This window comes from Manis javanica, chromosome 13, assembly GCF_040802235.1.
Source record: "Manis javanica isolate MJ-LG chromosome 13, MJ_LKY, whole genome shotgun sequence".
Classification (NCBI taxonomy): domain Eukaryota; kingdom Metazoa; phylum Chordata; class Mammalia; order Pholidota; family Manidae; genus Manis; species Manis javanica.
The window spans coordinates 43,176,804-44,073,857 of NC_133168.1; the positions used below are offsets into that span (position 1 = coordinate 43,176,804).

The window sequence follows — 897,054 nt, forward strand, 5'->3', positions numbered from 1 at the left end:
CCACAGAGACAATTATTGTGTTGTTATGAGGATGCAACATATAAAGAATGCAAATTCACTTTGCAAACCTCAAATAGAAAGGCACATTTTAGAAAGCCTTAAACATGTAAGCACCAAATATATGTGTTAAATGGAAGAACGAGTATGTAAAAAATGAAAAAAAAAGGTTGTATGAAAAGTATAAAGTTGAGTCGTTTCACCAAATGTTTTGCTTAACTAATATGAAGCAGGTAGCTATTCAGAAATAGCAATTGAATATATATATAGTATATATAAAATATACCTTTAGATCATTTGACATTTTAGTCTTTGGTCAATAAAACACCATAAAATTGACAGACATTTTATTTTCATATTTCATTTAGATGCTTTATTATTGTGTGGTAGTAGCAAAAAGAAAATATGCTGTTTTTCACACTACTGCTTATGCAAAATGTCATATCTTTGCATCTAGTTTACAACTATGTGTTTAGAGCATATCGCTGCCTTACCTGATGCCTAAATGAATCTTCTTATATGGACTTTTGATGGTCATTGTTTGTTTGTGGTGACCATAGTGATTATTTGCAAGAAATCATGTTTTTCCCTAAATGTTTTTTTTTTCTCTTTTTTAAAGTAACTCTATTTTGGACTGGTTAAATTAAATTCAATTTTATTAGACAAAAAATGATTAAGGTTCTTCTGTTTCGAGAGTACCCGTTTTGTGGCTGTGAGGGATGCAAAGATGAAAAAGCCTCAAGCACTGCCTTTTAACAGCTTGCAATGCTGTCACAGAGAGAAACATGAAGAAAGGTCTGCTTGGCAGGACAAGATGTACTTTAATAGAGGTACAAGTAAATGAGGATAAAGGAAGGCACGATTAAATCTGAGGAAGAGGAGAGTCGGAAAGAAATAAAATGTTGGAGTACTGGGTTGCAATTTGTATCCAGAGCCTGAAAAAAAAATCAAATATAGGGTAATATATTTTCTTACCCTGAGAGATGGCTAAAAAAAAAAATGCATGAAACAAGTATGAAGTGTAAATAAATCAATGTAAGTTTGTCTTTTCTTCTTTATATCTACAAGCTCAAAGGAAGGCTGATAATATATAGAGTACTTGTAATTGACAAGAGAAATAAATAGAATAAAAATAAGAAAAAAGAGAGTGATAATCAGCAGTTTTTCTGAATGTGCTTTATAGCATTGTAGAATTAAATAGTTTCTGTGGGAAAAAGAATGGTACAGAACTAAATAGTGTGCTTTTTAGTCAAAGCAGCTGCTCTCACGACTGGTATAAGGTGCACTGAATTCACACTGCCCAGGGAGCTTTCTCAGTCACCACGGTGGTTGCTCGTTTCCTCACACCGCAATACTCAATTGTCTGTATAAACCATAAAAGGTTTACAAGATCTAATAAACTGAGCTGATGAGATTTAAAACCTTTGCTCTCACCATTCTAGGGTTATGTAACAATCTGTGCAGACCCTGAGAATTTATTTTTTCCATTTTAAAAATGCTTTTGGGGAAACTTTGAATGTGTCACAGCAGTATTAAGAGGGCATGCTGTGACATTCCCACTGCTGTGAGGGATGTTGGGGGTGCATCTGGACCCAACCCTTTAGAAGCATGTGCTTTATGTTTCTGCCCTGAGGAATGTGCACCCCTCACCCCAACCTCAGCTATAGTGGAAGAAGGAGCCTCTTATGGCCCTCACCCAGTTGCTCCTCTTCTTCTTCCAAGGAGAAGCCCTGGATCTCCCTGGGGCCAGTGAGGCCCAGAGATCCCTCTACAGTTCCCTCTTCAGGCCAGCTGGCAGCTGTGTGGAGTGCAGCACGCATCTGTTTTTCCCTTAGCCACACACCCTCTGCGGCCATCCTCAGCTTTTCCAAACACCAACACAGTACTGAATGACATACAGGGAACATCTCTGTCCCCAGCCATCCCATAGCTCCTTTCTTCTAGACTGTTGGGGGGAGATCATGCTCATTATCCAGATAGAGTCAACTGATTTCCATTCAGTGTGAGTCATGTTTGCTTTAATTGGTACATAATCAATGCCCATTCTACTAAGACAGTCAGGATGCTCTTTTGATGAATTGCTTTTAATTTTGCTTTGACAGTTTGTGGATATATTCTCAAAGGTGGTACTACCTTGTCATCTAAAACTGGAAATTCTAGATTTATAGCCACATGGTAATGTACTGACATTAAATCATACACATTTGAAGAAATATAATAGTAATGTTTTGAATTCTCCATGCAAGCTTCTTTATTGCTCTAATCAAAGATGGTGATGCATGAAAAGGTAGTAATAAAACATACAGTCAGAAAAACATTCAGTCGATATGTGAATTTCTATCTAAAGTTGAATCATAGTGATTACAATTGAATTACTAAGAATAAATTTAAGAGTGGGTTTCAAGACACCATTTACAGTTGAGAAAAACTGTTTTCTACTTCAGTTTTATTTAAGAATTAAGTTTTCCATTCAGTAACAAAGTCACTAAAACAAACTTACAGGGAGAGTGTAAAAGATATTTAGCCAAACCATGACAGCTTATAAATGTTTTCCATGACTCCCAATTTACACAACTGAATAGAAGTAAACAAACTATACTGCTACTTAAATAGTCTGGGTAGCATTTGCACTTGACATAGATTTTACCTACATTAAATGTTATTATCTGAGTAAAGGATTTTTAAACATGAAAGAAATGTTAGAAATCATCTAACTGAACAGCCTTACTTTACAAGTGAAGCAAAGTAATCTTAAATAACCTAATCTAATAACACAGCAAGTAAAAGAGATAATTAATATCTGGTCTCTTGACTCTTACTAATGTAATTTCTACCATGTAATTCATAAAGCTATTTCTTATCTGTTTTAAATTACTGCTATTATATTTTATTTGATATATTTATTTGAACTTTTGAATTCCCTGAGAAATCTAATACATTCTTTAAATCAGAAAACAAATGATGTTATTCACTAACTCAACATATATTTGTCACATCCCTACAAGACAAAGCCCAGACTTTATAGAACTTGTGTACATTAGGGAACAAGGTAAAGAAGGAGGAAGCAGGCAATTACACAGGAGCATGACATGTGATACAATAAGGCTATCACAGTGTTAGGAGCACAGATCAGTCTTGGATAGAGGTGGGTGCGTCATATAATGAGGCTGATTTCAAGTTGAGTCCTGAATGATTAGTAGTTGTTACCACCACAGTGAAGGAAGATGGAGAAGTATGTCCCAGGATTCAGGAAAAGAGTGTGGAACAGTGTGCAAAGGCTCAGAAGCAAGACTGTGACATCCTTTTGCTTTCAAAGATGCATTAGGATATTGATTTTGCTGAAGCTGAGTGAATGACAAGAAAAATGAGCTAAAAATTAATCAAGGTTCAGATAATACTTGGACTTTAAACTGATGGTAGAGATATCTTGAAGAGTCTTAAGGGAGAGATGCAGAGTTTACTCTGACAGAAAGGCAGGTACTGGTACCACTGTGGCTAAGGCAATTATCTTACTGTGTGGCTCTCTTGCTTCCAATCATGCAATGGCTGACATTCTCCTTGGGACAGAATCTAACTAATCTCCTTAAAACATTTACCAGGATCCGCCTCTGTTTCCTCCACCTTGACGCCAAATTAAAGCTACACTGGAACAGAATGTTTTATGCTAAGAAGACTGGTTTCTGGGTGCAACTCTTGGGGGGAAATCCTGGGCCAAAATGCCTTTGAAACTGAATCAGTCAAAGAGAGAAATAAAGTTGGAGAAACTGTTTATTACTTACAAGAAGTCATCCGCTTCTGCTCTCCCATGTCTCTCACAACCTGGCTGCAGAAAAAGGGAACCCACCCAACCTCTCCAGTCCAGATATACCCTCAATTGCCCTTGTAACTACCTATTGATATAGAGATGAACTACTTCTCTCCACCCCTTGGAAACATCTATTGATGTGGAGATGCTTTAAAGCCAGGAGAGAGATTCTGGAGATACTGCAATTTTACGCACAGCCCATCCCTCCAAAAATTTTGCTTTACAATTTACTCATTCCCCCTCTTCTACAATGGTCCCTGTATGAGAAAACTAGAGCATTGTAACCAGACTAATAACATACAATAGCACAGCAATAAAATCATGATAATCCTCAAACTGGAGGATTCAACTAGGTTCAAAATGCTATGCAGATTAAATCCATAGCTCACCCATCCCGCAGGCAGTCAGTAGCAGAACAGGTAGGGAGTTCAGAGCAATCATCACATGGCAGCTGCAGCCAGGGGGCGCATCCAGGCCACAGGGACTGTAGAAGAAAATAACCTTAAGGGAGATAAGATACTTTTTAATGACACCAGCATAGGCAAGATAGGCATGACACCAGCATAGGCAAGATAGGCAAGTCTTGTCCATCATGTAGGATACATGCAAGAGAGTGGTCCTGTGAAGGGCAGTGACAGGAATGGGACCTCGTCCTGGTCTGGTACACCAGATTTTCACTCCCTCCCTGTGGGAGTTAAGGATGGGTCAATATATGGGGATATGGAAGATACATGCACTGACCATAAAAATTAAAAAAAAAACCTTCCCTGTAGGAAGCTCTTATCTCCTGGATGTTTTCGGTACACTACCATGATCTTTAGGGACTACTGTGTTGTTAATCCAGGAACACATAGGCCTTTACCCCAAGGTGCCAGCTTCTAGGCCTTTTTCCCAAGGTGCCAGAAGGGCCAGTCATCACAGGTCCATGTGTCGAAATGTCCAGGGCCATGTCCACTCAACAGGGTCTCCAGGGCTCAATGCAGTTGGGGCTGGCAGCAGGATGTTGCTCTGCTGGCCATATCCTGGCTTCAATAAGTCCTCTTTGGTTTTCACATAAAGTTGTATGGGAGAGGCAGCAGTGTATGTTAGCATATTCACGGAACTCAAGGCTCCTTTTCAGAGCTTCTCATTCAAATTCCATAGCACTGTCCATAAACGAACTGACCAGCAGCTTAGACTTCAGGCCAGATTTCAACAAACCATTGTACCTCTGTATCATGCCTGCCTCAGGAGGGTTATATGGTACATGAAATTACCACTTTATTACCAACTGCTGCACCCATTCTAGTAATGCATGTCCAGTAAAGCAGGTGCCTTGATCTCTCTCAATCACCTGCAGCTGGTCATAAGATACAGAGATGCTCTAGAACCCTTTTGATGGTTTGCTGGTTTGCTGATCTGCACGATGTGCAGGAAAAGCAACCAACAGGCCAGTCGCTGTGTCCACACAAGTCATGGCATACTGGTATCTTTTGGACATGGGGGGAGGCCCAATATCATCTATCTGCCACCTGACAAGGTGTATCGGCCCCTTTACTATTGTCCCATGTTGCTGCGGGACTTGGTGTAAGTTCCTCTTGGAGCACACAAAGCACTCCTTCTGGGCTTTGCTGACTTCTTCAAAGGTCAATGTCAAGAACCACCTATGGGCTACAGCCAGCATTGTCTTTTGCCATGCATGCAAAAACACTGATGGAACCATTGGGCTACATCAGAGGCAGGCTTTCTTTCTAGCCAACACACCTGGGCCAATGTGCCTGCTTCATAATTCCCTGGGATGCCAAAGGCAAAAGGCCAGTCACATGATATATAGTAACTGTGTTAGTCTGACCAGAAGCCTATAGGTCTTGCCACAACTCTTATCCGCAAAGAGACCGGTGACCAGTCATCCAGTTGGCATGGTACCATGTCAGTAGCCACAGGGTCAAGCCCTGGTAGACAGCCCAGCTGTCAGTGCAGACAGCTAGAGGGGAGGCCTCCTGGGTGATCATGAGCCATACTGCCCACAACTCAGCCCATTGGCTGCTCTTTCACTCTCCCTCCACCATCCATATTGTCTCAGTCTTAGAATGGAAGCCACAGTCTTCCACTTCAGTGACTGCTCACAACTGGAGATGTCTGTATACCAAGCATATTCAGGTATAGGGGCTTTTACCTCCTGATAAGGACTCTTGGCTACCAATGGCTCAAAAGCAAGTTCTTCCTGCTTTCCACTGGTATAGGTCACTGCCCCCAATAAGCATTGGAGTTCTCCATTTAAGGGGCTAGTAAAGAGGGCGCTGCACTTCTGTAAATATGTACCCCATTTAAGCAGTATAGGAATCTGTGCCATGCCACTCTGTGGCCTCTTGGTACAGTCTCGTACCCACCCTGGATGGGATAGGTGGTTCCGGCAATGGGTTCCACAGCCAGCAAGGCATGGTACACAGCAACCAGTTGCTTCTCTATCAAGGTGTACCAGATGTCTGCTTCTTTCCATAGTTGTAACCAGAATCCAATAGGTTAGCATGTCCATTCAAGCTGCTGCCAAAGACCCCATCCATAACCATCTTTGGTTACATGAACATCCAGCTCACAGGGCCTTGATAAATCCATTACACTCAAGTCTGCATGACCTTGACTGCTCACTTGGCAGCAGTAAAGGCAGCTGCAAGTCTCATCCCAGTCCCACCTGATGCCCTTTTGTATCAACTGATACAAGGGCTTCAGAATTTGTGCCAAGTGCAGGATAACACTCTGCAGTAGCCCAAAAGACCCCAAAACTCTTGTAATACTGCCACAGTGGTAGGGGTGGGGAAAGCTTGGACCTTGTCTATGACTGCTTCAGAAATAACAATTTTACCCAACCAGACAACCCCCAAGAATTTTACAACAAGCTAGGTCCCTGAACCTTGGTGCTGTTCACAGCCTATCCTTTTTCCTGTAGATGTTGCAACAGTCTAGGAACTGCACCTTCTAAATCTGAAAGAGAATCAGATGCAAGCTTATCATCAATGCAATGATACAACCGCACCATTTGCGGTTTCTTCCATGTAGCCAAGTCCTGGGCTACAGGTCTGTGACAGATGGTGGACTGTGGAGGTGCCTGTGGAAGGACAGGGAATGTCCACTGCCAGCCTTTCCACATGAAGGCAAACTGTTCCTGGCTTTCCTGTGCTATGTCAATAGAGAAGAAAGCATTAGCAAGGTCCCAGCTCATGGCTGAGGGTGTCCAGAATGACTGATATACCAGGAGCCATCTGGCTATTTCACCGGCCACACTGGGGAATTAAAAAGACTATGAGTAGTCTTTATAATGCTCACCTTCTCCAACTCCTGTAGAGTTTCTCCAATTTTCTTGTGCCCCAGGCAATTTATACTGTTTAGTATTTGTCACCCACTGAGGTACAGGCAGAGTTACAAGTGGGTGCTTAGCATGTCCCCTCAGAACTGCCTTTACCACATGTACCCTCAGTCTGAACTCACTTGCAGTGTTTTGTAACCACAGGCCCTGCAGGATATCTACCCCCAAAATATATTCATGGATGGGAGAAATGTACACAGTATACTCCTTTGTGAGTAAATGCCCTATCCCCAATGGGATTTGGGCTTCCTTCACTCTAATTGCCTTACCCCATAGCCATCTATCACAGCAGGGGTCCCGGGAAAATGCTCAGGGTTGCCATAAATCAGAGAACACTCAGCTCCTGTGTCCACCAGTGCCGGGACAAGTTGTACATTCACAGGGGACCAATGAATTGCTAATTCTACATGTGGCATCTGGTCCCCACCAGGTCCCCCTTGACCACCCCACCTGTCTAACTGCGATGCCCAATCGTCCTCCTGTGGTCGTAAGAGCTCAGACAAATCCTGAGTACTGTCCCCTAGGAAATTTTGCAGGAACACAGGTCAGGCATGAGGCCTTGACTCTGGTTTCTATGTCCTGAACCTCAGTGGCTGGAACTGCTGCTCTGGTTTTAATTGGTGCCACAGTTCTAACAAGATCTGATTGGGCTGCCCATCAAGTTCTTCTTTTAGTACCTCAGCCTTTATCAAATCAAGTTCTCGAGACCTTCATGGGGCCTTTTACAAATGTTGTAGACTGTACTTCCTTCCATGCCCTTATTGTTTTAACCTCCCCCAGATCTGCTAAGTAGCCTCATGTATGGGTTGCCCAATGTTGGGGACAAGAATAGTCACTAGAGATCCAAAGAGAGATGGGAAGCTGTATGGAGCACCAGATTTCTCATTCATATCGTGAACAACTACTCAATGGGTCCTGGGGGTCCTTGTTATAGATGATTTTTTTTTGGAAGACCTGATTGGCTTTATTAAGCAATTCATTAATTGGGCCACATCACCTCCAGCAAGCAGAGAGATGCTCTGAAGAGTTGGGCAAAATGGAAGGTTTTTATAGACAAGAGGGTGGGGGAAAAGTTATTAGCAATATAAAAGAAGGGGTTGTTTCAGGCAAGATCACTTCTCTCAAGGGGAAAAGCAGGGCTCTTACAGTGCAGATTACCTTATCTTCTTTTAGGGAAGATGGAGAAGGCTCATGGGACAGATTATCTTATCAATGATGCTGATCAGAAAATTCCTGACTGCCTATGTTTCTGGGAGAGGTTGAAACTGTAATTGGGTTAAAGTATTAGGCCCTGATTTGGGGACTTGGCTAAGCAGAAGTGACACCTTTTTGGGCCTGTTGTCTTTCTTTTTTTTTTTTTTTTTGAGAGGGCATCTCTCATATTTATTGATCAAATGGTTGTTAACAATAAAATTCAATAGAGGGGGGTTAGTGCTCAATGTACAATCATTAATCCATCTCAAGCCTAACTCTCGTCAGTCTCCAATCTTCTGAAGCTTAATGAACAAGTTCTTACATGGTGAATGAATTCTTACATAGTGAATAAATTCTTACATGGTGAACAGTACAAGGGCATTAATCACAGAAACTTTCGGTTTTGATCACGCATTGTGAACTATAAACAATCAGGTCAAATATGAATATTCGTTTGATTTTTATACTTGATTTATATGTTGATCCTACATTTCTCCCTTTATTATTATTCTTATTTTTATTTTTAATAAAATGCTGAAGTGGTAGGTAGATGCAAGATAAAGGTAGAAAACATAGTTTAGTGTTGTAAGAGAGCAATTGTAGATGATCAGGTGTGTGCCTGTAGACTATGTGTTAATCCAAGCTAGACAAGGGCAGTAAAACATCCATGGAAGCAGAAGATTTCTCTCAAAGCAGGGGGGATGAGGTTCTGAGCCTCACCTCTGTTGATCCCCAATTTCTCACCTGATGGCACCCCTGAGACTGTGCCTATCTTAGGTGGTTCCTCCCTTGAGGAATCTTACCCGTCTCTGGCTAACCAGTCATCTTCCGGGACCATACAGGGAAATGTAAAGTTGGTAAGTGAGAGAGAAGCCATATTGTTTGAAAAGGTTAGCTTTTTACTTCTTTGCAGATTTATGCCCTGTGGCTTCTATGCCCAGCACTTGTCTCGAGGTATCTTCACCACCTGGAGGAATTATGATACTCGGAAACTTTGATATGAGGCATGAATTCGATTTAAGGGTTGTAATTAGGAAGGAAGAAGAAAAGCTATAGAGGTAGCATATGGAAGAAAACATGGGGGGATTGATTATTTCTTTGACATATCTTCTTGTAGAGTACCTTAAGTATGTATAGGCTTTAAACTGCTAACTAATTTGTACACACATATAAACATAATAGGAATACGGTGACATAAACAAAGCAAATCTATAATTCCCATCCATCTCCAGTGAAGCCAAGAAAACCATTTAGGCACCCTAAGCATTTGTGAAAATTTGTCTATGATATGATGGATATTGTCCAACTGTTCTTGAACAGTCTGAGAAAAATCAGACAAATTACAGCAGCCCATTTCTGGGATCTGTTCACCTCCCATATGTTCTTTTAACTGTAGATAGTCTATAGTCATAAGATTTTGGAGTGCTACAATTTGCACCTCTCCCAACTCCTGGTTGAATTCCAACAGTACAGATCCGGTCAAATTCATTGTCTCACTGTATGCACATGCCAGCCTAGACATCTCCCTCCTCATTCCAATGGCAAGTCCAGGAAAAGGTGGGGTGGACACAGCCACAACCGCAGCATCGCCCGGATACCTGTGGAGGCTTTTTGATGATCATCCCCTGGCACGAGTCTTCCAGAGAGTGCTGATGCCAGGAGCTCCTCCTCATATCATATCTTAGTTCATTTTCGGGGTATCCAAGCTAGGCCTTGATCTTCTGCATAGAAACAAACAGACCCTTTGCCCACACTTTGACATGCCCTCTATACCACTGTGTAGAACTCATTGGAGGTCAGCACACAGGAACTGCTTTTTTTTTTTTTTTTATTAAGAGAAAGGCATATTATCAGAAAAGAGTACCTCCATAGCTGATCATCTGACACCCTTTAAGTGATCAACATTAAGGATATTTAAAGCATGCATTGATCTTTGATTTACCAATAGTTTTATTCTATCAAGGAGTAATCCCCCTTTTCTTTCTTTCTTTCTTTTTTATTTTTAATCTTTAATCTACACTTATATGAAGAGTACTATGTTTACTATGCTCTCCCCTATATCAGGTCCCCCCTAACAACCACATTACGGTTACTGTCCATCAGCTTAGCAAAATGTTGTAGAATCCCTACTTGTCCTCTCTGTGTTGGGTAGCACACCATCCCCTCTCTCCCTACCCTGCCATGCATGCTAATCTTAATACCCCCCTTCTTCTTCCCCCCCTTATCCCTCCCTGCCCACCCATCCTCCCCAGTTCCTTTCCCTTTGGTACCTGTTAGTCCATTTTTGGGTTCTGTAATTCCGCTGCTGTTTTGTTCCTTCAGTTTTTCCTTTGTTCTTATAGTCCTCAGATGAGTGAAATCATTTGGTATTTCTCTTTCTCCGCTTGGCTTATTTCACTGAGCATAATACTCTCCAGCTCCATCCATGTTGCTGCAAATAGTTGGATTATTCCACTTCTTATGGCTGAGTAGTATTCCATTGTGTATATGTACCACATCTTCTTTATCCATTCATCTACCGATGGACATTTAGGTTGCTTTCAATTCTTGGCTATTGTAAATAGTGCTGCGATAAACATAGGGGCGCATCTGTCTTTCTCAAACTTGATTGCTGCGTTCTTAGGGTAAATTCCTAGGAGTGGAATTCCTGGGTCAAATGGTAGGTCTGTTTTGAGCGTTTTGATGAACCTCCATACTGATTTCCACAATGGTTGAACTAATTTACATTCCCACCAGCAGTGTAAGAGGGTTCCCCTTTCTCCACAGCCTCGCCAACATTTGTTGTTGTTTGTCTTTTGGATGGCAGCTATCCTTACTGGTGTGAGGTGATACCTCATTGTAGTTTTAATTTGCATTTCTCTGATAATTAGCGATGTGGAGCATCTTTTCATGTGTCTCTTGGCCATCTGTATTTCTTTTTTAGAGAACTGTCTGTTCAGTTCCTCTGCCCATTTTTTAATTGGGTTATTTGGTTTTTGTTTGTTCAGGCGTGTGAGCTCTTTATATATTCTGGACGTCAAGCCTTTATCGGATCTGTCATTTTCAAATATATTCTCCCATACTGTAGGGTTCCTTTTTGTTCTATTGATGGTGTCTTTCGCTGTACAGAAGCTTTTCAGCTTAATGTAGCCCCACTTGCTTATTTTTGCTGTTGTTTTCCTTGCCCAGGGAGATATGTTCAAGAAGTGGTCACTCATGTTTCTGTCTAAGAGGTTTTTGCCTATGTTTTTTTCCAAGAGTTTAATGGTTTCATGACTTACATTCAGGTCTTTGATCCATCTTGAGTTTACCTTTGTATATGGGGTTAGACAATGGTCCAGTTTCATTCTCCTACATGTAGCTGTCCAGTTTTGCCAATACCATCTGCTGAAGAGGCTGTCATTTTGCCATTGTATGTCCATGGCTCCTTTATCAAATATTAATTGACCATATTTGTGTGGGTTAATGTCTGGAGTCTCTAATCTGTTCCACTGGTCTGTGGCTCTGTTCTTGTGCCAGTACCAAATTGTCTTGATTACTATGGCTTTGTAGTAGAGCTTGAAGTTGGGGAGTGAGATACCCCCTACTTTATTCTTCTTTTTCAGGATTGCTTTGGCTGTTTGGGGTCTTTGGTGTTTACATATGAATTTTTGAATTATTTATTCCAATACATTGAAGAATGTTGCTGGTAATTTGAGAGGGATTGCATCAAATCTGTATATTGCTTTGGGCAGGATGGCCATTTTGACAATATTAATTCTTCCTAGCCATGAGCATGGGATGAGTTTCCATTTGTTAGTGTCCCCTTTAATTTCTCTTAAGAGTGACTTGTAGTTTTCAGAGTATAAGTCTTTCACTTCTTTGGTTAGGTTTATTCCTAGGTATTTTCTTCTTTTTGATGCAATGGTGAATGGAATTGTTTTCCTGATTTCTCTTTCTATTGATTCATTGTTAGTGTATAGGAAAGCTACAGATTTCTGTGTGTTAATTTTGTATCCTGCAACTTTGCTGTATTCCGATATCAGTTCTAGTAGTTTTGGAGTGGAGTCTTTAGGGTTTTTTATGTACAGTATCATATCATCTGCAAATAGTGATGGTTTAACTTCTTCTTTACGAATCTGGATTCCTTGTATTTCTTTGTTTTGTCTGATTGCCGTGGCTAGGACCTCCAGTACTATGTTAAATAACAGTGGGGAGAGTGGGCATCCCTGTCTAGTTCCCGATCTCAGAGGAAATGCTTTCAGCTTCTCGCTGTTCAGTATAATGCTGGCTGTGGGTTTATCATATATGGCATTTTTTATGTTGAGGTACTTGCCCTCTATTCCCATTTTGCTGAGAGTTTTTATCATGAATGGATGTTGAATTTTGTCAAATGCTTTTTCAGCATCTATGGAGATGATCATGTGGTTTTTGTGTTTCTTTTTGTTGATGTGGTGGATGATGTTGATGGATTTTCGAATGTTGTAACATCCTTGCATCCCTGGGATGAATCCAACTTGGTCATGGTGTATGATCCTTTTGATATACTGTTGAATTCGGTTTGCTAATAATTTATTGAGTATTTTTGCATCTACATTCATCAGGGATATTGGTCTGTAATTTTCTTTTTTGGTGGGGTTTTTGTCCAATTTTGGTATAAGGGTGATGTTGGCTTCATAGAATGAGTTTGGGAGTATTCCTTCTTCTTCTATTTTTTGGAACACTTTGAGGAGAATGGGTATTATGTCTTCTCTGCGTGTCTGATAAAATTCCGAGGTAAATCCATCCGGCGCCGGGGTTTTGTTCTTGGGTAGTTTTTTGATTACCGTTTCAATTTCTTTGCTCATAATTGGTTTGTTTAACTTTTGTGTTTCTTCCTTGGTCAGTCTTGGGAGGTTGTATTTTTCTAGGAAGTTGTCCATTTCTTCTAGGTTTTCCAGCTTGTTGGCATATAGGTTTTCATAGTAGTCTTTAAAAATTCTTTGTATGTCTGTGGAGTCTGTCGTGATTTTTCCATTTTCATTTCTGATTATGTTGATTTGTGTTGATTCTCTTTTTCTCTTAATAAGTTTGGCTAGAGGCTTATCTATTTTGTTTATTTTCTCAAAGAACCAGCTCTTGGTTTCATTGATTTTTGCTATTGTTTTATTCATCTCAATTTTGTTTATTTCTTCTCTGATCTTTATTATATCCCTCCTTCTGCTGACTTTAGGCCTCATTTGCTCTTCTTTTTCCAGTTTCGATAATTGTGATGTTAGACTATTCATTTGGGATTGTTCTTACTTCTTCAAGTGTGCCTGGATTGCTATATACTTTCCTCTTAAGACTGCTTTCGCTGCATCCCACAGAAGTTGGGGCTTTGTGTTGTTGTTGTCATTTGTTTCTATATATTCCTTGATCTCTATTTTGATTTGTTCATTGATCCATTGATTATTTAGGAGCATGTTGTTAAGCCTCCATGTGTTTGTGAGCCTTTTTGTTTTCTTTGTAGAATTTATTTCTAGTTTTATACCTTTGTGGTCTGAAAAATTGGTTGGTAGAATTTCAATATTTTGGAATTTACTGAGGCTCTTTTTGTGAGCTAGTATGTGGTCTATTCTGGAGAATGTTCCATGTGCACTTGAGAAGAATGTATATCCTGTTGCTTTTGGATGTAGAGTTCTATAGATGTCTATTAGGTCCATCTGTTCTAGAGTGTTGTTCAGTGCCTGTGTGTCCTTACTTATTTTCTGCCCAGTGGATCTATCCTTTGGGGTGAGTGGTGTGTTGAAGTCTCCTACAATGAATGCATTGCAGTCTATTTCCCTCTTTAGTTCTGTTAGTATTTGCTTCACATATGCTGGTGCTCCTGTATTGGGTGCATATATATTTAGAATGGTTATATCCTCTTGTTGGACTGAGCCCTTTATCATTATGTAGTATCCTTCTTTATCTCTTGTTACTTTCTTTGTTTTGAAGTCTATTTTGTCTGATATTAGTACTGCAACCCCTGCTTTCTTCTCACTGTTGTTTGCCTGAAATATGTTTTTCCATCCCTTGACTTTTAGTCTATGCTTGTCTTGGGTTTAAGGTGAGTTTCTTGTAAGCAGCATATAGATGGGTCTTGCTTTTTTATCCATTCTATTACTCTATGTCTTTTGATTGGTGCATTAAGTCCATTTACATTTAGGGTGACTATTGAGAGATATGTACTTATTGCCATTGCATGCTTTAGATTCGTGGTTACCAAAAGTTCAAGGTTAGCTTCTTTAGTATCTTACTGCCTAACTTAGGTCGCTTATTGAGCTGTTATATACACTTTCTGGAGATTCTTTTCTTCTCTCCCTTCTTATTCCTCCTCCTCCATTCTTCATATGTTGTGTGTTTTGTTCTGTGCTCTTTTTAGGAGTGCTCCCATCTAGAGCAGTCCCTTTAGGATGCCCTGTAGATGTGATTTGTGGGAAGCAAAATCCCTCAGTTTTTGCTTGTCTGGTAATTGTTTAATCCCGCCATCATATTTAAATGATAGTCGTGCTGGATACAGTATCCTTGGTTCAAGGCCCTTCTGTTTCATTGCATTAAGTATATCATGCCATTCTCTTCAGGCCTGTAGGGTTTCTGTCGAGAAGTCTGATGTTAGCCTGATGGGTTTTCCTTTATAGGTGACCTTTTTCTCTCTACCTGCCTTTACAACTCTTTCCTTGTCCTTGATCCCTGCCACTTTAATTACTATGTGTCTTGGTGTTGTCCTCCTTGGATCCTTTCTGTTGGGGATTCTATGTATTTCTGTGGTCTGTTCGATTATTTCCTCCCCCAGTTTGGGGAAGTTTTCAGCAATTATTTCTTCAAAGAGACTTTCTATCCCTTTTCCTCTTTCTTCTTCTTCTGGTACCCCTATAATACGAATATTATTCCTTTTGGTTTGGTCACATAGTTCTCTTAGTGTTGTTTCATTCCTGGAGATCCTTTTATCTCTCTCTATGTCAGCTTCTATACGTTCCTGTTCTCTGGCTTCTATTCCTTCAATGGCCTCTTGCATCTTATCCATTCTGCTTATAAATCCTTCCAGGGATTGTTTCACTTCTGTGATCTCCTTCCTGTCATCTGTGATCTCCCTCCAGACTTCATCCCATTGCTCTTGCATTTTTCTCTGCATGTCTGTCAGCATGTTCATGATTTTTATTTTGAATTTTTTTTCAGGAGGACTGCTTAGGTCTGTCTCCTTCTCAGGTGTTGTCTCTGTGATCTTTGTCTGCCTGTAGTTTTGCCTTTTCATGGTGATAGAGATAGTTTGCAGAGCTGGTATGTGTGACCACTGGAAGAGCTTCCTTTCTTGTTGGATTGTGGCCTTCCTCTCCTGGGAGAATAGCGACCTCTAGTGGCTTATGCTTGTCAGCTGTGCGCAGACAGGGCTTCTGCTACCTGCCCGTTTGCTATGGAGTTTATCTCCGCTGTTGCTCTGGGCATGGCCTGGCTGGGGTGCTCCTCCAAAGTGGTGGAGCCCCGTTGGAGTGGGAGCAACCGGGCGGCTATTTATCTCTGTAAGGGGCCACTGTGCTCCCTGTTGCCCAGGAGGTTAGAGTGCCCAGAGACCCCCAGATTCCCTGACTCTGGTCTAAGTGTCCTGTTCTGCCCCTTTAAGACTTCCAAAAAGCACTCTCCAAACCAAAACAACAACAGCAACAATGAGAGAGGGAACAGAAATAAAAAAAAGAAAAAAAAGGAAAAAACACGCAATTTTTTTTTTTCCCTCAGGCGCCGGTCCCAGGCATCCGCTCACTGGTCCTGCTGCCCTGCCTCCCTAGCACTGGGGTCCCTGTCCCTTCAAGGTTTCCAAAAAACACCCGACCACCGGTCCCGCAGGGAAAAACGTGCGATATTCTTTGTCTTCAGGTGCCGGTTCCAGGCACCCGCTCACCGGTCCTGCTGCTCTGCCTCCCTAGCACCGGGGTCCCTGTCCCTTTAAGGCTTCCAAAAAGCACTCACCAAAAAGAGAAAAAAAAAGGGGTAAAACGTGCGATTTCCTCCGTCCTCAGGCTCCAGTCTCAGGCACCCGCCAACCGGTCCTGCAGGAAAAGACGCACGATATTCTTTGTCCTCAGGTGCCGATCCCAGGCACCCACTCACCGGTTCTGCTGCTCTGCCTCCCTAGCACCAGGGTCCCTGTCCCTTTAAGGCTTCCAAAAAGCACTCACCAAAAAGAGGAAAAAAAAGGGGGAAAACGTGCGATTTCCTCCGTCCTCAGGCGCCCATCTCAGGCACCCACCTTCCGGTCCTGCAGGGAAAAACACGGGATAGTCTTTGTCCTCAGGCGCCAATCCCAGGCACCTGCTCACCAGTCCCGCAGCCCTGCCTCCCTAGCACCGGAGTCCCTGTCCCTTTAAGGCTTCCAAAAAGCACTCACCAAAAAGAGAAAAAAAAAGGGGAAAAGCGCGTGATTTCCTCCATCCTCAGGTGCCGATCTCAGGCACCCGCCCACTAGTCCCATAGGGAAAAACGCGTGATAATCTTTGTCCTCAGGCGCCAGTCCCAGGCACCCCCTCACTGGTCCCGCTGCCCTGCCTCCCTATTAATGGGGTCGCTGTCTCTTTAAGGCTTCCAAAAAGCACTCGCCAAAAAAAAAAAACCGCTCCGGTTTCTTTCCACCCGCCAGGAGCTGGGGGGAGGGGCACTCGGGTCCCGCCGGGTTGGGGCTTGTATCTCACCCCCTTCGCAAGGCACTGGGTTCTTGCATGTGTGGATGTGGTCTGGATGTTGTCCTGTGTCCTCTGGTCTCTATTTTAGGAAGAGTTTTCTTTGTTATATTTTCATAGCTCTATGTGTTTTTGGGAGGAGATTTCCACTGCTCTACTCATGCCGCCATCCTGGCTCCGCCCCCCTCTATAGATGATATTTTTAATGCCCAATTCCTGAAACACCTGCTGGAGCTCTGCATACATTTTTACAGCCAGTGGGTAAGTATGGTCAATCACCCTGATTAGGCCACACTGCTCTGATGGATGCTGTCAGCCAATCCAGAAGTGCCTGATTCCCTGAGGTGTGATGGGCACTTTGCAACCACTGCCAGAGGGAAGGGTGAGTCATCAGGGAAGCCAATCTACCCATTTCAGAACCGGACATAACAATGTTTTCCACCCCCATATCCCAGAGACACAAAAGCCATGTAGACAGGTGTTCTGATGGCTTCTGCCAAAGCCAGACACTCATTTCCACGAGCTCATCCTGGGTATAGGGGTGGAGCATGGAGTGTTCCACAACCTGGGGAGGGGGCGGCTCCTCCCCTTTAGGATCCTGCAGTTGTTGCATTCTTAATCACAACTGGGAAGGGTCTTAATACAGAAATGGCTGGTGTCTCAGGTGGTGGCCTCAGCAACAGATCAGCCCTCAGCCCCACCCCCTCATCTTCTCTCAACTTGTCCTCTACTATGTCTGGGGCAGAAGGCACTGCTATTTCCTCCCCCTCCCCCATGGCCTCCAACAATGCAGATTCTCCTGATATCTCCTCCCTCACTGCTGCTAAGGAATCTTCCAGGAGCATGACCTGTCTTCTCAATAATGTCTCTCTTTCTAAGGGCATCCCTTATAGCATCACCCAATTCCTCCAAGCGATGCTGAAGTGTGCCTCCTTCCTGCCTGAGTCTCTCTCTCTCCTTGATAACCCTCTCTTTCTCTTTGATAATACTTTTCACTGTCTTGAGGAAAAGACATCACCAAATTCCAGCTGAAACATGGCTACTCAGGGCCTCTAAGAAGTCTTCTATTTCATGAAGGGTTAATTCCACAGTTTCTGGTGTCTTCACCCTTCCCCTATTCTGCGGAAGGCCCCTCCTTTCTAGGAGGTGCTTTACCCTCGACCAATTTCCCACTAAGGGCTCCCAAATTGGAAGCCCCACAGATAGGGGGTTCCTGGTTGAAGCTGCACCCTCTATTGCTGCAGCCACTAGCATCTCCCTACTATCCACATGAGGGATTCCAGGCATCTTCCCATCATCTCTAGGGGAAGTCCACCCAAGGGTCTGACCCATGTAGACAGATTTTGGATTCAGAGGTCCTGCTGACGTTTGCCTGATTGCTTGCTCTTTTAATTACCTAATGCTATGGAGATGGACTAAGGCCAAGTGAGAGATCCTGGAAACATTGCAATTTTACCCACACTGGGACACCAAAAATGGTGCTTCTTATCTGGGACACTTTTTACCTTTGTCCAGGCAGCACCTATTCTACTTTAGGCTTCCTGAAATCAGTCCCACTCTAAGCCAGTTTTCATCTACTCTGTATCTTTAAGACTAACTGCACTATTCCTATCATATCATTGTCATTCTATAATATGATTGCATTAAGATGTTTGTGTTGTTAAAAAAAATTGAATGTGAATAATATGCATGTGACAGTATATGAAATAAGAATAATAAAGCTAACAGTGATGGAAACAGACATTTGTACAATGTTGATCTGTTATCGGACACTGTAAGAAATGCTAAATTTTGAAAAAGTTTAAAAAATATTGTTATATAAGTAGTCAAATGAACTTTAGAAGGTGATTTAAGCCATAACAGTGAAGCTAATTTTTATGTAAACAAGACAGTCTGAGCATTGCAGTAAAAGATAAAGCTTATGAAGTAAGCTAAAGCTTTTGCTTTGACTACTGCTCCTAATTTCATGCGATTTCCTTATTCTTATGGTGTCTAATATAATATTTTTTGCTCAAAATATTTTTTCCCTGGTTAAGCCTCTTAGGCTAAAGCAACAGTCTTCCTTGTGCATAACAGTTCATTTGGTGGAAAAGATGTACTGTTTGAGGCTAGTGGTGTGAGATGAGAGGAGGATACATGGGACATTATTCCAGAGGCACATCACGAGATAGTAATCAAGCTCACTGCTGCTCCACGTGGTACTCCTCAGCCACACAATAATTTAAATACTGGTCACATTAAAATCACTCTGTCAGCAGAGTATAGCTAACCATTTCCTATAAGACAGGAGTGTTTGGTCTCGCACAGAGATAGCTTCAGCAGTTTTTTGTGTTCAAAGTGAAGGATTTCAACTTTACATCAATAAAGAAATGCAATTATTTTTACCAGATTACTTGTTTCACTCTTCTAAAAAGTCTCAATTACATTTTTATTTATTGACCATTTTTGAAACAAATATAAAGTTCCTGATGCTCTGAAAAGCCCATTTTTTTCCTTTGGAGAAAAATGATTTTTAGTTTCATAATCACAAAAGATCAAACCAACATAAATGTAGTGACTCCTTTAAGACAGGCTTGTGTCAGATGTTAGGAAGTCAGTATAAATAAGATTAAGCCTTTTCTTCTAGAAACCCAAGGTTCTCCTTGTGGAGAATATGAATAGACACAGACCTGCTATTTCCAGATCCTTCAAACCAGAGCACATTTCAAAGGCTGTGATTGCATTCAAAGACATATTTAACTCAAACATCCACTGGGTTTCTCTGAACTACCCTGTCAACTCTCCAACCCCTTGGTTCCCTTGGGTGAGACAACAGAGCAATGTCATGGAGTCTCTGCCCTGCCTCCAAGAGTCAAGGAAACCATGGACAATAGATCTGTTGACAAACGGCTGGGTCTCACAGGCTGCAGATGCTCTTAGTTCTTTTGAAAATTTCCTTCCAAACCCCCTGCTCAGGTTCCCCATCCCTGCGCCTCCTAGTCCTGCAGCCCGCCTCCTGCAACCAGCCCTGACATATGCAGGGACATCCCTGTGAGGCTGTTCTTGCTCACCAGGTCCTTCCCCTGTTTCTTCCCTACTGGGATTTCAAGTAGTTTCAGTATTGACAAAATACTGTTTTTTACTGTTCAAGTTTCTTTCTTCTCCTCTGCAGGCAACAGACTTTCCAAGTAGGCCTTCCAGATAAAACATGTCTAGTTAGATTTGAATTTAATTAAACAGAATTTTAGTATGACTCAAGTATTTCCTGGGACTCAGTAATAGTAGCAGTGTTTATTTCTTGTTTATCTGAGGTTCAAATTTATCTCAGCATCTTGTGTTTTTGTTTTTGTTTTTCCTAAATCAGGCAACCCTATTTTCAACAGGCATTGGATAGCCCAGGCAGCAAGTGACCACTGGGCTTATGGACCCTGGATGTTAGTCGAGCTCTAGCAAGTTTGTAGCTCTCTCTACTGGAAGGCCAGACCACATCTTTGACTTGAGCTCGGTTCTGTGGTCACAAGCAGAGAGAATTGGCAGGGGGTTGTGGGGGAATGTGTCTAATGACTATAGGGGGGTAGTAAATAAATCCATTTGCATGAAACAGAGTTACTTTTAAGATTTGGGCTTTAAATTGTTTTTTTCCCTCAGTTGTCTTATGTTACAGGAATTCATAGTCTTAGGAAATCACTTATTCTTTGATTAATTTTAAAATCATGACATTAGTATAAATACACACCACAATGAAGTTACATCAAACTCTTGATAATCCCTTGTAGCCTGAATCCCAGAAAGCTTGCAACTATTTAGAACCCTAAATTTTGTAGCTTTTAGAACATTATAGGATCAGAAGGTAGAAATGGGTTATTATTTTCAGAGATTAGTATTCTAGCAATAGACAATTTGAAATTTTGTGAGAGTTGTTCAAATCTTTTCCTATAGTAACTTGATAGGCAAATGAGGAAGTACTCATTGTAAATATGTCTCTTAACCTTTGCAACCAAGCCATGTGAAAATGGACAGCTAATGACTGAGTCAACTGCTACTTTTACAGGGCAGAGTACTCTGGCCTGTATATTATGGATGCCTTTCCATCTAGTGGTCAACATGAAGCTCCCCATCATTTCTTGAAATGTGAGGAGATATTTGCATAACCAGAGAGTGGAAAACTGAAGGTTTGTTCTGGGCTATTCAAGGTATATGCTCACTTGAATTGGTGAACCCAGGAACAGTGTTGGTTAGATATAAGAAGCAAAATGAAGCCAGAAAAATATGTTCTCTGAGATGCTTCTGGGCTCCAGATGTTTTTCTGGAGGGGTCTGTATCTTTCCCACATGGGGATGGAGGAGAGATATGCTCTTAGCTGTGATTCTGGAAGTCATAGGTCCTGGGGCCTGGCTTCATGTTCAGGTAGTCGAGGTGTGGCTGCAGCCCTTAGACTGGTGAGAGAATGTAGAAGTCAGAGAGTTTATGGTCACATTTTGGAGAAATTGTCTACTGATGACTGGTGCCTGGTTTCAGATACAAGACAATGCTCCAGTCAGAGGAGAGCAATCAGAACAAACAGCAGAATGCCAGAGAGCCAGTCAGTACGTAAGGGTCTGGACATGCTTCATAGTGCAATCCTGTGGACTGGGTCTGACTGTGGCTCAAGTAAACGAGTTCTGAGGTGCTGTGATGTAGGGAGTATATAGATGCTGGCTGAGGCCCGCTTCTGACATGCCGTAACCTGGAGAGCATGGCAGCTGAAGTGACTGGGGTGGGGGAGGACAGTGGGACAGTACAGGGGGAGTATCCTGAAGCTGCAGTGGTCCCCAAAGTCTCAGCTTTGAAGCCTGATGGAAGAATAGCTCAGACAGAAAAGGATGTTAAGCATTGCGAACTGGTGGCCCAGCAGGTGCTTTGGGGACCTGCACAGTGTGAAAGTAAATCAGGAAGTTACCCCTGGGAGCTGCATAGGCTCCCCGTGGCCTTACACAGTTCTGCTTCACATTGTAAGGTACCCTCCTTTGGGGTCCCTAAAAACATTTGAATTTGGAGCTTCTGGTTGACACTGTACTTTTGTTTTGATTATCTGGGAAGCTGAGCAGGGCCAGAATCTCCAGAAGTGCCAACATTGGACTCAGCTGTGAGGAGCTGAGTCCATCAGAGGCAGAGAACACAAGGTAGTTGCTGACATCACTAAAGAGAAAACTGCCCTTGAAAGAATTGTTTTCAAAGATGTCTAATTATTCAGATACAGAAACTAGTTAAGCTTCATGTCAGTTGCTGACATCAAGGCCAGTAGCCCTTAATTACAGGGAGCCAATAGCCACACTGTGCAGTGATCAGGTGTGAGGTTTACCACATCACATGGTTACCACTAAAGACTTAAAGTACTGACTTTTTGGGAATTAATTACCTTCGCACATGTAACTGAGAGTAGGACTCCTGGCTGTATGTGTCCTTGTGACTCACTCTTCCTTTCTGATGTACTTTTTCGATTGGAAGAATATACTGAGAAAGCAGGCAGCATGATTTCCAGGGATTGCTCAAAACCCAAATGCCTACCTTATCTATAAATACATGAGATGGTATCTAAAACAGGTTGAGAGAACTTGTTTTGGGTGGTTGAGAAAAACTGACATGCTCTCAAAGGGATGCTAAAAGGAGACCCTTCTGGTTACAGCATTAATTTGAAATGCCACAGTGTCACATGCCCATTATATTGAAGGATTCCATTTTAATTTACAGATTTATGTTCACCATGAACTAAAAACATGACCTTAGCAATATAACCCAAAGGTGAAGGCTTTAGAAAAATAAATCTCTAAACATTCAGGTATTTATCTACAATATGTTCTACAGCGGTGAGCTGAAAATGAAGCACAGAGTTGCCTAGCATTGAGCCTACATCATAATTGGTACTGAATACATATGTGGTGAAAAAACAAATGAATTAGTAAAGGACTTAAATTCCATTTGCATTTTTATGCCACATTTTCTTCAAACTTCATGGGTCTGGAGAGGATGCCATTCATTTAAGAATGACAACTTTGGAAAATTCACCAAAATAATAGTTTTCCACATGTTTATCTATTGAAGTATCTTCTCACTGACAGACTCTTTAGGGCTACTAATTGGGGGACTCATTTTAGGAGATTTAGTGTTGCTCACCAAACTGCTGCCTAGGGAGCGAGCAAGCCCATGACATGCTAATGGCATAAAAAAATAACTGAGGCTCATATACATCCATTCAGACCTTCATCATTCTTTACACACACACAGACACACACACACCCTCTCAAATCTCTTATGGCGTGTTGTTCTCTGAGGTGGTCTTTAGTATTATATTAATCTAATTTCACCTGTACAACTATATTGGAACTATTGACACATGCATTTAAGTGATCGAGGCAAAGATTCTCCTTTTGGGAAAGCCTTCATTAAAAGTAGAAAGCAACTTTACAAAATAAAATAAAATAGCTAAAAATTAATTTAATATATCTTTGATATGAAATATTAATATAGTTATATTTAATATGTATTATAATTTTTAATGAAATACCTTTGATCAATAACATTTAATATAATCATCTCATTAACTACATTTACTTTCAGGAAGAAAGGAGAACAATACAGTCACCTCCACTGTGTTTAACAGGGTCTCTGGGAAGCATTTGTATCACCAGGGGAAGACCTGGATAGATTTCCTATTACCAGTGTCTGTGAAGGTGTGATATCAGTGGTAACACAGCACTAAGATAAAATGAGAATTTGTCAGCTACATCTGTTCCCCTAGTCAATGTAATGCTTTTAAGGACAATAACCTTATTTTAACTTTTAACTTATCTGTAGCACCACGTAGATACGACAAAAAAGAAAGAAAAAATATTGGAATAAACCTCTGGAGAGAAGAATTTTGACTGTTAACTACCACAATGGAGATTGTGAACTATTATTGTGACAATGGAGATTGTCAAGATATTATTTCAATGATGTTCTCTTAATGATCCCTGTGGTGGGGACACTACTGGTTAACTTCTAATTATGGAGGGAAGAAAATTATCAAGTCTTTGTGCATTTAAATGTATTATGGGTATTGGTCTTTGGGGTCTAAGGGCTTAAGTAGTTAATAGAAGTGGGTGTGATTATAAAAGGGCAATAGGAGAAATCCTTGTGGTGGTTGAAATATCTGTATTTTGACTGTATCAGTATCAACATCTTGATTGTGATATGTTACTATTGGGAGAAATGGGAATAAAGATGCATGAGATCTTTCTGTATTATTTCATAAAACCACATATTAACCTATAATTTTCTCAAAATAGAAAATTAAATAAAAATCCCCAGTTTAAAATTTTAATTTAAATTTTAAGTCTATAAATATTTTCCTATACTTTCTCATGACTAACATGAGAGTGAAACTTAGAGATGATGAAATAAGCACTTGAGAAATAAATACTGAAGGGAAATTTAGAAATGTGTTCTAACATTTAAGTAAATTTTTGTTTATTTTTAAAAACGTGAGCTTTTTGTAGTGACTTAATATAATGCATAGTTTCTGCTATTAAGATAGCTTCATACCTCTTAATTTTACATTATAGATATAGATATAAAATTGTGATTTTCAATATTTAAAAAATTGTGTATCAGTAAAAAGAAAATTTGGAAACTGGTTTAAATAATTCCACAGAGCCTTAAGAAAAAGGACTCAGTTTAGGTATTTTGGAAGGTAAAATGTCCCCTGCTTAGGACATCTACAAGTAGATAACAGGATCAGAGGGAAGTAAGAGGAGCTAAGTCCAGTATTTGGGCCAGCTTTTACGAGTGTTGAGAGAGGAACTTAAGAATTGGAGAGGTTGACCAGTATTTTGTCTAAAGTCTAGGGAATAGGCATTTGAGTCCAAGGCCCACCAAAGGGAAGTATATGAGAAATATACTTCCTATTATAGAGAATGAAGCCCAATTGCAAGTAATTCCATTCCCTGAAATAGGATTAAATTGACTTGCAGTTCTAGTGCCCAATTGTACATGAGTATTCTCAGGTGACTGATAGAAGTCATAGTAAAAACTCTTTGGAGTAAGATAATATCATTCTAGGCCTTAATTTATTCCTATAAGTAATTTTATAAGGTAATGACTAGAATAATTTTTTTAAAAGGCAGAAACTCAAAGAGATACTACAATAAAAATGAAAATTAGCAGAAACAATAGATAAAATAATAGATAATAGAGCAAATTCACTGGGAACCTAAATGCTGAAATTATCAAAGACTTTAAATTACTATATTTACTATGTTCAAGGAGATAAAAACTGAGATTTATAATTACAACATAACTGACATATGGGTGGATATGTGTCTGTATGTGAGTTAAGTAGAAATCCTAGAACTAGAAATTACAAAATTAAAAATTCAATGAGGAGACAGTCAAGAGATAGAACAGCAGATTAACTTGAGTTGAAGAGTGAGTCAATGAATCAGGTTAGACAGAAAACTCCCAAAAAGAAAGATGAAAAGAAAATCTGTGGAAAATACAGAAGATACATTAAGAGACATAGAGAAAATAGTGAGGAGATATAAGTTGTGTGACTGGAATTCCAGAAGCAGAGGAGAAAGGAAATGGATCAGAGGCAATATTTGAAGATACTGTGATTTAGATCATTCCAAAACAGAAGAGAGCCATCAATATAGAGACAAGAAGCCCTTTAAACCCCAGGTAGGAATTTTTTAAATGTAAAGTAATACAAGAATAAAAGAGTGGTTAAAGAGCATAGTGATAAAAAGAGTAAAATTGCTGAAAATGGAAGAAAGAAAGAAAAATTAAAGTCAACTAGATAAAAGTAGACCTTACTTTCAAAGGAATAATGAAAAGATTGATAGCTAAGTTAAAAAAGAAGCCAGAAAAAAATGGATGAAAATATTTAAAGTGCTGAAGGAAATATCTACAAATATAGAATCTTATACCTAGCAAAAATGTTCATCAAGAATGAAAGTAAGATAAAGTGATTTTCAGGCAAACAAAAACTAGTAATTTCCAACTCTCATATCTGTACTAAAGGACTTATTAAATGATGTTCTACAGATAGAAGAAAACAATTCTTTATGGAAACTCAGAGACACAAGAAAGAATAAGGAACTATGAAAAGGATATCTATGCATGTAAGCTTAGAGCAACAATTCTCAAAGTTTAGCATAAATTAGAAGTGCCTGAAAGGCTGGCCAGACAATATGGTGAGAGTCACAACACAATTTTCATTCAGCATATCAAAGGTGGGAATTTAAAACATTTCTAACAAGTTATCAGATAATGACAATGTTGTTGGTCTGGGGCTCACACTTTCAGAACCATTAAGAAATACTAGTTTATAAAACAATGATGTCTTGTGGGGTTTAAACTTTATATTGAATTAAATCTAACCATATATGGGCAATTAGTTTGTGACAATGGTAGGTTAGTAGGAAAAAAGATAGCATTTTCAATAAATGGAGCGAAGTCCATTAGATATTCATATAGGGAAAAATAATCCATCTTTTTCTCACATCCTAGGCTAAATTCAGTCTCAGGTGTATTACAGGTCTAAATGTGAAAGGCAAAACCAACCAAACTTCTAGCAGGCAATATCAGAGAATATCTGGGTGACCTTGAGGTATTCTTTAACAGGACCCAGCACTATTAATAGGGGAAAAATTGAACTATGTTAAAAATTTAAGCTTTGTTGATCAAAAGGCACTCTTAAGAGAGTGAAAAGGCAAGTCATAGACTGGAAGAAGATATTTGCAATATATATAACTGACCAAGGGCTCACATTCAAAATATAAGAACTCCTACAAGTCAATAGCAAAAGAATAAATAACCTACTCTAAAGATGTCAATTCCTGAAATAACACTTCACACAAAAGATTATGCAAATAGCCAAAAAAAAAAAAAGAAAGAAAACTTGCCCAACCTCTTTAGCAATCATGGAAATGCATACCTAAACCACCATGCAATACATTTGCTCAAAATCAGAAGGAATAAAGTTAAAATGATGGACAATAATAAAATATGTAAGAATGTGGCACAGTAAGAAATCTTATACACTTCTTGGGGGAGGGTGAAATGGCACACTCATTTAGGAAATAGTTTGACATCATTCACTAAATTTGAAGATGCACATCCCATATGACCCAGCAAGTTCATTCCTAAGTAGTCACGTGCCCTAAGAAACATATATCAGAATGTTCATACACCAAGATTCATAATAGCCCCAAATAGAAAACAACTCAAATTTCCATCAGCAGTAGAATGGATAAGGATATTGTTTATCAAATGCAATTCTATCCACCATAATTGAACATGGATGAGCTAACTACATGTAACAACATGGGAAAAAAGTCTTTCCTACAAAACATCATATTGATGAAAGTGGCTGATCACAAAATTATAACAAATGATTATGCTCATTTAAGTTAAAATGATAGGAAAACCTAAATTACAGTGAAGAGTTACTTTTATCAAATTTTAAAGAAAAATAAGGAAATGATTACTTTCAAAATAAAGATTGTGTGGCTTCCTTTGTTGGGGAAGTGAGGCAAGTAGTTAGGAGTGGTGGGGAGTGGGGGTCTTGTACTGCAATGTTCTATTCCTTAACTTGGGTGGATGTTTACAAAGGCGTTTGCTTTGTAATATCATTAAACTGTACATCTTGTTTTGTTACCCTTTCTGTGCATATATTTTATTTAACAGTAAATGGGATTAATGTTTTAAAGCATAACTTACTCTAACCATTCTAAATACAGCAGCAAATCAAACTGTCCTTTCAGGTTGTTGAAGACAGCTAAAGTCCTAGATTTAATTATTTTACCAATAATGCCTTAATTCATCCTTTTGTTTAGTTAGTTGATTCCCATATTCTAATCTTACATTACTTTGCATTAATTTGGCAAAGTAAATTAATATTGAATGAGAATCAAATGCTCTGGTGTCATCTGATTAACACTTTATTAATTCTTTGATGGCTTTGACTGTTTATTATGATCTCAGAACTGATTTCAAATGTAATAGCACAGTCATTGGAGTAAGGACTAAATAGTTTGTAAATATAATGAAAATATTCTTACATATACCTATTGTATTTACTCCAACAAATTTAGTGCATGGTAGAGGCTATTCATATCATATATTGATATATTAAAATGAACCTTATTTGAAGCAATTCTATTATTGATAAATAATAAAAGTGAAATCACTAAATATATGTCACACCACATCAAGGACCAAAATAAATTTCATTTTATTTTATAAATTCCTTTCTAAAAATATGGTCTAATACTTGCATCTCAGAGAACAAAAATAAGTAAACTTGACCTTTGAACAATGCAGAGCTTAGAAGCGTCAACCCCTACAAAGTTGAAAATTCATGTATAAATTTGACTCTCCCAAAACTTAACTATTAGCCTACTGTTGACTAACATAGCTGAAGGCTTACCAGGTATGTTAATGGTTCACTGACAGGTATTTTGTATGTTATATGCATTCTATACTGTATTTTTATAATAAAGTTAGACAAAAGAAAAGGTTTTACTCAAACTGTCACAAATATCCAAGACATTTTCCAGTATATTTATTGAAAAAAAAATCTATGTATAAGTGGACCCACGCTCTTCAAGACTGTGTTATTCAAAGATCTACTGTAACTGGTTTTCAAGTACTTTGAAGAATTTGAGATTTAATCCTACTTGCAACCTAAGAAGTTAGCTGGCCGGAGTTTTATGTATGCTGGTAGAAATTGCAAAACCCCTGAGTTAGAGATGAAGGACTTTATTGCTTAGGCACAGCAAACAGTCTGAACACCAGATTATTCTGCATTGGTTTCCTGAGCCCTAATTCCCATAAGCCTAGGAGAAGAGGGTCAGGTGATATTTGCACACAGTGTGTGGCACTACAAGGGAGCAGCTTTGAGTTCAGGGAACACAAATAAGCCTCTCTGCTCTTTGCTCAGGAGTGAGACACTACTTCTATTTCCCAATGCTCTAAGCAAACCTACCTTTTGTTCAGACAGACATACTATCTCTAGCTTGCAATGCTCTTCCAAAGCTGCACACTATAAACACAGCCTTGAAAAGACAGTATAGAAAAAAGGGCCGTTAGTGCTTTGCTCATGAGAAATGCAGAAACATGAGATCCATGAACTGTCAATATTGGTACTTTGTACAGTTGATATGACACAAATGTTCTTCAGCTTCTAGAATATTGGCCAACAATGAATTTTTCAAAATTTTTTGAAATGTGAACTAAATTATGTAACAGTTCATCTTGCATTTAGAATACTTTGAGTCATAATTATATATATATATATATATATATGTGATAGACACACACATCTATATAGTCTATTTTCTGCCTTCTCCAATAAAAATGTGAATTCCTTGGGAATAATAACTATATATGTGAATGTATATATAATGTATATAAATATATATGTAATTTATTCTCTTATTCTGGTTCTTACATTATTTTGCATTAGTATAATTAATAAAGTGCTACTGCCATCCCTCTTATTTCTCTCGTTTTCTCAACAACATAGCTATGAGAACAACGAAACCGGTGGGCCTGTAATGTCAGGGCTCTAACAGTTATCAAGGATGATGATCTTATCTTCAAGGCCACCTGTCCATAGAATCCAAGGCAGTATTCCACACACAGTGGAGCTCAGTAAATATTTGTTTGATTGAATTGACTTGAACTCAGGACTCCATTCTCCAGTTTGTAAGCCAAAAGTTGTTCTTAGCTCCATGCTCAGTAATACATGCTGCACATTGAACATGGAAAACATTACTTTTCCTCAAGCCGGTAGACAGTCATCTGAGGCTCAAACATTCCTGTTCATGTATGACTCTAGTATGCAGATGTATAAATTTGAGGGAAACGACCATATGTCTCTCCAGAAATACATGCTTTATTGTGAGATGAGAAATGAGTCAAGGAGTGCCTGGTTTTCCTTCCTCTGAGAACCTTTCTTTTGTTTTTATTTATTTATTTATTATTTAATTTGCTCCGGTACTAATTGCCATCTTCTTCAGGGGGAATTTAGCAGCCAGAGTTTATTCTTGAAATACTATTCATGTAAGGTTCTCCAGAGGCTTAATCATCAACACGATGCTTTGGAACCACTCTGGTTTCTTGTAAATTAAATATTTCTGTCCACAAGAAATATTGAAAGTACTGAATGTTTCCGTCCTCTTTGCACGTCAAAATGACTCCTACAGAAACTGGAAAATGTGTGTCGATGTGCATTACCATTTACAACAGCTTCTCGCGGCCGCTCCGGGGTCTTGCACACAAAGGGTGAGAGAGGGGCGTGGGGAGGGAGGCTGCCCGGAGTCGCTGCCCCGCCCGGCCCGGCGAAGCCCGCCAGAGCAGCCGGCGGGGGAGCGGCGACAGCGAGCAGCCTAAACTTGGGGCTCGGGATATTTGAACGCCTGGGCAATTGCCGTCCTAGCTAAACGAGTCCAGGAGAGGAGCGGAGTGCGTGCGCGAGCTGAGGGAGTGCTTACGTCGCAGCGAGATCTGTGCTGGGGTAAGTAGAGACGAGTTGGGCTGAGCCGAGTCCTCTTTGGGCAGCGGCAGCCGGAGCCGGAGCCGGAGCCGCAGCCGCAGCCGCAGCCGCAGCCGCCGCAGCCCGGGGGACGCCCGACTCCCGTCGCCCCGGCGCGCCCAGAGAGGCCCGCGCCCCGCAGCAGCCGCCCCGCTGCGCCCACGGCCCGGGGGCTCCGGGCGCACAAAGGCGGCGGCCGCCCGCGTGGCCTTCTCCACCCAGGCGTTCGAATCCCGTTCCCTCCTTCTCTCCCCAAGGCGAGAAAGGCAGGGCCGGGGGAGGACCTGGGACAGCGGTGGCGCTTGCGCTGCATCCCCATCACTCCCGCTGGAAGAGGCAGCGGGCTGCTGGCGGACGATGTGGCCACGGCTGCTCCCCGGAGCATCTTCCGCCCGGGTCGCCGCTGCCGCCCCCCTGCTCCGCCCGCTCTATCTCACCGGGAGGAGTTGATGCCGCCGTAGCCGCCGCCGCCGCCGAAGCCGGGGCTGATGGATGCCAGGGAGTGCCGCATTGCTTAGCGTCCCCGCCTCCGGGTTTGCTGGTAGGAGCCGGCTGCTCTTTCTTCTCTCTTGCTCTGGGGTTTTAAAGAACAGGTAGACACATTTTAATTTGATTCTCCACTCTTCTCCACCCTCAGCCCCCACCCGGCGTCTGAAATGTAGTCTCCTGGAGAGACTTCCCCCTCCCCCGCTGCGAGTCGGTAGAAATAAAGGGTAGGGGAAGGCAGAAGTTGGGGGTGGGGGTGGGGGAGCCCACACTGGTGCCAACGCCACCAAAAACCCTTCTGGTGCCTTATGAGATCACGGTTTACTTAGGAGGGGAAGGGGAAAGGTACGCTCTCTGCAGTCTCCAACTAACTGGATCATAATAATTTTAAATAAAAGCCCACAAAGTCTTTTAAAAATAGCATCTTTGAATAAGCAGAAGGAGAAATCAGCTCCTTTCCCCTTTCTTTCTTTTTCTCTCTTTTCCTCTCTGGCAAAGACGCTCTCTCCCCGCCCTGGAGCTCAGCGCTGAAGAGCCACCTTATTATTAATCAGAATTCCCACCGTTATCCCTGGCAGGCGCATCCTTCAGTAGAGACCGCAGAAGCATCACAGAGCTGGGGCTGAGATGCGCGTGGGGGTTGTTTTTGTTACATCTTGGAAGAGGAGAGGACAGTACCAAGAGTAGCACCAGCCGCGCTGGCTGCTATTAGGGGTGTTTTGTTCGGAGAAAGGACAGGAAGAGGGGTGGCGGGCCACCAGAGGTCCACATCTCTTTAAACGAAAGGGAAGAGGGAAACAAAGTGGGGTGTTGTTTTTAGTGGATGGGGAAAGAAGTTTATATCCCCCACAGAAAAGCTGCGGGAAAGGAGGAGCAACAGGGGACTGACTGAACACCAGAGACAATTTCCTGTGAAGAAGAGGAAGCAGGCAGCATCGAGGTGTGGAGGCTGGAGTGCGGTGGTGGTGGCAAGGGCCAGGTGTGTTGTGGGACAGTCAGCAAGGGGAAGGGAAGGCTCAGGAACCAGCGGAACAATGACTCATTTACAAGCTGGTCTCTCTCCTGAGACCCTAGAGAAAGCTCGCCTGGAGCTCAACGAGAACCCAGATACACTGCATCAGGACATCCAGGAGGTGAGGGATATGGTCATCACTAGGCCGGACATTGGCTTCCTGCGCACGGATGATGCCTTCATTTTACGCTTCTTGCGGGCGAGGAAGTTTCACCACTTTGAGGCCTTCCGCCTCCTGGCCCAATACTTTGAGTACCGGCAGCAGAACCTGGATATGTTCAAAAGCTTCAAGGCCACTGACCCCGGCATCAAGCAGGCGCTGAAGGATGGCTTCCCTGGGGGCCTGGCCAATCTGGACCATTACGGCAGGAAGATTCTAGTCCTTTTTGCTGCCAACTGGGATCAGAGCAGGTAAATCCTAAATCCAAATATGTATTAAGGATTGTTTTACTCTCCCATTTTCCAGAATTTACCCTCAGTAGTCTCATAGTTTTACAGCTTTGATATTTTTGTTTATTTGGCTGCAGAAAAGAGAAACTGGAACTAAAAAAAATGAGTTTTTGGTGGGAACCGGGAATGGGAGGAAGGCTTTTATTTTTACCTTTGACACTCTTACTTCACTAGCAGCCAGTTTCTACTGCCTCTTTCAGTGTTCCTGAACCATATTATTGTGCTATCATTTAAATCATTCAACTGCTACATAAAGCTGCTGTATTTTCACCTCTTAAATAAGTTTCTCCACACTGTCCTGTGGAGAAATGACTATAAGAATGCAGACAACTCTTCCTCTTTCCTCCCAAAGAAATTATTAAACTAGATTCTCCTTCATTTTCATCATCACCGTCAGCAGCAGCATCTCTTTCCTTAGTACTGGGGTTCTGTTTTTTAAGAATAGCCTGGTGTTCAACCAAGATCAAGTAGTTTCATTGCTTGGGAACTTCTCTGCTTGGTGATGTGTAGATGAAGGAGTAATATGATGTGTGTCACTTCAGTGAGAGGGAAGAGTTGTACCCTCTGTCGCTGAGCATGCCTACCAACCCTGAAAATAAAGGCTGACTGGAGTGCTGGTTCTGCACCTGTCACTAATCTAAAGAACGTGTTTCCTGTCTGATGTGATTTTTCATCTCTTGGAAGGAAGTGGAAAATGTTCAGATAAGACAGTTGGTAGGCCTTTTGAGCTCTCTTGCTTTTTAACAAAGGGGATATAATAGTCATTCATCTACATTATGATAGAAAAATGGAGTGACTTCTATTTCCTCAATCAGAATTATTTTAATTAGGCTAAGAAATTAAAAGCTCTTGTGTAAGGTAGTCTCAAGTAAGTTCAAAGTTAAATGTATTTCATGGAACTTAAAAATGTTACCAAAACTATGAATCATTAGAAGCTAGTTGTTAAAACACTGGTGTATTTTTAGTTCTGTGAATGGTGATTTTGATGTATCTGGTTAGTTTAAAGCATACCTGGAACAACTGTAAAAGACTTACAGCTACTGAGAAATCTTATAGCTTTGAGAGATCTCTAGATAGGCATCTCAGAGTCTTGGGGTCTTAGCATGTAAATTAATACTCCTAACAGGTTTTTACCCTTTAATTGGTCAACTTTTCCCTGTAATTCTAACTGGGAAACTATTCTGATTATTTTTTAGATAAGTACAAATAAAACTGCTACCTGAAGAATCAGAAAGCTAAGAAACTCGTAGGGAGAGTTAGCCATTAAGTGGGAATGGAGTTCCATGACTTACTTTGATTGGTTATAGAGATCTTACATTTCTTTTATCAGGTAGGAAAGTTTAAAGAACCATGAAATGTCATCCTTTAACTACAGTTTCTCTTTAGAAAGGTTTCTGTTTTTTTCATCTGAGAAGTACACTGAGGGGTCATGCAAATTAATTATTGTATATTCCAAAATTTTAAAAAAATTATTCAAGATAGAACCTAAATGATATTCCATATGTCAGGTAGATTGGAACTTTGTTTATTGAGCTACAGTGAAATGGAAACTGTGGAAATTTTATTTTTAAATAAGTCTGAGAGTCTGTTGAAGATATCATTAGGGAAGGGAGGCAGTTTGCATTCAGATAGACATGCATATACATTCGACCTATTTTCATTTACTTCTCTAAGTGAACTAATAGTCACACTGATTTATAAACCTAATTAAGATGAAAGAGTTGTCATGTATATGGGAAGTTGATTATTCTGAATTTACAAAGGACCTATGTTTTAGCTGTCTATCTCACTCTTTCATATAGAGGATAGGTTATTGTTAATCAAAAACCTATCTCTCTGGAAATCTACAATAGGATGGGATTTATTTATTAATTGGTATATGGAACTGTTTTTGATAAATCTACACCACAACATATTAAAATTTTGTACATGTGAAATGAAAATACTCTAATTATTTTAGACTAATAATTGTAAATTCTATTTCTATAGTTAGAAGTAGAAAGATGTAATCAAGAAGTTTTAGTACATCAAGGTTGAAATGTATACAAGTTATTTAGAGTTCATCCAAAATTCAGTGGAGTTTCCTCCTGTATTTAAAAAAAAGTCATTCCCTCCTGTTCCCTGCCTTCCTTCCATCCCTATATATATATATATATATCAGGGCTATCCTCTTGGCATCCTCTGTAAACCTTTATCATTGAGATATAGGTGTAAAAACTGCTCCAAAACCTGAAGGACAGTAGTTTTTGACAGTATCTTTCTGACACTACTATGGTTTCACCAACCCTTCTTCTGCCTTTGGCCTGACTCTCCGTACTTCCTAAAATCTTACCTGACTTGACACCTGCAGAAGTCTCTGCCACCTTCCTTATATGCTTACCTTACTATTGCTCTCTTACATGGATATACCATGTGCCACATTGTCTTTTTCCTCATCCCTCCCATTCTGTGAGTCTGATGTTCTCACCTCCCTGCTCTGGTCCTATCGGTCCAAACAACTGGGGCTCTTGAGGGGTCTGCACATCTGAACATAGCTCAAACCGCCTTCCTTGTGTTGTCCAGTGAATTACCTGGCTTTCAACAACTTCTTAAAAGTAGCATTGTTTTAAATAAATAAAATAGCATTGTTTTACAGAAACAATAAGTGGGAATGTCCAGGATTTTATAGAGAAATTCCAGATATTTTCCTATAAAAAGAAAATGCCCCCCTTCAATTGGAAAACAGGTTACTTCGAATTTCCCAAACCAAGCTTTTCAAATGAATTTTAAAATCTTTGTAAAGATCTCTGAAATAACTGATGTGCTCAACAAAATACATTGAACCTTATGTTATTATAATAGCACCTGAACTAGAGTTAATGCTCAATAAGTATTTGTTGAGTTGATTTGAGTTACTCATTTAAAAAAATTATAAATAGGGTGTTATCTGATAAATACTTTCTCCTCTATTAAATTTGTAGGAGACTTTTCTATGCTTCTCAGGAGATTGGAAATAGCAAATGTGTATGAGATGGTGACTATAAATAAAATAGTGTCTCTTTCTACTGTAATGTAGTGCAGGTCACTTTCAGGTTATTGCAAAGCATTGGACCATTTCCAAAGCTTTTACAAGAGATGTGAAATCTTCAGGAAGATGAAAATAAAATAATATTTACAGTGTATCCACCTTCTAATAAATCTAAAAAAACTGAAGTACTGAAATGTCAGGATGATTTTCAGTGTGGTCTGTTTTCTTTGTAAAAGTAATAGAACAGGCTCAGATGATTTATTACATTTATTGAGCAAGCTACACCGTGGAAAAGATTCATACAATTTTATCTCTTTTCTTTCAGATTGTCTAATATAATTTCTGAATATAAGAGTAAGTTCTGCAAAATTAAAAACAACTGGATTGCTACAGCACATCCCTAAGATGCAGTAACCTTCCCTGCATTATATGCTGTAATTCTTTTCTGTGTGATAATGGCCTGCTTAGGACTCAGCAGATACCTTCACACTGTCCACCTGATTTTAACAACAGAATGCGAGGATAATGTACCATGAAGCTAAAAGAGATAACACTACCCTATATCAAGGAAGTTTGGGATGAAAGTAGATCTACATTGTGGTTTAGACTCTAGGGCATAAGAGCAGGTGTCTGAGAAATCAACTGGCACATAATTCTTGGAATATTCATCAGTAAATCTGAAACATAATGATGACATGCATTCTAATAGTTGGTTTGTAAGTTGTCAGTTAGCCTGCAAGTGGTATTTTATGTCATTTGACATAGCACTCTATGTGTTTTTATAGCAAATAACTATTCATCTGGAATCTGGTTAGTAACCATTAGAAAACATTAAGTACAACTAAGCTAAACTTATTCATAATGCAGTGGCAATTCAGAAAACACTGAGTATCTTTTACCATGTTTGGTTTGTTATAATGGACATTGATTATCATTTACAGGATTGAATCTCTGGAAGGGGTGGAAGACTGGTCAGACATTGCAGTGATCTTCTCATTTATCCTGAAATTTGCCTAGAAAAAAGTACTGTTGTCAGTTTATTTGTTCCTATTGTGTTGCTTTTTTATAAAAAGGAGAATACTGTACAAATGGTCAGCTATTTGCACTTCAGATTGAATTATGATTATGCTCTCATTTATTAAAATAGTGTGGCCAAGCACCAAATTGGAAGAAGGTTATGATGGTGAGAGATTAAATTTTTAAAAACAGCCATAGTCTAAACAGATTTGTTTTGATCCCAGCCAGGAAGTTTTCTTCTTCTCTGGAAATATACTAAAATAAAATAAAACAAAACAAAATAAAAATGACTGGGAATAGTCACAGGCAATAAATTAGATAATTAGGGAGAAAAACTCATGCTCAGTAATCTTAAAAGAAAAAAAAAAGATGCTTAATGTTTTGGCCTAATTTTTCAAGACTTCTTGTCTCAGTTTATTAAAGCATTTAAACATTTCTTGACTTTTTGCTTCACAGTGTTTTATATGGTCACAGGCTCAGAGTTTCAGACCTTTGAAATTCTAGAGGCATTGTTGTGCTGTGTTATGGGTGGATTTTGCGGTTAAGTCAAAACTAAAAATGACCAGTGTGGATTCCATGGGACTTTCATCCCAGCAAGACTTCTTTCTATAGTGCTTTCTTGTAGGGAGGCTCTTTTAACATGAGCCGAGTTTGTAAATTAATAAATTATCCTTGGAAAATTAAAACATTTCTTCTGCGTTGGGGTAAAGACTGAGTGAGCTCTTTTACATCACTTTCAGGATTCTGGAAACAGCAGCTTATTCCAAACTATGCCATTGGCTTATACCATGGAAAATGGGAGAGAAAAAAAGTTGTCCTGAGAAATGTTAGCTGAATATTAGAACAAATCACTAAAAAAATAGGACAGTCTCTAAAAATCAGGGCAATTTTGCAGAATTTAGTGAAATAATTCTGAAATCACAATGAAGAACAAGAGTGCCAACATTTAGTAGTATGTTGATTGCATCTGGCCAGAATCAGACTTTCATATTTCAAATATGCAACTTTGAACAAAGTTGAAGAGAGGCAAAGGATCTGGGGTTACTGCTGTGCACTGAAAGAATGTCTCAAAAGAAATATTTAAAGATATTTTAAAATATGAGCCAACAGTTAGTAAATTGATAAATTATCCTTAGTAAATTAACGTATTTCTTCTATTTTAGGAAAAACACTGAGCTCTTTTTTTCACATCACTGAGGGCGGATACATATAGTTCAATAACATAATAAGTGGCATGACATGAAGGAAAGGATGTGCCTGTAGGGTCCTTATAACCTAAATTAACAATTTGAGCTAACAGCACTCAATTTTTAAATCTTTTTTTTGTTTTTTAAAGAGCACTTTAGTTAGGCATTTGCTACATACATAGAAACTCAGTAGATGCTGGGGCAAATAAAGACCTGTAACACATTAACACATTCTTTGTATCACCAGGGGACCTACAACCTCCCTGGGAACTAAAAAACAGGCAAAGCTAAATAACTAGCAGAGGTTGTAAGAGCTTAGTAAGGGTGCTGATTGCCAGAGGGGCAGCTGTGGGCTCCTCGGTGTAGGGTAGAGACAACATCACTTTCTTGGCCAACTGAATTCAACTTCTGATTGTTCTGTTCTAATGAATTAATCACGTCATTCATTTAAAACACTTTTATAGCATGTGTGATGTGCCAGGCACTCTTCTAAGCACTTTACAAGTATTAATTTATTCAATCTTTGTCATAATCATACAACCAGTTCCTGTTAATATCCACTTTTAGGCATGAGGAAAATAAAGCACAGAGTGGTTAAGTATTTCACTTACCCACAAAAGCACAACTAGTAATGAATTGGTCAGACTTTCTTCTCTGTGCACAGTTGCCAACATAAATCTAGGGAAAAGCAATTACATATAATTATATTAATAATCAAGCTTTTATAACTAAAAAAATCTTACCTATGGTTTAGAACATCTTGACCAAACATCAGAATATAGACAATTAGGAACAAAAAGTCAAGTTGAGAGAATAAATCTGAAGACAATACTGTACTAAGCAGATACTTGCTTAGAGTATTCTGTCCTGAAAAGAAAAGTTGACTTTTTGATGTGTTTGTGTTTTTTTCCAGCACATCTGTTTTATTTTGTGTTGTTTATTTTATTGGCAGTAGGTGCATTTTTTGTTTGTTTTTTCTTCAAAGAAAAACACTTTCCTCCAGATGTTTCATTTCCAGTGATTCTCTTTTTCTCATTCACCTACATCCCCACAGCAGCAAATTTAAAGCAAGGCTCAGATACCTAATCTGTGCTCAGTGATACAAGCCAGACAGATGACCACTTCAGAGTCCTCCAGGCTTTGAAGATTTCACCTCTTTCCATCCCTACTCTTATAAATGCCTTGTTGCTTTTCTTCCTCCAAATCCTCTGCTGGAGCCAGGCTGGAGTGTGTGACTGCCTACCTAGCATTGCACCATATTAGTGCTGACTTATTGGTTTGTATTCTAACTACATTACACCACTGAGACATGAAACAAGCAGAATAGCTACTCACCAAACTCTTTTTTAGGTCTGAGCCACCATAGGAAGTGGAGAGAACTGTGAGGTCAGAAAGACCTGGTTTCTCAGCTAGGTTTCCTGCTTTACAATTACAGTGATTCTGGGCAAACTGTTTCAATTCTCTGAGACCCTGTGTCTTCATCCCTAAACGTTATCTGTGTCCTCATCTCCAAAATAATAGGTATAAAACCAACACAGAAAATGTGGGCTTGTTTTGAGATTGAGATAAGGCGTTTGGAATTGCTTTGGAAATCTGGGATCATCACACAGACAGTTATTGTTATTACTACCACTCAGTAAAATGAAACACTGGGTGGTTTCAGCACCCAACTTTAGCTTTAATGATACTCCGAGGCACTAATAAAAGTAATTCTCCACCTGTGTATCTCCTCCTAGCATCTTCCTAAAAGGAAGTGCTTGAGTAGAAACGTGCCTTAGAAAACATGGGCAGGGACAGCCTTAACGAAGAATTTAATAATGGCTGATTGATTTAGTGACAAAGGGCAATCGCTTGCTATTCGGCTGCTCAGTGTGATGCCAAGATGCCAGTGCTTCCCTGTAAGGCTGCAAAAGGGGTTTGAAGACTAAGAAGGAAACAACCTGTCTGTGATTTAAGCTTTCTGCTGATTGTAGGTTGTGGTGCAGGATGAAGTGCTGTGAACCTCAGGAGAGAAGCACAGGCCAGGTGGCCTCCAAAAGCCTTACATGGTCAGAGGCAGGAGAAGCAGCTCCATCACTCTTGATTGTAAAGGTAGTAAGATACAGGTGTCAAACTCTTCTCCATATAGTTTTCACATTATCATAGCAGCTTTAATTTCTTTCAAGAGCAATGGTTTCAACAGTCTGGTGTCCCACTTGTAAAATTCCTTACTGGTGTTATTATTTCTTCTCACTACTACATGCTATTCATCGTGCTCTCCAAACTGATTTCAGATTCAGGCTTTACTTAATGCTATTTTGGAAAGCGAATCAGGAGTCATGAGCTGCATTAATGTGCTAATTTGTTATTTATGGCCTTCTTCCAACCTGCAAGGGAAGACTAGCAATGGTGGGGCTCCTACAATTGTGGAATACATGAATATGTGAAATACTTATTAGAGCGACCTTAACTTGTAAGGAATCACAGTTAAAAATAATTTCAAAGAGAAAAGTGAAGGTAGGATTCCTGAAAATATAAAATTCATAAAGTCCTTCAATTCTTTGGAAGATATTTTATAGAGTTTGGCAAGATCTCATCTAATAATGTCCTACTTCAGAAGAGCCTGCTGAACTGCTAATGGTGCTAATGTGACATGTTTGGCAACAGATGACTGGAATGGCAAGGGTGGTTTTGACCTGCCCTCTGAATGCAGTTAGCTAGGATGTTTTAATTCTTCTCTTCTGAAATTTACAGATTAACATGATTTATATAAAGGTCATTTAATTCTCTTTTAAGAGCAAGATATTAAATTGAAAAACTTGATTAGATGACTCTTGAAAACTTTTTCAAAGCTGCTTTTCTTCATTGCTGATCCCAGGATTTATCTTATTTTAATTCCTTTGGAATAATGATTTGTATATGATTTGGATGCAGTTTTGGAAAACCACACTTAGAGTGTGTGACTTAAAAACAAATTGCCTCTTGGTTTCAGTTCTTACTGGTGCCGAGGTTTATTCATATTACATACAATGCATCATCCTTCCAAAGCTTATTTCAGATTCCAATTTTACTGGTTATTTTGTTATCAGTGCTATTTGGTGTTTGTATAGGTAACAGAAGAGTGATCCTATGGGGGGAACGTTCTAAGTTGGACTTTTCTAATTTTTAATTTTCTTTACCATAATATTGTTATGAATTTCAGAAGTAAAAATGAATATTTTTTTAGAGGTGGGGAGTCTAAATTATAACCAGAAATATAGCCTTCCTACTCCAACTCTCTAGTCTGTGCAGGTTTATAGGCTTTTGGTCATTACACTGTATTACATTTGAGAAGGAGATAGGCCAGCCGTGATGTGACAGATAAGGTATTCAGCCATATGTATTTAACAGATTTAAAGACAAATAAATGATACAGCTTTACAAAAATGTTTTATTATCATTTATTCAGGAAGTATTTGAGGATGCTCTGTCCTTAGGTCTAAAAATAGCCTGTATACTTCCCAAAGATTTAAAAATAATCTCTTGATTCTTGCCTTTACAATAGGAATAAGCTATCCAAAGATCATCACTAATTTTTAAGTAAAATATATGAACAAATAATCTTCAGTTTCTGTTATACCCTACCTAGTACCCTATGGCTGTGATTACTGTTGCAATAAGAAGTATGCTATGCCTGTATTCCAACCAACATTTACTGAAAGCCTGCTGTATACCTAGCATTGTGGAAATGCTTTCACCTGGATCAGGTGAGAAGTCTTTGCTCCAACTCTGCCACTGCCAGTGAGATACAGTGAGATAATCACTGGTACTTCCATTTTTTCTCATAAGAGAACTGAGTCTCAGAATTATAAATCAATGACATGTCTAGGGCCACACAGCTAATGAGGAACAGGGAAGAGATTCCAACTTGAAGGCTTCTGATACATGCCCTTTGCTTGATGACTGCTGGGGTCCTAAAGAGATTCCAAATTACTGATTTTATAAATGAGGAAATAAGGGTCAGAGAGTGAGAAATTGCCTGAAATTTCACTGTTCATTTTTCCTTCCTTTCTGAACTACTCCGCCCTCACCATTCACATCCAAATGTTAGAAGTAAAAAGCTAACCACTCCCTCATCTGTACTCACTGTCTCATACCGTCTTCCTGGTGAGCCCATTACTTCCACTAAATGACAGGGATTTCCAATCCTAATCCACCATGCTCCCCTCCCGCCTCTTCCCTAAGGTCAAGGTTCTTTCTCTAGTTTTTCCTGGACATTTCCTCCTGAATGTCTGAGGAGAAAAAAAACGTGAAAAGCAGGTTATTCAAACACTGAAATTTTACATCGTCCGTAAATTCGCTGATTCCTCTTAAAATGCTGGGATTCCCTTTTTAGGATAATTATCTGATTTTCCTCCCAGCTCCGACTGCATTATCTCCTTCACTTCCTTGAATTTAGGATGTGTATACCTTTAATTCTGGAATTTTCAACCTTGAGCTATTCTGAGTTTAGGATCTACTTTTTCACATGTCTACTTGACATATCTTTCTGGGTGTACTGTGTGTTTCTCAAATACAGTGGGTTCAATTTCATACTCTACATTTCCGTCCATCCTCTGCTGTACCCTCTTTTTGCATGATGGATTCTGATTATAGAATTTACCTTTGACTCAGGCTCTGAAGCTAGGATCTGTGTGTACCCTTTTACTCTTCCCTCAAACTCAGTCCCCATACCTAATTAAGTGTCAAACTTTAACAAGTTCACCTCTAAAATACTTTTCAAATATGGCTCCTTTTCTTTGTTCTTTCCTCCACTGCCTTCCCCAAGGCAGTGCCTTAAGTTACAACTTGTGTCTTTGCTCTCTAGTTACATTTTACAGGAACTCAAAGAACATTCATTGGGTTTCTGCAGTGCGCCAAGAATTGTGCTAAGGTGCACAGCAGAAAAAACTAAAGCTTGAACCCCTAAATACGGATGGCCAGCATTATAATAGATAGGTAAATTTTCCCTTTTGTTTTCATTAATCTCCTTTTCTGTCTGTCCCACCTTTCCTTCTTTGTGACATAAACTCAATACAAGTAATTAAAATTTGTTGACACTTCTAGCCATAGCTGCTCACATACTGTTCTTTTTTATTGATGAAACTCCTTCAAATCCCATTCTCAGATTTTCCAAGTGTGAAGATACAAAATGTCAGTATTACCAAGAGCATTCTTGAGCTGTTTAAAGGTCCCCCATGCCTAGTTTTTAGGGTAGTGGAAATGAGATTTTAGAAGATAGGAGGAAGGCTTGGAGTTAAAGGATATGGTTGTAAAATATAAACAAAACTGTAGTATTTTCAAAAGCATTGTAGTTTGTTTTGGTAGAACATGTGTTAAATTTAATTATCTCCCTTGAATGCGCTAAATTAATTTCCTCTTATAGAAGATTTTTAAATACAGTGATCTACTTTAAAATTCCTGGGATATTTTAAAGGGAATTTTTTATGCGCTAGAAACTTTCTATAGTTTGTTCAAAAATGGTTGTCAGACTTAATGCAATATTTTCTATTGCTGATAGGTACACGCTGGTGGATATTTTGCGTGCCATCTTACTTTCTTTAGAAGCCATGATTGAAGATCCTGAACTTCAGGTAAATGGATTTGTTTTGATCATAGACTGGAGTAACTTCACCTTCAAGCAAGCCTCTAAACTTACGCCAAGCATGCTGCGATTGGCTATTGAAGGCCTTCAGGTAAAGATTTACAAGTTACCCGGTTTTTCAGTCTCCCATGCTTGACTTCTCTTATCTAACAGTGACAATATATCCTTCTTAAAGAATAGTAAAAACAAAATGTTTAGATAGTTTTCAAGCACAAACATTGAAACACTAACTGGACAAAGGATTATAGAAGAAAAGATGAAAGATATGGGCCTTTTAATAATAATGGAGTCTTGTGATGCTTGGCATAGCCCTCACCATGTCTAAACAGAAATATGGGTGCTGACCTGAGATTTTTTTCTTGTAATCAGAAGAAGCAAAATCTTTTGGATTTTAATGATTAGCTATTTAGCTGTGACTCTTTTGGTTCTCTTCCCTTTTCTGTATATATATTGGTTAATTAGCTAACTATTTGCTTCATTAGTCCATTGAACCTGGTGGAATTGGGATATGCTCAGCAATATCTTCATGTTGCCCAAAACACTGCTGGGAAGAGAATCAGTCAATATGTTTTAGGTATCTATGATATGGAATCATCATTTTGAATTATTTCTCTAGATTTAATTGTGGTTTTTATCTTTTTTTTTTTTGGTGGAAAGACTGTTACACGAAATTTCTATAGGAATGGTGCATCTTCTAGTGAGTGATGTTTACTGGTTGGGAATTATAAAGTGGAAGATCATTTATTCTTTAGTGGCACGTCATAAACCTACTGATGACAATTTCCTTTTAACTTTAAGATGTCCCTCTTTTGCTCTCTCTCTCTATTTGATTCACACTACTTTATATAGAAAAGCTTTAGAAAAAATTTTAAATTCTTAAAAAGATTTGCAAATTGACTCTTGAATGATGTTACTTGGTACTCATTCTCTGTATGTTCAGTATGCATATTAGAAGTTTGTAAGTCAATAATTTTTATAAATTTTACCACTGAAAATATCACTTAGTTTTAAATAACCAAATGTATCATTGTCATTTGTTAGGCCAGGATGTTAGACATTTTTGGAGTAAAATAGCCAAAATTATCTAATCTTAGGTCCATAGTAATTTCTGACTGTGTCTAAAGACACTTAAATTGATAGTTGATGACCCTCTACAAATGGGCCATTTCTCCAGGTAACAGGATAGCTTAAGCAAATTAAGTTCACAGTTTGGGTTTTGGGTCTGGACTAAGACACACTGATCCCTTTTCTCTGCATAGGTTTCCCTGGTGCAGGTTCCCTGACTTGCTCCTGATGAGTCAGCCTTGCTCCTATCTTATCTTGAGCAATACCTTTTTTTTTAGTTAATAGAGATAGAGATATTAGTATGGACTGGGAGAGGGCACAGTGTAAGACGTTTGAAAATGTGTACCCCATGTAGAATCAGTCCGAATTCTGCTCTATTACCAGCTGTGTATAAAGTGTTTTAGACTTTGGAAAGAAAATTGGTTGCCACAAATAATGTTACTTAAACAGAGATTGGTAACCTTGCCTTTTATAATTGTTTTCCCTACTTAACACATGTCTTCTTTTTGCAGAAAGGGTAGGCTAAGCCTTCAGCTACATGAAGGAATGGAGAACTTATATTACTTCCAAGAAACTGGGAAAACCACCTCATGGATAGACTCAGTACCTTTTATAAATAGTCTTATAATAGTAATGTGATAAGTCATTGTAGGAGAAACTGATAACTTGGACATTTGGGGTAACTTCCCCAGTAGCCATGGCCACTATCAGACTTCTTTAAATGCTGAGTATCATCAGCATGACAGGAACTATAGTAAGATTAACCTCTGTGGTTGTGTTAGAAAGAGAAATGATGCCCCCACCTGCAGGGACTTGTGCTGTTGGCACCTAGGGAACTGTCTTATCTCTACTCCCCAGAAGTGTCTCACGGTTGATTTCTCCTCGTTGCCAATTGGAGAATCACTTGAAAGAAGGGAGCTCTTCCTGGGAGTAAATTTGACAAGTTGCTAACCTTTAAACACAATTTTTCTCCAGTTCAAATCGACTTTTTAAATGCTGTATATCTACATCTGTTATCTGTGTCTATGTCTACATCTGTATCTAAAAACATAATTCTGAATAGAAATACAATATGTACTAAAAAATATTTCATTGTAGCATGTAGGTTTCATATTTAGTAGTATACTTAAGTAACATTTTCTGACTTTTCTAATCAAGACTGTTTTACTTTGCATCTACTATGTGAGAAATATTATGTATTCATATATGTTTCATGCACAGCACAAATAACCTTTTTTTCTGAGATTAACATAAAACCATAAAAATGTGTAAAGTAAAGATGTGTACACACTTCTGGGTTGCCAAGCACAACTGCTACCATCACCAAGATCACCAACACCACAGTAATAATAAACCCCTTCCAATTAAGCTAGAGAAATTAAGAGGTGAGAATATTATTAATAACTCAGGGATAATTTATATCATGTCATAATTCTGCTATAATATGTTACTTTTATTTAGTCAAAAGCAAAAGAATATTTTAGGGAGATGAACCAAAAATAAGAAAGGCTACCAATGGGTCTAGTGCCAGAGAAGACACTTTACTTTAATGTTGCGTGTTATTAATGGGATGTTACTGTGTTCTGAAGAGGTCCCATCTCTTTTCCTTTTAAGGTGGCTATATAACCTTTCTTTCTACACACGACAAGCCTCTTTTCCTCAAGCAAAAGAGTATTTTGAGTGAGTGGCTAGAAAGAGCACCTGATACCTTGGGTAAAGACATGCAGACCATTGCTGTAAGATCCACCTGTGATCATAGTACAAGGCCAATGGAGAAACGGTGTGGAAGGGTGGAAATAAAATGAGCTTTAGAGGCTGACAGACCTGGGTTTGGATGACAACCCTGCCACATATCAAATACTCAGACAAATTACTTCCTTATTTGAATTTCAGTCTATTCATTTATAACAATTTTAAACATTATATTAGAAATGATACATCTTGTACCTAGCAGGTGATAGCAATGATCAAAGTAATTGATGTGGATAAGCTCATTTTTCAGGTGGCATATTTTTCTGCATTTGTGCTGGTTTCTTCACAATTCAGTAACTGACTGGACTGTGAGGGCTTAAATTAATTGACTTTGGGAATCTGAATAATAACGTATTTTGCTTTAAGGGCTCAGATGTAAATACACAGATTGCATTTTTTTAAGTCACTTCACTGTGTGGTTAAATAGCATCTAGATAATTCCATGTTAGATGCCAAATACAGTATTTTATTATGCTGGAAGCCAAACAAACAAACACCTGGTGAAAATTAATCTTTGTTTCTTTTGGGAGAAGTTCCAGGCACCATTGGAAAGGTGGTGATTGTGGAGATATACTTGGCCTTGAGGGACAGCAAGAGGCTGTTATGTGGACAGAGCATTTTGGACAGGGAAACTTAAGGGAGGTGCTTTGAACAAACACACAGCTGTAGGGGCTTGAAAGTATGTGATAAATCTGTTTTGATGTGGCTAGAATGAGGAATGAATTGAAGCAAATGACCAGAGATGATCCAGAAAACTCTGTCGGAGATCAGACTCTATGGGATGGGGGATGGCAGGCTATATGGTTTGACCTGTGTTCTCCAGACATGGGTAGGTTTGTGACAGAAAAATGACCTGGTCACTTCTCTGCTTTGGAAAGACCTTTTGGGTAGAAGGAAGTACTTGGATCAAAGGAGGGAGGGGTTAGATCTAGAGAAACCCCAAACTACCCTCAAGGTAATTATATTGATCCCATTTTGTAGGACAGGAAATGAAACTTCAGGGACTTCAAACACTCAGCTTTTTTCGACTTGGTATATCAAGGCTTGAGCCCAGGTTGTCTGGCTCCAGAGACCAAGGTCTTTCCTGAATCTTGTTGTTTCTCTTGTTTCCAGGGCTGTGCCTAAGAAAAAGTGTGTAGGTTCAGATTAAGATTACCTTCCCTCCTCCCCCTGAGCCAGAATCTTCACACTTTTCTACAAGTGAATTTATTTATTGGGATAGACAGTCCAATTCTAACTAAAGAAGTTACAAATAGCTGGCTGGTGGCCTTGCATTTTTTGCACACCAGGAGGCAGGGCTGTTTTCTTCTTCCCAGTGAGTGTAGTCTGTGAGTGACTGTCAGCCTCCCAGTTCCCTGTGATGGAGGCCAAGGGAAAGGCACTTTTCTGAGAGCCAAAGAGAACTTTTATCAACACAACTACAAATGGATAAGCTACTCATGATATTGACTAGGTCCAAGGTAATTCTGTAGGCTTTCTCAGTGCAGAATCTTCTTTTTTTTTTTTTAAGTGAAAGGCACCAAACATATTTACCACCGTTACAGTTCTTGATAAATAAGAGGAAACATCAGATATTTTCGTGGAAATAAAGTATTCAGGCTTTCATTGGAAAGTCGAAAGAAGAAAAATTGCCTTGCTACTTACAAGAAGTTAATTGATTAGGGTAGTTATAGTAGTAGGAAGCATATTGGAAAAATCAATACAAGACTAAATGGATGTGACTTGTAGATATCTGCCTGGGAAGATTATTAAGCCGATTAAAACATGAAAGGTTTGGAAATACCTAGAACAGCTTAGACTGTTTGAATTAATAGTGAAGTGATGTGCTTTTAATATATTTTGGTCCATGTTGCTCTATTTCAATGTTTTTTCTTTGTAAAATAGTACCATTTCTGAAACTCTTTACTAATGGCAAACTCAAATTCTCTTAATGAATCCGGAAGTTTTTACTTCTGATTTTTTAAAACTTATCCTAACCTGACCTGTGTGGTTCATTGCTCTTTGGATGTGTGTTGATCTGTTATTCTCCCGCAGCTCAGTCCTGCAGTGCATCTAGCTTTTGCTTTCACGATTTCACAGGAATCCCCAACTCCATCTGTTGAAAAGTACATAGTGTAGTCAAGATGCAGCTTACTGGCAAGGGGTTTGGGTGTAACAAGGAGCTGAATAGCTCTTTGTATTGCTACGTTAAAACTCAGATGAAGAGCCATCAGTGAGTGCCTAAATCAGTGCCAGATAGTGTAAGAGCCCTTAATAAATAAGACTTGTGAAAGAATAAAGAATATGTAATCAATTCACAGCGCCGAATGCCAGCCCTTTCTTTTGACTCAAAAGGTCCAGTGTTATGAGCAGACACCCATCTGCTAGCTGCAGGATCTCCAGTCGTTCATGTGGAAGGCAGAAAGTGCTGCTCCTGTGAGTTCTGGCTCTGACTGTTTGGAAGCCCAGACTTGTCTAGGGGATCTTGCCAAAAACGGAGGACATGCTAATGACATGGAACATCACTAGCCAAGGCTAGTGGGTGAGGAGCTCCGTTAATTTCAGTCTAGGATTAGATAATTCTGTCCTCCAAATTCTACACTCAATTTCTGGCTTTGAAATGTGTGTGTGTGTTTGTAGGATGGTGAAGGGAGAATATTAAAAAGGAACTCGATGAGATGTTGAGTAAATTAGGGAATCCTAATGAAACAAAAGGACTCAGTGCTTTGCAACAGTGTTCTTTGAAATGCTAACCTGCCAGTAGTTTTCAGGCTTAAAATGCTTTGCACAAATAACAGAAACCTCTTTCATACAAGCTACCTTGTAAACTTAAGGCAGCATTATTGTGAATTGATGGGAGGGGGCTGAAATATTGCCTATTTTTTTGAAAATGAAGGCACAGACTCAATGAACTGGATTCATTCAGACAGGCTGGTGGGTGGGAACATTTACTTCCACATTTTTAATGCACAGGCAGAGCATATTGAGAAACAGTGACAAGGGCAGTGTGTAAAAAAAAGTGACATTTTGTCACATGCATAGCTGTCTGAACTAAGTGTGCTTCCGTTCAGTTCTTACTTAACTTAAAACAAAATGAGTGAAAACCCTAAAGTTGCTTTATTTTGTGGTGTGAGAACATGGTGGTTTGGCTGAGAGGCTTAGTCCCCGAAGTAGGACGCTGGAAGTCTTTTTAACATCTGACAATAGGCATGTAAAAGCTATAAATAATACTCAGTTCAGCAAGGCTGAGGATTATATAACCTTTGATAATGGGTTAGGTTAATACTGTGTATGTGTATATATATTTATACACATACACACACACACAAGGACATATATATAAATGTATAACTATTTTTCTTATATTAAAATTGCTGTTCATTTCCTTTGATTAACAGCTAAATCTGTTTGAAATATCTAGTTGAAGGAAGTAGGTGTCAGTGTCAACCTTGACACAAAATGATGAGTGCGCTAGAATTACTTAACACATATTTAGTGGCTTAAAATAGAGTATCTGTAATTATCAATAAAATCTAATATCTCCATACTTTCAAGCATTGAAAGAGAGACTAGTTACCATTTTTGCTTCAAATAGCCAAATAACTGAAGCAATAAAAGGGAAAGAAGCAAAAAACAATCTTCTGCTCTGAGTCTGAGATGATAAATGGACAGACAATAATTATAATGAAAAACTGAATGAACCCTAGGAGCCATCACGCATTTCATTTTATTGGCTATGTTTAGACCTGTCCATAACTAGAGAACAAAAAGGATAAGTAACAGAAAATTCTTTTTAGTTACAATCTAAATCTATCTAGATATATCCTTCCCTCCCAGCAGAACTTTATTTTACCATTCTCTTCTAATTCAACTTTAAAATGTGAACATTTATTCTTTAAAAAATTTGGTTTAGCTACAATGAAATACTATTCAGTCTTTAAAAAGAGAGAAATCCTGCCACTTGGGAGAATATGTATAAACCGGGAAGACATTCTGCTATGTCAGGTAAGTCAGGCACAGAAAGACAAATGCTGCGTGATTTCATTTATATGTGGAATCTCAAAGAGTTGCACTTATAGTATCAAGGAGTAGAATATGGTTACCAGGGGCTGGGAGGTGGGGGAAATGGGGAGATGCTGGTCAGATGGTACAAACTTCCAGTTATAAGTAAGATGAGTAAGTTCTGGAGCTCTAATGTGCAGGTGACTATAGGTAAAAATAATATACACTTGAAATTTGCTGAGTAGCCCTCAAATGTTTTTAACCACATGTACACCTATAAAAGTAATTATGTGAGGTGGTAGATATGTTAGTTAACTTAACTGCTGTAGTCATTTACATTTTATAGGTATACCAAAACATCGTGCTCTGTACCTTAAATATATACACCTTTTATTTGTGTGATCATATTTTAATAAATTTGGAATAAATTAATTTAAGGCCCCAGTGCCATCAGACTTTCCTACAGATGTTGATAAAATTGGCATGTTTACCTTTCACATGTTTAGTCATTTCACCTTCATAAATGTAAACTTATGGACATCTAAATCAAAATCTTTGAAATCTCAAATTAAGGTGTCATTTTTGTTCTCTTAAAACTTTAAAATTCTGGCATGTATCACTCTTGTAAGTGAGTGAATCTTTTGCCTTATCCATGGGTAACACTCTTGTTATATTCTTTTAAGATTTATCTGGAGATGAAACACTCCTTATACTTCAGTGTAACTATTCTGAGGATCTGTTTTTAATGGGTTTAGTTCTTCACATGTGTCATTGGAGAAGCTATGATAAACTCATAAGAGGACTGTCTCCTTGGATTTATCCTGAGCTGCTCTCTGATGCACAGTTAATAACAGTGTGTTTCTATGGCTTATAATAAACTTCATTTTGAAAGGCCTTAATTAAGCTTAGAATTTTAAGATGTTGTTGACTATGAGATAGTCACATAAGGTAATGAGAGCTGTGGTAACAAATAAACAAAAATGTGTACATTGGTTTCAACTATTTTACCATGAAGTTCAATAGGGTGCTTTTGATCAGTGTACGGTAATTCTCTGAATGAGTCAGTGACCTAGGTTCTTTCCACCTTTTTGCCCTGCCATTTTCTATGTGTGGTTTCCAACTTTGCTCAGTTCCATGCCACTTCCCCATATAAGGTGAAAGAGCTTGGAGGGTTTGTTGCATGTGATATATTTCTATAGCCCAGACCTGAAAGTAGGGCACATTGTTTGCTTTTGAATTCTACTGGCTGGAAAACTTAGTCAACTGACACTCATAACTAAGGGGGCAAAGAAATGTAGTCTTACTTTCATCCTAGGAAGAAGAGGAAGGTTGGACACACCTCTTTTTCATAAAACTGATACCCTAAAATAACTTTGATGACTCTTCAATCTGATCTTTATAGCATGTTTGCTAATGTTCTCTGAAAAGAAGAGGTGATAATTAGTGTTCCAAGGGACTTTAATTCCTGCATTCAAGCACAAAGAAATAAATGCATCTTTCCTACGGTTCGTTGTATGTACTGACTGCAGTCTCTGTACCTGATTACTTTTGCATAGGTAAGGGCGCTGATAATTTCTATGCACCTTGGTCGCTATAGTTATATTCTTATAACAAAGGTAACACAGCTGTGATTCCATCAGTTCAACTTCCTTAAGATGAGTGTTTCCAAAGGTCTTCAATTTAAAAGGAGAAAAAGGTAAATCATTCCTCTATAGTCTTAAGATTGTGGGATGCACAGTTAGTGAACTGTTGCTTTTCCTTAAAGATAGACATCCACTGAATTTGGGATTTAATTTTCTTAAAATAAGAATAGTATTTTTGTCTGAGATGGCCTAACTTGAAAAACTCCCAGAAAAGAATGTTAGCTGCTAAAACACTGAAAAGATTTCACGATAAAGTCTTGTTGCATGGACTTAGAGAGTAGAATCTCTGTCAAACTTTAGAATATTAGAGTCCACAGCATTCACTATTTTGTCAATATTTATCAAGTGCATTGAAAACCAGTTGGAATTTTAGTTACTGTTCAGTCATAAAGTGAAAACACGCCGAAGTCAATATAGTTTTAGACAGCATAGAAATTAATAAAGTAAAAGTTACACTATCAAGTGCCTACTTTTCAACCATTTGGTGCACTAAAAGGAATCCACTTCCTCTCGAATGTATTCTAAGAGATCTCTATTTTATGTTATGATTTTTTACCTCTTGCTTTTTAGGCCTATTGTTAGAGTGTCATCCTAGAAAACTTTATTTTCCTTCCTTTGGTATATTAGCTGTTTTGTGGATCACATTTCCTTAATTCCTTGAATTCTTTTCTGTTTTCTTTTCGAGACATGTTATTTTCTTCACCTGAAAGAGTACAAGGGAGGTGAAATTGCAGAGTATTTGCATTCTCTAAAATATGTTTATTCTGTTTTCACTTTGCTTGGTAGTTTGTTAGATATAAAAATATGGATTCAAGATATTTTTCCCTTAGTACTTTGAAATCATTATTTCATAGTTGTTAGTCATCCATTATTTCTGATAAGAAGCCTGGCTTCAGATAAATCCTTGTTACTTTGTAGGTACCCATGTTTTGCAAAATAATTTGAGATCTTTCTTCATCTTTGGCCTTTACAAGCATGCATTTGGGAGCAAATCTTTCTAACAAACCCTTCCATTAGAAAAAGGAACACTTTTATTAATCTTTCCTCTCAATTTTTATCTGCTTCCTTTTCTGGTACTCCTATAGCATAGACTTTGTATCTATGGTCTTAATCCTCTGTGTATAGTAATATTTCATGATTACATGTCTTTTTTTTATTAAACTTAATTTTTATTTTTAAATCATTGTGGATTTATGTGCAGCTGTAAGAACTAGTACAAAGACATCTCATATGTGTTTCTCTCAATAGCAACATCTTGTAAAAATATTGTATAATCTCACAACTAGGATATCAGCATTGATATAACAGGGATGAAAGTCCTGGCCACCCACTCAGCCTTCTCTGACACCATTCCGATGTGGGGTGGGGTGCTGCATCACAACCTGGTGAATTTGCAACCCTAGGCTTCCCTTCACCTTTCCCTGGTGGGGGTGGGGGTTGACGTCACATGTTTTCTTATTCACCACTGTGGTGTTTGGCTGGAGTGAAGTAGTTATTGCCTAAAAGTTTTGAATGTTGCTGGTATGCACCTTTCTTTGTCCTTTGGTCCGTGATTACAAGCTTTTGTTAGGACTTTTTTTATCTGTGCCCATTGGAATTTCCTGATATATAAGATAAAATCAAGTCCAGTGAATTTAGTAGCATGTTATTCTTTGGATCCCAAGGACCCTAGCTGGTTTGATTTCTTTTCACCTTTCTCAGTCTTATTTGTTTTATATATAATAGCCAATTTTTTCAGTTGTACTTAATGGCAAGAATAGGGAAAATATGACTAACCCCTTTTTCTGAAAGTGGAAGTCAGAACCACTGTTTTATCAAATTTTATCAAATACGATTTAATTATGTTACTTTGCCTCATTTAGTTTTCAATAGTGTAAAAATTTATTATAATTTTTATTATTTACTGTCATTTAAATTTGTGGAGGAAGGTGAATAAGCACAATAAATTGTGTTTATTCAGTCTGCCATATTGACTTTGAGGCTCCTAAAGACTTAGAGCCAGTTATTATCTAGTTTATGATCACAGGATGATAAAAATGAAAGTCACAAGCCATCATTTTCACCTTTACATAGGGTCCAGGAGAGAAATTATTATTCTCCTATGTGGTAATTGTGTTTTGTTATTATGTCCTTTAATATATACCTCCAGAAATATTTTTTTGTGGGGTGAAATATGGAATAAATTTATTTCCAAAAATCAAAATCCCAAGGGATGTACTTATAATTCTTTGAAAATCAGTATGGGAAGACCTGAGCTAAGACTCCAAAGCTCAGAAAACCAGGTTTATTTACAACTGGTTAGTGATTCAGGCAGATAGGCAAGTTTCCTCCGGTTTCAGAAGATCTCAAAGAGGTTTCTCCAGCGAACCCATTATCTCCCCTAAGATGACTCAGGAAAACACATTCTGTCCCACACAGGACAATGATGGGTAGCAACAGAGCTGGTAAACCAACTACATTTAGTGGTAACTGAGGCCTGCTGTCTCAACATGGTAGAAAATCAGCATATTATTGTGGGTTCCTGTTAAATGTTAAACTTAGAGATATAATTTAGTCAGTGTAAGGAGAGTAAAAGCACTCTGCTGTAAACCACAAGAAGCTGTTTTCTAGTTTCATAAATATTTATATCGAGAAAGTGCCTTAACTGAAAGAAGAGTTAACATAATTTTAAGAGCTGCATAGAAACCATCCAAGGAGGTCTGGGCCGTAGTGAGCAGGACCATGGAAAGCTCCCGGACATTCATGGCCGGGGTTTGTCCTTTGCACTTTGCACTTCTGGTTTTCTCTTATCATCAGTGCCTCTAAAGTAAGCCCCTCTTAATTCTTAGGATAGGCCACAATCCTTTCAGAAGTAGAAGGGATTTTATTTTTCCTAAGTCTTATATTTTATGTTTCAGTCAAGGATACATTTGTTATGTGGCCCAATGTTCTCCTTTTTAGACTTCCCTTCCTATATTATTTAGTTCCTGTTTTTGCGATTGTTTACTGGAACCCATGTATCAGCACTGGAATTAGAACTATCCCCTACCTTTCCTTTTCTCTTGGAGGCTTCCAATATGTTATTTATAAACTAATTGTAAAAACACAAGTCATTCTTAAATCGGATATGGGCGAGAGAAGTGTGTGATTTGTGTTTGTCATGAACCCATGTAAGGAAGAAAAAGATCGTCTCCATTCACCCAAACATCTGCGTGGAAAGTCATGTTTTGGTTATCTGCTTTCTTTATAAAAGTTGTTTGGAGAACAATATATAGGACATAGTTGATAGCAAAATTGTCTCTCCTCCTGATAATTTCTAGACTAAGTCCAACTTTAGAAAAGCATTCCTGAGCTTAAATCTTACCTCTGCCACATCCAGATTCCAATTTTAGATAGACTACTTAACTGATCCCAGTCTTTGTTATCACGTATAAAAAATGGGATTAATACCTTCTACATGGTATTATGATGAGGATTAAACAAGATAACATATATGAAAGAGATTAGCAATGATACCTAGTCAGAAAAGGTACTTGGTTAAAGTCAATTCTGCCCATACACTTCTTCTGTGCCCTGTACCGAAGAAGAGAATCTAAGTAAACTTCTGTAATAAGATTTCTCATTGAGACCAAAGTGTGATTATTACAACTTAATTAGTCAACCTAACCTGACTGATGAGACAAAATTCACCAACTGCAGTTATGTGGGGAAAAAAGAGCTTCCTCCACCCCATTTTCTCCAAATGATGTACCTTTTAAGAAACAGTAGGCACTTTTCTCTTGGAAGATTATAGTCCCTGCCTTTGTCTTCCAAATTGCAAGATAATGATTAATATGATTATAAGTATTTGTGCTTTATAACATATGGAACTCATTGGTTTATTCCTTGGATTTAAGATCCTTAGGATTCTTACTCTTGAGAATATCACAAATATTTTCTGTTGAAACCACATTCGGAGAATTGTATGGACATGATCAACATACATATCTTTACTAGATGATGAGTTCCTCAAAGACAAGAGTAACATTCAGTTCAATTAAATAACTCACCAGTTGGCTGACAAGGAGGATTCTATCACAGGTTCTGGGTAGACTAAAGGCATATTGTAGAACTACCATTCTTAAAACTTTCATATGGGTGAAATAACATGATATACTCTTGAGAGAGCATACAGTGGAGGGTTCAGTATCTCAGGCATTTGAGAGAGTCAGGGGAAGTAGTAATCAAAAAGACTATAGGAAAGAGTGCTGATATATTAGAGAAAGTCAGTGAGAGGACTTCCTGATCAGTGGGGATGATAGGATTCAGAAAAAATACTGCCCAGTTGATTTTAGACATTTAAACATTCTGGAATTTAAACATCAGAAGTGTGTTGGATGCAATTACTACAATGAGTGGCGAGTTTGAAATGCAGCCGTAAGGGCCTAGTTCTCAAGGGAGCTGCGGATATGGTTACTGAACATGGTGTTCCTATGGGAAAAATAGATGGGGAGATAATAAATACTGCTTAAAATATTCAATCAAAAGAAATGAAAAGGAATGAAGGAAGCTATCCCCCTCTAAAACTGGAGTACCATGCGTAATTTCCTGATCTGAGCCAGTTCTCAGACTTAGGATCCATGAACTGAAGGGAACATAGATCCCTATGAAGGAAGACCCTGCAGTGCCAAGTTGCTCCTTTGATGGATGGTCTCTCAATTGTTAGGAGGAATGTTGGCACAAATTTTTAATAATATGGGCAATGCTTATATATAATGTTAAATGAATTATGTGTGATACAGATGAATGTGAAATATGATCACATTTATGTTAATATGAAGAGGAAAAAATGCATTGGGATGTAATCAAAGATTGTATGAGAGTGATAGGACTATGGTGAAATTTTGTTTTTTCTTTTTGTGTTTTACATTGGGAACACAGTATTTTTATCATAAGAAACTTTATTTCAAGAAGCCATAATATACAGAGGAAAATAAAGCAAATTATTTAACAAATAAATATACAATGTGACACATTAAAAAGGTTAGCTTCTATTTTAAAACAATATTAACATAGTTTGATGAGTAAATTAATAGAATCAGGCAGCTGCAGCTGCTCATCTTTGGAAAATTATACAGTGCTAACACATATAGCTGTAATGGGTCACATTTGGGGAAATTTACAGTAAGACCCAGAGAATCACAGGCAGTAGAAATGTAAATTTACTTTGGAGTAAATATCAGGCATGCTTAAAAGTCATGTTTTATGAAGCCTCTAGCTGATATGTAATCCAAAATATTATGCTAATATACCCGGCATGTACTAACCAGTTTTTACTAGGAGAAAGGAAGTTGAATTCAGTCAAACAGCCAGCAATAAGCTTATTTTAAAAATATTTTTATGCAAATCTGAATAAGATTGACATGGATGAATTAAGTAAAAAGCAAAAAGTGGACATAAATTACACCTAAAGACAATCATGCTTTCAAACAATGTATGTTAATTCTGCCTGTCAGTTATATCCTTATGTTATTGAAATCAGTTCAACAAATGGCAAAATAAGTTTTACAGAAGAAATCTTTTAATAGTTCAGAGGAGGTGTGTGGACTGAAATGTTAGAAAGGTCTTATGATAGAGTTGAAAATTGAGCTAGATCTTCAAGGATGACATAGTATGGTTCTATAGAGAGATGCAGGGAGAAAGTAGCAGAGCTAAGGTGTAGAGGTGAAAATTCATATGTCGCATTTTGTATATGTAATAAGTCTAGACAGTTTGACGTGAAGGGTTAACCTAAGGTAGGCAAGAAAGACAATCTGAAGAAATCTGATAGGTTGGGGTCAAAATGGGATGGACCAGGAATTTAAACTACATTTTATGAGGAATGGAGAATCACTGAGCATTTTGAATAGGAGAACAAACCATGAAAAATGGCCAATAGAAAAATTACTGTGGCATCATTCATCTGTTCATGATTTTTTTCTACAAACATCTATTGAGTGGGATAATTTTATAGAAATTTATAAATGTAAAAAGTAGAAGATTTTTATAGCAATCCAGTCCAGAGGTAATGAAAATCCACATTAGAACAGGCCAAGTAATAATGAAAAAAAAGGGAGGGGTACTTTTTGTTTCTATGTCCTTTCTCATCCACATTTTTTTCCCCATCCTCATTTAAAGTTCTGTTGCTCTCACCTTGGCTATCAAAAGACAGATCAGTAGCCCTGCCTTCAACTGGCCCTGTCTAGTCCCTCCTCGACATGGTCACCACAGTTGTCCCTCTAACACACAATCTTGTCACATTGTGCCCTTTGCACAGACAAGAAACAAGGGCACTGTCATGCCATGTAGACCTGGAGCTCATCAGGCTTACCTTAAATAAACCAGAGGTTTTGGCAAGGCAACAGTTTGGGACTTAAATTAGAATGACATTTTTAAGAGACTCTTGAAAAAATTAAAGTTGTTATGTATGGTAAAATCCCTTGTGGAGAAGATTTTCTGATAGGGCTTAAATCTCATTTGCTTAAGATCTAATGATAAATTGTATTTATGATGTCAGTGTACTGCTCATTTATGGAGAAGTGCATTCTACTTTATATGACTTTTAATGAAATTAATTGTCTTCTAAAATCTGGTCAAGTGTTGGTAAATATAAACTACTGTCTGAGGGTTATGGATTCACGATTGGATTCTTTTTCCTGTAGACATCACAGACTAATAACTAAGCACAAGGGAATGGAAGACTGAGTATTAAATATCAGAGAGCATCATAAGAGATTTTTCTTATCTAATAGGGATGCTATTTCTTGGCATTTTATGTGATTCTGTATTGGGCAGTTGTCCATTTTATACAGAGCTAAATCAGTTTCAGCAAGTGCACAACAGAGAAGTGCATGCCACATTAAACGCTATAATGGAAAGCTTAGGGTAGACATGCCTAGAATCTTTGAGTCTTTGTATTTGAAGAAAACTTAGAAGTTACGCAAGCCATCTTATCTAAGAATTACCTCTACGGTAATCTTAACAGATAATTGGGCACCTCCTCTTTATGTGCATTCAGACTCTGCTAGTGCAGCACCTCACATGGCAGTCCTTTTCATTTTTGAGTGTTTGGCAACAAAGCTTCTTGAATTTAGCTGAAATCTGCCTCTGAATCTTGTACCCATTTGTCCTTATACCAACTCTTGAAAAGGGTACTAATGCCACTTCACCTATTAAGTGTCTTTGGCGTAACAGTATTTCAGAAACAGAATGTGTGCTCCTTTGAACATTTGAAGCTATCTGATCTTTTTCATTTTATAATTGTCTTCTCCAAATACATATGGCCTGTTCCTCCATTCCTTTCTCACATGACATAGTTTCTAAATAGTGTATCATACTGGTTACCTTCTTCTAAATTCAAAACCTTTTGTCAGTTTTATTTTGTAAACTAATTACTCCACATGTGTAATGATGTATGGCAAATATAAAATTTGATTTTGTGTGGCAAATATTTCCTATTATTAGAAAAGTATTACTGAATCATCAAAGGTGATGTTAACTTAAAATCTCATATGCTCTGTAAAAGCACAATAACATACCAAAGGGGAAGAAAGGACAGAGCAATTATATCTTACTTAGGGAAAGAATTAAGAAAAAAGACATCCATAGAAGGTGTTAGAAAGATTTTTTGAAAGAAGGGAAATGCATTGTTAGGAACATTATAGGCTGAGAACAGTTGAGGGGAAAAAACAGAGAAGAACATGCACATGATACTTTGGATATTGGCAAGTAGGTTAATTTAGTATCTTAACATTCATGAAAAAGTGAAGGAGGGAATAAAGTTGCAGAAGTTAGTTGATAGCCAGTAGTAGAAGGTCATGAATGCTCTAAGGTTTGAATTTTGTCTGTAGGTGATCAGTCAAGTTTTGACTTGACAAGATAAGTGTATTTTAATAGATATATCCAGTGGTCCTGTGATAAAGATGGATGAAACAGAGCAGAACTTAGTAGCACTTACAACAGGCTGTTGTTTCATTTTAAGAATGTCACCAACCGTATTTCTAACAAATACTGCCTGTTGAAGGAACCTGTATATTAAAACACAGATCGATGAGGCAATTTTTGTCAAAAGCACTATGTAATAGTTCTCATGAATTATCATAGATGGAGAATGCTGTTAGACCGGAAGATGCATCACCCTCACTTAGTGAAATGCTCATATCTACACCCTGGACATTTAGCAAACTGTACAGACAGCCGAGCTCTGTTGAAGCTCTGCAAATGCCAACTGTCAAAAAAGGCAGGACATTACCATTTATCACCATCACAGTGTTGCCTTATAATATCCCAGTGCCTCCTTTTATATATATTTTTTCTTATTTCTTTGATGTGGGCTTTCAAATAGGGTGTTAATAAAAGTGTGTAAATTTAGTTCTTTTCTTGTTCAATTCTATCTGTGCCTGATCTTTGATCTCAATCTCTGGTCCCAGGGAGCCATTATAAAAGAAAGATAAGAGACTGAATTCTCGAATTCATTGTGTAATGTTTGATCTTCAGTGGAGTCCCAGTTATCTAAGAAGCCTACCTCATATTCTGTTTTAATGGTCTCAAAGCTCTAGCAGTGAGAAGCAGGAATGAGTCATTTTGAGTCGAGCAAACTATATGTTGTTTAGACGCATATATGAATGCTTGGAGAATTACTCACTCCCTGCTGGCTGAGCATAAAGGTCAGCTCTGTCTTCAGTAACATTTTCTCCAGGGATGCTCCCCTTTGTCTCTTCCCATAGCTCTAAACTGGACTTTGCTGTCCAGGTAATATTGGAATGAAGCCAAGCTGTGCAGATCCAAATGACAGCACATGCTTTCTTCTTCATATGATCTGAGACTAAAACTAGCTCTGCTAAACCATATGAAGTGAGTTCTTGGCTTTAAATGCTGCTTTCTTTGCTTTTTTTTAGGATGGAGTAATTTTGTAAAGAGAATTTTAATCCTCCCTGAAAGACTATCGTTCAGTTCATCACAGAGAAAAGGACAAATTTCTGTCTTAAGTATCTCTGTTAGGCCACTTCTGTTTTCACAGCAGACACCGGTCCTAACTCCAGCTCATATATCTGCCAAAGAATCTATTTCCAGAAGATAGCCAGGGAGTACAACTCCAATTCTGCTGCTGTAACACCCAGGGACGTATGCAGCCTACAAGTAGTACATGTTTTATTCATTAGTCTTGTCTTGGTTTTATTTTTCCTCTTGGTCTTGTTTTCTTTCTTTTAGTCTTAACTTCATTTAAAAATACCATATCAAGTTAGATGTTTACCTCTTCATTACAAAGTAAAATATAACAACTTATCACTAAAAGATCTTTTCTTACTATTCACTGCCAATATGTATAGTTTTCTTTTCATAGTATTTACTTATAAAATTATTTCTATTCTTTAAAACATTATTCTTTTAGCCAAGTCACCTTCTCTTCTAAGTTGTCTAATTACTTTTTAGTCTTGCTGTATGGCTATCATCCTGGAGTGATTTTCACTGAACTTCTGATATAAATCTACCATTTCTTACTCAATATATCTACTTCCCTCCCCCAGTCCTCCTTCTCACACCTACATAGCCTCTCTTTTACCCATCAGACTTCTGTCTCCTTCTCCTATTCTAAAGATGCTTTCAAATAATGTATGCGGTGAAGCTTTTCCCTCCACTTCTCTATTTATGGCTTTATTTTCTTTTAAAAAATATTTCCCATCATTTTTAATGAAGCTCAAGAGTAAGGAAGATAAATACATATGCTCAGATTGTCATTTTACCCTAGAAAATACTCATCTACTTGAAAATAGTTTCATTTATCATTGTAAGCCACTGAAATGCTCTTTGGTAAAACAGAGAGAATAAAAATTCTATTTCGATTAAATGGCAAAATCCCTGGATGGCAGGGATGATGTTTACACATCATCACATCACTAGAAGAATGGCAAAATATGGGGCTTATCAAATGTGTCTTAAGTGGATGTATTATCAAGAAAATGTGATTTTCTTTGTCCTAAACCAAGAAAATTATTAAGTAGATTTTGGGTGTGATTGAAGCAGTGTCACTTCTGGGAGAATTTGTGAATATTTTCTTAAGATGATACCTAGCTATGGTTTAATGCTCAAATTTTTATCATCTCACTTACTAATGAATAAGAACAATTATAGCAGAGTGGACTAAGAAGCAGATTTGAAACCATGGTAGGATCCATGCTTAGTTTGAGTAACAATGGCTTGATTAGAGTTTTAACCCTTTAAATCTTTAAACTTTCAGTGCCTCAGTTTTCTGTTATAAAATTAAGATTATGTGATGATAGACTTGTCCAAGAGGCTGTGGGCATTTTGTAAATCATAAATTCCAAAGGTTTATTTGTTGTCTATTATTTCCTAATCTAAGTCGGGTTTTTATTTTTATTTAAATTATTTCTTAGTTGTATTTTTTCCTACTAATTTTTCTTACTCCTTAGAGATGAATCACTGACTCAGGATTGTGGTTTACTTTTTTCATGTTGGCATATTAATCTTTTGTTTTAAAGGAAACACTTCAAATTGTTATTTGGCTCATGAAATTGAAATATTTAAAGTGAGAAGCTAATTTGTCAGCTTTTTCTGGGTAAGGAATTGTTTCCCTATTAATCAGCTTTTACTTATCTTTCAGAGAACAGCATAAGGTTATATTCAGAAAATATTTTTAATTCACATTGTTAAAAGAAGTAGATTTTACTCTTGTTTTGTGTCAAATCTGTACAGCAGCAATAATATTAGAGAGATAGGTATTAGAAAGTATTAGAAAGTTGATTAGAGGGATACCAATGTGGATCAATGGAACAGAGTATAGAACCCAGGAACAGTCTTACACAAATATGCCTAAATGATTTTTGACAAAAGTGTAAACATTCAGTGAAGGAAATGTCATTTTTTCAACAAATGATACTGGAAGTAATTAGACATCTATCTATAAGCCAAAAAAATGAACCCCAAGTTAAACCTCAAACCTTATGCAAAAAATTAACTCAAAATGGACTTTGGAGTTAAATGTAAGATACAAAACTATAAAGCTTTTAGAAAAAAAAACAGAAGAAAATATTTAGGATCTAGGGCTAAGCAAAGATTTCTTAGACTTGATGCCAAAAGCACAATCTGTAAAAGAAAAAAATTAATAAATAAACCCTATCAAAATTTAAAAACTTTTGTTCTGTGAAACACCCTGTTTAAAGGCTGAAAAGACAAGCTACACACTGGGAGAAAATATTTGCAAACCGCATAACTGAGAAAGAACTTTTATCTAGGAAACATATATATGAAGAAAAATACCTCTAGAGTGAAAAACATCCAATAAGAAAATGAGTAAAATACATGAACAGATGTTTCACTGAAGAGGATATATATAGATGGCAAAGAAGCACATAAAAGATGTTCAACATTTTTGCCTTAGGGGAATGCAATTAAAACCACAATAAGATATTATTACATACCTGTCAAAATGGCTAAAACAGTGAAAAAACTAAATGACAGCAAAGTTGTGTAAAAACTGGATCACTTCTACACTGTTGGTGGACATGTAAAGTGATACACCCACTCAGAAAAACAGTTGGCATTTTTTCTATGAAATTAAACATCCAACCACATGACCCGGTATTATACTCTGGAGCATGTGTCAAAGAGAAATGAACACTGATGTTCCTACAAAAACCTATACACAAATATTCTTAGCATAACAGCCACAAACTGGAAACAACTCAAATATCCTAAAATGGGCGAAGGGTTAAAAATATGTTATAGCCTTACCATGGCATCCCACTTAATAAAACAAAGTGGAAAAAACAGCCATTGATACACACAATGATTTTGATGTACATCAAGGTTGTTATCCTAATGAGAAAAAACAGTCTCAAAAGGTTATATACTGTATGATTTTACTTACATAAAATTTTCAAAATAACAAAATTATAGAGATGGTGAACAGACTAATGGATACCGGAGGTTAGGGGCTGGTGTCAAGTGGATTGTGTGGGACTCTGAAGGGGGTAGAATGAGGGAGCCCCATGATGATAGGACATTTTGTATCTTGAATGTGGTATGTTTACATAAAGCTACACAGGTGATAAAATTGCATAGAGGTACATACATACAGATTCACAAGTAAGTGTAAAACTGGGGCCATCTGAATAGTCTCTGGGGACTGTACCATTATCAATTTCCTGGTTTTAATGTATTTTTTTCCTAGTAAAGTATACCTTTGGGAGAGGCTGGGGGAAGGCTGCATGTGATCTCCCTGTTCAGTTCAGCAATCATCTGTGAGTCTGTTTATTTCAAAATCAAAAAATCAACAAGTCAAACTCAATAGATACATACAGGTACCTTTTGAAGGGTAAAAAATGTGAAAATATCAGTCTGAATCCCACCACCAGCATCATGCCAACATATAATAGAAACAATAAGTATTTGTTGAATGAGAAAAAATCCTTTTATTCTCTCTTTTGAAGAACAGCAAAGGATAATATTCAGAAAAGCATTTTTGTTTCATACTATTAAAAGAAGCAGGATATTTTCTGCTATTCTGTTTTGGTTTTGACCATATCTATATGACAGAATACTAGATAAAAGCAAAACTCTTTAAAGTAACCACCTCTTTGTTAACATTTACATGTAAAGGGTGTTTTTGATGACTTTACACAAACATAGGGATTATTTTTTCCGAGTTAATACATAAACTTTCAAATGGGATTTCCGTTTTATACACATGAACACAGGTAAGACCCATGTTGAAGGAATGGGAAGCAGATGGTAGACGAAAGGGAGTATCATTAAGACCTGATCCAAAGGTAGTATCATTAAGACTACACGGATGGGTGGGAGAGCATAGAAGGTTAAAAATGATGAAGGAAAGTATAGTTCTCAGTGTTTTATTCCCCAAATCTCTATAATCCACCTAAATTGTAACTCATAGTTCAGCCACTGTCTATTCCAAAAAGTAGAATGAGTTTTTTACATTACATAGATCAAAATAACAGCCTAAATATGTCATATGTTTCAGTGTTTTAAATGATATGTATTGCCCCAGGGAGATTCACATATTATATAAAACAGGTATCTACCATCTCTGTCACTAGTTCAGCATTGTTCTGTCCACTTAGGTTTCGATAGTGGGTGAAAGGCAAGTCATACAGTCTCCTTATACTTCTATTCATGAATTGCAAGGAAGAATTTGAAGCTAGGGAGCTTTTTTAACTACACCAACACATCCATACACACAGCAATAGTTGGAAATGAATTTGTGCTTCCTTGAGAATTTCATGCAACTTTATGTGGCTGGGCTGAAATTTCTTGGTTTTTATTTACATGGGAATAAGAGCATGGAAAGAGATTGTTGATGCATTTGGGTGCCCTTCTATGAATGCTTGAACAAATAGAGGTGCTTGCATGTCATGTTCATGCAGATTGGCAGACCGAAGACTAATATGAACTCTCCAATTCTTTTGTAAGATTCAAGAGTGAATGGAGGCCTTGAGTGTGCAGTGATGCTCTGGGGAGGCAGGAAGTGCTAATCACTGACATCTCCATTCCAGTGAAGTGCACCATTGTTCAGCAACTTATTGAATGTTACTTTCTAAGGAACTTAGTTTGTAGGATGGCTTGGTAACAATATTGTGGAAATCTTCTAAGGAGTAGCTTTGGATGATTATCACTTACCAATAGTCACAGAAGGTAAAGCAAAAGGAAGAAGTAGCTTACTCAAGCTACATGAATTTCCTGGTAGTTTAATTACAATCTTTTCAAATTAACCAAAATTGATAAGTATCCATAAGAATTTGTAACAAACAGGAGAAAAACACAGCAAAATCTTTGAAGCATTGAATCAGAAGTTCTTTTTGTATTGAAAGCTATGCTCATTAAGTGTTTGGGGATTCCGGAGAGGGGGTGATGATCACAGGCTGACCCTTGCTTTCTTCTTATTGTAAAACTAACATGTAAGAGAAAGTAAATATTTCCAGATTAACTAAAATGAGGCATCATCTTCCTTACCCTTAGCCTTGCAGAAGATTATCAGAGACTGAATGGGAGTTCCTCAATAGCAGTATCAGGCAGAGGGGGCTGCCTATGCCCTGAGCCTCAGTCATGCTTTTGTTCATGTGGGCTTCCTGAAAGGACACGTGCCTGGAGCCTCTTAGGCCCTCTCAAGCTATCTTTATCATCCACTGCCTCACAATCCATATGGACACCACACAGTCTTGGAAGGAGGAGAAAAATCTAAAAACGTTCTGGCACATGATTGGAAAACATCACTCTGGCTTCACTAACATCTTCTTTCCAAGTCCTTAGTCAAGCCAGACCCATGATTTTGGTCAAGAACTTAAATTAGGGAGAAAACTGTATTATTATTATTTTAATAATATACAAATCACTGTAGTATTTTTAAATCCCTTTAAATGTATTCATGAATCTTAATTTTTTGGCTCTGTTTCTGCTTTTTTATATCTCTGTCTCTAGTCTAGTGTGAGCTATCCAAGCTTAAAAACATTCCACATGTATGGTCTTACACTTGAAACTCAACATATCACACCTCCCTTCAGATATGATCCTTTTATTATTTAGTTTCTAGTACAATTAGTAGCCAACTAACCAAGATTAAAATGTAGCAACTTGCTTTCAGCAGTTCTCTGAAATGTCCATCTGCTTCCAATCATTTAATTGCATAGCTTTTTTTTTCATTTATTTATTTTTATTTATTTATTTTTATTTTGTTGAAGAACATTATGTTTACTAGGCTCTCCCCTACCCCAAGTCCCCCCCACAAACCCCATTATAGTCACTGTCCATCAGCATACTAAGATGTTGTAGAATCACTACTTGTCTTCTCTGTGTTGCAAAGCCCTCCCCTTTCCTCCACCCCCCACATTATACATGCTAATCATAACACGCCCTTTCTTCTTCCCTGCCTTTATCCCTCCCTACCTTCCCATTCTCCCCAGTCTCTTTCCCTTTGGTAACTGTTAGTCCATTCTTGGGTTCTGTGATTCTGCTGCTGTTTTGATCCTTCAGTTTTTCTCTTGTTCTTATACTCCACAGATGAGTGAAATCATTTGGTATTTGTCTTTCTCCACTTGGCTTATTTCACTGAGCATAATACCCTCCAGCTCCATCCATGTTGCTGCAAATGGTAGGATTTGTTTCCTTCTTATGGCTGAATAATATTCCATTGTGTATATGTACCACATCTTCTTTATCCATTCATCTTACTGATGGACACTTAGGTTGCTTCCATTTCTTGGCTAATGTAAATAGTGCTGCGATAAACATAGGGGTGCATCTGTCTTTTTCAAACTGGAATGCTGCATTCTTAGGATAAATTCCTAGAAGTGGAATTCCTGGATCAAATGGTAAGTCTATTCTGAGCATTTTGAGGAATCTCCATATTGCTTTCCACAATAGTTGAACTAATTTACATTCCCACCAGCAGTGTAGGAGGCTTCCCTTTTCTCCGCAACCTCGCCAACATTTGTTGTTGTTGTCTTTTCGATGATGGCGATCCTTACTGGTGTGAGGTGATATCTCATTGTAGTTTTAATTTGCATTTCTCTGATGACTAGTGATGTGGAGCATCTTTTCATGTGTCTGTTGGCCATCTGAATTTCCTCTTTAGAGAACTATCTGTTCAGCTCCTCTGCCCATTTTTTAATTGGATTATTTGCTTTATGTTTGTTGAGGAGCGTGAGCTCTTTATATATTTTGGATGTCAAGCCTTTATCAGATCTGTCATTTACGAAAATATTCTCCCATACTGTAGGGTACCTTTTTCTTCTATTGATGGTGTCCTTTGCTGTACAGAAGCTTTTCAGCTTGATATAGTCCCACTTGTTCATTTTTGCCTTTGTTTTCCTTGCTCGGGGAGATATATTCATGAAGAAGTCGTTAATGTTCACATCCAAGAGATTTTTGCCTATGTTTTTTTCTAAAAGTTTTATGGTTTCATGACTTACATTCAGGTCTTTGATCCATTTTGAATTTACTTTTGTGTATGGGGTTAGACAGTGATCCAGTTTCATTCTCTTACATGTAGCTGTCCAGTTCTGCCAGCACCATCTGTTGAAGAGACTGTCATTTCCCCATTGTATGTCCATGGCTCCTTTATAGAATATTCATTGACCATATATGTTTGGGTTAATCTCTGGAGTCTCTAATCTGTTCTACTGGTCTGTGGCTCTGTTCTTGTGCCAGTACCAAATTGTCTTGATTACTATGCCTTTGTAGTAGAGCTTAAAGTTGGGGAGTGAGATCCCCGCCACTTTATTCTTCTTTCTCAGGATTGCTTTTGCTTTTTGGGGTCTTTGGTATTTCCATATGAATTTTTGAACTATTTGTTCCAGTTCGTTGAAGAATGTTTTTGGTAATTTGATAGGGATTGCATCAAATCTGTATATTGCTTTGGGCAGGATGGCCATTTTGACAATATTAATTCTTCCTAGCCAGGAGCATGGGATGAGTTTCCAGTTGTTAGTGTCCTCTTTAACTTCTCTTAAGAGTGTCTTATAGTTTCCGGATATAGGTCTTTCACTTCTTTGGTTAGGTTTATTCCTAGGTATTTTATTCTTTTTGATGCAATTATGAATGGAATTGTTTTCCTGATTTCTCTTTCTATTGGTTCATTGTTAGTGTATAGGAAAGCCACAGATTTCTGTGTGTTAATTTTGTATCCTGCAACTTTGCTGTATTCCGATATTGGTTCTAGTAGTTTTGGAGTGGAGTCTTCAGGGTTTTTTATGTACAATATCATGTCATCTGCAAATAGTGACAGTTTCACTTCTTCTTTACCAATCTGGATTCCTTGTATTTCTTTGTTTTGTCTAATTACCATGGCTAGGACCTCCAGTACTATGTTAAATAACAGTGGGGAGAGTGGGCACCCCTGTCTTGTTTCCGATCTCAGAGGAAAAAAGCTTTCAGCTTCTCACTGTTAAATATGATGTTGGCCGTGGGTTTATCATATATGGCCTTTATTATGTTGAGGTACTTGCCCTCTATACCCATTTTGCTGAGAGTTTTTATCATGAATGGATGTTGAATTTTGTCGAATGCTTTTTCAGCATCTATTGAGATGATCACATGGTTTTTGTCTTTGTTTTTGTTGATGGTGTGGATGGATTTTCGAATGTTGTACCATCCTTGCATCCCTGGGATGAATCCCACTTGGTCATGGTTTATGATCCTCTTGATATATTTTTGAATTCAGTTTGCTAATATTTTATTGAGAATTTTTGCATCTACTTTCATCACGGATATTGGTATGTAATTTTCTGTTTTGGTTAGGTCTTTGCCTGGTTTTGGTATTAGGGTGATGTTGGCTTCATAGAATGAGTTTGGGAGTATTCCCTCCTCTTCTATTTTTTGGAAAACTTTAAGGAGAATGTGTATAAGATCTTCTCTGTATGTCTGATAAAATTCTGAGGTAAATCCATCTGGCCCAGGGGTTTTTTTCTTGGGTAGTTTTTTGTTTACCACTTCAATTTCTTTGCTGGTAATTGGTTTGTTTAGATTTTGTGTTTCATCCTTGGTCAGTCTTGGAAGGTTGTATTTTTCTAGGAAGTTGTCCATTTCTTCTAGGTTTTCCAGCTTCTTAGCATATAGGTTTTCATAGTAGTCTCTAATAATTCATTGTATGTCTGTTGGATCTGCCGTGATGGTTCCTTTCTCATTTCTGATTCTGTTGATGTGTGTTGATTCTATTTTTCTCTTAATAAGTCTAGCTAGAGGCTTATCTATTTTATTTATTTTCTCAAAGAACCAGCTCTTGGTTTCACTGAATTTTTTCTATTGTTTTATTCTTCTCAATTTTGTTTATTTTTTTCTTTGATCTTTATTACGTCCCTCCTTCTGCTGACTTTAGGCCTCATTTGTTCTTCTTTTTGTAATTTTGATAACTGTGATGTTAGACTATTCATTTGGGTTTGTTCTTCTTTCTTTAAATATGCCTGGATTGCTATATACTTTCCTCTTAAGACTGCTTTCGCTGTGTCCCATAGAAGTTGGGGCTTTGTGTTGTTTTTGTCATTTATTTCCATATATTGCTGGGTCTCCATTTTAATTTGGTCATTGATCCATTGACTATTTAGAAGTGTGTTGTTAGCCTCCATGTGTTTGTGAGCCTTTTTGCTTTCATGGTACAATTTATTTCTAGTTTTATACCTTTGTGATCTGAAAAGTTGGCTGGTAGGATTTCAATCTTTTTGAATTTACTGAGGCTCTTTTTGTGGGCTAGTATGTGGTCTATTCTGGAGAATGTTCCATGTGCACTTGAGAAGAATGTGTGTCCTGTTGCTTTTGGGTGTAGAGTTCTATAGATATCTATTAGGTCCATCTGTTCTAGTGTGTTGTTCAGTGCCTCCGTCTCCTTACTTATTTTCTGTCTGGTGGATCTGTCCTTTGGGGTGAGTGGCATGTTGAAGTCTCCTAAAATGAATGCATTGCATTCCATTTCCTCCTTTAGTTCTGTTAGTATTTGTTTCACATATGCTGGTACTCCTGTGTTGGGTGCATATATATTTATAATGGTTATATCCTCCTGTTGGACTGAGCCCTTTATCTTTATGTAATGTCCTTCTTTATCTCTTTTTACTTTCTTTGTTTTGAAGTGTATTTTGTATGATAGTAGTACTGCAACACCTGCTTTTTTCTCCTTATTGTTTGCATGAAATATCTTTTTCCATCCCTTGACTTTTAGTCTGTGCATATCTTTGGGTTTGAGATGAGTCTCTTGTAAGCAGCATATACATGGGTCTTGTTTTTTTATCCATTCTATTACTCTATGTCTTTTGATTGGTGCATTCAATCCATTTACATTTAGGGTGATTATCGATAGGTATGTACTTATTGCCATTTCAGGCTTTAGATTCATGGTTACCAAAGGTTCTAGGTTACTTTCCTTACTATCTAAGAGTCTATCTTAACTCAGTATGCTTTCACAAACACAATCTCAAGGTTCTTTTCTATTTCTCCTTCTATTTCTCCTCCTTTTCTTCCTCCTTCATTTTGTATATATTAGGTATCAAATTCTGTACTTTTTCTCTATCCCTTGATTGGCTTTGGGGATAGTCAATTTAATTTTGCATTTGCCTTGCAATCAGCTGCTCCACCCTCCCTACTGTGGATTTATTACCTCTGGTGACAGCTATCCAACCCTAGGAACACTTCCATTTATAGCAATCCCTCCAAAATAGACTGCAGAGATGGTTTGTGGGAGGTAAACTCTCTCAGCTTTTGCTTATCCGGAAATTGTTTAATCCCTCCTTCAAATTTAAATGATAATCTTACTAGATAAAGTAATCTTGGTTTCAGGCCCTTCTTCTTCATGGCATTAAATACATCACGCCACTGCCTTCTGGCCTGTAAGGTTTCTGCTGAGAAGTCTGATGTTAGCCTGATGGGCTTTCCTTTGTATGTGATCTTATTTTTGCCTCTGGCTACTTTTAACAGTCTGTCCTTATCCTTGATCTTTCCCATTTTAATTACTATGTGTCTTGGTGTTGTCTTCCTTGGGTCCCTGTGTTCGGAGATCTGTGGATCTCCATGGCCTGAAAGACTATCTCCTTCCCCAGATTGGGGCAGTTTTCAGCAACTACCTCCTCAAAGACACTTTCTATCCCTTTCTCTCTCTCTCTTCTTCTGGTATCCCTATAATGCGAATATTGTTCCACTTGGATTGGTCACACAGATCTCTCAATATTCTTTCACTTTTAGATTTCTTTTTTCTCTCTGTGCCTCAGCTTCTTTGTATTCCTCTGCTCTAGTTTCTATTTCATTTATTGTCTCCTCCACCATATTCAACCTGCTTTTAATACCCTCCATCGTGCTCTTCAACAATTGGATCTCTGACCTGAATTCATTCCTGAGTTCTTGGATGTCTTTCTGTACCTCCATTAGAATGTTGGTGATTTTTATTTTGAACTCCCTTTCAGGAAGAGTCACAAGGTCCATATCATTTAAATCTTTCTCTAGAGTTGTATTAACAATTTTACTCTGGACAAAGTTCCTTTGGTGTTTCATGTTTGTATATGGCTCCCTCTAGTGTCCAGAAGCTCTATTCTGGAGCTGCTCAGCCCCTGACGCAATGTAAGGAGTCACAGGGGAGCGGTACTGGGGGGAGGAAAGAGCTGTTCCCCGCCTCCTGGCTTCTGTGCCTGTCTCCACTGCCTGAGCCAGTGGGCCGGGCACACAGGTATGTTTTTGTCCCAGATCAGCCAGATATGGATCCCTGCTTTCCACAAGCAGCTAGAATCCCAGTCTCTCCAGGAACTCTGCCTGTATTAACTTTCCAACCTGGTAGTCATGTGAGTCTCATGAAAGCACCATGAAATGTAGGTTGTTCTCCCAGAGCAGATCTCTGGAGCTATGTATTCAGCAATCCCAGGCCTTCCACTCCCGCCCTGCTCTGTATCTCTTCCACCCGTGAGCTGGGGTGGGGGAGGGGCTCGGTTCCCACGGAGCCACACCTCTGGTATGTTACCCAGTTCGCTGAGGTCTGCTTTTTTCTCCAGGTGTGTGCAGTCTGACGCAGTCCTCTTTCCTGTTGCTGTCTCAGGATTAGTTGCGCCAATTATGTTTTCTAATTGTATCCAGTTTTAGGAGGAAGCCTCTTTCTCCTCTCACGCTGCCATCTTTAATCTCCAACAATGAGATGCTTTTTAATATTTTACCCGGTTCGCTGAGGTCTGCTCTTTTCTCCAGGTGTGTGCAGTCTGATGCCGTCCTCTTTCCTGTTGCTCTCTCAGGATTAGTTGTGCCAATTAAATTTTCTAAGTGTATCCAGTTTTAGGAGGAAGCCTCTGTCTCTCCTCTCACACTGCCATCTTTAATCCCATCTAGTTTTATAGCTCTTATCTTCCCATATTTTCATTTTGTGTACCTTGTTTTCCTTTTATAGTTAACACCTTGCTGTAACTCAAATTTAGTATCTAGTTACCTGCATGGTAACTAGTAGCTTTGACCTCATGTCTCCAACTTCATTTTTTCCACACTTCAAATCAAGTAAAGTAGGACATTTTGTAAAGATTTATCAAAGAAACTGGGTAGGTGAAAGCATAAAATCATTGTTTCTAAGTTTGAGAAATGTGCACCAGAGACACCCACAACCCTTATTCCACCCTATTTCCATCTGTTCCCAAGTTTCCAAGTTTACTCCAGTGCTATCCTATCCCTAACCCTCACCAGCCCATCCCTCCCTGCTGCCCAGTGGTAAGTGGTCATGACTGGAGGACCTGGTAGATGATATGTCTCATATTCCTTGGTCATTTAAAAAAGTTACTAAACTAAAAATCTTATTAAAATGTCAGATTTCCATTAGAAACTACACACCCCTGGTACATTAATGTTCCTTACAGCACAACTGCAATGTGCCTCTCTCTTCTCAAGAATACCAGGTAAGACAACCTAGACAGTCCAAGCAGACTCCAAAATCACCTTCTCAGCCACCCTGACAATACTTCCTCACACTTAACTTCAACTCCTGACAAACGGTCCTGGCAGCTGTACACTGCAGGAGGGCCCAGTCTTCCCATCTCTGGTTCTACCACTCCTCCCTGGGACACCATCTTCTCCTGATACCACTGCCTCACCCACCACCAGCAGGTGCTCACTGATACCCCAATATCTGAGCACTGCCTCTTTGGGAAGTTCTTTCCTCCTCATTCCAATTTTTCTCTTCAATCTGTCATTCTTTCTCTCCTTCGAACCTCATAACACCATGTGGAAATTGTCTTTCCTTGTTTTATGTTATTCTCTTTACCAGAAAATAAATCCCTTCAAGGTAAGGACTCTGCCTCTTTCACATTCCCCTTAACATTCCCTCAGCTTGAGTAGTTTTCAGTACATATTTGTCAAAATTAATCAATGGTTAGAGCACTTTATTGTTGTCTTTGTGTTAATTTTTTAAAAGTATATGATATTTTTACTATTATATATATTTATAAGTTTGTGTATACATGTACATGAATGGGTGTATGGTACATGGTCATTTTAGAACACTGGAAAAATATAAAATAGACAAATAATAAATTTCATGTGTTATTCTATTATACAGTATTAACAGCCTAATATTTTGATGTATTTTTCTAAGTCTTTTATATTCCTTTTTAGAATAATTTTTTCCTAATTTATTGACCTAATATATTTTGATAATTTTCTGTCATTAAGAATTATATGAAGATGCTACTGTAGTGGCTCTTTAATATTATATTCACTGTTTTGTTGAAATAAACTTAAAACGATTCCAGTGTTTTCCTCAATATGTACCATACACTGTTGCACATAAACTTTTGCCCCAATTAATGAGAATTTCCCTACAATTGATTTCTAGATCCAGTAATAGGGGACAGAGGAGTATGTTTTGAGGTTTCTTTTAGGACTGTTCCTAATTTATATTCCCTCAGGAGAAAATGACGGGTCATGTCTTGCCAAGTTCCATCACTAGAAACAATTGTAGCTAGTTTCACATGCCTGATGTAGGCATGTGTCCTGAAATATCCACTTAAGGACTTCTGCCTAATTCTTTTAATGATTGGCTCTTCTCAGTTCCTCTAGATGAAGTTCTGCTGCTTAACTCCCCTTTGGCCATTGTGAATATGGGAACATCAGCTCTTCTGAGTGTGTGTCACTAAAGTAGTTTACAGGTCAAGTGGGACACCTAATCCATTATTGATACACTGGCTGGGGTAATAGTGAGACCTTCTTGCTGCAGCTGATGTAGAGATTGGAGCTACAAGTGGGAACATAGAGGCCATAAAAAGTTACTATATGTTTTATTTTGATTAGAAATCCACCATTATTTGTTACCATTCCTGTGCATTCAGTTTTAATAAAAGAGACTAAGAAAGATGGTGATGTAACATTTTTATCAGGCAGCAGTTTTTACTTAACGTTCTCTCCTGCTGTTATACTTGATTGAAGTTGGTATTTCACGGATTATGAAGAGGTGTCAGGATGGCTTTGGTCATGTTCTCCAGGCTGTCTCACCCCTTGAACGTACCAGGCACACTTCAGCAGCAACTAATTTAAATAAGCTTTGTGCCTTCATGTTAAGACTGTTGCTGTGATTTGCTTCAATCTGTTACCAACCTTCTTTGACAGGAAAAGTAGCTGGGAAGAGCACCACACTTATTTTGCTCACAAAAAAGAGATCTTGCCCATTCAGTTACATGATAGCTAAGCATGTTTCAAATTAGTTTTCAGTGTTGGTTTCCCTTTAAGAATTATTTTTAGCTAGATATATTTTATATAATATCCCACTAAGTTGTCTATATTTGGCTGTACTCAAGACTCAGACATTCCCCTCCATATGCAAGATTGATGCCACTGAGTCACCAGTGCAATCTGAGAGTCTTCTCCTAGGGATTTATCTATACTAACATGCCAATGCTGTGTTCCAGGGTCCTTCACAGTGTAAGGTGGGTTGTATTTGAAGCAAAGTTAGCCAGCCCCAAGTGATCAACTGTAGGCTCAGGAAAACAGTGACAGAATAATGATTTGTCTAGAATTAGAGCTCTATCTAGCTAAAAATAATTGGAATTAGAGTATGCCTGGGATTTGAGCTAGGTTAGGCACTTGTAGCCCACAAATCCCAGAAGCCCTTAGTCACATAGTCATAGTGTATGTACTCTATGGGCTTTCTCTCCATACCAGTTCCCTTTGGTCCCTTAGTAATTCTGTGTTTGTGGCTGACAGAAGGACAGTGACAGGGATGTTTTTGCTGAGAGAGACAAGTTTCTCTAGAGGTAAGTGGACTTATCACTGGAAGCTAAAAGCCAGAAGAGTTATGGATTACTTCAATACATGTGTGAAAACATAGCAGAAGAATTAAAAAATGGAATAGAATTGTGTTTTTTTCAGTGGAATCAGTATTTAACCATTATTTGCAAGTGATCATTTACTGGTGAAAGAGGAGGTGAGGTTATTCATTGTAGATTTAGACAAGCCAAATATATTGTTATTTAAGATTTAGAAACAAAATTTAAATTTGGAACTGATGGTCTCCATTAAGATTACAATGATAAGCAAGAACATCACCAACTGCCGTTTTCATGTGAGCAGACGATAATCACGTGTCACCTTGGACGAGGCCAGGGTACTTCTTTGCCTTTCCCTGGTCTTCATATACTGGAGCAGCCCTTGATTGTGTTTTCAGTGACCTGAGAAGATGCCTCCTAATCCTCTGAGTGGCGGTTGAAAGACTTTCAGTTAAAATAATAAATGCTGATTGGAAAATCACCAGAACAATGCAGTCAAATCCCTCTGTCTTCAAAATGTTGGTGTGAGACCTGCTCTCCCTATAGCATATATCCTCTCATAATTTAAAGGACATAATTATTTGACACTGTATAATTGTATGTCAGGTTTTCTAGTAATTTGCTTTGAGAAGAGATAGGCCTCCAGTAACTCCCTCTAAGCTTTTGTTTATGTGCTTTGTAAGGAAAGTATCAGGCAACATCTTTTTACTTGGGTGTCATTTCTAATTAACTTAAAAATAAAACCAGAGGGCACCCTCAGACAAAAGTGAAAAAGAGCAAAGTTTGCACATATCTATAACGAGAACTGAATTTCATAAAAGGAGGATGACAGGGCAAAAGAGAAAATTCTTTGGAGTCGCGTTGTCATGTAGTCTGCTTTAATCAAATATTGATGGATATAGGATGGGGGAAAATGGCAATTTTTTAAATAGAAATGCCAGACATATATTTGCCATTGGGTAAAGCACATTCTGAGGACCACCCTTAATAGAATACATGTTGACACATTGATCTATGATAGACAACTTAAACAATAGCTGACACATTGACAAAGGTCTTAAAAAAGAGACACTGCAAAATATGCAAATGCAACTCTAAGAACATCAATTTTCAAATTTAAAAATTTAACCTAAAAAGTTATTTATATTTTAATGAATATTTGGATTTAGAATTTTGACATTTGGGTGGGCAAACTCATTTCAAAATATGTTATATCTAAAAATCTTGAATTCTAAAAAATTTACCTATAATGGCACATATTAATGGGAAATTTTTATACAGTGTAATCACTCTTAAATGATCCATCATGGTTAATCCATGTTTCTTAAAACACTTATTGAAATTAAGACACTATTTTCTTGAGGAATCTTGACAACTAAAATCCACAATTTATGTGCTTTTTGTTTCAGGGATTGCTTATTAAATAGAAAGCTTTAAGTGCTTATTTTGAAATACAATGTTATATATCTTTGAAGGTTGATTTATTCCTGTAACAGGAATTGACTAGTCATTACTTCAATCATTTAATGATATTTTTCCTCTTTTTTCTGATAACAAGCTCTCAGTGTTAAATAAACTGATTGCAAAAATGTTAGTCATTATTGTTTCCCTATATAGCAGAGCAATTACTCTTTTTGGTGAAATTTTGCTTCTATACAATTCTTTGCATCTAACTAACTTCCTTTATTATGCCTACCTGGATAGCATGAGGCTTTAATTCGCAGTTAGAAGTTAAGAGGATGGAGGGGAAGCCTCCTCCTCATGTGTACAATCCCAACTTAAACTCATTTCTCTGTACTGCAGTCAAGATCCTTTGTTTTCAATCTGTTACTTGCCTTCATTTACATATGGCTCATTACCAGTTATGAGACAGGCACAGAAAAAGACAGCCCAATTAACTGGTAATTAAATAGCTTTCTGGCTGTCTCCTCTCAGTTTGGCAGAAGACACTAGTTAGAATGTTTTGGTAAAAATCTTAGTTTCCCTCATGAAAACAATTGAATGACTTGGGCTGATGTGTCTGTCCACTGTTGATGAGACTAAATATATGGGATCACAACTACAGGTCCAGTGTTGCAGTTATAGATACTGCACAGGATGTTAGTGGCAGGGAATGCGAGGAGGGCTTTGGAAGGAGGGCAAACATGACTTCCTTCAGGAATCTTAACCTTCTAGAAGACAGTAGGGCATGGATACAAATAGCTAATACAGCATTCTGAAAGATGGGTCTGAGGTATACAAATAATATACTCTCTAGGAAGGATACCCTCAAAAGATACTTAGGAAAAGACGGTGTGGTTAGCATGCCAAAGCAGACCAGTTTTAATAAGTCTAAACGCATCTGAAGGGAACTTAATTTTGGTGCTACCTTAGGAACAAATAGTACCAGCTGCTACAATAGTCACCTACTTTTCATACTTAGGCACACTTTTAGAGAGGCTGGTATTGTATGTGTTATACACCTATGAACCATTATTAAAAACTGTTACCATAATTCCAGACTGTTAGAAGTTCATGTCATCTATAGAAAACTTAACTGAAAATATTGGAAGCACACCCCCAGATGTTTGAAGTATTGCTTTTGTCTCTGGTTGGTAAGGTTATGAGTGACTTGTTGTTACTATACTTTATTTTGCGTTCAAAATTTCTACAGTAAGTGTGCTCTGTATTTATACTGAAAGCATCATAAAAGAATAGCGTAATATTTTTTATCCTGGTATTATTTTAGGGAAAGATTTATGGAATTAAAGGTGTAATTTCTAAGTGCTGGGTGCTACAACTTACCACTATATACACTGCTATAATGTGTATAGTAATTTAAACTAGATGCTTCAAAAAAGTGCAGGAAAGGGAGAAGCAAAAAAAAAAGACATTAAAAAACTTAGATTTAATTGTGAATTAAACAGGGTTACACATGTAATCTTTGCTTATGTTTATACTTAGGACAATTTTAAACATGGTTGATAGGTTTAGGAACCCTCAACAGTCTTGTGAAACAAGACTAAAGCTGTACATTTAATAATCATAGAAAAGTTCATTTTGCTCATATTCAAGAACACAAACTATACCTTGTTTGCGCCAGAAATTATACTGATTTATGTTTTCTCAAATCTGACAAGTTTCTTGTAATAGTATTATGGCAACACACGATTTTTATATTTCATCAAAATCAACTAAAAATTTTGAATAATTGTTAATAGTTCCAATTCTCCAATTTTTCTTCCTGAATAGGTAGACATTTGCTGCAAACATATTTTTGCTAGAAATGTATGCATAATTCACCTGTGTATATTTGAATTAGCATGTATGTATTATGTATAGTTAGCATTATGTATATGTATAATTAGCACTATATATATTAAGTATATATTCTGCATATCAGATATTCATATAAATATACTTACCTCTCTATATAGTGCCTATAGTACTGATGTCTCTGTTGTCTATACTGTTTATATACCAATGAGGAGAAGTTAGAGGCTTTATTTTAATTGACCTTATTTTGCAATTGTTCACAACAGCCATCAAATCTTGGAAAACTCATATATTGCATGCTGGGGGTACTTACAAATCCATCTTCTCCAAAAAGAATATACTTATTTGTGTAAATGGTCAACAGAGGCTTGGAGAAATGCTGAATTCCTCTAGAGCTTTGGTGAGCCGCGGTTCCATTAACTGAAGCATTCAGGCAAGTCAGTGTCAGTGCGCATCAAGCACAGTGCTCCGCTCAAGGAAAAAGGAATGGAAGCAGGTGAACTGGCAACTTTTGGAAGGAAAAAATTCTACTAACTTTCTTTAGCTCACCTCGGCTGTGCTCTCACAAATTGCAAGGCATTTTTTTATTTCATTATCTCCCATGAAGAGCAGTGTGGCCAGCAGAGCCTATTGTATGGTGGTGTTATTTTGATTATTATCTTGTACTATGTAGTGTTAATTAGGGCCACACAACTACCTGCTAAACTGAATTATTAAATTGCCTCCATTGTCATTTCCACATGTGTAAATTGGGGGTTCATAGTTAATGTGATAGATCAATATCTAGGTGGTGTGCTCAGTGAAAAACCACTATGGTTAGCCATTAGCAGTTTTATTAAATATTGCTCCCATTTTGCAGACAAGGCAATTGTGGCTCAGAGAAGATAGTTTACTTAAATAGTAAAATAGAATCTATTCCATTCAGTAAACATTCATCTAACTTTGATCTGGGACACACACATTTTCAAAATACTGGAATATAAAGATGAATCAGGCATAGTCTGGATCAGAATTCATCACACAAAATAGAAATCTCTCTGGATAATTCAAGGACAAATGAATTTAAATACTGGAAGCTGGTGCTTAAAACCTCATTGGAAGAATAGGAGGAATTAAAGTTAGGGGAGGACTGTGACCCGTCTCTTGGTTTTGAGATGCCAACCCTGAAGATGTGTCCCAGGGGTCAAGAAACTGCTGTCTCCACCCTCTCACTGCTGCCATCCCAGCAGCCTCTCAGCTTCAGAGTGGCCCCTAGAAAGCAGAAGGTGGGGTCCAGACACTGCTGTAGACAATTTTCCCTCTAAAGCTTGCCTTTGAGAGGCTTATTAGTAGACTGGACATGACTAAGGAAAGAATCTTTGAGGTTCAGAATGTATCAATAGAAACCTCCAAAACTTAAAGGCAAAGAGAACATAGACTGAAAAAACAAATCCATATCAGAGTATCTGAGGACTGTGGTACAACTACAAAAAGTGTGGCACACATGTAACTGTAATACCACAAAGAGAAGAAAGAAAACAAAGTGGGTATTACAGTGAGGAAAAGGAAAGAATCAAGGATTATGTCCTTGTTTTGGACTTGGATACCTGATGGAACACAGGTGGCAGTATGTCAGAATTTTTATCTAGATTAATTTGATGGCGAAGTCGCTGATTTCCCTTCTATTAATCCTGTCTCAACTGTGATTTGGTACTGATCAAGCATTCTGTGTCTAACAGTGTATCCAAGAAACCCCATGAAATCATGTGTAAGATATGTTTATATGTGGGCATATCCATTTGTCAGGATTGAAGAAGTATGTCCTTCATATGATTCTCAAAGTTTAAAAATCACTTAGCTAGGATGTTTGGCTTAATAATTTAAAAGCTGGTGCTCATTCAGTCTTGTTTTAGAGATCAAATGCTCATCCAGGAGTATATTTGAAAGTGTACTAAGTGGTTCTGCTTCAGGTAGGCAACAGATTAAAAATTTTTGAAGATCTTCCAGCCATGAAACACCAAGATGTTGGATAAATCACAACAAAAATATTTCCAGATGCTGTGTTGAACTCTGGGGAACATGAGACAGATACTCTCAGAGCTAAACTCTTAAAGTCTGCTGGGGACAGACAAACAGGAGAATAAGCAAAGCCTGAGTAGTTCTGAAGACAAGTGTTAATGCAGGAACCTAGAGCTTTAGACAATAATGATTGCCCGGGGTGAGGAGGTAGGCAGGAGCAGAGACTAGCTTGCACACATTGATGTGAGGTCCTGCATTCCTCCAGGTGTTATACTCCTGGGATAAGTTTGTACTGGGAAAATCCCTGCTGGCCAGGAAACCTTTAAGTGAACCTCTCTGTCTCTTCCATATCCAGGTGAAAAAATAATAATATTAGCATTAATAATGAGGATAATAGTCTTCCCTGATAATCTGAGACCATCATATAGCTCTGAGATTTGAATATACACTGCATAGAGAAACTCCAAAATGGGAAAATAAATTAAAGCCAAACCAGGTTGATAGCAACTAGTAGGAGCTGTAGAGATCTTGTCTGGGAGAGTGCATTCTTAAGGCAACTCCTGTAGGATTCTCAGTGATTAATATCAGCCAATATGAGCTCACCATAAACCAGGTACTACAAACAAGATCAGCAGAAATAGCAAATTCACATCCTCAAAGATGCAGAAACAAAAGATCTAAGTGTAAAATTATTCTGTTATTAAACAATGTTATTAACGATGGGATTAAACAAATGGAGCAAATGCAAAGGAACTAGTAAATCAAAGTTACATGGAAATCTATTTTATACCCAGTATATTGGTAAAAATTAGAAAGATTGACAATACCAAGTGTGGTATGTGGAACACCTCAGACTTTCTGCATTACTGGGGGAAGGAGGGTTATAAATTGGTACAATTGCTGTTACCAATGTTGTAAAGTTGAATTACATGCAGTCTATTACTCAACATTAACACTTTAGGTATATACCCTGCATATACACTTACGCACATATGCACAGGAAACATCCAAGAATTAAGTGTGCAGAGCAGCAGTGTTGGTAATGGCAAAACAAAATATTTGGAAAGCACTGTGCATTGACAGGAGAAAATTAATTATGGTATACCACACAATGGTACCATGACAGTGTGCTACTGCTGTGCATAACACGTATGAATCTCAGACACAGTGAACCTCAAGAGCAATGTTATGTGACAACGGAATATATCCACTATGTGACATTTGTGTAAAATTTATGTACTTAATAAACTTAATGGTATATTTTAGGGGTACATAAATATGTAGGAAAAATATAAAGTATAAAAATAAATAAAATACACAAAAAATAAATAGGCAAAATATATAACATTTATAAAATGTAAGGAAAGGAGTTATACAAAATTTTTTAATGTGGGGGGAGGGTGAAAGAATATGAATACAGTGAACTTCCAGGTTACGAACTATGTGCTATTTCTTAAGCTAAGTGGAGAACACATGGATGTTTATCTTAGTATTCTCTTTATTGTAGACACATTATTTATCTTCTTTTTATGTGTAAAAGTACCATAACTCAAAAACATACTATATCTGAATGTCAGCGTGATTTATTTCTTATTGTAATGATCTCTTCTGACAGTGTTATAGAAGAAAACTACATATTTATGAAAGAAGTAAGACACAACATAAAAGGAGACATTTTTTTACCTTTACCCATTCTAGTGTTTTTTAAGTACTGTTGTTTTTCCATTGTGTGTTATTCTGAGACATAGGTACTGTTTTGCAAAAAAAAGTTCATCATCTCTGAAAAACAATACACAAAATCATAAATTAAATATTTATGCTCATAAGTATCCCCTCCAAAGCCAAAATATTTAAATGGTCATACGCTGTGCATGTTTTTCACCAGAGAATCTTCCTCAAGGAAAAATTTAAATTTAAAAAATACATATGCTATTATTTTAGTTCCTTTTCTTTTGTTCTTGTTCATGCTCTAAGTAGAACCCAGAAGAATGTCAGTTTATTATGATGCCATTTCATAGACATCTCTAGTGGTATGGTTTTTTTAAAGAAGATTTTAGTAGTTAGTTCAGTGTGGAGTTTTGAAATAGTAAATGGCAAGAATCAGGTTTCATTTATCTGGAATCCACAGCATATTCAAGTGCATTGTCAAAGGTTGCAATTCACTGGGCTTAAGGATTCTTTCATATTATGGTGTGGGATGCAGTATTTAGCTATAGATGGCAAGGAAACACCTCTATACATCACTTCAAATCTTACACAGCTGAGTTCTTGCTGAGGAGGATGGCTTTACGACAGCCCCGTTTTCCTCCAAATGAGTAAAATGCATCTCCAGACTTCTTAAACCATGACTCTAGGTTTTCCTTTTGCTAAAGTAGGTTTTCTATTTATTTTATGGTTGAAATAAGGAAAGGAAAATGTTTATAATAGAGTTGATGAAATAATAAGATAAAGAGAGTGAGTTTTGATATCTGACAGTGCTCACATTGTACATGACTACAGTGAAACTTAATAAAACATTTTAATTTAAATACTTCAATATAAGTAATTTAAGTAAACAGTTATCAAACACAGACTCATTATTTGACAAATCTCTAATGCCTTTTATTTCTGTTTCTTGGCCTATAATGATTTTGTAGTTATAAGTTTAAAATATGGCACTCCTAAAAAGCTGAAATTCTTATTAATAACCAATTTTTGAGAAAGACTTGCTTTATTGCATATTGCTTCAGTTAATATATGAAAGCTATAATGTTTAATGCAGTAAGTTTCTCCTCTGTAACTGTGCAGATAATCTTATTTAAGTGTTTTAAGTGTTAAAGAATAACAAACATATCATGTGACCTCCCTTAAGCATTCTCAATATATGAAAGTATGTTTTGATTTTTCTCCCTCCATGTTACTCTAGGATAGTTTCCCAGCACGATTTGGAGGAATTCATTTTGTCAATCAACCATGGTATATCCATGCCCTGTATACAGTGATCCGGCCTTTCCTAAAGGAGAAGACTCGGAAAAGGGTACTTGTTTGTTTCTTAGTTTTAATGTCTTTTCTTCTCCCCATTCAATGAATTATGATGTTCTGTGTATAGTATTGACTATGGTAAAATGTACTTCTATATTGCATATAAATATTCAGCATACAAAACATTTAAAAAATTCTTAAAACCTTATGATTAATCCTGAACAGTGTACCTGTGAGAGAAATATTTAAAAGCTATCTCTCCTATTTTCCCACAAATGGGGAGCATATTTTACTACATGTATTGTGTATTAAAACCTCTGTTTAAAAATTTTAAAAAGGGTGTTATGTTCCTAGATTATTATTGGTACACTTAATTTCAAGTAAGGTCTAGACAAAAGTTATAATTTTATAAGGTGAGAAATGGGTGTTAATTATTTCACAATAAGTGTAGCATTGAATTAGTGAATTTTATGATATCTAATATCATTGAACAGTGATTGTCATGATCAATCACTTATTTCAGAAAGAATACTAATGTGTAGAAATGTTATTATTTCTTTAAACTACAAGCTACTGGAATTCTAAGATTTAGTTTCATTTAACAATGAGGATATTCAAAGTACTTACAAGAAAATAATAATTTTTCTGAGAATAAGATAATTTATATAGCACAGTTCATGGTGGATAGTGAATGTTGAACACATTTATCATTATTATTAATAATGTAGGTTTGAAAAATGCATTATTCCATTTTATCCTCCAAGCAGCTTTGAAAAGTCAATTTAGTAAGCATTATCCACTATTTCAGAGCTGGGGAAAGTAAGTCTTAGGATGTTTAAGTAACTTCTTCACCCATTTACACAGCTGTAAAGTTGTAGAGCTCATATATGAATCCAAATAACTCCACATTTAGAGTGATTTTTACTGCTGTGCTGTGGTCAGTTTTCAAAGATTAGTTGCACAGTAAATTATACTTAACCTCTCAATCTATAGTGAAGATAATTTTCCATATATCACAATGAATGAGAAGGTTTACTGTGAGTGTGAAAGTGAAGAAATTGTTAAATGTGTGTTTGCATCAAACATTAGTGAACAGAGGGTTTTCTGTACATGCATTTATTGAACGTGTTTTAGTCTTTTAGGGAGAAGAATTCTGTAAATAATTAGAGTTTATATCAGGAATTGTTTCTACCACTCAGAATCAAACTAACTTACATTTTAGAATTCACAAAGATATATTGATGTGCCTTACAAATAACACTTTGGAACTTTGCTTTTTAAATGGATGATCAGGTGATCCTGAACACCTGCTGGGGTCTTTAGTACAAATTGTACTAGTGTAAGTTTCTGTAGTATTTACTCTATGTCCCATGCTGTTCTAAGTACTTTACATTTGATAACTAACTTAACCCTACAGCAAGGCTTTAGGTTAAGCATTGTCATTTTTCTACCTTTATAAATGGGATAATGAGGCACAGAGTTTTAAGCAATTTGCTCTAAATCACAGCAAGGAGTGTGTAGAACTGATTATGGATTTACTGGGGAGAGCGTCCAGGCAGAGGATATGGCAAAGACAAAGGTCCTAAGGTAGAAATACTCCTGGTGTATTTGGCAAAGAGCAAGGAGGCTAGAACAGCTGAAATAGCATCAGCTACTGGGTAGGGTCATAGGGACAGGATGGGAGGAATATGGTATGCCTGCTCAAAGAGGGTCTTGTGTTCATTTCAAGGATCTGTGCTTTCAGTCAGAGTGAAATGAGAAATATTTGAAAGACTTGTTCTGGGCACAGTGTTCAGCTCTGTTGAAAAAAGAGTGAAGAGGGTAAAATCTAGAAAACAAACAGAACTCCAGGTTTAGGGTTATTTGATTGAGTTTGACAATTTGACAATGCCTAAAATGCATTGCTAGTATTATTTCAGATGAAAGTGAGGTGTCTGAACTTTACCATTTTAATTTAAACTATATGACTTGTAACTTTTCATATGGGAAAATAATTATAGTTTAAAGCTTCTTAAATGTCTACTTTTATAGTCAATGCACATTGCAAAGCTATTACATTCTTTACTGGTATTCCAAGTGATTCAGCATCACAGTGTTACTCAAACACCTTATAACTCAAATGCTATAAATCTAAGTTCTGAAAAACTGGTAAAAGAACAACTAAGGATTAGTTGTGAATCTTCTTTCACAAACCAAAAAAGCACCTAGTTATGCATTTTCTTAAATTAAAACTGACTTTGAGTTTCCAACATGTTGGGCTAATGGGAACATCAACCTTAGGTGTTATAGGGACACTTCTTCTCAAAATCTTACCAATATCTGGAATCTTTCATACAGAACTGAACATCCCATCCATCACGGCCACTTCAGATATACTCATTGTTCAAGCCAGTATTAGTTTCTTAAATTAAGGTCTCCTGCTCCCAAATTGTTTGTGAGGAAAGAGCATCTTTGAAGGAACCAGAACCCAGTGGCTAGGCTTCAACCACTACCCAAGTCACTCTTCAGCTCGTACCTGGTTCTGGTCTTGGCACTCCTCAGGAACTGGGAGGAAACAGTTTTCCCTACCGACTAGGGAAATTCTGCCTTTTCCTCAGTATGGCAGACTCTCTCTTCTACTCCTTGCCGAATCTCTAAAGTATTTCACCCTCCTCCTTTCCACACAGGCCACCTAGTATAATCTCTTTAATGGCATAGTTTAGGAAAATAAAATAAAACAATGGAAGTATTATTCAGGCCTAAATCTTAGAATTCTAACTCTAAGGCAAAGTTGCCCACAAGGACAGGAATTCTTGCATAAAGTAGAGAAAGAGCAAAATGGTAAGGAGAAAAAATTATAAAACTTTAATAAAGTGATGAGGCCACACAGAACTAGTTAAAACAAAAAACTATGATCAAAAATAAAATACTGGGAAAATGGCAGTGCTTCCTACCGCCCAGCCCAGAGGTACATTCACACTGAAGAGTTCTAAAAGAGAATCTTCAGATAATACATATTTTTCAATAAATCTTGGGTTTGGAAAAATGACAGTATTATATTTTATGAATCATCAAGAGTATATGCATAATCTAACTAAGTACATTATTTAGTATGTTAGTAAGTTAGAAAAGCTGTAAAGAAACATGATATAGGGAAAGTGAACAGGGCCTTCCAAGTTGGGTAAGGTTACAGTATTAAAAGGCTCCCAAGGAAGGCCTTCCTGAAAAAGACTTTCAAGAAAAGACTTGCAGAATGCTGGAGAAAAAAGCCATGGGGACACTTAAAAGCAGAAATTATCAGAGAGAAGAATACCCATTGCAAAAGTCTTGAGACAAATGCGTACATGGCGTGTTTCGGCAAAGAGTAAATAGTAGGAGATGTGTTCAAAGGAGTGCATGCAGGGCTTTACAGCATTTTCTCTGAGAAAGGGGAGAAGCTAGTGGGTAATTGTGAGCAGATTAATGATCTTACTGATGTTTTGACATGGTTGTTTTGATTGCTATGTTGAGAATAGAGAGTCTGTGACAAGAGTGCAAGTAGAGCACTTTGAAGGCTGGTGCAGTAATGTAGCATGAAGGCTGAAGGTGGCTTGAGTTAGGGTTGTAAGGGTGGAGTTGGTCGGACATTTGTATTTAGGATATATTTAGCACCAAAAGGATTTACTGACAACTTAGAGTATGAGAGGAATTAAGGATGAGTAGAAGGTTTTGGCCTGAGGAACTAGAAACATACTCATATCATCAACTGATGTTGAAAATAGGAAGGAACTGATTAGGAGGAGAAAATTGTGAGTGCATGTCAAGTTTGAGATGCCCAATGACTGTTTAAGTGGGGATGGCCAGTAGAGACTGGAAATACAAATAAGGAGTTCAAAGGAGAGGTCTGGATTCAATATAATTTTCAATGTATAGATAATGTTTAAAGCCACAAACTGAATGAGATCACCAAAGAGTATGTACTGTTAGAGAAGAGAATAACTCAAAGAACTGAAGCCCAGAACTCTCTGACACTAACGTGTTGAGGCAATGAGGAATAATCAGAAAAGAGACCAAAAACAAGCATCCCTCAAGGAAGGAGAAAACCAAAAGATACTGGGAGTAAAAGTTCCAACGAGGGAAATCATCTGCTCTCGCGAGTGCTGCTGAGAGCTGAAGAATATCAAGGTTTGAGAATTGGACACAAAGTTCAGCAACAAGCAAGAACTTGACAAGAACTGTTTTCATGCTATGGTGGGAAGCAAAGCCTATTTTGATTAGATTCAAGGAAAATGGGACTAGAGTTTTTGGACAATGAATTAAGACAGCTCCTTTGAAGAGTTTGGCAGTGAAGGAGAGAAATAGGATAACAACTGGGGGTAGAAGTCATGCCAAGAGGGGTTTATGTGTCTGTATGGAGGGGACGGAAGTGTAGAGTTGGCATGTTTGTTCTCTTCTGGGAAAGCTTCACCAGGAAGAGTAAATGTAATGATGTGAGAGAGACATGAGAGGATTGCTTGAAAAATATAACTGAGTAGAGGGAGGAGGATGAGTTCTAGTGCACAGGTGGGGAGGTTGGCCTTCGTAGAGTTTATCCTTCCATTGTGCTCAGAGGGAAGGCGAAGCATATGGACACAGATGCTGGTGGGTGGGCCTCATCTGGTTGCCCTGCTTTTTCAGTGGAAGAGGAAACAAGGCCAAAGCTGAAAGTGATGGCGAGGGAGGAGGTAACAGTGTTAGTGAAGAGAGAGGAAGTATAGTGCGAGGATTACATTTACTGCTCTAAGGATTTATTTCCGTAACTTTTTCATGACATCAAAGAGAAGGTTTCTTACATGAAGAAGCACATCAGATAAAAGAAAGGTTGTGTAACTAATGAAATGGAAGTTTCAGGTGCTAGAACTTAACTTGCCCAGGAAAATACTTTCATTTCTATAAGAACCTAGAGAGAGAAAGAGAGAGAGAGAGAGAGTTTTCTAGACATTGTTTTCTGTAAATAGGAGTGGAAAGATGTAAAATTGACAATTAACCTAATGTACTTTGAGGCAGATGGCATCTTCTACCTGTGCATCGCATATTCCAGGTAGATCCCATCTACCACCCCACATTATGTAGTCCAGGCAACTGTTTGCTCTGCCTGTTTTGGCCAGAGACCTGTTCTCATCTGCATTTACTTTTCCATAATTTATTGAAACTTCTCATTGATTAGTCATAGCCATCCCTTCTACTTATAATTGATGATATAGACTAATCTTTCTTTGTTTTTCTATATATTTACTTCAATGGACACTAAAGGTATGGAAAGCAAAGATGAATACGTTAGCCTGTTCATTGTGAACTGAAGTACGAAATTATTTCTAAGTCACTTATCGACAATGACCCTTAAATAAATATTATATAAATTCACATGAGGTGACAACACTGCTTTATCACAGAAAACTGATTTGCAGTTTTGAGACTGAAATGAAAGAAGAGGAGAGTAGCAGTTTATGGAGAAAGAAGTCTTGAGCATGTAGCTAGAATAATCTCTAGTTTATAAAAAAGCTCTCTGTGAACAGTAATACCAATAATTAATGTATGCATACAGCTTTGCATTTTTCAATCCATTATTCCATTTTCTATTTGAGCAATAAGCATGGCAATCTCAGAAAAGATGCTGGCAACATTACAGAATGTAAGTCCTTTGGGACATGAACCTTCACTCACCCTTTCATGATGATGATGCTAATCTATTTTTATTTACATCACACACTTTGTATTATAAATCAGTAATTCAGTGGCTACAGTATTCTTATTGTATTGATGATAAAGCCATACCGGTGACAGCTTTTGGGCTTAATAACTTGGATGGACTATGTTGCTGATGAGTCCCCTATGAGAAGGGTCTAACAGCATTCATTATGCACATCATCAGCTTTGCACAGCTAACCCTGGGATCATGCACAGATCAATATGCACATCAGATTCTGCTCATGTCCCCAACTATGAATCAAGAAACCAAATTTCTGATTCCAGCTTTTTAATCCAGTAACTGTCATTGACCTTCTACAAACTGCTTAAAATCCCTGAGCCTCAGGACTTCTTATGAGGTATAGGATAAAAATACCAGCCCTGCCTGTTTCACAGAGTGGATGAAGGACTTAAATGTTTTAGCAGACATGGAGAACACTTGTTTTTGCTCCTCCTATTCCGACCCCCTTCCCCTATTTAGTATTGGGATGGTATTTATTTTCCAGTGTTTTTCCCACCCTTCTTTTGGCACCTGTAGATATTTCTGCATGGTAACAACCTAAACAGCCTCCACCAACTCATTCACCCCGAGATCCTGCCCTCTGAGTTTGGAGGAATGCTGCCCCCTTACGACATGGGGACGTGGGCGAGAACGCTGCTGGACCACGAGTATGATGACGACAGTGAATACAGTGTGGACTCCTACAGCATGCCTGTGAAGGAGGTGGAGAAGGAGCTCTCCCCCAAGTCCATGAAGAGGTACTCGGGGCCAGGGAGGTGGGCCAGGGCTGGGGCAGAGTGCTCCAAGTCTAACCCAGGTTTTGTGCTTTTCTGAAGTAGATATTTGGTGGGATTTTAAGGTCTGTTGGGCCCTTGTTATTGGATATCTAGGAATTTTGAGTAAAAAATAGTCATTTAAGGTAGTCTTTGCTCAAAGTTGTTTCAAATTCACAATCTAGCAGGCCCTTAGATGTTACCAAATCCAGTGGTTTTTCAAACTATACCCTCAGCGTTCAAGTGGAGTGCCTTAGGCCAAGCAGGTTGGGTGGGAACAGTCCCTATTTCCACTGAAATGAAAATGACAGTCCTTCTATCTAAGCAATTCACTGGATTTTTGTGTAAGATTTCATTTGAAGAAAGAGATCCATAGCAAACACACACACACACACTTTAAACAGAACATTCAAAGCTTATGTTCTCTTTTTAGTATCTCTGCCATGTTTCTGTTTAAAGGTCCAACCCTTCCTAGGACAAAGCATCCTATCTCCCCACAGCTTTAGTTTTTATAAAGTCCATTGTTGAGTCAGATTCTGACTCCCTATTTTGACCCTCACTATATTTTTATGCCTATTTTCTTTCAACCAATGCATATTTATTGAATACATGGTCTCCAACTGGCACCTTCCTAAGTGTTTGGGATCCAGTGTGGATAAAACATATGCCCAGCCATACTCTGGTGGAGACGGGGTGGGAGAGGTGCCAGACATGCCCCAATGCATAACTGCCTTTGGTTTGCCTTCTGCAACAAACCAGAAGACATCTCTCAGTTTCCCCAGCCACACCAGCCCAGGACTCACTTGGATAATAGTAACAAATATTAATGTTGGGTTCATTTACCATCACAGAAATATAGGAAGACAGCTAGTGCAAGCCTCTCCTCACCTGACCTGGGGAGAACCCCAGACATCTCTCATGTCATCCCTGCACTGCCTTGTGTCCTTCTCTGATGAGAGCCTCTGGTCCTTTGCTCATGAGTCTGTCTCATGCAGCGGCAGTGGCAGCCTGTGCTCGGAGGCTGGCCGCTTGTTGGTGGTATTGCTGTTGCTGGGTGTCATGTCTTCCCCTCCGTGTTATTTATCCACAACTCCTGGAAGAGAATGGAAAGGCCAGAGACATCTCCAGCTGTAATTTCTCCACTAATCAGCAAGTCTATATTTACACCAAATTTGGGATTCTCAACTCCCTTCTCTTAAAATAGGGCTTCTTAATGTGAGTTCTGTGCTCTCCTAACCAAAGGGGTTCATAGATGAGCTAGCTCTCAAAGGGGTCTATCAATTGTTCATAGTTGTATTCAATGTGTATGACTATGTGTGTGTGTGTGTAGTCCATTTTTCTGGGGAGAAGGCATATATTTCACCAAATTCTCAAAAAAGTTTTCTAAAACAAAAATGTTTAAAAGACAATTGCTTAAGAATAACGTCCTTCTAATAAAAATAGTAATCTGAATAGCAATCATTGTCATAAATACCAGTTACAAAGGTATTTATCATAGTTGGGCCCTTACTAGGCTTTTTTGTGGGGTAACATTAATTTAATTTTCACATCAACACTGTTAAACAGATTTTGTATCCCCAAACTCACAGCCTGTATCTGGGGAATAGGATTCTCAACGAGGAAGTATAGAGTCTTTTATGCTATTGACATAAACCTTGTCTACTCCTCCTCGACAGCATGACACAGCACCCTGTCAGCCTGGGTCTGAGCTATATGAGGATTTGGAGACAGTCGTCGTAGGTGTTCCCTAGTCCTTTCCTTTACCATCAAACAATGCTCCTTTCCTTCAGCTGCCCCTTCTGTGATACATTCACTATTGGGGTCCCCTCCTCTGAGTACATTTCTCTCCATGTCTTCAAGACTCTGAGTCGTACCCCCATCACCTGCGCTCCCCCCAGAGCCTCTTGCCTGAGGTCTGTGCTTCTACCTTTACCCTCCTCCCTTACCCACGCTTTATTTTCTGTGTGACAGTTTAGAAGACCTTTTTAAAATGTAAATCAGATCATTTCACTTTGCTGCATTAAATATTTAAATATTTAGTGACTGCTGAGTATACAGTGAATAAAATCAGTTCTGTATCGTGGTTTACAAGGTGCTTTCTGATCTGATCCTGCCTCCCTCTCTAAGTTTCCCCCACCTTCTCTCTCCTCCCTGCCCTTTCAGACATGTTATCTTTCTTACTGCTCCTGCAGCCCCTCCCGCCTGTTCACTGCTGCATGCAATGCTCTTTCCCCGCATCTTCCAAAGGCTGGCTCCAACGAAGATCACCTACTCAAGAGTCTTTCGGTCTTTTTCAACCGCTGATACTAATCAACTCTACTTCTGCCTTGTTCCAGCTATCAATCACTTCCTTTATTTTCTTCATACCACCTAAATCTGTCAAATGACTTGATTTTATTTAATTTTATATCCCTTCTACCCCAAAATGTGAGTTTCATGGAGACGTTAGCGGCTTTGTCAATCCTGTTCTCTGAATCCCCAGGGCCTGGAGTAGGGCCTGGCACACAGGCTGTTCGCGAGGTGTCAGTAGGATGAATGAAGGGCTGCTTTGCTGTCAGTGGCCCCTTTTAAGTTCAGTTTTCAGAATTGATTAGGTGACATCTGACACGGTATTACTGGCATTGGGTTCCAGAATTGTGGCGTCGCAGAAAGGCCCTCACCGGCTCCCTCTTCCCATGGTTGTCTCTGTCTCTGCGGCTCAGGCCGACAAAGCTGCTGGCTCCTACTGAGCCCCCGACACTAGTAAGTCAGTCTCTTTACTTGTATATCCATCTCCTCTTAATTCTGTTTCCGTGTTTGGCTTTTTTTCCCCACCACATCATTTTAATTGATCAACTCCATCTTGTTAGACAATAAACTCACCTTTTGAAGTCTTTCTGGATCCTGATTTTCTTCTCCACTTAATTAGGCTGTTTTGTCCCCTGAAGACTTGGCTCACAGCACATTGATCTCCTGAGCCCTGAATTTCTTGCTTCTGATGCGGGATGATTAGAATTTCAGATATCCTTTGTTTGGTGTAGACTTTTGTATGATATGAAGCTTTTATGGCTTTATTTGAAAACTTCTGAAGAATGAGATTAAGAAAGTTGTTTCACTTGAGTCTCATTTTCTCTATGTCAGGGGATGTCGGTTCCCCATCAAGGACAGGAGAAAATTGTTCCTAGGTTTCACCCTGCTCTCTCCTCCATTTCCATTTCCAATTTTATATCACCTTTAGATTGAGAGGGGGGAAAAAATCATTCTTACACCAAAGAGTTGTAGATAATTCTTCCTTTGGGTGAATTTAGCTGGATGTATAGGTAGAAGACTTCATTCCCTGTGTAAATTTATAGAGTTAGAATAGTCACTAGAAGGTACAAAGTTCACTACATTGAGGCAGAGTCTTTATATCTCTAGTACCTAGACTAATGTTCGACATGTAACAGTTGTAGTGAGCAACAATACTAATAACACTGGCAAGGTAATATAAACTTTGACTTTACTGAATAATATTCAACATCTATTGTTCCTACATGCCAAACCCTGTCTTATGCTTGATATATATTGATACCTTTGTTTCCCAAAATAGCTAATAAGGTAGTTCAGTCTCCATCTTACTGATGAGGAGACCCAGATACCGAGAAGATAAGGAACTTCCACATTAGCACTTCTAATATTAGAACACAGGCAATAGTATTCCATACGTCATTTCCTTAATGACTACCATTTGTTATCTGTCCATATTTGTGCTGGGTTTTCTGCATGCATTATTGCATTTGATCCTCAATGCAACTGTTTGATGTAGGTATTATCTCCATTTTACAGATAAAGGAACAAAATCTTCTGAAGTTTAAATAGCCTTCCATGTTCACAGAGCTAATTAATAGCAGAACTAGAATTAGACTCCACTTCTGTCCAAAATCTATATACCTTTTAAACACTAAGGTATATAGCACGATATTGTAGATGCAGAATAAATGAACGAATGATGCCTGGATAATTAAATTTAAATTATTGGTTTTTATGGGAAAAAATAAGTTATTCATTGCATGGACAAGTAGAGGCTGCATGGGTATTGCCGAGATGTACTATGAGTTAATGTTAGGTAATTCACTGTATTGGAGCTGAAACAGACCAATTCATTAACAATTTGATCCTGCACAAAAATCTCTGTTTTGTATACAAGAATAATTTTTTAAAAAAGATCTGTACTAAAATAACAGTATATCTGGGCAATTAAATACACCAAAAAAAATCTTTATCAGAAATTATTTCTGCCTGGTTTACTTTATTGAAGAATTGTTTTACATACGGAGCCTGCACTCATCACCCAGCGATTCTGATTATCTGTAGTGTGTGATAAAAGCAGACCAGAAACTTAGTCCCAGCTTGAATAATGACTGTAATTTTGACTGTACTTTTTAAAACGTCTCGTTGTAATTACCATATCCTCTAATAATTTAAAAAACGTAGTCAAGGAATGTAAGGATTTTAAAGAATTATATATATGTCTGTGTTTAAAGAGAACATTATGGCAAATGCTTAACTTGTGTATCTTTGTTGTCTGAAGAGCTTTGGTGTGTACTTATTGAATATTAATAGGATATTCCTCAACATTTATAAAATTCATTTAAGTTTATGAGAATTTTAAAATATATTTTCTTTCAAGAATTTCTTTTTCCACAGGATAAACTGCTTTATCTTCATTACTTTTCATTCTGAAGGTTTATAATACCAAGCTTCTTTCAGTATGGAAACTACTTTGGGGATAGAAGTGAAGACATTGAGATCCTGCTGTGTAACAGCCTCTGTGATACACATTGTGTTCACAGTAAGGAAAGAAACTGATAAAGTCCCAGTTCATGGAACTTTTAGTCTAGTGGGTACCAGTTGTCAAGTTAACAGTTCACTGCAGAGTATTACATGAACCTTTGTTTTTGCATGGATTCATTTCGGGAAAGCATTTTTTTTTTAGTTGAGGCTAAGAAAAACAACATCAAAAGTCTAATTACTAAATGTTTTGTACAATCACCCTCTGGGTTAAAATGTCTTTGTGTATTTTTTCCTAAGATAAATTATCATTGCATCTAAGAGTGATGCAGAATCTCTCCTCTCTCTCTCTCCTCTTCCTCCTCCTCCTTCCCCTTCCTCCTCTTTTTTTTCTTCTCCCTTTCTGTGTACACATTTGTTCAAATTTAGCTAATTTCCTTTCTGATATTGGTAAATCATACCTATTACTCAGATAAAATAGTTTAGGAAACAAAACCTCTCTGTTTTAATGTTCTCATCTTCCTTCATTTCCCTCCTTAGAAACGAAGTTAGGTTTATTTAAATGAATGAGTCAATTTATCACTTAATCTTGTAATTATTTTTGCTTTAATAATTAGTTCCATTGCTGTTCTTTTCCATTAGCATGTGCAGTTGTATTTTAGCTTATAGTCTTTCTTTTTGAAAGTTAATGAGGTCTGCTAAGAGGCATATTGCCACAGCAATAGCCAATTGGCTGGAATGCAACAGCAGGGGAAAAATTCGTTACCGAGGAGAATTGTAAAAGGGCAGCTGCTTCTTTAATGCCATAGCTATTAAGATTGCAGCTTCCTGCCATAAAGAGTAGCATGTTTCATTGACTTTCCTCCTTCCCAGTTTCATGTTGTTTCCTAATGATGAATTGAGATATAATTTCCACCTACTATCAAAGGCATATGTAAAGCGTTCTCAAATTATTTCTTTCCTAATCAAAAAGTACTGCTGCCTAAACAAGAGAGGTTTTCTTTTTTTTCTTTTTAAAGTCTTAAAACAGTACAGTAATTTTCAAGAGTAAGACTGATTTTATTTGGATGTTCTAGTGGGAAATTTAACAAAACCCATATTTAAATTTTGATTTAAATTTTGAAGGGAAGTAGAGGAGGAGGGAGAGGGAGAGTTGAGAGATTTTGCACCACTTTTAGACACAGTGAAAATGATGGTTAAAAAAATGCATAGTCATGTTGAATTTTTTTCATAAAGCCCTTTAAGACAGAAATCGAGGCTGCTGTCATTTCTGTTTCATTTCTCATAACAATTTCAACTGGAATAATTTCCCATTTAGAGATCTTCTATGACAATACATCTTTCCTATAGTAGAAATTCTCAGTCTCAAAGAAAAGACACTTGCTCGATCATGAATAGAATAATTTAATCCTATTATTGTATACTTAGCATCCTTTGCTTCTCGTTATTCTGTTTAGAGGCCAGAAGGGATGGTTTCCTAACTCTGATGCAAAACACCACCATAAGCATGTCTCTCTCTAAATGTGCAATATTCTCAGTTCATGAATATCTTAATGTAGAGGAAGAAAATCCGCCTTCATGGGAGAGGTAATGGAGAAAGACAGAGAAGAGACTGTGATTATTTGGTGATAACTCACTGACACTGGCTTTGTCTTTTTCAGATCCCAGTCAGTAGTGGATCCTACGGTACTAAAACGCATGGATCAAAATGAGGAAGAAAACATGCAACCTCTGCTCTCTCTGGACTGATAACTTCTCTACACCCTCCATGGATTTGAAATGAAAGGTACCTGTTTTCAACAACAGGGCCAGCACTGTGGAGGAATTACCAGCTGGAAACTTATGTGTTCATGTTAATGTAGCATAATATACATGGCAACAGGCTTTCCCATTTGCCTGAACCATGGGTGCCCTGGTCTGGATTTAAAATAAAAGTCAATAATTTATTCTGTAAGTGCCAAGTTCTCTGTAAATACAATGTAATGTTCATTGTTTAACATTTGTAAATGTTACAAATTAAACTGATAGTTTAATTTTGGTAGTAACTTAAATTGGAAAAGGTTGGCTCTTGAGTCCATGCCAGTGACGGGAACTATTAACAAAAACCAGAAAAGACACACAATCAAAGCTGATTAAATGTAGCCCTGTTTCCTATGAAGCCATATTTCATCTATCATAGTGATTGTTTCATTGTTTTTTTCTGAAACTCTATCACATTCAAATGTACTTCTAATGAACATAGGTAAAAAAATGACTTTAGGAAATTATTATGATAAATGTATTTCCTGTCTAGTGATTTTCATTTCACAGAAAATGTGTCCTAGTGACTACCATTGGCCTTGCATTTTGGAGGCAAGGGATGGCAGATGAGCTGGTAAACTGAACACTTCAACTCTTCTATGTTGTTTAAGTCCTGTAGTCTTGTGAAAAGATGTTAGCCAAACTAAGATGTGGAATTCTGAAAGAGAGTGGATTCTTTTAAACTGCTGTCTTCACAAACTGTCCTTTATTCAAGACCCATTGTATCCCTGTCTGATGTACTTTAAAGACATTTTCCCCAAAAATCTCTTTAACCAAGAGAAAGAGAACTCATATGTGAATAAGCGTTTGACAGCTAATTTTAAACATAAAAGTTGTCACACATGGATAGAGGGCTAATTTCTATGTATTCACACACATATATATTTTTACTGAGCTCTAGGTAATAAATTATTGATGTGATAGGCTTATAGAATAAATCCTACATATCCAAAGGTCTTAGAGATATTATAGATTATTACATGAGATGCCAACTCTGGAAAACCACTTCCACTAAGTTGATGAAAATGAGGTATAGTGAAACAAACTTTCAGGGAATTAAGGTCATTCCAGTTTAATTTGTAATGCAATCTTGAATCTGTGCCATTTTAGTGAAATTTATTTTTCCTTCAAAAAAAAAATACAACAGATTCTCAACATAGTATAGGCAGAATCAGGTGAAATGATCCTATAAGTACCCATTTTCTTCCCAGAGAAGATTGAAAGGACATATTACATCCAGGAGACATAGTGAAACCATCTGAGGGCATCTGAGATAGCATATTACAGTTCAAATTTAGATTTGGAATCCTTATGTTATTTAAATTTTTATTTCATAAAAATTCTGCAATTATAGCACACTTAAAAAATCTACTTTAAATTTCAAATTCCAGTGTGAAAAAACAAGATTTTTACCACCTTTCAAAGTGGTAGTTTTTGAGATTGAGAATTTACCACTAAAATATTCTTCTGAAAGAAAAATATCTCAAGGAACTTTTGGAAACCAACAGAAATAAGGGCTTGTAGCAGTCTTTATATGCCTTTTAGCCAAAAGCTTCAAAAATTCCAGTTATAATTCTACAGCCACAAATCTTAAGATCAGTACATCAGTCTGCAGTATCACCAATGGACTATCTAGCATTTGCAAAAAAAAATATGCAAATATACATAAATAATATGAATGAAAGATACTTTAAAAGTACAACCACCAATCAAGTGCAGAAGAATAATGGCTGTCAGGTACTCTGCTCTACCCACAGATGTTACGGAGATTGAAATGAATGGGGGATAAAAAGCTACAGCGATTCTTACCTTTGTAAGAACCCTAATCATTGATGTTATGTTTTTGTCTACCTGAAATACATTTTATAGCCTTGAGCTTTGTATACTAAAAGAGCAAGTATTAGGCAATATGATGCAATGGAATAAAATAGATACTAAGTACAGAAGGTCAGTCAACTTTCTGCTCTCATGAGTTTCTCTTAGGATGCACCATTTATTGTCAATTTTCAGGATTCTACCAGCTTCATATGTCAGCCAATACAGTCAGCTTCTTTCCCATATCATTAGGCTAGGGTCATATATAAAAATAACTAAAAAGACATATTCGATGTGACAACTATCTAATTAGAAGTATCTGCACTATCTTCCTACCCAACATTTGGAAACTTTGTATCAGTAGTGCTGCTCATCTGCTCTTCTTCAAATGAGCAATTGAGAGTTGGCTGGATTGTATAACATATTTTTAAATGAATGAACAAATTACAACAATGATGCCTTTTCAAACTGCTATATGTAGTTCAGTCTGTGAGTAAGCTCATTCTCTAGGAATGTTTCTGAAGCTACTTAGTCAAGGGACATTTGTAATATCATACATTTTCATTTTCTCCTCAGCATTACCTAGGTAGCACCGTTTAGGAATTTTTCCCTCAAGTGATGTTTTGTTTCATGTAGTTGGTCTGTTGTCACATAATTTAGTAATAAGCACCCCTATATTCTTTCAACTGAATTGTGGTAGCAGCCACCACTGACACACACACACACACACACACACACACAGCATGAGGTGGTGCGCCCTCCTGAACTGCCTTTCTAGTTTGAGAGCTTTGTTTCGCTCTTTTAGTTGTCTTGCTACTGAACAGGCACAGACATTAAAGAATGACCGCATTTGATTTGGAAGAGGCCCGTAGTCCTCTTACTTCTTTCACCCCACCTGTTCCATTTCCTATTTTTAAATATCTTTTCTTTCTTCCATGGTTTCAGGGCAGCTGCTTCCAATGCTCGTTTAAAAATAAATAACTTATGTTGTCAGTGATATTTACACACATTTTGGACTGATATTTAAAAGGGAAGAGAGTATCATGAAAATGCTCTAAGAACTATGAAGTGCCTCTTTAAGATTGGTATAAAGCAGTGATACTAGGATAGAGATTCTATTTGTACTCTCTTCCAAAACGTAAATATACACACTTAGAAGGGTGAAATATAGATATCGCTTTGGAGAAGAGTATTTGAGGCCTTGCTTTGAGCATTCCTATAGAGTGTTATGTCTTTTTTGGGCAAAGCTCAAAACCTTAACTGGAACACTGGTTATCTACAAACCTGGAATGATGCTAAAACAATATACAACTATTAGATAGAGGTTTGCAAGCAAGTTTTTGAAGTGGGCATGCATGGTTTCTTTTATTTCAATAATAGTTTGCATAAGTGTAGGCAGAGGCATTCCTTAAGTCTTTTCATATAAAATGCTTGTTTATAGTACTGCAAATCATACCTTTACAAGCAGGAAAGCCAAGCGACTAGGCTCTCTATAATACTGTTAATAGGTTACATTGTTTTGAACATTTGAAGTTTCTGTAATATTCCTGAGGGAACACAGGTCTTCTAATGCATTAAGAAAATGGAGAGTTTTGTAGACATCAGGGAACATGTTTATCACTCTTCACAAAAAAAAAACCCTTACAACCATTTTGCAGTGGGTCTTTGGGAACAGACATCCTTTCCTTCTTCAAACAATGTAAAGATTTATGGACATATCTGTGGCCCTTTAGAAAAAGTATAGCAAGAAAACCTGCTAAGAGGCTGTACATTCTTCTGTGTACACTCTTCTGTTGTTTTATCCAAATATCTAACCAGTCTGGTTAGTTAATAATAATCTCTTTTGCTTCTTATTGTGTGTCTATTTATTAGTGATTACTTGAAAAGTTGCCATCAGCCATGAGGACATTTCAGAATGCTTTTCAACACACAAAATACAATGAGCAGAGTTCTGGCATGATATTTGAACTCTTAGACATGGTATTTACATTTTTATATTAATAAGCTATAAAAGCGTATATTCCATTTTAAATGTGCCATATAAATATATAGCCTAAAAACAGTGGTGCATTTTAAATTTAGGAGGCCATTAGATCATATAAAGAATCAGCAGGTTATGTAAAATTTATTGAAAAAAACGTAGACAATTCGCCAAATAATCCAGGATGTATAATTACCTTCAGTGGTGAGAAGGGTTTTTTTTTTTTTCTTGTTTGTTTTGGTTGAAAAACTGCTTTCCAATATGCTATTGGAACTAGTTAGCACTATTTACTAGCTTGTAAGGGGACAAAAAAGTAAAAACACTAAAGGAAACTTGGCTTTGAGACATTATTATATCATGATCATAATGGCTTAGAGAATATAATTTTTTTTCATGAATTCAAGTTTTTATTTGGTAATTATCCACACATGGAAATAATATTATGAAGTATACTCTGTGCTAAGTGTAGAACTTTTTTCCCCTGGACTGTAGGAAAAATATAGCAATTCTGTGAATTTAAACACCCCAATAGTACTATTTTTTAAAGGAGAATGAGTACAAATGCTACTGTTAAAAAAAAAGGTATTTAGAAACCAAGTAAGCATAAACTTAAATACAGTAAATGCACTTATACAGTAAATAGTGGACATTGTTATAATTTAGGAAGTGTTTGTTCAGTGTTTGACTTAGTTTCAAGTTTCCATGCAAGTATTTTTGTCCTTAATAATATTTATGTATTTATTCTGTCAAAATTATTTTTTTGTGGTGAATGAAAAGGATCGATGAAATCTGAAATAAATTTTAACAAACTTTTAAAAACCAACCCTCAACTATTTTGAAAAATTGCAATGGGCTATAATTGGTTTACATGCAACAGATGTTCAAAGCATCGTCTTTATAATCCAGTTTTTCAGTTTTCATATTTGTTTAAAAGATGAATACAACTCCAAAACTGAAGTAGTTTTTGTTTTTAAAACTGTCCAAAAACAACCAAAATGTCTGAAGTAATTATGCAAGTCTTTGATAAGACTGCTAAGCAAACTAATTACTGTTTGGCTCAAATACCTTTTGAGGGAGTTATTTGTTCCAATACAATATTATAAATGGTATAACATAATTTTTTAGTATGCATTTCTGTTTTTAAAAAGTATTTATTTTGCACATGGCGAATTTTGAATTTGATAGTACGGGATCTGTTGCATCTGTGAAATGCTTGATTTCTAAATAGTCATCTACAATTGGACAATAATAGTTTTACTTGGAGAGAAATTATAATTAGCTATTTAGGTTAGGATACCTGAAATCTTTTGATATTTGTGTTTGGGATTTAAAGGAGAAAACACATAATTCAGTTCATCAAAATGACATTTTCAGTGTTCTATAACTTCTAGACCAGGTTTCAAAGGATCGTTTGAATGAAGGAGTAAGTTAATTGTTAAATTGCATATTGCATAGGGAACGATCACTAAATAAAATAACAGTCACATTTTTATGTAAATTTATTGAACTAGACAAGGTAGACAAGGGACTAAATTCAGAAATTTGAATTATAAAAAAGCACTATTTAAAAAAAATACTAATTATAAATAATCCCAGTTCCAAATATTAAGTAAAATAAAAATATTCAGCCTGACTTGAAAAAAATGCTTACTCAATAAATACCCATTTTGATCTTCTGTGAGTTTCCCTCATTCATCCTACCTATAGATGAAAAATTATCTGAGGGAAAAGAGCTATTTACCTAGAACCCTCTATGATGGACTTCATGAGTCTCTTTGGCTCCATGCAGATGGTTTTCCAGTACACAGCTTTTGAGGTTATCAAGAATCATTTTGCCACCTCTTCCTGAAGGCTTGTCTGGATCCCAAGTTTCTAGCAGCAACGGAAGAAGCGTCCTGTGTGGGATAAGCCCAGCGTGACCAGAGAACGCACGGAAAGCCAGAGATGAGGTCTCTACTTCTCATCACTGAAAAGTGCATTGAAGTGTATTTTTAATTATAAATACAGAAAACTATTTCAAAAGAGTAAGGATTTCTGATATCAAGAGTTAAATACTTAGCCAGTGTAAAAAGGCCATGCAGACATGAGGGTTAGTGCTCTGACATGTAGTCTGTCTTCACACAGCAACAACCTCTAAAGCCTTATCTCTTATGTATTATTTCTCTCTAAACACAGAACTAAGTATGCTCTCTTCTGCCCCTTTTCTAATTGGAGTCATAAAAGTATCAGTTAGAGATCATAAACACTTTGTTGCCTTTTAAGGGAAAAAAATGTTACACTATACACTTACAAACACAATTCACTCAATTGCATAGGATTGAAATATTTGCATGCTTATAAATTCTTAGTGAAAAGTTTTTAAAAATATGTAAGAATATTTTAGTGCTAGAAAATTATTAAGTGTGTTTTATATCTGGGATTCATGGAGAAGACTGATAATATCCTTTCCTTTGAATTCATATATCTGAACATTTTTATTTAGAGGTCTCATGGACAGCTCACAGCTAACATTTACAAAACTAAACTTCTCTTCCTTCACCCGGAACCTGTTTCCCCTTTAGCTTGCTTCCATCTAAGTATCAACTCTACCTCCCACTTTCTAGGGCTTAAAATTTTAGTCATTCTGTCACCTCTCTTTCTCCCCAAAGCACATCAATCAGCAAGCTCATATTGTGAGCTCTTCTTCAAAATATGATTCTCACACTCTGACCACTTCTCTAACCATCGTCATCATTGCCTTAATTCAAGACTTCAACATTTTCCACCTGAAATATTTTAATAATCTGAAAACTAGTCTCCTTGCTTCTACCCTTGGCCTCTGGGGTCAATTTGCAACACATTAGCAAGAGTGAGCTCGAATCATTTCACTTTTCTCAAATCCCTCTGCAAGTGTGAAAAGCAACATCCTTAAAATGGAGTATGAGGAGGATTGACATGAAGTTTGTAAGCACCAGTATAGTAGAAAAGCATTTTTTCTGATTGGGTTGGCATTTCTGCTCAAGTAAATGCAGAACTAATTGTTAAATATTTTTAGATTCTTGCTTCTAAAGTCCTACACAGTATATCCTATCACCTCAGACCTTGACTTTTCTTAGATCATCTCTGAGAATGTTTCCTCTACACCTTATTCTCTTGCCAAATACTCATCCTTGCTGTTCTAGGAACTTGCCAAGCATTCTTCCACCTCAGAACTTTTGTACTTCTTACAATATATGCATGTAATTTGTTTCCTTATATATGCCTCTTTCCCCCAGATATCCACATAGTTTATTCCCTCATTTCCTCAGATCTTTGCTCAAATGTCACCTTCTCATAGAGAACTCTCTAAATTTCCCTGTTTAAAATTACATGGCCCTATAGATCTTAATGTTTTTCTTTCCTGCTCTATGTCTATCTTCGCCATAGTTTTATCATCTTATAATACACCATATATCTTATTATTGTATTTATTTTACATTTTCCCCTAATAGAATATGAACACACAGGTATAGATCTTTGTCTATCTTGCTTACTGGTGCATTACCAGTAATTAAATAGTGCTGGAATTTAGTAGCAAATCCAAAAAATTGCATGAAGATATTAATTTATTACAGCAAACCATATTGTTTATATACTATATGTGAGATGTATAATATACATTATATACTAGTATGCATTTAAGGAGAGAGCCCTTTTTTTTAAAAAAAGAAAGAAACATCTTTCTGTTGCTCATTTTCAAAAGGGTAATTTTTCCCTCTCTGATGATGATGGAATCATTAACCAAGCATAAAGCATAGTGTTTCCATCTCCCTCAAGTCTAGCCTCTACCCCGGGACTTAAGGTTTATGTCAGTGTTTGAGCTTTATCTTTGGAAGTTACTCTAAGTTCATTGGGCTCTTAATCTATCATGTGAATGGTTTACACTAACTCTTGGAAACACTGCAAGATATCGCAGATGAAAGATCATTCTGAGCTCAAAACCGTAGTAAATGATTCTTCATTGATTATAATAGTTAAATCCAATTTAAACATTTCAGAAAGTTAAAAGACCATTATTCCCCCTATATTGGAAGCCAGATTAAGAGCCTATGTAGTTGCCTTAACTGGAAAGGATAGGAAAAAAGAAGGAAGGGGGAAAGAAATTAGGATCACTTCTTCTTTGAAACAAGTATAAGATGAATGAGGAAATTTTTGTTTTTTTCTGAGACTTCCCATGATCTAGAAATCTACAATTACAACCATGTAGTCTATGAAACTTAGTAACAGAAGTCATATCAATTGGTTCTTATATTTAAAATCTTTACCTAGTTTTTAGTACCCCAGTATCTCATATATTGGTTCTTGGTATAATGGGTTTTTTATTTTTATCCTTTGTAGTTAATCTTTTCATTCTTATCCAACTTGTTACTGTATTTCCTCCACTACACTGATGTGCCTTTCCCTATACTGTAACAATTCAAGCCTCCACTTTATGATTTCCTACCAGGACTTCTGTGAGAAGACACAGCAAATAAAGGATTGGCAGGCAGTGTTAAGGAAGGAACTATAACCTTAAGAATAAGAATAAATGATTAAAAACGTTTTTGAAGACAATCAGTGTTTTAGTTACTTTGTGATAGGTACTATGTAGCATATTGGTAATCAATATGGATCATTTTTCTTGTCTGTTACAAAAATATAGGCAATCAGGGTTCATGGATAATTTGGAAAACCTATAGAGAAAACACTAAATGGCTCTTGCTCAAGAAAAAAAGGCAGAATTTACTTGTGTTTCTTACTTTTTAATCCTTGAGAGGCTGTACAATGGAAAAGTCATTCGCCTCCGTGATATTCTTTCCTTGCCAATCTTCAAGGATGTGTTTAGCATCACCCCAGAAGTAAAGGGTTCAAGCTCAAGTATATATACAGTACATGGAAGATACTGTTACAAGTTCATTTTATCTTCTACTGAATTATTTTTATGATTTATTATGAATTACCTTTATGATTGAATTATAAATTGTCTTTTCATGAATTAGTTTTATGATTGAATTCTAGAAATATGTTCCTTGGTAAATTTTATTAATTCCACTTATTAATGGACATTGGAATTTTACAGTTTCTTAAAACCATATTAATGTTTAACCATATTCATGCCTAGCTTATTTCATGTCTTTGTTGATTTCTATTAAATAAAATGCCACTAAATGAAATTTCAGATTCAGAAATGTGGATGTACGTATATGCCCTCTTTACCATAACTCAATCTTTTAACCATAAACTAAATTCCTGTAAATTTAAAAAACATCAAATATGTTTGTCATTAAATATAGATACATGTGAAATTGGTGTTAGTATTTGGAAGTATAAAAAGCATTTAAATGGACTTTGAATGTGTGAACATATTGTAATGCTACTTTGAATTTATTGTTGATTCAATTGAATATATTTGATAAAATTGATATAAACTCCAAATCACTAGAAAGTCACTTCTTGACCTGTAGAATGATAGTGGGGATACAAGCCAGCATCACTTATAAAGTCTACCTCTTGATGAAATGAAGCACACTGGATGTGATTTCAGTTTATTTCATTTTTAACATTAACAAATATTTATCGAGCATTTTACTTAGCACTTTCTAGGTTCTTGTTTCCAAGAACTAAATAAACTGTTTTGTTTAACAGGAGACAAAACAAAGCCCCTGTCCTTCTGAAAGTCACATTCTAGTGGGGAAGGCATACAAAAAGCAGATAGGCAAAGTTATAGTCTGTCAGGTGGCATTTTTAAGTGTGAAAAAGACTTACTAGTTCAGTTATGTGACCTTTGACACTGTTTCCTCATTGGTGAAATGGGGCAATAACTGTACCAAAAATATGAGTTATATTCTGATAATCTGGAGCCTTTTCATGGAAAAATGCAATATAATCTCTTCATATCCTGCTGTTTGGGGTATGGATATCAGGGTTGTTTGGTTTCTTCCTTTTTGCTCAGCACTGGCCCTTGTTTTCCGGACTACTGATGCTCCTGGGGCAATGCATCTCACCGTCTGCCTTTCACAGTCATCCAGAGGTGCCAGCTCTTCTCCAATTTTGTCTCCTTTAGTAAATTTCTTACTACTTTAATGCATTCTAACTGAAAAATAAATATTGATTTTTGTCAGAAAGGAAGACAAAAAGGAACCAAAGATAAACAAGTTCTGAGAAATTGCACAATTTAATCTTTTCATTTAATCTGTTATTTTTTCTTATCCACAGGCTGGTTTTCCTCAGTAAGTCTATGTACCACAGTTAAAGAGAGCTCTGACCATTGTGGTTTCAGAGGTGCGAATTTAGGTTAGGAAAAAATATTATTTCCTGCTGGTTCCTGAGATATAGTGAGAAGCTTTACTTTTTATAAAGTAGTCATATAATGAAACACTTTGAGAATCTTCTCATGGAAAATCTCAAAGTATGGGTAGGGGACACCATGAATATTAACTATAGCTCATCTAGGAAGAGCCATGAGTAAATAAATGTTTATTTTTTGAAATAAATATCAAATGATTTCCATCTTAAGGAAACATGGAGCTTTTTGATACCTGTTTACATAGAAAATCACTAAAGGGAAATATTTATGTTGGCACAGGTTGGATGTCTTGTTAATTAATGAACAGAAAAATTGAGTCTTCTTTTACATACTGACTTTCATAAAGGAATATTTAAGACCATTATCATTTGAGTCACTAAATTTATGAAAAAATAGATAGCCTATTATGGTCATAATAAGCATCCGTTTCCTAGAAGCAGGGAAGTATAAACACCCTTTAGATTGCCTATTTTTTATGAACTTATTTGTTTTTGAGGTCTTTATAAATATATTTCACCCATTTTTCAGGATTTTAATCAGTCTTGAGAAAAAAATAGTGATTTTTACAAAATTTATTTAATAACAGGTATTTAAAGCATTTTTCTATAACAAAGAACAAAACTTTTACTATAGTTGATCTTTTGTCATTTAATGGCATTATAAACATGTTTTCATGAAATTTTCTGAAGAGCAGTGAAACAAACTATATGCATAATTCAAAACTTTTTTAAAAAACAGAAATATGTAAGCATACATATTTCTAATTTGGAATAATTATGAGGATATTTGGCAGTTATTCAATATATTTGAGAAATGGAGACTTTACAAACAGATAATTATTAACACAAATAAAAAAAACAGAAGTTTTATTACCCCTGAGGCATGGTGGTCCCCTCACTGCAATTAAAAACTCTCTCTTTGTTGGGGAAGGTCCTGACTTCTAGCTGATCTGTGGGCTGGCCCCCAGAAATTGGAAGTTCCTGCTCTCTTTCTTATCCTTTGCATGTGGGTTTTTCCTGTCTTCCCTTCTCCCAGAGGCTCAAAGACATAGCCTTGAGATAGTGATGTGGAGACCATCTGGACTATATACATGACTGAACCAGGTAAATCTTCTATACACCTTTTAAGATATGGCAGGTGAATGTGAAGATCTGCTCGTCCTCTGGGGGCTCAATGCAAAATTCATATGTAAGTTCCCTTGCTTATTAAACCTGCCACCTACCAACCTGGAGTGGCCTGCCCCTTTTCTTTAGTCTCTCCCTACACATAAGACAGGGTTTCAGATTATAACCTACAAAGCTCCCAAGGAGCTTGTAGAACAACGCTCTTTTGCTTTCCTTGAGAATGATAGATACCAGAGCTGAAAGATTCTTTAGGGATTAATAATTCAAATTCTTCATTTTATTAGTATATAAATGGAGACCTATAAAATTAGTCACACAACTAATTTAGGAAAATGCTGGTACTAGAACCAAGGTGTAATCAGTTCAATGCTATTGTTTCTTTTAATGTCTCTCTTGCTCTCCTAACCCTTTTTCCATTGAAAATGCCATTTCATTTTCTCCATACCATTTATTATATTTGGAATTCTCCACTAGTATTTTATTAGATAAACATTTACTAATGCATAAAGGGCAATATTCAAGGATACTCAAATCAGAAACATTGCACACATCTGTTTTCCAAGTCGTTCCGTATTTTAGCAGTCAATAACTTGTGGGATGAGACCAATGTGGTGGGAAGATGAAACTTTATCAGGCCCATGTCTAAATGAAGCAATAGTCACTCAATGAAGTCAACTATTTTGTGTTAGAAACATGTGTTCCTTGATTTCAAAAAGAAAAATGGGGTAGGGAGCAGTTCAATGACAGCTATTTACCTTTGCTCTTGACTATCTTCTCTACATTTGTCAATGATATAAGACAAGTAGAAGGCCAGAATTTAAACTTTTCTTGCCAGTTTAACATTATGAAAATAGTATTTTTAATATAGCATTTCTACTTGTTTTGTAGAGGGAAATTTTGCTGTGGTGGCTGCCAAACAACCATGTGATATGTAGGAGAGCTGTGGTACTGTTTGGGTGAGACCTTCCAAGATTGATTCTGGCATTCTTTTATCTACTATATTTTTCTTTTATATTAACTTATTACTTGCTTTTCTCATACAATTTACTAAGGAATTTTATAGGCTGGAATCTTTTAACAGATTAGATTTTCTCAAATCTAAAAAAAAAACTTTGAGAGAAGTATGGATCTTAACAATTTGTTATTCTAAGCATACAAAAATTTTATTCACTTCACTAAAAGGGAATATAAAGGCTGTGCATCAGATTTTACCTGAAATTATTTCAGCATTGCTATTATTGAGTTTGGAAAAGGGTGGCTTTGGAGTAGCTTGGCCATTATCATTTTACCTTGATTTTTCAACTGCATTTTTATTGCCTTAAAAAAATTTCCAAAACATTCTCTCAGATCCATACTGAGAATATAAGTGTATTCTTAGTTGAAAGCAATCCACTTCAAATATGATTCCTCTTTGGGAAAAGAAATTATGATTATAACTCCATACATCATACCATATATTATGATAAATTTCAAATGCATTAAAACATTTCAAATAAGAAAAGGAAAACATATAAATATCAATAGAAAGTATGAAAGAATGCCTTTATAATCTTGGAGAAGAGGTCTTTATATCTATGATTCAAATTTTAAAAAAATGCATTCAACTAAATGAAATCTAAAAATTTCTGCATGGAAAAATATTCATAGCAAAGAAGGGAAAATTAACTCATATCACAGACATAGAACCAAGTTCCCTAATATAGTAAAAGGGTTCTAGAAATTGATAAGGAAATGAAAACCCAATAGAAAAATGGCCAGCTGATATGAACAGATGGTTCACAGAAATGAAAATACAGTGCCTCTAAAAATGTGAAAGATACTATACCACACTGAAAATGAGAGAAATAGAAATTCAAAGTATTGAGTTGTTTGATAGGACACTGTTTCTTGTGTAGGCTATGAGGAAATAAACTCTCTCTTATACATTACTTTTAGGATGGATGACAGTTTGGTAGTATCTATTAAAACAGCAAAGGGAAGTATACTTTGACCCAGCCACTACAATTTGGGAATTTGTCTTTCAAACATACATGTGCATATGAGAGTATCTCATAGGATGTATTCAAATATATTTCTGAGGATACAATTGCTTGCAAGAACAAAAGTTGGAAGAAAAAAATGTTAAAAAATATATGGCATAGCCACAGAAAGGATTCTATACAGATCTGATATAACTTACTGAAATAAACCAGAATATTATACAAATCTAAAAATATGAGGGAACACTTTATGTACTGAAATGGAAAGATCTCTAAGATATATTGTTCAGAAAAACAGCAAAGTACAAAATGTTGTACAAAATATGTGTAATGTAAAAAAAGTGGGGAGGGGAATAAAAATAAATGTTCATATTTGCTTGTATAATTAAAAAAAAACGCACAACATAAAAGGCTTCATACCATTGACTGGCTGTTGGGACTGGGAAATTGAGTGGATTGAGACAAAGGTGGAAAGTAAATTTTCACTTTTGATCATTCTACATTTTTATTGTTGAACTTTGTGAGTATATTATTTATTGAAAAATCAAATAAAATAGCATAATTTTTTATTGCTTTAAACCATTTTGACATTAATACTTAAAGAGTTTGTAGTACAGATTTAGAATTACAAAAATACTCATGTATCTGCCACTTAGCCTAAAGAATAGACAATTACCAATAGTTTTAAATCCTCATTCATGTCTCTACATAATCCTCTCTGATTTCTTCTTAAAGGTAACTATCCTAAATTATGTTGATTATTATTTTGATTTCCGCTACAGATTTAGCATGTATGTGCATATCTCCAAAAATATATAGCTTTTCAAAGAGCCCACGTGAGATTGTATTATCTCTTTGAATGTTTGGCAGAACTCAGTTAAAATTATCTGAGGCCAATATTGTTCTTATATAAATATTTAAACTCTTAATCCCACATCCTCAATGATTTTAGGACTATTAGAATTTTCAGTTTTTAGATGAGTAAGTTTGGGTTATTATATTTCTTCTGAGATTTGACCACTTTCCATGATGTTTTGAAATTCATTCGCACAAATTGCATAATAATCTTACTTTTAAAAAAATACTTAGGCTGCATTTGTTTTCATCTCCCTTTTATGCTCCTCATATAATTCCCTGTCTTATTTATTAGTATTGCCGTAGGACTTCTTTATATAGCTTAGTTGAAACTGTTGTACCTTTGCTTCCATTTCACTATATTCTTTTTTATTTCCCTCTTCCTTTGTGTTGTTTTGTGGATCGTTTTTTTTTTAATAAATTCCTAATTTGGGTTCTAAACTATTAATTTTAAATCTTTCTTATTTTCTAATATTAAAAATTTTAAAGCTATGGTTATTTCCTTTAGGAAGTGATTTCTGTCTTCTATTTTTCCAAAATGTTTTACATTTTCGCTTCTCATGTTTAATGCTCGACCTCTGTGGAGTTGATGTTTGTATGCAGTGAATGATGGAGATCAACTATTGCCTCCCCTGATCAAGCATCTAACCTTAGTCTTAGGTAGTTCTGTTCATTTACTGATGTGTGTTTTAAATGCTCTAGCCTTGTACAAGACCGCTGCTTTATCTTGTACCTTCAGTATCTGTTCCAACCAAAACTAAGTGAACCAGGATCTGCAAAAGATCCCAGGTCAGTGGCTGTCATCAATCTTCGATATCCTTCCTTGGTTCTCACATCTGTCTTGTACATGTCATCTGAGGATTTCTGTGATTTTCTTGCCAGTTTAACATTATTTAAATAGTATTTGTAATATAGCATTTCTACTTGTTTTATAGAGGGAGGAAATGTCAGAATATTTTCATATTAATAGTACAAGAAGTCTTTTAAATTGCCCCTTAAAGAACATCTTTGAACTTTAACAGAATAAAATCATTGGAATAATAAGCCTAGTTTAGTTTTTAGGAAATGTATGTTATAGGAACTTTGCTAAGCCCTTTGTGATGTGTTTTTTATCACCAACACTTTTGACATGTGCCTCAATACAATGTGTTCTAATACTGTAATTTAAAAGAAACAACAGTGTGGGCGTAGGAAGCTAAATATGTGATTTAAGAATCAATGTTCTAGAATTGTTGATGTACATTAAGATATTCCATATTGGTTGGAATGACAGTAAGTTTTCTTGGAATCACAATTACTTAGTCATTTATTTTTCTCTTGCAGATAATTTATATATTGGTTTAGGCAAAAAGTTCTCAGATTTCATTTGCTGCCTATGTACCATATTATTAGACACGATTTTTTGCCGTCATGGATATACAGAAAGTGCTCAAGAAGGGGTCTATTATTTCTCCAGGATTTCCTCTCTTTAAATAATTGCAGAGATGAAATTACTCCATGCACCAAGAAGGATTATAGGAGGCAATGTTATGGTAACTAAAATACTCAAGTGGATTCTTTCTCTCTAAATTTCATTAGTGTTCAGAACCTCCAGGTAATCTATAAAATATTTTCTTAACAAAATCAATTTATACCTTTTAAAATGTGTGGTTGAGAATCAGGGGTGGAATCTCACAAGTTTCATCTTTTGTGGAGAACATCTGTAAAAGGAAGTCTGAAACTTGGACCGAAACTGGCTCCAAATTCCTCCTTCTTTTATATTTATATGTGTAGTAACCCTCTCCCAAGTCTTGGAACCTCATTTTAAGAAAGAGGAAACTATTATAGTGCTTTTGATCAGTATCTCCTGCCTTATAGACCATTCATCCCTTTGTGCTCTTAAGTATCAGAATGTAGCTGACCAAGGACAAATGGGAATTGGATAGTAACAGTGTCATGAAAATGGACTAGAAGCCAGAAGAGACAGAGGCCTTTCAGTTTGAGTATGCTTAAGCAACATTAAAAATTATGCCAATGGAAAGCCTCAAAATACTGATTGATGAGTGTTGAAATACTACTGGTCGTTACGTTTGCCATCAATATTGCCAGCAGCATAGACAATGAAATGATTAATGATCAGTTACTAAAGTCACTGAAGACACTGAGTCATATCACTTTATTATTATTTAATATGTACCTTATTCTATTTTCTCAATGTCCTTAATAAACATGGAAGAAGAGATAATGTATTATGGGCCAAGTACTCTTTTAATGAAAAGAAGTTATTTTCAACTCATACTTCATTTTGATGAAAGTAAAGACTTGGGGAAAATGAATTCAGAGTAATAAGTAGAAGCAAAAATTTTAAACATGGTTATCAAATATTCAAGTTATTTTAACTCCTGCTATATAAGGATATCTTCACATTACCAGAAATTAGTTTAATCAGTATATTCTGCTTTTAAAGAGTTCTAATTAATACAGAATTTGCAGCATACCATAGTTATATTATAGAGCATATCAGGCATGTCATATACACCAGGTATTATGTAATCCAAACAATTTGACTGTTAAACTGCTATTGAAGTTGATTTTGTCACTTTATAGTTATTAAAAAAACCCTCTCTGTTATGTTATTTAGTGCAATGCAATTTTCATCAACACACAGATCTCATAAAACAGCAGTATCTGATGTAAGAATATAGTAATTTATCCTCCATTTACCCCATGGTCCTAAGCACATAATCCAGTGAGAATTATGCCTGGGCTTGCCTGGGGCTTGACTGGGTTTACCCCGCCTTATCTCTAAACATCCAGACCCTCCCCCAAGGCAACAGGCCAAGCAGATCCGCCACAATAAAAGGCACCACACTGCTGCCCTCTCTCTCTCACTGTCTCTCTGCTGCCCTCTCTCTCTTTGTCTCTGTCTCTCTCTGTCCCCCTGCTCTCCCTGCTCTCTCTCTCCCCACCCCCCTGTGGGGCAGCCACTCTCTCCTTCAGATAATAAAATCTCTTGCGTGGGCCCATGTCTCCTGAGTCATTCTGGGTAAGGAGGGTCACGGCGAGATACCCTTTCATTGTTGCCGTGACTTCGGATGAGGCTCTTCCATTGACTTTGCTCTTCCTCCGGGAACCTGAGCTGCTCTGGGAACCCTCACTGCATGATCCTCCTCCTCGGGCTCACCATCCACTTCCACAGTAGCTCGTCTTCTCACCCAACACCTTCGATTTGGTGAGTCTCCCCTTCATGGTCGACTTAAATGTCCCTTTAGAACCTGGGAAGTGACCGTTGAGTGTCCAGCACCCCCAAGGGCTCCTCTGGGACAGGGGCACCCCCAACCACGACTTTCAGAGTCACAGTTGATCTCCATAGTCGACCCTTCTCTGCCTCCCCATGGTGAGAATCCTCATCCACTGAGGCCCCGTATCCCTTTATCTAGGTTTCTACTCAACTCAAAAACTCCTGGTACCAGGTACCGAGCCTCCCCGGCGTTTTCGCCTCGACCCCACAGTTAGAGGTGGTGATGACCCCCTAACCTTGCCTGGTCTTCTCTTTGACCTTCTCAATTGCACAGGGACTCCTCAGCAACTTCTGAATGGTCTCGTTCTCACCATGAGATCTGGTCCCTCCATTCCTGCAGATTCACCACTAGGGTGCTTAGTCAATAATCTAAAGTCCCTCCACCTCACTCCAGACCTCAAACCTGTTTGCTACTATAATGAGATCTGGCCACAGTATCCCTTAGACAATCAGTCTAAATGGCCTCCAAATGGCTCTTTAGATCCTAAAATTCTCCGTCACTTATACAACTTCTGTGAGTGTATGGGAAAATGGAAAGAGATCCCATATATCCAGGCTTTCTCCTACCTCTGAACCAAGCTCTCTCTCTGTCTCTCCTGCAATCTTAAACACCTACTACTTGCCTTAAAGTCCATACCCCTAAGCTTTTTTCATGTTCCCAAATATCCTCAACTGCCTATAAAACTCCTAGGCAATGCACCACCATGGGCTCTCTTGTCTCCTCCTGGCTCATGCTAGGAGCTCTGTCTGTCCTTTCATTGTATCATTACATCTCAATCTGTATGTTTGTGTCTAAGTGTGTAAACAAAAAATATTTTTCTACCTCCAGACAGTATTAAAGTTGATTTAAAGACAAGCGCTTGTAAAAATTGGGGCATTCTAAAATTTCAGAAAATTCTAATAGAAGATATTAAGCATTAATGCTAATTTAAGTTCAACTGAATAGACATGTCCTTATGATTATCAGCTGCCTAAGTTTACCTAAAGTCATTTAAGTGATGCTATCTGTTAAATCTTTCAAAGAAAAATGCTTAAAGTGAAGTGTAGCTTTGTCTAATGTAAGTAACTATTTAAGTGCCTTAAAACTTTTAACAGTGTCCCAGAATCAAATTCAAAAAGGTGCTTTTTACCTCTAGTGCACTCTGATATTTTCCAGACGGCCCCTGGAACATGTCAGAGGAAATTTTTCTCATTGGAGAAAGTATTTGGCCAATTTGGCTTATTTACCTGCTTAATTACATAGAAGGCACTGTCACAGGGAATTATTCTAAACTTTGTTACTGAATGTTTTATGTTACAGAAAGATCCATATTTCCCTATAACAACTGTCTTACAGTAAGCTCTCATAAGATATTTAACCATTGTCATTTGTAAGTCTTTTGTCATCTATATTCACTGTTTTATTACTCCTAAACTAGTAAAAAACTAGATTTCAGCAGAACAGGTATTAGTTACATAGGATTAAGTAAATTAAAGAAGATGATTTGGTGGCTTTTAGTTTCAAATGTTGTTGATAAAGTGTTTTAAGCTTTTTCTCTTAAGCTGACAACAGTTTAGTAAATGACTGCCTTTATAAGCAGAATTGAAACTTTATCTTTCTCTCTACCTAATCCTTCCAGAATTTAAAAACTCTCAGTGACTGTTTTTATATTTCATGGCATATTTGCATAAGTTCAATAAGAACCTGCTTTCCTTGTAAGAGGACCAATTAAAAATACAAGTTATATTACCAAGGCTTTAACTGGAATGTCATACCTGAGAGACATGTGCATAAACTCGGATATGAACAGCTTTAAGGAACTAAGTTTGACTTTATAAAGCCAACAAAGCCCCTTGGAGGAACTGGCCTGGTACCTTGCTTACAGAGTTCCCAGCAGCCTTACAGGTGAATAAGGAAGGTCACTTCCTGGCAGGTGCAGGAACCTCAAAATATCTTGGGGACCTCGAGAAGAGAGAAATTCACCCAAATCTACAGGTACTGCAGGCAAAACGTGATGGCAAGTCTGGCTTAGCTGTTTGGCCTCAAGAAGCCTTTAAAAGTTCAGTCTGAAATTCCTTATAAAAAGTTCCAGCAAAGCATATTTAAAAGAGCCTATGTAATCAACTACTCTTCTTGCTGCACTTATGCAAATAAGTGAGCTAACTGTGAATTATTTTCTTAATCTGGCTACTTCTAATAAAAATGAGGGTGATTTTAGAGAAAAGTATTGTTTCAATAATGCAGTCTTATCTATACTAAATCCTAATAGTAGTCATTGAGATGTAAACTTGATCCAGAATTCTAGTTTCCCCATGCTACCCGGCTATAATTTTCAATTAGACTTTTCATATTTCTAGTTCTCATATTTAGCCATGCATTCTTAATCTCGTCAAGTTTGTCCTTCCAGAATGGAAAATCCAACTCCAGATGTTGCTACTTAACCTAATAACAAGTTGTTCTATCTTGCCTAAAAGCCACAAAACTGCAAATAGTGATAGAAATGAAACCCAGAATAGAAGCGCCAACCTTCCGAGGCCCTCTCAAGTGACCAGTGATGGAGACCTAGCTGCACCCTTTACTGCGCCCTCTCTCAGCATGAAGCAGCCAGAGCGGTCATCGCCCCTTTTTCCCTAGCAGCAGCTAGGGTCTCTCTATCTGTAGAGGGGGGAATGAGATAGGGACCATAGGCTTTAGAATAAGGTGAGAGCCTCTGGAGAAAGCAAGTCAGGATATTTGCAGTCAGAGTAATGTAACTACATGCTAGGAAACCGCCCCCCCCCTACTAAAACTGTTGAACATTCTTCAGTGAAATCAGTTAATGTTCCCCAGATAAAGAAGAGTAGCACATGTTTTATTATGCTAATCATTTGTAATTGTGTATAAGATTCACTTTAGCACACTTAAAGGCCCAGGCCTATGTGCTGTCTTTCCTCCTTCAGATCTGAGGAGGTAATTTTGCAAACTGAGCAACTAACTTAGCATGCAGACCCAGCTGTAGACGACATGGTAAAAGTCAGGATTCTTTAGCAAATAGACAATACCTCAGCCCACCTAAGGAGCTGAGCAGGCAGTCTTTTGATATGCTCCCAGACAAAGACGCCAGTATTCCAGAGAAAAATCAAGGCAGGAAATTCCTTATGTTAATTATTAATATTCAGAGAACACTTAACAAGTCCTTCCCTAAGGCTTTAGAGATAGTCCCCACCTTTTTGGACAGGCTCTAGCACAAGACCCCAAATCCCTTACTCTCTCAAGCTCCACCGTCCTTCAATATGTAGATGACTCCTCCCGATGACTCCTCCCATGCAGTCCCTCCCTACAAACCTCTCAACAGGATACTATTCTCCTTTTAAACTTTCAGAACACAGCTATGGAGTTTCACCCTCCAAAGATCAGCTGTCTGCTGCTCAGGTCACATACCTGGGAGTTCAGCTCTCCCCATGCTACAAAGCCATTACATAGACAGGAAAAAACTCCAAACCATGCCCATTCCAAACAAAAACACCATCCCTAACTCCCAAATGGCAAGGACCATACACAGTAATCCTTTCCATGCCAACTGCAGTTAAACTCCAGGGTCTTCCCCATTGGATACACAACTCCCACATTAAGCCATTTGTCTCACCTTATTCCTCTCCCACCAAATCTCCCACAGGTTCCTACTCCACCCTGATGGGACCTCTTACTCTCCACATTTTACACTGCTCATCTCCACTTCCACCCATCACTGAAGAAGTTTCTGCCAGCACAGAGTCCTAAGACCGCCCTTACAACCGCCATGCATCATGCTTCAGAATAATTAACGCTGGTCTCAACACTTACTCTCTCACCAGACCTATCTTCCCAACACCAGCCCTTTCTTCTCTGTCAGACTGTCCAAAAGATTGCACCATCAAGGATTCCCTTTGCCCTACAGGTTGCTTTGCTGCCTACACATAGGTCCCCCCCAAAAATGCTATAAATTCAGCCACCCTATGTAAACATAGCAATCAGCCCAAATGCAAAAAATTTCTAACCAAACCTTTAACCAGCTTATATTATAGGATTACCAACCCCTCTCCAAAGACGATGATCCTTATTGAACCTGGAAAATGCCATGGCCACTGCAGACCAAGGGCTCATCTGAGGATCGCCCCTAATCAGCAGGAAGCAGTTACTGAAGACTAACCTTCACCCCTTCCCAAATCCTCCACCACTGATAAAACAAAAAAGGGAGGAATGTAAGAATATAGTAATTTATCCTCCATTTGCCCCGTGGCCCCAAGCACATAAGCCAGTGAGAATTATGCCTGAGCTTGCCTGGGGTTTGACTGAGTTTACCCCACCTTATCTCTAAACATCCCAAACCTCCCCCAAGGTAACAGGCCAAGCGGATCCACCACTAAAGGCACCACGCTGCTGCCCCCTCTCTCTCTGTCTCTCTGCTGCCCTATCTTTGTCTCTGTCTCTCTGTCCCTCTGCTCTCCCTCTCTCTCTCTCTCTCTCTCTCTCTCTGCATCCCACTGCTCTCTCTGCTGCTCCCTCTCTCCCCATCCCCCTCTGGGGCAGCCACTCTCTCCTTCAGATAATAAAGTCTCTTGCGTGGGCCCGTGTCTCCTGAGTCATTCTGGATAAGGAGGGTCATCACAATATACCCTTTCACCTGGGTATGTTGATTTACTTGTAGTGCAATGTGGAGAGTCAAGCGGCACTCAGAGGTCTTGGAGTGTTGAGGCTTTATTTCACAACGGCAGGCTCAGAGGGGAGTGAAGGGTCCACACCAGTAAGTTGGCAAACTTCCGGCTTCTCTTCGGGGTCCTCAGTTCCCGCCGGTGCCACCTGAAGCCCAATCACCTCTCGCCCCCCTCCCAATCCCAGCACCTAGCCAACAGCCACCAGCCCCATAGAAGTAACACCACAATCATCCTATGCCCCTTCCTATATAACCCAGCACCTTTCCCTAATAAAGCAGAATTCTCCGGTGAATTGCTGCTGTGTGTCGCTCCTTTCCTTTCACTGGAGCCGAAACCCAGGAGACGGAACACCCCAACTGGGCCCCGTCTTCCCCCCGACACCAGCAGCAGCTTGCCCTCGTCCTCTTTTTCCAGCACTGGCTCATCACACTCACCACTCCTCTCTGGCCTTTAGGTAAGTTTTCCCCCGGAGTGGGCCACTCTTACCCGAGCTATCGCAGTGCCATTGACCATGATCATCCGGCAAGGCCCTGACACTCGGGGACGAGGAGGGAACTCTCCCCGCCTCAAGCCTTCACGGCTGCAGCGGACCCTCAGGCCCCTCCTCCGACAGTCATAAATCCCCGCCTCAGGCCTTCACGGCTGCGGCAGACCCTCAGGCCCCTCCGCCAGCAGCCATAAACGAGGTGACTCCTTTGCAGATGAGAATGCTCCCTTCCCCCCCCTCCTCCTTCTGTTCCATCCGCCAAAATCTGTTCTGTCTGCCGAAAATTCCTAGCGCTAGGTACCTTATGACTCCGGCAAACTGCCTTCTTAGGGAAGTCTGGGTGACGACCCACACGTCCTAAGAAATTCCGACTCGTATACGAGTTTCCGCAGACCACCAAGAATCATCGGAGATGCCCTTTGTCTCCTTGCGGTCTGCTTCCAGTCCAAGGATCTCCGTTCGTCCTCCCCTGTTTGTCTCCTTCTCTGTCCTTTAGCCATGGGAGCCTCCTCATCCCTCCCTGAAAGTTCACCTCTTGAATGCCTGCTTAAGCATCTGGCTACCTTCTCCCTGACACCTGATACAAAACCAAAACTTCTCCGTAAATATTGCTCCCAAGATTGGCCAACACACCCCCTAGACAATAACAACCAATGGCCTACAAGGGGAACTCTTGATCCTAATATCACTCACGATCTTTTTAACTACTGCCAGCGCCTGAAAAAATGGAAGGAGATTCCCTATATTGAAGCTTTCCGCCTCCTGCTCCCCCCGCCCCTTCTCAAGTTCTCCTAGCCTGCAAGCCGTCTCCCTCCCCTCCCCACAATCCCAGTCCCTCTTCGATTACCTTTGACCCGGCCGATGAGCCTCTGCCATACAGGTTTCCCCCTTTGGCCCCTCCCCCTCCTACAACCCCACCACCCTCCACCGCTCTGCGGCTGCCTCTTTCCCCGTGGAAGCCTAACATCCTCTCGCTTTCCCTTCTTCTCCTACAAAAGCCCCTCCCCCTTCCTCTCCCGCCACCGCTGCCACTGCCTCTTTCCCCGCAGAAGCCTCCTGTTCTCTCCCTTTCCTCTCCTCCCCCACCTCCCCCCCCCCTCCTCCATTCCCCTCACCTCCCCCCCTCCCACAGATTGAGCCTGAGCCTTTCAGCCCCCCTCTAACTAAGTTCCAGGAGCCTCCTCCATCTTTGCCCCCTCAGACTCGGTCCTGAGGGCCTCCCAAAATTATCATGGCTTTGTCCCCATCACCAGTTTCCCCCGCACAGACTGAGCCAGAACCCTTCAGTCCCCCTCAGACCCGGTCCCGAGGGCCTCCCAAAATTATCACCCCCCTCCAGGAAGTAGCAGGATCCGAAGGCATCATGCGCATTCACGTCCCTTTCTCCTTAGGAGATTTAGCCCAACTAGAGAAACGCCTAGGTTCCTTTTCCACTGATCACATGACATACATCAGGGAGTTTCAATGGACCCTCCAGTCTTACAGCCTCACGCATCATGACATTTTCATGCTCCTGGCCAATACTCAACTCCCTGAAGAGCGTAGACGAGTTTAGAACTTCGCCCAAATGCATGCTACCGAAACCAACAGGACTGACCCCACCTATTCCCCTGGCCCCACTGCTGTCCCCGAACAAGACCCACACTGGGATCATAACACCGCCGTGGGTCTCCACTCTTGAGGTATTTTTGCCTCCTTCTTAATAGCAGGTCTGAAAAAGGCAGCTCGTAAAGTAGTCAATTTTCAAAAGCTCCAAGACATAATTCAAAACAGAGATGAAACCCCCTCCGAGTTCTTAGACAGACTCACTCAAGCCCTATTACAGTATACCAGCCTGGACCCAGAAACACCTGAAGGAAGACATGTCCTTATGACATACTTTCTAGCTCAAAGCTACCCCGACATTAAAGCTAAACTCAAAAAGTTAGAACAGGGCCCCGCTACCCCACAGACTGAGATCCTAACAGTGGCCTTTAAAGTCTTCCATAACTGGGAGGAGGAGAAAGAACGCCATAAACAAAAGGCTGATCAGGCCAATTTCCAGATGTTGGCCCAGCTGATAAAACCACAACCTGGGCGCCCCTCTACAAATAAGCCCCCCCCAGGAGCTTGTTTCAAGTGCGGAAAAGAGGGACATTGGTCAAGGGTGTGCCCCTCCCCCAGATCTTCTACCACCCCATGCCCCAGATGCCACAAAAAGGGCCACTGGGGGTCTGATTGCCCAACCACCCGAAGGGGAGGCTGGATGAACAACCCCCATCCTAAGCCCGCCATAGTGGGACTGGCAGAAGAAGATTGACGGGGCCTGGGGGCTTCTCGCCTGACCATTTCCATCACCAAACAGGAGCCCAGGGTTACTTTAACAGTAGATGATCGCCCCATCTCCTTCCTTCTAGATATAGGAGCCACCTTCTCAGTCTTGCGAGAATACTGGGGCCCTACCACGCCAGCCATTACTCCTATAGTCTGGGTAGGAGGTAAACAGATTTTCCCATTAACCCCCCCCCCTTTTATGCACAATCCTAGACAATCCCATACCTTTCTCCCACTCCTTCCTAGTTATGCCCCAGTGTCCCATCCCTTTACTAGGACGAGACATCCTTTCCCTCCACGTTTCTATAACTATATCCACTCCCACAGCCCCCAGTACTCCCTTTCTGATGGCCCTCATAGCTGACAACCCCCCTCTACCCAATGAAAGCTCCGGTTCCACCCTCATACACCCTGTAAATCCCAAAGTTTGGGACATTACAAGCCCCTCTGTGGCCCTATGTCCCCCTGCCTCTATCAAATTACATGATCCCTCTCAGTATATCTGTCAGGCCCAATACCCCCTAACCACTTCAGCCCTCATAGACCTCCAACCCATCATTCAAAATCTCTTAAACAAAAATTACCTCAGACCCACTCACTCCCCATTTAATACCCCCATATTAGCTGTCAAAAAAACCAACGGATCTTTCTGCCTTGTCCAAGAACTTTGCCTTATCAACATAGCCGTTGTGCCTATCCATCGCTTAGTTCCAAATCCATACACCCTTTTATCGCAGATCCCTGCCTCCGCATCCCACTTCTCAGTCCTAGATCTCAAGGACGCATTTTTTTTCTATCCCTCTAGACCCCTCCTCCCAAGATTTTTTCACCTTCACCTGGACAGACCCATACACCAGACATTCTGAACAACTTACTTAGACAGTTTTGCCACAAGGCTTCTGAGATAGTCCCCAGATTTTTGGACAAGTCCTAGCTCAAGACCTCAAACAGTTTTATCATGATCACCCCGAGTCCACTTTGTTACAATATGTAGATGATCTTCTACTCTGCAGTCCCTCGTGAGAACAGTCTCAACTTGACACTGCGTCTCTACTTAACCTTCTAGCTTCCAGAGGTTACCAGGTATCCCCCGTCAAAGCTCAAATCTCTTCCCCTTCTGTCACTTACCTTGGATTCCTTCTGTCTCAACAAAGGAAGTCCATTACCTTAGACAGAAAATGACTCCTCTCTGACCTGCCCGTTCCCAAAACCAAGACAGAAATCCTTTCCTTTCTAGGCCTGGCTGGATATTTTAGAGCGTAGATCCCTAACTTCTCCCTGTTGGCAAGACCCCTATACGACCTCAGCAAGGGCCCCCCGGAAGAACCATTATCATCCTTACCCTGAAACTCCTTCATTAAGTTCCGTCAAGCCCTTGTGGAAGCTCCAGCTCTCCATCTCCCTGATTTGTCGAAACCCTTCTCATTATACATTCATGAGAGGTCCAGTCAAGCTCTAGGAGTCCTAGACCAATATTATGGCCCATCCTTTGCCCCAGTAGCTTATCTCTCCAAGCAATTAGACCCCACAGTTCGGGGATGGGCCCCCTGCCTACGAGCATTAGCCACTAGACAGCTCTTGCAGAAAGAAGATCATAAACTGACATTCAGGTCACCCCTTACCATTCTGTCTCCACATCACCTAAAAGATCTCTTAACCTACAAAAGTTTACAGACACTCCCTCCCTCCAGACTCCTGACTTTACTATCCTCTTTCCTCCAAAATCCAAACATCTCTTTCCTCCCCTGCCAGCCCCTGAATCCAGCCACTCTTCTTCCTCTACCCTACTCTCCTCATACTCCCTTGCATGATTGCCTAGAAGCCCTTCACAACTTCCTTCCGTGCCACTCCACGATCTCCGAAGGAGCCCTCTCACACTCTGACCTCATCTGGTTTACTGATGGGTCCTCCTTTAAACATGAGGGCACCCACTACTCAGGATACACAGTAGTGTCCCTTGAAGATGTCATTAAGGCACGAGCCCTACCTCCCAGTACAACCAATCAACAGGCCGAACTCATTGCAGCCACCAGAGCTTGCACTCTGGCCCGGGACACATCTCTCACATTGTACACTGACTCCAAGTACGTATTCCACATTCTCTTGTCTCATGCGGCAGTATGGAAAGAACGAGGCCTCCTCACCACAAAAGGAAATTCCGTAACTAATTCAGCCTTAATTACTAAACTTTTAGAGGCTTCACAACTCCCACACCGACTAGGCATAGTCCACTGCAAATCACATCAAAAGGATGACTCCCCCATTGCAAGAGGTAACAACAAAGCTGACAGAGTAGCCTGGTCAGTTGCCCTATCAAAAGACACACCAGACAACAATCCATCTGCCCTTGCAGTTTTAGCCTTATCACAAGACACCCTCTGCTCCCAGGACAAAGAGTCTCTCTTCCGCCTCTTACATGATCTATTCCATCCCAGCCCCCAATCCTTGATCCATTTTTTACAGTCTTTTTTTCCACTCTCTCCTGAAGACAAAACCCTACTTAACCAAATCACCTGCAAGTGCACCATCTGCCAACGCACTAACCCTAATACCCCCCTCAAGGCCTGACCCTTCCCGGCTCATCAAGCAAGGGGTAATGTCCCCGCTGCAGATTGGCAAATAGACTTCACTAACATGCCCCCTGTACAGCGTACCAGATACCTACTCGTGTTAGTAGATACATTTTCAGGATGGGTCGAAGCTTTCCCCACCACTAACAAACCAGCGTCCGTGGTTGCCTCTATCCTCCTCACCCAAATCTTTCCTAGGTTCGGGATGGCCACTTCCCTCCAATCAGATAACGGCCCTGAGTTCACTGCCCAAATTATACAGAACCTCTCCAAGTCGCTCTCGCTCCCCTGGCATTTACATTGTCCTTCGACCACAAGCTTCGGGAAAAGTAGAAAGAGCCAATAGGACTCTAAAAGACATCCTGACCAAACTATCTCTAGAATTACACTTTAACTGGGTTCACTTACTTCCCTTAGCTCTACTCCGCATTCGAGCCCTCCCAAAGAAATCTTCCTTCTTGTCGCCCTTTGAGATCATGTACGGCTGCCCTATTCTACCCCTGGGGCTCCCTTCCCACAAAGGACCAATTCCTCCCAATATGGCCCTTCCACTACTCTCTCTCCTCTGCACTGAATTGTGGAAATATCAGGATTGGCTCCTCCCTGATCCATCCGCCTCCCAAAATCCTCCTGTCTTATAGCCCGGCCAACTAGTGTTTTATAAGCCACCAGAGGATCGGCCCTCTCTCACCCTGAAATGGGAAGGTCCACACCCAGTTATTCTCTGCACCCCCTCAGCCGCCAAGCTCTCACTGCCTGATAACTCTTGTCACCCCTTGGATTCATATCTCCAGGTTGAAACCAAATACCCAAGACCCACCTTCTCTGGACATCCAAGACCCATCAGTCACAATCCAGAGTCCTTCGGATATAGCCCAAGACGCTGTCTACTCTACCACGCCTCATCCCTCTGATCCCTTGAAGCTCCGCATCTCCCATGCACCCCCTCTGCCATCCATACCCGAATCATGACTTTTTCCTCCTTTACTGCTCTCTCGCTTTTTTTCCTCATTCCTATTGTCTTCCCTGCCACCCCACCCTCCTTTGTATGGCGATTCAAAGTCAGACAGACTTACACACAGCATCAAACAAAAGTTACTGCCCTCATTGCCACATCAGACTGCCCTCTGAAAGGCTGCTCTGAGCCTTTGTACCTCCACTTTCCTCCCTCCACCAAAGTGTTCACTTACAGCTACCTTTATTCTCCCTACCTCTGCTTCCTCTATGACCAAAGACAAGCCTATTGCAAGCAATGGCAAGACACCAATGGGGGATGTCCCTACTGGTCTTGCGCCATTCACTACATGGGTGACTTCCAGGACCCACAGTATTACTCCTCCAACCGTTTCATGAAATATCCCAACGGCTCATTCTCCTTATAAATCCCAGATCCCTGGGACTCTCAATGGGCTGTCGGAGTCACAGCCTCAGTTTACTACGGGGGGTCCTCGACACCCCACGGTACCCTTCATATCTCTCGAGAGTATGTTCCCTCTCACTCCCAGATCTCTCAAGTTGCATCAGATATCAGACATTCTGAAAAAGTCATTATCCAAACTCTTCATGGTGCCTCTTCATCTTCTTATTCCTCCTACTCTTGGTTACAGCTCATTCAAGACACCACCATCTTTCTCAACCACACCCTCAACACCGCCAATTGTTTCTTGTGTGCATCACTACAGTGCCCACTGCTGGCCGCCGTGCCCCTTAATATTTCCAACTACTCCTTCCATGCAGAAGGACAACCCCTCTGCCCCCTGGCAGACATACCCCTATGGGAACCAGAATACGCAGATAATCTCACCATCCACCACTGTGTAGGCCCAACTCCACCCCCCTCCAGCGCACTTCACTGCTTCTCTATCTACACCCCTACTTCCGGCTCTAAGACTTTTACACAACTGGGACACTTCTTTTGGTGTAATGGCAGTCTTTTCAACTCACTGCCTCTCAACTCTGATACACCCTGCATTCTCGTCACCCTAATCCCACAGCTTACACTTTACAGCATGACAGAATTCCTTGAGCTCCAACCTCCCTTACCCTCGTGCAAAAAAGGGCTGCTTTCCTTCCCATCATGGTCGGTATCTCTTTGATCACCTCAGCCATTGGGGTGGGGTTTTCGGGAGGAGCCTTGGGTCACTCTCTATGGGCAGTTAGAGATCTCAACGCCAAACTTGAGGGAGCCCTGACATCCACTGCCGATTCCCTAGCCTCTCTCCAAAGACAGGTCACTTCGCTAGCTACGGTCACCCTTCAAAACCAGCAGGCCCTAGATCTGCTTACAGCCGAGAAGGGCAGCACCTGCGTCTTCCTCCGGGAAGAGTGCTGCTATTACATCAACAAATCCGGCATTGTAGAAACTGACATCACCAAACTCACCGACCTTGCCTCCAGTCTCCACTCTGCTTCCAATTCCAACCCATTCTCTTCAATACTAACAAACCCCCTCCTTACCTGGGTCTGGCCCATTGCAGGCCCCATAATAGTCATTCTTCTCGTCTGTCTCTTCTTACCCTGTATAATAAAGTTCATCAAATCCCAAGTCGGAAAAATCTCTAATCAAGCTTTCAACCAGCTTTTACTCAGGAACTACCAGCTTCTGGCCACAGAAGATCCCTCACCCTCACGTGACCTCCTCACCACACGCTGAGATGGACCTCTCTCTCCACTGGAAACTGTTCCCCTAAACAATGGCCGCAGATGCCTGGCTCATGACACCCATATTCTCTTGGCACCATTGGAATCAACAGGTCCTCGACCTATGGTTACAGGGAACCTTCATTGATTTCCAACCTGAAGAAGTCCACATCTACTCATCCTTACTGTGGGGAATCCTATTAACCCTTTCTTCCCAATCCTCAAACTCTCACTCCCTTCTCCACCCCTGTACAGCAAGAAGCAGTCAGAGAGAAAGCAACGTCCACAACCCCATAGAGGAGAAAGGGAGGAATGAAGGGTCCCCACCAGTAAGATGGCAAACTTCCGGCTTCTCTTCAGGGTCCTCGGTTCCTGCTGGCGCCACCTGAAGCCCAATCACCTCTCGCCCCCCTCCCAATCCCAGCATCTAGCCAGCAGCCACCAGCCCCATAGAAGTAACACCACAATCACCCTATGCCCCTTCCTATATAACCCAGCACCTTTCCCTAATAAAGCGAAATTCTCCGTGAATTGCTGCTGTGTCGCTCCTTTCCTTTCAGGGAGTAATCTCCCAAAAATCTGAGTCCAGAACAAAGGCAAAGGGAGCAATTTATATCTTTCTGCTTCCTTATCTGTAACATTCCTACATGAACAGCAAGTGAGCAGGCAAGGGCGAGTGAGTTTAGGGAGTGAACCTAGGGAGTGGGTGCTCTGCAGAGCGGGAAGTGAAGGGGAGGGGGAAGTTAAGGGAGTTTTTTGTTGTCTTTGCTAAGAAGAGCAGCAGAAAGGAGCCACCTGGACGAGACTGCTGTCCTTGTAAGTTTTTCCCTATCACTCCCCCCTCTGCTGCCCCTTCAAACACTTCGTTTTAGGGGGCATCATCTCCTTGGTTTATGATAGGGTCAAAAGGGCTCTGCATATACATGAGCTGTATGGAGGAAATGCGTTCTCTGAGAAAGTTAATGAGCTAGTTAAAGTTGCAGGGTTTCAGTAATAGTTCAAGGAATCACAGAACCGCTGGCCCAGTAAGGCCAGTTAAAAGAGTCATTAGCCATGGATTCTATTTTAAATTTGCAGCTCAGAAGGCGCAGATGTCAGGGGGCGGGGGCGGGTGTGCAATTGGAGGGGATGGGCACCTTTTTCAAGGGCCGATTAAAATTAGAAAGGAGCAGGAGGGGCATGTGCACCTAGCCCCCTGTACCCCACCCCAGTCCTCCTTGGCGCATTTCTTTAGCACAGCTCTCTACCAACTTTGTGCAGTGGGATTTGAGGACACTCAAGGGACTGAAGGCAGATGCCGTAGTAATCCTAAATTGCTTAATCTGTTATGGAAAAACTTGAGAGGTCAATATTTTACAGTAAACTGGCTGTTTAGTTAGTGCCTTTAGGGCCTGCTTGACCTTTTCATCCCTGTCCCTTCATGCTTGGTTCTGGACTCCCCCCATCAGACATTCTAATGTGGGTGAGGCAGGTCCAGCAGACAGTAGATCTCTTTCTTCCCCTAATTGCATAAGCTGAGTCTCATTTAGTTATTGTTCCAGTCCAGTACCTTTTCCAATCTTTAAGGTAAAGGGTGGCCCTATTTTTATCATAATATGTAGCAGGCCATAACATATAGGTATAGGTACTGAATCCAGTCCTCCATTTGTCTGACTTTATGCAACCATACTGAAGTTCCCCGGAAGTGAGGGGGAGAAAGAGAAGGGAAAGAAGGTATAAAAATAACATTACAGAGTGGTAGTGGGGAGATGCAGACTGAGGCTTGAGTATAATTAGGAGAAACATGTAAACACAGCAAAAAAAAACTTACAACTACCCAATAGACAATAAAAAGGGCAGCTTTTTGAGGAATAGTCCAGTCCAGGGAGGGGACAACAGCAGAGAGTTCAATGCCCAGTGTTAAAGATACAACTCTAGCGAGGACCAGGATTCACAGCACACAGATGTGTATTAGTCAGAGGGTAATTGTCGGATAAGGAGGCAGAGAGGATTTTGGAGGTCTGCCTGTGCCTTCTACTAAAGTATATTTTTTGTCTGGATTATGGACCCTTTTCACTCTGGAATGAGGGACCCATGGAGTGATGCCTGTAACTTTGAGGGCAGTAGGAGTGGTTAGAGCAACAATGTGGGGGCCAGTCCACTGAGGTTTGAGGGGGTCCCTTTTTTAATCTTTCACACGGACTGAGTCCCCAGTCTGGAAGGTCCCTAAGGAGATCAGGGCTCTTTCTATAGTATATTGTTGCAGCTTATTTAGGGTGACTCCCAAGGCTTGGAGCTGTTCTCTTACTCCCTTTTTTCCTATCTGGTGAAGGTTCCCTGGGAGGCTTCCGAGACACAGGTGAGGGTGTCCATACACTAATTCAAAAGGGGAAAAGCCTTGAGCCCCAGGTGTGCAGTGAGCATGTAGGAGTGCTGGGGGCAGTAGGTCCGGCCACGGGAGGCCAGTTTCTTGGCAAAACTTAGCTAGGGTTCCCTTGAGGGTATGATTCATCCACTTTACTTTCCCTGAACTTTGTGGCCTGTAAGCAGTGTGGAGTTCTCAGGTAATGTTTAGAGACTTACTGCATCTGCTACAAATGCAGATCTATTGTCACTGTGAATTGTAAACGGTAGGCTAAACTGGGGCACTATTTTTCTCATGAGGACTTTGGCTGCCTCCCGGCTTCACTCTGTCCTGGTTGGGAAGGCTTTGACCCACCCAGAGTATGTGCATGCATTACTAGGCGATATCTGAGCCTTCTCCTTGGCTGGACATCTGTGAAGTCTATCTCAAGGTCTTCAAGGGGGGTAACTCCTGCTTTTTGGACACTGGGCAGGGGTCGTGGTGCAGATCAAGGATTATTTCTGGCACAAGTCATGCACTGCTCACTTATTGCTTGGCATAATGCTGGCAACTGGCTGATATAGTATTGCTTTTTAAAAATTTTTTTTAGTTAGGGTAGCTCTTTCACCTATGGCTCAGTCTTTTTTTTTTTTTTTTCTTAGTGTGCTTGGATGGAGGGGCCTCCACTGGGGGTGTTCCAGCCATAGTGAGAGAAAGAGCTTTATCTGTTTTTTATTGGCCGCTCTTTTAGCAGCTTTATCTGCTAGCTGGTTCCCCTGTGCTACAAGGTTGTTTTCCTTTTGATATTCTTTGCCATGTAGAATTGCTACTTTTTCATGTATGAAGAGATTGAAAGGCTTTGTTTTATATCTGGCAGGTCCAGGGCTGGTGCTTGTTCTGAAGCAGCTTTTATTTCAAGGAAGAGGGCTCTTGCCTCTTTGTCCAGAAAGGGGGCCTTCAGTCTGGCACCCCCAGGAGGCTGCAGAGGGGCCTTGCCATTGCTGAGAATCCAGGAATCCAGATTTTTACAGAACCTGGCAGCCTCTAGGAATTATCGCATGCCCCCCCTCGTCTAGGGCTGGAGCAAGGAGTCAATGACCTTTTCTCCTGTTGCCCTAGTGCCCTTTCTCCCTGGGTGAGAAGGAAGCACAAGTACTGGACTCACTGCTGGTAGAATTTCTTTTTATGAGGCTGGGTATCCTGAGTCTGACAGGAGTTGCAGGAGGGCCTTTGTGCCTTCTGCACAACTTTCCTGGGTGTCACTGGCAAGGAGGAGGTCATCTACATACTGCAGGAGGATGCAGCACATGGCATCCCTTGGAAAGCTGGCAAGGTCTGCAGCCAATGCCTCTCCAAAGAGAGTGGGTGAGTTCTTGAACTCTTGTGGAAGCCGCATCCATGTTAACTGCATCTGCTGCCCCGTATCCAGTTCAGTCTATTCAAAGGCAAACAAGAGCTGGCTTTGGGGGCCAGCCAGAGGCAGAGAAAGGCATCTTTAAGTCTAGGAAAGTGAGCCATTTGGCAGACCCCGGGATCTGGCTGATGAGGTTGTGCAGGTTTGGAACCACCGGGTGTAAAGAAACAGTCCCTTTGTTAATAGCTCACAGGTCTTGAACAGGCCTGTACTCTCCTCCTGGCCTTTTGACTGGTAGAAGCAGGTTCTTCCAGGATGACTGACACTCAGTTAGACTTCCTGCCTCTCTGAGTCTGATCAGGTGTTCTTGGATGCCTGTTCTCGCCTCTTGTGAGAGGGGATACTGTCGCTGTCATTGTGGCTCCAAGAATAGTTGAAGTCTTTTTCACTGAAGGGGGCTACAGGGAGGGTGACTACAGAGTGTTCTGCCCCTGTGTGGACCATAAAATTCATGTGTTTTCCCCTCACTTTCATTTTGACCATGGGCTCATGGGGGCTGAGAGTGAGAGAGCCCATGACACCAATCTGAGTCTGTTCCTGCCAGGCCAGTGAGCCTTTCCCTGTGGGGCTCCTCCAGGTAGCCACTGGGCCTCAGGGCTTTGCCTTGGTTGGGGCATTTGTTATTCTAATGCCCTTTCTCTTTACCATAAGCATACTGGTCCCTGGCTGCGGAGGTCCCAGGCCTCCCCCCTCTTGGTGGTCAGCTTTTGTCTGCCTTTTGGTCATCTCTCTTTCTTTTAGGGCAGCTGCCAGGAGGCTGGCTTTTTTCCTTCATTTCTCTTTCAGCCTCTGTCAGCCTGAACTTCTCTTTTTAGATATACTTTGTTGGCAATTTTAATCAGCTAAGTGATACTCATCCTGGCAAAGCCTTCAAGTTTTTGGAGCTTTCATCTGATGTCTGGGGCAGCTTGGGCCACGAATGAGGTGTTTACCATCTGTTGGCTCCCTGGTGACTCAGGGTCAAAAGGGGTATAGATGTGATAAGCTTCACACAGTCTTTCGTAATAGTCCCCAGGAGACATTCCTGGTTGTTGAGTGACTGAAGAAACTTTGGTCATGTTCATCGGCTTTTTGGACCCAGCTTTGATCCCCTGGAAGAGGGTATCCTGATATCGGTGGATCTGGTGCTGTCCCTCAGGGGTGGTGAAGTCCCACTTGGGGTGCTCCTCGGGGACAGCAATTTCATCCCATGCATCCCGACCAAGGATCTCAGCTGCCTCCTCTCTTCCATTATGAACAGAATGCGGAGAAACTGTTAACAGTTTTTTTAGGTTGGCTGATGGATTTGCAAGAGAGATTCTGAGATCAACCAGGCTTGTGGCTTTTCTGACAGGATTGATAGTAAAACATGGACTGGCTGAGCTGGATGGTCTCATATTTATTATGTTTTTCAGACTCCCGCATATCTTTCACTGGCATCTGAAGGGTGCCTGCTCACAGCCGAAGGTGCAGTCTGGTTGCTGGTTTGGGGGAGAGTGGGTTCACTGGCTATGGAGTTGGCAGGGAGGCTGACAGAGGTGGGGTATCAGGGACCCAAGGCTGGGTGCTGATGGCCTTGGGGGCATATAAGGTGGGGGCAATATTAGTTCTTTGTCACCAGCAAAACTCTGTAGAGGTGCAGGCTTCTTTGCAGGCTTCTTTGTTGAGGCAACGAAGACCCTACCCCATCCCTGCCTGTTGCAAGTGAATTGCACCCAAGGGAGAAGAGTCTGGGCAACTTCTAACCAGGAGTCAATGTATGGGAACTGGTCAGGATGACCTGGATTTCCAGTGATGACCCGCCAGAGATGGCGGATGCTGGGACATCTAGAGTCCCTTCTGGAGGCCACCCTACACTGAAGGTGGGCTATTCAGGTTCACACAAGGCTCTCAATCTACCAGAAGTTAATTTGACTCCATTGTCTTCTGAAAATCCCTTCCTGAAATTCTTGATCATAGTGTCAAAGACTGTGGGTTTACTATGCCCTGACCCCATAACGTGTCTGTGGACAGTGCCATGACCACAGATAAGGGAGGGGTGCCTCCTCTAGAGAGGAGACCAGTCAGATGCCCATCCATTTGTGCTCCTCTCCGAGACTTTGGCCAGCCTTGACTTAGGTGCACCTGTATAAGAACCGGGCCAGGTCAGCCAAAGCTGAATCATTGTTATGTCATGGCAGCTGACCATGAATGCAGTGAAGGGCCTGCTCAGATTCTGTTGTGCAGGCCGTGGAACTACAGATTCAGGGCAGGTTGAATGACTTCAGCCACCCTGCACACTTACTCACATGCTCAGACCAGAGTTTAAACATTACCCCCCTGGGAATGTCTACCTGTGAGACTTCTAAGAAGTCTCCTGGAGGTGAGCAGGCTCCCGTTCCACCCCAACGGGTGGGACTGGCTGGGTCAGGGGCTCCCGGGGCCTTATCGGATTTGACATCCAAAACAGGTCCTCACCTGCCAAGCCTCCTTGAGTCTGGCGGGAACAGCAGAGCAGTGCCTTCCCAGGGTGACTGGGCGGGAGACTGCCAAAAAATCAGGCAGGGCACACCTTCTCCATTGCGATCTGCTCTTCTATCACTGCCCTGCTGTTGCCCCAAACCGGTGGCAACAAGGGCCAGTGCAATTGGGTTTCCCAGTCAGGGAACCAAATGTTATGAAAAGTACTGAAAAAACCTGGACTGGATCACTGACAGAAGAACCAAGTGGCACTCGGAGGTCTTGGAGTGCTGAGGCTTTATTTCACAATGGTGGGCTCAGAGGGGAGTAATCTCCCCAAAATCTGAGCCCAGAACAAAGGCAAAGGGTGCAATATATATCTTTCTGCTTCTGTATCTGTAACATTCCTACATGCACAGCAAGCGAACAGGCAAGGGGGAATGAGTTTCAGGAGTAAACCTAGGGAGCAGGTGCTTGGCAGAGTGGGGAGTGAAGGGGAGGGGGAAGTTAAGGTAGTTTCTGTTGTCTTTGCTAAGAAGAGCAGCAGAAGGGGGCTACCTGGACTAGACTGCTGTCCTTGTAAGTTTTTCCCTATCAATGCTGTAAGATAAGTTTTAGCCAAAATAAGCAGGCGAAGAGAGGCAATAAAGGACCAGGTAGTTTATTTCAGTGCAACTCCCAGGTGATGTTCCGTGGTCTGGGTATTAGGGGGGAAGTCACACCCGGTCAAGGAGGTGGGGGCTTATAAGGGATTAGGAGGGGGAGTAGTGGGCAAGGTATCCTAGGGGGTGTGGAGAGGTATGATTGGTTAAAGGTAACATAATAGACAACTAGAAACTTTTTTCCTTCCAAGAGGGAGGAGGCTGACATCCTGGTCTTAGTTGGCACATCAGAAGGATGGAATTCAGGAAGAGCTGTCCCCTTTCCATATAGGGCACAGACCTTGGGGTCTGGTCTATTCTCCCCCTATGGCATCTCTCTGTTCTCTTTGCACGTCCTTGTTTTTCCTTCCTCCAGCCTAACATTCCAGCCTTTTGGTCATAATGGGCGATGACTTGATCTGGCTATTTCCGGCTGACAAGGGGCTTCATGGGGGTTTAAGGCTGGTATTAGGCCAAAGAAGGGGGTTCAGTGGGAAGAGATGCATAACAGTGAAGTAACATCTGGTTGGTGGCAACCTGGGTCATCTGGGTTAGCCACTGTTGGAGGAACAAATGACAATGGTTAAAGATCTGGTGAGAGCTTACTGTAAGACAGTTGACATAAGGAAATTCAGATATTTCTTTTTGAATTTGATTTTGGGAAGTTGTCAGAAGAAAGTTTCTTTGGCACTTGCTTAAATAGGATTAAAGGTTGCCATGAAGCAGTACTTATCTATTTAACTAGAATGACAACAAAATACCTCAAAGGCAAATAAAGAAGGTTACACAGTTGTTAGCAAACTGTAGCTTTTAGTCTTTTTAGTATTAAGATCTTATTTTCTTAAATACTCCAACAACTCATTGAGACTTTAAGCATGAGAAACTGCTTTGATAAAACAATTAGAGAACTTTTTGCAGTCTTTCAATATTAAGAGCAGACTAACAGTTAAGAAAACTGTATTTTTAACTGAAAACAAAATTCTAATTTTTTTGTGTACTTGATACTGAGACTCATTTGCTTTAGTTTTATATAGCATGACCATATTAAATTCTCCCACAAACTTTCTATAACCTTTTTATATTTAGATTTCTCTTTCTAAATAAACAGCTGTTTATTTAGAATAAAGTTACTTTCTTTTATAAAAAGACACATTCTTTAGTATGCAGAAATGTTTTCCTTATTACTTTAAGTAGTTTTAATTAGAACTTAAAACCATTAGGTACCTTAATTTTTAGTGAACACTGAGAAGCAGGCTATTGTAAACTGTTACACTAGCATTCTTTAGATTGACAAATTTATGAACATTTCATAATTTCTGTAACTATGAGCTTTACAGCACAATCTCTCACTAAATATAAAGTATATCTTCTTAACTTAGCAAAACTTTAAGATTTTAGGTTACCACAAAGATTCTCAGGCTGCAGGTAGGTATACACACTGTAACACACAATTAAAAAGGTGTTCACTTGCCACACTTATTTAGTTCACTCATTCATAACAACTATGCTAGATTACTTACAAGACCTTTACTGAATATTAGACAAAGCCAAGCCTTTAAGCATTTTATTCTTAAAAGATTTAGCAGATACCATTGACTTAAATGACCTTAGTAAACTTAGGCAGCTGATAACCACAAGGACATGCCCGCCTCAGCCAAACCCAAATTAGCATTAATGCTTAACATTTTTTATCAGATTTTCTGGAAGTTTTAGAATGCCCAATTTTCACAAGCGCTTGTTTTTAAATCAATTTTTATTAATACTATCTGGAGGTAGGAAAATGTCTTTCATCCATATACCTAGACACACAAACATACAAACTGAGACACAACGACTACAGTCAGCAACACTTCCCACACAAAAACATATACACAGATAGACAAACCGATATCAAGACTTGCGTCACTGATATCCAGTTGCCTTCCCTCTCTTCATCTTCTTGTCTGTGGCTTCTGGAACCAGAGGGTGAGAGGAGCATATTCTGGTTGGGGAAGAGGGCAGTGAAGGTGGAAGGAGAGTTGGAGGGGGTGGTGCAGCCACCGGAAGAGGAGAGCAGGACAACGGCATGGTTGGGAATGTAGGACTTTAAGATGGCAGCGACACATGTGAAGACAAAGGACTTAAAGATGGTGGTGGAGAGAGGGGGAGGGGATCTCGAGCTGAGGGAAGTGGGCAACTGAGGTCTTCTGGTGGATCTGAAAAGGAAGAAGGATTAGGCAGAGTAAGAGGCTGACAATCTTCAGCTGGAGATCAGGCCAGGAGAACCTGAGTCATTAAACACAACATAAAGGTCTGGGCGGGCGTGCAAAGTCCAAAAAGCCTGCACATATAGGATTTCACTCTACTCTTCACTCCAGTGGCAATAATTAATCAAGGTGGTGAGGAGGCTAAAATTGAAAGTTCCCTCAGGGGGCCAGCGAGATTGATTGTCCAAGGGATACTGAGGCCCGGCCTCAGAGCAAAGAAAGATGAGCTTGTATTTGCTAACTTCCTGGGACAAATATAGAGTAGCCAAATTAGAAATGAGACACCACAGTGGGGTCTGAGCCTCTGCTTTTGAGGGCTGGTTCCCCATGTCTGCGCCACTTCCCAACTAATCCTGCTGAGAGGAGCACCCAGCATCCCAAGCACACCAAGTCAGGGGAGACGTCCTGGGAGCCTGGGTGAGGGATGTCTCCCCCACTGCAGAGCCAGGGGCAGGCTGGATGCCCACAGAGGGTGGGCCAAATGCCCAGGGGCTGGATGCTCTACTTGGACGGACGGATGAATTCTAACGGACCAGGTGAAAAGGAGTTAGGAAGGGAAACAGACCGGGGGAAACTGAGGGACTCACTGGAAAATAGTCCACACAGCAGAGAGCAGGCTGAGGTTCTGGGTCAGGGAAGTAGGGGGAGGGGCCACCGGTGGCTGGTCAGGGCCCCATGCTCACTCCCCTTCCCGGGATTTTGGCACCAAATGTAAGATAAATTTTAGCCGAAATAAGCAGGTGAAGAGGCAACAAATTGCCAGGTAGTTTATTTGAGTGCAACTCCCAGGTGATGTTCCGTGGTCTGGGTATTACAGGCCGGGGAAGTCACACCCGGTCAGGGAGGTGGGGGCTTATAAAGGATTAGGAGGGGGAGGAGTGGGCAAGCTATCCTAGGGGGTGTGGAGAGGTATGATTGGCTAAAGGTGACATAATAGACAACTAGAAACTTTTTCCTTCCAAGAGGGAGGAGGCTGACATCCGGGTCTTAGTTGGCACATCAGAAGGATGGAATTCAGGGAGAGCTGTCCCCTTTCCATATAAGGCACAGACCTTGGGGTTTGGTCTGTTCTCCCCCTATGGCATCTCTCTGTTCTGTTTGCACGTCCTTGTTTTTCCTTCCTCCAGCCTAACAAAAGCTACTTAGAAATAACCAAGAAACAGCTTCTAATGTTTCTGATAACTGAGAAAAAGTGTGGCATGTACTATGTGTGTTAGAACTCTTTAGAGATATGTTTTTCAGCAAAATCATTTTATAAAAGAAGAAAGATGTGAAGAACCTATTCTCTGAGGACTTAATACTCTTCATGAACAGGTGAGTTTGCACAAGCTCCATGTGATCTCCATTTACTGGAAGGGTCTCCTGCTCTCTTCTTTCACAGGATGGGTTTATCAAATGAAAAGGAAGACATAGCGTGAGTACTGCTTATATGCTTATTTGTATCCTTATCTCCTATAATTTTAGAAAATCTCTAACATGGGGTCTATTTCTCTGATTCTACTATATTACTCATTCCTTGAGATGATTTAGTAAAACAATGTTGAACAGATTTTTGGGAACACTAACAACTGAAGCTAACTTTTACTTTGTTGATGATATTAACCATATGGCATCTGCCAGTTTCCTAGGAGCAAATGGGAGTAAGGGATTTCAAAAAAAAAGCAGCAAAAATTGATGAGATATTGTGGATAAAATTGCAATTATTTCTAGAATCACTTGCCTGGCCTTAGTCCATCTCCATATCAATCGGTGTTTACAAGAGGTGGAGGGAACCTGTTTTCTCCTTAGCCATTTTCTTATCAATAGGTGTTTACAAGGGGTGGGTGGAGAGGTGAGCAAGTGCCTGGAGGGAGAGAAATGGGAGAAAAATGCCAGAGCAAGAGTGGCGGCCAGGAGGTAGACCAATGGAGACAGGCCTCCAAATAATGTATTTTTCTCTTTGACTGATTTCTGTATCACAGGTTTATTTGCTCCAGGCTGGGAACATGCTTCTGCCCATCCCCACCCTATAGATATGAAAAACGGATTTTGGTTGATTTTTAAATTTTTTCCTGAATGGTCTCTCTGAAATGAGAAGTGAGAAGTTACATAAACTGAACATTTGATTTTTGTCTATAGATAGATAAGTGGTATTTGAAGTAGATCAGCTGGTAAATTGCCTAAAGAGATGTTACTATAGGGGACACTGAAAGGGTATCTCGTGGCAACCCTCCTTACTCCAGAATGACTCAGGAGACATGGGCCCACACAAGAGATTTTATTATCTGAAAGAGAAAGTGGCTGCCCGAGGAGAAAGGGAGCAGCAGTGAGGAGCAGAGCTTTGTGCTTTTACTGTGGTGGAGTACCGCTTGGCTTGTTGCTTTGGGGGAGGGTCAGAATGTTTAGAAATAAGGTGGGGCAAGCCCAGGCAAGCCCCAGGCAAGTCCAGGCATAATTCTCACTGGCTTATGTGCTTGGGACTATGGGGTTAATGGAGGATAAATTACTCTACTCTTATAGACACTAAAACATTGACAAAACTTGGAAAAATTCAAATTGCCCTGCTCCCAGTCACACATGGTAGAGAAGGGGAACATTCCATTCCTGCTAGCACAGTATCTCATTTGTGTTGGGAGGTGGGGGATGAAGGGTCCCCACCAGTAAGATGGCAAACTTCCAGCTTCTGTTCGGGGTCCTCAGTTCCCGCTGGGGCCACCTGAAGCCCAATCACCTCTCGCCCCCCTCCCAATCCCAGCACCTAGCCAACAGCCAACAGCCCCGTAGAAGTGACACCTCAATCAATTCATGCCCCTTCCTATATAAACCAGCACCTTTCCCTAATAAAGCAGAATTCTCTGGTGAATTGCTGCTATGTGTCGCTCCTTTCCTTTCATTGGTGCCGAAACCCAGGAGACGGGACACCCCAACTGGGCCCCGTCTTCCCCCCGACACCAGCAGCAGCTTGCCCTCGTCCTCTTTTTCCGGCGCTGGCTCATCACACTCACCACTCCTCTCTGGCCTTTAGGTAAGTTTTCCCCCTGGAGTGGGCCACTCTTCTCCGAGCTATCGCAGTGCCATTGACCGTGATCGTCCGGCAAGACCCTGACGCTCGGGGATGAGGAGGGAACGCTCCCCGCCTCAGGCCTTCACGGCTGTGGTGGACCCTCAGGCCCCTCCTCCAACAGCCATAAATCCCCGCCTCAAGCCTTTACGGATGCGGCGGATGCTCAGGCCCCTCCTCCGACAGTCATAAACACATTCACCGTCCCTTCCATCAGTGCTGAAAGTTTTTAAGCAAAATTTCCCTGGGGTGAGCCACTCTTCCCCGAGCTATCGTAGTGCCATTGACCATGATCGTCCAGCAAGGCCCTGACGCTCGGGGATGAGGAGGGAACTCTCCCCACCTCAGGCCTTCACAGCTGCGGTGGACCCTCAGGCCCCTCCTCCAACAGCCATAAATCCCCCCTCAAGCCTTTATGGCTGTGGCGGACGCTCAGGCCCCTCCTCTGACAGTCATAAATCCCCGCCTCAGGCCTTCACGGCTGCTGCTGACTCTCAGGCACCCCCCTCCAAACAGCCATAAACGAGGTGACTCCTTTGTAGATGAGAACGCTCCCTTTTCGTCCCCTCCTCCTTCTGCTCCGTCTGCCGAAAACGCCTAGCGCTAGGTACCTCGTGACTCCCGCTCTCTGCCTTCTTAGGGAAGTCTGGGTGACGACCCACACTTCCTAAGAAATTCCGACTCCTATACGAGTTTCCGCAGACCACCAAGGATCATCAGGGATGCCCTTTGTCTCCTTGTGGTCTGCTTCCAGTCTGAGGATCTCCGTTCATCTTCCCCTCTTTGTCTCCTTCTCTGTCCTTTAGCCATGGGAGCCTCCTCATCCCTCCCTGAAAGTTCACCTCTTGAATGCCTGCTTAAGGATCTGGCTACCCTCTCCCTGACGCCTGATATAAAACCAAAACTCCTCCATAAATATTGCTCCCAAGATTGGCCGACATACCCCCTAGACAATAACAACCAATGGCCCGCAGGGGGAACTCTTGATCCTAACATCACTCGCGATCTTTTTAACTACTGCCAGCGCCTGAAAAAATGGAAGGAGATTCCCTATATCGAAGCTTTCCGCCTCCTCCTCTCCCTCTCCCCGCCCCCTCCCAAGTTCTCCTAGCCTGCAAGCAGCCGCCCCCGCAGAAGCCTCCCATTCACTCCCTTCCCCTTCTTCTCCTACAACAGCCCTTCTCCCTTCCTCCCCAACTATCTTCTCCCCCATCTCACCTCCTCCACCATCATTCCCTGCAGATTAAGCCTGAGCCTTTCAGCCCCCCTTTAACTAGGTCCCAGGGGCCTCCTCCATCTTTGCCCTCATCACCTGTTTCTCCCCTGTTAGGGACCACCTTTGTCTTCTCACATGTTTGTAGGGAGAATGGGAAAGCACCTTCCCCCATGTCTGAACGCAGCATGGGAAAGCACAAGCTAGAGAACAACCAGTGCAGTGCTTAGAAGTTATCTGTCCACAAAAACATATCTTGCCAAGACTCCTCACTCTGAAAATAGGGAGACCTTGAAGATGTGTAGAAACACCGCCCCTGCTTCTAAATATGCCCTTCCCCCACTTGCAGATGTGGCAGGAATGGAGAACAAAGAACATTCTGTTTATGCATTCCATAAGCAATTAACTAGAGCCCTGCTGCAGCTCAGTTAGTAGAGCATGGGACTCTTAATTCAGAGTCATGAGTTCAAGCCCAACTAGAGCGGCAGAAGTAAGCAGCTGAGCCGCTAGCTGGCGACATGTGGGTCCAATTCTATCTTTCTTTATTTTCTTTGCCCCCCTTCTGCACTTCAGGACCTGCTCGACTAAGCATGGCTAGACCGCGTCACTCCCCCACAGACTGAGCCAGAACCCTTCAGTCCCCCTTATACTCAGTCCCGAGAGCCTCCCAAAATTATCACCCCCCTCCAGGAGATAGCAGGATCCGAGAGCATCGTGCATGTTCACGTCCCTTTCTCCTTAAGAGATTTAGCCCAACTAGAGAAACACCTAAGTTCCTTTTCCACTGATCCCATGACATACATCACGGAGTTTCAATAGACCCTCCAGTCTTACAGCCTCACACATCATGACATTTTCATGCTCCTGGCCAATACTCTCCTCCCTGAAGAGCGTAGATGAGTTTGAGACTTTGCCCAAATGCAGGCTACCGAAACCCACAGGACTGACCCCACCTATCCCCCTGGCCCCACTGCTGTCCCCGAACAAGACCCACACTGAGATTATAACACCGCCATGAGACTCCACTCTCGAGATATTTTTGCCTCCTGCTTAATAGCAGGTCTGAAAAAGGCAGCTTGTAAAGTAGTCAATTTTCAAAAGCTCCAAGACATAATTCAAAAGAGAGATGAAACCTCCTCCGAGTTCTTAGACTCACTCAAGCCCTATTACAGCATACCAGCCTGGACCCAGAAACACCTGAAAGAAGACATGTCCTTATGACATACTTCCTAGCTCAAAGCTACCCCAACATTAAAGCTAAACTCAAAAAGTTAGAACAGGGCCCCACTACCCCACAGACTGAGATCCTAACAGTGGCCTTTAAAGTCTTCCATAACTGGGAGGAGGAGAAAGAACGCCATAAACAAAAGGCTGATCAGGCCAATTTCCAAATGTTGGCCCAGCTGATAAAACCACAACCTGGGCGCCCCTCTACAAACAAGCCCCCACCAAGAGCTTGTTTCAAGTGTAGAAAAGAGGGACATTGGTCAAGGGCATGCCCTTCCCCCAGATCTCCTACCATCCCATGCCCCAGATGCCACAAAAAGGGCCACTGGGGGTCTGATTGCCCAACCACCCGAAGGGGAGGCTGGATGAACAACCCCCATCCTAAGCCCGCCATAGTGGGGCTGGCAGAAGAAGATTGACGGGGCCTGGGGGCTTCTCGCCTGACCATTTCCATCACCAAACAGGAGCCCAGGGTTACTTTAACAGTAGACGATCGCCCCATCTCCTTCCTCCTAGATGCAAGAGCCACCTTCTCAGTCTTGCGAGAATACCGGGGCCCTACCATGCCAGCCATTACTCCTATAGTCAGGGTAGGAGGTAAACAGATTTTCCCATTAAAACCCCCCCTTTTATGCACAATCCTAGACAGTCCCATACCTTTCTCCCACTCCTTCCTAGTTATGCCCCAGTGTCCCTTCACTAAGACGAGACATCCTTTCCCTCCTCCACGTTTCCATAACTATATCCACTCCCACAGCCCCCAGTACTCCCTTTCTGATGGCCCTCATAGCCGACAACCCCCCTCTACCCAATGAAAGCTCCAGTTCCACCCTCACACACCCTGTAAATCCCAAAGTTTGGGACATTACAAGCCCCTCCGTGGCCCTATGTCCCCCTGCCTCTATCAAATTATGTGACCCCTCTCAGTATATGTGTCAGGCCCAAAACCCCCTAACCACTTCAGCCCTCATAGGCCTCCAACCCATCATTCAAGCAGAGCTACTCACTCCCCATTTAATACCCCCATATTAGCTGTTAAAAAAACCAATGGATCTTTCCACCTTGTCCAAAACCTTTGCCTCATCAACATAGCCATTGTCCCTATCCATCCCTTAGTTCCAAATCCATACAGCCTCAGCATCCCACTTCTCAGTCCTAGATCTCAAGGACCCATTTTTCTATCCCTCTAGACCCCTGCTCCCAAGATTTTTTCATCTTCACCTGGATGGACCCATACACAAGACATTCTGAACAACTCACTTAGACAGTTTTGCCACAAAGCTTCCGAGATAGTCCCCATATTTTTAGACAGGTCCTAGCTCAAGACCTCAAACAGTTTCATCATGATCACTCCAAGTCCACCTTATTATAATATATAGACAATCTTCTACTCTGCAGTCTCTCGTGAGAACAGTCTCAACTTGACACTGCCTCCCTACTTAACCTTCTAGCTTCCAGAAGTTACCGAGTATCCCCCGTCAAAGCTCAAATTTCTTCCCCTCCTGTCACTTACCTCAGATTCCTTCTATCTCAACAAAGAAAGTCCATTACCTTGGAAAGAAAATGGCTCCTCTCTGACCTGCCCATTCCCAAAACCAAGACAGAAATCCTTTCCTTTCTAGGCCCTTTCTAAGCCTGGCTAAATATTTTAGAACATAGATCCCTAACTTCTCCCTGCTCCCTGTTGGCAAGACCCCTATATGACCTCAGCAAGAGCCCCCCCTAAAAAACCATTATCCTCCTCACCCCAACACTCCTTCATTAACCTCTGTCAAGCCCTTGTGGAAGCCCCAGCTCTCCATCTTCCTGATTTGTCGAAGCCCTTCTCATTATACATTCATGAGAGGTCCAGTAAAGCTCTAAGAGTCCTAGGCCAATATTATTGCCCATCCTTTGCCCCAGTAGCTTATCTCTCCAAGCAATTAGACCCCACAGTTCGGGGATGAGCCCCCTGCCTACGAGCATTAGTCGCTAGACAGCTCTTGCAGAAAGAAGCTCATAAACTGACATTCAGGGCGCCCCTTACCATTCTGTCCCCACAACATCTAAAAGATCTCTTAACCTACAAAAGTTTACAGACCCTCCCTCCAGACTCCTGACCTTACTGTCCTCTTTCCTCCAAAATCCTGTTCACCCCCATTGCCATCCATACCCGAATCATGACTCTTCCTCCTTTACTGCGCTCTTGCTTTTTTTTCCTCATTCTTATTGTCTTCCCCACCACCCCAGCCTCCTTTGTATGGCAATTCAAAGTCAGACAGACTTACACACAGCATCAAACAAAAGTTACTGCCCTCATTGCCACACCAGACTGCCCTCTGAAATGCTGCTCTGAGCCTTTATACCTCCACTTTCCTCCCTCCACCGAAGTGTTCACTAGCAGCTACCCTTATTCTCCCTACCTCTGCTTCCTCTATGACCAAAAATCAAGCCTATTGCAGGCGATAGCCAGACACCTACAAGAGATGTCCCTACTGGTCTTGTGCAATTCACTACATGAGTAACTTCCAGTACCCACAGTATTACTCCTCCAACCGTTTCATGAAATATCCCAACGGCTCATTCTCCTTATCAATCCCAGATCCCTGGGACTCTCAATGGGCTGCCAGAGTCACAGCGTCAGTTTACTATGGGGGGGGGGGGGTCCTCGACCCCCCACGGTACCCTTCACATCTCTCAAAAGTATGTTCCCTCTCATTCCCAGATCTCTCAAGTTGCATCAGATAGCAGACATTCCGAAAAAGTCATTATCCAAACTCTTGACGGCGCCTCTTCATCTTCTTATCCCCGCCCCTCTTCCCATTTCTCCTACTCTTCATTACAGCTCATTCAGGACACCACCATCTTTCTCAACCACACCCTTAACACAGCCAATTGTTTCTTGTGTGCATCACTACAGCACCTACTGCTGGCCGCCATGCCCGTTAATATTTCCAACTACTCCTTCCATGCAGAAGGACAACCCCTCTGCCCCCTGGCAGACATACCCCTATGGGAAACAGAATACGCAGATAATCTCACCATCCACCACTGTGTAGGCCCAACTCCACCCCCCTCCAGTGCACTTCACTGCCTCTCTATCTACACCCCTACCTCCGTCTCTAAGACTCTGGCTCGGGACACTTCTTTTGGTGTAATGGCAGTCTTTTCAACTCAGTGCCTCTCAACTGCGATACACCCTGCATTCTCATCACCCTAATCCCACGGTTAACACTTTATAGCATGGCAGAATTCCTTGAGCTCCAACCTCCCTTGCCCTCGTGCACAAAAAGAGCTGCTTTCCTTCCCATTATGGTCAGTAGCTCTTTGATCACCTCAGCCATTGGGGCAGGGTTTTCGGGAGAAGCCTTGAGTCACTCTCTATAGGCAGTTAGAGATCTCAATGCCAAACTTGAGAGAGCCCTGATATCCACTGCCGATTCCCTAGCCTCTCTCCAAAGACAGGTCACTTCGCTAGCTAAAGTCACCCTTCAAAACCGGCGGGCCCTAGATCTGCTTACAGCCGAGAAGGGCAGCACCTGCGTCTTCCTCTGGGAAGAGTGCTGCTATTACATCAACGAATCCGGCATTGTAGAAACTGACATTACCAAACTCACTGACCTTGCCTCCAGCCTCCACTCTGCTTCCAATTCCAACCCATTCTCTTCAACACTAACAAACCCCCTCCTCACCTTGCTCTGGCCCATTGCAGGCCCCATAATAATCATTCTTCTTGCCTGTCTCTTCTTACCCTGTATAATAAAGTTCATCAAATCCCAAGTCAGAAAAATCTCTAATCAAGCTTTCAACCAGCTTTTACTCAAGAACTACCAGCTTCTGGCCACAGAAGATCCCTCACCCTCACGTGACCTCCTCACCACACGCTGAGATGGACCTCTCTCTTCACTAGAAACTGTTCCTGGAAACTGGCCGCAGACGCCTGGCTCCTGACACCCATATCCTCTTGGCACCATTGGAATCAACAAGTCCTCAACCTATAGTTACAGGGAACCTTCATTAATTTCCAAACGTGAAGAAGTCCACATCTACTCATCCTTACTGCGGGGAGTCCTATCAACCCTTTCCTCCCAATCCTCAAGCCCTCACTCCCTTCTCTGCCCCTGTTCAGCAGGAATCAGCCAGAGAGAAAGCAACGTCCACAAACCCATAGAGGAGAAAGGGGGGAATGAAGGGTCCCCACCAGTAAGATGGCAAACTTCCGGCTTCTCCTTGGGGTCCTCAGTTCCCGCCGGCGCCACCTGAAGCCCAATCACCTCTCGCCCCCCTCCCAATCCCAGCACCTAGCCAACAGCCACCAGCCCCATAGAAGTGACACCTCAATCAATTCATGCCCCTTCCTATATAACCCAGCACCTTTCCCTAATAAAGCGGAACTCTCCGGTGAATTGCTGCTATGTGTTGCTCCTTTCCTTTCAGGGGACATTGTGTATTTTCCTTGGTTCTTGTTCCTGCCGCAACAAAGAATTGAAGGGCAGAGACACAGTAGTGAAGCAGAGTAAAAGTTTTATTTAAAGTTACTTACTTAAAGAGAGAAAATGTGCAGGTGACCTCAGGGAGGAGTGGCACTTTGAAAGTTTTAAGTTTTATTTAAAGAAGGAAGTACATACTCAGAGAAAAGGGAGTGTGGGGTACCTCAGAGAAGAGGTGCACTGAAAGATTGGGAAAAAATTAAAGTTACACAGTTAGGAAGTGCCAGCAACCTCAGAGAGAGGAGGGCACTGGTTAGGGACTCCCCCTTTTAAGGGTATTTTTCAGGTATGTGACCAAGGGCTAGGGGTGTGGACTTGTTAAGTGGTCTCAATATGTTTATCTTTGATGAGACATTAAATTTCTTACCAGTTCTCCAGATAATTCTGCAAAATTAGTTTAACCCAAGAAATTTACCCTGGTTCCCTCCCAGGATAGCAGCTTCCTGGTCTGGGAGCATATCAATCAAGATTGCCTGCCCTGCCTCCAAGGTGGGCTGAGTTATCTGTTTGCTAAAGAGTATGTTAAGAGTCTTAACTTCTTGGATTTTGAAATGCAATTTTAGCTTTAAGATGGAAACTTCCTGTCTTTATTATGCTGTTTATAGGTGGGCCTTTTATCAGGCTAGAGTAAATCTTATAATGGCATGATCTAATTGCCACAATGAAGACATGGGCTGTGTTTGGATTCTTTTCTTTATCTGGGGAATATTCAAACATTCAAGGCCAAATTGCTCCTGACCTTTTGAGCTTTAACTGATTAACTCATTAACTCTGAGTCCTTTCTGACTTTCTAGTTTTAACTGGTTAACTCTGAGTCCTTTCTAGTGGCCTTTCTGACCTTATTCTCTTTCCAACCCACTCATCTATTTTTCTGCCTAACATTTGGGTTAGATTTATTTATTTATTTATTTATTTATTCATTCATTCATTCATTCATTCATTCATTTATTTATTTATTTATTTATTACAATTTGAATGATAGCAGAAATTTGGCAGGCAGTCACAGTCAGTTGAAATTCTGAAAATAAATAATTCATGATGCCATGTTGTTTATGGGAAATTAATTTGGAATATAAACCCATTCTTTACCTCCCAAGTGATTTTTGAATAGAAACAAATGCATAAAAATGCTGTAAGGAAAATAGAAACTATAGAACAATTATTTATTAATTGTTTCAGAATACAAATCCTGATTTACCCAATTAAAGTGAATCAGTGAGGGAATTTAGTTGACATACAATATTTATAAATAGAAAGAAGGATCTCCATTTATAGCAACACTTAATCACAACAAAACAACTAGAATGAACACAATGTTTTTTAATCTTTTTAAATGCAGCCGAGCAAGCAAGAAAACCAAGGAAACATTCAAGATAAGAAAGTAAAAGTATTGAAGCACTTGAATTATACTGGATTGTGGGCTGATGGAATGGAGGGGTGTAAGTTGATGGAGGTGGTTGCTATTTTACTTCACTCAGGTTTTAAAAATTTAATGAGGATTTGGGTCTAAGAAAGGGGTGGCTTATCAGAAATAAGATACTGTACTATGCTAGGCCCCCAAAAGGTCAACCTTCTCATTAAGAGTAGAATAGCTACTCCACTAGGGGAACCCACACTCATAAAAAAGCCTGTAGGTATTTGTCTGAGCCCTGATAGAAAAAAAATAAGCATTTCCCTGAGAACTCATAACCACGTGGATATGGGGTCCCAATTTACACCACAAGAGTTGTCCAGGAAACTGTAATCAGAAACACCATTTTAAAAAAGTCATTGATAATGGTACCCAGAATGCCTGGCAGAAGCAAAAGCACAATCATTCCAGAGGTACAAGCCAAACCCATGTCTCCTCGTGTGGGGAAGGACTTCAGTTCTGAGATGCAGGGAAGTCAGAGCACAAGGTGAGGACGGAATTCATTAAAGCAAGAGTAGCAGGAAACAGCAACTGCCTTGCAGGTGGCAGGGTGAGAAAGGAAGTTTGTTGAACTGCTGGTTGGCATGGGGCACATCCCCGGCCAACTCCTAAAGCCATTGTCACTTGGCATCCAGTGTCCACTTGGATTTGCACACAGTGGGAACTGAGTCCCTACCAGGATTTGGGGGAGCCACAAGCACTGAATGGTGTGAGATTATGTTCTAAGAACTTCCCAGAGGCAAAGAAAGGAGACTTTCAGGCAAGCTAGTGAAGAGCATGATTGTAGAGCTGCAGTTCTGTCCAGGTCCCTCAGGTCATGGGAACTTGCAAGCCCAAATCAGAGCTCTCAGAAGCCCCTCTGTACTTACCTGCTATAAGACAGAGACAGAGCAAAGACTTGAGCTTAAGTATGGAGGATAGAATAAAATAGCACAGTAAGATGCTTACAACTGGAAGAGTGCAGAGACAAAACATTATAACTTGAGCAGTGAGAAGTGTATTTAAGGTAAAAATGGGCACACTAGAAGAAAGGAGAGTGTGGGCAACCTCAGAGAAGAGTCACCTCTAAGGGTTTAGGGTCTGGGGTTTTATAGGGCTTTTTGGTAGAAGCAGCATAAGGCATGATATATAGAGGAGATTTATAATTCCTTTGGTGTTTTGTCTTAAGAATAGGGTTATTTAGGTGACTATGTTGGTTCAGATCCTTACATTCTTTGTTCACATAGGTTTATTTACACTTCTGAGGTCTGTCTCCTGCAGTGAGGGTTGCAGAGTTACTTGATTAAGAGGCAAGAAGAAAAGGAAAAAACAGCATATAGGTTAAGGTAAAGAATAAACTGGGCCTTTTAGCAGTACATCTTATAATGTCATAATCTTTGATAGAATGAAGACATGGGCTGCACTCCAATATTTTTCTTTACCTGGAGAATATCTGTACATTCCAAGTTACTCCTGGCCTTTGGAACTTCAATGGATTAACTCATTAACTCTGTGAGTCTTTTCTGGCTCACTAGTTTTATCTGGTTAACTCTTTGTATCCCTTTTAGTGGGCTTTACTGCCTTTATTCTCCCTCTACCCACTCATATATATTTTTCTGCCTAACAGTAACTTTCACATACAAAGGAATCTTGAAACTAAGTTCATAATATAACATTTTCAATCCATGAAAAACATATTTACCAGAAACAAAAATCACCAGTACAACAAATAGTAGAAAGGATATTATCTCCTTTAAATTTTCAGACTTTACAACTACCAAATAAAAATTATAATTATGTATGCCTACCAATGTATGTATTCAGTGTTCTTAGTAGATTCACCCACCTTTTTGAAAAAAAATTTGCATTCAATGGATTAAGAATTTAAGTGTGAAAATAACCTTTAAAATTTCAGGAGAAATATAGGTGAATAACTTGATGCTAGGATAGGGAAGGATTTCTTAACTCCCTCCCACAAAAATTTTAAAGTAAAAGAGAGAAACATTTGATATTAAAATTAAAATTCTCTGTATAGCAAGAAATAAACTTATGTAACCACTATTTTATTTGTGATGGGGTAGAGACTAGCAAAATTTATTTGTCAGTGAATATATCCAACAAAAGATTTGAATCTAGTGTGTATACATTACTCCTGAAAAATCATTAAGAAAATATAGATAATGCCACAGGAAAATAAGGTAAGGGTTCAAAAGAAAAATAAGAAACCTGAATTGTCAATAAATATACAAGATGCCCACCAGAGATCAGGGAAATTTGAATTAAATGACATGATACTAATATCACATACCCAATGATTGTGGATAGTGAAAACATTTTATAATACCACATTTTGTTGGGTTTTGGGGGAATATTTTAAGTGCCACCATTTTGGAGAGCAATATGGCCATATTTCATAAAGTTAGAGATATGAAATCCCTTTACTTTTAGGGACATGTTATTGATGGGGTTCAGGACACTGTACTCCAAAATATGGCACTTTGGTGTATTGACTATTTTAAGCTGATGGAGTTTGAGAAAATGGCATAAGCAGAATCACTCTTTCCCCTTCCCCTTTTCTGAAACAGTTCAAAAACCTTCATGTGAGAGGTGCTCTGCTCTCCACATACCTGGAGGGAAGGAGCAACCTTATCTCTGAAGACAAAAGAACATCTAGAAGAATCCAAACAGGACTTGCTAAATTTTCCCCATTTACTAAACTTACCTCATACACTTTGACTTACTATATTTCTCCATGACTGTTCATGTTTATTAAACCCAAAATATAAAAACTTGTAAGAATGGGAATAAGTTAGCATAAGAGTAGCCATCTTAAGGGCCGAGAAGCCATTTTCTGAGTATGTGACTTAAAAAAAGAACTGAAACTGGGTAAGGCTTGAAAAATGAGTTAATCGTGAACACCGGGTTGTGGGCAGCTGTGACCCTTGGTCAGCTAATCATACATACCAAGCTTATTGTGCGGAACCACCCTAACAATTGAGGAGTGGTCTTATCTTGCTCTTGCTTAACCCCAGGATGTATGACTTGCAAAAATAATGTGTAGCTGTGGAAAATTACTATGAGTTAAGTGCCTTGAAAATGCTATATAAACCCTTGGCTTTGAGTGCTCAGGGTCCTTGTTGAAACCCGCTGTGTCGGGCAGACACTTGGACCCCAGCTAGCTGGAATAATAAACCTCTTGCTTGTTGCGTCGATCTGCCGTGGCCCTCGTTTTCTCACCGGGGTGAAACGCTGACCAGAATAAGGCTGGTAGGTCTTACATTTGGGGGCTCATCCGGGATCACGTGCCCCTCCTGGAGGAATGACAAGCCAAGGATCTGAGGCTTGCCCCAGCCAGGTATTACTGTGTTTGTATCCATGTGTCTCTTGTCAAACCTGTAATAACGTTTTGTGTTTAATCAGAAAGTGCCTTGCTGGCTGGTGAGCGCACTCAGTGTTTTTGTTGGCGAACAAGCCTGTATAAGCCTGTAGGAGCTCCAATCTGTATCTGGGTTGGCATTGACTTAGGTGGACGTGCTGGCAGGTCACCGACCAGGGGTCTTGGGAGATGTCCCTTGCCCCCATCTGGAGGACGAGGTCCTCATCTGTGAGGAAAGTCGGCTGCCGCTGCAGTCCAACAGGCCCTCAACTTAGTTTCAGTTTTGCCTCCACGGCCACAGTAGATTCTTCTCTGTAAGTGTCTGTTTGTTAGCTATTGTGTTTATCTTAGTTTTGTTGTTGACAGAAAAAATGGGACAGATGCAGACAACTCCTTTAGACTTGACTTTAAGGCATTGGGGAGACGTAAAGAGTAGAGCACATAATATGTCTGTTCTTGTTAAAAAGGATAAATGGAACACTCTGGCCTCAGCCGATTGGCCAGTTTTTCAGGTTGGCTGGCCTCCTGGGGGATCTTTCTCTCTTCCCCTTATACAGGCAGTCAAGAAGAAAGTTTTCAGTACCGGATCCCACACATACCAAGACCAGATTCCTTACATTCTTGTCTGGGAAAACTTAGTCACAGAACCCCCCTCTTGGGTTCAGCCCTTCTTACCCCACCCATCTTCACAGGTTTTTGTGCTCTGCAGCGACCCGAAAGAACCTAAGAAAGTTCTGCCTTCACCCCCCGATGCGGATCTCCCCCTCCTCGATTTTCCCCCTCCATACCCTCCTACCGCTCCCACCCAACCTGCCGCCCCCCCGGTCCCTATTCCTTTCCCCCCTCCCTCTCCTGTTCCTCCTGTCCCTCCTGTTCCTGTCATTCCCCCACATCCTCCAACCCCTCAGGCCAGCAGAGGGTAGAACGTTGGCCCAGCCAGAGGAACAAGGAGCCGCCAGGACCCCTCACCAGGGGCCACTGTGGCACTTCCCCTTTGAGCCCTCAGCCCCCCATCCAAGGATGGCCAGCAACTCCTACAGTATTGGTCTTTCTCTTCCTCAGACCTCTACAACTGGAAGACCCAAAATCCCCCTTTTTCAGAAAAATCCCAGCAGGTTGACCAGTCTGATTGAATCTTTACTTTTCACCCATCAGCCCACTTGGGATGACTGCAACCAGTTGTTACACATCCTGTTTACAACAGAAGAAAAAGACCGGATCCTCCTAGAGACCTGGAAGAATGTACTGGGAGCCGATGGGAGACCCACTCAGAACCCAGCCATTATCAAGGAAGGGTTCCCTCTGACCAGACCTGATTGGGACTTCAACACCCCAGAAGGTAAGAAGCACCTGAAAGTCTTCCGCCAGGCTCTGATGGCAGGTCTCCAGGGAGAGGCAAGGAGCCCCACCAATTTGGCTAAGGTAAGGGGAGTCCTTCAAGGACCCGATGAATCCCCCTCAGCATTTTTAGAAAGACTCATGGAGGTTTTTTGGCAGTACACTCCATATGATCCAGTCAGTGAAGAACATAAAGCCACAGTTACTGTAGCTTTTATAGATCAGTCTAGTAAAGATATCAGGAGGAAATTGCAAAAGCTAGAAGGACTGCAGGACAAAACCCTGCGAGACTTAGTACAGGTGGCAGAGAAAGTGTATCATAATAGAGAAACAGAAGAAGAAAAAGAGGGTAGGAAGCTGCGAGAGACTGAAGAAAGAGAGCTGAGGAAAGAAAGATGGCAAGAATGCAACCTCCATAAAATCCTCACCACTGTTGTGAGAGAGACCAGAGAACCTAAACCAGGGCCAGGCGGCAGGAGACAACAGCTAGATAAAGATCAGTGTGCATACTGTAAAGAGAAGGGACATTGGGCCAGAGAATGCCCAAACAAGAAAAAGAAACCTCAGCAGTGGGAAAAACCCATTGCCCACCCCAAAATTCTAACCATGCACGAAGACAGTGATTAGGGGGGACGGGGTTTGGAGCCCCTCCCTGAACCTAGGGTAACCTTAACTGTGGAGGGGAAGCCTACTCAATTCCTAGTAGACACCAGGGCACAGCATTCAGTATTGCAACAAGCTGATGGACTGTTCTCAAATCGGAAATCATGGGTCCAGGGAGCCACAGGAAATAAATTGTATTCTTGGACCACCACATGGACGGTAGACCTGGGAACAGGATTAGTGTCCCATTCTTTCCTCGTGATCCCAGATTGCCCATATCCTTTATTAGGAAGAGACTTGCTCACAAAAATGAAAGCCCAAATACATTTCCTGCCAGAGGGGCTGCAGCTTAAAAGGCCCTCAGAGGACCCCATCCAGATATTGACTGTGATGTTAGAAGATGAGTATAGACTCTTTGAATTTGAAAAAAAGAACCCAGGCTCAGGAGACCTCAGCCTGTGGCTAAGAAAGTTCCCTCAGGCATGGGCAGAGATGGCGGGAATTGGGAAGGCTAAACATAGGTCGCCTGTCTATGTTGAACTAAAATCACAAGCCACCCCTGTAGCAGTTCACCAGTACCCTATGCCGAGAGAAGCCAGAGAAGGAATCTGGCCCCATATCACCCGATTCCTCCAGTTGGGGATATTGCGCAGATGTCAATCTGCTTGGAACACCCCACTCCTTCCTGTCAGGAAGCCAGGCACAAATGAATACCGTCCAGTCCAGGACCTGCGAGAAGTTAACAAGCAGGTAATAGACATTCATCCCACAGTTCCTAATCCTTATAGTCTTTTAAGTTCCTTGTCACCTCTCTGAGGCTGGTATACCATTTTAGATTTAAAAGATGCCTTCTTCTGCCTCCAACTTGCGCCGAAGAGTGAAGAGCTTTTTGCCTTTGAGTGGAGAGACCCAGACGGAGGGGTGATGGGGCAACTCACGTGGACTCGGCTCCCGCAAGGATTCAAAAATTCCCCCACCATCTTTGATGAAGCTCTCAACCAATGCCTGGTGCTATATCGAGAAGCTAACCCCCAGGTCACCTTGCTGCAATATGTTGATGATCTTCTGCTTGCAGCTGAAACAGAAGAAGATTGTCTGAAAGGGATGGAGAGACTTCTGGCAGAATTAGGAACTCTAGGACATTGGGCATCAGCCAAGAAAGCACAAATCTGCAAATGACAGGTAAGCTACCTGGGCTATGTGTTACGAGAAGGGAAGAGGTGGCTGTCAGATGCAAGGAAAGAGACTGTTCTCCATATCCCTCCACCTGAGACTCCTAAGCAAGTCAGAGAATTCCTGGGGACAGTGGGATTTTGCAGGCTATGGATTCCCAGTTTCTCAGAGATGGCAGCCCCCCTTTACCCTCTCACCAAAGCCGGACCATTCTCTTGGGGAGAGAAAGAACAGGTGTTTAATGCCATTAAGCTAGCATTGATGTCTGCCCCAGCTCTGGGGCTCCCTGATGTGACAAAACCTTTCCACCTGTTTGTGGCAGATAACAGGGGGATAGCCAAAGGAGTGCTGACTCAGAAGCTCAGACCATGGTAATGGCCCATAGCATACCTGTCTAAGAAACTAGATCCAGTAGCCGCCGGCTGGCCTGCATGTTTAAAAATAATCGCTGCAGCAGCAGTGCTAGTCAAAGATACAGACAAATTGACTCTAGGGCAAAATCTAACCGTGACTGCTCTGCATGTGCTAGAAAGCATAAACCAGCAGCCCCCGCATTGGTGGCTTACAAATGCCCAGATAGCCCACTACCAGGCCCTGTTACTCAGCTCTGACTGGGTGACATTCTCTCCGCCGACCAGTCTCAATCCAGCCACTTTGCTGCCAGACCCCAATCTTGAACCCCTGCTGCATGACTGTCAGCAAGTATTAGCCAAAGCCCATGGGTGGCGTAAAGACTTGACTGACCTGCCTTTACCAGATGCTGAAGCCACCTGGTTCACAGATGGAAGCAGCTACCTAGACCAAGGAAAGCGTAAGGCAGGAGCAGCAGTGGTAGATGGAGAAAAAATAGTGTGGGCTCAGCCCCTCCCCGAGGGAAGCTCTGCGCAGAAAGCTGAGCTCATTGCTCTTATGAGAGTGCTAGAACTGGGAGCCAGGAAGAAAATTAACATCTATACAGATGGTAAGTACGCCTTTGTGATGGCACATGTGCATGGAGCCATTTACTGACAAAGAGGACTCCTCACCTCCGAAGGAAGAAATAAAAAACAAGCCAGAAATCACGGCACTCTTAGAAGCTCTGCACAAACCAGCCGAAGTAAGTGTAATTTATTGCCTCGGTCACCAACACGGGAAGTCCCACATCACCATAGGCAATAATATGGCTGATCAGGCTGCCTGAGAAGCGGCCTTAAAGACAGTAGAAATCTTCCTCTCTGAAGCCCCGCCTGAGCCAAGCCTGCCACCCTAACAATATAGCCCAGCAGATCTAGAACTAATCTCCAAAGACCATACTCACTATTTTGATGAACAGAAGAGAGACTGGTGCACCCAAGATGAAAAAATCATCCTACCCCAAGCAACTACCAAAGCCATAATCAAACAGATGCATCAGTGGACACACTTAGGAGCACACAAACTTACTCAGACTGTCTTAAACTCCAGGTGGTATGTGCCGAACCTGCAGCAGATAGCTGAATCAGTAGTTAAGCCGTGCATTCCTTGTCAAGAAACAAACTTGCCTGGGAAGAAGAAATGGACTAGAAAATGGGCAAGGGGGAACTGGCCTGGACAGTTTTGGGAAATAGACTTTACTGAAATTAAACCAGGAAAGTATAAATTTAAGTATCTTCTAGTGTTTGTAGATACGTTTTCAGGATGGGTCGAAGCCTTTCCAACAAGGCAGGAAATGGCTGCAGTAGTAACAAAGAAAATACTAGAAGTAATATTTCCTCGATTCGGGATACCTAAGATAATAGGATCTGACAACGGACCCGCTTTCATTGCCCGGGTAAGTCAGGGGGTCACTAAGTATTTGGGGACTGATTGGAAATTACATTGCATGTACAGACCCCAGAGTTCAGGGCAAGTAGAAAGAATGAATCAAACCCTAAAAGAGACCTTAACTAAATTGACCATAGAGACTGGCCCAGACTGGGTGGTGCTCCTTCCCCTAGCTTTGTTCCAAGCTCAGAATACCCCTACCCATCTCAATCTAACCCCCTTTGAAATCTTGTACAGCTTCTCTGCCCCGCTTACTTGCCTGCATGACCCCTTCCCCATTACCCAGACTGACAACCACGATTTATATAATAGGTTGAAAGCTCTCCAGGCAGTCCAAAGGGAAGTGTGGACCCAACTAAAAGCAGTCTACGAGCCTGGCACTTCAGAAGCAGCCCACCCATTCCAAGTTGGAGACTTTGTGTTTGTAAGGTGACACTGAGCGCAGACCCTTGAGCCACGGTGGAAAGGACCCTACTTAGTGTTGCTGACCACCCCAACAGCAGTCAAAGTTGACGGGATTGCCACCTGGATCCACGCATCTCATGTGAAACCCGTTGTCTCAGCCGAGACAGCTGACGACCATCTCGCGTGGAGAGCCCAATCTACTGAGAATCCTCTCTGGCTTAAAATCATCAGAAGTGACCAGGTGCATGTCCAGAGACACCAACGCCATTTAGCTGACCCACGCACCATTCTCAAAAACTCTATTCCAAGATGACCACATCAGCTGGACAAAGACAATCCTCAAAAGCTAAGACTGTGCCATTCATATTATATATATTGTGCCTTTCCCCTATTGCACTCAGTGACCCTAACCCCCATATTCCCTATCAGCTCACCTGGGAAATGGAGAACTGGGAAACTCATGAAATATACAACAGCACTTCCCACACGACCCCCTTGGGCACGTGGTTCCCTGACCTGTACTTTAACCTAGACAGAGTAGCAGGCTTAGAAAAGAGGGGTGGAAAGGGCAGGAGTCAGCATTCAGGCCCCCCTCTTCCCTGAGTCCCCCCGCTCTGTCCTGTTGGAATGGGAGGGGGAGACTGGCGAGAAAAACAGCACCCAGTCTCTGTGAGTCGAAATGGGTTTTATGCATGCCCGGGGTTTCGAACAGGGCCAGAGAAGCAGCAGTGCGGAGGAGCTGAGTCCCGATACTGTGCACGCTGGAATTGTGTTACCACCAATGACGGAGAGTGGAAGTGGCAAGTAACTCCCCAGCTCATCACTCTCTCATTTGTTAAACTGTGCACCCAAACCAGGTACAACCCAGACTGTAATCTGCTCAGGCTCCAGTTCACAGAACAAGGAAAAAAAGCTAACATGGCAGTCAGGGTTAACCTGGGACCTATATCTCTATCAGAGCCCTCCTTTTGGAACCCTTATCCGAGTCAAATTAAAAGTTGAGCCAATGGTCGAGATAGCCTTAGGTCCAAATAAATTATTGAAACCCGAAGCACCCAAAACCCCTAGACAGCCCCTCAAGGCGACACAGCGCCCTAAGTCCCTTCCCCAGAGCCCAGCTTGGACACCAGCGCCCGCTATAGAAAGCCAGCAATCCCGGCTCCTTAGTTTAATCAGAGGCACTTTCCAAGTTATCAACAATTCCCGTCCTGAGCTAACTCACTCCTACTGGTTATGCTATGATGTTGCTCCCCCTTACTACGAAGGTATAGCATTTGTTAATGCACTCAACCAGTCTTCTGACCCCTCCCAGTGTAGATGGCAGCAGAAAAGACCAAGACTCACTTTATCCTCTGTAAGTGGGCAAGGAACCTGCATTGAGAAAGTTCCTAAAACTTACACCTTTCTCTGCAACAGGACAGAAGTAATAAGCACCACTCCAACTTATTATATTCCCCCACCTAACGGGTGGTGGGCCTGCCAAACCGGAGTCACTCCATGTGTTCATTCCCAGAAGTTAGATTAAAGTTCTGACTTTTGTATTCTAGTACAATTAATACCCCACCTCATTTACCGTCCTTATGACGAAGTCCTGTCCCAACTAGGCCAGTCTCCGCCTCGAGTCAAACAAGAACCCGTGAGTCTGACTATCTCCCTCTTACTAGGCCTCGGCCTAGGGGCGGCAAGGGTAGCCACAGGGGCATCCACACTAGTTTTCCAAAACCAGCATTACCACAGTCTCAGAGAAGCCATAGATGCAGACTTGGAAGAGATAGAAAAATCCATATCCACCCTGCAAGACTCTTTAACTTCTTTGTCAGAAGTAGTCCTACAAAATAGAAGAGGTTTAGACATGTTATTCCTACAAGGCAGACTGTGCGCTGCCCTTAAAGAAGAATGTTGCTTCTACGTAGATCATTCAGGAGTAGTAAAAGACTCCATGACCAAAGTTAGAGAAGGGTTAGCTAAAAGAAAAAGAGAAAGAGAACAAAACCAAGGGTGGTTTGGGTCCTGGTTCAACTCTTCGCCATGGTTCACTACCCTCATCTCTACTCTAGTAGGGCCACTAATAATCTTAATATTAATTCTAACCTTTGGCCCCTGCATCCTAAACCGCCTAGTTACCTTCATCAAAGAACGCATTAGCACCGTGCAAATTATGATGTTGAGACAGAACTATCAGAGTATTGACCAAGCAGATGACCTCTAGTTTCATGATTGAAATAGATACAAGAAGAAGAGGGGAATGTAAGAATGGGAATAAGTTAGCATAAGAGTAGCCTTCTTAAGGGCTGAGAAGCCATTTTCTGAGTATGTGACTTAAAAAAAGAACTGAAACTGGGTAAGGCTTGAAAAATGAGTTAATCATGAACACTGGGTTGTGGGCAGCTGTGACCCTTGGTCAGCTAACCTTGGTCAGCTAATCTTACATACCAAGCTTATCGTGCGGAACCACCCTAACAATTGAGGAGTGGTCTTATCTTGCTCTTGGTTAACCCCAGGATGTATGACTTGCAAAAATAATGTGTAGCTATGGAAAATTACTATGAGTTAAGTGCCTTGAAAATGCTATATAAACCCTTGGCTTTGAGTGCTCAGGGTCCTTGTTGAAACCCGCTGTGTTGGGCAGACACTTGGACCCCAGCTAGCTGGAATAATAAACCTCTTGCTTGTTTCGTCCATCTGCTGTGGCCCTCGTTTTCTCACCGGGGTGAAACGCTGACCAGAATAAGGCCGGTAGGTCTTACAAACTCAAATTTAACCATTTCCTTGGTCTTTATTTCCTATGAAGGCTCCTATGTCATATAAAACTTAAATAAATGTGTATGCTTTCCTCTTGTTATTTTGTCATTGTCAGTTTGATTTTCAGACTTAGCCAGGAACCCTGATAGTGTAGAGCAAAATTTTTTTCTCCCCTAGAGTTTCTAGAGAAACTTTTGAACATGCATGCAATGAGACTAAGTACAAAATCCCTCCTTGCAGTGTTGTTTGTAATAGTCAACAAATTGAAAACAATCTAAATGTCCATCAAGAAAATGAATAGTTACATTAGGATATAGTCTACCTTGAAATGTTATACAATAATTAAAGTAGCTGAAGTTACATGTATAAAAGGAAATTTGGGATTGATACCTATATTATGATGCCAATTATGTGAGACTTAGTAATAAGAAAAACAATAGTCTACTCCTATGATGCAAAAGTACTAAAACATCATACCTGGGAGGTGAAAATCACCAAATTCAAAATAATGATTCTCTGTGGGAAAGGAAAGAAAGAAATATGAACAAACAGAGATTCACAAGGGATTCAAATATATCTGTAGAAGTGTATTTGAAAAGAATATTAAAAGAATTTCAAGTTCTGATTAAGTTGGATGAATACATAAGTATTCATTTTATTATTCTTTAAATTTTCCTTTATCTTTGAAATATTTCAGTATAAAAATGTTTTTTCATCCCACTCACTAAGTATTGGTGTGAAAATTAAATAATTTTGGTGAAAAAGTGCCATTTTATTAATCTGCCCAAAGGGTCAACATCTCTGAGTGCTTCTCAGGTCCTATATAATTTGATAACAATAGAGCCAGGTCCCACCCTTGAGATAAACATTATACTTCATGGAAGCAACCTACAGAATAACATCCAGCTCTTCCAGTGTTCCATTAAACAGGGTCAGGGAGGTTGGTCCTCATCCAATGATTAGTCTGCAAGACTGTTGTGAACTGAACCGTGTTCCTCCAAGTTTTGTATATGAAAGCACTAACCCCTAATATAATTCTGTGTAGACAGAGGACCATTAAAGAAGCAGTTAAAGTTAATATGAGCATAAGCATGGAGCTCTGCTCCAATAGGAGTGGGATCCTTATAATATGAGGAAAGTGTGTCAGAGAAAAGGCCAAATGAAGACGTAGCTAGGAGGCTGTTTGTAATACAAGAAGAGGGGCTGCAGGAGAGATCAAACCTACCAACACCTTGATCTTGGACTTCCAGCCTCGATAACTATGAGAAAATTAATTTATTTGTTTAAGTCTTCCAATGTGTGGCATTTTGTTATGGAAGCCCTAGAAAACTAATACAACTGTTGTAGCATTGAAAGAAATAGATCAAATGGAAACCCAGCAACAGATCAAAGACCAGAAGCAGAAAAGGTAGCCAATCTATGAGCCTGAAAGGGCCACAGGAGCAGCAAATAGCCATGCCGGCAAAATTGTTAGCAGTACTAGATTGGTTAAGACAGGGATTGCTCATGGGCACCAAAGCCGGCACTTGCCTTATTCAAACATCAGGTGATTTTCAATCTGGCTGAATACCCAGCATAAATTCCATACATAGGTAGAAATAGATTTTGTTTCAGCTGTTGCATGAATAGGGGCTTTCTTTGCTTTAAGCCTTACACTATATTTGTATTATTTCTAACCTGACACCCTATGAATTCTGGCATATTAGCAAAAAATACAGTTTTAGTCCCCAACTACCTAATTCATAGTTTTAGAAATCGCAAACAAGGGCAAAAGATAAACACCACACGTATATCTGTTAAGGTTCAAATTCATTCTCTTTGGTTCTTGTCCCCCCTCCTCCCCTCCAAACAAAGAATTGAAAGGCAGAGACCCAATGGGGAGGGAGGGCAGGGAGCAAAACCTCCTGATTTTATTTTAATGGGATTAGGATGAGGTGCAGTTTGGTGATTCTTAGCTTTGTCTGATTGCACCTGTATTGGGAACTGGTTGGGACCACTTTGGCCTGGTCCTTATAACTTGCAAGGAAGTTATTTCCCTGCAAAGCCTTTGTTGTCTTCAAGTGGGACCCCCTAACTAAGAGGTTTTTTCCTTGAACTTTATGTTGCCATTCTCCAGCTGCCAATGTCTATCTTTCCACCTAACATGTCTTAGGTTCAATTAATTTCAAATAAGTTAGTGTTTGAGCTTTTAAAGTAATATAGGTGCTACCCATTACTGCCTCTTCTCAGATATGGGTACATTTTGCCTTTATTATTTTTGGATGAAAGTATTGTTTTGAGCTGAAAGGGAAGATGTGATATGAAGAGCTGTGCTGAGGAGAGTTAAGACAAAGGAACAACCAAATGAAAATAAACAAATGTGGTACTGACCACCAAATAAACATTAGATTTTTATGGAAACAAACAATGAATATAATACCTTTTCTAATATCTATCAGTTTTTGAACCCTTATTCAGCACTTGGTTTCATGTTCTGCCTTTTATATGCTGTATTCCATTCAATCCTTAAAACCACACTATATGGTAGATACTAAGATTAGCCAAAATTGTCATATGAGGAAACTATGATTTTAGTGACATCAATTAATCTGCCCAAGGACACATAGCTAATAAGTATTAGGATCCAAACCTAGTTCTGTCTGATATTTAAACCTGGGTCTTTAACTATCATAACACACTGAAGCAACAAAGGATATATGTTACTTTTAAGAATTGTAAAGGTTAATGTGAAGCTTTGCATTCTAATTCTCATGTGCATCGTCAGCCATCAGAAAAGAATGAAACTAAAAAGTGACTCTGTTTTGCCCTGCATCGTTTCAGGACACTCTGTGCTCTGACTCATGTTTGCTGATGACTCTGAGCAGCTGACATCTCTGTAACACACCAATTGGAGCAGAACAGCAAGGCTCTCATCAAGCTGAAGTTGGCCCTTAAGGTAGTGTGCAGACCTATCCTCAGAGGACTCCATAATCAGATTTGGGAAGTCTGGAAGGAGGCCAGACTTTCTATTCAATAGGAGTGGGCTGAAATTCAGATGTAAATAGAAGAGAAAGTCTGCTGTGCCAGTGGAAAATAACTATGTAGCCTTGGATTTTCCATTTAGCATAAATGCTGCAATGATTCATCCCAGAGTTGATAAACATGTTTTCCAAAGTGAAAGGCAGACAGACAAGGTGCAGTTCCCAGCTAGAAGGGCTTTATTACTGAAAGGATTGCACCTCCACCATGCTGGAAATGGATTGGTACTAGGGGCACAGTTTTTCCTTTCAATGAAAGGCAGACAAGGGAAACTCTAGCAGTTTATTACGGAACAGTTTGAGATGGGTCCTTAGCATTGCTTTTCTTGTAGCTTATATTGATAGGGAAAAATTTACAAGGACACAATCCAGTCCAGGTGGCTCCCTTTTGCTTCTCTTCTTAGCAAAGACAACAGAAACTCCCCCTCCCCTTCACTTCCCACTCTGCCAGGCACTCACTCCCTACACTTACATGCCCTTGCTTGCTCCTTTGCTGTGCACGTAGAAATGCTGCAGATACGGAAGCAGAAAGATATATATTGCTCCCCTTGCCTTTGTTCAGGGCTCAGACCTTGGTGATTACTCCCCTCTGAGCCCACTGTTGTAAAAGTAAAACCTCAACACTCCAAGACCTCTGAGTACCGCTTGGTTCTTTCATCAGCGATCCATTCCAGGTTTTTCTGTAACAATATGGCAATGGATCTCTAGTGTCATATTCAGGATTCACACTGATAACAGGTATGCAAGAAATGTTCCTTGTCTCACTGACAGGATCACTAATGTATTCCCAATCCTCACAGGAATAAAGAGGACCACAGACTCAAACTTCAAAAATGTGACTGTCATTGTTTACCCAGGATCTACATGCAGAAAGAAATTAAGCACATAGCCACTAGGTACATGCAGGGGAACTACCATACCTCAGTTATTAACAAGCCAAGCTTGCTTCAAGGTTCTCTTTTAGATGTAGCTCACCACCATTACCACCCCCAGGCTTTCAAGAATTCCAATTCAGAAGAGAAAGAAACTTGTGCTCACAAGTAAACTTCCAAAGTCTCCTTGGAAGGGAATACTGGTAATATATATTTGAAGGGAGGTCAGTTGCATTTGACAATAGTGAAAAGTGGAGTATTTTCCAGAAGAAAGTGTAGTATACAGTGAAGAACTCTGCAGGGGGCCTGATGGTAGTTCAGGAAAATAAAACAATATTAAGAATATTTTGTTCATGGTGTTTTTAACTTTTCAAATTTGTGACATGAAATTCTTTTGGTTCTGCATGAATGAATTGCTTTTTCATTACCTAACAGTGTTACGCAGATTGAAGGGGAATTGTTAAGTTCATGAACTAAACACACAATTTTATTGTGAAATAGCCAAGTGGTGCATCATTTAGGTATTTGGCTATAGGTCTGAGGCTTAGAAGAGAGGTCAAGATAAAAATATAAATTTGATTTATATTCATGACTTAAAATAGGAGGAAATATTAATGCCTAAGAAATGTGTATAAATCTAATTATGTAGATGGCCTATATTTGAGCCTTATAAAATTCTAATATTTAAAGGTCTGATATAGAGAAGGAGCTGACAAGTGGCACTAGAAAGGGCCGCCTAAGAAATAAGAAGATACTGTTACAGTAGGTAGATAACTAGCCATAAGCAGGGAGAGGGAGGGGGACTTTGTTAGAACACTTGCCTGCTTACATTTTACACATTCTGTACAAGCTGTTCCCAAGGGATGGGGAGTGGGAGTATAGATAATAGACTGGCCCACACTGGCTGGTTCCATCATGGAGTAGGAGCTGACCCTGATTTCACCTCCAAATACACTATACATTCATTAACATAGTAAAATTCATACCCCTCCATCATTAACATAGTAAAAATCATGCCTCCCTGTGCCATGACAGTTCTGAGAAACACCAAATATAGCTAAAAAACTTCCCCTCCTGTGTGAGAGTGGAGTAAGCATGAACACCAGGGAGACTCTGCCTGTTCCCTTTGAAACCTAAATCTCATTAGTGAATATTCACCTTCCCTCATATACAAAAGCTCTGTATCATTTCCTGTGCAGTCCCCCCACTAGGCCTGCCCACATTCAAACATCTCCAGCAGCAGGTGAGGGAGGGTGCAACAAACACAGGCTTAAATCTTAATATCTTTTTCTCAGGTTCAGGTTCCTTATCTTAAAGTTAGAAAAAAAATTAAGCTATGGAATATCTATGTTTTTGTGTATGTATACATATACATTTGCATACACACACAGATATATATACATATATAACCTTACACAGCTTGTGATAAATATGGAACAAATATAGGCCCTATTTTAATAAGGTGTTATTCAGAGGTGTTATTCAAATTATTTAACAATAAGAGTGAGGCAGAGGGAGAGAGTTTGCCTGACCAATGAGAATAAATATTGGTCAGTGTAAGAATGAGTTAGCATGAGAATGGCCATCTTAAGGGCCAAAAAGCCATTTTCTGAGTGCGTGACTCAGGAAAGGAGGAACTGGGAAAGGCTTAATAAACAGGTTTTGAAGAACAAGTTAATCATGGACACGGGGTTGTGGGCGGCTGCGACCCTTGGTCAGCTAATCATGGACACCAGGTTGTGGGCGGTTGTGACTCTGGTCAGTTTATCTTGCTGAACCACCCTAACATTTGAGGAGTGGTCTTATCTTGCTTTTGCTTAACCCCCAGGATGTTGCACAAGCCAAAAATTATGGAAAATTGCTGTGAGTAAGTGCTTTTTGAAAATGCCATATAAACCTCTGGCTTTGAGTGCTCTGGGTCCTTGTTGAAACCCACTGCATCGGCAGACACTTGGACCCCAGCTAGCTGGAAATAAACCTCGCTGTGTGACTTGCATTATTGTGAGTGTCTTCTGTCTATTTGAGAGGTAGTCGACTCCAGACCCTAACATTTTGGGGGCTTGTCCGGGATCGCTAGAACCCTCCTCAGGGAGACAGATGACCCCTGATACCAAGGTTTGCTCAGAAGCTGCGGAAGGAGGTTTGGCCACCTCCAAGAGGGGAGGGCATCCTCGACTGGAGAGACTGAAACTGATCTCTGCCTGATCCTAAAAGGGGAGGACTGAAACAGGTCCTTGACTGGAGAGACTGAAACAGGTCTCTGCCTGGTCTCAATTGAAAATTCTCATGGAAAGGAAGGAATGGGTTATGACCCTGGAAGTCTCCATTACTGAAAGTCACGGGAGACGTCCCCGATGAGGCGGTGCCCGAACGACGTCTGCAGTGGACGCCGTTTGGACAGCTAGTTAAGGATCCTGAGCATTGTGTGATTGAGATGGCACCTGTGGATGTGGTGTGGCTGACCGGCCAGTGGGTGTTTGAAAACTCAGTTCGAATTTGTATGTTTGCTTGCTTTGTGTCCCTTGTCTTTTCCTGGCTTCTTTTGTAATAATAATGGGACAGGCTCAAGTAACACCTTCTAACTTCATCAATCTCATGGAACCTGATGCTCACCGCTGCAAGGTAAGAGACCTACACTTAGCTCTTATTCCTGACTAAATGCTGCACTTTTTATCTCATAAAAATGTATCTGGGCACCCGTTAGCCACTTAAAAGACAATTAGCATCAGCTACCAGTCTTAAGTCTCGAGTGAAAGGTTTCCCGGTGTCTGCCGCTCCTTGATCCCCCGCCTCTAGACAGACAGGAATGTCGGGGAGTAGTTGAGTCGATTTCCTACTTTCTTCCTCCAAATGTTAAAAGGAAGCAATTTATACCTTTCTGCTTCTTTATTTGTAACATTCTTACATGCACAGCAAGCGACCAGGCAAGGGGGAGTTTTGGGAGTGAACCTTGGGAACTGGTGCTCAGCAGAGCAGGGAAACCAAGGGAGTGTTTTTATTTGTTTGTTTGTTTGGGTTGGAGAGGGGGGCGAGGCAGAGGGGAGCCACTTCGTAAATTACTGTCCTTGTAGTGTTGTTTATCTTAAGGAGGGAGGGGTGCGAGACAGAGTGGAGCCACCCGCTAGGTTGCTGTCCTTGTAAATTTTCCCTATCATTCCCGCGGACTCCAAGGGCAGAGCAGACTAGTAGACAGTGGTCCTGAGATCTCAGCTCTGGCTGATTGATCCGATAGCGCTGAGTGAACCTCCAGCTAGGTTGCTGCCTATGCGGGAGTTGCAGATGACCCCCAACCTCTTGTCTCAGTGATCAGATTTGTTATAGTGGGTGATTGGTGAGATAATTTCCAGGCAGTGGCAGAAACTGGTGTTTGAAAAGTATAGGCTCCCCCCCCCACACACTAAATGTCTGTGGCAGCCCCTGAATTTTATTTCTGGCCTTAGCAAAAATTTCCTTGCTCTCCATTCAAAGCAGTCCTCTTAGGCCTGCACCACTTTCTCCTGTATAATGTAAATGAAGTCTGTAAAGTAAACAAGCTGAAACCTGACACCAACATTTAAATGACTATTCTGTTGATTTCCTTTCCTTAGAGGCACTCGTCCTGGGGCTGGGCATTTCCTTTTCTGCAGCCCTGGGAAAGCAAAACAGGCTTGTGACATAGATCAGGGCTCGGGCAGCAAGAAGTCACACAGTCCCTGCACTTATCAGACAGGCAGGGGGCTTTCAAGGAAAGCTCATGCAGAGAAAACTAGGGAAACTCCCAAAAGGCATAAGTAAGAGCACACTAGTAAGGTCCCACTAAATCCAGAGCTCCGAGGTGACTCTTGTTGAGTGAGAAGGCAAGAGGGGAATCAAGGCAAGGTGCAGGCCGCACTAGTAAGGAGTGGTTAAGTCCAGTAGGCCTGGCAGAGGAGGTGATTGACCACTATCACCTAAGCTCCAAAGCGAGGGGACGCCCTCACAGAGAGAGGCTGACCAGGTGCTGGACACCTGTCTTTCTCTCTCTTTCAGATGGGAGCATCCTCTTCAAGGTTAAAGCCAGACATGCCTCTGGCATGCATTCTGAGGAACTGAGAGCAATTTTGATTCCCAGACCCTGAAAAAGAAGAAAGGTCTTATCTTCTGCACACAAGCCTGGCCTCAATACAAACTCTCTGATGGAGAGGCTTGGCCCCTGAGAGAAGTATGCAATATAATAAAGTTATGCAGCTAAATTGATTTTAATGCAAGGAAGGAAAATAGTCAACAGTCCCGTAGACTACAATGTAGAACTAGTTTTGCAAATTATTTTAGTGGAAATCTATTTTACTTATTGGGTTCATTATCTTCAAAAACTGAAAGGTTTTTTTTAACTAGACACCCTGAAACAAAAGAAATGTATCTTCTGTAATACAGCCTGGCTTTAAATGACTGATGCTAGAATTGTACTTGCATTTCATTTCCAGCCCCCTGGACACACACACAAGTCTCTATCAGTTCAGAGCCTTCATCAGCCCCATTGTATAGGGCCATCTAAACCTTAACCCAGTTATATAAACTGCTCGCCCGTAGAGTATATTCTTGAAAACTAAGATACTTTTAGTCAAATAAGCTAAAAGGAAAGGCAATTAAATATCAAAACTCAAGTCTCTGTGTCAGTTTATCTGTCTGTGTATATGTTCTTTTTATGAAGAGCGCTGCTAACTGTAGTCATTATGTCTCAGTCCGTATGTTTGTGTGTCTAAGCAAAGATTTTTTCTACCTCCAGATGAATGAAATTGATTTATGATAATGAAATTGATTTAAAGAAAAGCATTTGTAAAAATTAGGCATTGTAAAACTTCCAGAGAATTCTAATAGAAAATATTAAGCATTAATGCTAATTTAAGTTAAACTGAAATAGACATGTCCTTATGGTTCTCGACTGCCTAAGTTTATCTAAAGTCATTTGAGTTGATGATATCTGTTAAATCTTTCAAGAAATGATGCTTAAAGAGAGGCTGCACTTTGTTTAATGTTTGGTTGAAGTTTTGTGAGTAATCTAGCATAGTTGTTGGAAATGAGTAAACTAAGCATAGCAAGTGAACATCTTAATAATAGTGAGTTACAGTGTGTATACTTACAGGTAGTCTGAGAATCTTTATAGCAACCTAAAACCTTAAGATTTTGCTAAGTTAAGTAAACATTTTGTGCGTAGTGAGAGACTGTGCTGTAAAGCACATGATTCCAGAAATTATAGAATATGCTCATAAATTTATCAATCCAAAGAATGCTAGCATAACAGTTCACAATAGCCTACTTCTCAGTGTTCACTAAAAATTAAGGCACCTAATAATGGTTTTAAGTTCTAATTAAAACTGCTTAAAGTAATAGAAGGTATAAAGAATAGAAATTCATTTTATTGAAAGTAAAAGAAGGCCACTGTTCTAAAGTAAAACTGTTTATTTAAAGAAAAAGAACGCTAAATGTAAAAAGAAAGTTGTAGAAAGTTTATAGAAGAATTTAATATAGTCATGCTATATAGAATTAAAGCAAATGAGTCTTGGTATCAAGTACACAGCAAAATTAGAATTTTGTTTTCTTTTCTTAACTGTTAGTTTGCTCTTAATATTGAAAGATTGCAAAGTGTTCTCTGTTTTATCAAAGCAGTTTCTCATGCTTAAAGTTTCAATGAGCTGTCAGAGTATTTAAGAGAATAAGATCTTACTATTAAAAGATTAAAAGCTAAACTTTACTAACAACTATGTAACCTTTTGCATTTGCCTTTGAGGTGTTTTGTTGTCATTCTGGTTAAATAGATAAGTATTGCTTCATGGCAACCTATAATCTTATCTAAAGAAGTGCCAAAAAGGGGGAGTGGAGCCAAGATGGTGGCATGAGTAGGACAGTGGGAATCTCCTCCCAGAAACATATATATTTTTACAAATACAACAAATACAACTAATCCTAAAAGAGAGACCAGAAGACACAGGACAACAACCAGACTACATCCACACCTGCAAGAACCCAGTGCCTGGTGAAAGGGGTAAGATACAAGCCTTGGCCTGGCGGGACCCGAGCACCCCTCAGCCCAGCTCCTGGCAGGATGAGAGGAGTCAGAGCAGGAAGGGAGAGGGAGCCCAGGACTGCTAATCACCCAGCCCTAGCCATACGCACCAGAGCACAGACACTGCATGTGTGGGGTGCTGGAAACTAGGGAAACAGGGCAGCAAGATCTTTGAGCAGGTCCCGAAGCTGGCACCCATGTGACAAAGAAAAGCGAGTGCTTTTTGAAAGTCTTAAAGGGACAGGGACACAATCGCTGGAAGGAAGAATTATGGGTCACAGTCCAGCAACTGGAAATTCCAGGTAACTCTGGGCACACTAACCCCCTGGGCAACAACTCTGAGACCCCTCATGGAGGTAAACAGCCAAACAGCCCCCATCCATTACCCCTCCAGGCCCCGCCATAGCAGAGGAGCAGCTGGAGCTGGACACACCCACAGCAAAAGAGCTTCCTCCATACAGGCCAGGCAAGATATAGAGACCCAATCTACATGCAATTGCCCAACACAAGCCACTAGGGGTCACAGTAGTCCCAGTAAAGAAAGGCCAGGAGCAAGTGGAAAGAGTCTTGACTCTCCCAGCTGACAGATGAGTCAATAGCATACCACTGCACCTATCAACATGAAAAGGCAAAAAAATTTGATCCAGACAAGACTAACCCAGACAGCTTTGACATCTACATCTTCCCCTGAGAAGCAACCTGGGGAGATAGATTTAACCAATCTTCCTAAAAAAGAATTCAAAACAAAACTCATAGCCATGCTGATGGACTTGCAGAGAAATATGCAAGAAATAAGGAGGGAGAATACAGAAATAAAACAATCTCTGGAAGGACTTCAAAGAAGAATGGACGAACGCAAGAGACCATTAAAGGACTAGAAAACAGAACAGGAATGCAGAGAAGCTGTGGAGAGAGAGATAAAAGGATCTCCAGGAATGAAAAAATTTTGAGAGAACTGAGTGACCAGTCATAACAGAACAATATCTGCATTATAGGGGTACCAGAAGAAGAAGAGAGGGGGAAAAAGGAATAGAAAGTGTCTTTGAAGAAATAATTGCTGAAAACTTCCCCAAACTAGGGGAGGAAATGGTCTCTCAGACCACAGAAGTACACAGAACTCCCATGAAAAGGGATCCAAGGAAGGCAACACCAAGACACATAATAATTAAAATGGCAAAGATCAAAGACAAGGACAAAGTATTAAAAGCAGCCAAAGAGAAAAAAAGGTCACCTACAAAGGAAAACCCACCAGGCTATCATCAGAATTCTCAACAGAAACCGTACAGGCCAGAAGAGAATGGCATGATATACTTAATGCAATGAAACAGAAGGGCCTCGAACTAAGATTACTGTATCCAGCACGATTATCACTTAAATATGAAGGAGGGATTAAATGATTCCCAGACAAGCAAAAGTTGAGGGAATTTGCCTTCCACAAACCACCTCTACAGGGCATCTTACAGAGACTGCTCTAGATGGGAGCACTCCTAAAAAGAGCACAGAACAAAACACCCAACATATGAAGAAGGGAGGAGGAGGAATAAGAAGGGAGAGAAAAAAAGAATCATCAGACCGTGTTTATAATAGCTCAATAAGTGAGTTAAATTAGACAGTAAGATAGTAAAGAAGCTAACCTTGAACCTTTGGTAACCACAAACTTAAAGCCTGCAATGGCAATAAGAACATACCTTTCAATAATCACCCTAAATGTAAATGGACTGAATGCACCAATCAAAAGACACAGAGTAAAAGAATGGATAAAAAAGCAAGACCCATCCATATGCTGCTTACAAGAGACTCACCTCAAACCCAAAGACATGCACAGACTTAATGTTAAGGGATGGAAAAAGATATTTCATGCAAACAACAGAGAGAAAAAAGCAGGTGTTACAATACTAGTATCAGACAAAATAGACTTCAAAATAAAGAAAGTAACAAAAGATAAAGAAAGTCATTACATAATGATAAAGCACCCAAAATGATATATGCACCCAATACAGGAGCACAAACATATGTGAAACAAATACTAACAGAATTAAAGGAGGAAATAGAATGCAATGCATTTATTCTGGGAGACTTTAACACACCACTCACTCCAAAGGATAGATCCACCAGACAGAAAATAAGTAAGGACACAGAGGCACTGAACAACACACTAGAACAGATGGACCTAATAGACATCTATAGAACTCTACATACAAAAGCAATGGGATATACATTCTTCTCAAGTGCACATGGAACATTCTCCAGAATAGAGCACATACTAGGCCACAAAAAGAGCCTCAGTAAATTCCAAAAGATTGAAATCCTACCAACCAACTTTTCAGACCACAAAGGCATAAAACTAGAAATAAATTGTACAAAGGAAGCAAAAAGGCCCACAAGCACATGGAGGCTTAACAATATGCTCCTAAATAATCAATGAATCAATGACCAAATTAAAATGGAGATCCAGCAATATATGGAAACAAATGACAACAACAACACAAAGCCCCAACTTCTGTGGGATGCAGCAAAAGCGGTCTTAAGAGGAAAGTATACAGCAATCCAGGCATATTTAAAGAAGGAAGAACAATCCCAAATGAATAGTCTAATGTCACAATTATCAAAATTGGAAAAAGAAGAACAAATGAGGCCTAAAGCCAGCAGACAGAGAAACATAATAAAGATCAGAGAAGAAATAAATAAAATTGAGAAGAATAGAAAAAATCAATGAAACCAAGAGCTGGTTCTTCAAGAAAATACACAAAATAGATAAGCCTCTAGTCAGACTTACCAAGAATAAAAGAGTCAACACACATCAACAGAATCAGAAACGAGAAAGGAAAAATCATGACAGACTCCACACAAAGAATTATTAGGAAATAATATGAAAACCTATATGCTAACAAGCTGGAAAACCTAGGAGAAATGGACAATTTCCTAGAAAAATACAACCTTCCAAGAGTGACCCAGAAAGAAACAGAAAATCTAAACAGACCAATTAACAGCAACGAAATTGAAGCAGTAATCAAAAAACTACCCAAGAACAAAATCCCTGGGCCAGATGGATTTACTTCAGAATTTTATCAGACATACAGAGGAGACATAATACCCATTCTGCTTAAAGTTTTCCAAAAAATAGAAGAGGAGGGAATACTCCCAAACTCATTCTATGAAGCCAACATCACCCTAATACCAAAACCAGGCAAAGACCCCACCAAAAAAGAAAATTACAGACCAATATCCCTGATGAATGTAGATGCAAAAATACTCAACAAAATATTAGCAAACTGAATTCAAAAATATATCAAAAGGATCATACACCATGACCAAGTGGGTTTCATTCCAGGGATGCAAGGATGGTACAACATTCAAAAGTCCATCAACATCATCCACCACATCAACAAAAAGAAGGACAAAAACCACATGATCATCTCCATAGATGCTGAAAAAGCATTCAACAAAATTCAACATCCATTCATGATAAAAACTCTCAGCAAAATGGGAATAGAGGGCAAGTACCTCAACATAATAAAGGCCATATATGATAAACCCACAGCTAACATCATTTCAGCGAGAGGCTGAAAGCTTTTCCTCTGAGATCAGGAACAAGACAGGGATGCCCACTCTCCCCACTGATATTCAACGTAGTACTGGAGGTCCTAGCCACGGCTATCAGACAAAACCAAGAAATACAAGGAATCCAAATTGGTAAAGAAGAAGTCAAACTGTCACTCTTTGCAGATGACATGATATTGTACATAAGAAACCCTAAAGACTCCACTCCAAAACTACTAGAGCTAATATTGGAATTCAGCAAAGTTGCAGGATACAAAATTAACACACAGAAATCTGTGGCTTTCCTATATACTAACAATAAACTAAAAGAAGGAGAAATCAGAAAGACAATTCCATTCACAATAGCATCAAAAAGAATAAAATACCTAGGAATAAACCTAACCACAGAAGTGAAAGACCTACTCTGAAAACTATAAGACACTCCTAAGAGAAACTAAAGAGGTCACTAACAAATGGAAACTCATCCCATCCTCCTGGCTAGGAAGAATTAATATCGTCAAAATGGCCATCCTGCCCAATATACAGATTCGATGCAATCCCTATAGAACTACCAACAGCATTCTTCAATGAACTGGAACAAATAGTTCAAAAATTCATATGGAAACACCAAAGACCCCGAATAGCTAAAATAATCCTGAGAAGGAAAAATAAAGTTGGGGGGGATCTCACTCCCCAACTTCAAGCTCTACTACAAAGCCACAGTAATCAAGACAATTTGGTACTGGCACAAGAGCAGAGCCACAGACCAATGGAACAGAATAGAGACTCCAAACATTAACTCAAACATATATGGTCAGCTAATATTCGATAAAGGGGCCATGTACATACAATGGGAAAATGACAGTCCCTTCAACAGATGGTACTGGTAAAACTGGACAGGTACATGTAAGAGAATGAAACTGGATCACTGTCTAACCCCATACACAGACGTAAATTTGAAATGGATCAAAGACTTGAATGTAAGTCACGAAACCATAAAACTCTTAGAAAAAAACATGGGCAAAAATCTCTTAGACAAACATGAGTGACCTCTTCTTGAATGTATCTCCCCGGGCAAGGGAAAGAAATGCAAAAATGAACAAATGGGACTATATCAAGCTGAAAAGCTTCTGTATAGCAAAGGACCCCATCAACAGAACAAAAAGGTATCTTACATTATGGGAGAATATATTCATAAATGACAGATCTGATAAAGGCTTGACATCCAAATTATATAAAGAGCTCACACACCTCAACAAACAAAAAGCAAATAATCCAATTAAAAAATTGGCAGAGGAACTGAATAGACAGTTCTGTAAAGAAGAAATTCAGATGGCCAACAGACACATGAAAAGGTGCTCCACATTGCTTGTCATCAGAGAAATGCTAATTAAAACCACAATGAGATACCACCTCACACCAGTAAGGATGGCTACCATCCAAAAGACAAACAACAACAAATGTTGGTGGGGTTGTGGAGAAAGGGGAACCCTCCTACACTGCTGGTGGGAATGTAAATTAGTTCAACCATTGTGGAAAGCAGTATGGAGGTTCCTCAAAATGCTCAAAATGGAAATACCATTTGACCCAGGATTTCCACTTCTAGGAATTTACCCCCAGAATGCAGAACTCCAGTTTGAAAAAAACAGATGCACCCCTATGTTTATCGCTGCACTATTTACAAAAGTCAAAATATGGAAGCAACCTAAATGTCCATCAGTAGATGAATGGATAAATCAGAAGTGGTACATATACACAATGGAATATTAGGCATCCATAAGAAAAAACAGATCCTACCATTCGCAACAACATGGATGGAGCTAGAGGGTATTATGTTCAGTGAACTAAGCCAGGCAGAGAAAGACTAGTACCAAATGATTTCACTCCTCTGTGGAGTATAAGAACAAAAGAAAACTGAAGGAACAAAAGAGCAGCAGAAGCACAGAACCCAAGAATGGACTAACAGTTACCAAAGGGAAAGAGACTGGGGAGGACAGGTGGGAATGGAGGGATAAGGGCTGGAAAAAAAGAAAGGGGGCATTATGATTAGCATGTATATTGTAGGGGTGGCACGGGGAGGGCTGTGCAACACAGAGAAGACAAGTAGTGATTTTACAGCATCTTACTATGTTGATGGACAGTGACTGTGAATGGGGATGTGGGGGGGACTTGGTGAAAGAGGGAGCCTAGTAAACTTAATGTCCTTCATGTAATTGTATATTAATGATAGCAAAATAAAAATTAAAAAAAAAGAATTCTAATTAAGCTCCCAAACCCTCCTGATTCTCTTTTTCTCCAAAGAAGTTGTCAACCATTAGTATCTTCGTACCATACCCCAAAAGACTGAATGTGAATAGAAATGAACTTTGCATAAAATAAAGAGTTGAAAATCCAAACTGTATATGGTGATTTGTATTAAATGTTCAAGAAAACATGTGCTTCCTGCCTCTATGGAAAATATTTTTATGATCTCTATTGAGGTCACAGAAAATAAGAAACAAGACCCAACAAAACTTATATCTATATTTCTCACTGCCCTTCTTAGCAGAGGTACAGAAAAGAAAATAGGAACTCATGAAACATAAAATCAAATGACTGTCCAGAATATTTAGACAATAAACCTCTTCTGTTCACATTGGGAAAAATCACAATTTTTCTAGATAATTCTCTTTTTTCTCAACTATCATCATCTTAGCAATTCTAAAACTTTTCCAAACAAACAAGAGATAGGAGATAATATTAAACCCCTTGGAAATGGTAACATCCTCATCACCCTTCCCATCTTCATCATCATATCAGGGATATAGCTTTATATAGCTTGTGACGGCTAGTGGATCACTTTACTCTCCATTGGCAAAGCTCTGCCCCAGCTCTCCAAATTTCCAAATATTGCATACTGATTATGGACAATTTCTCAAAGAATGAACAAAGAAGTGCCAAAAAATCTTTCTGACAATTTCCCAAAATCAAATTCAAAATGGTGTTTTTACTTCTAGTTAACTGATATTTTCCAGAAGGCCCCTGGAATGTGTCAGAGGAACTTTTTCTCATTGGAGAAAGTATTTGGCTAATTTGGCTTATTTATCTAATATATAATTACCTGCATAATTGTCTGGGAAGCACTGTCAAGAGGAATGATGCTAAACTTTGTTACTAAATGTTTTGTGTTACAAAAATGTCAAAATTTCCATATGTCAGCTGTCTTATAGTAAGCTCTCATCAGATCTTTAACCATTGCCATTTGTAATTCTTTTGTCATTTATAGTCACTGTTTTATTTCTCCTAAACTAGTAAAGAACTAGATTTCAGCAGAACAGGTATTGGTTACAAAAGATTAAGTAAACTAAGGAAGATGATTTTGTGGCTTTTTGCTTCAAGTGTTGCTGATAAAATATCTAAAGTTTTTTCTCTTAAGCTGACTGACAACTGTTTTGTAAATGACAATACCTTTATAAGCAGAATTGAAACATTTATCTTTCTCTCTACCTGACCCTCAAGAATTTAAAAGCTTTCAGTATTTTTATATTTCATGGCAGTATGTTTATTTGCATAAGTTCAATAAGAACCTGCTTTCCTTGTAAGAGGACCAATTAAAAATACAAGTTATATTACCAAGGCTTTAACCGGAATGTCATACCTGAGAGACACATGCATAAACTCGGATATGAACAGCTTTAAGGAACTAAGGTTGACTTTATAAAGCCAACAAAGCCCCTTGGAGGATCTGGCCTGGTACCTTGCTTACAGAGTTCCCAGCAGCCTTACAGGTGAGTAAGGAAGGTCACTTCCTGGCAGGTGCAGGAACCTCAAGATGTCTTGGGGACCTCGAGAAGAGAGGAACTCACCCAAATCTACAGGTACTGCAGGCAAAACCTGATGGCAAGTCTGGCTTGACTGTCTGGCTGCAAGTGGCCTTTAAAAGTTCGATCTGAAATTCCTTGGAAAAAGTTCTAGCAAAGCACATTTAAAAGAGCCTGTGTAATCAATTGCTCTTCTTGCTGCACTTATGCAAATAATAGAACCAAGTGTTGATTATTTTCTTAATCTGGTTACTTTTAGTGAGAATGAGGGTGATTTTAGAGAGTGATATTGTTTCAATGGTGCAGCCTTGTCCATGCTGGGTCCTAGTACTGGTCATTGGGACATGGACTAGATCCAGAGTTCAGGCTTCTTCAAAATATCTGGCTATGATTTTCCAAATGTTTTTGTTTTCTCTTATCATTACAATTACAGTTTTGCTGTTCTTAGCTCTCATATTCAACCATGCATTCTTGGTCTCATCAGATTTGTCCTTCCAGAGTAGGGGGGTCCAACTCCAGATATTGCTACTTAACTTAATGGCATAATTTGTTCTGTCTTGCCTAGAAGCCAGAAAACTGCAAATAGTAGTGGAAATGGAACCTGGAATGAAGGCACCAATCTTCTAAGGCCCTCTCAACTGGCCAGTGATAGAGACCTGGCTGCACCCCTTACTGTGCCCCCTCTCAGCATGAAGCAGCCAGAGCAGTCATCGCCCCTTTCCCTAGCAGCAGCTAGGGTCTCTATCTGTAGAGGGGAGAATGAAACAGGGACCGTGGGCTGAGACAGAGTAGAGTGAGGGCCTCTGGAGGGGGCAGAGTGAGATATTTGCAGTCGGAGCAGTGTAGCTACATGCAAAGAAACCCCCCTGCTGAAACTCTATGTTAAACATTGAGTTCTGGAATTATTCTTCAGTGAAATCAATTTGTGTTCCCCAGATAAAGAAGAGTAGCATATGTTTTGTTATGCTAATCATTTGTAACCATGTGGAAGATTCACTTTAGCATGCTGAAAGGCCCGGGCCTGTGTGCTGTCTTTCCTCCTTCAGACCTGACAGGGTAATTTTGCAAAACTGAGCAACTAGCTTAGCATGCAGACCCAGCTACAGATGACATGGTAAAGGGAGGGGAGAATTCCATCTTGGAGATGAGATTGCATTTTAACACCGAGGAAGTTCAAGAGGCAAGATTCTTTAGCAAGTAGACAATACCTCAGCCCACCTTGGGGGCTGAGCAGGCAGCCTTTTAATGTGCTCCCAGACCAAGGCATGGGTGTCCCGGAGAGAAATCAAGTCAGAAAATTCTTTATGTTAAGTTAATTTTTAATATTCAGAGATCACTTAACAAGTCCACACCCCTAAGTTTTTTCATGTTCTCAAAAAATCTCTTACCTCCCTATCCGAAGTCATACTCCAAAATAGAAGCTGATCATACAAGAGTAGTAAAAGTAAGAGAAAGAGAAAAAGAGAAGCACAACAAAACTAGGTTGAGACAAATTTATTAATTTTGTAAAAGACCGTGTTAATACCACACAACTCGTGTTTTTGAGACAACAGTATGAAAAATTGCCCCCTCCTGAGAGCCCCTACGACTACCCTACCAATGAACAAGATTCCTCATTGTAACAAAAACCAAAAAAAAGGGGGGAATGTAAGAATGAGTTAGCATGAGAATGGCCATCTTAAGGACCAAAAAGCCATTTTCTGAGTGCAAGACTCAGGAAAGGACGAAATGGGTAAGGCTTAATAAACAGGTTTTGAAGAACAAGTGAATCATGGACACCAGGTTGTGAGCGGCTGCGACCCTTGGTCAGCTAATCATGGACACCAGGTTGTGGGCGGTTGTAACTCTGGTCAGCTTATCTTGCTGAACCACCCTAACATTTGAGGAGTGGTCTTATCTTGCTTTTGCTTAACCCCCAGGATGTAGCACAAGCCAAAAATTATGGAAAATTACTGTAAGTGCTTTTTGAAAATCCCATATAAACCCCTGGCTTTGAGTGCTCTGGGTCCTTGTTGAAACTCGCTGCATCGGGCAGACACTTGGACCCCAGCTAGCTGGAAATAAACCTCGCTGTGTGACTTGCATCATCGTGAGTATCTTCTGTCTATTTGAGAGGTGGTCGACTCCGGACCCTGTCAGTTTGTGGTATTAAAGTGTACTGAGATGAATATTGGTTCTGATGTTAAGGACATTGAAAAAGCAAGAGCAGCAGACAGCAGTGCATTCTATCATGGGCATGTGGTCTTGTGACTTTATTCGCAATGAAGAGGCTCCTCATTTTCACTCACTGAATTAGTACTGACATAAAATGACATAATGACAAAAATAGGCAATTTCCCCTACTGAAAATTAGGATCATTATTTCACATATGTATCATAGTAGTATTTAAACAGATTTCCAACCTGTTCTTTTTAGGTAAAGAAAGACTATTTCACCTTCTATTAACAAGTTAGAATTGCTTAAAATAAGCAATCTCTAAAAGCAATTGCTTCCTGATGTCTTTTTGGAGCAGTCAGTATTTTGATGGTGTTGTAACATTTACTCTGCTAAGATCTCACTTAAAAATATGTTCATTTCAGTTTACAACAACTTAGATTTTTTAAATGATGAGTCAGCATTTGAACAGTGGGTCTGTCAGACTACTGGGTTATTAGACTAAGGAGAGAAGATAGTCCTTTTTCAAAATTCAAATTTTATTGGGTTATGTTGCATTTATGTTATATATTAAAATAAGGAACTCAGATACATTTTTAAAAAAACTAGGTCTTCCTTGTGCTCCAAGTCCTATCACACCCAGGGGGAAAAAACTAGAAAATAGAATCTGTAGGGAACAATGGCAGACTTCCCCTAAAAGTGCCATTGTGACAGATGAGCTGAAAATAATCATTAAAAGACTCAGAAAGACAGTTTGAGCTTCTCCCCTGCCACCATCCCAATTGCATAGAAAAGAATTTAGATGAAGGAATTTCTCCAGAAGAGCTATCACCATAGATAACTATATTATAATGTAAGCTAGGTGTGGTAGACAGGGAGCCATCTGTGTCTAAATCTGTTACAATTCCTCTTTGTGCCCCACTGTTTCTGTATCACCCATCAAGCAGTTGTTTACCAAACATTTACTCTTTCAAATTTCTGTGAATTGTTTCCCATTTCCTTTGAAGTCTCAGACCCCTACCTTCTTCTTGACCAGGCTGACATATATACCTCATTTGCCCTGATTGTCTTTCAATCTATGTCTATGGATTTTCCGTTAGTAATTAAAGTTTGTTTTTTTTTTTCCTGGTAATATGTCTTATGTCAATTTGATTCTTAGACCAGCTAGAAGAACCTTGAGGGGTAGAGGAAATTTCTTCCTCCCATACAAATCCAAAGTTAAGATTTAGACTTGGTTAAATTGGTTCTCCATAGCAATTTGAGGTATGGAAGCAACATGTGTCTATATCATCCCGGGAGTTATTGGAAGGCTTTGAAAGGGTTTCTTTCCAGGTTTTGATAAAAATGTATTGACTTACTCAAGGCATTATTTAACCACAGCTCTTGGGGAGAATTTTTTCTCTACACTCCATATCTTCGAATGGCAAAATTTGCTTCCCTATATAGCAAGATTTTCATTTACATTGTTTAAGTAAATATTTGTTAGGAATGCCATAGAGGGATATGTTTGTCCTTTTTCAATCCTTATAGTTCATGATCCTTAACCTTGAAACATAGGAAATTTTTGTTCCCCCTGTTAGGCTGTAGGAAGATTTAACCACAGCTCTTGGGGAGAATTTTTTCTCTAAATGCCATAGAGGGATATGTTTGTCCTTTTTCAATCCTTATAGTTCATGATCCTTAACCTTGAAACATAGGAAATTTTTGTTCCCCCTGTTAGGCTGTAGGAAGGAAAAACAAGGACATGCAAACAGAACAGAGAGATACCATAAAAGAAGAACAGACCAGACCCCAAGCTCCATGCCTTATATGGGAAGGGGACAGCTCTTCCTGAATTCCATCCTTCTGACATGCCAACTAAGACCCAGATGTCAGCCTCCTCCCTCTTAGAAGGAAAAAAAGTTTCTAGTTGTCTATCATGTCACCTTTAGCCAATCATACCCCTCCATGCCCCTAGGATAGCTTACCCACTCCTCCCTCTCCTAATCCCTTATAAGCCCTCACCTCCCTGACCAGGTGTGACTTCCCCTGCCTGTAATACCCAGACTGTGGATCATCACCCGGGAGTTGCACTCAAATAAACTACCTGGCCCTTTGTTGCCTCTCGTTGCCTGCTTATTTTGGTTAGAATTTATCTTACATTCTAGAATTTATCTTACACCTCCCAATATAAAAAAGTATTTATTTTTTCTGTAGTCTAGGATGTCACTCTATGTTTTGAATGAAAACCATTTTTGTTTTATAATTCTACAAAAATTTTGCATATGGCATAATAAAATTGTTTCTTTGCTGATATCAGGTTACTTAAAATAATTGGTACCATTGAGATAAGGAAGCAGTAAGGAATAACCCCTGCCCAGTTGGAGTAGAGTGTGGGCCCTGGAAAAGGACAAAGTCTACTAAGACTTCAGGAATGTAAAGAAAAAAGCAGGGTGCTTGAGTTTGGAACAATGTACAGTGTGTAGAGGAGTGCACCCTCACCCCACCTGGGGACTCAATGATATGGAACAGCTTGCTGACCATAGTCACATAGGCACATTAGTTTAAAATAAGGTAACCTTTAATGAGATTGGTTAAAACAAAACTAGCATTCTAGTTGAACCTGCAGAAAACAAACAACTCCCACTGCAACAGACAAAGACCCTAGACACCAAGACCCCAGGTGGCAGCCTTAGCCTCCCTGCACCTGGGGGGAGTTCCATACTTTCTCTTTTCCTGAATAAAGCTTTCTCTGGAAATCTCCTGCCTTGCTTGTTCATGAAGTTCATTCTACAACTCTGCAAGCAAGAACCCTGGCATCACCATGATTGAAATCTGGTCCAGGGGAAATTAAGGAGATTAGGGTCAGTGCCTCAGCTATTATAAATATGTATTCAATAAATATTGAATGAAAAAATAGATTTTAGCAATAATTGCATCATTAATATTTTTAAATTTTTATTCATTTGTATTGATAAGGAAAAATTCTGACATGTCCTAAAATTAAGTGACATAAGGCCAGAGAATGAAGGAGAGACAAGGAAAAGTAATTAATCAATAGCCATGGACAGTAGCTAATCAGAAACTCCATGTTTCTGGATGAAGTCATTTCAACAATTATCTGGAATCACTACATCCCTCTTGTATGTGAACAGTGTCCGACCATCATCCACAACCAGTCCACGAGTCTTCCCTATGGACTAACCACCTATCCCTAGACTTTCTCCTATTCAAGTAGCCCACTTTCCTTATCTGTAGCCAGTGTAAATTTAAAAAACTTTCTTTCCTTGAGACCATTTATAAACAACCCCTGTTTCTTGAGTCTGGCAGATAAGTTGTTTTTGTTAAACTGTCCCTGCTACTGGTGAAGCAGAAACTTCCTCTCTCAGGAATCAGTCCTTTTTCTGGGTAGCATCTGAAAAGGCTCAATAAATTCTCTTATTTCAGAGAGCTTTCGGTCTCTGGAGTTTTTGATTTGTCAGTATGTACCCTTTTAAAAAAAGTCATTTTATCCAAATTATAGGGAAATCACAATACTAAGTATGTACAACCAAACTAATCTAGGTAACTTGAATATCCTCTCTGCTCTTGCTCTTGTCTAAAATTACTATAGGGCTGACCTCCTTTGGCCTCGTTTGTGATTCTTAAAAATTATTGAATGCATGACTGAATGCTCTGTTGATTATCTAAATAAAATGGTTGGGTATGGAGAACCTAACTCACTGTTTCCTCTGTGACAAGCTCATTTCAATTCACCCAGCCAATATGTACTGGACATCTAATACTGGGTGGGCCCCATCTAGTTACTAGAATAGGAATATGAATTGAAAACTTTTTATCCTGGAGAGCATCACAACCCGGGAGACACACATACAAGTGTGTGTCATGCAGGATGAAAAGTGGTAGAGTTTTAAACTAAAATAGGGTAAGTGAGGGAGCTATTTTTTTCTGGATAAGATTACATGGCTGAGAGTAGTCAGAGAATTACAGAAAGCTGCAAATAGGAAGTAATGTTTGTGTTAGTTCTTGAAGCCTGAGAAAGTCACTTTCCAGGTAAATGAGTGGAAAAAGACATTCTAGACTTAGGGAAAAGGACAGTCAAAGTCATGAACAGAGGGCCTGTGTGTGATACATTTTAGCAGTAGTGACCCACCAGCAATGGCTATAGAGTGAGGTTTTGTGGCAGTGTGTGAAGGCAAGACTAGAAAGGCAAACTGATCAGGTTGTGGGGTTGATAGAGCAGGGAATGGGTGGGGGTGGGGTGGGGAGGTGGGGAGTAGTGGTGTTACTCTACGTGCTATGGCAAGTTGGAAGAAAGCAGAGGCTTTTAAACCCAAAGCTGATAGTTATTTGGGTTCAGATGCAGATAAACCCTCTTAATCTATTTATTCTTCCTGTCATTAAATTATTTTGCATTTTCCTCTTAGAGGGAACCTGATTTTCATAAGGCTGTATTTTAATCAGAAGAGCATTTATCTGGCAATACTTCCAAAGTAGAAGACGAAACAGGAGAATGGAAAATCAGGAGAGCAATTTATAAAACCAGAAGTTAAAATGAACATTGAAAGATGATTGTTCTGTCCTCTGCTTCTTGAAGCTGGCAAATCTAGACACAACAGTCAGAGCTGACACTTTTTTAAGCTTTAATGGTAATAAGATCAAGATTCTTTCACAGCACATAATGCTTCTCATCGTTTGTGCCCTGATGTTCAGACAAGTCCTACATACAGACCCTTCACTTCTGAGACCTGGAATTCACTATGTGTTCTTCCTTCTGTTAGGCAGGAAAATAGATACGCACGGGGTGGAAAGAGAAAAAGGCCAGAAAGTCCACTAAAAAGACCCAAAATTAATCAGTCAAAGCTCAAAAAGCCAAGAGCAACTTGACTTGGAATGTCTGAATATTTCCCAGATGAAGGAAGGTACCTCAGCATAGCACCTGTCTTTATTGTGCTAATCATGCAGGCCAAGCTTACTTTCTCTCTTTTAATTTTTAAAAATTTTTTATTAGGGGTACTATTGATATACACTCTTATGAAGGTTTCACATGAAAAAACAATGTGGTTGCTACATTTACCCATATTATCAAGTCCCACCCATACTCCAGTGCAGTCATTGTCCATCAGTGCAGCAAGATGCCACAGATTCACTATTTGCCTTCTCTGTGCTACACTGTTTCCCCGTGATCCCCCACACCATGCCCCTCCATCCTCTTCTCCCTCCCTCCCCACCGGCCCTCTGACACCATTACTCCCTTCTTAGAGTCTCTGTGTCTGCTGCTATTTTGTTCCATCCGTTTTGCTTCATTGTTATACTCCACATATGAGGGAAATCATTTGGTATTTGTCTTTCTCTGCCTGGCTTATTTCACTGAGCATAATATCCTCCAGTTCCATCCATGTTGTTGCAAATGGTAGGACTTGTTTATTTCTTATGACTGAATAGTATTCCATTGTGTATATGTACCACCTCTTCTTTATCCATTCATCTACAGATAGACACATAGGTTGCTTCCATATCTTGGCTATTGTAAAATAGCGCTGTGATAAACATAGGGGTGCATATGTCTTTTTGAGTTGAGAAGTTGTATTCTTTGGGTAAATTCCAAGGAGTGGGATTCCCAGTTCAAATAGTATTTCTATTTTTAGTTTCCTGAGGAACCTCCATATTGCTTTCCACAATGGTTGAACTAGCTTACATTCCCACCAGCAGTGCAGGAGGGTTCCCCTTTCTCCGCATCCTCACCAGCATTTGATGTTCTTAGTCTTTTTGATGATGGCCATATGCACTGGAGTGATGTGATATCTCATTGTGGTTTTAATTTGCATTTCCCTGATGATTAGTGGTGATGAGCATCTTTTCATGTGTCTGTTGGCCATCTGAATTTCTTCTTTGGAGAATTGTCTCTTCATATCCTCTGCCCATTTTTTGATTGGGTTATTTGCTTTTTGGGTGTTGAGGCATGTGAATTCTTTATATATTTTGGATATTAACCCCTTGTCAAATATGTCATTTACAAATATATTCTCTCATACTGTAGGATGCCTTATTGTTCTGTTGATGGTGTCCTTTGTGGTATAGAAACTTTTTAGTTTGATGTAGTCCCATGACTTTTGCTTTTGTTTCCCTTTCTTGAGGAGATTCATTCAGGTAGAAGTTGCTCATGCTTATATTCAGGAGATTTTTGCCTATGTTGTCTTCTAAGAGTTTTATGGTTTCATGACTTACATTCAGGGCTTTGATCCATTTTTAATTTACTTTTGTGTACTGGGTTAGACTATAATCCAGTTTCATGGTCTTGCATGTAGCTGTCCAGTTTTTCCAACACCAGTTGAAGAGGCTGTCATTTCCCTTTTGTACATCCATGGCTCCTTTATTGTATATTAATTGACAATATATGGTTGGGTTTATGTCTGGACTCTCTAGTCTATTCCATTGGTGTATGGTTCTGTTCTTGTGCCAGTACCAAGTTTTCTTGATTACTGTGGCTTTGTAGTAGAGCTTGAAGTTGGGAAGCAAGGTCCTGGACCCCTGCTTTATTCTTCCTTCTCAGGACTGCATTGGCTATTGGGGGTCTTTTGTGGTTCCATATGAATTTTAGAATGATTTTCTCTAGTTCATTGAAGAATGCTGTTGGTATTTTGATAGGAATCACATTGAATCTGTAGATTGCTTTAGGCAGGATGGCCATTTTGACAATAGTAATTCTTCCCATCCATGAATACAGGATGTGTTTCCATTTTTTTGGTATCTTCTTTAATTTCTCTCATGAGTGTCTTGTAGTTTTCAGGGTATACGTTTTTTCACTTCCTTGGTTAGGTTTATACCTAGGTATTTTATTCTTTTTGATGCAACTGTGAACGGAATTGTTTTCCTGATTTCTCTTTTTGCTAGTTCATTGTTAGTGTATAGGGAGGCCACAGATTTCTGTGTATTGATTTTGTATCCTGCAACTGTGCTGAATTCAATTATTAGATCTAATAGTTTTGGAGTGGCTTCTTTAGGGTCTTTTATGTACAATATCATGTCATCTCCAAACAGGGACAGTTTGACTTCTTCCTTGCCAATCTGGGTGCGTTTTATTTATTTGTATTGTCTGGTTGCTGTGGTGAGAACCTCCAGTACTATGTTGAGTAGAAGTGGGGAGAGTGAGCATCCTTGTCTTGTTTCCGATCTTAAAGGAAAGGCTGCCAGCTTTTTGCTGTTCAGTATGATGTTGGCTGTGGGTTTGTTATGTATGGCCTTTATTACATTGAGGTTCTTGCCCTGTATACCCATTTTGTTGAGAGTTTTTATCATGAATGGATGTTGAATTTTGTCAAGTGCTTTTTCAGCATCTATGGAGATGATCATATGTTCTTTGTTCTTTCTGTTGATGTGGTGGATGATGTTGATGGATTTTCAAATGTTGTGCCATCCTTGCATCCCTGGAACAAATTCTGCTTGATCATGATGGATGATCTTTTTGATGAATTTTTGAATTCAGTTTGCTAATATTTTGTTGAGTATTTTTGCATCTATGTTCATCAGGGATATTGGTCTGTAATTTTCTTTTTTTGTGGTATCTTTGCCTGGTTTTGGTACTAGAGTGATGCGGGCCTCGTAGAATGAGTTTGGAAGTACTCCCTCTTCTTATAATTTCTGAAAAACATTAAGGAGGATAGTATTAGGTCTTCACTAAATGTTTGATGAAATTCAGTGGTGAAGCCATCTTGTCCAGGGTTTTGTTCTTAGGTAGGTTTTTGATTAGCAGTTCAATGTCATTGCTGGTAACTGGTCTGTTCAGATTTTCTGTTTCTTTCTGGGTCAGCCTTTGAAGGTTGTATTTTTCTAGAAAGTTGTCCATTTTGTCTTGGTTATCCAGTTTGTTAGCATATAATTTTTCATAGTATTCTCTAAAAATTCTTTGTATTTCTGTGGTGTCCATAGTGATTCTTCCTTTCTCATTTCTGATTCTGTTTATGTGAGTAGACTCTCTTTTTTTCTTGATAAGTCTGGCTAGGGGTTTATTTATTTTGTTTATTTTCTCAAAAACCAGCTCCTGCTTTCATTGATTCCATCTATTGTTTTCTTCTTCTCATTTTTATTTATTTATGGTCTAATATTTATTATGTCCCTCCTCCTAGTGAATTTTGGCCTTATTTGTATTTCGTTTCCTAGTTTCATTAATTGTGTGTTTAGACTATTCATATGGGGTTGTTCTTCTTTCCTGAGACAGTCCTGTATTGCAATATACTTCCCTCTTAGCATGGCTTTTGCTGCATCCCACAGATTTTGTGGTGTTGAATTATTGTTGTTATTTGTCTCCACATATTGCATGTTCTCTGTTTTTATTTGGTCATTGATTCATTGGTTATTTAGGAGCATATTGTTAAGCCTCCATATGTTTGTGGAATTTTCCATTTTCTTTGTGTTATTTATTTCTATTTTCTTACCTTTGTGGTCTGAGAAGCTGGTTGGTACAATTGGTACAATTTCAGTCTTTTTTGATTTACTGAGGCTCTTTCTGTGGCCTAGTATATGATCTATTCTTGAAACTGTTACATGCGAACTTGAGAAGAATGTGTATCATGCCCCTTTTGGGTGTAGAGTTCTATAGATGTCTGTTAGGTTCATCTGTTCTGATGTGTTGTTCAGTGCCTCTGTCTCCTTACTTATTTTCTGTATGGTTGCTCTGTCCTTTGGAGTGAGTGAAGTTTTGAAGTCTCTTAGAATGGATGCATTTCATTCTATTTCCCCTTTTAATTCTGTTAGTATTGTTTGATATATGTAGGTGCTCCAGTGTTGGGTGCATAGATATTTATGATGGTTATATCCTCTTGTTGGACTGACCCCTTTATTATTATGTAATGTCCTCCTTTGTCTTTTGTGACTTTCTTTATTTTGATGTCTATTTTGTCTGATACAAGTACTGCAACTCCTGCTTTTTTCTCCTTATTAGTTGCATGAAATATCTTTGCCATATCTTCACTTTTAGTCTGTGTATGTCTTTGGGTTTGAAGTGAGTTTAGGGAGCATATAGTTGGGTATTGTTTTTTATCTGTTCAGTGACTCTGTGTCTTTTGATTGATGCATTCAGACCATTTACATTTAGGGTGATTATTGATAGGTATGTACTTATTGCCATGGCAGGCTTTAATTTAGATTGAGGTTACCAAAGGTTCAAGGTTAACTTCCTTATATCTAAGAGTCTAACTTAACTCACTTAGTATTCTATTACAAACACAATCTAAAGGTTCTCTTTCTTTTTTTTTCCCTCCTCCTTTTTCTTCCTCCTCCATTCTTTATATATTAGGTATCACATTCTGTATTCTTTGTCTATCCCTTGACTGACTTTGTGGGTAGTTAATTTAATTTTGCATTTGCTTAGTAATGAATTGTTCTACTTTCTTTACTGTGGTTTTATTACCTCTAGTGACAGCTATTTAGCCTTAAGAATACCTCCATCTATAGCAGTCCCTCCAAAATACACTGTAGAGTTGGTTTGTGGGAGGTAAATTCTCTCAGCTTTTGCTTCTGGAAATTTAGTCCCTCTTTCAAATTTAAATGATAATCTTCCCCAGTAGAGTATTCTTGGTTCAAGGCCCCTCTGCATCATTGCATTAAATATAACATGCCACTCCCTTCTGGTCTGTAAGGTTTCTACTGAGAAGTCTCATGATAGCCTGATGGGTTTCCCTTTGTATGTGATCTTTTTTCTTTCTCTAGCTGGTTTTAGTCATCTGTCCTTATCCTTGATCTTTGACATTTTAATTATTATATGTCTTGGTGTTGTCTTCCTTGGGTCCCTTGTGTTGGGAGATCTGTGCACGCCATGGCTTGAGAGACTATCTCCTTCCCCAGATTGGGGAGTTTTCAACAATAACCTCCTCAAAGACACTTTCTATCCATTTTCCTCTCTTCTTCTTCTGATACCCCTATAATATGAATGTTGTTCCATTTGTATTGGTCACACAGTTCTTTCAATATTGTTTTATTCCTAGAGATTCTTTTATCTCTCTGTGCCTCTCTCTGTAGTCCTCTTATCTAATTTCTTTTCATTTATTATCTCCTCCACCATATCTAATCTGCTTTTAAAACCTTCCACTGTATTCTGTAATGATTGGATTTTTGACAGAATTCATTCCTAAGTTCTTGAATATTTTTCAGTACCTCTATGTGCATGTTTATGATTTTTATTTTGAAATCTCTTTCAGGAAGATTGACAAGGTCAGTTTCACTTGATTCTTTTTCAGGTGTTTGGAGCATTTTTATTTGAAACAGGTTCTTTTGACGTTTCATATTTGTATGTGGTGCCGATTAGTGCCCAGAAGCTTTACTCTCTGGACTTGCTTGGCCCCTGGAGTGATGTAGGGGGTCACAGGAGAGTGGTGCTCATGCCTGAGGGGAGGAAAGAGCTATTTCCTACTTCCCAGCTCTTATACCTGTCACCACTGCCAGAACCAGTGGGCCAAACACATAGGTGTAAGCCTCTATGCTTTGCGTTTGTAGTTGCCATAGGTGGGGCTTCCATCTGGCTGGCCTGACGCCAGGGCAGGGGCTGCCAGTTTGCTAGCCAGGTGTTGGCTGGCTGGGAGGAAGGTGCAGCAGACTGCATTTCACGGTGTGGGGCCTTGGAGCTGTGTATTCAGCCAGGGAGATGGAGCACCTTTATCTCCTGAAAATTCCCAACCTACTAGGCAGAGTGAGTGAGGGTGGACAATTTTGTCTACCTGTCCTTTCTCCTGAGCAGTAAGCTCTTTGTAATCCTTGCCCCTTTAGCAGCCTTCTCACTGTTAGGAAGTCTCTCAGACTGACCACCTTTCTTTTGTCCCAGAGCAGCCAGTGTGGATCCCTGTTTTCCACAGTGGCTCAAATCCCAGTTTCTCCAGGTATTCTGCCTGTCTTTGCTTTCCAACCCCACTAATTGACAGAGCAACATGTAATGTAGGTTCATGCTCCCAGAGCAGATCTCCAGGGTTAGGTGTTCAGCAGTCCCAGGCCTCCACTCCCTCCCCACTCTGTTTCTCTTTCTCTTGCTCTGGGTCCATGAGGTCTGTTCTTTCTTCAGGTATATGCAGTCTGGTGCAGCCTTCTTTCCTGTTGCTCTTTTGGGATTTGTTGTATTAATTTTATTTTCATATAGTCTGTTTCTGTTTTGTTTTGTTTATTTCTTTCTGTTTTTTGAATTTCATATAAGTGAAATCAAATAGTATGTATCTTTACCTAGGTTAAGACCTTGACCAGCTGGGCAGCTTGATCTTTGACAAATTGCTTAACATTGCTGGTTTTAATTTCATTATTTGTAAAATGGGCTTATTCATAACTACAGTTGTGAAAACTAGAATAACAAATTTAACGTGCTTGGCACAGAGGGTACCAACTGTAAGATGGTTTTTTACTCCTTATGGATGGCTCCTAGATGTAAGAACCAAATACTTTTGTATAGTTTCTATGTTTATAATGGTGCATGAATTTGAACAAATTCAAATGTTATATAGAAAGCTTTTTTATTTCATTATACATTCATGTAAGACACACATATATATGAATAATATGTATATATGTATGTGTATATATTTAAATATGTATGTGATTTTTATATGTGTATGTATACACACACACACACACACACACACATATATATATACCCAGTACACATATATACATGTGTATATATATGGAGGATAATGGAAGAGAAATGGAAAAGTATATTTTTGCATCCTTGGCAGGGAGAGCAGGTAGTAGTGAATGGTATTTTGCCACAAGGAGATTAAGGGCAGAATAATATTCTATGCAGAGCCCCTTTTCTGTCTCCCACTCAAAAAGTATGGAAAAGGAGTTGTTCCCTATTAACAATAAAACTTTTAAAAGGAAATGAAACCCAATTCATTTCTAAGTGTTTATTCCACAAATGATAACAGGAAGGGAAATTCTTATTTACATGGTGGATGAATTAAATTTTGGATTTTATTATTATGTTTTTTCCAGGAATAGTTACAAACATTACATATGAGTGGACAATTATAGATAGCTTATAAGTCATTATTACATGATGATAAAATGAAGGTATGAAATAGAAAACCTATGTCCTCCTTTAAGATAATGAATGCTGTCTGTAAAATAATCAGATAAACCCACATTAGCAAAGAAACAAAAAGCTACAAGAAGCAGCCCTGCAGAACGATCATTCCAGCAGTTTATAAATACCCAGTGTTATTGTCCTTATTTCATTTTTAAGCTTCTATTATGTCTGCAATGAAAGTCATTTTATTTTGTTGTACATCAGGAGATGGAATGTGCTTAAGGGAATTTGATCCAATTACTATCACATTGCTGACCTTTAGTAAAGAACATACCAAGTGAATTCAAGAGTAGGATTGAAATAGAGAGCTTATACATTGTATATATTATAAAGGTTCAAAAGTGTAAAAAAAACTTTACTTTGTGATTATAAGCAAGTGCATTATAAATTTTATAATCTGAATTTTTCATAACTGGAGGACATTGCTTCAATGAACTATTCTTAGGGGAGAAATACAGTCAAATGAAGCAGAACCATGTAACAAAATTAACAATATGCATTTGGTAAACTATTTCCTTCTAAGCATGTTAATATCATGAATGTTGATCTCTCCTACTATCTGCAGAAGCAGTTAAAAATCTAGAGGAGTAAATTACTTCCGCAATTGTCCAATTTGTGTTATTACAAAATTTGAAAAATTATTTTATAAATTACCTCATAAGACACATCTTATAGTTATTAAAATTGTTACATTGCTATCTGGTGTATTTTTTAAAAATTAAATTTTAAGTGTTGATGTAAGCAAAAAAAAGAAAAGAAAAAATCTAGCTGCAAAATAGAGCCACACAAATTTCTGCTTTTTATTTTTCTCAGGGTCATAACAATTCAGTTTTTACCACTGGGAGTACTGCACTAGAACTAGGCCATGAAGAGTAATTTTGAGTATATAAAATAGGGCAGATTTGGAATTAAGAGATGCAACATTTAACACAGGTGGATCTTACTTCACATAGTAAATGTGTTTCCAAAATTATATACTCATGTAGACTGAAGTAGGGAATGATTTATGCATACAAATTGGTAGCTGAACTTTTGTAAATGAATAATATTGCACAGGGAATATCCCTATCCATCCTAGCTTCAACAAGGTGTCCAAATTTATCCTCTAATCAGTGTAAGAAGTATCTGCACTTGCCCTTGTTTCATTCACCATGGGGTTTAGAAAATACCTTTGGCTCTTTTAAACCATGCACTATTTTGAAATCAAATTCAAGAGTTAAGTTTTTGAAGTTATTTCTGTGGGGTAGCCTATCTGAGCCTAATTTCTGCCCCAGTGGCTTGAAAATCTGGCACTTACTCCCTCCCTGGTGTCTTTGGACACGCTTTTAACATCCCTCCATGCGTGCTGTAGATCCTGGCAACTATTGCCCTACTCAAGGACTTCACTTCAGCTGTTTTCCCTTCTCATTTTTTCATCATTATCGTTTCCTCTTTATTGGATCACTCACATCAGCAAAAATATATGCTGCAATTTTCCCAATTTTTAAAACAAAACAAGCAAAAATCCTGCCTTGACTTCATGGTCTCTTCCAGCTACTGCCCAGTTCTTTGCTCTCCTCTCTATATAGCAAGTCTTTGTAAATTTCCTTTAAAGTGCTCTTTGTGGGACTATCTGTAGAACTAATTGCAGTTTTTTATCTCCACTTCTTTACAAAATATGCTGTTATCAAGGTCACCAATTACCTCCATGGTAATAAATCCAAATTCCAGTCTTCATATTTCTAGACTATTCATTAACAGTTAAAGCAGTCTCTGTTTCTAAGCATTGTCTTGGGAATAGCATTCCTGTTTACTTTCTTTACCTGGAACTGGTTCACCTTCCCCACTGCTAAATTTGGCAAGTACCAGGAACACTTCTCAGTTATATGCTTTTCTATTAACTGCATTTACTCTTCTTCATTCTTAGGATCTTAATGTCATTTATATGCTGATGTCCCCCACATTTATATCTTCAGCCCTGATTCCTCTCCTAAACTACATATTTGCATTTCCAAACTGCAAATCGATATCTCTTTTAAAATATAAAATAATTATCCCAAATTAGCATATCTTAAGGAATCTTTTTGGCAATTCCCTTTTGAATCTATTCCTTCTTTATTCTAAAATAGACTGGTTCTCAATTAGGGATACTTTTGTCCCCAAGGGGCCATTTGGCAAAGTCTAGACACATTTTGACATTTTGGGGTGTCACAACTAGGGTATGTATGCTACAGGCATCAACAGTTCTCTAAATAGTCTCCTGCAACAAATAGTTATCCAGCTCAAAATAGCAACAACTTTCATTCTTCTGTCCCTCTCTTCTTCATATCCAACCCATCAGCTTATCTTGGCAACTCTTCTTTCAAAACATGTCTGAAATATCTCCTTGGCTCCAGTGCTACTTCTCAGCTCTGTGCCACCACCACCTCTCACCCAGACTAACCTCTTGTCCCAGCTCATCTCTCCTTTTCTACTACACAGACAAAAATTCTACACATTAGCCACAGTGATCCTTTAAAAATAGTTATAGGTCTCCAGAGACTTCTTATACAGCAGAATAAAATTCAAGCTTCTGCTTGTATTCATAGCTTATTTAGTATTTGTTTCTTATTTGTTTGTCTAATGCTGCTAAAATACAAGCTCTAAGAGAGGAGTGAACCTGTCCTGTTTCTTGGAGTATTCCACAGCCTAGTAGAGTATTGCATACCATAATAGGTGCATAATACACACTTATGGATTAAATGAATGAGCACACGGTTAATCTTGCCTGATGACGCAATCAGTAAGGATATTTCAAGTAGCACTAGGTGGACAATATCAACTGCAGAGCAGGTCATGAGATTATATCAGAACATCTTCTTTAAATGTGCTTTCTTAGCCAAATAGAATGTTGGTGTCCAATGTTCGTTCTTTCTTTAAAAAAATTATGAGTAGCTTATGAAATCAAATTCTGGAGATCCTATGACCAATGTATGGATTACCTGGATTTACCATTTCCACTTCTCTTTCTCAGACTCTAAGTTAGGGCCAAATTGTTTTCTGTCTAAACTACTATAAGATCCTCCTGACCTAGTAGCCATAAGCTTCCATCTCTTCTTATTCAAATTCACCCTTCCCTGCATAAAAAGTTTTGGAAGATTAACTCATTGCTTGCCAAGTTAAGGAAAAGTTTCTTTTTGATATTGATTTATTGACAGTATGCATTCAAATGATTTTCCAGTTTTAGTTTTAACCATTCCTTCATACGGATTCTAAATTTCAGGTACTAAACAATTCTATGCTAGCTTTAAAGTCTGGGTTTCTCTCCTTGCTTTCACATGCCCTGTTCTAGATGGAATAACGAAATTCCTCACTCATTCACATCTTACATATCGATATTCTCCTCAATCCTTGAGGTTAATCTTAAATGGCATTCTCCCTTATAAACTCTCCCTATCAACCCTGAGTAGTAATTTCTCCCTCTCTTGAGCTCAAAGAGCCCTACCAGTAGGACCTCTTTCATCTTCTTCTTCCAGGTGTTAAAATTATATATTTGTACTTTATCTCCTCTTAGATGACAAATGCTTAAGCTTTAAAAGTTTTTTTTTCATTTTTAACACTTTTGCAAAACTTACCAATCAATTTGAATTAATATAATCATATATAATGTGTGTAAGTTTTGTATTTTCAATAGCATTATAAGTTCCTTAAAGCCTACAACTGTCAGATCTTTTTGCATTATATAAATACATTTTGAATACCATCTTTCCTAGATCCATAATAAAAGCTCATTGAATAATAATTGAAAAGATTCCATCTAAGATTTTGAATTCATGATTAAAATAACTGTACTACAAATATATGTGTTTATATCTATGCTGAAGTAAATTTTGTTTTATTTTTAAAAAACATACAAAATTTGAGCTTTTGTTTTTATATGTGAAAACAACTTAAACTTGCATTGTTATTTTGATGGTATTGGTTTTCCTTTTCATACAGCTAAACAAAACTCCTTCCTGGACTCAAAAGTTATCATTATCCTGATGAGTTTATATGTATTTCATCCTTCCCCTATCTCCCATTCTTCTCACCCTAATGAGATAACTTCTACATGTTTTTAAGAACCATTTAAAATGTTTCCTGTAGGAAGACTTCCCTGACCCTTCCAATGTAATTCTGATAGAAGACTCTCCCTACCTGTATTCAAGTAATTATAAAATGCTATGAATTCTTATTTTTCTTTGTATCAGATCTTCATTGACATTCTTATGTAGTGAACAAAGTTAACATATTATGAAACCAGCACAAGTCTCTGCTTAAATATATTTTATGTTTCAAACATTAAAACTGTATATTTGAGCTACAAAAAAGTGTGATTTTCTGTTAATAAATGAACTAACTTCCACAGATATCTCAGTTTCAGTGTGCCTGAAGGGTCTAGCCCCAATTAGCATACCTTTACTCTTATGCATCAGTATTTCTCTTTGGAATATTCCCCCTAGGACACACACACACACACACACACACACACACACACACACACACACACACATATATATATGTATGTATATATATGTGTATGCCAAGTGTCTCCTATCCCAGTGAACACATCACTCTTATATTTGCTTTTTACTGTGCTTATTCCTGCTTGTTTTCTCCTTCCTTTATAGCCAAGCTTTCTGAAAGAAGAGTTAAAACCATATGTTCTACTTTCCCAATATTCCTACTGAAACAAGACATTCTGACTTTGGTCCCTGTGATGGTTAATTTTATTTGCCAATTTGGCTAGGCCATAGGATGAGATACTTGATCAAACATTAGATATTTCTATGAAGGGAATTTTTAGGTAAGACTAATGGTTAAATCAGTAGACATTGATTAAAACAGATTATCCTCCATAATGTGGCTGTACCTCATCCAATCAGATGAAGATTTATTAGAAAAAAGGGAATTCTGCTAACAGACTGCCTTCAGACTCAAATTGCAGTTCTTTCCTGGGTCTCCATCCTGCCAGCTTACCCCGCAGATTTTGGATTTGCCTGCTTACAAAATTGCATGAGCTAATACCTTAAAATAAATCTCTTTAGACAGATTGATGACTGATAGATAGATGAGTAGGTAGGTAGCTAGGCACAGATGATATGAATATATACATATAGACAGATACAGATATGGATATATACACACACATATCTTATTTGTTTTGTTTCTCTGGAAAACCCTAATATAGTCCAACATTATTTCTCAAATTGTTGTATTATGTCCACCAATGACCTTCTCTACTTACTCCTTTCAGACTATTTTAAATTTCTCCTACCCTTTAGGTACTGTCTAGACCCTGCTATCTTTTTACTTTACGCATTTCCTTTCTTGTTCCATAACGCCAACTGCCACACACATACGGATAGTTCCAAGAACCATCTTAGATCTCTTTCCTCAAAAGTATTTATCTATTCATATGCCTTCGTGTCAAAACTGAGCTCTTAATCTTTTCCCTATTCTTGCCCTTTCTACTTCAAGAAATACTCTCGCCATCCACTCTAAAATTAATGTAAACATGTTAGACACCCATAGTTCTTCATTAAATTCCACCTCCAGATAACTAACTGACTCAACTTTATTAGTGTGTGTGTGTGTGTGTGTGTGTGTGTGTGTGTGTGTGTGTGTGTGTGTGTTTGTCTGCTCAGGGTGGAAAGTAAGCTAAATATATGAAAAATTATAGCATTAGTCTTGGCATGTACTAGTTGGTATATAATATCTGTATTGTAGGATTTCAGTTATACTGAAAGTTTCTCTGCCCAAAGGTATGTACATAAGCCCTCATGAGAATGCTAACTTGCACTTCTATAAATGTTTTTTCCTTTGGAAATTGAGTATTCTTTTGGTCAGCAAGAATCTTTATAATACTGGGAAATGTTACTATTAAACAGCTGATATTTTAAAGGGAATTGTCTTGCTTTCTCAATTAGCAACAGTTAAAGAGAGCCTGCTCTACTGGGACCAGAAAGAAATATGCCTCAGGTGGAGTAGAATTATTAGGAAGGAGGGGAAAGTGGCTATGACGACCTGATCTACTTCACAATTTTGCTTAGGGCTGGCTCAGAAAAATGGTCTATTATTGACACTCTGTAATTCTTGAACCTTACAGTGTTAGAGGGAAGATGATCATACATCCAAGAAGGCATCATTCCTGTGTTTACATGGCAGAGATGGAGGCAGGTCCTGTCCTTTCTTCTGTAAGGACTTAGAGCCTATCTTCCCCAACACTTCAGCTCCCATATTCCTCATGCTTCTCACAAAAGGGTAAAGGGCTATGCTGCCAAGAACCTTGCCATAATTTCTGTACATTTTGGTAAGAAAAGGGGATAAATACTAAAGTGTTTGAGATACTCAACAGTCTCCTTGAACTTGGTAATTACAACCAGTACTGTAATTTACTTAATATTTTTCTCTGTTTTTCTTAAATTGCCTCAGTGTACATGGTCACACCAAGAAGTAAGTCTTAAGTAATTTCTATAACATTGTTAATGTGCTAAGCCATATATAATAATATATAACTGGAAACAATAAAACACAAAATATGTAAACTAAGAAATGTTCTCCTATGAAACCACAGAATGTTTCATACTGTTAGGAAGGAAAGGACTGGGCTTAATGTCGCAGGGAAGTCAGATACAGTGAGATGAGGGACCAAAGTCAAGAAAGCAGTCAGTTGTAATGCACTCTGCACAGAGTCACAGAGCAAGCCTGCGTAAGGCAAGACAGGCAGGCGTGGATGCTCATTCTGAGGCTTCTGTAGTTTTGGCAGGGCAGAGAGGGCCTTGATTGGCAGCTGTCAGCTCTCTAAGATTGTTCTGATTGGTGAAATGAGGACAGGGGCTGTTTTGTGCCTGTGCCTCTGATATTTCTTATCTGGGGGGACCCTGGACATTTCCTGAGTCACTGTTGGACCCTGTGGCTTCATCTGATTAACTCTCTGAGTCATTTCTGGCTTTGTGGCTCTATTTGATCAATTCCCTGAGTCATCTTTGGGGGGGGCCCTTTCTCCTTTTCATCCCACTCATTTCTGTCTTTCTGCCTAACAATACTGCCCTTTAGCAAATATTGTGCTACAATATAATACATTTAAGATATTTTGACATAAAAAACCCTAAAGACTCCACTCCAAAACTACTAGAACTAATATCGGAATTCAGCAAAGTTGCAGGATAAAACTTTAACACACAGAAATCTGTGGCTTTCCTATACACTAACAATGAACTAATAGAAAGAGAAATCAGGAAAACAGTTCCATTCACAGTAGCATCAAAAAGAATAAAATACCTAGAAATAAACCTAACCAAAGAAGTGAAAGACCTATACCCTGAAAAGTATAAGACACTCTTAAGAGAAATTAAAGGGGTCACTAGCAAATGGAAACTCATCCCGTGCTCCTGGCTAGGAAGAATTAATATTGTCAAAATGGCCATCCTGCCTAAAACAATATACAGATTTGATGTAATCCCTATCAAATTACCAACAGCATTCTTCAATGAACTGGAACAAATAGTTCAAAAACTCATTTGGAAACACCAAAGACCCTGAATAGCTAAAGCAATCCTGAGAAGGAAGAATAAAGTGGGGGAGGATCTCACTCCCCAAATTCAAGCTCTACTACAAAGCCACAGTAATCAAGACAATGGCACAAGAACAGAGCCACAGACCAGTGGAACAGAATAGAGACTCCAGACATTAACCCAGACATATATGGTCAGCTAATATTCGATAAAGGAGCCATGGACATACAATGGCAAAATGACAGTCTCTTCTACAAATGGTGCTGGCAAAACTGGGCAGCTACATGTAAGAGAATGAAACTGGATCACTGTCTAACCCCATACACAAAAGTAAATTCAAAATGGATCAAAGACCGGAATGTAGGTCATGAAACAATAAAACTCTTGGAGAAAAACATAGGCAAAAATCTCTTAGACATAAACATGAGTGATCTCTTCTTGAACATATCTCCCTGGGCAAGGGAAACAAAAGCAAAAATGAACAAGTGGGACTATATCAAGCTGAAAAGCTTCTGTACAGCAAAGAACACCATCAATACAACAAAAAGGTATCCTACAGTATGAGAGAATATATTCATAAATGACAGATCCAATAAAGGGTTGATATCGAAGATATATAAAGAGCTCACACACCTCAACAAACTAAAAGCAAATAATTCAATTAAAAAATGGGCAGAGGAGTTGAATAGGCAGTTCTCTAAAGAAGAAATTCAGATGACCAACAGACACATGAAAAGATACTTCACATTGCTTATCATCAGAGAAATGCAAATTAAAACCGCAATGAGATATCACCTTACACCAGTAAGGATGACTACCATCCAAAACACAAACAACAACAAATGTTAGCAAGGTTGTGGAGAAAGGGGAACCCTCCTACACTGCTGGTGGGAATGTAAATTAGTTCAACCATTGTGGAAAGCATTATGGAGGTTCTTCAAAATGCTCAAAATAGAAATACCATTTGACCCAGGAATTCCACTTCTAGGAAGTTACCCTAAGAATGCAGCAGCCCAGTTTGAAAAAGACAGATGCACCCCTATGTTTATCACAGCACTATTTACAATAGCCAAAATATGGAAGCAACCTAAGTGTCCATCAGTAGATGAATGGATAAAGAAGATGTGGTACATATACACAATGGAATATTATTCAGCCATAAGAAGAAAACAGATCCTACCATTTGCAACAGCATGGATGGAGCTAGAGGGTATTATGCTCAGTGAAATAATCCAGGCAGAGAAAGACAAGTAACAAATGATTTCACTCCTCTGTGGAGTATAAGAACAAAAGAAAACTGAAGGAACAAAACAGCAGCAGAATCATAGAACCCAAGAATGGACTTACAGTTACCAAAGGGAAAGGGACTGGGGATGATGGGTGGAAGGAAGGGATAAGGGCAGGGAAAAAGTAAGGGGGCATTATGATTAGCATGTATAGTGTTGTGGCAGGGTATGGGGAGGGCTGTATAACACAGATAAGACAGGTGGTGATTATACAGCATCTTACTATGCTGATGGACAGTGACTGTAGTGGGATGTGTGTGGAGGACTTGGTGAGTGGGGGGAGCCTGGTAAACATAGTGTTCTTCATGTAATTGCAGATTAATGATAGGAAAAATTAAAAAATAAAATAAATAAAAATATAAAAAAGAAAATGCATACACTGAAAAAAAGATATTTTGAACTTTTTCATACTTAAAAGTTTTTAGGAGATCAACATTGTCTTTACAATCTGTGTTGCCTTTTACTGCTATTTATGGGTTATTTAGCTAAACATTAATTAGCAATTGAAGAAGTACACGCAAACAACTGGAGTTGCTGGATGCGACCATGGTCAACCTCCACGACCATGGTTTCTAGCATTACTTAGCACAGGGAGCTACACACTGTGCCAAATACTTTAAACACTGTACTGACATTTAATCTGGTAGTGACCCTAAGGGATAGGTCATATGTCACCTAGTTTAGACAAGGATGATGAGGCCCAGGGAATTTAAATTAATTGCCTAAGTCACACAGACAATCAGAAGCAGAGCTAAATTTCTAACCTAGATTGTCTAATTCCAAACTCATGCTCTTAACTACATTATTCTTTACTCTGTATTACTTAAATGAATAACAAATAATTCCTTTGCTTTTGTACTAGTGAGGAGTCTTCTTTGGATCACAGAGAATAATTTCAAAACAATATGAAAAGTCTCCTCTCACAACCATAAAGGGATGGCAAGACATTATTAAAATATATTTTCTTGACCAGAAATTTGGTTTGGCAGAGTGAGCTAACCGTCACCTTTATTCACTTAGGAAAATAAAAGTGAGTGAAGTAGAAAGTAAATTTGTAAAGCAATATTTCCACCAGCAAGGGTGTTCTCCTTTTTCTTCTCTTTAGCACATTTCATTATTTTTACCTCCTTTTACTGAGGGAAGTAATTTCATGAATTTAATACTCTATAATTAATGGCCAACATTTTTCTCAAGGTGTTAATTTTCCATTAATGAGCAACTGCTCTGGTTGATTTGCTTTATAAACTGAAATGTATATTTTTTAATTAGCTAAAATATCTAACTGCATTCCTAGCAGAAGGTAACATTAGACACTTATTGACATGATCCATAATTTTTTGTACTCAACAAAATTGCATGGCTCACAGATGGCTTCTTTGTTAAGTGCTCTCTTTGCAAATTAATAGGTTTTTTCAATGTGGAGTTTAATGTAATGAGTCTGATTCTTATGTGCTCTTACATACTGAAGACTATTTTAGGTGATTTTTTGAAAACATTTCTACATAAGAATCAAGATTTGAAAAGTATAAACCAGAGCTGCTATTAGAACACAAAGCAAAGGTTAATTTCCTGATTAAGTTTTTTTTTCAAGATGGAGCTATAGTACTACCTGTCGTCAACATTTCCATTTTGTATGACTGAAATTCATAATGACCAATTCAGAATCCTAAAGATTACAGGAATCTCAAGTTCATACTCCTGCCTCTCAGCTGAAATATGATTAATTCTCTTCTGACCTAAGTGCCTCTCAATGTGATGGTGTTCAATTCTCAAAGGTTTTTTCTCCCCATACATGACTGAAGACTGTAATGAAACATTATAGGTGCAGCTCCTCTTATGCAATGTTGGAATGGAATAGGGATTGGTGTTCAGGATCTTTTTTTGGGCATTGGGAGGTGGGAAATTTCTTATTATGAGCTTCTCTACATTTAAAGGATCTCTGGTATTTTGCCTGTGAATCACTAACTCCTCTTCTTTTAATATTACATCATTTACTTGACATTTGTTGGGTGGGGTGGAGTTGTTTACAACCTTCTCCACTTGAGAGGTGAACACAGGCCAGGCCTAGAAAACAGATTCTCAGCAGACAAGCCCACATTTAGAGGATTCCCATTTGGAGGATTCCACATCTTACACCTTGACTACTGCCTACCCCAGTTAGTCACATGCCATCTTCAGGCTATTTCCAACAATGAAAAACTAGCTGAACTGCAATTTACTTAGCTTTTTTTAAAATTTGACTTTGTTAACTAAATTTTTTATAAATTATTTTATATTCACATGCATTACTAAGAAAAAATAAAGAGATCCTATGTACCCTTTACCCCCAATAGTACCAATTCCCCACAATAACAACATTGTAATACAGCACAGTCTCACAATGAGGATACCAACATTGATATAATCTATCAATCTCATTCAGATTTCCTTAATTTAATTTATATTCATTTGTATGTACATGTGTGTTTAGTTCTATGCAATTTAATCACATGTATAAGTTTATGTATCTACCACCACAGTCTCACTTTTTCAATAAGTATGCTTATTCTTTCTATTTTTTTGCAGGTACTTTCTATTTCTTATATTACAATGAATTATTTATAAAAATGAATAGTATTGCATTTTATTCACTTTTACTGCATTATCTTTTCCCCTGTTATGGAGATAAACATATCCTTTTTATATCTGTTGATTTATTTGATTACACAAATAGATTAAAAAAACTATTAAAATAGATTTTAAAATGCTAGTTAAATTGTGGTTTTTGTTGCAGTGAGTCTTATCCTGGTTCTTTAATTCCACTGTATGGATTTCCTGTGAAATCCCTGGAGTTTATCTTATCTGGGCCACCAGTTGACTCAAAGCTAAACTGTGGTCCATATGAAGTTGACTAGTTATTTTTTAACAGATTAGGTACAGCCTTGGGTTGATAAATTAATCTCTAAAATTATTCTTAATTTAATGTTCCAAATTTTTCCTTTAAAAGAAATGAAGCTCATGATTTATATTCTTATTTCTTTCTCTCTCTTGTTTTGTTAGGTTTTCGTACATATAATACTTCTCTTATACAATATACATTTTGATTTCCAGAAAAAAGAAAAAAATATTAAAAATGCTTTGCTTGTAAGTAGTTAGGTAATGTCAGTATTAAATTAATTGGAAAGAACATATACATTTTTAATGGTGTCTAATTAATATGGATAGGAAAAAATACTTAAATTCAAATAGAAAGTAAACTTTTTCAGTTTAAATGCTATGTTGCAAAATTTGCCTATTGATGGAGATTATTATGAAGAGACTTACTGAACTGCTCCTATCTCATAGAAATTACTTAACAACAATATTTTGTTAAACATTTGTTTAAACTTTCATCTTTACACACAGCCCCTTATATCTTCCTTTGTGTTTTTATAGATAAATTTTGTTATATTTTTATTTAATGCAAAATTTTGTGATAATTACCAAATTACATGTACTCTATTACCCTTAGTACTGACGTCTTTGGTTACCATTGCTGTCATACACATCACTTTCTCCTGGAGTCATTTCTCTCACTGAGGTTAATCTTTTCATTAAGGGCTTTGAGAGAGTAAACTCTCTCAGAACTTATTTGTCTGGAATTGTCTTTAAGGGGGTGTAGATATTAACCTGGGGTTGCTTTGTTTCAGCTCTTTAAGATAACATTCCAAAGTCTACTGTCTTAAGTTGCTGATTAGAAGTCTACCTGTTGCTATAACTGTTCTCCCTTTGTAGATTAGTCTTTTATTTACTTTTGCCCTAAAAGCTTTTAAGACTTTCTCTTTATGATATTCTCTAATTCCAATGACATGTACTGTGACACGAAATCATTTGTTTGCTTTTTTTGTGGTTTCTGTGTGTTTTAATTAACATTGAAAAGCTCTCACCTGATTTTTCATATGTATTGATTTTATTACATTCTTTCTGTTCTTATCTCCTGGCACATCTCAATCAGTTTTCAATGATTATTAACTTATTTTTCCATGTTTTCCTCTCTTTTTCTCTTTTCTGTGTTTATATTTATTTCCCAAACATTAACTTTGTTTCCAGCTATTTTTATTTTATGTTTGATGTCATTGTCTACATTTTACTTCAATAAAAATTTGTGATATTATATTTAGAATTTCAGATTGATTTTTACCCTAATATGCATGTTCTTGTTTAAAATTATTTTCCCATGTTCTGTGCTAGTATATCAGAAGTGAATTTCATGATCCTTTATAATTCAGTGGATTGATTTCCTTGTTGTTGAATTTTCTCATGTGCTATACAATTTTTGTCTGTGAGTTAATCTTCACCCAGTGCTTTCTTCTGTTGTCTGCCCACTGTGGAAACTTCCCTTTGAAAGGATACTAATGGGTTTATGAGTTTAAAAACAGTTTTATAATACTTTATATGTTTAGGATTTGTATAGTTTGGGATAAATGCAAATTTGGACTCAATGCCCTAATGATGTTTTATGCTCAGTTTTAGGAAATATTATAAATGTCGGTTTCTAGCTATGATAATGCTTCTCAGTCAGCCTGAATAAATGATTTATCATCCCTACCTACTAATAGACCTGAAACTTCAATTTTTATTCCTACATTAATATTAAAAACTCATAGCATTTGTCAAATCCAGGTAACAAGTGGCACGAGTATCATGTCTATTTCACTGCTATTCGTTCCCTATTTATTTTGTTGTATTTGGTGGTACTTTTTTCTTGCCCAGACCTAGGCAACTGATAGTTTTAAAATATTTCCTTGCTCCTTTGTTTAAATATGCATTAATAGCAGGAATCATTGTGTGGATGGAGTGAATTCTCACATTTTCTGATAAACAGAATTACTTTGCTTATCTTATTCATCAATCTTTTAAAAACACGTTCTGTGATAGGCCCTGAGACTGATGAAACATTTCCCAGGCTGCAGCTCATACCAGTGAACAAGAAAATAAAAATAACCACAAAAATACAAGTCGTAGGTGTGATGACAGAGGATGGCAAAGTTTTCTATGTAGCAGGGCTGCCTGGATAACACTGAAGAGTACGACAGCACTGACTTCCTAGAAGTAAACCAATCAAGTTTTGAATTGAGAATAGTGATGCCATTTTCCAGGGAACAGAGAAATTGGAGAAAGTTTGAGATAGAAAATAAATAGGTTCCTTTTTGGGTGTGTTACACTTGAGGCTTTTCCTATGTTTTACTGTTCTTTTAAAATCATGTTTAATTTTAATTATTATTTCTTCCCAGTGGTACATATACATTATAAATAGTTTATTGGAAAGTAAGTAACATGCAGAGAAAAAAAATTAGTCACCTATAATCAGAACATGCAGGAATATTATATAAAAATATTATATAAAGGAATATTCTTTATAACTGTATCCTTACTTCCTGAGACTCCTTGTAATTTTACAAGCATGGCTAATCATAAGACTGTCCCATTAAATAATATTTCCCCTTAATTTTACAAGAAATAATTTGTGGGATTTACCCCCTCAAGATTCTGATCTAATAAATAAATTTGGTGTTAGGGCTTGAGAGTCTGTCTGTTTACATATCTATAGGTGGGTCTGATGTACAGTCAGTTGGGGCCATAACTTCTTGGAAGGTTTCATATTATAGTTTTAAAAATACATTACATGAATTTCCAGGAGCATTCTTTTTCTAAGTGGTCTTTTGGGTCAATGGCTCTCTGGGATACAGTCATTCAATTAGTATGTATATATTGCATCTCTGTGTGGCAAAGGATTCACAGGTGAGAAATACAAATAATGGTCATTGTATTCATGCAGCTTATGCATACACATGGTCACATATTGTGATAAAGACTATAATGAAAATGCATAGTATTGTGCAGAGAACAGAAAACTTACTGAAGAGCTTGAGTCAGAAAGTATTAGGGGCAAGTCTATCATCCACTTGTGATCAGAAAGTATCCACCCTTTTGCCTGGTCAGTTTCTTCCTCCACACCCTTGAGAATTTTGACTTCACAGACTGCTTCTCAGTGTTTCCATGGACAAACTGATAAAATGGAGAGATGATGACAAAATGAGAGAGGCAAGTGAAAAAAGGAGGAACTAAAACCTAAAAGCTCAATTGATTTACATAATAGAATGTGAGTGACGTAGGAAAGAGAGGGAGTGATCCACACAGGTGGAATGATAAGAGTTTTCCAATGTCTTTGAGCAAAGATCTGGAAGGCAGCCATAAGATGTGCAGAAAATAGATAAAATACAAAAGGAAACATGCATTATGTATTTGGATCCCCTTTCATATTTTCTGAGCCATGTGAATAATAAATTAGACTCCTTTAAATTAGATTTTCTTGGTTGAATATGCATCTTGAATATAACATTCTTAGATACAAAGTCTCTGACTCAAAAGAGTTATATTTTGAGGGGCTTATATAGTTAGACTTTTCTGGAATTCTGGACTTCATATAATCAGTTTACTTCTGATTAAAATAATCTTTCCTGCTAAGATCACATTTTCATTTGCTCAGCTGAATCTGGAAGAAATGGTGCAATGGGGCAGAGGTTAATTAAACTTGATCAATGATAGTCACTGAAATGTGTATGGTGATTTAAACAGACATTGTGAAAATGACTCTAAGGCCTGAAAATTGTTAGTTCTAGGAAAATGCACTGTTCAGGGCTAGATGTATTATCAGAAGGGTCACATCTGTGCAGTACTGGTAAGTTTACTAAATTTAATAAGACCAAAATGCTTCCTTCTAACATGAGGAGCTGAAAATTAATTTCATCCTTCCTGTATTCAGCCAACTTCCAAATATTGATATTCCTTGAGATATTTCAGTCCTTTTTGCACAGAGAGAGAAAGTTTATGTCTGATTTGATTGGGAGAATCTTAAATTTTTACTCAGATTTATAGGCCACTGCCAACTCAGTATTTGGCTCTGCTGTGCAATTCACAATTAATGTGGCTTCAGAATCACAGGACATTACTAACTTCAACAATATCCTGGAATCCTTTAAAAAAATCCTGTACCTAATTCTCTATATAAGAGTGTTACTTAGGCCTAGGGTGTGTCACATTATTGCTGGTGTAAGGACAGATAAACTTCAATTCAGAGAAATATCCGTATTTATATGTGACTTTGCAAGTAAGTACGTGGTCTCAGAGTTATTATTGGAATTGAAGGCAAAGAAATAGACATCACTGCCCACAGCAGGGCAATCAATGACTGCAACCTGGGTGTTAAATCCTTACCCTAGTCAGCAGCCTAAGGGACCATGCTCAGTTTCAACAGGCTGTCTGCTGAAAGACAGAAAAGAGACTTGAAGATTCATAAGTAGTTAAATCAAAATTGTGTCTGGACACTTCTCCATCAACAAAATAAGCACTGACTATACCAGTAGCACTAGGAGGTCCTTAAAAAACAAAATGAAGGGGCGGAGCCAGGATGGCGGCGTGAGTAGAGCAGTGGAAATCTCCTCCCAAAAACACATAGATCTATGAAAATATAACAAAGAAAAGTCTTCCTAAAATAGAGACCAGAGGACACAGGACAACATCCAGACCACATTCACACCTGCAAGAACCCAGCGCCTTGGGAAGGGGGTAAGATACAAGCCCCGGCCTGGCGGGACCCGAGTGCCCCTCCCCCTGGCTTCCGGCAGGTGGAAAAAAACCAGAGCGGTTTTTTTTTTTTTTGCGAGTGCTTTTTGGAAGCCTTAAAGGGACAGGGACCCCAGTGCTAGGGAGGCAGGGCAGTGGGACCTATGGGCGGGTGCCTGAGAAAGGCGCCTGAGGACGGAGGAAATTGAGCATTTTTCACCTTTTTTTTTCTCTTTCTGGGGAGTGCTTTTTGGAAGCCTTAAAGGGACAGGGACCCCGGTGCTAGGGAGGCAGAGCAGCAGGACCGGTGAGCGGGTGCCTGGGACCGGCGCCTGAGGACAAAGAATATCGAGTGTTTTTCCCTGCGGTACCGGTGGGCGGGGGCCTGAGACCGGCGCCTGAGGATGGAGGAAATCGCATGTTTTTCTCCTTTTTTTTTTCTCTTTTTGGCGATTGCTTTTTGGAAGCCTTAAAGGGACAGGGACCCCAATACCAGCAAAACAGGGCAGCAAGACTGGTGAGCAGGTGCCTGAGACCGGCGCCTGGGGACAAAGAATATCGCACATTTTTTTCAATACTAGGGAGGCAGGGTGGCGGGACCAGTGGACGGGGGCCTGGGGCCGACGCCTGAGGACAAAGAAAATCTCGCATTTTTCCCTTTTTTTTTTTTTTTTGGCGAGAGCTTTTTGGAAGCCTTGGAGGGATGGAGACCCCAATACCAGAGAGGCAGGGCAGCAAGACTGGTGGGCGGGTGCCTGGGACCGGTGCCTGAGGACAAAGAAAATCACGTGATTCTCCCGTTTTTTTCTTTTTGGCAAGTGCTTTTTGGAGGCCTTAGAGGGACAGGGACCCCAGTGCCAGGGAGGCAGGGCGGCAGGGCAGCAGGGCTGGTCAGCAGGTGCCTGGGACGGGTGCCTGGGGATGGAGAGGGTCGCGCGTTTCTCCCTTTTTTTTTGGCGAGTGTTTTTTGGAGGCCTTGGAGGTACGGGGACCTCAGTGATAAGGAGGCAGGGTGGCAGGACCGGTGGGCGGGTGCTTTTTGGAAGCCTTGAAGGGACATGGACCCTGGTGCTAGGGAGGCAGGGCAGCAGGACCAGTGAGCGGGTGCCTGGGACTGGCACCTGAGGACAAAAAAAATCGCGTGTTTTTCCTTTTTTTTTTTTTTTTCTGTTTCCTATCTCATTGTTGCTGTTGTTGTTTTGGTTTGGAGAGTGATTTTTGGAAGTCTTAAAGGGGCAGGACAGGACACTTAACCGAGAGGCAGGGAATCTGGGGGTCTCTGGGCACTCTAGCTCCCTGGGCAGCAGGGAGCACAGAAGCCCCTTACAGAGATAAATAGCCTCCCGGCTGCTCCCCCTCCAACGGGGCTCCAGCATTCTGGAGGAGCAGCCCCAGCCAGGCCATGCCCACAGCAACAGCGGAGATAAACTCCATAGCAAACGTGCAGGTAGCAGAAGCCCTGTCTGCGCACAGCTGACAAGCATAAGCCACTAGAGGTCGCTATTCTCCCAGGAGAGGAAGGCCACAAACCAAAAAGAAGGGAAGCTCTTTCAGCGGTCACTCGTACCAACTCTGCAAACTATCTCTATTACCATGAAAAGGCAAAACTACAGGCAGACAAAGATCACAGAGACAACACCTGAGAAGGAGACAGACCTAACCAGTCCTCCTGAAAAATGATTCAAAATAAAAATCATGAACATGCTGACAGAGATGCAGAGAAAAATGCAAGAGCAATGGGATGAGATGCAGAGAAAAATGCAAGAGGAATGGGATGAAGTCCAGAGGGAGATCACAGATGTCAGAAAAGAGAACACAGAAGTGAAACAAACCCTGGAAGGATTTCTAAGAGGAATGGATAAGATGCAAGAGGCCATTGAAGGAATAGAAGCCAGAGAACAGGAATGTATAGAAGCTGACATACAGAGAGACAAAAGGATCTCCAGGAATGAAACAAAACTAAGAGAACTATGTGACCAATCCAAAAGGAATAATATTCATATTACAGTGGTACCAGAAGAAGAAGAAAGACGAAAAGGGATAGAAAGTCTCTTTGAAGAAATAATTGCTGAAAACTTTCCCAAACTGGGGGAGGAAATAATCGAACAGAGCACGGAAATACACAGAACCCCCAACAGAAAGGATCCCAGGAGGACAACACCAAGACACATAGTAATTAAAATGGCAAGTATCAAGGACAAGGAAAGAGTTGTAAAGGCAGCTAGAGAGAAAAAGGTCACCTATAAAGGAAAACCCATCAGGCTAACATCAGACTTCTTGACAGAAACCCTACAGGCCAGAAGAGAATGGCATGATATATTTAGTGCAATGAAACAGAAAGGCCTTGAACCAAAGATACTGTATCCAGCACGACTATCATTTAAATATGATGGCGGGATTAAACAATTCTCAGACAAGCAAAAGCTGAGGGAATTTGCTTCCCACAAACCACCTCTACAGGGCATCCTACAGGGACTGCTCTAGATGGGAGCACTCCTAAAAAGAGCATGGAACAAAACACACAACATATGAAGAATGGAAGAGGAGGAAAAAGAACGGAGAGAAGAAAAGAATCTCCAGACAGTATATATAACAGCTCAATAAGCGAGCTAAGTTAGGCAGTAAGATACTAAAGAAGCTAACCTTGAACCTTTGGTAACCACAAATCTAAAGCCTGCAATGGCAATAAGTACATATTTCTCAATAGTCACCCTAAATGTAAATGGACTGAATGCACCAATCAAAAGACACAGAGCAATAGAATGGATAAAAAAGCAAGACCCATCTATATGCTGCTTACAAGAAACTCACCTTAAACCCAAAGACAAGCACAGACTAAAAGTCAAGGGATGGAAAAACATATTTCAGGCAAACAACAGTGAGAAGAAAGCAGGGGTTGCAGTACTAATATCAGACAAAATAGACTTCAAAACAAAGAAAGTAACAAGAGATAAAGAAGGACACTACATAATGATAAAGGGCTCAGTCCAACAAGAGGATATAACCATTCTAAATATATATGCACCCAACACAGGAGCACCAGCATATGTGAAACAAATACTAACAGAACTAAAGGGGGAAATAGACTGCAATGCATTCATTTTAGGAGACGTCAACACACCACTCACCCCAAAGGATAGATCCACCGGGCAGAAAATAAGTAAGGACACACAGGCACTGAACAACACTCTAAAACAGATGGACCTAATAGACATCTATAGAACTCTACATCCAAAAGCAACAGAATATACATTCTTCTCAAGTGCACATGGAGCATTCTCCAGAATAGACCACATACTAGCTCACAAAAAGAGCCTCAGTAAATTCCAAAAGATTGAAATTCTACCAACCAATTTTTCAGACCACAAAGGTATAAAACTAGAAATAAATTCTACAAAGAAAACAAAAAGGCTCACAAACACATGGAGGCTTAACAACATGCTCCTAAATAATCAATGGATCAATGAACAAATCAAAATAGAGATCAAGGAATATATAGAAACAAATGACAACAACAAAACAAAGCCCCAACTTCTGTGGGATGCAGAGAAAGCAGTCTTAAGAGGAAAGTATATAGCAATCAAGGCATACTTGAAGAAGGAAGAACAATCCCAAATGAATAGTCTAACATCACAATTATTGAAACTGGAAAAAGAAGAACAAATGAGGCCTAAAGTCAGCAGAAGGAGGGACATAATAAAGATCAGAGAAGAAATAAACAAAATTGAGAAGAATAAAACAACAGCAAAAATCAATGAAACCAAGAGCTGGTTCTTTGAGAAAATAAACAAAATAGATAAGCCTCTAGCCAAACTTATTAAGAGAAAAAGAGAATCAACACAAATCAACATAATCAGAAATGAGAATGGAAAAATCGCAACAGACTCCACAGAAATACAAAGAATTATTAAAGACTACTATGAAAACCTATATGCCAACAAGCTGGAAAACCTAGAAGAAATGGACAACTTCCTAGAAAAATACAACCTCCCAAGACTGACCAAGGAAGAAACACAAAAGTTAAACAAACCAATAACAAGCAAAGAAATTGAAAAGGTAATCAAAAAACTGCCCAAGAATAAAACCCTGGGGCCAGACGGATTTACCTCGGAATTTTATCAGACACACAGAGAAGACATAATACCCATTCTCCTTAAAGTGTTCAAAAAATAGAAGAAGAGGGAATACTCCCAAACTCATTCTATGAAGCCAACATCACCCTAATACCAAAACCAGGAAAAGACCCCACCAAAAAAGAAAATTACAGACCAATATCCCTGATGAATGTAGATGCAAAAATACTCAATAAAATATTAGCAAACAGAATTCAACAGTATATCAAAAGGATCATACACCATGACCAAGTGGGATTCATCCCAGGGATGCAAGGATGGTACAACATTCGAAAATCCATCAACATCATCCACCACATCAACAAAAAGAAAGACAAAAACCACACAATCATCTCCATAGATGCTGAAAAAGCATTTGACAAAATTCAACATCCATTCATGATAAAAACTCTCAGCAAAATGGGAATAGAGGGCAAGTACCTCAACATAATAAAGGCCATATATGATAAACCCACGGCTAGCATTATACTGAACAGCGAGAAGCTGAAAGCATTTCCTCTGAGATCGGGAACTAGACAGGGATGCCCACTCTCCACACTGTTATTTATCATAGTACTGGAGGTCCTAGCCATGGCAATCAGACAAAACAAAGAAATATAAGGAATCCAGATTGGTAAACTGTCACTATTTGCAGATAATATGATACTGTACATGAAAAACCCTAAAGACTCCACTCCAAAACTACTAGAACTGATATTGGAATACAGCAAAGTTGCAGGATACAAAATTAACACACATAAATCTGTAGCTTTCCTATACACTAACAATGAACCAGTAGAAAGAGAAATCAGGAAAACAATTCCATTCACCATTGCATCAAAATGAATAAAATACCTAGGAATAAACCTAACCAAAGAAGTGAAAGACTTATACTCTGAAAACTACAAGTCACTCTTAAGAGAAATTAAAGGGGACACTAATAAATGGAAACTCATCCCATGCTCATGGCTAGGAAGAATTAATATCATCAAAATGGCTATCCTGCCCAAAGCAATATAGAGATTTGATGCAATCCCTCTCAAATTACCAGCAACATTCATCAATGAATTGGAACAAAGAAATCAAAAATTCATATGGAAACACCAAAGACCCCGAATAGCCAAAGCAATCCTGAAAAAGAAGAATAAAGTAGGGGGGATCTCACTCCCCAACTTCAAGCTCTATTAGAAAGCCATAGTAATCAAGACAATTTGGTACTGGCACAAGAACACAGCCACAGACCAGTGGAACAGATTAGAGACCCCAGACATTAACCCAAACATATATGGTCAATTAATATTTGATAAAGGAGCCATGGACATACAATGGCAAAATGACAGTCTCTTCAACAGATGGTGCTGGCAAAACTGGACAGCTACATGTAGGAGAATGAAACTGGACCATTGTCTAACCCCATATACAAAGGTAAACTCAAAATGGATCAAAGACCTGAATGTAAGTCATGAAACCATTAAACTCTTGGAAAAAAACATAGGCAAAAACCTCTTAGACATAAACATGAATGACCTCTTCTTGAACATATCTCCCCTGGCAAGGAAAACAACAGCAAAAATGAGCAAGTGGCATTAAGCTGAAAAGCTTCTGTACAGCTAAAGTCACCATCAATAGAACAAAAAGGAACCCTACAGTATGGGAGAATATATTTGAAAATGACAGATCCAATAAAGGCTTGACGTCCAGTATATATAAAGAGCTCACACGCCTCAACAAACAAAAAACAAATAACCCTATTAAAAAATGGGCAGAGGAACTGAATAGACAGTTCTCTAAAAAAGAAATACAGATGGCCAACAGACACATGAAAAGATTCTCCACATTGCTAATTATCAGAGAAATGCAGATTAAAACTACAATGAGGTATCACCTCACACCAGTAAGGATAGCTGCCATCCAAAAGACAAACAACAACAAATGTTGGCGAGGTTGTGGAGAAAGGGGAACCCTCCTACACTGCTGGTGGGAATGTAAATTAGTTCAACCATTGTGGAAATCAGTATGGAGGTTCATCAAAACGCTCAAAACAGACCTACCATTTGACCCAGGAATTCCACTCCTAGGAATTTACCCTAAGAACGCAGCAATCAAGTTTGAGAAAGACAGATGCACCCCTATGTTTATCGCAGCACTATTTACAATAGCCAAGAATTGGAAGCAACCTAAATGTCCATCGGTAGATGAATGGATAAAGAAGATGTGTTACATATACACAATGGAATACTACTCAGCCATAAGAAGTGGAACAATCCAACTATTTGCAGCAACATGGATGGAGCTGGAGAGTATTATGCTCAGTGAAATAAGCCAAGCGGAGAAAGAGAAATACCAAATGATTTCACTCATGTGAGGAGTATAGGAACAAAGGAAAAACTGAAGGAACAAAACAGCAGCGGAATTACAGAACCCAAAAATGGACTAACAGAAAATCAAGTCCTAGCTTGGATACCCAGAAAATGAACTAAGATAAGTTATGAGGAGAAGCTTCCAGCATCAGCACTCTCTGGAGGACTTGTGCCAGGGGATGATCATCAAAAAGCCTCCACAGGTATCCGGACGATGTTGCGGTTGTGGCTGCATCCAGCCCACCGTCTCCTGGACTTGCCATAGGAATGAGGAGGGAGATGTCTAGGCTGGCATGTGCATACAGTGAGACAATGAATTTGACCAGATCTGTACTGTTGGAACTCAACCAGGAGTTGGGAGGGGTGCAAGGTGTAGCACTCCAAAATCTTATGACTACAGACTATCTATGGTTAAAATAACATATGGAATGTGAACAGATCCCAGAAATGGGCTGCTTTAATTTGTCTGATTTCTCTCAGACTTTTCAAGTACAGTTGGACAATATCCATCATATCATAGACAAATTTTCACAAATGCCTAGGGTGCCTAAATGGTTTTCTTGGCTTCACTGGAGATGGATGGTAATTATAGATTTGCTTTGTTTATGTCACCGTATTCCTATTATGTTAATATGTGTGTGCAAATTAGTTAGTAGTTTAAAACCTATACATACTTAAGGTACTCTACAAAAAGATATGTCAAAGAAATAATCAATCCTCCCATGTTTCCTTCCATATGCTACATCTGTAGCTTTTCTTCTTTCTTCCTAATTACAACCCTTAAATAGAATTCGTGCCTCATATCGAATTTACCGAGTATCATAATTCCTCCAGGTGGTAAAGATACCTCGAGACAAGTGCTGGGCATAGAAGCCACAGGGCATAAATCTGCAAAGAAGTAAAAAGTTAACCTTTTCAAACAATATGGCTTCTCTCTCACTTACCAACTTTACATTTCCCTGTATGGCCCCGGAAGATGACTGGTTAGCCAGAGACGGGTAAGATTCCTCAAGGGAGGAACAACCTAAGACAGGCACAGTCACAGGGGGGCCTTCAGGTGAGAATTTGGGGATCAACAGAGGTGAGGCCCAGAACCTCACCCCCCCTGCTTTGAGAGAAATCTTCTGCATCCGTGGATGTTTTGCTGCCCTTGTCTAGCCTGGATTAATGCTTAGTCCATAGGCACATACCTGATCATCTGATCATCTACATTTGCCCTCTTACAACACTAAACTATGTTTTCTACCTTTATCTTGCATCTACCTACCACTTCAGCATTTTATTAAAAATAAAAATAATAATAATAATAAAGGGAGAAATGTGGGATCAACATATAAATCAAGTACAAAAATCAAAGGAATATTCATATTTGACCTGATTGTTTATAGGTCATAATGCGTGATCAAAACCGAAAGTTTCTGTGATGACTGCCCTTGTACTGTTCACCATGTAAGAATTTATTCACTATGTAAGAATTCGTTCACCATGTAAGAACTTGTTCGTTATGCTTCAGAAGATTGGAGACTGATGAGAATTAGACTTGAGATGGATTAATGATTGTACATTGAGCATTGACCCCCCTATACTGAATTTTATTGTTGTTAACAACCATTTGATCAATAAATATGAGAGATGCCCTCTCAAAAAAAAAAATGAAGATTTTCAGGGTTTAGGAATATGAGGTGGTATTATCAGCTGTTGAGTAATAGGATCCCTTCATAACGTGTAGGCCTCAGATGGACTCAGAAAGCAGCAATCAACTCATGACTTCCCCTTAATGATCCCAGTTAGGTGACAGGTGATCTCTTAGTTGGAGGAGAGCCAGGTTGGAAACATGACTAGAGACTTCTCTGCAAAATCTCTCCCCAGTGGCGCAGGGTAGGTGTGGGGCTGCCAAAAAGTAACTTTACCAGAGAGAGTAAAAGAGGGCTGTACAAGGAGCTGGAGACGACCTAGTGCTTCTTTTAGGTGTGGTAAAGGCGGTGGTGACTGATACTACTCGTTTTGTCTTGAAAGGGGAAAGGGGGCAGCCTTGAGTGGGGACGTATTTGTTCCCAGAAAAATTTTCCCTCTCTCTGTATAAGCCAAAGTGGATCTGAACTCTGATTACTCCATTTATTCTCCCTCCCTCCCTTCCCGCTTCTGAGTATGACAATGTTTGCTACTTTAGCTAGATTCCTTGGTTCTTATAAAGTCGCAAATTGAAAAAAAAAAGGTGTAGAAAAGGGTTCATAAATTTAAAGAGTACAGAAAATTGAGAATGATTTCAGGGTAGAGGTTGAAATGATCTACATGATAAAATTCTAAGGAAGAGAAAAGTAATTAGGAGAAAAAGAGGAAGTCAGGCCAACCAGTGGGAACCCAGAGAACTCTTTTCTGATGAATATGGTGGTGGAGTAACTGAAGGATCTGCGGGCAATAGTTGGGGAAGAAAGAGAGTATCATCTAATTGTGGCAAGTCACATTTTCTGAAAATGTTTACAAATTGTCACTTCTCACGTACTTTTCTAAATGGTGAACTTGACATTTCCCCACTAAGAGGGGGAACAAATGGACTCCTCTGGAACTTGAACAGGCTATGACTGCTGTCTGACTATTAGAGTACAATGGGAGGGATGCCCAGTCATGTCTGAGCCTCCGTCAGGAAAGACTAGGCAGCGTCCACCTGTTTCTTTTCGAACAGCTGCTCAGAACCCAACTGCTCTGTCAGTACATGGCTGTTGAATTATGAGAAGTACACAGAGAGGTAGCAACTTGGTGCCCCTGTCAGCAATCTCAGCTAGGCCCAGACTTCAAGTCATTCCAACCCAGGGATCAGATATGAGAATAAAGAAGCTTCTAGTCCAAAGCCAGCCGAGGACAAAGTCACTGGAGCAGACAAAAGATAGTTCAGCCCATCTGAATTCCTAACCCATGAACATGTGAGCATAATAAAATGAGTGTTTTTTTATGCCATGGATCTTGAGATGCTTTATTATGCAATAATAGATAACAGGAACAGTAATGCTGTACATTTGTATTCCTCTAATGATCTTGATGAGATTTAGTAAAAATGGAATTATTCTTTAATTACATTTGGCTGTGTAACAGGGCTTATTGAAAGTTTTGTAGCTTGGAGGCTGAACCACACAGACTGGATATTAACATAGTGAACTTGATTTTTAGTTCATTTCAGCAAACATTTAAAAAGATAAGCATGGAAGGGCACTCTCCAAGCACTCCAAACTTGGTATTATCATCTGCATAAAGTGCAAGACTCTAACCAAGGAATGTTAATCACATAATCGTTCTTAAAGGGCCACCTTTCAGCTTTAAAAAAATTAATTTATAGGAAAAAAATGCTTTATAATGATAAAGATGTCCTTCTGATGGAAACTCTTTATCAAATCCTGTGGCATAATATTGGTGCAAGAATCATAGTAAACATGTCTCAAAAAACTTTAACAACTTTGGACCTCATTATGCATGGCAATGTAATTTGCAAAAATTCAAGTTAATATATCAAGCAGCCCCTGCATTTAAATGTGAGTGCTCAGCTTTTATTGAAATATATTTGTGACATTGTAGTATATTAGTTCCTTGATTTTTACCAGCACATGCGTTTTCTTCCACAAATTGCTGTTCATATCTTTTAGCAGTTGGTCTGCTGTTACCCAGTAAGCCTTCAGAGGAAGGCCTTCATTGTCTGCTGTAAGAAGGTTGTCATCTGTGTCTAATGGAACTGTGACTGAGGAAGTTTCTACAGATCATAAGCCTAAATTGGACTTTATTCTTCCAGAAACTCAGAGGGCCCTTAACACGTCACAGTGAATTCTGAAAGTCTTGCTAAACCCCAGGGACTCATAAATAAAAATTTCCAGTAGTATGCTCAAAGAATAAATGGTGTATTACTACATTTTAATATATCCCAATAGGCATGTCAAGAACTAAATATGAAATCTCTCTATTTTGCTCGAGAACATCAAGACGAATCAGCAACCAGTCTTATTTGACCTTGGAGCTTGTTTAAGAAAGTTCTCTCTTCAAATGAAAACACATATATTATCTAGATGTCAAAGTCAAATAAATTTCCTATGGAATATAAGCTTCTTTCAGATCAGAGTCAGAAAAGCAAAAAACTCTTTTGTCAAGCAAATTTAGTTATTTCCTTCAAAGTTTGTGTATAGCAAGATAAAACAACTCTTTGAAAGCAGGATTCGTGCCATTGCTTTAATGTAACTCAAAATCTTGCCCCTCCTCGACACATAGTAGGCATCAGATGATTTTTACCTTGAAATAAACTGAATTTCACATAGAACTAAATCCTGAGGTCCACACATATCCCAATATAACAACATATTAACTAATACAGGAGCCAAGATGGCCCCCTGCTCAATAAAAGAAAAAAGAATAAATCCCTCTTCCACAGGAACTTGTCAAACTATAAACACCTGGCTAAGTGCCCTTCAGTTTGCAGATAGTAATCTACTTACACTGGAGTGAGAATCTGGAAGAGTCCTAAAATCTCACTGTTTATATAACTAAGCCGGAGAAGAGAAAGGAGAGCTTTTCAGGCTCACAGAAACCTGTTTCAGACCAGCCTGATATAAGTATGGCCCAACAGAAAGTCATGAGAGTGACACTGAAAACTCTGGAAAATGGGACTAACCAGAGGAATACCCAGGGTCACCTATGCATTCATTTATTCACAAATATTTCTTGAACACTTACTATGTCTCTGTGTTGTATGTACTGGGTAGAATGAATTGTGTTGGAGACATGGGCCTCTTCTTTATGAGCTTGAAATCACAATCATGGTCTAGTGGGGCAACAGATACCCTGCAAACAAAGCAGCAGCTAAATACAATGCTAAGGTGATAAAGACCTATTTTTAGGAAGGAGCATAAGAAAAACTTCTATGATAAAGGATAATAAGTAGCTGGTCATGGAGAGTACTTAAAAATACACTTGAAAAAAGATTTAAGGATTTGCAAAACCATTTCATAATACAAGTTTTAAAGCAGGGTTAAAAACTAACATATTTATATATACAATTATATAAACTATTGTATACTGTATAAAAAAGAGTTTATATTACAATATAGTCTCTTAATTCTTTCTACACTTTTATTTCCCCTTGTGAGAGATCTCACACTTGATTTTTAACATTTTCTTATTCACTACTCAAAGTTTTTATTATTATTCTTAGGCAATCTCTTCTTCTCATGTTACTCCCACACATGGGATCATCAAATGCCACTGAGCCAGAAGACCCTAGTGAGGTACGTGGACTTCTTTCACTGTCCTCTTTTAAGAAGATCTCCAAAATTTCTTTACTTTTTATAGGTATCTGTGATGTGCCCAATGAGGAGTGGGGTTGAAGCAGGCTGCTACTTCCTACTTGAGTGGACTTGAGCAAGTTTCTTAAACTCCTTCTACTTTTGTAAAACATCTGTGGTTCAGTGTAGGATCTGCCCGTAACTGCTGCTGGGAAGTAAGGAGGAAGTTAACAACTCAGTTTAACAAGCAGTGGAGAAGTGAAGTCATACACTAGATTCTCGGCAAGCCCAGCTGAGCATGTAGCTGTGGGCTAGGATACTATAGACAATATACAGTACTAGTATGGCCTCCCACTCAGGTGGAGATTTTCACCTTTTGTAATGTGTTAGAATGGGGGAGAGGGGCTAGTTTCATGACTGGATGAATCTGGAAGAATTTCAGTGGATGGAATTGGATACATCCAGTGGACACTGAAATGGGAAAAATCTATTAACAATTATTTAGTCTAATTTTGAGGGCTGTTGCAGAAACTGGCTCAACAAACCAGCTGAACGTGAGAGGAGTGGATGGCAGATTAAGAAAAACACAGAGAACAATACAAGAAAGACAGGGAAATCAAAGCTGGGCTCAGGAGGTTCACTGACTGCTGGTGGTGGACAAGTGACACAGTTTTATTTCCGAGCACAGCTTATATACACAGGCTCATAATGATGCTATTTCTGGGCTGATCTTTTATCTGCTGTTGTCACTTCCAGTTCTGGTGATGTCATTTCCGTTGGTCTCACTTTTGGTGATATCACTTCCTGGTGACCAGATCCCATGATCTCACTTCCCACCCTTCACAGGCTGTAATCTCCAATATGTGTGACATTCCAATAGAATGCAGCATTGGAAATGTCTTCTCGGCATATTTCATTCTATGAAAAACTTTAAAGTGTCAGACAGTAATTTAATTTTATTTAACCTATTAGAAGCTACATAGGTTCTGGGAATTGCTTATATTAAGTATCTATAAAGTTAACAAAATCATGTGTGCAAATGTGCTTTAATCTGTTCTTTTGTATTGTGAGTTAGTTTTTACAGAGTATGGTCAATATTGGAAATAAATGAATTAACAGCATTTGTTTTGTGTAACTGTGCATAAAATTGCAATATTTCCAGAATATCTTGCCAGGCCTCAGTTCATCTCCATATCAATAGGTGTTTCTAAGGGGTGGAGAAAAGTAGTTAATCTCCTTGTCAGTAGGTGGTTACAAGGGGGAGTGAGGGTATATCTGGACCAGAGAGGTTGGGTGGGGTTCCTTTTTGCAGCCAGGTCACAAGAGACATGGGTGAGCAGAAGTGGACAACTGCTTCTTGGCAATAAATGGGTTTTTCCCACTTTATTTCTCCCCTTGACTGATTTTGGTTTCAAAGGTATTTAGTCCCTGGTAGGGAAGATATTTTTCCCTTGAAGTTACATTTGATATTTGTTGGCAGGACCTTTGAACCCAAAATCTATCTTCGTGGGTGCGACCCTTGTGCGGACTGCCCCTAGAGATGGTGGGGAGATACCTGGAACCACCCCCTGTGGGTGGTGGGGAGGCCCCAGTGGCTGCAGTGGTTTAGGGTGCAACTTAACCTTGGAGCCCCCATTTGTGGGGCTTCCAATTGGAGAGCCACTAGTGGAGAACTGGTCTAGGGAAAAGCAAGTCCTAGAGGGGTAGGGCCTCCCCCAGAATTGGGGAAGGGTGGAGACACGAGAAGCTGTGGAATTTAGTCCTCTGAGAAACAGAAGATTGCTTAGAGGTGCTGAGTGGCCATGTAGCAGCCAGGGTCGTGGGATGTCTGTTTTTCAGATAGTAGAAAAGGTTATCAAGGAGAGAGAAAGACTTTGGCATGAGAGAGTCACACTTCAGCATTGCTTGGAGGAGCTGGGCAATGAGCTATGGGATGCCCTGAAGAAATAGAGACAGCTATTGCGAAGACAGTTTGCACTCCTGGAAGATACGTTAGCAGCAAGGGAAGAGGCAGCCGGAGAATCCACGTTGCAGGAGGCCATAGGGGCAGGGGTGGAAAGAGCAGTGCCTTCAGCCCCAGAGATGGTAGAGAAGATGTTGGGAAAGGATGAGGGAGTGGGGCCAAGGGATGATCTGTTGCTGAGGCCACCTCTCGAGACACCAGCTTCTCCTGTGTTAAAGGCTCACCAGATTGTAATTAAGAAAATAAAAACGCAACAGCTACAGGATCCTTGGGGAGAAGCCACCCCCTCCCCAGGCTGTGGAGCACTCCATGCTCTGCCCCGATGCCCAGGATAAGCTGGTAGACATCAGCGTCCATCTTTGGCAGAAGCCATTAGAACATCTGTCTACATGGCTTTGCGTCTCTGGGACATGGGGGTGGAAAACATTGTTATGTCGGGTTCTGAAATGGGTAGACTGGCTTCCCTAATGACTCACTCTTCCCTCTGGCAGAAGTTACAATGTGCCCAGCACACCTCAGGGAATCAGGTGCTTCTAGATAAGCTGACAGCAGCCATCAGGGCAGTTTGTCCTAGACAGTCCTAAGTATTACCATACTTACTCACTAGCTGGAAAACATATGCAGAGATTCAGCAGGTGTTATGGGAGTTTGGCATGAAAAATATCATCTATAATATGGACCCCAGGACCCTAGTGATTAGTTGTTGACCTTAGGAGTGAAACATCTGGTGCTCCATACAGCTCCCCCATCTCTTTTTTGGATTCCTAGTGACTATTCTTGCCTCCCACATAGGGCAACCCATGAGTTAGGCTACTCATATTTTAGTAGATAGGGGTGAGGTTGAAACAATAAGAACTCAGAAGGAAGTACACCCAAATCCTGAAAGAAGAGATGCAAAGGGCCCCATGAAGGTCTCTAGGACCCAGTTTTGGGTTGATTTGATAAAGGCTGGAGTAGTGAAAGAAAAACTTGATGGGCAGCCCAATAGGATCTTGTTAGAACTGTGGCACCAATTAAAGCCAGAGCAGCAGTTCCAGCCCTTAAGTTTCAGGACATGGAAGCTAGAGGCAAAACCCCATATCTGGCCTGTGCCCCTGCATGACTTTCTGGGGGACAGTACTCAGGTTCCACATGGACCCTCACTCTGAAAGGAGGATGACTGGGCTTTGTGGTTTGACAGAAGCAGGGGATCAAGGCCCCCAACTTGGGGGACAGTGTGGGGACCAGAGGCCACATGTCGAATTAGCAATTCATTGGTCCCCTGTGAATGTACAATGTGTCCTGGCACTGGTGGACACAGGAGCTCAGTGTTTTCTGATTTATGGCAACCATGAGCATTTTCCTGGGCCCCCTGATGTGATAGATGGCAATGGGGATAAGGTAATTAGAGTGAAGAAAGCCCTAAATCCACTGGGCATAGGGCATTTACCCCCAAAGGAGTATACTGTGTACATTTTTCCCATCCCTGAATATATTTTGGGGATAGATATCCTGCAGGGTCTGTGGTTACAGACCACTGCAGGTGAGTTCAGACTGAGGGTACATGTGGTAAAGGAAGTTCTGAGGGGACATGCTAAGCAACCACCTGTAGCTCTGCATGTAGCTTGGCAGGTGACAAATACTAAGCAGTATAAATTGCCTGGGGGGGGGAACCAGGAAATTGGAGAAACTGCAGGAGTTGAAGAATGTGGGCATTATAAAGCCCACTCATAGTCCTTTTAATCCCAGGTGTGGCCCGTGAAAGAGCCAGACAGCTCCTGGCATATGACCATAGACTATAGGGAATTGAATAAAGTCACACCCCACTTGCCTGCTGTTCTCCTCTCTATAGCAGCCCTTATGGACACCCTCAGTCATGAACTAGGAATGTATCATTATGTTGTGGATCTTGCTAATGCTTTCTTCTCTACTGACATAGCACAGGAAAGTCAGTAACCATTTGCCTTCATGTGAGAAGGCCAGCAGTGGACATTCAGTGTCCTTCTACAGGGATACCTCTACAGTCCCACCAGTTATCATGGACTTGTAGCACAGGACTTGGCCACATGGATGTCATCAGAGCCCAAAAGGAGTGCTCTAAGAGGGACTTACACTGAGTCCCACAGCAACATGGGACAACAGTAAAGGGCCAATACCCCTTGCCAGGTGGCAGATAAACTATACTGGGCCTCTGCCCATATCAGAAGGATATCGGTATGCCATGACTTGTGTGGACACAGCTACTAGACTATTGGTTTCTTTACCTGCACATCATGCAGATCAGCAAATACCCAAAGGGGTCTAATGCATCTCTTTGTAGCCTATGGCTGTCCACAGATGACTGAGAGCAAACAGGGCACCCACTTTATATGACATGTATTACAAGAATGGGTGCAGCAATTCAGAATAAAGTGGAAGTTTCATGAGCAAAATAACCCTACTGGGGAAGGCATGACAGAAAGGTACAATGGTTTGTTGAAATCTGGCCTGAAGTCAGACACTAATTTTCTACAGGTCAGTTTGCTTATGGACAGTGATACGGTATTTGAATGAGAAGCCCCAGAAAGGAGCTTTGAGCCCTGTGGACAAGTTAACACACATTGCTGCCTCTCCAATGCAACTGTATGTGCAAACCAAAGAGGACTTATTGAAGTCATGATACGGCCAGCAGAGCAACTTCCTCCTGCCAAACCAACTGCCTTAAACCCTGGAGACTCTGTTGGGTGGATGTGTCCCAGGACATTTTGACACATGGACCAGTGATGGCTGGCCCTTCTGGCACCTTGTGGACAAGGTCTGGAAGATGGCATCTTGGGGAAAAGCCTGTGTATTCCTGAAGTAACAGTAGTGCGGCCCTCAAAGATCATGGTAGTGTACCCAAAACATTTGGGAGGTAAGAGCATTCTATGGGAAGTTTTGTTTTATCTTTATGGCCAGTGCATGTACCTACTCCCATAAACCTATATATTGACCCATCTGTAATTCCCACAGGGAGTGGGTTGAAAGTCTGGTATACTAGACCAGGATGAAATCCAATTCCTGCCATTATCCTATTATAGGACCACTCTCTTACATGCATACTACCTGATGGGTAAGATTTGCCTATGCTGGTGTCATTAAAACATGTATCTTATCAACCTTAAGGTTATTTTCTTCTACAGTCTCTGTGGTTTGGACCTGCCTCCTGGCTGCAGCGGCCATGTGATGATTGTTTGAACTCCCTACCTATTCAGCTTCTATTCTGCCTGTGGAATGGGTGAGCTATGGACTTGATCTGCATAAGACTTTGAACCTAGCTGAATCCTCCAGCTTGAGGATTACCATGATTTTAATGCTGTTATTGTATGTTATTAGTCTGGTTACAGTGCTCCAGTTTTCCTACACAGGGGTCATTGTGGAAGATGAGGAGTGGTTAGATTGTGAGGAGAGATTTCTGGAGGGGTGGGCTGTGGGGAAAACTGCAATATTTTCAGAATCTGTTGCATGGCCTTAGTTCATCTCCATATCAATAGGTGTTTCCAAGGGGTGGAGAGAAATAATCCATCTCCATATCAATAGGTAATTATAAAGGGGAGTGAGGACCAGAGAGGTTGGGTGGGGTCCCTTTTTGCAGCCAAGTTGAGAGAGACAAGGGCAAGCAGAAGTGGACAACTGTTTGTAAGCAATAAATGGGTTTCTCCCACTTCATTTCTCTCTTTGACTGATTTTGGTTCCAAAGGTATTTTGCCCCAGGCTGGGAAAATATTTACCCCTTGGAGTTATAGTAACTCACTCAGTGGAGATTTTCAGATTATACTATATGGTACTATCCATATACAAATGTATATATATATATTTATAATTTTTGATATTTAAATATATTTTGTGATACTTTTGAATAGTTTGTCTCTCAAGCAATAACAAAGAAAGAAATACATGCCTATATTAAAGGGAGTTCAGAACCAAATCACCTGCAACAAAATAGAACAATGGTACTAGCTAATGCCATAAGCAAAGGAAAATTATAAAAACTAAATTAACTTAAATAGTGGGACTGGATTACACAAAGCTACACTGGAATTTCAAACAAAACCTTAGAAGTCAATGCTGGCTATAGGGTAAGTAGAGGCTGTGTTTATGTGTGTATGTGTGAGACCACAGACATTTGGTGGTGTTCTTAGGTGATATGGATGACAAAGATCATCAGGACTGTATAATTTTTAATTGTTTCCAGAAATCTGAGAAAAGAGAGAAAAAAATCAATGAAAATTGTTTCCTATTGAATTTAACAACATGATTTAGTGTAACAGTATATAGTATATTCAGTCATAGACTGTTAGTCCTAACCAGAAAGATTATTTTAAAAAATTTTTTATTACATCAAGTAAAAAAAGAATTCTTAAAAGTAAAGGTCAAATGGAAACATCAACATGAACTCATGACCTTTACAATAAAAAGAGATTTCCCGCTTCGTTAATAAAGTGATTTAAGTATTTCCTCTTTTAAGGTCACTTGCCTAACATCGAGATTTATGCTTACAGTGCCTAGAAGTGAATCTTTAACACTGTCTCTTGACAGCCACTTGGAGAATAATTGGTCCCATGTCTTGGCACATGAGAAATAAATATCACACTGGAACATTTTGTTTTCAGAAACTGGGAGACTGAGTAATTTCTCGGTTGTAAAATGGACAATTTTGTCAACCTGAAAAGAAAACTTTTAGTGGATAAGTTTTGACAATTTAGAACATCAAGAAAAAACGATTAGCATTAATTGAAACATTCCCAGTATATAAATATGCCACAGTGTTGAAACAGAACTGTGTATTTTCACTTAAGGTATATGCTATAAATCAGTTATTTTGCTTCCCTGAATTTCTAATATTGTACTTGAAACGACCAATACAAATCATATGAAACGAAGAGTGGAGTTGTGGTTAACCTCCTAGACACATACGATTGTTAGAAATGGGGTTCCCATGGCCAGAATACTTGCCTGACCCTCACCTACTTGCCCACGCGGCACTGCACCATATTGTCTCATGGTTCCTCAGTGCATACGCGTCATGACCTCATTCCTTTCTACTGAGCATGTGCAGGCTTGGGTAATTGTCCGCAGAGGGTTACTGTTGTCTGTATTTCTATGTAAGGACCTCTGCCTTTTGCCCTACTGTGCATTGTGGATCGCAGACTTGCTGCCTGTAGATGCAGCAGGTGTAATCTAAGCAATTGACTAGCCACCACAGTAATGAAAGCTGGGTGTGAATCCTATAACCTTGTCGTTTTTCAGTCTCACCAAATCCAGTATGAACCTGCCAGGAACAGAGCTCCTGCACTAAAATATTTAAAAGTAGGTTTTTAGTACAGCAAAATAAGAGATTTAATAGGTATGTAGATGGTGATGTTGTGTAGTATATCCTGCTTTGTTGTGGCTTCTCTGCAGAAGCTTTAGCGGTCCAGCTTGACTATTTGTGGACTACGTAGACCTTGAAGTTCTCAGTGCTGGGTGGGAAGTCATGAATCACAGACTGAATCGTCTGTGATAAAGTAAAGAGAAGAAGGAAGGAAGAGAAGGAGGAAGGAAGGGGAAAGAAGGGAAGGAAAGGAAAGGAAGAAACAAAATTGAGGAGGGGAGAAGAGGAGGGAGGTGGGTGGCAAAAGGAAGGAAGGAAGAAGAAAGAAAAAAGAGAAAAAACCTGGGGTGGGATCAATTTTAGGAAACTGAACACAAACCACACTATATTGCACAGTGGGGTAATATATGCAGAGTCTGGCTTTTCTTCGATGGAATTTGAGGCAGGATAGGCACTGAGGTAGAAGTGCTGCTCCAGGCTGTGTGGACACAAGCTAACATGGATTTTAATTATAATGTGATATGGAACTGACTTCATAGGGATTTAACTCCGAAGGACAGAGAACTATGCATGAAATAGATACTCTCATAGCTTGGATAGAACATATGGAGAGGGGAAGAAGTTTGAGCAATTTGATTTGGGAAATGCATTGTCAAAGAATCCAATAGTTTTTAGGTTTCCTAAAATATGGTGATTCATTGACAATTCAGTCCATAATTGAATTCCTAAAATGTTATAGTGACAACTGGGCCTAAGTGGAGGAGGGTCAAGATGCTACGCAGTTTGGAGGACATTATTAGGGCTGGAAATCTGTAATAAAATTTTTGTTAGGCTAGAGAGAAATTCTTCCATTATATCATCTATGAAGTGGGATATACACCCTAAATAGATTTTAAGTGATTTCAGAAAGGAATCAGCATTCTTGAAAAAAAATCCATCATTGAAGCCCCTTGGTTTGAGCAGATGTATAAAATAAGCTGCTTTGTTCTGTAATGCTTTGGATATAAACTATGTTTTAAGGGAAGAAATGGGTAACAGATTTTTAAAAAATATCATTGCGCTGATAGCATAAACTAAATATGTTTATGCAGGACACTAAGTGTGCACATCACAAATTATGACTAATATATACAACATTAAATTTAAAATTAATGCCCAAAATGAATAAAGACTTCTTCAAATCAACAACTAAACCATAGAAACCCCAATGTTAAAAGGGAAGGATAAAAATACAAATTTGTGGAAGAACTACAAATGCCTAATAAAACATGAAAGGTAATCAGGAAATGCAAATTAAAGTGAGATTGTTTTTTCTCTTATATTAAGAAAAATAAGAGCTAGTTTACATCTATTGATGGTTACGATAAGAGAAAATGGGTACCCACAAAAATTGTGGGTAGGAATTAGTGTAGCTTTATTTGTGGTCAATTGGTAGTATTATAATTGAAATGTATCTATTACAATGGAAATGTATCCATCTTTCAACACAACATTTAACTTTAAGATACAGATCTCAAAGAAATACCTGAGGACATAAAGAAACAGTACAAGGATGTGCCCTGCTAGAGAGAATATAAATTTTTAATATAGTCTCACCCTCCTGGAGTTTATTTGACTTGGAAGTTAAGACTTGTGTCCAAGAAAAATATAAAGCCAGAATATTCAAATGTTCTAATTCAAACAATGTATAAATGTTTAGAAGGAAAGAGATAAATATGATCCAGGTTTCTCAAGAAAGATTTTATAGAGAAGGTAAAATTTCTATAAAATTGTCTACTTAGTTATTACTAAAAAGTGAGTATTTATTAATTAGAACATAAATTCTATGAAGGCAGCTTTAATTGCTGTTCCCCAACATCTAGAACAATTCATAGCGTAAAGTGGTCAATGAGTATATGTTTGTTAAAGAAATTACATAAAACCATTTAAAATAGTGCAAACTTTTGAATAGGGAAGTTTCTGTATGTAAAGCTGAACAAAATGACAATAGAAAGTAGAAGAAAATAAAAAACAAAAAATGATAGCCTCATTAATCCCATTATATTATAGGCAGTCTGTAACAATACCAGCTGAATAATAACAGTGTAAAATTTTATTCTCTGTGAAGTACGCCCCTCAAATAATTTAAAATGACAGAATTTTATCATTTTATAAACAAACTCAAAGCAATCCTTCAGGGAGAACTAAAGGCAGTATGTCTATGCATTAAAATAATGTTTATCCTTCCACATTCTAAATTAAGTTAATTGTTTTCTCTTTACATAAATAGCATTTGTCTAAGCCGCCAGTTTACTGATTGAAACACTTCATCATTCTGAGAATATTCAAAAATGAAACTTTGCTGGGAAGTTTAAGTCCATTTCTGCTCTATTAAAAGAAGTGGTTGAGATTTCTTTTCTGTATTTGTAAAAGTATAAATCAAAGATGTGTTAGCATTTGCTAAATAGAAAGGAAATTATCCAGGTCTATTATGGAAGTCCTTAAAGATTGTCTACTCTTACCACTTTTACTTATCTTATAAATGGGGAAGCTGAGGGCTGGAAAGATTGACTCACAGAGACTTTAAAATCAGAGACTTGTATATGAATCAGTTCTGAACATTAATTGTGGCACCCTGAGGAAGTTTACAATCTCTCTGGGCCTCAGTTTTTCCCATCTATAAATTGGGCATAATAATATTTTCTTCTCAGTTTGTGATCAAATGAGGTAATATATGTAGCATACTTAGCACTTGGACATTTAATCCCTAAGTAAATGATAACTGTTATACACAGTGGTAACATTAGTAACTATTGGTGGTAGCAATAATGCTCAAAGTGACTCACCATATGTTGAGTGACTGATATATTGGAGGTTGAGCCTGAGTTAACAGCTCAGCAACACTTTGTCTATTCATTTTTCATTGATTAAGTCATAACAAAGTGTTTATAAGCAGGATAAATGATAGTGTATATTAAACTAAAACAAAACATTTAAGTTACTATATAACACATATTTCTAGGGGAAATAATAACATTTTAGTATTAGGTACTTTAATTTTGAATGTGAGTCATGCATCTAACTCTCCATATTGGAAAAATGCTTTGCTTGTGCTTGTCGTGCTTGTCCCAGCATAATTCATTTTTTAATGTTTTTTTACTGAAGTACCAGCACAATTATTAACAAGGTTAATTATTAATAATAGCCTCCTACTACTCTCAGAAGGTTCAAGATTAAACAATACATTATGTAGTCATCCTAGGCTTAAAACAGATACAGGCTCTCTGACACAGAAGACATGTTTTGTTTTATTTTTGTGTTTGTTTTTATTTTGTTTTTTTTTTCTAATCAGAGTCATGTCACAAGGAAGAAAGTACATTAATATGGTCTTATGATAAGATATCAAGTTGTATCTCTTATGTTAGCTCCTTTCAGAGACCAAATCTCCACTGAGTAGTAAAGTTTAAGAAAGAAAAAGTAACAAGTTATGTATAGGAAGTCATGGGAGTATTATTAATGACAGAACAGCCTGAACCATCAAAACTTAAGTGATAACACCCTTGCATAAAAAGAAATCTCCAAAATCAGATGGTTCATTGGGCTGTAGGCATCGTGAGCCCAAATGTCAACTGAATAAAGATTTTTATCTCCTTTTAAAATATGAGTTTATTGGTTTTATATTAATATCTGCTGAAAGCTATAGAATCTACCTAAACATTCCTTAGCCATATAAACTATTAAATGAGGTGCTGCCAAACCAGGTTAGCCTACCTGTCATTACAAGTTGGCTTTCCTAAATACTGTATTGCTTTTGATAAGTCAGTGGTAAGATAGATAAAGCTATTTTTCTAAGAGATTAGAGCTCTGTGTCCCAGTGTCAAGTGCATTATCAGCAAAGAACTTTTTCATAATTTTAAACAAGTTTCCATTTTTGTGTATGGAAAAGTGAATACATATTTGTAGAAGGGTATTGGAGGAATTTTGTGCTAATCACTATTCTGTTAGATGTCTAGATTTCTTAAGTCATCTTACAACAAAATTTCACCATTATCCTTCAAACAACCCTTTTCAAAAGCCACTTTGTTCTTTTAGGTTTTTTTCTTTTTCATTTTCAAGTTCACGTTCTGATATGCAAGGTAATGAATAAGGATATACATGGAAGTCAAAAGAAAAATGAAGACAGACAGAGGTTTAAAATTGTCCACAAATTACATCCCTGTGAAATTAGGTGGTAATAGAATAAGTAATAGATGGAACTATTTCACATCCAGGAAAAAATCAAGAGAAGTAGCCCAAGGAATAGATAGGTGATTTTTTCTTTCTTTCACTTCCAACAAGAGTGCAAATTTCAATGTTATGTATTTAAGAATAACAACTATTATAATCACAACAAGGTACTGGAATAACATTGTATTATTGTATAGGCCTCCATAGTCAGTAGTCATTTCTCATAAAATCTTAAGCAGTAGGTTAGCATTCATAATTTAATTTTCTAGCAGAATCTAGAGCTCACTGGCACAGAGCAATAAAGGTGCAGATTAACATCATAACTCTTAATCCTATACTGGGCTCATTGGATATCCTCAGTGAAGGTCTTCCCTTATTCTCTTTCTGACACCAACTAGAGTAAGCCTATTTTGTTGCACATAAGAATTGTGCAGCTAAATTTCCAACCTCTTTGTGAAATGTCAAAGTTTTCTGTGGCTCTAAGTTTCCTAGTCACCTTTGTTTATTTAGGTTTCTATGCCTCCCAGCAGAGCTGTCAGAAGAAGCTAGTTTTAAAAGATTACACAGAAATGGTAAAGCAAGAAGTCAGAACAATCAAATTACCATCATTTTTTATTCAACCATGTGAGGAAGTGATACTGTTAAGCATCTTAGAATATGTTGCCTAGAAAAACAGAAATGCATTAGATTCTGCTGAATAGCTATAAAAAAGACATTGTCCCTTCTTCCAACTAAGGGATTCATCTACATTTATTTTTATAACTAAAATTTGTCTTTCAATGAGATTTTTTTAATGGAATTGACAAATTTTTATTTTTAACCTCATCTTCAGTGTCATTTCCTTAAGATCAGGCTTTCCCTGATCGTCTAGAAAGATCAAACACTATTTCTATGAACTCCAGTGCCACTTCTATTACTACTTAGCCCTGTGTAACACACATCACATTTCTATAATTTGAGAAATGGTACCATGTTGCATGACCCCTGGGTATTGTATTTGTCTTATTTTTAGTATACCTAGTCCCTAATCCAGTGCAAGCATGTAATGGGTTCTCATATTTTATTTGTTAAAATCAACTGAATCATTAACCAGAAATTAATCTCCTCTGACTTTTGAGTAAGTGGTCCATTCTGACACTAGATTATCATCAAATAGTAGTAATTGTAGGACTAATGTGTGAATCTTCAACAAAAACTGCAGTTCCTTGCATTCACATTCCCTTGCCATTCCATTCCATTGCCATCCTGATTGAACAGTGCAATTACATAGAGTGTTAATTGTTTGCTAATAGGAGGAATAATGATAAAATTGCATAGTACATTCATGTAATAACACTCAAATTACTGTTTTAGTTTCCTTCCCAATTTATAACCAAGTTCAGTGATGCTGATCCAATTTTCACAAGCACATTAGCAAATAGTGTTGGTTCAAAATACTGTATTCAAATTCTGAATTTAAAATATATGTTGGAATTCAGCGAAGTGTTAGGATACAAGGTCAACACACAAAAATCAGTTGCTATAGCAAGCAGTTCAAGATGGCAGCATATGAAGATACTGAACTTGCTTCCTTCCTCAGGCACAATAAATTTACAGCTACATATGAAATAATTTTCTTTTAAAAAGACCTGAAAACCATCTGAACATCTCCTCCACAGCAAAGGATAAAAGGTCCACATTGAGAAGGAGAAGAGAGGCAGAGATGAGGTCTTGTAAATGATCCCACCCTCATACCCTGGTGTGGCACCCCACAATTGAGATGGATCTAACAAATATGGAGTCTCTCTCTGAGGAACTGGGGGTTGTGCCTCACCTCAGACACATTGATGCTTGAGACCTGACCCAGAAAGACAAGCCCCCCAAATATCTGGGGATGGAGATGTTGCTGAGTGTGATTTTTACAATCTCCCTCTAACCTGCTAGTGTCAATGGGTGTACCCCACCCCTGTACCATCCCCACAGCCCTGCCATAGCACCACCCCTGGCCCCACCAAAGCTGATAGGCATGTGCAGCTCACACGGGACACTCCATAAACATCTGGGTCTGGTGGCCAGGGAGTATTGTGTTTCTCACCCCCATGGATCTGAAACAATCAAAGAGACATATTGGCAAGTGGCCATTCCCAGATCCCTGCATGGAGACAAGACTGAAATACATCCCCAGTCTTCCTGTTTAAACAAGCCTGTTGACTTGTCCTAGTGCTTCAGCCTAAGTGGCACAATTTAGGATTACCACACATCTAGAGGCTACAGAAGTGCTGTCAGGGAACATAGGCTGGGGGACACCACCTTTTCTCTCTCCCTTGACCTCATTACAGCTTACTAATACCTCCCAGAAAGGAGCTCATACACTCATCTAGAGCCCCTACTTTGCAGCTGTAATCAAGGAAGTACCCAGATTGCCCTGTATGGAGGCGCAAGAGTTTACAATTGTAGTCCCACAGGACTGTATGTATCTGCATTCCTTAAAAGCTGCTCTCTGATGATGTACCTTCTAATCAGCCTGAAACTAGGGACTGACTGAAATCCCGCCCTCCGGAACACTCACAAGACTTGGCATCCTTTAACAATGGAGAGTCATCAAGAAAACTCAAGCAGCTTAGACAATCACGAAGGTAGGATAGACAGCCGATAGCTAGGGCAAGCTTAAACAGTAAGGTTCATTTCCATACAAGGTTACTTCTGGGACTGGGAGAGATAGCTGTTTCACCTAACTCATAGTAAAAAAAAAAAAAAATACAGAGAGTCAAACAAAATGAGGAGACAGAGGGGTATCTTCCAACAAGATAAAGCCCCCCCCCACCCAAATTCTTAATGAAACAGAGAAAAGTGATTTACCTTAAAGTGGTCAAAACAATAGTCATAAAAGTGCTCACCAAACTCACAAGAATTGATGAACACAGCAAGAACTTCAACAAAGAGAAAATACAAGAAAGTACCAAACAGAAGTCACAGAGATGAACAATACACTTCCTGAACTGAGAAATATACTAGAAGGGTCAACATCATATTTGTCTGGTTTATTTCACTTAGCATAATATCTACAAGGTCCACCCATGTTTCAGAATTTTCTTTCATTTTCTTCCTTTCTAAAGGCACACTTTAGGTAGTGAAAGATAGCATGGTCATTTACACATTTATTCTAGGCAGATTTGACCAGGCAGTGGAAAACACCATAAGTTCTTTGGAATCTGCCATCTCAGAATAAGTCTTACATTTAACTCTTTTTCTTACAGTAACCATTTTTATGTGGTACAGATTTCCTCCCAAACTCTTGTCTAAGTCTTTCCCTATGGTAGATTTAAGTAGAGCACATATGACTCCACTTTTGATATCTATTTATTTTTGTGCATTTTCCTCTCATTATAATTCCATTATGATAATGTGGGAGCACCTTTGAAGGAATAAACTTGAAAGGTTTGTGTTATTTTCACCTTCAGTAAAAGCCTACCCAAGTTTGCTGAAAATCCCAGTGTGTTCTTGATTTACCTCACTTCCCCCATTGTACTGATAGTAGCTAACCCAGGTAACTTCCCCTCCAGCCTATCTTGATCATTCAACATCATTACCATAAACCAATCTACTCAGAGATCATCTATTATAGAAAGTGCTGCCAGGGAGCTCTTATCATTGTATTGCCTGAACCTTGAGAGTCCATCTGAACATGTAAAGTCATGAAAATACCTTTCTCCAAGGTTCAGAGACTCAATATTTTAGCCCCACTTCTGTCTCATACCTACTATATGACTTTTATGAGGTCTTCTGATTGAGTTCTTCATCTTTAAATACTGCTAAGGTTGATTGGACACTGAATGAGATAATGTGAAAACACTTTTAAACTCCAAAATACTATCAAAAGTTAAGTGGTTGTCACAAGTAAAAAGAGAAATGAAACAAGCAGGCCTACTGATTGCAGATGTGCCCAAAGATTTATTATAAAGAGTTGAAAGTAAATTAAGGAAAACCATTTTTTTTTTCACTTACCAACTTTATTTCCAAACCTCAAATATTTGGATGTTTTATTTCAACTGCTAAATGATACCAACTTTTCAAACACCACATACTTTTGGAGGTTATCCTGCTGCTGTTTTTGAATTTTGCAAGTTCTGCTTTGGCAAACTCACTAATAAAGTCAACATAAAAAATGAATATAAAGGGAAATGAAATGCAAGAAAAAATGTTGAAATATTAAAGAAAACATATGTTTGCCTGAGGACAGAAAAACTCAATATGTAAAATCTAAGCCTGCTCTAAAGCTCAAATATATTTTGTAGCATCACAAATCAATACTTTCGTGAAGCAAAAGTAATTCATCATTTATTTACAGTAAAATATTATATCTAATAGTAAGAGACTTTGTGAGGTCATCCAGCCCCTCTAATTTCTGGCAGAAAATGCCTAAGTATACTCAAACTACAATTATTTATTGACTTACTGGTGTTTCCATTCCTAATTGAGAATAATTCCTCAGGTGTGCATTCCACAGTCTTCCTCTGTAACTTATCTCAACTTCTGAGATCATTGAAATGGTAAAGGTGGGGGAAAGGGGAGAAGAAATAGCAGAGAAAGAAAGCAAGGCAAAACCCTCCTCCCACACACCAAGGAAGCAACTACAGCAAGCACAAGTAACCCTGAAAGTGACCTGAAGACTGCAGAACAGACCACCTACACCTGGTGAAGAAGAGAAGACCACACACAGAAGGGTGAAAGGTCAGAGCAAAGATCAATTGGGATCCAGCCCTTCCCACATCCCATCCCTAAAGCAGAGGAAGAGGAATAGAGTGGGGTGGGAAGACATGCTCAGGAACTCTGCCCCCTGGGCACAGAAGATATGATCTGGGAATATGAGTCCATGTTGCTAGATACCAGGGAGAGTAGGAGCACTCTGGGAGGCTCCCTGACTCTCATGGAAGACAGGCATGCTCTGGCGGTCCTGCTGAGACTCAAAACAGATGCAGCAGTTTTAAGGATTTACCAGCAGCAGGAATGGTGCTAAAGGGGTGAAGACTGGATAGAGCTCAGAAGAAAGGGCAGGTGGATGAGAATTCCCGACCTTCCCTTAGCTCAACAGATTGGGTGCTCAAGGAGCCCCAAACACTCTATCACCCCACTGGTGGTTCAGCCACAAAGCACTTCCCTGCACGTTGCCTGTCAGTCTAACCTGCTTGGCCCAGCAACATCAGACTTCGCGTCCTGGCAGGCAGAGGGAGGCTTTCCCAGCTTTCTCTTCCCCATCTCAGCCCAACTGGGGAGGCACCTGTAGGAGCTGGCTCCAAGCATACCTCCCTCCTCCCAGCATCCAAGCCCATTGCTGCACATGCATGCCCTGGTTATGTGGCCCCTGTACCCTTGTTCCATGGCTATGCTTGTGACCCAACTTTGGGTGCCTGGTGCATGCTGCACAACCTCCCCATCTACCCCATTAGTCCAGTAGTTCTGCCATCAATGGAGGAAGAAACACAGAAGCCCTGAAATAAATGAGTAGGCAGAAGAATTTGTTCTAAACAAAAGACAGGATAATGCACCAGAAAGAGGGCTATATGAAATGGAGATCACAACTCATTTTGATAAAGATTTCAAAGTAACAGTCATAAATATGCTCACTGATCTGAGAAAAAGTATTGACGATTCCAGGGAGGACTTCAACAAAGAGAAGAGCTGAAAAGAGCCATTCAGAGCTGAAGAATACAGTAACTGAACTGAAATGAAATATGCAATGGAAGGAAAATACTACAGATTGCTGCAAGAAGGAGACAATCAATGAGATGGAAATTAGAAAACAGGAACACAACAAAGCTGAGGAACAGAGTAAAAAAAAAGAGAATCTCTAGAAATGAGAGGATGCTAAGAGAGCAGTGGGAAAACTCCAAATAAAACAATATTCACATCATAGGGATACCAGAAGGAAAAGAGAGAGAAAATGGGGTAGAAAGTCTCTTTGAAGAAATAATTGCTGAAAACTTTCCCAATCTGGGAAAGTAGAAAGACACTCAGGTCATGGAAACACAGAGAGCCCCTAATAAGAGGAACCCTAGGAAGACAACACCAAGACATAATAATTAAAATTACAAAGACTAAAGGTAAAGAGAAGGTATTGAAAGTAGCCAGAGAGAAAAAAAATACATAAAAAATTAAAAAGAGAAATCCAATCACCATACTAAAGAAAACCATCATATAATGAGAGTATAAGAGAGGAAGAGGGAATAGAAAGGAACTACAAAAACAACTAAAACACAATTAATAAAATAGCAATAAGTACATACTTACCAATAACTACCTTAAATATAAATGGACTGAATGCCCCAATCAAAAGACACAGGCTGGAAGAATGTATAAAGAACAAAAACCCATCTATATGCTGCCTACAAGAGACTCATTTCAGACCTAGAGACATGTACGGACTGAAAGTGAGGTATGGAAAAAGATATTTCATGCAAATAATAGGGAGAAAAAAGCAGGAGTAGCAGTACTTAGACAAAATTGACTTTGAAACAATGAAAGTAACAAAAGACAAAGAAAGACATTATGTAAAGGGATCAATCCAACAAGAGGATATAACCATTATAAATATCTATGTACCTAACATAGGAGTACCTACACATGTAAAACAAATACTAACAGAACTAACAGGGGAAAGAGATTGCAACTCATTCACATTAGGGGACTTTAACACACCACTCACATCAATGGACAAATAAACCAGACAGAAAATAAACAAGGAAACATAGGCACTGAACAACACATTAGAACAGAAGGACTTAACAGATATCTACAGAACATTCCACTCAAAAGCAGCAGGATATACATTTTCCTCAAATGCACATGGAACATTCCCCAGAATCAATCACATACTAGACCACGAAAAGAAACCTCAATACATTAAAAAAGATTGAAATTGTATCAAGCAACTTCTCAGAGCACAATGGTATGAAACTAGAAATAAGTTACATGAAGAAAGCAAAAAACCTACAAATACATGGAAGCTAAACAAACACTTTAAATAACTAATGGATCAATGAAAAAATCAAAACAGAAATCAAGCAATACATGGAGACAAATGAAATCAAAAATAAAACGTTCAAAATTCACAGGACACTGCAAAAGCATTTCTAAGAGGGAAGTACATAGCAATACAGGGCTACCTCAAGAAACAAGAACAATCCCTAATAAACATTCTATATTGACAACTAAAGAAACTAGAAAAAGAAGAATGAAACCCAAAGCTAGTAGAAGGAAGGACATAATAAAGATCAGAGCAGAAATAAATAAAACAGAGAAAAATAAAACAATTGGAAAAAAAAATGAAACAAAGAGCTGGTTCTTTGAGAAGATAAAATAGACAAACCCCTAGCCAGACTTACCAAGAAAAAAAGAAGAGAGAATACACACACACACACAAAAGAGAAATGAAAAAAGAACAGTCAGAACAGATATCACAGAAATGCAAAGAATTATTAGAGAATTCTTTGAAAATTATATGCCAATAAAGTGGACAACCTAGAAGAAATGGACAAATTCTTAGAAAAAAAACAACATTCTAAGACTGACCCAGGAAGAAACAAAATCTGAACAGACCAATTAAAAGTAAAGAAATTGAATTGGTAGTCAAAAAATTCCCAAGAAACAAAAATATCAGGACCAGTTGGCTTAATAGCTTAATTCTAGCAAACATTTAAAGAAGAGCTAATATCCATCCTTTTTAAATTATTCCAAAAAGTAGAAGAGGAGGGAATATTTTCACACTCAGTCTATGAGGCCAACATCACTCTAATACTGAAACCAGAGACACAACAAAATAGAAAATTATAACCAATATCCCTGATGAACACAGATGCAAAAATTCTCAACAAAACGGTAGCAAACAAAATTCAAAAATACATCAAAAAGATCATCCATCACAAACAAGTGGGATTTACTCCAGGGATGCAAGGATGGTACAATTTTCTTAAATCAATCAAAGTCATATACCACATTAACAGAAAGAAAGATAAAAACTATATGATCATCTAAACAGTTGCTACAAAAGCATTTGACAAAATTCAACATCCACTCATGATAAAAACTCAACAAAATAGGTATAGAGGGTATGTACAGCAACATAATAAAGGCGATATACAACAAACCCACAGCTAACATCATAGTCAATGGTGAAAAGCTGAAAGCTTTTCCTCTATAATCAGGAAGAAGACAAGGGTATCTACTCTCACCACTTCTACTCAGCAAAGTACTGGAAGTCTTAGCCGTGGCCATATCAGAAAAGATAAAAAGATAAACATCCAAACTGGTAAGGAACAAGTTAAATTGTCATTATTTGCCAATAACATGGTAGTATGTATAAGAAATCCTAAAGATTCCACAAAAAACTATTACATCTAATAACTGGATTCAGCAAAGCTGCAGGATACAAAATTAATACACAGAAATCTGTTGTGCTTCTATAAACTAATAATGAACTAGTGGAAAGAGAAATCAGGAAAATAATTCTATTTGTAATTATATCAAAAAGAATAAAGTATCTAGGAATAAACCTAACCAAAGCAGTGAAAGACCTGTACTCTGAAAACTATAAGACATTCATAAAATAAAAGAAGACACAAATCAATGGAAATCTATCCCATGCACATGGATAGGAAGAATTGATATAGTCAAAATGACCACCGAGGCCAAAGCAGTTTACAGAATCATTGCAATCCTTATCAAAATACCAACAGTATTTTTCAATGAACTAGAGCAAATAATCCTAAAATTCATGTGGAATGACTAAAGACCACAATTAGCCAAAGCAATCCTGAAAAGGAACAACAAAGCTGGGGGTATTATATTCCCTTACTTTAGGCTATACTATAAAGCTACCATAAACAAAACAATATGTTACTGGCACAAGAACAGACACATAGATCAATGAAACAGAATAGAGAGCCCAGACATAAACCCATGCATGTGTGGTCAATTAGTATGATAATGGAGCCATGAATATACAATGGCAAAAGATAGTTTCTTCAATAACTGGTGTTGGGAAAATTGGACAGCTACATGCTAGAGAATGAAACTGGTTCATTGTCTAACTCTATACACAAAAGTAAACTCAAAATGGATTAAAGACCTAAATATAAAACATAAAACCATAAAACTCTTAGAATAAAACATAGAGAAAAATCTCTTGAACATAAGCATGAGCAATTTTTCCTGGACACATCTTCTTGGGCAAGGGAAACAAAATAAAAACTGAATAAGTGGAACTCCATCAAACTAAAAAGCTTATGTACAGTAAAGAACACCATCAACAGAACAAAAAGGCAGCCTACAGTATGTAAGAATATACCCATAATGATTTTTTCAATAAGGGGTTAACATCCAAAATATAAAAAGAACTCATTAGACTTAACACCTAAAGATAAAACAAATGACTCATTTAAAAAATGCACAGAGTACCTAAACAGATATTTTTCCAGAGAAGAAATACAGATAGCCACCAGGCACATGAAAAGACATTGCATATTGTCAATCATCAGGTAAATGCAAATCAAAACCTCAATGAGTTATCACCACACACAGTTAGAATGGCCTCTCTCCAAAAGACAAGAAATAACAAGTGTTGGCAGGAAGTGGAGAAAAGGAAACCCTCCTACAGTGTTGGTGGGAATATAAATTGGTACAGCCACTGTGGAAAGCAGTATGAAGATTCCTCAAAAAACTTAAAATTGAAATACTGTATGATCCAGTAATTCTACTTGTAGGAAGTTACCCAAAGAAAGAATTGGAAAAGGTATATGCACCCCTATATTTATTGTGGCATTATTTACAATAGCCAAGACATAGAAGCAACCTAAGTGTCCATCAATAGATGAATGGATCAATAAGTGGTACATATACACAACGGAATATTATTTAGCCATAAAAGAAAGAAATCTTGCCATTTGCAACAACATGGATGGACCTAGAGGGCATTATGCTAAGTGAAATAAGCCAGATGGGGAAAGAGGAATGCCATATGATCTCACTTATTTGTGGAATCTAAAAACAAAACAAAATAAGTAAAATAGTAGTAGACTCACAGACACTTGAGAAGTGACTGGTGGTTACCACGGGGGGTGGGGTTAGGATGGGTTTGTGGTGATGGTGAGGGGTGTAAAATTCTCAGTCATAATGTAAGTTAGTCACAGGGATGGTCTACAGCATGGAGGATATAACCAATGATTCTGTAATACTTTCTTATGTTGACAGACAGTAATTGTCCTAGTTGGGTGAGGATTTAATAAAATGGGTAACTGTTGAACCATTGTGTTGTATACTTGAAACCAATGTAAGATTGTGTATCAACTATACTATAATTAACAATAAATATAAGGGCTTACCTTGATTATTTTCATTTTCTTTACTTGAATTTATACTTGTGATTGTTAACAATTTGGTAAGTTAGTATAAAAGCAACTGAATTTGCTTCATTTCTTCACATATTTACCAATGATTTTGTGATACATTATATAATTAACATTTATAGGGTGTATTTTTTATGCTTGAAATTACATAGTATATAGTCAAATTTAAATGCCATCAAGATAGTATAAAAGGCAATAAATAATCATAAAATGTTCTCATTTGAAATCAGTTTGATTAAAGATTATTTAAATAAAAGACAATGCTTAATTCTTATATTTAATACTTATTTTTTGTTATACAGCCACCAGCACTCTAAGCTTTATTAATATCTGTCACTGTAACCAGATTGTGATTCTCTCAAAGTTGGAGGCTGCCTTAGTCATTTTAGTATTTTTTTCTGCTAAGCCATGTTTGGCACATACCAAGTGCCATATGAGTATATGTTGAATGAATGAATGAAGGAAGGAATCTAAAATGTTGTAGTAGATCTTCCTACACAATATGCATTACAATCAGAACATAATCTTTCTGAGTGCCAGTTTTTACCTGTGTTTGATCTAAATGAAATATGGCAAAAGATTAATCTTTTGGTATTGATTGTCTTAGGAATGAATTTATAACCCAGTTGCAGTTAGTAAGTTATAACAGAGACTCCGCTGGTATTCTTTTGGGGAAGACTTTCTTGCCTAATGAAAGAGCTAGCCATCCCAGAGGAATGCTGCTTGCTACACTTGGTCTCTTCTTTGTGCTTGGGAAAATGGCATGAAAATGTGAAATTTAAAACTATGGTAGCCCTGAGGCAAGACCTCCCAGATACTCTGAGGATGACAGAGCAGCAAGGGCGAAGGGTCAGGGAGCTGGGAGACAATGCTCCATGAATATTTTCACCTTTCTGCACAGGCTGAGCTTTATGGTCAAATCTCAAAGAAACCAGAGATTGTGAATTGCTCCAGAGAGATTTAGAGAATGTCTCCCTTGGACTCATTTGCTCACACATCAGGGATAATAAAACCTAGGGACACTTCCCTCCCTTTTCCAGAGAGGATTTGTTTACATTACGAGTAAAAGATAAGGCTCCTCTGTCTCCAGAGAGGAGGAGGGCCAAATGCACTACTGTCTTATAGAAGCTTTAGGACTTAATCTGCACTGTGGTGCAAACTCTCACTGTATGCACAGTAGCAGCAGGTCTTATTGCATTGCCTTATGAAGAACTGGGGCATGGAGAACTCATGAAAGATGCACTGTGAGTAGGCAGTGTGTTTTCTGATCTACAGCCCTCGTATTTCCTGTCAGGATTGATTCATATATATAGATATAGAATACCTAATGCCAGTCTTTTAGAATATTGGGTCTGTATACCAATCTTGGAGCCTCTTGTTATGTGTGCAATTAGATGTCTCTGTTTTTAAAGACATTTTTAGATAGATGTTCTATTACTTCCACTTAAAGACATCCTAACAGAAACAGAATGAATCTACTTCTCATTCACAGTCATATGGTATAGCAGTTTTCCTGACTTCTTTCTGTGATTAAAAGGACCTCTCATAGTTAGGAAATCCAAAATATTTAGATAAATTGTACCCTCTACGCCATCAATAGCATAATATTTAAAACTAGAAGGTTTGTATTCAGAAAGATACAGGCTTTCATTTTAATTCTAGAATTTAATGGCTGTGTTATTTAATCTCTGTCCTAAACTTAAGTGTCAGCATTGTAAAATGAGCAAAACAATAATTACATTGTAGGGATTTATAAGGATTAAATGAGATAATTTGTATAAAGTGCTTAGCAGAATGTTTGGCATAGAGTAAGCACTTAAGACAGAAAATCTCAATGACTGAAGTAGAAACTACACCACTGTTACAATCACTAAGAACCATGTGTCATTGTATAAACTAGTTGCATTTTTCAAACTGTAAGTGCTTAGCCCCAATCCCAATTACTCCCACAAGTGGAGATTCTAAATTAATCCTTCAGATGACACTCCCTACCAGCAGAAGTCTCTGTTACAGATGGAAGTGTGTCATATAGTTCAAGTATGCTGGAGGAAAAGAAAAGGGAAAGAATTATGGCATTAGTAAATCTACTTATTATTTCTAGATTCTTTTGAACATGATGACCTTTAGATATGTGGTGACAAACATACACTCACGAGGTCATTTTGGTCATATTTCTTCTACCCACATATTTCCCATTTGGTTTCTAAACTCTTTTTCCTCCTGTCCCTTAACTGTGGATGCATTCTAGTTAATATCATTTTGAAATACAGTACAGAGAACTAAAACCAATAATTCCTCTCTAAGTAACATAAATAGTTAAGATCATGAAACCTTGTATTTTTCTCCGTCTGAATCTTATGTTTCTGAAAATATGCCTACAACTTTTAGGCACTCTTGACACTGCTGTAATAAATACCATTGGCTCATACTTGCTTGTTTGTATCCAAGTTTTTTTCTACATACCTTCTTTAAGCCAAGATCTCATAATGCCCATTAGGAATAAATGTTGGAATTTACCTTTATTTTCATTATGATTAATCTTACTGGCTTTAATTAACTGTACCATGTTAATGACATAGGTTGTTTATGTTTATTAATTTTAAAAAATTCTGATTATATTAATAATGCTGTGTATTGTGGGAAATTTGAATATAGTAAATGTTAAACATTTTTTTTTCATCAAACTAAAACACGTCTACACAGCAAACCACCAAAAAAATGAAAAGGCAACCTACTGTGTGGGGGAATATATATGCAAATGATATATTTGATAAGGGATTAACATAAAGAACTCATACAAAGCAACACCAGAAAAACCCCCAAATAATCCAGTTAAAAATGGGCAGAGGACCTAAAAGACATTTTTCCAAAGAAAACATACAGATGATGCATGTGAGATTTCAACATCACTAATTACCAGGGAAATGCAAGTCACAACCACAATGAGATGCCACTTTGCACCAGCCAGATGGCTAAAATCAACAAGACAAGAAATAACAAGTGTTGGTGGGGATGTAGAGTAAAGGGAACCTTCATACTCTGCTGGTGGGATTGTAAATTGGTGTAGCCACTATCGAAGGCAGTTTGGAGTTCTCTCAAAAATCTAAAAATGGAAATACCATTTGACCCAGCAATTCTACTTCAGGGAATTTACCCAAAGAAATAAAAAAATTACTAATTTGAAAAGGCATATGCGCTCATATGTTTATTGCAGCATTATTTACAATAGTCAAAATATGGAAGCAATGTAAATATCCATTGATAGGTGAATGGATAAAGTTGTGGTATATATATGCAATGGAATATTACTCAGCCATAAAAATAATGAAATCATAAATGGACCTGGAGGGTTTTATGCTAAGTGAAATAAATCAGAGACAAATACTGTATGATTTCACTTATATGTTGAATATAAGAAAACAGAACAAAGAAAAAAAACAGAAACAGACTCCCAGACACAGAGAACAGCCTGATGGTTGCCATAGGTGAGGGTGACATATGTAAACTGGGAAAATATTAGTGAGGTTGTTTTATATATTGATCTGGGTAGTGGTACATAAGTGTCATGGTACATGCATATCAAAACTAATTTTTCTGTAAGCTAAATTCACACCTTACATTGTATGTATCTCAAAGACTGTTTTTCTTAAAACACATTGATTAAACATTGCTTGCTTGTACATCCTTCCATGTTTTTATGCTCATATATTTATGCCATTGGCTTAATCCTTACATACTTTAATTACCTTCTTTCTAATATAACTGTTTTGAAATATTTTTGATACTAAGTATGGTAAGACCCCAGCTTTGTGTTGTAATCAGCCCTTGCTTTAAAGGCAAATCATTCTTAATTTATTAAATTCAAAGATAAGAAATATTAAGAGAACAAAATCAAATATAGTGACTTGTAACATACATCAGGGCCCTCTCTTGCCAGTAGACATCACTCTATTAATCAACATTGCTCAAACACAGATGTGCTTTCACATAATTCAGCTATTTTTCACCATGTACATCTACATTATGTCTATAAGAAAGGTTTTCCTTCAATCACTTATTCATTGATTAAATTAGTTGATCAAAATGGAACTTGAGAAAAGTCCATGTATTATATCAAATGATGCACTGAGGTCCACAGATACAAATTGAATAAAAAACATTCTATACCTTGAAAATACTCATAGTCCGCTGGGAAAGAGGGATATTTAAATGAACATCTCTGTATATGCTAAATGCTGAATGTACAAAAAGTTATGGGAGTTAAGAGGAAAGAAAATTATTACTCCTGAGGTGATTAGGAATATGCATTTGAGATATTTTGATCAAACTTCAGACTGAATTCTGGATATAGCTTGAGAGCAGAAGACTGCAGAGTAAATTGTTTTATACTGTTATTATCTTTGAAGTCTGTAGAAAGCAGAAAGAAAATGAAATATAAGGACTAAAAAATGCATCTTTATTATAAGCCTAACCCTAACCCTAACTGTTGAAGAATAGCTACCAAAAAAATCCAATTTGGATGAAATTGAGGATACTGAAATCTGCATATATCTGATTATATTGGTCAATAGGTAGACTTCTCCAAAATCAAATAGCAAGCCTTAGGTGGCCAGATCAAGGATGACTGACTTAGAATGTCAAAGTCTAGGGTATAGGTAGGCTAAAAAAAATATCCGACCTCCTTCAGCTAATCAGGCAAGGCTGAATAGCAACATGAAGATACCATTTTGCAAAATGTGGGCTTTTGTTTTCTCATGGTGAAGTTTTTATGGGGTTGCTAATCACCTCTGCCGATGTTGATGGCTGTGAATGGAAGATAAGTTTGAGCTAATTTATGCAGAACTCTATTACAAATCTAGTAGAATTTCTGATACCCTGGAGGTGAGATATACCTGCAAGTAAGAAGTTTGTTAAGGAGGTTCTGAGACAAAACAGACATAGGCAAGCTCATACAATTCTTTCTTACCCCACAGTTTTAGCAATAGATTGTCTCAAAAGAATTGCCTTCATTCAAAAATAATTATAAGAAAGTAGATACTATAGGTATTTTACAAATGTGTTTCAAGAAAAAGAGGTAGAAATTAACTTTAAACCCAGAGCAAAAGGTACATGAGGCAACTTCCAGGAGGCATAGAAACGTTTTGAAACTTGTTTGTAGTTGGGGTGGCCTTGGATGGGTGTACATCTATCAAAATTCACTTTCTATCTGCAGAGTATCAGAGTCAGTCAGTTTTTAGTTTTTTTTTTGAGAGGGCATCTCTCATATTGATTGATCAAATGGTTGTTAACAACAATAAAATTCTGTATAGGGGAGTCAATGCTCAATGTACAATCATTAATCTACCCCCAGCCCTAGCCTATGCTTCTGAAGCATAACAAACAAGTTCTTACATGGTGAAACAATTCTTACATAGTGAATAAGTTCTTACACGGTGAATAGTACAAGGGCAGTCATCACAAAAACTTTCGGTTTTGATCACTCATTATGAACTATAAACAACCAGGTCAAATATGAATATTCATTTGATTTTTATACTTGATTTATATGTGAATCCCACATTTCTCCCTTTATTATTATTATTATTATTATTATTATTATTATTATTATTATTTTTAATAAAATGCTGAAGTGGTAGGTAGATACAAGATAAAGGTAGAAAACATAGTTTAGTGTTGTAAGAGAGCAAATTTAGATGATCAGGTGTGTGCCTGTAGACTAAGTGTTAATCCAAGCTAGACAAGGGCAATAAAACATCCACGGATGCAGAAGATTTCTCTCAAAACAGGGGGGTGAGGTTCTAAGCCTCACCTTTTTTGATCCCCAATTTCTCACCTAATGGCCCCCCTGCAACTGTGCCTGTCTTAGGTTGTTCCTTCCTTGAGGAATCTTACCCATTTCTGGCTAACCAGTCATCTTCCGGGGCCATACAGGGAAATGTAAAGTTGGTAAGTGAGAGAGAAGCCATATTGTTTGAAAAGGTTAGCTTTTTTACTTCTTTGCAGATTTATGCCCTGTGGCTTCTATGCCCAGCATTTGTCTCGAGGTATCTTTACCACTTGGAGGAATTATGATACGCGGTGAATTCGATATGAGGCACGAATTCTATTTAAGGGTTGTAATTAGGAAGGAAGAGAAAAGCTATAGAGGTAGCATATGGAAGACATATCTTATTTGTAGAGTAACTTAAGCATGTATAGGTTTTAAACTACTAATTAAATTGTGCACACACATTAACATAATAGGAATACAGTTACATAACCAAAGCAGATCTATAATTACCAGCCATCTCCAGTGAAGCCAATAAAACAAGTTAGGCACCCTAGGCATTTGTGAAACTATGATATAATGGATATTGTCCAACTGTACTTGAACAGTCTGAGAAAAATCAGACAAATTTAAACAACCCATTCCTGGGAACAGTTCACATCCCATATGTTCTTTTAACAGTAGATAGTCTGTAGTTGTAAGATTTTGGAGCGCTACAACTTGCACTTCTCCTAATTCTTGGTTGAGTTCCAACAGTATAGATCCAGTCTAATTTGTTGTTTTACTGTATGCACAGGCCAGCTTCGATATCTCCTTCTTCATTCCAATGGCAAGTCCAGGAACTGGTGGGATGAATGCAGCTACAACTGCAGCATCACCTGGATCTTTGTTGAGGTTTTTTTGATGATCATCTTCTGGTATGACTCTTCCAAAAATGCTGAAGTTGGAAGTTCTTCTTCATATCATATCTTAGTTCATTTTCTGGGTAGCCAAATTAGGCTTTCATCCTCTGTATAAACACAAACAGACCCTTTGCCCACATTTTGATATGCCCTTTATACCTTTGTGTAGAACTCATTGGAGGTCACCATATAGGAACTGCTTTTTTTTTTAAGAGAAAGGAATATTATCAGAAAAATGTACCTAGATAGCCAATCATCTGACACCCTTTAAGTGATCAAACTTAAGGATATTTAAAGCATGCATTAATTGTTGATTTATAGTTAGTTTTACCCTATCAGGGAGTAATTACCCTTCTCTTTCATTCTTTTTTTTTTCTTATTGTTAATTTAATCTACACTTACATGAAGAATATTATGTTTTCTAGGCTCTCCCCTATACCAGGTCCCCCTTATAAACCCGTTTACAGTCACTGTCCATCAGCATAGCAAAATGTTGTAGAATCACTACTTGTCTTCTCTGTCTTGTACAGCCACCCCATTCTCCCACCCCCCCTATACATGCTAATCTTAATACCCCACTTCTTCCCCCCCCCTTATTCCTCCCTACCCACCCAAACTCCACAGTCCCTTTCCCCTTGGTACCTGTTAGTTCATTCTTGGGTTCTGTGATTATGCTGCTTTTTTGTTCCTTCAGTTTTTCCTTTGTTCTTATACTCCACAGATGAGTGAAGTCATCTGGTATTTCTCTTTCTCTGCTTGGCTTATTTCACTGAGCATAATACCCTCCAGGTCCATCCATGTTGCTGCAAAAGGTAGGATTTTCCCTCTTCTTATGACTGAGTAGTATTCCATTGTGTATATGTACCACATCTTCTTTATCCATTCATCTACCAATGGACATTTAGGTTGCTTCCAATTCTTGGCTATTGTAAATAGTGCTGCAATAAACATAGGGGTGCATCTGTCTTTCTCAAACTTGATTGCTGCGTTCTTAGGGTAAATTCCTGGAGTGGAATTCCTGGGTCAAATGGGAAGTCTGTTTTTAGCATTTTGATGAACCTCCATAGTGCTTTCCACAATGGTTGAACTAATTTACATTCCCACCAGCAGTGTAGGAGGGTTCCCCTTTCTCCACAGCCTCACCAACATTTGTTGTTATTTGTCTTTTGGATGGCAGCCATCGTTAATGGTGTGAGGTGATACCTCATTGTAGTTTTAATTTGCATTTCTCTGATAATTAGTGATGTGGAGCATCTTTGCATGTGTTTGTTGGCCATCTGTATTTCTTTTTTGGAGAACTGTCTGTTCAGTTCCTCTGCCCATTTTTTAATTGGATTATTTGATTATTGTTTGTTAAGGCATGTGAGCTCTTTATATATTTTGGACTTCAAGCCTTTATCGGATCTGTCATTTACAAATATTTTCTCCCATACTGTAGGGTTCCTTTTTGTTCTGTTTATGGTGTCTTTTGCTGTACAGAACCTTTTTAGCTTAATATAGTCCCACTTGTTCATTTTTGCTGTTGTTTTCCTTGCCCGGGGAGATATGTTCAAGAAGAGGTCACTCATGTTTATATCTAAGAGGTTTTTGCCTATGTTTTTTCCAAGAGTTTAATGGTTTCATGACTTACATTCAGGTCTTTGATCTATTTTGAATTTACTTTTGTATATGGGGTTAGACAATGGTCCAGTTTCATTCTCCTACATGTAGCTGTCCAGTTTTGCCAGAACCATCTGTTGAAGAGACTGTCATTTCACCATTGTATGTCCATGGCTTCTTTATCAAATATTAATTGACCATATATGTTTAGGTTAATGTCTGGAGTCTCTAGTCTGTTCCACTGGTCTGTGGCTCTGTTCTTGTGCCAGTACCAAATTGTCTTGATTACTATGGCTTTATAGTAGAGCTTGAAGTTGGGATGTGACATCCCCCCTACTTTATTCTTCTTATTCAGGATTGCTTTGGCTATTAGGGGTCTTTGGTGTTTCCATATGAATTTTTGAATTATTTGTTCCAGTTCATTGAAGAATGTTGCTGGTAATTTGATAGGGATTGCTTCAAATCTGTATTTTGCTTTGAGCAGGATGGCCATTTTGATGATATTGATTCTTCCTAGCCACAAGCATGGGATGAGTTTCCATTTATTAGTGTCCCCTTTAATTTCTCTTAAGAGTGATTTGTAGTTTTCAGAGTATAGGTGATTTACTTCTTTGGTTAGATTTATTCCTAGGTATTTTATACTTTTTTTTTTTCCTAAATATTGACTTTTTAATATCCAGCAAGGGGAAAATCTCACTTTATGCTAAAAAGTTGTGTGAATATGTATATATACACACAGTTATGAAAACAAAATGGTCTGGCCCAGTGAGGAATTTGGAAGAATCTCATGGTTAATATTTTTGCAAGAATAATTCATTCATAGAGCAAATAAGAAGCCTCAATGTGATGGAACTTTTAAAAATATTGTTGCTGAGAATCCTATATGAGAAACTTTGACCAGATGTTCCTTCATTTCCATTTAGGAAAACTTCTAAGCAAACATGCTCTTAAACTACTTTTTTTTTTTTGAGTATTTTATATTTTATATTTTTTTATATTTTTTATATTTTATTTATTTATTTATTTTTTGACAGGGCATCTCTCATATTTATTGATCACATGGTTGTTAACAACAATAAAATTCTGTATAGAGGGGTCAATGCTCAATGCACAATCATTAATCCATCTCAAGCCTAATTCTCTTCAGTCTCCAATCTTCTGAAGCATAATAAACAAGTTCTTACATGGTGAACGAATTCTTACATAGTGAATAAGTTCTTACATGGTGAACAGTACAAGGACATTCATCACAGAAACTTTCGGTTTTGATCACGCATTATGAACTATAAACAATCAGGTCAAATATGAATATTCATTTGATTTTTATACTTGATTTATATGTGGATCCCACATTTCTCCTTTTATGATTACTATTATTTTTATTTTTAATAAAATGCTGAAGTGGTATGTAGATGAGAGATAAAGTTAGAAAACATAGTTTAGTATTGTAAGAGAGCAATTGTAGATGATCAGGTGTGTGCCTGTAGACTATGTGCTCATCCGAGCTAGACAAGGGCAATAAAACATCCATGGATGCAGAAGATTTCTCTCAAAACAGGGGTGGGGGTGAGGATCTAGGCTTCACCACTATTGTTCCCCGATTTCTCACCTGATGGCCCCCCTGTGACTGTGCCTGTCTTAGGTTGTTCCTCCCTTGAGGAATCTTACCCATCTCTGGCTAACCAGTCATCTTCCAGGGCCATACAGGGAAATGTAAAGTTGGTAAGTGAGAGAGAAGCCATATTGTTTGAAAAGGTTAGCTTTTTACTTCTTTGCAGATTTATGCTCTGTGGCTTCTATGCCCAGCACTTGTCTCGAGCTTTACCACCTGGAGGAATTATGATACTCGGTAAATTCGATATGAGGCACGAATTCTATTTAAGGGTTGTAATTAGGAAGGAAGAAGAAAAGCTGTAGAGGTAGCGTATGGAAGAAAACATGGGAGGATTGATTATTTCTTTGACATATCTTCTTGTCGAGTACCTTAAGCATGTATAGGTTTTAAACTACTAACTAACTTGCGCACACATATTAACATAATAGGAATACGGTAACATAAACAAAGCAAATCTATAATTACCAGCCATCTCCAGTGAAGCCAAGAAAACCATTTAGGCACCCTAGGCATTTGTGAAAATTTGTCTATGATATGATGGATATTGTCCAACGGTACTTGAACAGTCTGAGAGAAATCAGACAATTTAAAGCAACCCATTTCTGGAATCTGTTCACATCCCATATGTTCTTTTAACCGTAGATAGTCTATAGTCATAAGATTCTGGAGCGCTACAACTTGCACCCCTCCCAACTCCTGGTTGAGTTCCAACAGTACAGATCCGGTCAAATTCGTTGTCTCACTGTATGCACATGCCAGCCTAGACATCTTCCTCTTCATTCCTATGGCAAGTCCAGGAAATGGTGGGGTGGACGCAGCCACAACCGCAGCATCACCCGGATCCCTGTGGAGGCTTTTTGATGATCATCCCCCGGCACGAGTCCTCCAGAGAGTGCTGATGCCGGAAGCTCCTCCTCATATCGTATCTTAGTTCATTTTCTGGGTAGCCAAGCTAGGCCTTGATCTTCTGCACAGAAACAAACAGACCCTTTGCCCACACTTTGACATGCCCTCTATACCACTGTGCAGAACTCATTGGAGGTCAGCACACAGGAACTGCTTTTTTTTTTTTTTTTATTAAGAGAAAGGCATATTATCAGAAAAGAGTACCTCCATACCTGATCATCTGACACCCTTTAAGTGATCAACATTAAGGATAATTAAAGCATGTGTTAATCTTTGATTTACCGATAGCTTTATCCTATCAAGGAGTAATCCCCCTTTTCTTTCTTTCTTTCTTTTCTTTTTTAATCTTTAATCTACACTTACATGAAGAATACTATGTTTACTATGCTCTCCCATATATCAGGTCCCCCCTAACAACCACATTACGGTTACTGTCCATCAGCTTAGCAAAATGTTGTAGAATCACTACTTGTCCTCTCTGTGTTGTACAGCCCACCCTCCCCTTTCTCCCTCCACCCACAGTTAGTGTATAGGAAAGCTACAGATTTCTCTGTGTTAATTTTGTATCCGGCAACTTTGCTGTATTCCAATATCAGTTCTAGTAGTTTTGGAGTGGAGTCTTTAGGGTTTTTTATGTACAGTATCATATCATCTGCAAATAGTGACAGTTTAACTTCTTCTTTACCAATCTGGATTCCTTGTATTTCTTTGTTTTGTCTGATTGCCATGGCTAGGACCTCCAGTACTATGTTAAATAACAGTGGGGAGAGTGGGCATCCCTGTCTGGTTCCCGATCTCTGAGGAAATGCTTTCAGCTTCTCGCTGTTCAGTATAATGCTGGCTGTGGTTTTATCATATATGGCCTTTATTATGTTGAGGTACTTGCCCTCTATTCCCATTTTGCTGAGAGTTTTTATCATGAATGGATGTTGAATTTTGTCAAATGCTTTTTCAGCATCTATGGAGATGATCGTGTGGTTTTTGTCTTTCTTTTTGTTGATGTGGTGGATGATGTTGATGGATTTTCAAATGTTGTACCATCCTTGCATCCCTGGGATGAATCCCACTTTGTCATGGTGTATGATCCTTTTGATATGCTTTTGAATTCGGTTTGCTAATATTTTATTAAGTATTTTTGAATCTACATTCATCAGTGATATTGGTCTGTAATTTTCTTTTTTGGTGGGGTCTTTGCCTGGTTTTATTAGGGTGATGTTGGCTTCATAGAATGAGTTTGGGAATATTCCCTCCTCTTCTATTTTTTTGAAAACTTTAAGAAGAATGGTTATTATGTCTTCTCTGTGTGCTGATAAAATTCCGAGGTAGATCCGTCTAGCCCGGGTGCTTTGTTCTTGGGTAGTTTTTTTATTACCGTTTTAATTTCTTTGCTCGTAATTGGTTTGTTTAACAATTGTGTTTCTTCCTTGGTCAGTCTTGGAAGGTTGTATTTTTCTAGGAAGTTGTCCATTTCTTCTAGGTTTTCCAGCTTGTTGGCATATAGGTTTTCATAGTAGTCTTTAATAATTCTATGTATTTCTGTGGAGTCTGTCGTGATTTTTCCATTCTCATTTCTGATTCTGTTGATTTGTGTTGATTCTCTTTTTCTCTTAATAAGTTTGGCTAGAGGTTTATCTATTTTGTTTATTTTCTCAAAGAACCAGGTCTTGGTTTCATTGATTTTTCCTATTGTTTTATTCTTCTCAATTTTGTTTATTTCTTCTCTGATCTTTATTATGTCCCTCCTTCTGCTGATTAGGCCTCATTTGTTATTCTTTTTCCAGTTTCGATAATTGTGGTGTTAGACTATTCATTTGGGATTGTTCTTCCTTCTTCAAGTGTGCCTGGATTGCTATATACCTTCCTCTTAAGACTGCTTTTGCTGCATCCCACAGAAGTTGGGGCTTTGTGTTGTTGTCGTCATTTGTTTCTATATATTGCTTGATCTCTATTTTAATTTGTTCGTTGATCCATTGATTATTTAGGATCATGTTGTTAAGCCTCCATGTGTTTGTGAGCCTTTTTGTTTTCTTCATAGTATTTATTTCTACTTTTATGCCTTTGTGGTCTGAAAAATTGGTTGGTAGAATTTCAATATTTCGGATTTTGCTGAGGCTCTTTTTGTGGGCTAGTATGTGATCTATTCTGGAGAATGTTCCATATGCACTTGAGAAGAATGTATATCCTGTTGCTTCTGGATGTAGAGTTCTAAAGATGTCTATTAGGTCCATCTGCTCTACTGTGTTGTTCAGTGCTTCCATGTCCTTACTTATTTTCTGCCCGGTGGATCTATCCTTTGGGGTGAGTGGTGTGTTGAAGTGTCCTAAAATGAATGCATTGCAGTCTATTTCCCCCTTTAATTCTGTTAGTATTTCTTTCACATATGATGGTGCTCCTATGTTGCGTGCATATATATTTAGAATGGTTATATCCTCTTGTTGGACTGAGCCCTTTATTATTATGTAGTGTCCTTCTTTATCTCTTGTTACTTTCTTCGTTTTGAAGTCTATTTTGTCTCATATTAGTACTGCAACCCCTGCTTTCTTCTCACTGTTGTTTGCCTGAAATATGTTTTTCCATCCCTTGACTTTTAGTCTGTGCATGTCTTTGGGTTTGAGGTGAGTTTCTTGTAAGCAGCATATAGATGGGTCTTGCTTTTTATCCATTCTATTACTCTGTGTCTTTTGATTGGGGCATTTAGTCCATTTACATTTAGGGTGACTATTGAAAGATATGTAGTTATTGCCATTGCTGGCTTTAAATTCGTGGTTACCAAAGGTACAAGGTTAGCCTCTTTAGTATCTTACTGCCTAACTTAGCTCACTTATTGAGCTGTTATATACACTGTCTGGAGATTCTTATCTTCTCTCCCTTCTTATTCCTCCTCCTCCATTCTTCATATGTTGTGTGTTTTTTCTGTGCTCTTTCTAGGAGTGCTCCCATCTAGAGCAGTCCCTGTAAGATGCTTTGTAGAGGTGGTTTGTGGGAAGCAAATTCTCTCAGCTTCTGCTTGTCTGGGAATTGTTTAATCCCGCCATCATATTTAAATGATAGTCGTGCTGGATACAGTATCCTTGGTTCAAGGCCCTTCTGTTTCATAGCATTAAGTATATCATGCCATTCTCTTCTGGCCTGTAGTGTTTCTGTCAAGAAGTCTGATGTTAGCCTGATGGGTTTTCCTTTATAGGTGACCTTTTTCTCTCTAGCTGCCTTTAAAATTCTTTCCTTGTCCTTGATTTTTGCCATTTTAATTATTATGTGTCTTGGTATTGTCCTCCTTGTATCCTTTCTGTTGGGGATTCTATGTATTTCTGTGGTCTGTTCGATTATTTCCTCCCCCAGTTTGGGGAAGTTTTCAGCAATTATTTCTTCCAAGATACTTTCCTTCCCTTTTCCTCTCTCTATATACAGATATTGTTCCTTTTGGATTGGTCACACAGTTCTCTTAATATTGTTTCATTTCTGGAGATCCTTTTATCTCTCTCTGTGTCAGCGATGTGTTCCTGTTCTCTGGTTTCAATTCCATCAATGGCCTCTTGCATCTTACCCATTCTGCTTATAAATCCTTCCAGAGTTTGTTTCATTTGTGTAATCTCCTTTCTGTCATCTGTGATCTCCCTCCAGACTTCATCCCATTTCTCTTGCATATTTCTCTGCATTTCTGTCAGCATGTTTATGATTTTTATTTTGAATTCTTTGTCAGGAAGACTGGTTAGGTCTGTCTCCTTCTGTGGTGTCTCTGTGATCTTGGTTTGCCTGTAATTTTGTCTTTTCATGGTGAAAGGAATAGTTTGCAGAGCTGGGACTGGTGACGGCTGGAAGAACTTCCCTTCTTGTTGGTTTGTGGCCTTCCTCTCTTGGGAGAAGAGCCACCTCTAGTGTCTTGTCCTGGGTAGTGGCGCACAGACAGGGCTTCTGCTTCCTGCCTGGCTGCTATGGAGTTTATCTCCACTGTTGCTGTGGGTGTGACCTGGCTCGGGCTGCCCCTTTGAGAGGTGCTGGTTTCTCACAGGTGTTGATGTGGTCTGGATGTTGTTCTGTGTCCTCTGGTCTCTATTTTTGGAAAAGTTGTCTTTGTTGTATTTCCATAGATATATGTGGTTTTGGGAGGAGATTTCTGCTGCTCTATTCATGCCGCCATCTTGGTTCCGCGGTCCAGAGTCAGTCAGTTTTAAGAGCATAACATTTCCTCATTTCCTGAGCTCACAGCCCTGGGGCATGTACACAACCCTAAGCCTGTTTCTTTAACCATAGAAACAAAACCAGAAACATAACCAGTATGAACAGAATTTTTACCAATCCCTACGTTTAGTGATTCATTTACATTATTTTATATGATTCTCATTATAGCACAATACAGTAGATGAAAATGGAAACTTCCTACTGAGAAAACTAACATGTACATTTATGAAGTTTCTTGCCCATTGCCACACAGCTAAAAAGAGACATTTGGAATTTAAAGCCAGCTTTTATGATGATGGCAAATACCTCCTATGCATAATACGCAATCACCCTGTGGTTCTCAATGGTCACATTATATATAACTAACGAAGATTTACACTCCCTGAGGAAAGAGACAATCTAAGCATTGGTCATACCTATTTTGTGTTCTGTTATGACAAAAAATATTTATACATTTATTTTCTCTGATATTATATTTGAGAACTTGTATGTAGATTAATTCTTCATTTTATTCATAGGGGCTTTAGGCTGTTTAGAATTTTTAAAAAAATAATCTTTGTCAATAGATTTTCTAGAAGCCTGGGAGTCATATATAATATGTTTGTCATTTCTAGATCCTTCACCACTTGGTCATTCTCTGCTAAAATATTTGCAGCTCAGATGTAATTCCAAATGGTCTTTTAGGCAAACAGAGCCTACTGAATGTCACCATAAATCTCACTGTTTGCACTGTCATGTGGACTGAGGGATATATGAAGATTTTTAAATATATTTATTTAAAGAGAATGCTTGATCTTTGATCAATTGCTGTAGGAACAGAAGAGAAAAATAACAGTGTTTAAAAACAGAAAGAGTTGTAATCCTCTCCTTTGGGAAAAATGACTAAGCTGGTTGTGGGGAGGAGGTGATAGACTGGGGATCCCAGAGGAAAACAATTTCTTTTAACATGCAGTCTTTTGGGCAGTGGTGACAGCAGACCACCTTGCAGACAAAATAATTGAATTTAGATCATGTTTCCTGTGACATGACTAGGTCAAATAGGTAACAACAAATATCAGACTTCTCTGTAGGGAGGGAGCCCCTTGGTGTCTCAACAAGCAGGACACTCAGCACTGGCAGACTGAGTTCAAACCAAGTTCTGTATTACCAGACTCGTGAACTTGAAAAAGTGGCATACACTGTGAGCCTCAGTGTGAACATCTGTACAACGACTACATAAATGTTAATTGTTAATATATTTAAGATGGGTATCTGTGCTGGATGATAATATATTTCTAGTTCTCTCATTGCTCTAACACATGTGCATTAGATGTTGGATTCCAGACCAGTATCTAAATTTATAAGCTGGAAGCCAGACTTTATTCTTTAATTACTTTTTAAATTCCATTTATAATTTCATAAAATCATATCAAATGTCTCTGTATTTTATATGACAAAACTAGAGGGTTTTTTCCTACTCATTATTACAAGTAAATCAGAACTTGCTTATGACCATTGGATGCTGTGTGGAGAAGGACACTGACAACCAGACAAAAGTCAGCTCTGTTGTGCGGTGAAATTCAGCTCTCATTGCAGCTCCAACAAATGTCATCTTTGGGAATTTAAAAATGTGTGACAGCATTTCTAAAACTGGTGTGTGTACCTATAAATTGAGGGTGACAAAGCTAATTCTCCTACCTCAAAGAAATTCATGTACCACATGTAAGAATAAGTCACAAACAAGAGCCTTGACTGAAACTCAGAGCTATTCTCCCATTTTTTGGGAACATTTACTAATTGTTTACTCTGAAAGAGTTCCTGGACTTTTTCTTGATTAAAAAGTTTGGCTTCATTGATGGTCACTAATATATTTCACAATTAGTTTTCTTTTCCCTCAGGAATTGGAAGGCTCATAAACTTTATGTGGAATTCGAAGTACAAAGTTGTACCAAATTTAGTCTGTAAAATAGCACTAAAAAACAAATTTCTGCACCTTTGGGTCTTACCTCTTGATCTGTTGTTATCAGAGATAATAATCATAATAAAACTAATAAATAACATCTAATTATAGCTTTTAGGAACATACGAATTCATTAAAATATACAAAATAGTGCTATATAAATTGTGATATTAAATCTTATTGTATTCATACTGAGATTACATTTGTCTTCTATCAAGATAGATGAAAAGGAAAAGTCAGTGCTTTGGGTAAGTTTTGTTGATAGCAGTAAGCCCAACAGGACTTCTCCCGGCTGATGGCCAATTGGATTGTCAACAGATTCAACAGATACTGAGAAACACTAACCCCGGTCAGGCTCTCCTTGAGATACCACATGCAAAAAGGAACCTGGTGGCCTGGTGGAAAAGGTGCTTTCCCTATGGACTTTCCATTCTAGAAGGATAAGGCAGACAGACAGTAAACTAACACCAGCCATTTATTTCAATTATTCAGTAAAATCAGCCAGTTTGAGGTGGGGGTGTAGGCAATTATCATATGCAAACAACATGTTTTCCTGCCTGGAAATTTCTCAGCAGTATATAAATTTGAAAGTTCCTTTCTGTTCAATTTTTCCTTATTTTTCTGCTTTTTTGGTTTCTCTCCCACCACATCTTCCTCTTCATTGTTCAGAATACCTAAAAGATGTTTACTACATCTGCAGTATGAAAAGGACAAATAACTTGCTCAAGGACACACAAACACATCTGTGTTCCCATATCTTAGCCTTCTTTATACCTATGTATGAACCGGTGTTCTAATGTCCGGTTGGTGTAAACCTGAGCTAGTGACCAGAGAGATTTGTGTGGAGTAGGAGAGGAATGCTTTCCTCCTACATGGGGAGCCCTCAGCGCTCCATAGTCATGGGGCCCAGGTAATGCACTCACTAGTGCCTTGATGAAGGAGAGGCAATAAATGGATCAGCATGGAATGAACAGACCTACAGCAAGAAAAAAATAAGTAAATCACCATATAAATTTTAAGAAAATAATTAACTCACTGAATTACAGGAACACTGAGACATGTGGTAAGTCTCCACTTTAATTGCAGAATGTTTTCTGAGATTGCTCTATGCAATGATGGTAAATACAGAAAACCGGATTGGCTTTATTGCTACAGTGGCAACGGCCTAGGAGGAACCAGAGCTTCCTTTGCTGTGTGGCCCTGGTAAACTCTCAGGTGACAGACTGTCAAAGACATCAAGCCTAGATAGCTCCTAGCAATGATGTTCCTAATGAATACATTGTCCCATTTTGAAAGGAGATTGTAATTGAGATTCCATAAACCCATTTGTTCTCTGAGCCTTGTGTATAATGACACAGGCTCCATGATTTCAGTTATAATGGCTAGAACCTATACATCTATGGTCTAACTCAGCTCTTTGATTCTCTGATAATCAAGTTCAAAAGTGTGCCTTGCTATGCCTTATACATGCACACACACACACACACACAGAATATATATGTTTTCCATGTGTATGATCTAAATTATATTATAGTCAATGGGAATGAATGAAGCAGCCTGTATCTATAAAAAGATGAAATATTGGTTTATGGATAATAGTTGTGGTATTATTAGTTCCAGCAACAAGAACATTTCTTCGAACTAAGAACATCCTGAATCAGACAGATATGTAGTAGCAAATGATAATTATTTCTTCGCAATTTACTCTGCTGACCCAAAAACTTTAAATACATGTAATAGCAAATATTTGTTTCAAATTTTAGCAATATTAATGCCTATGTACATGCAGTGCCAAAATTAAAAATGTCATTGAAGAAGCATTCAAAATATGCAATAAGGACTAAAACTAAAATTAATTTAAAACTGTAGAATATTACAGGTTTGCATGAGATTGTGTAGTTAACTCACTGGGCCATGAGCAAAAAGTATGCTCAGCAGATGGCTCTGATTCTGGCCTGGAATTTAGGGTATGGTAGTTCAAGGGTACTGTAGTAGTGTCCTCAGTAGAAAGAAGAACGACAACCTTTTTAATGAATTAGCCTTGGCTGTAATAAAAAAATACATCTAAACTTTATTGATTGATCATTTTACTCTGTTCCAGCACTATGCATTTTCTAATTTAATCCCAACAACTCTATAAAATAGCTTTTATTATTATCCACATGTTCAGATGAGGAAATTGAGAAGGAAGTTAAACATCTTAATTTTGGTTATGCAGCTGGTATGTGGTGCAACCTAGCTCCTGATCTTATGCCCTCACCACTGCCAACCTACTCTATCAGTCAGCACATTGATTATCTCCAATGGCAGGCAACTTATTCATATATATGTAGTCCTGTTATATATTTTTTAAATGGTATACTTTATTTTTAAAAACAAAATTTGAATCTGCTTTGTGTCCTATCTCTAATGTATGTCTACTTTTCCTGTAGCTAATGTGACTGAAGGGCAGCATCCAGCAAGCTTCTTTGTGTAAAACTTTTTTCCCTACATTTGGAATGAATGGCTCAGTAGTGTTTTTCTTCAAGAAACCTTTGTTGAGAGCCTATTATGTGTTTGGAAATATAAGGTGAAAACATGAACGAGATACAGATGAGCCTGGCAGAATCTTTAATGCAATAATTTAGATATCACAAATATGAAATAATTTAGAAAACAAGCATAAAAGGGAAGTATGAATAAAATGCTATAGGATTTTAGAAGAGGAAGAGATTACTTTCATAGGAGGAGTTCATGAAGAAAGAGGGCATCTGAGTTTAAGCTTAATAATGGACTAGATTTAGAGAGGCAAAGATGGAAGCACCCTTCTCTGTAAGAGTATCATAGTAAAAGTGTAAAGGCTGAAAAATAGGACTGTTATGGGTTTATCCATGTTAACAGTAGCATCACTCACTGAGTACTTTTGGGACATAGACTTTTCTGCATTGTACTTTCATTGCTTCTCAACCCCACAATAACCTTGCAAGATAAATATTAAAGGTGTGGAAATTAGAGCTCAGGGAGCTTAAGAGACTTTCCCCAAGGCAATAGCTTCTCCTAGAAGTCTGGATTCCACCCCACCTCTGACTGGCTTGCTACACCACAGTGTTTTCCAAAAACTACAAAAAAGTAATTTCACTATTGGGAATAGAATAGTTGAAGGGACATGAAGACACATTTTTGAAAAAGTAAATTGAGTCCCAAGAATAATATTAAACATATTTATATGTAAAGGATTATTATGAGTTCCTTCTTCATTTAATACAGCAACTCTATGAAGTAGATATTTTGACTAAATCTCATTTCCAGATGAGAAATGTGAGGCATAGAGAGAGTACATAAATTTCCCAAGGTTTCAAAACCAGGATTCAAACCCAGGGGTTTAGCATCATAGTTTGACTCTTTACCACTAGCTGCTACTCAGATGATGGAGGATTGAGAATGCTGAAAGGCTAATAAGAAAGTTTTCCTTCTGAAATACCAAGAAGCCAGTGATGACATTTGACCCAAAATAACAAAATAAAAGCTTATGCTTCAGAAAAATTATCTCAAGGGCAATATGTGCTTTAGATCAGAAAACAGGGAGCCAATGAAGAGATAATTTTTCTTTCTAGGAAATTAGATTGGCAATCAAGGTAAGAAGCATGTTACTATATAGGGGAACAAATACTTGGGTGAGGGATATTTTGAAAATGGAGAAAAGCAGATGTTACAACTCATTAGAAGATGCAAGAACCAAGAAAGAGCTAGGAGACATATCTATTTAGAACGACAAGTAGAGTGATGGCAGTATTTTTAAATAGCTTAGCCAGATTGATTTCTGTTATTTAAGTAGGGTTGTATATGAAGCTTAAAAAAAAATTCAAGATCCTCTATATCAGCATCTTTAGTGGTATATCTTGTTTGCTCAAGAATAATGGGGAGTTACATTAAGTAACTTGAGTATTACTCTAAGACTTTAATGCATAATTGCTGTAGCAAATATACAGTTACTATCAGTACTGTAGCTCCCTGTCAATTAATAACCTGTAAATAATAAAAAAGAATCAGATTGTCTATCATAACAGAAGTTTGAAGTATAACTAGGAGCATTACTATAGCCATTTTAAAGAAATGTAAAAATTACTTAATTTTTCACCTAGACTGATTGTCTAAATTAATGGGGATTCCTGGGCCAGGAGCCTATATGCCCTGTCATAGTAGATGTCTGGAATGTGCCTCATACTTCCTTGTATTTTCCAAATGATAAAATCCAGTAGAGTTCATCAGACCTGATTCTGAAGAAAGCCTTTTTGTGTAGTGATTCTTATATGTAGTATATAGAACATGAACAAGATAAAGACAACTACCGTTTGGATTAATAGCATGTATTCCATTATTGTATTCTTTCTTGAGAGAGAGCTCATGCTGATGGCTAGTATCCTTAAATTCTTGAGATAGTTTCTCCTCTGGATTCCTCCAGGACATCCAGTTGAAAACTATTCAATTTGGGGTCCCATAATTTTGAGTGATTTTATCGGCTTGTATAAAATCTATCTTGAAAGCTTTTAAACAATAGCAAGTCTAGGATATGCAGTAACAAAAGGCTCAGGGAATCTGAAGTAGATATTTCTTTTTCATATAGGTGGACAAATGAATGCCTGCATAGGTATTGCATACTTACTGATAATCAGCTTTTACCAACCCTGGGTATGACTGAGATATATAAAGACTTTTTGCTGTGCCAGAAATCAAATAACTAGTTTGAAAGAAAACCACTGATTTTAGATAAGAGTGCTGATCTTGTATTATATTAACAATGAATTTTTGGATTCCACCAACTCTCACTTTTCAGTTGACTTTAGAATACCATAATCAGTGTCATGCCAAACAATTAAAAATGGTTGATGACATGTAGAAATTGTATTTTTCTGGTACGCATTTCCATGAGCCTGGATGTTGCCATCATCACCACTCCAAATGGAATCAAAGACTAGTCTTAATAGGGAAGATGTAATTAGTAATTACCTGCTTTTCCCCAAGAGGCCATCAGGAACAATGCCACCTTGCCTTACGTGACTCTTGACTGCAGGCTCCTTTACCTATCCTCACCAGAATTTATCCACATAAACTCCTGCACATTTTCTAATCTCCTTCTCTCTGGTCTCCTATGCCCAGTTTGTCATCCTCTAGAACTCTCATCCACCCTCCAAGAATCCCCATAAATTTCCCACTTTTCTTCAGTCTTTCACTGAGACCATCTGCTACATGCCCACTAACCATTCTGGTTGTACAGAAGCCTTTCAAGTGTGTCTATTTTTTCACCTACATTCTGTGATCCACAGATTCTAAGAATGGTACAAGTGTCCTGCTTAATTATCCTTGCTCCCTCAAAGCCCTCATATATTTTGATGTGTGGCCACCAGAAGACATTATCTGCTACCACCTCTCCACCTGTCCCCCTGACACTCCCTCTTATTAATTGAAAATTTGGTCATCTGGGTCACTGTCTTCTTATTGCACCATTTCTCCTGTCATCATTCTTGATGAATTAAAAAACATGGTGGATATTACATACATAATATTATATTCTCTCTATAATATATAGAATATTAACATATGAATATATTTGTACATTTGTGTGTATCTACATATACCTTGACATTCCATTTCAGTTCCTTCTCTCATGTTATTACCAATAACTGCTGTACCACTTTCAAACCTGTGATTTTAAGCATCTCACACTCAGACTTCCACTGAGCTTTTCAGTTACTTTTCTCTAGTGCCCACTTTGACAACCCTTCATTCCCATCAAGATGTCCCGGACATTCATGGCTGTTGCCAATGTCTGACTCTCTACCACCACAGTGTTTTCACTTGTCTCCACTTCTTTGGCTTAGATTCTATTCACTCAATCACTCAACAATTATATAAGGAGTGTGTGAAATGTGCCTGATACTTCCCGGCAGTGAATAACTGAGGTAAAATACATGACCTCCTGAAGCCAATGTTTTAGTGATAATAGTCCGTCACTGGGATCATTCATCTTCCTCTATTTATTCCTTTCTTTCTCCATTACACTCTTCTGGGAAAATCTTAGCTATGCTTTTATCCAATTATTTGCTGGAGCAGCTGACTATGATTGAAAAGAACAACAAACCCTAATCAACTGTTTTCAATTTAAATGTATAACCACAGATTTCAAGTAGTTCTTGGCACTGGAATTCTACATTTTCTTCAATTCATCTTTCTGCTTTCTGAGAAAACAATGTCACCCTTTCTCCTCTAACCTCCAACATCCTGTTCTCCCTCATCATGAAGTTGGTGATCTCACCTTAGCTCCAAGGGAAAATAGAAGCAACAATGACACAAATGTTACTTTATCCCCAAATTCTCCAATGCATATTCTTATCCCCAAATTCTCCAATGCACATTCTTATTCCCTATTTCACGGGATAAAGCCTTTCTGAGCCTTTGTACACCTACTCCTCTACTTGGCCCTAGATCCCACTCCCCTCACTCATTTAAAGACATTACTTCTGCAATTTTATTCTCTTTTTTTTTCTCCCTATGAAATATTTCCATAAGCATATTAATAATCCAAAATCTCTCTTAAGTAACGTGAAAACACACACACATATAGATTTATCTATCTTTTTATCTCTGTCTTTGGCTGTCTCTGTCACTCTCTTTCTCCCTATGTGCGTGTGTATACCAAATGATTGAATGTTGAATCAGAATGGAGTTTTTTTGCCTAGAAAGAAAGTAATTTGAGGGACTAAAGTAATCAGTGTATAAACATCTAGCTAGCTATCTAGCTGTCAAAAATATAAGGTAATTGTGAAACATGTGACCTTAAAACCCTGAAATTTCACAGCTGAGACAGATTATTCCATGATGACTGCAGCAATGCCAGCACAGATCCTTTTTATATATGGTATATCTATACATGTGATATATATCACAATGTATCTATCTATCTGAGAGAGAGACTTAATCCAAACAGGATCTAGGGAAATATCGCATCTGCTACTATTGTTACATTTCCACATTGCTATTTTGTTACCTACTAAAAACTAGATGCCACAAATAAGTCAAAATAAAAATAGCATTCACTGTGAGGTAAAATCATATTCAATAACAATATAACAATTATAAATTAGTTTGGTTTAACAGAATAACATGGAACATTTTAGAAATAAGAATAGAATTTGCAGTAACCCAGAATAAGAATTCTTAATAATGATGGTACAAGTGATAAATTTGCATTTCACTCACCTTCACTCCTTCAGTTTCTTGGAGAAAATATTTTTCATTGGCTATAAGTTTTTGTATTGTGTGAGCATCACGGCTGTAACTGAGGCCATGGCTTTTTTTCTTCTTTAAAGATGAAGATCTCCTTGTGTCTTCTTTATTAAGCCTCAAATCCATTTGATAAATTTGGAGTTAAAGGGACTGTAAACCAGATGACAAATGGGGCAGAGGTCAATATTAATAGAAAATAATTTCTCTAAAACTAATGAAAAGAGGAGGAAAAACAGCATAACATTTTCAGAACTACTGGGGAGAGAATTCCATAATTTACCAAGAGGCAACATGAAATATCTGTCCTGAATTTTGAAAAGTTCACCCATAATTTCATTCATTTTTCACCATATTTGCTAATATATATACTAAATATATGCATTAAGCTTCCTGGATAATGCATAAGCAACATGTTTCAGTAAGATCTAAATAACTATTTCAGAGTGAAGTTAATAACTGAAATAAGGAGTTAATAACTGGAATAGGGAAAGTAAGACAAAATAACTATAACTAGATTATAGGACAAAAAATGATTATAGACAGAAGGTGAAGGCTGGACAAAATGAATAAGACCAAGGTTAGACATCTACACATTATCTTAGAGAGGCTGAGTGACGGTTTAAATGGCTTGTAGGTAAGTGATGAAACAAGAGCAAAAGCTGGCTGTTCCAATGTTATGCCAACAGACTGCGTGTGCCCAGTGAAAGCAGAAGAGAGCTCTCATGGCTTCAAATTGTTTTAAATCATTTTCTCCTTATGGGCAAGTCTCCCAGGCCATTCAAAGGTAAACACCTATTTACAAACAAGTAATTTTCTGCAGATATTTTTTACTTAGATGAGTGACAACTAGAAACTCATTGTGTATCATATTTAGCTCTCTGAACAAAAGCCTTAGTTTCTAGCTTCATGCTTCTCTCCTAAACCTGGAGTTTGGGAACCCACTGGAAACTTCTCAAACCATCTCAGAAGTCCAGAAATGCAGCATTACCACTCCAAGTTAGATATATCCCATGGCAAAAAGGTTTTGTAATATTTACAAAGAGTTATTTCATTATCAAGGCTGATATTTGGCATGATTGCAGGGGCAGAGAGGAAGCTACTTTGTATAATACTGTTAACTATCCTCAATCCTTACTGGATTTTTTAAAAAGCTTTTATGATAGATTTATTTTAAATGTAAGTCTAAATGATGAAGGTAGCACTTTTATCTCTTATCAGTTATGTATTTCTGCAAATAAAGATTAAGAGTTTATGTAAAGGGATGTTTCCTGGGGGACGGGAAGAGAGAAGCATTGAGAGTGGATAAAATCACCTTTATTTTCGTGAAGGTCAAAGAGCTCTCAGAGCAGAGGCTTGTATTTAATTTAGACCAAAATATCCAGATGAAAAGTAAAATGTTCAATTAGTTCTGCAATTGGTTGTTAGCATCACAATCACATAGGCCATATAGGATTAGAGGGGAAAGTAACGAGTATTTAACTTTTCTTCTAGATTTTTGTCAGTATACAATCATTTTTACCACAGAAGCTGAAACATGTCAGTGTTGTTAATTCAAGTTTCGGAAATATAGAAATCATATTAAGATAAAAGTTATATTATACTTGCAGGTTAGAAGCACATTGATGATATACATCTAGTAAGTCCAATGTCCCCATTAAACTTAGAAATCCTTTAAGCATTTTTCTGTTTAATATATTAAGTCATGAATAGAGAGGAAACACAGTAAGACTTTCAGAAGCTACAACACAGATGAAGGAGGAAAGATGAATTCTAAAAACTGAGAAGACAAATCCTAAGAATGCAGAAGCGAAAGCTCGAAGTCAATATAATTCTTTCTTTCTCTAAAATATTTTTGAAAGCATCAGGAAATTCCTCCAGAAATTAGAGAAGGAGGGACACTAATGAAAGGAAGACTTGGGTGAAAGCTGTTTGAGTAAATGTTAGATCTTTTAATGCCTCCGAGACTCCATGCCTGGGGATTATGGCTTCCTTCCCTCCAATGCTAGTAGAATAATGGAATGTTGTTTTCTAAGTAGAAGAGAAGGTAAAATGTTTGTCTTGAGAATCTATGGAAGTAGTTAAAGCCATGAATTTCCTATTAAAAATAGGGTCATTAGTGCTTTCACACATACTCAATGCTGCATTTTAGCTTTCTACTCCCTTTTCAAAGTGCAGAATGCTGGTAGCCAGAACTTTATCCTCTAGACAATAGGTGAAAGAATAGTCTCTGGAAAAACTGATAGTCTCAGAGGAAATACTTAAGATACTGACCTGGGCACTCCCCTACAAATATTTTTAGACATACAAGTTTCAAGAAGTATATCACTTTGTGCCCTTTGCTTACAAGGTACCAGAAGATATCCTTCAACAAAATAAGGTGGTAAACGAAGAGAGAGTGGGCCACAAAATACAGACAAGGAGATCCAACAGAACAGAGTAGTAAATGGGTAACAAAGAAAAGGAAAGCACAAGATGCTATGTACCAGGTGTGAAGGGTGACCAGTCCATTGGAGTGACTCGAAGGACATGCATGCTGAAGGCTATCATCACCAGGCCTTTTGCTCTTGTGTCATTTTCCAATCTGACAAAATTATCTATGTACATGATCCAGTAAAACCAGAGAATAAGTGAAGAAAGGAAAAGGAACCAAGAAAGCCAACCTAGAGGAAAGGCGAAGAGAATTGCAAGGATGAAGTAAAGGACATTCCGTGCTGGCAAGTGGGCAGCAGATAGAAAAGTAGATGTCTCCAGGCAGAACACAGGCAACAAAACATGACAACTTATGGATGGCCTGATAAGACTGACATTGTTGACAATTGTACTAAGAGGTTACTGTAAGGTATGGGATGTATTAGCAACAGATACGAACAGAACTAAGAAGGAAAAAAAGTAAACAATGTTATATAGTTACAGTAAAACACAATATTCATCATGAATATAATGATATTGACGGTAAATAATGATTTAACAAAAAATATTGATTGAATGGAGAAATGATAGCTTAAAGAATGGCAATGCTTACAAAACATATAGCCAAAAAACAGTCACTTAAGTATCTTTCCTATTACTTTGATTTGTCACTATTGTTAATATTAGTATTATTTTCTTTCTAGGGGAATTTAAATCATGTGTTTAATGCCTTTACAATCAGCCTCATTATATCTGGCAATAGGAAAAGAAGACACAGCAGTATGTTGAAATGCTTTGGTATGCATCTGACTTAATATTAATGGACCAATATATTCAAAGATTAACAGTGCAATCATAAATGTATTTATTTATTTAACACATGTTAATTGTGTGCCTACTATGTGCTGGGCCTTGCTCTAGATACTAGACAAGAAAGAAAACAATTATCTTGGTCTCATGAAAATTAAAAAAATGAATAATAACATAAGTTGACTGCTCATAACTGTTACAAAGAGCAAAAAGAGGACAAAGATAAACCAGAATTACAGAGGATGCGGAGTATCACATTACACCAAAAGTAAACACACATAGTCTGATGAAGTCATTGATCACCACAAAATTACCAGTAGAGAATAAGTGTACAGAATGTCTTACAATAAGAAGATTTGGCAGGTAAGTGCTTTCTTTATAATACATGATATTCAAAAATAAGATGAACTTTTAAAGGTAAGAGGCCCTTTCTCTGTTGGTTCAATTCCACCAAGACTCATGTCATTCAAAAACAAACCAAAGTAGATGGTTTATTTTGAATCTTAGGCTAGGCATCTGTATGGTTTGCTAAAGCTAAAATACCACACATTAGGTGGCTTAAATAACAGAAATTTATTGTCTAACAGTTCTGGAAGCTAGAAGCCTAAAATCAAGGTACTGGTAGGGTTGGCTTCTTCTGGAGCTGAGAGGGGAGATCTGCTCCAGCCTGCTCTCCTTGGCCACATTCTCCTGTGTGTGTGAATATCTCTTTACATTGTCTGGCCTCCGTGTGTGTCTGTCTGTGTCCAAATTTCCCATTATATAAGGATGCCAGATATAGTGGATCAGGACCCATCCAAATGATTTCGTCCTCTGTAAAGTCCTTATCTGAGTCATAGGCATTTAAGACTTCAACATATCTTTTTTTTTGGGAAACACAATTTAACCATAACAGCATTTTAGACTATCAACTGCTTAGACCTGAATTATTGTCATTGTTCCAGGCCTATGAAACCTCAGGTTTTGTCTCACACCCATTCTCTAACAGTTGTTCCACACCAGTACATTCCACATACTTCTGTGATAGGAGACCCTCAGGAGAACCAGTCCAGTTAGGATAAAACCCAGCGCTACTCCTGGCATTCAGCACCCCCTCTCTAGGGACCTGGATCCCATTTCCTATATCAGTGAAATGGACTAGAACCCTTCAGGGAAGGAATTTAGTTCTCAGGCAAATGACTTCCCAATGCCAGTTACCTCCAGTCACCAGGATTTCTACCACCACATCCCTCCTAGCCAAATGGGTTGTCATAGAAACTGGTTACTCAAAATCCTCAAGCAGTCTTTTGACATGGACATAGGTACTTAGTATTCTATCCTTACCATGACTTGATTTCAAACTCACTCCCAAATAGCTTAGAAAGTTGAGCTCCATCAGCACCTTAGGCCTGAGTCCATGCCTGTATAATGGAGTGCAGTGCAAAATGCTGCACAGAGATTCTAGATGATATTTATTTTAAATCACTTTTTAAAATCCAGTTTTGAAAAAAGTAATTGATTTGTAGATATACAAAATCTATATACAAATATCTATACATACTATCTGTTAGGGTATAATAATAATTATACCAAATATGGAGAAAAAGAAAATAAAAATCAAGTGAGGAAACTCACCTAAAAATAATCTTATCTAATAATTCAAACAAGGCTGGAATTTCCTTTGCGGTATATGGAAATGCCCAAGTCATTCTGATTTTCTCTCTATCCACACCAAAGAAAGCATAGTATTGTACATATGTGGAGAGGTTACATATTTACTTGTATTGAACAGATATTATGTTTAAGGTATCTCATCCTCAGGAATTTCTGAAAAGGGGATTTTATTACCCTTGTTCTCTAATTTCATTTCCTACCACTTATGGGCAGATTTGTGTTTCCTCAAAGTTCATTTTGAAGTCCTAATCCTTGGCACCTTTGCTTATGACTGTGATTGTGATTTGGAGGTAGGACTGTTAAGGAGATAATTAAGGCTAAATGACTGTCATAAGAATGGGGCCTTAATCCAATCTGACTGGTGTCTTTATAGGAAGAGGAAGATGCACCAGGGATGTGTGTACGCAGAAGAAAGGCCATGAGAGGACACAGTGAGAAGGAGACTATCAGCGAGCCAAGGAGACAGGCCTCAGGAGCAACCAAGCTGCCAGCCCCTTCACCTTAGACTTCAAGCCTTCCGTCTTGTGAGAAAATAAGTGTCTGTTGCTTAAGCCACCCAGTCCGTGGCATTTTGTTGTGGTGGCCCTAGCACACAAATATACCACCCAAAGGCCATTTATAAAAATAAAAGCAAAAAGACCTTACTAAGTAATATCATTTGGGTTTTAATGTTTTCCAACTTTAAAATTGCATTCTGTGTATGAAGAAATGAGCTGTACATTGTCCTGGTCACAGTCTCTATTCTCACATCTCATTACTCAAATAATGAAATATGTTTGTGGATGATTCAAGACATGAGTAGGAGTTCTTGCTGTAGACCTCAGTGAATATTATTTCAGTACTGCAGCTTTAGTTCTTCTTTTCTTGTCTTTTCCTGTGTCTCCTTTTGCTCCATCTCTGGAAGCTTTCCCAGTCTTCTGCAGTATTAAATGGACACCTAAATTCATGTGGCTTAAGGTTTTTCATAATGTGATGGAGTCCCTACTGCTGTGAGATGAAGATGATCCGAGATGGGACAGATAGAAAAACATCCTTTTAACAAGTCAGTTTGGAAGACCCAGTCCAAAGCAGTCACCGAGGGCAAATCCTTCGGTCTGTGCTTCTCAAAGGGGATCTCTGTTAAAATGCCGTCAACTTTAGTAGGTTTGGGATGGGTCTGAGATTCTGCACTTCTAACAAGTTTCCTGATTATGTCAGTGCTGCTAGTTCGTAAACCACACTTTGAGAAGTAAGAGGATAGGCATTCCTGGAGCCACAGCCTCTCCTTCACATCTGTGAGCTCCAGTGAGTAAACTGCTAAGGCCTAAGGGTGGCCTGATGACTTGGCAGAATTAGTGCAGCCTTTCTAAGTGAACAGGTTGCAGGTAGAATGCAACAGATCCTTGACAGGATGTGGTGCCACCATCTTTCCCATCTGACAAAAACTGAGATTAGTCAGTTGGGACTATAAGAGAATTCTCTCTCTACTTCCCAACTGCAAATTAAAATTAAGAGTTTGGGATGGTGTGGTTGTCCACAGGCTTTCAATTTATGTAACTATTAACAAAACTTACAGTGAAGAAAGATTTCTTATTTTTTCATAAAGTTCTAAACTTCAAAGGCAGCACATAAGCCTAGAATAGAAATTATGGGAATTGGTGATGCAGGAGAAAAAGATCAGGCGAAGGGTGGAGATTTGAACTTAAGTCAGGCTAGAAAGAGAGATGAACCTGGTTTCCCAAAAGAGGAAATCACATTTATCACAACTGAAAATAAAGGCTAATGGCTCAGAAGGCATGAGAGAGCAATAGGAGTAACTCAGGGCAGCAAAGGGCTGTGATGACTTTGTCAAAGTTTTATATATTTGAGAGATGAAATAATTTTGAAAACTGCTGGGCCTGGTATTTCTTTACCTAAAAATCTTTCTCAAACTCCACCCCCTGCCACCAAATCATGATATGCTGGGAAAACCTGTCTTTACCGAGACAAGAGCCATAAGGAAGAATTTTGGGGTTGTATCTGTGTGTATAAGATGACTACTGTGCCCAAAACCACTAGTTGAAGGTGATTAACAGTCAGTTGTTTCAAGACTGGATACACCTATATTTTGGGGCCATGATATATAAGTCACTAGGGTAGGTGCTGGGGATAAGCTTTTATGAATCAGATATAGTCCTAGTCCCCCAAAATTCACAGTGCAGTGGGAGCACGATATCCAGGGAGCTAAGTGCTATAGGTCGCTGTAGAACTGACTATACTGGGGATTCAATTTACTCATTTTGGTGAATAGGGAAGGTTTCTTTGAGCATTTAACTATGAAACTGCTTCCTAAAGGATAAGTAGGAGTTAAACAAGGGAAGACCTGGGAAGAATATTACAGGTTGAGAGGTCAGGGTATGGTGGTGGAAGCATGGGGAACTCTAGGCTTTGTAAAAACACAAAGTAAGTGGGAATGGCTACAGGAAGCTGTAGCAGATGATTCTGGAGAGAAAAGCTGAACATGGACAGTGAAGGGTGATGTATTCCATGATGAGTTTAGACTATATGCTAGTAGTATTTGGCAGGCATCAGTTGGAAGTAACAGAATGATGTAACTAGACTTTTAAGTGAAAGATTTACTTTGATGACAGTATGGGAAATGGATTGAAAAGACAAGACTGGAGAGGAGAAACCACTTAGAACACTGCTAGAGTCAACAGGTGATAAAGGTAGGTGATCTAGTTAATAAGCAAATAGAAGTGGAGGTGGACAGAGTGGATGGACACTGGGAAGATAGGAATTTCAAAACTTAGTGTGGGAAGTTGTGGCTCAGTGGAAGAGGGAGGGTGATACGGAAGAACATGTGGACACATACAGATTCCTGGCTTGAGAAGCAATATCTGTGTAAACAGTTTTCTTTTCAAAACTTAGTTTGAAATATATTAAACTAGATAATGGAAAACTCATGATTTTGAGCCATTCAGCTAAGAAATAGTAAATAACCTGTGATATAATGAGTTATAAGAAATATGTATAAATACATATTTCCCAGGTGTATTTGGTCTTCATTCACAGTTTCTTAAAACACTGCAGAGTTTTAAAGGTGAAACAGTGTATGGTCATGTTAATGAGAAACTTTTGTATCCCCACCCAAGGGCAGAGGCTGTGGTCTGAAACAGCCAATGGCCAATAATTTAGTCAATCATGGCTATGCAATGAAGCCCTCACAAAAGCCCTTGAGAAGAGCTTTTTGCTCCCTCTCTGCTCCACCTGCTCTGCTCAGCTGAATCCTACTTTGTGTTCAGAGAGTTTCTATGCTTGGGGAGCCAGAATGCTTCCATGTGCCACCGAGCCAGGCCCCAAGCCCCATGAGGATAGAAGCTCCTTTAATCAGAATCTTGCCCTGTGTCTCTCTTCATCTGGCTGTTAACTTGTATCCTTTAGGATATCCTTTTTTAAATTGGTCGAAGTAAGTGTTTTCCTCAGTTCTGTGAGCCGCTCTAACAAATTAGTTGAACCTAAGGGGGAGGTCATGGGAACCTCAAATCTGTGTAGCCAGCTAGTAAGTCAGAAGCACAGGTAACTGCCTGGGGCTCGTGACCAGCGTCTGGAGTGGGAGATGGAGGGCTGTCTTGTAGGATGGAGCCCTTTACTTGGGATCAGGTGCTGTCTCTGGGAAGATAGCATCAGAATTGAGTTGCATTCTCCAACACCCTGGTGTTTGAGAATTGCTTGATGTAAGTATGTGTGGGAAGACCCCCTCCCACATATTTAAACACATTGGAATTGGGTCTGGGTACCCGAATGAAGTTATACTATTATTACTGTTGTGTATAATATTGTTACTGTTATACATTTATGTAGGGAAAAAATACACCATTGCTTTTGGTGTTGGATGAAAATAAATCACATAGCCCAACAGTGTAAGATAAAAGCATTGCCAAATTAGTACAGTCCATAAATATGTTTGTGAAGCTAGCATTTACATAAATTTCATCTTAGTGGGGTGGCTTTTATTCATTTTTCTAAGTCATTTCAGCTCTGGTTGGAAGGATAGGAAAATGTTAACAGCCCCAGGACAATTTCATTTGAAAGAAATAATTGAGATATAGTTATCTGCAATAATCAAGAATTATGGAAGGAAACATCAGCTAAAATAAAAAATAACTAAACTGCATCTGCTTCAGGAGATCAAAGTGTGATGTTAGCTCTCATTTCTTAAATTTAGGTTCTCAGTTTGGGTAATCAGGCAATAGATACCACTGATTCTTTGGTTAAATATTCTGAATGATATTACATAGTATTTTCCTGAAATTTAGATGACAATATTTTTTCTATCATGAATTTCACACTTAATCAGCAAAGCACCTTTGTACCATCGTTGATTATCTACTTCAGCTCATTTCCTCACTCCTCACCATATACTTCAGTGTAGTGCTTCTTGCTGTTTCTGAAAAATGCCAGCAAATTACACATTTTCACAACCCTGGGCCTTTGCTGCTACGTTTCTCTTTCTCCAGAATTGCTTTCTATTGCTTTGCCTTCCACCTTACCACCATCAGGTCTCCTTTTAAATGTTCTCAGTCCTTCCTCTTAGACCACACAGGTGAGCACTGAGCGCATCCTCACCAGGCTCCCACAACAAAGTGAATGTGACTATTTTACAGGCTTCATATCATTGTTTTACATTTGTTTACAGATCTGTCTCTCATTCTTGACTTAAGATGCATGAGAACAGGAACTACAGCTAATTCCCTGAGGTATCTTCAGCCCTAGCAACTGGGCTTTGGTTCTGACATAAAACTTATGTTTATCAAATGTTTATAAAATGAATTGGTATGAGATTGTTGTCTAGGACTCTTATGAAGACCAACACTACAATGTATAATCTCTGAATTTTATTCTCTGGACAATTTAAAATTAACAGAAGAAATGCGTAATGGTGTATGGGGCAGTTGGGGTTCCTATGGCCAGGATCCTCACTGAACTTAAACCACCTGATGATGTAACTGGCCTGTTGCTAGGCTACCGCTTCCACACCTGTAGGCAATAAGCTATTATTACGCTATATAGAGAGCTTGGCCCAGTGCTCTGGGCGGAGGTAGAGATGCTAGTGCTCGACCTACCGCCAGGAGAACAAGCTGGATAATAAACCCTTTCACCTCAAAGAATGTTTGCTGTCCATTTCTTTGATCACATTGAATCCATAGCAAACTTGCTGGGAGCTGAAACCCACTGGCTAGACAACTGGCGAAAGTCAGCAGAGTTCATTGTTGACCAAGGAAAAAGACAGGCAGCCCTTATGGGAGGGGTGCTTCAGCAGGCAGCCCCTGTGAATGGGGAGACAGTGAATTGTCCCCCAATGGGTATGTGGTCTGAGGTGGCTTGCCTCCTAGATGACTGGGCCCCACCCCAGGACTGGAGGCAAGTGGAGGTGACACCTGAGGCTGTACGTGTGGCCCTTGGTATAGTAAGAAGGTCTTTTGAGAGACAGAGTGCCCATGAGGCAGCAGGGACTGTGGGTTGGCTGCTTCTCACAGTATTAAAAAAGTCTACAGAAGAGAAGGACATGCTCCTGAAAAAGGTCCAAGAAATGGTGGCACAAGAACGTGAGCTGCAAACTTCTGTGGATTCCCTGAAGAAGGAAATGGCATTGATGTGAGAGGAGGCAGCACGAGAATGCTAGCAGCAAGGTGCCATTGAAGAGGTAAAAAATTCCTTACAGAATGAGAGGCAGCACTGCCAGGTGCTCTGAAGAAGGAAAAGGCCATCAAGGAAACAGATGAACTCCTGAGGAAAACACAGGCAGAGGTGGCATGAGAATGCCAGCTGCGAAGCATTGAGATAAAGGTAAGAGAGCTGCTGAAGACTGAGCTAGCATTGCTGCGAGGCACAGTAGAAAAGGTAAAGGTTGTAGCAGAGGAGGCACTCGGGGGAAGGGAGAGAAAGGTGCCATCAGCCCCAGAAATGGAGGAGCTGGGGAGGGATGAAGGGGTGGTGCTGGAGGCACTGGCACCTCCTGTATTGAAAACACACCCAGTGGTTGTAAAGAAAATAAAGACCCAGCAGCTGAAAGTACCCCAAGGAGAGGAGCAGCCCTCTCCCCAGGTCGTGGAGCACTCTATGCTCCGCCCCTTTACTCAGGCTGAGCTGGTGGATTTGGGCTCCCAGTTTAAGCAGAAGCCCTCTGAGTCAATATCAGCTTGGCTCCTGCGTCTGTGGGACTTAGGGGTGGATGAAATTGTTCTGTAGGGATCACAGCTGGGAAAGCTGGCTTCCCTGACAGTGCAGCCCACCTTGAGGCAGTGATTGCAAAATGCACATCAGACTCCAGGGAGTCACTCTCTCCTTGATTGGCATATGGCTGCACTTCATGCTGTGTGGCCCAATCAGGGTGATCTACCATCCTCTCCTGTTAGATGGCAGATGTATGCTGAGCTCCAACAGGTGTTACAAGAGCTAGGCATAATAAATGCCATCTATAGTCCAGAGAATTTTGACCCAGATGAAGAGATTTTTCACTACTGGGATGAGAAATATTGTGTTTCAAATGGCTCCCACATCCCTCTTTGGGTTCTAGTGGCCATTCTTTCACCTCACTTAGGGCATCCCATAAGCGGGGCAAAAGACAATGTGGGCTGTAACCTGTCAGTGGGGCTTGCCTTTGACCTTTGAAGAAGTTAGTAGAGCCTGTCAGGAGTGTGTTGTGTGCTCCAGAAGCAACTTACACCAAGTTCCACAGCAACCTGGGGCAACAACTGAGGGGCCTATACCCCTCGTCAGGTGGCAGATAGACTATATTGGGCCTCTACCTGTGTCAAAAGGATATCGGTATGCTATGACTTGTGTGGACACAGCTACTGGACTTCTGGTTGCTTTTCCTACCCATTGTGCAGACCAGCAGACAACCAAAAAAGGCCTGGAGCGTCTCTTTGCTGCCTATGGCCAATCACAGGTAGAGAGTGATCAGGGCACCCATTTTATTGGGCATACACTGCAAGAGTGGGTGCAACAGCTAGGAATCAAATGGAAGTTTCATGTGCCATACAATCCTACCACAGCAGGCATGATAGAGAGGCACATGGCTTGTTAAAATCCGGAGTAAAGTCAGATACCAATAGTCTGTGGGGATGGTCAGTCCACTTATGGACTGTGCTGTGGCGTTTGAATGAGAGACCCCGAAAGGGAGCCCTGAGCCCTGTAGACATGTTAACACATATGGCTGCCTCCCCTATACAACTGCAAGTACAGGGGAAGGAAGAATCTCTGAAGCTGAGGTTTGGCCACCAGAATAATATCTTGCTGCCAGCACCAACTGCACTGAACCCTGGAGACTCCATTGGGTGGAAGTGGCCATGGATGTTTCGACACATGGACCAATGATGGCTGGCTCTCCTGGCACCTTGGGGACAAGGCCTGGAAGCTGGCCTCCTGTGTATTCTGGAATAACAGCAGAGTGGCCCCCAAACGTCACAGTAGTATATCCTGAACGGCCAGAAGGTAAGAGCATCTTACTGGGGAGTTCTGTTTTATCATTATGGCCAGTGCATGCACCTTCAGTAGCACTATATATAGACCCTTCAGTAACCCCCATGGAGAAAGGAGTCAAAGTATGGTATACTAGACCTGGTAGGGACCCACTTCCTTCTACAGTCCTATCACAGGACCACTCTCTTGCATGCATCCTACCTGATGGACAAAATTTACCTATGTTGGTGTCATTAAAACGTGTGTTTTATCACCCCTAAAGTCTTTGTGGATTCGGAACTTCCTCTGGCTTGAGGATTATTATAATTTCTCTTACCTGTATCAAAATCTTGTTGTATCTTAATTTTTGTTATTATCTCTAAGTGGTTGTTATCCTCTGTTCTTATTGTGGAATCTGGTTACAGTGCTCCAGCTTTCTTACACAGGGACCATTGCAGAAGATTTAAAGCATGTAGATTGTAAGGCGAGAATCCTGGAGGGGTGGAGTGTGGGGAAGTTGGGGTTCCTATGGCCAGGATCCTCACTGAACTTAAACCAACTGATGATGTAACTGGTCTGTTGCTAGGCAACCACTTCCACACCTTTAGGCAATAAGCTATTAATGCATTATGTAGAGAGCTGGGCCCAGTGCTCTGGGTAGAAGCAGAGACACTAGTGCTCGACCTACCACCAGGAGAACAAGCTGAATAATAAACACTTTCACCCCAAAGAACGTTTTGCTGTCCATTGAATCCATAGCAAACTTGCCCAAGGCTGAAACCCATTGGCAAGACATGGTACCTTTAAAAAGAGACATTGTTCAGCTGCAGATAAATGCAATAGGGTAGCTATTTAGGGACATAATTCTCATAGTTAAAGCCACCAACCAGGGTTATAACTTTATAGGCCTCTAATTGAGAGACAGACAAATCATAAACTCTCTTTTTATAAAAAGCCAGCTTTCAATTTAGGAAAGATGATGAACCATTAATCCTTTTGATGGAAACTTTTTTGGCACAGATGAAGTTTGCTTCAAGGAAGGGTAAAACAACAACAACAAAAACAAGCACAGGCTTTATCTCTTCTGTGCTGAAAATGATCTTTCTTGTCAAGTTCAGAATGGTTGCAGAGTAATTGGCTGTGTTTGCTAATTTGATTTAAGAAAACCACTTATCTGCCTCATCATTAGCATAATAGAGTTTCCACACAGCTCTGTAGAAATTGAACTAAATGGGGGGGAAAAGGTGTTTTGAGGAGATGGCATCAGAGGCAATGAATTGTAAGGAAGCAGAAAATTACACATGCTGATTAAATTACCTTTTCTTGAAAGAAACCAACCCCATCAGTAGGAAATGCTTCACTAGTGGCACCTAATTCCTAGGGCAGCTGACAAGAGTATGTAGCATCTATAGAAGTTAAAAGAAAAAAAGGAAAGTTAAGGTACAATACAGACTCTTAAGATTGAAAGGTTGTTATGGGAAATGGAGTGGTTCTCTCAGGGAGCTGTTGAGCAGACTGGGAGTACTGACTCTATGGCTGGTTACTATGTGTTGTGATGAAAGCTTAAGTCCAATCAGAGAAGCATTAGAGAAAGACTTTTTGTGCTACTTAATCTGTGGAATACAATCTATAAGGCCCACTGTAGGGAAAATGGAAGTTCCAAGGCCAGGATTCTTACCTAATCTAATTTACTCACTGTGTATGTGCAATGATGTAATACTTAGCCTACTGTACAGGTACATTCTTGCATACCTGTTGGTGATAAGCCATTATCGCGTGTGTTGCTATAAAAAGAGCTTGGCCTGGTGTTGAGGCAGAGATGAGAAGAGCCTGGAGTGGAGGCTGAACCTAGAGCACAGGAAGCACCTGAGACAGACTTGCTATTAGAAGATTGCCCTAGAGGAGGAAGGCATTCTAGTGCTTGACTTACTACCAAGAGTATAAAGCTTGGCATGAGCCCCTTTTTAACCCCAAAGTTTTGCTGTCATTTTTTGGTCCCACTGAACCTAGAGTGAACTTGCCTGGGGCTACACCTGATAAAGAAAATATTCAACACAGCCAACAAGGTTGGCAGAAAACCTTCGGCCCCTCTGCTTTTCTCTCCTTCCTCTGAACTCTTCATTGGCAAGGTCAGCAGCACACTTCCAGCCCCCCTCCCCTCACTCCTCTGGGCTCTTACTCTTCCGGGCTCCTCTTTTGCTCTTCTTGCTGCACATGCCGAAATGATAAATCACTCCCCTTGCTTGTGCTTGGGGCTCAGACCTTTAGAGATCACTTTCCTCTGAGCCCGCCAGTGTAAAATAAACCTCTACCCTCCGAGACCTCCGAGTCTTGGTTTTTCTGTCCACACTCACTAAGGATGTGTTTTTCCTGCTTCCTCTTCACATCCCTTTGGTCTTTCTCATCAGGTGTTCCTATCTTCTGCTAAAGCTTACACTCTCTTGAGCTCCATATTGGGAAGACTCCATGACCTGCTTTCTTGTGACAAGGTGCTTCAGGAGGAAGTGAGTAATGACTGCCTAGGTAACATTATTTCTGAAACATAGGTAAACTGTCTTCATTAAAATAATTTATTCTTCCTGGGCTTGGTTCTTGGCAGAGCTCTTAATTTATCAGCTCTAGGAAAAAGATACAAAAAAATCTCTAAGAGGAAATATCCTTACTATTTTCCTTCTTTAAAGTCCACCCAAGTCAAAACAATAACTGCAGAGGACAGAAGCAGGAAAGGGAGGTGGGCTTGGAAGCATGAAGATGAAGCTGTGAGGGTGGGGGTGTGGGCAGGCATAAGCATTGGCCAGTTCCCAAGGAAACCTGAAAGGTGATTTTATATGTTGGGAGTCTCATGACCATCTAAAGTCAGAGTGCTCATCGAATCATGTAGATAAAGAATATCAGTGGATCAAATAGCAACTGATGGACTTAGACGCTGAAAAAAAGGCAGGTGGGCACGTGTTTTGTGCTGCTCTCAGCCTATCAATAACCAGTGTTATATTGAACCTGCCCTGGTGGTTATTGCTATGGTTGCAAGATGCCCTTCAGCAACAACCATCAGTAAACTGAAAAAATAGAGGTTTATTACTTGTAAGACCTGGGCTCACACAGTACACCTGGGCCCACACCGCAAGTTCACAGGTGGGGAAGGAGAGAGTGTGCCATGTGCAAGGGCCAGTGGCTCTGTGTTTATTGGGATTGAGAGTCAGGGCCTAGGGTTTTGTGGACTTGCTCTTTATTGGTGAATTTAAAACATATGAGCACAAATTTAAAGAGCAGGAAGAAAAAAGACAAGTAGCACAAATGGTTACTTAATAAAATCAAGCAAGATCCCTAAAAGAAAGGAAGCTCAAACAGGGAACTTCACCTGGATCTTTAGTCCAGTGGCCAGCAATGTGTTTATTCAACATAGCCATCTTTGAAGTGGATGTCTCTTTCAAATGATTGTCTTGGAGTAAAGCTTAAGTCAGGTATTTGCATTGCAAAACAGGAAAAAAGAAAACACTTTACATTACTGCAGGGAATTAAGGCCAATGAGAAGAAATGAAGTGTAGGGATAAAGGAAAGTAGCCTTTCTGGAATACCTATAATGAGCCATACATGGTTTTTCTCATTTAATCTTCCCTGTAACTCAGTGGGGTATAAATATAATTAACATCTGTTGTGTATAAGGACACTGTTTTTCAAAGAGATTAAGTAAATTTCTCAAAGTCAGAAGGCTAATAAGATTCAGAAACAGAATTCAGACTTTGAAGACTGCCTGACTTTAAAGTCAAGTGATTTCTATTATAAGCTTTTCTGAGGAAATCGGGGATATATATTTACAAGTGAAGAAAAATGCCAGTGCTGGAGCATGGTCCAACTCAGGCCTGCAAGTACAAATGGTTACATCCACTAGAGGAAAAGAAAGGAGTAAGAGTTGATATAACAACTGCATCCTCAGTGTGAATTTATGATACATCAGTTTATATGATCAGATGTTAAAAATCATAAAGAGGGCGGAGCCAAGATGGCGGTGTGAGTAGGACAGTGGGAATCTCCTCCAAAAAACATATATATTTTTGAAAATACAACAAATACAACTATCCCTAAAAAAGAGACTGGAAGACACAAGACAACAGCCAGACTACATCCACACCTGCGAGAACCCAGCATCTGGTGAAAGGGGTAAGATACAAGCCGCAACCCGACGGGACCCAAGGTCCCTCACCCCAGCTCCTGGCAGGAGGATAGGAGTCAGAGTGGGGAGGGAGAGGGAGCCTAGGAATGCTAAACACCCAGCCCTAGCCATCCGCGCCAGAGTGCAGACACACAGTGCATGCACGGGGTGCTGGAAACTAGGGAAGCAGGACAGTAAGACCTGTGAGAGGGACCCGAAGCTGGCACCTGTGTGACAAAGAAACGCAAGTGCTTTTTGAAAGTCTTAAAGGGACAGGGACCCCATAACTGGATGGAAGCATCCCAGGTCACAGTCTAGCAGCTGGAAATTCCAGGGAACTCTGGGCCCACTAACCCCCTGGGCAACAGCTCTGAGACCCCTCACAGAGGTAAACAGCCAAGCAGCCCCCTGTCCATTACCCCACTGGGGCCCCACCATAGCAGAGCAGCAGCCTGAGGCTGGCCATGCCCACAGCAAAGGAGCTTCCTCCATACTGGCCAGACAAGATACAGAGACCCAATCTACATGCAATTGACCAACACAAGCCACTAGAGGTCACAGTTGTCCCAGTAAAGAAAGGCCAGGAGCCAAGTGGAAAGAGTCTTGACTCTCCCGGCTGACAGACGAGTCAATAGCATACCACTGCACCTATCAACATGAAAAGGTAAAAAAATTTGATCCAGGCAAGACTAACCCAGACAGCTTTGACATCTTCTACATCTTCCCTTGACAAGGAACCTGGGGAGATAGATTTAACCAATCTTCCTGAAAAATAATTCAAAACAAAAGTCATAACCATGCAGATGGACTTGCAGAGAAATATGCAAGAAATAAGGAGGGAGAATACAGAAATAAAACACTCTCTGGAAGGACTTCAAAGCAGAATGGACGAGATGCAAGAGACCATTAATGGACTAGAAAACAGAGAACAGGAAAGCAGAGAAGCTGATGCAGAGAGAGATAAAAGGATCTCCAGGAATGAAAGAATTTTAAGAGAACTGTGTGACCGATTGAAACAGAACAATATCCTCATTATAGGGGTACCAGAAGAAGAAGAGAGAGGAAAAGGGATAGAAAGTGTCTTTGAAGAAATAATTGCTGAAAAATTCCCCAAACTAGGGTATGAAATAGTTGCTCAGACTATGGAAGTACACAGAACTCCCAACAGAAAGGACCCAAACAGAACAACACCAAGACACATAATAATTAAAATGGCAAAGATCAAGGACAAGGAAAGAGTTTTAAAGTCAGCTAGAGAGAAAAAGGTCACCTATAAAGGAAAACCCATCAGGCTAACATCAGACTTCTCGACAGAAACCCTACAGGCCAGAAGAGAAGAGAATGGCATGATATATTTAATGCAATAAAACAGAAGGGCCTTGAACCAAGGATACTGTATCCAGCACGAGTATCATTTAAATATGATGGTGGGATTAAACAATTCCCAGACAAGTAAAAGCTGAGGGAATTTGCTTCCCACAAACCACCTCTACAGGGCATCTTACAGGGACTGCTCTAGATGGGAGCACTCCTAGAAAGAGCACAGAACAAAAGACCCAACATATGAAGAAGGGAGGAGGAGGAATAAGAAGGGAGAGAAATAAAGACTCATCAGTCCATGTTTATAATAGCTCAATAATCAAGTTAAGTTAGACAGTAAGACAGTAAAAAAGCTACCCTTGAACCTTTGGTAACCACAAACTTAAAGCCTGCAATGGCAATAAGTACATACCTTTTAATAATCACCCTAAATGTAAATGGACTGAATGCACCAATCAAAAGACACAGAGTAATAGAATGGATAAAAAAGCAAGACCCATCCATATGCTGCTTATAAGAAACTCACATCAAACCCAAAGACATGCACAGACTTAAAGTCAAGGGATGGAAAAAGATATTTCATGCAAACAACAGGGAGAAAAAAGCAGGTGTTGCAATACTAGTATCAAACAAAATAGACTTCAAAATAAAGAAAGTAACAAAAGATAAAGAAGGACATTACATAATGATAAAGGTCTCAGTCCAAGAAGAGTATATAACCATTATAAACATATATGCACCCAATACAGGAGCACCAACATATGTAAAACAAATACTAACAGAATTAAAGGAGGAAATAGAATGCAATGCATTTATTCTGGGAGACTTTAACACACCACTCACTCCAAAAGGATAGATCCACCAGACAGAAAATAAGTAAGGACACAGAGGCACTGAACAACACACTAGAACAGATGGACCTAATAGACATCTATAGAACTCTACATACAAAAGCAACAGGATATACATTCTTCTCAAGTGCACATGAAACATTCTCCAGAATAGAGCACATACTAGGCCACAAAAAGAGCCTCAGTAAATTCCAAAACATTGAAATCCTACCAACCAACTTTTCAGACCACAAAGGCATAAAACTAGAAATAAATTGTACAAAGAAAGCAAAAAGGCTCACAAACACATGGAGGCTTAACCACATGCTCCTAAATAATCAATTGATCAATGACCAAATTAAAATGGAGATCCAGCAATATATGGAAACAAACAACAACAACACAAAGCCCAAACTACTGCAGGATACAGCAAAACCAGTCTTAAGAGAAAAGTATATAGCAATCCAGGCATATTTAAAGAAGGAAGAATAATCCCAAGTGAATAGTCTAATGTCACAATTATCGAAATTGGAAAAAGAACAGCAAATGAGGCCTAAGGTCAACAGAGGAGGGACATAATAAAGATCAGAGAAGAAATAAATAAAATTGAGAAGAATAAAACAATAGAAAAAAATCAATGAAACTGAAGAGCTGGTTTTTCAAGAAAATAAACAAAATAGATAAGCCTCTAGCCAGACTTATTAAGAGGAAAAGAGAGTCAATACACATCAACAGAATCATAAACGAGAAAGGAAAAATCACGACGGACCACACAGAAATACAAAGAATTATTAGAGAGTACTATGAAAATCTATATGCTAACAAGGTGGGAAACCTAGGAGAAATGGACAACTTCCCAGAAAAATACAACCTTCCAAGACTGACCCATAAAGAAACAGAAAATCTAAATAGACCAATTACCAGCAACGAAATTGAATCAGTAATAAAAAAACTACCCAAGAACAAAACCCCGGGGACAGATGGATTTACCTCGGAATTTTATCAGACACACAGAGAAGACATAATACCCATTCTCCTTTAAGTTTTCCAAAAAATAGAAGAGGAGGGAATACTCCCAAACTCATTCTATGAAGCCAACATCACCCTAATATCAAAACCAGGCAAAGATACCACCAAAAAAGAAAACTACAGACCAATATTCCTGATGAATGTAGATGAAAAAATACTTAATAAAATATTAGCAAACAAAATTCAACAGTATATCAAAAGGATCATACACCATGACCAAGTGGGATTCATCCCAGGGATGCAAGGATGGTACAACATTCGAAAATCCATCAACATCATCCACCACATCAACAAAAAGAAAGATAAAAACCACACGATCATCTCCATAGATGCTGAAAAAGCATTTGACAATATTCAACATCCAGTCATGATAGAAACTCTCAACAAAATGGGCATAGAGGGAAAGTACCTCAACATATTAAAGGTCATACATGATAAACCCACAGTCAACATCATACTGAACAGCGAGAAGCTGAAAGCTTTTCCTCTGTGATCGGGAACAAGACAGGGATGCCACTCTCCCACTTCAACATAGTACTGGAGGTCCTAGCCACGGCAATCAGACAAAACAAAGAAATACAAGGAATCCAGATTGGTAAAGAAGAAGTTAAACTGTCACTATTTGCAGATGATATGATACTGTACATAAAAAACCCTAAAGACTCCACTCCAAAACTACTAGAACTGATATCGAAATACAGCAAAGTTGCAGGATACAATATTAACACACAGAAATCTGTGGTTTTTCTATACACTAACAATAAACTAATAGAAAGAGAAATCAGGAAGGCAAAATTACATTCACAATAGCATCAAAAAGAATAAAATACCTAGGAATAAACCTAACCAGGGAAGTGAAAGACCTATACCCTGAAAACTGTAAGACATTCTTAAGAGAAATTAAAGAGGTCACTAACAAATGGAATCTCATACCATGCTCCTGGCTAGGAAGAATTAATATCATCAAAATGGCCATCCTGCCCAAAGCAATAAACAGATTCGATGCAATCCCTATCAAACTACCAACAGCATTCTTCAATGAACTGGAACAAATAGTTCAAAAATTCATATGGAAACACGAAAGACCCTGAATAGCTAAAGCAATCCTGAGAAGGAAAAATAAAGTCGGGGGGATCTCACTCCCCAACTTCAAGCTCTACTACAAAGCCACAGTAATCAAGACAATTTGGTACTGGCACAAGAACAGAGCCACAGACCAATGGAACAGAAAGAGACTCGAAACATTAACCCAAACATATATGGTCAGCTAATATTCAATAAAGGGGCCATGTACATACAATGGGGAAATGACAGTCTCTTCAACAGATGGTGCTGGCAAAACTGGACAGCTACATGTAAGAGAATGAAACTGGATCACTGTCTAACCCCATACACAAAAGTAAATTCGAAATGCATCAAAGACTTGAATGTAAGTCATGAAACCATAAAACTCTTAGAAAAAAACATAGGCAAAAATCTCTTAGACATAAACATGAGTGACCTCTTCTTGAACGTATCTCCCCACGCAAGGGTAACAAATGCAGAAATGAACAAATGGGACTATATCAAAATCGAAAAGCTTCTGTACAGCAAAGGACACCATCAATAGAACAAAAAGGTATCATACGGTATGGGGGAATATATTCATAAATGACAGATCTGATAAAGGGTTGACATCCAAAATATATAAAGAGCTCACACACCTCAACAAACAAAAAGCAAATAATCCAATTAAAAAATGGGCAGAGGAGATGAATAGACAGTTCTCTAAAGAAGAAATTCAGATGGCCAGCAGACACATGAAAAGGTGCTCCACATCGCTTGTCATCAGAGAAATGCAAATTAAAACCACAATGAGATATCATCTCACACCAGTAAGAATGGCTACCATCCAAAAGACAAACAACAACAAATGTTGGCGAGGTTGTGGAGAAAGGGGTGCCCTCCTACACTGCTGGTGGGAATGTAAATTTGTTCAACCATTGTAGATAGCAGTATGAAGGTTCCTCAAAATGTTCCAAATAGGAATACCATTTGACCCATGAATTCCACTTCTAGGATTTTACCCTAGGAATGCAGCACTCCAGTTTGAAAAAGACAGATGCACCCCTATGTTTATCGCTGCACTATTTACAATAGCCAAGATATGGAAACAACCTAAATGTCCATCAGTAGATGAATGGATAAATAAGAAGTGGTACATATACACAATGGAATATTTCCCAGCTATAAGAAAAAAATAGATCCTACCATTTGCAACAACATGGATGGAGCTCGAGGGTATTATGCTCAGTGAAATAAGCCAGGCAGAGAAAGACAAGCACCAAATGATTTCACTCCTCTGTGGAGTATAAGAACAAAAGAAAACTGAAGGAACAAAACAGCAGCAGAAGCACAGAACCCAAGAATGGACTAACAGTTACCAAAGGGAAAGGGACTGAGGAGAACAGGTGGGAAGGGGGAATAAGGATGGGAAAAAAGAAAGGGGGCATTATGATTAACATGTATAGTGTTGGGTGGGGTCATGTGGAGGGCTGTGCAACACAGAGAAGACAAGTAGTGATTTTACAGCATCTTACTATGTTGATGGACCGTGACTGTGAACAGGTATGTGTGGGGGACTTGGTGAAGGGGGGAGCCTAGTAAACATAATGTCCTTCATGTAATTGTAGATTAATGATACCAAACTAAAATTAATAAAAGAAAAGCATAAAGACACTGACCCTATGAGATAGAAATCATATAAAACACACATATACACACAGACACACATACACAAGCTACTTTGAAGTAAATCACCCACTTTTCCCCAAAAATGATTGTAAAATTAGGATGGACTAGAGCTTTATTCTAGATAAAAAATATAGAGATATGTCAAATATAAATATAGGAAGCTATGCATTTAATATTTAATTAAATAAATTAGGGATACCTTTAGAATAAAAATGTGTTCTGTGACTCAGGGAAGAGTAACCTTATAAAGTTGGATTTTGTTCAGTATTCATCAATAAGTAGTTGAACTAACACAGACAGTGATAGGGCCTGGACTGGTCAAGGTACTGGTGGGGCACTCTATTGCTCTCCTATTGGCTAAGAACCACACCTCTGTTTTTCTTCAGGAAGCTCAGAGTAGTATTGAATCATAACCCAGTGTGATATTAGCTGTTTCCTTCACATGCTCCAGAAGGTCCTGTGGACTCACAGCCTTCTGTTGCCTGGAGATACTTTTGGTCTATTGTCATGTTTTCATTCTGATCCAACAAACACTTCTGGAGAGATGACCAAACATTGTTTCCCCTAGGCACATTTGTCTAGTATGCAGCCATAAAAGTGTTTTATTACTTATTACCTCAGAGTTAAAATTGTAGTGAATGCATTGAAATATAGCACCACTTAGAAAGTTTTTCCACAAAATTTCATATTTAGGCTAATTACTTTAAATTTCTATTACACATTAAATTATAATAAAAGTCATTATACTTTTTTTCAGCATTCTAATTTCCATAAGCTCTTGCTAATTAGGCTATTCCCATTAAGTGAATATGCTTTTAATGAACAATAAATTCATTTCAGGGTAGGACAGTTATCCCCAAGTGACTTGATTTCTTTTTCTTTCTTTATAAAATATGTTTACTTTAATTTTTGCTTCTAGTCCCACTTGTATCAAACTCTAAAACCTTGAGGTATTGTGTGAATGAGAATCCATTTTTACTTGTTAGTTCTCTCTTATAACTTAGTGATTTGCATAGGCTTAGCTTGAAAAGGGGTAACTTGGCTACTTCCCTGGCCAACATGTCTTGTTATATTTCTTTTTGGGACCCAGTTAACCAACGCATTTCTCCCCTGAGATGATTTCATATGGTTATGACCAAAGAAATTTAGCCTAAAGAAGCTGGTGGTCCTGACAACATTCTATAAAAAATGTAAATGGTTTTTTGGGATTTATGTTTCCAAACATAGTAGAGTAGCTGGTATCATACTTGCTCTTGCACAATAAACAACTAGAAAACTGATAAAAATATATGACCTGTCTTTGAAAATTGGAGAACAAGATGAGCGGAACACTGATTCATGAAAGAATGGATCAAAGGATATAAGAAAGATGATCACCACCTTCTTCTGTCTGGAGATACTTTTCAAACAATGATTCATGGAAGGGGAACCCAAGAGGAACATGACAGGCTTGTTGAACTAAGGAGAAATCAGGTTCAGATAGACTGAACTTACAAGATTTACACAATAGAGTATCAGAGAGGAGGAAGTCCAATGAAGAAGAGTTTTAATAAATATGCATGGGGTCAGTTGATGAATACTAATCTATGCTTACCTAGAGTGGAATTCCATGATACAAGACAATAAAAACTGGAGCATCATAATCTGAGCAAGTCTCTGAGCATTATCAGTGCATTCTGACCAGCTACAGTGCTGACTCTTCACTGAACACTCAGGACATGTAGTGGATACTACAGAGGGTAGAAGACAATAATTATGGCTAATGCAGGCTAAGAATAAGCTTGAAAGGAAGTAGTTAATCCATAAATAACATGATAGACTTCCAGAAAAATAACTTCAAGAGAAGATAAAAGTTCCAGCATTCAACAGTATAAAAAAGTCCAGCATTAATGAAATATTACTAGACATACAAAGAAACAGAAAAATGTGTCTCATATCAGAAGACCAGTCAATAGTAACTGATTAGCAGAAAAGGACTTTAAAAAACCATTATAGATATGCTAAAGGATTTTTAAACCATGAGCATAATGAGAATGAAAATATGAAGGATAAAAAAATAACAACAAAGAACACTTAGAGAATAATAAAACATCTGAAATAAAAAAATTCAGTTGGTGTGCTTATCATTAGATTACATATTATAGAAGGAAAGATCAATGAAGTTGTAGGCACAGCAGGAGAAAATTTCCAAATGGAAGCACAGTGAGAAAAAAGACCTAAAAGTTATTAGTAGAGATGCAATAATGTGTGAGACAACATTAAATGTTCTACATACCTGTAACTGGAGTCCCAGAGGGATGAAGGGCAGTAAAGTATTTGAAAAAGTAATGACCACATTTTATAATTTGACCAAACCATGAATCCACAGATAAATGTCTTCAACAAAAGTGAAGCATAATGGAAACAAAGCTACCATACCGAGGTATATAAAATCAAATTGCTGAAACAAATGATAGCAAAATATCTTAAAGGCAGACAGAAAATGCACATTGCATATGAAAAACGAAGATAAGAGAGTCTGAAGATTTTTCATCTGTTATAAGCAAAAGAACAACAGAATAACATATTTAAAATGCTTGAATGCCAAACTAGAATTCTATATTCAGTGACTAAATCCTTTATAAATTGAGGCAAAGCAAAGACGTTAAAACAAATGAAATCTGAGAAAGTCCATCACAGCAGACCAGCTCTTAAATAAAATTCTTCAGATACAGGAAAAATAAAGGGGGGAAACTAATTGGCTGTTTTTTATAAAGATAAATCACACTTTACATATGACTCATAAATTCCACTTCTAAGTGTTTAATGAAGAGAAATGAAAACATGTCCACACAAAGATTTGCACATGTTCTGAACATCTTTATTCAAAACATCTATCTAAACACTTTAAACAACCCAAATGTACCTCAAAAGGGAATACATAAACAAATTGCACTATATTTAAACAATGATATATTACAATAAAAAGGAATGGACTGCTAATAAAATATTGTGGAAGAATGTTAAAAACTAAACATTACCAGACTTAATTTTTGTGCTACAGAGCCTGTAGCATCTGTCATTTTTTCATGGCCATTAAGTGAAAAATAAATAATTGTTTGATTATATATTTAGGTGGAAAGTATGTGTAAGTATACATGTACTAACAATATAGAAGTTGTTTGAAAATCAAAATACATTAATTGAAAGAAAGATAATATTTTTATTTCATTTTTTAGAAAGCTATAATTATTTACTAATTAGATTCATGCACCTGTTAGGCACTGCCTAAATTCTCATGATAGAATCGTATTGGAGACCACCACTCTCATTTCCTCTTCCATATTGATTTTTATGCAGTACTTAGTATTTATTACTAAAAACCCAGCTCACAAAAATTTGGTACCATCAAAGAGTATGTAACAAAACTTAATGTTGAAATTGTGTAATACTTCAAGCTAGTAATCCACATAGCTTTTGGTAGATGTCACAATATTTCTTTCAAAAATCTAAAATGTGTTAAGCCCCTGTGAATTCTCCACAGTGTCCTGTGTGCTTCTGCATAATTTTTGAACTCTGATCAAACAATTGTATCAAATAAAGGAATACTATACATGTATGCAATGTATGATTCCATGCATATGTATTTCTAGAAAAGGGAAATCTCAAACTATAGTCACAGAAAGGAGCACAGTGTTTGCTAGGAGCCAAAGATAGGCAGAGATTTTATAACAAAGAAGCTTGAAGGACATTTTGGATAATGTTGATGTTCCTTATCTTTATTATGGTGGTGGTTACTCTAGTATATACATTTGAGCTATTCTTTCAAAATGGGTATGTTCTATTGTATGTGTAGTATATCTCAAAAAAGGTGATTTAATAAAAACCAAAGGGAGCTTTTTTTTTGAAAGGGCATCTCTCATATTTATTGATCATATGGTTGTTAACAACAATAAAATTCTGTATAGGGGACTCAATGCACAATCATTAATCAACCCCAAGCCTAACTCTCAACAGTCTTCGATCTTCTGAAGCATAATGAACAAGTTCTTACATGGTGAACAAGTTCTTACATAGTGAATAAGTTCTTACATGGTGAACAGTGCAAGGGCAGTCATCACAGAAACTTTCAGTTTTGATCACACATCATGAACTATAAACAATCAGGTCAATCATGATTATTCGTTTGATTTTTATACTTGATTTATATGTGAATCCCACATTTCTCCCTTATTATTATTGTTATTATTATTATTATTATTATTATTATTATTATTATTATTTTTAATAAAATGCTGAAGTTGTGGGTAGATGCAAGATAAAGGTAGAAAACATAGTTTAGTGTTGTAAGAGAGCAAATGTAGATGATCAGGTGTGTGCCTATAGACTAAATATTAATCCAAGCTAGACAAGGGCAACAAAACATCCATGGATGCACAAGATTTCCAAAGGGAGCTTTTTTGAGAAAATATATAAAATGTCCATTGGAGAACACTTCCTTTTAGAATAGCCAAGGATAGATATTAGAAATCAGGATGACAGATTAAAAATGAAGAACAAATATATGATTTTTTTAAGAAAATGAGAGGGAAAGAAGAATAAAACTAAGACAATTGGAAAGGAAGTTAGAGAAATTCATAATAGCAAGACCCTAAATTTTTTGTAGGACCAGATAGTCATAAACTCAGTTAGAGAGCAGTATGTTTACCAAAAAGTTAGTGTATTTTCTACCAGAATACAAAGGACATTTTTTCAAAAATTTGAAAGACATTGCTTTGGAAATTACAAATTGTTTATCAAGGAGTTGGCTAAAATTATTTGTTCTGATGACATTGGACAAAAAAGTAGCATATGAAAGTCACAGGACAGGAGAAGAGGGGAAAAAGATGACAGCATAAGAAGTGAGGCAGAAAGCTCCTCCCCAAAACCACATAGAACATGAAAATATGGCAAATATAACTAATCCTGAAAGAGTGACCTAAAGACTGCACTACATCTGGGGAAAAGAGAAGACTTCACAGAAAAGGGTAAGGTAGCAAAGCCATAATCTGGTGGGACCCACGCCCTCCCCCTACCCCAGCTCACAGGTGGGAGGAAGAGAAATGGAGTGGGGAGGAAGTAGAAGCCAAGGACTGCTGAACACCCACCCTGGAGATCTGCTCTAGGACCATGAACCCGCTTTACATGGTACTCTGGAGATTAGTGAGGTTAGAGGCAAAGAAAGGCAGAATACTCAGAGACTGGGATTCCAGCTGCTTGGGGAGAACAACTATCCATAACCTGATGCTCCTGGACAAAAGAAAGGCAGACACTTTGAAAGAGTTCCCAACAGTGAGGGATTGCTAAAGGGGCAAGGATTACACAGATCTTGCTGATTTGGAGAAAGGACAGGTGCACAAAATCATCCCAGCACACTCAGCCCAGCAGGCTGGGAACTTTCAGGAGCTTCAGATGGTCCATCCCCCTGGCTTGCAATGCAGCATCAAGATGCCCCACTGCTGTATGCAGCCTGTTACTCTTTCCTCCTGGCAGGCACTAGCCTGCACACCTGCTGCCCCTGCCATTGCAGCAGGTCAGCTGGAGGGTGGCAGTGCCTATGGCAGTTACAGGGGTGTAATACGGAGGCTCCCCCCTGTATGCTTGGCCCACTGGACCTGGCAGTGGAGGCAAGCACTGCATCCAGGAAGCAGCAAAAGGCTCTTTCCTCCCAGCAGGGACCTGTGCTGCACAACTGCAACCCCAGACATTGCTCCAGGTTCTGGGCTGCTCCAGAGAATAGAGCTTCTGGTCACTAGAGGGTGCCACCTACACAAAATTATCATTCCATAGGAATCACTAGAAATATGAAATGGCAAAAAAATTTTGTACAAAAATCCAGCAGACACCAGAAAGAGGGCTAAGTGAAACCAAAATCACCAATCTTCTAGACAAAGATTTCAAAATAAAAACCATAAACATGCTCATGGAGCTACAGAAAAATATTCAAGATCTCTAGGAGGACTTCAAGAAAGAGATAGAAACATTGAAAAAATACAGTATCTGAAATGAAACATACAATGGAGGGATTTAAAAGTAAATTAGATGACATAGAGGAGACAGTAAATGAAATACAAATTAAATAACAGGTAAACAAAGAAGCTGAGGCACTCAGAGAAAAAAGGATCTCTAGGAATGAAAGACTATTAAGAGAACTGTGTTACCAATTGAAATGGAACAATATTCTCATACTAAAGGTAGCAGAAGAAGAAGAGAGGGGAAAAAAATGATAAAAAGCCTTTTTGAAGAAATAGTTCCTGAAAACTTCCCCAGTGTGGGGAAGGAAATAGTCTCTTTGGCTATGGAAGTGCACAGATCTCCCAAAGCAAGGCACCCAATGAAGACAACACCAAGACATATAATAATTAAAGTGGCAAAGATCAAGGACAGGATAGAGTATTAAAAGCAGCCAGAGAGAGAAAAAAGATCACACACAAAGGAAAACCCATCAAGCTATCATCAGAAATAGATGACTTTCTAGAAAAATACAACCTTCTAAGATGTAACCAGGAAGAAACAGAAAATCTGAACAGACCAATTACCAGCAATGAAATTGAACTGGTAAACAAAAAACTACCTAAGAACAAAACTCCTGGACTAGATGGCTTCACCACTGAATTTTATCAAGCATTTAGAAAGGGCCTAATACCCATTCTCCTTAAAGTTTCCAAAAAGTAGAAGAGGAAGCACTACTTCCAAACTCATTCTATGAGGCCAGCATCACTCTAATACCAAAACCAGGCAAAGACACCACAAAAAAAGAAAATTACAGACCAAGAACCCTGAAGAACATAGATGCAAAAATCACCAACAAAATATTAGCAAACTGAATGCAAAAATACATCAAAAAGATCATGCATCATGATCAAGTGGGACTTATTAAAGGGATGCAAGAATGGTACAATATTCAAAAATCCATCAACAGCATACACTAACCACATCAACAAAAAAAGAACAAAAGTCTCATGATATCTCAATACATGCTGAAAAAGCATTTTACAAAATTCAGCATTCATTCATGATAAAAACTCTCAACAAAATGGGTATAGAGGGCAAGTACCTCAACATAATGGAGGCCATATACAACAAACCCACAGCCAATATCATAGTTAGTGGCAGAAAGCTCAATGCTTTTCCTCTAAGATCAGAAACAAGACAAGGAGGCCCACTCTCCCCACATCTTTTCAATATAGTACTGGAGGTCCTAGTATGTCAATCAGACAACACAAGAAATAAAAGGCATCCAGTTTGATAAGGAAGAAGTGAAACTGTCATTGTTTACAGATGACATGATATTGTACATAAAAAACCCTAAATAATCCACCCAAAAACTACTGGAACTAATAACTGAATTCAGCAAAGTTGTATGATACAAAATTAATACACAGAAATCTGTTGCATTCCTATATACTAACAATGAACTAGCAGAAAGAGAAATCAGGAAAGCAACTCCATTTATAATTATATCAAAAGGCATAAAATACCTAGAAATAAAACTAACCAAGGAGGTGAAAGACCTATGTCCTGAAAACTACAACACACTCATGAGAGAAATTAAAGAAGACCAATAAATGGAAATACATCCTGTGCTCATAGATAGAAAGAATTAATATTTTCAAAATGGCCATCTGGCCAAAACAATCTACAGATTCAATGCAATCCCTATCAAAATACTAATAGCATTCTTCAACAAACTAGGACAAATAGTTTTAAAATTCATATGGAACCACAAAAGACCCCAAATAGCCAAAGCAATCCTCAGATGGAAGAACAAAGCTGGGGAGATTACACTCCCCAACTTCAAGCTCTACCACAATACTACGGTAATCAAACATTTTGATACAGGCACAAGAACAGACCCATAGATCAATAGAACAGAATAGAGAGCCCAGATATAAACCCACATATATATGGCCAATTAATATACAGTAAAGGAGACATGAATATACAATGAGGAAATGACACCATCTTCAACAACTGGTGTTGGCTAAATTGGACAGTTACATCTAAGAGAATGAAATTGGATTCTTGTCTAACTCCATACACAAGGGTAAACTTAAAATAGATCAAAGACCTGAATGTAAGTCATGAAACCATAAAACTCTTAGAGGAAAATATAAGCAAAAATCTCTTGAATATAAATATGAGCAATATTTTTCTGAACCCATCTCCTTGGGGAAGGGAAACAAAAGCAAAAATGAACAAATGGAACTACTTCAAACTAAAAAGCTTCTGTACAGCAAAGGACACCATCAGTAGAACAGAAAGGCATCCTACAGTATGGGAGAATATGTTCATAAATGACGTATCCAACAAAGGGTTAACATCCAAAATATATAAAGAACTCACATGCCTCAACACCCAAAAAGTAAATAACCCTATTAAAAAATGGGTGGAGGATATGAACAGATACTTCTCCAAAGAAGAAATTCAGATGGCCAACAGGCACATGAAAAGATGCTCCACATCACTAATTACCAGGGAAGTGCAAATTAACATGACAATGCTATATCACCTCATACCAGTCAGGATGGCCAGCATCGAAAAGGGAAGAAACAACAAATGCTGGCGAGGATGTGGAGAAAGAGGAACCCTTCTACACTGTTGGTGGAAATTTAAATTAGTTCAGCCATTGTGGAAAGCAATATGGAGGTTCCTCAAGCAACTAAAAATAGAAGTACCATTTGATCCTGGAATTCCACTCCTAGGCATTTGCCCAAAGAAAGGAGATCCCTGATTCAAAAAGACATATGCACCCTTATGTTTTTCACAGCACTATTTACAATAGCCAAGATATGGAAGCAACCTAAGTGTCCATCAGTAGATGAATGGATAAAGAAGTGGTACGTATACACAATGGAATATCATTCAACAATAAGAAAAAAACAACCCCTACCATTTGCAACAACATGGGTGGAGCTAGAGGGTATTGTGCTCAGTGAAATAAGCCAGGCAGAGAAAGACAAGTACCAAATGATTTCACTCATTTGTAGAGTATAACACCAAAGCAAAACTGAAGGAACAAAACAGCAGCAGACTCAGAGACTCCAAGAAGGAACTAGCTGTTAACAAAGTGAAGGGGATGGGATGGGGGCGTGGGGAGGGAGGGAGAAGGGGATTAAGGGGCATTATAATTAGCCCACACAATATAGGTAGGTCATGGGGAAGGCAGTACCGCAAGGAGAAGACAAATAATGACTGTATAGCATCTTCCTATGCTGATGAACAGTGATTTTAATTGGGGGGGACTTGATAGTATGGGTGAGTGTTGAAACCACCATGTTGCTAATGTGAAACCTTCATAAGATTGTATATCAATGATACCTTCATTTTTTAAAAAAGTCACATGACAATAATCTTGTGGCTGGATCTACAGACTATATATAACAACACAAAATAGTATTTACTGAGCACTTTTTAATGCTAGGTACTTACTATGTTTTTATAAGATCGTCATTTAAATCCCATAACCACTTCATGTGATAGGTACTATTATTACCATCTCCATTTTACACACGATGCAAATGAGATACAGTGAGTTTAAATAACTTGTTAGCAATAAAATAATATCTGAATTAAACCCAGGTAATCTGATCTGAAGGCTCATTCTACCTATCACTATACACAAAGCCTAGCCATCCTAAGAAAGTGAAATGGCATCCTAAAAAAATCTCAATTATGAATTAAAAAACTGTGTCATCATAATGTGAGGCTTGAAACTTCATCTGAGATGGTGGTCACAGACTAATCAATATCACCTTTAATCAGAGCATTCAAGTGGAGATGTACTGCTAATGACCTGTGATCCCAACTGCTTCAGACAAAGTAAAAGAATGATTTTTTTCAGGGTTGCTTGCGAGCATAAGGAAAAGAGTGGCACCTCGGGGGTTTGTCCATGTTGGCAGAAGACTTGATTCTTTCTAAGCATGGGTTGGGTTGGAGCACGTGTGGATTTGATATCTAACAGCAGATAATCTGAAACCCTTGGTATCTTTATTTTCTAAGATGTATAGAAAATAAAGAATTTTTCCTTTCACAATTTCTTCTTAGAACTCTGCCTTTATTGTATGATCTTGGCAAAGGACAATAAATGCATAGAAGTATAAAGCTTATAATATTTCTTAAAAGCAGGGCATATTCTTTACCAAAGCATTGAACATCTACTTTAAGTAATCTCCAAATGTAAAGTTATTAAAACATCTTTTTCAAAGATCATTTGAAGAGCTACATAAATTCAGGTAGAGGATGATAATTTTTGAAGAAGAGGAAAAGTAGCAGAACAAATAATCAATGACAAAGGCAAAAGAGGCACATAAAGTCTGTTTTATGGTATCATTGTATTGCAGAAAACAAAATTTTTTCCTGGATTACCATTACCAAATAAAGAAATGTGAGAAAAAGATAGTTATTTGAAAAAGATTTTTTAAAAAGGGAATACTTTAACAGGCAATGAAAATAGGGGTTACACATGCAATTAGAACTTGAGTTATTTTTTTTAAAACCCAAATTCATTTTCTAGCATATTTATTTCATACATAGTTACACAAATATGTGTCTAGAGAAAAGGTTACACTTATTTAAGAAGAGTTGTAATGAGAATGAACTACTTTTCTTCTTGTGAGATGTGATAATTAGGATCTAGATATGACTTGATCCACTTAGTTGACTGACTTTTTTTTTTTTAAGAAATAAAGAGTGAAAAAAGTAAAGTTAAGAAACTGAAAGTGTCTAATCTTGAAATTTTAATTTTTTTCAGGGATATTTATTGAAAGTGTACTTATCTGATTTGAAAAATAAGAACTTTTGGATCATTTAACTCAACATTCCTGAAAGTATGCATTAATGGTTAAGCGATTCCAAGTGTACTCTATTACCATGTAAAAGACCTTAAAATCTGTTTTCAGAGAAGTTGACTTATTTTCTTCTAAGGTATAACCTGGGCTAGCAATTATGTAAAGAAAACACGAAAATTTTTTTCATGTTGCTTTAAAATGTACAAAGCTAGGAAGAATGTTGCTCCCATTTTAACAAGAAAAGGCCAGTAAATTCATGGAATCATAACTTCTCGAGCCCATCAGAGAACTGTGGTTGACCTGTAAACACTAGATGCAATTTAAGAAAAGTAGTAAGACACCTCCAAATAGAAATGAGATATAGGCTCTGCCTCACTAGGGCTTCAAGAGGAATATAAGGCCTCTATATTAGAGAGAAAAAAACCAGCAAAAATTATAATGAATTACTACCATGAATGAATAAATATGGGCTATCATGAAAGTATATAAGATCTAGTAGCCACAAACACAAAGGGAGTTCACACCCCCTCACAGCTCTTATTCATGGATCTCACCTGATCCTCTTGAGAACAACTGGGGCAAGACAGGAGACTGGAAAAAGCTGCTCTCAGTGGTGCAGTCCTGGAGGAGGGAAGATAGGGAAGGCATAGGGACCCAGCTGGTCTTTTCATCTTTAAGAATAAAAGGCTTTAAGGCATTGCAGGAAAGACAGAAAGCAATGTCTTTCCCAGAATAAAGATGAAGACAGACTGTGGTTGGGGAATGTAAAAGAAAAAACAATTCTACCCTTGAAGGAGGGGTGAGATTACCGAGAAAGCCCCACAGTGAGGCCCAGGAAAACAGCTGAGTCAGGAAGTGAAAACCCTGTGTCCTTCTACCTCCATGCAGACCAGGAGCACAAGTAGCAAGCTACAGATGTCTCCTGGTGGGAGAAGAGCAGGGGCATAGAAAGAACGCAGACATGTGGGGAAAACCTAAACATAAAGGTATGGCATGAACATCAAGATAAACCTTTTGAAAACCAATCCCTTCATTAAGCAAAAACACACCAAGGAATTTGAAACTGATGTTATACACTGAAACTAACTACAGGAAAAACAAAACCCAAATCTAGTCCTTTTGTTGACTAGGATGACTTAGTTCCTCATGCTAACAGTATCAAAATAAGAGAATGCCTGTTTCTAGTCAAAATCACTATTATCTTAACGTTTTATACTCTATATATTATGTTGACAATCCATTAAAAAAATCAGAAGACACACAAGAAAACAAGGAGAAAAAAAAATAACTGTTAAGAGTCAACAGGTGCATAAAAAGATGCTCAATCTCACTTAGCATTAGAGAAATGAAGATCAGAACTACAGTGAGCTATTACCTCAAACCTGTTAGAATGTCTATCATCAAAAAAAGACAAGGTAAAATAAATGATGGTGAGGATGTAAAGGAAAGGGGTCCTTACACAGTGTTGGTGGGAATGTAAACTAATATAGCAGTATAGAAAGCAGTATGGAGATCTCTCAGGAAATTAAAAATAGAACTACCATATGAACCAGGAGTCCTACTTTTGGTTATATATGCAAAGGAAACTAAATCATTATCTCAAAGAAATCTGCTCTCCACGTTCTTTGCAGTGTTACTTGCAATAGCCAAGATATGGAAACAGCCTGAGGGGCTGTCAATAGATGAATGGATGAAAAGGAAATGTGATATTTATATGCAAACATATCTCTATAAATCTACAAATTTATGTCACACAACAGAATATTATTTTTTAAAATTGGAATAGAGTTGATATACAATATTATATTGGTTTGAGATGTACAAGATGGTGATTTGATAATTATATACAGTACTAAATGCTCACCATGGTAAGTGTAGTTAACCCCGGCCACCATAACAAGATATTACAATATTATTAGTTATATTCTTTATGCTGTACTTCCATTTCTGTGATTAATTCATTTTAAATTTGAAGTTTGTACCTCTTTATCCCCTTCACCTATCCTGCCCATCTTTCCACACACACGTCTACCCCCATGGTAGCCAAGAGTCTGTCTCAGAATTTATGGGTCTATTTCCTTTTTGTTTGTTTTGCTTTTCAGATTTCACATATAAGTGAAATCATGGTATTTGTCTTTCTGTGCTGATTTCATTTAGTGTGATATCCTCTAGGTACACCCATGTTGTCACACATAGCAAGATTTCCTTCTTTTTTATGGCTAATAAGAAATAATCATTTTTTTTAAAAGAAGGATATCCTTTGCATATGATGCATCTGTAAGAGTCTATAAATGTGATACTGTAGGAAATAAAAGAGTGGATGGGGAACTGAGGCCAGAAGAATGGGGTGAGACAACACTTTCAGTGTAGATCTATACTACCATTGTGACATTAAACAAAGCTAATATATTCCCAATTTTAAAATAATATATATGAAATATTTTACAGTATATATGAATATTATAAAATTTAATGTATATAAATACAAAATAACATATAAATATAAATATTTTTATACATTAAATATTCCAAAGATGAAAATAATTTATTTGCTATATTGTTCCTCAAAATTGGTGGAATTCAGAGTTATCTTTCTTTTCTATAAAACATCCTCTCCTTTTTGTTTTTGCTTTTAAGAGCTAAAATTTATTTAATTGCAAGCATGTGAACTGCACTAGATCTGTTGTATATACCATTATTTCATTTAATGTAAGTCACAATGGATTATATGATGCTGCTCCTCCATGGAATGCTTGATGCTACACTATTTTATGCCCCAATAAGAATTTTTTAAAATACTGCCAATTATAGCTGTCAGACGTTATGAATTATAAATTGCATTCCAATGTCAGAGACATTAAAATGTGAGAAAATGAGAATCTTAAGGGGGGTGGAGCCAGGATGGCGGCGTGAGTAGAGCAGCGGAAATCTCTTCCCAAAATCACATATATCTATGAAAATATAACAAAGACAACTCTTCCTAAAATAGAGATGAGAGGACACAGGACAACATCCAGACCACATCCACACCTATGAGAACCCAGCACCTTGCAAAGGGGGTAAGATACAAGCCCCAGTCCAGCGGGTCCCGAGTGCCCCTCCCCACAGCTCCCGACAGTAGGAGAGAGGATTGAGTGGGAGGGAGAAGGAGCCCAGGAGTGCTGAACACCGAGCCCCAGGCATCCTGACCAGAGCGCAGACACAGTGCATGCGCGGGGCCCTGGTTACTAGGTAAAGAGGGCAGCAAGAACGGTGAGTGGGTACCGGAGGCTGGTGCTGGAGAACAAAAGAAAAGCGAGCGGCCATCTTTTTTTTTTCTTTTTTTTTTTTTGTTGCTGTTGTTTTCTTGTGGTGAGTGCTTTTTGGAAGTCTTAAAGGGACAGGGACCCCAATACTAGGGAAACAGGGCAGCAAGACCGGCGAGCGGGTATCGGAGACCGGTGCCAGAGAACAAAAGAAACGCAAGCAGCCACCTTTTTTTCTTTTTTCCTTTTTTCTTTTTTTGTTCTTGATTTGGCAAGCACTATTTGGAAGTCTTAAAGGGATAGGGACCCCAATACTAGGGAAACAGGGCAGCAAGTTCAGTGAGCGGGTGCCCGAGGCTGGCACCAGAGAATAAAGACAAACGAGCAGCCATTTTTTTTTTTGTGGTCGTTGTTTTGGTGGGTGCTTTATGAAAGTTTTAAAGGGGAAGGGCGGGACACTTAGTCCAGAGGTAGGGAATCCCAGGACCTCTGGGCACTCTAATCCCATGGGCTGCAGGGAGCACAGGGGCCCCTTACGGAGATAGATAGCCTCCCAGTCGCTCCCCCTCCAATGCAACTCCACCATGTTGGAGCAGCAGCCCGAGCCAGGCCATGCCAACAGCAACAGCGGAGATAAACTCCATAGCAGCTGGGCAGAAAGCAGAAGCCCTATCTGAATGCAGCTAAGCACAAGCAACTAGAGGTCGCTATTCTCCCAGGAGAGGAAGGATACAAACCAACAAGAAGGGAAGTTCTACCAGCTGTCACTAGTCAAAGCTCTGCAAACTATTCCTATCACCATGAAAAGACAAAATTTCAGGCAAAACAAGATCACAGAGACACCAGAGAAAGAGACAGACCTAACTAGTCTTCCTGACAAAGAATTCAAAATAAAAATCATAAACATGTTGAAAGAGATGCAGAGAAATATGCAAGAGAAATGGGATGAAGTCCAGAGGGAGATCACAGATGCCAGAAAGGAGATCACAGAAATGAAACAAACTCTGGAAGGATTTTTAAGTAGAATGGATAAGATGCAAGAGCCCATTCATGGAATTGAAACCAGAGAAGGAACACATAGAAGCTGACATAGAGATAAAAGGATCTCCAGGAATGAAACAATATTAAGAGAACTATATGACCAATCCAAAAGGAATAATATTCGTATTAAAGGGGTACCAGAAGAAGAAGAGAGAGGAAAAGGGAAGGAAAGTATATGGGAAGAAATAATTGCTGAAAACTTCCCCAAACTAGGAGAGGAAATAATCAAACAGACCACAGAAATACACAGAACCCCTGACAGAAAGGATCCAAGGAGGACAACACCAAGACACATAATAATTAAAATGGCAAAGATCAAGGACATGGAAAGAGTTTTAAAGGCAGCTAGAGAGAAAAAGGTCACCTATAAAGGAAAACCCATCAGGCTAACATCAGACTTCTCAAGAGAAACCCTACAGGCCAGAAGAGAATGGCATGATATATTTAATTCAATGAAACAGAAGGGCCTTGAACCAAGGGTAATGTATCCAGCACGACTATCATTTAAATATGATGGCAGGATTAAACAATTCCCAGACAAGCAAAAGCTGAGGGAATTTGCTTCCCACAAACCACCTCTACAGGGCATCTTACAGGGACTGCTCTACATCGGAGCACTCCTAGAAAGAGCACAGAAAAAAAACACACAACATATGAAGAATGGAGGAGGAGGAATAAGAAGGGAGAGAAGAAAAGAATCTCCAGACAGTGTATATAACAGCTCAATAAGTGAGCTAAGTTAGGCAGTAAGATACTAAAGAGGCTAACCTTGAACCTTTGGTAACCACGAATTTAAAGCGTACAATGGCAATAAGTACACATCTTTCATTAGTGGCCCTAAATGTAAATGGATTGAATGTACCAATCAAAAGACACAAAGTAATAGAATGGATAAAAAAGCAAGACCCATCTATATGCTGATTACAAGAAACCTCAAACCCAAAGACATGTACAGACTAAAAGTCAAGGGATGGAAAAACATATTTCAGGCAAAAAACAGCGAGAAGAAAGCAGGGGTTGCAGTACTAATATCGGACAAAATAGACTTCAAAACAAAGAAAATAACAAGAGATAAAGAAATACACTACATAATGACAAAGGGCTCAGACCAACAAGAGGATATAACCATTCTAAATATATATGCACCCAACACAGGAGCACCAGCATATGTGAAACAAATACTAACAGAACTAAGGGGGGGAAATAGACTGCAATGCATTCATTTTAGGAGACTTCAACACACTACTCCCCTAAAAGATAGATCCACTGGGCAGAAAATAAGTAAGGACGTGGAAGCACTGAACAACACAGTAGAACAGATGGACCTAACAGACATCTATAGAACTCTACATCCAAAAGAAACAGGATACACATTCTTCTCAAGTGCACATGGAACATTCTCCAGAATAGACCACATACTAGCCCACAAAAAGAGCCTCACCAAAATCCAAAATATTGAAATTCTACCCACCAATTTTTCAGACCACAAAGGTATAAAACTAGAAATAAATTCTACAAAGAAGACAAAAAGGCTCACGAACACATGGAGGCTTAACAACATGCTCCTAAATAATCAATGGATCAATGAACAAATTAAAATAGAGATCAAGTAATATATGGAAGCAAATGACAACAACAACACAAAGCCCCAACTTCTGTGGGACGCAGTGAAAGAAGTCCTAAGAGGAAAGTATATAGCAATCCAGGCACACTTGAAAAAGGAAGAACAATCCCAAATGAATAGTCTAACATCACAATTATCGAAACTGGAAAAAGAAGAACAAATGAGGCCTAAAGTCAGCAGAAGGAGGGACATAATAAAGATCAGAGAAGAAATAAACAAAATTGAGAAGAATAAAGCAATAGCAAAAATCAACGAAACCAAGACCTGGTTCTTTGAGAAAATAAACAAAATAGATAAGCCTCTAGCCAAACTCATTAAGAGAAAAAGAGGATCAACACAAATCAACATAATCAGAAATGAGAATGGAAAAATCACGACAGACTCCACAGAAATACAAAGAATTATTAAAGACTACTATGAAAACCTATATGCCAACAAGCTGGAAAACCTAGAAGAAATGGACAACTTCCTAGAAAAATACAACCTCCCAAGACTGACCAAGGAAGAAACACAAAAGTTAAACAAACCAATTACGAGCAAAGAAGTTGAAACGGTAATAAAAAAACTACCCAAGAACAAAACCCCGGGGCCAGACAGATTTACCTCGGAATTTTATCAGACACACAGAGAAGACATAATACCCATTCTCCTTTAAGTGTTCCAAAAAATAGAGGAGGAGGGAATACTCCCAAACTCATTCTATGAAGCCAACATCACCCTAATACCAAAACCAGGCAAAGACCCCACCAAAAAAGAAAATTACAGACCAATATCCCTGATGAATGTAGATGCAAAAATACTTAATAAAATATTAGCAAACCGAATTCAAAAGCATATCAAAAGCATCATTCACCATGACCAAGTGGGATTCATCCCAGGGATGCAAGGATGGTACAGCATTCGAAAATCCATCAACACCATCCACTACATCAACAGAAAGAAAGACAAAAACCACACGATCATCTCCATAGATGCTGAAAAAGCATTTGACAAAATTCAACATCCATTCATGATAAAAACTCTCAGCAAAATGGACATAGAGGGCAAGTACCTCAACATAATAAAGGCCATACATGAGAAACCCACAGCCAAATTCATACTGAACAGCAAGAAGCTGAAAGCTTTTCCTCTGAGATTGGGAACCAGACAGGGATGCCCACTCTCCCCACAGCTATTTAACATATTACTGGAGGTCCTAGCCAGGGCAATCAGACAAAACAAAGAAATATAAGGAATCCAGATTGGTGAAGAAGAAGTTAAACTGTCACTATTTGCAGATGACATGATATTGTACATAAAAAACCCTAAAGACTCCACCCCAAAACTACTAGAACTGATATCAAAATACAGCAAAGTTGCAGGTTCAAAATTAACACACAGAAATCTGTAGCTTTCCTATACACTAACAATGAACCAATAGAAAGAGAAATCAGGAAAACAATTCCATTAACAATAGCATCAAAAAGAATAAAATACCTAGGAATAAATATAACCAAAGAAGTGAATGACCTATACTCTGAAAAACTACAAGTCACTCTTAAGAGATATTAAAGGGGACACTAACAAAAGGAAACTCATTGCATGCTCGTGGATAGGAAGAATCAATATTGTCAAAATGGCCACCCAGCCCAAAGCAGTATACAAATTTGATGCAATCCCTACCAAATTACCAGCAACATTCTTCAATGAACTGGATCAAATTATTCAAAAATTCATATGGAAACACCAAAGACCCTGAATAGCCAAAGCAGTACTGAAAAGAAGAATAAAGTAGGGGGGATCTCACTCCCCAACTTCAAGCTCTACTATAAAGCCATAGTAATCAAGACAATTTTGTACTGGCACATGAACAGAGCCACAAACCAGTGGAACAGATTAGAGACTCCAGACATTAACCCAAACATATATGGTCAACTAATATTAGATAAAGGAGCCATGGACATACAATGGTGAAATGACAGTCTCTTCAACAGATGGTGCTGGCAAAACTGGACAGCTACATGTAGGAGAATGAAACTGGACCATTGTCTAACCCCATATACAAAAGTAAATTCAAAATGGATCAAAGACCTGAATGTAAGTCATGAAACCATTAAACTCGTGGAAAAAAAACATAGGCAAAATCCTCTTAGTCATAAACATGAGTGACCTCTTCTTGAACATATCTCCCCAGGCAAGGAAAACAACAGCAAAAATGAACAAGTGGGACTATATTAAGCTGAAAAGCTTCTGTACAGCAAAAGACACCATCAATTGAACAAAAGGAACCCTACAGTATGGGAGAATATATTTGTAAATGACACATCCAATAAAGGCTTGATGTCTATAAATAGCTCACATGCCTCAACAAAAAAAAAATCAAATAATCCAATTAAAAAATGGGCAGAGGAACTGAACAGATGGTTCTACAAAAAAGAAATACAGATGGCCAACAGACACATGAAAAGATGCTCCACATCACTAATTATCAGAGAAATGCAAATTAAAACTACAATGAGGTATCACATCACACCAGTAAGGATAACTGCCATCCAAAAGACAAACAACAACAAATGTTGGCGAGGCTGTGGAGAAAGGGGAACCCTCCTACACTGCTGATGGGAATGTAAATTAGTTCAACCTTTGTGGAAAGCAGTATGGAGGTTCATCAAAATGGTCAAAACAGACTTACCATTTGACCCAGAATTCCAGTCCTAGGAATTTACCCTAAGAACGCAGCAATCAAGTTTGACAAAGACAGATGTACCCCTATGTTTATCGCAGCACTATTTATAATAGCCAAGAATTGGAAGCAACCTAAATGTCCATCGGTAGGTGAATGGATAAAGAAGATGTGGTACATATACACAATGGAATACTACTCAGCCATAAGAAGCGGGCAAATCCTACCATTTGCAGCAACATGGATGGATCTGGAGGATATTATTCTCAGTGAAATAAGCCATGGGGAGAAAGAGAAATACCAAATGATTTCACTCATCTGTGGAGTATCAGAACAAAGGAAAAACTGAAGGAACAAAACAGCAGCGGAATCACAGAACCCAAGAATGTACTAACAGGTACCAAAGGGAAAGGGACTGGGGAGGATGGGTGGGTAGGGAGGGTTAACAGGGGGGAAGAAGAAGAGGGGTATTAAGATTAGCATGCATGTGGGGGGGAGAATAGGGGGGGCTGTACAAGACAGAGAGGACAAGTAGTGATTCTACTACATTTTTGTATGCTGATGGACAGTGACTGTAAATGGATTTATAGGTGGGACCTGGTATAGGGGAGAGCCTAGTAAACATAATATTCTTCATATAAGTGTAGATTAAATTAATAAAAAGAAAAAAAAGAATGAAAGAGTAGGATAATTACTCCCTGATAGGATAAAACTAACTGTAAATCAACGATTAATGCATGCTTTAAATATCCTTAATTTTGATCACTTAAAGGGTGTCAGATGATCAGCTGTGGATGTACACTTTTCTGATAATATTCCTTTCTCTACACAATGGTATAAAGGGCATATCAAAGTGTGGCAAAGGGTCTGTTTGTGTTTATAAAGAGGATCAAAGCCTAATTTGGCTACCCAGAAAATGAACTAAGATACAATATGAAGAAGAACTTCCAACTTCAGCACTCTCTGGAAGAGACATACCAGAAGGTGATCATCAAAAAACCTCAACAAAGATCCAGGCGATGTGCAGTTGTAGCTGCATTCATCCCACCGGTTCCTGGACTTGCCATTGGAATGAAGAAGGAGATATCTAGGCTGGCCTGTACTTTCAGTAAAATAACAAATTTGACTGGATCTATACTGTTGGAACTCACCCAAGAATTAGGAGAAATGCAAGTTGTAGCGCTCCAAAATCTTACAACTACAGACTATCTACTGTTAAAAGAATATATGGGATGTGAACAGTTCCCAGGAATGGGTTGTTTTAATTTGTCTGATTTCTCCCATACTTTTCAAGTACAGTTGGACAATATCCATTATATCATAGACAAATTTTCACAAATGCCTAGGGTGCCTAACTGGTTTTCTTGGCTTCACTGGAGATAGCTGGTAATTATAGATCTGCTTTGGTTATGTAACTGTATTCCTATTATGTTAATGTGTGTTCACAAGTTAGTTAGTAGTTTAAAACCTATACTTGCCTAAGTTACTCTACAAGAAGATATGTCAAAGAAATAATCACTCTTCCCATGTTTTCTTCCATTTGCTACCTCAATAGCTTTTCTTCTTCCTTCCTAATTACAACCCTTAAATAGAATTCGGGCCTCACATCGAATTCACCGAGTATCATAATTCCTCCAAGTGGTAAAGATACCTCAAGACATGTACTGGGCATAGAAGCCACAGGGCATAGATCTGCAAAGAAGTAAAAAGCTCAGCTTTTCAAACAATATGGCTTCTCTCTCACTTACCAACTTTACATTTCCCTGTATGGCCCCAGAAGATGACTGGTTAGTCAGAGACGGGTAAGATTCCTCAAGGGAGGAACAACCTAAGACAGGCACAGTCACAGGGGGGCCATCAGGTGAGAAATTGGGGATCAACAGAGGTGAGGCTTAGAACCTCATCCCCCCCTGTTTTGAGAGAAATCTTCTGCATTCGTGGATGTATTATTGCGCTTGTCTAGCTTGGATTATCACATAGTCTACAGGCACACACCTGATCATCTACATTTGCTCTCTTTCAACACTAAACTATGTTTTCTACCTTTATCTTACATCTACCTACCACTTCAGCATTTTATTAAAAATAAAAATAAAAAAAATAATAATAATAAAGGGAGAAATGTGGGATTCACATATAAATCAAGCATAAAAATCAAACGAATATTCATATTTGACCTGATTGTTTATAGTTTATAATGACTGATCAAAACCGAAAGTTTTTGTGATGACTGCCCTTGTACTCTTCACCATGTAAGAACTGATTCACTATGTAAGAATTTGTTCACCATGTAAGAACTTGTTCATTATGCTTCAAAAGATTGGAGACTGACGAGAATTACGCTGGGTGTGGATTAATGATTGTGCATTGAGCATTTGACTCCCCTATACAGAATTTTATTGTTGTTAACAACCATTTGATCAATAAATATGAGAGATGTCCTCTCAGATAAAAAAATTACAATAAAAAAAAGTTGGGATTTCCAAATTGTGCTCAGGATTTGAAGCTCTGTAGTTAAATATTGACTCCAAAATGTGTTCCCTTTCAGTTTCAAATGAAAGAATTTTTGGCATTCTATATGTGTTTTTGACAATCCAATATTTATTATCATCTGATTCTGCTCCTTCAGACCATAGCCAGCCACCAGAATGCAATGATTCAAGTTTTTACTACTGCAATGTGGACCATAATAAATGCCTCGAAGTAATGGTGAAAAAAAAAATGAGAATCTTAAAATCATTAAAACACAGTGTTCTCTTGAATCCTTAATATATATCTGCAAAGTAGGTGTAATTATATCATCTTACTTAATTGAAATAATTGTCTTTGTAAAGTAGTTAGTAATGGTAACAATTATAATAATATAGCAATTGCTAACCTGCTATTTGTACTACAACTGCTCTAATAACTCAGCATAGATTCTCACTTAAGCATAACAGTAGTGTCCTCTGAGATAACTTACTTTTATCCCCATTTTGTTGATGAGGAAATTAAGCCATAGAAAGGCTAAGTGATTACTAAAGTAGGATTCAAACTCAAGGTGAGCTGAATCCCAAAGTCATGCTCTTTCTCTTTTATTTTTAATTGAAATATTGTTGATATACAATCTTATATTGGCTTCAGATGTACAACAGAGTGGTTCAACAGTTACCCATACTATTAAATCTTCACCCCTCTAGTGTGGTTACTATCTATCATTTAGAAAGATGTTACAGAATCACTGACCGTATTTTCCATGTGTACTACTGTCCCTGTGATTGCTAATCATTGTGCTCCTTTATTCCCCTCACCCTCCCCAACACCCCATCAACATTGCCTCTCCTTTTTTTTTTTTGAGAGGGCATCTCTCATATTTATAGATCACATGGTTGTTAACAACAATAAAATTCTGTATAGGGGGGTCAATGCTCAATGCACAATCATTAATGCATCTCAAGCCTAATTCTTGTCAGTCTCCAATCTTCTGAAGCATAACAAACAAGTTCTTACATGGTGAACAAATTCTTACATAGTGAATAAGTTCTTACATGGTGAACAGTACAAGGGCATTCATCACAGAAACTTTCGGTTTTGATGACACATTATGAACTATAAACAATCAGGTCAAATATGAATATTCATTTGATTTTTATACTTGATTTATATGTGGATCCCACATTTCTCCCTTTATTATTATTATTATTTTTATTTTTAATAAAATGCTGAAGTGGTAGGTAGATGTAAGATAAAGGTTGAAAACATAGTTTAGTGCTGTAAGAGGGCAAATGTAGATGATCGGGTGTGTGCCTATGGACTAAGTATTAATCCAAGCTAGACAAGGGCAGCAAAACATCCACGGATGCAGAAGATTTCTCTCAAAACAGGGGGGAGGGGTGAGGTTCTAAGCTTCACCACTATTGTTCCCCGATTTCTCACCTGTGACTGTGCCTGTCTTAGATTGTTCCTCCCTTGAGGAATCTTACCCGTCTCTGGTTAACCAGTCATCTTCCTGTGCCATACAGGGAAATGTAAAGTTGGTAAGTGAGAGAGAAGCCATATTGTTTGAAAAGGTTAGCTTTTTACTTCTTTGCAGATTTATGTCCTGTGGCTTCTATGCCCAGCACTTGTGTCGAGCTTTACCACCTGGAGGAATTATGATACTCGGTAAATTCTATATGAGGCACGAATTCTATTTAAGGGTTGTAATTAGGAAGGAAGAAGAAAAGCTGTAGAGGTAGCATATGGAAGAAAACATGGGAGGATTGATTATTTCTTTGACATATATGTATAGGTTTTAAACTACTAACTAACTTGCGCTCACATATTAACATAATAGGAATACGGTGACATAAACAAAGCAAATCTATAATTCCCATCCATCTCCAGTGAAGCCAAGAAAACCAGTTAGGCACCCTAGGCATTTGTGAAAATTTGTTTATGATATGATGGATATTGTCCAACTGTACTTGAACAGTCTGAGAGAAATCAGACAAATTAAAGCAACCCATTTCTGGGATCTGTTCACATCCCATATGTTCTTTTAACCGTAGATAGTCTATAGTCATAAGATTTTGGAGTGCTACAACTTGCACCCCTCCCAACCCCTGGTTGAGTTCCAACAGTACAGATCCGGTCAAATTCGTTGTCTCACTGCATGCACATGCCAGTCTAGACATCTCCCTCCTCATTCCTATGGCAAGTCCAGGAAACGGTGGGGTGGACGCAGCCACAACCGCAGCATCGCCCGGATCCCTGTGGAGGCTTTTTGATGATCATCCCCTGGCACGAGTCCTCCAGAGAGTGCTGATGCTGGAAGCTTCTCCTCATATCGTATCTGAGTTCATTTTCTGGGTATCCAAGCTAGGCCTTGATCTTCTGCATAGAAACAAACAGACCCTTTGCCCACACTTTGACATGCCCTCTATACCACTGTGTAGAACTCATTGGAGGTCAGCACACAGGAACTGCTTTTTTTTTTTATTAAGAGAAAGGTATATTATGAGAAAAGAGTACCTCCATAGCTGATCATCTGACACCCTTAAAGTGATCAACATTAAGGATATTTAAAGCATGCATTAATCTTCGATTTACCAATAGTTTTATCCTATCAAGGTGTAATCCCCCTTTTCTTTCTTTCTTTCTTTTTTTTTAAATCTTTAATCTACACTTACATGAAGAATACTATGTTTACTATGCTCTCCCCTATATCAGGTCCCCCCTAAAAACCACATTACAGTTACTGTCCATCAGCTTATCAAAATGTTGTAGAATCACTACTTGTCCTCTCTGTGTTGTACAGCTCACCCTCCCCTTTCTCTCTCCCCACCCATGCATGCTAATCTTAATATCCCCCTTCTTCTTCACCCCACTTATCCCTCCCTGCCCACCCCTCCTCCCCAGTTCCTTTCCCTTTGGTACCTGTTAGTCCATTTTTGGGTTCTGTAATTCCTCTGCTGTTTTGTTCCTTCAGTTTTTACTTTGTTCTTATACTCCTCAGATGAGTGAAATCATTTGGTATTTCTCTTGCTCCGCTTGGCTTATTTCACTGAGCATAATACTCTCCAGCTCCATCCATGTTGCTGCAAATGGTTGGATTTTTCCACTTCTTATGGCTGAGTAGTATTCCATTGTGTATATGTACCACATCTTCTTTATCCATTCATCTACCAATGGACATTTAGGTTGCTTCCAATTCTTGGCTATTGTAAATAGTGCTGCGATAAACATAGGGGTGCATCTGTCTTTCTCAAACTTGATTGCTGTGTTCTTAGGGTAAATTCTTAGAAGTGGAATTCCTGGGTCAAATGGTCTGTCTGTTTTGAGTATTTTGATGAACCTCCATACAGTTTTCCATGATTTACATTCCCACCAGCAGTGTAGGAGGGTTCCCCTTTCTCCACAGCCTTGCCAACATTTGTTGTTGTTTGTCTTTTGGATGGCAGCTATCCTTACTGGTGTGAGGTGATACCTCATTGTAGTTTTAATTTGCATTTTCTCTGATAATTAGTGATGTGGAGCATCTTTTCATGTGTCTGTTGGCCATCTGTATTTCTTTTTTAGAGAACTGTCTGTTCAGTTCCTATGCCCATTTTTTAATTGGATTATTTGTTTTTTGTTTGTTGAGGCGTGTGAACTCTTTATATATTCTGGACGTCAAGCCTTTATCGGATCTGTCATTTTCAAATATATTCTCCCATACTGTAGGATTCCATTTTGTTCTATTGATGGTCTCTTTCTCTGTACAGAAGCTTTTCAGCTTAATGTAGTCCCACGTGCTCATTTTTGCTATTGTTTTCCTTGCCCGGGGAGATATGTTCAAGAAGAGGTCACTCATGTTTATGTCTAAGAGGTTTTTGCCTGTTTTTTTCCAAGAGTTTAATGGTTTCATGACTTACATTCAGGTCTTTGATCCATTTTGAGTTTACCTTTGTATATGGGGTTAGACAATGGTCCAGTTTCATTCTCCTACATGTAGCTGTCCAGTTTTGCCAGCACCATCTGTTGAAGAGACTGTCATTTTGCCATTCTATGTCCATGGCTCCTTTATCAAATATTAATTGACCATATATGTTTGGGTTAATTTCTGGATTCTCTAATCTGTTCCACTGGTCTGTGGCTGTGTTCTTGTGCCAGTACCAAATTGTCTTGATTACTATGGCTTTGTAGTAGAGCTTGAAGTTGGGGAGTGAGATCCCCCCTACTTTATTCTTCTTTTTCAGGATTGCTTTGGCTATTCGGGGTCTTTGGTGTTTCTATATGAATTTTTGAATTATTTGTTCCAATTCATTGAAGAATGTTGCTGGTAATTTGAGAGGGATTGCATCAAATCTGTATATTGCTTTGGGCAGGATGGCCATTTTGATGATATTAATTCTTCCTAGCCATGAGCATGGGATGAGTTTCCATTTATTAGTGTCCCCTTTAATTTCTCTTAAGAGTGACTTGTAGTTTTCAGAGTATAAGTCTTTCACTTCTTTGGTTAGGTTTATTCCTAGGTATTTTATACTTTTTGATGCAATGGTGAATGGAATTGTTCTCCTGATTTCTCTTCCTATTGGTTCATTGTTAGTGTATAGGATAGCTACAGATTTCTGTGTGTTAATTTTGTATCCTACAACTTTGCTGTATTCTGATATCAGTTCTAGTAGTTTTGGAGTGGAGTCTTTAGGGTTTTTTATGTACAGTATCATATCATCTGCAAATAGTGACAGTTTAACTTCTTCTTTACCAATCTGGATTCCTTGATTTTCTTTGTTTTGTCTAAGTGCCATGGCTAGGACCTCCAGTACTATGTTGAATAACAGTGGGGAGAGTGGGCATCTCTGTCTTGTTCCCGATCACAGAGGAAAAGCTTTCAGCTTCTCGCTGTTCAGTATGATGTTGACTGTGGGTTTATCGTGTATGACCTTTATTATGTTGAGGTAGATTCCCTCTATGCCAATTTTGTTGAGAGTTTCTATCATGAATGGATGTTGAATTTTGTCAAATGCTTTTTCAGCATCTATGGAGATGATCGTGTGGTTTTTGTCTTTCTTTTTGTTGATGTGGTGGATGATATTGATGGATTTTCGAATGTTGTACCATCCTTGCATCCCTGGGATGAATCCCACTTGGTCATGGTGTATGATCCTTTTTATATACTGTTGAATTTGGTTTGATAATATTTTGTTGAGTATTTTTGCATCTACATTCATCAGGGATATTGGTCTGTAATTTTCTTTTTTGGTGGGGTCTTTGCCTGGTTTTGGTATTAGGGTGATGTTAGCTTCATAGAATGAGTTTGGGAGTATTCCCTCTTCTTCTATTTTTTGGAACACTTAAAGGAGAATGGGTATTATGTCTTCACTGTGTGTCTGATAAAATTCCCAGGTAAATCCGTCTGTCCCCGGGGTTTTGTTCTTGGGTAGTTTTTTTATTACCGTTTCAACTTCTTTGCTCGTTATTGGTTTGTTTAACTTTTGTGTTTCTTCCTTGGTCAGTCTTGGGAGGTTGTATTTTTCTAGGAAGTTGTCCATTTCTTCTAGGTTTTCCAGCTTGTTAGCATATAGGTTTTCATAGTAGTCTTTAATAATTCTTTGTATTTCTGTGGAGTCTGTCGTGATTTTTCCATTCTCATTTCTGATTATGTTGATTTGTGTTGATTCTCTTTTTCTCTTAATGAGTTTGGCTAGAGGCTTATCTATTTTGTTTATTTTCTCAAAGAACCAGGTCTTGGTTTCGTTGATTTTTGCTATTGCTTTATTCTTCTCAATTTTGTTTATTTCTTCTCTGATCTTTATTATGTCCCTCCTTCTGCTGACTTTAGGCCTCATTTGTTCTTTTTCCAGTTTCGATAATTGTGATGTTAGACTATTCATTTGGGATTGTTCTTCCTTCTTCAAGTGTGCCTGGATTGCTATATACTTTCCACTTAAAACTGCTTTCTGTGCATCCCACAGAAGTTGGGGCTTTGTATTGTTGTTTTCATTAGTTTCTATATATTCCTTGATCTCTATTTTGATTTGTTCATTGATCCATTGATTATTTAGAAGCATGCTGTTAAGCATCCATGTGTTTGTGAGCCTTTTTGTTTTCTTTGTAGAATTTATTTCTAGTTTTATACCTTTGTGGTCTGAAAAATTGGTGGGTAGCATTTCTATATTTTGGAATTTACTTAGGCTCTTTTTGTGAGCTAGTATGTGGTCTATTCTGGAGAATGTTCCATGTGCACTTGAGAAGAATGTGTATCCTGTTTCTTTTGGATGTAGAGTTCTATAGATGTCTATTAGGTCCATCTGTTGTAGTGTGTTGTTCAGTGCCTCTGTGTCCTTACTTATTTTCTGTCTGGTTGATCTATCCTTTGGGGTGAGTGGTGTGTTAATGTCTCCTAAAATGAATGCATTGCAGTCTATTTCCCTCTTTAGTTCTGGTAGTATTTGTTTCACATATGCTGGTGCTTCTGTATTGTGTGCATATATATTTACAATGGTTATATCCTCTTGTTGGACTGAGCCCTTTATCATTATGTAGTGTCCTTCTTTATCTCTTTTTACATTCTTTGTTTTGACGTGTATTTTGTCTGATACTATTACTGCAACCCCTGCTTTCTACTCACTGTTGTTTGCCTGAAATATGTTTTTCCATCCCTTGACTTTTAGTCTGTGCTGTCTTTGGGTTTGAGGTGAGTTTCTTGTAAGCAGTATATGGATGAGTTTTGCTTTTTTATCCATTCTATTACTCTGTGTCTTTTCATTGGTACATTTACATTTAGGGTGACTATTGAGAGATATGTACTTATTGCCATTGCAGGCTTTAGATTTGTGGTTACCAAAGGTTCAAGGTTAGCTTCTTTAGTATCTTACAGCCTGACTTAGCTCGCTTATTGAGCTGTTTTATATTGAGCTGTCTGGAGATTCTTTTCTTCTCTCCCTTCTTATTCCTCCTCCTCCCTTCTTCATATGTTGGGTGTTTTGTTCTGTGCTCTTTCTAGGAGTGCTCCCATCTAGAGCAGATCCCTGTAAGATGCCCTGTAGAGGTGGTTTGTGGGAAGCAAATTCCCTCAGCTTTTGCTTGTTTGGGAATTGTTTAATCCCGCCATCATATTTAAATGATAGTCGTGCTGGATACAGTATCCTTGGTTCAAGGCCCTTCTGTTTCATTGCATTAAATATATCATGCCATTCTCTTCTGGCCTGTAGGGTTTCTGTTGAGAAGTCTGATGTTAGCCTGATGGGTTTTCCTTTATAGGTGACCTTTTTCTCTCTAGCTGCATTTAAAACTCTTTTCTTGTCCTTGATCTTTGCCATTTTAATTACTATGTGTCTTGTTGTTGTCCTCCTGGTATCCTTTCTGTTGGGGGTTCTGTGTATTTCCGTGGTCTGTTCGGTTATTTCCTCCCCCAGTTTGGGGAAGTTTTCAGCAATTATTTCTTCAAAGAGACTTTCTATCCCTTTTCCTCTTTCTTCTTCTTCTGGTACCCCTATAATACCAATATTATTCCTTTCTGATTGGTCACATAGTTCTCTTAGTGTTGTTTCATTCCTGGAGATCCTTTTGTCTCTATGTCAGCTTCTATACTTTCCTGTTCTCTGGTTTCTATTCCTTCAATGGCCTCTTGCATCTTATCCATTCTGCTTATAAATCCTTCCAGGGATTGATTCACTTTTGTGATTTCCTTCCTGACATCTGTGATCTCCCTGCAGACTTCATCCCATTGCTCTTGCATTTTTCTCTGCATCTCTGTCAGCATGCTCATGATTTTTATTTTGAATTCTATTTCAGGAGGGCTGGTTAGGTCTGTCTCCTTCTCAGGTGTTGTCTCTGTGATCTTTGTCTGCCTGTAGTTTTGCCTTTTCATGGTGATAGAGATAGTTTGCAGAGCTTGTACAAGTGGCCGCTGGAAGAGCTTTCTTTCTTGTTGGTTTGTGGCCTTCCTCTCCTGGGAGAATAGTGACCTCTAGTGGCTTATGCTTGCCAGCTGTGCACAGTCAGGGCTTCTGCTACCTGCCCATTTGCTATGGAGTTTATCTCCACTGTTGCTGTGGGTTTGGCCTGGCTGGGGCTGCTCCTCCAAAATGGTGGATTCCCTTTGGAGGGGGAGCGGCCGGGATTCTATTTATCTCTGTAATGGGCCTCTGTGCTCCCTGTTGCCCAGGGGGTTAGAGTGCCCAGAGATCCCCAGATTAACTGCCTCTGGTCTAAGTTTTCTATCCTGCCCCTTTAAGACTTCCAAAAAGCACTCTCTAAACCAAAACAATAGCAACAACAAAAGAGGAAAAAGAGAAAAAAAAAATAGGAAAAAACGCACGATTTTAATTGTCCTCAGGCGCCAGTCCCAGTCACCCGCTCACCAGTCCTGCAGCCCTGCCTCCCTAGCACCAGGGTCCCTGTCCTTTCAAGGCTTCCAAAAAGCACCCACCAAAAAAAAAAAAAGGGAAAAATGCACAATATTGTTTGTCCTCAGGCTCCAGTCCCAGGCACCCACCCACCGGTCCTGCCTCCCTGCCTCCCTAGCACTGGGGTCCCCGTCCCTCCAAGGCCTCCAAAAAGCACTCACCAAAAAAAAACTGGAAAAATGCGCGACCCTCTCCGTTCCCAGGCACCGGTCCCAGGCACCCGACCGCCGGCCCTGCCGCCCTGCCTCCCTGGTACTGGGGTCCCTGTCCCCCTAAGGCCTCCAAAAAGCACTCGCCAAAAAAAAAAAAGGAGAAATGCGCAATTTTCTTTGTCCTCAGGCGCCAGTCCCAGGCACCCGCCCACCGGTCTTGCTGCCCTGCCTCCCTGGTATTGGGGTCCCCATCCCTCCAAGGCTTCCAAAAAGCACTCGCCAAAAAAAAAAAGGGAAAAATGCGCAATTTTCTTTGTCCTCAGTCGCCAGTCCCAGGCACCCGCTCACCAGTCCTGCCGCCCCGCCTCCCTCGCATTGGGGTCCCTGTCACTTTAAGGCTTCCAAAAAGCACTCTGTCCTCAGGTGCCAGCCACAGGCACCTGCCCTCTGGTCTCGCTGCCCTGCCTCCCTAGTATTGGGAAAAATGCGCGATTTTCTTTGTACTCAGGCGCCGTTCTCAGGCACCCGCTCACCAGTCTTGCTGCCCTGTTTCCCTGGTATTGGGGTCCCTGTCCCTTTAAGGTTTCCAAAAAGCACTCGCCAAAAAAACAACCGCTCCGGTTTCTTTCCACCCATCAGAACCGGGGGGAGGGGTGCTTGGGTCCTGCCAGGCTGGGACTTGTATCTTACCCCCTTCGCGAGGCGCTGGGTTCTTGCAGGTGTGGATGTGGTCTGGATGTTGTCCTGTGTCCTCTGGTCTCTATTTTAGGAAGAGTTTTCTTTGTTATATTTTCATAGATCTATGTGGTTTTGGGAGGACATTTCCACTGCTCTACTCACGCCGCCATCCTGGCTCTGCCCCCCACCTCTCCTTTTTAAAGAATGTGCCTGCCCATCAGATCCCATCTGTCCATGATGTCATCACATATATACAAATGTACATTTGTGTTTGTGATCGAATCCTGATCATGAGAGAGAGATGGTTTTCTCTAAGCAAAGGTGTATGTTAAATGTTTTGATATGATACAATGTATCTATTTTAACACTACCTTCATTAACTTGCTGAAATTCCTTCAGACCTTTCAATGACTATTCACTTCCACTAGCAGTGTCTTGGGTGGGGCTCATGAAACACTTGATATTCCATCTCAGCCTTCTATTAAGAGTACCACCTTCTATAGACATCTTACAACCTCTGTTTGTTCTGATTTGGTGGTTTGAAGCCTATTCTGATGTCACTGATTTACAGCAACTCCCTGAAAATAACACAAAGTAATAGATTTTTTTGTGAAGCAATATTATTTTTGCCAGTGGTAATGTTCTCATTTTTGTGTTTGGCTCATGTGGGTCTGACTTTCATTTGCTGCTTTGGTTCATGCCACTTAGCAGCATGAGGCCTTCAGCACAGGTCATATCTGGACTGTTTAGTCACAAATATGTAGGAGAATTTGAAAGGTCTTTCCAATAACATCACCTTGCAAGGTACTTTCCCATAACTTTTCTCACCAAAGATTGTCTTTTTGAGTAGGAGTTTTATGTCCACTTAGAGATGAAAAACTGAAGAACAGAGGAGATAAGTGACCAGAATTACTCCTAGAATTAGAACCTGATGTTGTGTTTTAGGGTCCCTAGTTTACTGGGCTCCTGACCACAGCACACTTTTTTCTGAAAACACATCTGGCCTCACAACTGTACCTAGAGAATAGAGTATACACCTTATCTCCTATTAAGATACTTAAGAGAGTTTTGGATGTGTTGGGAAAAAAATAAAATAGCACTAATTACTTGATGTAAGAAATTAGTTCTTGTCAAAAGTTCAACATGGACCATAGACATAGGAATTGATGAGCCTGTGGAGGGCAAGTGGCTGGGGCTGAACATGGCAAATATTTGGGGTCTCTCTGACTTATGACATTTTTTAGTTAAATGGTATTGGAGAATACAGTTATTTTTATATACAAAGAAAAGCATCTACAGGGATATCTAAATGTTTTATGAACATACATGATTAAGGAGGGGGAAAAGACAGGGTAGAAGTAGTATGGGCCTGAAAGGATTAGAGCAAATAAGGTCATTAGGAGGCCCGTCCTGGAAAGTTGTGTTTACTTTGCATGTCTTAATGAATTTGCCTATTATAGAGAGAAGCATAATTACATTCGGGGAGATACTGTATAGAGTCACTCAGGGTGGGATGTATGCAGTGTATTAGAAAACAGAAGATATGAGTTCTCAGTCTCGTTTGGCTAACAACTGGTAATGACCCTGGACATTTCACCTAACCTCTTTGAAGTTCATTTTCTTTATCTCTAAAGCAAGTGAATGCAACTCACTCTTAATTTAAGACCTTTACAGCTCTCGTGTAGAAAAAAGCACGACTTTCTACAGAAGGTTACATTTCTAACATTGATTATAATTAAAAAAATGGATTTTGAAATGCTGGATAAATTAGCCAAGGTTTGTAGTAATGCCCTGGGGACAGAGTTAAGGGCATTTGGGAGCTGGCAGACCAAGGTTCTGCTTTGATACAAGCAGTAACTTTGGGCAAATTTATCATTTCTCTAGGGATTAGTTTCATTTTCTGTGTATGCCAGTTGGACTAGATGGTTCCTGAGTTTTATTTCAGTAATGATGTTCATTATTCCCTTTGTCTTTTTCTAGTAAAATAACTCAAGAAAATAATCTGGGTCCTTAAACAAACCTTCATTTTCAAAATATTTCTGAGTTATGACAAGGCTATATCTGAATGAATCAATATACAGGGACGTCCCATGGGAATTATTCCTCGAAAGCTTTGCTCCCATCTGAATGATGATTTATCAGGTTTTATGAAAATTAACCATAAATAAAAAGCCTTAGGTAGTTTCTATTGATTTATTTTCTATAGATCTTCATCTATGAAAGGGAGTGTAGTGTGGAGGGGAGTGAAGGGTTAGGATGGGTAGCTCATACCAACTGGACCAAGATAATTATTAAATATTTACATGTTCATCATCAACATGACATGAATTATGAGTGAACTAGTTAAGACAAAGGCTTTTAACCAACCATTTATCTTTTTTCCTTTTAAAGTATAAAGCACAAACTTGAAAGAACTAGGAATAATTTATTTGGTGGAATTGTACAAACAGATGAAAGTTCAGTTAATATTTTTCAAGTGCTATCATCATTGTAACTTCAAACAAATAAACCTTAACAATTATTATTAATGTTGTTTACATCATAATTGATTTGTTAAAATCCTAATTATAATATATAATAATTTACCTTTTATCACATAGTTTCCATAAAGAGAGTGAAACAATGATACAATGTACAAAAGCACCCAGAGGGAAAATTAGCATCACATTCAAAAGTATTATTTCAGAAATTTATTTTGGTGTCATAACCTCATTAGGATATTTTGTCAGTCTCCACAGTACATCTGTGAAGTGTTAGGTTGTTTGCCCTGAAATTGCTATTTTATACATGGGGAAATAATTATAGCATGTTTAGTAAATTTTTCAAGGCTTATTGTGTCAGGATAGCACTGGGAGTAGATTTCTCTCTGACATTTTTCTTAAACAGTTCAGTGCCTAACACAGTGCCCTGGAAAGAGTAAGTGCTCAATTTATAGCCACTGAATGGAAGAATTAATGGACAAGCCACTCTGCTCTCTGAAATCTAAAAACCTATCATATTTATTCTGTATTATTTTCCTCCTCAATTAGACAAGCTGGAGGAGAAGTTGAGCAATAAACTTTATCTACTGTCCTACCCACTAATTTTCATTGCTACATGAAGGGGCTTTACAAGATGGCACCATGTGGTCAATACTGAAGGCACACACTTCCAGCCTTCTTGCCCCCCCATAAGAAGTGTCATTAATCTTGGTTCATTATAGCATTGCCTTCTGTGGTGTAAGTTAGGTCCACCGGCCAGCATGTGGCTGAGACCAACTTCTCTCACCAAAGTCACTAAAAATCCATTATTAATAATGAATATGTTACTGATGTCCTAGCCAGATGATATTTGAATAAAACAGTGTTCTAAATCTTGGACTTAAAGAATTTAGTTAGTTGCAGTCCTTGAAAATAAATCACTTGGCCAGTATTGATTCTGTCTACCTCACCAGAAGGTGATTATAATACCAGAAAGAATAACTCAATTTATTTTCTGAGTCAAGTTGTCATACATTGAGTTTTGCAACTGTAAACATGATAAAGTCACAGTAGCATGACTTGTAGAGTTAATAGAAAAATGTAGTAAAGAATATAAGTGTTTATATCACTGGGAGACAAAAAGGTGACAAAACCATAATAGTCATTCCCAATGATGCATTTTCAGGTACATGAAAGATTGTCAATGCATTTCATCAGCACTGATAACCAATGACCTATAAAACAAGTAAGACATCTCATGAAATACTTATGGTTAAAACATGTTCCTTCAACTTTGATGACATTCATATTTTTCCATTTTTAGAAAGAAAACCCATTTACTCCATAGAATGATCCTATTCAAGTGAAATGAAAATTCTTTTGCAGATGTCACACAAATGTAGTGATTGATCTAAAATTTCATCAAGGTGACATTTTCATTAGGACACAGTCTGGAGAAATATGAAAATACTACATCTCATTTGCTTATATTTTAAACAAATGATTTAAAAGACCTGTCAATTGGATGGTGTATTTCCAATGGAGTGAATGACCTAGTTGTAATTCAAGACAAATCTCAGAGATAAGATTTATCAAAAGATTTCTACTCCATGTCTAAAGTTCAGAGATATTTTGAGCTAGAAGAACATCATGAAGAACTTACAACACTCTTGGGTGCAGCTGTTACCCATTCTTAGAGCATAGCCGCAACTAAATTGGAAATAGACATAAATAAAACAATTAAACATCAATTTACTGAGTAAATTGAGTTTAGATACCCATATGAAGCAAAAGAGTAGCATTTATGTAAGTGCCTATACCCTTTAAACTCGAAACATAGTCTGTGTTTTCCTTTAAAAATAAATATCTAACTGAAGTCAGGAATTTCATTTTGTAATTGTGTCACTTACATTTAAAATACCGTATTTAGTACGCGTTAAATTATGAACAACCCTATAGTGAGTAGAAATAAAAACATAGAAGTACCCATGCCTGGTAACAAATACAAATAACAGATTCTTGAGCTCCAGATCCTTCAACATGTCTGCTTATTGCTTTGCTCATGTTTTCTCTCTACACCAGGCAGAAGAGTACAATATTTTCAAAGAAATTCCCCAGATTACGTGATTTCAGTTGCCTATGCCATTGTGAACAAAAAGAAGATTCTGTTTTCAAGGTTTTTAAAGCATTTGTAAGGGTTGTACAGATGTGTCTATTGTTCTTGTTGCTCCTGTCCTGGAGAACTGGGTTGGTCAGAGTTTTCTGCAGGGCGTTGTGCAGGAGTGACAGGAAACTGAAATCCATAGCCATTGTATTCATTCAAGTAGACACATTGGAAGAAACTGATGGGGCCTAATAAGTAGAACATGATATTTTGTTAGAACAGAGGAATATGAGCAGAAACAGAGGTAAAGCTCAGCAAAGGCAATATAGTACAATGCATGTGAACATGCGGCCTTCAGCAGGTAGCCTTGGCAATGACCGGAAAGTTACTAAGCATTCTTGGCTCTTGGATTCCTTGTCTGTAAAGTCAAGACCACAGCAAGAACCTCACAGAAATGTTCTGGAGTTAAATAAGTTAATACATGTGAACCATTTGTGTTTATGTAACAGATAAATTGGGAAATTGCTGTATAAACTGGAAACATGCCCAGATTGACTTTATGGATTTTGCAACAATATCTTACAGCATTGTTAAGACTGCTTTTTCCCTATATTTCTTACAACCTGATTATATGAAGGTTTATAATGAGTATCTCTCTTATCTGCTGCATCTGTCCCAGCATTTGAAGCAGGGCTTGGAACATAACAGGCACTTATCTTTGTTCAATGAATCAAGTATTAATATAGAGTGGGAGGCATTTGCTATTACAGACAGCATTTTAGTAATTTCCTTCAGAAATACATTTAAGAAGTATTGTAGAATCTAGAGAACATTACATCATTTCCTCAGATAAATGTCTACTCTTCATATTAAAAGCATTATATAAAACAAACTTCTCTTATACCTGTTTCAAATATTGCTTCCTTTAGTCTGTCTAACAATGACTTTAATGTATATGCAAATCCAAAATGTACTGCTTTACCATCTGAAGAAAAATGCCTAATTTGGTATTACTGGGAAAATGAGAATCTTGGACATTGAATTTTGTAGCTGCATATGAATATTGATTTTATTATAAAATCAGAAGTCCCAAAGATCGAACATTAAGAACCTGTCACATATCTAGAAAACTCAAAAAGAATTCTCAGTCTTAGAAGTGTTTTTAAGCAATTGAATTGCTGAGACCTATTATACATTTTTCTCTTTTCTATATAAAGAAGTTCAGCATATCACTTTAGCTGTCTTATTATAAAGCCGACAGTACCACACATCTAAGCACAGATTCAGTCATAGTGCTGAGGATCAGAGCTGTGCTGAATGGTTTGTGATAAATGCCACTTCAGTCATTACTTTGTAATTCCTCCAAATACATGCTTCTTTCCTGACACAAAAAGTTGAGAACTTCTCTTTGAAATATAAATGACCTACTTTAATGTTATTCTTCATGTGTGCACTGAAAATTGTTTCTTCTAATCCTGGTCTTAAGATTCTAAAGCTCCAATTTACGTGTGTTATTTTTTAATGTAGAATGACTTAATAGTTTTAATCTAATTATAAACTTACTTTTTTGCTTCTTTGTGGAAGACACATCTTCAGCTTCTTCTAGTGGACACAAACATGAAAGTAAATAACTTGTACATTCACAGCTATTATACAAATATGTAGGAGACTGAAAATGTCTAAGCAGGTACACAATATGAAAGAAACAGGAGCTACTTGCTCTCCCTATAATGCATAGTAGGTTCTTTTTTAGATGCTCTTCAGTCTTTCACTGTGAAATCGAACAGGTAAGAGCCAGTGCTAGGAGTAGAACCAACAAAAGAAAAGAATGCGGCATGTGGCGTGCTACAGTGATTGCTCAAATAGGAAATGCATCCTGATGTGTTGGGTGTTGAAGGATGAGAGCTAGCTGACACACATTTCTTTCTTAGAAGAGCTCTTCAATGCTCAGAGTTATAATATGGTAAAAATGAGATCTGGCTCTATGAACACTTCCAGTCGAAATAATTCTAAATCTGTGAAGGACATAAGTATTTAGTGGTCATCCTTGTCATGGAAGAATAGCGGCAGAATGGTATCCTGTATCCTTTGTTTTTCTCATCTGACTCCAGGACATTTTGTGTTGTAGTGAAATGAACCAGGTGCTTATTTAATGAAGGGTAATTTGAAGCTATCCATTTGAACTCCTTTCTACAGTCAGAAATTCTTAACTGGTGTCCATAGATGGGTTTTCCGGGGGATTCAATAAAACCATAAAATGTTGAGAAGATGTGAGTGTATGTGTGTTCATGCATGATGTGTGTATGTGTGCCTTCCACTGAAAGCTGGTTTTGGATTTCATCAAATGTTAAATGATTTCAAGAACATTTCTTCTCAAAGTCTGGTCTACCTACCAGTAGTTTTAGCATCACTAGGGAGACTGATATAACTGCAGTTCTTATGCCCCAACTCAAATTTATTTCATTCTAACAAGATTTCCAGGTGATTCATATTCAAAACAGTTTGAGAAGCAATGGTGTAGAAGTCAAAAACACATTAATACTTCTTTTTAATAATTCAAATTTTAAAAAGTTCTAAAAACTCAGTATTCAAAAGCATCTGTTAAACAAATATAAATCATTTCATAAGAATCAGTTATCCATTCCTTTGTGTCTTTTCTCTAAGCACCATTTTCCATATTGTTAATCAATTCTGCAAATTGCCATAGAACTTATATTTTGATAGCAAGAGAAACTTGTAGGCAAACTCTTGTTGTCCATAGGCAAGTTTGGAAGTAGAATAGAAAATATTTATTTTATAACAAGCCAAACTAGGAAGCCAGGAAATCCATCAGGAAAACATCACACACACACACACACACACACACGTGCGCGCGCGCACACACACACACACACGTGCGCGTGCGCGCACACACACACACACACCAAATTACCCCCCTTACAATACAGGTTACATGTCCTTACAATACAGATGAAGAAATTTAGTCCTAGAAGGACTTGTTCAATATCATGTATCTGGTTGTAGCAGATTTCTCTGAGGTTTGAGGCTTCCTTCCCTCCCTCTCTCCCTCCCTCCCTTCCTTCCTTCCTTCCTTCCTTCCTTCCTTCCTTCCTTCCTTCCTTCCTTCCTTCCTTCCTTCCTTCCTTCCTTCCTTCCTTCCTTCCTTCCTTCCTTCCTTCCATGCTACTGCTGCTAGTATAGGTGAGTTATCTCAATTTTTAATAATAAAAAATATGTCAGCTTCATGTTTCAACATTTACATCATCCTCTGGCTGTCAAATAACATCCCCATAATCCTTGGTGAAACAGTAATTTTGAAATACGACTCTTATAAGCAAATTGGCCAATCAATGCACCTAAATAATTACATGTAAATAAATCAGTGTCCATCTAGTGTATTCAATCTGTGAAGATAAATATATTATTTTCCAAATAATGTAAAAAAACAATTTGTTTAGAAAATTAGTCTACTATTTTAACATGAATTAGGAAAAGCTGAGGACTAGATCAAAAATAGAACACTATCACCATGAAAGAAAACTAATAAATGAACTGACGATAACAAGCTCACCTTTAACTTTCTTTGAAGCTGGTACATCTTCAAAATCCTCTGCTAGAGAGTAAAGAGAAGACATCAATTCATGGTCCATTTGCCAGATTTTCCAAAGAAGAAATATTGTATTTAGAGGTTTTGAAGAGTCATGGGATCTCTTAATTGATGAACTTAGCATCTGATGTCTCTACAAACAAGAATTTTCTGACAAATAAGGCAACTTCTTTGATGAGAGAGAATGGATGTAGCCAGGCTGGCCAAAGCTGGCAAAGGAGAGAAGGGCCTGTAGTCACTCTCCCAAACATGCCTCTCCTCTCTGACACCTAAAATTCCTTCACAAAACCACCATGACTTTTGGAATTTGGGAAATTTGACAAAAGCAGATTCACATTTGCAAAATATATCCAAAGAAAAAATATCCACTCTCATATTTTATTAACAGACTGATTAGATTTTTAGCCTTTTGAAAATTACAAAGGCAATTAAGATCTTCAGATTGGAAGCAAAGCTCAAATACATAAACAATGACTCTTAAGGTACAAATTGCTCCATCTTTTGTGTATTCAATTTACAGGCGCATGTGGAATAATTTGTAGGAAATTTTAAGTCACAGATAATTCTGATATACTATAATTAAATGAGCTTGAAATTTTCCTATCAACTTTTTAGCAGTTGTAATGATCTGTAAGAGGGTCAGTTTTGTATTATTCATTCAGATTTTGCATACCAGCTGCTCAATAATAAACAGAAATGGAGTAAAATAGGTCAGTATGCAAATTTTCTTTAATAGGAAAGAAATGAGACCTTTAGGAAGAAATGTTATTATGTAAAAAAAACAAACTGGGGAAAAGAAATGAAATTACTAGAAATTATTTCCAGATTTTTTTAAAAGTATTTATTTGAAAATTTATTCTTTAATTAGCAATGCTGGGGGAAAAAAATCGTATCAGAACTCAGTCAAAGGCAGAGATCCCCAAACAGCTGTTTACTTCTTGTCAGGCTGGAACAGAGTTTAAACCAGAGACGATCCACTCCAGCTCTGACCGCAGCCAACTCTCTACATCCTGATCTCAGCTGTGTTGGTTGCAAAATGGCTTCATTCCAGGTCTTAGAAGGCATTCAGGATTTCCTCAAGTTTAAGCAACCCCTGCCCCTATCCCCCGTGGTGCTACTTGGCATGGACTAAGGCAATCACTTCATTGGGAGCAGTGAATTATTGAAATTTCAACCTGATTAATTCAAAAAACATTTAAATACAGGCTTAACTCAATTAAATTCTGGATGAAATGACCATGGTCTTAAACTGACCAATCAACAGCTATAAATAAAGTATAAATGGTTATATGATATTTTGGAATAACAATATTTAAAAATTATCAGAGTTCTTAAAAGAATAAAATAATAACTATATTTAATTGTGCAGTAAGAATCTGCTAATTTCTATGGAGGTCTTTACAAAAATAGAATGATGTGAGGTCCTTGCACACAAGACATGCACATTTAATTTTTGTAGATTATACCACAGTTTCAACTAAGACAGTTTTTTTCTGGATCCATTTGTTATCCCTGTAGAAATAAATAAGGGAAGCGTGAAAGACTTAGCTTCTTCTCTTTCCCAAATTCTGTTTTCTGACCCCGGGTAAACTAAGTCTAAGTGATAAAAGTGTTCCAATGGTGGAGACTAAGCAGGAGAACAGAAGCTCAAGAAGGTAAACTGCAAGCCTTGGGCAGTTGCTATAGAGATGCAATCTCTGTAAGCAATTTAACAGCAACAGAAATTTACTCAACTAAGGTCATTGCCACTGCTCAGAATACAAAAAGGAATAACACACTTATAATCCATTTACCTATATAACTCATGCATTGATTGGGTGAGCGGTGGTTTGAATAAAACAAAAACTTGACTTTTAAAAGGTACAGTCATTACCATAAAAGAAGTGTCAACATGTGACAATGGAATTTCAAAGAGAGACTTGTTTTTTTTTAGGAGGAGCAGTTGGAAAAATAGTGTTTGAAGGAAGTCAGATTTGAAATGGGTTCTGCAATAAAGAGAGGGTATTATCTGTAACATATAGGGAGATGGTAAGTTTAAAGTGAAGGCAACTACATGAAGAAAGATGAGATACAACAAAGGACAGAAGATATTCAAAGATTGCAGGATTTTGAGGGAAGCCTGAGAACTGTATCTAGAAAGGTTGGATAAAACTATCATGTGGAAGGTCTTCTAAGTCAGGCTGAGTAGTCTCTACTTAATGTCATAGCCAATGAAGGTTGTTTCAGAGGGAAATAATATTCTGGATTTACTTTGTGAAAACAACACTAGAATATGAGAGAATGGATTCAGTGAAAGAAATTGGGGACACATTTTAACAGTCAACATAGAAACAATGTTTTCTGCAACCAGTAATCATTTGAAGGAGGTAAGTATAAACAAGGCTTTGTAGGCTGAGTTAAATATAATTGAATAATTTCTGGTGTAAGAGATTAACAGAATACAGGATAGCACAATGCATTCTTTGAGTTTGGAGGAAGAGAGTGGTGACAGTCCCAAGGAAATCCTAGGAGGAGCTCTTTAGCTGGGGACGTGTAACATTTAGTGTTTCTAGGAGTCCGACTGTGTCAGCCAGTCTTGAAATTGCAAAGATCTAGTAGGAAGCAAGACAGAGAAGGCAAGATGTCTGGGAAAGTTTAGAAGTGATATGCATTTGGTTAATGGGCAAAACAGAGTAAACTGAGAGATCAATTTTAACTACTACTAAAATTAAAATTTCCTACCACTTGCTATGCCCTATTAGGTTATCTCATATGTTTTGACACATTCAATCCTGACAACCCCTTAGTAAATAGGTGTTTTTTATTTTAAATGTCCTGTACAGATGGAGGAGAGAGGGTTTAAGTGCTATTCAAAGTCATAGAAAAGTGGCAGGGCTAGAGCATGGACCCCAGCATGTCTAGATCAGAGCCACGTCAATGAGGATTTATATTTATTTCACAAAAAGCACACCTGCTATGTGTCAGTCACCTTTAAGAGTACTTTACAAATAGTAACATATTTCACCTCATTAGCAAATCTGGGAAGAGGGTACTAAAACAATTCCCACTTTACAGGTAGAATAATCAAAGGGTATATTCAAGATATTCAAGACCCCCAAATTAGTTAGTGGGGAAATGGAAATTCAGACTCAAGCATTCTGGTTCCACAGATTGTTTTTAAAGTCTTGGCACAGTCAAGTCATGCATGAGCCAGGCACTTGTGCAGAGCAGAGATGAAGTGTCCCTCTAGGTGTGTCCCTCTGCTCCTCAAATGATCTGTTCTTCTTCAGTGGGGATGAATAGAAAAATTACTTTCTTGTCTTTGAAAATGATAATGACAGTGAAGAGGAACACACAGTATGTGTTCTGTTTGCTTAACCATTGTAGATAATTTAATCATATTCCAAACACCAAAGAATTAAAAGGTTTTATCTTGATTTTCAAACTGTAGACTCCATCCTTCACTACTATATAAACTTAGATTCCAAAAGAACCACATATGAATTCATTCTCCCACAGAGAGCAAACATGTCTACCACAACAGAGTTATGAATGCATGGGAGGTCTTGTCTGTTACTATTTCAATGTTTTAAACATGTTGACATCAAGGTCTAACTTTTATACAACTCTTTTATACTTATTGGAGTTACAGACACAGGGGTTCTTAAATAGCTATTAGTTTAAGAAAACAATAAAATGATCATAGTAGAGTGGCTTAGATTTTGTATTTTCAAGTAGTATTTATATCTAATTAACTGAGGGAATTTCTCCTTTCTCCCAATTCTACAGTCTGCCTCATCTCACTTAAGTGTCTGTTCCAACACTTGAGAGTACATAGATAGGTGTGTTATTTTGTGACCAAGTGTAATGCCCTGAAAAAATCCGAAATTCTCTTTGACCTTTGCTGATAGTTTTTCCTGAGCTACAAGCCTGTTCTCCAGCCATGGATCAAAAAGAAAGTCAGAGCAGGAGGGGAACCTTCAGAAGTTTCAGGGGATAAGTCAAATGCAGAGAGTCTAGGGAAGCCTTGGTTCTGTAAGGGTGGAAATAGATGCAACTAAAACAGCCAATGTGTTGACATTAAGTAGATTGAATATATACCATCAATATGGACACTAATTAAATTTTGGCTGAGAGGAATTCCAAGGATATGAACAAATGTAGAGTCTAGCCTCTCTGTCAATGATAGGTATGGTGTACAATTACATGTAGTTTAAATATATGGACTTGGTATATCAATTAGTAGATTTTACACCAACAAAATACAGATCTATCATTCTCAACAAGTGAGCTTATCTTGTTTCCATTTCTTATGCTCTGTAATAATGGTTCTCAAATTTATTCACAGAATCCCTTTATAAACTTAAAAATTTGTTATGTGAACAGTATTTATTACTAATCAATGTAATAGAAACTAAATTAGACATTTTTTTAAAAACAAGAATCTTGAAGCACACTTTCCCTTGGTCATATGAGCTATGATGTTCTCAGATGTCATTTAGCTTCTGGAACATTCCACTGTACACTCATGAAAAAATGAGAGTGAAAGAGGTAAATGGTGGCTCAGTATTACTTTGTAAAGTGTTTCAGATCACCTGAAAGGATTTTTGGAGATGCCAGAGATCTGCAGACTATACACTAAGAAATACTACTCCAAATGAAGAATTCTATTTTTATGAAATAGCCAACATATTACAGAAGGAAATAGCTAAAGACAAACCTGTAAAAAAGAAAGGTAATTATTTAAAAAATAAGTTCACTAGGCATATAAATCAATAGCATTTCAAACAAATATATGTTACCTCTTGAGAGGAAGCACCTTGTTTCTCTGACACAGAAATATATAAGTAAAACGATGCAAGCACACGAAGCAAAACTAGATTCTTCAAAATAAGAACTATTACAAAGGAAAACCTTAGCTATATTTCCATTTGACCTTACACATTTTGAGGAAAAATTATTCCATACCATATCAAACTTTGCCAATGAATTAATGCTAATTTTGCATTAAAAGAAAAAATTTAACATCATTAAAGTATACAATGAATGTGAACTCTTTGGATATTAGGGTTAGATATTAGTATCTCCCTTTTCCTCCCTCCCTCCTGTGCTTCCCTTTCCTTCCTTCCTTCCTTCCTTCCTTCCTTCCTTCCTTCCTTCCTTCCTTCTCTTTTCTCTTTCTTTCTTTCTTTCTTCCTTCCTTCCTTCCTTCCTTCCTTCCTTCTCTTTTCTCTTTCTTTCTTCCTTCCTTCCTTCTCTTTTGTCTTTCTTTCTTTCTTTCTTTCTTTCTTTCTTTCTTTCTTTCTTTCTTTCTTTCTTTCTTTCTTTCTTTCTTTCTTTCTTTCCTTTCTTTCTTTCTTTCTTTCTTTTTTTCTTTTTTTTCTTTCTTCTCTCTCTACTATATTAATATCATCCTAAGTTTGGACAATGGAATAGACTTAAACCACTATCATATATATATACAAATTATTTAACTAGAAACTTATAGTCACAGTGTTTTTCAAAGCAGGTGGAACATTAGTTTATCCTTCATAGAAAGGGTATAATTCATCATGTGTATTTTGTGATGTATCCTGTGTATTGATAATATAAAAATATCAAAAATTATAACCCATTAAAATAAGTCAGTCTAGTTTTATAGTCAACATGAAGATTATCTTGAAGTTTTCATGTAATTTATTCATTTAAGAAATAGTTACTCTTTCAGCAATAATAAAAATAACTGCAATGGGCTCATTTTATGTTCAGGATGTCTACTAGCTACCTTACATACATTTTCACTTAAGTCCCACAATACACTTACAAAATAAGTAGAAAATACTCATCCTTTACAAGGAATATTGAGTTTTTAAAAAGGGGCAGGATGCAGGAATATTAGAAACCAGGTAAGTTGAACTGGATTGGAATCTGTGATAGGTATAGACAATGATTATAGAAAAAAGATTTAAAATGTAGTTTAAGATGGATCATAGAGGCTTTAGATCCTTGGGCCAAGAAGTGTAGAATGTATTCTAAATTTGCCATGAAGAAGTACTGAACATTTATTATATAAGTGACCTAATCAATTTGAAGTTTTGGAAAACCTAATCTACTATTAAGTATGCAAAAGGAAGAATTACAGTAATCAGAAAGGGGTCAGTTGAAGACTGTGACAGTTCATAGGAGAAAAGATAAAAGCCAACTTGACAACTGAATTAGAGCCAGGGACAAAGAATCCTGATTAGTTGAAGTAGAATTTGAAGTTTCATGTCTAAGTAACTAAAGAGTAGAGATCATGTGGCAATTTCCTTTGAGTTTTGCTGTGGGTAGAAAGATAAGTGAAGGGAAGAGGGGTTACATAGGAAGGTCAGTTGTAAACTTGTGCAGACAAAAGGTGAAGTTAGGAGTTGCAAACGTGGGGCCAGAGCTGAGAAGATAGGTAAGGCTTCAGAACAATTTTAGGTTTTATCCACAAAGAGGTAGATAGCAAGGTTGGAGGAACCCACTGGGGAAGAGAAGAGCAGAGTTGGAAATAGAGCTGAGGATGGAAAAACTCAAAGTCTGGAGAAAAGCAGCAGAAGCCCAGTACTGAGAAAATAAACCCAGGCTGAAAAAAGCTGATGTTATGAAAGGCAAAAGAGGAAAACATCAGAAAAAAAAAAAAGGGAGAGTGACAATAACTCTGACTGAATCAAAGAGGTTGAGAATTAGGGAGAAGTGGCTAGAGGTAATTCAGCTTTGCAATGTGGAGGTCCGCATTTGAGGAAAGCATCAGGGTTAATACTCAGGTTTCATGGAGTTAAAGCTTGAAGACCCAGTGGGACACTTATTTCAGACATAAGGTTGTAAATGAGAGCAAAACAAAGGTACAACAACTCCAAGAAGCAGAAAGAGGAAGGGAAGTTTTGTAGGAAGGAACAGTTGGAGGATATTGTAGACAAAGAGAAGAGGATTTCTTAGAGTGAGAACTCAGGGTGTATGATTAGGGAGTAAGGATGAAGAGAGGGAAGAAGAGAGGGAGTCAAGGAGGAAAACGATCTTGGGAAAAGCACTGCTTCCTCATCTGAGCATGGGAGGGTGGGGGTGGGTAAAACAGAAAGATTAAAAGAGAATGTGATTTGGAGAGAAGCCCAATTGTAAAGAATCCACATTGATGGCATAGACTGTTCAGGGTATTTTTCTTGTTTTGTGAAGATAAAATTTCCTGTAGTGCTCAGTCTGCTCTGCATGCTCTTAGGAAACATAATAAATAAATAAAAACTACCTAAATAACGCATGTGTGTGTACCAGCAGTTACTGCATATTTATTTCTACTAGAACTCTATTCTGATTTGTGAAGAGCTTCAAGAAATACTCATAGGTAAACATCTGGGATCCTAAGGCACAGACACAACTATCATGGATTTTTGTATTTTTCCCTACTCTTCTTACTTTATCTAATTCACGGCATCACTTTGTGTCAGAAAAATGCCAAACGCTCCAAATTATTTTCTCAATTGATTCGCTGAATTATGTGTAAACAGTTTGATGGAATACTACATTCTAAAAGTTTACACTTTTTCAAGGTATCCTAAGAAACCACAGTAGTTCGAGACCACAGTTGACAGTTTATGTTGGCTCTCAGGTGTGAAAGTCTCCTTTTATACATGGTGTTATTTAAAATGATCAAGAGTTTTAAAGAAAATTAACTGCTACACTGAATAATATCCACGGAATCTTGATATCGACCCCAGGGGGTAATAAAGCATGCAGAGACAGTTTACATTTGGAATTTTGTGCACAGTGAAGCCAAAGGTGTTCAATAAACATATGCAATCCTTTCTGAGTGTCTGTCCTGTCACTATGAGAGTAAGACATGCCTGTCTGGCGGGCAATATCAGAACAACTTAACATCAAATCAATGAATGAGGCCACATTGCTGGTACCGAAACTCTAAAAATGAATAGTGACAAACATTCTACCAAATGCCTTATACACGGACTTTCTCTGGGGTTTGGCAAACAAAGTTGATCAGATGGAGTGAGTGCAGCAACTGGTACCTACTTAGAAGGCTTCAGCCAAAAGTCGTTCCTCCATTTCTCTTCTGAAAGAAAATTTCTGTGAATTTAGCCACCCTTGTTCTAAAAAGTGGAATTGTTTAAAATCTGTCCCAAAATAAGTGAGATGTTCTGTCTTATTATGATTTTATCTCAGTGTTTTATTTGTTTTGACACAAAGGCTTAATAAAAGAAACTTGCCCCTAACTAGGGAAGTAACTGTGACCACATCATAATCCTCACGATCACCATGATCATCACCACCATCCTCATGGATAACAATTCATAGTTGTTTATGCACCAGTCATTATATACACACCCTATTTTTTTTCCTTTTGGTATCATTAATATACAATTACATGAGCAACATTGTGGTTACTAGACTCCCCCATTAATTCCCCACCACATACCCCATTACAGTGTCCATCAGCATAGTAAGATGCTATAGAATCACTACTTGTCTTATCTGTAAACATCCTATTTTATCTTACTTAATTTTCCCAAAATTTCTATGAGGTAATAGGATGATTGCAATCCATATTTTAAAAATAAGGCTACTTGAACACAGAGATGTTGAATCATTTGCCCAAGTTTACGCAGTGTTTAAGCAGGTTTCCATCAACAGCCACTACACTACAACTTTTGTATTTCTACCATAAATTTGAGGCTAATTTGTTTTTAACAAAAACTACATTGATGTTAGTATTCATCAACATCTGTTCCAGCAAGCCATTGCCAACAATACTACATCCCAGCAAGGGACTTCCAAAAAAAACAAAAAGGTCAGTAGTTTTATAAAGTGATTATTTTTAGGAAAAAAATATTATATATATATATACATATATATATATATATATATACACACACATACACACACATACATAGCTACAGTGAAATATGCTTTAATATGCATAATACTCAAAGGCATATTTTTCTTTTTCAAAGGTTTTTGCATATGTGTATTAACTGAGAATGGTTTTGTTTTAAAGAAGATTAAATTCAAGTGTGATAAAGACTAAAGTTTTAATAAAAATTTCATTTTATACAATGCCTGAAACTGGGTCATCAGATTTTTTACTGTTTAGTTTAGACAAGTAAGGCATGAATCTTGGTTCAAACAAGATTTGTGATAACATTACCAAAAAAACCATTGAATTCTAATACTTCTGATCATGTCATAACTACCACCAGCAGAACTATACATTTGTTGCAGTCTGGGTTCAGAGGAGGTAAAGGGACCCTCTGGAATCCTGCCTTGGGAGGGGAAAAAAATAAACCTTTCTGATACATGAAAGAACTCATCCTGTGGACAGTGCTTACATTAAAACAGAAACTCAAAAACTACGCATACAAGGAGCAAAGTGGGGATGCAGAGACCGAGCTAGAGATCTTGTTATGTCAGGGGCAATGGGATGAAAACGTAACTGTTCCAGGGGCTTCTGATAGTAGCAATATAGCATTTAAGTCTCTCGCAAATCCCCTTCCCCCAAAACAAAGAGCAAATTAGCAAATCCCTGGGCAACATTTATAATGAAATTAAATGAACCCTTAAATACATGTGGACTGGGACAAACACAAAGTCAAAAATCTACCAAGTTTCAGTGTCTGTAGATAAAAAAGCAGAGAAGCAATGGGGAGTCTGAGAGACCTGAAGCCTGGCACCGCCAAAAAGCCAACAGGTATTTTCTAAGAAATGAGTAAGGACCACTCGAGATCACCAGCTGAAACCCGGAAGGACTTTAGCCTCACCAGTCCAGTAGCAGTGGAGCGTTAACGGCTCACCATCGGATCGGAACGCTGGTGCTGTTACGTACCCTATGATCTGGGGAAACTGGTGAGCCAGGGCAGGACCCCACAAATGGTGAGAAACTGCTAAGAGTAGAATAAAAGTGGAACAGGATAGGATAGCAGAGAAAGAAAGCTAAGGGAAAGGATAAAAAGACCTCACAAAGTTCAAACAGTCAGAAAAACACCATCATGAGTGAGAGTCTGAAGATACAACAAGCAGGTTTATACCCCAAAGCACTTCTGATATTAAAATTTTCATACTTAAGCTTTAACATATAGATGAAATGTTTTAAGAAATAAAAAAACCAACTCAGAAGGGCACGCAACAAGAGATTATGAAAATAATTAGATCTGAAAAATAACTATCATAATAAAAAATGTGGCATAAAAGCTAATTGGATGAGTTAAATAACTATGTAAAACTGAAGAAATAATGAGTGAATGTTAAAACTGATGAAATTACACTAGAGTATAGAGAAACAAGGGGATGAAAAATTTGAAAGCGATGTTGACAGCAGAAAGAATGTGTGTACCTAACGTATTCCTAATCAGCAGAAGGAAAATGAAGAAGAGACAACATTTGAAGAAATACTGTCTGTGAATCCCCTGAGTGGTAAAAGGAAAAAAGTGAATCCATGTATCCTGGAAACATTTCATAATAAAAATAAGCTCTCACTCCAATAAACTATAGTGTAAGTGCAGTAGATCAAAGGCAAAGTGAAAATATTTAAAGCCAGAAAGAAAAGATAGATCGCATAGGAAGCAATGACAATTTAGCTGAAAACATATTTCCCCCACCTCAAACAGGAATAATGTGTTGAAAGTGCTCAAAGTGCCTAACCGGTAACCTAGATTAGGTGTCCAGGAAAAAGGTTTTAGGAATGAAGATGATTTAAGGACATGGGAAAATAAATAAAAACAGAACATTTCCCATCAATAGGTCTTTGTTCAAGGCACTTCTGAAGAAGGTGCTATTGGAAGAAGTTTGATGGCAAAATAAAGTCAGCACAGCAAAGAAATGGTAAGCTAGGAAACTAGTAAGCATGTAGGTAAAGATAGACACTTATTGATTGAAAGAATAAATATAATAAAATCTGAAATTCAGATTCTTTTAAAGGTTAGACCTAAAAATATTGAATAAAATTAGCATTTAAATCAGGATGAGCTGCAATGAAATTTAAATGCTTTAACATCCTTCTCTTATTTAGAAGAGGGTGTTTTATAGTAATATTATTCTTTGTTAAGTATGCATTATAAAATTTCAGTGGTAATCACTAAGATAAGAAAAATAGAGTACTCTTTTCCACTCACATATATGCGATCAATACAGGCTGGAAAACAGAATAATGAAACACATTCACAAGGAAAAAATCCATCAATTTGTAAAAGACAAGAAAGAATATAAAGAAGCGTTGAGAATGCCTGGGAAATATAAAGCAATAAGATGGTAAGAAATAGACCTAAAATATTAATAATCACAACAAATATAAATAGTATAAAATACTAAAAGGTCACTGTACTAGATAAAGTAAAAAATGAATTTTAAGTTTGTTATTTATTAACGATGTATCTAAAATATAATGTCACGTAAACGTTTGTAAAAACATTTTTAGTAAAATACTAACCAAAGAAAGCTGAGATAATTACAATATTTGACATGCTACTTAAAGATAATTATATGAAATATAGAAGTTATATAAAGATGAATGCTCAATTCAGCAGAAAGATATAATTAAACTTGCATAAAATGTATAAAACAGCTTATAAAAATGCTGATACAACTACAGGGCTAAGGTGATAATTCTCCCTCAGAGTAGGTGATTTCAATATAGTTTATTCAATTATTGATACATTAAATATTCAAAAAAATCATAAAGATACAGGGTAATTGAAAACACGATTAAGCTTTTCAGTGGATATAGATTTCTACTTCCAACCACTAGAAAAATGCACATTATTCTCAAGATATATGGAAATCTACTAAAACTAATATTAGTTCTTAAAACAGAACTCAACACATTTCAAAGAGTAGATCATTTTCTCTGACTGTTGCACAAACTAGAGGTTGGCTAAAAGAGGGTAATCATGATTCCAGTAGGTTTGGAAATTTTTGAATAAGTACTAAAATTTCCATGTTGTATGCTAGTTAAATAATTTATTATAGTGGAATTAAGGTATACTTACAATTGAATGGTAATGAAAATACTACATGTAAAGGTTTGTGGGATGCTGCTGGATTACAGGAAAATTGATTGCCATGTATGCATAATTAGGAAAGTAGAAAGAGCAGAGATTAATAAAATAATCACACATATTATGATATTTGAAAATGAACAGAAAAATCTTAAATCAGAAGCAAAGGAAATATCTATCAATAGTAGAATAGATTGAATGTATATATTTACAATGTAATATACTAAATAGCAATGAAAATGAGTGAATACTACAACTACACAAAAATATGATGTATCTGAGAAGCATGACATTAAGTGAAAAATCTCAGAATGTGTCCTACAATATGATATATATGAGAGATCAATATGTGATAGAAATAGAAAAAATTAAAAATATATATAAAAATGAAATTTTGTGTATTAATTATCTCTAGTAGGAGTCAAAGGATGGGATGGGGAGTCCAAAAGCATAAGCTATGTTATTTATAGTATCTAGTTTTTACATATATATACGTCTTATGTTATTTTGTTTATATCAAATTTTATATAATAAAGTCTTTTTAAAGATCAAAAACATGGACAAATTTTTATTTATGGAGAAGAAAAGGAAATCCAATTTCTAATTAATTTGTATACAAAGAAAAGTTTCAGAAAAGATCTCTCACTAAATCTTCATTTCCTGAGGAGCTATTTTAGAAAAGGTAAGTCCTTTTTTTCTCTTTGTGATTTTATGTACATAATCAATCTCACAGGTTTAAACAATGAAAAAGGCAATCACAAAAATATTATATATTTAAAGCAATGGAAATGGCTTTTTTAAAATGGTCACAGTATTTGAACAGACTATGGAGAGAAATTTAATAATCATTTAAGTTTCTGCAATTTAGTTTATTTTAAGGGGAACATTTTGATCAAAATTAGCTAAATGAATTCAATATATAGCTGGCATGAATAACACCAAACTCATTCTGTGAAATTAATCAAGTTATTAATGTTTCAAGACTTTTTCTGTAACCTCTTCCTAATCAGGCTATTAAGTTTTCTTGTACGGAACTAGAAAATGTGATTGGCATATGTTGTGTAGTGACAAAATAGATCAATTTATTTAAAAGTTAAGGTGTGGGTGTGCCACCATTAATTAATTACATATTATTTTTTATTAACAACTTAATTAATCTTAGATAACAATTTGATTTAAAGATGGACTATTAGGTGACTTTTAAGTTGTATTTGATCACTTTGGAAAAGATCACTAATTTAATTGTTTATTAAAGAGAATTATAGATAATATTAACAATATTTGTACTTCAGAAAAAAAAGTTCTTTTGCCTGTATATACATATGATACATGTATATATATATATGTCATATGTATATATAGAATTTTACAATTCACTGACTCATTAATAGTACCATGATTGTCTGAAAAAGTCATGGTCTTTCAAATGGAATTACATACATATTGGGAAATTCTGACTTTCTGAAATTCTTGAAAATTTTCAATATAGGGACAGATAATCAGTAAAAAGATACCTTATGTTTTTATTATTACAAATATTATACTTTACTTATGTTTAAGTATGCTCTCCTAAATAAGTCTTTAGCCTAAGATATACCAAACATGTAAGTTGTCAAAATAATGGAAATCCTGGTGAGCCCACTGTTGAACTTGTTTGAAGTTTCATTAAAAAGTAATTAACTTCTATAAAAGATTAAATTTTATCAGTATAGCCTTAAAAAGTTAAATTCATTATATTTGATATCAAAATTAGACTTTAGAGACTTTATAATGATCCCAAACCTATGTGGATAATTTTGGTAAGATATTAATGGCAAAATGTTATTTATAAACAGAGAAAAATGTTATAGAAAAAGGCAACAAAGTTAAATTTCCACATAGCACCATCTTGAGAAAGACTCTTCCTACACTCCTTTTAAAATACTCATTTTGAAGGGAAAGCCAGCCTAGCTTTACTTATATGTTGACTACCAGACAATAAGAACAAAAGAACTATGAGTTCCTATAAATGCATTTTCCTTGTTGCCCCGACACCCGTTGTTGTAAATATAATGTCAGTGTCTCAGCTATGTCAAGCCTTGCAAGTCTTCCCTCGGCACCATTTGCTTTTTAATAATGTATTTGTTCATTCTTTTATTTTATTTCATGTTTTGCCCTTGGGAAAATTCCCGGGGAATAATGTTTTAGGATGTACAGATACTTTTTTTCAGAAAAAAGATTTCAAGATACTTAAAATAGTATTAGGAAGACAGGGTTGCACCATTAATGTTCAAGAATGTGCTTGTTTTTAATTTTTAAGATAATAGATCTTAAATATAAAACAATCTAACAATTTTTTATGTCTTCCTCCAAACTCCAAGAAAAGCAAATTATTGATTGTATATTTACCTTAGTTACAAAGAAAAAAGATAAAGAATAAAAATCAAATGAACATATAGAAATTAGAAAGCCACGTCCTTTAAAAAATAAACCCACAAAAACAAGCATCGATTAAAGCCTAATTGTCTACAGATGATGGGAAATTTGATTTTGCAATGTTTCTTTCACTGAATCAGTAGAAAGATGTTGGCATAGTGCTGATTCTATCAGTATCTTCTTTATCCCTACAATAAAACCCCAGAAATTTGAGAATCTATTCCTTTGGGGTGGTTTCAAGCATCTCAATTGGAGTGAACTAGTAGAATTCAGGAAGAGATACCTCCCCTCTGTTTTACATCAGCCCTCTTCCTCATATTTCCACTTCTTCTTCTGGACCAAAATATCTGGGAATGAAGGATGATCTAGGCAGAAAAAGATGGCCTCGCAGAGATAGAGAGGCTGGTCCATCCAGAACAGAGATACAGGCAGGAGAGTAAAGTTAGAGAATGTGGGTGAAGGGAGCAATGTGCTCAAAGCAGGAGCTTTTTGTGAACCTCATTTAGTGAAAGACAAATAAATGACTGAAAAATAAATAAGAAGTTAGAACAAAAGTAAATACATACAACATAATGTTGAAAACAGGGTTCACAAAAAGAACAATGATTCTTTAGTTAAATTATCTCCAGTATGTTCTATTTGATAAATAGCTGAGGCAGTTTGATGATTGTCTCTAAAAAGGCATGATAAAAAGTAATATGTGCTACACAGGATATGATCTTCATATACTCAGAAACCAACTTATTATCATATATCACTCCATGATGTCTCTAGACATCTATATCATATGATCCATAAGAGACAGTTTTTTTCCTTATACCTTTCTCTCCTGAGTTACTACTCTTAGTGTGATTTTTATTACTTCTACTACTACTACTATTCATGTTTTATTCCTTTATATAAATAAATCACAGATTTCCATGTAAGTCAGCCTAAATTCTTTGGTCAGTTTTTTACCTCCATGTCACATTGCATGTCCTTGCCTCCCCCTGCTTTCTAACACTAGCCATCAAACCCAGCCAACCCTTCTTTTGATTGCCTCTATATATCCTGCTTTCTTGGTCAACTTTGAAATAACAGAAAACACAAATTTTGGTCTCTGTTCCTGGTTCCTGGAAGAGTTCCTAAATCCCTTGGAATTCTTTGATGATAGGAGAGCTTTGTTCCAATGAGGCAATAGTTGGGCTCTTGCACTTGGTTACCAAAAAGAACAAGCTCTGATATGAAACTGGGAACTTGTAGCCCCAGCTCTCATTTTCCAAGAAGTGGAAAAGGACTAGAGACTGAGATAATGATCAATCATGCCTATATAATGACGTCTTCATAAAAATCTTGTAGGTATGGGATTCAAATAACTCTGGGCTACCTCCCTGGAGGGTGGCAACCCTCACTCCACAAGGACAGAAGTTCCTGCACTTGGGACCCTTCCAGACCCTGTGTATTTCTTCCTCTGGCCACTCATCTGTATCCTTTATCATATCCTCTTTCATATCCTTATTTCATAGTAAACTGGTGAATGTGTTTTCCTGAGTTCCATGTGTGCTCTAGCTAGCAAATAATTGAATCCAAGGGAGGGAGTCACAAGAATATCAATCTGTAGCTGAGTTCTACAGAAGTTGTGAGTAACCTGGGGGAAATATTACTTGCAATTGGCATCTGAAGTGGGGAACCGTCTTGCGGGACAAGACCCTCAATCTATGGGGTAGGTTAACTCCAGTTAGTGTCCGAACTGACTGGAACTGGTGTTACAGAGAATTGCTTTGTATGGAAAAAACTCAAAACATCTGGAGTTGGAAGTGTTAGGAGTGTGGTAGCATGTGAGAGTAAGGAAAAAACATACAGGATAAGTGAATTTTTCATTTACACGCACTTCTGTTTATTTCCAGTTATCCAATTCTAATGATTCTTTAAGGAATTGCCCCCTTTATGAAGTCTCCCTTACTATCTTTGGCTATAGGTGAAGGGTGTGGAGTGCAATAGTTTCAGAGGGTTTTCCTCAGGATCACTGTAAGTTTGCCTTCATGTCAGGGAGATAATTCTGTACCCTTATGATTATTTTCTTTTTTAAAATTATTGAATCAAATCCATGTGTAGTTCTATTAAGTCAGAGAGCTTTGAATGAGATACGTGACAGGTGCCACATTAATGACTGCCTTGTATTGTCCTCAATACTTACTATGTGCCAGATACAGTGAAAGTACACAATAAATACTGAGATCTGCTCTGTCCAACCAGTAGCTCCTAACCATATAGGGCTTTGGGGAATTGAAATGTGATTAGTATAAATTGAAATGTGCCGTAAGTATAAAATGCACACATAATTTCAAAGGCTCAATACAAAAAAAAGTAAATTATCAATACATTTCTATATTGATTACATATTGAAATACTATTTGTATATAGGTTAAAGAAATATTATTAAAAATATTTTCATCTGTTCTTTTACCCTTTTAATGTGTCTACTAGAAAATTAAAAATTACATGTGTGGCTGGCAAGATTGTATTAGACAGCACTGATTTAAATGATTTATTTTTATTAAATCAGGAAACATGGGAAGGAAAATTGCTATTTCCCAGAATTTTAGGAAGTTATAAGAGAATTTAGAATTGTGTTCGGTGTATTTAGAAGCCTATTTATACCTAGCTCTTGATACTTTAGAGAGTGATTTCTGAGAGCTTTATGTTTTGCTATACAATATTAATATATTCCTAATTATGTTATACTTCTGAAATATACAATTACATTTAATTTAATGAACATTAGAAAACAACAAGAAATAAAACACCCTTGCTCAGTCATATATGCTCTACAACAAATTTTTAGTGATTGAGGGTTTCAGGCAAAAATAGGTTTATTTTGTTCCATTCTACTTTAATCCCTGAAAAGATTTCTGTATTTGAGCAAGACACTTTAATTTTCAGGCTGGAGAAGATATTTTTGTTACAAGTTATTTCAAATAACGTATTTGATTAGAAGTTAACAAATTCCTGTCAAAGGGTTTAGTATAAAATGATTTGATCTCTGAATACATGAAAAATATTTTATGAATTGCAGCTTGAAATTTATACTGTGTGTCAAAGAGAATTTATCACCAATACAAGCAGTACTTACCTGCAACTCTTGTAGGTTTTTCTGCTATAAAAAAGAAAACAAGTTTTGCTTGACTCACATTAAATACAAAGAAATTATCCATTGATAGACTAAATAATGTAATGTCTTTTATTCTCTTCCTTTTTCCTTAATAGTTAATGAAGAAATAAAGTTCTCTATTGCCTGAGAACATGAGTCTTTGAATATATTAATCACTTTTATCTGAGATATTAAAAAAGCTGTTAATCATTGTTTCACAACTTAGTCATATTTTTTATTATTATTTTTTTATTAAAGTATCATTGATATACACTCTTCTGAAGGTTTCACATGAAAAACAATGTGTTTACGACATTCACCATATTATCGAGTCCCCCCCATATCCCACTGAAGTCACTGTCTAACAGTGTTGTAAGATGCCACAGAGTCACTACTTGTCTTCTTTGTGCTACAATAGTCATACTTTTCAGCCTACTAAAATCAGCATAATCTTTGTTAAATTAAGTGTTTTGTTTCAACTGTAATTATACCATACTTGAGTAAAATTACTTTGTATAATGCAATTAATCTAAATATTTGCTTTAAAGTTTCCAAATTCCATAAATATATAATTGAGAATTATTTTCTTTTCAAAGAAGAATAAAGATAAATCACTAAGTCTTAAATAGCAACATGCAGATCCAGCTTAATTTTTCACAATCATTTAATCACAGTTTCAATGATAGATTATAATTTTCAAAGTAAAGTTTTTCCACTAAAGTGTATGTATGTAGGACAAATATAGTAAAGTAAGTGATTGCCCCAAATACAATAACAGACATGATAACTTCTAGAAAAAGAAGAGGATTGGTAACATTGTCATTCCACCAACATTAGTCTAATTTAAAGTGCCAACCTTGAAGATATAATTTTTTTAATGACCCTCCATTACACAATTTATTGTGAGATTTGGCAAAGTATAAATCTAAGAATTACAGATTAACAAAAAATTGGGTTAATGCCAATATAAAGTTTTAAAAACATTTTCACTTGGGATATTTATGTTCTTAGTGATATTATAGCAGCATACCTCATGTAAAAAACTGCAGAACAAACAAAATAATTCAGATATAGACTTCAGTAAGGCTGTGTTATTATTTTTCCTGTAAAGGTACTAGACAGGATACTAAAAAGACAGGAACTTAGTAATAAAGTAAACATTTATTAATGTTAACTTCAACAGTGAGCTATCTGCTGAAGGAAGAAGTGAGTAAGAATGTGCCTATACTCTCAACTAGCTCAGGGTTGGACTTGTGATTTCGTATATAATAATTTTTTCTTACTGTGTATTCACAATATAAAATAATGGACTCATGGAATGGAGTGAGAAAGGATTATCCATTCACTGTCTGTATCCCTTATTCTGCTCTCTGCAGAGATAATGACCCCAATTAGGGTCATATCCCTAATTGACCACTGCCTTGGAGACCAAGTGGGGTACATTTTACCTTTGGGCTGTTCTGGTTGCTAGAAAGCTTTCCCTTCTATTTGTCACAATGTTATAGGAGAGTGAAATGTTATTGAATGGGCTCAACTGTTAAGTCGTTGGCATGATACCCATTTGGAGCCAAGTCCTGTCTCTACCATGTAAACCATCTGAGATGTTTGTCTTACCTCATCTTTAAATTGGACGTAGTAATTGGGCCGGTATTAAGGAGTAAATGAACTAATAATAGGAAAGGATTTAGTTAGGAGTTTTCTCTCTAATTGTTTTCAATCTACTGGTTGGTTATCTTAAGAGATATTTTGCACTGAGCATAATACCCTCTAGCTCCATCCATGTTGTTGCAAATGATAGGGAAAGTTTTAATATATAAATTATGCCTCTGCGATTTTATACACATTTGGTTTGCTCTCTTATTCTAAATTTTAGCCTTTAATATTGCTGAGACTTATATGTCTAAATTAGTAATAATTACATATCTAGATACATCCTGCCATTTTGGGCATGCATAATACAAGAAGCAGAAAGAGGGAACCAGCAAAAAACGAGACACACTGGTAATCTATGCATTTATTGTGAAGTAAAGCACTTGCTCAGTTATGGCATATTTACTTAGCACCTTATAATCTAAAGCCTTTACATCCTATTACACCTTGAATTAACAGGATTTGCTTAAAATCATATCACTCATAATTTTAACTACATAATTCAGTTATAACCTTCATTTATAGTTTTATGATGATCAATATCATAAAAATAGGTCATTCTTATTTCAGATAAAGGCTGTCTACCTGCCATGTGTTTACTGGCATTTGCCCTCTACCACCCCCTTTGCATCTAGGTTGAATCAATTCAAAGGGCCAATTTTAAATAACAAAAATCATTCATACTATTGGCTATATTTTATGTAATCACAGATAAAATAAATCTCAGCTCTCTTTTTTACAACTATATCACTTTAACCTTACTCATGTTATTAAAGTATTTTGTAATAGAGAAATCTGTCTCCTGGTGCATACTGGAATATTTTGTTGAATGCTTATGTTGTTAATAGTTCCAATTTCTCCACATTTCCTACCTGTCCATTTCCACTGCTATTAACAGAAGTGTACACTTGCTAGACTTCCTTGATTTAAAAAAATTAGTGTTAATATTAAGTGCTCCATACAAATATAGCATTTAAATATTTACAGTCAAAGATTACCTTTTGTCTCATTGTCTGATTGAAGACTTTCTTCTCTTGTTGGAACTGTTTATAAGGAAAGTATAAATTAAAATATGAATTTTTAAAGCATTGCATAAAAAATTTGGCTCACTCTAAGATTTAGAAACATGGGAATAATTAAAGTATTCTCAACATTTTCCCTGGGTGATTTTAAAAAACTGTCTTCTAATAACATCTAAAAAAAGTAAATGTTAGCAGTAGAAATTGTTTTGTTTTCATAAATAGAGATATAACATGAATGCAACGATTATATGAAATTTAAATTAACTAGTATCCATGGATAATAGGTCATTCTGATTAACTGAATCTGAAGATAAAACAGAAAAAAGTGTCTCCTTTTATTATTATTAATCTTTTAGATATGCCTAAGAATGATTTCCTCTTAATTCAATAGAACATAGCTTTGATGATTAAGGCCTTTGTAAGTTTTTTAGATAACCACATTAAATATTATATTGTGTAGTTTACTGAATAAATAAATCCAACATAAAGAAAAAGCAACATTGCAATATGATTTTTCCCTTGTCTCTCACCCGTGGTACAACATATGGACATATTTTTGTGGGGATTGGCCTGCCATGCATTGCTCCTCTGACATTGACATTATCACATATCTACTATCCATTTACCACATTTCTTCTTTTAATCTAATTTTAAAATGGTATAAATAAATTCTAAGTTAAAATATTTGAGTTTCAAGGCTTTGTGTTCTGCTTTTCAATCTTTTAAAAAATTACCTTTTTCTTCTTTAAGATGTTTCATTTCTGTTTTTTCTGCAGAGAAAAAAATGATAATTTAGAGCCATATATCATATTTATTCATACATCTTCCTAAGGTTGGAATTAAATTGTGTGGTCAATATTCACAATTCAGGATTTATGTGAAAAGAATCCTATGCTGTTAATAGAATAACAGGTTGGGCTTGCTTTAAAATCTAAATTCCTATTCCCTTTAGATGTCTAATAATAATAATGTGATACCTACATCTTTTACGTGGATAACCCTACAATGAACTGCAGTTCTGATAAATGTTTAAAATCAGTGTCTGTATTTTCACGAACTGCTTTAAATTATATAATTTGTGTAATTTTTTTTATTCTTCTGTTTTTATTTCTAATTTGTTGTACGTGTCTTTAAGTGGATTTTTTACCTTTACTTTCCTTTTTGGAATTTTCAATTTTCTTCTTCCCTAGGTGGGAAAAGATAACAAGAAATCATCACCTTTAAAAATATAACTTTCTTACCTAATCTTGGGGCAAACAGTTGGAGATGAGACTTAATTCCATTAAGTGGAGGCAGGTGAAGGCTTTGCTTTTTCAGGATGGGAAGGAAAAGTCTCCCTCTCATGTGTGAGAACAAATATATTATTGTTATGCTTGATTACTTGGCTTCTATTCAATTATCTGCATGGCAGAGCCCCTCTTTTTTGTTTTTGTTTTTGCATGCTTTGAAGGAAAGCTAGAATATGCCATGCATGTCTAAACTACTAACAACAGGAAGAACATCTAAAATTTTAAGTATTATCTGTAGGAAATGAGGATTTGACTGGTGCTATGGATGCTCAATATATAAACTACTGAAAACAAATAATAAAAGAGTCTTAAAATATCTCCAACTAAAATGTGGACACATGATTTTCAAAACAGAGTTTTGATTGCTTGATGATTTTCAACTATATTTATCAGACAAGATTGAGAAGGAAACCATATTTAATGAGTGACAACCAATTATGCAGGGGGAATATTGCATATGCTATTTCATTTAATGAGATATAATGAGCCTTTTGGGAAGTCATTATGCCTGTTTTATAGATGACAAAACCAGGAATGTGAATGGTTAAAGTATTCTCCCAAATGTTATATAGCTAAACAGAGTCTCAAATTTACATACTGTTTCCACAGATCCATGCTACTCCTCTGGGAAAGTAAATATTTACCTGATTCTATAGCCCCTGATGTTTCCTCTTTAGAAAAAAAAAAGAAGAAAAATGAAAGAATTATTTTTGTATAGCATTTTGAATTGTATTTCAGTAGCAGGCAATTGAGCTTCATCTTCAGTATTTCTTCTGAAATTCCAGTAGTAGTAACAATAGACTCATTTACTCCAAAATGACAAAGAAACATACTGATAACTAATATTTCTGAAAACTGACTAGAAATCTACTCTAAAAACAGATTCACTTTACAAACTAATAAATGGCCTATTCATATATGGTTGAATTAATTAATTAAATCCAAATCCTTTGGTTGGTTTTCTTAATTACAAATTATAAATATATCCACTACATAAACTTTTCATCTTCATTCATGCACGCATCCCCTGAATATTTGTAAAGCAACTTCATGTACAAAATGTTGTAGTAAGTGCAATGGGTAGGATTGTGGGATAAGATTGAAAATGTCACAGAAATAAACTCAATTTATGGTGACTACAGTTAAGAATAGTGAGACAAGATATAAAATGTTATCTGTCTTTAGTCTATGATAATGTAGAACCAGCCTTTCTTTTTGTTCCTTCAGTAAATTCATAGACCAATAACATTCTAAAATATGACATGGCAGGTTTTAAAAAAATCTTTCCTTGCAAATCAATTCAAGTGCTAACATTTTCTATAAGAATGATATATTTAATTATCAGTCTTCTATACCCTTTTTGGAAGCTGTTATAAATTTATGAAAATGATTACAATATTTAATAATAATGAAGATAGAAATTAATCATGTTTCATAAACAAAATGGCATTTGTAAACAATTATGGTTACATTTTCTATTAGCATTCTAGTTTTGATTTTCACCCTTTAATTTTTGTAATACTTTCTCCATTAGCAGCAATAATACAAACTAAATATACTAGAGATTTTCTCCAAAGGAAGCATTTAATGGTTTAACCTTGGCATCAATCCATTCAGAAGAAAATTGTATCTCATTTGTAAGGAATCTATGATCACTCAAGGAACTTGGTTAGTTCTTGGCATTAAAAGCTTTAGATACAACTTGTAGATATACACTTGATTGAAACATATATACTTTTGCCCCAGGATAAAGTTTGGGTCATAGTTTAATGGTATTAAATGATAATTTCATCTTTATGTAATTGCTTAAAATGTAATAAATTCTCAAATATCTCATAAATGGATGCATTTTTATTATAGTTTGAAATGTCAAAAGGGAACAGTAATACTGAAATACTAAAAACAACTTACCTTCAGGCTTTGATAAAAATAAGGTAATAAAAAGCTAATGTTTAAATTAAATAATTGAAGACAGGTATTATGCGTTCTGAATTTTTCTTAACCCAGCAGTAACTATTAAACAGACCTCTAATGTGTTTAAATCTAACAAACAACTGAAAGTATATAAAAGAGATATATAACCACTTTTTTTCACACAGATGTTACTTATTTTGGTGCATATGTTATTACACCAGTATGACAACAGAAAACATTTTAGGCATTTCCTCACATAACTTGTTCCAATACTATATATACAATAGGAGTTCAATAAATAGATATTCAAGTGTTGATGAATACAAGACACCCAATATTCTTCATCAATCAGAATCATTTATACAGGAAATGGAATGATGATATTGTATTAATAAAACATACTGTACTTTTATTGTATGTGAAATTCAAAGAACTTATTAAATTAAAATAATTAAACAGCAAATTCTTAAAATTCTAAAAAAGTGCACTTACTTGAAATTGGTTTTGGTTTGTCTAAAAAGTAAAAAAGACAAGAGAAGAAAATCAGTGATAATTTTTAATCTGTAGGTAAAATATCAGCCCTTTCTGTTTCCTATTTCTGCTTACTTGAGTTAAAATAGGAATAGACTAAGCTTACATTAAAATGAACAATAGTAATGCATTGTGGGTAATTTTTAAGTAATATTCTCTATGAATTTCCTATAGCAGAAATTATAGAGCTTTAAAATACAGACTGTCTCTTTTATATCTCTGTAAAACTGCATCTTTGATTTAATGCAATATGAATGCTCACAATAATCTGGATTTCTTACTGTTTCTGAATGACATGAAGTGAATTTTCTGCCAGTATCCTTTCAGAATACAGATTAATTAATGACAGCTATTTAAACTCTCCTAATCCAGTATTTTGAATGAAGTTGACTTTATAAAACCTCAGGGAGAATAAATGAGTGGTAGGTGAAAAACACAAAACTATATAATCTAAAAGCATTGTCTGCTTTCAATATTCCTTGTCTTCTGAAACTATTAACTAAAAAAATTAATTATGCAAGCTTACAACTAAAGAACCACTTATTCATAAAAAACAGATACATATGGTCAGGACTGTGAATAATTTGAATCATCCAAAATTAGGTCAACTATCTATAAAATATCTACAAAAATTGCATCGAATATATCTTTTCACTAAAAAGTTTTACTTTAAGAAATTTTACCCCAAAGATAAATTCGCAAAACTAGACGGGTAAATATACTTATTATTGTACATCATTTTAAGAAGCTTGTTAGACAACTTTAAACATTTGTCAGTCAGAGACTAGTTAAATAAACTGTGTGAAACTATACAATAGGATACTATAATGAGGAAATTCTTAATGTACTGTTACAAACAATCTTTAAAATACATTATTGAATAGAAAAATCTATGGACAGGGCTATTTATAGTATGTCATGGTTTGTGTAAAAAAGAAAAGTGAGGACCACATATTTATTTGTATATATATATATATATATGTATGTGTGATACATTAAGAAATAATAGTGATTATTGGATATTATCGGGTATTATGGACAGGAACTGGTAGAATGGAAAAAAAGAGAGGAGAAGAGGGAGAGATATTTTCAGTTAGCCTCCTATATGTCTTTTGTTTGAACCATGCCAAGTATGACATATCTTAAAAACTGAATAATGTTTTTAAGAGAAGCTCACAGTTGTAGATTGAGATATATTTTATTTTAAGAAAATATATCAAGTTGAAATTCATTATTAGTCTTAAGTGAAATAAACATCCAATTTCATAGTATATTTTACAATCTATCAATAGTGAACCAACTTTATCAGTATGGTAAATTATATTAATATTGACAACTGTGAAACACAAATATTTTGAAAGGGTCTTGTGAATCATGAAAGTAAATACTATTTTATTAATATGACTATATTATAATAGTATGCTTGGCAATCCATATACTTTGGTTATATTAGGAAAATATTTTATTTTGGACAATAAAACAGCCCTTATAATCAGATTAACTAGATTTTACTACAAAACCACAAGACTAAACATTACGATGAGATAAAATGAAAATCACATTTATGCTTTATTTAATTTTCAAATTTAATTAAACTAGTGAGTTAAGACAGAATGTAAACCAAAAAAGCAAAAACACCTGTTTTTGTAGGTGGAGATTCTGTTTCTTGATGTTCAGCTTTTTCTAGAGAGAGAAATGAAAATTAACTGGCACTCTGTGGGGTGTTTGTGTAGCAAGCAATTCTTATTTATATATTGGCAGGCAATCCTCAATTTATATGGGAAGCATGCCCCCAAAGTAATTTGCATATAACTTGGAACACAGAAAGCTATCACCATAGAAACGCACTATAAACAAGGTCAGGTTCATTCTCAGGGCATCCTGTAAGATGTGCAAAAGTACTGTCCCTCATGAGGCCATGTGTATAAGAAGGGAGGATAAAATATGACCGAGTAGAATCATTAAGAGGATATCTCGTTTTTGCCAAAGGTTAAGTCATTCTTTGAGAATATTTTAAAGCAAGTAACATTTGCCTTTGTCACTTCACAAGCTCCCCTTTTACCTCTCTGACTTCTTGCAATTCCCTTTTTGCTGGGTCTGAAGCAGTTTTGAGCTGGACATTAATTTATTGTTAAAAATTTCACCAAGACTTGCTTTATTCCAGAAAGTACCACATTTTATGTTTTCATTTTCCTAAAGCACATTGTCTTTCCAGGCCCAGTTAGAACACTTACAGATGAATCCCAACTAAGTCTAGGACATGACAAATGGAATCAAAATATGTAATTGACATCCTGCTTAGCCCTCTGAAAAATATTTGAATTAAGATAATTAGATTTCTGTTTTTAATCAAAAGTGGAATTTAAAATGAAGACATATAGAGTAGGATATTTTAAATAGAGTTGAGGATATTTGGAAATGTAGCATATCACTCACAAGTGTTAGCTCTTTCTAATCATCTTCAGGTTTAGTTCTCCTGAGCTCGTACTGATGTTTGTCCTTTCCTTCCCTCATTCCTGTATTGGAGAGTCTCTAAAAGTACTACTATGTTTCCCCAAATTGTGCACCAACAGTGAAGTAGGTGGGGAGAATGTGAGACCCATGTTGTCATAAGACTAAATTGGATATTTGAAAATTAGGGATAGACAGCATTACACAATGAACATTCATGAACTCAATTTGCATGAATGTTAATATTAAGAAAGCAAAATAAAAGGAAATTAAGAAGCTAATATTCAAGTCATTAAACTGTCATAATAACATCACTGCAAAAGCAAAATAAAATATAGTAATTATAATAATAACATAAAATACAACTTCAAAAACCATGCAACAGGTTCTAGGATGTGAATCTGTTCTATTTAGGCTCATATATTTGCTCTATATCTCCTGAACCACTTACATGAACTCCTAACTTTTAAATTCATCTTTGGATCTTGTTAACAAAGTATTTATTCAGAGCCAGAGAATATTTGACTAACAGCCACTCATGTTTTTGTCTAAACTTGCATTTCACAAATACACCTCCTTCAAGGACCAACATCACAATTCCAGCACAATTTTGGACATATTTACTAATTGTGTGACAATGAACCAATGTTCATGCCTTCTTGTGCCAAACTGTCACCTTTTAAACTATCACTGAAATCTCTGTTACATTCCTGAACAGTAAAATGGATGATCTTTTAAGCCACACTCATGAGAAAATTCCATGATTTTAATAAACAAATGGCCAAATTTTTATAATTACATGGATTTCTAAATACCTACCTACAGTATAATTAATGCTACCTAAGGCAATCACATTAAAAACAGTACGTGGTTCATAACACTGTTAATTATATATCACTTCACCTTCCTTTGTTATTCATTATGTATATTTAAAAGATTGCCCAACTACTCTAAATTTCTTAGTGGTATTTCATAGCCTATATGAACTCAGTCTTTGAATATTAATAATAGCGATACAACTTCCAGAGATTTCTTCTGTGTAATTATAATGGACTATTAATTAGTAGTGAAAAACAAGGATGTCAAATCAAAGCTATAGTGATAACATCAATTTATCATGTCTACACGTGTTTGGACTTAACACTAAAAATAACAACAAAAAAAGCCCAAGCAAGTTGTTAAAGTTGAAATAGCCAAGCAATACTTTACAGATTTTATTCTTTTCATCTCTTACTTGCTGATTTGGGCTTGACTTTGGAGAATGGGGGAAAGTAAATGGCATATTGATGAGTATAAACCATTAAAAGAAAAACCTCTTTAGCATATGTATATATTTCTTTTTAGTTTAAGATTATTTTATTGTATTAAACTAAATCCATTCTCTCTCAGAACTATTATTTCACTGTAAGCAAATAATCAATTGCACTGCTTATTGATAATTTAAGACAAATATAATGTATGTAAAATTTAAAACAATCAATATATTTGGCACACAAATGCATTGAGCTAGCTTTCTCATAATTCCCGAATACCCATATAATGAAATGAGATACTCAGGGGCCATATTAGCACCTTACAGGGCAAATTAGAGAAATATTACCTGAAATTATGAGATTTGGCAATGGATAGAATACAGTACAATGGTGATATGAGGCAATGTAAAAATGGTCTTACAAGTTTTCTTTCTCATGTGATAATACGCTGTAATTTCTATCAACAAATTAGTTCTTCCTTGAATTGTATTATATTTTCCTCTGAGGAACTATTAAATCCTGATTATTATGATTATTTTAGTTAATAGAAAGAAATTTCTTCATAGGATTTTTCTTTCATAATGATTTTTAGCATAAAATGGGACTCTATTCATTGCCAAGGTGGATAGTAGTACTGCCTTGGAATCAAATGGAGGAGGTGCAGTGGTTCAAGATGTTAGTTAAGACGTAGACTCAGTTTCAGTCATCCCTATAGGAAAGAACTCCAGAATTACAAGAATGTGTGCACCTTTCTTTCCTACTCGGAAATAATGAGATGGATTGTTTTTGCTTTAATATTACATATTCTGCTGATCATTATTTAAGGCAGATTAAAAAAGTTATACAACCACATAATGCCGTGCAGAGTTCTCACGAAAGGAAATTATTCCATCTAATACATAAACAGCAGGTAGTGTCAGATTTACGTGATTTTAAAATTTGAGAAAATGTGGTTATAAAATAAGATAAAGCCTTAATAGTATATGATAATTGGTACACTACATGGATTTCCTCAAGAATTATATGTAAGCTTAGGGCAATAACACTTTTAAAAAATAAAGTTATAACACTCTAAGTTTCTACTATTATTTTTACCCATTATATCTTTTAGTTATTTACAAGAATTCACAACCTTAGAGTTTATGGCACTATAAGTCCACACACTTTAGTGAAGATGTGTGTGTGTGTACCCACATACCATAAAACTGATACATAGAAGAATAATATGAAATATCTTACTTACCTGTTTTTTCTATTGTGGTAGCTTTTACCTGAGTGAGAACTTTTTCTTCTGTGATAGGAAAAAAATTAACACAAGTAGAAAATTTAAATGTATCAGTACAAAACTGTGACATATTTCAACCTTGATATTTTGTACTTTCTTTGAAATAACACCAAATACTGAGAAAAACTTAGCTGTTTCTTCAGTAAAACAGCAAGTGATATCTTCTGTTTAAATTGGGTAGGAGCACAAAGAAAATCTAAGACAGTCACGTTTGAATAAGCCATTTTGACTTATACATCTTCTAAGGGTGTCTTGTCCCAGATGAACAGAACAAAACAAAATATACAGCCCCTTCACCTGAGTCCTGGTGTGGATAGTCTTTGTGCTGTGTCTGATAGGAAGGGATGACTAGCTGTCTTGTTACACCGACAAGTTAAGTTTCAGTACAAAAGCACTGTGAAAATTGGAGATGTTTGTAGCTGGATGACTTAACACATGAATCATTCCTAATAACTTCAGATTTGACTCTAAGCTCTTCATCCTGCTATAGTTAGAATAGTGAGAGGCTATTTCACACAGTAAGTACCACCTGCGCAATACCTGGTTTACCATGAGAAACAGTCTTGTCTGGTTTCACTATGTCTTGTTCTGAAAATAATAAAAAGAAAATATTTTCAAATATTTATGAGCTTTATAAATTAATATATGGTGAATTTTCTTGGTGACATAGGTAGTGATTTGTTAAGCAGAAAATAACAGATTTTAATGAATGTGACCATGAAATAAAAACTGTTCCTAAATTTCATGTCATCCTAGTTTATACTGAAAACTCAAAAGTTTTGATTTTACAGCAATAATTCATAAAAAATTCTTTACATTTAAACACTTATGATTTCCAAAGCATAGGCTATAATAAAGCATAAATACTGAAGTATATATTACCAATATATACTATTGAAAATATTTACTATTTTCTTGTAAAAACTTCTACATAAGTATTATAGATGAAATTAATATACATACTGTATATTTTAGTTTTTTCAGATGAAGCTAAAAAGGAAACATATTTATTAAAAAACATTCAATTAAGTCACCTGAAAATTATAGTATTTAGCAATAATAAAAGTTTTAAATGGTACTAGGCCTAACTAGAAGTTTTAAATTTATTGGGATTCTGGTAAAAAAAAAAAAAAAAGAGGTGGGGGAGTGCAAAATATTTCTACCTGGTACATACACTCACCTGTAGCAAATAAGAACAGTCAGGAAAATAAATCATAAGACAGTAGTTAGATATTTATATGCCTTGGTATGTTAAAATATATTATTTATAATGACTAGACTCAAGCTTATGATCAGTTGCTAGGTAAGCTCAGGTAAGGGGTAAGATAGAACTGTATACACATATAAACTTGTTGAATTTGTTGATATTTAAGAATCCTGCTATGCAATTTCTTATGCAGAGACATAGCTCCCATAAAACCTGAGGTTTTTTTTTTAACTTACTTAGGTCAGTAGCTAGCTGGTACCAGAGTTAAGACTTAAACACTAAGTAGCAATGTAAACTTGGAAAGGTCACCCCAATCTTAGGTCACTGTTACCTCTTAATAAAACAATTGTTAGTCTGAGACAATTTCTTAATGGGAGTTTTGAGTAAACCAGACATGGGCAGAATCCTAGCTCCAACATTTATTATCTAAAAATTTTTGGAAAAATAGCTTACTTTCTGAACTGAGTCTATTGAACTGTTTCCACATGTATTAAATACAGATAATGATTGTGACATTGCAAGTCTCTCATAGTGATAGGATGAAAATAAAAATCCTATCCTATTCCTTAGCTCACAGCAGATACTTAGTAAGTTCTTGTCCTCTTTTCCTTCAAATCCCAGTGGCCTATAATTTGTGAGTGTGTAAGTCTAGTGTATTTTCAGAAGTAAACCCGCAAATTAAAAATAATCATACTAGCTTTTGAAGATTCCCCCAGAAATGTCTCCTGAAAACTGGAGTCTCTGCTGAGGTCCATTTAAAGCCACATTCTAGATGTTTTTGCCTATGGAATAACCCCATTGTCACCTAACCCAGCATTGTAAAGCTATATTGAGCAATGAGGTAGAAATACTGAGGATCTGGGGGAGACTGTGTAAATCTAGGCTGGTGGGTGGTAACAGAGGCAATATCAGCTCAGCATCTATTTAAGAATAAAAATAAAAACACTGATACCTGGTTTTGCTTCCTTCTTAACTTGTGACTCTGAGGGGAAACAAAAGGCCCAAATTTTAAAAGCTAAGAAACACTGAAGCATAAATTCATGTTTGGAAATTATTTTATTTACTTCATTTTACTTTACCATAACTGAAAAAGTAGAATTTTACTAAAACTTATTCTAGTTTCTTGCTGGCTTGTCAGTCCTAATCTATTAAATATACAGTAGTTAAAATCATGCCATGTACATGTCTATCATTCAGTTGTTCCTACTGCTAATTGATTTTAACATGAATTTTCTATGTTTTTTTTCAAAAAGGTTATTGTGGAGAATAGTTCCAATGTCAAAATAAGGGAGATGATTTGATGAAAAAGTTGTCAGAGTCTCTTTGAAATTTATCTAATTGGGCACTTATGTGATTTAGAAATTTATACAAATAGTGCTATAGCTTGAATTGTGTCCCTGCAAAAGATAAAAGATATGTTGAAGTTCTAAACCTCCATACCTCAGAATGTGACCTTATTTGGAAATTGGATTTTTGCAGATGTGATAAGGTAAGATGATGTCCTACTGGAGTAGGGTGGGTCCTTAATCCAATCTGACTCTGTCCTTATAAGAAGTAGAGAAGAGACACAGAGCTAGAGACACACAGGCAGAAGATGGCCACGGAATGATGGAAGCAGAGACTGGAGGGATGAATCCGTCAGCCAAGGGACACCAGGGGTTGCTGGCAACCAGAAGCCAGAGGAGACAAAGAAAAATTCTTCTCTACTGCTTTCGAAGGGAGGCATAGCTCTGCTGACATCTTGCCTCAGGACTTTCATCTCCAGAATTGTGAGAGAATATCTTTTTGTTGTTTAACAAGCACATTTTAAAGCTACCCAGTTTGTGGAACTTCATTCCCGAAAACCAAGGAAGTGAATAGTGTTGTTGCTGGAAAGCTGGGTGATGCTCTACCACATACATATAAATGTGGAAGTGCTTTGGGATTAGGTAATGGGTAAAGGCTGGAAGAAAATTGAGGCACTTGATTAAAAAATGCCTAGACTTCCCTGAAAAAACTATTGGCAGAAATAATGACATTGAAGTCTATTCTGCTGAGGACTCAGAAAGAATAGAAGAGAGCTACCAAGCAAGCTTCTGTCATCTTAGAGAATACATGTATTATCATGAGCAAGTTGCTAGAAATAGGAATGTTAAATGTGCTTTTGGTGACGTCTCAGAGGAAAATGTGGAACATAGTATTGGATACTGGAGGAAGGGCAGTCTTTCATAAAGTGGCAGAGAACTTGACTGAATTGTTTTCTTCTGTTGGGTGGAAGGTATAATTTGATAATTAGTAAGTGAAAAACATGGATATTTAGTTGAGTAAAGTTCTAAGTGTGGAAGGTGCAGCCTGGTTTCTCCTTGCTACTTAATAAAATATGAAAAGAAAGATAAATTCAGGAATGAACTGTTAAACAAAAGGAACCAGCACTTGACGATTTGGAAAATCCTTAACCTATCTAGCATGCCGGAGGCAGGGTTAAAGGCGGGGCTGGATAAACTCATGGATCCAATATACCACCTCAGCAGAAGGCAAGAATAGACATGTTTTCCAGGACAGGTCTGTAGAGAACCCCCTTGTCCAATGGGTTGGACCGTCAAGAATTGAAGGCAAGACTGGTTATGTTTTTGCGAAGTTTATACAAGCACAAAGCGCTGGCCTGGACATAAATGGAAAGAGACAGGATTAAATAAAACAATGACAATTCTAAGGGCAGAGCCATGAATTCTAATTACTTGGGTGATGGCAAACATCCCAGGTAGAGAGGTCAGGGCTGCCACCCAGGTGGGCCTAAGTGTAGAGCCACCACGCTAACAGGTCCAGAGGACATAACTGTGAGCCAAAGAAGATACTTGACATGTAATAACATTTTCCCCTGCTGTTTTGGATTTACTTGGGACAGCAACCTCTTTATTTCCTTCCAGTTTCTCCCTTTTGGAGTGGCAATCTATCTTAGCCTGTAACACTAATTTTAGAAGCAAATAATTTGTTTTCTTGTTTCATAGGTTCACAGATGGAGAAAAATTTTCTTCAAGACTCATAGCCCAAGTGTCACTCATAACTGACTTAGATAGGATTTGGGACTTTGAACTGATGACATTTTGGACTTAGTTGATGCTAAAATGATTGAGACTCTTAGGACTATTGGAATTGAGTGATTGTGTTTTGTTACATGGACATGAATTTTGGGGGGCCAGAGGGCAGACCTTTATGGGTGGAATTGTGTCCTCCTAAAAGATATGCTGAAGAGCAAACCCCCAGTACCTCACAATGTGATCATATTTGGAAACAGGATCATTGCAATTGTCCTTAGTTAAGATGTTTTTATGTGAGAGTAGACTGAGTTCCTATTCTAAAATTATTGATGTCCTTATAAAAAGGGGAGATGGGTTAAAGACACAATGGGAGATTTTCTCATATGATGACAGAGGCTGAGACTGGAGTGATGTATCTTCAAGCCAAAGAACACCAAGGACTGTTCATGAAAAAACAGAAGCCAGAAGAGGCAAGGAAGAATTCTTACTTACAGGGGGTTCAAGGGAAACATAGACCTGCTGACACCTTGTTTTCAGAGTTCTAGCTTCCAGAATTGTGAGAGAATAAATTTCTGTTGTTTTGATTTTACCTTGTTTGTGTTATTGTATTATAGCCATCCTATGCTAACACAGCTGGGAAATATGAATCAAAGTTTTAACTGTTTGGAAAATGAGATTGCCGTGTGTTCTGTTGCCTACTGCAATCCTCAGAAATGTTCACTGACTCAGGAGCCCCCAGAAATAGAAGAGTGAGAGCAGCTGTTTTTCTGGAGGGATGTCTGTGCCCTATACTAATCGGTAAAAATACAATTTCATAAGTTTCAACTCAATTAGTCAATTGTTTCTGCTACCATATAAATTTATCAGTGGTTTCACCTTTGTAAATTTTTCTAGAAACAGGTAATTTAGATAAATACATATTATGTTTGTTTTTTTTAAAGTTGGTTAAGGATAAAATATTTGCACCAGGATATAACATTTGTGAAGAGGTATGCTATTCATTCTAAATACGGAATGAAAATCTATACATAAAATATACGTACCTGGCTTCTCTTCCTTTTTCACTTGTGTTTCTAAAAATAAAGGTAAACATTAGTAATATGATTATATAAAGATATTTATTTCCTGTACTCATTTTTCTTTTAAATATTATTCATTGTCTTTTAATCTTCCATATTAATTTTCTTCTTTTTATGATTGCAGCAAATTAATACAAACAGACAAGGAAAGATTCCTCTATCAATCTTATTTGTGATAAGAATTATTTTGAAAAAAAATGGAAATGGGAACGATGATTTTTAATGAGTACTTAATGGAAGGTACTGGTTTGTACCTCCAGTGAAAAAAGGATGAGGGAAATATCAGCATGGCATATTCTCAGAAATACACTTACAATAATAGGCACATTGTTTACACAAAGTAGTTAAGACTTTGACTTTAAGCAAAATATTCAGCAGTGGAATCAAAGGGTGAATAAAAAGCATGCATTTAAGATTTATTTATTTTTTTGGCATGCACATAACATACGTGGAGGCTTAGGCTTGACTTCTTTGTCTAGAAAATTTTAAAAATTATTAAACTTAAAATGAAAAAATCAGTAAAAATTATTAAAGACTGTCATTTGGTTGTTTTTGAATTGACATTTAAAATGATAGAATATTATATATTTGAAAATTAAAAAAAATATAGAGCCCATCTATCATTCTTTATTGAAATTCTACAAGAGATGTAAATGTCTACTCCAAGTTACTAATTAATACAACCATTTAAAATAATAAAACTCTTAGTTTAATTTCATTGAACCATTTAAAAGTAATTTGCTCACAAACTCTTGCGTGCAATGTTAACTTTTTAATCTAATATTGATGGCCCATATAATTTTATTTTGTGAAATTACTTTCAATCCTTCATTATCCAACATGAAAAATCCAAGGTTTGCTTTAATTTCTGTTAACATTATTGATATGTTATCTGTCCCAGTGTAATAGGTTAACAAATGATTGCTGCTGAATTTGGAACTCTCGATGACTAGAAATATATGCTTCTACTGCATATTGGATTTGTAGTGCAAAGATTGACAAATTTTCTATGCAAGGTCAGAAAGTATATATTTATGACTTTCAGGCCATGTGATCTCTGGCACAGCTGTTCAACTCTGCTGAAGCACAGAAGCAGCCATGAACAATATGTAAATGATAGGACTGACTGTGTTCCAATAAACCTTTATTTACAGAAACTTGTGGCTCATCTATAGGCCATTGTTTCCCATCCTCTGCCCTGTCCACAGTCAGTTTTAATTTTCTTTTATCATCTCAACAAAGATTTGAAGTAAACAAAAACACCTTCCTTTGATTGTGTATTCCCTTATAAATGCCATTTGATACCTTTCCATCACTGCTCAACTCAGCTTCTTAAGAATGCCATCTTTATTAGCTTTTTCTTCTTCTTGACTCCCATTTAATCGGTTCACTTTAATCTAGCTTCTATTCCCACCATTTCATTTATCAGGCCTCTCAGGTTACCAATTCTCCTTTGTCTGCCAACACCAAAGGATATATCCAACTATGTTGATCACTTCCCCCTTAAGTCCCTGTTCACTTAGCTTCTTGGAAAGGTGCACCTAACATACTCTACTGTAATGGGATAAATATTAATACTGCCCTTATTTATTCTCAAAAGTTTCTTAGTGAGTTCTGCTTCTCCAAGATAAAATAGGAGGGCCCTGTTTATTCCTCACACTTAAAACTATAGAAAAGAGACAAAATATACAAAATGATGGCTTCAAAGATATTGGACATCAGACAATAAAGGACAGTGATCCTTAAGCGATGGGAAACGAATGTGGTGTGCCCTATGATTGTCCCAGCTTAATGCCTTGAGAAAGTTACAAGGCCATAATGCAGAAATGGCGCTGTTGATGAGATGGAGCTGGGAGTCTGGAAAGGCCAAGAGAGCTACTAGAAATCACAGATCAGAGTGATGTAAAGCACAGAGCTGCAGAAAGAAGGTGAAAGAGAGAAAAAGAGGTAAAATTCTTCAGAGGAACACTGATCAGCCTATGCACACAAGATACTACTTGAGGCCCAGGGAGAGAAACACTGGAAATAATACTGTAGATCTTCATGGTAGACACTGAGGTTGGGTAGTGTCGGTCCTCCAACCTTGTTCTTTTTCTTCAGTACTTTCTTGGCTATTCCAGGCATTTTTCCATTCTAAGTAAACTTTAGAATCAGTTTGTTAATATCTACAAAATAACTAGCTGGGGTTTTGATAGATGTTGCATTGAATCTATAGATCAAGTTGGGAAGAACTGACATCTCAATATTGAATCTTCTACTTCACTAGCATGAATTCTCACCATTTATATAGAGATTGTGATTTTTTTTTTATCAGAGTTTTGTCCCTTTTACTTTTTATTTGGCTAACTCTTATGTAAGGCTCAACTCAGATATCTCTCCGTCAGAAATCCCGTCTAATGTAGTTTGACTGCCTTCCCTCTTTATGTGCCAACATTAGTTTTTAAATGTCTCAGTCACTATTAATTGCAATTAACCATGAATATTTACTTAAGTGAACACCTTTCCATTTAGACTGTGAGATATTTTATAACGGAGATTGTGTGTATCCGTCACTGAATCCAGTGAAATGGTATACTACCCAATACATGGTTACATGGTGGACATTCAATTACTATTTGTTCATTAGGTAAACAAAATAGTTAATGAAAACAAGGAAATGTAAATGGAGGAAGTGAGCCAAGAAAAAATACATAAATAAGAATTATATTACAACATAAAATGCATGTTGAAGTTACTGTATACTTTGTTGACTTTTCATGACAGTTCCCCTTAGCTTTCAGGTGCTCAGGTAAGGATAAAAAGTGAAACCAGTTATACAACTCACAATGTTTTAAGATATAAGCAAATCAGTTTCTTTAAGAGAAGCACAGCAATTCCTGGTAGTGTTACCTAAGATATATTTGTCTATGGGTTCTCAGAAAAAAAAAAAGTATAATGTAGTAAATAACATCTTCAACAGTATCCCTACCCTAAATGTATAACCAATTTGCAGATATGACCAATTTAAGGTCTCTTTTGCCTATGGGTTGCCTTACAAGTTGATCTCCCTGTCTAGAATTCTTCTTCATCATGTGACTAAATTCCATTTATTATTCAGATACTACCCACCAAATAAGTTCCTATAGGTAGCTTTCCAGATCTGAGTTAGGTGCACCTTTCAATTCCCAATAGTATTTTCTCCTTATACTTATCTTAGAGCTAAAAATACTGTATTGAAATGTTTGTTTACTTGGTTATTTCCTCCAATATTCTATAACTACCATGTAAACAGATGGTTCCTGCCATATTAGAATTTATCAACAAATATATGTTGACTGAATTAAATGAATATCTACTGTGCAAGAATTCCATGCCAGCAACTGAGTGCAAAGTGAGATTGTAAGCTTCTCACTAGAAGCTGCTGGGTAAATACCTCACTATAAGGCCATGAGACACTTCTGCCAAAGGCCAGAAGTTGATCTAAGGAACCACCATTATTCTGCACAAGTAAATAGATATATTAATAACTAAGGGAAAAAAGTCAGACATCTTAGCACTGATACCTTAAATTCGAAAAAAAAAAAATGTTTGCGGATATAACCAAATCTTCAGTCCATAAAATCAGTATAAGCATAATTGTTAACCTCAAAGAATATATCGCTCTGATATCCTCTTCAAGATTAACTTGTTGTTTTTTAATGATTGAGTTCACTGCAATAAATGCTGTATACTGTAAACCTATTAAATATTGAATTGGATTTTATTAAGTCATAAGTCATTCCTGCAACAATTCTATAACAGTTCCAATTACCTCTAATATCTAGTTCCAGTTCATGACCCTGGAACTATGTGATCTTCATTAGTAACTTAAGTTTTCTGTGTTTTCCACAATGAAGAACAAGCATGCTTCACTCAACTGGTATCTGTTCTTTAAGATACAGGCAAAAATAAATAAATAAATAAATAAATACAAACAAACAAAGGAGAGCAATATATGCCAGTGTTATGCCAGTGGATATTTTATTTTCTGATGTGCCTAGTTATTATCTGATCTGATAATAAATTATCTTTGTTACAGTAATAATTATCTAGAATTCATTGATAATAATTTATACATTTTTGACTATCAAAGTAATATTAACTTTCAGGTTTTATTTATGCACTAATATCCAGGGGTAAACACTGAATGTAGATCTATATAGCTTAGCCTAGTAACAGTCTTGGCTTGGGAAATCATTAAAGTGAGTTATGTGTCAATAAAGGCTTTTAAATAATCTTCCTCATAACAAATTTCTTTCTAATGTAATTAATTGGTTAACACTGGTCAATGGTGGAATCATTTAATTTAATGATCTTTCTGATTCACATGTCTACAAATAGTTTTACTGTATTTTAAATATATTTTTCAATTACTATATTAATTCCCTAATGAAGTAACTTTATCTGTGCTATATTTATCCTACACTTCCTAACTACCTCTAAAATATGATAGATGTGGTCAGAAACCAAACAAGAGCTCCCTAAGGACTACTCATTATGAGGTTGTTTAGACTTTGAATTTTAAAACTAGGAAAAGTAAAATTCACAAGTAGAAGTAAGAAACTGAACTTTCATAAAATTAGGCAAAAAAAAATCATAATTTGGTTAATACCACAGAAACTGATTCATTACTGGGTCTAATGAGCAAATCAATTCTCTAATAAAGATTTATTACACTTTAGTTTTTTCAAGACAATTTAGAGGATTATCATAAAATTTGAATTTTGTAAAATTCATAAATGTAACATTATTTTATGCATATAATGCATACAAAGATCTTAGAAAAAAGTTAATTAGATAGTCAGATAGCATCATTAATAAAACCATTAAATTTTAATACAAAATAAGAATTTGATATAACAGTAAGACCTTATATATTTTCTAACATATAAGAGAGAATTTTAAATTCTTGGAAATCATCTAGAATACTTTCTGTTTTCCAAAATAAACACATGAGGCTTCACAAACCATCTCGGGTGTATGCGTGTGTGTGTCTGTGTTTTCGCTCTGAGATGCCTTTGTCAGTCAGGTCCCGGAGCAGCAGAAGACTTGGAAAGTTGCTTGAAACATGCAAATTCTTGAGCTTCACCCCAATACCTACTGTATCAGAAACTTTGGGTGTGAGGCCCAGAAATTGGCCTTATAATAGCTTTCTCATGTGTTTCTGATGCCCGCTTAAGTGTGAGAACTATTATTGTAGAGGGATAAAAACATTTGCCAGTATACAGTGCATATAAGGTTGGCTTTTTTAATGACCTGTTAACAATCAATGGGTTAGAAGCACAGAGAGAGGAGTGCTAAGAAGTCCTGATAATGAAATCTCACCAGTAATATCTATAGGAACAAGCCTGGTGCTTGGGTCCCTGGGGGCCAACCAGTGCCTCTGGGATGAGCCTGGTGCCTGGGTCCTGGAGGCTGGCCCTGTGCTGGCACAGTTTGGAAGCCTGGTTTCCTGGAAGCCAGCCTAGAAGCTGGGCCATGGGGTTTAGGGCTAGGGCTAGGCCAGGAGCTTGGGTCTATGGGAGCCAGCAGGGCCTCAGGCTACAGGGATTGGTCTGGAGGTGGGGTCTGTGGAGGCCAGCCTGGCGTTAAGGCATCCAGGAGCCTGAATGGGAGCAAGCCTAAGACCTGGGACCTCAGAAGGCCAACCAGGCCCACCCTGTACTAGGGTAGGCCAGGAGCCTGGGTTCATGGGAGGCCACTTGGAGGCTAGGACCACTGGGGCCAGTCTGGCTCTGGGTCAGGCTGGGAGTCTCTGGGAGCCTCCTGGAACCTGAGGCTACAGGTGCTAGCCTGGTGCTAGGGTAGAGGAGCTTGATTGAGTTCTGTAGCAGACTGCTGGTGCCGGGATGTGCCAGGAGTTTGGGAGAACCTGCTAGGAATCTGGTGCCCTAGTTGCTGCCCTGAGGCTGTGGGAGCCGGTTGGTGTCAGGGTGGGCCCTGGGCTCACAGGAGTGCCCTGGGAGCCTGGTACCATGGGAGACACCTTCAGCCTTGGGATTCACCCTCGTGCTGAGACAGACCAGCACTGCAGTGAAGGTGTCCTTTTCTGCACAGGGCTCACCAGGCTTGCAGCGGAGGGGTGGGGATAATGGGAATCTATATCTTTTGCCTTACTCTGTTTTCTCTTAGTTCTGTTCTTCACCCAGGTATTGTATCCCCTCACCTGGAATCCTTAGCTCTCATGAAAAACTTTTCAGACACAGCTAGTTGTTCAAACTGATGCTTCTGGGAGGGGATGGACACTAGGAATTCCTGTATAACCATCTCCTAATGTCACTCCTAAATATTCTTCAGCTCTTTTGGATTCCCAGTTTCATTATCTCACTCATTCAGTTATGAAAGGATATTGTAACAGTTTAAAATCTTATGAAACTTCATAAGCAAACACATCTCCAGAAATATGAATGAATAAAGTGCATAAATGTGTCTGTCTTTACATGGTCTGAGCCTATATATTCTCTAACAACCACATCTAAGCATCAATAAGCGTAAGGACAAATGTAAATTGTTGGAGAATTCTGGAAAGCAGTGGTTCTCAGACAATAGCATCACCTGGAAACTTACTAGAAATGTAAATTCTCAGCTCTACCCATGACTTTCAGAATCATAAACTCTAGAGGCAGACCCAGCTCTCCAAGTGCAACTGACACATGTTGAAGTTTAAGAGCTACTGTTTGATAACCATGGTTACTTTTGTTAAAACATCCATTTAACAAAAAGCTATGGCTATTTTTCACAATTCTGAGTTCTAGCTAATTGTGTGTCATATTTCAGCAAAAAAGGCTCAATTAGAATCAGAGAGAAAGCTTTCAATCTACTGAGACATAAATGGATAAAGCTAAAAACAGAACATGCTTGTGTTGATTATAGTGTGTCAAGTTTTCAATGTAGACGACAGTAGTATTCTTTTCAGATGATTGCGACTGAGATTTGTAAAGGATGTGATGTGGAATCAAATTCATATAATGTTAGCATTTTTTAGTTCTACAAAGGGAACAAAATCATGGCAATTTTGATATTCTCATGGAGGTAGTAATAGGCTCCATATCACAGAGTACCTTTCAAGTAGTTAATATTGATATAGCAAGTACATACATACATACATATATTTGTTTACATTATTATATAAGGATTTTATTTTTGTGTATTTTTATTATAGAATTCATATTTTCTGTATTTTCTAAATTTCTGTAATTGTATGAAAATCAAGTGAAATATCAATGTAGTATTTCACTTTTCTACCTCTACTATACAAAGACTTTTTTAAAAATGGTAATACTCAATTAATAAATGAGAGGTAAAAGAAAAAAAATGAGTCAAAATACTCCAAAATATTAGATATATGAATGATGAAAAATATAAAAATGATAAATGGTTTTATATAAAAGAATAAAGAGCCTGTTTACATCTATATATATTAAGGATGATTGGGTTCTGACACTCATTTGATATGGAAATTTCACAAGGCCATTTTATTTGCTTCTCTTCCAAAAAAAAAGAAGTGGAAGAAGTTAGATAAGATGATTCCTAAAATATTGAGGTCTAAAATGATATATTTATGTCAAATATTAATCTAAACTAAATAATAAATCATCTACAAAGGAGACACAGTTTAGATAACCTGACATGTTGCAACATTAAGTCCTCGTGGGCTTATTGAACATTAGCTAGTCTGTTTACTCAATTCCTGATAGGTTTTCCTGCTATGGGAACATGTTTAATTCTAAGGGCCAAATAACAAACCTTGTTTTAAAACCAGTAAGTCTCTTCCAGATATTATATGTCTATTTACACAGTTATTTAGTACAGAGGAGAAGCTGGCTCTGCTGTAGATTTACATCTGTGCCAGAAAGAACTATATGGCAGTCACTTTACCTTTTAAATCGACTTGAAGATTAATGCCTAAACTGTGTATCATATATATTGAATAAGTCATTTGAAGGAAGCAAGAAAATATCTTAAGGACTTTTATGAGATGTTTGAACCAGTTCAGAAATCTTATTACATTTTACCAGAAGCTATTATTACTCAACTACATGTTTTATGAAGTTTTCTAACCTTTTAATTATCAAAATTAAAATGGAAGAAGTGTAAACATTAAATATATAAAATATAAAACTCGAAAAGGGAACTGATTTGTGTATGAATTTGAGTTAATAAACATTCTTTTTCCTTCTTTTTCCTATAGGGGCACTTGCAGACAGAAGCAGTCTCATTTATTAAACATACTGGGTAAAGTTACTTGATTGAACCAATAATATACCATCATTCATCTAATATTCACAAATATATTTTTACAGACTTCATGGAAAATTATGTGAGAATTAGCACTATTTATGTAGTGCTCTGGAAATTTGGGAAAGAAATTAAAAGTAGTGCCTTCAACTTGCTCTCTAGTTTCCTAACAGCTATTCGGTGAGCCAGAATTGTCTCTGACAACTGGAAATAAATTTCAGGAAGAATTTTTCTTTCATGTTAGGATTGATAGAAATGCAGTCTGAAAGATAAGTAAAAATATTGTTTACTATGTCCTTTAATTTTAAAAGCAGCAATAGTTAGCAGTATACTGAGAGAGTGTTCAGAAAGTTCTTTAAAGTCTACTGTTTTGCAGTCTGTGGTTATATGGCCTTCTGGATACATGAATCCGGTGAAATGTGTGCACTGAAATGACTTTTTCATCCTATTTCTTTGCATCATGCTAAGTTTTCTATGCACTCATTATTTTGTTAAATTTCTTGAAGCTGTACTACAATAGATTTCTTTGGAATGTTTTTGGTTATTCAGGCATCCTACTTTCTCACATTCCCTTTTAGACGGTTATCTTGTATTTTGTCTCAGATGAGTATGGAGGGATTCTTTGGACCCTACTCCTTGATGTTCTAAGTGGTTTAAGGTGATGTCGATCAAACTGCTTAGCAGCAAGTGATCTGTGTGCACCATGATCAAATATGAGATTCGAGGAAGTTACTAGGGAACAAATGGAAGATAGAGGAGATAAATCAGAACCATTACTTCTTTGAAGCCTTTTAAAAAACATACGGAACTTAATATAGCTCTGTTATCACAACATGACTATTCAGTTATTAAATCATTCATTCAGCAAGCATTGACTCAGCATTTAATACATGCTATGGACTTCAGTTTGCCAAGAATACTTAGGCCATGAATAAGGTTTACTAATTAAATGAATTCTTATGGATGAGTTTAATTCTGGTAACAGTTATAGAAATTAGATTTGGTTGAAATGCTGTGTGAGGTACCTCTCTTTCAAAGGGCATAGGAAAAGATATCAATTCCAGATTTCACACACATCTTTTGAAAAATTGGGGAAAAATAGAATATAAAGGGCTAAATGGGCTTGCTATACTAATGACCCACATATTTAACTTCCTAAGGGAAAATGTACATACCACTGGAAATTCAGATTTAATAAACTCAAACTCATGACTTACTCTTGTCTCCTCCAAACACATCCCCTATATTGGTAAGTGATACTACACTCCACCTACCATTCCAATCAGTAGGCTGAAAGTCATCCAAAATTCTTCTCCATGCTTTGCCATCCTTATTCAGTCATTCAGAGCCCCATTGATTCCATGTCCTAAATATATCTTGAGTGTACTTCCACTTGTTCATTTCCACCTCAGTTTCTGCTGCTATTATAGCCTCAAATACATCATTTTCATCCCCTCATTTCTTTTCTCACCTGATTTCACCACCCCCACCTGCTTGCCATCTTTTACCATATTGGGCTCATTTAAGACTCAGCTCAGCTGCTGTCTCCCGTTGGCAGTCTTTCTCAACCTCTTTCCAGGATGGGTTAGATGCCCCCTCATCTGTACTCTCTGCATCAATCATCCTTGTACATTGTAATTATTTGCAATACTTTGTATTTATTTACTCATTGGTCTTCCCCAAATAAATTGTGAAATTCACTACACAGGGGCTGCAACTATAAGCTTTATATTCTTAGCACTTGTTCCTTGTCTCACACATAGCCAACAATGGTTGTCTTTAATGAACAATTGACAACTCCATATACATGGAGGGTTGCTCTACTGAGTAATGCACACATTATACATACTCCCACTAATGTCTCATCAAAGAGGCTGCTAAAATATCTGGGAAGGGGCTGCAAAAAAAGAGTTTTTGTTTTTACTCTGTGGCCCTTCCCAGAAATATATCATCAGAATAAATCTTCCATTTTTTACTCCACATAGGAAAGTTTTCAAAATTCTGTTGTGATCACCTTGCTTTGTGATATGTGAAAGTAAAGCATGTAGAAGTTTGTGTATGGGATTACTCATTAATGTTGGTTGTGGTATTTCACCTAAGAAAAGAGAAAATTATACCATGTATATGTGTGACTATTGAGTAGTTTGGGTCTGGACTATAAAATGCACTGGAGATCATTTTCAATTGATTAGCACAACCTGGAACAAGTATGTTTGAGTTATTAAGATTTACAGAACTACATTACACTAAACACCTCTCCATCACATACTGATCCTTTAACTGGGTAGTAGGAAAAAATGAGACAATAAGAAATGAGTCCCTCCTACAATGTAAGCCCAGTGAGATTCAATCCTTATTTTAAAGGTCAAGGCACTGGTTAAAGCATGGGGTAGGGATGGAGAGTTTGTGAGAAGGAGAGCACAGTGAAATGTTTGAACCTGGATGGTTTTGTCTAAAGTAGTCAGGCATGGCCGCAAAGGAGCCATTGTTTCAACCATGTTTGTTATTGGTCCCATCAATCTCAGCTCCTGAGTTTAGGAATATTCTGTTCTGAAACCAGGGATGTGAGACTAGAAGACATGCTAATTAATATTACTTATCTTTTCTATTATACCCAAATAAATAGAACCATTTCCTGTCTTAAGATGTTTTGTGCTGTTGAGAGTTAAATTTGAACAGTATATAAAAGAAAAGGAAAGATTCCTCATGTTTGTTCGTAAGAGGTATCTGAAACATTTTCCTCTGGAATATGATTCAATTATTAAATATCAACCCTCTGCTAAACATCTCACAAGTGTGAAACACTTCATCATAGGTTTGAGAAATATTTCCATATATGAGTATCATTGTGTTGATCCACTAAATTGAAAAATAAAAAAGAATATTTGATCTAAGAGCATTGTTTTAAAAACTGGATGACATATTTAACATTACAAATAATATAAAAGCCTAGTTAGTCATGGAAGGAAGAAAAAAGGAGACTGAGAATAGGTTCAAATAATTAAGGAAACTAGCATATTTCAGAATAGCAACAAACATATAAACTAAGCAGTATGTTAACATGGGCAAAATCTGGATTCTTGTTAATTGTGTAATATTTTATCAGAGTAACTCACAAATTAGCCTGGAAATAGAAACCCATCTAATAGAGTTGACTTCTTAACTGGCAAGTGTCTGAAAAGCTTTTTCAGTTTTGCTTTTAATTTAGAAGAGCTAGATCATCAGCTTCCTCTGTGGCAAGTAATAAAGCCTTCTCTAGGGAATTGCTTTTGCCACCCTGAAAGATCTCAGTTCCAACCTCATTACTACCACCTTCCTAGGTTAGGTTTTAGATCAGGTTGAAGTTGGGAAGGAGGATTTTCAATGAACATTTTATACAATGGGAGAAAAGGAACATTTTTTTGATTCCTATGAACTACAAAGAGAAGAAAATCACTCTGAGGAAAACACAAAAACTAAAAATTATTACTTTTGGAGGAATCTAAAACATATACTATAGAGGAAATTCTTAAAGAAAATGAAATGTCTAAATAGTGGCTAATAAATCTGTTTACACTAACACATAAGTAGAGTTTAGTAATTTCAAATGAACTATTTTTATTTTTTCGTTTTCTCTTAAGAGAGAGGACTTCTATAGGATTCTCCTTTCAACCAGCTAGGAGAAATTGTACCTGTCACAGACTGATTCAGACACTACTAATGGGACTCTGCCTGATTGATTAAATTGGCTAAGGAATATTTCATTTCCCAATCTCTAGAATAATTTAGTTAGAAAAAATTTGAGATCACAGTATTCAAGTCACCGTGAAAAATAAGAAGAGATTTTAGTGCAAAAGTGGTTAACATTCAAAGGTTAAGCATGAAAAAGGTAATATCTTTTTTCCAAAAAATAAAAATTGCTTTCATTTCTGTAAGTCAAATGGCCAATGATTGTGTCTCTCTCAGATTTTGAAAGACTGTACTGAATTTTAAATCTGGAAAGTTGTTGTCTCATGTGCTTATTAGCATAATTCATAGCTAACATAGTAGATGCTTGTTTTGTGCCCAGAACCATGCTAAGTATTTTAAATGAATTACTTTAACATTTATAGTAATCCTCGTGAGGTGTATTTCTCCATTTAACAAATTAGGGAACAGGCTTCCAGGTCCATGACTATATAACTAAATTCTTGATACATTTGTTCTTCAAAAACCATTTGCTATGATTCTACTATGTGCCAGAAATTCTTTTAGGTACAGGAAAGACACAAAATAAGCCAACAAAAATCCCTGCCCCAAGTGACATATTGCCTACTGCTATGCTTTTTTATTAATATTATATCATCTAGATTTGTTGTCTAAGGATTACTTTGTCTTCCAATTCAAAACAGGTATACCACCACTCCAACTTTTTTTGTTCCCTACTTCCCCCTGAACCCATCATCTCTATATTATTCTGAGAACAGAATAGTAATAGTACATTTGAGGTTCTAAATTTGGCAGTAAACTATATCCAGGATATGTTAGCAAAGGGAAGGTATATTACATTTTAGGTTACTTTGAAGTCAAAGAGGACAGCTTGTGATCTTCTCTCTCTGCATTGGAAATCAAGATGAATATGTGAGTGACGTCTTTGATATGTCAAAATAATCCAGGTCATCCTCTCTGAATTTTGTAAACTGGGGATTCATTTGATCGCTATGTCAGCGTCCCTACCTGTAACTTGGGCAGAATAATGGAACCTAAATCACAAGAACCTTATGAGATCGAATTATGTTATGTATATATGTGAATAAATCCTCTTGATTCACTGATTAATTGCTCTACTAATAATAGTTAATTTTTCATTTTCCAGGATTTGGATTAGTAGGCATTCAATAAATGTCCTCAAACACACACAATAAAAATCATTATAATTTTTTTCATTTATTGTTAAGTTCTCTTGTTGTAATAAACCCTCTCAGCATATTATAATGACACATACTTGGTGGCTACTCAATAAACATTAGTCAAAGATAGCAGTGGTGGTTGACCTGCTGCTTCATAGATTTACATGACTGCTTGTAGGGATATATACGAAGTATTTATCACCATTGTGGCCTGCTAGCAGTTACTCAATTTTCCATGTCACCATGATTAATATATATACATATATTTCTTTTATCCTAAAAGAAAATGAACACCTCCTCCCCTCAGGAACTTAGAGTAAAATTTTATGTGTTCCTGGTTATGGAAAGAAAGAAATAAAATTTAGAACTAGCCATGTTTACATATCCATTTATCATACATGTTAGCATATCTTCATTGGTCTAATTGCAACACAACTGATTCTTTCCAATAATTCTCATTTAGTTTTCTTCTTTCATAAAAAATATGCTATCACTATTTTCTTAAAAAAATTCTTACCTTTGCACTATGTTTCCCCAAATCTTTTAGCTAAGTAAGTGTAAGACATAATTCCTAATAGTGTGTTCAGCTGAACACTGCTGTTATACTACAGAAAAGATACTATGGTTGAATAAATTTGAGGAACATTGGGTGAAGACAAGTTCAGCTAGTTTCTTTGCTATCAGAGTTCCTTAGTGTGCTCATATATATGTATATACATAAAATGAACTCCAAGCAAGGACTTTCCCCAGACTTACTTAACCTCAAAACTCTTTCATGTATCAATAATTACAACTAATCTTCTGTGCAAAACACTTTGCAAAATACAAATGCAAGAAATAGCTTACTTTATATATGGTATTTTTCTCCCTTTACAGCTGGAAAAAAAATTCTATAGCAATATTATTATTGATTGATATTCTTAGCTGAACAGTATAAAATGATGTCGTTTCTAAAGAAAGAAGGACTTAGTTCAAGGTTTTAAAATTAAAAGTGGTATCATATGAACCACTGAGGAAGTATTACATAAGTACACTTAAGTAACAAATGATTGGATCTCTATTGGAAGGGAAATGGTTTGATCTCAGTGGAAATTAAGCAAAATGAAATACTTCTAGGTGTTATAAACATAAATCCCTTATCTCTTAGGTCTTAAAAATGGAATTTGTGTTTGCCTTAATTGTTAGCATTTTTCCATGTATTATTGCCTTTTATAGATATTGTAGCTCTGTAAAGTTGTAAAGACAGCTGCTGTTACAACTCTGTTTCATAGATTAGGAACAATTTAAATTAAATTTCTCTGATGCCATAGCTTCCTCTCTTTTTACTCTGCTCTGTTATTTTCCCAGTGAAATAGCATAATAATTCCCAACTAATTCCTTTTTGTTTTTCATACAAGATTATTAAATATTAGCCTACAATGTGTACAAGTATTCAATGTATAATTTTCTGGCCTCAATTCCTGTCCTTCTAGTAAATACTTCAAAGCATAATAACTTGGTTTTCCTCCTATTTAACTCCATTGACACTGTTCAGAAGATCGCTAACGACTTCATATTATACATTCCAAATAATACTTTTTAGTCTTTACTTACTGTAAATTGCTGCTACATCAGACAGCATCTCCTCCTTGAAATTCTTTCTTCCCTGGTTTCTGAGACACCATTTCTAACTTCTAACAGAATTCCCCCTTGATTTTCTTTTAACTCCTGGGTCTCCTCCTCTGTCCACTCTTCAAATATTAACATTCTTCTTGGTTTGTGTCCTCAGGCCTTGATCCTTGTCCTTTATCACATTCTACCTGGTAGATGTCAACAACTTTCATTGTTTAAACCAGCACTTCTAGGCTGGGAACTTCCAAATCTACTCTGTTTTCTCTCCAGATGCCTGATAAACATATCTAATTATGTATCCATAAGTACCTCTAATTCAACATTTCTCTCTCCTACCCTTACCTCACTTAGCTTATAAGATCTAGAAGGACAGGAACTTGAATGTGTTTACCAATGTATGTTTGCACTTACTATATATATCCTAGCATATAGTAACTGCTCAATAAACACTTGTCTAAGAAATAAGTTAAAATTCACATAATAAATATAGCTTCTTTTTTCTAAATCTGCCACTTCTTTTGGAAGTTTTAAGCATAGTAAATGAAATTACTGTCTGCATACTATTCCAATATAAAAACCTGGAAATTATCCTGGATTTTTCTCACCCCCACAAATTATGGGAATTTTACTTCCTGAGTACTTTGATAATAGCTCCCTTCTTTTCCTTCCTGGCAATGCTCTATAAAGATCTTCTAATAATTGTAGAAGTATCAGTGATCTAAGTTCATCCCCCAGAGAACTGCTTTCCTGAAGCAGTTGGCATCCTTTCATGCTCAATCTCTGTGATTAGCTGGAATGAGCAATTTGAAATTCTGTTTTAAGCTGTATCTCATTTTGCTTGAAGAGTTTTAATTGTTCCCAATTTCCTTTAGGAAAAAGGACACAACCCTCACTCAGAAGCCATGGCTTTCTGTTGCTGTTCTTCCCTAGCTTCACCTACTCCTACCCTCTGCTCGGAAGTGAAGGTGAAATCCTTGTAGCTCTCAGGGCTCTCTGCCCTTCCCCACCTCTACAGTGTCTTGTATTAATTTCTCTGTTAGGAACACACAGGCTTTCCTCACCTAGCTGATCTTTACTCATTCTGTGAGCTACTGCTGTATCCTTTCCTTTGGGCATTTTTCCCTGAACCAATAGGCTGGAGAAATATAACTTTTCTCTGTGCTCATAAAGCACACACTGCACAACTTATTCTGTTTGTTGACTGAAGTTATTTATCCCTTTTTTATTAATAGTAGCTCTTCATTTAATGGTCTATGCCACGAGACAATGTATTTCCTGAGAGTTTGTTATTCACCTTTATATCCCTAAAACCTAACAAAATATTCAATACATGGTTGGAACTCAATAATTACTTATTGAACTAAACTTAGCCACTCATTTCACAATAACTTAGTTCAGTTCATGAAATTGAGATTTAGTTATTTCTATAATTTATAGAAGCCCTGCATATTTAATGTTTTCTGGTTAACTTAAAGATGTAATTAAAGTATTTAAGTATAAGTGTGTGTGTGTGTGTGTGTGTGTGTGTGTGTGTGTGTGAGAAAGAGAAAAAGAAGGGAAGGATACATGGTATACATTTTCTTTCTTCTATCTCTCTCTCTGTATCTGTCTATGTATGTATTTATCTATTCTACAGAAATATCCAGTTAAAGTTTATATGTATTTCTCTTGCAGAATTACTATGATAACTTTTAAAAAGACATTGCACTGTGTTTATTTTACCTGATGACAGACATAAATTGAATGGAGTATCTAATTAGAAGTAAGTTAAAGTGACATGAGCCAAAGATAGCTGATGACTGATAGGTATGAGTACATACCGTTCTTCTTTGGCTAAGTAATTCACCTGTTGTGTCAAGATCTTAGCCAGCTGGTAAAATATACAGACAGTTTACCCTTAATATACATGTTCTTCTAGCAAAATATGGATTTATTTATTCCTTTTATTCACTTTATATGAATGAATGGACAGGCATGCCCAGTGCCTGCATGCTATGATATGTAAGGAGAAAGGAATGGCTGTTTTCTCAGTCATTTCTCAGATGGCCATCTCTCAGAAGTCCATAAATCACCCATCAAGTGAGACAGTGGATGGATAGTGCCATCCAGTGCTCAGTAAGTGTGAGGTCCTTACTGATAGGAAGTACCCCTTTGAAAACCTATGTCCACCTTAAATACATTCATGATAAGAGAGAAGCCTGATGTTTTTCTTCCCTGGAAATAAAGGCAGTAATAAATGTCAGTGAATTCTATCCAGTACTTCTCAGATTTTAATGTGAATATGCATGACTTAGGCATCTCGTTAAAATCCAAACTCTTATTCAGCAGTTATTGGTGGGACCTAAGGTTCTTTATTCCAAACAAGCAGCCAGATGGTGCTGATGTTGTTTGTGGGCCACACTCGCAATAGCAAGGGTGTAGATGATAATCTTTTATACTTTTCTGTTTACATAGCTCCTTGAAAACACTTTAACATATATTATATCACAAGATTCTCACAATAAGTCTGTTGGATTGACATGGAATGTGTTGTTGGTGGTAACCCTATTTTATAGGTAAAGAAACAGAAACTCAGAACTTAAATAATGTAACTCACTCCATATCTATTATCCTAAAGCTTCTTGCTCTATACCTCTTTGCCTTCATTGGTCTTTTACATTTAAAAAACTGCCTCTACGTGTGTTTTATCACAAAGCCAAGACACTCGTCAAAAATAAATTTAAAAAATTATTAACAAATGCCTTCCTTTACATAAGAATAATCTTGTCAACCAGTTGTTGCTGTGGTGGCTTTTGAGTGATTTTTCTGTCTCAGAAATTAGAGAAGACTGTACATCTCATGGGAGAGAGAGTATAGAAACTTAGAAACAAAGTTAAAAATAACCCATTCAAAAAATATGTGCTTGTGGAAACAGAGGAAGACATGTACAAACAGATGAAGACTGGAGTCATGACCGTGTGTTTATAGATAGAGAGCGGGGGTGGGTGGGAAAGTAAGCTGTCAAAACTGGAGGTGAGGTGAAATAGGTAAGGTGCTTTTGATGTGGGTCTGACATGAAAAGAAAATTCAAGACACTGACTAGACAAAAATGCATAGAACTGGTGATCTTTTTAAAATGTCTATATAGGGGGAGGTGAGGTGGGGTGGGAGATTGGACAAATGGAAACGACATCAAGAAATATGTTAGGGAACTAGTACTGCAGTGCAATGACTGTCGCACTGTTCCCTGCAGTATCCATTTAGAAAAGACACTAGCACTGGCTTCTGGTGGCTCTTCTAAGAGGAGATGAAAACAAAATGATTAGATCTCGGGTTTGTATACTTATCCAAGCAAGAGATGATAAGTACTAGAAATAGAGTCTTACCAAAAGAGATAAAAATGGAGGAAACAAATTTAGGAAACACATAACTTGGAACCTACTTGGATACTGGGTTTTGAAAAGGAAGAAGAAGCCATCAATGACTCAGAAGTTTAAGGCAATGAAACTGAACAATGAATCATGAGCTCCATTTCCTTAGATAAGGAACAAGAGAAAAAGATGCTGAGTTCAGTTTTAAATAAATTGAGGTGCAGGCAGAATAACTATGTGAAAATATTCATTAGGCAGTTAGAAATGCAGTTATAGAACTCTAAAGATTTTGTTTATGAATATTAATTTTCCTGATAAACGAGAAAAATAAATTATTGCTTATTATTTAAGTAAGTCTTTTTTGTTGTTTCTAATTATGTTACTACTTATAATTAATGTCCATAGCTTCCAGGAAAGAACACTTGGCTGTTCTCCAATTACCTAATGACATACATGTCCTGTTTGCCATCATATTTATTGAGGGGGAAAACACAAAGGGACTTAGTGGCTAATAATATGCTGTCAAAAATAAATACTTGTTATAATGTTGTTCCATTATTTAAAAATGTAGTCATGTTTTGTCTTTTTATTTTTTATTATTAACAGTCTGGGTTAAATGGCTTAGTCTTGCCAAAGAAAGGTGTTTTGTTCATTTGTTTGTTTTCTGAGAAATAAGAGATGGTGTGCACAGTCAAATATTGTGTAGAGGTCATCACAACATGAAGCAAGAAAACCATCCCCAGGGTTTGGCAGCAAACAAGGCAGTGATCAACTTCACAGAAGAGATTTTAATTTTAAAGATCACTCAGCAAAAATGTCTTCACGAACACTCAATTTTAATTTATCCTTTCATTATTCTCTCAAAGCTCATGGGAAATTGTTTCTGTCTCATAATTAAGTTAATTCCCTGCACCTATAGTGCACATCCCAACACTTCTATGTGCAATGGCTCTCTCCTAATTAACACATCCCTCTAGATTTCTTGCTCCCCCTTTCTGTGGAACTCCAGCCCACCACAAATGTGGGAACAACAAGCATGTTTCATTGATTCCACCTGCTAGAATATACTATTTTTCTCCCTTTACCAACAAACTACTGAAACAAGTAGTTTGTGCTCTACCTCCACTTATGATAAATTTCCTTGTTAATTCCTATAAACTAGTTTCTACTTCCATTGCTCTATTAAAAATACTCTCCAAGGTCACAAAATGACAGGTTTTATCAATTATAATGGCCTTTTCTCAATCATCATGTCCCTTGACCCTTCTGAGACATCGACACTGCTGACTTTTCCACTTTTCCTTTGAAGTGTCCCACTCTGGGATGCTGATACACTGTATTTCCTGATCTCCCAGGAAACTCTCTTCCTTTCTCTTTATCCATTCTTTTTCATTTTCACGAAGTTGCCCTTCATTCTCTTCTCTTTTCTCTCCATGTTCTTTTATCTTGAAGTATTCCTTCTCTTCTTTGGCTTCTAACTCTGAACTTCTAAACTCATGGATACAAAACCTTGTCTAAGACTTCAGATGAACATCCCCAGTTTCCAGGTGCCTCTAGGCTATCTGCATGGACGCTCCACTGGCACCCTACCTGCGTTTCCTTTGCAACTTATACATTTGGTCTCCTTCTCCATCCTTCCGCGCCTGAGACCTTGTAGTTAATGTCAACAGTGTCTATTCTTTTCCTATGAAACAGCTTGACAATTACAGAAGCAGTGTAGATAGTACGATTGGGTCTTTAAAGTATTCATATACTTGAAAGAATATATAACAAGATGTTATTATTTTTCAATGGGTTGCTGGATTCTGTGATTTTTAAAACTGAATTCCTAATAATTACATGTTGAATTTAAGTCATGGCTATAAAGAATCTTGAAAGCAAACAAAATTCACTTTCTCATTTTTTCTTCTTTACTGATTTCTCTCACCTCTATTTTACAATTCCCTGATGACTATTAAAAGCTCTTGGGTCAAACCTCAGATTCAAAATCTCTTTGCTACCATCTCACTCTGCATGCCATTATAAGACCTAGGGTGCCATTTTTTTCTTCTCATTCACTTTCTAAGAATTCTAATACTGCCTTTGGCCTCCTGAGCCCCCTTGCTCGGGTCCCCAAACCACCCTCACACAGCTCCACTGAGGCAGGCTTGCCATCTTCTGTCCCTCATGTGGCCCCTGGGACCCCAGTTGGCCCTTGGTAACCTCTTCACTGTCTCCTGCTTACCTCATGCTCATCCCTGCCTCTGAGTTAACTCCTAAACAGAGCTATCATTTATTGAAGCTGAACCAAATGGCAAGCATCAGATCCACATCTTATAACAACCCTGCCAGGTGAGCATGATGGTCTTCATTCAATAGAGCAGGAAACTGAAGCAAGCAACTTTAAGAAATGTAAGTAAAGTCACATCCCTAACAAGTGACACAGAGTCAAATTCATGTATGTTATAAAGCTAGCACTGCTTCCAACATGCTTTATAATCATCTCCCTGTCTCAGTTGCTCTTGCATATTCCTAAAATCCCAGCTTAAATCCAACACCTCCATTAAATTTTCATAGATTGATACAGACTATAGGAGTGGCTCTTCTCTCTAGACTCCGAGAGTACCATTCACTAACAATTGTTTTGTAGCCATCTTTCAATAGTTCATGTCTGCATCCTTGATTATACTCTCTTGGGCTAGAAACAATATCATATTACTTGTTTGTAAATTTTGTATCACCAAGCACAATTCTGGACAGTTAGCAGTAATGTTAACATAGTATATGTTTTCAATAAATTGTTGACTGATTATATTTTATAATAACATTTGCCATTAATGCTGATTTCTCTTTCCTTTTAGAAACTGAGAAATAAATATAACACAAAAATAGATATAAATATTTAATGTAAATTAATAATTATGAAAGTCATAGTGTATATATTACTTTTTAAATTATATGCCAACAGTAAAATCATAAAATACAATGTTATTCTTAAAAGAAGGGACAACATTATGCACCTTTTATCCAATCAATAGTCTTTCATTGATATTAGCAGAAGAACTAACAATAGAGCAATTTTCATATGCAGCTTTTCCTTTTTTTATAGATATTTCTAAAGCTCAATTCTACCTTTTGATGTTAAAGACTCAATATATCATTTAATCTCCATTATGCATTTTTCTTACTGTTTAAAATTGCTTATTTTCCATTTAGTGTCCAGACAATACATGCTTTCACTTAAAATGGTCATGTTTAGTCACTACAAGTAAGAAAACACATAATTTTTTTTGATATGTTGGCAGTACTTTCAAGAGAAATGACAGAAATTCAAGTTAATATTAGCATATACATAGAAGGTGAAACAAGAATTTCTTAAATATAGGTTAAAATTTTTAAAAATGAGTACATATAAAAATTTTAAGACATGATATGAATGCATGTATATAATAACAATTTCACTGTGTGGAGAGGTATAAGTATAAATATAACCTTCTTTTGAGTATATAGCTAGAGAAACACAAATAACTATATGGATATAAAATATTTGGAATAGAGTTATCTCAAGAAATAGTGTCATTAATTGGAATTTTCCTTGGGATTTTTAGTCTTTGTCTGCATTTTCCTCTATCCTAGGATGGTTCTTCCAACTTTTAACATCTGTCTTAAGAGTAACCAGCTAATCTCATGTTTCTCTCTAAGAATCTGTTTTCTGATTCCATTTTAAAAGTATACCAATTTTCACACGAGTGGCCAAGAAGGCAATGGATTACTATTCCAAATAACATTTGCATATTTAATTAGTAGGAAAGAAAATGGTTGAATTTGTTAGGTTGAACTATAAGAAACTACTGTTTTTTGATGTAAAAAAATAGTTGAATATAGGTGATTTCAAAGGGTTCAGCTAATTACGAGAATAGGTTTAGGCATTTGTCACCACCTAGCTGAAACCTCTGAAATTCAAATTGGCCCCTTCACACAACAGTGCTCAGTTGCTCGATAGATAAACATGGAGCAGCATATACTAACAGTCCCAGAGCTTTGATGAATATATCCAAACTCTGCTACCAGGAAACATAGCATCTATTTAATTTTAGCATACCTTCAAGTTTATTGCTTATTACATTTAAAGTATGGGGAGGGGAGTGCACCAGTATTTTTTTCAACATTTTCAGCATTTCAAGGGTTAACCCAGCCTTGTTCATAACTAACAGATAATGTACTTATAAGTACATTTTACAAACTGTCCTTACCTGCTTTGGACATCTTTTGATCTTTTTTACTTTCAGGTTCTGGGGTAAAACATACACACACAAACACATAACAGAGGGAAAAAATAAACATTTAAAAAATGGGCGCTAAGTGGATTCATTGCAAGATTTAATAGATTTTTTTTCTCATCTGTTCTTAACTTACATTATAGTTACATACTTTTATTAATGTACACTGGAACGTGTATTCTCAGTAAGTTATAAAGTAACAAGCAAAGGGACTTGACATTAAAAATCTGTTTTCTCAAGTTTCATACTAATCAAGTAATTCGGTATTTTGTCTTTAATAAGAGCTCATATATTAGAATTCATAAGGTCTCTAAGTATTGCAGATAAGGAAACTAATAAAAACTGCAGGAAATGATCATCTACATTTGCTCTCTTACAACACTAAACTATGTTTTCTACCTTTATCTTGCATTTACCTACTACTTCAGCATTTTATTAAAAATAATAATAATAATAATAATAAGGGAGAAATGTGGGATTCACATATAAATCAAGTATAAAAATCAAACGAATATTCATATTTGACCTGATTGTTTATAGTTCATAATGCGTGATCAAAACCGAAAGTTTCTGTGATGACTGCCCTTGTACTGTTCACCATGTAAGAACTTATTCACTATGTAAGAATTCGTTCACCATGTAAGAGCTTGTTCGTTATGCTTCAGAAGATTGGAGACTGACGAGAATTAGGCTTGGGGCGTATTAATGATTGTGCATTGAGCATTGAGTCCCCTATACAGAATTTTATTGTTGTTAACAACCATTTGATCAATAAATATGAGAGATGCCCTCTCAAAAAAAAAAAAAAAACTGCAGGAAAAAGGTATTGTAATTTTTCCCAGTTTGACCAATTCAAGCAATATTAAATTTTTGACTACAGACGCTTAGTTCGTGGAGCGCCATCTGGTGGTTGATTTAATAATTTCAAACTAGTATAATTGTTTTAATTTTATAAAATAATTTGGCTTAAATTCAGTATAATAATATAAACATTTATTAAAATAAAGGTTAAATATAGGTTAAAATTGTTAAAAATGAGTACATATAAATCTTTTAAGACATAATATGAATGCATGTATATAGTAAAAATTTCACTGTGTGGAGAGGTATAAGTATAGATATAACCTTCTTTCACATGTATAGAGACACACAAATAACTATATGGATATAAAATATTTGGACTGCAGGAAAGCAATATGTTTTATTAAGAGAAAACATATTGCTTTCTTATTGTCTTCGGACAGTGGCTTTTATCTAGACTCTGCATTCTAACTTAATATCAGTAGAGGATGAATACAGTTTTATAAACTTTTCTTTATGACACCATCCCAACTGATGTGATAGTTGACTATATTTTCATGTTCGCAGTCCTTCCTATTACTTAAACAGTTTTTCCTAGGCCTTATAATTCTCTCTTTTGGCATTAAGTCTTGTTTGAGACTAATGGAAGAGTTCCTGTACATTACAAATTTTCCTTCCTTCTAAAAGAAAAACTTCTAAAGGTTGGGGTACTTCTTGAGTACAAACTGTGTCAGGGATAGTGTTAGCCAGTTTTATGTGGGTTTTAGCCCAATAATGTCTTATTTCTATAGTTATAATTTTTTTAAAGAAACCTTAGGTTTAACTGCAGAATTTTATATAATAGAGAATTCCACAGTCACTCACACCCTACTTCCTATAACACCTGAATGCATTTGCTGTAAAAAGTTATATCAGTGCTATTTTTGCACTTTGACCGTCTCTTGCACATATTCCTTTCATCTTAGTTAACACATTCACTTAACTGGGTAGGATGTATGCTATTTTAATGTTTTCTATGTACCTTAATGTTTTCTATACAATTTAGTTGCATAATTTTTATTTAATTTTTGTTTACTGTCTGTATCCCATTTTTGGATTTTAAGCTCCAGAAGGAAAAGAACTATGTCTTGTTTACTATGCAAATATCAGCATTTGGTCAAATGTCTGACATAGGATATATGATCAATAATATTGTGTTTAAATAAATGAGTGAACAGAATGTAGAATATAGAAATATCAAATGCTCCCTCTTGTGTATCTTTAGTCCTAGAAGAAATTGATTCATTTCGTGCTTTTAGAACTAGAGATAAAAATTCAGTACCCTAGGATGGGACTTACTCTTCAAGTAATCTGTGTATTTGGAAGAACCTTCTTTCTCACTGTACACATGATTCTCTCCCCTGTCAACAACATTACCATTATAATATTGAAATGGAATCATCTGAGCCTTAATATTTGTCAAAAGATCTTTTGAAAAGCATAAAAGTTGTGGAGAATACCTTCATCAGTACAATACAGTTTTTCTGAGTACAATGTAACCAGAACTAATTTCTATCACGTATACAGAATTTTATTAGCACATATGTGGACATGAACATTCACTATCCAATATGCATTATGGCTATGAACCCTCTCATTATGATAGAAATATTGACTTTGAGTATTATATAAACAATGCTAGTACAATGACCTCACAATCACGTGTTCTTGGGAAGTGTGCAAAGGAGGCTTTGGGGTCATGTAACCTGACTTTAAAAGCAAGCTCCATTGCTAAGTCTTGTGACCTTGGGCATTACTTAAAACCTCAAGTTTCAATTTTGTCATCACTACAATGGAGAAAACAATGCTGTAAAATTAATGAGAAAATTACAAGTGATGTATAGAAAGAGCTTAATTATTTTAAACTTATGCTCATAAATTTAAATTGCATGATCTCTCAAGGTAACTTTTGTTTTTTTTCTTACTGAATTGGGACTTTATCCTTGAATAGGCAAAGCAGGAAATGATTTGTGAGAAACTGACAATGGATTTCTAAGGTGAGCATCTGTTTTATTAGGTACTGCTCTTCAGAACCCAGTGGCCTCATTTTATAGATGGCATTTCTACTAAAGATTAAGTCTTTAATTTTTGAGTTATATATGAATGCCTTTTTCTAGTCATATAAAAATAACAACATACATATTTAAGTTTAGTCAAACAGATTTATTGAGAAGCTTCAGGAAACTAAGGACAAGGAATTTTTTTTTTTTCCAAGGGTTTCCAGTGAGTGGCCAAGCCAGGGTCAAACTTTGTTTATTCATTTTTTTTCCCATCCACATTCTATTTTTATTTATTTATTTATTATACAAATTTTTTATTAAGGTATTATTGATATACACTCTTATGAAGGTTTCACATGAAAAACAATGTGGTTACTACATTCACCCACATTATAGAGTTCCTCCCCATACCCCATTGCAGTCACTGTCCATCAGTGTAGTAAGATGCCACAGAGGATAATGACTTTTTAATGCTACAAATTGGGACCTGTAGGCCAGAAAGAGGGAATGGGGACTTTTTTGCCATCTTTACTGTTTAAATTATTTTTACCACTGATTATCATATAATAATAAAATATCTGATTTCCATAAACATTTGCCACTTGAGTCCTTCTTTTTGGGCTATGTATATAAGCATTGCAGAAACATGAAATCAAGAAATCCCCACGCTGAATCGTTGAGGCAGACAGCTTGCCATTTCATATGCAGTCTTTTGAAACTGACTTTTCCAGGCTGTTGATTTCATTTATGAAATGTAAATTGCTGAGGGGCCTGGGAGAGGAGCTTCATTAATGATTTTTCAATGTCATCAACACTGTGTTCTCAAGTAAAGCAGGCCAACCAGAACTTCAGCATGCATGTCTTGAGTCAGAGGACAGCAGCGGAGAGCAACTGGGTTTAGGAGTCCCTGCTTCATCTTCATAAAAAGAAAGACATCTGCACGATATATAAATCCTAAGAATCTGTATTCCTCTAAGAATGTCTCAGTAGAACTTGAATACTACTGATTTTTGTTTTCCTACTGTATTTTATCATTACCACATTTGCTTTTGCCGCACATAGAGGTCTCATATGTGTAATTAATTACTACAATAACAATAGTTGTTTTTGCAACCAATGGTATTTTGTACTTGCTACATGGTACTTGCTAAGGGAGAGTGTTATATGCATTACCTATATTTTATTTATATAATATTAACTATTCATGTGTTTATTAGCTTTTTAGTCCCAATGGAATATAAACTTCATGCGTCCTGAGGTGAGTTTTATTTTCAGTGTTTTATGATAGTGCCTAAATCAGTGCTTTGCAAAGACTAGAGATCCATGAATACTTGTTGCACAAATGGACAGGTCATCTCAAATGATCCTCACATACCACTCCTACAAGCTAAATAGTATTATAATATCCACCTTACAAATAACAATACTGAGGCTTAAAAATTTGTCTAAGTACAAACTCCCTAGTAAGTGGAAAAACTGGAAATGAATACTGTTTTTTTTTCCCAACTCTAAAACATTAAACACTCCTATGAACTAAGCACACTTCTATAACTACTGTTGCTACAGAAAGAATGAAAAGCTTTTAAATATTTCATGCATGAAAACTATTTAATAAGTTGCATTCTACATCTTGTAAGCAGGCTGTATTTATCTAGGTTATATTACCTAGACAAATTACAAACAAAGTCATTAAGATTGTTACTGGCATGAACAGTATAGTTGCTGATGTTTCTATTTTTTCAGCCAGTCACTAAATCATGAATCACATTAATTAGCTTCCTCAATTAAGCTGATTAAACTAAATAAATAGACTGAGCATTGATAGGAAATTGATAGCTGTCTCATACACTTCTGGAGTAGTATTCAATATTTAATGGCATGGGGAGATACTATATTTAAAAGCAGGTCACCAGTCTATTTTTGTGAAATACACAAAGAAACTGCAGCAGCCAGTTGTATATGAGTTTTGGTCTGAGGGAATCTAGGAAGTATGGTGGCTAAGGACACTACCAGGCATGTGTCCCAAATCCACCTTAGATGCCTGTGTGGCCTGGGCAGGTCACTGTCAGTGCTTCGATTTTCACATAAACAGAAGGACTGCTGTGAAATGAAACGTGAAGCACTTAGAGCAGCATCAGATACACAGCTAACAGTGCAGGTTAGTCTCCTTATTGGCATTTTCAATTATTTTTCTTACATTTTTCTGCCATAATACTAAATAAAACACATTTTAGGTAAAATATATTTTTTAAAATAAAATAATTAAAGTTATGTTTACTAAAAAATAACAAATTTATTCTAAACCCATGATTTTTACATTTGAGTATAATCTGCATATTTTGGTGAAAATCTGCCACTACTACTGTTATATACACGTTTGTATTTGCACAGCTTTACTTTGGTACTCATTATGTTATTTTAAAACAAATGATATGCAACATACACACACACTCTTTCACATTTTGTTTTTGGAATGAGGTTTTTTTGGATAAGAGAGAACTACTGTCACTCCCAGTAGCTTAATTCAAGACTTAGGATTCAGGAGAACCCTCACTGAACTCATGTTTTTTCTTAAATATGTCTTAAGAGGAATTGTTTTGCAAATACTTGGGCTGCTTTAACAGTTAGCAGTTGATTTCATTTGCTGTGGAGACATTGCTTTGTGGTCCAGAAAAATACACCTCTGAGAAAAGACAAGATCTGACTACTTTTAAGTGCGATTTGGAACTTTTTCATTCATAGACTTCCAAAAGAAAACTGTCCTAATTTTGGGTGATGTCACACAGAGAACCAACCTGTGACATCCTCTGCTCTGCAGCTTTTCATCTTATCTGTGTCTATATTTCTTTACTTCAATATTTTATGGACTATTTACTATTTTCTTTTCTCTTTTTTAATCACATCTATCTGATTTTGAAACTTCATGCATTCTTCAAGCTCCCATTTTTCCTACTTGAGTTTTTAAATCAGTATCAACTTTGTTTATAGCTTGAAGAATCCCTCCATACATAATAAAGGCACAAGGTTATGGTGTTCTCAAGTCATTAGCCACCCTCAAACCAAGTACCTGCAGAGATTATTTCTGTACAGTTGGAGAAAAACAGTCAGATAGGAACTGACCAAAAAAAAAAAAATCAAGTTTGAAAATTATTGCCTTTATTTACTAACCAAATTATCTAAGGTGAGGCATATAAATCTAATTTTCAATTTTCTTGCCTTATGAAATGGGAACAGTGATAATTAGCCAACATATCTGTAGCTAAGATTAGACTGAATACTTTAACAACTATAACAACTATTTCCTGAGTGTGTATACACTGACATCTAGCCGATAGGTATCCACTGATCGGATAAAAAATCTGGTATGCCTCGTGTAAGGCCACACTGGAGGCCCCTTCACTTTTCCTTCTTCCTGGTTCTCTTTTTCAAGTATTGTGAGATTTTTGAGGACAGGGATTTTCTCTTGCTCTTCCTTCACAGTACCTGAAGCATCCCCAGAATATGACACCAACATGCAAATACTGTCATTGGCACAAAACAATGTAAAATGTGCTTTCAAAATGCCAGGAAAATCAAATTCATAAGCTGCACTTCTAGGCAGTTTAGAACAAAATATGAAGTGAAATCTCAGTCCCGTTAACTAAAATCTTACACAGGTAGGAAAGCCCATTGGAATGGACCCTCCAGACATTCAACACTGCTGTGCATTATCTTCAGACTTTCATATTTAATTTGCCCATTAGTTACAAGTAGCCAGAGTGGCTGAGCGGATTAGTTAGTTTATAGCTGGCTATTTTAGAGTTGAAGTTAGAGCCTCAAGCTACTGAGCATGGTTCTTTTTTTCTGCAACACATATGCCGACACATCCACCCCCAACCCACAGTCTCTCTTTGTGTCTTTGTCTGTGTCCCTCTCACTTCTCAATCCCACTAGGTCAACAAGAAAAAACAACTATGCTTTATGAGCTTCTCTAGATGTAGTTCTAAAAGGCTCTAGTTCGTAATGCAAGAGCTTTAATGCATGAGTCAATGCTTCATGCCTAAATCCTGATTCTGTGATCCTTCCTTGGCATGATTCCCTTGAGAGTTTGATGCTCACAGACACCTTGCTGAGTGGACACCAAATACCAAAATTGAGCCGGAGGGCATTCTCTCTACAGAATACAGAATAAACACATACATTTTTCCTACCTCATTCTGTCACCCTTTCATTTTCATGATCCTTTGTCTTCCGCATGTACTAAACACAATGTATGAGGTTTCTGATGCTCCACATTTATCTAGTCTATCCTTTATTTCTTGCAACATGTGCCTCATTAGTCTTTCCTTCCCTGAAACTTCCCGTTGTGAAGACTATGCATTGAAAAAAATAAGAAATAATTGGAGGAGGCTGTATATACTGTAGGTTGTACAAAGAACAGTCAGTCAGAACAAGGCCACATGATTTCTGAAGATGGCAGGATAGCTAGTCAGATATCTTTCAGGGCATGAGCCAGTTGATTTTAAACTTTTCAGAAAGCTGTGCATAAGTACTTGCCAAGGCTACTATGCAGATAGTCTTCGATCTCTCTTATCAAGGGAGGGTCACTCTTTAGCTAGGCTCTCCCTGTTTCTCTGGGCACCAGCATTCATTTTCTTTAACTTAAAGTGAGAATAATGTTAAATTAATAAAAGGGTTAAGTATAGATCATCTTATATCTGATTCAATTATGTAAAAACAATAGATGACCTTACATGAAAAATAACATTAATTTTTAAAGTGAACAGGAAAAATAAAAAGCCGTATTAACGACATTTAAAACAAATTTCGCCTTAAAGAGAGAAGCATATTAGCACATTCACATAAGGTAACTTGGAGTGACAAGAAAAGTAGATGTGCAGAGGGATAGTGACTCATTCTCTCATTCTAACTCTACCGCTATTCGTGACGGCTTAAATGGAAAGAATATCAGGCAAGGAATATGAGAGCTTTACATTTATAGATGCCTATATATTTCACGTACATATATTATTGCTATACATTAATTTTTTGGAGGAAGAACATAAGTGCTTGGATATAGTCACTTTGTAAAGCCAATGGTTATAAAGAAGATTCTAGCCACCTCAGCTGCTTTTCTTACCAGCACATCACCCCGTTCCATTCCATCAACTTGCGTTTTGGCATCATGGGCACAAGAAAAGGGCTAAGCTCTAGGTTACTGCTTTGAGTGGCTATATTACTGTGATTGGCACAATTTTCACTTAAACGCTTCTTTGGGAAATGACTAATCATGGATTTATGAAAGTATGTGCTGATATTTTATGCTTTGAATCCTGATTGGTCTCTTTTTCGTCAAATTATCTGTACCCTTCCTCCATTCCTACCAAGTACAATACAATTATTATGGAAAAAAATAACAAATATGATACAACATCAGTGTAAGTCTTACTGATATATTCTAATACTGAAGAAAAAAGGAAAGTAAGATTATTTTTAGGTGCATTTAAGTCTGAAACTAAGTACCTGATCCAGCATAGAAACCTTAGATAATCATTTAAGCTTTGTGTATTAATTTCTTCAACTATTAACACGGTAGCCATATTTACTCCTTAAAATACCTCAAAGCAGAATTTAATTATGCCAACAAATATTTAAATCAGAAAAAGGGCACACAAAAATTACACAAAAATTAAAACACTACTGATTATTAAATCAAGTATCTTAGATCAATATTAGATTTCAAGAAAATATTTCAGCAAGTCTTAATATTTCTTAGAGTATGACAATGTCATAAGCAAATATGGTATTTGTGAACTGCAATATTATTAGAAAAATTTTAGAAATTCAGAATGGTGAATCAAATATCTAGGTTAATTGAGTTGGTTCATTAGAATGATCAGTTACAAAAAGACAAAGTACATCCCTACAATATCAGCTCAGAGAACTAGAACACCAACTAACACTAAAATTGGAATTTTTCAGAAGAAACCTTGATTCTTTCTATTTCAGTGACTGGGCATCAGCATATTAGTGGTGACTAGATGTAGCAGTACAGGAACTTCAGTTAAGTTCAGGCTGTCTTACATTGAGTTAAATTATTCAGAAATGTGCTATTTGTAATAAATCTCTGTGACCAAGAGTTTTTGATTTCTTCTCATAAAAGTGGACTGTGCAATATATATTCTTTGAATAAACTATTGAGATTTTCCCTGAAGATGTGTGTCTAGATAACTCAGGATTTAAGTAGTGTTTATAGAGCTAACACTGGAACCTTCACAATAAGACCCAAAAACTAGTGACAACTGAAAATGAATAAATGCCAACTTCTAGAAAAAAAACCAGAATAGACAGATTACTAGTATTGGCCCTTGAGATGCCTGGTTGTGTTCATGCTAAAAGAATATTCTGGGTTCCTCAAGTTTCAGTCCTAAATGTACTCTTTCTTAACTTTCCTAAAGTTTACTCTTCTCCGCCTTAACTCTTCCCATAGAAAAATCCATGCATGCACATCTAACACCTTTAAATTCTATGCACTGGCTGGGGCGGAGCCAGGATGGTGGCGTGAGTAGAGCAGTGGAAATCTCCCAAAAACACATTGAGCTATGAAAATATAACAAAGAAAAATCTTCCTAAAATAGAGACCACAGGACACAGGACAACATCCAGACCACATCCACACCTGCAAGAACCCAGCGCCTTGCAAAGGGGGTAAAATACAAGCCCCGTCCTGGCGGGACCCGAGCGCCCCTACCCCCGGCTCCCGGCGGCTGGAAAGAAACCAGAGCGGTTTTTTTTTGGCGAGTGCTTTTTGGAAGCCTTAAAGGGACGGGCCCCCATTGCTAGGGAGGCAGGGTGGCGGGACCGGTGAGCAGGTGCCTGGGACCGGCACCTGAGGATGGAGGAAATCGCGCGTTTTTCCCCTTTTTTTTTTCTCTTTTTTGCGAGTGCTTTTTGGAAGCCTAAAAGGGACAGGGACCCCGGTGCTAGGGAGGCAGGGCAGCGGGACTGGTTAGTGGGTGCCTGGGACCAGCGCCTGAGGACAAAGAATATCGCGCGTTTTTTCCCTGTGGGACCGGTGGGCGGATGCCTGGGACCGGCACCTGAGGACGGAGGAAATCGCGCGTTTTTCCCCTTTTTTCTCTATTTTTGGCGAGTGCTTTTTGGAAGCCTTAAAGGGACAGGGACCCCGGTGCTAGGGAGGCAGGGCGGCGGGACTGGTGAGCGGGTGCCTGGGACCAGTGCCTGAGGAAAAAGAATATTGAGCATTCCTTCCCTGCGGGACCGGTGAGTGGGTGCTTTTTGGAAGCCTTGAAAAGACAGGGACCCTGGTGCTAGGGAGACAGGGCAGCAGGACCAGTGAGCGGGTGCCTGGGACCGGCACCTGAGGACAAAAAAATTTTTAAAAATCGCGTGTTTTTTCCTTTTTTTTTCTTTCTGTTCCCTCTCTCATTGTTGCTGTTGTTGTTTTGGTTTGGAGAGTGCTTTTTGGAAGTCTTAAAGGGGCAGGACAGGTCACTTAGACCAGAGGCAGGGAATCTGGGGATCTCTGGGCACTCTAACCCTCTGGGCAGCAGGGAGCACAGAGGCCCCTTACGGAGATAAATAGCCCCCCGGCCGCTCCCCCTCAACGGGGCTCCACCATTTTGGAGGAACAGCCCCAGCCAGGCCAAGCCCACAGCAACAGTGAAGATAAACCACAAAGCAACTGGGCAGGAAGCAGAAGCCCTGTCTGCACACAGCTGCCAAGCACAAGCCACTAGAGGTCACTATTCTCCCAGGAAAAGGCCACAAACCAACAAGAAGGGAAGCTCTTCCAGCGGTCACTTGTACCAGCTCTGCAAACTATCTCTATCACGATGAAAAGGCAAAACTACAGGCAGACAAAGATCACAGAGACAACACCTGAGAGGGAGACAGACCTAACTAGTCCTCCTGAAAAAGAATTCAAAATAAAAATCATGAACATGCTGACAGAGATGCAGAGAAAAATGCAAGAGCAATGGGATGAGATGCAGAGAAAAATGCAAGAGCAAAGGGATGAGATGCAGAGAAAAATGCAAGAGCAGTGGGATAAAGTCCGGAAGGAGATCACAGAGGTCAGGAAGGAGATCACAGAAGTGAAACAATCCCTGGAAGGATTTATAAGCAGAATGGATAAGATGCAAGAGGCCATTGAAGGACTAGAAGTCAGAGAACAGGAATGTATAGAAGCTGACATAGAGAGAGATAAAAGGATCTCCAGGAATGAAACAACACTAAGAGAAATATGTAACCAATACAAAAGGAATAATATTTGTATTATAGGGATACCAGAAGAAGAAGAAAGAGGAAAAGGGATAGAAAGTCTCTTTGAAGAAATAATTGCTGAAAACCTCCCCAAACTGGGGGAGGAAATAATCGAACAGACCATGGAATTACACAGAACTCCCAACAGAAAGGATCCAAGGAGGACAACACCAAGACACATAGTAATTAAAATGGCAAGGATCAATGACAAGGAAAGAGTTTTAAAGGCAGCTAGAGAGAAAAAGGTCACCTATAAAGGAAAATCCATCAGGCTAACATCAGACTTCTCGACAGAAACCCTACAGGCCAGAAGAGAATGGCATGATATACTTAATGCAATGAAACAGAAGGGCCTTGAACCAAGGATACTGTATCCAGCACGACTATCATTTAAATATGATGGCGGGATTAAACAATTCCCAGACAAACAAAAGCTGAGGGAATTTGCTTCCCACAAACCACCTCTACAGGGCATCCTACAGGGACTGCTCTAGATGGGAGCACCCCTAAAAAGAGCACAGAACAAAACACACAACATATGAAGAATGGAGGAGGAGGAATAAGAAGGGAGAGAAGATAAGAATCTCCAGACAGTGTATATAACAGCTCAATAAGCGAGCTAAGTTAGGCAGTAAGATACTAAAGAAGCTAACCTTGAACCTTTGGTAACCACGAATCTAAAGCTTGCAATGGCAATAAGTACATATCTCTCAATAGTCACCCTAAATGTAAATGGACTTAATGCACCAATCAAAAGACATAGAGTAATAGAATGGATAAAAAAGCAAGACCCATCTATATGCTGCTTACAAGAAACTCACCTTAAACCCAAAGATAAGCATAGACTAAAAGCCAAGGGATGGAAAAACATATTTCAGGCAAACAACAGTGAGAAGAAAGCAGGGGTTGCAGTACTAATATCAGACAAAATAGACTTCAAAACAAAGAAAGTAACAAGAGATAAAGAAGGATACTACATAATGATAAAGGGCTCAGTCCAACAAGAGGATATAACCATTCTAAATATATATGCACCCAATACAGGAGCACCAGCATATGTGAAGCAAATACTAACAGAACTAAAGAGGGAAATAGACTGCAATGCATTCATTTTAGGTGACTTCAACACACCACTCACCCCAAAGGATAGATCCACCGGGCAGAAAATAAGTAAAGATACACAGGCACTGAACAACACACTAGAACAGATGGACCTAATAGACATCTATAGAACTCTACATCCAAAAGCAACAGGATATACATTCTTCTCAAGTGCACATGGAACATTCTCCAGAATAGACCACATACTAGCTCACAAAAAGAGCCTCAGTAAATTCCAAAATATTGAAATTCTACCAACCAATTTTTCAGACCACAAAGGTATAAAAGTAGAAATAAATTCTACAAAGAAAACAAAAAGGCTCACAAACACATGGAGGCTTAACAACATGCTACTAAATAATCAATGGATCAATGAACAAATCAAAATAGAGATCAAGGAATATATAGAAACAAATGACAACAACAACACTAAGCCCCAACTTCTGTGGGATGCAGCGAAAGCAGTCTTAAGAGGAAAGTACATAGCAATCCAGGCACACTTGAAGAAGGAAGAACAATCCCAAATGAATAGTCTAACATCACAATTATTAAAACTGGAAAAAGAAGAACAAATGAGGCCTAAATTCAGCAGAAGGAGGGACATAATAAAGATCAGAGAAGAAATAAACAAAATTGAGAAGAATAAAACAATAGCAAAAATCAATGAAACCAAGAGCTGGTTCTTTGAGAAAATAAACAAAATAGATAAGCCTCTAGCCCAACTTATTAAGAGAAAAAGAGAGTCAACACAAATCAATATAATCAGAAATGAGAATGGAAAAATCATGACAGACTCCACAGAAATACAAAGAATTATTAATGACTACTATGAAAACCTATATGCCAACAAGCTGGAAAACCTAGAAGAAATGGACAACTTCCTAGAAAAATACAACCTCCCAAGACTGACCAAGGAAGAAACACAAAAGTTAAACAAACCAATTACAAGCAAAGAAATTGAAACAGTAATCAAAAAACTACCCAAGAACAAAACCCCGGGGCCGGACGGATTTACCTCGGAATTTTATCAGACACACAGAGAAGACATAATACCCATTCTCCTTAAAGTGTTCCACAAAATACAAGAAGAGGAAATACTCCCAAACTCATTCTATGAGGCCAATATCACCCTAATAACAAAACCAGGCAAAGACCCCACCAAAAAAGAAAATTACAGACCAATATCCCTGATGAATGTAGATGCAAAAATACTCAATAAAATATTAGCAAACAGAATTCAACAGTATATCAAAAGGATCATACACCATGACGAAGTGGGGTTCATCCCAGGGATGCAAGGATGATACAACATTCGAAAATCCATCAACATCATCCACCACATCAACAAAAAGAAAGACAAAAACCACATGATCATCTCCATAGATTCTGAAAAAGCATTTGACAAAATTCAACATCCATTCATGATAAAAACTCCAGCAAAATGGGAATAGAGGACAAGTACCTCAACATAATAAAGGCCATATATGATAAACCCACAGCCAGCATTATACTGAACAGCGAGAAGCTGAAAGCATTTCCTCTGCGATCGGGAACCAGACAGGGATGCCCACTCTCCCCACTGTTATTTAACATAGTACTGGAGGTCCTAGCCATGGCAATCAGACAAAACGAAGAAATACAAGGAATCCAGATTCGTAAAGAAGAAGTTAAACTGTCACTATTTGCAGATGATATGATACTGTACATAAAAAACCCTAAAGACTCCACTCCAAAACTACTAGAACTGATATCAGAATACAGCAAAGTTGCAGGATACAAAATTAACACACAGAAATCTGTAGCTTTCCTATACACTAACAACGAATCAATAGAAAGAGAAATCAGGAAAACAATTCCATTCACCATTGCATCAAAAAGAATAAAATACCTAGGAATAAACCTAACCAATGAAGTGAAAGACTTATACTCTGAAAACTACAAGTCACTCTTAAGAGAAATTAAAGGGGACACTAATAAATGGAAACTCATCCCATGCTCATGGCTAGGAAGAATTAATATCGTCAAAATGGCCATCCTGCCCAAAGCAATATACAGATTTGATGCAATCCCTCTCAAATTACCAGCAACATTCTTCAATGAATTGGAACAAATAATTCAAAAATTCATATGGAAACACCAAAGACCCCGAATAGCCAAAGCAATTCTGAAAAAGAAGAATAAAGTAGGGGGGATCTCACTCCCCAACTTCAAGCTCTACTACAAAGCCATAGTAATCAAGACAATTTGGTACTGGCACAAGAACAGAGCCACAGACCAGTGGAACAGATTAGAGACCCCAGAAATTAACCCAAACATATATGGTCAATTAATATTTGATAAAGGAGCCATGGACATACAATGGCAAAATGACAGTCTCTTCAACAGATGGTGCTGGCAAAACTGGACAGCTACATGTAGGAGAATGAAACTGGACCATTGTCTAACCCCATATACAAAGGTAAACTCAAAATGGATCAAAGACCTGAATGTAAGTCATGAAACCATTAAACTCTTGGAAAAAAACATAGGCAAAAACCTCTTAGACATAAACATGAGTGATCTCTTCTTGAACATATCTCCCCGGGCAAGGAAAACAACAGCAAAAATGAGCAAGTGGACTACATTAAGCTGAAAAGCTTCTGTACAGCGAAAGACACCATCAATAGAACAAAAAGGAACCCTACAGTATGGGAGAATATATTTGAAAATGACAGATCCGATAAAGGCTTGACGTCCAGAATATAAAAATAGCTCACATGCCTCAACAAACAAAAAACAAATAACCCAATTAAAAAATGGGCAGAGGAACTGAACAGACAGTTCTCCAAAAAAGAAATACAGATGGCCAACAGACACATGAAAAGATGCTCCACATCGCTAATTATCAGAGAAATGCAAATTAAAACTACAATGAGGTATCACCTCACACCAGTAAGGATAGCTGCCATCCAAAAGACAAACAACAACAAATGTTGGTGAGGCTGTGGAGAAAGGGGAACCCTCCTACACTGCTGATGGGAATGTAAATTAGTTCAGCCATTGTGGAAAGCAGTATGGAGGTGCATCGAAATGCTCAAAACAGACCTACCATTTGACCCAGGAATTCCACTCCTAGGAATTTACCCTAAGAACGCAGCAATCAAGTTTGAGAAAGACAGATGCACTCCTATGTTTATCACAGCACTATTTACAATAGCCAAGAATTAGAAGGAACCTAAATGTCCATCGGTAGATGAATGGATAAAGAAGATGTGGTACATATACACAATGGAATACTACTCAGCCATAAGAAGTGGAAAAAACCAACCATTTGCAGCAACATGGATGGAGCTGGAGAGTATTATGCTCAGTGAAATAAGCCAAGCGGAGAAAGAGAAATACCAAATGATTTCACTCATCTGAGGAGTATAGGAACAAAGGAAAAACTGAAGGAACAAAACAGCAGTGGAATTACAGAACCCAAAAATGGACTAACAGGTACCAAAGGGAAAGGAACTGGGGAGGATGGGTGGGCAGGGAGGGATAAGGGGGGGAAGAAGAAGGTCGGTATTAAGATTAGCATGCATGGGGGGAGGGAGAAAGGGGAGGGTGGGCTGCACAACACAGAGAGGACAAGTAGTGACTCTACAACATTTTGCTAAGCTGATGGACAGTAACCGTAATGTGGTTGATAGGGGGGACCTGATATAGGGGAGAGCATAGTAAACATAGTATTCTTCATGTAAGTGTAGATTAAAAATTAAAAAAAAAAAGAAAGAAAGAAAGAAAGAAAGAAAAGGGGGATTACTCCTTAACAGGATAAAACTATTGGTAAATCAAAGATCAACTCATGCTTTAAATACCCTTAATGTTGATCACTTAAAGGGTGTCAGATGATCAGCTATGGAGGTACTCTTTTCTGATAATATTCCTTTCTCTTAATTAAAAAAAAAAAAAAAAAAGCAGTTACTGTGTGCTGACCTCCAATGAGTTCTGCACAGTGGTATAGAGGGCATGTCAAAGTGTGGGCAAAGGGTCTGTTTGTTTCTATGCAGAAGATCAAGGCCTAGCTTGGATACCCAGAAAATGAACTAAGATACGATATGAGGAGGAGCTTCCGGCATCAGCACTCTCTGGAGGACTTGTGCCGGGGGATGATCATCAAAAAGCCTCCACAGGGATCCGGGCGATGCTGCGGTTGTGGCTGCATCCAGCCCACCGTCTCCTGGACTTGCCATAGGAATGAGGAGGGAGATGTCTAGGCTGGCATGTGCATACAGTGAGACAACGAATTTGACCGGATCTGTACTGTTGGAACTCAACCAGGAGTTGGGAGGGGTGCAAGTTGTAGCACTCCAAAATCTCATGACTTTAGACTATCTATGGTTAAAAGAACATATGGGATGTGAACAGATCCCAGAAATGGGCTGCTTTAATTTGTCTGATGGTTCAAGTACAGTTGGACAATATCCATCATATCATAGATAAATTTTCACAAATGCCTAGGGTGCCTAAATGGTTTTCTTGGCTTCACTGGAGATGGATGGTAATTATAGATTTGCTTTGTTTATGTCACCGTATTCCTATTATGTTAATATGTGTGTGCAAATTAGTTAGTAGTTTAAAACCTATACATACTTAAGGTACTATACAAGAAGACATGTCAAAGAAATAATCAATCCTCCCATGTTTCCTTCATATGTTACATCTATAGCTTTTCTTCTTCCTTCCTAATTACAACCCTTAAATAGAATTCGTGCCTCATATCGAATTTTCCGAGTATCATAATTCCTCCAGGTGGTAAAGATACCTCGAGACAAGTGCTGGGCATAGAAGCCACAGGGCATAAATCTGCAAAGAAGTAAAAAGCTAACCTTTGCAAACAATACGGCTTCTCTCTCACTTACCAACTTTACATTTCCCTGTATGGCCCCGGAAGATGACTGGTTAGCCAGAGACGGGTAAGATTCCTCAAGGGAGGAACAACCTAAGACAGGCACAGTCGCAGGGGGGCCATCAGGTGAGAATTTGGGGATCAACAGAGGTGAGGCTCAGAACCTCACCCCCCCTGCTTTGAGAGAAATCTTCTGCATCCGTGGATGTCTTGCTGCCCTTGTCTAGCCTGGATTAATACTCAGTCCATAGGCACACACCTGATCATCTGATCATCTACATTTGCCTTCTTACAGCACTAAACTATGTTTTCTACCTTTATCTTGCATCTACCTACCACTTCAGCATTTTATTAAAAATAAAAATAATAATAATAATAGGAGAAATGTGGGATCAACATATAAATCAAGTACAAAAATCAAACGAATATTCATATTTGACCTGATTGTTTATAGGTCATAATGCATGATCAAAACCGAAAGTTTCTGTGATGAATGCCCTTGTACTGTTCACCATGTAAGAATTTATTCACTCTGTAAGAATTCGTTCACCATGTAAGAACTTGTTCGTTATGCTTCAGAAGATTGGAGACTGACGAGAATTAGGCTTGGGGCGGATTAATGATTGTGCATTGAGCATTGAGTCCCCTATACAGAATTTTATTGTTGTTAACAACCATTTGATCAATAAATATGAGAGATGCCCTCTCAAAAAAAAAACAAAAAAAAAACAAAAAAAAAATTCTATGCACTGGCCAATATATCCCACACGTGTAACTTTAACCCAAGTCTCTTTTCTGAACCTCACACTTACATAAATGACTGACAACTTGACATTTCTACTTGGAGGTCCTATAAGCACCTAAAACTCAACATGTAAACCAGACTATGATCTTATATCCTAAGTTTCTCTCCCATTCTAAGTTTCTTCACTGGCTAAAATTCCTACTTATCCAACAAACCTCAGATCAAATGTTGATCCTCTGGGGCACTTTCCTAAGCCAAAGTCATATCCTTCTTTACTTACACCCTTAACACTGTGTGCCTTTCCACCAAAGCATTCCTCTCAGTTTTATAGGTATTCATGTATTTGTGTGTTTTTTTTCCCTTTAATATTCATCATCATGTGTTAGACTTCTGTGAAATCTGAAAAGCAATTTTGGCTTGCCATTTTATTTTTTGTGAAATAATATGAAAAAATTTAAGATAGATTCTCAAATGAAAAAAAATTACACAACCATCTTGGCAGTATATACAGGGGAGTCTAATTTTATTATGTTCATATATTTTAAAAACAGACTGTATTCGTATATTGCCTGTTGAGCCTGATAATGTAGACTGATTTACTCAACACCTATTGTCAGGTTTTTCCCTTTCCTTCTTCTACTATAAAGGCTGGAAAGTGAAATTTAAGAATTCCCAAATCCTCCTGAAGCTGAATTGGCCAATGTGAAGCAGTTTGGGCCACAAAGGTATGGATAGAATCCCATAACTGGGATAAGCTTGTCTTCACAAGGAGACAAAGCCTTGAGACTATGCAGCTTTGAATTTCTGTCTTACTCCTGGTGAGAATACATACAAGTTTTCTGGAGGGTGTACAGCTAATTTGCCACCTTTAGGATGACAGACACAGCCAATGATGGCACAGCTGTAAGGGAGAAGGAGCCTGGATTCTTGATGACATCAGTAAGTAGTTTTGTATCCTAGTCTTTCTCCCCTCAGTCATCTTGTTGCCCCAAACAAACTCGTTTTTTGTTAAAATCACTAATCATATCTTCAAGTACTTAAAGAGGGAAACACACATACATAAAGAGCTACCTATGAAACTAAAATTCATAGAATTTGTAGAATATAGTGGCAGAGTTTGATTAATGAGAAACTGGCATCATTACCTTGTGTCATAAGACTAGTATGAATAACTACCCCAAAATTAAAACATTACAATTAAAATTAAGACAACCTTATACCATACAGCTGTTTTAGCATACAATTAAGTTGACTGCTCTGTCCTTAATTCCATTATATACAGTACATTATCATTTGCATATATTGTTTTTTGACTTTTAAACAAAATTACAGGTGTCCTGAAGGGGAAGACTATATGAAAGAATGTAGCACTTTTTACATGTTGATATTCCACTGTATCTCTATTTAAATATGAGAGGTACATTATTTGTTTTAAAGCGATATTTTCTCTATAGTTTTATAGCATTGGGTACATAATTATTTCAGTCATCCCCACTGGGTTTATTTTGTATAATTTTTATTTCAGCTTTACTGAAGTTATAGACATATAAAATTGGAAAACACTTAAAGTGTACATTCTGGTGATTTGGTATATTGTGAAAGGATTTGTGATTTAATACATTGTGAAAGGATTTCCCTCAACTGGATTTCATTTTTTATTTATGTATCTTCAATTTTTTTATTTTTATAAATTAATTAATCTATAAACAGATTTTATTAATTTAATTTAATTTTTATAAATTAAAAAATTACTATATGTCTTTACTTTTATTTATATGTCTTTCTCTAAGTTAATTCTGTAATTGGAGACTTGCATCATTTAGAATTTGCAGCACCAAGCACAGTGCCTAACAACCACTAGCCAAATAGTCAATCAACCAACCAGTCTGCTAAATACAATAGGGACTCAAAAAATGTTTTCAGCAATATTTTGAAAAAATAGTTAAGGAAAAACCCAAAGAAAAGTACAGATGAAAGTAAGTTGTCTGAAGTATTTCCCTCACTGTTCTACTCTATTATAAGAAATGACAAAAATTTAGCAACAAAGAAATTAAGGCTTAAAGCCTTCTTTGGTAGGTTATACTGGACTCATTTCTTTAATTTTACTTTTTCTTCCACTAAGTTGCAAGAACGACTGAGAAAGCATTTGCTAAAGCAGCAGTGACAACAAATGTTAAACCTACTTTAGGTATCTGCACACATTAAACACCAATTTAAAAATTTTAGTAAAGTTAATATACAAATGTTGACTCAGAATGAAGATATTCTTGCTACTATAGTGATTCCTATGATTCAATTAAAGTCATGGCAGAATAAAATCTAGCCAAAGGTTTGTAATTTCTGTTGATCTTTCCAAAAAACAATTGTTGGTTTCATTGATCCTTCTATTATTTTTCTATTCTCTCTTTAGTTTGTTTCTGCTTTCATCTTTACTTTCTCCTTCTGCTAAGGTTAGTTTGTTCTTCTTCTAGTTCTTTGAAGTATACAGTTAGGTTGCTTATTTGAAATCTTCCTTCTTTTTGTGTCCCATATATTTTCGTATGCTTTGTTTCTAAAGACATTTTCTAAAGATATCTTTAGATATCTAAAGCTATTTTCTAATTTCCTTTTTATTTTTTTTGACACATTTGGATTTTCAAGAATGTGTTAATTTCTGCATGTTTGAGAATTTCCCATTTAAGTGTGTATGATGGTATTACTGTCTGATGCTCCTTTATAGACATTCAATGAAACCTTTTTAAGAATCTTTCTATTTACTAAAAGATGTTTGAAACTTTTAACATAACAAAATTTCTTTTAAAATTGATTTCTCTTTTAGTAGGCGCTTATTTGAATTGTGACTGTTCTGATACATGTGAGATGACAGTGACCCCTTTTAAAGAAAGAAAACCTAGTGTGACATCACCCCTCACAGGTGAAAATGAAAGTCACTTTGCATATTATGATTATACTTTTTATCAAAATGAGTACTGTCATTCACATTCAACCCCAGAGGCCTGAATTTTGGTTGTTTGGAAAAAAAGGATGAAATTCAATGCATAAAATTTCAAAGCACTGATAATATTCTAGCATATTACTATGAGAGATCATTATTACTTTACAATAAAATAAAAAAGGCTCAATTTCTTCATGCAGTTATCTGAGTCTTCAATTTCTAAAAGATCTTATAGAACGATATTTAAATAATAGTTCTGGTGAATATGCTTAACTGACTTTTTATGCAAACCCTTGTCACTAAAAAATAGGAAAAAAACAGTGCAATAAAAATTCAGTATTGGTGAAATGAGAATATAACTTTAAAAAATATATCTTTTTCATAATGTTCCCTTCCCCACTATTATTATCTATCACCATGAACTGGCTGGTGCTGGATAACCATCTGTGGGATAAATTGCAGAATTTCCAGAATCTCCTGCCTAGCCTTACCGTTTACATATCAATAGGTGTTTACTGCTGCAACCTCCCACAGCCTCCAGGGAAAGGGGTGGAGAGATAACAGCTATTCTCTTCTTCCCTCCATTCCTGGTTCGTAATTGGTCTGGCAACTGCCAATCACTAAAGACCCACCAATGAAGTTCCTCCTGGAAGGGGCAGAGGGAAGTAGAGAGTACACTGAGGTGGCAGAGTGCTAGCAGTGGCCGGAGGAGATGTATGGGGTGCCTAGCTAGCAAGTTTGAGCAAGCTCTGAGCAATAAAAAATAATTACTCCAAACCTATACTTTCCCTTGACTTATTTTGGTTTCACCAGTTTCATTAGAAATTTGCCCCATGTCAGGAACACCCTTCTCCCTGGAGCTATACCATCCAATGTGGGGATGATGATAAAAGGATTATATGGAAGGGTGGAAGAAGGGAAGGAAACTCTAAAGTAGGTATTTCCAGGTATTGAAGACTAAAATGAACACCCAGTGATTTCAGTGGAAACATGAATTATTTTTCATTCACATATATATTTCACATGCACTTCTTTTGAAATAAGAACATTTTAACTGAAATTCTTTAATAAAAAATGTGGAAATTTATAGTATTTCTGTCAGTTCCTCATTTTTTATATTTTTGTCTTAGATTGGCAAAGAAATTATAGCATCATCGAATGATTAAATTACTTAATGGCATCAAATCATTTCAACTTAGTTTGTTATGTAAACATCTACTCAAATCAACAATCATATCATGTTCAAGCAGTTCAGATTCCTTAAAATCATTAATGTCTAGGTTATCCCAGAGGAATTCACAATTAATTATTTCTTTGAATAACACAATGTAGCAATATTTTACTGTTTATTAAACGTATAACAGTAATTCTTTTCCAAGGATAATTATCCTAATTTACATATCCTATCAGAATAATATAAAATTGAATATAGTACCAAAATAATTTCTATCATAGGAGATGATAAATACAAAGCTTTAGACATGATAATACATTTCTAAAGTGAACCATAAATACCTAAGTAGGTTTGGAGTCCACGCTGCTTTAAATACTTTTTAAAAAGTCAACTACATATGTGGGCTGAGAAAAAAATATATCATGTTCTTCTGTTCCATTAAATTACAATTTTGTTTTATTTAAAATTAATTGAAAACTTAGGAAAGTATGACTTGAGGCTATGGCTTTTATACATTGCTTCACTGACTAACAGAGACTCTCGACGCACCCTTCATTTACTTGACCGATTCGTCTGTCATCTTTACCCTCCCACTGCTCTCCCACAGGTTTTCCAACTCCAACATATGTTTGTACAAGTTCATCTGAACTCTTTTTCTTTTTAATAAGATATTGCCTGTAAGTGGGAATTTTTACCACTATGTACATTGGCCAATAGTTCAGGCAGATTTTATCTTCAGGTAAATGTAGAAATGGGTTCTACTTCTAACATTCAATATAATCAGTATATTTTGTGATTTCACTGAATTACTATTATGTTCATTTTGACAATAAGAAATTCAAGACAATTCTGAGTATGATACCATGCCTGTAGAATGTACTGAAATTAATTAGGAACTATATGTATTACATTGTACTTAGCATATTTACTTATGTTTTAGGGGACATAACTTGATGTAAGGTATATCAGAATCCATATTACTGTAAGCCCAGTACAAGTGGGACCAGAGGTGCAATGAAGCTTGATTTAGGATATTGGAGTTTTAATGCTGGCTCTACTGCAAAGTACAGTAACTTGAAAAGTTCTTGACTATTCCAGTTTTATTTATCTGTAAGATAAAGATAGTTGACTATAGTTTATCTTTTAGTTCCTGTTAGCTATAAAATTTACTTAGGATTTTACTGTATCTGAACTTACAGAATGAAAGCTATCACTGAGAAATTTTCAGTATCAACTTTTTTATCTTTAATCTTTGGTTTCCATAGCTATTCATAATAAGATTCACCTTAGGATGTTTATGAAATGTGGATTTTCCACTACAGACTTGTGGAATCAGTATAGCACATGCAATTTAAAAAACTTTTACAGTATTTCTGACATAGCTCTTCTTGCCTTTGTTGTTTCATAGAACAATTTGGAATTTTATGATAAGAAATAATCCTTTTTCACTTTGTTCAAAAACATACAATGGCAAATTAAAGTTATAGTTTTGAAGTCCTGAAAAAGAAATGATGTATTACTCTGTTGCAAATAACTGAATATGCAATAGGCAGATCCATGTGTTTCCACATTTAATTATATGATATTACCTTTTTCCTTCCGGGAAGTTGGAACCTTCACTTGCTTCCCCTTAATAGGCTCTGGAAAGAGACATTGAGCATTTATTTGAAGCCATATTAAGAAGATTTGAGAACATACCTGCAATGATATTAATAAGCTACAGTGAGATATTAATAAGCTGATGGAAATGATATGATGCTTTATTTTAAGAACAATTTCAGTCATACAGAGACAAAGAAACAACAGCAAGCAGCTCAACAAGCCATCCTCTGAATACTTTCATTTAAAATAAATATAAATTGTTGAATGAGTTATGGTCGATTTTTTCATTAATGGGATGGGTATTTGGATGGATAAGAACTTATTTATCTGTAATTTTAAAAGAATACAGATTTAACATCTAGAAATCTCCCAAAATGGTTGTAATCAGCAGTAACTTAGTTTATTTCTTGCAGGCTATGTTTTTTTCAAACAATAAACAATCAAATGGAAAACCTTGCATATATCATGCGAATGTGTTCTTTTAGGTATCAAACTCAAGCCAAACTAATTTCAAGAATAAGACTAAAATTAAATATGATAATGTCATCTTTGAACTCCTAACATCTTAAAACTGAGGTCCTTAATTAAAAGAAATTAATTTATTCTAATAAGTTCAAATATGAAGTGATTCTCATCATATTGTATGTTCCAGACATAAGTGTGGTCAATGTCTTGGTGATATTATTGTTCCTCAACAGCCTATATTAAAGATAAATCAGTTTTTTGCCTCCTCTGCAACATTAATTTTAGTATCCATTTTACTGACCAAACAATAAAATATTACTTTTAATGGAGTAAGGAAAGAAGAAATAAAAGAAATCTATCCTTCCCACCCTTTTTTCTATTCCCACCTTATGGTGTGGGGTGGGAATGCAGAAAATATGATGTTAACGCCATGGTATATGGTATAAATAGATATGCCACTCAAGCCATTACTTAGAATTAACTGAGTCCAGGTGACTTTGGATGGTGCTAAGAATGGACTTAGGGAAGCTATCGAAAAGGCTGTGAGTCTCTGGGTAGTTAAGATACACTCCTAAGCATCCGTATGCTTGCAAGATTTTGTAAAATGGCTTTGGTAGCAAAGAAATGTCTAAGTATAAATTGGGCTGGTTCTTTTCTATATTTCATCATGTGAAGATGAAATCAAAAGCCATGGATTGAACAAACACATTCAGAGGCTTCATTAACTTTTTTTCCCAGCTGATGCGGGTAATTTACTGCTCATGTATTTCCTGGCCAAACTGAAAGAATTAATGTGTTGTGAAATGAGAAGTGGTGGTGGGGACAGATTCCCAGGGGGTTGGGAGAGCACAATGCCTGGAAATTCAGAATTCAAGATTCAGCATGTTGACTTAAACGGACAAGTGTATATACTTGTGTGAGATTAAAGTAGTTATGAAACACAGAGCATAGGAAGAGGACACATATTTGCTTTGACTTTGATGAAGAAAGAAGGAAATAACAAATACACTTTTATAGGGAATTTGAAGGTCATAAAACCATCACTTTAGATTTGGAGAAATTTCTCAGAAAATAGAAGTGACTTTTATTTCCAAGTTTACAAACGGGAAAATGTCTTCTGCTCCCAAGCTTGGTAATCCTCTGCACTGACTTTCCTGCAGCTCATTTCCTCTCAGTGTCCTGACTGCAAGGAGTCTGGACATGAGTTAGGGAGCTCACCAGCTGGTCTCAGCAATCCCTGACTACCCAAGGAAATGAGTGGGATAGCAAACATGACAAAGATGTAGCGTGTTATATGGAAATTCTGCTCTTCCTTATTAGCAAGCATAGATAAATGATTGGTTGGGGTCAACTATTAAGGCATTTTCAACTCATCTGTGTTGTTTGTCAGAAACAAAGCATTGGAAAGTCCTTTTTTGTGTTTTGTTTTTATAAGTAAGGTATTTTCTTTGTATTTGACCAAGAGCCAATGGGAAGCCTTATGAATCTTGATTATCAGGATCTAGATACATATTTAAAGGTGCTGTGATATAAATTGGAACTCTCAAAGTAGTCTGGACTAGGAGGTAGGAGGTTGTGATGGATAAAAAATTCACAAAGTATTAAGATATTTTCAGGTTTTCCACTCCCATACATTGCCCCAGAAAAAGGGAGTAAGTAATAAACTAGGGTCAGTGTTCATGATGAAGTAGATTGATGAGGATCAGTTTCAAAATCCTCAGACAACTTACCCCATCTTTAGCTCTAGCATTTGTTTAATGAGTGGCAATGGCTGAGAGAAACCATGTTGAAGACGAGTAGAAGTTGGGGGATCATCGGGTACATGGTCCTGAGTGTCAGAATATAAAGGAATAAGGGCTCTGCTGAGGATCCTTTGGCATTAGATCCACAGATACACATGCCTGGGTCACGAAACTAGTCAATAATTCTAACATCTACCATACTACTCCAATACTAGAGGAAGCCAATGGTGCTACTATTATATTCTCAGTAGAGGAGAAATTAATGAATCTCTTTGTGGCTTTGGGTTCAGTCTACAGTTCTTCAGTCAATGGGTGAATCTTGCATGCTCAGGGTTGTAAGTCAAATTATGAGTCAGACCAGGGGTCAAAGACAAGTGGCAATAGAATAGGAGTGGATGCCACAAAGAATATAACCAAGTATGAAATGACTGTCAGCATTGTCTGATTTCTGGGTGTTCAAGGCCACATAAACAGTGCTCTGCTCTGGTAGGTTTGAGTGTTGAGAAGACTTAGGTGGCTCTACTAGCTAAGGAAAGTCAGCAGCTGAGCCAGCAGCAAAAGCCAGCAGAAGTGTCTTTCTCCTGCTCTTTTTCTTCTGGAACAATCACTTCCCTGGTTTTAGAATTGTAGTATTGTTTCAATATGGGTTCTGATGTGTACATGCAAGTGGATTCTGTGAGAGTTTGGTAAGTGGAGGCAACATCTTTACTGCTTAATATAAATAATTTGTAAAATACAAGGACTCCAATGCAGTAAGTGGTTTTCTGGCAAGTGGAATTGCTGCATTCTGATTCTGCCACAGGTCAGCAATAGGCTTCAAAGAGTTTCTCCAGAAAGAATAACACTACAGAGGTTTTCTGAAATCATACAGTTAACAGTGCAATTTTTTTCTTTGATTTTTTTAGTAGTAATAAATTATAGTCAGTAAATCAAGGAAAGATGGCAATGAAATTCTCCTAAAACATTATCCAACTTATATATATACAACAATGACATTCAAGGTCATTAGCACAGCTTGGATTTTTAAAAAGGTGCATTTTAAATAGTTCTAAACCAGTAATCATAAGCAGTAATATATATTACATAATTTTCTAGTGACCATGGAGATATTTTGCGAATGTAGAGGATTTAACTTTGAAGAAAAGGTCTCACTAGGAAATTTCCTGCAATTATACATTTGTAACAACAACAATAATAGAAATTACAGGAGCCTACTTAGTGAAGGGATCAGTGTAAATTTAAATCCCCTAGATAATGTTTTTCAGGACAGGACTTTACAATTACCATTTCCAACTAGATTAGGACTTGGCACAAATGAAATCTTTAATAGTTTAATTTTTTGATAATCATCATTGCCTAAAGGGTAGTTTTGGAGGTAAGCCTCAACATTTCTTCTGAGCTGCTTTTACAGTAAACAGCAATATGTGGTCCAAATATTCCTGTGACATAAATGCAGACCAAAATAAATGAATTTCAGACCACATTGAAAGGAGGGATAGTTTAGATTTTTCCAGTTGTGATTTGCAAATCATATATTTTCCTGGTAGTATGTTTCAATGACACTTTTTGTTTTCACACAATCTAAGACAATATTTTTGTTAATTGTCAGATAAAATTAAAGTAGAGGATGAGAAGGAGTTCTCTCCCAAAGTACAGGTAATCACTGGAGAAAAATAGACTAAACACCTCTGTGGGAATTAATGAGAGTCAAACAACAGCAAAAGAACTAAGAATATTTTTCCCATACTGCATAGCCAATGTGTCTATGTCAAATAGATTTTTCAAGCTTAGGTAATGAGTTCTACACTCAAAGCAAGGTGCTTTGAAGCATACAATTGCAAAAACCCTATTTTAAGGAGCAAGTAGTGTCTGTGTTAAAATGAAAAGATGCATTTTAAAGTCTGATGACTTGACTTTGATTATCGCATTTGCCTCTCACACACAATCTAACATTGAGTAGCTTACATTACCTATACCTCAGCTTCCTTGTCTATGAAAATTGAGATATTCATCACAACTTGCTGAAACAAAATGTGTAAAGTAGGGGTATCAATGTTCCTGGCAAAGAGCAGATGCCCTGCTTCTGTACTTCTCCTAAATAATCCTCACTTCTTTGCCTGGCTAACTCTCTATCCTCTGACATGAATTTAATATAACTTCTTCAGGAAAGCCTTCTCTGATTCCCCATGCTTGTTTAGGATAACCATTTACACTCTCTTATAGCACCCTGTATATGTCCTCTATGATTCTTAGGTTCAATTAATTATGTAATAATTTATATTGTAAGTTTCATGAGGGCATAGACCTATTCCTAGAGTCTAGTGAGTGCATGTTCTGATTACTGTATAGCAAATGCACAAAAAGTAATTATTAAATCTTTGTTTCTCCAATGATTAGCAAATGCTTGAAAGGCTTATACAATAAATATATATTTTATGAATGGATAGCATGCACGAAAGTTAGACCTTTATATATATATATTCACATATGTGTGTGTGTGTGTGTGTGTGTGTGTGTGTGTGTGTGTGTGTGTGTGTGTGTATACCCTTTTCATTCTTTAAGGAAACCCTTTTTCTATTTTTCTTCTTTTGGAAATTATAATCAGAGCACTTTTTAGGTTACAATAAACTGGAAGAAAGAATTTCAGTGAAAAATAAATATTTTCTTTCTAGTAAGTTTTCAAAAATATGAGTGTGACCTGTGCAATTTTGACCAATACTCCCACAAAGTGAATGACTCTAATGTACTATGGACTCATTCTGATATGTTTGCTGTAAGTTAAATTGACTCTATTACCTTTATCCTTCAGAACAGGAGAAGTCTTCCCAGATATTTCTTTTCTAATTTCTGCAAGAGGAATCATGGAGAGAAAAGGTTATAAGTAATCATACAGAAAAACTGCAAGTTTCTTCATGTGCTATGTCATGAGGCTTAAAAACCCAAAGGGGATTGGAGTTGATATTCAAGGCACAAATATCTACTGAGATAAATTGCCTGTAAGGAATTGAGCTAAATGTGCAGAAGATACAAAACAAGCTTACAAATAATTATCATTATCACAGGGACAAACTATAATAGACAAAAACGTACATATAAAATGCAATGGGTTTTGGAGAAGGATATGATGACAATAATAACTAACATTATCTACTTAACTATGTGTCACAGTCTATGTTCTCTATTGCTTTGCCATTTCAATGTTCACAACAACCCTATAAGTTAGGTAGATCCTGTCATTATTCCTGCTTTTCACATAAAGGTATAAATAGCTTCCTCCAAGGTCATGTAGTTCATGATAGGAGCCTTGGGATTTGAACTAATGTCTCTTTCAACTCAACCACAAAGATACGGGCTCTGGTAGCTGAATAATGGGATCAGGAAGGCTTTGGCACGTGGTACTGAGGAAGATCTTGAAAGATGGAAATGAATTAGACCAACAGAGATGAAACAGAAATACACATTTTAAAAGAACAGAAGAGCCAATGGGAGGCCTGTGTGGGGCAGTTTGTCAGTTCGGCTGTGTTCATCACTTGTAGCCAATAGAACAGGGTGAAAGCGATGGTATGTGACTTCCTAGGCTCTATCAGGAAATGTCATGCAGGTTCCACCTGCTTCTCAACGGACACAAACTCTGGGGAAGCCTACTGCCACGTAAGTACTCCAACCAACACCAGTCGAGTCAACAGCCCCAGCTGAATTCCTAGCCAACAGCTGCCAGCCATCTAAGTGAGCTATCTTGAACATCCAGGAATCTGCTACTTTTGATGGCTATAGTCCAAGCCTATCTCTGACTGCAATCACATGAAAAAGCAGTGAAAACTGCCTAGTCTATCCTTCCTGAATTACTGTTCCCCTAAATATTGAGCAAAGTAAAATCACTTGTTTTACACCACTAAGTTTTGGAGTTGTCTGTACACAGAAACAGTATTTGGAATAGCTGATAAACAGCAAAATATTGCACCATGTGATGTTCTTCAGTGGTGCTGTAGAGATGAGCACAATTATATATAAAGAGAAAAAAATTAATTTTTTCTACTTTAAAAATTGGGGAAGGTTTTCCCTGGGGAGAAGCCAATTTGGTTAAGTGTCCTAAGTAGGATTTCACTGGTCAGGAAACACCAATTTAACAGTATAACTGAAAGTAGGATGTAAATTAGATTTTTTAAAAAGCTAATGATGGCTCCTAGAACTCTTACATTTTTCACAGAAGTATAACTTGCTATGAATTGAGATATGAAATGTGGGGAAAAGAAAATGTCTAGCAAGCAGTTGGAAATATGTCAAGTACAGATTACACTCAAGTTTTGCAGAAGTAAAGCAACATGCAGTCTGATTTATAAATGGAACCTAACAATGCAACCAGTAACATGATTTTTTAAATGTCCCAAACAAATCTTATTTGCTTTGCTCACACGTTAACTTGACTTCATGAGTAAACTGAGTATACAAAAGCAAATCAAACCTGAAAGTTTTAAATTGTGTTCTTTATAATACCTGCAAATTAAAAAAAGACCTGTTGTCCTTGGTAATAATGTTTTACTTTCATGTTTCAAATCCAATCCCATATAATTTGCCTACATTGTTCATACATTGGTAGTAATACATTTAATTTTATACATTTGATTAGCAATTTCCAGATGTTAAAAAATGAACACACAGATTGTGATCAAAATACCTATGTAAGTTTTAAATAATTTACTATATAAAATTTATTCAAGATAAATATATTCAATTTCAAAAAATTCAGGAATTTTTTAAAATTCTGAATATATTTAACAAAGAAAAATAGAAAATGATATCTGCTTCTTTTTCTCACATCTGTAGAAGATAAAACACATATATAGTAATAGTGTTTCCTTCTGTAGGAATTTTTTAAAGAGACCCACAAAACACAAAAGACTAAAATAATTTGCAAGCTTGCAAAAGAGGAAATCAGCACCAGAGTTCTTCCCCAGCATGAACTTAAATATTTTGGACCCTAAAAATAGTAGATTTTTATAAAAATAGTAGTAAGTAATAATATCTTCGATTTAACTATTATTTACTATTTGTTGCTCTGAATGATCAAGCTCAATATCAGTTTAAGATTAGTGACTAATTAGAGTATTAGGAAAAGTATTTCTGTTGGAGCATCCTGGCTTGATGTCAATGTGAAGTACAGCTAGACTGAAAAAGAAACAGATTGGAAGGTTTAAAAAATACATCCTAATAGAATCATCGGGCAATTTAGGCCTTCTGGCTCTATAAAACACCAATCTCAAAATTCTTAATGTTTCTCAACCAGCAAGCTCTAGTGAAGTGCTAAGAAAAATTATTTCAAATGCTGTATCTTTTACCTCTTTTGTAGATATAAGATGCCTGCTGATTTGAGATATATTTTACATGAGTATAATGAATAAGATCTTTGTACTAAACTTTTTGTATTTTTCTTCTGATACAAAAAACAAAGAGCCATGTGGTGGACTCTATCCATAAATTCAGTGATACCTGGTAATTTCACAGAATATGACTATGAATGTACATCACATAACATTAAAAATATTAAAATTATCTCATAATGTCTCTATTGCTTCCAAAAGTGCTACTGCATTGTCCCTCAAGTGATTTAGTTGTGATTAGTTGTGGGATTTTTAAATTTTGGATATGCAAATGCCCTACCTGCATCTATCATTGTTTTATGTTCATTTCATCATAATGTTTGTCAATCAGGAGTATTTTAGAAGAGATATATTGTAGCATTTTTATATCTCTTCCAAACTCCAAAATATAAATTTCACAAGTACAGATAAAAGCATTTTCAAGTTGTCCAAGTGTTTTTAAATATTGTACTTGTAATTCTCATGAGGAAAACATAATATAGTGATGTTTCATATAATTCTAATTCTGAATGCTCCTGAAGGATGTTGTCAGAGATTAATTTTGCTCAGGACACTGTCCATTAACTTTGTAATTAAGTATGACTTGGTGGGGAAGCATCTTTAACTTTCTCTATGTCTTAATGATACATTTAATCATCCCCTTTTCTATGGACTAAAGAACTTGACACACATATTTTTTACATTTTAAGGTGTTTTTCTCTAAACATCTGTTTAAAAATTCTTAATCTAAAATATTTGTTATTAAACCATATGTTGGTGTCTAGTTTTTAAAACCTTGGAACCTTCATTGTATTTATTTCTTAGCCTTTCTGTTTTATTAAAAAATAATATAATTTTATAAACCTATATTATCATCTATCTCTAATTGTACAGACTAGTTTAAAAGCATAACAATATAAAATCTGTTTGAGTGACATCTGACAATGTTGTCAGGACTTGGAGACTATGGTGAGGTATCCCTCAAGAAATTGTAAATGAGGGAAATTAGACTGTTTTCTGAAAGTTAAGCTAAAGAATCATTAGTTCTGAAGGCACCAACTGTACAACACTGTAAATATACCTCTGAAGAGCTTTGCAGTCACCACAGAGGAGGAAGTCTTGTCCGGTGAACTCAGTATTCTAGTCCTTTTGACAAGCTCTTCCTTATAGTATATAGTTCTTCAAATTGTCTTACTGGGAGACTCTCCTGAAATCATCTAAATGCCCCCTCTCCTTAACTAAATTCTGATTGAACTGTATAATTATGATAACTTCAGACTGTGTAGCACAGCTACAAGGAGAGGACCCCTAACACAAGTTTTTATACTCTGGTTCTCATTACATGTTAATAATCAGAATACTAACCAGAATTCTAGAGTGTACTTCAGTGGGGCACAGTTGGACACATTGTAGTTAATCTGACCCCAGCTCTTTCAGAAAGAGCGGCACTGTGCAATGATTTACAAAAATAAGATGAGCATACCTTTCATATTTGGGGACTAAAATGAACTATGACATCCAGGGCACAGAATTACTGAGCCTGAATTCTCCTACAAAAGTCTTCATTTTTTAAAGAAAACTTTATTAGTCATGAAATTTTCCTTGTGTAATTATGTCCAACTGAAGATGTCAAAGTTCCCATGTTTGTTTCAAGAAAAGATTTTACTAAAAAACTGTAATTTCCCTGAGGGTAGGCAAAGCTAGGTCTTGGTCATTCCTGCCTTCACATATAATGACAAAGTGTTATTCTGTATAGTTAGACATGTTTACATAAGATCTTGAACAAATAACTTGTCCAAAGTCACAGCTATTAAATAGCGATGGGAAATGTGAACCAAACCATTTGACTACAAAATTAGAGCTAAACTACTACATTATGCGCTGGGAGCATAGTGAATTATGAAGTAGATGGCACCTCAGGTGGCCCCTACGAGAGAAGAGTGAGCACATATACATCATTACGTCACGTCATTCTTCATAACCGCCAGACTACCAGAGCCTCCAAACAGTTCTTCTGAGGCAGAGACCATGTCGTCTGGCACATACTAGGAACTCAATAGTTATTTGTTAAATAAATTAATAAACTTGCCAAATTTTGCACTGATCACATTTTATTAGGAAACTTGCTTTTTAATCTTTACTCAAAAACCTAATAATTATTATAAACATCTATCATAGTTATTTCCCAAATTGGCAATCCCAACCCAGTAAGGTGTGAAAATAAAATAAAATTGCTAATATATAACATTTTTCATAGGCAAAAAAATAAAATTATGTGTATTGCCATATAATATTTACATATCATTTTGCTTTTTGTTATCTAAGAAGTTTTTGTTATCTAAGAATTTCAAATGTTGAATAATCTCACACACCTATATTTCTATTTATTTCATTCAATTCTTAAAAATAATCTCAATCATCTATTCGTTTTAAATAGTCTTTTTCACTACAATCATGTCGATTATAAATATTCTATATTGTTTTTGAACTTCCTTACTTAATTAGAAATCTTCATCTACAAACACATATATGTGAGATCATGGGAATTAGTCTCATTATAGTACAACTGTTCAAACATGAAACATTTTACGAGATGATACATGTAGAAAATTTGAAGAAATATATTGAATATAAAAAAAGGTTAACTTAAAAGTTATTAATATAAGAAAAAATAAATAGGGATTTTTAATAAATCCATTATTCATGTTATGTAATCTAAAAAAAATAGTTCAATTTGAAATTCACTTTGTGGACTAGTTCTTTGAGATTTCTATATACATTTTTAAATTAATGAACTTTAATAGTTTTTAGAGCCTATTAAAGTTTATAGCAAAACTGAACTGAAAGTACTGAGGGCTCCCACATATGTCCTCTCCTAACACACACAGCTTGCCCCATCATCAATACCCCTGATTGGTGTGGTACATTTGTTACAACAGATGAACAGATATTCATACATCATTGTCAACCAAAATCCCCAGTTTACATTAAGATTAAGATTAGTTTTGTTCATTCTATGGATTTTATCAAATGTGTAATGACATATATCTATCATTATAGTATGATACAAAATAGTTTCACTGTTCTAAAAATTCCCTATACTCCACCTATTCATGCCTCATTCCCTGCCAAACCAGGCAGTAAACGTGATACTATTTTCAGTTTTCCTTTTCCAGGTCATGTAGCTGGAGTTATCCAATAGGAAACTTTTTTTAAATGGCTTCTTTCACCTAGAAATAAAAATTAAATTTCTTTTATGTCTTTTTGTGGTCTGATAACTGATGCATTTTTAACACTGTATGGATGTGTACCAGTTTATTTACCTAATCACCTATTGAACATATTTGTGAGTTCCAAATTTTAGCAACTGTAAATAAAGTTGGTATAAATATTTGTGCTCAGGTTTTTGTATGGACATGTTTTTAACTCATTTAGGTAAATACTGAGCAGTGTGATTGCTGCATTGTATGGTAAGAGTATATTTAATTCTGTAAGAAATCACTAAACGATCTTCCAAAGTGGCTGTTTTGCATTCTCTCCAGCAGTCAATGAGAGTTCCTGTTGCTCTACATCTTCTCCAACATTTGATATTATCCGTGTTTTGGATTTTAGCTATTCTAAGTTATAAAATGGCATCTCATAGCTTTAATTTGCAATTTTCTAATGATGTATGAGGCTGAGTATCTTTTTCAAAGGCTTATTTGTCATGTTATATATATATATATTTTTGGTGAGGTATCTATTCAGATATTTTGCCAATTTTTGAAAAGGATTGTCCATTTACTTATTGTTGAGTTTTAAAAGTTCTTTGTGATATTGGATAATAGTCTTTTATCAAATATATATTTTACAAATATTTTCTCCCATTTTGTGTCATGTCTTCAAATTCTCTAGACAATATCTTTTGCAGAGCATATGTATTCAATTATAATGAAGTCCAACTTTTCTATTTTTCATTTATGAATTGTACCTTTTGTGTTGTATCTAAAAAGTCACTGCCAAACCCAAGATCATCTACATCTTCTCTTATGTTGTCTTCTAGAAGTTTTATAGTCCATATTTTACATTAGGTCTATGATCCACTTTCAGTTGACTCTCTGAGAAGGATGTAGAATCTGTGTGTAGATTTCTTTTTCTTACAGATGTCCAATTGTTCCAGCACCACTTGTTGAGAAAACAATTATTTCCCCATAGAATTACTTTCGCTTTTTTGTCAAATATCAGTTGATTATTTTTTGTGGGTCTATTCTGTTACATTGATCTATTTGTCTCTTCTTTCATGAATATCACACTGTATTGTCTACTATAGCTTTATAAGAAGCCTTGAAGACCAATAGTGTCAGTCTTCCAACTTCGTTCCTCTCCTTTAATATTCTTTTGGCTATCCTGAATCTTTTCTTTTTCCACATAAACTTTAGAATTAGTTAGTTGATATCCACAATATCTGTTTCTCAATATTCACTGGGATTTTTATTGATTGTATTGAATCTATCAATCAATTTGGGAAGAACTGACAACTTAACAATGTAGAATCTCCCCATTCATAACCACAGAATATCTCAATTATTTGGTTCTTTCATCAGTAATTTTTCTCATATAGAACTCATACTGACCTTACAAATATTTTAGATTTATATCTAAGCAATTCCTTTTTTGGTGTTAATGTAAATGGTGTTGCATTTTTAATTTTGTTTTCTGCTGGTATATAAGAGAGCAATTAACTTTTATATGTTTACTAATCTTATATCTTGCAACCTTGATATAATCACTGATTAGTCCCAAGAGGTTTTTCTTGATTCTTTGGCATTTTCTACATAGGCAATCACATCATATGTGAAGATTGACAACTTTATTTCTTCCTTCCCAATTAGTAAACCTTTTATTTCTTTTTCTTATCTTATTTCATTAACTAGCACTTCCAGTACAATGTTGAATAAGTATGGTGAGAGGGGACATCTTTGCCTTGTTCCTTATTTTTGTGGATAAAAGCTTGTAGTTTCTCACTATTAAGTATATTAGCTGTAGATTTTCTATAGATGTTCTTTATCATGTTGAGGAAATGCCTTTCTACTAGTTTCCTGGGAGTTTTTATCATGAATGGGTGTTAGATTTTGTCAAATGACTTTCTGTATCTATTGATATGATCATGTATTTCTTCTTTAGCTTTTTAATGTGGATTACATTAATTGATTTTCAAATGTTGAAGACTTGCATACCTGGAATAAACTCCAGCTGGTCATGGTGTATAAATATTTTTATACATTGTTTGATTTGATATGCTAATATTTTAGATTTTCATGAATTTTTTTGAAACCTCCATTCTACCAGTACTTTAAACTTAATGATAGATATGTATATACAAAAGAAAGCTGAGGTCTGAGACTCTCCAAGAGAGCTTGGTTGGAGTAAAACAAAAGATAATGCCACTTTAACACATTAGAAATTGTCCTTCCTATAATGCTCATGTGACAGAAAAATCTCCCTGTAGAATAAGAAGCCTTGCTTTGTTTAAGCTCCTTCACTGGGATACAATATTTTAAAAGAAGAATGTATTTTTGTATTTTAAAAGGATAAAATTCATCTATTTGGTAAACATTTATTCAGTGTCTCTTTTGTACTGAGAACTAGAAAAGCAAGAATAGGTGTGTAGAATTCAGTCAAAGCTAGAACACATGCACATAGATTTAGTATCATGATATAAATACATGTGCAGGACTCTGGGTGTATATTGAAAGACTGACAAACTCTACCTGATGGAATGAGAAAAGACCTCACAGAAGCACTGGCATTTGTGGTGGATATCAACTTTGGATATATAAACTGGATATAAAGTTTGTCATCAAAGAAGAGTTTGAAAGGCATCTCCAACATAAGGAACAACATAACCAAATCATGGAGTGTGAAAATTCATATAGCTGGATCACTGGATATAAAAAATGGGGGAGAAAAGGTAAAGCAAAGTAGGAAATTCACACTGAAGATTGGTGGGGAAGGCATCTGCAGTATCCTACAAAAGAATTTAAATTTATATGCTTCCAGCGATGAGCAGTCTATAAAGATGCTAAATCCAAACATTTTTTCTGTCATTGTGTCAATGTAATGAACAGTTTTGCTCGAAAGAGAATATGATACATACTGAACTGACAATACATAGAAAGTCATTGTCATTTTGTTTGGTAATAGTCTAAAACTGAAGCCATCAGTCACCCATAGTTGTGTTCTTCAAATTCTCCTGTCTCCAGAGACAATATCTTCTTCTCTTTCATTTTTAGTTTCTTGTGTGTATGTGTGTGTGATATGTGCATAATCTCTACTTTCTGTATGCTATTATTACTGATTCTTATGCTTTAATTCACAATTAGAGAATCTTCATGTCATTCTGATTGGACATCCAATGGCATACTTTGCTCCAGAGATATATTTTATTGAAAGTTAAGTGTGTACATTTTGAAATTTAAGTGAAGTAAATACTTTAAATATCATAACTCTGTTTAGTAGATTTATACAATATTTTAAAGAGCTTTCATTTTAGAATCTGAATCTGACTTTCCTGTATATTCTATGGATTGTACTTGCAATTAGAAAAATAAGTCTATTCTTCAGCACTTGGGCTAAGTGAAAATGGGCATAGAAGACACTTCTTACAAATGAGAATTAGACAATATTAGGACTGTAAGGTCCTCTAGAGATTGCTTAGTGAAATCATCTTGACGTATAAGAGGCTACACAAGATAGGTAACTAGCTTAATGTCACAGAGTAAATTATTGAAAGGGCCAGACCAAACCTTATTTGTTATTTTCTGACAGCTCTGTAGTTTAACATTCAAGCAGGTTAATATTATTTCTAATCATCATTGGTTTTCATCTGTTATTTCTTTTTCAAGGGCCAAATACAAGTGCTAACTTCAAATTAATAATTGTTTACCATAATTTTTATTGCCAAGACTTTTAATGAGAGTATAGATGCTGTGTATGGGTTATCTAACTAGCACTCCTCTTTTCTTGAACAAAAATCAAGTGAAATAAAGCCCAAAGGTTGCAAGTTATAATGATGGAGAAATTTCTAACTTATATTTTGACATTTCAGAATTCCAAAGGAAGATGACTTTTTAAAGGACTGCTTTTCAATTAGCTTATACTACACTATCATTCTACGAAAAATTGGGACAGTAATAGTCAATAAAGTACAAGTAAATTTTATATAGAATGTTGATAAAATGTTCATGTTCATTCTTGAAATTATTTGACCTAAAATGTGTAAGTTAATTTCCAATGAGAAGCAATGTATTTTTATGTGATGCTGATAATTTCAGATGATATCTGCAATTTGATTTCTAATGGAGCTTAAACTCCATTAATTTGTTCCAGGATGTTCCCTAACAATTGGTTTTACACAATTTTATACAAGATAGTACTTGTTAATTTTTTTTAACTTAAAGAGGCCTTTGGTAGAAAATTGATATATAAATGGAAAAAAAAAGTCAATAAAAGGAAAAAAATATATCAGGAAACCATCTTTTTCCTGATTTTTAGCTTTGTAACATAAGCATTTTATACTATCTACTGAAGCTTCCTAAGGGGAAAAAAGCTCCAATCCATATGTATCTTCAGGATAAGAACAGGAGAGGAAGTAAATATTCATAGAAAAAGACATAATTAGAAATTTAATGTTTTTGAGCTTATAAGGAGGTGTTTTATTGGTGTTGTATGGTAAATACTACAATGTGTTTCCATGGTCTTTTATTAAATCTAGCCTAGGACGTCAAAGGAACAAACAGTGTTGATTTTTCACCCTTGAAAACAAAATTTTCATATTCAAGTATCTATACTAAATAATTAAAATTTGTTTTTACATGCCAATTTTTGATGGTTATCAAAATTCTGTATGAGGAAAAAAAAAAGATTTGTAAGAGAATTTTCATTATGAATAGAATGAAAATTGCCTATTATAGATTTAAGGATGTCTTGAAGAACCATCAACCTAGTATTAAAATGTAGACAATGATCAAGAATACATGCTCTATATTGTTTTAAAATAATTAAATTATATTGAATACTGTCAAAAGAAATCTGAAGTGCATTGTCATTAAATTCAGAGATCATATAACAACTTTCTTCTTATTCACAATTAAATTTGGCTGGACTTAAAGAAAATGGTTTGTAATTGCATTCTATTACTTTTACATGAAGAAGGTTGGGAGATAAGCCAAACAAAGTTTAGAAATTATGATAGATGAAGCAAAACACACATGTAATGTAAATTTTTGTTGCTTTTTAGTACCTAAAAGAATGATAACATTTCCATTTAGAAACTACTTTGATAAATCACAGAAGAGGGAAAGTGAAGGTAGAATAGGGGTGACATTCTGCTCTTAGGCATTTTGGCTACTCTGGTATTAGCAGGTAACTCAGCCCCTCGGCCTGCCTGTCCTGCTGACCTGACAATCAGTAGGGTTACTTGGTGATCCCAGTATGAAGTTCCAGGATTGGTTTCTAGAGAAATCTTATAGTTTAGTGTGCTTCTTCATACAATGCCCAGAGTATCTAAGAAAACGAAGGGAAAAGATGGACCCAGAAGGCACAATAGGCAGAGAAGTGATTCATTTTCATGGTAACTGAAAGACAGAATATTTGCAAGGAAACAGGATTGTGGGCAATGATCTTTCTGTTGTGACTGCTACTTGCTCATAGAATATCCTGCATAAAATAATCAAGTTACATATTATCTTACTGGAGAAAATGGATCATTAATAACAACTTTTAACTTTTGAGAGAAAGGCAGAGCATGAACACATTTCACATAGCGTCACCTCTGAATCTCCTCATTGGTACACATTGCTCAGTAGTGGGGATGAAATTCTCCTCAACATTGAATGGCATTCTTACCAATAAATATTTGAATCACAGGAACCAAATGTTGCACAGCAGAAGGTGGCATCCTGTGGCAGATGATTGTACCGATACAAATTTCTTTTGACTAAGTGTTGTTCTGTAGTGTAGGTAATGTTTAGAGCTGTCTATTAAAGGGATGAGAAAACTGAGGGAAACAGTGAGGAAGGGACTAGAAAGGAACTTTCCATATGTGAGATAAACTAATTGTGAAAACATTCTAAAATTATTAAATAAAATAGGGGTAAGAAGTGAAATGTGTTACATGAGCAGTGGAGAATTGCTAAAAGTTATCTTGAAAATATGTAAGATATCTAAATAAACAGAATATACAATTTTCATGTATGTTGTATGGCTCTGTACATAAGCCATCTTCTCTCCAAAGCCCACTCAGTGCTCCTCACACCTGTTCCCCAGCGCCTAGACTGTTGTGGGCGCTCAATAAATATTAAATAACCAAAGCACAAATTATTCTCAAAAAATTTGGAATTCACAGGAATCAATAATATTGTTATTATCATTTAACATTTATTGAGGGTCAACAGCATGACTTAGTCCACATGTGCAAATAGGTAATTTTTTAATCACATATCAAGCAAATAATTAAATACAAGTTGCATTAACTAAACTTTCACTTTTACTCCATTGATTTTAAATGTAAAATCATTACTTTCTTTTTCTAATAATGTTGACATGCCATGAAATAGAAGCATTCATTATTTAAATAAATAACATTTCTCAAAGGGAGATCATTACTCTTGAATGTTAACATTCACTTGAAGTATGGGATAAATCTATAGTAAGTACACATCACATATTCTAAATAGACCAGTACATGTACAATAATCCAAAAAAGTGAATGAGGACAGTGACAAATACACAAAGCATGTAATGGCCCTTGGGTTTCACCTACTGTTGTGACAACTTAAAACACTAATACAATTTTGTAGAGTACCACTGTTTACAAAATAGCGTTAAAGGCAAAAAAGACAGAAACTCTTCAGGTGGACACAAATTAGTGTGTTTATGAATTTAGTAACATTTCTTAATTGAAGGCAGGATAGAATTTTTTATTACAGGAAATGAACTGCGTTTGACACATTTATGATCCACACGCTCAAATCTGACCCTTAATAAAATGACTACTAATTGTGTTCAAATTTATTCTTGTGGTTAATAGGCACTCAAATTCTGTTTAATCTTTTTTCATGAATATTTTTCTGTGACATTTCTACTTAACTGGATCTTGAAGTGATTTTCAATTGTTATGAGGATGGAAAACTATACTTAATATTTATGCAGTGAAATTTTCAGTTTAATTTTAGGATACTGCAGTATCCATAAGTATTCAAGTTTATAAAGTGTGTTTTCCCTTAGCATTTGAATCTAAGTTTTATAGAAACCTATAAATGAAAGCCTCTTCAGACCAACCTTCCACTAAAGAAGTAAAGACTCTATACTCTGATGTAAGGAACATTCACTTTAAAACTTTGTTGAACAAAAATGTTTTACATTTGGAAGGAGCATGAGATCATCCAATTCAGCTCCATAATTGTACAAATAAGAAAAGTGAGGATAAGGCCTAATATTTCTATATTTAGATTCATACATTGGTTTAATTGGGAAAATGTTTAATTTTCTATTTCAAGTTTTTTTTAAATTCACAACAGTTGCAACTACTAAAATTTAATTTTTCAAATTTAAGCTCAATGAAATGTTATGAACTTTTTCTAGATGTAACATACAAATGTATAAAGATGAATCCTTACACAGTAGCACGGGTAATGTTTTATCTTTGGCATTCCTTGACTCTCACCATAATAGTAACATTTATTATAGAAAATATTTGTGTGTCCTGATGCTTCTAGGTAATTGCTTTCTAAACAAGGAGGAATAGTGTGTGTGTGTGTGTGTGTGTGTGTGTGTGTGCGAGCATGTGTGTGTGCTTTTACAGTGGAAGAATTTATGAAATGTTTCTTAATACTCAAAATATAGTTAAGCCAATATAAAATTTTTATAAGAATAACTGAGAAACACATGAATTAACATGAATTAGAGATAAAATAGAGTTACATTTTTGGACTTCTGCAGAAGTTAGATTAACTAAATTTCTACTTCTTACAAAATATGAGACCTAGTTTAATTTACATTAACATAAAATTCAGTCCACCTTTCACTATAGGAGTTTCTCAAAACATAAAGTGTAGCTTAAGCAATCTTCCCGAAGCACAATTATAATGCAGAGTAAGCCAGAGATTCAATATACACAGTTTTATATAAATCACCAAAAATATTTTAAATCTTATAAGAATTATGAAAATCATGTTTTTCCCCCTACAAGTTCACCAGTTCAAACTTGAATGAAAGAAAACAACTCCTTAAAATCTATTTAACTGTATTTCATTGCATTACAAACTAGTTTTAGACTACTTATACTTTTAAAGACAACTAAAACTGCATAAGGAAGGTAAGTACACAATAGTCTTAAAACATCATCTTATGAATAAATATCAGAATATTAGGATGAAATCTGTAGAATGCCACTGATTTATTCCCATATAAACTTCCTGCATTATTAAAATCACAAAATACATATTTTTCATATTGATTATTAGTCGTAGATATACCATCACAAAAATATGCAAGTTCTCCACTCTATTTCTTATTTTTTTATAGTTGAAAACTATGAGGTCATTACTTTCTAGTATTTAAAACTGAAATGATTAAGTCAACATAAAAAGAGCCATTGAAAGGACCTCTTTTCTCTTTCTTTTTTTTTACAGAAACCAAGAATCTAAGCTTTCATAAGATAATAGGTATTTTTAATTAAAAAATAAATTATAGATTCATCTGAGGAGCAAGTTCACATCTGTGAAGCCATTTCTAGTCTCCTATTTGAGGAAACATTACAGTGTTACAGAAAACCAGAAAGCTTGGACTGGATCCCTGACGGAAGAACCAAGCGTCACTTGGAGGTCTTGGAGGGTGGAGGTTTATTTTACACTGGTGGCCTCAGAGGACAGTGATCTCCAAAGGTCTGAACCCCCAGTACAGCAGGGCCATGTCTTTTATACATTTACTGCAAAGCTAGGGGGGAGTCAGCACCCAGGAAATGTTGCAGTGGGAGCTACTAGTTCACTATAGGTGTATTCAGGATGCTAGTTATATTTTAATCCATTTCTGTAAAGGTTACCCAGGTACGGTGTTATAAACTAATGGGCTTCCATGGCTATGATCAACAAACTGTTCCATACCACTGAGTCCCGGTCAGGGGGGAATACAATGCTACATTGTTTCAATCCCAAGCACCCAGGAACCTTGTGATTCCTCTGTATTTCTGAAGCCTCAATAGAAACCCTGTTTCCTAAGCTTCCCTGGCTTCTCACCACACCTGCCAAGAGGGGGAGGGATTTGAGAGCTTTCTGAATATTTCCTCATCAATAGAATTACTGAAAGTGATGCCAACATGCAAGTCAGAAGAAATAATCCATGTTTCAATCAGTTATCTGTTAGGTACTGTGATTAGTGTGGGCATTTTATATTCTAGTCAATTTTCTCTTAATATGCTGTGGCTATGAAAGCAATCTAGGAATGCCCTAAGATGAGTAATCAACACCTTTTATATTGGAGAGGGAAAAATACTATGAATCTTAGTGAAATTAAAGTAGTTAAATAGTTTATCTCATCTGTTTTGAAACTGATTTTACAAGGAAAAATGTCTGAGTAAACACTATAGACTTATCTGGAATTTATGATTTTTCATATCCTTTCTTTTCATATATGTTTTCTTGTTTGAACTTCATATCTTATTGGATAGTCAGGTCAGATATAATTAGTTCCATTTTGAAAGGAAATTTAGGCCCATAGCCTTGCCTAAGTGAACAAGTTAAAACTGGGAGGCAGAGCTCCTCCTCCTCTGCTTTGTATTTCAGAGGCTAAAGTACCTACTTCAGAAAGTACATACAAACATTCCTTTGAATTCCAAAATTTCAGGTAGTCCCAGAAGCCAAAATGAATTTGAAAAGTGTTTCAGTGTGATTGTAATGTGATTTTATTTTGAAAAGCCCAAGGAAATGAATACTCAACCAATCTTTTAACTTAATTCAATTCTTACTCTTAATTTACTTCTCTGAAATGAGAGGGATTAAAGGATTTTCTTGATAGATTTATATCAAAAATTCTAAATTTCTGATGTTAGAAATTTAACTGCATTATAAATTCAAAGGGAAATTATTTTGATTTCCTTCTTGACAAAATTATTACTAGTTCTGATTTTATTATAATAAGTAAGAAATATTATATTACAATAAATAAAAAGCCAAAGAGTTGGGTGAGCCATAATTAAAATTATCAGTACTATGAACTCTAATAGAGAGACCAACATCACTTTAAAACTTTTAAATCTGTGCTTCCACATTTTTCTTGAGCATATTCTGGAGTGATATATTTATTATGTAGCTGCATAAATAAAAACAAAATGCATTATTTATAGCATGGTTTTTTAACATTGAAATTTCAGACTTCTTGAGAGGATTGATTACTGAAGTCATAAAAAAAACTGAAATAACTTCCTTTCATTGCTGTGTTTTCCTTTAAGTTGCACATACTATTCTTTTAAGCAATAGAAATTATTTGTGCATACATAGAATGGTGTCACTTTATTTCTTTAAACTATTAGGAGGTGTTCAAACCACAAATCAAACAGAAAAATGTCTACTAGTTGACCCACCCAGATCATTTCCCTGTTCCTAATCATCTTTAGCATTTTTCCTGATGTAATTAAGCAGTCTGTGGAGTTTTCTTGTTCTAAATTTATACTCAAAGTTTAGTTATACAAAAGAACAAAAGCCCAGATTGCCACCTCACATTCTCCCTGGCACAGAAAAGCAAGCAAGGACAGTGATAGAGAGCAACAGATGTAAAGGTTACTGTCTTCCTCCTGTCTCATTTCAGAGCTTTCCTCCTCATGCTGTTGTCTTTCTAAAGAAGATAATGTCAGCCTCCTTCATTTTTTTTTACCTTGCTCCACTGTCTTCGTTGTTTTCTCTTCCTTCTTTCCAGGTACAACTGCAAAGCAGAGACAAGGTTTAAATAAAAGTTCCAGGGGGAAATGCTGCTTCTGGGCAAAAATTAAAGAATTTTGTGACTCATTCAATGCCAAATATTTCTTCTTAACATTTTTTTTAAAAGCTTTTCAACATGTCTTATTTCTCTGTAATCCAATTAAAACCTATTTTAAATGTAGTCTTAATGAATTAGAGAAAAAATAATCCCTTGCCTCTTTCTGGCTCATTTTGCCACCACTTCTCTGTTTTATTCTTTTATGCTCTGCTTTGATAAACAAACTCTACAAAGAATTTCACTTGACAGGACTATGATTAATCGACTTACATTCCAGGTTATTACTAGAGTCATTTAGTGTCTTGAAAATGTCAACTAGATGCTCCTTTAAATTTAAGTTTAACACAGCTTAATGATCTGAAAGGACAGTGTAGTCATGCCTGAGATTAATTTAAATATGAAATGAAGTCATCCCATCACAAATACTAAAAAAGAAAGATCGTCTTTGAGGTGCTGCTTTCCCTGAAGTGTTTTCTCTCTAAGATTTATTGCTGTTAGTGGAGTGTTCACTGTTTACCTATTTAAACATCAAAACCATAGAAAGTATTCATAGGAAATCAGTATATTCCACTCAAGAAATTGATTCAAATGAGAATCTTCAGAGGACACTAGCAGCCATTAGAAAGATGAATGGGGAACTAAATATTGCCATCACTCCACAGAGTTGCAAGGGGAACAATACAACTTTGAAATGAAGAAATGTGGTTGTCACCACTTAACTCATTGTTGAAACTTAGAACCATTCATTCTTAGTGGCACAGCCAGACATCTTGTGTTTCCTAATTACATGCAGTATGATATATACACTATCATCTCTGAAGTATTCTTGCCAAAGCATCCAACTATCCAGTTGGCATCCAGTTAAGCCAAAGATTTAGCTTTTGTTTAGCCAAATACAGGTATAAAAGCATTTTAAATAATAGTCTGAAGCACCAATAATAGCAATCAAAATGTGTACAGTGTACCTGGTCATATCTTTTCAAGAAAGTCAATGTCATGAGCCAGAAAGAGAGAGAGGAAGAGAGAAAGAGAAGTTGGGAGAGAGGAGGAAGGAAAGAATAACTTTTTTACAGAAAACTTGGTAAATTAGCTTACTACTTAAAATACTTCATCTGCAGATGCTTTTGATATTTTTCAAATGGATAATCATTTCATCTATGAATAAAGAGTTTTATTTCTTGCTTTTTAATTCTTGTACCTATTATTTCTCTCACCTGGTTAGGGAACCCAGTACAGTGTGTAATACAAGTGTTGACAGCAGACAACCTTATCTTATTTCAATTCTCAGAAAGAAATCCTCCAATTTTTCTCCATTTGAGTATATTTGCTAATGGTTTTCATATAAAATTGATTATATTAAGAGTTTTTACTCTAGTGATTAATTATATCTAATGCATCTAGTATGATTAATATGATTTCCCTTCATTCTATTATTCTGGTTAATTATATTCATTTTTTTGAAATTTCATTTCTGAAATAAAATCAACTTCTTTACATTTTACCTTTAACATATATTTTCAGATTTGATCTGCTAATTTGTTTAGGTCTAGGCCTCTATGTCCACAAGATAAGTCAGCCTGAATGCTTCCTTTCTTTTCCATTCTTGTTAGGTTTTGTTATCAAGGTTATTACAACTCCATAAAATGAGTGAATGTTTCCTCTTTTTAAATTTTTGGGAGTTTTGGTGTAAGATTGGGGTTAGTTTTTCCTTAAATGTCTGAAAGAATTGATTAGTGAAGCCATCTAGCTAGAATTTTCTTTGGGGAAACATTATAATTATGGATTCAAAATATGTATTTATTAATTTTTTTAAATGTATTGGAAAATGTGTTTATCTTTATCTGTTGGATCTGTAATGATAGCCCTTTTACCTTTCTGATATTGATGTTTTGTGCCTTCTCTATTTTGTTCTTAGTAAGTTTTCATAAGAGTGTATCAATTTTATCAGTTTCAATATAGAATCTAACTTTGAGTTTGTTGCTTTCTCTATTGTGCAATTTAATTTCTATTTCATTAGTGTCTCATCTTTCATTTTTTAAACTCTTCCTTCAACTTACTTTCTTTGTGTTTAATTTTCAGCACTAAAAAATTATTGTCTTCCTAGATATTTGATTTTCAATCTTTCTTCTTTACTAATGAATGCTTTTAAAGAGTATAAATTTCACTCTAAACACTGATTAGCTTCATTCCAAGTTTCAATTTAATGTTTTCATCATCAGCTAGATCAAAATATTTCCAAAACTCCACTTAATTTTTCTTTGACACATGGGATATTTAGAAATGTATTGCATACATTTATCATAACACCAAGCATTGTTTATGACAATAAGTGGTCGATATATTTTTGCTTGGTGATCAAATGTATTATTTAACAAATGGTATGTTTTGATAAGAAAGAAAAGAGATAAGCTTTGGTGTTAGTGGTTTCCCTGGTAAAGGGGAGATTTTTAAGTGTAGCCAATAAATTGTGAAAAAAGGCAAAGGAGTAGGAAAGACTTAGTTGTGCCTAGAAGAAGGTTAACAAGTTTAGCTGAAGCAGAGCGTTTCACAGAGAAGATATGGGATAATCTAAATATAGAAGATGAAGCCAACTGATTAGAAAATGAATCCTTGAATTCCAAACTAAAGAGTTACGTATAGGCAAACTTTAAGGAGCTAGTAAGATGCATGTACATTAGTCTCCTTTATGAATATTCTCTCTCAAATCAATATGGAAATAAAACTCTCATAATCTGTAATTATAATACAGCCTATGGGTACATAATCTTATTCATAATAATTTTATTCAGAAAACTCATTATAACTACAGGGTAGAAAATATGTATTTTTCAATTATTTTATTTTAATCCTCTAAAGAGTAAATGTCTCTCAGCAAACAACTGGAATACAATTTACACATAAAGAACAAGTTTTCTTTTAAATGATGGGTTCATACTTCCTTGCATTCATATCAAGTAGACGAAAATAGTTCCCTAAAGCACTGTTTTGTTGTTACTCAGAAAAGGTTATTGAAAATGCCAATAATCTACACAGAAAAGAAGACATTTTACATGAAATGATGATCCTTTCATTTCTGGTTCTGATGTAAAATTCAACAATCCTGATTCTATGGAGAGTAAATTTGAGGAATGTTCACCTAAGTTAAATAGATTTTCTAACTGTATGGAATCAAAAGAATACCTTAATCAATTTATCTTTCTATACTACAGGATATCTGAAACCTCTTTAGGTGAGGAGATAAATTCTCTTTGTTCTACATTGGAGGGATTTGTTTAGGAAGGAAAACAAAGTAGATTTGTATAGCACTACTTCAGAGTTCCCAACTAATATAAAGGAAACAAAGCAACACTTTTAGAAAGTAATGCCTGGATTAGGGATAGTTCTGAGCTAAACTGTTAAGGTGGAGAAGTTTGTTTTTTGTAGGCCCGGGATTTTATTTCATTGTTCTTCCCTTCACTTTTCTCCAGGGACTCAAATCCCTAATACAATTCCACCATTTCTTTCTTGCCCTTTCTAGCTCTGAAGGCTCTGATGTATACCCATTAGCAGCAGGGCTTGTGCCTGGGCAGTGAGGCTTATGTGGGATATATGAGAACCCTGGTAAAGAATTTACAAATGGTAGGAAAGCATTGTATGGTTTGAAATGTCCCTCATAAGACATTTATACATTACTTCTGGGATGTGGACCTACAGCCTTAGCATGAAAAACTATTATTTCCAAGATATAAGAATATAATGTTACTTGCCAAGAATTATTAAGACTTTAAAGGTATTGCCTGGAAATGTCAATAACTGAAAAATGGAATAAATCATTAATTGTGGAAGATTAAGGCCTTACATCTTGGATGTATGTTATGGTGGAGAGACAGGAAAAAGGCTTCTTATCACTTCTCAGATGATCTAACTACTCAATCTCTTCACAAGACCAACCCTTCTTGCTACCACCTTTCCTGAATTTTACTTCTCATATATTTGAAATTATGAGCAATAAGTGAATATATTCAATTATAAGCATTAAAAATAGGGCATGACTTGAAGATGAAGTTGGAAAGGAATATAGGAGCCAGATATTTGGGGACTCACATTATTTTGACAAGCTTGGTAAAAAGGACACTTGGTAAAAAGGGAGTTTTAAATTAAAAGTGGTTTATTCAGTTTTATGACTTTGATAACTTACTATGACAGTTGGAGACTTCTGGTAAGGTGAATATTAATGAATAAAAATAAAGACATAAAAACAGTGGAAATATCATTACAGTGGTTCAAGCATAAGATAAGGAAGGCTTGAAATAAACCAGAAGTAATGGCTATTAATAGGAAGAAATATATTCAAGAAATATCTAGGGGGTAAAATCAGAAGAACTTTAGGATTCTTTGAATAATCAAGTAAAGAAGAGAAAGAGAAAAGAGTCAAGGATCAGTCCCAGATATTTAGTGAGGAGAAGGATGGATTGTGATTTCACAAGTGATAATGAAAAAGCAAATTAGGAAGAGGTAATGAGGAGTTTAGGTTAAGACAGGTTGAGTTTGATGGTGATTATTGGACATTTGAACATATAAAACTGAAATTTTCAGGAAAAAGACTTCTCATGTCATGGAGAAGTCTTGAAATGGTGACATGGAATTGGTATCTTCAGGATACAGGGCAGAGATTCACTCACAAGAGATGACATAGAATGAGAAGTTCAGATGATTAATAATTCAGAGGATTAATAAAGGAATCTGGGGAACACCAGTAATTAAGGGCAGCAAAAAAAAAAAAACCACAAAGAAATCAGATGTAAAGTTCAGAGAATATGGCAAGAACCAGAAAACTATGTTGTCATGATAACTTCACACTAGAGAACAAAGTGTAAATTCAACTGGGAAGTGTAGAGCTGGAGAACTGAAATGGTTCCATTTGTTTTGTGATGATAATATCATTATCAGCCAGATAATCCTGGCATGGCAGACACAGAAGCCTCATCTTTGTGAGAGATGAGAAGTGGTGTTAGCACTCCAGCATCCAGGAAACTGTCTGAGATGTGGAGGAGACAAAATGGTAGGAAGAGAGATGGTGACCAAGAAAAAGTGCTTTTGAAGCTGAGAATAATATTTCTAAAGTGAGGAACAAAGCCAATAATGAGAAGGAGGATGGTGCCACAGAACAGCATGGATGTCTGACTGAAGAGGACACGTTTGGAGAAGCCAATCTTAAAAAGGAGAATAAACACATTACCTCTGTGATTGAAATAGATGGCTACAGAATAAACAAGAATACTAAGATACCACCCCATTTCTTCGTTTATTCCAAGCCAATTTTCATCAACATCATTGCCTGTTTCATCCACTTCCTCTTCCCTCAGTTTGTCAAACTGCAGCTTTCACTTGTGCCATTTCACTGAAAATATTCTTTTGAAAATCATTAATAATTATCTAGTAGTCAAATTCAATGTCTTGGTAACCAACACCTTGTCAATGAAGTGATTTCTTTTCCTGTGGTTACTGGCATAAACAATTTCTAGTCACTTTTTCTCACTGACTCTCTGCTCTTCTTCCTCCAAATGTAAATGTCCCCTAGCATTCCACCTAAGTCCTAGTCTCTCTCTAGGCGATCTTTTCATGATAAGCTCATCAATTTTTACTGATTCTATCATTAACACCTTGCAGTGGGCACCTAACTATGTATTTTCAGTCTTGCTACTGTCTAGAGCTCTAGTTTTACATTTAGAGCCACCTATGAGATGTCACTTGCATGTGCCACTAGCACTTTAACTTAAATATGTCTAAAAGTAATCTTGTCTTCCTTTCCCAAACCACTTCATTTTTCTTCTGAATTTTTAGTAAAAATATCAACAATATTCTTCTAGAACCCAGTCTGAAAACTTGTTAGTCATCAAATCAATTCTCTCCCTTCCCCTTGAAAAGCTGGTCAGTTGTCAAATTTCATTGAATGTACTTCTGTAATAGTGCTCATATAATATCCCTCCTTTCCAATCCTCCAACTAATATCAGGTCCTAATACATGTTGCCTATGCTATCACACAAGCTTCTTAACTAGCCTGCCTCTTCCAAAAGCAAATGTCAGTATGTTTTTACTACACCTACAATTTTTCACTGACTCTCTATTGCCATTGAAATAGAGTCCAACTTTAAAATCAAGCCCCTTTATCATTAACAGCATTATTAGCCTAGATTGTATTAATTCATAACATGTTCTTAAGACTCTTGCTGTTACTCATGCACATCCTACAATTTCCCAACACTTTGCCTTGCTCCAATACCTATGCCTAAGATATCCTTCCAACTATTACATAACAAAATCATATATATTGTTCAAGGCTTAACTCTAAAGTCACCTTCAATGATAAAGCTTTTGTTTTTCCTTAGGTAAGAATAATTTTTAAATTCCTATGTAATTTGATCTGTATTTATCTCTACCCTGCTGGCTTTCAACTGTGAAGTATGATTATATGGAAAACTTTTAGTTACTACCAAAAATTAAGGTTCAAAAACCTTAGTGACCAAATGAAGATTAAAATTTTTCAGCTTTTTAACTTGTTCAGGAACAAAATTGACATCTAAAATTTTCTTAATTTTGTGCATAGTATGTGAACCACAAATATATGTTAAATGAAAATAAAAGTGATTTGAAAGCTATAAATCAAATATATATTAGGAAGATAATATATTGATGACAAAATACTACATATCCCCAAAGAAAATATGACTTAAAAGCAGGCTTAAGATCAATTTATACTAGATATATAAATTGGCACATAGCAATTAATTTAAAGTATTAAACTGTTCTTTAGCTTTGAAAGTTTTAAATATTCACAAAATCAGTACTGTCTGCTTAACATTGTACACACTGTTCCTAGTTCAAACTTCAATGTAGAAGAACGATTTCCAATGTTTTAAAAAGACAAATAACCCCCAAATCACTTTCTTATTCTAGTTATATAGAAAGACTGGAAGGTAGACATCTTGTAAAGTATATCAAGTTTTGTGGAGATTAGGGGCTGGCTATTAAATACATGATGAAATAGTTATCTATTTTCATGTTTGATCGATTGTCAATGAGAAGGTAAGGAACAGGAAAACTACATGACGAATGACAAAAAGTCTCCTTTACATTTTGATTTGTAACTTATCAAATTGGTAAAGCCCTACCTGAATTTCAAGATATTTATGATATATTTGGAAAGAACACTTGGTTCTGTTCATGTTGTAGTTTTAGGCAAACCCAATATGCATAATCATATTTAAATAAAGAATTGAGGTATGAGATCTAAGATTAACTAGAGGCAAAATTGCTGGTGCAAATAGTTTATCTTCATAAACAAATTATTTATTTTATTTTATTTCACTCTAAGCTGAGCCATCAGATCTACTTAGCCCCATACAAAATGTTTGGCCTACTCTAAACTCAGAGACTACTCTTGGTTGAAGATCCCAGTGAGTTTACAAGAGCGATGGTTCAATCTCAATTCAGTATCTCTGCTCACTCCAGTTTGACCTGATTGGGTACCAACCTATGTGTGTTTGTATTTCTACCTTAAATGTTTAGGCTTCAGGTGATTTCCAGTCAGTGCATGAATCAGCTACCAGTAGCTGAGTCTACTTCTTAACACTGTCTCCAGAACATCTTCCACAATCAAGAATGCCATAAGGCTGAGCATCTGACATCTCATTCCAGATGAAACCCATGCAGTGTTATGTGTACACTACACTGGTCTCATTCTTGGCTATAGATTTTGAAATACAATTTTCCTTCACTTTTGTTCTAGCTTTTAACACATATCAATATCCTGGCCTTTTATTCACTTACTGGGCCCATGTACACTTGTACCCTTCCCTAGATTAATGATTTTATCTAAATCTATATTTAGACTTTTAGCCTTTTGATACTACCATGGTACTATGCATTCTGAAGAAACCATGTTTTCTCCCATTCTGCTTGCTACCAGCTAGCAAAATTGATTTCAAGATAAGATACCAAAAAAGAATAAGATACATTAATATGGACTACTGATGAATTTATGGCCCTGGCACTTACGCTACATTGAAACCTAGCAAAAGATGCCAGTGAACCAAGAATTGTGATCACTTACATCACAAATAATTGGTTATTAGGAAAAGAACTGATGAAAAACAGATTTTATTCCTGTTTACTATAAAATCAGAATAATAATAGAGCTGTGTTTGAAAAAGGACACCCATTAATTTCAATAACAGTAGTAGCTTCTAGTTATTATCTTACAGGACAGTCTATAATTTCCTATAAGTATGCTTGTCTAATTTTTGCCTTCCTCTAAACATATGTGTATACTAATTTATACATTAACTTATATATTAATTAATATTAATATTTACTACAATTTATTAATGTATAAATTTATATTATATTAATTTATAGTCATGTATTCATTTACATTCATATATAAATTGCTTTGGATTAGGCATGAGTCATGTATATTCAGTGTCTCCCTACAGTCTTGATATATGATTGTTTATAGAACAAATACAATAAGACAGTTTTTAATTTATTTTTAATTTATTAAGTTTTTATTGAAGTATAGTTAATATACAATCTTATGTTGGGTTCAAGTATACAACAGTTACCCACATTATTATACCCTCATCCCCACAACTGCAGTTACTATCAGTCAAATCAGATGTCACACAATCCATGTTGTACAACCATCCCCAAGACCAACTTATATTATGAATGAGAATTTTTGTGCCCCTTTAAACCACTCACCCACCTCAATCCCTCCCCAATGGTAACTACCAGTCACTTCTCAGTGTCTACGAATCTACTGCTATTTTGTTAATTTTCTTTTGTTTCCTTTTTAGAATTCACAAATACGTGAAATCATAAGATATTTGTCTTTCTCTGCCTGGTTTATTTAATAATACCCTCTAGGTCCATCCATGGTGCTGCAGATGGCAGAATTTATTTCTTTTTTATGCCTGAATAATATCCCATTGTATTTATGTACCACACTTCTTTGTACATTAATCTATTGACGGACCGCTTCCATACCTTGTCTATTATAAATAATGTGACAATAAACAAAGGGATGCATATATCTTCTCGAATCAGAGATTTTGCTTTCTTCATGCAAATTCCTAAGAAGGGGATTATGGGCCATATGGTATTTCTATTTTTGATATTTTGAGGAACCTCTATACTGCTTTCCACAGTGGCTGTACCAGTTTACATCACCACCAGCAGTGTAGCAAGGATCCCTTTTCACAACACCCTCAGCAACACTTGTTATTTCTTGTCTTTTGTATATTGGCCATTCTAACTGGTGTGAGGTAATAGTTCATTGTGATTTGCATTTGCATTTCCCTGATGATGAGTGATGTGGAGCATCTTTCCATGTGCCTGTGGGTTATCTGTATTTCTTCTTTGAAAAAATATCTGTTCAGGTCCTCCACCCATTTTTTAATTGGGTTATTTGTTTTTTTAGTGTTGAGTCACATGAGTGATTTATATATTTTGGATGAAAACCCCTCACTGGATAAATAATTTATGAATATATTCTACCAGGTTGCCTTTTTGTTTTGGTTGTAGGTTGCCTTTTTGTTTTGCTGATGCTGCCTTTGTTATACAGAATATTTTTAATTTGATGGAGTCCCACTTTGCTTAGGTTTCCCTTGCCCAAAGAGATGTGTCCAGGAAAAAATAGCTCATGCTTATGTACAAGAGATTTTTCCCTGTTTTCTTCTAAGAGTTTGATGTTCCATGTCTTAAAGTTAGGTCTTTGATCCATTTCAAGTTTACTTTTGTGTATGGAATTAGACAGTTATCCAGTTTCATTCTTTTACATGTAGTTGTCCAGTTTTCCCAACACTGGTTAATGAAAAGGCTGTCTTTCCCCACTGTATATTCATGGCCCCTTTATTGTATATTAATTGACCATATATGTGTGGATTTATATCTGGGCTCTCTATTCTTTGATCTATGGGTCTGTTCTTGGGCCAGTACCATAGTGTTTTGATTACTATAGCTTTGTTATATAGCTTAAGGTCAGGGAACATAATAACCCAACTTTCTTATTCTTTCTCAGGATTTCTTTGGCTATTTGGGGTCTTTTGAGGTTCCATATGAATTTTAGGATACTTTGCTCTAGTTCATTGAAAAAATGCTGTTGGCATTTTGATAGGTATTACATTGAATCTGTAAACTCCTTTGGGCATGATGGCCATTTTGACAATATTAATTCTTCCTACCCATTAGCAGGAGATTCATTTCCATTTATTTGTGTCTTCTTTAATTTCTTTTATGAGTGTCTTACAGTTTTCAGAGTATAGGTCTATCTTGGTTAAGTTTATTCCTAAGTATCTTATTCTTTTGGATGCAATTGTGAATGGAATTGCTTTCCTGATTTTTCTTTCTGCTGCCTCATTGTTAGTGTATAGGAATGCAACAGATTTCTGTGTATTAATTTTTTACCCTATAACTTTGCTGAATCCAGTTACTAGTTCTAATAGTTTTTTGAGGGAATGTTCAGGTTTTTCTATGTATAATATCATATCATCTACAAATAGAGACAGTCTTATTTCTTCCTTACCAATTTGGATGCCTTTTATCTCTTTATCTTGCCTTATTGCCATGGCTAGGACCTCTAGTGCTATGTTGAATAAAATCAGTGAGTGGACATCCCTGTCTTGTTCCTGATCTTAGAGGAAAAGTTTTCAGTATTTCACTGCTGAGTATGATCTTAGCTGTGGGTTTTTCATATATGGCCTGTATTATGTTGAAATATATACCCTCTATACCCATTTTTTTGAGAGTTTTCATCATGAATGGATGTTGAATTTTGTCAAATGCTTTTTCAGCATCTACTGAAATGATTATTTTATCTTTTTTCTGTTAATGTGGCATATGACTATGATATATAAATATTGTACCATCCATTCTTCTCTGGAATACATCCCACTTGGTCATGATGGGTGATTATTTTGATGTATTTTTGAATTTGGTTTGCTAATACTTTATTGAGGGTTTTTGCATCTATGTTCATTGGGATATTGGCCTAAATTTTCCTTTTTTTTTCTACTGTGTCTGATTTTGGTCTAAAAATGATGATGGCTTCATAGAATGTATTTGAAAGTATTCCCTACTGTTCTACTTTTCATATACTTTAAGAAAAAATAGCATTAGCTCTTCTTTAACTGTTTGGCAAAATTCATCTGTGAAGCTATCTGATACTGGAACTTTTGTTTTTTGGGAGTTTTCTTATTACAAATTCAATTTTGTTGCTGTTAATTGGTCTGCTCAGATGTTCTTCTTCTTGTTGGGTTAGTCTTGGAAGGTTTACATTTCTAGGAATTTGTCTAATCTTCTAGGTTGTTCCATTTATTAGCATATAATTTTTCATAAAATCCTCAAATAATTTGTATTCTGTGGTGTCAGCTGTAACTATTACTTTTTCATTTCTTATTTTGTTTATTTGTGTCCTCTCTCTTTTTTTCTTGATCAGTGTGTTTAGGAGTTTGTCTGTTTTATTTTCTCGAAGAATAGGCTCTTGGTTTCATTGAATTTTTTCTATTCATTTTTTCTTCTGTAATTTATTTATTTCTGTTTTGATACTTATTATGTCCCTCCTTCTACATACTTTGGTTTTTTTTCTTTCTATAGTGTCTATCATTGTGAGTTTAGAGTGCTTGTTTGGGATTGTCCTTGTTTCTTCAGGTAGGCCTGTATTGCTACTTCCTTCTTAGAACCGCTTTTGTGGCTTCCCACAAATTTCAGATTGTTATATTTTTGTTTTCATTTGTCTCCATGTAGTGCTTGAATTGTTTTGATTTGCTCATTGATCCATTAATTGTTTAGAAGCATGTTTAGCTTCCATGTGTTTGGGAGTTGATTTTTTTCTTTGTATTAATTTTTACTTTTACAATTTTGTGATCTGAGAAGTGCTTGACACAATTTCAATTTTTTTTAGTTTATTTAGGTTCTTTCTCTAGCCCAATATGTGATCTATTCTGAAGAATGTTTTATATACACTTGAGAAAAATGTGTATACTGCCGCTTTTGTGTGGAATGTTCTGTAGATAGTTACGTCCATCTGATATACTGTGTTGTTCAGTTCCTTTGTTTCCCTATTTATTTTCTGTCTAGTTGATCTGTCCATTGATGAAGTGGTGTGTTAAGGTCCCCTAAATAAGAATGACTAGCAGTCTATTTCCCCATTTTATTCAGTATTTGTTTACTTGTTTAGGTTCTCCTGTGTTGGTTTCATAAATGTTTACAATGGTCATAACCTGTTGTTGGACTTTATCATTATGTAATGTCCTTCTTTGTCTCTTGTTACTTTTTTTGTTTTGAAATCTGTGTTTTCTGATATAAGTACTGCTATCCTGTTTTTTTCTCCTTATTATTTGCATTAAATATTTTTCCACCCCTGCACTTTCAGTCTTTGTATATCTTTAGGTCTCCAATGAGTCTCTTGTAGGCCCTATATATATGGGTATTGCTTCTTTACCTATTCAGTCAACCTATGTCTTTTGATTGGTGCTATTCAGTCCACTTATATTTAATGTAATTATTGATAGGTATGTACTTGTTCCTATTTAGTTTATTGTTTTCTGCTTTTTGTACTTCCTCTCTATCCTTTCTTCCACTCTTGCACTCTTCTATTGTTATTTGATGGTGTTCTTTAGTGTAGTGATTGGATTTTTCTTTACTTTTGTATATTATAGGGTTTAGGTTTGTGGCTACCATAAGGTCCTTTTCTATTTATAATCTATATTAAGTTGATGATCTCTGTTTCAGACACAATCTAAAAGTATTTCTTTTTTCTTCTTTCTCTATATTTTATGTATTAGATGTCATAATCTGCATTTTTTTGTTTATACCTTGACTGATTTTGTGTATAGTTCAATTTACTACTTTTGTTTCATTTTTAAATTTCATACTTCCTTCGTAAGTAATTGCTCTACTACATTTACTGTAAGTTTCTTTTCACAGGTGAAAACTATTGAGACTTCAGAACATTTCCATGCACAGCAGTTTCTTTAACATATCCTGTAATGCCAGGAAATTTAGTCATGGTAAATTTAGAATGGCAGTCCCTTCAACCTTTGTTTATCCAGGAAATGTTTGATCTCTCCTTCAAATTTGTATGATATCTTGCTAGCTTGGTTGATTATTCTTTGTTGAAGGTTTTTCTCTTTCAATATATTAAATATTTCATGTCACTCCCTTCTGGCCTGTAAAGTCTCTTGCTGAGAATTCTGTTGATAGCCTGACAGGGTTTCCTTTATTTTTTTCTCTTTGGCTGTTTTCAATACCCACTCCTTATTCTTAATATCTGTCATTTTTATTATTCATATCCTCATGTTGTCTTCCTGTGGTTCCTCTTGTTAGGGGCTCTCTGTGCTTCTATAACCTGAGTGTCTATTTCCTTCCCCAGAATGGTGAAGTTTTCAGCAATTATTTCTTTAAAGAGACTTTCTACCCCATTTTCTCTCTCCTCTCCCTCTGGTATCCCTGTTATGTGAATGTTATCATTTGGAGTTTTCCCACAGTTTTCTTAGCATCCTCTCATTTCTAGAGATTTTTTTTTCTCCCTATTCCTCAGCTTTGTTGCATTCCTGTTCTCTTGTTTCCATTTCATTGATGGTCCCCTCTACTTATAGCAATTTATTTATTTATTCATTCCCTTCATTGTATATTTCTCTTCAGTTACTGTATTCTTCAGCTCTGAGGGTCTCTTTTTCAACTCTTCTACCTCTTTGTTGAAGTCCTCCATGAAACCGTGAATACTTTCCCACAGGAAACTTCTCCACAGATCAGCAAGCATATTTATGACTGTTACTTTGAAATCTTCATTAAGAAGATTGGTGATCTCTGTTTCATTTAGCCCTCTTTCCACGGTCTTATCCTATAGCTTTGTTTGGACCATATTCCTCTGTCTCCTCATTTTGCCAGGGTTTCTGTGTTTCTTAGATAGATTCAGCATGCCCCCGGGTCTATGGAGTAATGGCTTTACGAAGAAGGCAGCTTGCGATGTCCAGAAGCCCCAGACTCTTTACTGTCCAGTGTCTGGTTCTCCTTTGTGGTGAAGCCTCATTTGTTGGTGAGCTAAGGGTGGGGCCACCTCCTGTCTGTCTTCTGGCAGTGGTCTATCTCAGGCAGCTGCAGATGGCAGCTCACCTCAGATGGCCCTTGTGAGCCGAGCAGCTGTGCTTCTGCTCGGATCATTGTGGGTGGGGATTCCCTCTGCCTTCCCTGCAGAGATGGTGGCACTGCTGGGCTAATAGGGTGAGTGAGGTCAGCGCCACAGATCTTTGATGGGAAAATGTTTATGAGGCATGTAGAGGCTGGCATGTGGGTGTACAGTGCCTGTTTGACCCTCGTGAAAGGAGAGAAGAGAGCATGGAGTTGGCTCCCACAGGCACCTCCCCAGGGGGGACCTAGAAAGCTGGGAAAGCCTCCCTCTGCTTACCAGGCAGGAAAGTCTGATGCTCCTGGGCTAAGCAGCTGGTCAGGGGGGCAGACATGCAGGTAAGAACCTCAAGGTTGAGCTACCAATGAGGGGAATGAAGCTTTGGGGCTCCTAGGAGAACCTGACTAGTTGGGCTGTGTGAGGACTGCAGATGTGTGATTCCTGGCTATTTCTCCTGCAGACGGAGCTCTGTCCAACCCTTGCTCCTCTCGCACCCTTCCTGACGCTGGTAAGTCTTTAACTGATGCCTCTGTGTTGGGTCTCAGTGGGACCAATAGAGTGTGCTTGTCCTCCACAAGTGGCAGGAGTCTGTCTCCCAGAGTGCTCCAATTCTCCCTGGTGTCCAGCCCCATTAATCACCAAAGCCCAGTGCAATGTGGACTTATGTTTCCAGAGTAGATCTCCGGGGTCAGACGTGCAGAGTTTCTGAGTGCTTACCCTCTCCCTGCCCCTGCACTGTTCCTCTCCCTCCCACTTGTGAACTGGGATGAGGAAAGGGCTGGGGTTCTGACAGTGGCTCTGCCACTCTACCTTTCTCTATGTGGTGTCCTATTCTCACTAGGTATAGGTGGTCTGTACTGTAGTCTTCAGGTCATTTTCAGAGTTAGCTGTATTTTCTGTAGTTGCTTCCTTGGTGTGTGTATGTACAAGGAGGTTTCTGCCTCGCCTTTCTACTCCACCATCTTTTTTTCCCCAAAATTCAATAAGAATGTTTTTAAAGAGAAATGCTATGTTGTTTTAGTGGAGTACATGTGAATGGGTGTGTGTATAGGTTTGTGTGTCTTTGTGTTTGTGAGCATATGGTAAGTACAGGGTTGTTAAATTGTCTACTGAGGTACTTACAATGACATTGGATACATTACTGAATCATTTATGTCTCCTTGTAAAACAGAATCACCAATTTCAGAATTGTTCCAGTTTACTTTGAGTTGAGAATATGTAAAACTTTTCATCATGATGATTGTTTTTAATGTATATTAATGTTCTTAAAATATTCTTAAAAATGTCACCTAAAAGGAGTCAGTAGTCACATAAGTAGTTTCTTCTGATTAAACATGACAAAAGTAACAGCTTTGAAAACTTAAATTCCAAACTTCCCAATGTGTTTCTTTGAGCAAATGTCTATAGTTGAGCACTTCAAGGAACACATTTTTTTCTAATTTGATATTATTCATACTCAAAATGAATATTGTTCATGTAACTTCTTCTAGGTAAAGTTTCCTTTATTCAAACCCTAACTTTCTAAGGCAGTCTATTAAATTTAAATGCTCTCCAGATAATTGAAATGCTCTCCAGATAATTGCTCTCCAGGAATCCTATTGAATAAATAGCTACAGTTCTTCAATTTTTTTAAAAAAACTGACTTGTAATTGGACTTTAATTGCTAGTTTTAATTTATGGCCCTAAAGAAATGAATCTGACTGGCATCAGAACACTGAACACAAAGCCTTGTTAACATATATACTAGGAATATTGTACAAAGTGGTTTCTTTCTGTATCAAAGAAAGAGTAAAATTAATAAACTGAGCTCCTCTGAAAGCTCTGAACAGTACAATTAAGTTAGAAACTTTAGCAAAAATAAGCTATAGTCATGACATATTTTTCTTTAAGCTGTACTTACCTTTTTTAGTTGAGGCAGCACCAGTCTCTTCTTTGGCTTGTTCAGTTTCTGCAAATTCAGATGTTAAAGGATGATTAATGAATATCAGAAATGCCAGGTCAATATCTTATAGGATTGTAAGCCAGATAAGACTATAATTTCCTAAAAGATAAAGTGTCTGTGGCACCTGATTGCAAAGCAAGCAGCAGAGAAAGCCATGCTATAAAGTGTTTTTTTCCAACTAATGAACTTTTTAAAATAACAATACAGAAACTCTCTTCCAAGATATGACTCTATAGTATTAAAATGTATTACCTATGTAAGCAGTGACCGTAAAAGAAGGTGACTTTTTCCAAAAACTACCTGTAGTACTAATTAATTCATGTATATTCAAATCTAAAATGTATGAGTTGTGGAGAGGACATGGAAAAAAATTTTTGTTTGCGTAGCCTTTAATTACAGAGGTGGCAAAAAAGTATTTGACTTCAATTAGTTAGCTTTACATTATAACATATTGGTCATAATATAGAAAATTTTATTTGAATATTGCTTGGAGAGAGAGAAAGAAGAAATAAAAAATAATTTAAAAAGCCCAAATGACTTCTTGGAATTTCTCTAAGTGTCTAATTTGGAAGATAAGAAATCTGCCCTTCAGACATGATCTGAAAGGCTGGCCCAAGCACAAAATATTGGACTTCACTGCAGGCTAACTAAAGTTGAGGTTTTCTCTAGTCCATAGGAAAATATGAAAAATAACAATGAGCTGAGGAATTTTTACAAATTGTTATTTACTCGATGTATTAATTTTTAAAATTTTTTCTGAGACTATCCTCCTTGGCCATCTGGCTTTTTATTTTTACTCATTAGTATGGATACATATCTCCCTCACTCTTATACACCTAGCAGCTGAGGCTCTGGGAACAACCCAGCAACAGGAGTCTCCATGCCTTTCCTGGTTCTCCTTGGGCCCTAGGCCTCGGGCTGTGAGAAAGATCAGATGTCAGCAGAAGTCCATGCCACACTCCAGGTTTTAATTCCACAATGTTAGGTACCACATGCTTCACAATTTAAGCCCAGAAAAGGAGCCATATGAATATCCTCTTCTCCAGGCTGTCTCAAGACCTGGAGCTCCAGGACTCAGCAGACCCCTGGCTGTCCGTCCAGGTGAAGATTTTACATGAGTGGTTCTCAAAACCTTAGCTGCATCAGTCAGGGAGTAGGGCTGTTTAGATACGGAGCCCAGAGGGTTTGGTTCAGAGATCTGGGGCATATCCAGGGGATCTGCATTTCTAATCGGTCCCCAGATGATGCTATTCTCCTGTTTCAGACCAAACTTCCCCCAAGAGATGATCAGGAGCAATCTGCCTCTGGTCTCCATACCCATTTACCTCAGTTTCTACCAAGAATCTAGGCTTCCGGCAAAAAAGAGTGTGCAAGGCTTCATCTTTCTTTCAAAACAGACCCATGTCCAAAGTACTCCCACTGTGCCATCTCTCCATCACAGTGCATGCCCCTGTGTACTCAGCCTTTTCTCAGAACGTGTGCTTTGCTTCCTCTTGTAACGAAACCCTTGCTCCCTGAAGAGACTGCACTCCCTGCATGCAGTCTGCTAAAATGGAAAATGCTGTTTGAGCAGTTTTTCCACCCCTTACATACCAAAGAGCCTGAACCTCTTTACTTCTCTTATCTTCTGTATTATTTCTCAAACATTCTGAACTCCTCACTTCTTCCAAATCCTAGTTCTTTTAAAGTACACATTACCAGCTTGAGAGGCTCTATCCCCCTTTTTTGTTGTCATTATCCAAACATGCCTTTGTCTCATCATTCAGTGAATGTTTTTGCCCATAGTTATCATCCCATCCTCTACCACTACTGTGAGATTTCATTAAGAACCCCTTTCAATCATGCTGTTCATTAGAATAAGATGGGGAATTAAATTTTAAGTCAATGAGATTCAGATGTAGTAGGCCTGGGACATGATACAGAGTCTTATAAGATTGAGATTCTGAGTAAATGAGTCTGGGATGATCAGTTCCTTTCCCTATTTGATACCAATACATCCATTTTTGCCCTGAATCACATCTCCTTTTCCTGGTCAAGGCCTTTGTTCTTACAAGTATCACTTCTCTCTGCTACCTTATCAGTTTTTCACTTCAATGATGCTTTCACATCAGCTCAGAAATACAGTATGTCACTCTTTGTAACCGCAGACAACTACATCCTTCATGTCTATGTGTCCCCCACTCACCTGAACTACCTCATCTCTCTGTGGTCCATCACAGCCTCCAGAGAGCTCTACACTTAATGTCAACACTTCTGTCTTCTCATTCTCTATTTTTTAAAACTTGCCTAATTACAAAATATATAACTTAGTGAAAGGAATAAAGGCATGTAACTTATGTGTCCATTTTAATGAATAGCAATAAAAATGTACATCTTTACCATATTGCTGGTCAGACATACATGTAGAATACATGATTGAAGTCTCATGGTCTTGAGGTATGAAGTGACATATGGCAGTGCTCCAGTCTTGAGGAGCACTGGTCCTTCCAGTGTTCTTTGAACAAAAAGGGGGTGATGTGCTCAAGTACATTTGCTAAGTATCTACTACATTCCCTCTTGAAGATTCACCAAAGAGAGTGTTAACAATAAGAAATGACCTAGAATCTAAAAATCTATTTGTTGCTCTTCTTCTGTTTGGAAATGACTAATCAGATTGTCAGCCCATATTTTATGTTTGGGGAGGCTGGCAAAGTGGACAGCAGGGAGCTGAATTGGGTGTGTCGAGATATTTTTGTATGTGCTAGGAGGAAAGAATGTCTGCTGATGCACAAATTATAAACCTAGATTTGACATCACTCCTTGGCCCAAGGAGCTCTTCCTCCAGCCACATAACTATATGTGGTGGTATAAGTGGCCTTCAGTAGTGCTACATCACTGAGCCTGAAAGGTGTTGCTTTGCTTCAATTTTTTTGATACCCTGAGAATCTTCACCCTGAGTTGGTACAGTTTCCAATCTTGTCTGTATCCTCCAGTGATTTTCCTACAGGGATTTTGGTTTCCTCAAGACCTAGAGTGAACAGTTCCACACTACAAACTCAATGTATATTCTAGTTATACCCTTTAATTAAGCGCTAATGACAAATTATCTTTTCCTTTTCCATGGACTTGCTCTAACTCTGTGAATCTCAGCCATCTTTTAAAATTCAGTACCATGGGATTGTATCACATACTTATTTATATTAATTAAATTATACATCTCACCCTCTCATAATAACAGTTTACTTAAAAACACAATAAGATACTATTTTACACACACCAGATTGACCAAAACTGGGGGAAAATGAGCATTTTGGTGATGGTGATAATAAACAATAGAAACTATCACATACACTATTGGTGTTAATTCAAAATTTGGGGGAAAATGTGGTATTTATTTGGAAAAGTTAGACATAAACAAATGCTATGACCCATTTATTTCAATTCTGAGAAAATTCTTGCACTTATGTATCAGGAGACATATATGGGAATATTCATAGCAGGATTATTTATAAAAGCACAAAATTGAACATAATCTAGTGTCCATTGTCAGGACAATGGATATATAAGGTGTAGAATACACACACACACTCACACAAACAGTGGAATACTATACAGCAGTAAAATTAATCAACTATAGCTACTCATACCAGCATGGCTTCTGTAAAGAGTTAAACTGAATTTATTTGCTCTCATAATTTAAGATAATGTAAAATTGGATCCTGAATGTTCAGGTTATATATACAATACTATGTGTTCCACATTATATGGGTGATTAAAGGAATTTTCAAGAGTATTTGTAATGATATGCAATTTTCACTTTAGGCATTAACTTTACAAATAGCCCACTGTACATAGGAGCTATGTTAAAGTTCTTCTGTTCTGTTGTATGGTTTCAAAACAAAAACAAAAAACGAAAAACAGTTCTTAGTTGGATAAGTGGATGGTAACATTGTTAATAAAAAAAATTAATAATTTATGCACCATCTCTAATTAAATTTGGTAGTAAGGGATAAAGAGCAAGTAAAGTCCAAATCTCTTTACCATGTAGGAAGTTGAATATTAATTCTTTTGGAACTTCTATATTGGGCCTAATTTGCTGATTTGGCAACCTAATTTGCTAGTTTCCTGCAAAAGACACTGATCTTTACAGAACTTGATTAGATAGTGTGTTTTTTATAGATAGAAGAACTTACAGGGCTTTTTAAAATTGCAAATCAACACTTTTATCTACCTGTTGCATTTTTCTAGGAAGAATATGATCATTTTCAGAGTTATCTTCAATCTAAAGTTCTCTATCAGTACTACAAAATTATCAATTTTGTCTTATATATTTTCTTGACTATGCATTTCTACCAAGTATTAGCATACTGAAGACTCCATAATATAGAGATCCAATCAACTTTACATTCAACTAAAAATTTTCATAGAAATACAAATGGAATTTTAGGTTCACCTTACAACTCTCAATCAACATCTACAAAGTCTATGAACACTTCCAATTGCAATTTTTCTTTAGCAAAAGACATTCCCACCAAATTGTTCAATGTTCTATTTTCCAATTTTCTCCAATACAATGACCAGTGATATACTCTTGTCTTAAAAATCTACTGCTAAATAAAACATGCATTTGTTTTATGTATTAATACCATCATTATAAACATATTTACATCATGTATGCAGCTGAGGTTGGACCAGCTCATGGTCATAGACCAGCAGGACCATGTTCATAATCCTGCTATGAACATGCCCATATATGTATATTCCATATTCAAAGCTTGAGAACCTAAAAGTATATTTTTTTGTAAAATCAAATACATGCTATGTGCCTCAAATAATCTCATTAGTGATAATGTTTTAGATACTCATTGAATTGAGGAACACCAACAAACAAATCATCATTTCTCCCTCAGCATAGTATCAAAGCTACTAGTGATGCAAATGCCCAGTACATTACAGTCATCAATCAGTGTTCATAATCTGAAGATATAAATGTTGAAAGGAAATTATGACATTACAAAACAGTTAATAAAATTGTTGGAGGTGCATTTCATTAAAGGCACAATGACTTTCACCGGTGGCCAAACTATGTTACCTAATAGTTTGAAGAAGTGATTAATCATAAGGAAAATTAAATCTGATGTGTTTAAGGAACTGAACAGACCACTTATCATTCTGCAAAATGGGAAACAAAAATACAAATTTCAAAAAGGGGTTATAATCTGAACAAGTTATCATTTACAAATGAAAATATCTGTATGAAATTTAATAAGAATGAATTCACACAAAAGAGCAGGTTGAATAATTGCACATATTATTTCAACACAATAAATAATCATAGCAAGAAACATTTAGTGAACCAGGGTCAGAAATTAGCATTAGCATTAGCATTGCCAATAGCAGAAAACTTAAATAAGTTACTGAAAGATGCTTTTAGTTTTTTTAAGTTTTATTCAACATACTTGCTTTTACTTGTTTGTCACTTGGAGCTGTTAAGGACGAAAAATTATAAGGTCTAAATTAATTCTGTCTATTCATCTCTCTCTGAAATAGTTTTAAGGCTTTTAAAAATTTTTTAAAGACTGTATTATAAACTTGAAAACTAAAAAATAAGTACATCTGAGAAATAAAATACAACACTGTGCTGCTTTCTTTGATATCCTATAAATGTATGCCACAAACCATAGACATTTTTTACATGCATACACATTTCCCAACACAGAATGCTCATTGATTTTGTTTTCCATTTTAAATTATGTAAGAATTTAATAGTTTTAATATGTAAGCCAATGCTTTTTCCTTAAATTCTATAAAATGGTATGAAAATAATGCAGTGAATTAACAAATTACCCAATAGTTTCAATTTTAAAACCACAGTTAATTATTACAAAGTTGCTATACTTTAATATACCCCAAAATGAACAGATAATGATTTCAACCAATTTAAGTTATTGTATGTTGTCAGGTTCAGTGTTAGACCATAATGCTTAGTCACTAAAACTCTTAAAACTGATAATACCTGTAGTCATTCTGTATGTTTCTCCAGGTTTATGTTTCTATGATGGATCCTCTATTTTAGCTTTCTGCTTTTGTGCATAAGTGAAAGTATGTATAATGGCCCACTTGGGGGAATGTTACCTTGAATGGTCTGTATTCTTTAAGGTAGATGACACATTCCTTCCCAAAGGATAATATGAAATGGTGAAATATGTGATCATTTCATCTTGTAATTCATTTGAAAGTCATTCATCTTTAAAATTTTTTAAAAATGTGATTGTTCTCTTTGCATCCAATTATCAGGTGCCTACTGTGTGCCTAGCATTATAATAGGTACTTTGGGAATAAAGATTTTAAAAAAAGCAAAACTATTTTATCCTTTAATTTCTGACTACTTAAAGTATAAAAAAAGAAAAGGTAATATGATTATAACAGTATATTAAGTGCCTTATAAAGAAAAGAGGATGGTGCCATGGGAACTAGTTGGAAAGAGAATAAATAGATATGGTTGTCTAAGGAAGCTGTACAAACTTAGAAGAATAAGAAATGTGACTTTGAACTTTGTGCTTTGCTGTTATTCGTGGCAGAGATAAGAGTACAGTTGGACTGTATTTGCATGGTAATTTACCTAATATTGAGTAATGCCATTTCCATTTAAATACAATAAAATGGAAGGAGCAACTAATGGACATTATATGAGGGTACAACTGCTTACACACACACACACACACACACACACACACACACACGTAGTGAATTTCCTTGAGTAGGTGTTTGCCAGGCAAAATCAACATAATGTTTTAAAATAAATTAAATAAAAAAGTTTCAGAAGCTTGAATTTTTCATTTGAAACTAATAGACAGGTTAAATACTAGAATCCTTTAAGAAAACCATTTGGTATCTACACCAACTTAACTTTTAGTTTTGTTTGTATGTGTGTCTTTCTGACTTGTCTGATTCTCAACTCTATTTTCCCCGCAAAAGATAATACATTGAGGGCAAAAATCTACCTCATCTCATTACAACTCCCTGGAGTACTCAAGAAATGTCATTAGTAACATTATGAATAAGGAGAGAATCTTTGCTGTAATTGAATATTTGCAATATTAGATGCATTTACAGAAAATGTTTTTTTCTTGTTTTGTTTTGGATTTTTTACACTAAATGGTAAAGCAGTGCTTCTCAAACACTGGTCTGACAACTCCACTGGGAAGCTGCAGATTCCAATTCAGTAGATCTGGCATGGGGCCAGAGATAATGCATTTCCAACAACCTCTCTGGGGATCCTGATGCTGCTGAGTCGTAGAACATATATTGAGTAGCATGAGTGTGAATATGCTTTGACTTCCATTTTCTAAAACTGCATTAGTGCTAACTCTATGTCAAGAACTTGGAAAAAAGACTGTGAGATGGAAGGATTTCTAGTCCTTTCTTGTCAAACCCCTTACCACCTGTCTAAGGATGTAGCATTAATAAACATTGAGCATAATGCAGAAAGAACCCTGCACTCCCGGTCTGACTCACCTGAATGTTCCTTTTTTGGTGACTTTGCTGCATCAAATAAGAAAAGAAAAAACATCAATGTTTCATGCCATTCTATTGCAATTCAGTCCTCAATTGTAAATTAAATAATAATATAAAATTAAGAGGATAGAAGTAATTAAAAAGTTACCTGGTTCCACATGTTTTTCTTTCTTTTCCTGTTCTGAAACATATTATTAATTTTGTGTCACAACTTGTTTTAACACAAAGAAACATATATGTGTTAATGCTATGTTGTAGAAACTAACAACATCCATGAAAAGACTATGATTGTATACTTAAAATAAATTTTTCCTTCTATTTCCCTTCAGAGTTCCTTTACAGAACAGCATGAAAGTACTCTGAATAGTAAAGGAATTAAAAATGTTTATGGATAATAAACTAGAAAGATAAAATAGGGTCTATAAAGGATAGAAAAACTTTAAATTTGTTATCACATTCAATCAACATGAAATAAATTTGGGATAAAAATGAATATAAAGGATAATTACTGCAGCTGTCTTAAAATAATTCTCAGATGAAGATAAATTTCATACGGACTTGCTCTTCTAAGGTGAAATTGTCTTACATTGAAGAGCTATTTGTTTAGCTAAGACAAAACCTTCGCTGAGGCTGATTTAAGGCACTAAAATAGGCTAAGAATTTTCTGGAGAAAGTACAACACACTTCCCTTGTTATAGGACAAATACTCTTTATAGAGATCTTTTTAGGTACTATTTCTTTTTAAGAACCCACTTTTGTCAATATTGTTTGAGATAAAGCATTACTCTAGCCTCACGATTAAGCTGACATTTATATTATGATAAGCACTTGTTTTATATGAAGTGTTATTATCAACATTCCTATTCTTATTTATTTTGCTTGAAAAGCTTTTCAAATTAATTTAAAAGAAGATTTCAAGAAATGCTTTAACATAGACATTATAAACTGATTTTTCAAAGAAAAGGAACAGGGATATTTTGTAAAGTTTCATTTAATGAGTTCATTTTGGAGACTATATGTTTAGGATGAGAGAATTCTAAGAACTATATTTTAGAAGCATAAAGTGTCATCAAATCTTCAATGGTCCTTGCATCAATCTCTCAAGTGCACTATTTTGTTTATTAGGCATGTAGCTGTGTAGGCATAATGAACAATGTATCCACTCCCAAGAAAGCATGCCAGCAGTGAAGCAAATAAAATGAATGACTTGACTGTTTAAAGTCAAAAGGACGACACTTAGGTCACTTAGCTAAACTTAAAGGCAAAAGTTAGCTAAAATTAACCCCAAAGTTGTCTGGAAAACTTGAATTCAATGTATTGTTTAATTTATGCTGAACCAAAGCAGAAAGTTCTAAGAAATTTGTAAAATGATGATAATAAAGAAAAAATACTGAGAGTAGATTACGGTATGCATCTAAATCAAACATCAGCTATATGTGAGATTTCAAAGTTTAAAAAAGAGCCTTCTAATTACATCAGAAAGCCATCATATAAGGAGAAAAATACCTGTAGTAATTTGAAACAATATGCAGGAAAAGGCTGGCAAGAATATTTATTATATGGAATAATTCAGAAAGTAATTATTAAATGACTCCTAATAACCAGAAGTTAATTTACCCATTATTCCATGGGACTGTCAAATTATGCATGTGATAGATTTTTTTTCTTTAGTTTTTTTTTTTTTTTTCACATTTTAACTTGAAAATATTTTGATCACAAGAATTCGCAAAAGTATGTGCAGGAAAGTCCCATGTACTCTTCATCTTGTTTCCCAACACTGATTTTTTAAAAATTGAAGTAAAGGTAACTAGAAAAATAGAAGCAAAATAAGAATATAGGGCTGGAGAGTGAATGAAACCATCTTAAAGACAAAAAACTAAAACAAATTCAAAGATGCAGTAAATAATAATAAAAGCAAATCTAGATGATAAACCAGAGAAATGATTTAATTTGAAGATAATGAATAGATGTTTAGAGGAAAACTCTTTCTTTTTCCTATTACTGCCCAAGTCACCATCCATAAAACAGCCTAATGAGGGCAGGAGTTGGGATGTAAATGAATGCCTGGGAAAGCATTTTTTAAAAAATTAAATATATCAGTTCCCTGAAGATTGTCAAGGAGTTGCAGTCTGTCTGAAGCACAAACTTTTCAGTTATGTAGACTGTGATAAATTGAGGGCCATGAGTTTATACATATATGTATATGTGTGCATTGTATATATATATATGCATATATATATGTATATCATGTATATATACATACATATTATATGACACCATTTTTTAAATCTTCAGATGTTCTCCTTTTTCCTAGCACAGTGGTTTCTGTATCAGCGTGCCAGAGTTCAACAACAGCTGTGTACGCACATAAATCTGGGACTTAAGGAACACATGCTTCTCTATAGATAGACTGCTCCCCCTGGCTGAGCTGCTCTATAATTTCACGATTCATTCCACATGACATTTTAGAATATTTTTATGACATAGAGTGTGTCAGTATCCTAACCTTTTGTAGGACCAAAACATACATAATATTTTTTTAAATTGATGTGTATTTTAAAGCAGATATGTTTAATATCACAGGGATCTTTAAAAACTCAGCATTTCTGGGAATGTGATTACTTTTAATGGCTAATCAAACAGGGTTAAGTTATATGGGTTAAGATTTTTTTGTTTGTTCTCATTTGTTCAATATATCCTAATTTCTTCAGAGAACATGTGTTTACAAAGACACAATTTCAAGAAATCAAGCTTTACTGAACCGTTTGCAAACAGCTTTACTATTTTGTGTTAAAGCAACAGTGGATGCTGCCAAAGGGATGGATTCTAAGCAGTGCTATTACACAAAGAGTACAGGGCAGAAATAATGTAATGGGCAAAATGTCATATATCAGGTGAACATGACAAAATATTTATGGATGACAAGAAGAAAGATAATGAAAAAGAGGTTATAAAGTTAAACTGAAAAAGAGCCTCTATTCAGTCTTCTCTAAGGACTGAAAACAAAACAGGTCACAGAGACTAAATTTCCACTAACGTAGATGGTCTTGGTTAATAGAATGCAGTTGGGTTTTGGTTACGAGGCTGTGGATAATATTATTAGGTGATTGGATGAATTTGAAACAGGACTTTAAGAATAACCACCATGTTTTTGAGTCCACTCTGCCCCTCAGATCTGACAAAAATATGAAGTAGAGTTCACATGCATAAATGAAGAAAAGGGTCATTGAAAATTGCAAATCTAACTAAATCAGCAGGTTAATAATAGTAGTAAACAGAAAATATATATACATAAAAACACTTTGCATGCACTTCCTTACTTTTTCCCTTGAGTTGTTCTGTTGAAAGAAATATAAACAGGAAACAATTGCTAGAAAAAATTTACTCAACCAACATAATTGATTAGCCCCCCCTTCCTCCATTATCTCCCCTTAAATTTCACTGTGAGTGTTGTTCTGCAGTTATAACTATTTTCATAATTTGAAGGGAAAACGTTGAGAATGAATTAACCTTGAATTATATTGTTTCATCACTTAAGATTATGTGTTTCATCACTTCACAGTCTTCTTGAGTGCAGGTGAACACATAAACACGTACGAACAAATACAGAAGCAACAGGTGTCCTTGCCAGATGAGTTATGGTTCAAGACTTAAACGAACAATTCAGTTCCTAGTTGATGCTGACGTAACCAAGATTAATTGAATTTATGCTTTCTAGTAAAATAAATACTGAACACTGTGTAATTTCTTGTCAAGCAAACATTTCTTTGAAAACAATTACTGTGAAAGGTAAATACATACAGTGTTTTTTTTATTACTGTCAAATATTTCCTGTAGTGATGTTGTCAGAAAGAATTGACTCTCATTGTCTTTCCCAATCTCTCTCCACTATCCCATATATAGTTTTTCTTCTATGTTAATCTCTTAAGAAAAAATATTATTTGGGGTTCATTGAATATAAGACAGAAAAAGGAAGTATCTCCAATACCTTCTGCAAGTGTTTTTGTTTTCTTGAAATCTGAAAACACAAAGATAAATTATTGCTAAAGCAGATATGATAAATAAAAATTGATTAGCTTACAATAAAATGTCTAAACACTTGAAACAATTTTCAACAATTGGAGTGGTTGCATGACATATTTCTAGAATATAGGGCTTAAACAGAAATTATTCTTTTTGAAAGGATGAGTATTAAAGTAAGGCAGCAAGTAAAGAAGTCTTTAAAGAAGAAAAAATATGAAAAAAATGCAAAGGAAAATATCCATATAAAATTTGCATAGAGATTATACTGTGACTATCAAAACTAATAACCTTTAAATAGAAAGTCAAACTGAGCAATCATATGTCTGTTTCCATAAAGATGAGTTGTAATCCATAAATTTAATTTTCATTTTCCTCATTTGTTCATTCTAAAGCCATCAGGTGAATCTCTTTAAATAATCAGTACATTTCCAATATGTTCTATTATTCCTATTATAATGGGAAACAGATTGATGTCAGCTCACAAGTTACAGATGAATGCATCATATATTTACTAGCTGCTATATATATAATGTGCATTCAGTGGTCAACAGACATCTATTTTATTTTTAGTCTTTTGGGTGTTCAGCCTAAATTTGAGAAATTTATTATTTTTCAGTATTTAGGCCATCTGACTGTTCCTACCACTTTAAAATAAAAACAAGAGGTTTTGCCTTCATTTAGTTTAGGATAGAGGCAACTTAAATCTTTGCTTAGAATATTTTATTTTGTATCTTCTGTATTTTTTACTCTATTCAATAACACAATTTTGAAATTCTCTGAATATTACTGAAATTATAATTATAATAATGAACTATTAATTGATATTTGCAAAAGGCAGATAAACTGTTTTCTGACTGACAATTACATGGTTTAGAACCTAGAACAGTAGACATTCATCAACAGTTTGCAAGTTAATGGATTTGTGGGCCTTACAGTGATGTGATTGGTACCATGGCTTTACTTCCACAATGAAGTAATAGACCTAAAATGTTTGAATGACACTGAGTAGGAGTCTACTCACCAGAAGCAATTAGATGGTCAACTGAGTTGTTTTATGAAAAAATAACAAATGAAAGTTGGTGGGAGTAACAACCATTTTCCATGAAAGTGATAAAATGGAAACACATTTTAGGAATGCAATTTGGGAAAGAATCTAGAAAGTCATGGCAATGAGAAAGCTTTTTGATGTAGTATTTCCACTTCTAGAAATCCAAAGAGAAAATACATAAAATTATTGTAAACATTTTTTTAGGAAGATACTTCTTTCTCTTTTTTCATATAGGAAGATTTTTGTTTTTATGTACTAAATAATGGGAATATGAAACAGTGCTCTCTGTTTAATAGTTTTACATACTAAATATTTTTACGTACTAATGATGGGGATATTAAACAGTACTCTCTGAAAAGTAGGGGAACTATTAAGGAAATCATAGCATTTCCACACAGCAGGAAAATACAGTTATTAAAATGATGTTTTTGTGACTTCTTTCTGTATTTCTATTTTTTTCTGTAATAGGGCATGTTTCATGTCTACAGGAAACAGAAACAAACCTGATTTTTAAAAATAATAGGTGCTTGGAATAAAACATTTACTTAATTCTGTAAACATTTATAAAACACTATTACATCCAGCATAGCACAGCAAAAATAAGTTTCATACTAGATTTTTCTTAATATTCTGTCCTGCCAAAAAAACCCAATCTTTTTCTAATATTCATTTTCTCATCTGGAACTGGAACTGAGTAGGCTAAACTTGAAATCTAAAACATATGCTTTATAAGCAGTTTCTCATTCATTTCCTTCATGAGTAATTATCCTAATCAGATAAGCAAGAAATTTAAATATATAGAAAAACATTATATATAAAAATTTCATATAAGAACATGACTAATATCATCTTACACATATGTCTATTTATTAGTAATATGCATACATAGATTTTTATAGCACAAGAACTAAAAGTATGAAGTGCATCATTCAATGGCCACTTGAGTTATTAGTATACTGAAATAGAATTCTACCTGTCCAAAGGTTATGTGATTCTCAGTGAGCAGTTTTCTGAGCCTAGCATAGCCAATATGGAAAACACAGGAGCACACCTCAGGGTTATTCAGGAATACAACGGAAGATAAAAGTTGGGAAGAATGGTGGAACAGAGGATAATATGTGGCACATTAGGAGATTATTTTCCACCCTCTGTTCTCTGCCTAGATGCTGGCAAGGGTGTATCTGTGGAACGTCTGTTGTTTTTAATAGTTTTCCTTCTCTCCAGTGGTATGAATTGATAATATAATGTATTAGATATCAATTGTACTAAAATGGAAGAATAAAAATCAATATGAAGTCTAGGATCAAGCAAGCATAGAACTTACTGAGATAAAGTAAAATATTTCATGAAGTAGAAATGTAAAAAATAATAAACCATGATCTAACCAAGTACATTTTTAAAAAGTCCAATATATTTCCTGTAAGAACTGGGAGCTGTAGTGAACGGTACTTAAATACTCTCATAAAATCATGTCTTTTGATGAGGTGTCAACAGAGCAGCAAACTTGTCCAAGTAAAATATCTAAGCAACCAAAAAAATCATAATGCTTGAAATTACAAAAGCTTACTCGGTGAATACACTTCCCTACAGACTATTTGCCAAATAATCTGAACAGGTCTTTTAATAGGAACACCAAGGCCCTCAGCAGCTGTGACTTAAAAGCTGATGTGTTTACAATCTGCTCAATTCATCAATCACCATCTTTAGCAATGCGTGGTAGTCCCCCCTTATCCACAGGGGATACTATCCAAGACCCCCAGTGGATGCCCAAAACCTTGGATAATACTGAACCCTATATTTACTATAGTTTTCCTATACACATACCCATGACAAAGTTGAAATTATACATTACATACAGGAAGAGATTAACAATAACTCATAATAAAATAGAACAATAATATACTGTAATAAAGTTATGTGACTATGATGTCTCTCTCTCAAAATATCTTGTACTGCATTCATCGTTCTTATGATTATGTGAGATGATAAAATGCCTACATTATGAAATGAAGTGAGGTGAGTGACTGGGAATGCTATGTAGTATTTAGTGACTGTTGAACCCTCTGAAAATTAGTCAGAGGGAGAATCATCTGTTTTCAGACTGTGGCTGGCTGTGGTAACTGACACTGTGGAACACAAATCTTCTGATGAGATTTGGTTATGGTAAACAATAAATTTAATCTGGCTAGTTCTCAATGGAGCTTCAGAAGATAACCTGTATCCTTCAGAAGATGACCTGTATTGGAATACTCACAGGCTTTCCAGCCCCTAGGATTCATAAATATTTTCTTCCAAAATATTTAGAGATAACACTGTAAGCAGGATAATTATTTCGTCAAAATTCTCAAACTTTTTCATCTCAAGACTCCTTTAAGTTCTTAACAATTTTAAAGGACCCCCAAAATTTTTATCTATGTAGCTCTTTTAATGTTTATAATTTTAATAATTAAAGCTGAAAAAATTTTGAAGTATATATTTATGCATTAAAAAAATAAACCTGTTACATGTTAACATAAATAATATATTTTACATGACAAATACATTTTCCAGTACAAAAATAAAATGGTGATTTGTTTTACACTTTTGTGAATGCCTGGCTAAATGAGAAGACAGTTGAATTTGCCTATCTGCCTAAGAATTCAATCTGTTGCAATATCACACACTATCATAGCCTCTGGAAAACTCTAGTGAATCCTCAAGGAAGGATGGGAGTGAAAAAGGCAAATGATAAGTTCATATATTATAAAAATAGTTTTGGTTTGCAGAACCACTGAAAGGTTCTCAGGGACCTCCAGGTGACCTTGATTATATTTCAAGAACCTCAGATTTTGGAGATCATTGTGTTAGTTTGCATGAGACATTAGTAAGACCAATGTGAGGTCATGCATGGCAATGTAAGTTCACAACTAAATGGGCAGCTTTTCTAATTATTTTGGGAAGTATTAAACAAGAGAGAGTTCAGCTAAATTAAAAATTCTTGAGGACTAAATGTAGGGGCAAAGGAAAAACAGAAGCTGAAGCTTACTCCAGAATTTTAGTCTTGATGTCTACAAGGAGACTGGGGTGATTACATAAGTAGAGAATAAGTACATTGTATAGAGAAAAATACAATTTGATTGGGATTTTGACTCTGAGAACTTCATGGGAAGTACAGGGGGATGTGTGTTAATAGATTACAAGGAAAGTGCCTGTAGGAAGGGAAAGAGTGGTATACAGAGGAAACTTTAGTAGAAAAAGCTTGTCAAAAATGATCTAAGTTGAATATTTATTCAAAAACGCCACTACACTTAGGCTAACATATGGTTACTCTGATGTCAAAACTCCTAATAGAACAGTAAAATTGGTGGGCAAAACTCAATGGAGCCAAGGGTCACTCTTGTTAAGTTTTCTCAAAGAGACTTGATGAAACATGCAGGATTAAGATTACATTATGAAAAACACATCTTCAGAGTTTACTACTGCAAGAAGTCTTGCCCTGGTAAACAGATCATCTTTGATAGTAAGGAAATTGTTATGCACTTTTGTGTTTTATTTTAAAATTCACTAACAAAAGATCTCAAGAATTCTAAGTTCCCAAACCCTCCTGATTCTCTTTTTCTCCAAAGTTGTCAACCATTAGTATATTTGTACCATACCCCAAAAGACTGAATGTGAGTAGAAATAACTTTGCACAAAATAAAGGGTTGAAAATCCAAACTGTACATGGTGATTTGTATTAAATGTTCAAAGAAACATGTGCTTCCTGCCTCTCCATATGGAAAAGATTTTTATGATCTTTATTGAGGTCTTATGTCTATATTTCTCACTGCCCTGTTTAACAGGAGGTACAGAAAAGGAAGTAGGAACTCATGAAACATAAAATCAAATGACTGCCTATATTATTTAGACAATAAACCTATTCTGTTACGCATTGGGAAAAATGACAATTTTTCTAGATAGCTCTCTTTTTTCTCAACTGTCATCATCTTAGCAATTCTAAAACTTTTCCAAACAAACAAGAGATAAGAGATAATATTAAACCCCTTGGAAATGGTAACATCCTCATCACCCTCCCCATCTTCATCATCATATCAGGGATATAGCTTTATATAGCTTGTGACGGCTAGTGGATCACTTTACTCTCCATTGGCAAACCCCAGCTCTCCAAACTTTTCCAAATATTGTATACTGATTATGGACAGTTTCTCAAAGAATGAACAATGAAATGAGGCATATAATCCAGGAAAAAATAGAACAAAAAACCCTGGAAACATAGCAATGAAGGAAAAAAAACAGATACAAAGCTAAAAGCTATGCAATTGTAATTTGAATATTGTCCATATACTTAGAAGTCTAATATACTTTGGCTTGGATGCCAATGAAGGGGAAAAAACTGTTTATATCATTCCTTTACCAAAGTCAAATGGAAAATTATTTTTAATTCCTAAAAAGGAATAGTGGGGGAAAGAGTAACATTTCTGAGGACTTTTTGTCTATCAAAAACTGTGCCAGAAACTTACTACCTCTTTTTATTATAATATCTCTGTATACTAACCATAATATTAATCATATAAATGATATAATTTCCAAAATACACTGAAATACTCTGCTATGTATATATGGGGAATTAATACTGGTTTCAATATCTTGAAAATAAGCACTATGGTGTCTTAGTTAACTTTATTATGGTACTATGGGTTTTCTTTCTCTGAACAAATAATGACCAGCTAAAATAATTTTACTTTTTATATCTATTGACTCTTAGGTCTCTGTTTAACAGAGGCAGAATGTGATTCACAAACTATCATGATTATGTGAAATTCTGACTAAATATAAAATATAACACTATTTTTCTGAGGTTATATGAACACTAATTAGAATATAACTGTCATTTTCCAAGTTAGAAGTGATTGCTTAGATCCTCGTGCTAGTTTTACTGAGAGAATAAGCCTAGATTAATAAACTGGTGATATCTAGAGATCTTGTCTAAATGTTGTCAGGGTGCATTAGAAACATCTCTAAGTAAAATCACAGTGACTGAGACTAAACCCTCAGCTTGACTAGGCTTTAATAGCTTTCTTCTTGGCTATAGGCCTCTTACCTCCCTTTCATTGAAGCATTTACTTTAGAAAACTTGCAATTGTAAATACTTTCTCTGCCCCTTTGAAATATAAATCAACAACCAGAAATCTTTCTAAAGACCTGTGAGGCATTCCTTTGAAATGTAATCATCGAAGGAAATAGCTCCCCATATCCCACTGTCTGTGAAAGGGTGGGGGCCTAACTTCAGTAAGGAACGATTAGCAAAAACAGACAGCCTGATCACGCTGGCCACACCCCCACGGCAGCCGCATCCTCTAGTCCTTTCCACTAGCTCACCTCAGAGCTGAGAACCTCTCAGGCCTTTTGTTCCCGTGGAGTTAAGCGCTCATTTTTTCATGTTGGAATTGACTTGACCCCACTGCAGTAGTCTTGAATGAAATTTTCCTTGCCTGTTTAATTCCATCAAATGCAATTTTTCTTTGACAGCAAGGAATATTTCACTCCATATCAGGGTGTTCTGATAAAGGGAGGTTGTGTGCAGGAGAAGGACTGACTTATTTGCAAATTAATGAACCAAGTAATATCAGTTGCTTGTCAGTGTCAGAAATATAAGTAGTTAATATAGGTGAATGGGTCTACATTATGCATATTTTTGAAATTTGAGAAAACTGCTAATAGAATAAGCCAATAGGAGTACTGGGAATTAGAGAGGTTATGTTTCATCCCTAATATCTTGAGAAAGATTAGATTTAAATTACTTTTGAGGGGGCGGAGCCAAGATGGCGGCGTGAGTAGAGCAGTGGAAATCTCCTCCCAAAAACACATAGAGCTATGAAAATATAACAAAGAAAAATCTTCCTAAAATAGAGACCACAGGACACAGGACAACATCCAGACCACATCCACACCTGCAAGAACCCAGCGCCTTGTGAAGGGGGTAAGATACAAGCCCCAGCCCGGCGGGACCCGAGCGCCCCTCCCCCCGGCTCCCGGCGGGTGGAGAGAAACCGGAGCGGTTTTTTTTTTTTTTTTTTTTTGGCGAGCGCTTTTTGGAAGCCTTAGAGGGACGGGCCCCCGTTGCTGGGGAGGCAGGGTGGCGGGACCGGTGAGGAGGTGCCTGGGAACGGCGCCGGAGGACAAAGAATATCCCGCGTTTCTCCCTGCGAGACCTGGGGGCGGGTGCCTGAGACCGGTGCCTGAGGACGGAGGAGGTCGCGCGTTTTTCCCCTTTTTTTTTTTTCTCTTTTTGGCGAGCGCTTTTTGGAAGCCTTGAAGGGACGGGGACCCCAGTGCTAGGGAGGCACGGTGGCGGGACTGGTGAGCGGGTGGCTGGGACCGGCGCCTGAGGACAAAGAATATCCCCCGTTTTTCCCTGCGGGACCGGTGGGCGGGTGCCTGAGACCGGCACTTGAGGGCAGAGGAAATCGCGCGTTTTTCCCCTTTTTTTTTTCTCTTTTCTGCGAGTGCTTTTTGGAAGCCTAAAAGGGACAGGGACCCCGGTGCTAGGGAGGCAGGGCGGCGGGACTGGTGAGCGGGTGCCTGGGACCGGCACCTGAGGACAAAGAATATCCCGCATTTTTCCCTGTGGGACCGGTGGGTGGGTGCCTGAGACCAGCACCTGAGGACGGAAGAAATCGCGCGTTTTTCCTCTTTTTTTTCTCTCTTTTTGCCGAGTGCTTTTTGGAAGCCTTGAAGGGACAGGGACCCCGGTGCTAGGGAGGCAGGGCGGCGGGACTGGTGAGCGGGTGCATGGGATCAGTGCCTGAGGACAAAGAATATTGAGCGTTCCTTCCCTGCGGGACCGGTGGGTGGGTGCTTTTTGGAAGCCTTGAAAGGACAGGGACCCTGGTGCTAGGGAGACAGGGCAGCAGGACCAGTGAGCGGGTGCCTGGGACAGGCACCTGAGGACAAAAAAAAAAAAAAAAAAAAATCGCTTGTTTTTTCCTTTTTTTTCCTTTTTTTTTTCTCTTTGTTTCTGTTCCCTCTCTCATTGTTGCTGCTGTTGTTTTGGTTTGGAGAGTGCTTTTTGGAAATCTTAAAGGGGCAGGACAGGTCACTTAGACCAGAAGCAGGGAATCTGGGGATCTCTGGGCACTCTAACCCCCTGGGCAGCAGGGAGCACAGAGGCCCCTTACGGAGATAAATAGTCTCCTGGCTGCTCCCCCTCCAACGGGGCTCCACCATTTTGGAGGAACAGCCCCAGCCAGGCCAAGCCCACAGCAACAGCGGAGATAAACCCCAAAGCAACTGGGCAGGAAGCAGAAGCCCTGTCTGCGCACAGCTGCCCAGCACAAGCCACTAGAGGTCGCTATTCTCCCAGGAAAAGGCTACAAAACAACAAGAAGGGAAGCTCTTCCAGCGGTCACTTGTACCAGCTCTGCAAACTATCTCTATCACCATGAAAAGGCAAAACTACAGGCAGACAAAGATCACAGAGACAACACCTGAGAAGGAGACAGACCTAACTAGTCTTCCTGAAAAAGAATTCAAAATAAAAATCATGAACATGCTGACAGAGATGCAGAAAAAAATGCAAGAGCAATGGGATGAGATGCAGAGAAAAATGCAAGAGCAGTGGGATGAAGTCCGGAAGGAGATCACAGATGTCAGGAAAGAGATCACAGAAGTGAAACAATCCCTGGAAGGATTTATAAGCAGAATGGATAAGATGCAAGAGGCCATTGAAGGAATAGAAGCCAGAGAACAGGAACGTATAGAAGCTGACATAGAGAGAGATAAAAGGATCTCCAGGAATGAAACAACACTAAGAGAAATATGTGACCAATACAAAAGGAAAAACATTCGTATTATAGGGATACCAGAAGAGGAAGAAAGAGGAAAAGGGATAGAAAGTGTCTTTGAAGAAATAATTGCTGAAAACTTCCCCAAACTGGGGGAGGAAATAATCGAACAGACCATGGAATTATACAGAACCCCCAACAGAAAGGATCCAAGGAGGACAACACCAAGACACATAATAATTAAAATGGCAAGGATCAAGGACAAGGAAAGAGTTTTAAAGGCAGCTAGAGAGAAAAAGGTCACCTATAAAGGAAAACCAATCAGGCTAACATCAGACTTCTCAACAGAAACCCTACAGGCCAGAAGAGAATGGCATGATATACTTAATGCAATGAAACAGAAGGGCCTTGAACCAAGGATACTGTATCCAGCACGACTATCATTTAAATATGATGGTGGGATCAAACAATTCCCAGACAAGCAAAAGCTGAGGGAATTTGCTTCCCACAAACCACCTCTACAGGGCATCCTACAGGGACTGCTCTAGATGGGAGCACCCCTAAAAAGAGCACAGAACAAAACACACAACATATGAAGAATGGAGGAGGAGGAATAAGAAGGGAGAGAAGAAAAGACTCTCCAGACAGTGTATATAACAGCTCAATAAGCGAGCTAAGTTAGGCAGTAAGATACTAAAGAAGCTAACCTTGAACCTTTGGTAACCACGAATCTAAAGCCTGCAATGGCAATAAGTACATATCTTTCAATAGTCACCCTAAATGTAAATGGACTTAATGCACCAATCAAAAGACATAGAGTAATAGAATGGATAAAAATGCAAGACCCATCTATATGCTGCTTACAAGAAACTCACCTTAAACCCAAAGATAAGCATAGACTAAAAGTCAAGGGATGGAAAAACATATTTCAGGCAAACAACAGTGAGAAGAAAGCAGGGGTTGCAGTACTAATATCAGACAAAATAGACTTCAAAACAAAGAAAGTAACAAGAGATAAAGAAGGCCACTACATAATGATAAAGGGCTTAGTCCAACAAGAGGATATAACCATTCTAAATATATATGCACCCAATACAGGAGCACCAGCATATGTGAAGCAAATACTAACAGAACTAAAGAGGGAAATAGACTGCAATGCATTCATTGTAGGAGACTTCAACACACCACTCACCCCAAAGGATAGATCCACCGGGCAGAAAATAAGTAAAGACACACAGGCACTGAACAACACACTAGAACAGATGGACCTAATAGACATCTATAGAACTTTACATCCAAAAGCAACAGGATATACATTCTTCTCAAGTGCACATGGAACATTCTCCAGAATAGACCACATACTAGCTCACAAAAAGAGCCTCAGTAAATTCCACAATATTGAAATTCTACCAACCAATTTTTCAGACCACAAAGGTATGAAAGTAGAAATAAATTCTACAAAGAAAACAAAAAGGCTCACAAACACATGGAGGCTTAACAACATGCTACTAAATAATCAATGGATCAATGAACAAATCAAAATAGAGATCAAGGAATATATAGAAACAAATGACAACAACAACACTAAGCCCCAACTTCTGTGGGATGCAGCGAAAGCAGTCTTAAGAGGAAAGTATATAGCAATCCAGGCACACTTGAAGAAGGAAGAACAATCCCAAATGAATAGTCTAACATCACAACTATTAAAACTGGAAAAAGAAGAACAAATAAGGCCTAAAATCAGCAGAAGGAGGGACATAATAAAGATCAGAGAAGAAATAAACAAAATTGAGAAGAATAAAACAATAGCAAAAATCAACGAAACCAAGAGCTGGTACTTTGAGAAAATAAACAAAATAGATAAGCCTCTAGCCCAACTTAAGAGAAAAAGAGAGTCAACACAAATCAACATAATCAGAAATGAGAATGGAAAAATCACGACAGACTCCACAGAAATACAAAGAATTATTAAAGACTACTATGAAAACCTATATGCCAACAAGCTGAAAAACCTAGAAGAAATGGACAACTTCCTAGAAAAATACAACCTCCCAAGACTGACCAAGGAAGAAACACAAAAGTTAAACAAACCAATTACAAGCAAAGAAATTGAAACAGTAATCAAAAAACTACCCAAGAACAAAACCCCGGGGCCGGACGGATTTACCTCGGAATTTTATCAGACACACAGAGAAGACATAATACCCATTCTCCTTAAAGTGTTCCACAAAATAGAAGAAGAGGGAATACTCCCAAACTCATTCTATGAAGCCAACATCACCCTAATACCAAAACCAGGAAAAGACCCCACCAAAAAAGAAAATTACAGACCAATATCCCTGATGAATGTAGATGCAAAAATACTCAATAAAATATTAGCAAACAGAATTCAACAATATATCAAAAGGATCATACACCATGACCAAGTGGGGTTCATCCCAGGGATGCAAGGATGGTACAACATTCGAAAATCCATCAACATCATCCACCACATCAACAAAAAGAAAGACAAAAACCACATGATCATCTCCATAGATGCTGAAAAAGCATTTGACAAAATTCAACATCCATTCATGATAAAAACTCTCAGCAAAATGGGAATAGAGGGCAAGTACCTCAACATAATAAAGGCCATATATGATAAACCCACAGCCAGCATTATACTGAACAGCGAGAAGCTGAAAGCTTTTCCACTGAGATCGGGAACCAGACAGGGATGCCCACTCTCCCCACTGTTATTTAACATAGTACTGGAGGTCCTAGCCACGGCAATCAGACAAAACAAAGAAATACAAGGAATCCAGATTCGTAAAGAAGAAGTTAAACTGTCACTATTTGCAGATGATATGATACTGTACATAAAAAACCCTAAAGACTCCACTCCAAAACTACTAGAACTGATATCGGAATACAGCAAAGTTGCAGGATACAAAATCAACACACAGAAATCTGTAGCTTTCCTATACATTAACAACGAATCAATAGAAAGAGAAATCAGGAAAACAATTCCATTCACCATTGCATCAAAAAGAATAAAATACCTAGGAATAAACCTAACCAAGGAAGTGAAAGACTTATACTCTGAAAACTACAAGTCACTCTTAAGAGAAATTAAAGGGGACACTAATAAATGGAAACTCATCCCATGCTCATGGCTAGGAAGAATTAATATCGTCAAAATGGCCATCCTGCCGAAAGCAATATACAAATTTGATGCAATCCCTCTCAAATTACCAGCAACATTCTTCAATGAATTGGAACAAATAATTCAAAAATTCATATGGAAACACCAAAGACCCCGAATAGCCAAAGCAATCCTGAAAAAGAAGAATAAAGTAGGGGGGATCTCACTCCCCAACTTCAAGCTCTACTACAAAGCCATAGTAATCAAGACAATTTGGTACTGGCACAAGAACAGAGCCACAGACCAGTGGAACAGATTAGAGACCCCAGAAATTAACCCAAACATATATGGTCAATTAATATTTGATAAAGGAGCCATGGACATACAATGGCAAAATGACAGTCTCTTCAACAGATGGTGCTGGCAAAACTGGACAGCTACATGTAGGAGAATGAAACTGGACCATTGTCTAACCCCATATACAAAGGTAAACTCAAAATGGATCAAAGACCTGAACGTAAGTCACGAAACCATTAAACTCTTGGAAAAAAACATAGGCAAAAACCTCTTAGATATAAACATGAGTGATCTCTTCTTGAACATATCTCCCCGGGCAAGGAAAACAACAGCAAAAATGAGCAAGTGGGACTACATTAAGCTGAAAAGCTTCTGTACAGCGAAAGACACCATCAATAGAACAAAAAGGAACCCTACAGTATGGGAGAATATATTTGAAAATGACAGATCTGATAAAGGCTTGACGTCCAGAATATATAAAGAGCTCACACGCCTCAACAAACAAAAAACAAATAACCCAATTAAAACATGGGCAGAGGAACTGAACAGACAGTTCTCCAAAAAAGAAATACAGATGGCCAAGAGACACATGAAAAGATGCTCCACATCGCTAATTATCAGAGAAATGCAAATTAAAACTACAATGAGGTATCACCTCACACCAGTAAGGATAGCTGCCATCCAAAAGACAAACAACAACAAATGTTGGCGAGGCTGTGGAGAAAGGGGAACCCTCCTACACTGCTGGTGGGAATGTAAATTAGTTCAACCATTGTGGAAAGCAGTATGGAGGTGCATCAAAATGCTCAAAACAGACCTACCATTTGACCCAGGAATTCCACTCCTAGGAATTTACCCTAAGAACGCAGCAATCAAGTTTGAGAAAGACAGATGCACTCCTATGTTTATCGCAGCACTATTTACAATAGCCAAGAATTGGAAGCAACCTAAATGTCCATCGGTAGATGAATGGATAAAGAAGATGTGGTACATATACACAATGGAATACTACTCAGCCATAAGAAGTGGAAAAATCCAACCATTTGCAGCAACATGGATGGAGCTGGAGAGTATTATGCTCAGTGAAATAAGCCAAGCGGAGAAAGAGAAATACCAAATGATTTCACTCATCTGAGGAGTATAGGAACAAAGGAAAAACTGAAGGAAAAAAACAGCAGCAGAATTACAGAACACAAAAATGGACTAACAGGTACCAAAGGGAAAGGAACTGGGGATGATGGGTGGGCAGGGAGGGATAAGGGGGGGGAAGAAGAAGGGGGGTATTAAGATTAGCATGCATGCGGGGGAGGGAGAAAGGGGAGGGTGGGCTGCACAACACAGAGAGGACAAGTAGTGACTCTACCACATTTTGCTAAGCTGATGGACAGTAACCGTAATGTGGTTGTTAGGGGGGACCTGATATAGGGGAGAGCATAGTAAACATAGTATTCTTCAGGTAAGTGTAGATTAAAAATTTAAAAAAAAAAAAGAAAGAAAGAAAGAAAAGGGGGATTACTCCTTAACAGGATAAAACTATTGGTAAATCAAAGATCAACGCATGCTTTAAATATCCTTAATGTTGATCACTTAAAGGGTGTCAGATGATCAGCTATGGAGGTACTCTTTTCTGATAATATTCCTTTCTCTTAATTAAAAAAAAAAAAGAAAGCAGTTACTGTGTGCTGACCTCCAATGAGTTCTGCACAGTGGTATAGAGGGCATGTCAAAGTGTGGGCAAAGGGTCTGTTTGTTTCTACGCAGAAGATCAAGGCCTAGCTTGGATACCCAGAAAATGAACTAAGATACTATATGAGGAGGAGCTTCCGGCATCAGCACTCTCTGGAGGACTCGTGCCAGGGGATGATCATCAAAAAGCCTCCACAGGGATCCGGACGATGCTGCGGTTGTGGCTGCATCCAGCCCACCGTCTCCTGGACTTGCCATAAGAAGGAGGAGGGAGATGTCTAGGCTGGCATGTGCATACAGTGAGACAACGAATTTGACTGGATCTGTACTGTTGGAACTCAACCAGGAGTTGGGAGGGGTGCAAGTTGTAGCACCCCAAAATCTCATGACTATAGACTATCTATGGTTAAAAGAACTTATGGGATGTGAACATATCCCAGAAATGGGCTGCTTTAATTTGTCTGATGGTTCAAGTACAGTTGGACAATATCCATCATATCATAGATAAATTTTCACAAATGCCTAGGGTGCCTAAATGGTTTTCTTGGCTTCACTGGAGATGGATGGTAATTATAGATTTGCTTTGTTTATGTCACCGTATTCCTATTATGTTAATATGTGTGTGCAAATTAGTTAGTAGTTTAAAACCTATACATACTTAAGGTACTATACAAGAAGATATGTCAAAGAAATAATCAATCCTCCCAAGTTTCCTTCATATGCTACATCTATAGCTTTTCTTCTTCCTTCCTAATTACAAACCTTAAATAGAATTCGTGCCTCATATCGAATTTACCGAGTATCATAATTCCTCCAGGTGGTAAAGATACCTCGAGACAAGTGCTGGGCATAGAAGCCACAGGGCATAAATCTGCAAAGAAGTAAAAAGCTAACCTTTGCAAACAATATGGCTTCTCTCTCACTTACCAACTTTACATTTCCCTGTATGGCCCCGGAAGATGACTGGTTAGCCAGAGACGGGTAAGATTCCTCAAGGGAGGAACAACCTAAGACAGGCACAGTCGCAGGGGGGCCATCAGGTGAGAATTTGGGGATCAACAGAGGTGAGGCTCAGAACCTCACCCCCCCTGCTTTGAGAGAAATCTTCTGCATCCGTGGATGTCTTGCTGCCCTTGTCTAGCCTGGATTAATACTTAGTCCATAGGCACACACCTGATCATCTGATCATCTATATTTGCCTTCTTACAGCACTAAACTATGTTTTCTACCTTTATCTTGCATCTACCTACCACTTCAGCATTTTATTAAAAATAAAAATAATAATAATAATAGGAGAAATGTGGGATCAACATATAAATCAAGTACAAAAATCAAATGAATATTCATATTTGACCTGATGGTTTATAGGTCATATTGCATGATCAAAACCGAAAGTTTCTGTGATGAATGCCCTTGTACTGTTCACCATGTAAGAATTTATTCACTCTGTAAGAATTCGTTCACCATGTAAGAACTTGTTCGTTATGCTTCAGAAGATTGGAGACTGACGAGAATTAGGCTTGAGATGGATTAATGATTGTACATTGAGCATTGACCCCCCTATACTGAATTTTATTGTTGTTAACAACCATTTGATCAATAAATATGAGAGATGCCCTCTCAGAAAAAAAAAAAAAAAAAAAATGGTTAAGTTGGGCACTAAACTATGTTTTCTACCTTTATCTTGCATCTACCTACCACTTCAGCATTTTATTAAAAATAATAATAATAATAATAATAAGGGAGAAATGTGGGATTCACATATGTATCAAGTATAAAAATCAAACGAATAATCATATTTGACCTGATTGTTTATAGTTCATGATGCGTGATCAAAACCAAAAGTTTCTGTGATGAATGCCCTTGTACTGTTCACTATGTAAGAACTTGTTCACCATGTAAGAACTTGTTCGTTATGCTTCAGAAGATTGGAGACTGTTGAGAATTAGGCTTGGGGTTGATTAATGATCGTGCATTGAGTCCCCTATACAGAATTTTATTGTTGTTAACAACCATATGATCAATAAATATGAGAGATACCCTCTCAAAAAAAAAAAAATTACTTTTGAAAAAGTGGTCAACTCTTTTATGTGAGGTGAAGTAGAAGAAAACATATAGCTGTCAAAACCCAACTCTGAATACTGGTGAATTGTTCACACAAAAAGACATAGTGGAATTTTGCATAAAACATACCTTCCTTCTTTTCATCTTTTTTAGTTGCTGCTGAAACAAGACAAAGGAAATCATGTTAAAACATATTAAATGACCATTCCTCAGAATCCTCCTGGGAATATGAGAATGTATTCCATGAATTCATAATTTCAGTGGTTATCTATGAACAAACTAATCCATGCAAATCTGCAATGAGAGAATAAACTGAAAATTTCAAAGAGTTTTTTTAAATTCAGGTATAGACATAAAGACAAAAAATAATTTAAAAATATTGTTCCATAGAAAAGAAGTCAAACTAATAATTATGTGTTTAGTGTAAGTTAATTTTAGGTTTGAAATTGCTATACCTGAGAAAATCACTTCTAGAAGAATAGGACTAAATGTATGCAAAAAAACCCACAGAAACAGTAGAGGTCATATTCCATAAATTATATGTGCCTAGCTACCAAGGAATTATATTTTAGTTTATTACTTATGTTTATAATAATAGTACATAAAATGTCCCATTAGCAAGGGGTAAGGAAAATCCCACCCTCCTTTTAGCAAACGCATGACATCTTTTTGAGCAGAGAAAAGGTATAGCATGCTTCAACCACCTTTGAATTCTGACTTCCTCTCTAGTGGAATTCATCTAACTCTGGATAGTGAATCTAAATCTGTATCCAGGTTATAGTTTATGTGTGCTACTGGAAGTCTTAGGGGGATGTAGTCACATTGGGATTACTACAAGCAAGATGGCCCTGGTTTTGTGTAAAGTTCACTGAGAACCAAACCCATTCAGAGCAGTGTTCTGCCACATTAGATGACTCAGAGGTTGTGTGCATCCCTTTAGAGTAATCCCATCTGAGTGACTTAGAATCTGGGGGACCACTTTGAACCAACATCTAGGACTACCTTGGGTGTTTACTCTGTGCTGCAATTGCCACAGCACTTTCATGTGCATTATCTCATTCAGTGTTCACAACAGACTTTTAATAAAGGCAGCGAAGAAATTATGTCGTAAGAGACATCAAAAGATTTCTACATGCTTGTGGAGAAAGTAGAAGAGTTGGATCTAAAGGTCAAGAACAAAAGACTAAGAAAGAATATATTTAAATGTATTATTTTAATTTATTACATGTGAATTTTTTCCCTAATTTATAAATGTCATTAATATTACTAAGTGTTACTCTCAATGTATTAATATTCTGAATGTTATTAGTTACTTTTGTAATAAAAAAGTAAATTTACAAACTAATTAATTCTACTTTGTGACATCTTTCTTTTAATGGAGTTTTAACTAATGCAAAATGTATAAGGGATCCATATTTATAATTATAAAAAGGAATTTTTAACTTCAAATTTAAAAATTTGTCTTTTCCAATGATGTAATGAAGATAGTAATAAAGATAACTAAAATGAGTTAAAGAATATGGATATTGCCTGATAGATTTTAAAGCTGTGAGGCATAATTTAAGTAAGCCCTGCACGTCTGACTCAAATAAACTTATTTTTATCAATGCTTTACTTTACAAATAAGAATCTTCTTCAAGAATTTTAAAAATCATCCAACAAGTATACATTTTGATTCTGGAACTCACTTGAATTTTCTCATTTTGCCAAGAGTGTGTACAATAAGCAAAACAAATGAAATGCTGCTGTCCTTTTAGATATTGTAAAAGAGGTTGTTGTTTTACTTTGCTCGTAAAATTATCTCCGCAACATTTCCCATAATTTAAGTCATAACCTCTCTCAAGTTGTTTCAAGGGATTTGGGTGGAGAGCTCTTTAAAGAAAAACAAAATAAGACAAAATCAAAAAAATCAAAAATTGCTCTGCTTCCCTCCTAGGATCCCTGTGAGGGTCCCTGGCAAGGGAGTGTACCTGAACTTCATCAGTTAGACAAGAAAGCCCCTCTTCCTGAAGGGCAACCAATGCCAGAAAGAGGACCGAGAACATGGGTAGATTTTGAAAAAAACATTTTCTTTTATGAATGGTGAATGGCTACAGAGAAGAAAAACTCTGGAACTTAAAGTCCTCCAAGAATTGTCAAAATCTTTTGTAGCTATATCACATTTTTTAAAATTCCTAAAACAGTCCAAGGAGAATACTGTTTACACATCCGTGTGCAGGTGCAGGCATGTGAGCGTATATATAGTACACATTTTCCACTTCCCCATTCTTATATTCTTCAGTAGTTTTAGTTTTCAATTTCCCAGCAATAGCAGAGAAAAGTGGAATGAAGGAGTTTGACCCATTCCTTTGTCACTTAACAGCAGCTTTGCTACTTGCTCTGTGTCTCTTAAAGGTGGGTGGCTTTTATTCACTGCTATCTGGAAAGCTGTGTGATTTGTCAAACTGGCTTCCATGTCCAGAGGCAATCAAAACCAAGATTTCGGGGTCCAGCTGTGTCCAGGATGGTTTTGTAACTTTTGTTCTGTGTCCCTCTGTAGCCCCTCAATTTAATTTGCCTGACTCTAATTACTAACTGGATTATATGGGTGGATGCCTGCTAAATTTACTCAGGAGACATGATTCTGAATTACTGGGGCTCTTGGTTTTTGCATCTTAATGAGACTGCAATGGCTGATATTTCAGTTGTTTTGTTCTCTTCCTATCTTCTATGTATAATAAATATATAAGATGTTTAATATTTGCTTTAGGAGTCCAAAAGAAAAAAAAGCCTCTGGTAATTTACTAATACAGTTGCATACAGATCCATCTTTTAAGGTGAGTTCCACTATGGTTTCTGTCCTTAGGCATTTCATTCTCAATTCATTCAATTTTATTCCAACCATTGCACCTGATTAAAAAATAATTCCTTATTTCTCTCCTTCCTTTCCCATTTTAATCTATATTCCTTTCTTCAACACAATTCATGAACTAGATTGATCCCCCCCTTTAAGTTGTAACTGGTGGGTCAACGACTGCCTGGATGACCCTCCATCTGTTCAATGTAAACCTGTCCAAAAGTGAGTCATCATCTCTTCTTTTAAGCTAGTTCTTTTCCCTGGGACTTATTTATGACAATTATAATCATCCTGTTTCTTATTTGCATTTTTCTTATGTCGTTGGTACCATTATAGTTGAGGCATCATTTCATGTCTTGATAATGACAACTGCATGTCATAATTACTACGAACTCTTTTTATTTACTTAAGTCATCTTCCCACTAACAATGCATTTTCCTTCTGCTAATTTAGGTTTTAGTCATGCTCCAAGTCCAAGTTAATGAGGAACCCCTCGACCCCCGGCCCTTAATGATAATCACTTTGTCTTAACTCATATGGTATTTATTACTCTGCAATTCATTTCAGTACTGCATGATCCTCTAATTGTTATATTTAAAATTTTCTTGCATCTCAATATTGTAGTCTCCTCTAGCATACAGACATTTATTTCAGTCTCCTCAATGCCTCAAAATTCTGCTACTTTAAAAAAAAAAACACTTGCAAGCAATGCATGCTAAATCTTCATAACAATTATAATTAAATATGCATATTTTACACACAATTTATATGAAACTGGATTTTAAATTTCATTTGTTATAAAAGTAAAAATAAATAAATAAATGAACAGATATACTCTAACCTTTTACCACACCACCAACATCATTATCGATTTTGCCTCTGCTATCGCAACATTGCCAGTTGTGTTTAAGCTCTGTCTCCGCATGAAGCACTTACAGATATCGCTTATTTGTAGGCATAATTCAATTATGTATCTATGGGGGGTATAAAATTTGTCTAAGAAAGATCTGTGGAGAATGTACACAACACCAGTGACATTTGTCCCTGTGTGGTGTGTCCCCACTGATGTGTCATTGCCATTTTAGTAAACAGATCCCAACTCCTGCTTTGTACACTGTATGTAATCAACACTTTCATCTAATTTCCTTAGAAGTGTAGCACTGACAAGCCTTTGAAACTCAAGGATATTATTATTCACTCAACAACAAATCTTTTACTCCAAAGGCATGATTTCTGAGACTGCTTTGTTCAGTGTGGTTGGAATGTAAAAATGAAGAGCCCAGGGCCCAATGTTCAAAGCTGAAGCAGTTTCCAGATAGTTCTTCAATTTCATTCCCTCGAATACGAGACAGGAGTAACATTAAATTTCTGCCTTAAGTCATAGTTCCACATCCACGTAGCCCACAGAAGCCTCATTCTAAACAAGGTGTCTTAAGGCAATTGTGTTTTTTTTATGAGAACATGTATACATTACCGTAATGATTCCTTGAACTGGTACACATTCGAGGGATTCACTCTGAGTTGCGTTTTTATGAATAAAAACCAAAAGTGATGATAGCATTTGCCCTGCCTTTCTACCTTCTGTAATATTTATTACACTTCCTATTAGAACTCTCCAAAAGAGGAATCCATTTTCTTGAACAATCTGATGATCAAATGAAGACTAAAAACATATCTTAGCTTTTAATCATTCTAGTACATATTACTCATAAACAACATCATTGGGTCAAGTGAAATTTAGCCAGCCCATTTTACCAATATTTACTGTCTGCAAATAGTTGGGTCCAGGATTAATTATAACAGAAAACTTTGGTCAGATACAATCATGCCTTATGCTGAGGAGTCTGCTACAAGGGCTTTCTGTCCAGAAACAAATATACCACCACCTAAATATATCTCCTTTATTGCTCACTATTGAATAATGTAGCATAAAAGAGCAAGTAAAGATTTTTTCCACTAAATATTTTACCCTTTTTTTCCCCAAGTGTGTTCTGTAAAGTTTTCATACATGACAAAGGCAGAACACTTGTGCTCTTCCCTAATGATTTCATCAAATTACTCCTCATGATTTGAGAATAAAGGTCATGCAACTCATACTCCATTCTGTTGACTGGGGGCACAGTGGAGTTTAGAATAGCTTTCTTAGATGATGTGATTACAGATGATGCTTAAGAAATAAATTTATAAGAAAATTATTTAAAAAATATATTCCCAAAACTTGAAGAATTAATATTTTTCTGGGGTCTCTTAAAGAAAACTACTTTTGATGCTCCAAAGATACTAGTAAGTGATAAAACTGATTTTCTCAGATGCTCATAGAAGCTATGGTGATTACTTTATAGTCATAGCTGGAACCTGATTTTTGCAGTCATGGTGTAGATGAGGTAATACTAACTTAACATTCTCACTGGTTTTTCTAATATGACACAAATTACAAGGTGTAACTGAATACACTGGAAAATCTGAATATTATTTTATATCTCTATCAATTGATCTATGGTTTAGTTTTGGAAACATAAGTAAAAAGTCAATAACTGAAGTTTGGAGTCAAGATCTAGTTCTCGGGTCCTTCTGTGGTTCCTCTGCAAATTCGACATTTTTAGTTGTGCTTTCCTCAATGACTGTATAAATTATAGAAATGTTTATTTTAATGCAATATAATATTTTCTATAATAACCCAGCAGATGGTGCTATTCTGCAATAAATGGCTTTTGCTTTTGTCAATAAAATGCTGTGTACTTAAAAAATATATACTGGAATTTATCAAGTGTTTTATTACTTACCTTGTGCTGCAGCTTTTATAGTTCCTTGTTTGACTTCAGGAGTTTTCCCTGGTTCTTATAAAAAGAAAAAGATAAGTAATTACTATGAAGTATCATTTCAGAAAGACAGAAAACAAAAAAAGGGAAAATTTTCAGAATCAAAACAAAAAAACACTGCCCTTGGTGCTCAGTATTTCTGTTAAGAAATGACCACCATATATGGAGAATCACTGAGAATTAGGCTTATTGAGATGAAAAAATGAACCAAAACAATATAAAAGGAAACTTTCCAGAACTATTTGCGTCACTGTTCACTGTCTATGGAACGTGTTGCATTTGCTTAGCGCCTGCATTTCAATATTTCAGAATTCTTTGTAAATTATTTCTGTTTTATCGGCCCTTTGAAAAAGATTAAGACATAAAGAGTTTCATTGAAGGTCATGGAGTAACGAGCACGAGTATAAAGCTTAGAACAACTAATTTTCAGCTGCAGTCTTTGACTTAGGATGCCATTCCCATACCGCGGCGGTGCCTCTGGTCAAACACTGCCGTGCGACCCTGGCAACAGCGTGCCTTGGGGAGAATGGGCAAGTTTCATTTGGAATCTTTCTTCCCTCTTGTCTTAGGTTTTTGTTTTCTTATTTTCGTTTGTTCAGAATTTTCTTTTTAAAGAAGCAGGATACCAAAAAAAAAAAAACAAAAAACATATGATGAACACAAGTACATTATTTACTAAATTAGCATGAAAAACAAAGAGGAAATCAAGATTTTGAAAGACAATGGCTCATTTCATATTTCACTAAGTAATCGTTCATGACTATCTTCACTAAGTTTTCAAAAATTAAATTATAGTTTAACGGTATGGGAAGGAAGACCCTGGTCATGTGCTTTTGATAGTGACCTTCATTCATTCATTACAAATTTATTTAGGACCTATTATGTATATGCACTAAGCTAGGTATAAATGTAGTAATTGACACAAATACATATTCAATCTTTCATTTAGTTACCATAAAATGTTACCTACAGCTTGCTTAATATTATAATTCTAGTTAGAGTTATAAAATAATAAGAAAGAATCATAATAACTTGTCAAAGGATCATAAAATTTCCATGATTTTTTTGGGCAAACAAAAGAGGCTCAATTTCTAATTCATGTTTTACCTCTGGTTTGGTGAGTTATTCATTTATAGCATAATCGTAATTATGAAAATGCAAGTTTTTCATCCTGTTTTTATGTAAAAACAGCATTGTTTGATTTTTATATATGATTTTCATTATTACCATATTTAATTCTTCAGACCAATTATCTTTTGCTGAAATTAAATTGAGTCTATTCTACTGTGATCTCTTTATTATAAATTTTCATTTTTTTCTGGAGGAAAACCCCATGAAAATTCATGTTAGTGTTACCTTTGTCATGCCTAGAATAGATGTCAATTAATAATTAGCCAAGATTTACTTATAGATATCAAATTCTTAACTAATATATTTCTAACTATTGCTCTAACTCTACCTTTGTAAGTAGCATTTAGTAGGCAGTTAATAAATAACTGGTACATGAAAGGATGAAAGAATAGATCTAAAAGATCACCAAAAGTGCCCCAGACTGCTCAGGTGTTTTATTCCTCCAAGATCTCAACATATTAGAGAATTGTAGTTTTTGATTTTTAAAAACGAAGATGTTAAAATCATAGCCAGTGAAGTAAGTACCTTAGAATTTTTACAGCTAATTTTCCAATCATCTCTTTCTCCTTTATATCCTCTTAAATCACTGATCCTAAAATGATCCCTGCACACCAAGATTCTGTTGGGCCACCCAGTACAATCCATGAATTCTGGAAAACTTTTCTTAGGGCCCTATTACTTTTCCTACGGGTCATTCAGTTTCTCGGTCAGCTGCTTTCTTCCTCAGTGGTCAGGAGCAGATCATGCGCTTGACTGTTCAACATTCCCCGTTTGAGTATTTGGACAGGCGATAGACAGTTCATCTCTCAACAGAGTCATTTATTCACTAATCTTATCCTGTATCTATTTGGGTGTGTGCACATTGAGCGGGCATGTTTTAAGATCTCATAACCTAGGGACTCTTTTTCCTACCATATCATAGCTTCTTCTCCACCCCACCCCCTCAAAATAATCCCATCAATCCACTAATGGACAGCAATTCATGAGAGGTACTGTGCCCAGATAGAAAGTGTTAATTGTAAAGGGGTTGTTCTACACTGTCTTTCCACAATAGAAAAACTGTTATAGATTGAACTCTCAGTGTCATAGCACTAATATACTGTTTGCCTCTCACAATTCCACCTATTCTTTCTCTGATTTCAAACTTTGAAATTTATCTATATCAATTCAGAAATGATTATGTGAACTGTATCTTAGTAGAAATTAATAGTTTAACACCAAATGCTTTTCAACAAGTCTGCCAATTTCCATCTGTCCAACATCAGCCTCAAATCTATCTGGGGCACATGCAGAAGCAATCAGATTGAACATCTGCTTGTGTACAGCATTTCAATTTTCAAAACCACAAGGCTTTAAGGAGAGAGTCAATTCTGAGACCATAAATGTACATTAAGAAGGCCACACCAAAAGCTGAGTGAAAACACATCCAATCCAAGTTTTCACTATAAATAATTTTTCTGTCTCCATTTTATTCCTGCCAGCTGCAAAAGAAACTAACTTTTCATTTCAAAAATATACACAGATAAAGAAGAAAGTATGAGTGTCATGTTCTCGGCACCATTCAACAATCATCAAGTGATGGTCAGTCTTCCTTCCTCTGTATTACTCACCACCTCCACTGCACATATACCACATGAAAATTTTACTATATAAAATGTTATCTCTCCTAAGTTTTTATCGGATAATTTTTATAGTTATATTTTCTAAATAAAATATGGTGATGTAAATAAAAACAGAATAATAAAATTCAATTGTAGATTATTATAATTATGAAATTGATAAATAATATCATGGACTACAAAATTAGAGACAAGATAGACCTAGGTTAAAGTGTCAGCAGAAGCCACTTGGGGATATGCTGGCAGGAAATTATGAGAGAAGTTAGTATTCTCAGGTTCATGGTGAATTTATATAAGCAAATTGTCATGAATCAGATAAGTCAAATATTTCTCTCTTCTGATTCCATAGCCATGGAACAATCTGATTTACAAAATTCAAAAAGTATTTTGAGTCTGTAATATTTTGTTAAGGAATCAATTTTTGCATACAGGTTTGAATATTAGTCTAATATCATGAACTTTTCATTTATAGAGCTCTGTTTATACTGACTTCTTCAAATGTGAAATGTAAATCCACTGAGTTTTCAAATATAGGTTCACATAACTGTGATAACAAATGCTCTACCATGCTGTCAGTCCAGAATTGGTCTTTGACTAATGGGCAGGAGATAAGGAATATCAGTATTATGGAAATCATACTTAAGTTTTAAATATTTTCTAAACAATCCCCAGTTGAGAGAGAATATTTACTTTTTCAAAGTTTGCAATGAACAATCCCTAAAGAACATATAAATCCCTTCACTTCATCAAATAACAGCAAAATAAATAAGAAAGATGACCCCTTATTCCACCCCAGCTGAAGGAAAGCACCTGTCTGTTGGATAGAAGAGTAATCTGACAGGGGCAGGAGAATGAGTGGCAACAGGTGGTAAAATAGGTAATGAGTTCTGATGGCACAGTCTTCATCCTGCTCATTTTGCAATGTCCAGCTCACTGCACTCAGCAGTACAGACTTATATTCCAATGTGTGAATGTATTTTAATTATCTACTTATGCCTCCTTACTAATCTACAAATTCCCCAAGATCAGTGACTGTTATTTATTTAACTTCATAACCTAAACATCTGGCATTATGCTGGGAAAAAGGTAATAAACATGTAAGGAACTGATTACATAAAAAGTCAAATTGTAAAAAAAAAATCCAATTGATCAGAAACTGGATTATTGTCTAACTCCATACACAAAAGTAAACTCAAAATGGATCAAAGATCTGAATGTAAGTCATGTAACCATAAAACTCTTAGAGGAAAACATAGAGAAAAAAATCTGTTGAACATAAGTAGACGTAATTTTTTCCTGGACAGATCTCCTCAGGCAAGGGAAGCAAAATTAAAAATTAACAAGTGGGACTATATCAAACTAAAAAGTTTCTGTATAGAAAAGGACATCAGCAGCAGAACAAAAAGGCCTCCTACAGTTATGGGGAAATATATATTCATAAATGACTAATCTCATAAGGGGTTAACCTCCAAAATATATAAAGAACTAATATGTCTCAACATTGAAAAAACAAATAACCTAATTAGAAAATGGGTGGAGGACCTGAACAGACATTCTCCAAAGAAGAAATACAAATGGCCAACAGGCACATGAAAACGTACTTCACATTGCTAATTATCAGGGAAATGCAAATCAAAACCACAATGAGGTATCACCCCACACAAGTTAGAATGGCCAACATCCAAAAGACAAGAAACAACAAGTGTTGGTGAGGATGCGGAGAAAAGGGAACCCGCCTTTACTGTAGGTGGGAATATGAATTGGTGCAACTGCTGTGGAAAGCAGTATGGAGGTTCCTCAAAAAATGAAAAATACAAATACTATTTGATCCAGTAATTCCACTTTTAGATTTACCCCAAGAAAACAAAATCTGTCATTTGAAAAGATATATGCATCCCTATGTTTACGGCCACACTATTTACAATAGTCAAGATATGGAAGCAATGTCAGTGTTGTTCAATAAATGAATGGATATAGAGGAGGTGGTAAATATACACGGTGGAAAATTATTCAGCCGTAAAAAGAAAAAAAATCCTGCCATTTTACAACATGAATGGATCTAGAGGATATTACGCTCAGTGAAATAAGCCAGGCAGAGAAAGATAAATACCATATGATTTCACTCATTGGTGGAATATAAAAACAAAGCAAAATGAAAGAGCAAAGCAGCAGTAGATTCACAGACACTGAGAAGTGACTAGGGGTTACCAAGAAGGGGTTGGGGCAGGTGGTGGGATAGGGTGAAGGGGATAAAGGGGAAAAATAATTTGCAATCACAAAATAAGTTGGTCATGGGGATGGTAGCACAGCATGGAGAATATAGTCAGTGTTTCTGTAATATCTTTCTATGTTGATGATAGCAACTGCCCTGGAGGGGTAAAGATTTAATAATATGGGTAACTGTTAAACCACAGAGTTGTACATTTGAAACCAATATAAGATTGTGTATCAAAGATACTTTAAAAAAAATTTACCAGTTTTAAATGAAACATTAAATTTAGGAATCTGCTTCATTTTTAAAATTACACAAAACTAATTTAGACTCTTTTTTTCTTTGTTATTGTACATTATACAGATGTTTAAATGCTTAAATATTAAATTTTAAAATTCTAATTTTAAATTTCAGGAGTTGATTTTTACTATAATACACTGTGATCGTGATTGTGTTTTGGTATCTTACAGAATTTCATATCTCAAACAAATTTCCAATTTCTTTGCATATATTTGGAAATCTAGGAATTCTGTTTAAAAGCATGACATGAACTAAACATTTCTTTAGAAATCAAATTATGAGTCAATCTTAATTTTCCAAAAGAGAAACGGAATTTTTTTTAAGCCATCTCTTGCTAATTCCAAAGGTGTTTAGGCTGTTTATGGACAATAACACCAAATATAGAAGAGCTGAGTGACATTTTTACAAGCCAGAAGAGAAATTAATATCCACAGTTCAGCAGTTAACTTTGAACCAGCAATATAAAGGCTCTTTGTTCCTTCAAAATGTATCATAATTCTTTGAAAAAGTTACTAGAAATTAATGACAAATTTTCCTGCAACCCAATGAGCTGCTAAATCAAGCTCCAAATTATTGTTTTCATTTTTATAAAATCCAATGTAATTTTAGATGTAGACACTTGGAAAATAGAGAAAGGTTAAGATTTAAGCTAAAAGTTACTACATGCGTAAATGGTCTTAAACTAAGCCTCTTGTACTTGTAGCTCCAGGAAAGCATGTTTCAGTACGATAATTACCCTATTGAGATGAAATTGATCATGATGCAGCCTTTGGCTATCCTGTCTGACCAAGGGGACTGAAGGATAAAGGGAGGGTCTATTTACTGTCAGATATGCAAACTGAAAAAGGTACATAATGCAGAAATATGAACAATTTATCAAAAATAATCTGTTATTACTAGATGTTAAAAAGTCTAAATAAGTAAGCAGCATCATTTACAATAGGTTGCTAGACTTTATTTTCCAGAAACTCTTCATCAAGTAATGTATTTTGTTTTAGAATCTAAGTAGCCTTCAACTTAGTATTTAAGCATTATAAAGTTTAGTCCAAAAAAAGATTATTCAATGTCTACTAAAATATTCCCTTGATTTTTTTCTTAATATTAAAGAAAGCAGACTATCTTTTCCATTAAAACCATTCCCAGCATTTCTTCATTTGAAAAAAAAAAAGAACTTTGATGTTTTACTTAAATCTACGTAAAAATCTACTCATAGTTTCCCTACATGGAATCAACTTTTTCTTACCTTATTTGGAGAGAATTAGGCATGAAAAAAAAGAAGACTGATTAAAGAAACATCAGTGAAAATATTCACAACTAGGGAATTAGAGTGATGTGTATTTCCCCTGTGGCATCATCCAGCTCTCTGGATAGAAATGTAAGAATGACGGATTTCTTGAGACTTTTATAATTTGGAATTTAGAGTTGAAGACCAAGGTATCAATTTATATAAGTAATTAGAAGAAGGAAACTTTTTTATTAAAAAGGGAAATGATGAATGAGACACAAATCATTTGGCCTTTAACTCTACAAAAATATATGACATGTTAAGAGGAGGCCTGATTCCATTAGATTAAGGAAAAGCCTCTGGCCATACAGCTAATAAAACATGAATGCTATACCATGGGAAGATATGGGGTCCCATTCTTGGGGATTCAGGAAGAGATAGCTGTCTAAGAGGGGTCCTAGATGTATCTGCCTAAAGCAGAGATGGTGCCAGCTGATCACTCCAGGTGTCCTTGTATCCTCTGTGGCACCTTTCTAAAATCAAAGACTATGAACACAGATAAGAGTACTTGAAAAATTTACCTATATTATGTTTTAATAACAAATTTCTTGATTATTTTTTTTATTATTGAGGCTTACTATAAAATAATTATTCCATTTTCTCTGATAATACTTTAAAAGCAAGCATTCTAACTACCAAACTGGACTGATTATATTAGGATAAGTATAAACTTAGAACATTTAAGGGTGCAAGTAGAAGTGTGATCCTTTTATTGAAATAAATGTCATGATTTGGAAAATCACTGCCTTCCCAGTAGGAGTGATTTATTACCTTACATAGGAATGATTTGGACACTCTAAGCATTATAAAATGAAACAAAATTAAGACAGAAAGAGTCAAGAGTGTATTTGAAAAAATAAGCTATTTAATTTTATACACACACACACGTAATGAAAACAGAATTTCTGACTGGTCAGCCATATTTTCCAGTTATAATTTCAATCTTAAAATTGAGAAGTACTGTTGGTACGTTCCCTAAATCGCAGCTTAACACATAGAATGGGGAGTGGTTTCTTCATAAAATGGCATGATAGAAAAGCAGGATCTAAAGTCAGCCCTCAAGAAATACAGCCCCTGTTGTTCTAGCATTAGTAAGCAATGTCTATGAATACTACCATTCCGTTTTCCACTTTTCTAGAAAATAAGAAACACAGCCCTTCCATTTCATTACTCAGTTTGGAAACGTTATATACAAACAGAATTAATAAGGATAGTGGAAGGAAAAACTGAGACTGAAGACTGGTTTATTCTTATTCTTATTTGTATTCTCAGTCTCTAACAGCACTGAGAAGGCATCCAGTAAATGTTTTGCATGAATAAGTGAATAATGATTAAGAGACAAGGTGTTCGAAAAATCATTCTTACACACCTGAAAATTCTAAACCAAATGAATAGCAATTATTCTCATAAAACTGCTCAGACTCACTGAGTTTTTTTTCTCTATAGTGCTGCAGATGTCTAAATCTGAGGATGTTACAATCAGCTTCAAAGAGAACCTAAGTTTCTTGTAAAAATGGCAAAGTTATAAAAAGCAGATTTATTACACTGATAAATTAGAATGATTTTCGAGAAGAAGGACTCCTTAACAGACGGTCCTAAATCAAACAAGGTGTATTTTTTTTTTTTTTTTTTTGAGAGGGCATCTCTCATATTTATTGATCAAATGGTTGTTAACAACAATAAAATTCAGTATAGGGGGGTCAATGCTCAATGTACAATCATTAATCCATCTCAAGCCTAATTCTCGTCAGTCTCCAATCTTCTGAAGCATAACGAACAAGTTCTTACATGGTGAACGAATTCTTACAGAGTGAATAAATTCTTACATGGTGAACAGTACAAGGGCATTCATCACAGAAACTTTCGGTTTTGATCATGCAATATGACCTATAAACCATCAGGTCAAATATGAATATTCATTTGATTTTTGTACTTGATTTATATGTTGATCCCACATTTCTCCTATTATTATTATTATTTTTATTTTTAATAAAATGCTGAAGTGGTAGGTAGATGCAAGATAAAGGTAGAAAACATAGTTTAGTGCTGTAAGAAGGCAAATATAGATGATCAGATGATCAGGTGTGTGCCTATGGACTAAGTATTAATCCAGGCTAGACAAGGGCAGCAAGACATCCACGGATGCAGAAGATTTCTCTCAAAGCAGGGGGGGTGAGGTTCTGAGCCTCACCTCTGTTGATCCCCAAATTCTCACCTGATGGCCCCCCTGCGACTGTGCCTGTCTTAGGTTGTTCCTCCCTTGAGGAATCTTACCCGTCTCTGGCTAACCAGTCATCTTCCGGGGCCATACAGGGAAATGTAAAGTTGGTAAGTGAGAGAGAAGCCATATTGTTTGCAAAGGTTAGCTTTTTACTTCTTTGCAGATTTATGCCCTGTGGCTTCTATGCCCAGCACTTGTCTCGAGGTATCTTTACCACCTGGAGGAATTATGATACTCGGTAAATTCGATATGAGGCACGAATTCTATTTAAGGTTTGTAATTAGGAAGGAAGAAGAAAAGCTATAGATGTAGCATATGAAGGAAACTTGGGAGGATTGATTATTTCTTTGACATATCTTCTTGTATAGTACCTTAATTATGTATAGGTTTTAAACTACTAACTAATTTGCACACACATATTAACATAATAGGAATACGGTGACATAAACAAAGCAAATCTATAATTACCATCCATCTCCAGTGAAGCCAAGAAAACCATTTAGGCACCCTAGGCATTTGTGAAAATTTATCTATGATATGATGGATATTGTCCAACTGTACTTGAACCATCAGACAAATTAAAGCAGCCCATTTCTGGGATCTGTTCACATCCCATATGTTCTTTTAACCATAGATAGTCTATAGTCATGAGATTTTGGGGTGCTACAACTTGCACCCCTCCCAACTCCTGGTTGAGTTCCAACAGTACAGATCTGGTCAAATTCGTTGTCTCACTGTATGCACATGCCAGCCTAGACATCTCCCTCCTCCTTCTTATGGCAAGTCCAGGAGACGGTGGGCTGGATGCAGCCACAACCGCAGCATCGTCCGAATCCCTGTGGAGGCTTTTTGATGATCATCCCCGGGCACGAGTCCTCCAGAGAGTGCTGATGCCGGAAGCTCCTCCTCATATCGTATCTTAGTTCATTTTCTGGGTATCCAAGCTACGCCTTGATCTTCTGCGTAGAAACAAACAGACCCTTTGCCCACACTTTGACATGCCCTCTATACCACTGTGCAGAACTCATTGGAGGTCAGCACACAGTAACTGCTTTTTTTTTTTTCTTTTTTTTTAATTAAGAGAAAGGAATATTATCAGAAAAGAGTACCTCCATAGCTGATCATCTGACACCCTTTAAGTGATCAACATTAAGGATATTTAAAGCATGCGTTGATCTTTGATTTACCAATAGTTTTATCCTGTTAAGGAGTAATCCCCCTTTTCTTTCTTTCTTTTTTTTTAAAATTTTTAATCTACACTTACCTGAAGAATACTATGTTTACTATGCTCTCCCCTATATCAGGTCCCCCCTAACAACCACATTACGGTTACTGTCCATCAGCTTAGCAAAATGTGGTAGAGTCACTACTTGTCCTCTCTGTGTTGTGCAGCCCACCCTCCCCTTTCTCCCTCCCCCCCATGCATGCTAATCTTAATACCCCCCTTCTTCTTCCCCCCCCTTATCCCTCCCTGCCCACCCATCCTCCCCAGTTCCTTTCCCTTTGGTACCTGTTAGTCCATTTTTGGGTTCTGTAATTCTGCTGCTGTTTTGTTCCTTCAGTTTTTCCTTTGTTCCTATACTCCTCAGATGAGTGAAATCATTTGGTATTTCTCTTTCTCCGCTTGGCTTATTTCACTGAGCATAATACTCTCCAGCTCCATCCATGTTGCTGCAAATGGTTGGATTTTTCCACTTCTTATGGCTGAGTAGTATTCCATTGTGTATATGTACCACATCTTCTTTATCCATTCATCTACCGATGGACATTTAGGTTGCTTCCAATTCTTGGCTATTGTAAATAGTGCTGCGATAAACATAGGAGTGCATCTGTCTTTCTCAAACTTGATTGCTGCGTTCTTAGGGTAAATTCCTAGGAGTGGAATTCCTGGGTCAAATGGTAGGTCTGTTTTGAGCATTTTGATGCACCTCCATACTGCTTTCCACAATGGTTGAACTAATTTACATTCCCATCAGCAGTGTAGGAGGGTTCCCCTTTCTCCACAGCCTCGCCAACATTTGTTGTTGTTTGTCTTTTGGATGGCAGCTATCCTTACTGGTGTGAGGTGATACCTCATTGTAGTTTTAATTTGCATTTCTCTGATAATTAGCGATGTGGAGCATCTTTTCATGTGTCTCTTGGCCATCTGTATTTCTTTTTTGGAGAACTGTCTGTTCAGTTCCTCTGCCCATGTTTTAATTGGGTTATTTGTTTTTTGTTTGTTGAGGGGTGTGAGCTCTTTATATATTCTGGACGTCAAGCCTTTATCAGATCTGTCATTTTCAAATATATTCTCCCATACTGTAGGGTTCCTTTTTGTTCTATTGATGGTGTCTTTCGCTGTACAGAAGCTTTTCAGCTTAATGTAGTCCCACTTGCTCATTTTTGCTGTTGTTTTCCTTGCCCGGGGAGATATGTTCAAGAAGAGATCACTCATGTTTATATCTAAGAGGTTTTTGCCTATGTTTTTTTCCAAGAGTTTAATGGTTTCGTGACTTACATTCAGGTCTTTGATCCATTTTGAGTTTACCTTTGTATATGGGGTTAGACAATGGTCCAGTTTCATTCTCCTACATGTAGCTGTCCAGTTTTGCCAGCACCATCTGTTGAAGAGACTGTCATTTTGCCATTGTATATCCATGGCTCCTTTATCAAATATTAATTGACCATATATGTTTGGGTTAATTTCTGGGGTCTCTAATCTGTTCCACTGGTCTGTGGCTCTGTTCTTGTGCCAGTACCAAATTGTCTTGATTACTATGGCTTTGTAGTAGAGCTTGAAGTTGGGGAGTGAGATCCCCCCTACTTTATTCTTCTTTTTCAGGATTGCTTTGGCTATTCGGGGTCTTTGGTGTTTCCATATGAATTTTTGAATTATTTGTTCCAATTCATTGAAGAATGTTGCTGGTAATTTGAGAGGGATTGCATCAAATTTGTATATTGCTTTCGGCAGGATGGCCATTTTGACGATATTAATTCTTCCTAGCCATGAGCATGGGATGAGTTTCCATTTATTAGTGTCCCCTTTAATTTCTCTTAAGAGTGACTTGTAGTTTTCAGAGTATAAGTCTTTCACTTCCTTGGTTAGGTTTATTCCTAGGTATTTTATTCTTTTTGATGCAATGGTGAATGGAATTGTTTTCCTGATTTCTCTTTCTATTGATTCGTTGTTAGTGTATAGGAAAGCTACAGATTTCTGTGTGTTGATTTTGTATCCTGCAACTTTGCTGTATTCCGATATCAGTTCTAGTAGTTTTGGAGTGGAGTCTTTAGGGTTTTTTATGTACAGTATCATATCATCTGCAAATAGTGACAGTTTAACTTCTTCTTTACGAATCTGGATTCCTTGTATTTCTTTGTTTTGTCTGATTGCCGTGGCTAGGACCTCCAGTACTATGTTAAATAACAGTGGGGAGAGTGGGCATCCCTGTCTGGTTCCCGATCTCAGTGGAAATGCTTTCAGCTTCTCGCTGTTCAGTATAATGCTGGCTGTGGGTTTATCATATATGGCCTTTATTATGTTGAGGTACTTGCCCTCTATTCCCATTTTGCTGAGAGTTTTTATCATGAATGGATGTTGAATTTTGTCAAATGCTTTTTCAGCATCTATGGAGATGATCATGTGGTTTTTGTCTTTCTTTTTGTTGATGTGGTGGATGATGTTGATGGATTTTTGAATGTTGTACCATCCTTGCATCCCTGGGATGAACCCCACTTGGTCATGGTGTATGATCCTTTTGATATACTGTTGAATTCTGTTTGCTAATATTTTATTGAGTATTTTTGCATCTACATTCATCAGGGATATTGGTCTGTAATTTTCTTTTTTGGTGGGGTCTTTGCCTGGTTTTGGTATTAGGGTGATGTTGGCTTCATAGAATGAGTTTGGGAGTATTCCCTCTTCTTCTATTTTGTGGAACACTTTAAGGAGAATGGGTATTATGTCTTCTCTGTGTGTCTGATAAAATTCCGAGGTAAATCCGTCCGGCCCCGGGGTTTTGTTCTTGGGTAGTTTTTTGATTACTGTTTCATTTTCTTTGCTTGTAATTGGTTTGTTTAACTTTTGTGTTTCTTCCTTGGTCAGTCTTGGGAGGTTGTATTTTTCTAGGAAGTTGTCCATTTCTTCTAGGTTTTCCAGCTTGTTGGCATATAGGTTTTCATAGTAGTCTTTAATAATTCTTTGTATTTCTGTGGAGTCTGTCGTGATTTTTCCATTCTCATTTCTGATTATGTTGATTTGTGTTGACTCTCTTTTTCTCTTAATAAGTTGGGCTAGAGGCTTATCTATTTTGTTTATTTTCTCAAAGAACCAGCTCTTGGTTTCGTTGATTTTTGCTATTGTTTTATTCTTCTCAATTTTGTTTATTTCTTCTCTGATCTTTATTATGTCCCTCCTTCTGCTGACTTTAGGCCTCATTTGTTCTTCTTTTTCCAGTTTTAATAGTTGTGATGTTAGACTATTCATTCGGGATTGTTCTTCCTTCTTCAAGTGTGCCTGGATTGCTATAGACTTTCCTCTTAAGACTGCTTTCGCTGCATCCCACAGAAGTTGGGGCTTAATGTTGTTGTTGTCATTTGTTTCTATATATTCCTTGATCTCTATTTTGATTTGTTCATTGATCCATTGATTATTTAGTAGCATGTTGTTAAGCCTCCATGTGTTTGTGAGCCTTTTTGTTTTCTTTGTAGAATTTATTTCTACTTTCATACCTTTGTGGTCTGAAAAATTGGTTGGTAGAATTTCAATATTGTGGAATTTACTGAGGCTCTTTTTGTGAGCTAGTATGTGGTCTATTCTGGAGAATGTTCCATGTGCACTTGAGAAGAATGTATATCCTGTTGCTTTTGGATGTAAAGTTCTATAGATGTCTATTAGGTCCATCTGTTCTAGTGTGTTGTTCAGTGCCTGTGTGTCTTTACTTATTTTCTGCCCGGTGGATCTATCCTTTGGGGTGAGTGGTGTGTTGAAGTCTCCTACAATGAATGCATTGCAGTCTATTTCCCTCTTTAGTTCTGTTAGTATTTGCTTCACATATGCTGGTGCTCCTGTATTGGGTGCATATATATTTAGAATGGTTATATCCTCTTGTTGGACTAAGCCCTTTATCATTATGTAGTGGCCTTCTTTATCTCTTGTTATTTTCTTTGTTTTGAAGTCTATTTTGTCTGATATTAGTACTGCAACCCCTGCTTTCTTCTCACTGTTGTTTGCCTGAAATATGTTTTTCCATCCCTTGACTTTTAGTCTATGCTTATCTTTGGGTTTAAGGTGAGTTTCTTGTAAGCAGCATATAGATGGGTCTTGCTTTTTTATCCATTCTATTACTCTATGTCTTTTGATTGGTGCATTAAGTCCATTTACATTTAGGGTGACTATTGAAAGATATGTACTTATTGCCATTGCAGGCTTTAGATTCGTGGTTACCAAAGGTTCAAGGTTAGCTTCTTTAGTATCTTACTGCCTAACTTAGCTCGCTTATTGAGCTGTTATATACACTGTCTGGAGAGTCTTTTCTTCTCTCCCTTCTTATTCCTCCTCCTCCATTCTTCATATGTTGTGTGTTTTGTTCTGTGCTCTTTTTAGGGGTGCTCCCATCTAGAGCAGTCCCTGTAGGATGCCCTGTAGAGGTGGTTTGTGGGAAGCAAATTCCCTCAGCTTTTGCTTGTCTGGGAATTGTTTGATCCCACCATCATATTTAAATGATAGTCGTGCTGGATACAGTGTCCTTGGTTCAAGGCCCTTCTGTTTCATTGCATTAAGTATATCATGCCATTCTCTTCTGGCCTGTAGGGTTTCTGTTGAGAAGTCTGATGTTAGCCTGATTGGTTTTCCTTTATAGGTGACCTTTTTCTCTCTAGCTGCCTTTAAAACTCTTTCCTTGTCCTTGATCCTTGCCATTTTAATTATTATGTGTCTTGGTGTTGTCCTCCTTGGATCCTTTAAGGCGCTGGGTTCTTGCAGGTGTGGATGTGGTCTGGATGTTGTCCTGTGTCCTGTGGTCTCTATTTTAGGAAGATTTTTCTTTGTTATATTTTCATAGCTCTATGTGTTTTTGGGAGGAGATTTCCACTGCTCTACTCACGCCACCATCTTGGCTCCGCCCCCCCAAACAAGGTGTATTTTTAAGCAAACAATTTCTGCCAAACTTTGTCCTCAGGCTAAACAGAGAGTTTAGGGATGAACAGCGTCCAATTTGATATTAAATGAGAAAATATTTCTCCAAATCATTACTGAGGTCCATCATCCATTCTTTTTTCCAGTATTTATTGCATATGTGCTTCAGTATTATATTACATATAAGAACTAGTTCCACCCATTAGAGACACTACATGAAAAATGCTAAATAGGTATAATAATTCGAGTTTTAGACATTGACAGTTTTTAAGAAGTCAGGATATAGGCCAGACTTGAAGGAGGTTAAGAGTACAGAAGCCAGAAGAGGAATGCGGGAAAGCCAGCTACAAAGTGCGTGAGCGCGTCAGGAGCCTGCATGGGGATTTTGCGTCAGTCAGGCTGGGGCAGCAGAGCTTGTTGGCTTGAATGAGAAGTAAAAATAAAATTTAAAAAGTCACTTAAAAGTTAATTATGGTCAAAATAATTAACCTCGAAGTCTCAGCAAATGAGACATGATTTTTTCTTAGAACATGGAGAGTCATCACACTTTTGAGCAAGGGAGTTTCACAGCAATGCTTTGAAGAGATAACACTTGCCATGATTGTCAGGAGAAAGAGTATATCCTGATAGAAGCCAGGTAAATCGTCACTGAAAAACTCAAGTTGTAAGATGATAACCTCTTAGACATCAAAAATGTTCATGGGATCCCCCCCTTCTCCAGGGAGAGGGTCTGGATTTGCGGCATCTCTCCCAGTTGCCTGTCACGGCATCCCCGATGGGGTTTTTGCTTTCTCTGCCTTTCCTACCAGTGGCCCTTTTATAGTTTGCTGTAAAGTTGCTGTTCAGCTAGTCTTCAGGTCATTTTCAGAGGGAATTGTTCCATATGTTACTGCAGATTTGGTGTGTCCATGGGAAAAGGTGAGTTTAGGATTTTCCTACTCAGCCATCTTAGAGTGCCCCGTGATACATTTTAGAGATGAAGAAACTGAGGAAGACAGCTATTGAATTATTTGTCAATGTCACACATCTAGAAATTGGTTGAAATGGGATTTGAGCATAGGTTGTATGCCTCTATGGCTCATGTCCTTAACCCCTGTCTGATATATTGCCACTTCCTACCTAATTTCTGGTTGTGGAGTCTGTGGAAACAAATTTTTTTTGTGTTGCTATAATTTCAAGTTTTACAAAAATTTTGAATGAAACAATAACAAAAGTCTGCTGCCTTACTTTTACCCTCCTTAAAGACTAATTTTTATAAAAAAATAGTATGTTTCAGTCTTCTCCCCATGTTCTCTCATCCTTTAAAATAAACTTTTTTCAATAGTTCTATTGTTTTAGTTTATAATTTACAGAGAGAAGGGACAGCATGAGGGAAGAAAAAATTATGGATATGGAAATTCCATCCTCACTTCGTATGTAGATTAGGGAGAGAAACAGAAACATGTGTGGACAACATAAGCAAGCATGGAAGCAATCAATTCCTTAAGAAAAGTCCTGGTGAAGTGCTGGGCAAGCTCAGAGGGAGAGAGCACTTGCACTTTGGGGATCAGGGTTTCCAGGAAATGATGGTTTTTGAGGTTGGATGTGAAGATAAATAGAAACGCAGATGACAGAGACGGAGAGTAGAGCCCCAGTTCTGTTTTTGTATGACAGGAGTTACTAAAACATGTCACATTCAGTTGGGTGTAAGCAGAAAGCAGCTTTGGTCTTTCAATAGCTACCACAGCAAACCCACTCTCTAGACTTGCTTTCCCCACTCCTTGGATGAAACAGGGGAAGATACCCTGTGGCTTTCCTCTTCAAGCACAGATAATAAAACAATGGTCTTTTTTTGTAAGCATTGAAAACATTCAAGTCCCAACCTCATCCCAATTCAAAATGGCCCCATAGCTCAGTTTGAGTTGCCCTGAGCACAGAAGTCTGCAAGTGGGAAGGATGCTGTGTGCTTTCTGTCCATTTTCCTCACTCCCGTATCCTATGGTTATCTGACACACCTCCACCGCCACTTCTCCTACTCTCCAGGTTAAGAGCAAAGGGGAGGGAGCAGTGATAGGGACACAGTGTTATTGGACTCTCTCAAGGAGAACCCAGCCTTGGTGCCATCTGTTCATGTCAGATGCCCAAAACTAATTGGTTCCTTCTCACGTGTGGCCTATTTGGGATTCTTTGAGGTGCCACTGGAGCTCCCCCACTGTTGTTGTTCCATGGTGTAGGAGGCCTCTTGTAGCTAGCTGCTTGAGAACCTAACTTCCTCAACCTGATCCCATTACCAGCATCCTTACTTTACTTCGATGAACCACTCAAGGGACAACTTCCCTTAGATTTTTCCAGGTGTGAGACAGGTACAAATGCATGAACTTGTCTGTCTCCACCCCACCACCTATTTTAGGGGATGAATACCAAATTTTCCAAAGCCCTCAAACTTGACTTAAGATAAAGAAGAAATACCGCCATTCTCTTTCTCTATCTTTCTAAGTATGCAGAAAATGTAGCCCAGTAACAACTCAAAAAAAATGTTTTCATCTTCCCAGTGAAAGACTCATTTGTAATATTGAGGGTTTTTAAAAAATGTTTGCACAGTAGAAAATATGATTTTGTTAGAACCTTGAATACAATGCCCAGGAGTTTCTTAAATTCATATATAATGTGGTATGTTTCATCAATGCCCTTTCATACTATTAAGTATATTAGTTAATAGTATCCTTTGATGGGGGTGAAATATTTTTGAAAATTAATCTGTCAGCTGTTACTACCTAACATCTGTATTTAGTTTCTCATGTAAATCTGCATTTAAAAATTCATTTCTGTTATCACATTCATTAAGATACACAAACATAAGTTATATATTATTTGTACAGAAGTTTGATACTGTTTATGGAACATGTAATGTAAATTCATCAAAACAAAGAATAATGTCTAAATCTGACAAAAATAATGATTGTCATCTTAATTGACAACTGAAACCTGTAAATTGATAAATCTGTAAATAATCACTTGTCCCTTTAAAATAAAAGTGTGAAAGCCTATTAATCACAGTTCTTATAATAAATTTTAATATTATTAGCCTGTCTTATTTGAATACATTATTTTTATGATATAACCATTATTATTTAGTCATATAAAAGGTTATAGTGCTATTAATTTAAAAAAACATTTCTGTAGTGAAAGAACACTACACTCTTGTTTTTAAGTATGATGCATATTATATTTCAAATATAAGAATAAATCTGAAATGTATTGTTATTTGTAAATTCAGAAAACTTAGAAATTCCTCCTTTGGATTATAAAAGTAGATCTCATTATTTTCAGTTTTGTTCATTTAAAAAACATTCATTAGATTTTTTTAATGCTGTATTTCTCATATTTTTTAGATTATTAACCTTATAATTTTTAATTTCACTCTTTTGAGAAAAGAAAAGCTCTTCTAAACTCTCCATAAGATAAAAAAACTAGAAAAGGCAACTAAAATATATTATGTTATTTTATGTAAGTATTTGAACTTCTTTTAAGTAAACAAGACTTTGTATGCTTCTCCCTAAAATCATTGAAGAAACTTAATCCCCAGCATTAATAATGACATACAAGTGTCCATTTTTTGTTTTGAAGTAAACACAGACTGTGTACACACAGGGCAGTAGTACATGTACTATTAGTAATGATAGTAGTAGCGACATCTACACTAGTATTAACAAATTTTGAACCTAGGTTCAAATTTCTTTGTTACAAAACTGAGGTATAGTCACTGTATCCACCAGTAGTATCAAATGCCTTTATTTGGGCCATTTTGCATTTAAAAAATACTATCAGTTATATTACATATTCATGTCTAGAATATTTAAATATTAAGTTTGCACCCCCAAAATTAGCTATATGAAGTTGACAACTTATCATTAACTAAATAATTGTAACAAAATTTTTAGTATACAGTTTTCATGTAATTGAAACAAATTCATGTTATTTTTAGAATTGTGTCCTTCTCACTTTATTTCTTGTGTGTAAAGGAATACACAAATTTTAACTTCAGCAGTGATCAGGGATATAGGGGTTAGCTACCATCTCAAATCCTTATGTAATTTCATAGAAAAGAATGTTAATGTCTGCTTGAACAGGATTGGGCATACAACAGTTTGACTTCTATAAACATCAAATATATGTATTAATACCTTAAGGTCTGTTTCATATCTAAACTGCATGCTTCTTTAAGATCTTAATTTGATGTCAAGTCTATGGTCCCAATTGCAGGACAACTTGTGAATATTTGTGTACATAGTATGCCTTATTCTTCATGCATTTCTTTGTTATTTGCCATTTATTGAATTCAAAGACACCAACTGTCCTCAATACAGAAGAGGAAGTCATGCTGTTTTCAGGTATTTCTTAAGTGATAGATCTCAGGAGAGACTCTAAAAGAATGTGTTCCTGTTTTGCCTGGCAAGTTCCTTTTAACTGAGAAAGTAGTTTAAAACACTGAATGTAAACTGCATGAAATGATTTTCTTAGACCAAATTAATTTGTTAGACTATTATGTATTAGTCTAACATACAACTAAAACCCAGATTTTTAAAAAAAGTTTTATTTAAATAATTCAATTTTAAACTTACTAAGATATGTTATAGACTTTAAACAATTTTTTAAAAATCTGGGAACAATCCAAAGAACAAATTCATATAAAGGCAATGTTAGTCAATAAAAGTAAATAAATTATAAGTTCTCAGTTAACTAAAAAAAAAATTAGACCTTGATTTTGTTCTTCTATTTTTGATTAACATACATGTTACCATTATTCGAATATTTCTTGTAAGGGTTGGTATTTAAAATATTTTGATGTAATTATGTTTATTCTGTATCAGTATCATTGTTTTTATTTATAGTTAATGTTATTTTAATGCAATACATGAATTTACCATGATACTGTAATATTAATGCTATTTTTATGCCCAATTATGTAAGTAATTAAAGGATAACCTTAAAAGCTGTCTATTTTGAACTTCTTGTTTTGTGAAATGACTCATTTCCTTCTTGTTTAGGTTAAATAATATGAGATTTTCCATAAGTTTGCTCTAAGAAATTAGCTGTTAATATTTTTGTTGTTTTTTTTAAGCCAGAAACATTTGTGTTAAAAATATGCCTTTGTTTATATATGGCTATAAAAATGATTCACTGCAAGTCTGTTAGAAATTATATCTGCTGTTCATTATATATGCATATAATATTTAAAAAATACAGCAACATTTCATGCAATATAAAGTTTTATACTTTCATTGTTTTAAACTGCAATTCTAAATGGATAGTTTAAAATATAAATAAATTTTAAATCTGTAGTTTAAAATTGCAAGAAAAAATGACATTATATTTGAAATGAAGTCATAAATCTTGCTATACTGGAAGCATGTTGGACTAGGAATCAGAATATTTGCAATTTAGTCCAGGCCTGGATACCTATTTGATAATGTTATGCCCCCGATCAAGTGAAATAATTCATGCATTCACTTCAAAGATGGCTATCTGAAATAAACACATTATCAGTAAAATAATTAGATAAATATCCAGGCTACCGCCACCCCTGAGGCTCCTTTGTCTTAGAGATCTTGGTTGATTCAATAACTGGCCATTTGTACTGCTTTAATTTTTGCTTTTATATTTTAAATTCAATAAAGAATGAGCCTCCAAGGGCAGACAAGATGGTGGTATAGGAAGATCCTGAATTTGTCTCCTTATGGGCACACTGAATCTATAGCTATATATGGTACAATTTCCTCTGAAAAAGACCTGGAAACGAGCTGAACAGCTTTTCCACAACAAAGGATAAAAGGGTTACACCAAAATGGTTAGGAGAGGCAGAGATGTGGTCTCACTAAAAACAACCTTCTGCAGTGCCCCATACTCAGGAGGAATCTCAAAAGGCTGATGCTTCTCCCTGAATAGCAAGGGATTTGTACCCCACATCAGGCACCTAACCCTTGGGACCTTCACTAAAGAGATGAACCCCCAAATCTTGTAGGTTTGAAAAACAATGGGGTTTACATCCATGATGCTGCACTGCAGGGAACTGAGGTACTGCTTTTAAAGAGCTTACACATTGACTCAACTTGCCCAAGGCTCAGTGCAAAAGAGCAGATTGACAAGTGCTTAGACTATTTGTGAAGGGGATCCAACTGCTATTCTCAAAGCATCTGCTGGAGAAGCAGGGACTTCCTGAGACTCTCTCCATGACAAAGACACTGACAGGCATAATTTTTGCACTGTCTTTCTACTTATTAGCACCAGCAGGCTCATGTAGGTCCTGTACTCTCTCACTGCCCTGCCAAAGGTGGCAAGCATATGTGGTTACTGAATTCTCTCAATATCTGACTAAAGCTGGTGGGCACACTCAGTCCATACAAGGGACTCTCCTTGATCACCTGGCTCTGGTGGGAGGCTTGCATTCCTGAGTCCCAAAAGACACTAACAATAAGACAGAGAATTTTTGGCAGACTACCACCTCAGGGCACTGCAAAAACAGACAAAGACAAAGTCAGACAAAGACACCATATAAAAAGGACACCACAAAAGAAATAAAATCTCAGGTCAATATCCCTGATGAAAACCCATGCAAAATTCTTTAACAAAAATAGCAAACCAAATTCAATAATACATTAAAAGGATCATACATCATGATCAAGTGGAATTTATTCCAGGGATGCAAGGTTAGTTCAACAGCCACACACAATGTGATACACTATACTAACACAATAAAGGATAAAAATAATATGATCATCTCAATAAATGAGCTCACATACAAATAAATGAGATGATCATGTCATTCGACAAAGTTCAAATCTGTTTATGATAAATAGTATGTATAAAGGGAATGTATCGCCACATCATAAAGACCATCTATGGCAAGCCCATAGCTAACTAACATCATATTCAATTGTGAAAAGTTGAAAGCTTTTACTCTTAGATTAGGCACAAGACAAGGATGTCCACTCTCATCACTTTTATTCTACATATTTTTGGAAGTCCTAGCCAGAGCAATTAGGCAAGAAAAAGAAATAAAAGTCATCCAAATTGGGAAGGAAGATGTAAAACTATAATTTACAGACAGGCATTATTTTATATAGAAAGAATTCTAAAGACTCCATTCAGAAACTGTTACCCTAATAAATGAACTCAGAGGGACTACACCAAACTAAAAAGCTTCTGTATAGCAAAGGAAACTATCAACAAAATGAAAAGGCAACCTTTTTGATGGGAGAAAATATTTGCTAATCATATACCCAGAATGGAGTTAATATCCAAAATACATAAAGAACTCATAAAACTCAACACCAAAATCATATAATCCTATTAAAAATGGTAAAAGGATCTGAATTGACACTTTTCCAAAGAAGACATACAGATGGCCAACAGAGACATAGAAAGTTACTAAACATAACCAATCATCAGGGAAATGCAAATCAAAATCACAGTGAGGTATCAACTCACACCTGTTGGAATGGCTAACATCAAAAAAGAACACAAATTACAAGTGTTGGCAAGAATGTAAAGAAAAGGTGATCGTCATGCACTGTTGGTGGGAATGTAACTCAATGCAGTCATATGGAAAACAGTATAGAGTTTGATCAAAAAAATAAAAACAGAACTACTATTTGATCCAGCATTTCTACTTCTGAGTATTTATCTGAAGAAAACAAACACACTGATTGAAAAAGACATATGCACTCCTATGTTCACTGCAGCTTTATTTAAAATAGCCAAAATATGGAAACCAACCTAAATGTCCATTGATGAATGAATGGATAAAGATGTGTGTGTATGTGTATGTAATGGACTTAGCCATAAAAAAAGAATGAAATTTTGCCATTTGTGATACTATGGATGGACCTTGAGAGTATTATGCTAAGTAAAATAAGGTAGACAGAGAAAGACAAATACTGTATGATTTCACTAATATGCAGAATCTAAAAACAAAACAGACAAACAAAACAAAACTCACAGATACAGAAAACAGAATGGTTGTCAGAGGAGAGGGTTAGAGGTAGGCAAAATTGGTGAAGGGGGTCAAAAAGGTACAGTCTTCCAGGTATGCAATAAATCAATTATGAGGATGTAATGTACAGCATGGTGACTATAGTCAGTAATTCTGTACTGCATGCTTGAAAGTTGCTAAGACAGTAAATCCTTAAAGTTCTCATCACAAGAAAAAATGTTTTTGTAACTTTGTGTGGTGATGGATGGTAACTAGACTTATTGTGGTGATCATTTTGCATTGTATACAAAACCAAGTCATTATGTTTACACCTGAAACTAATATAATGTTATATGTCAATTATACCTTGATTTAAAAAAACATATTAATAATGGTATCTGGTTTCACATTATTAATAAATGAGTTAATACATTGAGAATGCTTAGAACAGGGCCCCACAGATAGTAAGTGTTTAATATCCATTTGCTCAATGCTCTTCGACTTGTTCATCACAATACCATACACACAATATTCAATCATCAAAGTCTGAATAGAATTGCATAATACTAATTAACCTGAATAAGAAATCATATTTTATAGCCTCTTATATGAATCAGAAAGCTATCACATCTGTGTCTTAGAGGAGTAACTTAACATTAATAAGAGCTTTTTTTGCAACTCACACATTGTCACACTTCATAATCTCAGAAGTAGTCATCCATATTCCTTATTTGAATTTACATGGTTAAATATATTTATTAGAGTAATATTCTCTTAGAAGAAAAATAATTTTATAGGTCATTTGTAACACTTTAAAATGAGATCAAGCGAATACTAGTCCTGACAGATGCTCTTCACAAAAAGAATTCCAGGGTTGAAACTTTCTAGGAAGTTCTATAAACAAGATGTTACCTTTCGAAGATACACCATGACTTACCATATTCCAGAATGAAATTCTGCAGTAGAGAAACCAACCTAAATTAAGTCATTGTTTCCTAAATATATTTGATGATAGAACTTGTCTTTAATACAACACCCATTAATGAAGAACATACAATGTGTGCTGTTACTCCTAGGAAGAAAAGTTAATATTCCTTGTTAGTCTCTAACACTAATTATAATAATACTATATAGTCACTTAGTTACTATTGCAATGGATGTGTGTTGAATACCTGTAGCTCACTGTACCTATATAGAATACCTACAGTTTACAAGGCACTCTAATGTATATTCTTCACTTCAACCAACAAGATGGATACTAGTCATTTCACAGATCCTTAAAAGCAATGTGGATTGGTGAAAAGAACATAAATATTGTACTCAAAAAGATCAAACTTTGAATCCCAGTTTTGCCATTTATTATTTTATGCCCTTGAGCATGTTTAGGTCCTCAAAATCCTCAAATTGTTGTAATGATTAAATGAGATGACATATGTAAAGTACCAAGCACAATATTTTGAACATAATAGACACTAGCAAGTGTATGCTTTCTTCCCAGTCATCTTTGCCAGCAGAGAAACAAATTCTTCTAGTTATGGATAACATTTGTCAATTCACCTTAATTTTGGACACAGGATGAATATTCACTTTGAATTGTACATAGCTCTGTCAGTCAAAAAAGAAAAGTGATTAAAAAAAAAACTCATGTCTAGCAAAAGACCATTAAATACCCAGTATTTTGTGCTATGTTCCATTCTAGGGGATACTTTATTATGGAAACTCATGGAAACAGGACATGTATCCATCCAGAGGGGCAGGAATGAATGAGATTTTATGGAAATAATAACTGGATGCTTTAATATGAATAAAAGTTCTTCAAAAAAGAAGAGATGGAGAGGTGAAGATAAGGGTTTGAACAAAGAAAGAAGCCTCTGAAAGAACTAAAAGCATAAGAGACAATGGGATGATGTATACAATTGGGTAGAATTTTGTGTGGGGAAGCAGTTGTCAGGAGATAAAGCTAGAGACAGATTAGGAAAGGCAGGAACCCATAAATTCAGGTTTTACCTTAAGGACAAAATAAAGCTTCAGTATGTTTAAGTGGAGAGTAAAATAATCAGACATGCATTCTCTGAAACTATGTGGTGCAAAATACATGCTGGGAATTATGGGTTGTGGGGGACCGGCAGTGTTCCAGACTAGAGGTACTGGAGTAGACTGGATTAGGAGAGAGCTGGTGGACGCCAAGAGCAATGGGCAAGAGTGAGACATAAACTTCATAAGACATGCCTCTATTCCCAACTGGACGAGGTAACATCGAACCCTACCCATGCCCTCATCTGCCATTAGCACCTGGCATCAAGACAAAAATATTGTGCCATGCACTTTCAAAAATGACCAAATAATTTTAAATAGAAAACTAAAACAATGATTCACAAAGAAACAAAATGAGCCAAAAATATTATTGAGCATAACTGTAACAATGTATTTTTCATGTATTGTAGTTTTTCTTCACTGAAACCAAAAAGGTTTTCAGTACATGTCTATGCACATCCACAATATACGACTAAGAAATTTATATCAGCAGCAACAACAATAACATAAATACAGCTCAGTAGAAAAATACGTTTGTATTAATTAAAAGTAAAGTTACTTATGCATAATTTTGCTAAAGTGATTGTGGATTACATCATTGCTTACACAATGTTTATACAATTGTTTATACAATATGTATCTGAGGGTCATAAATATCACGGGCTAGGCAGCCTTGTGGGTAGAACAGGATGTGTAATTAAGAAATGAAATCAATGAATCAATAGATGAAATAAAGAAATGAAAAGGCTTAATCTTTTAAAGATCACATTCTTTATTTCTTTCCCTTAATGTTTCTAAATTTTGCTTTAAAAATATAAGAAAATGACATCGACTGACTGCCAACATATTTCAGCACCATGTTTTTACAATTACTAGACTCAATACTAATGTAATAGAGGGTGTAATTTTGATATTTACAACCAGAAGAGTACTTGGCACATAGTTGGTATTCAATAAATATTGTTGAATTTATGAATAACTGCTTTATAAGGAAGGCTGATCCTGGTCAATAAAGGGCCCTTTATACAACTTTATGACTTTGGATATTAAAAGGAGTGTTTGTGAGTAGAGTGGAGAGAACTGAATTGCTTTTAATGGCAGAACTTTGGGAGTTCCTGGGGCAATCCAAAAGGCAGAGGCTAAGGATGAGGAGAGGAGCAGAAAGGCAGAGTCACAGACTGGAGGCTACCAGTGAAGAGAAAACTACAGTATGTGAAAAATACTTTGCTTACTAATATATTTTGGCTCATTTTGCTTCTTTGTGAACCATTGTTTTAATTTTCTATTTAAAATTATTTGGTCATTTTTGAAAGTGCATGGCACAAAACAGCAGAGAAAATCAATACTTAATCCTTATTTGTTACCATTGTGGTGCAGTGATCTCCATGCCACACACACATACACACACCCTGCCATCCATAAACCCCTTTTGAAAATTTGACTCTTCTCATAGTTTGTGTGTATGTATTTTGCAGAAATTAAAGTGCTGGTAGAACAAAAAGACAGCATAAAGAGAATGAACAAACCTGCCTATTAACTGTGAACAGAGCTCCCAGCCAGAGGTAATCTCAAGCACATAAAGCTCAGGGATTTTGAAGAAAATGTGGGAGAGCTTTGGACTTTCACTGGGCGTAGGTACATTAGAGTCAGGTCCTATCAGCTGGTGAGAGCCACTGCTTAAATGTTCCATTTCCCCAACTCGTCCATTTCACTTTGGTAGCTTCAAATTGGCCGTGGTAGGATTATTTACTCCATGGAAATGAGTAAAAGAGCCAGATTACTAGTATACCATGGAATTTTATCAAGATCTTAGTGAGCACAGGAACCCTAATGACCTCTGTGTTAACTAAAACTATAGTTTATTTTTCTGCATCTATGTGCTCCAATAAACAAGAATGGGATGGGAGCAGAGGAAAGGCATCGTGAATTTAAAGAGTAGGCCAGTATGGCATCACTAGACATATCAGCTATTGAAATATAAAATTAAATAAAACTAAATGTTTTCTGGGTAGCAGTGGTAATATTTCAAGAGTTAAAAAGCACATGTGGCTACCAGCTATCATTTTCGACAGTACATATATGGGATACTTCTCTCAACACAGTAAGTTTAATTGGACAATATCAATAGAACACCTCATTTGAGAAATGTCAGTTTTCTTTCCAGGTTTTCTGTATCCCCTGTTTTTGGCATAGCTGCCTTGTGAGGTTGTAAACATCATTCTTGGTCTCTTAATATTCAACACCTGACCATTATTAATTATATCTATTTACCAACAGATTGTGTGTAATTTTTTGCAGGGTTCAGCTGAAAACTTACAAAGCTCTAACATGCAGCTTTTAATGACTTTCACAAATGGCTATTTTGTAGCAAAAATGTTAGAAGTTTAAGTAATATCAGTTTTTTAAAGATCTAACTAATAATGAAATCAGAAAAATAAGAAAAGAATTTGTATAATGTAGGAAAATCATTAGAAAAAATAAAGAAAATGATTGGAATATTAGTAATGACCTTATTTAAATTTGACAGCTTCCAATAGGTTGGAATACAAAAAAATTTGTTTAAAATGTTCACTAATTCTCTGTGTACAAGCATAGCACTCTTTATGTTTACTTGATGGAGAGGTGGGGGTAGGGAAATGAAAAATCACTTTACCTAGAAAACACGGAAAAAAAGGATTTTTTAAAGCAATATAACAAGTCAAGAGATAATAAATAGTATTTGTGGTGGTATTTGATTTAACAAATACAAATCTCTAGAAATTTAGAACCTGTGCAATAAGACTCTGTGAAACATTTAAAGGGTTTCATCACAGCACTCAAGAAATTCTCAGGGCTGAGGGCAATGGTGGAGTAATGACACTCACATAACCGTCCAGGAACCTAACTGAGGGGCCTTGGGAATAAGAACTGCAGGCTCTGAGTGTGAGCTGGAGCTGGGACACACTGTCCCATATTTGTTCCCAAAGAAATTCTCAAAAATGCTTCAAGTGCAGAGATGAGATTATGTCTGTACGTTGTGATATAAAATCATAAATTACGGGCACTGCTCTATTTGGGATTGTATTTGAAATAACTTGAAGTATCAAACAATATTCCTAATAAGAAAACTTAAAATAACTTTTTTTTAAGAGTGTAGTTCTGTGACTCAGAATTACCTTGGAGTAACTAAAGCACTCAAAAAGAAGAATTCATTTTTTCTGGTGAGGTTGAATTGATGCCTCACAACCTGAAAAAAAGTGAATTCTACAAGAATAACAAGGGCATAAGGAAAGCACTCAACAGCAGAGTGATGTTTGATATAGCTGGTAAGTGAATATAGGTCCCACCAGGCATTCTTAAATGTGTTTTTCCACATAAAATTGTTATAACTATTATTGACTCTGAAGATGTACTGGCCTATTGTGATAGCAAATGTGTCACAAACCATTGATGAAACATGAATGGGCTTCCTACAAATAAAGAAATATTCAATAGTATCACAAGTCAATCCCTTTAGCAAGGATGAGTAAAGCCAGAGACTCTCAGGAAGTGCAGCCTTCTACTCACCGTTAGACGTGGCTGCCAGGTTGAGAACTGTCCTATCATTAAGTGTTGGGGGGTAGAGGTCAAAGGGATTATTAGTTGTCCATTGAATTCAGGCCATTTTCTCCCTTTTGATCACATACCACAAGCCACTATTTCAAAAGCTTTGCTACACATGTACCAAGCATACATAAATTCTCTGATCTTCTAGTTCACTGTCTGATAAAGAATTAAGGCCAATTTTACATGCCTTATATGATTTTAGTGAACTCATGCTAGGTCTTCGTGATTAGAACTTCTCCTATACCCCAATAAGTAATTATTTGTTAATACATTCTGAAATATTGATCAAAGCTAATACCAAGGTTACAAGTATTTTCTTCAGAGTCTAAAAAATTCTAGAGACCACTAAACATGATTTAAACATGTTTAACTTTAAAGAATATATTTATTAAATTTAAAGAATAAGTATATAAGATATCACTATACAGGGTCTATAGGAATACTTTGAAAAATATGTTAGTTAAAAATAGGTGAATTAGAGAATTGGCTGAATAGTTAATAGGAAAATGTATATGTGGGTTACATTTAAAAATACATGTACATATTGAGGAAAAATGCAATATGTACAAATTTAGGGATTTGCAGAATAGTTATGCCAAAATTCCTCTAAGGATCCTACTAACAATTAGTGCTGCAAGAATCTTCTGATTATTGCTGAAAAATGAGTACCCTGAGATATCACTACTACTCTCATTCCCCTAGGTAAAAATACAGTGACAATAATATAACTTTGGATGTCTTTCTAGTTTTGCATTAATCTACATACAGAAATTTTAATTTAAAACATTCTTTTTTAAAAGAAAAAGTTCCTTTTTTAAAAATAATTACATGACCAAGAGGTAAAACCAGATAATTTCAATACTTAAGTACTCCTTTTTCATTCATTCATTCACTCAGCAACTATTAACTGATCATCCACTCAGTGCCAGATGCCACTGGAGGACTGGGAAACACAATGATTAAATACCCAGAGGCTTGTCCTCATGGAGTTTTCTTAATACTTTCTATTAATGTGCACATATACACGATATGCCAGATCAGTACTTATTACAAGGCAGATAGTCAAATACTTACTGAACAATCAGACTAAATTATCCTTACCAGCTACTTGTTTTTTTTTTAATATAACTTTTCTGTGAGACATAATTTGACCTTCAGCATAATAAGACTATATATATCACCCCTAACAATGATAAAAACAGCTATCATATATTGGCTGTTTATAATATGCCAGATACTGGGCTAGGCAACTTACCTATAGTTCTTCTGGGGTAAATGGAAGTTTTCATCCAGAATTTCCAGAATTTCTTGTCTGGCCTTAGTCCATTTACATACCAATGGATGTTTACCACAGCAGAGCCTCCTGTAGATCCAGGGCCAGGGGAGTGGAGAGAAAATGGCCATTCTCTCCTCCCCTCCATTCCTGGTCCCTAATCCATCTGGCGTTCACCAGTCACCAAGGACCCACCCATGGAGTTCCTTTTGGAAGGAGCAGGTGAGAGGGGAGAGCCCAGGCTGCAGCCAGAGGGGACAGATGGTGGAGCGCCTGGCTAGCAAATGTGAGAAGTAAATCCCTTTAACCCAGTCTGTCCTTCCCTTGTCCTCCTTCAGTTTCATTGGATTCAAGGGTAACTTGCCAGGGTGGGGAAGACCCTTCCCCCCAGAGCTACAGTTCCTCACTTGACTTTTACAACACCCTCATGAGGGTAGAGCTCTTAGTGTCCCTCCAGAGAGGAAACTAAGGTTCATTTAAAAGCTTGTAGGCAAATGAGCCAAGATTCAAACCCCAGGAGCCTGAGTCCACAGCCCTTGATATAAAATTCTATGTAATGATAAAACATAGTTACGTCTTTCTTATAAATTCATTTATATTTACTAGGTGGACACTATGTAAAAGAAGTCAGTATGCTAGCCAAATCATCAGACTACAACAAGAACTACTAAAATAAATCGTATATGATGTGGTCTCTCTTTGGATTTAAAGGAATTATAGTCATTTACTTAAGAAAAGTAGATAATGCCTCACTGATGAATGTACATTAGATTCACTTCTATTGAAAAGAATATAATGGCCACTATAGGAATGGCATTATGTAGAAAGAGAAAAATAACGATTTGTTGGACTAAACAAAAAGATTGCTCAAAGCACAGAATAGCATCATCAGTATTTTAGCAGAGTTTCTAAATTCCTTCTAGTTTTGAACATACTCAGTAAATACTTTAACCTTGGGCAATGGGCATTACTGAAAGCTTCATTTTCCTTAGGCCTAAATGCTTTCATTTCTGCAAATGAGATAGAGAATGATGTTCCCAAGTGTGGCCATCAGATGGCACTAGCCTTTTCCTTTTCTGAAGAGAACGATTTTATTCTCAAAATTCAGTCACTGCAGGTTAAGGGGACAGAGCAAAAGGCAAATCAAGCAACTTTTCTAGCCAGCAGAGGACATTAAGAATATTTTTATCATTTGTTCTATAATTCACTTTTGTAATTGCTTAAACTGATCTGTACTCACATGCTATGAAATACCTTTTGATTTGAAATCAAAACCTTTTATGAAATAGATCCCCAAAACTCTGGCTTCCCCTTTTCCCACTCTGTTCATGCCATTCTGGTCACACTGTTTCTTTCACTGTCCCTTGATCTTGAGGGCAACCACATTTCCTTTTCCCTCTGCATGGAACTCTCCACTGATGTGTGCATATATACCTCCCTCATTTTGTTCAAATCTAAGCTGAGATAGCGACTCCTCAGAGCATTGTTTCCAGACACCCCTGCAGAAAATAGCACCTTCCTTACTCTTTAATCCATTTCCTTATAATTCCTCATAGCACTTATCACTTATCTCACATATTATACTATGTATCTTTTATTGCCTGTTTCCATCACTAGACTGTGAAGTTCTATAAGGGGAGGGACTTAGTCTTTTCAGCATTATTCCTTAGCACCTAGAAGAATTATACTCACTGCAGGACTAAGTGAAAAACTGAATGAATGAACATCAAGGGAGAATTGGAGAGTCTTTAAATCAGTGTAAACTATTGTGAGGAATGCAGGTTTGCATAGAACCAATGCCATTCTCAGTTTTGCATTTCCTTTTATACTTGTTTTATAAGATTATATTATGATCTCTTAAAATTTAAGATTTTCTAAGTAAACTGAATTAAGTACGTTAAGTACCCCTTACAGATTCAAGTGAAATTATCATATTACTTTTACATATTTCTTCAGATATTCTTTCTGACCCTTATCACCAAAATCACAGAATGCAATTTGATTTTACTTTCAACTAACTGAGATAGGAATGGCTTTTGATGTTCAGGCCCAGGGATGTAAATTATTCTTTATATTCTAATGCATAAAGGCTAGGAGCAAGTGTATATAAATAACATTGTATGAAGAGTTATTTTTGTGATTTTTTTTTTCAGGTTGGAAATATGGTCATAGGGGCTCTTTTAATGTCTATATAAAGCAAAACCAAAAAGGTCAACCAATGAGAAGAGAGAAGATATTTTTTCCCTCATTCCCCCATGTATCTTTGCCCTTTTGTACTGTAAATTGCACAGGATGGCATTTAAATGCACAATGTCAAAAGTAAAGCACTTACATTCAACCTATGCTAAAACACAGCTGGCAAGGGGCAGAAGAGAAATAAGGCACTAACGCTTTCGTGCCTACTGCCAATTGCACAGACCACCTCTCTGGTTTCTCATGTTACAGTATCTGCCCTGTAGACAATGAAAAAGTAGCCAAAGGGACACTTTTCTTCCAACACAGCAACAGCTATATTTCCCAGTTGCCTTTGTTAAGCAAAGACACTAGGAATGGTGATCTGGACCATTTCAGCCCTTAAATCACATCTGTAACTGTGGCTATTTTTATCCAAGGCTAATTCTACATTTTGCTTATTTGAATCTCACAAGTAAAATTACTCATCCAGGACAGGGAAGGTGTAATGCACAAATGGAAGCGGGATTCAGACACTAATAAGGGCATGCTATAATAATTTTGACCAGAGGCAGCTTATCATAACGGGGAGGGTAAGTGTGACAGTTATTTCCCTGGTTTAGGAACACAAGCCAGCTGGCAAGGATGGGTGGATGCTCACACTATTGTCCTCCGGCAACTCAGTAGGAAAGAGGCTAAAAAAATCAGTCTGTGCTCACATTATCAAATATGTCTTCAGCTGCTGTTTCGCATATTGTGTATGTATGTGTGTTTGTGTGTGGGTAGTTAAATTAAGCAGCTGACAGACAAGTTATTTAATCAAGAAGTTGCTAAATCCAATCATACTTTTTTTTTTATGTTTAGATTTAGAAAGAGAAATAAAGGATCATCTACCCAGGTTGCAACCTTTCCTTTTCCTGGCTCCAATACCAGCAGTGATGACAACATTCTCCCATCACCTACACTGGCACTCATTCCCCCAGGGCTGACCTCCAACCTCAACAGCCAGCCACTGACACTGTTCCAACTCCTCATTTTATAACCGAATGGCAGAAGCTGGAAATGATGAGGGGTTTGCTCAAGGTCATGCAGCCAGTGGCAGGAAGAGCATGAATTCAGATTTCTGACTCCTGGAAGAGTATTCTGCTTCACTGCTCAGGGCTGTTTCCCCTCTAATCCTTACTAAATGCTCTCCTTACCTGGTGGTATGGACTAAACGTTTGTGTCCTTCCAAAAAGCTGATATGCTGAAGCCCTAACTCCCAGTGTTTTCATATTTGGAGATGGGGCCTTTGTGAGTTAATCAGGATTAGAAGAGGTCATGTAGGTAGGGCCCTGGCCTGACAAAATTATCGCTCTTGTAAGAAGAGAGCTTCCCCATGTGCATGCACCAAGGTGAGGTCACATGAGCACACAGTGAGATGGCGGTTGCCTATACGCCAAGAAAAGACTCAGAATGAAACCTACCTTGCTGGGTACCTTGATCTTGCACCTGACAGCCTTCAGAACTGTGAAAAATGAATTTCTGTCACTAGAACCATCCTTCTGTGGTATCTTTCATGGCAGTCCAAGCAGACTAATATACCTGGCAGCATAGAATAACACAAAGATGTTCTTAAATGTAAATCTGTAGGCTCCATACCAAGCCAACTGAATCAGAATCTCTGAGGAGGTGATAGAGTCTGATGCTTGGCATGTCTAAATCTCTGGGAAATTATATTTCAAAAAGTTGCCTAGTTGGGGTACAACTCTCTATACCAGATACCTTTGAGAAGGAAAGGGAGTGTGATAATAATTATGCCAGTACAACAGATACAATAGACATCACCTTGACTTTGGGTGATCCTGAAACACTCCCCCGTCCCAGTTACTGGTTATCACTGAAGATTTGACCCTGGTGTTAGAATCAGAGAGAATAGAGTTCAATAAATTATTCCTGCTTGTATAAGCAGTAGAAATTTTACTCTTGAAAACAAATGAGTACGTGATCCTGTTTGTTCATCTGTGAAATGTGGGTGGTAATTTTCATTAGTTCATCTTCAGTGCATAACTGAGTGATGGAAACATTGTAAGCAGAAAAAAGTATTGGCATAAATGGTCAAATCTCATTTAAAGGGGGATTCTGGAGTTTTAAGGATATAAAACGAAGTACTTGGATTATAATAGGCTTTAATACATAAAATTAGAACTACCTCAAGTGACCTAATTTCTGTTTTTGCTGCTTTTAGATAGAAATCATTTTTGGAAGGCTGATATTATAGATGTAAGAAAACAAATCATTTCCATGAAGTTTAGAAGTGACTCTCCTCTGTCATGTAATAATGGCAAAGGATGGCAGATCAGATACGGGCAGCCTTTCAAGTCCTCTTTCTGATTCTACTGTTTTCTGGGAAGAGCTGCCATGATTTTTCTAAAAGCAAAACTATTATTCTCTCAAAACAACACAAAAACTTTTGAATTCAGTGAAGGTCAGAGGATTAATAGGTTTTATCTGCAATGTGTTTGAAAAGCTAATTAAGACTCTACATACAGAAGAGAAGACTGGGAATACAATATTTAGTTTTTCTCCACCTGATCACAGACAGCAAAAAAAGAGGGTGGATGTGGAAACTTCACTGATGGGAGGCAAATCCCTTTTAAAAGAAATAAAATTGAAAATACTTCTTTGACAGAAGATGCTTCCTTTATTCAACTAGCATATTCAGCATCTGTTTTACACTGGCATTATTCTACATGCTAGATATTCAGTGTTAAACAAAACAAATATGTTCTTCCTCACTTTTCTTTTTTAACCGAGAGACAACCTGATTAATGAAGAAACCACATTAAAAATTAATGAAAAAAATTTAACTGTTGCTAACAAATGGGAAAAAGGAAATATTCTTTGGGTCCCCCACAAAATTATTTAAATTAACATCAACTTAACCAGTCAACTTAAATGCTGACATGAAAACAAGTGTTTTTAAAAGTTGTCATGAGAGGAAGAAATCCATATCCCTCTGGCTCTTTTGTATTCATTTACTAACATTCTTCTAGTTAAAAATGAGGAAAAAGCATTTGAAGAAACAGAAATTCTTTGGGGAATTTTATCTGCTACTAAACAGCCCTTTAAATAAGTACTAACATGTTTTCTTTCCCTTGCTCTGAACCTCATTTGCCATACACTGTGTCAATTTTCTCTATAATGTTTTAAAGAGTTATTTCCTCCAGATGTGTTATGTTGGATAATACACTTTTTACCTTTCATCAGTACTATTTTAATAGATTTGAACTCTATGCTATTTATTAAAATAGCTTTCTAACTAGTATATCTCTTGGTCTCTCCTGACAAAATACTTGCAAGTGGATATTTTCAAGCATATGCACATGATCATATCAATTCCTTGCTTTTACAGATTCAGTGTCCACATCCCCACTATCAGCCAAATTCAGTGTAAATTACCTAAATGTGCCCTCAAAGGTAATCAGGACCAACTGTCTTTCCAAAAGTCTATCCTCCTTCTACCTAATCAATGTTGTTGTCTCAGGGGAACTAAGCTGCTGGACATCCTTCTCACCTACAATGTGACCCAGTTTGACCAATCAGAATATTCCCCAGGGAATCTGAGTTACATATTTTTCCTTGGGATTCAGTAAAGACTGTGTAAGCCCGAAGTTTGCAAAAGTAATTTTGCTTCAGATCATAGAGAGATTACATGAGACTGTAGGCATGCAATAAGCTTCTGGGAAATGGAAAAGAAATATCAAGAGGGAAAGTCATGACAATATCCTTGACTCCTCCTACTGAGACTCCCAGAGAGAGTAATTCAATAAATTTATTTTTTAAACTCGTTTGAGTTGAATTCATCATGATGAATCAAAGAACTAAAATATTCTCTACAAAATAGTGGGCTCTCCAGATATTTTAAAAATAACTGATGACGTCTCCATGATCTTCAAATGAAGACTGTAATAGCAAATCATCATTGTTCACAATTTACACAGAGTAATTTAAGGTAAAATAGTTGAATGAAATTGTGCAAGATTATATAACAAGATTTAGACCTAACAAAAGAAGCATTTGATGTCTTCAATATCTACTACTTAAGGCTAACTTCTCGATTACAAGCTTCTACAATTATCTTATGTTTATCTTAATAATGATAATTACCATAGGTTTTAAATCCCTTGGATCTCTAATTAATTTACTGAAGATTATGACAGAATATGGGTTTTCAAGGGGCTGCAGGGAAAAAAACAGAAAAAAGGTATAACAGGAATAATTTATGGATTACCATGTAACAAAAAGAATAGTGGACTCCTTCTCATTACAATTACTAGAGAAGCTAATAATGTAACAGCCTTATGGGGCTGTTGTGTTGTCTCTAATTTGTCTTGGGCTGACTCACTGTGTTTATTAATAGTTTGGAAGGATAAACATGTTGTTAATTTTATACTCTAGCTATAAAATGCCATCTTTTTAAATTGAAAGTCAAAAAGGAAAGCAAGTTTAAACTCAGGATAAAATTAAAAGAATCGTTTGGGTTTTGTTCTCTATTTTTTGTATAGAATAAAGCAAATGAGAGTCACCCCTGCTTTTAGCTTTTAGGAATGAAATTTCTTAATTGCACTAATATAATGTTTTTGGGAAGCAAGTGCTGAATTGACAAACACAGTTTCCTTTCTAAGTCTGAATTTATGTATCACAGGTTACCATGTAATGGAATCCATGAACAAATATCAAAGAATCATTGTGCTAAGAATTTATACAGCAAGATGAGATTCATCAAAATCTTTGATAAAATTTGTTATCTACCCCCACACTTTAATAGTTTTTAAATTGTTGTAAATATTCTGAACCTGTGTGGAGATTTCATTTGGTAATAAAGATTTAGGTTGGAAATGACAGAATCCTAGCATAAACTAACTTGGAAAGAGGAATTATTTGTGAGGTAACCTAATGGCAAAAGGGCATGGGGATGATAGTGTCCAGAGATACTCGGATTCTAGGTTTGAAGTACTATTAAAATGCTACCTTCATCCTTTTGTCTGCTTCTACATATCAGCGCTACTTTCCAGACTGGCCATCACAACAAGGGTATAAACATTACCAATAGCATTTCCTGGGCTAACATTACTTAATTTCACCACCTATGAAGAAACTGCTTTTCTCTTATCCTTTTGAAAAACTACAAGGCTCCAGCCCAACTTGGGTTATGTAGCAGATGGATCAGTGATGATGATTTGAACCCCCTCTTGAGCCATGAGACTGGAATTAAAGGGAAGAGCCATACACCAAATGTGCAGAACAAGAAGGAAAACAAAGTACCAGAGGGAAACATTTTAACTGTCTACTTCCAGTTTTTCTCAATACAGTTTTTATGGCAAGAATATAGAAGTTTTTAATTCTAATTATAGTATATAGCATATGTATATACTCCACCTATCTGGATTCAATGGTGCAGTTTATGGATACTTTATGCCTAGTATTACCAATGCATCAAACTGAATGAAAACTGCCTTCCAACCTCCCTGCCCTGCCTTGTCTTCCTGTTCCTAGTTAGTGATTCTTGTCTACTTCTTTCATGCTGACTTTTTCACACATTCATGCCTTCATACCAAGGCTAAGTCCTTTCACAGCAACAATTTTATAACAGAGTTGAAATGGTGGCTTTTTTCACATGTATTCCATTTTTAGAAGCTCTCTACACACAAGGAAGAATAACTCATACGTTAATTAGCTTCTGTCTGTGGTTTTATTAAAACTACTTGCCAGCTAAAGACCTCACACATTGATTATAGCTGTCATTTTGATAAAATTTGAGTGAAACTCTAATTCAGTTGAAACATCATATTAAAATTTGCATATACTTGTGAAATCTAAATGCTGAAACTATGGTTTTCTATTGGAAATGGAAGAAGACATTTGTTCAAAAAAACAAATTATTAGAGATGTCATGAACATTTGGTTAGAAACTGTTAATCACCTTGCTGGCATGAGAAATGCTGCTTGGGAGTTTTCTCCAGCCATCAGTTCATGAAGAGTCTTTTACATCATTGCACAGACCTTCAATTTTATTCTTAGTGAAATGGAAGCCTGTATGAATGTGGAAGCAGGTGGAGGTGGGATCTCCATCGGCCTAGGTGCCTGAGCAGCTATGAAGAGCAGATCCCCCCTGTAAAGTCATGATGCTCAAACTAGGGTAGTTCTTAAATACAGTGAGAAAGGATCAGCTACTGAACATATTTCAAAGGATGAAGGTGACAGGATTTAGTAATTGGTTGAGGAGAACTAAAGGATTCAAGGATGACTATGGAGATTTGAGCCAAAACAATAAATAAATAAATAAATAAATAAATAAGAATGATGTGATAACCAACTAATAATTAGAAAAAGCTGGTTATAGGCAGTACATTCTAGGGTGTGTATATATGTGAAGATTTGAGCTTGCTTTTTGTAAACCATATTAATTTGAGGATCCAATAGATATTTAAGTGGAGATGTGAAATAGGCAAGTAGATAGATGAATGTGGAGTTTAGGGAGACATCAGAGCTAGAGACATAAATTTGGGACTCATCATAAAGATGGTATGGGTAAAACTGTACTATTTCCAGAATCTCTCGCCTGGCTTTAGTGCATCTGTATATCAATAGGTGTTTCCAAGGAGTGGAGATATAGTCCATCTCCACATCGATAGATATTTAAAGAGGTCTAGAGAAGTGGTCCATCTACATATCAATAGGTAATTACAAGGGCATGAAAGAGTTTATATGGACCAGGGAGGTTGTGTGGAGCTCTCTTCTGCTGCAGCCTGGTCAAGAGAGAGACAGGACGACTGCTTGTAAGAAATAAATGGGTTTCTTAAACTTGATTTCTCCCTTTGACTGATTTCGGTTTCAAAGGTATTTTACCCTGGGATTTTTTCCCCAGAGTTACAGATGGTATTAAAGCAATGGGACTGTTTAAGGTCACACATGAAGTGAGTACAGAGAAAGAGAAAAGGTGTAGAATGGAGGAAACCAGCGAAAGAGACCAAGAAAGAGTGGCCAGATAAGTTAAAAGGAAGGAAAAGCTATGGCCCAATTGGCTGAGTGAAGAAGAAGAGATTGGCCGTCAAACGCTCTCGGAATTGAGAAATCACATTTGGGTTTGGTAAGGCAGAGGTCTGTAACGACTTTAATAAGAATTATGTGGGTACAAAAGCATGAGTACAGTGGATGCGTGAGAGGCTGGAAGGAGAGTGTAGACATAAAAAGTTTAAAGGGAATCTGAAAAACGGGATAGTAACTTGAGAAGCATGCACCATCAATAACAGGGCATATTTTTAATATATAAGAGATGGTATAGCGTATCTTATGCTGCTGGGAATGACCAGTAGAAGAAGACCACTGCAATTCTGCCTCCTGCAGAGAAGAGAATTGTTGGAGCAACATTAGCAGACAGGGATAGCATATTGTACACAAGTGCAAAGGCTGTTCCTCTAAGTAGGAATATTTTAACTACAACACTGTACTGCACTCATCCCAGAAGGAAGAAGATATAAGGAGACAGATGAAGTATGTTAGCGGATTCAATGGTCCGTACTCATGAGTGCTCTCCTCTAATTTTTATTTTCTTAGGGGACTAAGAAGCAAGGTATTCAGCTGATAGAGAAGAAGGGTGAAAGGTGAAGGAGAATTGAAAAAGGGGGAACAGTTTGTAATCAGTAGTCTCAGAAAAGAGAGAGTGAACTATTAGGATTCCATTCCTAAAGGGAAATAGAATCACGGGGCAGCACAATTTCAAGAGTCAGCATTTACTCAACAAATGTCCACTTATCCTGTGTAGCATGAGAAGCGCAGTAGAGCAGTAACAGAAAGCAGAGTAAATTCCTAGGAGCTCTGGAGCACACACCTATTGTTAGGGAGTAGAAGGCTCATGTATTTCAGCATATTGTAGTGGGAGACTTGTTTCACATTCAATGCCATGGCCATCTTCTCTTTTCTCTTTCTCCCTCTGCCCTCTGATTGTATAATTCAGGTAGGTACTCTCCTACACATCAGCACTGAGTCTTTCAGGACCACTATTTTTCTCTACCTCTGCATTTGCCTTTGCATTTGTTCATCTTTTTTACATTGCATCCTAAGATTAATATAGCTGACAGGATAGAGGCAATGACTAACATAATTGCTACACTATTTTTTCCTGAGACAAATTATTTTTTGAAGAAAAAAAAGCTTCTTTTAATTAGAGATGTCTAATATAAGCTCCTTCATGCCTCCTTCAATTAAACAGGCACATTTCCTAAAACATAATCACAATTCGTATTTTTAAGCTTGAAAACTTTTGTTGTCTGAAGGCTTCTCCGTCTTTTGCACCATAAGTAATTGTTACACTGTCCCTCCTTCCTTGAGCTTATTGTCACTGGGATTTTTGTACTAAAGTGCCTTAAGATATTATTTTACCCTAAGGGCAACTAATCATTATTCCATATTTATACAATACATTGTATTTCTTTTTTCCTGTTGTCCTGGTTTATACAGACATCAGTAACATTCTTTGATTAGAATCATAATAATGTTTAATGCTGTAGTAGACAGTCAGGAGAGAGTGTGAATTCAGATTATATACAGTGGACATTTACTATGATCTCATTTTCTGGAATCAACTGTTAGTGAGACTTTTTTTTTTCTTCATAACTAACCAACTAGGAGAGTTTGACAAATGGCAAAATTTTAAACCATGATAATAAAAACCTTAAGTTCAAAGGTTAGATGATCCAGACATCAGTTTCATTTAGCCTGATGTTTAATTTTTGGGAAAATAAAGTCTAATAAGTCTCCTTAGATTTCATAGTCATTTGTCTTACAGGATTTACCTCCGCAAATCGCAATGAGAGTCCCACTATTCTACTTGAACACATGGATGGTAGACTTCTCTGACTGAAAAGATTTTCTACATAATTTTGAATGTCTCATATCTTCCTTTAACTTCAACCATTGAGTCCTAATTTTCAAGAGGAAATAAAGTGTAAGTCTACACCTACCTAGGAGGGTACATCGGTGTTATGAATGAATGTGGCTTTGATGGATTCCCTGTTTTATCATTTCCATTTCACATTTTCAAAGTGCTATCTTCTGAATGTAATGGGGTTAGATTCAAAAGATCTTTTCTAAAACTAAAGGCTTATCTAAGTAAAATTCTAATGCTAGGAAGAACAGTGGAAAGATTTCACTCTATACTTTAGACAGTAATTTAATTAATGAAATCTACAATTTCATTTGCTATTGTTGGCCACACTACATTATCCTATGTTGAGTTGTATTTCTAAAATACTCAAGTACTCTCTCCATGCATGGCAACTAAAAAAGTTGTCCCTTCCTCTATTCTGAAAAGAAATTTTAAAAATTAAATTCACCCATACTTTTCTAACTAGAAGTAAACTCTTCAGGAGAACATTTATGTTTTTTTTTTTCCCCATGTAGTAACTACTCCATTTGATTGTTGTTTAGTACCCCAATTTAGCTTTGAGGAAATCAATCTTCTTCCCCTTCTAATTTCAGTCCAAATATCTTGGACAAAGTTCATTTAATTGTTCTGCTGAAGGGATAGGACTTAAGGCCTAAGCTAAAACATTTTGCTCTGTTACTCTTACAATGGTTAGTTCAGGAATGGGTCCGTAAAGACCCATATGACTCAATCTAGGTTTTCTGTTTGAAATCCCAGGAAGCTGATCTAGTCTCCTTTCTATAGGACATGAGCATGTAGGGCAGGCTGCCCTTGATACGGCCGATTGGCAGCTGCATGAGCCAAAGAAGCAGGGTCTAAACATGGAGAAAGACCCCTGGGTCAAGCCGAACTTGAAGAACCTTTACTCCAGAAGTATAATTGGATAAATCAATAAATTCCCTATTTTACATGGTCGGCCCCTTGTGAGGACAAGTTGCCTTCAGTGATAAACCAGTGTTAAAATTTTCTGGGTTCTAGTCTCCACCCTGTTTAAAAATGTTAAAAGGATCTACGTCACATGTCTTCTGCTGTAGGTGGCATTCTTGTTCTAAATCTCTAAATTCTAAATTTGCCAACCTATCAGAAAAGAGAAACAGTTCCTATGCTCATACCTTGATCTTGGTGTGAGCTCTTGTATATGCCTTACTGTGGTAGTGTTCACAGTGTACTGAAAGCGTTGATTTGCCTCTTTCCTAAGGTCTTTGAGAAAAGGTATTGTGTCTTTTAGACAATCCATTTCCAATGTTTAGCAGATTTCCTTGCAGATACTATGCACTTATAAAATATTTGTTGAGTGAATGAATGAAGGAAGCATAATTTCTACAGAAAAAAAAATGAATATGACTCATAGTATATTTTCTTTATTTCATTCCTACATGCCCATACCTGTCTACAATAGGACCTCAAAGGAATTTGGGGAAAAAGAAAAGAAAGAAAAAAGAGAGGCACTAAAGCAATCTACAATCAGCATTTCCTAAAGCTGGAAAAAATGTTTGCAAGTTACAAAAGACAGTGAGTTTTCAGGTGAATTTTGTAGTGCCTTTGCTCTGTTACTAACTGGTGACCATGGTCAAGTTACTTACCACACCAATCCTGGGTTTTTCTTTCTATGAAATGGGCTCTATAATATCTTCCTTAAGGATTGTAAGGATTAAATGAGAACACTGAATAAATGTTAACTGTCATTGTAATTACTTTAACAGTTCTTGATAAAAAGACTATATATTGACACAATTTGTTAAGTCATTTTGAAATCAGTTTTTGGTATCCTTAGAAAGGACAGAATTGAGGAAAATATTATTTTGAGTTTTTAAGCTTTACTTTCACTGAAAGAAATATCTTATAGATTTTAAGATACATAATTAAAACTTTTTAGAGTATATTTTACATCTATATGCATGTATCTCAAACACAAGGAAAACACTTCATTATTCCCCAACAAATTGCTCAAAATCATCCCATGTTTTTAAACAACAAGAAAAAAAAACCTGTGTCTGACATCTCACTCCCTTTACTACTATGCATTATCTTCTCATTAAAATTTAATTTTTTCATAAAATAATTCATTCTGAATATAAACTTCAATTGAAATAATTTAACTAGTATGGGTATAAGGAATACAGAAAATATAGTTACTGATCCTTCCTGATATGTATTTCAGTCATCTTTGTTTAAAGTATTTCACAAAAATAGAACCCAACTCTCTCATACTCAAATTTAGGCTTATTTTGTTTCCAGCTTCAGTGGGAAGGTAGTTTTCATTCTGTATAATAAACATTGAAAAGATTACAAATAGTTATTTGTATGCTTGTACTTTTATTTCAGGCCTAAGTAAGTTTTAATGTGAAAGTTTTCCCTTTCTGAAAAATTTAAAATGTATTTTAAATTACTTTTTAAACTAAAATACCTTTACTTCATTTTTGCATTGAACCCCACCATACTTTGTATTGTCAAAAGCTAGAATATGGAGGATTAGCTGAGAGATGCCATAGTGTGCCTTGATGTTAATTCCCTCTCACCTTTTCTGAAGCAGTTTACAATCTACATGGCTAATCCAGATGTGACATAAGAGGGAATCAAAAATATTGTTAAATAACACATCAGCAAGTTTCCTGTATTTGTTCCCTTACAAAATTCCTTACTTTCAAGAGAATAAGCAACCATTGTTTTACATGATTTCTATGATTACAAAACACTTGAAAATATATTCTTTTGCCTTCAAAGCAATTCAAGTATTGTAAATGTTTTTAATATAGTCAACCTACTATTATCTGAACTCAGACTTGCAGTTTAATCTACCTGGGAACAAAAAGCTATCTTGGAAAGAATTTACTGTTGCCCTGTAATTATGGAGCACCCCCGCTAAATCAAGGATGGGAATTACTGATTAGGTCATGTCCTATTTGTGCCAGCTTTCCAAATTTACCTGAATGAACATATGCTTTAGTAATTTCATCTAGGACATATATTAATATAACAGCCCAATTCACTCAGAAGTGTGAGAAGTATCTTGATATTAACTGGTAGATTACTACAAATTTTGTAGAATACTGAAAAAAAAAAATTATTGATTCCAAAGAGTTCAACTAATAATATGAAGCTGGTTCATTTGTCAAATCTTGCCCAAATACATATGGAGAAAATATGAAATTCAAATATAAAGTAACTTTCTAAAGCCAACTGCTTTTCAACTAGAGAGAAAGTGATGGAGTGAACATAAGAAGCTCAAAATAATCTTTTTATAATCTTCTCAAAATACAGTCTTGGAAAAAGAAGGCTGCTCTTTTGAACTGAAACTTACCTCTTGAATACATATAAAAGATACTATATAGTATCTTGCCTAATATTTGTACAAATAAGGTACTTTTAATTACATAAAATGTATTTTAGTGGCCTGTAATATGCCTTGTAAATTATTTTGAGCTATAGTAGCTAGAAAACCTGGAATGAAAGATTTATAATGTAAAATAGATGCTGTTCTATGGTTGGCATAAATTTAATGATATACAAAGCTATAAGCTTCTGTAGAGAATTCTTTGTAATTTCTCAGTGACAAAAGCAGATCTTATGTAGAGAAATTAAATAGCCAGAGATTTTAGTTTGTGCAGAATTGAATAGCATTTACTCCATACAATAATGGAAAATACTGTATGGCAATAGGTATCCTTTAAAGCAGCACAAGCCTTATCAGCTTCAGTGGATTAATCTTATCTGGTCAATTTATTGCCTCCAGATTTGATGTAAAGTTCTAATGGCTTTTTTATCTGAATGAATGCTTCTTTAAAAACATGGAAGTACATTTCATAAATTTACCTTTTGTCCCTGAAGGAACATCCAACACATTTTGATATGTCTTCTAAAAAACTAAGGCTTTAAACTCAGAATGTAGTTACTATTGGAGTTTTAGTTTTTATCACCAGCCATCTAATTTTCTATTGTTTATCTTGCAAATACACGCCTCTCTTTATAAGGCAATCTAGATAGATCTCCCTTTATCACTTAAAAACACCAGTTTTTTATTATTGGAACACCTATGGTATTATCTCCAAAAAAAAACACAAAAAAACAAATCAGACATGAATTCTACCCTTGATGATCCCTTCAATTTCCACTTAGACCCCATCCTTTGAGCATCAGATCCATCAGGCTTTAAATTCACCTCCTAAAGCTAAACTAAAAAACTCTTTACTCCTAATACAGCCACAAAATCACTACTTATTCTCCATTTTGCATATCAATTCCGATCTGGCTTTATTCCTTCATTCTGTAGAAACTGCTCTTGTCTCTTCTACCTTCATGTCACAACATCTAAGTAATATTCACAAAGTTGATAACTTCTTGCTACTTAAAACATCCATTCCCTAAAGTCTCTAATACCAAACTCTTGCTTTTCCTTTAACCCTCCAACAATTCCTTTCAGCCTCTTTTGCTTTGTTTTCCATTATCTAATCTCTAGGTGGTGAAATTCCTAAGCCTTGATTTTGTATTTTATTCTCTTTTTCTTTTGACACAATCTCTGGGTAATCTCATCTATTCCCAGGGCAATAATTAAGATCCATATGAATTACTGTATTGTTAGCTTCACTTCAGACTCTCCTTTGAGTTCCAAATCTTTATACCTAACTGGCTCAGCAGAGCATATGGGTTGTGGAGCCACGTCGCCAGGGTTCAAATCCTGGTTCTGACATTTACTGTATGACCTTGAGCAAATTACTTAAACTCTCTGTGTCTTAGGTTACTGAATTTTATAATGAAGATTTTAATAGCTTATTTCTTGATTTATTATAAAGGTTTAATGATTTCATGTTTGTAAAGCACATAAAATAGTTTCTGATGCAAAATTTTCATGATGCATAAAACAATGTTTAATGGGTTAGTATTTGTAAAGTACATGAAATAGTTTCTGATGCAAAATTTTCATGATGCATAAAACTTAACGTGAAACTTAACGTACTCAAGAGGAAATGGTAGATTGTTTCCATCATAGCTGTTTTCCATCTAGGTTTCCTTGCCTCAGTAAATGACACCATCTTTTAGTTGGCTTATCTCTTCTCTTTTCTCCCTCTAACCCAAAATCCAAATGAGAATACACACATTAAATATAAATCAGAATGTATTTTTCCACTGCTAACACCTTTTAAGAGTTTTCCATTAGACTTTTAAGAAATCCCAACACCTACCTGTGTTCCTGCATATTCTACCCCTTATACTTCCTATTATATAAATTGTACATATTCACATCATACACATACACACACACACCTACACACACATCATATTCACACATCACACAAAGATGCATACATCAATGGCTAGATTCTTCCAATATATCATATTTCAATTCAAGTGTTGTTTCTGAAAGGTCTGCTCTAACAAGCTTATTTATCTAAATAGCTCCTTATTTCTACCCACTGTTTTCTCTTTGTTTCCATTGTTTCCATTTTCTGCTTCAAATTTATTTCCTCCATGGCCCCTACACTCAGTTGTACTTATGGACATTAAGCCTACTAATTCACTATGTGCCTCCCTTACCAAACTGCAAGTTCTATTAGGGCAGAGCTTTTGCCCATTTATCCACCTCTGTGTACTCAGCACTTGGTACAAGTCTTGATATATTGTAGGCATTAAGTATTTCCTGCAACAATGTATGCAAGAGTGAATGAGTGAACTTTTCTTTTGCTAGCAGCTTATTTCAGAAAAGCTAGTATGTTTTTTTCAGGATCCTTCTTGTAATTTATACTTCTAATCAGATAATTCTTCAACAGAAATCGTATTGCAAAGTAAGATAATGAAATGTCATTTTGTAACATTATCAGTTACTGTATCAAAATTATCTTCATTATGAATAGGCTTGTAACACATGGGGGTAAGGAATTTAAGTCCAAAAAGTTAATAATAATTTATAATGCTAGAAAAGCTAACCTGGGAGAAATGAAGCACCTTAGTTTTGTCCTTATTTGTATGTTGGTCTATAGTTTCCCCAGGTTATAATTGTTTCACTACACCAAAAAGTAGCTTGTTAATTTTTTTAACCATTACGATCTCATCAAGCACCAAGAAAATTATTTCCTCAAAAACATCACCCCTGTGGAATTAAAAAAGGAAAAATAGCCATGCTTCTTTTATCTACAGTTTAGCCTCTTTCAACGTCCATTCCACCCTCCTTCCAGGGGGAGAAATTGGAATGCCGAAAGCCAGCATCTTCCAGACTCACTTGCTGCATTATCCCCACCTTTTCTATGCCCCACAGGAGACTGAAAAGCAGAAATTGTTTTGACGAAGAAAATCACTTTGATGTGAGTAAGTTGCTGAGACTGATCTCAAGGTTCCCAGTATCTAGTCTGTGGGTGTGAAGAGGCAGCTGTAGAGGCAGCATTGACAGAAAGACCAGCTTCCTGACCAGCTGGTGGGCCACTTGCTCAGTAATCCACAGGAGCCCTTGATTTCCATTCTTCCGGTCTTTCCAACAATTGTTTGCATCTAGTTCTGCATATCGACACCCTTCTGTTTATATTTGCTAGAGTGATTTGTGCATCTAGCAATGAAGTCTGATATAAGCATAGGGAGATGTTTTTAAAAAGTTTTTATTTCCTTTCTCGATTGTTTTTTTTCAAGGTAATTCTTCAGGCTCAAACATACTTGATAGTATAAAAAGACGCTGTTCTTTTTCATTTCAAATAATATTTTTTTTTAAGTGGCAAATATTTGTTACTTTTTTCACCATGCAAAAGTTCAAATACATACAAAACAAGAAATTATTATTGTGAACCTCGATGTACCAAATACCCAGGTTCAACCACTATTTTGTGGACTGGCAATTTTATATCATATTAAACCCCATGCACATTTTCCCTAATATAGATCATTAGCAAAGTGTGATTTACCAGTCTCATGAAGTAGAGGATCATTTATCAGAAAATAAAATTTAAGTCTCAGGTTCATTTGCATCTACAAATAATAAAATATAAATGTAATAAAATAAAATAGCAATATAACATAAACATTTGTTATATAAACATAAATAATATACAAGTTAATACAAATAAAATAAAACATCAGATAAAACACATATATTAAATAAGTATGAGAGCATATCATGTCTGTAAATTTGCTACTATTTGGGGCTTGGGGATGGAGTAGAGATATCATATGCCCTGCCATATTCCTCTATTTAAGGAAAAAATGACATATGTGCCCCAGCTCTTCAAGATTTTGGGTTATTCTCAATTTCTCTCATTTCTAGAAATTTTTAGTATTTTCATAAGTTTCAAACTGGCTGTTTTTAAACCATATTGCTCTGATAGGAAAACATAGGCTAGAATTATTAAACATAAAAATAAACATGTTTATAAACCAGCACTAATTGAATCTCTGTCTTATCTCCCACTCTCCCTGACTACCAACACACACACACACACACACACACACACACACACACACACACGCACACGCATATACACACACACACATACACACACAATTTTGAGTATTTGGGGGCTAAGAGCTTGTAAATAAACCATTTATGTATATTGCCATCAGGCAGTTGAGCTGATTTGTACGAGCCAAGAGTATTTTACGTGGTCCAAAGTAAAAATGACAGGCATGCAGAACACTGGCTCCAAGAAGGGCAAACTTGTCTTTTAGCACTAGCTCAGCAGCCTTCCCCAGATGTGCTGAGCGATCACCCAGCTCAGCTTCTGCTTCAGTGCATGAGCGCTGGCCTCATAGGAAATGATATTGGCAAAATCAGTTCTCTTGTCAGTAGTGCACAACCTCACTTTGACATGACTGCTGGGCTAATAACACAGGTCTCCCAGTAGCATAGAAATATCAGATCATCCCATCACTCACTGCACATAAACGTGTTACCCTTCCCTCAAAACTAAAACCAAAATAACAACCACAAACACACCATTGAGTTCTGCAAGAAGTATTTTTTCTGATGGCTGTTTGCAAACATATGACAAATACTTTGACGATTACAATTCAAAACTTTCTTCTGCAAATACTTTGGCAAAACCAGTGCCCCAGAAAGAACCTTGTTTTCCCTTAGTGCCTAATCATATCACTCTTACAGATACACTGACCAAAGCAACCAGTTTCTTGGTGTCATTATATAATCAGAATTGTGTTTTCCTTTCTTGAGATAAGATATATATTTTACCAGGGAAACAGAGAAAGCTATAAATCAAACAAACTGAGTGAATGATCAGTCATACACTAGACTCTACAATAATACATCCTTAATTATAAAAATTTGAATCCATGGTAATTGGCAATCAACTCTCAAACCCACAGAACATCTAGCTGTCTCTTTCTGGACATTTCATGAGCCATACAATTAAGCAGCTGTCAATATAATTTTTTTTATCCCACTAATAACATGATGTTAGGGATTCCCTGTAATTCTTAATTCCTACTTAACTAATGTCTAGTTTGGCATCCTGCGGTCTCTTTTTACAGAGTCCTTCACCACCACCTTTATTCCCCCACTAGCACTGTTACACCCTAGGAAGGGCAGGGTTTCACCAGTGCCAGCCAGCCGGGCCTACACTCTCCACATTATGTCCTATGTTGAAGCTCTCTTTTCAACCTTTCTCTCATTGAAGCTTCTATACCAACTTATTTTCTGGGGCATTGTTTCCAGGTAATTATCACACAGGGAAGATCTGGAAATCTTATTCACTTTAACTGCTAATAGCTGAGAGGAATTAATTTGTTACCCCATACACACAGGCCCTGAGAGATTTGCATTTTAATAGAGGACAATTCCTTCTAACTGAAAGGAAGGGTATATCTCTAATGGTAGAATTTCAAGCATCACCGACATTAATGAGGAAATATTTGGGGTGAGAACATTTATTACCAAACCATAATATTTGAGATGACTATCTTTTTCACCTCGACTTAAGCTTAACCTGAATAGAAGCCGATATTCAGATACCATGTTTGAAAAAGAATTAATGCAGAACTTAATGTAAAGCAAAATCCTAAGCTATTGAGCAACACTATTTCTTAAAAGGTTGCATTATTCTCTCAGCTTATCTTTGCAAAGTGATGTGATTATACCATGCAGCTCCTCTCAGTTCCATTATGTCTTCACCAAGGTGGCCTTAAAGTTCCCCGCAGCTTCCCTAAACTTTAAACAGGCTTCTTCTTAACCTTAGGCTCCTTACTTCTCCTTTCTAAGAATGTTTACTTTAGAAACCTTGTAACTGTAAATGTTTTCTCTGCTCCTTCGAGTTATTATCTCAAAAGTTACTATCTTTCTAAAAGCCTTTTTCCAGTTTTACAACCGGGAATGCTTTTCTCAAGGACCTGGGAGCCATCCCCTTGAAATGTAATCATCAAGAAAGATAGTAGCTCTACCTCCCAGTTTCTTGTCCCTAGTTGTAAAACTAGACTCTGTCGTGAAGATGACAGAAAGTTTACTTTTGCTTTGAGGAAGGCCAATTAGCAAACACATGTGGCCTTCATGCCCCACACCCCATTCTAGCTCTTAAAAACTCTCCTGCTTTTTGTTTCGGTAAAATTGTGTTCCGAATAAATTCTGATCTTTCTCTCCTATTGCAATAATCCTGAATAAAGTCTCCCTTGCTCATTTAACTTTGCGTACTGCAATTTTTTGCTATGACAGTGTGTACATGGACAAATTTAAGTACCTATATTAAATTTGTTTATATTACTCCAAGACTCTTTGATGCAATAAACATCCTGAACATAATCTGACTAAGGAAACAAAGCACAATACCTTTTTTTTTCACCTCAGTGACAGTTTCCTTCTCAGTTTTCTTTTTGACATCTTCTTTCTCTGATAATGAAATGAGAAAATGATAAGCCTCTATCTGTTTAATTCTCATAAATGTCCTTAAGGCATTCAGATATAGCACGGTCACAGCCATGGGCATGCCAAATCTGAGTTAACCAGCGCCTTCTTAACCGAGCAGTGGCTTTGGTGTGCTTTCTCTTCACAAAGGGAGTAAATTTTTGCTAAGGTCAAAAAAATCTCTCATGACAGTGGAAACATGAAATGGCATTATTAATTATGGTATAATTCAATAGTTTTTCTGAAGGACATTAAAAGGAATAAACTGAATGTGCCCTTGGCTATCAGACCGCTGGAAACATGTCAGAAGCTTGGAAATCGCGGGGACTCCCTTGGGACTTCAAATGCACGATTTGAAAACAACCATCTAAAAAGAACAAAAAAAGAGCAAAACAATCAACTAATTTCTACCTTAAACCTTCAATAAGTTGCTCTTCGGGTAGACATTTTTATTAAACTGAGTTGAACAGCAATCATTGTATTCGTATATGTAGTCAAGGAAAGTACTGAATTAGAGAGATGGAGCACCATGCCCAATAAAAACAAAATCAATCAGCAACAATTTTTAGAAATTATTGAGGCTTGAGTTTCCTGTTTAAAAATGTATCAGTCTCAACTTTATTTGGAATACATCTCAAGATGTTTGTTAATAACAATCACAAGAAAGTTATTAAGGAAATTTCTTTCCTAGAAAACTACAGGTTTACTGGCAGCATTACAAATGGGTATTAATAGATTAATGTGTTCGTTTTGTAGTTCCTTACCTTTCTTTTTTGTTTCTGAAGTCACTTTCTTCTCAGCTTTCTTCTTTTCCTCTTCTTTTTCTAGAGAAGAAATTGAAACTATTTCCTTCAGGAAAATTTAGTACAAAATGAAAACCAATATTTGAATGAAGGATCACTGTTGAGTCAGTTTTGAGTCAGTTCTGCCTCCAGATAGTTCTGTGACTTTGAGGAAGTGATTTAATCTCACTAAGCCTTATTTTCCTCATTTTTAAAATAATAGTACTTCTCTCAAAGTTATATAATGTTTACAAAACACTTTTGTCTGTGCCTGGCTCACAGTAAATGCATGAAATTGTAGGCTGCTAATATTGTTTACAAATAATTAATCATACGGGTTGAGCTTTCTGAACCAAACAATTGTTTGTCTAGTGCCTAAAGTAAGATATTAAAATCTAATTTCTGAGGAAAGATACTGCAGGTAAGCTTAAAAAATTATTATTTTGTTTTCTTTTCCTATGATCAGTTTCATTAGAAAATACACTAGGCCATTACTATCTATTTTCACTTAATTTTCTTTAAATCTGCTTCTCGTCAACAGGCATTTGGAGCCTGGTGACATTTGTCTGGCTCTGTGTTGGGGACATAACTTCCCCTGCCCTTTCTGAGTGGTGTATCAACGAGGCTGCTTAGACTGTCTTTGCACCCAAAGGTTGCAGTAAGTCTGGATGTCACATAAAACAATATGTGGTACCTCTAGACTTCTTTATGTAAGATATCTGTTTCACAGATCTAAAAAAACCTTGGTCTGAGGACAGAGGGAACTTCAAATGCCCAGCTGCAGCCATGTAACAACGGGACATTCCTGGACATTTCTCTGGTAAGTGTTCTCATTTCAAATAACAAAGTCATGTAGAAGTACAGACTTGTTGAAATGGAATATTCAGTGCTTTTAGGTTTGAGGCAGCTATAAGTACAGTTAATGTTGAAAACTGACTGATTTTTATCTTCAATTAGTAGTGCTATTTACCTGATAGTTGAAATACCATCCTCTTTGTCATTTGTCTTTCATTGCAAGTATAGATGCCAAGCTTTCAAAGATTTTCATTACCCAGAACTATTATGAGATTGTTGCTATGCTGAAGAAATCCAATGCATAGTTCTAGTATGAATGTTCAAGTTGCCTACTAATGACTGCATCTTATTAAATATGTGAATTAATTCAGCCCCTTAGGTATAGAGATATTTTACCGACAAGATCAAAGACAATACTTTCAGTGTTAGAAGTGTAATTTATGAAGAGCTCCCTTTCATGACTCCTAGAGTTAAGTTAGTGTTGTAGGGAGAAATATATTCACACTCTGTCTAAATGTGTCTACAGTGTACCGTTACAGCTCATCCAGTCAGAAGTAGAAAGTCCAGAAGTCAAATTTTGATAGTTTCAGAGTTAGAAAGAAACCAATTGAGTTCCACTTCGCCTTTTTCTAAAGGCTTATACATATTAAATATGCAAATCATGTTTAAAATTTGGAATAAAGATACTTTTAAGTATCATTACTTGCAACTTGTCTGGGAGAAATTTTGTGTAGCAAGGCATTTCCCATCTTAACTAAATAAACACATATGCCAGACAATTGAATTGGCATTTGCTAAATAATACCTTCTGATTCAAGTGCCAGAAAATGGGTTAATTAAAATATAGATTACTCTCAAATATTTCTTAGCCCATATCAAAAGTCAATGCCACAGTCACAATAAGATCATAACTCAGTGCACAAGTCTTTAAGATTCATAACAAATTAATGATGAATTAATATTTCATTTGAGTGTCTGCCAATTAGCCAATCTTTATTTTGAACTTCAGAATGAAAGTAAATATTTGAGGTCCTAAGACAGAAAACATTCTTTTCACTTTTTAAAAAAAGAATGCACTTGTGCAATAAATTCTACCCTTTAAATTAATATAGCTGGGATTTTATTGTAGTGGTATAGTATTCTTGCCTTAATTCAGATTAAATTAATGCTTCCATTACACACTCTGCCTGTGATTATGGCCATACACTGAGAGAGGCATGAAGAAGAGCAGAAGCCCACAAAAAGCAGGTATAAATAATGGACTTTAATAACATATTTATGAATTAGACCTTTAAGCTGTCATTACAGGACTTACTTTATTCATGGTGAATTCATTTAAAACATCAACTTCTGAAGATTCTGCATTTCTTCAAGTACTATTGTCTCTATTCTATAGGTGACTTGGCAGTGGTGGAATGAGTGGAATTATAAAAAACACAACAATTTAGTTATATCCTGCTTAGATATAAAAGTAACCGATGTTTTTTTTTTGTGAAAACTCTCCTGCTGACTTTCTCCTTCATCCACAATCAGCAGTGCTCTTCCCCTTTCACGTGACTCTGCACCTACATGTCCAATTTCCTCCTCACCCTCTTCCAAACTGTTTGCTGCTCGGTTTGTGACAGCTGCAGAAGAGTTAGAACATTTAATGTCATTGGTTTTCAGAGGGTTCACAATTAAATCTGTCTACAGAGATTCTGTCTACAGAGAAATCTTATCAGCGTACTGCCCTTCTCTGGCAAAAGTGCCATAAGCTCTGAAGTGATGGCTCTATCTGGCAGGGATCACAGGAAAGGCTGGTTGAGAGAGAAATCCTCTGCACAATGAGCAGCTCGAGCCACAAATATGTTATTAGCTTCTGCATAAATTAACATCAGATGAAAGAAAAATTAAAAGACTTACTTTTTTACTTTCTAAGCACTTACAATGGGCTTTTTCTCTTGCTTTTAAATGTTTTTATGCCATCTCAAAGCCAGAAAATGCACAATAGTTAATTATAATTGTAAAGCTTGCTGAGATGCCTGTTCTGAGCAAAACGAGAAAACAAATGCAAATGTTTCATTTTCATCTTAGGTTTTGTTCCGCCCTTCTTTGTCTTTCTGGTGTAGAAACTATCCAAATTTTACATGTCCGATGGATGCTTTTCTTCTAACCCTCTTTGGCCAGGATTGAAGTATTCTTGGTCCCAGTCAAGTAAATAAAGGCAAGTTTCTTTCTTAACAATGCATTCCAACATACCTCGTCACTATCGCCTTCTTTCTTTAAAGTGGTGGGGGTTGGCCTGAAACCCGACTCACTAGGGCCATCATGGAAAATTTCACACAAGCAGATAAGTTAATCACACTGGTGATTGTCAGAGTTCTCTACTGTCATCTACAGAGGGCCAAGAGGGCAGACAGAAAGCATGCGTGCTAGCATTGGTGACCCTGGTTGAATTCTGTCTCTGGTCCTTCCAGGTTAGGTGACATTGGGCAATGTGCTGTGACACACTGAATTACATTTTCCTGATTTGGAAAATGGGACTAATAAAATCTACTTTGTTGGTTTGTTGTGAGGTATAGAGACACTGAGTTAAAGTGCCTGGACCAGAGTGGATATTCAAAACATAATGACAACAGTAACTAGATATTACTATATTTTGAAACAATAAAAATCTGGCCACATGCAATCTTTAGTAATTCTTCTAGATATGACACTTACTGATCTATATGAGTAAATGCAGGTTAATTCCTAGTTCTCTGAGGGATGCTGTCTGGAATATAGTACATAAGCAGGAGTTAACATGTTATGAAAGGGACATTGTGCTGGAATGAAGGAGAAAGGGATCCATTCCCTCATTTTGCTATAATTAGTAACCACTGCTTTACGCAACTGTGAATAAATTTTGTCTTCAGCCTTAAAAGCAGGGAAATAAGTAGAGTGTATTTAAGGTCCTCTTCATTCAGTTACTCCTTCATTTTCTAAATGAAGTATGCATCTTCTTGAATTTGATTCTGAATTTTGCTGGCACAGGTAACTTAAAAAGCTTTAGAGTTGCAAATAGATGCTTTATGTTCTCTGGCTTTGTTCTGGCTTAAAATATTTTAAAGCTAGAGAAAAGTTCACTTTTGAGGCTGAAATAAACACATACACACATATACATAATATATATACACATATATTCATGCATATATGAATATATATGTACATATAATGTCACGTGGTAATAAGGGTAACAAAAAAAAATAAAGTTGGTTTAGAGGATTAGACCATATGGGCATAGGAAGTAGTGTTGCTTTTTTTTAAGGTGGAACAAGGGTAAATCTTTCTGAATGGGTAACATTTTAAAAGATTATTTAAAAAAGGTGACAGAGCTTTGGGCCTTTGTGGAGAATTTTCTGGCAAAGAAAAGTACCCATCAAGACCTTGAAACAGGATAATGGTAGATACATTCAAAGAAGAGCCTGCAGACCAGTGTGGGTGGAGCAGAGGATACAGAAGCAGATTGGTTAGAGACATGGCCAGAGACTAGCAGGGGCCAACCACATGGAATCTGTTGCTCATGGAATGAGTTTTCCAATTTACTGTGAGTAACACAGGAGGCCAACGAAAGGTTTCAAAGAGAGCGATTATACAGTGATGAGCTATGTTTCAAGAGGAACTTCGGCATTGCTTAGTGGTGTCCAGTATCTCAGTGGATTCTGTGATTATATTGTAAGAAAGAAGAATGAAGAAGTAAAAGAATTTATTACAAATATTATTTTCCTTTTTTTTCTCCCCACAATTTCTTCTGAATTTTATTTGGGACTCTTGAAGGAATGCAACATGCTAGGCCTGTGGTGGGAGTACCTCACTTTACATTGCAATTAGGTTGCTATGACAGCAAAACTCTCTAAATTAAGGACTTCACTTGACTTATCTGGTATAACTAAGCTGGTCTTTCAGGATCTGAATCCATTGTCTTTGCCTTGACTTTTCTTTTAGTGATAACTGAATTCTTCTTGGGGGCCAGCTCTTCTCATTATCAGCTAATAACCATAAACAATTCACAACCAGCAATTCTTTAGCACCTTTCCCTGACTACCCAGGAACTTGTAAAGTGTACAATTTATTTACTTAATTAACAAATGCTTATTTAGCCTTATGTCAAACCCCTTGCTGGGGTCTAGAGTTTTAAAAGATTCCCACCAGGAACTCCAGGTATGGGAATAAGAAGTAAGAAAGTTAATAATTGCAAGAAGGGCTATAGGGTCATTAAAGGTGAAGTCTAAGGGAACATCAGAGAGGCCCAAACCCAACAGGGCCAAGTGAAAGTGGAAAAGCTACTCCTGGGAGAAGTAACCACTGATGGCACCTGGAACGGCTATGGGACCTGGTTGTGGACTGAGCACGGCAGGTGTTGCTATCAATGTCAGCTGAAGGAGCGGATGTGCAGATGTGCTCACATGCTACAGATACAGCCTGAGAACTCTTAGTGATAGAGGGCTGATCATGAAGTAAATGTCCTAAGGGACTCCAGATCTTCTCAGTGTAAACCCAGACTTTTTCAGGATGCCATGCTATAGTTCTTTAAGCCTTCAGAAGACTGTGGAGAAGGGCTCTCAGTAATTTTTTTATATGGTCAGAGCAAGTCAAAAATATGTATTTAGCCTTAGTTGGAACCGCACTTATTTCAAGATGATAGGAAATTATACGGACAGACTAAACACATGACCTTTACAGGTATTTGCATATACACTTGGTCCTCAGGTAAAAATCTATACATGCTGTAACCTGTGAGAAAATGGGTTATGTATACGTAGATGAAGGCTGCTACATTTATTCTTTTTCGCTTTTCTGTATAGAAGTGAAACAGCATAAGAAACTTCTGAATGTGTATGTGTGTGTGTGAGAGAGAAAGAGTTTGAGAAAGCCCACTGAGGTTTTCGTTTTCCCTGTCAGTGTTTTTGCATTTCAGAAAATAAAGGCTAAATTTAAGTTTGTTAACTTTTACTCAAGCAAGAAACTCCGCAGCCACATACACTCATCTCTGGATAGCTTCATACAGGAAAATGCATTTTCTATTTTGTTTCTCTTAGTTTTTTTCCTGCTGCTGCCAAGCACCTTTGACTAAGGTGGTCCTGGGGTGCTTTCCCACAACTCTGCAAAAACCTTTATAAATGCTACATTCAAAACACTCTAAACCACCCACCTCAGTGTGACACTATCTCCCTGATACACTTAGCGAGCCAAAACTGAACTCATTATCATCTCCCCAAACCTGTTCGTTTCTTAATGCCATTTATTTACTGAGATCAGATGAGGCTTTAGCAATTAGGCTCAGCCCTATTAATTGCTAGTCTAAGATAATGGAAATAGACTGAATTTGAATATGAGATGACTGGCTTCCTATTCCAATTATACCATTATTAGTGATGAGTTATCTTAGGCAATTTACTTGATTTCTCTGAACTTCTCTGTAAAATGATGTGAAATCATATTCACTGCTTGAAGTTGTTTTGAGGGTTAAATGGGATTAGGCATATAGCAAAATATTCCCCATTAGCAGTAGCCTTCAATATTTGTCTTATCTCCAAACCCAAAACTCTAACCTATAACCATGCACCCCTTCTATAACTGACACAATGAACTAGAAGGAAAATATAATCATGCTACCCTTTGCTCAATTGCCTTAGCAGGCTCATATCATGTATGAGGGGGTGTAAAATCTTTAACAGAGTGTGGAAAACCCTTCAGGACATGATCCCAGTCCTGGATTAATACATTTCATTGAGTTTCGTGTATACTGACTAATGTTATTAATGTAATTACCTTATTATTTCTGTAACTGCCAAAAAAACTATTATAAAAATTAATAGTTAACTATATATGTAACAGAAATTTCTTGATAGAAAAATGATAATGATAATAACAGCAACCAATGGTTGAATACCCAACTGCTCTAGAAAATGTAGTTTATTGCTATATACATTACATTATTCAATTATCTTAGCAACATTCTAAGTTAAATGAGTGGTCAAGTAGTTTGGCTTACCTATTTTACTAAAATTCATAACTAACAGTCAATCCTATTAAAAATCACCAAAAGATATGAGTTTATTTCACCCTCAGACAAAGAAAAATGTTATGTTGGCCTAAAGTTCAATAAAATTTATTGTATCATAGAGTTAATGGAATAAGAACTGGGGCCAAATTTCTATTTTATTATTTTATGCTCTTCTCAGGATATTTCTCACTGAATAGCTAAGGCGATAAAGTTCTCAGTTTAATAGGATTGTAAATAAAACATTACTAGTTCTTGTAGAACATTGCCCTTGGATGCATCTTACGGTAAGAAATTATCTTACAAGTTTCTTACAATGCTCCTCTCTCTATACAAATCCTACCAACTTACTCTTTATGTCCCAATGCAGTCTTGTGATTTCATTGCATAGCCTTGCTTCACTCATATCTCTTCTTCCCCCTAACTTTTACAGCCCTTATAGTCCGTACAACTCACTTTTGTACTTCAGTACATAATGTTTCATAGTATCATCCATTGCATAGAGGAATGCCTGGTTGCCCCAACAAGTTTGACATCTCTATCTGGACTACAACCATTCCTTATACAATCATTTAAACACTATGTAAAGCCATGAAGTCTTCATTCAGCTATTAAGACAGTTTATTACCAACCTATCAGCCTGGATAAAAAAGAAAGAAGCTTGAAATCTCTGGGAGAGCAGAGGGAGACTTAAGAGACCATTTATCAAGCCCCACAGTTTACCGGCGAAAAAATGAAGGCTCTAAGAAGTTAATCAATTTGATAAAGATCATACAACTGATCAGCATTGTTTCAAAGCTGAGATAGGAAGCCAGGTCCTCAGCCTTCTCTCTAGAGTTCTCTTGCCCACATATGGATATTATTTATAATTGCAATACTTAGGTAGGACAAATTATATATTTATTTAAGAAGATGATAGTGCATAATGTATTTTTTCACCTTACTATAATTGGCTTCATTCATGCAAGTTGTATTTCATAATGGAATATTAAAAGTATTTAAATATGATATATACTTAATAATATACTTAACCTCTTCCTTCCACGTATTTGCCACAGTAGACAAGCTGTGGCAATTTTACATTAAATGTCCAGTAATTACATGTGGGTGGAAGCCTACAATTCTTCAGAGACCAGTGGCAACAAAAGCGTGGTGTATGGGAGACTGTCTTGTATTAAGTAGAAGGAAAGAAAAAAAATCTTCTGGGATTATTGTTATAAAAATAATGAGGTCATATCTGGTAATTGTGCTTATGCAAAGATTTTATGAAGTAGCTTATTTTGGTGATGGGGTGGGAATGTAAACTGTTGCCCCAAGATGTCCTGTTTAATCACTGAGGACTCTGAGAGCAGTAAGGGACCAATCTCTCCTGAGAAGAGCAGGCCTGGCAAGGTTGGTGAGAAAATGGCTCTCACGCAGAAGGTTAAAATCACCTGTAATGTTAATAAAGTGTTAATAAGGTGTCATTTTATGATGGGGAGGGGAACTCACATAGATCTGCTCCATTTGTGAAAAAAATAGAGAACTACAAAGGGCTCTTTGAACTTGTAGACCTTCCAGCCCCAATGAGAGTTCCCAATAGACATGGGAATTAATTCTGTCACAGAATTCAATACTCTGTTGAAAGATTGTGAAAATTAATATTATATTTAATTTAGGTCCATATTTAAGTCAGTTCTTTTTAAGTTATCTCTATAATTAAATGCAAATTGACAACAATGGCTAAAATGGTTACATGAAGTGCTTATTATACAAAATCTCTTTAATGCTCCTGTAGCCAATTTTCCTTGGCCAAACATATTCTAAAATATATAGTGGGCATCAAAGGATACAACTGATTTAATAAAAATTAGTCTTTATATACAAATATTCAAAGAATTAAAACTTCATTACGGCGTACAAAGCGTGTGGTGTGGGGACAGGAGTGAAATAAAATATAAAACTTCAAGGTGCTAGCTAAGTGGTGTGAGATAAGAGGTGACCAGGATTTCACAGGATGAAGTGAGTGCTGTAAGAAACTTTGTATTTAAGTGCTATGAAAGGAGGCTTTAAGGGCTTCACAGATGTGTAGAGCCCTTTCACTCACAACAGGGTCCATGATTTTTTTAGATCTAGTGATAAAATCCTAAATTGTTTCCAAAGTACTGTAAGCAAATTTAATAATCTAGTCTATATATAAGCTGTACACCTTTTAAACATTAAAGTGCAAAATATATTTAAGCTCCTACATTTTGACCTGTTATAACTGCATTCCTCAAATTGAGTATCATCTTTACTGCCACATGTAAGTTCTTTTCTACATAATGCCATTTTCTTGCAACTTGGTCCTTAGGAAGTTCCAGACTAAAATAGTACATCAAGGATTGTGCATAATCAGCCTAACTAAAAACAGCTTGATTAATACTAAATATGTCCTGGTTCCTAATCAATTATGTTAATGAAGTCACAGGCAGAGCATCTGCAGGCCCTGATAAAGCCATGATCTCAGCACCGCCTGAGAAGGTGGGCTCCTGGGGAAGCTGCTGAGTGCCAGCATCCTCAGGGCAAAGACTCTGCCTCTCTGGGAATTCAAAGTAGACACTAACAACAGTCTTGTAATCCCACAAGACTGTGATGTTACTCACTCAAACACAGTACTGGATTCCAGGATGAAATGTCAAATTAAATTGCTCCTTAAATATAGCAACAGAACTCAAAGAAGCCAAGTTTCCCTCCCACTTTACAGAAGACACATCCTTTTCCAGGTGATAGGCTGATAGGCAAAACATTTGCTACTTGGCTTTTTATGAACCTCTTCTAGGAGATAAACTGGAGTCAAACACATTAAAATTTGCCTAAAACTGGGGAATTGGAGTTCTTTATATTCATCTTGCAATAACAGAATTAGAATCTGATGAATCCTAAGGAGATACAATTATTTATAGGCGATCTCTTGTCCTGTGAACCATGAGACAGTCACTTGTCAGCTTTGTGTCAAATTATGTCCAGCCCCACAAACTGTTATAGTCCAATTGCCAAAAGAAACCAAACTCTGATCTCTCTCTCTCTGGACTGGTGTCTAAATTTTTTTCTGAATAATTCGCTTACTAGCTAGGTAAATGATATACAATAGTTGCCAGTGATAAGATTACTTGAAGTTTTTGTTGTTTTAGTACCTTCTGTATTCACTGAGTTATATTTGAGTCTAGTCAAGAAAATTCTTAAAACATTTAGCTCCTATCAATTATAAGATTATACAGATGATGCAAATTGGGATTTTATGTGATTAGAAAACCATATATAATAGAAATGAAAAGGAAAAATCATTGATTACTGAAAAAGATCTATTTAAACAACTCTAATTATATGAGTTAAACATTCAGGCTGCTTTATCAATATATTAACTAAACTTAGAGGTTACCAAGCACTGTGGATAGAATTGTGTCCCCTCCAATCCATTGGAGATTTAGCCTTGGGAGGTGTTAAGCTTAAATAAGGTCGTAAGGGTGGAGGCCTGATCCCACTGCACTGGTTCCTCCATAAGAAGAGGAAGAGCCACCAGCGCTCTCTCTCTACCACTAGAGGACCCAGCGAGAAGGTGGCCGCAAGCCAGCAATGGGCTGTCTCCAGAACCCGACCACGCTGGCACTCACTGAGACTTCCAACCCCAGAACTTCCAGAATATAAACTTCTGTTGTTTAAACTGCCCAATCTGTGGTATTCTGTCATGACAGCCCTCACAGACTAAGATGCCAAGAATGATAAGGGCTTTTAAAAATTATTGTATCAAGAGGAATTTGTCTTTATATAATTGTCATAACACAGAAATGACATCTGGAGCCAAGTGGGTGGATGGATGAAGTGGGAGTGTGGAAGCTGACGGAGACAGTGGGAAGCTTTCCTTATCTAAAATGATTACACTTAAAAATCAGTAAATAAAAGACCTGTGTGGGTGAAATAAAATGAAATGGATGGCAGACAAAAGTTTCAAGCAACTGACTAGCTCTGGATTGTTCTCTAAATATTCAGGAAGCATTATTGATTTGGAGTCTTGGAGGAGATTTTACATTAAATCATGGTGTCTAATGACCAAACAAATTCTTTTTTATTCAGATTGGAACTGATACAATCCTGACTTGCAGATTATATGGGATTTTTATTTAAAATGTATAAATTGCTATTTCATTCAATTTGTATAGCTGGCTAGATGCAAATATTTTACATACTATACAATAGGCTATTACAGTTTACAAGTATAATGTAACCTTTCCCCTTATTTTCAGTAACCATTCCTCTTATTCTCTTGTGAGTCTTTCTAGCATGCTTAGTACGTGGCCAGAAACCTATCATTTTATCTCAGACTACTAGCAGTAAGAATTTCTCCCTGAGTAGCATTACAGTCATTCTGAAGGACTTTTGGCCCATTACATTCAGGTAAATAACACTCAATTAAAAGCATTTAAAGAAATACTCAGTTGCTCTCCACCTCCTTCCTAAATCATCTTAGGGATACATGATTCCTGCCCCAGTCTGAACCCATCACCTCCCTGCTCCTCCTCACCAGGCCTATTTTATTTCAATGTTTCTCATCACAGTTAATGACACCAATGTCCACCTGGATATTTAATTCAGAAAACCTGGAGTCATCTACTTTCTTGTTCTATCTCAGCACCTATTAATCAGATAGTTAACCAATTGATTCTCTTTCCAGATATTTTTCTGATCCATCTCCTTTTTCCCACTGTTTAGTTCAGGCTTTACAACTCGTTTGGACTCCCACGTGCCTGTGACCAACCCCAAAACACCGGTCCACCCCATCAGGATGACAGAGAAGTTAATCTTCCTAAATGAGCATATGTAACCCATTCATGGAAAATTCTCTATTTTCTATAGAAAAAATAAAAATCTCTTAACTGAGGAGGAAATATTTGTGCTTATATATGCACAAAATTTCTCTGGAAAGTTATACAAGGAATTAACTTCAGTTGAATAGTTTGTGGAGAGAACCAGGAGGGAGACTTTTTGCCCTACACCATTCCTGTAACTTTTAAACTTTGACCCATGTACATATGTCAAAAATTGTTAAAGAAAATAAAAATTTTTTAGCTGTTTAAGGTAACATGATGCTAGAGATTTGCAAAACAAACAAAAGCATAATCAGAAAATAGAAGGAAGAGAAGGGTTAGATACTTAAGGAGAGAGAACGTTGATAAATGTAACTGCAGGCTGACTATATTTTGGGTTTATTTTACTATTCAGTGTTTCATAACAGAATTTTGAAGACAAAATAAATCCCAAGCTTAGCCAACAAGTACTTTATGCTTTGCCCTCTGCATGCCTGTCGATCAGCTCTCCCAAACCTTCTCCATGCCTCCTTCCTTTTCTCCATGCTGAACTATACTTCTCTGGCCCAGACCCCTGTCTTCTCTTCTCCATACCTTTGCATATGCCAGTCCTTTTATTGGTAATGCTCTTGTTCTCCCTGCCTGTTTAATGGACACTGATTATTGGGACTTAAGCTCCACAGTCACACCTGTAAAGAAGTTTTTCCTGTTGTCTTCCTCACCTCTTCTGGGGCTATGCCTTCCCTTCTGTTTTCACAGTACTGTGTACTGACTGATTTGGGGTCTTATCACATTGCAGTAATCAGCTCACAAACCTAAGAATACAGGTCCCTCATGGAAGCTTTGTGGTTTCAGGGGATCTTTTAGGCCCTCTTCTGGCTACACCTTGCCCCAGGTCTAGGAGGCTGTAGGGCCCACAAGGGGAATCTTTTCTCTCTTACATTACAGATCCCAGAACCCTGACTTTGTTTTCCTCACACTCAGTCCTGTCTGCTGCCAACAGCTGATTGAGCCTTTCCTTGAATGAATTCTCACACATGTGGTCACCCTTAGACTCAAGGGGTGGCTAATACTAACAGGTAGCTTTTAGACTGAGGAGAATTTGGACAGGCATGCTGGTGCCCATGAGTGTCCACAGAGGGTCTCTTTCAGTGTAGGACATAGCTAGGGGTGGACTGTAGTAATGATCTGGAGCAAGCATCCATTTATACTCTTGCAAAAAATTATAGTGTGCTTGGCTTTAATTACTTGTGTTTTATATCTGGCTCCTCTTTAATTACTCTTAAGTTTGTACCTGTAAATTGAATCTTGGTAGAACAGGAACTATTTTCTTTAGTCTCTGAATCCCAGTACTTCAGACAATACCTACCATGATCCCATGGTTGGGGTTTAATAACTAATAGTTGAATGAATGATTCAATGAATGAATGAAGACATGAAAAAATTATTTTGAACTTCAAGCAAAATTATGGTGACAGTTCTGTCCTCTAATTTTGTTGATCTCAAAACATCATATTTTGAAGAACGAATTGTTATTAGTTTTAAATAACTCCTAATTTTATAAAGCACTTATGAGTTGGTGCATAAACACACACACACCATTTCATCTTCACTATAACTCTATGAGATTAGTACTGTTTTTGTCTCATCTTAGAGATAACAAAACTTGTAACAGAGAATTTAAGTAAATGTACACTGCTGGAAACAGGTAGAACTTAGGTTCAAACCCAGAAATTTGGGCACCAGAATTTTAAGATAGTAAATTGGTCAAGTTGTGGTAAAAACTGCAAGAATTGCAAGGCATTTTCTGCCCAATTTGTCCCTATACTTTCTAGCTTGATTTCCAGGGTATTAACCTGGTCATTCTTCTGGAAGTTGAGAGTCACCTATATAGAATCGTAAGAGGAAATTTCTAGTTTCTAAAAAGGAGCAAATTATAATTTCAGGAAAGGTAAACTGTAGCTTAAACATAAAAACATCTATTTGAAAGAAAAATATGATATTTTTGTGGCTGCTATTACTAGTTTATTTTGTTTCTCTACATTCTAATTTGTCTCCAGTAGAGAGGATCTTTAGAAAATTAAGTAAAATACTTGCCTTCAAGAGTAGGTGATGCTGGAGAGGGTTTGGAAGCTTGTTCTGTTGGTAATGGAAGTGGTATGGCTGGACTTTGTCCTGTGCACAAAATGCAGGGAGAGGGACAGAAAAAACAGTATTAACAAATTAAAATCCATTATTAAAACACAACTAGCAGGATCTATCCAAAACATGCATAATTCATAATCTGAAATGTAAATTCACATTAATATGCAAAAATAAATTGTTATTAGGCAACATCTTTAAGTGGATACATACACAGATTGTTATCTTCAGGGCCATTTCTGACTATATTACTTTTCATAGATGTATATACAATGTTAAAGATATCTACTGGACTTCACTAATGGAAAATCTACATGCAGTCAAATAAGGCAATTTATTTTCAATATGCACTTTAAATTATGGAAACTACAATCACAGAAGCTGAAAGGAATCCTAATACATAGAAAAATCACCATTTTTTCATTTAAGTAAAAATTCTCAAGTGATATAATAAGGTTGAAATTCATAGGCTTTTGCTATTGAAAAGGGTACATCTTCTCCTGCCAAAATAAATGACCTGCAGTTAAGTAAATAATGGGCCAAAGGGAAAATATATTCAGTTTTTATAGAACCTTGAAAGGAACTCTCAAGTCTCTGGGCTTATTATGAACTGTATAAAAACCCACAATCGTTTCTGAGTGCTTCCTTGTCCCAAGTGATTTCTTTAATTAACCAAAACCATCCAGGCCATGAACTGTAAACATTAACTAACGCATGATCCCTTATGAAGTGCTTGCAAAATGTCTTATCATTAATTTTCATTCCATAAATTCCTGCTGTGTTTCTTTTAAATCCAGGAATCGACGTGGGCACGTGCACCTTCAAAAATCTCACTTGACAACTAGATATTATCAAATGTCAGCAGATTTGCCTGCTTACTGGAAGTTTTCCTTTTTTTATAATTCATCAAAATTAGTTTGCTTTGGTAACGTGTGGATTATCAAGTGGAGCAATCAGAGTTACATACACCCCACCTTCAGTGGTGGTGAGAAGGGACCCCTGTCAGGTCCTCATGTCAAGCTGAGGTTGGTCTCCATTCATTACAGGCTTTTCTTCTACCTGTTAGAACCGTCCGTTGATTACTGACCATGTTCAAGTATGCATAAAAGCAAAGCATATTGTTTCATAACATATAGGCCATATTCTTAGAAAAGCATCCATCCATATGATGATTATGTTTTTTTTCTCATGAGAGCAAAGATTTTATAGAAACATAACGTGAGGTGAAATTCTGTTTTTAGCAAACCAATAAAGGCTGGGTACATTAAAATCAAGTTTGATACATAATATTTTTTCTAGCGAACATTTATATAGTGGTTACTACATACCTAGAATGATCCCAAACAGTTTTGATGTAGTAAGTCACTTAATCTTCACAAGATCTTTAGGAGATAAGTATAATTTCATTTTGCAGTTTGAGAAAAGAGGCAAACAGGTTCAGGCTGTTCAGCTCCTAAGAAGTGGACTGAGTTTCCATGCAGCCTCCAGATGTGGGTGTTTAAAGCCTCTCTCAGCCTGAGCACAGACCAAGGGTCATCTTACATAACGGGGTCCAGGACTGCAGCTGAGAGGCGCAAAGGGTGAAGCTGCCACCCTGAGTCTCCACCTTCTTTGTAAGTCAAAGGAATACATACTTGCAAAGATCTATCCCCAAGTCTTGCCTAAGAGCTGTTCTTGAAAATAATATTTCTAAGGCAAAATGATACTTTGTAGCTTTTAAAATCTAGGAGTCGTCTAGATTTAAGAAGGAACCAATTAGATGACTAAAGCTTAAAATAGGCGACTATGAATATAAATCGATTGTTTCTAAATACTAAGGCTCTCAAAAATATCTTTGTGGAATGGGGCCTGTTCAATCTAAGTTGCTGTCTCCCTCTCATACTTACTTTCATGAACAGCAGTGATATGTAATCATGATCTTTAATAGTCTCTAAGCTTTTTAGGAATTTATTTCAAAATATATGAAATCATGTCCCCATGGAATTATTATACAAAAAATATTCTTAGATTTTCCTGGAAGAACTATAATGTTATTATTTTATTCAGAAAAGATTTTAGTGAGTACTTATTATGTACCAGCACTGAAGAACCATTAAATCCTAACATGCTTTCAAGAAGTTCCCAATATACTGGCTAAAACAGTCTTATACACAGATCATTACAACAGAGTGTGGTGATGGGAATTACATACACAGAGGGGATGTTGCAGAATGATTCCTGAAGGAGATTAATTGTAACCTTGAATTTGCTGGGTAAAAAAGGGGGGGGAGGAAGAGGAGAAGGAGGGATTCCAGACACAGAATATGTGGTGAAAAGGCTTTGGGTGCCAGACTGTGAAGAACTATTAAGACAAACTGCGTTTGCAACATAGGTGCTTCTGTTGCATAAGTGCAATATCCAGTTTTTGTCAGAGATTCTGTATGCCTGTAATCAACTACACTAAGCTCTCTAAAATGGCTATTTGGTTGTGAGGCAGTGGACACAGTGGGGAAGAGGGAACACAAGACAAAGACTAAGAAAAAGCCAGATGTCTTCCTACTTCCATAGCAACAATTCCCTGGCAGGGGAATTATTACTCAGGACAAGTTTTTGTTGTGCTAGGGGCACCAAGTCCCATCAGACTTGAGCATTAAACCTCACTTTAGTACTAACTTATAAAAAAGTCTTCTTTTATGTTGAAATAATGTCAGAGAACCTGTTGAAATCAGAGACCATTTTGCTATATGAATTAATATATATCTTATGTAATATGCAATACATTACACTCATATGATACTTTATTAATAATGGAATTTTATAATGAAAGCAATTTTGCTTAGTATGAAGATTAAATGCTTGGAATAAAATGGCTATATGTGAGAGTTTCAGCTCCATCACTTATAAACTGTGTGGATTTCAAAATGTCATGAAGTATCCACACCTCAGTTAGGGCCTTTATAAAATGAGGATATTTTCTAGGTAGTTATGAAAATTAAGTGATGAATACATAACACATAGTAGATATTCAAAATATTTTTTTTCCAATAATGTATTTACAATTTATATCCTATTAATTACACAAGAGGACTTGAAACAGATTTTTGAAGTAAAAAAACAAAGACACAGCAACAGATAAAATTAAATATGACAGAAATAGCAGAACTCATTTACAGGAAAGAGGATTATAATTTTACTAGGAATTTATGCCTTTAGAATTCCTGAGGTCTATTATTCTCCAAAGGAAGACTTACCTTGTTGAAATTTACATTGGAACTCTAAAGGTGCCCTTCATTTTACAAGCTATTATCTGAAAATCCCTCTGACATTCAAACATAGTGAGTTGGCTTTATTTTTGTTCCTTGAGTGATTTTGGCTGGCTTATTTCCATAATACCTGAATTACACGTTTGTAAGCTGCCAATATTTTATTGTCCTGAGTTTCTTTTCATACAAATCAGTATGATTGTTTCTGGTTTACTCAAATTCCACTGGGGATAGTATACAGTGTGCATTCTTCTAATGATCTCAGTTACTGATGTTTTCTTTACTAGAAATGATGAATGGGATTACTCAGAATCTCAAGTCAACTAGGAGGCTATGAGCTGAATTCAGATAACATGAAGTAAAAACAAATCACTATACTAAAGTTTAACTTGTTTGGCTTCTTTATCAAAGGAGAGTCCCAGGTTCTAAGCCACTCCTAGACAGCTAAAGTCTACCACCTAAATCTTGGAACAAATGTTGAGGGAATTTTTTTCTCTAATGTCTGATAAATATTGTGTTCCTTAATTTTCTGCTACATTTCCCCAGAGGTATTGAGTATACCCAGAATATTGCAAACACTTTGAGAGGCCTACTGTAGTGCAAACAATGAATGGTGATGGGTCCTGGGATAGAAAATTTGTCACTCTAGTAAGTGACCATTGAGCTAAAATTCTTTGACACTTAAAAAAATACACAATGTGAAATAATTACAAATTCCCATCCCAATTTGTTGTTTCATTTTCATAAAAATCATTTGTGATACTATGACTAAAGTTATAATGGGAAGATCTGAATTTAGTAAGAAAATGATAGTCAGGTTTATTAGAGCAATAATATTACTTTATACATTGGCACAAGGTTCCTAGACTACTTCTGTAACATGTAGAAAAATAGTTTTAAAGTGTAGAATTGAACAAATACTTAAATAATGAAAATATGGTTTTATATTTTAGGTTGAGAGGTATGATTGTGCTAGTGTACTATATTAAAATACGGACACCTAGACCTTGAAGTTTCCTTAGTGAGGACCTCTTTCTCTTACCTTGTGCTTTTGAACCACTTAAAAAATGGACAGAATGGACCAGAGGGATTTGAAGTCTTGACCACTCCTCCCTCCCCACCCCATCTATTAAAAAAATTTTGAGACACCACTCACAATAATCCCAGGTTTGTGAATTTACCTATGAATTGGTAATCTACCTATGAATTTACCTATGAATTTCTCACCATGAGAAATCATCCAAAGAATTTCAGAAGTTTGTATGAGGTGGGTGAATCAAAGGTTTTTACTCCAATCATAGGCATCTTTATACTTCCCACTTAAGTATTGCTAAATTCTACACACGTGCTTTGCATTCCTTGCACTTAGTCTTGTGGATGGGGACATGCAATAAACACAATTATCACTTCACTTAGGCATCAGGTGGTTCAAGATAAAATGAGAACAATAATGTCTTCTCCAGGGGAGCTGTGAGTGTTCATGGGCAAGGAAACCACAGAGGGACCACAGTGGAGACAGAGAAGAACCCTGTTACTGTGGAACTTACAGCAGAGATGGAGGGAGACAGGCAAGAAACAAGCAAGACAGATAACTTCAGGTCTCAGAAATGTAGGGACATCAAAACAGAGTGGTGAGACAGACAATGACTAGGGGAAAGAGATCATGCTAAACTGAAAAGAAAGACAAAGGCCCCCACTAAGCAGGACTCCGCCAGCTTATGACGCTTTGTGCAAATTTAAAAAAAGATGTATACTTTCTGGAGGTGCGCAGTCTATGGTGACAAGGTTGGGCCAGGAAGGAAGACCTCTTCATGTAAAATGAAGCAGCAGCTCTCCTCCGGGGACTGGTGCAGCTCCAAGCTGACATCCAGTCCAGTTGTGTGCTGTCTTGGTGAGGGGAACCGAGGAGGCAGCCTTTGTGTAAGTCCACAGACTGCATGGCAGCTGTAGGATGTCTGAAGGGGCCCTTTCTCCACTGACTTGAATACAAAGGAGGAGACCTCTGGAAGATCTCTGATACAAAGATTTCTGATACAGAAGAGAAAAATCAAAAAAGTGTAAGCGAGGAACCAGCCAGGCTTGCTGAAAGCTCCTTGGTGATGGAGAGCAGAGACAGGCTCAGATCAGAGAATTCGAGGGTGTTCCCATGAGTTTGGAATTGTCCTAAGGGCAACGGTAGGCTTTGGAGGGTTTTAGTGTGACATGTAGGTTCTCAAAAGATCACTGTTGTGTGAATAAAACCAGCTTTTATAAAGGAAAGGATATGAGAGGCAGGAGGAGACCAGTTGGAGACTTGATATAACTCGAGTGAGAGACAAGGTGGACAACAGTGGAGATTGAGGGCAAGAAAATTTATTGAGGGACTACTCAGTCCCAGGCACTTACCTACAATAAGGAGTTATACTAGTGAATAATACAGACAAAATCCTCTGTTTTACTGAGCTGCGATTCCAGTGAGCAGAGACAAAAGCAGCAACTAATAAATAAAATGGAAATAAGTGTCCTATTAAAAACATGTCAGGAAGAGTAATAAGAATGCTATTTGGAGTAATGGGCAGCAATTTTAAATATATGGTCAATGAAAAAACACAGAAGTTGTAGTGGATGGATTCAGATATATTTTGACATAAATCCAATAGGATTTTTAAATGAAGATGTAGGAAGTGAGAGGAAGATATCAAGGATGACTAACAATTTGACTTGAGCTTCTGGAAACAAATGAGAAGTATAGTACCCAGACAAGGGCAGGAAATTCTCCATTTACCCAGCTAGATGCTGTTATGGACTAAATGTCTTAGTCATTGTTGTCTCTTGAATTATATAGTTTTCAGTTATTCCAGATGAGTTATATAGAAGAAAAGGAAATAAAAACCAGTTACTTTACTGGATCATTCCAATAACTTATCTTATTGGTAATTCATTTTCAAGAATTTTTTTATTATTTTAGGGAAGTTTTAAGCAAATGTATTATTTAGTATAAACTGGCTACACAAGTCTACCATAAGGGTGTTTAAAACACCAAAAGCTTCAACTTCTTAATCAAAGAGCATCCTCCAGGCCAAAATCTTTCTACTGGAAAGGTTTCTTTGCATCCTAATAAAAAGCTGCCCTAGTATTTCCATGTGTTATTATATATTTGCATATTCAGTTTGATGGAAAGCAAGGAATAGTAGCCAAATGCATATTTTATGCATTCTTTTGATTAAAAATGATAAAGGTAATATTAGTGTTTTTTCCTCTTCATCTCCAATTAATGAAGTAGAAGTAATTTTCCATGGAACAGGCAACTAAAGAAAGTAAATGAGATTGATTCAAGATCATATCATTGTTCTATTTATCCTTGTATTTTGATTATAACAGAATACTTGGTATTTGGGACCTAACAAAAATTTATGCACAGAATCAGAATCATACAGTTTGGGGTATGGGAGAGACCTTTGAAATCAGCCATTATGACACCCTAACTTTTCAGATGGGATGAAAATAGTCTCTGGAACTACAGATGGCTTCACGAAGGTCATATGTAGAGAGAAGACCCAATTTATGGTTTAAGGTTTTTTTTTTTACTCCATTTTATTTCTTAAATGTATTTAATAGTATCTATTTGGAAGGTCAACATAAATGCCAATTATTTTACCTATTATCATAAATGACTCATAACCCTTGGAAGATCTGTAAAAATTCACTTCTTAATAAAAACATTTTTATAGTTTTCTTCAATGGTCATGTTCTGCCTAACCTTAATTACATGCTGAATGGACCTGAAACAGACCATCCAAGAGGCTCACTACTTAAAAACCAATCTCCTTGTTACCCTGAACTCACTTCCGCAATTCTAGATAGACTGTCATCTGGGAGGTTTTCGAACTTTCAGAATTACTATTTCCTACTTTTCTTAGTTTCGTCTAGTTATCTGAACAATCTCTTTCAACTCCTCAGCAAATCATACTTGTGCATAAGGTGAGGCAAAGCACAGATAAGATGAAAGAAACAGACAAATAGGCAATATAAATTGTAGGTTTTCCTTTTAGTCCAAAGGCCAAAGCTGTTAGGAAAAGAGATCAATGAGGCAAATTAGATGGACTGCAATCGCATTTTAATAAAATGAAGGAAAAAGTATCTGATGTACTTAAAATACAAATATCCTAACTGCCATGAAGGAATCCAATGACCAGTGAAACGTCACACATCTGTGAGATTTCAAATTCTCAATGATCAAACTGCCTAGGATATAGCCTACTCTAGTGATTGCTCAAAACTTATCCATTTTATTGCTTCCTTGACTTTCTCCTACCCACTCCTCTTGTAACTATTTATGCTCCCAAAGTACCCAGTATACACTTTATCCTTTGATTCTCAATGCATTTGTTTACTTACAAATCTGGGCTTTTTCTTTCTTCTTTAAAATCCTCACTAGACTATGATCAATTTGAGGACAGAATCTGTAACATATTTGGTAAAGGAAAATTGATAACTAAAAGGGAAAATGAACAATTAAGTGAATGTTCTTAAATGCTACTTTGTTGTGCTATCTCTAGAATGTTTGAATATGAACTGATCAAGTTATAGTAAATTTAGTTGCTGGTAGAGTATAAAATACTTCAATAAAAGACATAATAAATTTTTTTTTTGTTTTTTTTTTCAATCATTTCTAGTTCAAGATCAAAGCATTCATTTTTTTTCTGTGACAATCTTTACCTATTTATGAGTGGAACAACAATGTTTGCATGAAAGTGAAACATTAATGCTTTTATCAATGGGTAGTGGGAGAAACTGATCTAAAGGTCAAAGACAAAGAAAGGTAGCTTCATTCATTAAACAGCTCAATCAATATATTAGCTCTCACAATATATTCAGAATATTTAGAGGTCTCGTCAAGTGGAAAGACTGTAAATTACCCACTACGTTATGTTCCAGCCTAAAGAATTCTGCACCCATAAAATGTAATTTGAATAGTATTTTAGTGCCAGAAGATGCCTTCAGGTTCGCTGCAAACAGTTGAATAAGAAGTTGAATGACTTGTTAAATTCACCCGAGACTTATAAGTAGGGTCTGTGTATCAGGATTCCCAGTACAGTGCTCTTTGCAGAGTTAGAAGTTGTCTTTGTGTTTGCATTCATTTTAAAAATTGCATAAAAGGACAGGGAATGCACAAACTGTCTGATGAAATTTAGAATAATACTGCACTATTTCAATTTATTACAGACAACAATTATGTTGTTATTATATTATGTTTTAGAATCTGTAGTAAATGTTATCATTTTATAACAAAACATATTAAATAATTCATTTTTTATAGTGAAGTGGTATTATTAATGGACATTTTAACCTTTTGATGTATTTGAAGATGATTCAAGATACAAAAAATATCACATGTTTTGGGTCATTAGTTATGTTAATTCAAAATTCAAAGTTATAATGAATTTAAATTAGGTCTCTGAGATGCTGTTTTCCATTGTCAAAAATATCCAACATTCTTTACCAAAATGTGGATGCCTACTCTCTAAGGTGGTAAGTGGTAGAAAATGTAGGACAAAGATTGCTCATTTTATTAGAAATCAATTTTTGCAACATCATTTACAATAGCTGACATATGGAAACAACTCAACTTTCCAACAGAAGAATGGATAAGGAAAATGTGATGTCTATATATGTATATATATAATATTATTCAGCTATAAAAAATAAGGGAATTCTGCCATTTCAAACAACATAGATGGAATTTGAGGTCATTATGCTATGTGAAATAAGCCAGACAAAAGTGAATATCATATGATCTTGCTTGTATGTGCAACAATAAAAAAATCATATTTATAGATACAGGGAACAGATTGGTGGTTGCAAAGGTAGAGATTGTGTGGTGATCAAAATGAATGAAGGTAGTGAAAACTTACAAACTTTAAGTTACAAGATAAATAAATCCTGGGGATGTAATGTATAGCATGGTGACTATAGTTACTACTGTATTTTGAATTTGCAAGGTGCTAAGAGTAGATCTTAAAACTTCTCGTCACAAGAAAAAAATACAACTATGTGAGGTGATGTATTTTAACTAAAAACTTACGGTGGTAACAATTTCACAGTATATGCATATAGCCAGTCATGTTACACACCTTAAACTAATACAATGTTATATGTCAATTTCTCAATAAAGCTGAAAAAGAAGTTGAGATCTAAATAAACTATGCACTTTCGTTAATAAAAACAAATTTTCCTCCATGACAAATATTTTAAATTTATATTTATGTGTAAAGTTTAAGTACATAATTGAATAGAATAAAAAAAGTATGGTTTTTCAAGGAAAATCCCAAAATTTCAATGAAATATTAAGCTAAAATCTCAAGTTTCATTTATATTCCTAGGTATGCTCCTTCACCCTTACATATTAACATACTGACTAATGAATAATGGGCTGTTATTTATTTAATTTAATTGACCATTGCTGAAAACACAGAAATACCAGTTCTAATAATATTGTGGTTTACCAACCAGGTAATTATAACCTGGCATATACCTAAATATGAGTACATTTAATGTGCTATAGGTCTTGAATTAAACATAACATGCAAGTTGTATATTCAGGGTTTATTTTCAAAGATCCAAGACACATTAGTAATTTACTCAAAGCTGAAAATCAGGTCACACCAAATTATTGAATATCAACCAGAAAGGTAAGGAAATAAGAGAAAAAAATGGTTGCCAAGACAAAATCATTACATTTACAAAATGTATTAAAGGAACAAAATGTACAAGTGGAATAACAAATTCACTTCTTAAGAGATAGGAGGCTTGACATTTTTGTAACTCTCTAAACATGGAGAATAAATAGGGCCTCCTTCTGTCTCATATCTTTTCTGGTTGTTTGACTTTAGGATTTTACCAAAGAGGTTATTGACAGAGAACAGATGGCACAATTGATTGCTAAATCAATTCCTAAACTCCTAGAATCTGTTGTTTTCATTCTCAATAACTTCAGAATCCACTAACAGGCTTAGAGATAAATTTATTGTGTATTCTCTTCCATCTCAATTTGATGTCACTCTAACCATTAAGAAAAAATAAGCTTAAAAATCTAATGATGAAACCAGGCTTTGTGGCCAACATAATAGATATCCAGGAAATTTAAAAGTAAGCTATAGCCAAGATCCCTTCAATAATTTTGGTGACAAGTCTGTGCTCTTGAGTGTAGAATCACAGTCCCCAAGCCTGGGATTTCTATACCAGATCCCTTTCACTGACTACTCAATAAAAGCATCTAAAAGTTATCAGCAGATTGCCTGCTTTCTTTAGCACTTACCTGGGCAAGAGTTAGGAGTACTTGTAATATTTACATTACAAGGGAAAAAGAGATTGTGAGTTTGCCTTAAATTATACCACTTAGAAAACAGAATGAAAAAGGAGAAAACCTAAGAGCCAGTATGCCCTTTTAAAAACATATTTGTAATTCTCCCTACAGTGCTGGAGACAATATACAGCCATTTGAACCAATTCCACAACTTTGTCTAGGTTCAATTTCCTAATCTACGAGATGGAGAGGTTATAATGCACCTCATAGGTTATGGTGAGGACTCAGTGAGATAATCCATGCTCAGAGTTCAGCACAGTGCTGGCATACCATTAGCACTCAGTACATGACAGATCTTGTCATCATCATTAATGATGTCATCATCACCTCTCCAACAGACCTCAAAAATCCTTAAAGGGGAGATGCAGAATAATCTGTGCATGACTACCTGCTTTTTTTTTCAACTCTTGGAAAGCTATGTTAATCGAGGCTCTTTGTGACTTTCTGCTCTTCATATCCTCACCTGGGGGATGATAATTTTTATAGCTATTGCATAGCATTTGAAAAACTGTTGATTCTTTTTTACACAGGGATCTCATCCATATAGAAAAAAATCAATTTGTCACTTTCAACCACCCTGTTTAGCTATTTCCACACCACATAAGACTGGGCAAGGGGAGGAATGGTGCAACTTTTTAATTTTTTAATTGAAGTATAGTTGACATATAATCGCATATTGGTTTCAACTGTACAACATAGTTTTTCAACAGTTACCCATATTATTAAATCCTCACCCCAACTAGTGCCATTACTATCTGTCAGCACAGAAAGATGGCACAGAACCATTGGCTATATTTTCCATGCTGTACTACCATCCCTATGACCAACTTCTATTAAACCTGAGATTTCTGTGCCCCTTTCTCCCTCTCCTCCATCCTAAACCCTCCCCCATGGTAACCACCAGTCACTTCTCAGTATTTGTGAGTTTACTGCTATTTTGTTCATTTTTTTCTTTTGATTTTAGATTCCACAAAAAAGTAAAATCATACAGTATTTGTCTTTCTCCACCTGCCTTATTTCACATAGCATAATATACTCTAAGTCCATCCACATTGTCCCAAATGGCAGGATTTCTTTATTTTTATGACTGAATAATATTCCACTGTGTATATGGACCACTTCTTTATCCATTCATCTGTTGATGTACCCTTTGGTTGCTTCCATATCTTGGCTATTGTAAATAATGTGGAAATAAATAAAGGGGGTGCATGTATCTTTTCAAATCAGGGATTTGTTTTCCTTGGGTAAATTTCTAGAGGAGGAATTACTGGGTCATGTGGTATTTCTATTTTAAGTTTTTTGAGGAACTTCTATATAGCTTTCCACAGTGGCTGCACAAAATTACATTCCCCTCAACAGTTAGGAGGGTTACCTCTTCTCCACATCCTTCTCAACACTTGTTATTTCTTGTCTTTTGGATATTGGCCACTCTAACTTGTGTGAACTGACATCTCATTGTGATTTTGAGTTGCATTTCTCTGATGATGAGTGATGTGGAGAATATTCTCATGTGCTTGTTGACCATTTGTATTTCTTCTTTGGAGAAATGTCTGTTCAGTTCCTCTGTCTATTTTTTTCAATCAGGTTATCTGGGGTTTTTCTGGTATTGAATCACAAGAGTTCTTTATATATTTTGGATGGTAACCCCTTAATGGGTTCATCATTTTCTAGTATATTCTCCCATACTGTAGGCTGCCTTTTTGTTCTGTTTATGGTATCCTTTTCTGAAAAAAGGTTTTTAGTATGATGTAGTCCCACTTGTTCACTGTTTATTTTGTTTCCTTTGCTTGAGGAAATGTGTTCAGAGAAAAATTAGTCATGATTATATTCAAGAGATGTTTGCCTATGTTTTCTTCTTAGAGTTTTATGTTTTCATGTCTTATGTTTAGGTCTTTAATCTATTTTAATTTTATTTTTGTGTATGAAGTTAGACAATAATCTAGTTCCATTCTCTTGCATATAGCTGTCCAGTTTTTCCAATACCAGTTATTTAGGAGTATATCGTTTCCCTATTGTATATTCATGGCTCCTTTAGCATATATTAATTGACTATATATGTGTGAGTTTATATCAAGGCTTTCTATTCTTTTCCAATGATATATGGGTCTCTTCTTGTGCCTGTACCATAGTGTTTTGATTACTGTAGATTTTAGTATTGCTTGAAGTCAGGGAGCATAATACCCCTAGCTTTATTATTCTTTTTTCTCAGAATTGCTTTGTCTATTTGGGGTCTTTTGAGGTACCACATAAATTTTAGGATTTTTTGCTCTAGTTCATTGAAAAATGCTGTTGGTATTTTCACAGAGATTGCATTGAATCTGTAAATTGCTTTGGGCAGGATGGCATTTTGACAATATTAATTCTTCCTACCCATGAGCATGCAATAGTTTCCCATTTATTTGTGTCTTCTTTAATTTCTCTCATGAGTATCTTATAGCTTTCAGAGTCCAGGTCTTTCACCTTTTTGGTTAGGTTTATTCTTAATTATTTTATTTTTTGGATGGAACTGTAAATGGAGTAGTTTTCCTGATTTCTCCTTCTGCTAGTTCATTGTTAGCATATAGGAACACAACACGTATCTATGTACTAATTTGTATTCTGCAACTTCACTGAATATGCTTATTAATCCTATAGTTTTTGGTGGAGTCTTTAGGACTTCTATAATATATAGTATCTTTGTCTGGTTTTGGTATTAGAGTAATTCTGGCCTCATAGAATGAGTTTGGAATTATTCCCTTCTCTTCTACTTTTTAGAATACGTTAAGAAGGATGGGTATCTTCTCGCCTTTAAATGTTTGGTAGAATTCCAGCTGTGAAGCTATTTGGTCCAAGACTTTTGTTTTTTGGGAGTTTTTTGATGACCAGTTCAATTTTGTTACTGGTAGTTGGTCTATTCAGATTTTCTGCTTCTTCCTGAGTCAGTCTTGGAAGGATTACTTCTCTAGGAATTCATCCATTTCTTTTAGGCTGTCCCATTTATTGGTATATAATTTTCAATAGTATTCACTAATAATTCTTTGTTTTTATGTGGTGTCATTGTAACTATTCCTTTTTCATTTTTGATTTAGTTTATTTGTGTCCTCTCTCTTTTTTTTTTGATAAGTCTGGCTAAGGGTTTGTCTATTTTGTTTATTTTCGCAAAGAACCAGCTCTTGGTTTCATTGAATTTTTTCTATTGTTTCATTATTCTCTATTTTATTTATTTCTGCTGTGATCTTTATTATGTACCTCCTTCTACTATTCTTGGATTTCATTTGTTCTTCTTTTTCTAGTATCTTTAGTTGCCAATTTACTCTTTATTTGGAATTTTTCTTGTTTCTTGAGGTAGGCCTTTATTGCTATGTGCTGCCTTCTTAGAACTGCTTTTGCAGTGGCCCACAGATTTTGAACTGTTGTATTTTTGTGTTCGTTTGTCTCCATGTATTGCTTGATTTCTACTATGATTTGCTCATTCATCCATTAATTATATAGAAGCTTTTTGTTTAGCCTCAGTGTGTTTGTGGGTTAGTCTTTGTGTAATTTTTTTCTAGGTTCATACCATTGTGGTCTGAGAAGCTGCTTGATGCAATTTCAATCTTTTTGAATTTATTGAGAGTCTTTTTTGTGGCCTAGTATGTGATTTATTCTGGCAAACATTCCATGTACCCTTGAGAAAAATATGTATCCTGCTGTTTTTGAATAGAATGTTCTCTAGATATGTGTTAAGTCTATCTGATCTAATATGTTGCTCAGTGCCTGTTTCCTTATTTATTTCCTGTCTGGTTGATCTCTCCATTGATATAAATGCTGTGTTAATGTGACCTAATATGATTAATTTTCAGCCTATTTCTCCCTTTGGTATGGTCGGTATTTGTTTTACATAAATAGGTGCTCCTATGTTGGGTGCATAGATTTTTATAATGGTTATATTCGCTTCTTGGACTGACCCCTTTATCATTATGTAATGTCCTTCTTTGTCTCATGTTACTTTCTTTGTTTTGAAATCTATTTTGTCTGTTATATAAGTACTGCTATTCCTGCTTTTTTCTCCCTATTATTTGCATGAAATATCTTTTTCCATCCCTTCACTTGTAGTCTGTTTATGTCTTTAGGTCTTAAATGAGTATGTTGTAGACAGAATATAGATAGGTCTTGTTTCTTTATTCATTCTACCATCTTATGTCTTTTGACTGGTGCATTCAGTCCATTTACATTTATGATAATTATTGATAGGTATGTACTTTCTGTCATTATAGTAATTGTTTTCTGGTTGTTTTTATAGTTCCTCTCTGTTATTTCTTCCTCTTTTATACTCTCTTTCATCATGTGATGATCTTCTTCAGTGTTGTGACTGGATTTCCTTTTCTTTTTAATATATCTAATGTAGGGTTTAGGTTTGTGATTACCATAAAGTTCAAGGATAGTTTCCTAACTACATAAAATCTGTATTAAGTTGATGATCTCTCTATTTCAAACACAATCTGAAAGTACTTCTTTTTCCTTCTTTCTCCTCCTCAGTCACGTATTAGGTGTCATAATGCACATGTTTGTGTACCCCTTAACTGATTTAATGTATAGTTGCTTTTACTAGTTTTGTTTTTAGCTTCATGTTTGCTTGCTAATTGGTCTGCTACCTTTAGTGTGGATTTATTTTCACTGGTGAAAACTATTTAGGCTTAAGAATACTTCCATCTAATGAAGCTCCTTTAACATATTCTATATTGCCGTTTATTGGTGGTGAATTCCTTCTGCCTTCATTTATCTGAGAAATTTTTAATTTCTCTCCTCAAATTTGAATGATGATCTTGCTGGATAGAGGATTATTTGTTGAAGGTCATTCTGTTTCAATACAATAAATATTTCATGCCACTCCCTTCTTAGCTATAGTTTATGCTGATAAATCCGCTCATAGCCTGATGGGGTTTCCCTCATAAGTTATTTTTTTTCTCTCTGGCTGCTTTCAATACACTCTCATTATCCTCAATCTTTGTCATTTTAATTATGTCTTGGTGTTGTCTTCCTGGGGTTCCTCTTGTTAGAAGCTCTCTGAACTTCCAGGACCTGGATGTCTATTTCCTCCCCCAGATTGGAGAATTTTTCAGCAATTATTTCTTCAAAGAGACTTTCTACTCCCTTATCTCTCCCTTCTCCTTTCTGGGACCCCTGTCATGCAAACATGTTTTAATTGGAGTTGTTGCATTGTTCTCTTAGCATCCTCTCCCTTCTAGAGATTCTTTTTTCTGTCTGTTACTCAACTTCTTTGTTTTCACTTCATTGGAGTGATCTGTTATTCACTCCCTGCTTTGTATATTTCATTTCAGTTGCCGGGTTCTTCAGCTCTGAGTGGCTCTTTTTCAAGTCTTCTCTCTTTGTTGAAATCCTCCCTGAGATCATCAGTACTTTTCCACAGATCAGTGAGCATTATTATGACTACTACATTGGAACCTTTATCAACAACATTGGTGATCTCCATTGCATTTAGGCTTCTTTCTGGTGTCTTATCCTGTAGTTTTCGTTTGAAACGTATTCTTCTGCCACCTCATTCTGTCTTGGTTTCTGTGTTTCTTCCTTTGTGTTTGATAGATCTTCTATGCCTCCTGTTTTACAAAGTAATGGCTTTATAAAGAAGGAGTCTTGTGGTGTCCAAAAGTTCTAGATTCTTTACCCACCAGTGCCTAAGTCTTCTTGGAGGTGGAACCCCAGCTGCCGTTGGTGGGCTATGCGTGGAGCTGCCTTTCTGCCTGTCTGTCTGCAGTGGCTGATCTCTGTCAGCAGAGGTCCTTCCTGAGCTACATAGGTGGCACTTCTGCTGGGATTATTGTGGGTGGGACCAACTTTCTGCCTGTCTTCAGGCAGTGGCTGATCTCAGTCTGCTGTGGGTGGCATCTCATCTCAGCTGGCCCTTAGTGAGCTTTACAGTGGCATGGCACTCCTATGGGGGTTGTTGTGGGCAAGGCTGCCCTCTGCCTGCCCTGCAGTGATGGCATGGTTGCTGGGCCAATGGGGTGGGTGCAGTGGGTGCATAGGGTAGTGCAGTGTGGGGCTGAGCTGCCAGTGAGGAGGAAGAAGTCCTCGGAGCTGGCTTCTGGAGGTGTCTCCCTAGTTGGGCTGAGAGAGAGCCAGGAAAGCTAGTAAAGCCTCCCTCTGACTGCTGCTGGTCCAAGCAGGCAGGGAGGGCAGGCATGGGGAAGTGCCTTAGGGCTGAGCTGTCAGCAATGGAGATGGAACCTTTGGCATTTCCACCAGTACCTGACCAGTTGGGCTGAGGGTGAATTGGGTAAGTGTTGTCCACTTGCCCTTTCTCCTACAGAGAGAGCTCCATCCAACCTTTACCCCTCTGGCACCCTTCCTGCTGCTGGTAAATCCTTCAAACTGCTACCTCTCTGGTGGGTCTCAGCAGGACAAATGGAGTATGCCTGTCCTCCACAACAGCATGAGTCCAAGCTTCTCCCAGAGTGCTCCAACTCTCTCTGGTGTCCAGACCCATTAATCACCAATGCCTGATGCAGTGCGCACTCTTGTTCCCAGAGCAGATCTCCAGGGCCAGGTGTGCAGAGTTCCTGAGCACCTATATTCTCACCACTCCATTTCTCTCCCTCCCGCTCGTGAGCTGGGAGGGGGAAGAGCTGGGGTCCTGATTGATTGTGCCTCTGCTAATTCACCCTTCTCTGTGTAGGCTTCTCTTCTTTCTCAGTTGTAGATGGTCTGCTCTGTAGTCTTCAGGTTATTTTCAGGGTTAGTTGCATTTGCTGTAGCTGCTTCCTTCATGCATGTGGGTGGTTTCCACCTTGCCTTTCTACTTTGCCATTTTTTTCCATCTGCAACTATTTTATCTTTCATCTTCACCTATGGGAAAATTTCCTTTTTTTTTTTTGTCTTTGACACATACAAGTACTCCATGTTAACAAGCATTTCAAAGGGATATGAAAAGCGTAAGGCAGAACCATAGAGACAATTAAAAAGGAACCTTCTGGTTTTGGAATTTACTTCAGGAGGAGCAAAAATGTCCTGACACTTTATTTTAGCAGGGAATTTTCTACTAGGTGCTTTAGTAATGATAAAACTCTACACTTTTTCAACTATAGAAATATAACATAAACTTAAGTATTTCAATGCTTCTTAATAGATAAAGGATAAATTGGGAGCATGTTAATAATTACTATTTAATAGGCTTAACACCACAATTAAATTCACAAATATATTCTCACTTGAATGACACATTTGGAAGTCATCCAACTTCTCTTCTATTAAATTGTGTATAATTGATACTATTTTGTCATTTAAAACAATGCACACTGCTTATCCAGTGCCTGCCAGGAGGCTATTTATAATTATGCAAAAAAATAATATTCCTCTGGGAGAAAATCATTATTAATGTAATCACATTCATGAATAATAGACAATGGAAAAGGTTTACATCTTATGCAGTCACCATATAACCATATAAGAGAAGAGTAAATGATTAGTTTGTTTTTTACAGGATGTTTCAGTATAATAATATTGGCCCTTTTTTTGTCTATTTTCCCTCACTTTCTATAAGAGATTCTGATTGTTACAAATGAGACGTGTCCACTAAACACATTGCCTAAACACTGTAGATGGTTACAGTAGAAAGTCATTAGTAGGGGATAGTTTTTCCTTCAGGAAAGTAGCAAATCAACCACGAAGCAGAAATGTTGAATACAATAGAGTAATGGGGATTTGAGAGATGTAATATAAGTAATTAAGTGTGAATAACAGATTAGACACTGAAGTACATGAGGTCTAATTTGGAAGGACACACAGTGGTATAAGGTGAGATGTTACTCGGTTCATTGTTTACCCTGTATTAATTTCTCACTTGGTGTTGTTATAAAGAGTACACCTAATTATATCACCACTTTTTCTCCTTGGGGTAAAAAATTGACCACCTAAATAGAAATAAAAACTAAACTTTTTGTAAGCAAGTAATGATAACAATCACAAAAAGCTGAAAATAAGCACTGACAAAATACTAGAACTATACTTTTAAAAAGCTTATCCTAACCTCCTAACCTCTTAATTCTCTCTTTACATATTTCTAGTGAGTACAATTTGTTTCATGTGATATAGTACATAGTACTTCTTTCATTTTTATCCTGCAGCTGCTTTATATTGTTTATTGTTTTATTTATAATCTCTGATTAGATTGAAACCTCATTCTACTTGAAGCTCATGTTATGATCACTAGTATTGAGAACATATACTAGGGATTCAGTAACTGCTGGGAGATTGATTAATAGAGTGACTGTGCATATCAACTTGGATTTGATGAACATATAAATAGACAAAATGTATTCTCTTGTAATGTGAAATACTTATTACCACTGTGTGGCAATAGCAGTGCTATTATGTCTTACCATAGACTATTTTAGAAAAACAAAATGTAAAATATTTTGGGCTTGAATAGCATTCAAACAATACTGAGCAACTGTTGAACTGTCTACAATCTCTAAACTTAATGTTAATGTTGCAAAATTCATGATTGCTTTTGTTTTGCACAAATATTCTGAACAGGAAAAAACAATCTATGGATGAGGAATATTTGTTTAACAAGCACGTCTCTTTGAAAATAGTTATATCCAACTACTTGGTAGACGATTAGTTAAGTCAAAATAGGAATGGGTCTACTTATTACTTCTATATTAGAAATAAGGCGTGCTTAAGAAAAGTGATAAGAACTATGCATTTATTTAAATGGTTAGAAAGCCATAGATGCACTATTCTTTATCTACTGGGCCAGCCAAATGAACCTTAGAAGAGCCCTAGGAGGAATATATTCACATAATTACAAGAATGCTTTTTTAATCTGCACTCTTGCATATAAACTGACAGATAAGATTATTACAAGACATGACACATTAATAAATAACACCTAATTAGTTTGATAATTCTTTGATTAAGACTTAATTTTCCTTGTTTCTCATGCAGCAATTCAAATTACTCAGTATTATTTGTTCGTTTTTCAGACTATTTTAGAACTGCTTTGAATAGTCTCAGTAGGTTACCTGAGTAGGGGTTTATTTTTGTCTGACAGCAGGCCAATGCCATTACTAGTGGCACGGCTAGACCAAAATGACACTTTAATGAACAGTCCCTCACAGCCAAGATATTCCTCTAAAATCCGGCACCTCTTCCTAAAGGGTAGGAGACAAATTTCTAACGTGAGAAAAGTGAATCAGGCCTTCATTTTGTCCTCTTGAAATGGACACAGAGAAAGTGAAGTCATATAATTTGGTATTATGAGGAAAGAAGTCTTCTTATTCACTAGTCTTCTCTCCAAACCAAAGTCCTTCATCACAATGAGCTGACTGAGAGTACTAGCAGCATGAGAGGAATCACAGCCACTCAAAAATGCTTGGATCTGTGTCTCTGTACATTCCAGCTATTTATAGTGACTAGAATGGTTCCTGGACTGATTGAGACAAATATGAAAATGTGATACATTTATCTTCAAAGTTTCCACAGACTTCGAATAATCAGGAGGCAACTCTCAAGGGGGCGTGCTAAGTCCCAGCACTCTGCACGCCGTAATGAAGTGTAGGCTCTCTCTCCTTTTTTTCTATCATTTCTGCCTAATTCTTTATTCTGCCTGCAGTTTACTGATGCACGCAGCAAACCAGTCTTTGTTAATTCTGAGCCTCTGTCTCTAAAGATACTACCAATAACTTCTTCAGGAATCTTTGCACAGGGCCTATTTGCAATGCTTAGAAACCTGTCATCTTTTTAAATAACAAGATTATTTCTAGGAATGAATAAAAAGGGCTGCTCTGGGATGATCATCAATAATTTTTTTCATTGAGATAAATATTATACATCATGAATTCAACTGAATAAACATATAGTGTATCTAGCAAGGTAGAAAGCAATAGGGATTTAAAGGCAAAAGTTTCTTGAAAGTATACATATTTATATAAGGCACAAAAGAAAGATTTGCTAGGGAGAGAATGCAAATGAGAATGATACATGATGATTACATCAGAAAGATACGAAAATGGTGGGTAGAAGACCACAAGTTTGTTATATTTGGGCATGACCACCACCACCGCCACTATATACTTAAATAGTGCTTATTATGCTTATCAGAGTCAGGTGGTGTTTTAAGTGCATGTGTTTGCATGAATTAATCCATACATCAACCCTATAAGACAGTGTCTCTTATCACATTTTGAAGAAGTAGGTACCACACATATGTGCTCACTCTGAATCTGCACAGCCTAGCACAGTTCCTGGAACTCATCTAGAAGAGACTTAAACCAAACTTGTTGGATGAAGGTAATGCAAGATTTTTTCACATTATCCTCCATATGACACTATAAATTATGTATTATTACCCACATTATATAGATAGTGGAACCAAGGCTAGATGACATCAGATGGCTAGAGTGTGCAAAACTGGTCTCCTATGTTATTTGTTGATGCAGTTTTGAAAAAATTCTGCTTGTAACAACTCTTAGATATGTGTTCAGTTAATAAAGAAGAGCCAACACTGAGTCATTAACTTTCTTAAGTGCACTTTGACCATCTGCTTATGTATTCTACAAAAATCTTATCATTAGCCTCATTTGACAGAAGAGGAAATGGAAGCCTAAAGAGACTAATTAACCTAAGTCATGTTTCAATCAAGTGACAGGGCCATGATTGAAAGCCATGCTGTCTGGCCTTGGAGTCTACATGCCTAATCATCTGCTCTCACTGCCTCAAAAGTCCTGGCATTGGAGAGCTAACTCTGAAGATTAAAATAGAACAATGCAAAACAACAACAGAAACCAGCCAAAGAAGGAAAGAAAGGTATTGCTCCACTTTAGGTTAAGAACAGGTCAGATTGCAGCACTTTTCCTTACCAGACTATGTTTTTAGTAAATAGTCCCACACATTTCACTGTTCTCATTTACATCTAGACCTCAGTTAAGTTTCTACCACAAGTATGAACTGAAATTGTCAAAACCAGTTTATAACATTTTGAATTGTAGCAATTTCTCAAGTCACTTATACATAATTCCCTTCACCACCTACATGAACAATGGCTTAGTAAAATTTGTCCTTTCTTCCCTCAAACCATGTTATAGCCTCACCAGCTTTAGCAATATTTCACAAACTTTATCTCATTTCCAGTGCCTTAAGCAGACTGCTGCCCAATCATGTTGTCTGAAATGCTGGTTTCACTCATTGTTCTACATAAAATCCTTCAAAGACTCTCTTTCGTGCCAAGTATCAGTTTTGCCTATTTACCCACATGTTTGCAATCTGTCATTACAAATTTATCATTTCTTATTCCCAATGTTTTCTAATCTTAATTTATCCTCTAATCAATCTGGTATCCTCATTGTCATATAAACACATCAATTTCACATGCACTGCCATGTCATGTCCTTGTTCATTTTCTATTTCATTCATATACAAAGCAAGCTCTATGTACTCTTTGGAAGCTAGACAAATATCCATCTTTCAAGTTCTAGATTCATGTTACCTTCCCTGATGTCAGGACTCACAAATTTCTCTCCTCTGAAACTTGTAACACTTAATGTCTGTATTAAGTAATCTAATTCTCAAGTTTAAATTTTTTCTATTATTTATTAGTTTCTTTTCATCTTTCAAAGAATCATCCCCTCCACTTATTAGGGATCATCTTCCAGTATTCTGATATCCTGTACTCTGCTCATCCTGGGATGCCAAGCACACAGAAGATATTCAGTACTTGTATGCAGACTTATTTCACTCACTGTCCTGGCAACCCCATCTCCACTGCTGGCTTTTCCCCAAAAGTCTGCAGTTGATTATCTAACTGCCTACTTTAGAGTTGACATGAGAATTAAATAAGTAAAGTGTGAAAGTACTGATATGAACCTGGGTATCTAGCAGGTGCTTAACCAATGATGTCTGGCTGGGAATCTTCACATATGCCCCTTTTGCAACCAAATGCCATCTGTGGATTTTAGAGTGGGTAATGAGTTCACAGTCTCTTACTACCCCATCTCTGCCCACTCCAGGGGTTCTGACCCACTCTCTTCCTTTACTCCCTAATTCAGGCATCCTTTTGGTATTACAGGCAACCTTTCCTAACCATCTCTGAATAATCTTTTACTTTCTAATCCTTTGGTATCTACAATAAGAAATCCTATGATTTACCTCTCTGTTAAGTCTAAATTCATCTTCATTCTCTCCATCCCATCTCCCAAAGTTAAACTTTACTTTTTCTCCTAGACTGTAATCCTAACTGGGCTCTCCAAACCATCTTGCACACTATTTCTAATTTTGTTTTTCTTTCTATTCCCTGAGTGCCAACCAGAGTGAACCACTGGTAGTTCCCCACCTATGACTGGGAAGTAGGGAAATTTGGTCTTAATCCTGAAGGCTTTATAATTAGGCAGGCCTGCATTTGGATCCCCTGTCAGCACTGTGTTGGATCAGGACAAAACACTTAAACTCTCTGTACTTTAGTTCTCTCTTCTGTACAACAGGGATGATAATGCACTACTCCCAGGGTTTAATAAGCATTAAATAGAATTACTTTAAGGGCACAAGAGAGAGTAAATACTCAATAACCACAGTCATAAAGAACATTTCAAGATATTGTGATTCTGTGTCTTAATTATTACCACTTCAGCCTTTTATGTTTTTATCCTTAATTTCATATAAGCATATCCTATCAGTGTTTCAAGACCCATTTCAGTATTTTCTTCTTTCAGAAGCTCATCTCTGAACTTTCATACTAGAAGCACTATCTTTTTGCAGTAAACTTCCACAGTAAAAGAGAAAGCAAAAGGTGTGGGGGGAGTACACAAACCTATATTATTTTATTTAATCATGTTAACAACCTGAAGGAATGAAGTTTATAAAGAACCTGAGACTCAAAACCAATTCAAAACACATGCGAAGTATTTAAATCCTGGTTTGTGTGGCCCCCTCCAAATTTTCATTGTCTCCATTGGGTCTCGGTGTACTATCAGGGTCCTTTGAAGCTAATCTTAGTTTTTTTCTTTTTAAGCAATTGTAACTATTTGTAGAGACTGATATGTTGTCGTATTTTTTCTTATAGGTCTTCCAAGGAACAAAGGAAGAGTTTACTTATTTTTAAGAATAAAAAAATTCAGCATCTTGTAATTACCATGTGGCTGGCACCTTTGGACAATTAAAAAATCCAGTGCACATTATGGAATATCTATGATCTCAATTTTTCTATATCTTGTACATTTTCTATTTCATCAACTTAGGAATTATTTTGTTATTACTCATCAAGTATTTCCAATAATACTAAAAAAGACTATAGCCCTAAGAAAATAGAATAATGATGGAATAGCCTAGAAGGATGCTGCAATTGTGAAATAAATCATCATCCTATCATCATTCAGTTGTCTTATTGTGCCGACTAAAATATTACATCATTCAAGAAGGTCTAAAAGAAGCCTGGAGACAATTCTGTGGTCTACTTTTAATTTCATTGAACACAATTTAGAATTTAGAATTTTTATTTTCCATCCATAACTGTAAAGAAAAGAAAATTGATAGAGGAAGATATTTCAGTTATTAGATGAATCAGAAGACAAATTCAAAAAGATAGATAGCAGTACACTATACTTTGATGATTAGGGTGAAATTAAAATTGATTGTTCAATTGAAATGTCAGACTCTGACTCTTCAGACGACAATGAATTTCCTCAAATTCAAGAATTAATAAATGAACAATACATTGCAGAGGACAAAAAGGAAATATGGTGGTCTCATCCAGTTAGTCCTTCAAATAAAAGAACTTTATCATGCAATATTTTGTGGCAAGAAGTTGAACCATCTCAAGTTTTAAAAGAGTACATTAAATTACTCTTACTTCTTTTATAAAAACTTATGATTTCTAACTGTGCAAAAACTTATGATTTCTAACTGTGCAAATGCTGAAGAAAAGTGAAGGCAGGTGTCAGAAGGAAGCTGATAATGCATAAATGAAAAAAATCATTGGACTTATCATTCTAAGTAATGTCTATAGATCTAAAAATAAAGATGTTTTGCAATTATGGTAAGAGAGTACATTGTTTGTTTAACAAAATTATGAGCCATCAAAGATTTCAAAAATTCAACTGTTGTATTTTGATGATGTAAGTTCTAAGAGAACCAGAAATAATAATATGCCAGAATCTATTAAAGATGTGTTTGAAATCTGTAATTGGTATCTACAATCTGGATACATTGCTATGTTATGTATTATAGTTGATGAACAGCTAGTTCCTTTCTGAAGATGATGTGTCCAATTTGGAGTATATATGCCTTCAAAACTAAGGAATTGATGAAATAAACATTTAGCTTTGCTGTATTTAAGTTCTTATAATTTTTACTATCTCTTTATTCTTGTTTCTGCAAACAACATTCAAGTGATTTAAAATACAAAAAAGAAAAAACATTAAGAGATTTGGATGGTAAGTAGAGATAACTATTTATTCCTAGTTTCCTGAGATTAGCATGTACATTTTCTAAGCCTCTGTTGCATACTTAACAAGTTAACCTTAGTTATAAAGTTATTTATGCAATGTCTTATCTCCTTTCTGAACTACCATCTTGCTGAAGGGATTCAACATACTGAGTAAAAATTAAAATTTCCAAAGCTTTTGTTTTGTGAAAGTAATTTGATTTTTAGAGCCAAAGTGAATACACTTTTATGGAGCAGTTTTTTTGGATAAAAGTAAAGCAAGGCTGAATCTTACCTAGTCTTCTCCATTATAGCCAATTGAGCTCTGAAATACATTAGATTAAACCATTAAATAATAGTGACTATAATACAATTACATTTGACCTCTTCTGAGCAGGATCAAACCAAAAATACAGTTAAGCACCACTGAAGTTCAAGAAAAATATCTTAATAAAATGAGAGTACTAACTTATTTGTCAAGGTTCTTTCGAGCTGTGGACTTAAAACCCAAAGAATTGGAATACAGACTCCCAAAGAATGTCTTATTAGAGTCAGAAAAGATTTTGGTAGGTGAATACCTTCAATTTTATAAGAATAAATGACACAGAAAGTGGAATACATTTTCTTGACATAAATTCTTGGTTCAAGAAAATAGCTGGAATTTCAATGGTGGGACAATTTCTAACAAATAAACTTTAATTTGCATTGAAATTTAATCATAAAGGTTACAGAGATGAAAAACTGGAGGGAAAAAATGTTACAATTACTAAGCAAAAGAACACTAGCCCTGATCCTTGTACTAGACATTTAAATTGATTTCTTTATCTATAATGAATATAAAAAGGTCTGTTGAGCCATATGATTTCTTATATAAATTTGTCTCTTGGTTACCTTGGTAGACTCTGCTCACCAATGCATGCCATTTATTTGGCCCAGGTAGAAATTGAAGAGAGAATATGAAAATGCCCAGCAAGATAATGGTGTTTCTTTTAGAGTCTACCTAAATGAATGAAACTATCAGCATGGCTGTCACTGAAGAAAAATGTGCTTATTCACAAAGTATTGAGAAGGAAATTGGAGTTGCTGGAAAGTTGAAAAGATAAATAAATCTAAAAGAACTTGACCATCTGTACTATCAATTTCTAAAAACAAAAACAAAAAATCACAAACGCTGTAAAACGAGTCTCAGTATTACAACTAATGTCTGCCTTGACCAGTTTTAAAAAGAAAAAGTCTTTCCTTTGGCCCTAAAAGAATGGGAGTCATCATCTTCAAGACAGTCACCAAAGGGCAACAGGATCTCTCTTTTTCTCTCTCTCTCTCTCTCCCTTTGTGCTCAGCCTAACACAGGTGAGAGGTTAAAATATGTCCTAGAACATTGACTATCTACACAATGAAGACATCTAATGTTGGGGATTATAAGATCATTAAAGGCTAACAGAGAAAGTATTTCTGGAGAGGGGAGCTCTTCAGTGTCCATAATACCCACAAAATAATACATTACATACATATATATATATATATATATATATATATATATATATATATATACTCCAATTTCCCATAGGGTCAACCTAAGTATAACATACTCACTTTCTAGGTTTAAATAGAATTTTCTTAATTTTTCAACTGAATATAGAGCAATCAGTACAAGAGAATTTTAAAGGTGTGACAAAATGATCTGCTTGGTACATTTTAAGGTGGCTTATTAAGATGGTTTCTGTAATTGAGGTCGGGATTGTGAGTATTCACTATAGAGAATCAGAGAGAGAAAATCAATTCATTTTCCAGTATATAGACGAAATCTAAGCTAGAAAATGCCAAGGCTGTCTTAGAAGTATTTTCTTTAATGGGATAAAAAGGCAAAAACTTGGGACTTATTGTGTCAACACACTTCATTAACAAGGTTTTTCAAATTCGAACTGTAATTTGAGCTACTTTTGAGGATGTGACAATATTATATGAAGGAAATACTTTATCCCAGAGGTAAAGATCAAATCATAGTCTTAAAAACTCATTACCAATAATTAATAATGAACTCTAGCTAACAATAACAGGTGTTCCACTAATCTCAAACAGAAGCAGATGGAAGCACAAATGTTTTATAAATACTGGATACATGCAGAGCAATAAACTTGGCAGGAATTGTTTTATTCTCTAATTGTCAGTCAGAGTCAAAGCCATTTCACTTGCATTTTCTCTAAATTAATATACCCAGATAAAATCTTGTTTCTCATTCCTTCTTTTCACAATGCGAGCCATATTAGTGCTTTCTCACTCCAACTTATGTATTGTCTCACCAACAAAGATAATATTATTAATTTTCCTTCTGTATACTTATGAAACTTTGTATTTGTTACATGGATCAACAGGCCTACAATACAAGTTTCCATTCTCCAGCTGCTTCATTTCTACCTCCCAGACAAGAAATGCTGATCTATTTTTTCTTTAATTTCTTATACATTATCCCAGTAAACTTTCAAAACCATGAATGTAGGTAGATGAAATAAATTAAGAATCCAATTAGAGATTCAGTAAATGGGATTAAGAAATCTAGTCCTATAGTGCTTGGGATTATTTTCAGGAGCTGGAATAGTACATGGTGCTATATATCTGAAATCATGGCTGTTTAGAGTATTCACATATGACTTAAGAAGGGCTCTTCCCATATGATTAATAGCAAGATTCTCCTTAACTCATGCAGAGATGGTTTACTGTTCCTTGTAGTCTTAATGCGTTGTTGATTTTTGGAAAGAAATAATTGGCATTGTGACCATTAAACTGTTAGCATCCCTCACTGACTTTGACAATATGACTCTCTGTTTTTCAATTTTTACAGAAATTGTATTTTAGGATCACTTAGTACCTACTATGAATGACTTACACGGCACATAGAACATATTGTTTTCCTCAGATAATGGAATTTAAAAATTCATGCTCAACAATATAGAATCATCTTGGATGTAAGTAAATAGTTGATCATATAAAAGCAAACTATGTGTAACGTAACTTTCTTAAAGCATCACTACTGAACAAAATGGACAGCAAACCTGTTACCTAAAATTGAATTAATGGTGTATGTAGACCAGGACTTGTCAATGCTGAGGTTTCCTCCATGTGGGATGCTCACCCAGATAAGTTGTACTGAAGCAAATGAATTAAAAAATAGAAGTATAACAACATTTTGTTGTGCATCTACCAGATGGTTTGTCAACAAATTTGCAAAGTTGTTACTGAGATTCCAGTTTTAAAGGAAGAACACTGAAGATCAGGTAGAATTCAATGATTTGCTCAAGGCCCAATGCTAGAAAAGAATAGGTTAAAGGATTTTCTGTGTGTTTGTGTCTAAAGCCCTCTCACTATATTAAACTACCTTTCTGAATGCTTCCATTAAATTTTATTATAATACTATATACATATGTTAACCTTAATTGTATTTACAAAGAGAGTCATCATGTTTTTCAGTATTTTTTCCCTCATTTCAGTTTTAATTCATTAAAATAGTTAAAAAGAAGAAGAAAAAGAAAAAGAAAATGAAGTGTGGGGGTTTAACTTGAGTAGGTTACTAGAATTAACTAAGTTTTCTCGGGAGCTGAAGTTCTCATGATCTCATACCTTTCTAGGATGTAGATATGTTAAATATTTGTTTTAGATATGATATGCCCACTTGCCAATGTATGCATGAATTATAGTAGTACATTTTAGAAAGATTTCCATAAAAATAGTTAAGAAAACAAAATACAGTTTGCTTTAAACAATCAGCTTCAATTATTAATGTAAATTAGCTCCTACCTTAACAATACTGTTTTCTCAAAAATGTTTCCCCAAACATGAACATAGTACCATCAGCTTTTAAATTTTCAAAAGGCATAGTAAAGCAATCAAGTTACTCACTCTTAATTAAGTTGTTAGTAAAGAATTCCCTTGTTACACTCTGGGCGAAAATTAAAGATAGGTAAGATAATAGATACATTCATTTAAGTAAAAATACTTCTTCATTGTGTTAGCTATTAAATCCAGTTTGATTATCTCCATCAATAGTTCTCTGGAGTGATTAACCCAAGTTTATGTGAAAGTAAGAAAATAAAAAAATTTTGAAAAATGATTAAATATTTGAAATGCAATAGATTTTAATAGGAATTCTGTTCACAACTAAAAAAGATGGATACTTTCACTGTCATAGGTCTATTCTTTAAAGCTTATCAGGAGTAAAATGATTTGTCTTCATTCCAAGATATTATTAAAGGTGTTAGCTTATTTTATATATAAAGATATTAGCAGTCTTTTAGCTTTCAGCTGACTTCATTTGCAATCGGCCATGCATAATAGAACATAGAATTAAAAGCCCTAATGCCAGTTATTTCTTCTGCTTTTTATTGGTTTTACTCTAGATCTATACATGCATTATGCAGTTTTTTAAAAATAAAAATACAGTTTAGTACATAAAAAAGCTGACAATCATAGAAACAAAGACTATTAAAAGCAGACAAGTACAAGAATTATTTGGAATACCTGGTTTTAAATCCCCATGGACAAACATGTCAATCATATATCGACAGAATGCATACTGATCTGACAGAGTAGAAAGAAAAAGAGCAATGAAAAAATGTCATTAACGCCTTTCTTTTTTCTAGGGAGAAATGGTTTAACAACACAAACAAAATAGCACAATTCTATTTTAGTTACTACAATGTTTTCTGTGAAGGAATAACTTGCACTCATATGAACATGGGAGGGGGAAGGCATAATAAACATAAAGTTCCATTTATTTCATACAAAAAGAATATCCTTAAAAGATTTTTAACAGACTGGTTCAGGGTAATATAACATTATTTGTTTTTAAAAATCAAAACCTTTTTCATCAAATTTATTACGAAAGTCACCATATTATAGCATTTTTTTCTTATTGTCAGTATATATACTTCCAATAATGAAACAGAAGTTTACAAGAGGAAATTGTTTCCAGCTTGGAATGTTTTACCAAATATTCACTCCCAGTCCTTCTGCTAATTTTCTAAACAGAGCTGTAGAATGTTTCTCGAAAAGGCTAACCCCTTTGCCATGTATTAGAGGGTCCTCCACATGGAAATGCTCTTCAGTTAGAAGAGCAAATCCAGAGAAGAGACTTTCAGTATCAAATGATTTCACTGCTAAGCTAATTAATTGAGCAATCCTTATTGAAAGATATCTTATGATCTTGAATAGTCTATGGTCTATGGAAAAAGATTTTTTTTTTAAAAAAAAGCATAGGATTGAGCATTTAGGGCAGACTCGGTAAAAAATTATCTCAACAGTTGTTTTTTTCTCTTCCCTGTAAATTAAAGACATTGTTGTGACCTTTAAATTTTCACATAATTTTAGATTCTACTGAGGGCATTCCATCCCGAATTTCAGTTAATGTATCATTCTCTAAGTTTGCCGTATTTTCTTCAAATCTTGCGTATTATGAAATGAATACTGTTTAAGATGATTTATTTTAATGTTTTTAAATATTTAAAATAAATATATAATAAATAATTCCGTCTTACTAATCCAACAAATTCAAAGGCAGCTTTAGGGCCAAGAGAGTTTATTGAATTTATACAACATGACACACCCTTAAGTGATCCACATTTTTATATCAAACATGAAATAATAAAACTTACTACTATATAAATACAGATACAAGGATTTTTGTGGACCTCATTCCTTTTAGAGTATAACAGTATTTTTAGAATAATCCATTTTATTATGAAACTCTGCCAGGCCTTAAAAAAAATAAATGTAGTTATTATGGTAGATATAAAAAAGAACCCTTTTCATTGGCACTGAACATGAGAAAGCCAAAACTCATGAAGTTTCAAAAATGCGTATATATTTTGATTCTTGAATTGGACTGTATTTTCCCACAGGTGACGTGAGGAGAGAGAGGGAGGCTAGTTCTCAGATCAAGCCAGGAATAAGTCCGCTCCTGGGTGTACTGGCAGAAGTGGTTGGGGTTTTGATCCCAAGACCTGGGGACTCTATTGTACAGGAGAGAAGTAAGATTAAGGTAGAGTGTATTTTCTCTTTTCTGGACATAACTGTTTCCTGAACAGAATTGTAGAATGGACAATTTGGCTCTAAGATAACATAAAATGAAAAAGTATATTTACCTTGAATGGTAAATTTGAGGTTGGGCAAAGGTGGACTTCCTGAAATTATCAAGTTTTCCCTTGGTTTCAGTAGCTTCAATGATTACGTTTTAGATTTGGCCTTCCTACAATTCAAAGGTCTATCTCTAAGGGCAATTTAAATATCAGAAAGATGGGGAATGTGTTACATGAAGTTTTCTGTTTCCCATCATCCCAAAACCTATAAATCCATGGGTCTGGATCCCAGGAATATGCACCTATAACAAATCCAGGAAGAATATATTACATCATGCTTCTAGAATCACTGATCTAAAATCCCCCAATTGTTTATTCAACAGTGATTCCTAGTGGCACTGTAGTCTTCAGCAATAGCAGCCACCAGAGAACACATGTTATCAGGAGTTTAGAATGCAGGGACTACTTGGAATTGAAGGGTTTGGGTAATAACTCCCCAAAATGAGATATTGTTCTCTTGTCCAAGTTGTTAAGGGATGTTTATACACATGACATATGAGATAGAATACTGAATTAACTAGAATCTTCCTGCTCCAGAGCTTATTCTTGAACTGAATGACAGTGTAATGACACTATTTAGCCTATGTATTAAGTGATTACCAAAGTAAAATGCTTATATTTAATACACCAATATTTTCTGAATCAAAACGTCATTTATTTATTGAATTTAATCAATAATCCTATGAGTTTCCAATTTAAAAATGGAAATCCCTGTGAATTTAAAGAACATTTATTTTTAACGTAGATAATTGAGTTACAACATTTGGGAAGTTTCTGTTGTATCTAGGTGATGCTGTGGTGTAGCATTCTAATGGCACCAATATATCAGTAGGAAGATGAAGGAGTATTTTTACAATATTTTAAATTAAAAGTTTTCAAATATTTTAAAGTGGGATGCCTGTTTCCACCTGGTCTGGTTGTTGACCTCAATAACAGGTAAGAATTCTAAGCAGATATATGCTGGGCTGTCCCCAACGTGTTGTCTGCTTCACCTAAGGATAAAGCTAATCAAGCCTTCCTAATTTTGGAAGATTCATTTTATAGAAATGCTTCTTTAAAATGCAACTCAAATATTGAAAATAGGGAAGTTTCTTACTGTTTTATCACTCTCACTTTCCTAGTTATGTGGTAATAATTCACATAGGGTAATTTCTTATCTTAGTATTTTTTTTCTCCCCAAGTGAACATCCTTCTATGCATAACACATGCCAGCCCTTTCTCCTTTCTTGATCTTCAGGGAACAGTCATGGGTGTCATTCAGCAGCTGCATTACTGGTGTTCCCTGTGGAATGGCAGCTCAGAGAGAATACATTCTGGGTGCAGAATGTCAACAGGAAGGACATATTAAAAAATCTTTAATAAGAATGGGACATCTGTGGACTAGTGCTCTATGGCAGATTCACATTAGCTATACTTTCTCTACCCGCCACAAATATTTAGGCAGTTGCTTAAAAAAAAAAAAAAGGAAGAAAGAACGAGCATAGCTGTGGGAGGTTTTGTTCTTTCCCCACAGATTTGCCACCACAGACCATCAGAAAATCAAGGAGCAATGCCTTATCATGCTGACCCTCTTACCCTACTTTAACCAGATTAAGGTTGGTCCATAAAAACTAGATTATGTAAGTGTATGTATAAATTTATGTTAAGCATATACAAACAGGCATCTTAAACCCAATGCTTTAAGTAGAAATGTATTGTTTATATATGAAGTATGAAAAGTAACCCTATATGAATCCATTTATAAGGCTACTACATAATTAAATAAAATGATTGTCATTAATTGTATGTGTCTCATGGAAAAACCTGTTTCCAGTGAGCAAAATACCTGTAAGCCTTATTTATTTAAAAGAACTATTTAGAAATCTATATGAAAAGAATGACTCAAATTCATTAGGTCTAGTTTAAGCTAAGCAAATAAACAATCCCTCGCCCTAAGGAGAACTAACATGACTCTACTAAGTCATCAACACTAGGTCTCAAAATCAAAGCCACCTCACAAATAAATTATTAAAACAACACTATACCTTTATTTATCATGTTTAGTTAAACCATAATCAAATGTGGGTTTTATTAAAAAAATGCTCTTAAATTTGCTTCATCAAAAAAAAACATATTTATGTGTCTTATCAGGTAGTAGGTATAATATTTTGGTTATTTACCTACTGATATATTTATTTAATTGATGGTAGCTGTTTTCAATAGGGAGCCTTACTTTAGCAAATACGTTTAACTGATAAAATCACATTTCTGCTTTCATTTCTAACTCTAAGTAACACTTGAATGTCCTCTTAATAGAGAAACAACTCTTTATGTGGAAATAAAAACAGTAAATTGAAAATGGAAATGGTAATATAATGTTATCTTTAATAATTCTGATTACTGATATAAATAAAGTATAATATATGAGACCTGGGAAATAAATACCATTTGAAAATGTTCTGGTGATGTGTTCTCATCAATAAAATATGGCCCCAAAAAACCAAAGATACAAAAAATGAACATGTGTATTCATGTTCCTAGTTGCTAGGTAAGTATTTTGATACTTTCACATGTAACTGGCATAAATTTTTACACAGTGTATTGATGGATAATAAGTAAAAATATACTTGGTAAGTTTCATCTGTTTTCATGTGGTTATTTTCTTTTTTAAAGGGCAATCTAAAATGCAAAGTATTTTAGGATCTTGGTAATAATTTTAAACAAACCTATTAATGAAATATAGGATTAAATTTTCTCTTTTCTATCACAGCTATATTTACATCCATTCAAAATGTTTCCTCTATACTCACTCTTTTTTTGAGCCAAAGTATTTCATAAATAACATACAGTTTTAAGAAAGGTAAAAATATTTCTATCTTTTTCAAGGTAATATAATCATCATTAAAACTGATGAGATGTTTTAGGGCTCCAAAGTTTAAATTCCACTCATATCTTTAAAAAATTACTTTGAAATAAATGAAAATTGCCTAAGTTAAAAATTCTGTCAATCATTAAAAACAAAAATGAAAAATAAATGTATCCTTTTTTCTTTTCTTCCTTTCCTTTTTAAAATATATTTTCAAAAATATACATCTTTGGTCATATAAATCAAAGTTTACAAATATTTCTTGTGAATTCAGGAGAAAAAGTGATTCAAAAAATAGAAGAGTGGCTTGCAAAACAAATATAATATCTCACATATATACGGAATCTAAAAAAATTGTGAACTGCAAATTTCATATCTTGTATCTTATCATGGAGAAAATTATTTTCATTTTCACTGTCAGATAACTTACTCATCAATGAAATTTTAAGATTTTTTAAATGAAAATCTCATAGAAAACATTCTTTAATTTTTGTCCTCAAATAAAATTATTCAAAACTACCAGAGTAAAGAAAAAATTTATTTTGCAATACCCCTAAGGAACATTTATAGGAAAGGTCCCACTCTGTATGGGGAATCTTAGGATTGTGTAGCAGCCTGGAGCTAGAAATAGACTTAAGGAAGAAAAGATTCAACAAGGAACAGACATGTGGGACAATAAGACCACTGGCTGCTTTCTTAAAATTCCACCCTTTTATGTTTACATAACACCTTTCCATAAATAATTTCAGATTTATACTCCAACTCTCTTTAAATGCTCTATTTCTGTGAAATTGGGATGTAAATGTGATGCTCTTATTGAAGAGCAGCATAATGTCAGACAAAGAGCTTTCCAATCATGCATTTAGTCAATGGAAGCTGGCAAAGAAACTTGAAAGTCCTTTTTCCTACAACTTCCTGCTTATCAAATCAACTGACCTGAATAATTTCATCTATATTTTAAATTACATGCTCCTGCAGAGGAAACAGGAATGTATGGATAGTTTTTTGATACTTATTCTACATGATTTAAACATACACCCCTTTAAAACATTCCTTGAGACTTGTCATTTTTCCTGGACTGCTGTTCTTCAAAGAGTAGGACACACACAATTTTTATTCCACTACTTAACAGAAACCCCATATTATGAGAATCAACATCTATTTTCAACCTTTAAATAACTTCAGATGTTAACTCAAATGTTCTTTTAAAAATACTTCAAAATGCATTGTTAGATATATGAACACATTTTAGTATTTGTATAAACAAATTTTAATTCCCAAATTATTCTATTTCCTGTCAAATATATTTACTTATATGAATCTTTCACTCCCATTGGAAATATGATCATGTTCTTTTTCAGTTTTTAATTTTACTGCATCTGCTTCTTGCCCAATATTCTTTTAGAAACTCCGGCCGCCTCCTCTGAATGTTTACCTTTCTGTTCATGCTTGGAGACAGCTGCAGTCTCTTCCTCATCCTTCTCTTTGGGTTTAGGTGATGTTTTCTGTACTTCTTTTACTTTTGCAGCTGTTTGCTTCACTTTCTCTTGTTTCCCACTTTTCACTTCCTTTTTAATCTTTTCTTCGATCTTTTCTTTAGTCTTAGCTTTCTTGTCTTCTGTATAGAATTAAAGAAAAATTCGGATTATTTTTATTTACCAACACAGTATTTCATCTTTCACTGATTGGTAAGAGCAATTTAAAAAGCAGGAAAGGAAAAAAATTGAAAAACAGTGTCCTTGACACAAATACTTGTGACTATTATCTAACTTTTTATAGAGTTGAGGAGGTACCATGTTAAAGTACTGAAGAATGAAAAGTAGCTCACTTTTGGAGGTTTTTTTTTTTTAATTTGTTTGGAGACTTTTTTATTTTGTACATGAAAACATAATTTTTAAGTAGTCAGGAATTTAGCATACCAACAAGGTGGCATTTGAAATCTGCAGGGAGCACATATACAGGCATGTCCAGTAAAAGACAATGTCCATACCAAAAGCCCAATTAAAAAGACCTTTTAAAAGGATGTGATTGTTCTGTTCCACAACTGAAATTTCTTAAAAGTCATTCAAAAAACTGAACTGTCAACACAGCATTTCTTAAAGATAACTATTAGAAATGCAAATGTAAAATGACTTGTATTGATAATAACTAATAGAAATAAAACAATAAAACCCATTAAAGGGTAATTCAGAGATATTCAGTTTCTAATGACTTGACTTTAAAGAGATAGAAAGAAAGCAGAAATTGAGATATTGGCTCCTGTTTGTCTTATGTCAGAAATAATGATTTTAATAACTTTTAAACCTCTGGAAATATTCTTATAAACTAAAAGGGTTACACATTAGCATATACATGAATATCTATATGTGAATTATAATCTATACATATTCTGTACATATTAATTTTATATTATGTTTTTATGGGAGGAAGGAACTAGAAATGTGAACTAATCAGTCTGTGAATGTTTCAATTATTAAAAAAGAAATAGCAAATATTTGTGGAAAATTATGAATAGTAGATATTGCATATGGGACATCATTCTATGGGATCACACATAATCACTAGACACCACCATAAGTCTACAATATTGGACTCTTTCATGTCATTTGCCATTATAATGAGTAGCCTTTATTATCACTTGCTGGAGAATTTAATGAAAATAGCATCACATTTCCTGACTTTAGTATACTAAGCAAATGAGACTAAGACAAGATGGTATTGTCAGGTTCTATGAAGGGAAGAATGAAGATGATCATGCCCTGGAGAATATAGTCAATGATCTGTAACATCTTCCTGTGTTGACAGATAGTAACAGCACTTGTAGGGCTAAGGATTAAATAATAAGGGAAACTGTTAAACCACTGTGTTATGTATACGAAATCAGTGTAAGATTGTGTATCAATGGTATTTTCAACTAAAAAAATGATCATGCCTGATGCTTGCAAAACCAAAATCATCTGTAGTATTGCATTTAATTGAATTGAGCAACACCTCCCACAGCACTGTTCCTCAGATACTCTGGAATTTCTCAAAGCTAAAGTGCACTAAGAATATTCAGGTGAGTGCTACACACTCTTTTCCAAAGCTACTACACCCTAAAACTCTCATGTAAAACTCATCCATTTACTCCACAAACTTCCAGTGAATTTAAGTTACTTAGGAGTTCATTAAGAAACAAAGAAACAAAAAGTGTAGTCTGGTTATATACATATCACCCAGCTCTATTTAGGAAGACATTTAATTTTCATTCAAATCTGTCAAACAGAAGAGAAAAAAAGAATAAAATAACATATATTTAGTTACAAATTTCATCTTCAGTCTAAATTTATGCTACCTTCTAAGACCAAAGTCTCAATTTACAATTCATTCATCTTAAGTTATTTGGAAAAACTTAGTGAAAATGTCTACCCCAAATACCTAATTATTTTACATCGTGTAGATAAACATACTGAATGCTGAAAATAGACTCTAATTTTTATCTAAATGGTCAGCTTCTTAAAAAATACTGGATTTAGATTTTCAAATATGATAATCACATAAAACCTGTATTTTAAAATACAAATAGGAAATTTAAATTTAGGAGATTAAGACTGAACTATCAATTAGAACAAATTTTTCTAACATTAAACAATTGGGAGACAAATTAAAGTAGAAAAGCTGTTTTATATATCCTCCAAAATACATAAAAATACTTTGCTAGTCTGATAAGCTTTTTTTTTTTTTTTTTTTTTTTTTGGTGTGTTGTAAAGACACTTTTGGTACATAATGGCTTAAAATATCAGTCAAATTGTATACGTTATTCTTTCTTCTTGAAAAAAATTCCTGAATTTGAATCCTCTAAAGGAAAGCCCAAGGTATAACACTGGTCAAAAGCTGTAAACCAGATACACTGTATTAGTTTCTTATTGCTACAGTAATAAATTACCACAAATTAAGCTGCTTAGAACAATATCCATGTAATACCTCCCAGTTTCCATGGTTCAGAAGTCTTATCATGACATGTCTCCACCAAGTTTTCTAGGTAGGGTCCACAAGGCTGAAATCACGTTAACAGGACTGCATTCCTTAGGGGAGGCTCTGGAGAGAGCTGGCTTCCACACTTACTCAACATGTTTGCAGAATCATTCTCATTCTTTCCATGTATGCCCCTCAATTTTCAAGCCAGCAATGAGGAGTTGGGGGAAAGTCCTTATAACACTTAAAATCCTTCTCTTCTGCCACATCTCTGTGGTTTTAAGGTTTCATGAGATTACATTGGGCCCACCTGGTTAATCCTGGATAATCTCTGTATTTTAGATCAGCTTCAATTACCTCTGCAAACTCCTTTTTGTCATGTAATGTAACAGCCAAGGGGAAGGCACCAAGGAGTGAAGGTCACAGAGGCCAAAATTCTACTTGCTGCATATGGGAAATCTGTTGACCTTCCTTTCACATTATGAGATGATCTATTATTTTAAATATTCCATATTATTTTTATTTTATATATTAAATTTTAAATGTGATGCCAAATTAATTTTTGTGTAAAGGAAATGCTGAATTCTGATAAACGTCCACCTTTCTATTAATCAAAATATAAATTTTAAAGTAAAAATAATTTAGTTATGGAAATAAGAAAGGAAGAGTTACCTTTTGCCACTGCCTTTGTTTCTGGTTTTTCTTTTTTCTCAATTTTTTCCTTGTGAGTTGCTTAAACAGAAAATATTATATTAGTACACACTTTTAATACAGTTCAAGATCAAGCTTTCTCTTTAATTCAGTTTTATAGCCACCAAAATCATGAACTATTTTGAAGATTGATAACATTAATGAGCCTAATTCAGGAATAAATAATTACCAATAACTGCATAAACTCCACTTTAAAACTTGGCACTGAGACCTTCTGAAAGATAGTCTCACCCTCCTTTTTAAGGTTATTATTTTAAATAGATAAAGTTCAGGAAAGACAAACAGAGAGCAATTTTGTAAGAATTTGTCAAAAGATAGAATTTTATGAGGAAGAAGCACTCTCTTCATGATTAATTAAAATAAATGTTTAAATCATGACTAGAGCTTTAAGAACAGTTTCTCAATAAAGACACAATTGGCATTTGGGGAGGAACAATTTCTTGCTATAAGACATTGTCTTATGCATTGAAAAAATGCTTATTTTCTCTAGTCCTTGCTTACCAAATACTCTCCACTCAACGACATTTTGACTACCAAAATTTTTTCCAAATACTTTCTAAAGGAGATCACCTATGGGTGAGAACCACCAAAAGAATATAAAGTAATCATAAAGAATACTGATCAAGTTGCAGCTTCTTAATTGAACAGCATTTGACATGATAATTGAAACATTATACCTTGTTTATATAATAAAATAAATCAATATGAATTTATTTGATTAAATTCTATTTTATTTGCATAGATTGATAAAATCTTATGTCTCTCTGAAGTTTCAATAAGGGAATTCTGAGAAGTACAACAGCATGTGCAGGTTATTCTTATATTTTGAATATATTAAGTCTAATATATTGGTTTGGTTTGGTAGTTCCCCAAATCACCAGACATTTTTCAACATTTATGTATTATTTATTGAGGAAATAATGGAAATTAAAGAAATTATACAAAATTAAATGATAAAAGAGATGTAGTTAAACAGTTGGGTTAAGGAAAAAGCCAAATTATTACAATAAAAACTTGGGTCCCAATTATTTCCATTTCTCCACCTATATAAAAAGAATATCAATGTCCATCAGCTTTACCTACAGTATAAAAGGAAAAATGTGCTTAAAATATGTATTTTAAAACCCATTCTTTTAAAATGCCATCTGAGAATAGTTTTCCCAGAGTCTTAGAAAGATGATGCAAGCCTCACTGAAAGCTGAAAACAAATAAGACCAAGTGACCCTGGAAGCTGCAGATACCAAGAAAGAAGGTACCTCCTCTTACAGGGTTTCAGCCTCTACCTCTCAGCCTGCTCCATGCCCATCTCCGCTACCATTTGGGAAAATGGGAAATAGCTTGGGCAATGTTAGCTGGAAGAGCACTACACTGAGTTATTCAGGGCACAACTCATACAATATAAAATCTTATCTCATAAAAACAAACTCCTTTAGTTGGTGTACAGTCAATAAAAGGATCCTGACAATGAAGCACTTCATTTCTGATTTTCAATTTGGACAAATTCCCTGCAACACTTGTAATGTAGTGGCAACAAATTCAATTAGTTTTAAACAAAAAATATTTAGCCACTGTGAAGGCTGAAAATAATCACAAGAAATATCAGATTATTTCATTTAGTCAGAGTATAAATAATCTGACGCCAATAATACCGTGTAACTAAATGACAGCTGGGAAACAGACACCTGTTCCTAGAATAAAAATGGCTGAATCAAATTCATGGATACTATCACTAGGTAAACATTAATATAATAAAAACTATTTAATCTAAATTTTCAATTGTAAATATGGAATAAAGAATATTGAAGCATGTTTCAATTGATCTGATTCCTAAATATCATAAACCATTCTAGGTAAGACAAATGCTTCACAAAACAAAGAGAGCTTTGTAGGCTGTGTATATTGTGGAAACATAAGTCAGCTCATATCTGGCCCAAATATCCTAGACATGGTCCCCTCTAAAACAAAAGCAAATATATTAAATTAGAATTTTATTTCACATCATATATTGACATGGATTTTTGGTGAATTACAGTTCAATGTGAAATGTGACACTAAGTTTTAAAATGTGAGGTACTATTAGTAATTATTGAATTAACCTTTGTATGAGAATTCAAAAGAACTACAAAAGAAAATGTCAACATATCTAGCCACATAAAAATTAAAGAATCTAAATACACTCACAAACATGCATACACACATATATGCACTACTTACACAGCTAGAAACCCTAACATTAACTACAAAACTAACTGAGTACTTTGAAAAAGTAATAGACCAAGGATGTATAATCAAAAGGCATGTATATATATAATCAGGAGAAATGGGCAATGAGTGTAAACAGTTACACAAGAAATACACATAAATAAAAGTCATATTTAAATCCTTCAATCTACAAATAATGATCAGTTAAAATATATAGTGTAAGAAAATATCTCCATTTAAATACTATGCAACTTTTTAAAAAGAATGAAAAAAATATCTATTTACTGGTATAGAAAGATCTCTAGGACATTTATATTATATTATATTATATTGTTATGTTATATTATGTTATATTATATATATTAATAATTTATTAATTCCAGAATATGACATGTTTGATTTTGTGTAAGAATAGAGCAACAATAATCCATATTGTCTGATAAGTGCATAACAAAGCTCTGAAAGATGTACATAAAACTCAAAGAAGTGGTTTACTATGTGCATGTGTAGGTGGAAAGGATAATGGGAACCAGGAGAGTGGGAGAATGGCAGGAGGAAGCTTTTCACAATGTATCTTATGTATTAAACAATGAGTCTGCATTGCCTGTTCTAAACATACACATAAAAATGAAAAAAATTAAAAAGTCTAGCCTAATAAGTATTCAAAAACTGCAGGTTAAAATATGAGGAGGTATGCTTTATTACCTATCAAATTGAAAATATTTTCTGAAATAATATTCTTATTGTTGACAAAGAAAGTCTAAAAACATCCAAGGAAAAATTGATACAATATTTCTAGGAAGTAAATTGCTAACAGAGTTCAAGAGTGTTAGGCATTTAATATCCTTCAACCTAGAAATTGTTCTTCTCATTTTAAGGAAATTTTCATACTATATATATATATGTGTGTGTATATGTATACACATATATATATATATATATATTTTTTTTTTAATTCATCATCATCTCAAATCTGATGCAAAGGAGATGTCAAAGGAGAAGGGACCAATGCATAACAACTGCAATACAAATAAGTCTATACCTTTCTTTTCAGGTTTTTCTTTCACTTTTTCTTTTTCTTTTTCTTTTTCTCTGTGTGTAACTGAAAAGAAACAGACAATACTTTTAATTTAAATAAAGAGCATAAATGATGAGATGATTGCATGGCAATTTTTTATGTCAAAAAGTATCTGCTGCTTCTGGAATTCTGTTTTTAACTGGTATGAGGTTTTACATAGTTAGATGTTTAAACATTAAGATAATCATAGATTTTTTAATTTTCTATTTTTATTTCATACCCACATACAAACTCATGCAAAGATAAGAATACCCCTTAGCTTTTCCAAATCTCTAACTTCAATTTAATGAACTAGAAAGTTTTAAAAAAGTATCCAGCCATATGCCAAAGTAGCCAGCTCAATAACGGAAAAACATCAAAAAATGTAAGTACAAAAGTACAGAGAAAATACTTGCTGAATCTGAGGAAAAGAATAATCAACCTAAACAGTATGTGCTGAAGGAGAGGAAAAAACATGGTGGAGTAGGAAGCAAGGTGGAAACCTTGCACACACAACCACGGAGTTAGCAATATAATTAACCCTGAAAATGACAAGAAGACTGCAGAACAGACCATCTACACCTGGAGAAGAAGAGAAGACCACATAGAGAAGGAAAAGTGGTATAGCCACAACAGATTGGGACCCTAGCCCTATCCCCATACAGCTCACAGGAAGTGGAAGAACACAGTGTGGGGGGCTCTATAGTTCTGCTCTGGGAACATGAGTCCACACTGCACTGGGTTCTGGTGATTAGTAGGGCAGGACACCATGGACAGCTGGAGCATTTGGGAGGCTGAAACTCCAGCTGCTTGTGGAGGACAGGCACATTTCACCAATCCTGCTAAGATCAAAACAGAGCTGGCAGTTTTTAAAGTATTTGCCAGCAGTTGTAGGGATATCAGAAGGGTGAGGGTTGGATGGAGCTCTCTCCATAGGAAAAAGGGCAGGTGGACAACACTTCCTCAGTCCTCCATCAACCCAAAAGTCTGGACACTCTTGGGAGACCCAAATGCTCTATCCCCCTTGTTAGAGGCTCAGCCCCTAGTTATGACCCTGTGTACTGCCAGTGCTCTAGCCCACCTGGCTCAACAGTGTTAGACTTTGCTGCCTGGCAGGCAGAGAGAGGATTTTTCAACTTTCTCCATCTTTTCTCAGTTCAATTAGAGAGGTGCCTGCAGGAGCCAGCTCTGAGTGCATCTAGTGGGTGGCTCAACTTGGTACTGAGTGCCCTGTTGCCCAGCTGCCCACAAGCCTTGTAACAGCCCTGCCAACCCTATTAACGCAGCAGCCCTGCCATTACTGGAGGTCAAGCAGAGGGTGCACTGCAAACAACAATTACAGCAGAAGCTGCTGCTCTGATCATAAAAAGCCAGCTGAGGCAAACTTCCAACCTTGGTGGACTGATATAGACCACTGCCAGCAGACAGACAAAAAGAAAGGCAGCCCCACCCATTGCCCACCAACAGCAACTGGGGTCCCACCTCAAAAGGTTACTAGGCAGTGTAGAGTAAAGAGTCTTGAGCTTCTGAGCACTACAGGATGCCTTCTTCATAAAGCCATTACTTGGAAATATAGCAGAGCCATATAATACAAAGAATGAATCACAGAAACCCTGACAAAATGAGGAGGTAAAGGAATATGTGACAAAAAAAAGTACAGGATAAAACACTAGAGAGAGGGCCAAATGAAACAGAGATCATCTATCTTCTTCATAAAGAAGTCCTAATGTGTTCACTGATCTGCAGAAAAGTATTGAAGATCTCAAGGAGGACTTCAACAAAGAGATAGGAAAGCTGAAAAAGAGTCACTCAGAGCTGAAGAATACAGTAATTGAAATGAAATATACAATAGAGGGAATGAATAATGGATTGCTGCAAGTAAAGGAGACAATGAATGAGATGGAAATTATAGAAGAGGCAAACAACAAAGCTGAGAAACAGAGAGAAAAAAGGATCTTTAGGAACAAAAGAGTGATAAGAGAACTATGTGAAAACTCCAAATGAAATAGTATTTGCATAATAGGGATACCAGAAAGAGAAGATAGAGGAAAGAGGTAGAAAGTCTCTTTGAGGAAACAAATGTTGAAAACTTCCCTAATCTGGGGAAGAAAATAGACACTCAGGTCACAGAAGAGCAGAGAGCCCCTAACAAAAGGAACCCCAGGGAAACAACACCAAGACATACAATGATTATAATGACAAGATTAAGGATAAGGAGAGAGTATTGAAAGCAACCAGAGAGAGAAAAAAGATTACTTATAAGGGAAACTTCATCAGGCTATCAGCACACTTCTTGGCAGAAACTTTACAGGCTAAAAGGGAGGGGCATGAAGTAGTTAATGTACTGAAACAGAAGGACATTCATTCAAGAATCCTCTACCCAGCATGATTATCATACAAATTTGAAACAGAGATTAAACAGTTCTCAGATAAATGAAAGCACAAGGAATTTATAACCATTAAAACAGCATTACAGGATATGTAAAAGGAACTGCTTTAAATGGAAATGTTCCTAAGGCTAAATAGCACTCACCAGTGAAAACAAACCTACAGTAAAGTTAGTAGCCCAATTAATTACCAAGCACTCATGTAATTAAAATAAAACAAAAGTAGTAAAACCAACTATAAACAAAATCAATCAAGGGATACACAAAAAGTACAAATTAGAATATCTAATACACGAAGTGTGGAGGAGGAAAAAGAAGAAAAAAGAAGTACTCTTACACTGTGTTTGAAATAGAGTGATCATCAATTTAATATACTCTGCTATACAGTCAGGAAGCTATCCTTGGACCTACAGTAACCACAACCAAAAGCCTATAATAGACACACAAAAAATGAAAAAAAAGGAATCCTCAAAACATTAAAGAAAACCATCAAATAACAAAAGTATAAGAGAGGAAGAAAAGAACAGAGAAGAACTATGAAAACAATCAGAAAATAATAAAATGGCATTAAGTACCTACCTATGAATAATTTCATTAAATGTAAATGGACTGAGTGCACCAATCAAAAGACATAGGGTAGCAGAATGGATAAAGAAACAAGACACTTCTATATACTGCCTACAGCAGATTCATTTAGACCCAAAGGCATACACAGTCTGAAAGTAAAGGGATAGAGAGAGATATTTCACGCAAATAAAAGGGAGAAAAAAGAAGGAGCAGCAGTATTTATGTCACACAACATAGATTTCAAAACAAAGAAAGTAACAAGAGACAATGAAGGACATTACATACTGATAACGGGGTCAGTTCAACAAGAGGATATAATCATTAAAATATCTATGCACTCAACATAGGAACACCTAAATACTAAGGGAGAAATAGATGTGAACTCATTCATTTTAGGAGACTTTAACATACCACCCACATCAGAGACAGATCTACCAGATAGAAAATAAACAAGGAAACAGAGGCACTGAACAACACATTAGATCAGATGGACTTAATAGACATCTACAGAACATTCTACCCCAAAGCAGCAGGAAACACATTTTTCTCAAGGGTACTTGGAACAATCTCCATAATAGATCATATACTAGGCCACAAGAAGAGCCTCAATAAATTAAAAAAGATTGAAATTGTATCAAGCAACTTCTCAGATCACAATGGTCTCATACGACACTAAAATAAATTACACAAAGATGACAAAAAAGCCTAGAAACACATGGAGGCTAAACAACATGTTTCTAAATAATCAATGGATCAATGAACAGAACAGAAATCAAGGAAAACATGGAGACAAAAGAAAACAAAAGATAACAGTCCAAAATTTGTGGGAAGCCACAAAAGCAGTTCTAGGAAGGAAGCATATAGCATTCCTACATTCCTACCTCAAGAAACAAGAACAATCCCAAATAAACAGTTTAAACTCACAATTAAAGAAACTATGAAAAGAACAAACGAAACTCAAAGTGTGTAGAAAGTGGGACATAATAAAGATCAAAGCAGAAATAAATGAAATAGAGAAGATAAAACAATAGAAAAAATCAATAAAACCAAGAAATATAAATAAAAGAGACAAATCTCTAGCCAGACTTTTCAAGAAAAAAAGAGAGTGTACACAATTAGTCAAATCAGTAAACAAAAAAGGAAGAGTTATCAGATATCACAGAAATACAAAGAATTATTAGACAATTCTTTGAAAAAATTACATGCCAATAAATGGGACAACCTAGAATGGACAAATTCCTATAATAATACAACCTACCAAGTTTGACTGAGGAAGAAACAGAAAATCTGAGACCAATTCCCAGCAATGAAATTGAATTGGTAATCAAAAAAGTCCCAACAAACCAGATGGTTTCACAACTGAATTCTATGAAACAGTTTAAGAACTAATACTCATCATTATTAAAGTATTCCAAAAGGTAGAGAAGAACAGACTGCTTCCAAACTCATTCTACACAGCTAGCATCACTTTAAAGCCAAACCCAGACAAAGACACCACAAAAAAAAAACAAAAACAGTTTTAGACCAATAACTCTGAAGAACATAGATGGAAAAATCCTCAACAAACTATTAGCAAACTGAATTAAAAAATACATCAGAACATCAGAAAGATCATCCATAATGACCAAGTGGGATTTATTCCAGGGACACAAAGATGATATAATATCCATAAATCAATCAGTGTGATACATGACATTAATCAAAAGAAGGATAAAACCATATGATAATGTCAGTGGATGCTTAAAAAGCATTGGACTAAATTCAACATCCATTCATGATGAAAACTCTCAACAAAATGGGTATAGAGGGTTATATATCTCAATGTCATACAGGCCACATATGACAAACCCACAGCTAACATCATACTCAATGGTATAAGGCTGAAAGCTTTTCCTCTAAGATCAGGAACAAGACAAGTATGTCCACTCTCATCACTTTTATTCAACATAGTACTGGAGGTCTAGCCAAGGCACATAGACAAGATAAAGAGATAAAAGATATCCAAACTCATAAAGAAGAAGTAAACTGTCTCTATTTTCAGATGACATGATATTATATGTAGAAAACCCTGAAGATTCTACCAAAAAACTATGAGAATAACCGGATTCAGCAAAGTTGCAGGATACAAAATTAATACATAGAAATCTGCTGTGTTCCTATATACTAACAATGAACTAGCAGAAATAGAAATCAGGAAAACAATTTCATTTACAATTGCATCAAAAAGAATACAATACCTAGGTATAAACCTAACAAACAAGGTGAAATACCTGTATTCTTAAAACTATAAGACAGTTATGAGAGAAATTAAAGAAGACACAAATGGAACTCTATCCCATGTTCATGAGTAGAAGAATTAATATAGTCAAAATGGCCATGTAGCCCAAAGCAATTTACAGATTCAGTGCAATACCAATCAAAGTACTAACAGCATTTTTCAATGAACTAGAACAAATAATCACAGAAGACCCCCAAATAGCCAAAGCAATTCTGAGAAAGAAGAACAATGCTGGGGGGATTATGCTTTCTGACTTCAAGCTCTACTACAAAGCTACAGTAGTCAAAACAGTATGGTAATGGCACATAGATCAATGGAACACAGAGCCCAGATATAAACCCACACATATATGGCCAATTAACAAATGATAAAGGAGCTATGAATATCAATGGAGAAAAGACAGCCTTTTCAAAAACTAGTTTGGGGAAAACTGGACAATTACATGTAAGAGAATGAAACTGGATAACTGTCTAATTTCTACACAAAAGGAAACTCTAAATGGATCAAAAACCTAACTGTAAGACGTGGAACCATCAAACTCTCAGACGAAAACATAGGGAAAATTCTCTTGAACATAAGCATGAAGCAATGTTTTCCTGAACACATCTCCTTAGGCAAGTGAAACAAAATGAAACATGAGCAAGTGGGACTCCATCAAACTAAAAATCTTCTTACATCAAAGGATACCATCAACAAACAAAAGGCAACCTACAGTATGGGATAATATATTTGTAAGTGATTTATCCAATAAGGAACTAACATCCAAAATACATAAAGAACTCATAGGACTCAACACCAAAAAAAAAAAAATAATAATAACCTGATTAAAAAGCAGGTAGAGGTCCTAAACATATATTTCTCCAAAGAAGAAATTCAGATGGCCAACAGACACATGAAAAGATGCTCCACATAGCTCATCATCAGGAAAATGCAAATCAAAATCACAAAGACACATCACCTCACACCAGTTAGAATGGTCACCATCCAAAGGAGAAAAAATAGCAAGTGTCAGTGAGGATGTGAAGAAAAGGGAACCCTCCTATAGTGTTAAGAGAAATGAAAATGCCACCACTGTGGAGAGCAGCATGGAGGTTTCTCAAAAAAACTAAATATAGACATTTTATATGACCCAGTAATCCTCCTTCTAGGAATTTACCCAAAGAAAACAAAATCCCTGATTTGAAAAGATATATGGCCCCCCTATGTTTATTACCATATTATTTACAATACCCAAGTTTGGAAGCAACCATTAATAGATGAGTGGTTAAAGAAGATGTGGTGCATATAAACACAGTGGAATATTATCTGGCCATTAAAAAAAAGGAGTCCTGTCATTTGCCACAGCATGAATGGACCTAGAAGATATTTTGCTAAGTGAAATAAGACAAGCAGAGAAAGACAAATGCCGTATGATTTCATTTACTTGCGGAATCTAAAAACAGAATGAGGAAAATAGCCTTAGACTCATAGATACTGAGAAGTGACTTGTGGTTACCATGAGGGAGGGTTTGTGTGAGGTGGATGGGAAAGGTGAAGGGGATAAAGGGGCACAAAAATTCTCAATCATTATAAGTTGGTCTCGGGAATGGTAGTACAGCATGGAGAATATAGTAAGTGATTCTGTAATATTTTCCTATGTTAACAGATAGTAACTGCAGTAGTGGAGGAGGATTTAATATGGGTAACTGTTGAACCACTGTTTTGTATACTTGAAACCAATATAAGATTGTATATCAAAGTTACTTCAATATGATGTGCTAACCTTCTGTAGAAACATTCCACACTCAAAGTTTTGAAAATACACTGGCATGAGACTACAATGACTTCAAGTCCCTTTGAATAAAGTGAAATTTAATATGAGCTATGATCCAATTAATTAATACAGCAGTGCTCAAATCTAAGCCATAGTCTCTTTCCACAGTTTAGTCATTATTGACCTCCAATATTTCAAACTAGAACATCAGACTCATTCAGTATTTATCTTTTATTTTCCACTTTTGTCCATTTGCCAAGCTCTTTCTAAACTACCTTTTTAATAGTCCTCTTACTCATCTTCTTTGTCCAATATTACATTCCATACCTATCTTTTATTTACACAGAAATATAGAAAGCACCTGCTGCTAACGACTCAGCTAGGCAAGACAGATGCCGTCATAATGCCAACAAGCTAGTGGAAGATAGGAGCTAAACATATCATAACAAAGGTGATTAAGTACAGTTAGTAGAATAGCAGTTAGTTAAAAAAAAAATATTCATGTTCATGACATGTCAATATGTGAAATGAGACTTAAGGTGGTCTGTGTTTTTGGGGGAAGGTCCCCTTGTGGAAGTGACGCTGAGGACTTGAAAGATGAGAAGAAATTAATCTGGAAAGGGAGTGGTGGGATGAAAGGGAAAAGAGATCATTTCAAAATTTGGAGTAGAATGTCATTCTTCGTATATTATTATTATTACAAATAGTATTACAATACTACAATAATATCGTGACTCATCTCTTGAACCTTTAGATTTAAATTTTTCTCTCACAGAGGCACCTTTCTAACATGAAAATCTGAATATACTATTGACATGTTACAAATATTAGTATTGCCCTTATGTATCTATCACACAATAGGTGCTGTGTCAAATATAAAATTATTTTATTGCTCCAGTGGTCTGACATTTGCTTATCAATCCAATATTATCTACCATGAATTTCCCCTTGAACTTTCCATCCCAGTTACATAAAAATGCTTGTACTTCCACAAGCTCACCCGGTGCCTCCTTAATCCCTTTGTGTTCTGCCTGCTCGTGCCTTCCACCTAGAATTCCCACACCCACATTTTTCTCTTCCAGTCCTACCCAAATGCCTCCTTTCAGTCCTAGCCCAAACGCCTAAATGCCGCCTCTGCAATAAAACATTCTTTGATCTCTATTCTATATAGCTACTGCAATATGTGTGCATAATTCTATTTTAACAATTAAATAATAATACTGAGTTTTCCCGTAGACCTGACTCTCCAGTCACTGAAATCTCTTTAGGAGCTACAACACATATTTTATTTTGCATCCCTGGGTCATCACTTGGTGTCTATCATGTAGTGGACTTTTAATAGGTATTTTTGAATGGGCAAAAATCCAAAATATTATAAAATCTTTCATCTTCTGGTGCAATTCTATTTATTCTGATGTGGCATAGATCTAATAGGTACGGATTTCTTCCAGCCATTAAAAATTTTTACAATTCATTAAAATGTCTTGAATAATTAAACCTCACTGAGAAACACGAAAGGTAAAATACATCATGGAGCATCTAGACATTATTTTTCCTTTCCACAGTTCAATGGTTCTTTTAGGTGCTTCTGAATTACTAAATTCAATATAAATACCTCACAAAATAAGGAAGAACATCAGCCTTCACACATGACCATAAATAGCTTATTTTGGTTCCTTTGGATCACTATTAGTTAAGCTAAAAACCGAAAGAGAATCTTGGCAAAACATAGCTTCTTTTAAAGGATCTTTAAGGGGAACCAAGTATGCATGAGATAAGCTGTGCTTTTGGAACCCTGTTTGGCAAGACCCCAGGGGAACACCTAATCTATGTCTCTGCCTCTGTGATAGACCAGACCTCACTCACCTCGAGCAGCTGGTTGTCCATTCCACTAAAGGATTTTCCAATTGACATGTGCACAAGCATAAATGGGAGAATTAATATGAAATCAAAATATCAAGGGGCTGAATTCAGAGTCATATTAGCATATTAATGCCTTGTTCCTGTTATGCTAAGGAAAAATCTGGTTCTTCACAGCCTAAATTTTGATTTACAGACACAGTCCTGCATGCTGGAATTTCATTATCCCCCTCAGACACGGTACCATGATACTGCTTAGTAAAGCAGCTGGACACCTGTGCTCTAGGGAGCTGTTCAGAATGGCAGACAGCCACGAAAGCTTCTTGGATGGAAACTTCAAACTTTGGCAAGACTGATCTCAAATACCAAGGTTTAAAATTTCTTTTATCAAAACAGTGCCACCATCAGCAACTGCCTTAATAATCACTCTAAAATAAAAATAATATACTACCACAACTGTATTTGCTGTGCATCTCTTTGCTTAGACCCCACAATCAGAAGTATTCCTGTGCAAGAAGAAAAAAGTACCTTCCTTTTCACCAGCTCTATTTGGCAAGTTACATCTTAGCTAGGACAATTTTAGCTCAGGACAAAATAAGCTTGGTGCACCTGCTAGAGCTTAATTTGTCATCCTTATTTACAAGAAACAAAAGTCCCTTTGGCATGTTGATAATTAACAACAAATGGAATCCACCAGTTGGAAAGGCCCTGATGTTTGGCGTCTGAGTTGGCATATGACCCTACAGTTCCCGTACATGCCCAGACTCTGACCTTTCTCGGACCAGAACATTCAGCTCAACTCATCTCAGAAGCGTGTTTCCCATGCTCCCCATGTAGTCCCTCTCCAGCTCTCTGCAAGCTGCCTCTGTGCTTTCACAGTGCTTGGCCCTGGCAATTGGCCAAACAGGCTGTGTCTTTTTCTGAAGTATATCAGAGTTTACAGGGCCTCTGGCCCTGCAGTTCTCAGAGGGCAAACCCTCCCTAGCGGCCAACCAGTAAGCCTTCAGAGACACGTCTTTCAAGCTCTGTGCTGATCTCTGTTCATAGTTTGAAACTCAAAAGCTTTGGTATCAAAAATTTAAAGGTATTGTTTGCATATGTTATTATATTCTTCAATCGATGGCTAGCAAATACATTTAGTTAACCAAAACTCTGAAACTCATACTTCACTTCAGAGCTATTGGGAAGGACTAAAAGATACTAGATGGATAAGCAAGTAACCATTACATCTTTGTTTTTTATAAAAGACTTTGGAGAGCACAGTTAGCTGTAATACGTTTTGTTAATTTTCTTTTAGTTAATTCCCTAACTTTTCAGATTTCTGATGCTTTTGTGGTGGGAGGCATTAACAATTAAGTGGTCTATAAATTTTAAATAGGTCAATATTTCAAACAGCTTCACAAAATTCATTTATGTCCATGTCTTAATTCATCATTTTTTATGGAAGAGCAAGATATACATTCATTTTAAACCTATTTAAAAAATTCTGTTTTAGCCAACAATAAACTAAATGCCAGATGTACTCTTGATTAGTATGTATGTCTCAGTGTGTTTCATATGTTTTGGTCACAATTTGTATAATTTCCATTCTGTGCTAACGCAAAATGATCTGCACACATTAGGTGATAATGATAAACTCAATGGAGAAGCATTCTTGAGAAACTTCTCAAAGATCATATTATTCATTCTTCCTAATAGAAGGATTTATTATTTTTAATTTAATATAAGCACACGATTTTAGAACTCCTAGGAACCTAAGAGATCAATTAACCTGAACTTCTTTGGTTAAGAAAGCACTGACACAGAAGGGTCCATGGCAGAGTAATCTTCTTTTTCATAATAAGATTACATTTATTTATGTATTAAAGTGGAGATTAGGCAAATTAGCTAAAGTTACAAAGCCCATTTGGTACATATGCTTTAAATCATAAAATAGATTTTTAAATTCTAAAATGTTTGTTTTACTATCAAATCTGATTTAATTGTTTGGGTAATTTTCCCTTCACCTGTGGGTCTGCAGCCACAGTCAAAACTGTAGTCACTTCCTCATAAGTGAACAATCACTGTGGGGAAGGAATGCATAGAGGCGATGCATAGCTTTGTGGAGAGCATTTTGTTCTCATGTTCCAGGTTTATCTTTCACAGATGCCAGAAAGGAAAAGAAAATATATTTTGTACTTTAAAGTGTCAACTAAGTACAGCTGAATGAAGGCAAAAGAAAAAGTTTAGCAATACAGGCTGACTAAATTTATTTGTGAACTTTGAGAGCATTTTTATAAAGGGCTCCAGGGTATTTAGATATATTTTAGTGTCCTGTCCTCTTTGGTTTTTGAGCCTTAACGTCAGCAAAATCTCTTGCCAGCCTATGATTTCAGTCTTGTAATTGTTTCCCAGAAACAATCCTAGAACAGTCAATCAGGATTATTCTAAATTACCCTTTAAAAAAAATTTCCTATGACTTTGTGCATGTGATACTTTTTGAGTTGAATAATGTCATCTCAAAAAAATGTGTTGAAGATCTAACCCCCCCTACCTCAGAATACAACCTTGGACATAGGGCCTTTATAGAGGTAATCAAGTTAAAATGAAGTCACTAGGTGGATTGTAATTCAATATAACTGGTGACTGCATGAAAAGGGGAAATTTGGACACAAAGACAAATACATGCAGAGGGAAGAGACAGAGATATACGGAGAACACCATTTAAAGACGAAGGCAGAGACTGGAGCAATTCACATAAAGCCAATGACTTTCAGCAACCATCGGAAGCCAGCAGACTCTCCCTCATGCCCTCTCAGGGAATCAGTCCTCCTGAAATGCTGACCTCGGGGACAATATATAAGCTACAAGATTCTTTGATTGATGGCTAGCAAATGGATTTAATTAACCTCTAAAACTGAGAGGCAGTAAATTTCTTTTATTTTTAAGCCACCCAGTTTTTGATACTTTATTATGGTAGCTCTAGGAAACTACTAGCAATATAAATCACTGGGCTTCTTTTCTGTTCCTTTAACCAAGCTCCCACCTGGTTCTTTGAGGACTGATCTCTGACCTTGCTCTTACATCTTCCAGTTTAGGTTCCAGAATGCACACCTAAATCCCAAACCAACCATTCCTCTATGGCTCTACCAGAAAACTGTAGTCAGACCTACTTAAAAACAGAGGCAGCTAATTAGATCTTCAAACACCATCTCTCCTCCAGGACATTTCTTTGTGGAGTACTTACCACATGATGGTATAACTGTGTATTTGCTTTTCTTAGACCTCTCATTGGACTGGGTCTTAGTTTTCATTGAATTTTTAGTGCCCAGTATGGTGTTTGGCACAAAGTGAATGCTGTGAATAAACTGATGTATATTATTGTCTAGTAGCTATGGCCAGTTTCTCCATTTACAGTACCTACCTGCCAGGATTCCCCTGTTGTCACTGGCCCACCCATTTTGATGTTGACTACATGGCCATCCATGAGCATGTGAACTTCCTCCCCACTTCTGAGGCCAGTTCTTCACCCAAACACCAGAAAACCCAGGTGGATGTAGACACTCATTGCACTGAATGCCTAAAAGACCCTCCTTTTTTCTAGCAGCCATCTTGGACAAAGCTCTCTTATCAAGTTATTTTCCAAATTGTACATATTAATCTGTATTACTTTAATCTATATTACTATATTATAAATTTTATTGTGGGTGTTTTGTGATTACATATTACAGATCACATTTGTTTTAATATCCATGTCTTCAATTTCAAATTCAAAGTTACAATGTCCCAATTAAAGCTGAATAATTGTATATATTTGAAAATAAACAGAAATGTTAAAGGAAAAAGTTGTGAATAAAAGACTAGAGATCAACAAATACAGAAAATTAATGATTCATTCATTCATTCATTCATTATTTCAACATTTATTGAGTTCATGTTTGGGTACTTTGCTGGGTATTAGAATAATTATCAATTTGATAGAGGCACACAAATTCATAACTGGTAGGAACCTGAGCCTGAATCTCTTTGTCCATAGAGAAGGAAACACAGAATAATAAGAGTAAATTTCAAGGATGACCTAGTGCATATATGAAGACAAAATAGTTCCTGACTTCAGTGAGTTATATATACCCACAGTTAAAACTTGGTGTCAAAATTATTTAAAGGTTGAATGCAGGGGTATAACAGTAGCATGAAAAAGGTACTCAAATGCCCTGAGAGTGAGGGACAGCAGAGAAGTCTTATTAAAGGAACTGACTTTCCATCTGAAAATAAAGAAATGAGCAGAAAACTGACAAATGACTGCACAGAAAGGACTCACTGGCCATAGAGAACAGTGCATACAGAAGCATGGAATTATTAGACAGCAACAGTACCTGCCTAGGAAATGCCCAGCAGTTCAATTATGGCATGGGTGTGTTGGTGGGGTCTGTAGTTTCATGATAAGCAGGGGCAAAGTTGAGAGTTGAGGGGGTGTTGAAGAGGAGATTGCAGAGTAGAGAAACTACACAAAGCTAGAAATTTGCAGGGCTATCAGTGATCATATGAGGATAGTCTTATAAGCCATAGTAGGACATGTGGCTTTTATGTCTAAGGCACTGGGATGGCAACAGATTGATTTAAGCCCGTGAGAGGCATGACGAGCATGGATTTGAGGGGTAATACAGTAAAATCAGTTAAGTGAAGTGACTGTCATAATCTAATTGAGAAATGATTGTGGAGGAGAAAACAGTGGGACAGGAGAGGTAAGAACAGACTAAATTATAATGAAGAGAGAGTGCGACAAAGGGCTGAGCAGGATTTGGCTTGGTAATAAAAGAGACCAAGAAGTCTATGGCAGGGGTTACTCCAAAGCCTTCTAAGATGAGGCAGATTGAATGTCTACTCCAGAAGAGATGAGAGAGAGTGATGACTATGGTAAATAGTGGGTGCAGGTCCCACCTAAAGACATCCAGTTGTATATTATTTTACAATACTGTTTGGTTAATGAGAACCTCCATGGGATATACTTGACCCCTAAGCCATGAATTGAACTGACAGTGATTTTAACTCTCACTATTCATTTGTTTCATTAGAAGGATTTGCTTCAAACACCTTTGGCCTCACCTACCAAACATTAATGTCCCCAGGATGGAGTCTGCACATGGATATATTTTTTAAAAACCATCCAGATGATTTTAAAGCCCATCAAGGGTGAGTACTGCCACTGGCAACAGCGACTCCTAGTTCTGCAGCTTGAATAGCTTGGGTGGATTGTGATGTCTATGATTAGGACAAATAATACAGAGGGATGAAGACATTCTGTGCATTAGAAGCTTACATGAGCTTAAATACTTTGAGTGAAAGAAAACCTTCTGTTAATTATCTGCATTAAGTCAGATGAGAGTTTTATTGGAGGATCTAAAGGCTTTTCACAGTCTACTTCTTCAGTCTTTTCAAAGATCAAAATTAATTAACAACTCAGGCTCTCAAATTAATCAATGTCTTAAAATGTGAATAGATAATCCAATTTTTAAAACTCTTAAGTTTTTGACTTAAGGTATATGCACAATAAATATGAATTTTTAATGAGGAATTTATAATATCTTAATGGAATCATGGCATTGTCTTGGCCACATGTAAACATTATCCAATTTCCAATCTGACTAAACTCTTCACATATCTTAGGAAAGAAACAACAATGATGAATACCTTCCTCCTTAAAATAAATGAAAAATAATAGAATTATTCTGAGCAATTCGGGTCACCCAGATGATAAAACCTTGGATATTTCCCCTAAACCTGGATTCCCTAACAATAATTTCACAGCTTAATTTTTTTATGCTGATGTCTGAAGTTATAAAAGGATTTATGATGATGTTGCTACAATAAATTTGGTAAATTTGTCCAGTCTGTGTTTCCTAACTTCAACTACTTATATTTTGTATTTAGTAATAAGTATCTCTGAACTGTGACTGGTGGGTACCTTGTTAAAGAGTAGTTTGGTGAGGTAGTCTAAATAATTCCCCTGAAATTATATTCACCTCCTAATCCCCAGAATCTGTGAATGTTACCATATTTGGCCAAAAATAACTGCAATGTGATGAAATTGAGGATATTAAGATTATCCTGGATTATGTAGACAGATCATAAATGCAATCCAATGTGTGTTTATAATAGGAAGACAAAAAAGGAGAAGGCACTTTGACCACTGAGGCAGAGATTAAAGTAATGTGTCCACAAACCAAGAAATATGACAACCCTAGATGCTGGAAGAAGCAAGGAACAGATTCTTCCCTAGAGCCTCTGAGGAAGTTTGACCCTGCCAAAACCTTAATTTGGGCCAAGTGAGATGGATTTTGGATTTCTGGCCTATAGATCTGTGAGATAATAAACTTCTGTTGTTCTAGGGCACCACATTTTTGTTAATTTGTTACAGCAACCACAGGAAACTAATATACCCATGACAAGTTACTTGGCATTTCTACCAAAAGATAGTTACTGTCATATCTCATTTCTCAGTTTTATGCTTAGAAATAGAGGGGAAGAAACTTGGAGGGGCATGCAATTTATTAAGTATTTGGTGCCTGCTGTGAAGGCAAGCTATCAGAATTAAACAAGACAACAAACATCAGGCCACATGGTGCACCAACTGATGGGAAGGGAATAGAAACAGGTATCTAGGAACTGGTGGGTATTTGGAAGTGCAAGCAGGTAGGCAAAGTTCACCAGAAGTTTGCAAGGTCTTATTCACAGGGGTTCAGAGACAAATTCAGGACCATTCAGCTGTAAGCAATTTCTAGTAATAGAGACTTAAACACAATAAAGCAAAAAAAGAAGAAAGAAACAGGAAATAGGGAATAAGGGGAAGGCCATTTGTACTTAAGTTATAGAAAACAGAGGCAAAAACTTCATTCTACAACTCAATAAACACGAGATAGTGAGTAAGTCATTGAGCTCAGATAAATGTCAGTATTCTCAGTTTTAAATGGGATTATATCTATCATGTTGGATTATTCTAAGTAAAATTTTAGTATAATATATTAAGTATAATATTTGGTTCACAGTAGAGAAACACATGATATCAATTTTTTAAGAGGAGAAGCACAAGTAGAGGGTTTAAGTGATCAAGGTCACTTTAAGTGATTAAGTTTTAGCATTATGTTATAGAATCCTGAGATGACAGATCTTAAATCCTCCAGCCTAAGATCAGATCAGTTTTGAGTGGTACTACTAGAGAGAGAAGTAACACAGATAAGAAACTGCAAGGGACTGTCACTTATCTCATCAACAGCGATTAAAAGGGCTAGTTAATTAGTTAATAGTTCCTGTTTAAAAATTGCCAAGTATTCTTAGGAATCTCATATATACATATCATAATCATTTAATCTTTACAACAACTCTATTATCTCCATTTTATAGTTGAGGAAATAAAAGCAACAAAAGATTAATTAACTTGTCCAAAGTCACATAGGCAGTAGTCACTATATTGGATCCTAACCCAGATTGGTTAATTCAAGACCTTTCTAAGAGTAGAAGAAAATACAGTGGCATCTTTCTTTGTCAAAATCACACACTGTGCTCTTGGCCTATTTATTGAAAAAGCTTGTCTGAGTGCTTACCATGGGACAGGAAAATGGCCTTTAACAATCATGACTGGGACATTTTATTTATGACAAATATCACTCATCCCCATAACTGCTTACAGAGTATACTATATATATATAATTTTTTACTATATATGTAAATGAAGCAACATATACATATGTATATGTATATATCCTTTTTACATATTTGTGCACATAGTTGTTTATACCTACAAGGATGCCCAGGCCGTTGACTGCTGGAGAAGACTGACCACATTTCTTATCATTTAACATATTTCTGTTATGTTACATTTGACAACAGGCAACCATTCATCTGAAATACTCATAGACTGTGATCTCTAGACTGCCCTATTCATATCTATCTCGACAATGATTAGTTCTTCCAGGTTAGACAGGAATATATTCTAAAATGCTTGGCTTTAAATACAAATGAACTCTGCGCGATCATTTTGGACTATACAATCTTTCATCAGAAACAATCATCTTGGAATGGATTCACCTCAGACTAACTTCTACCAGAGCAAATTGCTCAGTGCCCACAAGTCCTCCAGCATGGAGAACTCATTCTGCCTGCTCACAGGGGCCATTTATACCAATAGCAATTTGGCGAACTGCATCTTTGTAACCCAGGAGAAGTTAAATTATGGTTGTAAGTTTCTTCTAAGCAAACAATATCCCACTGTATTATTTTATTAATTCAATATAAGGCTACAAGTATATATATTATTCTGATCCTATTTATACAATAAATTAGTACCTCTTTTATGTAGAAAAAAACAAGGTTAACTCAAAAGTAAACACTAGGAATATGTCAGAGCTTGTATCTTAAAACCAGAAGTACTCATTGCCAGATTAAGAATTAAAGGGTTTACCCGTCAGTTCTACGAAATGGTTGCATTTTTGCTAATGAAAACATCAAACAAAATAAACAGGGACAAAACAGAAACAAGTTACCTTGACTTCCTGAATTAAAATTAGTTAGGTAATGTGAATGACTACAAAAGTGTCTATGAAAATGAGGCAGAATTGAAACTGATTCTTTGACACTTTAAAGATGAATTAGGTAGCATATTTATAGGGAATTATTTTAGAAATGTATGTTCTCTGGGATTACAAATTCTTCGGTTACCTGCATCCCACTTAATGAGTAAACCATGTGGCTGTAGACTTACAGGCTTTCCCGATGACTTCACACTCCTAAAACCCTTTGAAACGCTATTTGAATGCATTGAAGGAGGAAAAAAGATAATATGATGTGATCTAGCTTCTATCATTACCAAAAATTTTATCTCCACCCAAAATACAGCAACTTCAGCATAACGGATCTCTTAGCCAGATATTTGCTGGCTTGTCTACAATCATCACAGGCTATTATTACCTTGGATACAGTATTTCTTTTCTTATAAAAGTTCAAAATGCTTTGATAACAATTTAGATTCCTAACTACTATATATAACCATATGGATATGGAATGTAGCATACAGAAAATATATATATATGTATATATATATATATGAAAGGTTATAAACCATATTTATTTTCACTAATCTATTTGGGAAGAAAAAACCAATCATTATTCTACCCACCAAGGAAATTAAGGAATAAAGTGAATTTTTTGTCATTCATATTCACAAAGAAAAATTGTGGAAAAAAGAAGTGATCTCTGAAGCCCATTTCAGTGATGAACAGCTGAAGATCCATTTTCTCTGTCTTGAGAAATATTCATTTTCCCAAAATATATTTGGTCTATTCAGGAAATACATTTGGGTACTAATCTCTAGCCCAGCCTTCAAGAAATTTATTTTAAACTTCAGCAAAATTCACTGTCTTAATTATGCAAGACTTGCTAGTTCAATAAAGCTGCTCTCCAGCTCACTGCTCATGGTCTCTAGTAGCAGGGTTCTAACAGCACCAGGTCCGAAATAAAAATGGTGCCATCTGCATCACCATATCTATTGCAGCGGCAATGCTATTAAATTAATAGTAAATTATACGAGATAAAACAGCGAAGACCCCAGTCATGTGCAACCAGGTGAGTTTCTGTTTAGCCTCCAGCAGATCAAAACACATAGCCAGATCAGTCCTGGCTAGCTTAGTCAAGTCTTACCCAAGAGCTGTGTCCAATTTCCCTGACCAAAAGCATTAAGAACCCAAATGGAAAGGGAACAGAAAGAAGACATTAGTTCCCCAGGTACACATATAAATAGGTTTCAGCTGAGTAAGTAGCATGTCCCTGATTGTGTAAGGATTGGCTGACCAATCTGCAATGAATTAAAACATTAGGATTAAAAACATAACATCTGCAGAATAGTTTTGAGCTCCTCACACAAAGGAAGTACATGAAGTATATATAAAAAAATGGCATTTTAATATAGATTCACATATTGGTATAATTAAAGGTTAATTAGAACTATCATTTGAAATGTTACTATTTGCAACTTTGTTATTTACTGCAGCTAATTTTGCTTTGGCCCATTTTTGACATAATAAATATTAGACAATATTCAATTTTTATCCCAGGGAAATTATTTTATTTCCATCTGTATCACACAAAGATAGTATTACGAGATTTTTATTCTTTCCCTGGCTCACCCAAAACCATGTAAGACTGACCATTGGGGAAACAGAATATTTTGAGATACATCCCTTTGAAAATTTTTGCTTCCTCTAAGTTTCTTTAAAGTTTTATGACTATGTGGGCCACTTCTGGAAAAGTGATGTTGTAAGATGAACAAGATAATGCTGGCCATTATTAATAAGCTTCTAATGCAAGATTGCAGTTACTGGATTTAGTTCAGTTGAAAGAGATATTAATCATGATGTTGTCACTGTCCATCTACCCCTTGAGGCTGTCTAAGAAACTGTGGGGCCTTAGCAGTCTTCAATGAAGCAATATAATGACTGCATTTCTATGCCAGAGATGTCAAACATACTTCATGGCATAAAAAGCCCAAGCTGAAAAAAATGAAGCTCTGACTTATTAGAGTAACTCATTAAAAGAAGAAAAAGATTTTGCTTGTAAATCAAGGCATGTATTTGTGGTACTCTTAATAAGTAAAAACCAGTTGTAAATAACAAAAATTGTCACACATTCTGAAGTTAACTTTGACTCCAATCATTAAATATTATTTATACACTTATATCTGAGGTTAACTGAGAAGTAAGATACTAATTTAAACACTATCAAAAATGTTAAGATAAAAGAACACACTAAACATGAAAATTTTCCTTTCTTCTGTGTGCATATACAAAATATATATCTTGAATAAAAATAAAAATAAACACAAAATTAAAAATTTACCTTTGGTTGGTATTTTCTTCTCAGGTTTCTCCTGCTTTTCAGTCTTTTCTTTGTGTATTTCTAGGGAAAAACAGAATTCTTAATTTAAAAACTATTTTTGAAAATGTTCAAGATATAAAGATACAAACCATAGCCATGACCTAAACTTTATACATGAAGTCTTAACTATTATATCTAACAAGTTTATAGGTGTTTAAAAAGAGTCTTTGTAAAATATTGCTATATAAATCTCTCATTTACTGAAATAAGAAAAAATGGAATTACCTCAAAATTAGAGTTATTTGAAAAAGCTTACAATCTTATGTGAATGGAGATGTGTTGTCACCTTTTTAGTGCTAGAATTGATCACAAACTATAATTATGTTTTATTTCAATTACTCTCAATACAAATTAAGAAACCTCAGTAAGAATGTCATTTACATTTAGGATGATTTAATTTTTACATATTAAATTAAGAATTTGTGAAATGAACTGTAACAACTATCTAATAGGAAATATATCTCAGAAGTGGTGACTCTAAGCTATGTTTATCATCAGAATTTGGCATTGCATTTAACCAATAATTACTGCATGCAGATATGATACATTTCATAGAATAAGTTAGTTGTTACATTTTATCAAAATATCATTTTAATAAATATATTCAGTTTGCTGCTAGCTTCAATGTACATACACTGCCAAGACTTAGAATATGAAGTTAATTCTGAATTTTTCAGTTAATTTGGAAAGAAGTAAATTTGAGGTTAGAGTTTACAAATATGATGACTACCTCTGAAAAGTGACTTAATCTTGAAGACCATGTTTTTTTCTTAGGAAAAATGCTAATGAGGTTCACTTATTTATTTATCACAACTTTATTCCACAGATGGTCTGAGGTGGTGCTAATTACTGTACACATTTTCAGTTCTCCATTTGTAAACTTGTATTTGCATTTTTGTAATTTTTGTAGAAGTCTAAAGTCAAGATCAATGATAGGGAAATCCTAATATCTTCAGAAAAGACAGTGAGTTTCATTTAGCTGTTAGGAGGTAATTGCCACTGTGATTTCCTTTCCTTATTTTCCCTATTAATCCATCATCATAGTGTTTACAGACCACTCCTCTACCCTTATCCCATTCCTGACTTGGAATATGCAAATGGAGGTACAAAAGAGTTAAGATACCCAAACACATCTATGGAAAAAATTCTCCAAGGCATAAGGAAAAATTTCCAAAGGGCATAGGAAACTCCCTTCATCGTCCTCTCACACCATTTTTTAAATTTCTTCCCTTTATACCTCCAAATCCTACTTCAAAGCAGGGTTTCTTGTTCTAGCAATATTGACTTTTTTCGGTTGAATCATTATTTGGGGGTGGAGTGGGCTATTCTGTGCTTTCTATAGTATTCAGCAGCATCCCTGGCCTCTTTCTATTAGATGTCTGTAACTCCATTTCCAGTCATGGCTATGAAAAATGCCTTTTGACATTTGCCAAATGTCCCCCTACCTCTTTAGGGCAAAATGAGTCCTGAAGAACAGCTCAGAACTGTCTGTCTTTTGCTTACCCTGTGCTCTTGGGTTCAACAGTATTTTGACAACTAGGTAACAAGAATAACGTTGCTGCAATCTCTCATAGAGAGCTATACATGTGGAAAATTTTGATCAGTTTCTACAGAAATGTATCCTGTTTATAAAGGCACAATGAAGTTTCATCTTATAGACTATAAGCAATAAAACTAATGATACATTTTATTTAACACACACACACACATTCAAAGAATTTGTATCTTTAGAACTGCTCTAAAGGTACAAGATAATCAGCCTATTCACACTCTGTCACTATGGTGACCTACACTGTCCAGTGCAATAGCCACCAGATGCATGTGCATATGGAGGTGTTGATATGTTGGTTAGTCCAAATTGAGAGGTACTGTAAGTGTAAATTCATAGTGGATTATGAAGGCTTAATGTAGAAAAGAATACAAAATATCTCATTAATGATTTTTATATTAATCACATACTGGAATAATATTATTTTGGATGTATTTATTGAGTGTGAAGGTTTTATTTATGTGTCAACTTGGCTATCCCACATCATTCAAATGAACACTAATCTAGCAGTTCCTTGGAAGGTATTTTTCAATATAATTAAAATCCCCAATCAATTGACTTTAACAATATCATTCTGGATCATCTGGTTGGGCTTGTCTGATTCCATTGGAAGGCCATAATCATGCCTGAGTTTTCCCAGGGCAAAAGAAGAAATTCTGCCTGTGGACAACAGCTTTGGTCCTTGCCCCTGGGTCCAAGTTTGCCCACGATCTTCCCTTCCTGACCACCTGTCCTACTGGGTCCAACTTGCTTAGCCAGTCCCCGCAACCACACAGGCCAAACACTTGTAATACTTTTGTTAATATATACATCTATCTGCATAATCTACTATTGGCTCTGCTTCTCTGGTTGAGCCCTGTTTGATACCTAGATTAGATTAATTAAAATGTTATTTTGATAAATCATTCATTTTAATTTTCTTATTCTTTTTTTACTTTTTTAATGGGGTTACTAAACATTTTTAAATTATGTGGTTCACAATATATTATTATTGGATAGTGCTGGTCTAATCCTAGGAGTAGGCTTTTTTAAATGACTTTGGATGATATTTTTTTAAACCTTAGCACATTGACAGGATTAAATATTTTATAAGTGAATTTAAAAACAAACTCAAAATATAATATTGTGTATCTACTTTATTCCAATAAAAAAATTTTAAAAAGAAAAAAAAACAAACAAAATTCTCCCTTGCCAATAGTGTCCTGCTTCCTCCCTCTTTTGATTATTAACACATGCTTATATATTTACTATATTTTATATGCAGAAATAATTAAATTTTGGCATTTGTTATACATATTTATGCTAGACATCTGAAAGAACAAGCGTAGATTTTAGTGATCCTCTTAGTAGCCCAACTTGGGACTTGCAGAAATTTCTTGGGAAATTTCTGGTTCTCATAGTGTGTGTCCCATGTCCCACTGAACCATATGATTTCTCAATAGATGAAATCTTTTAAAATCTGCTTCAAGTTAGAAGTGAAGATTCATTTCATTGGCTTAGTTCTTCTTTCCTTTTCTTCCAGCTGTTTAATTCTATGAACATGTATTCATCTAAGCTGTCTCCCACGGCGCTAATAGTAATCATGGGTCAACAGATTTTTCCAAGATTCTGAGCTTAACTTCTGCATGTAACTAGGGAGAAGGCCACGGGCACTAAAAATGGGAAGACTGCTAGAAGCAGCAATCAATGGGACCTAAATTAGTGAAAATAGATTGTGCTAATGACTGCAAAGAATGAGCTTACTTTGTAGTGAAGTCTTTCTGAGTTATTTTGTTATGTTACATGTATTTTGCTTATGATAGTTTTTACCACTTATACCAAGCTTACTGTTGAATAATTTTAATTTTAAGACTTACATGGCCAGTTTAAATTAGCATACTTTTTTCTCTATCAATATGAAACACTCTTAATAAATTAAAAATATCAATTCAAGATTTTTTAACTGATAGACTTAAGAAGTTAAAAGGATCATCTCTGTCACCAAGGCAACCATCCTGATTCTTTTGGATAACAATGCAGTTTATTAAATTATTATAATGGTTGTAGGTTTCAAAGAATGTCTTTTATCTTTATGTTTTCTACATATCTCAAAAGTGCTAGACAATATAAAATGCCTTCTTATGGTTTTTCTTATTGTAATATGAAAAATTCAAATTATGTATTCATTTGAACATAAAATCTCTATTTGTAAGATTTTGCCAATTGTGACTAGAAGATGAAAGTTTAGCTATGATAAATAACTAAGAAAATCTATTTAAATTTAGCCACTGAGTTAAATTTAACTGAGTTATCTACTTAGCGGCCAATTTTAAAAAGCTAAGGGAAAATATTTTATTGAATTCTCAAATTTTAGATAAATATACCAAATGATGTGTAGGTATTTGTATTTTATATGATTTTCTGATAAATTTTCTCTTACATCGATAAATACTTTTAATAAAAAATACAACACTAACTATTTGTGAAGATTATAAATGAAATGTTATCACCTAGTGTTTGTGATTAAGTGGGCATTCATGCCAGATATAGTGGTAGCCAAGTAATGAGGACTGTTTCCTTTAGGGACGTTGAATCCAATGGACATAAAAATATTTTGGATCTTTATTGTTAGGTTTCATTACTTGGTAAAATTTCATAAAGTAACTATAATTTTTCAAGAAAAGATAGTAGCCTCAATGCTCTATACTACTGACCCCTACAAAAAATTTCAAAATAAATATAAAATTATCTGTACAATCTCATTTTCACCATTAATCAGTAATCTTAGATTAATTTATTTTTTCTCTTTGAATTTTATTTTCTCCTTGTCTAAAATGAGATCCTATTTCCCATGTGTTCATAAACAGGACAGAGGTGGAAATAATTACAAATAATGCCTTTTATAAGATAATCATTGGTGGACTTTACAGAATTGGATAAGGTTTTTCCTGTACTAGTGTATGGATTTCATATCTGATGATACACCAGACAATGTGGCTGCATATCAGAATCATCTGGGGAGATTTTAAAATCTATTCCTCAGCTACAGCCCAAGCTTAATCAATTAGTCTCTTAAGGAGAGGAAACTTTAAGGGATCTCCAATTTAAATAAGCTCTCAGGTGACTTCAGAGCCACACTCAAAAATAAGAACTACTGTCTAGACTGATTTTTCTCAAATTTTAATGTGCATACAAGTCACCTGAGGATTCTCTTCAAATGCAGATTCTGATTCTCTTGGCCCAGATGGAGCTAGGTTCTGTATTTCTAAATCATTCCCAAATGATGCTAATGTTGCTGTTCCATGGAACACACTTGGAGGTGGAAGCTCTGGCCCAAATGAAACTCTTATTGAAATTACTAATATATGACATCAACATTTAATCATAGAGTCATAAAATATTACAGCTGGAAAGGACCTGGACATCAGTCAATCCAGCATCTTTGTTTTATGGATGTGAGAACTGACAGCCACGAGGTTAAGTGACTCCACCACAGCTGGTTATAGCAGACAGTGAAACAACAAAAGTATCTCCTCATCTTGTTCAGCTGAGTCTATGTCAGTCATGTTTAGTTATCTAGGGTTAGTTAGGGTTGGAGTGGGTGGGTGAAATAGGTGAAGGGGTTAAAGAGGCACAAAATCTCAATCATAACATGAATTAGTTATGGGAATAAAAGTAAAGTATAGAGAATATAGTCAATAATTCTGTAACATATTTCTATGTTGGCAGTAACTACACTACTTGGGGTGGGCATTTAATAATGTAGATAACTGTCAAATCACTATGTTGTATACTTGAAACCAATATAATATTGTATATTAACTATAGTTCAATAAAAAATTTTTCATGTGTTCATCTGGTAAGAATCAATTACAACAGCTATTCCAAAGGTCTAGGTCTATGCAAGAGTGATATTAACTTACTTTGCATTTTATCATTCATAGTTGATATTTTCAAAACAGTAGATTTATATAGAATAGCAGTCACTATTGTAAACAAAACATGCTGTTACCCACTTATCCCCATCTCTCTCCCTTGTGTCCAAATGCATAAAATCACTTATTTTTAGAATTAATCATTTGGGTTGCAATGGTTCTAACACTGGTTGTGAGTTGTTACAAAAACACTGTGGGGTTTTTAAAAATACAACTGCTTGACAAGGCTTAAATCCTGGAGATTCTGATTTAGTAAATCTGAAGTGGGAAGTGATCTGGGATTCCAAATTAAAAAGATATCTATGATCTCTTGCCAGAACCCAGTATTGTAACAGCATCCCTCTTTTAGTGAGGAATCAATCTTTTCCCAATTTCAATACAAATACTTTGGGTGATAATAACTCCACTCTCCAGACTGAGTCTATTCTTTAGGTCTTGACAAAGTGCATGCTGTGTGTCCCTGGCCAAATGATTGGGTCAAAGAAGTGTAAATTACTCAATACAAATTCAAGAGGGTCAACCATTGTTTTCACTGAAATACTTGGAAAAGAGCACAGGCTCCTCACCCAAGTTTGCTAAAACAAAGTAATTTTGGCCTCAAGCTACTGGTGATTCATAATTGCCAGTAAGAGAGGAAAGACTGCCTGAGAACTAAGCAAATGAAGCAGATGAAGGAAAGCAGGGTCAGAATCAAAAAGAGAGAATTTACTAATAACATTATAATAAATAAATAAACCAGTTTTACTCTTCTGTCTTTCAGTCACTTGAACCAATAAAGGATCTTTTCCATTAAGCCAGTTTGAAGTGGATTTTGGTTTCTTGTGAACAAAATAATTACAATTAAGACAGAACTTTGAATCTGAGACACAGAGTTAAGAACAGTGGGGAGTTTTGTTTGGCTTTTTTTTTAATTGTTTTATTTTTCAACAAACTTTTCTAAATGAAAATACATAATCTAGAAGAGGTAACACATTCAGCCATCTGTATTCAACCAGCACCTTCATTTCTCATGATTTTGCAAATGGCAATGTACAGAACTGGAGATAACAGTGGAATACATTAGATGTAAGAGCTTCCCATTCATACACTTCTCAATTACTTATCCAATCTTACTTACAAGTAGAAATTTAGCAATGGAGATTTTTCTTGCTCAAACAAGAACTACTTAAAATGGTTGGGTCTGAGTTGTGTTGTCTCAGAGAAACTTTATATTCCCCGTGATGTTGGCACCAAAATCTGATCCCTTGCTTCCTTTGACCTATTCTTTTAGGCTCTAGTTTTACTGTTATTTGTGTCCTGTTTCCAGTTGGCTTCCTTGATGGAAATGAGCACTTCTCTGTAGCACGAGATACTGAAGTTGCTGGACCCAGTGGATCCAGAATTCACTACAGCTGCAACTAGTTGAAGAAGTGTATCTCTGGACATTCACCATATATCCCTTTACCTCAGTCTTCTCAGCCTTTTTCATTCTTAGCTCACCTCAAGCCCACTGTTCTCTCTGGGCTTTGTCCCCCTGTCATAGTTGGGTTGACTGATACTGGGAAAAATAGGCAGGAGATAAAGCACTGAGTTTCTTGTGCAGCCTACGGGTAATAGACAGCAGTGCAGTTATGGAGATGAGCTTTGGTCTAAACTTCTATAGAGAAGTCCAAAGATAAATGCATCTATTTAACGAGGTTACTAGGGCCTACGTGGTAACCATGTTCTGAGGCTATAAATTTTAACAAGTTCAGTCACCTTTCCATTCTCCTTCATTTTTTCACTCACCATATTTTTTTAGATACTTAATGTTCGTTCAGCTTGGTGTAAGCCACTGAAGCTGCCAGCAAAGATGGATGCACCGAAATCTCTGGCATGGAAACTTGTCCATCTATCTTACTCCCGATGACATGATACAACCTTCTGAATGGCCTAATCTTTAAGTTTTGAATATTTATGATGCTCAAATTTCCTGGCTCTTCTTTATTTGCCCTGACTGCAAAGAGCTATTGTGGACTTCAGCAAAGTGAAAAAAAATACACAATGGAAGAACTAAGTTTAAATTTACTGGGCTCTTTTCAATTGAAGGAACTTCAGGGAAATTTAAAAACACAATAAGGAGAATGCAGTTTGTTTTGTTCTAAGTATGGGAAGAGCTTCTTCCTCTGCCATTGACGTTGATCAGGGACAATCTCACAGAATATGAGCCTTCGTTTTTGCATCTTTGTCAAACAAGGATATCCTTATTTTGAAGAGAAAATAGGTTAAGGCAAGGAAATTCAATATAATATAGAGGGGCTTTGGTTCTTTCCTCTAAGGCAAGAGATGATTTGGTACACAAAGCCACCATGCCCCTGAAATTGAAGATCAATTTTTTCCTTCCCCAAAAAACTGAATGTGCAGAACTTTGAATGACTAAAGTTACTCTTTCTTAACTTTAAAGCTAGATGTCAGAAAATGACATTGTAAAATGTAATTTCTTGTTAGGAGACTATTATTGTCTTCTAAAATTACATATTCCAAAGACATAAATGCTGTAATGATTATTCTTATATAGAGAATTATTAAAGACTGAGTTTAAGTAAGAATAAATTGTAAAAAGGAGATAAATACATCCATTATGTTGCAGTTAGGAATGTTACCACAAAAAATTAAAAAGCTCTATACCCACTAAAGAATTATACTTTATGTGAATGTTTACCTAATCTGAAGAGTCAGCACCACATATTAACATAGAAATATGAGAGCAAAACCATTTTAGGTTTGTGATAAAACAGTATTTTATTTTTTAAAAGAAATAGACAAATACTGACATCTATGCTGAATAGACATATATATTTAACTTTACTTTAAGATACTAGAGGCTGTGTTGGTAAGCCTGGTTTTAACTTTGACTTAGAGTATTTATGATACTTAAGAGAATTAAAAGTAAATTTGTGTCTAAAAAACAGAGTTTATTCACTTGCAGTATAATTACTATTATTCATATTTTCATCCTCTTTCAGTTCAGTTTGTATATGATCACCTCATATAAACACTTATGCTCATCATTATCAGAAGTGTAATGACCAAACTTTTCTCTCTTTTATGATCTCAATTGCTTATTTGTTCATCAAAAACTTCAATGCAGTCTTCTCAATATAGCATATTAAATAAGGTAATATTCAACAGATTTGCAATTCCTTTGGCTATAAAATGCCATGTTACATAGATCCTGATATTATTAAGCAATAATTAACTTTATTAGCAATGCCACATATAAGCTCCACCACAGTCATTCATTTATAATCTTATTAAATGAACTTTCACCATCAGCCTTTGGAAATGTTGTAAGCAAAGACTTACATGTTCCCTTCCACCTAGCACATTGCTTGGCATATAGAAAACATTTGAAAAGGGTTTATTAAAAAATATTATCTGTTGAAGTGATAAAACATGTCAGTGTTCCAAAATAGTATCTAAGTACACATATTGTTGACCATGGTGGAATCTTGAGGCTGCATGCTTTACTCTCAGTCAGAATCCTAGGGTTATCCTGAAAACAAAATGTTCGTTTTCTCTTACACTAACCTCAGCTTTTTCCTCTGACATTCCCTTAGAAAATCTTCCTTCCCTATTTTGAAGATAATATCTAGAATTTCTCATCATGTGTTAAAAATGTACATAATGTAAATTTTGATATTTAAAAGTAAAATGGCTACTTCCCTTTAAAAACCATGTTAATGGACTCTAAATACTATATTTTGGGACTCTTCATTATAAATTTAAAATATATGCCAACAATCTTTCTATTAACATTTTGAGATTTTACATCTTTCCCTTATCTTTGAATTCATATTTTCGTTCCACTTCTCTCACAAAATTTTATCCTAGGAAATTGCTTTTCTTGATTACACCATCATGTTTCTCTAGAAAAAAAATACATACATTGAATTTTAGAAACTTTTTTCATATCCTATAAGAACTAAATGTTAATATCTTATACATTTTTATAAAAAAATTATTAAACCTGAAAAGTAAAATTTTACTAGAAAGATATCTCTTTAGGAGATGCATTAAACTTTAAAGAGTCCATGTACCTGTGGATATATATGATTTACATCTAGAATTAGATGGGATTCAGCAACAAATATAACCCCACCATTTACTTTTAAAGATAGAAATGTTGAGAAGCTCACATATGCCTTATGCATAGACAGGTATGTAGATCTACACACACTCTCAGATAACAATTTTATTATGGTAATGTTCTTCAATTTTTTTTCTCTAAGAAATGTTAAAATGACATAGAGACTCAACAAAAAATTTGTTTTCAATGATCTCTCAGATGAGTAATTGATTGATGCCACCTTCACTTTTATAGGAAACAAAGATTTCCACACGATTTGCAAAAGATTTGTTACTCTATCCTGATTGTCCACTTTCTGAATTTCCTCAAGGAAAAATTCTTTTATCAGACTTCCCAAATGACTAATAGGTATTTCTACAACTCTCACTTAGAAGTACCTTTTGCAATCAATATATTCACAAAGGGTAGAGGAAAATAAAAATTTAGAATGTCATTATTAGGAGTACAATGATAATTGCCTTACATGTTTTTGATGTATTTTTTGCTTTAGGGAAATTTCATCTAAACTTTGAAGCTGCTGCTCTTTTCACTTATGGAAAATGTTTGCCATGGTAACTAATGGGCAGGGCCAGCCTTTTTTTTCAAACTCCTTAACAAAGCCAAATTTACTTTCTTTCAAAAAAATATAATTTTGTTCGGCAGTTCAAAAAAATATTCGTTTGCGTTTTAAGGAAATTAAGAAAGAATGAATTTTGCAACATACCTAGGAGATGTTTTATTAAAAGTACATGGAAAGATGAAAAAGATGTGGATTTAATATAATAAATGCATTTAAACAAGAAGTTATAAAAATAAGACAAACCAATGTTCTATTACACATTATTTTTATGTACTAATGTCATATAATATATAGGCAATATGTTGAGTTGTTTATGAAGTTAGGCACGTGATAAAATGTTTGGAGTTCCTGAAATATATGTGCGAAAGGAAATCAAATGGGAATAAACAAATATTTTCAAATATAAAAGAAATAATAATAATTTTGTTAACTATCATGATAAAATTATCTAATGCATTAAGCAAAAGAGATATATACTCAATATACACATTTACATGTGTGTGTATATATATAAATCCAGCAGGAAGCATATAGTTTTATATTTTTATTAATAGGAGGTAGAAAACTAAATATAAATAACATGCAATAAATACATGGAATTTACGCATATATACATACATATATTCAAACACACATACACATACATTGTGAATTGGTTGAAAAAATAGTGTATTTAATTTTTTTGCAATAGGAGATACAAAATATTAAACATTTTTTCCACCTTTTTTTAAATTAAGATATCATTGATATACACTCTTATGAAGGTTTCACAAGAAAAACAATTTGGTTATTACAATCACCTTTAAATCATCCGCCCATACCCCATTGCAGTCACTGTCCATCAAGATGGCACAGAGTCCCTATTTGTCTTCTCTGAGCTACACTGTCTTCCTTGTGACCCCACACACACCATGTGCACCAATCATGACACCCCACAATCCCCTTTTCCCTCCCTCCCCACACGTCATCCCCCACCCCTCCCTTTGGTAACCACTAGTCCGTTCTTGGAATCTGTGAGTCTGCTGCTATTCTATTCCTTCAGTTTTGCTTCATTGTTATACTCCACAAATGAGGGAAATAATTTGGTATTTGTCTTTCTCTGTCTGAATTATTTCACTGACCATAATACCCTCTAGCTCCAACCATGTTGTTGCAAATGGTAGAATTTGTTTCTTTCTTAAGGATGAATAGCATTCCACTGTATATATGTACCACCTCTTCTGTATCCATTCATCTACTGATGGACACTTAGGTTGCCTTCATACCTTGGCTATTGTAAATACTGCTGCAATAAACATAGCGGTGCATATGTCTTTTTGAATCTGAGTTGTTTTCTTTGGGTAAATTCCTAGGAGTAGAATTCCCAGGTCAAATAGTATTTCTATTTTTAGTTTTTTTAAGGAACCTCCATATTGCTTTCAACAATGGTTGAACTAATTTACATTCCCACCAGCAGTGAAGGACAGTTCCCCTTTCTCCACATTCTCGTGAGTATTTCTTGTTCCTAGTCTTTTTTATGTTGGTCATCCTAACTGGTGTGAAGTGGTATCTCATTGTGATTTTAATTTGCATTTTCCTGATAATTAGTGATATAGAGCATCTTTTCATGTGTCTGTTGGCCATCTGAATTTATTCTTTGGAGAAGTGTCTGTTCATATCCTCTGCCCATTTTATAATAGGGTTATTATCTCTTTGGGTGTTGAGACATGTGAGTTCTTTATATATTTTGGATGTTAACCCCTTGTTGGATATGTCATTTACAAATATATTCTCCCATACTGTAGGATGCCTTTTTGTTCTGTTGATGGTATCCTTTGCTGTACAGAAGCTTTTTAGCATGATGAGTCCCATTTGTTCATTTTTTATTTTGTTTCCCTTGCCTGAGGAGATGCTTTCAGGAAAAATTTGCTCATGTTTATATTCAAGAGATTTTTGCCTATGTTTTCTTCTAAAAGTTTTATGGTTTCATGACTTACATTCAGGTCTTTGATCCATTTTGAGTTTTCTTTTGTGTATGCAGTTAGACAATAATCCAATTTCTTCTCTTGCATGTAGCTGCCCAATTTTGCCAACACCAGTTGTTGAAAGAGGCTGTCATTTCTGAAGGGCCCCCACCAGTAAGATGGCGAACTTCCGGCTTCTCTTCAGGGTTCTCAGTTCCCGCCAGCGCCACCTGAAGCCCAATCACCTCTCGCCCCCCTCCCAATCCCAGCACCTAGCCAATAGCCACCAGCCCCGTAGAAGTAACACCACAATCACCCCATGCCACTTCCTATATAACCCAGCATCTTTCCCTAATAAAGCGGAATTCTCTGGTGAATTGCTGCTGTGTGTCGCTCCTTTCCTTTCATTGGTGCCAAAACCCAGGAGATGGGATACCACAACTGGGCCCCGTCTTCCCCCCAACACCAGCAGCAGCTTGCCCTTGTCCCCTTTTTCCGGCGCTGGCTCATCACACTCACCACTCCTCTCTGGCCTTTAGGTAAGTTTTCCCCCAGAGTGGCCCACTCTTCCCCGAGCTATCGCAGTGCCATTGACCGTGATCGTCCGGCAAGGCTCTGATGCTCTGGGACGAGGAGGGAACTCTCCCCGCCTCCGGCCTTCACAGCTGCTGCAGACCCTCAGGCCCCCTCCAACAGTCATAAATTGCCACCTCCGGCCTTCACAGCTGCAGCAGACCCTCAGGCCCCCCTCTAACAGTCATAAATCGCCACCTCCAGCCTTCACAGCTGCAGCAGACCCTCAGGCCCCCCTCCAACAGTCATAAATCGCCACCTCCAGCCTTCACAGCTGCAGCAGACCCTCAGGCCCCCTTCCAACAGTCATAAATTGCCGCCTCCGGCCTTCACAGCTGCTGCAGACCCTCAGGCCCCTCCTCCAACAGCCATACATGAGGTGACTCTTTGTGGATGAGAACGCTCCCTTTTCCCCCTTCATCCTTCCGTTCCGTTCTGTCTACCAAAATCCGTTCCATCCGCCAAAAACTCCTAGCGCTAGGTACCTCGTGACTCCGGCACTCTGCCTTCTTAGGGAAGTCTGGGTGATGACCCACACTTCCAAAGAAACTCCGACTCGTATACAAGTTTCTGCAGACCACCAAGGATCATTGGGGACGCCCTTTGTCTCCTCGCCATCTGCCTCCGGTCCGAGGATTTCCGTTTGTCTTCCCCTGTTTGTCTCCTTCTCTGTCCTTTAACCATGGGAGCCTCCTCATCCCTCCCTGAAAGTTTACCTCTTGAATGCCTGCTTAAGCATCTGGCTACCCTCTACCTGACACCTGAAATAAAACCAAAACTTCTCCATAAATACTGCTCCCAAGATTGGCCGACATACCCCCTAGACGATAACAGCCAATGGCCTGCAGGGGGAACTCTTGATCCTAACATCACTTGCAATCTCTTTACTGCCAGTGCCTGAAAAAATGGAAGGAGATTCCCTATATCGAAGCTTTTCGTGTCCTAGCTCAAAATCCCAGCCTCTGCACCACCTGCTCCCCATCCCAAGTTCTCCTAGCCTGCAAGCCGTCTCCCTCCCCTCCCCACACTCCCAGTCCCTCTTCAATTACCTTTGACCCAGCTGAGGAGCCTCCGCCATACAGGCTTCCCCCTTTGGCCCCTCCCCCTCCTACAACCCCTCCGCCCTCCACCGCTGCTGCTGCCTCCATCCCCGCAGAAGCCTCCTGTCCTCTCCCTTCCCCCTCCTCTCCTACAATAGCTCCTCCCCCTTCCTCTACCACCACACTGCTGCTGCCTCCATGCCCGCAGAAGCCTCCCGTCCTCTTTCTCCCCCCTCCCCTCCTCCCTCCACCACCATCTCCTCCCCAACCTCACCCCCTCCGCCTCCATCCCCCTCACCTCCCCCCCTCTGGCAGATCGAGCCTGAGCCTTTCAGCCCCCCTCTAATTAGGTCCCAAGAGCCTCCTCCGCCTTTGCCCCCTCAGACTCAGTCCCAAGGGCCTCCAAAAATTATCGCATCTTTGCCCTCATCACCTGTTTCCCCCCCACAGACTGAGCCAGAACCTTTCACTCCCCCTCAGACTCGGTCCCAAGGGCCTCCCAAAATTATTGCCCCCCTCCGGGAAGTAGCAGGATCTGAAGGCATCGTGCATGTTCACGTCCCTTTCTCTTTAGGAGATTTAGCCCAACTTGAGAAATGCCTAGGTTCCCTTTCCACTGATCCTACGACATACATCAAAGAGTTTCAATGGACCCTCCAGTCTTACAGCCTCACACATCATGACATTTTCATGCTCCTGGCCAATACTCTCCTCCCTGAAGAGCGTAGACGGGTTTGGGACTTCGCCCAAACGCACGCTACTGAAACCCACAGGACTGACCCCACCTACCCCCCTGGCCCCACCGCTGTCCCCGAACAAGACCCATTCTGGGATTATAACACAGCCATGGGTCTCCGCTCTCGAGATATTTTTGCCTCCTGCTTAGTAGCAGGTCTGAAAAAGGCAGCTCGTAAAGTAGTCAATTTTCAAAAGCTTCAAGACATAATTCAAAAGAGGGATGAAACTCCTTCCGAGTTCTTAGACTCACTCAAGCCCTATTACAGTATACCAGCCTAGACCCAGAAACACCTGATACAAGACATGTCCTTATGACATACTTCCTAGCTCAAAGCTACCCCGACATTAAAGCTAAACTCAAAAAGTTAGCTTTTTGGGCCCCACTACCCCACAGACTGAGATCCTAACAGTAGCCTTTAAAGTCTTCCATAACCGGGAGGAGGAAAAAGAACGCCGTAAACAAAAGGCTGATCAGGCCAATTTCCAGATGTTGGCCCAGCTGATAAAACCACAACCTGGGCGCCCCTCTACAAACAAGCCCCTCCCAGAAGCTTGTTTCAAGTGCGGAAAAGAGGGACATTGGTCAAGGGCATGCCCCTCCCTCAGATCTCCTACCACCCCATGCCGAAGATGCCACAAAAAGGGCCACTGGGGGTCTGATTGCCAAACCACCCAAAGGGGAGGCTGGACGAACAACCCCCATCCTAAGCCTGCCATAGTGGGGCTGGCAGAGGAAGATTGATGGGGCCCAGGGGCTTCTCGCCTGACCATTTCCATCACCAAACGAGCCTAGGGTTACTTTAATAGTAGACAGTCGCCCCATCTCCTTCCTCCTAGATACAGGAGCCACCTTCTCAGTCTTGCAAGAATACCGGGGCCCTACCACGCCTGCCATTACTCCTATAGTTGGGGTAGGAGGTAAACAGATTTTCCCATTTAAAACCCCCCCCTTTTATACACAATCCAAGACAATCCCATACCTTTCTCCCCCTCCTTCCTGGTTATGCCCCAGTGTCCTATCCCTTTACTAGGACAGGACATCCTTTCTCTCCTCCACATTTCCATAACTATATCCACTCCCACAGCCCCCAGTACCCCCTTTCTGATGGCCCTCATAGCCGACGACCCCCCTCTACCCAATGAAAGCTCTGGTTCCGCCCTCATACACCCTGTAAATCCCAAAGTTTGGGACATCTCAAGCCCCTCTGTGGCTCTATGTCCCCCTGCCTCTATCAAATTATGTGACCCCTCTCAGTATATCTGTCAGGCCCAATACCCCCTAACCACTTCAGCCCTCATAGGCCTCCAACCCATCATTCAAGATCTCTTAAACAAACATTACCTCAGACCCACTCACTCCTCATTTAATACCCCCATATTAGCTGTTAAAAAAACCAACGGATCTTTCCGCCTTGTCCAAGACCTTCGCCTCATCAACATGGCTGTTATCCCTATCCATCCCTTAGTTCCAAATCCATACACCCTTTTATCACAGATTCCTGCCTCGGCATCCCACTTCTTAGTCCTAGATCTCAAGGACGAATATTTTCTATACCTCTGGAACTCTCCTCCCAAGATTTTTTTGCCTTCACCTGGACAGACCCATACACAAGACATTCCAAACAACTCACTTGGACAGTTTTGCCACAAGGCTTCCGAGATAGTCCCCATATTTTTGGACAGGTCCTAGCTCAAGACCTCAAACAGTTTCATCATGATCACTCTGAGTCCACCTTATTACAATACGTAGATGATCTTCTACTCTGCAGCCCCTCGTGGGAACAGTCTCAACTTGACACTGCTTCCCTACTTAACCTAATAGCTTCTAGAGGTTACCAAGTACCCCCCGTCAAAGCTCAAATCTCTTCCCCTTCTGTCACTTACCTCGGATTCCTTCTGTCTCAACAAAGAAAGTCCATTACCTTAGACAGAAAACAACTCCTCTCTGACCTGCCCGTTCCCAAAACCAAGACAGAAATCCTTTCCTTTCTGGGCCTGGCTGGGTATTTTAGAGCGTGGATCCCTAACTTCTCCCTGTTGGCAAAGCCCCTATACAATCTCAGCAAGGGCCCCCCTGAAGAACCATTATCATCCTCACTCCGACACTCCTTCATTAAGCTCCGTCAAGCCCTTGTAGAAGCCCCAGCTCTCCATCTTCCTGATTTGTCGAAGCCCTTCTCATTATACATTCATGAGAGGTCCAGTCAAGCTCTAGGAGTCCTAGGCCAATATTATGGCCCATCCTTTGCCCCAGTAGCTTATCTCTCCAAGCAATTAGACCCCACAGTTTGGGGATGGGCCCCCTGCCTACGGGCATTAGCCCCTGGACAGCTCTTGCAGAAAGAAGCTCATAAACTAACATTTGGGGCGCCCCTCACCATTCTGTCCCCACATCACCTAAAAGACCTCTTAACCTACAAAAGTCTGCAGACTCTCCCTCCCTCCAGACTCCTGACCTTTCTGTCCTCCTTCCTCCAAAATCCAGACATTTCTTTCCTCCCCTGCCAACCCTTATATCCGGCCACTCTTCTTCCTCTGCCCTACTCTCCTCATACTCTCTCGCATGATTGCCTAGAAGCCCTTCACAACTTCCTTCTGTGCCACTCCACGATCTCCGAAGGAGCCCTCTCACACTCCGACCTCATCTGGTTTACTGATGGGTCCTCCTTTAAACATGAAGACACCCACTACGCAGGATACGCAGTAGTGTCCCTCAAACATGTCATTGAGGCATGAGCCCTACCCCCCGGTACAACCAATCAATAGGCCGAACTCATTGCAGCCACCAGAGCTTGCACTCTAGCCCGGGACAAGTCTCTCACACTGTACACTGACTCCAAATATGTATTCCACATTCTATTGTCTCACGCGGCAGTATGGAAAGAACGAGGCCTCCTCACCACAAAAGGAAATTCCATAACTAAGTCAGCCTTAATTACTAAACTTCTAGAGGCTTCACAACTCCCACACCGACTAGGCATAGTCCACTGCAAATCACATCAAAAGGATGACTCCCCCATTGCAAGAGGTAACAACAAAGCCGACAGAGTAGCCTGGTCAGTTGCCCTATCAGAAGACACACCAGACAACAATCCGTCTGCCCTTGCAGTTTTAGCCTTATCACAAGACACCCTCTGTTCCCAGGACAAAGAGTCTCTCTTCCGCTTCTTACATGATCTGTTCCATCACAGCCCCCAATCCTTGATCCATTTTTTACAATCCTTTTTTCCTTTCTCTCCTGAAGATAAAACCCTACTTAACCAAATCACCCGCAAGTGCACCATCTGCCAACGCACTAACCCTAATACCCCCCTCAAGGCCCGACCATTCCCGGCTCATCAAGCAAGGAGCAATGTCCCCGCCACAGACTGGCAAATAGACTTCACTAACATGCCCCCTGTATGGCATACCAGATAGCTACTTGTGTTAGTAGATACATTTTCAGGATGGGTCGAAGCTTTCCCCATCACTAACAAACGAGCATCCGCAGTTGCCTCTATCCTCCTCATCCAAATCTTTCCTAGGTTCGGGATGCCCACTTCCCTCCAATCAGATAACGGCCCTGAGTTCACTGCCCAAATTATCCAGAACCTCTCCAAGTCGCTCTTGCTCCCCTGGCATTTACATTGTCCTTATCGACCACAGGCTTCAGGAAAAGTAGAAAGAACCAATAGGACTCTAAAGGACATCCTGACCAAACTATCTCTAGAACTACACCTTGACTGGGTTCGCTTACTTCCCTTAGCTCTACTCCGCATTCAGGCCCTCCCAAAGAAACCTTCCTTCTTGTCGCCCTTTGAGATCATGTACGGCCGCCTGATTCTACCCCTGGGACTCCCTTCCCACAAAGGACCAATTCCTCCCAATACGGCCCTTCCGCTACTCTCTCTCCTCTGCACTGAATTGTGGAAATATCAGGATTAGCTTCTCCCTGATCCATCCGCCTCCCAAAATCCTCCTGCCTTACAGCCCGGCCAACTAGTGTTTTATAAGCCACCAGAGGATCGGCCCTCTCTCATCCTGAAATGGGAGGGTGCACACCCAGTTATTCTCTGCACCCCCTCAGCCGCTAAGCTCTTACTGCCTGATAACTCTGTCACCCCTTGGATTCATATCTCCAGGCTGAAACCAAATACCCAGGACCCACCTTCTCTGGATACCCAAGACCCACCAGTCACAATCCAGAGTCCTTCAGATACAGCCCAAGATGCTCTCTACTCTGCCACACCTCATCCCTCTGATCCCTTGAAACTCCGCATCTCCCGTGCACCGCCTTTGCCATCCATACCAGAATCATGACTTTTTCCTCCTTTACTGCTCTCTCTCTTTTTTTCCTCATTCCTATTGTCTTCCCCACCACCCCAGCTTCCTTTGTATGGTGATTCAAAGTCAGACAAACTTACACACAGCATAAAACAAAGGTTACTGCCCTCATTGCCACATCAGACTGCCCTCTAAAAGGCTGCTCTGAGCCTTTGTACCTCCACTTTCCTCCCTCCACTGAAGTGTTCACTAGCAGCTACCTATATTCTCCCTACCTCTGCTTCCTCTATGACCAAAAACAAGCCTATTGCAGGCGATGGCGACACTAATGGGGGATGTCCCTACTGGTCTTGCACCATTCACTACATGGGTGATTCCCAGTACCCACAGTATTTGTCCTCCAACCACTTCATGAAATATCCCAACGGCTCATTATCAATCCCAGATCCCTGGGACTCTCGATGGGCCACCAGAGTCACAGCCTCAGTTTACTATGGGGGGTCCTTGACCCCCCATGGTACCCTTCATATCTCTCGAGAGTATGTTCCCTCTCACTTCCAGATCTCTCAAGTTGCATCAGATATCGGACATTCTGAAAAAGTCATTATCCAGACTCTTGACGGCGCCTCTTCATCTTCTTATTCCTCCTACTCTTGGTTACAGCTCATTCAGGACACCACCATCTTTCTCAACCACACCCTCAACACCGCCAATTGTTTCTTGTGCACATCACTACAGCGCCCACTGCTGGCCACCGTGCCCCTCGATATTTCCAACTACTCCTTCCATGCAGAAGGACAAGCCTTCCGTCCCCTGGCAGACATACCCCTATGGGAACCAGAATACACAGATAATCTCACCTTCCACCACTGTGTAGGCCCGACTCCACCCCCCTCCAGTGCACTTCACTGCCTCTCTATCTACATGCCTACCTCCGGCTCTAAGACTTTTACGCAACCGGGACACTTCTTTTGGTGTAATGGCAGTCTTTTCAACTCACTGCCTCTCAACTCCGATACACCCTGCATTCTCGTCACCCTAATCCCACAGTTAACACTTTACAGCATGGCAGAATTTCTTGAGCTCCAACCTCTCTTGCCCTCGCGCACAAAAAGGGCTGCTTTCCTTCCCATCCTGGTCAGTATCTCTTTAACCACCTCAGCCATTGTGGCAGGGTTTTTGGGAGGAGCCTTGGGTCACTCTCTATGGGCAATTAAAGATCTTAACACCAAACTTGAGGGAGCCCTGACATCCACTGCCGATTCCCTAGCCTCTCTCCAAAGACAGGTCACTTCGCTAGCTAAAGTCACCCTTCAAAACCGGCGGGCCTTAGATCTGCTTACAGCCGAGAAGGGTGGCACCTGCGTCTTCCTCCAGGAAAATCGCTGCTATTACATCAACGAATCCGGCATTGTGGAAACTGACATCACCAGACTCACTAACCTTGCCTCCAGCCTCCACTCTGCTTCCAATTCCAACCCATTCTCTTCAATACTAACAAACCCCCTCCTTACCTGGCTCTGGCCCATTGCAGGCCCCATAATAATCATTCTTCTCTCCTGTCTCTTCTTACCCTGTATAATGAAGTTCATCAAATCCCAAGTTGGAAAAATCTCTAATCAAACTTTCAACTAGCTTTTACTCAGGAACTATCAGCTTCTGGCCACAGAATATCCCTCACTCTCACGTAACCTCCTCACCACACACTGAGATGGACCCCTCTCTCCACTGGAAACTGTTCCTGGAAACAATGGCTGCAGACGCCTGGCTCCTGACACCCATATCCTCTTGGCACCATTGGAATCAACAAGTCCTTGACCTATGGTTACAGGGAACCTTCATTGATTTCCAACCTGAAGAAGTCCACATCTACTCGTCCTTACTGTGGGGAGTCCTATCAACCCTTTCCTCCCAATCTTCAAGCCCTCACTCCCTTCTCCGCCCCCGTTCAGCAGAAGGCAGTCAGAGAGAAAGCAACGTCCACAACCCCATAGAGGAGAAAGGGGGTAATGAAGGGCCCCCACCAGAAAGATGGTGAACTTCCGGCTTCTCTTCGGGGTCCTCAGTTCCCTCCGGCGCCACCTGAAGCCCAATCACCTCTCTCCCCCCTCCAAATCCCAGCACCTAGCCAATAGCCACCAGCCCCGTAGAAGTAACACCACAATCACCCCATGCCCCTTCCTATATAACCCAGCACCTTTCCCTAATAAAGTGGAATTCTCCAGTGAATTGCTGCTGTGTGTTGCTCCTTTCCTTTCAATTTCCTTATTGTATATCCATGGCTTCTTTGTCATATATTAATTGGCCATATGTGGTTGGGTTTACGTGAGGGCTCTCTAGTCTGTTCCATTGGTCTATGGGTCTATTCTTGTGCCAGTACCAAATTGTCTTGATTACTGTGGCTTTGTAGTAGAGCTTGAAGTCAGGGAGTGTAATACACCATGATTAATTTTTCCTTCTCAGGATTGCTTAGTCTGTTTGTGGTCTTTTGTGGTTCCATATGAATTTTAGAACTATTTGCTTTAGTTCATTGAAGAATGCTGTTGGTATTTTGATAGGGATTGCATTGAATCTGTAGAGTGGCCATATTGACAATTTTAATTCTTCCTATCCATGAGCACGGGTTGTGTTCCCATTTATTGGTATCTTCTTTAATTTCTCTTAAGAGTGTCCTGTAGTTATCAGGGTATAGGTCTTTCACTTCCTTGGTTAGGTTTATTTCTACATATTTTATTCTTTTTGATGCAATTGTAAATGGAATTGTTTTCATGATTTCTCTTTCTGCTAGTTCATCATTAGTGTATAGGAATGCAATAGATTTCTGTGTATTAATTTTGTATCCCTCAAATTTGCTGAATTCAGATATTAGATCTAATAGTTTGGGAGTGGATTCTTCAGGGGTTTTTATGTACAATATTATGTCATCTGCAAACTGGGACAGTTTGACTTCTTCCTTGCCAATCTGAATGCCTTTTATTTCTTTGTGTTGTCTGATTGCCATGGCTAGGACCTCCAGAACTATGTTGAATCCAAGTGGAGAGAGTGGGCATCCTTGACTTCCTTTTGATCATAAAGGAAAAGCTTTCAGCTTCTCGCTGTTAAGTATGATGCTGGCTGTGGGTTTGTCATATATGGCCTTTATTATGTTGAGGTACTTGCCCTCTATAGCCATTTTGATGAGAGTTTTTATCATGAATGGATGTTGAATTTTGTCAAATGCTTTTTCAGCATCTATGGAGATGATCATGTGGGTTTTGTTCTTATTTTTATTGATGTGGTGGATGATGTTGATGGATTTTCGAATGTTGTACCATCTTTGTATCCCTGGAATAAATCCTACTTGATCATGATGTATGATCCTTTTGGTGTATTTTTGAATTTGGTTTGCTGATATTATGTTGAGTATTTTTGCATCTATGTTCATCATGGATATTGTTAGGTAATTTTCTTCTTTTGTTGTGCCTTTGCCTGGTTTTGGTATTATAGTGATGCTGGCCTCATAGAATGAGTTTGGAACTATACCCTCTTCTTCTACTCTTTGAAAAACTTTAAGGAGGATGGGTATTATGTCTTCACTAATTGTTTGATTAAATTCAGCAGTGAAACCCTCTGGTCCAGGGGTTTTGTTTTTAGGTAGTTTTTTGTTTACTAGTTCTATTTCATTGCTGGTAATTGGCCCATTCAGATTTATTTTTCTTCCTGGGTCATCCTTGTAAGGTTGAATTTTTCTAGAAAGTTGTCTATTTCTCCTAGGTTATCCAGTTTGTTAGCATTTAATTTTTCATAGTGTTCTCTCATAATTGCTTGTATTTCTGTGGTGTCTGTAGTGATTTTTCCTTTCTCATTTCTGATTCTGTTTATTTGTGCAGACTCTCTTTTTTTTCTTGGTATGTCTGGCTAGGGGTTTATCTATTTTGTTTATTTTCTTGAAGAACCAACTTCTCCTTTCAAAGATTCTTTCTATTGTTTTATTCTTCTAGATTTTATTTATTTCTGCAATAATCTTCATTATGTCCCTCCTTCTACTGACTTTGGGCCTCATTTATTCTTTTTCTAGTTTGGTTAATTGTGAATTTAGACTGTTCATTTGGGATTGTTCTTCTTTCCTGAGGTAGGCCTATATTGCAATATACTTCCCTCTGAACATAGCGTTCACTGCATCCCACAGATTTTGCAATGTTGAATTACTGTTGTCATTTGTCTCCATATATTGCTTGATCTCTGTTTTTATTTGGTCATTGATCCATTAGTTATTTAGGAGCATATTGTTAAGCCTCCATGTGTTTGTGGGATTTTTCATTTTCTTTGTGTAATTTATTTCTAGTTTCATACCTTTGAGGTCTGAAAAACTGGTACAATTTCAATGATTTTACTGAGGCTCTTTTTGTGGCCTAATATATGATGTATGCTTAAAAATGTTCCATGTGCACTTGAGAAGAATTTGTATCCTGATGCTTTTGGATGGAGTGTTCTGTAGATGTCCATTAGGTCCATCTGTTCTAATACATTCTTCAGTACCTCTATCTCCTTATTTATCTGTCCTTTGGAGTGAGTGGTGTGTTGAAGTCTCCTAAAATGAATGCATTGCATTCTATTTCTCCCTTTAATTCTGTTAGTATTTGTTCCACATATGTAGGTGATCCTGTGTTGGGTGCATAGGTATTTATAATAGTTATATCCTCTTGTTGGACTGACCACTTTATGATTATTTAATGTCCTTCTTTGTCTCTTGTGACTTTCTTTGTTTTGAAGTTTATTTTGTCTGATACAAGTACTGCAACTCTGCTTTTTTCTCCCTATTAGTTGCATGAAATATGTTTTTCCATCCCTTTACTTTCAGTCTGTGTATGTCTTTGGGTTTGAAGTGAGTCTCTTGTAAGCAGCATATAGATGGATCATTTTTTTTGTCCATTCATTGATTCTATATCTTTTGATCTGTGCATTCAAACCATTTACAATTAGGGTGATTATCGATAGATATGTACTTATTGCCATTACAGGCCTTAGAGTCATGGTTACCAAGGGTTCAAGAGTAATTCCCTTACTATCTAACAGTCTAATTTAACTCAGTATACTATTACAAACACAACCTAAAGGTTCTTTTTTTTCCCTCCTTTTTCTTCCTCCTCCATTATTTATATATTAGGTATCATATTCTGTACTTTTTTCTGTCCCTTGATTGACTTTGTGGTAGTTGATTTGATTTTGCCTCTGCTTAGTAATTAACTGTTCTACTTTCTTTACTGTGACTTTATTTGCCCTGGTGATAGCTATTTAGCCTTAGAAACACTTCCATCTATAGCAGTCTCTCCAAAATGAACTGTAGAGGTGGTTTGTAGGAGGTAAATTATCTCAGCTTTTGTTTAACTGAAAAATTGTTTAATCACTCCTTCAAATTTAAATGATAATCTTGCCGGGTAGAGTATTCTTGGTTCAAGGCCCTTCTGTTTCATTGCCTTAAATATATCTTGCCTCTCCCTTCTGTCCTGTAAGGTTTCTGTTGAGAAGTCTGATGATAGCCTGATAGGTTTTCCTTTGTATGTGATCTTTTTTCTCTCTGTAGCTGCTTTTAAAAGTCTGACCTTATCCTTTATCTTTGCCATTTTAATTTTATGTGTCTTGGTATTGTCTTCCTTGGGTCCCTTGTTTTGAGAGATCCGTGCACCTCCATGGCCTGAGAGACTATCTTCTTCCCTAGATTGGGGAAGTTTTCAGCAATTACCTCCTCAAAGACACTTTGTCTCCCTTTTTCTCTCTCTTCTTCCTCTGGTACTCCTGTAAGGTGAATATTGTTCCATTTGGATTGGTCACACAGTTCTCTCAATATTTGTTCATTCTTAGTGATTCTTTTATCTCTCTGTGCTTCAGCTTCTTTGTATTCCTCTTCTATAATTTTTATTCCATTTGCCATCTCTTCTACTACATCTAATCTGCTTTTAAATCCCTCCATTGTATGTTTCATTTCAGATATGGAATTTCTTAAGGATTGAATCTCCATCCTAAATTCGACCCTGAGTCCTTGAATATTTTTCTGTACCTCCATGAGCATGTTTATAATTTTTATTTTGAACTCTCTTTCAAGAAGTTTGGTGAGTTCAGTTTCATTTGCCCTTTTTCTGGTGTTTCTGAGATTTTTGTTTGACCAGATTCCTTTGACATTTCATATTTGTATGTGGCACCGTCTAGTGACCATAAGCTCTAGTCTTTGGAGCTGCTCAGCCCCTGGAGTGACGGAGTGATGGATTGATGTCTTGGGTTGCATGTTAGTGGTGTTGGTGCCTGTGGGGGAGGAAAGAGCTCTTTACTGCTTTTCAGCTGCAGTGCCTGTCTCCACTCTTAGAACCAGTGGGCCGAGCACACAGGTGTAAGCCTCTGTGATTTGTGTCTGTAGCTGCTATAGGCGAGGCCTCCCTCTAGCTAGCCTGTCAACAGGGCAGGGACTGTGGGTTTGTGAGCCAGTTCCAGGAGGCCAGGAGTAAGGTGAAGCAGGCTGTGTATCACATTAGGAGCCCCAGAGCTGAGCAGCTAGCCAGGGGGATGGAGCACCTGAACCTCCTGAAAGTTCCCAACCTGCTGTGCATAGCGCACCCAGACAACCTTGTCCACCTATCCCTTCTCCCATGCAGCAAGCTCCATGCACACCCTGTCCCTTCAGCAGTCCTCTTGCTGCTAGGAAGCTTATCAGACAGCCCACCTTTCCTTTGTCCCAGAGCAGCCATATTTGGATCCCTGTCTGCCACAAATGGCTGGAATCTCTCCAAGTAGTCTTCCTACCTTAGCTTTCCAACCCCACTAATCTCCAAAGCAGAATGTAATATAGGTTTGTGCTCCAAAAGTAGATCTCCAGGGCTGGGTGTTCAGGAATCTTAGGCTTCCACCCCCTCTCTGCTCGATTTCTCTTCCTCCTGCCAGTGAGCTGGGGTGCAGAAAGGGCTTGGGTCCTGCTGGATCAAGGCTTTGGTATGTTACCCTGTTTTGTGAGGTCTTCTCTTTTCTCCAGGTGTATGCCAGTTGCCTTCTTTACTGTTGCTCTTTTAGGATTGGTTGTATTAACTGTATTGTCATATTATATGTGGTTTGGGGAGGAGTTCTCTGTCTCACCTCTCATGCCGTCATCTTTAATCTCCAGCAGTCAATATTAAACATTTTTAATTAGATGAAATAGGGAAAAGTCCATTTATAATTAATCAAATATTTCATATATAAAAGATAGGTTTTAAATTCCTTTTTGAGCAACACAGAATTAATCTGAAAGGAATCACAGATATGTGGCATCCATGTGTTCACTGAATGCATCTATAAAAGTTTGGTTATCTCAGAGAACATTCCAGTTATTTTTAAAAGAATCAGTGTCGCTAACCTGCCTTGTTTGGGTTGAAGCTTTCTTTCAAGGCAATGACACTTCCTTGGAACAAGTATTGAGAATATCTGAAAAGAATTGCTCACATCTAAATTTTTAAAAGCCATTCTAGCTTCCAGTATTTCCTATTGACACTCTTTTTGCTTTGCTCTCATGGGACTCTCCCTCAACAGCAATGCACTCTTGCACATTATTCAGCTAACATTAAATGAAACTTTTCATTGTTCCAATCTCCCCACTCTGCCATATCTCTAACTTTAGAGTAACCCCTCAACACAGAACACCTGCATATCAAAACCATGCTTCTCCTTCAGTATGCAGGACAGGGCAGGAAGGCCTCTTGGTCTTTTTGGTGGCATTTGAGCAATTTCAGGATCAGGGAAAGGGTATTTCTTTATCTCATAAAATAGAAGCAGTACTATTATCTTCTTGGGTATGTTCTCAGGCAGATCAATTTTATTGTTCCAGGAAATATGATTTACTGTGGCATGTGGTTTTCATAGTTACAAGTTTTTAACAACTGTATAATACAAATATAATATTGTATAATGATTCCATGCCTTGGACCCTCATCATGGAGTATTTGGTAATGAATAATAGAATTTAACATTTAAAAATTTTGACAGGCTGAAAATTAAATATGCATAAAGAATATAAAGACACTAGGTACTACATCTAATACCCTAAAGGTATATTTATATATAACAACATAAGCCACAGACTAGCAGATTCAAAAAATTCATCCATATTAATAACCTACTTAATAATCAATCCTGCAACCCTGAGATTTTGACTGGACCATTATTCCACATCAAATTAGAACTGCAAATCCCATCCATAAGTAGCAAGATAGTTGAATTTTTATTTTAGGGAAAATAGCAGTAACTAGACAAATGAAACTAACATTTTAAGTGCATTTCAATAAAATGCTTCAAATAGATATAGGGCTGTAAAAAAATAATGCAATCGCCTGACAACTTAGGTAATACAAAATGGCTAAATATTATTGAATATATATGAATGGCAAAGAGTATTAAAGAAAAAATGAATAGATTCATTTAGATGGGTAAAAAATCAAGTGATTTAACTGGCTATCATTCTAGATCACTAAAATACTTCTTAAATCACAATTTTTAAATACAAAAATGTACAAAATAGCTACAAAAATGTACAAAATACAGATAAGCTCATAGCATCTTTTTCCTAATATTAATATTCAAAATATAATTTTGATAGCCAGAAATGTTTTGCAAAATGTTACATACTGCTTTACAATTCTCATTGTCTCTATGACTCTACAAAAAAAGAGAGCTTATAAATTTAAAAAATACTAATTGTAATAAAACATATTTCCTTTACTACATTTCAAATAACATTTTTTATTATATGTCTTCTATACCTAAGATAGGGTGTATAAGATGTTTTCTTACATATTCATTTTCTCATGTAACTGTGAATAATATCATTAAGAAAATATATTCCAGTGATTTTAAGATTTTAGTATATGGTTTTAAACACATATATTCCTTAGGGGCTAGCATTACGGACATTTTTACAATATCTTAAACAAATTACTGAATCATTTCTCTGTTGATTTAATGAAAAAAAGCAGTAATTTAAGAAATAATAATTACACAGCTTTGTATGGATTTGCAATTCATGCTTATCTTTACATGAAACTTAGTTTTAAAATAACCTCATGGGGAAAACCAAATTAAAAGGGAATAACAGATTCTTTATTAAGTACTAGATATTGAATTGTGGAGAACATCATCATATGATATTCTTATAGAATTATTTAAAGTATAAGTAAGAAAACATTTGTTTCCCCCCCTCCCATTTGTAAGACATACATACCCAGCTGTTATTTCCAGATAGTGACTGGTAATGTATCAGCTTAAACTTTGACTATCTTCTAGGCACTATTCATTGGTGATCAGCTATAAAAAGACTGTTTCTGACCTCAAGACGTTTGTAAACTAATCTAGACTCTGAATTTGGATTTGGTGGATGAAGTAGATCTTGAGTTCTTGAGTTCCCATTCTGGATTTGTGAGTCAGGAAGCCCATCCTTTCTCCTCTCAAGAGATGCACAACACTTTCATTTCTGGATGTCTCTCCCACATTTCAGTTCCACCAGTTTGGCTTTCTTTTGTTCGCTAGTTACAAATTCAGATTCTCTAAATTAACATACACTAAGTGCATTTTGCCCCAGATAGTGAGATGATCATCTGCTTAAGCAAGGCGGAAGCTCTAAATTTGGATGCTACTGTTTGCATCTACATATGTCGGGGGAAACATGAAGCAGAAGCCAGAAAGTTTTCCTCTGGAGTCAATACTCCCAAGTGCCTTCGCTATACATGTACAGCAATAATTAAAGTCCCAAAATTCTATCAAGTCTGGTTTTAGTACTGGCTATTTTTTTCTCACATTAGATATATCAGGATGGTATCCCTTGCCCTCTATTGTCTCTTCCAGGAATAATTTCTACACCTTGCTGTAACAATCCCTGCCTCTCTGAAGCTCTTGCTCAATAGCTGTACACCTTTTTCTTAGCCATACTGCTCCCATCTTTTGGATTTGTGGTCATCCCACTTGGTCATGGAAGACCTTGGCTATTCATGTTCAGAATCCCTCTGCACCACATTTAAGCCCACCTACGTGACTACTCCTTTGGGGTGAATCATGATAAGCCTGTGTCTCCAAGATTATTATATTCCACGTTATCTCAACCACCCTGTCCTATAGTTATCACCTAAAAATGAAAACTAGCACTGACAATAAAATAAGAATAAAATGAATACAAACTTTAACATAATCTAATCATTAAACAAACACTTTACATTAAAAATAAATTAAGGTTACAATTCAAGTAAAATATATTTGAGTCATGCTAAAAATAAACATTACCATAAGAGAAAAATAGGTTTTTTTTTTAAGTGAAAACAACCAACCTTTCTTTTTCAAGGGAGGTTCCTCTATTTCTCCTAAACCAAGACAAAAACAGCAAATTAGAAAAACTTTTAGCATAGCATAACATTGCCTTTCTATTTCCCCATTTCCTTTTGTTCATTTTAAAAACCATCTATTAGTTTTGACAATGGTAGTCCTTATATTATAGTTTTTAAGTACAGACTTTGTTTACACACATTTATTTGAGGTAGTTTCACTTTTATGAGTTCAATAAAATTGTGGCAGTGATCCAAATTATATATTAGAGTTCATCTACCATGTTCGTTTCATTTCTCTATTGTTCTTCTGGACCTCCCACTGGGGCTAAACAAATACAAATTCAGACCAAGTCATGGAAAAGACTAAATTAATAAGTGCTTTCCAGGGAGCCAAGGCTGAATACATGATTTCTGATGACTAAGGTTGACCCTATGTCTCCTAAAAGAGAGAATCACAGTGTTTTGTTCTTTTCACATCTACTCCATAGCAGTTTGAGTTTTGTTTGAGTTTATTTCCTTTTGTTCATTTGCATATATGGAGGTTTGCTGAATCATGTGTGACATTTAGAATATGTCTCTCCATTTCATACCCCCATTTGGTTCAATAAGTTTACTTTTGATTATGATTTTAGAAAGATTGCTTTCTGCTATTTGACTGTGAATATGACTTATGCATACCAAATGTATATTCAGTTTTACTATTGTTATTTCAATATGTCTAATGATAAACTTGAGAAATAGCTATTTTTTTCCCCAAAGAAGCATAAATGTGAATTTCTACTGTGGGTTTGTAGTAGAGTATGATAAGATTGTCTCTCCTGTAATGGTAGCATTTAATTTTGACATCTTTGCTATAATGGCTAATAAGCTGTAAGATGAAAGACAAATGAAGCCAGTTTACTGAGTTGGCAGCCTGTTTAATAGGCTATTAGCACTCAGAAATCTATCCATTTTGGTTTAGCCTGACCCAAGTGCTCATTTGTTCTTCAACTTAAGCAGACCACTGTAATGCATATCTCTAATATTGGTCCTAGCAGTTGGATATGTCTCTATGCTCTTTGTACCTTCATCAGTGTCCTCGTCCCCATCCTCATCATCTTCATCACCCTCAGACGAGATGATGTCAGACAACAAAGTAAAGAAGCCATAGACCCAGTCTGTAGTTTCCTCCACAGCATCATGTACAAGTTTTAGAGGATCTGAGCCCATCTTGGAAATAGAGCTTGCTAAAAGTAATTGAAAACAAAAGAAAAATGTCACAATCATTCCCAAAGAAACTAACAGAAGCCGTTTTTCCTGATTTGTTCTTTCGATACAGTAAATACGTTAATTTCATGATTTTATCTCTCAGCAAACTTTTTTTTTTGCTCAGAAATAGAAACTACATTTTGTCATAGTATGCACATGCATTCAGTTAGAAAAACTTATTGGATAACTCTGGTACCAAACACTAATAGGTTACCAAGAAAGTAATTGCCCTGGAGAAGTTAATATTCTTAATAAGAGTTCAATATAGGGAAAGATTAGGAATGAGTTAAAATAATACATACTTCTTTTATTCAGACAACAATATAAACTCTAAGTTATGGATGCTTTTATGAGCAGAAGAAATCACTGTTGGCCCATAGTGTACTGGAAAGGTCATGGAGAAGATGGCTCTGTAAACTTTCAGACGAACAGTAATTTCCAAATTGACTTAAGTAACCGAGACTAAAGTAAGACTGATAGGGCCATTTACTATAATTTGTGATGTAACTGGAAAAATCTGAAAACATTAAGGTAGTAATTATATCAAATTCCAGCGATATTCGATTGGTTTACCCTTGTTAAACATCTCAGTACTTAAAATGTTTCTACAGTAGCTTCAATGAATAGGATTTGGAAAAGTTAGGGTCTATAAATCTTCCCTTTTTTAAATCCTGAGATATAAACTATTAGTAAAATGAGAAATTAAATAATAAAAATGCAAGTAAGAAAACACACTAGGGATTTCTAAAATATTCTCATTGTATATGAAAGTTGCTGTGATGGGGCAAGGGCATCCTTTAAGATCTGATTGAAGAGGTGGTCTATCTAGATACATGGTATAAGTTGTACCTAATTTTTCATCAATTTGCAAGTAAATTTTAGATTTATGTTTTCCCTATTTTTAAAATCTATTTTAGCTTTTCAGGAATTCTTCTCCCTTTGACATCTGAAGGGTCTAGAATTATACCAACATATTTTATTTTCTAAAGGTTAAGTACTCTTAAAATTAGACGTTTATTCTGACTGAAATAAGAAGTCATTGGAAGGTTTGAGCGCAGGAATGAAGTGATTTGACTTAACGTAACTTCATTTGCTGTGCTGAAGATTTAAAGGAAGCCAGGTTAGAAACAGGCAAATCATAAAGAGCTACATGAAATAATCATGAAGAAAGATGATGATGAATTCTATCAGAGTGGTAACAGTGTGTGTGTGAGATGCGGCCAGATTCTGAATGTGTTTAAATAGAATTAATAGCATAGGCTTACACTTTGGTTATTGGGTGTGAAAGAAAGAGGAGTACAGGACAATTTCAAGGCTTTTGACATGAAAACCTGGAACAATGGAAAGGCCACTTACTGAAATGGGGAGGACTGGAGATAACAGAGTTTTTGTAGGAGGAATATATAAGTAGCTGAGTTTTAGACTTGTCATACTTGCATTGACTATTAGTCATCTACATGCAGATGTAGGCAGTTGTTTAGCCCAATATGATCTACAAAAGAGAAGTCCTAACCAAAGATAGAAACTTGGGAGCTCAATAGAGCATAGAAAGTATTTAAAGTCATGATACTGAATGAGATCACAAGTGAATGAATCTAGGAATACTTCAACATTTAGAAGACAAGGCGTACTTCAACATTCAGAAGATAAGTCAGAGAGATAGCGAGGAATCTGCAATCAGATTCTGAGGAGAGAGAGAGAGACTGAGAGACAGAAAAAAAAAGACTGTAATGTACTAGATATAAGTGAAGAAACTGTTTTGAGGTGGATATAGTGATCAACAGGCAAATGCTACTGATAGGTTAGTAAGATGAAGACTGAAAATATACCTTTAGATTTAATGATGAGCATGTCATTGGTGACCTTCAAAGGAAAGTTTCAGTGGAATGCATTCAAAATCAAATAGTAAGAACTTAGAGCCAGTGAGAATATTTTACCTTAAAATAAGTGACAGAGATTGAGTAATAGTTGAAGGAGGCCTAGAATCATAGTGGGTTTTCTGTTGTTAAAGGAAGAATATTCCATTTTTATGCTAATGGATAAAGTCCCACAGAGAAGGGAAAAATGATATGAGAGAGAGAATTCTTGCAGAATTTCAAAATTTTATATTCTATTTCAGGGGATTCACAGCTCATTCAAGATGCCAAGTTACAATACTGGTCTCAGGGAAGCCTATCTCCATGATTCAGTGACTGTAACTTTACTCTTTGGGCCTTATTTTACTACATTCTGGAGGGCTACATGTGAGTGAAATATGGTAGTCTGAATGGTTAGATTAAACCTTAGAGAAAGGAAATGAAATGGAATTTTATCATTGCAATTGAAAATTTTACAAGAATTATATGTAAGGAACTAGAATGTAATGGCACCATTAAATGCATTTTTTAGTACTAGTATATTTTATATCTAATGGGAAGAATATTGCAAATGAGAATTTTATGATCGGGATAGACTGAGACCATTTCTCCATTCTCCTTCCATCTAAGTGTTCACTGAGGAACTTAACAATAAAATCCAACAAGATAGATATCAGTTTAATTATCCTTATGCTTAAATGTACTATATATGTTCTGCAGAGGTATATATTGCCTGGTCTTAAAATAGTCAAACCAGGTTATTTTCATGAAGTCAATGTTGCTGGCTTGAGATCAACCTCTGATTTTCAACCATGTGGACAACAGCTTCACAAACATGATAGGGATAGTGATAGAGATAAAGATATAATATATAAAGATGATACAGATATATCTTAAATTAAGATAATAGTCCTCAAGTCAATTTTTATTCATTCTCTCAGACATCACATCCAAATTGTGTCAAGGAGAATAATATTATACAATGCAATTAAACCTTTTATTGATATCTTCTTTTTTAATTGTACTTATATACCTCTCATGTTTCCATGAGTCAAATTATGTGCATTACAGTGAGGATCAACATAAAAATAATAACTAATACTTACAGAGTGTACATTAACCGTCAGATACCATTCTAAGAACTTTATATACATTAACTCACTCTTTCCTTTCAATAACCAAATGAAGTAGGTATATTATCTCTATTTTAAATATAAAAGCACTGAAGCACAGAGAATTTAAATAAAATGCCTAAGGTTACATATCTAGTAAGAGATAGAGCCAGACTTTCACACCCTCCAGAGTACGACTCTTAAATACTATGCTATACTGTTATCAAAAAACAAACAAAAACATGAATTCACAATTGATTCTAGAGTCAGATGTTGGATGAGAGATTGTGGGAAGGGTTTTCTTGCTGTTAAAGGGAAACAGGGACCGTGTTGCTTTGGAATGTAAAGTCTGGAGCTGTTGTAGCCACCTTATAACCATGAGGGCAGTAGGTGATTCACTGTGAAAGGCAAAGGTTAGAAATGAAAGAACTTGAGTTTATGGTGACATTGAGGAGGCACTGAATTATCCAGTCCTGGAATAATCTCCCTATTTCCAGAGCTTCTTATATAAGATAAGAAATGTTTCTCAGTGTTCTAGTCACTTTTAATCACATCTTATATTTCTTACAGAAAATAAACCACCAGATGCAAGGGAGATCGCTTTTGGCTTGTTATGATCAGTGACTGGATTCTTGACACTGATAAAAGAATGCCAAGAGAGGCAAGGAAAAGTGTAACATTAAGTAAGATTTTTATTTGTCCTCTGTCTTTGAAGCCAAACTATACAGACACTTAAGTTTCTAAATGGGAGCATACAAAGGAAATTAAATTAGTCATTTTTCTCTGCTTTCCTTCTAAGCAACGAGTCCTTGGTTTCACCATTATCCTTGACAATTAGCTTTATGCTCTTTAAATTATACTTGACTGTTGTTTATCTTTCAAATCCTGAGAATCATCCCCAAATAATGTTTACAAGCATGCACCCTGAGCTCAGACTGACAGCATTTAAGTTCAGGCTTCCCACTCAGCGCCAAATCATAATTGTGACATTTTGTCCATCACAGATTTTGCATTAATTTTGGAATTTTAAATAGTGATTAAATATGAGTTATTGGTGACCCCTTACATTTTGTAGCCGTGGTGAGTGCTTTGCTCACCTCACTCTAGTTGTGGTACTTACCCCACCTATGAACTGTGTGATGCTGAGATTACCTTTTGCCATGTCTGTAAAATTCACTGAAGCCTCTGCTTTTCCAAAGCCATTATTCAAAATCAAGACCTCATGCCCTCATACCTATTCTCTCTATATTCAGCTTACTCATACTCTAATTTATAATATACCCTGTCTGGCAACCAGTATTATATAGTGGGATAAAAAGCTGAAGTGCTCTGTGTTTCAGCTGCTGAACTGTAAGATGGCAATAAGAGTAATAATACTAACATCACAAGGCTGTTACAAGTATTACAGGATATGATACATTCAAATCACATAGTTCAGTGCCTGTTAATTAATGCATGCAAATGTGGAGAAACAAGCAAGATTGTTGCTGAATCTTGAGTGACCCAGAAGCTCTTTCTAGTTTGCTAGCTTGGGCCAGTGCCTCCCCCTTCCTTGAGCAGCAGACTCTGTGTATGATCTCCTCTCTTCTCAAGGTCCCCAAATGGGAACACCTGCCATTTCTCATATTCCCCGGGGCATTTGGGACCTAAATTCTGCTTGCATGGTATCCACTCCCAAGTAAGTTACCCCCCAGCTATAAGGCTGCCCTCATGCATTCCTTTTCAAAGGAAGAAGCAACTCAGCAGTGGGGTCTCTAGAACTGCCCATCCACAACTGCCTGAGATACTCCACAGGATGGCAAGAGAAGGGGTCTTCTGAATTTTCAGCCCATGAGTCTTGCCTGCACCAGCTGGTATTATTGAGCTTCACTCAAACTCATTGTTTTACTGGAGACAGGTACTCAGTGTCCTTGAGAGCAACAATTCAAGAAAGGAGGGATACAAAAAGCAGTTGAGCATTAAGACATTTATTTGGAAAACAAAATCATAGAAAAGGCAAAAGTACATGTCTAAAAGTTGGGCATGGGCAGATCCGGAGGGGATTGCCACAAAGGAACAATGGGCAGCCTTTTTAATGTGAAGGGAGATGGGTATTCACTAAGTGGGGTGAGGTTTCAAAGGGAACAGGTGGAGTCTTCACAGAATTCAGGCTTGCTTCACCCTCACTTGGAGGCATATGTGGTTCTCGTGGGAACTGTCCCGGCAGTCAGTCCTCACAAGTGTGTGTGTGTGGAGGTCAAAACGTCGATGCTAATGTCTTAATGAAAGTATATTGTATTTTGGGGTGAAGTTTGAGTCAACTTGCCCTTCAAGTTGGAACTAGCTAGTTTGGGTTAGTATGTTATTTATACCCTCACTCCCCACAGCCCAGGAGAACAGCTTACACTGAACATGTAAAATGTAAACAAGCATCTAGCCAAATGTAAACACTAGGCAAAGTCCTCCTCCCCTTCTCTGCTCATGTGTGGTTATCTAATTACTCTAATATAACTCTAATATTACTCTAACATAAACCCCTTGGTATTAAAGCACCCAAAGCAGAGGAGTAAAGGATAAAGTAAATGTTAGATAATTATTAATTCAATTTTCAGAATAATTTAACTCAAACATATGGTAGTGATTGATAAATGTAGACCTACTCTAAATATTACCCAGTGATCATTTAGTCTTTATATGCTGGCAGGTAACCTCAGCAGGGTCTGGGAAATCCATCAAGACTCATGAACCAGCTAGTGCTTACCCCTCAACTCCCAGAAAATACACCATACAAATAACTGGATCTTAACTGAGGTAAGGATTTTTAAGAGTCAAAATGCTACCATATTAGAAAAAATTCAACTTATATGTACATTGATGTATATATATAGAACACAGAAGTACTCAATATGAAGCTGACTAAAGAAAGAGATTCTTCTTTCAAGAATTACTTAGCACTTACTGTGTACAATATCCTATCTTAGGTTTAATACAATCCACAGTGCTGCCTTTTATTGGTTTGCAATCTAGGTGTTTCTAATGTTGATATGAGAGGAAGGTTGTTTCAGAATATATAACAGTCACTTTCCAGACCTAAAGAATTTATCATTTTAAGTGACTAGTTTCCCTCTCTTGTTGCAGATAAATGCTTAAAGACTTTTGTTACTGTTGGTGACATTTTGATCAAGTTAGGTAAAACATCAGCAAATTATGCATCATTCAATATGCTCTGACTTACATGACAATTGTTTGAAGTACTATGATTTATTTAGTCTTTTTTCAGGGATTCCCTAGAACTTTACCAGTGCTAAACAGAGCTTCAGATATGTTTTCCTCTCCCCATGCCACCTTCTAAGATGGGAAGATGGGAAAAATAGATAAGAAAAACAAGCAAAAAGATAAAAATATCTGAATGCTGTGTCCACATTTGCAGAGAGCAATGGTTGTCTCCACTGTGTTAATAGATTTTCTTATACTCAGAAATGTACCTGAAAGAATGCAAATTCTCATTAAACAATTTTGACTTGAGGTTTGGCATCATTTATAATAGTCAACTATTTCTAAGGATATATGGTTGAAATGCCTATTTAATTTAGTTCACTTGAAATGAAAAGCACAATCAGTGAATTTAAGCAGCCCTCTGAAGTCTGTAGGCCCCAGAGTTTCCAGCATGGACAATACTAAGAACAGATATTTAAGAAATAACAAATAAAAATATGTGATTTTACATTCACTATAAATGCCAATGTCTTCATCAAATGATGCTTAGTCAAGACATTGTCCTTTAAAGTGTTTTACGTCCAATCTGAAGTAACTTCCAGTTTCCCATAGGTTGGACCATTGCCTTGAGAATACTTGGGTGAACTCAGTGATGTCAGAACTTCCATCCTTAATTTTTATCATCACAGTGGTGGGCTTTCAGTCTCTTATTGTCTCTCTCATATGCCTTTTTTCTCCCATGAATTTATTGCTTGTAATATTCTCTATTTCACTTCAAATTGAAACTAAAGCCTAGTAGAAGAGAAATAGGGAGTAACACATCAAAAGTCAAGAATTCAAGGAATGTTTAACGCAGTACCTTTATTCTTCTACAGTCAACCACTGAGGTGCAATTACATCCTGCCAACAAAAGTTTGTGAAAAGCCCACTCAGTGAAATTACAAATCTTCTCACTATTTTCTCTTGAGAAATTCATGGAGGATAGCTATATTTTTGTAAGATTGCCTCAGTTCCAGAGACAACATTTGATATTTTGGTATCTGACAGGTCACTTTTGTTGTAACCAAAATAGTGATAATTTGTGGCTCTAAAATAACTTTTTGAAAAATAGCTCCCCATCCAATAAATAAGAGAATCCCATTTCTTAACATCCACTCTTTAAATTTACTTACAGTAGCCTTTTAAAATGATCTGCACTAAAAGGTTAATTAGAGTGGACTTGGCTAAGAGGGACTTGAAAGGAGCAAAAGTAAAAATAGTAATAAAAGAGAGAGTTCAAGGACAATGAAAACTGAATTCAGCTTCTACAGTATATACCTTGCATTAGATAACTTTATTTGCAGTATATAACATTCTAGGGATTCTTGAATGGAGAAAATGTGGAATTCAAGCTTCGTTGCAAAATTTCTTTGAAACAATATATAGGTAAAATAATTTTGTATTTATTTAATTAATACTGTTGCTTAGCCAGAAATATAAATATTAGGTCACTTCATTTCATACCAGGAAATTAAGTTAACAAAGTAATTTGTGAAATGCTTCTAACAGCATCTTTCAGATGCTTCTATCAAGAAAAGAGTATGATGAAACCTCATTTCAATATATTTAAATTCTTTCTTTTACTAATGAATACCATGGTATTGTCATACTCAATAATGTTCTATTTTTAAAGCAAGAAGTTTAAAAAGTTGTGTATAATCACCTACCCTGAGTAACATAAATGATTTAACTTCCAAACCAAGTGTCTCTGAGCAGGTATTCCTTCAGCTAGATTTTTAACAGAGACCATATACAGAAGGTGAAATTCCCTGGAATCCGTTAATCTTACCCCAGTGAACACTCTTCTAAACATGGTGAAATGAAAAATTGGATTCATGAAATTCCAAAGGTACTTCCAATATTAACCTCACTAGGAGAGATTTTGACGTATGCATGTGGTGTTGGGGCCTAAAGGCAGAAGAAGAGGCACTTAGAAAGAAAAAATGAACACAAAGTAGAGAGAGCAAAGAAATTTGGAGCCTGCAAGGGATGGGATGAAATTCATGAGAACAGACTGGAAACTGTGCAGTCCTAGGACTTCCAAATCTCTCTCCCCAAAGAGAAGCTGTTGCTTCTCATCAAGGAGATAAACATGCACTGAGACGAGGAGTGTAAGAAACTGAAGGAGGATCTAACAGGAGCCGGAATTGCTGCAAGGGCAGCTGCTGTCCCGTGCCAACGAGGTGAGCCACGGGGTCAGAAACAACACTTGTGGACACTTGCACGTGGTCCCCTCCAGTGACCTTCTGGACCCAGCCTGCCTTCTGCCTTCCAAGTCTCACACGCAATGATTCCTCTGGTTTATACAAACCCGAATTAGGCAGGGGAAGGAATTCTAGAAAACGTTAGTTCCATCTTAGACAAGGTGACACAATACAAATCCATTATACTAAGCTTCGAGAGTTGTAAAGATTTTACCAATCCTAGTCATCTTTCTCCCTCCTCCACATCTATCGTTTCTTTTTTGTATTTTACTAAATATTTTAAAGGAGATCTTAGATCCTTAAATTCTTAATTCCAGATCCATAAATACTTCAGTATGCATGTCTATTCCATGATGATTTATTTGATAGCTTCTTGATTGAGGCATTAAAAAAATGTCCAAAGCAGATTTTATATCTTTCCTGTGCCAAGTCTAGAATCAGTTACTTCTTAAAGGAATCATGGCTTCCTTAATAAGGAAATGGTACTTTAAGACTAAAATTTGTTCTACAGGGATGCTTACTGCATAGGATTGTTATTGTTTATCAACTTTTTAAAGACCCAAGAACAAGAAATTTCAAAAAGTCATGAGTTTGCACTGCTATTTCCAAACAGTATCTAAGAATACAGAATTCTCTCTCAACTTCTTTCCCATTATAATCTCTTTTCTCTTGAAAGATCTTAAGTTCTTAATGATATCAGTTTAATTATTTCCTTTTTCCTACAGCAATAACAATATTAGTATTAATAAAAGCAGTAAATGGAGTTTAGGTTTTAGTTATCATTTCTTTCCAGCCTTGCACTATACCACTAAGGACAGAGAGTTAGAATTGTGTTCTTTAAAGTCATTTGGAATAACTATATTATCCAGTTACACCAAAGCTTGACATAGCATTAGGTTCATTTGTTTCAGTAGGTTTTCAAATTTTAGTGAGTACATTTTTTTCCTTTAAAATTTTTATTATTATAAAAAACATTTAAACATCCCTAAGTCAACAGTACATAAAAGCACATATTACAGAAAGTTTTGTTGCCAACCTATTCCTTTGTTCACTTCTCTCCTTTACAGTTACCTACTTTTGTTAGGTTTTGGTTTTTATTTTCATTATTTCATATACACAATAATATTTAAGATAAGGTATCTAAAATTTTAAAAACAGAAATAAGAAAATAAGATTTGCAATTTTCATTCTGACTTCAGAATGATAAAGGAGGCACAGGCAAGAAGAAAATATGTGGCTGCTATAACAATGTTGGGGAAATTAAGGCAGAAATTCTGGAGATAAGGTACAGAATCAAGAGATATTTAAAAGGTAGAATGAGTTATTTTTGATCACTAAATGTTCATGGAGAGTGGGAAAGAGGAAAGCTTGTGGGGAGTCGCATGTTTCAGATTTAAGAAGCAGGAAAATGAACTGGATTTGGAATCTAAAAGGCAGGCCTGGAAAGAAATATAAGTAACTTAGTTAGGAATGTTGCGTTTAGTTCTCTAATTGAAACTTTTTACACAATTAGACAAATGGGGCAAAGATTGGGGGTTAAAGATGTGGACTGGAAAGTCGGTATGTGTGAAGGTCAATTGGAAGCAAAGTTTTTCGCTAGAAATCAATTAAGGAGGAAATAAAAATGCTTATACACCAAAATTTCCTTTCAAAATAAAATAGTTTTACTAACTTCCATGACGGAAAGAATGTATTTTCTTAAAACTTATTGTAAGATGAATTCTGACTGAAATGAGCAGGCGACGAGAAGCAACAAAAGGCCAGGCAGTTTATTTGAGTGCAATCCCAGGCGAGGTTCACCAGTCTGCACAGACACAGGCCATAGAAGTTGCGCCCAGCCAGACAGGTGGGGAGTTTTTATAAGCACAGATAAGGGAGGGGGAAGTGGGCCTCTCCAGGGGTATGTGGGGAATTTTTATTGGCTCAGGGTAGAGTGATGGACAGTCAGAGGTCTCCTTCCAGATGGAAGGGGTCTGCATCCGGGGTTTGTTGGCACGTCACAGGACTGGAATACAGGAAGAGCTGTCCATTCCTTCCTTATATGGCACAGAGCTATTTGGTGCTGTCTTTGTTCCACTTGCACTGTCCTCGTTTCCTCCCTGTGGTACCTCCAACCTTACACTTATCTTCATACTTTGTTTAGAACTGTGTCACTGTTTCCAAAAGCCTGTAAATCTTACTTCCTGGTCATTTTAGAGGACTGATTCTGTTGTTAGATTGAGAGCCATATATTGAAGAAAAGCAGGTTAAACCTGATGGCTGCTTGCTCATCACTAGTGTAGGCAATGCAGTTACCGCAGGTAAGCTATGGGACAAGGTGATGATGTCTGACAGCAGCAAGAAGCTAATGGTGCCAGAGGGAGTTACAACAGTACTAAGAGGAAAGGTTTCAAAAAGGAAGTGGCAGTCAGTGGTTCTAATGCTGCAAGGTTTACCCAAGATGAAGATGTTAAGTGTGCAATTTATTCATTTGTTCAACTCATTCATTAAGAAATTGTGTGTGTTTGAGATATTTCAGCAGAGTGATAAAACAGTGTCAGATCATCTTGGCTTGAGCGGCAGAAACAAAAGGATTGTGCTAAATAGGGATAAGGGAGTTGAGGGAACTTTGTTTATTCAAGTTAGAAAACACACAAATATATGTGGAAAGGAGTGAGGGAGGGAATAGAGGGTGATAGAGCCTGGACAGGAGTACGGCAATTTTGAATAAGCCCACCCGCCATCTCAGAGAGAACTAGGTTTCATTTTACTTAGACCACAAACATTTTCTGGAGGATATCAGCAAGCCACAAGCTCGCCCTTTACCTGACCCACCCCCTCAAAAGCCCGCCAAAAACCCCACTGAAAAGATGCCATAAAAAGCCTCTTAGCCTGAAAGAGAGGCCTTCTTTGTTCTGCTCTCCAGAACAGAGTGGTCCCTGTCAGGTTTAGCAGTAAACCTGCTTGGACTGTTGAGTTTGTGTCCCTTGTTTTCCTTTTAGAAGGGAAGATTTTGAAGATACAGGACAGAGATGGCATTTAAATCTAGCAACATTAAAATGTAGCAACTTTTGAAAACATACCTTCATGTGGCTCTTGCCTTTCCTACACACCCAAACACACACATCTCCTTAAAAGTAAGGCATTCTTTTAAAAAGCCAAGTCTTCCTGAAACAATAGCTTGAATTTACCTGTTTAATTAATTAAATGAGGAGACTATTAAACTGAGGTGGTTCTAATGCCTTAGCAGCCTTTGTAAGCAACACAAAACTAAGCCTGTAAATGCCTCAAGGTTGAGAAATTAAAATCTAAGGACAACCAATCACAAAAGCCATGCAGCTTTTCCCAAATAAGGCAAATGCTGAGGCTATGCCAATCAAAGGATTTCCTGTGATCTGCTCATAACCACTTTCAGTTTGGTGCTGCCCAATTCAAATTGATTTTTGCTCAAACTCTTAAACTTTTGAATATGCTTCAGTTCATTGTTTAACATCCCAGATAAACATGTTTTCCCACATCGTTGGGACAGGATTTTCCTCTCCACCTCTCTCAACATCCTCTTTCTCCTTTCTCATCATCATCACCATCTATGTTCTTTCTCTCTCCCTCTTCTCCCTCTGATCTTTGGATACTACCCATACTAGATTACAGAGAGCAGGACTTCTCCCTCCTTTAGTGAGAGTCATGCAAAATAAAACAAACCAAAGGGTGGACACAAAGCTCTTAAAGTACATCAGATTCTAAAAGATAAATACCATTTGATTTCCAATTTTGAAAAAAAAATACTTGCAGATGTTGGATTTTTCGATGCTTTTAAACTAAAGAAAAAATAGGATGCTGATTTAACGGCTAATTGTTTTATTGGTTGCACAAGGAAATGACTGTTACTTTTCTAATCTACATTTGAATAGCCATAGTGGCGCTCCAATCCTTGCCATTCAACATCTGAAACATGGGCATTCTCCTTCTGCTTTTTAACATTTTCTCAATTGAAATTTTCCCATACTCATCTTTACTATTAACTAACTTCAGTATTTTAGAATTGTGCACTTGTATGGAATCTAAATGTAATTAACATAAGCATCTTTATTTAAAATTACTTAGCTATTTTAACTTTTAATAGTTTCATGATAATGTTTCTAAGTGGTTATTTGCTGTTTCTCAACTTTTACTTTTTGAGGCATTAAAGAACATTGCTGACTGTGTGTTATTTTGAGGCATTAAAGAACATTGCTGAATGGATGATACTCATGTGTACTTCATCTCTCTCAATATGACCCCAATCAATCCATTTTTCCCTGAAAAAAATGTCTTACAAGTAGTTAAGCATGGAATACTTCTAGCTAACTGGAGCTAGACCCATGTCAAATAAAAGGCATTCTATATTCTGAAACAAAAGCACAAACAACTTTGGGCTTCTTTTGCTCATGTCAAGTATCCACATAAAAATTGGAGAATCCTATTATACTTTTATTAATAAACATGGTGTGGAAGTTAATAATTGAAAAATTAATTTGATTTCCCTTTTTGAAAAAACCAATCTTAAATATAAACGCAATTCTGATGACACACATACTAATTAGGGTACGAGAAAGCAAACTTCCTTTAGATTTACAAATTTCTATAGGTTCATTTTCAAGATAAAATTGGAGTTAATTTCCTAATTGCATAAGAATAGTCAAAATATCACAGTACTCCAGTTGGATGACTTACTTGGATTATTATGTTATAAACTAAACAGACCTGAGGAGAAGAGAGATATTAGATCTGGGGATTAACACAGCAACTAGCATATCCTGACTAATAATTTAATAAATATGTTTCATCAAGTCAAGGTTTAGTTTTGGAAACTCTTGACTGTATTATATATTCCCCTTAGCTATTCAAATGCTCAGTGTTAGCTGAAGAAATAATTTTAAGTTTTTTTACCACATTAAAATATAGCCTGTAATGCCATGAATTGTGTGCTTGTAAGAATAACAAACCATTTCAGAATGACCAGAACATTCCCGCAGTGTTAAAATAAAAGAAACTACTTCAATCCCTGGACTTTTTTGTGTGTAATTGGTGGAACCTATGCATACTCACATGATACTTAAAAATTGGAAATCATGAAGTCAATTCATCTTTTTGAAATACACCTATTCATCTTTTTGAAACATTGAAATATGTATAAGGTCATGAAGAATAAATTAAAATAATACTAACTACAATTTTTCTAACAATTATGATGTGCCATTCAAAATTCCAAGTTTTTTGTGTATATTAACTCATTCAGTGCTTACAGAACCATGTCAGGCAAATGCTATTATTGACTCCAGGCAATGAAACTGAGGCACAGAGAAGTGATTTCCCTCAGGTTACAAAGCTGTTAATTGATGGAGTGAGGATTCTAAATCTAGTACTCTGGCCTCAGAGCCTACATTCAGCTACTTTGACTCTGGTCTTGAAGTCCATGTGTTCTTTTGTTATCATTAGTTTGTATTTTTGCTTGTTTGTTTTTGTTTGCTTGCTATACAAGCTTAACAAATAACTTTTATTTAGATCATACAAATTTTATTGAACAATGGGTGTTAGGCAGTGAGCAAGGCAACAGAAATATTAAGATGGACAAGACATCTTTTCCATCCTTACTTTTGAGATATTTATGGTTCAATCAGTGAGACAGATGTTTAAAAAGTATTTCAGAAGTGGAGCCAAGATGGCGGCATGAGTAGAGCAGCAGAAATCTCCTCCTAAAACAACATATATTTATGAAAATAGAAGAAAGACAACTCTTCCTAGAATAGAAACCAGAGGACACAAGACAACATCCAGACGACATCAATACCTGTGAGAACCCAGCGCCTTGTGAAGGGATTAAGATATAAGCCCCATCCTGGCGGGACCCAAGCGCCCCTCCACCCAGCTCCTGGTGGGAGGAGAGGAGTCAGAGTGGAGAGGGAGAAGGAGCCCAGGACTGCTGAACACCCAGCCCAAGCCATCCGGACCAGAGCTCAGACACAGTGCATGCGCGGGGCCCTGGATACTAGGGAAACAGGGCAGCAAGAGTGGTGAGTGGGTCCCTGAGGCCAGCACCTTAGGACAAAGAAAAGCAGGCAGCTTTTTTTTTTTTTTTAATTTTTTTTTTTTTTTTGTCAAGTGCTTTTTGGAAGTCTTAAAGGAACAGGGACCCCAAAAACAGATGGAAGCGTCCTGGGACACTTAGTCCAGAGGCAGGGAATCTGGAGATCTCTGGTCACACTAACCCCCTGGGCAGAAGAGAGCATGGAGGCCCCTCAAGGAGATAATAGCCTCCGGCCGCTCCCCCTCCAATGTGGATCCACCATTTTGGAGCAGTAGCCCAAGCCAGGCCACGCTCATAGCAACAGCAGAGATAAACTCCATAGCAGCCGGCCAGGAATCAGAAGCACTGTCTGCACACAGGTGCCCAGCACAAGCCACTAGAGGTCACTGTTCTCCCAGGAGAGGAACAAACCAACAAGAAGGAAAACTCTTCCAGCCATCACTCGTACAAGCTCTGCAAACTATCTCTATCACCATGAAAAGGCAAAATTATAGGCAAACCAAGATCACAGAGACAACACCAGAGAAGGAGACAGACCTAACCATCTTCCTGAAAGAGAATTCAAAATAAAAATCATAAACATGCTGACGGAGATGCAGAGAAATATGCAAGAGCTAAGGGATGAAGTTCGGAGGGAGATCACACATGCCAGAAAGGAGATTACAGAAGTGAAACAAACTCTGTAAGGATTTGTAAGCAGAATGGATAAGATGAAAGAGGTCAATGATGGAATAGAAACCAGAGAACAGGAATGCATAGAAGCTGACACAAAGAGAGATAAAAGGATCTCCAGGAATGAAACAATATTAAGAGAACTGTGTGACCAATCCAAAAGGAACAATATCTGTATTATAGGGGTACCAGAAGAACAAGAAGAGAGAAAAAGGGATAGAAAGTGTCTTTGAAGAAATAATTGCTGAAAACTTCCCCAAACTGGGGGAGGAAATAATCGAACAGACCACAGAAATACACAGAACTCCCAACAGAAAGGATGCAAGGAGGACAACACCAACATGCATAATAATTAAAATGGCAAAGATCAAGGACAAGGAAAGAGTTTTAAAGGCAGCTAGAGAGAAAAAGGTCACCTATAAAGGAAAACCCATCAGGCTATCATCAGACTTCTCGATAGAAATCTTACAGGCCAGAAGAGAATGGCATGATATATTTAATGCAATGAAACAGAAGAACCAAGGATACTGTATCCAGAACGAATATCATTTAAATATGATGGAGGGATTAAACAATTCCCAGACAAGCAAAAGTTGAGGGAATTTGCCTCCCACAAACCACCTCTACAGGGCATCTTACAGGGACTGCTCTAGATGGGAGCACTCCTAAAAAGAGCACAGAACAAAACACCCAACATATGAAGAAGGAAGGAGGAGGAATAAGAAGGGAGAGAAGAAAAGAATCTCCAGACAGTGTATATAACAGCTCAAAAACTGAGCTAAGTTAGGCAGTAAGATACTAAAGAGGCTAACCTTGAACCTTTGGTAACAATGAATCTAAACCCTGCAATGCCAATAACTACATATCTTTCAATAGTCATCTTAAATGTAAATGGACTTAATGCACCAATCAAAAGACACAGAGTAATAGACTGGATAAAAAAGCAAGACCCATCTATATGCTGCTTACAAGAAACTCACCTCAAACCCAAAGACATGCACAGACTAAAAGTCAAGGGATGGAAAAACATATTTCAGGCAAACAACAGTGAGAAGAAAGCAGGGGTTGCAGTACTAATATCAGACAAAATAGACTTCAAAACAAAGAAAGTAACAAGAGATAAAGAAAGACACTACATAATGATGAAGGGCTCAGTCCAACAAGAGGATATAGCCATTCTAAACATATATGCACCCAACACAGGAGCACCAGCATATGTGAAACAAATATTAACAGAACTAAAGGGGGAAATAAACTGCAATGCATTCATTTGAGGAGACTTCAACACACCACTCACCCCAAAGGATAGATCCACCGGGCAGAAAATAAGTAAGGACACAGAGGCACTGAACAACACAGTAGAGCAGATGGACCTAATAGACATCTATAGAACTCTACATCCAAAAGCAGCAGGATACACATTCTTCTCAAGTGCACATGGAACATTCTCCAGAATAGACCACATACTAGCCCACAAAAAGAGCCTCAGTAAATTCCAAAATATTGAAATTCTACAAACCAACTTTTCAGACCACAAAGGTATAAAATTAGAAATAAATTCTACAAAGAAAACAAAAAGGCTCACAAACACATGGAGGCTTAACAATGTGCTCCTCAGTAATCAATGGATCAATGAACAAATTACAATAGAGATCAAGGAATATATGGAAACAAATGACAACAACAATACAAAGCCCCAACTTCTGTGGGACGCAGCGAAAGCAGTCCTAAGAGGAAAGTATATAGCGATCCAGGCACACTTGAAGAAGGAAGGACAATCCCAAATGAATAGTCTAACATCAAAATTATCGAAACTGGAAAAAGAAGAACAAATGAGGCCTAAAGTCAGCAGAAGGAGGGACATAAAAAAGATCAGAGAAGAAATAAACAAAATTGAGAAGAACAAAACAACAGCAAAAATCAATGAAACCAAGAGCTGATTCTTTGAGAAAATAAACAAAATAGATAAGCCTCTAGCCACACTTACTAAGAGAAAAAGAGAATCAACACAAATCAGCATATTCAGAAATGAGAACGGAAAAATCACGACAGACTCCACAGAAATACAAACCTATATGGCAGCATGCTGGAAAACCTAGAAGAAATGGACAACTTCCTAGAAAAATACAACCTTCCAAGACTGACCAAGGAAGAAACACAAAAGTTAAACAAAACAATTAAAAGCAAATAAATTGAAACGGTAATCAAAAAACTACCCAAGAACAAAACCCCTGGGCAAGATGGATTTACCTCGGAATTTTATCAGACACAGAGAAAACATAATACCCATTCTCCTTAAAGTTTTCCAAAAAATAGAAGAGGAGGGAATACTCCCAAACTCATTCTATGAAGCCAACATCACCCTAATACCAAAACCAGGCAAAGACCCCAACAAAAAAAGAAAATTACAGACCAATATCGCTGATGAATGTAGATGCAAAAATACTCAATAAAATATTAGCAAACCGAATTCAAAAAGACATCAAAAGGATCATACACCATGACCAAGTGGGATTCTTCCCAGGCTTGCAAGGATGGTACAACATTCGAAAATCCATCAACATCATCCACCACATCAACAAAAAGAAGGACAAAAACCACATGATCATCTCCATAGATGTTGAAAATGCATTTTATAAAATTCAACATCCATTCATGATACAAACTCTCAGCAAAATGGGTATAGAGGGCAAGTACCTCAACATAATAAAGGCTATATATGATAAACCCACAGCCAACATTATACTGAACAGCGAGAAGCTGATAGCATTTCCTCTGAGATTGGGAATAAGACAGGAATGCCCACTCTCCCCACTGTTATTTAACATAGTACTGGAGGTCCTAGCCATGGCAATCAGACAAAACAAAGAAATACAAGGAATCCAGATTGGTGAAGAAGAAGTTAAACTGTCACTATTTGCAGATGACATGATATTGTACATAAAAAACCCTAAAGACTCCACTCCAAAACTACTAGAACTGATATCAGAATACAGCAAAGTTGCAAGATACAAAATTAACACACTGAAATCTGTAGCTTTCCTATACACTAACAATGAACCAATAGAAAGAGAAATCAGGAAAACAACTCCATTCACAATTGCATCAAAAAGAATAAAATACCTAGGAATAAACCTAACCAAAGAAGTGAAAGACCTATAACCTGAAAACTACAAGTCACTCTTAAAGAAATTAAAGGGGACACTAAAAAATGGAAACTTATCCCATGCTCGTGGCTAGGAAGAATTAACATAGTCAAAATAGCCATCCTGCCCAAAGCAATATACATATTTGATGCAATCCCTATCAAATTACCAGCAACATTCTTCAAAGAACTGGAACAAATAGTTCAAAAATTCATATGGAAACACCAAAGACCCTAAAAAGCCAAAGCAATCCTGATTAAGAAGACTAAAGTAGGGGGGATCTCACTCCCCAACTTCAAGCTCTACTACAAAGCCATAGTAATCAAAACAATTTGGTACTGGCACAAGAACAGAGCCACAGACTAGTGGAATAGATTAGAGACTCCAGACATTAACCCAAACATATATGGTCAATTAATATTTGATTAAAGAGCCATGGACATACAATGGGGAAATGACAGTCTCTTCAACAAATGGTGCTGGCAAAAGTGGACAGCTACATATAGGAGAATGAAACTAGACCATTGTCTAACCCCATACACAAAAGTAAATTCAAAATGTATCAAAGACCTGAATGTAAGTCATGAAACCATAAAACTCTTGGAAAAAAACATAGGCAAAAACCTCTTAGACATAACCATGAGTGACCTCTTCTTGAACGTATGTCCACGGGCAAGGAAAACAACAGCAAAAATGAACAAGTGGGACTATATTAAGCTGAAAAGCTACTGTACAGCAAAAGACACCATCAATAGAACAAAAAGGTACCCTACAGTATGGGAGAATATATTTGTAAATGACAGATCCGATAAAGGCTTGATGTACAAAATATATAAAGAGCTCACACTCCTCAACAAACAAAAACAAATAATCCAATTAAAAAATGGGCGGAGGACCTGAACAGACAGTTCTCCAGACGCATGAAAAGACACTCTACATTGCTAATTATCAGAGAAATGCAAATTAAAACCACAATGACGTATCACCTCACACCAGTAAGGATGGCTACCATCCAAAAGACAAACAACAACAAATGTTGGCAAGGTTATGGAGATAGGGGAACCCTCCTACACTGCTTGTGGGAATATAAATTAGTTCAACCAGTGTGGAAAGCAGTGTGGAGGTACCTCAAAATGCTCAAAATAGACTTACCATTTGACCCAGGAATTCCACTCCTAGGAATTTACCCTAAGAACTCAGCACCCAAGTTTGAAAAAGACAGATACACCCCTATGTTTATTGCAGCACTGTTTACAATAGCCAAGAATTAGAAGCAACCTAAGTGTCCATCAGTAGATGAATGGATAAAGAAGATGTGGTACATATACACAATGGAATATTACTCAGCCATAAGAAGAAAACAAATCCTACAATTTACAACAACATGGATGGACTAGAGGGTATTATGCTCAGTGAAATAAGCCAAGTGGAGAAAGAGAAATGCCAAATGATTTCACTCATCTGTGGAGTATAAGAACTAAGGAAAAACTGAAGGAACAAAACAGCAGCAGAACCACAGTACCCAAGAATGAACTAACAGGTACCAAAGGGAAAGGGACTGGGAGGATGGGTGGGTAGGGAGGGATAACAGGGGGGAAGAAGAAAGGGGATGTTATGATTAGCATGCATAATGGGGGGGTGGGAGAAAGGAGAGGTCTGTACAAGACAGAAAATACAAGTAGTGATTCTACAACATTTTGCGATGCTAATGGACAGTGACTGTAAAGGGGTTTTGGGGGAGACCTAGTATAGGGGAGAGACTAGTAAACAGAATATTCTTCATGTAATTGTAGATTAATGATAACAAAAAAAGGGGGGATTATTCCCTGATAGGATAAAACTAACTGCAAATCAACGATTAATGAATGCTTTAAATATCCTTAATTTTGATCATTTAAAGGGTGTCAGATCATCAGCTATGGAAATACATTTTTCTGATAATATTCCTTTCTCTTAAAAAAAAAAAAGCACTTCCTGTGTGGTGATCTCCAATAAGTTCTTCACAATGGCATAAAGGGCATATCAAAGTGTGGGCAAAGGGTTTGTTTGTGTTTATAGAGAGGATCAAAGCCTAATTTGGCTACCCAGAAAACGAATTAAGATACGATATGAAGAAGAACTTCCAACATCAACATCCTGTGGAAGACTCATTCCAGAAGATGATCATCAAAAAACTTCAACAAAATCCTGGTGCTGTTGCAGTTGTAGATGCATTCATCCCACCTGTTCCTGGACTTGCCATTGGAATGAAGAAGGAGATATCTAAGCTGGCCTGTGCATACAATAAAACAACAAATTTGACTGGATCTATACTGTCAGAACTCAACCAAGAATTAGGAGAAGTGCAAGTTGCAGCGCTCCAAAATCTTGCAACTATAGACTATCTACTGTTAAAAGAACATATGGATGTGAACAGTTCCCAGGAATGTGTTGTTTTAATTTGTCTGATTTTTCTCAAACTATTCAAATTCAGTTAGACAATATCCATCATAACATTGATAAGTTCTCACAAATGCCTAGGGTGACTAATTGGTTTTCTTGGTTTCACTGGAGATGGCTGGTAATTGTAGGTCTGCTTTGGTTATGTAGCTGTATTCCTATTATGTTAATGTGTGTATGCAATTTAATTAGTTGTTTAAATCCTATACATGGTTATGTTACTCTACAAGAAGATATGTCAAAGAAATAATCAATCTTCCCATGTTTTCTTCCATCTGCTACTTCTATAGCTTTTCTTCTTCCTTCCTAATTACAACCCTTAAGTAGAATTCGTGCCTCATATCGAAATTACCGAGTATCATAATTCTTCCAAGTGGTAAAGATACCTCAAGACAAATGTTGGGCATAGAAGACGCAGGGCATAAATCTGCAAAGAAGTAAAAAGCTAACCTTTTCAAACAATATTGCTTCTCTCTCACTTACCAACTTTACATTTCCCTGTATGGCCCTGGAAGATGGCTGGTTAGCCAGAGACGGTAAGATTCCTCAAGGGAGGAACAACCTAAGACAGGCACAGTTGCAGGGGGCCATCAGGTGAGAAATTGGGGATCAACAGAGGGGAGGTTTAGAACCTCACCCCCCCTGTTTTGAGAGAAATCTTCTGCATCCGTGGATATTTTGTTGCCCTTGTCTAGCTTGGATTAATACTTAGTCTATAGGCACACACCTGATCATCTACATTTGCCCTCTTACAGCACTAAACTATGTTTTCTACCTTTATCTTGCATCTACCTACCACTTCAGCATTTTATTAAAAATAATAATAATAATAATAAGGGAGAAATGTTGGATTCACATATAAATCAAGTATAAAATTCAAATTAATATTCATATTTGACCTGATTGTTTATAGTTCATAATGCATGATCAAAACTGAAAGTTTTTGTGATGAGTGCCCTTGCACTGTTCACCATGTAAGAACTTATTCACTATGTAAGAGTTTGTTCACCATGTAAGAACTTGTTTGTTATGCTTCAGAAGATTGGAGACTGTTGAGAATTAGGCTTGGGGTTGATTAATGATTGTGCATTGAGTCCCCTATACAGAATTTAATTGTTGTTAACAACCATTTGATCAATAAATATGAGAGATGCCCTCTCAAAAAAAAAAGTATTTCAAATGTCAATCCTAATACTATCAATATGATCAAATAATATTTTATAAAGAAATATTTACTCATTACTCAGCAGAGAGTAAAATACACTACCACCATTTCTCTATTTACTTATTTATTCAGTTATTCTTTTACCTCTACATTCATTCAGATGTTTATATTCATACATTGTGCTAAACACTTCTAAGCACTAAAAAACCAAGTAAATAAAATAGAAAAATTAGTTTTTCTTAAAAGTCTAACATATCAGTACAGATATTAAATATTAAATAAGTGCTATGAGTAATGAATAAACAATACAATGATAAATTATGATAGAGTGACTTGACTTACATTGAAAGTTCAGGAAAGATTTCTCTAAGAAAGCGAATTTAAGCATAGCACTGAAGGGTGTGTAATAACTGGTATTAAAAAATACCCAAAAAAATAGGGTATTAACATATGGTATGATTTATAATTGTATCCATCTATATGGATATGGATATATTTATAAATCCCAATATAAGGTCTCATTTGCTAAGTTCAAATGAATGACATAAAGCACTGGCATCAAACTTTAGGATTTTTGCCCTTGAAATCTACCAGAAGCAAAAACCTGAGACCCAATATCAAATTGTCAACATTTTATTTTGTAAAAAAAAAAATGGCATTTAAAAACAGTGACAGAACTAATCTCTGTCATTATCATCATACCAAAAGAGAATTTTAAGACCAAAAATGTAGGAACAATAGAATTAAGAAAATTTCTTCAAAATGAATACTTTTTTCTTTATCTTTTTCCTCATTTCATGAAGAATTAACATGATAAGGATAATTTGATAAGGATCTGGTAATCATTGACCTATAGAATCTTTCACTTCCTTGAGGTGTTTATCAGCCAGACTAGAGTTGGATAATAAAATCATCTTTTTAGGTATAGTGACCCAGAGGACCAAACAGGCCTGGGACTTGAACAGAAAATGTGGGATTTGAGATAAGACTTGAATCAGAATAAGCAGCACACAAAATATCAACGTTTCTTGAAAACCCAGTGCACAGGGGAACTGACAAAGTCTAAAATGTTGCATTTAATGTCTCAGTCTTCCAAGTCTCTTAAAATGTAATAACGTATTCATATAACTATAGTCACATAGATATCTCTATATACACACACACACACATATATAAATATACATATATACATAACTATTAAATGTAAATGTATACATTCTGATTGACTTTGGGTCTCTTCCCTGAATCATTTTACTCCTCTAAACTCATAGCCTGACAAACACTGCACCTGCTTAGCTGGGCTGAGTGCCAGGGGAAAAAAAAAAAATTCGTGGAAATTAATTTCCAAGAGCAGTAGATAAATGGCACACCTCATTAGAAAATCTATTTAAAAGGCACATTAGGAGATGTCTGCAAGACGTTCATAAGAAATTGATGCTTCCTACCATCTCTTTCTTGCTTTCTTTTCAGATTACTGATCTTACTTCCCGGTAATAAGATTCAAATTCAAGTTATGCTTAATGAGTGCCTCCTATGCACCAGGCACATATGTTTTACATAGATTATCTTACCTAAGTCTCACAACATTTTTTTGAAAGAGGTATATTTTGTGGAATGCATGCAAAAATTGACAAATGTGCTTTGGGACCCTCTGGTACAGCCATCTGATGATTTTCCCTTCTTATGGGTGAGGATGCTAATAAAGTATAACCCTTTATTAGCTGGTCAAGAAAAGCCAAGAGTTCCTACAATTTATTCATGTACATTATGACCTACAGGAAAATCATTAATATCCACTAATACTTAAGTTGTAGTCATTCCTTTATAAATCCTATTAGTTTGCATTTATTGTTTAGAGAGGAAGTCTACTTATAAATATGGAAAATTTTCAACCAAAATCCCACAAATTCTGGTCCTGAGAGAGTTATTAAATTATTAGGGCACTTCTCCACCTCCCGGAAGGGCTTCCTTGCTGAGTCTGCAGAAGCTTGGGAACAAGACCTCAGGCAGCCTTTGTGATGAGCCCCTAGGCTCAATTACTATGAAAGCAACATTGCCCGGCCTACCTACCCCCAACTTGAAGTTTCTGAAGACAGTCATCTTCCAGTAGAAAACTAAAGGCAGTGTAGATAATACTTGGGGGAAACAAATACCTTGGTTTTGGATAACAAATTATATAGCCATTTTATTTGATGGCTTTGTATGTTGTCAAATCAGCAAACTGAAATTACATTTCCTGGAATTCCCTCATGTACGGGCCAGGTAAAAAGGCACAAGAGAAATCTGCAGGAGCTTTGAAAGGCAAATAACAAGTAATAGCCATTGTTTATTTTCTGAAGGTTGGTGTAGGGCAGGTGCTGTTACTGTTCATGTGCATTTTTTCTATGCTGGCTGACTTTGACGTGTGGTTGCAGCCGGCAGCACCTCCTCCAGTTTCCACTGGACTGCCTCCTTCAGCATCTCCAGATCCCGGCCAGGTGCTTGTGTGGTTCCATGGTGGAAGACCGAATTATCCAGCAATTCACCCATATCATCATAATCTGAGTCGATGAGAGTCAAATGAGCACCCAGTGTACCTTTGGTCAGTCCAGTTTGTCCTTAGTCTCCCCTACTCAGTTTCTACCTGCCCTTCCCAGTGACAGGATTCAGGATACACTACCCCAAAATACAGCACCTTAGCATATTGAATATTTTCAGTTAAAGCAATTTGAGAAGTGGCATATGCAAGAAGGACTTCCTGACATTCCCCTGAAGCAGGTCGTAAAACCCACATCTGAGGGATGCCCTCCCTCGGGTTCCTTGGAGGAAAGGAACATCCTATCTCAAGATACCCAGAGGAATCTGAATAAACAAGCCTGGCTCTTTCCCCCAGTTAGCTCATACCTTTTGTTGTCCTGTCACAGTTTTCCATGACTTTCCACTTTTCATCAAACGTAGCATAAAAATGTTCGGGTTTAACTGGTGCTTCAGGTCTTCATTTCCTTAAGGTAGGTTCCAATGTTACATGAAACTTGTATTAAATATATCTGGATGGTTTTTTCTTGTTATTTTGTTTTTAGTTAGAGGGACCCCAGCCAAGAATTTAGAAAGGTAGAGGAAGAAAGTATTTTTCTTTCCCTACACCAACTTCCCTCTGCTGACTTGTAATCCAGCGCCCAGGACACAGCAACAGCCTTACCTAGACTGCTTAAGCAGCTCCCATGAATGCATGAGCTGTTTAACAACCCCTCTATTCGGTTTCACTCACAGTGATTCTACTCTAATGAAACTTTGACAGACACACCACAGCATTGTTTGAGTAGCATTTGGACTTTATATGTAGTAAGAAATAAAGGGTAGGTGAAATCACTTTTCTAGTATCTGGTTTTGAGTGTCCTAAAACTTGTCTTATTTGATAAGAATCAGCCAAGTCACAAATTTTGCAGACCAGAAAGCAAGGTGCTACCCCCACTTCACAAAAAAGGAAATACAAGTTTCTAGTCATGTTGGCTCATAAGTTACAGAGCTATAAAGTGAACCCAAGTCCTCTAAAAGAAGTGCATAAAAGCCAGTTTTACATGTACCTCACAAGTAGATTACATACGAGTAAATCAGATCAAATTCAGGAAATAAGAAATTGTGAAGGTTGCCCAGAGCAGAATAGTTCTTTTCATTCCAGTAGAGTACTTGCTTATGAAAACAGATTTTCATTTCTCTATGAAAAATTTTTTAATGCTTGAAAGTGTTAACTTACTTTTCTAAAGTGCTAGATAGTGATTTAGAACCCAAGGATAGCTGCCCTGGCTAGCCTTCAGAGTTATTTTCCATTATGCTTTCTTCTACAACTAGCCTTATTTTTTAAACATATTCAATACATATTTCAAATACTATTGTGTAGTAAAAAAAGACTTGTAATGATGATATTAGTCCTTAATACATGTTTGAAATGTATCAATTAATAATAATATTAGAACACAAGTACCATTTACACTTTGAAACTCTTATTGAAGCAAATGAAGAATCAATATAAAAAAGACAGGTTACAACTTACTAAATGGAGAAAAGAAATTATAATTTGAATATGAGTGGATGTATCCCACCCAACCAACATATAGTATGAGTTACAGGTTTTATGTTATAATTATACAAAAGTCTTTGAACTTATATTCTTTTGATTCCAGAAATGGGTCATTCAAATTTTAAGTAGCAAAAGTATTTTAATTTCTTATTTAAATAATTTATGTCTTTGTCCTTTAGAATTTAAGTTTTGTGATTCTTTTTTTTTCATTTCAAATTCACTGGAGAATAAATATCTTCCTAAATATGACCTCATGATGCCAGTCATCTCAACACATCATTTTTCTCTTTGTCCCTGTTATAAATAACAAAATATCTTTATCAGCTGGAGTATTGTCCAGCACTTCCTTATATCTAAGCATTTAACTATAGATGTGTAACTTGGCAATACAACTTTCTGGGAGTAAAATATGTGGTTGCCAGCCTCCAAAATGGTCGCTGATGAAGCCTATCTACTGCTATTCACACCATTATGTGTCTCTTTCAACACTAAAAAAAGGGCTAACCAATGTAACCAAAAGGATACTGCAGACATGATGATGTGTGATGCCCAAGTGTAGGTCATAAGAGGCATTGTGGCTTCCGCCTTGCTCTCTTTTGGATCACTCTCTCTGGGGGAAGCCAGTTGCCATGTTGGGAAGGTGCACAAGCATTGACTTGACAGCCAAGTGAGTGAGATATCTTGCCAATGGTTCTGTCACCCCTAAAAAATCTTAAAATGTTTGCAGCCCCAGCCAACATCCTTACTGCAATTTCAAGGTATACCCTAAGACAGAGCCACCCATCTAAGTTATCTTCAAATTCTGGACCCACAAAACTGTGTGGAGTGATAAGTGTTTATTGTTGGGATAAACCACTTAATTTGAGGTCATTTATTATGCAGAAATAGGTGACTACTGCAAAATATGACAAGTAATACTTCATATTTTTTATTCTAATGTTGTAGAATGTATTAACTTTTAAAGTTGGTCAAAAACTGACTGGATGAAATAAAAATCTTTATGACAAATATCTGTTTCTTCATAATGTAAAAAATTGTTTCAAAATCAAAATATCAGCATTATTCATTCCTTTAAGCAAAAAATGTATTAAATGATAGGCACTCAGGTAAAGAGATGAATAAAACTGTCTCTTCCTTGGATAAGTCTAAGTATCTGAGTGAGATGGACAACTAAACTGATACTTATAAACCAATGTGGTAACTGCTGTTAATACAGGTGCCCGGAAGGTACTAAGAATTAAAGCACAGTACAGTGAATTTTCTTAAGACATCTGAGACTATTTCACAAGAAAGGGGTAAGTCTTAAAGGATAAATTCATTCTTCAAGAAAATTGAAGAATGAGTCTCTACTAGTGATATTAATATGTGTTACAATGTTCATGATAAACTAGGTTCTGTTCTATGCACTTCAGACATACTCCCTTATATACTATCTTAACAATCTCATTATATATATATTATTATCCCATTTTACAGATGATGAAACTGAGACAAAGAGCGGCTAAGTGACCTTTCCAATGTCACACAGCTATACACTTATAAGATCTGGGTTTAATGCCACTGAAATCCAGCACCCAAGGTCACATTCTTAACTACTACACTTTCTGCTGTACTGGGAGTGAGGGGGGAATGGTGTGAGTAGAGGCAGGGAGGAGTGAGAGTAAATGCTTTTCTAGGGAAAAAAAAAAAAACAGGAAAGAAGAGCAATAAGTAAGGCTGGAAAATGGGGTGCATGAGTTGAATTACAAGATGGAAATAAACTACTAAGCCAAGGATTTGAACTTCATGCAAATGAATTCATTTCTGAGCAAGAGGAAATATAGTTGATGAAATTTACATATTATGAAAATACCTTTGGAGCAATGTTAGAGAGGAAAGACTAGATGAGGGAGACAAGAAGATATTGCATTAGCCTCCTCAAAAGAGAATCAAGAGCTGAAGTGGAGTAAGAGAGATAGTGGTAGTCAGAAGAAGCAAATTTAGGAGACATATGAGGGTCAGTTAGCTGGCAGAGAGTATGATTGATCAGTTGCCTAATAGATTGAAAATATGACTTGCAGGTTTCTTTTTGTAGGGAGTAGATAGATGGTTGGGTCATTAATAAACACATAAAAACCTTAAGGATGAGGTCATCACATAGAAGATGTGCTTGACACACATTTCTTGAAAGAAGAAATGAAGTAGTAATAATAGAGAAGCTACTGTTTTCCTTATCAGACACAGTTCCAGTAACACGGGCATTATCCATAGCACCAAATTAAGTGGTCCAAGGAAGCTCTACTGTGGATTTTATCTTCCATTTAAGCAATCTAGTCTGAAAGTCTAATTATAGGTAGCTACTCATTTTATAAAATAATTCAGAACAAATTCCACAGTAATTTCTGTAGTAGGCTTATTAAATTATTAACTTTACAAATATTATTGACATGTAATTCTTAAAATGCATCTGAAAAATTTAAAAACTGTATTTTATGATCATATTGGGCTCTAAAATTTAAATGAATGAAATTCTAAAGGAAGAAAGAATGGATGAAATATCACAGTCAATACAGGCTCAAAGGAAATGAAATCTCCTAGAGTAATGTAACCACCTGTTTTTGACTTAAAATTTTAGGTCTTAATTTTGTATTATGGGCATTCAATTGCATATGCTCTCAATTCCTACATTACATAATATACCAAAAGTATTGACTGGTAAGATCAGAGATGTATGGCTCTGGATAAATAGTCCTTTGTCTTTGGCTGACATCATGATGCTCATTTTAGTGCAACTACCAGTGGTACAGCAGGCAGAGTCATCTCTGTCACACCTCATGTCAATAAACCCAAATAATACAGTTTTATGGCTTTGTGACATTTATACTTGCATTTCCTTTAACATACCCTTTCCTGGCACATAGCAGGTACTTGATAAATAACTGTTACATGACTAAAATGCCATAATGAAAAGTAAAGGACCCCTGAATGTGTAGAATGTAACTTACAATATTTATAGTTTCCGGGTTCTACTGATCCCTCTCTGGAGAAAGAAAATGAGGGAAGGTGCAAATATGAAGGAGCACTTTAAGAAGATAATGAAATGCTTTGCTTGTGGTAAAAAGTGATAAGCATAAATTCATTCATCTATTCATTTAATATTTATTGAGCACCTGACTAATTCCTTCCCCCAAGGAACTCACAAGTCATTAAGGCATGTCAGATGTGGAAAAGGACAGATATAGTTTAAAAAATAAAGGAAGACCTTGAACAAAATGATAAACAATATATTCAAAGTTTGAATAGACCATAATGAAAATCTATCTATCCCCACTTGTGTTTTTCCTATTTTACTCCAAATTCATAAGAACACATGGCCACCCAAGCTGTAGTATCTTATTACAAGTAATTCTGGAAAACCCTTTTAACACTCTATATTCAAAGAGAATGCTTAGAAAGGAAGGTTGAAGCCAGATGGTAGAGGAACTTAAAAATTCTTTAAACAATTTTCCATTTGTCCAGAAGTTTTTTTATTTGGTTTAGTTTCATTTTATATTGTCAGGTATAAAACCTAGAAATTATCCTTTATGAATGGTCTATAAAATCTCTGTTCCCAAACCAAATAGCCACCAAAATACTTATCATGACCTCCATGAAACTGCAACATTCAGCCTTCGTTCAGCTCTATAAATAAAGAAGTATATATATCCCATCCGAAATCAGTGAGTAACCACAGGCAAAAAAGAATGGAAGGAAAGCGTGAAGACATGAGCTAGACTCAGTGACACTTCGCAACATTCGTGGGGTGCTTTATTTCTCACATGAAGAGAAACAAAGCCCCAGCTGAGGAGAATATTCTTTTCTTTCATTTAAAACCCAAATTCCTGAAAACTTGATCTTACCTGAAAAGTTTTTGTAATCCACTAAGTCAAACATAACAACAGCAACAGCTGACCAGGTGATGATCAGAGCAATGACCAGCAGCCAGGCAGCCGGAGAGCTGAATGTCGTCACTATGTCTTCCGTCACTGCCCTCTTCAATGTTCTTCCAGGGGATTTGGGCACAGATCCATTTTTGCTGTCTATGACAGTTGTGGTAGTAGATGCATTGCCTGACATTTGGAAAGGAGAATTTCAACTTAGAATTTCACATCAAATATTGATGACAAAAAAAAACTACTGTAGAAGTATATGTGAATTGCTTGTACCATGCTCTGTAGTAGAACACACCTCTTTGGTAGCGGGGCCTTACTTCCCTGCCCACTACCACATTATCTCTTCCTCAGTATTTGCCCTCTACCCTGAAACCCTCATAATCAACATCCCTTTTCTCCTTCAAGTGTCATCAGTCCTGCCATCCAGGCCACAGACTGTCAATATCTTCTATCATTTTTACTTCTCCCTTACAGCCTCCTATATCCACTACCATCAAGAACAATCAGCTTTGATAAAGTTGTTTTTTAATACTGTTTTCCATTATTTAGGTTCCTATATCAGTTCTGAAGACAAGTAAAACACCTCTTCTGGGGGAGAATTAGAATCAGTGATAAAATCATTCAAGTGAATGAAATTCCTTTTGGATATCTTGGCTTAACTGCATAACTGACCCTTCTGTTGGGGCCATTCACTTTTATTTGTGAAGAGGCACAGATGATCTAAGGCATAATGGTAGAAAATCCTATTATATTCAATAACTTCTTTATTCCTGCTTTCAAAAAGTCTACATGTTCATGAGAGAAAATTTAAAAAATATAAAAAATAGCAAAACAAATATATAACTAATCATTTATAATTGTCACTAACCATAAGCAACTGTTAACATATTATTCTATTTACACCTACTTTTCTGCACATACATACAAATATATACATGTTTTATTTTTTTGACAAGTTATCATCACATTGTCCTTTAGGCTTTTTACTAGGTGTTATATAATAGACATGTTCTTTTGCCATATGTATTCCATAAAATAACACTTAAGTGGTTGCATGGTATGTCTTTTAAGCATAATTTATTCAAATTGCTTTCTACCTTGGGACATGGCAGAATATTTCTCAGCACACACTAATTCTTCCATTAGGAGAATTTCTGGGGTGAATCACATAATTGCTTTTATATCTTTTGAGAATATATGTATCTATCTGAAAATGTGCATATTATTGCAAACTGTAAATGCCAGCAGTCTGTTTCCTTATCCTTGACAATATTGGGTATAACCATTGTTCAAAATATATGCAATCACATGTGAAGAAAATTCTTCTTGATTTGAAATTCTTTGATTACTAGAGATGAGCTTTCTATGCATTTATTTTTCCTCTATATTTCTTGTGAAATTTTTGGTCCGTTTTTCTATAAGCCTCCTCTTGGTTGTTTATAACATGCATACACATATACATACATATATATCTATGCATCTATTTTTATATATGCATGTTCAAATATCTTTGTGTATACATGTATGTGTATTTACATGTATGCATGCTATAGATATGTATGTGTATGCATAAGAACACACATATGATAGAAACAATTTATCTGACCTTAGATTGCAATTTTTCCCTCAACTGTTTACCTTTCTCTTTTTATGGTATTTTTATATATAGAATTGGCATTTAAAAATTGTGTAACTTTTTCATTCTTCTCCTTAAAGTGGCTGCCTTTGCAGGGTTAAGAAACCCCCCTCAATGGAGAGCAGGCATATTTGATTATATTGCAGCCCCTGATAGAAAGTTAAGGCTAGAGAAAACAGAGGTCATATGAAACAACTTTATCATGTTACGTTTAAGAACAATTGAAGTCTAGCCAGAAAATGTAAGTGACTTTCATGGCATGTTTGATCCCAAATTACACAAATGTGTAGTAAATAATTGAATACTAAAGAGAAAAAAATCCCTAACAATCCAAATACTTCTGCCAAAAATCACAGTTTAACAATGTATTTCATATGTTTTAAATATGGGCCACATTTTCTATAATAATTTAAGAATTACATACCAAGAAAGAAAATTTTGATTAACCATATTTTAATATAATTAAATATTTTCTTCAGTTTTACTAGTTATTTTCAAATTACATTGCCAGATTAAAAAACCAAACTCCATTATTTTCAAACTTTTTTGGAACTTTTAGCAAAATAAATTTCACTTAACTAGAAATATTACTTGTAGTTACCCTTAGAGTGTGCTAAATAAGATATCAAAGTTTAAATATTTTAAAACCAAAAGGAATTCTTTTTACTCCTTGAAGGCCTCAGAGTGAAATTAAAGCACTTTTTGTCATTCTTCTGTCTCTTGCTTTACCTTCCACAATTCTTTCTTAAATTTTGTCTCAATTTTCTTGGAAACAGTAATGCACAAAAGTCGTGCCACAGGTTGCATAGAGAGGAGAGATGGAGATTAACTACTGGCTCCTCCCTGAATTAGCTGAGTGGCTGGAAGGTCCCCTACACCTCACCTGAGTGTGAAGCATCTATGCTTGAGGCCTAAGGTTGGTAAGGCTTAACTTGCAGGCTTATGTTGGTAGAGAAATAACTCACATCAATTGCTTGGCATATTTCCTGCTACATGGAATAATTATTCAATAAATGGCAATACAACAGCTACTAAACTACATCTTCATTATTATCACCACCATCACCATCCTTACTTTTACCACTGCTTCTATGGCTGCTACCGCACCTGTGATCACAGCCTACTATCATTATAAGGAAAGGCTAGAAAAGCACATAGACCTGAAGAGTAGGGGTTGAGAGACCATGCTTCAGTAAACTCAGGCACTTGTTTCTACTTAATAATCACATACATTAGGTTAAGATACTTTCAGGGAACCAAAAAAGGATGCTGACTCCCTCAATGTCCTTCCCAGTCAATTAATTTACTTCTTGTAATACAGGAAAGGAGGATACATAATTTATTCATACTAATGTAGGCTGTTTGCCCCATTAACAAAATTGAGATGATCTATAATAAAGTTATTTTATAGTACAGAAGTTATCAGTGTAACTGAATTCTTTAGAGAGAAAAAGTTTGAACCATCAAAAAAATGTGTGTACACCATGCTTCTAGTATAAATCCAGTTCATATGGCAATTTGTGGTTTTTGGGGTAAGAAATAAAAATACTGCATGCAAAATTGAGTATTTTAATTAATAAAGTGTTACTATTTTTATTTTCTCCTTTAGCCATAAAATGGTACTATTCTTCTTTTTATAAAAATAAGATCAATGACATAAAATTCTATTGACTACAGAAAAGAATTCAAGGATACATATGTGGGGAAAATTGAAACTTGTATGGCCAGGATCCTCACCTGAACCTAAATTACTAGGTGATGTAACTGGCCTACTGCTAGGCTACTGCTTCCATACCCATAGACAATAAGCTACTGTTGAGTGCGTCACTATATAAAGAGCTCTGCCCAGTGCTCTGGGTGAAGGCAGAGATGAAGGAGGATTACAGACCTGCAGACTGCTCGATGCAGATGTACTTCTAGTGCTCGACCTATCGCTGTGAGAACAAGCTGGGTGATAAACCCTTTTACCCCACGAACATTCCATTGTCATTCCTCGGTCTCACTGAATCCATGATGAATTTGCCTGGGGCTGAAACCCATTGGCAAGACAACATAGTAGTAGTTATTAATAATAACCAAACATAACTAATGCAACTATTTTTTAGATGACAATGGTAAATCTAGGCCCATGCTTTTAAGAGATTAAAAGTTTAATGATGAACATCGGAGAAAAAATAATTTAAGATTTTAAAATGAATTTAGGTAGAAATTAATAATAGTGACAATGAATCTCCTTTTTTCTCTGAAAAACTATGGGAATACATATCCCAAGTTCATGAACTCAATTTAGTTGAAATGATGGCAAGATGGAGAAATAATTTAAAAAACAGATCTCACAGACTGTACTTGAGAAGATGCTCAAAGAAGGAAAAATTAGAAAGAACTATCATATTCTCTCATTGATTTTTGTGCCAAATTCCCATCACTTCTAATGGCAGTTCTGAAAATGGATGAATGATAGGAGTGCTTTGAAATGTAATTGAAGACCCAAGTGGGGCTACAAGTGAATCAAACCTTTGGAATAATGATTTGTGGGAGAGTAAGTGAATTATAAGTGTTTCGGCGAGTCCCACCTGAAAGTTGATATGTTGCTGATTTCCAGTTAACCTCCGGAAGGCTCCCTATTACCCTGTATAGAGTATCTTAGAAGAATTGCCTTGGTACTTCAGATTCACTTCAGTGAACTGTGTATTAGAGCGTATTTCTGGAGACAATATCACACACACCTGCTTGTTATCTTGAAACTGAAAGAACAAATTTACTGAGATTTGATATGAATTATATGAATCCTGGTCACATTTTTAAAGGACAGAAATATTTTAAAGGAACAAGAATTTCTATTTTGTTTATCTTACGACTGGAAAAATGAGAAACTATAAATTCAGGAAGCAAAGCAAGTTCAGAATTTAAATATGAGTAATTTTTTAAAAGAATGGATATTAATATGAATTCCAGATTTTATTTCACAATTATGGTACAAAACTTTAAATAGATGAAAATGGTAAAGTTAACTTGAAATGATTTTTGTTTTAATTTGCTCTTTCCACTTACGAGCTAATCAAGATTCAGAGGTGATGAAAATATATTTTGAGTATCAACTACAGAACCATAAGCAATTTGAAAGTAATTTGAAGGTTATCCTGCTTAAGGAGAATCATGTGTTGCCTTTGTTATGGAAACACACTAAGTCTTACCTTTCATTTTCCATTCAAATTTACTGCAGAAGCCACACAGAGCCAAAAGGAATAAAATTGAGGGGAAATAAATTGCCTTCTCGGACAGCTGGTCAAGATAAATGCAAAGAACAGAGTGTGTAATCTGGGATTATTTAATGTTTGAAAAACACTTTGAAGATGACAAGAGCTAGTTATTGATATGGTGGAAAAAATGAGAGGTGAAACTTACTGAGCAATTTGACATGGATGATGCTTCTTGAAAGTTGGCATCTCTGAGCAGCTAGGATATGTGACTGTCCTTTCCATGCCTACTTCTTAATTCCATTCATTTTAATTTCATACAAATTATTTTGACTGCCAGAGACCCAGAATCAGCTTCAAAAGAGATAGGGATATGGCTGAAAGGCCATGTGACCTTTAAAGTAAAATTACAGGATGTTTATACAGTGGTTCCAAAGACCAACTTCACAGTAAGGTTTCACATCGAATAAATGATAAAACTCCAGAAAGAAGTCACTTAACCTCATCATGCCTTATTAATCAGATGAGGAAACTACCAAGTACATTTGCCCATTATTATTCCTATGGGACACTGGCAATATAATCTCTTCTAGGATGCTCAAAGAAGACACCTATATTCTACAATGGTATAAATAAAATATTACCTCCTCATTACATAAAAGCATTAATTATGGATTTTACATTTCACTGTGCAATGTGGTTTGTGGAGTACTCTAACACTGTATTTTTCCTTCAATAATTAGAGAACAAAGGAAAAAATGGGAGTATATAGTGTCAATGGCATTATAAAAATATTTTATTCAAAAATTATATTAAGAATGTGATTACCAATTTTAAGTAAGAATGACTCTTGCTATATTTTTTAAGGGTTCCAAAAAACATGCCTGTAAGAACTTTGGAGAAACTCTACTGAAATGATCTTTAGGCAAATAAAGTTGAAAAGTGAAAAATCTATCTTTTATCCTACATATTTTATCAATTCTAGTGTTGGCAGACTATATGTATTATATAAGTAGGTATCTATGACTAAATGATGTTTTTCTACAAGTATATACTAACTGAATAAAAATTGATTTTGAGAGGAAAGATAAACCATGACAATTCACACAATCTTTGTCAAAATAATCCTACATATTAATTTTATGTGTGTGTCCATCTGTGTATGTATGTATACATACATACATATGTAATATTTATAAGCCATAAGGTATAACCTAGAGTAATTTTTAAAAGAATCTAGATTCCAGATAGTTAAAAAAAGAAACAAACAAACAAAAACTATTCACTCTTTCAAGGTATAAATTGCTTTATCTCAAAACAGAAAATGATCTCCTGCCAATTTCAATGAAAGCCCTAAACTGTCACCCTTTTCTCCCAATTTTTGGTATGTGATCATTATAATGATATTTCAGAGGATAGTTTGGGCACTTAATCTGCCTGCTGAGGTGTAGAACATGTATCTATTTTTTACATTATCTAGCACTCTTTCCTACCCACCAACTCCCTCTACTAGTCCAGGAAGAGAATTTCTTTTCCTAGTGGTGGGATTAGAAGGGGAACTCTCCCCTAACCCCTAGACAAAGGAACAGGCCTTTAAATGAGGCAAACCTGATCATTCAGCATACTCCCTTTTGCCCGTGACTGTGAACAAATGAGGCAGAGTCCTCCATACTTTTGTGGATCTATTGGGTGACACTCTTTGCTGAGGTTGCTAAGCTGTTAGGTCTACCAGTGGTCCTCTAGCTGGAGAGTCTCCTGCAAGATGGGAAGAGGTAGGGTCCAGTAACACTGTGTGGATTCGTGGAGACACCTGTGCTTAGTATCAGAGTTATCTCTGGACTTGCCAGTTCTATGAGAGTATATAAACTACTTTGATTATCAGCCATGACGAGTTCTGACTGACACCCTTCCATCCACTGGGAGTTTAAATAATTATTTTCCTTCATCTGTTTGTTTCATGAGGAATGATCAGTCAGAATGATCTAAATATTCATTTTCTTTAATTAAAATTATTTTTATTTTAAAAGAAAGTCGTAAATTCCACACTTCTTTCCAGAGCGGCTGCATTGTCATGGTCCTAAGTGAAAAAAGGTCTTTGGTGTTTTTCAGGATCAAATTCTAATATCGAGGTACTCTTTCTGGGAAGATCTCACTTGTGTTCTGGCTGAGTGAGAGGCAGGATCTCTATCCGTGGGCAGTGGTCCCCCACTGTGCCCTGCTAGCCCATTTCCAACAGTCCTTACTGCAAAGTAATAGAGTCGCTTGTGTTAGCTCCTGTAAGACCAGTTTTCCACTGCATTTTTATACTGTCATCTGCAATTTAGCAATTACTCCCCATTCAGAATATTAGTTTTTCTACAAATAATGAAGGGAATTTAAAGGTGAAAAGCAATGAGTGCATAACTAGAATTTCTTTTTTGAAACAACCTGTATTGAGCTCCTCACACATCACAGGTAAAATGCATTGTATTTTACCAATCTCAAATGGGCAAGGATTTCAGATGAGTTCCCTTGTTCCTATTTTTTTTAAATACTCTTATTAAAACTCCACTCTGAAACTCCAACTCCTCTTCAAGAATTACCAGAAACATCAACTCCTTAATGATAATTTATTGACCTTTTGAAATGAACACTATTGCTCTTACCTGTGATTCTATACCATTTTTTGATAAATACAAAGACATGGATAAAACTGTCCTGACTTTTGTGTAGCTCTTTGTTTTTCAACAAGGTTCTAGGCTGGGAGCAAATGATCTGTCCTTTCATAGCATTTAGCACAACACTTTTTACACAGTGGGGCCCAATAAATACTTACTGAATTAAACTCTTCATAAGTTTTGCTAAAGGAAATCAGCTTAAAATAATGGGTCCTATTAACCTCAATATGTCTGTATTTTAAAAGGATGTGCAATGTGTGGTGACTTCTAACCAGAGAAATAAACTAAATAAAAAACAAAATTTATTTTTGTGACATGAGATAATGTTGCAATAAGGGAGACAGTACTGACAGAAGAGCACAATTGTTGGGGTGCATCTCAGAAGAAAGGGAAGTTTAATCGGTCATATAATTACAACTTCAACAGAGAAGGAAAGACTAGTGTGGTAAAGGAAAAGATGTGCAATCTCTTTGACAAAAAGAAACATATATTTACTAAATTATGTCAATAATTAAGCAGAGACACTCATTTCTAATGAGACAATTAGAGCTAGCAACTCGGATGTTATTAAGGTTGTTAAATCTCCACAATTTCCAAATCTGGGAAAGGTTTCTATGACCAGGTAAGGCAGAATAAGTGTATAGAATGAATAAAAGTACTGATGATCAACTTGTACAAATGTGTGATGGTGCATTCCCTTAAGTCAGCTGGGGCTGCCGTAACAAAACACCACAGACTGTGAGTCTTAACCAACAGAAATTTACTTTCTCACATTTTGGAGGCTGAAAGTCCCAGATCAGGGTGCCAACATGGCCAGATTCTCGTGTGACTCTCTCCCTAGCTTGCAGAAGGCCGGATTCTCACTGTGTCCTCTCACGCCCCGTGACCCCATCTAAAACTAATTACCTCACAAATGCCCCATCTCCAAATACCATCACATTGGGGTTAGGGCTTCAACACTGAATTTGGGGACACAATTCAGTCCACAGCATGCATGTTTCTATTTGATTATTTAAAGATTTATCAAAAGAATATTATTTTATTTTAAGCTTAGTAACCACAGCTATTTTAATAGAACTATATCTTTCATGTCAAAATAATGGAAATCATGACCAAGGTCCCATACTACCAGTATATGTCCAAGGAGCCCAAGTCAAAATGTCAGTGGGATATATATATTATATATAGTGGGATAGTTTAAGGATGGAAATTAATCAACAAGACCTATGAGATGGCTTTTTTTGATAATGATTTTTGACAGATTCAATCAGCCTCTTTTTTGTAAAGTAATCCATCCTCACTTCATGAAACCAGGAAATCTCATGCAAGAAGATAAGCCATGTTAGGGTCTGTCTAACGTCACAAGTGTAGGGATGGCATCTATAGAAAATCTAACTTCAGTGGATTCAGTTTCAGGCAAACAGAAATTGGACTCCAGTTCCTAGCAAATACAGTGTGAACAGGATAGACATAAGATCCATAACTATATTCAGTTCTTTTGAGAAATTAATTTTCTAGTGTTTTATCTTTGGGTTGACACATTTTCTTCCTTGGTCAAATATGCATAATCGAATTTGTATTTTGCCCCAGCAATCCTCCTACTAAATTGCCACATTGTCAGTACATCACAAACCCCCAGAAATAGAACTAGGTTTGGCAATAATTTCCAAATTGAAGCATACTATTTCAATTTGGAAATCAATGTCAAATCCAAAGCTTCAAAATCATTAGCTTTCCATGATTTGTTGATTCTAATGTATGTTTTTTACTTTCTTCTTCTTAAAGACATTTTAATGGAAATTAACTTTTCCTTAAGAATTAATCATCTCCTGGTGCTTTTACCCAACATGGAGTTATAATCTACTACTGTGGTGCCACAATAGCTTCTACTTTATTTCCATTAAGAGAGTGTGATAGTCCTCACCCCAAAAAACAAACAGTCATAGTCTTTTCATGTAAATGTATGCAATAATATTGCTAAAAACCTTATGTAAAGTGTCTGCTTAAAACTATACTCATATAAAATTATGGGTTTCTCACACTGTCATCAGCTACTTTCAGGAAATGCAAGAGCTAAGATGAATTTCAAATTTAGTTCTCTGAGTGAGTTTTTGGACAACAATTTCATGAATCAACCTAGCTTTTTTTTGATGTATTTAAATTTAAATAAAACTATACCTATTTTTTCTATATATAAGGACATTTCTATCCATTTGTTGGAAAAGCAGTGATACTTAAATAATTTAGTATTTTTCATATGTACAAGTAAATGGGTAAGAATATTTTAGAGTATATAACCATTAAGTAGAGACATGACAAACTATTGATTATAACAGGGACTTTTGAAATAAAAATTACAATGAAATATCTTTATTTTGTTCATCTTTGAGTAATGTAAGTAGACATTTTCTATAGTATTCTAGAATTAATGCTATTACCACAATCGGATTAGAAACAGATCTGTAGAATATTTTAATCTCTAATGAAATAAAATATTTAAGAATATTTTTGTGAGAAAAAATATATACATAGAACTGGGTGTCACTGTAATCGGGTATTATTATGTTTTGTTAAACTTGAACCCAAATCTTAATTAAGCTATTTGAAAGGTTTAGAACACATCAGAACAGTTTAGCCCAAATTACCTCTCTGGATTGAGACAACGTATCCCATGAAGAAAATGCAGCCTGAAAATTTAGAGATAAGATTTGCTGTGTGTGTTTTTTTTTTAATCAGTTAATCTATAAGGGAAAAAAACAGCTTCCTGTGCCTTTCAAAGGACTCCTAAATGAGCTTGAAGTTCCTTTATAAATTTCTGAAAAGAACATTAAGGTATCCATGCTCATATTTCCAAAATGCAAGCAATTAGGTAAACACAAGTAATACATTATACAAATCTTTCTTCTAAGGAGCTCACAGAGTTTTAGAAACAGCTGATAAAGCTGCACACATCTATAGAATGGGGCAAGTATTCTACTCTTTTTTGACATGAAAGGAAACTGAAACAAAGGAGTTAAGGAGAACCAGTCTTCTGAAGTCTCTCATTGTGAGTTTTCAACGTATTTTGTATTGCTTAGTCCCTAATATTTTCTTCCTCTGAATTGTCTGTCCAAATTGATCTAAAACTGATTTTTAAATTTTATGTGAGGAAGATGCCACTCACTGGCAACTAATAAAAGGTTTCTCTGGGCGATTACAGTTCTGAGCAAAAACAATTTTAAAAAGCAAAGATACAAACAAAATGATGAATGAATGAACTGTTTCCCTAGCCCCTTCACATCCCTCAACATTTCAGTTTTACTAGGCAGAAAAGCAATCATTTTTTTGAGCATTCTAGAGATTAAATTATATCCTCAGCACCTCAAAGAGTAAGAAATAAATGGAAAATTTAGGCCCTTGTCCTTTAAGAACCTAGCTGGTGTTTACTGTCAGGTGCACCCAACTTTGATATAGTGGTAGGGATAGGGATAGAGGAGCTACTTTCTTCAAAGTCAGTCCAGGGTCAACTCTAGGTGTTGGGACTGTAAGCATTACAGGGAACAATTAAACCCTCCATCCTATCATTTCAAGTAGCTTATCTAAATAAGATTTTAGCATTGACAGACCCTTATTTCTGACATTTTGATCACTCAGAGCAGTTATTTCTATGGAGTGAGCATTTTTTATAAGCTTTATTTTACTAAGCTTATTCAAGCATTACAACTGCATTAGTATCACCAACCCATAGCCAATTCTATAAAATAAGCTTTATAAAATTGTGGTTGCCCTATAGCATACATTTTTAGAAACTACTAAACAGCCTTTCCCGAGTAACATAGCTCCAGTTATGCTCTACAATCTAATGCCTCTTTCATTCTTCGGAGAAGGGAAATGGGTGAAAGTTTAAGGGATCATTTTTCTTACATAAAAATGTCACTGCATTTTAACTTTACAACAAAAGGGAAACATTAACTATATTAAATATTCAAAATAATATTGAATATTAAACTCTTTGGTTCAGTATTAGAGGAAGGTCTTCAAAGTTGCATTAATTCTTTTCTACATCTTACTTCTGATTAAATATGCCTCCTATAAAAGACTCCACAGATCATACGAATTAGATCATAAAAAAGTTCTGCTAAGGCAATTTCCAGGAGAAAATAATAATGGTTAATATCCTAGTCCCTAAACTGATCATAATTATGTTGCTTTAGGCTTATGTAGCATCTCTACCCCAGGGAAACTAAAATCATCACACAAATCAGATTTTCTGGAGTTAATTAGGTAAGTGTATATGTATATATATATGTTTTCTAGGAGAAATTCAATCAGTTCAGAAGCCATAGTGACTCATAAAGAGCACTTGGGCAATAAGTGAAGGACATCATATGAGTAAGGTTTGTAAAAACATATGTGGTGTTGATATGTCATTTAGCAAAAAGTTAAACACTGTACCAGTTCTCCAGGGCTGCCATAATAAAGAACCACAAATTGGGTGACTTAAATAACAGATATTTATTGTCTCACAGTCCCAGAAGCCAGAAGTGCAAAATCAAGAAGTTGGCAGGGTTACTGTCTTCTAAAGAACCTGTGGGAAGAACCTGTTCCATGTCCCTGACATGCCATGTGAATGGCTGTCTTCACATTCACGTGGCATTCTCCCCGTAAGCATGTCAATCTCCCAGTTTTCCCCTTGCTACATGGACACCAGTCAGACTGGATTAGAGGCTCTATGACAACCCTGTCTCCAAATAAGATCACATTCTGAGGCACTGGAGTTAGGATTTCAACATATATATGGGAGGTGGGGAGAGGGGCACAATTCAGCCCATAACAAATACTATTTTTGAAAGATTAAGTAAAATTTATTCTCAGGAATTACCATTAATTAATGACTTGTGTTAAAGGAAACCTTAAATTAATAAAATTATGGAGGAAATGTGTGGTTCCTTCTCAAATTCCAAAGATAACTTGAAACTGAAATTATTCAAGTGATGGCTTTGGGTAGTAAAGCTTTTGATTATTTTCTTTCTGTTACAGAAATGTTAAATTAAAATATATAACATATATGTAGAAATGTACATATTTTAAAATATGTATGTGCATATAAATATGCACACACACATACAAACACAGTAGGTTAGTGAGGCATATGCTATCAACATATTTTAATGAAATGGACTATCAAAATCCAAAGTAACTGCAATTAGTTCAGATATTTAACATAGCTACTTGTTCAAATTATTCATTCTTACACAAAATTGAAAAACTGATCTTTTTAACTAGATATTTAACATTTTAAAAATCCTATAAACTATAAAGACCTCATATTGTTTGCCAAATGAATCAACATTTACAGATGTTATACTTTCAGAGAAAATGTTATTATAGGTTGTAGCCTTTGTATGATTTAATTATAACATGCCATAAAAACCTGTTTGCTAAATTAAAATATTTATAATCAAAATGTTTTCCAAAGGATAGCTGCTTCCTTCACTTATCTTAGGAAAAGAAAAATTCTCTCTAATAATTAAGAAATGCCTAAAGCATGAATATAATTGAATAGAATGAAATCCTGGCTATAGCATTTGTTGACTGATCCTAAAAATATTTTTTCAACAAAATCTACTGCACCTACACTTACAGTGCAGGGAATTTATAGGGAACTAAAAAACTTAAAAGACATAATGTGAAATGTCAAAAACAGATTTGCACAAGCATTTTAGTGTCAATAAGCTCTTCAATTTAATACTCAATCCTGAGGCATTCTCAGTTGCCAAGTGATCAGATCTCATTCTCTAACAAGAAGACCTAGTAACTGTAACAAACAAGCAAAAAATAAGTCTAGAATATGGTTCCAGCCCAGAATGTGCCTTTGTAATATAGAAACAGTGTTAAGTTATGCTGTCTGTGGGAACCACAATTCCTTATTCTAAAATAAGGACAATTTTTTCATCCATTAACTCCATAGTACCACTGAAATGCAAATTATAGTAAAATAGCAACATTTCTGGTGTCCTGCTAATTGTTTCTCATGAAATCAAAACTGAGAATAAGCTATAAAATCTTGTCTTAATTATGTAAAGCAGAGCATATTCATGAAATCACTTATTAATTTATTCCATTGTTCATTTGTGCTTTTCATAGATCTTATGAATAAGTCTTTTTAAAAACTCATTCTTCTAGTCGTGCTTCTTGTGAAACAGTATTTTATTATTTTTCATATGGCACTTTCTGTAATCACATCCTCCTCAGCTTCTATGACCTAAAGCAAACTATTAGTGAATGAATGGGACAAAATCAATTTGCCTGGCAATGGATCCTGATGAAAGACTGAGAAGCTGCTAAGTGGACTTGCCACAAATAGATTTGCAAACCTAAATGAGAAATTAAAAAACATTCAAATATTATTTTTATCTCCTTTTAAATATAGTTTTGGTTCTTCTGAAAGGAAAGAGTAATCAGAAAAGGCCTTGTCAGATTATTTTAAGAAGATATTAAGAATATGCCATAGATCAATCGCAAAAAGTTGGGGCTAGAGCAGAAAATTGGGAGCTGGAGTAGAGCAGACAAAAGGGAACCTTGTGGGTTTCACTTCATTTGTCTGTAAGTCAGTCTCTGAAAATGAAAATCAGGGACTGCCCTTCTTGCTCACAGTGGCCAAGGCCATTTGAAAGTGAAAGCATGTGATATTCTCAAGGAAAATTATCCATAATGCTCAGCAAGTACCATTAAGGAAACGTGACCTATATCAAAGTCCTATGTGTGCAATACACATGCTTTCATGCAGGTGGTGCAAAACGAACGGATGATATAACTGCTGCCTCCACATTTGAGGCTCTATTGTCTCCCAGGACCTACCCAAAACTGACAAAAACCATGAGAATAATGAATTGCATGCACCAAGTCTTAGACAACCTCAGCTCCCTCACTCATCCCTTCCATTTAGTCGAGCAAACCCACAATTTCTGTGATTCCTGGGGTACACTGTGTTCTCCCAGTCCTCTGAATGTGAGTAGTCTCATTTCAGTAGTCATTTCAGCCCAAGTCTGACAGTCCACCTAGGCCCTTACTCCATCTCTAAGACTCAGTTTTATTAGAACACAACCATGCCCATTCATTTATGCATTGTCTTTTCATTTGTTTTCTATGTTTTCCTGCTATGGTAGCAGATTTGAACAAATATAACCTAGACCACATGGCCAACCAAATCCAAAATATTTACTATCTGGCCCTTTACAGAAAAAGCTTGCCAATTCTTGCTCTCTGAGTCTCAGAGAGTAATTGACAAAGTAGGAACTTAAAAGTTATATACTAAATGGTTTTAAAATTGGGAAATAACAATTTAAGCTAGTATTTTATAAAGATTAGTCATGCATGGGGAGACACAAGATACTGTGACATAAAAAGTAGGGTTTAGACAGCACAGTGGTAGGTTTGAATCCTGGTTTTGCTCCTTACTAGCAATTGTACCTTAGTATTCACTCATAAAACCGAGATCATTAAAACTATCTAATAAGATTATCATGAGGAAGAGTTAAAGTATCTGACACAATAACTATTGACTCCCTTCCCACTATTACCAACTTTCCCCACTTTATTATTGTCAGTAGTGATAAATATTTTTCCATATAAAAATAGCTTTTAAAATGTCTCTCTTGGGGGAAAATTACTTCACTTCATTCATTTACTCTTTTTGCTCTGCACATGGAATTCTGAAGTACTGAGATTAAACTGTTTTTTCATGTATATAGTAATTGGAGCTATATAACTGAGAATGTAAGCCCTGGAGGTGTAAAGGTTCATTTTTTGAACAGCGACTTTACATTGCAAAGTATACAATTGATGTTCAACTCATTCATAACTACCTTATAATAAAGCCAAAGGATGTAAACAATTCAGAAATGTATTTCTCCCACCAATGTTCAGAATGCATAATGAGTAAAGTCATGCATTTTCATTCATATGAAAATCTCAGTGTTTTTAATGCATTCACCAACAATTACAAAAAGCACAATATTGTTGTTTTTGTTAATCCCTTACACAATTTGGTGCTATTCTTTTTTCTAAACAACCATTAGGTCCCAAAGGACTTTTTCATAAGGTGGTTATTTGAAACACAAATGTATTTTCCTATTTTAATTAAAGAATGTTATGAAAGTTGGTTATGGTCTCAGTGTGCCCATCAAAACCTTTTTAATATTATGCAGCTGACTTGTTATACAAATAAAGGCATGACATCCTCATGGTTTTTTATGTATTTGTGTATTATCTACATAAGGGATGGATTAAGTCCTAGTCAGCTGAAGCCTAAGCTTTCAGGAAGCCTTAGATATAAACCTCCAGGGTGAGTTAAATGTCCCTCCTCAATGCTTCCAGATCACCCTTTTTGTACATTTATCTTAGACCCACCATATTATATTGCAATTGCCTGTTTATATTTTTGGGTCTCACACTAAAATGTAAGCTCATTAAAGCATCTCATATTCATGTGTATACTTCTGGTGCCCAGTGCAATGACTGAAATTGCCCAGGAAAACATTACTGAAGTGGCATGCTGACCTAAATATCGAATGCCTCATGATGCTGTTATACGTAGTAGGTGCTCCAAACATGTGCTGCCTTAGAGGATGAACTCTTCTGTGTCCTTGTGTTATCAGTCCTAGGCAGTTGTTCCAGGGGCACATTTTGCAGTGCCCTTTATCAGCAGATTATCACAGTGTGTGAAGCTTTGTTAACATGTAAAGAAATGATGCACTTCCTTCCCCTGAGCCACCAAAGAGTCTGCATCTGGAACACCACCGAATCTCAGCCACTGCCTCTAGCCTTCTAGGAGGAAGGAGGCAAGAACAGTAACCCACTCTTCTGGAAATGGCACCGGCTCGGGTGTGTAGAGGGGAAGGATTTAGGATCAAAGATACAGCACAGGCTGAGTAAGTCAACAGTGGAGTGAATGGGTGATGAGTCCTAGCAGTGAGGGCTTGGGAGAAAGGCAAGGGGCTTTGCAATGGGCCATGGTGGAGGAATGGTAACAAAGTTTGGGGGCATAGGAGTGGTAGTAGTAGTTGTCAGATTTTGTGGGTCCTAAGTCTTGTCCAGGTAGAGACTTACAGGGAAAAGAAAAAAATTCAGAGCTTTGTGTTAAAATATATTAACAGCCCTGGATATAGGCAGCAGAGGATGATGGCTGAAGGAGGAGAACAACCACTCTCATGTTCACAGATAATTAAAAGTACTGTTGGGAGGTGATCATTAGGTACAGGACTAGCCCTTTTGTCCCCATTTTGTTTCCTAAATGTAAACTCCAGAGAGCAGGAGCCTGTCTTAGTGCAGCAAAATTCTACCTATTGAATAGTATTGTATGCATTTACAACTCTTTATAATGTTTTTAAAACACTAAAATAATTATTTATATTGTACTTATTAGTTGAATAACCAAACATTACTGAAAAGTTTCAAATAAGAAAATATTGTAAAAAAGAAAAAGAAAATGTGCTGCATCCACCTGTTTCTTATAATTTCCTCACTTCCTCTGCCAACCCTATTTGACAGTTTTTTTGCATTAGTAGAGGAAGCTCCAAGAATGGCTATTCGAAGTATAGTATAATCAAGTTTGAGATGATGAATATTAAATATTTGCATACAGATTTTTAATGAAGATCTTACTACTAAAGTTATATTCTTCTAGATGTATATGGCAACAGAATTCTCATTTACGTAACAAAATGTGTTGCCGTCAGCAATTTTGACTTCTGAGAGTCCAAACTAATCAACTCTTTATGAACAACATGATGCGTTACCTTGAAACAAGGTAATGAAACCCAGCCATCATCCACCCCTTTTGTTCTCCCTTGCTGCACACCTAGATGCAGGACTTAAGAATAAAGTTGCAACCCTTTCTATACCTGGAAGAGCAAATTTAGTCATGACAAAGACTACATTTCTTAAACACTAAATCTAGTATAATAGAGAATCAAAAAATGCTGGTTAGCCAAGGCGCCTGTTACTCCAAATGCCCATTTGTGCTAATTAGGAGGTGTCCGTTCTTCTAAGAAGTCACACTAGAGATCAGGGCTTACTGAGCACAGAAGATGGTAGATTTCTACCCTTTCTTTCTTCTTTGATCAGGTATCCTTCTGCAGGGTATAACTGTGCTATTCCCAGTCTTGATCTACATGCACTGGGAACACAGGTCAGCAGGTAACAAGAACCAGTTCAAAAGTTTTGTTTGTTGGAGTAACAATGCCATACACTTTTGTAAAACTTCAGAATTTGTAATACCAAATTCACATATATCAACTGATTTGCTGAGTTAGGCTGGGCAGCTAACCCCATTCTCACTTTAGAGAAAACTGATGCTCAGGGATTATATGATAAGTACTGAAAAATAGTGTTGTCAAGACTCAAACCCAGACAGGTGGACTTAGTCAAATTTATCAACTGGAACTACAGCATCAAGAATAATGGCAAGTATCTACTGTGGTAAATATATACCAAACAGTATTGGAGGGGCTGGCAATGTAGTCCCTCTTCTCATGCTGTCCATATTCTAGTGAGGAGAAATTATACTTCAATCTCCTTTTAGGGTGAGTTTGAATAATAGTAACCTTTTAAGGTTAAAGTTTCACTGAGCCTATTCTTCTCCAACACAGCTGACACCAGGAGGTGCCTATCTCAATCTACTGCCAAAGGAAGGAAAAGGAATGAATAATGCTGACAACACAGAGGAACTGAACACCATGGAAATCATAATATTTACCATAAATTTCCCCCTCCCTGCACTTATCAAAGTAGACTTTGTAAAGAGCATCTTTCAAATGAAGACTCTCATGATTTTCACATGCTCTATGGACTGGCAACCATGACCCAGGACAAAATCTCCAAACAGCAACAAAGAAAATTTAATCATTATGTTATTTCCCCCATAACAATAACTTCATACTATTACTTTAGCCAAAGGTCAGTGGTTATATTTAAAATAAGTATGCCACTTAGATTTATAAATTTATGCAGCAATATGAAATTAAATTTTGGTGTTGGAGTTTATTATTTAATCTAACATCAGTTCTTATTTAAATTTCAGATATTTAGAACTCAGATCTTTGTTATTTCACAGGTTAACATAATGGATAGATTATAGGGCTATTGAAATCCAATCATAGCCATAATACTATTCCTTTTAACTTTTTTCTGTATGGTGGTTTTTAAGCATAATCAGCACAAAATGAGAAAGGCATTATAGAATAAAAGCATGTTTATGTTTCTGTCCAAGTTTGTTTTTTCATAAATTATAAACATAATCTAAATAAAGCTCACAGGCCACAATTAGAACTAGAAATGGACAGTCTGATTTAGTCTTACCTGAAATGCCATTAGGGAAAATATAAACACTTGATTTTGTCTTTCCAGCCAAACTCAATTCACATCTTATTTTTTACTGCAACTTTGTGCAATAAATTATGTCTAGAGTTATTTAATTTCCTTCCAAGGTTTCTTCCTTTATGCCTGCTTTCTTTCTGAATAGAGATATGTCATCATTTTTCAAGCCATCTTACTTTGCTTAAATTATATTTGGTTTATTTGACCCCATAGCTTAATATTATAATATGAGCTCAATTAAGTCATCACTCATTCCTTCAATTATTCTTACTACATTCATGCAGTTATTCATTCATACATTCATTCATCAAATGTTTACTGAGCACTCTTCTTGTTTCAGGCATTGTCTCCTGTTATGAAAATGAAAAAGATGGGACTAGACTCCACTCTCCCTAATTTTTAAAGATTTGCAATTCTTTACTCTTTTCTTATGGCTACTGTCCATCTTCCGCAGATCCCAAACTCTTTGTTGAGGTGGTAACTGCAAACTTCCTTGTATAATTACTTTGTTATATTTTAAAAAATTTTGGATCTTTCCAGAAATCTCTACCTTGGAACTGCATTTCTGAAAGTATTATTGGGGATGAATTGAAGTTATCAATCTAAATGCCTCTAATACTACTTTTCTTAACTGCTTTGATTGCTATAATGCCATAATTGCAATAATATTACCCATACTGACATTCTCCTAAATCTTGTTCAACAAAATGAGACTAGAGTTAATACTGTTACCAGCAGTAACACAGAATCCATCTGAGTAAATTGCTGAGTTTTCAGATGATTGCTAAAACAGTTAACCATTGAGTGTTTATCATAACTTGGCCACTTTCTGTTCATTGGATAACTATATGCTTTATTTACCATGAAGTCAGGTGCTGGAGATAAAAATAAGACAAGATCTTGTCCTGTCCTCCGGGAGCTTAGTGCTGTTAAGGAAGACAGGAAAGTGAACCATAATCACAGCATTATTTGCTAATTGTGTGAAGGTATCCTACACGGGCCCCTGTGAGAATTTAATGTGAGGACACCTAGCCCAGGCAGAGAGAAAACATGAGTAAAAGCTTACAGGATGAAAGAACTCTATAATTAAGAAACTGTAGGTCTATTCTATTCATGTTGCTGTAAGCAAAGACACTTATAGCAAATGGAGAGAGAAGAGGATAGAAATAGGTAAGAAGAAAATACATATCCCATGTCTGGGACTGCTGAAATAAGGGAGCTGGACTTTATGACAACTTGGCAAGCCAGAGCTGAATATTATACAGAAAAAACTTGATCCTATTTGCATTTTAAAAGCTCATATAAACAGCAGGGCACAAGATTTGAGGCAGACTCAGAAACTAAGTTAAAAATTTTTGCAGAAATTCAGGTTTTTCTGATAAGAGGCTGAACTCTGGGGATGTCATGATGACGGAGAGAAAGGGATGGAAATCAGAAATATTCAGGAAATATTATCTACAGGAATTGATGATTTGATGATTAGAGTTATGGGGTGGGGAGGGTTAATGACGTGATGATTAGAGGATGGGAAGGCATCAATGATTTTATTATTAGGGTTTTCATTTTAGAAAGGATATAAGATAATATCACTCAGCAAGAAAGAATGTTGAGGATAAAAGTCAGGTTTGCTGTGAAAAAAATGATGTATTTGCAGTCACTGGAATAGATTGATACTTATTTGGAGAAAATAATGATAACATCTTAGTTTTCAGCATTTTATAATTATGAATGAATAGGCCAAACATTCACACACACATACACCCACATATTTCACTGCACATATAAGGGGATGTATCATTATTGACTAGATTCATGAAGATTTGTTTACAAAATAAGTTTCTAATTTGAGCAGTAAGTTACCATCATTGTGATTCTCACAACAGTGTAGCCAGATAGTGTGCTGCTCTCGACTGGTTTCATTCTAAATGACTCTTTGCCAAAACAAAGGCTTTATTAATTATTTCTACTGAAGCCATGCGAATATATATATATACATGCACATATACACACATTTGTATACAGTTGACCCTTGAACAGCACAAGGAATAAGGTTATTGATCCTACATGCAAAAATCTGCATATAATTTTGGCTCCCTGAAAATTTAACCAGCAATAACCTACTGTTCACCAGAAGCCTAATAAATTAACACATATTTTGTATGTTATATGTATTATATACCATATTGTTACAACCAAGTAGGTTAGATTCAAGAAACGATTTTTCAAATTGCTTGAAATCTCCAAAAAATTTTCCAACATATTTATTGAAAAAAATCCATGTGTAAGTGCACCCATGAAATTCAAACACATGTTGTTCAATGACCAACTATATGCATATAATATAACAGTAATACAGTAATATAGTGTAATTGGATAATAAAATAATATAACAAATACAGTATTTGTTATATAACAATATAACAAATATAACAATATAACAAATATACAGTAGTATATATAGGATAATACTACAGTATTATACAGTAGTATATATAGGATAATATAGGATAGTATATATAGGATAATACAGTAGTATATATAGGATAAAACAAATATACAGTAGTATATATAGGATAATAATATAGTAATAGGATAATAAAATAATATAACAAATACAGTACTTGTTATATAACAATATAACAAATATAACAATATAACAAATATACAGTAGTATATATACATATAGTACAAATATATATTATATATATATATATATATATGTGTGTGTGTGTGTGTGTACACACTATTTTCAAGACTGGACAGATTCCACTGAGTATATTGGAGAGGAATAAGCTGATATTTTAGAAAAGAGCAAAAAATGACTGCCATAATACATTAGACAAATAAAACTATTATTTTGATTTAAGAGCATCTAGTGATGGCACCAAAAAAAAATTAGCTATTTAATAAAAATAAAAACAAAAGTTTGCATTCTAAAGAAGTATTTATAAATTTTAGCCACAGCTTAAATCATCTTTTATGCCACAATATGTTTTAAGTTTACTATTTTATTTTTGATGCTTAATGTCACTAAGTAAAACTTCCCTTTTTAACTTTCAGTGTCACTGGGAAAATGAACTTAGCATCATTAGGAAAGAAACAGCCCAGCCAAAGTTCATTATTGGAAATTAGATCCTTTTAAGGGTCACGGACATTGGTTAATTTCATCTGACTTCTACCACTCTCTCAGTTTTCCATGAATAAACAATATGTTGAATATACTTGTAGTGCAAACAAGATTAAAGAGGGGACATTTAATGAAATTATAAAGACTGAAAGATAATGTAATAGAGTCAAAAAAGAAATATTTTAATAATTTAAGTATAAATATTATTTCAAGCAAATACCACTTATATTGTTTTTAGTATATATCTAGAACATATTTTAATTTTATAAGTCATTCATCCATACACATGAGTTTTACATAAATACATTCATATATCTGATCAAATGTAGACTTTTATTAAATACAGTATGCTTTCTCTTTTTGTTTTCCTCTTTACTTTGTTTATGGCCTTATTATTATCTTTTTAGATTTACATATATATGAATATGAGTATATCTCTCTTTTATTAAAAAATCAGATCCTAGACTTGCAGTCTTAGGAAGTTCCTTATCACTAGGTTCTAAATTCTGCCAATTTGGAAATCAGAAAGTAAATATGACTCATAGAATAAATTCAACTGGATTTAAGAAGAGAGCATCTATGCTGGGTAGACATAGTGACACAAAGTTTTCTAAGTTTCCAATCAAGATTTGTTTTATTTTTTATATTTAAGTTTTTAATTCATCCAAAATTCACTTTTGTATATAGTATGAACAGAGAATCTAATGATAATCTCCTGGTTGTATAACCATATTCAGGCACTACTTATTAAATAGTCCACTTTCATCATAATTAAAAGATTCTCCTAGTTATGTATTAGCTATAATATTATTTTAAACTATTTTTATTTATATAACACAATTTTTTAAAAATACAGCTTTTGCTAGCCAATAAAGTCTATAAATCATGAGTTAGATGTATTAATTACCTAAATAAAAAAGTTATCTAAAAACTATTGTAATAAATGCATGACTATTAAAATAGAAATGTTAATCTTTATATAATGTACAATTATCTTGTATTCCATTAGTGGTATACATGCCACACCCTGGGAAACACCAGACCAGATAGTAAGATGCCCTGTAGCACTGGGGCCACTGGGAGGGCCCCATGCAGCACTCGATAAGATTGTGCCCTGCTTCTGTCCCCCGTGAGTGGGTCTGGAGGATTCTCTTCTTATGAAATAATTCAAAACATTGTTGCAAAGCTTTCAGAAACAGTCACTAGCGGTTTCTTAAAAACAAACTAAATTCAATTACAGTATTATGGGATTATTGTATTAATTAGGGATTACTTTATTGATTCATTTTCATAAACTATTTCTGAATGAATTTCCACTTCTATTATGAGGTACATGGTTCCAAATTCTGCCAATTTGGAAATCAGAAAGTAAATATGGTTCATAGGATAAATTTAACTGGCCTTAAGAAAGGAGCATCTATGTTGGATAGACACAAACTATTGCTGGAAAAGCTGCATCCGGATGTAAATGTTAATAATGCCTATGCAGAAATTCAGGAGGCACCTCAGAAAAGATTAAAAATCTGTTATCATATTCTTGATGTCTATACACAAGTTATATGAATTTGTAAGAATGCTGTGCCTTAACATATATAGAATGTTTTCAGGATAAGGCCTTCTGCTATGTCAAGCAAGTGCTCAGTTGTCTCCCACACAGCCTGCATATCTCTATAAGTGGACTGTGTTTGAATTCAAGAATATGCTATTTGTCATGCTTCAACAAGTTTTTCAAAAATATCCACATGCTTCCCACAGATAAATAAGGCAGCTTGTGAATGATGTTTATTTTCCAATATCATAAGTTCTGATTTACAACCTGTTCTCACTTTTTAAGAAAATATTGAACCCTCTTTCATGTTTACTGATAAATTGCTCCATGACTTCACAGCCAATTATATTCTAAACTTCTAACTTCATTAGTGACTTATCCCAGTCTATACTTTAAAATAGCTTTTACTATAAAGAAATAAGAGCCAATAATATATCCCCAAATTTACCAACTACAAAAGTAATGATGAAATATCTTTCAAAATAATGTGAAAGTAATGATGTTGAACTTAGAAACCTGAGATAAATGTAATAGGTAGGCACATGAGCTTCCACCACTCAGATAAGTCGTTTTACCTCTTAATGTTCATGTTTCTGATACATAAGATGAAGATTATAATAGTAGCTACCTTACAGATTTGCCACAAAAATTAAATGATATAATACCTAGCAAGTTATTAGCACAGCATTGGCATTATATCTCAAAATATTATCGTTATCATCATTATTTGAGTCAGACATTTAATTAATCTGAGTCTCAGTTTTCTTGTCTGTAAAATAAAATAGAACAAAATAAAAATCCCATTCCATCTTACTAGTTTGTCATAAGTATCAAAAAGGGACTTTTAATGAAAGCATAAGAGAATACTGAAACACTATGCAGACACATGTCCGTGAGGCTGCCACCACCAAGTTCCAGCACAGCCATGAGGAAGCACTGCCTGGTGATGATGCACTCGACCAGAGGTTCAAGGTGTCATTGCCATTTGAGTTTAACAAGTGCCATTTCTAGTACCTTTGTAAGTGCCAGGATATTAGAAAGAGCTGAAAATGAGAAAGGGCAACAAGGTAAGTTATAGCCATATGCCATTCTCATTATGAATTCTTTATCCCCCAACACAGGTCCCACCTTCTAACCAGGACTCTTCTGTAGCTTCCTGCAGCTTGATAACATAACTTACAGGCCTAGGGAGGACTTTGAGATTCCGATAACTCTTGTGAAACATGCCCACTTATGTATTCATTCTACAATGACTTACAAAGTACCTACTATGTACCAAGCACTTTGTTAGGTTATCAGGATCAAAAAGTGAGTAAATTTCTTTATGGTCTCTGCCTTTATTGGACCAAAACTAGTAAGTGGCAGAGATACCTATTAAATAATCACACAAATGGACAATTACAACTGCAATAAATGGTACAAAGGATACATGTCCACACTCTGGGAGCCTATAATGGGGTCTTAAACAGACATAGTGACAATTGAGCTGAAATCGGAGGGATGAGTAGAAATTAATTTAGGACAAGGACACCAAGGCTTTTACCTTTATACAATATAAGAGACTTTCTGAGAACAAAATTAAGTGAGGCTGCTTTCTAAAGCTTCTTACGGCATATGACAAAAATAAAAAATTGTATTAAGCACCCTGGACACCTAAGTGAGACTCCTGGAGTCAGAATACACCCAGGAAATCAGATCTGACCTTGAAAATGTGTTGAAGTAAAAATGTGATGAAATGATGCATGAAAGATTCTATGTGGCATCCAGAAAAAGTATAGCATGAGAAAATTTCTCTAGTTAATTTCAGTCCTATCTAATACTGCAGAACTGGCTAGAAAATTTGTAGAAGCTGAGTGTTAGTGGTAGCAGTCCTTGTCCATGTTGATCTACATTTCCAGAGTGAACCGTCCCTGGGGATCACAAAAATTCCTTTTTCCTTATTTAAATTTATTTTAACTAAATTATCTAAGTACCTAAATGCTAGAAGAGACTGAAAATGAACTGAATCCAAATAATTTGGTCTCTGAAAAAGCAAAACTCTTTATAAATAAATAGACACACATTTCATGTTTTAACTCAGTCTCACAGGATTTAAGGCTTTAGGCTAAGCCTTATTAATAAACAAGTTCCTGACTCATTCAGCTGAAGATCAGATCTTGAACTACAGAGGGCTGTGACAGACTCTCAGATGGCCTCTGTAATATCCATCTCCTGACATTCATGCCCTTGCATAGTCTCCTACTCTGGAATGTGGACATGCCCTGAGATTAGCTCTTAACCAATAGGATGAAGCAAAGTGAAGGATGTGTATATGATTACCTTATACAAGTCTGTAACATCTGACCTGCCTGAGAGGCTCTCTTATTGGTGGTCATATAGGAAAGTCTATGTAACAATGGATTAAAAACAGCCTTGGAATTAATAGCAACCTCCAGCCAACAGGGTCTTGGAGACCAGCAAGAAACTGAGACCAGACCTCCTGTCACAAGGCATTAAATTTTGCCAACAACCATGTGAGCTTGGAAGCAGATCCTTCCCCCATTTAACACTCAGATGAGGCCTTGGCCCTGACTTTTATTGCAGGTTTGAGAAACCCTGAAGTAGAAGATCCAGCTAAGTCATGCCCAAACTCCTGACATACTGTGAAATAATAAATATGTGCTACGTTAAGCCACTTAGTTTGTGCTAATATTGTTACACAGCAACAGAAAAATAATACTAGAGGGTCTGCTAAGCTTTACTAACCCTGGAAAGACCCTATTTACCTTAGTTATTTGTTCACATCCTTAGAGCTGGAACAAAGAATTAAATGATTTAGGAATGTCATAATTCTTGTAAAGTATTAGAATGAACTAGTATGTGAAAGAAAAGTAAAAAGTAAAAGCTCAAGGTTTTATTGTAAATTCTATGTCTGGAAAATGCAAATGTCAATTATTTTAGAATAACTAAGAGAACCACACTGGGTAGAACAAAAGTTGCACTATATTCACAAGATGTGAGAGAAAAAAAAAAAGAACAATTAAATAATCATCATCATGGTACTCTGTGCAAGTTAGGGGAACATAATCTTTATCATATGAAAAAATAAAAATGAAATAATTTTTATGTATTATTAATTTTATGCATGTATGATTCATGCATACATCCACATAGATGTATGATTTCCAGAGCTCCCCTAGTGTCCTTTGATCAACATTAAAGAAAAGAAGTAAAGCAATATTTATGTTGTCCTAGTATGTGTCAGGCAGTGTTGAGCACTGTCTTTTTTTTTTTTTTTTAGATAAGTATTTTTTATTGAAGGGTAGTTGACACACAGTATTACATTAGCTTCAGGTGTACAACACAGTGATTCAACATTTATATACATGATAATTCTAGGTACCAGCTATCACCATACCAAGTTGTTACAATATTTTGACTATATTCCTTATGCTATACATTACATCCCTGTTACTTATTTATTTTACAATTGGAAGTGTGTACTTTTTTTTGTGTGTGAGGGCATCTCTCATATTTATTGATCAAATGGTTGTTAACCACAATAAAATTCTGTATAGGGGGGTCAATGCTCAATGCACAATCATTAATCCACCCCAAGCATAATTGTCATCAGTCTCCAATATTCTGAAGCATAACGAACATGTTCTTACATGGAGAACAAATTCTTACATAGTGAATAAGTTACATGGTGAACAGTGCAAGGGCAGTCATCACAGAAACTTTCGGTTTTGATCGCGCAATATGAACTATAAACAGTTCAAATATGAATATTCATTTGATTTTTATACTTGATTTATATGTGGATACCACATTTCTCTCTGTATTATTATTTTTTTAATAAAATGCTGAAGTGGTAGGTAGATACAAGATAAAGGTAGAAAACACAGTTTAGTGTTGTAAGAGAGCAAATGTAGATGATCAGGTGTGTGCCTGTAGACTATGTGTTAATCCAAGCTAGATAAGGGCAATAAAACATCCACATATGCAGCAGCTTTCTCTCAGAATGGGGTGGGGGGAGTTTCTAAGCCTCACCTCTGTTGATCCCCATTTTCTCACCTGATGGCCCCCCTGCGACTGTGCCTGTCTTAGGTTGTTCCTCCCTTGAGGAATCTTACCCGTCTCTAGCTAACCAGTCATCTTCCGGGGCCATACAGGGAAATGTTAAGCTGGTAGGTGAGAGAGAAGCCTTATTGTTTGAAAAGGTTAGTTTTATACTTCTTTGCATATTTATGCCCTGTGGCTTCTATGCCCAGCATTTGTCTTGAGGTCTCTTTACCACTTGGAGGAATTATGATACTCCGTGAATTCGATTTGAGGCATGAATTCTACTTAAGGGTTATAATTAGGAAGGAAGAAGAAAAGCTATAGAAGTAGCAGGCGGAAGAAAACCTGGGAAGATTGATTATTTCTTTGACATATCTTCTTGTAGAGTAACTTCAGCATGTATAGGTTTTAAACTACTAATTAAATCGCACACACACATTAACATAATAGGAGTACAGTTACATAACCAAAGCATACCTGTAATTACCAGCCATCTCCAGTGAAACCAAGAAAACCAGTTAGGCACCTTAGGCATTTGTGAAAACTTATCTATAATATGGTGGATATTGTCCAACTGAACTTGAACAGTCTGAGAGAAATCAGACAAATTAAAACAACCCATTCCTGGGGACTGTTCACATCCCATATGTTCTTTTAACAGTAAATAGTCTGTAGTTGTAAGATTTTGGAGCACTACAATTTGCACTTCTCCTAATTCTTGGTTGAGTTCCAACAGTTTAGATCCAGTCAAATTTGTTGTTTTGCTGTATGCACAGGCCAGCTTAGATATCTCCTTCTTCATTCCCATGGCATGTCCAGGAACTGGTGGAATGAGTGCATCTACACCTGTAGCTGTGCATGGATCTTTGATGGGGTTTTTTGATGGTCATCTTCTGGCATGAGTCTTCCCGAGAGTGCTGATGTTGGAAGTTCTTTTTCATATTATATCTTAGTTCATTTTCGGGGTAGCCAAATAAGGCTTTGATCCTCTGTATAAACACAAACAGACCCTTTGCCTACACTTTTATATGCCCTTTATATCATCGTGTAGAACTCATTGGAGGTCACCACACAGGAACTGCGTTTTTTGTTTTTGTTTTTTTTATCATTAATCTACACTTACATGATGAATATTTTGTTTACTAGGCTCTCCCCTATACCAGATCCCCCCTACATACACCTTTACAGTCACTGTCCATCAGCGTAGCAAAATGTTGTAGAGTCACTACTTGTCTTCTCTGTGTTGTACAGCCCTCCCCTTTCTCCCACCCCCCCATGCATGCTAATCTTAATACCACCCTTTTTCTCCTCCTCCCTACCCACCCATCCTCCCCAGTCCCTTTCCCTTTGGTACCTGTTAGTCCATTCTTGAGTTCTGTGATTTTGCTGCTATTTTGTTCCTTCAGTTTTTCCTTTGTTCTTATACTCCACAGATGAGTGAAATCATTTGGTATTTCTCTTTTTATGCTTGGCTTGTTTCACTGAGCATAATTCCCTCCAGCTCCATCCATGTTGCTGCAAATGGTAGGATTTGCCCTTTTCTTATGGCTGAGTAGTATTCCATTGTGTATATATACCACATCTTCTTTATCCATTCATCTATCGATGGACATTTAGGTTGCTTCCAATTCTTGGCTATTGTAAATAGTGCTGCGATAAACATAGGGGTGCATCTGTCTTTCTCAAACTTGACTGCTGTGTTCTTAGGGTAAATTCCTAGGAGTGCAATTCCTGGGTCAAATGGTAAGTCTATTTTGAGCATTTTGATGTACCTCCATACTGCTTTCCACAATGGTTGAACTAATTTACATTCCCACCAGCAGTGTAGGAGGGTTCTCCTTTCTCCACAGCCTCGCCAACATTTGTTGTTGTTTGTCTTTTGGATGGCAGCCATCCTTACTGGTGTGAGGTGATACCTCATTGTAGTTTTAATTTGCATTTCTCTGATAATTAGCGATGTGGAGCATCTTTTCATGTGTCTGTTGGCCATCTGTATTTCTTTTTTGGAGAACCGTCTGTTCAGTTCCTCTGCCATTTTTTAATTGGGTTATTTGTTTTTTGTTTGTTGAGGTGTGTGAGCTCTTTATATATTCTGGACGTCAAGCCTTTATTGGATCTGTCATTTTCAAATATATTCTCCCATACTGTAGGGTTCCTTTTTGTTCTATTGATGGTATCTTTTGCTGTACAGAAGCTTTTCAGCTTAATATAGTCCCACTTGTTCATTTTTGCTGTTGTTTTCCTTGCCCGGGGAGACATGATCAAGAACAGGTCACTCATGTTTATGTCTAAGAGATTTTTGCCTATGTTTTTTTCCAAGAGTTTAATGGTTTCATGACTTACATTCAGATCTTTGATCCATTTTGAATTTACTTTTGTGTATGGGGTTAGACAATGGTCCAGTTTCATTCTTCTACATGTAGCTGTCCAGTTTTGCCAGCACCATCTGTTGAAGAGACTGTCATTTCACCATTGTATGTCCATAGGTCCTTTATCAAATATTAATTGACCATATACGTCTGGGTTAATGTCTGGATTCTCTAGTCTGTTCCATTGGTCTGTGGCTCTGTTCTTGTGCCAGTACCAAATTGTCTTGATTACTATGGCTTTATAATAGAGCTTGAAGTTGGGGAGTGAAATTCCCCCTACTTTATTCTTCTTTCTCAGGATTGCTTTGGCTATTCAGGGTCTTTGGTGGTTCTATATGAATTTTTGAATTATTTGTTCCAGTTCATTGAAGAATGTTGCCTGTGGTTTCACAGGGATTGCATCAAATCTGTATATTGCTTTGCGCAGGATGGCCATTTTGACGATATTAATTCTTCCTAGCCACGAGCATGGGATGTGTTTCCATCTGTTCGTGTCCCCTTTAATTTCTCTTAAGTGTGTCTTATAGTTTTCAGAGTATAAGTCTTTCACTTCTTTGGTTAGGTTTATTCCTAGGTATTTTATTCTTTTTGATGCAATGGTGAATGGAATTGTTTTCCTGATTTCTCTTTCTATTGATTCATTGTTAGTGTATAGGAAAGCCACAGATTTCTGTGTGTTGATTTTGTATCCTGCAACTTTGCTGTATTCCGATATCAGTTCTAGTAGTTTTGGGGTGGAGTCTTTAGGATTTTTATTTACAGTATCATGTCATCTGCAAATAGTGACAGTTTAACTTCTTCTTTACTAATCTGGATTCCTTGTATTTTTTTGTTATATCTGATTACCGTGGCTAGGACTTCCAGTACTATGTTAAATAACAGTGGGGAGAGTGGGCATCCCTGTCTAGTTCCTGATCTCAGAGGAAAAGCTTTCAGCGTCTCGCTGTTCAATATAATGTTGGCTGTGGGTTTTTCATAGATGGCCTTTATTATGTTGAGGTACTTGCCCTCTATTCCCATTTTGCTGAGAGTTTTTATCATGAATGGATGTTGAACTTTGTCAAATGCTTTTTCAGCATCTATGGGGATGATCGTGTGGTTTTTGTCTTTCTTTTTGTTGATGTGGTGGATGATGTTGATGGACTTTCGAATGTTGTGTCATCCTTGCATCCCTGGAATGAATCCCACTTGGTCATGGTGTACAATCCTTTTGATGTATTTTTGAATTCGGTTTGCTAATATTTTGTTGAGTATTTTTGCATCTACGTTCATCAGGGATATTGGTCTGTAGTTCTCTTTTTTGGTGGGGTCTTTGCCTGGTTTTGGTATTAGGGTGATGTTAGCTTCATAGAATGAGTTTGGGAGTATCCCCACCTCTTCTATTTTTTGGAAAACTTTAAGGAGAATGGGTATTATGTCTTCCCTGTATGTCTGATAAAATTCTGAGGTGAATCCATCTGGCCCAGGGGTTTTGCTCTTTGGTAGTTTTTTGATTACCACTTCAATTTCGTTGCTGGTAATTGGTCTGTTTAGATTTTCTGTTTCTTTCTGGGTCAGTCTTGGAAGGTTGTATTTTTCTAGGAAGTCTAGGAAGTTGTCCATTTCTCCTAGGTTTCCCAGCTTGTTAGCATATAGGTTTTCATAGTATTCTCTAATAATTCTTTGTATTTCTGTGGGGTCTGTCGTGATTTTTCCTTTCTCGTTTCTGATACTGTTGATTTGTGTTGACTCTCTTTTCCTCTTAATAAGTCTGGCTAGAGGCTTGTCTATTTTTTTTATTTTCTCGAAGAACCAGCTCTTGGTTTCATTGATTTTTGCTATTGTTTTATTCTTCTCAATTTTATTTATTTCTTCTCTGATCTTTATTATGTCCGTCCTTCTGCTGACCTTAGGCCTCATTTGTTCTTCTTTTTCCAATTTCAATAATTGTGACATTAGACCTTTCATTTGGGTTTATTCTTCCTTTTTTAAATATGCTTGGATTGCTATATACTTTCCTCTTAAGACTGCTTTTGCTGTGTCCCACAGAAGTTGGGGCTTAGTGTTGTTGTTGTCATTTGTTTCCATATATTGCTGGATCTCCATTTTGATTTGGTCATTGATCCATTGATTATTTAAGAGCGTGTTGTTAAGCCTCCATGTGTTTGTGAGCCTTTTTGCTTTCTTTGTACAGTTTATTTCTAGTTTTATGCCTTTGTGGTCTGAAAAGTTGGTTGGTAGGATTTCAATCTTTTGGAATTTCCTGAGGCTCTTTTTGTGGCCTGTATGTCGTCTATTCTGGAGGATGTTCCATGTGCACTTGAGAAGAATGTGTATCCTGTTGCTTTTGGATGTAGAGTTCTGTAGATGTCTATTAGGTCCATCTGTTCTAGTGTGTTGTTCAGTGCCTCTGTGTCCTTACTTATTTTCTTTCTGGTGGATCTGTCCTTTGGAGTGAGTGGTGTGTTGAATTCTCCTAGAATGAATGCATTGCATTCTATTTCCTCCTTTAGTTTTGTTAATATTTGTTTCAGGTATGTTGGTGCTCCTGTATTGGGTGCATATATATTTATAATGGTTATATCCTCTTGTTGGAATGAGCCCTTTATCATTATGTGATGTCCTTCTTTGTTTTTTGTTACTTTCTTTATTTTGAAGTCTGTCTTGTCTGATACCAGAATTGCAACACCTGCTTTCTTCTCTTTGTTGTTTGCCTGAAATATCTTTTTCCATCCCTTGACCTTAAGTCTGTGCATGTCTTTGGGTTTGAGGTGAGTCTCTTGTAAGCAGCATATGGATGGATCTTGCTTTTTTATCCATTCTATTACTCTGTGTCTTTTGATTGGTGCATTCAGTCCATTTACATTTAGGGTGATTATTGAAAGGTATGAACTTACTGCCATTGCAGGCTTTAAGTTTGTGGTTACCAAAGGTTAAGGGTTTGCTTCTTTACTATCTTATTGTCTAACTTAACTTGCTTGTTGAGCTATTATAAACGTGGTCTGATTATTCTTTATTTCTCTCCCTTCTTATTCCTCCTCCTCCCTTCTTCATATGTTGGGTGTTTTGTTCTGTGCTCTTTTTAGGAGTGCTCCCATCTAGAGCAGTCCCTGTAAGATGCCCCGAAGAGCTGGTTTGTGGAAGGCAAATTCCTTCAACTTTTGCTTGTCTGGGAATTGTTTAATCCCTCCTTCATATTTAAATGATATTCGTGCTGGATACAGTAGTCTTGGTTCGAGGCCCTTCTGTTTCATTGCATTAAGTATATCATGCCATTCTCTTCTGGCCTGTAGGGTTTCTGTTGAGAAGTCTGATGATAGCCTGATGGGTTTTCCTTTGTAGGTAACCTTTTTTTTCTCTCTGGCTGCCTTTAATAGTTTGTCCTTGTCTTTGTTCTTTGCCATTTTAATTATTATGTGTCTTGGTGTTGCCCTTCTTAGATCCCTTGTCATGGTAGTTCTGTGTACCTCTGTGGTCTGAGAGGCCATTTCTTCCCCTAGTTTGGGGAAGTTTTTGGCAATTATTTGTTCAAAGACACTTTCTATCCCTTTTTCTCTCTCTTCTTCTTCTGGTATTCCTATAATGCATATATTGTTCCTTTTCGATTGGTCACTCAGCTTTCTTAGAATTCTTTCATTCCTGGAGATCCTTTTGTCTCTCTCTGTATCAGATTCTCTGCGTTCCTGTTCTCTGTTTTCTAGACCATTAATGGTCTCTTGCATCTCGTCCATTCTGTTTCGATGTCCTTCCAGAGCTTGTTTTAATACTGTATTCTTCTTCCTTAGTTCTTGCATATTTCTCTGCAAGTCCATCAGCATGGTTATGACTTTTGTTTTGAATTCTTTTTCAGGAAGACTGGCTAAATCTGTCTCCCCAGGTTCCTTCTCAGGGGAAGATGTAGCAGATGCTGAAGCTGTCTGGGTTAGTCTTGTCTGGATCATATTTTTTTGCTTTTTCATGCATACAGGTGCTATTGACTGTCAGCTGGGAGGGCCAAACTTTTCACTTGCTACTGGCCTTTCTTTACTGGGACAACTGGGACCCCTAGTGGCTTGTGTTGCATAATTGTGTGTAGTCTGGGTCTTTGTGTCTTGCCTGGCCAAAGTGTAGGAATTTTCCTTTCTGCCTTTCTGTGGGCATGTTTTGCCTTAGGCTGTTTCTCTGCTTTCGCAGCGCCGGGAGGGGTAATGGACGGTGGGGGGGGCTGTTTGGCTGTTTACCTCCGTGAGGGGTCTCAGAGCTGTTGCCTGGGGGGTTAGTGTGCGCGGTTTTCTCTGTAATTTCCAGCCACTGGGCTGTGACCTGTGTTGTTTCCATCTAGCTGTTAAATCCCTGTTCCTTTAAGACTTTCAAAGAGCACTGGCTTTTCTTTGTCACAGGGGCATCAGCTTCGGCACCTGCTCAGAGGTCTTGCTGCCCTGTTTCCCTAGTTTCCAGCCCTCCACGCATGCACTGTGTCTGCACTCTGGTGCGGGTGGCTGGGGCTGGGTGTTTAGCAGTCCTGGGCTCCCTCTCCCTCCTGCCAGGAGCTGGGGGGAGGTGTGCTGGGGTCCTGCCAGCCGGGGCTTGTATCCTACCCCTTTCACCAGGAGCTGGGCTCTCACACGTGTCGATGTGGTCAGGCTGTTGTCCTGTGTCTTCTGGTCTCTCTTTTAGGATTAGTTGTATTTGTTGTATTTTCAAAAATATATATGTTTTTGGGAGGAGATTCCCACTGTCTTACTCATGCTGCCATGTTGGCTCCACCTCCTGAACTGTCATTTTTTAATCTTCCTATCATAGATAAGAAAATTGCATTTCAAAGATAATGTGACTAAGTCACATTGTGAGTAAGGGTGAGAGCAGAAGTTCAAATCTATGACTGCCTGACCTTATATAGTTTTTTACCAAACAGTCTCAATACACAAAGCTGGGAGCTAGGAAGCACAAACACAGAATCAAGGCAGAATTCCTTCTGATGGATGAATTCCTTCCTATGGTTTAGTGGGGGTTTAGTAAGGGTCAGTGCCTTTGCTTTACCTGTTAATAAAAGTTTGAAAATCACATCTACCTGTTTTGAAATTAGCCAGTTAGAAACTAATGTGATTAAAAGGCTGAAAAAATAACATACAGCATATAGGGAAACATCTTTTCTTTCTTCTGGGCTCTTGCAAGTAAAAAACAGAGAACCACATAAGATTAGCATGTTAGAAGATAAAGAGAATGGTGACTTGCTATTTTCAAGTTGTAGAATAGAAAAGGAAATTATGTTAAATCTTAACAGGAGAGATTAAGGTGAGGAGATGTTGACATAAGTGTTTTGAGACACAAACAGCTTTCTAAGGAAAATCTTGAGTACCCTTGCATAGAAATATTTAACCGTAAAGTAGGTATTCATTTTCTTGACATTTACAGTGTAAGTACATTTCTGCTTAGGGACAGGAGAAAGACTAGAAGTAGTTTCCAGGCACATAATTTTATAACATGAATAACTCTTGTATTTTAACATAAAATTGCTTGAAATGACCTTGAAACCTGTTCCGACTCTACTTTCCTACAGTTCTGCTTATTTTATTATAATGATATTTATTTCTCATCATAGAAATGAAATCAGTATATACAACATAAAAGTAAAATTAGATGTACTGAATAAAAGGAAAAGTGGTAAATTTAGCAAATAATGGCCTAACATAATTGTGAAAAGAAATTACATCACCCTTTACTTACAAAGGCCTTGGAAGACTACATGCATGGACCAAATCTAAGGCTCTTATGGTGTGCTCAACATTGTTCTAGAAAACAGACTCATGATATGGGAACAGTCAACTGATGTGAGAGTTTACATGAGCAAAATCCCAGTCTACAATTATATCAGGAAACATTTCTAGTTCCAATTGAAATAAACTTAAAGATTTGCTATATGCTAATGAATGAACACATTTAAATATATATTGACAAGTTTTTATGTTTCCTAATTAGTACAAGGAATTCAAAATTTATCTTAAAGAGAAAATAACAATCTCTTTTGAAACTAATCAATTAATGTCAACTATTAATCATTCTTCTTAATAACCTCTTTCATTCTGTTTGTTTGAAACTTAAGTATAAAGACAGTTTATAGTGCATTATAGGGATATATGAATGAGTCCAATTATTTTGAAAGTGTCAAATCTAATACCAGATGCCTGACGATATTCAACAAATACAGACTGATGATAATTAATAATTTTAAGTGTTAAAAAGCATTTAAATAGAAGATCAATTTGTATCCTTTTTAAATTTTTAGTCTTCATAAATAATTACTGAAATATCATTAAAAGATTTAAAAATTATTTTTAAGGTTTGGCAGTTTGAAAGTATTTAACACTATATACATATAATCCATATGAGTTGGATGGCACACAATTAACCCAGCAGTATGAACCTTTCTTCTTAAAAAAGACTCATGCACATTCTTTAATGAGTCAAATAAAAAAAATCTTCCTCCTTTTTCTCTTCTTTCACCGGATATCCATTGGTTTATTCATTTCAACTGAAAAATTAAACTAAATCACAAAACAGAACTTTTCTCAAAGCCCTTAAAATTCTAGGATGTTCTTACTTTAAGTATGATTTATGCACCAACAGGTTCCTCATTATCTGAGAACCTGTTAGAAATGAAGATTCTCAGGCTCCACCCTGAAAGTATGGAATCAGAATATGCCTTTTAGCAAAATTCCCCAGTGACTCATACGCATATCAAAGTCTGGAATGCATTGATCTAGGTATGCATAAATCACTTCCTACTTCAAACTTTCCACCATTCAAAGAACATATGAATGTTTACCATGAGCTAATATTTAGCTATTTTTTTAATAACCTCAAATTAACTCCTGCAACATTAATTCAAAGATATATGAGGTATAACTTTAGGAAAATAAGACATACTTGCAGAATTATTCCAGAATATAAATATCGCTACTAGCTGCTGACATTAAGCTACTGTTATATTTAAAACAAACTTTTTATATTTTTTAATTACTTTTATCAAAGACTATCTCTGTAAGAATGTTATAACTTTTTGTAATATGGTTACCAAATAATTTCTTCTAATGCTTCATGACAGTGTCTCATGTTAAAGGAACTCAACATTTGTTAAAATAAAAACTTTCCATTCATATTTTATTTTAGGCATTAAAGTTAAATACATGGGACTTCATATTTATTTATATGCATACACAACACACTGTACAAATATTATGCATTCATGGTTTCCAACCACTTACAATTTTGTTCTGTTGTATTCTTTCCTTTCTAAAACTTTTCTTTTAATATTCATCGACAAAGATATATCTACATGCATGCTGCCCTTTAGTGAATTTGCAACATTTTCTGGTCAAAATAAGTTAACTTTTTCTGCAGATCTAACTTTAGTTTATTTAATTTCAAGTTTGCCTTTTCTACCTTTTATTACTTCAAAAATTTCAATTAACCTCACTTGTCGTATCTGCTTGTATACCATCTTCTGATCACTTTTTTCTTTAATGGTCTTATTTTGAAGATATTTAAGAGCAAAAAGTTGTGTCAGTAGCTTAAAATCTGCAGGAACTTTATGCAAGAAAACTTTAGAAATCCTGAACAAAAGAAAGACTGTTTCAGAGTTCAAGAATTCAAATATAAAAGGAAAACATATTTTTTTTAGTTTTAACAGCAAGCAGATTGATCACACATTTTTCACTTACCTCAAATAGATCATGTTTAGCTGACATGACTGTGGGTTCCATGAAATTAATCTTTAATCTGATTTTTTTTAAACTGCTGCAGTGTCAGTTTTCTATTAATAGGTTCTTATCCAGTGGAAAATGTACATTGCTTCCTGGTATGTGCAAACCTAGGAAGGTGAAGGATACCCATTCCAAAGAAGGACAAGGTGTCCTGGTTTAAGAACTAAGGAAGCCTTTTTAAAAAGTTCACTATACAGTCATCTAGACAGTGTGGACTGTACATATTATATATTGGGTATAGATGACTAAATATATATATATGCAAATGTTATTGATTATAGAACAAGTCACAGTTTGTGTGTCAGAAATGCTCACAGAATTGAATGGAAGCAGATTAATTGTAGAGATGTTAAGAAGGAATAAATATTGCACAAACTATAACCTTCTTTCCTAAGACTTGCAATTATTCACTAGTGAAAAATATAAACCAAAACGAAGTATCCTTCTAACTTTACTATTAGGATGGAATTGTTACTACAAGAAAACTCCATTTTATTGGAAGGAAAATCAGCATACATTTCTACATAAAGAATAACTAGTTAGTTATTGATCTAGTATTGATTGTCCCAATAATGAGCTCTGTGACTCTGAAAAAAGGGTAACTTTATAGTCTCAGGTTTCTTATATAAAATGGACACTATCTTACTTAAAAAGAAATTATGTGGAAAATAAATTTCCAAATCTTTTATGTCAATTTTATATGAGCCCTCTGAAAATTTGTCCCAGTGCGTAAGAGAGATTTACAGTAATCAGATAGACAGCAGGATATAAGTTTTCTACTACTGACATAAGTTACCACAAACTCTGTGGTTTAAAATAGCAAAAACATACTATTTTACAATTCTGTGACTCAGAAGTCCAACATGGGATTCAAAGGACTAAAATTGAGGTGTGTGCAGGACTCCATTCCTTTATGGAGGCTCTGGGAGAGATTCGGTCTCTGCCCCTTCCAGCTTCCATGGACTACTACATTCTTTGGCTCATAGCCTCTTCCCCCATCTTGAAATCCAGGAGTGTCTGTCAGGTGCTGACATTACATCCTCCTCTGACCACAACCATTTGAGTCTTCTTCACTTCTAAGGTTTTCAGTTTTTAAGGACTCATGTGTTTAGATTAGGCTCACCCAGATAAACCAGGATAATCGCTCCATCTCCTGGTTCTTGATTTTAATCACTCCTGAAAATTTCTTTGTGCCACTTAAGATAACATATTCACAGATTCTGCAGCTTAGGGTTTGGATAGTTTTGAGTGTCAATATTTTGTGCACCTTAACTAATACTGTCTCTACTCTTTATCAGTAGGCATTATGTGGGCATGCCTTTATGCAAAGGATTGCTTAGGCTTGCTCAGGAGAGCAAGGTATTGTGTGGGATCTTACACATTGAAAGTAATTTATCTTCTCTGGCTTACAACCAGCATATCTTTAAAACACACCAACAAAAAAATTTCCATTTCCATTTTCAAAATCTCCAAGTGGGATAAAAATTGAGAATCTGCTTCAGTGGGTCTGTTGACAGTAAGAATCCCTTTCCTCCTCCTCCTCTTCCTTGTCCTTCATCATTGAAAGCATACCTCCCAGTAATCAGGATACTTTATTACAGGGGTTAGGTATCATAAAAGGAATCTTCCATTAATTTTAAGCCACTATGTTACATACATAATGTGGATATTTATTCCTAATATAATTGGAAATGGTAGGGAATTTGCTGAAAAGTCTGTATGTAATTAACTAGAGTAGTAGTTCTCGAACTTTAGAGTCTATCAGGACCATCTGAAAGGATTATTCTAGGCCCCACTCTCACAGTTTATGATTCACAAAGTCTGAGGTGTACCCTAATTAGTAACTTAATTAGAAAGGTAAGCCTTTCTAAGTCCCCAGGTGATGCTGATGCTGGTGGCATAGAGGCCACACTTCGAGATTCACTGATTTAGGAGAGTACAACTTATTTGGAATTTTTCCAAAGTTATTATGTCCACAAAATTTATATGCATTCTTACATTTTGACTCAAAATGAACTGAAAAATGAAAATTGAAAAAAAGGAGTTGAAAAACACAAAAGAATTGTCTTCTATACCCATGACCTTCATAAATTTCCATTAATAGAAATGTTCCTCACTTTTGGCTTTAGTAGTAATAAAATATGAAACAAAAGCAAAAATGAACAAGTGGGACTATATCAAGCTGAAAAGCTTCTGTACAGCAAAGGACACCATCAATAGAACAAAAAGGTATCCTACAGTATGGGAGAATATATTCATAAATGACAGATCCAATAAAGGGCTGACATCCAAAATGTATAAAGAGCCCATGCACCCTCAACAAACAAAAAGCAAATAATCCAATTAAAAAGTGGGCAGAGGAGCTGAACAGACAGTCCTCCACAGAAGAAATTCAGATGGCCAACAGACACATGAAAAGATGCTCCACATCGTTAGTCATCAGAGAAATGCAAATTAAAACCACAATGAGATATCACCTCACACCAGTAAGGATCGCCACCATCCAAAAGACAAACAACAACAAATGTTGGCGAGGTTGTGGAGAAAGGGGAACCCTCCTACACTGCTGGTGGGAATGTAAATTAGCAGAATGGAGGTTCCTCAAAAAGTTCAAAATTGACATACCATTTGACCCAGGAATTCCACTTCTAGGAATTTACCCTAAGAATGCAGCAGCCCAGTTTGAAAAAGACAGATGCACCCCTATGTTTATCACAGCACTATATACAATAGCCAAGATATGGAAGCAACCTAAGTGTCCATCAGTAGATGAATGGATAAAGAAGATATGGTACATATACACAATGGAATATTATTCAGCCATAAGAAGAAAACAAATCCTACCATTTGCAACAACATAGATGGAGCTAGAGGGTATTATGCTCAGTGAAATAAGCCAGGCAGAGAAATACAAGTACCAAATGATTTTCCTCATATGTGGAGTATAAGAACAAAGAAAAACTGAAGGAACAAAACAGCAGCAGAATCACAGAACCCAAGAATGGACTAACAGTTACCAAAGGGAAAGGGACTGGGGAGGATGGGTGGGAAGGGAGGGATAAGGGCAGGGAAAAAGAAAGGGGGCATTACGATTAGCATGTATAATGTGGTGGGGGCCATGGGGAGGGCTGTGCAACACAGAGAAGACGAGTAGTGATTCTACAGCATCTTACTATGCTGATGGACAGTGACTGTAATGGGGTGGGGGTGGGGACTTGGTGAAGGGGGGAGCCTAGTGAACATAATGTTCTTCATGTAATTGTAGATTAATGATACAAAAAAAACTTTCCAAGGAAATCTTGCTAAAAATGGATTTGAAAGTATAAATAAGTAGAAACTGATTTACACCCACAAGCTCACCAATGCCCTAAAGTTTTAAATGTTTTTTACACATTTTTTAAAAACAAATTTTAAATATTAAATAAAAAGTTTTTTTAGCTAAGGTTTTAAACTCAGTTTTAGAAAACATTTTAAATATTGTTTAAAACTAAGTTTTACATATTCAGAGCTCTTTTTTAGTTTTTTTAACTCAATATTTCAGTAACCTGTGTTGGGAAGAGTAGAATGACGTGCCAGATGAATAGTTAGGATAAAACCAGCCTGTCCCAAGGAGTTCTAGCCTCATGCTGTATGAATAAAACCATGTAAAGATCAGGTTGCTGAACATAAATTGTCTTTCTTCTTCTAGGTTAAAAAGATTGTATTTTAATTTGTTTAAATGAAGACCACATGCCCTAGCCACAGCTACAGATGCCATATTAGGAAATCCCTAAACCTAAGTAAATACTTAAGTGTAATATTTAAGTATGGACTCTGTGATTTATAAGGAAACAGCTCATTTCCATACCAAAGGATGGCTCAACATCATAAGTTCCAAGTGCCTTTGACAGCTTGACTTCAGGCATGGGGATGTGGAGATGTTTGATGTTTAGAGAGCATAACTTATACAGAGGGGAGCAGGAATTTATTCATTATACATTTGCCCAGGATATTCCCTTTAATTCCTTTTGAAGATGAAAAAAATACTATTTGGGCCAGGAAGTTCATCGATCTCTATATAACACTCACTTGTGACAATACATGTTTATATGATGCTCAGACAAGCAGAAAAATTTATTAGAAATTGTCATGGCATTCATATTATCCCGAGAATACGGGAATTGAGGAGGCAAAGACTTGACTTCGAAAGATCTTCCTAACACTTCCATAAGCTGACAGAACCTAAACTCCATAAACTGGGAATTATTATAGGATGTCCACCCACAGTTAGAAGATGAAGATTTTTCCCTAATTTGCTCTTTTTAAATGTGTTACTATATATAGTATGCATTTTTTAAATATATTGAGCATGTCCTGAAAGGCTTTCTTTGTATTTGAAGGGAAAAAAGAAAATAATAATGTTCTAAACCCATAACTGTAAAGCCAAAATCTTAACTGGAAAATCTTAACCATGTATGCATTCTCTTTGCGAATTGATATATTCAACCTAAAGGTCAATGTAGGTGATTTTAAAATTGCTTCGTTGCACCATTTTATGTTTCTCTCATATTAAATATTGTTAACTGATTAAAAATTAATGCAAACAGCATTGGAAGCTTCAAGTCTCTAAGGATTCCTAAGCCTTTGGAATAATAGCTGAATAACCTCAATTCATTTTTGCATTGTAAAATAGCATGGTTTTTAAATTATAGTCACAATGATGACCAAAAATAAATAGGGAAAAGTTAAGAAGCATTAAAGCTGACAAACAGAACATTCTCCATGGGTACCAGGTGCTTCAGGTGTGGGAGCAGAAAGAATTTCTATTATAAATAATAAAAGCCACAATAAAAAGCTTCTTGACAGAACCCAGCTAGGACTGACACTACAAAGATATATTTTCTGTTCACTTTTATTGTAGATTTTGCATCACAATGCTATGGACAATTAAAAAAAAACCCATAAACTTAATTTTCCAACTAGCATAATCTTGTAAAATGCTGAAAAATTCCTTGGCCATGTTATTCACAAATAACCCAGATTCACCCCATAGTGTATGGCCCCTCCCTATGACCACCTCATGCTGCCCAGATAATGAATGGTTAAGTAGTAGAGCTAATGCTTGAACTGGATTTCTGACTTGAAACTTCACACACTTTCTGCTCTATCACACTGCCTTTAATTATTGTAATGCTGCCTTCCCTCAGCTTTGCACTACTTTTTCTCCTCTGAATTTTCAATGAACTATATAGACCACTGGTTTTCACAATATGCTTTTCTTCTCTCTTTTTAAATTCACCTGGAGCAAGCAGTAAAGAAAATCAAACAATTTTAGAGTCAGACTGATCAGGTTTAGATGATATCTGCCTTTCAGCCTATCAGATTTTGTATGATATTTAAAATTGTCATGCAACACCTGGGCACTTAATAGCCAGACAATAAACATGATGTTCCTCACCATAGCATTTTCTAGAACTATTTTTCTTTGCATCATATTGAATTCTCAGGTTTTTAATTTCTTCTCAGGTTTTTGCACAGACCATCTCAAAAATGATATGTTACTAATGGATGTCTGTAATTAATGTTACTAATAATTTTGAGAATTGATAGGAAACTAATCTCCAGATTCCCATACAATAATGGATATATTAAAAAGTCTTTATTTCCTTGTCTGTTGTTACAAGTGTAATGTATATTTCTGGACTGTTCTGTCTAATACAAGCATGTTTGGCTTTCATTTGAATAACAGTAGACTGTTCAACTTGGTAATTTGCACTTACAGATAGATTTGGTAGTCAGTGGATTTACTGACCTATATATTATGAAAAGTAAAATCTTACTAAAAAATTATTCACATTACTAAAAACATCAACTTCATTCTTTTTTTTCCTGACCTTTCTTAAGGAGAGGCTTAAATATTCATAAAAGTAGACAAAATATTATTATAATGAAACTTCATGAACTCATCCCATCTACATCATCTTTTTAGCACATTATTTAGAAGCAAATTTCAAACATTGCGTCTTCTCATCCATGTACATTTGAATATGTATCACTAACATGTAGTTTTAAGAGTACAATATGGTTATCTGACTAAATACAGAATAATTCATTAATATCACCTAACATTCAGAGTGTGTTGAATTTCCAATTATTTCATCAGAGTTTTTTAAGGGTTTGAATCATGATCCAATAATTATACATATTGTGGTGATTGCTCTATTTTTATATTTCTTTTAATGTATAGGCTTTCTTGGCATCTGTTTTTGTTCCTAGTAACTTATTTGAAGGAGCTGGGTTGTTTTTTATGTAGAGGTCCTCATAGCCTGGATCATGCTGACTGAGGCTGTGGTGTAGTTTTTAGCATGCTAATCATGCATCTATTTATTGAAAATTGGAGGCTGTGTCCCTTTGTTGCTTTTCTATTTTTCTTTTTATCTCCTTTTTTTGTTTTTGAGTCATAGAGTTGGTTCTAGCTATCATTTTAATGGTTGGTGAGATTTTGCCTTATATTTTGTCTACAGCTTGCCTTTTCTGTGGCTTCCAGGCTTTGCTCCATGGCTCTTTGTATTGTCCACTAGTGCTGCACAATGAAAAAATCCAATCTTCTACTTTAATGACCTGGGCACAAGTCTTCATTTAACTGTGCCTCACCATCATGGAACACCTCCAGGTACACTGGCTTGTCAGTGTCAACTTTAAAATATGTTCCTGGAACTAAAAATGATATTCTATATATCTACAGCAATCTCTGGGTGATTGCTTTTCTTGAACAGGAGAGCATAACTCAGACATGATTAGGGCCTGAACCTAGGACTTCACCCACTTCCTCCTCTCCCCACACGCAAGTCTCCACTTAGGCCAGAATAGCCACTTTTGGTTTTGACAAGATAAACACAGTAGGCTACATCACCTCCTTCTCTTAATTTTGCCATTGGCTGCTCTAGGCGATATAACTGTGTGCATAGTTGTTAAGTAGTGTGGCTCTGAATTCTTGATCTTTTTTTCTTCAGAGCAAAAATGGGTGCTCTTGCGCTATGCAGTCTGTCAGAGCAGTGAATTGTGTCAAATAAATGAGAATTTTTGCTCCAAATTTTGAATATCAAATTTTCATAGAGGTTTGTTAGAGAAGCAGTTAAATCTGTTTGAACTAAGAGGAAGGAAAGAATTCCATACATAGTACAATAACTCTTCTCCTGAATCCTGAGGTCATAATAAATTAAAATTTGAGAGTTTCACAGAGCTTCTACCTCTTTTTTTTAAAAATAAGAATTTCCCTTAACAAAGTATTTTAGCAAGTGCAGTAATTAAATACAGGATCTCTACCTAGTTGAATCCATTATTAAAAATTTGTATTTTTCTACATTTTGAAGGTCCTTGGATCCAAAGAGTACAATTACCTAAATGGTTATTATAAGGCACAATTTGATTATATAGTAGTTAACTGGCAATTTGAAAACATTATTATTTTATCAACTTTTAAAAGCCTCTGTCTTTTCCACATAGCTATTAAGAACTAACTTAACCTCACTTCATAATCAAAATTACCCAAACTTTAATTTGGCAAAGTGATACCTATTATCAAATAGATGCTAGAATTGATGATTGAAAGTTAGTATTAAACTCAGAAGGTGGAGCTAACTTTGGCATTTGTCTAGGAATAATGGCCTGTGAGAAGAAGTAAAGCCTATTTATAGTCCTAAACCTTAACACTCTTTGAACCTGCTCCAGCCTGGGGCCTGATCTAACCTACCCAACGCAGCCTGAGCCTACCCAAACCAGAACCTGTGAATTAGTACCAGGCTAAGTATTAATATCACATAGCATGAGAAAGTATTCAGCATGACTCTGGGGTAAGAGATCTGCATATAAATCCCTGTTATGTGAATTCAGGCAAATTCCTAACCTCCCTAAGCTTCAGGTTCCTATTCTATAAATAGCAACAATAATAGAAGTATCTATTCATTCATAGATTAAATGATCCTCACTTCTCAAATTCTTAGTATCTTCTATGTAAATGTAATTTTTTATTATCATTACCATTATCTTTATTAATTTATCATAACCAGAATCAAAGGCATTGCTTCCTCAAGATCCTTTGGGGTTCAACATTTTTTAAAATATTTCTTTATTTTATTAATATACAGTCTTAAAGTATACAACACAGCGGTTCAACAGTTACCATATTATTAAATCTCACCCCAACTAGTGTAGTTACTATTTGTCAACATAGGAAGATGTTACAGAATCATTGGCTATATTCTCCATGCTGTACTACTATTCCTGTGACCAACCTACATTATGATTGAGAATTTTTATCCCCTTCCCCCTGCTCCTTCCACACCCCATCCCCACTCAGTCCCTTCTCAGTGTCTATGAGTCTACTGCTGTTTTGTTCATTCTGTTTTGCTGTATTTATATTCTTTGGGGTTCAACTTTGTCCTGGTTCTACTTCATCTATTGCTCTGTACCTGAAAAACAATTCCATATCTAGCATTATTTCCTTTCTTCTGTCAGATGAAATCCAGTTTGGAACATGTGGTGGAAATCCATGTGAAACTTGGCATGATTAGTTGACATGCCCTGCATTATAGTTGGATAAGCTAAGCACTGAGAAAAGCCATAGGAGACATGAAATGTATCCTCAGACCACTCCTAATTATCAGTGACCATGGGAGAGTCATGTAATCTGAGCCTCAGTTTTCCAAAAACTGACCTAAGGGGCTACTCTTAGCTCTACCTTTCTTAAATGCTACAGGGTGCTTGCTTGCTTTGTGTTAAATGGATGGGAAGAGTCACCAGTAGATGTTATAAGGTTACTGATGCAGTACTTACATTTTAGTAGTGTACCCAAATGTGGTAGCACAAGAAATAGAGCAGATAAGATGAAAGAATATTCCAGGATGAAGAAATAACTTATACCAAGGCCCTGTACAAATGCAAACCTCTAACAAAAGACTGGAACACTATTGTAGCTGGGGCACAAAAGGTGAGGATCATAAAAGACAAAATAAAAGAGTACAGTAAAGCAAAGTACAAGAAACTTAGGGCAGTCACTTTGACTGGTACTGACCTGAAGAGTCAAGCTCATTTGAGTTGGCAGTCCAACTGTTATTTGAGAAATACAATTAATATATCATTCCAGAAAAGAGAAAATGTACATAATTGATGTTCAGATGAAATAGGTTCTATGAACTGTTAAGGTCTTGGAGTAGGAAATGACCATCACCCAGGAAACAGATGGTGGCTTTACATTTTTAATTTGTTACTAATTCAGTGATATTTTATAGTGATACTAGGAGGTCTTTCAAAAACCTTTAAGCTCTCCACAGGGACAAGACAGAAACAAAAGTTCTAGTTCATAATCAGTAATTTTTCTATAAAAAGTTTTATGAATCAAGTACAAAGGTCTACAGAGTATAATCCATAACCGAGGCAAAATGTTTTGGCCAAGTGATCTCCTGCATCAGCAGCCACACCCTGTGCAGAAGAAGGGAAACATATTCATAGGTATCTTAGTAATTGTGCAGGGCTAAGCAAGAATTGTTTATAGATAGCTCTCTTTAGGGCAAACTAAAAACCACATGGCACAGAATATCTAAGGAATAGGAAAAAATGCTATTTATTTTTAGTTAGTGAATTCTCAACTAAAATTGGTAGAGTAAACCTGACACCTTCTTACAAAACAGAAAAGACACAAACTAGATTTAAGAGAGTTGGTCTTGAGCCATAGTCTTGAGCAAGTCACCAAGCATCTAAGTTACAGTTTCTATTTCTGCAAAATGGAGATAATAACACCTACCGAACTGAATTGTGTAAGGTTTAAACAAACAATGCACATGAAGTCTTGAGCAAAATACCTAATACACAGAAATCACTCAGTAATTGTTTTTATTAATTTGGAGTGCCAGACTAAATTTTTCAGTGGAAAGTACAAGTAAGTTGTTTCTCCTCATAAACACTGCTGGAAAATCTCTGACTTTGAAATTACTGCATATCCCTATTAATGTCTGCTCAAAGAGCCAAAAACACACATTCTATTTTTCAGTTGTCTGATTAAAAACAAACGAGCACAGCATTCAACTTGGAAGCTGTCGAGAGCACCACCTGTCTGATTTGCTTACAGCTGTCAGAAGCAAATTTTAGATCCACCTCCCAATTTTTTACCCCAGCTAGAACCGGATTGTGTTGCTTGTTGAAGGGTCCTTTTATTATAAAATATATATATATATATATATATGTGTGTGTGTGTGTGTGTGTGTAATATATTTATTCATTTTTTCATTTACATATTTAAATCTATTTTACATACATTATATATTAGTGAAACTATTGGTACCTTGGTCAAATAAAAATTAGTTATGGCACATATCTTTTCAGAATAAACATTAAAACAGCAAATATTTACTGCAATATAGACTTCATCATGTAGAGGTAAAAAAATACAGAAAACATGAGTGACAATGATCAGAACTCAAATTGCTCTATTTTTTAAATCATATTGATCTATAATGATTTTGTGCAATTCCAAACCTTGTTTCTAAATATCCACCAATAATAAAATTGGTGGGGGCACTTGTATCTTAAATTGTATATACATCTTATGTATGTGTGTGAGCATATTTATATACTTGAGTTGGGAAGGGAGGACAAATTTAAGACCTCCACATTTAAATAAAATAAGGCAAAAATGCTCAAAATCATTTTTTCTAAGTTTAAACATTAAATGCAACATTTTAAATTCATTGTAGTCTCCATCCTTGCAAGCCTGTAAGTTTTGCAAGGTAAGAAAGATATCAGCCATAATGTTCTTTGACCACAGCTATTTATAGAGGTGTGGGTGACAACTGTTAACTACTGGAGCCTTTGGCATAGCAAAGAACAGTTTCCTCATGCAAAATTTCAGAGAAACCTTTCCCCTTCCCCCCATTACACAGATCTGTCAGCCTTTCAGCTCCCAAATCCACTTCTCCAATTCCTTATGGAATCTTTGATCAAGACAATTCTCTAAAAACAACATCTTAAGTCGGCATATTTAGGGTCAAATGTTGCTGTCAATTTGCACCTTTTTTTTCCCCTGGCTGCATTTAATGTTTAAACTTAGAAAAAAATGATTTTGAACAAAGGAATGGTAGCAATACCTTCAGCAGTGATCTCAGTCATGATGGTTGGAGACAGGAAAAGGCAGGAGAAAAGTTCCGGTCAAGTGGCACCTCACAGAATACTTTAGGATGCGAGAACTCTGACGAGGGTTCTGTGTGGAAACGTGAGGGCTGTTCGTTTTCCTGGCTGTTTCTACTGCTCCTTGGTTGTCCTGCTGAACTTTTTCTCTTCTCTGCAGAGTTCTCCCCGTGAAAACAACCTGAGCCCTTTCCAAGCAGCACTTGTGGCTCAGGCAGAAGTATCAGCTTCGAACAAAAATAGCCTCATCACCATAGGACTCTTCAGCACGTTTTTTTTTTTGGCACACACACACACACACACTTCTCCAGACACACACACCACACACACACACACACACACACACACACACACACACACACACACACACACACACACACACACACACACACACACACACACACACACACACACACTTCTCCAGCCCCAAAGAAAGAAGGGGTGGGGGAAAAGGCAAAAGAACTAAAAAGTACTGTCTAAGCCCCCGCAGTTTCCTTAAGATAATTACAGATCCTGGGGTCTACGTCAGAAAACATGAAATAAAGAGTTGAAAGTAATCTTATCTGTGATAGCTCAGATGTATTCTTAGTGCCCTTAAAGCTCAAAACATTCCTCTTCCCCTTATTTGGTGTGGGGAGGGTCTTGTACTGTCTACCAGAGGCAAAGGGGAAGGTGCTCTTAAGTCATTTTCTCCAAATTGAATCCCTACTCGTCTAAATTCACTTAGCAAGTGCAGTTATTTATATAAAGAGCTACACTTAAAGTTGCAGCTATTAAATCCTGAAGCTTCCTTGTAGAGTATTAAGATTTTTCCAAATACTGGCCAGTAAGAAATTCGTATGTGAAGTTCTACTGGCACTTGAGAACAGATGAATTACTAGATTCCTTTATTTCTTTTAATAATTAACTGGAAACAAAATTTCTAAATGTATCTATGCAGTGAAGGAAAGGGAAGGTGGCATAAAATTTAGAAACTCACAGCCCACATTTTAGTAAAACTGTTCCCTACCTCAACTTCAAGAAAATAAAATGATAAGGATCTTAGCAGCTAACAATTAGACAAATTGGCTGATTAGCATTTCACCTTCCCACTCCTAGACAGGTGTTAATGAGCAGAGTAAGATGCAATAGTTGGTGGTTGGAAGGAGAAGGAGAATCAAAGGGCACTGAAAATCACAAACTCTAGCCAATCTGAATAATCAAGGGTTGACTACACTTGTCTTTCATTTTATTCTCACACTCAACCTAATAAATATTTGTAGTTTGAACTTTTAGCCTTAACTTGCTGCCCTTAAGTCAGAACCTCTTGTAATTTATGGTACTTCAGAGATCATAAAGCAGACTCATGCATCTTGTATTAATATCTGAGACCCAGAAGATGCTGTAACAGCTATTTCCATAGACAAAAACCTCCTCCATGTCAGCAGTTCTGTATTTCTTGCTCCAATTCCTTGCACAATAGGAAGTGTTCACTTCAGAAAATAGATTAGCAAACAAGCAATCTTAATGCTCAAAAAAGGAAATAATTCTAGGTTTTGTATAAGATCCTATACCTTGTATGGGCTTAGAGATTTTTGAATACAAGTCTGACACCTTTCCCAAAAGGTGAGACTTTATTACAGGCACTGCCGTTTGCAGGGAAAATGGATCATGTCATACTAGATCCACCAGCAGATGGCAAACTCCTCAGAACACCCTCCTGGCTCACTGGGGTAGTGTCTACTTTCTAAGGCAGGGAGGAAGAACCCTAAAAGCAGAGTTCTCCTCAGTTTGCCCCCAAAGGCATCACCATACACTATCACATAGTGTTTTGTATCTCCATTTGTCATTCACTTCCATAGTCTTCCACTATAGTTAACTAAAGAAACAATAATTCCTTTTGTAACTCATTAAGAATGTAGATGGATCAGAGACTAAATAAGATTAGCTAAATTGGGGGAGGGACACAATTTCAGACTCTTATTCAATAAAAAGTTGAAATAAAACTATAAGGCAAGAATACTAAATTCCCAGTGATTGACACTCTTAAATTCCCAATCAGTAATATCATGGTATACATATTACATGGAAAAAGAAGAGTAAAAATATACTAGTGAGTAAACATGTTTGTAAGAGAATAAGTTTTTAAAACTCATCTACCAGATGAGTTGAAGAATCTTATTGGACATTAAGAAACCAGTATATTTCTCATTTTGGAGCTATAAGAACTTTTTCTTCCATTAGATATGTCTTTGAATTTCAAATAGAACTCTGTGAAACTTTCTAAAACCAAGTAACTGATATTCGAAGGGTTCTTCAGGACACTCAATGAATAACTCTTATGAGCAGTATGTTTGCCTTCCCTAAATTTTTGGTCTTTTTACATTTCTTAACAGGTATTCATTTTAAAGAGAACTTACCAGTTCATTGGATTGTTTCACCATGACCCCAAAGTGGTGGGGAGTTTTCTCTTCTTGGTAGTAACTTCTGGTATACTCTCATATTTTCCCTTTCTGTAAGATCACTACAGGTAGACTTATCCTTGCTTTAACAACTGTTCCTGGCTGCATTATTAACTGATCTGGTCTGTATAAGTCAATGGTAAATTCTCCTGTTAAATGTTTCACGCAGTCCAACCTGCCTCTGCAACCTGATTATACTGATCATTATCCCCTTGTGATTTTCACTAGGTATTTTATATATTCAAGGTCGTAGACAAAAATTAGAGCAAGTTTTAAAACTCTGGTTGCTCTGTCAGCTATTACCATAAGCTAACAATTAGTAAGATGCATATTGCACTTAGCTATGAACAAGATAGTTTCCTCTGCATTCAATTTCAGAATGTAAAATGATTCAGGAGGCAACCAGAGAAGTTTTGCTGATTTCTGGTTTCCATCCTAATATCACAAAATAAAAATTTTTTAAACTTAAAAACTTTAAATCATTTTAAGACCATACTATACTATCCTATACAGTTCAATTATTTTTTGTTTGGTTGCTTTATTAATAGAGTAGTGAGAAGAGATATAATTGGGAATAAACTACCAGTCACCAATTTCTCAAGGACTGGGGGTACTTCTCAAGAGCTTCAGCTTCTTAATATACAGACCCAAACAGCTTATGCTTGAATAACCTGTACATGAATTGGTGGTAAATAGAAATACAGCAATAGAAAAATAATCATAGAATGTTTTATAGTTAAACAGAGTGCAATTAAATTTGTGGGATATATAATTGGGTTAGAAAGTGCTCTGTTTTTAGATCTTAAAATAATAATAGGCATAACTTTTATGTCTGCTTAAGACTTCACATTTATTTTAAAAGAAGACAAAGATAAATAACCAATCTGAATAATTTTGGAAAAACAGTGGGAGGAAGGGGATAGAGTGTCATAACATTAGAAATTTTATATTAGAATCAACAAAATGTAACCTACTATTTCACTGCCTTGGTTAAAGTAGCTTACCAGGGGAAACATTCAAAAGAGAAATGCTTTACTTTTAGTTTTGTAGGTGAAAAAATACTTGGAGAAAACAAACTAGACAAAGAGAGAATAAATATTATACTTTTAAACTTTAAAATGAAGAAATATAGAAGAAACTAAGAACACTGAAAGTGAATTTACAGACCATTTGATTGTATTTGCTTTCATCTAGCAAATTTTAAAATCCCATCACATGACCTGGACATTCCTCTGAAGCTCTCACTCGATAATCTTTGGAATCACAAAAAAAGCCTATTGAACTATTAGTTCATTAATCTTACTTCATCTCAAGGCTACTGTTCACTTCATTTTAAATTGTTTTGTGTTCTATTTGTGTCATGGAAAATCTTTTCCCTTCTTCATTGCTTTTCCCTAAATGGCCTGTGCTCATTTCTTTAACCAAAGGTTGAAAGTCATTCCATAGGTTTGGCTTGCCATCTGATTATTTAGAAACTGTGTAATCCAGCTCGTTTCAAATGACAGAAGGCATTCCAGTGCAATTAAAAACTTTGCTCTCTTTAACTCTGACTCATGAATAGCTGAGTCTCCAGTATCAGGCTTCTTTCCTCACAAACATTTGACATTGTCAAACGTTCTCTCAGAAATTTGCCTACATCAATCTAGTCTTCAATTAACAAAGGCAATGGATACACCTTCCTTCTTAGAGATTCCTTTTTCTGAATAAGTGTCTTCTGCCCTACCACTGCCCTTTTTATTAGGATCTGCAGTATCCTGCAGGGGATGGCCCCTGTGGAGTGCATAGTTCAGATTACTGCTTTCTTCTCGGCATTCTATGACATATGACCTTCAGTCTGTAGTACTGTTTGCTATTCAAAAACAATTTATGATTTATGCTTTTTAATTTTCTTATAAAAGCATAAATATCTTTCTTACAAAAGAATATCTGCTGACCAGTTCTTAGAATTTTTTACTCTAAAAATAATTTAAATGGGTATTTCTATTTGTTAATTTTGATAAAATTCATCAAATCTTGTTTACATTCTTACATGTTCAGCATTATCTACAGTGCAATCTGTTATATCTGGTTTATCATTACTGGATAACAACGTTTCTGGGCTTATTTATAAATAAGGAAATAACTTACAGTCATTATTTCCACTGCTAAATAAATAAATAAATATATATATATATATATTATATCCTTGCTGTACCCTCAGCAATAAGCTAGGTTCTAAGAATATTAAGATGAGTAAAACAAGGATTTTGCCTTCAAATAGCTCTCAGTCCAGTACAAGAGTGATAGAAATATACCAAACATTAAAATGGAAATACGGTAAGTTCTAAAGTAGAATAAACACTCTGCAGTGGATGGCAGAAAAGTTTTAATGCAACAGGAAAGGCTTTAAGAGGAAGAAATACTGGAGTTGGATCTTAAAGTGTAAGAAATTATTTAAATAAATGGTTGATTGAGGACATACCTCCCAGAAGAGGAAATATCTCAGAAAAAATTATAAAGGTTTAAACATAATGAACTTTAAATTGTTCACTAAGATTTGGTCACCAGTACTTGGAAGGAAGCTACAAAATAAGAAACAAGAGAATAAAAAGAGCCACATATTTAAGTGTCTTCAAGTCATACGGTGTTTGGACTTATCTCTACTTCAGGACGACATTGAAGTGTTTTAAGTAAAAGCATGAATAGATTAAATTTACCCTTTAGAAATAATGAATTCAACAACGAGGTGATCATCACAGTTTCCTCAAGAAAATTTAAAGGAAGCTTTAGAAATACAAGCCAGACTACAGAATGAGAGGTCATACAATGAAGGGAGAACCTAAAATATCTTCAAGGAAGCATATATGAAAGCAAATGAATGAGATGAATTAAGAATTAGAAGGGGACACAGGGTAACACAGGAGATTATTTTTACAGATGAGCATCTTGAACCTGTTTATCCCACAGGAATGAAGGAGGAGAGATAAATGATACAGAAGAAAGAGAAGATAAGGAATATAGAGAAAGCTTTAAGCAGATAAAAGGATAAAATAACAGTTCATGTGGAGAACACTTCTAAATAGAAATAAAATGATTAGTAAACTGAAAAGAATTAAGATCAGAATATGGATAATTTTTGAGGAGTTAAAGGGAAAAAATTAAAGGAATTCATGCCTGATGGTATTGCTTTCCCTATGAGGCAATGTCATCTAAGAAATTGAGGGTTGGAGGTTAGAACGACATGTTGAAGAGAGTTCTAAAAGCTTCAAAAAGCTGCAGAGACAGAGGCAGCTTCTAAGAACTGCAGAGTTCCACTGAGTGCCCAGTTGGGCTTAGAGACCATGACTTTATAGTAACAAACCCAGACTTACAGGGTAAGTCAGTAATTAAGGTAATAAAATGGGCAAAACCAAAAACAAAACCTCCAAACACACTTCTCAAACAAAACAATAACTTAACATGCCTCTCAGGATAACAGTCCAGGGAGGTGCTCCAGGGTAATTAATGAGCAGCTATTCTCCACAGGGTCATTTAGAGATCTAGGAGAGCAGCTCTGCCAACTTTATGTGACTTCTGAAACTGTTCAGGTCTTTATCACTCCAGCCACAAAAAAGGGGAAAGGCTAGCAAGACTGCATGGATCAAGCTTGGAAGTGACATGGACTACTCCTGCTTCATTCCATGGGGAGAACTTGATTTGGGGCCATAACTACAAGGGGTAGAATTGGTGCTGGCAGTGACATACAACTTAAACCCTATTATAGGAATGAAATCTCCACCACAGGACTATTTTTTAGTTCTCCATATCCATGTTAATAGATTCAACATAAAACAGAGAAAGATAGTTGGACTGAAATCTCCATAGCCTTCAAGAAATATTTTAGCTGAAGTTCAACCAAGGCAAGGATATGGGAAGAGCAGTACAGAGATGACAGTTTTAGAGAAAATACATGAACTACAAGGCTTTAATTTAAAGTAGTTTTTAAGGATTACAGTGCATTTTTATAAATCAATCTTTTTGCATTCAGAATGTGTATTACCCTTAACTTCTAAATACATGAATAGTTGCAACATACTATGAATATTCATGTGAACAAACAACAAAGACATACCTACCAAGAATTAAATCATTTCAAACGTTTGGATATAAGGGCATTTGACTTCCATTTTAAGAGCAGTTTTTAAACGTTTATCTAAATTGCTTCTTTCTCTCTGTCTCCTTTAATTTGGGGAGGGGAGGGTACTACCCCTGAATGACCCTTGCAGAGTATTTCATCAATTCAAATTAAAGATGTATTTCACAGTTGTCACTGATATACGACTTTGAGAATATGAACTGTTGTATAAATGTTAAATGTTCCCATCCTCATGGAAATCACATTTCACCTCAGAGCCATGTCTGGTTTTCTTATTCATTATTCATTTGAAGTCAGAGTTTTCCATTTTCAATATTGTAATTAATTCGAATATTATTAAATGTTGTCACAACTGGCAGACTGTCAGCTTTTCTTGACCTCCTAACATGTATTCACTCTTATTTTACATACTTTACTTTTATTCTTAATCTCCTTCAAAACAGAAAGAACCATTTGCTCTATGTCTCTGAAAATTACACTTAACAAAATAGATCTGTTCCTCTTTCCTCACTCCTTACCCTTTTATTTAACAGGAGTTATTTTCTGTCTTACACGCCCCCAACAGTGTCAGCCTGACTACCTGAAAATCAATGCATGTAGGATTTGCATTAGGAAAAAAGTACGTGTTTTGTCAACTTTACATCCCACACAGACATCATGGGCTCTAAGTTTAGAACAGAATTTCAAACCAATATAAGTGGTATATCATGCTGGGAACAAATTCGAGTTGTGAAAGGCACTAGGGATATAAATTCATGCTGTCTTGGCATGGTCAGTAAGTAGAATAGATGGTTGTAAATGAAGAAGAATGTGGAAAGCACCCTCATCCCAAAGTGTATCACCCAGTAGGGAAGGCAGTTATATACAAATCAAAGGCTCAGACTTAGTATTTAGAAACTGAATTTAAAAGTTTTCTGTTAAGAGGAAAATGACGTTTGGAATACAAATTAAGTTAGTATATGGATGGCACATCCCCATCGCAGTCACAAAAGCCACTTTTTCAAGGATTGAACCCCTTGCAGACACTACCTATTTCCATAACATCCTCTCCCTTGAGCTTGCAAACAGTCTAGGGATGCTCTCCCATACTGCATTCTGTGCAGCCACTGCAGTTTGTCCTAGTTGGTTGGCCCTGATGATGAACTTAGTTGCCATAAGCCTGGGATGGGAGTCAGAAGGACAGACTGAAAGGGTTGAGATCCCCACTGAAAGAACACATCAAGGGCGTTTCCAATGTTAAACGTCAAGAACCTCTAAATTCAGTTTAGGGGCCACTGTTCCTCTGGGTACATATGTAGTCGGCACTATAATCTGCAGAGACAATCAATTCTGACAATTTGTTATTTCATTGAACTATAAAAATCAGCAGTTACTTCAGCTGGTTCAAATTAGAAGGATGTATAATTTTGCTTTTGCTTTGGAAATGTTGTGGACTACAGACATGTTTGATTCAGTCACTGATTACATTTACATTCCACTGGATTAATCTAGCAGCATCATATTTTTTTTTAAATAGAAAGCTTAAAAGCAAATAAAAAGAAAATGTTACTGTAAGAAAAAATATTAAACAACTATTCACAGGTGGGGCACTTATTTTAAAGTGTGATTAGTTTCGAATTATCTGAGACATGTATGCTTCTAGTCTTACGGACCTAGAAGTAATTTAAGCTGATTTTGTCATTTAAAAAGTAGAGAACTGAGAGTAAGAAAGACTAAGTGACTTGCCCACATCTACATGAATTATTATTGAAGAGCCTGAACTAGAATCCAGTTATCCTGACTCTTAGCCTGCTGCTCTTTAAGTTACACCTTGCTGTTTTTTTTATTATCTAGTCTTTTGTGATTTTAACAATAAACCCATTTTCCATAAATCCAAATTCCTTTCTGTCTACTCTGAATCCTAAGAAAAGGTCAGTCATTTTACATATCCTTGAATCTAGGGATGTGAATAATATGGCCATTTTCTCCACTTTTCATCTCTGTTCTTATGTCTGTATTTACTTCATTCTCTCCTACATTATAAAGACATTCTCCATGTGATGGCGCAAGTTTTGGGCATGTGAATAGATAACCCCAGGTTTATTCAGATCAATTAAGATTATGATCCCAGAAGGAAGAGTTGTCTTTTCCAAGTCTGCATATAATAATTATAGAGATGGACCCCTACTGATGTGGTTTAAATCACATGCAGATCCCCAAATCAATTTCCGTAACCAGAATAAGGAGGCACTTTGATTGACCTAAGCCAATCTCTTGTGGCCTTAGATGCTCTGGACAATGATTGGCCTCTTTGCTAGAAGCCTCCCAGGTAAGAGGGGTGAGAAGAGGAGCGATTGCCCAAGGAGGAGGATGTCATTGTCAGAAGATGGTAATGAGGAGTGCTAAGCTGAGCAAAATAATAGATGTCTCCTCTTGATTGTGTATATATATGTATATATGAGTGCAAGCACACACAAAATCACCCATTGCACCGTGTCTCATCCTACCCATATGGCAATCGAATATACAGTTAAAATCACTCTCACATCCTCCCAAAGGACCTAAACAAAGAATTATGTCTGTGGATTCATCTCTGGGTGATGAGCATCACTACTCTTGATCTGGTCTCTATTTTTCTTATAATCCTGAACCTAAAATTAAATGATAAATGTAGATAGTCTATACTCACTTAATATACAATGGTGTGGATAGTAATCTCTTTAAAATGAATAGAAAGAGGTAAAACATAGTTGTCCCTGGTCCAGAATACTATACATAGTTTGGAAGTGAACAAGGACTAATTCGTTATTTTCATTTTCCTTGAAAACTTCACATGAAAAATGCCACACACTACCATCTTGAAACTGTAGTCTCTCCTTAGCAAAATCCTCAATTTCTTCTCTGTGTTCCCTTCACCTGCCTTCTTTCCTGGGGAACTGACCATACTTTGAGGACTCGTTTTCTCACACAGTCTGTCAAGCAGGCGCAGTGTTTTCTCTTAGACCTGAGGACCTGGAGAAATTTTTGGCAACCTTTATACTTACTATTATTTTTTTTCCAAAACCAGAAACCTTCCTTCTCTGAAATGCATACATTTTTATAACCCTTCTTGTCATTACCATCTTTTTTATGTCCCAACGAGCCCCTCACTCACTGGAAATTTTAGCACCTACATCAATATTTTCATTTCTGTTGCTGCCCTCCATCCATATAAGTGCTACACTGAGCCATATTGGAACTTGAGACAAAAGAAAAATGTGTCTCCCTCAAAGTACTTATCAAAATGTCCTCCTATATTTTGAACCAAATGGAAGAGTTAATAAATTCTACAACCAAAAAAACATGACCAACTAGTAGGAGACGCAGGCCTTCAGGGACCTACAAATTGCAGAATATTTAAAAACGACTGTGTATATTAATAGAAACAGTGTCTGAATATGTGTTACATGCCAGGAACAGTGCTAAACACTTTTCACAAATTACTTCATTTGATCATAGGTGTCTTCCTCACTTCTCTCTAAACTTCATTAGAGCAACGGCTCTATCTTGCTGACATAGTCATATTTTAACTCTAATTAATACCTAGCATGGTGCCAGGACCTTGATACAACTTCATATGAGTTATAACAGTAACAATATAAATATTGAAATAGAACTGAAAATGAACTAGATAAAAATAAGAACTTCAAATGACTTATGTCTTTCCCAATATTGGACCCTTTAAGATTTGGATAATTCTGAATGTTTATTCTTGTAAGAATGCTTTCCTAATTGAATTAGGATATTTCTGTTAAACAATGAGAAATTGGATGTGGCTTTAAACAGTGTAGATATTTTTCCTTATCCAATGAAATGTGTTTACATATGAAAAGTAATTCCACTTCTAATAATGCCAGATGAGGCATTACTAGAAAAGCTGGACAAAAATATTTGTAAAAACCTATATTTTAGAACTAATAAAACAATGAAGATTGTTTTGAAGTAGGCCATGATCCAGTATGGAAGAAGGCTCAAGTTATGAACTTCTCTTTCTTTGAGGTTATTTGTCATTTCAAAAGGGGCAACTGAAAGTTAGGCCGAGTGGTACCTTGGACAGTCTTAATGTACTAGGAGGACAGAAATTTGGACACACAAAGAAATGGATTTGATGAACACCCCTCACTGAGAGGCTGTACCTGGGAGTAAAGGGTGAATCCCAAACTGACTCTCACAGGGAATTGCAGCTTAGCCTCATGTAGTATTAAATCCAAAAATTATATTAAGATAGTCCTGAAAAGCTATTTCCCTAAGATACTGGGCCAAAGTAATAATAATCACAATACTAATAATTATAATAACTATTATTATATATATAAATCCTCCCTGAGGAAGAAAATAATCTAGGCCACATATCATTTCTACCAAGTATTTGCAAATAGAGTTTGAAGACATAGTTAAAAATACCCAATCAATAAAAATAGAAGATAGAATGAACCAACAGCAGAAACAACAGACAACAGAAAAAGACTCCCAAAGCCTCTGATATTAGATATATCAGATATTGAGTAAGATAAGTACACTTACTACGCTTGAGGAGATAAAAGGCAAGAATGAGAATTTTAAAGGAGAATAAAAAACTTTAACAAAAATGAAAATCCTAGAACTGAAATAATGCAACAATTGAATTTTAGAACTCATTTGATAGGTTTTTATAGTAGATCAGGCACAGCTAAAGAAAACTAATAGAATATATCCAAACTGAAGCCCAGGGAAAGTACACAAGACAGGGTACAAGACAAGGTGACTGAGATAGTGTATTTATTAGGTATACAACTAGAGTCTGCAAAAGATAGGTAATACTTGAAGAGATAATGTTTGATAACTTTCCAAATTTGAAGAATGTCATCAAGTCGTAGATTCAAGAAGCATGAAGAACCTCATGCATTATTAATACAAAGAAACCACATCCAGGTACATCAGTAAAACCACTGAAAATCAAAGACAAAAGGACAAAATGTCTCAGGACAGCAAGATAAAACAAAAAAGGTTACCTTAAAGAAAGAATCTGCTGAAACTTACAGCTGTCTTCTATACATGAAAATTGTTCATGTAAAGTGAATCAGAATATTCAAGAGACCTAAAATAATACAGAATATATCCTCTGGTCACAATATAGCTATGCTAGTAACCAGCACAAATTCACTAGAAAATTCATACACATTCAGAATCTAAGAAACATACTTAGAAGTAACCTGAGAGTCAAAGAAGAAATTTCAATGGAAAAATTAAATCTTAAGCAGATGATCCTGAAGAAATATTGTGCATAAAAAGAAATCTGTAGCTATACATGCATTTCTAAAAGGAATGAGAGCTAGATCTCCATTTTAAGCATATCAGAAAAAGAATAAATGATGAAACAGAAAACATAGGAGGAAAGAGAAAGTAGAATGCAAGAAATTGAAAAACAAGAAAATAAACATAACAGACAAGATCAGCAAAGCAACAATTTTGGTCTTTAAAAAGAATAGTAAAATGAACAAACCCATAATAAGATCAATCAAGTACCAAAAAAAAAAAGAAAAAGATGAGGTGGGAGAGAACAAGAGAGAAAGATAACAAATGTCAGGAAAGAAAAAAAAATGACACAATTGCATATCCTATAGATTTAGAATATTATGAGTGAGTTTATGGTTATATTAGTTTCCCAGGAGTGCTGCAACAAATTAGCACAAACTGGGTGGCTTAAAAGAACATAAATGTATCATTTCACAGTTCTGGGTTCCCAAGTTCTGAGTCAGGGTGTCAGCAGGTGTGGTTTCTTCTGAAATTTCTGAGAAAGAATTTGTTCTATGCATTCTCGCAACTTCTCGTGGCTGCCTGCAGTCTTGGTGTTCTTGGCTTTTAGCTGCATAATTCCAATCTCTGCCTCCATCTTCACATGCCTACTCCTTCTGTGGTTGTCCTGTGCTGTCTGTGTTTTAACCTTTTCTTATAAGAGCATTTGTCATTGGATTTAGGGTCTATCCAGTTAATCCAGGATGGTCTCATATCAGGAATCTTCAGCTAACTACATCTGAAGAAACCCTTTTTCTAAATTAGGTCATATTCACAGGTAGTGGGCTTAGAATTTGGACATATTTTGGAGGGGGCCACAACTGAACCCCCTACAATGTTAATAAATTTGAAAATTATGTGAAATGGACAACCACTAGAAAAATATAAATTATCCAAACTAACAAAATGAGACATAGAAAATATGAGTAGTCTAGAAAAGAAATTGAATCCATACTTAATTTTTTTCAAAGAAAAACTCCAAGCCCAGGTATCTCCTCTGGTGAATACTGTCAAATGCTCATAAATAAATAAATGTCACTGTTAACATAAAGTCTTCCACAGAATAAGGAATTATCACTCAAAAACATGTTTCATAAGTTCATGATAACCTTGAAATCAAACCGGACATGAGCATGACAAGAAAGAAAAATTACAAGCTACCCACTCTCTTCATAAATATAGATGTAAAAGTCCTAATGAAAAAAATAGCAAACCATCTAGGCAATATATAAAAGAATGATAAATCCATGTCCAATTTGGGTTGACTCCAGGAATATAAATTTGGTTTAATATCAGAAAATCAATAATAATATAAGTCATCACATTAACCAAATAAGAAAGCCCATATGACCATCTCAATGGCTGTAGGAAAAAATACTTGATATAAATACTCTTTGATGTATGTGTGGGTGTTTATAATTAAGCATCTTCCTTAATCTGAAAAACAGCCATTACATAAAACCTAGAACCAACAACTCATCTAATCATGAAACGCTAAAAGTTTTCCTTGTGAAACTGGGACTAAACACAGACATTTATATTCAACATAGTATTGGAGGTGGTAGTCTTATTGCAATAACTAGATAAATAATAAAATGTGGAAAGATTTGAAAGGAATACATCCATCATTAATCACAGTTTTTAACCACATTAATCAGACAATCACAGCTGACATGATTGTACATAGAAAATAGAAAATAATCTGCAGATGAACTAATAGAATAAACAAGTTAGTTTAATAGGTAAAAACTGGTAAAACTGCACTAGAAAACCAACATTAAATCTAATTCTACTATTAAACATATTCTCAATATAAGTGCAAGCACATATGTGTCCCGAAAGATTTGTAGAGGAGTAGTTCCTAGTAGCATTGTTAGTAATAGCCAAAAACTGAAAAGAAACCCAAAACTCATGAACAGTATAATGGATAAACAGTACATAGTGGATTATTACTCAGTAAGTAAACTGAACAAACTATAGCTGTGTGCAAAAAAATGCATAAACCTTACAAGCCAGACACTGAGTAAAAGAAGCCAGACATGAGAATACATAATGGATGGGCGTCATCCTATCTGTACACATTTTAAAAACAGGCAAATGTAAATTATATTTGAGGATGCCTGCCTTAGATGGACAAGGACCAAATAAATCAAGGAAGCAACTGCCACAAACATCAGGAGAGGAGTCAGCCTTTTGAAAGGAGAAAAGGATCATTATTGAGGGGTGGGGTGGGGGTTGGTGGGGTGGGGGTATGAGGTGAGAGCAATGTTCTATTTTTTTAATTGAGTAGTAGTTTCATGAACATTTATTTGCTTTGTGCTAAATCACCAAGATATATATCTTTTTAAAATACATTTCTACATGTACCATATATTTCACAATTTTAATGATTAGAACAAAAGAAAGAAGACTTTTTCAAATGTGATCATGAGCATCAATTAAGTTAGTAATGGCATCAACTTATGGACAGGAACAAGATTAGGACAAGAGAAGCAGGACACTTGCCTTGGGTGCGAAATTTAAGAGAGGGCCAAAAATCTCACTAATCATAAGCAAATAATGTTTTAATGAATATTTTAAAGAAAACGTTAATGTAAAAGTTTATGATTGACTAAATATCAAAAGGATCAATAACAAATAACAAATATGAAGACAGGATCAATATAAACGAGACACCTTTTTGAGTGCTTTTATTCTATTAACTGATTTAATCCACATAGAACCCCATGAAGTAGGGTCTATAATTATCCCTTATTTTACTATTAAGGAATCTGTGATACAGAGGAGAGTAGTTATTTTCCCAAGGCCATCCAGCTGTTCCATGGCAAAGCCCAAGTCCAAACCCAGTTCAAAGTCCAGAAGCCATACACTTAGGTATAGGATGATGTTTCACCTGCCCATTTGCAATAGGAGCAAATGCACTCACGTTGTGAAGCTACAGATGTCTTGGTATTACTCTGATTCATTCCGCGGAGCATACGCCCTCTACATCATCCAATCACTACGTGATTATTGTATTCAGAGGGGAGATAAATTAAAGAAAGAACACTAGGGAAATCAACATAATTTGGGAATCCTATAAAGTCTTTATCAAGTCTCTCTTTTCCTGAGTAATTCCCATGGCATGGAATATGCCAAGCAGCCAAGGAAATCTCCCATAAAATTCTCCCAGGTAAATGATTCTGTCTCACTACCATAATGCATGCTACTCTAGAGATCCTGTAAGGGTTAGGTCCAGTAAACCTAACCTTTGACAAATACAGCTGAATTAAAAAATACAGATTTATATTCATTGATTCAAAAATGATACCACAGTACGTTGCTGTATTTTAAAAGTAGCTTAGAAAACTATGAAACTTTTGATGCCTTTTTCTGTAAGGATGAAGACCTGGATAGGGTTATATGGCCTCAGGTTTTATTTACCTTCTGAAACACTAACTCATTATCCAAACTTCATCAATTACACTGTTGTCTGCTGTTAAAGTAATCTCAGTCTGTGTCAGAATAAACAAGTCAGAGAATCAGTTTGGTAAAAGCACACAATGCTGCTTAAATTTGAAAGGTGGCTCAAAAAATTAATAACTTTTAGTTCCCCCAAGGTGCAACAGTATGTTTGGAGATTAGAGAAAGAAACATAAAAAAAAATTATAGAAGTAAATAATTCCAATGAATATTAATGACAGATAGGCACTTTTCTGGCAGAGCTTTGTGGGTAAGAAGGAAATAAAATTTGAGAGAGGGTAGATTTCAATAAGCAGTTATTTACAGATATGGGAAAATGAGTCCTGCTGAATTTCAGTCCTTGTTAAAGTGTAACAATGTCCATTTTTTCAAACAAGTCGAACTTTTTGAGAAATAAAGTTTCCTATAGAATGGCAATATATCTCACTCTTACATGAAAAATTCTATTGAACAACCACTTTAAAAAATCTTTCTTAATTAGCCAGTTTGATGATTTCATACAACTATAGCTATTTCCTGAACCTTAAAAATTGTTTTTAAGTATTTATCCATCCTTTTTTCTGTTTTTGTCAAACTATGGCATAAACTATTACTGAAAAAAAACTTGAGAGCTCTATTGCAAGACTGCTCTGTATGTGGCAATGAGGAGAGTAAAGCTGAGAAATGGAACTGAAAAGCAGAGCAGAACTCTCAGCACTGATTTAGGAAAGTGGTGAGAGAGTTAATGTAAGATTTAGGGTATCAGTCACAGTAGGAAAAACATAGGATTAAATGTTTTAAGAGCCCTTGTGAGAAACTCAGTTTTCTATTCTAAACTTAAATTAGCAACCTGTGAAGCAAATTTCTCTGAGGATCATTTTGAAAATTTTAGAATGAAAATTAATAGACAAAATATTAGGCTCCAAAATTTTTAAATAATATTTGTGATACCCAGTTGGGTCCCAAAGCCTTTCAATATATCTTCTTCTCATTACTTTTTTTGTAACAAAAGGAGTTATTTTTTAGTGTGTTTCTGTGCAACCATCTTTGACTGTTAAAACCAGAGGTGGATCTGTCAGAGCTGTCGATATCTTTCTGTGTTTGAGATTTCAACCTTTCATCTGAACATATAAATGTAGAGCTTTTATGCTTTGTTGTTTTGTTTTTCATGAGTATGAATGCAAAAAAAAATGAGCTAAGAATGGCAGCTACAACTCTTTCTGACCAAAATACTATTACTACTACTACTACTAATAATAATAGAAAAGAACCCAGTTGTTCAAAGAGAAGAAATATTTGGGGCATTAGAGGTTTTGTGACTATAGCAATATGTTTCTCCTTTCTAAATTTTTACTCGTTACTGTCAATCACCATCCATCCTAGAACTCTAGATCCTGTCATTCGTATTTCCAAATGCAAATGAAAATAGATATTACTTTCAATCCAATCTTCAACTTCACTTTAATTAGTTTTGTTTTTTTCCCCTGCATTGGGATCTAAGTAAATGCAAATGATAGGAAGTATTCACCTAGGTATGGATCAAGGAATAAAAGCTCAAATCTGTCAAGAAGATATGGTAATTTTTCCTGAATGTTGGAAGATTGAATGAACCATGGACCACTTTTCTAAGGAAGTGGGTGATATTCACTGGGACATACAAGTAGATTCCATGAAGAACCAACCACAGTATGGAGAGAACATTAAAATTCTCCATTCTACCTCTAGAGATTCTTCTTCTTTCACCAAGCTCAAAACAAATAAGCAAAACAGAACCTAAAAGTAATAGAGTCCTGTTCAGATACTGTACTAGGGCTGGAGATACAATGATGAACAAGTCCCAGTGCCGGCTTCAAAGAGATCACGGCCTTTGAAGGAACAATGGATTAAACTGGTGAAACAGAGTGAGGTTCTCTGTGCTTTTACACATTTTCACTCCTACAAGGCAGGGAGTCTGTTAACATAAAGATACAGAAGAGACCATTTTTGAGAAGCAATCAAAATATTTCTAGAATCCTTATCTTTTAACTGTTTCATTTTAAAGACTTAGAAAGACCTAGAGCTTTATCTACCCTTGACTGAATTTGCAAGAACATGTGAGTCCCCTCACCTCACAAAATAGTAATGAACTAATGATCAAACTACACCACTCTCTGGCTCAAACCCCTCATTGATTTCCCACGACAACCAGAATAAAACCCAAACTGCTTCCGTGCCTGACATGGCCCTCAATATCTCTCTGAACTCCTTTTCATCCCTTTTACTGATGCTTCTGTCAAAAAAGTCTCATTGTCTCATTTCTGTCCTCAAATGTGCCTACTTCATATCTCATGCCAAGATATTAGTATGTTTTTTGGCTTGAAATTCCCTTTCTCTAGATCATAGTATGGCTGCCTTCTCCTTACCATTCAGGTCTCATTTCAGAACCTTCTGAACTAAAATGACACCTTCTCCTCCCTCCTCCCTGGACTCCAATTAGTCTGCCAGATTTTCTTATTTGCCTGCTTTTAGCATTTGCCTATACCTGAAATTATGTGTATGTTTGTATGTTCATTAACTATCTTATAAGCTTATGGACATTCCATCTTCTTTACTTCTCTATTTCTAGAGCCTCTAGTCTTGCCTGGCTTCATAGCAGGGCCTCCAAAAAAATATTTGCTGACTGATGCCCTGACTCATTTCAAGGTTTTTTCATAAATATTGACAGGAGGATGGGCACGAGCATTTCGAGGGATACAAGTGTTCAGCAAAAACAAAAACTGTGTGCTAATATCAATAAATCTTTATTTGTGAATATAGAATAAAGAAGCTAGTCATGTATGGGTTATGCAATTCTATATGACAAGTGACATAAATGGGATTAAGTAAGAATTTGAGAGGTGAGAAGTGCCAGAAAGTAATAACTTCTTAGCTGAAAATTCAAAATAGGATATGGCTAGATTAGAAGAATAAGAGATAAATAGAGAAGCATTCCCCAAAGCTCAAAAAATATGTACAAAGCCCAAAGATGTTTGAAATCTATCAAGAGAAAAAAAAAAGACAGACACTGAAATGTACAAACAGCAAGTAATGGTATTGTATTTGCACAATAGGTTGGTCAATGGCAAGTTTGAGACTGAAAGCAGAATGCTGAGTGAGAGCTACTGAAGACATCAAGAAAACATTAGTATTATTAAATGTGGGTAGATCCCCAGAGGATAGATGTAATTGGATGAATCAAGAGATTTAAAGGTGTTATAGAATCAATAGGACTTGGTTGATTAGGTGTGAGAGTGAACAAAGGGAATAATTTTTATCCAATTTTCTTCTTAAGCATTTGGATGCATGGTAGCTCCAGTTACGGACATAGAGAATCTTGGAGGAAAGGCAGGTTTCAGTGACAGATGATGTTCTTGCTGAGCTTAAATTGCCAGAGAAGCAAGCAAGTAGAGATATCCAGGAAACTGCTGGAAGTACATGTCTGGGAATATACATTTGTGAGTTATCATAATACAGGTGATAATGAAAGTCATGGGAGTGAATGAGGTCATACAATAATAGAACACAAAGGAAGAATACAAATTCAGATGGAACCCTGTGAAATACCTGTAAGTGACACATAAAGGGAAAAGAGCCAGTTATGATGTTTACTTAGAGTAGCCAGAAAAGATAGGAGGAAAACAAACTGTGACACCGTAAAAGCTCAAAGAACATTTCCAACAGGGTCAAGTGCTAAGGGAAAAAAATCAAATTAGATTAGATTTCCAAAGTGCCCCTGATATTTTTAGTAAAGTTGCTAGTTAAAATCACAAGAAAGTTTTAATGGAGTAGTAGGGATGAAAGTGGGTTCCAGAATGAAGAAATCTGAATAGGAAAAGGGAGGCAAAATATGGCCATAATGAGTAAAGAAATCCTGCCATTGTTGTGAGGTGACTGAAAGACTGGAACAGAAAGAGAGATGGGGAATATTGTTTATGATGGAAAGTAAATGAGATTATTTAAGTGCTGATGGAAAAGAGACAGTGAGGAGGGTGGTTCTGAAGATATAGGAAAAAGATAATGGAGCAAGATTACTGAGAAAAGGGAAGGAATGGCTACATAGGACTGATAAATTGTCAAAGAGAACACTTCTTTCTCACAAGAGGATTACAAAAGGAAAGAATATATATTGACAATGTAAGTTATATATGTGTGTACTAAGAGAGAGGCAAGTAAGTAGGAGAACGCAAGGAGAATGAGATGGTATTGATGGTATTTCAAGGCACCAGTGTTTGTAAGCCTGTGACTTCCTTCTGCAGGGCTCAAACCTCTGAATATAGAAATAAAAAGATGGAAGTTATATTGGCCAACCTTTGGGGGTTTGCTGGAGATTCAAGTGAACAAGCAAGACAACAAGGCAATTAAAACTAATTGTAAGGTGTGAACATATAATCTAGAATAGACAGGGAATAAAGACTGAAGTAAATGTTAAAATAGAAGGGAGTTGGCAACAGATTGGCAAAATTCCAAAGAGCTGAATATTCTGACTTCCCTTACTTATTGTTTTTTTAATTTGTCACAAAAAAAGGTTTCATCCCCATCCCTTCACAGAACTTGTTCCTGTGAATAGCCCTCATGATTTCCATCTTGCCAGGTAACAATGAGTAATTCTAGTCCTCATCCTCCTTGATTCCTGAGAACATTTGACACATGTTGGTACCTCTCTTTCCTGAAAATCATTTATTAGTTGGGTTTCAGAGCACCACACTTCTCTGCATCTGCTCCCACCTTAGGAGCCACTCCTTTGTATCATTTGTAGGCTCCATGACCTCTTTTCAAATGATAACTTGGAAAGCACCCAGAGCTGAGTCATTGAATTTTTTTCTCCTTTCTTATTCTTTAAATGAGCTTATCAAGTCTTAAGGCTTTAAATATCATCTATTTTCTGATAGCTCCCAAATTTATATCTTTAGCACCAATTACTTTTGTTCTCATCCTCCCAACTAAATACCATTTAGTTGTCCAAAAAGCATCTCAAACTTAAGCTATGTAACACAAATTCTCATTCCTTACCACCAACTCAATTTCTCCCTCAGTTTTACCTATTTCATAAACAGTACACCAGTTACCAAGTTGTTTGGCAGTCATCTCGGAATCTTCTCTTTTTTTCACATCGCATATCCAAACTTTATCATATAATATTGGTCTTTCCAAGAATATGTTCAAGAATTCTACTTTTTATCATCTCTGCCACTAAAACAGTAGTATGAGTCATTATCTTATCTCCTTAGTATTTCTGCAAAAATCTCTTATTTGTTCTCTTTCTATTTTTGACCCTGAAAAATCAATTCTCCACCCAGCTGCATATGAACTTTTAGAAACAGAAATTTGATATCTCCTTCCTGCTCAGAACTTTCCAAACATTTTCCAGTACACTCAGAATAAAATCCAAATTTCTTTACATGAACTTCAAAGTTTGTAATGATTTTGACATTAAACACGTTATACACTTTATCTTCTACTACTTTTCCTATCACTCGCTCCACTTCTACCACATCAAACAAATTGCTGTCTGTTTAACTTTTCCTTACTTCTAAGTCTTTACACTTGCTGTTCCGGCTTCCTCGCATGTTCTACTCTCAGTTATTCACATCCCTTGTTCATTTGCCTAATTGAGGTTTTGAATGGAATTTCAAAGAAATTCTCCCCTTTTGCTCAAAGTGGTAGATTGAATAATTGGTCCTAAGTTTTCCCTCCACTGCATTAATTTGGTACATCTACAATTTTGCATGGCCTTCTGGTGGGCAGAATGTATTTCTGTGTCTCTTGATTTTAGGTCTGGCCATGTGACTTGCTTTGGGCAAGGGGATTTTAGCAGATGTGACTAAAACAAAGTCCCAGAATGTGATTGGCCAATTGGTCTTACACTGGTATTGTTACCTGTTACCATGAAAAGTGCAGGTGTGGGTAGCTGCTAATTTAGAGATTGAAAAACATAGACAAGAACTGGTCCCAACCTGAATCATGGAGCCAAATTTAGCCAAGCCCAGCCTAGATCACGATCTCCTGTAGATACCTGTGTCATAAACCACTGAAATTTTGAAGTTATCTTATTTTGCAGCAATATTGTAGCAAGAGCTAACTATTACACTCTATTTAAAAGAGCCCACATTTCCCATCACTTTATATATCTTTATTCTGTTAGATTTTTTTATATTATTCATTTCCACCCAAAATTATAATACCTATTTACTTTTGTACTTACTTCCCTCTGTATAATATCATTGAAGAAATATTCTGTATGTCTTATTTAGCATCTCACTATTCCCAGTGCTTAGAACCTGGTATATATGTGACTGCATGAATGATGATATGTAGGAACTCAGATACAGAAGGTTATGATAAAGTTGAAAATCTACTGTTGGAATTAATTAAATGAGTGGGTTGGCATCAAGGCTAATGTCAGCAAGCCCAATTTGGAATTTGATATAACAAAGGTGGAACACTTTGAGATTTCTAGATCACATGACAGAAAGATAGTGTAAGGTGTGTGCTATCAAGGAGAGAAAGCCCCCTTCCCATGCCTCTGAAATCTACTAAAACATCGAACGACAATACTAAGCATTCTTTTAGGTCCCTTTTGGGAAAGAATTGGATATAACAATTTCTGAATGTGAATAGGCAGAAAAAATTTTTTCAAAGTATTAAATGTATTACAAATAGAGATGTAATAGGTAGATAAATTCTTTTATAAGAGAAATAGAACACTTAAAGCTATAGGAGTATACTAAAATTATTTAGATTTGTTTATTAATCTTAACAAATAACTGGAGTCTAAGAAAACCTTCCTCTTCTTACTGAGTAGATTTTGATAAAGTTACTACTTAGAATATCTGTTTGAATAATGGTTTCTCCAGTGTTCTCAAACTAAAAGGTCAATCAGCAAGTAACATTCAACGTTTTTAAGTGCTCTAAAACTTAGGATTTTTTAATTATTTCTCAACTTTTCTGTGTTGCTACTATTCTTCTTTGAAAAGTCCATTTCCCTGAACGCTATCTAATTAATGGTTAAGCATTGAGTGTACACTTAGTGTTAGAGTGATACAGAGTCTATTAATTCTGACTGTAATTCCCTAGCAGATTTATATCAGTGCTAACTCTGGTTGAACTCTGACTTTGGTTAAAATGAATGTACTCCAACCCTTTTTTTAAAAGTTTGTGTCTCTCCAAACAGGGGTTGAAGTCTCCGGTCAGGTACCAGTTGTCCAGGCTTTGGTTAGCTGTCCACCATGCTAGAAGAGAACAGAGCCCAGATGGCACACAATGAAATAGAGAAAAGCCCCCAAAATGAAGTGGGGATGCTGTTCTTGATGGATGGGAGTTGGCCACTGCATGACCAGAAACAGTAATGTTCACCACTGTCATGGAACCCGCAGTCCCCGTTCCGTAACGCAGCACTCTTTTGCAGGTGCAGCTTATCAAGCTTTACTCACTCTATCCACCAGAATCTTGATTTCCTCTCAGTAAGGTGAGTTTCAAGCAGTTCAACTCTCAGATGCAACAAGGCGTGCAATATTTCCTTAACTTGAAGTTTTTATGAAGGTGACAAAGTAGTGTCTTCAGTGTAAGTAAAGCAAATAAATCTCTGACTGTACATTAAATCTTTTTTTAAGCAAAGGAAATGGAGGGTTTTTTTTTTGTGTGTGTGTGTATACACACACACATATATATAATTATGTATGTAAATATTTTACAAAATTATACATCTATATATCAATATAAATATTCTTTAATGGAGTTCTGATACAGAATTCTATTCTTCTTCACTGATAACTGGATAACAATTCTTAACCAGAGTGTACCAGGATTCTCCGCTCTGGTTCAGTCTGGGATTCTAGCTCCTTTTATTTCTCTTGGTTTGGTGACCACTTTCAGGGCATCGCCAACATTGGGCCCCTTTCCTTTTTGCATGGATATCACTCTTCTCTGAGTCCAGTTACTAAGTTCACAGACTTTCAACAAAAGTTTATTTTAAATACTGGATCTTTATGAACCGAAGTGCATAGAAAGCTTTGCTTCGTTACAGTCTCTCATGAATTGCTACGTACTTGCATTATTTCTTGTCAGGAATGGATCTGTGAGACTACAGCTCTGTCTTTCTAGCCTAAGCAACCTATGGTCAATAATTTAACATGACCAGTAATGTGAGTCAGTCATCCAAAAATCGTTTTTTGGTATAATACTCACTTCCACTTGAGTCTCAGGTTTAAAAAGAAATGTAACATTTAGCATACGATAGCACTTCCAACAAACGATGTCATCAAATACTTCCCTGGACACAGAATTCAGCTTTAGTATTGGTGAATTGATCCATTCCCAATACTGAATATCCTCTATATTGTATATTACCATCAAATGCTACTTAAACTATTTAAAATATAAAGTATGATAGGCATTTCTCAGATTCTTTCCAATTTTTCTCATGCAGCTTTCCTTTGACAGTTAATAAGCCTGTCAGAGCTAACCTACATGGCAATTAAATCTAAGAAACCCAGTTTGTAACCACCCAGTAAAATTTATTTGATGAAATCATTTTTCCAAGAAACAGTAGGGAGGGAGTAAGGCATATTTAGGCACTAGGAATGCAGTATCGATTTAATTTTTCATGTGAAATTGTTTATTTTGTTGTCATATTTAATCTCAATATTTCATGTGTAACTGGCTGGATTTGCCATATGTTTTAGCTTATATTTTAAGTAATCTGATATTGAAAAAGATTCGTTTTAATTGAAGCACATGGTTAATCTTATGTGCTTACTTTGCAACCTCTAAGGTGTCTATTCAGGATGATCTTAAAGTATACCTTAAAATTGTAGCATAAGACAACATTTGACCCTTATTGGTAAGGGAATAAACATATTTTAAAATACATAAATAAGTGGAAACCCATGCCAAATTCTGCAAAATTTCAGCATGGCATGATTTTCAAGAAAATATTAAACATAACGTGGTCTAAAATAGATATAAAGCATTCCTAGAATTAGATGACTTAAGACAAAGGATTCTGATATGGACATTCCCAATTTTTAGTAAGATCAAAGCTTAACAACAACCACAAAAAGAAAACTACAGTGGAAATAGTTAAAAAGCAAAATATCTTATGTTGATGATTTTTCATGTAGAATCATGTTTACTACATTAATACTAGTTTGGACCTGATAATTGTCCAAAACTAGTAGCATTTGTAGAATTGAATCTTTTAGAAGTGTAAATAACTTCTGCGGTTTAGAGAAAAAAATGTAGTATCAGAAAACACAAGTATATTAGTAATAAAAGCATGATTATAACCATTTCTATACCACCAATATTTATTAAAAACATTATACATTCAAATAGTAACAAAGCTGATGGAAAAACACATGAAATAATTAAAATGTTTCCATGTGAAAGATATATATATGACTCATTGCATCTCTAATGTTATCCTGAACTTTCATATCTGTATAATTTGTTGATATGAAAAGAAATCAACAGAGGACATTATAAAGCAAATAAATCCTTTCCATCTTAATTCTTAAATGTTATACCTCTGTAATAAGGTTTAATTCACACAAAGTGTAATAAAAATATTAGAATTACTTTCAAAATAGTCTAAAAATATTATATTTTTTATGTCAGATTGGATTTACCTTATGACATGAAAATCATTTATTATACTCAAAAATATCAGTGTTAGCCTTCTAAATTCACCCCTTGTCCCAAAAGGCTGAGTGAGAATAGTTTTCATTTCCTGCTTAAACATGTTAAAATGTTCTAAAAACAAAACATGTTTTGCATGACTTTCCTTAATGAGAACTAGCCAACAGACAAACCCCCATCAAGGTATCTTTAGGCATATTATTTAAAATTTTGTTAAAACAATTTAAAATAGAATGTAAAATTTCTTGACATTGCTGGCAAGAGGGAATAATTTTTAAATTATGTCCATAGAATGTTCATAAAATAAACATTTATTCTCCATAATGTAATTGTTTCAATCTTGGACCATTTAGATGGAAGCAAGAAGAACCCCACACTGTTTAAAAGAGTGTTATTTATCTGAAGGATTCCAAGCCCTTCCTGAGAGTCTAGAACAGAAAACAAGGGCAGTTTGGTGAGGGTAGGTGGAGGGAGAGTGTAATCTGCATCTCATTTGCTTCCCAAAAGCCTCCGATTGTGGTTTTTCTCCACTTCTTGATTCTTTCTCTGACAGTAGATTGATGGTATCCATTTTTCTAAGTAAAATAGACACAGAAGGCCACACATGTTCTCAGATTTAACTGTATCCTGAGTCCCAACAGAAAATTCTTGGGCTGAGAAACTGTTTTGCACCATATGGATAAGGTCGCCCCAGGGACGACTCACTCTTGTGCAAATGCATTTCCCCAGCGACACAGGTGGAGCTTGCAGATATGCATGCAGACTACTTTTAGGACATTTGCTATGCAATGATGACAAGGAGACAAAAAAGAGATACACTAAATGTATAATGTGTGAGTTTGTATATATAAAGTATATATACAATTTATGTAATTTATCATTGACAAGGACAGAATCAGCTCCCTCATAATACTTATATACTTTATATGCAAACAAAAACAAAAATTAGTTTAACCAAAAAATTTCATAATTAAAGACAAGAAATTTTCACTCTAAAATTGCACTTGAAAAGATTTAGTGTTTAGAAATTAAGAGCATTTAAAAGTATGGCTCTGGAGTTAACACTGCCAGATTTTGTGTCTTGACTCTATCATTAATTAGCTGTATATATTTTCAATAAATTATTTAATCTCTCAGCTCTCAATTTCCTCATCTGTTGAATAAAGTTAATGACATTCAAAGGATTATGTTGAGGATTAAACAAGCCGCTATATGAAATACTTAGACTCCAGCATCTGGCACATAGAAATGTACCAAATTTTAATTATTAAAATTTTGCTGTACACTTCGTTTTCAGATGACCAAGGTCCCAAACTTTCTTCATACATGGACTAGCAAAATATTTGCTGATTGTGGCTATAAAATTAACTTTATGGATGCTGTTTAACAAAATAAGTTCTATAACAATCTTCAACCTCAATATAGATCTTAATTATAAAGCAAGTATATTTGTAGGTATTTGAAGCACAAATATAACTAATTCATTAAATGCTTTACTGTTTCATAATTTCTGACTATAATTTATATACATTTATTTTAGATTAGGAAATATATGAATATGTAATTATAAGTAGCAAAGCAGATCACTGGTAGTCTTATCCCTTCCAGAGAATTACTGTTACATTTTCCATATTGCCTCTTTTCTGTACATATTTATAATTTAGTTGGAGATCATGTCTACATATATAAATTAGTCTCTTGATTTTTCACTTAATGTTAAATAATGAATTAATGAAATAAAATAATGATTGATGTAATCACTTTTTAATCATATTTTTCGTGGGTTTCTAAGCAATTCAATTTATGAAGAGTTCAGTGTCTAGACACTTTCTATGCTGCCATGGCCACTTTGAGGTCATGAAAATAATGAAAACATTCATGCACTTTGGGCAGCTATCCATTCAACATCTAATCTGAACAGCTGAGAGAGCACTTTATGCTGCATGTCTTAGCGTGGTCACATTCCCAGAGGTTCCCCAAGAACTTCCATACAAGATATCCCTCACCCTTCCTACCTACTTCCTGACTTTCTAAGCCACTTTCACTCATATTTTGTAATCAGAACACTGATTATCTCCTCCACTGAAATCTTCACAGATATAATTTTACACATACTTAATGTGTATGCCACATGATATTCCTGTGTGAGGAGAGTGTTGATTAGAACAGTAGAAACCCTCATGTTAAAGATTGAACTGACAAGCTTGTGTATACATTGTATTAGTTTCTACTGTCTCTAGAACAAATTATAAACCGGTGGCTTAAAAAGAAGTTATTATCTTACAGTTTTAGAGGACAGAAGTCCAATATCAATGGGACCGAGGTGAAGATACGATAAGGCTGGTTCTTTCCAGAAAGTCTGAGAGGAGAATCTGTTTCCTTGCCTTCTGCGGCTTCTAGTGGCTGTCTGCATTTCATGACTTGTGTTACTTCCTCCATCTCCAAAGCACATCATTCTAATCATTATTTCTGCCCACAGGTCTTCATCTCTGACCCTTGCTCCTTTCTCATCCCTCTTATAGAGACCTTCGTGAATAGAGTGGTCCACCTGCGTAATCCAGGATAATCCTCTCATCTCAAAACGCTTAATTAAATCACATCTGCAAAGTCCCTTTTGCAGTAAAGGTACCTTTCACAGGCTCTGGGAATTAGAATGGACATATTTAGGGGCCTTTAATTAACCTACTACATATTTTTAGTGATTCTCATAGCTAAGCCCTATAGTACACTTACGCTCTCTTTCTGAATTTTAATGTATTGATTCCTCTTTACCTCTGCTATTCTTTTCTACCAAATGCAAATTTTTAATTCATGCACCACAAACAGACTACAGCACCAACAAAATGAATGAGACATATCATACCTGTCACCCTGTCTTGGAACATGCAGCTATTCACAAAATTCTAATATTCAAATAATGCTATGATGAATTTGAGCAAAAGGCACCTGCATTTTAAATTATTCTCTGAGGAGAGATTCTCAGAATTAGAATTGTTAGGTCAACAAGTGTAAATATTTTATTACTCTTACGAACTATTGCCAAATAACTTTCTAAATATGCTTTAAATGATGCTCCCATAAGTAGTGTATGAGAGGGCTATCACTGAAGGTTTGCAATTAAAAAACAAAAAATCATCGCTAAGTTGCTAGGAAAGATAAAAAGAGAATGTGTTGTTTTAATTTATATTTTACTGAAGAGTAATTATAGTGATGATACCTTTCATTCTTTAACTTTTTTTCTGAATTTATCTGTGTTTTTTAACTGTTGATTTCTTAATATTTTTCTCATTTGTAATAAAATCTCCAGGAATTCCTAGGAAAATATTTTGTTCATGTGTAGTTATTCTTGGACTAAACCAATTTATTCTATTTACTAGTGCTTATTTTTTTTTTTTTTTTTTTTTGAGAGGGCATCTCTCATATTTATTGATCAAATGGTTGTTAACAACAATAAAATTCAGTATAGGGGGGTCAATGCTCAATGTACAATCATTAATCCATCTCAAGCCTAATTCTCGTCAGTCTCCAATCTTCTGAAGCATAACGAACAAGTTCTTACATGGTGAACGAATTCTTACAGAGTGAATAAATTCTTACATGGTGAACAGTACAAGGGCAGTCATCACAGAAACTTTCAGTTTTGATCATGCAATATGACCTATAAACCATCAGGTCAAATATGAATATTCATTTGATTTTTGTACTTGATTTATATGTTGATCCCACATTTCTCCTATTATTATTATTATTTTTATTTTTAATAAAATGCTGAAGTGGTAGGTAGATGCAAGATAAAGGTAGAAAACATAGTTTAGTGCTGTAAGAAGGCAAATGTAGATGATCAGATGATCAGGTGTGTGCCTATGGACTAAGTATTAATCCAGGCTAGACAAGGGCAGCAAGACATCCACGGATGCAGAAGATTTCTCTCAAAGCAGGGGGGGTGAGGTTCTGAGCCTCACCTCTGTTGATCCCCAAATTCTCACCTGATGGCCCCCCTGCGACTGTGCCTGTCTTAGGTTGTTCCTCCCTTGAGGAATCTTACCCGTCTCTGGCTAACCAGTCATCTTCCGGGGCCATACAGGGAAATGTAAAGTTGGTAAGTGAGAGAGAAGCCATATTGTTTGCAAAGGTTAGCTTTTTACTTCTTTGCAGATTTATGCCCTGTGGCTTCTATGCCCAGCACTTGTCTCGAGGTATCTTTACCACCTGGAGGAATTATGATACTCGGTAAATTCGATATGAGGCACGAATTCTATTTAAAGTTTGTAATTAGGAAGGAAGAAGAAAAGCTATAGATGTAGCATATGAAGGAAACTTGGGAGGATTGATTATTTCTTTGACATATCTTCTTGTATAGTACCTTAAGTATGTATAGGTTTTAAACTACTAACTAATTTGCACACACATATTGACATAATAGGAATACGGTGACATAAACAAAGCAAATCTATAATTACCATCCATCTCCAGTGAAGCCAAGAAAACCATTTAGGCACCCTAGGCATTTGTGAAAATTTATCTATGATATGATGGATATTTTCCAACTGTACTTGAACCATCAGACAAATTAAAGCAGCCCATTTCTGGGATCTGTTCACATCCCATATGTTCTTTTAACCATAGATAGTCTATAGTCATGAGATTTTGGGGTGCTACAACTTGCACCCCTCCCAACTCCTGGTTGAGTTCCAACAGTACAGATCCAGTCAAATTCGTTGTCTCACTGTATGCACATGCCAGCCTAGACATCTCCCTCCTCCTTCTTATGGCAAGTCCAGGAGATGGTGGGCTGGATGCAGCCACAACCGCAGCATCGTCCGGATCCCTGTGGAGGCTTTTTGATGATCATCCCCCGGCACGAGTCCTCCAGAGAGTGCTGATGCCGGAAGCTCCTCCTCATATCGTATCTTAGTTCATTTTCTGGGTATCCAAGCTAGGCCTTGATCTTCTGCGTAGAAACAAACAGACCCTTTGCCCACACTTTGACATGCCCTCTATACCACTGTGCAGAACTCATTGGAGGTCAGCACACAGTAACTGCTTTTTTTTTTTTTTTTTTTAATTAAGAGAAAGGAATATTATCAGAAAAGAGTACCTCCATAGCTGATCATCTGACACCCTTTAAGAGATCAACATTAAGGATATTTAAAGCATGCGTTGATCTTTGATTTACCAATAGTTTTATCCTGTTAAGGAGTAATCCCCCTTTTCTTTCTTTCTTTCTTTTTTTTTTTTTAAATTTTTAATCTACACTTACCTGAAGAATACTATGTTTACTATGCTCTCCCCTATATCAGGTCCCCCCTAACAACCACATTACGGTTACTGTCCATCAGCTTAGCAAAATGTTGTAGAGTCACTACTTGTCCTCTCTGTGTTGTGCAGCCCACCCTCCCCTTTCTCCCTCCCCCCCATGCATGCTAATCTTAATACCCCCCTTCTTCTTCCCCCCCCTTATCCCTCCCTGCCCACCCATCCTCCCCAGTTCCTTTCCCTTTGGTACCTGTTAGTCCATTTTTGGGTTCTGTAATTCTGCTGCTGTTTTGTTCCTTCAGTTTTTCCTTTGTTCCTATACTCCTCAGATGAGTGAAATCATTTGGTATTTCTCTTTCTCCGCTTGGCTTATTTCACTGAGCATAATACTCTCCAGCTCCATCCATGTTGCTGCAAATGGTTGGATTTTTCCACTTCTTATGGCTGAGTAGTATTCCATTGTGTATATGTACCACATCTTCTTTATCCATTCATCTACAGATGGACATTTAGGTTGCTTCCAATTCTTGGCTATTGTAAATAGTGCTGCGATAAACATAGGAGTGCATCTGTCTTTCTCAAACTTGATTGCTGCGTTCTTAGGGTAAATTCCTAGGAGTGGAATTCCTGGGTCAAATGGTAGGTCTGTTTTGAGCATTTTGATGCACCTCCATACTGCTTTCCACAATGGTTGAACTAATTTACATTCCCACCAGCAGTGTAGGAGGGTTCCCCTTTCTCCACAGCCTCGCCAACATTTGTTGTTGTTTGTCTTTTGGATGGCAGCTATCCTTACTGGTGTGAGGTGATACCTCATTGTAGTTTTAATTTGCATTTCTCTGATAATTAGCGATGTGGAGCATCTTTTCATGTGTCTCTTGGCCATCTGTATTTCTTTTTTGGAGAACTGTCTGTTCAGTTCCTCTGCCCATTTTTTAATTGGGTTATTTGTTTTTTGTTTGTTGAGGCATGTGAGCTCTTTATATATTCTGGACGTCAAGCCTTTATCAGATCTGTCATTTTCAAATATATTCTCCCATACTGTAGGGTTCCTTTTTGTTCTATTGATGGTGTCTTTCGCTGTACAGAAGCTTTTCAGCTTAATGTAGTCCCACTTGCTCATTTTTGCTGTTGTTTTCCTTGCCCGGGGAGATATGTTCAAGAAGAGATCACTCATGTTTATGTCTAAGAGGTTTTTGCCTATGTTTTTTTCCAAGAGTTTAATGGTTTCGTGACTTACATTCAGGTCTTTGATCCATTTTGAGTTTACCTTTGTATATGGGGTTAGACAATGGTCCAGTTTCATTCTCCTACATGTAGCTGTCCAGTTTTGCCAGCACCATCTGTTGAAGAGACTGTCATTTTGCCATTGTATGTCCATGGCTCCTTTATCAAATATTAATTGACCATATATGTTTGGGTTAATTTCTGGGGTCTCTAATCTGTTCCACTGGTCTGTGGCTCTGTTCTTGTGCCAGTACCAAATTGTCTTGATTACTATGCCTTTGTAGTAGAGCTTGAAGTTGGGGAGTGAGATCCCCCCTACTTTATTCTTCTTTTTCAGGATTGCTTTGGCTATTCGGGGTCTTTGGTGTTTCCATATGAATTTTTGAATTATTTGTTCCAATTCATTGAAGAATGTTGCTGGTAATTTGAGAGGGATTGCATCAAATTTGTATATTGCTTTCGGCAGGATGGCCATTTTGACGATATTAATTCTTCCTAGCCATGAGCATGGGATGAGTTTCCATTTATTAGTGTCCCCTTTAATTTCTCTTAAGAGTGACTTGTAGTTTTCAGAGTATAAGTCTTTCACTTCCTTGGTTAGGTTTATTCCTAGGTATTTTATTCTTTTTGATGCAATGGTGAATGGAATTGTTTTCCTGATTTCTCTTTCTATTGATTCGTTGTTAGTGTATAGGAAAGCTACAGATTTCTGTGTGTTGATTTTGTATCCTGCAACTTTGCTGTATTCCGATATCAGTTCTAGTAGTTTTGGAGTGGAGTCTTTAGGGTTTTTTATGTACAGTATCATATCATCTGCAAATAGTGACAGTTTAACTTCTTCTTTACCAATCTGGATTCCTTGTATTTCTTTGTTTTGTCTGATTGCCGTGGCTAGGACCTCCAGTACTATGTTAAATAACAGTGGGGAGAGTGGGCATCCCTGTCTGGTTCCCGATCTCAGTGGAAATGCTTTCAGCTTCTCGCTGTTCAGTATAATGCTGGCTGTGGGTTTATCATATATGGCCTTTATTATGTTGAGGTACTTGCCCTCTATTCCCATTTTGCTGAGAGTTTTTATCATGAATGGATGTTGAATTTTGTCAAATGCTTTTTCAGCATCTATGGAGATGATCATGTGGTTTTTGTCTTTCTTTTTGTTGATGTGGTGGATGATGTTGATGGATTTTCGAATGTTGTACCATCCTTGCATCCCTGGGATGAACCCCACTTGGTCATGGTGTATGATCCTTTTGATATACTGTTGAATTCTGTTTGCTAATATTTTATTGAGTATTTTTGCATCTACGTTCATCAGGGATATTGGTCTGTAATTTTCTTTTTTGGTGGGGTCTTTGCCTGGTTTTGGTATTAGGGTGATGTTGGCTTCATAGAATGAGTTTGGGAGTATTCCCTCTTCTTCTATTTTGTGGAACACTTTAAGGAGAATGGGTATTATGTCTTCTCTGTGTGTCTGATAAAATTCCGAGGTAAATCCGTCCGGCCCCGGGGTTTTGTTCTTGGGTAGTTTTTTGATTACTGTTTCAATTTCTTTGCTTGTAATTGGTTTGTTTAACTTTTGTGTTTCTTCCTTGGTCAGTCTTGGGAGGTTGTATTTTTCTAGGAAGTTGTCCATTTCTTCTAGGTTTTCCAGCTTGTTGGCATATAGGTTTTCATAGTAGTCTTTAATAATTCTTTGTATTTCTGTGGAGTCTGTCGTGATTTTTCCATTCTCATTTCTGATTATGTTGATTTGTGTTGACTCTCTTTTTCTCTTAATAAGTTGGGCTAGAGGCTTATCTATTTTATTTTCTCAAAGAACCAGCTCTTGGTTTCGTTGATTTTTGCTATTGTTTTATTCTTCTCAATTTTGTTTATTTCTTCTCTGATCTTTATTATGTCCCTCCTTCTGCTGACTTTAGGCCTCATTTGTTCTTCTTTTTCCAGTTTTAATAATTGTGATGTTAGACTATTCATTTGGGATTGTTCTTCCTTCTTCAAGTGTGCCTGGATTGCTATATACTTTCCTCTTAAGACTGCTTTCGCTGCATCCCACAGAAGTTGGGGCTTAGTGTTGTTGTTGTCATTTGTTTCTATATATTCCTTGATCTCTATTTTGATTTGTTCATTGATCCATTGATTATTTAGTAGCATGTTGTTAAGCCTCCATGTGTTTGTGAGCCTTTTTGTTTTCTTTGTAGAATTTATTTCTACTTTCATACCTTTGTGGTCTGAAAAATTGGTTGGTAGAATTTCAATATTGTGGAATTTACTGAGGCTCTTTTTGTGAGCTAGTATGTGGTCTATTCTGGAGAATGTTCCATGTGCACTTGAGAAGAATGTATATCCTGTTGCTTTTGGATGTAAAGTTCTATAGATGTCTATTAGGTCCATCTGTTCTAGTGTGTTGTTCAGTGCCTGTGTGTCTTTACTTATTTTCTGCCCGGTGGATCTATCCTTTGGGGTGAGTGGTGTGTTGAAGTCTCCTACAATGAATGCATTGCAGTCTATTTCCCTCTTTAGTTCTGTTAGTATTTGCTTCACATATGCTGGTGCTCCTGTATTGGGTGCATATATATTTAGAATGGTTATATCCTCTTGTTGGACTAAGCCCTTTATCATTATGTAGTGGCCTTCTTTATCTCTTGTTACTTTCTTTGTTTTGAAGTCTATTTTGTCTGATATTAGTACTGCAACCCCTGCTTTCTTCTCACTGTTGTTTGCCTGAAATATGTTTTTCCATCCCTTGACTTTTAGTCTATGCTTATCTTTGGGTTTAAGGTGAGTTTCTTGTAAGCAGCATATAGATGGGTCTTGCTTTTTTATCCATTCTATTACTCTATGTCTTTTGATTGGTGCATTAAGTCCATTTACATTTAGGGTGACTATTGAAAGATATGTACTTATTGCCATTGCAGGCTTTAGATTCGTGGTTACCAAAGGTTCAAGGTTAGCTTCTTTAGTATCTTACTCGCTTAGCTCGCTTATTGAGCTGTTATATACACTGTCTGGAGAGTCTTTTCTTCTCTCCCTTCTTATTCCTCCTCCTCCCTTCTTCATATGTTGTGTGTTTTGTTCTGTGCTCTTTTTAGGGGTGCTCCCATCTAGAGCAGTCCCTGTAGGATGCCCTGTAGAGGTGGTTTGTGGGAAGCAAATTCCCTCAGCTTTTGCTTGTCTGGGAATTGTTTGATCCCACCATCATATTTAAATGATAGTCGTGCTGGATACAGTATCCTTGGTTCAAGGCCCTTCTGTTTCATTGCATTAAGTATATCATGCCATTCTCTTCTGGCCTGTAGGGTTTCTGTTGAGAAGTCTGATGTTAGCCTGATTGGTTTTCCTTTATAGGTGACCTTTTTCTCTCTAGCTGCCTTTAAAACTCTTTCCTTGTCCTTGATCCTTGCCATTTTAATTATTATGTGTCTTGGTGTTGTCCTCCTTGGATCCTTTCTGTTGGGGGTTCTGTATAATTCCATGGTCTGTTCGATTATTTCCTCCCCCAGTTTGGGGAAGTTTTCAGCAATTATTTCTTCAAAGACACTTTCTATCCCTTTTCCTCTTTCTTCCTCTTCTGGTATCCCTATAATACGAATGTTTTTCCTTTTGTATTGGTCACATATTTCTCTTAGTGTTGTTTCATTCCTGGAGATCCTTTTATCTCTCTCTATGTCAGCTTCTATACGTTCCTGTTCTCTGGCTTCTATTCCTTCAATGGCCTCTTGCATCTTATCCATTCTGCTTATAAATCCTTCCAGGGATTGTTTCACTTCTGTGATCTCTTTCCTGACATCTGTGATCTCCTTCCGGACTTCATCCCACTGCTCTTGCATTTTTCTCTGCATCTCATCCCACTGCTCTTGCATTTTTCTCTGCATCTCATCCCATTGCTCTTGCATTTTTTTCTGCATCTCTGTCAGCATGTTCATGATTTTTATTATGAATTCTTTTTCAGGAGGACTAGTTAGGTCTGTCTCCTTCTCAGGTGTTGTCTCTGTGATCTTTGTCTGCCTGTAGTTTTGCCTTTTCATGGTGATAGAGATAGTCTGCAGAGCTGGTACAAGTGACCGCTGGAAGAGCTTCCCTTCTTGTTGGTTTGTAGCCTTTTCCTGGGATAATAGCGACCTCTAGTGGCTTGTGCTGGGCAGCTGTGCGCAGACAGGGCTTCTGCTTCCTGCCCAGTTGCTTTGGGGTTTATCTCCACTGTTGCTGTGGGCTTGGCCTGGCTGGGGCTGTTCCTCCAAAATGGTGGAGCCCCGTTAGAGGGGGAGCAGCCAGGAGACTATTTATCTCCGTAAGGGGCCTCTGTGCTCCCTGCTTCCCAGGGGGTTAGAGTGCCCAGAGATCCCCAGATTCCCTGCTTCTGGTCTAAGTGACCTGTCCTGCCCCTTTAAGATTTCCAAAAAGCACTCTCCAAACCAAAACAACAACAGCAACAATGAGAGAGGGAACAGAAAGGAAAAAAAAAAGAAAAAACACGCGATTTTTTTTTTTTTCCTCAGGTGCCGGTCCCAGGCACCCGCGCACTGGTCCTGCTGCCCTGTCTCCCTAGCACCAGGGTCCCTGTCCTTTCAAGGCTTCCAAAAAGCACCCACCCACCGGTCCCGCAGGGAAGGAACGCTCAGTATTCTTGGTCCTCAGGCACTGGTCCCACGCACCCGCTCACCAGTCCCGCCGCCCTGCCTCCCTAGCACCGGGGTCCCTGTCCCTTCAAGGCTTCCAAAAAGCACTTGGCAAAAAGAGAGAAAAAAAAGGGGAAAAACGCGCGATTTCTTCCGTCCTCAGGTGCTGGTCTCAGGCACCCACCCACCGGTCCCACAGGGAAAAATGCGGGATATTCTTTGTCCTCAGGTGCCGGTCCCAGGCACCCGCTCACCAGTCCCGCCGCCCTGCCTCCCTAGCACCGGGGTCCCTGTCCCTTTTAGGCTTCCAAAAAGCACTCGCAGAAAAGAGAAAAAAAAAAGGGGAAAAACGCGCGATTTCCTCTGTCCTCAAGTGCCGGTCTCAGGCACCCGCCCACCGGTCCCGCAGGGAAAAACGGGGGATATTCTTTGTCCTCAGGCGCCGGTCCCAGCCACCCGCTCACCAGTCCCGCCACCGTGCCTCCCTAGCACTGGGGTCCCCGTCCCTTCAAGGCTTCCAAAAAGCGCTTGCCAAAAAGAGAAAAAAAAAAAGGGGAAAAACGCGCGACCTCCTCCGTCCTCAGGCACCGGTCTCAGGCACCCGCCCCCAGGTCTCGCAGGGAGAAACGCGGGATATTCTTTGTCCTCCGGCGCTGTTCCCAGGCACCTCCTCACCGGTCCCGCCACCCTGCCTCCCCAGCAACGGGGGCCCGTCCCTCTAAGGCTTCCAAAAAGCGCTCGCCAAAAAAAAAAACTGCTCCGGTTTCTCTCCACCCGCCGGGAGCCGGGGGGAGGGGCGCTCGGGTCCCGCCGGGCTGGGGCTTGTATCTTACCCCCTTCACAAGGCGCTGGGTTCTTGCAGGTGTGGATGTGGTCTGGATGTTGTCCTGTGTCCTGTGGTCTCTATTTTAGGAAGATTTTTCTTTGTTATATTTTCATAGCTCTATGTGTTTTTGGGAGGAGATTTCCACTGCTCTACTCACGCCGCCATCTTGGCTCCCCACTAGTGCTTATTTTTAAGTCTCTGTGTTGTGGATGCAGTAAATATCCTGGTGTGCTACTGAATTTTTCTAATTCTTTTCTCACCATATCACTCCATATCAACCAATTCTTCTTCAATATATTAAAACATGGTCTGATGTAAAGCAAAAGATTTATATCCAAACTTCTTAGATTATTTGACATCAGGTTTGATAAAAGCTAAATGGAATTTTATTCTAGTGTTCTCAATTCAGTTTCACTCTAACTGATATTTTTCTTTGACTATCCCAATAATTATCAATGTAGCCCATCAATTATTTTGTGTGTAACATCTCTCAAAAAGTGAAGCATTCTCTATAAATATGCATTTTAAAATATCTTGCATATTTATAACTAAAAATTTTATCTTTTTGCCAAATCTTTTTAAGAAAATCTACAGTTATTTTTAAAGGTGCTTAGAAATATAACTTTTTTCTGATTATTTTTGAGTATATATATATATATATATCAGAAGAAATAAGCTATACTTTTTATTGCTTTGAAAATGATTATTTCTAAAATTGCTTACTTGTAGCTGTATATTTTCTATATATATTTATTCTACATATGATAAAACATGTTTTTCTATATATTATCTAAGAATTTATGATGAATGATGATAAGTTAAATTGGTCTGCATGATATTTATAATTCTATAGTAGATTCTAGTTTATTTAATGTGTTTATTGTAAAGTGGCTATTTCTAAATTGCTAATGAAACATTCTAAAGGAATCACGTTTTGGTACACTTTAATCATGTCATATTCTAATTTTTTGCTCATTTCTCTATCTGAATGGTAAAGAGGATTTCAAAATTAAAACTGATTAATTGTAGACTGCCTTCCAAATTCGATCAGTACAAATGTGAGATAGTTATGCATTTATTATGCCATTTTTGATAAATAACAGTTATCTTAGTTTCCTGAGGCTGTAGTAACAAATTATCACAAACTGGCTAGCCTAAAACTACAGAAAACTATTCTCTCAGCATTCTGGAGGTTAAAAGCCTGAGATCAGTTTCCCTGGGCTTAAGCAGGTGCTGGCAATACACACCCATCTAGAGCCTCTCAGGGAGGGTCTGTTCCTTGCCTCTCCCAGCTTCTGGTGGAAGCCCAGCTTCTGTGGCCTACGGTTGCATCCCTCAAGCCTCTGCCTCAATCTTCATACCACCTTCTTCTGTGTAGGTATCAACTCTTCCAATGCCTCACTTTTTAAAATAAATGTTACTGCACTTAGGACCTACCCAGATAATCCATGATAATCTCATCTCAAAATCCTTAATTTAACTACATCTGCAAAAGTATAGGATACCATATAAGATCCAGGAACTAGGATCTGGTATCTGCAGGAGTTCTCTCTCAGCCCATTACAGCAGTATTCCAAAAGTCCACTGATCAATACAAATATCCAATTACCCTTTGTGTCAAGGAAGAAAAAATCCAGCAAGAGTTCCCTAAGGGTCATGTGTTTTGAAGAATGGGTCTCCACTGCTCCAGTGGATTGCCAGAAAAAGAGAGAGAGAGAGAGAGAACAACAAAGAGAGAGGCAGAGAGTTTTGTTTTATTTTGAATTATTGGTAGCTAATGAAATTTATTTTTTCTAGTTAGTCTGAGTAGGACGGGAGGAGGAAATGTTAGTACTGAAGAATATAATAATTCTGATGCATATGAGAAATGTTTGATTCTGAAAAGGGAATATTCCTCAACAGTGAACTCTGTGAATTATAATCATCTGACAATAAATTTAAACAAATAACAAGAAAAGCCAGTATTGTTATAGTTTTTATGTATTAATCATTTGTTTTAAAATAAAAAGTGAATTTGATTACCTCAAAAATGACTTTCGGTGCTCAAAAATAACAGCAAACTATTTTTGTCTAAGTATTCAATTACTTTATGTCATCATATGCAAAGACTTCTAAAACTAATCTATGATTCTGAATATCATACCTTATTATTTAAAAAAACATTATTAAAAAATTTTATGAAGGAGGTGGAGCCAAGATGGCAGTGTGAGTAGATCAGCGGAAATCTCCTCCCAAAACCACATATATCTATGAAAATATAACAAAGACAACTTTTCCTAGAATAAAGACCAAAGGACACAGGACAACATCCAGACCACATCCACACCTGCGAGAACCCAGCACCTCACAAAGGGGGTAAGATACAAGCCCCAGCGCAGTGGGTCCTGAGCACCCCTCCCCCCAGCTCCCTGCGTGAGGAGTGGAGTAAGAGCGGGAGGGAGAGGGAGACCAGGACCGCTGAACACCCAGGCCCAACCATCCGGACCAGAGCGCAGATACAGTGCATGCGCGGGGCCCTGGATACTAGGGAAACAGGGCAGCAAGAATGGTGAGTGGGTATCGGAGACCGGCGCTGGAGAACAAAAGAAAAGTGAGCGGCCACCTTTTGTTTTATGTTTTGTTTTGTGATTGATGTTTTGTTGAGGTGAGGGATTTTGGGAAGTCTTAAAGGGACAGGGACGACAATAATAGGGAAACAGGGCAGCAAGACCAGCGAGCAGGTATCAGAGACCAGCACTGGAGAACAAAAGAAAAGCGAGTGGCCATCTTTTTTTGTTTTGTTTTGTTTTGTTTTGTTGTTTTGTTTTAGCGAGTGCTTTTTGGAAGTCTTAAATGGATATGGACCCCAATACTAGGGAAACAGGGCAGCAAGACCGGTGAGCGGGTGCCCGAGGCTGGCGCCAGAGAATAAAGAAAAATGAACTGCCAATTTTTTTTTTTTTTTATGGTTGTTGGTTTGTTTTGGCGGGTGCTTTTTGAAAGTCTTAAAGGGGCAGGGTGGGACAATTAGTACAGAGGTAGGGAATCCGGGGATCTCTGGGCACTCTAATCCCCTGGGCTGCAGGGAGCACGGAGGCCCCTTACGGAGATAAATAGCCTCCTGGCCCCTCCCCCTCCAATGCAACTCCACCACTTTGGAGCAGCCACCCGTGCCAGGCCATGCCCACAGCAACAGTGGAGATACACTCCATTGCGGCCAGGCAGGAAGCAGAAGCCCTGTCTGTGCAAAGCTACCCAGCACAAGCCACTAGAGGTCGCTATTCCCCAGGAGAGGAAGGCCACAAACCAACAAGAAGGGAAGTTCTTCCAGCAGTCACTAGTCCCAGCTCTGCAAACTATTCCTATCACCATGAAAAGACAAAATTATAGGCAAACCAAGATCACAGAGACACCACAGAAGGAGACAGACCTAATCAGTCTTCCTGACAAGAATTCAAAATAAAAATCATAAACATGCTGACAGAGATGCAGAGAAATATGCAAGAGAAATGGGATGAAGTCTGGAGGGAGATCACAGATGCCAGAAAGGAGATTAAAGAAATGAAACAATCTCTGGAAGGATTTATAAGCAGAATGGATAAGATGCAAGAGACCATTGATGGAATTGAAACCAGAGAACAGGAATGCATAGAAGCTGACATAGAGAGAGATAAAAGGATCTCCAGGAATGAAACAATATTAAGAGAACTGTGGGACCAATCCAAAGGGACCAATATCTGTATTATAGGGGTACCAGAAGAAGAAGACAGAGGAAAAGGGATGAAAAGTTTCTTGGAAGAAATAATTACTGAAAACTTCCCCAAACTGGGGGAGGAAATAATTGAACAGACCATGGAAATACACAACCCCCAACAGAAAGAATCCAAGGAGGACAACACCAAGACACATAATAATTAAAATGGCAAGGGTCAAGGACAAGGAAAGAGTTTTAAAGGCAGCTAGAGAGAAAAAGGTCACCTATAAAGGAAAACCCATCAGGCTATCATCAGACTTCTCGACAGAAACCCTACAGGCCAGAAGATAATGGCATGATATATTTAATGCAATGAAACAGAAGGGCCTTGAACCAAGGGTACTGTATCCAGCACGACTATCATTTAAATATGATGGCGGGGTTAAACAATTCCCAGACAAGCAAAAGCTGAGGGAATTTGTTTCCCACAAACCACCTCTACAGGGCATCTTACAGGGATTGCTCTAGATGGGAGCACTCCTAAAAAGAGCACAGAACAAAACACACAACATATGAAGAATGGAAGAGGAGGAATAAGAAGGGAGAGAAGAAAAGAATCTCCAGAGTGTATATAAAAGCTCAATAAGTGAGCTAAGTTAGGCAGTAAGATACTAAAGAGTCTAACCTTGAACCTTTGGTCACCATGAATCTAAACCCTGCAATGGCAATAAGTACATGTCTCTCAATAGTCACCCTAAATGTAAATGGACTTAAAGCACCAATCAAAAGACACAGAGTAATAGAATGGATAAAAAAGCAAGACTCATCTATATGCTGCTTACAAGAGACTCACCTCAAACCCAAAGACATGCACAGACTAAAAGTCAAGGGATGGAAAAACATATTTCAGGCAAACAACAGTGAGAAGAAAGCAGGGGTTGCAGTACTAATATCAGACAAAATAGACTTCAAAACAAAGAAAGTAACAAGAGATAAAGAAGGACACTACATAATGATAAAGGGCTCAGTCCAACAAGAGGATATAACCATTCTAAATATATATGCACCCAACACAGGAGCACCAGCATATGTGAAATAAATGCTAACAGAACTAAAGGGGGAAATGGACCGCAATGCATTCATTTTAGGAGACTTCAACACACCACTCACCCCAAAGGATAGATCCACAGGGTAGAAAATAAGTAAGGACACAGAAGCACTGAACAACACAGTAGAGCAGATGGACCTAATAGACATCTATAGAACTCTACATCCAAAAGCAACAGGACATACATTCTTCTCAAGTGCACATGGAACATTCTCCAGAATAGACCACATACTAGCCCACAAAAAGAGCCTCAGCAAAATCCAAAATATTGGAATTCTACCAACCAATTTTTCAGACCACAAAGGTATAAAAGTAGAAATAAATTCTACAAAGAAAACAAAAAGGCTCACAAACACATGGAGGCTTAACAACATGCTCCTAAATAATCAATGGGTCAATGAACAAATTAAAATAGAGATCAAGGAATATACAGAAAAAAATGACAACAACAACACAAAGCCCCAACTTCTGTGGGACACAGCAAAGCAGTCCTAAGAGGAAAGTATATAGTGATCCAGGCACACTTGAAGAAGGAAGAACAATCCCAAATGAATAGTCTAACATCACAATTATCGAAATTGGAAAAAGAAGAACAATGAGGCCTAAAGTCAGCAGAAGGAGGGACATAATAAAGATCAGAGAAGAAATAAACAAAATTGAGAAGAATAAAACAATAGCAAAAATCAATGAAACCAAGAGCTGGTTCTTTGAGAAAATAGACAAAATAGATAAGCCTCTAGCCAACCTTATTAAGAGAAAAAGAGAGTCAACACAAATCAACAGAATCAGAAATGAGAATGGAAAAATCACGACAGACTCCACAGACATACAAAGAATTATTGTAGAGTACTATGAAAACCTATATGCCAACAAGCTGGAAAACCTAGAAGAAATGGACAACTTCCTAGAAAAATACAACCTTCCAAGACTGATCAAGGAAGAAACACAAAAGTTAAACAAACCAATTACGAGCAAAAAAATTGAAACGGTAATCAAAAAACTACCCAAGAACAAAACACCAGGGCCGGACGGATTTACCTTGGAATTCTATGAGACACATAGAGAAGACATAATACCCATTCTCCTTAAAGTTTTCTAAAAAATAGAAGAGGAGAGAATACTCCCAAACTCCTTCCATGAAGCCAATATCACCCTAATACCAAAACCAGGCAAAGATCCCACCAAAAAAGAAAATTACAGACCAATATCCCTGATGAATGTATATGGAAAAATACTTAATAAAATATAAGCAAACCAAATTCAAAAGTATATCAAAAGGATCATACACCATGACCAAGTGGGATTCATCCCAGGGATGCAAGGATGGTACAACATTCGAAAATCCATGAACATCATCCACCACATCAACAAAAAGAAAGACAAAAACCACATGATCATCTCCATAGATGCTAAAAAAGCATTTGATAAAATTCAACACCCATTCATGATAAAAGCTCTCAGCAACATGGGAATAGAGGGCAAGTACCTCAACATAATAAAGGCCTTATATCATAAACCCACAGCCAACATTATACTGAACAACGAGAAGCTGAAAGCTTTTCCTCTGAGATCAGGAACTAAACAGGGACGCCCACTCTCCCCACTGTTATTCAACATAGTACTAGAGGTCCTAGCCACGGCAATCAGACAAAACAAAGAAATACAAGGAATCCACATTGGTAAAGAAGAAGTTAAACTGTCACTATTTGCAGATGACATGATATTGTACATAAAAAACCCTAAAGACTCCACCCCAAAACTACTAGAACTGATATCACAATACAGCAAAGTTGCAGGATACAAAATTAACACACAGAAATCTGTAGCTTTCCTATACACTAACAATGAACCAATAGAAAGAGAAATCAGGAAAACAATTCCATTCACAATTGCATCAAAAAGAATAAAATACCTAGGAATAAATCTAACCAAAGAAGTGAATGACCTATAGTCTGAAAACTACAAGTCACTCTTAAGAGAAATTAAAGGGGACACTAATAAATGGAAACTCATCCCATGCTCGTGGCTAGGAAGAATTAATATCGTCAAAATGGCCATCCTGCCCAAAGCTATATACAGATTTGATGCAATCCTTATCAAATTACCAGCAACATTCTTCAATGAACTGGAGCAAATAATTCAAAAATTCATATGGAAACACCAAAGACCCCGAATAGCCAAAGCAATCCTGAGAAAGAAGAATAAAGTAGGGGGAATCTCACTCCCCAACTTCAAGCTCTACTATAAAGCCATAGTAATCAAGACAATTTGGTACTGGCACAAGAACAGAGCCACAGACCAGTGGAACAGATTAGAGACTCCAGACATTAACCCAAACATATATGGTCAATTAATATTTGATAAAGGAGCCATAGACATACAATGGCAAAATGACAGTCTCTTCAACAGATGGTGCTGGCAAAACTGGACAGCTACATGTAGGAGAATGAAACTGTACCATTGTCTAACCCCATTTACAAAAGTAAATTCAAAATGAATCAGAGCTGAATGTAAGTCATGAAACCATTAAACTCTTGGAAAAAAACATAGGCAAAAACCTCTTAGACATAAACATGAGTGACCTCTTCTTGAACATATCTCCCCGAGCAAGGAAACAACAGCAAAAATGAACAAGAGGGACTGTATTAAGCTGAAAAGCTTCTGTACAGCAAAAGACACCATCAATAGAACAAAAAGGTACCCTACAGTATGGGAGAATATATTTGTAAATGACAGATCCGATAAAGGCTTGCTGTCCAAAATATATAAAGAGCTCACACATCTCAACAAACAAAAATCAAATAATCCAATTAAATATGGGCAGAGGAACTGAACAGACAGTTCTCCAAAGAAGAAATTCAGATGGCCAACAGACACATGAAAAGATGCTCCACATCGCTAATTATCAGAGAAATGCAAATTAAAACTACAATGAGGTATCACCTCACACCAGTAAGGATGGCTGCCATCCAAAAGACAAACAACAACAAATGTTGGCAAGGCAGTGGAGAAAGGGGAACCCTCCTACGCTGCTGGTGGGAATGTAAATTAGTTCAACCATTGTTGAAAGCAGTATGGAGTTTCATCAAAATGTTCAAAACAGACTTACCATTTGACCCAGGAATTGCACTCCTAGGAATTTACCCTAAGAACACAGCAGTCAAGTTTGAGAAAGACAGATGCACCCCTATGTTTATCGCAGCACTATTTACAATAGCCAAGAATTGGAAGCAACCTAAATGTCCATCGGTAGATGAATGGATAAAGAAGATGTGGTACATATACACAATGGAATACTACTCAGCCATAAGAAGAGGGCAAATCCTACCATTTGCAGCAACATGGATGGACCTGGAGGCTATAATGCTCAGTGAAATAAGCCAAGCAGAGAAAGAGAAATACCAGATGATTTCACTCATCTATGGAGTATAAGAACAAAGGAAAAACTGAAGGAACAAAAGAGCAGTGGAATCACAGAACCCATGAATGGACTAACAGGTACCAAAGGGAAAGGGACTGGGGAGGATGGGTGGGTAGGGAGGGATAAGGGGGGTGAAGAAGAAGGAGGGTATTAAGATTAGCATGCATGGGGTGGTGGGAGAAAGGGGAGGGCTGTACAACACAGAGAAGACAAGTAGTGATTCTACAACATTTTGCTCTGCTGATGGACAGTGACTGTAAAGGGGTTTATAGGGGGGACCTGGTATAGGGGAGAGCCTAGTAAACATAATATTCTTCATGTAAGTGTAGATTAAAGATAACAAAAAAAAAAAGAAGAATGAAAGAGAAGGGGGATTACTCCCTGATAGGATAAAACTAACTAAATCAAGGATTAATGCATGCTTTAAATATCCTTAGTTTTGATCACTTAAAGGGTGTCAGATGATTGGCTATGGAGGTACACTTTTCTGATAATATTCCTTTCTCTTAAAAAAAAAAGCAGTTCCTGTGTGGTGACCTCCAATGAGTCCTACACAATGGTGAAAAGGGCATATCAATGTGTGGGCAAAGGATCTGTTTGTGTTTATACATAGGATCAAAGCGTTATTTGGCTACCCAGAAAATGAACTAAGATTTGATATGAAGAAGAACTTCCAACATCAGCACTCTCTGGAAGAGTCATACCAGAAGGTGATCATCCAAAAACCTCATTAAAGATCCTGGTGCTGTTGCAGTTGTAGCTGCATTCATCCCACCGGTTCCTGGATTTTCCATTGGAATGAAGAAGGAGATACCTAAGCTGGCCTGTGCATACAGTAAAACAATAAATTTGACTGGATCTATACTGTTGGAACTCAACCAAGAATTAGGAGAAGTGCAAGTTGTAGCACTCCAAAATCTTACAACTACAGACTATCTACAGTTAAAAGAACATATGGGATGTGAACAGTTCCCAGGAATGGGTTGTTTTAATTTGTCTGATTTCTCCCATACTGTTCAAGTACAGTTGGACAATATCCATTATATCATAGACAAATTTTCACAAATGCCTAGGGTGCCTAACTGGTTTTCTTGGCTTCACTGGAGATGGCTGGTAATTATAGATCTGCTTTGGTTATGTAACTGTATTCCTATTATGTTAATATGTGTGCACAATTAAGTTAGTAGTTTAAAACCTATACATGCTTAAGTTACTCTACAAGAAGATATGTCAAAGAAATAATCAATCATCCCATGTTTTCTTCCATCCACTACCTCTATATCTTTTCTTCTTCCTTCCTAATTACAACCCTTAAATAGAATTCGTGCCTCATATCGAATTCACTGAGTATCATAATTCCTCCAAATGGTAAAGACACCTCAAGACAAATGCTGGGCATAGAAGCCACAGGGCATAAATCTGCAAAGAAGTATAAAGCTAACCTTTTCAAACAATATGGCTTCTCTCTCACTTACCAACTTTACATTTCCCTGTATGGCCCCAGAAGATCACTGGTTAGCCAGAGACGGATAAGATTCCTCAAGGAAGGAACAACCTAAGACAGGCACAGTTGCAGGGGGGCCATCAGGTGAGAAATTGGGGATCAACAGAGATGAGGCTTAGAATCTCACCGCCCCTGTTTTGAGAGAAATATTCTCCATCTGTGGATGTTTTATTGCCCTTGTCTAGCTTGGATTAACACATAGTCTACAGGCACACACATGATCATCTACATTTGCTCTCTTACAACACTAAACTATGTTTTCTACCTTTATCTTGCATCTACCTACCACTTCAGCATTTTATTAAAAAATAATAATGATAATAAAGGGAGAAATGTGGGACTCACATATAAATCAAGTATAAAAATCAAACAAATATTCATATTTGAGCTGATTGTTTATAGTTCATAATGAGTGATCAAAACCAAAAGTTTTTGTGATGACTGTCCTTGTACTGTTCACCATGTAAGAACTTATTCACTATGTAAGAATTTGTTTGCCATGTAAGAACTTGTTCATTATGCTTCAGAAGATTGGAGACTGACGAGAATTAGGCTGGGGGTGGATTAATGATTGTGCATTGAGCATTGACTGCCCTATACAGAATTTTATTATTGTTAACAACCATTTGATCAATAAATATGAGAGATGCCCTCTCAAAAATAAAAATAATAAAAATAATAATAAAAATAGTAAAAAAAATAAAAAATAAATTATAAGAAAGTTCAGTATCATTAAATCTATTGTTTTTTGAAAAAAACTTTATGAAGTATTATTTATCCTTTCTGTGCATATATATATATATATGTATATATGTAATACTCTTCATATCTTTAACTCATAGAGTGGTAGTGTTTTTTTATTGTAAGAAATTCAAGTACCTCTGTATCAAAGGTTCAACCTTCGGGTATCTCTACCAGCCATAATAGTTACAAAAGAGGTTGTCAAAATTTGTCAGAACCATTCTCAAACACTTCAGTAGTTTTCTTCTATAAAATCTATGTCCCCAAAAATGACATTTTTAAACACGTAACAGCTTGTGCTTGAGATGAGACTATGATACACTAACAAAGGCAGGATACACTAACAAAAGTGGGTATTCCTCCCCAGTCTTTTCCTCCTCTTCCAGATATGTGTTGCAAGTATCTTTAGGAGGGTGCAGGGAAAACTGGTGGAGTTTATGTGATGCAGTACTTGGGCAAGAGAAAAAATTTTCAGAATAGTATCACACTTAAAATGTTCTTGAGGATGCTTTGGGTTTAGGTTTATTTTCGGGAGATTTTCTGAAGTCTGCATATTTTCAATCCTCATAAAAGAATAAACCAATCATAGGTCTCTCTTGATACAGCTCAGGCAATTAATGTTCATATTCACCTGAGACACATTTTCTCCACCACAGGCAGCCACTTGCTGACATTTCAATTCAGAGATTTGCAATTGCCGACAATTGGTATCTAAATTGGTTGTGACAGCTTGAAGAAAAACTACTGTTTTAAAATTTTCTTTCATATGTCAAATCATTTCATTACTTAATTTTCAGTGACACACTTAATGGCATTTTTCATCATGATAAAAGTAACACAATACAGAAACTGATCTTTTGACATGCAATATATTTTGACATAAATCAGAAAACCTATTAAATTTTTAAATCACACTGCATTGTGTGTCTCTTGTTCACTGTTTCTTTATCAGTGGATATCTACAATATGTAAGGGCTGTTCAAAATATTTGAAAACTCTGGCCTTTTAAGACAGCATGTTTCATAGTTATTTTGTAAAGAGTTTGACAAAAGTTTATTCACTAGAATTCCCTGGAGATGGGTGGGGAATGTGGACACTGGGAAAATCCCTCTGGCTGCATATTTGTCCTGAGGGGTAGTCCACAGCAGTGCACAAGCTTGACTACATATCCTAGTGCTATGTACACATAGCAAGGAGGTTTCCTTGTCAGGAATGGGGCTTTTAGATGCCTCTGGACGTGTCTAGCCCATGAAGAGGAGACCTGTCACAACAGACAGAGGAAGCAAAGTCAGAGACAACGAGGGGAAGGAATCAACACCCTGTTAATATTTCCTATCTGCTACCACTTCTTGCAAATATTCAGTGAAATCACAAAAATCACAATGTGATTTAGACAGTTATGGATGAATACATCTGGAAAGCTAAGAAAGTAAGAAGAAATCAAGGGATTTAAGTAAACTACTACATATCCTTGTGCAAGTAGTGTCTAGCAAAATGAGAGATTTTGTAAAGTGAAAGGTGAGAAAGCTACGTGCTGTAGGTCAGGGGTCTAGCAGTCTGGTGTAAGGAGGCCCACTGGACCTCTAGCTTACACTTGGTGGCTCATCTAGGATTTTTGAACTAATTGCTAAGAACTGAAATTATCACTCTACCACTATATCAAAAGTTCACCATCGCTTTATTGAATGCATAATCCTTAGAATGCCACTTAGTAATAAGGAAAGTTATTGAAAACACTCTGAGAGTAGAATTAAGCCTTTGTAAGAGAATGAACATTTTACCTTAAGAAGTTCAGAAAATTAGGGAAGTTTATTGTATTACTTACTGGAGTGAGTAAACCAATTGGAAAATTTCACGTTGGCAGTAGGATTTCAATCTATCTTTGACTGACATAAACTCCCTTAAGGAGTTAAAGTCATTCTCCAAATGGAAAAGTTAGTTCATCAAAGTAGCCACTTTCGGACTGATAAAGAATCCTATCTGACATGTAAATTGGTACAGTCACTTTGGAAAACAGTATGAAGGTTCCTCAAAAAATTACGAATAGAACTAGCATATGATCCAGCTATTCCACTTCTGGGTATATATCCAAAGGAAATGAAAACACTACTCCAAAGAGATATCTCCACCCCCATAATCACTGCAGAATTATGCACAATAGCCAAGACATGTAAACAATCTAAGTGCTCATCAATTGATCAAGCTGAATTGATCAAGAAAATTTGGTATATAGATATAATTGAATATTATTCGACATTAAAAATAAAGGGAAATCCTGCCTGTTGCAACATGAGGGTATTTTGCTAAATTAAGTCAGACAGAGAAAGACAAATACTTTATAATCTCACTCATTTGTGGAATCTAAAAAACTCAAATTCATAGAAATAGAGAACAAAATAGTGGTTACTACATGCTAGGGTGTGGGGGAAATGGAGAGATATTGATCAAAGTGTACAAATTCCCAGCAAAAGATGATTACATTCTGGGAATCTAATGTATAGCAGGGTAACTATAATGAACTAATACTGAATTGTGTACTTGGAAATTGTTAAGAGAGTAAATTTAAGTGTTATAACCACACACACACACAAATAGTAATTATGTGAGAGGATGGAGGTGTTAACTAACCTTATTGTGGTGATCATCTTGCAATATATATATGTATCAAATCATCCCATTATATACCTTAAACTTATATATATTATATGCCAATAATAGATCAACAAAGCTGGATAGGAAAATAGTAAAAAACAAAAAAAGTACTTAACAAAATGCAAATGACAAGCAAAAAGAAGAAAAAAAAAAGAACCCTGTCCGACTTCATTTAATAAAACAGTGGTGCTCTGAGACTAACTAAAGGTCAACTAGCTGCCAGAACCATTTTCCAGAGCTAAAATCTCATAGAGATCCCAGCAGACAGTCCAGTTAGGGGACATGAGAGTTAGAATTTGAAATCATAATTGTAACAAACTCCTAAAATATTACAGATGTAGTAGCACTCACAGAAATAGAGAAAAAATTAATTATGATGATCAATAAACAACTCTGTGAATATACTAAAAGCCAATGAATTGTACACATCAAAATATTTGAATTGTGTGCCATCTGAGTTATATCTCAATAAAGTTGTTTTTTAAATGGAGGAAAAAAATGACAATTACTAGAGAGCTGCAGAATCTGGCAGTGGTATGTGTGGTTTTTAAATTTTGAAGCATGGACACTAGAAACTCTCAAACAAGATCCAATATAGCAATGTTGAAAACTTAAGGCCAGTCAGAAAAAAAGCTGTCGTGGAGAAATACAAAGTAAGAAATTACTGTAAAAACTCATGATACAATAGTATTCACTTAGTACTTCTTACACGCCAGAGGCTTTTCTAACTGGTTTATATCTAATAAATGACTTGATCTTCACAGCAATGCTATGAGGTAGGTAGACATCATTATGTCACTTTAATGATAAGAGAACAAAAGAACAGAAAAGTTAAGATACTTGCTCAAGAACATAGAGCTAGCATGTAGAATAGTCAAGACTTGACCTCTGGCAGCCAGGCTCTAGAGATTTCCTTTAACCACTAGGTATATTCTTTTTTTTGTTTTACTTATTTTTATTAAGGTATGATTGATATACACTCTTATGAAGGTTTCACATGAAAAAGCAATGTGGTTACTACATTTACCCATATTATCAAGTCTCCACCCAAACCCCGATGCCACTGTCCTTCACTGTAGTAAGATGCCACAGATCCACTATGTGCCTTCTCCGTGCTACACTGTTCTCGGCGTGATCCCCCACATCATGTGTACCAAACATAATACCACTCAATCCCCTTTTCCCTCCCTCCCCACCCTCCCTCCCACACCCCTCCTCTTTGGTAACCAATAGTTTATTCTTGGAGTCTGTGAGTCTGCCCTGCTATTTTGTTCCTTCAGTTTTGCTTCCTTGTTATACTCCACAAATGAGGGAAATCATTTGGCATTTCTCTTTCTCTGCATGGCTTATTTCACTGAGCATAATGTCCTCCAGCTTCATCCATGTGGTTGCAAATGGTAGAATTTGTTTCTTTCTTATGGTCGAATAGTATTCCATTCTGTATATGTACAAACTCTTCTTTATCCATTCATCTGCTGGTGGACACTTATGTTGCTTCCATATCTTGCCTATTGTAAAAAGTGCTGCAATAAACATAGGGGTGCATATGTCTTTTTGAGTCTGAGAAGTTGTATTCTTTAGGTAAATTGCAAGGAGTGGGATTCCCAGGTCAAATAGTATTTCTATTTGTAGTTTTTTGAGGAACCTCCATATTGCTTTCCACAATGGTTGAACTAGCTTACATTCCCACCTGCAGTGTAGGAGGGTTCCTCTTTCTCTGCAGCCTCACCCACATTTGTTGTTCTTAGTTTTTTTTATGCTGGCCATCCTTACTGGTGTGAGGTGATATCTCATTGTGGTTTTAATTTGCGTTTCCCTGATGATTAGTGATGATGAGCATCTTTTCATGTGTCTGTTGGCCATCTGAATTTCTTCTTTGGAGAACTGTCTCTTCATATCCTCTGCCCATTTGTGAATCGGGTTATTTGTTTTTTGGTTGTTGAAGTGTGTAAGTTCTTTATATATTTTGGATGTTAACTCCTTGTCAGATATGTCATTTACAAATATATTCTCCCATACTGTAGGATGCCTTTTTGTTCTGTTGATGGTGTCCTTTGCTGCACAGAAACTTTTTAGTTTGATGTAGTCCCATAAGTTCATTTCTGCTTTTGTTTCCCTTGCTTGAGGAGATGCACTCAGGAAGAAGTTGCTCATGTTTATATTCAGGAGATGCTTGCCTATGCTGTCTTCTAAGAGTTTTATGGTTTCATGACTTACATTCAAGTTTTTGATCCATTTCGAGTTTACTTTTGTGTATCGGGTTAAACAATAATCCAGTTTCATTCTCTTGCATGTAGCTGTCCAGTTTTGCCAACACCAGCTGTTGAAGAGGCTGTCATTTCCTATTGTATATCCGTTGCTCATTTATCGTATATTAATGGACCATATATGGTTGGGTTTATATCGGGGCTCTCTAGTCTGTTCCATTGGTCTATGGGTCTGTTCTGTGCCAGTACCAAATTGTCTTGATTGCTGTGGCTTTGTAGTAGACCATGAAGTTTGGGAGAGTAATGACCCCAGCTTTATTCTTCCTTCTCAGAATTGCTTTGGCTATTTGAGGTCTTTTGTGGGGTTCCATATGTATTTTAGAATGATTTTCTCTAGTTCATTGAAGAATGCTATTGGTATTTTGATAGGAATTGCATAGAATCTGTAGATTACTTTAGACAGGATGGCCATTTTGGTAATATTAATTCTTCCTATTCATGAGCACAGATGTGTTTCAATTTATTGGTATCTTCTTCAATTTCTCTTAAGAGTGTCTTGTAGTTTTCAGGGTAGTTTTTCACTCCCTTGGTTAGGTTTATTCCTAGGTATTTTATTTTTTCTGATGCAATTGTGAATGGAATTGTTTTCCTGATTTCTCTCTCTGTTAATTCATTGTTAGTGTATAGGAATGCCACAGATTTCTGTGTATTAATTTTGTATCCTGCAACTTTGCTGAATTCAGATATCACATCAAGTAGTTTTGGAATGGATTCTTTAGGGTTTTTTATGTACAATATCATACCATCTGCAAACAGAGACAGTTTGACTTCTTCCTTGCCAATCTGGATGCCTTTTATTTCTTTGTGTTGTTTGATTGCCATGGCTAGGGCCTCCAGTACTATGTTGAATAGAAGTGGGGAAAGTGGGCATCCTTGTCTTGTTCCCCATCTTAAAGGAAAAGCTTTCAGCTTCTTGCTGTTAAGTATGATGTTGGCTGTGGGTTTGTCATATATGGCCTTTATTATGTTGAGGTACTTGCCCTCTATATCCATTTTGTTGAGAGATTTTATCATGAATGGATGTTGAATTTTGTCAAATGCATTTCCAGCATCTATGGAGAAGATCATGTGGTTTTTGTCCTTCTTTTTGTTGATGTGGTGGAAGATGTTGATGGATTTTTTAATGTTCTACCATCCTTGCATCCCTGGAATAAATCCTACTTGATCATGATGGATGATCTTTTTGATGTTTTTTTTACATTTGTTTTGGTAATATTTTGTTGAGTATTTTTGCATCTATGTTCATCAGGGATATTGGTCTGTAATTTTCTTTTTTTGTGGTGTATTTGCCTGGTTTTGGTGTTAGAGTGCTGCTGGCCTCATAGAATGAGTTTGGAAGTATTCCCTCTTCTACTCTTTGGAAAACTTTAAGGAGGATTGGTATTAGGTCTTCACTAAATGTTTGATAAAATTCAACAGTGAAGCCATCTGGTCCTTCAGTTTTGTTCTTAGGTAGTTTTTTGATTACCAGTTCAATTTCATTGCTGGTCTGTTCAGATTTTCTCTTTCTTCCTTGGTCGGCCTTGGAAGGTTGTATTTTTCTCCACTAGGTATATTCTTTACAGTAACAGTAGGCACTGTGTAGACAAAACTCAAAAGTTCATTAGCAACACAACAGAAATTTATTTCTATTTTTCTTCTATTATTTCTCACTTATAGAAAATTCAATGTGGATTTTCCTATTCCAAGGTAGCTTTTCTTCAAACAGTTGTTTGAGGATGCCTTCCCCTATCTTGTGGCTCTGTAATCTTCAACATGTGCATTTCAAGCTGGCTGTGCTCAACTGCATCAAACCATAGGTTGGAAAGAATATGGAAGATGGCAAATGGCAGGTTTTTATGGTGTTGCCCTGGAAGTGACATTATTTCCATTCATATTCTATTGGTTGGAATTTAGTTACATGAGTATATTTAATTGCATAGGAGATTTGAACATATGACCCATTTGTGGGACCAGGGCAACAGGTAATGGTCAGATGCTCAATCTGCAGTCTCTGTTATTGCTAAACTTTCTCTGAGACTAAAGGTCTATCTTGGGGTAGACCTCTTCTCCAAGGCATTCTCTTTCCTTTTTTTCCAAAATTAAGCTCAGGCAATATGGCAGTGGCCATGGTTATAAGTTTTCTGGACTGAAAAGAAGGTAGATGGGCATAACATCACATTCACTTAGCAGAAGGCAGAGAAGATGGATAAGACACCCAGCTGAGCATGTTTCTTTCTGATAAGACCCAGTCAGATATAAGGATTGGGGCTTTGAATCCAATGGTGACAAAGGTGTAGCTGAAGACCTGAGTGAAGAATTCAGGCTGTCAGTTAGATCACTCTTTAAAATCTACTAATGAGCCTGATATAACAACAAATACACATTCTCCATTCGCCCAGAATCATTGGTGAGTTTTATTGACATAGGACCACTCTTCAACCAGCCAGGAGTGGAGATCCCCATAGGTTAGGCATGATTGCTTCCCATACATAGGCAACTAGGAAGCATTTCTCCCAGAGAAAAGGGTCAGAGAAAATCCTTGACCAACACCTAAGGAGGAGCATAAGTCAGAGAAGAGTCAAGTAAATACAATGCTTTTGCTATGCCTCAGATAAAACTTGTACAAAAAACTTGCTGGGAAATGATACTCAGAGGAAGATTTTTTTAAAAAAATGTATTCCCCAAATTCCTTACTATCTCAAAAAGGCAGAATACCTGAACTATAGTGTGTGCCTCAAGGATGTTTACAGGACAGGGGCACTGGAGTTTGTAAAACTCTGGATGGGTTTCAGAGTGGCTAAACATTTTGGTTGTCCCCTCAACCTGGGTTTTTCAATTTTGAAACTGGGATAGCTTCTGATCAAATCAGTATGAGTTAGTGACCTGAGATTAATTTCCAAGCCAATAAAAGAGGGCTTGAGGCTAGTATATATTGCACACTGTGACCCTCCTTGATGTGATTAGATTGCTGGTGGAAGCAAAAGATACAGTAGAGCTTTGCATCTTGGATGGGGGGGAAGGATCCAGACACCTTGTGTAGGAATTGAAACACAGTCAGAAGGTTTAGTATGGAGCCAGTTGTGAAAGTGACAAACCTCATTTCTGAGGGCCAGAAAATCTCCATAAATACTTTCACTGCAAGTTATTCCTTTATCAGTTCTCTCTACTTTATTGCCAAATGAAAATATACATTAAATATTTAAGCAGTTGCAGAGTAGTTACAGCCCATCTTGCTTTAGCAATCATAGCCTCTCAGTTTTTTATATTCCATTTATTTTCATAATAAGCTGTCAGCAAAACAAGAAGTAAATCTATATACATACAAAAAATGAAAGTGAAATGATTATAATAATGAGAAATGAAGTAAGATTTCAAATATTCTATGTCCTGCCTCCTTATTTTAGGATAACTTTTTTAGTCATCTGAAACACAGTTGAAGTGATTGGTAAGCCGTTAGCATTACAAAATCAATTCATCTATCTAGCTTTGGGAAAACATAACACACACTTGCTATTTACTGGAATGTTTCTTCTCTGTGCCCTGAAATTAATGAATTTTTATTTCCTAGGTTATTGAATAAACCTTTTTTTTCTCTTCAACTCTTCACCTTGAAGCATTCTGAAAAACTGTGGAATGGAGCTCAGACAGGCTATCTATCTACCTTAATATGAAAAGCTTATAACTTATTTAGTACTTCTGAATAAACCTCTTGTCATTAAGCCTCAATCAGTAAGAATTTATTGAGCATCTATATAAGACTTGTGCAAAGTGCACAACTTTTTTCAATAAAAACACATCTAGATGTTTTTAAATATGCTATGTTAGAATTCATTTTGATAACATCAAGTATTTACTGAAATGTAATTCTCCTATCTAAAAGTTTTCATCAGATTACCATGCAACAGAATACCAACATTTCAAGGTTCTGTCAGTATTTGGAACTATTAAATACTAGAAAATATGTATTGAGCTGCTTATTTCCAAAATCAAAATCTTTTCATTAGCCTTTTACCTTGAAAAGCTTAGATTCTATTTTATCAACTGTATATAACTGTGACCTGAAAGCACTGGGTGTTTTAGATACACCTAATGATAACAAGGTGTATTTTTAGACACACATGGGAGTTTAAGAAGTTCTGGAGTATTAATATAAAATAAATTATTTAAAAAATTCCTGCAAGATTTTACTTGGAAGTTGAATGCATTTATAGAGTCCTTCCTAGAGCACTCAAATTTTGACAGCTAAAATCTTTCATCTTTAGCCACTCTGGGAAAAACAGATTCCAATATATTGTAAGTTTAATAGGTTCTAGATATGACATTAATTTGCAGGTCCCATCAGCATGATTCACCCTGATCCAAGAAGAATCATATCTTAGGTATACCCAGTTTAGAAGACTCTGTGGAAAAACCAAATAGTATCTAATTAACAATTAATTTGCCTTTGAAACCATATAAAACTGCTCAACCTAAGAATCATAGAATGTAAGAATCATAAAAGGAAACAAAGATTTACATTTAAGAATGTTTTTTTACAAAAAGAAAAAATTTGATGCCTGTTTGGAAGCAGAGAGGAAAAATCAGACATGCCAAGAAATATGAGACGCCTAAAAGCAGTCCATTTGGGGAATTTTCATGTTAAAAATAGTGTGATACTCAAATCTTTCAGATGCTTTTGTATATATTTTGAAGTAAGTCACATATCTGTGGTGTAACACGCAGATTGAAAATACAGCTCTAAGTATTTCTGGAAAATAAGGAAGGAGTGACATCGTGAGATGCCTAGAAGCCAGGAGTCAAGTCTCCCTTTCATGGTGGGTTAGGAGTGTTCACCCAGTTACAATGGTCCTGATGCAGTTCTGTTGTTTTTACAAAATTATAAAAGTTAATGACAAACTGGAATGAGCTTCATTCACCAGAGAACCTTCAGAATCTTTACTTAACATCACCACATTGAGGTCTTCTGATGATGAATGGAGAATTACTAGGCTTAGCGTTTGCTAATAAAAAAAAGAGGATTGCCCTTTCATTCGCTCTATTTGCATTTTTCTTAACGTGATCTTGAAATGCCCATAGCTGAAAATGTGCTGCTTTTGAATTCAAATAAGCAGATGAACCATATCTTCCACATTCAATATTCATTCTACTCCTTTACTGACTCCTGTTTCTAAATAGCAGGTCACAGTATCTCTTTCCCTTACAGAAAATAAAATCATTCAAGAGTAAGAAATTAACTGCTGATCCATAACTCGAGTCATCAGAAAACAGAGCCCTGGTAACTCTTAGGGGTTTTACACCTGCCTCTAGTTTAATCACCTACTGTGACTGTTGCTCAACACCAAAATAACTCAAGTAATCTTCATCTGCCAGGGAAAAAAAAAATGGAATTTTTAAAAAGGAAGCTTAGTAAGAGAATTTCAACTATCCTGACACATCTCTGAGAAAAAAAAATAATGTAAAAGCTATTTTTCAAGTGATTAACATTGATTAATTCACAACTAAAAAGATCATTTGCATAATTTTAGAATATATAATTAACTCTGCGATTTGTCTGAATACTTGAGACATAAAGAGTTTAGTTTTTCAAGGTTTTTTCCCTCTGAATCAATTTACTATTTATACTCATACATCCTGTAGCTGAGTCAAGGTGCTAGTGGTCTGAACAAAGTTGGGCAGAGGAAACCCAGAAAGCATGGCATTAGATCAAAGACTTTGGGGTCACAGACATGAATTCCAATCTTGACTCTACCACCAGCTATGTGACCTTGGACAAGTCATTTAATCTCTCCAAGACTTTGTTTACTTACATGTAAATTCAGAATCAAATCCCAACTTCACAAAGCTTTATAATTATCAAATGACATAATGCTGGTTATACATTTATCCAATGAGTACATCAGTAATCATTTTCTGGTATAACTATTATCATGATAATAATGACTTTCAATGTTTTTAACATTACCCTTATACAGATTTCAAGGTCATGCTACACTCAGAATGTTTAGTATTTTATTCATTATTACAAATGGGAGAATACAGAAGTAGTCAGGGTGAGATGGGAAAGGCAACTAGAGGGCTTTCCAGAATGTCTCCTGGCATCACAAAAGCACATGCCTAATGATAGCGGCAATAAAAATTCATGTATATCTTGCATTTCCCATTTGACAAAGCCCTATATATATGTATGTAAAACTTAACTTAGCATGTAACTAGGACAGCCTTACAGAGACTGCTGGGCAAACAATCCACAGGAGATACATGGAGCTGGCAAACAAGTTGAGAAGAGAGAGAGCAGCTGGGAAGCTGCAACTTCAGCACAAACTCCATGAATATTATAAGTAGCAAAGGTAAGTGGATGCTTACAATGATCAGAGCTCACATTTATTGAGTGACTAGCTGAGACAGATCCAAATACAGTGAGGCATAAAACTTAACATGATTTGTGGGGCCATTTATATGAAAAGGAATACAAGTTTAGTTACAGAGTTCTGAAAGGTATCCATGCAGTTGAGGAGTCTTAGAGCTTAGTAGCTTTGTTAGCTTCTCAGTAAATCCACTCCTGGTACTTACTATGACCAGCATTATACTAAGCCAATGAAAATAATATAGCAAATGATACAAAATCAGACAGCTTCATCCATACTTGGCTCGGCTCTGCTCCAGGAGCTGTGCAGCAAATTTCTTTTCTTCTTTGGGGCTAATTGTTTTATTTCATAATAATACCCAAGTACTATGCTGTTGTGGAGTCAAAAAGATATAATATATATATATATTATAATATATATTACTATATCATATATATGGTAAGTGATAAGTAAACATCATCATTACAACTATTAATAATAATAATTTTTATCATTTTGCTTGCAAGAGGGGAATGAAATTTAACCATTAATCATATAGAGAGTAAGTAAAATGAGATGTAGTCCCAAATCTGCCTGACTGCAAATTCCATTCTCCTAACCATGATAAAATACTCTACTCTCTTCAGAACTCAAAGTGGACGTGGATCTTCTGAAAATATCTAAAACTTTGAAGAGGAGTAAGAAGTGTATGGTTATTTTAGAGCTTTCCTTTCTTCGTGTGTAAATCGTTTCAAAGAGGAACCAAACCCTAGAGAAGATATTACCAATTTGTGTTCCCAATTCATGAACCAAAGCCAATTCCAAATACCAAGAAACTATGGCTTTTGACATGCTTTGTGAAAATGTATATACTGCACTGCTACCTAGGAAGTTTTCTTCAATCTCTATATATTCATTAATTTCTATGAGGTCCAGGAGCTTCTTGTTAAGAATTTTTCCATTAAGTGATTAAAATCACTTCAGTCCTTAGTAAGCTTTCTTAGAAAACTGACATAAAAATATTATTTTAATTATAAAAATAGTGAAAGTTTAAGATGTCTCCTGCTTAGGACTGAAACAAAGAAAGTGTGAGAATGTATGTGGCTAACAAATGATGAAAAATCCAATGTAGAATTTTGCACTCCCAAACTCCTTGTCAAAGGCAAATATGTGCTCATAAAACTTACTAGAAAGGAAAGAGTGAGATTCATGAAGCTTAGAGGTTTACACAAAGCTTGTGATACTTGTAACAGATAGCATGAAGCTTATCTTGAAATCAGTAAGTTAAAACTGTTCAGATACATGCAATTTATGTAATTTGTTTCTCTATACAAATTAACCTTATTTTCTGGAATAGGATGACATTTTTGAATACATAGACCACCAACACAGAACTACTGGAATATCAGTTAATAAAAGAACTACCAGTAAATCTAAAGAAAAACCCAGCAAGAGGCCTATTTCCATCCAATCTGAGGAAGCTGCCTAGCTAGGCAGATATAGCACAGGCCTTTGAAATTGTTTGGGTTCAAATCTGGGCCCCACACTCCTCAACACCTTTGCTCCCTTACTAGTTACATGGATTAATGGACTTCTTTGCTGTCTCTCCATATGTTGGTTTTCCAAAATGGATTCCAAAATTTAAATCATTGGGTTGTTCTGAGGACTAAATCAGTTAATTGACATGAAGTGCTTAGAGCACTATCTGGCATGCGGAATGTGTGTTCAGTAACTATAAACTGTAGTGTTTATCTTGTTGCTTTAAATGTATTCTTTCTTCCATGTACTACCCCCAAAATATTAAAAAGTAGTTATATGATCAAAAGGCCAGTTTTTTGCTTGGGATGGTTCTGTGCTTATCTTCTCTGTGTCTTCTTACTTCTCGGCTCTCAGGGCCTATATTCCACTTGCATCTTCTTTGACAAAACAGCTCCTAATCATGGCTTCCAACAACTGTACTTGTACACTTTTGTCCAATCCTGTTTTTCTCCAAAGTTTCTTAAGGAATTCTTAGAGCACAGATCACAAGGTAATATTTAAGATGTTCTAACTATTAGAAAGTCTCTGTCCATCAACTGTACTCACGATGTCTAACCAGAACAAGAACTTGAGCATGTTTTCTATTGAAAAACAAAACAAAACTGAGGACTATAATGACTTCTTACTACAAAAACTCAAGTTAAGGATGTCTGAGGAAGGTGAAAAAATGTTCCTTCCCCAAGTGCAGATCAAATTAAAGAAGAGGAAATTCTCCTTAGATACACAGTTCAAAATTGTTTGAGCTCTGTAATTATGAAAATGACCTCTTTAGAGCATATTATGTACTAACAAGGACAACAGCAAACAAAAACCTAAAATGTATAAAGGATTAGTACCAAAAAAAATGTCCAAAGAGAAAAAACTTGATTTACCATTCTTGGTTTTAAGACTTCATATAAAGCTACCATAATCAAGACAATTTTCCATAGGCAAAAACTTATATTGACCAGCTGAATAGAATACAGAGTACAGAAATAGATCCACACTTGTATACTCAGATTATTACATAAGTATCAGAGCTATTCAATGGGAGAAAAGGAATCTTTTCAACAAATGATGTTTGATCAACTGAAAGTATAGGAAAAAAAGAGAACTTCAATCCAACTTAAGGTAATAATTAGATGTAAAAAAAATTCTCAAAGGACACATAGGAGAATATCACTGTGACCTTAAATAGGAAAAGGTTTCTTGGAAAGAACAAAAGAGGTTTGAGGCATGAAAAAATACATATTGGATTTTGTCAAAATTAAAAACTTTTGCTCTCTAAAAGGCACTATTAAGAAGACATTAAGAAAACAATAATACATCCTGTGAGAAAATATTCACAGCACATATGTCACACAAATTACTTAAGTGCAAAGTGTATAAAGAGCTCTTATAATTCAATAAGAGCAAAAAATAACCAAATTAAATAATGGGTAAAAGATTAGAAAATAGAATTTATAACAGAAGTTATACAATAAGCACTTAAAAACACCTTTAAGATTATTAGTCATAGAAATTCAGATTATAACCACAATGAAATACTACACTACCTTTAAAATGGCCAAAAGTAAAAGAACTGACTGCTTGCTAACATTGGCCAAGTATTGGCAAAAATATGAAGCAACCAGAACTCCTAGGCACTTCTGGTCTGTATGCAAAATGTTCTAGCCCTTTGGAAAATAGTTTGTTGGATTCTTGACAATTTAAAAATAAACCTACTGCATAAATGCAGGACCATACAAAGATTTAGGCATGAATGTCCACAGTAGTTTTATTTGAAATAGTGCAAAATTGGAAATGATCTAAATGTCTGTCAATAGGTAACTCAATAAACAAATTGTGATATATCCATCCAATGAAATACTACTTAGAAATAAAAAGAACTAACTATTGATACATGCACCAATGTAGATTAATTTCAAAATCATTATGCTGAGTGAAAGAAACTAGACAAAAAAGTAGTATACACTGCATAATAAGATTTACATAAAGCACTAGAAAATGTAAACAACATATAGAAACAGAAATCAGATCAGTGGTTGTTTAGAGATGGGAGTAAAGTTTGTGGGTGGTGACAAAATATTCATCCATAGGTTGTGGTAATGAATTCATGGGTGAATATATTTCTCAAAATTCATCAAATTGTATGAGTTTTAATATGTTCAGTTTATTATATTCTACTGTGTAACTCATATTACATGACAATTCTACAGTATTTAGCAGATAAATTTATAAAAATAAAATATCTTTAGGAAAACTTGACCCATGTTTTATTATCTCCTTCTGATGAATAATTAGAAATTAAGACTAAAACTAGTAAAATTTATAGTTCAATATATGAAGTAGAAAGCCTGACAGAGATTTTTCCCTTTCTTTTCTAAGTCATTAAAAAAGGCCTTTGTTGAGGCTGCTTAGGGACTGGAAGGTTGCCACAGAACTGAGAGTATTTTTAAATTGTCAAAAATCTGACAAACTATTTTCCAAAGTGCCTAGAACATTTTGCATACAGACCAGAAGTGCCTAGGAGTTCCTTCATATTCTTGCCAGCACTTGGCAAATGTTAGCAAGCAGTCAGTTCTTTCACTTTTGGCCATTTTAAAGATAGCGTAGTATTTCACTGTGGTTATAGAATTTCTGTGACTAATAATCTTGAAGGTGTTTTTAAGTATTTATTGTATAACTTCTATTATAAATTCTAAGTCACTTAAATGTGATTTAAGGTGGCTTCTTAAGAAAGCAAATATGCCCCCTTTCTGCCAAGAAGGCTGTGACAAATTTGTTGTGGGAAGACCTGAAAGAGAAGTGAACAGGAATCTTGAAGAGATTTGGATAAAGAGGAAGGAAAAATTGTAGGATTTCTTTGATTGGCTCCTTCTTTGAAAGTCATCCTAAAATTCAGTCTCCAGCCTGAAAAGTGCCTGAGCTCATAGATCAGAAGAACTCTGTAGGAAGTCCATGTTCAAATGCTCAGGAACTGTGTGCCCCCAGGTAAACCACTTCAGACCTCTAACAGAGGAACAATGGATCTGACCAGGCTGCCCATCCTACGGTGTAACAGTCGCACTACTTGAACTTCAAAATGTCACTCAACTGTAATGTGAATAATCAGCTCCTTATTGGTTCTCTGGATCCCAAATGTCAAACTGTGGATCTGCATTATCTTCCAGTCTCATCTTAAGATGCTTAGAAATATCCTATGAATCAATTGATACTCACCAGAGTGGTGGCAGAGAAAGTTTGAATACCTATGTATGAGGACCAAACTTGGACAAGCTGGAACATTCCAAACTTGGAACAGGGGTCATGCATGGAATGAATATTTAAAACAAGGTATGTGCAAGTTAAATATAGTTTTTTAATCTATAGTGTTACTTTGACTATTTCTAATTGAATTTTTTAATATAAAATATTGATTTAGGTAGATGTGTGAATCAGATGGACTTAACCCACCTACTGAAGTTAAGAATCTAGTAGTCAAAATGGTCAGCCCAGATAAGTGGCACACCTCACAGATTCTTGTCTGAGGGTGACTCACTTCTGCCTAGTCCTAATTCAGCTTCACACTTCAGCACTGAACAATTATTCTACCTCTTAAAGCTACAACACTTATTCTCATGGATTAAATTTATTTTCTAAATCTTGGATAGTTCCATTTTCAGTAGGATTAAACTACATTTATCAGTTTACTAATACTGAAGGGTTCTTCTATCTTTGTATAGACTTAAAACAAAAGTCACTCAAACAAAATTCCATAGAACAAAAGGATGGAATGAAAAAAGAGAAAAAAACAGTCACGTAGAAATAAAATACACATCATAATGAATGAAAAATGAAAATAAAAAGTAGAATTCTTGATTAATGATTTATGAAGCATTGTAGAAAGTATATTCTTTCTGTGGTTTGCCCTCTTCAGAACAGTGATTTCAAACTTTTATAAAATTTTATGCTACTATGGTTTTGTTTTGAAAGAACCATTCAAGTTTCTTTTTACAAGGGTCAATATAAATGGGAAGACAAAACAAAAAAATAACTTTATTGTCATAGATGTTTTTATATCATAGTTCTATTGGCTTCGAAGTACTACAGAAATTATTTTACATCAATTAAATATAGTATCATTTGAGAATGATATTTGAAACTGGGTGAAGCGCTTTTGGCTCTTACAATCCCTAATAATATATGACATAGTTTTGGAAGTGCATGGGAACTTGGGTGTATACAAAAGTGGTCATTTTAACGCTGGAGTTCATGATCTGTATAACCCTGTGCAATTTCATAATTTTTTTGAATCCCATTCATAACACCAGGATAATATTATTTATGTTAAGGGATTTGTTATGAAATTTCAAGGTGACAACATACAAAAAGCATACCAGTGTCACCTTCTCCTACACCCAAAATTCAGATTTATGTTTACAGAATATTTTTTAAGGAATGTCATACTGGAGAATTAGAATATATAATTTCACTTTTAGAGACACTAGGAAGGACAGCATATATGTTGACCTATATTATCTATCATCAGAGGTCAATGAGCATTAGGTTATTTTCTCTTGACTCAGAGATTAAGAGGCTGTGTTTCTTCTACCCTTATTATTGAGAGGCTGCTAGAAATGATAGCAGCCATTCTTCTATTTTTAAAACTGCGCCAAGATGGAAAGGAATATCAGTACATAGTGGTAAAGCGCATAGCCTATAGACTTGGCTGCTTGTAACTGAAAACCAGCTCTATCATCTGTTAACTCTGTGACCTTAGGCAAGTTTCTCCACCACAGTGCTTCAGTTTCTCATCTCTAAAGTACATTGTAGGATTGTTTGGGGTTAAATTAATTAACATACATAAAACATGAAGAACCATGCCAGGCACAAAGCAAGCATGAAAGATATAATTGCCACTATTATTTCTCTTGTAATTTTCTTAGCCTCAAGCCAACAATTAGCTTTAACTTGAGAAAGGAAATGTAATATCCTATTTCATTTCTTGATATTAGAAATGTTGAAGTAGATAGAACATGCTAAGGGTGCAACTGTTCTGTTCTCAAGCTTCGTTATTCATTCATTGCGGAAGAGGAGGGGCAAAACAGGATTTCAAAGAGAAAACACGTTGATGAACACAAATAGCTTTCTTTGCCTTGAGAGTATGAAAAGTATTTTTTATTTGCTTCTTTTTTAGTTTTGAATTTTGTATACTGTGACATCCATAAACAAAGTTACAGAAAAAGGCCATGGAACCAGTTGGAGAGGAACTGAGAAGTGGGTAGGAGAGAATGAAAAGCTGCTTTTCTATATTTATAATAAAACAATATTTCTGGGGGAAAAAAAGTGAGGAAAGAGTGAGGTGAATAGTCATGATTCTTCTCTTGCACACTCTATTCTCTACCCACCCGTATGTCCTGTCAGCTCTTCCACTGAGTATATTTCAAATATACATCTTCTCACTATCTGTGTTCATGTTTCTCTGGTCCAAACCTTCCTAATTTCTCCCTGGATTTTGGCAGCACACTTAACTAATCTTCCTGGCTACTTTTGATGCCAGTATATACCCCTACACAACTGCCTGAATGATCTTTCTAAAGTGTAAATTATACCATTTCACTACCTTTTTTTAAACTGCAATGACTACCAATTACTCTTAAACAGGAATCCTAACTTTGTACCATGCTCCGCAAGTTCCTCTGTGATCATCACATTGCCAATTTTCTGCCCTGATGTCCTCCCACCTTCTCTTATCCACTTCTCTGCTTTTTTGTCATCTTTGGAACACATCAGGCTGTTTCCTGGATTAGGTTACACTTGCTGTTCCTCCTACTTGGAATTCTTTCCCCATAATCATCACGTGGCTGTCCCTTTCCCTTTTTCAACTCTTAGCCGAAATGTTCCTTGTTGGAGAAACCTTTCCTGACCATCCTCACTAAAGCATCATTCCCTACTCTTACCTTCTTCGTAACACTTTTCAGTACCCGAAATCATCTTATTTATTATCAGGTTCACCATCTTGCTCCTTCAATTAGTTAAGCAGCTTGGAAAGAGGGCTCAATCTGTTTTATTTCTGTACCTCCAGCACCTAGAAACAGTACGTATTTGTAGCCTGCGTGGCCCATCACTGGGTACCAAGAGCCTGGGACCAGTGGCAGCACACTACTGGTGCTGTTAGCCATTGAAACCCAGGCTCCTTCCGGTCTTTCCCACCCTCTCTGTGCTTACATATAATGTTTCTTAATCAAATAATTACTTTTAAAATGTATGCTATATCACTTGTAGTAATAGAAATGAAAACATCATGTACTCTCTCTAAAGTTACATAAATGACCATAACACAAACTAGATGTAACTCAATGATTCCATGTCCTGACCTAACTAGCTGCCTCCATTCTGGCTAAATGCTTATGTCAGAGGTATGAAATACCCAAAAAAACAATGCATATAAGTTAAGTCAATTTTCAGAGATTACAAAAGAGAATGTTTGTATGGTACTATGCTATGTTTTTCCCAAAATATTTTTGTTGCCTCTTTACTAATAAACACCATCTCTGCTATGTCTACTCAGGCAAAGCTAAGAAAAAAATGGGAATATTTGTCTAGTTAATATAGATAGATATAGATAATCCTTCTCTCAAGATTTCATAAAATCACCAAAAAGTTGCAAATATATAGATGATACTTGGCAACTTAAAAAAAATTATCTCTATAGTCAAATTATTCAAATTGATCATTATTTTCATTTAAACGTATATCATGCACTGATACATAACTAGTGAATATATTACTAAGCCACTTCTCTTAAGCAAACCTTATTCAAAAATAAAATGGTGTCTGTCCTGCTTCATAAATATGTTTACAATTAATTGAATTTTCAAAGGAGTCTCCTAACCCATTAATGTGCCCTAGTTATCTGTATCCTTTACTTAGAATTTATGAATTTGAATCTCTGAAAAATAGACCTACTAATTGTATAAATTACTAATTATACTTGAAACTATCACTACTATAAAATTACTCCACCATACAGCCAGGAAATCCACACCCACTGCTTTGATGTTAAAGAATATAATTCATCATTTCCAGTGAAAGTAAGCAAGTTTGGGTGTCATCTAAGCATTAAAATTAAAACTCAAGAATTGACTATATAAAAATAATTTAGGTGTGTGTGGGAAAATACTATTAGAAAACAAAAAATTTCTCTGGGCAAAAGGATAACAGAGGACCAATGGGAGGAAATTGATTTGGACGGAGCAGCTGCATCTCCCATCTGCACCCTCACAAGAGGAAACTCTAAATGTTATATTGCAAAGTATTTTTTTTACCTTTCAATTGTGAACACAAGCAAATCCTGTTTCTGTAGCTGGTTTATAAGAATCATTCTTCTGATTTTAATGAGAAGATTTTAGGAAGGACAGACTGCATATTTAATACTATTTGGCATACTGAAGCAAGGATCCCCAGAGGCAGAAGGGCCTTTTGCAAGTACACACTGAAGTCAGCACTGAAGAGCAGAGGGGCTTTCAATAGTAAATTATCCCAGAATTTTTGATGCAGTCATTAGAATCAAGCAATATAAGATAGATATTCCAATAAAAGAAGGAAATGCAAGTAAAACAGTAAATAATCTACTTTTGTAAATATATCAGTAAATACATCAAATAATCTATTATTTGAAATATAAAAATATTTGTTATGCAAATACAATATAATGGACTTGTGAACTGAATTGTAGAATTTATTGGAATTAAAAGTAAATAACTAAAATAACCAGAGAGCCTGGATTACTTAGAATTTTCTTCTTATCCCAGGGTTTGTATCATATCTTGGGTGGTTTATTAATACACAAAACAATGTTCCTAGCTTCTGGTTCATAGCACCAAACTTATAGAACAGAATACTATGTCCTCAATCAAAGTAAAGTAGAAAGAAAGATGTTTAAAAATGTGATGATACAACAGTGATGGGAATGAAACAATAAGGTGGTGTAAATACTGAAGAATCTCTCTTCAGTAACTATAATTGCCCTAAGTCAGAAAGAAGTTTTGGTAGCAAATGAAGTGGCTTGCTATAGATATTTTTAGTTTGAAGTGTCAGTGGAGATTTCAAATTGTTTGTACCAAACGAGCTAGAAATTTGGAAATGAACATCTAAAGAAAAAATCAGAAAGTAAATATTTTTAATAAAGACATTGGATTGCTTTGCATATAAAGCATAACACAGCTCCAATACGTGGGCATAATGTAGATCAGAAGCTAATTTCACATACCTCTTTTAATCATCACAAGCATCCTATTATTTAAGTATTATCATCCCCATATCATAGACAAAACTGGGACAGAGTAAAATGAAGAGTCATTCTTTAAATGACACAACTAACTAGTAACAGAAACTAGAACCCAACTCAGGTCTTTTCTTTCTAATTTCCTGCTCCTTCATTTATGCTACTGGTGATTCAGGAAAAATGATGAAGAAAAAGAAGAAAGGAAAAACATGGATGAATTCATGACTGAGAATTAAGTTAGCAAGAATTTTCAGTCAACCTAATTTTGAGTTTATCCAGCAAAGTCTGGCAACCTGGGAGTAAACTCCGAAAAGCTTATTATGGAGTGATTCACTGTTGAACACTGGCAAGTTGACACATGCAAGGCTAAATATAAGAATTTTTTTAAGATGGAAATGAGTGCCTCACTGGAAAGTTGGGCTATGTTTGCAAAGAGGGAAGTGAAGTTAGAAGGTGACTAATGGACTAAGTGTTTCAAATTGCATTGACTGCCTCTCTCCTACAATCAAAATTCAAAATACCAGGTTTTCATTTTCTCAGCATCTTTTGATTATAGAAGGCACTGGTACACTGGAAATTTCTGAAACTGGGTCTGCAGGATTAGGGCAATTCTGCAAGCTTCCTAGTATCCTCTCAATAGATTCCATTTTATTTCAATTTAGAAATTTGTGGTTTTGTTTGTTTCTTCATATAGACTAATACAGTATTTGATCAATTTTGCTTTCATTTTTTCTGCCCTTCCTGTCACCTAATCCCTTACAATTACAGAGTACTTAAAACCAATAGAGGATGTGACCAACATCAAAGAAACTGGGGAAAACTCTTAGAAGTTAGCAAATAAATGTCATTTGATTGACAGGAGTAAAAGAACCCGTAACTTTTTAAACAGGTTCAGGAGGAAACCATTAGAAAGATCCTAGTAAGAGCAGATTCCAAAGATGTTCATAGTTAAGTGTACAAGTGGAAAGAGAACTAGTTTCCCAGTTCTCAGATGGCATACTCATCTGAGCAATTAATCAAATGCATTGAACACAGTAAAGCTGGTAAGCCAAGCAGGATCCTCTCTCCTTCCTCATATGGAATAGCAGCTATTAGGAGTTGCATTTATTCTCAGGCTAAGTAATTAGACTACACCCTAAAGAAAGTGAATTCCCTGTCTAGGAAGGGCTTCTTAGGGGCTGGTAGAGAAGCAGAGGAGAGCTGGCAGAGTGTTGGATCTTCAGGAGGGAGATGCATTAAAGACACAAATTGAAGGTTTGGGAGGTGGTCTTGATTTCTCTACATAGCCCCCTAAAGTGAAGCTAGACCGTCAACATTCACATTCAAATGACACAGGGCCTATGTCAGTTCTTCACCTTATCTAGAACTTTAATCTGGCTACTTAAGGTGAACCACTTAGCCAAAACAAAAGTCTAAAGAAAGCAAAACATGTCTTTGTGTCATTTGTATGTCCTTAATCTTATCATTTGCTTTAAACTACATCATTCAGAAAATAATCTGATACCAGTTATTTATACTTTACAGTATTTGGCTACCAAATGAGTAGCTATTTAGAAAAGAATTTCTGGCATTAGAAAACAGGTTTAAAGCTATTCAATGTTCAGAGGAATCTTCTCAATTGTTTTCTAGAGTCCCCTTATCACAGTACTCATTTATGGGAATTCTGGGAAAACACACACACCCACAAGTGCACTCCTGGAACCCACTCCAGACCTACTGGATCAAAGACTTCATTTTGAACCCATTGAGGGGCTCAGATATCTAACTTTTAAACAAGTTAGTCAGAAAATCCTGTGATTTATACATCTGGGAACTAGTGTAAATTATTGTTCTATGCACACCCCTTCACCTGCTCCCCTACACAACTACACACAACATTCTACTTTATTAGAGACCACCCTTCAATGAATATTTTCACATTCCCAGTTTATCAGCAGTGTAAAGTGTTTAAAATGGAGTAATAACTTCTAGTGGGATTTGTCAGTTCTTTTGCTAACCAGATTAATGTTCTCAAATTTCAGGAAGCATAGAATCATCTTGAAAATAATTCAAGTAGAGATTCCTAGGCCCTCCCAAAGTCTCTGATCCAGTGGTTAGGAATGGGCAGGAATCTGCAAATGTAACAAGCAGCCCTAGATGATTTTGTCATTTTGAACAACATTTCCATCCTCTCTACTCAATTCCTCTCTGTGTGTCTCAGTGTATTCCTCCTGTCATGTGTTCATCTTATTTGCCTTATTTTCTCCTCTGCTTTCCTTGCCTTTCCTAGCTCTCATCATGACAGGAAATGTATCATAAGTGTCATATCATTTTGGGTGGAGATTACCAGTACCACTTGCAAAAGCTACCTGTTTTTACCACTAGCAAAATGAAAAGCACTCCAAGAATATCTTCAATGAGTTCCTTACTTGAAGCAGGAAGGTAAGTAGAAACAGACTAAAAATAAGTAGGTCAATGGTTCTCATTTCTGGCTGCACATCAAAAACACTTGAAAATTTTTTAAAACCACTCCCAGAGATTCCAATTTATTTGGTTGGGTGTGATACCAGAAATCGGCATATTCTTTTAAGTTCCCAGGTGATTCTAATGTACAGGAGGAGCTGAGAACTCACCATTTAGACTCAGTGGAAATTATGCAAAGGTAATAACAAAGAAAGCTATATTTCTGAGACCTAAAAACAATGGAGGGAGAAATGGACTTTAACAAAAAGAGGAAGAAAAAGAGATAATTGTGTCTAACTGATGGACAGGAAAATAGAAGCATTGTCAGGGCAAAGAGAGAAAGAAACCAAAGAAAATGAACACTACATCTTCAATATATGCAAAAAAAAGGAGAATTTAAGTAGAATTGAAGGCAAAATATTTTAGATGCATTACAAACAGATGAGATAAAAGGAACATTCAATGCTTTCCACTCCAAAGGTCACAGAGGGATTAGACTCCATTCTTCTTTCAAGATTATGTCCCAAAGAGAGAAAGAGTAAAGTCAAGTATAACAAGAAATATATTAGGAATACCTACACAAAGAGTGAGGGGAAAGTGAATGCAGATGGATGAATACTTTGAAATAATAAACTGTGAAGCTCATAGCAAATAGGAACAAAATAAAGTTAAGAAAAACTACTGCTAACACTAATAAGTCCAAGGGGCTCTAGACAGGTCACAGAAGGTTTGCATTAAATATAACCAGAAAAAAAACAAAAGGAGAAAATGAATAGAAAGATTTGCACTGCCAGAGTAATTGAGGATTAGAGACTATTATTTTGGAAGAACATTCATAAAGGACGTTTCATAAATACCCTTTGTTTCAACAATAGAGATATGTCTAAATTGATTAAAGTTATTTAATATGAAAAGATGGAGAAAGGACAAGTCTTACTTAAAATCTGCAAATAGAAAAACTGAAAAAAGAAGACCTCATTTTTGGAAAAAATACAGTTAGGAGGAGCCATAAATCCAGATAAAGAAAATTATTTTGCCTTATGCAGGAAGGCAAGATGATCAAGTTTAAACTCACTCATAAGAGAGAACACTGAGGGCAAATGCTGAGTTTTCAATACTTAAAAATCAACTCTTCTGATCAAGTCAACTTGAGATGACTCCCCCAGAATAGAATTCTTAATTCTAAATTGATCACACTCTTTAATGCAATGAAAGAGTCATGTACGCACATACACACACACACACACACACACACACACAGAAACACCACTGGTCCCAAGCTAAAAACCTTCTCTCTTTCTGGTGTTCCCTACCTCCTTTCCCCCATATTGCACGGTCTGACATTCTGGAGACAACATTTGAAACAGTATGAAGTATAATGAAACATGAAATTTGATAGTACATCAAGTCAGCTGAATAAATTGTCATATATAGGTTATAGTTTTATTAGTTGTGTGGTTTTTCTAAAAAAAATTTTATCAAGATAATATAAGAAAAGAAGAAAGAAAAAAGTACCCATCTTTTGAAGAAGCATACCATTGCAACACTCAATTATAGACTTCCAAATATAATGCTATTGACTGGGTTTAGAAAATACATTGATTAATTTCAAGTTTACCTTTTACTTCATTTAGTGATTCTTTTGACACTATTAACCACTCTATACTTAAACTCTTTACTTTCTTGTCTTTCATGGCAATTTTCTATAGTGACACTTACTTTTTACTCTGGTCATTCTTTCAGGCCCTTTCCAATTCTTCTAATATTACATTCTATGTTACAATCTTTTTTTTCTTCAATATATCCAATACCACTAAGGATCGTCAAATCTACATCTCCACCCTGGCCTCTCTTCTATTTCCAGACCCACATTTCTAGCTCTCTGTTGAACATTAGCACATGATACAAAATTCAGTAATGCTTCTTTCAGCACATCTCTCTCCTCCAATATTGGCTCCATTTAAAATGTATCTCAACCATGCTAATGACTATAACAGTTTCCCTAAGTTGGAAATCTTGGAGTCCCATTATGTTGAAGTTGACCATATAATTTGAATTTTCATTCAAACTAGGATATTTTTGCTAGTGAAACAGGCACTCAACAAATATAGTAGTCAAAGGAGGATGTACCTTAACACCAGACTTATCTTTCTTTTGTTTCGACTAATTGGTCATTTAATCTGGAAAACTGATATTTTTTCAGGCCCATTTCTTCTTATTAATTTCCTTGTCATTTCATCCCTAGAATATTTCAGGCCTAACCAATCACCCTGTTTCTCACATGAGTCTTTCTGTGTTTCTGCCAAAATTATTGTTGAAGTTATTTTTCTAAATCCCAAGTCAGATTATATTGTTGCCTTGTTTAAAATACTTTGCTGTCTCTTATCTGCCTCTCAAGATAAAATAGAAACTATTAAGTAAAATATATACATGTAAGGCCTAAATTATCTAATTCCTAGCTTTGGGAGGACAGATTAGTGTAATGGTTAAAAGCACAGCCTGGCTTCTGCCTAGATTGAGGAAAGCTGGATGGGCATTATTCCTTCCCCAACAATAAAAAAGGGATGAATTATCTACAGTCATTGCTTGTATTGAATCTGCCAAAGAGCTAAAGTTTCAAGGCAATGAAGTAACCTGAATTTTAAGGAGAGGCACAATACAAGATTTTCTCACCTGAGGTATAGCATGGGAGGAAGAGGCATTATCCACCATACAAGCAGATAGGAAATCAAGTTTTATTAAAAAATCAGTGATTCCTAAAGTGTACCAATATGGAATCTCTGAGATCACTAAACGCAAACAGAATTTGCACACTCACAGTCTCTTTCCAATGGCCTTTGTTCACTGTTCATTGGAAAGATTAGGGGGTAATATGGGAGACCAGAGAAAGCTCCACACAGACATGGAGGAGGAAATCAGCTACCATTGAGGAAAAGGTATGGAACACCGAATCCTTCTCACATATAGAGTAAAAACCTACAGCCATTAGGGAAGGGTCAGCAATCTTACCTTCAGCATGCAAGTAAGCTTCACTGACACTGTGGGAAGGACAGAAACAAAAATCATTTTACTTTGCAGAGAACAGTGGAGCCCTAGAGTCAGCATCATATCCTAATATCACTAGTAAAGGGGAAGAATACATTCTCCCACACAAATTTCGTCACAGATTCAAGAAAGAATGTGACTGCCATGGGAAGAGGGGGCGTAAATCCTGAGAAATTCCATCCCCTGAGGTCCAGGCACACAGTAATAGCTTAAAATTAAGGCTGGACCAGAAGAACAAAGAATCTCCCTGCTCCCACCAGAAGCCTAAGAATTACCAAAGCCTGTAGTACCCTGACAATAGTCAAAATCAAAACAAGATCCAAATTCAGCTCAGCTCCTGATGAGATTGACTGAACACCCCAAACTAATTGCCTGAAAGAATAAGAGTGCTCACCTCTGCGTATAACGTTATTAACTTGAGTGTGTACTGTTTTACATATGATGTCCAACATGTAACAAGTAATTATGAGACACAAAAAAGCCAGCAGACAAAAATGTAGCCATTGTCAAGAGATACAGTAATCAAAAGAACAAGACTCAAAGACAACCTAGATGTTAGAACTATCAGACAAGGACTTTAACATAATTTTATTCATGATCATAAAAAAGTAATACAACAGCAATGTCCAACTGATGACTATGTAAACTGATTATAAGACTCATATAATGGAAACTATTCAGCAATCAAAAGAAAGGCTTTTCTGATATAAGCTACCACATGAATCTACAGCAAATGTACTTGTCAAAATTCCTAGACTGCTGCATAAAAAAAGTGTGAATTTTACAATATGTGTATTTTACCTTTAAAGAAACTTAATTTGAAAATCAGATGAAAAAGTGCAGACTGCCTATGTTTGAATCCTGGCTGTGTCATTTATCAGCTATACTAATTTGATTAACTTACTTAGCCTTTCTCTGCTGGCATTCTTACATCTATAAGATAAGGTCAGTGATAAAGACAAGATACCTACCTCTTTGAGTTGTTATGCATGTGATATTCATAGAAGAAATTACCACATAAGTGTTTGCTATTGTTACTGATTTTCCAACCTCATCTCCCACCAATTGCACAAAGTAGCATTGACCGAGCCATTCTGAACTATTTAAGGTTCCTCTAATCCTCCCTTATGTCTTTGTACTTGCTACTTTATCTGCCTGGACTACCCTTTTGCACCTTACTGCAACTCCTAGCAATAGCAAACTTCTCATCCTTAAAGACGGAGTTTATATGTCTGCTCTATAAGCTTTCTCGTCTACTTTCCACTCTTATCTAAGCAAAGGAGATTGATCTCTCCTTCTTTATGTCTATGTACCTAATACATATTTCCTTTTTTATACCAATAACAGGGTGTTATAATTATTTCTTGAATACTTTTTCTTCTCTCATATCATGACTTTGAATGCAAGTCAAGTAACATTTCATGCTTTGTCCCAGTTCTTAGTTTAGGTCATGATACACGATAAATGCTCAATAAATATTTGAATGAATGAATGGATAAAGGAATCTATCATGGTTCACTTCAATCCTGGCTGCTTGATTGTGCTAAAGAAAGCCCTTGACTCATAACTACTGCAATATCAAGACTAAAGGAGCATAATGGAAAGAAGTTAGCTGGAATGCCAGAACATGTAAAGTCAGTCAGCACAAGAGGGCACACTGCTCTTAGAAGTGAGAATATTCAGGAGGCCAGGGGTCCAGGGAGGTAAATAGTGGGTTAGTGATCATGTAAGGGTCAGGTATCACAGCAGGTGAAAGGAAAGACCCATAACAGACAATTATAAGCAACTAAACAGAATTTAGTATGTCAGAATTAGGCTGCAAAAGGCTTTGTTAAAGTCTATTTCCATAGGTCTGCTGAGTAACCCAGGCTCCCAACCTTACTAGTTTTGTAAGCTTGGCCTAAGTAGACTTGGTCAGCTTAACACTTGATAACCTGATTTACCTGTTTCTTGGAAAGTTCTGGCTGGTCCTTATTGTGGATTTATATAGTTTTCAGATCTGCTTTCACCTTTGTTTCATTCTCCTAGCATGGCCTTGTTTCATATCTCTGAATATTTGCAAGAAGCTTAGGGAGGTTATTGTCGATAGAGTAGTCAGTGATGGGTCATCTGAGGGCATGGCATAATGTTATATTTCATGTACAGAACTGTGCGCTAGTGAGACTCTGATATAGTAAAGAGGCAGAGAAATTCAGGTACTAAATAACTGCAACATTAAGTGATTCTGAAAACATGAAATAGCCTATGTTAGTTTACATGCTCTCAGCAATTGATGAAATCAAGAAGTGACTCTAATGGTAATTTTTACCCCCACTGATACCTCTGCTAAGGACCTACCAAGAAAAGCCTTTGCTGGGATGAAGGAAGAAGCTCTCATGGAAAGTCCAAGAGATACCAAAATCCCTGCTCTTCCTGTCACCATCATTTGATCCTTTTCTGTCAAATAAACTGTAGTCCACAGAAATTTAGAATTGTATTTTCATTCTGCATTAGCCCTGCTGTATTTCAGTGGGAAATTATTAGAGTCATTCCCCCATAAGATTCTCTTCCATGTAGTTATTGAGCTAGCAAACCACTTTAGGCCAGTATTTTGCAGATATCCTCATCTAGATAAGCCTTTGATAACCTGATCTATATTAGAGTTCAAAATAGGACTCTCAAAATTATTTGGACAAGTAGAATATGTACTCAGAAATTAAAGAACATACATATTTTTAAAATTATATAAATCCATTGTAACCCAAACTCTTGCTATTTGATTTCAGGGACTAAATTTATTTAGAAAAAAACATTACTGGCGTACATTAGCACTTTGGGCAGATTTCTTGTATAAATCAATAATTGACTTTGGTTTTTTCATTGAAGTGCAAAATATTTATCTCCTTTGAAGTGTTAGAAATTCAAGATGAGTGAGTTGTAAGCTCATAGTCTAGCATAAGAGGGGTTGACTGCCACGGCAAATGATAATATTATATAGTAATATATAGTTAGACCTAGCCATCTAAATGTCACAAGGTGACCCTGGTATTAAACTACAATTTATCTCACAATAAGGTTTTTCTTGGTCCAGCTAAATTCAGTTACATGTCAATATATCTGTCAGCTATGAGTTGTTAGCTACTAGAAGTTCAACAAATAAAAAATATATCCACAATGGTTTGAGTTACTAGGTCAAAACATTTGTCAAAATTTTCCATGAATTAAACATTTATGATCTGAGCATTTCCTTGTATGTAAATTTTACCACTAAAGAATTAAATGGAACAATAAAGAAATACTGAATCCTACTTAATGATATGTAGGCTGAAGTGTCATGCCTGCAACTAATTTTGAAATGCGTCCAAAAATAAGATGAATTGTTGGATGGATAGGGACACACATATAATAAATCTAGTACAGTAAAATATTAACTGTAGATTCTCAATAGTAGAATGTGATTTTGTGTTTAAAAATTTTAATAATAAAATTTGGAGAGGGAAAAAGAACTGGTCTTGTCAAGATTGGAAGATAAGGAGAGCTATTGTAAAATATAGCTCAGTAAAACAGAACGCATAGACTGAAGTCAGATACCAGATGGCAAAGAAGAGTTATCATATCTATAAGATGAATGTGCAAATCAGATGCCAAGATAAAATCTGGGTTTGAAGCCAATAAAAGTCTTCAGGAAGGCAAACATAGGAAAATTCACAGGAACACCCACGGACAGATGTTACTATTAGTCTTTTATTTGCCTTCAACCTTGTCCTTGAAAGCATGTCTTTGTCACTTTTAAATGCAAGGTCTTCTAAACCCAGCATAAGGTTTAAACACTCATAAACATACTTGAACAGAATTTACCTAATTAACATATATTTTCTGATTGTATATAATACATTGATAGGCAATCATGATAAGCTTCCAATTGGATAAAACTTGAAATCACACTCTGTCCTTAAAAGAAATCATTTCAATTGGGTAATAAGTGCTCACAATAAGCAATTTTCCATGATTATGAAAAAAAAGTACTGATTGGAAAAACATGCTTACCATAGCACTTCTGTATAGCAGTTTTATAAACTGTCCTTTGTTTTTCATCCACTAATATACAAAATTGTTAGCTTTCTCTACTTTTTGTGTGATTGCATGTCCTTCTCTGAAGGGTCACATGATCAGGGTATCTCACAGTACAGATCAACAAAGGCAGAAATAAGAGTCATGCTGAAAAATAGGCAGAAACACTTTCCTTGAGTATATCTTAGCCATTGAAAAAATTTAGAATGTTTCAGATTTAGTACAATGTTAGTTTCCTGATGATAAATCCACATTATATTCATTTCTTTATCCCCATTCTGAGCCTGACAGGGAGTTTATTTTCAGTAAATATGGCTCAATGAATGACACAGAAGTAGTAAACAGAAAGTGAAAGCATTTGCAAGGAGGAGAAGAATCCAAACTGAAGGAAGATTAGTGCTCAGCTAGTATGCATATTTGCTAACAAATAAAAATATGAGAATTATGTATAAAAAATGACTATGGTAAGTTCAGGAAGAGAGACAATAAAAACTGAGAAATGTTTAACTTTTTTCTAGAAATAGTGGTAAAGATTTTAAAGAGATATGTTCAGTTTCAACATGCTATTCCTTCTTTTTTTCCTCCCCCAATGCTGTTTGCTACTTCTTCCTCCAAACATCACATCAAACTGAACAAAGAAATGAGCAAAAATTTTAGATAATCATCTGTGGAGCAGCAAAAACTAGAAAGGTCTTTTTAACAAGGGCCCAAAATCTGATTAATTTCTGGGAGATATGAAGCTTGTCAGCACTGTGAGATAAGATTAAGGTGCTCTCAGTTCATTACACAACTTGAGACAAAGCTGCTCAGTGAACAAGTGGGCAGGTTTTGCCCAGTGATTACCAGTGTTAGTCCAGGCCTGTGGGAAGCAGGCTGTGAGAGGACATGGGAAAGCATCCAGGGGAGACAGGGAGAGCCATCAGAGCATGATGCAAACGTGACCCTAAGAGGAGAGAGGAAGGGAAGGAAGAAGGTTTGGTGGAAATGTCACTGACTGCAGTTCAAAGGCAAGTCCAGCAGAGCTTCGGGGGAGCCCAGGCTGCTGCCAGAGGAGTCCTGCTTCTCTCAGGAACAGGCCTGCCTTTGAACCTCTACCGCACACTCCTTGACAAGAGCAGCCTGTGAGAAGAATGACTTCCATTCCCAGGTGGCAGCTGGGGCTCTGGTGAACTCTGTCCCTTGCAGTCCCAGCCCTCAGGGGGTATTCCCATGGCCTCTGAAGCCCACCATTTGCTCCACTCCACACACACCCAGAGGAAAGCTCCTCCATGGTTCCCATAGGCTGCTTTACCTGAAGAAAATTTTGAACAATTTGAAGAGTTTGAATTTTGAATAGGGAGGCCTTGAGAAGAATGAAGATAGCCCAGTCTCTGCACTTGACCTGGAAGCTGCCATTGTTCCTCGTCCTCTCCCTCCTCTGCTACTTGTTTCAAATTCCCCTCATCCCTCTGCTATCACCTTGGCAGATCATGGTCTTCCATACTGGCATTATCCAACCCTTTATTTCTGAGGGCAATGCGCTCCTAACAGTTACAGTCTTCTTAGTCTGGGGTTGCTACACATGTCATTCACAGTTACAATGGGGCAGTGGAGCACCAAGCGGTGTCCAAGTGGATCAGCTGGTTCCCTAGTAATTCTTCCCTGTCTCCATTTCTTAGAGCAGCCCTACTTCTGTCTGGGATCAGCAGCAATTTGCCATGCCAGTAAGGTGACTCCTCTTCTTGCCTGCCAGTGCTTGGCAACAAGGAGTCCAAAGTGCACTGGCAGGAGCCACAGCTTGTATCTCAGTGGTACTCACAGGGTATATTTACCATGGCAATGCCTCCTAAGGGCACAGCATCTCCTCAGTCAGAATCTATCGCTCCTTGCCAATGAGGCAACAATTTCTGGTGAGATAACAAGTATTACTTCTGTGATGTCTTTCTTTCTCTTTTTAATTTGAATCTTAATGCCACAAAATCACTTTGGAATGAACTATATTTGTTCCCTCCTCCCAGTGCACATTTAGATTGCTAAAAGGACTAAATGAAATAGTGCATATAAAAGAGATTAATGCAGTGCTTGACAAAAACAGGACTAAATAAATAGTGACTCTTTATCCAAACCTTTCCCAATAATAAGCTATAATATATTTATAACAAACATTCTATTTAATAGTCTTATTGTAGCATTTGTTTTCATTTAACATACAATAATTAAGGGTTGATTTGGGTTATGCACAGAAGTAGATGTGAGTTTGAAGACAATATGATTGCCTTTCAGACATTTGGAGTTGATCCCTGTGCTCTCCTGTCTCTCTTTTATATTCAACCTATAAAAATGCCCTGCTAGCTCATGTCTTACACAGGGAACTTAGATCTTACCTCTTAACAAAGTACCAAAATATCCTTGACAAGAAGGTCCCAGATGATGGCAAAGTAGAGAGAGCCTGAATCCACCTTCTTCCTTCTATACACCAAATTTATACCTGCACAAAGAGTTACTTCACCCTGAAGAAGAAGAGACTGAAGTGAACACCGATACAAGGGACAGAAAGATCAAAGTTAAAAGCCCAAAATGGCATGAGAGACAGAGAAACCATAACTGGGGAATCCCACATCCAGCAGAGCCGTTCAGAGGTGGGGAGGAGGGATACTGCTGGGCGCACCAGGCATGGACTCCCTGACCTGAGGCAAAGGAAAAAATCCCTATGGTTTAAAGTGGAACTAGACCATAAATGAAAGAACCTAAGTTTCAGAACTAAACATCTACTGGTTGGCAATGAAACTGTTGGGGGCAATCCAGAAACAGGGGAGCCATTGTCATTGCACATTGTTTGTGCTCCCTCTTCACATCTTGGTGTAGCTGAGAACAAGATATGGGTGCAGTCCCACAGGCCTGCCTTGCTGCCAGCTGTTATCCACCAATACAGCTCTCATAAAGAGGACCAGAAAGTTTTCCAGCTCACTGGGAGGTGTTCAAATATGTGGACTGGTGCTACCAAGCAAATCCTAGAGCAAGTGGGGAATGCATGTGCTGGGCTTGACCCCAGGTGATGAGTGGGACCTGAAAGATACCAACTCAGAAATTTTCTGGAGCAGCTTGGAGTTCAAAGGGGCTTCAGGGAAATGTGTGCTGGATACCTAAGCCCAATCCCCAGTAGGACCAGCAGGTGCCAACGAGGCAATACCCAGGAGCAGCTTATAGCATGCAGGGGCCAAGGGGAAATGTGCGTGGATCCTGACTCCACACCACCAACAGGACCTAGTTGGCATATGGGAATTCCCCAGAGTGGTCCTAAGTGGCCCAGAGCACAAATAGGCGTACAGGTGAGGAGGTTCAGGGGATTCAGCTGGTGCCAATCAGGAGTTACCTGGAGTTTACCACTGAACTACCACTGGCCCACTACCTTCCCCCTGCCAGTGTAGAACCCAAAGGTATCTAACCAGGAGCCCCTTCAAAGGGTCCCCAAGGTGTGTCCCCTGGACCACACCCCAGGAGCTCCAACACCAGGAAAAACCCATCTCACACTCTTTCAGTCCCCAGCTTGCCAAAACCATGAGGCAAAGCTGTTTATCCAGGAGATTCTCCTAAGCAAGGCCAGTACTTCAAGACTGGAGAGCTAGCCCTTTCAACTAACTCATAGAACCAAGCACAGAAAGTCATACAAAATAAGACAGAAGAATACTCTCTAAATGACAGAAGAGGAAGAAAAAAAGAACAGAATAAAACTAAATGAAACAGAGTTAACCAATCTACCTGATAAAGAGTTTAAAAACAATGGTTATGAAGGTATTCACTGGACTTTAGAAAACAATAGCAGAACTCAAGGCAACCTCAACATAGACATAGAAAGTCTAAAAAGAACCAATTGGAGATGAAGAATTCAATAGATGACATTTAAACAATACACTGGAGGGAATTAACAGAAGACTAGCGGATGCAGAAGAACAGATTAGTGCCGTGGAAGATAAATACTGGAAAGCACTCAAGCTGAACAGCATAACGAAGAAAGAACTAAAAGAAATGAGGTAGGGTAAGAGAGATCTGGGACAACAGCAAACATTCTAACATCCTCAAAATGCTCAAAATAGACTTACCATTTGACCCAGGAATTCCACTTCTAGGAATTTACCCTAAGGATGCGGCACTCCAGTTTGAAAAAGACAGATGCACCCCTATGTTTATCGCAGCACTATTTACAATAGACAAGAAATGGAAGCAACCTAAGTGTCCATCAGTAGATGAATGGATAAAGAAGATGTGGTACATATACACAATGGAATATTATTCAACCATAAGAAGAAAACAAATCCTACCATTTGCAACAACATGGATGGAGCTAGAGGGTATTATGCTCAGTGAAATAAGACAAGCAGAGAAAGACAAATACCAAATGATTTCACTCATCTGTGGAGTATAAGAACAAAAGAAAAACTGAAGGAACAAAACAGCAGCAGAATCACAGAACCCAAGAATGGACTAACAGTTACCAAAGAGAAAGGGACTGGGGAGCATGGGTGGGAAGGGAAAGGGTGGGGAAGAAGAAAGGGGGTATTATGATTAGCATGTATAATGTGGGGGGTGGGAGAAAGGGGAGGGCTGTACAACACAGAGAAGACAAGTAGTGATTCTACAACATTTTGCTATGCTGATGGACAGCAACTGTAAGGGGGTTTGTGGGGGGGACCTGGTATAGGGGAGAGCCTAGTAAACATAATGTTCTTCATGTAATTGTAGATTAACGATAACAAAAAAAAAGAAAGAATGAAAAGGGGGATTACTCCCTGATAGGATAAAACTAACTCTAAATCACCGATTAATGCATGCTTTAAATATCCTTAATTTTGATCATTTAAAGGGTGTCAGATGATCAGCTATGGAAGGCAAAGAGTCCCAGAAGGAGAAGGGAGAAAAAAAGAGTAGAAAATTTATTTGAAGAGAAAATAGCTGAAAATTTTCTGAACCTAAAGTAGGAAACAATCTACCAGGTGCAGGAAGCACAGAGGAGTTCCAATCAAGATGAGTCCAAGGAGGTCCACACCAAGACACATCATTATCAAAATGTCAGCGATCAAAAACAAAAATAGAATTTTAAAAGCCAAAAAAGAACAGCAACAAATTATATATAAGGGAAGCTCCATAAGGTTATTATCTGATTTTTCCTCAGAAAAATCTATAGTGTGACGGGAATGACATGATACATTCAAAGTACTGAAAGAGAAAAACTTCCAAACCAGAATACTGTACCCAGAAAGGTTATCACTCAGAATTGAAGGAAAGATAAAGAGCTTCACAGACAAACATAAGTTAAAAGGGTTCACCACTCCTAAACCAGCCTTACAAAAAATTTTAAAGGAATTCCCTTAAGAGGAAAAGAACAGATCCTAAATAGAAGTAAGAAATTTAAGAAAGGGAAAATTTTCTACTTATAAAGCAGACATATAGCAGGGGTAGCAGATCAATTACTTATAAACTAGTACAAAAATAATTAAATCAATTACAACTAAAAATTAGTTAAGGGACTTACTTAATAAAAAGATGTAAAAAAAAGATATGTGCATCAACTGGGAAGGGGGGGAGTAAGAAATGTAGTGCAGTTAAAATTCGAACATGAATGACTACCAGCTTATTACATATTGTAGTAATCATAGGATGTTAGAACTCCATGTTAACTACAAACCAAAAACTTATAATAGATACACAAAAAAGAAAGAGAAGGAAATCCAACCGTAACATTACAGAAAGTCATAAAACACAAACGAGAACAAGAGAGGAGGAAAGAATCACAGAACAACAACAAAAAGTATCAGGAAACATTTAACAAAATGGCAATAACTACGTACCTATTAGTAATTACTTTAAATGTAAATGTTCTGAATGCTCCAGTCAAAAGACATGGGGTAACTGAATGGATAAAAAAAAAAGACCTATCTATTTGTTGCCTGCAAGAGACTCACTTCAGACCTAAGAATACACACAGCCTGAAAGTAAAGGGGTGGAAAAAGGTATACCATGCAAATAGGGCTGATAAAATGCTGGCGCTGCTATACTTATGTCAGAAAAAATAGACTTCAAAAAAAACAAAATAACAGGGGACAAAGAAGGACATTACATAATGATAAAGGGATCAGTTCAACAATCATAAACATCTATGCATCCAATAGAAGCAGCTAAACATATAAACAAAATACCAATAGACCTAAAGGAAGAAACTGACAGCAACACAATCATAGCAGATGACTTTAACACCCCACTTACATCAATGCATAGACATCCAGACAGAAAACAAAAAAGGAAATAGAAGTATTGAATGACACACTAGACTGTATGGACTTAACAGATATTTATAGAGTGTTTTACCCAAAAGCAACAGAGTACACATTTATCTCAAATGTACATAGAACATTTTCCAAAATAGATCACATATTAGGACCCAAAACAAGTCTCAACTAATTTAAGAATACTGAAATTATATCAAGCATATTCTCAGTCACAAAGGTATGAAACTAGAAACCAATTACAAGAAAAAAAACTGGAAAAAACACAAACACATGGAAGGTAAACAACACGTTTCTAAATAATCAATGGATATCAAGGAATAGATCAAAGGGGAAATCAAACAATACATGGAGACAAAGGAACAAAGAAACACAATGGTTCAAAATATGTGAGATGCAGCAAAAATGATTCTGAGAGGGAAGTTTATAGCAATACAGGCCTACCTCAAAAAAAAGAAAAAACTCAAACAATCTAACCCCACAACTAAAGGAAACTAGAAAAAGAAGAACAAACAAACCCCAAAATTAGTAGAAGGAAGGACATAATAAAGATTAGAGCAGAAAAAAAATAGAGACAAAGAAAATAGAAAAAAAATTCAAATAAACCAAGGGCTGGTTCTTTGAGAAGATAAACAAAATAGACAAAACCTTAGCTAGACTTATCAAGAAAGAAAAAGGACATAAACAAAATCTGAAATGTAAAAGAAGTTACAACCAACATCAGTATTACTCTAATACCAAAACCAGACAAAGACACTACAAAAACAGAAAACTAGAGACCAGTAACACTAGTGAACACATATGCAAAAATCCTGAACAAAATATTAGCAAACTGAATTAAAAAATACCTCAAAAAGATCATTCATCATGTCCAAGTGGAATTTATTCCAGGGATGAAAGGATGGTACAATATCTACAAATCATTTAATGTGGTATACCATATTAGAAAAAGGAAACATAAAAACCATATGATCATCTAAATAGGTGGTGAAAAGCATTGACAAAATTCAACATCCATCTGTGATAAAAACTCTCAAAAAAGTGGGTCTAGAGGCAACATGCTTCAATATAATAAAGGCCATATATGACAAACCCACATCCAATATCATACTTAATGGTGAAAAGCTGAAAACTTTCCTTCTAAAATCAGTAACAAGACAAGGATGCCCACTGTCACTACTTCTATCCAACATAGTACTGCATAGCCATGGCAGTCAGACAAGAAAAAGAAATAAGAGGCATCCAAATTGTTAATGAAGAAGTGAAAACTGTCACTATTTGCAGATGACATGATATCATATATAGAAAACTCTAAAGACTTCATGAAAAAATAACTAGAATAAATAAATTCAGTAAAGTTGCAAGATACAAAATCAATATGCAGAAATCTGTTGCATTCTTATATACTAATAACAAACTAGCAGAAGAGAAATCAAGAACACAAGTTCATTTACAATTGCATCAAAAAGAATAAAATACCTACGAATAAACCTAACCAAAGAGGTGAAAGACCTGTACTCTGAAAACTTATATGACACTCACGAGAGAAGCTGAAGGACACACAAATAAATAGAAATCTATTCTATTTTCATGGGTAGGAAGAATTTGTGTTGTCAAAATGACCATCTGTAAATTGTAAAAGCAATTTACAGACCCAATGGAATTGCTATCATAATACCAACCACATTTTTCAATCAACTAGAGCAATGAATCCCTAACGCCAAATAGCCAAAACAATCTTGAGAAAGAAGAACAAAGCTCAGGGTATCACACACCCTGATTTCAAGCTCTACTAAAAAGTTACAGTGATTAAGACAGTATGGTATTGTCACAGAGATCAATGGAATGGAATAGAGAGCCCAGATATAAACCCATGTATATGTAGTCAGTTAATATATGACAAAGGAGCCATGAATATACAATGGAAAAAAAGACTATCTTCAATAAATAGTATGGGGAAAACTAGAAAGCTGCTTGTAAGAGAATGAAATTAGATCACTGTCTAACTCCATACACAGAAGTAAACTCAAAATGGATTGAGGACCTAAATGTAAGACAGGAAACAAACAAACAACAAATATTAGAATTAAACTTGGGTGAGAATCTCATGAACATCAGCATGAGAAACTCATTTCTTGATATGTCTCCCAGGGCAAGGAAAACAAAAGTGAAATAAACAAGTGGGACTACATCAAATTAAAAAGCTTCTGCATAGCAAAGGAAATCCTCAACAAAATAAAAAGGCAACCTATCATATGGGAGACTAAATCTGCAAATGGTATATCTGACAAGAGACTGATATCCAAAATATATAAACAACTCATACAACTCAACATCAAGAAAACAAATCCAATTTTAACTAGGGCAGATGACCTGAATAGGCATTTTTCCAAAGAAGACATACAGATGGCCCACAGACACATGAAAAGATGCTCAACATCACTAATCATTAGGGAAATGCAAATTAAAACTACAATGAGGTACCACCTCACACCAGTTAGAATGGCCACTATCCAAACGACAAGAATTAACAAGTGTTGGGGAGGATGTGGAGAAAAGGGAAACTCCTACTCTGTTGGTGGGAATGTAAGCTGATCCTGCCATTGTGAAAAATATTATAGAGGTTCCTCAGAAAACTAAAAATAGAAATGCCATATGACCCAGCAATTCCATTTCTTGAAATTTACTGAAAGAAAACAAAATCACTAATTTGAAAAGATATATGTACACTTATGTTCATTTTAGCATTATTTATAACAGCAAGGGTAGGCAATCCAAGTGCCTATCTATAGGTGAATGGATAAAGAATACGTGGTTGGTACATATACAAAATGGAATATTACTCAGCCATAAAAAAGAAGAGAATCTTGCCATTTGGGACAACATGGATGGCAGAAAAAGATAAACACCATACAATTTCACTTATATGCAGAATTTTAAAATAAACAAAAAAGAAATAGACCCCAAATATAGACAACAGATTGTTGGTTACCACAGGGAAGGGGGTGGGGGATGGATGAAATAGGTAAAGGGAATAAAGAGGTACAGACTGAAAACTGTAAAATCTTACACATAGGAGTGGAAGTGCAACATAAAAAATTTAACCAATAATATTGTAGTATCTTGGTATGATAATGGGGTAACTATACTTACTGCACCAAGCATCTAATAATATATACAATTACTGAATCACTATGCTGTACATTTGAAACCAACATAATACCATATATCAACTTTATTGCAATAAAAATAAAATACAATTTGAACATTTAAACATTGATATGATGGCATATTTTTCTAGGGGAAATTACAAAAAATGTATTATCCCAGTCATTTTAATGTATTCTTTGTGGTTTAGTAAGTAGCACTACTTTCAACTAGTTCACAATGATGCATACACTATAAATTTGAGTGTAGATATTATTCATATTTTGAATATTTAGTAAAGCACACAGGTACTTGTATTCCTAATACTTCCTGTACATATCTGGGACTTTTTTATTTGGTTTCATCCCCCAGAGGTTAAAGAAAAACCACTATATTCTTTCTTTGGTTTCTTCTTTGGTCCTGTCACAATATCTTGACTATTTTACTTTAAATAATGCTCCTATCATGGTGTTCTGTACAACCACAGTACAAGAGCTCTACACTTACCAAAATACCAGTTTAATAGCATTGTTTTATTTACTAGGGGAAAAAAAAGAATATTTGAACAATGAAAAATTCCTTTAAATTATAAGATACCAGTTGAAGAAAAAAATAACAAATATCTTAAATCTTTATAGTGAAAAAATGAAAGAAGTAAAAAGAGTCAGAAGAAAGAAAAAGTGGGCAAGGGAACAAAAATAAGAAAATTTAAAATATAATTATCATAAGATAAACAGTGTTGGAGATATTTTCAAAGGATTTAGCATATAAATAGCAAGCTCCAAAAATGGAACTTAAAACAACTTTCTCAAATACAAGTTTGGGTTTTTGAAGGGAAGCAATTCTGAGGTTGTTCCCACTGATTAAAACATAGAAAAAGCAAAACAAAAGGTTTTGGAAGATTGATTCCAAAGCATTTTTAAGCTTTTGTGTCCCTCTTGAGATGGATATTTTTATTATCATCATTATAAACAATAATCCACTCTAGTCTTCCAAAAATATTGGAAGAATACGTTCCTTTTATTTTGAACATATTTATTTTCAAGATAGAAAATCAGTACTCATAATTTCACAACCACAAAATAAGAAACTGATTTATATTACACTATAATGGGTTAGGTCCAGCTCTGGGACAGAGGCAAAGAAGATGGGTCTGACGGGCAGCTAAAGATAGGAGCCGCCAAGCTCTTCCTGATGTCCACTAGCCATGGGACCTGAAACTTCCAATAGTGTCTTTGTCAAAGTTAATTATTTCAGAAGGTCTCAGTAATGATGCAAATATCTCACACAGTGAAAGTATTCATCCATTGTTATTAATTTTAAAAAATGTAAATAGCTAGCTGCCACTTCCTAAAGCATGTGAATTACTGAAAAGGCATGACAGAAAAGCTGAGAAGAGACGGAAGGAATATATCCCGTCAGGTGTGGACTCAGGACACTGAAGTTGCAAGATGAGCATCTGAGACTGGGAGTGTATAACAAGAAAATTTGGGATAGACATGAATCTAGCACTCAATGGAATGTTCTACATCCTTCTTATTTTGTGCTCCCACCTTCTGTATCACAGGGGCTTGCCCAGATGTGCTTATGGCCAGTTTTCTGGATGAGGTTAGCTTCTACCATTGAGATGCACTCATTCCAGTCTGGAAAATGGAAGCAGTGGTGCCATTATTCGTTATTTAGTGAAGTGGGCTGATAAGTTGATGCAACAGATGTTCCATGTGCTAGAGCCGGCTTGTCTGCCCACACCAGAGAAACAAATGTGAGTGAACAGCAGCAGTGAGGATAGTAGTGGTTCAAAACTTTCCTGACCAGTGGATGGCGGTGGTGTTCTTGACCTCCAACCTCCAGCACAATTTTGTAAGCACCTTAATTCCAGTATTGAATTCCTTTCTGCTTAAAAACATTGAATGATTTCTATTCCCTGCCATGAATGCTGACAAACAAGGACCAAAGAGTCAGAAATCAGGAATACCAAAAAACTAACAAAAGAAGAAGGAAAACAGATGCAAAGGACCTGTAGCAGTGCTAGCTAAATGAAAGAGTTGCCTCAACCAGGGAATTTACACAGGCCACTTAAAAGGCAAGTAGCCAATGCCCATGAGAAACAATCAGAATCCTCTAGACACAGTGAGGAATGTAAGGAGGCAGCTGCAAGCACAAGGAGTTTAGGAAAGGCAGACTTTGTCATAACTCTGGGTGTGAAGTGCTACCTACCTAAGGGAAGTAGACTAAATGTGGAAAGAAAGAACTACTAGTGCGTAACTCATTCTCTCCACATGGAGCTTGTGGCTTGTTTGTGTAATTTGCTAACTATTATAAAAGTTTGGTGTTGGTTAAGATTTTTCATTCATATAAGTCTACTCTGACAGTTCAACATTTTATGGCACAAATTGATAGCAGTGGCAAGATTATCTTGCAAACTTACAAATGATAAAGAGGTTAAAAAAAAAGAGGGAAGAAAAATTTGATGAGGAATTGAGACATTGATGGCTTTCTATACATCCTTGGTAAGAAGTGATGAAAACTGCATGAACATTCTGAAGATAAGTCTTACCAACTGACATTGGAGAGAATAGAGAGAGCCCTGAGGAATTAGCTAAGTGGCAAAACAGAGAACTCCAAGCTACTTAGCATCATTGATGGAAATTAAATCTCTAAAGGACAACTAGAAAACTGGAACAGAAAGAAATCAAACCATTTCTTTTCTCATTTACTGAAAAGCCTTTTCATGTTTCTGTGGTTAGCTAGACAGATAGTATATGCATTCACAAAGTAACTTACTTTTGACCATTGATCAACAAAAAGCCATGGCCAGATTTCCAGGACATCCAGAGGGAAGTTTGTTCAAAAGCTGGGACACTTTATGGAGAAATTCTGCAGAAGCCTGAAGAACCCTTGACACATAGATCTTCAGAATAAATCTTGTGATTCCATCACTAATTCTAAATTCTGTTGAATGGAAGGGATTTTTGACCACAGATGTTTAATTGTCTGCAAACATTTGTGAGCAGCCCCATCAAGGCAGCAAGACAACTAACAACTAACTTGATGCAGTGAGTTTGTCTGACTTAACCTGAGAGCACAACCCCATACAGCCCTGCTGTTTCCTTAACTAAGAAATAGAACACTCTCTCTAAAGAATAGTATATATGTGAGTATGGGTGCTAAGAACATGCTTTATTATGATCAAAATGAGATACCTAATTTAATGCCAGCTACTGACCATGAAAAAAGCTGAAAAGGAGAGTTATCCAATTTCAAGCACTTATGTAGCCACGCTCTTGGATGCTAAGAAATTATTCAGGTGACAGACCTGATATACTAGACCAATTACCATTCATGGTACTAAACAATGTGAAGATTTGTGCTATCCAAAAGAAAGGTGGTCCTAAGTAGGTCAAGAAAAGAAAAATAAGAACAACAACCAGTGGTACTAGGTGGGCTTTTTAGGTTTTTGAAGAATGCAAACAAAAAAGAGGGAAATTGGCAGTGTCTTTATCAGAGTTCATAACTTTGGGAGCTAAGAGTACTGTAAGATAAATTCCAGCCAACAGAGAGGCAACAAAGGGCCAGTCAGTTTATTTGAATGTGATCCCAGGCGAAGTTCACCAGCCTGTACAGACACAGGCCAGGAAAGTCGCACTCAGCACGGCAGGCAGTGAGTTTTTAAAGAAGGTAGGGGAAGGCATAGCTTAGATTTACAGCAGAGCGAGAACTGGCTAGCCTAAGGCACATTTTTCAGGTTGGGAGGGGGCAGCAGCCGGGGACTTCCGTACGTCATCAGTGTGACGTGCTCACCCCTCCCCCTAGTGCCTTCAACCTTACATTTCAGCCTTTTGGTCATAATGGGCAACGATTCGATCTGGCTATTTCTGGCTGACAAGGGGCGTAGCATGTAGTTATATTGCTCTGACTGCAAATATTTTGCCTTGCCTTCTCTAGAGGCCCTTTTTCTACTCTGTCCAAGCTCATGGTCTTTATTTCATTTTTTCTTTTATAGATAGAGACTTTAGCTGCTGCCAGGAAAAAGGGGCAATGACAGCTCTGGCTGCTTCATGCTGAGAAGGGGCACAGTAAAGGGTGCAGCTAGGTCTCTATCACTGGTCAGTTGAGAGGGCCTCAGAAAGTTGGCACTTTTATTCTGGAAGGACAAATTTGATGAGATGAAGAATGCATGGCTGAATATGAGAATTAGAAATATGAAGAGTTTAATTGAGAATTATTGCCAGGTATTATGGGGAAACTAAAATTTTGGATTGAGTTTATATCTCAATGATTAGTATTAGGATTTAGTATAGATAAGACTGCATTATTGAAACAATACTTTTCTCTAAAATCACCCTTATTTTTATTAGCAGTAGCTAGATTAAGAAAATAATTAACACTTGGCTTTATTATTTGCATAAGTGCACCAAGAAGAGCAATTGATTATATAGGCTTTTTTAAATGTGTTTTGCTGGAACTTTTTGTAAGGAATTTTAGATTGAACTTTTAAAGGCCTCTTGAGGCCAGAAAGCCAAGTAAGACTTGCCATCAGGTTGTACCTGCAGTACCTGTAGATTGGGTGAATTCTTCTCTTCTCAAGGTTCCCAAGACATCTTGAGGTTCCTGCACCTGCCAGGAAGTGACCTTCTTTACTCACCTGGCAAGGCTGCTGGGAACTCTGTAAGCAAGGTACCAGGCTAATTCTTTCAAAGGGCTTTGTTGGCTTTATAAAGTCAACTTTAGTTCCTTAAAGCTGTTCATATCTGAGTTTATGTATGTGTTTCTCAGGTATGACATTCAAGTTAAAGCTTTGGTAATATAACTAGTGTTTTTAATTGGTCCTCTTACAAGGAAAGCAGATTCTTATTGAACTTGTGCAAATAAACATAATGCCATGAAATATAAAAATAGTTACTAAGAGTTTTTAAATTCTGGAGGGATTAGGTAGAGAGAAAGATAAAGTTTCAATTTTGCTTATAAAGGCAGTCATTTACTAAACTGTTGTCAGCTTAAGAGAACAAGCTTAAAACACTTGATCAGCAACATTTGAAACAAAAAGCTACAAAATCATCTTCCTTAGTTTATTTAATCTTGTGTAACTAATAGTTGTTCTGCTGAGATTTAGTTTTTTACTAGCTTAGGAATACCATCTGGAGGTAGGAAAATATTTTTCATCTACACACTTAGACACACAAACATACAAACTGAGCCACAATGACTACAGTCAGCAACTCTTTTTACATAAAAACATATACACAGATAGACAAACTGATATAAAGACTTAAGTTACTGATATCTAATTGCTTTGTTTTTCTTCAGTTTCTTGTTTGTGGCTTCTGGAACTAGAGGGTGGGAGGAGTGTGTTCTGGTGGGGGAAGATGGCGGTGAAGGCAGAAGGAGAGGGGGAGGCGGTGGTGCAGCTACCAGAAGAGGAGAGCAGGACAGCGGCATGGTTGAGAATGTAGGACTTTAAGATGGCAGCCACATGTGTGAAGACAAAGGACTTAGGGATGGTGGTGGAGAGAGGGGGAGGGGATCTCGAGCTGAGAGAGGCGGGTGACTGAGGTTTTCTGGCGGATCTGAAAGGGAAGAAGGACTGGGCAGAGTAAGAGGCTGACAATCTTTAACTGGAGATCAGGCCAGGAGAACCTGAGTCATTGAACACTTAACATAAAGGTCTGGGCAGGAGTGAAATGTCCAAAAAGCCTGCACATATGGGATTTCACTCTACTCTCTGCTCTGGTGGCAATAATTAGTTAAGTCGGTGAGGAGGCTAAAATTGAAAATTCCCTCAGGGGTCAGCAAGACGGTTGTCCAAGGGATACCAAGGCCCAGCCTCAGAGCAAAGAAAGACTAGCTTCCATTTGTGAACTTCCCGGGACAAACAGAGTAGCCAGATTAGAAATGAGACACTGCAGCAGGGTCTGAGCCTTCGCTTTTGAGGTCTGGTTCCCCATGTCTGTGCCACCCCCCAACTAATCCTGCTGAGAGGAGCACCCAGCATCCCAAGCGCGCCAAGTCAGGGGAGACGGCCTGGGAACCTGGGTGAGGGACGTCTCCCACACCGCAGGGCCAGGGGCAAGTATCCCAAATGCCCACAGTGGATGGGCTGAACACCAAGACCTGGACGTACGCACTATTTCTACCAGACCAGGTGAAACAGAGTTAGGAAAGCAAACAGACAGGGGAAACTGAGGGACTCACCAGAAAATAGTCCATGCAGTGGAGAGTAGGCTGAGGTCATGGGTCTGGGAAGGAGGGGGCGGGGCCGCCGGTGGCTGATCGGGGCCCCACACTCACACTCCTTCCCAGGTTTTGACACCAAACGTAAGATAAATTCCAGCCGAAATAAGCAGGTGAAGAGAGGCAACAAAGGGCCAAGCAGTTTATTTGAATGCGATCCCGGCCAAAGTTCACCAGCCTGTACAGACACAGACTAGGGAAGTCACACTCAGCAGGGCAGGCAGCGAGTTTTTAAAGAAGGTATTGGGAGGCACAGCTTAGATTTACAGCGGCACGAGGATTGGCTAGCCTAAGGCACAGTTTTCAGGTTGGGAGGGGGCAGCAGCCGGGGACTTTGGCACATGATCACTGTGACATACTCACCCCTCCCCCTAGTGCCTTCAACCTTACAAGTACATCTTCAAAGCTAGCCTTGACCCTTGTACCTCAAAAAGGCCCTTTCAGGTTCACTTCAAATATCCCAGTTTGGATACACTCAGATCTTCTTATGTCATGATCAAATAAGATACAGCTGTTAGCCTGCTACCAGATTTTATTGGACATACTGAATGGGAGACCTCGGTATTGCTTGAGCTCTTCTTAGTTATAAATATCAAATAATATGGAACTCTAAGAGGATCATAAGAGATCACTATTTTGAATAAGCAAATGGCTAAAACTGGAGCACTGGTTCTCATGAACTCCTTTGTAAACAGCCCCATCTGACCTACACACGGAATAGTCTGTTCATGGACCAACGTGGAGACAGACTAGCTGGGATTAAATGAAGAGTTCCCCTTTGGATGAGATCCAGAGAAGAAACAAGTTAAATGACTTATCTATGGCTGTGTCCTTGGCATTACCCCTCAAATTTTACTGAGAGATAAAATGTTCAAACGCTCACTTGAGTTTAAGAGTGTCTGCAAATAGACCACATGTCATTCAGAGCACAGGGCAGAAATTGAATACTGCTCTTAATTGGAAGCAGGTGGAGTTTTGGGTTCACAAACAGCCTGATATAGGTATTTTCATGTCCCTTAATGAAGGCATATACACAGCTAGCTTGCTGTTGGATCCTATTGCAAAAGAACGTCATATAATCCTGAGATTAAAATATCGATCATGTCTTACATAACATCAGAGAAACAGTAAAGCAGAGAGAAGAGCAAAGCCCACTGATAAAACACAAAAAGAACGTGCAACAGGGATGATGTTCAGGGGCAGTTCTTCAAGATACATGCATAAGCAGGTTACCTGCCTGCCAGGGATAGAGCCACTGAGAATCCAGCCACCTGCATCGCTCTATGATCTGAATCTACGATTCTTTCCAAATCAAGGTGAAAGAGGCTGCTTGGTTCACTAATGGGAATTTTCCAATTAAAATCCACATTTTTCTGGGTTCATAAGATAAAATGGCATGGGAATACAAAAGCAAAACAAAGATGGGCCAAATGATGACATAGTCCCTGTGCACTTGCTGAAATCACAAATGTGACAAAGGGCTGACTGTGCTTGCTATCAAGAGGAAAGAAACCATTTGAAAATAGCTTTAGGAAGAACTCCCTGAGAACAATGGTGTAAACATAGCTGGCAAGCAGATTGTATCAGGCCCTTCTGGTAACCCTGGGGGAATATAAATTCATGTTAAACAGAATTGACACTTGTGGTCAGTGCACCACTCAATCACAACAGTGGTCGTCTGCAGGGAGTGCCTCAGCTGTAAGCAGATGCCTCACTGAGAGTCACACACTTCTCACGGTGGCCCATACACAACGAGTGCTCAGTTTGGTACATGAATGCCCTGCCATTTCCATGCAATGCAGGTCAACTCTGACAGTCCGTTTAAGTTTTAGAGCTCTCTGTGATGTTGGCTGAAGCTTCTAATGGTCAGTATCACAGATTGACTTCTCTTTGCCCAATCCTGTTCCCTTCTCCTCCTTTCCACAGATACTGTTCTAAACACATTTCCTAATAAACACCAGTGGTAAATTCCACTCTCAGAGTCTGCTTCCCAGAGAATGCTACCTCTAACTGTTGGTGCCAGCAGTGGGACTTTAGAGCAGAATGAATCATCAGTAATATCCTGGCTAGCAGTAAAGGCCTCATCACTAAATGTAGGTGGGGAACACATTAATACTAGTGGCAACCTAACCGATAAAATGTTCATCTATGGTGAATTGGAATTGTATACTTGAGTAAAAGAATTCACTAACTGTCATCTACTAAGTACTAGACAAGTATGTAGGAAATTGTAATCATTAAGAATTGTATGAATATTGTCCAGCCTAATGAACATCCTCAATAAAGACAGTGGGAAACTTAGAGTGATTAACATGCAATTAAAGAAAAACAAGCGTTAAAGCCAAAAGGCCTTGCTGGTAGCACACAAAAATGCTGTCATCTCCTGCAAAGGAGGAAAGGAAAGTCCAGCAACCAGGCTCACAGATCCCCAGATTCCCTTAGCCTGCGGAAGTGGCCAATTCCTCCCTATTCAGAGCTAATACTTCCTTCTAGCCCACCCTTCTCTCCTTAGTATCTGCTCTTATCTCCCTTCCTGAGAACTAGGCTGATAACAAAAGATTAAGTCACAACATAAAAAATTAAGCAATAGATTAAGTGAGGATGGGAGGGTGGAAGATGTAGGAAAGGGTCTATCTACACTCCAACAGGCACCAGTAGGAGCCAGGGGAACACACATGGGAGTAGAATCTAAGGGTGCTTAAGAGAGCTGGAAAACAAGATTTAATAAGGAGAGTTTATCAATTTGGGTGCACCCTCCTGAAACACAGCATTCAACACTCCATCAAGGACTCCAAAGATATGGGGAAAACTCCTTACTAGGATGATTCTTCCAAGCATGGAAAAAGGTAGAGCCTTTTCTAAGCAATGTTGAAGTATCAGAATTATAGAGGTGATAGTGCAGGAAAAGATGAAACAGCACTAGGATGTAGGCCTACTAGAGAAGTCTCGCACTGTGTTAAGCTAGAGAAATTACTGAATAATTACATTCCAGTGGAAATCCCAGAGAATATACCACTTACTAAAACTTTCATGTTGTGCTGATGAAAGGAGTACCAGCATCAACAAATTCAGGGAGGGCTCTCCTTTCTAGATCAGGGCTGATAATTGGAAAAGCTATCATTGGACTAGGCTCTCTAATAACAAAGGCAGTGGTAGCTCACTAAAAAAGTAGAGGTCAAGGGGTTCCATAAGGGTTTACACAATGAACGACAAGGTTGGAATAGCACACAGGGATATCTGACCTACTGAGAGTTATGGAGATAATTAATGAAACACAGTGTGACCAGAGCAAGCTAGATAGGCAACCAAAACTACTCAATTTGTACCATCAGCATAAAACAGGAATAAATTATCAAAAGGCTGAGGGAACCCAAGAAAATGTCATGATCCCTTGACTTGAGTGAGTTTTCAGATCTGGAAGTCACTGATTGAAGGAGAGTCCAGGTACCAAATAGGTCCATTGGACCCACAGACCCACTTAGTAGTCATTTTCTAAGTCTCTGAGTTAGAAAAGGATATTAGGTAAGGAGCTCATCCTTCACAAAGAGTGCTCAGCCTAAGGAGTGTGGGTTGTCACAGTAGGGCAGCAGGTGACCCTGAAATACCCACATACTCATAAGCCAATGGACTGATTCAAAAAACACATTGCATCCCGATGCGATGGTGGAAATTAATACCACCATTAAGGATCTAAAGCAGGCATTGGCAGTCGATGACTCACAGGTTAAATCCATCCTACCATCTGTTTTGTGAGTAAATTTTTCTTATCATCTATCCATGTATGTAATATTTATGATTGTTTTCACATGACGACAACAGAGTTGAGTTGTTGCAAGAAATCGTGTAACCCACAAAGTCTAAAATATTTGCTATGTGTACCTTTGCAGAGAAGTTCACCAATCCCTGATCTTAAGAGTGTAAGAGTAGTAATATCCATCAAATCTCAATTTAATTCACCAGCCTGGCTCCTGTAGAAATCAGAAAGATGTGGAAGAGTAGTAGTAAGATGACGTCAAACTCAAAGATGTGATAGTACCAATTTCAGTCACCATGAAAGATGTAGTCTTCTTGCTAGAGTAGATTAACATGACTCCAGGTATGTCAAATCAATGGCAAATGCATTCTTTCCTGCCCTTACCATAAAAGAGGATTGAAAATAACTCACATTCACATTGAGTGGACAAAAGTATGTATTTCCAGTTTTGCCCCAGAGTTATATTAACTGGCCCACTTTCTGTTGAAACATAGTCTGAAGACATCTGGATCATCTGAACATTACTGAAACCATTACATTAATCCACTATATGTGTTACATCATATTAATCAGGCTATAAGAGCATATTAGAGGCCTTGGTAAGAAAACTGCTCCAGAAAAGGTGAGAAAAAGACCCTATGAAGATTCAGGAGCACATCACATAAGTAAAACTTCTAGCAAACCAATAGTTAGAGACAATTAAGGATATCTCATCCAAGTTACAGATCAAATTATTTAATTTTGTCTGTCCCACAGTGAAGAAAGTATAGCCATACCTGATAGTCCTCTTTGGGTTCTATGGGTAACATATTCTATACCTGAAAACACTGTTTCATCCATATGCAGGTAATATGACAGGATGTCTGCTTTCAATGGAGCCTGGAATAGAAGAGGTTTCTGCAGCAAGTCCAGGCTGTGGTACAAGCAGCCCTACCTTTAGACAATATACTTAGAAGACCCTAAGGCATTAGGATATGTGATGGGAAAAGATATACCATAGGAAATTTATATTAAACCTCAGTGGGAAAATCACAGTTCAAACACTAGGGCTTTCAGGGAGGATATGCCATCCGCAGGGGAGGATTATGTATGTTTTGAAAAAAACTCCTTGTGTTCTGCTGTGCCACTAAGAGGGCCTTGGCATGGATGACGCTACAACCTGCTCTATAAGCAGAAATGCTGAATCAAATTATTCCACCAGTGAAGAAGAGTAGAGGTTAAAATGGGTAACAAATGCAAGCTATAGAGATTATGGCAAACAGGAAGGGGTCTACAATGGATTACAGCTCCAGGAAAGGATGTGATACATTATTTCTATAAGAGCAAGTGATTTCAGCAGGAAATCCCAGAGAATGAGAATAATACTCTCAGTTATCTGTCAGATTGATCCTGATAAATGTCCAAAATGCTGGGAGAAATCACCTAACATGTATTCTCCAGAGAAGAAAAATTACTCATGCTTATTTCACAGGTTTTGCCTAAATACTCCACATGGATAATCTGGTACCTTTAGTGATTAAACTGACCAATAGCCAATTAGAACTGCCAGCTATTAGCATTTGGCTCACTAGTTAGGTCTATCTTTATTATTTGGTTCTTTTCAGTAACCAGAAAGAGAAAAATTACCTTTGAACTGTATGAAGCATGGGTAGATGAACAGTTAAGCATTTGCACACTGGGTGTCAGTTAAGCAAGATGTCAACACACTGCTAAAAGAGTTTCCTGGGAATTCGTATAAGACACAGATTGCTGTTGCCTGACTAGTATGCCAGAACTTGCTTTGTTCTTTCAGCTATATTAAAAGTGAATGTAGATTGAGTTATTTTTAAGGAAAATATAAATGGGGCCAGGATATCCTTGAGAGGAGTGGGAAATAGAGATGACAGAATCATATATCATAGATCATGCCCAGGGGACATTTTGTGAAGCACCTGATAGTTGGGTACTTATTACATGCCCAGATTGTACCCATGCCACAAATGCCCAATAGCACTATATATATATAGTGACCCAAGTGACCCAATCAGCACTCACCCCACCTAGCCAGACAGGACATGACAACATTGGAAAGAGGTCATCAAATATTGGGTCCAGAAAAAATATCCTTCTGGAGGCTCATTATTGTAATGAAAAAGAGTTGCTAACTCAAATAGATATATTAGGAAGCACTGTAAATCAGGAAGCTGAAAGTAAATTTGGAAGGAAAATGAAGTGATTCATGAATGGCCTAGAAATGTTGCCAAGTTAATGGAACACCATACTATCATCAATCAAGGACACATTCTATCCAGGTGTTTCAGTTATCTGTTACTGCACAACAAACCACCCTAAAACACAGTAACTTAAACAATTTATTATTATCTCTACTTATCCTATAGGCTGACAGAGCTCATCTGGAAAGTACTAATTCGAAGACCTATAGGTGGTTGCAAATCTTTTGGTAGCTGAAGATGGTGTCTTTTGAAGCCTCTACTGGGCTAGATGTTACATAGCTTTTCACTCCCAAAGCTGGCACCTCAGCTGGGTTGGATAAAACAGATAGGAGCTACCTATCTCCACAGCATGTAAGTCTCTCCACAGGATATCTGTCCATAACTAACTTGGGCTTTCTCACAGCATGATATTAAGTTAAACAGAACTTGATACATGACACTGACTTTCATCAGAGTGAGCATTTTAGGTAGAAGCTGCAAGGCTTCTTATGAACTAGCTTCAGAATTCAGTGTTATGTTTACCACATTCTGTTGATCATGAATGAGTCACTGGCATCACTCAAACAAATGAAGAGTGCTGTGCTATTCCTAAAGAATATGAAAGTCTTTTTCAAAATACTTGCACAGTAAATCAGACATTATTTTAATTCCCATGCCACAGCCATGTTTTTTTTTATTTTATTAGTAGAATTAAATAAAAATCAGACTTATATAGATGGCAATCCTCAGAATAGAAAATAGCCTGAAAGATTGATTTGAAGCCTCCAATAGATAGAATATGTATGCAACTGACTTTCTGGAAAGGAAATGAATGTGCATTTAGAGAAATGACACACCTTTATCAATATATATAAATAAAGAGGTTCAAATCACTTTTGAGGATAGAAAACTAGTAAGAGAGTATCAAAAGGGAATATGATCATAATTAACACATTTTGTAGTGGAAATTCCAACCCCTCACTTGATTAAAATGCTGGTAGTCATTGGGATAGTTATTGACATATATCTGTGTTAAAAACTGTATAAATTTTTAAAGAAATTTTTAAAGGTTTCCTGAGAAATATGAAACAAGGAGAAACTGCTTCGAGTCAGAGGATGGATTGGAAAGGAAAGAATTCACAAAAATGCCTGAAACTCATTCTCTCCTGAGAGATGCCTGAAGTCATGTGTTCTCAAAGGGGAATGGCAAAATTAGTTCTTGGGGTCAAAAAATTTTTTAATTTTTATGTATAAAGCACAGATATACATGAGTTAATGAACATATATACAGTATACCTATGGCATAAAAATTTCACCGGACATAATTATGATAAAATTGTCTAAAAGAGACTTCAAGAAGAGTTATAATGACAAAATGGTCAAGAAACCATGCCCTGGGTAATATTGAATTGGGTATAATGGACACTTTAATAATATTAATTCTTCTGATCCATAAACATGGGATATATTTCCATTTCTTTGTGTCTTATTCCATTTTTTTTCATCAGTGTCTTACACTTCTCATTGTCTAGGTCCTTCACCTGCTTGGTTAAATTCATTCCAAAGTATTTTACTGTTTTTGATGCTATTGTAAATTTGCCTATTTTCTTTCTTTTTTTTTTCCAAATAGTTCATTGTTAGTGTATGAAAACACAAGTTATTTGTATATGTTGATTTTGTATTCTGCAACTTTACTGAATTCATTTTTTAGTTTAAATAGTTTTTTGATAGAGTCTTTAGGGTTTTCTATAGATAAGATCATGTCACCCGCACGCAGAGAAAATTTTCTTCTTTTCCAATTTGAGTAACTTTTATTTCTTTTAATTGCTGTGGCTAGGACTTCTAGTACCATGTTGAGTAGGAGTGAAAGTGGGCACCCTTGTCTTGTTCTTGAGTTTTGTGGAAAAGCTTTCAACCTTACACGATTGAATATGATGTTAGGAGGACATTTGCCAAATAGGGCCTTTAATATAAAGAATATAAAGGCATGTTCTTTCTATACCCAATTTGTTAAGCATTTTTATCATGAAAATATGTTGAATTTTGTCAAATGCTTTTTCTGTACCTATTGAGATGATCATATAGTTTTTATCTTTCCTATGATTAATATATTAGATAATGAACCATCTTTGCATTCTAGGGATGAATCCCACTTGATCATGGTATATGATCCTTTGAATGTATTGCTGATTTCACTTTGCTAATATTTCATTGAGGAGTGTTTAATCTATGTTTGTCAGGGAAATTGGCTTGTAGTTTTCTTTTCTGGTAGGATCCTTCCTTGGCTTTGATATTAGGGTAGCAGGACTCATAATATAAATTTGGAATGGTCTCTCTCAGTTTTTTTTGGAAGAGTTTGAGATAGATAAGTGTTAATTCGTCTTTAAATGTTTGGTAGGCTTCAACAGTGAAGCCATCTGGTTCTGGATAGAAAGAACTTAATGTGATTAGCAAGTAGGTATGACCTAGTGCAGGAGAAGACTGTAATGAATGACAGTGTAGCTACTGGTATGTTACCAAAATACACCTCATGATGAAGAATACCTAATCCCTAGCTGTTGTCAGTGTTGGCTGGTAACAACTTACACCTGCCTTCTCCCCTGTTTGTAGAATTTTGTTCAGCCAAAGAGAACCAGTTTGACCGGGAGGCCACCCCACACTCCTGGAGTACAACTTGAACAGAGTCTCAATTGACTGCTCCACCTGCCTCTAGCTAGACTCAATCTGTGGTGCATTTCTTCCAAAACTTAACTGTGCATTCAGACTAGTCACCACCAAGACCAAATTCTTTTTCCCCTAACATATCCTGCTTCCCTCACTCTCTCCTGAGAGAAGTCCCACAGTAAAATGTGTAAGAATCTCTATATCAGACTTTACATATAAGGAACCTGACCTGAAAGTCTTGAGAAACAAATCACTAGAAACCTGAGTATATGAGTTCCCAAAGGAGTAGGACAAATGCAGGCAGACAGGGAGCACATTTTCTCCACTTAACAATTTCCCATGGGTTTTCTCTAAATAGATGAGAGTCAGTCCAATGGACATATAAACAACAAATACATACAAAAATTTCTGAAGAAATATGTGCACAGAAACAAACTACTTTAGAAGATAGGGATTTTAGTTATATTAAATAATTTATGCATCAGAATGCCATTGAGAAATCTTATTAGATCAATGTCTTATGGTCTCCAGATACTACTCAGAGATTACTAGAATATCTGTGAGTCATTGGATTAAAACCCCTCCATTAAATCCCATTCAGGGCTCTGCCGTTACATGTGTATTCCCTACAAAAGGATATGCTCCTCAATCCCTTCCCCACTTCAATAAACATACTCTTAATAAATATTCAGAGAACATTTATAGGAAATTGTGATGGTTAACTTTAAGTGTCAACTTGACTGGACTATAGCACCCAACTATTCAATTAAACACTTAGCTAGGTATTTCTGTGAAGGCATTGTGTGATAGGATCTACAATCGGTTAACTTTAAATAAAGTAGATTATCTTCAATAATCTGGTTGGGCCTGATCCAATCATGAAAGCTGATCCATGACCATAAAAACAAAACTGAAATTTCCCTGAGAAAAAAAAGAAATTCTGTCTCAAGACTACATGTAGCATCAGTTCCTCCCCAAGATTCCAGCCTGTCAAACAGCCTTACAGATTTTAGACTTTCCAGCCTCCACATTAATAGAAGCCAAATGCTTGAAATAAATTTCTTTATATACATATTGGTCTTTTTCTACTGGTTTCATACTACTGGTTCTGTTTCTTGAAGAACATTGATATATAACTTAATTTTTCTATATAATATTATTTGTTCTAGAAGCAACTAATATAGTAATAGCCTCTCTCTCATTAATCCAGTATCTTGACAACTGACTCATAGAATACACCTGTAAATGCTTGTCAGTCATCACAGGACATGCAGAAAACATCAGAGAGAAACTAATCTTTGTTGATAAGTGGTCCAAATATGTTGCTGCTATGTGTGTAATTGACTATATAAAATCTGGAACATTTTACCTAGTTCCCCTGTTTTTAATACTTACCTCTAGGTTTTCTGTTCCTCCAGAAGTTAATTACAATCAGTATTTTCAATTAGTTTTGTTTTACTCCATACTACAAGTCACCTATCTGCCTTTCAGACACAAGAGTTACTTATCTTCGGGCCACAGCCCAATATTTGTTCCATGCACATAGCTTCATTAATAGCCCTGGGTTGGGCATTTTCTGATCACCCCATCTAAGAGCCTTCCATGACCTGGTTCTTATACTATGTCACAATTAATTAGTTGCATGTTGAATAAAATGCTAGTACTGCCAACTAACTCTTATTCAACATGGATTTTTGGTGTTTATGGATCATAGCATTCTATTCAATATAAAAGTCTGTTTGACTGAGAGTCTTTATATAAGGTATTGTAAGGCTAACAATTTTCCAATCATTATAATGAAATAAAACATACATAGTGGTAATGCTATGATTTAGTGATTTAGTTCAATAGATTTAGTTTAGATTCAGAAAGCTCTCAGTTTAAAGTATGTTAAAGATGCCAATGTTAGCCTCATTGATTATAAAACTATAGGTGTGTGTGGTTCTGTTTGATTGAATGTCAGGTGTCTGATAATTTGCTGTTATTGTAACTCAATTAAAATAATGAATCATTAGATTCTATAACCAAGATATAGGACTAGAGAATGAACAACACTCAAGGGTCTGGCTTCATTCCCAGATCAGTCAATATCTATTACAAATACATAATCTTACCTGCCTATTTCAATTTCCCTATCGATAAATCAGAAATGCTTAGAGCTTCCCAGTTAAGTTCTCCAAGCAAGTTGTAAAGGTAATGGCTATAGTTGTTTGTAAATCCTCAATCATAAATTATTATTCAAGGGTTATAATTGTGTAGTTACTATTTAAGTAAACAAATAAAATCGCATTTAATCTTGAAATGACAAAATGCTGATAGGAAACACACACACACACACACACACACACATGCACACGATGGCTAACTTTTCATATACATATTGACAAGGTATATTTCAAAGACACAATATTTCAAAAGGTAATGATTCCTGTATGGTAGTACAAAGGTGAAAATGAAAGTAAATTTGTCATATGAAAGGTCAAGGTCTATAGATTTTAGACTTTCCAGCTTTTCCATTACATAATGTAAGAAAATTGTTATGTGACATAAGATAAAATCAAAGACAGAATTTAGCATTTGTCTGCAGGTCTACAAATATACTCCCATAAGAATTGTTTCTCTTAGAAAATGTATCCTTGGTTTTACAAAAATATTTAACAATTTTATAAACAAGTATCTTTTATTTTTTTGCCATTGGATTTTTTTTTTGCTATCATTAATGTACAATTACATGAACAACATTATGGTTACTAGACTCCCCCTATTATCAAGTCCCCACAATAGTTTGAAAAAGACATATGCCTCCCTATGTTTATCACAGCACCATTTACAATAGTCAAGAAATGAAAACAACCTAGGTGTCCATCAGTAGATGAATGGATAAAGATGTGGTACATTTACACAGTGAAATGTTATTCAGCCATAAGAAGAAAACAAATCTTATCATTTGCAACAACATGGATGGAGCTAGAGGGTATTATGCTCAGTGAAATAAGCCAGGCAGAGAAAGACAAGTATCAAATGATTTCACTCATCTGTAGAGTATAAGAGCAAAGCAAAAACTGAAGGAACAAAACAGCAGCAAACAAGTATCTTTTACATTCAGGTCCTCAACTAAAAAATCCCTGATTTCTTTCACTTCAGGTCTCAGGTAAGCATATCCTTTAAAGTCTGTTTTTTTCCTTCTCATAAATAATTTACTTGAATAATTTTTAGTGATATGGGATAAGGGATAATTTGATCAACATAGATGAAACTTTTAAAGTTTCAAAAAGCATAGCCTTTAAAAGTACAAGAAAGGAAGAAATCTTTGGGAATGAATTTGTGAGAAATGTTATACTAATTGCATTAAAAGATTTAGATGAAATAAATGTTTTGGAAGAGTAAAAAATAGTAATAAAACCAAATAGATAACAAAAGAGTACAAATGAATTATATTTTGTGCATATAATTACTGTGCAGCTCTTCATTTATTGATTTTGTATAATTTTAAAGCTTAAATATGTTGCTATGTAAAAAATACAGGATACAGAAGTGTGATAGGATATTCCATAATTTTAAAAAATACTTATGAAGTAGAAGAGCAACACAGAAAATATACCAAAATGGCCGTGAAATTATCAAATATTCTCATTTTATACATTCTAAGAGTTTTCTCAAATTGATTTTTCAAACATTCTTCTTTCCTTAAAATCTTGAGGAAAATCCATCAATTTGTGATATGTGCATGTTAATGAAAAATTCATTAAAATCACTTTTATGATGACATTTTAACAATCAACATATGTATATTTATTTGAAATTATGTCTTTGGCATTCTTTTCATTTAAAACTTATATCTCACTTCTGTGCCTCAAGAAGCTGAGAATTCACTAAAATCATCAAAATAAAAATGGAATTTTAAAATAAGCTATTTTATACCTATGGCATTTTTTTCTTCTATTCTCTTACAACCTATAAACTAATTAAATTATTAAGAAATATGTATTGACCTCCTATCATATGTCAGTTGCTATACGTCAGAACTAAATTCCCTAGAGATTTGATTGTCCTTGATTTAAAGTAACTTTGAGAATTTATTGTGATATTCTTTATAATTTGTTCTAAAATATATTTTTGGTCTGTAAACATATCTCAAATATGTTTTAATCTATAATGGTAAAATATTTTTAATCTGAATGAATCCTAACATTCATTCCTCTCCAGTTAAGTTATTGGCTTATTTTAAGTAATTTTTTCTGTGCATTTATACTAGTAGGTTCATAGATACATAGGATTATTTTGAGGGAGAATCTTAAGGAGGAGGATACTAATATCAATAGCATCACACTGTACACATACATCTGCTGTCACTGTTTTTCTGTACAATATGTCTTAGGAGAACCTTATTGCATCATGTACAGAACTGAATAGTGTCCCCCAAAATTCTTGTTAACTTGCATCTATGAATATGTACTTATTTAGAAAAATGGTCTTTGCATATGTGTAAACAATTTTAAATGACTAAGATGGACCAGAAATCCAATGACTGACGTATCTACAAGAGGAATATTTGGACACAGAAGACACACACACAAGGAAGTCAGCCCTGCAAAGACTGGCAGAACATGGAATGATACAGCTACAAACCAAGAATGCTAAGGATTTCTAGCAACCACCAGAAACTATGAAGCCTGGAAGAATTCCCTAGAAATTTCAGAGGAAACATAGCCCTGCTGACATCTTGATTTGAGGCTTCTAGACTCCAGCTCTGTGAGAGGATAACGTTCTATATTTTTGTTATGATTTACGAATTTGTTAGGATTAACAAACTCTCTAGGAACTGGACTGTCTCCAGTAAAAATCTCAGCTCCTATGATTATCTATGATTTTTATTGAGTTGCTTAACATTTCTTTACCTCAGTTTCCATACCTATGAAATGGACATAATCTCAACCTTACAGGGATGTTAAAAGATGTACATAACTTTACTTTAAACTTAAGATGGGGTTTCATCCATAGCAAGCACTAAAAATTGTTATTATATTCTTATTACTTTAAATACTATAGCTATTCCAATTTACTTGATATTCCATGATTATCAGATATAATTTGTTTTCTATTTTTCCCTATAAAAACCACAAAATGAACAATCTGTGTGCATGGCATGGATATGTATTGTGTTTCTTAGGATATATTAGAGGAAATAAAATTGCTGGCTCTTAGGAAATGCACAACTTAAATTATAAAAGATATGCCCTTCAAAATCGCTGAGCTAGTTAATACCCAGCCACAGTATGAGTTTCTCTTTTTATACACCCTTACCAATATTTGATAAAAAACTTTATCTTTGCCAATAAAAGAATGAAAAATGATATCTTATTATTATATTATAATCACTGTTACCTAATTCTTGCTGTTTGACTTGCTCACTTGTTCATTTTGTACTATATTTTTCATGTCTATTAGAAATGTTGTATCTATAATTGGGTACTACTTCCTCTCTGTCATGTATGTTCAAATATGTTAGCCCCATCTACCTTTCATTTGTCTTTTCAACTATTCTATGATGGCCTCTGTCATATGTTTTTATGTCAGGTGTAATAAAATGTATTATTCTTCTTTATACATTTTACTTTTATGTATTTTGTGTTGGATGCAACATTCTTTCTCTTTTAATACTAGTCACATATTTTCCTTAATGAAAACAGTATTTATTACATCTGGAATTTATTTTTGCAAAAGATGAGAGATAAAGATTGAACCTCACCCAATTTTAATGGACAGTAAATTATGCTAAATTGATTTATCAAATAATCTGCTATTGGATCTTGACTTTATACACATTTCCATGTATGAAATTCCTGCTTTTATTCTTTTTTTATTGTGTTACATTCAATTTTTGTTTATTCCCATTGTAATACCATTCTGTTTTACTTATTACAGGTTTATAATACATGTGAATATCTGCAAGGGATGATTTCCCTTTTGATATTTCCTTCTGAAAATTTTCTTCAGACTTCTGGGAAGACAGCAGCATAGAGAGAGCCTGAACCCCCAGTCTTCCACCTTCCCACTGAATCTACACCTACACATAGAGCAATTCATTTAGGAAGAACTGAGGCCTGAGTGAGCACCTTCTGTACAGTGAGGGATGGAAAGATCACATTAAAAAAAAAAACAGCAAGAGAGATTCAGACACGTAATGGAAGGAGCATCACCCCCATTTTAATGAGCTGCAAAGGAGAGGGATATCATTGAGAGACCTGAAGCAGATTCTCTACCATGAGGCATAGAAAAAAGAAGCCACACTTTAAAGTGCATCTAGACTGTAAGTGGAAAACCCGGCTTACAGAACTAAGGTGCCCACCATTTGGCAGGAGAATGGCTGGAACGCTTTGAATCAGAGGTCTGGTGAGCACCACTGTTTATACTCCTTCCCCACATTGATAGTGACATGGAGAGCAGGGCTGGGGCCAACACACCAATTTCATATTTGGCTAGGCAGTTTCCTGGCCCTATCTACACTCAGATGTATCAGCCAGAGAACACGTTTGGGCACAGCTGCCCTGAGGGCACAATTGCCATGGACCCCTGGAGAGTACACCCTACCCAACGCTGCACTGAAGCAGTAGCTGCAGAGGTGAGGCTTCCCTGGAGTCAGTAGTACCTGTGTGCCTAAGCCACTTCTGCCCTGCAGACTGAGCCAATAGCCTCAGGGGCAGAACTTTCCTAGGGGAGCACACCTGGGCCTGGGGCTGCACCTTGGGTGCAGAACCAGTCACTGCCCACTCCTGGAGAGTGTATCTGGATCCCAGCTGTACCTCAGGTTGGCACAGAGCCAGTAGCTGTGGAAGAGGGACTTTCCTGAAGGTTGTGCCTGGGATGGCTGTCTCCTCTCTAGTGTGGACCCCCTTGGTATCCACTCAGAAACTCCTCCCCTTGGACCCTTTTGACTGTGTCCACCCTCAAAACAGACCCTGAGAGCTACGACACCAGACACTCCTGGATCACGCATACAAGGTCTCAAGCCTAGCAGCCAAACCACCAGGCACATGCAGTCTACCCAGAAGACCTTCTATAACCCAGGCCAATCCTTTAAAACTCAGAGAGGTAGCCCTTTCTACTAATTCATAGGATCAAGCACAGTAAGTCAAACAAAATGGGGAGATAGAGAAATATTCTTGAAGCAAAAGACCATGGCAACTCTTCAGAAAAAGAATTAAATGAAATAGAATTAAGCAATGTATGAGATAAGGAGTTCAAATTAATTACTACAGAGATGCTCACCAGATTTGAGAGTAGAGTGGAAGAACTCAGTGAGAACCTCTATAAAGAGACAGAATATATAAAACAGAACCATCAGAGATAAAGAATACAATGAATAAAATGAAAAATACACTAGAGGGAATCAACAGCAGATCAGAGAATGCAAAAGAACAGATCGACTATCTGGAAGACAGAGTAATGAAAAGCACTCTAGCTGAATGAAAAAAGAATAAAGAAAAAATAAAAATAAATGAAGATAGGTTACAGGAGCTCTGGGACAATATCAAACACCCAAATATTCACATTAGAGGAGTCCCAGAAGAACAGAGAGAAAGGACCAGGAAAGTTATTTGAAGAAGTAGTAGCTGAAAACTTCCCTAACCAAGGAAGGAAACAGATGTCCAGATCCAAGAAACAGAGAGAGTCACAAACAAGATAAACCCCAGGAGGTCCATACCCCAAGACACATCATAATAAAAATATCAAAGGTAAAAGACAAAGAGAGAATCTTAAAACCAGTGACATAAAAGCAAAGTTACCAACAAGGGAAACCCCATAAAGGTAACAGTTCACTTTTTAGCAGAAACTCTACAGGCCAGAAGAAAATGGCATAATATATTCAAAGTTCTAAAAGAGGAAAACCTCCACCCAAGAATACTTTATTCAGCAAGGTTATATCATTCAGAATAGAAGGGGAGATAAAGAGTCTCATAGATAAACCTAAGTTAAAAGAGTTCACCACCACTAACTCTACCTTACAAGAAATGTTAAAGGATCCATTTTAAGAGGAAAAGAAGACTCTAACTAGAGGCAAGAAAAATATGAAAGTGAAAATTTCACTAAAAGCAAATGTATACCAGAGACAGATCAATTACTTAAAAGCTAGCATGAAGGTCAAAACAACCAAAAGGAGTATAATCAATCACATTCAAAAATTAGTTAAGGGAATCACTTAATAAAAAGATGTAAAAGAAAACATCATATATATAAAATGTGGACAAAGGAGAGTAAAAAATATAGTGTTAGAATGTGTTTGAACTTAAATGACCTTCAGCTTAAAGATTGCTATATATGTAGAATGTCACATAAGAATCCCATGGTAACCGTAAGCCCAATTCCTATAATGGATGAACACACAAAAAGGAGAAAGAAATCCAAACATAACACTAAAGGAAGTCATAATACATGAGGGGAGAGCAAGAGAGAAAGAAAGGATGAGGGAAAAATAATAAAAACAACAAGGAAACATTTAACAGAATGACAATAAATACATACCTATTAGTAATTACTATAAATGTAAATGGACTAAATGCTCCAGTCAAAGGACATAGGATGACTGAATAGATTTAAAAAAAAACAAGTCCCATATTTTTGCTACAAGAGACTCACTTTAGACCTAAAGACGAAGAGATTAAAACTGAAGGGGTGGAAGAAGATATTCCATGCAAAAAGGAATGAAAAATGAAAACTGCAGTAGCAATAATTATATGACACAATATAGGCTTTAAAACAAAGACTGTAACAAGAGACAAAGAAGAACATTACATAATGATTAAAGGCACATCCAACAAGAAAATATAACAATTATAAATATCTGCACACCGAACAGAAGAGCTCCTAAATATACAGAGAAATTATCAACAGACCTAAAGGGAGAGACTTATAGTAGTAAAAAATAGTAGAGTACTTTAACACCCCATTTAGATCAATGATAGATCATCCAAACAGAATATCAATAAAGCAACAATGGATTTGAATGGCACATTAGACCAAACGGAATAACAGACACATATAGAACACTACATGCAAAAACAGTAGAATACACATTCTTTTCAAGTGCACATGGAACAATCTCCAAATAGATCACATTAGACTACAAAGAGTCTCAACAATTTAAGAAGATTGGAATTGTATCGAGCATCATTTCTGACCACAATGGTCTGAAACTAGAAATCAATTACAAGAAAAAAAATGGAAAAAACACAAACACATGGAAGCTAAAGAGTATGCCACTAAAACACCAATGGGTCTTTAAGGAAATCAAAGAAGAAATGTAAAAAAATACTTGGAGAACACTGAAAATAGAAGTACAATGGTTCAAAATAATGGGATACAAGCAAAGTGCTAAGATGGAAATTTATAGCAATGCAGTCCTACCTCAAGAAGCAATAAATATTTCAAATAAATAATCCAACCCAACACCAAAAGGAATTAGAAAAAGGAGAACAAAGCCCAAAATTAGTAGAAGAAAGGAAATAACAAAGATCATAGTGGAAGTAAATTATTATTTTTTATATATGTATATATAAAGTAGATCAATAAAATTGAGAGACAATTCCTTGAAAAGATAAAGCCAGTAACCTTTAGCAAGACTCATTAAGAAAAAATGAGAGGGAACTCAAATAAACAAAATTGGAAATGAAAGAGGAAAGGTCACAACTGACTCCACAGAAATACAAATGATTATAAAAGACTATTATGAAAAATTGTATGCTAATAAATTGGACAACTTAGAAAAAATGAATAAATTCCTAAAAATATACAATGTTCTAAGATGGAACTGGAAAAAAAAGCAGAAAATCTGAATAAACCAATTTCTAGTAATGCGATAGACTCATTCATCAAAAACTCCCAACAAAGACAATGCCAGGACTGGAAGGCTTCACTTGTGAATTCTATCAAACCTTTAATGAAGAGTTGATACCTCTTTTGTTAAACTATTCCAAAAAACTGATGAGGGAGGAATGCTCTGAATTCATTCTATGAGGCCAGCATCAGCCTGATACCAAAGTCAGAAAAGGGCATTACAGTAAGAGAAAATTACAGACCAATATCCTTGATGAACATAGATGCAAAAATTCTTGACAAATATTAGCTAACTGAATCCAAAAATACTTTAAAAGATCATTTACCACAACCAATTGATATTTATCCCAGGGATGCAAGAATGATTCAATATCCATAATCAATGTGATATACCACATTAACAAAAAAATAAAATTCATAAGGTCATCTCAATAGATGCTGAAAAAGCATCTGAAAAACTCAACATCCATTCATGATAAAAACTCTCAATAAAGTGGGTCTAGAGGGAACATATCTCAACATAATAAAGGTCATATATGACAAATGCACAGCTAATTACATACTAAATGGTGAAATACTGAAAGCTTTTATTCTAAGATGAAAAACAAGATGTCCACTCTCACCACTTTTATACAAAATAGTCCTAGAATTCCTAACCACAAAAATCAGACAAGAAAAAGAAATAAAAGCCATCCAAATTGGTAAGGAAGAAGTAAAATTGTCCCTATTCATAGACGACATGATACTATATACAGAAGATCCTAAAAACTTCACCAAAAACTATTAGGATTAATGAATGAATTCAGCAAAGTCACAGGATACAAAATTAATGTACAGAAATCTCTAGCATTCCTATGTACAAACAATGATCTAACAAAAGTTAAGAAATCAATACTATTTATAACTGCTTCAAAAAGCATAAAGTATGGGAATAAATTTAGCCACAGACGTGAAAGACTTGTACTCTGAAAATTATAAAACATTGACAAAATGAATTGAAGATGACACAAATAAATGGAAACCTTTCCCTTGCTCATGGATAGAAAGAATTAACATTTTTTAAATGGCCATAGTACCCACAGTAATCTACAAATTTAATGGAATCCCTACCAAAATATCAGTGGCATTTTTCACTGATGTAGAGCAAATAATCATAAAATTTGTACAGAACCACAAAAGACTCAAATAGGCAAAGCAATATTGGGAAATAACAAAGTGAGAGGTATCATGTTCCTTGATTTCAAACAGTACTACAAAGCTACAGTAATTAGAAGAGTGTGGCCAAGGACCAGATACATAGACCAATGGAATAGAATAGATTTCCCAGAAATAAACCCACGTTTATAAGGTCAATTTATATATGAAAAAGGAGGCAAGACTATGCAACAGGGAAAATACAGTCTTGCCAATAAATGGTGTTGGGAAAACTGGACAGCTACATGCAAGAGAATTAAACTGAATCATTGTCTTATACCATACACATAAATAAAATAAAGACCTAAATATAAGACCTGACACCATAAAACTTCTATAAACATAGGCAGTAAACTCTTGAATGTCAACTTTAGATTTATTTTTTTCTGGATATGTCTCCCTTGGAAAGAGTATAAAAAAGGCAAGAGTAACCAAGTGGGACTACATCAAACTAAAAAGCTTCTACACAACAAAGGAAATCTTAAACAAAACAAAAAGGCAACCTACTGTATAAGAGAATAAATTTGCAAATGATATATCTGACAAGGGGTTAATATACAAAATATACAAACAACTCATACAACTCAACATCAAAAAAAGAATAATCCAATTTGGAAATGGGCAGAGGACATGAACAGACATTTCTCCGAAGTAGACATACAGATGAACAACAAATACATGAAAGATGCTCAACATCACTAATTATAAAGGAATTATAATATTATGAGCTAAATGCCCTATGCTATACTTCCATCCCTGTGACTAAAGTACTTCATAATTTGAAGTTTATAGTTATTTATCCCCTTTAGCTATTTCACCTATCCTCCCACCCCCATGGTAACTAACTGTCCATTCTCTGTGTTTATTAGTCTATTTCTGTTTGGTTTTTCAGATTTCACATGTAAGTGAAAAAATATGCTATTCATCTTTCTCTGATTGACTTATTTCACTTAGCATATTACCCCCTAGATTCATCCATTTTGTTGCAGATGACAAGATTTCTTTCTTTTTTATGGCTGAATAATATTCCACTGTGTATATAAACAACATTTTCTTTATCCATTCATCTATGGATAGATATTTTGGTTGCTTCCATATCTTAGCTATTGTAAATAATGCTGCGGAAAGTGTAGAGGTTCATACATCTTTTTGAATTACTGACTTTGTATTTTTCAGGTAGATTCCTAAAAGTGAAATTTCTGGGTCACATGGTATTTCTATTTTGAGTTTTTTTGTGGAACCTCTATATTGTTTTCCCCAGTGACTTCCCCAGTTTATATTCCCACCAACAGTGTAGGAATTTCCTTTTTCTCCACGCTCTCTCCAACACTTGTTATTTCTTGTCTTTTGGATATTGGCCTTTCTGACTGGTACAAGGTGATAGCTCTTGTGGTTTTGATTATTTTGGGCATAGAGGTAAGAACATTAAGTAATTTTTGTAGGAAAGAAAGCCAAATTAACATTAGATTTTTTTACAACAAATGATCCCAAAATAAAATAATGTAACACATTTATGATAACCAAAGGAAGGAAAATGTCAGTCAAGGATTTTATAGCCTGCCAAATCGACCTTCAGACATAAAGGCCATAAGCAAGTTGTTCTGAACATGAATGAATGTAGGTTTTATAACCAGTAGGAAGTTATAAAGGTGAAATCAGAGCAGAAGGGTAATCCAAATCCTTGTACTTGATTAATATACTGTAAAAAGAAATGCCAAAGCCAAAGGTGTTTAAACATATGGAAATGATTTATCAGGTCACATCATGGGATAATTTTCAGTCCACTATCACGGCTATAAATCTAAGATTACAGCCTTTAGCCAAAGTAACCTTATTGCAGACACAAATATACAAGTGGTACAGGCCTGCTATGTGGATGGCTCATCGAAAATCCATACCCATAGCTGTTCAAATAACTCATGTAGTTTTCATCTTTTCTTGGGAGAATGGCATTTTCTTTATCTATAGACATGTTGTTAATAGATTAACAACTATTAATATACAATTATTCATCTAATAGTGTCTGGGCCAGAAAAAAATAAAGTCCTTTTACTCAGAAAAACTCATATCAGATTAATAGATTAAGTTATATAATAATAAGATAAAATAATACATGAAGAATTTTAATTCATCAGTAATGACCTAGTAAAATGAGAAATTATGGGAGTAACATAAATATTCTAAATCCAAATTAGATTGTTTCTAAATATATTAACTTCCTGTCAGTTTATGTTTATCATAACTTTATAGCCATTAAAGCCCCCAGCACTGTGCCTATAATGCAAATGAAAATATTTATGGCATTTTAATTGAAACAATAAAGGAGGATACTTTTAGTCTATAAAATCAATATGCAAAAATAATCATAGTTTTGGTAATCCAGCAACAAAGAGAAAATGTAATTTTTAAAAAGATGCTATTGACAATAGCATCAAAAACTGTAAGAAATCAAGGTTATATCTAAAAAATATGTAAGGCTTTGTTAAATAACTTTATAAAACTTTATTTAAAAACTACTTCTTCAGGAAGATCTATGTAAGTGGAGCATCTTACATTCATAGATTGTAAAATACAATATTATAATGTCAATTCTCCACAAGTTTTATCTCCAGATTCAAATAAATTCCACTCAGCATACCAACAGAGTTTTCCATGGAATTTGTCAAAACAATGTTAAATTTCATATGTAAGAGAGAAGAGCTAGGAATAAATGAGACATTCTTAAAGTTAGAAAATAATCATGGTATGGGGAATATTGTTCTCATGCCAATGTCAAGGCTAATAATAATTCCTTAATAATTTAAAATTGTGATATTTTCAGTGTTCAACACAACAATCAGTGAGAAAATCCCAAAAAGAGATTCATGCAAATTAGAAACTATGATATATGACAAAGATGACATCACAGAGCAGTGAGAAAATAACACTCATATATAAGGGCAAAACAATTAGAATGCAAAAGGAAAGAAGGGAGGGAGGGAGACTGTGGTGAGGAGAGAAGGAGGGAGGGAGGGAAGAGATCAGATTCCTAACTTGCACCATAAAAAATATTAGTTCCATATGAATCTGTGATTAAAGGTGATTATAAAACCTTTCCAGTTTTTAGAAGGAAATAGGAGAGTATCTCTATCACCTAGACATCATGAAGAAATGCTAACCATAAGAAAAAATACTGAAAATTGGAACACATTAAAATTGAGAATTTTCATCTTTTAATATTGAAATCAAAAGGCATCAATAAAATGAAAAGCCAAGCTATAAACTGTTAAAAGCTATTTGGAACACATACAATCCAACCCAAGGTTTATTACCTACAGTATTGTATAGTATATAGTATACAAGGAACTTCCACAAACAAATAAGGGAAAGACAAATATTCAAATAGAACTTCTTAGTCAGCTGCTTCCTCTTTTAGTGAGACTGGAAAACTAGTGAGGGCGGAAATGAGAAGAATGCCCTTTTCCCATTACTCCTGTGAAAGGAAGGCTTCAGTAAAATCATTCCCCCTAAAGAGTAGAACTTCATTATAGAGAAAACTATGGGTCTATTTCACAATTGTTATTCTTCCTCTACTTCTGCCAGAACTAAGAGAGGAGCCTCCTCTGATCTTCACTGTTAGTAACAGGTGAGGATTTTTGAAATTAAAACCCAGGAAAATATAAAGGCCCCCATTAAGAGTGGGGCACCAGGAGTTTCTTGACCTCACACTAATCCATACTCAGTTTCAAGCAATTTTTCTACATTACCATTTAAGGGTTTCTATTCATTTATAGCTCCAACAGCTTCTGTCCAGATAAGCAGATTCCAGCTGTGATTCTCCGGGTTTGCTTCTCTCCAAGATTTTGGAGTGGTGCCTTGTAACCTTTCTTCGATGGGTCCAAGAAAAGTCAACTCCAGTATGTCTGGCTTTTTCTTGTTCTAAGACAGCATTGATGACTTTTAAACTCCTTCTATGTTGAAACAGAAACTGAATTCACTAATCAACGTTTTATTTACAATTCAGAAGTCAGTTTCTCAGTTTTCTTCTTCTTAATACCTCTGAGGTATTTGTTAGATGTTAATTTCCTCCTCCAGTGTCAGCCTATAAGCTATTCCCAGTCAGCATCATGCTAAGGAGCATGTACCAGATGTGAATCTACTACATCAGTAAGTACCCATTTAGTTTAGCATTTATTTTTTTCCATAGCAAATCTTCCTTAATGTAGAGGCAAAGTGTTGTATATTTTGCATGTATCTTTTGTCCCATCATGGACTAGTCACAGTTTGCTGACTGGCCACTAAAACCAGCACTACTTAACCTGATATCCAGGCATATATTTTCTGCTACTACCTACATTTTGGAAAATATGAATTCCAAAATGTGAATTCCCAGTCCACACACCTCTCTTGATGTTCTTGTTCTCTGATTCTGATTAAAGGTTATCTCCCAAGCCATATACATAGGCCTGAGAATGGTGATATACTGTTTCAGTGTAAACATGCATCATTCTTTTGACACTTTATCTCCAAGTAATACATTTCTAAAACTGCTTAATTGCCAAAATTGATATTTTTTCCAATGGCTGAAAAATGTATAAGTTGTATGTTTTACCAATTGTAAAAATAGATGTTGAATTTAGATCACTTAAGATGGTGTTTAGATTATAAACTCAGGGATCTATTAACACACTTATGAAATAGTGTTGGTAAATATTATTAGTCAATTATTCTTCTTGCCTTTATAACCTAAGAACCTTATTATTATATGCTCCTTAGTTGGAATTATCAGTTTCAATATGCTAGTGTATGCTTTTATAATGCCATTAGATATTACTAAAAACAAAATAAGCAACCAAGTAAGTAAAAAATATTCCAACCTTCTAAACTAAAAATGTCTGATAGAGTCTGGAATATATCCCAGAAAGAATCCATTGAACGCAGGTTACCATGGTGATTAGCAGAAATGTGGAATGAAGTTCATTTCATGATAATTGCTACATATTTGCAGCTGAAGTGCATCTTTCAGTTTCAGTCTCAGACTTTTAGACCATAATAATAGCTCTGAAATCTGAATGTATATTTAAACATATAATATTGTGCAAGGACATATCTAATTCTGTACAGACTCTTTTTTGTGGTGAACCAAACATAGTAATTTTGAAAAGTGTATCCCTATTTATTGGGATTTCTGTGTATAGATAATTGAGATTATGTTTGATTGATTCTTAAAAAACAGAATTTATAATGTCCCCAAATCAATTTAAAGAGAAAGGAAATCATTTATTTTAAAATCCACCCCCTTTAGGAAGAAAGCTGAGTTTATTTTTGTGGTAGCTGAATGCTCCTGCTTTGTAATTACTTCTGAAGAAGTTCATGGTCTAATGCCAACTTTTGTGAATTAATAATAAGTTTTGAAATCTATTGCCCAAATCAGAAAGTTGGTGCTTTGAGAAGCTATTTTAACTCTTTGTGGCTAAATTAAAGTTAAATATGAATTGTAACAAATTGCTAGGGGATTAGTATGTGACTATTTTCATTCTACAAATAAACCCAAAGATTCTTCACAATGAAGAATAGGTATGTAAAATTTATTTTGCTGTATATTACTACTTCAAGTTTGTGAAATGTTTTGACTTTAGAGTGTCTGTATTTTTTCTTATTTCTACAACAGCCCTCTGAATATACAACACTCTGAATAAAACTAATACTAAAAGTAAAAATAATATTTATTGAGGACTATGTCATAGACACTATGATACCCATACTAACTCATTTAATCCTCACAATAATGCTAAAATGTATGTGATTGTTATTATCATCTTCATTTTTATGAATGATGGAACCAAGGCACAGAGAAATGAAGCAATTTGCCTGACATCACACAGTTAGTATAGGACAGAGCCGGAAACCAAATTCAGAGAAGCTGGTTCTAGCATCCACACTTGTAACCATAAAATGCTATAATGCTGATCTGATGTATTTTTATTCTCAATTTACAAAGCAAAATTGGAAGCTCAAAGTAAGCAAGTGCTGCTAATGTTACACAGCTATCAAAGGCAGAAGTGGAACTAAAGTTTGTTGTCTGATTCTAATCTAAGGAACACTATCACAGTTCACGGTTTTCTCTGACTCAAATGTAAAATTTATGTCACTTTCTACCTAGCCAATTGGAAAATAAAACAAGGTTAGTTCAAACTGCTTGTTACAGTTATAGTCTTCAAACTGGATTCCCTTATGACTGACTTATGTATCATATATGCCCTTTCCATGTATCACATATATAGTAATACACAAAATGAAGTATATACATATACATATATATAATTTTATTCATGTTTCAGGAGACAGAAGGAAGCAGATGTTATCTGGTATACAGTTATATATTACTTATGTATCATCACTGGTTATGTATCAGATTAGTTATATATCACTAACAAACAAGGATTAAAACCCCAAATGAACAGTTTGCCATGAGTAACAATTAGTTCACCACTCAGCATTTCTTTTTTTGAGAATTTTGGTCAAAAGAAAAGAAATGACTTTTCACTCTTGAGGAACTTGTGGAGTCAGCTTTTACGTGTTATAAGGAATTTTTATTTCGATTACAATAGTCCTTAATTAGGGAATAAAATAAAGGGAGGTGTAGCACTGCATACCTTCAAAGTGCTAAGAAATTAACTTTTTCATGTAATTAACAGAAGGAGGAAAGAAAATATTACAGTACCTAAATTTGATCTCTATTAAATACCACATAAGTAAGTGAAGTGGTTCAAAGGTCTGCCATTGTGTGTGTGAGCATGTTTGTATAAAATAGGAGCAATTGAAATTGATGTCCAAATTTAAAGAAACAAAGAAAATAAACCAAAAAAACCTATACCTCATCTCAGTCTAACAGAACCAGTGTACTATAAAAAGACACAAAGTGGTTCTGACAGGGAAAGAAAAGCACTTATAGGGTAATAGGTGAACCAGAGGAATTGCTGGCTTATGATTCTGTTAAATATAGCTAGAAGAAATACTTTATATACATATTTAAGGAGATAATTTTCATGTTGCTTTAAATTTTAGGATTAAATCTATAACAATCAGATATAACTAATATTTTTTGCCTTGCAATATATTCCAAGACCTTAAAAGGACAGATCACTATTAAAATAACCTCCTTTACAAGTGCCCTAAAGGAAGGGCTTATCCAGCATTCATTTAAGGAAATCTGTTTATGTTCTGCTCACAATTGTATTTACATATATCTTAGCATAATTATGTGACCACATTTAGGAAGAAAGTGGTTATATTAGAACAAAATGTAATGAATGCATTTTTACTGATACTAAATATTTTTGTAAAATTATTAAATTACAGCAACATGCATAATAGTCAACTTTAATAACTCAAATTAAATACTGAATTTCAAAATCCTCAATCTTCATAGTGAAATAATTGTGAATTGCAACTCTTTATAGTACTTATAAAATAAATACCTGTGAGAATGCTGTGATTGTCTTATCAAGTGAATGGGCTAGCCAGTTAGTGAGTGTCAATCAAAGTCTATGAAAATTTTACAAATTAGTCCTCACTGATATATAAGGATTTAAACTCCCAAATGCGCAATTTGTCATGATTAGCAACTAGTTTGCCATTTAGCATTTTGTTTTGTTTTTCAGTTTTGGTAGTTTCTGCCCATACAATCTTTATTGGGTATTGCAATTAGTTCAATATGAAGATTCTTTCAACAGGAATGATTAATATGAAAATGTTTCTGCTTTTATCTTGTCCCTTAGGAAGAATATATTGATTCCTCATGGTTTGGAAGCTATGGAATATACTTGACATTGGGTAAATAACACAGACTATTGTGATTCCTCAAATTTGCCAATAATATTATAGTACATAATATTCCTTATAAAACATGTTAAAATACAATTGAACATGTTAGGGAATGACTTCAAATGCTTAACAGATTCAATAATGGCAGGACAGAAATTATAAAGTTATTAAGGTCAATTTCACTACTAACATAAGATGTACTGTTACCTACCTAATTATATTATTAGTATATTTAATTGAAGTTGTAAAATCTTTTCAAAACACAAGAATTATTGCTGATGTTGCAGATAATAAAGTATAACAAACTCATGTCAGGATATGGGTAGTGGGAGGTAGCCAGACTCACCCAATAGCAACATGAGTCATTCCCACACACCCATATCACAAAGCTGTGATTCAAATGTGTGCATCATCAAAATCACAAGAATGTACACATCACAGGACTACTATTTACAGAAACAGAAACTCCAAGTGTTAAGTTGGCAAATGCCACATACATGTTAGTAATTGGGACACTTTCAAAGAAAAATGATATCCCTCTGAGCATAAATAATTTAGTTGGCACAAAGAATACATTCATGAAACACTCAAAACAAACAACATCCAAATAATGACAAAACTATAGTACATATTCAATAGTTCTGTTTCCTATAAGTTTTCTTAAAAATTGCCTCTTCTGTTAGTGATCTTGATTTCTATAAACAAACACTTCTTCTACTCCGAATATGTTGATTAACCATTTCTCAGTATCTGTCTCATAATTTTTTCTTATTGTGTCTATCCTCAGCTAGAGTTTGAGAATACCAAACAACACAGTAATGTTGTTATATTCATCTTTGTATTTCCCAGTACATTGACTGAAATATATGATTTTTTTATCAAATTAATTCATTCACAGGAAGCTCTACAGGGCATGGATTATTAGGTACAAACAATTGTCCTGACCCTATTTGGTCCATGAAGGCACTTAATCAGGTGTTATCTGTGGATTCAGAACATTTAAACACATTATGCACAACTTATCACATTCTCTGGACACTGTGCACATAGATAACTCAGAGAAAGTACACATAGAGGTATTATGATTAGAATGACATGGGGTGATGTGCAGTAGAAGATTCCCTTCAAGAGAAGATACTGATAGTTTATCTCTGTTTTCTGGGTTCTCTTTAGATGAAAAATTGACATGTTTACACAAAAGACAAAGTATTGTGGCATATTTGATCATTCGCAGTGGATTTATTTATTATATTTTATTTTCTGTCATGGTTCAGACAGTTATATTTTTCCTTTCTGGGACTTCCATATGTTAATTTGTGATAGCAGGAAGCATTTTAATTCTCGCCCACCATGACTCACCTCCTCTACAGCTAGCTGCTAATTGCTAGGAAAGAACAACTGTTTGGATCTTACTGGAGCACACTGGTCAGACACACCTCTACTACTGAGTCCCTGACACCAGGTCTTTTATCACTAGTGATTCATTACCATGAGTTAATGATTCCTTCTAGCTTTTAAAACATAAAACTATTCATCAGAGAGAAATCCTTACTATTAACGAATTGATCAGATCACTTCCTTTCTAGCTAGAGAAAATCTTAGAACTTCCTTAATGGACTTGCCACCAGAGGAGAGCATGAATGACACCATTCAACCTTGTCTTTCCTAACCCCGTGCTGATTAAGTATGCCATTTGGTTGTTTTGAAAATATCATTAAGAACGGGGTCTACATGATCCCTTTTTAGTATATTCTTTTATATTTACCATAGCAGGTAGCATAGTGTTACATAACCAAAAATATCCAATAATTAACTTTTCATGAATAAATTATTTGTTCTCTTTCAATGTCAAAGTATTTTCCCTTAAATAGTTATTGTAACAGACATGTAATTCTGAGACGATTTTTGTTACGAACATGGTTTCATTTTAAAATCCAGAATTGTGACGCTTCATCTGGCAACTAACTATTCAGAAATCGTGTTGAGTTAGCACTTGCATTTCAGCCTAGATGCAGTGGCACCATTGTAGAACCACTTAGCTAATTTAGAGACTTGTATGATCTAATTCAACATGATATTTAAATGATATAAAGGCTTTTCAGAAAAAGGAAAATATAAAGATCTGTATTTGTGTCACACTAAATTATACTAAATATTGATATAATGCCACACAAACAGGAAGACTTTTGCTGTTTTTCTTAAAAACTCTCTTGAGAGTCAGCATTATCTGTCATTTCTTTCTTTGAATTATTTTCAACTTAGGTTCTTCTTGGCTATGAAATAATGACTAACGAGCACTTTTTGGTTCCAAAAGTGTTGAAATGTATTTTTTCTGTTTTTTTTTTTTTGCTAATTTCGGAAGTACTTTTTTTAAAGCTGCCATTTTCTTCAAGATCAGTAATAAGAAAAAAGAAATACATTGGACTAACAGTACAATATTCCCAGATGATAGATATTTGGATTCTGAAGTACATCTCCTAATACTGCAAAATTTCAAATTATATGTATTTTTATATTCAGTCTTAAGGAATTTTGTCAATTATTGCTTATCTTACTATTCATATGGATTTCATTATATTAACAAGTTCAAGATATATACATTTGCCTTTTGAATATCTACTGGCAAAGTGTTGTAGATGGCCAATTGGCAGGAGGAGGAAAGATAACAAATTTTTTTTTATAGGAGCAAATTAACATCTAGTTATTGTATCTAAAGTTAATTATATATTTAGTTGTTACAGATAAAATATTATTTATGTTTACATTTAAAGTAGGGTGATACCAAATTCATTTATTCAGTACACAAAAATATATTAAATACCTACTATGTATGGGGCACTGTTCTAGGTCTTCAGAAAACGGCAGTGAACAAAATGAAAAAATTCCTACCCTTGTACTTACATTCTTAATGAGGGGGTGGTGACATTAAATTAAAATAAATAAAATTAGATAAAAGGCTATCTTACAGAGAACAAATGAAGCAGAAAAACAGAATGGCAATTAATTTTAAAATGAGCTAGACAGGGTGATAGGTCAGATGTTAGTTAAAATGCTTATATATGTGCTGATATTCTGTATGGATTTTTCAGATGTTCAGATGTTCTTAGCAACCTAGTCTCTTCATAGGCTCCATAAACTCCAATGATGGTCCTGAAACAGGATCTTACCTGTTTACTAGAGTTACTTTAGGTGATAGCTATGCACAGAGCTCAAGGCACAAGCAGAGACTTTTCTAATCCTAAGGATGATGACCACCAAAAAGATTGGGCATTTTATTTTTTCAGAAGAATCATAAAAATTTGTCAAGACTATTTGTGGAGATGGAGGGGAAGGTATAAAGTATATTCTTTTCTAATATATAGTGGATAGAATCCAATATTTATTTAACCATTGGATACCAATAAATAATTTTCCATAAGCAGTAAGGTTAATAATGGGCTGATTTTACATTTTGAATCCTACCTCAATAATGACAGAGTCGCACTACTGAGAAAGAAAGCACTGTTTAGAAACGGATAATTTTATGAGACAAGAGATTTATAAGCCAAAAAGGTAGCAATAACAATAAGCTAGGAAGATCAGTGCCATGATGCATATAACAGCAAAATCTATGAGAACAAATTGTATTGTAATTAAATATTTTATAAAAAGAAAAAGAACACTAGATTCAGAAAACATTAAAATGCTTGCTTAATTTTTATTTGTTGTGTAAAACAAGTTTGGTTTACATCTTAGGTCTTATCCTTTTCTTTTAATGCCATTGGCAGAGAGAAAAATCTAAGCACTAACCTCTGTGTAGAATTCTCTCTTATTCTGACATATCAAGTTATGAGTTAATCACAACCAATAACAACAATAGATGACATTTATTGAAGGGATATTATGTGCTAGAGATAATCACTTTTGATCCTTACAGAAACCTTATGAGATGAGCATTGTTTTATTGAAGAAGAAATTGAAGCTCAGCAAGATGGCTAGTTCATCAAGCTTAGACAGGCAATAATGATAAAGATAGAAATCAAAGTAGATTAGAGTTAATATTCTTAAAGTGTACAAGTCTGATTCCTTTAAAAATAATATCATTGAATCAAATATTATAACAGAAAAAAAATTGAAATTAAAGGATGAGGAGAGGAAATAGGCCTGTTGTCAAGATGGACATAACAATAAAAAAATTTTGTACGACCTTGATTATAATGAAAAATGTCAGAGTTTAGAAAACTTGGGGTCCTTTCTCTGATGTGGTCATACCATGGCTTTAACCAATTAATTAATTAATCAGTCACACTCTTTACTAATGGCAAAACTGTGCCAGTTACTGGAATAGATGGAATACAACCATGTCAAGAAAAATAAGAATACAATATACTAAAGCCTACACAATGTACATATGAAAAGTTCATTGATCACCCAAGATGAAATGCCTAGATCTTGGAGAGAAAACGTGAATAGGTACATATGTGAATATGTGCATAGAAAATGTACATATGATATGGAGCAGGAGTGGAGGGACTAAGACAGAAATATGAATCAGAGAAAGGTTGCTGATGATATACACTGCCTCAGATTATTCAAGGAAGGAAAATGTTCACCAAACAGTCCAGGTAAAGGAAGCCATTGATATGCAGGAAGAAAAGTATATGAATAAACACATTCATTCATTTGTTCAATAATTATCTAATAAGTGATTTTCGTTCCAGAAACTAGAAATACAACAGTAAACAAAACATAAAGTGCCTTCGTGGAGTTTACATTTTAGTGGAGGAGATATACAAAAGCAAATCTAATAAAAATATGATTTAACTTCAGGTGGTAATAAAAAAAGATCAGTATTCAGAAATATTTAATTTATTTTACTTATAGTGATCAAAGGAGGTCTTTCTACTGAAAAACTTTTTGAGCACAGAAGTTAGGGAAGTAGCCAATAACAAGTTTAAAGTAAGGGTCACTAAAGTTTTCCTGTAAAGAAACAAATGGTAAATACATTAGCTCTATGGGAAACTATTCAGTTTTGTCTTTGTACCTGGAAAGTAGCCATAGACCATGAATAAACAAATGAGTGTGGATATATTCCAATAAAAATTTATTTACAAAACTGGGAGGCAGACAGTATTTGTACCCTTGAGCTATAGTTTGCATGCTATTGTTTTAAAATAATGGTTTAGAAGTTTGACAGCACATTATAATCACCTTGTGACCTAAAAAATACACACACACACACACACACACACACACACACACACATATATATTTACACACACAAACACACAGTCTCACTTGTGTTGTACACTGAGATTCTAATTCAATTCATTGGGAGTAAACAACAGTCCCAGTTTGCTAGAATGGGGATTTCTTATCACTTGGAACTTCCAGTGTTAAAACTCAACAGCCCCTGGCAAATCAAAATGGTTGGTCACCTTACCTGAGTATCAGCTCCTCAGATGATAACATATGCATCCAAGATTGGTAAACATATAAACAGCTGTATAGGCCACACTGTGGAATATTGTTTTATTCTAGGTGTGATGGGTGTCATTGGAGGGTTTTGAGCAGGTAGAGTAACTAGCCTGACTTACATTTTAAAGTCAGGATTAGTTAGGCATCAGAGGGAAACAAACTCTAGGGGAGCAAAAAATAAAGGCTCAGTTCAGAGACAATTTCATGGCTAGACCAGGGATGGCTGAAAATGATTTAGACTAGGGTGGTAGTAGGGTATGCAATGAAAATCAGTCAGGTGTAGAATACATTTTGAAGGTTGAGCCAACAGGATTTGCTGCTCAAATGTAAAGTGAGAGAAATAAAGGAGGAAAGTAAGAGAAGGAAGCATAAGTCAAAGATGATATTTTAGAACTGAGATTAATGATGCAATTCCCTGAGATGAGAGCAGTTGAAAGGAGCAGGTTTGGGGGTAGAGGCTGGCCATCAAGAAATGGTGTTTACATGTCCTAATAGCCCTGTCAGGAAGCTAGCTAGATGTAAAACTCTGGGGTTCTGGGAAATGTTCATTCTGGAGATGTACATTAGGGCATCAGTGATGTTTAAAGCCATGGGAGACATCTGAGAGAATAAATCGAGATGAGAAGAATCTGAGGATGGAGGCTTAGAGATCACCTGAATGTAGAGGAAGAGAAAAAAGATTACACTCAAGAGCCTGAAAAAAAGGGATCATTCAGGAAGATGGAAGACCAGAAGAAAACCTTGTCATGCACCTCTGGACTGAGGGATAGAAAGAAGATAGGAATGGGAAATAGTCCTATTGCTCTTCAGTTGTCTTTATCATTATTTATATTTTAACATAAAATGTAAAATGCACTTATTTTAGAGCCTTTCTTGCACATTAAACTGTGAAGGCATCCAAGTATTCCTTCACAGGAAACATTCCATTTTTCTTTATTATTTTAATTTAGATTTTAATTGAGATAATTGTAGAGTCACATGCAGTTGTTAAGAAATAAAACAAGCCAGGCCTTTACGGGAGAGGATTAAAGATGGCGGCGTGAGAGGAGAGACAGAGGCTTCCTCTTAAAACCATATACAATTACAAAATATAGTTGGTGCAACTAATCCTGGAAGAGCAACAGGAAAGAGGATGGCGCCAGACTGCACACACATGGAGAAAAGAGCAGACCTCACCGAACAGGGTAATGTACCAAAGCTGTGGCCCTGCAGGAGGAAGAGAAACAGAATGGGGAAGGAGTGGAAGGCCTGGGACTGCTGAATACCTAACTCCAGAGATCTGCTCTGGGAGCACAAACCTACATTTCATGGTGCTTTCATGATACTCATGTGATTAGGGGGTTGGAAAGCTAATACAGGCAGAATCCTGGAGAGACTGAGATGCCAGCTGCTTGTGGAAAGCAGGGATCCATATCTGGCTGCTCTGGGACAAAAGCTTATTCCTGTGTGCTCGGCCCACTGGTTCAGGCAGTGGAGACAGGCACAGCAGCCGGGAGGCGGGGAACAGCTCTTTCCTCTCCCCAGGCAACAATACCACTCCCCTGTGACCCCTGGCATTGAGCAGCTCCAGAGTAGAGCTTCTGGACACTAGAGGGCGCCATATACAAATATGAAATGCCAATGGAACCTGGTCCAGAGTAAAATTAATATAACTCTGGAGAAAGATTTAAATGACAAGGACCTTACAACTCTTCCTGAAAAGGAGTTCAAAATAAAAATCATCAACATGCTAATGGAAGTAAAGAAAGATATCCAAGAACTCAAGAATGAATTCAGGTTGGAGATCCAATCATTGAAGAGCACGATGGATGGTATTAAAAGCAGGTTGGATATGGTGGATGAGACGGTAAATGAAATAGAAACTAGAGAAGAGGAATACAAAGACACTGAGGCACAAAAAGAAAAAGGGATCTCTAAGAATGAAAGAATATTGAGAGAACTGTGTGACCAATCCAAATGGAACAATATTCGCCTTATAGGAGTACCAGAGGAAGAAGAGAGAGAGAAAGGGATAGAAAGTGATTTTGAGGAGGTAGCTGCTGAAAACTTCCCCAATCTGTAGAAAGAGATAGTCTCCCAGGCTATAGAGATCCACAGATCTCCCAACACGAGGAACCCAAGGAAGACAACACCAAGACATATAGTAATAAAATTGGCAAAGATCAAGAATAAGGACAGACTATTAAAAGCAGCCAGAGAGAGAAATAAGATCACATACAAAGGAAAGCCCATCAGGCTAACATCAGACTTCTCAGCAGAAACCTTAAAGGCCAGAAGGGAGTAGCATGATGTGTTTAATGCAATGAAGCAGAAGGGCCTGGAACCAAGATTACTTTATCTGGCAAGATTATAATTTAAACTTGAAGGAGGGATTAAACAATTTTCAGATAGGCAAAAGCTGAGAGAATTTACCTTCCACAAACCATCTTACAGTCTATTTTGGAGGGACTGCTATAGATGGAAGTGTTCCTAAGGTTGAATAGCTGTCACCAGAGGAAACAAAACCACAGTAAAGAAAGTAGAGCAGCTAATTACTAAGCAAATGCAAAATTAAATTAACTATCCCCACAGTCTTTCAAGGGATAAACAAAGAATACAGAACATGATACCTAATATATAAAGAATGGAGGAGGATGAAAAAGGAGGAGAAAAAGAAAAGAACATTTTGATTGTGTTTGTAACAGCATATTAAGTGTGTTAACTTAGACTCTTAGATAGTAAGGAAATTAACCTTGAACCTTTGTTAACCATGAATCTAAAGCCTGCAATGGCAACAAGTACATACCTACCAATAATCACCCTAAATGTAAATGGACTGAATGCACCAATCAAAAGACATAGAGTCACTGAATGGTTAAAAAAAACTAGACCCATCTATATGCTGCCTACAAGAGACTCACTTTAAACCCAAAGACATACACAGACTAAAAGTGAAGGGATGGAAAAAGATATTTCATGCAACTAACAGAGAGAAAAAAGCAGGAGCTGCAGTACTAGTATCAGACAAAATAGACTTCAAAACAAAGAAAGTAACAAGAGACAAAGAAGGACACTACATAATGATAAAGGGGTCAATACAACAAGAAGATAAGAAGATATAACCATTATAAATATCTATGCTCCCAACATAGGAGCACCCACATATGTGAAACAACTAACAGAATTACAAGGGGAAATGGAATGCAATGCATTCATTCTAGGAGACTTCAACATTCCACTCACTCTGAAAGACAGATCAACCAGACAGAAGATAAGTAAGGACACAGAGGCACTGAACAACACAATAGAACAGATGGACCTAACAGACATCCACAGAACTCTATACCCAAAAGCAGTAGAATACACATTGTTCTCAAGTGCACATGGAACATTTTCAAGAACAGATCATATACTAGGCCACAAAAAGAACCTCACTAAATTCAAAAAGATTGAAATTGTACCAACCAGTTCCTCAGATCACAAAGGTATGAAACTAGAAATAAATTATGCAAAGAAAATGAAAAATCCCACAAACGCATGGAGGCTTCACATCATGCTCCTAAATAACCAATGGATCAATGACCAAATAAAAACAGAGATCAAGCAATATATGGAGACAAATGACAACAATAATTCAACACCGCAAAATCTGTGAGACACAGCCAAGGCTGTGTTAAGAGGAAAGTATATTACAATACAGGCCAACCTCAGGATAAGAAGAACAATCCCATATAAGCAGTCTAAACTCACAGTTAATGAAACTAGAAAAAGAACAACAAATGAGGCCCAAAGTCAGTAGACAGAGGGACGTAATAAAGATTAGAGCAGAAATAAATAAAATTGAGAAGAAGCAAACAAGAGAAAGAATCAATGAAAGCAAGAGCTGGTTCTTCGTGAAAATAAGCAAAATAGACAAACCCCTAGGCAGAATTATCAAGAAAAAAAGAGAGTCTAGAAATACAAAGAATTATTAGAGAATACTATGAAAAATCATATGCTAACAAACTGGATAACCTAGAAGAAATGGACAACTTTCTAGAAAAATAGAACCTTCCAAGGCTGACCAAGGAAGAAACAGAAAATCTGAACAGACCAATTACAAGCAACAAAATTGAACTGGTAATCAAAAACCTACCTAAGAACAAAACTGAAGGACCAGATGGCTTCACCAATGAATTTTATAAAACATTTAGTGAAGACCTAATACCCATTCTCCTTAAAGTTTTCCAAAAAATAGAAGAGGAGGGAATACTTCCAAACTCATTCTATGAGGCCAGCATCACTCTAATACCAAAACCAGACAGAGACACCACAAAAATAGAAAATTACAGACCAATATCCCTGTTGAACATAGATGCAAAAATACTCAACAAAATATTAGCAAACCAAATTCAAAAATAAATCAAAAAGATCATCCATCATGATTAAGGAGGATTTATTCCAGGGATGCAAGGATGGTACAACATTCAAAAATCCATCAACATCATCCACCAAATCAACAAAAAGAAGGACAAAAACCACATGATCATCTCCATAGATGCTGAAAAAGCATTTGACAAAATTCAACATTCATTCATGATAAAAACTGCCAACAAAATGGGTATAGAGGGCAAGTACTTCAACATAATAAAGGCCATATATGACAAACCCACAGCCAACATTTTACTTAACAGCAAGAAGCTGAAAGTTTTTTCTTTAAGATTGGGAACAAGACAAGGATGCCCACTTTCCCCACTTCTATTCAACATAGTACTGGAGATCCTAGCCATGGCAATCAGGCAACACAAACAAATAAAAGGCATCCAGATTGGCATGGCAGAAGTTAAACTATCCCTGTTTGCAGATGACATGATATTGTACATAAAAAACCGTAAAGAATCCACTCCAAAACTACACGATCTAATATGTGAATTCAGCCAAGTTGCAGGGTACAAAATTAATACACAGAAATCTGTGGCATTCCTATACACTAACAATGAACTAGCAGAAAGAGAAATCAGGAAAACAATTCCATTCACAATTGTGTCAAAAAGAATAAAATACCTAGGAATAAACCTAACCAAGGAAGTGAAAGACCTATACTCTGAAAACTACAAGACACTCATGAGAGAAATTAAAGAAGATACCAATAAATGGAAACACATCCGTGCTCATGGATAGGAAGAGTTAATATTGTCAAAATGGCCATCCTGTGTAAAGCAATCCATAGATTCAATGCAATTCCTATCAAAATACCAACAGCATTCTTTAATGAACTAGAGAAAATCATTCTAAAATTCATATGGAACCACAAAAGACCTCGAATAGCTAAAGCAATCTTGAGATGGAAGAATAAAGCAGGGAGAATTACGCTCCCCAACTTGAAGCTCTACTACAAAGCCACAGTAATCAAGACAATTTTGTACTGGCACAAGAACAGACCCACAGACCAATGGAACAGACTAGAGAGCCCAGATATAAACCCAACCATATATGGTCAATTAATATATGACAAAGGAGCTATGGACATACAATGGGGAATTGACAGCCTCTTCAACACCTGGTGTTGGCAAAACTGGACAGCTACATGCAAGAGAATGAAACTGGATTATTGTTTAACCCCATACACAAAAGTAAACTCAAAATGGATTAAAGACTTGAATGCAAGTCATGAAACCATCAAACTCTTAGAAGACAACATAGGCAAACATCTCCTGAATATAAGCATGAGCAACTTCTTCCTGAACCCATCTCCTCGAGAAAGAGAAACAAAAGCAAAAATGAACTAATGGGACAACATCAAACTAAACAGTTTTTGTATGACAAAGGACATCATCAACAAAACAAAAAGGCATCCTACAGTATGGGAGAATATATTTGTAAATGACATATCCAACACGGGGTTAACATCCAAAATATATAAAGAACTTACACACCTCAACACTCAAAAAGCAAATAACCCAATTAACAAATGGGCAGAGGATATGAAGAGACAGTTCTCCAAAGAAGAAATTCAGATGGCCAACAGACACATGAAAAGATACTCCACATCACTAATCATCAGGGAAATGCAAATGAAAACCACAATGAGATATCACCTCACACCAGTAAGGATGGCCAACATCGAAAAGATGAAGAACAACAAATGCTGGTGAGGATGTTCAGAAAGGGGATCTCTCCTACACTGCTGGTGGGAATGTAAGCTAGTTCAACCATTGTTGAAAGCAATATGGAGGTTCCTCAAAAAAATAAAAATAGAAATACCATTTGACCCAGCAATCCTTGCAATTTACCCAAAGAATACAACTTTTCAGATTCAAAAAGACATATGCACCCCTATATTTATCACAGCACTATTTACAATAGCCAAGAAATGGAAGCAACGTAAGTATCCATCTGTAGATGAATGGATAAAGAAGATGTGGTACATATATACAATGGAATACTATTCGGCCATAAGAAAGAAACAAATCCTACCATTTGCAACAACAAGGATGGAGATGGAGGACATTATGCTCAGTGAAATAAGCCAGGCAGAGAAAGACAAATGCCAAATTATTTCCCTCATTTGTGGGGTATAACAATGAAGCAAAACTGAAGGAACAAGATGGCAGCAGACTCACAGACTCCTAGAATGAACTAGTGGTTACCAAAGGGGAGGGATGTGGGAAGGTGGGTGGGGACGGAGGGAGAAGGGGACTGAGGTGTATTATGTTTAGTACACATGATGTGGGGGATCACAGGGAGAACAGTGTATCACAGAGAAGGGACATAGTGGATCTCTGGCAACTTGCTGCACTGATGGACAGTGACTGCATTTGGGTATGGGTTTGGACTTGGTAATATGGGTAAATGCAGTAACCACATTGTTTTTTCATGTGAAACCTTCATAAAAGCATATGTCAATCATACCTTAATAAAAAATTTTTAAAAAAAGATAAGAAAGGCCACTAAATCAAAATTCTTCTTAATGACAAACATCTTCTTTCACATATAAGTAACCATTCTTGATAATCATGCCTGAGCTTCATAAATTGAACTTCTATTAGTCAATGAAGGATAATAGACACTTATTATAAGAACAAAATGCTACAATGATTCTTCATGTTTACAAAAGCAATTTATGTATTAAAATTTTTGAATAATACGCATTACCAATTTCAAAGAATTAAATAAATAGATGGAGAGCTAAAAAAAAAAGAAATTAAACAGACACCCTGTGTACCTTTTATCAGTGTACCCTTTCTCTCAGTGGCAACATCTTGTAAAACACACAATATCACAACCAAGATATTGATTTTCATAAAAACATACCAATCTTTATTTAAGTTTCCCACAGTTTACTTGCACTAATTTGTCTTTGTGCATATTCAGTTCTAAACAATTTTATGAGGTGCAAATTCATGCACCTACCACCAAAGTTAACATAAGAATAGCTCCATCAAAAGGATCCCTCATGTTATCCTTTTACAACCATCCTTAAACCCTGGTAACCAGTAATCTGTTCAATGTTGTCATTGCAAAAATGTTAATAAATATCAGATATTTATGGAATCATACAGTATGCAACCTTTTGTGACTGTATTTTTCTGCTCAGCATAATTCCCTAGAGTTAGTCCAAGTTGCATGTCTATCAAGACTTCATTCTATGACTGAGTAGTATGAGTATACCACAGTATGTTTAGCCATTACCCATTTAAGAATATGTCACCTGTTTCCAGTTTTTTAGTTATGAATAAAGCTGCTATGAACATTTTCATATGGTACTTTTATAAATGTAAGTTTTCATTTATATGGAATAAATGTTTTAAGAGTATAGTTATTGTGTCATAAGATAACTGCAACATGTTTAGTTTTTTATGATGCTACCAAACTATTTTTCAGAGTGGTTGTACCATTTATATTCCCATCAACAACATATGAGTGATCCAGTTTTTTGGTAGCCTGACCAGCATTCATTGCTGTTGCTATTTCATTGCTGTTGCTATTTCTTTAATTTTAGTCATGTCTAGTGATATCTTATTGTGGCTTTAATTTATATCTCCCTGATGGCTAATGGAAGCAAATATCTTTTTGTATGCCTATTTGTTGTCTTAATTAACATGATGCTTTAACAAAAATACCATAGACTGGGTGGCTTAAACAATGAACATTTCTTACTTCTCTGAAGCTGGGAATTCCAAGACCAAGGTGCTGGCAGGCCAGTGTTTGGTCAGATCCACTTCCTGTTTATAGCCAGCCTTCACAGCCGGTTCTCATTCAGAGGAAGGGGCTAGGGAACTGTCTGGGTTCTCTTTTATGAAATCACTAATTCCACTTATGAGGGCTATGCCCTCTACCTGAATACCTCTGAAAAGTACCACCTCCAAATAGTACCACCTCCAAACATAGGGGGAATAAGTTTCAACATATGAATTTTGGGGGACACAAATATTCATTCTATATCATTTGTCAGTTGTATATATTTTTTTGGTTAAATATTTGTTCATGTCCTTTGCTCATTTTCTAATTACATTTTTTTTAAATGTTGAGTTTTAAGAATTTTTTAATATTCTAGATACTAGTCCTATGTATTTTGGAAATATCTTCTCCCATCCTGTAGCCTATCTTTTCACCCTCTTCATCTGGCCTTACAAAGAACAAAGTTTTAATTTTGATGAAATTTGATAAAAATATAAAATATTTTTATTTTATAAATCTTGTATTTGGTGTCAATTCTAAGAACTCTTTGCCAGTGCTAGATCCAGACTATTTTCTCCTTTTTCTTCCAAAAGTTTTACAATTTATGTCTTACATTTTCATCCATGATCAACTTTGAATCAACTTTTGAATAAGAAGTGAAGTCTAGGTCAAGTATTTTTGTTGTTATTTCTTCAGGATGTTCCATCGCTCCAACACCATTTGTTGAAATGGCTATCCTTCCTCCACTGAATTACTATTGCATCTTTGAGAAGAATCCACTGTGCATACTTATGCAGGTGTATTTCTGGGTTCTCTCATCTTCTCTGTTGATCTATCTCTATTCACTGTTTCTTTGCCAATATTTTCTATTTTTTCACTTGCTTCATATAATATTTATAATTGGTGTTTGAAGCATGTTCATGATGGTCACTTTAAATACTTTGCCCAGCCAGGTGGAGCAGCTCTGTGGGCAGAACCTGGCCCAATTGGACGGTGCCTGGGAGCAGGGCTCCAGCTGCGGGCACTGGGGGAGGTGCAGTGGCCTCCACAGCGGAGTCTACATGGGTCAGGGTCTTGGTGGGGTTGGCAGGGCTGCAGAGCTTGGGCGTGGCCAAGGTGAGGACCTGAGGAGATGCTGACCAACTGCACGGAGCCCCTCAAGGCCACGAGGTCGTTCCAGAGAGTGGCGTGCTGTGCCCTCTTTGCCGTGCTCTCCTTCGACCCACACAAATCACCTCGATTGGCTGCGGGATAAGCAGATGGAGCGCGAGTCAGCTACTGCCTGAGGGGAAGGCTGAGGAAAGATCTAAGCAGCTGGAAGACTTCTGGAGAAGAGCTTTTCTCTGGGGAAGAACCGGTCTCTGCAGCCGGTGGTGACGTGTGTCCTGAAACACTTGCGTAAGGTTCCTGGAAGAAGCTGAAGCTGGTGAAGGCTGACAAGGTCTGTAGCAGCCTGTGTTGTGGAGGCGAAGTGAAAGATCTGGCAGAAAAACCAGGCATTCTTCTGCAACCAGGTCTGCACGCCGTGGAAGCAGTATATTCTGGAGGAGAGTGAGATCTTCAACACGGAGCTCTCTGTCCTGCGCAACTTCATTAGTTCTCTGGTGAGAGGAGGCGCCCAGGCGAGGTGGTGCATAAGCTGATGCAGAAGATGGGGAAGAACCGGAAGCAGCACCACAGGGGGCGGTGGTTCTGCACCTGAGGGTCCCACGCACACAGAACCTTCACTACCCAGTTATTCATTGCCTGCGTGACCTCATTTGCAAAATCTGCATCGTGGATCCCTGCCACAAGTTTACCTGCTACCTGGATGATTGTATCCATGAGCTTTTTGTGAATAGCAAGAGGGTCCAGGAGCTGTGCAGCTTTCTCGATGGCGTGAAGGAGTCAGGCACCTGCAAGGAGCTAGTCGGCCAAGAGACACTGCCCAAGGACAGCACTTCCTCGGGCTGTTGGTGCTTGGCCAGGAGACGTGGGACATATCCATGGCCAGGTTCTCAAGAGCTGGAGAAGGAGGTGGAGCTCATCACCAGGTTCCTGTCCATGCTAGGGTCCTTCCTGGTGGACGCGTACACCTTCAACGTGGATCAGAGCCTGCTGGCAGAAAGGAAAGCCCCACCCAGTCACGGACGCAAACATGCCTCCAGAGTGTTCACCAAGTTCCTGCAGTAGCAGCGCCTGGCCTGCAAGATGGAGCTATGCTACCCGCTGCACATCACCAAGCAGAGGAACAGGAATGCGCTTCTCGGTCCGCTCCAGGGCTTATGGAGGCCTTCAGTGACCTGGCATTTGGCGACTGCTTCCTCCACCTGCTCACAGGGCACTTAATGTGCTGTTGGCCATCAAGTTTGCTTTGAAGGATTTCTGCGGCAGGTAGAAGAAGTTGGTCTTGTACTCAGTGCCTTCCCAAGGAAGAACATGCAGCGTCTCCTCATCCACCTGTACCACTGGGTGGCCCCATACAAGTCAGAGGTCCTGCAGAAGACGCTGGAGCCCACAGCCAGAGTGCAGAGGTGGTGAAGGAACTTTAGGCCCATGTCTTGCCCCTGGGTTTCAGCCCCTGGCAAGTTCACTATTGATTCATGAGACTGAAAAATGACAATGGAACATTCTTAAGGTGAAAGGGTTTATACCCAACTTTATTCCCAGGGTGGCAGGTCAAGCACTAGAATTCCATCTGCCTCAGAGCAAGTCTGCATGCAGCAAGCAGGTCTTTGCCTCTGGGCCTCTCTGCTCCCCCTCCCACTCCCAGCTGTCTCAGTCTGTCCTAGACTCTGCCACAGCCCCAGCCTCTGCTCTCCTGCAGCGTGCAGCCCAGAACACTGGGTTCAGCTCTTTATATAGAGTCAGTAATAACAAATTGCCCACAAGTGTGCAATGAGGAAGCCCACCAGGGTCAGGTGAGAATGCTGGCCATAGAACTTTCATTTTCTTTATAGCCCAGCTCGGGAAGAGCTGGAGCAGCTGGCCCATGGGGAGCATAGCTCGACCCAGGCCACAGAGCCCCTGGATCTGGACCTGCCCCTCCTGACCTTGTCAACCCCAGCTGGACTCTGAGGCTTTGCCTGGGGTTGCTCAGAATCTGGCATGGCCCCTGGTGGGAACATGGCCCTGGTTGGCAAAGAGAAGAGGCTCCCCTGGTCCTGTGAGTGCTAGGCTGCATTCTCCTGAGGCAGACTGGCTGCTTATGGGGCTGGGCTGGGCTGCGCTGAGGACGCCCCTCCCCACTCCACTGTCCTGTGTCAGGGGCATCCTTCCTCCATACTTCAGCTCCATGCTGAACTGTGGCTTTCTGGAGGTGTGCACCATCCACATGAATATGACCCTTGTCCCTGCCCTTTGCAGGTTCCTCCTGGAGGCCTCCATGAAGCATAGCCCCTTCTCTGGGGCTGTCATGGCCAGGCTGTCATGGCCACCCTGGTATCTTACACTCCTAAGCCTTGTAAAGTTCCCTGTTACTGCCTCAAATTGTGCGTTTCCCTTGCTGTAGGGTGACAGAAAGGCTGTAGTTGGGATAAAGTCACCTGTTTTCCAAGGTGAGAGGGCAAAGGAGCCACAGCCCAAGGGCACGGGGGCGGAGCCGGGCATGGTGGCACAGATTGCTGAAATCACATAGTTTGCTGGTCAGGGTGTCTGCAGAGAAGCTTCTTAATGTCTGACAGTTGGCAGAGCAGCTCACCCAGGGCTCAGAGGTCAGGGAGCTGCTCTTCCCCAGGCGGATGCCCCTGCTTACTCAGCCGCACCATCTCAACCCACTGAGCAACAGCTGTTGCCCGGGTAGAGGTAAGACTTTCACTTACATAAATAAAAGGGGCTTTGGGAAGTCCAAAAATAAATAAATAATTAAAATCCTTACCAAGTAATTACAGCATTTGATTCATTTCAGTGTTTGTGACACTGTTTTTCTAATTCAAGTTGTGATTTTCCTTGTTCTTGGTAAGAAGGGTTTTGTTGCATACTGGGCATTTTGTCTGCTATTAGGAAACTCTGGGACTCAGTTAGATCTTTTATTGTTGCAGGCCATCACTCTATGTTTAGTATGAAGGTCCTGGTCTGCTTTTGTGGGCTGTGGTTCCAGTGACAGGGATGACAGCTTTACCCTGGTTTGCTTGGTCTCAGGACAATGGGGCTCCCACTCATTCCCGCTGGTGTGGCTGTGGGCGAGGAAGGAATCTCCCCAGCTGGGCTGCCCACTCTCTCTTGGTGGATTAGGGGAGTTTCAGGTCTACTGAGGTATGTGTACAATGCCCACAACTGCAGGGATATGGAACACGAGTTCAGTCAGATGGGAGGATCTTTCTCCTTAAAAATCTTTATTCTTCTTTTCACTCCTTTTATATTTTTTTCTCTTGTTTCTTATCTTTCTTTTTCTTTTCTTTTTTTTTTTATGTGTTTTGTTTGTGTGGTTTTGCTGCTGGAGTACTTAGAAAGGCTATTGCTGAGCCCTGCTCCCCTTCTCACCTCCCAGCCCTCCCACTACACAGAGCTCAGCCTGGGCAGAGCTCCTGCAGCCACTACTTGGCCGAGGCAGATACCTAGGACTGAGTAGTGAAAGCGGAGAAAGGGAAATTTATGTGGATTTTAAGACTTGGCAATGAGTAGCTTACATTTCTCGTGTGGAATACAGAAAATTACACACACACAAATAATTTAATTTCAGATATAGTAAGTGCTATCTAAAAAAATAGGACAGTGGTGTAGACAGTGATTGGGTGTATGTGTAACCACTTCAGTAGACTTCTGGAAAGGCCTTGGAAAGGCCAAGGCTTGAGGAGGGTTTGAACTTGGTGAGTCTAAGGGACAAGTAAGAAGGCCAGTGGGGCTGGAGTGTAACTTTGCCTTAGACCCATGGTACAAAGCAACACTGTTATTCAATACATTCCCCTTTACCAGCGGTCAAGTTGGTTTACCTGACCCAGAAAACCATTGCCAACTAATTTCAGACCTGATGAAATTAACCTTTATAGCACACCTTGAAACCATAATTTTTTCTGAAGGATAAGTGGATTTCAAGTGGCTTCTAAGACGACCATAATACTCAGATGGAAATGGGCATAAGCAGGGCAGTGAAACAAAGGAAATTTATTTAAAACAAACAAACAAACCCAGATATCCTAGATAAACAAAATGAAAGAATTGGTAATGGAAACAAGAGGGGAAAAAAATGTAACATTCAGGATTATGATAAATAGCTGTATTTAGAATTTTGTGTATCATGAGAGAGCTAGTCACCACTCTTGTATAACATTTTCTTGAAAATATTATCTAGCAGCAAATCACCTTTTCTTCTAGGAACATTTTAATCCATAATTTCATATTAACTAACTGTATGACAAAGACATGATCAAAAACATATGTGTAAGTAACTGTATTACTCATTTCTGTATTCTTTTAAACCAAAATTTTCTTGTGAATTTTTATGGTGTTTATAAAGATACCATATAGTTTGGTAAGTAGAAAGGAGGACACTGCAAGGCATAGAAGAAGTACCCAGAAAGACAAAAGGAAAACAAGGGGGTATGCTGTCATGGGAGCTGCCATGAAAGATTGTTTCTGGAAGAACAGAGTAGTCCTCAGCATGCAGCAATGCTGAGCAGTGAAGTAAAATGAAGTCTGAAATGTGACCACTGGATTTGGGAATATGAGTATTATTTAAGGGTATTAGTCAGTGGTTTTGCCATGGAGTAAGGGTTATGAAAGTGAAAAGTGGGTTGAGTAATTTTGAGATAAGAAAAGGAGAAAATAAGTAAAAATAACTTAGAAGAAGCTGGATTGTGAAGAAAAGTGGCAAAGAGGGAGAGAGAAATTTCGCCCTAAGGGACACAGGTGACAGCAGAAAAGAATACTTTTTATTTGTGTTGTCCCTCAGTGCACAGAGAAGCTGTATTGGTCTGAAGCAAAAGCATAAATGTGTACCCCTAAAATAGTTATCAAAATACTCTCCCAGATTTTGAGCCAAGTGTTAAAATCTAATAAAAGTTTTACAGTAAAATATGATGATTACATAGAAAGCTCTGTATTGCCCAGTGTATTTGCACACCATTGTCTACCTTGTAAACCTATTCTGTCTGAGAACCTGGGAACCTCTGGCTGGTTGGAAGACTGTTGTATGTGTTACACAGTAGTGCAAAATACACAGCCTATTTTTACTTAAAAGTTTGATATTTTATCCTACATTTTTAAACATATTGCAGTAAAATAGCATTTCTGTTGATGATTGAGTTTGTTAACACCCCTTAAAGAAGTTTGTCCTTAAATTGAGCACCATACTCACCTCACCTTCATGCTAATTCTAACCTAAAAGCAAGGATTTCTGGTCTGGCAATTATAATTAATAGTGAAGATAATGGGGTTAGGACTATTCATGACCATTTAGGAAGTATGTTAAGTATAAAGAGTCATATTAGGAAAGAACTGTAAGTAGTAATGATGTAGCTAACAGGAAAGCACATATTAAAGAAACATTCATTTATACATTCAAGCAGAAATATTTTAAATATTTAAAATACCAATTTAAATGTTAAAATCTGCATATTTACTGATATGACACAACTCCTTTTCTAAAGAGTTTTGTGGTCTGATTGAGTGTATTTTGTCCCTCACTTTGTAGGTAAAAGAGCATACTTACATGAGTTGAGAAACCTGAAGTTATAACATTTTTAACTGAGAAAGAAAAGTGAATGTAAATTAATTAGCACTTAGACTAAGCTTGGATGAGAGACTATAAATTCAATGTCATTTTATTGTTAATTTTGAGTCACGTCAATTACATTCCATCTTATGACAGAGATAGGTGCTTTATTGTTTCTTTCACTTGCACATACACATTTTTATTGCAGAACCTCATTTTGCATGTCATGAAGCCTAAAAATGCTAAGATTTTTGCCAAGGTCTTTTTAACAGTTATTTTGAATGCTTCTTTTTCTTTTTCAATTTGCTTGCTTCTATTAAGTAGTTCACTAGAATCATGTGTGGTTTTTAACAAGTATATTACAAGTCAAGCTTGGAGCAGCAAATTTGCTACTCTATAATGCTATTCTGACCTCCTACTCTACATAGATACATAATCTGTAGAGAAAGTTGTATTTAAGGAGCAGATGTTCTTTTCACTATCTCATAAGCTTATAAATCTAAACTATTCAAAGTTGTTTGCTTGGGCATATACCTTCTCTTCAGTTTCTTTTAATTTTTATGTATATTCTAAGTGATTGATATACATAATCATACATATTACTTAAAACTGAGATGTTATTTAACATCTCAAATGAGAAGCCTTTTAAATTTATTCCTTGTGGTGTCTGACATTGTATTTTTAAGGCAGTATGGCTTTGGACAGCCCAGCATATGTCCCTCCATTTGCTGGCATTTAAGGGGGTCAGTAAATAACACTCCTGTCTTCTCCCCTTGTGTTCAAAACTGGTTGAGAGATTGATGCAGCAGTCTGACAGATGGAGATATATATTTTAACTTTTTGCTTTTCTGATAAATGCTCATCAGAAAAATGTGTCTTTGACTCTCTACAAAATGGATTGTGGTACTTCAGAATTCAGCAGATTTACTCATCCAATCAAGGGTTGCACTGGATAATACCAAACCACCTCTGGGGGGTTTCTGTCCTATAAAATGTATGGCATAGACAGTGGTCCATTTCCTTTTTTAAGTCATCCATCAGGAAACTCATGGCTCCTCCCTAGAGGGAAATGAGTGAGGATGCAGAGAATAGGAGAGTTACTTTAAAGGACTGGTTCTCAAAGTGTGGTTGGAACATTCCCTGTGGCCTCATTTTTTGGTTCTCAAAGTTCTCCTTTTCCAACCACATGTCTGTGTGAGGCTGGATCTTCTTCATATACTTAACCAAAACAATATATTGCATCTGAATGAGTGTAATATGGATCTGAAGAAACAGCTATGTTAAGTTCAGACATTAAAGAGATTTTCAAAAAAACGTAAAATGATGCCTCTTGTCTCACTAATTTTTGGCTTGAAAAATGTAGTTATTTTAAGAAACTATGTTACACGTAAAATGTTTATTATTGTAATTTTAAGTGAATTAATAAGTAAATATTTTTTTTAATTTCTCAGTTCCTTATGACAGCAGATATAACTCATATAAACAAATGTTCTTTGTGTCCTCAGTGGTATTTAAAAGTATAAAGGTGTCCTTAGATAAAAGTTTGAGAACCATTGTTGTAATTAAAGATCCTTCACGTGGAAACATAAGGAGTGGGAAATAATTACCCATTGTTCCTATATTGTCCCTTTGAGGTATTCGTGTCATTGAAGACTATATTTTTAGATGTGTGTAGAGAAAATGGAAATTTATGACCAGAATTCTTGCTGACTTTAATATCTCCCATTGTGTACATAAAGAGCCTGTTTGCATACCTGTGGGTATCAGGATGTTTAGCAGCAATAGAGCTGGTCAATCATAGGAGTACTGGGCCAGGGAAGGGAGAGGAAACTCACAAGCACATGGATGTAATCGGTCCGGCATTTCCAGTCACCATAGAGATCCACCCACAGAGTTCCTCCTGTGCTGGGGCAGGGAAGACAAGAGCAATAGGGCAGGGAGGAGGCAGGAACAGAGAAGCAGAGGGCTTAGGAGGGTGGAGAGAGGAAGCAGGAGAGAGAAACCATGGAGCCCCAGTGCTGGAGGGGAGAAAGCCTTGTGCTGGGGAGCAGGAGGGGAGCAGGGCCAGAGTCAGGAGAGACTTTGCTGCCTGTGACCACTATGAAAATAAATGCTCTATGATCCCCTTTTAACTCCCAACTTGCCCTTGTCTTTATTTGGTCTTACTGAATTCATGGTGAACTTACCTAGTGTAAGGAAGCCCCTCCTATCAGAGCAACAATGCAGAAGCACTAACCTAATGAACAAGTATTGATCAAATTTCTTTTGAGTAGATCTTGGTAGTACTCAATGTTCATATTTGGTAGATATTGACTAAGACTCTCTCCTTGACCAAACTATAGTCTTCTGTGAGTCATCTTCTTGACTAGGCCTCAGTTGGCCTTTCATGTCCACCCTAGATCTTCGCAGGGCTTACATTGCCCCAATCTTAGCAAGAATCCTGCCAAGTTTAGTTACTCGGAATCTCCCCATCATTGATATTTGATCACCCTTGATACCTAATCAAGTTCCTCATCCCCTACCTTTATTGTATAAATCCTTGATCTATCTTTAGCAAGAATTTTGTAGAGCCAGTTTAACTACCCTTGATGTCTCCTCTTCATAATTTCCATTCACTGTCACCCTCACTCTGCTTTATGCTTATAAATCTCCACTTGTCCTTGTATTTGGACTTGAACCTGATCTCACACCCTATAAAATACCCATTACAACAGTCTTTTTTTTTTAGTGTTTCACATATTCTAATACTTTAAATAATTTTGGAAAGCACATGATATTACTATTAAAATGTGGCAAAATATAACATTTTAAAGAAACAAATGTTGAAAGTAAAATGTAATTGTCATCCTTTAAAGGTTTGTCCATTTTGAAAGAGTAACAGTGAATTTAAAAACTTGAAGTATGGAAAAGGGTATTTTCACCAAAAATTTACAAAAGCCATTCCATTGCAATGGTCTTAAATAAAGTCTTCCTTATTGAAAAGAAAGGAGCGACACATAGCAGCAATTCACCGGAGAGTTCCGCTTTATTAGGGAAAGGTGCTGGGTTATATAGGAAGGGGCATGAATTGATTGAGGTGTCACTTCTACGGGGCTGGTGGCTGTTGGCTAGGTGCTGGGATTGGGAGGGGGGCGAGAGGTGATTGGGCTTCAGGTGGCGCTGGCGGGAACTGAGGACCCCGAAAAGAAGCCGGAAGTTTGCTATCTTACTGGTGGGGACCCTTCATTCCCCCCTTTCTCCTCTATGGGTTTGTGGACGTTGCTTTCTCTCTGGCTGCTTCCTGCTGAACAGGGGCAGAGAAGGGAGTGAGGGCTTGAGGATTGGGAGGAAAGGGTTGATAGGACTCCCCGCAGTAAGGACGAGTAGATGTGGACTTCTTCAGGGAAGGTTCCCTGTAACCATAGGTCGAGGACCTGTTGATTCCAATGGTGCTAAGAGGATATGGGTGTCAGGAGCCAGGCGTCTGCGGCCATTGTTTCCAGAAACAGTTTCCAGTGGAGAGAGGGGTCCATCTCAGCATGTGGTGAGGAGGTCACCTGAGGGTGAGGGATCTTCTGTGGCCAGAAGCTGGTAGTTCCTGAGTAAAAGCTGGTGGAAAGCTTGATTAGAGATTTTTCCGACTTGAAATTTGATGAACTTTATTATACAGGGTAAGAAGAGACAGGTGAGAAGAATGATTATTATGGGGCCTGCAATGGGCCAGAGCTAGGTGAGGAGGGGGTTTGTTAGTATTGAAGAGAATGGGTAGGAATTGGAAGCAGAGTGGAGGCTGGAGGCAAGGTCGGTGAGTTTGGTAATGTTAGTTTCTACAATGCTGGAATAGCAGCACTCTTCTCAGAGGAAGACGCAGGTGCCGCCGTTCTCGGCTGTAAGCAGATCTAGGGCCCGCCGGTTTTGAAGGGTGACTTTAGCTAGCGAAGTGACCTGTCTTTGGAGAGAGGCTAGGGAATCGGCAGTGGATGTCAGGGCTCTCTCAAGTTTGGCGTTGAGATCTCTAACTGCCTATAGAGAGTGACCCAAGGCTTCTCCTGAAAACCCTGCCCCAATGGCTGAGGTGATCAAAGAGCTACTGACTATGATGGGAAGGAAAGCAGCTCTTTTTGTGCGCGAGGGCAAGGGAGGTTGTAGCTCAAGGAATTCTGCCATGCTGTAAAGTGTTAACTGTGGGATTAGGGTGACGAGAATGCAGGGTGTATCGGAGTTGAGAGGCAGTGAGTTGAAAAGACTGTCATTACACCAAAAGAAGTGTCCCGGTTGCATAAAAGTCTTAGAGCCGGAGGTAGGGGTGTAGATAGAGAGGCAGTGAAGTGCACTGGAGGGGGGGTGGAGTTGGGCCTACACAGTGGTGGATGGTGAGATTATCTGCGTATTCTGGTTCCCATAGGGGTATGTCTGCCAGGGGGCAGAGGGGTTGTCTTTCTCCATGGAAGGAGTAGTTGGAAATATTAAGGGGCACGGCGGCCAGCAGTGGGCGCTGTAGTGATGCACACAAGAAACAATTGGCTGTGTTAAGTGTGTGGTTGAGAAAGATGGTGGTGTCCTGAATGAGCTGTAATGAAGAGTAGGAGAAATGGGAAGAGGGGCGGGGATAAGAAGATGAAGAGGCGCCGTCAAGAGTTTGGATAATGACTTTCTCGGAATGTCTGCTATCTGATGCAACTTGAGAGATCTGGGAATGAGAGGGAACATACTTTTGAGAGATATGAAGGGTACCGTGGGGGGTCAAGGACCCCCCCATAGTAAACTGAGGCTGTAACTCTGGCAGCTTATCAAGAGTCCAAGGGATCTGGGATTGATAAGGAGAATGAGCCGTTGGGATATTTCATGAAACGGTTGAAGGAGTAATACTGTGGGTACTGGAAGTTACTCATGTAGTGAATTGCACAATACCACTAGGGACATCTCTTGTAGGTGTCTGGCCATCACCTGCAATAGACTTGTTTTTGGTCATAGAGGAAGCAGAGGTAGGGAGAATAAGGGTAGCTGCTAGTGAACACTTCAGTGGAGGGAGGAAAGTGGAGGTATAAAGGCTCAGAGCAGCTTTTCAGAGGGCAGTCTGGTGTGGCAATGAGGGAAGTAACTTTTGTTTGATGCTGTGTGTAAGTTTGTCTGACTTTGAATCGCCATACAAAGGAGGCTGGGTGGCGGGGAAGACAATAAGAATGAGGAAAAAAAGCGAGAGAGCAGTAAAGGAGGAAAAAGTCATGATTCGGGTATGGATGGCAAAGGGGGTGAATGAGATTTTGGAGGAAAGAGGACAGTAAGGTCAGGAGTCTGGAGGGAGGGAGAGTTTATAAACTTTTGTAGGTTAAGAGATCTTTTAGGTGATGTAGGGACAGAATGGTAAGGGGCGCCCTGAATGTCAGTTTATGAGCTGCCTTCTGCAAGAGCTGCCCAGCGGCTAATGCTTGTAGGCAGGGGGCCCATCTCTGAACTGTGGAGTCTAATTGCTTGGAAAGATAAGCTACTGGGGCAAAGGATGGGCTATAATATTGGCTTAGGACTCTTAGAGCTTGACTGGACCTCTCATGAATGTATAATGAGAAGGGCTTCGACAAATCAGGAAGATGGAGAACTGGGGCTTCCACAAGGGCTTGACAGAGCTTAATGAAGGAGTGTCGGGGTGAGGAGGATAATGGATTTTTAGGGGGGCTCTTGCTGAGGTCGTATAGGGGTCTTGCCAACAGGAAGCAGGGAGAAGTTAGGGATCTACGTTCTAAAATATCTAGCCAGGCCTAGAAAGGAAAGGATTTCTGTCTTGGTTTTGGGAATGGGCAGGTCAGAGAGGAGCCATTTTCTGTCTAAGGTAATGGACTTTCTTTGTTGAAATAGAAGGAATCTGAGGTAAGTGACAGAAGGGGAAGAGATTTGAGCTTTGACGGGGGATACTCGGTAACTTCTGGAAGCTAGAAGGTTAAGTAGGGAGGCAGTGTCAAGTTGAGACTATTCCCACGAGAGACTGCAGAGTAGAAGATTGTTTATGTATTATAAGGTGGACTTGGAGTGATCATGATGAAACTGTTTGAGGTCCTGAGCTAGGACCTGTCTAAAAATATGGGGACTATCTCGGAAGCTTTGTGGCAAAACTGTCCAAGTGAGTTGTTCAGAATGTCTTGTGTATGGGTCCGTCCAGGTGAAGATGAAAAAATCTTGGGAGCAGGAGTCTAGAGGGATAGAAAAATGGGTCTTTGAGATCTAGGACTGAGAAGTGGGATGCTGAGGCAGGGATCTGTGATAAAAGGCTGTATGGATTTGGAACTAAGGGATGAATAGGGACAACGGCCATGTTGATGAGGTGAAGGTCTTGGACAAGGCAGAAAGATCCGTTGGTTTTTTTAACCTAATATGGGGGTATTAAGTGGGGAGTGAGTGGGTCTGAGGTAATTTTTGTTTAAGAGATCTTGAATGATGGGTTGGAGGCCTATGAGGGCTGAAGTGGTTAGGGGGTATTGGGCCTGACAGATATACTGAGAGGGGTCACGTAATTTGATAGAGGCAGGGGGACATAGGGCCACGGAGGGGCTTGTAATGTCCCAAACTTTGGGATTTACAGAGTGTATGAGGGCGGAACCGGAGCTTTCATTGGGTAGAGGGGGGGTCGTCGGCTATGAGGGCCATCAGAAAGGGAGTACTGGGGGCTGTGGGAGTGGATATAGTTATGAAACGTGGAGGAGGGAAAGGTTGTCTTGTCCTAGTAAAGGGATGGGACAGTGGGGCATAACTAGGAAGGAGTGGGAGAAAGGTATGGGACTGTCTAGGATTGTGCATAAAAGGGGGGGGTTTAATGGGAAAATCTGTTTACCTCCTACCCCGACTATAGGAGTAATGGCTGGCGTGGTAGGGCCCCGGTATTCTTGCAAGACTGAGAAGGTGGCTCCTGTATCTAGGAGGAAGGAGATGGGGCGACCGTCTACTGTTAAAGTAACCCTGGGCTCCTGTTTGGTGATGGAAATGGTCGGGCGAGAAGCCTCCGGGCCCCATCAATCTTCTTCTGCCAGCCCCACTATGGCGGGCTTAGGATGGGGGTTGTTCGTCCAGCCTCCCCTTCAGGTGGTTGGGCAATCAGACCCCCAGTGGCCCTTTTTGTAGCATCTGGGGCATGGGGTGGTAGGAGATCTGGGGGAGGGGCATGCCCTTGACCAATGTCCCTCTTTTCCGCACTTGAAACAAGCTCCTGGGGGGTCTTGTCTGTAGAGGGGCACCCAGGTTGTCGTTTTATCAGCTGGGCCAACATCTGGAAATTGGCCTGATCAGCTTTTTGTTTACGGCGTTCTTTCTCCTCCTCCCGGTTATGGAAGACTTTGGCCACTGTTAAGATCTCAGTCTGTGGGGTAGCGGGGCCCTGTTCTAACTTTTTGAGTTTAGCTTTAATGTCGGGGTAGCTTTGAGCTAGGAAGTATGTCATAAGGACATGTCTTCCTTTAGGTGTTTCTGGGTCTAGGCTGGTATACTGTAATAGGGCTTGAGTGAGTCTGTCTAAGAACTTGGAGGGGGTTTCATCTCTCTTTTGAATTATGTCTTGGAGGTTTTGAAAATTGACTACTTTACGAGCTGCCTTTTTCAGACCTGCTATTAAGCAGGAGGCAAAAATATTTCGAGAGCAGAGACTCATGGCGTCATGGCGGTGTTATAATCTCAGTGTGGGTCTTGTTCAGGGACAGCAGTGGGGCCAGGGGGATAGGTGGGGTCAGTCTTGTGGGTTTCGGTAGCGTGTGTTTGGGCGAAGTCCCAAACTCGTCTACGCTCTTCAGGGAGGAGAGTATTGGCCAGGAACATGAAAATGTCATGATGTGTGAGGCTGTAAGACTGGAGGGTCCATTGAAACTCCCTGATGTATGTCGTGGGATCAGTGGAAAAGGAACTTAGGCGTTTCTCTAGTTGGGCTAAATCTCCTAAGGAGAAAGGGATGTGAACGCGCACGATGCCTTCGGATCTTGCTACTTCCCAGAGGGGGGCGATAATTTTGGGAGGCCCTTGGGACCGAGTCTGAGGGGGACTGAAGGGTTCTGGCTCAGTCTGTGGGGGAGTGACGTGGTCTAGCCATGCCTAGTCGAGCAGGTCCTGAAGTGCAGAAGGGGGGCAAAGAAAATAAAGAAAGATAGAATCGGACCCACGTGTCACCAGCGAGCAGCCCAGCTGCTTGCCTCTGCTGCTTTAGTTGGGCTTGAACTCATGACTCTGAGGTTGAGTCCCATGCTCTACTAATTGAGCTACAGCAGGGCTCCAGTTAATTGCTTATGGAATGCGTTGTTTTCTATTCCTGCCACATCGGCAAGTGGGGGAAGGGCATAGCTAGAAGCAGGGGCGGTGTTTCTACACATCTTTAAGGTCTCCCTATTTTCAGAGTGAGGAGTCTTGGCAAGATATGTTTTTGTGGACAGGTAACTTCTAAGGACTGCACATGTTTTTGTGGACAGATAACTTCTAAGGACTGCACCGGTTGTTCTCTAGCTTGTGCTTTCCCATGCTGCGTTCAGACATGGGGGGAGGTGCTTTCCCATTCTCTCTACAAACATGTGAGAAGACAAAGGCGGTCCCTAACAGGGGAGAAACAGGTGATGAGGGCAAAGACGGAGGAGGCCCCCGGGACCTAGTTAAAAGGGGGGCTGAAAGGATCAGGCTTAATCTGAAGGCAGAGGGGTCGAAGACGGAGGAGGTGAGATGGGGGAGGAGATGGTGGGGGAGGAAGGGAGAAGGGCTGTTGTAGGAGAAGAAGGGGAAGGGAGTGAACGGAAGGCTTCTGCGGTGGCGGCGGCTTGCAGGCTAGGAGAACTTGGGAGGGGGCTGGGGGAGGAGGAGGTGGAAAGCTTCAATATAGGGAATCTCCTTCCATTTTTTCAGGCGCTGGCAGTAGTTAAAAGATCACGAGTGATGTTAGGATCAAGAGTTCCGCCTGCTGGCCATTGGTTGTTATTGTCTAGGGGGTATGTTGGCCAATCTTGGGAGCAATATTTACGGAGAAGTTTTGGTTTTATATCAGGCATCAGGGAGAGGGTAGCCAGATGCTTAAGCAGACATTCAAGAGGTGAACCTTCAGGGAGGTATGAGGAGGCTCCCATGGCTAAAGGACAGAGAAGGAGACAAACAGGGGAAGACGAACAGAGATCCTCGGACTGGAAGCAGACCACAAGGAGACAAAGGGCGTCCCCGATGATCCTTGGTGGTCTGCGGAAACTCGTATATGAGTCGGAATTTCTTAGGAAGTGTGTTCGTCACCCAGAACTTCCCTAAGAAGGCAGAGTGCCGGAGTCACGAGGTACCTAGCGCTAGGCGTTTTCGACGGACGGAGCAGAAGGAGGAGGGGGGGAAAAGGGAGCGTTCTCATCTACAAAGGAGTCACCCCGTTTATGGCTGTTGGAGGGGGGTGCCTGAGAGTCGGCCGCCGTGAAGGCCTGAGGCGGGGATTTATGACTGTTGGAGGAGGGCCTGAGGGTCCGCCGCAGCGGTGAAGGCTTGAGGTGGGGATTTATGGCTGTTGGAGGAGGGGCCTGAGGGTCCGCCGCAGCCGTGAAGGCCTGAGGCGGGGAGAGTTCCCTCCTCATCCCCGAGCGTCAGGGCCTTGCCAGACGATCATGGTCAATGGCACTGCAATAGCTCGGGGAAGAGTGGCCCACCCCGGGGAAATTTTGCTTAAAAACTTTCAGCACTGATGGAAGGGACGGTGAATGCGTTTATGACTGTCGGAGGAGGGGCCTGAGCGTCCGCCACAGCCGTGAAGGCCTGAGGCAGGGATTTATGACTGCTGGAGGAGGGACCTGAGGGTCTGCCGCAGCCGTAAAGGCTTGATGTGGGGATTTATGGCTGTTGGAGGAGGGGCCTGAGGGTCCACCACAGCCGTGAAGGCCTGAGGCGGGGAGCATTCCCTTCTCATCCCCGAGCGTCAGGGCCTTGCCGGACGATCACGGTCAATGGCACTGCGATAACTCGGAGAAGAGTGGCCCACTCCGGGGGGAAAACTTACCTAAAGGCCAGAGAGGAGTGGTGAGTGTGATGAGCCAGCGCTGGAAAAAGAGGACGAGGGCAAGCTGCTGCTGGTGTTGGGGGGAAGATGGGGCCCAGTTGGGGTGTCCCGTCTCCTGGGTTTCGGCACCAATGAAAGGAAAGGAGCGACACACAGCAGGAATTCACCGGAGAGTTCCGCTTTATTAGGGAAAGGTGCTGGGTTATATAGGAAGGGGCATGAATTGATTGAGGTGTCACTTCTATGGGGCTGGTGGCTGTTGCCTAGGTGCTGGGATTGGGAGGGGGGCGAGAGGTGATTGGGCTTCAGGTGGCGCCGGCGGGAACCGAGGACCCCGAAGAGAAGCCGGAAGTTTGCCATCTTACTGGTGGGGACCCTTCACTTATAATTTTAACAAATGCCAGTTTTTTAACAATACCTAGGGTAAGATTTATTTAAATTTTATTTACTGACTTTGTTTTTCAGAATTTTGCCAACTGGCTTAAGTTGAGGCACATTATGAAAAGAACAAATTGCTAAAGAAACAACAACTTTCCCTGCAAAACTTTTGTTTCCTAATAATTTTCATATAAAAATGTAATTTAAGCTTTTTTTTCTTTTTATTACAGTATAGTGGTATCTTGGGAAGATGCAAAAGAAATAGCTTTGAGATCTCACCTACGAGGAACATTGTACTTACTTTAATCCACTGGATTTTCTCTGCATTTTGGAGGTTGTTAATCAAACCCTTATCAACATTCACTCTTTTTGCTGGTTGCTGAAAGGTGAGGCCACATTAGCAGACCTCTATTAAAGTGGTGTTCAACATAAGGAAGTTGTTGCATGCTAATCAAATTCCTGATTTTAGTTTAACTTCTCCATTCTCACCTTGTTCTCTGTTCATATTCATTTACTCTCTAACCTACCCTATTTTCCTTGCTTTACTTTATTTTTAAACCATCTTAAATCCTTTCCAGAAACTAGCAAACTTTCAAGAAATGGATTAAAAATAGCAGGCTGAGTGAATCACATGGGCCGTGGTTTTGAACCCATCATATATACATTACATACTAGTTATTATTGTTCCCCTATCTATGGGTTAAAAAAAAAAAAAGAAAAAAGGAAACTATGTAAATTTGCAAGGCTAATGTTTTTATACTAATTAAATATTCGGGCCTCAGGGGTTTTTTGGGTCTTTTCCCCCATAATTACCCTAGGATGCCTTTGCCACAGAGTGCTGCCACTTTTTCATTTGGAAATTCTATGGATCGGTGATATAAATGCAAATACAAATGAAAAGACTTAAAACATCTGAATCCCTATCTTGACTGATTTACCAAAATATTTTCCCTTATTGGCCTTTTTTATCTCTCTACACAAAAAGCATCTATTTCTTTATTGAAAAACTCATTACATGTGCTTGTGCAATGTCAATTAGCCTGGTGTAACAAGAATTTTATGTTTGAGCTACAATAAATTTCTAAGGAAATCTGTTGTTTTCAAGGCTGAAAGTTGGAGGCTGCAGTTGGAGAAGATCCAAATCAATTCCTAAATTTACATTCTATTATTATGCATGAATCTTTTTACAACTTCCTATAGGGTATTTAGAAATACACAAAAGTTTTGTGTTTTTCTCCTTGCTTCTATTGTGCTAGTACCTTTTCATATAGTTTGTATTTCAGGCTAAAATCTGTATTAGAAAACAAACAAACAAAAAAGGCAAGAGAACTAAGTCTCTTAAAGAACTCTACTTGGGAAGGAAGGAAATTGGCTGGTGGGCATCAGAAAGGAAACCAAAAGTAACACAGTAAAATCTATGCTTTGCTGTGCAAGTGTGTTTGCATTGTTTGAGAATTAATTTAGCCATGTATGTCTGTGTTTTTTGTTTTTGAAAACCACTTCTTCAAACATACTATAAATTTATTTTAGTATTAAAAATCAAGCTATTCAGAAAATACCGTAAAAGATTACTGCCACACACTGTGTTCCTCAGCAAACACACTCTGAGACTGAGAGTTGTGTGAAAGAGGTTTATCAGGAGGTATACCACAGAAATAACAGTAAGGAAGTGAAAGGAGCAGGACTGGGAGGAGGGAGAATTCCACTGAGATGCAGACATACAGGAGCCTCAGAGGTGTGCCAAAATATCACAAATTGAGGAAAGAGCCAGTCCTCTGTACCCTCAACACAGTCCAGTCATTATATGAGAACTGATAGACCGGGATGTAACCTTGGGCCAGGCGGCTCCTTTTATCTGAGGGCATTTTGTGGGGAGGAACTCTGTTGTGAGCTGACAGCGGGCCACAATCCAGGCACCTGGGTTTGTACTCTTGGTCCTGAAGGATCTGAGCAGCACATGCTAGAACCCTTGAGCTATTTGGACCCACTTACTTTGTGTAAGTTCACCCCATCTAGGACCAGTTCCTTTAGATTTCTGGTTGTTCTTTTCTGCTGAGGAGATTTGCAAGAGGAAGCTTAGTAAGATAAAGTATATTCCTCGCTGTCATGGCTAGTCTTGAGGCCCAAACAAATACTCATCTTTTCTCTTCTCTATCCATTCTGGGTTTCCTCTGCCTACTATCTCTGCTCGTCTAGGTGGCTTACCTGGTGCACAGCCCAGATCCTCTTCTTAAAGTATCTTTCCTTCTGATCACCATAATTTATCAGGCCATGGCTGCTGCATATGTCCATTTTCTATCACAGTTGGACAGAGACATGCCAATGGATAACTTGAACACCAAGCACTTTCTTTCCTTCCTCCACTGTATAACAGGAACCTTACCTCTTTGAAAGGATAGGTTTAATTCCTCCTGTGGAAATGGTGACTCATTTCCTTCCTTCCTGTTAGCCTCTTTGCCCAGAGTGACCAAGCTACAGCCATCACCAAGCATTTAACAAGAAATTTGCTATGTTCTCCGGTGAAACCAGCACATCTAGCCCTGCCAAGCCCAGACTTACAGGGGAGGGAAGCATACATTTGCCGAGGGCATCACTGAGTGATAGTAAGTGAGGCTACTCTACTTTCTCCACTTAGTTCCCAGACCAAGACGTAAGTATCTTCCTATGGGGGACACAGAACTGTGGAAGTGTTGTGAACTTAGTGTGTAGACTACATCCCAGAGAACGATGACCCATCCATGGACTATATCACCTCAGCTACACCTTACGAGGCTTTCCGGTCACTCATTCAGACTGACAGCTTCTGGGAGATTCAGTACATGCCTCACCTAATTTGCACTAAAGTATGTCCTTCAGTTGAGTAATTGTTGGAGAATTTCATTTAAGAGGACTCTCTAGGCCTGTAATAGTGGTGTTAGCCAAGACCCTACTGTGAGTAAAATTGTAATATTTCCAGAATATCTCACCTGGCTATAGTACATCTGCACATCATTAGGTGTTCAGAGGTGGAAAAAAGTATGACTTCAGTGCATTTGCATCATTCCTCAGGGATGGAGAGAAGTTCACCTACATATCAATGGGTAATTACCTAGGCAAAGGAGGGCTTATCTGTACCTGAGAGGTGAGGGGAAGGACCATTTTTTGGCTTCTGCTGGAGCAGGAAAGAAACAACCCCCGAGTGCAGTTTGTGAGCAATAAATAGATTTTAAACTTTATTTCTCCCTTTGACTGATTTCAGTTTTTAGAGGTATTTGGCACCAGGATTTTCTCTCCCCAGACTTACATCTGGCATAGTTGGCAGAATTCCTCTGAAATAGGAATCTGTTATAATGGGTGCAACCTTTGGGAGGGCCGCCCCAAGAAATGATGGGGAGAAGTGGCACTCGTGTAGAGGGACAAGTGTTTACACTCATGTGGTCATGGAGATGCCACCACCGCTGCTGGTCGCGTCAAACCCTGCCAGTGGCCGGAGCCTAAGGCTACTGCTTCTGCCACTGCTACTGTCCTGCTGCCACCTGGAGCCTGGTTACAACTATGGAAAGGAGCAGAGGTCTGGGTCACCTTGGTAGAAAAGCAACTGGTTGCTATATATCATGCCTTGTTGGCTACAGAGCCCATCACTGAAGCAGCTCCGACCAAGGTAATAACTACCTATCCTATCACAGGGTGGGTAAGAGACACTGGTCCCAAAGGCCATGGAGTAGTGTGGCACAGACACCTACTGAATATCATGTGACTGGCCATTTGCCTTTGACTTCCCCAGAGAATGATGAAGCAAATACATTGGCCCAGGTGTGCTGGCTAAAAGGAAAGCCTACCTCTAATGTGGCCCAATGGCTACATCAGCATTTGGTGCACATGGGGCAAAAGACAATGTGGGCTGTTGTCCATTGGTGGGGCATGTCATTGACCTTTGAAGAAGTCAGCCGATCCCAGAAGGAGTGCCCTGCACATTGTGCAGATCAGCAAACCACCAAAAGGGGCACAGAGAATCTCTTTGCAGCCTATGGCTGGTCGCCAGTGATTGAGAGCAATCAAGACACCCACTTTATTAGACATGCATTGCAAGGATGGGTGTACCAATTAGGAATAAAATGGATGTGGCCCTGATATTTCAACACATGAATCGGCGATGGCTGGCTCTTCTGGCACCTTGGGGAAAGGCCTAGAAGCTGGCTTCCTGTGTATTTCTGGAATAACTAAAAAGTGGCCCCCGCAATCACGGTAATTCTCTTGTACAGTCGTTGTGTCCTGATTGCACCCGCTGGATGTAGCTGCCACATGATGGCTGGAATGGACAAGTTTTGGACTTAATCTGTATGGGACTTTGAACCTAGCTGAATCCTCTGGTTTAAGAATTATGATTGTGTTGCTGTTGTTAAGAAAAAAACTGCTTAAAGAGAGGCTTGACTTTGTCTAATGTTTGGTAAAACTTTTGTGAGCAATCTAGCATGGTTGTTAGGAATGAGTAAAGTGTGGAAACATTTTGTGGTTAGTGAGAGATTTTGCTATACAGTACACTTACTTAATCTGCATAGGCTGAATCCTCTGGTTTGAGGATTATCAAGATTTTATTGCTGTTGCTATTGTATGTTATTAGATTGGTCAGAAAAGGGGGACGAGTGAATTGTAAGATGAGATTTCTGGAGGGGTGGCCTGTGGGTAAAATTGTAACATTTCCAGAATATCTCACCTGGCTATTGTACATCTGCATATCAGTAGGCGTTCAGAGGTGGGAAAAATACATGTTAGTATATTTGTATCATTCCTCAGGGATGGAGAGAAGTTCATTTACATATCAAAGGGTAATTACCTGGGCAAAGGCGGGCTTATCTGTACCTGAGAGGTGAGGGGGAAGGCTGGTTTTTGGCTTCTGCTGGAGCAGGAAAGAGAGAAACTGCCCCAGAGTGCAGTTTGTGAGCAATAAACTGATTTTAGACTTTGACTGATTTCAGTTTCTGAAGGTATTTTGTACTGGGATTTTCTCTCCCCAGACTTACACTACTGACACAAAAGGGTTAAAAATAATCAACTAACCCCAAGGGTGTAGTTTGTCTCCTGAAAGGGTGGTCCCATGCTGGGGGCTCACAATTGGTTTATTTTGCTGGCAAATTGAAAATTTGGCCATAGCTGTATCTAGATCATCCTTTATAAGAGGGAGCACATGCTTTAAGGCCCATTCAGAGCCTCTGTTCCTACCACCGTGAATAGACTTTTCATGTGCCCTTTGTGCCAGCACTGGGGTGGCCATGACACAGGCCAGTTGATGTCAGCTGAATTATTTTGTCAGAGTGGTTATTTAATATCTTTTTTATTTTGGCTAATCTCTGCAGGGCTCTAATATGTTATAAAAAATACTTACTTCAGGTCTACTCCCATAGGCCTATCCACATGCTCCCTCTCCCAGACTTCCTTGTCCTTGATCTCCAAATCCTTCCCCTTCTCCATAAGCTATTCTCAAATGGCCATTATTCCATATATTCTAACCTCAGACCACTTCTCTCTCCTTGCAAGGGCGATGGATGACCAAGTGCACCATCCAAAGAGCTACAAATGGGGGAGTTCTTCCTTCACTATTGTCTTCTTGGCCCTCCCCTGAGCAGAGCTGGACAGTAGTTACAGTTCATTTTCAGCCTGGTGACATATACCAAGCCAACCCATCCTTTAAAGAGCTCATTTTCCTCCTGTCATCTGATCTTAGGAGACCACCCCCTCCACAATGTGGCCAAAAATGTTGGCAAAAGGAAAAGGATGTGACAATGGTTGGTAAAATGGGAGTATGGGCCACATATTTGCATAACTTTGGGCCCTGTTCATGCCTGATCCTAGAAGTACCATTTGTGTTTTACAGTGGCTTGCTGCTGGGCTAGCCTAATTTGTGCCTTGATAGGTCTGACAATATCCAGCTCAAGAAGGGCTGCTCTTGCAACATAGTCACTTGGTATCCAGTTGCCAGGTGCTCCATTGTAGGGCCCAGTAGCAAACCAGGGGCTCTTTTTGAATGGTATATAATTATTTTCTGTAGATGACATGACTTTGCAAGAACTCTAGGTGTTTACATTGTAATTCTTTTACTGAACTTTCTATAACCTCCACACGGCATCTTCTCCCAGCACAGACGCCTCTAAAATGAAAATGCCAGGTCTGCTCATACTTTTGCCCGGATCTACTACAGAGAACTTTCTCGGTACAGGCCCCACTTAAAGTGGCCAGCCTTTCGTGTCACTTGGTAATAAGGCTAGAGAAGAATTCCCAAATGAGGAATATGCCACCTCCAAACCCCAAAAGGCCTACCAGGCATTGAGCCTCTGTCTTACTGGTGGCATTTGCAAGATGCCTTATTTTTTTTCATTACTTTGAAAGTGATGTCTCAGAATGCCCCAGATCTCTTGAGTATGGAAAACTGCTCATAAGACCCTGATTATTTGTAAGTTTTATCAACCGAGTCCTTTCCCTTCCCTACTTTTGTTCTCATGGAACTCACCACTGTCAGGCTATTGTCCCTACCATTCTTTTTATCATGGTGACCTAGACACCTATGAACTCCATATTGCCAAATCCACTGGTCAGCTTTTAGTCTTTGTTTAACTCAGCCGGTCAGCACCTCTCACATACTGAAGAGCCTCCTTGAAAATGTTTCCTCACATGGTCTGCATAACACTCCTTCTTAGCTCTCAGTTTACATTTATTTCCTTATTAACCTCTTTTGTTTATTCTTTCTCATTAATCTGACCTCTAAAAATTGGAAAGCCCCAGAGCTCCCTCTCAAAAATTTTTTCTATCTATACCCAATTCCCAGATGATCTCCTTCAATTGCATGGATTAAAATACCATCAGTAATGTTATAACTCCCAAATTTTTAAATTCTTTTTGAGAATTCTCCCCTAAATCCTGGAATGAAATATCCAACTGCCTATTGAATATCTCCACTTGAATATCTAAAAGAATATCAAAAATGTTCAAAACTAAACCCCTCATTCCCCTCTTCTGGGTCCCCATTCTACTCCTGAAAAAAAAAATCTGCTCATCCAGTCAACCACATCTCCACAAAGGGCTCTCCATTCTTCTGGCTGCTCTAGCCGAAGATCTTTGAGCTATCCTTGAATCCTCTTTTCTCTTATATTCCACATCCAATCCATTAGAAGTTATTTTAAATTTCTGCTTTGAATCATGCCTGATATTTTCTCCCACATTTACCACAATATTCTGACCAAGCCACCATCTTCCTTGCCTGGAGAGTTTTAACACTTCCTATCTGGCCTCTCATTTTCATTTCCCCTTACCCTCAACAGTCCATTATGTACCCTGAAGTTCAGGTGAGCTTTTTATAATATAAGCTAAATTATGTCCTTTCTCAGATCAGATTCTTGAGTGGCTTTTTTATATTGGGGTCATTATAAAATTTAAATATATCACTATAGCTTACAGAGTCTCATGTGATTTTGTTTCCCACTCTTTCTCTGAACCCATCTCCAAACCCTCTTCTCCTCATTCACTCTGCTCCAGCTACACAATTTCTTGCACACTCCAAGTCTACTTTCTACGGAAGGATCTTTGCTCTTGATGTTTCCTCTGCCTGAAATATTTTTCCTTAAAACTTCTAAAGTCTTTTTAAAAGTGTTTCTTTATAAGAGATGCCTTTCCTGATGACTTTGCATAAAATAATACCCCATCACTCTCTTTCCATCTTATTCTAACTACTCTTCATTGTACCTGTTGCCACTTGATGTGCATTTATTTATATCTTTCCTCTCTTCCTTCCTTCCTTATTTATTATCCGTTTTACATTTTTAGAATGTAATATCCACAAAAGAGCTAATCTTCTCTGTTCTGTATACTATGGAATCATTGTATGCAAAACAGTACCTGGTGCATAGCAGGACTTGATACATATTAGTTAAATAATGAAAATAATTCTGTGATTATTAAAACAGTGAATTAAACATAAACTTCCTTTCAGGTATGAAAATGAAATGTGCAAAATTTTATGTAGGTGTATTTTTATTATGATATTTATTTTTATTTTAGAGTAATTTATTTTGATTTTATTATTTCTTATATTTTAAGTATCAAGATAATAACTAAGAGTTTTTTAAATATTGTTCTTCACAGATAGATTTGTGGCATATGTACTTTATACATTTTATGCAGTGCATGTGATATCAAACTAATTCTACCTAATTATAATAAGTCTTTTCCCAAGGAACAACTAAGTAAATATAATATATTAGCAATAATTAACTAAGCTATTTAACTGGTGCTTCCTTGTACTAGGAAGAAGGTCATGGAAATAAAATAAAATGTACAAAGAGAAAGCTTTTGTTTAAAAAATGGGAGGAAAAAGGGAGGAAATGATGAACTATACGTTATATTCAATTCTATTTAAGAAAACAGAAAATATATGAGTAGTAAAAATAATAAATAACAGGTAAGTTTAATTAAAAATCATAGCTTGGCTGAATAATATTCCACTGTGTATATAAAAAGAAAAGAAATTCTCCCATTTGCAATAACATGGATTGATCTAGAGGGCATTATGCTCAGTGAAATTAGCCAGGTGGAAAAAGACAAGTACCATGTGATTTCACTTATTTGTGGAGGATGAAAACAAAGCAGAGCAGAAGGAACAAAATAGCAGGAGACTCACAGACACCAAGAAGGGACTAGTGGCAACCAAGGGGGAGGGTTTGGGGTGCATGGAGATGAAGAGGGAAGAGGATAAAGGGGCACAATAATTCACAATCACAGTAAAAGTTGGTTACAGGGATGGTGGTACAGCATGGAAAATATAGTCAATGATTCTGCAACATCTTACTACTTTGACAGATAGTAACCGCACTAGAGGGGGTAAGAATGAAATAATATGGGTAACTGTTGAACCACTGTGTTGTACGTTTGAAATCAACATGATTGTATATCAATGATACTTTAATTTAAAAAAACCCATAGCTTGGAATATCAAGCACTTACAATGTGCCTGTAGCTCTAGGGGAAGGATGCTTCCCTCCTAGGACAAGTTTCCTGTGAATCTGGTAAAACTGAAGTAAGACAAAAGGAAGGACAGGTTGGGTTAAAGGGGTTTATTTCTCACAGCTTGCTCAGGTTTGCTAGCCAGTCCTCCTCTGGCCATTGTCTGGACTCTCTGCTTCCCCTGCCTACCCCTTCTGGCAGGACCTCCACAGGCAGGTCTGTGGTGACTGATGGACACCAGACCAATTGGGTACCAGGAATGGAGGGGAGGAGAGAATGGATGTTTTCTCTCCACCCCTTACCCTGGATCCACAGGAGCCTCTTCTGTGGTAAACATCCATTGGTATGTAAATGGCTAAGGCCAAGTGGGAAATTCTGGGTGAAAACTTCCATTTATCCCACAGTGCCAAAAATTTATGGGATGTTATTTTAGCCTGTTTGGGCAGCTATAATATAATAACACAAACTAGGTGACATATAAACAACAGAAATTTATTTCTCACAGTACTGGAGGCTGAAAGTCCAGACTGCCAGCATGGCAGATGAGGGCCTTCCTCTGGGTGGCAGACCTCTCTTTGTGTCTTCACATGGTAGAAGGTTCTGGGGAGCTCTCTGGGGTCTTTATAAGGCACCAATCCCAGTATGAGAGCTCTACCTTCACAAAATAAGCACCTCCCAAAGGCCCCATTTCCTAATACCATCACATTAAGTGTTAGGATTTCAACTTATAAATTTTGTGAGGACACAAACAATCAGACACACTAAATGGCACCCATATTTTTTCCAAGTTGAGACGTAGTATCACTTTATAAAGTAGATGTTACTACTCTCTCCCATTTCAGAAATGAGTATTCAGTCTAAGAGAAGCTAGTGAATGGCCCAAGTCTAATAAATGAGGTCAGGATTATCAGCCAGGCCTTCTTACTCCAGAGCGATGTCCTTTATGCTGTGCTAGAGGATGTAGTATGGAAATTCTAGGAGTGTTGGGAGTACCAGTCTGTCATTTACTGAATATCATGGTACTTCAGAATTTACCCTGAACTGGGCATTCCCTAGGTAAGATCTTATTGGTGCAGTTAGATACCTACTGATGATCTAACTAAAACAGTTCTTTGAACTTGGTTGTAAAAGACATTACTCTTGATTATAAAAGAAAGAGAGTTGGAAGTTATTTTATTTTTAGTGTTATGTAATATGTTTGAAACTGTTGTTATTCTAGCTGATAAGGCAGTGAAATATTTTTGAGCAAATATGTGAGTAAAATTCCTGAGTATTACCAAGGTTCAAACTAATTAAGAGAACTGGTCAGATGAAAGAGAAATACAGTCATTCCCCCAAAGGTAGAAGCAGCTGGGTAATGAAGCCCCAGTGGTATCTATTCTTAAATTTCCTTTTAGGCATTATTTTTAACATTGAAATACCCTGGACAAAGAAGACAAAATGGAATTCAAAAGAAATTTGGAGAGTTCCTTCATGTGCAAAGACCATCACTGAGTGCTTTGGCAACACAAAGCAGTAAGATCTTGTCCCTGGCCCTCAAGACACCTTATTCCATAATACTAGTCTTTGAACAATCTAACCTTATCAACATACATATCCAAGCTGGACCTTGGAAGGAATTGCTTTGTGATTAGAGGCCTTAAAAAAGAAATGATGTTGCATGGCATGTGCAGCTCCCATATTTCATTATGATCTAAGTTTTAATGTATAGCACAGACTGTTTTTGTTGTTCTTAGTCTAATAGTTTCAGGCATACGGCATTAGCCACATGAGGTCACTGTTGTTCATACATGAATTATAACTACTGTATAAATCTTCATTCTCCTGGTTGAGTGATCTTGGATCTATTACTTGAATAAATAATGTGTGTGCAGTGACAGATAGGTAGGGTATTTTGTAAATCATAGTTTAGGAATTCATTTAACTTAGTTATACGTCTTTAAAATGTAAGGAATTATTTTTTTTTGTTAAATCAGCAATTATTTTTAATAGATCCAGAACTAAAAAAACTACCCAAGTAGTTTAAGAGAAAGATGTAACAATTATACAAAGCTAATTTTGACCTTAGAGAAATCCTGCAATTATCTGCATGAGACTCTCAGTCATCTAGTCAGCACTGGTGATTTTTAAAGAGCATGTTCAATTTCATCATATTATATGCAAATTATGAAATATCTTTAGCAATATAGTAAATACATTATTTATTATTTAGATAGCTTGTTTTAAATCCATGGGGCCAAGACATTCATTGTAGAAAAATAGTTGTTGCTGACATAAACTTGTTACTTCCTCATACAAGGGGGTCCATTTTGAATTAAGGCATTTCAGTTACTAAAGTAAGCAATAGTTACAAAAATACCAGGCTTTCCAAACAATGGAACATCTTGAATACTAGTGTACATGGACCAGAGGACATTGTAATTATCATAATTGTGTGTTCTTATCTAGTTCTCCCATAGTGCCACCAAAACTGATTTTGAAAAGGTAAATAACAACCTCATTGATACTAAGTCCAACAGACCATGCTTAATCATCTTTTTATTGGATCTTTCAGCAATGTTAGACAGAATTGACCACTCCCTTTTTCTTAAAATTCTCTTTTGTTCTGTGTTCTATAATGTCACTCCCTTCTAATTTTTCTGTCTGGCTGTGATACCCAGCCCTAAATATTGGTATGTCTCCCTTGAATTGTCTTCTCATCTCTCTTTGCTGCCTCCCCAAGTGATCTTACACATTTCCATTTTTAAAATACCATCTGTATGCTGATGACTACTTAATTTATATCTCCAGCCTAGCTCTTGTTTTTCAGCTCCAGACGAGCATATCTGAGCTGCCTAGTTAACACCTCCACACAGGTGTCACACAGGCATTGCAGCTCAATCCCTGGTGTATTCCTGGAAAATTGTGACAGCATAATGGATATTTCTTGAGTGAATTAGTGCATGAGTGCACATGTGCATCGTTTGGGCACCAGCTTGAGAATGAGTTATTGGTGTTGCATCAGTTCGCTATGTATTAAGACTACAAAAAGAACCATATAGATAGATATTCTAGTGTATGTGAAAAAGTCCCTAATACTCTTCTCTATGTCAATATTTTTTGCAGATCTTTGGTAAATCACATAAAATATGCTATCTTATCACATAAAATATTAAGGGTCATAGGGACTGGTAATTAAATTTCTTCTCACACATGGTCATTTTTTCATATTCCTGCCCAAATTTTCTAACATCCTTTCTCAACTGTTTTTCTCAGCTGTCTTCTAGAGCTCCATGATGATATAAGGTCCTTTGTCCCATATATTCCCTCTCAAAATTAATGAGAAAAAAAGATAAATATTGTAAAAGCTTCACTAAAATGCTTATATTTTTATCACAAATATTTCCATTGAATATTTGACAGCTGGTTATTTTTTAGGATACTTTTTAAAAACAAATTTACCAAATTGATACAGTGGAGACACAAACTATGGGAGCTTTGAGAAGATCTAATATACAAAAAAGAAAAAGGGAAATTATTTATTAATAAGAGTATCACTCAGCATTTTAATATTAGTATCATGTGAGATAAAACTAATAGACATGTTAAATAGAATAAAATGGGTTTGGTGCTTCTTCAGGGTATTTTCAATATTAGAGAGTCTATCTACCTATTCATTTTTCTTTTTATGATTAGTAGGCTAATTAATTTTGAAGAGCTATATTAGGCAAGCCCTTATTAAACTAGGATTATGTCATCTTGATTGTCTCTTTTATGGGACTAGAGATGACTAATGAGAAAAATATACTAACTTCAGATTTTGTTAAAGTTTTTCACCTAATGAGTTCATTCTGGCTGTTTAATTCCAAGACTTATTTCAGTCACTAACTGTTCCACTTTCTGGTACTGTAACTTATGAAATGTTGAATTCCTTATTATTTGCTACTCTTCCATAAGGTTCAATTCAAGTCAGTTTCTGTTTATAAGTTCTAAGCATTAAATTTTCATCTGAGGCAACTTATGTCGAAGTCATATATCAGGGCACTTGACTGTTTCATGTAAATACTTGAAGATTGATTGACACTTCTTAGGGTTAAAAATTACAAGGATGACAGCATTGACTACTATTTTGTGCTCTTTTTAATACCTACAATATTCCTGCGTGTGTAGTGAACAATAACATATAATAAATCCTTTTTTGATTTGGAAAACAACTTATTCTTTTCCTGTTTGGTAATAAATACACTCCCTTACAAAGAAGAACATTTTTCACCTTTCAAACCAGTGTCATCAATTAGAGACAGAACATAGAATCTGGCATCACAGATAGCAGCTATCCTTCATGGCCTTTTTTTTTAAATAAGTCTCAGAAACTATTGCTAACCTAACTGACATCTGATTAAAGACATTGGTTGGCAGAAAAAAGAGTCTTCAGAGATTGATTATTAACACCAGTGTGTGCGGGGCTGTGGAGGTGTGCCTGGATTTGCCAGTGTGCTTTAATACACACCATGTCTGTTCATTGCAGGTAGAAGAAACAAGCAGATGTTACTCCAATAGAGCTATTTTCTCTATGATTTCTGTATCAGAGTCACCTGATTTCTATTTTAGTGCATAATCAAAATTCATATGCTGTGGTTACAGTGAGATGTATCATATGCACTGTGGTAAATTCTATTATTATTCCCAATTATATGTTGCCCTCCCTGGAAGAGGTTATACTTCCATAATCTATTGACATTAGTTTGACCACGTGACTTGCTTTGGAAATGATGTTGCCACATCCTATCGAAAGCTCTGAAAGCTATCATGTGGTTCTGTCATTGATCTTTTTTTCCCTGCCAGCACACAAAGAGTATTTAACATGAGTGAACTTTATTTAAATTGAAATACTTGTGGAATAATAATAATATAGGCTACCCCAATAGGGCCTGATCCTTTAGCCTGAATGTCAGGTAGAAGAGGATATGGGAAGCAAAGCTGTAGCTGATTTGTAATTGAGATGCAATGGAGTAATTAAAGAGTAACTTTTTTTTGTTGTAAGCTACTGAGAATTTCAGGTCATTTATTAACACGTAATAACTTAGTGACCACTGACTAATACATGTACATATAATTTCACCAAAGTAGACCATAACCCAAATTAATTGCTATTCTGTATCTGCTTAATTTCATTACAATAAGCATATCAATGTATTTTGTGGTTTCAAATGTTTGATATTAGGAAAGAATGTAGTAAACCTGACAGGCAAGCAGGAATATTTTCCAGTTCTTCAGTTCCCAACCCCCCAACCATTCAAATGAGAACAGATAATTAAAGTTTAAAACGTCAGATCACATTCCCAACTGTAAATACTCTAACACATTCTTCCATTTTGAATCCATCTTATTTTTCTCTAAATCATGGCCATCAATGTTTCCTTTCATGATCTAGCACCTGCCCACCTCTCTAGGCTCATTGTCTCCTTCTTCTCAGTTCCTTTCTTACATGCAGGCACTCTGGTTGTCTTTCTGCCCTTTGGCTTGATAAGTATGCTTCCTTTCAGTACCTGAGATGTTCCTATTTCTTCTGCCTGGAATCATTTCTCCCTGGTTACTGTCGTGACTATTACCTTCACATTTTTAGATCTGAGGGCAATTGTACTTCCTTTGAGTGGGCTTCCCTAATCATCCTACTTAAAGAAGGATTACCGTATTACTTTGTAAAAGATTTTATTATGTATTTCCTTATCCTTACCAGCTACTAGCCTGTGTATATATGTTGCATGCTTTATATGTTTATTGTTAGGTTTTCCCCACTAGTAATAAATGCTATAAAGATGGACTTTTTTCCCCACTAATACTGTGTCCTCAGTATTCAGAACGTTCCTGGCACATAGAGGATGCTCGAAATATAGTTAGTCAGTATATGACTCTTTGCTCTCTATTCTGTTTCCTAAGCTTTGTGGTTATCTTCATACACATGCATTCACCAAGCCTTCCATAGTAGTGTGGAGAGTAAAACACAAGTTCTCACCTACAATTTTATAGACTAAAGCTCAATCCTGAAGGGATAAGCAATTGAGTCAATGTTGTTTGGTTTTGACATGGACCTAATAAAGAGTGTCAGTTGAGGAATAATAAAAAAGGGAAGCCAATATGACACCTTTATTACTGATAAGTTGATATTGGAGAAAATATCAGCAGCCAGATGAGATCCCTAATAATGAATTAGACAGTCTTACTTAAGCTGCAGGCATGGCTGAATATTTGCAGCCTGCCCATATAGGAGCCTGACTTTGTAAAACTTAGAGCATGGTGCATGTAGGCATGCTGGCTGCTTAGAGTGAGGAATGGCTGGCTGCACAGGCCTAGTTTCTCCTTTTGAACTTAACCACTCAGACTGAGCTCCTCCTTCTCCCCTGCAGTGGCGTGAATGAGAAGGTCAAGACAGGCAGTGGTGTTGTAATCATGGAGCTCTCACCAATGGGCAGAAACCTAAGGAGTGGTGAGGAAGTACACCCTAGTCTGGGAATGCAATTTTTAAAATTGCTGATTTTTATTAGATCAGTGCTCATGTATTACCTTTCTCATTTTTAACTCTTCAAATTATTTTTTCATTAATTTTGAGAGTAAAGGAGGTAGACTATAATGTTTACTACTCTAGGCCACGATGAAATGACCATAACTCTAGAAATAACTCATGATCTTTAAGAATAACTTTTAAAGATATGATCCTTGGGAATTATCTTAATAAAACTAACAGTTGAATTGTATTTTAAATCCACAGTTTAAGTCTATAGGTATTTATATAGAAGCTGAAAAGGAGAAATTACCCATATTTATTGAAAAATTATTGTTTATAATGACTAAATTTGGAAGTCTACATTATTTACCCAGTGTGATAGCAGACGTTAAAATGGCCATTCCTAAAAGAAGGTCTTAATTTCAATTTCCCTCCTCCAAACAAAACAGAATATATTGAGCATATAGAAGTGTTTGAGCTCAGTGTGAACTTAGGTTAATACTATTTTTTTACATTAGTTCAATTTTCTTGAAGTTTAAAACTAAGTGGTTCCAAAATGTCTCTAGGATTTCATGTTACTTTAGTTTTCAAAGATTCTTAGCATTTATAAAGGGAGATTATTCAAAGCATCATAATTGGTGATTAATGAAGAAATCAGCACAAGGTAAGTTTTAGGGAGTAAATGGGAGTTTTCTGAGAAGAGCTATGACACATTACCTCAGTTTCATCCTTAGAGAAGAATCGAAGCCATCATGTTGAACCTTCTCGTTCTGGCCAGGCTTTTGTGTGTGTGTGTGTGTGTGTGTGTGTGTGTGTGTGTGTGTGTGTGTGTGTGTGTGTGTGTGTTTATAGGGCACATGTGCGTGCCCTTCAGTTCCTCCTCAGTATCTCCTTGACTTTATTTCTCTGTCAGATGGCTGCTACTAAATAAATCTTTGTGTATGTGTGTGTGTGTGTGTGTGTGTGTGTGTGTGTGTGTGTGTGTGTGTGTTTATAGGGCACATGTGCGTGCCCTTCAGTTCCTCCTCAGTATCTCCTTGACTTTATTTCTCTGTCAGATGGCTGCTACTAAATAAATCTCACTCCATTATTTCCCTTTTTGTCTCTACCCTCATTTTCAAGTCCAAGTGTGAGTCTGTCTTATCAATTGCTTCTGTGATCCTAGTAACTAGATCAGTAACTTCCCAGTGGCAGATGTAGAACAACCCCCTCTGAGCTTGCTTCTCCCCCTCCACAAATTATTCATTCTCCTCCTCCACAATTATTCACCACAAAATGGTGAATTATCTCACTCTAGGAATACTTGATACCCATTGGTTAGTTTATCTTAATCCAAAATCTAATGTGAGGAAAGAGTGAAACAACAGGACTACCTGTCAATCCTTATCAGCTAAATACTAACTTGAAGATCCTGGAATTTCTGCTGAATTCCCCGAAGGTCCTGGCCACTATTTGAATTAGGAAATTGTTACCAGATCATGAAATAAATTCTAGAGAAAAATGACTTAAGAGCATGGTGAATCCAGTTCCTTAATGTTTTAGGCCCTACGGATGACTGTACTTTAAGTCAAGTTAGGTTCATGTGGCTACTTACTCAAGAAAAAAATTTTAACTATGAACTATCTTATGAAAAAACCCCAGGTGCTACAATAAAAATACTAAGTGGTGCATATTGTGGCTCTATAATGTAAACTATCCATTTTTTTTTCATTCTATTTTCGGCATTGAAAGAGCAAAAGCATAAATGATGCAATGAGCCATTGTGGGGATGCAGAGTCATGGATGGGATCAGCATCCATTGGCAATGCAGATTCCACAAGAAAGGACACCAAGTGCTTGTGTAGGTTCAGAAAAATGTCACCAGGGTGCCTTCAGCTCACAGTGGTGGTAGGTGTTAGTTTGAATCTGACCTTCTCCATGGATTGTGGTATTACACGCCTTCTTTGTGATATGAGGATATGAGGTTGTTTATTTGCCTACAGAAAATATGTGGTGCAGTATGGTTAACATGCTTGCAAGTAGGGGATATTAGCTTGATAGACTCTTAGGAGGAGCAGTTTTACTGCTTAAAAAATGGTTCTCTAGCCTCAGACATTTTAGATATAAGCTTTCCTATCATAGTCAAATGAACTGAATCCACTGTCAAGTGCTAGTAACACTAAATTAGTAACAGGTTTGGGATTAGAATTCAAGGATGTAAGAGGGTAACAGAGAAAATGGGAATTCAAAAGTTTTAAAGGGAAATATGTGCTTTTCTATAATTTGTTTTATAGTGCCCAATAACACCATACAAACAATTACTACCTGACATCTTAGAACTTTTTTACATCATTTCATTTAATTTTTCCAGTAACCATATGATGTGAGGACTATGTTATTGTCCCCATATTATAGAAAAAGTTACAGAGAGTGAGAAAAGTTAACTGAGATGTCTAATGTTGCATAGATTATAAATAGCTATGGGGTGTACTGAATGCAGGACCGGTGACCCCAAAGCCAATGTCCCGTGTATATTGCCCTAGCTTTGCATTTTCATTGCTTTCCTGGAAGCTTTGTGCTAGAAACAGCGAACTGACTTCAAGCTACTCTGACTTTTCTAACTCCCTGGTCTTCTGCAAATTGCTTAACCTCTTTAAGCTTCAGTCTCCTGACCTGTAGAATGGGGATGTGGGTATCCATTTCAGATTCAGTTGTGAGGAATGAGTAAGAATGTATGTGAAGTGATTAGCACCGTGCATGGAATGTGGTAAGGACTCAATAAATAGAAAGAAGAAAGAAGGAAAGGAAGACAGGAGTGAGGGGGGAGGAAAGAAAGAATATAGGAAAAGAAGTAAAGGAGTAGACTAAAAACTATGAGATTTTAATGAAAGAAGTTGAAGAAGACATAAATAAATGCAAAGACCCCCAGTGTTTACAGATTGTAAGAATTAATATTGTTTGATAAAGCGTCCATATGACTACAAGCCATCTATCGATTCAATGTGGCATTGTATTATTTGGACTCAGAATATTCAGAAAACTGAAGACACTGTAATTTCTATGATGCTGAGTCCTTTTATTTTTTTTTGATGGTGTTAGTTACTATAATATCGGATATTAAGCAGTGAAAGATTGAGTCATGGTGGTAGGACAAAGGGTGTGCTCTGCTTTCTATATGAGCAGGGAAAATAAAAATTTGATGTTCACAATTACATAATATATTTGTATTAATAAAAGTTATGTCCAAATATGTGTTTAGTGTATGGATTTTGTGGTAAAAATGTATATAACATATTGGAAATAGTGAATATTTTTGTGCATGTAACCTTGAAAATATTTTGTAACCTGCTGAGAACTACATATTTGTTAATCACCTCCATTACCCAATTTTGTTTACCATGAATACCTTCTACATCATTAAGCTTGTATTATGTAACAATATAGTATTTTTTTTTCTTGTACACCTAATACACTCCAGATGTCTTGGTGTTAGTACAACATGGAGCAATGATTTCTGGCTCTAGTTTTGGTGGCTTCCTACATGTATGCTCTCTTATTTCCAATCCATTTTATGTACAACTGCAAAGTGAATCTTCTTGGGAAAGAGGCCTTGTTATTTCTCTGCTCCAGAAATAGCAAAGAAAAAAAAATACAAAAGTTTTTCCAAACCTCATTTTTACTTGGTAAAATTAAGTTTTTCCTTTAAGACCTCTTTTACAGATATCACTTGTTAGTTAAAAAAGGTTTCGAGCATAAGACAATATGACAATTTTGTCACCATGCAGACTGTGAAAACTGTAATTAACATATGTATTTAACAAAAGTATGTGGCAATAGAAATATCACTTGGGCAATTAAATCTTGAAATCCTATAGGAGACAGGAAAAAAGCACTTGGCATTCCATATCTTCACAGGAAGCATGAAATGTCTGTCATAGTTGTTAGCACTATATTCCTGCTAGAATGAATACAAACAGCTCTCACAAGTATAAATTCTCAATAATTTTTATTGTCTCTTAAATTGTACAAACATTCCTGCAGCTTTGTCCCCCCCAACATTATAAACACATTGTCTAGAATATTATTTTTAAATGGTACTCTTTAACACTGATAGCTAATTATATATTGTCATTCAAATAAACACTTTTAATTCCTATCTTTTCATCCAGATAGTCACATTTAAATTGGACTATATTAAAACCAAAAAAGTTATGTGTATAAGTAACTTATGTTCATATGTCCTAATATACTTAGGTGTAAGGCAGAATGAAGTTATTGAGACACACGCAAAAAATGTGTACCTTTGCTTTATATAGAAATGAAGCTCATGATATATTTGGATCTCAGAATGGTGACACAAATGTGACTATAACAAGTGATAGGAATATGTATTTTTTATTCTTAGAATTCAAACTTAAGATGTTTGCCAAAGGAGCTGTGGAATATCAAATACATTATATACATATACATTGGTAAAGGGTTGAAAAAAACATAGAGATAAAATGGATTTATTGAATATGTTCAATTAAAACTACACTCTAGATGTCTTGGTGTTAGTACAATACGGAACAATGATTTCTGGCTCTAGTTTTGGTGGCTTCCTACATCTATGCTCTCTTATTTCCAATCCATTTTATGTACAACTGCAAAGTGAATCTTCTTGGGACCAAGGCCTTGTTATTTCTCTATTCCAGAACTTTAATGGGCTCGTACTTACTTACTCACCATCCAAGTCTTCAGACTGACGTCCGGAACTGCCATGCCAACAGAATTGCCCCCTGGTGCTCCCTACACTGCAGCTAAACAGACCTGCTTGCCTAGTCTGGATCTGCAGTTTTTGTATCTCTGAGACTTGTGCCAGCTTAAATATTCTCCTCCTGATTTTCCCAGATGGCAGTAACTTCCCCTTGTCAGACTGCCATAGCCCGCAGCCCTCACCTCCACTGATCTCTGGCTGTTTTTGCTATGGTAATTTTCAGACTCCTGACCTTCCAAATATTAACCCCCAAAGGTAATATAAGTGTTTCACTCAACTTGCAGCTAGGAACAGGGATCACATTTTTTGTTCCTGTTCTACTGGATGTTTCTTCCTGAACCCCTTCCTCTATTATTTTTTCCCCCTGAAAGAAAGAGGGTATCATTCAGAGAAGGGTCCTGACCAGGCCAGGAGAAGACAGGGACGCTCACTACTTGCAGCTCCCGGAGGATGGCAGCAGAAGTAGCAGGCAGAAGGGAAGCTGTTACAGGGGCTCCTCTACACTCGCTCCGGGGAGATTGACAGTCCTGCATGGCAGGCACAGACCAAGGGAAAGTCTAAAGGAGGGCTGCTTTTGCCACATTCCCCACTCCCCAAGACCCAGCCAGAGTAAAATTGGCAAGGCGACGTAGGTGTGCAGAGTGAAGGCCTGAGTTTGGTTCTCCGGTCTCCTCCGGACTTCTAAGCTTTGTGGAGACTTTCCAGAAATTCCCTTTGGCCCCACAGAGGAATCTTGAGTCAGGCTGGCAGTGCTGACTGCAGACGAACAAGAACAATGTTTTAACACCCAGATAGTTGGTTATTGGGCTAAACAGTATTATGACTAATGAGAATTTTATTGTCATTTAGAGTTAGTGCTTATGTACTTGGGGATATTGCCAAAAAGGCATTTGTGAAACAAAAATACTTTGGGAAGTGGGTTCATTGGCCATGTCCCCCTCTATTAAGACCATTATCTGAAGGATCAAAGGAATATCCATATCTACCATAAATGTCCAGGCAAACCCTTGGAAACGTTTCAGAGTCACTGTGTCTTCACTGGACAGCTCCAGGATGGGCAATGAGGGCTCAACTGACTTGCAAAGCAGTCCTGGTTCTGTCCTCTAGCTCAGAGCACAAGAAGGGAAGCCCCAAATTCTTGCATCCTTCATCCACTTCCACATTTAAAAAGAACAATTTGAATTCAGTATTCTACTCCTTCTTTCTCCAAAGGGGAAAACAAATGTTTGATTAGAAGACTGTATTCATATTACTCAGCATCTATAAGACAGACACAATGGTGTTTAGGGATTTATTTTTCTTCCCTCCAGAAGCTCAAAACATACTGTATAAGGATTTCAAATTAATCCTTTTGTAAGTAAGTATACCACATTTACTTTCCTAACATTTCTCTTTATCACCTTCTAATATTCTATTAAATTGGTATTTATTAGGGTTATAGAAGCATAAATTGGGGAAAGCACAGCAAATAAACAAATTTTACAGTAACTACATTATCTGGAAAGATACTTTCAAGCTGTGTGATAAATCTTAATTACACAGAAAAAAATGTAGAGTACATATTACTATTGTCTCACTAAAAACCAATCATTTGTTTAGTCTCATTCTATTGCATGATTTAAATACTGTATTCCTCATTTCATAATTGTAGGAAATGAATCCCAACTTCTAACTTGCTCTTGAGAGTCTGAAGTCATTTGCATGGATAGATTATGTTCTTTTTACTTGCCTTGGCCATAGTATATGAAACACAAAGTCAAATTATTATGAATTAATTCAGAGCAACATTTTCCTTTGGATCCAATTAGCTGGTTTTTCTGAGATGTTAACATAAAGGTAACTTTCATTGTGACACAATAGCATTGTATATTTTTTTCCTTTTTTAAAAATTATTTTGTTATCATTAATCCACAATTACATGAAGAACATTGTTTACTAGGCTCTCCCCTACCCCAAGTCCCCCCCACAAACCCCATTACAGTCACTGTCCATCAGCATAGAATCACTACTTGTCTTCTCTGTGTTGCAAAGCCCTCCCCTTTCCCCTACCCCCCACATTATACATGCTAATCATAATACCCCCTTTCTTCTTCCCCGCCCTTATCCCTCCTTACCTCCCATTCTCCCCAGTCTCTTTCCTTTTGGTAACTGTTAGTCCATTCTTGGGTTCTGTGATTCTGCTGCTGTTTTGTCCCTTCAGTTCTTCTTTTGTTCTTATACCCCAGAGATGAGTGAAATCATTTGGTATTTGTCTTTCTCCACTTAGCTTATTTCACTGAGCATAATACCCTCCAGCTCCATCCATGTTGTTGCAAATGGTAGGATTTGTTTTCTTCTTATGGCTGAATAATATTCCATTGTGTATATGTACCACATCTTCTTTATCCATTTATCTACTGATGGACACTTAGGTTGCTTCCATTTCTTGGCTATTGTAAATAGTGCTGCGATAAACATAGGGGTGCATCTGTCTTTTTCAAACTGGACTGCTGCATTCTTAGGGTAAATTCCTAGGAGTGGAATTCCTGGGTCAAATGGTAAGTCTATTTTGAGCATTTTGAGAGACCTCCATATTGCTTTCCACAATGGTTGAACTAATTTACATTTCCACCAGCAGTGTAGGAGGGTTCCCCTTTCTCCACAACCTCGCCAACATTTGTTGTTGTTTGTCTTTTGGATGGTAGCCATCCTTACTGGTGTGAGGTGATATCTCATTGTGGTTTTAATTTGCATTTCTCTGTTAACTAGCGATGTCGAGCATCTTTTCATGTGTCTGTTGGCCATCTGGATTTCTTCTTTGGAGAACTGTCTAGTCAGCTCCTCTGCCCATTTTTTAATTGGATTATTTGCTTTTTGTTTGTTGAGGTGTGTGAGCTCTTTATATATTTTGGATGTCAACCCTTTATGGGATCTGTCATTTACGAATATATTCTCCCATACATTTTTGTTCTATTGATGGTGTCCTTTGTTGTACAGAAGCTTTTCAGCTTGATAGAGTCCCACTTGTTCACTTTTGCTTTTGTTTTCCTTGCCTGGGGAGATATATTCATAAAGAAGTAACTCATGTTTATGTCCAAGAGATTTTTGCCTATGTTTTTTTCTAAGAGTTTTATGGTTTCATGACTTATATTCAGGTCTTTGATCCATTTTGAATTTACTTTTGTGTATGGGGTTAGACAGTGATCCAGTTTCATTCTCTTACATGTAGCTGTCCAGTTTTGCCAGCTCCATCTGTTGAATAGACTGTCATTTTGCCATTGTATGTCCATGGCTCCTTTACCAAATATTAATTGACCGTATATGTTTGGGTTAATGTCTGGAGCCTCTAATCTGTTCCACTGGTCTGTGGCTTTGTTCTTGTGCCAGTACCAAATTGTCTTGATTACTATGGCTTTGTAGTAGAGCTTGAAGTTGGAGAGTGAGATCCCCCCGACTTTATTCTTCTTTCTCAGGATTGCTTTGACTATTCGGGGTCTTTGGTGTTTCCATATGAATTTTTGAACTATTTGTTCCAGTTCGTTGACGAATGTTGTTGGTAATTTGTATATTGCTTTGGGCAGGATGGCCATTTTGATGATATTAATTCTTCCTAGCCACGAGCATGGGATGAGTTTCCATTTGTTAGTGTCCCCTTTAATTTCTCTTAAGAGTGTCTTGTAGTTTTCAGGGTATAGGTCTTTCACTTCTTTGGTTAGGTTTATTCCTAGGTATTTTATTATTTTTGATGCAATTGCGAATGGAGTTGTTTCCCTGATTTCTCTTTCTATTTGTTCATTGTTAGTGTATAGGAAAGCCACAGATTTCTGTGTGTCAATTTTGTATCCTGCAACTTTGCTGTATTCCGATATGAGTTCTAGTAGTTTTGGAGTGGAGTCTTTGGGGATTTTTTATGTACAATATCATGTCATCTGCAAATAGTGACAGTTTAACTTCTTCTTTACCAATCTGGATTCCTTGTATTTCTTTGTTTTGTCTGATTGCCATGGCTAGGACCTCCAGTACTATGTTAAATAACAGTGGGGAGAGTGGGCATCCCTGTCTTGTTCCCAATCTCAGAGGAAAAGCTTTCAGCTTCTCACTGTTCAGTATGATGTTGGCTGTGGGTTTATCATATATGGCCTTTATTATGTTGAGGTACTTGCCCTCTATACCCATTTTGCTGAGAGTTTTTACCATGAGTGGATGTTGAATTTTGTCAAATGCTTTTTCAGCATCTATGGAGATGATCATGTGGTTTTTGTCTTTCTTTTTGTTGATGTGGTGGATGATGTTGATGGATTTTCGAATATTGTACCATCCTTGCAAGCCTGGGAAGAATCCCACTTGGTCATGGTGTATGATCCTTTTGATGACTTTTTGAATTCGGTTTGCTAATATTTTGTTGAGTATTTTTGCATCTACATTCATCAGGGATATTGGTCTGTGATTTTCTTCTTTGGTGGGGTCTTTGCCTGGTTTTGGTACTAGGGTGATGTTGGCTTCATAGAATGAGTTTGGGAGTATTCCCTCCTCTTCTATTTTTTGGAAAACTTTAAGGAGAATGGATATTATGTCTTCTCTGTATGTCTGATAAAATTCCGAGGTAAATCTGTCTGGCCGGGGTTTTGTACTTGGGTAGTTTTTTGATTACCATTTCAATTTCTTTGCTCGTAATTGGTTTGTTTAACTTTTGTGTTTCTACCTTGGTCAGTCTTGGAAGATTGTTTTTTTCTAGGAAGTTGTCCATTTCTTTTAGGTTTTCCAGCTTGTTAGCATATAGGTTTCATAGCAATCTTTAATAATTCCTTGTGTTTCTGTGGAGTCTGTCATGATTTTTCCATTCTCATTTCTGATTCTGTTCATGTGTGTTGATTGTCTTTTTCTCTTAATAAGTTTGGCTAGAGGCTTATCTATTTTGTTTATTTTCTCAAAGTACCAGCTCTTGGTTTCATTGAGTTTCTCTATTGTTTTATTCTTCTCAATTTTATTTATTTCTTCTCTAATCTTTATTATGTCCCTTCTGCTGACTTTAGGCCTCATTTGTTCTTCTTTTTCCAGTTTCGATAATTGTGGTGTTAGACTATTCATTTGTGATTGTTCTTCATTCTTTAAGTGTGCCTGGATCGCTATATACTTTCCTCTTAAGAGTGCTTTCGCTGCGTCCCACAGAAGTTGGGGCTTTCTGTTGTTGTCATTTGTTTCCATATATTCCTTGACCTCTATTTTAATTTGTTCGTTGATCCATTGATTATTTAGGAGCATGTTGTTAAGCCTCCATGTGTTCGTGAGCCTTTTTGTTTTCTTTGTAGAATTTATTTCTACTTTTATACCTTTGTGGTCTGAAAAGTTGGTTGGTAGAATTTCAATCTTTTGCAATTTACTGAGGCTCTTTTTGTGGGCTAGTATGTGGTCTATTCTGGAGAATGTCTCATGTGCACTTGAGAAGAATGTGTATCCTGTTTCTTTTGGATGTAGAGTTCTATAGATATCTATTAGGTCCATCTGTTCTAGTGTGTTGTTCAGTGCCTCTGTGTCCTTTCTTATTTTCTGCCCAGTGAATCTATCCTTTTGGGTGAGTGGTGTATTGAAGTCTCCTAAAATGAATGCATTGCATTCTATTTCCCCCTTTAGTTCTGTTAGTATTTGTTTCACATATGGTGGTGGTCCTGTGTAGGGTGCATATATATTTAGAATGGTTATATCCTCTTGTTGGACTGAGCCCTTTATCATTATGTAGTGTCCTTCTTTATCTCTTGTTACTTTCTTTATTTTGAAGTCTATTTTGTCTGATACTAGTACTGCAACCCCTGCATTCTTCTCTCTGTTGTTTGCCTGAAATATCTTTTTCCATCCTTTGACTTTTAGTCTGTGCATGTCTTTGGGTTTGAGTTGAGTTTCTTGTAAGCAGCATATAGATGGGTCTTGCTTTTTTATCCATTCTGTTCCTCTGTGTCTTTTGATTGGTGCATTAAGTCCATTTACATTTAGGGTGTCTATTGAAAGATACGTACTTATTGCCATTGCAGGCTTTAGATTAGTGGTTAGCAAAGGTTCAAGGTTAGCTTCTTTAGTATCTTACTGCCTAACTTAGCTCGCTTATTGAGCTGTTATATACACTGTCTGGAGATGCTTTTCTTCTCTCCCTTCTTATTCCTCCTCTTCCATTATTTATATGTTGGTTGTTTTATTCTGTGCTCTTTCATGTTTCGTTTAACTGCTTTTAGTGGGTAGTTGATTTTATTTTTTTGCCTTTAGTTAGTATTTGGTTGGTCTGCTTTCTTTGCTGTGATTTTATTTTCTCTGGTGACATCTGTTTAGTTTTAGGAGTGCTCCCGTCTAGAACAGTCCCTCTAAAATATCCTGTAGAGGTGGTTTGTGGGAGGCAAATTCCCTCAACTTTTGCTTGTCTGGGAATTGTTTAATCCCTCCTTCATATTTAAATGATATTCATGCTGGATACAGTATCCTTGGTTCAAGACCCTTCTGTTTCATTGCATTAAATATATCATGCTATTCTCTTTTGGCCTGTAAGGTTTCTATTGAGAAGTCTGATGATAGCCTGATGGGTTTTCCTTTATAGGTGACCTTTTTCTCTCTAGCTGCCTTTAAAACTTTCCTTGTTCTTGATCTTTGCCATTTTAATTATTATGTGTCTTGGTGTTGTCCTCCTTGGGTCCTTTCTGTTGGGATTTCTGTGTATTTCCGTGGTCTGTTCGATTATTTCCTCCCCCAGTTTGGGGAAGTTTTCAGCAATTATTTCTTCAAAGACACTTTCTATCCCTTTTTCTCTCTCTTCTTCTTCTGGTACCCCTATAATATGGATATTGTTCCTTTAGGATTGGTCGCACAGTTCTCTTAATATTGTTTCATTCCTGGACATCCTTTTATCTCTCTCTATGTCAGCTTCTATGTGTTCCTGTTCTCTGGTTTCTATTCCATCAATGGCCTCTTGCATCTTATCCATTCTGCTCATAAATCCTTCCAGAGTTTGTTTCACTTCTGTAATCTCCTTCTGGACATCTGTAATCTCCCTCCGGGTGTCTGTAATCTCCCTCTGGACTTCATCCCTTAGCTCTTGTATATTTCTCTGCGTCTCTGCCAGCATGCTTATGATTTTTAGTTTGAATACTTTTTCAGGAAGACTGGTTAGGTTTGTCTCCTTCTCTGGTGTTGTCTCTGTGATCTTGGTCTGTCTGTAATTTTGCCTTTTCATGGTTATAGAGATAGTTTGCAGAGCTGGCACAGTGACGGCTGGAAGAACTTCCCTTCTTGTTGGTTTGTGGCCTTCCTCTCCTGGGAGAACAGTGACGTCTAGTGGCTTGTGCTGGGCAGCTGCATGCACCAAGGGCTTCTGATTCTTGCCCGGCTGCTATGGAGTTTATCTCCACTGTTGCTGTGGGCGTGACCTGCCTCTGGCTGCTGCTCCAATATGGTGGAGCTGTGTTGGAGGGGGAACCGCCAGGAGGCTATTTATCTCCATGAGGGGCCTCCGTGCTCCCTGCTGCCCAGGGAGTTAGAGTGCACAGAGATCCCCAGATTCCCTGCTGCTGGACTAAGTGTCCCAGGATGCTTCCATCCGGCGGTGGGGTCCCTTTCCCTTTAAGAGTTCTAAAAAGCACTCTCTTTTCTTTGTCCTGGGTGCAACATCTGCAGGGACCCACTCACAGGTCTTACTGTCCCATTTCCCTAGTTTCCAGTACTCCACGCATGCACTGTGTCTGCGCTCTGGTGCGGATGGCTGGGGCTGGGTATTAGCAGTCCTGGGCTCCCTCTCCCTCCCCGCTCCAACTCCTCTCCTTCCGCCGGGATCTGGGGTGTGGGGCGCTCGGGTCCCGCCGGGCCGGGGCTTGTATCTTTCCCCCTTCATGAGGCACTGGGTTCTCGCAGGTGTGGATGTGGTCTGGCTGTTGTCCTGTGTCTTCTGGTCTCTCTTTTAGGAAGAGTTTTCTTGTTGTGGTTTCAAAAATATATGTGGTTTTGGGAGGAGATTTCCACTGCTCTACTCACCCGCCATCTTGGCTCCAGCACTATCTATTTTTAATAGTTTCTATGGTGACACAGAAATGTCTAATGTTTTACACATTTTAATTTTCAGGAAACAGTAAGTTCCCTTTAATTATGATTCAATGGTTAAGAGAAAGGTTTGAAAACACGGCCCTCAACTTTGACATTCCTCCATTACTAGATGGGGCTCTAGGTCTTCCTTTAAGAAGAATGGCTTGTGACTTCCTCGTAACTAGTATAATATGGTGTAAGTAGTAGTGGGTGACTTCTGAGCCTTGGTGATAAAAGGCAGTGATGCTTCTGCTTGTCTGCTGGAATGCTGTGCTTGGAGCCCTCAGCTGCCATGTAAGAAATCTGGCTACCCTGAGGCAGCTATGTTGTGGGGAAGCCAAGTTGCAAGGAGAGACCACATATAGGTGTTTGGCATTTCCGGTCTTCAAGTCCTTCCTACCTATGTGCCAGGCATGTGAATGAATGAATCTCCAGGTGATCCCTGCTCCCAGCCTTGGAACCATTCCCAGCCTTGGGGTGTTCCTATCTGAAGTCCTAGATAGTGTAGAGCAGAGAGGAACTCCCCACCGTGCGCTCTTCGAATCCCTGATGCACAGAATCCATAGGCATAATAAATCACTGTTTAAAGCCATTATGTTTGGAGTGGGTTATTACATAATACAAGCACCAAGAACACTAGGCTTATCCTTAAACTTATTCCTTAATTTTCATGTTAAAAAAAATCTTTACAAACTAAAAGAATATCAAAAGATGAAAGAAAATACGGTTTTCCAAATCTTGAATATTTGTATTTCTAAAATTAGATGTCTATGAGATGTTACTAAAATAATATTATAACTAAGAGTCTTATATTCATAAAATAATTCTATTAAGTTGCCTTAAAATATCTCATAATAAATGTGACTGGAATGTTACAAATATTCAAGTTAATGTACACAACTGATCACCAGCAAGCAGGCACTGAAATCCCAGCATACTGATGGCACTTTACTCGATATTATAAGTAAGATTTACATATATTACAAAAATAAAATAATTTAATTGAGAAGGATTTAACCCAAATGATATTTAATACAAAAACATGGCTGGTGCAGCATGGATCCTAACCACAGCTCTGATCCTTATCACAGTATAATCTGTCATACTGATTTGTCAACATCTCTTCAGTGTTTTCTCTGAAGGTCAGAATTTTAACTAAATAGAAGAATGGACTTTTTTTTGTTCAGATTCTCTACTGCAGATTTTGTCACTGGATATTATTAAAAATGGAATTTTCAAGAGTAATCATCACAGAAGAATGAGAATCAGTGTGATATATTTACAGATCATGGTCCATCTTAGCACATTTACTAGGTATTTAACAAATAATTGTTGTATAAAAATGCAAATCAAAATGGAAGGTGGAAAAGTTTTTTAAAAAGAGGTAATATATCTGATACAGGCATAAGGAAGATTAAGCACATTCCCTTTATGTACAAGTTGATAGAACCCTCAGGGAAATTTGGTATTATTTATCAAAGCATTATAATTTTGCTCATTCTTTGACTCAGAAGTTCACTTCTAAAGATTTATCCTAAGGAAATAGTCATAATATAGGCAAAAATATACCTACAAATTTAAATGTTATAAAACTTAAACTATTTAGTTAAACACTGGAAGCAAACTTGTTTTTTTTTTATTGCTATAAAGAGCTACCACAAATTTAGTGGCTTAAAATAGCACGTTCATCTTACATATATAATTAACATGTATTATTATTTTATAGTTTTATAGGTTAGAAGTCTGACATGTGTCTCAGCTAAAATCAAGCTGCTGTCATTTTCTCACATTCCTATTATTTCATTTTCATTCCTTCTGGAAGCTACAGGGGAGACTCATTTTCTTACCCTGTTTAGATTCTCGGGGATGCCTATATTCCTTGATTCATGGTCCCTTTTTTCCTCTACAAATCCAGAAATAGCAGGTTAAACTTCTTACCTTGCATCTCCCTAACCCCTCCACTTCTTCCATTACACCTTTTCTCTCTCCCAACTTCTCCCCACCTGGTAAAGGTTCTATTTTTCAGGGCATATGTGATTAAATCGCGCCAACCTGGATAATTCAGGCTACTCTCCCCATCTCAAGGTCCTTAATCCATGTTCAAAGTCTCTTTTGTCATGAGAGGTAACACAGTCACAGGTTCCTGTTCCTGTGACAGGATAATGGTATGGACATATTTGAGGGGCTATTATTATGCCTACTACCACAAAACCTGTATGTCTAAGAAAAGGATATGAATTTAAATAACTGGGATACTTGTGTACGTTGAAATATTTTGTCATTGTATGCAGAATAATGATAATTAACAATCTTAAGATGTTCTGTGTGTGCTAGGCACTGTTTTAAGAGCTTTACATATATTGCCATTTACTTAATCCTACCAACAACCCTACAATATATGTGCATTTTACTCCCCTCTTACCCTTTATAGATAAGGAAACTAAGACACGGAAAGCTCAGCGATTTGCCTAAGGTTATATGGTTGGTAAATGGTAGAGCCTGGGATCTGAAGTAAACTGGATTCAGAATTCATGAGCTTCATAGTTTAATGAGTTGGACATATGTTACTTATCTATTATTGAGTGACAGAGAAGTCAATTAAAATATGTATAATCCCATATTTGTAAAAAAATGGTTTGTGCAAAAATGAGAGAGATTATCTCTGGATGGAAGGATTATGAGTGATTGTTCTCTTTTTAAAATTTATGAACATAGTTATTTTCCAAACAAGAAAAAATAATCCAAGTTTGTATTGTGCTTTCAATGCATTTGTTGGGTCTGCAATTGTAGAGATAATGCTACTTTTATGTTTTTAATCTATAACGAATGGTGAAAGACTCAGTGAAATTGCTCAGTGGTGTTACAAAGCCAGTGTGAGCTTTTGCTCTTGAAGTGACTGAGTGTTGAGCAGGCTGCAACTCACTTTGTGGTGGTGTACCTATAGCATGCTATGAGTTGTTATGACAGATAAATGAGATAATAGGTGTGAAATAACCTTGAAAAGTATTTCAAAGCAGGATGCCAAGGTCAGACAGATGGAGATGTGTAATATGTATCACATTCTCCCCACAGAGACAAGATAATTAACAATAGTATGTCATCAGACTGGTCAAGGAAAGCCTTATTATATATAGCTGAATGGTGTATACTTCATTTCTAAATGAAATTGTGATCGACATTTCAATTTGAGACCTCTCTTCCTGAATGAACGTCTATGGGACTGTTGGGATAGTTATAGCCTTTTCTACTAAGCCTCCAGGGATAATTGGAAATGGCACAGGAAGTGTACAGCCACCTGAAGGAATGGAACTGCATCCCTAACTAGGGCACTGGTTTACATCAGGTTTTGCCTATACGTATCTAAAGACATGACATGAATTTAGTTAAGAGATAACAAAATATGATATCAATAAGGCTGGGGGAAAGATAACAAACGTGTCATCATCCTGAATATTTTCAAGTCATCACTTCTGTATGGCATTCCAAAAGAATGATGGGGAAACATGGCTGTAACTTCACTCTGAAATCAAGCACTTCCTGTGGCTAAAAAATGCCAATAGGTAGTCCCAAGTGATTTCAAAGAAAGATGGGCATGTATGGAAAGCAAGTATTCAGGAACGATGAGCAGGCACTGAGAGTCAGCTCCAGATAGCATTATGCTTTTCTTTAGCCTAGGTGGCTGAAAGACCACTCAGGCTATTGTTGGTTGCAAGGAAACCATTCTAATATTATTAATGGATCCACATAAATGTATTGCTGCTATTATGAAAAAAGGTAATAGAGTGCTTTTCCCAATATCGCAGCAGATTGTTCATTATTCAGCATCAGCTCGCAGCTTTTTTTGTTTGGCAATAAAAAATACTTGCATCCCCAGCGGCTACTGGGCAGCTACCATGTGTAAAGACAGAATAGTAACAACTAAAAGAAACGTTTGCCACTAGATACTTCTGACTCCAGTTTCACCAGGGGTTGTGGAGCAGCTATTACCTGCCAGGCCCTGCAGTGGCCCTGCAGTGGCTTGCTGTAAGAGCATATATTGGGCTCTTACAATTTCATTGAACATTGAAAGGCACTTTTCAGAGAAAAGTATATTTACAAATGGGACGATTAAAAGCAGACTTTCTCACTGTAATAATAAAATATCCACATTCCATAAATTTAACAAATAAAATTCCCTTTCAGCTCTCTACAATTGACAATTTACTTGCAAAAATTCAGTAGCAGGCTTCTGGAGACTAAGGTCTCTGCTTTATTCGTTTTCTTTGTATTTAGTCATTCTGACACGTCATAGTATTTATTCAAAGGACACAGTCATTTGGGGTTATTTATGGTTCCCAGAATAATGTTATCCTACACAAAGGCCATATTCTCAGTAGGATCAAATCCTATTTGTTACTGAAAGCTCTTTGATGTGGTTTCACCTGTCTTTTCTGTTTTAAGGGGGTGTGGGAAAATGCTTGCTATTTAGTTTCATAAACCGTTCTCTTTCCTAATCAATCTCCGCACTTCATTGCAATTACTTCCCCAATAGTACTCCAGAGGATTTGTACGCCACACCTTCACATCCCGGGAGTTAATCAGGAATGCTGTCCAAGGCTGTAGAGGAAGCTTCACCTCTGGATCATGAACATCCAAGGCCCCAGAGGCCGCCACCTGGCCAAGCCTGTTTTGCTCCTTTGATTTCCACCCGCAGGTGGCAGCAGCGAGCTCCAAAGCATGTCTCTGCAGGCTCCAGGAGCCCAGCACAGCGTCGGGGCAGCGCTCCAGTGCGGGGTCTGGAGCGTCTGCTCCATGAATCCACCACCCAGCTGGGACCGTCCGTAGAATTTAAGTAATTCTTGCTAAAATTTGTCTGCAACCCTCTGATTTCTTAAATGAACACAATTGTTTGAAGCAGCAAGGGTAACTCATCGGATGCCTAC

At 37.0% G+C, this 897,054-nt stretch overlaps 2 protein-coding genes, 2 long non-coding RNA genes and 1 pseudogene across 20 annotated transcripts; 4 read left to right on the forward strand and 1 right to left on the reverse strand.

The window, feature by feature from the left end:
* The first annotated feature begins 30,907 nt into the window (after nucleotides 1–30,907).
* CLVS2 (clavesin 2) lies at nucleotides 30,908–105,887 on the forward strand. The gene is made up of 6 exons (XM_017651852.3): nucleotides 30,908–31,047; nucleotides 31,845–32,415; nucleotides 43,184–43,358; nucleotides 83,602–83,712; nucleotides 89,881–90,101; nucleotides 96,527–105,887. The coding sequence occupies exons 1-6, from the start codon at nucleotides 30,999–31,001 to the stop codon at nucleotides 96,612–96,614; spliced, it is 1,215 nt and encodes a 404-aa protein (XP_017507341.2). The 5' UTR covers nucleotides 30,908–30,998; the 3' UTR covers nucleotides 96,615–105,887.
* Nucleotides 105,888–154,747: 48,860 nt separating this feature from the next.
* LOC118967499 (uncharacterized) lies at nucleotides 154,748–269,574 on the forward strand. Of its 2 annotated transcripts, XR_012124208.1 has the most exons (7): nucleotides 154,748–155,326; nucleotides 155,632–158,460; nucleotides 161,287–161,401; nucleotides 164,918–164,977; nucleotides 217,960–218,032; nucleotides 223,133–223,227; nucleotides 269,304–269,574. It is a non-coding gene; the product is annotated as an uncharacterized lncRNA (long non-coding RNA). The 2 variants fall into 2 exon arrangements; XR_005054592.2 differs by lacking the exons at nucleotides 154,748–155,326; nucleotides 155,632–158,460; nucleotides 161,287–161,401 and having other exon boundaries at nucleotides 164,397–164,977.
* Nucleotides 269,575–319,875: 50,301 nt separating this feature from the next.
* On the reverse strand, nucleotides 319,876–806,072 carry TRDN (triadin). Of its 16 annotated transcripts, XM_073219550.1 has the most exons (42): nucleotides 805,861–806,072; nucleotides 792,625–792,750; nucleotides 712,339–712,605; nucleotides 663,528–663,737; nucleotides 633,535–633,696; nucleotides 632,474–632,506; nucleotides 603,435–603,494; nucleotides 580,426–580,485; nucleotides 577,235–577,417; nucleotides 571,339–571,398; nucleotides 541,800–541,877; nucleotides 528,045–528,104; nucleotides 527,206–527,265; nucleotides 476,553–476,606; nucleotides 471,063–471,092; nucleotides 454,917–454,946; nucleotides 454,249–454,266; nucleotides 451,077–451,109; nucleotides 450,929–450,955; nucleotides 448,870–448,896; nucleotides 443,390–443,437; nucleotides 427,220–427,267; nucleotides 410,751–410,801; nucleotides 405,735–405,785; nucleotides 382,186–382,224; nucleotides 360,317–360,343; nucleotides 359,833–359,862; nucleotides 356,725–356,754; nucleotides 355,529–355,555; nucleotides 355,106–355,153; nucleotides 354,524–354,571; nucleotides 353,262–353,279; nucleotides 351,215–351,259; nucleotides 349,538–349,558; nucleotides 347,776–347,802; nucleotides 346,990–347,028; nucleotides 346,577–346,612; nucleotides 345,819–345,863; nucleotides 343,153–343,176; nucleotides 325,615–325,656; nucleotides 323,607–323,645; nucleotides 319,876–322,291 (listed from the first exon to the last, which is right to left on the reverse strand). In XM_073219550.1, exons 3-42 carry the CDS (start codon nucleotides 712,358–712,360, stop codon nucleotides 322,152–322,154), a joined length of 2,130 nt encoding a protein of 709 aa, XP_073075651.1. In that variant the 5' UTR covers nucleotides 712,361–712,605; nucleotides 792,625–792,750; nucleotides 805,861–806,072; the 3' UTR covers nucleotides 319,876–322,151. The 16 variants fall into 16 exon arrangements, with proteins under 16 accessions (XP_073075651.1, XP_073075650.1, XP_073075639.1 ...); XM_073219538.1 differs by lacking the exons at nucleotides 792,625–792,750; nucleotides 805,861–806,072 and adding an exon at nucleotides 583,709–583,768 and having other exon boundaries at nucleotides 319,877–322,291; nucleotides 471,063–471,089; XM_073219539.1 differs by lacking the exons at nucleotides 792,625–792,750; nucleotides 805,861–806,072 and adding an exon at nucleotides 583,709–583,768 and having other exon boundaries at nucleotides 319,877–322,291; nucleotides 323,607–323,642; nucleotides 343,153–343,173.
* LOC118967503 (uncharacterized) lies at nucleotides 528,121–566,733 on the forward strand. Its single transcript, XR_005054595.2, has 2 exons — nucleotides 528,121–528,882; nucleotides 565,468–566,733. It is a non-coding gene; the product is annotated as an uncharacterized lncRNA (long non-coding RNA).
* Nucleotides 806,073–809,559: 3,487 nt separating the features above from the next.
* Nucleotides 809,560–849,996, forward strand: LOC108392057 (negative elongation factor B-like; annotated as a pseudogene).
* The last annotated feature ends 47,058 nt before the right edge of the window (nucleotides 849,997–897,054 follow it).

What these genes read in the sequence shown, in the direction of transcription:
- CLVS2 (XM_017651852.3), top strand. Translation starts at nt 30,999, where the DNA reads ATGCCAGGGAGTGCCGCATTGCTTAGCGTCCCCGCCTCCGGGTTTGCT. An exon ending in CCCCGCCTCCGGGTTTGCTG is followed by an intron (nt 31,048 to 31,844) that starts GTAGGAGCCGGC and finishes TATCCCCCACAG; the next exon opens with AAAAGCTGCGGGAAAGGAGG. An exon ending in GCCAACTGGGATCAGAGCAG is followed by an intron (nt 32,416 to 43,183) that starts GTAAATCCTAAA and finishes TATTGCTGATAG; the next exon opens with GTACACGCTGGTGGATATTT.
- TRDN (XM_073219535.1), bottom strand. Translation starts at nt 712,360, where the DNA reads ATGACTGAGATCACTGCTGAAG. An exon ending in TATAAAAGCTGCAGCACAAG is followed by an intron (nt 471,093 to 476,552) that starts GTAAGTAATAAA and finishes GTCTTGTTTCAG; the next exon opens with CAGCAACTAAAAAAGATGAA. An exon ending in GAAAAAGGAAGAGAAGCCAG is followed by an intron (nt 356,755 to 359,832) that starts GTACGTATATTT and finishes GTTTCCCCTCAG; the next exon opens with AGTCACAAGTTAAGAAGGAA.